Genomic DNA, 1,106,985 nt, shown 5'->3' with positions numbered 1-1,106,985 from the left:
ATATAAATTGTCATCTTTTTTTTTTCTTCCTTTGGCATGACAAGTGAATATCTGTATGGATATGACATCTTTACAGAGATCTTAAGTAATCTGTTGGAGGGTTTTCTTTTCTCTTTTTTATTTTTGTATCAGAGATGAAGTGAATTAAAGTGAGAAACCCCCAGAGGTTAGTTACATAATTCTGAGGATTCATATACACGCACATACTACACTTCATAAGTTCTGCTATAAATACAGTGCAAAGTTAATTCTAAAGTATGTAATGTTTCAGTGATTTATATTTTACTAATATGTATAAATTTAAGGCAATGCACATTAAAATGGGATGCCTCCTTGGTGAAGACTTGAGAGAAATAAAATAGCAGTAATGGTTCCTTGTCCTTTTTTCTTATTTAAAGATTAAATAGGAACTATATTGCTCTTTTGGAAGCCTCTCTACATCTTTCCCAGTGGCACAAGAGGTCAGTACAATCACCAGGACCCTGACATCCTTTCCTCTATAATGAAAAATCCTTAATAGTATGTACACTTAATAAAATCTAATTGCATAATTCAAATGTAATTTCAGTTATGGCACTTGTCAGTGTGTCAAACACATCTTTCATAATATATGCTTCGGTGACATAAGCCCCCTTCAACTCTATTCAGCTTCCTCATGAATAAGAGTATACACTTTTAAATATTCAGTAATTGTAGGTTCTTGTCTAAATCCAGCCAAATTTGGCATACTGTCAATAAAGTGAAAGGTCATTTCTCAGTTGCTGCTTCTCTGAAGGTGACATTTCTTTGGTCGAGCTTTCTGACACTGTGTAATTCCTTCTTCTGTTTATTTTACCACTCTGGTACCTCATTAGCCATTGCAGAAATGGGATTTCTTTGATTGTGGTTTGCACAGAGGACAGAACATATCGATATGCACTTAAAGAGTGTTAAAATGCAGACTATGTAAAAGCCAGTGTTTAGGGACAACCTGTAAATGTAACTTAATGAACCAACAGACCATAGCAGCTTCAAAGCACTGAAAATATAAGAACAGAATCAATACTGTGACACAGGATTGTTAGTAGGTTACTTTCACTCTTCTGCAAGGAACACAGTTGATTTCATTACTCCTAAACTCTCCTTACTAGAGAGATACCAAATCTCACCTCAACCATACCTAAGCCAGCCATTTCTGCACTCCCTTGACAACCTCTTCTAGTTCTACAGAAACAAAGTGGGGCCAGAGTCAAACTGTACCTGCCAGCTCTGGTGAAAACTGCCTCAGTCTCCTGTGGATTCAGAAGGAAAACCAAGTAATTAGATTTTGCTGGCTAGGGACAACTTTGGGGTACCAGCCCAAAAACCCCATGGCATGAGTTGTTCTCCTCCTGCCCCCCAAGCTGAACTCCTGGTGTCCTCCTTCACCAACCTGAGCTGAAAGACAGAAGGAGACTGACTGCCAACACGAAGTCCTCACCCCAACATCTAACCTTCCACCTGGTTTTCTCTGGCATAACCCTCAGATGGAGCTAGCCTTAACATACCAGCTACATTTCACCTAAATCTACAGTTTAGACTGGATTTGTCCTGTTGTTTTTCACTGGTAAGACTGACCCCTCTTTTACTCATAACATCCCTTTTTAGTTATTTTTAAAATTATTATGCCTCCCTTCAGCTTTGTTTTTTCTAGCCGGACCATGCCAAAATTTCTTAGCCTGTCTTCATAGGCCTCATTTTTCAACTTTTTGGTATTTTTGTTGCTGTCAACTGAACTCCTTCCAACATACTGAGGTAATTTTCAAACCTGGTGCCCACAACTGAACTAAACCTTGCAAATGAGGCTTGCACAGCACTGTCAAATAGAATAATTACCTTGCTTGTCTCTGCATATAATTCATTATCAAAACTTGTACGATACTAGGCTTTTAATGATAGTGTCTTGTTTTCAATTCATGGTTAGACTGTGTCATGTGTGCAGCATAAAAGACCTATAGTTTGCCTTTGCTTAAGTAGAATTTTAAAAGCTGAAGAGGTAGTGGTAATACTTCCCTGTGAAAAGTAATGAATCTCAAGATGTTGGAAATGTGGGCCAGGATTAGATGTCACCATCTCCTTCAGCAAAGTCAAGAAAAGAAGCCGGTCAAGGAATACATAGTTAAGGCAGTAAGTAAAAGCCAGGCCAAAGCTGTGAAGCTGGAGATGCCTAAACCCCGTGGAGGAGAGGAGCAAGCAAGCCTGCAGCGAGCCCTGCCAGGACAGAACCACAGCTGCGGTGGCAGACAGCAGGAGCTGCAGCCACGAGCTTGGCACTCAGAGGTGGTCTGAAAGGCCCTGAGGTTGCAGGGGATAATTGAGAGGATCCCTGTATAAGCAGACAGGAAGTGAGTTAATTCATAAGTCGGGGTCCTCAGTTCCAACCCAGCCTAATGGATCCTAGCATCTGTTGGATGCTAGGAGAACTGGGTGCAATGGCCCAATGGCCATCTCATAGCCTCCAGCAGGAAAAGGCATAGTTTTTACACTGGGGGTGTCTACTTATAAAAAATACTCTTTTTTGGATTTAGCATAAACTTGCATTTAATTTTATCCTACATTTTTTGTCTCAATTTCTTTCCCAGACATGCCAAACAGTAACAAAACAATTAAATCTTTAGCTCTTTCCCTCAATTTTTTTCTTCTCTTTCTACTCTCATCTGTTGCCCCCCGATAAGCCTCCCACATGTCTAACACTTCATCTCTACATTAATTTCACCTCCTAACAGTGTACAATGTCACATATAGAGTCTTCAGCGAAAAACACTGAAAAGGGAAGGAAAGCACAGTGGATGGAGCAGAAGAAAAATCACTATAATTTCCTGTAAACTTTCTGTAAAATTAAAACTTTCTTTTATATTTCAAAATTGGACAGGAGGGATAACGCAAGAAAAAACTTATACTTTCTTTTACTTACACTTGTTTTTATTCAGAAAAGCAGCCTTTTCATACCTCTCCAGTAGGGGAAAAGGCTAAAGAAACAAAACACAGAGCAGTGAGTTTAAAAAAAAGCTCTCATGCTTTCATCAGAGAGAAACTCAAAACACAAATTTTAAAACTAGAAACTAATAACCTGTTACTTTTTCAACTTTCAAGTCATATTAAAAAAAAAATTAAAAGTTTTCCTCATGCACACCTTTTCCCTTCCAAAAAGAGCAAGGCAAAAAAAAAAAAACCCTCAAACAAAAACCAGACAAGAGGTCTGTTTAATTTGCAGCCAGCAAATTTAAAAAAAAAAAAAAGGTTACAAAATTTCTGGACTTCTTAAGAGAGATTCATTTAGACTTTCTGGGAGGGATGGAAATAAAAAATGTAAAAACCCCATTTTGGTGGTAAAAGAGAACAACCACCTGTAGTCTTTTGTTATTTCACAGAACAGCTTCTAGTGAAATGGAACCACTGAAGAATGACTGGAGATTTGTCTTATACCGGTCCGACTCCTACATTGCAGGTCAAAACTGAAGACTACTGTGTATCATTGCCTTTAAAAGCAAAATGGGGCCTATAAAAATACATTGTAATTAGCAGGCTCAGCTCTACCTAACTTGACTTCCATGACACGTCCATCATTGCAGACACCAGTGGAAAGCTCAAATGAGGCATGCCACCTTAGAGACTCTCCTATTGCTTTTTGTGGTTTGTAATAAGTAAAGGTTAATTGTTATCCTTTGTATTTCCCACGAGAGACCAAAGAACTGTAGAGAAGTTCAGGTGTCTGTAAACACAGAAGTGTGTGGAAACCTGTGGCAAAGGTGGTTATTTTGCTAGCCTTACCCTTTGTGTCCTGTAGTTCTCAGCACTGTCCTTCAGACAACATTCCCTGAAGTATTCATAAAATTATTTCACAGGATGACGGAGTGTCACAAAGGCTAATTGACTTGTGCTGCTGCAATGATCCATGGCTGTATACATACAGACAGCATTGTTTCCAGCCAAATGTATACACGCATCTCCACGTGGAAACTGGGACATGAATTCATAACATTTAGCTCCCAAAATTCAGGTCTTTATCCAGAGAGTTAAAAGAGCAGCTGTACTCACATAAAAATACTGCTATTCATAAGTATATTTACTCCGTTGAGGTAAAGAGTAGCAGTGCATTTTGACTTTGGCCAAAGTGACAAATCTCCCAGGGAAATCTACGTCTGGAAAAATGCCACAGTTCCTTTACAGTTTTTTGGGTATCTGTGTCTGGCTACTACTGAATAGGAGATACCGGAGTCAGACTGAACTGTCTCAGTATTTTTGTCTCTGTGCCTCAGTTGCTGGCCTTCTCCTTGTAGACCCTACTCTTCCTCCCGCACCCTCATGTTTGAAATACATGAAATACAGTTTACAAGTATATTAAAAATGTTTCAATTTAAGTATGAGTCGCACTACTCCCAAGTACCGTTACTGACATTTAGTTAATAAAGAGAACATGTTCATAATTGTTGTAATATATCAGGCCCAAGTAACAATTCGTTTCTAAGCTTTCTATCTAGTCTAATACTCTGGTTTAAGGAGATCCTTTAGGATTTAAATATGTATTGAGAAGGATTTTCAATGCTTATACATTTATAATTATATAATTAAGGATTTGGAGGATGCATTTGCAAAAACTTTCTGAAGGATTATATTAACATACTCTCCGTTGAGGCAGGATAGCCTCACCAGCCACATCACCTGAATAAGAAAACACCTGTAGTTACAGAAGCAATGCGGTACCTGAGGTAACTTTTTCAGAAACCAGGATAGCTATTTCTACAGGGCAACAATTATGTAAGAAGTGTTTCAAGTGTCCTTTAAAGAACTATTCAAAGCATTTACTCTGGTTTTAGCACACCTATTCTATGGTTTTGGGGAAAACAGGATTACCATAAAACCACCTTACAGGACTAAATGGTTGATGTCCAAGGATCCAGATCTCCATCTCAGGAGCAAACAAGAAGCATCCTGCTTATACATTCACTCATTTCAACTCATTTTCACCTCTGTGAACAGCCCAAGACCCACACTTGAAAACAGGATGCCCCCATCTGTTTACATGGAGGCACAGAGATGCCTGCTTTTAGTGACCTGAATGACACCTGCTGTGGTGACATGACACAAGGTAAAAGAAAATCCTACAGCCAGTGCAAGACAGGTGGTGTCATTTCTTTCATGCTTTCCTCAATATGATAGTTAGGAACTTAGTGGGAAAGAAAAGGATTTAATGTGACTTTCTGATGTGGAATACTGCACAGCCAAACCTGAACACAGGTTATGACAATGTAACATGATATAGAGATGTCAGAAATGAAACATGAATCCACATCTTACTAACACTGCTGATATAGCTACAGTTGTGCAAGACTAGTGCTGAACAAAAGAAAGACAGAAGAAAATGACAAAGGTAAAAATCAGCATAAATACAGACCCATCCCAAATAATCAAATCCTTTCAATATAAAAAATGGATTGTATACTGATTTTTATATTTTGCAAACACAGAACAATTACAGCACTTTAAAAGCACTCAAGGAGATGAGTCAGATTCTTTCAGTGTTGTTATTCCTATTTTTAATAAAAATGCCAGTGTGAAGTGCACATATCTTAGTTTTGCTTTCTCATAAGTGCAGAATAACAATCATGAAATTAAACTGCGCTTACTAGCTTTTATTGTCTTTCATTTCTAAGTAACCCAAAGCATTTTATACATCAGAAGGGTCAGTAAGATCAGGAACTCGGCAACTGTCAGCATGAAGCTGCGTGAAGTGACACTAAGCTGCTCAGGACAGGAAGCACAAACGCCATAGCCAACTGATACTGAAATTTATGAAGATAGAATTTAATTACCTAAAAAAGGCTTGAGAAGGGTAAGACTGTTACTTTTACAAAGAACCTTATCTGCTCAAAATAACACCTGTAACAGCACAACCCACTTGACAGCTAAGACTGCCATATATTTGTTAACTCCTTTTATCTCCTGTTGCACATGTATATGTTGTGATGATTTACCAGTCAAATACAACCCTTTTCCAGCTTAATGAAATCCAGATTGGCCACAGCACCATGATGGTCCCAGCGCATAAAATATAACTTTGGTTCTTTTTTTCCTTCAAATAAAGAACAAAAGGCTCTACTTGTACCTAACAACAATTACTGTATCCAGTACTGGATCAATTATTTTACTGAGATATTTTCTGAATGCAATGCCTATGCCCATTGTGTAGTGGTTTTGGTTCTTGACTGTCTGTTGTTCACAAGTAATGGTACTAATGCATTGTATAGCTCTTCTATAGGCACTGGGAAGCATAGCTAAATGCCAGCACAAAGGATGTGACAAACAAAGTTGGAAACATGGAGAAGAAATTGCAAAAAGAAGGAAAAAAAAATCAATTTTAATAATAGCTTGACAATTACAATTAAATAATCTAAAGCTCAAGCTGAGCATTTTTGTTACACACCACATGAATGATGTTTGTACTTTGGAACTTTTAAAATATTTAAGCAGAGAAGAAATGAAATGAACTGCAACCAGTTAAGGTCATCCATTTAGGACAAAATTGATAAAATATTAAAATGAAAGAAATAAATTTTCAAACAGAGATACTAAGGCTTCATAGAGATGTATTATTCAAAGCAGAGGAACATGTGTGACCTCTAGGCTATTACATAATGGAGAAAGGATATGACAGTTCAAATGAGCAGGAACTACAGGCAGCAGAGACAGAGAGGGAAGATGGATTAACCATTCTGTAAGCCAGTGCTTTGCTTGCAGGGTACTGAGACTGGACACCCATATTAAAGCATTACATTCTCAGAGCCAGCTCTTGGACCCCACTATTATATTGGGCTTAAAAAACTTTTGAAAGATCACGGATTTTAACTATAGATTGATTTTGTGTCTAGCTGAGTTCATTCATTCTCAGAGGCTGGCATTTAAATCAGGTGGTCCTGAGCTGCTGAGTTTCAGTGTCTCAGCTTCTTCTGAATTGTGACTGTCCTTACACATCTGTTGTAGAATGCCCTGCAGCCAGGACGGCATGGGCTGGCCAAGGTATAGTGTATCACACTTCTCTCTTTCTGTGGTCAGCTCTGCTGGCTGACAGCCAACCTTTTCCTCATTCATCTCCACTCTATCATGGCTTGAAGACGCCCAGTTTACGCTTTGGACATCTTCAAGGAAAGTAGTCTTACACTGTAGCAATAAAATCTCCTTTTTTTAATTTAAGGCCAGAGCCAGCATTTATTATACAGGGTTTATTATAAAATGGGGTTTTGCAAGGATCTCAACTCTCTTGTACCTGAGGTACCTGGGATAAATCTCCCCTAAATGAAGAAGTAGCTGCCTGAAACAAGAAGTTATTTTTAAATCCCAGCAAAACCGGCGTAAGAATAGAGACTTTGCTCCTTTGCAAAGTTCATTTCCACCTAGCAGAGGGCCCATGCCTCCAAGCTTAGTGTTCTGATGCAATTCTGTTGCTCTCCTGTTGGCAAAAGGTATTCAATATTCATACAGCCAGCAAGGTTGTGCCTAACAAGATTTTGAACTGCACATCAGAGGCCAGGCATCAAAAAGTTAGGTAACACAATGCCAAAGCTTTTTCTTGGACATAGGTTAGCCTCCCTAGAGAATATACAAAAGCATCTAAAATATCAGGAAAACAAGGGTCACTGACAGTCATTTGTGATCTTAAGTCCTCTAAATGTTTTTGATCATCATCCCATTTTTACTCAGTTGCAATTACTCCATGTGAAAAATAAATCTTTGTATTTGCAGAGCAAGCATTTATTTCTAACTCTCAAAGCTCCTTCTAAAACTAAGTATAAACATCATTAGCTTGATTTTATAGCTGTCCTAAGTGGAGAGTTAGGGATGGTTTACAAATGAGGTACTATCAAGGATGTAGGCGTAACCTATGATACTAGTTTTCTGTTCCTGGCACTGCAGCAGGCTTCTCTAGTGACCCTTGGCAAGATGTTCAGTTACCTCACTGGAAAACAAGGACAATGGAATGGGTCTGACCTTTTGGAAACACTTTGAACACAGTCCTCGTAAGGCTTATGGAAGATGGAACATTTCAGTGGAAGAACCGAAACCTGAGGCCTGGGGTTGTCCTCTGGAACATTTTGGAAGAGAATGGCCATCAATTATATACTAGAGGTCTCTTTCAATTTTCAAAGGTATTTTTAAAACAGTTTGGGTTTGTTTTTTCAAAAAAGGGATCAGGAGAGCTCAAAACCTCAATAACAAACCCCACCTTTTTTCACTGGTTTTGCATAAATGAAGAGACATCTACTTATAACCACAGTTTCTTAAAAAATTGCTACCCTTGCCCTTTATGAATGTCTTACATTTCAATCTGTAGCAGTATAATTTTCAGAAATACAAAGAAATAGGATGTGCTTAGGAAAAAAAGTAAACCATCAATCTTCAGGCCTTTAATCTGACAAAGTATTCGCTCAAATAATGCAAAAGTTTCAGATCACATTTTAGTTGTCAATATATTTTACCCCAGGAGCTGAAAACATGATCACATTCCTTTTCCTTATAATTGTCAAAAGGGATCATAGAATAGGAAGAACATAACAGAACCGTTCTGTGTATCAAACTAAAAAGACTGAATTTCTAGTGTGATTGATTAAGATGCTGTGGCTACATTTCTAAAAATGTTTTTTCCTTTAAGTCAAAGTGACTTTTGTGTTGACATAAGTAGGACTGGCCATATTGATCATTTCAAAGGTCCATGCCACCAGGTACCTTTCCTCTAGCCGAAGCCAATAGCAAATGCCTAAGGAAGTGAGTAAGAAAGGGCAAACATACAGCGGCACATCCTCAGTATAGTCCTATAGTTTCTAGTGATCTATGATTCAGGGTTTTTTGTTTGGGGTTGGTTTTGTTTTTTTTTTTTTTAAGTAGTTACTATCTGTGTATTTGAAAGTCCCTGACAAGTTTTCCTCTCATTAAGTTGTCTGATCAAATTTTTTATATATATATGTATATAAAAGTGAGATTCACAAAATCCTGTAGCAATGAGTACACAGTTTTAACTACAGGTTATGTGAAAAAAGCCCAACTCACATCATCTTTCTAGATTTCAGCTAAACAACATGTGCTGGTATTCCTGTTCCTGCTCCAGCAGAAAAGAAAAACTCCATTGATATTGACATATGGGAGACTGGTCTCAGAACTACCTAGAATAAAGACAATAAATACATTTTAATTGAAGCCAATCTATCTTCCTCAAATATCTAGTAAAAGGGATTTATACAGCAAGACTGAAGTAGTAGTGAGCTACCCTTTTCAAATAATGGAGGAAAAAACCTAGAATCAGATAACTTGAAAAACTCACACTAACTTTATTGAAATTTTGCAGAAACAATCTGCTATGCCGTCAATGCAGACAGAGAAATTTTGTAGTCAACATAATTTTTAAAACTGAGATAAGTCTGTGTTGGGGGAGGGGATAATACAGCTTTCTATTAATGGAAAGCAGTCCGGCTGCAGCTTGAACTGTGGTGTCTTCCTTCCTCATAATAATGGCATTAATTACTTCATAGGTCAAATTATGTTTCTGTTTGAAAGAGTTTGGCCATCTACGTGAATCAGGGCATGCATATTTAGATCTACTGTATCCTCTAGCATGGGCTTTTATTCTTGTTTGATGCATGCGGGCTACTAATTTAGTTTTTCATTGAAGATGGCTCGCTCTCTTTCTTTCCTGCACAATGGCAGTCTGGTTCCAAAATATATAGAACAAGCACACATTAATTGAATCTGAGGGCAAGTATACTTCCTCCTTCGACCATATGGACAGGATTTTTCTTTAAAATAAAAAGGCCAAAAAGTGACTGGAACGATGCCCAAAGGGGAAAATAAAGACAGACATTTAAAGGTGAGCTCACTAGATTTATAATAGTAGGGGACACTATCATCCTTTCCAGCCAGCTACCCAGTTAGCAGTAATGCTTATATCACAAGAAAGGTCCAGGAGATTCTTCTTTAGAAAATAATGGATACAGCTATTAATATACTGGGGAAGCTGCAGCAATCCACTTCAGATATTGATAAATTACATTGTTCAGATATGAGATTACATAATCCAGGCAGACAATCAGAAAAGCATTTTTTGTGTATCGGGGTTATTTAGAAGAGCTGCTCGGAAAAGTTTTAAGGAATTGGAATGCTTCTGTCCAAAAAGAATAGCCAAGAGCTTTGAGCAAAAATACTGCTAATCACTTAAGCATATGAAGAACCTGGATGAGATAGTAGCTCAGGGCTCTCAGAGAAGGTGCTTCTGCTTCTATTAACCTGATCCCACTGTTTGTGGGAATAGCTTGTGAAATGATCAGAGAGATAAAGAAAACATCAACATATTGTAACGCATAGCAGGGCTTGTTCAATTGACGAAAGCCCTTGCACAGTAGGCATTAGTATCACCTCTGAGAGGGCCAGTAGTGACCCAGGAGCCTACCCGCTAAAAATTATACCAAGATGTGGTGGGCTGACCCTGGCTGGACACCAGGAGCCCACCAAAGCTGCTCTATCACTCCCCTCCTTGGCTGGACGTGGGAGTGAAAATATAATGAAAACCTCATGGGTCAAGATAAGGACAGGGAGAGATCACTCACCAATTACCTTCATGGGGAAAACAGACTCAACATTGGGGAAAAATTAATTTAATTACCAATTGAATCAGAGTAGGGTAATAAGAAATAACCCCAAATCTTAAAAAGCCTCTCCCCCCTGCCCCTCCCTTCTTCCTGGGCTTAACTTTACTCCTGATTTTCTCTACATCTTCTCCCCCAAGCAGCACAGGGGACGGGGAATGGGGGTTGTGGTCAGTTCATCACACATTGTCTCCACCGCTCCTTCTTCCTCAGGGGGTGGACTCCTCACACTCTTCCCCTGCTCCAGCATGGGGTCCCTCCCACGGGAGACAGTCCTCCACCAACTTCTCCAACGGGAGTGCTTCCCACGGGCTGCAGTTCTTTGCCAACTGTTCCAGTGTGGGTCTCTCCCATGGGGTGCAGACCTTCAGGAACAGACTGCTCCAGTGTGGGTCCCCCATGGGGTCACAAGTCCTGCCAGCAAACCTGCTCCGGCATGGGCTCCTATCTCCATGGGGCCCAGAAGTCTCACCAGGTGCCTGCTCCAGCATGGGCTTCCCATGGGGCCACAGCCTCCTTTGGGTGCATCCACTTGCTCCAGCATGGGGTCCTCCACGGGCTGCAGGTGGATATCTGCTCCACCATCATCCTCCATGGGCTGCAGGGGGACAGCCTGCCTCACCATGGTCTTCACCACAGGCTGCAGGGGAATCTCTGCTCTGGTGCCTAGGAGCACCTCTTCCCCCTCCTTCTTCACTGACCTTGGTGTCTGCAGACTTGTTCCTCTCACATCTTCTCACTCCTCTCTCCAGCTGCAGTTGCCGAGGTTTTTTTTCCCCCCTTCTTAACTCTGTTATCCCAGAGGTGCTACCACCGTCGCTGATGAGCTCGGCCTTGGCCAGTGGTGCGTCCATCTAGGGGCCGATGGGTATTAGCCCTATCAGCCATGGGGGAAGCTTCTAGCAGCTTCTCATAGAAGCCACCCCGTAGCCCCCTCGCTGCCAAAACCTTGCCATGCAAAACCAACACACAAGACAAGCAGTCTTGGTCTCAGAATTTTTTAGAGGATTAGCTTACTCGCATGTGCAAACAGAAGTAGGAATTTTGTTGCCCAAAACTCAAAATAAGCAGCACAATGGGGAACAGGAAATAAGCCTGAAAATCCCAAGATTGCTAACCCTAAACATGTTAAAAATGCATTGAGCTTGTCTTAAGAATTACTGTACTTCAGAGCCCGTGATATTTCAGTTGTCTGACTTGTCTGCTGGTGTTGAGATAAATGGATTCAATGTTTTTACATTTTTCTCAGTCACAAAGGTTAGACATTTGTTTGTTTGTATAATGATAGCAAATATCTTCCTATTACCACAGCTATGGGAGCTGAGAGTTGTAGAAGCCCTTAAAAATCATGACCTTGTGATAAGGTTGGGAGTGTTGCCATGAGTGAACTCCAAAGACATTTCTGAGCCCTGTACAAGCTTCCTCTCTTCTTCCAATTTCTGACTGAGCATATAGTACAAGAATTCCCACTGAAGCCAACAGAAGTTAAAAACCATTTTACTTGAGGCCCTCAGTGCTTTGTAGGATCAGAGCATAAGCAAGACTTACAAATTAATACAGAGTGATTTCTTTTTTTAACTGTATCTTTTTAACTGCATAGCAATCTTTAATATCACCTTTTAAAAAAAGTCTGACTTTAAGAGGATAAGCATAATACAGCAAGTTTGAAAAATTCCCTGACTCCCTGGCATCACAGATTCAAGTCTGGGGGTCACTGAACCCTTCACCTTTCTCAGATAGATAAGATGACTACTGCAATATTTAATACAAGATAAGCCACACAAGCATTTGACTGGATTTGACCTCTCAGACAGCTTACAAACCCAAGAGCTTGTGTAACCTGGCCCTCTGCAAAGAAATGGATATTTCTGCATTCTCCTGTAACTCCAAGAAGTGGGGACTTTGGAAACATCAAATATCATAAAACATGCTAAAGTTGTTAGCCAGCAATATTACTGAAGAAATTTCTTCAGCTGTATCCTCTAGTATCAATGGTGGTCACCAAAGCTTCCCTCACCCAGGTACGACCACCAGGCTGAGCTCTAGGTGTCCATACATGTACAAAGCTCCATTCCAGAACTAGCTGCAAATCAGAAGTAAATGGTAGGTACAGAAGAACACCAAACAGCTCTACTAAGTCAGACCAAGGGCCACCTCACCCAGTTCCCTATCCCCGGCAGTGGCCAAAGGTAGATGCCTAGAAAGCAGACTAATAACAAAGCTAACTAGACCTTGCTACGGCGTGCATACTGCCAGAGACTGCTCTGGCCTCTGACAATTTATTATTCAGCCTCTCTGTGAGCCAAGGGTGGTTTCTGCCTGTTAACAGCCACGTACTCTCTCCTCTGAGCTTTCATCGCCCACCACATCCATGCCAAGCAGCACCACAAAACTTGCCTAACAGCTGGTGTTTATACCCTTGACTGTCACTGCTGGTTCTTGGGTATCTTCTCTGGCAGAGGGAGGCACCAAATGGCTCTCGGGGTGCTGGCACGCTGCTGACTGAGATGGCGACCGTAGTGACGCAGCAACCCCTGTGCTGGCGACAGGAGCCCCCCGCATGCCCCTTCACCCAGCAATTCGGAACCGGCCCCAACCGGTCAGACAGGGGAAAATACTGCCTCAGCCGCCAGGGCTGCTGCAGGGCGGGCATCCCTCCCAGCAGCCAATCAGAGTGGCTGTGCTGGAGACGGGGGCCAATCCCAGTGCAGGAGGCAGCTGCCGCAGCCAATGGGAAGTGGCGGGGACCACAGGGGCTGCACCTGGGCAAGGAGGTTGGCAGGATGGCTGCCCCACATCGGCAGTTGGGTGCCTGCGGGCAGCCAAGGTGAGAGTCGGCAGCCAGGAAGCTAGCATAAGCCTCGGGTGGGGAGGAAAACCAGCACGCCACGAGCAGCTAGTGTTGGCAGGCGCCAGGCTGGCTGCCCGCGGTGGCAGATGCTTAATCTACCTGCTGTATTGGGAAATCACAAAGTGTACACCTGTGAGGTACTGGGGTAAGGGTAACAAGGACCATAGTGTGGTATCAAGCTTGCGTTCAGGAATTATTTTGCATTCCCCACTTGCATTACATCAGCTTCACCTGTGACACTTCCTTTTCTAACAATCCCCCATGTGTAATTTGCTGCCTTTTTTTTTTTCATTTGCTGCTCAGCATTGAGCTGATATTTTCATTAACAATACACTATAACCCTAAGATCCTGCTCCTGAGTGACAACTGGCTGCTCAGAAACAATTATTTTGTATGGGAATTCTACATGGGTTCTTTGTTGTCGCAGGTACATCACTCCATTTGTGTGTAACTTGGTGTGGCAAACACCCTTCCTGTTTGGTCAGATAGATATACAAACATAAAGTTATTTTCTTCTTTAGGAAATACAACCAGAGAGGAAATCCAGATAGCCAAGAGCATCCATCTCGCATGATATTGCTGTCCAAGCATTGCACTGATGGTATTTTGAGTATAGGCAAGCTCTGATCCACCAGACAAGTAGGGCAGGAGAAGACAGAAAGCTGCAGGTGGGCAGCGAGGACAGCCACAGGCCTGGCCATGCAACACTGACTCTCTTGTTCTCCCTTAATTGGTTTGCCAGGAGCCCTTAGATTTTCATACAGCTTCTGTGCAAGTGTTTCTATTCACACAAAGTACATACAGTTTCAGAGTACGTTAACCCTATCTTCCCATGTGACAAGGCTTCTCATAGTGGCTACTGTCACAGAAGAAAGCAATCAATGCCTGAGGAGACATACTTAGAGCTTGCCAGCCAGCTTAGCTCAGGCTATGGTACTTCTGATGTACCAGCAGATGCTGTCGTTCATACTACTGTGTCATCCAAATCTGCTCTGAAAAAAGTTATCTGTTGATAAGGACACAAATGGCTCGTCTACAGTTGAGGCTCTGGTAGTGCTAAACGTAGACTGGTAATAGTGGAAAATTACCAAGTGCAGACAATCTAAGACAGCCACAGAAATAATCCACCAGATTTCAATAAACTTATGCAAAGCATTCCTATTTCAGAAGCAGTAATTCCTTATGAAAGTATTTCCATTTCTTCTTTTGTACTTCAGTGTGCACTTCAAATGCCTCTGAAAGTCCAGGACAAAGATTCTTGGCTTAATCCAAATGTCCTCTAAATAGCACTGTAATTTTGAAATTGCCTGTAAATTGTCAGAAACTTGGGGATTTTTTTTTTCTCACCTTCTGTTGTGGCATCAACAGAAATTATAGATGACAAAAATTCAAACTGCATAGTTGGAACTAACACTCTCATCCTAACTGAGTTTTAAACAACAAAGATATGTCTTTTTTAGCATGATTTATAAAAGCTTCTGGAGAAGCCAGGACCACTTTAAACCACTTTGAGTAAGAGGAGAAAAAAAAAATCACTACTAAAAAAAATTAGGAAAAAGTACTGGATGTAAATTAATGAAGAATTTTTATATTAACACTATACTCATTTGATAAAAAGAAAATTAGAAAATATTTCATTTCCTCTATTATTGCATTTGTCTATACAAATAAATTAATTCCTGTTCCAATTTGGTCCTAACACAGACAGCACTGTTTGTACTTGCAAGTAGCAGGAAAATATATGTAACTGTTTGTGACTGAGGCTATCTAATCAAGGACATATTTTTGGTACTGAAAACAAGTACAGCAATAGAGTTTTATCTAGCCCATGTTTTTTTTTAAGAATGGAAACTATGGTACACTATAGATCACATCTGGTTATGATGAACTAGAATAAACTTCTATTTGGGTGTTTTTACTAAATGATTGTCAATGTAAGCTATTTTTCCTGGTTCTGACTACAGTTGCATGAACTCTTCCATGTATTATTAAAAATTGATTCAAACTTTTTTGTCCAAACCACACTATACAATTCAACATTTAAAAGATCTGGAATCAAACTAATTTATTGCTTTTGTTGTATTAAACTTGATGCTAACCAGCACAGTCCCAAATCTGAAAACACTTGACTTAAACCATGCAAATAGTTACAATTACTTCACTAGGTCTACTGACATACTTAAACACATGTGGTTTCAGGTTCTTGACCCTGGCAAGTCTTCACCAGCTCTTTGCCTATGCATCCTGCAGGTATATGCTGGCTGCAAAACGCTCCTGCAGAGTAAGAGATGAAATCCACAGGCTGGACAACTGCTTTCAAGATGGATAAATATAATCAACTTGCCAGAGGTACTTCCTTTATGTCAGATTGTTGCACACAAAAAAGGCTTGACAACCTGTGCCTTCAAAAACAACAATTCAAGGTGACTAAGATCAGTTTCCTCAATCTGACGTAATCAGGTATTGGGTATTATTTTCATGACAGAGGCAACGAGTTGACCTAGATTCAGATGCAAAGGTTATTTATGTGTAAATGTTACATATATTACTAAAGTTACAGGAAGGTTTTAAAATTAAAATTAATATTGCATAGTAATGGTTCCAAATATGAGTGTAATGAACAATAAGTTGCCCATAAGATCTGCTGACCCTGATGGCAGTGACAGTAAACTGCTGCTGCTATAGTTCAGGCTGACAAAGGGACAAATATGATGTAGCTAGCAGCAAGTCACCTGCTCTCTTCTTGTTACCTATAAGCCAGCACTAACTGGGTATTACTGCTGAATACATAAATGCTGTGCTTTTTATATTAATACATACATGAACATATATATTTCACGTATATAAAACACACACATACTTACATGAAACAAAATGTTCTAGATGAGGATTCCTTGGCCTCTAGAATTTGCAGACCTCTCATTGTCTTCCAAAATGCACAGCTCTGAGTTCATTGCTTTCACTAATTTTACCCAAGCAGAGCTTTTCTTCCAATTTTTGCTTAGGCAATTTTTTGAGCTGAGCTTCTAGGTAAGCTTTGTTCCAGCCATGGATAAACCAGTTGCAGTCTAATGTCATACCTTCCCATGAGCTGCTACTGTATGGATTACTCACTGCATTGATCTTGGTGGATGAAGTCCAGTACAATGACTGAGTTCCTGTGATGGCAGAAGACAAGGCAAGAGTTAATTTCTATTGCACTCCTCACTGGAGAGTGATGAACTGATGTTTGAGCTGATGGTGGGACATACTCCAGCTCTTCTCCTGTAAACATGTTTCAAAGGACAAGAGAGAATGTTTCCAACTTGTTGTTGTCATGGGCTTCTTACACCAAGGTTTAATTTTGCAATCTTTCATATTAAATCAGTGACTGACATACTACACTTCTTATAGTGTAATGTTGGGACTTTACATTCTGTGGTGTGCTATATTATCTTAAACTTTTTTCCCTTTTGAGCAAGCTGGTTATGGCAATGTTAACAAGGTGATAACACCACAGAGCTGTGCCTCCTTTGCTTCTGAGGAAGTTAGTGATCATTTTATTTTACAGTGGCTAATAGTAGCTAAATATTTCAATATAGAAATGCTACATTTTAATGTAGACATTAAATAGACATGTTCTCTGTCCTAAGGTCATAAAACAGAGAAGGGAAAGATAACTATGAAGGAGATTTCAGAAGTTCAGAGTGACATTTACGTGAACAGCTTTTGTGAACGTTGAATATTTTTGTACCTTTGCAACTTGCTCCTTTCATAAAATAATTGTGATTTTTTTCCTAGGTATTCAGAAATCTTAATAATCATGTAAATTAATTTTATTTGGGGTTTGCTTATTGAAAATTAACATATTTAGTCTCGATACATTCAATAATATGTTCTGGGGAGGAAAATTAAGGAGGCAAGGGAAACGTATGTGCAAATAGGGTCAAGCAGCATACAAGTGGACTTGGCAGTGCCAGGTTAACAGTTGGACTTGATGATCTTAAAGGTCTTTTCCAACCTATACAATTCTATGATTCTACGATTCTAAACTTCTCTTGGACAGCAGCATTCTAGTAGAACCAGCTCAAGTAGTCAGTAGCACAGGAGAGACAACCTGATGTAACTTTGCCCATGTTTTCATTCTCAATAAGCAGGGTTCAAATATAATGGAAATCAGTGAACAGAAGCTTCAAAATATTTACACGTATCCAGACAGAGCAAAAAAGTTCATATCCATAATTAATGGTAATTTTTTTTATTTTAAAAAAAAAAAAAAAAGCAAAAGCTGAAGCAGATTCTCTAGGCCAAGCTGAATTTAAGCCAGGGCTGACTACAGCGGCATTTGATAGTTGAGTCCAAAATTTGGCTCAACTTTAGTTAAAGCATAATCTGACAGATAGCCTCTTTTTATTACAACTCTCTGCTGAATCATTTACTTTGGGGAAGAAGCATGATTCTGGCATCGTATCTAAAATTATGAAAATTATGAGATCATTCTTATAATGTAAAAGGGTAATATCAGGCTCATTTATTAATCTGCACAGTTTGCCCAGGATATTTTTTGTCCAGCATACATACATGTTACAATGCTTGACATCCTGTAAGACTTATAGTAATATAGTAGTCTTATAGTTGCCTTCTCAAAAACCCTTGCAGGGTGTGTAACCTTGTTAACTTTCCTTTTTTCCCCCATTTTACAGATGGCAAAACTGAGAAGGGTTATGCCATTGACAAGGTTGTAAAGTGTTCAAACTTGTCAATGGCATAAATGGGTGGTTCCCAAATTGTGATGCACTTACAAGTAGTTGTATATAAACTACTTCTGGGTGGTATATGATGTAAAGTTGCCACTGCCAATGAATGGACACTAAGACAGTGGTTTCCAAAGTGGGGTGTGCATAAGACAACTCACTGGGATGCAGGAAGAAATAATATTTTTTTTGTGCCACTAATAAATAATTTTAATCTGGCATTCCTGAATCCTGGTCATACAGCCCTGCTGGCATTGCACTCTAAAGTATTGTATAGATGGAGATGAAAGAGAAGGCGGTTATATGTAATTCTGCTTAGCAAGAGAGTAATTTTATGGTGAATACACAGATAACTGTGCAAATCAAGTATTGCTATGGGGCAAGATCAAAACTTCTTGGATCACAGTAAAGGGTATAGTTAGCAAAACATAAATTTAGCTGTCAGCTATGTACTTTTTCTAGTGTTACACAACATATTCATAAAAAGCAGAACACTTGACACTGCTATTGTAAAATAACCAAATACACAGCCCACAAGTTTTGACAAACAATTGCATTCTGTCATCCTAAAAGTGGATGCCATCTCATTCCTTAGCCCATGAGGACATGTTCCTGTTCACTCAGGAACACAGTATTGCTGCTAACAAGAGGTACTTTGTGGTACGAGACAACAATCCTTTTCTGTCATGGATTTCTTTTATTATTGACAGCTATGTTTGGGTGGCATTGATCAGCACTAATTTCTCACTGACCACAGTGCCATGGCTTTAACAGGAGGTGTGCTTATATTTGATGCCTGTCACACCGTCCCTCAAGCAGTTCAAAGGCACATTCTTTTCTTGGATCTGAATGATTAAGAAGGGCACCTGAAACATAGCTATTGCTGCCACTGCACTCTAAAAGTGTTGCAATGTAGTTCAACACTTTTATGTGCCAGAAACAATTCTATCACTATAAAAAAAAGGTAGGCACATTTTTTCAAACATTTAAAATCAATCATCGGCTACCAGGAATAGATCATGTCTGAAAAGCTATTGCTTATCCTCCTCAGTCTCAGTAGTAACTCCACTGTAGGCCTGTCTGTAACTGGCTTAAGTGAATGGGAGGGTTAGAATGAGGAAGCTTAGAGCATCAGCATATTTTTCTTGCTGTGGACCTTCACCAATCAAAACTTCTTTCAAGATCTCTCTGCTGGCTTTTCAGCTCCACATGGAGCTATTGCAGCCCTTCCCAAATGAAATTTTGCATTGTACCAGATGCAAAAAAGATGACTGATGCGTCCAGAACATCTTTAATTGAATAATCACACATGGTTATCATTGAAATCACATTAGCTCTAGAGGAACGTGCAAATATAAAACCAGGGCAACGTTTTAGTACTGACACACTACTACTCCACTTTCGTTAGTATGATCTATAGGACATTGACTGATGGGTCTGCACTGGACTGTTCTCTAGTTGCTGGCACACTTGTGCTATGGCTGCTGCTGTAATTTCAGTCTATACACAAGGGAGGGACTCATGATTTCAGAGGGTGCAGAGGGGCTCATTCATTAGCCTAGCCTCATAAAAGCTTACTCTACTGCAAACATGTAACTGGCTACACCTATTTTAATGTAATTAAAAGACTGCATAAATCAATGTCACAATAAGCGTCCCACTTTAGATACCCACTAATGACCTTAGCTCTTAGGAGAGGGCTTTTCTTTCCTTAGCATTAGGTCACATCTGGTTGGCCTTCCAGTACAGCAGAGGCAGCAGCAGCCACTAGCCTGGACAGCCCAGTGGCTACAAGGGCTCTCTGGCATCACCGAGTTTGGAGCTTTGGCTGCTGCTCAACAGACTTGCTTGTCTCCATGCTCCTGGCAGAGGTGGCAATGCTGATATACCTGCATCTCTCTGCTGTCCTGCCTCAAAGATCACTGCTGTTGTTAGCATAGCAAAGAGGCCCTGTCGCTGTCTCCAAGCACTTTACAATGATAATGTATTTTTCTTAGGGTAAGTCCCATTATGCCCTTTTTATGAAAGGAGAAGCTGAGTCACAAAATGTTTAGATGGCTATCCAAGATTACAAAGAAGCATCAAAGTGATAATTCTTATGTAACTCTTGGGGAAAGCAGCATATTTCACTGAATCATGCTGCCTCCCAACCATAAATAATGATACTTGCATTCAGCACTTTCAGCTATTCTGTCCCTGACTGATGGTTAATGGAATCAACTGCTTTTATCCTCCAAAACCTGAAGAAAAATAGGGTGTATTTCAAGCTTATTTTACGAGTGAGCCCATTGTGGAACAGATAACAAGGTGGTGGTTCCCAGGAAACTTTTCACTATAAGCTTAAACAGGTAATTTTCTGGAGACACATGTGTAATATTTAAAAATAGAAACTCCAAAGGAGCACAGACTGGCACATGCAGAAAAGGACTAGGTCAAACTCATATATCCCCGTTCACAACCAGCAGCCCTCCCAAAAGAGCCTTTGGGCTTGCCCATTAGGTAGGGCAAGGTTGCTGAGGCTTTTGAAGGTAGTCTGTCACACAGAGACAGGTGGAGCCCAAAGCACAGTGCACTCAGTATCTAGGTTCCTCCATTACCTCTTCACCAACAGCACCCCATTCTGCAGTTCACAGAGGTGACAAAGGGGAAGGGCACAAAGCCTACTGTACACCTCCGTAAGGTTTATGTTTATTTGAACATGGTTTCTATTATTGTTTTATAGTCTGGTGCATGTCAACAGGAGATAAAGAGGAAAGATGGCTGAGGAATTAAATTATCTATAGTGCTGAGCAAGCCTATTTTGGTCCACTGTGGTTTAAATTTGCCACCTGACATGATAAGGTAGAAAAGGTTATGTTACTCTTCAGCTCAGAATGCACCTGTCTGGGAAGCCCTAACATCCCTCATTAAAAGGGATAGTGCATGACCTAGCATCGAGGTTAATACTAATATGTTCCTCTGGAGCCATGACTGTGGTCCCTCATTACCATTATCCTCTGAATGTTGTTCTAAACATTGGCACCCTAATTGATAAACAGACTCAGCCAGTTTCAGACCTCAGAGATGGGCGGCTAGAATTTGAGATAGCTATCCTTTGAAACAGGCAAGGAGAACAATTTTTTTTTTTTTTTTTTTTTTGCATTAGGTGACTGCAGAACTTTAATCAATCTTCATGTGATGCCAATAGTTCACAGATAGAGCTACACTGCTTGAAGGAAATAGGTTATCTTTTCCCACTGTGAGCTGCTATTTCTGAGGAGCATTTGATGCGAGTCTGAAGTAACCGTGCAATCTGAATTTGAAAGGGCCATTAACCAGGAAAAATTAACAAAATACATAGAAATGACTGAGCTCGGATGGCCAGTTTTCCAGCTATGACCTTTAATTCTCCGTAAAGAGAAGGTGCTTTAAAAAGTCAAACATTCTCACCAATCTGGTTATTTAAACAGAATGGTGAATGATGCCGCATGTGTGGAAGGAATCCAAAAGCAGTTTGGGTGGAAGAAAAAAATTGCAGTTATAACTCAGCCATATTTAAAGAAGAAAAATTACTATTTAAGCACATGGTATATTATTTCATGAACCTTATACTGTGAGACTAGTGTAAATATGTACTTCCAAACATACATATAAATAAAAATAAACTGTGAATGAAATCTATTTTTCTCCAAAAAACCTATAAGAATACTCAACATGTACATACCTATATTTAGGGAGAGAGTGAAAGCATGAAAGCAAGGTCTTAAACAACTTGTAAGCCATATTGTGTTACTTATACGAGACTCAAACATCAAAAATTCAACTCAAACACAGGCTTTATTTCATAAAGGTGCATAGAGTCTAAACATGTTCATTTGTTTCCAACTGCCTGAAGTAGGTACATGCGTCCTCACGGACAGTTTTCAATACAATACGTTTGCCTGAATCATGGCCAGAGCCAACAGATGAGTTGAACTTCCTGGACCATGAACCAGTACTTAACGTTCATAGGCAAATAAAATTCACCCCTACAGGAAGTGTTCTTCCCCTATGCTATCTAAATGTTATTAAACACACAGAGATTTGTTATCCATCTGAGGGTACAATCCTCATTCTCTGAAAGGCAACATGTATCAGCTGAATATGAGAAGAACATAACTGCCTCCTGAGTTTTCTAAAAAAGATGCTAAAGACAACAAAGCAAGTTACTAATCTGGTATAGGTTTAAACCCAAGGGGTTTTAAAGCAGGAATTTATGAGTCCCTGGTCCAATATGCATTTATTTAAAAATTGTATTATCATAGCACCTAATGATCCAAGTCACAGGCCATCGCTCTCTTTTGCACTCAGCACCGTATAAGCACACACAGAAGCAAAGCGTGTTCCCCAGATAGTTTACAATTCAGTTATAAACAAAGATACAATAGAGGGATACAGCATGGAAGGCACGAACAAACAATGAGATCGGTTGATGTAATGCAGTAGATTGAAAAATGTTGCTGTGATGTGGTCCTTCTTCCACATTTCTACCTTCCTAGAGTCGTTAAAAATAGCTAAAATCCCTTAATTTCTTCCCTAATAGTACTTTCCCAGGTGACCATATGCCACAGGGATGCTACATGATCACAAATGGGAAAAATACCAAAGAGCGTAAGGGGAATGAGTCATGAAGCAGTGAGACATGTTCTAAAAATATTTACAAATCCTTAGTTAGGAAAAAAAAAAAAAAAGGAGCTGTTTCAAATGACACTTCTTGGGCAACAAGATTCTTTGTGCGGACAAACAGCACATGTGACTTAACAAATGGCGAGCTTTTCATGTGAGGCCAGTTTTCAGAGTGCTCAAGAATGTCTCTCTCCTGAATTTCTTCCTCAATTTTTGCTTAAACTATCCTGAATCTTACATATGGAAAAAGAACAAGCTTAATCGGGGCACCTGTAAGCCTTTCATCAATTCAATTATCCGTTTAAGAACTCGCTCATTGAACTTAGTCATAAAATGTTCAAGTTGCAGTGCTGTTCCTGTCTATCAGCTTGCGTCCCTGAATTCTTTGTATCCTTAGGGATGTTTTATCTTTTGAGAAATGCGACGGTCTGCCTTTTGAGACTGACCTCAGCAAAGCTCCATAACTAATATATTGACAGATATTAAGGTAGCATGGAAAGTGAAGCAGTTCACAACTTGTGTCTGTCAAGCCGCTTTCGTCTCCAGACACAGGATCTTTTAAAACTACTACACGACCTTTCAAATCATTAACTTACATTAATGGCATCTGATTTTTTTTTTTTCTTTCCCAGGGATCTACAGATCTACAGCAGTATCACATCACATCAAAAAAGTATTTTTACTTTTTGGAAAATATAATTAGAATATTATCATATCTCCAAGCATACACAAGGCTTATCTTTGGAATGTTCCTTTGCTGTCAGAAGAACAGGCTCAAAATGGGGAGAAGAATTTACTGATACTGCCAGTATCTCTGACATTTTCTACTGAAATGTGAGTTGATTATTTCTATATGTAAACTTGAATTTGCAGTTTCTCTTTGCTCCATTTTGAAGAGGGATGGAGACAGCTGTTTCAAAGTAACTTAAAACCAATCATATCACCTCCAGAACATACTCGTTTATAAAAATTAAATTCAAAACAATACAGGACTAGCTGTGGAATATTACAAGCATCTTCTTGAGGTCAACCATCATTTCTGATTTTGCAGGACACACAGATATGCAGCTGTATTGACATCAACGCTTCCTTTTGGGAATAACATTATACAGATTTGCCAACACTGATTTCCTCCTTGTTTTGCCTTACCTGAATATTACTGTTTCAGTGCCCTGGCACCCCAGCTAGGAGAACATGATGGTTCAGATCCTGCTGAAAAGCATTTTCTTTTAAAATTAAGATTTCTGCAAAGATAATAGAAAACAACAGAATTACTTCATATATTGTTTTCTTCATCCCTTAGTACATTCCTTCAAGATCAAAGTGCCAAAATACCAAAAGACGTGATATTCAAAGTTGGTTTTCTTGAATTTTAATTTAGAGAACGTGAATCTCTTGAGGATATATACACACATCACATATATATATATATATATATGTCCACATACTTTAATTTCTTGTCTTTAACCAAAGTCACCAGCCTAATGCTAACACAAGATAGTTATTGGACCTTGAGATTTCTTGCCATTTAATGGCCTTTTCATCTTATGCTCTTGTATACAAGGTTTAAGAATGGTGCAGCTTCTGAATTACATGATAAAATCTTTCAGTCAGGAGCTGGAAGCACATTTAAGAAGGGACTTAAGAAATGCACATTTTAAATCAGCCTTTAAGATCACTGGCAAATATTTCCTAGACAAAGTAGTAAATTAATTGGTCTAATGTAGAATGAAAGACCTAGGTTTTGGTACTGGGGGTTGCTGTCCTTTCTCTCAGGGAAATAATCATGTGTCCAGCTAATGGTAGACTATATTGCTGTCAATATCACTTTCAAGTTATTAAGTCCAATCAATGCTAGATAAAAGGAAAAAAGGTGGTCAACAGGCAATCTAGCTTTCAGTTTAACACTCCCTTGAGGATTTTCATTATCCTTTCCTTTTCTGTTCTCAAGGTTAGCTCTAGCTAGACTATTTCTAGCTTCGACTTCCTGGAGATAATGCACATCCACAATAGCCTTGCTCCTCCAACGTCAGTGTGCCCTTCCACCTGAGTAAGCAGAGTCCCGTCTTTTTTCTATTATTTGTGACCTTTTCCTGGGTTAAAAGGTCACTCCTGAAGCAGACAGGTTTCACTTCTTATGGTGATTGCAGTGCAAAAACCAGGCTTCTACCTTGTTAGAAGTGACATCACTGTACATTAAAGACATCATATCTCCTTTCATATTAAAATGCCTGTCAGTTCTGCTGCTCACAGGCTGTAAATCTGCCACAGTATCCTGTGCTTGGGATCTTTCATTATGAAAATATGGAAGATAAGCATTCTGCTTTACTGTCAAAAAGCAAAAGTAACCTGGTAGTAATGAGGTTGCTTTAAAAATAAATACACAATTTCTTAAACATGGATTACTCAATGTGGGACAATTTTTGAAAGCAAGCCTTTTTATTTCAATTCCTGAAAAAATTCAAGCTTAAAAACTAGTATGAGTAAAGCATGAATATACAGTCCTGTAGAATTTATTAATGCATAGATTTTGCACTTGCTCATGCAGTAAATCATTAGATTTTCCCTTTGACTTTGGCCCTCCAGCCTTGAGAGAAGTGACATACCAGAATTTAACCTGTTTTTCATCTTTATATCATACAGATACAAAAAGACTTGTATGTTCTGCAAGGAAGTGACAACATTCAGCTGTTACGCATATGACTTTATAAAATATAGACAGTAGAAAGATACCTCCTGAACAGCAAAGAAAAATAGAAATAATTATTGATCATTTTCTCTCATGCCATCATTAGGATATTAATAATACCTTGCTATTACATAAAGCTTTTTATCCATTGATCTGAAAGCACTTTAGATACATCATTCTTCTTGTTTTACAGAAGGGAAACTGAGACACACAGAGGCGAGATGACCTGTTTTAACATTTGAGAGCAGCTCAGCAACAGAAGTGAGAACAGGTCTTACATTTCTAGACTAGACTGTCTGATACTCGACTGACTTATTTCAAAGTGGAAAATTGCATCATTTGCTGGTGTACCCCTGAATTGTTCACATAGTATGTGATTATTCATTTATTATTCATTTTTCATTAATGGGCTAAAATTATCACAGCTATTTCTTTATTATAAAAATAATCTCCTTATCCATTTTGTGTGAAAATACTAATCCACTGCTATTCCCCATTTCCATTAGAATTCCCTCCAATTGAGGAAACTTCAGCATGTGAGCATAGCATGTGTATTTTCAAATTGCATCTTCCAAATGACATACTCCATTGTTGATACTCCGAGGAGCTGAAATGACTGGCTCAAGAGTTATTTATGGATGATGAAGCCTTTCACCTCCAAGGCATTGATTTTTAATGTCTGAACCCTACATCCAGAGACAGAAATATATATTTAGGCTGTGCTCTGTGCATTATGTGAAATCAATTGGTAGTGTCAGTTCCAAGTAGACAAGTGCCCAGGTGAAAACCATGGAGAGAAAAAAAATCACAAAACAACACAAAACCACAAACAAGGAAAAAATCCCACCAAAATTATTTGGATGATGAAGGTGAACACATAGGAAAAATGTAGTAGCTGAGGAAATGACATGGTTTGGATATGGTCTGATGAGGCGAGACCAGAGGATTCTACATATGTCATGCAGGAAACCAGAGCATGTGTCACTCAGTGGAGCTGGAAGTGAAATGAAACAAGAAACAAAAAAAAAAAAGTGATGCGTGGCACTAACAGCTTGCTTCTGCACCTTCCAGTTTCTCCTGAATGCAGAGGGGATTTTCTTCCTCCTCTTTGTAGGATGAAGTCCTCTGTTTATGTAGAGCAGAGCAGAGTGAAGTAATGAGAGCTGTAGTTCTTTAATGACCCAAGTCATAAGGATTTATAACCCATTTTACAGCAATGTTGCCAACACCTTCCTAGCCACAAAAGTCTGCAAGGACTACTGATCAGGTTTTTGTATCATCTCTCTCCTCCTCAGAAGAGCCTTTTGAGCCTTTTCAGTTTCACAGTCACAAGTCTTGTCTATGCTGAGTGCTTTCTTAGCATTCCCCATTGTTTTCAACATCCATGCGAGTCCACTGGCAGTAGCAAGGGTGCAATTTTTAATAACAGGTGGTCTGGATTGCTACAGGCACTTTACACTACTGCCCTCTAAATTTTCTGGGTAGGATTAGGTGAGTGAGAAAACATGGGTGTTGTTTTTGCCCTAAAGCTCCTACAATTCCTAGGACTAGTGGAGCTGCACCGATAGTAGAGATGGCGGTTTTGCCTGAAAGCCGAAAAATGGACCACGGAACAGTGAGTCAGTTGCCCTGCATCATTCCCCTCTCCTAGAAGAAAATATTCATACCTGTTATCACAGATCTGGAAGAGTTGGTACATAACCTTCAATATTGTTTTATATGATTTTTCCAGTAATATTTTTTTTCTTGTAAAAGCAGTCAAGACCAAAGTATATAGGCATATTTTCTTGCATGTGTGAACACCAGGGAATCAGATCTGAACATCGTGTTTGAGGTTATACTACCTTTGAAACTGCAGGCCCTGGTGACTGGGTCACAGGCAGTCACACCATATTGACAGACCTGTATTTATAGATAGCATCCTTATTTTCACCAGTGTATCCATTGAAATTATCATAAAGTTAAAAAGACAAGAGCTGCATAATGTACTCAGTTAAAAATTAACTTTTGATTTAATATGAAACTTTATGCTTTTGTTTTATGCCTAGCAAAACTATCTTGCATATATACAGTTTCTAGTCCTACCTTTTGATTTTACCTATTTTTGTTGTTACATTACAAAATAGTCACATTCCACTTTGTTCCCTTAACATCAGAAATAATGATTTTGTAGTCAATGGCCAACAACTGGGGCCATTGGAAAATACCAGCTCACAAATGCTCTAGGAGTGACCTAACATTGACATTAAATCACATTTTATTTCTAAAGAAATTGTGATCTCCAGCTAGTAAAGGCACAGAAACAGAGTTATTATACCACAGTCTCCATTATTTGAAATACTTAATTGTCTAACTTCTTAGATTAACCATAGATTAAATATTTATGTTTAAAATTACTGAAACTGGTAATATTTGAGATTTTTCCACATATATCTTCCCTATTTTCCCCTCAACTTCAAAAATAATTTATACTAATAAAAATAGCTTCTTCCATCTAATCAAATTTCTGTTAATTGCATGTGGGAACCGACTCACTGAGGATGTGATTCACCCAGGCTCACCCTGGAAGCCTCTGGCAGAGGCATATGAGAACCCAGGTATTCTAATTACAACAAACACCATAATTTTTTCCTGTTTCCAGCATCCTCACAATAGTAACGTGTATCGGCAGAGTAAACACTGACTTGGTAACCTCCACGTGTGCCTTCCAGTCTGGCTAATATCCAGGAAGGTGCTCCTCACATAGACAAACTGAATCCTCTTTGCATAATTATTTTCCCTCTAACATTTGATTATTATTTCTTTATCTGCATTTCAGTAACGTCTAAGGAGGTTCTGCATATTGTTCAAATATACAATAGCAACAAAACCAAAGGTTCAGAAAGTCCAGCGCTTGAAACCTCGATCTCTTTTTTTTCATGTCTTCATTTTCCAGTATTTTTTCTTGGTATGTGTCAGCAAATGCTTTGAATTTCACAGAGTTATCTACACTTCTTTTTTATATAATGTTGTGGTCTGTGTCAATAAAACTCAATTTGCTACTATTACTTAAACTGTGCTAGCTGCTCCATACAATGAAGCAGCACTGCTGGGTTCAGGCTTATGTCTTACAATTTCTGGAAGACTGAAATGTGTGGATGGAAAAAACCCACTCTATTTTTGGCTTGATCCCTAATCCGCTGCTTGCTGAAATCCAGGGAAAGGCTCTTGGCCTCTTTCTGAGGAAAGGCAAACACAGATTTTCCCCATATATGAAATACCTGTGGAGGGTCAGATAAATGGATAAATTGGGTTGAGAGGCCGGAAGAAGTCCAGTCAGTTCCCCAAAACAGACTTAATCATCCTGTGAGTCAGGTTATACTTATTCCCTAGATCATCAGCTTAAATGGAAAGGGTCAGAGAGGGAAAGAAAGGTGGTTGAACACTTTTTAATCTTCCTTCTTCACTGAATTTCAGAACACAGTATGGATTGTTTTTACCACACTACAAATTAGAGCTGCCTCATGTTTACTTTGTATCCCCAGGTCTGCGTCAGAAGCATTTCTGGGGAGCGAGGAACTAACCTTGCAGATGCTTCACACCAGCAGGTCAATTTAAAGTAACTGCTTCAGCCCATGTCTTGCTTAAACTTGACACCAGAGTTTTCAACCTGAAGTACTGAATTAGCATCATCGAACTGGCTATGGAAAAGTTTACATTGAAATGTCATCTGGAATTGATATTCCACACTGGAAAAAATAAAGAACGTGTGTTTCTTTGATGTAAATATTTTAGAAAGTCTAAATACAAAAGGCTGTGTCCAATTCCATTGTATTTTGGATAGAATCTAGCTAAGTGTTGCAAAAAAGATTCAAGTGGAGCTTCCAGCCTTTACTTAATAGAAAGCACAATTTTCACATAATCTGTCAAACTATATTTTAACTGGACAGAAAGTAGGAGAAACAAACATCTGTCAAAAAGTCATCATGTTGCTTAATCCATATAGGAGGACATGAACATCCCAAGGTGGTGAGCGCAATGTAAGAACTTGAAGACGACAGAATTTCGTTAGGCTCTTCTACCTAAAATCCATAGCACAAACCCAATAATTTTTGATTAAGGTCCACTTTAAAATGCATTAACTTCTTAATTGAGGACATGGCTGGGAATCAGCATTTCTGATGATCTTAACATAGCATGGGAAATAATGTTGGATAACTAAGCCTTCATTTAAAGGGAAAAAAAAATCTTTGATCTTTTACTGTATAGGCACAGATAAACTATCATTCAAATACTGAAAGCCTTGAACTCTGCCATCCAAATGCATGCAAAGGGGAATGTCAAACCTCTTAAGGCTCATGAAAAAGCTTGTCTCTGGGGGAAGCTGAGGAGACCGCTCCCAGGAACTCGGAGGGAGTTAAGTGAACTCTGAAAGCTTCTGGGGATCTTCCCTTTTCTACAGACCTGAAAGTTCAGGAGACAGAAAGCCTTGGGCTGAGTTCTCACATTATTCTCCCCAGCTCCTTGAAGACCTGCTGACAGCTCCCTGTTTACCAGGAAGTTTGCTGACGAGGTAAAGGAGGGAGGTCCTAATACTTCCTTTCTGTTGCTTCTTCTTGCACCCTTCAATTCCTTAATGTCCTCCTGTTCCTCACCCTCAGGGCATCAGAAGATGACTTCTAAGAAGCACAAATCATAGCAAAAGAACACAGCTCCAGAAGGAAAATGAAAGGGACAGAGAGCACAGAGGTTATGCCAACTTCAGAGAGTCGCAAAGTCAGCTTCAGCAGTCCTGTGCCAAAGTGCAAATCTGGCACCGATCTATTCTCTGCACACAGCACAGCCTCTGACAAAGCAAAGCGAGACACAGAGCCCTCAGCAAATCATACCCATTAGCTTGCTATCAGGCAACAGCCTGGGGGTCCACAGCAGTGAGGGGGAAGCTAATCCCCACTCTTCTGACACAGGAGTTGTGTCAGGACTGAGAAGCAGACAAACCACTCCGGTTGCAAAAGCTTTTTTTTCTTTTCATGAGTTTCTCCCTTAGGAATCCTGTGGACAGCTGTGGAGAAAGCATGTATGGTGCTTTCTTGATCCAAAGTGGATGGAAAGGATCTGCAGCCTAAGAATCTTATCCTGAATCTGCTGGAGGAGTTTTGGATCAGGCCAGTGATATATTTTTGATACCAGTTCATCGAGATGGATTTGTTTTGAGCTTTCAAGTGTATTTTCAATAATTCATAGAGGCATCCTTAGTACAGAGAAGTAATTAGCAAAACTTCGGTGGGAGCAGAATCTCACCTTCCACCTCTAAACTCCAGAAATGTAATACCGTGTTTACTTTAGGGCCGTCAGGAAGCCCTGCAATAACAGTGCTAATCTTGAACTGCAGAGCTTCTCCACCTCTACACTATTTCATGGAGGCTGACATCTCCTTCTGCTCCCACACTCTCAGAGGGTCTGAACAAGAAAAGTTTCCCTGGATTTGGAACTCGTTCTTGGCCTCTTATTTTATTGCGTAATTTTCAATTTTTTTTTTCTTTTTTTTTTTTCTTTCTAATCTAAGAAGGCACCAAAGTTGATTGTTAAAATCATGGGGTATGCTGTGATCATGGCCAGAATGGGTTTGTCCTCTCTGACACAATTTTCAAGTGAGGACTGTTTAATACCTCTGGTTGTAGGCAGGGATTATGTAGGCTGAATTCAAAAACTGCCGCAGACATTCTTTTGTCATCTGGATTGTTGTTCTTCTGCATTTAACTTACATAAATGGCATGCACTTCACAAGAAATAGAAAAATTGGACACTCCTTTTAACACATTCTGTGTTATATAGCCACCTCACTCTATGGAAATACTTTTATTTCAAGTAGCTGGGAGAGAAAAACCTTCCTAACTTTGAAGTGTTTTTTATTGCATTAAAGAGAAAGAGAGACTGTCAAATCCCATTTCATTTTTAAAGTTAACTGTAAAGTTTTAATTAGGTCCTCTGAACAAGGATTCTGTGATGCTTTATGTTTAAGAGTTAGCAATAGTACAGGATCCACCTACTTCAGTCATTAAGTTCAGTTGACAAAAGCCAACACAACTCTTTTCTTTGTAACTTTGTAACCATTTATGTTTGAGGTGAAGATGTTAATATGGAAATTTTGTGAGCTGGGAAGACTGCGAACTCTATCATTGTAATTTATGACCTTTCATCTAAGGCCAAATGTAAAGGCAATTGCAATTGTTCTATATCTCAAGGCCAGCACATAGCAGATGTATGAAATTTGGAATGTTAGACATAAACTTTTATTACCAAATTATAAATAATTTCTACCACTTAACAATGTTCACCTTTCAAGTTCATCTTGATTAAAACACAAGGGCAGCATCTCCCTGATTTCCATGAGTTATACAGCTGAAAAAGCTCTCTCATAGTACACTATGAAAGGATAAAGCAATGCAGTATTTAAAAGAATCTTCTGATAGGAAGGTATGTGATGTTTTAGATCAAAATCCTTTTTCATCTAGATGATAAACAAACAAAAGAGAATCATTAGCCAATTGCATCTTAATTTTATTTTCACTCTTGAAGCTTTGAAATCTTTAAGGAGTCCATTGAATGTGAATTACTTAAATCCTTTGAAGACCACCTTCCTGAGGTCATTGGGGTTTTGTCACTCAGGAAAAAACACGTTCTTTGGGTTGCCTAATAACAGATGTGATGACATAATCTTCCTGAATGTACAAGATGGGAATTGTCTTCCCAGGTGCAAATCACGCTACACCAAAGTGCTCAGCAACATACGCCTTCCTGCATGAAGGTTCATTTACCACTAGGAACAGCACGTGAGACTGCTCCGAGACCTATGGCAAACCATGGAAAATTACCTAGGGTTTGGGTTCATGACTTGGTCTCAAGCCATGAAAGAAGGGAGCTAAGGATACAAACCTTGACAATCTCAATGCCTGTGATTCAAAGTAGATGTGTTTGTGAGGTTAATAGGGTACGAAGCAGGAAAGTAGAAGGATTTTGTTAACTGACACCAAACCACCCAAGTGTCCGCACACATAGAAATTGTAACTAAATATATGCCTAAGCTAGCTAGAGAGCAGCCTATTGAGCAGAAGGCAGAATAACTCAGCAGGTTCTGATGGCTAGCAAGAAAAAGAAATACAAGTGATAAAGACAAACTCATAAGAAATAAACCAAAGAGGAAGTCTCCCAAACCGTAAAATGGTCCTAGTTGGATTTGCAAAATTGTCATGAAAATTTACCAGCCCAAGCATGAAAACAAAAAAATCTATTTGCCCAGTCTTTATCATGGAGATCGGTAACAATGAAAACCAGAGTACTGCCTTATCAAAATATTACACAGTGAAGCCAGGCAGCCAAATAAAACTTTGCAAGCCTGCTCCCCAGAGTAACTATTTTACTTTCCTTTTCTGCTTCAAGTACTAGATATAATCAAGCACAGTTGGATGTTCCTGATTAACATGACGGTTGCCTGGAAACATGGGCACAACTTTCCTGGCTGTGCCTGTGCTTGAACTTTGGGACAGTCAGGTGAACTTGGTCGGGTTTGCAGACCTCGCCTCTTAAAATCTTTTAGCCTAAGCTTTGGGGAAAAAAAAAAATGTTACTAGATAAGTGTTCAAAAAAGAAGATAAACAACTCCGGAAGGAAGAGAGAATACAAATTTGTGTTCTGAAAAGCCATAGTACATTTTCTTTGTATCACGAGAATTAAGAGTTTTACCAAAATACTAAATCAATAATAGAAGAATAAAAAAAAATCCAGTCCAGAAGCTTTCACAGCTGATTAACTGCTGTCACGGTACTAAATCCCTTTAAAAAAAGAAGAAAAAAAAAAGGTATTTTCCAGACATTATAGCTGGGGGATAGCTGGGGGGAAAGGGAAAAGATGGGTGAGAAGATGGGGAGAAGTAGAAGACAAAAGTTCAGCTTCTTCTTGTGCCATGTTCTTTCCAGGTGACATTTGAAAAAAATCTTTTAGCTTCTACATTCACTAATTTATCTGTAAAACGAACTGGGGAGCACTTTCCTATCTAGCTCTGGTATGGACATCTACGCTGCCAGCTGCGAGGCGCTCACTTATGTCTCCAGTAAGGCCCATGTAAGACAAGATCATTGCGGAATTAATAGGAATGCGTTACACTAGAATATAATTATATGCTGGATCGTATAAATTTTCCGTAAGAAATTGATGCGACATTATTTTCAGTGTAAGTGTAAGCAAGCCATAAAAAGATGCATCTCCGTGAAGAAATCGGGGTTTAGCTAATGCAGAGCCCGCGGGTCCCAGGGGTGACCCCTCGCAGCACAGCCTGATGGCTTTTGGGGAGTTCGATGAGAAATCAATAGCGCTTTTAGGCTCCCGGCCTTTCGCAGACCGAGCGCCCCGCGCCAGCGAGCGAGGATGGAGGAAACAGCCCAAAATCACGGACTCGGGTGGGAAACACCGCCCAGGAGCTGCGGGACCGCGACTCGCCGCCGGCGGGCACCTGGCTACGGAGACCCGCACAGCCCAGGCTGAGGGCGGGCACCTGCCCGCCCACAGGCCCGGCCCCGCCCCGTGCGTTCTCGCGCCCGGCGCGGTTTGTCCCTGCCGCCGCGCCGTAGCGGGGCGGTGGTGATTGGGCGCGAGCGCAGCGGGCGGCCAGCGCCGGGAAGGGGCGCAGGAAGCGGCGGCGGGTGAGTGAGGGGCGGGCCCGGGTCGCGGCCCCTGATGGGGCCCCCAGCGGCGCCGGGCCCGCCGCCCCCGGGCCGCGGGGAGGGCACCGGGGGCAGGGAAGGAGGGGCTGGCCGGTTACGTGAGCGGGGGGGGGGGGGTGGGTGTCCTGTGTGGTATGTGCACTCCCCCGCCGCGTGCGGCAGGCGCGGAGGTGGCCGTTACTGGCGTCTGTTGCAGCCGTTGCTTTTGCTTTTTTCTGTTTTTTAGGCAAGCGGCAGTAAAGCTTCACATTATATCTGGGGTTTCTGTCAGGGACGTTTGTCAAAACACGTTTCGCGCCGTTTCGCTTGGTTTTGAGCACACAGCTTGGGCAGCGGCACGTAAAACCCGACCGTGTTTGCCTTCGGGAGGGCGGGGGAGCCGCCCGAGGCGGGCAGGGGGGTGGTGGGGTAGAACCTGCCGTTCAAAACGCGCTTGTTTTCCACGAAAGCTAAAGCTATGAAGTGCTATACTACCGAGCGTTACGGTGCCAGCGTCGCAGATGACATTGTGTGTTGATAGGAAACCCAGTGACGGTCCTTGCACAGCTGGAATAGCTTATTGCAGTTTGCCACAGAAAGCAAGCAAAAAAAGTTGACACTATACTGGGTGTACCATTGACTTAAAATCCAGAACAGCTGTTACCTGGACAAAGTGACATAAAGGCAGAAGTTAAGCAACAGTAACTGAGGGAGATCTCATACCAAACTGGGTGTGTGCCGCACCATGAATTTTTAAATCACAGCATCTTTTCAGGTCTCCGTACAACTTAATCACTAGCCTTAAATCTAAATTTAGTCTAAGTTAAGTGATGCATTTGAAAGCATCCTTTGAAATTTATTCTTTGCTCATATTTGTGAGCTGAGATCCAAAATCCTTGTCCTGCTGTTCTAGCACAGACTTCTGTGTACAGAGGATGTACTGGCTTCTCCCGCAACCCCCTAAAGATATGAACCACTTACTATGACCTAGCTCTCTAATTTTAGTAAAACCGTTTTAGCAAATGGTGTTACAGAGAAGATGAGGCCTTTGGCTCTGTTGGAAGTTTACAAGATGCACAGCATGACAAACAAGGATTGTTATTAATAATTTTCAGAAGTTTAAAAATGCCAGAGGGAAAGTTTAATGCTTTGGCTCTGGGAGCTCTGTCTCACCACCTCCGCCCTTAAGGTTTTGCTTTTATCTCTTTTGATATTTTCTCCTACTGAAAGTATTAAGCATCAGGGGACTGCCTGTCTCTACAGACTGTTTAAAGAACATATGTGAGCGTGTTGCTTATCCAAATGTTTTACTTCTCTTCCAAGCTTACCAGAGAAGATCAAGATGAGTCTGCGGAAGCAAACCCCTAGTGACTTTCTAAAACAAATCATCGGAAGGCCAGTTGTCGTAAAATTAAATTCTGGAGTTGATTATCGAGGTAAGTTCTCCATCTGTCTCTCACACAGAGTAAAGTCATTGTTTGGGGAGACTGGAACAGATGCATTGCTTTTGAAAAGCAAAACAGTGTGATCCAGAATCTTGGAATATGGGAATATAGATCTCAGAATGGTGACATTAAAAATAGAAAATCAGCTCTGGAGAAACTGATGAAAAGGAGGTTAACGGTGGATTTAGAGATAAAATTACTCATCTAAATCATTAGTGTCCTTAGTTACAGATGGTTAGACTGGAATCTCAGGATGATTCTGAGTTTCTAAACTGGTATTTGTAAAGATTAGCTGGAATTCCAATTCCTGAAGTGGCCAGACAGTCCCCTTTTCAGTGCTTGGATGGCAACCCTTGTTGGAACTACCCTTTTCTTCACATTCCTGTTCTCCAAATCCTAGTATACGCCTTGGTCCAGAAAAGCTTCAAACAGTAAACTATGCCATCAGTCATAAGCCTACTCTTACATGAGGAATGAAAGAGTTATTTTCATTCTTGAGTAAACAAGTGCCTAGACACATGTTAGATCAAGACTCAGAGATACAGGAGAAAGCTTAGTGTTACTTTTGCTGCTATATGCCCAGTTCATTTTAACACAGTCCAGCAGTTTTATTCCAGAACTCTTCAGCCTATCTGTGTACCTTCTTGCACTGTGGGATTACAGGGGTTTTTAAACCAGTAAATTAAACTTATCTGTTCAGTGAAATGTCCTGGTCCTACTCCCATTAGGATAAGACTATAGGCCTGCCCAGTTTTTTAAGCAGTATCCAAACTTCATTAAAACTGTCATGTATCTCCTATTGTGCACAACTTAGACATTTTATTCTGAAATGATTTAAACATTATGGTGCTGCTACAGATAGGTTTAATTCAATTAGCTCAGCTTGGCACTTGAGAGGAGACTTGTTTGTGCTGTGACAAGGAATCTTTGTATTATGACAGTTTGAAATTGGTATTGTTCACTGAGAGCAAGCAGTGCCTTTTTATCCCTTCCTGTTCCTCTTTAGTGTCTCTCAGCTGAGAAAATTTGTAATCTGTCTTTTTTTTTTTTTTTTTTTTGAGAACCACATCAAGCACTTCAGGTGGTGTTGGTGGCTTAAAAACTTCACTTCAGAGGTCTTTGGCCTCTGGTAAATTCTTTCTTACAGGACAATGTAGCAACAGTTCATTAAAGTCAATTAAAGCAAGTCATCATTTACCTAAAAGGTACACACAAGCCAGGGCCAAACCAGCTTTGGTTTTTGGATGCACTTTCTATTTTCTTTGAGAACACTGGTACGTTCTGCTTGGTAAGATCCAATTGTAACTGCTACAGATAAATTACTCAACTTTCCCCTCAAAGCTGGTTTAACATGCCTACAATCAGACCTACCAGTTCCTTTGAAAACCCTTGGTTTTTACTGAATTTTTTTCCCCTTCCTTCCTTATTTCCCTCTGCTCTCCTTCCTTCCTACTCAATGTGATCCTGCGGTTAAAAACTTGTATACTATTCTCATTTGAAAAATAGGCACTCAGTTTGTTTTCTGCAGAAATTTGACCAACATTTGTAAAAGCTAAACATTAAAAGAGACAGTATCTCAGGCTTTTGTTGCAGATTTGTCTAGATTCTTCCTCTAGGCTGTGTTGCTAATTTTACGTCTGTACCTCCATCCTCTGAGCCACAATACGCACAAACGTGGCCTAATACAAGTGTTGATGTGTAACCATAAAATCTCTTGATTCGCTGCCAAGTGCTGCACATGTCTAAGGGAAGAAGCCCTGAGAAGGTAATGAGTGATAAATTAATATGTATGATTTCTATGTGTAGAGATGGATATGTACATTAAAACATCTCTACATATAGATAAACCAGATAAAATACTAGCCAGGATGGACAGTAACGATATTTAATGCCATTAGTAGCCTGAGAGTAAACATAAAGAGGAAGAGAATGAAACAACCATGAATGCACTCTAGGAACAAGAGTTTGAAAATACTGCGTTTATGGCCTACTGAGTGGTACCTTAAGAAAACCCACACAGTCCAATTTTAATTTTGGACAAACTTTTTTTGTTTTCTACTGTTAGGTGGAACACTTGGGATTACTGGAGTGAAAGAGAGTTCTGGCTTTTGTTTGGTTTGGGGTTTTTGGTGCATTTAGTAACACTTTGTGAGCAGTCAGTTTTTTCTATTTGTGTAGAAACAGAGGAAAGAAAAACATTAAGGAAAATAATAATCCTCAAACCAAGGAGAACTTGAATTCCTAATTATTTAATGGAAGATGTTACAGTAACACCTCTGAAAAATGAGAACATGTCCTAGAGGAGGATTCTCAGAATGGAGTTTTCTCCCCCTCCCCGAGTACAGCCAATACACTGTATTTTGAGTTTTAATGCCAGATAAATAATTAGATGTTTTTTAAACAGAAGAAAAAATTATTTTAGTAGTATTGTCTGTGTGTGCAAGGATAAAGTCAGGAAAACACACATGCAAGATGGAGATAATTAATACAGCTTTTTACAAGTTGTTTTGTACGCACAATTAATAAATCAGATTGCATTATCTGAGCAATTCTTTACATCTGTTAATCCCTGCATTCAGTTCCTTACATGAATAATCTGTCTGTTGGTCAGGCAAGTTAAATTTGTAGACAGCCATGGTTCTGATCGTAAGGGTGGGTGTAGATGCCAAAGATTTTTTTGAATGAAAAGTGCCATCGTGTTGCCAGCACATCAGAGGTACTGTCTGAACAAGGTACAGCCTTCAACAGGGGCTATGAGAAATGAGAACATAAGTACTTGTCTAAAATCAGTGCTACTCAAATACGTATTTTCCTGATCAAAATAACATCTAATATTACAAATGGCAGAGATTTTTTTCTTGAGTTGCATTAAACAGCATAATTTTGTTTTTACAGGAAGATTTCAGTGTTGTTTGAAAACTCTTTACCTGTTGAAAATTAGGTAGAATTTTGTATACATCAAAACAGAGACTTGCAGTCAATGTTCTTCTAGATCTGTTAGCATGAAGATAAATATGAAAAAGTGTGTATGGTGCCATGTATTAAAAAGGTTGTTTTTCAGCTATATTCTTCAAGAGTTTGCATGAAAACTCAATTTACATAGCCTTGTCCTTAAGTTATCCAGTTACACTTAATGTCACAGGTTATTTTCAGGTGTGTGGCTTAAAACACAAGTGAGAAGGGACAACTTAAACTTTCAAAGTGGAAATTGTCAATGTTTTGAAAGTCACACCTTAATGACTTCTTTTTTCCCCCCTCCCCCACTCTTACATCAACTGATAAAGTTGCTACTAGAGTGCCTGGAGTTCCTCGCTCCCAGCTTAATTCTTTGGTGAATACTCTGATCTACTGACTCATCTGGCCAAGCTTGGGCTTTTAGGGTTTTTTTTATGAAGATACAGTTTTTTCAGTATCACTCAAACACAATGCATTTTTGTTTATTTTAAAATAAGTTTAAGCTGATTCACTTTTAAGCTGTCATTGCCTTCAGGGGTCCTGGCTTGCCTGGATGGGTATATGAATATAGCTCTGGAACAGACTGAAGAATATGTAAATGGACAACTAAAGAACAAGTACGGGGATGCATTTATCCGAGGAAATAACGGTAACGACTCCTCCTTATGTTATTGCTCAGCAGAAGATTGTGGTTTGATATTTACTTATGAATTTGAGGAGTGGCTGAGGTGTAAGCAAGCTGCCTGCAAGAATATTACTTTTAGGCTTTCTTGGAAACCTTAACATATTTACTTTTTACAGTTTCACTTTTCAGTGTCTCTGCTTTTCTGCATTCCTGTGGCCCTTTTTGCCTCTGATCTTGAAGTTCATTTAGAGAAGCATGCTCTTTTCTAGCCTGCCTTAGAGCTTATTTCCTGTCATTTGACAGGTTTACTCTTTTGCACTTACTGCCCACTTAGATGGCCTCTGCTCTATAGAAATTTCTGTGTTTTGCTAGGCAAACTAGTGCATAAATTTGTGATACAGTACAGATACTGATGACACTAATATTTTCTTGTGATGCGATTGTCTAGACGTGAATGAATACTGGAGGTTCATTAGTACTGGAGGCTATTTTCATCTTCATGAGTAAAGATTTCACCACCAGTCAAGAAAGTCACTTGTACTTTACTATTGAGCCTTTGAATATCCCAGTGCAGCAGGTGGATTTTAGTGCACTTCAAGGACAGTCCCAGGCTCCTGAAATGACTCTGTGGTTATCAGGCCATAATAACAGGACATGCCAGGGAGAAGAATATCTAAAAAACAGAAAAAGTTCACAAGTCAGATGTGAAGAGACTTGTAGAGAAGGTAAATGAAGCAGAGTTTGACCAAGTTACTTGAAGAAAATCGAGGACAGGAAGGAGGGAGTGAACAAAAAGAAACAAGAACTGAATCCCATGTTGCAAAAAAAGTCAAAGAGAATGTGGCACCAGTGTGAGAGTGTGTTTTGGGCAGAGAAATAATCCTTGAATAAGGCCAAATGCTTTTTGCAATGAATTTGGATTATTATGCTAACGAGTACAGTGACATCGCAGCTGGAGAATCAGTTGTGGAAATAAGAATCTATTATAAAAGTTAAAACAAATGAGTGAGAGGCAGGAGGCTGAAGAACAGGCTGAGCAGAGAACTTAAGACATCCTAGGTTTAGGAGCATGATGCAGTTTATTGTGCCTGGATCCATTCTGGGGATATCACTAGCGAAGCAGGTGGAAGATACCTGCTGCTTCATAGGTAATGGTTAGCTTTGCCTTAAGTGCTTGCTATTTCCATCATTTGTTGAAGGATTGTAGCACTGGAGCCTGACACCTGTAATTCTGCTGCTTGGAAACTCTCTCATGCTCCCCTCTAATGCTGCAGGGTAGCTGGCTTTATCCTCCCTCTGTTCAGCTTGCATCTGCTGGAACATAGCTTGGCTATGAATATAATAAATACTGAACCAAAGTAATACATAATGTGTAAATTTGATAGCTTTCTCAAAACCTGGACTTAAGTTTCCTGACTTTGTTCATGCTGAATGGGATTCATTACACTGTTGTTTTACAAGCCATGGAAATAAGATGTTTTAAATCAACAGGCTTCTGCACATTGTTTACCAGGGCCCTCTTATGTGTGCCGCTTTCTCCTTTTCACAGTATTGTACATAAGCACACAGAAGAGGAGGATGTGAAGATGCCAGAAGGAGGCTGTTTTGTACTTGTGAACCTCTTCAAGTGATGAGCCCTATTTGATTTGTAGTTAAAAATCCACAGGAGAAATGCACAAGTGTTTAAATTTATTTTTTTAATAAATGTAAACCAGTGTAAACTTCCTGAATGGTTTTGTTTCAAAGCATTGCTTTGTTCCACTGTACAGAAAAAAAAATAAAAAAGAGAAGCATGTAATAGTGCTGCAAGACTAATTCAAAGCAACAGGTCATTTAATTATGCTAACAGTTGTAGAAATACTGATGGAAGGTAAGTAGGCATGGAGTAATTGCAAATCACAGCCTTGTATTGATGGCAAAACAATTGTTTAACTGATGTTGGGAAGGAAAATGCTAATGTTTTGGTGACAGTGACCTGTCCCTTTTGGAAAACACGGGGTCAGCTTTAAATGCCAATCTAATAAGAGTCCTCAGGTAAAAAGTTCAGCTGTCCAAAAAATCTTGAATTGTGGATTGAATCAAGGGATGTAACAGTGACACTTCAACAATTAGGGGTGGGGAAAGAATTGAATCGAATGGAAGAAAAGCCCTAAGGGTGAACAGAAAGCTCTGTGCCAGCTGAGGAAATCAGTCACAGGTGAAAAGCTCTCAGCTGGTATGCCAACACAGCTGGTATGCCAACACAGCTGGTATGCCAACACAGCTGGTATGCCAACACAGCTGGTATGCCAACACAGCTGGTATGCCAACACAGCTGGTAGCTGCTTCACCTCCTGCCTCTGTACATCCCACCCTACCTCAGCCTGCCATTACCTTTTTTCTCTACCAAACACAGTGGACTTCTTCAATAAAAAGCTATTTTAACTAATATCTAAAGCTACTCTTGGAAACAGACTAAGAATATAAACGGTCTCATAAACATGCCATATGTATCCTCTTCAGACAGTTCACTCTGTCCCATCTGCTTCCCTCCACCCTAGCACCATCTATATGTTCTCTTTCTTTCTGTGCTAGCCAGAAATGAGAACACACATATTAAACTTGTAGTATGGGGTATGCATTAGGGAGGGGGAACCTCTGTGCAGGCAACAGAGTCAGAACTTGTTTGTATTTTACAACAATGCTCCCAGATAATCAAAGCCCAGCGAGTAAATCCAGCTCAGTTTTACATGGGTACTTCCGCTAGTTTATAAGATATCTTTTCTCCTTTTACATGCAGTCAACCAAGAAAAAAACAAAACAATGTTCAGATATGTTTTAATGTGAGTGTTACTGCACTTAACAGCCAGATACTCAGAGTGTTTTCTTGTTCCTGGGGACAAAGTTAGAGGTTAGGGTAATGTGCCTCATGGTGAGGTTATTTAGCCAATTTTGTAAAATTAGTCTTCTGAAGTCCTGCTTTATTCTTTGGGCAATTTATAGTGCTTTCAGGAGGAAAAATGCTTCTAGTTGTGGACAGATGAACAAAAGACAATTGTGTGAATGTAACATTGGCCCATTCTTTCCAAGTACCAGTAGCTCTAACGCAAGCAGGGAATAGTAGCATTTCAGTTATCCAAGGGAGAGAATGTGGGTTGCAAATTTTATTTTATTTTTTTTTAGATCAAGGAATAATTCTAAGTTATTTTGCAATCAGTAGTTAACCTTTCCACATTAAACACTTCAGAAGCCGCTACAGAACACAGAGATGCTACTTTATAATATGCTTCAATAATTTATCATTTTTTGACAAGGGTTGAAAAGGGTCCAGGATGTAAGTACAAATCACCAACTTGCTCCTCTGTTAAGTGACTTCTTTTAAAAAAAGAAGATGTACCTCCAAGTGGAGCATGCAGTTTCTCATTTCTTTTGTCATCTATATGCAGCTGGCAGGTTACTGTGTGCTTTCATTCCCGGAGACTGTCTGGGCTTTGTGTTTTTATTTTAATATGGGGTTAGGTTCCTCCCCCGCCCTTCCTTCTCCACTTCCTCCCCTCCTCCACCTATAGCAACACGTTTTGCACAGACTTTGATTTACTCTCAAGAGTTTGCATTGCTAACTTTTTAACTGCAGTTCTGTTTCTACAAGTCTAGTTATAGAACATTTTTCAGTTATGACCTACTTTACAATGTCTAATCTCATACTAAACTGTAAACTTAGAAAGTACTATGTAGTTTACATGCTGAAGGGTTTTTTTAATGTATTCTAGATCATTAAGTCACTTTATTATGTGAGGTAGATAGGAAAATTTGCATTAAAGATGAGCTGTTATAATTCATACTCAAATTTCAAAAGTAGCTAAAAAAATTAAACATTTAATTCCCACAACCACTAACCTTTATATACATTTTACAAGATATTTTTCCCCCCTTAATTCAGTTTTCAGTCCCTATGTTTTAATCAAGTGAACATTTAAGCTTGACTTCAGTTAGTCCAATATTTGGATGTAGTCTGTTTTGAGTTGGATAAAACATTCATCTTGGATTTATTTTACTTGTAGTTTTTGTTTTGACTTACTATATTCTGTAGAACAACATACCAGTTGCAAGTAAACCAGACACTGGCCAGTTTTCAGAAAAGCACGTGGGACACTATCCAAAGTTTAAGTTTTAAGGTGAGGCATTCTGTTATATGTGTATGTAAACATCAAAGTAGAATGGGGCATTTCACAAACTCTTGTGCTTAAAAATGACTCAACCTAATTCATAAGATCTTTATCCCATCAGGAAATACAAATACACTTTTACAAACTCAATATATCTTCACACACAAGAGACTATAGTAGATACTAATGCTCCTGTCCTTCATGTTACCTCATTTACCATATCCTAATGCTCTCACCCCAGTACCTGTGTATAAAACAGTTTTACTCATGGATCAAGCTCATCTAGGTCAGAACTGACAATGAAACATTCTTTGAGCAACTTACAAAGTGCTCACCCATCACTAATCTTAGGAGAATGCACCCAAAATTAAGTAATCCAAAACTAACAAGCAAAAATTAATTGAGTTTCAAAGACAAAAGCTGCATTCACATATATAGTTAGTACTTTTATGCAATGAGATCACTTCAGAAAACCAAGGCCCTTTAACCACCATCCCATCCCCTTCCATACATTCAGTTCACAGACAGACCCCATGAAGAGCAAAGAGCGGCAACTCCAGATTTGCTGCATCCCCACATCCAGCATAAGCTTCTTGCATTTGGAAAACAAACAAACAAAGCCACATCTCCTTAAACAAAAGCCTGGCTGGGAGCAGCAGCACAGCATATCCTGTGGACACTAGAGAAAGCAAGTCTGGAGGAAGGAGGTAAGTACTCACTGCGTGATGCAGCAAGCAGAAGCCAGGGTACAACTAAAGCCTGCAGTGCCCTGGAGTGGCCCTATATAAAGGGAGCAGAGCATGCTAGGAAAGTCTGGCTTTAAAGGTATATATACACTGATGACCACTCGGTTTTACAGTTTGTTGCCACCTGGTTCCTGTTCAAAGGGAATCTAACGCAAGCCACTCTGAACGTTATTTATTTGAGTTCTTTCCATCTTTTTCATGATGTTACAATGACAAAACAGGTACCCAGAGCCCTTCAGGGTACGACTTGCCCATTAAGTCCGAAGGCTCTTACCCAGCTCCGAAAACCAGCTGTGCCCCACACACGCAGCTGCAGGTTTCAGCTGTGTTGTTCATGGTAGTCAAGAAGGCATGAAAGTGTTTGCAAAGTGATGGCCTTTGAATGTTTGACTGATGGTACCAAAGCAATGCCTGATCTTTAATGTGCCAACCCATGCCTGTGGCTGGCTCCAGCCCCGTGTCGGTTTTGAAAGCAAACAGGCTGCGGAGCCAGCAGTTTCAAAGTCTCGGGTTCCTGTGCCAAACTGTTCTCCAAGGTTGAGAAATCAGACGGGAGGGGGCTTTTCCTGAGCTACTGTACTCATCCTGACGTGTAGGAGTCAGGGATCCACACAGCAGCTTCAGGCTGGGCTGGGCTGCATGCCTGACATGGCTTTTAGGTCTCCCTTGGGCTGCACGGCCCCCTTGGCCACAGGACACCTCCACCAGCTCATCGTATCGGCGGAGCTCGTGGGCAGCTCCCACTCAGTCCTGTGATTGCACCACCTGCCTGGCCTTGCCTTTATCTAACAGAGCAGCAACAAGTTCTTGTGAGAGCATCCTTTAGAAAGAGGGTTGTTTTCCTGTAAGGAAATTATAAAATAGCTCGTAATGAAAAGGCAGAGCTGCTCTCCACAGATGGGGTTGCACCTGCTCTGTACAGCACACCGTGGGAAAATCCACCTGGGCTCCAGCTGATGCTATGTGAATGTGGGGTGCCCAGCATCTGGAGGGGTGCACAGTTTACTTGCTGTCTATTCCTTGTCTTACTCTGTCTTATTAAAGCAGTCATTAACCTACTTGTTGCTGGGCCTTTCTTATTGAGATCCAGACAGAGCCCTGCACCATCTCTCTCTCTCCCCCCTTAACCCTCCCATCTAGTGCAGAACAGCTGCCAGGTTGCAGTAGTTACCAAATAAAATAAAGGGTTGTTTTGGGGTTTTTTTAGGCTGAATTTGCAAGGGAAGGAGGCTCACGCTATATGTTGCATGCAAGCGTACATGTCAGTTCATTCCCAGCAGTAACATCTGAATCTGCTGTCACACTTCACTAAGTGTGATAGAGGAATAGCAAGAATAGTCACCTGGATAGAAATGGAAGGACCTGCCAGTACTTCTACAAACCTTCTGCCTAAGTAGACATCAGAGAAACATCCTCTTTTCCCTGGTTTCCCCAAACACAGAGCCACAGACATGCACAAGTCAACCCTGAGATGCCAGTTTGTAGGCATTGTTCTCCATTCTCTCCCTGGGACTACCACGGATTTTTACCGCTCTCCTACTGTGGGTTTTTAAGTGCTTTTCTTGCAGTTGGCCACTGCTCTTTGTTTTAAAGATGACCTGAAATATTCTTAAATAAGATGGTGCTGCCAGCTTTATTGGTTTAATGATCAGTTCCTTGTGATCTGGATTCAGCTGTTGCCATCTACAAACTCTCTACTTGATCAACCTGCCCGCTATGCTCCAGCCCCTCTCACACACACACACTTTGTTCACAGGACTCAGGTGGCCACTAACTGGCCAGGAGGGACTTCTAACTCATTATAACCCTGATTATCTTGCAGTAGCAAAGCATTTCTCAACCTGTCCATGAAGCAACCAGCTTGCTTTTGCATGTCAGCTCTGGGTTGCTTACATCCATGCCTGTGTTACATACTGATCTCCACTGGACCTGCTGTCCCTGTTGTGCCCCGATGATGTGGCGATGTAGACGCAATCTGCAAGAAGGAGAAGGTTTCTGGGATGTTACTGGGTTTATAATCTCTGTGCACTATGTTCATGAAATTTCAAGTGATAAGGTTTATCATCTATGTTAATTATCAAGCTATTACAGAGCATGCACGGTTTTCCCTAGTGCTATTTTAAAATCCCAACTGTGGTGGGTTTTTTTTTTTCTTCTAGAAAACCACTACACAAATGCTGCTGAGAAAACAATAGGCAGGGTGTAAGTCGTCTTATGTCCCCTTCTCCTTGCCAGCTTCCTACTAACAAAGAAATTTATGACAGGAAAAAGGCAAACCTGTCTAGTGACGTGGTCTTCTTGTGTCTGTCTGGGCCCCATCAGAGTGATATGCAGAGCCTGGCTGAGCTCAAGTGACTCCAGCAGGTCAAAGCTCTGGCCAGAGAAGGCTGAGGCAATGCTGTCCTGGTGGGTGATGCAACCAGAGGCTATGGAGAGGGCTGTATTTCTTATTGGACACATCTGCCTGTCGCTTGGCATTCGAACAAGGCTGCTGGTAGGTGCTTGTGTCACAGGAATGACCGTGACAGGGTTTTTCCATCTCTAAGGAGGAGATGGTTGTTGACACTTGGTTTGAGTGTGGCTTTGAAGCCACTGAGTTCCTCTGCTTGAGAGCAGGCAGCGGGGACGAACTCTGCGTAAGGCTGTACTTCAGATCAGCCCAGCAATTAACGCTGCGCCCAGGCAGTACCGTGCAGCTCTGCTGGCTGCTGGTGCTGAACCTGTGCACAGCACCCCCGGCAGCACATCCTGCCCTGCCCAGAGACTGCCGCTGGCTTCGGGACCGAGCGGAGCAGGTTCAGCGTGGCAGTACATCCTGTGCTCTTACAGATGGGTTGGGTCTGGGTCTCATTCGTTTGAAGCCCTTCTCCCCATAGCTTTGCACAGAGCTCCAGGGAGCACCTGACAATGCTGCTGCAGGGTCTGCACTCTCCCCCTGCTGCTTTTCCCCCTTTTTCAGGTGGAAGCTAGTGGAGAAATGGTCCTCACCGGAGCTGGTACAAGGAAAACGTGCCCAATGCGCAGCAGCAGCTGAAGAAGACCATGCAATGCTGTAACACCATGCCATGATGCAAAGACTCACACTTACCTGGAATACTGTTTTCAGACCTGGCCACTGTGTCAGGACGGCGGCGACACATTTGGTGTTTCCCCCGCAGATTGTCAGAGCTCTGGAGCTGCTGCTTAATTACGCTGGAATTGTAAGCAAGGGATAGTTTAGCTTACGAATAAGTTAGTAAGGAAAAGCCCTAAGAGACCAGTTGGTTTTGGGAAAGGATTACCATTAGTATAGCATAAAGGTACTCTCTTTTGTATCTAAAGTACGGGCAATCACAACCTGGAATTGAAGCAATAACGCAAGCTCTTCCTCCCTCCCCCCCTGAATTGCTCTCTACTTCCACTGACAAAAGGAAAGAAAACTATAAGACTTCCATTATATCCTGAAATTCAGTGAAAATAAGGCCTCTTTCAGATGCAGAGGAGAGCAGCCTGCTGAGAGCCCGGTACCCCCAGTTCCCATACTCTCAAATGGGTTAAGCAATGAGAGCTGGGCTGTCAGCAGCAGCACCTCAGCGCCAGCCCAGCATCGTTTCACCCACGGTGCCCACTCTGGACAGGCTCCCACACTGGTCAGACCCCAAGCCAGATGAAAGAGGCACCGCTGGAGCTGCAGAGAGAAAACATGGTGGTGTCACCTACGTGTTAGTCATGGGACGGGACAGAGCTTTGTGGTGCCCCGCAAGGAGAGCGGCCTAAGCACCAGCGTGAACTCATTCAGCCGTCAGACACATTTACCCGAGGAGGAGGAGGACTAAAGGGCACCACGCGCTCTTTTGCCCCTCTGTCTTTACTAGCTTTCCTGCACCACAGGGCCAGCCCCCCTCCCGGTGGCCCTGGGACATCTGACACTGCCTCTTAAGGGTCTGCTGGCTGAAGAAAAGCCGGCCAGCTGATGGGGTAGTTACTCTGTTCCTCTAGCCCTACTCGGGGCCACAAGTTGCCAGCAGTGTGTTCAGCATCTCCTGATGGCGGCTTTAATGATGATGAGAAATTGGACCCTAATTTCCATCCATTGCAAGTGAGGAGCCGCTGGCAGGGAGCGGGGTGAGCCTGGTGACAGTGGCCAGGGCTGGCCAAGAGTCCTCATCACCAGAGCAGTCTGCAGCAACAAGGCGGATCTGAGGAGGAGCTGGGAAGCCCAGGACAGGATCAGCTCCGTGGCCAGGCACCGGCACAGCTGCAGCGTAGCTCAGGCAAGGAGCAAGGGTGACAGCCTGGGCTTAAACGCAGCTCGTGTGCTGGGGGACAGTCACACGTATCAGATGTTTAGTCCCCTCTGGCAGCTCTGGTGGGTTTGTGGGGTGTTGATGGCTCCTCCTGGCAGGGCTGGCATGGGACGCACCTTCCCGACCTTTCTAGCAAAATTGTGCTTTTACTGCCATGTAAGCATGAGAGACGGGGCACTCTGCTCAGGGGTCACGGGCTAGTGGGAGCTGACGTGGCTTTGCTTTGCGAAGCCTCTGCATGGGAGGGGGGGATATGGGGAGGGGAATGGGGCAAGCAAGACTGCCAATCCTCCTGTACCTCTGCAAAGGAGTCCCAGGGTGTGCCACACAAACCCCCGGCTTGCTGCGCCCCCCTCCCCCTCCCCGCTAGTTGCTTTGTTTTCATTGCAGAAGCTTGGAAATTTAAAAAAAAAAAAAAAAAAAGAGGGTGGGATGTGAAGAGGAAAACTAATATGATTAAGGCAGGATTTGGGCACTGGCAGAGAGCTGCCGTAGGTGGTGGGTATTAGCAGTAACAGCTGCCGCGCTTCCCATTAGAGGAGAAAGGGAAGAAGGTCCCTGAAAGGATGGGTCTCTGGCAGGCCGGGAGGGCAGCGGCGGCAGCGAGCCCGGCAGCGTACGTGTCCTGAGGTAAGCGACGGCGTCACCGCCAGCCCCAGCCTGGGCAGCCCTGGGGAGCACGTCCCCGCTCCCCGTGCCGGGGCGGTGAGGGGCACAGGCGAGTGGCCGGGGGAGGGATGGGAAACGGCAGCGCAGCCTGGGAAAGTCCCAAGGAGAAGAGCTGCTGCTCAGGGGCACTTTCATGAGCTTCTGCGAGAAATCATATCCAGCAAGGGAGGTTTAGGTGTACCTAGAGCGGAGGCTGACTCCACGAGGAGGAGGAGGAGGCGGCATCCCACCGCTGGTTCTGCAGGGGCTGGGATATTTGGCAAAGGCTCCTGTGACTCCCACAAGCATCTTCTGGCACATAACATGGTTAGAGTGGCATGATGCTCAGCTGTGGAAGGTTGAACCGCGTCCGTCTGCTCCCTGCTTCAGGCTGGGCATGAATTATTTCGTGTGCAGTGGTGGTTTGTTCGAGTCAGCTGGCAGGTTTCAGAAGGGCTAGAGCGGAGGTGTAAGCTAGAGCTCCTCAGCCTCTGGTTTCCTCTGGTTTATTTACATCTACTTGTTGACTAAGCGTAATGAAATCGAAGTCAGGAAAAGCTGCATGTTGAAAAGATGATGTTAGAAAGAGCTACATGAAAAGCAGGACTACCTGCTTTATGATATTCATTACCCCTCAGAACAAATACTGCGCACCCATCCTTCAGCTTCACTTTCGAAAGCGCATTCTGAAAAATCAGAATAACAAAATACTCCAGCTAATCTGGAAATGTGTTTTGCCCCAGCCACCAAAGCTGAGAGGTACTAAAGACATGACATACTGAATATTAAAATTCTACTGTGTTGAGGAAAGTACTTGTTTGGATTAAAAATTGGAGAATAAGGAGAAATCTTGGCATTAGCTGAAATGGCTGCACGTTTATCTCAAGCTTCCAATGCTGACTCCAAAGCCAGCATCGCTGCCGTCTCGTTAGCAACAGCAAGCCCTGTCTGAGAAGGACAAGCTGAAATGCTGCTGGGTGGCCAGGGACGGGTCTGGTGGTTGCAAGCAGCCCAGCACCTCCGAGCTGCGACGCGTGGGCTGTTAAAAGGTGCCTGGTGCTTCTGCAGGCCAGAGCGAGGGGCAGCCACGTGCTGTCCCCGCGGGGACACAGCTCCGAACCGGCGGGCAGGGAGGGGATCCGTGCTGGGCACCAGCCCCGCGAGGGACGGGGCCTGCAGCAGCTCTGCAGGTCCAAGGGTAGATGTTTCCCCCATTGATCAGGTCATACATTTGGGCTGGGAATGTTGGAGGGTGCTGAGCGCGGTCGTACAGAGCCTTCTCCTCCTCCTCCTAAATGCCATGAGATTTTTTACAGCAAATCTTCCCCGACCACTCCCTCCATGGGCGACTTCGCAAGAAATGCATCCTCTTGCAGGGCCTCTCCCCTCCCAGCCTCAGCAATTTCCTTCAAAATGTGAAATGCTGTGGATTACCAAAGTGGCTCCATGTGCCACAGAGATCATTTATTCTTCTGCGTTTAAAGGCTGTGGGGAGGGCGGCTCTGGGGCTCAGCTAATTCAAAGGCGCCAGACGGGCTCACAGGCTGCTGCAGCCGCGGCTTTGAAGTGAACCTGCCCGTTGGTTTCCACCATAGGATGGAGGACGGCAGGAGAGCCCCCATCGCCATCGTTGGCTGGACGTGTATGACTCTGTGCTTGGTCTCCTACGCGGCTGCCTTCTCGCACGGCGCGAGCCTTTCTGCCTGCACCGACATGATGCCCAGGCACCTGAGAGCGCAGCTGCACAGCCCCAGCAACAACTACGTTACTCTCCACACCAACATGTCCTTCTACTTCCCAGGCGACAAGGTTCCAGGTAAGGAACGCCTTCTCATTCCTGCATCTGAAAAATACATGGTAACTAATCTCGAGTGATGGCATTAATTTCTGTGAGGGCTGGGAAGAGGGAAAAATGCTTCGAGTGAGCTACGCCACCTCTCTCGTCATGAGGAAAAGAATGTATTTCCAGAGGGATCCTGTTTGCAGCACTTGGTGTAAGGTTTCTCAGGTGATGGCTGACTCCAAGTTTTCACCATGTTGCAGACCAACCGTTCACCAGAGGCAGCCGGTAGGTTTGGATGCTTTGGGTGGGATTCATTTATCTCAACTGTGTCTCAACCATACCGGACCTCATCACACGCAACGGCACAAGAGGCAGCTCCAGAGGGTAAAGTCTCCTTCCCTGCTCCTCCGTGCTGCACGAAGGGGTCGGGGTGACTCGCCTGACTCTTAGGTACGGTTGGGCAGCATGCCCTGTCCCCAGCATCGCCGCTCCTGAGGCAGATGCAGACAGAGCTGAGAGGCACTGCTCCCCAGCCTGGCTGCTTGCCTGCTCATCCCCATGCTAAATAAAACCCCTCCGAGGGCAGGACACAAGCTTTTGCGTAGATAAAGAGTGGTACCCAAACCTCCTTCCTTAAAAATGGCTGTATGCTGCCTAGTGCAATGTGGGCAGCAACTTATAATCAAGGGAGGGAGGAGAAGACTCAGCCATATTTTGTGTGCAATTACATACCACAAAGTTAAAGGTAAAGCCCAGCCTCCTGTATCCAACATCTCCAAGACAGACTGTGAGGACAAAGACAGTGAGATGTTTTCCTTGTTGTCGCACAGGGTTTCCTTTTGGTTTCGGTGCTACCACTGGAAACTCCATTGCAAACGATTCACCCCATAAGTATGAGACAAATCCCTTCGTGTCCTGTGTTTTGTCTTGCAGTGACAGTGAGGAGCACCCGGGATTTTATGGGATTTTTGCTTCAAGCTCGCAAAGTGTCAAACGACGAAATCGCTGGCACTTTTGTCTTCATCCCTCCTGGTTCCAAGCTGCTGACTTGTTTTGAAGATGGTGACACCGTCACCCACTCAGACAAATCACTGAAGAGAAATCTGTCCTTCGTATGGAAAGCACCAGACCAACCCATTGGAGACATCAAGTTTTTGTAAGAACATGCTGGTTCCTAACCAGAATTTGTGTCTTCTCAGTTAAAGGCTTGGCTTTATTTTTCCATCGTACTTGTCCAGCACAGTGGTTTATGTATCTTGAACCCCAAATAGCTAAATACTTATCAAATGCTGCAACGGTATCCCAGCTGGTACATAAATCACTGTTTATATCTGCTCGTAGTGCTGCTTTTTATTCACATGGTCACTATTTTCTCAGAATAAATATACTGGCAGATGACAGCCTAAGCACTTAGGAAATAGAAATATTAAGGCGGAGAGAGAGAGAGAGAGAGAGAGAGAGAGAACTGTGATCGTGTTGCCTTTCTAAATAACACAGCCCATAGGACTTCCCTGTCTACAGGATAATCTTGTTTATCACTTCTTTAAAAAGAAATAATTAAAAATGAGTGGTTTTAAAAGAAGTTAAATGTAAACAGAATTATTCACAGTAGGAAGAGAGAGTGAGCACTGGGTCAAACCTTGACATCTCTGTTTTGCACTGAAGTCCCAAACTGTCCAAGTATTTTGGTTCTGATTTAGAATGAAATTAAACATCTAACTGTCTGCCTTAGAGGAAGCACAGCAACTTTTCATTTTGGAAGAGATTAAGTTGTTATGTGTTGACTTTACAAAACCACTTAGAAGCTGCTTGGCCAGATCCTTGGCTGCTCCCCAAAACATAAGCATCCTGGTGAGTGCCATGGCTTGTGCATCTCATCGTGATTCAACACAAATTCATTGAAACAGAAATATTCCTGCCTGGCATTTCCAGTTTTTGCCCGTTGCTTCAGATTGGGAAATACTATTAGAAACACAAGCAAACCGAAGAAACCCAACCCAAACCCAACAACACCTACTCCTTGCCACCCCCTCTCATGCTTCCTTCACCCTCTGCCTTTTGACCCTCCAAGGGGATTTCTGATAGCCTCTCCCTTTTCTCCCGATCACAGCATCTGGAAAAACTCCTCGTTAGGCTTCAAAATGCCTCGTAAGAATCATCCGGCACAGGAAAACCTGGGTCGGTTTCCCCTTAGCTAATTCTCAGAAGCAGCTGAGCAATCTGAGCTGAAACTCTCCCAAAATCTCCAGCTGAAATAAGGCTCTCAGGGTGAACAGTTAAAGGTTGGCCAATGCAGTTTTGGCACCTGACAAAAAGCAAAGGGTTAGGCGGGCTCAAATGTCAGAGGGCTGAGAAGAGAGACGGTTCCCCAACCCCCCCCCCCCAATCTGCTGTTTGTACAAGTTACATTGACTTGTTTTAATTAGTAAATACCACTGTTGTTTCCCTGCCTACGGAAGATTATAAGCAGAGCTAGTCCAAGTTTTCCAAATGTACTTCTATCAACACAGTGAATATAATAGCTTTTTTTTTTTTTTAATTTAAGTTCCCACACATTTTTTTGGCTGGTCTTAATTATGAGTGGTGATTCTTCACCCCGTATCTTTCTTATGGGACTTGGTATCTTTTATTTGCAATATAAAACATGTGACAGGCTAATCCTTTAAAATACTTCTGCATCACTTCTGTCTTCAGACTAAAGCAGTCCTTGTGATCAGCTAAACAGTCAGATGTTTTATTAATGCTATAAAGCCAGTAAATTCTTGCCTAATTATGTTTTAACAGCATCTCCGTAGTCCAGTCATACTTTGTTTACTGGGCAAAGATCGAATCTGCTATCGTGGCTCAGCGAGGACAAAACAAAACGCTTTCTGGAAGCAGCAAGAAGCCCGACCCCGTAACCCCCGTGCCCTCGCAGGGACCAGCTGACCCACACCCCACAGGTACGGGAAGAAAAGGTACCGGTTTCCGACCGACCGCTTCCCCCAGAGTAGTTTTACACCTTATTCCGGGCAAGCGTTGAACACAAGGGACCCAAACAAGCTGGAGGGACCCCTTTAACTCCTGTGGCCATTGGGGAGGTCAGCGATGGCCGTGGTGAACTCTCTGAAGTGCGGGTACGGGTCAGCATTCGAGGTGATGGAGCCCGCTCCAAGGAGGGTACCAGAAAGATAAACAGGGTTGCCAGATCTTAGGATTTCAATGCAGACCCTAAAATACAACATACTTTACCTAAAATCTCAGCTCCCAAAGGCAAGCAAGTGCAATCAGCAAAGCTGTCTGAATGAAAGAATACATTTGTCTCTAAACATCACTATTGCCCTTCAGGTGTGTATTTAGTTGTATTTATGCAGTCTTTGGTCAGTCAAATGCTCCAGGAATTTACTTATACCCAAATCAGATGTGTTTCTCAGCATTTTTGCCATGGCATCAAGACTGACTTTTAATTATTTTACTTGACCATAATTTAGGCAGTGGGCTTTGCTGCTTTACTTTCCATTTGGGTTCCCACTTAAAATTAATTGACGTGAAAATTAAAAAAAAGTCACTGTTTCAATCCTTCCTGGCAAATGTTGGAACCGAGTGGGATTTGAAATAAACAAACCGAAGACAACAGACTTCTGCTCCTCTCTCCCTGCTTCTTGTTTTGTCTCTGTGCTGGACAAGGTCCCACCTCTCCCATGGCTGCCACCGGCTCCCCCCCACGCACCCCCGTGCCGCCTGCCAGCCCCACCGGCATCGTGGCAACGTCGGCACCGCAGCCAGGTTTCGGTGTCGGGTCTGACGCCCGTCCCGTTGCTGAGCCGAAGCAGCCGTCCCGACCTTCGCAGGCTGTGTCCGGCGGGAGCGGCGGGTCCAGCGGCTGGGGGCTGGAGTCGTCCCTCCCCACCCGAGACCCCGGCATGGCCGATGCCTTGCGAGGTTTCCTCTCCCAGGACAACACCTCCAGCTACAGCACCTCCGACGGGTAAACTAGGTGGTGGGAAGAGCTATTTCTCCAGCCCTTCTGGGGAAGGAAAATAGTATTAGTTTCCCTGCAGATGAGTGAGGGTCCGTGTAGGAAGGTGTCTGGGGCTGGGGGGGAGGCGAAAGGATGTTTGCTTGCCGAAACGTTGAGAAATAATCTTTTGGAGATTGCACGTGACAGACGGCAACTGGGGGAAAACTTAAAAACCCGACGTAGCGCTGCTCAGCCCAGCAGAGGACCAGCCAGGTGGCTGAAAAACGTGATTAAAAACTATTGACTGCTACAATATTTTTCTAAAAGTGCATGCAAATATTAAATGAAACGGTAAACTCAGCAGACCTGTTTCTGCATCTGCAGGGAAAAGGAAGAAAGAATTCAAAGCAATTATGAAATTTGGGGTTGCGGATGCCTGCTCGGGAGCCTTAGAGGGTTTGGGCCACATGAGCTTTCATGCAACATTTCATACTGTGGGTGAAAACGATGGGGATAGGAATAAACGATCAGGCGTTATTAAAAATACAGCCCCGTACTGTCTGTGTTGACCGCGTGTGTCCCGAGGCTGCTCCGGGGAGCGGCACGCTCCTCCGGTGGTGCAGAGCCCAGGGCTTCCCAGCAACAGGTCTCACTTCCTAACCTGCCTCTCCTCTGTCCGTGTCGCAGAGCAGGAAGCGTTGCCAGCGCCGCCGCCCCACGCCTGTGCGTGATGTGTAAAGGTGACAGGCAGGTAAGAGCGGGGACGGGGAGGATGACTTCTCCAAAGACAAAAGGTCTAAGAGAAGATGAGGATAAAACCCACTCTACTGCAGCACAGCACCAAGCAAGTGGGACTAAAACTACATTGAGGCTGTTAAGAGTTTTAATTTTTCTACTTTAACTGGGAATTGTTTTTTATATCTCTTTTTCGCTTACCTTTTGAGCCCACTGCCTGCGTTTCTGAGTGCTGCTGTGAAAACAATCTAAAATAACTTTTCCATACGTAGACACGACTACAGGCTGCTGGATGTTACCGGGCTGGAAACGTGTGGTTTATTCCCGCGGAAGGCTGAGGTGTTCCTTTCCAGAGGTGCTGGATAGGTACCACCCATGACATTCGCCAGAGGTCAAAGACTTCACCTTTCCTGGGGACGGCCAAGGAAGCCGTGTGCTCTCTGAGGGCAGGGTCAGCCCGGGAGGATGGATGGACCAGAAGGGCAGAGGTGGTGGTGGTGGTGGGGTTAGCCACAGGCGTGGGGTGCGCTCACCGGAGCCAGCGGGAAGAGCGGGAGCTGGCAGACGGGACGAGCAGGTGGGAGCGGGGTGCAGAGTTAGCAGGAGAAGTCCAATACTCAGGGGATGGAGAGAAGAAAAATACAAGGAAAATATAGAAATAGATCTGGGTTGCAAGATACCACAGGAGGAGGAGAAAATAAAAGAAAAACAGAAGATAAAAGAGGAAGGGGCTGTACAGCAGAGAATGAGGCAGAAATATTTAGGAAGGAGTGGAGGACAGAGAACAAGGAAAGGAGAGGCACATAACATGAGCATCTGGCGTAGCCATGGAGAGAAGTGGAGAAATGATGGAAGGTGGTAACCAAAGGAAAGTAAGAGTTATTGTGCAAGGTAAGACCAGAAGAGCATAGCGAAATAAAAATATTGAGAAATTAGGAAAGAAAGGAGAAAAGAAGTACAAAAAGAAAGGAGAAACAAGGTGAGGTAGGGCGAGGACTTGCGAGGCAATTCCATTTTTTTATCCCAAAGTCCCAAATCCTGCAGTATACCCCTACAGCACGGCGTTTGCATTTTGAGGGCAAGCGATCCGTACACATGCCATCCTCATTTTGCCAGCCTGCTACTTTACAGTTTGGCCACTGAAAGTCTTTTATTTACTACTGGATTTTACTAGCACCTTCAGAAACCGTCTCTTCCACAAAGGCTGCTCTGACCCTCTCCTACTTTGCTTCACAGCTTGCCAGGGCTCCTACCTCAGCTTTGTGCTCCTGTCACAGTGTCTTCCCAGCAAGCTTTAGAAATCGCTAACGATGGGAGAGGGTGAGAGTTTCTCTGGTGTAATTAATGGATGTGTGAAAAAGCCTGCTGGGCTGGACAGGCTGGAGAGGTGCCAGCTACAGAGGGCCAGATCCAAATCTCACTGGAGCCAAAGAAAAAACTCCAGTACATTTTACAGGTTTTGGATGGGGGCTCAGGTGCACAGTGGGAATGGCAAAATTCACTGGGGGACCTCCTAAATTCTATGATTGTTTCACAGTTATAGTCTTGGATGATATCTGCAGCAAAGCCTGGGCCGCAGAACTGGCATGGAGTGGCCGTCATCTTGTGACGGATACAATAAGGTGTGCGGCACCGGGCAGAGCCCCTGGGAACAGGAGCACACGAGAACAGTCATTCCCACTAAAGTGAGTGGTTAAGCAACGCTGCGAGGCAGCAGGTTTCACACCGGCTGCGTAGACGGAGAAAGCACGACGGGCTTTGGGGAGAGTTCACAGGTTGTACGTGACTGCCCCAAAACCGCTGATGTCAGAGGGCACCCCAAGTCTCCTGGGTGCCTCCATTGTACGGTTCGACCCACAGCCTCAGAAGGGCCTTACTGAATCCCAGGGGGCCTGGTGTGACCCTAAACACGGAGTTTGGCTGGGAAGATCACGCCTGTCCTTTCAGCATGACCCTGGCATTGCTCCAGGTGGGAATTGTTTATTAAGGGATTTTTTTTTTGGTGATAACGATGCCTGTAAAAAATAGCAGCAGCACCACCACCACCACCACAATGGGAGCTGCAGACCTTCACTTAGGCAAAGCAGTGACCTTCCTCTCTGGCTGTGCCCTGCACCTCTGCCCCTCCAACCTGCTCTGCCCCTGGGACAAACTCCCCGTGCCTCGTCCCTCCGATGACAATTCCGATATGGATGGAGGGGGGTTGAATCTGCCTCATTTTCTAAAAGCTACTGAGTAACGGGGGGGTGGAGCAGAGTTATTCCAAGGCCAGGGCAACACCTGGGTGTCAGACATGCAGAGATGAAGTGTACCATGACTTAGGCAGTGAGAACCTGATCAGCCCCCTTCTCTTCCCTCACCGCACATCTCATCATGGTTTTGCTTTCAAAGGCCAGTACCAGGAGCGGGGCCATCCTGAAAGCCTCCCCACATGTGACAGCGTCTCCTTCTGCCCCGCACGTACACACTCACCTGGGTGATGCCGCTGTGACAACAGCCTGGTTTGGCGATGCCGACTCCGCCGGCAACCTGTCATCGGCTTCAAGGCAAATGGCAGAAAGAAAGCCGGCACCGCAGCCAGAGGAGGCAGGCACCAGGGACGAGGAAGAGGAGGAGGCGGTGGCGGGTGGGAATACCCTGCCATGGGTGACCAGACCAGCTCCCGAATCCGCTGTTCCCGGAAAGGGGGAAGACCCAGGCAGAGGGACCCGACTCCTTGCAGCCCAACTCGGCATCCTCCTGGTCTGCACCGCCGCCCTGGGCCTGGCGCTGGCGGCTGCCGTGCGCTGTGTCTGCGCCCAGCACTGCCACAAGCGGACGGAGGTCTCCTTCAGCGAGCCGGACCCCGACGTCATCGCCGTCAGAGAAAACGGGGAGGTGATGCACTTCCGAAAGATCCGGGAGAACAGCTTCGTGTTGGTACAAGCCGAGTACAACTGGGTCAGCCCCTCAAGCGGCGGTAAGAAGACGATCGCCTGAACATCTGCAATGCCGAAAGCAGCGCTACGGTGGCCGGTGTAGGTGAAAATAACCCGGACCGGACAGGGCAGCTTATAGTAAGCGGTGGTATAGTTCCTCTACGTGCTGCCATATAGGTAAACAAACTCGAAGCAGCCAGTTCAGACAGAGGTGTTAGTGGAAAGTATGTAAGCTACAGCTGCTAAGAAAATAGAAGCTGATAGATTGTTCAGTGTGTTATACTTACCGCAATTAATATTGTATATCTGCTCATTAGCTGTCACTGCGGCCGTGACATATACTTCCTCTGTTGCCTTAAGGGTGTAGCTGAAAATAGAAATTCTTTCTCCGCACTGTAGTATTGTCTCCTGTTTAATCTCAGCAAAAGTTTCTAGTGTTGTATTTCTTTCTAGGAACTAGAAACCCCTGGTATAAACCCAACCATTCTCATTTAGGAGCTTACAGGTTTGATTCTGTGCACTTGGTATCTCTCGGGTGACAAAATACTTGCCGGTAGATTTTAAGTTTCAATTTGGAAATAAAAAGCAATAAGTCATTAGTGGAGAACATTGATTCAAAGAACGCTGAATTGATCACACAGGGTGGTGAACACCAGCTTTTGGGGGAGAAACATGCCTCCTCATCAGGTGCAAATGGAAGAAAACCTTTCCTGTCCATTTGCACCTGATGAGGAAGCTTGTTGAAGCCTGACAGCCAGCATTTACTTAGTCTTTTACTTCGAGTCAGCTCAGTAACACCCCGTGCAGAAACATGCACTGAGAAGTACCCTTCCCAGGTCACTTTGGAGATCCCCAGCAAAGGCTGTGCGGAAAGTTAACAGCATCCTTGAGTTTGTGCAAACTTCTCTCCGACTGTGTGGTTTTCTGCAGGAGGCCACTAAAACAGCCCTTGGAAAACATCAAGATCCTTGACACCTTCTAAGAAGGAGAGGTGATGACAGCAAGGGTAAAGGTTTATTTTACTGCAGCTTTGAAAGAGCCAGAAATAGTTCTGATAACGGTCCTCTTGAGCTGTACATTTTGGAGCCTTTCAGAGAGCAGGAATCGCCCCTTCTGGTGTCCTTTTCTAGGCTGGAGGGGCTCCGATGGTCCCCAAGCTGTGTAATGGGGACAGACTTGCATTTTGGTGCTGCACCTTGCTTCGCAGCCCGCAGCAATCCCCCGAGCTAAGCAGATGATGGTGGGACCCTGGTGGCTCACACATCCTTCCTGGTGACAACTTCCCGCTCTGTCAGCAGGGCCCTGTGGCCATCTCCAACTAGCTGGCCATCTTCGTGCTTGATAGTCAAAGCTCTGCTCTCACGTCCTCCCTTACCATTGGCTTCAGAGGAGACAGGTGGGACACAGATGAGTTCTCCTGTGCAAACCCCTACGGCGTGATGAACACAGTGCATCTTCTGCTAACAGTGTCTTCTATTAGCGTTCAGAAAGAGCTGGTTGCTGACCACACTACTGATTAGTGACGTGATGCTCTGTGCTACACACGTGGCTAAATTTCTGTCGAATTAGCTTCCAGGCCTAGCAGGCCTTGGGCAAAATAAATGAGTAAGAAAAGAAGCGTACTCACAAATGCAGCTTGCAGAGATGAGCTTGGTGGTCTCAACCATTGCACTTTGAAGAGAAGAGCGGCTGCACCATGGCCCTTCCACTGCAGAGTAACCAAGGGTAGTGCCGTAATCGAAAAGACATTGGTGTTAGGACTCAAAAGGATGCTAGGTGAATGGGTTTATGTTCAGTAAGTCGAGCTTAAGCACTACCTACTAGGAAGTCTACAGGTTTTTAAGCACAAGTCTAGACGCTTACAATGGCATTTCTCTCGTGTGTCATGTGCCTTAGAAAGAAATCATGTTTCTGTAACCCAGCGTAGCTGAACTGGGTAGCGACTAAAGCAGACTGCATTCAAGTCATTGTTAATGCAGCCAAAAAAATCCTAATTAACTGAGAAAATAGGTCAACAAACTCTTAAATATTTAAAGAACTATCACATATTATTTGAAAAAGTTTCTTATGATGGCATAGCTGTTTATGAATAAATTACAAATACCTATGGCCTCTTCCACTATCTCTCTAGGTTTAATGTTACCAGACTGCTATAGCTATAAAACCGTAACCTTCCTCTCCCCAGCTCTTTCCCCACGACCCAGCACCGCTTCTTGCCAGGCTGACCAGAGCGAGCGAAGGCCTCATGGACATCTTTGATTAGGATAGCAACACCACTCTGCCTTCTGCCAAACTCTGCCTTCTGTTAAATTTATGCAGCTCCAGTATTAGTAGTAGTAAAACCAGTAACGGTGAGCTCTGAGGGACACAGCTCCCTTGAATTAGTAATGAGTTTTGCTACTTTGCGGAGTTGGCCGAGATCTAAAGTGCTTGTGGGTTTTTTTTTTCTTGACTTCTGAATGATGTTTCGTTTATTGTAGTTGCCATGACAAGAGGGATGGAGGCTTTATCTCTTCTTAAGGCTGTTAAAAACATAAAACATGAGCACTGATTAATTTCTTAAAAGGCAAACCATTCAAACAACCCCATTCTTAAGTGACTCGCCTATGGAAAGTCATCTGTACTCACGTAAGGACCGGATTTAGGGAAAAAAAATGACCAAATTAAGAAAGACAAAAACTACTCCAATATTTACTGGAGGGACAAGTGAAAGGCTTGCCTTGTTTCCCTCTCCAGATGCATTGGTCACGGTCATTCTGCTTGAACCGGGGGATCTCTGTTCCTCCAGGGCAGGTCAGCCTGCAGTCTGTGGCTCACGTTACGCTGTCAGCCCTCAGCAAAGCGACAGGGCTTTGGGTCAGAATTACCGACCAAAGGTGTGGAAAGCAGCTCACGTTCAGCTCTAACGCACACCCGTCCTGAGTCTGTCTCCCCACCAGCCAAACAAGCATCAAACACAGTTTTGGCAGTGAAAACTCCCATGGCTTAAATCTTCTGATGCCATTATGATCCATCCCATCTCGTGTCACTGTGATTCCTGCTTTCCCTCCGCTTCATAAAAATATAAACCACTGATCCTAAACCATCAGTCCCGCACGTTGAGCGTATAACACCATCACTGATTCTTACCGCTTTTCCATGGTATCTGAAAACAGTTTGGGTTTGCCCATTATCAAGCCCTTCCATAAATCTGTTCCACCTCTGCTTTGGAGAAGACGTTGTCTCATGCAATGCTGCACCTGCTCTACTAAAGATGCCCGCCTCAGCTGCAGTTAGCAGAGGATGGCAGCCCTCCAATGCATCAGTGACACTAAATGTAATGTGGGGAGGCTTCATTAAGCAACACAATTTGCCCAAAGCTTGGTTAAGTCATCACGGGTGTTTCCTGCATTGGCTGAATTCTCACTAGGTAGCAAAAAAGCCAAACATGAACTGATTTGGTCAGCTCCAAAATGGGTGACAAGACTCACAAAAGGCGACACTATGATGGTCAGCGGGGATGTGCAAAGCTCAGGCTCTCAGCAGAGGCAGCGCTCTCCCCAGAGCGGTGCAGGATGAGGCCCCAGGCATAATGGAGATCTGCCCGGGTGGCATGGCCAGCCCTTTTGGCGCAGTTTCTGCAACTACTTAAGACCACACAAACCATGGGAGGCAAAGCAGCAAGGCCAGGAACCCGGAGAGTAAAACATTCTGCACATCCCCCAGCAAACTGAGCCTGGGGAGACGATGCCTGGGCTGCCTGGCTGAGTGGTCAGGATTCATCATCTCCCTCAGCCCTGATGGTTTGCCCCGGCTTCAGCCAGCTCCTTGGCGGAGCTGCAGATGCACGTGCTATTTATTCACTTAAATAACAATGAGAAATGCCTGTAAAAAGATGAGGAGATGCTCTAACAATTCCTGCAACATTCAGCTGCAAAAAGACAGCTGCTTACCAGCAAAAACCAACCACAAAGCAGCGACCTGACCTGCCCGGCTGGTGAACAGCAGAACAGCCCCTCGCTCCTCCTGGCAAGCCGGAAGCCCCTGCCGTGGTCTCAAGGCTCGGTCTGAAAGTCATCGCGTCTGGGCAGCCCCGCAGGGCTCCCATCCTTTCCTTCCCCTCCCCTCTCTCCTGCCAGCTCCTCCACGGCACCACAGCACCTGTGAGAGGGCCGAGAAGGACCTGGGGAGACACGGCCGTCCTTGGGCCACGAGCTGCTCGGGGAACCTCTCCCGGCTCCCTCCTGCCACCAAATCGTTTCCCCTTCGCAGGTCTCGTTGCAGCAGCCCTCTTCCCTCGTTAGCGCGTTTGTGACTCTCTCAATAAAGCATTTTGTTATATGATGTATGAAGGATCGTGTCTCGAACCACATTTTACTGTATATTTAAGCGCATGTTTTGCTGATTTACTGCTGTTCTAGAGAACGTCTCCCTTCCCAAGCCGGGCAGGCCCATAAAGGATATATCAGCTCTGACTAATGATTATTAGTACATCCCAAGGTTATGTACCACAATCAAATAACGTGTAGGAGGGAAGAGAGACTCCGGCTTACTCGGCTGAGGACAAAGATCACACGTAGTCTCTTTGAATCTTCAGATTGCAATATCCATTACAGATTGCCACCTTCTAATGTCAAAGTATAATTTGTTGTTGAGAAAATGTGTCGCTATTTCAAAGGTGAGTCAAAGATCAGCCTCGCTGTATATCAGCGCGTGTTGATGCACATTAGGAAGCGATGGCCAGGTACCAAGGACATTAGGCTGTCGGTACAGACGGAAAGGCAGAAGACGCGACTTGCTGATCTTTATTATGCAAACGCACGGCCCAAAGTGGAAAAAAAATACTTAACCCAGCCAAGTGAAAGCGTCACCCGTAATTCCCAGCGCCTAATGTAGCACAAACACCACGTGTCAGACGAGTTAACCGCGACCTCCCACTCCGGCAGCAGCCGGCGCAGGCAGACCGACCCCCGGGGCTGCGGGGAGCCGGGCGGGGCTGGGGACACGGCTCACCCACGGGAACCGTCCCGCGGGGACAGCGCAGCCTGCGCCCGTCACCCGCCGCACCGGGCGGGCAGAACCTCCCGCGTAACTCCCTCCCGTGGGCCGACCCAGCCGGAAGGCAAGCGGCCATCGCCGTCTCGCAGGCGTTCCGTGTTTAATTCTAACCAAGAGACGAAAACCCACGCGGACAGGCGCCCCCCCCCCCCCCCCCCCGCCGCCAGCCGGCCCGCCCGGCCCCGCGCCGCCGCCAGGGGGCAGCCTTGCCCCGGCGATGGCGGCCGCGCCCGGCCCCGCAGCCCGGCGCTCTCCCCCGGGACGGGCCCGTGTCGGGGCGGGCGGCGCTGCACCGGGGCGCCGCCATCTTCTCGGGGGAAGAAGCAGGAAGGGGGCACGAACCCGCCCGGGGCCGAGCGGGGCAGGTGGAAGCGGCTCCCGCCGGGCACGGCCCCGCGGCGTGGCTCGGTGCGGCGAGGGCCGGCGCGGAACCCCCGGCGAGTGGCTGGGAGAAGCGGGGAGGTGGCTTACCCGCTCCGCGGTGGGGTTGGGCTGCGGCCTCCCGGTTAAAGCAAAGGGTGCAGGCACAACAAAACGCGTGGAAGGAGCACGTTAATAAATTCCTAGAAGCTATGAATCCACGCTCGCCAGCTCTCCGCCAGTTCCTGAATTGCAAACGACAACAAAAAAATAAGGCCCGAGGCAACCATCAGCCCCAGTTTTCCACTTCAAGCCAAAGTACTGATTCGACCTTTAAAGGACAGTATCAAGGCCAGGTTGGATGGGGCTTTGGGCAGCCTGGTCTAGTGGAGGGTGTCCCTGCCCATGGCAGGGGGCTTGGAACTAGATGGGCTTTAAGGTCCCTTCCAACCCAGACCATTCTGTGATTCTCTGGTTTTTAAGCAATAATACGCAGACAGATAACTAGCACGCGTGGTGATCTGCGTGACTTATTTGGCAAAGCCTCTTAGTTCTTTCTAGAGCAAATTAATAATAATTCTCATCTGTTAGTGGGAATTTAATGCAGACTAAAAAGTCACTGAGAGGTTTCTTCAGATGGAAGCCCCTTCAAAACAGAACGAAAAAAGATGAATTTGAGAAAAAAGCTTAATAAAGTCTTCTTTAAACGAAAACCACTCAAGGCTTGACTGTTAATCAAAAGAACATTACTTACCTTACTCAGCATCATTGAAACCTTAATCTGGCAGCAAGTTTTAAAAAGGAACCCTTTTCTCTTTCTTTACAGTCATAATTTATAACAGCTGAATTATTGGCTATAAATACTCTTTTCCTTCTGCTAATGTATTGGGCTTCTGGGATTGTTCAGAGCAAACATTTTGTTGCTGAGACAATAAACTCCTAAACTGGGGCTTCTGAAAAAAAAATTGAAGCACATTCCAAGCAGCAGCTATTCAAAGAATCCCACCATGCCATCTTAACAGACTAAATTTTGGTTTATTTTCACTACTATTGAAAAATATTGAAATTCCTCACTAAATTTATTTCAACAGAGAAAGCTGCAGCCTGCAATACGCTGGAATGTATTTATGTAAATACCAAAGCTAAAAATTCAACTGGGATGAATTAGCAGAGAGAGTTTGCTGTTGAAAGCAAAGAGCTAGACAAGCAAAATACATTCTTAAATATATATATAAAATATTTAATTATGGAAGATAATGGTTTAATAGACATGTTATACAAGGAGAGCAGTTTTTCTACATGTAATATACACCTTACTTTAAAAAAAAAACAAACTACCTAAAAATCTTCCAAAAAACTGGTACCAGCCAGATTAGTTTTCTTGTTCTTTAAACAATGTCCCGATAGATATTTTAAATGAGATTATTTGGGAACATTGATATGTGATAGTATAGCTATATACAGCTCTTTATGCCCTTTACAATCAGAGAGGTTACACATTAGTGTTACGCATCACAAATACGTGTTACCTGATCAGAAGCATGATACAAATCAGGCTCCAGACTGCAGTGCTTTTATTCTGTTCCCCTGACTCACATAAAATCTCACGTATCACAGCTCAGCTATGTTTTTTACATTCGGGGGGGGGGGCAGAAAGAGGGGAGTTTGTGAGCACAGGGTGGCAAACCCCCCTGTTCCCACGCTGCTGCTCACGCGGCCATGGGATTTGGCTCCGGCTTGGGGGGAGATCTGTGCGTGATGCTCGCAGACAGCCGAGCTGAAAAGATACAGGCTTCCCACATTAACACTCCGTGAGCTGCATCAAATAGAGTTATCATATTAGCTGGCTGAAATTGTGTCATACTCTTATTTTTAGTACGCTATTATGCCTCTGGGATATATTTTATTTATCAGGGAATTGGACCTAAACAGGTGGTGCAGTGGTTTTCTAAAGGGGGCTTTAGGCAACTCGCTGAGAGGTACCTGAAAGACTGCATGGATGTTCTGGGGAAGGGGCAGAGTGAATACGGGAGCCAAATACCGTGCATGCATCTTTTTTAGTCCTGAGCCACTGTTTGGAAATTACAGTTAATTTTTCAGACAAACAGTGATCTAAAATATTTCACTGAAAAAAATTTTTTTGGTCATTTTTATAAAGAAAAATATTGAAGTTCTGAAATTTCTCTAATTTAAAGCAACGTTATGAAATGGAACAAGTGAGAATTTGCTGAAGAACTTGGCAAAACCTACCACGCAGTAACACGGGATCACCCAAAGGACCAACAGGGACCATAATGGATACAGCGGTGAGCTGCAAGCCCGCGTGCACGCGGGTGTTTCCATCCAGGGGAGCTGTGAGTCCTAATGAAGAACACGAGAACCATGACTTGCATGGGTAAAGGTCTTCAGTGTCAGCACAAAAAGCTGACTTCTGCTTCCCCAAGCAGCATCTTGGAAAGCTGCCCTGGTTTCTCAGTCACGGCTATCCCGTCATGCTGCTGTGGGATGGGATCTCTAAGAAGAGAACGGTGTCTTAGAGATACTCTCCAAGCAGATGAGAGCATCATCTTGGTGATGGCACTAACAGGTTCAGTTAGGGACAGCTAACTGGGAGAAATTTTTAAAAAAAAAAAAAAAGAGAAAAAAAGGGGTGGGGGTTTTAGGTTGAAGATATTTTATTATTTATTTCATCGAACACTATCGACAAGAAGAGGCAAAACTACATGGGGAAGTCACCAGGAAGTAAGATGGAATTTTGTAACATCTTGGCTATGGGCTGTGCAGCAGACAAAGGATGCTGACGGGGAAGGACTGCAGTCACAATGCTAAGAAACGAAGGGAGCACAGAATTGCAAAAGCTTTTGTCAATAGAATTTCATTCCCAATTATTGTCACGGGACTCTCAAATTTTATTTCCTGCAATTCTTCTGGCAAAAGGCCAGTACTCGCATGACCTCCATAATTTTTTTAATCCTATCAATGAAATTGTCTTTCCTTTGAGGCAGCCCGTTTTCTTCCCTTTTAAGAGAGCTGATTTCCCTTAGAATTTGGAACTGTTTCATAAGAAAACTGACCATAAATAGTAAGTTTTCTCTTACAGAGATGAACTAACATCAGCATGCTAACATCTGCAAAGCCTTTGCTTTTGTTACAATTATACTAGGTGGAGCCCACCCACAGAGGACGCTATCCGGAGAGGCTTTTTTCCTTCTTCTTAACCGCGTGAAAAATGGTTGTGCCAGGAGGCAACTTTGAGCACAGGTAAAGAGCAGAGAATACACACCAGTGCGGGATCCGTAGGAGATGCACGGCCTCTTCCGTGTGCTGCAGCCGTTGGGCATCGGCTGTCTCTCTGAGCAGGGACCACAATCAATTTCTAATCTCCTGCCTGCTTCTGGTCTGGGCTAGCAACACAAGGTCAGAGTTGATTTGAACCTTCCGGATAGTCTTAAGAATTAACAGGTTATGTTCTTACTTAACAAATCCAGGTGTTGGGATCTACTCAGCGGGGCTGTTTTCTGCATAACAGTGCCAAAGGCCTTTGATCTCCCTGCCCTCCCTGCCCAAAACTGCAGTCAGCAGAGCCCGATTCCACAGCAGCTATTGCTCATTTTCTTGTCACTCTATAGGTCACCGGCTGGCAGAAATCTCTGCAGAAATGCATCTAAAAATATTTTGAAAACTTGGCCTCTGCTGATGAGAAAATTAAGTGGTGACTCATGCTCCCATCAGCTCCAGACTTGATTACTGCAATTTGATGGACTGAGAAGCTGATATTCCACCAAGACTGCAATTTGCTTGGGGGAGCAGCCGAGAGTTCTCACTGGCACCAATTGCTTCCAACGCCTCTCTCTTGTCCTTTTAATCACTAACAAATTTAATTTCATTTCTCACTGAAGATCTCCCTCTCCACCTTTCTGGCAAGAGAACAATTTGGAGACTGCTTTCATGACCTCTGCTACAGCTTTAGATGCCAGCGTGCAGCAGACCAGCCTGTAGCACTGCCTCGCACCTGCGTTTCCCGACGTTGCTTTCTCTAGTCCTGCACATCTGAAGCCACTGGACAGTCCTTGGCCATGGTACTCCAGAAGATGACTTACCATCCTGCAGGGTGTTCTCTGTTGTATGAGAATTTTACAGGAACCGTATGCATAAACTTCAAGGAATTTGATTCAAAATGCTTCCTCGAAGAAGTCACGGGCTAATGATCACAAGTGATAACGCAGTTTAAGCAAGAAAATGGCAAAGGGCAGACAAGCTTCCTCTCCTGACATTGTTCCGAGAGGACGCCGTAGTTTTGATCTGGAGATCGGGGCTACCCGTGGAAATACATACAAAAGAGATTGGGTTTGCTAGGTGCTGGAAAGGGCAAGCCATCAAATCTGAAGTAAAATACTCTTCATTTACTCATGTCATGTGCTACATTATCACCGAGCTTTGTTAGAACAATAGCAGGGCTTTTCGAACAGCTTCCCTAGGGAGACTGCTCTGCAGCTTAACAGCCCTTTCACTGGAGATGTGCAAGTGTAACCAAGGGCAGAATTTAGTCTCTTGTCTATTTAACGTGTTTGCGAGGGACTCTGTGTGTTTCTGGCACTTTATAATAATAGTAATATAAATGCATTTGGATTATAACAAAATGGAGAAACTATGATTTAGTCCTTTACTGTGTTGTAATTCCCAAATGCATCAACATCTATTTAAGTGCAAAATAGTCTACAGTTTACAAATACAATGCTGCAATCGTCTGCTGTAAAGGTTCTGTATGAGATTATGATTCAATACAAAACACAATTCAGTGTCTGAAATTTCATTTTTAATGTCAGAATAACATCAAAAAAGTAGCTCTTTCTCCATATGCAGTCTTGCAAAAAAATGTATACCAGGGACTTGGTCCTTTCTAGTGATTTCTACATATATAACTGCTCATCTCTTATGCACGTATGCACTTGCACATAAATAAATGTGCTTGCAGACAGACAATATTTCATCTTGCCTTCTAACCTCCCTCCTGCTGTCAAGATATTTCCACAGAAAACTGTACACAAATAAGACTAACAGCTCCTCTTTCCCCGTCTGCCAGAATAACGTAGGGGACTACCGCTGTAAAACCAAGCTGCTGGATTACTCTCCTTTTGCTCTGTGAACATGCAGCTGCTGAGATCGCCTTTTCTGTCACACAACCTATTCGCACTAACGGAAGGATCTATCAGAAAAAACACAACCCCAATTTTGAGTTTAACCACATAAAAAATTATTTATCTTGGACCTATTACTGGGGTCATCAGAAGTTTCTTGACTTAGTGCACAAAAAGGGGAATAAAACATTTGAGTAGCTCAACACAAAGTGCTAGGATTCCCTGTGACCTCTGAAGTGCTCTTTTATTGTTTGGGTGGTTTTCCCCTCTGCTGTCATTAGATGGGATTATAGATATGCAGAAGATAAGAAGTGTTGATGATCAAGAAAATGTTTTAACATGGGCAAAGTTCTCATTTGCCATCAATTTTGCCTGATTATGTTCAATACCAGGTATCTCTCAGTTAAATTTAAAGCCAAGGAGTTGATAAGATTCAGAACTGTTCTAACCCTCTACTGAAAAACTTGCAGAGTTCAATGAATTAATTTTCAGTTGATAATTTGCAGTTTTCTGAGGACTTTCTTTCCCCAAGTTTAGTTCAGAAAGTATTTCTGTACAGTTCACAGATTTTTTTTTTTTTTTAAAGAACAAGCAAACAGTTTAAAAGCTTACCCACAAAAGAACAACACAGGTAAGTAAGGCGAAAATTTGACCTAGAGGATAAGTAATTTTATCTTGTTTTCCTGTGAACAAAATTAAATTCAAAACCATTCTGTTTATTAAAGACACATAGGCATAATAACAAGTAATAAAACAAACATCTTAACAGTCTTTAAACATAACAGAATTGATATGCATAATTAAGTTTCATTAAGTACGGATTTAAAATATGTATTTCAGTTTTGTTTTATATTCCCTTTAGACCAACGCCTCCAATAATCGTAACACAATATTTAGGCTGCCCCAAGCAATCCACAAGGACTTCGTAAAGGCTCTAACAAAGCTCTGTCTTAAACCAGTTTGAAATATTCTTAAATGTAGAAAAAATTAACAAAGAAAAAAGGAGGTGTTCAGTAGAATCTAAGCAAGTTGTTGGATGTACTGAAAGTTGGAGATTCAGTACGTAGAGGTAGCTCAGTAAGGGTACTTGCAGTGTTCTGACTGTTCAGCACTGACACAACCACAGAAGTCACTGTATGCTTGAACTCTTCCTATATATTTTTAAAAAAGCAAGCACTCTTTCTGGTTGCTTTGCCATTCAAAACCAACAGAAAGAGTCATCGATTTCAGTGGGATTGGGATGAAGTCCCTGTATACCCCGGAAGTTCAGGTTTGTGGAAACAGAAGAAAAAGAAACTGTCTGGTGTCTGGACCGTGTGCTGCAAGCAGCGTTTTTAAGCCCAAAGGAATTTTTTCCCACCTGGAGCCAGTTACCAGTTAGCATGCTTAAGGAAGGGGAACCTTGGATTTGGCCCAAGACCACACATGCTGTTCTCTCCAATTACCTCACAGGTTGGCTTGGTGGTGGATCTCACTATGCTATCTAGGGATGCGCTGATCAAAACTGTGAGCTCGCTGCCCGCTGCATCACTGACTAGTGAGAGCATGGCCCTGGGGGACATGGGCGGCGGACAGTGTCCCTCAGCCCTCCCGCCAGCTCAGCGTGCAGAGCTCGATCCCCCGCCAGGGAGTGAAAGAATTCAGCATGTTGCCACCTCACGTACCTTTGTTACATGGTCATTTTACTGGCGATGACAAATCTGAACGAGGTGACGCTGTCAGCTCCCAGTAGTTTCTCATACCGATGGCAACAGAGCAGTCTTGCACTGACTGACCATCAGGTAAAGCACCGATGATTGCTACCAGATTACTTTCCTGTTGTTCACAGGAATGACGGACTAGGAATAACAGACTAGGTAAACCAAACACTTTTTTTTTTCTTCACTAAGGCAAAAGGATATGAATTTCACACGCTTATTGTCATACAAAAGATCTTTAGCTTGCGTAAATGGCTATAGACTTATTGGAGCTACGATAATTTACATCTGCTACAGGTCTGCTCCTAGGTGTTTGCACTCGGTTGCACCATTAACCGCAATGTTAACCACGACACACGTGAAACTTCTGCATTTGTATCGATCCCAGTTTGACCTATTTCTTTCATTCCTTTTCATGTTTTAATGCACAATTGCCAGCACTGTTTTTGCAGATGAGTACACCTCAGAATCTGGACTAGAGTACACTTCCGAAATCTTAATCTCCCGGACTAGATGCAGTGCTGGCTATATGTTTAAATATATGCCTGTGTTCCTTTCTCTTCAACACTCCTCTTAGAAATAGTATTTTGTATTCTTCTTTTATATGAGTTTATTAAAAAGAGTAACATTGTATTTTTAAAAAAGTTGTGGCTGATTGTCAAATTAGCTAAGATAGCGTTTCTGTTACTGTAAGGATCCTTTTAATTGGCAAAAAAAAAAAAATTGTCAACTTTCTCACAAGCTATTATTCATTACCAATGCAGCAATATAGAAAACATAGCTTGGCTTACTACAATAAAGGCTCTGTTTCAATGTTAGCATCCTAAATTCTGTCACTGCAGATCTCCGTGCATTGCACCGGGGGAAGGAAAAGAAAAAAGAAGGGAAAAAAGTGTTCTTTAGGGGTAAATTATAAAAGATCTCCTAGCTGCAAACACAAATACTTCACTCATAACCCAAGCACCAGACCATTTCTTTGAAGAAGCTTATGAGGCATTTAAGATATACAATGGCACAATATCATACAATGGAACTGAAAGAATTTTCTTGAGAAACCATTAACTTTGAAGGAATGTCTAGACAACTGTGTCAACAAATGCAAATAATTCATGCTTCTCAGCTTCTATCCAATGGATGGCCCCATGCTGAGTATACACAAACTCAGAAGAAAAAGGCATGTCACAGTCATATGACTAGGGAGTGTAACAGAGTCACACAGAAATTCAAGTCAATCTTGGAGAAAGAAAAAAAAAAAAAACCAAACCCAAACCTTCAGAAAGCTCTTCCCCAGGGTAAGCCAGCAGTGGGATACGCTTCTGGTCATTCTGACTCGTTTAAAAGAGAGACTTACAGCTGCTGCACCCTGGCCGCAAAGCAGGGGCAATGGAAGAAACAGCTGTTAGTCATGACCATTCTCTTGGTTAGAAAAATAAAAACTAAAGGACTCCCAAAATACTGTACAACCTCTTGTAGTAACCAACAAAGTAGCTTCTGGAAACAATGCTTTTGCCAAAAATGCATCTGTAAGGCACTTAACAGGTATCTTTTTAATATATATATATAAAAAAATAAAATATGCACTGAAGCAACATTCACAAATACCCAGTTGTCTCAATTGTCTGTGTGTACAGTATAGTACATATATACATTCACTGTGACACAGGCCATCTCCATAATTATACCTTCACAGGTGCTTTGGGCTGCCTGGTTAACTTCAGCGCCTGTGGACAGTAAACAAAACAGTCACTTTTTTATGTTCTTAAAAGACAACCAACAGCACAAGACAAGATTTTGATTTATAAGGGGCAACAAAACGCTGCGTGTACTTCTGGGAGGCTGAGCGAGGAGTCAGCATGCAGCTGCCAGGCCACTCTGGGGTTTGTGACGATGTTTTTATCTCCGATACCCCATCACAACCTCCTCATACACAGATAGCCCTAACAGAGGAACCACGAGGAATACAGCGACAGTGCCGGTGAAGGAAGCGAAGGTGGGTCTCAGATGTCTTTTAGAAAGCAACTGCTTGGACCCACTCAAATCACTTGTGGCACAGACACGAAAGCTTCTGACCCACTTAGGGAAAGACTGCACAGAAAATTTCTGCCAACACCTTTGTGTTTTCCCTGGCCTCCTTCCATATGGCTCGAAGCCTGCTCAGAGTATAGGCGCTGCTGCAGTGGTGGATGTCACGCACCTGCAATGTTTACACCTTCCTTTCTGAGAAAAAGGTAAGAATAAACCAAAGTCCAGCAGCCCAGAGGTGATTTTATGCCAGGGGACACCCGACATCTTTGTAGCTCTAGTCTGCTGAGGAGGAGAGAAGCCACGTGCCTTTATCTGATGGCAGAGTCCAGCTCTGTGTTCTCCGCGGGGCTGGCCAACTACGGTAGCTGAACTGTGTATTCAGTGTGTGACAGAAGTTCAACTCCAATGCTAGGTGATCACGCCCTCAGTTTGGCAGAAAGCAGCCTCTCTAACTTAGGAGGCAAACGCAACACGGTTAAAAGGTGTTTGGTGTGAGCTGCTCCTGCGTATATACCCATGCGGTCACTGCGGATGCCTGTTGCCAGTGTGCTCTGCAACAGAAAAGCTCAGTGCTTTCCGGTGCGGCACAAATCGACCTGAGCAAGAGGGAAATGTGTGAAATTTGCAAATTCCTGAAATCTAGAACCTCTGTTTTCCTTAGCCTTTTGGGGGAAGTGCCCTGACAGACTGGCATTTGCCTGCCGAGTGAGAGACTTTGCGTTTCCGGAGGATTAGCTAAACAAGCAATTTTCAGTCTGAGAGATGTCTGATGGGTCTTCTTATTGTAGATATTAACCTTTAATATTGTACATTTAAAGCTTGTAAGCGCTGCTTGAAAAATGTTCCAGCACAAATGTAAACCCTTAAAAAAAAATCCAAACCTTTAAAAATAAATAGGCTATATTCCCCTCAGAAACACCAGCTTTCAGAAACACCAGCATTTAACTATTGTTAAATCTAGCCGTTTGAGATTAGTCTTTTGGATATTATTCAGCAAGAGACTTTGGGGAGAGACATCATTCCACATTTTGTTTGGGGAAACAATTTTTTAACTTTGTAGTTTGGCAGATTCTGTTGCCATATTTACAAACTCGAAATACCTTAGTGTAGATGAACCTCTAAATATTTAAATTCAATTTCATACAACTAGATCACATGTACTATCATAATTAAGTAAGAATGTCACTGCAGTTGAGTACTGTGACTGGATAACCGTCTCCCCCTGCAAGAGAGATGCCAAAATGAAGCCAAGGTGTTTATAGAAAATAAACATCAAGGGTGATGATGACATGTTTATTTTCAAAGCGGGAGACCATTATTCAGTCACAACATTCACTTCTATTATACTTATTGCAACTGTTCCAGACCCAACCTCATTGATTTCTTTCAAAGAGTAATTAAAATAACATTTGTGAATAATACAGAAGACCAACTGAAGAAACTGCTGCAAGAGAACAATCCCCCAAAGTGGTTCTACGGGAGCATTACAGCCTGATTAGCACAGGAGGTTTATTTGATGCTTAATGAATAAGAAACTAGTGCTGGTGAACTGTAAACCTTTCCAGCACTGGTTGACTTTTCTGGTGCCCTGTTTAAAGGCTGCGTTAACTTGCAGCAACTGACAGCAGCCCCCAAAGGCCATCACCACCCCGGAGGATCAGGGAGGTCTGGATGAGCTCCAGCCCCACTCCTGGTCTTGGCAGCGGAGCGCAGTTAGATGCTGAAGAGAAGCCAGCATTGCAGGGATCGTTCTGTCACCGGTAGTGTCAACTTTAGGCTATCTTTCCGCAGGAATAGCATGGTATTTTCTTTACGCAACCTGTAATGTCTCCTGATAATTTCTGATTAAAAAAATATCATGACGTTCACACTGATGGAGAAATGACATATGATTCTCAGATTTCCATTTTCAGATACTAAGATAAGTACATCTTAACAAGGTCTGATTTCTGGACTCAGTTCCGGAAAACTGAGAGTTTTCCTGCTTTTTACAATTCAGGTAACCGAAAGTGGAGCCACATAAAAATCACTGATTTGGGGAATTTTAGCATTCAAGTTAGCAAGGTGACTTCAGTGGAGTGAAGCTAGTAAAATGGCAGCCTGAGGGGTTTTGCTGAAAACTGGAAACATGAAAGTTATTTAAAAAAAAAATATTAAATTTCTCCACTGACAAGTGGAGAATGCAGGGTACTGGTGGCACTGGGCTTCCCACAGTAGGTCTCTGCTTTTACCTGAAGTGGCTGTCAAAGACTGCTTCAGTTGCCACGGCTTCTTGATCCTTATTATCTCAGAACATTAAAGACAGCATTACAATCAGTTGCATGGACTAGCTTTCTGGTTACTACTGTTCTGAGAACCTGACTAAAACCATTGCAGTTATTTCATGTGGATCACAGAATGGCTGTCAGATGTCAATAGCTTCCATTTGTACTGAAATAAGCGTGATTTGAATCAGTGATGTTGATGCAAAAACCTCTAGGTTATAATCCTACAAGCTATCCCACAGCATAATTTTGGTATGAAATATGATGCACTGGACTCCTGTAGACTTCTTGCTGTTGTAAAGGGTGACCCAAGCAGGGAAAAAAAAAATTAAAAAGTTTTCATCCTGCTTCAATTCAATTCAGGAAGTACCCTCATATTACCTGATTTCCGCAGCTCCCATGCTAACGGGAAGATCTTTGTCACTTCTCCATAAGGGAGATCCAAAGCTGTGATTATTAGCTAAAGATGGAGCCGTTCTTATTAGGCATAATTTGAATTCAGAATTGGAATTTACGGTAGAGTTCTAACTTCAAGATTTGAACCTTTTCAGAGCCAAGTTCAGCATTTTTAATTTGATACTACTGTGACTATCACTGTCATAAAGAAAGTAAAGAAACAGAAAAACCTCCCACCACGGGATCTCCAAGAAGGAACTGAGGAGTTTAAAACATGTGTATAGGGACTTTTTTTCCTCGTAGCACACTTTCCATTATAAATCAAAACCAGCAATTCTTACCTTTTGCCTAGAAACCATCCAAGATTTTATTGTTGGTACCAACAGACTGCCAAGAAGAATCTGAGCAGGATGATAGATGAGTAAGGGGACGGAAATTAAGGACAGGTGCTCATAACCCGCAAATACTATCTTCAGCATTGGAATCCCTGCAAGCAGAAAAACAGGAGACACACTCTCACCTCAGACTTTGAGCTCCACATAAAAGCAAAACATTTTATGTTGCATTGACATTTCACCAAAAAAAAGCCCAAAAGAAACAAAATGAAGACTCAGAAGTTTTGTATAAAAAAAAACCAAACAACCACCTACTCAAACAAACTAGCAAGAACATGAACAAAAAAAAAAAAAAAAAGCAGCACAGCAGAGAAAGTTCTGTGGCAGAAAGGAAGGAGCAGGGGAATGCCATAAAAGATCTTTTCTAATTACGTCAATAGCTGTCAAACTCCTGCTGCAGACTTGGTATAAAAGCCGTTCTGCGATAGCATGACTGTTCGGCTGCTGAGCATAGTTCTGTACTGCTTATTTACTCCTTCCTCTCGCTGCGCTCTGTTTCGTGCTTTCATGATTGTCCTCCACGCAACCTGCCCGACTCCTGCTTGTAACCTCTCCTCAGCCCGTTCACCACTGGAGGAGGGTTGCGTTTCCCTGGCATGCTCCCTGCCGGGTGGTGCGTACCCAACCGACAGCCTTCCCTGCTTTGACTGATTCACACAGCCAAGGTATAGAGTCAAGTATTCTGCAGGGGAGTGCTCACCTGTTAGAGAACAAAACTCTCTGCTCTACCTGTATTTTTCAGAAGAGATACAACATAAGAGAGGAAAGGTTTAGTGAACCGAGTGAGCAACATGAAGTGGCCATGCCTATGAAGAGTTAGGGAGCAGCTGGGGTACAGAAGTTGCTAGATGCTGGAAGGAGTGAGTGTTAAGAGCTAGAGAGGGGGCTTTTTTCCCCAAGAGCTTGAATTTGCACTCAGCAGTGCTAATTCTATTAGACATCTCCACATATCATCTTCCCACTTGATGATGTGATATGTAAAATTCAATGTGATTTAGTTTTGCAGTAATGAAACCGACTGTTTACTTTGAACATGTTATTGTTCAAAATTATCTGTTTAAATCTCAGAACTTTGCTACCACGCTCCACAAAGCATAGGTGCGGGCAAAACTTGCAACCATCTCTGTCTTGCTTGACCAGACGTTTGCATAGTCGCCGACAAGAGCAGCTGCGATTCCTCAGGAGCCCCCTGAGAACGTACCTTATTTTCTCCCTCACCTTAAATGTCATTCTAGGAATTTTCCACCAGCGTCAACCTTGCAGCGAAGCAGACTATGCACACTTTTCACAGAGCTCATCTGTGCGTCTCCTTTCTTAGCAATGACCAAAAGCCTCGCTTTGTGCCACATGCCCTCTATTCCCCCATTAGCAGATGTTTCAGATCAGCCGAAGCTGCCACATTTACATAAACTTTTGTCTATGTCTTGGATAAATTCCTGTTCTCAACGCCCTTTCAGGTTTCCCTTAATAAAATTGCCTCCTCCTTGTGTGAGAAAACAGCTTATTTGCTGAATAGTTACTGCTCCACCAGTGCCCCACTATTGCTGACATGCGTCCAGGCTTGCTGAAATCTTCATGATATTTCCACAGCACCATTTCTTGTAATCATTTATGATTAGCTTCATCGCATTACACCACTAACAATCTCCTCCCCATGCTAGTAGCCTTTACTTGTGTGGATATTTCCAGGGAAAGATTAAATCAAATAAATACAGGCTTGTGTGCTTAATTTCAATATTATAATTACCTTCAAAACAACATCATGGACCTATCACACAATAGGTCTGCTTATTATTAACACTAATTTCTGTAGCTTGGGAATAGATAGTATTTGGACAGAAATTAAATGGGCATTTGCATTATATTAAGGAATGTAATTTACTTCAAAAGCCCATCATACTGGTTTTGTAAACAGATAAAGGTTTTATTGCCTGTTTCCAAGTCTCAACTTGACCCTTGTGGGTCCTCTTCTGTTCTCTACCTATAGAAATATAAAACTAGAGTCCCAAGCTATGAACATTTATGTTTGTAAGACAGTACCTGGTGTTTTGGTAGTACAATTTCATCCATAGATCCAAAAACACTTTAGTAAGCTGAACAGGACTCCTACAGAGAATCAGAGAACACTAAAACGACTAGCCTAAGATCACACAGAAAACTAACGGCAGAGACGTGAACAGAATGGATCCAAAGCGACTGAGACATGCTTTAAATTAATGCATATTTTCTGAACTGAAAGAAAAAAAAAAAAGAGAGAAATTCCAGCCTAAAAGGTAAATTCTCTAGAGGAAAGCTATTTCAGTAAACTAGGAAAAGAAAATTAAAGTTGTCAAATATAAATACAAAATACTATAATTAGTGTGACAATATAATTAGATCACTGGGTGGAAAGAGGTTCTTAATTCACAGCTTGTTTAAATACGTGTCACAACAATAGGTTCCTGGAAGCCACTAATGTGCAATTAAAGTTCCTGTTATTTACCAGGAAAAACTAACCGGTGAAAAGAAGAAATAATAATAATTTTCTTGCAGGTAGGCATTTGTTTAGTGGAAAGAAATAGCCCTGTTGCCTTTTTACGCACTTTCTGATTTTTATAATTCCAACTTTGCCAGTATGCCACACTCTCAGAAAATATTTCATGACAAAGATCCACAGACTACAGTCAGAAATGCTTGTGTCAATAATATTACCACAAAGCTAAACAAAACAGCATGGGTTTTATTGATTTTTAAAAATGTTGTCTAAAGTCTTTCACAGCAATACATAGTAACTGCAAGCATCTGTATAACTCCTAATGTTTTCCAAATACATAAAACTCATGCAAATTCCTTATTAGGAAAAAACATATTTTAATAGTTACTGTTCCCTCTCTTAAAAGAAACACATAACTGTATTTTTTTTTTAAAATATATATGTAGAACACTTGAAAAAAACCCAAACAAAATGAAAACCAAAACCCAGGCAAAGGAGGAAAAGTGACATTACAATGCCTGGAAGTGATGCTATAATGCCTGAACTGATACTGTATGCTGTATCTTAGCCCGTAATGCATTTTCAAGACGAGATTATGAACTAGCACTAAGAGAAGCTGTAACAGAAACACTGACTGAAACAGTAGTGACATGAACAGGTGCTGCTATAACAAAACTAATAAAGTGAGTGAGAGGAGTTTAAATCTTTCAGATAGATAGCAAGGAATGAAGGTGTTAAGCAAAATGGATATGGTTATCTTTATTTTGGGCTGTCCACTCCTCTTTTCCTCATCTTTTATAGCATATTGCTTCCAGTGCTAATGGAATACGATAGCTACGCTAAGATAAATAAAATTTTGCACAGCATCAAATCACATATATTAAGCCCCAGACCACTACTTTAGGCTTAAGTTCCTTCAAAGTACACAGCAGCTCTGCCCCCCCCCCCCCCCCCCCCCCCCCAATATTATTAGGGTGTTTATTTGCCATCTGGAGTGTTAAGGCTGCATTCACATGTAGAAAGAATAATGCCTGTAAGGATTTTTTGTTTTGTTTTCACAGAGCCATTAATCATGCTTATCTGCATTTCAGGGCGATTGGCCCGATCTCTATGGGTCTTCATCCTGATTGACACTGGAGGAGGAACGCTGGCGTTACCAGTTTATATACAATCTTTTCCTTAAGTTTTCAGACTGCTGTCATGGTCTGAAGGCTCATGCCGCTAACACCCATTCATGTCCAGCAGCTTGGTTCAACTCCTCTGCCAAAGACGCTCGCTCACTATGCATCACGAGAACAGAATGACAAAGCGCTCCTCTGTGGTTTGGTGCCAACTTGGGCAGCTCTGCTCAAAGTATGGGTGTAACAAGCTGTTGAATTGCCAAAACCTTTTAAACAGCCTCATTGCACGAATGTGTGTCCAACTCCTGGATCAGAGCTGACCAAACACTCTGACAGGCGCAAGTCAGGGTTGCATCCCATCCTCCTCCCAAGAAAGAGGAAATGTGGTACCCAGCTAGGTGGAAAAACAGCACCTCACCTGACCAGGACTACAGAGAGCTGTAGCAGAAGAGAGGAAGCACTGAGATCATCCCACAGATATCTCTTACAAATAAAATCATTGGTATTCCCAGCTTTTTACCCTGAATTTCCCTCTTCTTTGTTTGGCTATGTTTCTTCTACCAGTGCTCCCTCATGTTCCCATCTTCCTCCTTGCTCTTTGGCTCCAGTATTCAGAGGCTCTTTTTTTGTATTTTCTTCCTTCCTCCTTTTTCCTCCTCTTCTCCACTCCCATGCTTCTAGTCTGCTTGGTTTTGCTTCCCAGGACCTTTGATTCTGCTCACTTTGCAGCGCTGTGAATTTTGGGGACTTCCACTAAAATCACTGAGCTCCACCAAGCGCAGCGGGCACTAAAATCACCGTCCCACTGCAGCTGAGAGATGCGAGTTAGGCTGCGATACAGAGTACATTTCATTTTTCTCTCTGTTTGCGTCCTCACTCAGCCCATTTCACGTAAGAACTTTGCAAACCTGAGGAAGAGCTAGGAAGAGAAAAGCTGTTCATTCCGTGACCTTCAACAACGGCAAGAAGAGCAAGAGGACTGCTCTTACAGTCTGGCACAGAAGAGCCCCGTTTGCTCTCCATTGATCCGGGGTATTCCAGTTTGGCTCCAAGGCGGTGGTTTATCGGCCCTGGTCAAAGGCCACCATTTCTCTAGCAGCCTGCGTAACTGAAAGCTATTTATCCTTCCTCCGGCTTTGCACCCAGTATAACCTCCCACATCCTCCCCTTGCCCCTTTGCTACTTTCACATTTCGTAATCACCTTCTTAAAAGGCCCATGAAAATATTATGCTGCGCTTCACTACATTTAGTTAACTGTAAAATAATAATAATAAAAAATCCTACAAGATTTGAAGGTATTTTTAAGAGAATTTAAATATAGGACTCTTTTCATCTAGCTATCACTGGAGTAATATAAATGAAGCAAATTAATTTTAATGCTCCAAGGTACTGATTCTGTGTCACTGTCACTGACAGGATCCAACTAGACTTTATGAGATGGCATTTGACTTTATGGAAGTGAGCACTATGCACGCATTTACAATTTTACAGGGACTTTAAGCTGTCATGCTGAAAAATGTTTATAAAACATTAATCAAAAAATGCCTCTTTAATACAATGCATTGTCTGAAAGATGTTAGAAGGCACATATTGTAAATGGATTCTTTTTCTGACTAAAGTAATTTCTACCAAAAGCCTTTCCCCACTGCTATACGAGTACACAGTGTGGAGAGATAAAGAGCACTTTCTCAGCACATTACTACCTGATCCAAACACTTGGGAAATCACTAATGTACAGCATGCCATATTTCCATGTCACACATGACACATTTGTCTAAAATTACCCAACAGAGTTTGACATTGCAGCATATTCCATAGCAGAGCTTTCAACTGACATCTGCCAAGTAAGAACTTCAAGTAGGAGCTTTCTTCTTCTAACAAGCAAGTAAGAGTTTTCTTTTATCCTATACCCATGATGGAAGTGATAAAACAATAAGTACTGGAAATCTGGGGTTTTTTTTCTATTTTAATATGTTTATTTTATGCTCACTGAATGTATAAGCTCCCCTCAAAGCACTGTTTCATCATTTGCTGTTTTCTATCACATTGCAATGGGTTCAGAGAACTTAACAGAACATTTTTATTACCACCGAAACGTAGGCCATTATCTCTCACACCCAAAGCAGAGTTATTGCTAGATGCTCTACTTACATACTTTACTGTAAGGGTTTTTCCCTTTTGATATCTTCATAACAAACAATTTATCCTAAAACTTTATTGCTTACATTACTGAAATACGTTCCAAATCACAAAACACTGCAGCATTTTTTCTTAGGAAAAGAGGTTTGGTGCAAAAGAAGGAGGTCATGACTAGGGCTATGGAACCACCAGGCATTCAGGAATCAGAACAACCCTCACAAAGAGGCAGTGGAAATACGCTGAAGAAAAATCTTAGCCTCTGGATTGTCAGTTCTCCCTTCTACTCATCTATACATTGCAGAACTCTCAATTGCCATAATCTTCAAGTGCAATATACAAAATGAATGTAGTGTATGACAGTAGCTGCTCTGACACTCTCCATGCTACTCTCTTTCTGAAGAATCCTCTCAGGAGTTGATGTGAAAGGAACATTAGTAGGCCAAATAGTTATTTCTTTTTTTCAACTGAGAAAAGGCCTGTAAAGAGGGGCACATATTGCATTAAACACCTCCTAAGTTGCCAGAGCAGAGGGTTCCTGAGCTTATCCCTGTGACAGACAGTGCCAAACAAGCACCTGAAATTTTACCGCCAAGATTCAGAATAGCATTGCATGTGGCCCAGTGACTGCGTGGTGGGGAAGGGTGGTGAGATCTGGGCAAAATCCAGTTTAAAGGATTAGAAAAAGGTTGTTCATGCAGTAGCTACCAGAATGGCAAGATGCTGCTAAATCAAGATCCTGTTTGAAAACTTAACTGTTTCTCTGTTTCTTCCGAGGCAAATCACATTGCTATGGTTAGTTTTGAGGAGACAGAAGTTTACATACTATGGCTATCCTCAGTGAAGGCTAGCCAGGGATATTTCTTGCCCTTGTTCAGACTCTGTTATGACATACTGAGATCATGACAGGAGAAGATGCATTTGACAAATTAACTGGTTAAGGATTCTTTTTCTTATATCCATGCCCTCTCCAGAACACGCACTGAACTCTAGTTAAATGCTCTTCCCTCAGGACCAGTTTCTTTCACATATGGGAATAGCTGAATGGTATCTGACAACCCATAACAATACAAATATTCACTTGCTACTGAGTATTCCCATTTCAGCTGAAGAAAGCACTTCCCAATGTAATATGAATTCAGATTACACTGGAGGGAGAAGAGATTACCTGAAGCTGAGCCTAAAAGAGGCAGCCAAGCTCTTCCCCAGGTGAAAAATTCCTCAGAGGAAAATTTGGTAGTCCTTTCCCAGCCCCACTCCAGCTGTAACTCTGAGATTTCTTTTGCTCTTAGCCCTAAGCAAGAGATCCCAGACCCTACAGTCATTTTGTACTCTGCAAAGGAATCAAGGCTGAGAGAAGTAATAGACAACCTTTGCTACTCTCTTGTCCAGAAGGAAGTAAGTGTTGAGCTAAGATTCCATCCACAGTGACCGGACAATGGTTTACAATGGTTTGTGGCACTTTTGGTTCAATCACACCTTGGTGACAAAGCCTAGCGTTACCATGGAAATCGGACTTCTGGCAGTAGGTATAAGGAGACCATCCATCAGCACAACTACAACTGCCTCCAGGTGGTATGACGCTCTGTCTCTGACGGGGAAGGATCTGCAATGTTTGTAGCAGTTGAGACTACATTCCCCTTGCCTTTTTGCCCAAGTACATGCTGTATGAAGACTCGTGCTTAAAGTATTTTCAGGGAAAAAAAAGACAATTTTTTTTCAGCATGCTTTCATATTTCAAGTCAGTGATACGTGTAATGGAAAGCAAAAAACCCAGGCTCACAAAGCTGTAAAAACAAATATCTGAGGGGGAGGTTTTACAAGGGACTGGTGAGATGTTAAGGAAGTCAGGAAGAGCTGCAGGGGAAAACTGCATCCTAGATCAGTCTGGAGGTCTGCATGGACCCTAATCCTCAAAATCATTTTCACCTTCATCCCTCTCCTTGGGAAGAAGCAATGATTTACCAGAATATTCAACATTATGTTAAATGACTTACCTTTTTGGGAGGACTAGAATTATTGGGAAGGCTCTGTACTGCATCGGAGCCGATGTGGTCGCATATTGGCCATACAGTTATGCTAGGATGCTAGAATTTCACTCAGACCCACAGTACGTTGTAAGAGACTGGACTGGTCTAAGTATTTAAGTAAAGAAGGAGAAGGAGGAAGAGAAATGAATGTGAAATAAGATATTTCTTTTGCCATAACTCTAACAAGAATAAAAAAAAAGAAAAACCTAATATTCTTTGAATGCTTTTACTAATTCCTGTTCTTCAGGTAACTGGCTCACTATGCTTATAACAGAAATCAGCAATTTGAGTGCAATGTAAGCACAGTTACTAGGAAACAGCACATCTCGATATTATCAAAGTTTTAAGTAAATAAAAATGTAAAAGCTGGGAGGAAGAGAAACAAAGTACAGTTTGTCTGTTTCTGGGTTTTCAAGGGGTGCATTCAGATTGGAAGTGATGTTTAATGAACACAGGCAATCTTACCAGCTGCTAACAATGAAACATTTAACACCAACAACTGAAGACTAGTGCCTTAGACTCCAAAACACCTCCACCTGTCTGACAATATAGTAGTAGTAATTAGTTAACAGGGAATTCAAGAATGACTTGAACTACCCTAAGTTCTATTTTAAATGTGACTTATCCTGAATTTGGCACCACAATGTGGGCACAGCAACGCCGTAAGCTGATCCTCACACTTCAGTGCTTTTTTTGTTGCTTGGATATCAGTTCACTCTTCATACCCATAACATACTCAAGGCACAGGGTAAATTCTTCCTTCTAATTCACTAGCAATATCTAAGCTATGAAGTTTAAACAAACAGAATTTAAACACTTCCTTCCCTTCTCTATAATTCTTGTAGCCAACACTTTTTGAAGGTTCAATAGGTTAGACCTACTATCGAAAGGAATTCTGGACAAAGAGATTGACAAATATCGTAAAAAAATGAAGCTATTTGATTAATTTGATTATTTCCTTGAATGTTACTGCCCTTTCCACACATAGCTGAGGCTGATTTCTTAGCATTAAAGTTTTGATTATGTGGATTTTATTTACACATATTATTAAAAAAGCCATTATAAACATGTTTTGTAGTTGTTCTTATTATATTTGTAAACACAAGCAGGAAAGGTTTATGCTCCAAACTGTTTCATACTATCATTTAATTACATTTTTTAAAGCTTTTCTTCTCCTGAAACCTTGATGCAAAGGAAAACATGATACACAAAATTCCTTATAAATGGTAAAACAAGAAAACACTTCTCTTCAAAAATACTTGTTAGGATTACTAGCATAATTTTTCCTTTAATTATTTCTTAATCTGATTTCTGTGGCCAAGAAAAGAAGATATGAGGCCAGAAAAGCTTTAATGCTCCAGTCATTTGGGAAGGCATTTTGAGAAAACAGCTCACTACCTAGAAGTACTGAGGGATACTATTTCCTATTCTAAAACTCTATGGACTAGGGTTACGTGCTTGCAGTGGTCACAGCAGCTTTTAGAGGAGAATCCCTCTTCCAGATACCCAAGACTATCCTCTAATAGGAGACTTCTGAATTTTGCCGCTGCTGCTGTTGATTTTTCACATCTTTGCACCCACTGTTTTAGAAGTGTCTGGAGTCAGCAGCTCAGACTGGCTGCCAGAAGGTGCACTGAGAGCAGCAAATGTAGATGCGACTCTCTCAGGGAGACTCAACATCATCTTCAATACTCACCAGCTTTAGTATGGGTGACACTTGTAGCCTCTGCCAGCTTCAGGTAAAAAAAAAAAAAAAAAAAAAAATCTTGAGTCATGTCCAAACGTGGATCTTCCCAAGGGTAACCTGTCAGCTGTCTGCTGAATATAATGTAGTTTCTTAAAGTAAATAAATTAACTTTAACTGGTTTTTTTTGGGGGGAGGGCTCTTGTGTCATTATCATTTTACAGATGGATATGTGTGTTTACTTTTTTTATTATTATAAAGAGGTATGAGCTTGCTGTCATTAAAAACCTGCAATCTGGTTTTTAGTGTCTGATCCAATTACATGTACAGCTGGGAAGACACACAATCAAAAAAATAATTGGAGAGGTGCAACTCTGAAATGACAATTGTTATTCATCGATCTCTTTCTGCAAGTCGAGATTGAGAGATGTAAACTTCAAGTGAATGAGATCTCCTGGGTGAGATTCTTCAGTTCAAACACAGTAAACAACTGTTGTCCTCTGATGCACATTTTAGTACTGCTGGAGGCAAACTTTCTAAATATTAATAAAAAACCTACTACTGGCGGAGTATACAGATGAAAAGGAAGCCCTGGGAGCTGGTACAGAATTTCTTGCCACATTCTAAGTCTAATCAAAGAAACATACGTTTCAGGTCAGAAAGGAAAGGAGATTCCCTAATTTACTCTAGTATTTCCCCTTCTGGAATCACAGAGAGGTCAAAATTGAGTAAACTGCAATAGATTACAGATGCTATATTGTGAATCTTGTGATTAAAAAAACCAAAGCAGAATGAGGTACTTTGTGTCCAAAAGCCACTATAACTCACTGGACTATGCCATTTCCTACTTTCAGACTGGCCTGCCAGCACATTTCCTTCCCGAAAGCATAGCCCCTAGGGATACTCTGGTCTGAAGGAGGCAAACAGGGGGTGCTTGCCCAGCCACATATATGAGTAGCAAGGGAAAATAAAAGAGATGCTCTGGCACAGACTATCCCAGCGACCACAGCCTACTCAAAACTGTCAGTTTGACTTTGTGAAGATAGCCCCTTCAAGTAAGCAGTGGCATTAGTATTATGGAAATGCTTACACATGCAAAATGGCATCTCACCTCGGGTGGATTTGTCTGTGCAAGCAGGAAACATTCATGCTATGCCCAATTACAGAAGTCTTCAGTCTATATTTGGTTTTGCTAATATTCTGATATGGCAGCTGTACTGGAAATAGCAGCATATCCCAGGCATTCTTTGGGGTCTACTGAAAAAGAAGAAATGCCAATTACATGGTAATAACCTGACTGATAATATTGTTTGATAAGAACCAAACGTTGGTTCTAGAAGACTGCCGAGCTAGGAAGGGTGATCCACCTGCCCTCAACCTGGGCTACAAAAAAAGATGCTAACTCAACAGAAGTGCAGTAGATCCACGTGCTTCTGCTCTCCCCACTATCATCTCATCTAACACAAATCCCTTGGTTCTTACTTTCTAGACAAAAAGAAGGGGAATCACAGAGCAGAGGAAATAGCCCAGCCAATCACTTGCTGCTCCTTCCAAGCAAAATGTTGGGTGAAGACTGTAGAGAGGAGAAAAAACTTTTCATTTTGGCCCAAAGAATCACAGTATCAAAACTCACAAAAGGTTCTAGCAGCCACTAAGCCCCCTGGGATCTCAGAAGCCGGAATGGAAGAGAGTTTCTAACTCTCTGGCAGTAGCAAGGGGTAGATACTGGCCCAGACAGGGCCTCCACAAGACACTCAGTCTTTCAAGCATATTCCTCCCATCAGCTTCCCTTTTGCCCCAAGGGTCAGCACCCACCAGTTCCAGGCAGTGGAGTAATCAGATCATTTTCACCTACATTGCTCTATCAGACACTTGGAGAAGAAATGAGACTGAAAGTCTGTAACAGGTAAGAAAATATGCAAATTCAAGCATTAATAACACCAACAAGTATGACATGATGCCAGCAATAATGTCTCCCATTCAACACTCATAGGAAAATTTTGAAAGTCAAAGTGACAGTATCAGAAGTCTTCTCGATTATTTTCTAGATCTGATATAGAAGTCAGAGGGATTATTCACACATTTATAGCTAGTCACAATTAGTACCCTGATGAATAATTGCTTTAGAGGACAATTCTCTGCCAGGAGCAGAGAAAAACTGCCACATTTCAAAAATACCACAGAGCACAGCCTGAGTACTCACTTAGGGCAACGCACCCGACTACCATCTTACTTTTAATTACAGAATTGTTAAGAGATGCCTCCTTTTTAAAAATCAAAATGATCTACCTTTTATATTAACACAAGTTAGAACATTTTTGGCATTTTTCTATCTAAAGGAGAAAGGTGATTATCACCACACAATAGGAAGAGTCCGCACTTGATTAGTACAGCATTTCACAGAGTTTGGGTATAGGAAAAAAAACAGATGAAGCAAAACCCCAGCTAATATTAAACAGCAGTTGTTTAGGCCGTGCAAATATATTATTTATCTCTGAAAAATCTTGTAAGGAGATATCTGTAGAAAACATGAGCAAACTAAAGATAGCTGCAAGCAGTTTGGAGTTCTATGCAAGCACGATGGACTCTGTCACGTTGTGCAGCTGGGGAACTTGGGGGAAGGCAGAGGCTGATTAATCCATAGCCTAGGTGATCCGCTCACGGACAATTGAGTTGTCTGTGAATCCACTTGTGCATTACAGCAGGCTTTCAAAAATTGTTCAGGTACGGACTATCGGTTCCGTACTCATGCAGTAAGAAGCTGAGTATTTAAAAAATAAATTTGAATGAAATTAAAACAATACAAAAGAAAGTTAGCGCTTTGGCTTCTATTTGCAAAATGAACTCTGTTCTTTCCCAAAAGTATTTTGTAGCCTAGAAACTTTGATTGCATTACTTTAACAATTCCATGGTGAAAGAACTGCTACACTGATAAATCCAAATGAGGAAAAATGCACTCTGCATCACAAACAATACTGTGATTTTATTACAAGGTGGGGTTATTTTTGTGGTTTTGGTTTGTTCTTTTTACCAGTCTGCTGTTCGTCATACCTGCAGTACTAACATTTGCACTTGTGGTAGCCAAAATAGGTAGCAATACTGTATTTTTTGCTGATAAAATAATTTTACATAGCAAATACAAAAAATTAAAGCGAAAATATTTTTTGTCAATCCTGCATTTTACTTTTGGAGTTGTAACTTCTAGTTAGCAATTCACTCTCCAAAAAATAAAATAATGTTCTGTACTTGGCTGCAACTTTTGTGTAAGTGCAAGCAACAACTGCAGTATTTTTTTAGATGAGCCACACTGATAGCTTTGCACTTCCTTGAGGCCTCTTCTCTTCTCACTGAATGAACTCCAGGGAATGGCATCATGTCGGGCTTTCCAGATGGATTATGTGAAGCCATAGCTCAATGTCATTTTCAATAGCAAGGCTCATAATTAAAGGTCAAATAGTCACTTCATCTGCAATCAATCAATAGAAGAAGTACTAATACTAAGTACTAATCAATCAATGGCAAATGCACTAATAAAAGCCATGCATCAAATGTCCGCATATGTGTGCGCTCACATGTACTGTGCATATATGTGAGTAGGGAGAAGGAGAGAAAGAGAACAAAGTGCGGGTGAATATGCCAGAGGGCATTGCGAATACTATATTTACCTTCGCACTTGTAAGTTTATATCCATTTTCACTCATTAAGTGAAATACAAATAAACATTAGTTTTTCTGCATGTGTGATGTACCATATTCAAAAAAATGTCAAAGCACCCACCTCTACGCAGAAATATCGGCCTATGTTCCTAACTAAGAAACACAAAGGCACCTACCCTGTGTAATTTGTCCTTACACAAACATGCCCTGCACTCTGATCTTTGAGACAAAAAGTGTGTCAACTGTTCTGTCTACAAAATAAAACCCAGCATATGGGAACAGCACTCATCTCCGTGCAAAGCAAGCACTTATTCATGGATTCAACAGTGGAAGTGGCAGTTGGCCTCATGAGCATGCACTGCATGGGAATTAGTTGGTTTCATAATATCGTGTGGGAGAAAGTGACTTATAAAAGTCTTCTCATGCCTCTCCTATTACCACTTCTAAAGCTTTAAAGCTGTCAGCTCTTCTCCCACTTTAGTCGGTGCCATCGGAAGCTCCCCGAGGAATGGGCCAGACGTACCTATTTGGAGTTTCACCTGCCAAGCTGAGAGAAATCAGTTTCAAAGTGAAAGAACAAGTGTTGGGGGGTCATTTAAACACTACCACTGGAATCTTGAAGACAAACAAAGCAGAGCTCCACAATGGATGTGAAACCAGACCCTGAGCTCTGTTTGTGCTTTCAGGCATTGTAGTGACAGAGGGAGAGGGGGAAAACTCTCTCTGCTACAAGAGACAGAAGGTTTCTCATTGCGTGGTTTATAGTAAACACCTCTGGACAAGGAGAAATGTGACACCAGCAATAGAGTAAGGGCCAAAACACCTACATCTGTTCTTGTTTCTGCTAAGATCAAGGTGGACAAGACTATGCTGTGGATAGAGTTAACTGTCATTCAGAAATGGCTGATCCTTAAAAACAAACTACATTTATTCTGCTTCCACCTTCAGTGAAGGAATAAATGCTAGCCGCTCTGGTTAACACTCCTGTTTACATCATCAGCTCAGGGGCAAGCGTCATCACACTACAGCTTCCTAAACCCCGATCCTCCCTATTTATATAGAACTGTGTGTTTATGCAGCTCTGTCTTCTCTGGACCCGGTACTAATGCTGGACAGAGTAAAATACCAGTGGTCTCAAAACCAGCCAGCTTGAAGCTGATACACAGCAGGCAAGTCTATATAGTGCCCACGCTGTGTAGGGGTGCGCACAAGAGTGGCAGGGCCCTCGGGCTTACCAAAAATGGGCTCCCAAGGACCGCTAAAAAGAACGTTTCTCCATCAGGGAAACGTCCCTCAATTCAGGACATGCTGCTGCTGGCCCCACGCAAGACAAGCCTCAGAGCCTCAAAGAAACCTTGACAAAGCTGAGCCCCAGAGACAGAATACAGCAAGGGAAGCACAGGTCCCAACCACCCAGCGATCTCAAGGCAGGCGCTGAGCAGTAAGGAAAGGTAGTGCAATGGTGTGAAGCCTAACAACAAATTACACCTTGTGACTAGCCTCCTAGGAGGCAAACTTGCTTTCCATGAGACACCAGCTCTTCAAGGATGAAGGCAAAGCAGTCAAACAGAAGCTGACAAACAGAACAGTCTGTAGCTGAGAAACAGTCCCACAATAGTGCGTTCCACCATCTACCTGTTTCATTTCAACCGCCACGCTTATCCATGAGACATCTGTATTAGCAGAGTGAAAGTATGTATGGCTGGGGAGAAGCTGTAGGAGTCCTTGAAGTCAAGGTGGCCAAAGTGATTTTGTTGGTGTGCTTGGGCAAACAAAGCTGCAAAATACAAAGCCTGACCCATCAGGCTGTGCTAGTGATAGCAGTAACCTGGAATTGAGAAAACATGAGCTAAAATGTCAAGCAAGCTAAGAACCTCAAACTAGGTAAAAGAGAAAAAATAAAGTAAAATAAAAAAGGAGAGTGTACTAGGAGAAGAAAAGTGAACGATTCGGCTGTGTGCACAGGGTGCGGGTCAAGACAGGCTGCATTAAGGATGCTTGGTAGCGTGAGTAAAAGAAATGAAGACTCCTCATTTTTTTCTGGGAGATGGCAAGCCCCTCTAGGACTTAAATTAAGAAAAAACAACTTTGTGCTTATTTTCTTAGTCTCATGGCAAGCTGCAGAAGTATTCAACAGAGTGCATATAAAACTGTTTTCACTTGGGAGGGGAGACTCACACGTTCATGCTGTTAAATACAACCGGCTTCTCTTCTATAGATTCACAGTTGTGTCCTGAGTTTATACACACCTCCAAATAGCAAGTACAGTAGTGTGTTACGACTTATATGTGGGGTTGCTTTCTGTAAATACAAGTGTAACTGTCCTCCTGAATACAAGCTCATTTATTAGTTGAAGCTTCAGTTTCATAGAACGTTTGGCTGAAAAAGACCTAATGTCATTTAATCTATGTTGTGCTCCAAGGCAGGATCAATTCTAGCTGTCTAATTCCTGTCTGAGGCTTGTCTACAACGATAGGAGATTCAAGACATCAACCGGCAACATATTCCAAAGCTAAACTGTTTTACATTAGACAGGTTTCCCTGATTGTTAGCTTAAATCATCATCACTGTAACAAAGTCCTTCCTTCCCTTTTCAAAGTTCACTGTGAAAGAGTTACTTTTTTTTTTTCCTTCTTTACATCAACCTTTTATGCATTTGAAGATCACTACTGTATTTCAGCTGTCTTCTCTCAACAATCCCAATTGTTTCGACCTTCCTCCGGGGTCACGTTTTTGAGATCTATGATCATTCATGGCACTCTCCTCTGATCTCTTTCCTGTTGGTCCACATAATTTTTTTGAATTGTGGAGCCCCAAACATCATGCAAGTGTCAAAAGCCATAACGCTCTCAAGCCATACAACTTTTGCTACTTCTCTGCAACCCACAGGACCTTGTGTGAAAGGAAATTAGGTTAATTTGGTATGATATGCATTTGACAAATCTACGGGGCTGTTACTCATTTCCTTGTTTCTTCCTACACTGTTAAAATAATTTATTTAATTATTTGTTTCAGTAGTTTTCTACAAAATGAAGTTAAACTCACTGATCTATAATTCCTCGTCCCCTCCTCGTTTCCATTGTGAAAAAGAGGCATTATGTTTGCCTTTTTCTTGTCTTCCAGGAACTCCTTCACTTCCCACAGACCTTCAAGGGCACTTGCTAACAGTTGTGCAGCACAGGCCTGGCTGAAGCAAAGAACCCTGAGATGAGTTTCGCTATATCAAACTGACTTGGAAAACATCTCACCTAAGTCCCGACTTGTTCCTCCCCTGTTTCAGGCTGAGTTCTTACCTTTGTTATTGACACCAGCTGTGTTTCTCTTTGACAGATACGGTCTTGAAAAGGCATATATTCAGTCACATATGCTTTATCAAACACGTTTTCATATTTTGATAAAACAGTAAGAAAATATTCAAGTACTAGTCGTTTCACTGACTGAACATAATGGATGAAGCAGTACCAAGAGGCTGTAAGCATAACTGATTTAGCAGTATTTTGTGAATTTCCATCAGAACATCTTATTATCACTAAGGGGTCATAAGTGACAAATATCTCGATAATGTTTTGATAAATTAATTTTAATAAATAAACCTCTCCAAAATATCTGAAGACCTAAAAGAAACACATGCATTTTGCTCATGTTAAGCAAAAGACAGTATTGTCTATTTGTGATTTCTGAACACACTACATGCTTTGATTTTCACTTGTACATCCCAGCTTTTAGGTGTAAGATTTTACTGTGAAACTGGGCGGATATACCTTACAATGTTTGTAGTAACAAACCTGAAATTTTATCAATATTGGATTAGGCAACAGAACTGAATAAGAACAGAAAGAAAAATCCAGCTTTCCATAAATAAGGTGGTCTTACTGTATAACCACTAAAATCTCAGCTGAGAAGACTATGTTGTCTGTCTCGTAATAAGCATTTATTTTATCTGTGCAAGAATATTATCCTACTATTAGTATCATACTGGTAGCACTACTTGTCACGCTAAAACCAAAATCATTTAAGCAGAAAAGCCAGCAACCGACAACATTTTTTTTTTTCAACACAGCAAGGTATGAATGTTACTGTTTTGCTCAAAAGCTTATCTCTTGACTTACCCAGGGTGAGGGATTTGTGTGTGGAACAGAAAATGATAGCCACTGTGTCTGCTGGTGTGAAACCAGAGTTATTCCTAGAAAAGAAAGAGTTTTAATAACCTCTGATAGCAAAAACCTTCTTAAAACATCATCGATCAAATATATTACTTTGAGGATCCATATGCACATTCACATCACTTTGATCAGGTCTAGTGACAGAAATAATTCTACCTACAAATGAACAGTAGTGTTTGATTTTATTTTTTTTTTTTATTAAAGCAGAATTTGTGGCAAACTCTCTGGTGAATACCCTCTAGTGAAGGAGAGGAGTTCTGAAGACATGATATGTAGGACACAACTTTATTCCAAGCCAAGCTTATTTTTGCAAACATGCTATATCACAGCAGTGGCCCGCTTGCCTCTGTAAAAAAAGAGAATGACCTACGATATCTTTTCCTAGTATGTAATGTTAACAAAATGCTCAATTTAGATAGTATATTGAGTCTATGCTATGAGCACTGCTTAGAATATGAAGCTATCTTCCACTTCAGAGAAAAACTGCATCTAAGGGTTTACACACTGGGAGTAAGGAAGGGTGGAAAAGTGTCATACAGAGAGGGGTGTATGACTGGCCAATGGATCATCCTTTGGTCCAAATTAGAAATAATTTTATGAGATTCTAAATATTTACCATACTGTCTGAGTTGGTTACTACTTACAGCATTTTAGATTTTACTGTTGGGACATATCTTACCCCCTGGTTAGATCTAGCAGATCAAAAGTTATTTAAAAAATTGCCTTCTAAGGTCAGGGTATGATCCTGTCACAGAGAAATTTTCTAGTGGCAGTAAAAAAGCATAAGTAGCTCTAAGACATTGCACCCTTCTTCGTGATTCTCCCTTATGGATATTGTATAATATATATAAAGCGTATGCCTGGAGTCTGCTGTCTTGTGGCACTTTCCACTCAGCAGAGTGCTGCTAAGAAAAATACTCCAGTAAGCCTAAGCGAGAGGACAATGGTGGATACTCTGACCAGCTCAAGTGATGCACTAAGCCGTTGGCTAACACCATTCTCACGGTACTATTTTTTGAGAAGTTAATGGACAACTGTTCTTCCTGGTGGATATTTAAAAAGAAAAAAAAAAAGCTCTACCAAACATTAGTTCAGGACAACTGTCTTTTAAGAATCACCATATAAACGTAACACATTTGACATATACAGAAAAGAGTGAATTGCCAGCCTGGCAAATGTATCTTGAGATGTAAAAAGTCAAACTGAGTTCTCTCTCTCATATGTCATCAGCATGTCTGCAGGGCAAATTATACCTTCAGTGACATCTGTGCAAATCCATTTTTTTCAGTGGATGAGGTATAGCAGTGATTGATTGAGATTTAACAACTCTGTAATTAACACACAAGAAAGGACAGAATTCAGGTCCTGCTCTCTTAGCCTATGAAACTCTAACAGAGAAAATGCAGTAAGGACAATATGAAATACCAAAATGAGGTCACCCCTATTCAGAAACCTGCCCTTACACATTCGCATAAACTGTATCATCCAAACCAAAGATATCACACAAAACAAATATTCAAAGGTTCTGACTCAGCATATTCAATTACCTTGTAGAGAAGAGGAAAGTCAAAAACATGAAGCTCATCTGAACAGAAAAAACTGAAAGAGAAACAAGTTAAAATTAGACTTAGAAGACAGAAGTAAAGATCACTTAAATCTCTGCAATTGCTGCGTACATGCGTTTTGCCCCCATACAACAGGTCAGAAGCTAGGTTGGACCAAGGCTATCTAGAGAAATCCAATGACAGACAACCTTTAAAGACAATCATGTCTGGAAGAACAATACGTATCATTATATCCAAGAAAGCTAGAACTAATATTGTGGCTACACGAGTTCCTCCTGAGGTAACTCTTCTGAATCAAGTATTACTTGACACGATGAATGGCAGGGAAGTTCACTACTGAGCATCTCTTTGCACTAGGTTTGCATATTGGGTTGACAACATAAAATCTCTCAGACACGCTCTGATTGCCAAGTATTTAAATTTAGCCCCTTTCTATTTAAGAGGAGAAAGTACAGTGTGTAAGCACGATTACAATAAATATTCTCAGACACTGGGTATTACTCTCCCTATGAATGATCACTATTAAGAGAAGATCATCATAGATGTTTTAATTCCCTCTGAGACAAAGGCTAATTCCTGAACTGGGCAGTGCACATCAGACAAAGCAGATTTCGTTCAAGCTGTCAGCTTTGTCAGCGCAGACGGTTTTTGAGCATCCCGAGGGGAGCTCTCCCCTCTGCCAGCTCTCCTGACACCCGCAGAGGTTGTGGGATGCGCAGAGCCCACCCTTGGTCTGCGGAGACGTGGGGAGAAGCAGGCGGCTTCCCTGCTGTGCCGTGAGTAGCTGCTGGGACTGCAGAGACCGAGCGTCGTGCTGGAGCACAGGAACTCCCCACAGAGCTGGAGGAAAAACCCTGCGACCTGCACAGACCTCTTCTGGGTGCTTGTGGGTTACGGGGGAAGGGCTTTTGCTTGCAGCAGAATCTGGGATGGGTCCTCTCCCTTTTCCTTGCAAAACTTGTGAATGCAGTAAGGCTAATGTGTCGCATAGGGTAGTGTGAGCCAAGACAATACATTTGATTTTGACCCCAGTTTACAACTGGGAAACGTGGCAGGGATATTAGCTATTACCAGTGACATTTTCCATTCTCTAACATACATTTCCTAGGATGTATAAATGTCACCACAGCATGCATTTAATTCTTTCTTCATGAACTAAGGAAGCAATCCATTGTTCCTGAATTACAATTTTTCTGCAACTAACTACGTTAATTTAATATGCACAGAAAAAAATATAATCCCTTAATAAAAATAATTCTGTAAAGCAATAAGTATGTGCTGCTACCAATTATCCCTTGTGCGTATTTTGCTGTGGCTAGAATATTAACATAAAAATTACATAAAAACATTAATCAGCAGAATAATAAATACAGTTTCATCTCAAACTCCTCGTGGTAATTTTGCATTCTGGTATAACATAACACACACATCCAGCCAACACATCCAATGGTGGTACAGAAACTTTTTCTAGAATACAATGTGCATATCCATCTCCACAACTTCCTCATTTTTTGGTTTTATAAATATTTTAGAAAAAAACAAATGCCTAATATGTTCCAAGCAGATTCAATGCTTATGTTAATATTCTTACTAAGAAACTCCAGTTGTGCACACTGGCAATGAAAATGTATATATAATGATTTTCAGAGTATTGCACTGCAAGTGGTATATATAATTACACATGGCACAGATGCAGAGTTGTCTTGCAGAGAAATAAAAGAAGGGACAAGAAAGGCAAATGGAAGCAACCACTCTACACCAACTGTGAAAGGAAGAATATGCCTTTTTAAGTAGAAAAAACCCAGCTTTTTTTTTTCCAAAGTATCAGTCAGCACGATAACATAAAATTACTTCGTTCTGAGTTTCTCTCCATGTTAAGTCAGAGTTGAAAATTTCCATCTCTCTCTCTTTTGCTGACAACTTCGCACTGATTTAAGTGCACCTGGGATGCGGTCCCTCTCAGGTGCCCATGCAAACAAGTATCTCCTCCACTGGAAAAAGAAAAGCTCCTTTGCATGGCTCCTTTCTTTGCTTTCAGAATAAAGTATTTATACAGTACCGTTTATAATTCCATGTAGTATTTTACACATGTATAGTGTTTCATGATCTAAAAAACTGCCACAATTAGGATAGAATAAGAACTGACCCACAAAGTGCAGGGGCAAATTTCCAACTGATTTTAGTGGAGGTTGGATTTATAGAAGATACATTATATTTATTCGATAGAAACACGTGCAAATACACACACTTCAAGGTAGGTGATGCATTGATTTCTTGAAATCTAACAGTTTTAGAGTGTATGAGACGAGATTTATACTGTAGCATACTGTAGTTACCTCTCCCCCAAGCAAATTTTAAACTCCTGTCTCTGGACAGTCTGAAGCAAGGCGAGAATTCCCTTCTGGGAGAGGAGACAGTGCCCCTATACCACTGCCTTTCCCCGGGAGGGGGTGATCTGCAAGTGTATTTTTAACTGATGGGAAGGATACCAGCAGTCTATTTTCATGTGTATGTTATTTAAGGCTGAATGACTAGAGTGCTTCTAAAACAAACTCTGCAAAAAATGTGTTGATCCACAGAAATATATCAATACATTCAAATTCCCAACTAGTTTCTAGGTGTATAATAAGGTAAGGAAGAACTATATAAAATTATAACAGTGCTTTTGAGTAACAGCTCAAACCCAAATCTTTCCTTTCCGTTTGTAATGCAACATCTGTGCATTTATGGTTGTTTAACAACAAAGAAGCCAAAACAGAATGGTCGTAAACACTTGGAAAGTAATACCGTACCCCTTTAGACAAGGAGGACCACTGAGCGATCTCAGGCACGCCTAAATAGCAGGGTTCATCCCTCTCTAAATGCTTACTCAATCCCCTAAAAGCATCCAGCCCCCAAGAAGGCTGGTAAGCTGGTTTACCAGACGCATTAAAAGCACAAGCTCTAGCCCCATGCCAGTATCCCCGTAGCCCCGCTCTTTCCAGTACATACAGCTCATTACACACCTGAAACAGAGATAAAAGAGATGCTTTAAGGCTGAACTTACTTATGAACACTATTATAATCAAGCTAAATTTATCAAGGTCAATATTTGGATTGGCAAAAGTATCACAGAACGTTGTGTAGATGATCATCAGGAGCACACAGCTGCTGATAGCACCAAATGGAGGCTTCTTCCTTTCAAGCCAGTCCTTGATGTATCTTCGGACAATCTGAAACACAGAAACCAACAGGTTGCCTCTTTTCAAAGATGCAGGGAGCCAACTTGGGCATCACAAAGTGAATCTGACAGCGGAAAGACACAAAGAGAAGAGAGTAATTTGGATGACGGCCACAGTGGATTTCAAAGCTTCCCTGCCACACAACTCTTCTTCTGGGGAATTTAACATTTGTAGTGCAACTTCCACTGGGCGTCCATAATGAGAGTATATTTTCAAGTACATTCAAATCCATCCTTAATCATGCCAAATGTTCTTTGCTAGCTGTCACTGAGACATGCCCATTAAGCCTCCCCAAAGTTTATCTCCTCTGCTGATACTAATGGATGTATGTAATTATCACAGTCCCCTTTGCATCAACAGACAATTCCAAGTGCAACTTTGGGAATCTTAAAAATCTGACATCTTCAGGAATTTCATGACGGTAGATAATCGAAAGTGATCCATGGAACATTTAAATATTTAAATAGCTAGCGATGCACCAGAAGTTTTTAATTAAATTATAACTCAAGCTTGAAAAGCAAAAGTGCATGTGTTGTGGGAGTTTAAATAATTCAAACTCTGAATATCTAGAGTTTTTGTAAATCCAAAGACAAATGCCATTTGCACGCTTTTAGAATACCAGAATTAACACATGAAAACAAGGAAACCTACTGTACTTAGTGGAACTTTTGCACTTTCAGGAAACAGAATCTGAAGTTGTTTTTCAAGAATATTTTAGAAACAACTATAAATTTTAAAGTAACTTCAACTTTCAAATTATGACAAATACTACAGGACTAAGCCTCAGCAGATACAATGCATCTATTTCAGCCCTGCCTGGGGAGTCGCTTTTAGTTTTTCTCTTTACTTTATATGGTTTGAAAGAACTTTTTAAAGCTTTTATCATACAGCTGTGACTTGTGTTAATTTTTCAGCAATTACATTATCTTGCCTAATTTCTCCCGAGACCTCCCAATGTTCTCTGTTACCATGCTCTTTCAGAAATCATAGCATGAGATCCTGGAACATTTCTACCAGAGGGCTCTGAAGGTGTCTCGTTACCTTCCCGTAGCGGTACCATTAATAAACATCACCGCTATCGGTTTAATAATACAGAACATTTTAGAGGTATTCAAGATTAACACCAAAGCATCATCACCAATGCTTCCATAGGACCTTTTCACACGCTAACTGCCAAAGCTGCGGGATTGACCTCACAGCTGTCAGTTCTCCTCAGTGCCTTCTCCCAGCTTGTTTGCAAGTCTCTCAGTAGGGAAGTCCTGGAAGCAGCTATCCCAGTCACCACAGCAAACAGACTTCATCGACCACGTGGCGGGGCACATACTAAAAATTTGGCACGTGGGGTTCACGCAAAGCTAAGCAGGCTGAAGACCAGTACTTACCTCCCAGCACTTCTAAGCTTCCCGCTGATGGAAAAATAACAGATTTACAGGAAAGCACGCAAGGGAATGCTCAACACCCCGGTGAAAACACTCAACTTTAAATTTTCACACTTGCCAGATGTTAAAGAGAGAACACAACTCGGAATATATGGCCAAACTTCTGAAAGAGCATTCAATGGAGCTCCTTCAGCCACCTCCTTATAAGCCGCCGGGTAGGAATAAGACACTGCAGTGATGGGAGAGAGGCAAGAAAGCTGAATGAAGACATCAAATGAAAAGATCAGATTAGTTTAATCTGAGCAGATTTGGGACTCTAACTATCAGAAGCAAAAAGCAAAGTTTTTCACTTCTAAAGTGAGTGTTTTCTAAGGAAGTTTAAAAAAGAAGATCCCATTATCCCCTAAATTGAGGTCACATTGGGGAAAAAGAAAAGCTACTTAAGACAACCTATTATTTATGGTCCTTCCAGAAGATTTATACTGAAAGTAACGAGATGTTGAAAAGGAAGCGTGATGGTTAATTATGCCACAGTACAACTTATACTGGAGGTATTTATTATGAAAACTATAATTATGTGTTTGTACAAGGTATAATTATAACATACATGACAATAATAATTTTATACACATATTTATCATGGACGGACATAGAGAAAAAAACATTTTAAAAATAAAACTGCAAGCAGTATTTCCTCAAAATCTTCAATCGTCTGATATCTTCTTTAAATATCTACCTTTATCTAGTCTGGAATTATTGTGAATCAACAACCATAAATACCAGTATGGCTTCTTACTGCACATTGTATTTATAAAAAAACCTGACATAGTTGGACCCTGAAGAACTAAATTGTGGCTTCAGGAAATCATCTAATCAACCCAGTGTCATGCTAAATGTATACTGTAAAAACACAGACAAAATACATCCTCTCTAACACAGAATCCCATACATTTTCATCTTCTCACAAGGTTCAAGAAGATTTTTATTTCAGAGGTCGATTCAGCCTATGATCATCGATTCAAGGTAATCTAAATTCTTGTACAACTTAAGAGGGAGAAATAGAACCCTACAGGTATCTGTAAAAACTCAACCAGATTTTTCACAGGGAAGCTCATGTCAGCTGATTCATTTTGACTGAAAAACAATCCATTTGTTACTTATTCATGCCCTGCAGAGTTGTGTCAGGACAAGGATGCTTTGAAAGCCTTTTAATTCTTAACTGAATTCTACAACTTTGCGGGGTTAACACAGGACTTCAAAAAAATTGTGAAGATTTGTAGTGAAATAATGATAAACCCCACAAATACAATAAAGACAACATGTAATAAAGTACAGAGCCAGCCTGCGAGCCTTGTTGTTCCGTGGTGCCAGCACTCTCTCTGACAGGAAGTCTAGTAGGCTGAAAAGCCATGAGCGACGCAGATTGAAATGATTACATAAAGAATCTTTTAGGTAATTCGGAGCCTGGACAGAGATATTAAGCTTCATTTGTCTGCACACACAGCAAAAGCTAACACAATCATTTCTGCATGTTATGCCTGTACGAAGGGCGCCAGACTCAGGCACCACACCGGTGTGCCACCTGAAACAATGAAGTCCAGTATTTTGAAGTACATACCAGTACAAGAGGGGACAAGAGAGGAACAAGCACCGGAGAAACAAGCAGTTGAGAAAAATGTCTGAATACAGGATACTCCTGTGAAAAGATGAACTTACAGCCTGGCGTAGAAATACGAATGACTGACATCCAAAATAGATGCATCAGAATGGCGCACTGATAGAAAAGAGCAAAAAGGAGAGTACTCTTCAGATGCAATAATTTCACAGTTCCTAGTGTAAGGGAATTCCTCACATTAAAAAAATGCAGTTAAAAACAACATCTGGTGGGGGCAGGGAAAGGGAGGCAGAGATGTTGGTAGAATAGTCATTATGTGAAACATAAAACCATTTAAAAATGTACTTTACAGGGAGAAATGCTGCAGAATGCTACCCATGTAGCAGAGAACACACGCAAAAAAATTTTAAGGTACAAATCTCTTGCAACCCACATCCCTGCTGAGACTCCTACAGAATTACTTCTGCGAGGAGGGGGTTGGGGCCTCTGGTCCTATGATAGCGATCACATTAAGCACAATGAACAGCAAAGATTTTTGTGCAAATTTAAATGCCAGCCTCAAAGAGCAGGGAATTCCTGATGGCTGACCTGGAGGCTGCACATGAAAGAACGGTGCATGGTGAATCCTCTCCTCAAGCTGTGGTTTAGTGGAGAGAAGAGAGGAAGAGAAGCAAAACTTTGTAGTAGGTGATATTTAATAAATAACTTGCATGATGAAAGATGCTGATAAACTCACTGAAAAGTTAGACAATAAAAGAAGATAAACATGTCCATCAGGCAACTACCTCCTGGTGACTACGTCCTGGCAATCTCCAAAGGTTTTTGTAAAGACATCAGCTCAAATTTGCTTCAAAACACAGTTCCAGGCTCAAACTTTCCTCTTGTCCAGGATTTAATTTTTAACAATAAAGGAATATAATTACACATGAATTAACAGTGTCCCCATTTCAATTCAGTTCTTCTACCAGAACGGTTACATCCAGAGTATTTTTCCTCCAGGCTGCTCCGTATCCTGCCATAACCCCCTTGTCTCAACACCAGCCTCCCTAAGCAAATGGGCTAACTGCTCATGTGCTTAATTCACTTAACATCCCCCGTACAAAGGAACACAATCTGCTGTTCCAGGAAAGCAGGTAAATAACGCTCATCTGTTATCATATGTGAAAATAGCAGAAGATATATTATAGAAAGACAATTCACTTATCTAATGGTACCTTCATAAGAGTCACGCTGCATACCCAGAGAAATTTGTCAGTAAAATACAGCTAGACTGTTTCCACCTGCCTGCTCAAGTGCTGGACGTACAAGATAAAAAATGCAATAAACAACGTAATTCATTAATGTTCATTATTAATTGAACTAAATAGGGCAAGGAGCCTTTCCTGCCCCTCCCCCAATGAACATGGAATGGAATAATTTCTGACATTTGTAATACAGCACATCTTTTAAAAATTATCTAGGTCTTCAACATTTTTTTTTAAACCCATGAAGTGAAAAAACCAGGGGAAATGGTTCTGACATCACTTCTTCTGTTGCCATTAAACACCCAAGAGTATCTCTTGGTATTTACATCATTATGCACAGTAGATTTTTCCTGATTCTATCAGCTCTTTGGAACTGATTTAATTTTTAACAGAACATACAATGTTTTTACTGCACTTCTGCTCCTTTTACTATGTATTGGTGTGTACTTCTAAATACCTGGACAAAACACCTGGGGCTTTACCATTTCAACAAAGAAACACAAGTCACTTTTTCCTTGGGTTGAAACACACAAGAAAACAAGCTGAAACTATGCTGGCTTATCACTAAATGCAGCAGTTCTCTTATTTACTTTGTCTTTTAAGGTAAGATTCCTAACCAATATTATTACTACTTACAGCAACAGACCTGCAAGGAACTCTGCAATGCAAATTTTTCACTTGAACAGCTTTGAGTCACGCTAGATATTTGCAACAGATCAATATTCTCAATATCTCTTCTTATATAGTGATGGCAAACCAAGAAAGAAGACTGCACGGAATATCGGGAGCTACTTCAGTGAAGCTTGGAAGACATGAAAGGGGGAAAAACTGGAAAAAAGTGAACTAAGATGACAGTGACTGTGAAAACCAGTAGAAAGAATCAGATACTGGAATGGAAGGGAGATTATGCGGGTTGTAGCAACAACGTAAAACAGAACATTGTTCACAGATTTCTATAGCTTAGCCACCCTCCATATATCCAAGGTCTACATCGCAGTTCAAATGCACAGACCCTTTTCCAAAGCAGAACTCATCTCACTTCAGCCAGATCCTGTCCTGAAAATTTTATAGGGACCGTACGGTGTGAAGGCACGTATTCTCACCTATTCCTGTATACTGCTATAAAGTCCCAAGCTTTGTACTGGTTCACCCACCTTTGCATACCTTCTAGGACATCAACAAATGTCAAATCTATCCTTATTTTACAGAGTGTGCTACCTAATATTTCTTTTCTGAAGATGGGACGGGAAAAAAAACTAACCCCGAATCATTTTTGCAATCTGGGAAAAAGAAAATTTTTTTACAAGCATCCTGTTTTCTTTCCTCAGCTTACCAAACTCTCCTACAAGCTCTTACTCCATTATGTCAGTCAGTTTACTCCCAAGAGACAGCTCATGACACATACATACCTTCAAAACCCCACACAAGGCCATTTTGAAAATTAACTGTCATATTTTGGGGTAATTTACAACTGTTGCTTTAAAACATTGCAAACAGGTGCAACATGGCAAAAATGTAAAGGGAGCCTGTAGCAGCGGTACATGTTTTCTTCACATTTTCTTCATATTTTGTATTTCTATGGAGACTGGGTTCTGTTCCCTCTTGAAGTCAAGCGTCAGAAGGGAGCGAACTGTGGTCTGAAGGCTGTTTATCTGCCATCGCAGTTTTCTGTGACAAGCTTCCAGAAGCGCTCATCTCCCAGGGTACCACTCCTCCTCTCTGCAGCTCCCCTGCGGACTCCGAAGAGAAAGTAGGACTACTTCCATGCGGATTTAAGTTACAAGAATGAAAGGATTTGACACTCTTCCCTTTTTATAACAGTTTCTTTAACTATTGTATCCTCCCCCCCCAAACAAACAAACATTAGGCTCAGGTGAATAGTACCTCCTATTCCCTGGCAACTGCCACCTACCTTTCCCTTTCAATTTCTTTTTCTTTAAAAATGAATACATTGCTAAGCTTTTTAGTTTCAATTTCACTGACAACTTGTATTGCAACGTAGCATCCTTTTAGAGTTGTGTTTATAAGCACACCTCCCAAATGCTGAAAGGGTTCCTCTAGAACATTTTGGGCACCGATGCAGAAGGCACTTAAAATCCTTTACTTGTAGGACATGTAGATTTTTTTGTGTGACTAGATTCAGTGAGGATTTCTGTACAACTGGCTTCATTTTATAGATTTGGGAAGAAGAACTACTTAGAATCATAACATTAATTTTAGCTTTAGTTAAGGTCTGTTTAATGTGAAGTGCCCACTTTATGCTGGCAGACAAATTACCAATGGGGCAACTAGAGAATGCATGAATGATAATGTACAGACAAGCTTTTTATTATTTATTCATAGAAAACAGTGGGTTTTGGTGTGCTGCTTTGAAAAATGTTCAAACTAGTAGAATATAATGAAAGCACAGTGAAAATTCTATTTCATTAACATTTAATCATAAATCGCTCTTTAATATAAAACATAAAATAAAAGTCTGTCATAAGCACTTAGGTGTAGAGAATGGAGAAAGTCTACAAAAAGGGGAAAGGAAATATTGCAGTGGTTTTCACTGTTCCTATTATCTGTCACTTCAGAAGAAAAACATAAGCAAAGAAACAACAATCTTCAGCCTAATCTCAGAACTGGTCATGAAGGAACTGCTTAGACATTTCTTGAAACCTTACATTTTGCTGGCTAAAAGTATGATCAACATCTGTAGACAAGGAAACAATTATTTTAGCAAAATCACAACAGCTCAGGAGGAACAATCTTCATCAGAACTCTGCTGCCCAGGAAAAAAAATAATAAAAATCAGAACTTCAAGCTGCCAAAGCAAATTCAAAAATCTTTTCCATGAAATATCTATTACCATGTTTATCGTATAACAAGTATTCTCAAATTCCCCTTAGAGGTATGTAAGAGTGGTGCACAAATAACAAGATCTTACACGCTACAGATCTTCAAGGCTTATAGAACATTAGATCTTTATAAAATACTATAGATTATATCTCTTTTCAAGACCTCTTGACAGAGAGGTCTTATTCGTTACTCTATAAATACAAATGCAATATTACACTACCAATACTGATTTGAGTAACATCACACTGTCAATCAGCAAAACACATCTGTAGACACAGAGAACACAGGCCACAACGTTTTTTTAGGTTTAGACAACCTGCACATCTCTGACAAAGAACAGAGCAATTCCCCTTGTTGAAGAGCATCTATCAGTAACTGCTATCTGTAAGACTCAGTGCCTTTCTCATAACGTAGTATCGTCGTCCTCCTTTAACAGTTCTTTACCTAAACAAATGGCAGCCACCACCTGAGCAGAGCCTGTACCTGCAGCCCCTCACACATTTCATTGTCAGAGGCTAGAAAAGCATGTTTGACTCCTATCAATGACAGTCTTGCCACACTGAAAAATTGCTCAAGAAACAGCAGAAAATAAGCATCAATTACACTATTGTGACTTCTATCTCCCAGCCATTATTAAAAATTCTGACAAGTCAGCCAAGCAACCAAAACTCTTGATACATTTTGCCATAAAGCAAACAAAAAAACCCAAACAAAACAAATCTAAAGCACCTTCTCATCTGCTTTGCTTATATCCCAGGGGCTGCTCAAACAGCCAGCTCTGCAGCCTGCTCAGGAAATGAGCGTTTAGGCAACACAGGTTTTCCCAGAGGTGAGATTTTTTTTAAAGGAAAATAAAGCCCTTGGAGAATGCTTCCTTTAAGCAGCCTTCTCTGTTTCGCACTGATGTGGATTGAGTGTAAAGCCTCTGTTGATCACAGCTGAGTTAGGAAGGCTGAAGAGAAGCAATCCTCCAAGCAGGCAGGTTCCAAGCTCGGGCTTTTTTCCCCCTAGTCAAGCTCGTTGCGACCAGGTAACCTTACCAGGCATTCTTCCACCGACTTTTCTGCTGAACAGTATGACTGCCCATGGTAAGGAATTGACATTGTGGGCATGAAATGGTAACTTAGAAGTAATCACTGAAACCATCACTCATGAATTGTGGGCCATTATCTCTTAATGCATCTGGAATCCCAGAGTGAGATACTTGTGATTCACAAAGTAATATTACATTGCTGCGTCACATGTTGTGCAACAGTTCGGTAATGAATGAGTAGTAGTCTACCAACTAAATGCAAAACTTCCCATTTAGTAGGGAGCAGATCCATGCCACCTCTGGATGAAGAGCAAGGAGACCTATATCACTGTATATCTCAGTGTCGTTCTTTTCTTGCTTGTTGTTTTTCCCTGATTAATGCACGTTATTTCTGGATATCCACCTTCAAAAATGGCTTCTGTTCCTATCTGGGCAGGTTGGTTTCCTCTGTACGGTTCTACCTAATCAAGACAATCAACATAAACTACCCTTGGCATTTTTGATCTGTACCTATCCTTAGCATTTCCTCACTTCCATATCCTCTGAACAGATATAATCAAGTACGGTAACTTTAGAAACAAAGTCTTTATGCTTAGAGGAACGTGAGCTATTTCTGTTGATCATTCATTTCCAGAAACTGCTTCAAATACTTTTAAAGGAGAATCATCCTATTTCTTGTTGAATGTATTTATAAAACCCAAACTCTTACATAAATTTGTGATCGAGTTACACAAGCTTTAAGATCCTCTTTTTTTCTTTCAGTCTTTATCAGAACTCCAAAATCACATCTGTTCTCAGTTAAGCCTCATCACAATTCTGATTCTGAACCATTCAGAGCACTTATTTCATACGTTTATTGCTTAATTCATGTTACTTAGCCTTACTGTTTGGTGCAGCCAAAACCCTCCCCAACTTCTCCAACTAGCTCACGTAGCAATTTCTTGTAACATCTTTCCAAAGTAACACGTCATTATACATATAAAGTCCTTAAAGTCCTCTTGAAATTTTGCAATCACTTTGTCTAGCAATCTACCATCATCTTCAGACTTACTATATTGCAGTACAGATTGCTGATACTCCATCACTATAGGTTACTTTATTGCTGGATCTGCTGCCATGCTATTTGTTTGCTAGAAACTTCCAACTAAGACTTCTAACTAATAGCTTCCAGGTTTTGGACCTTTCAGGACTAGAGGATTCAAATACTTTTGCTTGTCCACTTTTGGTGGAGATTTAATTTAATGTTGACAAGATAAGAACGTGATACACAGGTAGGTTCATCAGCAACCCTGTGTGGTCCTAATTAATAAGGAAGTTCTTAGGCATTTATCTCAAAGCATGCGAGCAATTCAACAGCCTTCAGGGACACAGAGGTTACGTACGTTTTCCACATGATATGGTTACATCCAGGTTACGCAGGTACCGATGCTGGTAGCTACTCTCATGCTTATCATGCTCATCATCTTATTAGACTTTAATGGGGTTTTTTTACATTATAAGAAACAGACTTCACTAGGTTAACTTTGGTAAGTTACAGTACATGCCAATTTTGAAATGCGCAACTATAGTTTGATACTAGACTGATTGACTGTTCTACATAGCACAGGCAATGACCAATAGTCTTAACCTTGTCCAGGGTGCTCCTTTACAGACTCCACTTCCATTTGCCTACATTTTAACTACTTTTCCATTTCAAAGTCTGCTTTAGGCTGACAAAACAGAAAGTTCCAGCTGAACACAGTTAAACTGGATGCTAGAATCAGCAACAGTACCCCTTGGGAATGAACTGCAAATCCCACTGATATTCCCTTCGTACATTGTGAATGCCTTAGAACAACAAATACTTACAAGCACGTAAGAATTGGGCTTTGAGTGTTTTGGTGTCCACGAATAGTGGACACTTCTGACAGCGTTTGGTCTTAATATTGCAATTTCCCACCATGACATGGGAGGAAAAAAAAAATTAATATTTGTGAAAAACCAGATACTACAGAGACAAGTGTCACAGAAAATCTTATACTGCAATTAGTATCTTTACATTCAGTGAAAGATTTCAACCATATGCCATAAAAAAATAAGGCCTTGTGTTTCGATATGAACAATGAGTATAAAATGAAGTATTGAACAGCTGCTCAGTCCATGAAAATCCTCCACGCAGTGTAAGAAGATAGAGGAGTCGTGCAGAAAGAATAGTTTGCAACTGTGCAATTAAAACCTTTATTGTAAGGCATATGCAAAATGGCTTAAGCAACCTTAAGTTTATTATTTCTTAACTTCTGACTGCTTAGCCCTTATATGTATTTTAACATAGAGAATTTTTTATTCTTGTAATTAGTAGTAGATACTACACAGGGAGAACTTCCTTCATCATCCAGGCAAAGGGCATGTGACAAAAGGACTATATAGTATTCTCAAAGCTCATTTGTATGGGACTGGAATTTCTCACAGTCAGGGCTGCCATTTTTCCCACTTTATGTTCACAAACTCCCTTCTCGATATGCAGTAGCGTATGTTTGTGGTAGTGAGGGACAGATGCTCAATCTCAACAAAGATCAATGTGGCTCCAGGGAGCAGTGTAGCATCTTTTCTCTGATATTAAACTTCACTATCCTGAGGCTGTTCCTATGTGGCTGCTTACCAGGTTGCCAGTCTGTCTTTAAGATAGCGCTCTTTATCTTATTTTTTTAAATAAGAATGTATATTTAAAAGACATACCTGTCCAATAATAAGGGGGACTACAACAGTCATAAACAGTTGCGAGAATATAGATGTAAAAGGCACAGAGGAGGATGATCCAAGCTACAAAAAAAAATATATCATTAATATTGTACTTTTTCTTAGCATCTGCAAATTTCACACATAGATATGACGCATTAACATACATTTTTTTTATGCATAAAAGCTTAGAAGTATGTGCACACATGCTTAATTGTTAAGTCACAATAAAGCATTTGGTATTCCACAATAACAAAACTAAACCAATCTCTGGTTGCTTATTTTATAACCTAAGGTGATAGTTCCATCAATATTCATTTAACTGAAACTCTGCTACACATAAATGCAAAGTAAATCATACAAACATTTGTAGGATGATAGTCTAAAAAGACAGGGAGTGAATCTTCTTAACTAAGCAGTTATCTCAACTAACCTTACCATTTATATAAATATCAAGCAACAAAAAATAGTGTAGTTATTTGAATAAAATAATAACAATATTAATAACAACAACAATGTGGAGACATTCACATGCTTTGTTTCAATGACATTAAAAAAAGAGATCTATATGTAACTATTCTTTCATTAAGATGTCTAACTACACAGTGACAGGCTTAGCCTTCGTGCAGGTGATCACTTAATTACAACTATAAATGCTAAAAGTTTTGGGTTTTAAAGATGCAGGTAGAAAAGGTGAACCAAAACATAGTCAGTGGGATTTCTGCAACCTACTTCAGAATGCTTCGGAAAAAATTAACTATTTTTTACGATCCAATTGGACTTGTTTTGTGCTAGGTCATTGAAAAGTTTCATTTAACGTAATTTAACATATCTTTAACAGCAACAGAATATGCATTAAGAAATATAGAGTAAGAAGGCTGAAATAGCATTGTCAGAGCTTCCACAGACAACAGTTTGCTTCATGATGAGTGTAAATGAGGATTTCACAGATCCACATTTTATATTTTGCACTTCACTTTAAAGATCCTCAAAAGGATGACAGAATTCAGAATCTTTTCCACTCCATCTAAACGATGCTGATTTCCTAAAACACTCACATACGTCATTCTCATAAATTACGCTCAGACTGCATTATACTTTTGACACTTATCTTCCTTTCAAAGCTACCTGCAGGCATGATAGACAAGGTGATCGTACAATCTAATCACTTCCTATAACTCTGCCTAGAAAAAAAATCAACATATGGCCATAAAAGTGGGTTTGGCATAAAATCAGATTCTTCAGAAATTCAAAGAGCAGAAAAATCAGAAGTTTCACATACTGAAATATTTTACTCAGGAATGTACAACTGCAACCTTTACCTACAGAAAATAATCTGATGAGAAAACACCAATTATACCACTTTTGCAGTGATTTATGTGTAAACGTCATTTGCAGATGCACTGCTTGGGAAAGGGTGTACACACTGGCGGGGTCGTCCATATGCAAGCTGAGCTTTCGGCGCACGCAGATGGCATCCGAACTGGGAAACAGCATGAAATGGAGTGAACTTCTGACGCTAGGAAATCATGGGACTTTGAGCGTTGCTTGGCCAGCTTAGGCTTTAAGAGAGTGGGACCCAACCAAATCTACTCTGTTTTTAAACATACTCCACCACTCGCTCTCATGTGTCCCTTTCTGAATACACTCTAGGTAGAGCGCGTTGGGCAGAACGTATGGGATATGGCTGTCTCCTACGAGTTACCTTAACTGGCAACATCAGCTAAGACTCATTTGGCCATTTAATAAATTACAGTATCTCATCACCACCACCTCCAATTTTAACAATGTGGGCACAGAAGACGGTAGGAGGGGACCTGAAGATGATGTCATCACTGAGACTTTTGGTCTGCAAGTAGGATGCAAAGTGACAGCACTGAGATTAAGGAGCCTAAATTTCCCACGGAGGCAAGAGGGAGAAGTAAGGGCTTGCAGGGGAAGATTCAGATCACCCACATAAGTACCTGAAATCAGGCAGTGCTGCTACTCCGTTCCCAAGGGACACAGGGCTCTCTGGATGATTCCTTGCACAAAGTGGAGCAGAAAACTCCATCATACCACTCATGATCTCCTTGTTGTTTTAATTCTTGTAAGGAGCTTCTGAAATTTTAAAAGGTTCATAGGTTTTCAAACTGTATTTGAACTTATTTTTTGCTACGTGCCGAGGAGCTAAAAGCATTACTTACTGTGTATTCAAGGAAGCTTTTTCAAGTGAAAGTGAAGATTTTTAAACTTTAAAATCTGCTTGGGTCACAAAGGAGTGAATCTAACCAAGCAGTCTGCATGCCAGGACCCTCTGCCTAGCTTCACAAAACTATGACACTTTGGCAGTGGCTCTTGTGCCTTTTATATAAACATTGGTTGGACTTCTCTCACTACTTTAAAGTTTCATGCTCAGTGGATGCATAATCAGTTTCTAAGTCAGGAATGAAAAACTGTTCAACAATGTACCACACTGCTGAAAAAGGCAGCCATTCAAACAGCAATAATCTTGCCAGCTTTTTTAAGTATTACTTCAAGCTGTTGTGGATTCTTAAGCACTTGTTATATATAAGGATATGGTTTGGTTTCGGTGTGAGGTTTGGGGTTTGGTTTGTTTTGGGTTTTTTACATAATTAGAAACTGAATTACAGGTACTGTGCTGGAATGCTATATCAATTTACCTAGGAAAAGTAAAATTATTTTATTCAAAGAAATAATCTTCTATATCAAGGTATGGTTCTTCACCTTGTCACCTTCACCCTGCCCATTCAGGCTCATCTCACTGTCATCTGGACCACCAAAAGGCAGATATTTCAGGTACCTACATCACCCTGACTACATTTTAAACAAAACAGAAATCCACATATCACTCCGAAATGTCAAAATGAATAAATAAATGATTCATTAGCCCTCCTTTTGCCCAGAGGAAGTGAGTTCTTCAACTACGTCTGGTTTGTAGGGGAAAAAAAAATTATTCTTGTAGAAAAAGTCAAATTTTTCTGCTTCTACTATGACTCCTCTCCTGCATGATCCTATGACAACACTATTGTTGATCCTGTTTCAGTTGTATAGTTGAGAATTATATTCTTCTGTCAGTCCCCAGCATCTTCATTACTTTCTACAGAATAGTGTGGAGCTTTTTCCCTTGGGTCCTTAAGAGGTCCTAACACTCTGCTATACCACATCTGGGCACAGAGGTTTGGAGCAGTGGGACTCCCCTGTCCCACCTATGGTGCCGACAGTACTTCTTCAAACAGACTTCTGAACTTTGTTTCCCTTCTGTATATTATGACAATAACTTCAGTGGACTGGTTTTTAATCAGAATCCATCTGTTAGGCAACATCTATAAACTCTTGTACTATCTCAAACTTAAATCTATTCCCAGAGAAAGACACAGAAGATAAAGGCTGAAGAAAAGAGAAGGCAGGAACTTCTCAATCACACAGAATAAAAAGACTTTTTAACCCAGACTGGGCATACAGTGGCTAACCATGAGGAATCACAAATGCTACAGGACCCACAGATAACGGCTGCATAATTTGACCAGGACTGCCTCAACATCTGTAGTATGCAAACTCATCAGGCTCACAGACGTAAGTGTCCCATGGACTCTCAGACATTGCCTGTGTTCCAGATTTCCTTTGAACTTGGATATGTTTGTCACATGCATTTTGAGAAAGAGAAGTGAGAACTGACGAACAGAGGAAACAAAACGCTTATATATTATGTTAATCAAACCTTCCTACACATTTACAAATGCAAATATTCTGTCTGAATGAATAAATATTATTTTTCTCAGGTTTTAGTTGGATCAAGCTAAGTTCTGTGCTCTATTTGCTGTCAGGAAACAATTTTTTAAAAGAAACCAAAACCCCTAGATGATCTGCATTGCACCAAAATTAGCATTATGCTAAAATATCTGATTATATTTGGCTGCCCTCCTTGTTATAATAATCTCCATACCTAAAAATGAACCTTTCTTCACAGGCAAACAAACACAAGTAGTACCGTAAGAACTGCTGTAAAACTATCATAGAATCAAACCGCTGATTTATAGCTGTACAAAATAACCTGATTGGAATCTCTTATGGAAGATAAACCACACCATTTAGTGACCAAGCTATCACAAATTTTCATGCCACCATATTGTGTATGCTTATTTTAGATCATTTTTTAAACATTAGTTTGATATTGTAAAGTGATTGTTACATGCTATTCTGGATAGCAGCATTTCAGTTAAAGGTTTATTAATAAGCCTGCTTGAATAGACTCACTATTCATAAAAAGAAAATTCTGGCTTAGGGAAAGGCACTGTTCACTTAAATAACCTGAGTGATTTCAGAAGGACCACTCAGATGAGCAGGAACTGCACCTTCTGCAAGTGTTTGCTGGATATGGCTCTAATGAAAGAGAACTCCAGGCAAAACTTTCCAAACAATTCTGCCACCATGCAGTACTTCAAGCCTGACCTGCAGCATTCTTGCTAATTTAGTCCTAGACCTTTCTTCTCAAGAGACTGCCTGTTTTAAAAAAACTCCTAACAAATTATTTAGTGGGTTTCTTTATGAGTTTGTGGTAGAAACATTATCCTTAATTGATAGGCTATATTTAACTGGTTGTGGTAAAAGCAAAAAACAACCAAAAGAAACCTTCCTTGCATAAAACCAAGACAATTCCACTACCCAGCCTAGACTGCACCCATGAGCCAGATACTCCATTCTTATCTTTCTGGCCGATCAGGCAGGTATCACTGCGGGTGTTCCCACATCTACAACTGCCACTGACTCAGAAGAAACACACCTCCTACCAGTCACACCGAATTACAATCCAGTGCTACGCATGCTGCACATAGAGTCCACTTTGGAGGCAGTTGTCCTTTGGGGCCTTACTCTTCCAGTGTTCTCTGGCAATTAATGTGTTTCCTCAGGTTGTGTCTTTGTGCTCTTCATACACCATCAGGCAGCTTCAGCCTCATCATTTGTTGAGCGCAGCCAAGGAAGTGAGGCAGGGGTGAAAACAGGGCAGAACTGAGGGGGTGGGTGACTGGCTGCTCTCTCATGTGAGTTGTCCAATTTAAGCTTTTCTTTTCCACCTTCAGGTCAGGCTACTCTGACACCCATCTGTTTAAATTTTGTGTTCAATGCTGTTATCGTCACTGCTTCTGGTTACTCTCATCCAGCGCAGATTCAGCTGCCTTAGAGGCTGGTCTGGACCACCCCACGTGCTAATCCCTTCATGTCCTGTTGTGGATGACAGTCCCATTACAGAAAGGACATTGAAGGTGATGCACTTTTGGAAAAGATGTGGATGGGCTCCAGTTCAGTAATGAAGGACAATGAACAAGAGTTACCAGTGGAACTAAGCCCTCCCTTGCTTTGGGCTCTTTCCAGAATGCTTATCCTGACCCAGTCATTGCGATATGCTATGTTGCAGTAGAAAAGCACGCACGTGGCCCTCAGTAACCCAGGTACTTGGCAAATGGAAATGCTTTGCAGTGGATACACTGCAATGGGCAGGAACTGTAACGATGCTGAGGCTCTGGGAAGTAGGAAGCATCCAGGTACTCCATGCTGATGGGCACCACAGCGCAAGGCTCTAGATTTCAGGTAGGAGGTCTTTCAAGATGAAACAGTCATCGCTACATAACATTTCACAGCAGTCTAAACAGAGCTGGCAGGTCACTGGGATGTTCTTCCTACTCCACTGCTTTAAAGGCATTCACACGCATTCTCTGTAAGGCGGAGAAGCTGTGTAAAAGAAGCCAGCTCCCAGCACTTGACCAAGAGTCATCGGTACTGAAATTGTCCACCTCTAATGGGTGCTAACAGCAGGAGAGGTGTATCGCTGAGAACAGAGCTTCTATAGAATGTATTTAAATTTTAAAATAAAGCTTTTAATTCTGTCTATAAAAAACTGCAAGTTGTCTCTTGCTTCAGAGAAAGGGGCTAAGGGAATGACAGAGATCTCGTTGAATAGCTTGGCAGTCATGTATTTTAGCAATTAGATCTTTCATTGTTATTCTTAAAAATTAAAGGCAGACATAAGCCTCTAGTTCTGCTAAAGAAAAGAGATGCCCTGGTCTTATGGTATATTTTGCAAATTCTTGCATATTCTTTATGCCTCTGTGGCCATGGGAATTGGTTTGGCACAAACATAAAAAACCCTAGCTGTCTACATATACCCTCCAGTTTTGTTTCCAAAGAAAAAAAAAATTTAAAAAAAAAAAATCAACGTTTCATAATCAGAAGTGTGGAAAAAGAAAAGCTGACAATCTGTCAACTTTAATTTTTTTTCTTTTTTCCCCTGGTTGAGGCAGGAGGAGACTGTATATTTTGGGGTTCCCTTGTTAAAGGGATCACAGATGCCTAATCCTATTCTGGGTTCCCCTATGACGCATTAAATACCAAGCCAATCCAAGCATACCTGTCAATTTTAAAGCCTTTTATAGAGGTGTAAAAAAAAAAAAAAAACCCAAACAAAAACCAACAACTGCACAAACCATAGGTATTCTTAATCTGAAATATACCAGAGCTACTCTTCCACTTTGACATGGTACAGTGATCTTGAGGGCTAATGTATAGGAATGAGATCAAGTGTACAACCCAAAGGCACCTAAATGGAAGTTAGATGATTAATACCCTTGGAGAGCTGAGATTTAAGGACTAGTATCCAAAAATTCTGCTGCAAACAAGGAGGTGACTAACTAGAAAGAAAAAGATTAGTAAATACAGGATAATTAAGAACAATGAATATTATGTATCCATGAAAAGGACATCTGTGATGTACCAGAAGAAATAAATCAATCAAGGTTGGGGATAGTTGTGACATTGCACAAGGCCTTGTGAAGAACACTGTGCAACTGTGCACGATTCTTATTACCTGGGCTGAAGAAGGTATCAAAACTGGAACAGGTGCACAAAACACCTCAGAATAAGGGATTTACTTTTTTTATATTTATGTTTTAAAGATTAGAAATGAACGGCTTGTTTAGCCTAGCTGACTGAAGACTGGGAAAGAGGATAGGATTGTACGCTATGTCTGAGCCAGGGTGAGAAATTTCAGAGAAGTGCTGTTCAGGTGTGTGATAACATTGGCAACAAAGACAAATAAGTACAACATTCATTGTTGTCACAAATACTTACTGGAAATTAGGTTTCTGCTCATCAGAGACACAAGTTGCTAGTATTATAAGGGTGGAGGGAAAGCAAAACCCCTTACTTTTAAGTTGGATCACATTCAGTTTTGAGGTGAATTGCACAGCACAGAAAAGAGACAGACTGAGTGAGTTGGGATGGGATCCTCCTGGTATCCTGGTTCTACGAACCTATTAAGATGCATGGTTAGCTTCTGCTATGTAGAAGCAGGATGTGTACTTAAAAGGCTCCCTAGCATTGTATAGATGAAAATTTCAAGAGCAAAACCAAGTAGAAAAGAAAGTCCTCCAAGAAATATTAAATATTTTACAGTCTTCTACCTAGACAAATTTACAATATTTTGTATGTGTGTCGGGAAGAGGGAGGGTCCCTGTTATTTTCTGACTATTATTTGTATCCAATTTATATAACAAAGCTATAAAAGGTGAATTTGAAAAAAGGAATGAGATGATCAAGCGAATATTTCACGGCAGTCATTAAAAAGTTCTGACTAATTGTAAAGGGTTTGGATCAGATCGGAGAATTTTGTCTTCCCAATGATTAAAGAGATATAGTGGGGTAAATAACCAGGTAGAAATAATGATGCACTTTAAATCTTCTGCATGAATGAGTTGATCTGTTAACAGCTAAGGCACTATGCTGCTTCCCCTCCCTCCTTCCCCCCCACCCCCATCAGCCTTTTGTCACATACTAGTGAAATCCATTAGCCACAACTTCCTTATCAACTTCCAAGGCTTTCCAGCTACTAAAATATTTGCATATTTAACGACTCATTTGACTGGTATCAACTCTCATTTACCAAGTGCTTGAGAGAAAAAACAAGGCATAGCGTGTAGAAATCATGTTTAAAAAAAGTAATGACAGCACTCCTTTTAATAAAGTTTTATCTGAAATACACGGGATTGGAGAAGACTTGGCAAAAATTTGAGAAGTATCAACAACTTTTAAAACAATATTTTAATTTCAGGATTGTGAATATAGAGGAAAGCTTTTGACTTCACTATTTCAATATTTCAATAGTTTAATTCACATCCTTATTCACCAGTCATTTTATTCCCGTTTTCTCTGTGATACTTGCACAGAATTTCCTTCACTTGTCAACTGGATTCTTTCAGCAGTGCTACTTTCTAGTACTTATGGCATCACCACTACAACGCCACTGTAAAAATACCTACTATAAAATGCAGAAATTTGAGAGGGTATCGGAAAAGAAAACATCACTGAATAAATCAAGAAAAGGAACAAGCTGATAAAGCCTTGGGAAGATTTCATTTTGACACAAATGTCATGGTAATCTTCTTTGGTAAAACAGCAAACATGGGAGCAATGCGTGACAGTTACATGGAGGTTTTTGCCAAGTGTATTTTTAAAAATACACATGAATTTTGCATTGGCTCTTTAACATTCCAAGTTAACTGGTTTGCAGGCATGCTTCTGAAGAATGTGAAGTACATAAAAATGTAAAATACTTACTTATTGCTAACATTTTCTTTGATGGCTTCAATAAAAATACATAGATTTGCACACCTTGACTTTTGTTACTTTGATAGCTAACCGGCTGTGCTTCCAACAACCAAAGAGGCCACATCTGTCAGGCATTAAGACTCAACAGTAAGGGTAAGACCAAGAAGGTGGCAGAGCTCGGATACTGTGCCATAAGAACTGCAGCATCACATTTGGCTCCAACAGGTGTGCGGATGACTGATGACTTGTATTTTCATTCCAAATACAATCAACTGAATCATAAGCTTGTGTGGCTTGGTAAAACTACCAGTCAACATGCTCAGCCAACTCTAAGGACAGAGAGGGCGACTCTACCCCAACGCGGCTGGAAAGGAACAGAGCTACATTCACACAAGAAAGTCACTGCGTCATTCTCTTACACGGTGGTACAATATCTACGCTCGCTCTGCTTCCAGGGCAAATCCAAGAGACATGCCATTGCTGAGGCTGTATTGCTCCATCCTGTACAATACAAAGGCATATGAAATCCCCTCAGTGAAAACAAACCTGCATTCATACATATTCCTGTTTTTCATGACTAAAGTTACAATCTAAGGACACAGAAGTGAGATGATATGGCTACAACTGTTGCAGAGTGCAGTGCTCCTGAATTCTGTATTTCAAATGAGACATCATAAAAAGGTGCTGACATCTCGAGGTTATTAAAGAGATCACAGCGCTATTCTCTTCACAGTGTGATGACACCTTTAGTTTAACTGTCTTTTAGTAATGTAAACGTGCCCAAATGCAGCATACTTAAGAATTCAAATTACAAACTGTTACTCTAAATCACAAAGTGTTATTATAATTACTAAAGGAAATTACTAAACTGAACACAGAGAACAAGTCATATGATAAGGTGGACAGTGACTAGCTTCCTCAGGCATTACTTAACCTACTCATAGTCATTAGTTATTGATAGCAATATAGTTCTTTCCAAAAGCTAAATTTAGTCTACACTTCAATTTCTAGTTGGTGGGGCTCTTTTCCCCAAATGCCTTTAAAAAAATAAAACTTATTTCTCTGCTTTAAAAAAATTTCATGATTAATCAATCTGTTACCTTTGGCTTCAGCTAAGTATATGACCTGACAAGAGGAGAGCGTCCTTCTCTGACTGCTTTGGTACACAACCTCCTAAACATCATTAATTAAATACTGCAGAACATTGCAAAGAAATGTAAAGGGCATAACCTCGTGTTAACTTGAAACTGATATATCTTACAGGACTTTTGCTTCAACGTTCCCGTTCACCACATATATGAACTCTAATCAGTTATACATAGTTTATGGGACATTGCCCATTTATAACATCTTTGCTGGGAATATAACATATTAATTGTTAATAATAAAGGTTAACGTGATGATAATGATACTGCAGATTAATGCATCTGGAAGCCAGATTCAATAGCTTCTTATTAGGTAAAATGTTAATCAGAGGCATCCATGGTGAAGGTGGCTATTCTTTAAAGTCTAGCTAGGCATCCTCACAAGGATACAGTCTGGTAATTACATGTACAGTATTTAAGGTTTCATTAAAACGAATGAACAAGAGAGAATGAACAACGTTTCATTAAAACGAATGAACGAGAACCTCTTAGAACACTTTTTTTTTTTGAATGAGCTTTATACCAAAAGTTTCATAGTAGAAATACACTTTTCAGAAATGTAACTGACAATCTTATGTTCAACACCATTCATTTAAGATGATAAATTATTTGCATTAAATGCATTATTTATTATGAGCTTCAACATGCCTTTATCAATGTTGTTTAGACAATTTATATTTACATTACTGGGCAATTATGTACAGAAAAGACAGTTCAGAACATTATATTCTCAGGTGCACATAGGGCAAAATTTAAACCATAACCACTACCGCAGGTTAAGCTGTATAACAAAAACAAGCTAATGGACAACAGCGTATTTTATTTCTGGCAGCACTAAGAGTATTTTATGTACTGTATACAGGGAGACTAACAAATAGGATCACTAATATAATATAGCATTCAGACTACCGTAGTATGACTCTGTGGAAGAGTTAATGCTTGTGAGTACCAAATTCAGAAGTTAAAATTCACTGAAGGCATTGACATCAAAGGTCCCTGAATGGTATTCAGAAGCTCTAGCTCAGCTACTGTTGAGGTAAATAAGAGTTTTATCTTGAAACTTGTAAATTCCACCCTTTATTAACTAAGCACTAAGGCTAAGTTGTATGACTAAACTAATGAATGGTCCAGAAAAGATAACCAGGAAATTACTAGTCAGTGTTTCTCACTCCACAGTAACTACACAGCACCACATGAAATGATGAAGCAGCAGGTTGTAAACGAGCAATCAGAAGTGTGTGAACTGTGTGCTTGAATCCACTATATGTTAAGCAGGCCAGAAGCATCAAAGAAACACAAAGGAAAATTAGAGAGGTTCACGAGAAAAAAAAGGTTGCGGCAGTCCAAACCACAGACTGCCAGGGTACAGGAACAGTGCATGCTTAGTTTTCTGTCCTAAATACCTGCCAGTGGATAAACTGAACCTCGTCTTAGCAAGATGTGCTGCTGGGCTGACCAGAATGGCTGCTCTTCATGTGTCAAATGAACAGCAAAGATCTCAAGGAGTTTTAAGTATTTATATACCCCAAGAGAAGTCCTCAAGTTTTGGGCTTTGTGACAAAAAAAATGCAGCTTTTTAATCTCCCCCCATCCCCAGACTAGTTTGTTTACCATTCTGATGAAAAAGTAATTCATGTGTGACTTGGAGATGTTCTTCCTGAGGAAAGTACATATTACAAACTGCACAACAATTAATGTGTATTTTACACACTTCTCATACAAGTGTCTCCAGGGCTGGTAGGAAGAACAGAGGCCTTCCTGTTGTTGCACACAAAGTTTTACCACCTCTTTTGAGAGGTAGTGAAAACTGCAATTAATGGGACAGAATATCTTGTTATCTGTCCATAAAGTCACCAAAGGAAAGATCTTTATCTTGTCTGAAAAGGTATGCAGATCATTCCTTATATGTCAATTTCTACAGAAAATAGCCCTTTTGGCTATGTAGAGCACCAAAACTCAGCAAGGTATAGCAGGGGGAAAGTTGCCAGTGAGCAAAAGTAAGAAGAAGTAAAGTTTCAGTCACTTAGAAACAAAGGCACAGGTCTCGGGACAAATGCCCATGGAAGAAACATGTTCCATAAAGGTGGGAAGACGACAGGAAAACAGTGAGGCAGACCATCTGGAATCAATGTATTCAGTGTAAGAATAACAAAACACCTATTTTTCTTAGAACAGTTATCTTTTTCAACCTACAGTAAGTCTATGGTCCCAAGTATAGCAAGAAAGCTTTGCTGGCGTGTACCGATATATACGATATGGTCAAAACAGCTCTTGTGTAAAGACAGCTACATCAGATGAATTACAATTTGTTATAGTAAAATGAAAATCTTCCCACACAGCTTTACTGAAGCAGTAGTTGATAATGTTACAGCCACTCACAGCAGTATTTATCCCAGTTTAGTATACACTGCTACATTTGTATACAGTACATATGCTGCTTAAGCATCCCTACCATAAACAGCATGCCACTTACAAATTGTTTCAGACTTCACACTTACTCCTCTTTCCAGGGTGCTGGCTTACATACATGCAATTAGTAAGGTAAACATAAAAAGCACTGTATACCTCTCTTGAAATCCTTGAAGTGCTTCAGCCTGCTGCCCTGTTCTTCACAAAGCCACAGTCCTTAGTAACTTGCAACACACCATACCATTTGTGCCAGCAAACCCTCAAGCACCAAGAATTCCTAACTGACAAGGGACTTACTAAAGCACCACTACCCATCTGTTAAAGCCTCTTCGTTGTACACTAATATCCATACCTTTATAAAACATGAAGATAAAACTTGGTCTGCTGCCTTTTCTTCTACCATGAACTGTAAGGAACCAAGGCCCCAACTGTAGACTAACGATTGAAAAAGAAATCTTGAACTAACAGCAATGAAGCAGCATCACATTTAGCGATACACAGGGGCTCCAGTAATTTGTCTTGCTGCTGTTGCTGCTATCTCACTAACCTCTACCACAAAAATACCCATGGGCTGAGCTGCCCAAGAGCGAGGCTTTGTTTATCTGAGCAGTGCTTTCCCAACTGGCCTGTCATCCATTTTGGATCAGTAGGATCTTGTCCAGCTCCTGCACATGAAAGCTCTCCAAGAGACCTGCTAACTGAGTGATCAACTTACTTTGCAAGTGTTTGTATTTTACCCAGCCTCACTAATAGCATATGGTTTTATAATTCTGCAAGAAGAATGGGGTTCAGTCCTCTTAGAATGAAACGCACCTAGTGTTTGCATTCATTGCGACACACTTTGATGGCCTTTCTGGGAGGCAGCTTGTTTCAGATACTGACCAGAAAAAGTCTTCCTCATTATTTAAGTGTTGTTAAATCACCCACATTTATATCTTAAATATACTGTATAACAGGTATAAGATTACCCAGTAAAAAGATCGTCAGATCAAGATACTTACAAAAAGCAGAAGCAGAAGCGGAGTTATAACAATGCCCTGGAAGAAACAAACAAACAAACAAACAAGTCTGTTAGGGAAGTGGAATAGTCTTTACTTCCTTGGAAATACACAAACATCATTCAACATCACAGAAATTAAGTAACGAGAAGTTCAACTTTGCTCTTCACTGCGTACATTCTTTAACATCTGTATTCCGATCATTTTATGAACTATAGTATCTTTTCTTTTACCTCTAGTTTTCCCCATATTACACCTAAGCCCCTCTATTCTAAAAAATCTGACATACAGAAATATAGATCATTTATTTTAAAAAAAACATATTAAAGCTCTCTCCTCACTGTGCTGCATCTTAACTTCACTAAGCTGCTCCTCGTTAGGGGGTGACTTGTGATCAAGTCCCGTGCTACCCAGTCCCAGGTCCTCTTCTGAGCAAAAGCCGCATCAACCGTGATGAATTAGGTGTCGTGACTGTGTAATGTAAACTGATATTCCCCAAGGAAAGGAGCTGAGATCTCAAAACTCATTTCACTTGATTAGACTTTGCGTCTCACTGGTAGAAGGCAAGTCTTTCATCTAATTTAATCACACAGGACCACCTCAGCTTTCCATGTCCCCCAGGCAGACGCAAGCAAAAAGATTTGTTGTCTTCGCTGACAAGGAACAGGTTTAAAGCTGATGATTGGACAAAATAGAGGATTTTAAGTTTCATGAGAGCAAATCTTAAAATGAGTTGTTCGGGTTGGGAGTTAACATGACATGCATCAGTTTCATAGCTGCAAATAGCAATTCCCCATCATCCTTCCATCTGACTTCAATATTTTATTATTGCTCAATAAAATTATTCTATCATTTAATGCATGCTAATTCACAAAGCTTGCTCAGAACTCCTCTAAGCCATGACTATTCTTCATCCAGATATGTCTCAAAAATAACTAGTCTTTCAGCTATTCCCAAACTTTATTGTTTAAAGGATAAAAGTCCAAAACTTGCTTACATCCATCTAAACTGAGGCTTATTTTCTGTTTGTTTTTAGCTCCAAGTGAAAAACCATCAAACAAAAAAAGCAGTTGTCCCCTGCTTTTCATTTAAAGCTTGAGTAACAGAGCTTTACTTCAATCTTTTCAAAGCTAATATAAAGAAAAAATCTTATATGACTAGGTTTGTAGTGGCTTTCTAGGTCCACAAAAAAATCACAGATCCAGACAGCCCATTAGGCACAGAGAGTTCCTATTGTGCTTTTAAAACAAAATGCAACAAGTAAATGCCACAAATGATAGCAGACAAGTAGGATCGAGGGGGCAACAGTTAAGCTATGCAACTTGAAGGCTCTGCAGAATTTAAAAACATACTTTGAAATAAATAATACATGCCATATCTGACTGCCCCACAGCCTAGCTATCCATAATCCTTTATCTTTTTGCAAACGTCACAGCTGAGATAGATCACAAAAGACTAGAAAGAGAAGCAGTAGAAGCAATAAGAATTGCTTCAGGGAGTCAATCACTGTTTACCAAAATGCAGATAACAGTTATGAAGAAATATAGGTGTTCAAGTATACCAGCTGTAGAGGAAGGAACAAAAGCTGAGGAAAGGAGAAGGCACTTAGAGCTGAACTGACACTTGCATACAGTAGCACCTACGATGCTTAGAACAGAGAACTGACAGGAAGATCTGTATGATGTAGATGTAACACAGGCACTTCATCAGAACGGCCAAACTCCAGCTTTTATGAGCTACTACTTAGAATATATGAGCCAGACTTTCCCCTTCTTCCCCTTTCCCCATTGACAACTACACCGCACAGTTCAAGTATTACCACGTGCCTGAGTATTCCCCAAGCATCCCGTAATTTTGGGATGGCAGAACACCACTGCAGCAGGGTTCCACCTTCAGACCTTCGCATGAGCGAAGAGGAGCATGGATGGAGTGGGAGGTGGTACGCCAAAAGCATCCTGTACTCCAAATGAGCATTGAGTGCAGGGAGAAGAGAGCACCCTGCCAGCTGGTGAGTACAGCCAGCTCTCCTCTAAATCTGAAGGAACTCATTGATTCAGCACCATTAGTCATTTCTTATGCGCTTCATGCCTCAATACATTTCATAGCACTTTTAGACTTTACCAAAAAATGCAAAGGTAAAACCAAAAAAACCCCCAACAAAACAACCTTCCCCTTTATGTTGTTGATAAAGATGGTGTCCTTCCTCTTTAGGAGGGGACCTGTGACTTAGCATATATTTGCTTTAGAAGCTTGGTGATATTAACAAAATGGGCAACAGCCACTGCTAATTCAAAGCATGTGTCACAAAAGGAAATGTTACCTCTGTGACAGTAATGCTTCTTCCTAATTCTGTAAGCAGAGAGGAAGAGAATTCTACTATACATCCTAAATAGATTCCTGACTGAGCTTGTTGAAAATCTAGCATTCAAAAGGTCAATTCTAGCAATTTTTTTTACAAAATTTTGCTATTAAACCCAGTGATCTTAATAAGCAGAAGCAAGTTTCCTGTTGCCTCACCACAGAAAGGATTTACAAGGTTGATTTTTCCCATTTGCAACACATACACAATTCCCTGGGAAGCTAAACAATTACCTGACAGAAGAGACAAGTTCATATTAAAAAAATAGATGCTGTTGCTGAATCAGAGTAATTTGATGTTCATGTTTTATTTTGATAAGGAGCGCCGGTTTGAAAAACCACAGGGATTACTTTAAAACCAAAGGGGTATTTTTCAGTCAGTCGTGCTGTGGTGACTGTGATGGTTCACGGGTGCAAGCAAGGCAACATTTGTTAGGGGAGGGGACCTCTGTTACCAGACCAACTGGTGGAGTTGGTAAACAACAAACTTTGGGCACATAAGGCCCATTTATACGTTACCTGAATACACTGACATGCTTTTATGTGCAAAAGCCCTTCTCTTCAGGTTTCTGTTCCAGATTTGAAGGGCTTACACAACTACAGTGTATCTGTCTAACAAAAGGTGTTGCCTTTCCCTGCACATGCTGCCCTGCTTCAACACATTACCTCTTCATTAGAAACATGCTCCTCAATACGCTCATAAGCATTACGTCACGCATCTCAATTCATACCCACTACATAGTATATAGAGCACATTGAGTCTAAAGCCTACTGATAGGAAAAACAAACGACAATTTAGGTTGTGAAGGTAAACCCAAAATCTGATTCACTCAGAATAAAGCAAAGGTGGAAGAAAACAGTTACTCCACACGGTCCAGCTCACACGCTAGCAAGGGCTTCACAAAGATGAGCGTATTCTGACGCTGGCAGTGTGGCTGCTTTCCAAGGCTACGACAGGCTGAAAAGCACAAAGGAAGCTGAAAATTAAAATAAAGGCTATCGCTTCTAAGTCCATTGGACACTAACACCATCAGAGAGGAAAAAGTAACTAAATTTGACTACGCTTTTCCCTGCCTTGCTTTCCAGGCAAGTGCTGTCAAATACATAGTGTATGGAGATAAACAGATTGTAGATTAGCACTTCCAGCAGAAGCTGAGCATCTGCCCTTGAGAATGCAAGGTCATTACACAGTTTTAGCATCTTCAAAGTTCGGGTGGAGTGTTAAGCTTTCCGACTGCTGCCCACAATGGAGTCAAAGTTGTAAAGTGACTGCCGTTTGCTATCAGCAGAAAAACTTTCAAGAAATCCATTTACACCTCTGATGTGAAAGACTGAATAAATTTCAATGATTTTAGTGGAAAGGGAATAAAAAAAAATCTCAGCCTGACCTGAGACACTGATATAACATAGGAGCCTGAATAGTCAGATACCTGTAAACACATTTCTTTTTACAGTAAAGATCATGAAACATGTCTTAATCAAGAGAGTTTAAATAGAGGTTTGTGTGTGTGAGCATGTGCGTAAACATACACTTTAACAGCAAGGATGTACTTGGAAATCCATTTAATTGTTTATCTGGTATAGATAAAGATGTTAAGAGGTTTTCTATAGGTTTCATCCAGTACAGCATTGCTGTAGAATAGATATTAAAAGTTTATTCTCCAAAAGAATATGTAGAATCAATACATGTAATTGGCTGCCAAATTGGATAGCAAAAGGAAGTAACATAATGGATTTGAAACTATGATGGCAAATCATTAAGAAAGAAATTATGCAAATAGTAAGAGGAAGGTGGGCACAGATCCAGAGGGACACATGGTAGAAGACGAGTAAGGATTATTGTAATGAGGCATGAAATACATGTGAACTTTCCTTCGTTTCCTTTACCCACAAATTTCCCATCCAATTTTTCTTCATTCTTACAGGTCATCAGTATGACACGCATGTGGCAATTACTAGTGAAAAAAACCTTAACGGAAGTCATGTCTGATTTATCTTAAGAAGTAGGGCTAGAAAGAAAAGGTTTTTGTAATCAAGATTCTGAACAAATGTGTATTTTCTGAAATCAATTATCTATTTGTGCTTAAAGCTACAGATGTTCTTGAAAGCTTCATCAGAGCAGGACACAGAAGGTACAAAAGTGTAAGCAGCATTATGTTATAAACTGAATAAAGATTAGTAAAAAGTTAACTGGGCAGCATTTCCATTCCTACTGATAGGGTAAGGTGTGAGGAAAAATGGCTATGAACTTTGGATAATTTCATCACAAGACAAGCATGAATGAGAACTGAAACTCAATCTTCATCTGTGTACAGCAGTATCTCTCACATGCTTTTATTTCAAGAGTCACTGACACTTTTTGGAAAAGAAAGAGCAACCAAAAAAACCCCAGCCTGCCCCCTCCTCCCCCCCACAAAAAAACCCAAAAACCAAAACCCAAACTTTGCAGTTTTTCTGATTACAACAGGAGAGAGAGACTTTACCTTGAAACGTTTATTATTTCTATTTCTTCTTAGGTCTTTTGTTTCCCTGCTTTTGTGTTTGGAAGTGTGTTTTTAATTTTTTTTTCTTTTTTTTGACAAATTTGCAGACAACTTCATAATGCTTTACATTTCAAAAAGAGAACCCTGCCTCTAGAAAAGTACTTCTAGGTCTGAATTAGGTACCAAAGTTCTGACAGAATACAGATAAACAGATGTTCTCAAAAAATCTGGTACCATCACAAAGAAAAAAAAGCGGGCTCTCCTAAAGGTCAAAAAGCTCAGTGTTTTCAAGAATATGATCGAGATTGTAAAGACCATGACAGCACTCAAAGTCAACTCTCAGTCTATTCAAATGAAGGAGTACAAGACTTCCCCCTACCCTTACCCTTCAACTGGTCACAGCTCCGCAATTCCACATCGCGACACGGCACCAGCGTAAAATGTTGGTTATTAGCTGCGATACCACATTTTGTATCCTCTTGAATAAACAGATTTAAAGTATAGTCCCACACTGAACTGCTTTGCAGTAATCTTAATTTTAGATATCCTATAAGGAATGACTCCTAATGCTGAAACAGGACTTTCACATTTTGGCTGGATAACCAAAATCCTCAGAAATGAGTTGCCTTCTCCCACCTGTCTCCACTTTGGAACTATGCAGAACCTCTTGACAGACACCACAGAACTAGATAAAAACCCCTACGCTAAATATACTTACTTGGTTCCAAACCAGAAGAGCAAAAACCACTGAAAGTCAGGCTGGGACTAGGCAAGTTCTTGTGAAACTGTCACTATGTGCTGAATAAAGAGCGGTCGTAACAGAAAAGGGTCTGATAACAGGGTTGCAGAGGCAACTATGGATTCTGCGTATCTCAGTTTTCGAGTACTAAACCATTTTAACATGATGATTTCAACTCTGTAACTCAAAATATTTGGAAATCTTCAGTGCATTAATATTTGGATCAAGTGGCTGCAGGAGCCTATTTGAGACAACTTTTTCCTGAGTTCTTTAAACAGTTTTTAATATTTGCACAAGCAGGGCTATACAAACTATGCTGTTCATTTGTTCCTACTTAAAAATTACACTGGAGATGAAAAATTTTTGTTGAATGAGATATTAAACTAGATTTCCACAACAAAACATACATTCCCTCCCTTCAAACTTCATGTCCCTGTAAATGACAAATATTTGGTTTTATCTCTTGCAATCTCAGAGATTAAGTTAATCTTAACTGCACTTTCTGGTGTGCTTCTAATCTCAGTCATTGCCCCATGATGCAACCTCAACATCCCTGTGTTGTTCCCCATGGACATCACAGAAGCCCCTGATTCCAAATAATCACTTGGCTTTTGTTTTCCAATTTAATTAGTTTCAAAATCATTTCACATGTAAAACACAGGCCTTTAAAAGTCTCCTACCATACATCCCTTTTCTGTCAGCTACTCCAATGACATTGCTGGTTCTGAGAAGGCTCATACAACTGTAGGACTTCAAAATAAAATATACGATTTAGCTCTTTATTGTCCTGTTTTATATCAAATGACTGATCTGAACGCTGGGAAGAACAAAGGCTTATGAATTGATGCTTTTTAGGATGTTAAATATACCCATCCTCCCCATAATAAATAATAGAAAAATCTGGAAAGATATTGAAAAGAGCATGAAGTTAAATTCACACATTTTTGTTAAATTCATAAACAGTGTACAATACCAAGGCAACAAACTACAATGCAAAATTGAAAATACAATTCTACATAACCCTAATTCAACTATAATTATAAATAAGTACCACAACAATAGCTGCAACTTATCCAATTAGGCCAATATTGGATTTTAATAACAAAACTGTATAATCAGAAGCACTATGTCAGAGGGGACAAAATAAACCAGATTGCATATCAACTATGAGATTATGCATAGTACTTCATGAATTGTTCCAGACATTGTACCACCTTTGTTCTGTTGTATCAACCTAGTGGCCTTACTGTGGGAAGAGAAATTAAAAAAAAACCACCCCCACCCACCCCCACCCACCCCCACCATAATATTAAAAAGCATACTAGCACCAGATAATAGTAGAAATCAAAAGCATTTCCACTATTTATTAACAATTACTAATTGCAGATGTTCTCCTCACACACAGTTAATGTAAGTATGAAATCAAAAGCAATGCAAGCAGCCAAAATTCGGTTCTTCCAACACAACCAGACTTAGAAACTAAGAAATAAAGTGATCTGGACTACTGCCAGTAACACCATTACACTTGTCACAGATTGAGTGTAAAGAATAAAACCAAAAGAAGAAAGCATATTTTTTTCAGTAAGGTTGAGGGGTGAGGTTCCAGTATTGGATTAAGAGTTAAACCAAGAGTATGAAAAGAGTATTTCAGAAAGGTAAAACTCTGTATAAGGCTAGTTTGCCTGGCTTCCCAGCAGGGGGCATCTTCGACGCATTAGAAAATTTCTTCTTACACAGCAACAGAATAGTTCAGAACACAGTAGTAAGGACCCTGAAGTTTTAAAGCAACTATAAAAACTTCTCGGGGCTTTGCAGGTGATACTGGAATAAGTATCTGGAATGATGCACATAATACAACAAAAGTCTGAATCAGAGCTGGAAATAAGTGCTTCCATCAAATGCCCTGAAACCTCATAGCTTACATTATCAATATTTTAAGAATAACTAAATGAAATCCAGTTAGATGGGAGCTGTCTGGTAGAGTGTGGAATAGCTCCTGTGATAGGGGTGTGGGTGCTGCTGGGGAAACTGCTTCTGGCCGTACTTCCCAAACGCTACAACCTCCTGCGACTGCAGCAGCTCCACAGCGCTCTGCATGACCAAAGGAGATTTTGTGGGCCTTTGCTCACGTATCTGGAACAGGAAGAAGCCGTATTCCCCACACAAACTTGCAACACCTTCCTGCAACTTTTTGTTGTCTCTCTCTTGTGCAACACATTCAAGTCAGCTGTCTTGTTAACATCTTCAGTGCGCTCAACGATACTACCGAGCCTGTAGCTCCGCTGTTTCCCATTTCCTCTTCAGCTGCTTTTGCTGACCATCATTCCCGGCCTCAAGACTTTTTTTCCTCTCTTTTACCTCCCACCTCAATGAGAATCTTTTAAAACTTCCTCATATGCACAATACTTCTCCTAATTCCAGCTCGTTAAACCACTGTCTGTTCCTATTCAAATCTATTTCTCACGTGGTGTCAGCAGAGAACAAGATCGCTATAATTCTGTATGTCAGCACAGGAACTGAATTTATACACTGCCATTAGGTGGGCCTTCCCTAGAGGAGGCATAAAAGGGAGAAAGGAACTTCTCAATCATCCACATCCAGGCATTTTTCAGAGTGATCCCCTCGTCTGCAAAAAATCACTGTGACGCAATCCTGTAATTTCTACAATGCAGACAGGTTCCCACACGGGATAGCATGGCCTCAGTGGGACTAAGGAGGAAAGATGCACAGCTTGTAGAATTAGGGTGCCTGTAGGTATGAGCATGGTCCTTTCTCGATAAAGAGCTTAATGTATAATAAGAATATTATAAACGTACAGTTACATGCTTTGGGGTATATGTTAAGTGCGGTGTTAAAGATGCACCACAATTTCTCCTTTGTTTTGTATGTAGAAAACAGAAATGCAATAACATATACACTTTAGAAGAAAAGTTATTTTTCCACCTGATTTTAAATCTGTTTTCTTGCAAAAGAAAGTTACAAAGGATCTAAATTTCTCCTGTATTTGGATCTATGTTGAATAACCAGCAAATCCTAATTCTAATTACTAAGACAACATTACTAGCAGAACGCGCCAGCCTCAGCACCTCTGCCATCACAAAGCCATCTGGCAGTAAGAAAGGATGGCACACTAGATGGTGCTGTGGGACCTTCCAGGGAAAAGAACCTCCTTCCAAAACAGAAGTTGTTGTACTCTTAAATTAGCCATGTAGTTGATTCCGTATTTTGAAAGTCATTAAAGAGTACCGAATCACAACAAGAGAAACCAGAACCTCAGAAATGTAAGGGTTACACTAAGCAGACCTTCTGCTTTGACTGGTGCTGCTTTTTGGAATAGCTAAGCGTCCCTTTTCCACTAGAATGGCTTCCCACCTCTCCTTCCCAAAACAAGAAAAAGCAGGTTTTATGGTCTACACCAGTCTTACCTTAAAGGGTTCTACATATAAAACAGAACTGAAACAGTGATGTCCAAAGTCAGAGATCAGAGAGGGCAAGGTCCCTACAAGCCTTTTCTGTCCCTCCTTGTGAGCTGGACCTAATCACCCTCTAGCACTCAGTATTTTATTCCATCAAATGTTTTAAAAAAATATTTTAACACAATAAGCTTTGAATTAACTAAACTGTGGATTAACTTTTCCTGCCATGATAATCAGTTGCGTGAAAGAAAACAGAAGTGGAAGGGGAAAATTACAGAAACTTGAGAGAAAAGCTATGAAAAATACTACAGAAATGAGCAGCTATAAGCAATATCAAAATTGATTCTACTAATTTCTTTCTATAGCTTTCCTTGTAACTGAAAACTATTGAAGTAGAACAGTTTCTGTATAAACACACCATCAATATATGAACCAAAGAACATTTCATGTTGTTAACATAAACACTATGTTTTAAACAAACTCCTACCTCCCCCATTTTCTTTCAAGCCAAAAACCTCAAACAGTGCAAGTATAAAACACCACGCAACCTCTCTTTGACATGTGGAAGAAAATAAAAACTTTACATAATGGGCAGGAGTATTGTGCCAATAAAAACCTATAAGGATTAATTACAAATCAGTAGTACAAAAACACTCTCTCAGCATTGCAAAGGTCTCTGGGTGACCTACTATTCAGAAATACCATTTGAAACTTAACACTGAAGTGCTGGCATAATTCTCACGCTCACCCAAACCGTGGGTTTGGTTTGTGGTATCCATGAAATGAGACACCATTCCCCTTAAAAAAATCATCAAACCAACAGAGTGGATTGTCTGTAATTATTGTTATAGACAAATTAGACAGCTTACATTGGTTTTGTCAGGAAAATGCCTCATCAGCCAAGGTGCTAACTACACTCTGTAAGGTGAGAAATGCCCTTCAAATCCCGTGGGGTAAGTGATGCTCAGGATGCTTCAGGATCATTTCCAAGCCTGCTGGAAAGTTAAGCTATTAATCATTAGTTTGTGAGCTCGCTCATGGACTAAACAAAAAAAGAATCTAAGTGTCCTGAATTGTTTTACTAAAATGTATCATAATCTGTTTGCACTATTATTCCCAGATGTGATTTCCTCTCAGAATTGAGTATTTCAAAGGCCAAGCGCAACCAAAATGCACACGCACCTGCGTGTGTGCGCACGCGTATACACAAACCCCCCAAAACCCAGCCCCCAATATGGTAATCTATATTGCTTGTGTTCTGCGCTGCCTGCCTGGCCCCAAGTCATCAATAATGAATAGAAATGTACAGCTACAGCAGTAGCCTGTGTCATGGGCTTGTCAGGGATTTTTGAAAAGGAACAAAAACACAGGTTTGCCATTTGATTGTGTCTTCTTATGCAAGCACAGGACAGACAAAACAAAGGGGTATTTTAAGAGGGGTAATATGATTAACCCTTTTCGTACTAATTGACAGTTTCTTCCACCACACAGAATGGAAAATTATTTGCTTGTAATGCAACCAGTATTCTCCTAGGCCTGGGAATTCAACAATAATGTTGATTCTCAGCACAGGGAGGGGAGGTTGTTTCTATTTTAGGATAATGAATACATACTCAAGAGGAGTCAAATACCATGGTTTAAATAGAGGGAGGAAAAAAAAGGGGTTGTTTTCCTAGGAACCCAGCAAGTTCAGTCTCAAATAAAAATGTTCTTGAAGAAACTTAACGCATGTAGATACATATACGCATAGTCAACGAAAGCAACGGCATTATTAAAAAATATGCAGATCCCAATAAATGAGTTAGACAATGTTTAAAAAAAGAGGTGGTTCTTGCCTCTATTATTTCTTTTCAGTGTTCCCAAATACATTTCTACAGACATTAGGACTGTAGTCTTACAGGAGTGATTATCTCACATTTTACAAACAGAACACACCAGCTGGTATACTACCAATCCACCCCCTGGGGAGGGTGGGTGGCAGACTACAAAATGTCTACAGGACACACACAAACTAAACTGATTGAAAATCCAGTTGTAAACCCAAATCTTTCTTGCTTTCTACATCTGCATAAATTCCAGAATAAGCCCTGAATTAATAAAATTAATTAATAAAAATATTAACTTCCGTAGTAGATGAGTAAATATTCGCCACTTTGGAAGATGTAACTGAACGTGCAGCCTTGTCTTCAAAAAGCCTGGAACTAGATAATTTGTATAAGATATGAAACTATATAAGCATGTACTTTCAACTGGGCATCAAAAGCAAGATATCTCAATTCAAATTATGTTGCCAGGCCATCTTTTCTAGAGGCCAGTAGCAAATAAAAGCATATGGTTTAAACACAACTGAGGAAAATCTTCACAAAGCAGCAATCAATAATACGATTTAAACAGCCTACTCTGTGTTCTGACCTAATGTTATCTTGTGATAACTGTTTTTAATGGTTAGAATGGGGTATTATAGTATTCAGCTGAACTGAACTGTGCATAAATCGCTGAACATTCATGGGTTGAATATGTTATTAATGGCTGTGAAGAAGGAAAAAGGACCATAAACCACCTTTCTGTGGCAGATAATAAAATAACTGCCGCAAAAATTACCAGTATACACTATAGCACGCTAAGATTAAAAAAACCCAAACCACAGAAATGGGATTCTGCTTAACTTAACTGATGAAATCAAGATCATTTACTTACAAAAGAAACTTTATTCTGTTTAGAGTTACTGAATTATTTTATAGCAGAAAAGTTGTTTCTCAATTCTAACTCCAAATATATTTCAGCATGACTAGACTAATTATTATTAATTTCACCAATTCTATACAATCAGTAAAAACTGCTTCTTTTCTCCTACTGACATGTTTTTGTGGTTTTACAAGTACTCAGACACCCCTTTTCTAGCCTACTGTCCAAACATGGGGTTGAGAGCATGAAACTTGTGCATTGTTTTGGATATCCCCGCAGATTAGACAATCTGCTTAATACACATTTCAATGTGCTCAATATGCACATCTGCAACAAAAAAATGCAGAGTTTGTTCGTATGTAGTAGAATGGGCCCAAATCCCTGTTCAATACCATGTGAGTCTCGGAATATCTTGTAATTTATTTATTTATTTTTTTAACCATCTGCTTCAAAGATGTTCATTTTTTATATGTTATTCACTAGATACAGATGCAGTTCTCACATTCAAGACAAAAGAATGGCGCATTTGTTCAGTTGCACTCTATCGCTCAAGTCACAGATGACCTACTGGGCCAAGGTATCGCTTACAGCAGCCTGTCCCTCAGCACAGCATCCTAAATCGCTCATTCCACCTGCTGAAGTATCTGACAACCTCTTTGAAGCATGCAGGAAACTGGTTGAATCTACAGTGCTGTCACATCAAAAGAGCTCTGTCTACACTGATTTTGAGCTGGCAGGTCCAAGGAAAATTCATCTCCCTGAAACTCACCTCCACAAGTCCATACTGCCTGGCTCACATCTACCATCTGCCCTTGCAAAGAGACAGGAGTGCCACCTAGGAGAGTTCTCAGGTTGCCCACATCACCCGAGCACAGTGACAGGCAGGGCACTGCTGTGAGGATGAGCACAGCAACAAGCACTGAAGCCCAAGTCCACTGAAGTGGGCTTTTTGTAGAGTGTCCTCTGACAGAGATGGCACGTCACGGTTTACCTGGGAACGGTAACGTCAGGGTAACATCAGCACACTCTCAGTGTGCCAAAGCAGGCAAGTTGTAGAAAGGTAAAAACCCAGGCAGAGGCGGCTTAAAGAACTGTTAAAAAAATAATAAATAAATAAATAAATGGGAAAAAAAGTGGGGAGCAAACAAAACTTGGCTTTGTACTTCCATTTCCTGTACAGGTTATGCTGCTCAAACTTGCCGTCAGAAGGAGCCTGCTTTTCCCGTCTGATACGAATACTGGTTTTGCATTTAAATCATCTGCCCTGAAATGTGAATCTTTGATTCAGTAACATAACAGAATATTTCCAGAGGGGGAAAATTGTTTCTGAAAACAAAACAGTCCTAGCCTAGCAGAGACTGCCTAGGCACGGAAGGGAGCTGGCAAGCTGGAACCAAATGAAAATAACATATTTCCCTCACAGCCCCCACAAGAAAGGCTTTTTTTGAGCTCCCAAGAGCTCAAATGGCAAGACAGTATTAACTTGGAAGGTGTTTCCTACTTTACAGGAGGTAAAACAAGGGAAGATGTTATCCAAGATTTCTGCCTTCCTCTTTTCAGGGCAAGAGTCTTCGGTCTACTCTGTCCTCAGGGAGTACCTATCCCAGGGTACCTCCTTTCTGACTCCAACTCCTCCTCAGGCTTTGCCCCAGCTCTTCCCAAAGAACCACTGCAAGGCTGGAAGTTCACAGTATGGGATTAGACCTGTGTACTTAGATTTGTGTACTTAAATTTCCAAAGGGCCCAGTCCTCTGTATCCAGAATGATTCTCATTCTACAAGTAGAATACATCCCTTTCAGAAGTGAAATCCCTTGTAATTACTCAGTTAAATGACATGCCACACACATTCACAGAACCTCATTAAGTTGAAGGTACAAAACATATCCCTGAGGCCCTTAATTTTTACTGAGGAGTTCTAGGATTTTCTAACCAACAAGAGACTTGCTAGTGTCTATTTTGTGTGCCTAATGCTTTTCATAAACTGTTTCACCTGACGGGTGGCAGACAGAAGTTCTCCACAGAAGTTGTAGAATAAGTAAATCACCTGCTATCTCTACCTTGAACATGGGAATTGTGGAGAGAGCAGCAAAATTTAACCCATCCTAAGATTCACAACTGACATGATTTTCAAAGCAGTTCTCAGATGCACTGTTTTCTTCATTGATCTAACAGAAATCAAGATATCCAGCCTAATAATTTGCGTTACACATCATTGCAATCTACCAGCTGTAACCATTTTAAAAACTATTGTTATCATTACTGTTATTAAAAGGCGACAACGCCACCATCCTTCTTATTTCTGGATCAGACACAAAGGACATCAGCCTTGCTCATACACAGCGCAGAAACAACCATCCTGTAGGCTACAAGTAACAATAACTTGGGATGGTCATTGCCAATATTGGTGCTGTAAATGAGCTGCAAGCTATCTAAAGACTTTAAAAGATTTTTTTAAACTACTCTGTTTAGCTGAGAAGGTACATGAACTAAAGAGTTCCAGGACCAGTTTGCCAGATGTCTACTACAGTTTTACACACACACACAAAAAAAAAATATATAAAACTGCTGGGTTATTTTTGATATATCTTATGTAAGAGGTTTTTTAAATGTAAATATATTTAAATTAGCATTTCTGGTTTGCCTACCATCAAAAGCCTCTAACATCACAAATCATGACATCGAGGTGGCCTAGCAACCTAGACAGACAGACACAGGAAGTTCAGTCAGTCAGTAATAAAAAGCTTTGGCTGTCTGGCTTCAGGGAGAAGAAAATTGCTTGGATGATCACTTCAGTACTCTACTAGGTGATGCACTATTTTATTCTTTCTGATAGCTGCAGTTTAAAAGAACTCAAAACAGGAAAATGTACATGTAAAGGCTGAGCAAAGATGTGGACTGAAGCTTTATTTTGTTTGGTTTCAGATTCACACTTTTGATAGAGCCTAGGGAGCCACAGAGAGAAGAAAGGAAACTGTCCCCGAGCGCCTGACAGTGTTAAAAGTGAAAACAGCTGCTTAAGTTGCAGGTTACCTGTAGAGTGGGTCTAGGAGCAGGGGGCTCTGCTGCGGACGACGGCGACAGCCTTTGCAACGTTACCAGGTGTCACTGCAGCGTACTTGCCAGCAAACAAAACAAAATTTATCAAGTCACGGCCACAATTAAATTTCTTATCATGGATTCACCACAATACAAGAAAATGAACTGTCATTCTACGCGCCCGCGACTTTGTGGTAAATTTACATTGCTGCTCGTTATGGACCCAAGGCTGAAGGTGCTGAGTATTTACAGCTGCTCCCAGAAAAAAGAAGGCATTCTGCACCTTGTAGAGAGGTTGGTTTTAAAAAAAAGAGGTGGTGTCAGAGCTGAAGATTGTTTCTCCATCCTTCTTCACTCTATATCTAGGCAGTTACAGTGCTAAGCTCTCTGCTATTGAGACACTTTAAATTCTTCTGTCAACATGACCAGATTTTCTCTTCCTCAGTCTTCTCGAGCCTCTTTCCTTTTTCTTCCTCTTTTTTCTTTCTTTTTTTCCCCTCCTCAAAATCTTTTCCAAAGAGATTAAAAGTATAATCCTCCAAAGAGCTGACTTCCAAGTGTACCTAACATTTAAGCCTATACGCAGCAGGACACTAAGGCTTTGCAATTTTTTGTCATAGATATCATAGAATCATACGTTTCTTGAAGAACTCTTACTTAATGACGAGACCAAGAAACACCTTCTAACTTCATTACTAATATCAACATTGAAAAAACTCCAAACATTAGCTTGTCTTCAGTCCCTCACAACTACTGACTACTCGCTCAGACCCTGAGCTTCAATGATAATTGGCAAATAAATCTGATTTGGTCATTTACCCAGCAAGCACGGAGCATGAAGATGAACATTTCCAGATGTGACAAGTAATTGCTGTATTAAATACCATACATGTACATTTCTCAGAAGTTGATGGCCCATCCATAGAATACTTATTACTAGCAGCAATAACCATTCTGGATAAGTGACTATTCTCTTCCAAGGGTAATAGCATCTGCTTACATAAAGGGATATTTTTGGCACATTCTCAAGGTCTTCTTTCTTCTGCCCTGCTGTCAGAACTCTAATCAGGTATGCAAGGCACCTCCAGCACTCCTGCATACTCCAGGTAATTAGCCTTTCCACTAATCAGAGAACATCTCATTGCTGCAAACATACAGTACCCTGCTTGTTCCTTAACCCTCAGGTTTCCTTTGCTCATTTCTTAAAGAATTGACTGAACATCGGTTACCTTGAACTACTCTTTCAATGCACACCATTTAGAGATTTCCAAATAAAATCATTTCTGAGCGTTTTGCTGGGAGCTGAATTTAAAGACATGAATTATCGATGTTTCAGCTAAAATGTATCCCTGATCTTTCCCTTTTCTTCTAATAGTTAAGAAAATAAAAGCTCACAATGTGTTTCCTTGTGACCATCTTCACGTGCCTCTCTGCTTGAAAAATTGATCACCTTAGATAGAAACTAATTTATGCCTGTGATTCATTAAGACAAGAAACTTGCGTTTAAAGGGAAAAAGGCTGCAGTAAGTGTCTATGCTCTGACAAATGGCAAAAATTACAGCTGATTTAACAAATGAGTGCTCAATCAATGATGCACTGAGGCACATGACAAAGGGAAGTCAAAATCTATTACATTCAAGAACCTCCTTTAAATTCCACTTCAGTGCACTGACCCTGTTGCTCAATGCTAAAGACTTTACAAGGTTTTCAGAAACATTTAGAAGAGCTTTTGTTTTGGCATTCACTCAGCTGCACCTCACAATTAACACTGCCAGACTCCTTTCTAATCAATTATTCATTAAGATTACTAGCATATCTTTTGAGCGCCTTAACTTCACATCAGAAGTGTGCGAGGGATGACACATGCATGTGTACTTTACAGAATAAAAGGCAGACTCTAAGCAGGTTTTAACGTTAAATGAGAACAAGGCTAAAAGAAGCGAAATCAACACTTTTAGTCAAAGTTGAGCTTCAGGCGAGCTGCAGGCAGTGCACAGCATGAGAGAATTTGGCTCCAGAAAGTGCCCATGTGTTGACAGCTGAATAAGAGTTTGAAGGCTTAATGGTAAGAAATGTTCCATCAATGATAACGTTACACACTACTTACTCAGTTAACTACTCATCTTCTGCAGCCCTGACAGCTAATGATGCAAACCCCATTCGACAGAAGTTTTATCATTCGCTATACAAGCATGTTTATTGCGGTTACCATGGCTAATATTTTTTCCATTAAAAAAAAAAAAGAGGGAAATAATTTTCAGGAAATAACTATGAAACATCACTGTGCTGAGAAATTAAGAATGCAGAAAAATCTGAAAAGCTGATCAAGCTATAGAAAAAAGTTAATTTAAGCCTATTTCTACAAATCTAATAATATATGTGCAAGATAAATTATCAATTTATATTATGGTAGAACCTATTCTATTAAACACAGTGTCTTGGCAGGGAAGGATATTTGCCCCCTTAATATTAAGGCATATAACTTAAACATATAGGTTGGGAGGGCTTTGTATTTAAACTCCATCAGAAATTGGGCACTGAAGACAGATGGTGTAAATGCTTCTCCCCACAGTCTACAGAAGACCTCCAATTATGAAGTTTTCAGTCCTAGTTTGTATCCAGCTGTTTTACCTGGGTGAGAACAAACAGCCAACGAGAACACTCGGCAAGATGAGCCTAGCTAGTGGAACACAGTCAGGGCATGCGGAAGCACCAATTCTGCAAGACCTAGGTACAGAGTTGGCTGGGAGGTTTTGTGTTCAGCTGCATCCCGGGTAGCATTATGCAATGTGTGCATGCACGGATCTTCAGACAAACACGGTCTAATTGCCTAGCATTTGTGTATTTTCTAAACATCACAGCATAAGCAAAGTCTAAAGAAAAAAAATAAAAGAAGAGAAAGAATAAAATTACCAGACAATCAAAGGGTAGAGCCATAACTGTTCAAGTGCCTACAGTGCTACCAGAGTAGAACTGAGTTTCCTGAATCTGAAGTTGTATTTGATAAAATCTGATAATCTCTCTAAATGTGAGCAAGTCTGTAGCTGCCAAATAACATGTCAGTAAAATGACAGAGGTGCCTAATATTGCTCTATTCTGCATGCCCACAGCTGCTGCCATCTTGACTGAGAAAAGCACCTCTGTGTTTACTTTCTATACATAGCGATAAGCACTTGTCTCATCAGGTCACTTACCACAGAACAGATACTGTGTTCTGGTACCTGTTTCTACATTACAGAACCAGTTTTAAAAAAAAAAAAAAAAAAAAAAAAGATCAGCAGTTGGAAGCAAGAGTCAGGGAACGCCTTTGAACACCTGCCACAGATCCAAGCACTTCAAAATTAAGCGAAATGATACTCATCATGACACACCTCACTCCATAGATTATCAAGGATCAAGTGGCTTAGATGCGTAACTCCCACCGACTGGATTTTTTGAAGTTACTTAGTTCACTAAGGACAGAGGTGCCCAGAAGCATTCAAAAAATACAAAAGAGAATAAGGGGCTTGGGAGTGAAACTCCCACTGAAATAAAATTAGGTACTTTTCAAAGTTTTACCTACCGTGACTGTGCAGAGCCTACAGAAAGCTACTCATTGAATACTTAAAATGACAGCTGTATTCCTGAACTAATATTCGTTATTTCACATGCAGTAAGTATCAGTGTATCAAGACGTATGCTTGAAGTCTCAACAGCAAAAGAACTTACTGTTATCAGACCAGCATTACTACTGTCCCCAAGCCAACAAAAAAGACATTTAAATTGTACTTGGAAGAAACAACCCTTTACAGAATTATTTAACTTTTCAGTTCATTTTGAATGTATTTCAGAAACAGAGGTAAACAATTAAAAGACAAATCCAGCCTTGGAATTACTCTTCAGGGCTCTCACTGAAGTCAGTAGGCACCATTCATATATAGCTATGGGCAAACGAATGAAAATATATGTTTCCCTGTTGTGATGTTCCAGCTTTACACCACTGTAAATACAGTGATTCCAATGCATTTAGAATTGGATTAAATTTGAATCCTGGAGTGCTGAAGTTAGCCCTGTCACCAGCTGCACCAGTCTACCAAAAGTTATGGATTCACCGGGGTTCCCGTTATCGGGACCGTACACAACAGCAGTTTTCAAGATGTCTCTTCTTTCTGTTAAACTTCCAGTGATTTCATAGGATTTGGCTACTCAGAAATAATTGTTTAAGCAGAAATAAAATATTACAATATCTCCCAGTAAATAGATTGGTATTCCTAAGGAAGTACAGTCTAAAACCTGAGAGGATTTCCTTTACTATCCTGATTTGTTCAAAGCATTCAGAGGTAGCGCTTAACACCACTACACTTGCACAAGTTACCTCTGCTTTTTAAAGAGAAAATAATAATATAGATTTATATGTAAATTCCATGTTCCTTCATGAATTTTCACAGCAATGCATGACAGACTGTACAGTATTATGATTGAATATATAATGTCTTAGAGAAAAAGAAAAAACAAAGAGAACAAGACAGAAAAAAATCCTCATTATTAATAGCCTGTTTAGCATCAGAGGCCTGAACACAAACTACAGCTCTGCAATGTAAAGCAACCAACCGACAGCCCTTTTGGACTGTTGTGTGTCATTTATTTCTGTAATACAGAGGTCTCTTTCAATGATGAGTTTTACAAATGTTCATTGTCGAGCTCACCATCATCTGTAAAACAGATCAAATGATACCACTAAACACCCCCCCACTCTGTTTATAACTGTGTATGTAACCCTGTCCTCAGGGTGTATATGAACAATGTTTAAAAGAAAGCAATATGCACAGCTGATCAGACCAGCAGCTGATCAGTATTTAATCATCAAATCCAATAAGGAAACAAATGAGGCAGAGCACAGAGGTGGAAAACAAAGGTAGATGGAAAATGTTCAACGAGCCACCAATTTATGGAAGATAAAAACACTCTTGGAAACAATTTACAAAACAATTTTCTTTTTACACATTTAATAAACATTCTGTCAGAGTAAACAAAATCTCAGAAGCTGGAAGTTTAAAAAAATCAATTAAAATGAAGTCACAGGGAATGGTGGGGAATTGTTCCTGGCAGTTATTTGATATAGTATGGTTAATATTTCTAGTCAGGCAAATTAACAGTTTTGCTGCTGTAGACTTGCACTCGCACAATGCATAACCTCTGAGGGTTTGTTCTAAAAGTTACAGAAATATATGCATAAATATTTTTATATACCTACATTTTAGATGTACAGTAACAGTCATTTACTCTACAAACTTTTATACGGAGGAATTCTACGCTGCTGAAACCAGCGAAAAAGAATGCCTGCATCTAAAAAAAGTAACAAAAATACACAATTCATTCTGTGGAGTCCCATTTCATTTGTTATCAATACTTTGAAAGCTCTCAGATAAAACCTGATTCTCTAGCCACCTGTATCAACAGATAAGCTTTTCTTCAATACTATTCTACTGTATAATTTGTATTGTGCCACACTCGTATTGACTGAAGAAAATTCAAGCAAGGCAGTGTCACTTTCTGTTTCTACAGAGAAACCACTGAGCTGAACAGCAAGGCATGTAAGGTCACATCAGGATTCAGCTTGCTCTGTTGCTACTTCAAAATTATACAGCACTAAGGAAGAAAACAATGGTAGGCTTTGCAGACACAGTATAAATACCAGTAACTTTTTCTTTTCATTACCCTATTAATGTATCTTGGATAATAACAACATAAATGAAGGTTTTTACTTTCCATACCCTTTCATGTGTTAAGTCATTCAAATTTGCAAGCAGAAGCTGTATTTTCTTTGTATGCTTCAATTCAAACCTTCCTTTCTCTTCTCTGCTGTCAAGTGTGGCCACAAAATAAAGTTCATTTAGTTTACCAGCTTATCTCAACATCCTGCTTAGGAGAAGCTGCTGTTCCTCAGCTCGTGCAGCTCATGTTTGCATTAGAGATTAACCCACCTGGACTTCAGGTGCAGGAAGGAAGACAGAAAGCAGCTTATCTTTATCACAGTGCGCTTTGCAAACACGTTCCATTTCACACGGATGGTAAAAGTATGGATAGGCAAACTGATACAACCTTGCCTTGTTCAGAGGAACGAAAAGGCAAAGAAATGCAAGTGTTTCACATGCAGAGTTCACTTTCATTTATGTTTGACCTGTACAAGCCGAACAACTTACTCTGGGCTGTCATGGGCCCCGCGTATTTCCACCAGAAAGTGGAATACAGAGTACCTCTAGCCTATACGTTCAGACACCCGAGGGTGTCACCAAGAAGTGGGAGTTTTAGTCCTGCCCAGTCTTCAGAAAATAAGACTGCTCCCGTGCTGAACCTCAAGCCCTTGAAGCCACAGCTCTGCAGCGATGCTTGGGCATCCCTTCATCCCAGTTCTTAACCTGACTGCATACATGCTAGTTACCTACTACTACTGGATCAAAACGTTGTGCTAATATCATACTACGGAGTTTGCCCATATTTCCTGAGCCTGGCACTGCTTATCAGCGAGTCTCTGACCTTAACCTGCAAATGTCGCAGAATTACATACAAGTACTCAGAGCCAACCAACACCAGCAAACAACTGAAAAGCTTCCTTCCTCAGTAGTACTGTGTCATACGTTTGCTTATGCACGTTCAGGCTTTCAAGCTCTAACGTAATGTTATGAATATTGAGCTGACAATGGAACGATACAAGGGAAATATATCGATAAAAACAGTCGTATTTGAACTACAGAATGTGCAGACTAAAGAAATTTTGTGTTGGTATGAGGTATTTCATATAAGTCATCCTCTTTTTCCCCTCTACAGATCACACAAGGTATTTATGTGAGTCCTCTTAGCGCACACATGCTCAAAATAGCAAGCATACACCAAAAGGATCAGCAATGATTTTTAATAAGCACTGCACTTAATTATTTCTTATGTTTGTAGTGACTGCTAGATTAAAAAAACAAACGAACAAACAACTACTATCTCAGCTTGCTTGTAGTGCCCTGGGAAGACTAAATGAACATGAAACCAAAAGGCATCTCCCATCCCAACAACAGTAAGAACAACGTCAGAAGTAATGTGATTAAAAGAGGATCCATCTATTGAAATAAAACCATCTCCGAACTAGTTAACTTGGATTTAAAAGACCAAAATAATTTAGTCGAGAACAATGCATGCTTGGTAACCTTTCATACCATGTTAACAGGTGGAAGTGTATTTTTCTTTGATATTTGTTGTGAAGTGAGATTCAAAGAGCCTGTTTAGTTATTCTTTGTTACATTTGTATTCCCCTCTTCTATCAATAGCTACATTAAAAACCAAAAGAAATCCCCCACATATTTTTAACCTTATGACATAAACCTGTCAAACAGTACACACAGGCATTTCTGTAAACACACTCAGGCATCTTGTGACTTTTTTTTTTTTGAAGGTATAATTGAAAGTACACACTTTTGACTACTGAAAGATACTGTTTTGCATAGAATTTTTGTTCGCAGAATCAAGATATACAGCTAAAATTATCAGAAGGGATATATTCAAAGCAACAAAGGGAAAAAGCAGAGGAAGGACAGGTTACATATATAAGCCTTTGCCCAAACGGTTCCAGCCTGTTCCTCATCCCAAAAGCAAAACTTTGGACCTGTGTCCTGAAGAGAATGATCTCCTCAGTGAATGACAGTTCTAACCAAGCAGCAAACAAATGCAAGTTCTTCTGATGCTCATCTCAAACCAGGTATTAAAGCTGTGCCTTATTACTGCAGGTAGTACTTTCTATTTTTGAAGACTTGCATTCAAAGAGCTACCTGTTTTCCATTTGGTATATAAGCAAATGAGATACCAATGCCCTACTATTTCAATAAAATACCCAAAGTAGTAGCACAGTCAACATATGGAGAAGTGGCAGAACCTTCTGGTTAAACCTAATAGGACACCACTCATCCCAGACATTTCTTTCCTTAAAACCATTTATCTTATATTTCTTATGCACGTATGTGGGTTGAAGAGAAAATAGACCAAGTTCACAGAAGATAAACCTGTGGAGATTTATTATATACGCAGAACTTATAACTAGCTCAGGAAATGCAGAGCTGGAGAGTGTGAGAACTTTAGGGTAAAGTGTCATATATGAATTCCCTGACCTTTAAATAGAGGTGTTCCTTAAATATCTGCTCTTGACCACTGATAGAGAAAGAATATTCGGTCAGTTCCAGTATGGCAGATTTTATGTTTGCTGCAATACAGTCTCAGCCACCCATGTATAAACTTATTTTCATCAAAAGAATACATTCATTGTTTCCATCCAGACTCATAATACAACTGAGCAGCCACAGAATCACTCTGTTGTTTTATTACCTACACAGTAGGAGAATTTTAGAAATTAAGATGACAGATTAATTACACTGTACAATTTAATTAAGTCTTTGAAGAATAATGGATCCTACAGAAAGCTCTCTAATAATCTGCAGACACAGCTATAAAAGAACAGTGAGTTCAAAAAATAGACTAAAAGGCCAAAGTGGCACAAAAACTCCCTTTCCACTGAAGTTATCTTCTGAGTAACTCAGGCGCAGAATCTAGAAATAAATACCTCCACAGCACAAGCCTCGGTGAACATATCCACAGCCACAACCTCCAAGACCGCTCGGTCAGTCTGAATATTATTTGAGATATGTCATCTCTGTTAGCAATTAGATGCTTTCTGCTGAACCACTGCCTCGGCGCAGTGCATCAGCTCCTTACGCAGACAGCTAAGACACCATAACGGACACTGCTCTGAGTGAACATTTCCAGGCTACAGAGAAAACAAAGCCTACCCATTCACTGTTTTCTAATGAATCAAGATGTACCGCTGGTGGCTGAGGGATGTAAAATGTCCAACAGCTAGGAGAATAGCCCCAAGCTCTTGCCAAATTATGCACTTCAGTATTACAGATCTGCTAGCAAAACGTATCAGATTTTCCTCCAACATGATATTTATTCTTTTGGACAAAGAGGACAGATAAAAATAAATTGTAGAACAAAATCTGATACCCAATGGAATAATAAGGTGTTCAATGGGGAAAGGTTTTCAGGAACAGCAAAATACCACAAAATCTCAAATGACCAGGACACACGTCAGTAAATGCAAATGCATTCACTGACACAAAAAAGTGCAAAAAACTTAGAAAAATAACATTCATTAATATAAACACAAAATTTTGTTCTATTGCTGAATCTGCCTGAAAAGTTAACTATCCAGTTAATGGGTATATACAAGGCAAACCCCACGAACTGCCATAATCTTCAAAAATGGCACTGTGAATCATGACAAAAAAGTGCATTACTTCGTTGAAACTGTATGACCATCCATGGTCAATAAGATACAGAGAACACAGCCATCCGTATATTTTATTTGTTTATCCCCATTTGGGGGCATGTTCAGTCTCAAAATTAAGGACTGTAAAAACTTGTTAAAAAAACCCCCAAAACACCAAACACAAACCCAAACGACAATCAATCCTGGTACATGAATTACAGCATCAATTAGTTCTGCTTTAGTGCATCTGGATTAGGGGAAATTCTGTAGATGGATGTATGTGCGTTTGTCTTACTGACATCGGCGCAGTCCCATCCGAAAACAGGATTTCGTTTATGATATACTTGCAATCATTTGAAGGGAAAACCTGTGAAGAGTTCTCTAGTAGCCATCTGTCCTTCTTATGCCAATACAGTGTAGACAATTATAGCAGTATTCCTTTCAACCTCTTGAACAAAGTACATTAAAAAGGTTTGATCAAATCCTCTTTATGCAATATATGTCACATTCAGTGAATACAAATTGATGACCTTGCCCTTTGCCCTGGCAAACTCTCTTTGTCTTTACGAAATGGCATATTTGAACACAGTATTTCCTTAAATGTTGCCTTGATTGCATATGGATAGAACACAGGCAGCTAAATGTTAATTAAAGGAACAAATGAGGTTTCTTAAATGCTCTTCTTGTACACAATTTTAACTCACTCTCTCTCGCACCTCAAATGTTATCTATATAATGAAATGCCAGAAAGGAGTATTATTCAAATAGGTTAAAAAGAAACAGCACAACCTCAAATTATTAAATGGTACAGTGAAAACATAAATCCTCTGTTTTGTACCAAAGCACCACCAGATTGTCTTTAAAGGGAATACAATAAACTCTTGAAAAAAAAAAAACCTCAAGCACAAATCATGTTTAATAACTTACACAGCTATAGACAATTCATTAGGCTGCTGTGACTGAAACAGACTAAAAGCACCTCTCCTTTTTGTTCAGTTTAGTATGCAAATGGTTGTCAAACAGCCAGAGTAGCTGGTTTCACTGATTTTTCTACACTGGCAGTTAATCAGTCTCCTATTTCATCTGTATGCAACCTTCATACACACATACAGGAGAAACAAAAGCATGAAAAGAAAGATATAAGTGCTTACCTACAAATTAACAGGGGACTCTCAGCATTAGAAGAGAGTTATTTGCATTATTTGTTTTACAGTAGCTCTAAATGGTTAGACAACCCAATGGGCAGCGAACTGCATGTACTTCTCAGGCAGTCTCTTCCTTCGAAAGTCTATAACCTGGCTCATGAGACATACATTAAAAAAAAATCCCAGAGGACAGAAGAGAAAGCCGAGAGAGGAGTTTGTCTGGTTTGGTTGCCTTTTTTTTTTTTTTTTAAACTGGATTTTTAACAGAGATATCTAAAGAGTCACAGAAGTTAACAGTAATAGCATGAAGTGAACAAGTGCACCTATCTGTTCACGTGCTCCAGAACAGCACGGATTCAGCAGATATTTACATAGTGACTTCAAGTACAAGGTATTGAGATCTAGCACAAGATAAGACTTTGCAAAGTGCAGCCCCAGCGCATTCAAAGCATTTAACATAAAATGGCTGGCAAAGACGATGGATTAAAAGGAAGTGTTAAATACGTGTTATTTTTGTGCTGACTGCCATTGCTTGAGCACTAGGAAGGTAATAGCTGGCATTTGATAAGGGGCTGGTTACTAGAAGGAGAAACAAAGAACACTCGTGTCACATGCACATCACGGTTCGGATTAACAACGAATCATACAGAAAAGACTGTTTGGGGGATAAGATGACCTATCCATAAACAAATAGGACCTGAAGATTCCCCCACTTTGTTTCATCAAGCAGCAGATAAGATAGGTAAGAGTCCCCTCCGGAGCAGCGTAGCCCACACTCCACTGATACTCACAAAGGGCACTTCTCTGATTTCTTGCACAAAAAGTAGAAGAGTTCAGGCTCCACCTGATTTGAGTACTCTAGCAGTCTTTTTCTGGACCCTTTCCTGTAATATTCATGCCCTTCAGAAGCATTACCAAGTCTTAACTTTATTATCAAAGTGTGCAACATCTCACAGATATTCAAAGACACAACTGGAAAATGTTAAACAACTAAAAAAAAAGACAGTGTTGACCACATATTAACAGTGATACTTATATTTATATCCCCATTTGATTCTGTTTTGTATCTCGACTCTTAAATTTAGGATTTGAAAAGTAAGTGATTTCATGCAACCTTATCTTAAAAATACTTGCAGATGTTCCATTCAAGAAAAAGGGGTTTGAAAGCAGTAACATTTCTCCAGCTGGAAAGACATTCATCCTAGTTACAGAAAGAAAGAATATTGTGTACATGATTTGTCATATGGTCCAGGGAGGGAATTCAGTAGAGCCGTGAGAAGGACATTATCAGAAAGACTGTATAAGAGTGATTGACCTTATAGCATTCCACTTTTCTAACCACACTCAGATGTCAAGACTGGAATGAAATAACATAGCATCACAGAATCATTTAGGCTGGAAAAGACTTTTAAGATTGAGTCCAACCATTAACCTAACGCTGCCAAGTCCACCACTAAACCATGTCCCAAAGTGCCACATCTATGTCTCTCTTAAATATCTCCAGGGATTGTGACTCAATCTGTTGATAACCCTTCCAGTGAAGAAATTTTTCCTAATGTCCAATCCAAACCTCCCCTGGCACAACTCGAGGCTGTTTCCTCTCATCCTATAACTTGTTACGTGGGAGACCAACAGCCACCTCACGACAACTTCCTTTCAGGTAGTTGTAGAGAGCGATAAGGTCAATATAAGGTTGATAAGAGAGCGACATGAAGCATGCTTGGTTGTTTTTTTCCTGGCTATAGCTTGGAGCACTTCAATACTTGACAAGATAAACTTCAAAATACACTTTAATAAATAAATAAATAAATCCACCGAAAAAGCAACTTCTCCGTCTAACCCTTCTGTTTTGTAGCAAAACGTTAATTAAAGAAACCTTGTACTTTGGCACCAGAACAGCCTTTTCCATTGATTTTTATCAGGGCAGAATTCTACCTTTTAAGTTTACATGAGGCACAGCTTCGCTTCAGTCTCCTCTAGCAAAGCTGACTAATAAATTGTTATCCTTAACCTTCTCTCCTTTGGCCACAGTTAACCATCTCCTCCTCTTCAAGCGTACATGAGACCATTTCTAAGATGGATCACAGACATAACAAATAAACCCCAGGTTTTTGGTTTTAAACTCAGCTCTTTTTACTCTACTGGTCTAAAACATGGCCCAAGAAACCAATGTGTTGGCATCTTTTTTTGCTGCATATTAGGAGTGGAAAGCAGGTTTGTCACCACTTAAACTGGCTTTGTCACCAGAGAACTCAGTGAGGAATTGCACCTCAGATTAAAAAAGAATTTTTTTTAAAAATCCCATTTTTCTGGATCACACTTTCTTTTTGAAAGTGCTGTAAAGAAAAAAAAAAAGGGTTGGGAAAAAAACCCTGAACTTGACAGTCGCTGGACAAGAACATTTGTCATTCTGAGCACCCTGCCTCAATCTACCAAAAGAACCCTCAAAACCAGGGTGACTTGAAGTGAACCAGTAAACACATTTAGGAAAAGTTATCCCTAATTTGAAACATGCAGTATAATCCCACATGATTGCAGCATCTGAAGGAAATTGCTTGCTTCATCAAAGCAGCAGAGCAAGCAAAGCAAGAAGTTTAGTGGTCTTCAATGTTGCCAGGCACCAGCAAGGAACTGTGAACAGCTAGGATGTCACCACTGAAACACATAAAATGGCCTAATGCCCATTCTGAGCCACTTTGGAAATAATTTTCCTGCTCCCATTTTTTTTTTTTTTCCAAACAAGATTAGCTCCCAATTCATAACATTTCTTTTAAAAGGTCAAGTTCATTTTTTGAAATATTCCTTTTTTTTTTTTTTTTCACTTTTGTAGTTCCATTCACCTAAACAACCTACTGAAATCAATATATTTCTAATGATCCCAAATTCATGGCAAAGTGACTTTGGTTTCACTTATGACAGAAACTTTATGAAAACATCCCACAAAATACCCCTCTCCCAGCTATTTCATCATTGTACAAAATAAAATTTGCCCCACTCAAGTCTCCCGCAGGACCCCATAGACAGGTCTTACTGTGTCAGGTACCATAAAAACCAACAGTCTCTGACCTAACAGCCCATAGTTACAATGACAAGCTTGAGCAAAGGATATAACCTCAAACTTGCTCACCAACTTGCTTCCTGAAAAGGCTACCGTATCTTTGTTAGACACAACTTTTAATCACTCCACAGTTACAGTGAAAGGATTGACAGCTCCCTAGAGAAGACAGGAGACATCCAAGATGTCGTTTCTAGCAGGTAAGTTTACTAACTCCACTTGTGGCTTATTTAGAAGTGTTTTTTCTCTGGTCACATACTAGAAAATTCCTGAATGCTTTTCACACCCAGTTTTACCCTTTCAGACACATTTTAAGTCCTCCTTAAGAGGAAATACTTCTATTAACCAAGAAAAAAAAAATCAAGTGTATGAGCTTAAAAAATAAATTTTCTTCCAAATATTATGTTGTCATAGACAGTGCTTACACAGAGCCAAGGCCTTTTCTGCCTCTCACCCCACCCCACCAGCGAGTAGGCTGGGAGTGCACAAGGGGCTGGGAGGGGACACAGCCAGGACAGCTGACCCCAACTGACCAAAGGGAAATTTCATACCATATGATGTCATGCTCAGCACATAAGCTGGGGGAAGAAGGAGGAAGAGGGAGGACATTCGGAGTGATGGCGTTTGTCTTCCCAAATAACTGTTACACATGATGGAGCCCTGCTTTCCTGGGGATGGCTGAACCCCTGCCTGCCCATGGGAAGTGGTGAATGAATTCCTTGTCTTGCTTTGCTTGCATGCGTGGCTTTTGCTTTACCTATTAAACTGTCTTTATCTCAACCCATGAGTTTTCTTACTTTTACTCTTCTGATTCTCTCCCCTATCCTGCTGGGGTGAGGAGTGAGCAAGTGGCTGCGTGGTGCTCAGCTGCCAGCTGGGACAAAACCACAACACTTGCGAATATGGAATTAATTTTCTGAAGTCCACGATTCCTTGCTTTTCTGACAAGTGGTTCGTGCTAAGGGTAATTAGAAAATTAAAACCTCGACCCATCACTAGATAAAGGGAGGGGGGGTGTGAGACAGATCAAAAATAATCAGCAAAGAGAACAGGTTGGCTAAGCCTGGGCTAAAATCTTTGTAAGGGTGTTTTCTCAGGCTGCATTTCCACTTCTGAAATCAGAGGCTAAGCCTGCTTGCAGAGATACAAGTCTATTGAAAAACTCAGCAGCCCAGATCTGCTCCTTTTCAAGAGCAAGATGCTGATAATCCTGTTGTGTGAGGTTCTTGCAATTTTGAGTTTTACTGGGAAACAGAAACTGGGAGCTGTCACTTTTCACAGACTTAAGACTTCATCTTAAGATGCTGGGTTTTCCAGCACTTGACCTTGTGCGTGCCACTCACATTCTTCTTTAGCAACTGTGTTGCATATTGTTAATTCTGGACTAAGATCCTGGTTCCATGGCCTGGGGGCCAAGTTTCCTCTACTCGAGGAAGAGATCAAGCATAACCTGATGTGTAAACTGAGAGGTCCTCTGCTAGGAAGCAAAACTAATCCTAGTCTATGCCCAGGGGTACGTAAACCTGTGGGATTCAGAGATTGGATCCAATCACGGCAGGCTGGTGTCTACCTGTGATGCTTTCAACCCAGACCTGTTCCATTTTAGTCATAGGCACAGGTCAAGCAGGCTATACAGCAAAACACATTGTGCGTTGTGTGCCAGTCACACAAGTATTTATGAACAAATGCCAGAACACGGGGAAATAGCATTCTTGCTTTCTATTACTGGTCCTAGGAGACAATTGTTGGTTTACGTTTAACCAGACTGTATCGGCTGTTATCTGTGCACTTTTGGTTGTCCGAGTAGGTACAAAGGTATAAACTCAAATAACAGACATCAGACTCTGCAATGCTTCAGTCATAAAGCATCTGCATACACTCAATACTTTGAGAAGGCAATGACACATTGTGCTAACAGAGTGACAAATTAAGCCTCTAATTTCACAAACTCATTCTGAAAACTGTGCCACACAGATGAGTTGGCTCCTTCTACTAGAGACTTGAACTGACTTCATGAAAGCCCTTTACCACATTAGCAGAACTAGCAAACAAATGTGAAGTACACACAAATATTATTAGTAAAACACTGAGATCACACCTAAGGTCTCAGGGTTTGCAGACCACAGAAATAGACTACTGTACAGACAATCTTTCTCATGGTCTGATTAGCTAAGTGTTGTCATCACCTATAAATGACTTCCAGAAGCTGCCATTCTCTTTTCCATTCAACCTTTTACTTCTGTTCCCACATCCCGGAATACCACCTTTTCATTTAAGACAGCTGTATGATAAACCAGACTACTGCCATGGTCAGGATTTAAAACACAACAAAGCACAAGAAAGCCACAACAAACATAGAAAGGGTTATTCTAATACTCAGACCAGGTCTGTCTTCCAGCCCAGTTGCGCTGCTAGTTGTGTTAGGACAATGGAAGACACGGCAGGCTGCAGGGGATATGTGGGAATGAACAGCCATAAGTACTGCTAAGAACAGGCAATTCTTGGTTCTCTTCTTTTGCTTCCCTGGAATTACAAAGTGGCCTCACTTCCCATATCAATACAAGATTGTCAGCAGCAGGAACCAAAGCAAAGAAAGATAGCACTAACCACACCCCCCACACACACACCCCACCCCACCCCCCCACCCCCCCGTAAAAGAAAGTGGAAAGGGGAAAGAAAAAATAAAATAAATCTTTTAACTGTCTCTTCCTCACAAGTGTTAAACTGATCTTTCAATTATTGATAGCTCACTTTCTCAAGTGCCCGCTAAACTGGAAGCTGCCCAAATCTGTATTTATATTTAAAGACAACAGTCAATGAGAAGTACACTCACAGCCTTACTAAAAAAAAAAAAAAAAAAAAAAAGTGGGCAAACCCTATGTAAAGCAACTTTGCAATCTGGGACTGTGAGTGGACTCGCTGTTTGCCACTATAATTAATCTAATTGAAAACTGGAACAAAGATTAAACCTACTCCTATTTAAAATTGACAGCTTCATATTAAAATGTCATTTATACCAGTACATTAAGAGAAAAACGAAGCTTTTGTAAATGTTTTTGCTTAACATGGCAGTGACATATTCAGCGTGAAGTTGAGTTTTATCTTGTTATATAAAACAAATGCAACTTGTATAACATCACTCCAAATACTAAATTGCTATGAAAAAGAGCATGAGAATGTGCAGATTTGAATTCGGAAATAAAAAACAGTGAAAAATCATATCTCCTGAAGTTAAATTAACTGAACAATAATTCTCTGTGGCTACATTTTAGCAGCTTCACCAGTCTGCCTATCAGTTGTGAAGGCTGGGGGGAAGAAGGAGAGATATTGCATAAAGGGAAAATAAAAGTCTTCTCTTGTAAAAGTCAATACATCATCTCAAGCTAGGAAAAAAAACCAACAGTCCCTAAACATCCGTAACTACAATCAGTAATTGTCATTAAGAGCTCTCATTATATAGAGTAAGTGTAATTAGAGCATCTTGCCCGCACAGGGTGCAGCACAGAGAATGCTAGAAGGATTCATAAATTAGTGCCAAATCAGTCTCATTCCCTTCTACCACACAATCTGCTGTAAAAGAGAAAAATTGTATTTACACACATTAAGGCAAAGCCCACTGGCCTCTACAAAATTAGCCTAAACATGAAATGCAGTTATTTGAGGGACTCCCTATTTTATTATGTGTCTTAGGAATAAAGGGATAAAGTTTGCCATCAATAACGCTGAACATATCTGCTGAACCCCGCAGATTCCAGGGCATTAATAATTTAAGCTCTTATGGGAATTTTGTCATGGTGGAGATAGGACTTGTCTGCAAACGGAGCTCAGGGGATGTTCAATATGATCTATTCTAGTATACACACACAATTGCTACATTTATCACGATGCAGAGGAAAAGAATGGTTCTTTCTTAAGGACTTCAGGAATGTTTCTTCTGTAATTTACACAATAAAACCTCTGAGTATTTCTAATAAAAAACCCCAGGTTCTAAAAAGATGCTGTCATCTGAATTATACTGAAAAGGTGTCTTTTCTCCCCATCTCTATTACTCATGCATGTACAGTGGTGTTCAACACATTATAAAATGGGATGGGTAGTCAGCAATCCAGCTCCTGATAGCAGTCTATGCAAGATGCTACTGTAAGATACACCACGAGATTACGACCTAAGCAGATAAAGCTGTGTGCTTGACTCAGATATTTATACTTTTAAGTGCCAATCTAATAGCTCTGTAGGTAAAACAGTCAGTTATGTGCACAACTACTAGATCTCAGTACAAAAGTCCCCTTTCGCACATGCCAATGGTAAGCGCAGAAAGAACACACACATCCTTTTGAGCTGCTTGTGGTTATTTGTGTAATATAGCCTAAATTCAGGCATCTGTGCAATACCTAATCTCAGGTAACTCTAAGTATGGATACATTTACACTGTAACAAGTGTATTTGTGTTCTAATTTAGCCAAACAATTTTTTACACTTTTGTTCTAGAATGGAAGTAAGCTTAAATGGAGTTCAAAACAATTAGACAGGAAAACCTTCCTTTCATAGCCAAGCCCTAATTCTTAGAATATAGTTTTAAGAAAAAACTTCAAAATCAGTGCTGTCTGCATGCTTTTAATACATCCACATTGCACCTTCACTGTGCCAGGCATGCACAACTCAATGTGCACCACAGTCCCCAAGTGGCAGAAGGACCGATGCCCCATTACAAAGCTCAGGCACTAGAGAACCTAACGCAGTACTTGTAAATCCAGGAAAGTACCTCAAAATGTTTCTTTAATTTGCTAAATCTCCAATGAAATAATATTTCAGTCAATGGATTTAGAGGTGATCGGAAAGAAAATCATAACAGTACAAGGCATGCCTCAGCATCTTAGTCTGTTGATTATCCTTTCGCCATGATTTAAGATATTCCCTGAAAAAACTGGAGGCCAGCGTCCAAAGGCTGTACAAGATTACTGCCTGATTAGCCATGAAAACTGAACTCCCTATGAGTTCAGTTCAAGAACTTTATCATATAATGTCATAAAACAATTATTTTTCTATTGGGATATTTGTAACAGAATCAGTCTGGAAAATCTAATTCAAAAGTTTATCACTACAGCAGCTTCTACTTGATGTTAACACCCTGAAGAGCTATGTTCCCATCTCAGCTTAAACACATTATGTTAGTGTCGGCTCTCAAACGAATACTCCCGTATTTCTGACGACAAGAAGAAACTACAGGAGAGAGAACAACAGATAGGAAGAGGATGCGTGGCAATCACGCAAAAGGAATGTGCAAGACAGTTGTGATGTGTGCGCCCTTCTCCTGAAACAGGAGCTCCCAGGCAGGGGCTGCCTCAAGGCAACCAGTTCAGCCTGACCCAGAACTTGCTGTTCTTCCTCCTGCACGGAAGCCAGCACAATCCAAGCACTCCCCAGAGATATGCCCACCCTCTCTAGCTTATGCTTCTCCGATATATCACCTTAATTTAGACCTCCCACTCTCCAGGGCTCTCCTGTCCCAAAACTCTTCTCTGTCACAAACCTCTTTTTAATCTGCTCGGACATGTCAGTGCTCGGCTGAACTCTGATGACTGCCGGATCTCCCTCTTGCTAGTTCTCCAAAGAGGAGAACTTTTTACTCTGAAAGGGCTTTAAGAAATCCATGCGCCAAGTATATAGCCAAAAATTTATCTGGACAGCCTAAAGACAGTGACTACGACTGCAGCAAAACATACACCTAAAAGTCTTGATCTATATCATGCTAATCTAGGGTGCCTGCACAGCTTTATGAAACAGATTGGTCAGATCATAGTGGTTTCTTCTATCAGTGATGGCCTTTTCTGCCCCTAAAAGAAAGCACAATAATTATCTGTAAGGGGCCATAGAAGGTTTATAATAGCTTTTAAAATAATTCCAGCATCAAATAAAACAAATTATACCTCCTCCCATATATTACAGATGATATAATTTTCTGTATATTATTTGATAACACTGGATCAAGATGTTCTCAATACAAGTTCAGCTGCCACTGGACTGTGCTACTGTCTGAATTAGCATAACAATTTTAATCCCAAGAGTTAAAAGAAATCAGATTGAAAAATAAATAAAAGGAGCCAGCATAATGCTTTGCAAGCATTTATGGTGCAATAATTATGCCACAGCTTGATGTAGTAGGACTCTGATAATATATTTTTCCAAATGTCTTTGGAGTGACGTATCCCATTTTGACAGACCTTTATGAATGAGGGGAGGATCAGGCCCCCACTAACTCTACTTCAGGGTAAGCAAACTGAGATAGTAACGGTGAAATTCTATTTTAGTTCTCTGACTTGAATACATATACACATTGATCGCATTTTGGAACTGGAAGAGAAAACAGCTATGACCCAAGGCAGACAGGCCAGCTTAGCTGGGAAGCCCACACTGTAATTAGGAGGGGACACACAAAAAAAGGAGCAGCAAAACCATACTTGTACTTTTATTAACAGAGTGACTAAACTAAGCAATAAGGCAGTACTCTATAAAATACTAGACTTCATCTACATTTTATTATTTTGCAGGCTGTGTTACAGTGATGCTCTTAGCTTGTCTTTTAACTACCTACTAAAAAATATGGAAAGCAATAGTAATAAATACATTTTACACATGAATTCATGTAATACTACACAGTCTAGAAAATGAACTCTCTGTACTCTTTTGGTCTGCTTTAATTTGCCTGCAAAATAAGAATGATGGATAGAAACTGTTTCTCAAAGTCAGTGACCAGAAAAATCTTACCAAACTGCTATACGCCAGTTAAGGCTAGAGTAAAATCTGCATTGCTATTTTGCTAACTACTTCATTACTGTGCATTACCTGTATTATGAATGCACCAAGTAGCCTTTCTGAGGACTTTACAAGACTTCATATATGATTTTGCACCCACTGTAGAGAAATCACTTCTGTAGCACAGAGAAAGATACAATGACTGTCACTGAAGGAACAAAACTGTGTGTCTTTAAGCACCAGTCATCAGAAATGAGAGAAATAGAGCTAATGGGTAGAAGTGCACGGAAAACAGTGAAACACCTGGGATTTATTTGTTGTTCTTATGGAAAAAAAAATAAAGTAGATACATGCAAAACACAACCATTTATAGCCTTTTCAAATTTGAAATTGCTGGTTTGCCAGCTGCATGCTATCTCCCAGGAAGCACCGGACAAACACTTGAGTATTTGTTCCACTCATGACAACCAAGCTTTCTCAACCATGTACAGGATATTTACAGACTATGGACTAGCTCCTCCAGTCAGAGCAGACCTGCTGCCAATGCAAATACCACACCCTGTGAGCCGATGCACAGGGCAATATTGTCTATTTTTTTAAAAAGCAGTTCGTTCATGACAACATACTCTTAGAACTAGCAGATTCAGGGACTACTTGCTAAGAAAAAATCCTGCAAAAACTCTCCTCTCCTTGCAGTCATTCTAGGTGATGGAGGACAGCACCATGCCCATTTATTGTCTCCCCCGCTAGCCAGATGTTAGGCTACTGCAGGGATCCTACCACCCTGTACTCACAACAGTCCAGAGCGTGAAGAATATTGACTGTCCCTCGTGCTGAGCAGGGGCCTCAGTACCGCTCCTCACTTTCTTTAAGAGATTCTATCACCCAATCCACTTCCAATTCCAATTTATCCAAGAATTAGACCTCCTACAGATTGATTGCTAGCTCCAGGCACCTGATAAGTCATGACAAAATTAAATTCACAGGCTAGTACAGTTTATTAGCAGGTTACTGAGTTGCTGGAAGAAAAGAAAACACCCTCACTCCTCTCCCAATGCCCTCCTCCTACCAAAGCCTTAACAAGCTTCACACCACCCACACAAGTAAGGCACCTGTATATCACGAAGCATAATGTGCACACAAAGGCTATGAAGTCCAGAGAAGAATGACCTGTAAATTAACACCTTATACCACTGACAGGAGTGTGCTGAAGGATCAACCACAGATTTCCCAGTGTCTGTGGATTTGTACAGTAACACTACTAACATTCAGTCTCCTTCGTTTATAGAAATTGTGTTTACCCACAATTGTGTGTTTGCACTGCATGCTCCTGTAAAACACCTAACTGGCAAACAAACTTACACTATGGATATAGATATATCCATTAGCTACTCTCTATCCACAGCAAAACTTACACAATGAAGCAAATTCTGTTAGCTGCTCCATGTACCATTAAAAAGATTACGGGGAGGGGAATAAATCACATCATCAATGCAAAAGGACCTTCTCCCTAACTGCTGCACTATCTCACACAATAAAATTAATAATTTAACTATCTGAAACTTCACATGTGCAGGGCACTGAAATAGACCAGTGGCATTTTCACTTCAAATTTATATAGTCTTTAGTCAGTATACTTAATCTGCATTTCTAACACCTGCTTCAGTCAGCTGTGAAGTGCAATGTTATCTATAAAATTTTCTTTCATCTTTGTACTGTCCATCTAACAAAAAGTTATACGATGGTGGATAATTATTTGACTTTAAAAAGGATATGAAACTTTTCACATGTTTTTTGATCATTTCTTGAAAGACATGCTCATATATTTGACATTCCATTTTATTAAAAGGTTTGAGTTCTTTAAAAACCCTGGCTTTCACATTATTCATGTTATCTAATCCTATGTAATATATTTCTCCTTCAAATACTTACCATTCACTTTCCATACAGTAGTAAAAATGCGGGAAAGAAACTAGACCACAATTAAGCAATAAGGCACGACAAGGTGTGCGTTTTCAGGCCATTAGTACATGCTTCAAATGCACCAAGCAGCAGCAGCTGGAATGACTTTTCCACTTGGGTGGGCATGAACGCTAGCATCTGTATCATACAAAGGGATATATATGTACAAAGCAATATAGAACAAGCATGCAGAGGGAGTGCACTGAATGCAGCTTTCATCCAGTAGGTTTATGTCAGGCAAAAAAGCTGTTCCCAGTCATGCACGGTCTCAGTCAAGTTCAACACTAGGAGAATAAAGGTATCCAATGAAAGTGTCCAATGTTGAGCTTTCAAGACATTGGTTGAAACCCAGGAGATAATATGAAGCATGGTTTATAAATGTAGAAACAACATTCCATCTTCATATACTAACATACAAAATTTTCTCTTTGACATGGGGTGGTCACCACCCCATGATACAAGTAAAAATTTTTATTTGGATGTAAAAAATAGCAAATTTTTAAATGCTTCACCATGTCAGAGCTCACATACAGTCTTTTCAGGGTGTGACCCCACTTTGTACAACATACTGAGTTTTTCATAAAGTCAGATGATCATCTAGTCTGACCATCCACCAACTAACAGGGAAAGGACATCACGTAAGCCCTTACACTCGAAGTGACCAAGAAGGCACCTTCAGAAAAAATATTTAAGAAAAAGAATTTTGTGATACAATCTTTTTTAGAAAGTAGAAGCAAAAAATGAATAATTTACTTATTATTGGAATGAAGGAGAAGGAAAGAAGATGCTGGGAGGTGATTTTGCTCATGTGTCATGCCAGAAAGGTGATAAACTGATATGAGCAAACCTGAGTCTCAAGGCAGGTGAAGGAATTACCTCCAAGATGGTTTACATTTTGTTAGGGTGATTTTTTGGTTGTTTGTCTGTTTGTTTTTACATAAAGTCAAAACGAAAATGCTATTCCACTGACAGAACAGTGTTAAAAGAAGCCAAATAATGATAGATCATTAATTAAAATATTTCTCCCCCTCCTTCACAATAACCGTTATTTCCAAATATGTGCCATTAAGGATGAAAGCTGTAGATTGTTTTCATACTTTGAAAGTAGCTAAGGAAAAATAATAATGAAGGGAGCCTCTCATCAACAACACATGTACAGACATAAAAAAAAAAAAAAAAAACCAACCATGACCTACTGCTGTATCATACTGAAGGGTCATGCTGGTTTCCCAAAATTACCTTTTAAAAAAGGCCAACAATAAATATAAGCAAACACAAATTTCCAAAGGAAGTTCCAGTTTTATGATAACCATGCTTTCCTTGCTAGTTGAGTTAAAGACTGCGAAAGCTTTTGACCTAACCTCTGGCACTTCCATTAAGACAGTATTTGTCACCCTGACAGCAAGGGGAATGGTTTCCAGCCACTCAGCTTATAGTAATAATGATGCCCCTCTTGTTTTTACCCCAAGGGACTGAGGACTGCCGATTCACGGACTGCTGAGTTTTGAACAGGCACTGCTAGGTCAGATAGAGAAGAACCACAGAAAAAAATCCATCCAAATTCAGGCAGAGCTTTAACCTGTTTTGGGCCAAAAATCAAGAAGCTTAATAAATTAATGTCTTTGGCATATTTTTTCTCCCCTGAAGGGTCAACTTAAGGTAAAAGAAGGTTTGCATAGAGTGATACAGCACTGGTATTGCTGTTTGTAAGGGGATGTGACGAAACACGCATACTGCTTTCTAGAATTCAACTCTTGCTAGCTGCTGAATCCCACATATGGGGGACACAGGAGGACGAAGAGCCCCATGCTCCATTATGGATTACTGCATCCATGTAGGTGACTCCTTAGCATACCAGATTGTATTTTATAACAAACACAGACGCCAGGTCAAACAACTCCTCCTCACAGCAGCACTAGTTCAAAGTGCTAACAAAGCAGAAGACAAGGGTTTAAATACCCCTGTTCCAAATGAAGGGGTGATTTCTCTCCACTCCTCCTCACCCCAACACACACTTTTCTCATGCAGGTGACACAAAGCTGCAGTACAGAAGAAAGATCATTGCTCCATTTCAATCAGAAGCTAAAACTTTGGGGAAGAACATTAACAGTAGATTCTAAAGATATTCTCATTTCCTTTTGATTTTTTTTTTCTTAAAGGGAGGCAGAAAATTATACATTTTATGCATTTCCAAATCTTTCTGCCCTTAAATCAGGCCAAATGACTACATGTTTGTGTACAACCATAGCCCTAGAGGAATGCAGTTTTGCTTCTTCCAGTATTAAAAGATACTATAGAGAGGGCAAAATAACAACCAAATTGTCTTTCATACTGCCTCCCTTCTCAATTTCTCTTTCATGCCTATCTAACATAAAGAACCAATAAATTCAAACATTTGGTTCCCACAGACACAACTAATTATTTGCAAGAATTTTACATCTTTTGTTTTACAAATAAATTGTTCAAAGTTTTGTAGTGTAAGTTTTCACATGTTTAGACAAAGCATGCAAACATTTCTCCAAGTATTTGTCAGAAACAAATAGAGCAGCTTTTCAATACAACAATCTCTTAAAACCAATCTCAAATAAGTAATATGACATCATCCCATGATACAAACTTCAGTGACTTAACTAGAAGTCAGACATCTTGATCCTACTTTCTAACAGAACTAGTGATATTTCTTCCTGTTAATTTTACTTTCTTTGTACTGGAGTAAAAAAGACAAGAAACATCACAAACTAGTTCAGGACCTTTTCAATATTATGATCTGCACCCAAGTTCCATCCTAGTGCAAATGTTTTTTTTCAAGTCCTGACCATTAAAAAAAAAAGTAAGCAGAACTAGAAAAATTAGCTCAAAACAAGTATACTCTTTTGACAAAAAAATGCTGTATTTTCACAGTAAAGAGGGCAATGGGGAATTTTACAAATTATGACAAAAGTAATCTTAGACAAGCCAATTTTATGCTAAAACTGTGTATCAGCACAGATGTGATTTACATACTAATCCAACAAATTGCTTGATTATATATTATAACACATACATTTCCTCCTCTAGATGTGCTCCAAATTATAGTTACCAAACATACATTCTCCTGACTCTGTTATTCGTTAGCATTCATTTAAAATGGAGTCAAGCTTTTCTAAATTTCCAGTATTCAATTTCCATTAATAAGAGAGGTGACTGTACCATAGTCAGTCTGAGGGCACTTTCACTTCCAGTTTCCCCGCACTATGTGATCAGAAGAAATATGCCAGATCATAAAATTTAAGGTACTTTGAATGCCCAGTTTTAGCTCCTGAAACTTCACTCCCTTCTACTTTGCAATTCATAAGTGATGATTGGACTGGAAAAATAAAGCTGCTTGAACTCTCACTCTATCTTTCCGACTTGCAACAAACACCCTGAATTCTGCCTCTGAACTTTCTCCAGCAACTTCCACTTTTGCTGCTTGTTTTACTAACTCAAGAAATGCTACTGCACATACATCCTCAGCTATTTCTTTCCCTGAGAGCTTGTTAATCCATAAAAACAGTAACGATGAGAGATGGGGCAATTCACTGAACCGTCTCAAAAGCAGTTCACCACGCCAAGAAAGGGCACTAGATGGGGTTGCTGACCAAAAAAGTAGGTGCAAGAAAAAAAATCCTACCTACCATTAGCTGTTATATGAGGAAGTGGAAAAAGCAGAATACCCAAATATATTTTTTAAAAGATAGTAGTTAATTATTTTTGGGCCGCAAAGAAAATACAGAGATACACATTTAATGGTCTACTTATCATTACCTTCACATAAACTTTTTTTGGAAAAAAGGGCTGCTTGAGTCCCATAAGACCAAGAGAGATGAATTGAACGCTCAGTAGCAAAAGCTAACGGGAAAACTAAGAAAGCAGTGAGACCAGCTACAACCCACATAGTTTATAAGCATTTGACAGTCAGTTATAGTTAGATAGTTCCATTTTTTGTTATTATGTAGATTTCAATGCATTTTCCTCTTAGCTGTTGGAAGAAAAATAAAATACAGGGACTAATCATTGGCCTTCCAGAGGATACTCTTTTCTGAGAAGTTAATAGCACATTTTCTTTCCTCTTGGTTACTGTTACCTATCCTCCTTCTCACTAACGTTTCAAAGATAACCAACAGCGGGGTTGTTATTTGTTAACTGGTTCTCAGATAGTCTGCGCTGGCTGGCCATGTAAATCCCTATTGACTTCAGTGGTCTCTTCAAATTGGCTGTCATCAGACAGACCATACGTCATCTAAGTGTTATAATACTTAGATTTCCAGAGAGACTGATTTGGGGAGAGGGAGAGAGAGAGAATACCGGGATGGGTGCAGATGCCTAGCCATCCCTCATAACAATCCTCTGTATCAAGAGCTCTTTTCTTAAGCCCACACTAACAGGTGTCTGTCACAGTGAGCTTTGTTACTTCTCCTTGCTTGTGCCAAAATAGTACAAGCTAACTCAAACTTAAGTATTAAATCGAGTGTGCTACACACTGGAAAAGCAAATACGCAATAAGAGTGGAGGCCTACACATTTTAAAATGTTACTTGGCAGATCTGGAAACAGCTGATGATGCCCAAACTTACACTGAGATTTCAGATCAAGCTAGCAGAAATCAAAATGAGGATGTTAAATAACAATGAGAGAACTGAGTACCAGCCACAAAATAAGAGAAAGTTACAGTAAGGCAACATAAGTGGCTCCCAAGATTATTTAAATTCCACGCAAACCAAACTCTTCCTGCCAGATACGTAATATCTGGTCCAAACACTCGCTGCTGCCGAGATCTGCCATTCCCTTCCACTCATGCAAAAACCCATCCTTCAAGGCTGAGGTGGCTTCCCAAGTGGCTGATTAACAAGGAGAACTTGCTCAGGACTTTGAGAACTACCTGAATCAAATTCGCAGCACAGAGAGGCAGCAGCACCACTGTACTGCTCCACAGAGGAAGAGACGACCATGTCCAAGAGTGCGGTGGCACACCATAAAGCAGCTCCACTCTGAAATTAAACAAGACTGAATCTAGAATTCAGCACCTGTTGTGAACAGACTTCCTGGCAAGATTTTCTTGTCAACAGCTAGCACACAGCTAGTAAAAATTGGAATCCCAGATGACTGTTCTGCCCCTTTTCATATTGCAAAGACACAATTAAGAGAGGAAAAAAAAGAGGTATACAAACATTTGCCTGATTTTAGAAAAATATTTACAATGTTTGTGCTAGAAATAATTAAGCCAGATAAGGATATTTATCCTAGAAATAACTAAGATAAAAAAGTGATAATAAAAAAACCCAACGTAAACCGAAACCATTCAACATCCATTAAGGTAAAAATAAAGTAAATAAATTCAGCCAATCGGTTATTTCCATACGAGTGGATTTCTTTAAATAGTAATGAAATCATTGCTAAAAAATCCATTGTTATTAAAATAAAAAAGTTGGCTCAGCCTACCAAAATTAGATTTGTAAGTTGCTGGTCATTCCCATAATTAAATCTGTGTCACAAATTTGCAAGAAAAATGGACACTATGACTAATGCATTTACTTGCTGCACTAGTGCTGTCAGGCTGTGTAAATCATTATGCCTGCTAAAGCAGAGTAGATAAGAATTCCATACATTTTCATTAACCAGCTAGGCTTTGTATATATGCGAGAAGCTAACTTTCACATTTCCCACTAGCTTTAGCTTTCATTTGGAAGGCAATGTAAATAAAACACTAGCCTTGATCTGATTAGCCAAGTGGCTGCTCCAAAAATTATTTGGGTTTTTGAACAATATGAACCAGCTCTATCCCCTTAAAAAGATGGTCAGATGAAACAACAAAACCAGACATACTTAATTTGGGCAAAGGAGATTAATGAAATGATGGGCACCTGGAATAGGTTCCTTCCTTCAGAGTGGCTTATGTAGCCTGGACACAAGCCTTATTTCATCCCATAGGTTTCACTAGAGGAAGCGAAGCTAATACCAGACAGCACCATGAGAAGTCTCAACCAACACTTTCATTTTTGGCTGCTCTTTGCTCTGTTTTTTCAGGAGCACAAGGGTCACCAGAGCAAAGTCCTCTGAATCCTCTCTTTTCCTCTTGATTTCCTGTCACCACAGACCTTTAGATTTCAGTTACAGTTCTTTGTTTAAGGTGAAGCTGATGGCTGTTCCTTTCATACTTACTGTTCATAACCCCAAGGCACCAAGGAATCGGACAACATTCACTCACATCACAAGCTGGATACTCTCATGCGTTTCCAAGCCCACTGTCTCAAGTGGAAAGGAGATTAACGAGAGACAGAAAGAGATTAGACAAGGCTGTTTCTAGTCTAGCAGTGCAGAGCATTCTGTGAGGACATGCTCTGCTAGACTTCAGGCCCTCTCCTTCTCCCACGCACGTGGCATTACATTATCACTGCAAATTGAGTTTAGCTCTTAACCAAGCATGTGTCTCCACTTCAGTGCAAGAACAGCTTCAATGACAGGCTATGTCTCCGCGAACTTAAAGCCAAGGAACTGAGCAACCCAGGCAAACACCACGCAACAATCATCAGCACAGCACGTTTTGTAGTATCCTGCCCACTGCCCTGCGCTTTGGACGTTAACAAGCACTATTTTTCTGTTGCAGTGCAACTTTTAGAAGTGGAATAGAAATGCTCAGGAAGCATGGTGATGTGTACAACATTAAGAATCTCAGTAGACCTACACTTAACATCCCAGACAATTTTTTTAGCCTTTAGGTGCAGACGTATCCCCTCTCCTACAAGTGGAAGCAGCTACCTCAGTGCTTCCTATCTCAGCAGATCTTGGCATGCATTTGCATGCTTTACAGTAGCAACCTTGCTGATAACCAACTACCCAGCATTAGTAAAATGCTATCAGATTTTATTAAAACCCCATTAAAAGGAAAAACTGAAATCACTTATGTTCCACAATTATTGTAAACCAAACTGTTTAAACGAGGGGAGGAGATAATGATATTAACTACCTAACTCAAAGCAATCCTCTGTGGTATGATTCTAAATATTCTCTTGGCTGAAATTTATGTAAATTGAATTCATCTATCGTTAGTTATACTAATCTAGCTACATAAAACACACTTTTCTGTAACAATTAGTTCTTTAAAACACTGTGTTTTAATTAGACCTGGGACATTATTAAACTAAGTGTAAATATGTACAATATCATTCCATGCATTGTTTTGCCTGCATATTTAGAGGAATATAGGCTTTGGTGGCATTTAAAAGGAATTACTTTGCAGTTGGTTGGCAGTTTTCATAAATCTCTCTTACCAGTGAAAACACCTCCAAATGCTTAATCTAAGCATATTTCTGCTCATCAAGACATATTTGGCATTTCTATATTTTGTGTATCACAACGTGTTCCTTTTCATCTGAATAAGCTCATCTCAGTCTCATTCTAACATTATGCTGAGCCTTTTCCTGCAGACATTTTTTCCACAGTTTAATTTAACTTCTCAATTTCCTAGTCTTAAAAAAAAGAGAGGAAAAAAAAAAAAAGAGTTAAAAGCATTGCACATCTTTCAGCCCTTTTAAATCAGCTTGCTTCACACTATCATACACAGACACTGGCCCACAGGGCATAGTCTGAGAAAAGACAACATACTGTCCTCCTGGCTTTGTCAGGGCTACACGCAAGTGCAGCAACCCGCCCGTGTGCTACACATTGTAAGACAAGGAACATAAGAAAAATTGCAGCCTTGCCAATGGTCAGATCCTTCCAAATTATCTGCAGGACACGTATATGGTTATGGTCACAAAGGTATGTAACTACATCTAAGCCTATCCACAGACAGCACATCATCAGACACATAAGAAAAATGCAAATGTGATTTAGATTCATCATGAATTAAAGATATAGGAAATAGGATCTCCACCTATAGCCAAGCCTGTAAGTTAGCCACCCATATAAACTGACGGATTTCCAAAAACACAGCCAGGGCCCTCCATTATCCTCTCAAACAGGCCAATTATTTTCGTATTTATAGAACAGTTTTGACTTCAAACAAGTGTGTGTGTGTGTGTGCGCACATATATACATATATATGTAAAATGTTTCACCAGTTGTTCACAGAAAATTTACAAAGTAAATGACCACATGCTACTGATATTCAGGAGCTACTCAAAGGCTATGTAGACCTCCACGCCTGTGAAACTGGTAAACTACTCTGGCTATTTATTACAGTCCCTGGCTTTCTATCACCTCTTTGCATTTTCAGTCCTCTGTTTGATACTATCAACTATGTAACTGGGAAAGTTTGTAAGAACAAAGCTTTCAGTAGACATATTTGTGATTTATTTTCTGTCACACATACATAGTCCCTACATAATCGTGATTTCAAACTAGGATACAACAATTAGTGTCTAAGTGTTTGTACATATTTGTGACTTAATAGTGGACACTTTCTTTATACTTTTATTTTAAAAAAAATCAGTAATTAGAAAAAAAAATCAGCTGGTATTGTTGTTTGATTCTAGTTGATCTTTAGTATTTTTGAAAAGTCTTTCCTGGGAATTTTTTTTAACAAAAATGTTTACTGCAATGCTGCTCCAAGATTTCGTAAAAATATGAAGCAAATAAAAAGTGAAATGAGGTAATTATATGCAAATGGCACTTTCCGATGATCAGTTCGTGGAACTAAGATCAAAACCAAAATCAGGAATATTGTATGAACACACAAACTAGCTCAGCTTCTTTAACTGAGGTTTCTTCAAAGAGCTACAATCAGGTTCTAGAAATTAAAATATGTTTATGTTGCTTTACTGGGAGCTGGCATGGCAGTCAGATGCTCTGGGGCCTAAATTCTTATTTGAAGTCAAAAGACATTCTCCTAATGACAGCTGAACTGAGGCCTTTTGGGTATTCAAGGAAACCTCCTGAACCTCCTGAAAGCTAGGGACAGCAGGGAAACTGGAGCTCGTGCCAAGCAACAAGAGAAAATGCCACGCGCATACAAGACTTAAAAGTTGCTCTAACACTGGAATTCCAGTTTGGGGCAAAAAGTACCTTCTTCCCATTGGAGTGGAACATGATAGGTGACAAAAAGGAACAAGTATTTAGGAACTGTTATTTTAAAAACCTGAATAGTCATCTATACCCACAAAAACTTACAGCCACCCTCCTAACTTTAACCTGGTCCCTCATAAAAGCAGTAGCACAATGTATAGCTTCAAAATGCCATGCAATTTTCTCTCCTGGCAGTACAGCTTTACATACTTAAACTCCCAAACTGCAGCTTTTCATAAAACAAATTATGCATAAAAGTGAGTTATTTTGTACTTGCAGTTTTGATTTTAATTTCCTAATTTGAATTCTTTTGTCATTCATTCATTTTATACGTCATCATCCTCTTTATGGGGACACAAGATTGGCATCTCAAACGCAGACTTCTAAACATGCACAAATTTTAGTAAAGAAGAACAAATCCAATTATTAGCTGCCTAAATAAATAAAACAGTTACAGTAGCTTGCCTACATACAAAGTAATTTGTATTTAATATTAATTTATGTCTCTCTAAACAGCGTATCAAGAAATCTATTCTTCCTTTCTTCATAAACGTATTTATTTAGTGTTCTTTACAGTGTCCTTTCTGACTCTTTGTAGACCACCAGGCCCCCAAATACTGTTTTAGCTTTTTACAGAAATGGTTATATTTCCAGCTGGATTGATTGCTTTCCCATATCTAGCTATTTTAGTGTGTTCCTCGGAGACATTGAGTGGCTTCAGTGACAGTGAAATATGCTAAACAAATGACATGTCACTGAGTAAATTAGCATCTACTCTCTGATCAGCTGGGTCATGTTTTCTTTTCAAAATCCATGGCCTCTTGATAGGAAATAATGAGTATTTGATGGGCCTTATTAGAAAAATCAATATATTGATGCCCACATCTGAAACATCTGCATAATAATAGATTCTGTTAACCCATTAAGGAGAAAATTAAGATGTGTTTACACATTATTAATTTACCATGAGCAGAGACAATTTATTCACTACTTTTCTCAAGAGTTTAGCAAAAGGAAAAGAAATTGTAATATCTGTATTTAATGGCATGGTTATACAAATTGAAAGATGATTCAGATTTTTGCCAGCTAAATGGTACAATTCCACCAACACTAATGTGAAAAATACAAACACACCAATAGTACTGTTAAAAATAAGACTATTAAAGCACTTGCTATAAATACTGCATTACTTACCAAAAAACTTCCAAAAGCAGAATTAAATATAGCAGCTGCCTGAAGAGAGAAAAAGATAAATATCACCAATGGTAAAATAGCTATATAGTACAAGAACAAAATGTTATTCCCCCGCCCAGCAAGCTATTAGATTCTCCAAATACACACATACACAGAGACCATTAGGCAGTTAGCCACTGCTTAAAAAATTGCCAGTGGCCTCTAACTTATGAAGACTGATAGGTTCTAGTTTATGCATTCATAAATAATGTGCTGAAACGGACAAAAGCAGGAGGAGAAGAAAATCCTTGCCGGTAGACTTAGGAATATCCACAAGAACCAGGAATATAACACAGAAGCTTGGTCTTGCTGCTTTTGCTCTAATTTGCCAGAAACATTTTTATACATTGACCTATTAATTAAAATAAATATAATTTGATTTAACTAAAGCATTGCATTTTCATATAACAATTTTTAATGGAATACTAATCAGGCAAGCAAAGTAATTTAATCGTTCATCATAATAAAGTATTGACAAATTCAGATATTTCTGTAGTTTGACCAACAAATTTAAAAGAGGAAGAACAAAAAAACCAACCAAAAAACCCCACAACACCCCCACACTTCTGAGGCCAAAATGTCTAATCATTACTTTTTACTCCGTAGTCTTTTAAAATAAGAAAATAAACGATTTTGATAATGACTTTAGAAGTGTGTGCGCTTACCTAAATATCCAGGCAATATAAAGTAGCAGTATTATTTCTTAACATTAACTCATTAAATTCCAGGAAGTTAAAACTTGAGTCTTGAATAGCTTTCCCCAATTACCAAGAAAGAACAGAAACTCTTGTATGGCAGCCAGGCTGATGATGAAAAGCCACACAGCAAAGGTAAGAGGAAAAGGAGAAGGGAAATCTACCATTTACACGAAGATTTACAGAAGACTCAAATTAATCACCCTGGACACTTCCAGCCACAGATTAATAACAAGTGGATGCTAGCGAGTTTAGCAAGTTTGAATAAAGTCCAAAATCAGAGTAGGAGCTGTAGCTGAACCTGCCTTCTGCTCCATAAGAGGATGCAATGAAAATGAATGGGTAATGAGATCCTTGGCTCTAGAGAGCTTAGCTTTCTTATTCAAGTTCATAATTAATTCAAAGCTTTGATAATTTCATTAGATTCCTCCTCTGCTGGCCCTATCAATAAAAGATGGCACTGGACCACAGCTCCTCAGCGGCCCAAATACAAAAACAAATGCAGAGTGGGAAACCTTTGCTGACTTGCTTACTAACAGGGACAATGGCATATGGCACTCCATGTTGCGGAGGGAGCATCTGAATAGATACAGCTAAATAAAACATTATAGTTGACAGTTGTAAACTACAGTAACATATTTTAACACCTCTTCCTCATCAGCATTCCTTTTTTGAACACAAAAAAAAAGAGGCACAAGTCCAAGCAGCTCCTCTTGCCAGAGATCACAGCTGAAAGCAAGAGTATTACTTAAAACAATTCTTCAACAAGTGTGAATTAAATCAGGATTTTCTACTTGTATTTGAAGCTGTGTGGCTGATACTTTCATGTGGCAAGAGACACATGCATTACAGCCATGCACAAAAAATTACTACAAGGGATCAGTTTCAATACAAGAGATGTCCTTGCAGGTATCTTTTGTTAATATATCCCTCTTAAGGTTCCTGTTATCATTATATTAAAAAAAAAACATTAGGTTTATCAAGTCTCTTGATAAGGTATTTGTTGGACATGTGCCATTCTTTTACACAGACTGATTGTATTTGACCACTTCAATCTGATAAAGATGCAGAAAGGTCCCTTTTATTACATCCTGCCTCTGAACCCATGAAGGAGGATCTAGACTTACATTTTTAAGCACACTTAAAGATCTCTTCCTTGCAAAACAGTCTTTGCTATATAAAAGAGTGTTAAGATCTGAAAGACAGAAGCATCTGGGTTCCACTTCTGCACCAGAAGGCTGGGAGGAAACTTAATGGTCCCCTCCTCCCCATACAGATTTTGTGTGCAGAGTGACAGCTACACTTGCTACGCTTCTGTCTGCTACAAAGAACTGTATCACTCACCCTCTTCGGGAAAGCTGGTGAAGTCCACATAAAATGGATAGAGACCATAAAAAGTAGCCCTTCCCTCCCTCGCATACTAAACTTACCTCCTTGTCTCAAAAGGAACTGGTCCTACCAGAAGTTGGGTTCAGGTCAGGCTCTGCTTACAATGCAGGTGAGCCTGCCAGACCACATCTAGTGACGCAAGAGAAATAACTGCAGTGCTAGACAGCCCTCAACCGTTTTCCTGGTCATTTCAACAATGCACAAAGAACAAAGCAGTAGCTGGCAAGAACCGATACACTTAGAAGGACACTGTGCATCTAGTTTTAGCCACATCAGTGGCTACCAATCCTGATTTGAGGATCATCTAGAGACATGACTTTTTTTTTTTTTTTTACTTTTTTTTTTTAGGGTGGGTTTTGGTTTTTGGTTTGGTTTTTTTTAGTTTTTTACTTAAAATATGCTGCAATTCCACTTCCAGGAGAAATTCTGTACCTGGAAAGGTGGTAAAGGAAATACTAGATGGTTCTGGGGACATATATTTTGGTCATCAACAAACTTCATCCTTCCTGATCCACCAGGAAGATTTCTGGGGTTTTTTAATGTTCTCAAGCATATAATAGGTACTAAGACAACAATCTTAGACAAATTTTACAGTTCAGGTATTCAGCCAGTCACGTGAAAAAGTCGCAACTCATGACTGGTCCAGGGGTACACCAGTTTGCAATTTTTAATTCCCTTTCTCCAAAGTGTCAGAAATCATCCATGGCAGATGATTCAACGCTCATCACAAGCAAAAGAAGAAAAAAAATAAATCAAAAAAGACCACAAATTAAGCTATAATCATTCAGATGATTTGCGTCAGTGAGGGAGGACTTACACATGTTGATTACTCTATCTGCAGTTTTCTTTGCAAACAATTCTCCTGCAAAATAAACTTACAAGTAAATTTTTCTCATACCCACAAACCTGGGGCTTATATTTGTGATTCTGGTTCAGCTTAAACAAACTGGTAGTAAACGGATTCAACTGCTCCAATTTGTAATTAAACGTACCTAGTAGCATGACCCTGTAGAATTTAAACAGTTTGTGCTTCCAACTCCCTTCTATCAAGAGGGATAATATTGCCTACATACCTCACAGGGCATTGTCAAAATTAATTCATTGCTTAAAAAGCACTCTGAGATCCTTAGAGGGATGATAGAAATAAACATTAGTGCTGACACATGATACAGCTAGGCTCTTCATTTTCTATTTGAAACATTTATTAGTCACTATTATTCTATAACTTTTTTCAGTGTTTGCTCCTTTTGTGCTTCAACAGATACCAGACTATCTGCAGTCAGCTTAAATGAAACAATAAAACATGAAAACATTTAGATGTCCTTATAATACTCCAAGTTCAGATTTGCATGTGTTTGCAAACCGTTCATTGCACTAACCATTTATATGAGGGGAGAGTTCTCTATAAAATCAATGGTAAGATCTTTTCAAAAGGTAAATGCATAGCCATGTATTGAAAAGCAAGGTTAGACCACATTCAAAGGAGCAGTTGTAAGAACCAGACCAATTATTCAAGTTTACGTCAACTCAGAGACAACAAAGACTGAAAGTCACTGCCAGTACTCATAACATGGCTAGTACATAAGAGCACGTATGTTTATACTTGAGTTTAAAATAGTACACACTAGCTCCACTAAACAACAAATTTACTCAATATTAAGCAGGTACAAGTTCAGTCAACTCAGTATGGCACTGGGTTTGAAGGAAATCTCTCACTGGTCTGCACTTCCAGGGAGGATCAGCTGGCCTGGAGCACTTTCAAGTGAGAAGTACCCATCCCACCTCCGAAGGAAACCTATCTGGCAGTACTTGGCAGAAACCTTCCTCTTCCCATACCTGAGCCTAGTGCAAAGCATCATCCTTTCATCTCCAACCTTATCCTCAAATATACGTACAGAAAACACTGCTAAGATTTCTGATGATGACAGCAACAATATCCAAGACAGAAGACAGTCCTCATAGCAACAAAGGCTAGTAAAAGACAGAAGAAAAAGAGGCTGCGCACTTCCCCATGAGTGGGTGCCCAAATGCAGCAGCAAGTACACGCAGCATTCAAGTGCACATGACTGGGCAGCAAATCAAACAAGTATGCTAAGGTTTCGATAGCATTAAATACAGAATACATTCTGAACTCATTTCCTTTTCCTTTTTGTATCAAAGTAAACTATCTTGGAATTTATTAGACTAGATATCTTTTGAGATTAATGTAGCAGGACTACATTAAAAGAGAAAGGAAAAGACACACTGGCAACATTTGGAACACCTGGGTCAAAAAAACATTTTATCATTATTGGCAGGATTTGAATGAAATTGTTATGCACAACTCAACTGGCACTACAATTCCCTTTACTGCTGAGTCACAGGGAAACAGTGCCTTATAGCACTTTTTATATGCAGACCATATAAAAAAGTAAGAGGCTTTTCACCAATATGTGTATTTTTTTTAACACTAAAACATTTGATCCTTGAGCATCATTTGGCAGCCTTTAGGGAGGTCACCTTCCTAACTGTACATAACCCTACGCTTACACAGGACCTGCATCCCCCAGGCACCCCACAGCTGAGAGAGCACATGCTATGCACACTAGGACACGTCTGGCCCCAGGTCGTCCCCACTCTGTGGAAAGGACGTTCCAGGGCCAAGGTGGCAGATACAGAGTAATGAAACTAAATGGCCTCAAAATGTCTTGGAAGGAAGCAGCCTGGGCATCATACAAAGCTGCTCTGTGTACGCCCACAATTATCTGTGGTTAAAACCTTATTTTCAGACATGCACTAGTGGGATATACAGCTCAAGTACGAGGCATAAGACTAAATATCCTATTCAACATACATGGCACAATGAAGAAGAGAAAAAAAACCCAGAAGAGCAGAAAAGTTCTGGAGAAAGATAAGGACTCTAGCAGTACTACTGCAGGATTATGCAGTAGAGGACAGAGAACACAATGTGGTAGTATAACATTTCACAGTGTCCATGTTATTAATGTAAAATTTAATAGATCAATGTCTCCTATTTGACAGGGAGAAGAAAAAAAAAAAGGGGGGGGGGGGGGAGACTGAAGTGATGGAAATGATTTGACCAAAGAGGACAGAAAAGGAAATTTTATCTACCCAAAGAGATCAGTGTAGCTCGAGAAGGTGGAGGAAGAAGCCAGGACGTCAGAAGTAGCTTGAATAAGTCAGCAGAGTCCCTTTAAACAACTCCTTCAATCTCCTATTTAAAAATAAAATCTCATGTGAGTGTTACTGCAGCTCATGTCTTAACTGCTGTTTCCATTAATAAGATGTTACAGCTCTGTAGAAAGCTATTTGCCACAGCACTGTTACTGCAAACAGAATATAAATATACCTAATAAGGTTTAATCTGTGTTGCTGTTCATAACTATTCATCTGAGTTCAGACAGGAAAAATATATATATATATTCAAGTTCCTGGTTTTGAGCACTAAATTGAATCAGGTGTCCTCTTCTCTTAAGAAAATTAAGTTGCTTTTGTGCAAGAGTGTTTTAATGAGAACAGAGCCTGCCGACATTGATAAATGGGAATGACACCAGAGAGAGCATGTAAGCAGGACAATATGTGCATGTTACAGTCTTACAGGCTATTTTTCACTGACTATCCTGAATGACTTCGCTGTTTCTTAAGGGGCCTATTAATCTCAAATTTAGTTATTACACAACGTTTATTTGAACATATATTCTGTGGATGATGACAGTTAATAAAGGAAATCTTTTACAAGCTGTATTTTTACATATTGTTCCAACTGCAGCTCCCAGTCATTCTACTGTATTGATGGAATAACCTAGTTATGATGCAGCTTTAAAAAAGGCACATATATTCAGATTCTTTTCTAAGCATATGGGGACTCTTAAATAACTGTTAAAATGCATATAAAAATCCTGCTACAACATGGCAAAAATAAAAGAGGTAGTGTTAACTGCTCAACAAAACCTCTGGCTCCATAGTTGCCCCCTCAAAGGCAAAGTACATGCCTTTTTAACACTCCAGCATCATCTCTGAGAAACAAATAAGGCCTACATTTGACCCTTGGAGATGAATTCAATATGGAGTGTATATACAACAGAAGTTGTAGTATGCATCTTACACATGAGTTTGGCCCCAAGTGTTATATATGTGATAGGGCACCTCAACAGTGGTATTGCATCAAAAAAAAAAAAAATCCATAAAAACAAAACACAAAACTACCCAAAAACAGACGCTGCTAAATTTTTAGTCCAAAGAAATCTTATGAAAATGTGAACTGAAAAGTCACTTAAAAAATACTGAATTACGCTAATTTTTAGTGGAGTGGAACTGTACACATAACCTTATCCTCTTAAAAAAACAAAACCAAACCTAAACCCACCAAAAACCCTCTAAACCCACCAACCAAGGAAACCCCAGAACACCAGCAGAAAAATCCACCAATATATGGAGGGGATTATGTTTTTATCCACTGCTGTGTTCCCTGTGGCCCAACACAATTCATTGATTGCAAAAAAGATATCACCTGATCTCCAGCCTGCCTCTCTGTGCTGACAATATGAAAACATTTCTTTACTTCAACAATGTTCAGTAACCATCAGTTTTATGAAAATGATGCTGAAAAGGAATGAGAAAATGAAAACAGAATAACCAATACGCTGTTTGTTCACATCTCAGCAGGGGAATATCATTCAGAGAATGATGTCCTCTAAAACACCTCGTTGAGCCCTGGATCCGAAGCTGCCCACACTACGGAGTTGTTCCGAGCTGGGTGAGGTTGCCATCACCTGAGTACAAGTTTGTGCTGCTTCAGCCAGGCTCAGCGTTCTGCCACAAGCAGAGCACAGAAACAAGCTGGGGACTCTACTGGCAGAGAGTTATTGCCTCCTACCTCCTACTAGCCAAGTTCTTTCTGTTGAAAATCAGTCTTTCGCTCCCCCATTTTTGTAGTTCCTCACAACCATCACCGCCTGTTGATAATTATATTTACAAATACAAAACCATCCATCAAAAGGATGTCAAAAGGCAGGCTTTTTAGACACACTTATTTAGTGTATTTGGTGCTTTCCATTGAAGGATTTCTCTGTTTCACCAATACTGTTTCAGCAATACTGAGACCGAGAAAGAAAACTATCCTGCTTGCTTTCCTTTCATCAGAAATGGTAATTTCTCTCTACTGTGAGCAACTGGCATGACTCAAGGGAGTTCTGGAAGGGCAGCCATGGTATTACTCCTTCAGAGGCAGTAGGAGATGAAGACTGAAAACCAGGAGAGTATATACATTAAAGGTTTTTTCCAGAGAGTAACACCAGAACGTAAACATTTGTTAACAGCTCAAATGGCAAACATTAAGCATTCAGATCTCAGGAACGTTTGTGTGTCAGCCTGCAAATTTCCACTGATACTAATATATACATTAGTAAAAGGAAATCCATGTTGAGCAAAGGTTGGAAAGCAACACTGTCCTGTATGGCTGGATCATTTCAGATTACTCATATAAATGAGCAGAATGAAAACAAAAGTTTTCACCGTCAGTATCAGAAAGGTCACATGAAGGAAGCCAGGAGGGAAGAACCTCTGTCATCAGTTGGAATGTCCACCTCCACATTGAAAGAACCAAGACTTGGGTATAGGAGAGATAAGATGCTTCATGAGACATAGCGCACAGTGCCTGACTAGCCCAGGCTACCAGCTGTACAATGCTGAGTCACTTTGTCCATGGTTTCTTTGCTTTATCCTAAATGCCATGGATCCTCCCATACCAGATACTTATGTGGCTGCGTAGCATACAAAACTGGTGCGACACTCACTAGGCTTACCATGGAAAAAGACCTATTTAGGCTGTATCCAGAAACACAAATGTAGGCAACACACACCTTTTGCAACATCACATCTATCCCTTCAGGATGCCAAGGTAAAGAAAGATTTCCTCCTAACAACTATGGTCCTTCAACAATGAGAAGAGCTGTCACCAGAGACAGCCACCAATACTCTCACCTCGTCCTTGTGTGAGACAGTCCTTGACCAGCCATACCCCCAGCCCAGTGGTACCCTGAAGCTGCAGCTTAACCTTCCTGTCCTCCCCTCAGCTGCAGTACAAAACACAAAATTGCACTCATAAGACACAGTGCCTTCCAATGTTGGTTCCTACGTCACGTGCCCCAGTGGAGCGGTAACCTGAACATCTACAGTGGACTTTTGAATACTAATGAATGAACAGAGGCAGTTTCTCTTTCTCCCTCCTCTACTTAAAAATCGTAAATGCAAATATTAAGATTACTACCCAGTGCCAGTGTAAGCATTCAAACAAGCAGTAATTTAAAGCTGACAGACTCATAACAACACGCTTTTTCATACTGAGGACATATGTGCATAAGTACCCACAAACTCCATGCTCTAGCATCTGACCTGCTCCTCCACGAACTTCATGCAGCTCTGCCATGCCAGAAATCTACTAACACTTTGGTATGAAAACTACCCACAAACCTTACGTACATCATGTATTTGTTAGTGACTCAATGCTTATTACCTTAGCAGTGAAGACACTAGCTCTCGCACCAGAACAAATAGACTGCTGAACAATGATTTAATAAAGGAGGCTCAGCTGAACAGCGGTATACAAGTAACTCTGCCAACTTGATCTTCTCTTATGGTCAAACATTTCATAACTGTAAGTGACTTTCTCTCAAAAAAAAAAAAATTACTGTAGAAGGTATCCTCAAAAGGATACAGAGCAATAACAACCTCCCAAACATACTTTTATTTAAGTTCACATTTTCTGAGATCTTAAGCTGTGATAAAAACACTTAAAGGTCTTGTCCCCTGATTCTCCTGGAGACACATCATCCATAACATGATTAGAGGTCTAGTTAAACAATGCATCCCACAACTCCAAAGAGTATTACTTCCCTGCTGAAGTGAAATGAAAGCACAAGGCCACTTTTTAAAAGGTGCCCTTTGCATTAACTGTAAGGCTGTGCCTGCACCAGGATTTTTCTATAAATATCCCACTGTCATATTGCTTTCTGGGCAGTTAGCAGCAGAACCAGACATTCTAACTGCTATGCCATCCAAACCAGCTCCGAACGGCATTGTTATTAAAGTCCCTGTCACTACTACCACTGGGAACAGCTTCACTATTAGGAGTGCGATGCCAGGAGATGGGAAATAAAACACTAGCATGAGGAAGGCCACAGCATGGAGAGCCTGGCTGAAATACCAGCTTTGCAAAATAAAAAGTGGCCCACTGCATGGCCCCATGAACCCCGATCTCTGGAGCTCATGTTAGAATCTCAAAGAAGGACAGTTACTTTTTTTTTTTTTTAAACCCAGTCCAAAGGTTAGTCTTTACTGTAAGCCAGTATTTTATGGTACTGGAAATTCCCTTTTTATGAGCCCAGCCAAAGCTCTGCACACTGCAATATTGTGGCAGAGACAAAAAGAGAAGGGAAAGAAAAGAAGTATACTGTAAGGAAGAGACCGGCACTATTGCCACTGCCTGAAGGTAAAAAAGGAACAATCTTGACGCATGCAACTGCATTCTTTTAAATGCTGCTCAGATACTGCTGTCATGTAAATTAACAATTCATATAACTATAAGTTACACATTCACACAGTGAAAAAGTACCTAAATGTGTGTCCCCAAAATTCGCCAAAGAAGTTCGGCAGAGGATCAGCAACAACTGAAGCTCCAAGCTTTTTTTCTCTGAAAACAAATTAACTACAACATTGGTATTTACCACCACCCTTCCTCTGAAGCATGCCCAAAACATCTTTAAATTCTAATCATTTAGTTGCCTCCATTTTCCAAGAGGACTGCTATACCCTCTAATCCAAAGGGGATGGGGTAGGTGGGCTAGTCTTCATTAAAATGCAAGGATTAATACTCAAATGCCAATCAAGTCTAGGTCAGGGACTTGATCTCACAACTACTTGGCCAGCAGTAGGAGTACACCACAACTACAAAAATGCTGAAACTGTTCTTTGGAATTTTCATTCATATATATAACACAGGTATATAACATATACACATAAACATATATAAAATACATAGTGACTCAACTAAATTAACAATATTTTTATTAATTCCTTGAAGTAATTTACTTTATTCTCTCATGGGATGGAATACTATATAACCACTACTTCTCTGAAAAGGTGGAGAGAAAACATTAAATCTATGAGTTTCATGTACAGAATTCCACTCATGCTCTGTGGAGAGCAGAAGCTCACCAAGAGCTGTGCTGGGCACGAGCCTAAGAAACGCACAAGCTTGTTTTACTGCAAAAGGTCACAGACTTGCCGTCTGCGTTGAACATGCCTCTTTGTGGCACCATTCACTGAGCTTCTACAGTTTCCATTTACATCCAGAGTTGACTGAAAACTGGAATAACCAGCATAAGGGAAATTCCAGTATTTAAACATTTGCTTTAAGCCCAGGTTCCCTCCCTCAAGAATCATCACTTTTCATACAATGATTGGAATTTTCTTTTTTAACCATGCCATTTTGATATTTTGCTGCTTCCAGCTGAATTGCTCTAGTGCCTAGTGGAAGATGGCCTCTGTCTTTGTCTCTGCACAAAGCTTTTCAGCTGGTCCACAATGCAGCACTGTTATTAAATTCTTATGGTGCACTGAGAAAGTACAGCCAGGGAGATCAGTTTATCAAGAGAAATGAAAGCACAGAGCACCTAAGTTACACTGAAAAATGTGAACAATGTCAAACTGATTTGTTTGCAAAACTGAGTCAGGTTAACCTGACCTGAAACAAAATATTTACATACAGATTTTCCTGAAAGAAAGTGGAAACATTTCTACAAAGTCTAAATTGCACACACAGGGGAAGAAAAAAAAAGTTCCCAACTCAATATGGTTTGTAGCCCAACTTCTGTATTTCTAAAGCAGTTATTAAAGAACTAGATGCATATACAATATGAAAGAAAAATAAAAATGCAATTATTGGAAAAAAGTTCTTCAACTGGAAAACACTCCTTTTATAACATGTGTCTATTTTCCAGCATTTTGCTGTTAGGACTGTCTTCTCACCTTACTGATAAACTGTAGAGACACAGCCAACGCATTCTGATTTGCCCACAAAGAACTCCAAGGAGAACTTGATAAAGAAATCAGTAATTTTGTGTTAAGTACAAAGGCTCCAAGAGAACACAGATACTGCTACTACCTATTCCGTGATAGTTATTCATCACGGGCACCCAATGAGGCAAGGGGCGTGGAAGCAAAATTGTACTCCGTCATACCATTTAAGCCCAGAACATTCTATATCTACACAGTTAGACCAAAGTACGTTTACAGAAGAAATCTAGATCCAGAATTCTTCTCCACTTTGAAGTACTTCAGTAACATAAGATGCCCTATGATACCTAAGTGGACAAGACTGCATAAGTACATTCACAACTGCCAGGTCAAAAGTGGAAGAGCTGCCAACTTTCCTGCACAGCAGGAGGTCCTGATGCCACGACAGATACACATTCTTAATAGCAATGCAGAGTAGCAATACACATGAACACAAAACTAAGGAACAGAATTGGGATACACAAACAAACGTGAAGAGTAGAAAAAGTCACCTTATGCACTAGAAGCAATCAGAAATCTCATCTTATGCAAACACCAAGTACCAGCTAAACATACAAGAAAAGTATCTCACTTAAACAACTTTATATCTGACACACTAGCTGCATTTCATAAAAACAGCTCTCATTTTTTAAAATTTAATTTAGGTTAACAGCTATTTCTTTGAGTAGTTTGTGATCAGCACTTTGAGGGTACGACAGACAGATAAGGATGTTAGAAATCACATCTGGCTGGTATTTCGAGTCACGTTTTGCCACTGATAGAAGCTTGATAAAATGTAGAGAAACGTTCTGTACACCAGGCCATATCATCATCATAGGGAAAAAAAATAAAATAAAAATCTGTTTATGGAACAGATTTTCATTTCTCACATACATTCATTCTAAAACTGAGTCAATGTTTAGTCAATTCTACTGCAGAAAATACCTCAGAAAAATATCACAACATAGTCACCATCTCGTCGAATCAAAGTTCAATTTGCTCTAACACCATAACAAATATATTTCTGTAATCTGTAGCTGTCTCCTACTCTTGTGGAAGTATCAACAAAATTCAGAGTGATATACTTACCTATGATATATAAAAGAATCATATCACCGCTATAAGCTGTAGTGTAGCAATATAGTGGCAGAGCATGAAACAGTAATCAAAGTCCTGAAAAATACACCATTGTCAGCATTGTACACTGATACCCAGTGTATTATAGCACCTTGGTTTAAAATAAATCAACCTAAGTGCCTGCTTTGGTAAGCACTTCGAATTCACTGTACATCAGCATGGGGGGGGGTAATGCACAAAGAAACAAATCAGGAAACGGGACTTGTAAATAACAATTCAATTAGCAGATTTATATTACTCGCTTCCTAATAAACTTTCTATCCGCACCTACGCGCAAACCCTCCCACAGCCTTCCCCCTTTCATTTACATATCTGTGCGAGCCTGCTCTTTTTTCTTGCGAGCCCCTTTGCCCTTTCAATCATCAAGTATATTACTCCACTGTCAGAGCAAAGCAGTTCCTAACAACAGGGAGCCCAGCTGGGATAGGAAGAGGGCAGCAGGCTCAGGCATTAACATAATAATCCAGCCGCGCTGCCCCAGGCCCCGGGGGCAGGCAGCATATGAGGTAGGCCTCCTGCGCCGCCCCGGTGGAAGCCGCCGGATCACCTGCCCATCAACCTGTGGCACAAGCCCGGGTGCCCAATTACCTTCCCCACAAAACACGCGCAGCACAACCATTTTTCCACGTCTGCTTAACGTACCTGCTCCTTATTTTCGATTTGAAAGTACCTTGCTGCGTCGTTTCCAGCGGACTCGCTCCTCGCCTTTTACCTTCGCAAAGTCTAGGGTTTTTAGCAGGACCTGCTGCTGCTGCTGCCAGCAGGAACCAGACCTTGAAACAAAATCTCAAATACAAAGCACTGCTCTCCAGACGCACCTTTCAGCCCTACCTATCCTCTGGATTTTTCCCTGAAAGAAAGAGCAGGGAAATACAAAAAGGCAGACATATGCCTTTGTTATTTCCGTGCCGTGCCATCCAAGGAAACCGATTCGGGGTTGGCTTGTTTATTATTCTGGGGTTTGCAACGCTGGAGGATTTTCGGCCACAAAGCTATTTTACAATCTTTGGTACAAGGCCTGCCACCATGCAAGATATGGTTACTGATTAAGGAATAGAGCCCGTGAGGTTTCAACTGTACAAACACGCATACAGGAAATTTCCAAGAATCACCATATAATGCTGATTTCAGATGCAAGACCCATGAAAGCATCCAATTTAAAGAAAGCTTTTAATTGTACTACCCTTTCCCAACTAACATTTCTTAATATCTAACAAATATTCCCGCATTTCAAATGCTTTGGGTAGCAGACTACAACTCAGAATACTAATTTGCATGTCCCCTCTATTGAGCCCTTTAAATAAAGGAAACGTTTACATTTATTATGCCATGTATTTCAGCACAGTTCCCTTACAAACTCTTTTATCTACAGTACATATACTGCTTGTACAGAGTACAAGCTCAGGTACTTAACAAGAAAGAAGAAAAATAAACACATGTGCCTGTAAAAGATACTATTTTCTTCATGTTATACAAGACAATCTCAAAGACTACTAGGAAAAAAAGCCTTTGGTTCTAATATAACTTTTAATTTCATTAGAAAAATCCTTATTCTCTAATTCCCCTTAACAACGGAAGGCACAACAGGAATGTAATACAGTCTTATTAAAATCATGTTTTGCAGACTGTGCGAAGCCAGATATACTTGATCACTCATGAAGCAAAATTTCCTTAGCCTCATTAATTTTCATTTATCTAGCCATCTCAAAGAAGGAAATATTCAGAAACAATTTCTTATTTTATTTTAAATGCTTGGTTGTCATATTATCAGTACAAAGAAGCGTGATGCATAGTAATCTATGTCACAATAGTCTGTCAGAGAAAGACCATGTAAAAATAATGCTAGCTGTATCATTTAAATATTTTAGAAAGCAACCATTACAGAAGTTCTACCTATTACTATTCCTTGACTCCATAATGGTAACAAAAACTATACATTATGAAAATTATGACACACTGAAAAAAAATTTGCTAACAAGCAATTAATTTTCACAACATAGACATGCTCTTCTGCCACCACAGTCATGATAACTTGTTAGCAGCATGCCCCTCCGAACTGGGAAGGGGGGCACAGTTAAAAATAGCCCTTCACGTTGTATTTATTCTAGGTCACAAGGGCCACCGATAAAATATTAGGATAATCTAGGTGTTTCCAAAATATTTTAATACAATCAAGAGTCTTCTTACACAGCCACAAGCTTATATATATACTATGACTTGATTTAGACTTTAGGACCTGCCATTCAGAGAGGAAAAGGTTTGTCAACTATCTCATGATCCTTCCAACCATCTCCTTTGCCCCACACACACCGATTACCATCACACGGGTGATGTAAAATTGAATAGCACTTGGAACATTAACTACGGCTTTTCTCCTTCACACCTCTAAATACAAATGACTTTGGTTATCCAAAAACCAGGAAAAGCAGCTGACATTTTTAATTACAAAAGATTAGAAGAAAAATGCCTCAAACACTCATAGTTCGAGAGGCTTGTTCTAATTAATTTCCTTCCTTCTCCAAATTATAGGTCAAAAATTCCACAATCTAAAGTAACCAGGCATGATGGAAAACTAGAAATTCAACAGCAAGAATTCTCTATCAAGAATTTGAGTATAATCAAGTCATCAAGTAGGTTTTGCTGCTGGTGACGAATGCTTTGTGCTTAGAGACATGTTGCCAGCGGATGACAACAGAAAGCTGCAATGTTAGTTACAATCATCATTTTTCTTATTAATTCAAATTTGTGAATGGAACATGTGAACAGAAATAAATTTGTGAATGGAAATACAGATTTTTCTATTTATTTCATGGCATGATCTTTAGATCAGATCCATGTCTCAAGTCAACAGGAGAGTTTTTCATTTGATTTTACACAGCCCAAGGTCAGAATGCTGCAATGTCTCAGATAAGTAAAAGGGAAGTTGTGGCTTAAGCTTCTCATGCAGGTTGTGCTTACATTGTGATGGGCTCTTTAAAACAGTGAATGTTCCCGAAATTACTAAATATAAAAGTTGCGGTATGGAGGAAAATATATACACACTGTTTAAAATTTATATATACCAACATCACTACAAACCCTCCCTCCCATATCTCCTTGAAGTAACAAACTAATAGGCCCACGCTGATGATGTATTTTCATTTCCTTCACAATTTGTCCTTCAATTCAACCACAATTTTCTTTTCTTTTGCAAGACTTACTCTTCCTGACTACTTGTACAGCCTTTGCTCTTTGATAGCACAGATCCTATGGTTTTATTCTTAAATACCAGAGAGAAGCACAGACAATTGCTTCCTTCCATACATAGCTGTGCCAGCGGAACAAATACAACCCTATAACCCCTAGATGCCTGTCAGCCCTAACTAGAGAACACCACTCCCACAGATTTTTAGGGGGCAGTCTCTTTAGTTCCTACATTTTTTTCTTTTACAAAAATTATTTCAAATTCATAAAGACTCTCTTGTAATGGAAGTACCTAGAATGAAAAAGTGTTCATTAATATGCAATATAACACCTTAATGTACTCAAATTTATTCAGCTTGTATAAGGTACTTACACCTATTTCTGAATCGCTCTAAAGCCTGTTTACCCTAAGTCCGAATACAGAATTGCTTTATAGGTCCCTAAGACATTTCACAGTACAGAAAAGAAACGTGCTACATGAACAAGAAACTGGGAGACAATCTAATTGCAAAAGATATCAATAATTTCACCAACTCCAAACTCCAATTACTAGTTTAATAGCCACTAGCATCTCTTAACTTCATTCCTCCACATAAAAAGTAGCTGGCATCTGCTGGAAGATGTAGTTCTGCAATGCTTTTCTCTGCACCTGCGCTGCATTTGAATCTCCCACATCACCTCAGATCCAGTCACTTTTTTACTTAAACTGGAGAGGTGGTACTAGTGATCAAAATTTATACATGAGTTTTACCAGCCTGACAACAAAGAGGGAGATGGTAGTGCTTCTACTTCTATGCACTAATCTAGTATTTGCTATGTCACTTCCTCGATTGTCAATGTTAGCCATGGCATGGTTTCCAAGAGCTCTAGGCAGAGAAGAGAAGAGAATGAAGTGGAAGGCAATTCTGTCACAGGTATGTTGTAAATCCAACTAGTAGTGCTCTCCCAAAACCTCAGCTATGGATTCAACACCTTCATGGGAAGCATCTTGCTGTCTGCGTAAGGTAACTCAAAAGAAGGTTATACTGGCCTCTGCAGACACAACTTCATGAACACTGGGATTTTACCTACTCCAGTTCTGACCGTGATCTTCAACAGAGCAGTGCAGACAACCAAAACTGCTGCAACGCCTTCCAAAGAAACAACTGAGAAGGAAAAGTAAGTAAAAACATAACCCACGAGGGTTGTGCAAAACAGAATCCAAATGTTATGAAGAGCTGATTTCTTTATGTTAGGATAGCCGGCCAGAATCTTTTGAGCAGCACGTGGCTCCCAAGCAGTCACAGTGAGGCCCCTGTACCTGGATTATGGCACATGAATGGCAACGAATGATCCAAAATCCAGAGTGCAAACATCCACATGGAAACAGCTATTTCCTGCCTGGAACCACTCCTACAGCTCCCCCTTCCCTTACGTCTCTGAGAACCACAGTACCTGTCTCTATCCTATGAAAATTTTAATGAGGTTCATAATATTAGTAAGATGATTGGATACATCTGCTGACAGCATTAGGGCTTGAAATGTTAAATAACCCTGCATCACCATAAAACTTTACCCTCACATGTCTTTAGATGCTGATTTTTCTTAAACACTGCTTTGGGGGTAGAGCAAGACTGATGAGGTATGCAACTGAACAGGAGTAGGGACAACAGAGCAGCAGCCATGGCCGTGGTGGAAGACGCAGACAGCAGGCATACCTGCATCCAAAATGAAAATGTAAAAACACAATACACTTTCAGGCAGGTCAGCTTTTGGGGTTTCTTGCTTCAATAACATGTTTTGAAGACAGACTGTCAAGACAAACAGATAAATCAATTCAGTCTTTTAAACCACTCCAGGGATCTTTTCCTCACTCACTATTCACTCAAAAATGTCTCTTAGAATTGTTAAACACATGTAACATAGGCAAGAAACTGCAAACACATTCAGCATGACCAGAAACTCACACTCTCCCACTCAAACAAACACATGCCATATTTACCACACACTGATGTTACATCACATTAAAGAAAGTGAAATTGTAGCAGTCGTCATAAACAGGTATATCTGACAACTACAGTTTATAATTCAAAAGTGATGAAAAAAGTTCCAAGTCTTCAATTCTACAATGGCAGACAATGTTATAATTTAGTAAAATAGGCATTCCATTCACAACCTTGATATTTTCATCTGGAGGATTAAAAAAAAAAAGCACAGAAGGCTGCAATCCATTTTTTTCTCTCTCCAGGAGCCACTCATTTTTAAAAGCACTACAAGAATTCAGGGACAGCACTTACAATCTTAGTTTGTTATTTCAGAGTAAATAATACACACAAGTGTTGATCACTAAAAATATTAATTAGCATTTCATTAGAAATATCAATATGGAAAAAAGCAGTGATGTGCAGACATCCTGCCTCTGGGATTAGATTCTAATTCATTTTAGATTAGGAACCAATGAACTCAAACCACTATCCTGACAAGTTAACTATTCTTAGTGACACAGTTCTGGATATGAATAACACCAGTCCTAAGGATGACACAGTAAACAAAAAGAAATCATGCTAACTTCTGACATTTACAAATGACCATGATAAAAAGGATCTGGATGGGTTACATAAATTTGCTACTATGAGAGTATTGCTTTTTTTTTTTTTTTTAAACTAACGTACTTCTGTAACAGTACCAAAAAGAACAAATAGTTATTACAGACAGGATTGCACTGGCGAGAAAATTTAACCAACAAAAGGGTTAATTAGGGATACAAATTTTCTCAGACTGTTAATAATAGGAATGACACATAGTATGTGCCCATAAGTAATTCTCAGGTACCTTTGATCTCCAGCCCCAAGCGATTACTGTTGCCTACCATACCCTGGCCTCTGGGACTCTCTCAGAACCAGACATCTGGCTACTTTGTTGTTTTAGACTAATCTCATCCCAGGGGAGCTCAAGAAATGACACCAGGCAAGGAGGGTCCTGGCAAGGGAAAAAACATTACAGTATCAGCAGATTTTTGAGTGGACTGGAGTATCAAAATTGTCTTCAAATTTCTATAGGGATCCTGTGGCTTCTCTGCTCTCCAGCTCCACTTTCACACAGAACACCAGAACGCACATGATCCTGTTTTAAGGAACCGTTAATCTCTTTGGAGAAGCTAATGAATGATAATCCAGAAAAGAACATTTGACAAAGGCAAACAGAAGTAAAAAACCTGCAAGGAACGGGTGGATTTAATGAAGATTTTATTGAAAGGTCAACACACTGCATGATCAAACAATGTTTATAAAAGCCTACGAAAAATGACTCCAACATCCAAACAGTCTATTTTTGACTAATTCATAGGTTTTAGCTGCCAGCAGTGTTATCCCTGACGTATGATCCTCTGACAGCAGCAATAGATTCAGCCGAGTGCCCAACTGGCTGCTCCGGGCTTAGAGACAGGGCAGTTCACAAGGCGCTCAGCTCACAGGGGTAAGGTGGGCTGCAAACACCGGGGGAGGAAGGTTCAGTTCTAAGGGCAGGCTCTCCTACTGTCAGAGGCTACCTGGGTTTTGCCACAAACTCTGGTCCATCAGGTTCCCACCCTCGCCAAACCATTATAGGTTACATCAGACACGATGCTGGCTGCGAGACAAGAACTGTTGCAGGCAGCCCTGCAGAAGGCCCTTTTCCTACACCGATGCTCCTATGTCCTTCCTACAGCAGTGCTCCTGCGTCCCAGGTGTTCCCAGTGCACACTTACTGCCTGCACTCAGCAAAAGAAAGAACCAGGATGCTTAGACCTGGAAGAAATAAAAATCTCACACGTACCCTTCTGAGGGCAGTAAGCACGCCCATACTATGAATATTACCCCAGCCACGTATTTCCAAGCAGCATCTGTTTTAAAACCCCGGGGGTAGCATGTAACAGCAGCAATAAGGAAGAGATCACTTCTGGGTGGGCGTCCTTTTTGTTTCAAATCAACCACCACACCTTTATTTCCCTTCCACTAGCAACAGCAAGTTAAAAAGAATGGACACTAAATAAATTCAGATTCTAATCCTCTTCTAAGGGAAGGCCTGTATGATTTAACTTTGACTCATTTCAGGATATTTTCAAGGTGTTCACAACAGAGTTTCAGAGAAACCTCTGAATCATCTGCCATATCACACCGGCTCCCAAAGAAAACTAATTCCTGCCAAAACCTTTAAAAAGTGCTACAGACAGAAACAGTATGAAAATCATGTGCTAAACTTTACTAGGGATCATGCTGTTACAGAGCATCCTACTTTCTTTCTCTTCATATTTCTTACATCACAGCTATCCTGCTTTCTTCCAGCCACAACATTCCCCTCTCAGTGGGAGAAATGATACTAAAAAGTTACCTCAACCTACTTTAGCAGTTTCCTATTGCACTCTAACAACTGGATCAAGAAGAAAAGAACCCATGCCTCACTAGCTTTAGTTATATTAACAGTAAAAAAACCTCCTCAACAATTCGGCATACTTCTGAGATATTCAGAAAGATGCTATGCAATTTTTTTCTGAATATGAATCATGCAAATTCTCCTTTGCTTTCTCACCAAGTAGGCATGTTGTTAGAGAGAATGCGGATTAGTCCAAACAATTAAATTTTAAAATACCAGCAGCACTAGGACAACACAAACGGTTTTGTATGCTCTGTGTATACAGTATGTGCTCAACAAATGTTTCTCTTAAAAGGTTTGCTATGATATCAGCCTGTTACAGTTTAATTGATCACTTCTGTGACTGCTGCAGCTTGCAAGTAGCTACGCAGCATTACACAACAGAAACAAGTAAGAAAAAGTCATTAAATATTCCATACCACCAGACTAAAAAAAACTTATATTGTAGTTACTGATACATCATCTACTGCAGAACAATCCAGACTGCAGTGTAATTGTAAGGTAGAACATGTCAAACTAATGTGTTTGAAAAAAATAGCATGTGATTGTATCAGTGGAGATTGCCTTAATACAAATAACACACAAAAAAATGAAGATTCCACATATGAATATGTGGGATCTACTTCACAAAATACACAGGAAATAAACAGTCAATAAAGGAAACAAACCCCACACTAATGCTACATAGAAAAAAACAGGGAATATAGATATAGGTTCCAACAAATACTTCTCACAGCACATTTTTGTAGGGTTGTCTTAAATACTACAGTTACAGCTCAGACATACATATTACAGACTTATTTTCAAAGCCCTAAGCCATCACCAGGACTCCAACAGCAAATAAGCAAATGCTTCAGTACATAATGCTGCTCTGTTTACTCAAAGTATTGATCTATGTTCTATGGGTATCCAAACATTGGTAGCTAATGCTGCCTTGCACTATCTATTACAAAATTACAGCTATTCAGTGATGTTTTTCTAACAGTAAATAAAACTCCCCACAGCCATTCTCCAAAAACTCAACAGCTGGAAGAAGCGAGCACTGTAGCATGACAAGAATGCCAACATATCCATACAAAGGCAAATCAAATATGAAAACAAACTCCAGAGAAAAAAGGTCTTCAAACAAAACCCATGTTAACACTTCTCCTAATTTGGAAGTGGAATGGAGTAGTTCCCATTTATCATTACAGTGGAACAGAGAGAGGAAAACCATTTTGGACATTAGTAACACCACCTTGAACAACATCTGGAACTCCTCCAAGAACCCAGTCAGTCTGTACCAAAAAGAGTTAATGAACAACATTTAAAATGACATATAGTTCAAGCATTGATCTCACTGCAGAACCATTAATCCTGCCCAAGTACTAAATTCCAACTAGGACTCCTGATTTCAACACATATATGAAAGACTGTATCTACAACTATTACGTCATCTTTCTTCTTTCCTAATCTAGGACATTTAACAGTATAGCTCTATAGTTCACTGCTGACTATATGTATAATATGCAGTTTTTTATGATTTAGATATTTTATTTCTGTATGTATGAACAAACCTAGGAGAAAACATCCATAAACTACTTTGATGAAATTCTCTTGGGTTTTGGAGGCTGCCTTTAGCTCCAGTGACGGCTGGAGGAAATAGGCTTCCGAATGCAGTTGGAAGAACTCCACGCTTCCTCCACTGAGCAAAGCTCTGTTTCTTATCTTGTAATTAAACAGCTCATCAGCCAATGAAATGACTTTATACTCCTCTACTATCTGCATAAGGAGATAGTAGAGGGAAAGCTTAGTGATGTTTGCTGGTGAACACACTTTTTAAAGATAAATAAGTACGATTACTCTAATTTCAAGATAATAACGTACACTTAACCCACAAATAAAGCTCCATCTTTAGAAGTATTTACAGCATGAACAATAGTGATACTTGTCTTCACTCTCCTACAGGCACAGTTTCATTTATTTGAAATAAAGACCATATTTTCAAAAAGACAGTAATTAATGTATGAGAATACAGTGGACAAAAATGCAGTATTGTACTTACGTATCTACTTTGCATTTTACATCAACTTCACACTTTTGCACAAGGATATCAGCTAAGACCAATTACTACTTCTGGAATCCACCTACTACAAATCATACAGACCAGTTTTTCATTTGTGACTCTTACCGACACTTACCCAGCCCATTGCTTTGATTTCAACAGAAGAATATGTGATTTACACTAGGATAAAGGAGAAGAATCATGCCCAAGTTTCCAAGTACCCTCACTAACAACACAGGTGTTCTTTTGCTGGTAGCAGCTGGCATGTGCTAATTAGCAGGAAAACCAAATCCAACTATTTCTAGTTTTGTAAAAACATCTAAGAGGAGAGATGGCTCAGAATAAAGTCTCACCATATTACAATATGCTCTAGAGGAGGAAATAACCTGACAAAATGAATTTTTCCATTGCCTTGCATCACACAATTTGGAAGGAACTTGAAACCTGAAAGGCAGGAAATCTCCTTAAAATCTGTTTGTGTGGCAGATCTGCATTAGGTTGCAAAAAAAGTTATTAAAGAGTATGAAAAGACTCTTGCCTCCCACCACTCACAAAACCAAACAAAAAACCACAAGAGCTGATAATAAATCTTGAACATAGTCTGCAGGAAGTGTTGCTAAATGACCCATCTACCTCACAAGATACCGTGAGATAAGTTAGCATAACAAGTGATTCGCCTGAGTAAAATGACTTCTTGAAAGTTAGAAGCGTTAATTGCTACTAAGACCAGCCAGTTGGGAAACAGAAGACTACTGCAGATTTCAGTATGGTTTTGTACTGGTAAGGAAGATGACAAACAACGTGCTGGAACTGGCTGGTGATTTGAAAGAGGAGGGAAATTAAAATTAGTGTGATCACTTAGAGACAGGACAGGATGCTTACACAATGGGCACAGTGACTTATATCATGAAAAGACACCGGAGGAGAGAAGAACTGGAAGGGTGGTAAGTGGAATTATACTGCTGAGACAAAAAGAAAGAAATTGTACACACTCTAAAGATGAAAATGCACATCTGAATCCTGTTCACAACCCAGAAAGAGCTCAGCTGTTAGACTCACAAAGTACCTGGGTTATGAAGTGTCATTACATTCTAGGATTTCATATTTACATAAAACAAAGTAAATCAGAACTAGTGCAGAGGCTACTATTTTGAATTTATATACATCTAAAGAGAAAAAATTATTACTTATAAAACTGAACTAATTTCAATGTAATGCTCTAAATTTAAAGGAAATTGAAAAAGAGAATGCTAAGGAAGCAACTAAATCAAAGAAATCAAGGTAGGTATTTTGTTATTTGCAGAAGATGACTACTCTTGAGTTTTCTCTGCTGGGAGTATCAGGAAGGGTTGAAAAAAAAAAAATGTGGCAACATAGGCATTTGGTACTCAAGAGGTCATGACAGCAGACCCCTTATGAAGCAGAGATGCCTCGGAGTGACTCATTTTCAGAAGGGATTTGAGGACAGCACTTTACAATACCGCGTATTTTTCTGGGTATTCCACACTGACAAATAACATCTATTGTTCTGAGCTTCTCAGATCATAAATTGCAGAGAATCAAGCCATGCAGAAGTCATCGACACGGGTGGTACGAATAGCAAAAACATCCTAGTATCAATAGGTCGTGGACGTTTGTGACTATGCTTAGAAATGGAAATGCCTCACAACTGCACAAAAGAGGTTGCACTGCTGGTTGAAGAGAAAATGTATAAGAGAGGCCATTGACTAAATTATTAAAATATACACCTTAGAGAGCATAACCTATATAGAAAGTCTCACTCAATACAGATATTCTGGACCATTTCAATAATGAAAGTACAGTAAGTATTTTTGACATAACACATACGACATTAACATCACAGAAAAAAAATGTTATAGGATATATTTTCTAAATTGCATGATCACATGCCATTCTAAAATAAAAGCATAAAACACATCCATAGATCAGAACTGAGATTTTATGTCCAACTTTAATGTTGTCATTTCTTGAATTACACGTAACCTATCAGTCCAGCTTATGCTTCCTCTTCTCATAGGACTTTTTATATATTCAATATATGTGACATCTTAAAAGTTTCCCTAAAAATACATTCATTTTGAAACAAAGTACTTTGCTTAAGTAGAATAAAACCTGATAGCCACTCTTAGAGCTGACTTTCTCTAGTTCCAGTTATAAAATCTTCTTACTGTAGAATTAGCTTATATTTTTTACAAAGAAATTAAAACATCACTTGCCAAAAATATATACATACTTGTTATATGAGGTTGTAACTCGGGGATCAAATGCATCTCTTAACAAAAAACTCTTCTCAAAGTGGATGGAAGGATTTAAGAAAAAACACCAAAACCTTAAAATCTACCTAGAAGTGAAATGGCATGAGAACAGGACTAAACAGACTCTTCTGAATAAAATCACAACAGCTGAAACTTCCCTGTAAGTATAATAACCTTCACAACAGTGAAAGCACAAATATGAAGGGATTCATTTTTGCCGATGGTTGTTTAATACTCTACTTTTAAACACAGCACATCACCGGCAAATTTCAACACTTTTACAAGCAAACAGATCGAGCACTGTATACTCTGGGAACAAGTGAGTGCTGTTATTGCCCGGGATATTTGCAAAACCATTCCCAAGATGCAGGCACAGAGTTCAGACTCTCTACCATTGAACAGATTTTTATTGCTCATTGGTACCACTGAAATGCATGCATGCACACATGCAAAGTCTAGCAAAACGTAAAAGTCTGTTGAATAAACAGACAAATGAGCACCCATTTCCACTGAGAGGATAATAACCTGGGTCACTAAAAACCATAGTTCTACTTATGCTTTTCTGTCCTGTTTCCCTTTGATGTTTGTTATTTCTGGTTTACATGAACTACCAACAAATAGGGACAGACACACCATATCGCTGCATGCACGTGTGCTTTAATTCATTAGGGACTGAAGATTATTCAGGTTTAGTAAATTATACTTCTACAAAAGGATTATTGTTATTAGCTAAGGAAGGCATTGCCTGTATGCCATGACAGAAACTGACACAGTTGAAAAGCTAGGAACTTATTCTAAAAGTCTTTACAATATTACAAAAAAAGAGGGGGTTCTCAATCTAAAAAGGTTGAAATAAAGCCACAATAGATAGCAATAATTACAATGATTCTGATCTTCAGCATCCGGATTAGAGGCTGTAAACTCCCCATCGAAAATGTGAAAACCTCGGTGAATGTTTCATGCCCTCATATTATGTCTGAGAAAGAACTTTTCAGACTCCATTATGTCCGCCATGAACTTGATCTTTCACCTCTAGTGAAAATCCTCTTATAACTATAATTCTGAAGTTAATGATGAGAGATTTCATTTGCTTTCCAAGCACAGATAAAACCTTTTTGAAATACACTCTCACTGCCATGACCTTGGTCTATGACTTAAGAGTTCACCACATGTAATAATTTACTTTGCCCCATGGGGCTCATTGAGATTTCCTTTTAAAAGCTTTTGGATATGCAGTTGGAGCTGAAACACTCGCACAGTATGTATCAAAGTATACATCTCCGTATACATTGTGGACATTTTGCAACAATATCAACAAACAAAATTAGATCATTACAAAATATAGCAACAAAAAGGTCTAGCTAAGCAAAGTCATCCACGCACCAGAAATTCAACATCTTGGGAGTCTTGCTGCAATAATCCACAATATCTGCTAGAACACGGAGTTTCAAAATTTCATGGAAGTGGTAATATATGTAAATTGGCAAACTAATTCAGGAAACATACTGTTGCTCTGGACTTACCCGCTCAAACACAATTCTGTTCAAGCACGCTAATATTCTCTTCAGTTTATGTGCCACATAATTACCAGAATTGCTGCATTGGACTATCTAGTCAGTCTATGGCTGCTGACTTCTTTGCTGATAAGCAGTGTACTAGCTTCTTTGCTCATATATTTCTTACTAAACATCCCTTTATTATTAAAAATAAATAGATGAAGTCAGAACTACTGTATCCACCTCAATATAAGGCAAGTTTTTTGCTTCCCTGAATCTTGGGGAAAATTCCTTCAAGAAATATAATTTACCTTAAATTCAAGCACTGGCTTGCAGCCAGCATTAAGTGCCCATCAATGAACGACAACATGCTGCCAAACATGACTGCGGCTCCTACGGGTTCCCCCTTTGGCTCTGCCTCGTGCAGTCTGGGTTCCCCCTTTGGCTCTGCCTCGTGCAGTCTGGGTTCCCCCTTTGGCTCTGCCTCGTGCAGTCTGGCAGAGCAGCCAGGCCGTTGGTGCTAACTCCCCGGGGATGCTGTGGGATGCGTACGAGGGCCCGAGGCAGGGCAGGAGTCGGAGGCAGGCAGCGCGGACCTTGAGGGGTCAGGCTGAGGGTGGCGAGGGGACGCAAAATGCCAGAGAAGCAAACGCTCTGGAAACACGGCTTGTGGTGGTGATATATATGATGAGGTACTGATTAGGTTGACAAAGATTGTATTTAATGGTAAAACTTCTTCTTCCCCATCACACAGATGAATAATCAGGGGCTGTGGGACTTTTGGGGCACTTATAGCAGAGCAAACGCACTAATGCTCCTTTGCCAGTCTGCTGCTCCTCAAAATTTCCTAAACACTACCGTCTTCTCGTGGGGGCTTCCCATGTGAGCACAAGAGTTTAAGCCTCTGCTACAGCTACCCCGAGTGGTGCTGTTTCCCCTCCACCCTTGTGAATTTAGAAGTGGCAGCAGAAGTAGCACATTTCAGACAGAAAAGGCCATATACACAAGGGAACACCTGCAAAAATTCCAGCTGAGCAGAAAAGCACCTGGCTGTAGGGACTGTACATCTGATAAGGGTTCCCAGGAGGCATGTGGCTTTTCTTCAACAAATCCAGAAACAGCTTACCAGCAGCTTGCTGTTTTCAGACTTCATAATAGGGCCAACTATTTCCCAAAACTGGACCCTAAATAATGCTTTGAAATCAGAGAAAATTTGCTGCTCTCCACATTTTTTACCAAATGCTCTAACAGATGAATAAAAAGTCAGTTTAACAGAAAAATACAAATGGGAAACGCTTCTAAAATATGCTATGTTTTCACAACAGTTCTATAAAAACATTTTAAATAAATTTGGGCTCATTTATTTTTATCTAAATAAAGGAATCTAGAAATTTTTCCTGTCTCTTCACACAGATGAGGTTTTCCTCAGAGAATACAAGACACTTTTTCTTAATGTGTTGAATATAATCATTTGACAAACAATTTAGAAGGCAGAAACCTTCACGATGTTCTGTCATAATCGTAATGATGAAAAAAGGATAATAAAATCAATTTAATTTCCATGGAAAATAATGAAATTTAAAGATAATAGTAATCGTAACTGAAAATCCCGCTTCATGTGTTACAGCTATGATTTCCACAAACCAGGACTTAATATTGCACACCCAAAAACAGAGATAAAGAAAGCAAATTCTAGAAATATTGAATTTACAAGCCTGATGGCCTTCTTTCCTATACATTATTATTAGCCACTAAGCATATATATTCATATCAGATAAAAATGTGCTATGATAGAAACAAAAACTTTCCCAAGTAAAATACTCTGAAGCTTTGATTTTAACCCACAAAAGACAAATTTAAGAAATGAGAAACAATATAACAGTATCTCTCTACAAGCCAGTGTAAAGAACTTGCACATTTCAAGAACAGTAATGCTATCCTTGACTAAACCCACTAAAGATATTCCTAAAGGGCATTTTGTCTTCTCAATAAACATGTTTAATTTTGATGTATCTGCAGTAAGCTGCAAACAGTCATATGTAAAAGGTATTTTTCAGATTTCAAAGTGTTAGCAATGCTTTAAACATTATCATTCCAAATGTTCTTTTTAGAAAGAAAGACTGAATTAATTCCACTTTTGACAATCAATACTGTTGCATATTAGTTTTTGCTAGTTTTGCAAATACATGTTTTCACTCCCAGTCACAAGGCTGGGGCCATCAACAGCCATGCTGAATCATTTCCAGTAGCATCCCTTCGTGCAAGAGGGTGCAGGTCCACAGAGACAAGTGAACACATGAACAGACGCCAAAGGAACCATCTTTATTGTTCACGGTAGAAAATAAACCACTTGCAACAAAGCTGAAGAGCTTTTAATCTGCTGTATCAGTGACTTAACACCAGTCCTAACATGTGCAATGACTAAATACTTCACTTACTATTAAAATTAATATTAAATTCGCGTCTACTTTGAAAGGCAACAGGTGAGGGACAGCAGAACCAGAAGCATGTCACTGGATTTCAGTGCCAGCAAGCAACTGCACTGCTCTGCCAAAAGAAAGCCATTAGAAAATGACCCTTACACAGTGAACGCTGGCATCGTGCAGGCATTCAATGGAATTAAGACAGCAGAAAACACTCCACTACAAACAAATCGCTTGTAGCTTTTTGAAGCTGTCATCTTGAGAATAGTATTTCCAGTCTCCACTGCTCTCCAAAAGATAGCCTTGCCTTTCAAAGACTGAGGAAGGGAGAGCAGGTAACACATTTCCCTCACTGCAAAATATCTGCAATCTCTCTTTCAGTCATAAAGATTAAAAACCAGAGAGTACAGAAGCTGAGTTTTAGGGGGCTAGTAGACCTCACTCTCCACAAATATTTTAACAGAAGTATTACCAATTTGTTCGATCAGTTAAAAATGCCTGTTTTGCATAGGCAATGCATTTCATCCAGCACCCCCTGCTAAATAAAGGAAGCTCTCGCACACTATATTTTTACACTGAATTAACCTGCAGACCAAGACAAATACAAAACCACCTTGCTTCAAAAGGCCATTTTTGTCAAGCGTGAGAGCAAGACTCCTTCTGTCCTGGCTTCTTTATGCCACAAACAGCTTTCAGGGTCACTGAATGTCCCATAGCAGACAAAAAACAGGTCTCCCCAGTCAAGGACTGTAGAATAGCAACAGCAAAGCCACTGAAAATCCTCTTTTTTAAAGTCAGATCTAGGTCAGTTGTGCAAACAGTTGTAAAAAACACAAGGCTATGATGATTCCAGGTAGTTTCAAGTCACAGCCCAAGCAGTTTAGCACAATTTAAACAGGGAATTTTATAACTTTCTAGATTATGGCAGAGCTGCTACGAACACCCCAGATTTAGGATGGCTGAACATGCACAGGGCTCCAAGTTCTTTGTCATACATCTAACAGCATATGAAGTTGTGCACTGAAGAGATTTAATGTCTTTTTTGCACCTCCCTAATCTCCTATGCTCCCAGTAGCGTAGGAGAGGGGCTTTTTCCACTGGACACCTTATAAGTCATATGAAAGACCCTAAGTTAGAGGTACTGACAACCAGGGACAAAACTAAATCTTTTATCACAAGTGTAACTCAAGCACTGATACCTTAGGGTAGTAAATCAGCTGCTTTTCAAAGGTGTCAGGAGAATCTGAAACTTCGTACAAACTGAAGTAAGGAGTTTGGGGGTAAAGTGCTCGAATATGAGGATTTCAGAAGTCTCGCTGTTAGCCTGAATTTGCTCCCACTGAATGAAGAGCAGAGGTGAATGCCTTTGAAAATTCCTTCCATTCTGAACAGTTTTAATAGTGGATCTATATTAGAACTACTAGTGATAAATGAAAGGAGAACGGGGGGCAGGGGGGAGGCAGAAAGCAGAAGATTCCACAATCGCTTTGGGTTACAGAAGACTTGAGAAGATGATGAGGAAGTCTAGAGATATCTAATGGAGCTGTGTGACTGGGACACATTATAGTGATGAAATTCATATTGTAAGTAATAATTTGGCCTACTCCTATGCATTGACGGATATAAAATGCACTCACCACTCAGGGAAGGAAAAACCCCTAATTGTCAATAAATAGTTCAATAAAAACCATCTGCTCAAAGCACAGTAATGATAAAAGAAAAGTAAACTCTTAGGATACATAAAAAATTAGACTGTAATACTAGAATAGAGTGGGTGAATTTAACGGCACAACAGCTCCTATGTACATACAAGGCTTATGCTGACACAGTTAATTCTTTATATTTGTACATGTGAAGTACAGACATCTTCCCTAAATTTGTCCTCTGACACCCACACACATTTCCCAGAGACTTCAGTGTAGTATCTAATGGTAGAATTAGTTACATTTTCATTTAGAACTATTTAGTCTGCATCAGCAGACAAAATTTATTACTGAGGAAATAAAAAAAAATTCATTGTAAGTTTTTTCCTTTTACAGTATCAAATTTAAAAACAATAGAATGAAATGACTTACCCGTTCATAAACTTAAAAGTATGAATATTTTAAGTGTAATTTGGAAATCAAATTTTAGACAACACTACTGTAAATTTTGACTTATATTTAGAGAAAAAAGCCTATATTATAGAAGACAAGTAAACAATGTGACACATACAGTTTATTTGAAGATCTTAAACGATTTTGTTTCATAATGCTTATGTGTTACCTTCCAAGGGTAAACACTCTTGGTAGACTGGTGCATCAGCGTATGAATCACAAACCATTAGAGCTTCTACTTCTTTTATTCATTTTATTTTTTTTAAAGGTTAATGTACATGTATACACAGTTCAAGGAACTTCAGATATTTTTAGAGAAATCAATATCTTTCCTGAGACTTTACAGTAGTGTTAGGGTTCACTGTTTTGTTTTGATTTAAAAAAACCCACCACTCATGAACAGAGGAATTTTCCAGTGTTTGTTTCTCATGTACTCACATGCTCTTTATTTTAAAATATCAGTTAAAACTATTGCATACAATTTGTTGGCAAAAATGTTACTACCCTCCCTTGATTCTTTTCCAGAAAGGTTAGCTGTGGACCTTGCAAATATATATTCAGTTTTATCCACTTCAAAAAACAAATCTAAAAATCCATACTAGAACTCTTTCTTTACATCTTATTTCATAAATACCTTTCTAGCTTTCTTCATTACAGTCTATCTTATATTTCAAAATCTTGTCTTGCATATGCCACACCTTGTTTTACAAAAGGCATAGCAGATCCACATGAAAGTTGCAGAAAAATCAAACAGCACCTTGATTAAGAGTTTGTACAAGCTACAGCTTAACTGAACAAAATAAACCTCAATGGTTTTGTTGTGTATGAGATCGCAAAACAGCCAAGCTATTCTTCAATAAAATGAACTGTCTGCCACGATTTATCTGTACAATTCCATCACAGCTCTTGCCTGTTATGTTACACGTTTCAAAAATATGTCATTAAGCTGCCATAAAAGTCATCACAAATTGTTTTTCCTCCCAAACTGATAATAGACTTATAGATCTAATTTTCAATCTCTTTTCTTCATTACTTTGATTCTTAAGGAGAGTATGACATTTGCTGTCTAATACTTTGTAGTAGTATCTGGCACCTCCACAGCATTTCTGTCTGAGGATCTCCAAGCTTTTAATAGGTTTGTCTTTAGAGCACATTGAAAAGCTGACATATTTGTCTCTCACAGAAATGGGTAGTTTAGAAGCAGACTTTGAAAGAAATGGGTTTTATAATTTCATTGAAAAACTACAAGACTTTTTGAAAAAAATGACACAAAAAAGTCTTCTGTGCTGTCGGATGCTATAATATCATTAAAAACCTGACCCTTCACAGCTCAACAAGAGCAAAGAACAAGAGACAGGCCTTCTGGCTTTCATTCCAATTTCTTTTTAACTACATGATCTGTCCTGTTCACAAATCAAGAGACTTTCTAAGTGTTACTGATAACAGAAACAGCTAAGTAATTGAGAAAACATCACCAAATTAAAAATTAGAGAGTTCGATTTCTCATGGTGATCCTTCCTTATTTTTTGATAGTGTACATATGAACATTTTTTTGTTTATATAGGGCTTCATATGCATCAAATTCAATTCTGTGTTTGAAACTGGCTTTGCTAATGAACTAAATGTATTTGCAATAAAAGCTAGGAATGGGCTGTTTCAGAAAGTTGTTTGCAAGGATGATGAAAGTAACATCACATAGGAAGAGAACATAAAAGGAATGATGGAAAAGCAGGGTGAAGAGGGAGAAACAGAGAGAAGAAATAAGAGTCGAAAGACGAGCTGAGAGAACAAACCACACACAATACAGAGATCAGGAAGAGGAGTTGAATAAACCTAAGAATGTGTCAGAGTCAACAGGTGTGAACTTGTAGCCCTACTGGACGAGTTGTATTTCTGCTCATCACATCAAGAACAGCTACTTCCACCAAAACAAAAGATAGAATACCCATAAGTCATCTTCCTCTCTTCCAAAAGACAAGATTTTCAGAGAGCACAGAGAGTTTCCCTCCCCATCGCTTACATCTCTCATTTACCAACACCTCTCTGGAGAGAGCGATACTAGCTCCTAGCTAGTTTGAATTATATAGGCAGATCTTTAGACAGAAATTTTAATCTCCTCCATATCTTCTTCCAACAACTACAGGGAAATATCTTACAATGCCACATATCAGACATTTTCAAAACATGGTACCTTTATCACTACTAGTACACAAGTTATTCTGAAGTGGTATAGAAACACTGTCTTGAACAGCTGAACACCTCTGCTGCTGCCACCGCCATCAACGGCAGTATGTAAGGAAACAAGATTTGAAAAGTCTGTCTTAAATCTTAGGTAACAAGCAGTACTGAGAGTGAACTACTATTATATTCTTTGCAGCTAGAATCTTTTGTTCTTCCACTCTGCTAATGCCAACAGTGGATTTCTCCTCCATTGATTGTGGCAAAAAAAAAATCCAATTCACCTATAAAATTTGCTACTTGTTTTCAGCCTAATTATCTCTTTGCTGTCTTTCCATTTCTTTCTTATAAAGTTACAGAGATCTTTTCCCCCCCCATAAACCCTATGACTTATGAAGAAGGCTCTTTCCAGTTCCCTAAAACAAGCCACCAAACCACTCATGCATCAGAGCTAAGTGAAGATGTTAGTTTTCACCCTCCAATACCAAAAGACTTGGAAGCCTTTTGGCTTTCGAATATAATGCTTCTCCCCACCATAATGGCACAGCAAGCAAAGGTGCTAACCGACTTGATGGTCTTCCCTTATTAATGGAAGGCTACTGCTGACAAAGGGCTTTTGATAAAGATTTATTTCCTCTGGAATGCCCCTAGCATCAAAACCAGCCCCCACCTGCTCATCCACCCGGCATACTGCAAAGTAATACAAATGGCTAACGTGGTAGAGTTCAGAATGCATGCCTAACAGCTGCTAAGACTAGACATTTGAAAGCAGTATAGATCACAGGGTTAGTGATCAAACCATGTATAGGAAGAAGGAAGACTTATTTTTGCTTTGGACAATTTCACATTTGCACTCCTGAGTAACTGTTCAGATGTTGCATTCTTATACACAGATCAAGAGGACTTAAAGCTTAGATACACTTTTTTGATATACCATGTGTTTGAACCATCAGGAAAACAAACACTGGTAGATTGTATAGTTGCTATTAAACACTGACAGTTATATAATAAAGATTTTTAGCTTACCTGGGTTTGTACTTACAACCCCAGAACATTAACTTTTTCAACAATGAACACAGATTAATCAGAATTCTTAGTATCAGCTTTGGTGACCACATCTTCCTTAGCCAACAGAAGCAGAACATTTTTTTGTGTGTCCTCAGGCATGTATCAATTTAAAAACCCAAATCCTTGTAAGATTAACAAAAATGTCTTCCTTTTATCATCTCACAACTAAATTTTCCAATTGATATGCAGCAAAATCCCTCATCCAAGCAGCTTCTAATGATGTAGGCTCTCTTTCTAAGCACTTGACCAAATACTTAATCACCCTGTCCCAGAACAATAAAACATAGCTTTTACATATGGCTTTCCAGCACTGATCTTCAAACACTTCATAAACTTGCCATTACCCACTACTGGTAATCCCAGAGACATGATACCCTACTCTGTTTTACCCAACAAGTTAATGACAGAGCTAAAATAGAATCCAAGTTTCCTCAGCACCAGGTGAGCACTTCTACCGTGCCATAATGCCTGATATTTCTTTGACAATAACCAAGTCCAAAGTGACATTCAACAGTCACTTCTACTTAGATGAAGAAAACCTAAAACCCTCTATACTGTCATAAGACAGTCAACTACCACAGTTCTCATGTGCTGTGTGTCTCAAGAAATCCAAGGAGGTCTTCACAGCACTTATTGAGGGTGTGCCTGTACTCTACAGCAGCAGGACACTTCTCAGACTAATTAGCTCATGTGGAGCTCCCTCACTAGATTGCTTCTCAGCAAGCTCATTTATCTTCATATTACATTATACAGTGTAGATACACCCTCAGACAAATCAATTTCTCTAGGTAAGGGATACACACTTGATGAGACAAAAACAGTTTAAGAGACATTATTATGAACAAATGCTCTCACAGTACAACCACTTCTATTTCCAGTTGACTCCCAGGTTTAAATTCTTCATATATCAAAGGGGATTTAAATTAACATGGGAAAAAAAGCATTGTTCTGCTCATGTCAGAAAAAGAAACATATCAAACAGCTCAGGTGAAATTTGGCAAGGAGAGATGTGAGAGGGTCTTCTCCCCTAGCATGAGATATGTGATTTGCTGTTCTTCAGAAGAAAAATTAACAATAGTCTGAATGACAGAGTAGCATCAAATTCCAAAAATATGTTTGCATTGGAACCTTGCTCAAGTTTGGCAGTAAATTTGCCATATACTTTGTCTACACTGAGCATGTTTAAAAGGGTGTTTCGCTTTTGCGTACCTTTCAAGAGCCTGATTGAGAACTCTCGATCCCCAAGATCAAATTTTTGATTCACACTGTCTCCACTGTCAGCAACTATCTGTAAAAATCACTAACAAGGTATGCATTTTTACATTCCTCCAACACTGGCTTGGTACAGAAGAATTAGAGGTTCAAGCTTACTTTGTCAGTGATTTATACAATTACTTACACAAGCCTCACACGATAGAAAGTTTCCAGTTTTCAGCTGGTATAAAATACACACCCCCACCACCCCAGAAGAATACTACCACAAAAAGGTAAACTCTAATGGTCAGGATACTGAAATACCTTTCTCCCTCCTGCACACAAACACTGTATGATATTGCCCTCAACTAACCAATCACACCTTATTTTTTTCCAGAGGATCTTTTCCTTGTTCTAAGGACAGTGCTAACACTGAATGAGCACTCATTCAATACGTCACCCTCACTGTTCACTATGTGGCATCTTTGTATATTTTACAGCACCTATATCTAGAATAATAACTAGAAAACTTATCATTTATCTGTATATATTCTCTATTATGTACCTGAATTATTTCCTTATACTAATTACTCCACAGCACCTCCACCAGACAATTTTATGATTCTTGTTTTCAGGTAGCAAACTGGGAGACAGTGATGTGCATCAGGATTGCCCGTAATTAGAGATGCTTGACTTGAGATGCTTTGGGTCTCTCTTCAGAGGATAGAGCAATTAAACAGCACTTTGTCAGTACAAAGTACAACTTCAATCTATTTCAGTGCTATCATGTGTTTTCAAAGCTGGCATTAATCAGTCCCAAGAGTCTGAACTCGGAAAATGAGAAGTACACAACTAATGGCCATATTTAAAAAACGTGGTTGAAATGACTCACCCAACCTCATGCAGGAGCTCTACGACTGAATTAAGATTTGGCTCTAACTCTTCAGAACAGCACTCCAGCAGCCCCAGCTTTAAAACCAATCTCTCTCAGTGTTATTCTCTCCCTTCCTCACCTACTAGTCCTCATTCACCTTCAGCAGTTAGGAGGAAGCAGATCTAAAGGAAATGACCTCATTAACTAGCACACCTGGATTGATTTCCAGAATGCTGTCTACCTAGCCTTCCTGAAAACAGCAAGTGTTTTGTGGATAGAGTCTGAAATGACATCAGCATTTGCCATTTTGAGGCAAAAAATATAACGTGACCAAACTGAGTTTGCACAAACTTCAATTCTGGCATTTCCTATTGCAATGCATCATTGTCAGAGAATTCCACGTTCCCAGAATTTTCACTTCATGCAGTCGCAAATAACAATATAAGATTTAAATGAATTTTAGTGTCTCCTTCATCACTTGCTATATTTGTAGCTTCAAGCTTGAGGAACTCCTACTATAGGGCCTCAATACTAAACACCATCCAAACAATCACTGCAAGGGCAGTTCTTCACCACAAAGCTAATTGTCTATGAGATAACCAGTACACAGCATATAAACATTATACAGTTAGGAATTACAGCGCAGCAACAAGCAGAAATCTGCTAACACAAATTTCTATCAGAAACTTTTCTATCACCTCAGAAAACTGAGCTTCTTTCAGTTTGAACAATACCAGCAGATAACACTATTCCCCTTGTTCGACACCAACACAATACCCAAGCTTTAATTCTAAAAATTTTTACAAACCACAATAGCATCACATTACAGTCAGTGTTTTGCCGCACGAGCTCATCATAAATAAATATTTATTTGACCTTCTGTTTAAAAAAAGCATTGAAGAACAAAATGAAAACTCACCTCATTTCCACCAACAGCTTTGGTTAAAATCACTGCAGAAGACACAGGAGGTGGCATGCAACCTACCGTCTGCAAGCTGAAAACAACAAAAAGAAATGTTACATTCTTCACATGATGCAAACACTATGCAACCTAAAACCTTAAAATACCAAACAGCTGAGTAGAAACAATCATCTTATTACCTGCGCAACCCAATCCATTTGTGTTACAGCTCTGCACCAGCTGGCAGGATTTCTATGCCATCTCTTACCAACTACCACAGTGAAGAGTCACGTCACCATTTAAAAACCCAAACACTAAACTGCTCTGTGACTTCATTTCCTCATCTGTAGTACTATATCTACCACTCACAAAGATATCTTCCCATCTATCACAAAGATAACTGCATCATCTCTCCTGATGTAGTAAAGTTTGTAGTGTGTTTTGAGATACCTGCAGCTATTTGGGGAAAAAAAAAAAAGAAAATAAGGACATAAACCCTTATTTTCTTGAAAAAGCTGTTCAGTGATAATGTTTACCGTTAAGTAGAAGAGTAAGAAGAATCATGCTCACTATTTCGGGTTCCCACTATACTTTGTCTACCTCCTACTAAACAAAAATAATCACAATTAAGCTTTTCATTTCCTGAACATTAAAAGATCATCAAATGTTTAATTTTTATGCATGTTTTCACTTCTTGGTAAAATCACCTGGCTTCCATTAATCAACACACCAAAAGCTTTCTCCTGCATTTTAGCAGTCTAAAATCAATTATCTGTCATTTTTACCATTGTTTGTGCAGCAAAATCATTGACATATATAGTAAATGCTGTTGCAAAGTAAGAAAAAATGGCAAGCTTTCTTTTGTTCTCAAAGACAGTCCACAAAAAGTGGTTATTACAAAAGTTAGTTGTATCAAATGTGTATTTAGAAACAACAAGAACACACCACAATAGATTACAGTTAAATTTGAGACTAAGTAAAGAAGAAAAACCATGTTGACTTAGAAGGAACAGTGAGGCATTAAAGTAGTCTGTGAAGCCCCCCAAAGCATGGTATCTACATATGTTTTCAAGTATTGGAGTTTGAGACAGTATTCTAGTTCAGATCAATTACTAGCAGTGAACTACTTTGCACTTTTAACTGTGTTAGTCCATCCCCGAGAAACGCAGTGTCAAAAAGCTAAAGTAAACAGAAATATTAAATCCAAACAACAGGGAGCATATTGTAGTGCAACTGATATGCTGCAAATACACAAAAAAGCTTAAATAGAAGAAACAGGTAAATGACAATGATGGTATTCAGTCTGTCAGCTACAGACACTGTGGAAAAGGAAAGAGAAAGCCAATGTAAGCATTATATAAATCCAATCACAAAGTGCCAAGCACCACCTAGGAAGTACATTGTACCTTTAGCTTACAGTGAAGTAAGCTACGGAAGCAGAGAGTTGGCAGCACTTAGGAAAAGCTCATATTGAAAAGAAAAGAAATACAGGAAAAAGAAATAGTGTGTAAAGTTTGGAAATATATATGAAAATAGACAGCAAACAAACACATGGCAATTCTGATGTCCACCCCCTACATTGGTTGTGATACTGTTATCTCTCTTCTATGTGGTCTCTTGGCAGTCAGCTCCTTGAACTTCTCACCTGCACTAATAAGGGGTGGATTAAGTTCAAAGTTATCCAGAAAGGTATGAAATGTGTGCAAGGGCATTCATCTCAGCTGGCAGGGATTTTCCACACTATAAGAGAAAGGTTTAATAACACAATCTCTGTGAACCCTCTCAAATTTAAAATAATACATTTGGAATTTAAAAAAATAAAAATCACTATCAAGCTATGTTTTTAAATATTCTTCATATGAAAACATTAATCTACCAAAAAAAATGGTACACACTAAACAGGAATACTTTTAATCAGATATATTGAAACATGCACTTGTCAACTGTTGTTTTTCCTTGCTTTGTATCAACTACATGTAACACTACCAATATACAAACAAATACCTCTAATGGCCAACATATTACTATAGATAACAACTGAAACATTCCACTGGTTCAGACCATACTATAAGCACTAACATCAAGGGTCCACTTGCTGCAGGGCAATAAATAATACCTGTTCCACTAATACATTACAGACAATTGAATGGTAGGGTCTGAAGTCACATATTTTAGATATGGAACTGCCAAAGCCATGTATTGTACCAGATCATTGCATCTTGTGCCTTACTACCTGTGCTGTAAATGCTATATGCTAAGAGGGGCAGAAGAGGAGAATCTGTGCAAACATTGCTAAGTTGCCTCATGCTCCTTTTCAAAGAGATCCTATCAATGCAAAACCTAGTCAGCTAACAAAAAAATTAACTTAAACATTTGGGATTATGTCAGTTTCTGCTCCACTTTATATATTTCAAAATAGTTGCAGAACAAACCTCCTAATATCATCCCAGACAGAAAGGAAAAACAAACAAACAAACCAACAACGGTAGAAACACAGGTGGAAAGGTGGTACCATCTGAATCTGCCTCCCAAATAACATTTACAGCAAAAGAGACCATTATAGAGGATGAGAGAATCTACCATTCGTTCTGAAGTAAGGCAGGAGACTAACTACGGGCTTGACTGTGGCCTTTAGGCATAGCCTTGTGTAGAGAGTAGTGGACAACTACAGTCCCCAGGGGAGCCACCCTGCCAAAGGGTACTGCATGCCCTTGGAAGCATATGCCTATTTTTCCAGGCCCTTGTGAGGACTATTGACTAGCTCCCACTACGAGCTGTGCTAAACATGTGTGATGAGGAATTAACTTTGCCAAAACCTGTCTTGCTCCCCCATTTTCATCAGGGTACTTCAGTGTTTGTAGGGAATAAAAACTACAGCTGTGGGGCATCAGGATGAACTTCTGGTTACACAGAGTGGCCAAGGCATGGGCAGTTCCTCACATTTGCTCCTCACTCTCCTTTCACATAACTGTATTGGAACATGCAAGTACTTGCTTTAAAATGTGTTGTCCTAGAATTAGGACAGAGCTCGGTATCTTCTGCACCTGCACAGCACTGACGGTACAGTTCCCATCAGGCTTCCTTTGCAGTGGATGCCTTCAGACCCACACAACGGCTGGTGCTCCGAGCATGTCCTGAACAGCAGTATTTATCAAGACAGCACTCTTTCAAAAAAAAAAAAAATCCCTTCATTAAATGAATGAAGTCTGAATACAACAACAGAGTTACTCCACTAAAAGACAAACCACAGCCAAGAATGAAATAGTACTCAAGGAACAAATGCTTGCAAGGTGGCTTGAAACATTTAAGTATACTGGCTCAGTGGTAACATACAGACACACCTTCATGAAACATGAGGCTGGTTTAGGCTCCACATTTAGGCAGATACACATACAGGTGTTTCTTTTTTTTAAAAAAAAAATACATACATACGTAGTTTTACACGCAGTTTTACAGATGTGTATGAATATACATACACATATACTTGTGCATGTAACAGATCATGTCCCTTAAATACTAAGGACCAAAGTGTCATAAAGTCATAGGAAAGAAGGGATGAGAAATGCTGCAAGGAACAAAAACCAGAAACACTTCTTGCACCTTGCACTTCAGAAACTGAGACTCCCACGGAGGGAATTTTGGCTCACTGGAAAATAATGGCTCTGTTCTAGCTAAGGAAAAACTTCACAATGACTTCACTTTAAAGAATAACCTTTACTATGAATAGCCAAATGCAAATAGACATTGTATAGCAACCTTGTTATTTCCTTGATGTACTAATACTATTAAGCAAAACAGTGCTAACTTTTAAATGATGACGTCTCAATTTCACGTTCTCAGTATCATTTGGACCACTTCACGCTTGGTGGAACACGCCTCTTAAAAACAAAATGCTCTTTTAGGTTTAGACCTTGTAAAAACATAAACATGAGCAGCTTTATCATTAAACTTTTAAGACAGGGAACTCTCCCCAAGCCATGTTTCACCAAGCAGTAAGAAACAATGGGGATTCTTTAAGTAGCTTTCTAAAATAATTTATTTTTGCATTCAAACATTCCAGTATAGCTGCATGGTGCTAGGTATTGACCTTTGATTCTGAAAAAAGCTTTTTATTTTTTATTTTTCATAACTTCTATCACTACAGCACCATCAATGCAGCTTTGGAAGCACACATTGGCAGAGTACACCAAAGATTTAAAACACATTTGTTTTCATGATAACTTAGCTTCTACTCATGTCAAAGTTCTCCCTCCACAAAATTTACTCTCTTTCCTCCCAGCCATAATTTAGCTAGGAGCAGATACTGAACCCCAATCTGGACACACACAAGAGATGCTCAATACAGACTGTTTAAAAACAGACTGCAAGACCAGTACATGGCATACACAGTATTTATTCGCTGACTTATGTTTTTCCTTCAGCCTTCCTTTTCTTTCCTCCCCATCCTCCTTGAGACTCAGCACAGTGCTTCAGCTGAGTTTTGTGAGAGAGAACGCTAACCTGTTGCAAGCTCCCTACGTATGAAACTAACTGGCCAGACCTTCTAAAAGTGAGACCAGGTTCCCAAAAGGATAATCTTGTGCATGTGCTGTGTTTTCAACAGCAAAGTGCTGGAGCACAAAAACAACTAGCAAAATCTGTTCACAAGACAAGTCTTAAAACACCCATTGCAGGATAAGCAGCCCTTTAAGAAGACAGCTACAAATATATGTCACTCCATTATGCTTAAACATACCCTTTTAAAAGCCATTCATTTATAGGTGTGATTGATAATAGCTGAAGAAAGAGCCATATTGCTGTTGGGAAGAACACAAGTGTAAAAATCTGGACAAAAAGGTGTAGTTTCACATGCATCAAAGCACTTGTCAGCTCCTGCAAAAGAAAAAGAAGAGAGGAAGTTGCAGTCATAACAGCTGAAGTAAGACCACGTTTGTGCTTTCAAAACTAGCATCATCTTTATAATACAAAGACAGTGCATGTCAAAAAGGCACCTTTAGGGTTCACCTGATCTCCTCTTTAATAATGAAGTATATCCAGACAACATAAAAGCTCTGCCTGCTCCTGGGCATTTTTCCAAAAGAATTGTCCACCACTTCAATAACAGTGTAGCTCTCATAACAGTAGCTTTTCAGCAGGCAGCCTTAGCACTTTGTCACTGCTTCAAAACCTGTGTTAACTATGCTGATGGCCTGTTTACTTTATTGACTACTGATGTAAGAAGAAGGAAAACTTGTAGAGTCCATGTGATTTCAGGTTTCTCTAGTCTAGAGAGCCACAAACTGTGATTCTCATTTATACCGTGAAAAAGGGATGTCTACATTACAAACAGTCATCATTTGTGGTGTTTGTTTTTTTAAGGAAAGACTAGCAAACATAAAAAAGCAAAGTAATCCATAGCAGATTTTGATTACTTATTGTATCAACAGATAGGAAATTCATAGAAAAAAAAAAATAGGCTGATGATGAATAGCAAAGAAAGAATACCAAGACCATAACAAACTAACAACAGCGAAGCCATAAAATTCAGATAAATAAGGTGCAAAACATTGCTGCAGACTGAGAAAGAAAAATTTTAATTTTAAATAGTGTAAGAGCACTCCAGAGAGGTGACCAAGTATCCTTACGTAATAAACTCTTCATTTAGCTCTGTGTCTCTCTGTTTCTGTCTTTTTGGGCACTGCAAAGATCTTCTACACAGTTTTTGAGTACAAGGAAAAAGCAGTGTACATTTCAGCTCATTTCAACTCTCAGACTGAGAAGAAAAATTACTTTACCTCTCTATAAAACTAACGTGCATTCTTTTCAAGTAAACAATGCAACAGGAAAAGAACTGATGGCACTTCTATTCAAAACCTGATTTGCTAGGATTCTCCAGCTGACACTCCAGATATATTTAAAAAAAAAATAAAATAAAAAAGTGTATTTCCATGTACAGTAATGCAGCAGCCAATCTTCAAATGCCACCCTCTCTCAGCTTCAAAACAGGTGAACTTTTACAAAACACAAACAAATACTCTATTTTTGACCATCCAAATGCTCACTGATGTAATTATACATCTGGAAGTACTAGCAATTTAGCACCATGTCCTTGTTACTTTATCTCTTTCAATAAAATTACCTCCCAAATTTGGGTTAGGAAAAAAAAAAACCTTCCACAAAAAAAAAATACATGGACATCTTGATCCAGTTTTACCAAGAAAGTATCATTACATTCAGTGGTTGGTTAACTGAATGAAACAACAGGGTTTTTAAATAAAGGAAGCTCTTAAGCAGGCTAGTATCACTCTGCATGAAAAAATAGGCCTTCTTCACACATAACCTGTCACAGTACCTATGGCATTATGAATAGCTTCACTGTAGTACTATTTCATCTTATCTCAAAAAGAAAGCAAAAATAAAATGCCTACAAGTAGAAACACATCCTGTGCGGGAAGAAAAGATCCCTGGAAGTACCTATATAAAAGTGTACATTTTAAAAGCAAGTAATACAATTGAGAAAAACCAAAGCAAGTGACTTCTTTCAGCAAAGCTGCTAATTCCTCCTTTCCTGCCAAGTCACCTCCAGCCCAGGTTTCCTAGTGGACCTGGAAGCACTCCCAATCTAGGCACCATCACACACACAGTACTGGCCTTTGAATTTAATAATTTTTCCAATTGGAAAATGCCTTAAAAACAGATGATTTGAGGAAAACCGTGCGATACTTTCAAAAGCAAAATCCAAAACAAAAACTTAGGAAAGACTGGTTAGAGCTTCCAGAGAGTAAGGAAGGCGATTACAACACAGCCAACCTAGCCCATGAAGGAATGCTGTATTAGCGGAACAGGTCTTTGCAGACCTAAATTATCAGTCTTTAAAATGGCTCTAGTGATTGCCTTTTAGAATAGTTATTCCTTAGACTGTATCATCATAGAACACCAAGGCAAACGGCCTTCACCCTCTTAAGCAATCTACAAGGGCTTGTTCCAAAGAAGCAGAAGTCTCAGAAAAGTTACTGGAAGCTGCTAGTTACGACTGTGTTTCTGCACACCAGGTAGAACAGGTTACCTTGTCTTTCCCAGTATTTCCGACCCTTCAGAGCTTATCCCAGCCTCTTGCTGGTCAGTGTGGGTCCCTGTTGCCATCCAGCCATGCCTACATGGTCGTAGCCGGACTCCTCTGGGCAAATATGCACACAGAGTGAACAGTGTTTGCAGTGGCTTGCCAAATTCCTCATTGAAATGGACAACTCAAGTATGGGATTTAATTTCTGGGGCCCTACAGGAGGTATTTGCTTTAAAAGAGCAAGCTATCCAGTCACTGAAAACTGAAAGACCATTATATTAAGGTGGAATCAAATGTTCTTGTCATTCCTGGACACAGACTATTTCTACAAATGTAAGAGCATCTCAGTGACTTCTACATTTGAAAATGTAAAAAGGCCATGCACAGACAGGCTCTCCCTGAATGCCGCCAATTATTTTGTAAAATGCCTTCTGAATGCACATGAGCAAATTTTTTTGAGCATGCACTTTCACGGCAGATAAACCCAGAAGTGTAACCTTAAAAGAGCATCAGCTATTTCTAATTTTGTCCGATTTATCTGAAGGCTTCCATTAACACACAATTTTTTATCATTTCATAAAGCACACCAAACACTAGTTTTGATCTAACATATTATCCAAGGTAGAACAGCCAACACACAGGTCAAGAACTAATAAAGAGAAAAGCAGAAATAATTTACTCTGCAATCCAATAAAAACATATATTAACTGACTAATAACAGCACCTTTAGGTTGTGCCTTAAACAATTAAAACATGCCCCAAAGTATTTAATAAAATCATGATGTGGCCTCCTAGCACACTTAAGGGTTGGTTTTGTTTTAAACATACATTTTAGAAAGTACTAGCACAAGGTACAATGAGCGAAATGGTTTTTCTTCCACCACCGTGGCAGAAATTCAGAAAAGGTTTAGCTTCTTGACGGAACATAAAGCTGGATGTATAGCACCAGTCCTAACTGATGCTTCCAAAACAATCTGAGATCAGCTACCTGGACATAAACATCAACTACCTGGACATAAACATCAGCTCCTGTAAAAGATTTATTTACATCAATATATTGCTTTTAGAACCAGATATGAAAAAAAGTTATGCAAGTTCAAAGTAGGACATGACACGTTGCCCAGGAACCTGTCAGTCGTGTCACCTTAACTGGAAAAAGTCAGAAGTACACTAGCATTGAGAATCTAATCAAGACTTTGACAGTGCTGTTGATTTCACTCTCACTCACAGATGCTTTACAAATATAAAGCTTCAAGGATACAAACTAGTGAAAGGGAAAGAAGTTTTACATTTCTTCTCTGCACGCAAAGATTCCTAACCCTGAAAGCAGAAAACTCCACTCCATTAGTACTACTCAGGCTTTGTGTTCCAGGTCCTCCTCTCTGTGGAAGAAAGTGCCTCTTTGCAGCCTACTTCCATTAGGATTAATTACTGTTCCAAGCAAATAGATAACATGGTTCCTCCTGCTTCCCCACAAGACCACAAGGCTCTAAATAGCTGCTACAGAATTGAGTAAAGTTATTCACTTCACTTATACAGAACTAGAGGCCGTAGAGCCAGCACTGCCAGCAGACACAGAAGGAGAGGGCTGCCATCAATTCAAACACCACTTCCGTTTGAAACTTTATCACTATAACCATGATACAGGTAGAGAAGCTTTTTTTTGTTGAATGCACACTGTTCATCCAAATCCCAGTTTGCCCAGATGATAACTGGACAATACCAGGATGATTCTTTCAGGCGTTAGTATCATGCAACATATGAACGACATCACCTGTTAGCACAGCTGACAGTGTAAAAGGAATCAAAAAAACTAGACTAGCAGAGACATGCAGTGTTTCACTTCAACCCTGGCTGCTCCTTCTCTTCTTGGCACGTAGCCATCATTTCCTTTCTCCATGCCTCCTTTACACATCACTAAGAGGTTCCCCTTCATCTCTTCTTACTCCTGGATTGTTCCTCTTTGAAAAATGTGTGACAAAATTTGAAACAAGTCTCAGTGTCTGTGATATGCAGCAGAGCATAGGTGCTTCAGGTCCACCTGTCCACAGCTAAATCCTACAGGAAAAGATTGCCAAGACTTTGTACCTGTATCTAGCCTTGCATCTGCAGAGGAAGCCTTTTGTGTTGATACTAGCTGCTGTACTGTGCCTGCCCAATGTGGTTAACTTACAGCCACCAGATCTTTGCTTGCATCAATCCTGTAGTGACTAGCCTAAACAGTTTTACTCAGAGAACACACCAGCAGGTGAGATGAAGGAGAGAGGCACAGAGAGATCACACCTTCTCTTCGTGTCCTACAGAGGCATGGAAACTCCACACAGCCCCTCTCTGCCTGGTTCCCTGCAAAGTTCTACCCTAGGATTCGCACAGTTTCCTGTCCTGTATCTCAACTGAGCAGTGGGGAAGCCAAGGTGCAGAAGGGGTGACAGAAGGCAGGTGCTAGTGTGCTCCTGGGTCTCACCCTGATTTGCATTTGGGACACATCCAGGGTGTAGATCCAGTCTCAAAACTGTGCTCAGCACTTCCATTTAGGTAAAGCCCTGCAAAGTCAAGCAACCCACCCTCTATGGATGGGTAAAATTTATTCACACACTCCTTCTCAATGTGTTCATTACTTTGTGAAGAATTTTCTGAAATCAAGAAGGGGTTATTCCATAAACGTCGAATATTTATCTTCCCTTGTAAGTCATTCTCCCAGCATCAACAACTACAGCATAGCAATTAAATATTCCAATTACATTCAAACCTGAACAAAAGCAACACAAAACTTTTTAAAGCAAAACAAGTATGAAACAATGAGAAATTACAGTACCTCGGTTTTTAAGGAGAGTCCACTGTTAAAGAATATAGCTGAAACAGCAATGTAAGTTATGGTAATTTCTGGTTTCAAGGGTCCTAAAAAATATAGACACAGAGAACAAAGTGAACTACAGTCAAAGAGGTAATGGCATGCATGTATTACATCAAAGTAAATGAGAATACTTAAAAAAATACCTGGAGAAAAATCTAATCATTAATGTGTCTAATAAAAAGAATGAGGTTTCTATTAAGTTACAGAAAGCATGCTATTCATTTTTAAATAAAAGCAAACCAGTGAGTGGAGAGTGAGGTATGATGTCGTACAAATTCAGTTTCTGTGATTACAGGCCACTGCGAACTAACAGGTAAATTCTGGAAATGTGACTAGGGGGAACTTTTCATAGTTCTGTCATCACAGTATCCCTATAGCGTCAACAAACTCAAACCGTACACTCAAAAATATTAGCTGCTCCCTCCACAGGGCCATGGATGTCATTCACATATCTACCTCTCACTTCTTCCCCTATAACACACACATCTGCCCGGGTGCCTGCACAGAGGAAACCAAATCGTACCTTGAAATTATTTCCTTGGGGCAATACAATTCTGCATTATTCCCCCACAACAGGGCTGTGGCAAAATGGTTCTTTCCAGCCCTACAGTAACACATTTCAGACACACTGCTGCAGTGAGATCAGCAAGGGCAGATGCCTGCACCCCCAAGGGATCCACTATATTAAAGGCTTACACTTGAATATATTTATATATTTTTTTTCAAGGGGATTAAAATAAAATACTTTTTACACTCCTATAAAAATGACAAATTCTCTTAATACACTTTGCCTTCAGAGGCCACCAAGCACAAAACGTATATACTCATTTTTTCACAAGCATTCAACCTGTTATTATATTAGAAAGAAAATATTAGCAGTCTACTTAGGACCAAAGTAATATCCTAACTCTGCAAGTGAAAGTAAGTTGTCTTGAGCAAAACCGCAGCAGCAAACAAGCAAGCCTTTACTTGACACTCCAGAAGAGAAGATCCTTTCTGCTCTCTCAGATGAATGACACATTGATGGTCACACTGGAGCAAGGTCAATGATCCTTAAATGAGAGGGATTTGATTGTACACTGAGTCTACTCAAATTTGCATCTCAAGTCATTTAAACCCAAACCCTACTCTCAGAGAGGACTCTGTTGATGAAACACTAAAACTGTGTGTGTTAAATACAAAAAATAAACCAAACAACCTACATGAAGTGTTAAGGTAAAAATAAGCCAGGAAATGTAAGAGTTAAAGTTGCAACAAAGCACATGGCTAGTTGCAAAATTGTGGCACGTTAACCCAATAGCCAGGGGGAGATAAAAAAACCAAACAGAAAAATTATATAACTATATATAATTATACAGAAAACTGTATTTTTTTTATATATATATATAATTTTTCTAATCTTTTAGAAGATTAGAGCATATATGTGCATGCACGTACACACTGGGCAGACAGGCAGTGAGTTAGTTGGTCTGGCTAAGAGAGGGGTTCTTCCAGGACTCAGTTTTTCTATTTTAGGGTTTTTTCACTGGGCTACCTGAACTCCTTTACACAGGAGAAACCTATCACTGGAGCAACCACATATTTATGGAGCACAGGGAACTCTGATCAGAACAGATCCCCTTCATCTCTTGTGCAAAAGACTGGTCAGGAAAGCTCTTTTCACAAAGGAACTAAGTAGGCTCATTCATCAAATAGGAAAACACACGAAAAGGGCTTGGCTTATGCCCTGAAGGTGGCAACAGCACAAATCTTTGTTATTTGTGGCACAACTTTCCACTGGTATGGAGGATGCTGGATCATCTATATCATTAAGCAACGTCCTGCAAATTACAGTGCATGGTTTTGTCAGCTGGAAGATGACAAACCAAGGTTTTTTCTTATGCTGATATTTCCCACCTCCCACCTCTTTTTTTTTTTCTGGTTTTAAAATAAGCACTGAGATTGCATAGCTTCAGAAGAGGGATACCACTTTGGGGAACATGCGCTCACAAGTTTCAATCGATTCTTACAAGACTTTTCAAGCAAGTTGTCCCAGGAACAATACCGTGTCAACACTTGACATCTCTCTGCAGTAGGATAATTAAATGAAGTGCTCCATCATAGTGCTTCCATGAAGGAAGTAAGCTGAGGAAAAATTATCTCCTACTCTAGTTAAAAGGATCTCCCACATTGCTGCTAACAATTAGCATAACAATCAAACCAGAAAGTGACAAACCACCTGATACTATCAATTTAAAGTTGTCTTTAAGGTCTGCTGAAGACACAGCATGGATCCTGCAAGAAGCTCTGTGTGGGTCCTATTCACCTATGCAAAACAGCACACAGATGTTAGAAGGGATCCTTGCACAGCAGGAATTTGCCTACCCTGAACTCCATGAAGTACCGGAGCCTTAGTTGCCACAGCAAGTGTTCAGAACCATATTTTTTTAAATCACTTTCTTTTTTCACAGAACCTAAGTGGGAGGGAAAGGTTGGCTCCTCAGTGAGAAGCTGTCTATCCTCAAACTTCAGCTCTGTTAAGAAACAAACAAACAAACAAATCTATGGGTATAAAAGCACAGCTAGATTCTTCCTCCTCCCCCATGACACAGAATGGCTAAAGGAATTCTGTTCAAGCGTTCTACACCCCTTTTCTTAAATCTTCAGAGATCAATTAGGAAAAAAATATAGGAAATTTAACTTGTTCTTGAAAATTGTGAACATCTGGAACTAAAGGTACAATGGAAACTAACCAGAAGATGCTGACAGCATTTATGTTTAAAGATACACCATTTATTTTAAAACAACACTAGGTATTTCATCAGCTCTTGTTACAAGAAATACTCAAGACCTTACTGCTTAGAAAAAGACAGATCTTTCTTCTGATTTGTTTACTGTGAGCATTTGATCTTGCACTGGAATCATTTTCACTGTTTTCCTTTATCTTTCATGAGAAGGTAAAAGGGGATAAAAGCCCCCTATCTTTAAAATAGAAGTGTGTTATTATAAAGTAAAGAATCATCTGGCTGAAATACAGCACCTGAGATTTTAACACAACGTACATTAAGCTACACGTCTCGAGAAGTTCACAGATGGCACATTCATACACTGAACTGCAGTGACTTTATGCCCATCTTAGAGTTCTTGAAGTTATTACTTAGTTTAATAGGAGTGCATTCAAAGTAAGTTGCTATGCAGTTTTCATTATTACTAATCCCAAAAGAGCAGGACATTATTCAAGCAACTGGTACAGTGCCTAGCAAAGGTACACACAGGAATACACCTTGAAACATTTCTTGGGTGCCTGAGAGTGACAGATTAACCAGCAGAGAAGGCGAGCTGCTGGAGGGGCAGGGACCACTGGAGGGCCCGGCGGATTCGGCTGTGCCCTGCACCCCGCAGCTTGCCCTCCTGCACCCCCGGGCAACTCGAGTTTCAAACTTCCTGAGCGGATGCCCCCATGGCCGAGGGACACCTGAGCAAGTCTCAGCGTCCCCGGCAGCAAAGCGACCGGCACCCTCCGCCCGGGGACCCGCAGAAAGGCCCGCAGACTCTCCTCCGCCTCCGCACCCCAGCAGCGAGGCTGCCCGCTCCCCACCCTGTCGCCGGCACCGGGGCCCACCCCGGGCAGCGCCAGGCCCGGCCCGTACGACCGAAACGCGGTGGGTGACGGGCGGGGGGGGGGCAGCGCCGGCCGCCGGGAGTTGGCAAAGTACCGCCGGGCCCCGCTGAGGGCGCCCGGGCTGTCAGGCGGCTGCCCCGGGGATCCCCGCCAGCGCTCCCCGCACGGTCCCGCACCGCCTGCCGAGCTGCCGGGACAAACCGGCCCCGGTGGGGCAGCGACCGGACTCACCCCCTTTGACGCCGACGGCGGGCTCTAGCCGCGCCACCGCGATGACCAGCACGATCCCGAGGATGAACCACTCCTTCCGCAGGCGCTCCAGCAGCCCCATGGCGCGGCCCGCCGCTCCCCGCCGCCCGGCACGGCACAGCACGGCGCAGCGCCGGGGCGGGGTGCAGCCCCACCGCCCGCCGGCAGGACCAGCCGGATCCGCTGACAGGAAAAGTCTCACCCACCGCCGCCATCACTACCACGCACCTCCTAATAGGCACGCAGTCCCCGCGCCGGCGACCGACCGCAGCACCAACACGCACATACATCCCCCCCGTCGGCTTCGGCCACCCCCGCCCCACGCTGCATTCCCCCCGCCGAGGCGGGGGCACCGGCGGGCACCGCGGGTCGCGGCGGCGCGGGGTGGGGAGACGGGACGGCAACGCCGCCGTCGTTGCTGTCTTTGCTGCCGTCGCCGCGCGGCCTGGGGAGCGCGGCCCCCAGAGCCGGCCCGGCTGGGCAGCGTGGCCCCAGCGGGCGCGGGGCTCAGCGGGCGCGGTGGGGGAGCGGGCGGCGGGGTCGTGCGCGCTGTTTTGGTACATTACAACGTCTGCGTGACGCCTGGCGTTTGACGCGCAGGAGGGCGGGCGCGAGCTGGCGGTTGCGGCCGTTGGGCGCGCGCAGCGGGCCAGCCGGGCTGTAGGGGGGCGGGAAACGGGGGGGGGGGGGCGGGGGTGTCGCTCCCCGGTGTGCGGGCACACCCCCCCCCCCGCCGCAGGCCGGCCGCTTCCACCCCGCGTCAGCCGGGAACCGCCGCCGGGGAAGGGGGCCGAGGCGGGATCTTTCCGTGGCGGCGGTTCGCTGTGAGGGCGGGCAGGAGGCTGCTGGCAGTGAAAATCCTGACAGTTAAAATCCTGCAACCTGTATTGCGTGAGCGAGGAGCTCCGGACAGACGGTGCGTGTCGTGTCACACACGTATCGCCTCTGTACACGCGCGCGCGCCGTGGTGGCGGATGACGGGTCGTTCATCGTCGCCTCGGAGTTCACCCCCGTGTCGCTTCGTTGCCCGAGGAAGGCGCCTGCCTGTCCGGTCTGAGCCGACCCAAAGGCATCCATCTGCCCTGCCCGCAGGAAAGGAAACCCCTATCGCGACGTGCCGACATCATCTCCCGTGGCGTGTCCCGTGCCGCTGTGCGCCTGCTGAGCGAGCCGGCTTCCAAAGTGGAGACGATTCCCTGTGCGGAGGTCGGTGGGTTTATTTCAGTGTTAAATACATTGCCATTAAAACAGAGTATCGTAAAAAAACCCAAAAACCCCACTCATTCTGATGCTCGACCTGCGCTTTCCATTTCCTGTTCCCCTCTTGTCTCCGCTTCCCCGATGGATTCATTAGCCCAGCCTCTGCCCGGCCACGACCCCCTCGCTCTAAATCACATTAACAAGGAAACGATAAGGTATAAAACGCTCTATCGTCACAGCTGCTCACACCGGTATTGCCACGGCTGCCTCGTTCTGGCAGGTTTCAAACACACGGCGGTTCTGCTGTGTGATTTCTAAATATTTAGGTAAGTCTATGCTTAGCAGTCTCTGTGGATATATTCAGGCTTCGAAGAATAGCCCTGCCGTACGCTTTCTGCTCTCTGCTCCCAAGTAAATAAATGTTTATAGCTCAAAGCTCAGCTGCAATCTCAGCTACTTCAGGAGGTGTGTATTGCTGTATGTCCTGTGAGGTTCACTTGTGTAAACATGTATACATCATAGCTGAATTTTTTGAATGTGGAGGGAATGTGCCTTCTCCTATCCACAAGGGGATCCAAAATGTGCAGTTTAAAATGATTATACATTTCACTGCTTTGTTAAAGGTTGCTGGAGTACACGTTGGTCCTCACTCTCTTCTCAGATACGAGCACCAGTTTGCAAAACCTCACTGCATTTGCCTGTGCAACTGCTACAGGTTGACTGTTTGGGGAAAAAATAAATGCATAACAGGTGTTCTAGAGCAAGCTGTGATTATAACAAGCATAGGATTTGATTACTTGGAGGATTTGATTACTGCACAGGAAGGATAAGATGAATCAGCTAAAGGTGTAAAGTTAATGTTTATCATATAAATTATATTAAATCTTTGTGTGGACACTCATTCACAGGTGAGGTGACATGATTTTTATCTGCACCATTCATAGATCAGAGTGCTTAGATCTTTTCCTGTGCGGCTCTGAAAGCACCCTGGCAAGAGCATAGGCCCTCTGATGTGAGCACAGCAGGAGACCAGGCAGATGTCCAGTGTTTCCCAGGTCGTTTTGCTGTGAATGCATACACAGCCCTGGAGGTCCTTAACAGGAGTTTTTGCACCCTCTGCCCAGCAGTTTTGACCCAGCTGCTTCTTTCCACAGATGCAGAGGCCTAACTCTGCACCCGCAGGGCTAGGTGGCACAAGCAGCTTCAGCACAATTCAGGAAAGCATGGTTACCAAGGAAAAACAAAATAAAAAATAGTCTATTGAGGCTGAAAGTTAAGCACTCGGAAGTTAGGAGCAGCCGAATTTCATAGTGAATGAATTTGCTGCAACGTCAATTGCTGCAGAAGTTGTAGAGGATGCAAAGAAGGAATGGGTATGGAGGATGCTCGGTTTGGTGATAAAATTCAGTCCTGCAGTAAAGACAACAGTCTCTTCCTGCTTTTACATCACAGTTTTTACATTTTACTAATCCTGTCCCTCACTCTTTGCAGGTGGATACTAATTATTAATTTCTAATATTGTCCACTGCCCAAGTTAATTCTGGGTTCATTTTGCCAGCAAGTTTCAGATGTTTGCTCGCAGCAGATCTTGGCAAAAGTTAGAAACCTCAGGTTCAGTCCTAGGCTCTGGAAGATTCTTCTCATTTTCCCCTCCAAAGGGTCACTCCTTGTGCGCTGTCCCAAGCCTGTCTCTCCCTCACCAGAGAAGGATGAACTATTTCACTGTGTATTAGATTTAGAACAGTTAAGAAATATTAAAAAAAAAAACCCAGTGGTTTGCCAGTGGTCATCAGATATCACAGAAAAAAGTTTAACTTTTGTCTATACTTACTAAAGAAAAAGATAAGCTTTAATAAGGCTCTGTTACTTTGAGTGGATGCTTTGCCTGGAAATTTATTTCCAAGAGATCTGAAGTTTGTAATAAACGTCTTTTGCCAACTGAGTTACAAAATACATGGATTCATGTCGCTCCCCTGTAATCTTTAGGATTGTATGCAGATATTCTGAACTGTGTATTGAAAAACATGTACAAAGGTATTTTAGCTGGTATTGTTTAAAAGCTGTTCATCGATTATCATGATGAGCATATAGGTCTCTCATATGAAATAGTTCCTGCTTTTAAATAAGAGAGCACTCTGTAAGCCCTGCTCTGCCCCACCAGTACAGAACAGGAAGGAAGAAAACACTGCAAGGGTATAATTGGCAGGACTCTCACACGTCCTAAGTGTTTGCAAGACAGCATCACTGTTGCTGTAAGGCGATTTGTCATCCGTATTGAGGCATTTCATCAGTATTAGAGAGAGACAATTCAGTGTCTGTCATCCAAAACTATATCCTGCAACATTTCATATTCCTCATCAGGATCCCATACAGATAATATACATATCCTAACTAACCACTGGGACTTGACGGTCTGGCACGTGTGCATGTGTGTTCTCCATTACATCGTACAAAACCATTTTGGGATATATTTAGCTGTGGCTTAGACACAGTACAGGAACAAGAATTTATCTTCTCTCTGATTTCACATGACCAAATTTTCATATTTGTTCAACTGCAAACATACCTCGGGGCTTCCAGATGCTTTCCTGCCTCTAAAGGCCCTCATGCTTCCTTCTGCATAATACAAAAGCTTCATGACATGCGTAGCTACATGACATCAAATCTTTGTTGCTCACAGGTAATCTGTTGAAATCAGCAGGACTGTTTATGTGAGCAGCGACTGGTTTTCATGTCTGCAAAGATGCAGAAGTGGACTGAATGTTTCTGGGCTTCACATTATGAACAATCAGTCTTACATGGTATATAACTGATGCCGAGATGTTGGCTCCTCTTTGTGCCATATAGAGCCTGTTTCTTTTTTGTACCCAGCCTCCTATCTGTACAACGTACCATGCAGCCTAATAACTACACAGTTAAGTTATTTTAGGCAATGTGCCGGGATTTTTAAGTTCCATAGTAGCAGATGTCATCTGATTATGCATTTAGACAGGAGAGATTTCAATATAAAGGAGAGGGGATCATGAGATAAAGGGGGCTTAAATGAGAGGAAAAGATAGTATTAAATAATTTAACTTGAAAAGAACAAAGATATTCAGAATGAACAAGATAAAGAGAGGTGTTAATTATAAATAGGGAAGTTGAGGAGAAAAAGTGGAAATATATGGGAGACAGTTTACAACACATTTATATTTCTCACAAGCACTTAGTGGCATGATCTCAGATTTTCTCAGCTGCTTGAAGAGATGCTATACTGATCCCATTAGCTGGTTTTCCTTATGGAAATGGAATTCACAACTCTTATTCTGCCCTGGCCTAGCTGCTTATACTGTTTCAGGCATCTGCAAGGGATCTTTTGGTTGTTGCTACTGCATATTATTAAATACACTCACAGGCTGCAGGACTTACTACCATTAGCGTAATGCAGTAGTAGGAATTATGTACAAGTTCAATTTAGAACAGCGCTTAATGGCACTTAAACACATATATAGGTATGCTTTTCTAAATAGAATCTATAAGATGATAAAAGGTATTGTGGATCTTTTGTTTTATTTCTATAATGGCATGAATTCTTTTTTCCCCAGATACTTTAAATGCATAACGCTTTTTTTTTAACTTGTAATAAAGGGTCCTTTCATAAATTTAGTATCCAGCAAATAAGCATTTTTTTCTTTTAATCAAGAGCCTAGTGTGACATTTTCATGCACTAATCTCAGACATTAGGAAGAAAATTTAAAAGGCAACAAATGAGGCTTTGCTGATCCCTTTCCTAGAACCTGCTTGTTCATAGAAAGAAACAGAATCGGGCTTAGTGCTGTTCCACACATGATATTCTCTTGCCTTCTCCTCCTAGACCTCCAAAAAAGCATATAGATTGGAGAAATTTTCATGTTTTGCACTTTTTCCAGTAGACAGCAAGGCTATAATGCATTCAGAAGTTTGGATTTAAAAAAAAAAAAAGTAATTGGCATAATAAAGCTGTGCTTGTGTGTTGGGTTTGTGTGGCAAGGTTTTGGTAGCGGGGGGGCTACAGGGGTGGCTTCTGTGAGAAGCTGCTAGAAGCTTCCTCCACATCCAATAGAGCCAATGCCAGCCGGGGTCAACCCACCACAGCTTGAAACAAATTATGGGCTTCTTTAACTGCAATTTAAAAACATAAGAAAAAATATATTTTTTTAAAACCATGAAAAGCTGTACATATTTAAACCTGAAAAATGAAAGCAAGAACATGAAATAGCTTCTCTGGCTGATTTTACAGTGAACAACAATTAGATTTAACCTGTTAAATAAGACACTTCAGAGATACCATGGTGATACTTTTACATGTTTTTCTCCTTACACTTTCAAAAATAACCTTCTAATATTACAGTAACCATACCAAAACACCTAAAATATGAGCAGTTTGGGTATAAAACCCTCTTCTGTATTTTTATAGGGCAGAAGCAGCAGATTTATTGCTGGGTGTGTGTGCACACCCATGTGCAGGTGCAAACATTTTACAACAGTTTCAGAGTAATTAACCACTCGTAATGGGAAGAGCATGCAAATCACAGGAAGCAGAAAGAGGAGAGCAATCATCCCAGCTGTGATACCTGTCCATAAAAGTCAAGTTTGGAAGGAGCGGCCATCAGAGAAATCAGAAATATGTGAGCACATATATGCTTGTTAAAGAGGCAGTTGCTAGAAGAAGAGTTTGTCTTCAGGTTGCTGAAAGCTGGCTTTTAGAAGCGTAAGCTTTATCTTCTAGAAGAAGGAATAGCAGGGCTTGTCCAAGAGGAAGGACAGCCATGCTCCAAACTTTGTATTCACTCAGCTGGATGGGAGGTGGGGCCTGATTCCACTTATGTCTCTCCCTTTTGATATTAACATAACCAAAGAGTTTAAAGGTTCAGCGAAACAGGGCAAATTGACTAGCTTGCCTGAGGGAGAATGCCAGAGAAGTGGTCTTTAGACTTTCTGAGATTTGTCAGTTTGACTTCATCATGCTACGGCACCTTTTGCTTCACACCTCTTGGATCTTTGCACGTCATTGCCATGTCCTGTCTTCACCACAGGCCAGGACCCAGCTCTCTATCAGTCTGGAGAAAAGCCAAGTGTGTTCCCCAGGCAGAGCTATGATGAACTCTGACCATGGCTAGTTTGGTCATTTAGGAGTCTATAGTCTCACAATCAACGTGATGTGCCACAGAAAGATGCGCATGTAGGCGCATCCTTTGTGCTTAGCTTGACACATTGACTTCTGTTGACTATTTTGAACATCGAACCATGTTCATAACTCACAACCTGACCATTCCTCACCTACTTCCACAGTTTCCCTCTGAAGGATGGAAACCAAGCAGCTTGCTATGCATACTAGGGTACAGATGTACAAAGGAAGGTTTTGCTTGCCCTCCCCTTAATAAACCAGGCCTTTCTGAGTGCCAGGAAATAGGGGAGCTTACAGTCATATAGCTTGACAGTGCCATCATTTACCTGCATTGAAGTAAATTCCACATTATTTGCAAATCAAGTTATTTGATCCAGCCTTACCTGGCCTTTTGATTTAAAATGGACTAGGAAGTGGCCCCACAGGAATGTAAGTGCTTCCATGTGCTGCATATGTCAGTTCTGAGAGGAAGGGGCACATTCTCACCCATCCATATGGCTCCAGGCCCCTTTGCAGTGCTGGAATTGAGCTATTCTTCTTTTCTTTTTTTCCTAAATTGTTGTTTATACCAGGGGCAAAATTCAGAGATCAGACTGCAAGGCTTCTTTGCAGCAGGTGTTGTGCAAGCATAAACCCAGGCATGTTTACACTGCAATCAAGTAACAGTAATGCATATACACATAATGGACCTCACTTTAATGTAGCCCTCATTAGTACCCGCTGCCATGATTAATACCATTGGTGCCCCATCCCTGGAAATATTCAAGGTCAGGTTGGATAGGGCTCTGAGCAACCTGATCTAGTTGAAGATGTCCCTGCTCATTGCAGGGGGGTTGGACTAGATGACCTTTAAAGGTCCCTTCCAACCCAAACCATTCTATGATTCAGTACGAATGGGGACCACCAGGCCAAAGCTGTCAGAAGATCCCCACTGGCAGTACTCTGAACTGAGTCAAAACTCCAACACCTCCTCCACCTCCGGCAGACATCCTCACAAGCCCTCTCCTAGAGAGGCATAAGGGCACAGTAACAGATGGGGTCTGATAACGTCTGACGTTGATCAGGTTCACTTCTGCCTCGCCCCTCAAAGGTTCAGAGTCAAGTGGAGAACTTAAATGTGAAAGCAGACACGCACACACACACACACCCCTGCCAAAAAAAAAAAGTGGCGTCAGAAAGGAAGATAAGCTATTGGGAAACGCACTAAATAATGAGGAGAAAAAATATAACCAGAGAGTAAGAGATCCTTTAAAAGCTGTTTAATAACAAATCAGCTATTATTTCTGTCAATACAGAAAAAAATGAGGATGCTGACAACTCTTCATCCCACAATCTGTGGCATTAATAAGTAATGAAGTATTAAAAAAACTGGGACGCTTTGTGCCTATAACAATATCACATGAGGACAAGGGAATAAAGCTGAACTGAAATAAAGGACATGATTGTGTATTGCTGGCAAATAATGACATAAATGAAAAACAAAAACATGGAAACAAATACAGCCCCTCCAACCATCAAATATAAGGAAAACATGACTGCCTCATTTTTTTGGCAGTAATCAAATACAAATCATGAAGTCAGCACTGTCTGATGAAAGTTTTGGATGCAGTCATTATTCCAGAAGCATCCGTCCCAAACTGCTAATTTAAACAAAGAGGGGAGATGGGATGGTAACCGAGGTTAAAGTGAAGCTGAGGTAAGAGTTTTGGGGTACATACCATCCCAAGGTAAACAGCACCAAGAAGGACGTGGCCTGAAGGGAAAGCCTTTTCTATCCAAGCCTACTGTCGTGCCGCTCTCCTTCCGCTGTGAATTTGTTTCCCTTGCTACCACCTCACTAACCAGGAAGCAAGACTTTTGCAGCTCTGGCACATCCAGTGCTCGCACACCCATCACTTGTTTCTTTGGCACAGCCAAGCAGTCTGTAAACCCTCTCACTCCTCCCTCCTCTCATGCTCAGCATCTGCCCTGCACCTTTACCGGGACATTGCTGAAGATCTCTACCCTGGGACACTCTGCCATCTCCTTCCTATTCCCAAGGAAAGGAAGAGTTATTCTTTTGTGAACTTGAAATATTCCTACAACATAATCACCTTTCACAAAGATTTCCAAGCAGTGCTGTCCACTGCCTGCCATCTATCCAGCTTATACCACAGAAGTCGTCTTAGGTCAATTTTGTATTGTTCACGTCCCATGTCTCATCCAATCTCCCCCATTTTGTTCCATGTAAGTAGCTTTAACGCTGGAGCCTTGTGATGTAGGAAACGAGGGAAGGCACTCATCTTTTTTTTAGGTGCAAGTCAGTCAGAAAGCAGAACAGGGAAGCTAGAAACAAGAAGAGCAGAGATGGGGAGGCATCCTCTGGTTATTTTTGTGCAGCAGAACCTAAGGAGGCTGTATTAGGTAGGGCCTTACATTTCCTTTATAGGAAGTGCATCAAGCAGAGTTCTGCCTTGATCCCTTTAGGAAGTGGGAGAGTTACGATGGTGCCTTTTCCCTGAGAGCATTTCTAAGCTTTCCTCATAGGAAGCTTTCCTTGTGGTGCATTCTTAAGTAGATCAAATGTAAAGGAAAATCCCAATTCAGAATTAATTGGCATACATTTTTTCAGGAGCTGGAGGGATTTTGAATTTCTTCCTTCTAGATGAACTTACAACACTCCTGCAACCCCACATTTGAAGTTGTACCTGTCTGTGGAAGCACGCAAGCACAAGGCCTGCAGCAAAATACATCTTTCTGATTTTACCTCTCCACCCTGTTACTCAGATAAGATGCTTTCCAGTGCGGTGTCCAGGGCCCACGTTTACTTCAGCTTGTTCTTGCAGTCTTCGCTTCTTTCGGTGGTGTTCTCGCTGTGGACACAGTAGCACAGAAAGCAAGCCGTGTTTGGAGCATTAACCATTTCCAGCATCCCTGTGCACTGAAGCAGATGCTTTGGTGGAGTAAAAAGTCTCCTTGTTTAAGGGGGTCCAGAACAATACTTCACTTGGCAATGCTTAGTACTTTTAGCTTCAGGATCATCCGCACCGTGTGCTTGCCTTCCATTATTTTATGAAATAAAGCAAAGGTGTTCCTACCATGACCGTCCACTATCCCCTTGAGTCATGCTTCAGCTCCAAAAAAATAGCTTACTTCTAAACGTAGCTGACCAAATGGCACATCCACTGCCTTAGTACCGCCACTCTTTATCCGGATAGGTATTCGCTTTTCATCTCCTGTCCAGCAGCTATCTGCATATATAGCAAGCTTCATCTGAGTCACACAGCAATAATCACTGCTTATATACAAGATCCCTTGTGTACTGTATATTAATGTCTGGCTGGTAATTTAATGGCACCTCTAGGCATAAACAAAAGTTTATTAAAACAGTAAGTAAAATGTTCCCAAAGACTGGCCTGCATTTTTAATTTTCTATTCAGCATTCCAAAATACAGTGCCAGCCTTCTTATGCAAAAAGAAAGCTATCGAGTTAACACCAAGTAACATAATTTTGCACAAGTTAGACATAGCACGGCCTAGAGCAATAGGATGCTTCATTTATATTCACAAACCCCTTCTTTTCCAATTGTATTGGGTTTGCATGGCAAGGTTTTGGTAGTGAGGGGGCTACAGGGGTGACTTCTCTGAGAAGCTGCTAGAAGCTTCCTCCACATCCAATAGAGCCAATGCCAGCCGGCTCCAAGACGGACCCGCCGCTGGCCAAGGCTGAGCCCATCAGCGATGGTGGTAGCGCCTCTGGGGTATGGTATTTAAGAAGGGGGAAAAAAAACCCTGAGCAACTGTAGTCAGAGAGAGGAGTGAGAAGATGTGAGAGAAACAACTCTGCAGACACCAAGTTCAGTGAACAAGAAGGAGGGGGAAGAGGTGCTCCAGGCACCAGAGCAGAGGTTCCCCTGCAGCCTGTGGTGAAGACCATGGTGAGGCAGGCTGACCCCCTGCAGCCCATGGAGGTGGAGCAGATACCCACCTGCAGCCCATGGAGGACCCTACGCCAGAGCAGCTGGAAACACCTGAAGGAGGCTGTGGCCCAGTGGGAAGCCCACGCTGGAGCAGGCTCCTGGCAGGACCTGTGGAGCCGTGGAGAGAGGAGCCCACGCTGGAGCAGGTTTGCTGGCAGGACTTGTGACCCTGAGGGGGACCCACACTGGAGCAGTCTGTTCCTGAAGGTCTGCACCCCATGGGAGAGACCCACACTGGAACAGTTCGTGAAGAACTGCAGCCCATGGGAAGGACTCATGTTGGAGACGTTTGTGGAGGACTGTTTCCTGTGGCAGGGACCCCACGCTGGGGCAGGGGAAGAGTGTGAGGAGTCCTCCCCCTCAGGAAGAAGGAGCGGCAGAGACAATGTGTGAACTGACCACAATCCAATTCCCCGTCCTCCTGTGCCGCTGAGGGGAAGGAGGGAGAGAAAATCAGGAATAAAGTTGAGCCTGGGAAGAAGGGAGGGGTGGGAAGAGGCTTTTTAAGATTTGGGGTTTATTTCTCATTATCCTACTCTGATTTGATTGATAATAAATTAAACCAATTTCCCCAAGTTGAGTCTGTTTTGCCCATGACAATAACTGGGGAGTGATCTCCCTGTCCTTATCTCAACCCACAAGCTTTTTGTTGTATTTTCTTTCCCCTGTCTAGCCAGGGTCAACCCACCACACTGACCATCTTTAACAATGATAGCCAAACAAAAATTTGGATTGATTATCAGAAAATGTATATGACTCCAGGAAGCACCAGTATATTGATTACTAATCAAATTACTTATCAGTTCTTAGACAGGAAACCACATGACAGCTAAACCCTTAAATTCCAGTCAGTAGTTGGCCGTGCTCTCTGCAGTTAAGACAGAGTCATGCTCTGAACGTTAGGCACCTAAAAGTGACACCATTCCTTGCCTGCGCTTATCTCTTCATTTGCATGAGAGAGTTCTACAAATGATTCAGTGCTTTGAAGACCAGCAGGTTTCATTTTCTTTTATCATAAAAGAATTCCTTGACCTCAGTGTTAAAGGCACATAATACAGCTATTACATATATTATTACGCGTTTACAGTGGGCAAGCAGCTGTACACATTTTTTGACAATGTTTAAGCAGAAACAGGGACTGATTTAACATTTCAGGTTAAGTAATGGAGGCATGAAAATTTTCAGGAGAAAATTTGTCCATGGAGGAAATTCACTGTGGAGATGCTGATGAACAAGCGAGAAGCTCTGCTTTTAGCAAGTCTCATTTCAGATCCCAGCCACATTTCCAGACTGCAATGACGTTCCTTCTCTGCTCCTCCACTGTAATTTAGGATACGCTAAGGACCCTGAAGCACTTTCCAGCTCACAGGGCACATCGCCACCTATCTCCACATTGAAACACGAGCCAGTGGTGCTCAACTGGCCACTGCACCTCTTGGTTTCTGCAGAAAGGAAACGGGAGCATTCAAGCTGAAGAGAAGGTAGACATGTGCTCCAACAGGTCCCATCAAAGCAATCAGGGCAGTAGGACTTCGGGAGCCTAGCACAAATACAGATGTTGCCAGCTCTTTGCTCAGAGCCTCAATATTTTTAGAATATTTGCCTACTTGCCATGATCAAGGGACTCAGGCAGCCACAAAGTCTTTTCCAAACAGCACCAGGAAGAGTTAGCAGGGAGAAAGACTACAGGTATCTTGGAAGAAAAGCTCCCAGAATAAATCCTTTAATGCCTGTAGAGAATAAAAACTTGGCTCTTGTAAAAGATAAAAGCATTCATGGCACATCAACTGCTTTTTTTTGTGGCACTCTTCAGTATTATACACATTATTTTTAAAACACATTTTTCTTATATTTAAGAGACAGTCTAATACAAACAAATTTGCCTCTCCCCTGTTAGCCTTAACCTGCAAAAATTGGTGTCTGTCTGTCCTTATAGCAAGATTATTTTAGCTTTAAAAAAACTGACTCTTGTAGTTTTTACTGTCTTGTTTAAGATTAGATATCAAAGCTTTGAGCATTCAGCAGTAAGCACAAGATCCTAAGTCTTACACAAATACCTCAGGGGTTTTTTTGTCTATCAGAAATTGGTGGCGCTGCTCATGTGAGAAAAAGCAAAAGGTAAGGGTCAGACAGTGTGACTGTGGTATACACTTTGTGGTATTTCACATTTCCAATTAAAACATCAGGGCTGAGATGTTGTCTGTCATAAAATGCCACCACAAAATATTCAAGCATAATGGCCTGTATATGCAAACAAGAGCTTGCAGGATCTGGCCCAGAGCTTAAAATTAGAGAAATCAACAGTGCCATTGGACCCTTCAGACCTGATGTGGCAGTAAGTCCCCGAAACCCTCATGGAGGTCAAGGGGTCTTCCACATGGGAGGGGAATTCTTATTCAAACCATTCCCTCAGATGGAACACTCATTATAAGGCTCTCTTTTCTGTTTTTTCTTCTGGACCTGAGGATGACTGTTTAGGACCTTCACCATTAAAGGCAATAGTTCCTTCCCATTTTACTGTTTTAATCTCCACACTTGTGATTTAACAAATTTTTAATATTGCGCTGTTCATGCAAGGTCCACTGTCCATCTCCCCTACGTAACAGCTGTGAAGATACAAGGGCTGAAATTTTAGCCCCAGTTCAAGAGAGCACTTGCACGCATTTAAGGTGCTGCAGCTGGCGAAGAGGCTGATTTACTTGAATGCTCTGCTGAGTTAGAGACCTATGATCTCATATCATATGCAACTTTGAATTGAGTTAATAACAGTTACATGTATGCAGTGACATAAACCACTGGCTTTTTCATTCCAGGAATAGAAAAGAATAAGAAAGATGTTGGTCAGAGTCTGGAAGCTTTGCATATTCATACTTCTCATAGTTGTTAAGTGTTTGAAAATTCAGGTAATGAGCATACAATACTCTGGCTGCCTTTGTATTGCTTGGGGGTTTGCTATTCTAGTAATAACTCTACAGAAACCTTTCTACCAAGTCAAGATTTTTGCCCTCAGATTGAATTAGCACTTGTACATTGAAGTTTTCAACATCACCCATAAGATTTTTTGACTTGTCAAAAGAATCTGCGTGGTCTCTAACCATGAATAAAAATGATTTCAGATATCATCTTTATTTCAAGTTTTATTTCCTGGGATTAATTTAATTGATTGTGCTGGTGGCTTGTTAAACAGCTGCTGAAATAAACAGACCATTTGTCTTTCTATGTAAACATATGGGTACCTGGTTTAATTATAGTTCATACCAATGCTGAGAAAAAAACCCAGAAAACAAAAAATACCTTCTGTTTTCCAAACTGACACCAGAGACCTGAAATTGTAAGAACTCTCTCACAGCAACAAAACTTGGTTCATTTTCCTCTTGCTGATTTTAATGTCTTTTATCATGTAGACAAAAAAAAATAAAGTTTAATAGATTATAACTTTTTATATAACTTTTTTTTTGCATATATTCCCGTGCTTATACAAGACATCCATGGTTTTCTCCTTGCCTGATATAACTAGGAGTAGCCCATAAATCTTTACTTCAATGTAATTCTCATTTTATGCTTAGCAGACCTAACCCTGATTTGTGTCTATTATTACAATCACATTAAATCTGGTTTATGGCTGTGTAACAGATGAGGGTCTAAACCAAAAACTGTAGATAAAATACAGTGGAATACACACCCCTTTGGCTTTAACACACATTTTTACTTCCCCCAGACAGCTCTAGTAAAGAAAATAGCATTGCCAACAGGAAAGAAATGGAATAAATAATTCCAAATAATTCTTCTTAAACTCTTTTGTAATAATTACTTAGTTCCTTTAAGATGTTTAAGACATCTTGATTTTCTTAGCTATTCTCATTATACAATCAAAAAATCATGTGCTTACACGAAGATAAAATAAGCAGAAGCAAATGGAGCCTCTAGTACTGGAGTGGAAGTGGGCAAAAATCACTTCTGTAACAAGATTCTGGAAACTTGTAAGTACATACAGGATCAGTTATTAATAGCTTTTTTATGCCTAGAAAAGCACCATTCTTAGCAGTGTGCATGTGCAATACAAATGAAATACTAATAAGCAGCACACAGTTGCGTCCAAACCGAAGTAAAGGTGCACAGATAAGATTTGTTCCATTACATAGAGCCTCAGCTTCTCCCTTGCTGCAATCCTACTCCAACCAGACCACTTCACCAGTCTCCTATGCCAAGCTTTCAATGAAACGAAGCACACGTATGCACGACGGGACAAGGAGGGGAGCGAAGCTGAGCCAGCTGCCATGAAACGCCCAACAAGAGTGGGGGAGAGCAAGTGACAAAGTCAATACTTTATCACTGGCTCCAGTTTTGAGGCTGTCAGAAGACCTTGGAAAGAGAAGAACAACATCCATGTAACAGGGATATGTGAGGTGTGAAGAGCCTTTGGGAGCCAGACCAGAAGAAAAGCAATCATTGTCCCCACACCACCAAACAGACAGGTATTTCAGAGCCAGGAAACCAGAGTCCAGAGTCATCTGCCTGCAGCCACTGCTGCTTAGGTGATGTTGTTTACTGGTGGGAAAGGAGCAGGTCTCCAGCAATGCAACTTAGCCTTGCAATTGCTCTCAAAGGGAGAAAAATAGGAGGGGGAAGAGAGAGGAAAAAAAAAATAGTATGAGTCTTACAATTTTATTACACAGGAAATGTCTGGTCACCAACAACCATCCTGAGCTTAAATTCAATAAATATTCACTTTGTCCTACAGTATCCTGGTCCATCATCACTTTTTAAAACAAAGCCATGACTTAGAAGCTGCACATACACATATCTACCCAGACACATGCAGACAGCCAAACTTTAGCCCAGCGTCCTCACTGAGTTCAAGCTCTGCTCCTTGGGAGAGCTGCAGAGGAAATTTGGATAGCCACACAGGTAATCTCTCTGCTGTTCTCAGTCACATACTAGATTTAGAAAGCAACTCAAAGGTTTAGTTTTAAGTGCTACACGGATGAATATCCTACTTCAAGTAGATAGAATCTGGCATTAGTAAACTTATCCCTAAACTGCTAAAAAATTCAGAAAGACAACAAAATTCAGGAGAGGTGCCATTCAGAGGAACCTTGACAGGCTTGAGAGGTGGGCCTGTACAAACCTCATGAAGTTCAACAAGGCCAAGTGCAAGGTCCTGCACATGGATCAGGGTAATCCCAAGCACAAATGCAGGCTGGGTGGAGAATGGATTGCAAGCAGCCCTGAGGTAAAGGACTTGGGGGTGCTGGTGGACAAGAAGCTCAACGTGAGCCAGCAATGTCTGCTTGCAGCCCAGAAAGCCAACCATATCCTGGGCTGCATCAAAAGAAGCATGACCAGCAGGTCAAGGGAGGTGATTCACCCCATCTGCTCCATTCTCATGCAACCCCACCTGGAGTACTACATCCAGCTCTGGGGTCCCCAGTACAAGACATGGGCCTGTTGGAGTGAGCCCAGATGAGGGCCACAAAGAATATCAGAGGGCTGGAGCACCTCTCCTATGAGGACAGCCTGAGAGAGTTGGAATTGTTCAGCCTGGAGAAGAGAAGGCTCTGGGGACACCTTATAGCAGCCTTCCAGTACCTAAAGGGGGCCTACAAGCAAGATGGAGAGGGACTGTTTACAAGGACATGTAGTGACAGGACAAGGGGTAATAGCTTTAAACTGAAACAAGGTAGATTTAGATTAGATATTAGGAAGAAATTCTTTACTGTGAAGGTGGTGAGGCACTGGAACAGGTTGCCCAGGGAGGTTGTGGAGGCCCCATCCCTGGAAGTGTTTAAGACCAGGTTGGATGGGGCTTTGGGCAACGTGGTCTACTGGAGGGTGTCCCTGCCCATGGCGGGGGGTGTGTGTGTGCGCGCGCGTGCACATGTGCAACTAGATGGTCTTTAAGGTCCCTTCCAACCCAAACCATTCTGTGATTCTGTGTCATTAGCACTGGCTGATGAAAGTAGCTATGCATTTAATGACAAGAAGTAAACCATTCCCCTTTTCTCAGATCAGTATATAATTTGGGGGCTGTCTATCTTGGGATAACCTAATTTTACCCTTAACAGAGGAACATAAAAATTCTAATCAGTTTTTAAATCTCAGGAGTCCAAAGAGAATTTGCATTTCTGCATAAAGAAGGACTCGGTACAGAAGAATAAAATGGGAACGATTTGGATTAGATGAACTCAGGTAGGATGCTGCTGTGGTCAGTTCTTCAACAGGATTTAGCATGGTTGGCAAGACCTACCATTTTTCAACCCCTCTCTGGAAGGGTGCCAGCTGTAATTATACATTATAATGAGCAAGAATCTTGAATTCACAGTAGAGCAGTGAATTTGTTTCTCCTCACCTTCAGTAATGTATTTCTGCCCTCTTTCTTCATCTTTCCTGTGTTGTTTTGTAGTTTATGTCAAACAAGTCCCATTCTTCTCATTACAGACAAAAATCTCTGCTCGTTGAAGTGCTGAGAGAGCTAATTCTTGTTGTTCTCACTTGTTACAGAAAACCTCCTGACAAAGGAACCATTTGGCTTAAAATATTGTAAACAACCTCTCCTCCTTTACCCACCACAGCTTGCTTTTAAGAAGTCTGTTTTCATAAACAGTACATCTTGTCTGTTCAAAACAGCGTAACTAGGAGTTGCCATATCAAATACATTTCTTGAAGATGACAATAAAGAAATATCTTGACAGACTAATGATGACCTCCCACAAGCCAAGCACTTAAAAGGCTCACTTTCCTGCTTAGCAGATTAAAAAGTAATAGCTGAGTGGCACAATTTCCACTCACTTGTCAAGTGGAATACCTGCCCTATGGGCTACTGTGAAAATAATTAAAAAAAAAAAATCAGGCACATCATAGAGATGGCTACCCAATAAGTCGGTCTAACTCTGTGGGACATGAAATAGCCAGGGTAGCATCAGCTTCCAGTGGACACCAGAAGAGACTGAAGGTAGACAATAAAATATGGACCTGCTTTTTCCATTGCTTACCTTGCCTATGGATTTCTATATCGTTTCTTCCAGTTTCAAACCAGGGTGGGAAGAACCAGCTTTGTTAAGGAGGAGGGACTGCCTTTGCATCTATCTGGGTGTTTTGTCTATTGCCTAAGCATTAGTCTCTTGCACACAGCTTCTCGTTTAAGTAGCAAAGGCAAGTTTAGAGACAGAAATGTAACAAAGAGTAGTCCACTCTTAGCAAGAGTGGAAGTGACAATTTAAATAGCAAGAAAGGCTAACTTGGACAGCGCTTTGCAGAGGAGTAACACCTGGACCGGTGCAGAATTGCAGCTAGGACTTTGCCACTAAGTTCACTGGGTTTGTGACAAGCTGTCCATGAGTCCTGCAAAGTTGTTTGGATTGACAAACACTGGTCTGCTTGCACCGGTGCCTCTGGCAGGAAGGAGCAGCCATACACTGACTGCACGGACGGAGTCACGGGCAGCACTCACAGGCACCCATCAGGTCCAGTTTTGCCTTGTGGTATTTCTTTAGACGCTCACTTGCTGCTGAGCCAAGCCCCGGAGGATTAGGGGTGATGCTATCTCCTTCCACGTATCAGCTGTAACTTCTCATTTCACTGTGTATTATATTCTGTAGATATCCCATTGCATTTCACATCACATAACATGCAAACAGAGAACACCATTCTTTAATAATGCAGCATATTCCTTTAAAATTATTTGACAAGCACAGTGAACAAATACAACTTAATGCTAGCTAAGTACTAGCCTCTTAAAATACAAATGCACACAAGCAAGAAAGCTATTAAAAATAATAACTGTAATCATTATTTAAACATGTCTATGTAATTCCTAACGTAAGTAGAAGGGGTGGAAAATGCCTCGTGCCCACAACTTCAGAATTCACTGGCCTGTGGTCTTGCACTAAGGTTACTATTGCTCAGCCCAGACATTCAAACTGGAGGCAAAATGAAGTTCACCCTTTGATTTATTCTTCCAGACTTCAAAGCTGGGCAGAAAGCCTTGGTAGGAAAATGTGAAGAGTGAAATCTTGATTCTATTCATGTTAACAGAGAAAGCGCTCAGGAAGTCCTGACCTCACTGAAGTCCCATTAGCATTTCTGAAAGTAGCAGAGATCGATGCATTTCTGCTAAAATAATCTCTGCATCTGAGTGCGTGGGTTTCTCATAGGGGTCCCACACCCACCAGCTGATGCTGGGTTGTGTTGAGGCCAAAACGAATTCTTAGTTGGACAAGACTCATGCTGATGCCCACTGAGCTCCTCCTCCAGGTGGGAAGAGCAAAGCCATCTACAACAGGTGGAGTTGAGGCTTTTCCCCAGAGATCAGTATCAGTGCTGGCAAAAAATGGGTGAGCAGAAGTCTTGCCCTAAAAAGCAAACATTTTTACCACATAACCAGGGGGGAAAAAAACCCCAAACAACCAAACACAAACCACCAGAACGATGCTAAACCAGACCATGATTAAAACAGAGTTGTGCTTGGTATCTAGGACACTTGTGATGCCATTAGTTTCCAGATACATATATTCTGGTAGGGGGATTTGTGCTTGTTGTTTATCAGTAAGAATAAAATTTTTGCAACTTTTGAGATACATGGGTATGTCCTAGAAGTTTAGGGTTTGGGTTCCACCCCCTCCCCCCACTGGAATGTTTTGAGAAGTTCCCACCTTTGTTTTCTATTTTACCTGCTGTCTGTCCCCTCCACCTTCTGAAGTTACGTAGGCTACTATTTATTCATCACTATGCTTTATTACGATGCAGTTCAGGTTTTCACCTGTGTTGTATGTTTTGCAACCATGAAATATGGATCTAAGATTCAAAAGACACAAGAGTGTAAAGAACCTCTCAGACACTTCCTGCTTTCTGAAGAAACCGCAGCAGATACAAGAGCAGTTCAGCAGTGCAGAGCTGTTACCTGTGACCTAAAATAGCTTCTAACATACCAAATTATTTCAGATTTCAACATTGTTATGCTGGAATAAATATAGAGCTCTTTCTACATTTTCATCATGTTCTGATAAAATCCCAGGTCTGACAGTGTATCTTGACGAAAGAGTCCACATGAAATATGGTGCTAATTATTTATACACCTCTTCAAAGGCTCAGTGCTTCTACTTGTACTTCTCACTACTCTTACCTACCCAGGCCCTAAAGCTGTTTTTCAATCACTGAACTGAAACCCCTTAGAGTAACAAGTTTATAATAGAGGTTCATAAACCTGGCAGTGATTAACAGCACGGGTTAATCAAATGAGTGTAGAACAGGCTTTTCCCCCCTTTTCTTTAAAGGAAACTGGCCCCAAGTGTTTTTCCCTTATTGCTACATGGAAATAAATTTGCAATTAACTTTTACTTATTGGTGTCGTAGCAGCCTCTGAAGACCCCAGCCAGAAGCAAGCACCGTTGTGCTTTTCAGCACGTAAACGCATGCCAGAAGACAGCAGCCACTCCGAAGAGCCGACAACCCCGCACTGTCCTGTGGCCGAGCCCCAGCGATGCCCAGGGGCCAGGCGTGGGCAGACCCCGGCTCTGCCTGAAAAAGAGCAGGCAGCCTCACGCTCATGTGTCATCCCACTTACTAAACAAGCTGCTTGATGATTTAAGAATAATTAAGAGAAATTATCCTTGACTGACACCAGTTGGCCAGCTTCTTATGAAGATAAAAAGGATCAAGTCCACCTACTGCCAAACCTACTATGCTTAATTTACTCAAAGACCAACAGGACATAAGTCTCCAGCATACTCTACATAGGGGATTAGTATCTGATTTTAGCTGTTTGCAATCAAACTCTCACTGAACGTGAATGAATGACAGCAAAGGTGGGTCTGCGGCAGTTACCAGTCTGGATGACAGCTGGGCCAACACAGTCTGGCCTTCCCAAAACCCGGAGCCAGCAAGAAGCTTCAACCAGAAAACAGCTTTCAGTGGCTGCTTTCTAAACTCCAACCACATTGTCAGTCAGTAGCCACAACATTTTTTTGTTTAGAGTTTTCTGGAGCATTATCTTGCAATAAATGGAATTAAAATCTTGATTTAATTCAATTCTGATGGGGAGATAAAGGAAATTCCTGGACTGAGTTAGCCAAGTGCAGGGATGAAAAATAACTATTGAGCAAGTACTGAAACATATGGTATTTGCTTCACCTCATCAAGGCAGTGTTTTGTTTTCTTGTGTTAATTGCTTCTGGAATTACAAACCCAAACCACCCACGGTCACTGGGGCTAACAGACTGAGCCCAAACACAACACCTTCTCTTGGGACTCGCTGGGAGTTATGAAAACCCATGCTTGCTCAGAACTTCCTCTGTTATCAGCCGAGTTTATGATAATAAACCCGTCACATTAACCCAGAGTAAACTCATCCTCCTGCGTGACAGCTCGCCTTCCTCGCGGCACACACCCCTCACCCCCTGCCCATATCCATGGCCCGGCGGGGACCTCTTTTTCTCTCCAGTCCTCATACCTGCGCTCAGCCCTTGAGCATCCAAGTGCCACTACAGGGGGTATGTTAAGCAATGCAAGTGATGACTACTATGGGGTTACTGTGCTTCCTTCCTCTCATCCCAACCACTCAGTGTGTATTTTTTTCCTCCTGCCTAGATTTTCATGTTTCTAGAATGCTCTGCTATTTTCTTTCATTTTGGCAGTGGGTATGAGATGCTTCAGCTAAACACACACACAGGTGTCTTTGTATCAGCAAGTCAGGTAAGTGTTTGGGACCCGAGGTAAAAGGTAATATAAAAGTAAACATCAGTCCCTGGTTCATGGGTGCATTTGTTCCACACCTTGGACCAGTCCTGAAAGAAGATTTTCCTTTTGCAGAGGCAAGTATTAATGAAAAACAGATAAAAACCACCCAAACCCTACAACACTAACTTCCACCGTACCAGAGAAGCAAGAGTCTTCGTTCTGAAGATGTAGTGGTCTACTTTTTCCTCCCTAGCACCAAGTCCTTGCTCTCCTCTAATGCTTTTCCTCCAAAAGTTGACCTAACTAAATAACAAAAGTTATCCTGAGAAGGTGTGTGCTTCCTGCTCGCATCCTGCACTACCATCACCTGTGATCCCACCACCCTCCACCTGCTTTAAAATGCTGATCCCACTCTTCTCTTCATGACAGATTGTAACAGTTAGGGACAGATAAAAAAAGGTTATTTGCACACAGTAGACTTCAACCAAATTCTGAACAGCACAATTTTAGCAATCTGAAGTAGACATAGACAAATCAGACCAAAGTAGCTTTTGTTTCAGCTAATCACAGAATTCATACTAGCATGTGTTTTGGAAACATGGTAGAAATTACATGAGCAGATAAAGACTAAATTTCTCATTTTTGTCCTTTCCAAAACTGTAGGGGTGTTTTACCCAAAAAGTGATGTCCCCCCTTCCTTGCTTCTACTTAGAGGACCTGTCGAACTGGGTTAACAAGGAAACTTGTGGCTTTTATACCAGAAGAGTTTGCAAGAACACCACAAAACCTAAAAGAATTTCTTTGTTGACTTATAGTTGGGTGTTGTGCTTTTTGTTTGGTTGTTTTGTTTTTTTAAACTACTGGAAGCAGTTCAAGAACTCATGTTATATCCCTGAACTGAACAATTGCTATAACCCAAAATCGTAATATTCTGATGTGTGCCAGCATAGTACTTAAGGTCCAGTTAGATAAGGTACATTAGCTAACAAACCAGGGAAGTGCAAATATATGTAGGATTTTCTACTTGTATAATATAAAGAGGGATGATGATCTCAAAAGGTAACTGTGTGTATACACTAAGCAAGTATTTTTTTTATAGTTTCTGGTTTGTCAGTTATTTCTTAAAAACAAAACAAACCACCAAAACAAGATTGCAAACTCCACTTAGTATTACTAAAATTGAAAAACCGCCAATACAGCTAAGTGTCTCCTCTGGATTCAGATGAAATTCTCATTCGATGGCTGGTCTTTGACTTGGCAGGAGCTTTGCCATAATGAAGAACACACCAACCCAGCTCTCGTTTGTCATTTCCATGGCTTTTGCTTTGCAGATGCTTGTAGCACCTTAAGTGCACAAAGGCCCTGAGTAAGGGGAAAACCAGTCACTGTTCATACAGATACAGAGATCCATTTTCCACCACTTCACGTGTAACAGCTTGATTTGTGCTAAAAAAGTTATCATGATTACAATGAAATAAACAGACATGCCAATACCACACGGAATCCAACAGCGAATGCAGCCTGTCTTAAAACCAGCTCTAACATTGGACTGCCTCTTTAAAATAGTCTTGCTGAACAGCAGTGCAGGAGGCAGCATACCTCAGCTCTCAGAAGAAAGCTACCCAGCTATTCCCAGGTCTGGTTTAATTTTGTAAAACCATTGAAATGTTTGGAGCATTCACACATGTATTAATTCAGCAAAGATGCTTCCAATTCACTTGGTTATATCTGATTTAAAGTGGAATAAATAAAAGCAAAGTCTAGCCATGTACTTCTGCTGAATGAGTGTTTCTTCCTTCCCTCTTTGTCCAACTTGACTGTTCTTACACACATAGTGGTCTTGATAAGGTCAGAGTTGACGCAGCAGCTCCTACTGTTGCCTGATGCACCGTCACCACCTCTCACACCACTGTAACGCACATGTGAAATCATTGTCAAAGTGTTACCACAAAAGATATTGTGTAGGTACGGGAGTAAGTCTGCTATCCCCTTGAAGATCATCCATTTTTATTATGCCACATTATAAATTACATTTTTCATCATGTATCTTAGGTATAGAAAATAAGTGCACTAACTCTCTAAAAATAATATCCCTCACTAAAACCCTCTATGGAAGATACCAGTCCAGAGCACGCATTTACAGTTATATCATAAATCTTTGGTAAAAATAGGATTTATAAAGACAATGCTGACACAGCTTATCTACAAGATTGTGAAAGCGACAGCTGTGTGTAGAACACTCACCCCTGCTAAAACATGACTATATGAATATTGAACATCAAACTCTACGCAAGCCTTCCGATTTTTGCAGCAGGCCCCAAAATAGCCGGATTACAAACCAGCCCTGCCTCCTGCCCTTCCCCAGCCAGGGTGCACCCAGCCCACAGAGCACAGGCTCCCACCCACAGCTGGAGCTCAAATTTGAATCAAATAAACCAAAACTTTCCTCATCACCTTCTTCCCCTCACTTGCTTGCAAGAAGATACTCGTTCTACACACCTGTTTTGTCTGAGTTGGCTTTCCCTACCTTTTAATACCTAAAGCAGCTGGGCCTTGCTAATTGATGAACTTAAGTTGCCTTGGCCTCCAAGCACATAACCCTTACATGTCAGGTTCCTGAGCTTTTCTAGTCTTTTGGTTCATTTTTAAGTATTCTGAGCAATTGATGAGCACAGATTGAACCATCTTCTTTCTCAGTTGATGTATCTCCTGCCCTTGCAGAATTTATTATTTTTGTAAAATGAAGTAACATGCCTACTATAGCCACAATATAGCATGCTGCAACATACTATGGCATGCCGTGAGGTGTCATACTGGGGACATGGAAGGACATCAGGTGTAATAGAGAGACAAAGTAAGATTTAAACTCTATTTCATTCCAAGACATACCTCTTGCACGCTCCTGGCAGCAGGTGGGTCACAGCACTGCACTGGGAATCTCGAGGAGGGTTTGCTTTTGGCTCCGGTCGAGAGGAGAGAGGAATTTTCCTTATTCCCAGGAACCAGGCAGCAGGGCCCGGCCGGGCAGACGCCTGCCCCGGGGCACCCCCGGCCCTGCCCCGGCTGTCGGGAAGCGCCTCCCGGGCTCATCCCTCCCGGAGCAAAACTGCGGCGGCTCCCCAGGCCGGACCCCGGTTTTACCCACGGAAACACGGACGATCTCCGGCTGCGGCAGCCCCCACCGCCCTACAGCATCACCCGGGGCCGCCGCGCTCCGGAGCCGGCGGGGGAAGGAGGAAGGATGAGGGGGCGGGAGGGAGCATCCTGGCCCTCAGCCCATCTCCCCGGCCTCCGGAAAAAAAACAACAGGGGCGCAGCCACAACGTGCTCTTAATTTCCTCTCGTGTCCCCCCTAGGGTGCCCCGGCTGTATTCATACGGATGGGGCGGCAGTAATTCAGCCACTCGCGGGGCCCCCCCAGCCGCTGCTGCCCCTCCAGTCACCAGCACGGACGGACCACGGACAGGACGCTCCCGAGTGCATCCCTCGGGATTAAAAGCCATTCCACAGCTGTCAGCACTGAAAGCAGACAGGCTTTAATGCTTGTAAAAGCTTTGTCAGATCCAACCCCCTCATTCAAAAATATCCACGAGCATTATTAAAAACTATATCAAACAAAAAAAATCCCCCAACAAATAAACCCAAAACAACAACCAAAAAAACTCCAACACCCCCCTGCCATTTTGGCCTAGTTTGGGCTAGAGCGTCTGACCCCAGCAGGAACATTTTCAGAGGCAGGCACGTATGCTGAGAGCCCAGGTCACTGGGAAAGACAGGGGTGCCTGGACCTGTTCGAAAGTGTTGCCTCCATCTCACCAGTGTGCAGCAACAAATTAACTTAGTCCAAGGAAACATGCTGGCCTAAATGCGGAAAACAAAATGCATTTTACTCAAATAAGTTCACTATGTCAACAGGCAACATAACTGTTAAGGGATTAACAAGTAAAAATATGATTCGATGCTGTATTTACTATATATACATAGCAACAGACACATATGCAGCTTGATGATGATATTTGAAAGTTTTAAAATTGCAGCCTCTTTGGGTTGTCCCAGGTCTCCCCCACGAAAACAAACAGCAAAGCAGTTAAGCACAGGTTTAGTTCATCCCAATTCAGTAAAGTATTTAAAGCAGGATGTGTGAATGAGAGTTCTCCTGAGTAAATGCCTCTACAGGGGGTTGTGTTACAGGCTGTAGACTGAGTTGTCTGCATTTTAAATTCTGTATAGGGTTGGCCAACTATGTCAGTCAATTAGTAATCCCCTGCAAATTTTTTTTCTGGGTATCATTTCTTTCTGTGTTTTTTCTTTATCTTCATAGTCCCATTTTCTGATCTGTCCTCTTTTCTGTGTGTATATTTGCAGTTCTTAACACAGAGTCATTTCATCAGGTTTGATGTTACTGGCAAAACTCGCATTGATCGACTTGATTGCCTTTGGTAAGAGATTTCACTGGAATTCGATTGCTGTCTCAGGACTGCGAGAGATACGTGATAACATAGTCCTAACAGGCTGTTTCCAATAGGAAATGTTGATATGAGCTGCAGAGGCATTTCACAATTTGATTTCATTATATTAACAATCTTCAGAACATACAATATTTCATTTATAAAAAGGGATAGAAGAGCACAGGCAGATATCTGCCCATGATCTGTGTGTGAAGGGAAGGCTTTGATGTATGCCCAGAGGTTGTAGGAAAGGTAGAATGTGTTTCCACTGATTTTTAACAAAAAAAAAAAAGAAAAAAAAAAGAAAAAAAGAAAAGAAAAAAAAGAAGGGGAAAAAAAAAGTTGAGAATGTGTGATTAGCTTTGAGTAAAACGTAGACAAGTGTCTATGTCCACATGTAAGGTGGACCTGCCTCCAAACATTGCTCTTATGCACAGATATATATTTTGAGAATTAAAGCCTATTTTTCAAGGAGGCTGAACCTGTAGACTATGCCTGAGCTCAGCATGCCTGGTCCTCCAGGGAGGGATGCTTCAGCATATATCTAGTGTTTCTAGCAGATGCTGGTCCTAGTGGGCCTTCCTCACAAGCCAGGGTCGAGTTGTGTCATGCTCTGAGTGTGGGGATATTGAATGAAAGGGAGAAAGCAGTGTAAATCACAAACATTTTCCACTACTCATTCACAAAGCAGGATGAGTCCACGCAAGACCTCACCAAAACCATGGAAAGCACAAAACATGCCACAGCACACACCAAAGCCACAGGACTCTGTCTACCTAAATAAGTATTTTAGCACACTATTTAATGGCTCAAGGTACAAACGCCAATCCACAGACACAACTGTTAAACCATTTTTAAAATTGCATCTATCCATTGGTGACAGCCTTCTCAGAAACACAAGGTTTTCACCATCTTTTTCAATGCTTATTGAAAAGCATAGAGCATATACCTGCCATAGCTTTTCCTTCCTGGCTAAAAAGGGAAGGCTGCTCTGTGGTACCTGGTGAATCCTGGGGATGTATAAAGAGATCAGCCAACACCTCACATGGTGGAAGGGGGAGAAAAGGAACTCAGATTTACCTTGAAAACACCACTGAGGAAGATGGAGGACACTGAAAATTTGCAAGGGCTAACAGCTCTGAGTTGAGAACATGCCCATGTTGATGGCCAAATAGAAAATCCAAATATTTTCTCTGAGTTAGAGCAAGTCCCAAAAGATAACTGACATCCAAGCACCGTCTTTTGTCGCATCGACTGCTTGACACCAGCCTCCGGGCACCAGGCTTGGCTGTGCCGCAGCGATGCGCTGAACACGCGCATTCTCGTTGCTCCATTTCAATGGCATACGGAGGTAGAGAGGAATTTCGTGCTTCATTAGTGGATGTGTTTGGAATATGATTTGTGATAATACATCTATAACAAGGGAAATTAATGAAAATAATTAATGAAGGGTAATCTAAGATACCAGGGTTTTGTCTAAATCAGCAAGAATAGAGTCCCAAGGACATCCACAGTGTGATTTATAGGATTATTTTTTTTAATGATCCATGAGATCTTAATGTTTTCAGTGCAAGGAGCGGTTGGGGAAGCAGTTAGGAGGGGATCCCCCCACCTGTGAGGGGGGGTAGGTTCCTGTGAGAGTGAAATCTGAATTTCTTATCTGCTTTGTATTGTCCGATATTTCTTTTCCTTTAGAAGCCACTTTATGTCTGTGAATTTCCCTCTTTACAATTTCATCTTTATGTATAAGGAAAAGCAATGAACTTTGCATCATCTACAGCTGCTTTGATTTTACACAGTGTTGGGACAGCAGGTGTGGCTCAAAAAAACCCCAAAACCCAACCCCAAACGAACAGAAACACAGGCAAAATCACAGGCTTGCTGGATGTTCAAGACCCTTGAGCTATAAAGCATACTTGAATGAAAATGGATGCATTAAAAATAACTTTTGTAAGGAACCATGGCAAGCCAAGCAGATGATGTATGGTGCTGATATCAGCTGTTGTTAAATAGCACGGCACAGCATGGGACAGGAGAGTCACCATTGCCGCTGGTGTTAACCAAGGCTATGGATGGAAAAGGCCTTTCCCGAGGCTGGCAGAGCTTTGTGAGAGCCCAAGGAGGTGTGAGAGCATCCTTGGTCTCCCCCACCAGACTGGGCACACCTCGAACAGCAACTCCAGCAAGAAGGAGGGGTTGAAATCAGTGGCAGATGCCTGCCAAAAAGCTCTGTACAAAGGCAGGACCTGCCCTCCACCTCCAGACAGCTTTCACCCTTCCTCCTGGAAAACTACTTTTGGGATGGTGCCCTGGGTACCGTGGGGAACAAGACACACATGAGCAGAGAGGCAGCATAAGCCGGACGGCTGCTGCTCAGCAGTCTGCTCACATCTTTCTCCCACAAAGAATATTCAGCTTTCTTTGTCTAAAATGTTGAGTGGTTATGAATAGTAAGGATAGACTATCTGTAATTATTTTTAAATTATTAATGGTTTTGTTAGATCCCTTCACTTTTACATTAGGTTTCTGTTAATGTAAGTTAAATCAAAATGTACTTCAGTTTCCAGGCAGCTCCCAAATGTATTTTTCATTCTTTCATAACATTACTTCAACTTCTCGATGAGGTGTCTATGATAAAGTTTGCTCCTGAGCCGGCAGACTCCCAGTCCTAATGAATTCAGCGAAAGGCTCGCCGAGCAGGCTCTCATCAGCCAGGCTAGATGGCAAATGAGGAGGCCATCGCTGCGTTGCCAGTTAATATACTACCCCCAGCTAGCAGGTGTCATACCCTATTCATAAGAAGGACTGCGGAGGCCACGGGGGTATCATCAAAGACAAGGGGAGAGTTTATCAGAATAACCGAGTTACTTTATTGGCACTTCCCATTACGCTTAGGAGACTCGGGTTGTTACGCCAGACACTCCTGAGCAGAAAATATCTGCCGAGCGCGTCGCTCGGGGCTCAGACCTCGCAGGCGGGGAGGAGAGGGTACCGCACGCCGCCCTGCCCGCATCCCTGCCCCGGGAGATGCTCTCAGCCGGGGGGAGGGCTCAGCGCCGGGCGGCCCTGAGGCAGAAACGCGATATTCTCTGAAGACACCCCCCACCTCTCCTCCTCTCGTCCCTCGGCCGGGCGGGGCTCGGGGGTGCGGGGGGGCCGGGGACACACACCGGCCGCCTCTCGCCCGCCCGTCGCCCCGCGCCTGCCGAGGGGAGCGGCGTTGGGGAGAGGAGCGTGCGGAGCTAAACGCGTGCGTTCAACACAAACGCCACGAAAAATGCCTGGATAAATTATGCAGAGGGATTTCTGGATTTCTTTCAAGTAATTAAGTTTCGATTTCTTGCATTTATTTTAGTGCCAGGAAGCACGAGGCGCCACGGACGGCAAAAGTCTTCATTGATCGTTCCGGGCTTTAAGTTTGACTTCGTGACTTGACTTGGCTTGCGGCGGCAGCGCGGCCCCGACGAGGCCGAGAGGCCGGCGGGGCCGTCCCGTCTCGGGAGGCGGCGGAGGGCAGCGCGAAGGGTGCACCCCCACGGTGCCTGCCCAACACCACTCACGGGCCCCGAAATCAGATTTGGAGGGGGAGAGGGGAGCAGCAACCGGTGCAGGCATCGATGCCGGGGTAGGGGGGAACGAGGGTGCTGGGGGGTTGCGGAGGCACCGCTGGGGGTGCGGGACTGCCCCGACGGGGTGTCCCGGCCCGGCGGCTGCCGTGGCTTCGCAGCTTGCAGCTGTCCGCACCCGCGGTGCCCCCGCGGCGGCGGGGCCAGGTCGCGCCCCACCGCCGGAGCCCCGGGGGAGCAGCCCAGAGGCGGCGGGGGGCCGGGGGCGGTATGAGGCACCGGGGCCGCCCCTCCGGCAGAGCCGGGGCCGGCGCTGCCCTGCGCTCAAAACAAAGGTAGAGTTTGCTCAAAGTGTAGCCCGCATCTTAATGGATTAAAAATTCATAGGGCGCATTAGGTTCGGTAAAATATGAATGCGCGGCTTTAAATTTTAATCGTAAATCAGAACATGGATACATGAGAGGCGACAGTGATTTCTCCCCAGATGTCTGCGTGGGTCAGGGTGTGGGCGTGGGTAAGGGGCGGGCGGGGGGGGGAGCTCTTTTATTTAGGCGGCCCACTGGTGCGCAGAGCCGGCTGCAGGGCCCGGGGCCCCGGAGGGCCGAGGAGCTGCCGGGGGCGGCGAGGGCTCCGTGCCTGCTGCGCTCCCCGCGGCGTCCCTCACGACACGGGGCGGGGGGGCAGCTGGGCATCGCGGCGTCTCTCTCTCTCAAAAAAACCCCCGCCCCCAAAACACCTCCCCCCCCAAAAAAAAGAAAAACACCAAAAAAGGGGGGAAAGGGAAATGCAGCGTTTGCTGGGCGGCGGTGCCGCGGGCAGGGCGCTGCCGGCAGCGGGGTACAGCGGCAGCGCGGCGGAGCCGGGGCCGGCGGCGAGTCCTGCAGCGCGGAGAGCCACCGGCAGGCGCGGCCTCTGCGGGGACCCCCGGGGTCAGCCCCCGGGCCCGGCACCGAGGAAAGTTTGCCCAGCTATTCCGCCGCGCTGCTCCGCACCCCGCTGCACCCCCGTGGCGGCCGTTCGGAGCGGCGATAAGCGCTCAGCGTTTTGGAGATCGGTTGTCAGTTGCTATTAAAATCAAGATTAATTCATATTAACGATATGCATTCTCAATTCTCCCGTGTGACAGCATACATTAAAACAACTATTGCGAGTAATTAAACTCAATGCGGGAGGGGTTAAATGTATAGCGTGGAGAGGTTTCTCTCCTCGCCCTTCTCTCCGCCAAAGTTCAGCCGGAGAGCCGGGCGGGCAAAGCCCTTTCCGCGGCTCCGCGCACCTGGCAGGCTGGCTGCTCTCGGACTTCCCAGCGCCAACGAGGCATTTTCTTTTTCTTTTTTTCCTTTTTATTCCTTTTTTTTTTTTTCCCCGAAAGTGGGAGATTTTCCTCCTCGGCTGTTTCACCCGCACACCTCCTGGCACGCCCGTGCTGAAGCGCGAAGGGTGGCGGCCGCTGCTGGGGAGGCGAAGGCGGGAGCGCAGGAGCGGCCAGGCGCTGCAGGGACTCCGGCGGAGGGAGGCGGAGGGACAGCTGCCTCCCTGCCAGCCGCTGCCCGCCACGGGCGTGCCGCGCCTCGCGTGGGCTCTGCCCGGGATTTACTACAAACGCGCAAAAATATTATTGATGGCTTTTTCTTGGGCGTTGGAGATGCTCGATGCTTTAGACTAATTAGACAAGCCAAAAGCCTTTTGAAGATTAAGCAAATTGGACAACCCGTGTTAATTAGAACATAATTTAAAGTTTGAAATTATATCACTCATGAAGTAGCCTAATTAGTATGACGATATGTTAATAGCCTACTGAGACACGAAGCGCGGAGGTTTGGCATGAACTCCTTAAAGGCTTGCAAGAAAATCCTCTTTCCTATGTTGTCATTAATAAAAGATTTCTATAGACTTCAGCCTTTCAACGGTGACATACAATTTATAGTACACACAATGCATTAGCCCATAGTGCTGCTCAATTTTTTTACTATTATGAAAACTAATAAATTCGTCAAGCTGAATTAAGCATACAAATCAGATGAGGCATAACAGATTACATATTGAAGCGCTGTGTCTCCCGAGCCTAAATGAAATTTCAATCTAATAATTCCTTCCTGGCCCGGCCATAATTTGTTTAGAGATGTTGTTCTACTTCTTTCCAAGCGCTATTCGCACCATAATTAAATGATACTCAAGCTTTTAACTTTGATTTATTTCACTTCTCCGAGCTGGCGACAGTGAGAGCTGATACAATGTAATTTTTTTTTATTTCCCTTAAAATTACCAAGTCTGCTGTTTAGGTGAGAAATTAAACACCTAAGCACTTATTTTAACCTTCCTGCTGCAAAGTGAAATTCATGGAAATAAACCCGGCCACCTTCAGTAAACCGACTTTCCCCGATTTCTTTTCACTCTCTTTTTTTTCTTTTCTTCTTGTTCGAAGAGAGAGGCAGGGGGGAAGTTGGCGGGACAGCGGTGCGCTTTTGCAGGAGGATCTGTCCGGCTCCCCGCGATGAGGGATGCCGGGGAGGCGGGGGGGGGGGACGACACAGACCCCGGCCGCCGCTCCCTGCATTTCCCTCCGCGACCCCCACGCAGCGCCTGGCGGCCAGCGCCCCCCGCCGCCCCCGCCGCCACGCCGGAGCGGCGAGCAGTGCCAGGGCAGCGCCCGGGACACTTTGGCTGCGGGCTCCTTGTGAGCCCGGACGGGACTTTTCTCTTCTTTCCTTTTTTTTTTTTTTTTTTTTTTTTTTAACTGGAAGGTGGATTTGGGGCGGCGAGGGGGTCGCTTCTCCCACCCTCCCCCCCCCTTTTTTTTTTTCGATTTTGGCTTTTCCCCTCCCCTTTCCGGGAGGTGGCGGGGCGCGGCGGTGAGTGTGGGACCACGCGTGGGCGTGGGCGTGGGCGCGGGGGCGGCGGGGGGCGGGCAGGGAGCGTCGGAGGAGGGGGCCAGGGCCGAGGAGGCAGGCGCGGAGGGCCCTTCCCGAGGAGTTGGGCTGTAGTGACAGGCGAGAGGGGAGGGGAGGGAGGGGAGAGAGTAAAACCCACCGGCGCGGCGGCGGGGAGGGCACTTCGCGAGAGGCGAGGGCAGGCGCCGGAGCGGAGGCGGCGGCGGACGGCGGCGAGCGCCCGGGCGGAGGGCGGGCGGGCGGGAGGCAGCCCGCGCATTCCCCGCGCATCCGCGGCTCGCCGGAGCCGCCTCTCCCGGCCGCGTCCTCCCCGGCGGGGCTCGGGCAGCCGGCTGGGGGGCGAGTGGGATTTTTTTTTCTTTTTTTTTTTCTTTTTTTTTTTTCGGGAGGTGGGGGCGCGGGGGGGGGGCCGGGGCTCCTGTGGCTTTTCCGGGGGGTCCGGGCCCACGGCCCCGCGCCCCTGCCCTCCTCCGGCAGCCGCCTGCCTGCGGGCCGGGCCGCGTCGGCGGCGAGAACCATGATGATGTCCCTGAGCAGCAAGCAGCCCTTCGGCCTCCCCCACGGCGGCGGCGGCGGCGGCGGCCTCCACGAAACCAAGTACTCGGCCCTGCACACCGCCTCGCCCTGCCCCTCCGCCGGCGCCGCCGCCCCCGCCACCAGCTCCCCCAGCACCACCGGCACCGGCGGCTCCGCCGGACGCGGCTCCGGCTCCGGCCCCGGCTCCGGCTCTGGCCCCGGCAGCGGCGGCTCCGGCTCCGGCTCGGGCTCCGGTCCCGGCGGCGGCGGCGGCGCGGAGGCGATGCGGCGGGCCTGCCTGCCCGCCCCTCCGGTAGGTGCCCGCCGCCCGCCGCCCCGCTTTAAGGGGAGCCCCTCGGCGGCCCCCCGGATCCGCCTGATGATTTTTTCATGGCCGCGCAGCAAATCACCCGGCGCCGCCGGGCGCTCGCCCAACTTATGCATGCGGCGGCTCTTGCCGCCCGTATTAATTTTTATGACCTGGGATGCTGCGTGCGGCTGGTGCGTGTGTCCGTCCGTCCGTCCGTCCGCCGCTGGCTGCCTCTGTGCGAGCGGCTGCGCGCCGCGCCCGCTCCCTCGCCCCGCTCGCTCCCTCTTCTCCTCTCCCCCCAGCCCCCCCCCCCCAAACCCCCCCTTCTCCAGGATTTCTCTTTTAACATGCTGGGAAGGTTTTAGTGGCACGGCGGAGTGCGCGGGGAGGCGAATTCCCTGCTGAGCGTTATGTGTGCCTTCTATTTGCAATTGCAGAGCAATATATTCGGCGGTCTGGACGAGAGCCTGCTGGCCCGCGCCGAAGCCCTGGCAGCGGTGGACATCGTCTCCCCGAGCAAGAGCCACCACCATCACCCGCCGCACCACAGCCCCTTCAAGCCGGACGCCACCTACCACACCATGAACACCATCCCCTGCACCTCGGCCGCCTCCTCCTCCTCGGTGCCCATCTCCCACCCGTCCGCCCTGTCGGGCACCCACCACCACCATCACCACCACCACCACCATCACCACCAGCCCCACCAGGCGCTGGAGGGGGAACTTTTGGAGCACCTGACGCCGGGGCTGGCGCTGGGAGCCATGGCGGCCCCCGACGGCGCCGTGGTCTCCACGCCGGGCCACGCTCCGCACATGGCCGGCATGAACCCCATGCACCCGGCGGCGCTGGGCATGGCCCACGCCCACGGGCTGCCGGCCCACATGGGCTGCATGAGCGACGTGGACGCCGACCCCCGCGACTTGGAGGCCTTCGCCGAGCGCTTCAAGCAGCGCCGCATCAAGCTGGGGGTGACCCAGGCCGACGTGGGCTCGGCGCTGGCCAACCTGAAGATCCCGGGGGTGGGTTCCCTCAGCCAGAGCACCATCTGCCGCTTCGAGTCGCTCACCCTCTCCCACAACAACATGATCGCCCTCAAGCCCATCCTGCAGGCCTGGCTGGAGGAGGCCGAGAAGTCCCACCGCGAGAAGCTGGCCAAACCCGAGCTCTTCAGCGGCGCGGAGAAGAAGCGCAAGCGGACCTCCATCGCCGCCCCCGAGAAGCGCTCGCTGGAGGCCTACTTCGCCCTCCAGCCCCGGCCCTCCTCCGAGAAGATCGCCGCCATCGCCGAGAAGCTGGACCTCAAGAAGAACGTGGTCCGCGTCTGGTTCTGCAACCAGCGCCAGAAGCAGAAGCGCATGAAGTACTCGGCCGGCATCTGAGCCGGCAGCGGAGGAGAATCAACAGATCGTCATCATAAAATAATAAAAGAAAATTAAAATGAAACAAACAGCAACAAAAAAAAAAAAAAGGAAAGGAGGAAAAAACACCCCACCCCACCGCCCCCAGCCCACCCCACCGCCCGCCCTGCGCCCAACTTTCGGGGGCAAGTTCCCCGCGGAGCCGCCGCCCGGACCCGCCCCGGCAAGTACCGCTGGTTTTTATTCTTAACAGACCTCGCCTGGGTGCAAGCGCGAAAGGTGCCCTTCGCAGCCGTGTGTCCGCAATGCCACGGTTTTCTCGGGACCCAAACTTGAATCTAGAGTTGAGGCTTGCGCCGCGAGAGACGTCTCAAAAGTATTTTGATTTAAATAATAATAATAATAATAATGATAAAAACAGATGGCAGGTTTTTCTGCATTTACACTGCGTATTATAAATATATAAATATATATATTTTTACTGTGGTTATTATCCTTTTCCTTCTCTGAAGTTATAACGCTTAGGGAAAGAGCTGATCCTGCTGTGTTCACTGGTCTTCAAAAGCTATTATTAGATTACTGCCAAACAACCCCTTGTAAATTATTAATTTATCTCTCTAGCAACTTCATTTTGTGCTCATTCTAATTAATTACACCTCTTTAATCTAAGTCTTGATAAAAGTAAAAAAAAATGGATAGTGAGAATCAAATATTTTGTGTTGGTAGGGTTTATGAACGTGAGCTTTTCTCTTCTTCTTCTGAACGTCCTTTTTGGCCATTTGTAAATTGTCACCTGAACCTAAGGTATTTCTCTGACGAGTATTCTTATTCGTACGGCGTCGGCACCCTATAGTAGATGTCCTACATTATTTGTGTAGCCTGATTCACTGTCCGAGGTATTTGTTTACCGCGTTACATATTTAATGGGGATTCCCATATTGTCCCCACCACACGCTGCTCCCGAAGCGAGAAAGGACGCGGCCGCGTAGGTGACAGCGTGTGTGGGGGGGTTGTCGCTTCGGGTTTCTTGCCAGCACAATATCCGTCTTTCTCGATTTCAAAGCTATATCGCGACGGTGTTCAGACCGGCTCGGTTATTTATCTATCTATCCGATTGCTTATTTATTTATTTATTTGGTCGGTCGGTTATTTATTACCTTTAATTGCAATACTTTTCCACGGAGGAAAGTCCCTTTTGGAGGTCTGTTTGTAGAAAAGCCAAATTTAAATTTGTGGGAAAGGGAGCGAGCGAGCGAGGCTGCACTGCTTGTAAATTCACAAATGGTTTGGTACATTTCTTTTGGAACAACAACAATAAAACGAGGGTACTCGGTTGGGTACCTGTATGTATTGTAAATATTTCATTGGCGTTGACGCACATATAGATATATTCTTACAGATTCCGCTGTATCGCTGTTCTATCCGAGACTGTTTGAAGTCTTAAGTTCTGTACATGACCCGATTTCGTTGTTTTGGGTTTGGTTTGGTTTTGTTTGGTTGGTTTTGGTTTTTTGTTTGTGGGTTTGTTTTTTTTTTTTCTAATAGGCGGTTTATTTATTCTAGTAATGTACTAAGTTATTTTTAAATGTTGTTAAATCGTCTTTCATTAAAAAAAAGAAAAAAGGATTTTAACGTTTTATTGGCAAAGCGCGTTTGCTGCTTCTTGTTTCCCACCGCCCAGCCTCTGCCCGAGCTCAACGCCGCCTCCGGGTCGCGGGATGCGCTCAAACCCCGCGGCGAGACGGGGGCTTTGCACCCCCCTGCCTGCCCGCACCAGCGCGGTGCTGCCCGGGGTGCGGCGGCGCCTCCGAGCCGGGGGGAGGGGGGGGTGTCCCCGGCTGCGGCCCCCCGCGGCCGGGGGGCGGGAGCGGCCCGGGGGGTGCTGGCGCTGCCGGTGGCAGCACCACGGACAGCTCCGCTCCGCGCCCCGCCCGCCGAGCGGCTGTCGCGTGTGACCGGCTGTGACCGTGCGGGGGTGTGGGGGTGACCGTGCGGGGGTATGGGGGTGTCCCCGCCACCCGAGCCGCTCGGCGTCCCGGTGCGGGAGAGTCAAAGGTGCCACACACGCACAAAAAAAAAGAGAAAAAAAAATAAGGAAGGAAAAAGTAATTTCCCCGCGTGGCGCTCACAAAAGCCGGGGAAACCCGACGGCGGCGGGCGGGGAGGGGGGAGAGGAGATCATACACGAACCGCTATTAAATATTCATATTTCCGCCCAGCCACCAGCTCCAGCTGCATCTTCAAAGCCGCCCGGGCACTCCGAGGGTGTCGGCCTGCTGGCACGGCCGGGGTGGCGGCTCCGCGGGCGCGGAGGCAGCGCCTCGTCTTCCCCGACCCGGCCAGCACAGGCGCCCCCCCTCCCCGGCCCTCCCCGGCCCCCGGCACGGCCAACGCTTGCCGCTGTCGTTACCGTCATTGCTACCGCAACGGTACTGTACAACCCCGCGGGCGCGCAGCGCGGCTTCTCTTCTCCTTCAGCCGCTGCCGGGGCTGCCGGCGCACGGCGGCTTTTTGGGAAGGGGTGGCGCTGTCCTCGCGCGGAGCCCGCGCACCCCTCCGCGCCCCGCCGACCCGGCAACCGCCAGGGCTGCGCCCCCCGCCGAGACTGCCCCCCGCGGGGAAATGCCTCCATGGCCCCCCCCCCCCCCCCGCGCCGCGGGCTGGGCTGCCGCGCAACCTCCGCGGGCGCGGGGGTCGTTTTAAGAGGGGAGGGGGGTGGGCAGAAAGAGGGCGGAAAGCGGCGGGTCCGCGGGCCGGGGCGAGCCAGGCTGCCGGGGGTAGGGGTCGGTCGGACCCCTAAAAGCAGCAGAGAGCCCCCCAAAACCGTCAGTAGGTGCAGGCAGCAGGCGGCAAACAGCCCCTGAACTGCCGCTTCGCCCTCTTAAATGAGCCATTCACTTAAAGGCTATTACGGGCGAATTAATAAATTACACAGCGAATTATTAAATCCAGATAATTACAAGGAATAAGTAAGTAATCATTAGTTATCTCAGCTAATTACTGTGGGTCAGAGCGAGCGAGAATGTGAAATCCTCCTCGGGAATTGAAATTAACTTTGCACAGTGAGTCTCTCTGCTTGACATCCCCAGTCTGTAGGCACATGGCAGCTCCCCTGTGAGCTCGGCTTTCTATTTAACTTGGAGAGAATGGAAATAAAATTAAGTGGAGATGTGATAATAGGAAGCTGCTTAGAAAGCAAACGCGGCGGGTTTTATTTTTTACCTTTTACTGCCTGGAGATAGACTGCTGTCTAGTTTCCCAAATTAAAAACCTGGGGCAATTAGTCGACTTCTCCCAGTACCTGCCTGTCCCACACACGCAGATTATTAACAAACGAAAAGGAACGAAAGAGCCGGGGGGAGGAGGGGGCAGAGGCGCCTGGGCTCCGAGAGAGCCGGGGCGGGCAGCCGGGCAGCCCCTCTGCTGCCGCTTGGCACCGCCGCCCGGGCCGGGGAGGTCTGAGGCACCGGCGCGCTTTGTTTTGGGAGACAATAAGCTGCCGAGCCCTAATGAGGGTCCCTGTCTCTTCCGTTGATCTTTCGCTAGAGCTCTCCAAGAGCTAATGTCGTTCCCCCCACCCCCCCATCTATAACATCACTTCCCGGCTTTCCTTCACGTGCATCTTTTGTAAACAGGAGATCTATAGGTGGAGACGCTCACGCTGCCCTCGCCGGACTTTGCCCGCATTAGAACAACAACAACAACAACAACTGCTGTGCGTGCACGGCGAGGAAAAAAATCCAGGCTTCTTTGCCTTTATCAATTGCAATTAGGTGGACAGTCTTCCCCCTCTTCCCTTGCTTCAGTCTGGGATGATAATTAAAATTTAATGAAGCCTGGGAGTAGCAGAGCTCTGTCTGGGGACTGTGGAATAGAATATTTTAACTGTACATTTACACCAAGTGTCTGGCTTCAAAGACGTGACTGCTTTTAATCTCGAATTAGAAAACCACAGACCTGAAATTAAATATTAGCCACCCTCGGCTCCCCTTCCTTCCCGCCACACTGTCACGCCTGTGTTTTCCTGCCTTACCCCACGACACGCACACACCCACGTCTCGGGTCTCCAATTACACTCGCGTTAATAATAGATGGCTTTGAGAGGGTGCGGATTTTTTTCTTTCCTTTTTTTTTTTTTAAAATAGGGTTAATGCAATATTAATTGCTCGTAGCTGCTATAAGAATGCGCCGCGTTTTTCCAGGAACAAATCGATGGACCGGGGCAGCGAGCGCGGAGCAGGAGGCGCAGCCCCGGGGCCGCCCGGGTGAGTACGGCCGCCGCCCGGGCCCTCTGACCCCGCGCAACTCCCGCGCCTCGTCCCGCCCCGGCGGGCGGCAGCGCGCCCCGGCCCGCGGGTCGCTGCACGGGGAGGCGCGGGGAAGGATGGCGGGGTCCCCATTTTTTTTTTTTTCCAAAATCCCCTCTCGGGGGGGTGTCTGCTGGTCGGGGGGGGGGGGTGGAGGGGAAGCCTGGCCCCCCGGCCGGCGGGTCCCCCCGCCTTAACGCGGTGGTGCCAGACCCCAGCAGCCACCCTGCTCCCAGGGCAGCCCCGTTGGTTTGTGGTCCCGGCGCGGTAACCGGGGGTGCGGTGAGGACGGTGGGACAACGCTCCCCTCCCACTTTTATTGTTATTTTGGCAGGTGAGACCTCCCGGAGGAGGGAGCCCGGACCCCGGCGGCGCAGGGGGGGAACCTGCCCTGCGGCTCGGCGCGCTCCGCAAAGGTAAATGCTTTTTTTTTGGGAGGGAGGAGGACGCCCCGCAAGAAGCAAGGGCGGGGAGGAAAGGAAAAATAATCCCAACCTACCAGCCAAAAATTGCCCAAGAAAACACCGCGGGTTCCTACAGACAGCCGGGACCCCCTTCCCGCGGCAGGGGCGTTGCTGACCTGCTCACACGGCTCCTCCGTGCCAGAGGCATCCCGGAGGCCGGGCAGGGCCGGGGGCTGCCGCCGACTTCGGGCAGGACCGGCCTGCGGGCGGGCAAGAGCCGCTGTGCTTGGGGGGGGGGGGGGGGGGGAGAGGAGGTGTTACCCCTTCCCCGTTCCGGGGCCGGGCCCCCAGCTGGCACTTGTTGCCAAAAAAATTAAAAGCAAGAAAAAAAAATCAACCCAAAATCCTACCCCAAAACTCAAGGCAATCCCCAAACCAAAACAACGGGGGCGAAAAAAAAAAAAGGCGCTTTCAGGAGCGCCAGGCGGCAGCTGGGACAGCCCCGGGAGCGGGGGGGTGTGCAGGAGCCGGCTTCGCAGCTGGGCCCCCGCCTCGGCCCTGCCCCAGCCCTCCGCAGCCGCAGAGACCGCGGGGAGCAGCGCTGCCCGGCCGGGGCGGGCTGGGCCGGCCCCAAGCCCCGCGGGCGTTTGGCACCGTCCTCCCCGGCGGGCACAGCCGCCCCCTCCCCTCCGCAACCAGCTCCGGAGTGGGACGAGCCTTCGGCCTCCTCCCCCTCCTCCCGCCCCCCCCAGCAAACCCGCTTGGCCGCCGGGCGCCCGTGGGGCGGTGGGGCCGGAGCCGCTGTCCGCCCCTGTGCGCGGTGCGGAGGGGGGGGCGGGGGCAGGGGCAGGCGGGGCGCCCCGCGGTGTTTCCGCGGCGGGCGGGGCCGGGGACTGCGCGCCCCGTCCGGCTGCGGCACCGCTCAGCAGCGCGGCAGGGCTCGCCTCGCCTCGCCTCCCCGTTTATACAGAACAGGATCATTTACATAAAGTCCTTAAGGCAAATAACTGTTGGGGCTCTAATTTATATCTGATCGAAAATTAGCCGTCATTATGCGCTCCATTAGCAGCGTCTTTAATGTGCTTCTAAGCACCATTTGTCAAGCGGCTTGTTAATATCCTTCAAGTCTTTAAAGTTGAGAGCTCATTAAAGAGTGCGCTCTGTTATTGATGTAATTTAGATGAGTTTGGAAGAGCAAGTGCGCCGCGGACAACCTGGAGGAGCGGGGAGAGGCTGGGGCTCCCCCCGGGGCTGGGGGAGCGGCACCCTGGCGCGACGGCCCCTCACCGTGGCGCCGGGCCCTGGCCGGGGGCGGCCCGGGGTTCGCCTCCGTGCTTGGGCTGGGGCGCGGGGCATCCGCCGACAGCGGAGAGGGGTTGGGGGGGGGGAACTTCTTTCGGCTGAGGCGGAGTACAGCCGCTTAATGATGTGCAGACACGATTCCGCTTGTCTCTCCCCCACTCCATCGGAAGAGCATAAAGGCCAATAAATTACCTCCGCTGCTTATCTGAAAATCCATCTATTCTGTCGGTTTTTTTTTTTTTTTTCCCTCCGCCGGTGCAGATCGCGTTGGTGCAACACGATGAAGCCGCCCCATGAGGGCGGGCTGACGGAGAGCTCCCCGCCGGCCCCCCCGGGGACTTCCCTCGGCCCACCGGCAGGTCCCGGCCGCCTCCGGAGACCTGCTCCGCCCCTCCCCGCCCGAAATCCTGCTGGAAACCAGGCGGTGAGGGGCAAGGCCCGGCTGAGCTGTGTGTGTCCGGCCCCCCCTCCCCCGGGCGGTGCGGAGCGGAGCGGAGCGCGGCGGGGGTTTGCGGGGAGGGTCCTCCTCTGCGCCGCCGTCCCCGGGCTTCCCCCGGGCGAAAGCAATAAAGCGGGTAATTAGACTGCTAAAGACGGATGTAAATAACGGGGAGGAGGCGGCGGTGACATCCGGGCGGCGGGGCCGGTGCCCCCCGGGGAATGGACACGGAGCTCCGCAGCGCCCGCCCCAAGGCCCTGGGGAGGGGCGCCCGCTGCCCCGGCGGCGTTCGGGCTGCGGAGGTGGTGGTGGGGGTGTGTGTGTGCCGGCAATTCCCGCCTGCGAGAGGGGGCTCTCACCACGCATCGGAAAGGCCCCTTTGCCCCCGGAGCCCCCCCCCGCCCCGAGCGTTACGGGTCAGGGGCCAGGGCAGAGGACGTTGCGGCCGGGGGGTGCAGGTATCAGCAGCCTTTCAAACCCCGCTGCAGCCCGGCAAACCCCCGGCACAAACGTCCGCGCTGGGGCTCGAACCGGCTTTCCGCACAGGCTGTATCAAAGGGGTATTTACCTCAGTGCACGGTCCCAGGGACACACTGACACCCGTGGGAACGTTTCTCTCTTCTCCATCCAGGAGTGCCATGCGTCAGCAGCCACACGGCTGCATCCATCCCTCCCCACCTCCCGGGCAGCGAGCCCGGGGGGAGCCCCCATCTGTGCGGGGTGGGGTGCATACAGCCCTGCCTCCCACACAAGAGAGGGCTGCTCCTGAAGAGCTGGACACATCTTCTGCAGATCGCAGTGTCATCACCAGCAACGTGAGGCCCCTCCTAGGGCCACCACGACTATACTGGTCCCAGATGCTCTCTGGGTAGAGGAAAAGAAAAATACCTTCAGGATGATAAGCGAAAGCATCACCCCAGGTAGGCAAATATGAGACACAAAGAGCCACCAGAAGGCCCAAGGTTGATGTGCTGAATCATACTTGGAGATGTGCTTATAGTTATTGCCACCAGGAACATGCAGGAGATGGAGCGCAGCACCACGTTGCCGTGTACATGGCTGGCATGCGTTCTCCTTGTCCGTTTGCATGTGGCATTCGGGGATCGAGTCCTCTCAGGGTGCATGTGGGCACATGTGTGTGGTCTGCTGGATTTGAGAAGGGCTCATTGCATGGTGGAAACCCTTTCTTACTCATATGTTCACTGGAAACCCTCATAGCTTTTCTATTGCCTGTGGCACCACGTTATTTTGGAGGGAAAGCTACGGAAGTAGGTAGAATAAACTTACCATTGAGAACATACTTTTTTGGGGGGCATTTTACAGGGAGATAATTTTGTCTTTATTTAAAAAAGCCATTAAAAACATCGTGTCAAACATAGCAGGGCAAGTCAGCACATGCCAGATGGGGAGGGAAAGCCATGGAAAAGTCTTGTGTTACGATGATGACATTTTATGGCAGCAACGATTACAGCTTTTAAGCAAGTGAAAAGCAGTTCAGTTTCTTGCCTTATTTTGGGGGCAGAAATTATTTTGTGGGCACATCTGGGGATGTGCAGCAGTGAATGAGCTGTGTACAGGTCCCATTCCCACCCCGGCAGTGGCTGTGACTCTTGGGGGGGGGCTTCTGGCAGTGACACGCATGGTGGCACCCTCTGGGCGGCAACATGAATCCCTGTGGGCCAAAGAAGAATGTGATGAGGAGGGCTTGTGCAAACCTCAGCATTATAAAAGCCTCCATCCCACAGGTGCACACAAACACACACACACCCCCCAGATGCTATGCAAAAAAGAAAAAAGCAAGAAATGTCACCTTTTGAAATTGTTTTTGCATCCTGAGTTGTGAAATTTCTTTCCTGATTGCTCTTCATTTTAGAAATACAGATTCTTTAAGAATACATTCTTAAAATGCATTATCTTTAAAAATGACTGTGAATGGACACGCCTAGTTCCTTGATACATAACTCAAATTTCTCTCACACTTACGTACGTTGTGTGAAGATGCCCACAAACCTTTCCTGCTGGTCCTTCCTCACAGAGAAGGGGCGTTGTTGTGGTGGAAGCCCACCTAGGAACCCCTTGCTAATTGCTGCCGCTCACCCGTGAGGGCTGGGGTGGCTGCCTGCTCCCCATTATCCTCCCACCTGGTTGCAATTCAAACCACTCTTTGTTTCAGCTTCCATCGATAGGCTGACACAAAGTGGATGTCAGCAGCGGGCTGGGGGATGGACGACATGTGTGGTCCCTGCACCTCTGCCCAGGTTAATCCCTTGTCTGCTCAGGACGGCTGGGGAAACACTCACCTCCCAGGCTAGGGAGGTCACATTCGGAGAGGGGTGACGGCCAGTGCACCCCAGGCTGTGTGATTCCTGCTGGCCCTGCTGAGGACACTATTGAAACGCAGTGCTGGTGCTTGTGTCAACACCTGCGCTACGAGAAGAGTGTCACCATCCTCCCAGTATAGCCGAGGGGACGGGATCCCGGGAGGCCACCTAGCGCAGACGCCTTGGAGCCCTGGCTAGCGTTGCAGGTCAGCACCTCCTGGCTGTGCCTACACCAGGAAATGAAGCAGGACGGGGGCACCGGCCTGGCCACAGACGGCTCTGCCTCTGCCGTGCTGGCCAGAGCTGATAAACGCCCTCCCAAGCAATGCTTGACCATGGCCTGGGGACACTGTCTGCTCCAAACAGGCAGTTCGGTTGTGCCCGCACAGTTCTGGGGAGCGAGGAGAAGAGCGGAGGGGAATTAGCAGTCATGCAGTGCTGCTTGGCCCCAGGGCTGGAGAACGGTTCCCAGCTGGTTCCGCAGGCTGATAGGGATGCAGCCGCCAGAGACTACCCACCACTTACCTAAAGCTTTTTCTCTTCCATAAAGCCTCTTCCCTGCTGGGGAGGTCGGGCTGTGTTTGGCTTGGATATGAAAACCGGCGCCTCTCCCCTCAACCTGCTGAGCCGCATGTCCCCCTGAATTAGCCAGCATTACTCTTAACTCATTGAATTGTCTGGATTCGAGCCAGCCAGCCGATGGGCTTTTGCCCAGACGCAGGTTTGCGAGTCAATGGCACCAGGACCCGGTGAGGTCCAGACATCGCCAAGGATCTTATTGCTCGTCCTTTGGACCAGCCCAGAGCAGCCCTGTGTGCCCGGCGGCCCCTGCGAGCGTGCCGATGAGCGGGGCAGGCGCGGGCTGGAGCCAAGCAGCCACTCTCCTGGGCAACCCATGGGGATGGTGTACGAGGCGGCCCTGGGAAGATGGGGAGAGGGTTGTACTTTTTTTAGACAGCTGTTAAAATGTTTTCATTTAATCAGCCACGGTATGTACGCCTCAGTTAAACAGCTGGCATCCGAGCTGATACACAAGGATGTGTAATTTTGATTCCTACCTTTCTGTTTCAAAGCTGTCTCGTTTTGAGTACTTTGATCCAAAGACTAAACTTATTGTGGCATATTTATGTATATGACATTTTCATTCGCTCCTTTATTTATTTATTTTTGCAAAACATCACTTACAAGGTTTCTCGAGCCAAGGCGGCGGTGCTCCGTGAAGGAAAACACACGGCCCAAACTCCAACGCTTGTGTGCTGCAATAGTCCTGTTTTATACACATCACAGGCTTGAATTGCAAAAGCAGTGGCAATGCGTGGAAGAGAGCACGCAGAGAAGGGAAAACCGTGCCGGGGGCGAGTGACAATGTACTTAACACTGCGTCCCAATGGACTGGCTGATTTTTTTTTTTTAAGGATTTATTTTTCTGGAGTTTTACAATTCTTTCTGGGTCTTTATGGCAATTCAGTGCTTTTGCCCCTCTCTGAGTGCCTCATGGTATTTAGCATACTGATCCCCCCAACATCCCGAGGAGGCAGGGACATGCTGCTACCCCACCTTACAGCAGAGGAAAACAGAGAAGTTTGGGATGGATGAGGAACTGTAAAGAAGTCTCCCAAGTCCTAGGAGAGTGCTCAGGCCAGGGGACCAAGCCTGCTCCATCTGACAGCCCCTCCATAAAGCTGAGCCAGTAACGTCCTTGAATATCTTACTCCCGGGACACCGGGAGTATGACATGCCCAACGAAACACCCATTCACCTCGAACTGCGGCAAGAAGTGGTTTATTTCCCCCGCAGCAGCACAGCAGTCGGTTCTAAAGCTCGGCCTCAGGGGCACTGCAGCAGGGAGGCAGAGTGGCAGTGGAATGGCGAAAGCCGACTTCCTTTGGATTCGGGTCTTTTGGTTGGGTTCTCTGGTGTCAAATAAGGCCCAAACCCCGCCTGATGCTTTTCCTGAGGATGGAGCATTAATAAAACCTCTTGCCTGGGGCAGGCTTTCTTGTACATGTGTGATTTTCTGCCTTTTCCCTTGTGTGGGACACACATGGGGTCTGTCCCCTCTGTCAGCTGCTTCGCTGCACATCTGTGGGGATATATTCACAGTTAAGCCCTTTCCCTATCCGTTCCATTGGTTTGAAGTGGGCTTAAACCAGTTTTAAAACCAGTTTGAGGCTGGGGGAGGCACAGAGAGAGGTACAAACAGAGGGCCCCCAGGCTCTCCTGAGGAAGCCAGGCTCCCATCTGTGACTGAGCCACCCGAAGAGGAGATGCTGCTGGGGGGAATATTTCAGCACCTCCTTCACCCTTTCCTGCCCCCCAGCCGGCTTCTGTTGCGACGGTCCTCACCCTCCGAGCGCAGCAGCAGCCCGAATGCAGCTCTGCTGCCTCAAGTCGGCTTTAACTAAGTGGGTCCTCCTGCGCACGGACGTGCGCAAACACAAGCAGCCCCGTCATCCACATGGAAACGCACGCTTCATTTCTGCAGCAACATTTTAGACATCCTCACCGATAGTTTTAGAAGGTCTTGGACTTCACGTTAGCTGAGGTCCGACTGATGTTAAGATTTAACTGAGAAAACTCAAAAGGTTAAATTGAAAAAAAAGTTACTGCTTAAAAAGCAGAGGCATTGCCAGGGGTATCCAGTTTTCATCTTCAGAAAAGACTCTGATTCGTACACCTCCAAACCCTGAATCCCCGGGAAGGAAGTGCTGACACCAACCCTCCCTTCAGCCCTCCAGATCCCTTCTTCCCTCCTTTGCCCTAACAAATACACCTCTGGGCTTTGGTGAGCGAGTTTTCTTGCCCAGAGGAAATCGGCAGCTGACCTGGCTGCCTGTGCCAGGCTGCTCCGTTAGGTTTTGTGCCAGATCTCACCCAGTGAGGTCTCAACCGGGTGTGTGTTTTAGGCACGACAATCTTTAAACTGTCCTCGGTTGACTAAAGGAAAAACAGAAGCTGTTTACCACGTAATAGTACCCTGCACATCTGCAGGAAGAAACCCACCTGCAATTACAAGAGAAAGGACCAATACAACAATTAAAGTTAATTTTCAGTCAAGGCTTTCTAGCAAGAAGATGCTGCTCCACCTTTCCTCTCATTTTAGAATTAGAAGCATTTTCTTGATCCAGGAAAGCGCTGTGCTCAGATTAAGGCCAAATACGATAGACCAACATTTCAGAACATGTGTAATTCTGTATTTTGAGGTATCTGTAGGCACTTTTGGCTGGCATTTCATCACACCTCAATCTTCCTTCCACTGAGGCAGAATCACTCTCATATGCTGTAGAACAACGTTGCTGCCTTACACTCTAGGCAGTAAGCCGTAACTAAAATGCGCGCATGCAGCCCAATCTTTTTTGTGCCAAATACCGCCGCACCGCCAGCCGTATAACAGTGTCACATGCATTAGTCATCGTATTGCCTCGCTGACACTCCCAGGTTAGAAGTACTCTGCTTTGCTGAAGCTGAAAATACTCCTGGAGTACAAAACTGCCGGAAGAATATCAGCTGCAATTACAAATCTACACTAAATACACAGCATTGTGGCCTTTTCGATACTACATTTCTGTGGCAAGTTTTTCCATTGTGGATCGTTCAGTCATGTTGGGACAATTTGTTAAATAATGTAGAGGCGCTTCATCATGGAACAATATTGGAGGTGATTTACAGTTCTGTCTCTTAGCAGCACACCTGTAAATTGCTATAAATAATACTAACCCCTATTAAGGAGACATCAGGGTGCTTCCAGGCTGAGAGAATTAACGGGGAGGCAGTTGTGGATGATGCTGGGTAAAAGCACTACTGGTTTACAACTGATGGGGTTGCTCCGATATACAGAGCCCCACACAGCCAGGTGAAGGTCTGAGTTTCTGAAGGGCAGAGTTCGGAAGCATGTAGCAGCAGGCTGGTGTACAGAGATCAGTGATATTCTAGGCTTAAGTACCTTCATTTTTCTTGAGGGCATAACATAACTTTTACAAATCTGCTGTTTGTGGCAAAGTTTAATTAGAAATAGCTCATCATCTTTACTTCTCATTTGTATCAAGTCTTCATTCGGCAGGCATACAAGGTTAACAATGAAGGAAGGCTACGAAGCAAAGTAGACAGACCAAAATCCCAGGCAATAGTAATACAGAGCAAATCCTGCTATCTCAAAGGTTGCTGACACCTGCAAACTGGGGAAAACACTTGTGAAGTCAAGAATAAACACAGAAATCCAGAACTTATCCACTTTTCACATGCACCAAGCCAATGAGCTTGCTCACTTTTCAGCAATACAGAACAGTTTCATTTTTCCTAGCAACGTAAACAACCGCACGATCATTTTGGAGAGGTGACTTACCTTTGGTTAGCAAGCGGTTTCAGACAATCAGAGAAAAGAGGTGGTGGTTCTTTGTAAATAAGAAACTGCACACGCCAACTTTTTGGCAGGTGATGTGAGGGGCGGGTGAACGAGCTTTGCAGAACCCAATGTTAATCAGAATTGTGAATTCAGAGGGGAGACTTTGAATGAAGGGGAAGAAGGAAACAAATGAGTACAAGGAAAAGCAGGGAAGAAAGTGTAAATGGGAAAGGAATACAGCAGGCTCAAAATCTCAGTTTTACTGTAATTTGTATTTGGGTCTTGATCCAAAGCCCTTCTGCTGGGGAGTGAGAGTCTGACTTATTTCTGGTGTGAATATCCACCTATCTGATCAACAGATTATTTTTTTTTAATGCTGCATGTGGAAAAGGGTGAGAAAAGAGGATCAAGCTCCTAACCAAGGAACCAGTCATGGCAAAACAGACAAAATCACAGAAAGTACTTTCCCCCCAAAGGGGTGATCATTATGCAGGGATGCAAAAGAACAGCTAAATATGGCAGGAACACTTCAAACTATGAAACTTTTTCATTTAATAGCACCATTATGAACACTTGTGTTTCAAAGGTGTTGAAGATTATTTACAGGTAGAAGTTCAAAAGACCCGAGTACAACCACCAGGAAGCAAAGGTGTGAAGACACATAATTCAGGGCTACCACATGCAGATATTTACTTCAGCTTGCAATATCTGGGGAGGCTTTGAAGCCTTTGCTTCAGAAGTCAAGAGATGACCTGAGAATTGCAGCTTCCATTATAGGAAACCTGTTGCAGGAAAGCGCTTTAGCGTACACCCTGAACAAACTTCAAAGGCTCAGAAACCAGAGGAAAAAGTAAAAGGACTTCAGTCTGTCTTCGTTGAACACAGCTCTCAGGAGGACTTCTGGATGTATACGATGATTTGAGACAATGCATATGATGACCGTATTTAAAGCAGGCTATGTACATGTGCCGGTCTCACAGAACGAGAGGAAACCTAAACTATTACATGAAACGTTTTGTCCATTCATACGCCTCTGCGGAGCTACTGTAGCATTACAAAAGGCAGAGGAAAGCTTTGCTGTGTTGTGGAGGATGAATTCATGCAGCAGAGCTCCTCTCCTCTGCGGGGGTGTAGCTGATACTCACCAGATGCGGCCACCTCCAGGCAGCTGCGTGCTGGGCCAAATGCTCTGAACGATGCCTGGGATTCGGCTGAACCGAACTGGCTCTGGTTTAGAGGTGCGAAAGCCTCTGTCTGGCTCGCTTAGTCGATACCATGACAGGCTCACCATGTGCAGCCCGGGAGTCTGGCCTTGGTTTCACATGCTTTTTCAGCTGATGAAGACCACTATATATTTCCAGCATCTTTTTCCTTTGAAAAAATAGTTAACTCCACTCTCACTCACAGTCCCAAAGATATTTCACTCATGTCTGATATTAAGAAACGTACAACAGGGACTGCAGAGATGAATCACGCCGTCTGATGGTGAGATTAAACCCAGCAGCTTTCAAGGGAAAGCGCATTGTCTCACTGATGGAAATACCACAGCTCCCTACAGTGGGATGTGGGATCTGGCAGGAACAGAGGGGGTGACTAAGCCAAGCCTATTTTTTGCAAATATATTAGTTTAGGTTTTTTATTCTTTTACTTCACTCACCTTCACAGCCTGTTTCTTCATTTAGTTTGCATAAACTACCAAGTTTTTGGCACAGATGGCGTCAGAAAGTAATTTTCTAGCCAGGTTCCACTATCCTGCGATTTTCTAATCAGGAAGAAGGAGGAAAAAAAAAACCCCCTAGAACAAGACTTATACAAGTGACCCCAACCAGCAACACTGACTGAACAGCGCCTGCTCCGAGGCGGTTTGGCGTGTGTAAATGCGCACAGCTTGTGCCAGTCCCTGACTACTGTGCCAAGCCTGGTACGCGCAAGTTATTTCAAAAAAGGTTCCTAGTCCTGACATCTTACAGTCTAACTGGCTCCTGCTGCACTTAAAATATTCACACTGAACCTTGACATCTTTCTTGCCCCTGCCAGAGTCACCTTTGTTGGCCCGCAAGTTTGTGTTTCAGGAGATTGAGCTGGCTTGGTCCAGGCTGGTTTCACACAAGGGTTATCAACTCCTGCTAGCGAGAACTTCCCCTACAGGCACATCAGTAAGACTTGTTTGTGGTGTTCCTCCTTAGTTATGCAGAATAAGCAGGGCCAACACAGATTGTATGGCTTTCGTAGAGCCCCAAGCTCCGGCAGCATGGTAGGTACACAGCCACTTAGCTGACCTACAGCCATCATTTAAAAAAAACCCAAACGTTTTCCACATAAGGGAGCTGCCGACTGCCCTTAGAGCCTCCGTTCAACCAGCCCAGCAGCAGCTACATTTTACAAACCTGCATGGGTGTCCACTCACCGCTGGCTCTGTGCGCATGATCTATTCTGCTGTTGCTGGCAAGGCCAGATGCACCCCTCCCTGCCCCCCCACGTGCACAGGGTATGCTAGTGCTGGATGTCAGCGTGACAGGAAGAATTCAAAGTGCCGTAAATCCTCACCCCTTTCTGCTTAACTGTCCCCATCTCAAGCAGTTGTTTAGCCATTTCTGCCAAATGCACTGCAAAATGTGAATGCGTCAGTGATACTGCTCTCCCAGAACAGAGGTTTGTAGAGGTGAAGTAAAAGCAAAGGCTCCAATTCATCAAAATATTCTAATATCACAGAGCTCCTCTAAGAGTATCAGAGCTCAGCAGACGTGAAAGCTCATTGCAATTCAGAATGTAAAAGTTAAAGGGGCTGCTGTGAGAGAGTGGAGCCTGGAGACAGAAGCCAGGTAATCCTGAACTTCCCTTATCATAAATAAATTTTGTTTTAATATGCACTGTGAGCCTGGCATGAGCGTGGTCTGCCCAGAAAGTGGACAGCAACGCCAGGGAAACTGATTTCTTGGTACTTACGTGGAAAGGGAGAGTGTCTAATTTTCTCAGCCCACCGATGCTGAGGAGCCGGGAGGCAGACAGCTCTTATGAAAGAAAACAGGAGAAAATAACAGTGACCACCATGCTTCAGGGAGGGCTCTCTGAAGACGCTTTTAGAGGCACTGCTGTGGTTAAGTCCGGATTTAAGCCACTTCAATTACGAATGGTGAACTTGTGGCCAGATGGGGCAATGTTTTCTGAAGTAGTCCAGGAAGACCAGGGAGCAATGTTGCCAGGGATAGAATAGCTCAGTGTAGGAGGCAGCAACCTTTCAAAGGTGATGTACCTCTGTATATGGCTATGTAGTGCCCACATCGGGGGCTAAACGAGCCAGTTACGAAAGCTGCCGTTGAAGGAAGCTGCCTCCCAGATACAAGGCTTACCTCTTATCATTCTGGCTGGACTGTATCTCAGTCCTAGCTGGGTTTCGAGCTGAGTGGGAGCCAGGAGCTGTTGCCGCCCCCAGACACTCCTAGTATGTTCAAGCTCCCAGCGCCTGGGTCTTCTGTGTGCTACCAAAAATGTGCTGTCCACCGGTTTTCTACCTGTATTGCCAGTGGCCAAGCTGCAGAACTGAGCTGGAGAATGGGTAGCTGCTGGAACAACTTGAGACTTCTCCCTCTCCCTGTGATCCTACAAAGAGCTGAGGAATTCTTCTGGGGCTGCACACCCTCAGCTCCCAGAGGCTTCGGGCAGGGCCATCGCCAGCACTTCAGATCTGGCCCAGGTTAGCTATGCCTGAAAGCTGCTCTTGTTGTCTTTCGTGTGATAACGCAACAAATTTCAATTAAAGGCACACTCACACTTTTTTCTCTTTTTCCTCCTCTGCTAAATGGGCTTGAGAGCCCACTTGACCAACAGCCATTCTGGACTTTTATTCTGTAGTTTTAAAATCTAAACATTAAATGTTTGGAAAGAGAAGTTTATCTCCTAAGGTTAAACTCCTGGCAATGCACTTTAGCATCATAGCTGCTGGACTCCTTCATGCTCAGCATCACTCTTCTGTGATATGCCTGTGTCAAAAGAAGACTCACACATGTTTATTTGTCTTCAAAGAGAGCATACACATTCTATCTACGTGTAAGCAGAAGTGTAGCCAATATAGAGATACTATGAAGTTATGCTGTCAAACAAGACACAGTTTTGGAAAAAAAAAAAAATTTGTCCTCATTCTCTTCTTTGTAGGAGCTGTCTTCAGGAATACCTTACTGAATCTCAGGACAAAGTCCCTGATGTACACCACTTCTGAAGGCTGATGAGTCCTCACCTCATGTGTAATGGCTGAATCTCACGTAACTACTTAAGACTTTAACCTATTCCTTGCATTTTTACATGTATATTATTGTTTCTTCCAGTTACGTTCTACTTCTTCCTAGCAGGAAAGTGTGGCTTTAGTAATACCTATCATCAATCTTGTTTATTCCATCTATTTCTAGGTAATTATATATAGTGTATTTCTTAGTCTATATTTGGATGGCCTATTTAGAGATGAATGGATTCCTTCCAGAATGGCAATGACCTTTCTGTGACTCAAACATTAATTTTCTAAATGGCTTCACAGGTGAAATACCTTATATATCATCATAATTAACAAGATATACCCTATTAATGGTCCGAAAACATGCTTTTCATAATTATAAACAGAATCCTTTCTGAGGTACAACCTTCCCCTCTGCTATGAATTGTTAGTCAATACCATCTGATACCTACTAAACCCCTATTCAAAAAGCGGTCTTAATTGCTAGTTTCACATACCTTAGGCACCCACAAGACGTAGATTTTAGAGACATCAGTATTACACTTCAGAACTATTCAGAGATTCATCTGCTATAATATGTGTCTTTCTTTTGAAACAGACAACTGGTATTATAGGCTAAATTGATTTATCTGCTTTCCTAACTTCATTAAAGTCAACTATGCCTATAATTTCTCAGGGCACAGAAAAACTTGCAACTGCAATTCCTACTCTCTTATGAGTCCTCCTTTCTGATTGCAAGGGTCAGGGGATTAGAGGCTTTCTGGAAAAACTTGGAGGAAGGATTGCAACGATAATGAACCAGGCAGAGCGGAGAATAATTCTGTTCCGTATGAGGAGCTCCTTAAAGAAATTAGAGCATCTCATGTAAAGAGACAAAGGACAAAAGTTCCATTACACTAATTTGAGCTCTGATCTCAGCAGATCTCACTATTTCTGGCAAAAGATGACTGAAGAACAGTGATGTTGGAAGAAGCATTGGTATTTCAGTAACTGGTGATTTTTCTTCCAAGGAAACACTGAGTGGATACTGCAGCCAAGTACCAGTGAGCACTGTGCTTTCAGCGGGATCAGGCGAGGCGTTGCACTGAGACCTGCCCATGACCTGTGGAGCTCTGACCGCTTCTAACCGCTGAGAGGTTTATTCCAGGATCCTGTCCAAAGTATAACGTATGGAACAACATTCTGCCTAACCTCCTTGCCCCATTAATTTGAAGGGGAAAGCAGAGCCTTCGTTTTCCCACTGAAAATGTCTACAAAGGAGCAGAACAACGCCTGCATTCTGCCAGACAGACAGTTACTCGTCAGACAAATCGTTACTGGGATGGGAAGCAGGTACATTTAGCTCAATGAACATAATTTTCTCCTGAAGCTTCCTGACTCTGAAGAACACAACTTGCATTTACATTATTACAGGATGATAAAAGTCCTCTTATTTTTATTAAAAGCTTTATGACTAAAAAGTATCGTTAAAAATATGGGAGACCTAATGCTCTAGAGGATTAATTTGTGATCATTTTTTCACAAGCATACAACAGTTATCACTTAGTAATGTGTGCAGATTAGCAAAAAAATAGTGATGATCGTGGATGCTATTTATATAACCGTGTAATAACTTTTGGGACACCTGCGCAGAATGCTCAGTTACTGCAGAAATGTACGTGAGGTTCAAAACCCTTAAGAATTTAGAAACTTGCCCTTGAAAAACTGGTAATTGTCTTTTCTAGAATGTCTGCTTGGTTTATGTTATTTTATATATTTTGTTTTACTATGAAGAATAAATTCAAATATGCCATTTAGTTTGACAATATTCTGATAAAAGAAATTCCAAATATCTAAAAATAGCAACCTCTTACAAGCAGTCCTGCTATACTTATTGAGATTAGAAGAGTTTGCAGATTAATGTGATTTTCAGATATTATTTGCCAAATTGTGCTGTTTTATAATGTTTTTAGTATTTCATATCAATAGCATTAAAATATTAGGGGTAAAGTGGATACTTTTATTATTTATATTTAATTCACGGTCCTGTTTCTCTTCCTGGTTTTCACGAAATGTTTACCTCTTCTTAACACTCAGGAAAGAGATTGTTATGCTTATGTGTGTGCATAATTGTACGTAGGAACATTCCTATACAACTTTTCAGCCTTGTAAAAACATTCTAAATGAACATTGTTGTAATAAGCTTGGTGTTCAGACAATAAAGACCTCTAAGTAAAAAAATAAAATTGTTGAGGTATTTGTATTTACATTGCATGTACACAGCATCTTGATGAAAAATGGTCTAATAAGAACTAGTTAATGATATGTTTTTACCATACCTTCACAGGGAGAAATCCTATTGTCGCGTGTCAACCAGTTACTCAAATTGCAATCCTGAAGAAAACCAGCAAATTGAGTTATGACTATGGCAAAAGCTATTGCTTGCTCAAAGACTGTCATAAAAACTGATTACAGGTCTAATGGACCTCGCTTCCAACTCTGAATCCGGAAACCTCTGTTTAGAGAAAGGAACGGTTGACTATTGGGGTTCACAAAGCTTGGTTTCTGTAGTTTGAAAGAACAGGTTTTCTAACACATGAAATTATGAAAGCTTGCATCAATTTTCCTAAATAAAATTCAAAGGTTCCAAAACCTGCTTTTATGTATATTCTGCAAAGTGATAACCGCCATCTCCTGTCCTCTGCCTCTTCTTTGGACCAACAGTGATGGTAGCTGGAAAATGCCCTCTGAGGACTGTGAAGACCACAGGAGTCAGACTGCTGTGGGTCATGTGGGGAAGAATCATGTGGGGTCACTATCAAGAATTTCATCAGCTCAAAATGGGACACAATTCTCCACACACACTCCAAAATCAGTGCTTCAGGTTATTTATCAAAAAGAATCTAGGCAGAATTTTAGTTCACCTGATTCTGTGAATGGACACAGGCTTTGCTAAAAGGGGAATTTCGGGTTCAATTTTGAAAATGTGACATACAGGTATTCAACCAGATGCACTTTCATTATTAAATATAGTTGTTTCAGCTGTGCCTATAGATTGATGTTGCACTTGAGACAGTCAATAGCATTTCAAATGCTTTGATTGTACAGGCTTTCAACAGTTTCACGAGTGTGTTCAACCAGATTTTAAACAAACTTAGTTGTGTTTTGGGTCCAACCTGCGTTATTAGATCAAAATCGCACCATAGCATGCCACCCAGGCCGGATCTATTCTATTCAAGTTACAGTTGAACCACAACTGTTAAGCACAAATGCTAAAATCACCAATAGCCCAATGAATAAGGCATCAAGCTTGCAGTGTATTTTTTCTGAAAGGAACAATAATCTGGGATTTAAGGAAAACTCGCCAGACACATTTAGAACCTGATCTTACAAGATATTGAGCATCTTGGATTCCCATTCAGTAGGCATAAAGGATGTTTAATATCTTAACAGGAGGATCTTGACATTTTGGAATGGGCACAAAGTGCAAACTTTATATCTTTTTCCTTTGTATTTATTTCAATGACACCAGCTGTTTTTGATAAAAGCATGTAATACATACTGAAGCCACACTTCAGTCACAAAAGAACTTAGAAGTCTCAGGTATTTAACCTGCATCATTGTGGTCACATTTAAATGACAAAATTCCAACTGAAATTCCTACTTTGTTGCATGACTCTTCAAGGATCTTCCTGTACTCATTATACATCTATCAGCTTCTCTGTAAGCAAGCAGGCATTCTCTATAATGAAAAAAACAGCAAATAAAAAAAATAGTAAGTGTTGTAAGTTTATATATATGCTTTGATATCGACATGTTTTATATTTGGGTTCAGCATCTGGTTAATAGACTTGTTTCTGTCTCAAAGGCTTATTTCTGTAAATTAAAAGCATTTACATGATCAAAGGCAATTAAATTCTAAAACTGGGAAAACAAGTAAAAAATCTGAAGGCAGTATGAATTTGTTCATTTATTAGCAGGAAAAATATTGCTATTCAGACAAAGTAAAACAGAGATGATGTACAATTGCCTGTCAAAATCAGGTTAAATTTTGATACCAATGACATTTTGCAAAAATCAGCATATTAGTGTAAAGACTATGGATTAAGATCATATACTGTACCAGGAAGGGTCTAGAACTGGTGGTGTTGGAAGAGGCTCACAGGGGCTTGAAGCACTTGTTTCTGTATCAAGTTCTGTTATTTTAAAAAAAAAAAAAAAAGGTATTAGTGCTTTAGACTTAGAACATTCTTAATAGTACAAAAAAAGCCTAGAAGGTTTATTTGAAAAACACATAATACAGCAAAAAGTCACGAGAGAAGGAAATCTAAGAAAACACAGAGGTGAGCCACATAAGATATAATCCTAGAAATACAGAACTGACAGGGATTTCTGTTCTTATTTCTCACGCTCCTGTGCAGCAGTTCTCAAACAGGCCGGTTTTGCGTGGTAGGTCCAGGGGGGGCCAGCTAGGGAGCCAACAAAGAAGATGCATTTGGAAGAAGATGATGGCAAAGACAGCACTGAAAGATGGCAGGCAGTAAGAAGACTATCCAGGGCAAGAAGTGAGCAGTGCAGAAAGCAAGAGCAGGGGGAGGAGTTTGGATGAGTAAGGCTGCCACCTCTCAGCGGGGTCCTCCTAATGGGAGGTGATCAAAAGAGCAGGTGGTTGGGAGGCAATGGCTTCACTCAGCAGCTTTTGGCCGCCACGTGCTTCCTTTGCTCCCGTGATCTGTGATGCTCAGCCTTGTTCCTTCCTGGCTCCATTTCCACACTTTCTGCTCTGTTCCCAGTGACTCTCCGGCAACATACTTCCCTCTGCCTAGTTACAACCACGCCATCCCCAGGGGATTGTCTCCTATTTTGGGAACTACTGATCTGGTTCACCTCCTCAAATGAAGAAAGTGCACATATATCTAGTCCGCGCCTGACATCTATTTGTCAAATCTATTCTCAAAGGTTTCTGATGAAGGCCGTTTCACAACATCCCTAATCTCTCTGTTCCAGTGCTTCACAATCTTATAGCTCAGTTTCTTCCCTAATACTTAAAATAAATATTTATTGCAAATTAAGCTGATTTTTTTCTTGTTTTAGCTTTGGTAGACATGAAGAGCAAAGGAACACCGTCATCGTTTATAATAACTCCTTAAGCTTGAGCAGTTATTTTCCTTCCTCTAATCTTCTCTTTTTGAGGCTAAGCAAATGCAGTCTCTTCAATATTTGAAAGGAGCTCATGTTTTCTGACCTCTGTATAATCCTTGCCTGCATCCTCCTCAAATTGTTACTACCTCTTTGCACTGTGATGCCTAAAATTGGACTCTCTCTTTCAGTCACAGCAGTACCAATGATGCTTATATGACATCCTAATCTAATTCATGTCCAAAATAAATACATTAATCCAATTCTGGTGGAGATGAAAAATAATGTTCAAAGCAGTGTCTCTGCTGGTGCAATGTTTGGAACAGATGCAAACTACTGGACCACTCAAGTCTCAATAAAATTTCTTTTGTCATATCATAGGCTGTTATTAAATATAATTGCTAACTAGAACTTCATCCATAGTTGTTGCAAGTCAGAATAGGATAAGTAAATCTATGAAGAATATCTGAGAATTAGTGTAAGTTATCATATGAAGTCTCATTTTGTACGAGGGCAACATGTACATTAGTGGTTTAGTCTGTATTTCACAATGTAATTATTCCAGGTAACGTTTTCTGAAGCAAGGCCTAAAGTACACCAACGAAAATTCCTTTACTAGCAGACCATGCCTAAACAACAACAAAAAAAATCTAATACAAGCTAACTGATTACAAGGGGCTCTGCTCATGGCTGCACAGTCTATAACTTATAGACTCAGTTTGGCTTGGGAACTCTGTGAAGCAGCTGAGAGCCTCATGCGATTCAGAAGCGCTAGCAAGGGGGCTGAACCACGTTCCCCACCCCAGCTTCACACCAGTGTAGCATTATTGCTCTTTCCAGTGGAAGCTCGTTGTTGAAAAAGTGGTGCAAGACAGGTGGGTGACTCAAACCCAAAATGCGACTAGGTATGTATAGCAACATATGTATTCGCAAGTAAATACACATAAAAGTGTGTCTCTGACAGCAGTGTATCTTACATACACTAACACATGCAAAAACGGCAGGGATGTGTACATGACAGATGGGGAATTATAGCATAAATTGCTTTTCTCATGCACCTTTTGGCCTTTTGCCTTCACACTTGGACACCAAGCTATTATTGTCTGATTAACAGTTCTACCCTCCCAGCAAATATGAAGCATATCAAGGATAACTGATGGAATACTGAGCCATAAATGTTTTCCTGGCATTTGTTTGGCTTGTGCTATTTGGGAACAATAAAAGCATCTCATATTCATAATGATAATACATATATACCGCCACAGATCACACCATCAAGCATTCTCCTTCTATCTTATTGTGTTGCGCAAAATGCAGAGATAAACATTAATATGTATTAATAGCATGTAAATATAATTAATCATAATAGGATGTTCCTGACATATTATCACTGCTGTTGATAAAATATAATTAAAATTGTCTAGTCAAATTTTCAGTGCAGCTAGAATTGGCATCTCTGTTCTTGCTGTTTACGTGTGTCTATCTAAAGATCATTACACTTCTGAAAATGTCATTATTTCATTATGTTCCTGGAAGAAAGCTAAGCAGAGCTGCTAGTCCTTTTTTGTATGAAAAGTCATACGAAAGAATGAAAGCCACACCTACAAAGACTGAAGCTAAAATGATCACTAACTCTAGCGAGGACAGGAATTTTAGGCACCATTTTCTCAAAAGATTATAATGAAAATGAAGCAGGCAACACCCGTGTTCCTGAGCTTGCATGCCCATGCGATGGGAAAGCATTCAAATCCAAGTTCTGCATTGTTCAGAGACTGTTGGACTTTATTGAACAAGAACTCCACTGAGAAGCTCCATGAACTGATGAAGAGTCGTAAGAGGACTATTGTTTTGGGGAGCTGAAACTGCTTTGAAAAAAAAAGAAAGGCAAGATTTTGAGGAGAGGACAAAAGTAAGAATGAAAGTAGCACGCCGGTGACCCAGAAACCATTTTTCACTGTCTCTTCCAATAGAAGGATGAGGTAGGATATACTGAAAGTAGCAGGTGGCGGGCTTGGAGACAAAGAAAGGGTTTCTTTGTGCATTGCCAACACATCTTTGGAACTCCCTGCTGCAGGATGCTGAAGATGCACTAATTTCCTGTGGACTCAAGAAATGGCATGGCAAACAAATAGGAGAAAAGTCCGTACCCTCTCCTAGTCTTCCATTATGGCTAGCTTCCCTAAGTGGCATAAAGTCCTATAACACAACACCTCAAACAAAAGACAGCAACAGTCCCGCTCTGTTTTCACATGTATTTAGGTACACATATGCAAAGACCATATTTGCAACTGCTGTTAATGTGAGTGAACTCTTACTATACTGTACAAAAGTAGTAATGTAAGGCAATGCAGTGTTTTTTATTACATCTATTTCCCTTTAATACAAGTAATTCCATGTATTCAGACTCACTATTAGCCAATATGGCATTTTTGTCACAAAATGGACAGAGAAAGCCAGACTCTCTCACCATATTCTTTACACCCTCACCATGATTTGGCAGGGTATGCTAGGTTATCACGTTGGAATAATGCAGACGATGAGATATAACCCATAATTGTAATTTAAAAATTACTTGCAATTTTAAAGGTCATGCAGCTGTTTTCAGTTATATAATCTGTAGAATGATGTAATGGAGTAGGAATAAAGGTACAGCAGCAAATAATATGACTGCCAAAAACATGCACATCCCACACTTGTAGAAGATCTTCCTACTTTTCTGTCTTGATAAACGAAAATTGATGCAGTGCTTTTTTAAAAGTAGATTGGGCCTACACGTTTAGCCATGTATCCTGACTAGCTTCACTTGGAATGGAGGCAGTTGTACTTGGAGGTTTTATGAATATAAAGATTAATGAATTTGTACAATTTGGGCATGCAAAGCATTTTTATCAGGCATATTCCATTTAGAATAAGCAGTAAACCATATATAAGGGTTGTGTCAAAGTTTACTGAATAGGGCCCTTGGTAGCTAATGTAACATTTCTCCAACAAATCAAAGGTATTGTTCTATGCTCACATGAATATACAGTAGCCATTACCTTAAATTTAAAACTCACTGTGAGCAGCAAACACACTGTGGGGATATGAAGGCCATATTGTATCAGTGGAGTCTGCAGAGATTTTCTTCATATGGCTTTGCCTGGTTGAAATATATGTTGCAGTTGAAAGCTAAAGGGATTACTTTTGAATAGTCATCACAAAGGTTGATTATATTCGTATATCATTTAGCTGGACCCTGCAGGCTATTATTCCATTAGCTGTGCTGGCCCTGCACTGTCAAAAAGTTGATCATATAATGTAAAAAGGTTACATGCTCTGTTAAGGTATGTGAAGTAACTCGAAACAGTAATCTTTTAAGAGCACTACAGTTTTGTACTTGAAGGTAGATTGCATTTAAAATAAATACCCGCAAAATGGAATAAATGCAATAAACCTACCTCTGTTTCCTATTTTTCCTACTTTGAATAGGCCGTATATAATTTGAGTAAGTTAATTGTACCAGGTAAGATGTTGGCTATAGAGTATTTTTTCAACCTCAAATGCAAAGAACTGTACCTCAAAATAGCTGTGTCTTTACACAAAACACTTACTGAAATTATGTTTCTGATAAAAAAGATTTGCTGATTATGTTTCCCTTGCACATACAAACACACACACATTTTCTTTCAGTGCTTAATAAAATGGATCTTCAGACGGTTCCATTATGTGGATGCCTTAATATTATTTTATGCTAAAACATGGACAGCGCATTAGATTGAAAGCATCTTACTGTTCCACGAGGCAGAGTAATCATGGACTATCCCTAGATAGCAAATGCTCCCATTGGGGAAACAATACCAACAACACAGGCTAATGAATCACAGTAGTTATTAATCATGGGCATTTGTAAGAGCCACATATAATAGAGATGAACTCTCAAGATTAGAAAGGTTAGAAGGTGGGACTGAGAAAAGGACGGGAGATCATCCAATTGCATTTTAGAATGAGTTTATGGACGAGGATTTGCTTCAACACAATTGTGCCCGTGCTTGCTTCAGTCTTTCTAAGCAGGCAGAAAAAGAGAAACAATTTAGTCAGCTCGGTTCACTTAGCTTTCAGATCCTTGCAGGACAATTTGGCAAAAATAAATAAATAAATGCACACGTACAAGACCCTTAGGGCTTATGGCCTAGTTAGAAATGAGACAGTGCTTCTTTGATTAGACAAAGTTGTTTAATTTAGATTGTAAAAGCGAAAGTTGGTTCTCTTTCAGTATACCGTATATATTATTCAGGGCAATGAATGAGTCTTTATGAGTACAAATGGGAGCCTTTAATGAACTACAGCAAGCATTTGAGCAGGTAGGTTTCTCTGAATAAAGGCTTCACAGATGGGTAAGTTTATGAATGAGAAGCAGAATTTATTTTATATGCTTTTAAAGAGCCTACTCAGACTATGGCATTAAAAGGAAAGTGCAAGTTTTTTCTGGTTTGGATGAGAAAACCTACTACGAATATGAATTTTTCCCTGCCTAATAACTTCCATTGTTTACTTATTCGTATTCAACAGTCCTCAGACAAGTTAATCTTCCTCTCCCACATAGTCTGGGCGTGTGCCAGACACTTGTACAACAATGGAAATCTCTCTTGATCTGTTCATTGTGAAAATTATACACTAGTCTGTGATGATATAGTATAGCAGCATCTTTTGCACAAACCATTTGTTGAGCATCAACTTTAGATAACAGCTCTATCAGGTCGGACTGTTGACTGGCGGTAGAAAAAAGGGATTTTCTCAAGGCCGAAATATGACATCGTGCCTTGTGTGTATCTGGAAGTTAGAGATACATCACAAAAATTCTACACAAGTTTTGGTGACACAGAAAAATCAGCTTTGAAAAACAGTCATCAAGAAGATCACTTCAAACATGAAGAAACCTAAGCAAAATAGCAGCCAGCTTTTAGTTTATAGTTTTACCTTTAATGTCAACAAATTTTACATGAAATCCAAACTATTAAAGTTTCAATACATCATCTCATCCCTGGCTCTACTCCAAGCCGGGGTAGGGAGAAATTAAGGAAACAACGTTCCTGATTCAGTCTCTTGAAACTTTGTCAGTCCAAGGCAAAGTTTTCCAGCAGCACAAAGCAGGCTGACCATCTGCCCAGCTGGTTAATCGAGGTTTCCACAGTGCAAAGGAGAATTCCCAGATGGCCCAGAGAAAGGTTTCATTTCTTTCACCCCCCACCCAGATGCAGAATAAAGATCACAACTGGAACCTACTTGCTCTCTCCTAAAGACAGGACAAGCCCTGGGGAAACTTGCCGAGAAAGCAAAGTTCTGAGCAAAGTGGGGCTGCCCGCTCTCGTGGTAGAAGCCACACTCACCTTTAGCTACCCTGTGGAGTTGATGAGGAGAACATACAAGCAGCAGAAAAACACTTCCACTACCTCTATCCCTGCTGAGAGTCATGAGCCATCACTAAAGATTGAGCCCAAAAGCTACTTAGAAAGCCTTCTGAAAGGAAATCTTTATCTTGCTCACAGAAGTGGTATTTTATAGTCCTGGAGAACTTTCCACGCCATTTTTAAAGACATTCCTATAAGCTTTTACAAAAATGTGTATATCTTAATGATATATGCACAGAAGTCCTTACACACATCTTTACAGTTATGAACGAAATCTAATCTCATTGCAAAGGGCAAAGAAGCAGTAAGTGGACTGATGTTTCAGATAACGTAACGATCATAACAGAAGCAGCATATCTGTTCCCAATTTGTGTGCAGAATTATCATTGCTACATTCATTTTAAAGCAAAGCACGGTATATCAGTTGCTCAGTAAATAATTAAAATACAGTAAATGTGAAAACACAGATTTCAGACACAAGGGTGATTCTAAGACCAATTCATGCCCAAGCCGTACAGTGAAAAATTCTTGCTGTCTTCCCCCAAATCACTACAGTCCTTGTCCTGTAAACCTTTAAAATGTTCTGCTTGAGAACCTGCTTTATGCACTTATTATGCAACCTTCTTGCATGACTACACATAAAACCTCATACCTTATCCTTTACTCATATAGACATACTGCATTCAGTCTGTTAAGTACTTGTTATAAAGGCACAATTAAAACCTGCAAGGCAGGATAGTAAGCCAGTTCATAACTGCATTTTGTAAACACCATCTACCCACTGAGCAAAATATGTCACTGAACAGAGGAGCTCTGTATTTAAATCACTGGTAGCGTGTGATATTCTGAATGTGCAGCTTGATGTGTCTTCAAAGGATCTGGCTGTCAGAGAGTGCTTAGCACCCCTTCCTCTGAAATTCTGGTCCCTCAAAGGTGTCCCAAAAGGAGGGAAAGCTGGAAAGCTCAGATTACTTAAACACCTCCTCTTGCTTAATTATATGCCATTAGCATACTGAGGTTCAAATATAGTATCAGAGTGCTCTGACTAGAAGTATCTCTGATTTTAGTTCTTTTTGCTTTTATCTCTGTATTTTGACATGAGTGCTCTATGTGATTTTGTTGAGAGTTTCTCATTCTGCAGACCTCATTCTTCATGTTCTGGTTTGGCTCTGCTGTTTTCTGGCCTCTAAAGGCTTACCTACTCTTCTATAACTATATGTAAGAGTACTTCTTCATGGTTGAGACTTCTCTATTTCAGCATCTCCAGTGACTACTCTGCCTGGTGGCTCACAAACTGTTTATCATCTGAGGCCTCTATAATGCAGATTTTTTGCCTGGGAAACTGTCTTCCAAGAGCTTAGCCAAAGGTATCTTCCGGGTACAGAAACCGAAGCCAGTGAAGCAGAGAAAATCCAGCAATGCATCTGCTACAAAAAAAAGGATGCCAGGGAGATTTTTTTTCTCCTTATCTGACTTTAGCTTTACGTCTTCTAATGCATCTTAGGCATGAGTGCATCCTCTCTGCCTAAGGAGATGTAGGGGAAGTATCTGGAAGATTATGTTCTTTAAAAAGAAGATACAGAATCCTTTGCGGAACTATCAGTTTTTGTGACTGAGGTTTTCTGGGGAGAATATCATTCTCTATAGCAGCTAAAGACCTCCTCTAAGACTGATGCAAAGTGCTCCTACTTCTCTTTAAAAAAAAAACCCAAACAAAACCACAAGAAAACAAACAACCAAACAACAACAAAACAAACCAAAAAACAGCTGCTGGAAATTAAGGTCCTAGTTTACGCAGGGTCCTTGCATTCACATGTGGTGACATGGATATAATGTTATGTGAGATACCTCTCCCAGAGACACTTTGGAGAAGCTTCTTTGTCTCGGCTTTCCTTGCTGATTTTCCCAACAGAGTGAGATCAGACCTACTTGTCTTCACCAGGCATTGGGGACAATACTTTTGTTGGTCAGAGCAACATGGAGTGTCGGGTTTCTCCCTCTTACTTTTTGGATTTATGGCCACGTTCTTCCAGACAACATGGGACAACTTGAAAGGCCACTACTTGTCTTTTCCATCTTTGCAGATAAGTAGAGAAATCCAGCTTTCAGGCCAGTCATTCGCTTCTTTTGATGAGAAATAGATTCACATGAAAAAAAGATTACACTGAAAAATGGAAATGGATTTTCTGTTTTATTAGCAGTCAGCATAAGACTTGTGAGCTACTTGAGAAAGTTATAGAACTACAGAGACTTTTATGAACATACCAGTAGAAGCTAGAATTTAAAAATAAATGCTCTGGCTAGTCTGGGCCCAATCCTCAAGTGATGCAACCAATGCAGCTTCACTGACGTTAGCATGGTTATGTCAGCTTTGCCAAATTACTTGAAAATGGGTCTTTTTAGAAAATGCCTGACTTCAGTAATTTTAAATTCACTTTGAATTATGCCCTACCAATCACGTTGTTTTGCTCTAGGAACAGCAGAGCTTAGAAACATCCATCAGGCAAACAAATGTCTTCATAAAATAAAAGATGTCGCTCTGCCACTCCACTCCCCGACTGCAGTGACAAGGCTGAGATGAGAACCACCACCCGATACTCTCAGCGTGGCAGAGACTTAGTGAGGCTGAAGGGAGGCACGGACTTCTAGGCCTGAGGGAAGGAGAGCAGCAACAGGTGACGATTCTTTTGGACCTTCCCCCCAACCATGATGCAAGGGGAGAAAAGGAAACAGGGTTATTTCTGTGCTGCTGCTATAGGTTAGACTGTTAAGGGAAGGTTTGATTCTCAGTTCTGTCCCTCACAAAGGCATCAGTGGAAGTGGAGGCAGACACCATTTCAGTTACAGCTGCTGCCAGTTTGAAATGCCTCCTAAAACGTGGTAAATCATGTAAATCATGTGAAGTCACCAGCTGAGAAATAAGGAAAGAATTTTTCCCTAAGGGCACAAGTCTGAGAGGGATTCTGGCAGATTTTTCTTTTTTTTTTTAAACTGTTCTCACAATCCAAGAAATCTGTTTTGAAATTAACATAGCTTTGAAAATTTCTCCAAATTCACAAAGCAAATGTAGACTTTAAGATGATTTCAGCTATCTGAATCTACGACAGACCTGGGGACCCCTTGACTGTGCCACCATCCCCTTCATGGGAGGAAGTGAGAGTCTCTTTGGAAGCTGGATAAATTCCAAGCATTAGGTAGAAGACTCTGGGTAACAGTAGTTTGGTAATTTAACACCAGACTGTACTCATCTGTGTGTTTGGTGCTTTGACAGGAAAGCAGGTCTTCCCGATAAAAACAATAAATGCTCAGCTTTCCCCTTAAAATCCATGCCGGAATCTGTATGTGCTGATCAAATCATGTTCCAACCTTATCACAAAACTCACAAGGTATAATAGACAAAATTTCTTGCTATAAATAAGAATAAGGGACCCACACTGGAAGGTTTAAGAGTCTTCAAGCGAAGCCTTGTTCCAGCAGAAGGCATATTTCACAGGCACAAATCTTGAAGCTTGCCCTTCTTCCCATAGCAGAGCCCTAGTTTGATGCTGGTGTGCAAAATCATTTACTAGGCATAAAACTAGAGACTGTACTTTGGCTTCTTCTGGGTTCTGTTTAGATTGTAGCTATGATATTAAGAACCATCTAAGAAGAATATTTGTAATGCGAAAGAATAAAAACGCCAACCTTTCGCAGAGGCTTTAGTTGAGCGGAGCATTGATTTGTGTTGAACTCGACAGCCTGTGCTAGAGCAGCGCCAGCCAGGCCAGTGCACTCACTAACACGAACGACTGTATCCTTCACACGCATCTTCAGCGATCACGTAAACCCAGCGTGCACAGAGGGAGCACGGTGGGTCACATGCAAGCCTGTCACGCAGATGGCAGTGGGCTAACAGTCTTGGAAAGGTTTCCTTGCCTGACTGCAAATCTCTCTGGTGAACTGCTTGCTGTAGCTCTATTTAATTCTTAATCTTTGCTTCTCTGTTTAATTCCTAGCTGCTTTAGAGACCTGTTGTAACACAGCAGTTAAAAAAAATATTCACATGTACTGTGGAGCCTCCCCGAAGACCACTAACTTGACACGTAGGCCATGACAGCTGGGTTTGGACTACTAAGAAATCTAATCCAGGGTTTCCATCATCTCAGTTGTTGCCTTTCTTTCATTACAGTTTGACTCAGCCCCTAATGGATTCAGCTTTATAAAATCAGAAAAAGAGGAAAAGAAAGCAATTTATTCATGTTTCACTAGAGCTCACAGAAGACATGAAATTTCTCTAAAAATGCAAATTATTTTGTGCCACACAAGTGAGACTGGGCAGCTAAAGCTCTTAGAGTAAGGCTCTTTCCCAAGGCTAATGTTTTTATACCCAGTGATTGAATAAATCGATCCTTTTATTATCACATCTCTTTTACTCTCCTTTTTCTTCAGAAGAATGTAACCAAAGGTACCGAAGCACCCTTTTTGACTCTAAGAAAATTGATTATGCGTGTTAATTTTGTTTTTAATCCCAGACATATCAAAATAAACACCATAGACATGTGTAGCAGAAATCAATATCTCTTAAGCATCAAGCTGGTAAAAACAAGGATTTAGTAAGAATCCAAGATGTAAAAGACTAATGTACAAACTAAGCCCTTATTTATGTAATGTGCCTTTATACAAGCTCAATATAAACCTGAAAGAAACTATTTCAGAAGAGCAGAAATGGTTTACTTGCACTGCATCAAAAATGACCCCATAAGACCTCCTTTGCTGTGATAGCCCAGATATTTAATGTGAACATATGTTTTTAAAGGATTTCTTGTCTTATGTCCAGTCATTCTTGTTAATTCATGGGACAGCATAGTGCAGATGTGCTCTTTTTTATGTTACATAAAGCAAAAATTACATTTAACAAGTGTGAGGTTGGTCATAAAAAATAAATAAAAATAGACTCTTAAAAGCTGGGAAATCACAAAGTGAAGCTATCAGTCATTCTTATTGAGAAGGGTGAGGACAATGTGAAATAAAACTTGCACATCTATGAAGAGACATTCCTAAAATGCCAGCACTTGCCTGTTATTTCACATTCTCTATAGGTTGCTTTCATTGGCCCAATATTTCTTCCTTTAGGGTAAGCGGCAATGCACAATTTCACTAGATGCCCTTTCTGTCACTGACTTCAATTTTAATAGCAATTAAACTAAGTATTTTGAACCTATCTGCAAGTTTGTGTACTTGGAAGAGTAAAAAACAAAGTCAGTGTTAGTTTTTCTGTGTTCCACTTCTGGGTAAGAACTTTAACTACGTATTTGTTTTAACAGTAGTATTCTTCATTAATGTAATTGTTTAATATGCAAATAAAATAACTTTCACAGTGGTTAGTTTTCTAATACTAATCCAAATCTAAGTACCAGTTTGTGCACCTTATTGATATGTACACTAATCATACTATTATTATTGGCATTTAATTCTGTATGTTTTTACTCCTTCCTGAGTGTAGATGAGATAAACAATATCTCTTAGAAAATGGAATATTCTCTTCTATTTTTTACTGACACTAAAGATCTTCATCCTGCATACATAATTCATAGCCAAGTACTAGTCTCCCCAAAATCTCTTCTTAAGTTGCCATAAGATGGCATACTCAAAGACTTACTACAAGGAATTTCTAATTAGAAGCTACCCTTAGAGATTTGGTACAGTATAAATTCAAGAGAAGACATGGAACCAAAATGACTTGTGAGGCAGTGAGGTCAGATTTCCTTTTATCAACACATAGAGGACAGACAGAAAAAAGTTGTTCCTTTGGATCACTTCTGACCGTTTGACACTACCAAAAATCGCTGCCTCACCTCAACAAGATGGATGGAGTCCACAATAAGTCAACAGTGAGACTTTAACACAGTTTGAATCTTCCCCAAAAGCAGGCACTTCTGGACTAACACAATCCCAGCACCAGCCCTCTTATTTGGAAAGTTCCACGAGGATTAAGTCTAAGTTTAGTTCTTTCTAACACCTGGGTACAGCCGTGAAGGGGAAAGATCACATTAGACAATACCAAATGCCAGCAACATGTGAGCTGCACAGACCAAGAGACTTTGTTTTGAGGCACAACTGAATGTCTCATTTTACTGTGTCACTTATGTTCTTGATAATGTAACCTGATTCAGACCAGAAAGACTGCATCCATGGAGGCACATCTGCACATTAGCTAAATCACTTCTGATTTTTGGTCAGTCTTTCTTACTATTCATTATTCTAGATATTTAAGTGAAATTCAGAAAGAGGAATCATTCTGTGGTCTTCTAGGACATTGTTAGTACAGAAATCACTAAGTAAATTCACCTATATTAATAGGCTTCTCAGATACACATCTTTTTGATTTACATTCACATTATTGTTTGTAGTGGCAAAAAAGCTTCCCAATTAATAATTATATGAAAAGGCAAGTTTTGTATGAAATTGGTTTTCCTATTTTATAGGAAAAACAAGTCACAGAGAGCAATATTTACCACTCAGCTCCCTGGGAGTTTTTAAGTAATGCTGTAACAAACCAGAGTATTTTATTATAACTTATTCTGAAGTTTAATTACACACACAAACACAAAGAATTTACAAATAAATGAAGACTACAGCTACTGGCATTTAAAAAGTAGTTTTAGTAGAGAAGCTTGAATTATGAAATGTGAGAGATTTATTTTGAAGAGTTTTAAATCTGTTTAGGGACAACTAAATTTAGTAAGACAATATTAATTATTTTGTATATAATGTGTTTGCTAAGAAAAAAATCTATTCACTAAAAGCAAGAGTAAACAAACAACTTAGTGTGAGCTACATCACTGCCAAATTAGTGGTTCAGGTCTGGACTGAATCCTCACTTTGTAAAACTTTACAAGTCTCTTCATTAAGCACGGAGGGAGATTGGTACTAAATGGTTGTAATTTTAATAATCTAAACTGAATTCTTCCGTTCATGGCAACCAAAACTCAGTGATTCTAATGAAACATTTCTTTTGTACAGCTAGATGTTTTCTGTAATGTGTTAGGTCAAGGTTTTTACCTCACACTCAAGTCACTAAGGGAATTCAAAATCTTAAAACTATATTTGTATTCCATCTCTCCTCAACTACACTAAGATTATGGTTGAACCTCACTTCTGAAGATGTTATAGAAAAAGAATGGAGAGAAATGAAACTCACGCTAACTAGGTCCTCAACAGTCTTAAAACAGACCATAAAGAACTATCTTGAATGTAAGGGAGCTATGAAGGGAATCATAAGCTACTCTCCCAAAACTGAATCACTGAATCAGGCATCAAGGAGTGCCTGAGAATCTTGATTTTTCAGTTTTTCAGTTTATAAGCTTGAATCAATACCTCTGAATTTTTAGGATCATAGTCCAACTGTAGCATTCACATAATATAATCTTGCTCATAGAAGTGTTAAGTCCTACCTTAACAGAAGCCCCTAATGCTCTATTTTTCTTCAAAACTTCACTACTTTTAGTTCCTGACCTAAACTTACCAATGGCCCAGTTCATAAAAATAAAAAGTCTGTTCTTGTGGCAACATTATCCTTTAATTTAAAAGGTCTTCTAACTTGGTGTTTATTCATCTGTGTGTCTGTATGCACTCTGGTAACTACAGTGGGATTTGGAACATGCACTAAGTATTTCATTGTATGCACAGCTTACACCACCAAGCTAAAAAGGATATCTGTCTGGATTTTTTTTTTTTTTTTTAAATATTGCATTATGATGCTACTTAACTAAATTGAAAGCAAAGAGGCCTTACATCTGCAGACAAGGCCTTAATATAAAAAGGTTATATAGTATCAATCTAAGCTTACATTTTTACCTACATACTTTTATGCATTGTTCTTTTAAATGTAGACTTTGACTACGTAAAGAAAGTAAATAGAAAAGCCAGCAAGCTTAGGACACTGCAAAGTGAAAGATTAAAAGTTAAGCTGTTGAAAAAAGGACATGAATTTTTCATCATTTTTCGTTCTTTGAATTTTTTCAAACATTTAAACGAATCATGACATATTAATTCAAGCATACATCATACACTTGTGAGAAAATGTAATTTGGCAAAAATGTATTATCACCTTTAAAGATAACTTTGAAAAGCTTACAAAACATACCACAAAGCACACACTACATCTTCTGAAATTTTCAAGTTAGTAAGCCTAGAACCTTTCAGGACTTCTTTACAAACAGATCAGCCAAAATATAAGAAAAAAAAAAGACGACGACAAAAAAGGACGACAGTAAACGATCACAAATTGAATTTTTCATGTCTTTCAAACTCCTGCCCCTCCTTTTTGGGTGACTAGGCAAAACTCTTAGAAGATACAAATCTTTCCTTCTTTGAGTGCTGACGCTTTCTATTGTTTCACTATATTTATGCATTCCAAATTCTTCTTCTCTCTCCCTTTCTCTCCAGTACCCAAAGACTTCTAGGGCAGATTCCCTCCATTTGTTTCCCCAAAGAGGTTCACATTTTTCCTCCACTGACTGATCAATAACTAATACAGGGGTATTTGCCTAAGTTGGCAGACAACTTAAAGCAATGTCCCTTGAGGAGTGAGCTGCTTATTCCACTCCCAATTTGATTAGGATGTTATCTCTAAATTCAAATAATGACACTTTGCTATCAAGCCAAACTTTATCTCTGATTATTTAACCAGTGCGGTGAGAAAAGAACTAGGAGTGAAGACTGAATTCCCTGTGAGGAAAGAAATGCAGGGAAAAGATGGAAGAAAACTCTGAAGACAGCAAAAATGTGAAAAGAAGGGTGAAGAAGGAAAGAGTGGAAATGGTCATGAACAATACGGCAATTTTTTTCATATGACTAATGAATAAGACAATACAGTGAAGAAACAGTAAGTCGCTAAAAGTTTAGTTACCACAAAAGGTTGTATTCTACCACTGATTACCGTGGAAGCTTCCCCTGAAATTTTCAATGCACAAGAAGGAAGGTACAGATGTCTCTAACATATAGCTCTTAATTAAAAGCAGAATCAGGGCCTCTGTAGTTTGACGTGCCTGTCAGAAATTCCCTTGGATAGCGCAGGAGAACGTAGCTGTTTTGCAATCACTCTGTATTCTGCTCATTTGCCACTGACACAGAAACCTGCTCACTCTTACAACCCAAGAACATCAACCTGACACCCTCACTGCACCTACAAATAGCTGATGACTACCCATTTTTAGACTCAACTCTAATGTTAACTTTCATGATGCCAAGATATCGGAGACAATTTTTTAAAATAGAAAAGCTGAAAGATTTCAGGGTATACGCATAAAAATACAGCTTAGTCCTTTGCTTTTTTTTATGAGGACTGCACAAAGATAACAGAGTGCAGGTTTCAAGTACCACATCTCCACAGATTGCATTGTTTTCCTATTTCTATTTGTGACCTTACAATAAAATAGTGGGAAAAAGCATAATTGCATGCTGCTTTTAAATTTTTTTTCCAGAACCCCCCTCCCCCATTTAAAAGAGAACTCAAGGAATAAAAGACAACAGCAGAAAGGTGAAATGTATTCTTGAGATGGTGGTCATAAAGGAAGACCTCTAGTAGAGATCTACATCAGCATCTTTATTTTCTAGGTAAGAGTGAGAGGAACACTCCCAAATTGAAACACCAATCGGAGGAGGATTAGAAGAAACTGAGAAACGCGACAGGCAAGAAAGCAATATTTGCTCAAGAGGTTTCAAGGACAGGTACATAGGTATTGCTTAAATCAGCCTCAATACCAGAATAATATGAAGTACTAAACAAGACATTAATTAAAAACAGGAATGTTCCGTGGGAGGAAACAGCAGTAAAAATCCGACTTCCATACTAGGCAAATTAGCTACAACTCTAATAAAGGATGTAATGATAGATAAGTGAATTAAAATGTTATCACAAGGAGAAGAAATCAAGATGGCTTTTGTACAGGTCTCATGAGATTATTGGTCTTTTGAGGAATGCATGAGGATCTGGATGAATATTACCTGGTTGATTAGATTCCCAGAATACTTCAGATATCTTCTCTGGATTAATAACTAGTTAAAGGTAGGAAGTAAAGGTAAGAATAGATGGATTGATTTTCACTATGAAGACAGATCAGTAGTGAATTTAACAGGGATCTAAGGCACAATTTGTACAGTTAAACATTTAAAAAAAAAAAAGAGCACAAAATGTTAGTGAACAGCAAAGTGACAGAAGCTACTGCTGATACAAAATTACACAGAGTAATCAAAATCAAAACTTTAAAGAACTTCAAAAAGATTTTGTGACTGGGCAATAAAGCATCAGATAAAATTCAGAGTTGATAAATGCAAATTAATGCACATGTGGAAAACAGTCTTTTATGCCGGGGAGATTGCAAGCTTCAGTTTGATAGAAAGATGACTGATGGTGGGATATAAAGAGATGTATGTATTTTCATGAGTGCCATAAAGAAAAGGAGTGAGAAATGATAACTCACTATATTTCTCATGGAGCAGAAGTTGAGGGGCAACATTTTTTGCTGAAATTGCAAAACAACAGGCTAAGGACAGATTCAAGGAAGCTATTCTTTAGCTGTGAAATTCAGTGAGGTGTCCTGGCTGCCAAAGTTATGCAACAGTTAGAAATACACTGGACAAGTTCATGGACAAGTACAGTAAAGCCTATTAAATATAGTGGGACCTACATTCAACAACTTCTTCAGAAAATCCCTAACTTGCAGGCTGCTGAAGATGTGGAGAGAATACCAGACAGAAGTATTGATTCCAAATTTCCTATTCTTATATTTTTTCCTAATCTGTTAGCCACTGCTAGAGAGATACCTGACTAGACTGACCTTTGATCTGGCTTACTACAGTCATTTTTCAGTATATTATGTTACTATTAGAAAAGCATGATCTCTAATAATGGAGATTAGAGAAGGGTTAACATAACCTGTGTAGGAACTCTTCCAGTTGTTCCCTGTATGAAATCAGACTTAACTTACCTCTGCTAAACACTATCCCAGGGTTTTCATCACTCTCTAAACTTCATATTTTTGGCCACTAAAAGTCATTCGATTAAACTTGACATTTTCTGAGCATTAACACCTATTTGGCTTCCATTCAAAAGCTACTAACAAATGATGGTTTGTGAGCACCAATCTTCCCAATATATGGAATCACTATTTTTACTTGCAAAAATAACACTAATTCTACCTGTCGTGCTGACATAAAGGCATTCAGACTGGTTTTCTACAGTTTTTATCAACAACAGAGCGTAACAGCGTTGTCATAGAAAGACTGGACATTAAACTATTATCTTAACCCTGTACCTGACAGCTAGATCCCTTGTTCTATATACTGAAATTGGGAGCGCACTACTATTTACTAAAAATCTCAACTCAAGCACTGATATTTAAAAACAGAAGCACCATTTCCTAGAGCAAGTGGAGTTCACAGGCTAGTCTTCAGCTTGCAGATCATCTGCAGCAGCCCTGTGGGAGGATAGTTTTTATAAATAAAATATTTGTGAACAGCGGTAGTCACAGCATTATTACTAAGTCCAAAAAAAGATATCAAAGGGCACTGTTGCATGTGTTGAGCAACAAGTCTGCATTTTTTTTTTCCCCTGAACAGCTGTATACTTCTATATGATGCCCAGAAAAAAAGAATTTTTAAAGTAGTTTAAAATACAATGCAGGACACATTTTTTTAAAAACTAGTGATACTACTTTTCTGTATATATATGGAATTAATTTTACCTACGGAATTAGTTATAGTTGTTACCATTTTTACATATTTTGCATTTGACTGACATATGTCCTGAAATCATTGCTTATGCCCTAACTCTTTTTTCAGTGGAAGAGTGAAAGGCTGCCCTGCAAAGGCTGAGAAAACCTTTTAAAAATGAAGAAAAATTGCACTTGAATTTGGCGAACTCCTGTGTGGTCCAGGCCTACACACACCCCCCAACCCACCCACCCACCCAAAGCAATTGTGGCAGGACCATGGAGACTGGCGGTGGGTAAAGAAGTCCATAGGAAAATGAATTAAGTTCTAGTCTGTATCATCTTTTAACAGAGTCTCTATCAACAGCTGGAAAGTTGACCACGTGCACCGATCTTCATGCTTTCGATTATTGTATATCTATTGTCCTCTTCTGTGAGGGACTTTGATCCACTGAGGAAGCATTGGTCTATGAGGCCATGGGAAATAGTCCACAGAAGAGTGTTTTTAATTGAAATGCTGTTGTGAAGACTGCACAGTAGTTTGCAACATGTCTTGAGGCTTGAGAACGCTACACTGTTCAAACAACTCAGGAACCACTTTGGTTCCTCGTTTATGTGGGATAAGCCCGATTCCTAAGTGTTTATTGTAGAAGTGGGGAGGACTTAGGTAGGTCGAGGCTTCATGCTTTCTCTGTTAAGCAAAACAATAAGGACTTCAGGATTTGGGTTATAATATGGCAATGAAAACCCCTTCTTCCTATGCTATTCTTTTCAGTATTGAACAGACTGCATTTATAGAAACATGTATTTGAATGGAAATGCTAAATAATTTGTGGATAATATGTTTATAATACATTTATCATTTACATTGAAAAAAAAAGTGATAGACTAGAAACCTGCATAAACGTAGGAAAACAAGTTCATCAAAATACATCACCCAGCATGAAGGAAATGCCAGACACAGAGGCAGCAATACAATGCGATATGCAATCTCAGTTCTTTGTAAACAGACCATTATACCGAGTTGATTAACGTGAAAAGCATGGATGATCCAGGAGCACTCATTGGGATTAAATATTACTACAAGACCTGCACATCATTCAGTAATACTTGGCAGGATTTTCAATCCTTTAAAGTACTGTCACTGCCTCACAGTCCAGACCTTCAGAGATGCTATCACTGGGACAAACACACATATCTGTATTGATCTTGCTGTTTCCTCCCACAAAATGTCATTAGCTTCAATCAAAGACTGTAAAATATAGCTGAGCCTTGATTTTCCATGACCACCAAGCATAAGTCTTATGGGTGGCAGCAATTTATGACAAAATTTTATGGCAGTCTCTGGGATTTTTAGGGTAATCACCATGCAAATAGAAATTATTGCAAGACAATAGATTTGCATGCAGATATGGGTCAGCTTTTTCAAAGAACCTCGGATCTCTTGAAGTTATTGGTAGCAGTATTTAAAAAAAATTCTAATTTTCTTCTGCTGTGCTAATGTAAGAGTGTTCAATTTGGTTCTTAACAGTTATTGTCCACAACTGAGCACAACAGCATTGGTCTTAGAAGATTGGACATTAATCTCTTAATATGATGTAATTTTTATTTAATTTATTTACAGGAAGGATCTACCACAAGCTCACGAAAAAGAATCACCACCTGTTTTTGTGATTAATGTATATGCTGACAAGGCTATCCTTTTGGCTTCACTGATGCACTTTTTATAAAACATAGTCACTGCTACGTCCATCCTCTAGTACTCACAATATCTTCAGAACAAAGACCCATTCAAGCAAGCTTCCAGTGAAGATTTTGTTTCCTGCCTATATTTCAGTGTTGAAATAGGAACTATGCAGAACATTCCTGGATTATATTATCTGAGCTGAGGGTCAAAGCTGCTTTGTATTCCTTTGGGTAGGACGTGGGAGTTGGAGAAGACTTTAGCTGAGCATCATCCCTAAACAGTTTTGGGTTGGGTTTCCCCTCCTCTGCCCTTTTTAAAAAAAAAAAAAAACCAAACCACCAACCCAGACTTGTGCCTGTTGTTCCCCTTTCACTTACTCTGTCTTTGGTGTAGTATAGTATACATAATTTAAATAACCAGGGAATCTCTCTGGGCTCAAAAACCACCTGCTGGCTTATATTAGCTAATTAATGGTGATTTATCCAAGTTACTAATTTGAGTGGAGCTGATTGCCTTTAGGAATTTTGAGAACGTTGTAAGAATTTTGATTATTATTATGCTTATTTGATGGGCAGTCTACTTAAAATACTGAAAAAAAAAATAAAATTGCCTGCCAGCTGATTTTTAACAGTGCCAAATAAATGACTTGGTGTTGTTTTCTACTAGAGATCATGTATTCAGGTAGTTTGTTTACTCTGCTGCTCAATTTCATCTTTGTCTGGCTCCCTATCATTTTCTCTTTTATATTAGGGTTTATTTGCCTAGCTTTGAAACAATGACTGCATGAAAAATAGTACTGATCTTGAACCTGCAGAGCTTAATCATTTTCACAAAAACTAATATAGCAGATTCATTTCAGCCAAACTTCTCTGTCATGCTGACCTGATTCCCAGGGCCTGAAAGTGTGAATTTAATGGTGGTACAATGTCTGAGGTAAGAATATAATAGAAACCTCTCAGCAGTATATCTATTGGATCAGTGTAATTTCTTTTTTCTCTACTGGTCTCAATGTCTCTTAAGGCAATCTAGTCTGCAGACAGCAAAGGAAGCTAGCCTTCTCTTTTACTGTGATCCCAGTGCTACTTATACTAAACAAAGAATCAACTCCCTAGATAAGGTATACAGTGGACATCTGTTAAGCACATAATCCTAGTGGAAAATTTAGTCTATTAACAAAATCATTCTTTTGCTGTGAATTTAAGAGGATGCTACTACGAGGTCCATCCTGAAGACCAGAAAATAAAGTTATTACAATTTGGCTTTATTATTATTGCTTTTTAACTTTGGGGGTGAGGAAGTTTTTCTCATAATTATTTTCAGGTACTAAAAATGAGAATTACATACTACGTTCTCTAGAAAGTAACAAGACCCTAGTGGTAGACACGTTGGCTGCCAGTACACATTTGTAGATGAAAATTTAACAGAGCTAAAATAATTCACCAAACTGAAGCAATTGTTTCCAATGTAACTCAATCATGAGAAATTCTACTACTTTGCGCTCTTGCTGCATCTACTATCATGCAAATACTCATGTTGTGCAAATTCCTTCTACAGAAACTTGTATGATAAAGGAAACTTAGGACATGACCCAGCATAAGCGTGCTCTCACAGATCCTTCTTTATATAAAGCTTTCTGACAAAGCCTTGTCTACTGCTGATGAGATGGGAGAAATTGTAGAGAAGTTTCCTCAAAGTCTCAGCTAATTTTATATGAGAAAGTATAGAAAAGCTATACTTTGTAGCAAGTTTCTTTAAAACCAGAGTACTACAGATATGGCATTTAATGTCATATCTTTGACTGATATCCAAGAAGCGCAAGATAATAAAAAGTGGTCCTGGAATAATAATTTTGACCAGAATCAACTGTACCCGAATCACTCTGAACACACACTTTTCTGATATACTCTCCCAGAACCTCCAAAAATACACAGATTTCATTCTCTCCCTAGGCTTCTTATAAATAAAGTGTATATTTCCATTGGGAGTTATGGGTAATCAACATCTCAAACTGCTTTAAATATTTAGGTATGGCTTTCACTATCTAATTATAAATAGCCAATATTAAAGAGATCTGACCTTACATTTCAGTAAGCTCTTTTCTTGAATAATGAAGGATTAAGAGAAGAATTAACTAATCACTGTGCTCTTCTGTGATTATTTAAGAAACAAGAAAAAAACATACCAGAGAGGAAAAGTGAGTTTTCAACATTTATAAAGCAAATTGGTGGCAAAGAGGGAAATAAATTGCTGTCTCATACTGCACAGCCCTCGGTGCCTTATTCTCTCCAGATATTACTCTCTATGTGCTTTTCTGATAGTCTGAGTCCTTCCTGTCACATCAAATGTTGCTTAGGATGAAAATCAGACTCCATCATTTTTGTCCAAGTTAGGCTGCTCCTTCTTTTAGACTTTTCCTCTCTGAATAGTGTTCAATGAAATAAACCAGAGAAATTCAGTTCATTCATTAAAAATTATCTCACTGTTAAGTAAAAAGGGAGACAAGGGACAGAGGTATTACAGTTCACTTCTGCAGTTGAACTGTTTCAGCTACAGCACAGTAAAAGCTAGAGAACTTTTGTTGTCTTCTGCAGCAAAATAACTAACACTACTGTTAGGTTTTTTTACTACAAAAAACACACCTTTTTTGGCAGAGAAGACAAAGCCAACTCTCCCTCCAGTTTCTCTACAATCTTTGATCTCTAAATTCCCCTTTCTCCTTCCCCTTGATGTTCTGGTCTCTCTGATCTCCGTTCATCACTACCATATATGTCCGTATAATCTTCCACTCGTAATAACTTCAGGACAACCAGAACCTCAGCCTTCATTTCTGGCTGACATGCATTTCTTTGGAAATAAAGAGCTAGGTGATCTTGTGGTCTCATTTTAGATCAGTTCATCAATGACGCGCTGCAGGACTTTTTGATTACGTCTGCCCAAATTCAATAAGCAGGTCAGTGAATCATGCTTATGAACACCAGATTTACAAGAATTTATAATAATGAATAATATGTAAGAGAAAATACAAGGGACTCTTTGTCACATCATGTCGTATTTAAAGTATTGTCTGATTTAGCTCACTCGCTGGTCATGAACATGTGAGTTTTGCTTAATAAGTTGATAACATAATGCTCAGTTTTCATTTTTGAGTAATTTTTTGATGTGTTTACTTACTATGTGTCCAATAAAAAAGCCTGACCTTTCAGTCGCTAATTGATGAAGAGCATAAGTAGCTAAACTTGAAAAAACATGAGATAGATGAAGTGTTTGCCGTCACCAAATACTAAAGCAAGAAATGAAAGTACAAGCTATATACAAAGCCTCAAAACCTGCTGCTCTCCACATTCTGAAAAGCAGTTTATTGCAATATATATGGCATTGTGATATCTAGAAAATGCAAACTTATTGATAATCCCTATTATTTTTATCCTCCTCTCAATTCCTCCTCCCAAAAATGAATATGCTGACTAATCAAATTAAATATTATTTAGCTGAAGAGCTGCGGTTGAATGAAATGAAATGATCTTCGTATCTCTATCTCCTTCACAACTGGTAAAAACAAAAAGGAGCTCAAATTCAAATCTCTGAGCAAGGGATGAGCCAAACTGCCCATCTGTAGAATGTATTTTATTTAGGCTGTATTCACATTTAAAACATCTAGGACTGTTTGGTATTTTGAACACACTATACTCTTCAGAAATTAACTATGCAGCTTTGGACTTACTAATCATAATTTTTCAAGAGACTTTATTGTGAAGAAATACCCTTTAACTCATAGGTACTGTCTTGTGCAATGTACTTATGAAAAACAGCACATCCCTGTTGCCCAGAGGGCTGACAGCTTCCTCCAAAGCGGCACTGCTGCTCTAAGCTAACCTCCAGGGGCTACTCCAGACTGATGCAGCCTTCATCCCCTCCCACAGAGCCGGAACGTATCATGCTTACGACAGTCTCAACCTCAGCTAGCCTGAGAAACGCTATTCCTAAGGTGCCTACTGAACTTCACTTCTGGTAGAGAGGCAGTTTGGTGGAGCAGAGAAGAAAAAAAAAATCACCTATCATTTTCAAAAACTTTCAAAAAATTTATGAAAGAATAAGTGCATGGATTCAGTGCAGCTGAGGGCTTTTTTCCTCCTTCTCAGACACAGGTAACATTTGTTTCCATTATATCACTCATAGGTGACTTTTTATCTCACATGATGAAAATATAACAAAGAAATAAAACTGCCAAACTCTGAGCCTTATGACTGAGACAGGGAATGCTTGCAGACAGCACTGAAGTACAAAAAAGCACTGAACAAATTCAGTTCAAAAAGACTGATCATATCCTGAGGTACAGCTAGGGCTTTGTTGTTGTTGTCTGTTAAAAGTGGCATAAAATCTTTAGAGATTTTTTTCTCCAAAGATGATATTTCTCTAGTTTACTAGATACACTGTTTTACTTTGCATGAACACCCTCTTTGACATTAAGTTCAGCCTTCGGGCTAGCATCACTTATCTCTGTTTCCAAAAATCCTCATATTTGATTGTCACATTTATTAAGTCAGACTCTGAAACAACTTCCATAATTCTATAGCCCTTTTCTCTTTCTCTTCTTCCTCCAAAATGTAAGCAATCAAATAGTTTAAAAGCTTGTAGGAAACTGGTGAAATTATAGGTATAGTTTAATCATAAAGTATTGTACTCAATTCATTTTTCAAATAGTTCTCTGAATTTCAAATCTACAAATATTTGTGATTTCTAAAGGCCAAAAGACATGGACAAATGCTCAAATATTAAATATTTTACAACATACACCACCCCGCCCTGACTTTTTATTTGCTTAGTTTGCTTTCAAAAGCCTTGATTTCTTGGGTTATAGATCCCTTAATATTGAGTAGAGGGAGAAAACACTACAGACCCAATAGAATTTCTGTTAAATTCATCTTACTTATTGGTTATTACCTATGCCTCAAGTTGAAAACCATGTTATATTAACATGGAAACAATTTTAAATTGAAAAATAAATTTTAATGAAAATCATACTATATCAGAAGACTTGGCAGCAAGAGATACAATCTTGTGAGTGCATGTAAAATGTTCAACGAGAAAATATATCTCTTGGTTGGTATCAGCCAGTGGAAAGGAGCATTTCAGTCACAGCATGTGGTCATCGTCAAATCCTAATTACCAGAGGTTTTAGGACTCAAAAATGCATATACCAGAACATTTTACCTCCAAGTAGCTTTAAAACAGTAATTATACAGCGCATTATTTGGAAAACATATCAAGGCAAGATTGACTTGCCCTTGGAGAAGCAGAGAAATTTCATACAATGAAGTAAGAACAAGAAAGTAGGAAATCACCTCCACCCCAAATTCTTACTTGCAAGCTACTCTTGATCCTAACACTACTACTTGTAAGCTGCTCTCAATGCCTTTTAAACAAGATCTGCGTGCCACTGTCCAGGATTATTTGCACCGGAGCCCCTCCCTGACATATGTCCCAGCTATACAGGGATGCCATATTCAGCTTTTCAGAAATAACTCCTACAAAAGGGTTAGTATTCCCCACAATACTAGGGTTGAGCACAAAAGTGTCTTAGAAAGCATTCAGTAATTGCACCTCTCTCATATGGTGGAATTTTTTCAGCATTTACAGAAGAAACCATGTTCACCAACATATGGACACATACATGGAAGTATCTGTAGCTCCCATTGTGTTTACGATCAAATCATTCATGTGAAAAACCCCTAAGGAATACACTGAATCGCTGCTAGACATTCTAGCCTCCCACCCTTTCTAGCCAAAGCTGCCAACGTAAGCTCTTATGTTCTATACAGAAACGATGTCGAAGGCACTGCATGCTGCCACTCCCTTAAGACAGGATTGTCATTTTTTGGGCATGCAGCCCAGGGAATAGCAAAAGGGGAGGTTGTGAATTTAGAACACGTATGTTCTCTTCACTTGAATATTTGCATTTGAAAATGTCTGTACCTGAGGATAAAAACCATACAAAACCAGCAAAAAACTTGTACTGTGTAGTCAGCACATTCATGAAAGTGCCATTAATAGTAACTTCATATGAGGTCATGTACATGCCTTAAGCCCCAAGAGACGACGCTCTGGAAGGAAACGCTGAGACAAAAGCTGAAAGATAGCATTTACCACTTGTAGTCCTGGCAGCCTAGGAAGAGATGAAATGATCCTGGGCTGGAAAGTGGACAAGGGAGGGACATATATAAAAATCACCCTCATCATAATGGCAACTCATAAACCATTGAAACATGTGGCTGCAATGGACATCGCACAGTTCATTTTCATACACATCTCAACTCTGTTATTGTGTCTTCCCTGGGTCTCTTCGGTAGACACAGAAGCACAAAATCTACCATTAAATTAAACTTTTCTTTTGGTCATGGTTTTTAGCTCCTTTTCAAACTTTCTGAACTTTCTCCAGCTTGTCTGCATACTTCATAAAGCACGATATCCAGAACTGCATGATACTAATGTGAGACCTTATCAGGTGTTGAGTAGAGCAGGATTACTTCAGGAGTCATCATTTTTAATACCCTAGTAAGATGTTTGCAGTTTTTACAACAACTTAACACTGTTGATTCAGGTTCACCTTGTGATTTTCTGCAAGTCTAGATTTTTTTTTCCTCTCTACAGATCTGGTACTTGCTCCCTTTTTGCAACTATGCACTTGATTATTCTTGATTATATATACTCACACATACATGCACACTAATGCCGAGAACATTACAAAATGTGTGTTTCTCAATATGTCAGGATCCTTTTGAATTGCAATGCCATGAACCAGAATGCTTATGTTCCTTCCCTAGTTTGCGTTATCTGCAAATGTGATAAGCATACTCTCTATTCCAGTCTCCAGATAAGGAATGAAAATACAAGATAGTAGAGACTCGGATCCCTGTAGAAGCCCATGCTAAACAGCATTCCATTTCTAACAACAGCCACTGATAGCTTTTAACAGTCAGGTTTTTTTATAATGATTATTTACCCCCTTGACAGTAGGTTCATGTAGTCCATGCTTCCTTACTTGCTTATATGTGTTGCGTGTAATACTACGTCAAAGCTTCAGACGGACTATATCATATATATTCTCCTTATTTTAACTTCTTTACCTGGAAGTCCTGTTGCCCTGTTAATTATTTTGGCTTGACGCAATTTGTTTTGGCAAATCCATTTTGGCTGTCACACATTTCCTTGTTTTCTCCCAGGTATCTATCAAGTATCTGATTGTATGTTCTGGTATTTTTCCAAGACAGCATCCTAAGTTGTTCTGTCTGAAATTCCTTGGTGGCTCCTCCTCTTTCCCTTTCTAAAAACAGGCATCAGGTTTGTCTTTTTCCACTACTCTGCAACCTGACTTGACCTCCATGAGTTTTCAAAAATGGCTAATGACCTCAAGACTGTTCCAACCAGTTTTTTAAGTGTTGTAGGATGAAGTTTCTGAGGCCCATCTACTTTGGAGATCTAACTCCTCTAAGTACTCTCTAGCCTACTTTCTCCTGTTCTAGCCTTGGATCTTGCTTTTTTGTGGCAGATATAAACTCTGTTTGCCACATGATCCCAGCTGACCTTTTCAGTGAAGATTAAAGCAAAAAAAGCATTAAAGCACATTGGCCTCCCCTAGGTCATCTATTAAGAGTTTCTCCCCTCCGTTGTATAGCAGGCTAATACTCTCCTCTGGCTAATAACATACTAATAGTTTATTATCCTTGATGTCCCTTCCTAACTGTATCTCTACCACAGTTACTTTTATACTTTATCAGAACATGAATCTTTTCTCCTCTGCTACATGTTCTACTTTCTCCATCACACTTCATTCTGTGCGATTAAAAAAAATCAAACACGGGTATATTGGTACATAAAAGGAGATGTTCTTTTTGTCTGCACCAACATATGCACTTCTGCCTGAAAAATGTCATGGTGTTATGAATTTTTCAGTATTAGCAGGAATAGAGGTGCTATATAAATAATGCTTTAACCATTTATTGATTGGTGCTTTAACAACATCTGACTCTGCTAAAATCACAACTAGATGACTGGAAACTCATTGTTTTATTTAAACTTGATGTTGCACCACTGCCTATATCGGAGACTTGAGTTCAGGGATAAAAATTGGTGCTGACAAACAAATTTGCTGGAAAGAAAGTCATATAAAAATTAAACATATCTCAGCACTGGACTTTTGGCATGTTTCTCAGTACAGCTATCGAGAGGTGGGTATAACAGAAACAGCTCCCCCAGTGCCTGGCAACAGTGAGGTCACCATCTGGGTTCTGTGGTCTCAGAAAGTGCAAGGAGAAGGGGAGGGAAAACTCAGGAAGGGGGGTGAGAGGGAAATGTTATGAAGGGAGATGACTGCCATGGCAAGTGAGAATAAGAGAGGGAGAGAGGACAAATATTTTGCTACCTTCGGGGCCTGAAAAAGCTCCTGGTATCTCTGTCCTTCAAATGTGAAATTTATCACTTAAATCCTAGAAATTATTTTTTCTTCTCCAAAATATGTCTGAAAGAAAACAATAAGAGGAATAAAGCAAACATAAAAGCTTAGCCTTTTAAAGCTTGTTTAAATCTTTCAGTTGAACTATTTCCAAAATAAGGGTCCACTCCTGACCCTTACTGCAGTGAAAGTATTCATGAGAGCAGGGATTACTCACATGAGTAAGAATCACAAATGTATTTCCTAATACACTTATGCCAGAAAAAATTGGATCCATTTTTCTGCATGTTTCATGGATGCAATATGAAACAATGAAGAAAGGGCTTCAAAAGTGATCTTATTTCTGTTTGTCTCAAGTTGGAAAGAAAACAAATTAATAATTTGCAAACCAACAAGAATTCAACCTTGAAATGCCTCTGGTCATCAATTGTTGCAAGAAAGGAAAAACAAAATGCAAAAGAAAACTGAGGATTACGTTTTAAAATCAAGAAAAGAACAGTTTCTATACAGGAGAAATGTTTGCTTTATACTCTGCACAGATGCTGTACAAGCAAAATTCTCAGTATATTAATATAAACTGTCTGAAAAAATTCGACCCGATTTCATAAGACCAGCAAAAACAAAACAAAGGGAAGCATGACGTTTATGGGCTTTTTCCTCTAGCACAACCATGCAAGCTGAGCTGTGAAACTGTGATGGAAATATTAGAGCTGTTGTGCCTGAAAAAACGCAGTGATCATTTCATTCTTCCTGTCTTTTAATGCTCCAGGGTTTTGGAGACGAATAGGAGCAATAAGTTCACTTTGCAGAATTAATGCTGTAATTCTTTATCATAAGAGCGGAGCATTACCTCAATCTGATTTTTCTACAAAATGGTTCAAAGTCTATTTTTAATGATGGCCCTAATTTGTTAACACCTTTTAAATTATTAATCCCCTTTATATTCAAGTAGTTATTGCATGTCATAACAATGTATCTATGCAGGGAAATTTAATAGTATTTTCTGCATGTCAAGAAAAGGCTTGTTCTGCAAAATGCTATTAAAACTGATAATGAGCTAAATATTTGCCATAGCAAACACTGAAATTACTATATCAATCAACTTTGGGTTCTCTTATTCAATAAACAAAATTTAACCTATTAACTTTGCCTAATTTTAGGCAGGAAAATGCTTGTTTTCAGGCATATCTTGCCCTTGACTTCATATCTTTATCATCTGATAACTACATTTTCCTGGCCAATTAAGCCATTGTTTTGAATCAGATGTAGTAATACAAGCCTTTTATTCTGTCTTGAATGCAACTATACTACTAGATCCCGAATGCGATTTTTACTGAGCAAATTTAGAGTACATTTTAAAGCACACATATATCACAGGAAAATGATAAGCTATGTTCCTGAAGACTCCTTTCACATTACAGAAAAAAAAAGGATTTATAAGGAAGTCAAAGGGTAAAAGAAAACCTTATATTGCAAATCTCTTAGCTCTTCAGATTTCAGTATCTCCACAGATTTGTCTATGTGGCAGGATGTTTGTGTTAATATTTTAAGAAAATAACTCCAAAAATATAAAAACTGCATGCAAGCATCACCACTGACAGGCACACGAAGGAAAGCATCCTCTTTCATGAGCATCTAAAGCATAAATCTGAATGCTGATTGAATACCTAACATCCAATTCAGTGAAAAAAGAGGCAGGTTCCAGCTCTGAAGAGTACACATAAGCTGAAATGGTTTATTGCATAAGATGAGAGCCTTGCCTCAACAGTGTCTGCTGGTGTCTGATGTTGCTGCTCATGCAGAAGTGGCTATATTCACCCGCTCGCTTGCTTTTGTCACAGCAAATTGTTGTGTGATCAAGAGGGATCAAAGCGCACCCTCTAGAGGCTAAATGCAACTCCTGGCACGATTAAAAGTCCCCCACTCACCTCGGCCCCCTACCCCAAGGTTGTATTTGGCCCTCGATCGCTTCTTGCAAACAAAACGACCATAGACGGTCATGAGAGGGGTATTAAAAATACCGATTTTGCACTGGTGTCTTGATCTAAAATGCTAGAAAGGAGTCTTCTTTTGCAAGTGCATCCTCCATAGCATTGCTGTCCAGGATAGAGTGGGTGCACAAAATGAACAATAAGATTTTCTTACCGCTGCCTGCAGTAAAGGTCTTGCTCATGCTGGACTCCATCATGGACCTCATAAGAACTTCAAAGAAAAACGTATCCTATACTTGTACATTGTAGGGGAAGCAAGGTGGAGTCAAAAGGCATGCTCTCCCAGTTTCGAGGAAAAGAGGTATATTTACTAATTCAATAACCTGCGGTTCTTACTCAAAGACAATTTCTTAATATAAAATATTTCCAATGAAATGATGCAGAGCCACTCCTGAGTGGAAATCAACTGTGCTGTGTCATTTAGGTAAGACAAGGCTACTTGTAAAGGCTCACACTTGTGGACCTTGTTCCTCAGCTTACAATGAACTTATTTCTTCTTTTCTCATATTCCAGATCCTGCTATACCTCATTGCTGCTAAATAAAGTGAATACCAATTTCATTTAATTAGGGGCAAGAACAGTATTAAGCTATTTTTTCTATATAAATTACATGAAGAGTTGACCTAAAAGCACCAAAATTCCTCTCAGAACAATACTGTCAAGTGTTAAATCTCTTATACCTTGCTCTCCAAGACAGTATTCTGTTCATTAAGAAACAATTTTCTGTGAAAGATCTTATTTTTCATAATGATTAATAAAAATGGTGATTTTTGAAAGGATACCATGGATTGGTCATAAATACATTTAATGTCTTAAACTGTTTCATAGTTTTCTCTGGTTATCAAGATAGACCATATTTTCAGGTACAAGTTTGCAATCATTCATACATATAAAACTGCACTTATGTAATCAAGGCTGAGTTTATATCAGGAATTTGTGTGTAAAACCAGTTAAATGATAACATTTATGCCCCCAGTGAGCATAATAAAGCCAGGCAATTCTGAATTACCTTAAGGTTAAATTTAAAAGAATCTCAAATTTCCAGAAAGATTGCTGTTGAAGGTTCAGAAACATTTTCAGTTTCCTTGCAGTGACATGGAACGCATAAAAAAAGAAATAACATTAGTGGCTGCAATTTCAGTTAAAACTGATTTTAAACCCCACACTTTGTAGTTTCAAGTATTTCTGCTTACAATACCACTAATATGACAGGAAAATGAGGAAGAAAGAGTGACCCTGCAACAGGGGAGTGTTGCTTACTTCTATCTCATACTGTGCCAATACAGAGAAGTAGACCATGGGAGGTATACCATGCAGAGACATGCACCATCAGCCAGCTAAACCCAACTCTTCAAGGCAGCTATTGAGACTGAGCCACTGTGGCTTAATCTGAGATTGTTCTAAGGACCAATTTTTTAGGTGATCATAGTTGCTAATAATTATTTTCTCATCTTATTTTTAGTATATAAAAAGTTGGCTAAAACCTCAAACTAGAGAAATAAAATTGTGTATAGCAAAGCAAACATGAAAGAACCTCATGAATCTCAGGTAGGTATGAAAAATGGAAGGTTACCACATAGGCAATTGCCAAATATATATATATATATACACACATATATATGAAATCAGCCAATGGAGACAACTTTGAAATAAAGAAAAAACTATGAAAAGTTAGAATTAATCCAAAAACTGAACTGAATTTATTGGGGTGGGAGAATCAATAATCCATTTTTTAATGAAAATTGTAATTTAAAATATTAAATAAAAAAGAAAGTTTCAGCTAACTCTTGCAGCAACCGAACACATATCAACTGCTAACACCTCAGAATCACAATTAAAACAACACTGATGGAGGGAAACTTTTTTCATCTGTTTCTAGGAAGCTGTAGAGCACAATCCTTCAGTCTTCTAAGTAATGATTACTTCAGAAGCTCTTAAGCCCTTGTTTTATCCATGGAGACTGAGATTCTCAGGCACATAGGAAACCTCAGTCTACTCTAAATAAAATGCAACAGCCTCCTTAATATCTAGACCGCAAAGTTCTGTGTACACAGAAATTACAAGGTCAGGAAAAGAAATGTTTTCCCCTTAACTAAATGTGACTGTTTATGTTGGACATTAGCAGGTCCCATGCATGCATCCATAGAGACAAACACTTGAAAATGTTTACAGCTAGAGAGACAATGAAGACTCAATGATTATGAGAACTTGAACACAAAGCTCAAGTTTATGGAAATCAATAATGGACATCATCTTTCATTTTAAGTCTGACAGTAGACAACATTCATAGACAATTTTCTACTTTCTTTCCATTAGGAACACTCCTCTCTTAAACACCCCCAAACACAGTGGCATCTCACAATATAAAACCCAAAACAACATGTGTCTCTGCAGTGCTTGTTGGACACGTAAATAGAGGAAAGAAATATCCTCCTTCTCCAGAGAGGCTCCATCTGTCAATCTGGAGCATTCACAGCAGAGTGAGATGACTGCAATGGGTAGAAGAAAAATCACACATGCCTCTGTTTCATATGGAGTGAAAGAATGTATGGAAGACCAACTAACTCCCTGGCCATAACTGCTTCCACAGGATACTCTTTCTGTTCAGCTATGATGAAGCCATTTTCCTGAAGCAGTGTATCCTTGAGCAGAACGCTTGCTGGATGCAATTTGAATGGGTTTTATTGATCATTTGATTTATTTGAAGACTGATGATTTTTGTACTCTCTTCCTTTAGTTATAACTTCTGCAGAAGACAAATATAGCCTCAGACTCTTTTTCATGAATGAGTCCTATGCCAACAATAGCCTTGCCAGCTTCTAACTTAGGTAGAAGCTTCTCTGTAGGAAGCTCTTACTAACGGAGGCAGCTATGGTTAAATCTTAGGATAGAAAGAGGAGTAACATTTAGAAAAGAATTTGACTTGCGAACCTGGAGCTAGGGAACTATCACAGATAAGACTATTCGAAGGGGCTCCAAGATCAGGAAAAAATGCCTTAAGTTGCCATGGGAGGAGAAAAAAAATGATGAAAATGGAATAAAAACATTTGATAAGGGCTCAAAAGATGAGCCATTTGGCTTGTAAATATTTTTATTTCTCTTTACAAAAGGCTGGCAAAACAGGACTCAGTACAGCTTTATGAGAATCAAGAGTTGTGAAGGCACACAGCAGTACTGTAATTTTATTTGAGGATATGGATTCAATTACTGAGCGCTGAACCTGGAGAAAAATCAGAGTCTGTTTTTTGAAGTATCAAAACATACAGTCTAGAATGGATAAAGAGACTGTTCAGATCTCACATCTAGGTTTCTAGAAGAAACATCCTCAATCATAAATAAGGATCTAAAGCATTTTATGAGTTCTGTTGCATCTCTAGTAAGACTTGAAGCACGAGTGGATTAACTCAATAAGATGAATTCAGAAATCTAGCTGCTTTCCTGCTTTAGAAACTTATGTAAGAAGAGTAGTCCTGAATTATGTAAGAGACTTTGAATAACAAAGCTTCCCAGCACTTAGAGACACCCTTTAAGAATAAGCAGCAACCCTTCCCTCTGCATTGGTCCATTTCTTGCTGGTGAAGCCCTTGTTCTTCCTGTGCTTTTGGAGTGGGTACCAATCTACTGTGCTCAGCTGAGTGCTATGGACTAGTCCTACTGGATGATATAACTGGAAAATAAATATTAAGGAAACCAGATCCTTGCATGTTCTTTCTACCTCCTTCCATCAGTCATGCTCATAAGAAGGAACGACATTCCATCATATCTAATTAATACTTAGACCAAGTAATCTTTATAACCATCCTTTTCAGAAATCACAAAATTTTCTTCTAAACCCCAGCATGTGTCAGATAATGCCTTTCTCCAAGGTTACTGCAAAGATGGAAGGAATGATTTGACATTCTCATTGGATAGAACAGATACAGAGTTTGAACTACAGACAACTTTAGACATAAAGGAAAAACTTTCTAGTATTTTCCTTTTCCTGCATCATTTTACCCATTAGAACAGATTGTTCATGGATGCTGTGGAAAGTCCATTGCCAGGTATATTTTAAGAACAGGCAAGACAAACTTCCCTTAGAAATTACATAAAAACAGTTGCTCCTACACTGGAGCTGGGTAAGATGACTTCTTAAAGTCCCTTCCATTACTATTTTTCTATGATCCTATGTTTATTGTCCTGGCTCATTAAATTTCACAGTTCTGGAAAAGACTAGAGACGATGCTGCCAAGGTGATTTGGGTATCTTCAAATTAACCCCACAGGCTTTGGCACTGAGAAAGAGAAGGACTGCCAACTGCTCTTCACGTTTTCCCTAGCCTGCCTCTGATCCTTCTAACTGGCATCTAGTCAAAGTAAGACTGAACTTGTACACCTCTGTGTTTAAAGGAATCAAAGTCCCATAGTTTACAGAAACAAATGTTAAAATCAGATTATTTTAAAAAGCAGATTGTACCTATGTGGAAGCTTTGATTGTCCTATCCAGGTATCTCTAAGTAAATAAAACCTCTGTCCCACCACCTTATCATATTCAACTCCTATGTCCTGGGTACTTGCATCTTCACAAGTGGTGAAGATTCCAGCTCTCTCCATCAGAAGACAATTCATTCCTCTTTACAGACTGTACTGAGGACAAATCTTTTTCTAAGATTGTCAGTAACATGTATCAAAAGCAACCCAGGGAGCATACACAAAGAGTGTGGCTGAAAGGTGCTTTACAATATTGGGAAACAAAAGAATAAAGTGAAAATTAATGATAATTATACTAATAAGCTTAAAATAGTATACAACTGGAAAGAGGCAACAAAGTAACAGTTGCACTGTAAGGAATCTAAGTTCCTGAATTGATACTCAATTCATTTTGGAATTGAAAGGGATGGAGAGATGTCATGTGTTGCATTGGAACCTTCCAGCTCTTCCAAAAAGACTTACACTGATGTCTTCTTCAGTCTAACCAAGAAGGGAGAGTAACAGTGTCCTACTGTTTTGATTCTGTGGTGACAAAACTAGCATAAAGAAGGAATTATACTGCAGTCTGCACAGTAGTACTTTATGCTGCAGATTGTGCATAGTATTACCAACTCCAGATGGCTCAGGGAACAAGGGATTTAATTTGAAAAAAAAAAAATGTTGCAAGAATCTAAATGTAGAACTTAAATATAAGATCCTAATGGTCGAAATGTAAGATGCTGGATCTGCTGCACAACATACTATTGTGGACCAAACTGTACATTTTAAGGTAACCCCTAAAAATCATAGTAGGACTTAAAATGAAATAAAAAAATAGCCTGAGTATATGTAGCCTACAAAACTAAAAAAAAAAAAAAACCCAAACCAAAACAAAAGAAAGCAAGCAGCTATAAATGCTTTTAAAAGCTTAGGGCTACCTCAAAACCTTCCAGAAAACAGGGAAGTCTTTGAGATGTATTGACACAGAGATGTATTGTTGCATGTCCATAATGATGTGCATACATACATATTCTGTAGGTTTAACCGAGGATAAGAGTTCAAAATGCCCTGGAAAAACTAAACATCTGGGTGCAAAACCTCTAGATCTCTTACTCAGATGGGAAAAAATACTCTGAAATAAACACTTATTCTTTCACTCAAAGGTTAAAATGGATTCATTGCTGACTTCGTCCATTTGCCAATTGTTGACAGCTGTCAATATAGGCATTTGATTTCTTTATCCAAGCATCACAAACACTACATTAGTATCTTCAGAGAAAGATCTTGACTGTGAGCTGCAGTTTCACTGCCCCAACTCAATTACTGCATTCTTGAACTGCAATGTATTCATTTGTGGGCAGTGGGGCAGCCAGTGGGAGGGTATTGATTGGAGTATAATGTCATGTGTAGCAGCGAGAGTAAGATGAAAAGTGTTTTCTGCTTAATGGGTTGGTATTAAGTAGGTGGGAATGGCTTCTAATTAGCCAACAATTGCTGTGTTTCTCAGTTTCCCTCCTCTCCCTCCTCCTGTCGGTCACCAGCTGCCAATCTCTCTCTCCTTTTCCCTTTTTGTGTGGAGTTCATTGCTCACTGCAGTGAAAGCCTTTGTTTAAAAAAAGAGGGCTCCCAGGGTCTCATCTGCCAGGGTACAGCTTGCTGCCTGCGATGAGTAGCAACTGTCAGTTTATTTTATCTCAACCTTTTCATCATTCTGCTGAAACTGGTCGAGTGAAACCACCTGAGAGACCTGAGGATTCAGTACCTACAAGTCATTAGCCAGGACTGCTCAGTCTCTCCCCACACAGCAAGTCAACTGAGCACTGCTTAAAATATAGTCCGCTTTAACCCCGTATTTTCCTATGGACGTATTAGAACTCTTTCTGCATCTTCTGGATTTTAGTTTCATGATCACTCCTTAAGCATACTACAGCTGTGAACAGTAATATACCTCCCAGTGCTTCTCAACACAAATGATCACGCAACGCTCTTTAGAAATATAAAATATAATATATTAAATTTTTTTATTAGAATACCTTTGATCAGAACCTCCCCCTTACCTAGGTTATGTTCCCCAGCATGAGCATCATACCTAGGAGTTCCCCCAATTATTTGAACCTCTGCTTACATAGAAGTATTTGATAATGCATCTCAGATCAAAGGGATAAATTCTGCTCATAGTTACACTTGTCAACCCCCCCTCAAATCAACAAGATTTTATGGGCATAGCAAAAAGCAGTATTTGGTCCCCAGTTTTTAGGATATTTGAAACATTTTCCTCTCTTTGCCATACAGTTTCTCTCTCTATGTATGTGTACTCCACATGCACATTGTCCTCCAAACAGCTAACATAATTGCAGTACAATCATTAAAGACTTATCCAAGTATGTGAGAGAAAGAAATATTTTATTTTGAACTAAAACCAAATTAGATTTATCTAAATCAAATTTCAAAGTCATTAGCCTGAAAAATCTTTTTCTGGTAATCACAGCTAACTTGTTGCAGCCATTACTAACAGTTTTAATCCTGCAGCTGAAGTATTGCTTTCCCCTATATAAGCAGTGAGTCATTTCAAGATATATCAAAGATGACGAGAAACCCAGTTATCCTCTAGTATATCAGTTGATTTCCTAATGCTTAAAATCATCGGTGTTTTATCTTAATTCTCTCCTTACTGCAGCATAAGTGTGCATACTTGTATGAATATCAACAAAATAAAATATAATTTGCTTTGATATTATTGTCAAAACTGAGCTAAAGGTACCAGTGAGGGTAAGCTCACTCTTGGAGAATTACACATCTCAAGATGCTGCTCAGCAGATTGAAAAGTTCTGGGAGTCAATGGACTGGACTCCATAGCACCCTGAAGTGACATCTTCCACCAGGAGAACAAAAATATAAGGTAAACAGAGAGAGGGCTGCAAGTGCTGCATCCAAGATAATAAGCCAATGGATAGCCCAGAACTACCAACACCATCCTTCTCCCCTCCTGGTTCTACCAACTATAACATCCTGATTTTCCTTGACACCAGCTACTGGGACATGATCTGGAGTTCCTACTCCTCAAATTCCTTGGGTGCACAACATGAGCTCAGCAAGACTACTATATGGCATATTCATCCTCCATTTTTTAGGTTCAGTTTTATATCAGCAACAAGTTGAATGCACAGTACTATCACTTAGATGCCCAGTTGAGATGTGTAGACACAATCAGCTCAATGTCTATATTCACGTGATCCGTAAATACCAGACAGTATGAAATACATCTTCACAAAAAAGACACGTTTTGAGTATGGGCTTTCACAGACATTATCATTAGCATATGAATAAGCATAAAGTTTAGATATGAGAGGTGCTGGGCACTTGCAGTTCCCATTTCAAAAACTGCTGCAGAAGACCAATACCCCACAGGAGCTACACTGTGTTTGACTAACATCTGTAGGAGTTACATTGCAAAAATTAAAAAATATGTCAGAATTTTTAGGAAAAGGAATTGTATTAAAACACTGTAGCAACCATGGAAAAAATATGAAAAAATCCCTTTGATTCAGAACAATTTAAAATTGGCCTCCCTGATCAATTACTCTATCTGATATTTATTAATGTCAGTATTGTAGGATAGTAGCTACATGTTCAAAATGATGTAGTTATATGACACACTATGGAAAGTACTGTAAAATTACTTGGCTCTGTGGCAAAACTTGCATGAACCCTTAAATGGGAATATTCTGTATTACAGATAATATTGAATGCTTAACTGAGTGAGTAGAAACGAGTGGATGAGCCTGGGGGCATGGTCATCTACTTAAGCATGCATTTGGATCTTCAAGCTAATTAATCACCTAGTTGTATACTTAAACTTAGTCAATCCATTCACACAGGTGATTAAGATCTCTTTAAAGTCTGTTTTGATACTTCATAATTTTCTGTTAACCAACTGACCAAGATACTCAATATGAAGTGTGATTCTTGCCAGTGTATTCTCTGATCACAATGTAATAAAAACACAGCATGAAGAACATTACCAAAATGGTAAGTATGAAAAAACTGAAACACCACTCTTAAAAAAACCCTATTGATTCTACTACAGGCACAAAAGATATACCTAATAAGGTATAGATTAGATGCTAGCTACTAGGTATAGAGGTAACTGACTTACAGTCCTTAAACATTGACTGGAAGCATACATAAAATTGAGGTTTGGAATGAAGGTGTGGGGCCAAAAAAGGAGAGAGAATAATTTGCAATATAAAAGTGAAGAACAGGAGAGAAAACAAAAGAGAAGTAGGGCACAGAACAGACAGGGAAGGAGAAGAAACAAAAAGAATATAACTGTTTCAGAAGCCATTAAAAAAAAATAATCACAAAATATTCTTGATGATTACAGAAGAGAGTAAAAAGAGAAAGGTGGCTTTTTGGGCAAAAGAAATAAATTTCATAAATACATTAATTGTGGAAGTATGACACTTCACTTTTTGAAATACATTGGCTCATTTTCAATGTAAATCATTTAAATCTTGACTATCCTCAGAATCTTAATAAAAACAGCAATTTGTTACTTAAACATAAAAGGAACATAAAAGGATATGTCTAGGCAGGGGAAGCCATCTCAGAAAAAACCCTAAAAGATGCAGAAAAGAAAGCTGGCTTGGGAGACCAAGGAGAAGGAAGGTGTTTGATACACTGACTGTGACTCCTGAGATGACCTAAGGGTTCTGTTACAGAAAATATGCACTGAATACAGTTTCTTTGTCTTGGCTTTGATTTTCTGTGTCCAAAGATTGTTGGGGAGTTTTTGGTAAGGAAGGGTTTGCAGCACAGAACTGTTTTCATGTTGGCCTGAGGTCAATCTCTCTCAGTTGGCATGTTTGCAGGCAGCACCAATAAAAGGTTCTTTATGAAGTCTAAATGACAACCACCTTCTCAATATTAAACAAAAACATAAAAGTCTGCTCTTTGGTTCGTTCTGAGGATCAATTTTCCCTTTTGAGAACAAGAGCATAAAACCACCAGAGACATCTCTGCTCGTGTATGCAGCAAAGGGGCCTATGATGGGCACATGTGGAGAAGCCCTAGGGCCACTTCAAAGTGTGCCAACTGGTTATTCCTCCTTTGGCCCTGCAACCATCAGGGGACTGCCAGAGCACAGCAGCTGCCAGCTGTTCTGCTTTACGACTCTTCTCTTTGTTAATGCATTTCTTATGCTCTGGACTGCAGGCAAACCTAAAACTTCTAGGTGCCTCCAAACCAAGGAATTCTCCAGAAGTGATCCAATGTGGTTGGGCAAGAGCTTCAATTTCTCTTGCACCATTCAAGTGTCCTACAGAATCAGAGCAGGACTGAGCTTCTGCCCTGAGAATTTTCACTTTTTAAACCAATACGGAACTCCGCTTTTGGTAAAAGTACTGACAGTGCAGTGCACAAAGCTACACTAGTTCAGTGCATAAAGCTACACTAAAGGGTCTGACAACATACTGTAGTTTGAACACCACTTCCCACATTCTTTTTCCACAAGAAAGAACAATTCACCTTATTTAGAAAATTTTCTGCTGATCTAGAAAGCTTGTCTGAGAAAACACAGCTGGATGTCAACAATGTTTAGTACAGGATGTGTCTAAAGCAAATGCATGGCGAGATTTAGACGTTTCCATAGAAAGTATCAGATGGAAGAAAAATCTAGATGAGATCCAAATTCTCCTCTGGTTAAGATGGTTTTATGTAATTGTAGATGACAAGAACACTCACAATCACATTAGGCAGGATGATAGTGAACTTTTTAAAGTTATAACACTACTTAGATATACAAGAACTGCCAACTCTTGGCAAAGACTATGAAGAAACTTCTCCTAACACATTATTCCATGGTTAAACATTAAAATATTCTGCAAACCCTCCCCTCAAATCTGGTACTGCCAATCCACAAACTTGGCCTAGATCTGATCTTGTCTAGCAATTCCCAATTATTTAAGGCAGTATTTAAAAAGAAATCACAGGAAAAAAACCTGGGTAGTGGCTTTCTACAAAGCATAAGAACACTTGAATATCAGCACTCCCTTGTCATGTTTTTTCAGACAAACTTCAGCCATCAACAGAAAACAGAACAAGCTACTGCACTCATGGCAAAACTGACATAGATGTTTAAATGGTGTTCTCAGACTCTTCTCTGAGAATCCGGTGCATCCGGCCACTGATCACAATGTGCCAAAAAACTTCCCTGTCATCCTCAGTTCTTCTCTTAACACTCGATTCTTTCTGTAGTCCAAGTAATAATCACTCTCACTTTCTAAAAATATCTGAGTATATCACTAAGTAGACTTAATCAAATACTTAAAAAACAAACCCCAATTAATAAGATATATGAACCACATAGGCTGATTTTCTGAAACATACCTCTTCCATGTCATCAACATCTATACGTAAGCATGCTGTTTCTCAACATTTACTTAAGGTATTTTGCATTAATATCAAAGGTACAGCAGTACAAAAAATGACTGAGACTTTTTAAAATTAAAAGTGAGATAAGCTAAAATTCAGCAACTGATGAGCGCTAGGTGATGCGAATAAGAAGAGGCAGTACAAGTTTAGGAAATTTTATGGAAAATGAGGACAGAACCACCTCTAAACTTTTTTTTTTTTTTGCTAATCATTTTCCTAAATATATATATTTTGGCATTTCTAACCACAGTATTTTTCCAGGAGTGAGTAAATTATTCTTTTTGATAAATCCCACAAAAATCTGCAGAAGCCATCCTGTGAATTTCAGTAGGGGACACTGAAGCATTTGAGCTACTTTTGAAACATGCTTATTAAGAAGTGAGCCTTTGTGCCTCTGGCACAGGGACAGCCTTGGAGTCTGTACTTGGTCAGATACTTCCTTTCTATAACTTAAGATCATAGCTCTTATTTAACAGCATGAACAAGTGTATAATTTCCTTATTTTGTATTCAGTTGTATTTTCTGAGAAAACACCAAAATCTGTCTCTCAAATACTTTCTATTTCTCATTATTTTTGGTCATATTAACAATATATTCTGAAAAAATTAAATAAACACTCGGTTTGTATAACTCGCTATTGACATAAATCATAAACATACAGAGCTTGAAGCAGAGTCCATTGTGGACCCTATCTACAGGCTCTTGCTCAGTGAACAGACTCCTGAGAGGGAGAAGGGGCCCAGAAGGTCGCAGGGAGGAACGGGCATGCTCTCCGCTGCCCAAAACGAGGGTCTGAATCATTCCCATCTTCTTTATAGCAGTGATTGGGAAGAAAATCAGTTTGGCCTGTTCAAATTCAGTCTAGCTGCTTTGTCACTGACAGCATTTACATTTAATTATCTTTACTCAACAAGTTAGTTACAAAACCCACTAATAGACTATCAAGAAGAAAATGATAACAGAAAATAGTAAGACTGCAGGCTAATCTCAGTCACCATACAAGCCTATATATTTGCCTTCTGTACATGCAAACTGCAGAATAGAACCTATTATTTAATAAATGAGCCAAACAATATAACAGACATCCAAGCAGTGGCTTTGAGGGAGCACATGCACGTACACAACTGCAGTAGTCCCACATCAGTATCATGATATGCCAAAAATCTATGACAGAGCTTTAGATATGAAATACGCAGTTAGAGGAACCTGCTACACAAGCCTCTACCTTTCCGCTGACGTCATACAAGAACTATTTTAAAGATGTACATCTGTGTAAGGTACAAAGACTTGCTATTTTTGTAGTTTTGATCAGTGCACCATATCTTTTCTTTCTCTTAAATGTTCTCAGATCAAAAAATCTGCTACCACTGATGAACGCTTACTGGGCAAATACAAAGTATAATTTATAATGCATGTTCCTGATGAAGACTGGTTTTGATTTGCTAAAGTCAAGTCAAGTATTTTGGGTACAGTACCATGGCATAACAGTTTTATTAGTATGCATTTGAGGTAACATAATTTATTAATGGAGGAAAGACAAGATTTGTAATGTTAGAAGTTCTCCTGGAGTTAGTGTACTTCAGAAAGAAGAGACAGTAAAAAAAGCAGTTTATCACATTATGAAGCAGACTGTTCTACTGTTGGACACTATTACTAAAATGGCCCATAAATTATATGGCTGTGGTAGTTACAGTACAGAAATGTTAACATAATTTGCTTAGTGTAATCTTTGATCTCATATCTCAGTTCTGGCTTTACCATTCTTTAGGGATAATCCTTTTATCAATGAATGAGAGTCACACACAAGCTCAATCTAAAATGCACCTGGTAAGATCTCTATTCTTCAACACTAACAATTTTGTGCTAGCCACATCTTTTACAGGAAAATGACTACAATGCATCTTAAAGAGCTCTTAAAAACGTGAATTGGTAGGTTGACAATTTAACTTTATACACAACAAAAAGGACACACTCACATTATGGAATGTACCATTTCATACATTTATGAGAGTGAGCTGGAGAAAGAATATTGAGGGACTACATATTTAGGACTAAGAACAAAAGCTCATTGGATTGTACTTTCCAAGCTATTGTTTTAGCTGGTGCATCCATTTTAAATCACACTGAAGGATGCTCAGGTGTGGAATGCTAGAAATAGCCCTGATCATGCTGAAATTGATGGTACAAGATAATTCCATTGATCTTCACAAAAGACTTTGCAATTGATGATATGGGTAAGACAATAATTTATGCTGCATTTGTAACTATTATTAAAAAAACCAAAACCAACAAACCGACAAAACAAACACAGAAAACCCACAGTAAAATGTGTCAATTTTGCAAAGTTCTCCAAAGCCAAGAAATGTAAATCTAAATTGTGGTCAAAACCACATAACATTTCTCGAGAAAACAATGGAAGGCTTTTTAGTATGAGGAAACCAATACATTTTAAGTCTACTATTTAAGCGTTTAGATGATTTCAAGCATCCAAGGTCTCTTGCTGAGGCACAGCATTGCCAGATGCAATGACCTGGACTGGGAGTTGCCAGACTCACAGAAAACACAATTTCTGGTCAGCATTTCATGTAATCAATATCCAAAACCTGATCCAAAATTTTCCTGCCTTCAGCACCTTTGATTATTCTTCTCCCTTCCAGAACGTGGTAAGTCAGGAGATTATTTATTGAAAGACCTGAGAAATATTTTCTCATCAGACAATGTTAGTCAAGCTGTGGGTTCCTTTTTAGGCTATAACACGGAGTCACAAGCCTTTTAGCCTACTGATACTGCCGATAATTATTTTTTCATACGTTTGACTAAACATCAAAAGATCAATAAAACCATATTTGTTCTTGCAGTGGCATCTCATGTTGGCATAAATAACTCTCTTGTAAGTGAAGTCAGGTGAGTGAGCCAAATGCAGCAGATAGAAACACATTCTCCTTTGCATTTATAAACACTGTTTTCTGACAATCCCATCCCTTTTGTCCATGACAACTTTGGTCAAAACATCCATTTTATTAATAAATGTTGAGGTAAATTGAGTAATTAATGGTTCTTCCTGCCTGGTTATTGAAATGATTGATTTAGAAAATAAGCTTTGGTTGAAAGACATAAGCATATGGCAGAACTTGAATTTAAATGTCATTTTTGCTCCACTAGCCTAAGTATTTCTTTTGCCTAAGAATACAGAAACTACTCTTTTTTTTTTTCTTCACAGAAAAATTATTCAGTCAGAACAGTTAGAAATAAAAACTGATTACTTTCCTTCTTCCTTTCATTAAATTCCCCTGCGAATTAAGAACTACCATTGTATCTTGTCTTTAGCTGCTTTATCCTCAAAAAAGCTGAGAAAAAGCTAGTAGATTATCGATGTTGAACTGTTTGAAAGAGCTAGAAATACTATTCTATTATCACAGCAGGAATTTCCAAAGTGATGAGTTCATCATAGGATGCACAGACATTCTGCTGGAAAGTAGGATAAAGGCTGTACCTGAAACTCAATGCCGGTGAATCCTAATACTGAATTGGTGCCAGGTCATGTTTTGCCAGACAAAGATATTAAAAATGTAATGCCAGTATTAACAGGAGATTTGGCACACAAAACATGAAGAATGTCACAGATTGTGCTGACAGTGTGACACTATGTTTTCCTGGATGTAATCTGGGTATCATGAGAGTAAGCTTGGAGCACTAATGAGAAGAATGATATTGAACTGGAAGAGCTACTAAATATGCAGTAGCCACAGGGTTCCTGGAGTTAACTAGAGCTAAAATGAAAACTACAATTCCGAAAGTAACAGAGGGTAAACTAGGCAGAAATACTGAAGGAAGAGAATCTCAGCAGGCAAAACTTGTTTCTGGTACCACGCTTGCCAGGACATAAAGGGCTTTTCGAATCATACTCTTTTTATCCCTGAAGTCCTGTTAGAGGAGCACGAAGCTCGAGTTAAATGGGCACATATCATTTCAGGATATAAATGAGTTTCACAACTGGCTGGAGAAAACAATGTATAAAAGTTGAACAGAAAACCTCTTCAGGTGCAAGAAGTAAAATACACGTTGAAGATACAAAGATCATCCTATCTCTTTGGGGACCCTGTTTTTAATGTTGCCATTGTTGATTTTTGTTGGCTTCATATTTACATCAGCTATAGCTAATGATCGTCAAATGAAATGCATATAAAATTGCTTGACATTGGATTCTTCTTTGACTATCTCTCTTAGAATTCTTGGCATCTGCACTATAGGTCTAGAAACTTACTATCCCTTGCAGGAGACATGCACCCAATTAACTCTGCCAGCCAACAAAATCTGTGAATGTGCTGGATATTCACTATATTCACTTATTGAGGCAAAAATCATAAATATATATAGTCATTGAAAACCAAACGCATTATCATTGAGAAAGAACTGCCCTGTTACCATCAGTGGAAGTCTAAACAGAGTGTTAATGAATTATCTCTTCAGCATGCCAATGAATGTCCTCGTTCCACAATTCTCAGTTGCTTCCAGTGTTGCCTCTGGTATCCTGACTCCTGTTAAACCACTAACATCTTCAATTACAGGCTATTAACCACTTATTTTATATATAATATTCACAATTGAAGTTATACTTAATTGTTCAAATTCTATGAAAGGAAAAGATACACAAGAAAACAGCAGACAAACAGTTCTTTGTCTTTGAGAGGATGATAACAGAGGGAATTTGGACACAGTAATTCTGAAGGTCCATATTATGACTTTGCCCCAGCTGTCATTTATTTCCACTGTACTCCAGATTCACACTCTCCACAGGAATGCAGAGAGGAAAGTTTTAAGGTGGAGTAAACTTATCCCTCTTCCTTCCCCAGTACAATCCTGTGTAATACTATCAATACTTGGAGATAATGCATAATTCAGTTTGTCTTGCATTAACATATAGTACAGGGGAAAAAAAAGTAAAGAAAATGTAACCCATGAAGAAAGAGGTCTACTCCACACAAAGTCCTCCTCTATTCTCTAAGGCAAGGAAACACAGTGAAGAAATAAGAGTTGTTCCCCCCCCCTCCCCCTGCCATGTCAAGTATAAGGATGCCAAAAATAAACCAGCATGTTCTTCTGAATTCAGAACTATGTCCACTATGTCAAGCAGAAATTACTCCTTACTTTTAGTAACATGGAACTTATTTTTGGATGCACTTAAAAAACTAACTGCAAATTAAGATTATAATTTTTTTTCTTTAAAGATTAAAATAACGATATTTGACTAAACCAATACATCACTGTTTGCCCGTAACTGTGATGTTTTGGAAAATAGCACTGAAAAAAGTAAGTTACCATGCATAGCAACTACTACTATCTGTTTCACCCTGCCATATTGTATTTAAACCTATTTAATTCAGCCTTTAAAACAAGCACACAAAGGAGTAAATCTAACCTCCATTCAGTACAAGGAATAAACCCAGGAAATAATTTAATAAAACTCTACAAGCAAAACGACTTAACTGTTGAGGACAATACAGCACTAATGTGTTTCATAACCAATGTCTTACCGACTGTAAGAGGGTCAGTGCACATGTCACTTCTATTCTCCTTCCATGCCAGCAGGTACTTGAGGCTGATGGGATCTTCTGCTTCTATATGGCTGTTAAATGCCACCATCAGTTTATGAGCCTTTGCAATGCCACAATAAGTCTTTGTTTCATCCACTAAGGCCAAATTATTTAAAGTTTTTGCTGCCTCAGAAGCCTGACTGAAATATTTAAAAGCTTCATTGTAGTTCCCCTAGTAAAGAAGAGAACAAAAGAAAATAATTGTAAAACCTACTTGTAGTCACCTGTATTTTATCTTGACATTAGAGCCTGCTCCTCTGGCACTTCACAGATCTTGCAGCTGAGAGGCCAGCCCACAGAATGATTCATGGCATGGTATTAAGCAAATCACTCTCCCTTGCTGTTTCCTAACCTCTAAAATCCAGATAACACTTCTCATACCCTTCTCAGGAACTGCATTGTTTTTTGGTTGTCTGTGTAGGATTTTGAACATACGAATCTCAGTATATCAATGCTAAGTATTAATACTGATTCCAGACAGGCCATTTAGAAATTATCACTATTGTTTCATTATGTTTAACATCTCTGTAGGAGGAAAGGTCCTAATTTACTATTGTAATACTAAATTTTGGAAAAGAAATCTTAAAAATGGAAAAAAGAGGATTATGAAATGATGGACCTAAAGTATAGAAAAGAAGACATATTAAAACCTACAGATTTATGGGGGAAGAAGGGGTATATCAAAAAGCAGTGATATTCATAATCACAAAGAGAAACAGTAGGAGAAATATAAGGCAGCTATTACTAAATAGAAAACCCAAATAATTTATCTCTTCATCCTGCAGGATACAGAAATCCAACATTCACGAATCCAATAAAAAGGAGTACAAACAACAGCAGATAATACGTTAAAAGGAAATAAGAAAAGTATAATAAGAATTAATTTTTAATGTGAGATATAGAAAGAAAACTCCTCAACTTCTTGACCAAAGAGGAATAAAGAGAAAACTAGGGAAAATCACAATAGGCTGAAGGATACTGCTGAAAAGCTAAAATATTTCTTGGTATATTTCTTCATCTTCTGTATATTTATTTGCCATGAAGCTACTTCGAGTTACTATAAGAGATGGAGCCAAAAGAAGATTTGCAGGAGCAAGCTTCTAATTTAAAAAGTAGCATACTACCAGAGCTAAACAGACCATAAATAAAAGATTTGAAAGAATCTAAAGACAAAGAGATTTAATTGCTAGGAAATAAATTACATCTCTGATTAAAACTAGGCGGTATAATCCAGGCTTCAAAGGTAGTACATTTTGTGTTGGTATGTGGCAGCTTGCAATACCTTCGTTCTCTAGTACCAGTACTGTCTAATGTTTAATTATTATAGAAAAAGAGTCAGATGATAATTTTGCCAAGATTGTCAAAAAAAGGTAAAAAAGGAAGGGTTTTGGGTTTTCTTTGGCCAGGCTCTGAGGAATTTCAAAGGTACCTAATAATACCAGCTGAGTGGTTATGTGATAGCAAATGAAATTAATTCATTAGAAAATGAGAGGTAATTCATACTGCCTGAACTATTTATAACTTCTAGTGGTTTATAATTAACTCAGGCTCAGGAAGGTGGCCTTCAAATAACATAGGCAGCTCTGTAGTGGCTTCTCCTAAATGCAAAACAGCTCTAATATCTAGTAAGTTCAAACAAAATATTAAAATGCTTCAGTAATGCAGTGGAGAAAGCTAGAGTAGATACACTCTACATAAATAAAGTATATTAATAAAACTGGACAAAGTAAAGATATGCCAAACAGCAAATATAAACCAGGAATAGACTGAAAATTGCTACCAACTACAATAGAAAAATAGGGATGAATTGACTATAACTGAAGAGCAAGAAATTTAAAAATAATTACAGATAGCTCTCTCCTCTTAATGGATTGTTGATGGTAACAACTTTGATCACAAGCCTACTAAGAAGAAAGTTGGACATCCTTGTGAAAAAAAAAAATCAACAAACTAGACAAGACAAAAAAAGGTCTTCCTGGGAGCAAGTCGTAATGGAACTGTTCATCCTTTACCTTCCTCTGAAGGAATTCTGGCTATTGTCAGAGCTAGACAAACTTCTTGTGGCAGTTTCTGTATGTCTATCATTAACTGTAGCCTGCCTGTTCCCTGGAAGATGCCTTCCAGTTCTCCCATTGGTGTGGAATTCTGCTGCCCTGATGGCACAAACTTCCGACTGACAACAATTTCAGAGTTGTCTTATCCTTTCACTCTCAGCTTGAATTAACAAGATTGAAATTCCCTTCTGCATAGAGACCAGGAGGACAGACTCCAACTGATAGCTGTTGCTCTTGATACCACTTTTTGGGATCAAAATTTGCATGACTGCTAAAATGTGCCTGTAATTAAAAAAGGAGAAAAGAGTAATAGAAATTCAAGTACTCTTTAGAATTTTTTTAATACAGCAGGAGAGCAGAATTAGGCCTATGGGGACACAGCAATGAATAAAGAATGATAAGCAGTAGGATAATAGCTAATAAGCAGAAACATCTACCTGCCATACTCATGAGAACTATAATAGGTTAAGTGATGTGATTAGTGAGAGGAATGCAGCAAATCAGACTAAGAGACTTGAGAAAAATGAAATGAGAAATGAGAGAGTGTGTTATGCTAACTCCATCAGAGTTTGCATATTAAGTAAGCAAACTGGGAGAAATTAGAGCTCATACTTGTACATAACACAAACCCAGGTGTTTCAGGAAACATATGGGTAAAACAATCATGACTAGAAAGCAGAAACTGAGTACAGCTTTAATGAAAGACAGTGATGGTGATGGAATAGTGAGATGACAGAACTGTAAAGCTACAGCAACAGTGTGGACAGAGCAAAGTGTATTTGGTCAAAGTCACTTTGCGAAGAACAGTAAAAGTTATATACCTGGTTTCCTAAAGGTCCTCAAGGATAGATCTGGATATAAATAGAAATATCTCTAATTCTATGAGGAGGACAGTACTACTGCAAATTGTATCACCAGGGGAAGTACAGAGTTGAATAAAAATACCCTAATAATGCCTTAACTTAGAGAACACCAGCGATGACAGCTGACACCAAGCAGGCAGTGATCCGAGAAAGGAAATGTTAATTTAGACTCAGTTTTGGTAAACATTGCTGACCTTGCAGAAAAAATGTATAGAAAATAGGGAATTGTAATACTTAAAGAGATTTTTTTTGTATATTTAAATTACATATTTTATGTAAGTTAATGAGATTAAGTTACTACATTTTTTCCCTTCTACACCACTACCCCAGTTCAATGCAGCAAATTCCGGACTGAGAAAGAGAATTTAGAGAATAACCAAAAAGAGTTTAATTCTTAAAATATCACTTCTCATAGAATTATTAGCAATGGTGGCAGAGACAGTGAAATAGAAAAGTAGTTAAATGGAATTTAGTTAATTATTTCTCAAATTTGGAGTAGAATAATTAAGCACAGTATCACACCACCCTACTTTCTTCTAAGTTTCAGATCCATTTTAAAATTACTTCAACAAATTCTTAGAGACTTTAAAACTTAGATTTCAATGGGAAATTCCGCATTTACGCTAAGAACATATGTAAATAGAAGGGTCTCAGGCTAATTTAGAGATTAGAGAGTAAGAAATTTTTCTACTGCTTTTGAAACAAAAACTGGCCACCAACTATGGTAGTGGGAGTACTCTGTAAGAGGAATCCAGAAAAAAAAGGCATTTGGGGGTAGTGTAAGTGAAAAGGGGCAAGTAGCCTGTTCAATACATTACACATAGAAAAGAAATTCTGACAAAAAATCCCCAACCAAACAACAGGCAACAGAAGCTAGAAAGGGTGATTTAGAAAGGGTATTTCTATTTCTTTTGTTCATAGTGAAAGTGTTTCCTAATTTCCACATTGTCCAGTCTGCAGAACAAATTCTTTTTATTACTTACTGTATCTAAATAATTTCATGTAGTATTTCAGCCCTAAAATAGGCGTTAAAGGGCTCAACATGAATCTTTCACTTCTGCGATAATGTATTTAACCTTTCTGATTTCAAAAACCAAGTGCTGCATCTCTAGATGTGCTAAGGGACAGAGTAAGCATGGAAATCACAGCCCAGACTGGCAGCCAACAGAACTGCTGCCTTTGCAGAGTTCACACCAGAGGAGCAATTCAGAAACTGGCACATTGGTCAGAAAGAAGCACCTCAAAAGACCTTAGAAACTATGATCAAGGAAGCTTCTTAGTTACCTCTAGCTTAATATTGTCCAACGCAGCCTATCTATTGATTTAAACAGGCCGAACCAAAGCCATCAGGCTGGATGGAAGCATACAGAAGACAAAGCCCTTCCACTACCAACACAGACCTTTGCCAAACTATATGCTGCCAGCACTCATTTCATAAATTTGGTTGAGAGAGTGTAGGGAAGAAATCAAGCTAAGATTAAAAAATACTTATTAGCATGCAATATAGTATACATTAATTTTTTTTTTTTTAAAAGCACGAATTTCAATGTATAGTACAATAAAATTTCATTTGTATTAACTGATAACTCTTTATGGGCATATGTGGCCCCAGCGGCAATTGGGATGCAGATTTTTCACAACACTGAAAGATGTCATGATCTGAATTTGGAGCTTTTATTCACTCATTCTAGAAGAAAACATTATATGTTAAATATGGTGTGAAATTTTCACCTTTCCCAAAAACTTAAGGCATATTTTATTTAGTAACACAGTATCTTCTCCTTTGATAAGTCTTGTAAGATACAACACCTTGATCAAATTCTTCTGGGTCATCTCATATGCAAAACCAGATTTTTACCATGAATTAAACCCAATTGTTCAACATCATTACTACAAGCAGTACTTACCCTTTCATTGTAAATATTCCCAAGTAACACACATGCATCCACCAGGCTTTGGCTTAGGTGAGCGTTCTCAGCAGTCTTCATAAACTCTCCCAAGTACTTAATAGTTTCAGCCGCTTTTCCCTGACTGAAGCAAAGAACAGGGACAAAAATGAAATATTCATTCAGGTGGCAGCTCCAAATGCTGAAGATCTATCCCCCTGTTCTGAACTAACTTTACTTTGTCATGACTCATCTGTGACTGGACTTTATTTCCAGTTGGTTGTCTAGGCAGTACCTATGCCGAGACCAATGAGACTAGTCCATACAGAACCTCTGAGGGCAGAACTGGACCCTTTGAATGAAATAGACCAAAATTTTTCTTCAGAATATTGTGCCATATTTTAAGGCCAAGAATGAAAATGCAGGTGATGATTTTACAGGGGTTTTGGAGTTTCCATTATTTTAATATTTTTTCTGCTGAGCAGCTGACAACATTTTCGATACAGCTGGACCTCACATCCTGACAAAATAGGGGAAGGAGGTAAGAAGGCTAGCTTTTCAGTAAGACTTTTTGTGCTGCCATCATTCAGAGCTGCCATTTCTTGCTCTAGAACGCTGGTGGTACAGCGGCAGCTCCATAATGGCACAGTCTCCTAGTTCTGGGGGTGACAGCCTTTCCCTGAGTGCAATGCTGTACTTCGGCTGGGTGAATCAAAGGTTGCTGGAGTCACACAGGCAAACCTATAAACTGTGGATTGCAGGTGTCACCCCCAAATCCCAATGAGATCAGAGCAACCTGAGGTCACAGCTGAATCTAAGTTGAAAATTGGCTAATGTACTTTGACAATAACATTTGCAGATTTCCTTTTTTTAATAAAGCTGGTCATATTAACAATATAAGATCTCTGCAGTATCATTACAATATATAAGACAGACATCTGGGTTTGCTTGTGAGTAAGGCACTGTGCTCTTTTTCCCTTTAAGGCTGAAGCGTTACTGCGGCTGACCTCAATATTAGCCGTGAACTTGAGTCACTAATGTAGGAGCGTAGCATGCTAAATGTCAAGCCACCAAGCAAGACGGAAAATCCAGTCTTAATTAAGAAACTCAGAGAAATAGAGGTTCCTGTAAGTGATAAAAAATTGTGATTTATTTTCTCACCATTTTAAAACACCTTCAAGTTATATTCCTGCAGCAAATGACTGACTGGGCTTTATTTACATTACTGTTTTTATAATAAACTATATTAGGAATATGTGCTTTCAAAATCTCGCAGAAGTCTGAAATTCCCTGTCTTATGATATCAGAGTAATTATAACATGGTAGTGCCTGCCACATGGAACAGGAAACACAGCCAAGCACAGCTGCAAATTTACAATATTGCAGTGATTATCTGTATGTGACTGCTACAAAAAGATGCTAAAACATTGCAAACTAATATGCTTGAAATGTTCAACTATGTGCTACCTTAGTTGCCAATAAGCAGTTGGATTTACGAAAGTTTCCTAATTTAAGTATTTTAATATTATGAGAATATTAAATATACTGTATGTAAACATTTGCCAAATGTCAAAAGGCTTCTAAATTTTAGAATTAGAAACATATTTTTTAAACCTATTTTTTTCCCAAGAAGAGAAAATCAGATGTTTCCCCACAGAAATACAGCATATGATTTATATAAGTTAAAGGACAAGGTTAAAGTGTTAGACAAATATTAATTCCAGTTTTTCTAGTTTTCTATATGCAGTGCACAGGTGCAACTTGAAGAGCATATTATATGGTATAATCATTAAATCCATTCAACCAGACCTTTGAGAGTTAAAAACATATATTCTGAGGAAAAGGACTCCTCGGTCCAAGGAATGAGAATGAAACAGTGCAGAATATTTGTGTATCAAGGTGATTCCAGTTTCCAATTGGGAAAACAGGACTGTTAACACCCACATCCCCTGACAACTGTCCAATTATGTATATCACACTTGGCCTACTGTTTGCAGTAGAAGTAATCAATAAAGGATGTGGTTGAGTGAACATAGATTTTGGTTGAACCAATGCATGAAAACTTAATCATTTACTCAGAGTGGAGAAATCAAATAGAGCAGAGATGAAACAGCCACTAAGGGGTTTGTTGATTGTGCCACCAAGTTTGTGGGCTAGGGGCTGAAAGTAATAAAGCAAATGGAATCAGTGACAGGAGAAAATGTAAAAAGGTTTTCTTAATTTCATGAATTAATAGAAATGTTTTGATGTATTTTTGGCCATTTTTTATATTTCACATAAAAACCTATGCTCCACGTATAGAAAATATGAAAATTGCTAGGGCATATAACCTCTTTCAAGCAAACAGAAATCAATTTGATACATATCAGAAAGATATTTCTCACCGTTAGAACTTCACTTATGCCAACTAGCAATTGGTTGGTACAGTTTAACAATTTTTCAAAGGAAGTACTTTTAAAAGCACTACAGCTTGGGATATTTAAAGTATGCTAGAAGGATTACTGAAACACTTTATCCTGCACAAGACCTGATAACATGATAAACAGGCCTTTCCTACTCAGAGGGCTAATATTTTATAGTTCCTTCAAAAATCTACATGTTATTTTATACATCCATATACTTTCTATCTCCTTAGACATCACCTTCCTAAATGCATAAAATGTAATTTCCTAAAGATATAGTCATTCATGATCCCACAGAACAGTTATGATGACTTCAGCAGAAGAGATTACATATCTACAGCAACTCATTTTCCGGTTTCATGCTAAAATGCCCTATGAGATTTTTACCCCTATTAGACTTTTATGAAAATATGCACCTTTTATAGGATTGCTCATGTGATTGAATTGGATGTATAAATCATGTGTCCACAAGAAGTCATTACCATGGTGGACACTGGCAGAATAAGTCAAGAACATGATGCTATTATGTCAGATTTTTTCCCTGGAAAATGACATGCCTAAATGCACATGATAGATAATTTCAGTTTCCCATGGTCTGTGGAAACATCTGCAGCAAAGATTTCACAAAAATTTCCAAAGCCGTAGACAAGTTCTGAGTGATTCGGGAGGGCTCAGCTACTTTCTCCAACCTGTCACAAGGTAATCAGTGCAAATTCTCACAGACTTTATGGTTATAATGCATTATTTTAGGGAAGCAGTCATCTTTTCTTTGTAAAGACATTATCCATCAAATTTAAAATGATTTGCACAAGTCTAGCCTAGATCAGGTAAAAATACAAGTAAAGAAAAAGTGATCAAGCTGAGTATGGAGATTCTGTCATCAACAGTAATTACTTACGCATTTATCCAATATTTTCTGAACAGGCTTGCCAGAAATTTGCTTGTTTGCTATATATCAGACAAATACATATCCAAAAGTTTGGTGTGAGAGTAAAAAGAAAGTTACAATGTTTTTTTTTTTTTAATGTCTCTCTTTACATTGGCTTTTCAAATAATTTTTCTATGCCCTTTCCTCCTCCAAGGAAGAACCAGCAGACCTGGACCAGCATGATTTTGTTCACAAAAAATTCTGTTACTGAATTTTGAAAAGTGGGATTGCATGAAATATCCATCATACTGGGTTACAAACAGTGTTCTATTAGAGAGCATTGCATGGCAAAAGGGAATTTATCTAGGACGGCTTAAGACAAAGATAACAGAATCACAGTATAGTTAAGGTTGGAAGGGATCTCTGGAAATAATCTCCATCTTCGTTGCTCAGAACAACTAGAGGAGGTCTGTGTCCAGTGGAGTTTTGAGTGACTTTGAAGGATGGAGACTCCACAACTTGCATTCACCCTCACAGTAATTTTTTTCTTCTTGTGTTTAAATGGAATCCATGTATTGCAGTTTGTGCCCATTGCCTCATGCCTACTGTCACTGAACACTGCTGAGAGGAGTCTGCTTCCCGCTTCTTCACTGCTGCCTAAGAAGTACTGATACGATCCCCCGCCAAGCCTTCTCTTCTGTGGTCCGAACAGTCCCAGCACCCTCAGCCTCTCCTCCTAGGACAGATGCTCCCAGTCCATTTGTCATCTTTGCAGCCCTTCGCTGGACTCACTCCACTATGTCCATCAGTCTCTCGTACTGGGGAGCCCAGAATAGGACACCGCACCCCTGGGGTGACCTCACCAGTGCTCAGTTAGAGGCAAAGGATCACCTCCCTCGACCTGCTCGCAATGCTCTGCCTAATGCAGCCCAGGATCCCGTTGGTCGCCTTTGCCATGAGTGCGCATTGCCGTTGCACGGGCAGCTTCTTGTCCAACAGGAAACGCAGCAGGTCCTTCTCTGCCAAGCTCCTTTCCCTGCAGTCGGCCCACAGCCTGGGCTGGTGCCTGGCATTATCTGTCCCCAGGCGCAGGACTTTGCATTGCCCTTTCCTGAGCTGCGTGGGACTGCCATCGGCCCATTTCTGCAGCCTGCCAAGGTCCCTCTGCATAGCAGCACGACCACCTACCTGGTGGATCAACCAGTCCTCCCCAATTTTGTGTTGCCTGCAAACATGCTGAGGGTACGCTTGCTCACGCCATCCAGGTGATTAATGAAGATATTGATCAGTATTGGTGCCAGTATTGATCCCTGAGTACGCTACTAGTGACTGGCCTCCCACTGCACTTCACGCTGCTGCTTACAACCTTTTCAGGCCAGCAGCTCAGCTAGTTTTCAGTCTGCCTCACAGTCTATTTATCTAAGCCATGCTTTATCAGTTGGTGTATGAAGATGTTATGGGAGACGGTGTCAGAAGCCTTGCTAAAATTGAGAGAAGCAACATCCACTGCTTTCCCTTGATCCATCAACCCAGTCATCTTATCGTAGAAGGCTATCAGGTTGGTGAAGCATGATTTCCCTGTCATAAATGAAATCATCCTCTTGTGCTTAACATGTTTGGACATTGCTTCTGGGATTATTCACTCCATCACCTTCTCGGGGACTGAGGTGAGGCTGACCAACCTGAAGTTTCTTGGATCCTCTCTCTTGAAGACAGAAGTGCTGTCTGCAACTTTCCAGTCCTCAGGAAGCTCCCCCGGTTGCCACAATCTTTCAAAGATAATTAAAAGCAGTCTCGCTTTGGCCAGCTCCCTCAACACCCATTTCAAATGTTGCTTATATTATATTGTCATGTCAGAGATACTTTACAGTCTACTCAGCTATTTTTGCTGCTTGTGATATAGTAAAAGTAATCATGGAATTTATCCATTTCTACTTAAAACAATGAATAAAATGGTTTTATGGAATGGTGACTCCCCATCTGTGAGACCTCCTTACAAAATTGCTCTGTGAAGACAATGGATGAAAACTTCCCAAGTCTCTGTGACCCTCAGTCATAGAGTTCAAGTGTTCAAGAAGATGTAAGGCCCACATACACAGATTTATACGTTTTACCTGAGACTTTTTTAAGGTTTGGACCATAAATCCAGAACTGTGATTCAATTTTTGGTCAACTGAAAGTCAGAATTCAGTTCTGATTGGACTCTAGTTGGTGTTACTGAAACTTGGTGGGATGAATGCCATGACTGAAGTGCGGCTATTGATGGCTACAAGCTGTTCATAACGGACAGGTGAGGAAGAAGGGGTGGAGGGGTTTCCCTCTACATCAAGAAATGGGTAGAATCTGAAGACCTGTCTCTGAAGAATAGCCATAAGCAGGTTGAAAGCTTATGGGTAAGAGTTAGAGACCAAGGCAGCAAAGGAAACCTTGTGGTTGGTGTCTACTACAGGCTGCCTGATCAAGGGGAGCCTAGGGACAAAGCCTTCTTACTCCAGATACAGGAGGCATCACGCTCGCAGGCTCTCATCCTGCCGAGGGACTTCAACCACCTCGACGTCTGCTGGAAAAGTAGCACGGTGAGCTGTAGGCAATCCAGGAGACTCCTGGAATGCATTGAGGATAACTTCTTAAGCCAGGTAATAGACAGCTCTACCAGAGGGAATGTGATACTGGGCATGATGGTCACCAATGCAAATGAGCTAATTGGTGATGTCAAGACTGGAGGCAGCCTGGGCTGCAGTGATCATGCACTGGTTCACAGTCCTGAGGGATATGGGACAGGCAAAGAGTAAAGTCAGGACCCTGAATTTTAGGAAAGCAAAATTCCAGGTCTTCAAGGAGTTAGTGAACAGGACCCCCTGGGAAAGTGCCCTCAGGGACAAGGGAGCAGAACAGAGCTGGCAGATCTTTAAGGATGCTTTCCATAGAGCACAACAGCTCTTGATCCCCATTTATAAGAAATCAGGAAAGGAAAACCAGCATGGATGAGTGGAGACCTGCTGGTCAAACTAAAGGGCAAGAAGGAAATGCACAGGCAGTGGAAGCAGGGACAAGTGTCCTGGGAATAGGGATGCTGCCTGGTTGTTTAGGGATGGGGTCAGGAAGGCCAAGGCACAGCTGGAGATGAACTTGGCAAGGGATGCAAAGAATATAAAGAAGGGCTTCTACAGGTATGTCAGCCAGAAAAGGAAGGCCAAAGAAAGCGTACTCCCCCACACCCCGATGAACAAGACTGGCAAACTAGTAACAATGGACAAGGAGAAGACTGAGTTACTCAACAACTTTTTTGCCTCAGTCTTCACTGGCAACCCTTCTTCCCACACCTCTTGAGTGGATGGACTGCAAGATTGGGACTGAGAAAACAAAGTCCCTCCCACTGTAAGTAAAGATCAGGTTCATCACCACCTGAGTAACCTGAACATACATAAGTCTATGGGTCCTGACGAGGTGCATCCCAGAGTTCTGAGGGAATTCACTGGTGTAGTTGCCAAGCCACTCTCCATGATATTTGAAAAGTCATGGCAGTCAGGTGAAGTGCCTGGTGTCTGGAAAAGGGAAATATTTCACCCATTTTTAAAAGGGTAGAAAGGAGGACCCTGGGAATTACTGACCTGTCAGCCTCACCGCTGTGCCTGGGAAGATCATGGAACAGATCCTCCTAGAAGCTATGCTAAGGCACATGGAGGACAGGGAGGTGATTCAAGACAGCCAGCATGGCTTCACCAAGGGCAAGTCCTGCCTGGCTAACCTAGTGGCCTTCTGTGATGGAGTGACTACATCAGTGGACAAGGGAAGAGCTATGGATGTCATCTATCTGGACTTCTGTAAGGCCTTTGACACAGTCCTGAACAACATCCTTCTCTCTAAATTGCAGAGAGATGGATTTGATGGATGGACTGTTCGGTGGATGAGGAATTGGTTGGATGGTTGCATCCAGGGTGTAGTGGTCAACAGCTCAACGTCCAGACGGAGATCAGTGACAAGTAGTGTCCTTCAGGGGTCCATATTGGGACCAGTAATGTTTGCATCTTCATCAATGGCGTAGACAGTGGGACTGAGTGTACCCTCAGCAAATTTGCAGACAACACCAAGCTGAGTAGTGTGGTTGACATGCCTGAGGGACTGGATGCTATCCAGAGGGACCTGGACAAGCTTGAGAAGTGAGCCCATGTGAACCTCATGAGGGGGCTTATAAGAAAGATGGGGACAAACTTTTCAGCAGGGTCTGTTGTGATAGGACAAGGGGTAATGGTTTTAAACTAAAAGAGTGTAGATTTAGACTAGATATAAGGAAGAAATTTTTTATAATGAGGGTGATGAAACACTGGAACAGGTTGCCCAGAGAGGTGGTAGATGCCTCATCCCTGGAAACATTCAAGGTCAAGTTCGATGGGGCTCTAAGCAACCTGATCTAGTTGAAGATGTCCCTGCTCATTGCAGAAGGGGTTCAACTAGATGACCTTTAAAGGTCCCTTCCAACCCAAACTATTCAATGCCCAGACTTTTCTACATAAAAGTTTCTCAAATGGCTGAAAGGTGCTGAGAATCGCGATGATATTTTACAGGGCTGAGCAGTTTATGCCTATTACATACCTAGAGCTCTTCAAAGCAGGCACATATGGAAGGTGTTTAATTTGAGGCATAATTGAGATGGGTTTTATAAAAAAATACCACAGCAGCCATTTTCCTAAGGAAGGGTTTTTGGTTGTGTCTTTACCTGTGCAATAGATTAGCAGTTAAATCCATGATCCTAGGCATGAGAGTGAGTTCCTCCTTCACTTGAATCAATCAGAATGTTCCCCTCCTAGAAGAAAGTCTTAAATACTAAACTGGGGAGTCTTAATGCTCTTAGCTTCCTCTCTAATTTCTCCTTACCTACTGTTTTTCCTCTTTTTCAAATTGTAACAGCTGGAAAGCAGCGAGACTGTCCATTCCCAGAAAGCTAGAGAATGATCCCAGAAGTTGTGGAGTACAGATGTGTTGCAGAAAAAAAAATAACTAGCCACTCCTTCTTTAGCTCTGCTTTTAAGAAAATAATTTGCACTGGCATGGTCTTTCAGATGAAGCGTTTAGAAACCTGACTTCAGAAGGAACTCCAAATCTGTAACTTCTGAGCAAATAAATGTATGTGTTCTCATTCCAGAATGCCTAAATCACAGATAGAGAAAATTAATATACATGGTTTTCTAGGAATGTCTTCTTGGCTATCTTAGGCCACCCTCTATCCAGATTGCTGCTTTTTGTGAATACAAGGAACTCACGAATGCTACTGAGAGCTCAGACACCTTTGCACTCATTGTAAAGTCACTCATTGTAACAGATGGTGTCCAAGCAACTAAATCTTTCTCAGGCTTAAGACAGTTTTGAAAATGAGGCCTGGCACAGCCATGTTCGGTGGCTTTTTAAACATCTTATCCCATGTGCTTATTTATGATGCTCAGAATATGAATAACCATGAATTACATATCAGAGAGCTGAAGAGAACTGCGATTGTGGCTGGTACCTACATGGTCTGAAAGGCCAAGAGGCAAGGCATCTAAACCTAACAGGAGAATTTGCTCTGCACACTGAAATACACCTGGTGACAAGTCCTCCTCCATAAACAATTTGCCAACCTCTATCATGCATCATATGCACTGAAATCCCCAAACACAGGATGAATCAAGGATAAGCTGCAACCTTCACTTTAATCTTTTTTCCTACTTCATATGATAATTGCATTAGACTATGTCAAAATTATTTGTGTAAAAAGTTGAAGTAGTTTCAAACTAATTCACCTGGAAGAAGATTTTAATGCCAGATGCTGAAACGAAAACATTGAAGACAAGCATCTTATCTGCAGCAAATTTATATTTAGTTACACATGCACAAACCAGAAATGCCTCCACAGAAGAAGTGAGTGCAATAAATGGAAACTTACAGTTCAGAAAAGATTACACTGAGACACCTACTGAAGCTTACTACATACTTCAAGGTTTTCTGTCTTTTTTAACTTAGAAAATATGCCTGGATTTCCATTTGCCAGTAAGGTCACTCCCAAACTTGTGGAAAAAAATAATAATTCAAAAAGCCCCAAATATGTGGGAAGAAAGGGACATATTATAGTTTTCAGGTAAAGAAAAGCTTGGATCATACACTTTAAAAAATGTGTACCAGTTCAAAATAACTTTCGATGAAAGGGTCACTTACTGCAAGAAGGGCACTGCTTAAAATTTAAGCAGTCAGTAATGGGAAGCGACAGACCTCTAACAATTTAAGTCTTTCACAGTTGAATAAATCTGCACTGACAGCCAGACAAGGATGTGCTAACCTACCTTACCAGGATCTTGGTTATAGCTGCATATGCTCTGCCTAGGCCAGCAGAATCACAAAGTGCTGTGAAGATTTTTACAGAGGTATTCAAAATCTGTGAAACAGGAAAATAAACCCCAATAAATACAATACTAAGAATTTCCACCTTTTTTTTTTTTTCATTCTCTGTGTCCATGCAAAACACAAAATTAAAGTTTTCCTACCTGTACATTTCTTCTTTAATTAGCTGTAACAGGACTAGGTTTTTGATCATTACTTATAGTTGTTTGAAATTGCTCAATAATTACAAATTACAAAGATACAACCTGCATTTAAATCCCAGTATTTTGGCACTTTGCAAAACCCAAAGAGATATTACCTGATTCGCAATACAAATTTCCTTATCGATAATTTAAAGGATTTTAAGAGGCTCTGCTGTTATGAATTTCTGTTAATCAATACCTTAAGACGGTATCCTTTGCATTCATAGCATTTTAGAACGATATGTTGATATACAACTTAATATTATTTTTCTTTCTTTAAACTGCCACTATGACAACTTTTCCTAGTACAATTCAGATGGTCAAAAAGTGAATAAATTATAGGTTATATATTTAAGCTATGTTGGCTTAAAATACGGTAGATAATTTTATTATTTTTATGACTTATTATTTACGCACACAAGCAATTTGTTAACATTCATTTGGAATGTACTCTATTATCATGATCCCTCCCATAACTGAAGGCTTACAGCTGCTGCATAAAAACATATGATCTTAATTTAATTTATCACTGACATCACCTGTATTGCATAATTTCTCTTTTAATCCATTTTTATTCCAATGGTGATGACAGGAGAGTGCATATAAAATTAAATCCTATTCTTTCCTCCCTCCTCTTTGTTGCTTGACCCAACCTATTACACACATGAGAAAACAGGAAATCTCCAAAGACTATCTATGGAAATCCTTTTTGCACATTTCTAAGAAAGGAGTAGTGAATGTCATTTACCAGCTCTGAAGGAGGATGGGAGATGCCCAGAGACGTATGACAGTATGCTGCATGCCCCAAGATGCTTGTTTATACTGAGGTAGAAGATAGGGCATTTTCTATTAAGACTGCATCTCCTGTCATTGGCAAAGTGCATGGTTCAAAAGAAAACAACTTGTGTGTGCTAATGCTGTGGATGTCGCCATTTCTGTCACTGTTTCCACTACTCAGATTTTCTAGTTTTTGAAGGAGTTTTACTACATGCAGGAGCATTCCTGGACAAAGCTCTTATTTTTTTTAGTTATATAAGCTCTGTGTGCACAAAAAGCAGCATTTATTAATGTGCACTGCACTATTTATTGTCCCTCAAGTACTTCCTTAACAGTTATGTTCTCGTGTACATCAGCGTTGCATCCTATAGTTGAAGGTCATTGTCAATTGAGTTATCAATGCATAAGATACGACAAAAAGAGAGTGCAGGCACCTCAGTTAGGAACTTGTCACATCGGTTCAGAACTCGCCCTAAACTGAACGCATACTCAATGTCGTCAAGGCCTGCAGCACGTCCTTCTAATAATCCAGGCTGGTAACAGAAACACACCAAGGGTGCAAGAAACAGTTCTTGGTTTTATATTTAACTCAGAGGACCTACATTTGTTGTAATAATCCTGCTCATAGCAGAAAACCTGCCATAAGAGTGTCAGAAGGTTTCCAAAATTTTATATACTGGACTGAAAATCACTCCTACTTTAAACTGGCCTCTGCAATATTAAACTAGGACACCGGGCCTCTTGTGGTTACTATCCCGCACAGAAAGGTTACTTAGGCACCTAAGACTTAGGCTGCTGTACTTTTTTTCCATCAAAGATATCACAAAACCTAAAAAGTACAGATAAAACTAAGAAAAAAACATAACCCAGAGTAGCTAAAGTAAAAAGTTGGTTCACTGCATCTCTGCAAGAGCTGCTAGAAAGAAGTAAGTAAATAAATAAAGCCACGCATTCATATTAATGAAAAGTCTCATTTTGGTCCCAGGTTACTACTACTCCACGCAAATCAGATCTTTCATTATAAATAATGATGACATAATGATAACTAAATCATCTATGTGAAAGAGAAGAAATCTTGATTTCAGCTAACTCTTCCAGCTTCAGATACTATGTAGGGACACAGAAAGGGATGCATTCTTGATGGAAAGGAGCTGTGTATGCTAAAATTGTCCAGTATGCATTTATGTGGGGGAATTGAAGAGGGGCCTCCTCACCTATGGCACATGCCTTACCTTCAACATTCAGGATCAAGAAAGAAGAGGAGGTAGGGCAGGGTAAAATGCTGGATTAACATGTAAGCATTAGAGGATTTCACCCAAAGTCTCTTGCAATTACAGCACACTTTTCATTTTCATTTAAAATGAAAAAATTATAAAGCTTGCATGCTGGCAAATCAAGCAGAATTGACACAGTGATGTCTGCCAGAATCTATAAGCAGCCTGGAAAAAACAAATGGACATGAAAACTTTCCTGCTTATTCTCATGGGATAGGAACAACCAGTCCATCTAACTGGGTTCCTATGAATACCACATAAGAGAAGACAGGTATGTGGCAAGAAAGTATTGGGTGTGCATGGCTGGGCCAGTCATCTATTAGCTGACAAGTGGATAAATATTGGGAACACATATCATTTGGATCTAATGGAATTTATAGGCTCCCATGAAAGTTCTTCTACCTTTAGACAGATTTTTGGAAAAAATTGTTTTAGACAATAGAATGAGTCTTCTTATTAAGGTGACACGCTTCTGCTTCAGTATTCTATGGTAAACATTGTGCATTAAAATGTCATCTTGGTAATTTTCTTCACGTTAAGGGAAAGTAAATAAAAATATATAACATTGCATAAAGAGATATTGAATAGGACTACATACGAATTTTTTTTTTTTTAAATTTGCTACGTACAAAGAGTTCTGAGGAAGGAAGCTCTTGCAATAGATTTATCCTGATCATGCTAGGCTCCATTATGAAATTTCCATACTGTTTCAAAGAGAGTTCGATACTCCTAGCAACTAGTAGAAAAAGATCATTGTATAGGCAGTTGAACAGATTAGAATAAGGCACACAAGTTCTTTCTACCTCTAAGAAGAGAATATAAGGTAAGTTTAACACAATAAAAATTATAAAATCTGTACTGATTCTGGTCACGAATTAGTTTTTGTCTCTATGTGACCAAGCACACTGACTGTCTCAAAATTCCTACTTCTGTGAGTCCACAGTGGAAATACTGGTTAAAAAAACAAATAAAATGAAAATCAAAGTCTAATACAGAAATGTACAGTAGGTTTCAATCACTTGTTCTCATTCATGCAGGATGTGGTAAGGTGGCAGGGTGAAGACTTCAGCTTTGTCTACCGTATCACAGACAACTATCCCACATGCCATCCACTATCATTTTAGTGTATGCAGAAAATAATAAAAAAAGAAAGAGATTTTATGGCTCCAAAATAGAAATTTAAAAAATCAGGAAGCATTGTACAATTTCCCTCGTTTTCTTGCTTAGCACTAAAAGCTGGATGCAGGTGTACCTAGAAGGAGGATAGCTGCTGTGGGAGCATCTATTTATAAAACCAACTCTCTTCCTGGGTCTTTGTAAGTTGATTGTGGCTCCAGTTAGTTACAGTATAAAAATGAAGTAACAAGCTCTGCTTAAGTTCTCAAACTAGAGCCTATTTTTGGTATAGATCTTGCACTAATTCTCTAGTTAGTGGTGAATTTCACGTTTATCTCCTTTGACAAGAAAAATATTAGATCTCAGGCCCAGATCTGCTTCTCAGTTATCTCAGCATTATGCCAGGGTGACCCTCCTGGGGTTATTCCAGTAATATAAAACAGATACTCCAGCTCCTCCTCCAAGACTCAACATCCCCAAAATTCCACCCTTTATTTTTTATTGTTGTCACACCTGTACTTCTTTTATACACACATAAAAACATGTACACACCTCAGACAAAAGGATGTAGGCTGTGATAAACATTGATACATCTGGGGATAATGGACAAAAGAGTAAAAATCGAAGGTATGAATATGTTGAATTAAGAATGTCTATCCAACTCAACATAAGATTAATGCTACTACCAGTATTTCATTATTTTGGTAAAATACATTACTCTGACAAAAACATGATGGGATAATATTGATTTATAATACTATAACTTTTAAAAACACAAAAACATAGTTCTGCTCTCAGCTTTGCACTCGATATTGTTGTCAAACTTTATTGGAAAGGCATTTATTTTGATTTCTGAAAATCTAGCTGTCTTTAGTCATTTCACAGCTGGTGAGCAGTAAAGATGCTTCTGCCTCATTTACAGATCTTGAACATGAATCAGACAATCAACTGGAACATTAGTCAAAGAGATCGCTAGCTAATGATTTCTGACAGGCGCTGCAGTAACAGGCGAAGGCCCAGCCTGGCTAGCAGCATCTGACAATATTTTTCTGGAGCCAACAATAGGTGTTGGTGGACAGACAATGCAATCGAGTGAGACTACTGGCCTCATACCACTTAGTACCTCTTAAATACTTTCAGAGAAAAACACATATCTCTGACAATCACTAAATAATCGCTTCCATACAGTCCAGTGAAAATAAAAGACAATAGAACTGTATGCATAGGCACTTTGCAGTTCAGTGAACTCTCTCCCATAACTCCCCAAGAAATACATATTCAAAATTACCTAAAAAGTGCAGTCTTTATTACCATAATTTGAGTGGTTACATGCCTGTGGCCATCCTGAGTAAGGTCAAAGAAGAGTTTCACAATACAAATCCAGATGTATTCTTATTTTGGCCAAAACAAATTGTGAGACATTGGACAGCAACAAAAAAATTTGTATTGTTCATGTAATATATTGATTACAATGAGCAGAGCTCATTGATCCCAGGAAAATAATACACCAACATCAACTGAATGGCAGGCCCCACCTTGTTAAATGCTAAATGTGTTCAGGCATAGTGAGCATCCAGGGCAGAAGCAGTACAGCATTCTGTCTGCATGCTCACAATTAAGGGATGCTGAAATTGGGTGCCATGCTGAGGAAAGAGGGAGTAGTCCCTGATTTGCCAGAACTGTTAGCTCTCCCTCTTTTCCCACAACTGAAATTCACCAACCCAAATTCTGTAAATGTAAATGCTAACTCCTTGCCCTTGGCCACATCCAATTACACTGGACAGTGCTGTTTTGATAAACAGGAAAAAAATTAAACCAGAAATGTACAAACTTTGTCACTGTTCCTACGGTGACAGAAATAATTTCTCTGGAATTGGCCAATCTGGTCTGTTCCAGAACTGCTATTCCAGGGACTTTAACGTGGGTATTTGGATAATGCATAGCATAAGTGTGCATCTTGGAGGAAGGGAATCGGGGACAGGCGGATGGGGAGGGATGTAGAAGAATTCACCCAGAAGTCTGGCCAAGTCAAATATCAAAGTGGAGCACCCCTGTTCAAAACCTTCCACAGGCTCTTGCTAGGACATGGCTATCACTAAGGCGTTGCTTGGTTGACACTCTCCCTGAGGAGTAACTGCTCCATCCAGTCCACACTCTTCCCTCCCCTGTTATACTTGGCTATCAAGTGCAACGTTTACCTTGATGCTCTATAAACTTGCATGGCAATACGTGCTTCAGGTTACTTGAGTCTGCATGTGTTTGAAGGATTAGAGAAGGGAAGACAAACATTTCACTCATTCCTTAACAGACTATCAAGATGAGACCTAGGGTTCTTTGCCTGTATCAAGTCTTACTTGCATGCTTTGCATAATATTCAGAGTATGTACATTTTGCTTTGATTCTGAACAGATGATATGTAAATACAAGTAACTAATTGAAAAAGTTCCTTTCCCCAGAGCCATTTCAAACTTCTGTTGGCTTCCACAAGGTCAGGAGTTCACCCTGTATGCTTCATTTTGCTGCACAGGAAACTTAAAAGAGATAAAATGCACAGATGATTGAATAAAAGTTTTTTGTTCCCATCCTTCTTTTTTCTTCTGTATTAGCTTTTGTATTACTCTCCTTAATTCTGGCCTTCTGTGACACTAACAATTATATTAATTCTGATTCCCTACACCTACAACTTTGTAGGAATGCAGTCATCATTTTATTTACTATTCTTCATAAAGGGTTTTATAAAAATAAATACAATTTTTTAAAAAAATCAGTCAGGTCCTTCAGAGCAGAAACCTATGCAAATGTCAAAACAAGGTATTTTAGTTTGTTATTATTGTACAATTTGAAATCTTTACTGCAAGAGACGTTGCTCTAGTAAAGGTTGTTGCAATCTATATTTAGTACGAGAACGTAATGTTTTCCAAACCAGCCATTGTTGAAATATTTCTTCAAAATAAAGCATGGCTTAACAGTCTGGAGTGAAGAAGCTTCATCTGTTACCCTTTAACAGCAATATAAGAGGAAAAAACAGTCTATGTATCCTTTCCATCCTGACAGATGTGACAATAGCTGGAAACACTGTGCCTGCCAAGAGCTTTTATCAAGTATGTTATAACAACTAGTAATAAGTGTAAATAATAAATGGCTACGATCTTATGGGAAACGGTGGCAATACTAAACAATTTTTGGTGCTTGCTGATGGGAGTCTGCTAGTCTTGGAATTCCCTGGCTTCCCAGTAGAGTTTTGGCCTGACAATAAACAACAGTTTAATACTTTATCTAATCCCAGCCAGGAGGTAAGTTCAACAGCAAGCTTTTGCAGATGTTCACATCCAATAATCTATCCATAATTGATGAAACAGGGAGGTCAGATGTAATGGTTGCTACTATTCCAGCAACAAATAAATGGTTATTGACAAAACAAGGCAGTGTGGCGCTGAGTGCTGAGCAGTGACAAGCACGAAACAGTGCTGAGACAGAAGTAGTGATGTGAATACAGCCCTTCATCTTGAGAATTCCTCAATGTGATGTGTGGCACAAGGGCCACTCTGACACATAAGCAGATGGAGGTGACTTGCAAAGGAAAAATGAGATTTCACAAGTACATAAAAGACAAAAGCGAAGGCGGAGAAAAAACAAGGAGAAAGGGGTGGACAAGACTGGAAATTTGGGTAAGTGCAATAACGTGAATTGTTCAGAAATGTTTTTTATTATAGCAGGACTGTGATCCAGATGTCTGGACTGCTTTTATCAAACTGTTGTGTCTACATGAATGTACCTGGCTGTCAGATTGCTGCAGCCTCCTAAGGCATTAATATCATACTACATGGATGTGCATGCTTAAATGCCCATTACTTCTTAGACAAAGCACCTGTAAATATTCTGCTTCATGCTTATTAGTATCTCTAGTCCATCCATGAACAGGTATTTTTAATTACACAAAGTTTCCCTAGCTAAAAGCAAGCAAATAAACCCTTAAATTTGCATAACATGATGGAAAAAAACTGCAGAGAGAATTTTTTTGTACACCTTCCTAGTTTAAGTCAGTTAAACCCCATTATTTTTCTGCATACCTACATGGAAGTTAAGGAAAAGTTCTCATTCAGCTGAAAACCTCATATTTTTTAAGTTTTAACCCATGTAAGAAATGTAGTAGAAGGATTAATAGACTGTTTTTATTGACTGAATAAAACTTGAGTCATTTACATGTAAATAGACACTTGAAATCTTTTGCATCCATTTCAGCTAAAAGATAGTATTTTTACAGTGTTTACTGTGTAATATTCTAATATGAAAAACAGCAGAATGAAATGGTGGCCATTATTGCTATATGTAGTCATAAAAAGATTTCAGACAGAAATATTTTAAATATTAATATTACTAAAATCACTTAAAACACCAAGGAATGTTAAATCGATTTATTTAGAAGTACAATTTATTTCACACTTTGCTACCAATTCTTTTGATCAGCTCTGAAATAATACATAAGCTGAAAGCAAAACAGCAAAACAAATTGCTTCTAGCAATGAAGCAGTAAGCTCTAGGTTTTACAGTGGCATGCTTCAGTGTTTTAACTTCTCAGGTTATTTGTCTATCAAAGGATAAATTTTAAATTCCTTAAGATCTGATGCCTGAATTAAAACCTCCTGTTCTCCAATCTAGCCATCGATGGTTCTGACCAAGCAAAGTTGTTAAGCATTTGCTTACACCTGAATACATGAGTTGTCCCCTTGAAGTCAATGGGAATAACTGAATTGAAATTTAAACATGTATTTAATAAGTAAATTGCTGTAGCTTGAACTATACCAATTTGAGAAAACAATCTAATTTTAAAAGCCTTACTTTATAGAAATTTTTTTAAAGCCTGTTCATTTGAACTAAACTATACAAAGGAAAACAAAACCTCCCAGATTATGAATACATTTGCATTTAAGTACTGAAATTCCTCAGTTTGTACAGTGTGGATACAAATTTCTCAAAACACATAAAAAGTCTGACTTCCATAAGGATATTATCTAACAGAAGTAGAAAATTTCTTACACAGTTTTTCAGCCATTTGCTACAGCCCCGAATATAATATGTGCAGTTTCACTAATGGACATACTATTGACAGTTCTTAAGATCTCTCATGCTATTGTTTCTCAGATAATATAAGCTACGAACTAAGACATGCTGTAACTATCTCTTTCCCTCAATTATATACAGCATTTAGGTTCCAAGGTTTAGCACACCTAAGCTAGAAATCCAATACTGTCTGAAGTCCATAAAATAAATAACCTCTATAACATACAGCTGTACTGCTTTGTCTTTTTTGTTCCTAGCCTGTGGGAATGAAGTGAGTGGAAACTTGTATATCAGCAGTTATTTAAAAAAAGAAAAGTATATTTTATTAGCTATCTAAAAAAAAAAAGTTTCAATACATTAAGTAGAAAATGTCTGCATAAATCACATCTTTTAACTGACAGAAGACAGTTATTAGAGTTTTAGAAACCTCAGTCAGGACAAGTGCACTAATTCTAAGCTTATACCCATAAAACAGACACTGTGTAGCTGTGGTCACAATCTGGCTCCTACCTTGGAAGAGCCATCTCCACTGGCCATACCTAGCAGAGAATACACAGAGAATAGCAGAGATGGTTCCATCCCATCTGCTGTATCAAAAAGGTAGGACCAGAGTGAAGGCTCCATGACTGCCAACTGCACTGCTTTTCACACCTTGGTGAAAAATAGATGCAAAGATATTTTTATTCCCTTGCAGAGTGGTTTAAGGAGGTTTTTATGGCCTTGTCCTCATTGTTTCAACATATTAGAGCTAAGCAAAACCCCCACTAAGGGACAATTTGCTTCTTTGGAGTTCAAACATGACAGCTAGCAACAATTTCATGGAAATAATTCAGAGTCATCCAAAGAACTCTCTTGATCTTAGGATATCTATTGTTATTATTAATGCAGAAGCGTGTAAATATTCTTAGTAATATTGCACTGCAGTCCCCTCCAGTTCTTTTGCAAACTCATACAGAGTGTATGTGTGCAAGTGCATATGCGTATAAGGTAATAATAAAACTTGTCATTTTGTAATAGGTATCCTGAGTCAAAATCTACAAAAAAAAAAAGTTTCAAGTTTGGGAAACCACATTTGATATGTTAAATTCAGGATGTTTAATTTATGTATTTTAAATAAGGCTACATAAACCATATAAATACATACAAACCCAGCAACTTTCATGCTGTTTGGGAATTAAAAACAAACATGCAAACAAAACAATGTCCTTTATGCATAGCCCCCAAAACTGTGGTTTTAAACTTTTTGTCACCAACTTGTATTCAGATTCCTGAGAACACCAGTGGTCAGATAGCATTAAAATTCTGAAAAGATGCTATAGATTTATCTAATGGAACATGCAGTCAAATCTGCAGCTCACTGCAGTTGTCTTGCTCTTTTTGGATGGATTAAATTTAGAATTGTAATGGATGAGAGTCCACCCATTTATGGTGTTTTAGTAGCCAGTCTTATGGAATGTGAGACTCCTGAAGAGCAAGGTTGATATCAACAAGTTACTAGTGCATTTATTGTCATTGTTGCTATAAGAAAACATGGAAATCTGATAATCTGATTTGCTTGTCATCAAGTAATAGATTTTTTACTTATTTACTATTTTTTTTTCTCATGCTCTATAATTTTTGTATAACTTGACTACTGCAGTAGTCTGCAGCAGCTCTACATTTAAGAGTGTTTTCTTACAAACGGTATTCTTGTGGTACGTTTATCTTGACAAAAATCCAGTTTACTGAGGGGAGTTATTCTGATGCCATTTACCAAGCAAAACACAATTTGAACCACAGACTCAAAAGGAAAATGATACCATGTTCCAAGGCAATTGTAGTTGACACCATATCACCAAGGTGCAAATCTGTGTGTTATACAGAAAAGTACTGAAGGAAAATAGTGTCACTACATTTCAGGGCTACTCAGAACATTGTCCTCCTTTTTTTTTTTTTCCCCAGGTTTTCAAGAAACTGGCTAAGATAGGAAAATGATTATCTAAATTAAACCAACAGAAGAAATTCTCCCTTCACTAAGAATTGTTAACTTTCATATCTAAATAAAAAGTTAGATCTTTCTTTCACTTTAAGAGAGTGCTAAATTAACAAAAAAAAAAAAATTAATTGAATGACCAGACATTCACCTCTTTCCTGAAGTTTCAGGCCTTCTTTAAGATTCTCAACACAAATAATTTCTAGTTCCCTAATTCCATCAGTATTTGAGTCAGTGTATTTTGTCAGGGCAAAGTTCTCTACCAGTACTAATTGTTCTCACATAATTCCGTTTGTACTATCTTCACCAATGCCTAGCAGCAGTGGGACCTTTCAGAAACATGAAATTTAATCAGTTTCAGAATTGGCTTACTAATTCTAGACCTTCAAGAAGAAAACCTTTCTGTGTACATAATCCATTGTCACTGTCAAATCAATCAGAAGTGCCTACCTTCAAAGATGACTCAGAGTTTTGTCTGGTTTTTTTATTCCTCAGATATGAAAAATACGAAATTTCTATATGAGTACAGTTTTAAGAACAATTTAAAAATCGCTTCAATAACAGTGAAGCCTCTAGGAATGATGAGACCTTTTCTTAATCTGGATGCTAAAAATGTTTTTTTTTTAAGTACGTGATGCCATTTGCCAAGCTGAAAATGTTACCCTTCATTACTAATGGCTAAACATCACTTATATATGAATAAAGGACAACCTGGCTGACTTAAAAGAAGTTTGAAATAATTTCCATTGAATAGTATCTTTTGATGTGTTTTGTGAATCTCCATTTAAGTGTTCCTTTTTGTAGTAACAATAATGAAAGCTTAAACCTAACTCAGTGGTTGACAGGAAAGAGTCTTGAAGCTCAGCCTTGTAGCAAAGCACTAGAATAGTAAGCAAATCTCAAAAGAATGATTCTCTTTCTTCTCAACTACTTTTCACAATGTTTGGGAGAAGAGAGGATAACATTCAGTCTACCTTTTGGAGTTCTTTTACTTGCTAAGATCCCTCTTGATTCACCAAGTTCATACATACATATGGGTGTAATCTATCTAATCAGATATAATAGATAGAATTACATAAAATATACTGTGCATACGAACTTCAGAATATCTGCATCCCAGATACATTTACTTATATTCTCTCTAGCTGCATGAGTTGAGACAAAATTTTCATTTTTGTCACACAGACTTTTTCAGAAATTAATTTTATGGTCATAAATCACCTCTGATTACTTTAATAGGGTCATTTTGAATGTGAAGATGTCTTTGTAAGTTCATAAATTTTTTTGATAATTTTATGCCTGTGGCTTGTATATCGTAATTCTGACAATTCATGCACATAGCATTATGTCATAAATTACCACATTTATTTTGGCATGAGTCTCAGTACTCATGAACACTGCCTCTATTATTTAAATATGTAACATAACTGAAACACAGGATTCGATATCCAAAATAAAGGAACACTTAGAAAAAAACCTAATGCTCTGACAAGGGATGAGGACTGGAATTTTCCTGATGATTTGGCATGCAACTCTAATTGAAAGAGGAAAAAACCCTTGATGCCCAAATCTTTGAAGCATTCTTGAAAGCCCAGTTTAAAAAAAAGAAAAAAAATCCCACCTCAAGCATTAGATTACAATACCTTATGCAAGATTTCTAATGACATAAAAGTGTTTCACTTAATACTTTGCTTGTTATACGAGTCTGAAGAAAAACAAGTAAACAGTAACTTTTACTTTGAAATTATCCTAGATGGAAATCTCTCCCTGACAAAATCTATAATGTTTAAGACAAAATCTACAGAATGTGAACTATTAATATTTTGTGTCATATTTTGTGGAAAAGTCATTAGACTTGATTATAAACCAGATAATATGAAAAATATTATGAACATATGACACTGCTATTGAACATAATTAGTTCTCAGGCTTTAAACTTGCACACACTTATGTTTCTACATCTGAGCAGGTCCACTGAAATCAATCATATATATCGAATAAAATTAAATCAATTTATACAGATTATACACCAAATCAAATTATGTTAGATTATACACTAAGTGCTTAGCAAATAAAAAACCTTCTCCAACAAAACTAGCCCATTTGATACAAAGTGACTGCATATTTTTGATATAATAGGCTGCAGCTTAATCATTCCAACCTTTAATTACTGCATCAGATAATGAATATTTTGAACATATGCTTCTCTGCTCTGCTAGAAGACATGACTGAAAGAGAAACAAGTTTATATGCATGCTACTGTGTGTGCATGTTGGGGGAGGGAGTAGCACGCTGAACAGCAAAAGGAACCAAGTGGCAACAATTGGAGGAAATGGTATCTGTAACAGCTGCTCCTTTCAGATTCCCCTAGAAGGAGACTGCCTGAGGTGGACCACAGCACAAAAGGATAAAGAAGATGAAAACTGATGCAAAGCAGGAAAATAACTGCTGAGACCCCTGAGTCTACACCCGAATAGTCCCAAGCTGTGTGGCAAGACCTCTTTAGCATGCTACAGAAGCTGGTGATGAACTACATATTACCATGAGGCAAACTGGCTCCTAGCAGTATTGTCTGCATGTTATGTGTAATGATAACCAGTGGTCCTCTGGGAACAGGATGCAATGATTTCATCTCCGTAAGCATCTGAGCTCCCCTTGGATACAGAGACCATTAAACTGAGAACAGAAGGGTAAATTTTAGGCAATGATTTCTAATTGGAGAGTGAAGACAACTTGTGCTCAACAGTACTGTCAACCACTGCTATTTTACTGCCGTCTATATTGATCACTGTTAAGGACAAAAGGAACTAAAATTTTACCCCTTTTCCTTAGTCCCAGAACACACACTGTATTTTCTGAATGAAAGTACTTCATAGGTTTCTTCTGTAGTATTATTGGAAATGCCATTATAATAGGAAATGGCACTATATTATAATATTATATTGTTTACCCTGAAAAGTATTGGTATTTTCATTACTGTTAAAATAACATTTTATACTCTTAACATAATGTATCATTTATGTTTTGTACTACAGAGACTTTCTTTCCCTTTTAACAAAAATGCATATTGCTCTCCTTACCTGCCGGGTGTTTTTGTAAGAATAAAAACTATAGGCACAACCTATTATGCATATATTTTAAATTAATATTTAAATTAATACATTACAAAATTCAAGGTTTCAGAATCTTCCTTAAAAAAAATAACAATTCTGCACATGACAAGAATAAATGGAGCTTCCAGATGATTGTTGTAACTTTTTGGCAGTAGGCATGGGGGAGCAATGAAGGGAAAGGAGCAGCTATAAAATGTAAGCAAAGTAGATCCTGAGGAAACAGTGCCAGGACATTGAATATTTTTGACTCTTTCAAGGGTAGTTTGGTCCTTTGTATATCATGGAGACTGTTCAGTCTTGTTCATTAATTAATTTCTACTGCGATGGAGAGATCAAATATGCATGCAGCCTTCTTTATTTAGCACATTTATTTATCTTGCTGCTCTTCATCATTCACACAGCTTATTGTGACTCTCAGAAACTTAACAGAAAAGTTGATCAGGTAAGAATGCTGGCATACTTGTCAGTCAAAAAACAATGCAGGTAAACTTCAGTACAAAAAATTCTAGTCTAATCTGTCATACTGTATTCTTGGAAGAGATCACATTTCTTCTTCTCATTGCTGTTGTAACTATTAGATATAATTTTATAAAATTATATGTAGCTTTCTAACTTGAAATATTTTCACATTCAGCTACAGACTTTGACTGCAACTGATGTGATAACAAGCTCTCAGTTTCCAGCATTCAGTTGATAGGCCTATCAGCATTGAAGAATTTTCTATAAAGATGGTCAATAACTTTTGGAAAAATCGTATCACAAATCATTAAAAGCATGTAAGAGGATATTTCAAGAGAGAAATCTAGAACCCCTCCTACACTGCAGAAGCCACGCAAGCAATATTGAAACCCATGCTGAATTTACTCTGTGACTTCTATTGGTCTATTTCTGAAAAACAAAAAAACAAACCCCACAAACAACCCACCACAGCAAATAACCACAAAGAACGACCTCTGTAAAATGTGTTCATTAATAAAATACTGAGTCACTCTGCAGTGACAGAAAGGAACAGGTGGAAATAGAAATATTAATTATTCAGCTTATTAATTGCAATAATCATGGACAAAATATTCAAATAAATTATTTTTCCACACAACAATTTTAAAAGGATCATGGAGGACTGTGTCTTCTCTGATGACTAGCATAGACAAATTAAATTGATGCTTATCTTTCCTCTCACTGTTTTATATATGTATGAATACAGGAAAAGGAAAGCTAGTCACATATAACCTGAATTGTCAATTTATATTAATTCTACGGATCCAAGCATGGAAACTTGGACTCTATCAGTTCTGGAATTTATTGGAACCATAATTGCTTAAGCCACATGTATCCCTGTCTTTAGAACTAGACACAGTTATAAAAGGTCCATGAGCCAAGTCTCTCCATGTCTTTTCCACCCTCCAAAATGCATAACAAGATGCCAAGGAGGCAGAGAAAGGCATTGGGAAAGCTAAAGCAACTTTAAAATAAACTTACTGATAACGCTGTCTGTTGTTCTCCAGCAAAATGATATGCTAAACTTAAGCAATATGCAGCTTTTCCTTCCATCTTCATATCACCTCCTAAAGAAAGGATTAAAGTTACAGTTACCAGCATAATCTGAACAAAATTACATTAGTACAGACAGTTCTTGCACATTCTTAAATAACATACAGATGTTTAAGTACTGTATTGTTTTTCCTTCTCCTTACCCTTGCCATTTACAAAAATAAATAGTGGTAATTAAAAATAGAGGCTATGGGTTTAAACAAAATTCAACAAGAAAGTTCAAAAAAGTCAGAGAAAATATCTTCCAGTAAGTAATGCAGCACAATCAATTTAACATGCTGTAATGTTCTCTGTCATTAATTGTTTAATAATACTCACAGTGTCTTTACATTAGAAAATCATAGTAGCCTCTCTATGTATATTCATATATAAAAGTAGCTACAAATATGTCATACATCCCAATATATAAACACAAAATATGTTGACCCATATACTTCGCTAACTTGAATCTTAGTGAAACACCAAGAGTAGGTCAGGTTTGTATTTCTCATTCTCAAGGCTATTTTGCAAGCTACTGTAGGATAGAATAGCTAAAAAAGGGGATAACTTACAATTGCAAGCAGTAGTCATAGAAAATTCTGCACAGGCAGTTGCTAACTGAGGTGCATCACACTTTTCCATGCCAGGTTTTATTTCACTAATACTGATCTAACAAACACTGCTTGCTGGTCTTTTTCTATTGCTCCTTCAATAGAAAATCGTCCATTCAATACTGAAGTTTATGTAAATTAATTATATAAATGCTTACTATATTGAAAAATTTCCCTGCAGAACATGAGTATCCATAAAAAAATTGTAGATGAAATTATATTAAAAATGGCCAAAAAATCAGTCTTTCAATTGCTCAATATCCATCTGCTCAAACACAATAAAGAGTGGAAAATCAACCTGAAGCATAACTGCATATCAAGATAGCTTATAAAATGCATAAATAAATATAGTTGCAATAAAAGGGATATTATCTACTTCCAATTGTCAGGCTAATAAATTCTTTATGTAAAACACACAGAAGCCTACATCTAGTTCTGGAATGCTCTGAATGTTATAATTGCTGAGGCCATAACAATGCTCTATCTATAGCATTTAATATGTTACATAAAATTATGAAAAGCCTGTAACTCAAAAACCTGCTGGTCTTTTCCAATATTCAATACCCCTTAAAAGGCTTGATGAGGCAAAAGGATACAGAAATAGCGTTTCACAGAGAAATAACAAGTGCAAAGTTGCTAGGGATATAAAAAACTTTGTTCCTCACTTAAGAACAGCCTGAGAGTCTGATGTGAGTCATATCTAATCCTAATTCATCAAATACATAAACACAGATGATGGTCCAGAAGGACAGAATGGATATTATAGATGGCAGCCAGAGCCAGTGTCGATTTAACTGTTTAATTGTTGAATATGGGCTTCATAGATAGAGGCTATCCAGATGGTTCTGAAATGGAAACTGGACAACTTGACTCAAAGGAACTTCTAAAGCTTAAATTCAAAGAGAACAATGGCAAATATATGGTGATAATTACTACATGCGTCAGGAAGCTATGGAAAGTGATTTGAAGGGCACTGGAACATCTGCCCGGTCAAAATAAGGTTTAGAAAGGCATCAGATCCATTTTTTCAATCTCTTAATTCCAAGAAATTTTCACTAGCAATACGGAGAAGTGGATGAGAAACTTCATCAGCAGTCCTTCTAGTTACTACAGGAAATATTAGTAGCAGCAGTTATACTGTAGCTGTGACTTAAACATGTGTTATAGACAACAGCTGCAGAAAAAGCTAAAAGCTTGTATCTGATCCACAGATGCAGCTGGAAAAGATGGAGAAGTTTTTGGGTAAATGTGTCTGTCTTCAGCTGATTAATTTTATTGGCATTCTCAGTATTTGGGTACATACTCCCGAGAGAAAAGATCTAAACAGGCAACTCACACAACAGATCTACAAATGTAAATTGCAGATAAAACCAAAATAGGTTATTTAGTAGTTTAATTAAAAGAAAAAATTAGCCCACTACAATCATATACCCTCACAAATGAAACATTTGGAATGGAAAGAATTGAATGCTTGCCCCCAAAGTCCTGTTTGGTTAAAAGCATTTAAATTTCAAATGGTGTTTTAAAATACTATTCTTCATAAGATAAGGCAAGATGAGAAATTTTGGTCCTTTAGAATTAATATAATCAAATACAATATAATAAACCCCCTGAAATAGAAATAATTTGCTAGCACTTTTTAAAATAATAAACGGCAAAGTTCACATGGGCTTAGATGCCTGAAAGCTTGTTCATTTTTTCCAAGATACTTGTTTTTAGGAACTTGCCTTGGCTTCACTAAATACATTTTATACTTTTCTACAGATTGCTATGTTATACTACCTACCTGTATAGTCACATATTTATTTGTGGCAAAACGTATTTTAAAATTTGAAAAATATTTTCACTTTTTTTTTTTTTTTTGCCATTTTTGATAGCTTAATTCTGTCTATCCCAACTACTGCTCAAAGAGTGGCTAACAGATTAATGTTGGACATACATTTTTAAATTAAACCCCCTAATGTATCTGGTGATAAATATTAAATATATATTAGTTGTATGTGCAATTCATATGCAGAATACACCCCTTAAGGAATACCATGAAAGGCTCTTGAATTGCTGTGTATGGAAAAAGATTATTATTTGAGACCTTCTATCCTACTTCTGAGAAGCACTCCAATAAAGGAAAAGTAAGTCTGCAGAAGTGGACATTTAACAGCATCTTTTAAGAAACAACCATTATTAAGATTTCTGAAAAATCTGGAAAATTATGTGTATTTTCATAAAGTCAACTTGTAAGATTTGCCTTCTCTTTTCTGTTCCCTCTCACATGTAAGAAATGCTCCAGAGCATGGTATTTCTAGCTGATCAACATCTCACGTTATATATAACATTCAAATGCATATAACATTCATGGACATTCTAATTTCCCCCAATTTTAAACCTATCCACAGATGGACAAAGTTTCATACAGCTATTGTATAGAACAAGGCAGCAATCAGGAGTAGTCAGCATGGATTTATGACAGGGAAATCATGCTTCACCAACCTGATAGCCTTCTACGATAAGATGACTGGGTTGATGGATCAAGGGAAAGCAGTGGATGTTGCTTCTCTCAATTTTAGCAAGGCTTCTGACACCGTCTCCCATAACATCTTCATACACCAACTGATAAAGCATGGCTTAGATAAATAGACTGTGAGGCAGACTGAAAACTAGCTGAGCTGCTGGCCTGAAAAGGTTGTAAGCAGCAGCGTGAAGTGCAGTGGGAGGCCAGTCACTAGTAGCGTACTCAGGGATCAATACTGGCACCAATACTGATCAATATCTTCATTAATCACCTGGATGGCGTGAGCAAGCGTACCCTCAGCATGTTTGCAGGCAACACAAAATTGGGAAGGACTGGTTGATCCACCAGGTAGGTGGTCGTGCTGCTATGCAGAGGGACCTTGGCAGGCTGCAGAAATGGGCCGATGGCAGTCCCACGCAGCTCAGGAAAGGGCAATGCAAAGTCCTGCGCCTGGGGACAGATAATGCCAGGCACCAGCCCAGGCTGTGGGCCGACTGCAGGGAAAGGAGCTTGGCAGAGAAGGACCTGCTGCGTTTCCTGTTGGACAAGAAGCTGCCCGTGCAACGGCAATGCGCACTCATGGCAAAGGCGACCAACGGGATCCTGGGCTGCATTAGGCAGAGCATTGCGAGCAGGTCGAGGGAGGTGATCCTTTGCCTCTAACTGAGCACTGGTGAGGTCACCCCAGGGGTGCGGTGTCCTATTCTGGGCTCCCCAGTACGAGAGACTGATGGACATAGTGGAGTGAGTCCAGCGAAGGGCTGCAAAGATGACAAATGGACTGGGAGCATCTGTCCTAGGAGGAGAGGCTGAGGGTGCTGGGACTGTTCGGACCACAGAAGAGAAGGCTCAGGGGGGGATTTCATCACTGTGTAAAAATTTATGATGGGAGTGTGTAAAGAAGGAGCCAGACTCTTCTCAGTGGTGCTCAGTGACAGGACAAGAGGCAATGGCACAAATTGAAACTCCATCTGAACTCAGCAAAATACTTCTTTATTGTGAGGGTGTTTGAACAGTGGAAAATGTTTTCCAGAATGGTTATGAAATCTCCACCTGTGGACATACTAAAAAACTTGACTGGATGTAGTCCTGGACAGTATGTTCTAGCTGATCACGATAATCTCTGGAGGTTTGTCTACCTACCTCAGCTATTCTGCGATTCTGTCATTTTTTACTTTAGGTTTTGAAATATTTACATGTATTAATCCTAGAATACCAGGTTGGAAGTGACCTCAAGGATCATCTGGTCCAACCTTTCTTTGCAAAAGCTCCATCTAGACAAGATGTTAAGATATACAGAAGAAATCTTCTTTGCTTATGATAGAAAACTGGTTTTTGCAAGTACTAAATAACTATGTAGAGTGAAAAGGTAGTGATCCAGCAGATAACATCACTCAAATTGCCAAATCAACACTGACTAGCCAATCAAAATTAGTGAGCTGAGCTCCCATCAGTGACCTCACTTTTTGCTTATGGGTTCACTGTTTTATACTATTATTCCCACAAGGCTGTTTTTTTTTCGGAGATAAAGCTTTCAGGAATCTAAAAGATTCTTTGTTGTCAGCAAGAAGGCATTTCTGCTTTAGCGAGATCTGGAAGTGTATTGATAGCATTTGTCTTTGAATTTCATAGGAAATAATCACCCAGTCAAACACTTGACAATTTCTACTTTACTCTTGGGAAAATCATGGCATGCACATCAAATAAAGGAATGTGAAAGTGTTATTTTTCCACCTACCTTCTTTTGCCATTTTTAAAGCTTTTATTAGTGTTTTGATGGCCTGTTGGTGTTCTTTATTTTCTAGCATTTTGTCTGCTAGTAATGTATAAATTCTCCAGAGATGCTCACACGCCAGTGAATTGTAAGTATGGCCTGTCTCATCCTTCCAAGTCGAACCCTCCGTTAGCTGATAAAATGCTTCATAATGCTCAGCAGCTTTCATTACATGACCTGAAAAATGTCATTCGTAATTACAATCAGTGTAATCAACAAAATTATAAAAAGTTATTAGTCTATAATAATTTTCTCATTAGGAAGTAAGTTGCAGCCAATCACTTCACAGATTTTTCAAGAATCTTCAATTTATAACTTACAGATCACTGGAAAATACTGCCAAATCTCACAGTTACCAGTAATGCTGTAATTTAAACCTATCACATTTCCTTTGTAGATTCACAAGGTGGGGGGTGTGTGATCCCAAGGACGCAGAGTCAGAATTTTCTAGAAATTATGTCTATAATAGATTCATGAATACAGCCTTTGTGGATCTCCTATTTCAAAATCACATCTATATGTAAAGAATCACAATTCAAACTGTTCAAGTTTCTTTTTCCATAATGAAAGCCTGTGCTGAAAGATTTGAAATGTGGACAATAGAGGTAAAAAATACTGTGGGGGAAAAAAAAAAAAAATCTTTATTCAAATAAATTAATTGAAAAAAACCCTAATTATTATGCAAAGTTATTTATTCAACAGTTATTATTAGGCCAGTTCTGATGAGTTTATGTAGTAAATTAACTGGAAAAGCATTAACTACTAATAGATTAATTATTGAGCCTGAAGTAATATACTTTAAGGTCTTCAAATGTAAGTTCCTCAAACATCTTTAAGGCAAAGGAAAGTTTGAAGGTAAAGTTCAGTTCTTTTTAACATGTGAGTAGTTCCTCCCTCCCCTCTACCTTCAAGTAGATTTACCTCTGTATGCATGCAATCTAGGAGATTTCCATGCTTTCTGGACAATGGAAATTCAAAGGCCCTTATAAGAATAGAAAGGTTTTTCCTTATACATAATGGGTACAGAAAAACTGCAGGGAAGCAGGTAAGATGAGACCATTCAGATATCAAAAAAAAAAAAAGGAAAAAAGGGGCATTCTGGTCACAGTACCTTGTTTTACAAAGATTGTTCTATAGCAGGGAGAAGCGTGAATGTGACCCTTTGTAAGTTTGCGTGTGCTTGTGATGGAGGAATCTTGTCCCATAGATCATCAATATATCAATTGTTATTTTTATTATGACCTGAAACAAGCCATAAACTAAATTTGTTTAGATGTGTTGGCAGTTTACACCTCTTCTGAAACATGATTTATAAGGAATGATTACTCTTTTGTGGACTGTTTTTACAGTGTTGCATTCAAATTATAAAAAGAACAAGGAAAGAGAAAAGTTGTTTCCCAATTGTAAGAAAGGGAGAGAAGCTTGGAGAAAGAACTTCTTTAAGCATTCCAAGAGAAAATGAAGCTAGTTCCCCAGGCCTCCAACCAACCTAGAGGCAGCAGCAGAACTATGACAGATTCCTCTTATTAACTGAATTTGTCTTTTGCATATGTTAACCTTTTATAACCATGCTTTCAACTTTGCAATACAAAACATAACTCTTTATTAGAATTAAATTTATTTTCATAGTAAGCTCCTCTGATGATTAAAAATTAGTTCAACTAAAATTGACAAGCACAAGAAACTTCTCTTTCAAAGCAGCAACTAAAATGTGTTTCACAGACAAATAATTTTAAGGTTCTACAACCTTAAAAAAAGTCATGTAAGACTCCCAGAGGACACAACAAAAAGTGCTGAAGAGAGAAGTGTCAAGTGAAAGGGGAGACAGCAACCTTTATTCAGTTCCACTCCAACATCGGAGAGATGGCCCAAAATGTTGGAAAAAATCTTATTGCCAGAGTAGCTATCAGATCCTGTAAACAGGCAAGAAAAGATCTATACATTCTTTCCAAAATATCACATACTTGACACCAGACTGAACAGAAATGCAAAGTGAAACTATCATGACCAGTACAAGATGTTTAAGGATTCACTGACAGTCCATGTAACAGGAAATAGACACGTAGACCAGCTAAACCCAGATGAAAACTTTTGTCCGTTCTAAAGAGGCTTCTCCAAATTGAATTTGGGGTTTTGCTTATCCAGTCTAGCTAACTTCTTAGGGCAAGTCCAACTCAGAAGTCAACAGAATTCCAGTTATCCAAGTTGCTAACTGCAGATTTCAGATATTAATTGAAGAAACTAGTTTTGGCTTTGTGACAAGCGATGGAAAGTTAAGGTGAAATTTAATTTCAATAGCTAGATCTAGGATTTTATCCACTTGGATACTCATAGGCACATACAGATTCCTCCTTGGAATTCTCCCCAAAGTTTATTAATCAACTTATTGTCCTTTAGAAAGGATATTGCAATACATTTAAGTGATCTAGTTTCACTACATGTGTAATGGATTCTTTAGAAAAATAGAGTTTGATTGATGTGTAACTCAAAAACTTCTACTAAGAATGGGAAGCAGTAAACAAATGAATGGTATCACCAGGAGATGTAATCTGAAGCTCAATACAGCACCTGAGTTTCTCCTAAGACTCTGTAACATAATTTTTTAACAGGACACATCATTTCAGTAAACAGTATGTGCAACCTTCAGAACTATTGTTTAAATTGTTAGAACTATCAGGTATGGTAATTCTTACCCATGCTTCTTCACTTGCAGTATCCCCTTGAGAAAGTTTCTGTCAGACTAGAAATTGAACTCATATATTCCATGTACCCCATAGTTCTTAAGAGTTGACCTAACCATAAGAGCTGTGACCTGACATCCTTTTCGCCAGATCTCAGTGAAACCTCTTTAGAAACAATCCATCTATATCAAGCTTCAAAATACAAAAGCAATGTAATCTTTTTGGTAGTAGTCAAATGGAAATAAATTACATTTGGCTTCACTGAACTACTGAGAAAGATTATGAAGTAAGAAGTAATAGAGTCTGCTCACAGAAATATCAAAAAGAAGATGCCAAACAAAATAATAAAACACCTGATAGCTTCCTAAATGAGAGCGAGATGGAATTCCTGACCTGAAGGCCCTTACATGGCTGGGAATCTTTCAAGTAATACCAGCTATTTGGAGACCTCTCAAATTAATGGAAGGTAAAACACTTTAGACTTTGGAATTCATTCCTCCATCAAAATAATCTGAAATCGCTTGTTCTCATTGGCAAATGACATATCATGCTATTTCTTTAATCCATAATGTTTGTGTGAACCTGAAATGTTGTGGAAAAATGTTTTCAGGGGAGTGGCAGGTTTATTTGCCATCATGAGTCAGTTCACTTGGAATTGATATGGCCAGTGCATTCCAATCTTTAAACATTGAACTACTGCAACTGTTAGGTGCAGACACAGGTAGATGCTGCCTGAAAATCTTGAAAAAACATTAAAATAAAGTAATAAGCCAATTGCAGAATATTTCTGAGAGTAAGAATATTTTTAGCTCACCTGAGCACTGACAAGGCAGAGTTATAAATGACTTATTATCAACTGAAAGAAAAGAAAAAAAAAGGCAAAATGAGAGGAAAAAAATGAGTAGGAAAATCACTTGGACTAGTTTGTATAAATTTATCTTTTATATCTCTAGGAATTCAAAGAGAAAATCCAGAAGGTGTTTCTAGGAAATCTATATTTGAAAAATCTATTTGCAAAATGTTACACAAAGCAGTATATCTTTTTAATTGTCAACATAAACAGCAATTGCGTATTTCTTTTCCCTCTGCCATGCAGAAATTAGCTCAGTGTATACTAAATGGAGTTTGAGAATCTCTGATCTCTCTTCCCTGTTTATAAAAGGAATCAAAACCCAGAAATGTAACTCTCACAACATAAATACTACCACTACTAAAGTGTCATAGTTTAATGTAGCTCAGGGCATGACAAAAGAAACCCTAACAGCAATAGTTTGATCTTAATATGGTAGGTAAACATTGCCACAATATAATTTTGGGAGTAAAGAGTCAGTTTTAAACAATTATATAAGACATTACTCTCCCACTAACAATATCAAATTTTAGAAATTACTCTTATTTTCATAGCAACTACATACGTATGCACAAAGATTGGTGCTACAGTTTTCACTGAGTTGCTTAGAAGTCAAAAAAATAAATCTATTCATTCAAGCACAAGAACTCAATGTAATTTTGTAAATACTGAAGAGAAACGTTTTTACATTATCTAAAACTTCCTTTATAATTCCCCTTCCTACAACCCACTCCAGAAGTATACAGTTGTTATATCAAAATAGATATCAAACCAAAAGGGGTATATATGGAGACTACTATTTTGCCTTTTTTTTTTTTAAGTAGAAAGATTGACTAGATATTAACACAAATGGGTTTAAATGTGAAGCTGCCATAAAAGCAGGCACATAAATGTAATTCTCCCAGCCGCTATTTTGATGCACATTTTTGATTCCATGAATATTTTATGAAATGGCCCAAACTAAAGCCATATAACATTCCTGCATTACTGATGCTTGCGCCCGTAAGCTACAAACATTAGAGGCATGATTGAGTGCATTAAAATGAACTCATTCAGCAGTGCATTGATTACTTGAAGGAGGGGAAAAAAAAAAAAAAAAAAAGATGTTACTCCCACTTAAGAAAACAGCACACAAATCTGAAGTTTTCAATACTGAAATTAAAGATAGCAAAATTTGAATAATGTGGTATTTAATAAAGACAGTGCAAAAGTATCTAGAATTCTCTATATACAGTCCTGACATTAATTAGGTGAGATGTTAATTAGGTCCAGAGATTGCTTCCAGTAGTGTAGACGTAATTTAAAATGTCACAATCTGCAAAATGCGGTGACTGACCTGTTCTAGCTCCATGCCTCAGCAATACTGAGAGGACCTAACGATTTCCTTTTCTATCAGCTCGTACATTTACCAATGAAAATAATGCCACAAAAACAATTGCACAAAGAAGTGACAGGTCTGTTAGGTACATTTCTTCAGCAGCACTAGTATAAGCAGAAAGCACATTTAATTCTAAATTGTAAACAGTTGTTGAGGATTTTAGAAAAATATTCCACTTTAGCTTAAAACAACAACCTAAAGGAACAATAAAGCTTTATGTATATTATAGTATATTTTAATCTAGAACTAGGACATCTTTTGTAATCATTTATTTCACTGTACAACATGGACATAAAATCTGCTTGAAGCAACAGTTAATGGTCGCAAAAAAAGGAAAAGAATATTACTATTTTAAAAGATATAAGTTTACATGTCAGTTTAACTGCTTGAACTACATGTATTATTTTTAGTTTCCTATGTTCAATTACAATAATTATGGTACCGCTATTCATGATGACATAGTTAAGAATCTGTTACAGTTTCTAACGTGAGCCACTGTCTACAGAGGTTGTTATAAGTCTCTAACAGAGATGCGTTGGGAGGTGCGACAAAAAGCTTGCAAGAATCACAAAACAACGCTCTCATTCAGTAAAGAAAACCCCAATCATCAGACAACAATCAAGGTGAGCATTTTTAAGATAAAGGATAAAAAATTATTTTCATTTACTATACAGGAGCCAATAACATTTTTCAGAAAGATTCCACAGGGAGTTTTAGCAAAATGGCATAGACAGTTCATAAGAATATTGTAATGAACATGCTGGCTCATCATGGGGTATTCTGACAATTTCCCCAATTTGACAATACATCAGTAGATCTCTCCCTAGAGTCTAAGCTGCTCAAGGTCAACTGAAAGCATGCCCAAGAAGTAGAAGGCTTAAGGACATAAAGGAGAAGGAAGGAGATAAAAGGAAAGTTGAGCATCGCACAACCTGAGATTCAGTATTGGTGGACTGAGACTGCAGTGCAAAAAGATGGTATTTTATGCTCCCTTGTCTGGGTCAAGAACTGCTAGTGCTAGTTGATCCTCAGTATTGCAGTTTAGAGCATGATCTATTATTTCTGCTGACATTAGTTAAGCAAGTATCTCTTGTCCGAAAAGAAAAATGTAACTATAGGAGTCCAGTGAGCATTAGATCACATACAGTCTTGTCCTCTGAGGACCTAAATTACTTGCCTTAAAGCTCAAATACTCAAAATATACCTATACAAGCCTGGAGGGCAGAGCATATTGCAGCATCCAGAGTAGGACTGTTCACAGTATGTTATACTGCATATCAACACATTATGATATAAAAATTCTCCAAAAAGACGTTGCTTAAAGGGTTCTTTAAGAGACACCTCACAAGCTAGGCATAATACTAGTTTCTCTGCTTGCTTGCCTGTCTGCTCTCTAATCCCTTCCCCTGCTGCTGCCAACACTACTGAACTGCAAGCAAGGAAGGCTTTCCCACAGGCAGCTGAAATGACAGCTGCTTTGGGGATAGTTTACTGTGGACCAGCCAGAGAAAAAAACCCTGTAATTAACTGAAGAACACATTACTAGAAGAGGAACTGCTGTGAAAAATCTTCTTGTTCTTACAAGAACGTACAAAGAGTAGAGGAGGAACAGGTACTGTTGTACGGGGAGACTGGAACAAACATCCTCCTTTTGCCTTTCTTCCGGCTACTGCATCAGCCGCTGTACCCTCAAAATTCTGGGTTAACTCCAGGCCTTCTTAAGTTGCTCCTGAATCTACATAAAATCTCTCAGATTTTCTCTAAGAGACATCCAGCTACTCTCTAGACTGATTGCAACTACTCAGAGTAACTCTACAAAGAAAATCTGGTGTCAGTTATATGATTTACCCCAAAACTATATGCACACAAATCTCACATATACTTTACAGAGTGGTATGAAATATAACATATGGACATACATGAAAGACAACAATAAACCAAAGGGTGAGTCATACTAAGTGTAACCCTTAACACCGAAAGTTAGAAACATACCTGTAACTACTGTCTTGCTATCTGAACCCAGATTTTTCCCTTTGCTTTAGGCTCAACTGTTGAAAAAATGTTCATATTTCAGGCATCATCACATAAGTTTAGGTGTGAGGTAGAAGCTAGAATCTGTGAAGGCTTTGCAAGACTAATTGCACAGACTAGTTGAGCAGTGTTTTGCCCACATGCAAACTAGAATAAAAAAATGTACTCTTCCAAGATCAATGTCCAACTTCAGGAAAAAACCTGACAACTGAACAGGTCCCATATGAAAATTCCACTAAATTGTCTGTCCTGTTTTCATATTCAAATGGACCAACACAGAAAATTTTGATTTACAATTAAAATTTCTTTACCTTTTTAGGTTAATATATTTTATGAAAGCAACATTTCTCAGATGCCTTCTTCTGTTTTGTTTGATTATATATAAACATTTTTTGATATAGGGCAATTTTAATCTAGAGGATAACACTGCAAACAATGTTGAACACCAGCTGAATGACAACATGCCCACTTTAAAGAGAATGGAATACTTGTTTCACAATAACATTCAAACCTCCTCCTTTCATGTTTGTAAAGCATCAAAGTGCTTTCTATATGCAAAGGCTACCTAAGATGCAAAACGTATTGAGGAAGCTCACAATGTAAGGCTCCAGGCTCTGAATAAGAGCAAGCCCACACTCAGTGGGATGCTCACACTTCAGGTCTCTCAAATATTTCAGTGTTTATAGGCAGATATCCAAAGGCAGAGAGGGGAGGGAGCTGAAAATGCAGTGATGAATAGTGAAGAATGGCATGCACTTTGCAGTTCTGTTTTTCAGGACTTGAGAGGGTTTTTTAGCTCAATAGAACCAAATGAAAACAAGTTCTATTCCTATTTAATCTCAACAACTAATATGATCATTATCTTTTAAATACAGAAAGTGACACTGGGGCAGATTAGTTTCACTAAATTACTTTTTTTTTTGCTAACTCATGTCAAATGCTTGCCTCAGTTTAAATAATGTTTTTGTAGTGATTACATTTTAGTCAGATTCTACCCCACTCCCCTTTACTTTTCACAGCTTCCAGTAATAAATTTAGTATCAGCTGCAACGCTCCAGCACTGGAACTGTTCTGTTGTGCAAATAAACTACTTCAGAAGAATGCTTTGAGTAGCAGGTTGGACTAATGACCTGCTGAGGTCCCTTCCAACTTGAATTATCCTATGATCCTCTGAAGAGTAAGATATATTTTTATTAATAGCTTCATAATGTTTGTTTTACCTATGACTTCTACAGATTATTGATAACAGCTGAGGACATGCAACCCCACAAGCTCTCAGTTCCACTGAGAAGGCACCACTGGAAACAGTACCTCCTTTATCAATTACTAAAAAAGGAAACACTGCCTCCAGGAAAGTTTATGATGACAACTGCCGGTTCAGCTGCAATAGTCCAAGACCTTGCAGAGCTTTGAAGCAAAAAAATCTGTTAGCGAGCGGGCAGCTTTGAATGAAGCTTCATCTCAGTACTACTCATTAAGCAGTAAATAATTAAAATACCCTGGAAAAGACAGGTAAAATACAAGCAGCAATGTCAGTAATAGACATGAAAGAGAAGAGAGGGAAAAAGAATTTAAAAAAGCAAAGAAATAATTCATTTGAAGTTTTAATAAAGTTTCATTTGCAGTCTTGTTTAAAGATATATCAGACTTTAGGGATGTAACCTAATTACATTTTCATTCTAAGTTCTATTCAAAGACCTTGGACTTTGAATCTTTAACACAGATCAAACATAGTGTAATTTACTCATGGCTATCAATACTTTAAAAAGATCTCTTCATTAAATGTCATAGTCTTATGAACATGCACATAAAGCAAACAGAGCATTTGATACCAAAAACATTAAGAAAGAATATGATTCTTACAGAAGTATGTATATAAACATTCCACTTGAGTGCTACATATTACATTCAAGTGTACATTAAACGTTTTTTCTAAAATATTTCTGATACAATATCTTTCACAGTTCAACGTAAATAACAGTGATACTTTTTCAGTAATTTTGTGATGTATTTGAAAGTGAACTTTACAATCACCAAATACCTAAGAACAGAAACCAATTTAAGATTTTTTTTTTTTGCATATGTCAAATTTAAGGAAAACGCAAATTGCAAAGTTTAGAATTAGCACTATTGCACTACTGTGAATATTTTGAAGAGCTTCTCATTACTAAGTAAGTATAAAGACCTATCCCCAGGTGTTATATCAGAACTGAAAGATTCTCCATTTGAAGCATTAGGCTAGGAAAGTGGCAGTGACAGTGAAAGGATTAAAAGAGGCTTTTGGCAAACCTGCTTACTTTTTCCTAAAGAATATTATTACTTCCCTGTGCTTAATACTAAACCTTGATTTAAATTAACTGAAGGAAAAGCATGAAGAAAGTTTTTCATTTTCACAGTATTTATTTTCAGAAGTGAAAATAAGTACCCTACAGAATTCTCCCCGAGTTCCCTTATTCAAAATGTTTTCATTGCCTACCAAAAGCACTGAAAAAAATAATAATTATATTAAGAATATTTTTTATGAACTCACGAGGCTCTTTTTGCTTTCATGATGCATGTTCAGAAGCTTCTTTCAGACTTTCTTAAAAGTATACTAATTTGAACTGATAACATCAATGCAATACAGTACCTGCTAATTCAATACCAGTAACAACCCTGTAAAAATAAGATATTGTTTATTGGGGAACTACATTCTGCACTTGCGTAAAGATGAGCTCAATTATTTAATAAACCTTTTAAATCTGTCCTTCCCAAGAATCTATCTGGATTTATGGCTGCTTCTGTCTGCTACTGACTGACAGAGAAAAGCACTGTATCTGAAGACTTTATCTCCTAGCAATTTGCTGCTTAAACTTTTAAAATTATGCTCTACAATTAAGTTTTTCCCAGCTAACTTACACATTCAATTCTTAAGCAATCAGAAAGAAACCCAGTATAACTGCTTTGTGAAATAGTGTAAGCACAGAATAACAAAGAAGAGTTTGTTTCAGTTGATACAATACAAATCAATAACTGGAAGTGTTTTAAATGGTCAAACTGGATGTGCAGAATTCCATATCCCATTAAGGAAAGGCTTCTTTCTGTCTCTGAAGTTCCCTGATGTGGAGATTCTTTTTAAGTATATGTCTCTACATAAACTTAAAAGACAAAATTTAACAATAGGTATATGTAGCCAAAGATACAGGATTTGGAAACAGAGTAAGTTTTTGGGTCTGAATTATTCCTACACTCTCTTTTGTGAAAAAGTTGTTTGGAATAAATAATCACAACTAGGAATAAATCTTAAAAGTTGGCAATCTAGGATATGCACCCTGGGGTCAAAGGGAATATCATGATAAATCAATATTTGGTTACTACTGGATATAGTCCATTGTATAAAGCAAAATTAAAAGAATCAAATGAAACATGCTATGTGTTCTCCCCAAACAATAAACAGTACAAGAAAACATTTTTAGGTTAGTCTCCGAAGGAAACAAGTCTATGTGATCATCCTGTCCTCCAACTAGGTTTGGAGCGAGCTTCAACCAAATTTGGCAAGAAGCGGTAAGAAGTCCGTAAGACAGTAAGTTCCCACCACTTTTTAGAGACTTAGTAGCTTGAGGATAGACGTTGATCCAAATTCAGAAGAGACAGAAAGACAGGCAGAATGCTGTGTGTATTCTAGAGGGCAGCACACTGCTTGGCCAGCCAGCAACTAAGCACTGGCCAGTTCACATATAGCTTTCAATTTATGACGGGACACACTAAACCTTACCAGGTACAAGTGTTATAGAAGCATACAGGAAATGGTATTGTATAAACACAGAACAAAATGGTGATTCTTGACTCAAACGATATATAATCTCTAAATCTCTAGAACTGCGACTCTCCTTTATGTCACTGCCATATTTTGATTAGCACTCAGGCTTCCTATAAAAAAAATAGATAGGTATTTATATCTTGAAATTTCTTTTTTCTTTTTGGTCTACACTATGAAAAATTCCATTATAAAAATAGTGACAAAGGAAATTATGAGGCTAATGTATTATCAAAAAATCACAAACTTATCTGGGTATCATTTTAAACCAAAAAAAGTTGCTTACAAAAAGGATCTCTAACACAGACACAAGGAGAGATGAAAGCAGAAAGTCCTTTGGTAGCTATTAGCTTGCAATTTGAATTGGTTTTGTTCCTGAAGAGAGACATTAAATCCATTTCAGGTTGTTTTCTTCCAGTGTCAGACCTGCGCTTGTGAATGTAACAATATGGACACCTTTAGATATTGGCTATACACCTTATGGTGGAAACACAACATTAAATAGGCAGGTCAGATTGTTACTGATAACAGTATTGAGACATTTGAACTGTTCTGCACTCCCCAAGTAGTAAGGAAGAAATTTAGTGCTCTTCACAAATGTCTCACCGGTTTATTTACTAGCTATTTCTAATTTTGCAATCAGATTGTAAAGCAGCACTTGTCATTTCTACATTATACAGCACTATGGGGATTTGCTATTTAAGTGGGCTTGGCAGACTTGCAACACAGACAACAATATAAAGTTCTATTCATATAGAAGGTGCATGTGGGCCATCCATCCCACAGTTGAATTTTCTAGCATCTTCTAGCAAAAGATACTACATGTTTATGTAATTAAAACAAAGTTGCAAAATGCACACACACACAAAAGCATATTTCATAAGCAATTTTAACTTTTGCCTTTTAAGCCTTTTTAGTACTTCATTTTGCAATATTAACATTCTCTTTTTTTTTTTTTAATCTGAATATAAATGATTTCTGCCTGAAGGCAAACCAATTGGGGAAATTCTGCTTAAACGTGCATATTTCCTCTGCATAGATAGTCATGAATGTATGCTGAATCTCTCTCAATAATTTATACATTACAGTTTTTAATTGAAAAACACTTGCCATAATTCAAAATACAAAATCAACAATTTCTTAGCAATGGATTAAACAGGACCTGCTAAGAACAAGAAAATAATGAGTTTAGACTTTTTATGTTCCAAACCAAAAAGATTTTATGAACTGTATTTAAGTTGTTGTTTACCAAATATATCTAGTAATTAATACTTAAGCTTCAGAAGCTTGAATCAAATGCCCATTAAACTCAATAGGAATCTTTCTACCCACTTCTATAATGCCGTGATTAAAAACTTTAATTTCAACAATATGGGAAAATGATAGGTATAATCCTACTCCTCAGTCTTAATCCAGATTGTCAAAGTCTGTAAGAAGCCCGTGGGTTTTTTTCCCCCCCACAACAAATTAATTAAATTTATTTACAAGTCTGTCCTGGTTTCAACTGGCATAGAATTAATTATCCTTCTAGTAGCTGGTATAATGCTGTGTTTAGGATGAGAATGATGTTGATAACATACTGATGTGTTTAGTTGTTGCCAAGCACTCAAGGATTTTTCAGCTTCTCATACTGACCTGTCAACGAGAAGGCGAGGGAACACCCCAAAAGCTGGGAGGGGACACAGCCAGGACAGCTGACCCAAACTGACCAAAGGGATGTTCCATACCATATGACATCATGCTCTGTATATAACTGGGGAGATGGCCGGGAAGCGTGGCAGCTCAGGAACCAACTAAGCATTGGCTCTGGGTGGTGAGAAATTATGCTGTGCATCATTTGTTTTGTATATTTTTATAATTATTATTCTCTTCCTTTTCTGTCCTATTAAACTATCTTTATCTCAACCCACAAGTTTTACCTTTTTCTTTTCAATTCTTTCCTCTATCCCACTGAGGGGGAGGGGAGCGAGCGAACGGCTGCGTGGTGGTTTTAGCTGCCTACTCGGTTAAACCACAACAGAGTCCTCTGTGTTCAGCAGGCCTTTCAACCTATAGACCAAAGTCTATATCAAATTCTAACATATGAAATAGAGTGTATTTTATCCATGATTACAGATAGAACAGTTATACCTTTCTCATAAATTAGGTCCAATTTATTAATACTCTTGGGGTGGGCGCAGAGGGATCAGAAGTGATCAACTCTGGCGTAACATTGCTCTGACTGAAAAGAAACAGGAGTTTAACGTTGCTTATAATCAAGGCAGAACTGGATTAAGACTGAACACTCCATTAATTTGCAGAATATGGCAGATTTTTTGAAGTGTCTAAGCTTATTTTAGAAAGGACTAAGGAGAGACCCTGATCAGGAATTCTTTAAGGCTTGCAATGTAAAAACCAGACAGAGGCAGACAACATTTGGTTTATGGATTAGCTATATGTTATAGGAATCAGCACTCAGATATCTAACGTGGCTATTTGCTTTGCATTCTGTCCCTTTCTCTTACTAGTTCTGCCTGCCTTTGGTCTTTCTGGTCTGTAAGCATTTCAGAAAAAGTATTACCTCCACTTTTGTTGATCCTTATGTGCTAGCAGAATATAAATCTGATGACTAATTCAAAAGTCACCACTGCATTGAGATTAATGGCATAATTTTCACACATCTCACAGCTCCCATACCAAGGGATATGCAGTTTCTGGCATGGCACTGATTCACATTTGGAATTTGCTGTGAAAGTTTTATTCATTGGACTCTACTGTGATACTTACATGCTTTTTCAAAACTAATTTTTTAAATTTATCCAGAAACGTTTCCAAGCACTGCAAACAAGAGATATGGAAAGGTGCGTCTATCCTAGTAAAGTCTTATCCTTCCAAACAGTGTGGCTGCTTGCAAGCTGCCTGTTTGGAAAAGTCCCTGCAACACTCTGAATTACCAAACCATTCCCATGAATAACTGCAGGGCAGGAAAGTCCACATTAGCACAAGCTAAAAGCATGTGCAGGACTATTGACACCATTTTAGTACTAGCCTATGCTCCAATGCTCATAGACATCCCCGTGCACTGCTTAATTTACTCATGCATGAAAGCAACCATGGCCTGTGAACATCTACCTTTGCTGCTAATGCCCGAAAGGTAAGTGTTGAGATCCCTGCATCATTCAAGGGTGGGAGGATAGATATTTATAAGATTGTAGTGATGATGTTTTTGTTGCTTCCTCCACAGTTCTCAATGTCACTCCTGTTCCACTTCCCACACACAGTGTACCACTAACTTATCTTTTTGTAAAAGGGTGTGCCTTAAGGAAAGAACAGTCATGCATCTGTATTAGAAAAACATTATCTGATAAGTTAATTAGTCATCTTAAAGCTTTTCTCTCAAATGCCGAGTTGCTTGACATTAAGATTGAAATGTGGCTATCTGAAGTACTGGCGATATTTAAATTTGTGTGCACATTTGTATGTCTGTATATAGATGCGTACATACACATATTTATACAGACACTCGTATTACTTGTGATGTTCTAAAGGCAGGCATCAAGGCCAAGTACACTTTCAGATATCTGTTTTTACTATGCCTTTGAATAATATAGAAATATATCTAATTTTGTTATAACTTATTTGAAGCAAATAATAGTTCCTACACGTCCAAATTCCTTGTTTCCCCTGGACTGTTTTTGCTACTGATGTAAGTTACCTGAAACTTTGGGATACATATATGTAAGATCTACATCATTTCATGTATGATATATGTTGACCATTTAATACAAAACAGAAAGCACTCAAATATCGTAATGATGAGTGCTAGCAGTGTAAGAACCTATACAAACCAGGCCTAGCCATTATATTTATCAATACACTCAGACTGTGTTTCTTCTGCAAGATACAACAGTATAAACCTGAAGTTTGCAATTAACTTTAGCTGAATTTACACTAATATAATAGAACTGTCACCAACTATGATAATCATCTTATTCTCTGATATGCAGAAAAATGCACACATTTATTATGACTGATATTATTCCTATGCTTTGAATGTGTTTTTAGAAGTAAAAATATTTTTAAAAGTTAATTTCTCTAAACTGAGATTCTGTCACAAAGCCTGTGCTTACTTGGATGACAAGTAATGCTGGATTTAATGTGAGAAAGAAAAATTAAAGTACGACATTGCTTTTTCAGTGTGTATAAAGTGAGATCAGCATGTTTAATAGCTAGACAAGAAAATGACTGGTAACCAAACTAATAGAACAATTTATTACCAGCCTCCTGAGGAAAGATGAACTATGGGTTGAGTACAGTTAATTGAACAGGATCATAACCTGAACGCTCCTACAATAATCAATGAGTAGCACATCATTTGGGTAACTTGTAAACAGAGACCTTATTTTACAAACAGTTTTTTTTAAAGAAGAGGTTAAAGTCTGCAAAGAACTGGAACTTAAATCATGTTTGCTGCTCCAAGCAGAATGTTCCTTTTGTGTCTATAGCAGGCTACTCTATTATTATTGTTTTCTTTCCCTTATGCACTGACAGACACTAATTGCCTGCATCCAAATATCATGACTGAAGTCTACACTGCCAACACCTCAAATATTTAGCTTGGAAGATTAATGAACATCAGATTATATCCAGCCTTTAGGACAGAGACCAGGCTGAAAGTCAAAGAACTTTAAATTTGATTACACAAAAATACCCGAGAAATTTATTGATTTGCTTCCAAGGCAAACAACAATCTTTACAAGTACATGTTTAACTTTACACTCCCAAGCAATCAGTCCTAAGCATATATAGACAGCTTCCATGCACGAGTAAGAAAAAAAAATACACTACTGGGTGGGAGAACTGAAAAGAACTGGTACAAGATATGTACGTGTAAAAGGATGCATGCAGGAATGTCTGTAACGCTAACTTCTCATTCTTGTAAATTCTCTGATCTTTCTGGCTACACTATTAATCAATGCAGTTAATACAGATATGATGATTTAAATCAGATAAAAGTATCATGTAAATGTTAGGCATCATTCACATACCTAAACACATCCCTGTACTTATATGGGTACACACATACATATTCCTGTACGTGTATATTAATGCACACATACGTGTCTATACATGGGTATCTATTCCTGTGTATATGTATACACCCCCATAGGAAGTGCGCATCTGACTCAGTTCACAAACAAGTTAATTACAGTATTATAAATAACTGAACAAAAAGACCATTTAATTTACAAGCTGTATCTATCTGTTCTAATATCAAAATTAGCATGTTTAGAATTTTATGTATAACACCATTAATACTCATGCAATTTTATACAATCCCAACTCAACATCTGCTCTTAACACTTTTTCTACAATCTGAACTTGTGATTTAATTTTTCACCCTCTGAAAATAAAAAGTGCATGGAATACATCTGCTGTCTTTTTCTCAGTGGTCCCTCAAAGCAAATCCTACGCTTACTGTCACAGCTTCTTCAGTTTTTCACCTCTCTCTATGGAAAAAAAATATTTGCAAAAGACAGACTCCACAGATTTTGTGGAGCTTTACTCTGGGCAGTGAAAAATGCACCTTGCTTTATCTTTCCTTACCAATGTTAATAAGAAGCCTCTCTTCTGGAAGTTTCTAATATTTTACAGCAGGAAAATGAAATTTCCCTTCCTCTGAGCATCTCAAAATGTGTTTCATAACTTTATTCATGTGCTTTCTTAATGGACTTAAAGATATTTAAGTATTTAACAACTTTTGCTTAACACACGATGAAAGCAGGAAACAATTTTTTTAGGCTGTGGTTCAATAATAATAGTGAGTCACACAGTATGAACCTTTGAAGCTACAGATAGGGATGTTTGCTTTTACCTTCTTATTTTATTTTTTAGTAAGTGAAGGACCAAGTGAAAAGGTTGCAAAAACCTCAGCAGCTGCAATCATTTTATTTTACTGAGTATCAGACAGATTACCTAATTAGGCATTTTTCACTCAAAATGGAAATGACTTGGTTGTGACCGGCTGGGCTTTAAGCAACTGCTGTCTTATCTACTGGGAAACTGGATTTAGCTTAATTTCAATTCCTAGAACATTACTGGAATAAATAGTCAAACAGATTATTCCCAAGCATTTAGAGAAAACATGAAAATATTATAGCCAACACATCAAGAGTGAATGTCATCAAGCCAAACTTCTGTTTAAGTTAGTAAATTCTTTCTCACTGTCATAACTTTCTTGTAAGGCATTAGGAAAGCATAGCTCACCTGCAACTATCATTAGGTGAGTGCAAATGGTGAGGAAATCCTATATATACATTGGTTATCAGCAGTTCACTGTCAGTATGGAAAAAGGTACTCAGTAAGGTTCCACAAAGTGCCTGTCCTAAGTCCAGTTTACTACCTAGTATTTTCATTAGGGATCTGAACTACAGGATAGAAAAAAAGCTTTTTAAATGTTCAAATGATACCAGACTAGGAAGAAGAGAAAGCACGTTGAAGGACAATTTCAGAATTCAAAACAATCTTGACAATTTCTAGAAACTGCCTACAAAACACAGGATGATCCTCAGTGAACGCACTGCATTTAGGCAGAACTAACTGGTGATCCCAGAATGGGGAACAGAATATCTAGTTAACAGTTCTTCAGAAAAGAATTTAGAGATTACTGAAGATCATGAACCAAATACAAGTACGCAATTTATGCTGAAACATAGATGTCATACTTGAAAACACAAATCAAAATACACTTTGTAAGAAAAGTAATCCTTCCATTTTATTGATCATTGGCATGAGCTCAAATTTTAAGACTGAATCCAACTCTGGGTGTTGCAAGCAAGAAGGATATGGCAACAGTTCAGAGGAAAACAGTGTGAATGACCAGAAAATATGAGGAAATATTGAAAAAGGTGTGATGTTTCAGCTTTAAGAGAACACGGAGAAAAAACAGCACAATAACCTTTCAATTAAAAAAAAAAGCTGCAGGTTTTATGTTTTATGTTCAGGTTTTTGCTGGGAAATTAGGCCATCTTTCAAAACACACCCATTCTGTCAGACATTTACTGGAATTACAGTAGTTTCACAAAATATTTCAATTTCTGTGAATCTTCTTTTTTTTCTGAGAAAAGCCATTCTATTTGAGAAACCAGCCACAAGCTGAGCTCAAAGTTGGAATGGTTTCAACCCACAAAGTCAAACTTAAAACTAAAAACCTAGTAACTATACAAATCACATATATTTGAAGCAATGGTTAGGCATCAAGTATACTTAGGAATTAGAACTGGAAGACAGGTTTTATTCAGTTACTTAAGGCTCACTCATTGCTTGTCTTCCCACAACATGGAAGGATATTATACAAACATAGGAAAACACCTTTTTTATATCCAGACTGCTACACACATAAAACCCCCTCTGCTATGAAAGGTAATGTATGTTTTTAAATATAGAAACAAGGTTCATCTTGACATAAGAAAGTAATATTTTTTACAGTGAGCACAATCATGCACTGGAACAGCCTCCCTAGGGATGTGGTAGAGTCCCCATCACTGGAGGTTTTCAAGATGCGATTGGACAGGGCGTTAAAACAATCTCTTCTAGGCTCCCTTTCCCATGAAGGGTTGGGGCAGATGATCTTTCAGCCCTTCCAACCTGGGCTGTTCTATGATTCTAGTTATTTCTATTAATATCTTTCCTAATTTCAGAGACTCCCAGTTTGAGGATACAGGTACAGGAATGGAGAAATGGAACTTGTGACAAGGTATAAATCTGAAGCAAACACCAACGTGGCAATCATGTACAAACAAACAAGGTGTCATTTTTCAATCAAAAGAACCAGAAGGTAGTTTTCAAAAAGAACACAAAAACATAGGCTGTTTTATCCAAGTGTAAATTTGAGGCAGGATTAAACTGAATTACATGTTCATACCTCTTTTAAATCAATCCAGTTCATGTAGCTACAGATGCCATCCTACTCAGACACCTGTGGCCTGAGGCAGCATTACCAGTCTCTTGTCAAAAACAAGCAAAAGGAAGTAAGGTCAAACCCAAAGAACCTTTGCGCTAAACAAATGCTTCCTTTAAACTTGTGTTTTGTCTTTCATCTGACTGAATACTTTCAATTGTAAATGGAGTGTCAGAGGAAACACATCTGTGAGTAATTATAGACGTTGTCTTCCTATTCACTGCTCCAAAAATTAAAATTGCAACTGTTTTAACATTTCTTTTAAATTATGGTTGCAAATCAACTTTACTTTGAAATATTGTGCCCTGTGATGAAACACAAATTGCCAGATATGACTGTCTCAATGCTGATACAATGTAGCTCTATGATCTCAGTGACTTACCTTGTTCCTCATTGACGAGGCCCATATTTGCATATGCTTGTGCCTCTCTTTTCCCACCATCAATTTTTATTAATTGAGCAGTGCTAAAGGATTGCTCATAGAAGTAATTACTTAACCATTTGTCCTCAGGATCATTGAAACAGTAGGCCAAGTTAAGCTGGTTATCGTACACCTCCTCATAGTGCCCTTTAAAAACAAAAATTAAAATCAAAATGTTAGATTATCATCAGCTTTCAGAACTCTTACATATTACAGAAATAACATAATGAAAACAAAGAGCTATTTATATTTCCACCACTCAAATACCACCAAGCTCTCCTACACCTCCACTCAAAGAAATATGATAAGGGGAAAATAACCTTACAAGTTAGGCAGAATTGAAAACTTATTTTAGCAAAACCACAATACATTGCTCTCGCTTCTGTATACAGAAAACAAAAATGTTCAAGAAAACATGCAAAACCTGGATAAGACATTGGCTAGTCAAAAGAGAGAAGCTAGAACGAGCAGCAAAAAGCACACAGTCACTGCGGGAGAAGTGTTCATCTGAGCCCCTGACACCTGCAAGGGCACTGAGAGCTTTCAAAGCAGGCCTAAGGTAGCAACTGTGATCATGAAGATAAAGAACCAAACAGAACACTCTGCAAACACAATCCATTAATGCATACCATTTTCAATGTTCAAAGTAAGACTAACAAAGAAAGGCTTTGAGTTTTCATGTATATTCCCATTTTTAGTACCTTATCACTCTTAGAAATTAAGGACAAATTGAAATTTTACATCTTGCCCTGAAAAAAACAGTTCAAAGTACTGCTCTCAGAACAAATGTGGAAAGCAGGGGAGACTCGAAGTCACAGACCTCCTTTACGATCTGAAGAAGGAAACCACATTTAGTTCCCACTCTTTATCATCTCAGACAGCTAAATGAACACACAGTATCCTAAAATTTATAAAAACACTGCAAGTCCCAAATTTAAGTGGCATTACAAAATTATCAACAAATATATTATTCCCAATTTAAAATTAAAGAATGAGAGCTTCTACAGAATTAGAATTATTTCTCTCTGAAAAGCACCTTTTTAAAAAAATCCACAAAAAAATCCTCTTTGGATTATTCTCAAACTATATTAATTTGGAATAGAGATCTAAAACTTACCTGACAACTCTTATCATACTGCCTCTCCCTAAAGGGGATTTTAAATATATATTCCCTACAGGATGGTAAAGAATCTATGAGATGAAGTACAGCATGAAAATATGTGTTTCACAGCGAAATTTATCATTGGCTAAACTAAATTAATTTTCTTTCCAAACCTCTGCTCATGCCAGATGTGAATGGGAATAACTAGCTAAAATTCCATTGCAGTTTTGGTTGGCTACTTACTGTGTGTGCACCTGCTAAATGAATGTAAGCCAAACAGCTAGTTCTTAAAAGAATTTCTGTGTAGTTGGGTAAAGGAGGAGTTAAGAACCCCAAGTCTTGCAGCAGGTAAGAGATTGTTTGGTTAAATTAGGTGTGTGAACAGAACTGCTTTGCAGTACTTTTTACTCAAAAGTAAAAGGCAGAGGTTCCCATGACAATTGCAAGTACATAGACAACCACATGAACAGAGATACACAAAACCTGATTATAACCACTAACATAAAGATAACAATACACAGTGTGTATATATATATTCCAGCTAAGTGAAAATAAACTTAGAAGATACATAGGAATGGTTACAATAACACAGGAGAAAGATAATTGGATTGTCATTGGGGTAGAACATTAGGTACAGATTTGTTGCCTTTGAAATCTTTGCTACAAAGTATCAAGGCACTAACGCTACATAAAATTACGCAAATAACTTCAGGTAGTGCCCTACAAGTCTCAAGAGATGGAACTGACCTGAGGCGGACTATTGCTACTGCCACAGCTTTGATTGAATGAACTTTAATGTGACCCTCTGATGACTATCCTGCTGGTGAATAACAATGAGAAGTGCACAAAGACAACCATTTCTCTGTAATTGTCCCGGACAGCGGCTGACCAGATACGCTGGTCATAAAATAAACCCCAAAAGATAGATTTTTAAAAGCCGTATTGTCTCCTGGATTCAAAGTCTGATTTACAAATCAAGAAATTCATTGAGATTATTCTGACAGTGGTAAAGCTAGCATGTCAGACTTGGTAAAAGTGAACTTTAACCTCCCCAGGAGAAGAAAAATATTAGAATAGATAATTACTCTCTTATATAAAATCTCCCACAGGTTCCATACAATAGATAATAGAATACACATAGACAAGTCATCTTCATGTATCTATTGATACAAAAAAAATATCTGCACCATTTATCAGCAAGGGAATGCTGCCACTGGAATGTGATACCGAATGAACAGACAGAAAAGTTTGAATCACACAAGCAATTGTAAAACACTTCCTGCAAGACAAATTTATGTTTTTAAATAAGAAACAATTAAGAAAGCACACCAATAAAGGTTCAAAGGCTGATCACATTAATCTTTCAAAAATTACATTAATTTCATGAAACATTGGAAGCTAAATTCAGGTCTTCCAGAACATTTAAGTCCCAGCATTGTGAGAACACTGTAAAGATGAGCATCCACCCAAGATGGCAGCTACACAGAACAAACAGAACTTGATGGAGCAGACGGTGAGGCCTGATAGTTAGCGGTTTTGGACTTAACTGAAGATCTGAAGCAGGGCTAAGAACACATCTTATGGGCAATTATCCAACACAATGTTTTTTTTCAATGCCAAATTACCAAGTTGAAGGCAGTAATATTTCACAAAAATTAAGCAGAAAACAAATTAAAAGTCATGCTATGTTGCAGTATTTGTTTTGTAATATTTTTATGTTTTTGTCATAGAATATAAATTACAGAAAATGGACTACTTTCATTTTGTTTGATCTGAACTTTTCAAAATATTTTATTTTCATTGTCCTTTGCAATGGAAAACAACTATGAAATTGGGTGTCTATGCACAAAAGGAAAGTATCCCCATCAAACTTTGCTGAGTTCTTTTTGTTAAACAGAGATTTAAAAAAAAATATAAAATATCCCTTTAACTTGAGCTTCAACATTAAACCCCATATATTAAACGCATCTCTTCAGGTACACCTCAACTGTCATGTAGGATCTCCCCTTGTTATGCTCAAACCATAGTCCTCAATCGGCCCACCAAACAATATCTCTGTTTATTCCTGGGCTCTTCTCAAGAACTGTTCCCTTGGCAAGCAAAGGTGTGCATGGAACAGAGGATCATTCAAATCCATGGTTTGCATGTTGGTAGTTGTCTAGCTGAACATAGCAAAGTGCAATGCACAGGGATAGTGAGGTGGAGTTTGAGTATGACAATCCCAACAGAACTAAGATGAGGGAAAAGAAATGTACAGAAGATCTGCAAGCCATACTAGTGTGATTTACATAGAACTGCTGCCACATCTGTATGATCTCCTCGTGACAGGATGTAGTAGAAGAAAGGCAAAGTAGTACAGAAATGGTCTTTAGAGAACAGATGAAAATATCATGAAGAGATCCTGGCTTGTATTTTCCTTGAAGAAGAAAAGAAAGAGGCTGCTGTTCTTGTTAATGGAAAATAGGACTTGTACTTATTTAAAACCCACAGGTATCGGGAAGAAATTTTTCAACATCTATTTATGGCTCAATATTTTCCCCTCAAAAAAACACCAGTCAGTTATTTGTTCCTGCCAGAGGACTTGCAGTTCAGTTAGTTGTTTTTAGTGAGTATGACTTAATTATAACCAACCATTCTCTTTTGAAGACATATAAAGGAGCGGCCTAAGATCAATTAAGTCACTAGGAGTCATTTTTGATGTCAGAGTGAGACACTTAATACTGAAAATTTCATTTTTCTTTTGCCAGAGAGATCAATACCAGTGACTTAGTAGCAAGACAGCTGATGCTGTGAAGAATTCGCACACAGGAAGATCCAGGATGGAGGCTGTTGGGCCAAAAAGAAGCATGAGTACTAATAGATTATGGTGCTGCAATCAGTTTATTTCCACCTGGATCCGTACATGACAAAGAATCAGTCCCATTTGCTTGCTCAGGACAATCACGTCTCTACTCCTACAGGTAGAGGACCACCTAATTATTCCTTTTTCCACAAAGTTTATCCATAAGCTAAACTCACACACAAATGAAGAAAGGTTGCAGTGGGGTTAGCATGCTGACACTATCAAGTCTCAGGCACGGCCTCTGTTTCCTAGATATGAGGCAGGGTGTACACAGAGCACACCCCTCCCAACACTGCTGGGTACATAGGGGGAATACATTCAATAAAAGTACAATCTATACAAATCATAGAATGGTTTGGGTTGAAAGGGACCTTAAAGATCATCTAGCTCCAACCCCCCTGCTGTGGGCAGGGACACCCTCCACTAGACCACGTTGCCCAAAGCCTCATCCAACCTGGTCTTGAACACTTCCAGGGATGGGGCCTCCACAATGTCTCTGGGCAACCTGTTCCAGTACCTCACCACCCTCACAGTAAAGAATTTCTTTCTAACATCTAATCTAAATCGACCCTCCTTCAGCAAAGATGCTAAGGAAACACTCAGGATATAATTTTGCCAAGTAAGGATAAAGCTATCTAGTGATACTGATATAAGGCAATTAACTGGTAATCTGGGACACTAAAGGGGGGCTCCAAGCCATTGCTATGAGAACACACTACTAAAGTTTTCTAAGAAATGCTGCTTCTGTTGAAGTCAATGGTAGTTCTATAATTGGCTATATTTTGAGAAGGCTTGGCTTCTTTCCTGGGCAGAATCACTTCACTTTTTGTAAGATAATTACAAAAATAAACTCCTCCATTGGTCTCCAGCAACTGCTGAGTTTTTTTCCTGTGATACAATATTAAGTAGAGAAGGACAAACCTGCTTAGAAAATAAAACAGTGTTCCTTTCCCTATCCCCCCAAAACCTAACAAACCTATGCCTCGTCCAAGCAAATATTAAAAAAGGTTTTGGTACATTTATCCTTTTTCTTTTTTAATGCATAATCTCTTTCCATTTTTTATCCAAAATAGCATGGGTAATATGGTTATTGCAATGTTTCTAGCCCAGCCTAAGGCATAAGAGCGAAATTTTACAGAAAACCTTTCCACTGTAAAATGCTAAACTCTGTTTTCAACCTTAAGTACCTCAGACAAAGAAAGATTTTCCAGTGCAAACACATAAAATACTCATGCTTTCTTCATATGCTTTATGAAAAGTCATCTTTTACAACAACAAGTGATAACTCATTCTGTCAAAAGTTTTCTCTACACTGAAGTGAGGGAAAAAAAAAAACAAGTTAGCACTTTCTTCTAATTCCATGTGTCTGATATTCTCTACAACAAGGGTCAGGGCCTGTAGCACATGCACAGATTCAGCATACCACAAAGGTTGCGTGGGGTCAGGAACTGGGAGCAGGTGGAATCTGAGAAAGGCAACAGCTTCCAGGTCTTAACTCCTACTACTCTCCACCAGCTGCTCCAATGATCAACTAATCAGCAGTGTCTTGCCCCTTGGAACGCATGTTCATAGCTCAATATATGTTCTGTGCATTGGCTCAATGAACACAGTGATCTGCTGCTACAGAGCTGACTGCTCAATACGTGTTGCAGCTGCTGAACTGTGGCTTTTTCCCTGGGTTTGCTCCCTTGCTCTGGCAAAGTAGAGCCAATGGCTGAGACATCTCTTCCTTTAATTGTTCTTGAGCTGTAACTTGCCTTGCATTCCCTTCAATCGTACAATCCAAGTAAACCAGCTCAATCTAGCAAGCACTGATCATACCAACTCTTCAAGGTCTCTGCTAGTCCTAGGTAAGGATTCAGTTAGGGTTCAAGCATACATTTAATATGTAATTCAGGTATAATCCGAAGAGCAACACTTTCCAAGCCCTTCTGAAATAATACTGGGACAGGTGACCTCTAATTTGACAAAAAACAAATTTGACACACTATCACTGAGAGGATGGCCTCAGTCTAAAACACGATTGATGCTTTACGGTATAATCCTCATACTATCAATCATTCTTCTGGTAAAAAGTAGCTCCGCAATACTTTGACAAGATGATTCAAAGAAGTGGTTTAGCCTAATGAGTGTACAGACCCAACAAGCAAATTAGCAATGCATTTTAAAACAATAAGACAGACTGTAGCAGCAAAGTAGTGATTTAAAGAATCTGTTACATTCGCATGGTAAAATCTGTGCAAATACCAGCTTAAAGTTTTAATTTCACTTTTAAATATTTTTATCAGAGGAACAGCAACATTATCATTACAATGAACCGTTCTCCCAGGCACACATTACACTGGGTCCTGTTCAAAAATTCCACAGTATAAGTAAAAGACTTCTTAGCTGGATTTCTTTTGTTCCTACTTCTTCGCCATGAACCATCAAAAAGCATAGAGTTATAGAGTCAAATTTTGTCTGGGTTTTAGTTGGACAAAAAGAATTCTATTTAGTTGGCACACCTCTGCAGGGTACAGTCATCATTTGTTCACAGGGTGTCAGCAGCCAAAGGATATTTAGTTAGCAACCCTCAACATCAGACAAGAATGGACTGCAGCTTCAAACTCTCCCTCCTGCTCACTGGCAGACCAGTACTGAGTAGGGGCTGGGGAGCTATGGCTCTTCAGAGGAATAGCAACAACAACCTGCCAGCGCTGTGTTATACATACCTTTCAAGGACAATTAGATCTTTAAGTAAAATTACTCTGAGCAGTACCATCAGGCAGGCAAGCAGGCAATCTGACAGGCCATTCCACAGCCTCAAAATACCACTTTCTTTTTGAAAAAAACCCCACCAACAAACCAACCCAATGTTTTCATACACATGGCAAGAAATAACTGTATACATCAAATGCTGAGCTATATAGATACATTACTTTAAATATGTATAGTTGTAGGGTTTTTTTACAGAAGAATGCAGGATAAACAGCTAAACTATCTCCTTTTTAAACTACTGAGACCAGAACTAGTGAAAAGAGAAGTTAGCCCATGATAATAGAGGAAGATCAAGGAATAAGTAGAAACAATTCAGTTTTGAAGTCAGAAACATTGACAATATTTACATCAAAAAAGACCAAATAGGAATGCAATCAAGTATTGCCAATATTTCTGCCAGTGTTTTTGGGATAATGCTGTACCTAGGGCAAAATAACTCTGTCAGCTATTTTTCTGAGAAGCTCCAAGGATTATTTTTAAATACTTGGGAGGTATTCAGATAAAACAACAATGAGATTAAATTGGACAGGAAAAAAATACTTTCTTTGCACACAGTATAATATTGGTAACAGCCAACTAAAAAAAAAAAGACTCCTGTATGATTTGAAGTTCAATCAAAACATTCTACTAAAAATGGAAACAGAGAACATTCACTGGTGTACATCAAGGTAAACGGTCTGTACAACATAACGCTGGTAAACAAAATGTCACTATTTTCAAACCCAGCAGTAAAAAATAAAAGAAAAATTTTCTTTGATATCAGCCTCCACATTCTTACGGACAGCACTGATTCTGTTCAAGCAAACAATTTATGTCCAGCATTATAGTGTCCTATAACTACAAACTATCAAAAAAATCAAAATATTAACATATTCCATCAATAAATACAGAAAGCGAACGAATACCTAACTTTCTCTGTGCACCATGGTAACAGCCATAAAACTCTAAAGTTAAGAGCAACAGTTCTAAGTTACAGTCACAATTAAGGCAGCAACACTGTGATACAAAAATATCAGGTGAAAAAATTTAAATAACAAATAAGAAAATTATTTGCTGACATAGTAAGTGAAGTTTTGTTTACCACTTCAGGTTCAAAAAAAAAAAATCCCTTCATAAAGTTTAAATTCATCAAAAAACTTAAAAGTAATGAAGATTTTAATTTTTTTTTTCATAATTTATACCTGCTATTTCTTCTTCAACACAACTGTTAGCTCAGGACAGCATACCTGAGACAGATAAACTTTCAGCTAGCTTGATATTAGTGATACTATAAAACTCTTCACAGTTTGCAGCCCTAAATACTACAATGAGCCTTTTAAGCTTGAACTGTGGCAGCTGAAGAGCAAATACAGATCAGCTGCTGTTGTGACTGCTGCATCATGGTAAGTTCCAGCTGGGGTGAACTGCTGAACACTTCTTAAATGGTGTCAACTAGAGTTGTCAGGAGATCATAAGCTAGAGCCCCAAGCAATTTGATTAGAATCAGAGAGTAACTGGATTAGCGAACTACTGAATTAGTATTTGATGAGCTGTATAATTCATATGTTATCTTCTAGCTACTACTAGCTCTAACACCTGCAACATGAATTAGCATCCACCCCTTTGTGTGCCAGGTGACTCAAGCCTCACTTAATACAAACAAGAGATTTGTGCAAAGGTTTGCCTTGAAACTGGTGAAAAAATCAAAACTAAGTATACCTTGATCTGGCAATTCAGTAAAGATGCTTGCCAACTCTATTGGCACCTTCTCATTATTTTATCTTCTTTTGTTTTAACCAACTTTAACAGGCAAGGTTGGGAGATACTCTCTCCTAGAGGCAAGATACAATCAGTCAGACAATTGGGGGTATCTTGTCTCTGCGAGAGGTGAAAGACTCACAGAGCCCAGCACACAGTGAATGCTGGGTTCAGTGAGAGAAAGGGCCCTGATTTTCATAGCAGCAGAAACTGCACAGTCAGCAGCACCTTGACTCTCTAGGAGCGTGTTTGCTAAGTCTGTTGTCAAATATCAGTTGTAACACTGAAAAATATGCACTGGAGGAAGGCAAAATGCTCTCCTCAAGCAGCTGCAGGAAGGTGGCCCATCAAGGTAAGCTGTATCTACTACTTTTTGAACATCAAAGTGTTGGCAGTACGCTTGTCAGGGCAGTCTGAGTGCAAAACTTCTCTCTTGTACTCCTGCAAGCTACCGGGGTGCGTACTCAGGTTTTAGTCATACTCCAGACAAGTCTGAAGCTTCCTTCCAGTCATGGGCTGGCTAGACTTCCTGCCTAGAATTGCAGTGAATCACATAAAGAAACACCACTTTTGGCTTTCATGGTAAACAAAGTAAACATTTTAAATTAACATTTTTTTAAGTGCTGAAAGGGTTTTTTTTGCTGTTCCTTTTTTTAACGAAGTTGTCTGTTTCTAAATTTCAGTCAAAAAGCTTAGGTTCCAAACTCACAAGCTTTATTGTAGATTTTCATATTTGTAATGATCAAAATGCAACTTCAAACAAGCCAACTATAGTGAAATCAGCTCAGCCATGAAACAGGATTGCAGTTAGAGTTTTATTTGCCTCCATCCCTACAATTATTCCAAAGGAGAAAGACAGAGTAAGTTATGTTACTATTTATAGTAAAAGGAAATGATAAATTTGAGTGCTTAGTAAATAGTAGGCAATAGAGAAAATACAGTAATTTGGAGTTATGTCTTCACTAATATCTAGTAATTCACAGGTGGCATGTTACATCTGTGTGCTGTATTTTATTTGACATGTTCACAATCCTTTTTAAGTCAGTCACAAATCCAAACACAGTTAGCAGACAGCGTATTTAATAAAATCAGATTTATAAAACTATTACTGTGTGAAACAGCATTTCACCTATTAAATTTTTCTAATACAAAACCAGCTACTCAAATCAATAGAGAAAGAAAAACAATAAATAATGAAACTATGAGAAAATAATTGAGATGTTATAAAAGCTATAAATACATCAAACATTTGACGATATATCATAATGCACTCTACTTCCCCCCCCCTTTTTTTTCTCTTTCACAAAACCTCTCCCGATATCTGCAGTTCCTAATCATTTATTCTATAAATACAGCTTAGTTGACTAAGGCTGAAATGCGCTAAGATGCAGTAACGTTTCAAATTCATACATGAAACAATTTGGAAGCTTCCCCCAGGCATTCGCGGCTGCGGATCCCGCTGCTCTGCTACCCACAATCCCCCCATTTACCTGCTCGCTGGGCTGCTTCAGCCCTGGTCAGGAAGTGGTAAAGCTGATCCAGCTTATCAGGCTGCTCCTCCAGGGACTTCTGCTGCCATATGGCTGACCCAGGCCCTGCAGCCTCCCTCAAGGCATTCCACTTCTGTATCAGAGCGAAGAGCTCGGAGAAGGACTCGTGATAACCCTGTCGCAGCATGTCTATGCAGATGTTCTTCTTGTACGAATTCCTGTTACTGGGAATAAGAAAGATAGATTTTAAGCCTTTAAACCTCTATTCTGTTCTCCACCTTACCAAATAAGTACAGATAACTAAAACAGCTTTCAAGAAGAGGCCTCTGCAGTTCAGCAGCCGGGAAGGGGTATTTTTTCCCCTGCTCAAAAAGCGTTCTGCTAAAATACGATTATGAATGTCATACCCTAGGGAAGTAAATATTGCAATAATGAATAAATACCAAGATATATATTGAAAACATGTTAAAAATATACTGGTATTCTTTAGCTGGTATTGGTAAGAAAGGCTGACTGACAGATAAAAAACCCCTACGTTTACATTAGTTCATGAAAATACAATGAACTCTTAGTTTGCTTTAAAATAGTGCACAGGGAAAAATGAGGCACATTTCACGTGTCAAAACAATGTATATGTTAAATAGTTTTGCTGTAGGATATAATGGCTTGGTTTAAAACGCCGAACAAATGCTATGCCAGAGACGTAATTATTAGATATTATTTTGCTTCTGTTTAGCATATAACTTCAGCTGGGACTGGTTTACTGATGCAAAAGTTTGATAATTTCTCTCTAATTTAAAATTAAATGATGCAATGATAAATTTATATCAAAGTTATCTCATTCATAAACTCCAATAAGATACACATAACAAAAAGTTGTGTAGTCAAATATTCTCAAGAGGTACTATATCTTTTGAGGTATTATTTATGGAAATAAGCAAAATATTTCTTTTTTGTGGCATGAAACAATCATTGTGTCCTCTCCTGGAGAAAACTATGAGTCCAATGGGACTGCCTGCAACACTAAAGTACAGATGTAGAGGTTTGCAGGTGCAGGTATCTAGTGTGGGAAAACAAACCTTTCTCCCAGTAAAATGGCAAGGACCCAGATGTGTTAATTTTATTTTGTATATTCCATTAAGTTTCCAAACTGTTTTCAAGACTGTCTTTTTACATTAAAATCCATTTAACTTCAAATTCTCAGCAGCTTTAAAATAAATATGGAATTCTGAAAAATGAGACTTATGGTATATGTAATAAATTCAGATGACCTCATGCTAAACAATAGCCTAATGAGACTAATACTTCTAGCCTAAAAAGAGGTACTGCAGTTCTTTAACAACACTAATAAGATGGAAGCAATGTAAAAAACTTCTTAGCTAGATGTCAATGAAATAAAGAGTAATGTGAGATGTAAGAAGTGAACAATCTGCATTATTTCATATTTAATATGATTAAAATAAAATCTATTAATTACTACATAGGTGCACATTAATCCTTCATATGTATTTTTACATTTCAGTTGCAGAACTGAACACAAAGTATTACAAAATCCTGATATGATTTAGACTAGACAGTACTGAATTTATTGTTAATATATGAATAGGTGGTTTTTGAGATGGAAAAGCACACATTGTTCACACAAACAATGGAAAATAAAAGACTATACCAGAAAACATTTGCAATGTTTGTCTGAGAAAAGTAGATGAGAAATGTCTTTAAACATTTAAATTTTAATTTGCCAAAATAAGCTATATTTGTCATAGATCAGATGCACAGTATAGAACTTAAAAATACTGTAAAGATATTATGTTTATACAGCACAATATATTCTCTATTCTGTATATGGAACGCTTTCTTTTTTCTCTTTTAAAATTCTGTCTAACTAAAAAAAAATTGGAGAATATAGGTAAAAAATTTCTATCAACTTCCAAAGGCCTAGGACTGAATCCTACAGTAATATAACTCAGAGCAGTGGAATAACAATCTGTCTAGAAAACACACATACATGCATATTTATTTATATAATGTCATCTATGTATGTGTGTATGTGTGCATGCATTAGATCAGGAGGTGTATTGGAAGTAAACAAGAAAGTACTGCTAAAAGATCTTAACAGTGACTAAACAAAACGTCATTCAGTTAATTTTTAACACTCACTGCATAGTCGCCGAGCACAGTACCAATATTTGTATAAATAGAAAAACTGTGTCCATGTAACATGTTATTTCCTGTAGACTAATGTATTTACTTGAAGTCAAAGCACATTTTCTCCACAAGACAGCATTATTAGCAAACCAATACAGGAAAACAAAACATACAGTAAAATAGGTGAGTTTTAAAAATTATTGTCAATATTCTTTTAATAAATCCCATCCTAATTAATAACAAAACTGAAATAATGCAGAAATAATCATATGGTACAGAGCACATTTTTTCTTGGGCAAAGATAACTGATCTTAACTCAGAAGCAATGAAGCTATCTACTGTATAACCATTCAAATTTTAGAGGCATAAAGATAAAAGCTCTCAGTTATACTTAAAACCAGAAAATACACAAAATGCAAAATAATACTACTATTGTTTCCTTAGGTTTCTGCAATATATAGGGGACTGATCACACACAAACATTAAAATAAAGATAGAAATAAATGATATTATGGGGATGAATGGTATTCGTGATACCTAAGAGAGCTTGACTCTGCAATGAATTGTCAAATTGCTTCAGTTTATCAGAGTGGTTCCAGATGAAAATGCCAGTGCCCTTTTTTCCAACAAACCACTAGTGCTTTTAAACAGAGTAGTAGTGTAGGTGACAGAAGTAAACTTTTCATGAGATCTTGAGATAAACTATAAATCCTCAAAAACCTTTTCATACTGCTTTTTATGATGTCATACAGCATGTAAAATGAGAGGTTAAACAGAAAATCTCGTGTTTTACATAACCAAAGATTACTTTATTTCTAATACCAAAACCTGATACCTAATTAAATGTACATGATTTATTTTATAAAATCCAACTGTTAACAGTATGCTTCTACTACATTAATAAGCTAGTTTACACTAAACCTTTTGAACCTTACTACCTAAAAAATTACAATATATTATTAAACAAGTAAGTTTGTTTTTCTGCATCGCGTCCACACCTATTTTAGGTTTCCTTTGAACAATTATGTTGCTTCAAGAAGCAAAATGAAAAAAGACTGGCCTTTCATTCACTTGAAGTGGAGACGTTCAAGAGGTTTAATGGTCTCTGGGGGCATCTACTGGAAATCTGGAAAACTGCAGGCAGGACATGTTAATCACGGAGCTGTCAGTGCAACAAGGCACGGCTGCAGAACAAAGAAAGGCACGGACACGGGTGAAATGCAGGGCGAGCATCACTGCCAGCACCCTGCAGGAGAAGAGCGGGGCCGCGCTTCTGCGCTGCCACGGACTCCGGCTTCTCTTACTGCAAAAGCACAGTTCCCAAAACACGCAAACACTGCCTGCAAGCAATTAAACCACTCGAATTACAATCAGCAGACAGCTTTGTAACGTTAGCTGCGTTTAATTTTAAAATTGAGCCCTGATATGGCTATAAGCCTAAAGTCCTCTTTCCCCTTTGAATAAGCACATGTGCATGCTAGGAGAAAAAGATTTGCAATGTTGTTTTTTTAAAAAAACAAATTATTTTTTAACAAAATCCAGAGTATATCTGTATTTATGGTTAAAACAAAGAGACCAATTAATCTGGTTTTAATTTAAAGCAGATTTGTTTGGGGGGGAGGTGTTTTGTTTTTGTTTCTGTTTTTTTTTCTTTTAAATCCATGAAATTCAACAGATGAAAGCCATAATACTTAACACAAACATAAGATGATGCTGAGAATCCACTGTTCCTCTGACTGTACACTCATCTCTCTCATTACTGAAACCCTGTTGATGTTGCTAGATGTTTGTTTACACAGGCTGGGTGAAACACTGAAGTGAGGTCCACTTGGACCTATTTGGTTCTCCTGTGTTTGTCCTACATCAGCAGTGACTGTGATGCAGTATTTCATATATGAGGTGCTGAAAAATTCTGTGCGCTTCTGTGTGTGTGTGTTGAGGAGGTGGGGGGGGTGATGTGTGTCAGAAGAATTTTCAGCACCAGATAAATAACCTCTAAAAGTTAAAGTTGCCATTTTAGTGGTACCATGTTATAGATGATGATTTCATGTAGTATATAATATCACATGGGTGGAAGCAGCTATTTATTGAATGTAGATCTGTGAGTTTTAAAAGGCACCACTATTGTTAACACTGTGCTTTAAGTGTACCTGGATATTGCTACAGGCATTTTACTTGTCTTAAACTATGCAGCTACTTAATGGATTTATTTTATTATTATCATTGCTATTCTAAAATGATCTAGAGTCATGCTGAGGAATCACAGAAACCTGAATCTAATCTGCCTTTAACAGTGCAAAAATCATAAATACTAATCTTCAGTGAGGTTAATGAAATTACACTGGTGTTGCAATCTCAAGGACCTTCCTATGTTATGGTAGTGTACTTTTACAAGACTCTTAAGCAATGCAGGGAGATCAGGACAGTACCATTCTACGTTCCCTTTAACTTAAAATCCTGCACAACAAAGCTATTTGCATTCTACTCTTGACATTGAAAGAGAGAAAAAAAATAAAAAAATTAAGAGGCCAAGAGGCAGGTACTGGTGTTAGAAATAATCAAAATAGTTAGTATAGCATAACAGAATTATATATCATGAGCTTAATTCTCCATGCCTCCTCTCTGGTATGGTCAATTACAGACATGCAAAAGTCTACTATTTTCAGCTTTTTTTTAATATATCAGGGTTCGTATCTTTAGATTCTCTAGGATTTAATTAGTACTATAGGTTAATGCCAGCTGCTGATTACAAGTGTACTGTAGCAATCCCATTTTGTAAAACACAAAATGGAATGGATTAAATGATAGTGTATAAAATATTAAAGTGTACTTCCAGTGTAAAATAATTACTCTACCAATTATTATAATGTTTAAAAACTGTATTCAAATAGGTGTCATCCACTTGGGATTTCTTTCTGCAGTTGGCAAGTCAATGACTGATACAAATGCCTTAGATAAGGATCGAAAAAATAATCAAGATATTTTTTCTTAAATTTATTTAAACAAATACATTTTATTTTTCCTCCTACATTTCCAGTCTATAAATCTATAAGCAAATTAAAATTACATCAAGTATGTGAACACTTTGTCACTTTGTGTTTAACCTGTATGCAAACAAACACAGCATAAAAAAGAATACAGCAGAATTTCCTCACTAAAATTTGAAAAATATATGCATTAACTAAAACCAAATATACTATACAAAACACTAAAAGGCCAAGCATGCTGTAAGAGTTTATGACTTCAGGCTGCTCTGCCTAAGAATCAAAAGAGGAATTATTATTTAGTTATAGCTGGACAGCCAAAAAACATGACAGTTTTGCAACACCGTTAGTGACTCACATCTAAAATATAGTTAACACTTCTGCAGGGCATTGTTGAAGACAAAAAGCACTTATGCAAACACTTGGTAAATATGGAAGCTGAAGATTTGACTGTCGCATTCAGCGATACCTCGATCAAGGTTAGAGTGGTACAAAACCATGTACTCACACTGTTGAAATCTACATTGTCATGTGTCTGGGCTGCAATCCATAGCAGTTAGGTACATCGCTAACTTGAAAATACATCTGAGTCGTCTGAGTATCTGAGTTCAGAGTGAAAATTTATATACATAAGTACTTTGGTGAGTCAAGCCCTCAGTTGGTCAAGGTACTCAGCACAGTTTCACCACATACTGCTACTGATACAAAGCTATTTAACTGAATCAGGGCACAGCCCTCTTTAATCCTAGCTTAAAGACTGTCCATTTAAATACTTTTCTTTTAATGAAATATTTACTGGATGGTAATATGTTAAATTGTAGACTATGGTAATATCATTAAAGAAAGATATGAAAGTACAGTAAATGCCATTAAGTAGTAATAGACGGTTAGCTTACAAATCAGAATTTTTGATTACTAAGGCTGAGAATTAAATTATATTGGGGTGGGATGCATGTTTTTAATTCCAAATTATAAAGCTGAAATAGCTAATGTCCTAATACAAAAAGCATAAAATCCACCAAACCTCCAAATGTTATAAAAAGAATTCCCTACTCTAAATAGTAAATAAAAAATATTGCATGACAATTTGTACATACCATGAGAGGGAAGAACATCTACTTGAAAATTACTTTTGTAACAATTCAGATTTTTTTAAAAAAGGTCTATGGATCTATGTATTCAGAACTATTAATAGAAAGATGAAAATAAAGTGTATCAGAAAAATAAGTATATAGGCACTTTATACCACATATATAGGTACAATAACCTTCAGCATAAGTAACACAGTATTTTTCATCTACTGCCTCACAGTCTCTGACTGTTGTCAAACCACACTTTAACCTAAATCATGCAATCAAAGGTGGATCCATAACCTGTCAGTAGGATCTCGCAAAGAACACATATATTGAACTCGCTTCCTTTTGTTCAAAGCTACACTGCCACTTTAATACTACAGAAAATGAAAAATTAATCAATTATAAACATCAAAGGATGACACAGAAAAAGTATTTTAAAATGAATGTAAGTACTGTAATAATTAAGAATCCTCATTAACCCAGAAAATGGAAATATAAATTTAGCAATGAACTTTTGGAACATTCTGTCCCTAAACATAAATGCAAGGAAAGCACCAAAAATAAAGACAAAAGTGCTATGCTTATAAAAATGTTCTTCATACAAGAGCACACACACCTGTGATTATTTCAAGCATAATCAGAAAAAAACATTATCTTCATTAATCTTTCTGCTTTTCTTTCTAAATTAATTATGCTCATTAACAAAAATTCCAACCATATTTTATGGACTATTATTTATCAAAATGAAGTATTTCTCAACTTTCCTCTTTTATTTCAGAGCTGACCTAATGGACTTAGAGCTAGAAACATCTCAGTTTGGAACTCTTTCCATTTGACTTGCATGATATCAGAGAAGTCATTAAATTTCTCTGCAGGTTTCTTGCACAGTGTGCAAAATTATCTTTAGAAAAAGATAATCATAATTATTTACTTTTGGTATCTTCTCAAGCTCATGCCCTGAATGGTCATAAAACCCTATATGAGGCTATGCTTTTATTATACTATTGCTATGAACAATTCCCACAGTATTTTTCCTTTTGTTTATGATATATCATTCAAGTCCCCACCAGAACTCACTCAGTAGTCTAAGGCCAAATAGACCACACAGAGATTAAATGGAAAAGAAAAGAGAGGATTTTACACAATTCAGAAGGATTCACTGGGAGAATTATTAGGAAGTCATGATTGTACCAAGGCAAATGAGACTGTCTTTAATTCAGACTCTTTCTGTATGTTAGAGATGCTTCACCTTTACAGAGTGTTTTAAAAATAGAAGTCAGTTGTGTATTGCTTGTACATTATCTTCAGTACTAAATATTGTTGAACTATTGAGAAATAAAATCACTGGAAAACTGTAAGACCAAACTTAGCAAAAACAACAAGTTGCACAAAAAAAGAAAAACTTCAGCTCACTGTGTTCTTCTTTATTAAAGTGTGTCATGTATTTTATCTTTGCAAGAGTTTGATGAGTTTTTGCAAGTAAAATTCTGTTTCCTCTATACTTGCTAATAGTCATGAGAATCTGTAGTTTGCACCTTCCCATTAAAAATGTATTGTATTTTTTGAAATTATTCACCCCGCCTTTTATCCAGATCATGTCTTTGAAAGGAGGAAGTAGATAATAAATGGAATAATTCATGATTTCCCATTAAATATGAAACTTTCTTTTGCAGAGTTTAGAAAATGAAGTTCTACATAATGTACAGAAGTTGATTAGAACTTTTTTTAACCTTTTCAAGAAAAACCTTTCACATTACACAAATGCACAGAGAAGTTTCTTTAGGAAAGGCAAACCATTCACTTCCCACACTGTTCTGTTCTTTAGATCACTGCCTAATTACACTAAATAATTTGTTTATCAGGCCCAAAATTCACAGAGATCATTCATTTGACCAAAAGGAATGTGTGCATCTAAGTACTAAAATCTCTATTTGAAAGTTGTTTAATAAACATTGAATCCTGGTCATGGCAAGCAAGATTGTTAGGAATTATTCAGACAGAAAAAAATACATATTTAAATAATATTGTGAAAGAAATTTAAAATTTATCATCTAGCTCAATAAGTAACTTGTGCTGTCTCCCTTTCCACAAGCATCATATCAGCAGGGAGTTTGGGATAGAGTGCCTTAATTTAAAATTTCTTTTACTATGAAAGGATACGTTTTTTTGGTTCTGATTTACCCTTTTCCATAGTTTTTAGTATTTAAAAGTGAAGAAATATTCTTATAAAATGTAAATGGGTTGGCACAACATTCCACCAGTTCTCAACCAGAGTAATGTGAACAGAGGGTCATAAGGTGCTCACAGGTCATATTCAAAGACTGACATCAGCAAGAACTGCAAAATCTTGCTAGGACTTGAATATGAAAGGGAAATAAGAGTTTACTACTTTCTTCTTTTTCAGCTATGTCCTTCTTTAGCTGCCTCAAGCTCTTCTCTCTCCCTCTTTCTTTGTAGTGTTATACACAGAAGAAATGGAAGCAGCTCAAATCAGTGTATCACTAGAACCAAGTACTGTGCAGTCAAGGACTGAAATACAAGAGAAAAGCAGAATCTGCACCTACACATTATCTGTGTCTGAAATTGCTTTTTGCAAACTTTCTAGTCACAGCAGTTGCCCCTTCTCCTTCCTTGCCTTAACCCCATACCAACAAGAGATTTTTCCTAACCCTTATTCTTGGCACTGCCCCTCCATTGTCCCTTAAGAGCTTCACTCCATAACACAGAAATGGTCAAATCCACCTTGCAATACAGAATTCCCAAGTCTAAATTGTGCATGTTCAAATTGGGAAGCCCCAGTAAAGATTTCAGGTTGTGGAAAAGAAAACATGGCAATATGATAAGCTGTCAATGAAGACAAGGTCCTAATCTATTTGTTGAGTAAAAGATTTCATAGGTCATCTATGAAGTCACCTTACTAATCTATTTGGTAGAGATGACAGCTACTAAAAGGTCTGGATTAATCAAAACCCCAGTCAGCTTTATGAATTCAGCTTCCTTAAAGAACTGGTCCATCAATGCAAAAGACTAAAATAAGGACAAATAGAAAAACAAATAAATCTAAAACTGAGTACCAAAACTCTCATGATGTAAATAACTTATAAACAGAGGACAAGATCAGAAGCAGCCCAGTCTAATAGTAGGGCTTCCTAGTCCATCATGGCTATGATGAAAACAAAGACTAAAACACCCTTAAAGCTAGGCCTTCTCCTCTCCGTCATCCCACAAATCCTCTTCTCCCTCAGTGGGCTCTACAGATCATCCTGGGCTCTAATCAGGTGAGGAAGTTTTTTCCTCTTCAGTCTTGGAGGACAGATGGGGTTGAATATTCAGAAACCAACTGGTAGAAGAATTAAGGATGTAGGAAAGAAATCTTTTATTTCCACAAACTTATCTTGAGCACTAACATTTAATCTCTCATTAATTTTCTGACATCTTTTTTTCTTAACTCTACCTAGCTGATATTGACACTGAAAACTGCAGAAACTTATGTGTGTGGGTAGTTAATAATTTGTGTCTTTTAATTCTCTCACTGAAGAATGGAAAAATAATCTTCTATCAGATGGCACCAACAGAAGACTTAAAATGGATGCCAGGTCACTTTTATTCTGGACTTGCCAACTTCTTGTAGAGATGCTGCCTCAGGAAATAGTGATTGCAACTCTCCAAGACTTCTACCTGATCCTTTTTACAGCTTTCAAATTTCAATAGTTATCCAGCATGAGATTCAGCTGTAAATGTACATGTCTACATCTGAGCTGGTCACCCTAAACTCTCTATGTGAGCAATGTAGAGAAATAGGTACTCCAAAAATATAATTCAGCTTATTCTAAAGCATTGTCTAAATCCTAAAGGATGGGGCTCAACTAATCAAATTACTTAATTACTTCCATTGAATATATGGGGTGATAAACCTAGTCCTCTGGATCAGAATTAAACTTAGGTGAGAACCCCTTTGCAGAGAAGGACAAAGGTTTATGGAAGCTGCTATATTCACCAGTCATCACTCTGTTGTGGTTTAATCCCAGCTGGTAACACCACTATGCAGCTGCTCACTCATTCCCCTCCCCTCAAGGGGATTGCAAGGAGAATGGGAAAAAAACAACTTTATCTTGAGATAAAGACAATTTAATAGGATAACAAAGGAAGATGATGATGATGATAATAATAATAACAATAACAACAGCCACCACCACAACAATACAAGTGATGCACGAATGCAATTGCTTACTGCATGCAAAAGGAAAATAAAACAACCCGATGCCCAGTCTGTTTCTGAGCAGTGAATCTCCCTCCTGGTTTGCTTCCCCAGTTACATACGGAGCACGACGTTCTATGGCAGGGAATATCCCTTTGGCCAGTCTGGGTCAGCTGTCCTGGCTGTGCTCTCCCAGCTTCTTGGGCACCTGGCAGGGCGTGGGAAGCTGAAAAGTCCTTGACTTAGTGTGGACACCACAGCTACCTACCAACAACTAAAAACATCAGTGTGTTATCAACGTTAGTCTCATCCTAAACCCAAAACACAGCCCTATACTGGCTACTAGAAAGAAAAATTAACTCTATCTCAGCTGAAACCAGGACACACTCCTAGAGCAAAAATATTATATTCCAGTTTTCAGTATGCAATTTGCAAATTAGTTTAATGATTGATCTTCCCAGTATTAGCTGAGATGGCTGGCAATCACTCTGGGGGTCACAGCACACCTGAGAATGGAAAGCCTTTGTCTTTTTGAGTTCCAGATAATCTTGAAGTGGACCAGCCTTCTGGTGAATCCTAAGCAGAACAACCCACTATATCTCAAAAACATCTGATCCAATGCATTTAAGATAATCTTGTCTCCTGCCTGAAAAAGTCATATCAGAGCATGTCTTTACTGACACAAATTTATCAAGGCAAACTCTCCATAACACACTGATCCACCATGCACAAGACAGAAAACACAAATACAAATTTTCTACATATCTAGGTCAGCCTGTTCCATCTCTGTATAATAATTTAGATGTCATCTGACTACCAATGAGTCTTCAGTGAGGACACCAGAATTCCACCATCCAACTCACAGAAATACATCTAGTAAAATTGCTAATGTAATATTTTTTGTTACTACTAAACAAAGCTGTTCCTCTCATCAAAAAGATTTCAAAGTCTCTCTTTCTAGTCTTTACTCTTTTTTTGATGATATGGTTGTCTTTGGACAATTTGTATGAAGAGGAGAGAACTGTTACTTGATCTCTCTGGCCGTGACAAAAAGATCAGGAAACAGGAATGACAATACCAAATTCTGGTCCATTCTAGGCTCCAATCCCATTTGAAGATTCAACCCTAGAATCAATCTCTTGATGGAAAATGCCTTCCTTCACAGTTCATCATGAACTTTTTGACTCTTAGATTAGTCCTAAGGACAATTTTTAATTTTTACTAGAACCCGATTTTGAGCCATTAATAATTTGGTGAGTCAAGACCAAGAACAGAGAGTATCAGGGAGAGCACACTGAAGGCCAGTGGAGTCACCCAACCTCCTCATAAGCTTACAAAAGTTTAATTCTGTGGCAAGAAAGCAGTCACATTCTGCACTAATGGGAACCTTTACTGTTTTTCCATTTCCAGCTTCTTACACCACATTTGCTTCCTATTTCAAGTTAAAGTCTTAGAGAAGGAAACAAAACAAAATCAATGAAAAAAACCAAAGCAATATCCTGTTTTAATATAATTAAAGTACTATCTTTCTTAAGCATTGCTTTTTCTTCTTCAATCCTATCACCCTGGGACAAAAAAATTATTACAAAGGAAAAAATCTCCACATTTTTCCACAGAAAAATGAGATTATAACACAGGCACACTTAAAGAAATTCTTCTTATTTGCTGAAGTTTGGAACAGAGTACAATAATGTATAATAGAAGGATAACTGCCACCTTTTTCTCCTTTAACCATGAAGAAACTAGCTTATCTTAATTTTAAAGAATATTGTGCAGGATACAGTTTTAGGGAACAGCTTTAAAGAATGTTACTTCTTTCCATAAATGCGATACTACCTGCACATTCCTTTATTATATCAAATAAATTTGTTATTTGCCTAACATGCACCAAAAAAAAAAAGGGTGTTTAATATTAAGCAGGAGTGTGGATACAAGAGTTTATCTTGACAAAATAATGGCTGACATTAAATTAACCTCCATATAAAACAGAAGTACAGGTATTTAGGTGGCAAAAGAAATATATCCTGTCCTTTTATAAAGAAGGGCAATAATCTACTTTTGGAATGGAAACTATATTTAAAAAAGTACACAGCATATTATAAGACATTTCTCGCACTTTTTAAATAAAAAACATCTGTTGTCTGCTGAGACACACAAAGCATAACATTGATTTCAGTAAGACCATTTACAGATATGGCATTGCCTTACTGTATAAATTGCTTTAAAATTACAGTTGATGCATTTAGTTTTTTATAACTAGATTAGCCAAATATTAATATTACTGTGTAGCTGCCAGTTTGTTACCATTTGTTTGCTCTCAAATGACTGTATCAGGTTTATGGAACAGTATTAGTAAATTACATACTACAGAAATTCTGTAACTGCTGAGATATTATAAAAAATATAAAATTCTGAGATAATTATATACACAGAACATTAACATAATATTTTAAAAGTGGTACTTAAAATCTCCATAGAAATACACCAGAATACATATGATATTTTGGTTTAATCTTCTAAGACACTTTGATAACTGTCAAAAACCAGCATATCACAAAACACTAAAGAAAGAGCCCACTTTGTGTACATATTGCAGAACAGATGACAAAATTCTCACTTCGTTGTGGATTTCCTTGCTGGTCTCCTTTTTCACAACCTCCAGACTCAGGGTTTGGATATAAAAAGAAAAATCATACAGGAGGCTTTTTGGGTTGGGTTTTTTTTGTTTTGTTTGTTTGTGTGTGGGTTTTTTTAATAGCAGTAAAAGCCTGACCTGATCAAATCAGAGCTGTAAAATGCACTTTGAAGCCCCACGGCTTTCCTAAAATAGCAGTGACTTTGTGTGTAATCACAGAGAGAAGACCTGTCCCTAGCATGGTGTGTGTGCCGTGGAAATCCACTGGGGCTCAAGACTGAAACAGCTCCCTGGGAAGACAAGTCAGTCGGCCACAATTATTGTAGCACGACTACAGCAGCACTGCATAGCTGGTACGGAACTAGGGTGACAATAAGCGAATGTACTTATTTCTGTGCTTGCTCCCTGAGGTCTGGTACTTCTTCCCCCTTCACAGAGCAACTATGCTACCCTTAACTCAGGGGACAGGACCTCTGTCAACACAGCATTTGCTTGGGAAGGATCTGTTCCTTATGTTGGTCCAGCTCATGCAGAATGTGACTGAGTCACAGACCAATCTTAGTTTCCTTCTCTTTAAGCAGGGAATATTTAAACTAGCTATGACACCTAGCACGATTAGTCCAACAGCATGATCAAAGGTAACTGTCCCACATAAACCAGGTGTACTTACAGAGCAGTAACATGGCACTTCCCACTGCCTCACCTAACTCACTTTCCTGTCACTGTCAGGCTGCTCTCTCCCACAGATAACTCTGATAACAGTCTCTCCAACAGAAACAAAGGAACAAATTGAACTTTGCAAACCCTAGGATGACATACTGAGAAGGTCCTCCCCGATCCCGTCTTTGAACTAATCTTTAGTCCATCCTCTTTGAGCCTAGTCTTAATTCAAATAAAAGAAGTGGGGCATGAGTTTGCTTTAAACAGATTGCTCTCCTAGATCATCAGGCCAGATACATCACAACCTTTGTACCGACAGTCAGAACACTGTATCATGTTACCATTGTAAAAATAAAGGTTAATCAGACATGTATTGCAGGAAAGGAAAGTGTGTCTGCTGGCTCAGTATTATATGGTATGGTTTTAGGACACTACTAAAGTTATTACCCCTCAACTCAAATTTGGTAATTTTCTAGATTTTCATTTGAAAATTTTTAGGGAAGGTTTGCAGGTATATTCTTAAGCTAGGAGGGAGAAAAGAAGCAAGAAACTAGCTGGTCGAATTCCTGTCTGACTGATAGAATGTTTTTATGCTACAAGGGTGATCTTGCAATATTCATTGTTAAGGTGCCCAGAGCCCTTGTATATGCAGCTTTTTATTATTTAAATATTGAAATAAATAAATCATCTCACTTAACCAACCAGCAGTTCAGATTTGTTAGAATTCTTTCATTGATTTTGATGGTGCTGAACCCCAGATCTGTTAAAAGACTCCAGAAGAATAAGTCAGTCGAAGTCTCTTGTAACTTCTAAATGTAAATACCTCAGCAGTAAGAAATCAAAAGCTATCTAGATTTCTTTCATTTATTGGGTTTTTTAATAACTAATGGTGTATTAAATGCTTCACCGCAGAAGTCAGCACTTGGGCTTGGCTAAATAATAATTTAAAATTACAAGAACATGTATGTCGGTATACTAAGCTTCCACCCCCGAGGAGATACTTCATAGAGGAAAAAAAAAACCACAAAAAACAAACAAAAAAGCAGTACAATTTCAAATATAATTACTGACACAATCTTAACGATAATGTTACAAATGTGATCTAATACTTTGGTAAATATACAAATTAGTAAAACCAAGGAGTTAAATGCTTTGATATATTTAAGATCAGGAGAGATGAACCATCATTATTTAATATCAACTTCAATTTTTAAATGCCAAGTTCCACTAAAAAGGGTAGGGCCTAGGGAACTTGAAATTTAAATGATTATGATGACTAGAAACAAAGGAAACAATAAACTTATGGATGTTAAAATGCCTCAAAAAAGCAAACTTACGCAGCAGCTTCTTGTTTTGACAACCCTTTGATATTCTTCACCAAATAATCATCTATGCCGTATTTGTCTTTGATCAAATGAATCCTAAATTTAAATGAAAAAAATTAAAAGAAACACTGTGAGGTGCTAACATAGACTTCTGCAGCATGTATAATATATTAGCATTGCCAAGTAGAGCTAAATACTGAAATATTGACAAAGGAATGTATCAGACATTCTATAAACACATACAAATATCTTTTTAATTTTTTGGTCTGCAGCTATTTCAAATCTTCATTTCTGAAAGGAAACAGGGTTAGTATTAGCTTTCAAGGATCTGGTTATCTGATATTTCTGTCTAAACTAGAAGAAATTGTGTATTAGCTAAATCAATAATAATTGATTAAGCTATCCATATTTAAACTGTTTTCTAAACCAGAACCGTTACATTTTTGCATTATCAGTATGGACCAGAGCAGTTGTATTTAACTTCTTCAAAATTAAAAAAAAAAGAAAATAAACAACAAAAAAATCCCAAACCCAACTCAAAATGTTTTCCTTCGTGCAATGCAGACTTTTAAGACTGCTCTCAGCTTTCCACAGTTTGAGCACCATACCGCAAAAGGTGGTCCACCTAGTGGGTAATCCAAAGGGCATTCATATAAATAGCAATATTCCTAAAAATTTCAGGATGCATGGATTTAATTTTAAAATTTGAACTGTACATCATTTCACCTTTCACTTGAGCCATCATCTCTTTGCCTTGATTTTTAAAGGATAATATGCTCTTACTGACCATAAAGTGTATTTAAATAGATTCTGATATCCCGACAATAGAGGATATTATCTTTATAAAAGTAATATGAATTTATTTTTATTCTTCTTTAACAGAGCATAAAGATTGTCTGGTTAATCACTCAGAGATAAAAGAAATTCAACATTAGCATTCCACATGAATCTATTACTTTCCTTTTTCTCTGTCTGTATTACACTGCTGTCTTTCATTACAGGGATGAGAGTAAATTCTTTTCATAATGTTAGCTAATATAAGCGTCATGCTTCTTATTGCTCTGAGAATACCAAAGACACTTCATGAAGTTCATTTAAATGAAAACAAAATAGCTAAGCAACGTAGAGATATTTTGACATGTCTGTATTTAAAACAATGTAATAGTGAAAACTTCCAGCACAAATAGGGCATTTAAATTTGTTCCAGAATTTACTACTACTGAGCTGCACCAACAGAGGCTTATGCTTTCAGCTGCACGTAACAGAATCCATATGAGTTGCTGCTGACCATGAAAAATGTACACACTGTGGATATTGCCATAAAAAATCAGTTATAATCAATACCAAAATTTAATCAATATCAAAATTTTCACACCAAAATAGTCACAATTCAGAAAGTTACATAATGTCATTAGGATAATGAAGATAAGGTAATTATTGTATATTTTAAACTGATGTAAAATATATTTCAAGGTACAATAGGTTTATATGAAGTAATAGAAAATTTTAAAAATAGTGTCTGGGTAATTAAATATGAAGTATTCAGTAGACAACACAAAAAAACCCCTGGCTGACCTTTGTACTTTAAGACTGCAAAAATGAGCTTTCAAGACATCAGTAGCACATAGAGAACACACCAGCTATGGTGGGCAGGGGGGTGGAATCCAAACCCCCAAACTGAAAGAGTCAACTGCAACAAGCAAATTCATAAGCATCACTATCAGCTTGCTGGAATTTAATCTACACTGCAGTTAAAAAAATCATCTGAAACCAGAACAAAATAAAGCCTGATGCCTTCTCACTATCTTCTCAAAGGTATTTTAATAAAAAAACTATCAGAGGAAAAAAAACCCAGAATCACATACAATTTAAAATGCCACCTGCCTTATAGTCAAGGTATAAATTTCTGAGTTCTCATAGGTAACAATGTCTGACAAAGACAACAGCCAAGGGGGAAAAAAACAAAAGCAACAGGTTGTAAAGCAATTACTGTTTATGTATGTTCTGCAGTACCCTGTATTGGACTGATGCAACTACACACATGGTCATCCATCATAAAGAATTTAAGTTACTAAAAACAATAAATACTTATTCTGGTTGTTTTATGAATGATGCCAATGTAGCAATAACATAGAAAAGATGTGCAGATGATACACAGGAAAAAATTCATTAGAAAATTCCATCACCTCAAATAATCATTATTTAAAATGGCTTGTTATATGCAATGAGAATTAAAAAAAAAATAATTAATGTGAAGAACTGAGACCGTTAACTTAGAACAGACGTTGTTTCTTAATAGAGAAATGAGGTGAGAACGGCAGTGGCTAAAAGGCATTGTTTCTTTTCTTCCAGAAGTTGTCACTTGCTTTTTCCAAACTGTTTTAGCATTATTTCTCCAGTGTTTCCATGATGACTCACTATATTTCATAAATAGTTTATTAAAAAGTCTACTTCACCTGTAAATTGCCTCCTATTTAATTTTAAATCACTCACTCATTAAAAACAAATATATTTTAATCCAACGGACGCCTATCCCAGAGTTAACATTTTACACCATGCATTCCTGTAACTATTTCTGTTACCAATCTACACAGAAAAACAATAGCTACTGATTTTTTTTCTAGAAATAAACTTCATGATAAATACATCTGGCTTTTTAATAAAGAACAGAATAAAGTCGCATAAAGGACCAAACCGATTCTCACATAACTTTCTATCCCCACTGCCTATTCCATTAACTCAGGTTCAAGTTTTCTCAAAATTTCCTATCAAAGAAAATGGCAGAGCTTGCCTTGTTCTAATCACAAAGCATGGTCTAGACCATTACAGAATTGCATAATTATTTTCTGCAAATAGACACGACTTCTATAGGACTGCTGCAGAATGATCTTCTTGAACATAAAACTTCCCAAATAAAGGGAAGAAGCAAGACTGCTACCTCTGGGATGAGTTATCCAGCAACATAGTTACTGGAAAAAGTGATGGCTGCAGAACATGGCTCCAGCCATAAAAGATTAAAAAAAAAAAAAAAATTGTAAGACATCACTGCATGTCCTTATTCTATCAATGTGTGAGAGAACACCTATCAGTATGAGCCCCTCAGAAAGACCAGGCCCAAGGGTACCATGTTTCTAGATCCTTACTGCTTTTAGACATGGACAATGCAGCTGCTGAAATCGGAGCTTTCAGCCAAAGGGCTAAGGAGAATGCTAGGATTTGGGGGAGGGGGGAAGAAAAAAAGAGGAGGAAGAAGAAAATAACCACAATTCTGAAATGGAGGCAATTCCAGGAAAAAGAGCATAGTGGGGCAGAGTAGTAACTGAGAGACCAGTACTCACTGAGGGAGACACAAATGTACGTATACAAGTAACTAAGAGGAGAAATGAGTGCAACGGTATGGAAAGCCATGTAGGCATGTGCAAGAAGAAGATGGCTTGAAAGTATTATGTCACTGTTGTTAACCTTCTCAGTTATTAAGTACAGGATAAGGCTTTTCAAGCCAGTTTTATTCATTAGATTTCGAGAGACATGAAACTGTTTTGTGCCCACATGAAAAAAAAATTTTGTTTTTCATCCAAATAAGTACATTTTCAATGACCTACATTTGTATCAATGCAAGACAACATCTGCTAATTGGAAAGAACTTCCTATGGCTCTTGAAAGGGTTTTGAAACATTCATACAAAATATCTACCTTAAACAGAACACATTTCCTATTTCCTTTTTTTCCCCTTTTAATTGTGAAATTTTCCTAAGAGAGAATTTCCTTGACTCTGATGTTTGCAGTTTTAAATATTGCAAAAAAGCAAACATAATTGTCACCTCTGCATAACTATGCTATGTATAGCTGACTGAAGCTATTCACAGTAGAAGTGGTACTCTGAAAGAAAAGAGGTACATACCTGGCAAAGTCTAACGAGGGGCAAACAGTCTGCTCTATGAACCTGGGATGCTCCAGTGGACTTTGTAGGATCGCTTGAGGCAGCACATTCATTTTAGCTAAAACGAACAAACAAAACCAGCTTTACTTGAAACAATGTCTTCACAGTGATGCAGTTTCTTATCCTTGTGCTGCTTCCCAGTCAACTCTCTTTTTTATTTCCAGTGCATTATGTGTAAATCTGGACTCCAGTTCCACACAGATCTTTTCAGGCCTCAGCATTACTTCAGTAGGACGCAGTGCATAGGAATGGTCATGATCTTACTTTCAATGGTTTTCTCTCTTTCATTTGAGTGCTTTTGATTTGCACAGGGACAACTGATTCAGGAACCTTACTTGCATGTGATTCCCTGTGCTTCCGTAAGCTATCTAGCTCTGAGTATTAATAATATTTTAAGTTAATACATAAGGTGGAGAAATGATCGAACATGCAGTGTGCAATGCAACAACAGGCACAGTATTAACGTTCGAAATAATACATAATCATAATAGTAACAATCCTTTGAATAAAAAATGTAAGTAATGCTATACTTACAACACAGGGTTTTACTTAAAAGCTGAAAGCCCCACAGTTATGTAGAATCGTCTAGCTCATAATTTTGAAGTACATAAATGCTAATAGGACTTTTTTGTCATATAGAGCTACTGTGTTTTTTCCCCAAGTATTCAGCCTACACTTCCTACCATTAAAGTTTCAGCTGCCAGTTCCTTCATTTTGCATGTCTGTGATCTGAGGACGTTAGCAGCAGGAGCACCCTTACTTTTAAATTTGGTTTAATGTAGGTATTGCATGCCCTGCTGGTAGGCCTCAAGGCACAAACCTTTAATAGGGATGGGAAAACAGAATATAATGGGGGAGGGGAGGAGAATTTAGCTATTTGCTACATTCAGTGAAAGGAAATTTATTTTTTAGGAAATAAATGTTAGATATGAATCAACTTGATACTGAATGATCAGCATCAGACTAACAGATATTTTATATATTAGCCTTTCTGAGATCAAAAGCCATTTAATCGATGCAATGCTTTGCTACAGTTATAGTGAAGTAATTTTTAAAATTGTGTTACTTAGAATGGAATAACAAAGGCAACTACAGCTTGAAAAGATGACAAGATACGCTATTTCCCCTAAGTCATTCTTTTAGGCCTTAGTACTAATGATAACATTTGTTACAGAAAGAAAAAAAAATATTTATAAATAAACCAATTTACAATTGGAGGCAGCAACATTTTGCACAAGTGTGTCATGGAAAAAAAATCAATAGAATAAAAACATATAGGTAATTCATCACTATAAAAGATTATGCTTCTTACAGAAAATGACAAGTTTGTATTCAGAAGCAATATAGAAAGGAAAATCTCTTTTTAGGAAGATGCTATTCAGTGAGAAATAGTAACTAAACTTTGGAACAATATTGAAGCCCTGAGAAGATGTAAAGCTTTCTACAAGCCTCTTAGTTTTGAAGCATTAGGTGAGAAAAAGCAAACAGACTGTGTTTTAATGGCAGCTGTTGAATTTGGCAAGGCAGGAGAGCCAACCATCTGCAGACACGGGGCAGAAAAGGCAGGGGTAAGCAGCTGAAAGGAGGCTCTGAAAGCCCGGGTATAGCCACAGCAACCATGAAAAGCTATCGATGGGCAAGTGTACTTTGCGGCGTGCCTCAGGTCTCAGGCTCCAGGCTGCACCCACATGGGACCTGGCTGGAGCATACAATAGCTCCTCGATGGCCTGCACGCACCAGGTTCCCACCCCACAGAAATCAAGTATGTGATAAGGTCTCACACTAACATGAGGCACATATGCAGATGTTTTTCTGCATCTATTACTGCCTCACAAGGATTAAAACTATTGCCCTGACTCCTACTTCAAGCTCAAAGCTTGGTAATGAAAAAAAAAAAGAGCTTCATAATAATGTCAATTTAATTTTCATCTTAGAAGTGGGAGGATGCTTTCACCATGAAATGGATGGTGCTTTTCCCTGATTTCCAAGGTAACTGTAATATTTACAGGTAAATTAGAACCACAGATACACATGACAGAAGGTATCAGCAACAACACATCTTCTGAAACATGTGCTATAACATTCACATAAATTTCTTTGCTGATCATTTAAAGACTGCTAACCCCTTTACATCTTACTTCTTTATTATAAGGCCCAAACCACATCTCATTTACCTAATCAAACACCCACAGAATTCAGCAAAAGACAGGGCAGTGCAGTTTGTTTCTACAGAAGTGCTACATTTAATCACATAATCAAGGAAATCTCCCCACGTACTGGAATTGCTCCAACGTGCACTGAAGCTAAAAGTAAAATGCCAACTGTAGCAGCCTTTCCTGGCATGTTTTAGGAAACCTGCTCACCATCACCTAGCTCTTCCTACGTGTTTTCTGAGGCATGCATAAACCTAACTGCAGGCTGAGGATTTCAAAGGAAGGGAAGCAGCCTAGAAGTAGGCATGGCTGAGGATTTCCCAGGAAGGGAAGCAGCATAATAAATGTAATTTGTTCCAAGTGACCTGGAAGAGGTCACTGCCCCAGCCAGCCCTTCATTTTGACCCATATTCTGAACCTCCACCGGCCTTGTGGCGGTCCAGCCCCGGCTGTGGGAAGACAGCCGCCCTTTGCTGCTTCCTGGCCTTCACCGACCACCAGCCAGGTACACTTTTTTTTTCCTCTTCACCTGTGAACCACCTCGAAACTCCACATACCCTCAACCCTTGGCTCTGGTGCTGCCTCAGCCTCTCAAAAATTACGTATATATAAAAAAATATTAGCTGAACTTTCCAGGGGAACGGACCTCTACTCATGGCGCGGCTGCAGGACGAGGTCTCCAGCGGCGTGCCTACCGCGCCCGGCGCTTAACGACTCCTTCCCCCCACGCCGCCGCCGTCGCCTGAGGGGAGACGGGGGGGTGCGCCCCGCGCAGGGCGGGGAGCAGAACGGGGCCGCCAACGGTCGCGGCGTTCGCCGCCTGGTTCCCTGCGCCGGCTCGGCCCCGATGCCGCCGCCTGCAGCCGGGCCGCTCCGCGGGACGCCCGCGGCCTCGCCATGGCGACGGGGGGCGGGCGGCGCTGAGGGCCGGCCTCCCGCCCCGCCGCCTTCTCCGAACCCGGCGTCGTCGGGCCCCACTGCCCCCCTGAGGGCGCCCCGGGGTGAGTCACTCTGAAGCGGCCGGTCGCCGAGTCGTGAGGAAAAAGCCCAGCAGTTCCCTTCTGGCAGAGGCCTGCAGGCCGGGTGAGCCGCAAAGTCCCATTTAGACCATGAAAAATGTGGAAGCTGTGAGAAACGAGCACAGCTCGAAGCGTGCAGCATGAATGGGTCCTCCAGCTAACGGAGAGTTTGTGTGCTTTCCAAATCAGCTTATCTCAAATGGGAGCCTCTCACAAAGCTAAGTAAGTTTCTGAAGTTGGCAAGCAAAGAATCAGTGACAATATCATATCGATACTTAAAGGAAGGTTTGTGGGCAGTCTCTTAGATTACAGATGAACACTTGCAGTGAGCAGGCTTTTTTCTTTCAGTACCTCTGATCTCCAACATCCTTCAGGACTTTGAGCAGTGGAAAAGAACAAGTAGAAAAGACTAGACTTAGTCTCTAAGTAAGTGCCATAGCATGAAGGTTTTTAGTTTGTGGAAAATTTTGTCACTTCTGTTGATGAGAGTCTGCTGCTTAATTTACTGTAAGGAAAGAACTGTTCTAAGGGACTGATCGGCTAGGAAGTCTGGGAACTTACAAGAAATAGAAATAGTGAGAAGGAACCAACAAGCTTTTGGTAAGTGCAAATTAAAATTATAAGAGAAACCATAATTGGGATGCTAAAGAATACAAAGAGCAGAGATTTTTCAGTACCCTCTTTTTTTACTTTTGGAAAGTTAACACCAGAGGAAGAGGTCATTTTTTAGCACAGATTTGACCTAATTTTTATTGCTAAAACTGGTTGGAAAACTGGGATGACAAAATCAATTGTTATAATCTATTTTGGAAGGATCAAGTGGACAGAAAGCACTTCAAAAACGGCATTACCTGTTTCTGACTTGATGGCAATCGGAAGCAAATGATCTTGAATGTTTATGGGTCAGTGTTCTAACGGATAAGTCAGAAGTTGACAGGCTACTTAGCTGATATCAAATCACACTAGAAAACAGCAAGACCTATGCCTTACCCACCTACAACTTATAGGGAAAACACTGCTGTACTGCAGTGAATTTCAATCTGAGTGACATATGCTGGAGGTCTCATGCTGCCAGTGTTAAAATGTACTTGGAATTTCAAAATATTTTAAATGTCAATTTCCTAACTCAAAAAGTGTTGCATCCAACACAGGGGAATTCTGTATTAGACCTCATCTTGTCAGATGAAAAGGAATTGATCACAGAACTAAAAATTAGCCATAGCTTAGGTATAACTGATAATGATTTGATCACATTTGTTATGTGCAAACAGAATTTAGTCCAAACCAATAATATATATACTTAATGCTTTGAAAGCATTTTATAAAGGTGAATACTATTATAAGGTAAACCTGTTGGGAGAAAGAATTTAATCTGAATTGGGAGAATGATAATAGGAAACCATTTAAGGATGTTAGCTCAGATACCCACAAAGCCATAATCTCACAACTAAGGAATACATTTGCTGAAAAGCCAGGGTGGTTTACAAGGAAAACAGCTATGAAACAGAAGGAAGAATGTGATATCATACATGTACACTGGAAGCTAGGAATTGTAGAAAAGTACTGTGGGAAGTAAAAGGTTATAAGGGAAATATACATATGGTCAACAGAGTTAAAATGAGGAAAATGAAAGGTTTTTTTCAAGTATAGAATATGGAAAATTATCTGAATAGTGAGAAGACCCTATTAAGAGACAAAGACCTGTTAACTTGTCCATTGCAGAAAAAAACCAAAATTGAAGTGTTCGCACTCCTCCACTCTAGAAGAGGCGAAAGAAAGAGAGACTTGGTGAAAACTAAAGTGATCATGGAGAAAAATATGAAAAAAAAAAAAAAAGAGGAGAAAAAGTTAAAGTGTCAAAAATACAGAACCAGGGAACTGGAGGGCAACTGACCATGCCACTAGGCAGCAAAAGATGTAAAAAGTACAGAAAAAGTACGAAAGCTAATGCTGGCTGCTGTGGGCTGCAGGTGTGGAGATATGAGAGGCTGATGGAACGGAAATAATCTCTGAAGTTGCCAGGATTTCTTTAGCCAAACTTCCTCCTCCACCAGGCCCAGGGCCAGAGTCAAAAGGAGGTGAAAGAAGATTCTGTAAGTCTTTTGAGACTTTGGATGGCATACTGAACTAGGTACAAAGCTAGGTACAAGCTTTGTGTGATTTGGCACAAACTTTAACCAAAAGTTGACTGTAGCACTACTGTTGTTTTTCATACCAAGTGAAATACACAAAAACTAAGAAACCCAGAGCATTTCTGGAGACAGATCCTGTACAGTTTTGCAGTCAATACTTCTAACCTCAACTTTCCAGGTTTTGTGTGAACTTTCTTTAAAGCCAAATAACAGGAAACCTGTCATGTCTCAAAATGGATTATCTTTCCGTAAAATGATTAATTTTTCCTATGCATCTTTTCCTTATACATGTGACAGATAAACAGCATTTCTACCTTTCTGATGTTCCTATGTTAGTGAAATATGTAACTTGGTGTTCAAAGTAGTTATTATAGACCAAGTACCACCAGAAATGGTTTTCTCTTACATACACATGAGAGACTTCCCCAGGTACATTATAATGTTTTTCTTTCACAGCAGACTCTTTGAAACCATATTTAGGTACCTTACTCGTAATCATTCTGTACATCATACCCCTTTGGTTTCTTTAGAGATGAGCATGAGGATTTTGTGGACCAATCTGCTAGTATGGAGCCCAGTTCTGCCATGTTGCTTTGTTGGTAGGTACTGGTGATGCTGCAAAACTTGCTGGTCAGGTACCAGCATGAAGCTAGCACTTGAAGAAGCAAGCAGGGTAAATAAAACCCCCCTCACATGCAGAGGTCCTGGTACAGGTAGTAATTAGCCAAGGAAGGCTGTGCCAGGCAAGACCTGGTGCTGCTCTTTTTGACAGCAATAAAGTACTACTAAATATAAAAGTTACTTTTCATACAAGAGCCATCTCTTTTAATTTCAGAGGCATTTGGAATACACAACTAAATTGGAGGAGTTGCCTCTGATTTTTTTCTTTATGGCAAATACGTATTTAGATCTGCATAAGTAGTATCATACTCACTAAAGATTTCCCCTGTTTTTCTAATGCAGCACTTGCATCCTGTTTAACCAACCTCAGCAATGTCTCTGCATCATGTATCTCCTCTTTTAGCTTTCTATTTGAGTGATGAGATGGAGACAGCAGCACTGATGAAGATCAAACAAATTTACAGTGTAAAAACTACTATAAGGATCTCTAGTCTTGCTATTCATTATATACATATTATGCATTGATATTCTAGATCATTGTCAAGCTCCATTGCTGGCATAATAGGCTCAGCAAAGACCCAAATATTTGACAGAGAACTCAGGTCTCCAAAATCTTTACTTCACAGTTCTTGTCACGTTTCATCTTGCTGTAGCTTGCAGCTGGTATTTAGATGGAAGTGTTCCACAGCAGCATTAGAGCAAAAGGATTAGACACCATAAGCTTTTGTTTTATCAGGATTTCCATTTCTCTTTGCTTATGTCACTTCAAACACTGTAATGGGAAACTAAGCAAAATAGGATGGTGTTAACACTATAACGTGCTGGTGAGCATTTATTTATATAAGTTGTTCCATTCACTTCAAATGGAACCACTCATATGACTAAAAACTTGCTAACATAAATAGCAACCCTTCCCAGTTTAGCTCTAAACAAATAGGTGTAAGGGCTGACATAGTTTAAAGGAAGATGAATATAATTATGGTTTACTATAAAAAAGCGATGGGTATTTCAATAACAATCTAGTCTGAGTGTTTAAGAAAGTATGGAATGTGCCTTGGTCGAAATAGGTACTAGAGAAGAAGATAGGCAACAAAAAATGAGAAAAGATATTTCCTTTTTAATTTATTTTTTACAGAAGAAGCATTTTCTCAGCCATTGAAATAAGAGCTACAATGGGCAAAAATTTCTTGTCTTCAGGCCTTATTGTTCTGCATGCTTAGAAATTTGAGTTTTGTGTTGTTAAAAAGAGGGTAGAAACTTTCATTTGTAGTTCTGGAAGGTCCAGAGATACTGCACTTCAATTTTATGGCTATTACAAATGATAACTGGATTCATGGTAACCTAACATGTCTCAGAAGTGTCTTTAACCTGACACACGTGTATAAGATAAACAAAGGTGGCATTGTACAAAGGTTATATTAGCATTTGCCCGTGCTCACCTAATAAACTTATTCATGAATGATGGAGTTGCAGGTAATACTGCTTTCCAAAACTCATGCTGTTAAGTCTTTTATATCAGGTCATTGTAGGCCCTATATTCTACATGCATAACAGAGAAAACTGCCCCAGCTTGCACTTTATATGTTTACTCCCGCTCCCTTTCCCACCCCCTCTCTTTACAATAAACTGAAATTTATCCCATTAATATCTCCTCCTGGTTCTGTTCAGGTGTTAGTACTCATAGATTTATAGGTATGCATCAGATAGACTTTCACCTACTGAAACATTTGTAACATTATCAACTTATTTGTTTTGCCTTCTTTTGAAAGCTGTCTAGAAAGATTTATATAAAAAGTTAATCAAACTACATCACTGACTTGGCTCATCAGTACAACTTTTTCATCACCATAACAATATCTGTGTGACATCTAGCTTATCATCATGAATTATGGGGGAAAGGATAAACAACCCATTAAGAAATTAAAGGCCCACAAAGGTGCAGTTTGATAAAGGATAAAAACATCCCACGGGGTACGTATAATAAGATCTCTCTCCCCTGAAGAGTGATTGTTATCTTTCTTTCATGAACGTCAAAGACCTGGAGCTTCTCAGCGCCTCAGGCAAGTGAGTTTGAAGGTCTCCTTCATGATTGAATGAAAAATAGTAATCAGAATTAGGTTAAGACTGTTTATCCTATAGAGCATTTTTAAAAAAAATGTTTTATGGGTAGAACTGATAATAGTAACTGATAGAAACAGCCACTGTAATCACATTTAAAAAACTTTACTGTGTTTTGTGTATTCAGTGTGTCATTGTCTGTTTATTCTGGTATATGTTGGGACAAGCTTTGTTTCATGGAGAACTGAGCTAAATAGCTCTAATACATGAATTTATATAGTCTTAATTCTGTAATAAATGGAAGCCTGTGTAAAAGAACAGTGACTTACAGATAAAGATCTCTTTACAACCCCAAGAGAAATAAGTCATTCTTAACTAAGTTTTAATTTCCTGAGACAAAGTATACAGCCAGTATCCTTACTGTACTGTAATTAATTATGCCTTTCTTTATACTAATAGAAGACAGTAGTATTTACAGTCTTTCAGATTCCTCTGAGTGAATTTCATGATTCTTGTGGCTGAAGAAGAATCTAACTAAATCAAAGGAGGTGCAATCAAAATGAATGATTTAAATGATGCAACAGAATTGTCCTGTACAGTTCTCTTCCCTGTGTGACAGATTATGCTTAAATTGGTGAAAAAATCATCTGAGATAATCAGAAAGACTGCCACCAAAAGGTGCTCATATTAAGTTGCACTGAAGGATAACTTTTTTCCCCAGTAAGTTGAACCTCTAAAGTTTTGCACTTGGACCCTGAAGATTGTTTATTCTTCATTGCTATTAAATTCTTCTTCCATTATTGTTTTCTAGTTCTGGTCACACTCGTTGATTGACTCTCATCCTAAACACTGATATGGACATTAACTACATATCATTTACACATAACATTTCATGATGGAACCTAGCCCTGAGACCTTTATGCACTATTGCGGTGTAAATGATAAATAACGATATGTTCGCTAGTTAGAACAGATGTCTTTTGAGGTCAGGAGATCTGAAATTCTCTTTCTAGCTGACTTCTGGAATACCGTCAGTGGCAGCCAGCATTGCCTTTGCCCTGTTCTCTGTTGGCCTGTGGTTTATATAATGTATTCAGGCAGGAGAGTACCCAGCAGAGGCTCACCTACATTTTAAATGCTTCCCTATCGAGGTTTATAACTTAAAGTTGCAGGAGTGAAAAAGGCATGGAAAGGCCACTGTCTAGGAAAATCATGTGTTGTTGTTACATGGTCCTAAGACAACATTTAGCGTATCGTGCCAGAGATAGTTCAAATCCTTTGGGTTCAGTAGGTCTGGCGATTAATGGATGTTTTTGCTCCACTGTGTAAACTGTTTTGTATCTATAAGGCTAAGAAGTGTTGCTCTTTTTAGGTACAGTAGATGTTTAAGGTGAACTTTGGAATCTTTGGGGATGAAAAGGACTTTGTAGGCATACACTGCCACATTAAGTACTTCTAGGTACTTACCTCCAAACTGAACCTGAAATTATGCATTGTGATCAAAACATTGTATTATATTAATGTAATTTTGTCTTAGTGTCCTTACCTAATTATTTTGTGGAAGTTTCTGATACATTAGATTGTTGTTATCAACCAGCTGCAAAAGTGATACTGAAATTCTAATGGAGGCCATTTTAACATTCCCTATCAGTGACATGAATATAGGCTTCATTTATTAATTGTAGCTGATTAGCCACAAGGCAAACATTTAATTAAACCTTGAGAGACAATAACATTGCACATAAATTATCCATTTAAGAGCACATAGGTCTTTATATTTCATTAAAAATTGTTTAACCAATAACCACACATCTTAAGCTCAATCTGTATTTGCACAGATTTGAAGTCAGAAAATCCCCTAGTGCATTGCTGTTTTTTCCAGACATTTATTTCTTGATGCATTTTGATTTGTATTTACTTACCACTTGTTCATGCTGCTTTCCCGATTAGTGAGACTGCCACTCAAATCATGGATTAACAATTGATTAAAAAAGTCCTACCAAATTATTTACTTTTAAAATTATTTCAAAATAGTCTAAAAGGTGCTCATAGGATTCAGAAAAGCAAAAATCAAAACAAATACAGAGTTATATTGCTATATGTTGAAGGCTTCTGCTTTGAATTATTTTTGTCCCTATGCAGCTATTTTCTGTTCTTGTAGTACTGAGATTATTTTTTTTTCCTATAAGAATATATGCTTATTGTTTTATATGTTTTTCTGAACACTGGCATTATATTAAATGCATATTTGAGCATGAAATTCAGATACAAGCAGCAAGATGACTGCTTAACAAAATACTATATGAGTCTTAATACTCATTTTCCCCTAAAAGCCCCCATACCTTCCATGAACTGGAACAGATCATTATCTGCTCTGTGAAGTAACGTTAAGAAGTGGGAATACCCTTAAAACTTATGGTCAGCCATAAGCTTTGTGGGCAGGCCATTTCAGTGTATGTTTTCTACTCACTACATTTTTCTGAACAATGTAGACTGAGGCAAAGACATCTGTTAAGTAGGTAAGGGAAAAAAAATTACCTGATAAAAAGAAAGATGGTTTTGATAATGTAGTGCACTGATTCTTATTTCATATGATTTTAAGACTTACAGCCCAACATCAAAGTTATAAGAATTTGATACTAAATTCTAATTCACTATCCTGTGATACTGTATAAGTAGCATAGGGAAGCGTGATGTGAGGTATACTTGATTTTCCTTCGGTGTATTTATATTTATGTAAAAATATTACACAAGTATCAAACACATTTATGTGTATTGCACATTGCAAATATTTTCGAAAATAAGTCAAAGGAGATTCATATAAATGTCAATGCCAGGGCCTATGCCTGCCGCCTTCTTTACCTGGCTTTTGTCTGTATAGGCAATACTCTTAGAGCAGGAATCTTGCCTCTCTATTTTCAAAGGGTCTTATTTTTAGGAGTACTGAGAAAACAGCTTCTACTTGATTGTGAGATGAAAGCACTTCTGAAAGTCAGTCTTGTGGGGTACTACCAAAGCTTTGCAAATTATTATTACTACTACTAAGACATTAAAACCAGACAAGCTACTCTTTCTTGTAATAGAGATTTTTTTAAAGAAATTGCCAAGCTTAAGACATGAATTCCACCAAGGGAACCAGTATGACTAAACGTTGTAGGTCAGATGGGCCCTCTAATATCCCAAGCTAGCTTCTTTCCATTCAGATTTAGGGATAGGCTCTGTGACTTCTTTCCTAACTGTTTTTCCCCCCTTTTCCTGTTTTATTTTCGATTTGGAAAGCAGAGGAAAACCAGCTAGAAATCAATTATCAAATAAAAACAAGCAGACAAAAAAACCCCAACCCAACAACAACAAAAAAACCCCACAACCAAAACCCAAAAGCTGAAATACAGTAGATTTGCACAACTGTCTGTGAAGTTAAATGTAGGTTACTCTGTTCATGTACAAAGATATTTAGATGGCAAATGGAAACTAGCTGCTGTGAAGCACATCACATTCATATATAATTGAAGCACCCAGGAGTAAAATACTGAGGCACAATAGGTGACAACTGATAAAAAACAAGAGAAGAAGTATAAAACAGGATACAAAACTCTGGGGAGTACAGAGAATATCTAACACAGGCTGAAGAACCTACAATAACTGTATCTAAATTACCAGATAATACAAAAATAATAACTGAACTGATGAAGCCAGAGAATTCAGTGAAGTACTGCTGAGGTGCAGAGCTTCTGTTGTAATGATACATTACTGGAATCAGTAACATTTGTCTCATTTTCTACACTACCATGCAAAAAGAAAGATGATTTTTAACTTGTTGGGAAAAGAGGGAAGCAGGAGCTCCCCAGCATAAGCCACTGTCCCTGTGTCCCTGGAAGAACAGCTTCAATCATTCTTTATAGATCTCCCTCAAAATAAAGTGTTTGGGGATGAAGGTGACATTTATGGTCCCTTAATCTGCAGGGATGTCTTAGTAGAACTCAAGGTAATACTGGTCCAGTTTAGCCTTACCCTTTTTCTGCTTGCTTATCTAGTCAAACTAACATCTTTTGGAGAGTGAAATTGAAGACAGCAGCTGGCAATGACAGTTTAGGACCATAAATCCTGAAGTGGTAATAGCTGAACTTGGATCTATGTGCAGTTGCAACGGGCTTTGACGTAAATGTTTTTGTCTTGTGGTGGCCACATGGCCAAAACTGTTAAGTCACATTCTTTTCTAAATGTGAAAGAGAAGTTTCTGTCAGACAGTTTCTTCTGAATTAGGCTTTGGGAGAGCACACTTTATTCAAAATGGATGTTTGTGGCATTGATTCTTCTGTGGACAAACTTCATGCTATTGTAACTGTAGTACACACATATGTAGCATTTTTACACCACAGTTTCCTGAGATGCAGAGAATTCAGGCATATTGTCTACCTCGCTTTATCCTGACCATCATTTTTCCACAAATATACAGGCTTTCTGAATTTTAGAGATCTCAACCCCAGAAAGAAGAGAAGATGATGCTAACAGCTCCTTTTCTTGGGACTTGACTGTGAATTCAAAATCTTTATAACAATTTATTACATTTATGTCATAATAATATCAGCCTTTAGCTTTGTCTTAAGTGTTGCCAGATATATGTTCTTACAGGGTGATTAATGATAATTTGTTTGAACAATGTTATTTAAACAGTTTCAGCTAAGTACATAGTATCTCTGTCTTGAAACAAGCTGAACTGAAATTGTAGTTTAGTAACATGGCTCAGCTGGGAGATGGATTATGGCAGTATTGAAGATAATAATTTGAGTTTACTGCAAGAAAGATTAAAAGCTAACATCCATAACGAAGTTCAATGCTATCTCCTGCTGGACAATACACTGCAATGTCAGCACCCAGCTGCCTTTGATTTTGGTTTTGTTGAGAGCAATTTCTGGTCTCCAGAACCCAGTATAGAGGATTCAGCCCGGATGTGCCTGAGCCTCTGCTCATTGAAGGTCAGTAGTAATGTCTCAATGCTGGGGACAGAATGGAACGAGCTGGCTCGAGCTGCTCAGTCTGATGGGGGAAAGGGTTCAGATGCATATTTGGAACTGGGAGCAGCATGACTGCATTGCTAAACCAGAGCTAACCAAAGGGGAGCAGAAGAATGGTAGAATTGGCTTGGGATGGTGGTGGTGGGTAACAACTTTGGAAATCAACAGAATTCCTCCTATCTGCTTTGCAGAACCAGCCTTTTCCGCCATAACACCTTAAAAAGATCAGGGTTAAAAATCTTGCATAATGTAGGTTTATAATCACCTACATTGTTATTTTATAAGCACCTGATTTTGTAATTTTAACAGCCGCTTTCTTGTCTACCCTGTAAACTTTGCATCTGAACTCTCACTGAGGCCTCATAGTGAATCCTTACCCTGAGCAGAGTTTAGGCACTGCTTTCCAGTCTCTGTATACAGTCTTAGCATGCAGTTGCCCTGTCTTGCACGCTACTCTGAGAGCTGGGTCCCTGCTATCCAACCAGGGAGGACTTATTACAAAGACAAGTTCCCCAAGAGCCTTCAGGAATTTAGTATTTCTTTTCCCAGTTGTGAATTAATTGGCATAGGTTCTTAAAGTACCATAGCAATGTGACGACTGAAGTGTGTGAAATACAGGCATTGCCGAGATCCTACACTTGATTGTTTTTCATTTTAACAGTATACAGAGCTGGACAAAAATGTGTGACACACAGTTAGTTATCTGGCTTGTTTTCAAGCAGATGTTTCTAAAGAGCTAGTGATTCTTCTTCCTTGTACCTACTGTTTTCCTTCAAGTACTGGTGTTTCTTTCTCTCATTTACAGCTAATTCTTGATTCTTCCTTGAACTCAAAGCAAAATGGGCCTTCTTCCTATAAGAGCAGTCCTTTGTTTTCACCATCTTTATCTTAGTAAATTTTTCTCAGTATGTTTAAATCATCTCTTGAAGAGGGACAAAATTCTGTGTCCATACAGATAAGGAGTAGGCAAGCAGGACTGCAGGGAGATGCAGAAACACTGGAAACTTAGTACACAGCCAGGCATGCCCAGAAAAGCAGATTGTACTGCTTATGGCACAGTCATATCCATGTGCAAGTTAAATAAGAGTTATGTATTTTGTTCTTCCCAGGAAAGATGTAATGAAGGTCCCTTCATCTCAGATAACTTATTTATGTACATGAAAACACATCAAGACACCACTTACAGTGTCTTTGCCACAGGTAGTGGCAAAGGTAGGATATCAACAAAAAATTGTGGGTGGCTTATAAAAGAAAATGAACCAAAATTCATTAAATAATGAAATAAAATTAAAATCATACATATGTTCTTATATAGCCACTGATTGTGTAATGGAACAATTTCAATTTAAACTTTTTAAGTCTTTGCAGAGTATCTGCTTCATTTATAAGTGAAGAAGCTCTAATCAAACTTGCCATTCAGTCTTAAAAGATTCCATTCAGTTACATAGTTTCTTATCCAAAAATCTTGTATTTATTTTAAAAGGTGGAATAATCGCTCATTATTGTAAAGCCAGTAAGTGGCAGGTTAGAAAAGCAGTGAACTAAGTCTTTAGAAAAATTCACTTTCTGTTTGTATTTTTGATGCTGCCAGCTGTATTTTCTCTAATTGATAATAATGCATGGTAGAATAAATAGAAATGTTATATTTTTGTATGTTTACATAGTTGAAGCAGAGGATAAATATAGCTGATAACTGTACGGATGATTTGAAAGTTAAATTGAGTAACTATTGTTAATTTTTCTGTGCATTAAAACAGTTTGGGGAATGCAAATTATATTTATCTACAGAAATCAAGCATTTCTCCTCCTTTCTTAAAATATTACTACAGGATTTCTGTAGCAATGATTTGAGACACTATAAGTAACAATAGCAATACTGCAGTTTGCAGTAATTACTGTAGAATACTGTATTTTATAAAGGTGACACTTGACATCATATCTCACCCAGTAAAACTCAGTCTTTCATGTTCTAAAATTAATGTGCTAAAAAGTGAACATGTAAATATTCAAGTGCACAGTTACAATTATGCAGATAGGGAAACAAGTGTGAAAACCTAGACTTTCATATCTATGTTTATAATGTATAATCTGCATGCAGTTGCAATTCAGCATGATGTTATTATAAAAGGATGAGAAACGCTCTTTTTTTTCTGGACACGTGTCTTAGTAATAAGGCAGAGAGTGGTAGCTAAGACTGAGAAATAGAAATGTATACAGGTAAGAGTATATAGATCTAAACTGTTATATACAAAACATCGAGTATTACAGAGCGGTTTTATTCTTTGATAGACATCTGAGTTACAATCTGTAATTAGTAATCATCAATCAAATTACTTTTGCTTGGATCACAAACACACTAGCATGCACAGCTTCCTATGCTTCCCCTGTTATTTTTATTTGCGATTACAACCGTTATTGCACTATTAGTTATGTTGTGAGTGGCCAAGTTACTTCATATGGGGATACATTTTTCAAATGCCATTCTGGGAACAAAATACTGATCCCACTGCATGTTTTTCCTCCCAAGATTTGCTGGTGTTTGTTCAAATCCAAAATGAGAAATACATATTCTGGCTGAGAGTTGGACTTGGTCATAATCTTTACAGAAGATAAAGCACTTGACTGCTTTAATGTTTCTTGATTGTTGTATCTGATTGTTTACATCTTCAGAGTAAATCAGGTAGTAAAAACTGCCGTTGGGATTCACTTTTGAGTGCACGTGACATGATTAAAGTTATCATACCATCATAGTTAAGGTTATGGACTGTAAGTTAGTCTAAAATAGTGTCCTAGATGTCTGTCTATCTAAGAGCTTTGTATGCTGATGAGAGAATTCTTGAATACACATTGTTTGCTCTTCCATACAATTTTTTGTACTTTAAATCATTCTGCATCGTTCCTGCACATTTATCTGTGGTGTTTTAATCCTTATTTTCTTTTCAAGCATTAGCATCATAAGCAAAATTAAGAGCCGATGTCAGGTGTCAGTTTGCATATCCTTTTTTGATTCCAGTCTTGTGCTCTGATTCAGACATTCCCACTGCTTATTCCAGTTACATCTTTTGAACTTCCTGTTGCCATATAGATAATTGGGTATCTCGCACAGTCTTTTTCTATACAGAGTAAACGTGCCACCTTTGGGTTATAAGTACAATCTACGGTCAGTTCTTATGCAGTATTTATGCATGTCTTTCCAGAAAGATTATTTTGATGCTAATTTAGGCCACTGAAGAGCAGTGAGCCATCACTAGTAAATTAAAACATGTAGACAAATCAGATCTGTTATTTCATATTTTTCAAAATGATGACAACTAACAACTAAATGATGTGTGACTAACACATCTATCTCCCCCCTTCCCCCTCACACCAAGCCCTTCTCAAATCCTGTCAGTGACATAGAAGTTTGCAATTTTTATGGTTTCATTTCTGTGAACTTTCCCAGGGTTCTACTATTTATGAAGTGGCAGCTACTTCTGGAAAGTAGGGGTTGATGTAATATGTAAGAGTAAGAGAAAAGATCTTGAGACACAACTTTTTCCACTTTGTTTGCCAAAAATTTGCAGACACAGCTGGTAGAAAATCTGAAACATTATTGATTAAATATATTATTTGGCAAAGACCATTGTGTATAATATTTCAAAATTGCTCCAGAATTATAGAGCAAAATATAATTTCTAATCGTCCCAGTGGAATAATCAGAAATTGTACATTATACTATTACTGCAGCACTAGTAAAAGGAAGCAAACTGTGGCCATGTAATAGAATTTTAAAGATCTAGGTTTGTTTGTTTTCTAAGGACATCATTGATATAACAATGCAAATAACTCCAGTAATGTGGCCATGCAAACCTCTCAATTTGTTTTACTTTTTTTATAGTTATGTATTATTCATGTTGCATTAGTATATGCACTGTTTATTTCCCTAATTGTAACAAGCACTTAATTAATTACACTATAACCTCTTGAATCTATAAGCCAACTGTTGCGTCTTTAGTTAATATTTTAAAGTCTCATCTTTTCCCATTTTTCCTTGTGCCTTTGATGTTTTGTTTCTTACCCTTCTTGTTTGGGTTCTCTGTGGAATAGTCTCAGAATAATCCTGCAGTTCTCTTTTATGACTGAAACTTTGCATTTTAACAGTTGTCTGGAGATAGTTTCTTCCTTGTGAAATATCAGTTTTAATAACAAGAAAAGAAAAATGCCATAAATCTGCACTAACCACATAAAGCTGAAGTCTCTGAGAGACTGATTAACATTGAGACTCTACACAGGTTTTTCAATAATTAGAGGACGTGCTTGCATGGAGCCATGACTGCTCTGGCCTTGATGCCATTTCCCAGGGCAGATAGCAATTATTACAGCCCACAGTAAATTTCCTACATTCTCTGCCTCCAGCCACTGAAGATCTTTTTGGAGTAAAGGTCTCTTAATTTTCTACACTCTTGTCATCAGCTTGGATTAGCAACATGTTCTACTTGTTTGCTTCAGTTGGTTTAGAAACAATTGACAGCTGCTTTTCTGCTGTAGTACTTTCTTTGCACCTGAGGTTGATGAGATTATGATCATAGCTTTGATTACATTAACATAGTAGATAACAGTCTTGGCACTTTCAGCAGGGCAACTAGAACCAAACTGTTTCCACTATCTTTGAGCTCAAGTGAGTAGCCCCACTCAGCACTCTCAAGCTTTGTGGTGTAGATTATATTTATTTATTGTTCTCAGATTTTTATCACCTCCATGGTTCACAAATGAATTATTCATTGAGGTAGAGCGCTCTTTCTTCTGAGATACAGTGTCTTTGCCTTGTATATACATTCTGTGGTTATTTTGACTGGAATGTTATTGTATTACAACACCATGAACTCACCTAATGACTCGCCTAATTTAACATTGAAACATAAAATATATACTCATGGATAGTAAATGTTAAGTGGTTAAATTTAAAGTGGTTATACTGCTCTTTAATTATACAGGTGAGATCCTGCTAGAGTTATTAGTAGGGAGAAAGTGTCCTGATTGCTTTTTGTAACACAATGTTGGACTAGGCTGTGTAAGGTATGGAAACCATTGCTACATCCTGCAGAGCTCAGATCTGACCAGAACGGGCAGATTCAGATAGTACGTACACCTTTATGGGTAGGCAGTTTCACCCCTCATCAACTGGCATACTTAATAATTTGCCTCTACATCTGTCATGCTAAGCCTCTCCACAGTGTTACAATTAAATATAGTAAAGGAACTTTCTAAACAAGAAGGGACTTCAAACACAAGATCCACTGTAACTTGCACTTCTAGTGGAAATTTGTCTATGTTCATCAATGTTTTTAGCTGACCTGAAACTTGTGAGGTAGAACAAAAGATGTAGAAAGTGAGAGTCCTTAGCATCTCCTACGTTTTTTTCATTCCCAGCTGAGTCACAGCATGTAAACATACGTAAACAGCTATGTAAAACAGAGCTCTAGCTCTCCCTGAGCATACTGGTGCAACTGCAGAACTAGAGCCCTGGCTCCTGGCTGCTTTATGCCTGTTAGACTTTAGCAAACATTAAGATGTGTTATGTGTGGATGCAAGGAGCATTAGGGTTCTTATTGCTACTTGGATATCGTATCAACAGGTATGTGTAGGTTTGCCCTAAACAACTAACAGTTGCCGCAGATACCTAGCTGGGTGGCTCAGTGCAAGCTGGCTGTAATCCAGAGAGGCAGTTAGAAGAACTGAACAATGAAGAATAATCTCCAGAAAGAAGAAAGAAATATAACTTTATGGATTAGCAAACTGATTAGAAATCCTTTGGAAAAAGAAGTATGTGGGAACTGAGAATAACTTTTCAGAAAAAGATAAAGATTGAAATAAAGATTGACATTGAGATTGGTAGAGGAGGAGAGGAAGAATAAACTGCTAACATGAAACAGCTAATTCAAAGAAATACAACTGGTTAGTGAAGAAAGATCAGGGAGTGTGGAGGAGGATGAAAGATTTAAAGATAGTAGTTAGAATGTGAAGAAAAAAAGGCATAACTAATGTTAATGGAAGAAAGTAAATTATTAAAAACCTGTTGAATAAACTTCTGGAGAGAAAATAGAGGAAAACCACTGTCAGGCTAGGTATTGGCTGAGAAAAAAAAGAGTGAAAATGCAGGTAAATACAACTAGATATCCAGTGGACTGATATCAATGTTGCCAAGTACAGTGCCTGGCAGTTTTGAAGAAAAGGTGAGATGTCCAGGGCAGATTTAACATATAAACAGACTTTTCCTTCTCAGCTAGTTTCAGTAGGATAGGTTTGAGTTACAAGGTGGGAATATCTTGATGGAGTACTTTTTTATTGCTGTATTCCACATGTTAACAAGATCTTCAATCAGGTATCATTTAAACAGAGCAACAATTTTATCTGGCATTTCTCTTAAGGGAGGGCAACATGAAGTGTCATTTTAGTATATCATCTCTGCTGCAAAAAACATTAATAGTGGTGGCTTTGATTTATATATTTGGGTACGAGGGAGATTGTGCTGTGTTAGAAGCAGCTGCTGATGTTTATGCTTCATCCTTTTCTAAATAAAAATGGAGGAAGGAAGCAGACTGAAATGAAGAGTGCTCTTCCTAGGCCACTTCAGAAAGAAGAGAACCTAACACTGTTGCATCCAACAGAGATGAGAAGAGATATCCAGTACTAGGTAAAGAGAAGGCCACAAAGCAGTGTTGCTTGGAGCTGACCTTTTCTATACAGCATTGCAAGAGCTGAGATAAAGGAGTGACTGATGCTGGAAGAAGAAATTCCATCTGAGAAGGAAATTCCAGCAGAGCAGGTAGACTTAAAGGAGAAGAGAGGATTTCTCTTTATGAGTCCCCACGTAAGATTTTGGTGTGACAAATATTTTTATAAAAATCTTCATACCACTGTATGTTTCTAATAGGTTATTTGTGCTAGAATATGATCAGTTATGGCTGGTAGAGGAATTAAACAGAAAATTTAAAATTATGACATTCATAAAGAACATTCCAGGAAACACTCAAACCTAGTAGCCAGATTTGTAGCTGAAAAGCCCAGTTTTTCAAGCCTGTTTTGCCAGGGATAAAGATAAGTCAAAGCAAGCCCTACAAATCTTATGCCTTAGCATGGTATTAGCTGCCAGAGCATCGGAGGCAATCTGACAAGCTAGCAAATGCAGAGGTAGCCTGTTTTTTCCTGCCAGAGATGGGATTAGCTGAGCTGAAGGTGACTTAGAAAAGCGCAAATAATGTGATACTGCTAAATCCCTTTTAGTCCAAGATCTCAGATGAGATTCCGGTCAGATCCCTGTTCCAAGTGGAAGGGACCTGCGCTCCTGCACCACATGCCCTGGACTTCATGTCTCCAAAGTTGACACTAAAAGGTGTCATTCCCATGTACTGCAACTTCTTTCTCCAGGCTTTAAATATTTACGTAACAAAAATTCTGCAAATTGAACCCACTCAGGAGTTTAACGTGATCTTGCAAAACATTCTCCACATTTAGTCCCTAAATATGTTATTTTGTATTCTGTACTTTTTAGATTTCATGCCATTGAAATCAGTCCAGCCTTCAGAGTGATTTTCTTTTCTAGATATTTGGATCCTTCTCTGTGTTTAAAACTTCATCTCAGTTTTGACTCGTTTATTCCTAATTGCCAAGACCATTTTTGAGTGTATTACATGTGATTTATCCCCTCACCACTACTTTACCAATACTATATATAGCCTCTTTTTAGCTTGGCTAGTTCTCCTTCAACATAGCATGTCACCATCTCTCCTCTTCAGTGAATTCCCTACATAGTTTCTTGCATAAATTCCACTGTAAAAAGTTACTCCCATGTAGCACTGTATTAAGCTCCGTTCTAAAGTGCAGATAGGAAATCTTTTGCATTTCGTTTGTCCAGAAGGAACATCGATTATCTTAGCAAAGACTAATATTAGGTATTAATCTGACATTCATTTCTGTAATTACAGGCAGTATGCTTCATAGCTTTCTGTGTATATATTCCAAATTCCATTGGTTCATACTCTTTAAATTAAAAATATGTTTTAAAATAGCAAATAATAATGTTTAGAAACGTGGGGCTAGAGTCTCAGCCAGCATAAAACATTTCTCTGTTAGCTATGCCATTTTTTTGCCAGCTGAGAACACGGCCTGTGACCTCCTTTCACTTATTTTATCATGTGATGGAAATAGAAACAAATGAAATTAATAAGATTTTCAGTTTTAGTCTCTAAATAAATAAAGTCAGGAAAACAGATGTTTCAGAGTTTATGCCTGTTAAAGAATATTTTTAGGAAATACAATATTTTTACTTTCAAAATGGTTCATGGTGCATTGCTTTTTAGTTTTTTTGTAGTTATTTGGATCACAATTAATAATACAGTTCCTAAATAAGAGGTGTTCTAAATGGATTAGCATATATAAATATATATGTGGTTTTATATGCACATAGTAAGTCTAGCAGCTCATCACTGTACTGTGTTCCAGATTTTAACAGAATTTTAAAAGGGAATAAACATTTTTATTTAGGGAGCAACAAATAGTGAATTAAGAAAAATAGCTTAGTATTCAACCATAGAACTATATCTGGTTTTGAAAGAAGGTAAGAGGTTTCATATAACTGTTTCAGAGCTTAAACAAGGAGTAAGTGGAAGCGTGAGAAGGAAACATCCAAAAGGGAAAAATTGTGTCATAATTCTGCACTGAGATGTCATATGCATTTTTATAGGTCAGAGACATGCTATCACAAACAGATGACATCTGTTTCTGCCTGATTTGGCAGGTGTTATCTTATGCTCTTATGAGGATAAATGATATTACATAAACAGTGCAGAAAATGTTTTAGTAAAAAATTATGATACTGCAAATGTGGTATTTTGGAATAAAAATAATTATTAACAAAGTATTTGAACATACAGCTCCTGCTTTTATTTCAGGATACTGGGTGGGATCCGCAGTGGCAAAGACAGTACACATATTAAATACAATTAGGAAGAAAGAAGTTTTAAGACTAGAATACTGAGTAAGAGCCTCATGAAAGAGTAGTTCCTCAATTTTATGTGGTCAGATCAAGGGCTGTGCTGGCCTTCCACAACCAAAGTACGTTTCCAAGGATCCTGGGGAAAGGATCCTGTGGACTCCTGCCTCGCAGAGCTCGTGCTGCACCCTTCTTTGTGGGCTATTGTTTCCAGTGCTAGCTGGGGTTAGCTAACCAGGGATGCTGGCACATGATAATGAAGTTATGTCTTGATTTTACTAGGTAGACAGCTGATATGAAGTTAGGATGTTATGGGATCCCAGGAAGTTTATTTTTTTTAAGGCAAAACAGGTAATGATAGGGTTTGATGTTAAAATTGGTGAAACAGACTATCTAAGTAGACTCGTTCAGAAATATGGGCAGGAAAGAAAACAATACACCGGGGTAAAGCAGCACTCAAGACAGGTTGATCAGAGAGAGCAGAAAGATATAGTTAGAACTGAAGACTGAATAAATTCTCAAGCTGTTCAGTATTATTCTGGAAAAGTATGGCTGTCTGTGACAAGAGTGTTCTGAAGACTTAACAGAAGAAGGGGTGATCAAGGTCACATTTGAGACAATAGAAAAACATTACATTGAAAGTAGTTGACTTTTGTCAACAGGAGAAGCAGGTAAAAACCCAAAATGGGGAGGGGGGGAATATATCACAGAAACAGGCTAGTTATATTTTTCAAATTTGAGTTAAATTTTGAAGTTACCCCAAAATATACACAGAGAATTTAAAAATTATAAATAAAACTTAATGGAAAAGTATGTTAAATTTCTTCTGCACTGACATGCACTCTCGAAAATTTAACATCTAAAAGTATATTTTCTATAGATGTTTTCTTTATAACTTCCATAGTGTGTTTCCTCAGTTTACCAGCTAAAATAAGTTTTTGATCTTTTCAACATAGTAGATCCTGTCTAACGGATGCAAAGCTACATTCTTTTGGTTTCAGAAATCATTTTCAACAATGGAAAACAAAAATTGGACCCAAGAATGCCTTTTTTTTTTTTTTTTTTTTTCCTTTCAGTGATGCTGCCAAAAGCACAAAGAATGCAGTCAGTCTCTTGAAAGCAAAGTAACTCTCAGGGCACTGCTAGTCAACACGCTTCATACGGTTCTCTTCTGTAGCACTGGCTGCCCATTATTGGCATTGCTGCCATTGCTCTGGAGCAGAGGAACTGCTGGGGGTGTGCATCACACACACTTGCACCTTTGCTAACTCCATATAAGTAACATGCAGTGTCTTCTGCTTTACTTGTGTTTTTATGAGCAAAGTTACCCTCACAATTACAACCAGCACTTCTGTTGCTCTTCTCAGTAGAGATCACTCTTTATGTCAGACTCGCATAGTCTTTGTAGAACATAGACTTTTTAAGTACTTTTCTGAGCTGTCTAAAAAGGTCTGGGCATGTTGCTCATGATTTGGTGCATGAGGGGTTTTCATTTGTAGTAATACCAATTTGTATGTTTTGAAAAAGTATTTCATTTTATAAATACCTGTAAGTAATTTCCAGCATTCTTTCAGCATGTTGACAAAATAACAAATTAAGAAGAAACAAGCTAAAATTTAATACAACTTCTGAAATGCTCTCTCTGAAGTCCTTAATGTTAGGCTAGAATTAAAATACTCATGGGATGGTGAAGAGCAACGGGACGTAAAGAAATGGGTTGAAAACATGGGAAGTGATTTACATTACATTTCTTAATAATGTTCTGTCAATAGCTGCTGTGCAATTACTTTCTTTCTAGTTTCCAGATTATAAGGACTCTTACCTCTAACTGGCCATCTGGGTCACACATCTTTTTGTTCCCTGAGTCGATGAGCATGATCTCTTGAACCAGCTATCTTTGATTCCGCTCTAAGCCTAAATTATATTATTTTTAAGATAGTTAAGAGAATGTTTCTTCTTGCCCTAGACCCTTTTTTGATTTTGGTATCAGGAACATTCTGAACCTTCCTTGTTAAAATAATAGCTGAAGAAAAATCCCTTTAACAGATTACAGTAATTTGTCTTGCTAAAGAAAATTGCACAGAGTCTCTGTAATGTGTCATACTGTGCTTTAGTTTCTGGACCAGTACATTTATGAAACTGCACAGTTTTATATTCCTAAGAGCAGGATGGACTGGACAGACATACTGATCATTTATCATTTTTCAGGAGACCAGCACTGTGTATATAGTCCTCCTGTTTTCTGTGACATTCCCCCTGCAAGTCCATCCATGGATCTCTGCATAATCATCTAGACAATTGAGGGTGGGGAACATTTTCTTACACAAACTAGAAAGAGTTGACTGAAAGAAGAATAGCTGGAGGCCTGTATAATCATTACTAGTATGAAGAAAGTGGTCAAGGAATGATTCCTCATTGTCTCTTTCAGAATAAAAATTTGGCAAAGAATTTCTAGCAAACATTAGATGTACTCTAACCTGCTAAAAAGATTAAGAAATCACCCTCATCATTTAAAAAAAAATCTCATAAATTTGGGGATATTTTTTAATGTTCCTTTTTGGCCTTACTGCTGTTCCCATACAGAAGTTTATTTTGAAAGGATCCATAAAGATGACCCCTGACAGATTCCATTGTACTCATCACTGTCTGTTCCATAGCACAGTCTCACCTTAATTTCTTTTTCTTTTTTTCCACATGATTTGAGTGATAAGAAAGTGTGCATAAAATGTGCATAAAAGTGATAAAGTGTGCATAAAATCAGTACCCCATCTTTCTTAAGGGAATCATATATACATAAATATTGTGTGAAATATTTCTCTGCTATTTCTGGAGCACCCCAACTTTATATGAGCTTAATTGCATTATTTTATTTTTTGCATTCTGTTTTGTTATTTAGTAAGCTCCTAGTTGGCATGAGAAATAATGAGAAGGCTTTCAGAATGCACATTAATGCAGGAGTTTTTTTCTCTGGCTGACATTTCCTATAGACCTACTGTACAAGTGTCATCTGGTAAAATAATATTTGTCACAAATGTATTAGCATGAGGAGTAAAGTAGAAAAAGATTTTAAACAAAACCAAGTTGTTGTGTGTTTCTCTCTCTTTTTTTTTAATAGAAGAGCTATATTTCTCATGCCATTGCTAATATTGCAGAAATCATGGTAGAGATCACTTCATTACTGACCGCTTGGGCAGTATGTGGCCAAAGGTTTGACAGAACAGTCAGTGCAAAGGGTCACATAATACTATGCAATTCTGTTTGAGCCTGGAGATTTGAAAGGAAGATCAGCCATGAAATAGGAGGTCTTTTCCCATGCTCCATCATCTCACTGAGATTTAAATAAAACATTGGGAAATGAAACAAGTTGAGAGTTCTTTGGAGAATGTAAGGAACAAACCCAGTAAGCAAAGAATCACTGCATTGGCACCAGCAGGACACTTGTTTGCCAGTCTTCCTGAGCAAACAACTTCCTGCAAAACAACCGGTAGGGAAGACAGTCATCCTTACGGCAAAATACTCTTAAGAAGTAACTTTAAAATGTTTATTTTCGTACCTGGCAGTTTGTATGTCTCTGTAAATTGCCACAATGCTGTTAAGCACAAAATCCACCAGCTACAATCTCTTCAAATCCCCACCTCAGTCATCAGCTGTTGCTCTGTCATCACTGGAAGAAAATTGTTTAGAAATCAAGTTGCTATTGCCAGTCCTGCTCTTTCCTCAGAGGCTATCAGAGGTAGGAACTTTCTCTTGCTTTTAGTCCACTTTCTTCTCCTTCCGCTGCTCAGCTTTTGATCCAAGAAGTCCCTCAGCTCAAAGGAACTAGCCTGCAGTTTGACGTTTTGAAACCTTGCCTGGCCTCAGACAAGCAGGTGTAACAGCTCAGCCCCTTGTAGGGGTTAGAGATGAAGCAATGTCCAGCAGAGTCCAGATTTCCTCCAATCCCCTTCTATCCCAACAGAGCGCTTAACCTATACAGTCACCTGAATGACGAGGCCCTTTATGTTTAGCACCTTCTCTGGATAGTTTAATATGAAGCAATTCCATTAAAGTTTCATACTCTTGTTTCATTAATTTTTTGAAGGAAGAATGTATTATTAAATGTTCAGTCCCTTCTCTCTTATCAGTTCAATTAAGGTACAGGAGGTACATCCACCACAAAGACGTCCTCCAGCAAAACTGGAATTAACATCTGGTATTTTGAGGATTAAGAAGGTTGGGAAAAATCACAAAAACCAAAAGGTTTTCAAGGTGCTCAGATATAACACACAAAGGGGAAAAAAAGTGCAGTTGCTTGTCTCTTATTAAAGAAAAATGTTTCAGCTTGCTGTAATTGTAAATGTGACATAAAATCCCCTCTTTAAAATACATATCTTTCTTGATTAGAGCCTTTCCTGAGAGTATTGAGCCTTTGCTTCCCATGAAAACCTTTGTCTCTGCTCTCAAAGCATAAGCCCTTCTCTGGACTTCTTGCTAGTTTTCTTTGTCCCCTTCACATTTCCACCTAACTATATTAAAATTCCAGTGTCGCTACCTACCTGTTCCATTTCAGTCATTTTTAATGCTGCTTATTACTGCTGTTTATTTACTCAAGACATCCTATGACTGACTGAACTGCATGAACAGTGTGTTTCCAACAAACACCATGTCTATTTATTTCTAAATGTTTGTGTGTGATATAGTTCATTCTGCTCACCATAATTCAGTTGACTTTATACTTAGATGATAGAGTTAGAATGAACAGCCCACCTCAGCACGAGAATGCAGTTCTAAAACATTGATAGTCTGTAAAATAATAGTTTACTGCATATGGTAGTTACAGTAGATCCAAAATTGCCGGGAATAGGATTCTCCCTATGGTGGGTGGTAGAGAGACTTGAACTGGGACCTGACAGCAGAAAGTACTCCGGTAGCACTTTGATAAAAGCAAGGTTCATGAAAATGCCACTTTCACTAAGTCTTACTGCATGTAATGCAGCTGGGTAGTGGTACCAACTGCTCAAGTGTTTCACGCAGGCTGTGCACGAACAGAATAATTCTGTCCCAAAACCCCCTCGCATCAGTCTCCTCCACAAAAGTAACTTCACTCGGGATTGTGCCATCTACAACCTTTCACCAAAGCTATAAAAGATAGGGCAGATTGTCAGAGTTCCCCACAACTGATTCCTTCCATTCATGCCGGGTCTCCAGAAACCTCAAATTCTCTCCAGTCGCCCCCGCTTCCCTACACATTATGCGTGGTTCTGTTCTCTATCATTCCTTCATCCTATATAGCGCAAGCAAAAATGTAGAGTATTTTGTTTTGGATTTTTTTAATGTGCTGTGCCTAATGAGAGCCTATATTCCTGTGTGTATGTTACAGAGTGTTCTGTGTAATGCCAATCATTCCTTTGACTTTATTGCCATACTCAGGAAAAGTTTCTGATTAATGAGTCTTTTTACCCATGCGAGCTAAAAACGAAGAGATACCATTTAAACCCAGTGAGTTGTGGAGGCAGGCAGAGGAATCAGCATAGTGGTGTTTATGTGTTTGGCTGACTTACAGCTTGCTACACAACTGAAATAGTGAAGGAATATTCTTGTTTTACCTTTTAATAGAGCACTGTGCTGTACAATGTTTTCATCTACCGAAAATGTTTTTTATAGTATGGATAAAGCATGTATATTTAAAAAAACCCCCACTTGCGTAAGCCTGTACATCAATGACATAGTTGGAAGCACTTTATGAAACAATGTATTAACTCAGTAAAATACAAATGAAAACTGTATATTAATTGTTTTATATGCCCTCCTGTACTCATGTTTTATTAACTTTTTAATATTACCATGTATCACGTTAGTATGTGATACTCTTCCAAAGAAGGTACTATTTTTACTTGGTTTATGAAAATAAATGAGCATTTCAGATTAGCATTTTGATTTTGCATGAAAGCACTGTTGTGGTTTAACCCAGCAGGCAGCTAAAACAACCACACAGCCATTTGCCCATCACCCCCCCTCAGTGGGATGGAGGGGAGAATTGAAAGGAAAAAGATAAAACTCGTGGGTTGAGATAAAGACAGTTTAATAGGACAGAAAAGGAAGAAGAAGATGATGATGATGAGAAAAGAATATACAAAATGAGTGATGCACAGCACAATTTCTCACCACCCAAAGCTGATACTCAGCTAGTTCCTGAGCCATCCCACCTCCTGGCCAACCCTCCAGTTATATAGTGAGCATGATGTCATATAGTATGGAATAGCCCTGTGGCCACTTTGGGTCAGCTGTCCTGGCTGGCCCCCTCCCAGTATTCCCTGATTGTTTCAAGGGCATTGTATCATACCATAAACCTGAAGACTCCTTCATCTTTCTTCAGATAAAGTTGCTAATTATTTTTAATTTTACATGGTATTTAAAGACTTTAAAATTTATTATTACTATCAGTACCAAATCCTAACATCATTCAGAGTAATAAGACACTCAATAACTTTTTTTTTAAATTTTTCTGTTACAAAGTACAGTGATGACATACTCCACCACTGCTTCATTCCCTTCCCTGACTAGAATTTTATCGGAGTACAAATGTTACGAAGCTCAATGAAAATACAGTTTAATGCAGCCAGTTAAATTGCCTGAGAGGAAACAGTGAGTACAGCTTTCTTAAAGCCTTTCCCCTCAGGCCATTAACTAAGAAACTGGTCACTAACTGCTGGTAACAAACCATTTTGGAGGGATTATTGCTATTACCAGTATTCAGTGGTTTATGGCTACATTTTGTTAAAGACATTAGGAACTGTAACATGGATGGGCCCACAGTATTGGAAAAATAATTCTTTTCCCTTGTGATTAACAACAGTTTTTCTTCCAGTCTAGATGTCTCAAAGAGTGGGTTCATTATTTGTCATATCTCTCAATGCTGTAAAAAAGGCTTTTTATTATGGCCAGGATTCAAATGAAAAGAGTGAAACTATAATACTGACTTCTGGGAAAGTATAACTCACGTAGAAACCACCACACATAGACTAGATTTCAACTATTTCAGAATTTTAGCTGCCACTGAGAACTGGTTGACAGAACAATATACAGGAGCTTTCCCTTCCTGTGATCAGCTGTTTCTTGGTGAAGGCATCAGCACTGCTGCAGAAATAAACAAGGTTATATATTCATTTTACATAACCATGTAGTGTAAGAAAGGGGGTTTGATCAGTATGTTTCTAGCACTTTACAGTTAGTTCTATTTCCTAATTATTACAATTTACATAATCTATACTATTAGCAAAGATGGGTCAGCATTAGTTGTAATGGAAAGTGCAGAATTGTAGGAAATTCAGCGCTTAATTAGGAAAAGTTCCATACAGCTCCAAAAATATTTCTTTTATTCTTTTTTTAAGGAACTCCATCTAAAAAGATATTTTGACAGCTTAGTTGTATAAATGATATTGTTGAGTTAGAATACAGATTACAAACACATTATTTGCATGAGAAATGTGTTTTTCACTCTATTCTATCCCCCTCCATCTTTTAATTTTTTTAAAAAAACATAGATCAGAACATATCATTAGCTATGCTTCTTAGTGAACCTGACTTTTCTCGAGAAATTTACATCTTTCTCTCATTTTCTGTTAAGGTTTCTTACCCTGTTTTCTCACCTAAAGAATTATAATGAGGTAGAGTGAATGAGATCTATGGGGAAAGCAGTGGACCTAGAGACTAAAGGTAAAAGGATGATTGATGGTATGAAATTACCATAAAAGTACAATCAGGATCAGATTTTAAAATGAATTTTTAAGCAGCCTAAGAGATACTCTTTGATTTGTAGTCTGGTGGAATGGATAATGTCTCATTCAGTGGATAAAGTTTCTCACTGTGTGACTTGAGCTTTTTCTGATCTTTCTGACTGGGAGTAAAATGGAACCAAAGCATAAAGTGGTTTTTAATGCTGAAAATATCAAACATAATATTCTTAATGTCAAAACCTAGGCGTAGCAGGTGAGAAAAGAAAAATAAATATAAGAAAATTGTAATGTTGGTGTTATTGTATTAGATAAAGACACTATCTTAAGCACCCTCTTGATCTATAAAAATATTTTAAACATAAGTAAGGAAAGGGTCAGATCTTTATGTTGATATGAAAAAAAATGAATCTTTAAACAGTTCAAGATTTAAGTATTTGTGAATTTGTTAAAAAAATCAGTAAAGCCTACCAAAATATTCAAAGACAAGACAAATACTATAATTTATGTCTGTTAGAGCGACGCATGAGGCAAGTTTTGTGATCTCTATATAACTAATAACAATTTACAGTGCATTCAGTGGGTCAATTAAAACAGAGCTTAGTGGGTATTTAAGAGTATAAACTATTCTGTGAAATTATTCCTATATAATTGCATCAAATATTAACATAAAATTAGGAAAGTTTTAAGTTGAAATTTATTTAGTACATTCACATGAAGCAACTAATTGGCTCTGTAGGATTGATGTTAGAAATGATTATGTTGTTGACAGGCTTTTTCTTTTAACAAAATTCTTGCAACTGTGAATTCTTGTCTTTTCTCCCCCCCACTCTCTAGTTTTATTTATTTAATTTAGAGGATTTAAATACAATTATAACATTTTAAAGTAAGACTTCTTTTTTTGTAAGCTAATTCACTCTTCTTTCATGTGAAAGGAAATTTATGATTAATTTCCTTTCTACTATATAAGTAATAAAGAAGGAAGTGTATACCATTTATGGTATAACGTCAAAGGATTTCTTTTATTATATGGATCCTTATTATATGGCTGAATATTGTGATATTAAAATTACAGACAATATTTTAAAATAGTTTAGCATTATAAAAAAATCCTAAGATATCCAACAGTTGCTTCTTATGACAGTTTTCATTTTTTTCCCTCCTCCTGACAGTTCCCATAATGACTTTAATCATATAGTCTGGAATGGAGCAGGTTACTGAACAGCAACAAACTCACTGGTCAATGTCGGTGTCACTTTTCTGGGAGCAGGACTTTTTGAGCATCAAGGAACTAATTTTAACAGCCTGCTGGAAAAGTGTTAAGTGCATTAACTCCCTGTCAATCACATTTTTAGCATGCTGGCCAAATAATTATTATTTGGCTCGAGACATTCTATTGAAACTTATTTGTATGGTATTCTTATCTGTGTACCTTATGTGACTAATGATGATTGTTTATGGAGAGGTGCCTGTCCAATTATTTTTGAAGGAACACAAGAATGCAGAATGACTGGAAGCATCAGGTTTTTGCCAAAGAATGCCTCAGGTAAGAGGAGAATGGCTAGAGGCTATAAGGAATCACAAGAGACAAGTCAGAGTCGTAAATTGGGAAACTGACATATCTCATCTAATATACTTGCTAACTAGGCCTTTAAAAACCTTGACATTTAACTAAGTTTGTGGAAAAGTTATAGATTTTGTCCTTTTCTATTGGCTATAACTCATTAATATGATGAACTGAGGTGTTTATAATCATCACCAGCATTAGCAGACTAGCATATGGGATCATTTAGAGATCCAGTTAAGCACCTAAGTATTGCTCAGTTGTTTATGTAGGTTGTGCCTTTTTCAAAGTCAAGTCAGTCAAAAATGATATTGCAAGTTATTTACCCTTTTGGTACTTCAGTGTGTGAAATGGGATGAAAGAATGCTGGTATTCAGCTGAGGCATTTAAATAATACTTTGGAAGTCCTGGCCTGCTTAGAACAGACTGCAATCTTTACTGTAAAACGGAAATTTCTGATGGTTTCAAGAAAAAAATGGTAGTATAAAAACAAACTTTGCAGTGAATGCTGCCTATTAAATCAATTTAAATACATTTGGGACTTAACTTTTTTTGTGTATGAAAATAAACTTTATCTTTACCCATTAACATTTCAAGGATAAGACATAGTGGGTAATTAAATACATACCCTGCCCTGATTCTGGTCCTGTGTATACAGATTTTTATATGGGTGAAAAAAATCTAATTTCTGTGTAAAAAATAAACCAACAAAAAATCAAGACATTAAATTCTATGAAATGAACAACAAAAGGAACTCATTGCAGTATGAAAAGTGGAGATGATCACAAAAAAAAGCAGGAGGAGGCACTATAGCACAATAGCTAGAAAACAGTATGGTTTAATTTCTGAATAGCTTTTCTGTCTGAAGAATTGATTTAAAACAATATACTTTGCAAGCAAGCATTTTTATGTTTAGAAATTGCTATAATCATTCCAAAAAGCAGGGAAAATATGAAGGGAGCTAGTCAAGGGGGGCAGGGGGAAGCTATTAGGGATTGTTTTCCCATGGCAGGAAACTGAAATTCAGTAGGAAATGGCATTTTGACAAGCACTTTGTATTTCCAACCAAAATGGAATCTTGCTCATTTAGTGTAACTGGAAAACAGTTAATTGAGGCAAACACCCACCTTAATCTTACACATGAGAAACTGTATTGACTTTTATAGGACTCTTCCAGCACTAAGAATTCGTTACTTTTACCTAATGCACTTTGGAACATGAATAAATTATACTGTAACATATTACAGTAAGAGAGAAAATGACTACTACTGTTCAGGTTCTGTGACGTTTTCCATGCTACCCCCATTTTCAGCAGCGCATAACTTCCTGAAAACTTCTGGCTGCTGGGTGAAATTTTCATAGTTTAGGGCTCTATTGGATGAGAATTATTTTTTGAAAATTTGGAGGACTCATTTCATTATTTCTGGATGCGCGTCAATAAAAACATATAGCCCATCAGGCAAACATTCCTGTTTCATCTGCACTATCCTGTTGTCCAAATGGAGAGTGAAAAAGGGATCATTTTATGTGAATTTGTGGACTGCAAATCAATAATTGCATCTCTGCATTTGAGTAGCCTGGTTACTTTTGAAAATAATGAAAATCTTGGAGGAATTTCCATTTTTGTCTGGTGTGCTGCTGAATTCCCTAAGCTTACTGTCCTCAGCACATTTTTCATGTGATAATCACACAAGCTTGTTAAATATAAGTGTTCTTTAACAGGTCACTTATGATCAGCAATTACTTGGCAGTATTTTGACTGGTGTGAGGTTGATGAAGACTACATGTTGGGTTATACTCAAGTAAGACTTCAGATGTAGTGAAATGAAATTGCAAAGTTGCAGTGGGTGTAGGCTCCTTAAAGTGCTGCATTTCATCATGAATCTAATCTTTCAGAGGAACATGTTCAGACAGCATGTTAATTTTCTTCCAATTACACTAGAAGGCATTATCCAGTTAGTTAAAGAAATAAGTGTAAGCAACTTTGAAAAGATATTTATGCTTGCAAAAAATGAAATCTGACTGTTCCAACTGTTTGTCCCACTCTTTTCAGCTGAGGAATTCAGTTCCACAGGTGTTCTGGTAGGAACTTTCACAGCTGTAGCAGACTCCTAAATATTAGTATTTACACCAGAAACTTGGCTACAAATTATTCCCAGCCAGTGAAGAAACAGTAAGCATATGATCTCACTCAATGTCCACAGAAAAATAGTAAAACATTTTAACAAACTGACAAGAATGATTGTAAAAGTTATTTGCTATATAAGTGCTTTAGGTAAGAAAGTAAATAATTCCTATCTCAAGGGGCTGCAAATTAGGCAAGCAGTCAAGGCAAAAGACAGGCAAAACACGCATGAATGTATATATGTTTGAGTGTGCTACTCTTGCCTCTAAAGTTCCCTTACCTTTTTTGTGAAAAGAACACAAGAGGTGTGCGAAGACAACTGTGAAACCTTCAGGCAATATATTCCCCAATCTACAGATACTGTGTTTAAAGATCAAGAATTTTACTGTGACGAGCAATGTACAGCAGTAAATACACAACATATAGGCCTCTCATTTCTGCTCTGCTAGTCTCTGTCACTGAATACTCTGAAAAGACCTTGGCAGATCTTACAACTTGTTCCCACTTTCTTCTGTCAGAGAATATTTTTCCTGTTACTAGTAACTCAACTAATAGCTCAACATGAGGAACTCTCAGTTCTTTTCCATATAATTCCTCCATCTTCTCCTAGGTCATGTGGGCTGCAGAAGACAGGAAATGACAAAATATCCCAGACATACTTTGCTGTGCTGGTTCTGTCATTATAATAACGTATAATCATTGTTCATAGACCTCCCCTAATTCTTGATTAGATCTTCTCCAGACATTCTCATTCACTAGCCTGAAATTAATCTTTTTATTCTATTTTGGTGTCATTCAGTTGGTGTTTTATTTATCCTTCCTAGTAAGTTTTTTTTAGTGTCACTTCCATATAAATCAGCAGGCATTATAAGGGGTCGTTAGCATTGTCTTTTGGTAGATGTTCAAAATCAAAATTCTCTCTGAAAACAAAAGGTCTAAGCATTATCACTCTGCCTGCCATGATCTTCTCTTTCTCATCAGTAAAATAACTTTCTTTGCCAGTAGAGATATGACTATCATAACTGGCCCTTCCCAGAGAACCTTTAGGTCACGTAGATACCACTAATATTCTTGGAGGGTGTCTAACAGATAACCTATGGCAAATTAGACTGTGATGGGCTGCTGCTTCTTGTTCTTCTAGCTTTCTGCTCTTGGTTTAATGCTTCAGCAAATGTGTAGCAGAATGGAACATTTTTGGTGGGCATCAGTTCACAGTTCAACATCTTAGCATAAACATTTTCACATCATTCTTCTAAGATAATATGCCAGTCTGGGAAACTAGGCAGCTGAGAAACAGTCACGGAATCTGATCTGCTGCCCCAGCAAGGCACGCAACTGAACAGAGGGATGAAACGCTGCAAATGGCACCAGAGCTTGTAGGACAAATGACATACGCTTGGGTTTTCTTAGTTCCAAGTGCAGCGAGGCTGCTTTATCCTACAAACTTAATGACACTAATGTGATATTCACCTCTGGAGATGGGGTCATTTAAATAAAAAGTCTAAAGGTGTGTAAGGGAAATATTGACTGCAATCACTAGAAATAAACCCTTCTAAAGAGACAGCCTGGAAGGGAGGATATCTTCCCTCCAGGATGAAAAAAAGGATGAGGAAGAGTTGCTTTCTTTCCTCCTTACCAGAGTTAAGCATCTTAATAGATGACCCTTAATTGATAAATTTGGACAAGAGATTGGGAAAATTGTTTCTTTTAAAACTCTGAATGTAATCTCCCTTTCTGCATTTACAAAGCAAATGTATAAACAGAAAAGAGGAAAAACAATATTCCAGTTCCTGACAATTCTTTGCATTTAGATTAATTCTGTAAAATACATCTCCATAAATGAGAATGGTTTGTTACATCTTTCCTTGGGAAGTCATGTGAACCACGCTATACCAAGTTTTTATGCTGGGTCTAAACTTGCAGTTAATCTTCTCTGTAATGCTGTAGACTGAAACCTCAGTCCCCAACTTGACAAAAATTCTATCTCCAGCCCCAAGCTTCATTACTTAAATAATATATCTTGTTTCAGTATTATTTTATAGCTCTTATATCCTGCTTTCTATTGATTAATTGATAGGAATAAGTGAGTAGAAGTTAATTATTTGGACTAATAGTGGCAGTAAATTAAAAAAGAGATATGAAATGTTTCTGTTTCATTATGAGGTACTGTCTGTAATTGTGAAGGTCATCAAAGTTAGCAAAGAAAGTTAATACAAGATGCATACAGTATATTAGCTAGATTTGTAAGAGCACTTTCTGGAAAGGTACTTCCAGTAGAAAGTATTGTTAATAAAAGAGCAGCTCAGTACATTCAAACCCTACGAGTGTCTAAGTGCTCTAAATGCATTGGGCTTCCCATGTTTTTTTCAGATTGGCTGCTCTTGTTCAGCATGCAGGCTGAGCGCTGCGCGTGTAACAGCTGCTGACTTTAGCGAGGCCTTTAATCCCACGCATGAGTATATCTCTTTCTGCTTTACAGTTCCAAAATTTATTTAATCAGATCCGAGATGTGCGTCACTGGACGTGAATGGAATCATTACAGAGAAGGGACTAGGGAAGTACAGGGAACATTTGTATTTTTAGCAAAACAACACTTGTGGATACACTTTATAACTAGTACTTACACTTACATTTTCTTGTCTTACTGGGGTGTATGAGAAAAGAACGACAGAGTGTAACGTGTTCTGTATAAGTCTTCCTCAATGCTGTCATTATGAATCTTTAAGAGCGAGGAATGGAGAATCAGCAGCCCTGTGTGGCGTTGTGACTGCCTCTCCAGCCTCCATGCACAGGTAGAGCTGTGGGTTGATGTTGTGGCATGGGAGAATGGAGAGACAGTGCTGGAAGCTGGATTAAGCTCTATGCCTCCCATCCCCTTTCCCAACAAATTCCTTTCAGTATTTTGCCTGTGTTGAACATAATTGTTTATAAATAACACACAAGCATCTTTGCAGTATCCAAGACAAGAAATATCCAACTCCCCTTATTCTGTTCCGGTGAGTTCTTGATCTCAGTGCATTCTTGGTGTAAATGCAAGTAATCTGTCTGGTTTACAGGAGGGTACATCATCTGATTTTATTGGTGAAAACAGTTTTAATATCCTTCCTTTCTGAAAATAACTCTGAAACTCTGACAAATCCATTAGATGCAAGTCCATTTTACTGAACTGATATTCTTCCAACAGCCTATGTTCTCCCTCCTTTTGTTCACTTATTGCTAACAAAGCAGCCCCAAGAGTCACTTTAGCTGTGTCCCAAATTATCTTTAGTTGCATCAACAGTATTGTTTAGATCAGAGTAATACTTAATTACTTGTGCAATTTTATTTTTATCAACACTTAAGTGATTCTTTAAAAGGCAGCTGTTGTATCTTCAAACCTTTCCATCAGTGTTTCTGTCTGCAGTTTTTGAGATACAATTGCTGATACTCAGTATAACTGGCTGTAGGAGGTAGCACTTTTTTTTCACTATTAAGAGCAAATAATTTCTCAGGCAAGAATTGCAAGGAGCGCACACCACCTTTTTCGCCTAGCAGGGGTTGCTTGCAGCAGTATCAGGGAAAGGGTACCAATTACTATCTTTGAAATTGCTTACCCCTTGCAGGTTTAATTGCAACAATCTTCCGGTAATTGAAACCTCCTTTCATAGTTATGTCGTCATTTAACCCCAGATGGCAACTAAGCACCATGCAGCCACTCACTCGCTCACTCTCCCCCAGCAGGATGGGGGAGAGAATCAGAAGAGTAAAAGTAAGAAAACTTGTGGATTCAGATAAAGGCAGTTTAATAGGTAAAGTAAAAGCCAAGCACGCAAGCAAAGCAAGACAAGGAATTCATTCACCGCTTCCCATGGGCAGGCAGGTGTTCAACCATCCCCAGGAAAGCAGGGCTCCGTTACACATAACAGTTAACTTGGGAAGACAAACACCATCACTCCAAATGTCCTTCCCCTTCCTTTTTCTTCCCCCAGCTTTATATGCTGAGCATGGTGTGGAATATCCCTTTGGTCAGTTGGGGTCAGCTGTCCCGGCTGTGTCCCCTCCCAACTCCTTGTGCACCCTCAGCCCAGTCCCTGGTGGGGTGGTGTGAGAACCAGAAAGGGCCTTGGCTCTGTGTAAGGCCTGCTCAGCAGTAATGAAAACACCTCTGTATTATCAACACTGTTTTCACCACAAATCCAAAACAGAGCCTCATACTAGCTGCTGTGAAGAAAATTAAGGCTACCCCAGCCTAAACCAGCACAAGCTAACCTAATCTGAATTCAGATAGGTTAGCATAAACTGCTCAGGTCAATGTGTAGTTGATATTAAAAAGCACAGATTAATTTTAGGAAAGCAGCTGGCCTCAGTTTTTCTTTAAACTATTATATTTACCATTCACTCTTTAATAACTATTGGTTTCATTAGTGTTATTTGCAGCTTAGAATCTCCTCTGCTCTCCAGTTTACATTTTTCTAAAATTTTCTCAAAAAGACAAAAAACTCCCAAACATTCCCACCTCCATACTGTCAAGAAACTATCTGTTGCCCATTTTCTAGGATGATCAACAGTAGCAAAGAAGGGAGATGGTTTTTAAAGCACATGGTTTTAACCTGTGAGTATCAGGCTTATCAGTAAATTTTCACCAACATCTGTCTGTCATGATATGCAATGTTATCCCCATTTATCAATGGAGAACTGAAGTAGAAGAAAACAATTTATTCCATCTCATACTGAAGGCTTATGCTAGAACTAGGACAGAGCCTGAATTCCCTGAGCTTGGTAGAAGGCTTTAAGACCATGTCACACATAATTGCTAACTGAAAAGTTATAAATTGGGCAATTGAATTAACAATGCCTCCATCATTATATGAGGAGGAAAAGAACAAATTGTCTTACTTTTACATAATACTTCTTGTTTTACATGTCTTTAAAAGTCTCTCTTAAATTGCGTATGTTTTGGGGTGTCTGATTGTATTGGAGTTGATTTTTGGGGGGACAGGCAATTTCCGGAATACTTATGGACAAGGGAAGAGTGATTTTCATCTCAACAACTTTAAGAGTGGCAGGTGACAGTGGGTGTCTGTTTTACATGGCCTGTTTGCAACTATCACTGAGGGTTCGTAGATCTGTTGGAAGGATGGAGCTGGAGAAGTAGTGTTTGATTGCTGCAAAGGAATTTGTGTTGGATTATTTGTGTGTAAAAAGAGGCTTCTCTTGTCTAGTGCTGCTAGTACCCTTCATTGGATTCTAGAGATTGCAACTAATTAAAATAAGAAATGGGTAGTCATTTTTCAAAACAAATGGTAAGTCTATAAATAAAACATAACCTGACTGAAAAGTCATTATTTTAGGGAATTACTGTGTTGCCATATTCATTACAGCATATGATAATATCTACATGTTTGTAAATTTATCTTATTGGCATGGTTGTCCTCCCAGGCAAATTATAAGACTTTGTAAGTACTATGTTTTTGTTCTAAGTCTTCAAATTATAATCCAGGTTTGAAGATTGACCATTAAACTGCTGATGCATGGTCTATGGTAGATATAAACAAACTTACTGGAAAATGAACACCAGTTTATTTGTTAAAGGTATCAGGCAGATTAATGGGGTATCACTATTATCTTAGTGGAGGGCAGAACATTTAAGTCAACATTTTGTCAAGACTTTTGGGCTGAATTCTCTTGTGTCACTATTGACATGTAGCTGAGCACTGTAACACACCTATGATGAGAACCAACCTATCATCTTTTGGTCGTCTAGATTTTATGCAGTGTAATTTTTGTATCATACAAGATGTTCCGATTGTTAGACAGGGTCGCTTGGAGTAGACCTTTTGTCTGGTTCTTAGAAAGGTACAAACAGCTCTCACCGAAAGCATTTTTACTGGGCTTAGCTCTTCTGTGTTTTTCTGACTGTTCTTATTGTGAGGCCTGTTTTTGAGGGTAGTTGAGAAAAACCACTGACAACAGCAGATTCTTTCATCATGTTGGTCTTTCTGTCCTCTGACAAGGTTGACAGTCAGCAACTGAATATGCAGTGGCTCTAAATCTTGTGAAATGATTAGCCAAAGGCTATCATAATTCATACGCTCCTAAAGATTGAGAAGTGGTCTACCTGGCTGGGGTGCCTTTCTTTAGCATGCAATGTACAATTGGAAAGGAAGAGGCTAAGTAACTTGTAAAAGCCATGTTTAATACTATACAGCTTTAGTACTTTAACCGTTTGCTTTTTCTATCTGACTTATGAGGTATTTAAAAGATTTTACCGCTGTTCATAGCCACAAGACTAAGCACACTGAAAATTTCTGTGCAGAAACAACACTTAATACTTTAGTGTTACACAGCACCGGAGTCAAATTAACACTTCCGGCTTCTGCATCCAAAAGCCATAATACCAAACAAGTGTAGAATTAGACTTTTCAGAGCGTATTTGTCTCCCTTGCGCTAGAGTAAAGCAAGCACTTCCATCAATTATTGTGTGAGCATTCTCCTGTGTTTTCTTCATACACGTGGGGTAATTTTGAGAAAGCAAGGGAAGGCAACTGGAACTTCACCTGAGCTCATCTGCAGCCATGCTGCTGAATAGTTATGTTAACAATTGATGTGTTCACTGAAATTCTGGCAAACATCTTTCTGATGGCTATTTGGAGTGAGAAGGGCCTCTCCTCCTCCCCGCCCCCCCAATGAAATGTATGCTAGAAACTTGTGTTTCTGTTTAAGAAACTGAGTGAAACTTTTTAGGGAAAACACACAAAATGGACATATATTATATGATTTTGCCTAGGCTGTTTGCCACCCTCACATCAATTTTCATCTGATGAATCCTTGGGGAAAGCAAAAGAGATACAACCCCAGCACAGCGAGAGCTCTGATAGTCCTGTGGTGATTCAGCCCACTGCCCCATGAGGCTGTTGTGACCTGAGATCAGAAGTGTCATTTAAAATCATCAGGCACAGGCATGTGAGTGTCACTAGGCCAGATCCATTTCAGGAATCATTTTACCGCAGTCAGTGAACAGACAAGGATAGTGAATGTTGATAATTAATTGTAGTTTACACTTCAATGCAATTAACACTTTTTCATGTGAATGAGTGAAATTTTTAATGTGAAGAGGTTACTGTGTAATCCCATTTTTATTTCATACTTATTGCCATATGCTGTATATTTTGTTCTTTTAAATAGTGTTAATATTCTCTTTGACTGCATTATATACAATAGCGCATCTCCCTTTTGATTTATAAAATATGCTTATGAGACTAAAAGCATGTATGGTATTAAAATACATTAGACTAATAGAGCCACTGTCAATTAAAAGACTCCTCCAAAAATGCAGTTTATGGGCTCAACAAAGTCTCTTCAAAAAGATCAGCCCTGAAGCTTCTGGGGGAACAATCTGGGGCTTTTTTAGTCAGCAGGGAGCTGAACTCTGAGCTCTCACTGCTCAGCACAATTCATAGCTGCCTAAATAGCTTTATAATTCAGGAATTTCATCTCATCTGAAGCGTCAAAGTAGAATACAAATAGAGAAGTGACCTTTAATCAGTACCTCAAACCATAAAACTCATGTATTTGGAAACAATCTGGCAGCAACTGCAAGCTTCTCTGTGAGCAATCCCACCACAGCAAGCAAGCAAGCACATCCTGTACTACATGAAGAGACATCAGATTTTGCTTGGCTTGAATGCATTACAGGGTGGAGATGAACCTCTGAAAGGAAAATCTGTGCTTTTCTTTGCTAAATAAATGTATGTAGAAAACACTCTTGGCTCCTGATATTATTATTTGTCCATCAAAAATAGCCAAAATCCTAGTTTGCACACATTTCCAGCAAAAATATGTCTTTTCCATCAAGTGTGTTTTTACCAGAAGCCATTTCCTCATAATAAAAAGCAAAAACTCTAGCAACCATTAGAGTGCTTGTTGTTTCTCTAAAACGCACTTAGCAGCAATAGCTTCGACATGGGTTTTGTTGATTTTCATTTAAATAAAAGATTTATATTTTTTAAATAAAATTTTTGATGAAGAAAGCAAATTCTTTTAATGAAAAGATTGAACTAATTCAACTAATGCAACACAAACTACTTCAACATTATAATAATAAGAGAAGAATTTCTATTCATTTTTCAGACACAGTTCTCAGAAACCAGATATACACAAAATAATCCTTTGTAGCTGCTGCTTAAAGATACCCCTGGCTCCAAAAAATCTCTGTATACTGGACCAAAGCATGCATGCAGTATCTGGTAACTTTATTATACTTAAAAAGAAAGAAAACTACAGAAGGATGTGCAGTGTAGTATAACTAAGAGAAAAGAGATTTTTAGATTTTTCCACATTTTCTCTGTGAGGTGGTGTTCATCCTAATTTAATTTTGTGACTCTGATTTTCCAGTAAACATTCAGTCCTGCTGTAACAGATGATATGGAATTGCGTTGGCAGAAGAAGCTTCAGCTTTCATTTTTACATTCTGCTGTTGGTCATTTCAGGCAGCATTCAAGGAATGTGCATATTAAAAGAAAAGGCACTTCAAGCACATAGCTGCTCTTGCTTCTCGCTACTGTATGAGGAGGGCCTTCATTTACATCAGTAGAATATAGAACTAGTTTCAGAAGAGTAAGATGAGGCCCAGGAGGCCTGAGACCTGGCAGGCTCACAGCCACATCTAGTTATTCATCAATGCCAACGGGTTCTGTATGCACGGAGAGGCTCAGAGAGGACACGCTTCCACTGTATAGACCTGGGTAAAAGACAGCTAAAGTGCCAGTCAAGGGTACAATAAATAAAAAGAACTCATCTGTAATACACATCTCCATTTGGACATTTCTACTACTACTTTCATCAAGCATCTTCTGAGTAGTGGATACCTTTGTTTAAAGAAAGGATGCCTGTACGCTGTAAGAGCAACCACTGATTTAGATAAACAAATCCTGGCTACTGGCTGTAAGTATTGGAAATGCTTGCTGAAGAAAAGTGCTGTCCACAAGATCCAGAGTCACAAAACTGTACTCAAGAAAGGTTACACAGCCTGAGCACAGGATAATGTCAGCATTCAGGTGAATTAGAAGGTAGGATCTTTGCCCAAGAGAAAATTCTGGCATTTCTGAATTTTTGTCTTGAACCAGAACAAGGTGGCAGCATTGCTAAATTTGCTAGCAAATTCCCCCAAACCTCAGGGAGAAAAGATTTTGAACAATTCAGCATAATATAACAATACAGAAGCAATCTATAAAAATAAAATATGATCATGCAAATAATAAACGTCAACTTTTTTTAAAAGTATCAGCAGTTTGAAGGTAATTACTGGAACTGTGAATATACTGACATCCAGAAGGGCTGTGCAAGGTAGTTCTGAAAGGAGAGAGATATCTGAGTAACACTCAAAATAAAGCCTTATTGCCTACAGCTGTTCTCCTTCCGATGCAAGTAGTAACAAAGTAGAACTCATCTTTTCCTTATGACATTTCTTTTATCATCAATTAAATGGAGGAAACTCCAAAATTTCTCAATGGAGTTTCTTCTGTCCAAACAAACACAATCCTCATAAAAATCAATATTAAAAAGTGAGGGGCCAATAATGAAAGATCCCTACAAAAGACCTGGATGCCCAGTTCCACTTTTCATTGCACGGTAAACTGCCGCTAGAGTTTCTCAGGAGGAATCACCAATATAGCCCAAGAGACCAAATGACATCTTTGTCACCGGCTATTTATCTCTATCGCACTTATGTCAGAAAACTTTTTACTAAAAGCATAACAAATGATTCTTGAATTTGTAATATCTAATTCATGTGATATAACTAACTACTCAGTGATATATTAATGTCAGTCTCAGTTAAACCAGTCTAATTTTGTTTCAGTTCCTACCAGAAAGGAATGTCACCCTTACAAACTGTATTCATTTTGAATGCATTAAGTATAATGCACTACAATGTTACCTTCCAAAACCAATTTACAATGGGTTTGGTATATATATGTGTTAGTATGTTAACCTGTACCAGCTCTTTAGCCAGTGAGGAATTAAACCACTAAGATTAATAAAAGCAGATTTTAAAAGTTTTTCTCTTCAGCTATATCAGTGTCAGGGCAGAGGATGAAGCTGTGAACCTTCTTTTAAGTGGGGGCAGTTGCTAATACAATGCAGTAGAGAATGCTGTATGAGAAAGAAAGGAGAGGAAAAATGGTCAAAGCAAATTTCATTGAAGAAGAATAAGCAAGAAAAGGCCTGAAATGGCTGTATTCTTTCTGTCCCTTTTATGTCATTCCGGTTCATACGTGTTTACAGAGTTGTGTCATAACATGAATAAAGTACACATACTTGGAAGAGTAAAGTTACTTTCTGAGGGAAGGGAGAGGGAAATGTATCCTGTGTGGGGGGTACAGGGGAAATGTGTGTAGGCAAGGAATGAGGAACACCTGCGGAGAAGAAAGTGGGAGCTGTGAAGAAGAACTCAAAGACTTAAAAAGAGACTGTAAGACATGTAGCATGAAAGAGGGGAAAAAGAAATCTTAGGGGGACAGGACAGGCCAAAGACTGAGAATGAAGGACGTGGTTTAGAAGGAGAAATGAAGCACAGCCAAAGGCTATTTTGGTCATATGAAAAAGAGAATGAAAATAGGTGGCAAATAGAATGAATGAAATTTATAAAAATATTAACATTCAAAGGATTCCATGGTAGTTTTTTCATCAAGATTCTCGTACAGAGTATGGCTGTGACTGCAAGCGTAAACTACAGGCTAGCTGCAGGATGCCCTGTTGCGTGTAATCATCCCACCACACAGAGGCTCTCGTAAGCAGCCTTTGCGTGTTCTGGTTTAGAATTACAAAGAAAAAAAAAAAAGAATTTCCCAGTCTTGAGGTTGCTAAACTGCAGATGTAAATGAAGCAAAAGGTTATCTCTTTTATGAGATTTAGAAGCTGCAGGCCAATTTCTAGAAGATTTTGGATTTGCTCTGGCTTGCAGACAGATGGAAAGTATTAAACAGCAGCATTAATTTTGAAAATAGGACTTAGATGTTTTTAAGCTTTTAAGAGAATCGAAATAATAATCCTGAGGTATATGATTTTTTTTTTTTTAATGTCTTGGGCAGATATTACTTCTGAGCCTTATTTAATATTTCAAATACATGCATGACATTTCAGAACTGACCATTTAGCTGAAAGATCAAGTTAAATACACATATCCGAGACAGTGTGGCATAGTGACTGGTTTAGGACTGGGTAGGCCAAGGATTAATTAAGTGCTGTCAAGATTTTCTGGAGAATACAAAGAAAATTTCAGCTCTTCTTTAACTTTAAAGTCATCTCCATCCCTTCCACAAAACAAGCGAGATTTGCCAAGTAATTGTGTTACAGTTTTCTAGGGCTCATGGCGATTGCTGATACAAAGTAAGCTCACTATAGCTTGTAGGATAAAAGAAACTGGCCACCTCTGAAAAAGGTCGGTCCCTCTTTCACTATGCGAAAGGAGCTAAATTGGTTGCAGGTAGAACACTGAGGTATGAAAATCAAGTTTTAGAATCTTTGCCTTCACATGAATATGCCTGAAAGCAACACCCAAACTCTTGTCATGGTAATTTCAGGAATGATGATATCACTTCATAAATGCTTCTGCATTCTGCAGCCTTAGTTTCCCTGCAGTTACTGTCTTTACTGTCTTATGAAACAGTATCCGAGGCTTTTTTGCACAACTCATTTGCATGGTTGCTGGTCCAACGTGTTACCGGTTACATGTGTACATTTCCTCAGTCTCTTATTTCGTGAATGATTACTTGCTGAACAGGGCTTCAGAAGCTGTTGATCACAGCATGCAAATGTTTACGATCGGCAAAGGCATACAAATAGAAAGAATTGCCACAATTTACGAAGTGAAATTTAAGTGACTTCTAGAATTAGATCAAGCACGTTTTCCTCTTTGAACATGATGCAGCGATAAGCATCTCCCCTGTCCCACCAACTGCAGAGAAGCTAATTTTGTTTTCCATTTCGTATTCGATTTCAGGGAGCATATAGTGACTAAATGTCTTTCAAAGTGTGTGCTACATGTTTATCTCGTGAAGGTTTACAATGAGTAAGAGTCAAGCAGCTATGTGGCTGCTCCAGCAGAAGCGTCAGGATAAGCAAAGGGAACCTTCACTGTCCCCCAAGCAAACTTACATTTTCACAGACGTGTCCCCTCAGACCACAGGTTTGCCACTAAACTTTGCACACCAGTCTTGGATGTTTCCATTCCAAGTTCACATTCGTGCAGCAGAATTATTTAGACAAGCTCCAATTTCCCCAATTTGGAATGGGAGGGAAAAGTGCATGGTGCTGCCAGGCAGAAAATTAATCTTCGTTTTGGTGGAGGTTTCAGGCTTTTTAGAGAGCCTGTGGTTGTGGCTGTCACTCTCTGCCACACTCAGAGGCTTTTTTTATTGTCCCTGTCAGTTAGCAGCCCAAGGTTACTGCCAGCTCTCTGTCAGTGCTTTGATTTTTGTCAGCTATGGCCAGGTCCTTTTAGTTATCTGCTATCTTTTCAGCTTTGTTCAGCCTGAGCTCTACTTGTCTACTAATTAGCTCTTTGGAGATTTCCCTTTTAAAACTCACTATCACAGAGGACAGGAACCGTTCAAAAGTTTTGTGCTTCATAGAAATTCCATATTCATCCACATCCCGTACAGCCATCTTTTTAAAATTAAAAGTGGCAGGTCAGGCCAATTTAAGGTATATAAGCAGCACAGCCTGTAAAAAGATACCTTTAGGTTCTTGATCAGGTATGTAGATGAATGACAGAAAAAGAAAAAAGGTTTCCACTGAAAGGACCAAGGTGTACAAATAAAAAAGGAACTATCATTCTGTGTAACATATGCTCATTTTCTTTATCTTCTGGTGTGCAAATATTGTGCTAGCTGAATATAAAAGTAGCGCAACTTTAGGGTACAAAAAAAACCCACACTGTAACAACATCAAGAGTGGTCTTACATCAAGGAGGGCCCTGAGGATGTCTTTGTTGTCAACTTCAGAAGAAAAGAGAGGAACAGAAGAGGAAACTGGCAGAAGAAATAGATGCCAAAGAGAACTCAAAGGATTAGGTCCGGGTGAGGTGATCGGTATTCGAAAACAGTCTGCCTTCTGGCTCTGATCTAAGGGAATAGGCTGGCAGCAAAGCCAGAGGGCATAACAGCACAAACACACCTTCAGCACACTGCTGGAGGCTTGCCTCAGTGCCTTAAAAACTGTGGTAGCAATTAGAAATAAAGGTATATAGGAGCAATAGGCAAAAGTGCTCTATTTATGAATAAAAGTCCTCTTTTTACATAATACTCCATCTACTTGTATCTTTTTTTCCATCTTTTTTGCCGCTTAGTACGTTTTTTTCTTGTGGTATCTCATCGATGCTGTAAGTTGCGCCTACATTGCACTTACATAGTGTTAATGCCTGGAAGATGAAAGTAAAAACCTTTGAATATATTAATGCTATAACACAGATGTCTTACTTTTTATACTCTTTTTTTAGAAATATGGTGTGGTTAATAATGATGCAGATTGTGCTGGATGGATGAGCAGATGAAACAGGGGAATACAGATTAAATAAAAATTTCTTCAAAGCTTACGTTTGCTTCATAATTTAACTTCTGTACTTGTCATGATGGTAGTAGCTAGGTGCAACCATGCATAATCACATTGTTCTAAAATATCATGGTGAAACAGAACAAACCTAATCTAAACAGCACTGCCACACTTGTTCAGATAACTGGAAAAAAAAGTAATTAGGAAATGTCAGCTCAGCTCCATGGTTGATGGTAATTAGAAATCTATAGTTACAATAAAAAGTACACAAACAGTTTTACAGCTGAGAACCAAACATTTCTTACTTAAGGCAAGGCTGCAAAGAGACCTGGAATAATCTGTCCAGACCTCCTTTTTTGACACAACATCTCATGCAATTTGTGTCTGGTTTCTCATTGTTCTGCTCTCATTTCTCTGATGCATTGGACATGGGAAAGAAATACAGATTTGGCAGCTTTTGCTTTGCTAATGGGAAAGCTCCCTTCTCGGGTTGCTGCTAACCTGGGTGACGTTTGGTTACTGCCTTCTCAGAGCACTCGAGCTTCCATCTGAGAGCTGTTCTCGTTCTTCAGAGTTCAGGTTTTCAATGACTCAGGTATTACAAGGAGTTATTGGTGTAGAGGATCTTATTCTTTGAACTTGCCATGTACGTGGGGTCCTTTGCTCCTGATGTCTGGCCAGACTGACAGAATGACAAACATTTAGTCGTTTCTTGTTGTTTACATCTTTGGATGTTTTCAGCCGCTCTTAAAACTGCCTCATAACTAGTCTGGTCGATAGATTTGGAGGCTTTACACATTTTTTCTATGTCTTGCAGGTTGAAAATTTCAGACATAATCTATTACAACATTATAATTCTGCTGTTCTCAAGGTTGGATATATACCATCATCTTTTCCTTGTTGGATTAATCTAAATCAGGGCATATTAGTGGCATAAAAATAACACACATATTTTAGCTGCATGCACTGAAAGCATTTTGAAGCCACTCCTACTGGTTTTAAGAAGAGTTCTGGCTAGTCATGCTCATTTTCAAATTGATTCTTAATCTTCAAATTGCAAAACTGAACTGGCCAAATTTTGCATTTGAAAAGCCTCTTTCATAATTTGCATTCCATTGCAGGTTTGCTATGAAAGCTACCTGGTGTCCTTTTTGGAGAAGCAACGACCCAGACACTTTCTCTCATTGGCATCGCATTACTTGTTTGTCCCTGCTCTCTGAGCATGCTAGCATTTGTACATTAAACAGCTGGTCACTTGCTCCTAGAGCTACATATTGGATACACCAAGTTGAGGCAGTTACAGCTGCATTGCATCTTTGCTTAACTGACACCTTAAACGCTTGGAAGCAGTTTAGTTCAGAAAACTTACAGATATTAACAGTGTCTTAGTCTCTCCTACCTCACTAGGAAGATGACATACTTCAGGTGCAGGCAGCTGTCACATTGCTTTAGCCTTTCCAGGTTCAAGGTCGTAACCAGTGACATCCGTGTAACACTGTTGGCACTCATTTCTTCTCTTGTTTTCCCCTTATTTTAGTTATGCTTCCCTAGCTTGCTCTTAGAAGCAAAAGGATGTTGCAGATGTGATCTACCCTGAGTTTCTGCTAACTTCAAATTACTATACCTGAGCATGCTGATCACCCGGATATTTATCTCAAGGAGTTCTCTTCGCACATTTGGCTGGTAGCATTAATATTCTTTCACAGCAAATTTAATCCATATTGTCTCAGCCATCCATTTCTACTCTGTAGAGTGGAGATTAGGGTAAGTAATTGCTTGTTTAATACAAAATTGCCTGGTTGCGAGACAGTCTGTGCTTTTGCCAGCCAACTCAGATATTCTTTCCTCAATTGCAGGCATCTGTTATTGAGCGCATCTCAGTATCATCCTGTATAAATGAATTGCTTTACGCAAATGTATTTTGTCAGTTTTTTCACCAGCTGTCATGCTGCTTACCCAACTCAAGGACCGTGTCTCTTCACTGAGTTTTTCCACTTGCTTATACAGAAAGCATTTAATGCATCAGTTGAATCATTTTATCTAGTTCTAGTACTACATGTCTGACAGACATTACAGTTCTTGAAGTACCTCTCAGTAATCTTTTAATAGCTTTGTTCCAAAATGCATATTTTGCTTTGACTGATTTTATTTCTTCTTCTGTGTTTATTTTATGGATTGTTTGTCCTATCAGAATAACTGAGGCAACACATACCCTGCAGTTGAGCAATGATTCAGCTGGTATAAGGATTCATACAATATTATGATTACTGGTGCATTTGCAGCATGCTTGGGAATTTTCTGAGAAATGCCTCATTGGGTGGGCACTGGTGAACTGGCTGTACTGGACAGTAACAGAAAGAAGAAGGGCCTCAAGAGAAATAGTCACTAGAAGCACGTCTGCCACCATCAAACCAATCAGTTCATGCTGAAAACTGCTCCTAGGAAGGGAGAATGCCAACAGTAGGGGAAGTTCTAGAGAGAACCTTATATCCCTGGCCTTAATCATTTAAAGAGGTACCTGCTTTCCTCCAAAAAATAAGTGTCTCTTACTACTATCTTGAGACTGTCTAAAGATCAAACTAGTAAAAGCAAGAATACAATGGAAATTTAATTGACTGCAACTGGTGTCAGAAATTAGGTTTAACTAGTGGACAAAACAATGCTGGATGCACTATGCTGCTCCTTTCCCATACCCATCCTACCCTCCCTGAGCAGGGATGTATTTCTGCAGACAGAACAGCAGCTCCTGAGGATACACCGTGAGCTGTGGCGATAGGAGGAACTACAGGCCTGTATCTCCCAGCGAAGGTTCGTCAATTCTGTGAGTTAGCAGAATCACACCTTTTGTTGAAATAAAATGCTTCTAACACCTTGGCCATAAAGAAAAATTCCAGAATACGATCTAAGTTAAATAAAATCACTGATACCCGATTTTGCAGAGTTAATTGTGTTAATATTTGTACGTGAGAACTGGTTTATTAATCTCATTAGTGTTTTAAATGGCAAGCAAACCCCATCTGAGCAGGAAGAGAACAGAACTAGCCCTCAAGATGAGAGGAGACCCAAACTACTATTCCTGTTACTCCTAAAGAACAAGGCCACTCTGTGTGGGGAGAGGAAATGTCCGGTCATTGCTCCAAAAGCTCACCTTCACGCTGAGTGTGTGTGTACTGAGGGCCGCAGGGTCAGGGCAGGGAAGAGAGCCCCATCGCAGAGCTGGTACCCTGTCACAAGGCAGGTACGGCTCCATCCTGCCTTACGCCATCCTTGTTACTGTGAAGGCAATGGCACCAGAGCCAGGTACCAACCCAACAGAGTTATCCAGCAGAAGGGCAGGTGGACGCTGTGCCAAGGAGATGATGCTTCTGTTGCAATCACTTACTTGAGTGAAATGGCAATATTTTTTTTTATGGGCGTGAAACCCATATTTGAAAACAAAGGTTAATTTAAAATACAAAAACCCCACATCCCTATTCACATGTTTCTTTTCCTCTGCAGGCAAACATCTATTTTGCTGCAAGAAGACAGTAAGAAAAATGGCAAAGCTCCCATAGGCAAAACTTCATGTTGTTGTTCTACCTGCCATATTTGAAGTGCAATACGGGCCATTTACTGGAGACGGGAATAGCTCTCTAGGGGAAGGACAAGCAGACAGGATCATCTTAACACTAAACTTGCTTTCTTCCCAAGAATTTAATTAAAGAGAACAGACAGTATTTAGGGCTTTAAGAAATACTGAAATCCCTAAAATCCATTTTTGAGGGATGTAACTGTTAATATCCTTACTTTACAGAGAGGCAAAACCAAGGCAGAAATTTTGACTAAACATTTGTTAGTGGTCTTCATTTTAGGTCCCTTGCATTTTGTATATCCAGGTCTGTATTTCCTCCTGTTGTCCTCCTCCTGCTCCTCCTTGTTCATCTAAAAGATGCTGGGCTCCCACAGCTACAGTTAAGAAGAGTTGTGTCCATGCTCAGCATCACAGAAAATTAAACTCAAATGATTTCAGGTAAAAGCCCAAGCATTAAAAGTTTCAGTGCAAGAAATTGGACTCTCAGCATCTTACCCAGGTCTTTGAGTTTTGATTTCCTCTAGCTCAGCACTCCTGCACCAGAAATTCACAGTGCTGCCACCATGTATCTATGTGAGTGCAAAAAATCTTTTATAGAAAAGGCCAAAGGGCAAACAGCTGCTGCATAAATACTTTCCAAGTCAGTCTCTGAAGGGATGAACGGTATGGGGATATCTACAGTCTTTCAAATAGACAAGAGCCTATTCGCTCATTCTCTGAGCTTATCAGGCATGGATCACTCCACACTGAACTCCTGCAGCCATGGCTAGTGCTTTGATGAACCCAGGGGCCACGGGCCCTGCAGTCAGGATCAGCATCCTATTGCAAAGACTTCATAGACCTATCCTAAACAGCAGCTGTGGCATTGCTCTCTTAGAAATAAAGAAATATAACATTACAGAAGTCTCATCTTCCTCCTCTTATGGCTTGGTTTTGCACATTTTTGCTCTATACCAAATAATTTTTATGTCCTTTTTTTCCTCTCTAAAAATAAATATTTTATTCTTTCAAAGCATAAAGCTGCTCTGCAAGGTGAAGAGTGCTGTGGACAGAAGGGGTAGCAGGAGTTTAGGAAGCTTGGGAGTTTTCCATGTCACCATTATTTTCCTGGCTGTGAGTGCAGCAAAATAATTAGGGTCCTTGTAATTAGTAAAATAGGAAATCTGTGTAACTTCTGACTCTCTGTATGCAATGATACGTTAAAAATGGTGATTCACTTGGTTTGTACTGCTAAGATGAAGAGAAATGCTTTACTTTTTTTGAGCAGTTAAAAGAAGTCCCTCAGTAAATACAATATAGCTACTTGAATGGTTTTTTTATTTCTGAAGTCATCCAAACCTCACTCACATGGCATTACATAGCAGGTAACATTTTCATGATGTTGGCTTTGCTGATTCGGTAAATAAGGAAGGGAGTGTCTCTGTATTTTTGAAATAGCAGCGAGAATTAAAAAACAGTGGCCTTCAGCAGCCCCCGTGTCAGACTAAATGACTAAGCTGAGGTCCCCACATTTGTTTCCTTCTAGACCTGCTTTAAAAGTCATTTGTGCTGTAATGTTTCCAGAAAGCCCCAAAGACAGCTGTGAGGTTAGTGGAGACTTGCGGTTACATTTGGCAGTTGTCTACATATGCACATGGGTGGTCCGCAGATCTTGTTGTCCCAATCTTGCCACCTTGGTCTTTTCTCCTTTCTTGCTTCACAGATCCCAGTAAAATTGGGCAGAAGCCCAACTCTTCCATCAGGGCCCAGTGCTTTCATAAGGACTTCACTTGAGCAGAGAAGTCCACCTCTGTCAAAGTGTAAGATACAACATAAACCCCCTGAATGCTGTTGCTCTCTCTCTTTCACTTCAGCAATGCAGAAACCATTACACTAAATGCAATTATTTGTAATGAAACTCCTGTGCCTGTGGTATTTGCAACGGAACCGAGATTAGAACTTTTCATTCCAGTTGTAGTTTTCTCTTTTAAATCTTTTAGCAATTCTTGTGTGCTATAAAAGATCTGACAGATCCCTAATAAATACTACCCTATTTTATAACAACTGAACTATAGTTTAACTTTTGTCCTGTCAGGAAAAAAATCCTGGTGATATCTGGCAAAGTCAGGGAGGATAATATAGATAGCTATAGATGGTTATATAGAAGGGTTTGAGTTCCAGAGGAAATGAGAAGAGGAAAGCAAGCAAACAGGAGATAATTCCATGCTAAATGCAAATAATTAATGGAAGTTGCTAGGAGGGAAAAGAAAGGAGAAAGTGAACAAGTGAAACATCCATCTGATTTAATTTAGGCATATTATACCTGTGTAATACTATTGTTCTAAAAAGGGAATGAGCTTGTTCTCAGCCCTGTGGGACTGACACGTTTGCCTGTCAGCTTGCTGCAGGTGAGCAGAAGGGCTGCGGCCGGTCAGGGCTGTTGGACGTGTGAGACGGCATTCCACCACCAACCTCTGCCTGTGCAGTGTGAAGAAACACCCCGAGCCTGACACGTACCACTTGGGTGACGTTTTACACCCTGACACACAGGCGGGCACAAAAAACATTTACACCATTCTGAAAGTCATAGTTATTCCAGGAACAACAAACTAAGTAATTGTCAGTGGTGTTCTATGCGGCAGTAGGCAGCAGAAAGTAATATGTTCTTTCAACATTTCTAGGAAAAATGTGGCAAGGCCTCATGGCACAGAGCACAGTGAAGTGTTACAACAGCCTGCAGATCAGAACAGAGTAGGAAGGGATCTCCAAAACGCAGGACTGAAATGTATTGCTTCACAACCAGAGGTATCATTTGAGATGAGCAAAATAAACCACCCATCACTAGAGTCAGCTCTCTGCAATCTCCCATTTGATAGACAATCAATCGGCTACCTTCTGGCAATCACCGAATACTGTAAAGCCAGTAAGACTTGGAGCCACCACAATTGTTACATAGCCGGGCATTCTCTTCAGCTCAAATGCAGAAATCAACCTGACACAACAACTTGTTGCTATTAGAAATATATTGACTATGGGCCATCTCTAGAACAGAGTGACAGCAAGGCCTGTTTGGTTCCTGGGCAGGTGGGGCTTCCACACATTTTCCCTCTTGCCTCACCTCTGAGCTGATTGCATTACAGCCTTCTGCCAGCACAGGTGTGTCAGGGAGCAGTGTGCTGAGGTGCAAGCTTTGACTAAAGCAGGTGATGCTTTGGCAGCAGAAGTCATTTGTGTACCCACAATCTATTCTAACAAAAATTTGCTTTTATGAGTCAGGAATAGTGTTAAAAAAAAGGGGTCAGTTTGGGTTGGGGTTTGTTTGGTTTTCGGATTTTTTTGGTTGTTTTCTACAAATGGCATCCTTACGTGGAATACTTTCAATATAGGCTTGGATTTTTCCTAGCATAGCAGCAGCCTGGAAGGGAGTATGATGAGGAAGCAGCTCCTTTTTCTCATGTGCATTCTTTCTGTTCAAAGCACCTCTTGTACTATTCAGAACTGCCTTGAAGGGGGCAATTCCCACTGTCCAAACCTAATCACCAAGTTGAGGTGCTTTCAGCCTGGGGAGTGGGCAAGCACCCGAGTTAGGCACCTCTCTGATGAATGGACCATTTTACCTGTAGTCATGTAAAGTACTTCTGTATTTCATAATCTGTGTCACCCAGCTGGTGTCACATGCTAGTGAGCATTATATACGCATTAGTGTGTCCTTGGAGAAGAGGAGGAACTCATCTATCTACATTGACAAACACTAGATACCACAGTCCAACATCATGTGGTGGTTCCCTTTCCAAATTCCAGAACACACACACACACATTTTCAGGATCACATGATTTATTCGCAGCTTCACAAATGACTGCAGTTTTTTAAATAGCACTAGAAATACTCCATTTCCTACCGTGTTTGTGATTTAACCTGCCCATCTTCTGCTTCTAGACCAACAGATAAATGGGGTGTGATACAGTCAGCCTAATGGTAATTCAGAATTAAACACTGTCCCTCCTATGGCTCTATCAGAGAATTTTTACATGCATTTCATAAGAGGCAGAGGACATACCTTTTCTGGCAATAAGAAAAGCATGCAGGGATTTACATGTATGGGTACAGCAGATAAAAGAACGCCTTCAGGAGTAGGAAAGTGGGGCATAATCAAACTATGCATAGTTTTATCAGTGTGCAAGGAACATACAAATTAATAATCAACATGACATTTGATTGTTCTAGTACCAATTCTCAGTAGTTCCTTAATCATCACCTTACTCAGGAAGAAAAGGATTTTTGAAAGAGAAAAGAGTCAAATTGTTTTTCAAATTAGAAAAAAAAAGAGAACCCAAACACTTGCAAATTAATCTAGAAAACGGATCACCTTACATTGATTCCTTCTGCATGTCCTTCTGGTGGCACACGTGTATCTTCCTGGGCATAACAGCAACATGCTCAAGAAGGTAGAGGAGCTCTCATCACTCAAATTCATAGAATACAGAGATCTTCCATATTCAGTTCTGGTGGATTACAACTTTAAAAGCATTTTTGTCTCCCAAACAATGTAGTGGAGTATGAGAAGGGTGAAAAGTATAATTAATACCAAGTAGGATTTGTAAAAACGCAACTTCCCTGTGTCAGAGAAGCAATGTGTTTCTACCTGGTCCCTTTTGGGCTAAGCTGTTTGATCAGCTTCCCTCAGTCTCTGTGGATGTCCTTATACTAGTCTAATTGAAGGACCCCTGTTCTCTTTTTATTTTTGCTCTATGAAAAATGCATTGGAGATGTCTTATAATGAACTTTGATATGGTGAAATGATAATAATGTCCTAATTATATATAAAAATGTAATTACACTTGCTACTATTATAGAAAAACTCCCTTTATAATGAAGTGTTATGTTAGAAAAAAAGATTTCATTATAGGCGGATTCCTTTACTTGTTAATTTGGCCTGTGATTCATCGCTTTAATATTAAAAAAAAATTCTCTCTAAGTTACTTTTGATGTTTCTCATTTATGGTTCATTTCCCTGCTCTGGCACCTTAAGATGCCAAAAATTACAAACTTATTTAAGATATACTTAAAAATGCACTAGTTCTTTAAAAGGAAGATGGGAAAAAAAGGAGTAAGAGTCCTTTTTCTGCTAAAATTTTTTATAATGAAACATGGAACCAGGCTAAATACCATGGCTGTGTTCTCATTGACCAATTGCCTTTGCTGTTAAAACTTTTTTACTCAATATGTTATTAAAGAAAGGTAGTATCAAATACCTAAAATTGCTAATGAAAGGAAGAATAGTATTAAAAATAGACCATTTAGAAAGAACAGTTCAATGAAAGAAGCATCCAGTCACTTCTGAAAGTTGCAATAAAGTGACAGTCCTGAGCAAAATCTGAGGAAAAAAAAGAAAAAAGAGAAAAGAGAAGGAGAGAGAATGAACATAATGTGATCTGAGGTCTAATATATCAGAACTGATATGAGTTCAAGATAAGAATATTTTCCCTCTTTTACCACAAAAAAAGTACTTCAGGTATTTTTATGAGCCAACAAGTTTTCCTCTGCATTATAAGGTAATTTGCAACTGATACTCTGTTTAAAAGCCAGATGGGGCAGGTAATGGTAAGGCAGTGGTATGCTAATAATTGAAAAAGATAACAGTAATTTTCTGGAACGGGAAATAGCATTTCCCAACCCAAAACATAACATGGTTATGAGGCAATAGAATGTCTAACTAACTGCACTAAACTACATAGTCACTGTAAAGAGACATCTCCTAAGGTTTTTTTACTACATAGTCACTGTAAAGAGACATCTCCTAAGGTTTTTTTAAACTGAAAAAAAAAGGATTTTTAATAAAGCATACATCCCAGCTTATATCATCTTTCCAAGTACAGACCTTCAGTTTCCTTTTGCATGGTCTCTTCACCTGTCCATTCACTGTTTCCTCCTCTTTGTTATACTCAAGGTTGCCTCACTAAAAGAGGATCTTCCCCACTAGCCAGCGGCTCTCAGCGCTCCAGCCCTTGCTGGAGTGGGTAATGGATCCACCTTGTTACAGTGCATTATAGAAGTAGACAAAGTGCGAGGAAGAGGGCCGTGCAGCTGAAAGCTTCTCTCTACTGGAGACCTAATGGAAGATACTGCTTTTTCCTACAAGCCTTACCTCATTTCTGTCTTTAGACCATCACAACTGTAATGCCACCGATGACAGAATTTATTTATCTATGGATAAATGTAATGTATTCTGTACAATGCTTACACTGCATCATGCTCTCCACATCTCCCTTTGACAGATACTTGTGTGGAAATAGCTTTCTGCTCTCTTTATTGTCCACATCCATATATGCCTGCTAGCCTGCGTATAAAGATAGAAAGACTCTGAAGGTCCATCTCTTTGTGGGTTCAGTAGTGTCTTGCATGTTTTCCTCATTTCACACTCTTGCAAAGCTCCACAAGGCAAGACCCTCAATCCTGTGAAGGTTCTCACAGAGAGTATCTAGGTAGCAAGAGTTTTGTTTGGTCCACATAACTTTCCTTGCTTCATTTTTCTTATTTGAATAGAGAGAGATCCAGGAGCACTTACTTTTTAACAAATATGGAAAAAAAAAAAAGTTAATTTGAACATAACTATTCTAACTTCATGAGATCACATCTGTCCATCTACATGGTTTTATCTGCATTGGTCTGGAATTCTGGATGTTATTTTTCTGGCCCACGATGTAGATAGTGTCTATTAAAGTCATACGCAATTGCTCATATCTTGTGGTGACAGAATTGGGTCTGACCTTTTATTCTTATTCTCTGTATAGCCTAGATCTGGCTAGTCCAAATAATTGGAACAAAATTTCAGTACTTGCCTCTCTAATATTAAGAAAGCAAAAAACTCAAAAAACACCAATCAAAAAACCCACCGAACAAAACCAAGATGGGGTGGGGAGGGAACAGATCACAAGTTTGGAGTACTCACCAAGCTAAAATCCAGGCATTATACTTTAGAAGTTGTTTAGCTGTTTCACCGTGCCAAATTTGAGGAGCTCGTACCAAACAAAAAGGACACTGGGAAAGGCTTCAATAAAAAGACATTCTTGCCTTAAGTGAAGTTAGTGTGGAACAGGCATTTGTTAAAACAATGTTCCTGGGGATAGTGACACTGCTATCTCACATTCCGAAGGATGCTGTTATTTATTTCCTGGTTAGAAAATTGACATTTTAAAAATTATTCTCCCATGCAAACTAAAATATTATATACAAAAAGAAAAGCATTCTGATAGATACTAAGCATGAGCGGTTGGTGTAGGTTCAGGTGTATGATATTGCACTTTTGTCTATAAGGTATAATAAGTCCTGATCATGACACAAGAATATTTAGCTCATCTAGATCATCCTTTCAAAACATTCTCCTAATGAGTTCTTAGAGCAGCCCCATGTAACACACTTAGTGATTCATTCCATGAAAATAACTTAAATGAGGCCCTACACCTAGAAGTCTGAGTGAGGAAAGGACATGCCCAAGGCCACAGTCAGCTGTAGGACTAGGAGATGGGCAACATCAGCAGGGAAGACTGTTCTTCCACTGGCCTGATAGAACAGCTGGTTCTTTTTCCAGCTAAAAAACCCAAACCTATTAGTCAACCTACTTGCAAAATCACCACAAGTGCTTGCATGTCTAATGGCCTAAGTTTTGTGGATATTTTTGGTTTTGCATTTGGAGAGTCTCGATACACAGTTAAAGAAAAATGAGATCAGCTTCAGCTTGAGAAGTGGTACTGAATATATGTATTCCTAACCTATTGCATTCTGTAGCACTATTCTCTCTTCAGAGGGGAAAAAAATTAAATCAGCGGGGATGTGAGGAAGGGCAGAATAGAGACTTTTAAAATGGAACGACAGACGTAATCTGCAATAGAGCAGGAAGTGTCGCTGGAGGACATGCAATCTCATGCACTACTACAATGCAGAATTCCCCCCAATTCTCTTCTCCTTTGTCAAAGCAGCACTTGCATGAGTAACTGCAGATGAAGCAAAATTGGTTTTATAGAGGAAAACTAGTTACAATTTTAATCACAGAAAAAGTCTGAATTAATAAAAAGGCATACTTTATTCTGCTCCCTTTCAGCACCGCGAAGAGTGTGTTGGGATTCCTCTGATGTTTTGATGGAGATTTTTGGAGTGTTATTTCTGATCATATTAAAGTTATTGGAAAACGAGGGCCTTATTTTCTGCTTGGTTAAAAGCACAGCAAGACATTTTAAGAAATGCCTATTTCAGCCTTAATTATGTCTCTGCTACTCTTGGCTATGCAATATCTGATTCCAAACAACTATCTAGTGGTGCAGGGAGTCCTCTCTGCCAGCTGTGCTTACTCCCAGACCCTTGCAGCATCTTCTTCAACATACTTCCCTGGTAGCTGCACTGATGGGGCCCTGGCAGGTCTACTAGGCCAATGGCTACAGAGTTCAATGGGCATTTAAAACTAATTTACTGACAGTACTTCTGGCATTCAGAGATGCTAATGTTGACGTACAAGGCAAGTATTTCTTCTGTTAGCAAAGCCTCACATAGCTGAGCAATCACAGTGATTTTTGACAGAAAGCACACCTTTGAAGGCTTTAAGATCCTTGCAGCCTTTAAAAATTTCATTCTAAGCTAGCCAGTTGCAAGATATTTCAAAAGCTTAAGCTTCTCATGATCAAAGGCACTCTTGAATAACACCATTATGTTCTCCTCCTTAAATCCTGTCTACTTGGCAGTGTTGGTGAGGAATTCGGCAATTTATTGCTTCTACTAGTGAAGCATATTGAAACATGCAAACTGCATGCATATAACTCCTCAACAGTGTCACATATTCTGTTGACAGCTCAGGATCTGACAACACATAGCAATATTTTGAGAAAACCAGATTGCTGTTTATTCCACCATTTAATTTAGAAAGCAGAAAAGTGATCAATATTTAGTAATACCATTGTAGGCAAGACAAACGTGTAGTCGCCACTTTGTAGTCACATACTTTGAAAGTAACATCTATTTGAAAATAAAATTGGGGACCAAATTTTCAGTCTCTGACTTAAAAATTTATTACCTTGTTTTGCTTGCTGTCTTGTCTGCAAAGGCAGGGTGTATTTAGACAGCTATTTTCAGAAGCCAGGTGGTTCACCTTATCCTCTCGTTAGTGTACACAAACACAAGTTTTACATTACAGAAACCAGATGCCCCTTCACGTTGCTTACATACTCAGTTTTGCCAATAACGAACGATGTTAGTGATGAGTTTGTGGTAGACCATGCAGCTCCTTGCCTATGTTTTATCCATCTTGCATTTATTAGCATTTTATTTTTATATAGTAAAAACATTCAGTGAGACAACTCAACTGTACAACTTACGCCAATATATGGTCTCAGCAAGGCTGGTCCAAGGCTGTGATCACCAGATGATTCTAGTTTAGGGGGTCTCCTTTGGGGGAACTTCTCTGTCACTATCAGAACATCTCAGACAGACAATCTTTGTCTCAGTCTCCCACACTTCCATTTGTTATAAACTATTTTAGCTCTCTTTTTGTATAACACAGCTGAATGTGACTAAGTGTGCAATTTGTCCACAGAACCTACATGATTATTCATCCTTGCCATTAAGACAAACACAATTTCTCTTCTTGCCAGGAAGGGAGAAAGATGGTGGGACAAAATATAGGTATATTGCAGCCTAACTGCTGGGCTATAATTCTTGTCTGTTGGCTCAAGTTTGAGGAACAGCAAGAACAGGAAGGCAAGAGCTGATCCCAGCAAGAAAATGAACTGCTGGTGAAGCTACTAACTAGGCTCAGCTCGCTTTCTTATACAGGTCTGTGACCTACTGCTACCTATTTATATTCTGTTGTAGTCTAAGCCCTGATCTGGGCTTTTAATTCCTTGGTTTCCTCAAATATAAAATAAATAAAGAAAAAATATAAGCACTTGTTGCCACCTCCAAAAGATTTGAATCAGACCCCCTATTCTGCACGCAAAATGAACAGGCAAACAAGCACATAAGCATAAGCATTATCATCTGCCAGTATCTACAAGTTTTACAGCTACCTACGTAACACAAATCTACATCTGGTTCTGCTTTTACATGTATCTGTTCATTAGAAGTTTTGACATTTTTCATCCTTATCTTATCTGAAGTCATACTGGGGAACGTGCACCATTTTTGGAAGTACCAGCAATCTCCACTAGCAAAATGGAGAAAGAAACATCTAGGACACTGTGGCAGGCCAATGCTCTGGCATTTCAAGTTTATCCCAGAACTAATTTGTATGAAAGTGCACTATGAGATGAAAGTGTGTTAAGGCAGTTTGGAAAGGACAACTTCAGATGACATAAGTGTCCTCGTTCAGCCACAAAGGCCCACTCTTCATGTACTGAGACAGGCTGATTCTTACACTTCTACAGGTACAATTGTGTTCATACTCAAACTCCTCACTATGCGCAAAGCCACTCACTAGAGGGAAGGACTGCATAATCAAGGATCATCTACCTCTGCTTTTCCTCACCAAACAACATTAAGGACTAGCCCAAACCTCTTGTAGTCAACAAATTAAAAGCTATGAGGAAATGTTAATGAACTATCTTCTAGCAAGCAGGATAAGGAGATTTTTAAGCTGCAAAAGAAATTATATTCTCTAGCAATAATGTCTGACCAGACAACCAATCTATCATAAATCAGGATTTTGTCTGAGCAAAAAAAATATTTCAATAAAAGCTCATATTGCTTCTACCTTGCATGCAAAGAACATCAGTTCTGTGTAGTGGAAGCAACTGTATTTTGGGAGAAGCAGAAAGGGTAATATTTGCCTCAGTGTTGCAATGACAGCTGCATATATGTAAGGACAATAGAGCTGTACTGCTAACACTGTTGCCCTGACTCAGGGAGGGATGCTGAGCAAGTCAGGGAAACAATACAGGCCAACCAGTGCTGTAACCGTGAAAGAGCTGGGGGTGAGGATTTGCCAGCAGTAACTGGATCAGTGGTGCTGAAGACACCTATCGACTCAGCATCTCAAAAGAGCTTTGCCACAATCTCTAGCTGTTTTAGCAAATTTACTTTTGCAGAGTAGACTTCTCTCATCTCCCTATATCATTTATGATGCACGGATATTATCACAGTTTTTTCTGCAATAGCTGCAGCGGAGAAGCGGAGAAGAGAATCTAAAAGAACGATACAAATGATGTGAACAAACTACTACAGCCACAATATAAAATAGCGTCCTAGGCAAAGGTAAATGCGTTAAAGACACGGTTAGTTTTACTTGTAATAAACCCCACGTATTCCCATCCTACAAAGAAATTAAAAGATATTTTCTATCCTGCTGACCTTCTCAAGAAAAAACAAACAATACCCGGGAAAAGACTGGAGTTTGCAGTTTTAAATTCCTGGGGTTTCTTTACAGAGTGATTTTATGCATATCAGTTCCAGCTGGTCCAGTAAGACCAGCCACCACTGATTACAGAAGTATAGATTACCAAGATGTTCTAACAACACAAATGACAGAAAAAAGTATAAAGTTTGTGGAAGTGTGGGGGCAACTTCAGTTAGCTCAGTAAGGGACCCAGGTCATTTTCTAAGTCCTGACGCATCCGAGCACTATTAATGCATACAAATGACCAAAAACTTGACAGGCTGTAAGCAGAAGCTCAAAAGTTCAGCTGAGAAAGTCACACACACTCGCTGCTCTTTTAAATAAAGCTTTGTGCTCAGTGCTGGAAAGTCACAAGACACTTTCATTCACTGTGGCATGGAGGAAGAACTCTCTTCATAGCAACACTGATGAATTTGCCATTATTTTAAGTATAGATAATCACTTGTTTTATGAACAGTCTATTAAATTCCATTTGGAATTATTAAGACTGTTCACAGAGTGAAGCCTGGTCAGCTTGATTAAGCGCAGCAAAATGCCCTGTGAAGTTTGCAAAGAAGTCCGGTAGCCGAGTGATAACTTGACTTTGTCAGCTGGGAAAATCATGCAAACAAGAAACATCTCGTAATAGAATATTACTTGATCATTCCAAAATAAATGAAAAAATATATATTTGGGGAAGAAAAACATCTTAAAAAATTGGGACTGAAAGAGAAGGTTCTGTTAAGGTTGCGTCTTGAAAGAGAAGCAACAGCAACAATCACTAGGATATATCCTACGAATACAGGAGCTCCTGCATTTCATCGTAAAGCTGCAGTGTTCAAGCAGGGCAAACTGCTGTTGTTGATAGCAGACCAGGAAGCCAACAAAGTCTGAGTAGAAGCTCTGCTAACTGTTGAAGGGTTATTCGTTGTGAATGGGTTATTCAATTTCAATTATTTCAATTGAAGAGTATTCATTTGCAAATGCTGATTTAACATCCATGAAGAAGGTACAAATTGTGGAAGGTCCCAAACACATACTCATCACAAAAGCAAGATCCTTTTTAGAAAGTATTAATTGAGAATTCCAGTTGCAAGTAACCTCTTGTAGATTTTCATAGCGTTCTTCTTCTTGTTGCAAATAAAACTATCAATACACCAGTAATAAACTGGAATGTAAATTATTTTTAGTAATAGAAATATCACAGGAGACGGGCATTCTGCTCCAGGAACCATACACACTGCAGACTGAGTTACTACTCAGCAATGTGTAACAAACAGCAATATTTAGCTAAAGCACTGATCCTGCTATTTTTAAAATTCTCTTGATTTTGTGTACTGCCGCCAACTTATTCAGAATTACAGCAGCTTGAGTCCCAGTCTTTGGGGAATATCTGCAAGACATTTCAGTGTCTGATTCTTCAAGTAGCTCATTAGGGTGATGAAAAGCCACATGATGAAGGGGCAGTGCCATGCTTGAAGAGCTAGGGGTTCCTGTTGTCTTGAATTATTAACAAGTCAATATTTAGTGGACTGTTCCTGCCTGCCTGCCTACAGCAGGTGGTACCCCACTGCCTTTCACTTGGAAAGCATCTGCTTGCTCTGAGCCTCCCCAGAGCTTGCTACAGTCATTTGTTCGATTTAAGACAGACACTGTCATTATTCCGTGCAGCACTTCACAGAAATATTTCCTGCTAAATGCTTGAACCATCTGAGCAGCACTAGGCAGGCTGGAGGCTTCATTAATAATGCATCCCTGCTTATCAATAGATTTAGACAACTGGTATTTAGAAGCTTCTTCAGAAGGAGTGGGGTTTTTTCACACCAGTTAGCTTCATTCTGTCAGTTCCTTGATGTAGACATTACATCCAACTGAGTTCTGAAAGACAGAGGTGCTAAAATTGTATTTGAGCTGCTCCCTTGCTTTGGAGCACCATTTGACTGATGTAACTCTTAAGATCAACCCCCTCTGTTGCGTTATTCTTTGCCGGTTTGGGGAGGAGGGCTGGAGGCATTACATTAAAACAGAAATTTGCCTTTATCTTACTTAAAATATGTGGAAGCATTGGCTTTGCATTCTCAACAAGTTCAACTTCCACTAAAACTCTGGCCTCAGCTCACAAATGAGGGAAGAAGATTCAGTATTAGTTACCTTGTGATTTGCAGAGGAGGGGCAACTACTTTCAGCAAAGCATTCACGATGCCAAAAACAGAGTGAAAAATATCAAACTGCTGCCTGGATCAAACAGCAGTATGGACAAAGTAGCTATTGCCCAATTTCGGGGAAAGGGAAAACAAAGATATAATTCCATTTGGGGGAGAAAAAAAAAAAAAAGAAGAAAGAATGTACCCTTGAATAGCTGTGTCATGATTATAGGGAAGATATGCTCAGATCTATTTCAGTTCTGCTGGTAAGTCTTCCTTTGGATCAGGTTTCCACTCCATCACCCCTTGGTGAATCCCACAGCCTTCAGCGGATTTCTGCAGTGCAGCTTTCTTGTTTGCTGGGCTGGTTCTATTTGATATCCACAAAACTTTTTTTTTATTTTTTTGGGGTGGTATGGCGTGCATGTGTGTTTGGGGTTTTTGTTTGGTTTTTACGAAGCACTCAAGCAAAGGGTTAGAAAATCTTAATATGTACAGATCTTACCTGCACTGTCATCTTTATTAAAAGTTTACAGAAAACTCTTTCAGCCCTTTTGCCTCCATGTCTGCATGAGGAGAAGCTGTTTGCTACAGTTTTTGCCTATTCATCTCTAGAGATACTTATGCCTAGCTGACGTGAACAATCCACTCAGCAACTACATATGTTTTGGTAGACCTGGAATCCTTCAGTGGTCTCATACCCCCTTTGTCTCTAGCTTGCACAAGGAAGCCAGTCTACACAGTTTTCTTTCTTTCATTTGCTATTTGCTTGACATAAAGAATCAAGGACTTACAATCGGAAATTTTCTAAGGTTTTTTTTTTTTCTCCCTTCAACTACAGGAATGACTTGAGAGAGACTTTAGCAGAAAATATGGAAATATTAATGTACAATAGCAATGGACAAAGTTTGCTGCCAGGCTAATTGCAGATTGCTTTTACTATAGATGGTTTCAATATTGCTAGCTGCTAATGAAATAATTACATATCACTTTTTTTTTTTTTCCCTGGGCCAGTAAGATTCACTGTGCATGCACAGATTAATCACACATGCACATTAGATTTAATACCTCTGGGACCTATCAGAGATATTGTGTACATCAAGCAAAACTCCATGTGAGCAGCTATCCAATCTGCTGTCCAAGCATAGTTCATTTAAATGCCCTGGTTCCTGGCAAGTTAAGGGCCCAGGCTTGTACCCATCGATTTGAGAAATATTGAACCAGCACCAGAAGAACTGGATGCTGTTTGTACACTGGACTTTATGAATAAACAAACACTTATTAAAACATTGACACTGGCACATGTCTGGGGGCTGCTGTACACAGTCTCAGCATTTGCTGAAGTTCATGGGGAGCTAAAGTTTGTCCAAAAAGGGCAGAATTTGGCTGTAATGAAGAGGATGACATTCACACTGTAAACAAGGGAAGCTGAGCTGTAGCTGCAGCTGCTGCTGTGATTACAACAGAAGTGCCCCTTTCAAATATCTGTCAAGAACTGAACGTGAAACCCAATTCTGTGATGCTCTAAGGACAGAATTCTGATACAGGGAATAAAGCCGCAGTTAAAAAAAAAAATAAATTTGTTCTAATAGTTTTATGCAAATGTATGAGAAATGAAATTATTTCAATCACAACTCTTCTAGCTCCTTTTAATTACACAATGGATGAAGCCTTTCGTAAGGACACTTATTTATTACAGGGGATTGAACATCCATGCTGAAAGGATCTCTTTGGAAGGAGTTTGCATCCTATCCCTGTCCAGAGCAACTAGGTCACACATGATTTCTCCAAAGATGTAAGAGCATATTTCAGAAGGACGACTTCTGGATCAAAAGGCAGCTCAATCTCTTTGCCTCTTAATTCCTCAGCCTTGCTAAGAGGTGCCAGCGGTAACTAATTTGCAGCTCTGTCCACCAGTAACTATGCTGTTGTCAAAAACTTAAGAACGATTATTTAAGCAGATGTACTGTAAGGTACAGGGAGTCAATGTATTAATTATGTTCTTTTTATTATTATTTTGAAGGAATAAATTCCCTTATTGCCATCATTATATCCCTCTAACAGGGAAAAATTCACTTGTTGTGTAGAAAGTAAGCACAAGATCTTCTGCCCTACCTATATAGCATCTTGATACATATCTTCACATCCTCAGTGAAAAGAGAAAATGCAGCAGACAATAGGCATGGGCAAAAACAATGAGGGAGCAAAGCAGCAAAAAATTGTGCATGGGCCTCTGTTTCTACAGATTCAGTGCCTCTAAATGGTCAGGAAGAGCAGCAGTTCTTGCTGAAGCTGAAGCAGTAGCCACCTAGGAATAGGAGCACTGAGCTTCATACTTTGGCTTGGAGATGGAGAACACCTAAGTCAGGCTGTTCTTCTTCAGGACAGTACAATTCCTCTGTCCCACCATGGAAGAGTATTCACCCTCAGGCTAGTCTGATTTTTCGACTGCCATAAAATCAGAATAAAAATTCTAATTTTTTTACAGACTTATTTTCTTGCTTTCAACACAACTAAAAAAAGAGAAACCAATAAAATAAAACTGGTTTAATAATTTTTAAAGAGATTTTAAATTATACTCACTTTATCAAGGCTGATGAAAATGACAGTAGTGTCAGAGGGTAACAGGTTGCTAATAAATACAATAGTTTAGGAAAGTGCTATTCTTGTCATGGAAAAATATATTCTGAGAAAAATAATACCACTGTAATTCATTTTTGAAAGCTACAGAGACTTCTTGGATGAGGAATGCAGTTATTAAAGGCAAAAGTACACAATATGTTGTAATGAAATGGTTGTGCTACACACTTCATTAAACGTTTTGTGAGCCACCTGGGAAATTCCAGCTCTCCCCCCTCAGAAGGAACTGTTTTATGTGGTTGGATCACTAGAGGGAGCACATAGAGCAAGCCTGAAAAAAACCCATGCTACCTTGGTGTCTCCAGCCTGCAAGCAAAGCTGAACATGAGGAAAGATTAACCGAGGGGCTGCCATAATTTGTATTTATTCTTCCAGTGCAAGAATTATGGTTACAGGATTCATTGAGAAAGACCTGAACACTTCCAGCTATCAAAAAGAAGTTGATGCAGCAATGCTGAAGTTCGTTCTGAGCGACAGAGTTGGGAAAAAGCTGTCAGACTCTGCATTGCACGTGTCCACTGGAAGAAAACATACTTGTCATATGAGATGCTGAAAAGCTTAAAAATTCAGAGAGCACAGTAGGGAGTCTTCCCAAAGGATTCAAAGAACTGATATGTTTTGAATGTGTTGACTGTTTGATTTACAATATTTAAAGGTAGAAAATAAAGGGGAAAAAAACCCAGTCAAATTTTATATGAATCTCAGAGGAACGGGAGGAAGAGCTGAACTGCGGATGTACTGGAATATCTATGATATTTGCATGATCATTTCAAAAGCTCATCATTTGCGTTAAAAAAAAAAGAAAAAAGAAACTAAGAAAAACAAACCCCTAACTCTGTACTTTAACATTATGAGCAGTATTGCTGAAATAATACTGTTTACAAAGCACGTTTTATAGTTTTATTTCACTTTAATCCACTATTCCTTTTAGACGAGCAACAAAAGCTACGTTACAGACAAAAGAACCAGCGCAGAAGAAACTGCGCTTATATCACAGAAGCCAGTGAGCTGCCGAAGTGCTGTGTCTTCCTTGAAAGAATTTACAATCACGCTGTAAATTTGAGGTATACACCCAGCAGAATGTACAAAGCAAACATGAAGATATTTTTGTACAATGCTATAGAAATAATATGTAATATAAATAGTGGAAGCTTCTCTTTTTGCTCATTGTTTATCAAAGCCTGCAGCCTATTAACTTTACTGTTTTCCCTCAACTAGAATTTACAAAATCCTCATTTGAATATTATAGCATAAAATAAAGATTGAAATGTTAAATGACTACTTTCTTTGGCAAAGTTTTTATTGACATCTTAGCGTAATTGCAATAACATTATCTTTGCCCACATCCAGAGACTCACACTCAGAAGGCCCCTGGGGATACGAATACCACCCCGTGCCCCAAGGGTACCATTTGGCACCCCCAGGCTTCACTTAAACAATTTTACATTGAGTCCAGTGAAACTCTGAGTAAAGCCTGACTTTAGTTTGAGTGACTCTCGCTCCCCAGTCCTTGGTGGAAGGAACGGTACTGTTGCACGCCGATGCGGTGCACTGAGCGGTATGTGTGCACGTAAACCAGAGTATTTCAGTCTTAAACTTCTCTCCTTGAAACAGCAATTAGGAATTTTAGCAGTGAAATGCTGTTAAAGGTCAACAACCAAGTCTACCCATCAGCCTCCTTACTGCATAGCCTCACAAAGATGCTTGTCTACGAACAAGCAAGTGTAGGGGCAGACACGCGCTTCCACACGCAGCAACCTCATCTCAGTGTGGAACTCTTGCTGGGTGGTCCTGCAGGATTTTGTGGCAGGAGAGAAACCCAAGTCCTAAACTGTCAGTAACCTGCTGATCCCAGTAGCATTCATTTCTAGGACATTCATGACTTTTGATGTTCCATGCATAATTTTCTTGCTTTAGGCACAATGTTAATCTCAGCCTGTGAATGGTTTCTTTGCTTGCATACTGTGATTATTTCACTGGCAGAGAGCTCATCGGTTGAGCCATACCTGTTTGGGTAAGAGACTATAACGCAAGGCTAATCCTATCCTAACAGTATTTTTTCTGGTATATACATACATAATAAAACTCTGTCTCTCTCCATATGTGCAGATATATATGATACACTAAAATAAGTCTGAAGTATACAAAGATTGCCAAGTCAATCACTCACAAACTGACAAAAATACTTAAAAAACAAAGAAAACACTGGTCTTAAGGTTATTTGTACAGCCTTCAGTTTCTCCATGAAACGCCAATATAGTATAATCTTAAACATTATTATTGCTTGTCTTTTTTTCCTCCCTACAAAATCACAGCCTCACACTCTACAAACATTTACATATTAAATACTGTTCAGTGAACGCATCATTCCAAACCTTGTTCTCACACACTCCACATTCCTGCACTGACAATAAAACGATTGATTTCTGTGTCACCAGTTTCATCGTGCTTTATGGCAAGCACGCATGTATTTTCACATACACGGCCTCCACCAGGAGAAAAATTACTCTTCCCATTTTATAGATGGAGAACTAAAAGCCAGAGAGATTAAAGTCAGAAAGTGACCGCTAATTTTCTTAACGACACTGAGATTAAAATGAATTCTACAGAAGTAAACTCATCTTCATTGACTCTGAGACCATTTACTTTTCTTTTTTGTCCTGTAACTTCCCCCTGAATTTATTACATGCCTTCCAAACAGGACAGTAAAAGAGGCAGGAGTCCTACAGACATGACTCTCCTCTCGTCTCGCCTTTTTTCTGAGACATTTTTCCTCTCTGCCATGGCACTAAAGTGTAATGCCACATACAAGTTCCATTTAGCCCAGCTCTCTGGATGGCAAGCCAGAGGGCTTGTGTTAAACTTTGTTTATTGATGTTCTACTAGCAAACAAAACAAGCCCCCTGAAGAGGTTCTTACAAAACATACTACAACGCAGATTTTGGCAGAGGGAGAAAGCACGATGAAGTAGCGGGACTGCAACTCCTCTTTCAGCACTTCTCAGTAACAACTAACATGCTCTCAGGTGTATGAGGTGGGTTTTCCTGATCAGTTGTTTAAAGCCATCACACATGCCTCTACTTAGTGTGTGCATGCTCCTTGGAAAAGACATAGGAGGAGAATTTTTCCTCCTTGTTCAATTTTTGTTTGCAAAGCTGAAGAGCTCTGCAGGGAACTGAAATGAATAGTAAAGTCTGGTTTAACACAGCTTTTGGCCATTCTTGCTTCAGTTCTGTATCTTTTAACCTCCAGGGCATAATTCTTCCTCCTAATCAATCCCCTTTTGCATTCCTTATGGATTCTCTTCTTACTTTTAACACACAGTTTAAGATGAATATCATTCCGGGGAGATCTATACTCCTTCCTACTAGTATCATCTTGCTTGCTGCTAAAACTTTTTTGATTCAAAGTTATTATATGCCTCCTCCATGTTCAAATATGTAAGCTTCCCAGTGCTCACTAAATATCCTCAGTTTTTCAGTTTGCCTTTCTGAGGTCTCAGAAGTACAGATTTATCTTTTACTTTTCTCAAAAAGAGAATTGGATAAAATTGAATCTGCTCTAAGTTTAGGTTTTATGTCCAGCCCCTCTAGATCTTGCTGTTCAGTGAAACTAAGCATAACACATCATTGTTTGTTGCTAATTCACTGACTGGTAAAAAAAAAAAAAAAAATCTACCTTCATTCACTTCCAAGAATATATGGGACCTGCCTTCATTGGAAAATAAGTTTAGGAAAAGTTACAGTATTAAAATATCCAGTTTTTCTATGGACACTTCTTTGTGTCTTAGTCTTAGATTGGAGAGGTACAAAAGAGAGCAGCAAGGGCCCAGGGCGAATCTCTTATTCTTCTCAGTCTGTTCACAAGTTTTAAGTGCCCTGACAGCAATTAAATGCAGTTAATATAAATATACTGCCTAGTGGCACAATACATTAAGAAGGTAAAATCTCAGCCAATCTCCTTGTTCCCACATCTATCCCTAACGTTCTGCTCTTCCCAGGAGAGAGACACTTCCCAGGAGTATCTTTTAATAGGATTAGAAAAATAATATGAATTAATTTCATGCTTAAAGAGTTGAGGATTAAATCCAAATGTAAAAGGAAATAAATGTTACTTCAAACCAAGGAGCAGTAACACACCTTTGTTTTTTTTAAACATTAATAAACCATCAAGATCCTACAACACAAATCCTCTTGCCATATGAAGTCCACATTTTGAACAGCTCAGATAAGAAGAGGTCTGCAGTTTCATGGAACCTTAAAGCTCTCTGTGGTATTTCCATCATCATTGCTCTTGTCCTAAAAAGCATTTGCCTTGACATCCCTTACTGCTGGTGCCACCACACACTCACAGGCAATAGGGCACAGTCTGGGCCTTCTTATGCTGAGATGTGAAAAATCAATTGAATCCCCAGCAGATGGAATCACTGGTGCAGAAAGTGACTAAACACTAACAGTTATTTTGTGATACCAAAGTCTTGAAAGAGGATACTGCAAAGACATACACTACAAGGAAAAAAAAAGGGGGGGGTGTGATTTAATTTACAATAACTCTCTGCATGATATTGTTATTTTGGGGCTCTGTCCTTCTACAGAGATGCTACTATTCACTGGCAAATTAAGAATTTTCTCTCCAAATATTTTCTATTCACCGATAACACACAGATATATAATAGGTATGATACACACTGATATATGACATTATTGCATCGTGATAATGAAACATACAGAGTATTTCTATTCCCTTACCATTATGCCTTAAAAATAGACAAGACTGATGGCAAAGTCTTTACAGAATGTGACAGGAAACATGATTTTTATTTCTATTTCAAAGTTGTGTGATTCTATGTTCTAAATGCTTATTTTACTAAAGAATGTCTAATTATTACATCCTATGCAAAATATCTATAATAAACAATTTAGTCCTGGGTATGAATAAATCCAGCCTGACTCCTCTTTCTTCCCATTTTTTCTTCCTTTTTTTTTTTTATTTCTGTCATTCTCTATATTTTCTGCTGATTTTATCAGCATCTTCTCACCTCTCTCTCCAATTCTTTGTTTCTCTCTCTCACTTCACATATTGCTTTATATAACTGTGCTAACATCCAGCTGAGCTGCAGGGAGGATTTTTTTTTAAGTGCACTCTCCGTTTGTGTCAGTCCTATTATAACATACTCAGGATGATATATTACACTTGAAAGCTTCTAGTATAAATATAAAGAAGTCATGTTATCTATTCCCAAAAGAATGTTAATCATAACACTTTAATCATAATGATAATCATACACTTATTTGGAAAAAAAATTGTATGGTTTAACATAGGAATAGATGTCAGAAGATACATGTTCTTGTCTTGGCTTTTCCACAGTCTTGTGGTCGCAAGGAAGCTATCCGATTTCTTTTTCTAGTTTAGTTTATCTGTCAAAATACATGAATAATACTGGCCTATTTGATTGGGTGATGCTTGATTCCGCTAATGTTTATAAAGGCTTTGAAAACATCAACTACGCCAGGCTAAAAAGGTGCAAAGTATTATTAGCTGTCAATTATGTTTTATAGAAAACGCCGTGGCTGAACATTCATCAAACTAGTAAATTGGTAGAAAGAAGAAAAATAGAGAAAAGAGAAGAAAGAGGGAGAAGAGCGAAGACTGGTTTGAAACAGAATATATTGGAGCCTGAGCGTGATCCGAGGCAACAAACTTTCGCGTGAAATCTTCATAATCTGCACAGCTGCTCCTCACCTGAAGTGTGAAACTGCAGCGTACGCACACAGACTAGTCAAAATGAAACGCCCCAGTTGTAATTTCTCCAGCTTTTTGTACAAACTCTGTGCTGTAACTATACTGATGCTAATGGTATGAGGTCAATTAACTTTGATCTATAATGACAAGAGCACTAGCTCCCTAATTTAGTGGAAAAAATAAACTTTCGGCAACCTTGAACACTCCCTATGCACCACGATGTGTGCTTCCTATCAGACTTATAATTGAGCACACTCTAGCGGTCTCTAGCATGCTGAGACGTCTGTGCACACAGAAGTACAAACAGAACAAATGGGTTTGTACGTTTAACTGTGCAATATGACACAATGGTTCAGCTGTGGCCAACTCACTCGTGGTCTTCCAGCGGTTTGAGAACCTCTGGCCTGAAGACTGATGATGTTCAATATCTGCAATTTCTGCTTTCTGTAGCTTGTTTCTCAATGAGGTTATATAGTACTTTATAAACTTGCTAGCGCAATTTATGGAAAAAAATGCACGTCACTACATTAACCAGTTTGAGATCATAATTTATCTCTAATAGCCTTTCTTTGACAACAAGAAAACAAAAGAAAATTAAAGCTGATAGGGCTGTTCTAGTAATGTCAAAAGTTGGCATTCTTTATCAGTCTTTAACTTAAAAGCAGTCCTTGTCAGAATAATGATAAAGGCATCATAGAAATTTTGCTTTTCATCTGTCTGACATATAAATCAATGATCCAAAAAACAAATCATCATATGTTGGTTTTTTTAAGGTGAATATAAAACCAGCCAGCTTGTCTACATTTTATATTCGTCTTTGACAGAGTCAGTTACACCATTTCTCTGCGCACTCACTCACGGCTGAAACTGCTCCCTCCTCCCAGCTATAACACTGACCCCGTTTAGAGAGCACATCACAGATAGATGCACTGAAATCAGTAGCCTTTTCCAGGGTGTGAGCTGACATAATGGGTGGCTTTGCTTTCTCTTGGGAGCAAGCACTCTCTTTATCACTAGGACAAATGACCTGTAGGAGAGGTATCCGAGGCTAGACACTCTATTTCCTTATAAATGCCAGATCAGATCATAACACATTACTGTGACTCACTGTGTTAATGACCAAGCACTTCGATTTGCAGTGAAAGCACGAAGACTGAAGTCAAGCTCTGTCTATTTTGGAGTATGCTTTCTATGCAGGCACACCACTTTGAAAACTTCACTTTCCCTTTCAGTACACAGCTTTGAAATTCATCGTTACAAACAGACCAAACCACTTACATTATCAATAAGCGAGGCTTACCTTGCAGAAATCATGATTTGTTCGAAACAGTGTGATGTGTTTTTCACATCAGGGAAGGGTGGTTTTCAGCTCTCAAGAGGGCTTCTCTAGGATTCTTCACTTTGGATTTTTTTTTTTTTTTTTTTTTTTTGAGTGCAGCTCCTTGTTCCTCAGAGTAGGCAAACGCCAGCAACTATATATCCTTTCTCAGGATTACAGGGCTCCTCCTCATGCCTCTATAATCCTGACAGTGGCACAGGATTACTGAGCCTAAAAAAATAAAAAATAAAACCAATTCTTTTTCAGGCTTGAATGAATCAGAAAAAGAGAAATAGAACTATTCTGTATTTTGGAGGAAGAAAAAAAAAAAACAGTCCCTACAATTAAAAGAACAATTAAAGGTAAATTAATAAAGAAAAGTCGAGAAGGAAAATAAAGATTAGGTGATAGAATATGGGACAGAAAGAAAAGATGGAATCAAAAGCAAAGGATCAGAAACAAGAAAAAGAGGAGATGAGTTTAGTAATAAAAAGGAAATACTAGAAATAAAAATATTTACTTTCCCTTTAATGCATCTGTTAATCTTAACAGAAGTCTGAGGGAAAAAAGGAAAATATTAAATATCCACCGTGAACAGAAAAACTTCCCATTGAAAAAAACAGAAGAAATGGAGGAGGGAAGGAAAAATATAAAGGTGTAACATAAGGACATAGGCCTCCGCATTGGTCACCAGTTCAACCGCCCTGTAACCCCAGCCAGCCATATTACGGAAGCCTCGATCAGAATTGCCCACCAGATATTCAGTTCATGTCAGGCCATGAAACAACCGAGCATTGAAGTAAACAAAACACTTAGTGCACCAAAATAACGTGTCAGAGGCAGAATATGGTATCTTAGGTCCCCACAAAAGAGATATTTCAGGTTAAAATGCTCAGAAAATGTACCCCATACTCTACAGGAAAGATAGGAAAATGTTTATTACAGCTAGCTGTTCTGACACCCTGACTTTCCACACAAAGCCAACAAGATACACAAAAGTGGAGGATAACAGAGACTTCAAGCTCCTTTGATAAGAGAACTTTTACAATGCATCATTCTTCTCAATGAAGATATTCACAAGTTTATATGTATTCCTCAATGTAGTGTTCAAATGCATCTTTAGATGTAGGAAAATACTCAAATGTCTTGCCAAATTAGGAGCATAAGCATAGCAATGTTAGTTTCTGTTCACATCAGATGGACTATATTTACTTCCAAGTCTGACAAATCTCTGAGAAAAGGTCTTGATTCTTTGAACTCTCACTCATAGACTGTTCTCAGAAACTCTCACTAACTGAACTATTCTAAAAAAAACCCCAAAAACCAACCAAACAAAAAAACCAATAACCCAAAAATCAATAAAACCCCAACAGTATTCGAACTGAAGTACCTATTGCAACAAAGAGCTGCTAGGGCAATGGACCATGCAAATTATCCATCTCCTCCCTCTGCCAAGAATATTAGTCTCCTGCTTACTATGCTTTTTTCTGTGTTTGTTCTCTAAACTAACTGAAATCACGTCTTTATCTTCTACTACTTGGAAGTCCTTCCTATTGTTTCCATCTTCAGGCAACTTCTTAGTGGAGCCCTTACTTCTTTTCTATGAAAGTAGCATAAATTATAGTGGATGGAGAAACAGAACAGGTTTGGTAAAGCTGGTTATTGTCAGTACGTTTTAGCTGGCTAAGTCTTAGATTTCCCAGCACAGAAATTAGGAATCACAATGAAACTTTTCCAGACATTACTTTTTTAAACAGCAACTTAAACAAAATCACTTATTTTGTTTTAAAAGTTGATGACGTTTTCTCCATATACGTTGCATTCTGTTAAAGGTAAAGCAAGACCAAGTTCTAAAAAGAAATTTTTATCTGATGTAAGCAGTTTTTTTTAAAGTCTCACAAAAGCATTTCAAAATTATATACACCCCTACCAGATAACAAATTATCAAAGCCTTGTGGTTTAGTCTTGTTTTTGTTGTGAAGACAATAAAAAGTTGTGCTTGCTCTCTTTTCTTCCTGTTGCCTTCATACAAGCACATTGAAATTCCTTTTAATCACATTTATACAGAATTAAAGGATGTCTTCCATTTTTAGAAAGTTGGATTACCCTTTCTATGAAGCTATTGATAAACCACAGTCACAGGAAGGTTTGGAGACAGCAAACGAGAGGGGGAATCAAAGTTAAGTGAATTTAATGTAAAAATAGAAAATACTTCAAATTATTATTTCAGCTTTACCATTTATGTTTACTTGCAAATGAATGTTCCTTTCTTTCCTCACTATGTTCTTGTTGTTTAAAAGGGTACCTATATCAGAAATCAGTTTTTATCTCTCGGAGAAAGATGGTAGCATTTATATGTCTGTATGTCTATGTCAGAAGAGTTAGAAGTATGAGTTATATATATAGATGTACTCAGACAGGTATTTTTTATATATATAAATATAGGTATGTATATATATATGGGCTTCTTGGGCTCACAAACAAAACTTGGGGCTAGGCAAAAATGTTTCCCTTGTCTACACAACACCAAGCACGTGTCTGGTTTTGAGTAACACAATTACTCTTCCCTAGAGTCAGCAGGAAATAGATTCAGTAAGAACATCTGAAGAGTACAGAACATAGATCAGTCCTTGTTAAGTTTATATTTGATATGAGTGTCATGTTAGAGAAAATGCACGAGCATAAACTCTCCAGACAGTAGATTGCCATTATTAGCTTTTTCCGAAGCAAGTCTGTGACACCTTTTTTCAGGCATGCTGATGAATCAGAAGTACCTTCAAACACACTAAAGAGTGAGACCCAGAAGCAGGCAGGTCAGAGGAAAAGACAGATCTATAGGTTGGATCCTTCATCCCTAAGAAAAAAAAAAAACCACAACACCAAACCACCACCCTATATTTACTCTTAACCTTGGTAAAGTAGCAGGTTTTGTTCGTTTTTGCAGGGCTTTATTTCATTCTAAATTGCTGCCTCTATTGTGCTTTCTTTGATACCTCTGTATAAAGGCTATTATAATTTACCATCTTATAGTGATATGTTACATTTGATTGAGCATAACTTCTGTCATTTCTATTGGTAATCATATTGTGCAAGAATTTTAGCTTAAACTGTTTATTACTTTTTTTTTTTTTAAAGAAAAGGTTAATGCAAGTGCTTTATTTGGACTTCAGAAACATTAATGTTGATAGCATTTACCAGAAATATAAAAATTAGCTAAATAACAAAATACAGTAGTTAAAGCAGGATTTTTTTCCAAGCCAAAAATTATTTGCTAAGCTTGTTATATAGATATTTTAAACATCTGTGTTAATCTTGCCAGCCTTTTTTAAAAAAAGCCTTGACTTTGTGAAAGGGATATTTATGCAGGGTAGCTGTGATAAATAAGTAAGTGCTGGAATTTCTAATCCTATGGAAGATTTGCTGATGCAAACTGAGTACAAATAGATTTCAATTGCATTTTGTTCTCCTAGTTCTGTATACATTTGATAGCGTGCAAAACTTCATACTAACGATTTGCACATGTAAGGCTGCATATACATACATACATAGCCCAGAGTGAATCATGTCAGAAAATGAGACTTTCAGAGTTTCCTTTTCAGTAGTAACACAGAGTGCCCTGCATCACGTAGGCTGGAGACCCATTACACTCAGCTGTATCTAAAAAGAGACAGTTTCTCAACTAACGAAACCATATATCTTTTGTTCACTCTACAATATGATATAAAGGTGATCCTTTGAATTAAACATACATAAAGCAGCAGTGATAGTGGCTAAGCCGAGTTAGGCTAAGTATCCACATGAACCTATGGAAATGCATGTTTCATAGCTGTGGACAAAGATAATGGCATGCAAGGAACTGCTGTTCCAGAAAATGATGTAGCCTTTCATCCTTAATAACCAAATAAAAAATGGGAAGTCAGTACTTGGGAGCTACTCTAGCAAGCAGATCTCCAGGAAACAAGGTTCCCCACAGACTCTTCCTTGATCTTAAAGCTTAACGTGAAACATTTATATGCACGTAGCACCTGGCCAGAAGACGTGGGAAGGCACTTTTATCACACTGGCTGTATTTCTTTCTTAAATAATAGATTTCCTCCTTTTTTTCCCTCTCCTGGAAACAGAATACATGCTCAATAATGTTTCTGTATTTTTTTTTGTGCCTTTTTTTTTTTTAACCAGTTTAAAAACAACCAGACAATCTTGAAAACCTCAGCATCACACAATCTTGAAAACCATTAACACCCCTCAAACTGCCTGGTGCTGAATTGCATCCCAGTTTTTGAAAGCAAAAATACATAGTCAAAATAAGTTAAGCATTATTTGAATGAAGACGTATTTAAAAAAAAAAAAAGCGTTAAGGTTAATCGAATGCTAATCTGCCACTCACATTTCTTTGACATCCAGGCACGTGGATAAGTGATGCACAGACTGACTAGGTCCAACTGAAACTACACAACAAATCAGTTGAATTATGTACAATATTTTCCCAAAGGCATTCCACAGGAGTGCAGAACAACAGTATGTGGAACTTAAATTGTTGCTCCAAACTATTGCCAGCTTCACAACGGTTGACTCACTCGTGTTGTAAGCAGGAGTTAATGCATCAAATATATCTGTAAATTTGTACATACTGCAGTTATATCTTTGTATTCTTCAAATTATTCTTGTTTTTATCTACATCCTTAACATAGCATGCAATCAGTTTTATATGCAAACCTCCATGATAACAACATAAAGCAACCTCTATGTACATGCTTCCAAATAGCTTAGTGCAATGCTTATTCACCTTTGTATGAAAAATGAAAGGGCATTTACGCATAGATTTTAATTTTTTTCAAGATTAATATTTTCTTTACAAATAATAAATCCCAAAATATGTTATCCATTAAGACTAGCACCTGTTGAGTGCACGGGCTGAGAAAACAAAGCCATTTTTGTTTGTGCAAAACAACTCTTCACATCTTTCCCAAAGAAAAAGCTTTCATTTTGCTTCCGATTTGCAAATAAGTCCTGCATTTCAGCTGAGAGCAATCCAGGGGAAAAAAACCTATCCAAACCAGATTACTTAAAACTGCAAATCGAGGTATTTGTTCATTTGAGTTCCTGACTGCAGCTCCATTGCTACTGTGACACAAAGAGATTTTTATGTGGTTTAAATGTGAGAGAACATACATTTTAATAGAAACTGTGAAAGAAGTTTTTATCCCGGTTACTTCTATGGTCTGGGACATGCAGTGTTGGAGAACAAATTTTAACCTTAAACCACCTCTTGCTAACTGCATCTCAACTTTTGTCCCTTTTTCAGGATTCCAAGAGACTTGAGAAATATACGTTAAAAAGATCCCAAGTACACACGAGGAAAAACAGCTGTAGACACTGCATAGAACTCAGGCAGTAACAAATGCAATTAGGTCCAGACAAAGCAAATGAGGAAATATTGGAAAATTTCACTGTCATTTTCACTTCTCACTACATCAGAAACCTTTGCTGTGAAGCACGAATTAGACTTGCTTCACATAAGATTAGGATTTGAAATGGGAAACAAGCAGCAGCTCTCTTCCTCTGCAACAGGAACAAAACGTGAAATACCTAAAAACATTGGGGTTAGTACAGCTATAACAACAGCACTCATATCTCTACTCGATTTTTCTAGATTCGCACCTGTGTAGAAGAATAACAAATATCCCTCTTTTCTGCCTTCCCTTGTATAAGGGTATATTGTTTCCAGTTAACATTTTGGAACCCAAGGCATGGGAAATTCTCTGCACAAGCCAGTGGGAAATCAGCACTCCCCTCTGTGCTCTCTCTGATGCTTTCAAAGTCTTTAAGAGTGCTCGCCGATTTCTCTCCGCTGCTCAGGAAAGAAACTTCAGAAAAATCAGCAAAAGTGACACCACTAGTTTTCAGTCAGACAGTTCTGAATTTGGGCAGGTTAAGCTACCCGTATGAGGTTCGCGATAGTGAGCAAGCCATTGCCACTGTAGGTACTGAGGTACTTGGTCATCCCTGTGAAATGCTGCTGTGTTCCCTACGCTGGTATGTGGAGAAACAGATGCTTTGGAATGAGATTCGAAAAAGGCCCAGCATAACAAGCAGGAAACCCTCTGTATTTTGTGGCAAATAAAGGGAAGTGAGCATGGCCCCAACCCAGAGAGCTATAGCTTAGCTACTAGAGCGTTCTTCTGGGATGCAGGTCCAAACCCATTTAGTCAGACCAAACCCCAGCTTTCCTGGGCAAATATCGCAACCACTGAGCAGCTGAACAGAAAACAGTGTTTGCTTCCCCCTCTCCTATATTTTGCAGAGCCTAGTCTAAGAACAACAACAGAAGGCAGAGCACGGGAGCTGGGACAGGCAGAGAAACCCTGACTTTATGAATAGCGAGAATCTTTAGAGATGATCTTTCCTGTACTGTCTCATTTGAGGCAGTTCAGATCATAGTCCAGCACAGAGCTTTAGATGTCTAGGGACTTCTAATGTAAATGAATGTAGGCACACAGAAACTGGGCAAGTCCAGTGTCCAGCTGAATAGGGACTTGCAAAGATTAAAAATTTGGACAGGCAGTCCAAAGGGCAGGCACCTAGGTGAACCCCAAGTCCCTGATGTGAATTTACACTTAAACCATCACTGTTAGAGGGAACTTACCTGGCTTGCTAAATGCACTTATGAATCCATCTTATTTACAGTGAAAAGAGTTGCTTAGCATGAGGTTATTTCCTGCCCTCATTAAGCACGTAGAGAAGGAATTGCAAAGTCCTGCTCCAACACTTTTACAGTCAGTCCAAAGGCTGGGTCTTGGTACATCTTTTTTAGGTGGAGATAACAAAGATTGCTTCATAGCAGTATTACTATCTCAAAAGGAACTAAAGAGGAGCTGGTGATGGTATGCAGCCTCTGTACTGATCAGTCTGTTAACTACTAGAGACTGCAAAAGGAAAAAAAAAAAAAGAAAAAGGAAAAAGGAAAAGGAAAAAAAGCAGGCTTGTGGCCAAACCATTTCTTTGGTGTTCAATCTAGTTCTTGATACTAACTCAACTTTCTCTGTGACCCTGGGCAAGTTGCTTATCAGTTTCTCAGTTATCCAGCTATAAAGTGCGAATTCAGAGTACCTCCATGTTTCCTCACCATCTGCCAGGTCTATTTTCATTGTAAACATTGGGCAGCAAATGTCTTCTATTATTCATAGACTAAGGCCAGACGGGACTAGAACACCTTCTCATCTGACCTCCTGCATACCAGAGGCTATTATGTGTATATACAATACACAGTGGAGACCTGATCACAAATGGGGTCTCCAGGTGCTCTTTCGAAAGAAGAGAAATAATAATATTAACTCAAACACAGCCATCACCTTCCTCTATGCATCTAAAGCACTGAGCCTATTTAGAATTTTGAAGTAATTTTTGTTATTTTTATAAAGCTGGCAAACTTCCATGTGTTTCTTCCTTATTTTGAAAGTTGTTTAAGAAGATATTTTCAAATGGAAGTTACTGAAAGAGTTCATAAACATTAGGATAATTCAAAGACAAAATACTTGAACACCGCAGCTCCTGAACTGATAATGGTGTGTGCTAATGCACTTAACACTAGTGAAATTGTTTCTGAAGTAAACATGATACAGGTTTAAGAGAAAGCAAATTCTGGAAATCGGTTAGACTGTCTGGGCATGATGCATAAAACCATAGAAATCAGACCTCCATAGATTAACTTACCCCACTCATCAATGTCTAAACAGTATAAGGCTTTTCCAAGTAAAATACTCATATTTTCGTTGTTCATATAAGTTGACAAACAGTGAGTAACTCAAGTTTAACTGAATCACAAGCCTTAACTTTCATGCATTTTCAGGTAATGTCCTCAGTGGCATTATTTGCTTTCTGTAGGTTTATAATTATTTAAATGGTATTCAACTCTATTTAGGAGAGGATCAAATAAAATTCAGCTTAATGTGAATTAACTTTACTCCTCATTTCTGCTGGTATGAAAAAGAAAGCTGTGCAACTACTCAAAGTAGCAGTAGAATTTTCATATCTTACATCTTGGTGGACTGGAAGAAAATAGTGCAAAAGAAAATACTGCGGCAAGAAATATGACAGAAGGCATCACATACATACTATAGCATCACCTGTTTATTCAGTTTCTAATTGTATTACACACTGCCATCATGTCAGCTCTCAGAAAAACACTATCATATTGACAAAGGCAGTAATTCATATTATTTCTCATCTAAGTGTGCGTGCATGTGTGTTTTTCCTCAGGCTTTCCAATCCTTGTTTAAGGAACTATGATCATCTCAGTGTCAAAATTCAATTTATCAGACCCAATATATATTAAGAGAGTGAAATATAAGGGCTCGCAGCATGTAAGAGTTCAAACAAGATGATTTGATCATCCCCTCCGGACTTAAACCCTGTGATTCTGTCACACCTAGCACTGAAGTGAATGAGCTGGAAGATATGCTGTCCGCTTTCTGTCTCCTTATAATACAGCCAAGCCGATTTAACTATAAAATTTGAGACAGAATGTAAGACAGTCCTCGAATGCGCTCCCTTCTCATTCAACAGCTACATACGTATCTTCTCTGAGAACTTCTTTCAGGAACGAGTACACTGAAGAAAGGAGGTAAAGTTCATCAGATCTGAAGATAAAACCTACCTAACTTAAACACAGGCAGAACAATAACTCGGCTTGTGGGGAGGTTACGTTCAGGTAAATACCCTATGGTCAAGGGCTCCAAGACTTCGAATGGACCCTGTTATGCAGGATGGGATTAGGGAAACTGGTACTGGAAGAGGAGGAAATGAAAACTGAGAGCAGAGGAGCAGCGCAGTACTACCCGGGTAAGAACGTGACATCAGGAGTAATCAGGAGTAAAGAGGAAACTTGTAGGTTTTGAAGCGATATCATCTCATCTAATCTAACCCTGGAGAGTACTGCACTCAGAAGACAGCAAACCAGGGAGAACTGAACCAAGAGCGAGCCAGGAAATTGGATAGAGTACTGAGGTTGCTACGAACAATAAAGAGAAATGAGATGAAAAACCTCAAGGAAGAAGAATATTTATGGGGACAATATACAGTGGCAGTGAGAAGGATGAGATGGAAAACAGAAGTAGGGATATAAGGAGTAGTCAGACAAGGACAGAAATCTTCAGTCTTTGAGCAGCCAGTCAATCAGCCAAGACTTCCTTCCCAGGGACTTGGATGGTATGGGAAAATTTCTTGACTCCCAGCAAGAGGTTAGGGAACCCACAGGATGCACACCCTTTCTTCCTTTCTACTGACAGCGTAAAAGATAACCCTCTGCTACTGCTGTCAGTGACACAGCTCAAGTAGCAGATGGTTGTCAGATGTATCCAAAGATTGCCATCTTGCTGATGACCCATGTGGGTGTTGTTATGATTCCACAAAATCTAGTTTGGTGTTTTCAGTTTGCTTTTCTAAAAACCTAGGGAATTACACAAAATACTAAAAAGAATATTATGCTTGCGAGTAAAGAAGTTCATAAGATAAGCAGTATCACAATTACAAATGCCTGTTCTTTCTTAATGTGCTCTCTCCTGCGCATACTCCTGGTGATGTGCATTGCTCTACAGTGATCATAGCTGCACAGCCAAGACTGCTATTATCCTTATAATTTTGTCTCGTTTCTTTTTCTGGTGCTTTTATTGTTTGTTTTTTAAATAATGCAGAAGATGGGTGGCAAATTAAGGAGATCACTGTAGGGAGGAAAAAAAAAGTATATTCTTAGGGTCAAGACAGTTGAATGCTGCCTGAAGAATGAGATCCTTGTCTGCCTCTGTACGTAACACAAGACAGGACTCCGAACGGAAACCTTAACTAACACGATAATCACTAATTCTCTCACTTCTTACATGTCTCATGCGAAATATCAGGCCAAGTTTGCTGAGTACTCACAGTTTCAACCAAATTTTAATATAATTGTTTTCTGAATACCTAACATGGTATAAAAATGCAGTCTCTTCTGAAAAGCATTTTCAAGGTATCTCACTGTGACGACCAACATTAGTAGCAATTTGGCAATTTTCAACTTCATCTCACAACACTGTCCAGGTTGCTCAGTAACACTGCTTGATTTTATATGGATATTGCAAAGTATTACAGAACTGCCCACAAAGAAATTACTAAGTCAGTCATCATCACAGAATACAAATATTGTATCTCATCTTTTTCAATGAAGATAAAGCATTGAATGCTGATGAAGTAAGACCATCCCAGCTGAAGATGAAAGAACATGCTGGCATAGCAAAAATAAGCAGCGTGTGTTTGTATACATAAACACTGTATTTCTACTTCTGTAGAAAGGAAAAGACACAGGATGCACAGGCAATGTTAAATTTAACACGTGTGCTTGATTTTGCAGCCTTGCAATCTTTTAATGCAATACAGTATAGATAAACTCATCCATGTAATTTTCAAGAATTTATAGGGAAGAGATAAAGCCTCCAAAAATTGAATCAAAGCATAACCCATTTAGTACCAGTTTGGGAACAGTAACCTGACATGTTACTTTAGAGCCAGTGGCCTGACCAAGTTCTGTCAAAGATTGGGGCTGGACTAACAAGAAATGCAAGATTAACTTAATTAAGCAATACCGATTACTTTTCTAGCATTGAAAGCATCATACTTAATTCCACTAAGAACAGAATCAAGCGGGATTATTATTTCCATTCATGGTGTTCAGGCACAGTGAATTCAGTGGAGGACATGGATTTTAGAGGCTGTATCCACAGGCAGGAGCACTCCTTCCAAACCATTATGGTTCCAGATAAAACCAACTGCAAAAGCAGTTCTGGGAAACCATCCACTTGATGATACTCTGCAAGTGTGCAAGGGTATTTTGGCCAGTCGCACCAGTAGCCTGCGTGCGACCTTAGCTCCTCGGGTGTGCTCTGAAATACCTCGTTCCCCACAAATTCAGTATGTGATGTTACGTGCGTTGTAATCAAGTGGCTTCTTGTTTGCCTCCAGGAGGATGCGGGTTACCCAGGCCTGGGCGCTCGGAGCATCTTTGTGTCCAGGCTGCTGTCGCCTGCACAACCTTCTCGGCGGAGGTGACAAAGAGCAACGGTGACATCTAGTGGGGACGGAAGTGCGGTCACACGCCGGGAGGAAAACGCAATCGCTGCTTACGGCACTCATCCCTGCCGCGGGAATGCAGGAAAACACCCGTTCCCTAGAGAAAGCTCCCTTATTATAGAGTTTTCCATAATTGCTCTGAGGATCCCGTTGAAAGGTGTTTTAGATAAATGAGTGGTCCCATGTACTTCAGGGGAGATGGGGACAGATGCAGAGACATTAGAGATCAAAGCATCCTCTGTTTTGGCCATAGATGCCAATTTAAGATGACAAACTCTAACAAGTCTCCAGTCAGCATACTTTTTTTTCCCCCTTTCCCCAGATCAGAAAAAATAAGGGAAATCCTCGACACCACAACTACTCCTGTGTCAGATTAAAAATACATAATTATTTTTTAAAAAACCTCTACCCAACCAACCAAAAAAAAAAAACCCCAAGAACTACTTACTGAAGAGGCTATGAGGTATTTTCTTGACACATTGGCAAGATATAATTTTCCCCCTTCCTCCCTTAGAAAGGTGAATCATTTTTGCTGTTTCTGGAAAGCTTCCTCCAGCCTAATACTGACACTTGCTGGGGAAACAGGCCATGGAAATACCAAGGCCAAATGGTTAAAACTTGGCACGTAGTAATCAGTTGAAACCAGAGCCTTAACAAGTAGGAGTGCTGAGCAAACACACAGGCATGGTGCTGCCACTTTGTGCTCTAGCCCTCCAAACTTACACAGGCTACGCGATGAGATCAAATTAAATATGGTCTGTTTTGCAGCCAGATGTTTTATTACACCCATACAAGTCAACCTAAAATTTATAAAAAGAAATGATGTTTCACTAAAATGTAGTCCTACTTGAACTATCCTTGAAAAAAAAAAAAAAAGGAAATAGCATGTACATGCCAAAAGCCTTTTTACAGACACCCATCTGGCTTGTTCTCTCCTATAAGATGGCAAGGAGGGAGAAGGAAGAGTTTCAGAGAACTGTGTATAACGTACTTGGAAAAAAAAAAATCCATTGCAAAACATATTGCAAGGCCTATCCACAATTAACTCAGTTTGGTCAGGCTTAGCACCTACATCACAGCAAGTAGTACCGTTTTCTGACTACACAACTCTTAAAAGCAGCACACACATTCTTAATACACTGCCAAAAACTCTTGCACTCAAGGAGACCCAGACAAAATATTTTAAAATATTTGCTGAGTCCCTCAGACTGAAAAGATTCTTACTCAACTCGCAGGTTTCTTATATGAGAGGACAGGAAGGCTTCTTATACACACCACAGAGCTCTGCATATGTGGGGACAGAAGCTGTGAAAAGAACACAGCAACATGGAAACCAGAAATAACCATAATATCGAAACCTTTCCTTTTCCTCCTAAAAACTAATAATAACACTAAAACACATGCTGGGTAGCAGCAGTTTGTCCACGTGCCAGATGAAAACCAATAAAATAAAACTAAGAAAAATTTCAAAAATGTCCAAAGAGTTATACAAGCCAAGCCCTTTGAGAGAAAAAACAGCCCTCTGAATAACCGAACACTGCGTCCTGGCATTAGTTTTTAGACTGCAGTAATCTTGAATGTCTACTTACCCTTCTGAGGTCCATGCAAAACTCTATTTATAATTGTGGGATACCAGTGCTAGTGCATCATGACACATGGCCTCTGTTACTGGAAATGATCCGGGCTGATTTACTAGCAACAGAATGAGTAGCTGACATATCCTATGAGAACAAGAAGTACAATTCTTAGAGAGGAAGTAGTAAAAAGCAAAGAGAAGCCTTGAGATGCATTCAAAAGTACTCAAAAGAAAACAAAAACACAAGGAGGAGTCTCCCTTTTGAATGCAATTGCCCTCATTTACAGATAAGTAACAGAGTAAATAGCAAGCCAAAGATTAAGTATCTATCAATTCTGTTATGTCAGCTCTTGGATGTTTTAATCAAGATAACAAGGGTGTACTTTTTCAAAGGTAAAAAGCATCCGTAACCACAAAAATAAAAGCCAAGAGAACCAGACCTGGAATGCACTTAAAAATGCATTGGTTGCAAGACTGTCCATCGCCACACAGCAACTCCACAAAACTACTACAATGAAACTCCTAAAACTGATTTTACTGGAAGTTTGAGAGTTTTCCTTCCCTGCAACTTGTCAGAAGGATATCTTCACAGAACCAGAAAAAAAAAGTCCTACTGAGATATCGGCTGACATATTTTTGCATCTTCCACAACTTTCTCTTTTCCATTCCCTTGAGTGCTGTATCAGTCAACACTTCACAACGTCCACATTCCCTTATCAACAATCAGACACTAGTGTTCATGGCATCCCCTTGCCAATGGATAGGCAAGTTTGACACATGCCTTATTTATTTTGGAGATTTGATAAACTGTGATTCTTGGCTCTTGGTATTTCTAAGTTTGGGAACAGCTTTGTTTATCACCAGCTCTGAATTAAGGCTATAAAACTTCTATGAAAATGTGTAGACGGTCCTGTAGAGGAGAGCTGTGAAAACTTGCAAATGAAATGTTTAAGGACAATGTCTGTTTAATAATAAAAGCAATTAAGCTAGCATGCTAAGGAGTAAACCATACCAGTACTGATATGACTGGAGTGTTTGCCATGCTTTATGATAACAGGAGTCTATTAATATGCTTTGGTGTACAGATCAGACACTCTGTGCTAAGCACAGGTGACAGAGTAGGAATATAAATTAATTACTTTCAAGGTGCTTTTCCTAGAGTTTAAGTGAGTCAAGGTAAATCCACAGCGTTCCCACAGTTGCAAATGCTTCTGAGTATTCAAGTGTCACCCAGTGAGAAAGCTATTTTGCACCGTTCATGTCAGCAGGAAACTCTTACTAGGGTGTCCAGAGAACATCCCCACGTCACAGCGACTACATGGACAAAGGAGGGTATTCCTTCACATATGGCATTCCTTCCTGACTCATCTCAGTATGGTTCATCTGTACCATTTGGAGCTGTGTATCCAGAGGAAGCTGTCATTTCAGATAGCAGCAATGAGTGAACTGCTTTTGCAGAGGTCAGTGTTTCACGATAAAAGAGGCTGTTGCTTGGACAGAGCAGAGTATCACTATAAATATCAGCTTTTTACAGTTATTTCTCCTCTTGGTAGTGGTTGATATCTGGAGTGCCACATTAAAGAACAAATGTGGTAACTACACCCTATATTGTAAAATCAATAAGTTAACAAGTCTCCTTGGGTCTTTTAGTCTCATACAAAGTCTGTATTTCCCTCTCTACAGTAGAAGATATTTAACCAGGCAGTTCATATTGCAGGAGTCAACAATAGTCTGGAAAGTGCTTTGCATCAGTTTGAAGATGACACGTTCATCAAAGAGCAATTTCTCTAAGGAAAACTAAAAGAACTTTTGGTTAAGTCAACGTAGGCAGCCCTAAAGACAGTACTGATGTTTCTTGCAACCAAGATATTTTGGTTATACAGCACCGTCCCATAGGAGATTCAGGATTTTTCAGACTAAGAAGGAAAATTTACAGTTTAAGTAGATCATTAAACAATACATTTTATCATTGGGGATTAGTTGCATCTTCTACTTCGCCACAGTTATTTGATGGTTGTTTGGGCTCTGCTATCTTCTTGCACTGTTGTACAAGCTCTCAAATTTGTGTCAATAACAAACCTCTTGTTAGCAATGTTTCCTTCCCCCAGATGAATTTGATACCCATTATTTTGGAACAGAGGCTGCACCTCTGTTTCCATTATGGGTTTTGATCAGATATGGATTTCGGCTAGAAGGTGCAATTGCAATAGATGCATGTCCACATTGCCAGTTCACTCAGAAAACATTTAGCTCATTACTGCATTAATTCTGCCTGTGCCTTCCAAGAACTCTTAGTAAGAAAGTAGTTTCAAACAGGTATGGCAAGACTAACGTCAAGAAAAGTTTTAGAAAGACAGCTCTTTCAGGACATAGTGGTAGGATTTGGAATAACTGATGCTATCCTGGAGGATCAGTACTCTACAGCTGCCTAAAAGTCAGAGGCTGGTGGACTTTAGGCCTGGAGGGAAGGTACGCCAGAAGCTAGAGATGATACTGGGGATTACTCCTTCTCTCCCCCAAGCCAGCATGCCGGAGTCTTTGCACTCCTGAGGATGGGTATACTCACATATCTCTATACATCTTCCTTGATAATTAAGTTGTGGCCTATCTTTTCACCTATGCTTTCTGGTGTTAACAGTAGTTCACAGATGGCTCTCCAGGTATCAGAGGCAGCATTTCCCTGTCAATGAGGCATTATTTATTTATTTTTAAAGACTGATGTGATGAATCTTTACAGTCCAATTTTGGGCCAGGTACTGCTTTCTAAGCACGTTCTTCCCCTGTGGAGAAGACAGTAATTTGCAGGCCACTTACCAGATAGTTACTGAACATTAAAGCATTACCTCAGGACAGCCCTGCCTCGTACCACATGCTGCTTCCACATGCAGAGCCCAGTACAGGGAGGCAGTTTTTCCATTTGCATATTAAACACTTGCATAATCTACACAGACACCACAGGCCAGACAGAATCACTTTATCCAGCTCTGCACCCAGCTCACAGATTGAACTACTCAGCTCTAGCAGATTCCCTGACTCCCAACAGCTGCCACCCCCCAGCACATTTGCTGGGAGCAGAAAATCCTTTCTGAAGGCCCTCATCTTTGTTGGCTCTAAGACTCTGTAAAACTCATGACAACCCAACAGCACTCTGCAGCTGCTGTAACTTTAGCCAAATATATTTTTGGCACTTCACAGGGTGCCTCTTGAGGAACTCAAACCAATTGTCCTCTGAGCTGCTAAAAAACCTAAAACCTCCACCTACAGACCCTTCCCTCTGCCCTGTGTGTACTGCCAACTATAATGAGAACTGTTTCATCTCTTTTTTCACACAAGTATGTTACTAACGTCTTCCTGGTTCTATGATGCTTAAGTTACTCTGCCATCACTTATTTGATGATTTACCACCTTCACACCATTCATGGAAGATTCAAGGGAATCCAGAAACACCTGAAACTTATTAAAAGAAAGGTATAGCATATGATGTTGAACTACATATAGGGACGTTACAACACTCGTTGTCCTAGAAGGCTACACATTTTGTACTTTCCTATATCGACACTGCTGTGGAGGCTGAAAATTCCCAGTTTCAGTACATGACTACAACATAGGGCCCTTTGTGGGATACCCCCAAGGTGCTCTCTGTTCAAGTCACATTCCTTACCCACGCCTCTTACTCCCAGTCCAACCCATGCTAGAGCAGGGCCTGAGAAAGCAACCTTAAAGGGGATTATTCTGAATGTTCTCATAGAACTTCATCTGTCCAGGTAAAGAACTTTTAACACCACCTTGATTTTCTTTCATCTGGTTTAATGAGATTCAGCTTCCTGGGAATTTTTAATTTATTTTTTTTTAAATTTCTTATTGCCCACAGGTTAACAATCATTACGAAATACACAAATTTTAAATAACACTATTACTGTTAACAGATATGATGCTTTCTATTGATCCAGAAACAAACCAGATAATCGTCAGTGTCAACAGAATTTCTGAGTGGGTCACAGCAGTGTATTTTTCTCCAAACTGACCCAGAGAACACACTAAACCTCTGTCCTCAACAGTTTTAAACTGTCCTCTGGCATTAGTTTGGATTTCTCTCAATGTTGTTCTTTTTTTAACTCAGAACAACTTTTTCCAGTCATCCAGAGGAATCTCCAGTAAAAACAGACAAGTCATGAGTTGATGTTCTTGATATTTTTGAGGTTAAACAAGCATTTTTATTTTTATTTAGAGTAAATCCACATCGTTCCTAAAGATTGCAGTGGAGACTTCTGATTGAACTGAAACTTTGTCTCACATGCTTTATGAGGCTGTATATACATCTCAGTAACGAGGAAAAGGAGGGCATAAGACTTATTTTTCTTTAAATTACAGAAATAGTTTCATTTTAGCCAGCTATGTTTTCCTTTGCAGTTAATAATACTCCTTCTACATCACAGTTTGTCCTAGGATTTACACCCTCACATAAAAAGATCCCACACTTTCACAGATACATGTAAGCGTGCAAGTTTTAAAACATATACATGGGAACGGACACAGTGCCAGTGAAGACGGACATTACCGAGAAAGGGCTCGCGTACGAAGAGGCAATGGTCAACAATGGCTTAATGGATGAACCCATGGTCCATGGAATTAAATTCACAGCAAGAATTCCTTCTCCAGTTGGACTGACTCACTATTGAAGCAAGACAGGTTTAATGTTGTCTACTGCAAGAATTAATTTTTTACTTGACAGTTTCTTCTAGCATTCTGTTATGGGAACAGTTACCATCTTCCACCTGCCCAATCAGTTAGGACCCCAGATAATATACTTTCAAAAATAATTTTACCTAAACATGGAAAGACTTGAATTGGGCTGTTGTTTTTGACTTCTGGCGGTCTAAGATCAGTTCCAAATACCTAAGAAGTCTGCAACAAGAATTCCTGGAAATGAAAGCATTCATTTCCCCCAATGAGCACAAGAATCTGGAGGAGAATGAAAAGGTAGTCTAATTAAAAATATCACTTCTTTCACTAATCTTCTCACACTTAGGAGCAACTTCTGAGCAGCTGCAACGATTTACCATTTACTAAAAAATAAATGCCTTTTTGAAGGCCAATTTTTTTTTTTTTAAACTGATGCTTAATCCCTTTCCGATAAATTCTCAGAGAGCATGAATCAATATAGCTCCATGGAAGTCGAGTGTGTTGCACAGATTTACTATATTCAAGGATTTTTTTTCCCCCTAGCATCAAGCTGCTTGCCAGTCATATTGTCAATGAACACACTGGATTTTGCAGTGTGGAACACCCAAAGATACATTTGGTGCTTTGTTTTAATAATAATGTTGTTATATGTGGCAATAGAGTGTTTCCACACAGGTCAGTGATCAAAGACTTACTTAATAATCCCATTTCATCCATACTACCAAGGTGAGCATAATGAAGGAGAATAAAGTAATTTGTTTAACCTAATAAAAGGGAACCTAGATGACAGAACGTATTTTCTAGTGAGTTACAGGAACAGAGAAGAACAACATGTGTTAAAGGAATATGGTAGTACAAGAACAGATAGACACAAGTTATCAAAAAAAAAAAGATGCAAAGTTGGAAATTGAAAAAAAGTTTCTAATAATGAAAGCAGTGATGAACTGAAGCAAAAATCCCTAACCACTTTAAGGGAAAAAACCTGGCAGGGGGGGATAATGGAAAATAAAGTGACCATATCAGATGAAGAATACGTGCAAGTGAGGAAAGGCTAAGACAATTTTCTGTGGATATTTTTCAATTCTCTGAAAGGAGCATGAAGACAGGACAAAACAGACAAGATCAAGTGATGATTCAAGGATTGGTGTTAAAAGGTAAGCTTGGGGATATTCCACAACTGGAAGTAATTTACAAAAAGGAGCAACTGTCTTTGAAGGATAGCCTCTGACTGGATCCCTTAAAAAAACAACCAAACCACCTTGTTGGATGGAATCCAGTAAAAGCAGTGGAAAAAAAAAATAATTAACAGGAGAAACAAATTACATAAATGTAAGAACCTTTGATGGCCTAGTCCTGTTCCACACAAAAATAAGAGCCAGTGTGACCACTTACCTCCTCTTTTTAAAGCTATGAGAATCCTTCAAGTTACACTGGCGTTTTCTCCCTGAGCCATTTACTGTTCATAGAAATCCTTCTTGAAGTTTGGCTTCCAGGGCGTAACACAGTGTTCTAACAGTGGCTGAACTAGTAACAAACACAGTAATGTTTATCACTTTATTCTTACAAGAATTTCTACTGCTTATTATACACGTTTGTTCTGAGTTCTTGTGGAGCTTAAGCAAAGCATGGGGTTTATGATGCATGAAGTTACTGCTTCTGAGAAGACATCTCGTAAACTCTAAGCTCAGCCAAGAGTCTTAGCTCCTAAATGTCTGACTTGTTGTACAAAATATCTTTTGGTTTCTTGGACCAATGGTCTAAGATTGGGTAGCCCCACTCATTTCCTGATCCATTTCCACCTGTTTCCTTACTTATAAACTCCTATTCTTTTACTTGAAAGTAAGAGCAGTTTCTGAAAAATTATCTTTCTCTATAAAGAAGATACAGAGTTGTATTTAAAAAAGTTATTAACTTTTAAATTATTTTTTCTTACTAAGAATAAACTTAAGGGTTTGGGGTTTTTTTTTGGGGGGGGGGGGGGTGGTGGTGGTGTGGTGTGGTGGTGGGGTTTGTTTGTTTTTACAGTATCCAGACCATGAATCATTCTACTGACTTCAGCTGGACTAGCCACAAGGTTGGAATTATACATGTCCCTCAGCATCTTGCAAGACCAATAAAAGAAGGTTTACTATCTTGAAGAATTTAAGACTCTGTTTTAAAAGTTCATACGAAGTCAACTGAAGGTAGCCATTTTAACTACAGCATGCTTGCATGCACGTCTTTACCTGCTAATGGATTTTTGCCAAAAATTTCAGGGCCTAGCATTAGTTTGCATGTTTTGAGTACCTTTTACTACATAGAGAAAACATGCTCAGACTAAATTTCATGTTATACAGTTTACTTATTTTCTAAAAGAAGTAACTGTAATTGCTGAAGTCTTACAAGATTTTGTGTATAATTCAATTCTATTTAACTGAAATTGGTTATATAAAGCTCATTTTTGCTCTCTTAGCCCTCTTCGGGGTCAACTGGCATCTAATCCTAGGGTTAGGACCTGGAATTGATTCCCTGGCATACCTGGCTGCCAGCTAGCTGGCATACCTAAACTGTTTAGATGGCAGGTGTCTTCTTAGATTGCTCTATTCTCTTACCGAAAGTACTTTTTGATCCATTTCTTGCATTTACTTGTTTGGAAGAAGGCCATCATCCTTTCTAAAGAACCAAAGATGGAAATTAAGAGGAGATTGGAAAACTCTGGCAACTGCTGAAAATACTGCCTCGAAAAATCTCTGAATATTGAGTGTTGGCTCTAGCAAGGACAAGATAACAATTTTCAACAACAGACAAGCTGCTACAATGCAGAAAAAGATTAATTTGTTCACTGTGCCCATGGCAGATAGAAAAGAAATGGTGGACTTATACGGGCATACAAAAAAACCCCATCTCCTTTTTAATGGCATGATTAGTGAAGCTCTGGAACAGATTACCAAAAAAGTTGTAGACTTTCTGACATCAGAAGTCTTCTAGAACAGATGTGTTGTCAGGAATGATGCAGGTAAGCACAGCCTTCCTTGACTTGGCTCTCATGAGGTCTACTTCTAGTGTATTTTTCAGTAAATTTTCCTTTTTTTTTTTTTTTGCGCTATATCTTTAGGTGAATGAAGAGTCTTAAGAAAATAAAATTGCCTGCCTGACCAAACAGAGAGTGAGGTTTGTATGAATATTCATATAACTTGCAATTCAACAAGCTTTCGCAATTTATGCGTGTTCCTATTGTTATACACATTCTTGCATGAGACTGATGACTAAGGAAGAATTGATTTAGGCGTGTTTCCTACAAAGGAAATATTTCATAATTTGTTTTATGGGAAAAGCAGCCAAGTCCTAAAACTTTAACATAAAATTCCAATAAATGATGCAGAGTCTTTTATTTCTTGCAGTTTCTGCCTCCACATTGGGAAAGGAAGTGAAGGCTGTAGCAAGTAAAGGAAGTTATAACTTTTTCTTCATTCCTCCTACACAAGCATTAAAAAGAAGGGGTGTGTGGGAGGAACATAAACATCTTAACCCATTTACATTCCCTTTGCTCCATTTTCTCCATCCAAAAAATCAGAGTTCAAATGAAACATGAGAAGTTTCAGCCCAAAAGCAGAAAATCTCAAAGTGTCAGAGGTTGTTATGGGAATGAGGACAGAGTGAGTTTAAAAGACCTTCCAGAGTGCATCAGTTACATTAACATCCACAAATTGATTACCTTATCTGCCCTGAACTTTAACTATGTACATATGTTGAATCAAAATCAGTGATCAAAACTTACTGATACATCTTTGTAAATTGTGTCTTCTGAGCACATGTATCAGTAGTTATAATCCATACCACTTCAGACAGAAAAGGTTGCACATACTAAATTTCAGTTTTGCCACTATTTATGTGTGAAGTTGAGACACTCCAATATTTGTTTACAGACAAAATATTTTACCTAACTGCAAACACTATGTAAAAGTGACTAATCCAGCACATCTTCGACAACACATTTAATCTATGACCAGTTTTTACACACTTACTATTTTCCTATAGTAAGGTGTCAGAATTATTCCCTGCAATCACAACAGATACAGAGCTTATACAGGAAAACAAACTTGGACTGCAGTCCATGGAAAAGTTAAATTCTAGCAAAGAACTTTGGTGTTGACATGACCACCATAATAACTTACTATAAAAATAATGTACTTGGTCAAGTTCATGTTTAGCTCTTCACTATGAAACTGAAGACTACATTATAGAATCATAGAATGGTTTGGGTTGGAAGGGACCTCAAAGATCGTCTAGTTCCAACCCCCCTGCTGCAGGCAGGGACACCCTCCACTAGACCACGTTGCCCAAAGCCTCATCCAACCTGGTCTTAAACACTACCAGGGAGGGGGCATCCACAACCTCTCTGGGCAACCTGTTCCAGTGCCTCACCACTCTAACAGTAAAGAATTTCTTTCCAACATCTAATCTAAATCGACCCTCCTTCAGCTTGAACCCATTACCCCTTGTCCTGTCACTACACTCCCTGATAAACAGTCCCTCACCAGCCTTCCTGTAGGCCCCTTCAGGTACTGGAAAGCCGCAATTAGATCTCCCCGGAGCCGCCTTTTCTCCAGGCTGAACAATCCCAACTCTCTCAGCCTGTCCTCATAGGAGAGGTGCTCCAGCCCTCTGATCAGCTTCGTGGCCCTCCTCTGGACTTGCTCCAACAGCTCCATGTCTCTCCTGTACTGGGGCCCCCAGAGCTGGACACAGTACTCCAGGTGGGGTCTCACAAGAGCAGAGTAGAGGGTCAGGATCACCTCCCTCGACCTGCTGGTCACACCTCTTTTGATGCAGCCCAGGACACGGTTGGCTTTCTGGGCTGCAAGCGCACACTGCGGGCTCATGTTGAGCTTCTCATCAATCAATACCCCCAAGTCCTTCTCCTCAGGGCTGCTTTCAATCCATTCCTCACCCAGCCTATAGTCGTGCTTGGGACTGCGCCGACCCACGTGCAGGACCTTGCACTTGGCCTTGTTGACCTTCATGCGGTTCACACGGGCCCACCTCTCCAGCCTATCAAGGTCCCTCTGGATGGCATCCCTTCCCTCCAGCGTGTCGACCACACCACACAGCTTGGTGTCGTCGGCAAACTTGCTGAGGGTGCACTCGATCCCACTGTCCATGTCGCCGACAAAGATGTTGAACAGCGCCGGTCCCAGTACCGACCCCTGAGGAACACCACTCGTCACTGTTCTCCACTTCGACATCGAGCCATCGACCACAACTCTTTGAGTGCGACCATCCAGCCAATTCCTTATCCACCCAGTGGTCCATCCATCAAATCCATGTCTCTCCAATTTAGAGACAAGGATGTCATGCGGGACAGTGTCAAATGCCTTGCACAAGTCCAGGTAGATGACATCAGTTGCCCTTCCCTTATCCACCAACACTGTAACCCCATCATAGAAGGCCACCAAGTTTGTCAGGCATGATTTGCCCCTAGTGAAGCCGTGTTGGCTGTCACCAGTCACCTCTTTATTTTCCGTGTGCCTGAGCATAGTCTCCAGGAGGGTCTGCTCCATAATCTTGCCAGGCACAGAGGTGAGACTGACCAGCCTGTAGTTCCCTGGGTCTTCCTTTTTACCCTTCTTAAAAATGGGGGTTATGTTCCCCCTCTTCCAGTTGGAGGGAACTTATACTTAGTGTACAGTGTAAATCAACTATTCAGTTGAGTTATTTTTTTTAAATGTCAAAATAAATTATATTGTCCTTTTTGCATTAATTTTTCCAGGTTCTTTCTAAAATAAAATGTTCATTTTGGACTACGACAGCTAAAATAGAAATCTGTGACACAAGGTTAGCTTTCTAGCCTGTGGGCAAAATATAAAATTGTTGTTAAATTGGAGTGGATGAGAAAATGGATGGTGAAACTAATCTGTAAAACTTTTGCTAATAACAAACATTTGTCCCATGACATGGATTCTAAGTAACAGCACATGACAAGGTATGCGTTACAGTAGCAGGATTCAGGAGCATTTTGCTGAGTGAGTCTGAAGATCAAATATTTCTGGTGCCAAGATACGTAGATGTTACACCATCAAATGCCTCACTTTGTTATATACATTATCAGCACGCATTCCATGTGATGAATAAAACTCATAGTTTTGTAAGCTTCTTAATGTTCATTTAATTGATCTTTTCTATGTTCGCTCAAGTGTAACTGACTAAGCATATCCATTAATATTTATGCTATTTGCCTCAAACATACTGGCTGTTTGAACTTAAACTGGTCAAATTATTTTTGTAAGTGCATGGCAATATAACAAAATACCTTACACTAGTGCTGCAGGAACAAATCTGACAATTTTACCCCCAGCTACAATAAATCTGTTGAGAAATCTAAGCTTACAATAAAATTGAAGAGAAGTCAGCACAGTAATCAAAATATTTAAGTAGTCACTTCCATTTCCAAGCAGAATACTCTCATCTCTTCTCTCCTTGTTCATTGTTATTTGCCCCAGTGTTACGACTTTGTATTCCTTGTGCACAATATAAAGGAATGGGTCCATAGCGTTCTAGCTTCAAAAAAGATTGGGTTGAACATAAGCCATCTCAAATATTATTCTGAAATGTGAACTAAACGTGAACTTTTTAAAGTTCAAAAAGTTAACAAATCCCCACACTTCTTGATTTTAACATGACACAAAGTCCTCCTTCTGTGGAAAAGGTAGTGTATTTCTAATTAAAGAGAGATTGTCAGAGATTTCCAGAACACAAATGATCAATCCATTTATAAAATTACCATATCGAAAATAAAGCCAGGACAGGGATGCTACTAAATGTGGGCTATAATCCAAGGCTAGATATTTAAGTATGTTGGACTAATTTCAGTTTTCATTAAAAAGTAAGGAGCTGGCAACTCCTGTTCTTGTAAGGAGTCAATGTTCTTCTGCAGTAGGAAAAATAGCAGCCATTACAAGCTTGCACTTATTTATTCTACTGCATACCTGAGTCTGAGGTGTCACTACAGCTTGTGAAACTTGTTGACCATCCGTTTCTTGGTATCTAGAAGTATACTATGTAAATCCATTGCACAAGTGTCAAAACACTCATCCAACGATCAGATATTGAATAGTCTTCATTACCCCTGGTTATTCTCAAGCACTAAATATTGCATTTATAAAGTAAAAAAGAGTTCTCACATCTGCTAAAATACAAGTACCATTACAGCATTGATGGTCTGAAGACATCACAGCAACTGGAAGAATAGTATCATCGCATTAGGGAAACAATACGCAAAGCTTTGGGCACTGAAGCCTTTTGCCTAATAACTTCCCCCCTCCCAAGTTATATTGACTGTTGTAATTAAAGATATTATTTGTGCACAAAAGCCTTGAATCAGCTTGTCCAGAAATTACGTTAGGAAACTCCGGTGCTGACCATGACTTATCCACTCAGACAGGATAATGGCTCTGTTGGTGGACAGGGGGACCAAACCCACCAAAACCCCCACACACAAACACCCCAAAACACACACACAAAAGTTAGAAGACCACAAATTGCATTCTCCACTGTTCTCCACATTGAATTCATCAGTAGTCCCAGATCACTGGGCCATTTTTCAAAATGAAATATTTCTCCTTGAGCCATGACATCTTGTCCTGGTTCTGGCTAGGATAGAGTTAATTTTCACAAGGAGCCAGGACAGGTGACCCAAGCTGGCCAGGGGGCTATTCCACACCATGTGACATCATGCTCGCCATAAAAGGGGTCTAGTCGTGGCTCCGGGACGGGCTGAGCATCCGGTCTGGTCAGTCAGATTGGTAAATTGCTTTCTGTTATCACCCGTTATGAGTATCTGTTATCAGTACTGTTGTTGATTGTTTCCCTCTCCCTTGCCATCCCAGTAACCTGTCCTCATCCCAACCCTCGAGGCTTTGCCGTTGTTTGCCCATTCTCCTCCCCATCCCGCCGGGGGAGGGGTGAGCAAGTGGCATTGTGCTCAGCTGCTGGCTGGGGCTGAACCACGTCACATCTTCTAGGCTCTTAAGTAGGAACTTGTGTTCTATGGTGTTGGAAACAGAAATCTTGTTTAGGAAGAAGCTTTTGCTTCAATTTTTTTCATGATGATTTACGTAGCTGAGTTTTAAGGAGTATTACTGTGCAGTTAGCAAATTCATAATTTTGCTTTTTTTTTTCCAGCACACAGTTTCAACAGTAATAGCAGACATCATATTCCACCGACCACTACCATAGAAGTATCTGAAGTCAATGTATTTATGATTACTGTTCATCTTTGTCTGATATGTGGCAGGCAGCTCACATAGAACATTTAAGAGCATCATGACCAAAAGCTGTTTCTTGAGCTGTTTACTCAACATGGTTGAAAAGTTTTCTTCAGCTTTGGCTGAATGTGATTTCAGTCTTGAGTCAGAAACACTGTGATCTTTGGGGGCTTACAAAACATGAGCAGTCTTACAAAATCTAGGCAAATTGCCAAAGGCTATTAAAAAAAAAAAAACCAAACACACAAACCAACAAAAAACCAAACAAACAACAAAACACAAAAAACTTTGTTGAACTGTGGTGGAAGGTTAAACAATTCACAGAGTTTTGATTCTCCCTACCCCCCGTTTGCCTTGTACTTAATGTCTCCTCATCAAGAAATAAAGTAACTTTATAATGGGATGGAACCATTTCAGCTATTATACAGCAATGATGGTATTGCTGGAAATCTGAAATGAATGTTAACTTCAATCCTTCTCAGCTTAAAAAAAATAAGTACATTTAACATACTGAAAAGTCTTTACATCACATGGTATCAATTTGCTTCTGGCTTAGTTAAAAATAAAAAATCCAAATCCAGCTTTATGCCCTCTGAGAATTTGAGTGCAGGATGTGAACTACTCATGCAAGGGGCAAGACTCGCAAATTTGACTTGAGTGAAAGAACATCTTGGTTTTTTAGAAACACTAATGCACAGATCATACAGTACAAGCATGTTTCCACACATGCAGTTTAATTTATGCATGCTTTGTGGCAGAAAAGGCCCATCACTTAAGAACTGACAGAAAGAAAAAAATGCAACCTGTTGAAAATTAATGTTTAAAAGCCCTGGGCCATATTGTGCCATTGATTTTTAAGATTAAAAAATGATGTCTCCTTTCTAAAGTGCTCTGAATGATATACTGCTTCAGAGAGCCCTCTAATTGGACATAGGGATTTTACGTCTTATTGTGAGCTACAGAAATTTTATAAATCAACCCTTAAGTGAGCAGATACATTAGAAAAGACAGACTAATACATAAGAAAATTTTTTTTTGTCATTTTGACAAGTGCTATTTTATTCCTAATTGTACTTCAAAAGCACTCCAGTGTGTTTGGGGGTGTGGGGGGAAGACGATCTTGATGAGAGGCCTTTTGCTGGGTGCCTCTGCTAAGTAGCCTTTGTCTATATTTAAAATGTAGAATTCCTGAATTAGAGAGGTCCCTTTATAGACTATAAAGTTCAGCTAGTAAATTGCTAGATAGATTTGGGCTGAAATTTTCAATATACAAATTATATCCTCATTAGTAAAAAAAAAAAATATACCTATTCTTGCTTAGAAATCATAGAATGGTTTGGGTTGAAAGGGACCTTAAAGACCATCTAGTTCCAACCCCCCTGCCATGGGCAGGGACACCCTCCACTAGACCACATTGCCCAAAGCCCCATCCAACCTGGTCTTAAACACTTCCAGGGACGGGGCCTCCACAACCTCTCTGGGCAACCTGTTCCAGTGCCTCACCACCCTCATAGTAAAGAATTTCTTCCCTATTTCTAACCTAAATCTACCCTCCTTCTGTTCGAAGCCATTACCCCTTGTCCTGCCACTACATGTCCTTGTAAACAGTCCCTCTCCATCTTGCCTGTAGGCCCCTTTAGGTACTGGAAGGCGGCTACAAGGTCTCCCCAGAGCCTTCTCTTCTCCAGGCTGAACAACCCCAACTCTCTCAGCCTGGCTTCACAGGAGAGGTGCTCCAGCCCTCTTATCTCCATGGCCTTCCTCTGGACTTGCTCCAACGAGTATGTATACATAGAAAGAGAATCCAACACGTCTCCCTTTAAAGCAAAGGAGAACCCAAAAGGTAAGGTCAGTAACACACTTACCATTTTAAATGCCGTCTTCACACTTAAAAGGGGTCACTCCCGTTTGCTCTTTCAGGCCTAATTATAGCCTGTAGCAGAGCTGTAAACAGTTGCATCAGTGGGCATTCACTTTTCTGTTTTTAATATAAGAATAAATAGCAGCAGTAACATGATGACGGTTGCAACCGTCATCATTTCCAGTGTAAACCAAGATGGGAATGTACCCTCCTAACTTCTGCTGCTAGAAAAACACTGTCTAAAATGGAGGCCTGTATTCTTGCCAGGATTTCAGTGGAACAGCAGTGGGTGGGTGCTCACATGAACAGGCCACTGGCAATTTTTGGGGAATGCCTGTGAAGGCAATCACCCAGCTGCAGAGAGCGTGCAGCTCTACGTGGCCTTAACCGACATCCCCAAATCTCCGCCAGCCGTGCTTTGCATGCTAGTGGTGCTCTCTTCCTCAGTCTTACGACTTTTCACTTTTCCTAATAGCAATGCACAACAAAATGTAATGCATGCTTCTTTTCTGGGCTCAGAGCCCAGCCACTACTTTAATATTTTTACCTTTCTGAGCAACCCCTCTAAGGCTCCATATGGTATATTTTCCAAGTTGTTGCCAAATTTCAAGCCACATTGCTAAAAATTCCTCCAGAAGTGTTTTTATTTTTTTTTCATTTCTTTATTTCATTCTTCAATAGCATCTTTCTATAAACATTCAGTGAGTGAGCGCATGCTTTGGCATTTGTGCTCAAAAGGAGCATTTTCATTTATGTCAGCAGGAGGTTATAGGACTGCACATGGAATGTTTACTGTGAACTATTAACTCCAAGTGGTGGACGTTAGAGGCAAACACATTAGTACTAAGTTATTTAGAGGTCCAACTGGCTCTGGCTTTGGTGGAGCTATGTGACATTCCCCTTCTACAGTACTATTTCTAACACCACATTTCTTTCCATCCATTCACATTTTACCCCAGTTTGCAATGTTTCTGGAAGTGCTCGTCTTTCATTGACTACGTATAGTATAGTGGAAAAACTGTTCTGCATTCCAGTTTCAACACTAGTCTTCAATACAAAGGCATAGATCAGTACCACATCCTCATGTGTAGCCTCTATGGAACTGATTATTCAAGCATGTGTCACAAAAGGCTTATGTCGCTCTCAGGCTATACTTACTGCAATACTTTGACTATTAACTAAAAAGATATTTCAGTGTAGTTTGCTTGCTTAATATTACAGCGTACTTCAGTTATATTTGTTAAAGTCATCACTTATTTATACTGTAATCCTGGCTTTCCTACTTATTGCATAATTTGGTCACATTTTGTTATCTTGCTCCTGATGCAGCATCCCATATGATTGCATATGCATATTGCCAGGAATAATACTGATAAACAATTTACAGCTCAGACTCTGAAAACAATGATTGGAAAAAAAAATCTATTGTTTATATCAACAGAAAGCCTTACAGTAGTTATATAAAATGAAATACAATATGTATAATAAAAATTGTGCGCTGTTCCCTCACTCAATCCCTAATGTCATTTATATAGATAGGTACATTTCACTTGAAGAAAACAATAGGGCTGCTTTCAACTGTACAGAGGAAAAAAATCCCTGATTTTCTCAGTGTCTTGAGACTCACTTCTTCAGAGAAAATGCTTATAATTGTGGCATTTCAAAAATTAAAGCTATTGATGAAGAGAATCAGAGCACACAAGCACACAGAGCAATTACATTAAAATACTGTCATTTAACAGTATATTGGAGAGGTGGGAAAAGGGAATAAGCCATTTGTTTGAGAGGCTCAGCTATCATATAACCTGTCTCAAAGTGGCTTGAGGTTCTCTGACTCAAATACAAAAAGCTGAGAATGTATGTTAATGAAAAGCACTTAAATCACTTGACAGTTATTAGACATGAAAATCTAACTGCATTATAGCCAGTTAACACCATTGGGTAAGCTAATAAATTCATAACATACACCAGCAATTTACCAGAATAGTTTGCACTGTATACTTAGGACCAAACCCAACTTTTTTTTTACTCTGGACATCCCCACTGGGGTGGCAACCATTGCCCAGGCATAAACAGGGAGAACATAGGTTATTTTCACTAAGAATTTGTCAGGAGCAGACAAATTCTGTTCTGAGCTACATATGTATGATCCCAGTGATAACCAACAAAAAAATTTTAGTGTATGCAGCAGACAACTTACATGCGGTGGATAAAGTCTTTTTAAGTATCGTTACTAACAAGGATCATGGTTACAATAGAGCAAATTAGGCAAGTGCTGGACATCAAACTCCAGTCCCCTGCACAAGATTGTTCTGCACTGACGAGGCACTGTCCTCTTTGACCTGAGAGCTCCTAGGATGCCATGCAAGTACTTTGCGTAAGTGTCCAGCAGCAGTCAGATTCTCTCGCCAGACCTCTCCAGATGCAGAGATCAGGTAGAATGGCACTTAAATCCCCAAAGGGCCTGTACTACTCATTGTGTACAGAACACATCTAAAATATACATTAACCTCATGAAGGGCCAGATCATTGCATAAAGAACAGATGAGCAGTGAGAAAATCTTCCCCCAAAAGTTGGCGACGCAAAGCCAGTGTTGCCCTTAGTCCAAGTGGGTTCCAACCCATCTTCTAAAAACTGCATGTGAAGACGAGTCACAGAGTATAGGAGACATGTGGGGCACCTATAGTCTTGTGCTTTTGCTGGTGTATATGTCAGGCAGGCATCACAGTGTCTGTAATGGTGGCCTTAATCTGATGAGCAAGGAGAATCCTCCGTTCTATTCTCTCTGGCTGTCCTAAATTCAGTCCAGTTTGTACCTGATCTTGCCTCCCATCACATCTACTATCAAAAGTTCTTATTTACTTTGACAAGTGTTCTCAAGACTGTTCTTGAGAAGAAACCTAACCAGAGAAATGAGTAAAAGTAGTAAGATATCACCTTTTTTTTTTTTTTTTTTTTTTAAGAGGACAAGACTAAACTTGCTTTTGCCACACAGTTAAGGATGCATTTCATGTGGGCTGTCCAGTCATGCTTAATCTATTAGGCCATCTACCTTAATCAGAAAGCCCAAAGGGAAAGACCACTACATTAAATATATAAACGTTCTACTCCTGCAATTTTCAGATTGCTGTTTCTGCCATAGTACTATTCTAATTTCAAGATAATGGCAAAAAGAAAGGCAGCATAAAATCAAGTCTTCCTAGATAGAGAGGACCAACTACCATACTTGTAGAGAGACGTTTATCTTAACACTTGCAAAAGGAATAAGTGATACACATCAACTGTTCAAATAAAGCAAAAAATCCCAAGCAAACCTATTCTATATTACAATTTGCAGTATATCCTGCAGGACACAATGCATAACATATGCCCATCTCAGCACTTGGATAACACAGTTCATATATCTTGGTCTCACTGAAGAGGAAGTGTTGGAGACTAGGCTTTATTTCTCTTTTCAGCTTGCTTTTCATTTTTGGCACTCCATTTTAGGGATATAGATATGGAATATTTTTCCTTTGTTCAATATCATCAGTGGATATATTAAAAGGAAAAAAAAAAAAAAAGAGGATTGTGCTGGTACCTTGTTTAAACAGAACAAAGCCTGAATTTAAAAGAATAAATAGCCTTTGAAAGTAGCATTTCTATATGGTTAGCATAACTACAAGAGGAAAAGATCTGTTAACTCCAGCAAGAAGCAAAGGACACACACACACAAACACCTCCAACTGCCAAGAGATCATTTTTCCTTCATCTTGCTGTGTAGGTATTCATGATGCCTTTATATTTTTCTCTTTAACAAGAGGAGCAAGAATTGATTATGACCCTATTGGCCTGGTTTTGTTATTAGCGAAACATTTTTTAAAAGCCAGTTTGGCTTATCCTGGGTGAATATCCATTCCTATGGGCAGTCTAGACCAAGACAACACAAGGTAAATATCATTTAAGACCCAGGTGGCAAGCTGTGCTGTGACACGTGGCAGAGGCTTATCACCAGCGTTCACAAAATTCTACATTTGCCCAAGAAGCGTGCTCGTGTCTTCTTTCATGGCACTTTTACAGGAGCCAATGCTGCAAAGTGGCTTATGTTTTCTTTCAACCCCCATCTCATAGCTTTCATTAGGGATGCAATTAAGTGGAACCATTAACTGGTGAGGGAGGAGCTGCGGTGTTTCAGCCTTACACAGTAAGATGCTGTATATCACAGTATTTTTCTTATTCTGACATTATTCTCTATTCTGACATGCATATTTGTCTTGGACATCTGCTAGTTCTCATTCCTTCCTAATCCTAAGGGCGGGGACATACTTCCATGTGTCTAATACACACTGTCTCTAGGCCTTATCACAATATAAACAACCAATGAGTGCTGCAAACACTGCTGAAAGCAAGACGTGTTCATAACTCATAGCTCTCTGAGTGTTAATGTATCGCTTCCATCTAATTGGGCCTCTGACAATACTTTTAACAAAGAAAAGGAAACAAGCCTTTAGAGTGTGGTGACCTAGTTGGTATTTTAAACCTCTGTGTATTACTTTTGAGGTAAATAACCTATTGTCCTTTTACTAGAAATGCTAATATTTTCTTCAGAGATATCATTAATGCTGCTGACCCATTCATTATTTGAAAGACAACTGTAACTTTGCTAAACAATCAGGTGTTTTTCTGAGAGTGGTTCCTCCTACACTACTACACGAATGTAGCCATTTAAAGATGGCTATTAGAAGCCTCTAAGTTCAAAATGTGTGCTAAAAATATCCCACTAAAACCTGCAATTTGGGGAGTCCAAGTTCTACTTTTGGTTTTCCAAGTTATCTGTGGTACAGTTACATGTCTAAGTGGCCATTAGTAACCTGTTAACCTATTTGTATATTAGATATGTATGTAAATTCAGGATAATATTACCTACACACAGTTGTGTGAACTCAGACTTTCAGAACTCTGTCCTTTAACCTGCCTTATAGTAGCAAGTAGAGTGATAAAATGGTATCAGTGCATTTGTGCAGTAGAGCATTACTAATAATTCTCTTTGGTAACCTTATGAGTTAAGGCCACAATCTTACTAGAAATTCTGCCTGGGAAAACTGCAGTTCCACGATAACAGTTTTTGCCACCATTGACATTTTCTTCTCTCAGAGCTGAGTGAATCCCCATTAGCATTAAGACTTTAAAAACTGGTTTCCTTTCAAGCAGGGGGCTGTAAACTTTGCGGGGAAATCAGTCTTCCATAGTTGGCAGTCAAAATGAGTTGAGAGCCAGTGAAAACAAATATTTCAAGATAATACTTCAGCTGTTTAATGTCCTTAAAATACAAGGAGTAATAACCACACTCCTCCTCATATTTTGTCCCTTACATGAAGGGGTGCTCTGCTGATCCCCCCTTAGGGACAGCAGTGCTTAAATCTGAGTCACCAACAGACATGCCCATTTTGGTTCTTGTTTAGAAGATTTTTTAATATTGTAAATATAAGGCAAATACGGGAATCAAGTTTTAGGCAAGTTTCAGATCTACTCACACTGTTTACTAGCTCTGTTTTGTGCTATGTATAGCCTATTAATCAGGGCAAATGCAAAGGGAAGCCTAGGCACGTAACTTCAGGAATTTATCTTCTAAGCATTGAACCAAAACCGACGGCTGTCATTTTCTTGATGTCAAAGAGCCTCACAGAAGTCTATTGCTAGCATAGGGCAAAGAGTACACCAAGTTTTTTCCAGGTATTGGCACATTGATGGTATGGCAAAAAGAACCCTCTTGTTCCCCAGCCACGTGATTTTGTACAGCAACCACCACCACGAGCTGCTTTCTCAGGCCCAGAGACAGGGGGGAAAAAACCAAAACCCAACCACCCTCACCCTGCAATACATCTGTGCCACTTTGGTTGACATCAGACAACATCGCACACCTACAAATCAGTCTGTCAGATTAGAAGCTGCCTCCTTAACCTTGTACACATGGTTCCCATTTAGAACAGCTACACTGGCCTTAGAGCATTAAGCGATGAGGAAAAAGCTTATGTTCAGAGTCAAATCCACAGTCCCCACACTGACCGTGTAACAACTTACTTATCTTTCAAATTTGAGCTGTTTTCCCTCTTCGTGCCAAAAGAGAACAGACTAGTTTTCAGGGTGATGAAAACAACTTTAAAATTAATCAGTCATGCACAGGACACCTAGGATTTAATTGCATGGTTTTCTTTAGACACGCTTCTCCCTCTCCTCAGTGTTATTCGCACAGCTTAGATAAAGAAGCAGACTTGTATTTCTCTTCCTGATATACAACAGTTAAACTGGGACATCCAAACATGGATTTATAACTTCTAGACTACAAACTCTGTATAGTTACAGGGCATGAAGACAAACCCTTCTGGGAGTGGCGGTGGGACTCATTTGACAGTAAGGACTGCTCTATTTGTAATGAAACAGAGCACAATCAGCATTTTTCTTGATATGACATGTTAATTCCTCTTGGTCTTTCACTGAACATCAGCAAGAGCCTGGCTCTGCCTTCTCTACAACTTCCCATTAGGTAGTTGAAGACAGCAGTAAGACCCTCCTTTGGCCCTACCTTCTAGAACATGTAAAAGCGTTCTGAAAGTATAAAGAAAAAACCTAAACGTGTTCCAAAATAGAAACATCAATACAAACCTGACAGAACTAACTTAACTTGCTTTTCTCCAGTTAATGAAAAAAGATGGCAATTTTGACTGGATATCATCTAACTAATAACAGCATGTGCTGTAGTATATGAGAACCAGTAGGATGTTATGCAGTGCAGTGGATTTGTTGACAGAGATAGATCGCATCAATTTGATGGAGTGACTGCACTGAAGAATTTGGTTTCTTGCATTCTCTTAGTATAATCTGAGTGTCACATTCCTTACCTTGATAGAGCTTTGATGTTCACATCTAGCCAGGTCAGATAAAAGATGATGCTACTTTATCTCTGAGAAAGAAAAAATTAAAAAAACCCCATCACATTCTACTTTAAAGCCTTCTTCAATGGGCAGGATTTAAAAATGGTTCCTTTAGCTCTCATAAGTATTATGCTAATGGCAAAAGAATGTTACTGAGTTACACGTACTCATAAATAAGAGACAGCAGCTGGAACGTGGTTTACTAGAGACACAAACCAACAAGAATACTTAAAGTCCAGTGCCTAACTTTAAGCAAGGGAGTGTCCTTGTGAAGCAAAAAGATTTAGCTTACATGTTTGAGTTAATGAAACATTTGAAGTATTTACCTAAGACTTCAGGATTTGCATTCTCTTGTCTTCTAAGTTCAAAGCAAGCTTCAGTGAATTCACAGCAATGGTTTTGTTTGGTTCTTGGGGTTGGGGTTTTTTTTGGTTGGGGGAGGGGGGGTTTGCTTGTTTGTTTTTTAAGAGAGAGATTCTTCCATGGAAAGCTTTCTTTGTCAGCATAAAGTGGATAAATGTAAGATAGCCCTTTCTGTGCTGGGATGGTGTCCTGGTTTTAGCTGAGAGGGTTGATTTTCTTCATAGTAGCTAGTGTGAGGATATGTTTTGGATTTGTGCTGGAGACAGTGTTGATAATATAGAGATGTTTTTGTTCTATGGACTTATTGTTGAGCAGTGTTTACACAGGGCCAAGGCCTTTTCTGCTTCTTGCACTGCCCTGCCAGCGGGATGGCTGGGAGTGCACAAGAAGTTGGGAGGAGACAGACAGGACAGGTGACCCAAACTGACCAAAGGGATATTCCATACCATATGACGTCATGCTCAGTTTATAAGGAGCTTGGGGGGAAGAGAAGGGGGGGGCGGCGGCGTTCGGAGTGATGGCGTTTGTCTTCCCAAGTAACCGTTACGCGTGACAGGGCCCTGCTTCCCTGGAGATGGCTGAACACCTGCCTGCCCATGGGGAGTGGTGAATGAATTCCTTGCTTTGCTTGTGTGCGCGGCTTTTGCTTTACCTATTAAACTGTCTTTATCTCAACCCACGAGTTTTCTCACTTTAACTTTTCCAATTCTCTCCCCCATCCCGATGGGGGGGGGAGCGAGTGAGCGGCTGCGTGGTGCTTAGCTGCCGGCTGGGGTAAAACCACGACAGATGGGGAGTGCTGGAAATGTACTGCATCACACCTGAACTCACATTAACATTGGTAAATGTGCACAGAGAATAAACCTTTGGGGAGATGGTGAGCATGTATACAGCAAGCAGACACTGGATCTGTGCCACCTCATACAAGCATAGCTTAAAAAAAAGCTAGGACTCAAACTAAAAGCAAAGAATTTAGGATTATGAGTTGAGTATGCCTTTACTGAGTCACAGTGGAAAGAGCTGTGGAATCCTGGTTTCACTGGGACGTTCATCACACGATGTGAGCAGTACGAGGGACATACAGGAAACATCCTCTAACATTAGCAGAGATATTCCTTCCGAGAATTTTGATACCTTTTCCAGAAAAATATTTCCTGTTTTCAGAGTTACAAAATCCACTCGATCTTCAGTATTTAAGATCATCATCCAAAAAAAAGCACTACATCTTTCTAAGCAAGGTAGAAGAGAGCACAGCAATCTTGATTTGCATCTACTCATAGCCTTTTTGAAACAGAAATACTGGAAGCATACTGAGGATCAAGCTTTCCTGACTGGAAGCAGCAATGAAATACGTCCTTCAGAAGTCATGAAGTTATTTCTCATCTTTGAGCACTTCATACAGATCTATACACTGGAAATCTCCACAGCTAAGAGAAAACTCCATTTTCAATTAAATTTGATATTTTAAACTAATATTAGGAATGCCAAAAAAATCAGAAAACTGGTGCCAAAGTCAACAACATAGAGAATTTTTCCCTAAAACTGTAAAGGTTATTATGAGGTTTCTACCATGAACAAGATCATTGTATCTGAACAGCTCTCCTGCTATAGCCATTTTCAGACCTTTAAGATTTTGTGCTTTCAGAGCAGATTATCTTTTCTTCATTGCTTTCACCTCTGGAGATGTTTACAAGATGTAACAGGGCTGTTCATAGCAGGGTGTACTCCATTCTTACCACAAGAGAAGAACCCACAAACCTTCACATAAATATTGATCTTGATGATGCAATTCTGTCAAAATTCTCTGATTTTGTACCAGCTCTCTAGACCAAGTTCCACCTGTCCATTCATACTGCTTCTGAGTATTCTTTGACCATCTCATTCCTTACCTTTAAGTCACATTTTTCTTGCAGAGTCATAGCTGAGACCCAAGAGTCTGATCTCCAGTGAACTACTGCTTTCAAGCAATGACTTGTGCAAGTTGTTGCAGACAGTGTGTATAACATCCTCTTCTAGCTGAACTAAAGATCATCTGTCACCAAATTTGACCAGCAAAGACTCAAACTGACAGTTGGAAGGTCCAAGATTCAGGCTTTGCTCTTATTCCCTATGGAAGGGTACTATAGCCGTTAATTAGCAAGACTTTTTCTAGGTTTTATGATATTGGAATTCAAAATTTCTGACTGAAAAGATCACCTGTAATTCATGACATTAAAATACACATGATTCCCCAGGGGTGAGGAACCCACAACATTTATTTTGTAATATCTGCATTCAGGTTGCATGCTGATATTTCAAAACCCAAAATCCATAGAAACATGCAGAGAAAAAACCATCTATATGCTTTATTGCATCCCCCTCACCTCCAGTGCTATTGGTAATTTACTCACACACACTATTTTGCTTCCTCTTCCAGCTAAAACAATTCTTACTCCAACTTTACCTCACTTGAATTCAAGTATAAACTCTTAACAGGTATCTCAAATTTTCCTGTATGAATGGACACATTCAAACAGTCTTTTCACTTGGAAAGTTGTTGTTTGTAAATAGTGCTCAGATTACCCACTGAAGTATTACACTAGAGCATAATTTTGGCCTTTCAGTATCAACTGGGGAACATGTGTGGGTGCTTTCTTGTTAGCTTGCTATTTGGAGTATTTTCAGTATTGAAACATACATAACAAAATTGTACCATTTACTGTACAGTGAGTTATTCTCCAAGACCGCCAGAACGGAAGTGCTGACACATAGCTCAGTCCCTGCCCCTGGTCCCCTCCTAAAAGAAAGCCTTAATGAAAATACAGAAACCAAAGAGGGTTAGGTTTGTTTGTTGTTTGGGGTTTTTGTTTGGGTTGGTTTGTTGTTGTGGGTTTTTTTAAACAACCACCTCAAACATGAGTTAAACAATACGATGCCAATTATGGACTAGTGGAGTGTGAACATCCAGAAAGCTTTTAAAAAACATCCTTACAGGATTTTACTCCCCCAAAATGTTACATACTTTGCCAGGTATCTATTGACTTACTGTAATAGGCAAACACGCAGCTCAAAAAAAAATGAGCAGTTGATAGGCTCTAGAGAAACACTGTTGACTTCTCCTGAGCAGATGTAGAGCAAAAGTAGAGAAGTGGAACACAGGTAAATGACGAGTATCCCACCTCACACATTTGTGAATCAATCTCATACAGGGCAGTGGGGGGAAAAAAACCAAAACTAAATACAAAACCCAACCGCCACACACAAAAACCCCACAGAAGATGTAATCCAACCTTTTCTAATCTATCCTCAAGCTAATGCTGAATGAATACCAGAGTATGCCCGAGGGAATTGACAGAGAATCCTCACAGAATTTTGTGGACACTTGTACTCAATTTATAGTTTTGCCTATTTAAAGTATACTGCATGAAAACACTTAGTTTGGCATGATTAGTTCCATTAATCAGGAAAGTCTGAACATGCAGATTTAGCTGCTAGCAAACAAAATTTGTTCAAGTCATGGAAGAATACCATAGTGCTGTATTAAAAAGTTACCAGTGTGTTACTTCCGAAGTTCACAACCACATTTCAGAAGAAAAATCTTGTGTATTTCATTCCTACTCCCATCTCTGGAAACCTAGTATTTTGCAGACAGACATGAGCTTGATACAAGTTCATGTAATCTCATCCTGCCCCTAGGACCTGTTTGTTAGAGGTCAGTACCAAACTAACCTTATCCACATAATTTTTGGTTAGCTCAGAGTACACACAGAGCTTCTTCCTCGGCACCAGTAAGCAGTCCTGTGACCTCCTACCTTGATACTTCAGTACTTTAAGAGTTCAAGTTCAGTAGAAGTCTATTTAAGGAATAGCAACTGGAACTCATGTTCTTATGTAATCTTGATCAAAAATAGAATGATCACATTCAGTCTGGACCTGTGCAGGTATAGAAAGTTGGGAGTGTCCAAGAAAAATAATTCTAAGCAGGCTGCAAGGCAAAATATGTTTCAAGTGCTGCATTTCAGCTATGTATTCATAAAGATGGCTCAGAGCCTTGTGGTTTCGGAGCCCCTGTAGAAACATCTACCACACTTCATTTTCAGAGTCTACTATAGCTTGAGAAATGGAAAGAAGAAAAAAATCCATCTTTTTTGTAATTAGGAAGAATCAATGGGCTGCTTCACAAGACAGAAACAAACTGAAGCAGGACAAAAAGTCTGTTGGCTTCTTGAGATCACATAGTGAGTCTTAGGGACACTAAACAGCAAATGTCATCTTTTTAGTCGAGTAAGCTATGCAAAGTGCTTGCTTCCTACTTAGGGAGAGTGCCTTCCTTTCCTTCACCCTGCAGACAGAGAGCATCAGGGCTTTATGATCAATAGGCAGCTTGCAATGCAGGATGTATTCCCACCCATTCACATGGCTGATACTTGTCCATTTGCTGGGCTGATAGTGGTCTAAATTTATGAAGCTCATTTTTTTCACAACACAGTTGGTTAGCAATAAAATGCACTAAGTAAACAAGACATCACAGCTGATACTCAGATAAGTCTGCAGCTGTGGGCCTGGAGAATTGTGTAAGTTTCAATCCTTCACAGATTTTTAGCTTTTTTCTCTCTAAAGGGCAGTCCCTTTATACATGGATTTGATTATATTTCAAAGGGTTTATAATCATTAAAATAGCCAGTGCACAGGAGCAGAGATGAAAATTCCTTCTCACCCTTTTAATTATGATTACTGGTTTAAGTAACACATCCAACTTTTAAAGGCAGACTCACATTGCATTTCAAAATACATAATCTAGTCTCATCGATTTTTCACCCTGAAGGTTAATTTCATGCAATCATTTTCTGAGGTCTGCTGCAGTGATAAATTGCTACCAAAAGCAAGCTCTTGAGCCATCCTCACTATGTAACACTTCTGTAGTCAATACTGCCACTAGCTTTCATCTACACTAGAGAGGAAAGAAACTGTGTTCCTGCTCATCTGATGTCTCAAATGCCTCATATTTTCTCTCTTACCTTCAGGGCTCTCTCAAAGATCATCTTTACAATGCTTGCACAGCAAGGATTGACTAACCTATTTGAAGAGGTTTCTGTAAGATGGGAAACCTGCATTTCTACTACTTGCTCTGTAGTTCTTCCTTCTCTATCCCTACATAGACACATACATAGTGCATAGAGCCTCCAGGCTGGGTAACAGATGGGGTAGGTAGAGTTCAGCTTATATTTTTACCTGTCTAGTACAGATGCATGTGTGAGCTCTGGTACAGGTAAGTTCCTGTTTCTCTCCATTACCTAGAACTCAGTTAATTTCATTTTTACAGAAAGAGCATTTTTCAATCAGCTTGCATCTGCTTAACACGTGGCTATACAAACATCTATTGTTGGTACGACGCCAGGGACAGCCTGGGGGCAGGAAGGATACCTGGGAACCAGATGGGGCCAAGTACTTTTGAAGCCACTCTTGCTTCTAAAGAAACACATTTGAGTTGAGTTTCATGAGACATTCTCTGGCCAGCAACATTAGCAGAAGAGGCTTTTGCTCTGTCAATCCCACTTTCTCCTAGCTGTCTTGTGAAACCACCAGCCACCATTGCTCAGCTATTTGGCTGGCCATTTTATAAGGCAGTTTGGAGAGCTGACCTGGCTTGATAACACTATACAGCATTTGCCCCTTCCCACTCCCCCATAAATCTTACTTTAAAATGAGTTCTGCTCCTTGACCTGGTTCACAGCATAGGCACACTGGCAGAACTGACAGGATTACAAAAAGACAGGAAAAACAATCGCCAGTCATCACCTTTCAGTATTTCTATTAAGGAAATCAGTCTGACAATAGACTTTCCCTCTCAATTTCATTGCTTTCATTTCAGAACAGCATATCCAAAACCTTGTCTTTTTCCTCAATTACTTGGTCCTGCCACATAGTTTAAAAAAAAAAAAAAGTTATTCCCTCTGTCTACAAGTCTTTCCTCACTCAGGAAAGGGGGGACGCGACAACAACAAACAAAAAAACCCGAATAAACCCCTCAAAAGCACCCCACTCAAACCTGAACTCTAGAAGTTTAAATTTCAGTGAAATGTAGTCCCTGAATGTTCGTTAGAAATTGTTCCAGAGGAAGACACTTTACCAGTCACCAGAGGCTGACTAAAAAGTGTGTGAGTTACCCCTCCCCCTCCATCCATCCTTTTTTTCTAGCCTCTCCTGGTTATACACATGCATTTTTATCAGGTACCCATGGATATTGCTAATTATATGTAGTGGTTTGGCTGCATGCCAGAACATTTGAGTACAGTCAAATATGCTATGGATGGGATGAGCATATCTTGAGATATCTGCAGTGTAAGAAGTTCACACCCAAGCCGGTCACTTTGATTCTTTTTGGAATCAACAGAAGGAACAGGCACTGCTAACACGCAGTCCGACTCATCTCAAAGTAGATATCCAGCCCATCCTAATAAGCTTAGCTTGTTCACAGAGCTGATGCTTATAGAACTTGCCCACCCAGAGGACTTCAGGGGCTGGGGCATAGGTGGACAATAACAGGAAGCTAGGCTTTTATTCTTCGTATTCAGAGTAAGAGGGGCAAAGACTGACTTGATGTGACAGAACTTGATAATAATATTTGTTCAAGTCCTCCAAGTACCCAAATATTCATCTGCCTGTCTCACTCCACTCACTAGTCTATCTCCTTTCTGATTTCTTCCTAAGCCACTTTGCTCCCTCACAGCAACCCATTTTTCCTCCAGTCTCAAAGCTAGGCACCTAGCTTTGAAGCGGTATCGATGGCTTTCCAAGAGCACACAGTGTTCCACAATCTTACTGCCTCAGCAAGAACTTCTTGAGATTCATTAAATACTAAACATACATTTAGGCTCCTCTTTTTTTTCCAAAAAATAACAGACTTTTTGCAACTTAGTTTCAACTTCGGCTGTTCTAGCCCTGGCAAGAGAAGCTAAGGACACCATATTGCATTGGGAGACTCAGAAACAATATTATATTCCCTCTCTGGCAATGCTGTTCACATTGCCATACAATAGAAGGATAATCAAAGAATAAGACTTCCATTGCCCTGGTGTTCCCTCCCTTTCCCCACTCTCTGCCCCCTTCTGATCTTTTCCTGTATGAGGGTGGCTTGTCAACAGCCTGGTTGCCAGAACCATCGATCCTGCCCCAGGATGTTTAGTCCGTTTCCCCATTTATCAGATTTCTTTTTTAGCTATTTCCTCTCCTGTACACCCATAACAACCCAGATTTTTGCCTTTGGCCTTACACTGCATTTTTTTTTTCCCTTCTCTGGCTATGTTTCCTTTTTTCCATTTCAAGCCAGAGGGCAAATGAGCAGTGACCTCTGTAGCTGGCACCAGCTCCTGTGGCTAGAGAGGAGCCAGCCCCGCACGAGAGGCAGCCAAGTCCCTTTCCCAAGAGAGGATGTTCACCTCCTCACTCCTCCTCTGCTGAGAAGCTGAACAGAGTCAAGTCAAATTTAAATATTGATTAATCCTCTGTTTTTCTCATTTCTTCTATGTGAATCTATGGCCTCCTTCTGTGAAGCACGGATTATCTCAGGAGAATGAGGTGGCTATAATAGAGAGGGTTTTTTCCACATTTTTATTCCTAAAGTACAAGCTACACCTAGAACAAATCCATTAAAATTTCAGTTTATCAGATTAAAAAAAAAAATTAAAAACTTATTAAAGTGTCTGGGTTCCAGCAAAGATGTATCAATGGTACCACAATAACACAGCTAGTCAATTAATTTCTTGCAAATAGTATTTTCGGTGAGATGTGTTGCTTTTAGTGAACAAGTGTTCAAACATGCATTTCTCTGTTTTTTGGCTATTTTTTTGCTATTTATGAACCCAGGAAAAGCAGGAAACACACTAAAAATATATATATCTTATGGGATAATTATTCCTTGTCATTAAAGATTAAAATTGAAGGTCAGGTCTTACTTGCATAGGTTTTGTTTAAACCTATTTGTTGAAACCACTGTCACAAGCATGCACTTACTCCACTGCTCTACAAAACTATGTACTACTGCCCTACACCAAGTTACACAGCACACTATGTAAGTGGCATTTGCAATTGAACCACTCAGGCTGTTTACTCGCCCTTGCAGGGCCTCAGTACCTGCCCCAGGCAACAATGCCCGATGCCTTTTACACTGTCTGCGGCTTTAGAAAATGCCAATTCAGCACTGAATGAATGGAAGTGAAGATGTAAAACTGCTTGTGTGTCCAAGACTCCTAATACTAAAAAAAAAAAAAAAAAAAAAAAAAAAAGAGTCATATATGAATATATTAGTTACACTTTTGGTTTGGCATTCAGTCTGTATCACCCACAGGGCGCTGATTCTGTTATGATATTAATTGCCTTCAAACCCCTTTTAGATTTAAATAGGAAATGGAGACAATTATCATCTTTCAAGGCTTCTGGCTCTCCCCAGGTTTGTTGTTGTTTTTAACATGCAGCAGGACCTTCTGTTTCAAGGTTAATTTTGGCTTCACCAAGTGAAAACAGGTCACAGTGACATGCAGTGCTAGAACTGTCCAGCTTCACACAAACTAATTCTATAAATTGTCTGCATCATTCTAGCCCTGTTTTGCTTCTTTCCCTGCAGAGTGTCATAATATAACTGATTAGCACACGATAAATTCAGCAGCTATCAGGTCAAACATTTGCAAGGATTTTGCATGGCAGATGCTTTCTCAAAATTGATTTTAGTTGATAAACACAGGAATGCCAGTTCAATCCCTGTGAAAGAGTGACGAACGGCACGTCTGAAGTGCCCGATGCTGGCCTCCTGTCACAGGAATGCCACGCTCCCCTTAGCTAGCACTGCGATAAGCCCAACTATGTTTAGTAGCTTTCACCAGCAAGCTGTATATCAGAACAGCCAAAGCTGCTGTTTGACACATTGGGTGTCCTGTCAACACAAAAATGCTTTAACCTTGCCCATACTGTTAACGTTAGAGCCACGCATAAATCTAGGTAATCTCAGGAAAACAGTGAGGTGGGAGGGAGGTTAAAAATTATTGGGAATTAAATAATGAATTGGTTTGAGGGAACTGAGACACATAGATTTTGCTGTAGTACTTTGGTAATGAGAAATTGAGTTCATGCTTTTACTGATGTTGCTATAAAGTCCTGTGGGACTTACGGCTTCCAAGTTGTGGGAAACAAACTTTATCAGAAGAACCCTGGAAACTAAACTTAAAAGACAAAACAAGACAGAGACGCTCATTTTCTCTACAGAAAAGCTGTCCTAGAAAAGTAAATTCTGTGCTAATAGTCACAGAAATACAAAGTGGTTTGAAACAAAAGCACTTTAAGGTATCCAGTGAAAAACATTTTCTTTAAAGCTGGAGGCATTGACACAAAAACATAACTGGGATATGAACTGAAAGTCCAGGGCAATTTGCACGCAGAAATGTTCATATCTCTAGATTTGTCAGCTGATGACATCTTGTTACCAAGGTCAATACCTTGAATGAAAAAAAAATATGTATCAACAACAGGAACTAAGATACAAGTTAAAAAATAGCTGCGGTTCGTTCTTCTGTTACTTAGAAGCAAGAGCTACCCAAAAATTTCAACTCTTATTTGGTCAGTCAGTTCTATTTGATTTAAAAGTTTTCAAAAAAGTTAATAAATGTAAATAAAATTCTACTTTTGATGACCTAGATTAATTTTCAGAGTGCCTTGTTTTGATATTCATAGAGCTTAGATTTTTTCATTTTGAAATAAAAGCTATTTCATATTTATTAAAATAAAATTTTTTTTTGTAAAAATTGAAAGTATGAAGTGACCTGAAACCTTTTTCCTCCAGATTCTGTTTCCAAAACTTTGGAGACCTTTGCCTCTGTCACAATTCAGGATTTAACATAACAACACATACAGTAGATTAAAAAAAAAGAATTCTGAAAAACTATGTTTGCAATAAATAGCTTCTAAACAATGTTAAATAAAAGAGAAGTCAAAGAACTTGAGGATTTCTCCTAAGAGCGATAATCAACAAGCAACAATAAGCAAAGGGACAATAAAAACCTAGTTGGCCAATATGACCATTCTTTCCATGGTTAAAAACAGAAGACTGTGCCAGATTATGCTGATTGCCACTGATATCTGAATTAAAAAATTTAATATTAAAAGCAAAATCCAGAATAAATTAAACAGTGGAATCTAATGCTGCTCAGTGAATCGCGACTGGTAGAAAAGATGCAGATGTAGGATTAAGATAGCCTCAGATACTCTCCATCCTCCATTAACTTTAAGGAGAAAGACACATACAAAGCTAGCAGAAAGGCTCACATCCAGGTGCCGACCAGAGATGTGGTAGACAATTCATAAGTATTGTGGGGGAAACATAACCCTCCCTCCACTGAAATACAATTCCTAAGGAGCAATCAAAGTATAAGAGACAGACATCAAAGTGCTGGAGAAGAAAAAAAACAAACCTGAACTCAGGCTGAAAATGCAACTGTATATGGGGTTACACACTATAGTCAAGTAACAAGAATCATTATGCTGAAGTTTAATGCCAAGAGGAAAAAAAAAAAAAAAAGAAAGAAAAAGCCTATGTCTAGGAATCAACCACTGACCTGGAAGACAGTACTTTGATGATGATAATGCTGTTACACTTTCATGCAGCATTAAACACATAATTCATGAAACTCAGGTGAGTTTCAGGTTAGAATAATGCAGAGACAAGAGCAAAGCCCACTTACAGTAATAGGCACATTGCAGACGCAATGCAAGTAGGTCTGTCCCAAGTATTTCTTCAGCAAGAGGAGGAAAAGGTCACCAATAAAAGCAATTGTAAAATTTTACGATAGCAAAGTTAAACTACCCAAATCAGCAACCACAGGATTTTGCCCAAGAAGACAGCAGAGCTATGTCAGGTCAAAATCCAATGTCCCAGCATCACATGCTCGCCAATATGGCCAAGGGTACCTGAGACACAACAACCAGTTGTAGTTGAAGGGTGTGGGACTAAGCAGGAGAGGTATAGAATTAAAATAAACAGCATATCTAACAGATGAAAGAGCAAAGATCTTTTCACTGCAAACCATAGGATGTTTATCTCCTTATTATAGAGGACTAATCACATTTTGAGGAACTTGCTCTTACCGCAGTGACTAGAATGAACAGAGCAATGAAGCAGACTTGGTTTTGCACACTACTGTTTCAGAAAGCTGACTTTGGCTTCTGCTCAGCGGCCCAGGTATGGGAATTCAAGCATATCACATTTTACTATATCACAAGTCAAGAAAGCTGCAAGGATGTGTGGCAGCTACTGCTAAATCTACAGTTTGCACAGGGAGAGCTTTGCATCTTGGAACAGTAACGCTGTAGCTCCAGCATTACCGGAACTCACAGCAGAGAAAGGGATATCCTAGAAAGCCAAAGCCTACGGCAGTCATCAAGCAAAGGACCTCTTCACTACTACTCAAGTAAAATTATATGCTGGAGAACAGTCCATGTGACATAGCAATTTACTGCTTTACCATTCACTTCACATGACTGTTCTGTAACATTTGTAGGGATCCAGTAAGGTACAATTATCTTTTTGAGATGTAATCCACATATATTCAAGCTTATCTGTGGCTTTTAAAGCTCGCTTGCAGGGAGGAGAGGCAGTAGGGAGCTGCACCACTGCAAACACAGAATTGCCATAAGCCTTCTCCAAGATGTAGCTGCTTGCAGGCAGGGGGGGAAGGTTTGGATTGTGCTCCTATGGAGCTACAAGGAGGACGCTTCTGGAGCAAAGCCTCCAGCAGTGGTAGAAACTATCTGAATAGAGGCACATTTGAAACACCCTGGGTTTATAAAGTCCGTTTCTTACCAACTTTAATGCTATTTGACAAGTTCCCCACAGCTCCATCAGTGTGTTCACCTCCACAACTATTTCTGCAAAAGTTTTAAAATAAATTCATAGCTCTGCATTCAGACCCCTTGGAATTTGCTAAGAGTGCTTTAGCAAAGAAACCAACAATGTTGCTGCATGAAAATTAAATTTTTAAAAAAGGGGTAAGAAGCTTTGCAGAGCTGAGTGTTGATCTGTTTCTTCTTTGACTGCATTTTTTTTTTTTTTATTTTTGCCACTAAACCTGGAGAGGATCAGAACTCAGCCATTTGACTTCTGAACAGTCTACTTTAAGATTATCATCATTCCCTTCTCAATTTTGGTGCAGATGATAAACATCTCTCAAATCAGCACCAGATACTTCTCTTAAATCAGAAATAAATTAAATTATCCCAAGTATGCTTTTCCCTGAAAACAATGAATTTACAATTTACTTTGTTTCTTTTTTCTTTCCTCTTATGGTTAATCTTTTTCTTTCATGCTCCCAAGCCAACAGGCTGAGTTTTCCCCATGGACTATTGATGGTATTAAAGTGGGCTGTTCAGCAGCTGTGCCCTACTGCCTGCCCTATCGATTGTTTTCTCACATGGCACTTAATAGGTTTATTGATATTTTGGATTCATTTTGTCCTGATTTTTGTCAATCTTCACATTTTCACAGTCAGGTTCCATTTTGCTTGAGGAATGTATGCAATTAGTCCAGCTCTTAAAAGCCAAGTTCTTTTACTAACAATTTAGCCAGTGACTTTATCTACCCAGCTTCTTTTCCTTTTCTAGTGTTTCCTTGGGTGTTTTTTTTGCTTTGGTTCATCTATTAAGGTAAGCGTATTATCTGACAATTTCTGAATGCAAGCAGCTTGGTAGCAAGCTATCTCCAAACTAGTTTTCGGGTTTTTTTGTGGATCTCAGTCTACCATTCTTGTTTGACAATGTTTTAAAACTATTTATATATATTTTTTTAGACATTTTAACATCCATGAATTTTGAAATCCTTTTCTGGTGTTAACTGACATAGTATTAATGTTGTTACAAAGTAATGGTGCTTTACTTCAGCCAAAGATTACTTTCTTTGCCTTTAAGAAGAAAGGCTAGCAAATAAATGTATTCAAGTCTGAACTGTTACCCATTTAAAAGTCTTACTGAAGAGCAGAAAGCAGATCCAATGAAAATATTTGTCCCTAAGATTTCAGGGACTATCGAAATTGTGCAGCTTCTGGAACCTCATCAAAAGACAAAGTACTGAATGGGTTTACTGATCACTGACAGATATTATGTCATAAGATGTTTCCAGGTTCCTCATATGTTGATTATTTCCATTGATTTTGGATAATTTTAAAATATTATATGCTTATTTTCACTATTCACATGGTGTTCTATCTGGCTTGATTTGAAAGAATTAAGATACTGTTTATCTTAAAGTTTGTTTTCTCAATATAAGAGTCAACCTCATTTATAAGCCTTATTTTCAGTTACTTTGAATGGAAATTTTACCTCTGACTTGGTCAGATTTTCACCCTAGTATCTGCAACATTTCAGGGTCTGAGGAAGAACCAAGAATTTTTTATGTATGAAAAATAATCTTGAGGAAACTAAAGGCTTTATAATTTGCACCATAGAGTCATTAAACATTTTAAAAAGCCCTACATTTGAGCAAGCTGATAAATTAGGGAAAGCATCAGCCTTTAGACTAGTACACAGAGGTTTTCACTTGAAGAGATTTAGAACTGCCTATGTGCTCATTCGCTCAGTTGGAATTAATGCTGGGGTGCCTCTTATACTAGAGTAGGCCACAACAAACAAGTCGGAGGTTTAGCAATGTCAATATCTTTACAAGTCTTACAGCTTTTACAAATATGACTTCATTTCAGATAAGTGTTTCTGTACATAATGATATTATTTTCACTATCATCCTCCATGTTTCTTAGTCAAGTTTTCATCTGCTTTTAAAGTAAACAAATTCTTCAGCATAGGCACTGCTCAACATCTGGCATAATGAAACTCTAATTGTAAGCGAGGCCTCTGGGCTCTCCTGTGAAACAAATTAAAATATATTTGAGAAGGTAACATTTCCTCAGGTGTTCCTCAAACAGCAGAGGACAGCAATACAATTCCTTTAAAGCAAGATACATGTTTCTGGAAAATAGGTCCATCTATAAGTTACATTTATACATTGGGTTGCTTTGATTTTTAGCTGAGTTGGAACCAAGACTGTGTCTGCCTTTTGTTTACACAGCGGGATTAGAACAGGAGGATAAATGAGGGGTTCTTGGCTGGCTGAGGATTATAGAAATAACAGAAAGACCTCATAAAAACAGATAGCATCCTGCTTCATATTTGCAGCTCCAAAAAGCTAAAGTTTGGCACGCACGCACTGTGGTTAAAGCTTCCTTATTTGGGAAGAAAAGAGCAGTAATACTAAAAAGGTTGAGAGAGAAGCAGCATTCTCTGAAAAGACTTAAATTCAGATAAGCTAAAGTAGGTATATATTAACTGGGCAAGCATCAAACTGATGGTTTGATAACCACTACCTCCAACAGAAGAGTTTGAACTCTGAAATGTGTTTCCAGTCAATTTTTATTAGACAGCAATATTTAATATCTGAACACAGATTCTTCAAGCGTCCTTCCCCTTTGAGGCCTGGAGTGCTGTGGCTGCACACAAGCAGGGAATTAAGAGAGCCTCCTGTCCCCTTTGCTCAGCAGCGTCTCGCTTGCAAGCCAGGAAGGAGGCAGTGCCAGCTGCCGGTCAATAAGCAGCTGCATTTTCCAGGAAAGCTCTACACTCTAAAACCACACCAAATTGGCAAACGATAAGGGTCAACTTTACAATCTGTGTCACACTGGAAAACTACCTGCCATTTAATTAAATAAGGGCCTCAGAGAAATCATAGGCTTGAAAAGGGCCTCTAAAAAGCCACCTAGACTGTTTCTTTGCCATGTGGTTATACCTATGTCATTCCTGATCAACAGTTGCTTAATCTGTTCTTAAAGGCCTGCCATGGCAGTCTGCAGGGCTGTCTACACCAGCAATTCACCATCCCGTTAGGTTTCCCAAAGTCTAATCCAAGTCGTCTTTGCCGCACTTTCAGCCCATAGGGCTTATTGTCCTCCTACCCTATGCAAACGTGGGAAAAGTCACCCTCTGTCATTGTAGTAACCTTTTAATAGACAACAACTACATCGGTGCTCCCAGTATTCTCTAGACTAAGCAGTTTCAACTCCTTTGAACTTTTTTGTAGCTCATGGTTTCTAGACTTGTGATCATTTTTGTTGACTTTGTCTGGACCCCCTCCAATGAGCCCACTTCTACTTGAGGTGCAAAACCCCAAACCTGACACACTACTCTAGTCGTTACCATACTTGGCAGAACAGGGATACCTCTCCTGTCTTGCATGGTCTACTCTTCCTGTTATGGTCCAGCATGAAAAGTCCCTTTTTACAACAGCAGCAACAAAAATAGTATTAATACAAACTAGTCCTTTTCAGACAAAAGGAGCAGCATATGAACTCAGACACAGACATTTGTATTCAAACTCATAGGTGCTACATTCTCGTATTGCCAGGAGGCATCTGTAGTAAAAATACTTCATATTCATTTTTCCAAAGCAAGTCTTCCCAGCAGTCAAGCCACATCTATGGGCCAGCTTCAAGGATCCCACCCTGGGATCTGATCCAATCTATTCTAGTAGAAACTCAAATGCTGTAAAAACTACATAGCATTACAATGAAGACAAGGCTTCCTTGCATGTGGGAGCCAATATTTTCAGGCACAATTCGTCTTTTGCATGATTATATACTTATGAATATAGATCTTTCGTTGGTCAAATCAACTTTCTACATTTGAGATCTCTAATTGAGTTCCAGGTGGATTTTGTACAATTCTCAGCAGATGATTAAAAAAACCCAAACCAAGTACATCTTTTCTGGTAAGATCATCTTAGACATTAAAACCTAAATTCAAATGGAAATTGAAGCTAAAGATATTCCTGAAGATCTTCCCCACTGCAAATATTTCTGTAGCTGTCATGGGAGTCTTGGAATTTAGGAAGCTTGGAAAAAAGATAGCGTATCATATTTCAACTATATTCTGTTGGGTTGAAGAGGATCTACAGGGATGCCAACACCTTGCAGATCTCAGATATGTTGCAAAATACTGTGTCTTCACAATATAACCCTTGGCTTCTTATCTCCACATTTGCTAGCTGCAGCTCTTGTTTGGTGCCTTCAGGAGATACAGGGAGGTTGAAAAGGATCAGCAAAGCTCTGGAAAATCTCTGAAGCTGGGAGACTGGGTAAGGCAGACAGAGTTCTTGCAGCAGTTTGGTTATGCGAGTTTGGCTGTTGGGACCAGCTTATACACAGACAAATCACAAACAGGAGTGACTTAAGGCCTGACTACTTTTATATATTCACACAGCATTCAAGAAAAGCTAGATCTTAAAGACTGATTCTTATTTATTTTTCCTCCCTAGAGCAAAACATCTCCTGAAAAGATGAACAGGACATGGAGTGTCCCTTTGGGAGTCCACGGTCCTTTTGGTAAAGCTGGACATACTGAAGTAGCTGGTAGAGAGAAGAACCAGTTATATCTGTCCCTAAATTCCAGTTAACTCAACCTGTGGTTTTAGTTCAGAAAAAAAAAAAACCCAAAACACCCCTCTAAGTGTTACTGTAGAAAACCGCAGCAACAAAAAGGAAATTTGGAACAGATTTTCTAAAGTGTTTCTAACGCATCTAACCTTTTCTCCCATAAAAACAGTAAGCATATTTCTTACACACAGAGAAACAAGCATATGCATACAAATGTTTATATGTAACTTGAAGGAAAAAAGAAATATATAGTTCCCTAATTGTTTTGAAAAGCCACAAATGATCCTAAATATCTTTATAAACAGATCTGACTGAATGCCTTGATAAGGTCAAAGTTCAGTTGTGTACTCTTGAGCTATTTACTGTGTCATAAAACTTGAGATCAAAAAGTATTTAGAATGATAAAAGCAGAAGATTAGGAAGAACAGTATGGATTACAGCTCATGATAAAGGATATAGTAATGCATCAAATGGAAAAGTCCAGCATTTATTTATTTCTAAAGAGCCTGGAAGCAATTATTAAAGCTGAAGAGTTGTGGTTTTAACGAACATGAAAAATTATTACATGTCAAAAAGATCCAAATCCACGATTTAAGAATATTAATTTAACCAGTCATTTGATTAGAACTGCTCTAAGCAAAAGCCTAAGTAGAAAATATTGAGAAAAGCAAATGTGGAATCTGTAAATTAAAAAAAAAAAAAAAAAGAAATAAAGGAGTTGCACTCTGAAACATGCCTTACTAATAAACAAAACAGTAGAGGTCTGGAGAAGCTCCCAGCAGCGAGTTACATCATTTACTGCAATGTTTGACTAAATTTCAAATGGACTTTGAGTGCAGAATGTTCTTTGTATAACACTAGCAAGCCAATGGTGGGCTCCAAATAAAAGGAAAGGATTCATCATTTACCATCCCTTCTGCAGCTTTCTTTTCATTACAACAAAAGGCTGTTTCAATTAGAGCTGTGCAGATTCTCTGTGCTGAGTTTGGTTCAAAGTGTTTTTATGCAATGCCAGCATCTCCAGGGATTAGCTTCCCTGCAGGCCAAAGCTCTCCCAGTGCTGGAACTGTGATTTGTTTGGGTCAAGCTGTGCTTGCCATCTCTCCCCTCAGAGAGTACTAGTTCTCAATGAAGAGCCTGATCTGACCTCTTTCCAGCAAGTCAAACTCTGCAGCCTACCTCCCTTCAGAGCACATCTTGAGGCTATTGCAGTACACCAGAAACATACCCCCTGGGCAGCTCTTTTCACCCCGCTCCTGATGGGGCCCTGCAGCTCCACTACACGTGTGTGGTTCAGTGGTTAACCGCTCCCTTCTGTCTTCCACCTTCTCCATTTTCCAGCCACATTAACACAAGAGATCCAAATGCAACTGTCATCCTTTGGGTGCTTCTTAATAGAAAAGTTAAAGGGATCCTAACAGGTTCTCTTATATAGACAGACAAATTGACCGAAATATATCCAGCCTGTTTAGAAAAGCACATATAATACACCAAAGCTTTCTATACCTAATGATACCTCCTACAGCACAGACGAACCAGCTGACTCAGGCATGAAATGGATTGGAAGGGGCATGCAGACTGGAACTGAATATGTAGAGATTTGAAGCCTTACCACTGCACATTGTTAGTGGTCATCTTCATGCTTGGGATTAATTCAATATACTTGCCTCAGCCTAGAAGCCAAGCCATGACATCAATAATATATTGCATTTCCTAACAGCTAGAAAGTGTAAAATACTTTCAAATTGATTTAATGTCCGAGTCTCATTTGCAATTAAGTACAGTATTCTGTAGCTGACAGGCAAAAATTAAATAGGATCCAACCTAGATGTCAAATGCCTGTAAATGGCTAAGTACTCAGAGAGCCATAAAGGTAGTAATTCTGCCCATTGCTATTAAAATACAATAAACATAGCTGAAGGAAATGCACAAGCCAGTAAGCTTTATCAGGGAGCTCACAACTATTAAGTAGGCACTAACAATTCCTGTTCAATACTGTGAATAACACAGGCATCTCTAGAAAATATTTTCAAAAACCAAAGTACTGTGCCATAAGTATGTTGGTCTGTAAATATAACAGTATAAAGTACTATGACATGCCCTATTAGATTATGTCAGGCTTTGACAACTGAATCCAATAGGCTGCAAGAGCTAACATTGTTTGTATTCTTGTATATAATATCTTTTCCACCAAAACCAAACCTCCATTTTCCATTGTTAGTAAGTTAAAGTATTTAGCAAACTTTATGCCCAGCACCAAAGCTCAAACCAATGCATTCAAAGGTACATTCTGTTGTATAAGACCACTGAGACTATTGTCTTTTTTGACTTATTTTGGGATCTCATAGCAAGCCCTATATTTAGGCTAAATCTTTCAGTCTTAAGAGCTTCCTCTGACCTTTGCCTGAGAAGGTCCAATGTTATTTTCGTTAAGCATTTGAAATTGTTTGCAAAGAATGAGCAGAAGGCACCATTTTTGGAGATGAGTGATGTGCCTAAAACAACGATCGCCCCTGCCACGTGCATTTCTCAGAAAGATGCTGGTAACATCTCAAAAGAAAAAGATGGCCCTAACTATGGAAGGAGCCGGACTCACATCATGGCTCAGGCAGCTGCAGCATGCCAAGGAAAATTTTTTTTCTCTTCTAAAATACCTAGCAGCTCAAAGACAACTTCTAAAAATAATTTTCAGTTGCTACAAGGTTAAGCCAAAAGCTGGGCAATAGTAGATCTACAATTAAAATATTTGTATAAGGACATATAGGTATGATACTATCCTATTTGGGGACTAGACACAAATTTTCTCTGCAAGACATTTGCCTCGTAAGGAGAGTAGGATTGATCATAAAGTGGCAAACTGAGATAGCAAGGGCTGTTCTGAATCTGGAATTTCTGAACTTTGGAGGGCTGAGATTGCAAACCAGGGAGTATTTCTTCAAAAAATCCCACATTGCTTCTAATATATGTCTATAACATCATTTTAGTACATCAGTGCTATTCCATTAGTGCAAATTTCAGTGCTAAGGAAGGCATGACTATTTAATATACACTGTAGATAACCAAAAGACCTAGCTTGATATTTATATGACCCTGTGACTGTGCTCATGCAGCATTATCCTGTTTAGATGTTATTTTCCCCCAAACATGGCCCTTAATACTTAAAGCAAGAAATGGCGATGCCCACAGATTGGCAGCATGGGGCATCTTTGCTAACAGTGTTTGCAAAATTGCTTGTGAAGGACATGGGAAATAGCAACGAATAAGATTTCCACAGTTCTTTTGTAAGTTGTCTTCAGATACGGAGATACGCTAGTTTATCCTTCTTGCTTGTTTAGCTTTGGTTGTAGCACTCAGGTTGGAAACCATGGCACTCATTCTGCACGTATCAGCTGGAAGCGGGCTATAGCGCAGACCAAAGGGGAAACTGTCATGAAACTCTTGGAGAGTTCCTTAAACTTTCCTGTTTGCTTCAGTACTTTATTCCACCCAGAACTAGGAGGTTAGAAACAACAGGGGATGATTGCAGAGCACGCACACATACAGAAGAAACGCATTATTGTTAAAAAAAAAGAAGTTGTTAGAATGAGGAGCAGTGTGTTTGCAAACTCCAAGATACAGGTACTTTAAGACGTACACTGAAAGACAACACACAGAAAGCTATTCCCATTCCAGCAAAGTGCTACAGACAGACTATTAAAAAGATATACTGAACCTTAAAGAAAAGCAGTGATTAAAGCATCAGGGAAATTATTTATGCCAGAGTTTTGCAATGGAAAACTATTCTGAACAAAGAGAGCGCTAAACCAAAAGAATAATGAAGAGTTTAAGAATGGCACTTGCATTTGCTTAATCTTGATTCTTCTCAATTGTATTCAGAATTGAGAGGGAATCACAATTCAAACTCCCCCATACCATAGACAACTGAAAATATCCCATTCCTCCATCTCTGGAAAATGGCCAAGTCTTTCCCTTTAAAGGAGGGAACAGACAGTCTTTCTTACACCAAGTCCTAATTGAAAGAACATGGCATGACCTGAAGCAAAATGTTAATTAAAACCATTCTGCATTTCGTTTCCAAGCAAAATCTTTTTGTCTGACTTTTATAGATTAATTTGACACACTCCCTTCCCTTGCCTGGAAAGTTCTGGGGTTTTTTGTTTATACTGTACAAAGCATGAAATTATTGTCCTTAATGCTTTGTTCTTTCTAATTGCATGAAATTTAGCAACATTTTGAAACATATTTGTAAGATGATGAAGGCCAGAGTTGACATATGAAAAACATATGAGTATGTCCATTTGCATGCACAAAACCCATACCCAGTGTACGTGAAAACCAGCACTGCAGTGGCTAGTTGATATTTTGTCCTCAATGCACCTGTATGATCAATCAATACAACACACCTGCATGCTTCTGATGGACGATCAGACACAGAAGCACTACTTGTATAAACCCCTGCATCCACCCAACAAAAACACGTTCCTCTGCTTGCAACACACAAGAAAGTTAGCTTTGTTTTACAAGGCCTATAAGAAAACTCACTCTAAATTTAGTGTTCTAATATTATTCCCTTTCTCTCATAGATGATATATCCTCTTTTCTCTCCTTTTCAGTTGACAATTGGGAGTCTGAAAGAACGTCATACACAAGAAGCAACACCACTAAAAATGAGATCCATTCGAATCCTGTATTCCTCTAACCTCTCAGGTTCAAGCAGAAGACTACCACTGTTCAGAACATAAAACATTATCCCTTTACTTTCTGCCATCCCTGTGCCTAATTTCAAGGGCACTTTTAAACAAGTCAGCAGTAAAATCATCCACAATGCATAAATCACAAAGAGATAGATATTTTTTTTTTTTTTTTTCCTGGAGTGCAACAGAATAGTAAGACTCAAACAGACCTTTTTATACTCAGTAAAACTTATATGCTTTTCCTTTTAATACATTACCCACCTAAAAAAGCAGAGGCTGAAAAGACCAAACAATTCAGGAATTAACCCCAAATTTCCAGGAATATAACAAAAACACAACAATAACAAAACTGAAAATATTTGAGGAAGAAAAAATATACTTTTGCACAATGTTATTAGATTTACTAGTTTATCAAAGATATTTCTAAAAAAAACCCCTACATACCATGAAGAAAAAACAGATGACTGAAGAAAAAGCATACACCCTGCTACTTCTATCCCTCCAGGAGGAGGAGGAGGAGAAGAAGAAGAAAAGTGCTTCTGCCATGATGCATCCTGAGCCCAGGTGGCAGCAATCACCTCCCAGAGAGTGCCTTCAGCTGGGGCAGGGGGAATGTAGTAGCTTAAGAAAGAATTTGGTTGCAAATAAAATGTCTGTCTTTCTGTGGAGCTGAAAAGTGGGCTGTAGGAAGATCAAGGAATTGTCATCTACAAAAACCCTTGCTTGGAGAGTTTAGCTAATGGATTATCTTTAAAGTACTTTTATGTGTTTAAATAGCTTTTAAATAAATGATAGCTGGAAAGCACTTATTGTGCTTATACTGCTTGGTTGGAAATTGCACTAGTTTGAATAAAAATTACAAGAATGGTTACCTCTGAGGAATTAATTTCTCAGGCTTAATCTAAATTAGCTAAAGTGGAGAAAGTAACTAAACTACTTCTGAACCTCACACCATTCAGTGTGAATTCTGGTTTATTTGTCATTTACAGCCATGACATAACAAAAAGAATCCAGAGTAAAACATTTTCTCGGGCTATCTTCTGTTTTAAATTTTGGCTCAGAAAAATGAATGTAAGTTTAATTGAACATGTCCCTTATAATTTCTCCCTTTGTAACAATTCCAAAATCAATCATAAAAATTCCAAATGAAATATCATTCTAAAGTGCAGATATGTAATCAAATAGTTGAGATGTAAGTTAAGACTGGAAACAATTTTAATTTTACAAATTACACAAGGGAATTAATAATTAAGAGACATGGAAATTTGTAATTTATTTTTTCCCTCTTCAGACTGAATAATTCCTAAGACCTAAATAGAATTTCTTACCATATTTACTTTCAGGGATTCCTTTCTTAAGTCTTCTACATATATTTTAATTAAGAGTTCCTATTAGTCTGGTTAAATTATGCTTTATCCTTGGGCAAAATTTCTGGTGGCCTAGTTTGTGGAGGTAACTAGTATACAGAACACCTGTTGTAATCATGAGAGAACAGTTTCACCAGAACCTCTGATAAGTCTAATTGATTTTTGGCCAGAGCGATGGTAACACTTTTCATGTCAGTGATTTTACTCAGGGTGACCAACAATACTCAGATTCTCTGCTCAGGACACCTTCTTGTCCTTGTTTTACATCCTTGAAAGCAAAAGCTTTATTGATGGTTAGCAATCTGCTTGTGACTGAACTTCATCTGTATTTTGCTGAGTTAACTATTCCAACTTCTTCCCTTCACATCATTCACAATATGTAGCACCAGGTCAATTCTTTGCCTGCCTGCCTTTTTCTTTACGAGCTGGAGAGACAATCTTCTATTGTTGTCCTGCATTCAATCTTTTTCTCCCTCATTCCACAACTCCAAGAAGTGAAACATACTGAGAAAGTGTAACGATAAAAATTATTTAAAAGCGATATACTATTACAAAAAATATGGAGTAAATACCAATTATTTCCTAAACTATGAACATTCCCATCTAACATCAAATTATCACAGTCTTTTGACAAAACAATGCTGCAAATCGCTGCCATTTTCCATAATTTATTTGCAACTACTAATTTCTAAACAACACAGATTTTCTGTTCTGAGCCTGTGAAATGACTGAAAAACCACTTTAACTTTCAGAAAGAAAACTCACCTTATAGAATTCACAAGTTAATACATCTTTTGGGGGCATAAATTGAGAAAACATGACACAGGGCAATTTATATACTATATGGAAGGTTGTCTAGTGGAATGAACAAGTAATCCAACCAGTTACACTCAGCAAATGTAAGTGTGCAACAAAGAGATCCCAGACTGTACAGGAAGGTAACCTAAGAGTCAGCAAACAGCTCCCTGGATGACCTTTAAATCTCTGTTAAATATGTCAGCTGAGCTCTGTCTGCAACTCAGGAAACCTTAAAACAGTGGTCTTACCTCCTTCTTAAAGTCCCTGAACCTTAACACTGCAAGATAAAAAGGATCCTGGGCTCCAATACTGTGCGAGATAAAAAGGATCCTGGGCTCCAAAAAATGCCATCTGTGACATCTTAGAATATATGAATGGCCATACTATTTCAGATTGAGTGCACCTCAGCCAGTACATTCTCTCAGACTCCAAGCGGAAGCAGGTTAGGGCATTTTCTGAGCTTCTTGTGGTTTGCCTTCTCAGTTACCCCAATAGGTATCTCTTCCAAGTACCTGTTCAGTCTTCTTTAAAATCTGTGTTGTGGAAGTAAAAGATACACATCTTTTGACAAGGAGTCCCACAGGTCTACTAGCTGCTTGTTTTATCTAGTCAATCATTAGTATAAAGTACAGCAATCTCTTTAATGTAGGGCTCACTACAGTACCTTGTCTGTAGGGCTGAAAAGCAAACAGACTGACAAGAGTTTCTTTACCTTCACCTTACATACATCAATGACTTAAAAATCTGTTCCTTCTTTCATGCTCTAATTGTCCCCCTCAAGTTGTGCTCTTCCATCCATTTTCTCTGTTGTCACACCATATTTTCAAACTCAACAAAACATTAATCCAGCCCATCCTCTTCACTCCTGTCACAAAGTCACTTAAAAATTCACTCTGGTCTTTAATATTTGAGGTTGCTTTTTTTCTTTCTCTTTCTTCTTTCCTCCAAATCCCACATTTGGACCATTTCCAAATCCTGATGTTTTTCCCTCCAAAAAGCTCCAGACATCTACCCTGTATCACTGTAAGTAAAACTTGGTATCCAAAGTGCCATGATTATCCAGCTTCACTGATACAAATTCCTCTCGTCTGGCTTTCTTAACATCAGTGCTGCTTGGTCCAGTACAAATAAAATAAAGCCACAAAGATGCTAGGAAGGGAGAACAGATAAACCACAGGAGCCACAGGTAGATGTGGAGGTCAAACATAAGGAAAACTCCTGTTCAGCTCAAACACACTAGGCACTAGCGTATGGCCAGCACAGATGGAGCCTTCAGGGACTGATGCTGCCAAACTTCCATAGAGACTGTACGATTTTCAGAGGCTTGTGATATAGCCACATTTAAGCACATTCCTGACCTCAGGCTCTCCACCTTCTCAAAAAAGATGGTTATAAGATATTTTATTTTTTAAAACCATTGGTTAAACAATGTGTTTTGCCTTAAATTTGTTCTTTGACTACTGAAACTTTCCCAAAAAAATCAGCCTAAGGCTCATGCCAGCCAGGTCCAATTTTTTCAAGTTATACGCTACCATAAAAAAGGTCTCATAAAGGAATGCGTTAGGTAACTTTAATGACAGCCATCTCTGCCAGCTTCACCTTTAACAACTTTTAACAATAACAAGAATCTTATCTTTTGTTTTCTCAGCAAAGGACCACCTTGGTTTGTGTTGTGTGACATTGTACAAATGGTTCATACAGGCACCAGGCACTTCCAGATTAACTGCAAGCCAGGGTTTCAATGCAAATCTTTTCTGATCTCCTATTGCTAAACAGTTTCTGAATTACAATAAAATCAGCACTTCTGTTGTAAGAGCATTTTTAACTGATCCTCCAAGGGCCTCAGTTATCAAGGGCCCTTGGAATCATTGAATTGTTTGGGTTGGAAGGAAACTTTAAAGGTCATCTAGTTCCAACCCCCCCTGCAATGCGCAGGGACATCTTCAATTAGGTCAGGTTGCTCAGAGCCTCGTCCAACCTGACCTTGAATATTTCCAGAGATGGGGCATCTACAATCTCTCTGAACAACCTGTTCCAGTGTTTCACCGCCCTCATTGTAAAAAATTTCTTCCTTATATCTAGTCTAAATCTGCCCTCTTTTCATTTAAAACCATTAGCCCTTGTCCCATCACAACAGGCCTTGCTAAAAAGTTTGTTCCTCTCTTTCTTATAAGCCCCCTTTAAGTACTGGAAGGCTGCAATAAGATCTCCCCGGAGCCTTCTCTTCTCCAGGCTGAAAAATCACAACTCTCTCAGCCTCTCCTCGTAGGAGAGGTGCTCCAGCCCTCTGATCATTTCTGTGGCCTTCCTCTGGACCCACTCCAACAGGTCCATGTCTTTCCTGTGCTGAGGACCCCAGAGCTGGATGCAGTACTCCAGGTGGGGTCTCACCAGAGTGGAGTAAAAGGGGAGAATCCCCTCCCTCAACCTGCTGGTCACCCTGTTTTTGATGCAGCCCAGGATGCGATTGGCTTTCTGGGCTGCGAGCACACATTGCCAGCTCATGTCCAGCTTTACATCCACCAGTACCCCCAAGTCCTCCTTCTATCCCTTCATCCCCCATCCTGTGTTGATACTGGGGGTGCAGGACCTTGCACTTGGCCTTGTTGAACCTCATGAGGTTCACATGGGCCCACTTCTTGAGTTTGTCCAGGTCCTTTGGATGGCATCCTGTCCCTCTGGCATGTCAACCACACTACTCAGCTTGGTATTGTCTGCAGACTTGCTGAGGGTGCACTCAATCCTACTGTCTACACCATTGATGAAGATATTAAACAGTACTGGTCCCAGTATGGACCCCTGAATTTCACCAATCGCCATCTGGACACTGAGATATTGACCACTACTCTCTGGATGCAACCATCCAACCAATTCCTCATCCACCGAACAGTCCACCCATCAATCCTTAGAATAGTATAGTACAGTAGTATATTTCCCTCAATTTCCATAAGGAATCATGAACTCAAGAAATTTTTAACATTAAGATAAGTATTTAAGGTACTTTGTTTATTTTTTTCCCTCCCTTTGCAACAGATTCAAGGGGTGTGAAGCATTTCTCTTGGACACTGAGTATAATTATAACTAATCATTTCCTTGGAGCAAAATTCATTGACTTCTCTTCATTTTAAGGTAGTTGGCTGACACAATTCAAATTTAATTACTCTTTCTGCATGATAAACTCCAGTCCTGTGAGCAAATATGTCTCATTTTCAAGTTTGGCTAGACAGCAGCAGTGTAATAAAGACCTTTACACCCCTGGTGCAGACTGTAGCTTTTGAAATCTTTCCTAGATGACAAACAGCCTCCCCTACCATAGAACTTTCTCATAACATCCTTATTAAATAAATACCTAATCCCTAAAACGTGTAAACTAATAAACTGGCTGCCAATTATGTTGACTTCTGTTGGAATTGCTTGACATGCAACCACAGCAGGTAAATGACAACGTTGATAGTGACTTTCAAATTAAGGTTTACTAGGCAAGGATGGGAATCGTCACAGTCATTCTAAATACATTCTAGTTTTTTTACTGCTGAGTGAAAATTTCCAGTCTCTGAATGGTTGTAGTAGTCTAATTTGTATAATCACTGGATACAACTATCCAGACAGCAAATTCTGACAGGGTTGCTTGTGCTGTAGAAATTCACACCTTGGTTTACTGTCCATTATTTCCCTGCCCAGATTCAAACTAATGCAGCAGTATTAGAGTAGAACAGGATTCTTCTTGTAATTTTTACTTCTCAATAGCATCTCCAAATGGGAATTTCTATACTCTAAATCATCTTTGGATAACCCTTAGCAACTGAGCAAAATGTAGAGCTTTGCAGGATCTGATGTGGCATGGGTCACTTTCAGGACACCTCAAAAATACTCAGACTGTCTTCCAGAAGAAGGAGGCCAAGCAAAGACAAGGGGCATCTGTAGTCAGCCACATTTTCAAGCTGTTAGGAGGCAATTAAAATATTCTGATCGTAGGCTACCGAAGCACAAGCACTAACAGTTGCAACTCCCTTAGGAAAATACGTCAGAGGCAGAAGATTTCTCAGACAGGAGGCCAAGAGCAGCATTTGACAGATATGCTCAGTCTGCAAGAGTCAGATGAAGGGAAGTATAAGAAAGTTTATGCCCTCTAAAACTGGAAACTTAGGCACGCTTTTCCTTCCAAGAGTTTTAACCCATGAACCCCAGTAGCTGTTCACCTCTTTCTTGCTCCAGCTGAGATAGGTATCAGGCAGGCATCAGGCACGTGCCAACTGCAGTTTCTTTCAATGAGGGCTACAAGTGATCAGCACATCTCTATTAATATAGATTTTTGAGTTAAAACCCCAAGGCAAAGAAACAAGTGGTGGTAACATAAAAAATAAGCAGACAATTTTAATGACAAATACATTACCCATCCAATACATCGAAAAGAATAAAATTGGCAAAATATTTCAAATAAAACTAGCACTGTAAAATGAAGTAAACACTGCATTTTAACTTCACTGCTCAGGAAGGGATCAGTTTTGAGCTGGACCTATTTTATGCATCCCATTTATTTCTTAAGCAAGTGAATTTTGCATCCACTTTTTCTAGCAAATTCTAAGCAGTAGTGCAATAGGGTTGGATAAAGGACCAATCTTGTTCAAGGTCTGTTGCACCAGTGAAGGGTGTGGCTGTTAGCACCGGTTAGTTCAGCTTTCACGTACCATGAACCCTTTAACAGAATTATAGTTAATGTAAAAGCACTGCGATCCTTACTGGGATGCTACCAAAGAAGTATTAGACTCAAGGGGTGAAGTTGTTACAATGTGCTTACAAGGACAGATAGTCCATTGATATTTAATTATAATCACGGCTGGCTGGCTGTGAGAATATAAACCAAATCCTAAACCATCGCAAAACTGCTGGCTGACAGCATTCAGGGTTCTTGTTTTGTTGGGGTTTTTTTAACTAACCTGAACAACATGCCAGAGAATTCTCCAGTTACCTACTTAAACAGGCAACATTCAGAAGTTGTACAACACCACACAGAGAATTCATCTTCATTGCTTATTTAAACCAGGAACTCAGAAGAAACTGCACATTGCTTTTAATCAGTCAAGATACAGCTCTGAGAGAGCACTATGGAAATAGAAAAAGGCAAAATAGAGTGTATTTGCATATATCACATGAAATTAGGCTGTGTTGCAGCATGTAGTGTACGCATCATACGCATCGAATGTCAGCTGAGTTACATTTTTCTCAAGGTGACATTGGTGCTTGTCTTGCCAAATTTGATACAACTGACAAGTGTTTTCATGTGAGGGGGATCTATCCCTCCCATCACCTTGTCAAGCTGAGTGAAGGGAAACTCCAGCATATTCCTTCCTCAAGTGATGAGGTGGTTTCAGAGTCATTAAAAGTCACAAAGTTACACTGCAGCAATGTGCCATGCATACGAGATGAACTCAAGGCTGTCTTCCTGGGTCTGGTAGAGGCTCCGGCTCCCAGTCCTCGCAGCTCCCATGCAGACCCAGCTGCGGAACCTGGGTAAACTTTGGAATTGCTTTTGGTTTTTTTTTGATGTACCTCTCAAATTTTCTTGAAAACCGTAAATATTACTTTGGCCAGTCTCACTGCTGCTTGCTTTCTCGTTAGACAAGTATCTAACAGCTCTTTTTTACCCAGAGTATTTCCAAACTTAAGAGGGTGATCAATGCTATCCTGGTGTCAGCTTTCCCTGCAGCTGTCTCCATAATGACATTGTCTTTCCTAGCAATAGTGGTAAACAAATGAAAAAGAAAAATATGCTTCTTATACAACACCTTATCTATCTTAGATTTTAATTTTTCGCAGCAGAAGACTGACATGGATCATGGGCATGTTTACGGAGTGCCATAGAAGATATGAAAACAAAATTATTGTAAAACATTTTTATGAAAAAAAAAAATAAAAATCCAAAATACAATCCATTTTAAAAGAGCTCTGGAGAGGTGCTATTACTGGTCTTTGCTTCAGTTATATAATCTTACCGGGCTGAAACTTTTGGCTTGAAGCTAAGCTCCTTAGTGTTATTATGTGATGATGGTAAATATGATTGAGAATTCCAGCTAGATAGCATCATGCCGTGTTCTGTGCCCACTGAGGTGTTCCTTAATTGGATTACACGGTAAAGCACAGATTCTGAATGAATGGAGCAAATTTATTTCCTTTTAAATAGCTATTTGATTAACAACTTTGCTTGTTTTTAGGTTTAAGGCAGCATAAGTCTACACAATAATAGTAATATTAAATAAGGTACCCTTAGCAAGACATTAAAGCCAAGCAAAGTGTCAAACCATGGACTCAAGGGGGATTACAAATACTATAATGTCTCCATTCTACATGGAAAAGAGTAAAATTAATATTACCATATTTCATGTTATTTTTATTATTAAGCATCTAAAAGCAGCTAAGGTTCAGATTTTTTAGTGAAAGTGGATTTATAAAATGTTTATACATCCATACAGTGGTGGATGACAGAAACTTTTACTGATAGACTATCCTGATTCCAGAGTTTTCATCTGTTGGCTCTATCTTGTAAAAACAGTCATTTTAAAAAGTATGTTTTTTTAAGAAAAATAGAAAAACCACACAAAATATCTTAGTGCTCCTAAACTATTTGAGCGATAAAACCTAAGGACACATAAGCAACGTAAATTCTACCTATAATGAAATATAAGACACTTTTTTTTTTTAAAGTATGTACTTGGGCTCTTTTCTGATTTTTGTAGTCTTAGAAACATTTCCCTCTGCTGATACTGGTAAGATTCACACTACCAAGAAAAACAACAGGACTATACTCAGAAGCAGAGATTCTAATTAAATTTCATTTTACCACATAGACAAAACAATGAAAGTGCAAAAAAGGTTAATTACTCCATATAGTTATCTAATTTCTTTCAAATGAAGATATTTTTGTACATATACACTCTGGAAAATAATCTCAATAAACTTCTAAAATGGATTAGTAAAATCACATTAATCTGCCCTGCACATACGTCTTTATCCTAATTAATTATGGAACTTAATTTTGATAAACTGAATAAAGTTATTTTATTTCTGAATAAGAATATGTACACTGTACTTGAATGTCACCAAGTTAATCCCCTTTATCACATCTTGTTCTCTCGAATTCTCACATTTAAGATATTTGGGTTTTTTTTAAAAAATTATAAAATGAAGCATGTGATTTTTAAAATAAACTGACCTTTGAATAACACATTTTTAATTAACATACCCTAAGTTAAAGCACACAATTTAACAACATTGAATTCAAGTCTTGATAAATCTCTACTTGAATTCATCTGTATACCTCAGATGGTCTTAATTAATATGCTATTTGTTGATGTGTAAGATGTTAAATTATTCTGTTAACCAGAAAAAAAAAGGCATTCTATTGTGCATTTGCAAATGTCAACTTTTAAAATAATGAGCCCACATTTCTGAATTTCAGCTTGTTTTTCACTCCAGTTTGAGAATGATGAAACAATCCTACTTCAAGATTTATAACAACAGCTGTGTGAGTTACGAAAGCACAGAAGTGTCATTTGGAGTACATGAAGACTATAACTGCCTCACTCTAACTTCAAAACAGCTGAGCATAATTTGCTTAAATTTTTCTGAAGACTGGACATAGTAGCTGAGACCAGGCATAGAAAGTGTCAGGCAAAAATCTATGTCAGAAACATCTGAGCAGATATATCACTCAGAATGAGTAAGTTAGAAAGACTTCAATGTTCATGACAAACTGATAATGCAGCTGCATTTTAATGGAAATTTCAAAGGTAAAAATCACATAATATTATACAGAAATATGATTTGCTACACCATGACTCCACCATCTGGAAGGAGTCATGTTACACCAACTTCTCCCATTTCTTTTCTTTTTTTCATCAGAGCAATATCAAATCATTTTTACATCATTCTTACATCAAGACAAACAAAAAAAGGATTTATTGTTCTCCCATTTGGCAATGTTTGGGGTAATTTAATGTGCTTCATGAGACTGCATATTCATGAAGACTCACAACCTTCAGCATTTGTACCCCATCCTAGAAATACCTTCTGATTTATTCCACTGAACGCCGTTGTCCCTGCACTGAATTCTACTTTCTCCTATGTCAAGGTGCACATCATACTGTAAGAGGAAGGTTATTTGAAATCAATAATGGATCAACTTCTAGTCAATATCTAAAAGCATAAAACAAAGAAAGAACCACTATGGTCAAAGAACAATGTGAGCGGGTGGTAGAAAAGCAGCCAGTTTAGTTCTGGGGTCTGGACCAGCAGGTAGGATGCAAATAAGAGAAGGGAATAAAAGGTGCAGAGTGTCCATGTTCATGGCTAATGTGAAAGGAAACAGGCCAAAAAAGAAACTAAGATAAAACCCCATCATCCCTTACGGTAGCAGGGAAAATTCCACTTTCTATTATCCAATCAATACTGGGAATCAACACAAAATACCGCTATGAATATACAGATCAGCTCTAGCTTATGCATTTTTTCCAGCTTTGTTAATGTTAATGAAGTAAACATGGGAATTAGAGATAGATGTTGTTGTTTTATTAAGCATTTTGGTTTTAAAATACTTTCATACTAGAGAATAGCAAATGTCATACAGTAATTGATTCAGCAAATGTAGCTTTTTATCCTGTGAGTAGCATAAACCATTATTGATTTTCTTAATTCTATAACAATTACTTTCACAATGATGTCTACCAACACTTGATTTATAATTTATCAACAACTAAATAAGAGGCTTCAAATTTGTGCTACATTGGTTAGATTGGATGCAAACCACATGGTAGTGTTATGATTTACTTTTAAGTGACTAACTCTTACAGTCAGGTTTTTCATAGAAATACTAGTTACTGATGAATTCCAAATTAATTTTCCACAATAATTCACTGAACTTACAGTTTATTTGTCCCATGAATGTTCCTGCCAGTAAATGTCTAGACAATTTCAGAAAAGCAAAAGAAGAGAGAGTGGAGACACAGCTAACCACCATTTTGTTCTTTATTTCTTCTTATTATTATTTTTGCCTGTAATCAGAGCTGCCAACCCTCATGTTTTCATCAAGATTTATAAAATTCCTCCCACAAACACCATAGCTCTTGAAATCAAATGCATACCCAGGAACATCCTCTTTCATTTAAAATGAAAGTCCTCTTCAGCAAACTGAAGTTCAAAACCAGAAGACAAACAAAAATAAAAGACATCTTATCTTTAAACCCCTTACGAAGTTAAGCCAAACTGAAGATTTTTATGAGGAGGGCAAAAGGTGTTACTCTTCTGCAAGATCATGGTTGTCGCAGCTGTGATTGGGATAGCCATACGTTAATACGCAGGAATTAAGGATGCAAGCACAGCTTAAAACCAGCTGCAGCTGCAGCAGAAGCAGGAATCAATTAAAACTCTACATATGATTTATATTAACCTGACACACTAAACACTGTTGAATTGCAAAAGTCATGGGTAGTAAACGGGAAAACCACAAGATAATGAAAAATAAGGGAATAAGATGTACAAAACGAACAAACTGCATGGATTTATGAGAACAAGGAGACCATTTTCTAAAAGTTAGATGTGCAAGTTAAAGCAGATTACCGTCATCCTCAGCAATTGGCACTTAAATAGAAAAAATTTCCAGGTCTTCTGTATCTTGGCCATAAGGAAGACACTCTTTACCTAAGAAATAATTAATTCAATATAAGAAACAGAAATGTGTTTGTCCTCTGTATAAGCTATGCCTGCTTTTGTTTGTAGCTATTTCCTGAACAATGTCTTCCTTGTTCCATTTTCTGGGTTCTGAAATGAAGTCCATATTTGTGTCTGACTCATCCCAGTTCCCCTTTTATTTAAGAGTATGAACCAACAGCAGTATCAGAGTTTGATGTGCTATTTGGATTGGGTTCCTATCTTAGACTGCAAACTCAGAATCATCGATATCGTGTAAAGACCTTGCACAACATTTGCTCCTTCTTTTGGAGTTAAGATACTTCTGCTCTTGCCAAGTAAAACTCCAGATTGCAATATGCCTGATCTCCTATGAGTCCACATCAGTGTGCTAGCTTGTAGGACATAGATGAACATTACCTATTGACATGTACAAATTTAGAGACCTTCATAGTATGAAAATTCTTTCTGCACACTTTGTCTCAGATTCCAGCTCTCAGTTAGAAAGGTGCAGCTTGTCTCATGTGTTTTAAATTCTTCAGTGGGGTGAAGTTACCGTTCCAACCTGAAGCAGCCCCTGTAATTTTCAGTTCAGCTTCAGCCCACAGGGAGAGGACTATCCTAGGATGAAGTATTCCTAAGTTATATGAATCTAATAGCTAAGAAAAATAGGGTTATGGTGTTCTCTTTGCATTGCATACAAGTACTACACATGTAACCAAATTTAAATTTCTCAAAGGCCCCTCAAAGTAGCAAAGATATTAATCTAATCTATGTGGGGATGCTCCTTACTTTTTTCACAAATAAATTATGTTAGCCAAGTGTTTTTAACAGACACCAAAAGATTAAAAGACTAGGACAATAATTCTAGGATAGAAAAACATACCGTGACTTCAGCTTTGAGAAAGTATTAACCTCCGCCAACTGAACTTTTTGCCTCTCAAAAACAAGAAGAACATCACATCATGTATTTAAGTAAGACAAGTTTAAGAAATAAAAAAAGAGAGAAACACTTAAGATCGTTATCTGAGTCTTATGTGAAGTTCAAAAATACTATCTGATCAATGGTTTTCAAAATAAGATCAAGACTAGGGTTTGATACAAATTAACCTACCACTTGCTAAGCTAAATAAAAAGCTAAGTACTTAAACAAACACTGCAGGAAGAACAGAACTGCCTTGCACATGATGTTATGCCATTGTACTGTTGCACAAAATAGTCTGATGTAATAGTACAAAGTCTCTAAACAACGAGGAATAGCCTGAATGTAAGTAGCCATATAACTCCTCTCAAACTAATAGACTAATTCAAGACTTGTCTCGCAGAACTGTGTTTTTCTTTCTTAATTTCAGATTCTGATTATTCAGAAACACATGGGCTTATATCAGAGCATGTACTGGCCTGAGTTACATTCCCAGCTGTGTCTGCTGGAGATCTACCAAGTTAGTGTCCCCATGTAGCCACTTTTTTTTCTTCTTATCTTATTCTATGCTTCTTATCTTTTTCTACCTTACTCATTTAAACTGTGAGCTCTTCTTTGCAATGACTCCCACTCCTCCAATGGGTTTACAGAGCAGCAGCACAACAGGGTCTGAACTTAATTTGAGTATCCTATAATAGCATACTAAACACGTTTTAAAAGCACTTCAAACAATGCATGTTAGAAAAAATCCAAAAGGCAGAAAAGATACAGATGAATATTTATGATAAATACAGAGAACTCCTTAGGAGACCTGGTGAAACACTGTGCTTGTTCATTTCAAAGGGCCCAGAGCAAGCTGATTTGATTCACGATTTCAAATTGTTCAGCACTCGCAGTGGTACTGCTTTGTCTAATAATTCCAAAAGCTGCTTATTAGTCCAGCTTTGTACTGAAATGTCAGAGCTCTTCTGGTAGAAGTATGTGCATGAGCACAGAAGAAAAACACTGAACCATTTTAGGAAGTTGGATGACGATTACTGCTGTATAGAAAGCCTTCTAAAAACAAAACAAAAAAGAAAGCTTAAATTTTAGCCACAACAAGGAGATCACAGCAGATTTGTAAACAATACTTCAAAACATGATGACAATTTGTTTCATTTTTTAGACATTTCAGGGACTATAAAAATGCATATCCGATATTTTGCTGCTGTGACCTTCTCAGCCATCTATCAACACACTGATCTCTTCAATGTGCCATTTTCTGTCTTTATGAGATCAGTTATAATTTCAAACTTTCAGCCAAGGGTGAAACTCCTCATGGCTCCATTTTTTCCATGGACATAAATAACATCAAATCATATCATAAGAAAAGTTATTACAAGTGTATGTTACTCAACAAATGTTAACGCAACTATATTAGGTACTGGACTACACGGCAGTATTTGGTGACACTGTTTATAGGTGGCGTTTAACAGCGGAAACAAGTGAGATGTGATTTTTGTTTGTTTGTTTGTTTGTGAAATGGAAAAGGTATAAATTGATTAAATCTGTGGTGAAAAAGTGAGACATGAGACAAACTTACAAAAAGCCTGAAATACCTTTAAAACAACTTTTTAACCTCTAAGTAAATCTTTAACCACAATAACTATTTTATTTTCCATTTTTAGGGATTATTGAAAACGAGCTTTACAAGAAATCCTAAATTAAGTGAAAAGTAAAATTACCACTGGGCTGGTGTCTTCTGCAGTATCACCAATAAGAACACGCAACAAGAACTTGTTCATTTTTATTACACTGTGGATTTTTCACCAGAGATTTGTAAAGTCACTGTTTTTCTCTTCTATGGCTCTGCTATGACCCCAAAAAAGTTTAAAGCAAGATTCAGACATCATAGATAAAATCTCTGGTTGTCTTTAAATTGCAATTTCAAAAATTAACTCAGCCCACATTCTTAGAAGAATTAATGGAAAGTACCAAATATCTTTAAAGATCTGGCCTTTATTTTCTTCAGAATCCGTCTCATTGAAAGTCTTAAGTACTTCTGATATTTTTCCCAGAAAAAATTCAGTATGCTTCGCTGAGATGCTCAGTGACACACTAGTAAAGAAATAATAGATTTTTTAAGGATTATAGCTAAACTTTGGTCTTCAAAACAGTTCTGTCTATTAGCAGTCTTTTTATATTCATTTTAGCTAAACCTACCATCATCAGTTAGTAGTTAAAACAGAATTAGCAAAGACAGTGATGAATGCATACAGGTATGAAGACGTAACTTGGAAGAAGTTTATATTTATTAGCAATCAGTAGTAAAACCTGACAGAATAAAGTCTTTCCTCATTCTTTCTCTTGGCAAATCCTCATCTGCAAAATGCCACAATATTTACGATACAACTTTTTTACCCTAACCTTCTTTTTGACAAAGATATTTTGAACTAGAATATGGACTTTGGCAAACTATGACCACATACTCAAATTTTTTTAATATACAGAGTGATACCAAACCTCACTTAATTTGCATAATTCTAAACCTTTTTTTTTCCCAAATTCTTTATTTCAGAGGAGGAGCTAATAGGAAAAAAAAAAACCAGCTAGATACAAGAGTATGAGAAATAGGAGCAAAATTTGCTTTTTTCAACAGTATATTAATCATTTCAAAGGAGTAATAAAGAGTTTGAAAAGAGCATGAAAGTGACCTTCTGACATGATAGAAAGGTAGCCAGGTTCTGGGAGAAGGGCCCCACTACTGCTGCTCTGTGTAGCAAGGCAGTGCTTTTTCCTTTCTCATCACAGCTCTCCAATCACAAACCTCCTTAGGCCTGCAGCAAAATGCTTCTTGGAGCTTGTTTCTCACTGAATTGGATACAAGTGTTTTCATAAGCTAAATTTGCTTTGTTCTCTGTGCAGTTCTAAAGTTGCTGGTCCTGCTGCCAATAAAACAAAATATAACGAAAGCTCTCTAGAGACTTTAGAGAGCTGTAGGCTCCAGAGAGAAAGAAGGAAGCACTGTTGCTGTTTTACAGAAAGAAAACAGTGGTATGGAGAATGAAGTGACTTCTCAAAAAGCACTTAGCTAGTGGTAAAACTAGAAATACAATGAAGTAAATACCCATGCAGAACAAATGTAGAAAAAAAAAAAAAGAGTAAAATAGAGCAAGGATAATCTCTCCCCCCCTCACCCTCCTTTATAAAATAACAGCCACTTCTAAAATCTTTAAATGCTATAGGGGTGTTTGGGGAAATCTGAAGCATAAATTCAATCCCTTCAGTCATTTCAGTAACTCATCACTCTTATCATAGCTCTGCCAGTTCAGCCTGCTCCTAACCTACTGCATTCCTACCATGATGTTGAATTGGCCATTGTAGTAGTCTAAACAAAACATTCTTCCAGTCACCTTCCTTGGCTTATGGCCCCATCATTTATTACACTATAGCAAGCAGCGTTAGCAAGGTAAACAGCTCAACTTAATTCTGTCTTGTTTAAATTGGCCCTTGAAATGGGCAACACTTAAAAATTCAGCACTTAGTACTTCATGAAGTATTTTATTCTATGGTTTGACCCTTATCTCTACAAACTTCTTGATTTATACAGAGCTGCAAACTTATCAGAGAGAAGATGTTTTCTAAGGGCTAACATAGTATTCTCACAGAAAGACAACAGTAAGTTCGGATGACATATCAACATCTAGTAGGCTTGGCATGCCAGACTGACTACTTGAATGGGCAAAATTACCTGTCAACTGGCTCCCAAAGGGCCACCCCAAGAAACGATGGCTCAGCCATTCAAAACATGGTATTCCCAGTTCCCAGGCATTTTCTCGCATATGTGCTGGAAGGGTCACATGTTTAGAATCAACAGCTGAATTTTTAGTACAATGAAGACTCATCTGTTTGCAAGCTGGGAGCGAGGAAATACATTTTGTCTTCTCCATGCCCAAAGGGGTTAGATGGTTTGCCACAGCAAAGACTTGTCTAGCCTGGAGTTGTCTGTGCCAAGAAGGAAATTCAGCAAACAAGGGGAAATGTCGAGGTAGAAGAGTGGGAGGACTGGTTTGTGAATGTCCATGTCTCACAGGGCTTGTGGTTCCACTTGGCTGACTTCAGCTCTCGGGAGAAGAGGGGTTGCGGGTATTGGCGGTGAAGGCTGGATTCCAGGAGGAGGACTACAATTTACCTCCCAACTAGACTGGATGGTAGCCAACACAGTGCTGCATCAGACTCTTTCATGTTGAGGAGACTATGGGAGAATAATCCTGAATTTTCTTGTTTTTAAACTTGAACTGCAGCCACAAAGATTTTTTGTCTTTCATTTCACATTGTTTCCCAGAGTCAATACATAATCATGGAATAACATAGGTTGGAATAGAACTCTAGATGTTAACTGGTAAAACCCACATGAAGTCCCATGTGAAGTTCTTGCAAGATAAATCCTTCTCCAGTTTGCTCCTTCCTTTGACAGTCCCTTTGCAGCCCCAGTCCAACTGCAGCTCTAGGCTGTGTCTCTCTACCATCCCCAACCCTAGGCAATGACTGTGTCATATACGAAGCCCCATAGCCCTCCCCCACATGAAGAATTTCTGAAGGGAGAAGTCTACTTGCCAGCTGCCAATTTCTTTAGCAGCACCTTTACATCCCCAGTTCACCTACAGCTCTACACTTGGTCTCTCGCCCAACCCCAGCCCTGGGCCCATGTGCTGAGCATTAGCCCAAGTTCCACAACCTAGTCCTGCATGAAGTTGTCAAGGGACAACCTTTATGGCAGTCTCCCCCTTCCTTTGGCAGCCCATTTACAGCCTCAGTCTACCTGCAGCCCTAAGCTTTGTCTCCCCTCAGTTTACCACCCTAATCCTAGGCATTAGCATGGACTAAAGCTTAGGTCAAGCTAGTCCCACCTGACGAAGTCCTCAGCAGACAATGTTTTTGGCATCCCCACTCCAAATGAGGCCATAAGCTTAATCTCTTTGCCATCCCCAGTGCTAAGCACAATTTTTAACCTTAGGTCAAGGTATGGGTTGAGCCTTAGCCCAAGGTCCCCATCCCTGCCACACATGATGAATTTCTGCAGGGAGAAGTCTTTCTGCAGCCTGTCTTTTCCTTTGTCAGCTTTATCGCAGTCCCACTCCAACTGGAATGCTAGAGTTTGTTTCACTTCCATCCCTAATCCTAACCCTAGTCTTTAGCAACAGCTTAGTTTTACCCCAACATGCTCCAGCCTAGTCCCACATGAAGAAGTTTTCAGGAGATGACTCTCTGGCAGCATCACCGTTCCCTTAGTAGTCCTTTACTACTTGAAGCAGGACCATATATAGACTCTTCATATTTACTTCAGCCCCTGTTTGAAATGAACTTGATGTGATATTTTAACAAAGTGTAACCAATCCTATATTGCCACTTGTAATATATGAGGATATTAATCCCACATTTTCTTACTTGATTTTCAAAGTTCCAGGGAGGTTACTATGCTATTAAATACCAGCTTTTGCTTAAATAGTATCTACACAGTCTAGGAGAACGTTGTTAGTCGTTACCTTTTCAATAAACGGTGCTTTTGTCAGAGCTAACGTTTTTTCCTGAATAAGGACCTCAAAATATTCAAAGCTACTAGGTTATATTTTTTTCACCCATTCTTATTCTTTCTAACTTTTGGCAGAAATGGATCCCAAGACAATAATGTGATGATAATCATAACAACAATTAGTCAAAGCTTTTACTCTTTAAATAGTTGTGAAATATAATAGATGCTCTTTTGGTATAAAATCAGCTCAGTTTAAGTGAAGCTAATGAAGTTATAAACATATGCCAGCTGAGGAACTGACATATTCTTAAAATGTTATGCAACATTTCATAAACTGTAGGTAATAATCTGTTACAAAAGCACTTTGAGATTCATTTATCAGGGAGTTGCAGAGCTGGTTTGCATCTATGGATGAAAGAGGTTATACAGTAGGGTGATTAAATTTCTTTCTGTATTTTGACTCAGTTTTGTGAAACAATACCGTTTTTTACAGTTTAAACTAATCACTCTATACCAAAGTCTATGTTTGATAGTAATCAGCCTAGACTGTCAAATCTAGTTTAATTTCCAAGAAGGCTGGGATGCCCAGAATCACTGTTGGCCAGGTGCCATCTGAATTCTTAGGATGCAATTCCACAATTTCATTCCAGGCTCCCAGCTCTCAATATTCCCTGACCCCCAGCCACAGGTTCCCCACTGCCACCCATGCATTAGCATTGACATTCAGCCAATGGTAGGGAGAACTGATTCAGATTGACTAGTGAGGAAGATCTCGTTCATACTGGTGAAGAATTGTGCGAAGAAAAGAAAATTTAAAATATTCAATGGTCTGAAGAGCACTGCATATTTTAAAGGAAAACTTGTCAGGTGTTTTTTCATTTAACAAGAATAAAGTATTTTCCCCTTCAAAATGAAAACAGTCTCTGAAAACATCCAAGCCCATTCTAGTGGAAATGAAAAAGTAAAATAAATCAAACAAAATTGCCTCAAGTAGTTATTCAACATGTAAAATTTTAGCCCAAAGAATTTGCAAATTCAGCAAATTTATAAACAATTTGAAACAGTTTAACAAGAAATGTCAGGCAACCTGGAAAATCAGCAGTACAGGCATGTCCTGGTTTCAGCAGGGATAAAGTTAATTTTCTTCCTAGCACCTGGCATAGTGCTGTGGTTTGGATTTAGGATGAGAATGATGTTGATAGCACACTGATGTTTTTAGTTGTTGCCAAGCACTCAAGGACTTGTCAGCTTCTCATACTGACCTGCCAACGAGAAGGCGAGGGGTGCCTGAGAAGCTGGGAGGGGACACAGCCAGGGCAGCTGACCCAAACTGGCCAAAGGGTATTCCATACCATATGACATCATGCTCAGTATACAACTGGGGGTTGGCTGGGAGGTGGTGTGGCTCAAGAACTAGCTGAGCATTGGCTTTGGGTGGTGACAAATTGTGCTATGCATCACTTGTTTTGTATAATATTATTATTATTCTCTTCCTCTTATTTCCTATTAAACTATCTTTGTCTCAACCCATGAGTTTTACTTTTTTTTCATTTTCGATTCTCTCTCCCATCCCACCAGGAGGGGGAATGGTGAGCAAACGGCTGTGTGGTTGTTTTAGCTGCTGGCCGGGTTAAACCACGACAGGGCAGTAGTAGTACCAGCACTGTTGTTCAGGCTTTCATTTTCACACTGAACATGAATGTAATTTGTGAGAACCATCATTTGAATTTCTTAATTTTGTATATGGACCCTATTACAACCACATCTGAACTGAATTATTTTTATCTTCTTTACAGTTATGCAAAGATAACAATCTCAAACCCATTTCACTGCTACCAATACTTTGTAAAATCACAAATTAAAGGGAAGAGGCATCATTATCTCACCTAGTGAAAAAAGTTTCTTAGTGGAAATTGTTTTGACCTTTCTCCAGTATACTGCAGTATGTCATGTTTCTATTCAGTAATGTTGAGATCAGGACAATAAGCCATCTGCAAGGAAGAGAGTAAAGATTACTGTAGGCTGAAGGAATTTAAAAAGCCACACATTCCGTTCTTCCAAATTTCTCTGAAAGTTTCCTTGACAGGTGTCAAAGACACCTGTGTGCACTGTAACAGGCATACTTCCACTTAGTTCAGTGGCCTCATGATTCAGAAAGTTAATCTTAATAGGTTGAAGGCAGACTTTGTGGACAGTTGAGAGATCACGTTCGAGTAGGTGCCTGAACTGCACACAGCCCCTGTGAACCTGCGGGCTGTGCAGCCAGGACTGTGCCACACCGCCTGACCTCACATCCTTCCCCGGAGCAGGTTACAGCACCAGTCCTCAACCAGCTCTGCAGCTGGTGATCCATGGTGCACCTTCTCTCCAAGCATGCTGGCATGTGCCTGGTACAGTCAGGCCTGATATTTTGTGTCCAGCACATGGGCTCCCATGGAAGAAAAATGTATAACCTCATGACAGAAATGGGGAATTTATTTATTTTTGTTGCCAGTAATGTGGGGAAGCCATAATCCAGACAGTCCTACTCTTTCCTGCATTTAAAATTGTTTCTCTTTTTTTTTTCCTCCTTCAAAGTTCATGTTTTCTCTAAAAGGTTGGTCTCATAGTGCTCTGTTTCTTATGTAGTTTCAGGACCACAGGTTGCATTTTTGACACTCGAGGTGTCTGGAGTGAGCAGAAAGAACCTTATTCCAATAATAAAAAGAGAGTTATACAGAAGGAGCAGAATCATCAAGCCCTGTCTTCATCTCATGTCTTTAAAAGACAGATGGTTTTGGTCTTGAATACCACTGGGACCAGACCACTGAATGCCTTGAGAAGGGAGGCTGACACTTTGAACTTTGGTCCCCAAGACCATATGTGAAGCCAGAGCAGAGAACAAAGAAGAGGTACATGCACCTATGCAGTGTCAGTAACCTGTGCTGATAGGCTACAGGACACTGTATTACTCAGATTATTTAGTCATATTAAGGATGCCATACCCAGACACATCTTGTTTTATATTCTGCTTAAATAGCAATGAATGCACATAAAGTTGATTTTAGGCCAAGACTAGCTACAGTAGGGTGCAATGCTCTCAGCAGCTAGAGGGATTAGAAACTGTTAGTCATGGATACCACTCTGTGAGAGTTCAAACCGAGGTCTTAGTCTGAATCTACTACATTCCATATAAACCAGCTACCAGAGAAAGACAATGCTAAGCGAGAGAGACATGGAGAGAAACTTTAGTCCAGAAAGAAGGCAGTGATGGATTTGGGAGTGGAAGCAAGCTCTCCTCACTCCCACCTTTAAGCCTTATTCACTGGACCACCCTGGTTGTGAACACAGCTGCTGTCAAAGTATTTAGGACATAAACAGCACTTAGGGGACAACGTCATGCCATGGAGTATGATATGTCTAACCTCTTCATAACAATAGTAGCCACTCTGCAAATGCAGCCCAGTAGCTTTTTTGCTAGGGACATGGAAAATTTGTGGAGGCAAAAGGCAATTAATTAACAGAGATTAACACATAATCTGTTTGCTTTTTCCAGTAATTTGACAAATATATCTAATGCTTTCCAAATAGAAAAACACCTCTACTCAGCAGCTGAAGGAGTCTAGGTCTTTTTTTTTTTTTGAGGTCTAACTTTGTCAGCATTTTTTGTAAACAGGTTTACAGTCTTTGGATAAAACAAAACAAAACAAAAAACAAAACAAAACTTTGTTAATGCTAAGTATTTTGTTTAATTTTGCATTTCTTCATTGTATCTTTTTCAGCAAGTGTTAGGTCACAGGTGATAGGCAGTGGTAGAATTAGGTAGATGCCTTGCACGTTTACATGGACAACATATTGTAGGCTTTTATTCATCAAAAATGTTGCTTAAACCTTAAAAATGGATACAATTACTAACCTGTATATTTTAAATCATATTACTTCAAAATTACCAAATAGCAAACAAATTCTCTTTATCATTATCACAGAAGAGTTGATAAATCTCATGTGTAAATAAATAAAATCTGTATAAAAAAATATTTAATTGGACTTGTTTTTAGGATGTCTAAACCGAAAACTCACAATGTACAAATAATGCAGGTAATTCAAATCTAAATGTAACCCTACATAGAAACTGTATAAATAGCTGTTCCTCTCTACTCTTCAACAGAAAAAATGAAGCTCTTGAATCTAAATATCCTGTCTTTCAGTATATTCCAGTCTAAATATTGTTTTAGATCTCATAGTTTGAGCATTTATAACACGTAACAAAGTCAAAGCACTTGAGTACATCATAGCTTTCCAGATTTTGCATGGAAAGGAAACAGCTGCTCCTTGAGGAATTCTGCTACTTCCCAGAAAAGAAAAAAAAATCTGTAAATAAAATTGCTTTCAGTAAAATTCAAACATTGGACAATCATCACCACTTCTATTGCTTGAATGAAGGTATATGACTGCTCCACGGCAATAAGACCATTTCAGAAAAGTAGCTGATATTAGGGGATCGGAAGATGATTGTATTAATTTTTACATAAATACATTATTATATGTTACAACGTATTAATTCATAATTTAATTGACAATTTTTTTTTTAAAAAAGTCTCTAATAGTGTTCTAGAAGTGCCAGATCTATTTGATACAGCAGACCCCAAGCAAGTCAGCCAACATAACTACCTGAAACCCCTCTGAATGTAGCACTTCCCGATACCAGAGGCTGTCAGGCAGCAGGGCTGGCTGGGCAGAAGGCTGCATTCACCCAGCTCTCTCGCTTCCAGGACCTACACTAGGCATCTCCACTAGGTACTGGTTGTCTCTATGTCCATCGTGAAACTTTTGTGTACTGACTCTCTCAAAGCTCTTTTGTCATGTTTGATATTGACACAAGCTTATGTCTACACCATCTCTATAACCGAATTTCCATTTATATAGTTTATATTCATTAACAAATTTATTTTACATGCTGTCTAGATATTTTTAACATCTAAAAATTTATCCCTCCTGAAGTGCTTCTGGTATTTTCAACCTGGTTTGATTTTTGACACGTGCAATTTCTATTTAGTCCCCTTTTAATAATCTCTTAAAAGTACACTGCAGGAATGGTGTGCCATCCCATCAACATATTGTACAGCAGAGTGCCCTGTATAGAAGAAACAGACAGTAAGGAAACATTTAATTATCACAGGTATGTGTAGGACCAAGGATCCTACACACTAGATATTCTTCATTCCAAGCAGTCATATTGGGAAAGAAAATAGTCACAAAACCAGAACTACATAGGAGCAATGTGCCAGATGATATAACTATACACTGGAAGGCAAAACCCAGTATTGTTAAAGGATATTGCTGAAAGCATCAGACAAGAATGTCATCAGTACAGACAGAGAAAGAACTCTTATCCCTGCTGAAGAATACTGCATACTGTAGCTTTCTGCCTTGACCTGTGGTGACAGCATACACCAAACTGTATCTTTTTAGAGATAATATATTTTCTCATGAGTGTGAAGTGATTTAGGAGCCTAAGTCCCCACTGGAAGTCCCAATCACCTTAACAGTTCACAGATTCAATTAAACAGGGAAAAAAAAGATAAGAATGTCAATAATGCCTTGGCTCTCCAGTCATTTAAGGCTCCTGCATTTAGCAAATGTTCTTCATTTCTTATTGGTCAAGAGCAGCAGTATAGTGAAAAATGGAAAAAGTATTTTAAAACTCAAGACTTATATGATGGACCACATAGCTCAAGGATGTCAAACTAAATAGTGAATGTAGGAAGTAAAACTAAGAACAGGCTATTCATGTATGATCCATATGCTGAAATCTAGTCTCAAATATTTGTCCTGAACTATTGAATTATGAACACATTTGAAAAATGAATGATTCACTTCAAGACAGTTTCCACCTAGAAAAACACAGCTAAATGCAAGAAAATGTTTACTGCAATTAACATGACTAATTCTAGTAAAGAGTAATGTCTGCTGCTGCTCTGTCTTGCATAGGTCAGAATTTGCTGGAAAAACTTTACATTTCACTCAGAGCCTTTAATTTCTACAGTGAATTATATTTTATACTGTGTTTCTCTCTTCCAGTCAAAACTGGTCTGCTCATCACCGAAACCTCCCAATGTGCATCAAATTCACAGTTACTACACACGGGTTTTCATATTGCTGAGTTCAAAAACTCATCCAGCTCTCAATCGTGCCACTTATGATTTTTAGCAATATTTTGCTAATTACTTTTAGGCTAATTAATGCTGTGTATTGGCCTCTCTCTGTGTGCCCTGGAGCCATTTGTTATGCTATTTTAGTACAGAGAGTGTTTTGCTACTCATTCGGTTCCCTACCTGGCACCATGACGGATGCTGGGAAAAAGGCTCAAGCCCCTGGTGCTTCCCTGCAGGGTCTGAATCCCTACTGCAAACTTTAGGCTGCAGCCCAGTTTGAATTTAGAAAAACATGCTGAATCATTGGCAGGTTTGGTGCAGCTTGTTTCTGTCACACAGTAAGGGACTGTTTTTGTTGAATCTTGAAAGAAAAACTTTCCTGTTCCCAGTGGCTTGCTACAGGATACTTAGCACCCATGTCATGACACTCATTTCTCAACACTTTAAAACTGTAAATTATACCTGAAAATACAGAATATAATTAAAGTGAATATTGTAGAGTCTCTTGCTGCTGCTAGTCACTGTTTCTGGCAATTGTCATCATTTGTGACATAAGAAACAGCATGGGAGCCCAATGTCAGAGGTTGCATATCAGCTTCCATCCTGTCAGAAGAAATTTAATATTTAAAGATGCAGTCAGAATACTGATCCTGGAATAACACCAGTGCAATGCAATGAAGAATCAGGCCCTTAATATTTAATCTACCATTCAACATTTAAATAAAGTCTCTTCTCACAGGATCAGAACAGATAGTCTCTAGCTCTGGCATCTTATATAGTTAGAATTTCGGATGTCACTCAGTTATCCCTTTTTTGTTTTTTGCTAATCTGAGTATCAGACTCAGCAGACATCAGTAATCGCCTCAAACTAGGTTCCTGGGCTAGACACCAGAGATGACAGAACAGGCAATGCAATCCTCCTGCCACTCTCAGAAATGCAGGGGGACAGCTGTCCAGCATAGTGTGCCCCACTCACCAGGATGGTCTTGGCTAAGGAAGGAAACAAAACCGGCAGGAGACAGGCAACAGTTAACGGATACGCCAGGAGTCACTCACGGGCTGCCCGTATGAGACCCTGTGGGTCAGCCTGTCACTGACAGTTCTGTCTTTCCCCTCAAGTGTTACACTCAGTTCTGCGCACACTCACTTATACTGCTCCTCCACACATCGATTGTATTTAAAAAGGCCTTTTATTTTGAAATGCAGGATGACTCCCGGTGTACACTGGTGTCAAGAAGGATCATGCAAATCCACCGACACAACCTCAGGTTCTAGGCATAGATTTCCATTGAACAGTTCCAGGAGCAAACAAACAGAGACTGTACATGCTCCCTGTCTCTTCTCTTGTCATAACTTTCTAAGCATCATGGAGGAGCTATCTCATTAAGTATGGCCTCACCTCTGGAGCACATTCCTTTCATCAGTCCACAAGAGCTTGGGTTTGGCAGCCAACAGAGCAAATGTCTCTCCTCTGCTTTCACTGTAGTCTAATATTTTGTGTGCTGTTTGTTGCTATGTATCTGGGCACAGCAATGCAACCCTCCTTCCCACTCACTGGTAATAGCTTCTGTAACTCCCAGTCTCCACACATTTAACCTTAGTCATTAGAGACAAAACCAAGACTCTAGAAAAGTAAATACACTTAATGTTCATTACTGCATATCTCCTCTGAATTTCAGCAAACTTTATTCTGTAATGTGAGAAACATACAGCAAAACCCACAACTTCAAATTGCAATCTACATACATAAGAAATGATGACATACCACAGCATTAAGTTCTGCAGAGCCTGTTACAGGTTTAAATAGTACACATCAATAGATGTGAGTCTCAGTGCCAGTGGATGGTTAAGACTTGTTTAAATCCAACATACAGCATTAATTTTACTGGAATCCAGTGATGATAATGTGACTCCGTGTTACCTTCCATAATTTTAAAAATAAAATAAAATCTTATGGGATTAGGAATATGGAGATGGTAAATGGCCAAATTAACTTTTAAAGCATGGTTACCTCTGACATTCAGGGATACATCTTTAAAAACTATTTTCCATCCTACAATCCGAGGCTAGCAGAGTAATGGCAAGCATGCTGTGCTTCCTTGCACGGCACCACAGCTACAAATTGAAGCACTAAAATAGTGACCCACGACCAGCCTTAAGCCTGTGGAAAGTGGCATGGTCTAAACAGAGAGGAGAAAAAGAAAATACACTGCACACTGAAGAAGAGATGGCTCTATGAATGGATATGTACAAATTGATGGGTGATTAAGATTTGGACTTGATGATAGGAAGTTTAAGTTTCATGTATAGGAGTCTCTCCTATAGCGGAAATAAGATAGTGAAGAGAATACTAGTGACCATTTCACATGGACTTAAAGGGTAAGAAATATCTTGTAAGAAGGAAAAGAAGATGAATTATGTTATAAAAGCAGAGGAAGAAGAGAGAGCAGATGATACGCAGGAAAAGGCAGAAGGCTATGCAGATCACTCTGAGCTTGAGGTTTTGCCCAGAAGCACAAATGAATAGTTCACAAACTGAAGATGTTCCACAAGCATGGGAAAGAAAAAAAAATCTGCTTAGCAATCTTCTGTAGGCAAGACCATTACTGTAACAGTGAGGTGACTGTCTTATTAAGGCTGTTATTAATGCTTTTCTGTATGTGAAATCAACTATTTCTGAATTTTCTCTGGATAAACATTTAGAATCATAGAAATTGTCTTTCATTGGAGACCCTCACCTTTCGCAAGACTTGCTGCATCATTCCTGTATGCATTTCTAGCTTGATTTGGAACAACTGCAGATTTGAAGCCTCATTTCTTACACTAGGGAGTTTCCTGCTCAGCCCATAGTTTGTAATACTAATGGGATTTTTCTTCCCCTAATTACATTGCCTAAAGTTTTCTTTTCCTTTAGGTCATATATTTATCATTTTCTGTTCAAAATGAATTATAATTCATCACAGCTACTGACATTTTTGTTCAGCAGTTGGCTTGGGCTTTTTTTTTTTTCTTTCTGTTGAACAAGTTGCAGGAACAGTTGTCTTTGAATCATATTTATTAAAATTGTATAATGGAAGTAATTTGCATTCCTGTTATGTCTACCATTGGCCTGATCCAGCAATGGACCCTCTAGGAACTGGTGAATTCTTTAAACTCTCCCTGAGGTAATGTGGATTCACAGAGACCCTGTGCCTCACACAAAAGAAGTCAAGGATCTGGCAAAACCAATAATTTTCTCTCAACCTAAAAGCCATAAGAAAACATAGTTCTATAACCTGCTTAATTCATTCAAACTAGTGCAAAGGGGAGTGCTGTAGGCTGTCATTCATAATTTGGTTTCTTTTCCAGAATATGCAAAAACGTCAACCAAACAGAAGTAGATGTGCCATAGAGATGCTGACAGTATTTACTGTTTATCACGGTATAGGTTAACAGAGCTAAAATGTCTAACAATAAAAAATCTCCAGTGCCACATTTCCAGCACAATAATCCAAGTAGATTGCTTAGACCTAATCAGGATAGCCTCCAAACATTGCAAATGGAGGACAAGGTTCAGAATATACTTGCAGTCAGTTTAGGACTATGTACTAAGACATAATATACCTTCACTGCTGCCTTACCAGCTATACAGGCAGATTTCTTGCAGTACCTGAAGCACAGTGCTGGCCCGAAGCACTTGCTCTCCTCACAACTCTATTAAGTTTAGAGGAGAGTGCTAGTTGAAGTTTAAATACTTGGATCAAATGTTTACTCTAATTGAATTTTAAATTGCCAGAATAGGCGTGCTAAGATGGCTGAGAGTTTTCAGAAGTGCTGTACCTTCCATCTGAGCAGTTCTGGCAGAGGCACTCTGCATAAGCCCATGTGAGAAGAGAATCTGGCCAGCAGAGTCTCACCTTGAAGAGCTGGGGGTCAGCAGCACCATGTACAAAATGCACGCTACTGGTGTCCCATTCCTGCCCAATAGTCCCTGAGTGCAGTCTCAGTGCCTGCAACATCAGCAAATACGATTTGTGTCTCAGAAGAGAGCCATTTGCTAAACTTCTACTTCCTCCTTCTTTCCCGTTTATATGATCCACTTATTTCTTTTCATAAATCCATGATTTTTCCCTCTGATCTTCAAATGCTGTGCATTCAAATGTGTTCCAGCCATCTACTGGTTATTCTGGACAATAAGGAAAAAAATGAACAAAAGCTTAATAACTAGAATCTATTGACCTGGCCAAGGTGCAAGAAAATTGAAGACCTAGAAAACAGACAATACAATCAAGTGTTCTGTCCTTTGAAACCTTAAAATGGAATTTTGTCATCCATAGCATAAAACCAGAAAGGTCACATTTTCCATAAAGATATTTTTGTAAAGGACAATTTAATTAGCTCTCTTTGAATCTTCTTTCAATGATCTGCCTCTGGAATTACAAGTTTAAAGTGAACTCTGCTTAATAAAACTGGAAAACCAAAAGGTTTAAGAGATATGTATACGAACCAATTTTTCATTTCTTAATGTCCTTTCTCAAGACATATTTATTCTGAGCAAGCTGTTACAGGGGTAAAACTTTCCTACAATTATTTATTGGACTATCACTTGGGTTTCAGAGGAAAGGTAATATGGCAGCATTTATGGTAGCAAGAGCTAAAGTATTGAAACTGTAGTAGAAAAAGGTTAAAATTTGTACAGTAGGAAAACTTTCTTATGAATAAACAATAAAAATCTCTGAGTGAGATCAAATAGCATTATCGAAGGAAATACCAGATCTGTTACCAATAAAGTACAGTGTATTGAAAATGCACAGCTGTTGATGGAGATTCATAGTATGTTGAAAGTTAATGATTGAAAGTGGAATAATTTATAAAGGAATAATTAATATTAATTGGCAATTAACTGAAGTATGTAAAGAATTATAAATATATGATAAATTAAATCAAGTGATTACATAATTAATAGATAATAAATTAAATAATTATAAATTAATCAATTCATTAATAAGTGGTTTAAAACAACAAGGACCTAAGTAATGAAATTCAGTAAGTTTTGACTTTAACAAGCATTAAAAACCGCATTTGACGTTCATTCCCATTTCTTTAGAGATACAGTGAAATTCCAGGTGCAACTACTGGATTAAACTTCTTTATGTTAGGAGCGGCCTCTAAAGCAAGTTGCAGTGTTGTCTTAAGATTAATTTTGTGGACAGACACACATCAGTATGACTTTTTGTGGTTTACAGTAAGCCAACAGTACCAAAGTTATCCAGATTAATGCACGGATCTATCAGCTATTTGTCCAAGCCCTTTCGTGACATCTAAACCAGTTTAACAACCTGGATTTTTAAAGAGGAAATGAGAGTGTTGTTGCAACAGAGAAAGGATAATCTATTAGCATCTTGGTTCAATTTCTGCCTCAAATTTGACATTTAATTGCCTGCTAGTTCCAAAGGGAAAACTTAATTCTAAAGACTAATGTGCATTACATCATTCATATTTACACATGTGCTTATTCTTAGAATACTCATTCAAGATGAGTTATTTATTTCTTCCTTCTGTTCTTCAGGGACATGCATTCCCCAAGAAATACTGAATTTACCTATTGATGGAAAACTGGCAGAAGCCTCTTATGTTGCTGCTATGAATGTCCTTTTATCCCCAGACTGAAGACAAGAAGGGAGGCAAGTTGCATCACACTTGCCTCAAAGTGAGCAAGAACAGGGCAGAAAGTTTGACAAGCTACCTCAGTTTAGCAGCTCTGCAACAACTACCTGTGTATGTGCTTTCCTTGTTCCAAATCTAAGGTGATTTGAGGTTGCTTTCCTGGAACTGAATAACTATCTTATTACTATTTTAAATAATCTTTCATCTTGCACACTAATGCTTCTGCTCCTCTCAAAAAAGGATAAAATGTCATTAAAATAAGTCATCTGCTGTTGTTATAATACAGTGCATACAAGGAACTGTTTTGATTTATTTCAGTAAGGTGGCTGGGGACACAACTCTTTAGCAATTATCAAAAACAAAACAGAAAATGTTTGTGTTATTTAAAGAGCAAAATGTTGAAGTACCAGTCTCAAATAAAATGAATATGTCACAAGCTTCCATGCTATCATTTGTCTGGTTGGTGTTTTAAAATACACACTTTAAGTTCAGAGAGTCATGAAGAACTAAAGGATATACTGCATTGCATCAGAGTAAAAGGACTTAAGAAAAAAACCAAAACCCCACAAACCATTCCTGCACTCTAAACCCCTGATCTAATACAACGCAGCATTGTCTTAGATACAGAATCCTCTTGGTTTGACGTGAATACCATACATGCACATTCATATTAATAAATCGATAAGGTCCTTCAGAAGTAAAAGTTACTTGCTATGTCGTGCAGTTGGTTTTATCCTCTATTGCTGCTACAGTATTGAATTACTTCACTAAAAACAAATCAGCAAGTTTTAGTACTGAAGAGATCACTGGACAAATGAATGGTCTCCAATAAGCAGCTTTTGCTAACAAAACAAAGGAAAAAAACCCACAAAATATATATCCTGGAAAACAACCAGAAATATAACGGAGTGTTTGGTGAAAACAATTTTCCATAAATAATTATTTTTTACTTGCTAAAATCATAATTCTACATTTTCATTCAAAAAACCCCATAAGGTAGAGCTTTGATTTTTGGAAAACAATTGTGCAAGGCATTTGACACTGTCCCGCACGACATCCTTGTCTCTAAATTGGAGAGACATGGATTCAATGGATGGACCACTCAGTGCATAAGGAATTGGCTGGATGGTCGCACTCAAAGAGTTGTGGTCAATGGCTCAATGTCCAAGTGGAGAACGGTGACGAGTGGTGTTCCTCAGGGGTCGGTACTGGGACCAGCACTGTTCAACATCTTTGTCGGCGACATGGACAGTGGGATCAAGTGCACCCTCAGCAAGTTTACCGATGACACCAAGCTGTGTGGTGTGGTCGACACGCTGGAGGGCAGGGATGCCATCCAGAGGGACCTTGATAGGCTGGAGAGGTGGGCCCGTGTGAACCGCATGAAGGTCAACAAGGCCAAGTGCAAGGTCCTGCACGTGGGTCGGCGTAGTCCCAAGCACGACTATAGGCTGGGTGAGGAATGGATTGAAAGCAGCCCCGAGGAGAAGGACTTGGGGGTATTGGTTGATGAGAAGCTCAACATGAGCCCGCAGTGTGCGCTTGCAGCCCAGAAAGCCAACCGTGTCCTGGGCTGCATCAAAAGAGGTGTGACCAGCAGGTCGAGGGAGGTGATCCTGACCCTCTACTTCACTCTAGTGAGACCCCACCTGGAGTACTGTGTCCAGCTCTGGGGGCCCCAGTACAGGAGAGACATGGAGCTGTTGGAGCAAGTCCAGAGGAGGGCCACGAAGCTGATCGGAGGGCTGGAGCACCTCTCCTATGAGGACAGGCTGAGAGAGCTGGGATCGTTCAGCCTGGAGAAAAGGCGGCTCCGAGGAGATCTAATTGCAGCTTTCCAGTACCTGAAGGGGACCTACAGGAAAGCTGGTGAGGGACTGTTTATCAGGGAGTGTAGTGACAGGACAAGGGGTAATGGGTTCAAGCTGAAGGAGGGTCGATTTAGATTAGATCTTAGAAAGAAATTCTTTACTGTTAGAGTGGTGAGGTAGTGGAACAGGTTGCCCAAAGACGTTGTGGATGCCCCCTCCCTGGAAGTGTTTAAGACCAGGTTGGATGAGGCTTTGGGCAACGTGGTCTAGTGGAGGGTGTCCCTGCCCACAGCAGGGGGGTTGGAACTAGATGGTCTTTGAGGTCCCTTCCAACCCAAACCATTCTATGATTCTATGATTCATTAAAAAAGAGCTGTTTAAGTCTGCTGTTCACCATTACTCAATTGCAAAAAATAGTCACAGCCTGCTTAATTCACAGGATATTGGCTAATCATGAATATCTCCACATTCTTTTTGCAGCTAATCACAAGACGTCAATATGATGTTTAAATCAAGGCAGCAAATAAGTCCAGTCAACTAGCCAAGAGGAAAGTTATTTTAAAATATTTGGTGATCTGAAGAACAAGCTTCATGTTTTTATAATTTTTTAGATGTTTGAGGCAATTTGTTCTCCTCAAAGTTACCAGAAAAATATTTTCATGCTGATGGCCAAAATTACTAAGTATTTTATAATGAACATACAGAAGACAGAGGGATCTAACAGAGGTTGCAGAGGTGACCCTAATTCTAGTATTTCATAATTTGAGTGGTTTGAAAGCAAAGAATTTATAATTTGTTCTTTACTGTAATGTTTGTATGTGTGTATAAAGTTGCTAATGCTTCCTACATCATCAAAAGCTAGTTTCTCCTTAGTAATGATGCCAATATAGTCTAAGCTTGCAAACACAGCAAATAAACTCTGAAGGCAGTGAAGACAGATTTCCTACTACAGATCACAAGAGTCCCAAAGTATTTCAAAAAGCTAAAGTAAACAAATGGGCACAATGAAAAAATAGATTAACTCTAACCACTTATTTCCAGACCTTAGCTTAATAAGTACCTTTGATGATGCATACAGAAAGGAGCATTGTCATACTATCATATGCAACAGAACAAAAAACAGTATTCAAGACAGTCTATATGTATTTCCTGCCTTGTAGTAATTTGTGGTTTTTACACTGCAAAGTACAGAATTCCATTTATCAGTACAAGGAAAAATATTCTCACGTACTACAACATTTAATCAAAATATCTTTTTCTTCCCCTTCTCTCCCCCCCATTTCCATCTAACCATCTCACTCCACATAGCAATTGAATTCAAATTGTCTACAGAAGAAAGTAATCTGATTCCATAGTAAATTATGGCACTCATTCCATTGTTTTCTGTCTGGACTATATTAGGGAGTGCATGTTATTAGTGCTCACAAAAGCCCTCTGTTATTCCTCCTTGAACTCCTGTTCTCCTACACTGTATCTGTGATTGTACTACTTTGTCCTCCTCCAGGGTAAATGATACTATGATAAAACCAATCTCATCATCTTTCTCTGATGAAGAAAAATCATGACATAGATCATGCATGGATGAGAAACTCCCTCAGTGGGCTGACCTGCCTCCATCTGCTTGAAATTAGAGAGCAGTCTATGTCATATCCTGTGCGTTCAAAATGATCCCACTTCCACCTCAGTGTCTGAGATGTCAAAGTGAGTAGTCCGAATATTTGGCCTTCAGTTACCTTCACAGACATTTCCCCCATTTGAGAGACAGGATACATGCACACAAATATGCACGCACACACACACGCAAGCACAAGAACGAGTGCTTATGCACACACACCTAGTATGGTTGTGGAACAGCACAGCCCTAAACACTATCCTGTATTTCCAGTCAATAGCTACTCCCAGGATTTATTTTAAAAAGGTTGCCATACAGAAGTCCTATCAAAATGTATTTTACCACTGAATGGAGGTAGGGATTTCCAGTGAGTCCAGAAGACAGGAGAACTCTATCACATACAGGTGAAACTGCTCAACACAGAGAACTAGTATGTACAGGCTGATTGCTAAATATTGTCCTATAAATACTACTTTCTAAACAAAAACTCATACAGTTTCAAACCATGCCACTGTAGACAAAAGTCATATTGTCTTTAAAAAAAGCTTGTAAGTAGTCTTTTTTCATGACACTTTTTTTTCACAGCAGTTTGTGAAAATTAAATATGAGTGATTCAAGCCCTAACACTTACAGGCACCAATGGCTTAATTATTTAACAGTTCCTGGACTGCTGATATTTCCAGCCTGTGGACTTAGTTACAAGCTCAGACCTAGGGAATTGTGTTACTGAAAACAGATTATTAAATAATGAAATACAGGCTTTGAAAAGCCTCTGAGATGTTTACCTTTAGGAATAAGACCAGCATTAAGAGATTTCTAATAAAATATTGAATGAATTAAGGGACTTCCTTTTTCTGTATGCAGAGGTTACATTTAAATCCCCTCACTGCATAGCAGCCTTAGGCAACACAACCTGACTTGACATTCTGTTGCCTTGAAAAGGATGAAGAAGTCAGGTTTTTCTACATGAAAGGCAGGCAGGACTCTTCCTTCTACTCTTTACTTGTTCTCTAGGCTCCCTAGTTGAGTAGGGCTGTAGTGATTGAACTAAAAACCCTAGAAAGACTTTGCCTGAATTTCATTGGATTGCAAGTGTATGTGTGTTTATTTTCTGGCATTGAAGCTATAGCAAAGCTAACTTTTGTTTGCGAAGCTCATAACTGAAGCAGCCTTAAGCCATGTCAAGCCACACAAGTCTTTGTAAAAGCAAGAGGTCCTGGCCATCAGTGAGCACAAAAAGAGACTAAAGGCCTGCAGGGTCATTTGCTAAGTCAGACAACATTGGTGAAAGTCAAGAAAAACAGGTTGCTACCCGAAATCTAAAAGCTCTCTGAGAACAAACACAAAAACACCACAGGAATTTTGCAAATATGTTCCTATAATTTTCTCCCAAACATTAATCTTCAAAAATCTTTTCAATGGTAAGAAACACTACAACCTAGGATTTGTAAAATTTTGCTGAGACCTGACTCTGTGATCCATTTCGCAGCACTGCAAAGGTCACTGATTCCTTCATCATAACCACATAAAATATCAGTTGTAGGTATACATCTTTTAGCATCTTATCTTCAACTAACCATCCAGTTCTCTCCCTGAACCACTCTCTTGTCAAATAACTGGCAGCCAGCTCCTGTCACTGCACCTTTTCCTGACACACAAAGAAAGTATTTGGCTGGTACAGCTGTGTGATAAGGCATAAAAGGGTGCAAGTACACTCCCAGGTGCAGGCTGTCAAACACCAACTCTGCTTTCCCCGCCTCCCCCCAAACTCCCAGAGTGAGCTAAGTTTGGCTGAGAAGCCGGGTAACTGCCTCAGTGATAATGACTGACAGCAATAGGTGACACCGCTGGAATCTTCGTGTTACTGACAGAAAATAGGACTTTGTCTCCTGATAACGCCAACTATTGTGGTATTTGCAAAAAACAGTAAGTGCAAAAGGATTTAGGTATCTGCTGAAAGGGATGGGGCTTTTCCTCCTCTCCACAAGTTTCCTGCTTGAACGAATTTGATCTCGCTGGGAAGGGGTGCGAAGGTGTCTGTGACCTCTCTAGGAGGACTTCACTGTGGAGGTTATGTGAAGCATCACTGGGACACAGAGACCCACTCCTTTTCATCTTCTCCTATACCATCGGCTCCTGCATCTCAGCACAGGTTCATTCCGCACTTGCTTGGCATCTGCTTACCTCAGACAAAATATTCTGGCATTTTACTGGGCAAAAGGTGAAGAGCTAATGTTTGAGTCTGAAGGAAGGAGGAGTACAACCTTTCTCCTGCCTATTCCTTGCTCAGGCTGGTGCGGAAAGGCCTGTCCTGCTTCCAGGAGAGGATAAGAGAGACAGAGAAGCAGGAAACAGGAGAATGAAACCGGCCACCCCAGGGTATGTCATTTAGACTCTGCCCAGTCTTGTAATTCGTGCTAAAAGAAGTAACATAAAAATACAATCATGAACATTCTGGTGCAGAAATATTCCCAAGTTCTTTGTGCTATTTTTTGTTTGCCATCTTGGTTTTAAGCTGGTATTTAGAGAGCCAACAAAGTGTTTATTGATCCCCAAAACTCACCAATTTTAGCAGAATAATTATTTCCTGAAAACTCTTCGTGGAGTCTATAAATTGTACACAATAATTTACCTTTCTCTTAAGTCATCTCACAGAGAGCAGAAAGCATAGTAAAGGCATGTCTGTCCATCAAATAAAAAAAATGGATTCAAAAGGCTGGTTAACATAATTGCATCGACAGTCTCATGTCAGCTGGCTTGCAAATAAATAAACTCCATGCTCTCAAGCCTGACAGTAACATACTACTCAAATGAAGGAAAAAGAGGAAGAGGGAGAGGTAATATTCGCTCTCACCAAAAATTAAATACTTACAAACTTCCTCAAAACAGAGTATAAAGGACTCAAATCTAGAATGAAGTGGCTTAAATTCATCCCCAAAAGGGATTAACTCTACCAATTTTAGTCAGACCTAGTAGCTCATCCCATCAAGATGTCAAAAAATAGTGTACTAGTTGAGAACAGCAAAGTTAAAAAAACCTAAGTCATTACTGAATACCACTCAATTATATTGTGAAAATATATTTTCCCAGAATTCTTTTATAGATTATTTTCAATATTGCAGTTGCAATAGTTGCAAACTATTTTTCCAAAAATAAAATTACACAATATAGTTCTACCACCTTTCTACTCTGTGTGTAATTGCACTTAACTCCAAGCATTGGTTGAATTCTTATTTAAAAAAAAAAAAAAAACCACAAACAAAAAACCCAACCCAAACAAAAAAACCCCACAAGCTATCACCTTCTGTTCCATGAGGCTGAAATGGCTGATTTACAGACAAAAGAAAGAAGAAAACACTCTCAGACCGATGTATTACAGAGCATAAGCTAGAATAGCCAACCCAAAAGATAAGAAAAAAAAAAAAATCTTTGAATTCTGCTGGAGAAAGAATTCGCCTAAATCTTTAGCCTTTGGTTTCACCAGACACCATACGTGAGAGCCTTAAAAAACACAAAAACCATAAGAAACACCCTACTGGGGTTCATCTAGCCAAGTATTCTGTCTCCTCTTCAAGAGCCGGCAGTGTGCCCTTATGGCCAAGAAGGCCAATGGTATCCTGGGGTGCACTGAGAAGAGCGTGACCAGCAGGTTGAGTGAGGTTCTCCTCCCCCTCTACTCTGCCCTAGTGAGGCCTCATCTGGAGTGCTGCGTCCAGTTCTGGGCTCCCCAGTTCAAGAAAGACAGGGAACTACTGAAGAGACTCCAGTGGAGGGCTATGAGGATGATTAGGGGACTGGAGCATCTCTCGTACGAAGAAAGGCTGAGGGCGCTGGGTCTGTTTAGCCTGGAGAAGAGAAGACTGAGAGGGGATCTCATCAATGCTTACAAAGATCTAAAGGGTGGGTGTCAAGAGGACAGGACCAGACTCTCTTCAGTGGTGCCCCGCAACAGGACAAGGGCCCATGGGCACAAACGGGAACACAGGAAGTTCCATCTGAACATGAGGAAAAGCTTCTTTACTGTGAGGGTGACAGAGCACTGGGACAGGCTGCCCAGAGAGGTTGTGGAGTCTCCTTCTCTGGAGATATTCAAAACCCAGCTGGACTTGATCCTCTGCAACTTGCTCTAGGTGATCCTGCTTTAGCAGGGGGGTTGGACTAGGTGATTTCCAGAGGTTCCTTCCAAACCCTACCATTCTGTGATTCTGTGAGCTGTACTGGGGTTGTTACAGAATACTCCTGACCAATCTCTTCAGTACCTATTTATGGACCTCCAATCCATGGTTTCTTCTAATTTCTTGATCTGTTCGCATTGCCTTTTTCCACCATCTCCTGTGGTAGCACATACTAGAAGTTAACTATGTAGTGTGCAAAGTGATGAAACTAGTAAAGGATTGATTTAAAGCCAAAGAAATTATGTAGCCCCTAGTTCTATTAATACAGCGTTTGGTGAATAATGGATTGCATTTGATCTATCATCTTCTTCATAGCTTTATAAAAATCAATTTCATCTGTCAGCCTTCTCCTCCCCATACTTGAGAATCCCAGACATTTCAGTCTCTCCTTGTTATGCTGCAGCCCCATCCTCATAACTATTTCAGTTTCTTGTCTTTGTACCTCCTTTAACTCCAATCTGTTCTTTTAGAGATGGGGAGACAATTACCACATACAGTATTTAAGATGTGGGCAAAGCCAAATTTTTATATAGCAGCAAAGCAGTGTCCTCTGTCTTTTTTTTTTTTTTTTGGTACTATTCCTGATGATGCCCAAACATTTTTTTTTATTTTGAGGCGCTGCGTTATAACCATATAACTCACATCTTGTCTTTTATTTCCTAGATATTTTAATTGCATTAGCAAAGACCCTATTATACCGCAAAGCTGTTTGTTGTAATTCAAGGGCGTAGACAAGCGTGACCCATGCAGTTTTGATTTAAGGTCTGATGCAGAAGTTTCCATAGTAAGGATCCAGGCACAGGATTTTGACCTGGCCCAACTCTCCTGCACAGACAGAAATGTAAGACTTTTGAATCAGTTCTGGCACGGACCATGAAGAGCTTAAATACGGCTTAAAACAGTTTTACACACTAAATCAGGGGTTACTACCTCTCTCCTTTGTGATGACTCCATCTGTCAGACAGATTCAAAGAATGTGGGCTACAGGCTGCAACTCCTCTTGTTCCTACTGAGGCCAAACTGAATTTGACACTGACTGAATAGCAACTCAAAATGGCTTCCCCAGAAGAAAGCATTATTTGTTCTTTCCTTAAGAGGTCTGTAGCACATAGAGAAAAAGCAAGAGCTCCATGCATATGTTTTCCCCTTAACTATACCTCAACCTTGCCTAGCATGGAGTAGGTAATTCCCTTTATTTTAGCTAATCCTCATCTGCGAGGAGGGATTGTGTCAAAAGGCCTGGATTCTTCACTATGATTAAAAGACAGATAAGTAGGAAAAGCTCAAGGGAATCACTGCGTAAGAGGATACCTCTGTCTCATACTAACACAAAGGAAAGGCAAAAAAAACAGTAAGAAAAAAAAAAAAAGAGAGAGAATCAGACCCATCAGGGTCTAGATATACATCCAACAAAACTTTGAAATCCAAGACTTGTCAGACTAGTCAACTTTCATTTTTATTGACATCTTGGTCACATCTTTTTCTAAATCCCTAATCTTCTTTTGTTTTCCCTGTAAGAAGTCATTCCCAATACTTGTTCCTGTACGGTTGCTACTCCCATGACATACTCCCTGTCAGAGTTTGTCTCTGTACTCGTCACCTCAGCTGGGATGTAGATTGTTTGGCACGGAATGTGTGACTTACACAAGGGTCATTAATTCTTGATACATCTGCAAAGCTCTTGATCTTAGTCTTAGTCTTTTAAGCAAACTTTAAAAAAAGGAAAGGGAAAGGCAGGTTGCAACACTAATTTATCTTTTTGTCTGCCAGCAACAAAGGAACCAATTGGCAAAACTCTGTCCCACCTCTGCATGCCTGTGCAAGTGAGGGAGAGAGTAGTTCTATTTCCAAGGTCTACAAAAGTTGCCATTATTATGGCTGGACAGTGTCAAGGCTGTTCAGGGTCCAGTGCAATTTCTAATTCAACAGTTTACAAAAAAAGACTTGGTCCTTTCTTAATCTTAGACATCACTAAGACACCTACATACTATTTCCATTACTATTTCTCTGGAAAAGCAGTGATATGTCATGGATATCTCTTTCGGATAATTTGTGCAATTACTTTTTTACAGATACATTTTTTGCTGCACTGTAAGGAAATAAGCCAGTGTCCAAAGAGTAGATTGACATAGCTTGATTTCCCTTGCAGCTTATACAGACAGTCCTTAAAGTAAAGATTTTGCTGAAGCTCTGTTTAAATCAAACTAAAATGCAACTGTTAACCCTTCATAGCTGTAAATGCAGGTTAAAAAAAGAGTCTTCTCATCGGCCAAATCCAATATAACTGTAATTGTTCATGTTTTCTGAGGAACTACTCCAATATCTTCTAAAAGCTCACAGAAAACATCAAGTATAAACATGCAGCGCTTACTGTCACCAGAGCAGCATACTTCCATCTAACACAGATAGATGCAGAACATAATGTGCCACCAAAGAGCAATTAAAAAATTACTTTCACTTTCCCAGTACATCAGATCACCAATGATGGGGAAAATACATGCTGCATTTATCTGAGAAACCCACACAGTCGAAGCATAACAGAAACCTTACCAAACAGATATACAGAAAAGGCTCAGAATCTTTCCATTCATATGCTGCACCTGGGGAAAAAAAAAAAAAGCTTTGATTTAGAAAATACATGTTTTTCTGAAGCCCTAGTTTGTTGTTAATTTTATTTTTTTTAATTATAAGGCCATTACAATTGCTCACACACAACTTTTTTTCTTGGTCAGTTTTTTTCACGTAAAGGCATGATTTCTTTCTTTTCCTTTGTATGTAATTATGATGTCATAAATACCAGTATGCCTTCTTGAATTAATTTAAAATGCAAGAGGCACTGTTCCGTACTTCACAGCATTTATCTCCAAGAACTGCATAAGCAGGAAGTGACCTGCAAGTAAAATAAACAGATGGCTTTATTTTTATTTTCTTTAATAATCTGGGCAGACAGTGTTCATATGTCAGAATCACAGTTATGCACAATGAACCTTTGAACAACGGTCCAGTGCATCCAGATATGTCTGATAGTTGGGCCAAGACATTTGAGTGCTCTTCAATATTTATTTCAGGCTATGATTGACTGGTTGATGGAGATTTTTGTCAAATATTTTCAAAGCTGAGTATTAATATGGATTAAATTGTCTAGTGCAAACAGATGGTAACAGGAGAGATGAGAAAAACAGCTCTTTTGATTTGCAGAGGAGACTCTTTCCTATTCTAAGGACAGTGGAGTGTGGCTCCATCTAGATTTCTAAGAAGCACTGAGCTCCAAGGAGCTTGGAAACATGTTATTTAATGTATGTGGCTTAAATACTCACCCTTTGCAGAATCACAGAATGGTTGAGGTTTGAAGGGACCTCTGAAGGTTATCTGCTCCAACCCCCCTACTCAAGGAAGGCCATCTAGAGCCAGCTGCCCAGTACCATGTCCAGATGGCTTCTAAGTACCTCCAAGGTGGAGGACTCCACAGCCTTGCCGGGCAATAAGTACCAGCGGTCAGTTGCCGTCACAGTAAAAAAGTGCTTTCTGTGGCACAGCATCTCCTATGTTTCAGTTTGTGCCCACTGCCTCTTGTCCTAGCACTTGGCACCACTGAAAAGACCCTGGGTCCATCTTCTTTGCACCCTCCTTTCAGTTATTTATATACATTGATAAGATTCCTCCCTGTACCTTCTCTTCTGAGCTGAACACTCCCAGCCCTCTCAGCCTTTCCTCATATGACAGTCCCTCAATCATCTTTGTGGCCCTTTGCTGGACTCTTCCCAGTAGTTCCATCTCTCTCTTGTACTAGAAAACTGCACACAGAACTCCAGGTGTGGCCTCACAGTGCCAAGTAAAGGGGAAGCATCACCACACTCATCCTAATGTAGCCCACCAAATAAATACACAATACACACCAAATATATCATTCTGAAGAAATATAGGACACAACTTTCACATCAAAATTAGCAATGTTTTGTTCTTTGTAATAAAAGCCTGAGCTTCAATTTTGCTGACAACCTAAGTAGCCTACATTTGATTACAGCTGATGCCAGATGCAGAGCCAGTGTGACAGTGGTAATGGACAGGTGGAGACCGAGAACAATCCACACAGTCTACTCAGGGACCAAGCAGTTACACAAATGGATGGGACACTTCTACTGCAACACCAGGGAGGAATTGTCCCCTCCAGCATCCCCAAAGAGAAAAAAGATGGTAGCACAGTGGGAAAGACTGAGAGTATGTAGGAAGTTAATACTCTGTATTCCCTGAAGTAGGGTAGCTTTGGGCAGCTTTCTACTATGCAGAGAAATAAAGTTCTTTCCTGCTTAAGGTGAAATTTCCCCCTAAGCAACCCAGGGGCTGATATAGCACTGCAGTGGCCTGAATCCAGACTATAAATAATTTGCCTTAGTCTATACCTTAAAACTTCATTAACTATGACCTTTCAAAATAAATTAAGCTTGACTTACCTTGAAACATCTACTTTCTGTTGTCCTAATCATTTTCATAACATTATCACCTTAAAAAACATGAAAAGATATCATGTTATTTAGAAAGCAGATATGAAACAATTTAAAAGATACAAATGTTTTAAATACATGAGATATTTTTCTCCCTTACACTGTCCTTACTTTCAAATATTACAGGGCTTTTATTTTGTTCATTTTCTAGTAATCTTCTTTGGAAGTAGTAAATAAAAACTGTAGGTTGCTTAGTAGACATCTCTTCCATAAATAAACCTTGCTTCCTGCTATTTCGTGTGTTTGATTAGCTAGAAATAATTGCTCTCAGACTTTCATGGTCCATTATGGCTCTCTGCTCCCAAGACCTCCCCTTGGCCTGACTTACAAAGGGCAAGAAATTGGCTTGTACACTTGCTGCCATGTGGCTGGTGAAATCCATAGGGAAATCATGTAGTGGTGAAGAGCACATTAATCAAAGATAATAGCAAAATACAACTGTCCCTTATTACAAGGACAACTGAACAATTCACCCCGGTTTTCAAGCAGACTAGGTTCTCTAGCTTTTATCAGAGACAATAAACAGACTTCATTATAAATATAAATGCAAAGGGCCAGGTTCCACAACGCAAGTTTAAATCAGGAGAGATTGTGTTCAAGTCAATGCAGCCAAGCTGGTATATTGGCATGAAAATTAACTAGCAAATAACCTGTAGGCAATGAATAAGAATTTTGACAACATAGCCACATTTTGTTCTCTAGAAACTGGCCTGATTTTTCAAGTAATGCAAGCAGGATTTGCTACGAGATACACACATATTGTCAAATTACAATCACAGGTTTTGGAACTGTTCTAGAAATGTATCTGTACACAATTCTATAGAAAGAGCTTTACATGAACACGTCTCATCTTTCAACCCTCTTTTCCATTTCCTGCAAGCATAATGAAGTCTTCATTTGCCTAGCCTTAGAGACTTCAGTTAATATCACAGCTGAAACTTTTAAAAGCTACAATGAAATTTCCACAATGGATTTGAGATGAAATTACAACACTGATTTTAGTCTATCAGCTAGTCCCATGGACTTTTTTCAGTTTCCATTTGATACAAGCGTCCTGGTCTCGGAGGGGATCACTTCTGTTGTTCCAGTTAAACTATTTAGCATTGAACAAAGTCCAAGCAATGCAAAATACCACAGGAACATTAATTACCAGAGAATAAAACTTCAAATGATTACACGAACTCAGTGAAGTACTCCTACAAGTGAATAAACCTTTGCAACTTCTGTTTGAGGTGGCCAGCTGCCCCTGATCTTTTTTAACCTCTGCTGAATTTGAGTCTTAGACAGAGAGAAGATGGGAGAGGGAGAAGGGGAAAGTTGTTTGTTTGCTATACCCATGCTATCAAAAATTATACAATCTGTACTCTGGTCTTTTGGGTTTTTTTCCTTCATAGAAGAAAAACATTCATCTGGGAAGACAGTTCCCATAGAAATCAAGCCATGTTCACCTGACCATGCATCCCTGAATATTCTGTCAGGAGGGATGGCAGTGTGGGATCAGCTAGAAGCTGTCACAGAAGTTCACCAAACCAGATCAGCTCTGCCTCTTTTAGCTACCTTTCTTCAGCAGATCCTTCCCCTTTTGGGGGTCCCATGACATAAGGGATACACAAAACTTCATTCGTGTAATGTCCTCAGCCTAGATCACTAGCAGTCTTTAGCTACCTTGCTCTGTTGTTTCTCTGGCTGACAACATGGGCCTTTAATTAGGACAAAGACAGATTTACATGATAGTAAATTGACAGAGGGCACAATCACAGCACTTCATATACTAGTAGAAGTATTCAAAATGCTTCTTGACAACTAGAAAAAAACCAAAAAGAGAATAAACCCTACTTTTTTTCTAACCATTTAACATCACTGATGATTTTTCTTACTACATACAGGTTTTAAATGCAACTACATTTGCAGTTTGTTACTGTGTATTAGTAATATTATAAACCTGTATGAACTTATTCCCAGACTGATGGATTTTAGTCCTATAATCCTGCCAAGAAAAACATTTCACATCCACTGCAGTAAACAAGAGCTCTGCAAATGTAGAAGGAAGTCATTTACCAGATGTTACTATTTGTCTTACGAGTCTGTCTTTGACTTTTGCTTATTTTCTCTTGACCTTGTAGGCTTCTCCCATACACACTTGGCACAGAATAACAAATGCAAAACCTTTGAAAGCCAGTTGCTATCCAGCTAAAGAGTTCTTTGAGACTTAATACGTATACCTTTTTTGGTGTGTCAAAAGAACTTCTCATATCATTTGACCACCACAAAAGGATCACTATATCATGTTCCTAACTTTTCTGAAACTACAGCATACACCTTCACACTTAACTGTGGCTTTTGCAAGGTTCTTAAAGGTACTGAAGAAATAAACCAAATAAAATCCCAGCTAAGAAATGCAATTAAATTACCTCATTCAAAATCACAGAAAAGGAAGATTAGATGATCTGTGTTTAGTTATGAAAATATATACTTGCTATTATTAACAAAAGAGTCTTGAACAACAATATCAATAATTCAACAACTGAAATGAATGTAGGTATTTCCATTTCATAGATTTCCTTTCCCTCCTAAATAAACAGGAGACTGCTGGTGGTCATAAAGCCACACAGCATTTGAAATGCATGTGGTCACTTACTGATGCATTCGTTCACATACGTACAAGCATTCAGCACAAGTTCCTGCTGCATCAGCTAAACCTGAGGGTTGTGTGTGTATCACTATTGCTAGATGTGTTTCAATAAAGTAAGCAGCTTCCTCTCACTCATCACAGATGGAACTAGCATGTACTGCCACTGAAGCTATAGAGCTTCCAGAGCCACTGAGAAATTGTCAGAAAATTAAAAACTAGCATCCAGAGTAATAGTCTGAAAGCAGCTGTCATAAATAGAGGAAGAAAATACAGAACAAGCAAGTAGTGAAAAGCACTTTCTTCTACACCATGATTTCAGATTTGCCTGGGCTCTGCATTCACCAGGTGCATTTTAGCAGCTCCAGAAGAACATGGGGGACATGCTGCATTTTAAGCTGTCTGTGCAGACGATGGGATTTAGCCATGCACTTTTAGCACTTTTTCTTCTGTTATTGCACCACTTACTTTTCTCCCAAATGCCTACTAAAAATGTTTAATAGCATGGGAAAAGAGAGCTGAAACAGAAAGCAGGAAACATCTGGAGCCCCAGCTCTCTACATGCAACAGTATTAATAGGACATTTCTCTCCATGATTGCTGTGAACAATGGGCAACTGGTCCAGAGTTGTGCTTGCAAGATGGATGGGAGGAAATCTTACACCAGATTTCTTCTTGCTAGTTGACAGTAAAGGAATGGCCCTCAGGAGAAGCTTTGCCATGTTCAAATTGAGCTGAGGCATAGTCCCAGCCCTTTGGTTCTGGCCAATCCTAGCAAAAAGGTAGGACTGAAGAGAAATCAAAAAACTGAGACTGAGACCGAAATCAGCCCAGGCAACAAACAGGACGCAGCTGTACTAAAGGAATAGCCTAATTCAGCAAAAATGCTCTGACTAGGACTGTAACCATGGGGCCAGTCACTGAACAAAGCAGCAGAGACTGACATTCAAATGTATTGCGTCCTAGAAGAGGAGACCACCACCAGAAGCAAAAACATCCTGGTTGGGACAAATACAGTGACTCAGCTGGGGCTGTGAATCATACCAGGGGAAGTTCAAGTTTGTAGGTATTTGAGGCTGTGTTTGATTCCTAGTAGAGAATCCAGAATGCTCCTTCAATCTGGCTGAGGTTTTGTTTCTGCTCAGTTGTGTACATTTTTACCTCAATGCAGCATGTATGACTGTGACAACTACTTCTCAAAAGTTATGGAAAAGATCCAAGGCATTCGAACCTAGAATGGCCTGGCATAAAGAATTAAATGTTGCATTCCCTAGGAAGATTTTGGAAAGGAGATTAATATTACTAATTCAGGTAAGATGAAGAATGGAGATGTGGCCATAGTTAAGGCAAATAATTTAGCTTTGATTCAACTGAATACATGAATCAACTTTAAGTCCTTGGATTTGAGCTTGTATTTCACTGAAGCTCTTGCACCACAGTTAGTTCACTCCAGAAATATTCTGTTAGGGCAAACAAATATTTTGAAATATTGCAACATTTTAATCATGTCGGTCCTGCTCAATCTCCCTGACAACCTGAATAGTCATTTTATCTTAAATACAAATACTTAAAAAACTGGAAGGGAAGAATTTAAAATATATCACAGAACCAAATAACAGCTAGAGTTTGTATTTAAAGTATCTTTGAAACAAATGCACTCTTTTCCTTAATTATTATTAACTTTACTTAGGTTACACCTGTTTTCATATAAATATATTGCTAATCAAAGAAAAATAACCAGAAAACCACATGGAAGTGACAAAGATAATTGCAGTTACTTGAGATATGGCTAACAAAAATCAGCACCCATTTTACACATCCACACATGCACGTATATACTTTTGTTCCCCTTTAGATCTTTAAAATTCTGACTTCTGTGATGTGTATCTTATTTAGAAACAAGTAATAAATGTACATTTTGCAAGAGTGTAGTGTTTCTCTGACTTACTTACAACTCTAATAAAGGCGGGGGGGGGGGGAGAAGGAAAAAACCCAAACAATTAATAGTTGTCATATGACTCCCAGAAACTACAAACAAACAAAAGCAAAACAAACTCACTGATAAAACAAAAGTGAAGTGAGAATTTGTTGTGGTTTTTTTTTTTTTTTCCCCTGCAGTATCCTGGGAACAGCTTTTAGAAATATGCATATGAGTAACTTGAGTGTCACATGGACAGAAACGTTACCAAAATAATGCTTGGTTACTTTTCCTGTTGAACTGTTTCTTTGTGCTTGCACAGTATCTGTACAACAAGCTTGCAAATAATAACCTGCCTATTGGGGGAAAAAGTGGCAAGAGACAGTTATGTCAGAAATACAGGAAAGTCACGTGTAGAGTAAGTGACAAATAAAGGTTTTAATTCGCATCTTGGAAAATCAATTTAGAAAACTCAATGTTCAAGAACTATTTTATACAAAGTCTTAAGTTGGTTTAGAAATATTTTGATGGACATAGATTCAGAAAAAAGCACAGCTGGGGAGGGAAGAAAAAGGCATTTAAAAGCAAGACTTCTGGAAGGGAGAATATATTTTGGGGTAAGGTTTTGCTCCCTCTGTTCTCTTTCTAAAGCCATCAGAAACACAAAGCCTACTTTTCCGCTCACAGCTTTCTAAAGAGTAGATGAGTTAAGCATCAAGTTAAAAGAGAAATGAACATTAAACATATGTAAAAATCAAAAGGGGCATATGATAGTAAAAATAAAAGGCCCTTTTACTTTAGTTTCACATCAGCTATTACTTGTCAATACATTGGTTTCAACTGTAAGTTCTTCAAGAAGAATATTGTCTCAGTATTTCAGTCATGTATAACCAATAATGATAAAAGCAATAGTAACAACCTGTTAAAATACAATATCAGGAATACCTAATTGGCATTATATGACAGCCGTAGTTATCAGTACCCCCTTTTCACTAAGCTTTTGTAAATGTTTGGTATGTGCAGAAATAATCTGTGATGGATAAATCCTGAAAATGTAGTTGCTTAACTTATTCTGAGTTTGGATGCTTATCGGAACATTTTCACACTATTTGAAGGGGAAACCCCAGCTGTCTTCGTATGAGGCAGTTAAAATATACATGACAACTACACTTGTATAATACGCTCTTGTATTGATTCACTAGTTGGAGTAACTGCCACTATCCTTTCTGCATTGCATTTTCCTTATAACATATTTGAGCTCCAAACTTTGCAACAACTGAGCTTTACTTAATCAAGGTTGTCCTATCTCACCATTAGTCTGGTTAATAGTTTTACAGACCTTGTTCTATTCTTCCTCCCATTGAAAAGCTCCATAACTGCAATAGAAGATTAAGTTCTTCTTGTATAATATTTTTGCATAGATTTTGTTTTAAAAAAGCAAGCAAACAAAAATACCCCAGTGGCTTGTAATCAAAACCAAATGAATTTTCACAGCAGATAAAGAACAAATAAACATCAGAAACACAAAGTGTGAAGTCTTCGTTTTTTCTGCCTTACAAGTAGCCCCATGTTTTTCTCTGTCAAGTTCACTGCTGCTTTTGTGGAGCGTAGTTCAGGGAATTTCGGTCATATAGTGGCAAGTATCACAAACCGCACATTGAGTTGTGCCAAAAGACAGGAAGGAGGAGAGGAAGACAGGGAGATAGAAGTCTGCTTATTAAAAAAAAAATATATAGGAAGGGAAAACTTTGCTTTGAAACAGTCATGGAAAAACACTGAGATCCTCAGCAGTTCAGTTAACTCATTTGCTTTAAAGGCAGCAATATTTTTTTAGAAGAGAGTATAAGAAACAACAGAAAACTAAGAATGATGCTGTGGCCTGGGATAAGTTGTAGCACATGGAGCAAATGTTCTGCAGACCACTCTGAAACAGACATTTTCTGAAGGTGAATATGGGAGATTGTTTCTTAATGTTCCAGCTTATTTTCCACTTCTTTGTTCTGACAAAATCTTGGGCAAAAAGCATGGTTATGATCTTCAAAAGTGGTTAGGAAGACAGCTGTAGTGTCATGTGCCTTTTTTTTGCAATAATGTGTGAACAGGAAATGCTCCTGCTCGAACTCCAAGTCCTATTGGAGTTTTTATCATTCTTTTATCTACAAAGTCTTTGCTATTGAGAGCTGCCTAATAATCAGAGTGAATCAGAGCCTGAACACAGATCCAAGACAGTGGAATAATTATAATATGTATTTGGAGAGAGTGCAGCTTCAGGCCCTTGAGGAGTAACAAAGCAAGCTCAGCTTGGTGTGAATGTAGCTGTTTTTATTTTGAAAACATAAAACCAATATGGTACACATTTAGATGACTCAAAATGACTAGAGGTTGCTGTCAAAATAGAATTATAAACAGAAATCCTAACTGAACAGATGCATTTCCAGGGAATCGACTAGGCTATACACAATCATGCAGCTAGTGTGCAGTCCTGTTCTTTCACCAGATTTAGAACTGACCTAGAACAGAGCCCCCCAGCCTCCACAGAAGTTTTGCATAAACTAGTGTGCAGGAAGAAACAGCACGTGCGCTCGCGTAAGGAAGTGGTCACAACTTGCCTATGTACCCATCTTTTCCATGTTCTGCAGCGTACCCAAAATTATAAAGCCATTGCTTGATGCTATACTATTAATCTATCAATGCTTTTGCTGATCAGGGATACATAAAATGATTATTTAGTTTGCTGATTATAGGAAGAGTGGAGGATTAGTAAAGAGGACAGTTTGCTGATTTGGATTTTTCAGGACTGCTCAGTAATTTGGGCATCTGCAAGCAGCATGTGGCTTTTTTGAAATCATATGTTAAGAAAAAAATAAGCATAATTATACAAAAGAAAATGTTGCCTTGGAAAACCATGACAATGGACAGGACTAGAAAGTTTAGAGAATAATTAGCTAGCCATGAACAGCCTGGTGTACTGGTGAGATCAAAAAGGACAAATGCAATCAATGGATACCTATGCAAGGGCATCTAGACCATCACCAATAGGAAAAGATTATACCCCATTGTTTGGCAAAGGTATCATGCTAACAGAATACCACATCCAGATCTGATGCCCAGACTCTAAGAAGGGTCCCAATAACATGAAGATAGTTTTGAAAAGGGGACTAGGAGTAACTGATGATCAGAACAACTATGGCAATAATGTTAAATCCTAGGAGTGCAACATGTCTAGCCTAACCAAAACCAGCAAAAGGGGCAATTTAGTCCATCCTGTGAGTACTGGCCAGGAAACAGAAATATGATAGAAAGTATTTCAACCTCAAAGTTATAAGGAGATATTATGAATAGGACTTGAAACTGACAATTTCAAGTCAGAAATAAAGCATGTTTTGGTTGGTTCGTTGTTTCTTAAACACATGGGATAGGCTCCTGTTGGAATAACTTTTTTTTTTTTTAAAATCAACCATAGATGGTTTTGTAAAAGGCATGCTGTATTTCAACATGGAATTAGTTTCTGTTAACCTGAAGCACTCAGGGATGTGAAAAGTACCAGAACACAAACAAACTCCTTATAAACACAGGACAGAAGAAGAGCCTTAATCTCCTGGATACTGGGGAAATTTTCCCTTCTGAAAAATGATCGCTATCTTTTAGCCTGTGCCCAGGCCGCAGTATTGGCAACTGGACTCCACTTCTGCATCAGACAAGGAAAACAGTAAACAGAAAATCTCCTCCCTTTCCCCATTGGTTTCAGAAGTACATCAATGAATATTTTCACAAGGTATTGCTATGTGAACCATAATGTAGTTGCAATGGCTAGCATTTGACTGTGCTTAAGTGAAATCTGAAAAAATGTTTTAAAGGATGCATCTGAAAATTCTCAGAGCAGGTCTGACTGTGCCCTTCCACATAGCCCGGCAGATATAAAACTGACTGTATGGTACTGCTGTGCTGATGTTAAATTGCCAAGAGTGGTTCTTGCCAAAAATTTCCCCGTATTTCAAAATTTAGGGGAATTTAAAGGACAGGATTAGATTTAGATCCAGACGACAGTGCAAACTGAGTCAGGAACAACGCGGAACCAAAAAAGCTGACTGGTACTTGGAGAACTGTGTTACAGCACAGTTTGTTCCACTCTGCAAGGCATCTCTGGCCAACACAAAATGCTTCTGCCATCTCTTACTCTTTTCCTCTGTACTTACATAAGTCCAAAGATAAAGCGGCTATTGTTTTAAAATAAATTATTTCAGTGGGAAGTTTCAAAGTTTTATGTCCATAAATTCATTCTTTATGTAGTTTAAGAGAGGTAGGTATTCAAACTGAATGATGACATCACATAAATACAAGTACACTAATGCTCAAGTCAAGATTTTTATCTACCTTGCCTTGCATTGTACTGTAAGAGAAAGTGCATTCTGGAGTTGGGGCAGTGGGGAGAATCTTGTATCAAAACATGCTTGTAAATCAGAGGAACAGATGGCTTTACTATTTAAAAAGCAATCAAAGATTAAACAAGTGATAATAGTCTGCTAATCACAACAGTTTTGTATTTGCTGCAGTGCCACTTTAGAAAATTATATTCTCCAGACTTTACAAACATGCACAGTAAAGGATAACAGGACTGATCTTAACTGTTCTTTTGCAGTTATAAAACCAAGTTTAATTAAATGAAGGTTAAGGAAAGGGTTGAAAGAAAAACTGAGGAAAGAAACAACATGGGCAGAAAGAGAACCTAGGAGAATGGCTGGCAGTAGGTGGCACAGTCTAAGCAGCTGCTGTTGTGAAGGCCAGCCAAGAAGGGAGCTGGAGTTTGGCCAGAGCAACACACCGCCAGGACGTCAAGGAATGGGGACTCTGAAGTGGCAGACCTGAAGCTAAAGTCAAATGAGCTTGCTGAAAGTTGCATGGAGGACTGCCTCTGTATGAGCAAAGGCTTTTCAGTCTTCTGGAAGCAATGAAACGTTTTGATCTTTGAGATCAAATCAGACCACATTACTGAAGGGTCACTGAAGCAACTCATTAAAGCCATTGGCTGTACTTTTGTTGAGCAACAATTAAAGCTCATGTTTTGCAAGCTGGTGCTGACCATTTAAAAGGAAAAAGTGACAAAGTAGTCTTTAGAAATATGGACGATATCGTTTATAATTTTTGAAATCCTACTGTCTTATAGAAAGATCATTTTGTTTAGCTGGCTAATTTTCAGTACAGACTTCCGGGATTTCTCTGGATTTCTGACAACTATATTTTCTCACAAAACATTCTTCCCCTTTTTCTTTTCCAAGAAACTTTAATTACAATAATGGTGTGGAAAAATAATAGTTGGACATCATTTGTCTTAGAGATGTGTAAGGTAATGAAGAACTATGAAGTCTCCACCTGCAGGACTATTTGCAGCAGATGTTCTCTTACCCTAAATTTAAAATTAAATATTTTGATGGCTTGCAAATCAATACAGCACGTAATAGTTAAAAAGTTGGTTTTCACACTGGGCTCTTGGCCAACCCTTAGGAAAGCGGTCATGGGTTCCCACTAAAGCACAGAGCATCTCCTGAGATTAGAGGTCTATCCATCATGAGCTCATATGAATTTTATGTTCTAGTTCTCAGAAAAGCATTTTGCTTTCATTGCTTATTGTCTACCCATTTACTACATCAGAACAAAATCTCATTGATTTTTTTGCTAATACTTACAATCTTGGATTTAAAAGAAACATTGGGTTTCAACTAAAATTTGTATTTAAGTTACTTTCTGAAGTAGAGGAAGACAGAAAGAGAAAGACGACAGAACAAAGAACTAAAGAAAAGTATCATGCACTGATGTTCTTGCAGTAAATAAAAGCCACCACTTGCTTAACAACTGTAGTGAAGTTGTTGACTTGGAAAAGTAGATGCTAATGTTATCTGCCCTTTTCTTTCTTCTAAAATGGATTCTAAATGATTGACTGTAATTACATGAGACTGATCAGATTTGCTTTGAATCATCTGCTTTGTTTCCAATGAAACACAAATTCATTTGAGCTACCTAGTATTGCTTCCTGAAAGTGGCTCTGTTCTGTAAGTCAGTGAGGAAAATGTTCCTTAAGTGATAATTGTTTCCTGGAATGTTTGAGCTGATAAACAAGTTTAATGTATTTGAACCAATTTCCTATGCTAAAGGATGTATTAGTCTCCAGAAAAAAAAAGTTTTCTGATAAGGCTTCCACTAGCCATAGTAAAAGAAACAATATTTTTGTTATAATTTGAAAATAATAAAAAGGCGTACAAGAATAACTTTCAGTATCACACGAATACCCTGTACAATTTTTGGCCAGACTTTTCACCTCTCCAGTCTTGTCTGTTCTTGCATAAAATTATATTACTGTCCTTATCATTAGCTGTCAAAGTATTCATATGACCTGTCTTACTAGACTACCTGCAGATTAGACAAATACCAATTATCCTGTAAAAAGAAAAATATTTCTACTTTCATTGACCAGATGAGGTAAAAAATGGTTAAAGGACAGATTCAAAGAGAAGATGCAGTATCCGAAGGGCAGTTTAAGCAGAATTTAGACAGGTAAATTGAGGTCAATCTACAGAAAGCTTTGTCACAAGAGATTAAGCATTGGTAAGCACCTATGTTTTCCTAGTAATCTTACTTAGGTACATATCCAGAGGCACCAATATCTTGAACATCTTCCATGCTTGAGTAAAATTTGCATTCTCTACCCCATCTCAGAAACCATAGTCTAGCAGATGTGTTCAGTGTTGAGCAGTCAACAATAAAGAGAAGAGTAGCCTGGGTACACTTGCATAAAAACTATACTCCTGAATGATGATTACAAGTAGACATCAGCAACTAAAAAAAAAAAAAAAAAAAAGAGTTTAGTACTGTGAAAGTTCCCTTATCTTTGAACCAAAAAGAAAAAGGAAACTTGTACAGTAAGGCTAGACTGTTTATTTCAACCTTTGTGAGCTCTATCATCATCCGGCTTAAACTAGCATGAATCAAGAGTAAAACTTATAATAATGGACACATACAAGTGTAAAAGTGACATAAAAATGTAAGAACTATAGCAATAATGTTGAATCAAACAAGGATCCAAACTGAAAACTGATCTTTTGAATCACTGTTCTCTGAATATCATCTATTACACCTGAATGCAATCAGGAAAGTGGAGGTAAATCAGAACCAAATTCTGGGCTGTATGCAGACAAATTAGAAAATAATTAGGCCATAAAAGTGTATTTGCTTTGTCAACAAACTCTGGAATAGCAGTCATTAAACATTCAGTATTTACCCCAAATTACCAGATAATACAGTGATACACTACTCAGAATGCAGGAGTGTCATACTGCAGCTATAATTAATGTTTAAAAAAAAAAAATCAGATATTGTTTGTAAATCACTAATGAATGTGGACTTGACAGTGCTAGGTTAGTGGTTAGACTTGATGATCTTAGAGATCTTCTCCAACCAAAACAATTCTATGATAATGATAATCTCTGAAGGAAATTTCTCTCCTCCAAGAATAGGTAGAGAATTAGCAGGAAGGGATTTGTGTGATACACTTCTAGGCACTTGGTCACATATCCATAACAGGGCTGAAGCATGTTCTGGGTTTACATGATAAGAAACAACTCCTCTTCTAGCACGTGCCGCACTTCATTTGCTAAATATAGAGTAGGACAAAAGAACAGTTCAAAGAGAAAAGATAAGAGGGTAAAACTGTAACTGCTCTCTCTCTCAAGATGCATGTTGATGTATGTATTTTCCATATCTAACTGGGCACAATTCCTTCCATCTGCCTTAAGAAAATAACTACAGTTGCAAATTATTTGTGTTTACTTTCTTCCTCATGCTTTCCTCCATCCATCTGTTTCTGATATTTACTGAACCCTTCTCCAAGACTGCTCCTATTTCTTCCTCTACTACAAAAGAAGTAAATTTCAGCTTGCTGCTGAGGCAGAGAGGGGAAAGAGGCCAGTGAGTGAAGATGGTATAAGGAAAATCTCACGTTGCAAGGCTTTCTGTTCATGAAAAAGCCATGGATAGGAAAGAATACAGGAGCTGTGATTATTTCTTCTAAGAGAGGCTATCTGTACAGCCATAACCCATACATTCAACCTTTATGTCAGCAGCAATGCCAAGGGCAAGAGGTAGATATTAGTTTTTCAGCCTGAAAATGTTGCTCCCTTACACATAAGGATCGTTTGCTAGATTGTTTGCTATTCCCTATAAACTGCTGCCTTCAGTAGCCAGTTACTATGTCTATTCTTTGGGACAGTCTATGACTTCCTTTCTTCTATTCTCTATCAAGGTTTCAATTGTTAAACTACCCTAACAGCATTTGCAGTGATGACAAACTGCTTTTAAGCCCTCTGATCTTATTGACACCCTTATTCATAGACAGCCAGCATAGAGGGAAATCTGTTTAGCAGCTCTCTACCACATATCACTACTCTAAGACATCAGCAAGACCTGTGGATACTCACAGGAGGTGCCGGTGAAGTGAACCTGCTCCTCAGTTCTTCAGTTCTTGTGGATCACAGTTCACAACCAGGCAGAACTTCTAATTCTTGTACCTTACATATATCTCTTTTCTAACTACCCATAAATCAAGCTTCTCCTTTCAGGTCACACCTGAAAGTCTTAGCCAAAAGCTTTCTCGGCTGACCCTTCCTGGCATCAGCCATTGACTTGGTCTGCCACCCATTTTCAAAATCCAAATACTTCCCTACTCCTTCCAGCCCATGCACCAAAAACCCCAGCCAAGTTCCCCAAGCAGTCTGGAGAACCTCCTAGAACTAGTCAAAAAATAGTCAGAAACTATATAGTTCCTTCAAGTGCACTTCTTGACTAGCAGCCCCATCCAGACACAGATGCATCAAAGACCTCTCCAAAGATGGGTCTTCATACAAAAGGGCTAGATTCCATATTTAGCCACCCTTTCTCTTACTTCTTACATGAAATGTAGTATCCTCCCCCCATGTGATCAAGAAGTCACATGAAAAACCTGTTTACAACCACTCACATACTTTGTACACCATTATCCACAAACAGCCTGCATACCACACTTTACAATCTACTTATGCCATGCTCTTTCCCTCCGCAAGCCATGGCTGTATGACCCTGTCATGACCTAGAACTAAAAAAAGTCCCACCCAGCCTACACAGACACCAGGGAGATTGCACTGTTAAGAAAAAAGAAGATTGAAACAATCTCCAATCATTTTTTGGCAAACACCAACCCTTAATCCCTGATTTTCAGCTAGACTTTAGATTCTCATCCAGGTTTGACAAAAACAGAAGAGTGGCAGGAAGTCAAGGGTGTATGAATGCTTCCTAGTACAACAGGGCTTCCTGGGAGCTGCTAAGCTGTATTTAAGCGTTAGCAACAGCTCCTCTGACTATTTCTTGCTTTTAGAATTAGGGGGTTTTAAGTATTAGACCTAGGGTTAAGGCTAGTATGGACTGCAAGGATTGATTACATTACGGCAGAAGAAGGAATGGGGTAGTAGCAGTTGTTGATTGCATGCCTGAAATATAGGGCTGCACACTAATTTAGGCCTAGACTAAGTATTGATGTCAAATCATTAGGGAATGGGTTGTAAAAATCAAAAAGATCTGCCAGAGTAGGTGTAGTCAGCACCTCCACAGGTTTCACAGCCATTTCCCTGCTATTTCCCCACAAAGGGCTGGAAGGAGCCCCATTTTACAATTAAGGTTGTGTTAAATTGTCAAGGACCTAATCTCTGGTATTGGAATCAATCCCAGGAGACAGCACCTCGTCTCCCATCCTGGCAGATCCACATTTCTGAATAGCCAGGCAGGTCCTGCCTCTGCCAAGCTACATCCAATTTCAGAAGTCAGCATACATTATCAACCACTAGGTATCTGAACACAAACTTGAAAGACAATTCTTATCTTACCCCTAACCCTGGCTTCATGACTCTTGCTGTCTCTAAAACTAAACTTTGCAAGATCAAGACCCCGGTATACTAGCTGTTCTACAGAGCAAGAAAAGCTGCTGCAGACCTGAAAGGCTAGCAGAAAGTGCATACCAAAAATGCCAGAGGGTACATCATAATTCTTCTATGCTTTTATTCCTGACACCTACAAAGAAGTCCACAAAAATGTTTTTGTCATAAGTTAAGTCAAAAAGCGATGTCAAGGGAAGAATAATAATCTAAAGGAATGGTCACAAACAAGAAGCTATGAAAACAAAGAATGTTTTCACCTTTGTAGCTAGAGCTGATAGAAGGATAAGATCAAACTCATTCAAACAATCACATGATATCACTACCCTAAAGCTTAGATCCAGAGATCCAGTATGCCAGGAAAAGAAAAAAAAAAACCCTAGGTATGCTTGCTTGCAGTATATGTAATCATGCAGCATGAATAATCAGATTATAAAAAGAAGTGCTCTGCTATTAGGAGCTGTTCTTTTAGCTCATGTTTGTTCTGAGATTTCCCAGCTGTGGGTGCAAAGTATTCTTGCAATTTAACAAATGAAGTCAGAGCAAAATTTATCCTGATAACACTGGGCACCTGTCACCATTTCTTAAAATGATATAATTTCATGAACATTTCAGGGTTAAGAATTTTCTCTTTTGAGTTTTTGAAAGTTATCCTACAAATATTGCATGAAAGCAAAACATACTTATTTGCTGCTTTGCCTAATCAGGGTTTCCAGCAAACTATTAAAAATCAGGTATTCTTATTACTTTGTTTACCTGGAATTGGTTCTTTGAACTTTTTAGCTTCTCAGGTTATGTCTGGCAGTCAGAGTGTCTCATGCCAGAAGCAGACCTATAATTAGCCTCGTGCCCTGAAAATCTTCAATTTGAGAACACAGTCCTTAGATAATTCAGTTTATAAACAAATTGGGAAGTAAGAAACTAGGATTTTAGAAGTTTCTATCTACACTTACAATTCTGCTCAACACACAAAATTAAATCTCATAATACCCAAAAGAAAGTTGTAAAAAACAAATCTAAGCAAAAGTTTTGAAAGTAGCTACTGATTTTAGACTCAGTGGAAACCATATTTATCTGATTTTTCAGATGAGATACACATGTTCTGCAGCAGAAGCCCTTTCAGTGAGGCACAAAACATCTTCAGGATTCATTCCTCAGGAAATAACATTTGTATTTAAGAATGCTTACTAATGTCTTCTCCTTAGTCATAATCAAGTTGCAATAAAAACTATTCCTGCAATGGTGTTAATTTGTAGACACTGCTTTCTTGTTGTAATTTGATTTTATGTTATCTAGATGTAAGAATATTCATGAAGTTGAGATCATAATAAATAACATGAAATGTTATTTACAAGATGCCGAGGGGGGGGATTCCTTCACACAAATGTATGACTATCAGAAACCCCTGCTTAAAATTCTCGTATGAGTGTTAACCTGAATTATCTCTGCAGATTCATTTCTGAAACTTAGTATCTAAAAAAAATGAAATAAATCTCATTAGTATTTACTCATATAAAAACAGGCTTGGTGAAAACATTCCAGCTAGTTAGGCAGCCAAAATTTCATTGCAGTGAGAAGGGATGATCACACACACATTCAAGGACAAATCTCATGAAACTCATGTTTGACAGGAAATTGTACAGGAAGTTAATTTAGAGAGAGATCAAAATGAGGGTGGTATGTTCCCAGGACCCAGGGCAAGTCAGAAATCTTGCAGCTGAATTTTGTACATATGGTAATTTGATCAGAGTGGATATAGCAGAGAAGGGAAAGAAATAGCTGATTGAAAATGTAGAAAAAAAGAAGAATCAGCATGGGAACAAGAATTCAGTATCTCACTAAATAAGCCAGATCACAAAGCCCTCAAATCAAAACAAAAGTTACTTTATTGTGGTAGAGTCAGAAATACATGCATCAGACACTGGTCACTTAAACACATGCACAGCAACTTCAAATCCTACACTTTTTATTTATCTTCTAGACAGTGTATGAAATGCACCCCTGCCCTAACACCGCAAACTAAGAAATGGAGCATGAGAGAAAAACCCAGGGAGAAACCAGCAGATTTGACGGTAACTATGCACTTTGAAGCTTACTTCATTTTTATGTGTCCAGCATCAGATTATAAAATTATTTTAAAATGCTTGTATGTTTAATATGTGTATTAGTCACATTCCCTGTTTCTCTTTCCTACGTCTTCTGTATTTCCAGAGCATTGATAGAGAGGAATTTTAAAAGTCTGTAGGAAATGTATGTGGGCTGCAGCCTGCAGATCCCACAACCACTGTACATATCCTTTCAGCCAGCCATCTGGTGATTTGTGGTAGCATGAACTTTGATCATAAGTCGAAACAGTTTAATAACATGAAGTACAGCAGTGTCCAAGTAATCCAAGTAAGAGCAGAGAGCAAAGCAGTAATTTGAGCTATTACACTGACTTTCTCTGGGAAAATTCACAACTTAGAATGTCCTTCCTGATGACTAAAAGAATAAAATTGGGTATTTAATTTTCTGGTTTATATCAAACCCCACATCATCTTATTTTTGAGCTTTTAACCAACTGAAAGTTATCGTGGCTAAATCATAATCTGTTTGAATGACTTTTCCTTTATTGTTCATAGACACAGGCAACTCAGCTAATACCAGTACGTGAACTGGAAGTAATTTGAACTTGCACTCGTTTGTTCTTTCAAGAGGCACAAAAATCCAACATTGCATCTATGTTTCTGTATACTTGTATTAAAAAGAGACATGTCTTTGGCTTCTGGGTTTCTCCCCAAAGAAACCCAACAGGAAAGAGGAGGAGCGATGAATGGGAAAACACAAGAAAAGTTAGATGTTTCCCACACAGCTATAGGATTTCCCTGGGGCTTTGCACAACCTAGGCCAAATTCTGCGCTCAGTTACATTTGTAATACATGACTGATTTCTGGAGATTTGTGGATGCAGGGGAGCAGAAATTTGGCACCCTGTTTATCATAGGAAAAATAAGAGAAAAGTAATTCTAAAAAACAACTTAAAAGCCATATTCTTCTAAAGTAAAAGAACCACAAGTGGCAATGTACAAAGAATGAACTATAGCTTATGTAATTCTTCAAAGACATTTTTAGAACTTTCTGACAGAAAACCATGAGGAATCTATAAAAAATCCAAACCCAATCTATTGGAATCTAAATTCAAAGCAAAGCAAGTAAAAAATCTGAAGGACAAAACAGAAGCAGACAGTACAGCTTAAAAAAAATCCATGAGGTCATGGATCTAAAATGAATAAAATAAAAGTCCAGTGTGCACTTCTAGGCTCACACACAGAGCGTGAAACTCTACCCAGCACTGACCACACAAGACAGTCCCATCATGAAGGCTGAAGGGTTTCACAGATTTCAGCAGGATGTACAAGTGAGGAGATTCAGGTAACAAGGCAAAAGTGTGAGAAGAGGCAGCTGAAGTCCCTTTCTTCCACTCTGCTGGATGATTCCCCCATTTCTGCACTCCTGTGAATTATGTGATACTTCTTATTCTTGATGGGACTGTATTGTGGTCAGACACTTCATCCACTTTGTCCTACATTTTCTAATGTTATTGAAGTGATTTGGCTGAAAACATGAGAAAGTCAGTTCTGTGCATGTTTTGTGTTTCATTTTCTTGGGCTTCTGCTGTACGTGAAATAAGAAGAAATAAACTCCTTCAGTTTGCCTGATCTAAAAATGAACAACCACACTTCTCCACACTGGAAGCAGCAGCACAGTTCTCCCAGGACCTGTTGGCATTACAAAATGAACTGTAGATGACTATTCATTAAAGTGCTCCTTAACTTAGAATCTTTGGAAAGGTTTAAATGGTCTGCACACACACGGAACAGCTTTTTGGAAATCAGAGAAGGCTGAAGAAAGGGAGGAAAGAAGTGTCTAAGATGGGGGATTTCAGTGTATTTAAGGGGCATCTGCATTTGCTTTGTTCTCCGTTTCATTCTGGGGCCTTATTTCCCAGTCATTAATACTAATACAGGTTCATAATCACCTTCAGTGATTATCACGTTCAGTCTTAATTGAGCTGAATTTAGTAACAGGCGTGGACCAGAAGCTAAACTAGACAAGAGTCTACATAGTGCTTATGACAGGGGCATGAGATATACCAAACGTGTTCCACTCCCCCTCCCCAGTCTTTCTGAGATAATCCATCAGGCTTCTCGTGCCTTATGGCTCCCATACCACTACTTTGATGCAACAAAGCAAAAGCACAAATCCAACAAACCAAAAGCAGTCCTCCCACTTTGGTTACAGCTTCTCTTCCTTCCCCAATATGGGAAATTTGGAGGTTTCTCCTACTGATAGCCTGCACATGCTGTTTTGCTGCCATAAGACTACCCATGTACCATGTGAGGAAGCAATCTGACAACAGGCCATAGCAGCAAGCACCACTCTTACGAGTTTATAAACTGAAAGCAGCGTACTTCAAAGCCCATATCCTGGATCACTGCCATGGTTCAGTTTCACACACACTAAGATTATGCACTGGGTTTTTGACCAAGAAACCACAGTACAGCCCTCATCCTACCCTTTTATTGGAAACTCCCAAATGTGTCTACAGAGACTGAGACCTGCTTTCTTTTTCAGTGTCTTTGGTTATAAAGAATCAATAGAAAAAGTCCTCTTCCCAGCCCAGAACATCACTAATCTTTACTGGTTTTCCCCTGAGGCATCAAAAGTACCCTCTTTCTCAAGTGTAGTCAGAACCTTGATATTTGTCTTTATATGTTCAAATATATTTGTGGATAATGAAGGGAGAACATGGGTTCTCTTCTTCCCTGTGCTTTTCTCCGTGTCCTGTACCACGTACACACAAGGGCAGGAACACACTAGTCAAATGACTCCCATGACCTGTATGTTTACAAACCAGCCAAATAAATTTTCTACAAGAGGAGCAATTGCAGTGTGACTCACTGATGGCTAATCACAGCACACTATTGCAACAATAACTACTTCGTCAGCATCTCCGAAGGAAAATTGACCCTTCTAGTACCTGGCTGCCTGTGTAACCACACACACTTATCACCCTGCCCACAAGGTACCTCTTTCAAAATGGCATTGCACTTGGAATACAATCACATCCTACATTCTTGTAATAAGCAACAGCAGGCACAATATCCCTGCTTGCTTTTTCATCCAGAGTTGATAATAACTTAACGGTGTTCTTATTTCAAGGAGGGTTTGAACCCAACTCTTAAGAGAACATTGTGGGTACTGTAACACAGTATGAGAACTAATGACAGTTAGGAAATGCTGCTGAAAAATTGTTATTTAATTTGCACTAGTGTTAATTCTCTTTGTTAAATTCACAAGCAGTTGCATGGAAGAGGAAAATGCATCTGAAACTAGTTATTTAGTAAGAAAAGAAGCAATGTCTTTTCACTCTAATGACTTGTTTACAATATAAAGAGCTTCCTGAACTGCAAAAATTGGGTCTGATTCTGGACACAGCTCTCCTTGACAACATCAGGAATAAATCAGCTAAGTCTGATGATTCACTGGTTCTTGGAAGCCTTTGCCAGGTATCCATCTGAAAAGATGACAGAATTGCATTCTTAGAAATATCCCAGTAGGTATGAAGATGTTTGTCCTGGCAAAGTAATAATAAAAATAAAAAAGGAATAATGTTTGGAAACTGGCAGTGATCATTCCAGTAAAATGCAGTTAATTTTTTCTTTATCACAATTACAGCTGTCTTAAACATCTCTTTGAAACTCTTGTTTTAAGACCAACATATACCTGCAAGGAACCAATTACTCATTCACCCTGTCCTACTTTTCCCCAAAAGAGAAATCAGTTACTGTTTCTAAATGGATACTCTATATGAAGGTTTTTTTAAAGAATGAGGAAGAGGGGAGAAAAAAAGATATAGAACTGGAGAAGCAGAACTTCAGTTAATGATGTAGGATTTTTTTTTGTTTATAGATTCAGACATTTCTCAATAATTTCTTTATATTGTTGCCTCACAGTAGACTTTATATAACGTCAGTGCAAAATTACTGTAATACAAGAGGCTAAACCTCATCTGAACATTGGGAAACATAATTCATGTTTCTTCATCAAAAGTGCAGCGCTAAAGTTACCATGAGTAACAGGAAGTTTAAAACGGCTTTGACTGGGCATTTAAATAAGCTTTTAACCACCAGGATGAGCTGAGACTAGTAGTTAACAAGAATCTGGCACTGCTCTTATGAGTTGATAATACAGTGAACACTTTCTGAACTGAAAGCAGTTATCATGAATAATATTGTCCTTCATCCAGATGGCATAAATATAGAAGCTGAAAAAGTGGCAACTTAGCTGATATCAGTGTAGTAAGGGAAAATTCTTCTGTGTTCAAAAGTTATGCTTGAGCTAGACCTGGTCAGAAAATTTTGATAAAATTTTTATTCACTGGAAAAATACCAATTACAAAACCTCAAATATTTCAGAGAAGTGTGCTGATTTCAGGAAGAACTCATTTTTACAAGAACATTTTTTAAAGTTGCTTCAGCCTCTGCAGAACAATTAATTTTCTAGTGTGAAGTTTTATAAGAGTTATTCCTCTTTTCTTTAATTTCCCTAGTGTTCTCCAGCTCTATCCTTCACAATACAAATGTTCCTTAGTATCTAACTGCTTTAAAAGCAAACACAAATGACCTTGTCTTTACTCACGTTTCAACAACATCTCTATATCCCTTCTCCATTCATCACTAGTCTTACTGTCTAAAACTGCTCTTTTGAGCTGTCATTCTTCAATATGTCCCATACCTTGCTCCTGCCTCTGGATCACCATTGAATCTGCAGTCATTAAAACCCCTAGTGACTCTTGGTGCAAATCTCAGAAAATCTTAGAACCAGTACTGTCCTTATTCTTCACCAACAATTAGATCCTCCACTTTTTATGACACTGCTACCTGTGACCTATGCCATACCGATTATCCCTTGTTCATTATCCAAATGTCAGCTTCCACTTCTGATCAGCCATGGATATCTTCTGATATCCCTTACATATACAAAAAAAATTACCACTAGGCTTTTTGTTATGCTGCCCTTCACACTTGGGTAGAACTCCCCATAAACAGCCACAGTCATCTCAAACATCTCCAAGGCTCTCTTTTGCTATGCTGCCATAAAATTTTTAGTGCTGTTAACTGTTAAGCTTTCATGCCCTCCTACCACCGAGTATCATGATAACCAATACTGTTTTATTGTTCTTTTAGGTTCCCTATCTCTTATTACCTACTTTGCCTCTTCTGTGTACTGACATTACAGACTTTAAATTAGCTTTCCACTCTTTGTAATTTGTGTACTGCACAGCACAAGCTGACACTAGTTTCTCACTACGGTTCATAGAAATACAGTACTGCACAATAAGACCAATTAAAAAAAAAAAAGGAGCTGCAGCAGGGAAACATTAAGTTCAGTTTTCAAAAAGACAAGCAGGTGAGGTACCTATATCCTGTTGGAATTCAGACACCTATGTGCTTCCACAGAGGTCATTAGGAACCCATTGTCATCTAGACCCATGTCTAGAGAATATTCTGCAAAAAAAAGTTTCTCAAGATATGGCTTCTGAAGGATGCCACAAAAGATCAGTTGCATAGTTTTGACTCATGGGGACATTGAGACAGCAGAAAATAATTTCATAAACATGAAAATTTGTACAAGCTCTCCTTGAGCATGAAAGCCAAAAAGCATACATTACACACATTTCAAAATAATATATTGTTCTCTCTGAACCTTCCCCTTTAAGGAATATGCAAAAGATGAAGTGAAAGAAACATGAGAAAAAAGAATGTGAGACAGAAAGATCGTGAGAGAGGTTACTCTCATAACACTTTTGATCTGGCTGACACAGAGAGGTAATAAAAATTCGTAATAAGCCTGTTCTTGCTCAATTTCCAGGACAAAAACGTCTGGATATCTATCCAAAGCTGACTCAGCCTTGATATCTTTTGATCCCAAGTGCCCTATTTCTTTGAAACCAAAGGTATTGCGAAGTATTCACAGAATTCACACATTTCCCAATGGGTTTTGGTGTAGCCCGAGTGGAATGGGATGAAAAACAAAAGCTAGAACAATCCTGGATACAAAACACCAAAAAACCCCACCCAACCCACTACAGGAAGAGTTAAAACCTTTCCATTCTTAATAAACACACAGTCTATTTATATAGCTCTTCACGCATGCTGTACACAGTGTTTGCCTTGCAGTCTCAGTATTAGACCCGTCAGATAATGTTATCGATACACATAGGCAGTTTTAAAAAGTGGGATTTTTGCTATACAAATGAAAGTGAGGAATGAGATATATCTCAAACCAAGAAAAGCCAGAAATCAAAGTCAACATTGCCCGGAGAAGCAAATTTAAGAGGTGGGAATTTCAGAAGTGCACACATGGGGTGTGTGTAACACACCTCAACTGACTAATAATAATTTACACATGCTAAGCCTCTTTTGATTTTGTAATAAAATCAAGAAGATAAATATATGTTCCATAAATACAACCATATATGTGTTTACGATGTAGAGGACATGGAACTAAATGTCTTAACATCACATGATGTATGCAACTGTATTGCTGTAATACCTATGAGCTTTTATTATGGAAAAAGCCCCATTCTACTACCTGCTGTACTAATACAGAATAAAAGAAATTAACTAAAGAAAACATTACTTTAGTAGAACTATTGTAGAAACCCTGTAGTATTTTAAGTTAGTAAATCAAATGTACTCACAGTTCTTGATTTCATGCTATTGGTCAGTATAGTCAAATTTTGCTCTGACCCTTAAGGCAGTGAGCTGAAGTTTTCATAGTTATTTTTCCTCATGTTATGTTCTCCAAGCCAGTCTGAGAATCATGGTAGTATGGCCTAAGCTTTAGAGCTGCTGAGCACGGATAATTTTCACCTCCAAAGTAATTCTGAAGTTCATCCCTTCTGATATTAGGTATCTTGATTAAATGACCCAATGTTAACTTTCAAGTTCAATTTTAATTGACCATCTCTGGAATTTTGGCCTAATTAATTTCAGCTTCAATTAAAATTTATTTGATATCACTGTAAATCCAGAAATAGTGCTACTTCATGCAATCTGCACCAATGAGATTGCAACCAGAATCTAACCTATGGATTGCATTTAGAGATGTACTGTTTCATTTCAAATATTACTTCAGTTTCCACGCTTTAGCCATAAAGACACACACCACTAAGTATTATTTACACATTTGTATTTGCTGTGTCTCATACAGCTATGAGCTTTCCTAACATTGGATTTATTCTATAAGGAAACTGAGAAAGCAATGAATCGTAGCAACATTTCCACATAGCATTTAAGTCACCTTATAAACACAATGGAAGGCCAAAGACTACTGAAGGTTGAAAATGGTACAGCATCATCCAAAGTTTATGTTGGTGACTAGATTCAGAAGGATTTGCATTAGGCTGTTTGTCTAGCTTCCAACTAACTCTTTTGTGAAGCATTTGTTAACAGTGCTGTGAAGGCAAAGGGATGTCCTGGAACTGGTATGTTTCCATGGAACAGCCGACTGCAGGCTGATTCCTGCAGTGACAGGATCTAAGTTATTGCCTTTGTTTAAACTTGAGCTCGGGGCATCTTATAGAAGCTATTACTGATGCCAGTAGAGAGATGGAACTAATTATTAAATAAGTGTTTCCAGCTGTTTTTTCCAGTTCTTTCAGCTTGTGTTCAAGAGTTGAATACTTCAAGTATTTTTTTTTTTTTTTTTAGATCCAGTAAATTAAAATGTAGTAAATAAAGAGAAGGAGATATTGTTAATATTCCCAACAGTGGTTATGTGGCTTTTTCATAGACACAGGTTCAAAATACAAAGGTTTCAAACAGCAGCTTATTATTATGAAGTTCCAAGCACTATTTGCAACAAAGATAGTTTGAAATATATATAAATTGTCAGGAAATACACCTGATAGACAACCTATGACTGTCTGAACATGGTCCTGAGCAACCAGCTCCAGGTGGCCCTGCTTGAACAGAGGGTTGGATCAGATGACCTCCAGAGTTGCCTTCCAATCTCAACCATTCTGTGATTCTGTAATTCTGTGAATCTATGTGTACAGAAGTGAATATATGAGTATCTGTTTTGCTTGGGAATTTAACATCTTGAAGAAGTCTCTCTTTGAGGGTCCAAATATTAAAGACATAAAAGGACTTCTCAATAAATGAAGAACATTAACAGGCACAATGAAAATCATACATTATTAAAATACTGCATGAGGAGTTGCAAAGTGAAAATTACAGGTTATGTATAGAGAGATGCAAATTATTGCTAATAAAACCTTTAATGCATACATACCAAAGTTTTTTTCTCAACAAAAGTGATGACAAAAAGAGAGTACTGTCAATTGGATCAGTTATTTCCAATTTCTCTATATTCAGACTTCTCTCTAAAATTCTCTCAGGCTCTGATTGGGGTGGAGTCCTACCATGGTACTGTCATGGTTTTACCCCAGCTGCAACCTATACAAAAAATATTTTCATAAGCTAAGACCTTGCAAACATACATCTATGCATATAATTTTATTTATAGCTGTATATGCCTAATTTCAGCTACACAATCTCAAGGACTTTAAAGGTCAGCTCCCCAACCGTAGCAAGACTAAGGCACTTTTAAAACTGACAATACTTGTAAGTAGGTAACATCATGCATGTATCATTTTTCATCCTTATTCCCCACTCCTTGAAGGCTCCAAATCTTTTGGAGCTAGGATCAGGACTTCTTAGAAGTTACTAGACACACCTAGCAAAATGCTTTTTCACACCAAGTGGGACACTGAACAAATAAATTCTTATACAAAGTAGGAACATGCTAATAAAGATGGGTGAAGGCAGAAAGGAGGGTATTCAAATGGTCACATTTAGGTGCCTACGTTAGGAGGATGATTTGCCTTTACAGGAGATGAAAAGAGATTTCTCTCCCCAGTGACTAGAAAAGATTGTAGACAGGTGACCTTTCTAGCTTAGGTGGAATGAATACTGACACCTCTATTTGTTCATTGCTTATATTTAAATGTTGTGAAAACACTTTCCCTGATCACACAAATCAGGACATTAGCTATGCCACCATAGAGATCATCTCAGAAGGAGAACAGGTAGCCTTTAAATACAGAGACAAACAAGATTTAAATGTAAAATGGATAGCAAGAACATGCATTCTGAAATAGAACATAGAGGATTTCCACCAGTGCTTTGTGCAATGGCATTAGAACTTCTCTGTATCCTTGGGATACACTCCTGTCTGCTGCTGCATCTTAACACTACGTTTTCTGCACTGATCTTTAAAAGTCCGTTCCAACCCAAAGTATTCTATAAGTCTATGATTTGTTCAAAATTCATGGTTTGTAGTCAAATGTTGACAAAATACTGTTAGATTTTTTTTTTCCTCTCTCTCATTTCTGGGTGTCCTGCTTTACAAGAGAAACTCCTGTCCAGAGTTCATTACTCATAGTCAGGAAAGACTCAGTCAGGCAGAAACAGGTAGAGAAGAATGATAGGTTCCCATTTAACTTACTGTAAAAGAGACATATAAGGCAACCTAGTTTGCTAGGCAGGCAAAATAAAGTCTGCAAGAGAAATTATTTCTCTCTTTCTAAACAACACTGAGGAAGAAAAGTGACCTAGGTTAAATAAAATGTCAGCATAAAAGAAATTGTCTTCAATGAAACCCTAGATAAATTTAGGCCAAAAAATTGAAGATTATCTTTTGGAACACCCTTTAATTAGGAACTAGGAGGGGCAAGAAACCTAACTAGTTTCAAGGAGGACTACTGATAAATTCTTGTAATGCCCTAACTGATATGGTTGTCTGTGACAGCAAAGCCTGATCCCAGTTGTCTGGAGATTCTGGATCCTAAATTTCCAATTGTTTTTTCTGACTGCTCTTCTAAGAAGAAGTAATGGCTTCAGTAAAAGCCATTTTAATGAGAATAACTATAACCTCACATTAAAAAGAATAATAAATTCATGAAAAAATTTATAAGCAGAAATCAAATCAATTTCTGCCTACAACCTGGACTAGGGAAATCGAAGCTAATGCCCAAGTAATCCCTTACAAGCTATTATATTATTCATTCAAGAAGCACAGGACAAATATTTATGTTTTTAATTCTCTTTTGGCAATAAAAATATAAGCAGCAAACCATTGTTTTAAGCAAAAGAAAACCTAAAGGACAGGAAGGGGAAAAGATGTGTTCAGCTGCACACATCCAAGATGCAGCAGCATTTCTACAGAGGAAAGCATGATTAGTGAGTTTTACCTGGAGACTCAGGCACCTGCTAAGAAAATGAAAAGTTGTGGAAATTCAATAACACAAATTACACATGCTAGATAAAGTGGAGAACTACTAGAACCTATTAATTTATAGGTAGAAGAAGGTCTACACTTTGGATTCATGAGTGTTCTCCTCAAGAAAATACATTTTTAAAGTATTACTGTCAATAAAACAACTCCATATAAATTAAGCCAGTTTCACTGACACTCAGCATTGGCTCGTGTCTGAGACTTGGTAAGTCACATTTCTGTATGTTCAAGAAGCTTCTTTAGACAAAGCCAAATCTGGTAGTGCCAAAGTGCTGTGGGAAAGACTGACTGAATAGCACTTCCAAAGACAGAACATAGAAGTGCCAGAAGGTTTTCAAGAAACCTTGGCCTCCTGAGGCTTCCAGACCAGTTTTGTTCATCTCAGAAGTAGGCAGACATTTTGGAGAAGCATCAAACCTCCACTCATTACCCATGACATGCCATGTAACAATTAATGTAAAATCTCAGCACGCAATCATTTTGTGTTCTTTATAGACATAATTTTCCCTTTGATCACCTTTATAATTTCAAAGCAGAGACGTATTAAGAAGTTTTTCAACCAACATTGGTTCTGGTAAAGATTTCATTTTTACTATTTTCTGTGTAGATTTTCAGTGAGATCATCTTATGTTTAGTTTCAAGTCTAAAACTTAAATAAAAATAAAGATCAGTCTAAAATGGCTCCCCATGTTTTCCGACTACAAATGCTACATTTCAACTTGATGCATTCAGTACATTTCAGTGTTGACATACTCAAAACATGCGCAGCTGCCATTGCAAACTCAACCGTTTTTGTAATAAAGGGACCAAAACAGAATCTTCCCTCTGCTATCCCTGTGAAAATCTGCAGTAGGTCTATTAACGTCAATGTTGACAGAATTTTGAACATATCTGCAAAATCAGACAATCAATTTAACTGAAATCAATGGAGTTCACCAGGGTAAAAAAGGTGTGTCCTGGTATGAATGTGATCTGCAAGGCAGGGTTTTGTGACCTGAGGTCATCACTGCCAATTTTTCTTACAAGTCAAACAGTACCATCTTACCTCTGCATCTAGAGCAATGCCACTACACTCTGGACTAACCTAAGATAAGAATCTAGACCACTGAAAACTTTCTAATCACGGGTTCAAAACTGACTTTACTTGTTTTTATGGTATATAAGAAAATTCCTTTTTTTAATCCAGCTAGGGAAACTGTGCGCACATGGAGTATGTGCAGTGATATGACTAAAACAGCAAAGTAATATTTCAAAACACTGTAGAAAAAGCAATCCTTTTCTCAGATGCAATAGTATCGGCCATCAGGACATGGAGCAAGTAGTTTGGGTTGGTCTCATCAATATCAACAATAATAAAGGAAATATTTGCCCAAAATATACAGTGCATTTATTTTTTTCAATATGTTGCACATAACATACTTTCCCAAACCAAATGCAATAAAATTCAGAAGTGGGATAAAAACAGCCTACAGGTCAAACTCAACTCTAAGCATACCGAGCAGAACAGTTCATTATGTTCTGTACAAAGTGGAGGTTTTGCTGACAGCACATATAGTAACATTATTGACAATGGGCAAAGACGTAAATAACATTAGGTATATTCCACTCTTCCCAGAAGAAAAGCTTTGCTATCCATGAGCTATGGACCTGCTTTATTCAGGTTTTGTGTGATAGCTTCCCCACCATGTTGCATCTAACCGTTTATTTATGTGAAGCAATTCTAATACAGCTCATTCGAAGTTCCACAATAGCAGCATGAGCCAATGTATAAGCAAATCAGGTGGGTATGGGAATATATATCACTGTTTATGGGGTTTCTCATGTCCCTTTGCTTTAATTTTTTGCATTTCCAAGCCTAACGTCACAATCCGGAACCGATCCATTCACCTTACACTAACTCATTGCTGCAAAGGCAGGTGCTACCTGGATCACTTCAAATTAGTTTGAAGATCACCAGTTGTATACTTACCACAGTTTAGGCAAACTCTGAACTAACGACCAAAATCAAAGTTTCTGCTATAGCCTGAAATAATTCTAACCAGAATCAGCTATTCAGAAAAATTAAAGCAGCAAGATTCAGGTATAGTCTGTGCACTCTGATTGCAGATAGGAGGCACGTAACAGCTGCCACCTCATTAAGACTTTTATTTGAGGTGTAATGGGAGTGTGAAAGAGTAAGAAGCAGCAAGAGAGGCAGACACATGGTTCAGTTCCCTACTATAGGTTAGCCAGAAAGGCCATAGGATATCACAGGATTTGAGGAAGAAGTGGAGCAACAAAAGAATTATGACATAAAATTCTGGACAACAGTTTCTTTCTAAGGCTACTTCTGAGATGCTGGGTTTACATGCTACTTTTAACAAAGGTCTGAACATAATCTATCAACAACAATTCTAAAAGATGTGATGCTACTCACATGCAAGCACTCCAACAAGTTTATTCCATTCTCCTGTCATCCCTCCATACACATTCAGCTACCTTTGCATATTGGTTTCTAAGGCAGAGACTGGCTGATGTTAGTGAAAGAAAATTAATTTCTAACTCCTACCAGCAATGGCAGAACTAGCATCCAAAACAGCACTACCTAAGGCAGAATAGCTTTAGAACTGCCGTAAGTTTGGGGGTTATATCTATAGGCCAAATTTAATCATTCCATGGTCGCATTTCTGGCTCTGAGAAGTGTTAGTACTGATAAAGCAACACATAATTTTTGCTTTATTGCATTAGGCAATTTGTTTCTTATAGGTTGTGTGCTGTGCTAGTTATCTTTCTGTGAGAGACAAAAACAAAAGTATAACGTTTACATGAGACAAGCTGCTAATGTAAGGGCACATATATAAACCAGAAGTACTTTAGTGGAGCACTTTGAACTTATATTGTATGATGGCACAGCAATTTGCCTAGCGACATAGTAGGCTATGGAGAATTTCAGACTACTTAGTTTGTTACAGCCCAGTACCGATACACATCTATATTGGTAGACACTGAAAGATTCTGTCTTCATGTTGAGAAAAAAAGTGAAATCATCAACCAGAAAAAGGTCAATTGCCTCCTATGATGTACACATGTCTCTCTCAACTCACCTTTTGGAGTGTTTTACTACATACTGTAAAATATACATTTGCAATTTAACTACATCATCTGCTTCCTTACTATAAACAAAGCAAAGGAAAACATGCATTGGCTGTGAGCCTGGCATTTTCTGCTGAAGAAGCATACCTTGTACAATAACCCAGGTACAGGGGTAAAAAAATGTGTTCACCTCCACAGGGATTATATATTTCCCAGGCCATATAACCACTCTAATATAAACTTGTTCTGTAGACTGCAAGCTATCATTTATTATCACTAGTTTACTTACTCTAGTCATACTTATTTCTGGACTATATTATTGGATACACCTTACAGTATGTCTCTCCGTTGAAAGGAATTTGGACTGGATTTATAATAAAGAACATATTATCCTTCTTGTAGTTCTGGAAATAGAAATATTTTTTTCTTGGCAAGATATATCCTGTGTTTTTCACCCTCTTTCTGGGGGTCTCTATAATCTTTTGTCTTAATATCTGTATTCCATCCAGTATTTTACCCTGTGCACTTTCAAAAGTGCTACATTTTACTTCCATGGTAAGAAAAAAAAAGTATCTTGTTTGTAATCTTGACATGCCTGGATAACCCTACATCTGTGCAAGACAAGCTACCAGTCCTGTACCCACAGTATATTCTATGTCAGACACAGGAAAGGGAAAGAGGTTTAGAACTGAGTAATCTAAAACACACTAAAAGCTCCATGGAAATTGCTGAGATTTTACGTCCTACTGACAGCAGGTCTTTAAAGCCATTGCTTTGATGGCTGTGACTTCACTAAGCATCCCGTCCAACATGGAGCTCATTATGTCTGTAGAGTTAGTGTCAATCCCCATGAATCTTGAACACTGTGGGTAATTACCATGAGAAAGCAAGCACAGATATTTCCTTGATTGAAAATGAATTTGTAACAAATAAATGGAGGAAACTAATCAGCATTGGAAAAACACAAAGAAATACTCTTCAAATACCCCGTCCCTATTCTGCAATAAGGTTGTAATCAGCAGTGGGAAACCCTAATGCCTCTCATGTGATGCCAGTGAAATAGCCACTGTGACTCTGTAGAAATCGTGACTGTTGGACTTGCTGTTTTTCTGTTGATGCAGCCAATGTTCTTAATTCTTCACAGGAAAAAGCCTCCTATATATAGTCTTTACTGTACAGTCACAGGAGCGTGAACCCTAATGTGGCCTTCTGACTTTCAGTGTGAAAGTTCTGAAACTTCATATTGGCTCTCAGGCCTCTGTGACTAGGTAGAGAAGCTGAAGAGAATAATCTGTTCTTTAATGAGTTCAAGCAGGATGCCAGTTGGAATTTATTTTAAAGTTTAAAACAGGATAATGATGTAAAATGGCAGTCTGACTTCCTCCACAAAAAGATTGGTCTCTAAAACACAATTTAGAATAGTGTATGTTTTAAGTTACTTGGGGTGAAATTCTAGCTTCACTGAGAGACAAAAAGAATTTTCCAAGTGACTTCAAAGTGGTCAGGATTTCATTCCTTATATGCTTCAGATATTTTATTCAGAGGAGGAATAAGCTGTTGAAGTTTAAAAAAATTATGTTTCATTTAGTTAATTTTCAGATGCACCAAGATGCTGGAAGTATACCAATTCTTAAGTTGTAAATGGGGAAGAAAACCTTTGAAAAGTCACTTTAAAGAGAATAAGCAGACTTTTTATTAAAGGGTCTTATTTGGCAACAACAAATTGTAGCATGCCTTCCCATTCCTCATTCTCTTCTTATAACTATTATTTATTGCCATTACTGGGATGTGTTCTATAATTGGATTCTGGCACAGACCGGTGGAAAGAGGAAAATCTTTCCAGTCTGATTCAAAATAGGTTTTACTTTGTAAACTACACATGCAAAGAGTGAAAAATTATCTCTTTGCTCCCCAGTAGTTATTCAAATCATTTAGACATTTTAGTCTAGGCAGATTTTAAACCTGCAATTTCTGAAGTTGTTTTTATAAATTATCTGTGCAATTTGGCATTGGGATAATTTTTTTCCTATTTGTTGGATAGTTTTCTACTAATGGATTTTGGCTGAGCAAATAGTATGTTCCTTTCAAGAAATACACTTTGAACAAAACTTGCCTCTCAGAGAGTCACATACTCTGCAGTCAGAAATAAAATAAAATAAAAGTACTTTACAGTCAGACTTAATAGCTGAAAGTCAGGCATGTTGGTTAGGCATAAATCAGTAATTCTACTTCAGTGTCTATTCAGAAAATATATTGAAGCAATTAAGAAAAACTAAGGAAAGCATAAAAAATAATAGTATAATAACAAATAGAAAACCCAAGAAAATAAAAAAAATAGCAGAAGGAAAAGCTAAACCTCCTCCCTCTGTTTAGAAGGTGGCCTTCCACAGCTGAAGGACTTTTTCAATCAATTGATTCAATGTAAGAGAGCAAGCTGAGAACTGCCAGCACATTCACATACACTTCAGCAGAGTACAAACTGCTCAGACTTCAGGATAATTAGAATAATACTTAAACAGGGGAATAAGAAAGAAAAATATAAGGAAAAGTCAAACTGTGCAAAACAGAATGCTGGAAACATTTAACTAAAACATCAGCTTGTTTCAATTTTTTTTCCTTTCTATAAAGCTTAAGCTACAGCAACTGACAGCACACACTAGTTAATAGTATCAGCTACTTAATAAATCAGAAGTACTCTGTAGCTTTGACATAAAAACAACTGAAAACTTTTCTGAGCTTTATAACACTCTTAGAGTCATAGCCACCAACTGATGTCTATTTTGAAAGAATTCATATTTTTGAGAACTACTTTACCTGTTTATCACTGCCAACTTTCTCTACAAAACAGCCCTGCCCAAGGATCCCTTTACGTGTTTCAGACCAACTCAGCTGCCCTAGTTCAATGCATAAGTGCACGTGGGATTATTATGAGGTGGACTAGGTATGAGGTGAATTAGAAATAGATAAAATATTTTTCCCCCCTAACAGAGCTTTAGAGGAGGGATATGTACACAGTGGATGTGTAGCACCATCTTAAATCTGGGCAACTAAATTCAGAAGATGCCTGTTTGTGGCCTACTTTGAACTAGGAAAGAAGAGCTATTTTACTTCAAAGCAGTCAGAGGGCAGATGCTGTACACCAGTTCCTCCTACTGAAAACCCAAAAGAATACCACAAACTTACGGAAATGTTCCAGTTTCTGTGCAAAGATATTTTTTCTACTGCCAGCCATTTTGAGTCGTATTTTAAAAGTTTAGTACCAGCTTGTTTTTATTAAGTGGTTGAAAACATTTGACTCAACCATTTTAAAAACAAAAACCCTAAAATCTTTTCTTTCTTTAAAAAAGCACTGCCACTGAGAATTTAATACACATCTACAGTGATGTAACAAACAAAGAGTGTATTTTAAAAAAATATTGATACTTTTAATTCCTCTGGATGTTTGTGAGTACACAGAGGAGAGAAATAGATATCAGATATATCTGAAAATGTAAATGTTTAAGACACTTCAGTCTTTTAAATGCTTTCCAGGATAAACACATCCCATGAGTATTTCTCTGAGTATGATTTATCATGTATGCATAAATAAAGAAAATGGCAAAGGACCCACAACCCTTCAGATAAATGCATGCATATCATGATGTGTTGTCTTCCAAACAGAACAGTGGCTTTCATTAGAATCTCAGTCCATTATTCAAAGTTAATCTTAAGAATTTAGTTTTCTGAAACTCTACCAGGAACAACAAAGCTTAAAACTTTAGCAACAAGTATAGTGTTCTAGAAATAGGTGACCTAAACAAAATAGTGTAAATAAGTCACAAGGACTGTCTGTAATGAATACAGTAACATAGCATTCTTTTCAGAAGTGCATGACCTCTAAGAAGCATAGACTTAATCAGAGCAAAAAATAATACACTACAATGGTACCTTTTGCAGCAATACCTCAGCAAACAGGGCAAAGCGATACATACCTAAGTACAAATCTTAAAATACAGTGTCTAACCTGTATAATACTGTAGGTCATGATAGGGCATGTAACCAAGTGAAGTAAGGAAAACATTCTAAACATAAACATGCACGAGCAAATTAGAGAATAAGAAAGCACAAAAGAGAGTTGCTTTCTTTGAAGGTCCTTCCTAAGATGGTGATTGACTGATGAGGTGACTTGTTTAGCAAGCCAAATGGTGTTACCCTCAGCTAGGGTAAATATTAGGACAGGATAATGCTCTATGTCACTCCCTCTATTTACCTGTGTTTACAACTGTTCCAAGCCTGCTTTCCATAAAGGAGTGTTGTGATTTCTATAAGAAACTTAAGTCCCCCACTAGGCCTATGGGTTTTCACATAAATGGTTTGTCGGTGGTGAGAGATCGAAAATCGCTGTGCTCTACCAAAAGAAATTAAAAAAAAAAATTAGTTAATATCATGTCATATATAAAGTCCTAAGTGAAAAGGAGAGTGTCTCTGAAAGTATTATTCATCCACCTTCCAAGGACTTGAGATGCTCAGTCAAGTATAGTGTTAGTTGACAGAACCACCAGATGACAATGGAGGGCAAGGCGTACTATAACAGAACAAACTTATACAAGGAAATAGCCTGAATCTGAGTCTCATCATTTTTTGATATAAGTTGCCAAACATATCTGTTCAAACTAGCATTTCTTAATATACCAAGTCATACCAGCCCTCCAGGGCAGAAGGAATTAAACTATCAGTTCCTATTCACCACTAAAAAAACCCTTAAACTTTATTTCATGTTGAGACACCTCATTAGGGGTGGGTACTTAAATCTACAGACAGTATTATAATAAGTAATGATTAATTAAAATTTTTAAAAAAGACAACAATTGAGAATTTGAACCCATTAGAAAACTGCAGAGACTAGGCATGTGACTATCTGGAGGCAACAATTATTGTTACTATCTCTAGAGAGTGCTTGGCCCAGACATGTCTATTAATACCAGACTTATTAGGTCTTGACAGCTTATAGGACATCTGTTTGTTTCATTTCCCTTTAGTCTCGCCAAATGCTAGCAGCGAAAATCATACAGACTTTTTTCCTACTTCTGCATAACTTGAAAGTCTTTTTTGCATATATGCATTTTGACAATAAACAAGATCTTCTAGTGTTCTGTATCTGATATATATGTACAGGCATGTGTATTCAAAGAACTGCAAAGGTGGGTAAATTTCTTTAATCTGAGGACATTTATCTAGGAATAAAGGTGCAGTTAGTGAAGCTAACGAACATTTCTCAGAGGTAGGACAGTTTTAATAGATTTGGTTTTTAACTTGAACTAAAAAACGTTGCAGAGACTAAAATATGTCAGCAGAGGTTTTTCACAAGCAACTCCCTCAAGTATTTCAGTACATTGCAAAATTCCAAGAAAGCATTACAAAATTTCAGAAAATAATATTGAGGCTTTTGGTATAACTTTACCCATTTTTCCACCTTTTAACACAAATTGAAGAGGCAAAGTCAGCATACAGATCCTGACCCAAATGAAGTTCAGCCTAACGTATAAAGTACAGGTTTAAACTAAGCTGGGAGCATTTTTATTTTCCATTTTGTGTTTTGCTAGACTGATACAATATTCTAAATCTAAATCTGAAAGGCATTTCTTTCCCATATAGTTCACAATTCTTGTGAAACTTCTATTGTCCTTGGCTATTATTTCAAAAGTAATAGTATAGGTGAGATTAAATGGCACGAACTGAAAAAAAAAAAAAATAGGAGATAACTACTTGTATATTATAAATCAATCACAGGCAGTTGCTGATGCTTTGATCCACATATTTTGCTATGAGTATACACCAGACAGCTAAACTATTTCATTTACAAGAATCCAGCTTTGCCTACTTGTTTGATCTTCATAGGGCTGTATAAATAATTTGTATAAATTTTAAAATAACTTTATCTTTGATTATAAGCTTCATGTGAACAATATAATTTCATACATACATATTATTTGCAATTATTAAAAAAAAATTAGCTTCACTCAAGCTTTGAGTAAGGCCCATTCACAGAGTCAATACATAGGGGTTTTATTTCAGTTTAAAGCTTGTTTGGATGCAGATTTCTTTAAATATTTTCACTCCCAGGAACCTCATTTCCAGTGAGAATGTTTCAGATTACAGATTATTTCAGAATTAAAATTTGATTTTCAATTATTTTTCAACACTTATCGAAAATTTATTTATCTAGATTATTATAACCACTAGTGAATTCATAATCATTAAAAAGTCAGGAAGTACTAAAAAAAATTCTGAAAATTAATCAAAATTCTTAATAAGCAGAAATAGCTATCGCATAAAATTGCAGCAACCAGTTTCAGGTATATTTTGAGATACATATACATGATGGCATGGTTCCCTACAAAGTAAATTAATATGAGTTGGAAAGAATTACATCATTTATGATCACTCCCTGACATTACAAATAAATGTATTTTCATTTCCATCAAGAGATTTACAGTCACTTATGCCAGCTGAGAATCTGATCCAACAGTGTTGTAAGACTCCCACAACATATCTTTGGTTTCAGAAGGTCTGAAGTAAGTAACATTTGATCACAATATTGATATGTATGTTTTCAGCATCTGTTTCACAACAATATGCATGTTTTTAGTATATTCATAATACACTATTCTAAATAACTACAGAGCTTTCATCATGCAGAAGAGAACATTACATTCCCACCATCTTAAATCTGACCTAGTTACAATTTAGCATTATACCATTTACTTGTGGGTTAGAAAATAGGAGGTTTATATCCCTAAGGAACTGGAAAGTGTTTTTCCAGATGTTCGAAAGTACAATGCAATTTATAATCTCACTAGTTCAAAGAGTACATAAACTTATATTTGCATGCATTTATTGGTTTTATTTTTTAACCTTCTTCCTGAATAGTTAAATTAAATCAATAAAAAGTTGCTGAAAGTTTGTGACTAGAATAAGCAGTAGTTAAAAATTTAAAAACTGAGCTATACTGTTTTTGTTACCTAAAATATGATTTTATTTAATAACTAACAATAGTTTGATTTTGGCTATATTCATAAGAATTATCACAGAAAGCTAACATCATTATTTACCCCACTGTGCCCAGGAATTGCTTACGTCTCACATTTTATTTTTTTTATCTACACAAACAGAATAGTCTTGTGTTACAGCTTGATACAAAGGCCTTGTAGGACTTTCTTCTGTATGTTATTTATGTTCTTATTACACTGGATTTTGACATGACAAAAATCCAGTATTATAAAATGAAAGTCCTTATAAATGTAGTGGCATATCAGACAGAAAAAGGAGAAGGGAAAATCCTCTCTTCTTCATTTTCATTTCACATTCTGAAAAATCTGAAAGTAGTAACTGTGACAATAGTAAAAATAAAATGTAATAATACACATATAATATTAATATGCCTGTATATTTTAACAGCATTATTAATTTATCTTTCCATAATTTCCCTTTATTTGAGAGGACATAGGTTAATTCACAGTGGCTTGCCACACAGAAATCAGCTCAGGTTTGAGTTATTTTATAAGGCAAAGTAAGATTGCTATCACCAGAGAAAGAGATATTTCTGTCCAAAGATAGCAGAACTGAGTTGGGTCTTTTGTCTAGGATACTTGGACTAAGACACATAAAATCACTCCCTGTTTTCTCTCCAGCATGCCCTGCCTCTGTCAGGGAGCAGCAGGGGCTGGCTGTTCCCTCAGAGCTGGGGAGCCAGCAGCCAAGGGGGATACCATAAGCAGCAAGGCAGCGGCCTTGCCAGCCAAAGGACTGATGTTCTCCTGGTTTGCTTGTCTGTCTGTCCTCACCACACCAAATGCCAGCACTGTGACTGGGATTAACCCTAAACTAGCAAAATTTATCCGTTTACTGTTTAGTGAAGAAATGGGCACACTACCAACTGTGTGAGAAACTACAGTAGATCATCAATAGTGGGTAGGACAAGGATCAGCAGAAGGAAGATGGCTGATGAACACTGCTGTCAGCGTTTGATGCCTACCAGGCATGTGTGGAAGGTATGAGTACTTCTCATTAGAAAGAATACAGCAAAAGAGATAAGGCGCTCTCTGAACAAGCTGGGATGGAAGAGGAATGAAAGGAGCCAAGGTTAGTAGGCTCCCAACCCTCTGAATCCTCAAGACAAGTTCAGATTTCTTGACAATTCTGAAACTTAGTATCACTGAATTGTTATCAACACAGCCAAGTACCAGTAAAAGCACTTCTTCCACATAGCGTCTAACTTCAAGAGACACAGAACAATTCCCAATGATAAAATGGGCACCGTGGCACTTTCATTGTACGAGAGATTTTTGTGAGATTGGATTCTGTTGAATCAATCTATGGTATTTTTATGGAAAACACACAAACTATAATTCTGAATTATGTCTCTGATCAAACCGCAGGATTTCAAAATAGGTCCTTAACATGAATATGTTATTATTCATTGTGGATCTGTATATGATTCTTAAGAAGTTCCTGGATTATGGTAGTTTTGTATTGGTCATGTGAAAATGCTGGACTTGGTCTAATAAAAAAGTTTAGTATGACATTTTCCTACATTTTTTTCATGAGATTACTGATGTTTCTTTACTGAATGAAGTAAAAGAAAACCCACAAAACATATTCTTAGGTACCAACTGCAAGGAACTAACCTGAGGCAGTAAGGACTTTCATTTGTCTCTTGATGTAATAACATTCATCCTTGGTTTTTCTCATTTATGTAAAAGAGGGTGAAAGTCATTGCAGTGGAAGTCTATGTCACAACAAGGTAATAAAGGTAACTTGCTTAATAAAAACTATTGCTCTCTCCTTTAATCAGTTACAAGTATCACAATTTAGGTGCTCATGTGTCTCATACAAAGGCTGTGACAACACATGATAGCATGTCATACCAATCCTATACCCATGAATCCAATCATATCTTAATCTAGCCCCTCTAAACATGGGATAGAGTCAGCTGTACTGCTAAAACAAACAAACAAACAGGATACTCCACATGCATGAACATAAAAATAGCATGGTCATTCTTGGACGGTTGGAAGAGTTTTATCACCAAAATCTAAAGAGCTGTCTGCTCCTTCTTTCTCAAGTATTACAAACCTAGATTTTTCTATTTACAGTGTCTTAATGCTATCATAGCTACCTAAGTGAGTGCTTTGACTTCCAATAAATAATGGTTTTATAGATAGCAGAAAGGAATGGTGCAACCTTTTCCAGGAACCTTGATCATTTGAAAAATCTTTATCCTAACATTGAGTTGCGGAGCATTCCTTACATCTATAAAAACATGCAGAAGTTTGTAGATCTATCACTTAATGGTAAGTCTGTAAATAGGCCTACAGGTATCACTTACTGGAAGATATGTGGAACAGTATATGCTAATCATTAGACATTGAATAATATAAGAATGGGCGTTTACTGTATCAAAGTAAATGTACAAGCAGCTTATTTCAATTTAACTTTAGTTAGGCTAACAAAAAATTAGATAACTTGGAAACATTAGAAATAAGTAAGATGAGTCAGGGTTTTCCATGAAAAAGAGCTTCACTGCAGAGTAGCCAATAGAAATAATTTTAAAATTATTTAGATTAAGATAAAATGGCATTCTAATATCTCACTATCTTATCTAGATAATTTTATTAGTGCTTAAGATAATAAAAGAAGCATCTGGCAGCAGAAAAGAATTCCTCTGTCATAGAATGTGAGTTCTGCACAGGCTCCCATCTGAAAATGCAGATTGAAACTCAGTTTTGTGAACTAAGGTAAGTGATGAAAGATTTTTTTTTAATCTAATATATCTACTTCCTCTTAGTGTTCTTTAAATCAAATTTTAATTTGTCTTTATATCTGTTCTTCTTTCTTCCATTTTTTTCTTTAGTATGCATAATTTCACTCATTGCACGATTATGTAACAGGCATCTTCTGTGACATATCTCTATTTCATTGTTCTTTATGTATACATTTTTCACTGTATATTTAGGGGTTTATGTAAAAATCTTTTTATCTACTACCATTAAAGACTGGTCTTTTTGGAGCAGGTTCCTTGAACTCCCTTAGGTCACAGCTAGTTTCAGGGTTGCCTGAGACAATGGCAATGAAGAATGAGAACAGCTGAAGATCCCTAAATACTCTCTAAAGTGAAACACTGCTGTCTTGGCCTCAGAAGAGAAGAAGAAAAAAAAATTCTTCATAGAGCTAACGTGTAAAAAATACACTTTTTGCTAAGTATTTCAATAAACGGCACGCATTATTCTTTTGGAAAATATCCAACTTGCCACAGAATATTAATTTACAAGTACTCTTTCTAGTGTAGTTCATGCTTAATTCAATACCACATCATTTTCCAATAGAAACAGTATAACGCAAAGTATTTTGAACGCTGTAATTCTAAAGCTCAAGTCAAAATGCTCTTGACATAATGGAACTTTCATCTGAATCACAGAATCCCAGAATTGCAGAGCCACTGAGATTGGAAGGGACCTTTGGAAATCATCTAGTCCACCCCCCTTCTCAGAGCAGGGTCACCTAGAGCAGGTTGCTCAAGACTGCGTCCAGTTGGGTTTCTAATATCTCCAAGGATGGAGACTCTCCAACCTCTCCGGGCAACCTGTTCCACTGTTTGATCATCCTTATAGTGAATATGTTTTTTCATATCTTTAAATTGAATTTTTTGTATTTCAGTTTATGCCCATTGCCTCCTGTTCTGTCACTGACCACCACTGAGAAGACTTTGGTTCTGTCTTTACGGCCTTCCACCAGGTATTTATACACATTGCAAAGTTCCTGCCTGTGCCTTCTCTTCTTCAGGCTGAACAGTCCCAGGTCTCTCAGCCTTTCCTTATATGACAGACGGTCCAGTCCCTTAATCATCTTTCTAGTCCCTTGCTTGACTCGCTCTAGTAGGTCCATGCCTGTCTTGACACAGTGCTCCAGATGTGTCTCATCAGTGCTGAGTAGCGGTGTAGGTTCACCTCCCTTGACCTGCTGGCAATACTCTGCTTAATGCAGCTGCAGATCCCATTGGCCTCCTTTGCTGTGAAGGCACATTGCTGGCTCATGGGCAACTTGTTGTACACCAGGAAACCCAGGTCCTTCTCTGCCAACTCCTTTCCATGAGCAGCCTTTTCATGAGTACCCTCGCAATGACATAGGACAACTCCCTCAGCACTCATGGGTGCATTCCCATAAGGTTCTATGGAACAAGAGCTTGAAAATCAGGGTTTCCATCTATGGAAAAGGAGACCAACAACATTATCTCTCCCAGTAAATCTCTCCTGAAATGTTCTTAGTCTATTGCATTTAACACAGTAGAAGAATGCTCCCCAGAAGAAGCTAAAATGCTCAGTAATTGAAGGGAATTAACAATACATGTTACTACTTCTCCAATCTGCATGCTAAACATCCAGTAACCTCACTTCTTACTAAAACTGTTCTATCATGATCCTGCAAAATTTATACACACCCAGTCCACAGTTCCTGACTAATATTCCCATTTGGGGTGCAATAACTCCTGCAATTGTTCTTATATTAATTGTTTGGCACCATGGTCTATTTTATCCTTTAAACTTTAATCTTTTTTCACTTTTGAGTCCATCACAGTGTCAGGTTTCAACTTCCTATAGTCCAAGGGCAGGAATATTTCAGTGGGTCTAATACAAATACTGTTCCAGTTATTAGAATAAACTATATAAAAGTATTCTCCCTATAATTCTCTTTGAATTATAAATTCATGTTGTAAACTGCCAAAATTCTAGCAACATGAAGGAAACAAGAGAGACAGAGAAGGGGGAAAAGAGAGATGGAGAGAGGAGAGAAGAAGGAGGGAGGGAGCAGCAAGATACTCTGGCCAAAAAGGTACTTTATTTGTGCTAAGCACATAAAGAGAGTTGCACATATGCCATTACTGGACATACAATTTAAATAAAGCAGCTACTGGGAAACAGAAATGTTATGTAATAGAAGCAAACAGTTCAACGATCACTGGAAATAATAGGCCCTGAGTTTCAATGAATTTACATTTTCTGGTAGGTACTCTTTTTAACTGAATTATTCTAAAGCCACTGCATCAGTGCATCTCTTGTCAAAGAACAGAAAACCTACACAAGATAGAAATATTGTCTAGGGACTGGATTGTTCTTCTTCTTCTTTTTTTTTTTTTTTCAGTGAGGTGAAACTTCTGACTGAACTAGGGTTAGTAAACGTTGAGAAACCTGCCGCCCAAATATCTTCAAACTAGCATGTTTCTATGAAAAGATTTGGATTTGCTGAGTTCCTTTTTATTTCAAAACCACAAAGCAACATTATTCACTAGATCTACATATTGAATTCAAAGTGAAACAGTTATCCAGCATTTTAACCAAACTATCCAGGGTCATTTTTCCAAATTATCCAAGTGTCTCCTAACATAACATTTTTTATTGTTTCTTGAAGGAACAAAAATTATATCAGAAATCAAGTGAAAGAAAGCAAAATAATTGGACATTTACATACTTTGCCATGAGTAACTCTTCTGATTTTCTGAAAATGCTACAGATTATAAACACATCAACTGACTGCCTATGAAAATGCCAATTATAGGCAATATCTGGTATTGATTATGGTGTTTTGAATCTCAGGAATGCAATTTAGGACTCCATGAGCTGATGAACATATGTTCCTATTTCAAACCAAATCTGAGGAGATAAGTGGCTTAACAGGTAGTACATTCGCTAAACACTTATTTCAATCAAATAAAATTAACTCCTCCAAACATAACCAAAGATCCTCTTTTACTGCCTCTGAAGTAGTTGTATAAAAGGCACTGGAGCTTTACTTTCATTTGGCTAGTAACCCTTGCAATGAAGTATTCCTTTCTAATACCTGAAAGCTTCAGGAAAATTAATAGGTTTGCATAATGTTGAGAGTCTTCTTGAAGCATGACTCCAGCTGCAAAACCTAGTTATCCTTAAAACTGCAGAATAATGGGTTATTTTGTAACGAGACTAATATGTTACCCTTACTCTAAATCTTTGAAGTTGTGAAAGACAAGCTAAGTAGTTTGTTGAAGACACAAAACAGAAGAGGTCAGAGGAAACACTTTCACTGCGCTCAATCTGGAAGAGAGAATGCTCAGTCAAGAACTCTTCCATAAAAGAAAGCATGCGTAGGATAGCAGTCCTGCAATGATAGTGAACGTGTCTCTAATAGCTGAAAATATCTTGGTGTAAAGAACTGTATTTTATCACTTTCCTTAGTAGCTGAGGTCAACTGCATTTGCAACTGCAGTTTTTGGATAATTCATATATAACAACTTTCTTTTCCATGTTACTTTCCTAATCACAGTAAAAAAACCAAAAAAACTAGCAGGAGCAATTAAATAAAATTTTGGAATTTAACTCAGTTTAAGACAAGAATTCAACTCAGTTTTAGACACCTAAAAGATTAAAGACAGAACAAAGGTCCAATTAATAAATAAGCAACAATAATAACTAAGAACACAGAACTGAGCAATTCAGTAATTTCTAATAATTAATACTACTTATGTGGGTTGGCAATAACAGAAGCGTTCACAATGGTAATAAAGAACTCTCTTTTCTTCACATTATTTCAAATAGGTCTTTAATAGCATTAGTAAATTTGGTTATTTCATGTAATAGTAAATATAGTTTTGCATGGCAGTATCTGAATATATGATATAAACCTTCCAAATTAATGGAATTAGGAATTGGAATGACAAATGTGTGTTTGAATGAGATCAGAAATATAAATATTTTTTTTTAACAACTCTAGTCATAAAGGTCAAATGGTCCTAGGAATGAATAGGGTGTTAAGAGCATTTAGAGAACATATGAGAGATTTACAAATTGCATTCAATAAAGCACTGCATAAAGTACACCCTAGCTCTTCAATAGTTTTTCCAACAAGTTATCATACAGATGATTCTTGACAAAGCAAATCATTAATACTACACATCTATGACCAAACTGTAAAGAATTTAAAATAACTTTTACTAATATATGGACAATTTAGTGGCTTATCAGCATTTATTCAGCTTCAGAGCAACTTGAGATTTTGAATTAAACTTTTCTACCCGATTTGCAAACAGCCGGCCTGTTGTGATTCTCAGCCTGAACACTTATGTTACTTCAAAGATCTGGTGTTTTGACATATCATTTAACTGAGATGACTTTCTAGATGAAATAAAGTATTGCTATTCCAGTTGATCCAGATGCTGTTTTTTCCTGTTCAAGATTTATCAGATGATATAAAATAATGTCCACAAGAAACATTCTTTTAACTATGGAAAACTCATGAAGTTCAAAACAATTTCTTATACGATTTAGTCCCAGATATTTTAATTCCGCAGGCCACTAGCATCACATATTCTATTGTTCTTTTCAGTCTGTTTTTATTCTTTTAGGACCACCTATTTTTATATCACATTTAGGAAGACTGCTTTATTGTATTCCAAAGAAGCCCACATATGTTTAGAAAATAATTTCTGTGGTACGGCCAGATGGAAACTTGCCATGAAATGAGGATCCTGAAATGATTCAATGAGGGACTCAAAATTTCTTGAACTTGCTAGCACGAAGGGATTTTGAAACTGTTTCCACTAGAAGACTGCTCCCTCTGATACACTGGTATTTTTTCATCATGAGAAAATATTATTAGCTATGAGAGAACTTCCCACTTTTTCTGCGCAAGTTTTTTTGTACCACTATCTTGACAGAAGAACAGTATTAGGAAACATACGAATGCCAGAAAATGCTACACTTTTATTACCTTTGTAAATACATTTTGGTCTTGAAAACTAAGAGGTATTAGCAAGGTGTGTCCTGGATGGACCACAGAAATTTTCACCCAGGAACAGTCACTGTTTACAGATCCAGCATTTTTGAAACTCTTACACATTGAGTTTTACCGATTGTCTTGGAAACATACTATAATCCTGGCCAAACCCGGGGCAAATGCAAAGCAAAAGCTGTATATTTTGTCATGAGAGTTTTTTCCTGCTCTGCTGATGGCTCCTATGTCGTCTGGTTCGATCAGACACACAACCTTTCCGAGATCCCTATGTGCCATTAGCAGGCAGCTACAGCAGTGGATTCCCAAGGCTGTTGCTCAGACGAGTCCAGCAAAGTAGTCCAGCTCAATTTCAGCGAGGAAACAGTTAAAGAGCTCAGTGTTCCCCTGTGCCCGGGAGGCAGCCTTTGTGTTTAACATTGGCAGGGGCTCAGTTTGGGCTGGAGGTTTGTTTTAATTGGGGGAGGGGGCAGAAAAGAGGGGACGCTCTGACTTCTTCAGTCTGTCTCTTTCTTTTACTGATTCAGCGGAGGTGGAGATTTTCAATCCCACCCAGTCAGACGCAGGCAGGAGGATCTGGTAAGACTATCCCAGGAAAAGCCACTCGGAGGAAATTCTCAGCAGCAGCGGCAGCAGCCACAGCGTGAGCCCGGCGGAGGACGCCCGCCGGGGGTGAGTGCGCGGTCTGTGCTGGCGGAGCCGGGCAGGAGCCACTGCCCGTTCCCGGGGAGAGCCCGGCCCGGAGCCGCGGGACACTTTCAGCGCTTCTCGATAACGCTCAAGATAACGATTAAGTGACGATGGTGCACCTCTGCGTGCGTGTGTGTGCGTGTAAGTGTGAGAGTGTGACAGAGAGGGAGAGAGAGAACAAGAGACAGGCACAAGGCAGCACGGGATAACTATTATTAAATAAAGTTTAACAATATATAGACCTTGTCAGATGCTCTATACAGGCTGCAGGGGAGCCTATATTGATTTGCCAAGTCCGTGTCGGAATTGATCTTTCGATAGTATTACAAGCAGAGAATGTTTTCTTTTGTGTTAGGGGAAGAAATGTAAGGCAGTTATCCCAGCAGCAAAGAGCGCTCGCTGTCTGTGCTGGGCTGGGCTGGGAGACAACCGAGAGAAATGCGTCTTGTCGGCAGTATTTTCTTTCAGCGCTTTCGTGCCCTGGTTAGGTTTATTTGCTCCCGTTTACTTCTCAGCTGCCTTTTGGGCAGATTAATCACTGCAAACGTTTTAGTTCGTCTTCAATACTTCGAACAATTTTATTTCCAGTAGTATGGTCTCTTCTTGTGAATCTCGGCATGGGAATTTTTCTGGCTTGATAGCCCAGGCAAGTTAGGAGTTTTGTTCTCCGCATCTGCGGCTACTCCTGCAGTGCTGTAGGAGCACAGGCACAGCACATGCATGTGGCCTCCAGATTAACACAACAACCTCACACAACCCAGGTATTCAGATTACATGTGAAGGAAAATACGAGATTACATTACTATAAGAAGTTATTACGGATGCTAGTATGTTACTTATATGAGGCAGTTTGCATGTTATATTCTGTAACAATATAAATACTTTGAAAATATGCACAGAGGAATGAAGGACTGTCAGGAATCCATAAGCAAACATCCTTAGAAATTATTATATTAAAATTTTTCTAGTTTCGCTTCTTATGAAAAGTTGCTTCCGGGAGAGGGAAGAGGTGGTAATTAGCATTTCTGTTCCTAGCTTTGCATGCTGGTTGCATGACTGCCATGCTACCACCATGTTCATATGATATACATCTCAAATTTTCACAAGAAAAAGTCATTAAATAAGGAGGGTACTAATATAACTATTAAAGCAGAGGGCTGTGGGTTTTGTTCATAGATGTATCACATTTACTTGGGCAAGTATGAACTTGGGAAAGTCATTGAAATCATTAGTGATTCAATTTTTCCATTTGTAAATTGGGGAACCATAGTCATAGTAAATAATAAAAGTATTAATACTTGCCTGAAAAGAGGTACAGTCAAATATGTCTGTTGTTTCTGATATGATTTAGAAACCTAAAGCAAAAGCACTTACATCATGCAAACTATTGCTAACTGCCCTGAGATACCATCTTATCTGGAATTTAATAAAGAAGGATTTACTGTTTAGTATATTATACTTTAAAATCGAGTGCATAGGAACTCACAGTTGGTCAGATCCTCATCTCAGATACACCAATACAAAACACTGTAACCGTGGATCCCTGGTCTGTGAGGGATGGCACTCTACGTGCCAGACAGGAATACTCAGGTTAACGTCGCATTTGGTGCTGTATATATAGGTACACACACACTTCTACAGACCACACACAACAGTAGAGGGTAATAGTAGTAAATATTTATACTGTGGCTGCTCCAGGAGTCCTACCAGTAAATCGTCTCCCACATTCTTTCTCTGTAAATTTCTTGCTATAAACTCTGACTTAATAGCCCCATAGGGAAGGAAATTAGGATTCATTTCTTTAAAAGGATCCTCCCAAATCATGAGTCCCTAGAAATCAGAAAGTTATAAATACTTGACTTTCTACTCTTCTTTTGGCAACACTGCAGCACTTTGTCTTGTTTTGCAGATACGAGCCATGTAAAAAAATCTTTATCCTAAATTATACTGAGGCTTCAAGGAAACGGGCTCGAGAGTGGCCTCCTTGGTTTCACTGGAGGTGTAGTATCTATACTTCCTGTGGCAGGGAGCCAGCTCTGGTGGTTACACATAGGCAGTCGTACTTACTAGGACAGCATGCTATGATGCTTCCTTTCCTATCTGGAAATGTCATGAGTACTTGTTTAGAATACTAAACCAAGTATTTTTTATCTTTAAAAAGAGCTTAAATTTTTATAATTAACTATGCCGTGGCTAAGTACTGAACACAATTTGCAATGACATTAGGAACCAAAGACTTATCTTTATTACAATAAATTGACACGTAAAGTTTGACGGGCTTTTCCAGGTTGGAGGTCTACCTTGAGACTATAAAAGTCTTCCTCCTAATATTTAGGGACTTTGGATCTGGTCCAAAACTTGATTTGAAATACATGTATTTTCAGTCTTCATTTGAAATCTAGGTAATTATAAAATCAGAGAAAAATAATATAAAGCCTCATTGCAATATATCAAAAATACTCAGAAAATTAACAAATTTAGTATACCTTTAATTATTAATGCAGTGCTGTTCTAAAAAATACTAACTTTTAATTTTAGCTAAAATATAATTCAGCAGTCTCCAAGACCTCCCTTTGCTGGTACACTTTTCTTGCCAGACTGTATTTTAAAATAGAACTTCACCCACTGTATTTTTTCCATTCGTACACAAATTCTGTCTCAAACTAAAAGGGGTTTAGGTTTTTCTGCAGGATCTTATTGTATAAGCTATGAATTACTTATGGAATTTTTTGTGTTTGCATTTTGTCAGACAGTTAATGTGGGTAATCTAGATTTCAGAGGAGCACAGTGATTATAAACAGGTGTTTATACATCCGCGTTGTAGAAACTGTACATTCAAATACCCTTCCTAAGTGAGACAGAAGGTGCGTTAGTCCTCCTGTTGTATTGATTCTGTGTTTCTTTCTTCTTTTTTTTGTTTTTGCTTATTGTTTCTCTCTGCAGGTGAAGAAGTGAGAAGTATCTCACTGAAATACTGAAAAAACCCTCTCACCGAATTTGCTCTTTTGGGACTTCAGGATGGAAGCCTTGTGTTTAAGAGTTTCCTTGCTGCTGTTGGTTCCAGGATTTGTCCTCAGTGACAGCTCTGACACATATGCTGCCAATCGGAGTGACTTGGGAAACTACCTTTCCACTTTCTCAGGGATCGAATCCAGCACACTCCTCACCACCAGACAGCCCCTGGTGTCCAACCAAACTGTCAAATGCTCCCAGCAGACTAAGATTGCTGAAACTTTTAAATACATTAACACGGTGGTATCTTGTGCTATTTTCATCGTTGGAATGGTTGGGAATGCAACTCTGCTGAGGATCATTTACCAGAACAAGTGTATGAGGAATGGCCCGAATGCACTGATAGCCAGTCTGGCACTAGGAGACCTTATCTATATTGTCATTGATATTCCTATCATTGTGTACAAGGTAGGATGCAACAACAATACATTCTAATTGCAGTTTCCTTACAAGTACACTGTCTGTTCTCTATGGTTACTTCTTTGTCTAAGTAGTGATCTTTTGTCAGTGAATAGTCCACTTAAGAAAAAATACAGCTCCTTTTCGTTCTGCAACAAAAACCTTGCTCTCAGGTCTCACCTCCATAAAGAAAAAGTGTGTCTCCTTTTAAAGATGATGTAGCTCTTAGTTTTTAACCAAAGGGTGGCCTTGGGCATTTCACAGGAACTTTTCATTTATTATAGCTACTGTAGCTAGCAAAAGAATTTATGAGGGAAGACTTTTTATAAACTGTTCTCCTCCTTGATGGACATACAGCATTGGACTAGTTGCTATTTTTGGAATATCCTATCCTTACTTTATGTTTTTACAGAAAATACTCTCTGTGATCTGCAGGCTTCATGTTACGATTTTGCGGAGAGGTTATGTCAGTTAAGCTAAGCGTTAAGGTTTTAATTTAATATTCATTAATAGCAGATTCTCAAAATTATTCCAGAGTCAGTAAAATCAATTATGTCACGGAACATTTTTGAAATACTAAATTTCATCTGGATTTGTCAAAGTATAAAAGGGATCCTTACCAATTCTTTAATCTAGTATAAAGTTATTCTGTCCCAGTTTTTTATTTTCCATTTTAATTAAACAAAGCCACAAAGCAGTGCTTTTTCTGATGCAATATATGTTTACTAACGTAACTTGCATGATTTCAGGACAGTGCTGAATGAACTGAATACTTTTTTATATATCTCTCTGATAATAACTTATCTTAGAAAATTGTGAGAGTTTTGTAAGCTTCTCTTTGTATCTTTGTGGATTGCATACAGGTGCATAGCTGATAGAATATTATAATTTTTCCTTCTTTTCCCAGTAAAAACTTAAGGTGTTTCTGTTAGTAAATAAAACCCTAAGCAATTTAATGAAAAAACCCCACCTCAACATTCCTCACAATTTTGACCCTTAAAGGTTCTAGAGACTTAACTTTTATTTACATGTATTTTAAACAAAACATTTTAATGCTTAACTTTATAATAACTAGTGTCCTGTAGTTTCAAATTGGATTTTAAAATTAGAGAAACAGTGAATTGAAAAGACATATTTTGTATCTATATAACTATTGACATCATAACTATTGACCTGCATTATAATGCATGTATTGATAGGACAAGATCATAAAACTTTGAATTCATTACTGGATTAAAAATATCTATATGTGCATACATTACATTTGTACAGAGGCATATTATCTACGGTAAAATGCAGTACCTGGTTCTGATCTTCCAGTAATATAAATTACAGATAAGTCTTTTACCTGGTTTTAATATAAAATGGATTTGAAACTAGGATAAAGACTTAATAATAATGCACATGATTTAATGGAAATTCTAGTTTCCACTTTTCAATATTCAGCCTGGAAAATTAAATAATCCATCTGTTGATAAGAGATAGCAGATATCTGTAGAGTATTTTGGATTAACAAGTTGACGAGAAAGATCAGCCTCTACCTGATTTGAGATGTGCCTGTATTCCCTAGCTGTGTGGATGCCTAATGGGACATGAGATTGGGGTTCTGCATCTTTTCATTATTCTTTGTGAACTGGACTTGTAGCCTGGACTGCATCTCCCATGATGCATTACAGTTTCCTCCCTGGTAAATTATCCCAATGTCTTTATGGATAAATGCTAAGGCAGTGTTCTTACTTCTTGTGGTATTTCTGATAAGAAATTTTAAGAAAAAATGGCAAGTGTTTTTTTCAGAGATGAGTTTAGGAAAGAACAAGTATTTTTATTAAACATTTTCTTCTAACTTTTCAAGATCTCTGTTACTTCTTCACAAAGAGGAATGGAAATTTGGAATTAATTTTGCCTTTCAGAATTGCCTTTTGATGGTCTCCTGAAAATTTTTTAGAAGTTTAGAGTAACACACAATATCTTTTACATTCCTTTTATTACTTTGCAATACATTTTTTCTATTAATTTTTTGACACTTCTTTGGCATTCTACAGGTTCACTGGCCTTGCTATATCTTACGTGATGAACTGAACTGTGGTTCTGAATACCTCTGTAAAAATGAAATCACCTTAGCCTATATGAAAATTTATTTCTGTACCACAGAGAAGTATTTGATAAATAAAGGCTGTGAATGAAACTGCAGCCCCTTGACATCAATGTATGTCAATTCCCACATGTAAGAAGGCAGAATTAAAATTGCATTTACAAGCATAATTCTACCTTTTAGTAGTTTTTTGAATGCTTGAACCTCCAAAATAAATTATTTTAAAATTACCATATAAGCTTAGCTGCATGTATTCTGATACAGGGAAGCATTTACAGCATTTATAAGGGAGCTCTAGTACTTCTGATAAGAGATTCTATTATTATTTATAGTACATTTTTCATATAAACCATTCAGTAATATGTCTGCTTACATTAGGAGTTGATTTTAAAGTTTGTTAAATGGCATTCCTGTTTGTATCACTAGGGATCCTAAAATCTGTGGCACCATTTAGCTCTTCTTGTTGAGTGATGTATTAAGGGTGGTCACTGGAAATATCAGAATTTGAAAGCGGAAGTGATGGGGTTTTAAGGAAAAAAATTAAAGTGGTTTTATTTTTGTGTTAAAGTTTAAAATTTAAAATATTTTATATGCTTAGTTTTGAACTTTATTTTGAAGATTCTTTTCTCTTCAGAGTCAGCCTCATGTTGAACCGTATATTAGTATCCTATATAAAAAACTGGTGTAAAACACTTAATACCTTATAGATCAGATCTTCATTTCTAGGAGGACAAAACAGCTCTGAAATCAGAATTAGAGTAAACAAACATTCATCTGCATATTAAAATAACCAATTGTACAGTATTAAGATGGCCACATTATATAGAACAAAATGTGTAATACTGTGTAATTATAATGTAATATTGGAAATTGATATAATCACTTTCCTGAAATATAAGGTAGCCTTAACTATTTTGAAACTACTTTCAAAAGAGGAGGTAATGTTACTGATATTTAAAACCGTTTTACAAATCCTTGGAAAGAAACAGTTATAATATTATAGTAATTGAAAATGTAAGGTCCCAGGAGAATTGAGTCCATCATTCTGTTATGCATTTACACAATTAACAAAGATGTGATGCTGGGGGAAAAAAAAGAAATTATGTAATTTATGTCAGCTAAAGATATGGTCACAGGTGTTTGACATTTTAATCCTTTTTTCACGGTACTGTAGGTTCAAAAATTCCCCCTTACTTCCTCCAGTTACTGTAATTATATAGTGGATTCCCCTTAGCAATTTGTTAAATCAATTGAGATGTGAGTAATATTCACTAGTCTCCTTTGAAGATATTCTGGATGTATTAAAGCGCCATCACTCTTAATTACCGCTAGTAAATCCACTTATAGTATCAAATCAATATTAAAAACTGTAACAGATTGAGTTTTACAGGAAGGGCACCAGTTATAAATCCAGCTTTAACAGACCAAACTAAGACAATTTCATCTTCAATCACATGTTTATAGCTCCTGGACCCAAATAGCTTTCTCTTTACCCAAAACATACCCATCTCAGACATTCAAAATGTGAAAGATTGAAGCCTCCAAATCAGTAAAAATTACTTCCTTGCAGTGAAAAGAAGATTATGAAATATAACTTTTATGTTTTATGCTGCTGTAGAGGTAGCGTTAAGGCCCTGAAAAAGAGACAGGTTTCATGCCTCCTTTTCTAGTATCAGGTAGCGTACACATAGCTGAAAGCTGCTGCATCACCTGCATTACCCATCACTGCCATGTGTATTTGGTGCAAACAAGCTACGTTTGGACGGAATGCACGAAAACTTCTTCAGAGGAGTGCTTTCCATAAAGAAATTAGACAGTTTTCTAAGGCTATACATAGGCAGCAGCAGAATATCCATAACACCACTATTGCCTTGGCTACGCTAAAGCTCTGAAAAGCCCCTATGGTGGCTGCTGCTATCACTAGCTCAAGTTTAGCAGAGCTACAGCAAGAACAGATCCTCTCCACAGAAAAAGCTGTCCATAGTTCTTTCGTGAGCTCATGGAACTAGAAACACTCTAGGCCAAGGCTCTCACCTTTGGAATGGCAAAATTCAGTTTTAACTATGTTATTGGGAAGTCCTGAGCTGTCTCTGCTTCCATTTTTATGCAATTTAGAGAAAAATGCTTAAATGAGTTCCATTTATTGAAAAGTGACCTACACAGGATTGACATAAATTATATTGTCTTACATCTTATTAAGCTTACCTTCTTAACCATTTGTTTCTAAAGAAGTAGACGAGGCAAATTAGCCAGCTTTTAACCTGTTTCTTTAGATGTAAATAACAAACAGTTTCTTCATTATTTTACTGGTACAAAGTGAAAGACATCTACCCAGAAAACAAGCAAGAGTGTCCATTGCTCAAACAGCTCAAGATGATGACGCTTTCTTTAATAAATTAAGATTTTTGTTAGTAAATTGGTATTCATGCTTACCTTAGTTGCAACAGCATCTAAATCTGAGTAGTCCACCCAGAATGTTACAAGTCTAAATATAAAAGGTAGCTGGCAGGTAGCAAACATCTTCAGCCATTTTGTCTTCAGTAAAGGAAGACTTAGCTGAGGCATTTCTAGTCATGGATGGTTTTCAACATCAGAGCAAATGCATAAGTATTTAGACCAATTCCTTTCTTAATCAGAAATTATTTGGTATATCTGATTACCTTTACTGACAGAATTAATATTATACTTAAGCAGGGATGATTGTTAAACACATTGGGACTGATCCTGTATCCTAACAGAGCAAGTGACATCCATAGTATTTATAGTTTTGTGTGAAAGTAGTATAAGGCCAAGCCCACAAAGTGTACTTAGAAAAGAAACCTCCCTTTAAAAGTAAAAATTGTCATATGTGCAACGTGTATTTCTCAGTGAAGTACCAACACCAGTAGGGAATTCTGAGGCCACCAGCTTAACAACTGCATTCTGGCTTTCACTGAATTCTTATCAGTGATTCGAAGAAGCAATGCATTGGTAGCCCAGGGTGATGCAGAAATCCATATAACTTGCTCAGAATATGACCTATTATTTGGCTGTATGTCTCCATGTAGTGATCATACATAAAAGAAATCTAGAGGTAGCACAGGAATTGATTGCTGAGTCCTGAAGGCAGGAAACATGGAACAGGGAAAGGAAGTCCATCAGGAATCTGTTCTCTCCATTTACAGACTACAGCTTCCTAGCAGAAAGTGTTTAATGTGCATACCAAGGAAGAGTTTTTATATTCTAGGTCTTAGTTCAAGATCCACTCTGCCTTTAACTAATGGCTGTACTATGGGGAGGTGGGAGATATGTTCCCTTCAATGCACAGGCAGCTCCTCCTTCATCTTCAATTTCACATCTCACACCTGCCGTGCTGTTCTGTGGATTTGTAATACTGTACATTACCTAGAGGCTCTAGGTTTACCAGAATATGTTAGTATGTTCACTCTGTTTTTCAATCAGCTGAACTCTACAGACAACAAGGAATTTTTTTGATTATGTATATCCAGGGTTTACCAGTTCTGCAGGAATTTCTTAGCAATCTTGTCACTCTCTTTAGCATCACACAAAAAACAACACAGCTGGAAGAATAACAAAAGCAATATTTTGCCCAGGGATTGAAAAAATGCTTTTCAACAAATCACCATGCACATAAGCACACCTTGCAACTCATTTCCCTGAAGAAGAGCAGCACAGCTTGAGAAACAGTCTACCTAAAAGGATGGGAAGTTAGCCAACACCACGGAACAGCAAAAAAGAAACTAATCCTACTTTGTAAACAGCAAAAACACCACAGGGGATATGTCTAGAGTTCTTAGGAATGCTTTACCGCTAAGTAGATTTTTGTAATAAACATCAACATTTTAACAAGAATGTAAAACTTAGGATTTATTTTTTTACCAGTTAGTTGAGACAGAATGTTCTGCTTCAAAAACAGGGCATTTGCTTTCTTACCTTTCAGGATCTCTTAAAGTATAATCTATTTTCTCTTGTGTAAAAACTATACCTTCCCTTCTATAGCTGTCTAAGCATGAGAAAAAGACTGTAGTCATTCATGAAATGGCATGAGACACTCTGCTACCTCCAACCTTTACTCAGCTGGGCAAAGATGAGTAAAATAGCAGAAAAAGCTGTGGTAGGGCAAATCAGTGGAAAAAATGTCTTTGATGGTTCTCATGCATCCCCACATAACCTTTCTTCCTTCCAGAAAAAAACACAATCAATCTTTTATCCACCCAAAGTGGAAAAAAGACAGTTCTTGGTTGTAGCAAAATTAGGAATGTATTTCCTGCAAAGAACAGTTGCAGTGATGCAGTGTGCCTTCTCTACCATAGCAGTATCATTAATCTGAGTATAAAGAAAAAAACAAGTGATACCACAGTTAGCAGAAGCCTGAACTATCATGTCACCATGATATACCAATATTGGTCTTCTGCCCTGCATTATAAAGGTTAGCCTTGTTCTTTGTTTTCCTCTGCTTTTCCTCTACTCACTGTCCTTCCCAAAGTTGAGATTTTCACTCCAGCGGTGGGAAGGGAAGGAATACCTAGAGACAGGCTGTGTTCTCTCTCCTTATCCTTACAGCCCTCCCTCTCTTCAGCAAAGTAGTAGAGCACAGCTGAGTTACATATGTGGGATGAGCAACAGTCTGTGGGTCCCAAGCAAGAAATGGGTGAGGACTGTCCGGCAATTCAATTCTTTCTTGGATATATGGGTTGCAGGAAGAAGAGAAAGGCTTGAGAACATACAGTGAATTCTTGTCCTATGAAGTTTCATTGGGACAGAAAGGTCCCGGTTGAGTCACGGAATCAAAATACCACAATCAAATACCACAAGCAGGGGACTCGGTCCACCCTTCTTCCTAACTAACCAGTCTTACAAATCAGGGACTGGAGGAACACTTCAGCCACAATCATCATCTTTTGTCACTTAATGCAGTCAGCCTAGTGGTATAGACCTTGGACACTTCTGTGTTCAGTCAGATTTCACCTGGATTCCTGCCAAAACACCATATTTGGCCCATGCCTTAAAGTAATAAGGGCATACATAATTGTAGAACACAATTGAAGGCAGAGCTTTACCAAGACAGCTCCATGTCTCCTAGAGGAAACTAGCCTTAAAAAACCCAAAAAGCACCAAAGAAAAACAAAAAAACAAACCAAACCAAACACCAGATGTTCTGATCTGACAAAACCAGAGGAACTTCTCTTGTCTTTCATTCTGGGCTATGTTGCAAGGAAAGGAAATCACCCCAGAATATACTAGGTTTGCAACTCCTACTCCACAGTTAGGAGATGTTGGTCACTTATACAACTAGACATTATCTATACAAACAGAAATGTGCTGGTTTGGTCCCTGTCTCCATTACTGCACAAGTGTAACAGAAGTCATGGAATAAAGAAGGTATTTCTATTTGTCCTGCTGAAGACAGAGCAGAAACTCTTGATTGCCAGGGTTGTGCCACAGTTGTTCCATCAATATGATTGAGCACTTAAATGCCATGAAACTCCAGAGAGTATCCTGCATGGGGGCAGCATGAGGGAGAAGCAGTATCTGTATGAAACACAGTTCAGTTTCCAGGAAACAGATCTTGTGTGTCAGCACAACAATGGTCCCAAGTGGATATAGGAAGAGGAAGGCTCTAGAGCACTAGGATGAGATCAGAGCAGGAAAGGGCAGGTATGAAACCTTTGCTTTCATCCTCAATGCCATGTGGCAGAGAGAGAGGACCAACTAACATGTAGTCGTTGAACCGAAGCAGCTTTTATAGAGCAGCTCAGAGCCAGCTGATATCCAGCACCTAACCCAGTCCATCTATTTTGGGCTGAGCTCCAGGGTCATCATCTGCCTGTAAACACACAGTATCAGCCTAGTATTAGATAAACACTGTGGATGCACATGAGCATGTACTGGGGAATACTCATGTGGTTGGATTATAAAATTCTCTCCTTTAGACTATATATAAATTGCTTGGGATGCACAGTGGGAGTTTATCTGTGTTTTGTACATCAGCTAGCATACTAATGGGGGTTAGAAAATAGTAACAGCAGTAGAATCAAATCAACTGAGTGACATTTAAAAATCATTGCAAAGGAATGTTCTCAGCACTGCTGTCTTGTTTGTTACAAGCTGCAGCGTCAGGGCAGAGAGGCCATATAAAGCAGCAAAGAAGGGGGATGCTCAAGGAAGCTGCGGCTGTCTGGTCACTTTGCTGAGGTTTTTAAGACTGACAGTAGAACCTTAAAATCTTGGTTTCTGATTTCAGTGTAAAAATATGCTGTTGACTACACTCTTTTCTCGCTCAGGAATTGCACCACAGTTGATCTGTATGAAATATTCCTCTAAGTTTCAAACTGCGCAAGGGGAAAAGTACATTCCCTTTGCTGCATGTCTTATTTTGAAACCTCAGAGATTTTGTGAGTGGGTTTGCAAAAGCACAATCTATTTGACTAACTCATGAAGAACTGAGTTACAAGTTGGGATAGTCAGGCAGATTCCTCCTATCCTTGTACCTTGAGAGAAAATGTAATCTGCTAAAATTTTATACTCATTTTGTTTGTATATTAAAACATGCAGAAGCACTGGAAGAACAGAGCCAGTAGTCCCAGTTCTTATATTGTACCTAAGTAATTCAGGACTAATTCAATTAAATTCCTGGGCCCATTTTTTATACAAAATAAACATCTTATTTCCCTCTGAAGTTTCTGTACCCAACCAGGGCAGAACAGAGGGAAATAGACTTGTTTTGATGTAAAATTAGTAAAACCAAAGACAGGATAAGATTTGCCAACTAAAAATATCTACAGAAGAAAAAACTGGCACCTGATCCAAGGGGAAGTAATGAATGCATAGCTAATGCAGAATGATAATGGAGTATACCCACGGAAGTGGTTGCAAAGTTAATCTTAAAAATCAAATAACTTAATTCTGATCCCAGTGATTTTGATTAAAATCAACTTGAAAAGAATGTCTAATGATTTGGTACTGATGTTACTTGAATTAGTGGAAAAGTGTAAGAAACAAAAGGAATAAAATACTTTTAATCTTAAAAAAAGAGAGCTTCCTGGGGTGTGGGGAAGATGTGTAGATGCTGGAACCATGATAAAGCTTCCCTGTGAGAAGTCATGAGTTAGTGAACCTTTTTCAAGTACAACACTTTTCTTTTTGAAGCTAATATTTGCCTTGTAGTAACAGAGTTTCACAGTCACTACAAAGTGCTTGTTCATTTCCATTGCTGGGTATACGCTACAGCCACAGTCAGTGAGCATAAATGAATAGGCGACTATCTTTCAGTTGCCTTTTAAAGTGTGATCTATAATGATAAATCAGTTTTGGGGCTTTGGTTGGCACAGGGGATTGACGAAAGTCTACTAGGGCCTCTTTTCTCTGGCAGTACCATTTATAATTTAGCGTTCACCCAGTGGTGCCTGGAAACTATTCTGATTTTACCCAAAACCAGAAAAGAGTCTGGAGCTGAAATTCCATGTGACTACAACTGGTTGGAGAATTGCCATCAATTCAGATCACCCTTCTTTTTCCAACATTTTTTCTGCAGCCCCAACATAAACTAAAGCCCCATGCAAGAGTTCTAGGCAAAAGGCAAAAATATGCCCTGCAAACATTTGCTATAATATTCCAAATATATCTAGAAAATAATTCTGCTGGAGCTTTCACTGTATTTCATTCAGTCTATAAATACAGATAAAATCAGAGGAACTAATCAACAGCTTGCAGGCATAATCTCATTACCTTTGTTACTGAAGGTACTGACAACAGTTAAATCACCCATCCTAGTGATCCATTCCCTAGCCTTCTGGCACAAGGGGAACTTGCTTTCATCAAATATGATTGTCCTAAACTGGAATATCATTGCAAAGCTGCTTGCACTTTCTCTGCTGTGGTCTTGATGGTAAATAAGACAGTCCTCCTTGAAGAAGGCAAGAGTTCTCAATATCTGAGAAAACACACAGCAACATATAGGAACAGAACAAGAGCAAATGGAACCACATTTATGTGATAAACCTGGAACAGGTTGCCCAGAGAGGTTGTGGAGGCCCCATCCCTGGAAGTGTTTAAGACCAGGTTGGATGAGGCTTTGGGCAATGTGGTCTAGTGGAGGGTGTCCCTGCCCACAGCAGGGGGGTTGGAACTAGATGATTTTTGAGGTCCCTTCCAACCCAAACCATTCTATGATTCTATGATTCAGCTGGAAAAAAAAAAATCCAGTAAAAAATATAATGCCTAACAGATAACACCTTTCCTATTTAAGAAGCAGTCATACACATTAATTTTGCTTCATAGTATTAACACCTAGTTGGCTGAAAGCTATGAATTGTTAAAATCTGTCTTGAAATACAAGTAATCAAATGACAATATGAATACAGTCCTAGAGAGACACAGACAGCATGTAGTACATAGCTGCTTCCAGCATTTTTGAGGTATTATTTGGGGGAAAAAAAGCACAAGTAATTTAGCATTGGGGTGAATGGCTATAAAAAAGAGAGGATGTGAAAAAGCCATATCATTGAAACAGACAACTAATTTTTGCATGCAGAATGCAATGGCTTCAGTCCCTGCACATTTGTGCAGATGAAAGTATAGTTCCTTGTTCTCTCTTTTCCATTTTGCGCTCTTGCCCATGGGCAGCTAAACTGTGGCACATCACATATTTATTGGAAATGCTTGTTGTACCACCAGTTTCTCTCATGCACTTGAAAATGAAACTGTTGTGAAGTCTAAATCTATTTTATTTCTATGAAACAGTCCCAGGTCTGGATCTGACTACCTTCAAAAATTCAGCAAAATTAGGTTTTAGAAACTTTCAAAAGCTTGGGTTTGGCTTATAATTGTTACTCCATCACTTGCTGTCTTCCTCTGAAGCAAATACAAACATCTTCGAATTTAGATGGTACCATCAAAATATTCTGTCTTCTAGCCTTTGTTCGGTAAGGCTTAATATAAACCCAGTTGCTGCACAGTACTAATAATTATTTCATTATCCAGTAAGACAATTATTATTACTGCCTTTAAAAATGTGCCTCCTCTTTATATAGGGGATACAACATCTATTAGGATGTTGACAAAGTTACATATTTGGCTCAAGCACTTGATATTTTCCTTTCAAATCTAATGCTTCCTATTACACAACCATTTTAACAGAAGTTGATAAGAACATAAGAACTGCTGGGCTGTAGCACACAAAGAACTCACCTTACCTCTTATTCAGTATCCTGCCCCCGACAAAGGCTCAGTAGCAGAGACTTAGGGAAGAAGATTAAAAAAACAGTAGTGCAAGAGTGACTCTTCCCCTTCTGGTGAGAAGGTTTAGGGACTTTGTTTTTCAAAAGAACTATTCATGGTGACTGTAAGATCCCTTTCTTGAGTGGAATCAGCTAAGTTAGAGCTCAGTACTTTGTATAGACTTAATAATTTTTCACTTATTACGTATACTTACATTGAATGTAATCTGTCATTTTACTGCCAGGCCCTCAGGAAAGGGAGACCTGTGATTCTGCAGTCAGTCACAGGTTTGACTATCCATCCTGAATAATTTTGTATCCTATATTTTTATGTATACTTGTTCAAAGCTTTAACAGTTACAGCTATAAAGATTACTGTTTACATGCTAATTATTTGCAACTATTTACATGAATCAATGTATTCATATTTGTTATGTAAATGTCTCCTTGGAAATACTGATCTAATACTGATACCCCACCTACTCATTCACATCTTTCCAAATGGATGCTTTTCGCTTGCCTTGTAGCACAGCCCACATGTATGTATGATGGTAGTCCTTTACAATGTAATATGGAACAAATTATACATGTACAATATTTTCTCCACACACTTACGGATCTGGCAGTGAAAACTGTCATGTTACATAGTGGTACATTTACAATGACAAGAATCTACGTGCGTGCAGCATGAGAATTTGGCTCTGAGTTATTTCATTATGAACTGTGAGTTATGCTTTGACTGCTTGGTTCTGGGACATGGTAATTGCAACCATTTATAACAGGATTGAGTTAGAGTTTCATTATTCAGTACTGGTGGCTGAAGCACAATAATAAAAAAATCTTTTAACAAGGCAAGTTACTATTACAACGGTACAAGGTCAATGCCTAAGTTTAAACTTTCACCCTCTGTGCTTCTATAGTAGCAGTTACTTCCCAGATTCACTCAGTACTAAGGATAAGCCTGAGGTATGGAGAATTCAAGGTTACAATGGCTATGTCTAAGACAAGAAATAATTACAATTGTTACATACTGGCTAAGTTCCTGTTTAAATATTCTGATTATTTTATATCTTCTCTTTAGCTCCTTGCTCAGAAGTGGCCTTTTGGAGATTCTGAATTTGGACAGTTTCTTTGCAAATTCCTTCCCTTTATACAGAAGGCATCGGTGGGAATCACAGTCCTTAATCTCTGTGCCCTTAGTGTGGACAGGTACAGTATGTTTTACTCTTTTGACAGACACTGTTCTTGCCCTTGCAGTTTTCCTAAAACTGGGAGCACTCAGTATGGTCTTCTTAGCAGGCAGTTACATATACAGTATAGATGTAACTTACATTCTGTTTTTTGATATCCTGGCTATAACGAAGCACCACATCTGTGCCTCAGAGTATAATATGAAGCCATTGGACTAATTAACTTTACAGTTTTTTAAAGGTATTTAAAAGCTCTAGTAAAGCATTGTTTCAGTTGCCTTTGCCAGACAAAAATTTATTGGGATTTGACTCAATATTCAGCCCTCTTTCTTTCATATGACCTCATGTTTGTTTTGTATTTGAACAGGATCATAATCTTTAGTCTTAAAAATACTTTTTTTTCAACTCACTGCCTATGGATCATAATTACAGTGTTTATTTTGATAACTTTTATAACTAAGTGAGTTTTATTGAAAAACATGTTGGATACTTGCTTTGATAGTTTGATGTTGATAGTTTGAAAATTTTGCCTCTGATAAAAGTGCTCAGGAAGATACATAAACTTTTTGATAGAACAACAGCTAAGATGCTTTTGAACATTATTCTTTTATGCTTTTTTTCTTCATACATATAAGGCAATAGCAGATGAAGACTTTACTTCTGTAAAAGCTATTTTTGTCAGTCTTAAATTTACTTGATCATGTTCTAGTCCAAAATATCAGTAATTCTGATACAGAATTATTGATAAATAAAATATATTCTGTGTTAGTAGAGTGATGCAAAGGTAAGATAAACTTTAAAATTAATCTTGGTTTGGTTTTACATTAAAAGTTGATGTACAAGGTTTGCAGCAGATGAGTAACTTAGTAGTATCCGTACCTGAAATACAGTCCCTTATTGCATTAGTAACTCATTAGCTGAAGCTAGAAATAAAAAAAACATAACACAGGCAAGTGTTCCATTTTTTAGTCTGAGAACTATAAAAAGAATTCTATTTCTCACACAATATCTGCCCAGCATAAAATACAATCCCATGGACTGCTCTAAGGAATAAATCATAGATCAAGCACATATGAAACAGAGTTTGTTAAATAAGTTCTGATCAATGCAATTTCACTAGATTTAGTCCTACTGTTAGATACATTTTCATAAACTGGAAGTAACTCAGCTGAAGTTACCTGTTTATATATGCATATATATATTTTTACAAGCACTGATTTTCTAATCCTCACAACTAAATAATGTTTCCATTTGAGTATAAAGTCTTGTATGGGATCAGACTCAGACTATTAATTTCCTCCCTCAGTTTACATGCTTTGCCAAGGACATATTCTTTACCATCTGGTGCTACTGTAGTAAATGGTTGCAGAGAATGTGTGTTAGAAGACAGGATGAGAGTTGCGGTTGTTCAGCCTGGAGAAGGGAAGGCTCTGGGGAGACCTTATAGCAGCCTTCCAGTACCTAAAGGGGCCTACAAGAAAGCTGGAGAGGGACTGTTTACAAGGGCAAGTAGTGATGGGACAAGGGATAATGGCTTTAAACTAAAAGAGGGAAGATTTAGATTAGATACAAGGAATAAAATCTTTACTGTGAGGGTGGTGAGGGACTGGAACAGGTTGCCCAGAGAAGTTGTGGATGCCCCCTCCCTGGAAGCGTTCAAAGCCAGGTTGGATGGGGCTTTGGGCAATGTCGTCTAGTGGAGGGTGTCCCTGCCCATGGCAGGGGGGTTGGAACTAGATGATCTTTGAGGTCCCTTCCAACCCAAACCCTTCTGTAATTCTATGATTGTATGATGTATACAGCCAGATTCTGGTATTGGCTAACATGAAGTGAATCTAGGTTAAATTACCATGAAATCAGGCTCTGAGAGCACCTTCAACAAGTTAGGTTGGGCACTGAGAGTGGTATACTCACATTAATACAAAATTCCACATCACCTAATGTTTGATTTTCAGTATGGAAAATGAGTAAATATGGAATTGTGTGCTGTCGCAGCTGGACTGTTTCTGGTCTACAGGGAAGGTTGGTTTTTTTTTCTTTAAAAAGCTGTGAAAACTATCTCATTTGTAGTTATTTTGGGTGTATATATATGGAATTGCATTTTACCAGATAGATAGAAAAAGAGAAATTCAAATGGTATAATGAATTCAGAGCTCCATAGCTTTGATAATTGTTGATTCTCTGACCCTCTTGCAGACTACAGTCTTAATTTAGAACAAGATTATTTTTTCCTACAAGGACTGCTCTATGTGCTAACTACATCCTATTGTGAAACTCTATTCATTACTACTGCCCCTCACACAAAGTGACTTGCACTGACAGTGTATTAAGGTTTAACTGTGCATGCCCAAGAGGAACAATGTCCACTCATATGTGGAGAGGGTTTTAAGAGACTGACAGAAAACACCAAACCAGCCCTTCACCCCAGAAGAAGCTCACTTTTGTTTCAGATGCCTCTCAGGCATTTTTAAACTCTAGGTCAAGATGGTGAGGACAGTCTGATTCTTTTTCTAAACAGTGCCTGACTGTGACTAAGAGGAAGGATATTTACCTTCCTGAGCTTTTATTCTTGATTATGTCTTGGGCATAATGATTTTGATGAAGAAATGGTTTTTTAGAAGAAAAATGAAGATATGGATCTCATTTAATACGTATACACCCTCTTCTTGCTTTCTCTGCATACCACATTGCATAGAACAGTAATCTCAGGGTAGGTACTTCCATCTGGCCCAACTTCCAGTAAGTATATTAGATAAGTCAAGATTTTACCACTAAAACAAAGCTCTAAGAGCTTTATTGTATTAAGAGCTTTGCAATCGACACACTGCTGGCTATCTTTAAAATGAAGAACAACTATGATCTCTCACAATGAAGAGGAATAGATCAGTATCAGCAACAACAGTGTCATTTAGGAACTATTCTGACACTAATTTTGACAGTGACTGCTTCTTATGTCCTTGATCAAGTCTGTTATCTTTTCTGTATTGCTTTTCCCTCTTATGAAGGGCTGATGATACTTGCAGAACAGAAATACATTATACTAGTGGGCTATTTGACCAACTGATTTTCTAATGCAGTCAAAAGGAATAGGGAAACAAAAGCATCTGCTCTGTAAGACAGCAGACATGAGGGACTGATAGTCCACAGACAAGCTATAGCCCATGATTTAATTTTCATATACTCCTTGATTTCATTTGATAAGGCCCACAATACATTTTCTTTTTAAATTCTGATTAGATACCACTATGGTAAAATTCATCCAAACTGTTCCAAAAACTAATCTGTGCCGCAGCAAGAACCACGACCATGCTGCATCAGTGAGACCAATACTGAAAGGCTAAATAGAGTTCTGAAATTATTCTTTACCAAAGAATGATGACATCATGGAGAGGGAGTAGAAAAGCACCAGAAATTATTCAGTGGCCTTGTAGATCTCAATTTGTTGCTTATCAAAAATTATATTTAAGAAGCCACTTAAATATAATATCCAAGTACTGAAATACAGATGATGTATCAGATATACATGGGGTCTTTAGCTTAGTAAAGAAAGATTTGATACGAATCTATAGAACAAGATTTCAGCCAGACAAATTCCAAATGAAAATAAGGCACAAATTTTTAACAATGAGGGTGATTACAAGAAGAAACCACCAGGGAAAGGCGAAGGTGTCCTGCTCTTAATGTTCTCAGATCAAGACAGGATGTCCTTCTGAAAGAAATGCTTTACCAAGTTATAACTAGATAGGAGCGGAAAATATTTAAGTATATGTATCTATACATCATGATGTAACGATCCCTTGTCCTTAAATACTGTGTATCTCTAAATATAAGTAGCAGGAGGGACTGCAGAGCCCATGAAAAGCAAGTTGGAATAAATAGCTAAGAATGGGAGAAGAGGGAAGAGAAGAAAACAGACGAGAGAGAGCAACTGAAGGGCACAATGTACAAAAGTCAACAGCACATGCATGAGCTGCAGAAAATGAAAAGAGGAGAGAGAACAGGAACCACAACATTAAACAGAGAAAAGGAAATGACCTTGAAAAGAAATTAATATTTTAGAGAAGGTTGGAGACAAAAGGGAAACAAACAGAAAAAAGAAAAGTAAGACAAATACACACACACAGATTTTAGATTGGAGAATTAAATGTAATGCATGATGTATGCATTTTATGTCAGTTCCCTGGCAGACACCCTATATTTTCTAAATATGAGGGAAATAAACCCTGCAGTATTTTCCCACTCCTAATTATGGGAGGTTTGTGGCTACACAAAGATCCTATATATTACATAACTCACAGAACACCCACTTGAAAAATTATACTACCACTCTTTTTAAAATCACTCTTACAGCAGTGACTAAAGAGACCAAGTAATCGTAGGTTAATATGCATTCAGTAAATTCTGATCTAATTACTGAGCTTCTTATGCTTTAGCTGAAACCATTCATAAAATTCTTCAGCCAATAATTCCTTATCTGATAGTTATTTGAATTGTGAACTGAAAAAAAAAATTGCTAATAAAATACATCCAGGACCTTAAAATACATCCAGGATCCTTACTGCTGTGCATACTGATCTTCTCATGTGTAAAGCAGATGTAACTCAAGCAGAACAGGTACAGAAAGGAAAGAAAGGAAAGAACTGGATTCACAGTTTACAATCCATCTGTTGTCACCTACAAAGTTACACAGGTGGCACAACACAAACTTTACACTTCTTACTTGAAAAATATCTACAGTCTACAGGCTCTCGTTTGGTAAGAACATAATTCAGTCAAGGGTGAGATAGTATCAGGTACCTTGTGAAGCTGATGGGACCGATTGTAAAATTGCCAGTCAGTAGAAAGTAAACTTCGAATTGATTGTTAAATTTCCAAAGTTCACAAATAAATATTTGAGTATTTGTGTGAGAAGTTATGTTTCTATGAATATACCATTTAGTCATTAAAGTCAAAATTTTGTACTTGGTAAAATGAAATATAAGAGGATCACAAATTATTGAAAATTAAATTTTAATTTTAATATGAATAAATATGTGTGAGAAGATATTATGCTGAATTTTACTTTCTCAATTATCTCAGTATAGTTTATTTGTTTTGATGTTCTCAGAATTCCAATCTCATAGACCTCCTCCCCATGAGTGAACCACTCCTTCCCTCTTTTCTGATACTCTTTGAAGATAAGGATGCCTTTAGAAGATGTTTTTATTTTTAATCTGCCAGTCCAAAATGTAGTTTGCTTTAGTATGTTCAAAATCTTTATATATACATTTCTGTTAAAATGATGTACTGAGAACCTGTCTGTAGTACACTTGTGACTAAGCTGTGTATGATATTGCTATAGATATCAAAGCAAAAGTTTCCACACAAGGCTCTGACACCTTCCAGTGATGCTCTGTAATAATACTTTCTGAAGTTTTTGTGAGGGGCTTACGGCCTGATCGTGCATTCATGCATCCTCCTTCCTCTTAACATCGAGGCTACGGGGGATTTAATTCACAAGTCTTCCATCCTGTTAATAAGCACATTTCCAGAAAAAAGGGGGTATGATACAGGAAATCAGAAGAAATTTTGTGTGTGTGAATCCCAAATTAGTGTCTTGGTTAGAGGAGGGGTGAGGATGCCTTTTGATAACTCTAAATTTTACTGACCTCTGTAGCCTAGGTCCTATATCCCTTAACTAATGTTTTTTCCCATCGGAAGCTCTTCATTCCTTCCATCTCAGAAATTCAAAATCCAATACTTCCCCATACACTCAAAACATCCTAACTCAGAGTTCTCAACTACTCTTTTCCTTAAACCCTTGTTATCCCTGAGCCTTTAAGCCCATGCCAAAATTCTGTATTCCTTCCAATCACCTCTCTACCATCCCACCCTAATCCTTCCACAACTTAATCCTCCAACCTAAAGCTTTCTGATCTAAATTGCCCTGTACTTTCCTTCCCTTGCCAAAGCTCACCCATCCCTGCAACTCAGAGCCTACATACTTACAAACTGTATCCTCCTGGTCTGTTGAGGGCATCTCCTTTCCCCATACCTTTCACTTTTCTTGTGTCTGCTGTTATGCCCTTTTGTATTCCAGTTAGCTGCTATCATCAACTAAAATCACTGCCTCATTTGCTTTCCTCTGAAAAACTTAACCTTGGCTCGTGCCTTGGAAAGGTGTTAAGAATAGAGGTGGCAGCTGCACATATCCAAATATATCTGCCAGGACTCAAGGGGGCAGAAAATGAGGCTATGTCCGAGCAGGAAAAGAATACTTGCCATAGTCAGGACAGTAAAGTGACACAGCTCCTTACAATTTATAATCTGCTTCAGTGACTTCTTATTCTGACATTTTTTAAAGCAGATGAACAACCTTTCTTGACTTTTTTCCTCCTCAATTAAAGAAGAACAATTTCATCAGTGGATGCCATGATATATCCAAGTAGCACTGTAATTCCAAATAAGAAGTTGCTATTATTTTGGGGAAGTAAAACAAGCAGTTCAGAAATTGTTACATCACCAATGACAGCAAGCTTTCCAGCATGCATTTCAGATTATTACGAGATCAAAAATAATATTTGTTCTTTCCATAATTTTTATATAGCACTGTCTTTGCTAAATTTTTGGAAATGCTAACTAACTTGTTTAGTGCAGTTAAGTCTGCCACTGAAAATTTTATTTATGGACTGGTTTGTACTCTATATTGTATGCCTATCAGTCTTCTCCAAATAATTTTTGAACCTCTTGACCAGAGCTAACAGAGAGGTTGAGGTCTCAAAACTAATAAATTTCTACTAGTTCCTTGAAAACTGGCAGACAAGTAGAGGAGAAAGATCTTCTCAGTTCCTCGACTAGGGGAAAGGCTGCAGCCTGGTAACAAGAATCCTCCGGCATTGGAGGGACAGAGAAGGTAAAGAGAGGAAGAGGAAAAGGGAGAAATCCATGGGCTGTATTTGAAACTTCTTTAAGAGTTCTCACCTTTTACCAAGGTTACAGTTATGAGATGCATGGACATAGGAAAGCAGGTTTCAATAATTCCACTTTTTACAGAGAAACTTGCTATCTAAGGGATAAAGTAGTGGGAACATATGTTGGTTTTGGCATGTACAGACCTCTTAGCCATGCACTTCAGTTTCTCATTAGAAAGGTGATGCAGAGGCTGAGATAGCTGTCCTAACTAGCACTCAGTTGTAGTCTAAGGCAAATACAGAATATGCTGCATAAAACCAGTATTTTTAACATCAAATAGTGTAAATAGAACAAATACATTTTCATTTAATGAAGAGTATTTTCACATTATTTCATTGCATGGAAGCTGACAACTTCAGACAACACTGCTGTTACAGCTGAGGTAGCTGAAGGAGATAGCTGGTTTATATCTATTAGAATGGCTTCTGTGTCTGGAAGCTTTTTTTCTTCTGTTATGTCAGTTGATCTAGTGAAAGGTATAGTCTGTCCTCACAAACCTTGCCGGCTTTAATTAGAAGACATTAGCGTAGTCCACATAGCAGAATTCCACACACACCCTTGCAGCTAGCTCTCTGCTATCCCCCTCTTGATGTGCCCCTGGAATGGGCAGAAAAAACAAGCAATACAAGTCTAAGATGTTAGCTTTAGGATTTTATCTGATATATAAAATTGAACCAAGATCTTTGAATTTAAGGAAGAAACTGAACGTTGGAAAATAATGCCTCTCTTTTTCAGGTATAGAGCAGTTGCATCCTGGAGCCGTGTTCAGGGAATTGGAATCCCTATGATCACTGCTATTGAAATTTTCTCCATTTGGCTTCTGTCCTTCATACTGGCTATTCCAGAAGCAATTGGTTTTGCTGTGGTACCTTTCAGATACAAGGATGAAGGTTATGTCACCTGCATGCTCAATGCTACAAATAGTTTTATGTTGGTAAGTAACATCTTTTCTTCTCTTTTTGGAATCCACAATATATAGGTTAGACAGTTAAGATACTGGATTATAATATGCTTTATTCACCCATTAAAGTGCAAAATGTATTCTAATGTACAGTGGTGTAAAGAAGATCCTTCATTTACAGTGAACTGTCTCTACTTTCAGCCAGAGATACTAAATGGGACTTTACAACAATTTCATTTCTTCACTACTGAGGATTCTTAACACAGAAATTTCCAATTTAGGCCTGCTTAAAGTACAAGCAAGAGATGTATCAGGGTATCCAGAGCCTTGGAAAGTATTGTGTTTTTCGATATAACACCTTGCAGCTTGTAACTGTCAAAACCCATGTTTTACCATGATTAGTCATCATTTTGCAAGCAGTAGCCAGCTCTTTTGGCAGATAAAGAAATGGGTGGGGCCATGCTCTAACATAGCTTTTCCTATTCTATATGCACTTACAACATCAAACAGAGAATAATCCCTTCATTTACAAGAAATCATGACTACAAATCTGACAGACCCCCATCTCCAACCTAGGCATCTTGGGCACTGTTAGCTGTCATCTAGATACAGCAGCTCGAGAAAGAGAAGTGCCTGAGACACACTAGGCTTCTTTGGCACATTTCATAGCCCTCATCCTCAGTGTTGCTGCAGCTTAACAGTTGCCAAAACCCACATTAGCTTGTTCAAAGCAAGTCAGGTGAGTAGTCACTACAGAACTAATAGATCTTTACTGCACAGGGGGACAGTGATCTTCCACCTGGCCTTACACTGAGAACATGTGAAAATGGTATCTTAATTTTTTCTTTGTGAACCCAAAGAAGGACCAGCCACCATTCACCATGTAATAAAAACAGAGTAATATTCTATTTTGTCTCAGAGAAGGCAGATACTGCAAGGTCTTAAGTCTTGAGGGAAACTCCATATTTTTTTCTGGACTAGAATTTTTCGTGCTAGACTGCATATTTTTCTTTTTTTAAATATCTGGCACTTCTTCTTTTATTGGATCAGAACATGGCTGGGGCTATAATTGGGAAGGATAGGGCAAAATGGAGCTAGGAAATTTAGGAAATAAAAAGTGTGGATGATTAGTGCTTTTCAGAGGAATATCCCCAACTTTGGTAGGGTTACACGGACTGCAGGGATGGCAGAAAGAGCAAGACACAATTGCAAGAGAAGACAAAGGAATTCCCTAATAGAAATAATTAATGCAGGTGAAGACAGAGTAGAATTGTGCAGAATTTACTATATATTTGTTTCTAAACTCTACAGACTATATGACTGTAGATACTGTAGTTATAAGAATATGATTTATGAAATGCACACCAGCAAATTTCCCTTCTGTAATGGCTATTTTTCTCCACAAATGTGCCTGGACAATCTTTACTTCCTCTCTCCCTAAGAAAAATAATAGTTATCTCTTCCCTCTTCTCAAAAACACTACAGTTCAGGTCTTCCATAGGCATCCTAACTTTAATGATTGTTATTCTGTTCTTAATGTGGTAAGTAGGATAGCTTGGTTTGTTTTATTTGCAGGACTCAGTATCTTTTACTTGCTCAGCATAATTCAAAAGCTCCAAATCTCCCCATGCCAGTTTGATTTTCAAGGAAACAAACCAGCATTTACGTCCAAGCTGAGAGTAAATGTTGGATGTGTCAGTCATAATGGAGAGTGTTGTGTTTCAATGCGTTGCAAGCAAGTACAAACATGAGATTAAAATGGGAATACCATTTTAACCTTAACTCTGGTATTTACTACCACAAACACCACAATAAACAATTACGAAACTTTGGGAAGGATTTATGATTAGCTTTTGTTTTTAACAGGAGCTTTATTCATGTTTAAAGCCATCCTTGAAAGACTTAAAAGATTCATGCTAGACCATGATTCCCAAGAGGCTGAGTGCACTAGGAAACTTGTTTAAAATGCACATTTCCTGTAGAAAACCAGTTCCATGTGGGCTTTAAAGACAAACAAAAGAATGTCTACTTCTCTTACATCAACCCAATTTTGTGCTTTGATGCAAGCTTTGTGAAACTTGGATTCCACAATTAATCATTTACAGACGTTTTTGTGTAGGTTTTATAACTTCACAAAGCCAGGTCCTCGTACAGAACTGACGCGTAGGTCAGGGTTGTGACACAGAACTCTATGTGTGTGTTTTCTTAACTGACAGGCAATGCTCATGAAAGCTGGTAGACTGATATGACAGAAAGTTTTCCTTGTAAACATAGCATGGATTCACACAGTACATGTTTTGGTGTGCTGCCCAACCAATATGATTCTAGTCTGACTTGGAGGAGTTTGCCACGGAAAAGATAATTGTCTCCATGTATTTGTAATCCTTCTCTCTGCAGCAGGAGTGGTAATTAGATTTCCCCTCAGTACAAACTCTTCAAGTATGAGGCATATTGTTTTGTGCTGGCAGCAGCTCTGTTCCCAGTGGGGGAACTTCTGCCCCCAAGGAGAGTGCAACTATGCAGCAGACCATAGCCCCTCCTCACACAGGGATGAGGCTAATGAGGAGGAGGAAACAGGCTAATCAACACAATTCAAAATGTCCTGTGAGGTGGGGCCGTGGCCTAGATACCAGCAGCATACGCTAAATTAGCAAGCTCTGTAAGCAGCTAACTGTGTTGGGATAGAGGGAGAAAAATCAAACCCATTTCTTTTTTCTTAATAGATCAACTTTCTAGTGTAACTAAAGCAGATTTAAATACGAACATTATTAAATACTAGTCTATTAATTGCATCCATTTTTTTCATCTTTCAAAGTTTAGTACCATTCAGTTTTAAATGTAAACAAGTTGTCAAAAGTCTGACTTTTTCAAATAGGATTCATATAATCCTCAGTTATTAGCATTTTGACATTTGGTGTGGGAACTGTGATGTTACAAGAGCACATCCGCTAGGAATAAACAAGGGGAAAGATTATGAGAAAGAAGGTTCCCTTTTACAGACATCCATCTCAGTGACTAATAACATAGAGACAGGAAGCAGAGACAGGAAGTATTTAAAATGTCATATTTCAGTGCACACTTTTAGCTGAGCATAGAAGTTTAAAACCAAGACACAATATTTTCTCAAGTCTGAAAATAATCATCTACAGAAAAGAGTAATTTTAAATGTTTTGTCAAATGTAGTATTTCCCATAATACACAAATGTATTAACTTAAACCACAGCTTAAATCACAGCTAACACTTAAAATTACACAGCGAATTACTGCTACTCTATCAAGCCCTTCAACATCCTGTCACAAAAGGCAAATGGTATGACTGGTAGGCAAAGGGTTAAAAGTAACTGTACCACTAGAAGCCATCCATCCAAAGCTTTGCATATATCAGACAAACACTTATGAAGTGGCTCCTATCTGCCCAGTACATAAGCAAACCAACCACCAATCTTTTCACTGATAACATAAGGTGATAAAACTTACAAGACATTTTGAATTTTCCTTTTTTGGAATCAGGACAGAAGCTGTAGATGTAAATGGCATTTCCTGAGACAGGCTTTTAGTGAGATTTGTTATCTCAAACTGACACTGTCTACATTTTGGCATATCTTTTTCATGAAACTGGATTCTAGTTTTTGTGAATGACTGTAAATGTGCAGAAAACACAACCAAAGAAAATGAATTCCAACCCAAGACATTGCAACAAAGGTACAGGCAGGCTACCCATAAGGTAAAATAAATGTTTACACTGCCACAATTCCCATTTTGATATTGGTTCAAAACAGATCAACATTAAGAGAGTTTACAAAATTTGTGTTGTTTACCAATAGACAGATACCAGTGTACCAACTGTCACGCTTTGCAAGACCTTTTTGTGTGGTACTTTCCATCGAATCATAAGAAAATATTTTCTCTTTACCTTATCTACAGTTTTACAAAGATGCAAAGGATTGGTGGCTGTTTGGTTTCTATTTCTGCATGCCATTGGCATGTACTGCCATCTTTTATACGCTAATGACTTGCGAAATGTTAAACAGAAGAAACAGCAACTTGAGAATCGCTCTCAGTGAACACCTTAAGCAGGTAAATATTAGGAACACCAATGTTTGAAAATACTGTTCTTCTCTCTTTGGGTTAGCTTAGAAATGTTTCAAAGTGTACTTGAATACAGTAAATTAAAGAAATAGAAAGTGAGGATGTAGGTTATTTATGATGTTAAGGTATTCATTTAAACCTGGAACACAAGACTAAATCATAGTCTAAAGAGGTATTGAAGACAGCATGCTCAGGAAACTAGCCAGTTTCTTTCTTTTCTTAAGTACATATGACAGTTGTACTCTTCTGCTCTTTAACCTCAAATCACTACTGGCTTAATGCTTTGAAATTTAACTACAAAGATTTGCCAAAAAAATGTTTCTTTTTATTCATAAAGATATGACTCCATAGGTCCTCCCTACTTTTGGCACACTTTGATATGCAACTTTAGTTTCATATAAAAAGCAATTGTAGAATAACCTGGTTTAGCATAGAGTGGATTTTTTTTCTGGGTTATTGCACTGCTGCAGTACCACTACTGTAGCTGCTTTGAAAAGAGCAACAGGATAATAGTACAAACAAATGATCATAAAGTCACTCACAGAACCATCAGATCTCACTTTGCTGTTTTTGCAGCACTGTCTGATGTTTAATTCCTAACTGAAATTTTAAAAACAATCCTTAGCTTTTCCCCTGTGTTAAAGTCAGCCCCTCAAATTCCACTCTTTCTTTCAAATTCCACATTCACAGATGTGACTCCCTAAAGCAGTCCCCTCTGCATCAGAGTGAGAACCTCTTGGAGAGGTTCCTCCTCTGCTAGTTCATTCCAGATCAGGGCAGAGGGGAAAATCCTCCCCTTGTGCAGATCCTTCACTGTTTCCCCTCAGCAGGCCCCAGGGCCTGCAACACAGCCTGTCCTAGGGCCACACACAAGCTACTCCACCCATTAGAACTAGAATGGTATGTACAGGGCAGGGGAATCCACCCTCCAGCTTTCCCATCTTGATGTGCAGTGCCCAGCAAGCTACTCACACTGGTTGCTGGGGGATGACTTCATGCCACAATTTACAAATGCTTGTCTTCTTAACTATCACCTTTTGCCCTTCTTTCTTCCTTCCTTGCCTACGGCCTTGTCCACATTAATGACTAGAAACAATCCTTTTCGTATTCTGATAAAAACTGCTATTATAAGAAACGATAATATCCATATTCAAAGCCTAACAAGACTTACTGTAATCACACATTTCACTTTAAGTTTTTTTAATGACAGAGCCTTGCAATACATATTATTGCTACATTACAGTGGCAGTTTCAGAAGTGGTATTCTTACCCTTTGTATGCTGCTTTTCCTCAAATGCATGCCTACCAAACATCACTGGTATGCATTGTCAAAAATCCACTAAAACATCTGTAAATCTCTAGAGCCATACAAAATATCCATTACATTGAAATTATTTCCTGATGGAGTATTATGAGATTAAGCTGTAATATAGACATTTCTAAAATTTTGTTTGTAGAGGAACTATTTACTTAAGAACATCAAGATCACATAGCAAGGATCACATTGCAAAATTAATATACTGTGCAGTGTCCCTTTATGTAACGTGATGCATACTAAATATAAAACAATACATCAGAGAGAATTTTACATTCTGACTGGGTGTGTGGTTGAATGGAACTTTTATTGCCAATTAATTTAGGCGCCTTGGGATTGCCCCACATTAAGGATTAGGTACAAGTGGTTTATGAAGCAGGTGTGATCCCAGTTTCCCTCATACATGAAAAAGTTTTCTTGAAGATTATGCATGTTTCTGAAGAAAGAGGTTTATCTGAGGGATTGCCAGAAACCTAATCCAGTGTAGAGGAATAAGAAGGGCTGGGAAAGTAATCAGCTTCAGGAAAGCCCAGGAGTGGATTTTCCTTGGCTAACATCTACAATGTCCTGGCAATGACCTGTGTGCTCCAGCTGCTCCAGTCTCAGTGATGAGCAGGTTCTGTTGAGGATAGCCAGAATCAAGAACATGACAAGCCCCATAAAAAACAGTTCAGGAACATCAGGTAGTCTGGAAGCTGCACTTTGGGAATCCTTGCATGCTTTCTCTAGATTACTTACTTTGCTGCCAACATCACCACACTACAATCATCTACCAATATGAATTAGGCACTCAGTCATAGTTATCTTTACTTCTTTTTCTAGCGTCGAGAAGTTGCAAAGACAGTTTTCTGTTTAGTAGTGATTTTTGCTCTTTGCTGGTTCCCTCTCCATTTGAGCCGAATTTTGAAGAAAATGGTATATAATGAAAGAGACCCCGGCAGATGTGAACTGCTCAGGTACTTCATTTTCTATGTTAATCAGTTGTTTACAGTGAAAAAATATAATGCCGCAGACTTGGAGTTTATGTGAGAAATGTCATTTTGCATGCAACTGTGGTCTTCAGAGAGCAAACATTTTATTTTATGACTTTTCAGCTGCATCTATTTTCAGAGGTTTCAGTTTTAATGGGGTAGCATGATTTCAATAAATGTTGTCTGTCACCATTGCAATCACTTTCCTCTGCCTTTTGTGAACTTCTGTGAGACAGGTTATTATCGACCTGGCATGGTACAAGATTAGATTGAGGGAGTTAGGTAAGAGAGAATTAGTTCCTGTGACAGAAGAGATTGTAACCAAAAAAAGCACAGATGCTTCTACAGTCTATGAACAGTTTAAATGTTTTGCTTTCTCTTTTGTTGTCTAGTTTCTTGCTGCCGTTGGATTATATCAGCATCAACTTGGCAACCATGAACTCTTGTATAAACCCAATAGCTCTCTATTTTGTAAGCAAGAAGTTTAAAAACTGTTTCCAGGTAAGATCTCCTTGATAAGATTTTATGTCCAGTTAATGAACTGTATTAAACCACTTAGTTATTATCTATTTTTAGCAGTTGGGAGAAGAGGCATGCAAAGGAATGAAAGATTATAAATTGTCTAGTTTATCAGCTAGCAGCTCACATAGCACACATACCAAATAGAAAGTGGAACTATCTACTTCATCTGAAATGCTAAATGAGTAAATAAGTTTGACATAGTCCTCATATGGAAACATGTAAACTGAGAGAGACAGGCTCTTGTAAGTCCTGTTTACCTGCATGTGACGTGTACATGAAATACAATTTGGTTGATAACATATTTTTCACTCCAGATGAAGACAAAGAACAGATACATAGGACACAAAGCTGCCTGCAGTTAAACAATCCCATTAATGACTAAAATTTTCAGGCTTGAATACCAAAGCAGGCACCTGAGTTGACTTCAGCAATTAAATACGCATTATGGCTTTTACCTGCATTTTTCCAGTTCCTACACATGAAAACATATTTGAAGGCTAAAATAATTTCCTTGTGACACTGTGCCTCTGCAAGTCCCTGTTCATCTAATAAAAGCAATAAAGAAAGAAAATGAGAGCATACAGTGGTAAATAAAGTAATGAAATGGAAAAAGAAGACTGAAATAGTTTTATCTGCAAAGAAAAACAAAAGACGACAGGACTGCATCACTAAACTTTAAGTCTGTCAATAGACAACTCAAGCTACTGAAAAAATGCAATAAATTATTAGAATAGGGAAGACCTGTTTGTCTGAAGCCTGCTCAGACTTAGAAACTATTTTAAGGGAGTATTTTCACATGCTAAATAAGAAGTCAGCTTTGCTTTTTACAGTCCCCTACTTCATTTGGGAACTGTGGAGAGGATAATATGCCTGAATTTGTCCTCAGGTGAAAGGGAGAAGTAACAGTGGGTACTACCAGGCTGCTTCTCATATCACTAGTTCATTCTTCCCATTTGTCCTTCCAAATAAAATTACCATACAACAACTCTAATTAAAGAATTTTCAGGTATTATTTAATCTTTCTCAGCTTCTCATTATAGCTTACCCTTTCCCTTATAGTATCAACGTCATTAATTCGGGCATATATATTCCATTTTGTATTTAAGTTTCTCACCCTACCTCTGTTGCTATTTTACATACCCACCCACAGAAAGATAGATAGTACACGTATCTTATGTCTGGCTTTACCTCTCTGCAACACTCCCTTCCCATTGAGTTCGCAGAAGTCATGGATCTACTGCTGTTACTACCATTGCTCCTCTGAGGCCTTAACTCTTTCCCCTAAATACAGGTTCCATCTACATAGAATTAGGCACTAGTTTTTGTGGAGGCAGGGAGGATAGCTGAAGAATCCTTTCTGCTCCTTTCAGAAGAGACAACTGAACATCCCAGGCTGTGAAGAACCTGGGAGTATGATCCTAAATGACTTTCTGTTCTTGACTGTGAAAAACTAAACACCTCAATATATTCACTGTCCCTTTTCCTAAACAATTTTGTCATCTTCTGTGAAAGATGTGAGAAGAGACCTAAGCCACAGGCTGAGGAATTTTCTTCTTTTCTCTTACATGCTAAGCAGCACACTGATCCCTAACTTTGAAGTGCAGTTATAAAGAGGGGAAAAACCCAACCCAGCTCTTACAATATGTATTGAGTTCTGTCAGTTCTGTCTATTTACCTTAGTCAAACACATTTCCCTTTTGATACTGTCAAAGTTTTTCTTAAATAAGAGGCATGGGCTGGGCCTAATTTGCTGCATTTGTGATGTTTAATCACAAGAACTGTTTGCATCCTAGGATAAAAAATTTGCCTGAGTGCAGCTATCACTCCCATCAGCTAGAGTTGTCTGTGAATTTCTGAATTAAAAATGTGGCTGGCAATCTGCATAGAGCTGATAAATTTGTGTTAACCTTTTTTTTTCTTTTTCTTTTTTTTTCTTCCAGTCATGTCTTTGCTGTTGCTGCTCCCAATCTAAGAGTCTAGTGACTTCAGTGCCCATGAATGGAACAAGCATTCAGTGGAAAAATCAAGAACTGAATAATCACAATACAGATCGAAGCAGCCATAAAGACAGCATAAACTGAAAATTAAGGACTCTGATACCACTTCAGAATCAAACAGGAAAAAAAAAAGTCACAACAAAGCTATATCAACAGGAAGCCCAGTGACTGTTCCATAATCAATTCAGACATGTGCACCCTTGTACCTAATTCTAGAGGTGACTGAGTAGATTGACTGACTATAACTGTGATGTTCTGTGAACTGAGATCCACTGGATGGTAATTCTGTCTCTGAAAAGGATATTGATGTCATTAGGACACCAAAAACCTGACTTGAACTACACAAGTGGTTTGCTTTTCTGAACCAAGCAGGAACTGTCCAGTGCCTGTGACTGGTACAATACAATCTTTTTACCTGATTGTCACCTAGAATTAATCACTCCGGAATTTTTCAGAAGATATCAAAATGGAATCTGTCTGTGACTATATTTTCTCTTTGCCCATTTGTCTTTTAACTTTTATTTGTGTGGTGGATATATTCCAATATGTTTTGCATGTTGTTGTTGTTTTTCAGGTTTATGTTGGGAAATGTTTTGGTCCACACCAGTATTTTATTTACTTATGTTACAATGGGTCAGGACATTAGCTGGGCAGTTTGTATTTGTAGCACTTCAGTACTCAAAAATAGGAAGAGACCATTTAAAGTAGCATCAACATTTGGCACTTAAGCACAGATTAATACCAAAAAAAGAGGTATTAATAATACAGTACTATACTGTGTTATTTATTCTAATGCTCTGTACAAAATAAACATAATAAACATAATCTGTATCAGCAAAAAGAATGAAAGATGCCCCCAGAGGGGCACCTTACAATGTGTTCTTAATTAACCTGCCATGTTAATTCTTAAACTATATGAACCTCTTAATCTCTTTAGACTACAGCTGTGTTAAATCTACATCAAAATGAGGGTCAGTGGAACACAGTAAAACATTATTAAAGCTGTCCAAAGAGTTCTGAGAATATGGTTGTTTATTATTATAGCAACTATGCATAACACTACTTACACATTGTGAACATGATGTTATAGTCATAGCGAATGCAGACCTGTGGAAGTCCGTAACAGTTGGATGTGCACAAGGATATTTTGTGCCTTATGCTTACCGAGTTCTTTGCCTTACTCTCACAATGTTCAAGGATTTTAATGGGGTTTGATAGTTTATTAGAATTGTTAACCATACAAATGCTATGAATAATATACAGAAAATATTGCTTGCATACATGTAAACTGGTGATTTACTTATTATTTCCATCCATTACGGTTAAATGGCAAGAGATTCCTTGTTTGGCTATAGAAATTTTTAATAGGTAGCCTTCCATTAAATAGTGGAATTAAATAGTATGGTGTCATATATAATATGCCTCATGCTGAAATCTGCTAGGAAGTTTATAGCATCTGTTGTGCCAGGCTCAGAAGCAGTAATTAAAATTCCACAATTTTTTAAACATCTGTTACATTTCAAGTGAAAGATATAATCCTGCATATTTTTATTTACGAGGTCAAAATGCTAGTGCCTACAGTGACTTCCACTGCACAGTTTCCCAAATGTTTACATTCACACAAATCTTCTAAAGTGTATTAAAAAAAAGTTCTTTAAATTAGTTTATGTATTTTTGTGTGCTTTTGTCTCTGTGACTTATATGCATGTATAAATACATACAAATTTATGTTCATATGCTATAAACCTAAATACAGTCTTCTGACAGTGCTCTGTAGTAGTGCCTAAGAGCATGGTATTGAATGAGACTTGGCTGAATTTTATTTAAAACATTTCATCCTCAAACTGTATCAAAAATCATAGTAAATAAGTAACAATGCTTTCCTTTGAGAAGGTTGAATTACTGAGTCTCTTTACATCCTGCCACTTTCACTGCTCCTTTGACAGAATGTACTGAGCAGATGATAAAGGTAAACAGAAAACAGATATGAAGAATGGATTTAAGTTGTAAATTGCTTCTTTATTTCAAGGCAGGAAAAAGCTTTGTGTGCATTCCTCTCTTCTATTATTTATCTGATGGTTAGATGAACCAAAAAATTCATACTATACCAGCAAATCAATAATCGGATTGTTCAGATACAATCTTTTCTACCTGTCTAGGTAAAACAGTGAGCAGTAGAGACAATCCAGGACAGAAACTTTAGGACTCAACTTCTACAAAAAAAAGCATCTACCTGTAAAAGTATCAGACCCTGAAACAGACCATTTTTAGGCTTTACCAGCACTGACACCAACCACAAGTCATGAAAAGTTAACAGTTTTCCTTCCAGCATTAACACCTCAAACATCTATTGCTTTCAAAACAATAGTTGGCTCTATTGTGTGGCAAAGATATATGCACGTGCACGCACAAGAGATACCTTAATTTAGTTCAGCCTAGATGGAAAAATAATCTTTCTATTCCCCAAAGAGCTGACTGACCATAGTGGCAGCATTATAAAATACAAAACTTTTTAATTAAAAAAAAAAAAAAGGTAAAGTATCTAACAGATGTGAGAGGTGTATTTTAGAATGCTTTAGAATGATTTTTGGAAGCTTACTTAGGGATCAAAGCATGCAAAAACTAATTGGTGATGCTCATTCTATCTCCTCCAGCCAGTTGAAGGATAGACAGAGCCTAAATAACAGTGACAAGTGAGGTCTCCAGAGGTCTCAGACTTTTTTGCCATGCATGCTCTTTTTTATTTTCACTGGCGGCTGCTGCTCCCACTCACAAACCAGTCATAAGGACAAAGGGTGTTACGATGTGGCAATTATGGTTGTGGTGGTGGTGGTGGAACTGTTTCTGTAAAACCTACTAAGATACTTTTAAAATTATCTCCTATTCTTCCCACTGATAATGGTAAATATTCCTCCTAGTATTGTATCTACCCTCAATTCTGAAAAAGCTACCTTTCCAAAGCAACCAACAAAAGTCTTCCACAATTCTGAAATTCAACCATAGCTAATTTTAACCTTTCCTTTTCCTGCAAAGTTCTGCAAAAAGGTGCTTTGGCATTTCTATTTATGTATCAAAACCAGTGCACGTTTAGTTGGGATTTTCCTCTGCTGTTGCACAGAAGCTGCTTTCTCTTTTATATCAGAACAACTTTCCACAACAAGTATCCTTCCATCCTCTTATTTTATAGATGGTTTTATGTCTGCTGTTTGCATTCCTCTTAGCTGAACCAAGCCTAGCTTTTCTCTGCAGCTGGCAGTATCTCTATTCCACAAGTTCCAGATTAATTTCTTACACTTTTTGTAACATCTGTTCATCATAATCAAAATCCATTTAACTGTCACAATCATAATTTTTGTGGACTTCACAATTCCCAACTCTTTTCAGTCCAGTCAGTGTAAAATTTCATTGACTGTTTCCTCTTACACTCTTACATAGTCTCACATCTCAACTTCAAACACTTTGCAGAGTTTTGTTTAATTTTAGAATCCAGTTATTCTCCTTGTTTTCAATATGCCTTCCCCCCCCTCCAACTACCACAATAAACATTTCCTTTTCGGTGTATTTTATACTTATTTGCTTCAAAGATAGAGCATACATAGGTTTCCACTTACGTTTATGTTTGTTTATTTACATATTAAACTCTGGGCTTCGGACCTGACCTAGCCAGTTGTTGTGCTTTGCAGAAAAGTGCATATGTAGTAGTTCATCATAAATCTCACCTGATAGAACTGTCAGCTTGGTTCAGTGAAGGATGCTTATGCAACCCTCATGTCTGAATATGTTTATTTTTGCTTTTAATACAGTCAGTTTCAGGTGTTTACCTATCTGTCCCTCCATCTTTCAAAAACAACTATGAACCCCCTACCCAATTTCAATAAATTTTGCAGGACAGAGTTATCAATGTTATGAAGTTACAGAGAATTTCACAAAACCTGCAGGATGGGTAGAAGAACAAGATCCTACACATGCTCTACACAGAAAATTGCTGAAATGGACTTTATATGTATTCAACAAATTCAGATAATAGAGAGATGTTATGAACATTATACATGCAGAAAAAGCTTTGATCAGAGCTTGCAACTTGCAAGACATCTGCGAATCAAACCACAACACACAAATTCTTGGAAACTAGTATTTGTTAAGTTCCATTGCTTGTGAAATTATTTGCTTTTTTTCCTGTTTCTCTCTCATCATTTACATATTTACCACAATCTTGTTACTAGATAATTTGATTCTGTGAAGCCTTATGGGTTTCAGTTTGTGAGAAGACATAGTACAAATTCAAATTCTGCTGCATTTGTATGAACAGATTTCTGCTCAAATGTCCCTGAGGCAAAGCATGCATTTCCATTAGAAGAAACACACTCAGACTGCATGCTAACATTGCCTTGCAAAATGTTTTCCAGACAATCAGTTGTGCAAAGCTTAGCTCAGCAAAGTATTCCTAATTTATACTCCTCACCCTTTCAAAGACTAAATAAAGGCAATTATCTCTAAAATCAGAGTAAGAGAAGACACATAAAAAGTTTACAGAACAGAAACAATTCCCAAGTTGCACAGGAAAAAAAAATCACCCTCAACCAAAACCAGGCCTGTTTAAAATGTGGCTCTAAAAGAAACACAGCTTATCATTAGTCCAAGTGTGGGAAAGCAAGATAAGAACTAAATAAAACAATTTACTAGGTCATCTCCAGTTTTTCTAAAGGAAGATGAAATTAATTGACCTCTAGTATCTCATCTAGAATCAGCTTCTTCCCCGTACAGATACCACTGCTTCTGAAATGAACTGTTGCTTGAGTCACAGTTTTGCAGTCTCATTAGTTACAGTAGCTTATTATTACAATAAAGCTCAACATAATAAGTGTTACAACTGATAAGAAAAAAGAATTTATTCTATTCTTCAGCAGCAATCAGAGTAACTGAGTACCTGCAAACTGCTCTGAAATCAAAGATTTGGAAATACTTGGTGCATCTCAGAATAAGGCCTTCACTTCAATCTCATGCTGTCGTAGTCCTGGGGAGTAAAAAGACTGAGTCTACAAGTTACTGAATCAAGCATCCAAAATGACTAATGAGAAGCATTTCTAGGCCATCCAAGAGAACATGGATTCTGCTATATATTTTAAACATAGGGGAAGATTAGAAATCCATCATTACTAGCTACCTCTGTGCCAACCTGTAGCCACACTTCATATTTATTGAAATCCCTGTGTCTAAAGTTTTTGTGTCTTTTCCCCTCCAAAATTGTTGTACAGTGGCCTCCTTGGTATTGCCTCTGAATAAAGTATACATGTGGATTAGCGTTCTTTCAAATATCTACACAGTATTAATAAAGCATCCATCTCCAGATAAATGGTATATTCCAATACAGAAACACAATTAAACCACACTACCAGAAAGGTCACAAATTTTTAGGGTCAAGTTTTAAACAGAAAATTAACGTAATACTCTTGGGACAAAGAAGTTCACAAATGAACTGCAACAACGCCAATGCCAAGGACTTCTCCAAAATAAAGGAATAAAATGTTGAATTTTTTCCTTTTTATGATCATTTGTATATATGAGAATTTGCTTGCACAGAACTTTAACCAGTGGTTGTTCTTCCATATAAAGTGCATTTCATAGAATCATAGAATACCAAGTTGGAAGGGAACTCAAGGATCATCTGGTCCAACCTTTCTTGCCAAAAGCTCCATCTAAACAAAAGCACTTAGACAAGATGGCCCAGCACCCTGTCTAGCTGAATCTTAAAAGTGTCCAATGTTGGGGAATCCACCACTTCCCTTGGGAGATTATTCCAATGGCTGATTGTTCTCACTGTGAAAAATTTTCCTCTTGTGTCCAACTGGAATCTTCCTAGCAGTAACTAGCACCCATTAGCCCTTGTCTTTTCCATGTGACTCCTTGTAAAAAGGGAGTCTCCATCTTCTTCGTAGCCACCATTTAAGTACTGGAACACAGTGCTGAGGTCTGCCCTAAGCCTTCTTTTCTCAAGGCTGAATAAACCCAGTTCTCTCAGCCTTTCCTCATAGGCAGGCTTCCCAATCCTTTGATCATCATCTTGGCCCTTCTCTGGACCCTCTCCAGCCTGTCCACATCTTTTTTGTATAGCGGGGACTAAAACTGAACACAGTATTCCAGGTGTGGCCTGATGAGCACTGAGTGGTATAATGACTTCTTTATCTCTGCTGGTGATGCCCTAGTTGATGCAACCCAGCATCCTGTTGGTGTTCTTTGCTGCTGCACTACACTGTTCACTCATACTGAGTTTGTTGTCCAGCAGGTCCCTTTCCACAGAGCTGCTCTCTAGCCAGGTGGATCCCAGCCTGTACTGTACTCCTGGGTTGTTTTCCCAGGTGCAAGACCTTACACTTGTCCTTGTTGAACTTCGTAAGGGTCTTGTTAGCCCACTCTTCCAGCCTATCCAGGTCTTCCTTCAGGGTGGCTCTCCTTTTGAAGTGTCTTCTTCCCCACTCAGTTTGGTATCATCCCCAAACTTCATCAGGGTGCACTTGATCCAATCATCCAGATCACTTATGAAGATATTAAACAGCGTTGGGCCCAATATCAATCCCTTGGGGACCCCACTTGTGACAGGTTGCCAGTTTGAAAACAAGTTATTTACCACCACCCTCTGGGTGCAACCTTTCAGCCAGTTCCCCAGCCACCACATAGACCACTTATCTAGACCATAACGCATCAGTTTCTCTAGGAGGAGGCTGTGGGGAACTGTATCAAAAGCCTTGGAGAAACCCAGGTAGACAATGTCCACTGCTCGCCCCACATGAACTGAGCAGGTTACTTTGTCATAGAAGGCAATCAGGTTTGTCAAGCATGATTTGCCCTTGGCGCTTCATTTGACTTGTGATAGCTCCCAGGAGGATTTGTTCCATAACTTTCCCAGGGACTGAAGTAAGACAGATGGGCCTCTAATTTCCTGGATCCTCCTTTAAGCTCTTCTTGTAGATAGGGGTGACATTAACCTTCTTCCAGTCCTCTGAGATGTCCCCCAATCTCCATGACTTCTCAAAGATATGGAGACCAGCCTCACAACGACATCTGCCAGCTCTCTTACCACCCTCAGATGGATATTATCAGGGCTCATCAATTTGTAAGGGTCAAGCTCCTGTAATAGTTCACGGGTCTGTGTTTGCATCGACCTGGATTTTTGTTCCCAAGGCCTGGGGCCCAACAGGGCTGGTAAAGACAGAGGTGAAGAAAGTGTTGAGAACCTCTGCCTTATCAGCACTCTTGGTGACTAATTCACCTCTCCTGTTTAACAGTGCACCAATATTACCCTTCTGCTTCTGCTTCTTGTTTACATACATGAAGAACCCTTTCTTGTGGTTTTTGACATCTCTGGCCAATTTCAATTCAAGCTGAACTTTTGCTTTTCTAACTGCATCTCTGTGTGCCCTGGCAATGCCCATATAGTTCTCAGTGGGTATTTGTCTGCTTTTACATCTCTGGTACACTTCTCTTTTGGTTTTGAGCAGATTTAGAAGCTTGCAGTTAAGCCAAGGGGTTCTCTTGCTCCATCTACTTCCCTTACCATTAAAGGGGAGGAACTGTTTTTGTGCTTCCAGGAGAGTGTTCCTGAAAAACTCCCAGCAGTCCCTAGCTCCTTTATCGTCCATGGAAACTTCCCACAGAATCCCTCCCAACTAAGCTCCGAGTGAGTTGAAGTTTGCTCTTCTAAAATCTAAAACCTTTGTCTTCGTACTAACCTTCAGCATGCTCAGCAGGATCCCAAACTCCACAATACTGTGCTCACTGCAGCCAAGGCTATCACTAACCAAGATATTACAAAGCAGGTTTTCTTGGTTTGTGATTTGCAAGCCCAGCAGTGCTTCATTCCTGATTGGCACATCCAACGTTTGTATGAGGAAGCAGTCCTCTACGCATTCCAGCAACTTGATGGATGATGTGATAAAAGAACCCCAAAATTGATCTTCTCTTCTATTTACTTAAAAAGTGTGAGTCATTTAGAGAGAAAGCAGAAAAAAAGCACTGTGTAATTTAACTATGAGCACTTCCATACCACATATGACTGTACACTATGATAAGCAAAGATGTGAATAGTCCATTGGGCAATCAAATACTAAAATGTTTTAACATGAAAGTGCTCATGGAGAAATAGACAAGAATGAATACATTCATAACAATCAAAGTTTGTTTCAATATTCTAGAAAAGAGACTGGCACAGTAGTAAATTTGAAAATTGGGTAAATTCACTTGATACAAGAATTTGGCCTGAACACCCAAATGTGTTTAAGCTTATGTTTGAAATTCCACTGGGATAAAGGCATGAGGTTAAGCTACAAACAAAATTATTGGCTACAACTTCAGTATAAAAAAGGAGCTAAAGAAAGAAATTAACTTATAAGATTTCCAAATTTTTCAAACTAAAAGTGGTCTTACATATGAACTGTATCCCAGTTCTGTGTTTTATAACTAATTTATGTTTCCAATTATGGACTTTTATACATTTTATCAATTTTGTTTTATTTTATTTTTTATAATCTGCTTGGAAAGTATGAAAGTGGCATCAAGACTTAGCCAGTCTAGCTTTACTTACCTGAGAATATAATTTGCTCACACAAGAATTGAATGCATCTACACTGATTGAAATAATAAGAAAATAAAAATGTTTTATTCACCAGCTGAAAGTATTGCCTCAATCAAAGTTAAAACCAGCCATTAAGGTAATTTCAAGTTTCAAGTAGTAACTTGGGATAAAATGCTGAACTTACTGAAATAAATGACTGCTGTGGTTTAACCCGGCAAGCAGCTAAAACAACCACACAGCCATTCGCTCACTCCCCACCCCAGCGGGATGAGGGAGAGAACTGAAAAAAAGTAAAACTCACGGGTTGAGATAATAACAGTTTAATAGGACAGAAAAGGAAGAGAATAATAATAACAATAATAATGACAAAGAATACACAAAATAATGCATGGCACAATTGCTCACCACCTGCTGACCAATGCCCAGCTAGTTCCCGCGCTGTGGTGCTCCCCAGCCAACTCCCCCAGTTATATACTGAATATGACGTCATAAGGTATGGAACATCTCTTTGAACAGTTTGGTCAGCTGTCCTGGCTGTGCCCCCTCCCAGCTTCTTGGGCACCTCCTGTGGAAGGCTCATGCCTCCTCCCTGGCAGAGCCTGGGAAGCTGAAAAGTCCTTGACTTAATTGTAAACACTGCTTAGCAACAACTAAAACATCAGTGTGTTATCAACATTATTGTCATCCTAAATCCAAAACACAGCACTATGCCAGATACCAGGAAGAAAATTAACTCTATCCCAGCCAAAACCAGGACAATGATAAAGTTGCCACTGACTTCAGTAGGACTGGAATTTCAGTCAGAATGTATGATGGAGCCCCGTCAGCACAGTAACTACTGCAGTGTGACTAAGCCCATTACAGCTAAGCAGGACAGAAAAAGTAAATGATTTTGTGGGGTTTGCATGAATAATTGTGAAAATACCATCTCATATGATCAGGTGGGAAAAGAAGCTTTGGCACACTTTTACTCCCATAGAATCAGCTTAATAAAAGAAGTCAGAGGTAACAGGGTTCTCCTCTCACACCACTCCACCAACAGAGACAGGTGGCCAGAATAGGAGAACAGGAAGATTGTCTGCTTGCAGGAAACAATCCTCACTATGGAATACTGATATTCTGAAAATCCAGAGTATTGTCCTGATCCTGTCCCCAAGATCTAACTCTTATATATACAAGTTATCACACAGATATCAATAGAATGATCTATGTCCATGCACTTATTGCATGTGTCCACTGTTCAGGCAGATACTGGAAATGTACAGTTGGCTGGAATATCCCAGTATTACGTATCCCTGAAATGCCTACTACAATTATGCAGATCAGTTTTACTGAAACAATTCTGGTCTATACTGAAATCAATGTGGACATAATATAGTGTGAGCACATATCTCTCAGAATTATAGCAACCCTATGTCAGAGGAATCACAGGATCAATATTTATTACTGCAGGGGATGTAGTATACTGTATTCCTGAAGAAGTTGATATATACAAGAGAAAAGTATCTCTGTGGGGGTTTACCCTGCTGAGTCAAACTGAAAACCCTTACAATTCTCCTGATATACAGACCTCTGGGATCTGCCTCCTTTCAGAAAATTTCATCTTCTGTACCTGATTACCTATTTAGGTATTCTAAGGATGTATTTTCTAGGCTTTGGGAAAACACAGTTTGCACCAACTAAACACTGCATGAGAACTGTCATGTACAGTCATTCCCACTTTGCAGTTTTTGCCACGAGTATGTGATTTCATAAACGTCGTTCTGTATGCAAATAAAATAATCAAGTAAAATAATATGGAAAATGTATTACATGAAAAAGAATTAGATGTCACAAGTAAAGGAGCTCTCTATAACTAAGCCAACCTGACATACTTCTTATCAAGCCTCACTTGGTAATAGTAGATTACTTTTTAGTTAATCTGCTAGTAAATTTCAACAATCCTTCCCTTGAATTTAAAATAAGAATATCACGCAATGCTTAATTTATTGGATAATTGGTTTACTTTTTTCCTATTGAGTCTCAATACTGAATACAGATAATTAATTTAATATACCGTTTATGTCTCAGTTCAAGTAAGATTACTTCACCACTACTTTGTAACACAAATTGTCATGGTATGCCTAGAACTGGTTAACAGGTCCAGACGTGTTAGCAACAATTTGTTACAGTGGGTGCCAGGATGGAAATGGAAAGGATTGACCAACCCAAATAAACAAACAATGCAATTCAAGAACAATTTTGAGCTCACCAGGGAGCTAAAAATCTCTTCCAAATGCTGCTTCAACTACGTGTTGCATAAATACTCTAATAATTTTTTCCAAAACTACGCTCTGCAAGCCCATGGCAACATAGGCTGCATAACAATTTTATGAAACATTAAAAATGAAACCATAGCAGACACCTAGGCAATGGTGTAAGGACAGTATAAGCATACTGTAACACTTCACTGGTAGACTGTCCAAGCCTACCAAATTGAGGTGAAAATCAGTACATTTGGGGTAAATAATGGATATTTCACCATGAATTTATCATCTTTTTGACCCATGTCATCCTTTGGTATTCATAGCATCTTGAGGCAATGAATCCAGTGATTTAACTTACATTGTGTGAGGCTATGCTATGAAGTTGCCATTTGATAATTTCCTTCAATATTCTCTAGTTCTTGTATTATGAGACAGTAAACAATTGCTTTTTGTTTACCTTGCTACTCATGAGTTTATAGACTCAGATGTCTTTTCCAGGCTGACTAGTCTGTTTACTCATATGTCGTATGAAAGTTGTTCTCTACCATTGATCATCTTTTGCCCTTTTCTATATTTTCCTGAGTTCTACCATGCTATTTTCAAGATGGAAGAGAGGAGAGACCAACGTGACCTAGATGCAGCTGCGTAATCATGATCTATTTTGTTCTTTATCCCTCTGTAATAATTCCTAACACTGTATTTGTACCATCAAAACTTAGTTGATTTAAGTGTTTGAAGATGGATCTTGTAAAAAGACTTCTGGAAATCCAAATAGGTTAAATAAACGTGACAATCCTTATGAACATCTTCAATGACACTCTCAGAGAACATAGTTTTGTGAGCTAGAAGTTCCCTTTACAAAAGTCATGTTGATTCTTCTAAAACTATGTTTAGCAATGCAGCCATTAATTCCATTCTTTGTTATAGGTTCCACTGGTTTCCTGAATACCGACTTTAGCTTACTGATCTGTAGTTTCATGCAGAAATCTCTCTCTCTCTCTCTCTCTCCCTCTGAGCATATGTTTTGCTATGCATTGTTTCACCTACAGCTAAAAGCTCATTTGAGTTTCTTCAGAATATTTAGGTAAATACCATTTTGACCCATGATTTGTTACTGTTTTGTTGATTTGACCTATAAGCTCTTCTTGGTTTAAATCAGATCTTTAGAACAACTATCAAGATAGTTTTGTTATCGGAAGCTACTTATGCTCCAATACAGGGAGTGTGGATGCAATCGATTTAGCTAATCTGCTATGACTTTATCTCCTCTAACCTTCCTTTTATACCTTTGACATCTATCAGTCTTTGCTCTCTGTCTGGTCTTGATGTATTTGAAAAAGTATTTATTATTCTTGATCAGGTTGTTCCTCAATTATTTTTTTTTTATAGCAGTATCTTACCCATGTCCTGTGAAGTGCCACAATCAAGTTCAGACTTATCCTCTTGTGGGCTCCCTGATTTCTGTTCCAGAGCAGCCGTGTACAATACCATAGGAAGTTTGAGCATTGTGTCCCAGCATTACATTTACACACTCTACCTCGTGTAATTGAAGTGCTCCATTATTAGTTTCGGTACCCTCACAACATTCCCAGCTCCCACAATATATTAGTCATTGTGGCCATACTGTTCAGCCAGTAAGAAAATTACCTTTTTACTAGCATTATGCTATTTATGCACTATTTGTACATTAAATTTGCAGGTTTATTACAGAGGGACTGTGACTTAGTTAATACAGGTTATCTTTGATTTCACATATGACATCAATTCTCCCTTGACATAATCCATTATATTTTTCTTACATAGGCATCCCACTGTTTCCATTAATTATCTTCCTTCCACCAAATTCTTAATACATCTGTTATGGTGATATCATTGCAAAAACCCAGGTATTCCAGTTCCCCAATCTCACTGTCTTCTAGCATTCCTGGATAAACAGTATATGTTTGGTTTGATTTCCTGCTTTTCCATGCTTTGGTACTCTGTTTAGATTACTTGTGTTAAATTTGTGCGCTGCCTATCTAATGATATTATTTTATAGTAGCTATCACCTAAAGACATACATAACTCCTTTTTTTAAAACTGTTGGTATTAGACATTGTGGTATTTTTAGTCAGTGTTCTTAATGAGAAGTCTATGAAAGTTCGTTATTAAGATGGAACTTCACATCACAGCATGTACACTAACGAACTTTAGGGGAAATTGCTAAGGAGGAGAAAATAAAGAGTAATATCGGCATGGTTGTCTCTTTCAATGCCAGTGCATTTCTGCAGCTAATTCTACTGGAAATACTTCTGGGTCATCATATTTAATCATGAAATATATAGGCTAGCTTTCCTTCCACATCAAGGCTCCTTCCACCATAATAGTGTTGCCCTTGCATAGTTTTCTACTGCGGCCAGCCAAGGCCACGTGTAGAAGGAAATTACAAAACTATTCAAATTCTGCCTGCAATCTCCAAATGGAGAGGCACATCTCTTAAATCAGCTCAGAAATTGTTAACAGTGTCATAGATGGGGCTGTTCTTCCTGGTTGTTATTTATGTTGTTCACTACATTACAGAATCACAGGCTCACAGAATGATTGAGGTTGAGAAGGACCTCTGGAGGTCATCTTGTCCAACCCCACTGGTCAAGCAGAGCTACCTAAAGCCAGTTTCCCAGGACCATGTCCAGTTAGGTCTTGAATATCTTCAGTGATGGAGACTCCACAACCTCTCTGGACAATCTGTTGCAATACTGTCACTCTCACACTAAAAAAAATATTTCCTTAGGTTCAGGGGTTTTCTTATTTTTCCTTATGTGTAGGTGTGGCACTTAGGGACATGGTTTAGTGGTGGACTTGGCAGTGTTAGGCTTATGGTTGGACTCAATGATCTTAAAGGTCTTTTCCAACCTAAATGATACCATGATTCTATGATTCTTATGTTCACTTTTTATAAGACTTAGTTTTTCATTGCTTGAAATTTGCATACTAATTGTTTGGGCCAAAATTTTTCATGCTGGTCATCCTCCTTATGCCAAAGTTGTGTTTTCTTACCAAAAAATATCAACAAATCACTCATTCCCTTCCAAAAACAAGTCTACAAGGCCTATCAGGTTTTCACCTGAAACGTTCTTGCTCAGATACTTAGAAGTGGGTACTTAAAAGTAGCATCATGTCTCTGGGATGCAACTTTCATTGCCTTGTGAAACTCCAAAGCAGGTCAAAGTACAATTACCTTGAAAATCATCAATATAAGTCAGTAGTAATGTCTTTGGTTTAAGGGACCTGAATCCCCAAGACCCCTTTTCCACTGAATCTCTACAGATTTCTTTTTTAATTTTTCTTTAAAAATCAAACTTTGCAGCTTTAATTTTTCACTGTTTATTCTTGGGATTTTTTTTTACTGTCACTCCTTTTTAAATTGCTGTGTTTGGAGTTTTCAATCACAGATGACACTCACAGTAATAGGCATCTCACAGTTTGTTTTTTTATGTTTTCTATGGACAGTTATGTTTGGGAGAATTTGTTCACAGCCAGAAAGGCTAAAATCTGTCTACTTTGTATTTTGGTAAGTGAACAACTGCATTATTCAAAAAAGTAGCGTCAATGGTCCAGTCCTATTTGTCATGCCATCCTGTTTCAAGTGTATTACTTGAACATATATGTACAGTGTATGCACTTGAACATATATGTACAGTGTTCACAACTGCCTCTATATGCTCCACAATTGCACATGGATTCACATAAACTGTACTTATTTGGGACTTTGCATCTTTCTCCCAAATAACAAAGATATTTCTCCTTGCTTAATTCAATTTATGAAGTGTACTTAGATGTGTTAAGGGTGTCTGTTTTCTGAATACTGGAAAACCATAAAAGCATACATTTTTTAAGCTGATTTTTATATTTTTTCATTAACCATATCTGTAACTATAGCTGAATAATTTTTCCTTTAAGCTTTCCAAAAGGAATCAGCTTGGGGATGACAAAGCATGGAAAGTTTTGACTACAAAATGTATGATTGCACAATCATAGAAGCAAATAAAAATAGGGTTTTGCAAAGAAGTAAGCCATTTTGAAGATAATTATGTACTCTCTACTCTAGTAAAACTCACATGAAATGGACTTAGCTGCTGTTTTACATGCTAAACTGGATTCTTGGAAGTTGGTGGAAGCTTTGCCTGAGTAAGTAGGGTAAGGATCAGATACTTAAGAGGTGAGTAGATTTCTTCTTTCAGATATTATCTGAGTGTCTCCCAGAATTGAATTAACCATTTGACTCAAAATTCTCTTTGGAATTATGTGAAAGCAACTCCCAGCCAAATCCATGGGAGTGCTCATATGCACCTGGGAGTGCTGGCTCAGAGAATAGGACCAAGTCTGTTGTGATTATGATCCCCTGATGTGTAAATGCTCTGTGTTTACTGATATATAAACAGTCTACAAATTAACTGAAACAATCAAGTTCAGTATTCCTGCACCACAACTGGAGTGTCAGCTGTAGCACACTGACTAGGAGTCTGAGATGACTAATGTGAACCTTTTTGCTGTTGTTCTCTCTTTGCCACCTCCTATGGACTTCCTTCAAAATACATCAGAAGAATTTTCCTGCTACTTTAGCTTTGAACTACTTCAGGCACACAGAGAACAAACAATATTCCTACCTAGAACACGAAATGGGCTTATGCCAACCTCCAAGTAGCACAGGCGTTAGAGGCAAGTGTAGGAGAAAAAAACCAATTACATAGAAAAGCTCCATTTGCAATGGCAGCTGATATTCTTGTTTCTAATGGAAGTTAGAGAACGCTAAAGTTTGACAAGGTCTAGCAGTAGATAACGGTCCAAAGAAATGCTACAGACATGTTTGGATTCACTTCCTCTAGCCATGGTAACTAAAAGCTGAATTTGGCCCATGACTCCTCCAGTGGGTTTCCTCTTCTGGGCAATCTGTGTCTAAATACTTGGTAGTTACAAAATATTTTGATGTGGTTGTACGCAAATGTAAGTATGGTTTAATGTCTGGCAAAATCAAAGTATACTTGCATTAGAGTAAGTACATCTAATTTATAAAACAATATTAGGACTCATATTGCTGGTAAAAGAAAACAATTTCTTAAACAGAGAAAAGCAAAGTGCTAAACCAGTATAAGACAACTGAATTTCTTGTATTTGTAAGAAAATCAAGGAAAAATATTGCTGGGTTCATTCAGAGGCTAGTTTCTATATTGTAGGTATTGTGGAATCCTGTACTGAAACCTCTCTTTGGGAATTGTACTACTCTTCTGTCCAGCACTCAAAGTTTATTAAAGTTTTGTGGGAAAAAAGCTGTTTGGCAGCATCCCAGTCCATAAGGGTCTGAGAAGGATGTGCCAGAAAGACTCGGGAGGCCAAAAAAGCCACTTTAAAATATGGAAAAGATTTTTTTTTTTTCCAGAGGCCTAGTTCAGGGGGTTTCAGTCTGTTTCATGGATTTTTCTAAGCTGCAGCACAAAAGCAAGCAATTTGTTACAGGCGCCCAAAAAGCCTCTAATATTATTATGTTTAAACAACAGTGCTGCTTTAGAAGGAAAGGTTTTGGTTTTATGTTTTTTCATGGTTATTGAAAAATGCTTTTTTTTCTGCTAATAGCTATCTATTTGTAGATATGTAGAAATTTATTTAGTGTGAAGATTATCTTCCAGTCACATTACTGTTTACATATTGGCAGGGATCAAAGTCTATTTTCATCTTCACAACTCTTCATGTTTCTTTATACCAACATTCCTCAAAAAGTGAAAACTTTGTCTTTATGATTTTGTTCCATGATGACTGCCTAGTCATATGCACAAGCTGTTACAAATATTTTAGCTAAACATATCCATGCAAGGATAAAAGCAAAATCATGCATGTATTCTAGAAAGAAAAGCCTATTTCCTTTTCTTTTTCTCCTTTTTAGCAGTCTTTTCAGCCACTTAACAGACCACATCTCAGAGCATTTGAATTTAAATCACTATAAAATTCCTTTGAATTCATTTGTTTTAAAGTATTGAGACAGGTACTGACTTGGCAGAAATAGCAGCTTTGACAAATCACAGCAGAAATGCATGAGTTTTAGCTATAACAGGTACAAGAAACTTCTCAAAAAATTTCTTCTTCCATTAATACTTGGAGCCCAATTCTGATTTCATTAACATCATCAGGATTTTTCCCTTTGACTTCTGAAGAAAAAGATCAGGCTCAGACTATGTTTCTTATCTGATCATTTTAAGAACTGACCACAAGCATGGAGAGAAAGAAAGCAACAGAGAAGGAGAGAGAGGTTCTGTTTGTTCTGTCATATATGACTGATCCCTACTGCTGAACCTAGGACAGATCTAGAAAAAGACAAAGCACTGCACTCCTAAGTATCACACCATCTGATTTTCATCTTCCTGGCCTGCATAACTGATTCCAGAGTTTAGAGCCTCTACACAGTGCACGAAGGAAAGTTTTTGCATTTGGTACACCCACAAAAGTCATCATGTTGTATAGGGAGCAGACTAACATAAGCAGGCACTCACTGAGGAGCATTCTATCCTAGGTTCTAGTCTCAACTCCTACAACTATTTTTGCACTTATTCAGGACTGAATATTTCTCTATTTTCTGTAAAATTTGGCAACAGTTCCTCTTTCTCACCAATGTGCCATAACTGCAAGACTTAAATGCTGATGGTGAATAGTGAATGTCTTCTTTGGAAAGTGAAATTGAAGATAGCAGAATCCTTCCTACATTCTAAACAGTTTGCTGGCTGCTGACTAAAGCAAGGTCCAAAGGAGGGGTTGAGTCCTTTCAGACAGACAAGGGAATTGAACCTGGATCTCATCCACATTTCTGTCTGTTCTAAGCACTGAGCTACAAGCTGAAGGGAAACAGATTTTTCCACTGTGGGGCCAGCTGTTGCTGCAGGGTCCTGGCCTGCTATGCATTTTTGGAGCCTACCTACTGGATTGCATTCTCCAGGGAGACATGCAGAGGAATGCTTTATGTCTGGACACCTACTGGGCCTTAGCCTGAGTTAATAACTAGGCTGCCCAGTCCTATTACGGCTTAAGTACCTTTCAGAGCACAAATGAGCACTGCTGGAGTACTTTATGCACCTCATAATAAAAAATGCCTGAGCTTCCAATCAAACTTAGGTACCTCCAGGGTTACATAGCAGATGTGTAAACATTTTTAGGACCGCAATTTTGACCCAGGACATCTAAATTCCATTATGACTTGAGCATCAGGTGTTTATGTCCTTTTCTGGGCCTCATCCCAGATTAGAATCAACTGCTCAGAAATAATCATAATATCTGCATAATGCTGATTTTCAGAATGATTTATAAATATTAAGTAATTAATCTTCATATTGCCCCTGGACAAATATTTCCATTTTACATATATAAAAAATTGTGATAAATTGCCATAGGCTACAACTGAGTCAGTATCAGAATTAGAATGGAGGAATTCCTGATTGTCAGACTAGAACTCAGTTCATGCCTCTCAGAAGAAAGAAAAGAGAGAAAATCTTACTCTTCAGAAACAAGAGTTGTTATGCTGACATGTTTTAATTGGCCAAGGACGACTTCTTTTAAAGTGGTTTATGTTGTAGTTTGGTTTTTTTTTTTCAAAGAATACACAAAACTTTGTAGCACTACCTTTCAAATCTGCTAGTCTATTAGCAACACTGGTAGGTAAATAACTTATTTTGAGTAAACCTCAGTTTTTGAGTAGTGTTAGAAGGAATGATTGGAAATACTATATGTAACATTATGCAAGCTTGATGCATCAGTTAAACAATCACTCAAATTAGAGAAAAGGCTTATTAGATCACTTAATCACTACCAGTAACAGCATTGTCTATACTACATAAACATTGAAGTATTTTAGGAATCTTTAACATTTTATACTCCTGCTATGCTTTTAAGATGGAAAATCCAGAAGAAAAAAAAATAAAAATCAAAAACCCCAAAGTAGGATGCTTTCTCCCTTCCTTGTTGAAGGAATTCTGTAATTCTAGATGTGTGCAAGAATTGTTGCTGGCTTGAAAGGATTGCCAGCTACCAACCCCTTCACATTGTATTCTTGGCTTGAACAGTTAAAACAGATCCTTCTGTAAGTTCTCTTGCATGGCTTATCAATCACTTTCTACGTACACAACTTAAAGAGTATGTTAGCCACTATAAAGTTGCAAGTGCTGGAAAATCCTAATGTATGAAACAATTTCTAGGCTAAAGTGTCAAAACTGACAAAACATGTCAATATTACTGAAATGACAAATTGCAAACTTTAATAACCATGCTTCAAATGTTTCCATCGTAACAATTTTCAGAACTCAACATCTTGATAAACGTACTGTTTTACTACCAGTAATTCAGTATACCAGCTTAAATCCACAAATCTTAGTTGAGCACTGTTCGATATATGTTTACATTTGCAACAAGCAACAGAAGACCAAAAGCACAAGTATCTTGTTATAGAATACATTTAATTTTTTTTGGACAAAGATGTTGCATGTATTGCACATATGATATGCACATGAGGTCTTACCACAGAAACCACCCCTTGCAACAGTAGGCATAATTTCCAGCGATAAAAGTTCTAATGTTAGATATTCAATAAATTGAATGTGGTCATGGCTGTGACTCCTTTAGTAAACTCTCACTTCAAGTATGCCTGCTAAGGATATTTGCATGATCGGAAAATTTTCCTATCATTGAAATACCCCATTCTTTTCCTTACAAAAACCTGTATTTTGTACTTCTTTTCTGAAATCTCCAAATGATAATACTAGGGCTTTATGTTTTCATCACACATCAGAATTTTTAAATTTGTCTCTTAAATACCAGGGTTTCAATTTTAGGCAGACAGCACATCCTAGTGGTTACTCAAACTTTTCTATGGTATTTCATTTACACAATACTTCAGTCATAGTTGCATAAATACTCTTCAGGTATCCTTCAGTGCATGCACTTTTCTTCTTTCCCTTTATGGTACAACTAAGAATGAAGTTGGGATTTTGGAAGTGTGAAATAATAAAACTGACATAATTCAGGAACATGGAAGATTTAAAAACTGGTTCGATACATCTATTAAGCAAAACCATCCTACTGAATATGTATCATTTTAGCAATTTTTAGGCAGAACATACAATGAACAGTAGTGCAGTTTGTCCTTTTGTTTTCATTTTCCAATATGAAAAAACAACATCTTTGGTTTTACTTCAGTTTCACCTGGGCAGCTTTACCTGGGAAATATGAGTAAAGGGCTATACACATTACTAAGTACTTAGCTAGTCAATAAAACTATACATTTAGTCATCAAAAATGCATCTATAACAGCATTTTAATGTGTTTTTTTGCCAGTCAAGTATGCAGCACAATCAGATAGCTGTCTATTGAACCAGGCAGCAATCAAGAGAAAATGGAAATAAAATGCTGCTTTAACAGGCCCATTTAGAGATTTCTAAATGACTTCTTATGTGGAAGGCTATGAAATATGGGATGCATATGCAGAAAATCTTGAAGATATTTTTCCCCAGGTAAGTTCACAATTTTGCATAGCTGCAAAAACTTTCAGCATATTTCTCACTCTCTGATATTATCTTATTTATAACGTATATCTTCCCAGTATGAAGTATCAGGTAATGTGTGTCTCTTAAAGGAACAGACCTGTAAATGGAGTACTGTATCCCTGACAGGCTGTATAGGCTGAACTGCTGGCTGAAAGGGCTGGAAGGAATGTCCGTGAGGAGCAATTAAGGACTTTGGGCTTGTGTAGTTTGGAGAAAAGGAGGCTGAGGGGCAACCTCATTGCTCTCTACAACTTCCTGAGGAAAGGAAGCGGAGAGGGAGGTGCTGAGCTCTTCTCCCTGATATCCATTGATAGGACATGTGGGAATGGTTCAAAGCTGCACCAGGGGAGGTTTAGACTGGACACTAGGAAACATTTCTTTACCGAGAGGGTGATCAAACACTGGTACAGGCTTCCTAGAGAGGTGGTCGATGCCCCAAGCCCGTCAATGTTTAAAAGGCATTTGGACAATGCCCTGAAGAACATGCTTTAACTTTTGGTCAACCCTGAAGTGGTCAGGCAGTTGGACTAGATGACTGTTGTAGGTCCCTTCCAACTGAAATTTTCTTTTTTCCTTTTTCTTGTCTTCTCTTTTCCCTTTCCTTTCCCTTTCCTCTTTTCTTCCATTTGCCTGCTGAACACCTGCTTCTTGCTGTGCCAGTATTAATCAGAAGGAAGCACACTTTTGCAGCAGCTGATACCGTGAAGGAGGGAAGGTAGTGATCATAGAGTTGACCCTTCTGTGTTGTTCTTCCCTCATATTTTGGTTCACATATTTCTTTCCCCTTCTTGAATAATTTTCAGTTATTCTAGAGTAATTTTATTGCCTGACATATTTTTGGTATTTTGTTCATGGTTAAAATGTTTAAAATCATATTATATGGGAGAAACACATTTTCTGCTACTAATATATGGGTTTTCCAAAGGCTCAAAAATCAGAACTCAGTTAAAAGGATGCCCAGTTTTTAATTTAGCTTCATAGTCTTCTGCTGCCTGACTCATGTTCAATATGTTACTGGCAATGCTAATGTCTCAGTTTGTCTGAGATGAAAACTTGCCCAGAAATAGCCTCTGTGCCCCACCTACAGGTGACCCCGTCCTTCCCTATAATGCTGAGGAACATATGCAGGTCCCACATATTCTCTTCTAAGAAGGGGAGTGAAAGAAGAGAGAGGTTCCAGCAGTTGAAGCTCTAACAATCCCAGATGGGTATCTCTACTGTGTTTTAAAGCTGTAGCTGCAAGGTTAGAGATGACGGAACATTTCTTTGATCACAGTTCACAAACATTTTCTGGATGAGCATTGACAGTGGCTGTAACAGCAGGTACAACCTAAGCAACAGTACTGCCTGCTTCTTTACCAGGCCAGATCACTTCCTGGAATAACTCACATAACAGAGTTTGGGAATCCTTGTTGTAAACAAAGCCTCAACAAAGGGAGTAACAAAGGGAGTTCTCAATAAAAATCTGCTAACTTCTCAATAGAAAGGCACATAACAGGTAAAGGAGAAAAAATTATTTGCAGGTAATGTTATTTACTATAAATTAATGTATTTTTATGCTTAATGAAAAAAAAAAAGTTGTGGTTGGAAGGGACCTCTGGTCATGGTCCACATTACAGTTTTCTTTGGTCAGAGGTGATGGGCTATAGGAGTGATTTGTTTATATGATCTTTGTCAGAGTTGAAAAATTTTGTCATAGAGAAGGTGTTGAGCAGCATCTTTTCCACCATATTATGCCACCATATTATTCTGGCATATATTTATTCCTATGACTGCCATAATAGGGATGGTTGAGGTTGGAGGGGACCTATGGAGGTCATCCTGTCCAATCCCCCTGCTCAAGCAGGGCTACCTAGAGCTGGTTGCCTGGGACAATGTCCAGTTAGGTCTTGAGTATCTCCGAGGATGGTGACTCCACAATCTCCCTAAGCAACGTGTTCCAGTGCTCAGTCACTCTCACATTAAGTAACTGCTTCCTTAATAAATCATACCAAATAATCCTCTTTGTTACAGAAAACATCCCTAAAATCTGTGAATTTTAATTTGTCCATCTGGAGCATGGACTTTTAGCGAAGAGGCTCAGTTAAAACTGAATCTAAATGTTGTTTGGCCTTTACTGCAAGTCGTATCTGATGAAATTTTGGAAAGGTTTTTGTATTACAGAATCCTACAGGGAGAGCCTTCCTTTCAGAACCAAGTGGCAAGACGACTTCATAATAATCTTGTTGAATTTCCAAACAGTTGGCATGCATTCTTTTCATTCTTTCACAGGAATGATAGCTGTGCCTTTTTGAGGAGTTGTGTACGAGGGTTATTTACACTTGATTATTTCATGTTCACTACTTCCTTTTACACAGCACCTACTGTTACATTGCTTAATATATTTTGAGGCATCATACATAAAATAAATGAATAAAACTCTGTCAGTGCTTTGCCAAGCAAAGACAGATGTCCATTGACTTTATTCACTGCAACAGGAGCTCATGTTTTAAAATGCCAAACATCCTAGGGATAGTATGTAGCTAACAAGTCCCCAGCTAGCTAGCAAGCAAAAATCTGAGTAACCATGAAAACAAAGAAGCCACTTCCTAAGTTACCACCCAAACTGCTGGTTACAGATGCTTCTGGATCTGAACAACAGCCATTCCCTTCAATGATCATCCACAAAAGAAACAGGGAAATAATCAGAATGTGATGGCAACATTTCCATAACAAAGATCAATTTCTTAGAACTGATGACAGCCCTGTGACAGAAAATTGATGATGGAAAGGAAAAAAGAAATTAAATCGAGTTTTTAACATTCGTTAAGTTTTAATAAAATGAAATAAAAATGCACTAGAAAGGTTGCTGGTGTGAGTAAGCACCAGAGTGGAGTGTGAACTAATCAGCTGTATACTACTGGAGGCACACCTCAAAGAGCTGACAGTAATACCACCATAACATGAGCGGGGAAATCTATGATTTTCACTGTATGACAAGTTCAGTTTAATCCTTACTGTCCACTCCACAGTGAAATTCTAATCAGGCAAGATGGACAGCCCAGTTATCACTAAGGGTCTGCACTTTCATAATACAAAGTGAGAAGGAAAAATGAGAAAACCTATGAAACGAATGGCATATAAATAAAAATATAATTCATGAATAATATATGCCACATAGTTTTCCAACCGCAATTATAAAATAGTCTATTTTCTTTGCCATTTTAATTTAGTAAATTATTTATAGGGTTCCATATACTAAGGAATAATCCCAGTTTATTATGTTTTGACATAACTCTCTTTTAAATAAATTTGAAATTCATGAGAGCAGAATGTACATAATGATTGACATCAACAATAATTCACATCAGTCTTTCCAGTAGTGGAGAATGATGCTAGTACAGTTGTTATCTCCAAGTTCCAGGGAGTAGCTTTGTTACTCTTTAATATTAGAAGCCTTAATAGTTAGTGAAGATGAACTCTGTCGGTTTGGTTTTTAGCAATATTTCACATGTAGCCTCTTGCTGAAAACAAGGAAGTTTCTGTGTGTTCTGGAGATAGAATTAGTCCCACACAGTGGTGCTAGTTCACTGACAACCCATACAACACTTGGGAAAGTGATCCCTTTTCTTATGTGTCAATTACAACTTTTTCACTGCACAATACTTTGAAGCATGAACATGAATCTGCATGTGAGGATGAGATTTCATATAGTTGTTTTCTGTGTTACAGAAACACAACTAAGGAACAAGAATATTTATAACTATCAGCTCACAAGAATGCTACATTTTGAGGGCCATATTGTATTAACTCATATTCATTTCTGTTATAAAATCATTTTGGTCTATGAAGTTATTTTAGACGAAGAATTGGTTCTTGACAATGGAAACTTGGTGCAACAAAGACAGAACTCGTAAAAGACAAGAGTAGTGAAAAAGGGCATTTCCTAACAAAAGACTAGAACCTCACATATCAGAACGGTTCCTCTTCTGATCGAAACCCTGAATTGTTTCTGGGACATGAAGTGGAAGATTTACAATAAGAACCTTCAATGGTGGAGATCACCGAAACAAATCTATTTCAATGCTTAAGTATACACAATTCCTCTTGCCGCAGCTTCAGCACACTTGTGCTATCTACATCAAAAATAACAGAATATAATTCTTATCTTTGTGGCAAATATTTACACATTTATCATGTTTCCTTTAAGTCTTCTCTAAATACAATTATTTTAGTCTTTCCTGAAAGTGTCTGCACTTTTAACTTTAGGTCATGCTGGTTGCTTCTCAGCAGACACATCTTTCCTTTTTTTTTTCATATCATGCATAGTTAAGCCCTTACCAATGCTAAGTAGAACAGAATGATTGTTTCACCTCTTCTATGAAAGATATTTTTATTTACATATTCTAATATGGTGCTGGCATTTTCCAAAGTTGTTTGCTCACGTATTTTGACTTGAATTGGTGAAAAACTTGCTTTCCCTCTAGACTGTTCAAATACCCTAAAGCCTCGGATTTATGGTAAAAAAAGCAATCTACTTTTGATTTGTTTTGTAGAAAAATTTTCTGAAAGTATTCAAAACAAATTACTTGCAGAAATGCAAATAAATTTAACCTTTAACCTTTTTTTCAGGATTTATATTTACTTACATATGGCTTTACGTAATAACTGCCACTGGAGAAGGGTATCCAATTTAATAACCTTAGCACCTTTCTTGCATAGACTAGTGTATCAATCCCCTAGAGCATTACAGGAAATCAAAGACAGCAGGACTGAAAAGATTTATTAGGTTTTCTAGTCCAACGTTATTCAAATGAAATATTAATTAAAACCGATCTACAGTGACTGGCCAGTGAGTATGCTTGTGATAAGCAGTATGAGTAAAGTGAAGTTCCTTTTCTTCAGGAGGGTAGAGATAAGCATTAGTTTGGCTTTTTCCCCTTTACCAGCCTTCACAAAACTTAAACAAACATATTTTGGAGTTTGGGACTGTGACCCTTGATTCGGATTGGCTGAAACTGGCCAAAAACTTCAAGGTGACTAGAGGGGAAGATCAGGCCAGTAACCATATGACACAACTGGCAAAGATGCCTACTTTGGAACCTGAGGCAAGCACACAAAACACCAGTAGACAGAAAAAGACTGGATAAGCTCTAAACAATGATTATCCAGTAAGTGCTGAAGAAACCCTGAGTGCTACAAATGATGCAAGAACTTGTATCAAAAACATCACTAAGAACCCAGATCTCAACTTCATATTCTTAGGGAAATAAAAAAAAAAAACCAAACCCCAAACAAACCCCCCCCAAACTCCCCCAAAAACCAAAGCAGTGCTTGGACTTCAATGAACCAAAGTACAGGGGGAATTAGAAAAAAATCCTGAACTTAAAAAAAATACTGTTTATTCATTAATGATGAAAAACATTTTCTGTCATTTTGGACCTATTAATTACAGATAAGTTGCCATTGTATGTATTTGTAATACTCATGAATTTGTGTTGTCTGCTTTTCTGGAGAAGTTGGAAACATTTGGGTTTGTGTCTGTCATATGTTTGAGAAAAGTATTTATATTTACATAGTTCTTTTTGTGACTGAGCTTGTCAGATTCTAATTGACCTACTTCTTGTACCACCTTGCCAAGAATGGGTCACGTACAAAGAACAAAGGTGACAGAATAGGCACCTTAACACTGATTTGGTAATACGATACAGAAATGTAGTATTTCAGCTCAAAACAGTATAGGAAGAACTGTTTTTAGTGCCAGTATCAGTGAACAAGATTCTGTTCACAAGTCTGCCACAACCTCGAGCAAATCACTTACCTCTACTGAATTTTCATTTTATCTGTAACACAGGGATGACCTTTCAGTTCCCTTAAAATGCTTCTTATCCTTAAACTTTAAAACTGAATTTACAGTTAATTCGCTCACTGATAGTAAATGGTAGAAATGGCAACTGGGGTATTGGACTTTTTACTTAAGGTGAACAGGGCTGCTGCTGACTAATTCAGACCACTCTTCTAAGCTCTAGATAATGGTGGGAAAGGGAAGTATGAGACTAAATGTAATAGATGATATCCAGGTGGAAAAGAAAGGACCTCATAACTTGCCCTCACTTCTACAGGAGCCTACCAGCTACTGAGGATATCAGTAACACCTTCTATTTCTTTGCCTCCTAAGACATTGGATGGAAAAGGAAAATTTAACAGCCCATTACCACAACCTCTATTTTTGGCTAAGCCAGCATAGTTCATCGTGTTGGCTTGTGGACTGAGTTCATTGATGTTTCCCTGGAGGAGACAGGAAAGAGTTGCTTTGGCAGTTCATAGTAGCCAAAGAACTGAACACTTCCTTCCAGCATGAGCTGCTGCCTCATCCACACACACAGCCCTGTGAACTACTAGATGCCCCATCAATGCAGCATGTGAAGGGCAAGAGAGATCTCACAGGCAGGATTCTCGCCTCACACTGCTGATTATGTCAACTCTGGGATAAGCAGTCCGACAAGTTTTAGGGATTTGCAATTTACCGAGTAGGAAATTTCTTTTCACTGTGCATACATACAATGAAAATATGCATTCAGTCATTTCTACAATACAGAGACAGCAACTATTAAAAAAAACCCCACCACGTAGCTTCATTCTTTGAATAAAGGCCTGAACCACTGGTAAATTAATAGTGGAAAGCCTAGGCAAATAATTGCAATGCAGAGAAAAAAAAAAGGGGGGGGGGGAGTCAGGAATTTAGCTAGAGAGAGAAAAAAGAGCGAGACCCCAGTCACTGTTCCTTAGTACCTCTTACGCCACATGGTTCCTTCCAGTGTACACTTCTCAGTCATGCCTCAAACTAAAATCTGCATTTGCCTCCTTCCAAGAATTTACAGCTGCAGCTCCTTGGATACTTGGCAGAGTATCACCAATGGTCCTAATTTAGTTCAGCACCTGAGGCCCTGTGTTTTGTCAGTGACTACTGTAGAGTTAACTGGTATTTTAACAAGGCACTTAAATAAGCGTCCAACAAATACTTGAAATTTAATACATATTTTGCATTATTCATATGTTCACTGGAGTCTTCATGGCACAACCTGTCATCCATTCTGGGAATTGTTAGGTACCTCTCTACACCAGGTTGCTCACTCTGCCTCTGTCCAGCTGTGAAGTTATAGTAGTTGTCTCTGTTAACTTCAATTCCTGCAATTTCTGCCCGTCCACACGCTTCCTAACATAAATCTCATTTGCTACGGCTCCCCTTAGCGTCCGCAGGCCTGGCGTGACCCAGTGTTCCCACGCTTCTCTGCTGTGACCGCATCCAGTCCCCGCATAAGCGGCAAGCACGCCACGGTACCTCAGAAAAGGCCACCTGCTTCCTCCCCGCATGGCTCGTTACTGAATTACTTTTACCGGGAAGGAGGAAGGGGAGATGTGAGGGGGACTCTCCCTCCGCCATCAGCTCGGGAAGAACAACCGAGCCGAAGCACACCGACCACGCGACTAACGGCCGGGCACGCGCCGAGCCGTTACCACAGCCGAAATAGCGGCGCGCGCGCACTGCGCGAGCCCGAGCCCACCTGTCGTCCCGCCCCGCGGCAGCTGTCAACCCCGCCCTCCGTGCGGGAGAGGCCATTGCCGGGTGGGGGGGGGGGGCGCTAGGCAGGCGGAAGAGACCACCCTTCCGGGGAGGGCGCGGCCACGCCGTTACCGGCCATTGTCACAAGCGCTCGCCGCGCAATAGGCAGGGTGAGAAGCGGGGCAGCCGCAATAGGCAGGGCGAGAGGCCAATCGGCGCGGCCGCTGAGGTTGGGGCGGGGGCAGCCGGAAGCGTTGCCAGGCGGAAGTAAGCGGGGGCGTGTGCGCGGGGCGGTGCCGCGCCGAGCCGGGCCGGGCCGGGCCAGCGCCGGGCGCCCTGCGACGGGTAGGGGCGGGCCGGGACCAGCCGGGCTGAGGAGGGCGGTGAAGCGCGGAGCCGAGCGAGCCGGCGGGGTGTGCGGGCGGCCCCGCCGGTGATGCGCTCCCCGCGGGAGCTGCCGGGCCCGGCGCCGGTGTGAGGAGCGTCGGCGCCGGTGTGGCCGGCGGGACGGCGTCGCTGCGGCCATGCCGTGCACCTGCGGGAACTGGCGGCGATGGATCCGGCCGCTGGTGGTGCTGCTGTACATCGTGGGGCTGCTGGTGGTGGTGCCGCTCTGCGTCTGGGAGCTGCAGAAGCTGGAGGTGAGGGCCGGGGCGCGGCGGGGAGCCCCGCGGCCGGGCCTGAGGGGGCTGTCAGCCTCTACCCCATCCGCGCGGCGCTGCCGGGCGGCTTCGCGCCTCTGAGATAGTTGGCAGCGCCCTTCAGCCCCGGGTGCAGACCCGAGGAGGAAGAGAGACGCCGGAGAAGTTCGGCGGTACCGCTGCGTGACTCGCTGGGGCCGTTAAAGCACGAACGAAGCGAGATGGAGCAGGAGAGGGTTTCCTTCTCCTTCCGGTTCGGTGACGGTTGGTATGTGAAGCGTCGGTACGGTGCTGGAGGAGCTGGGTCGGTCTCTGCAGGAGCACGGCTGGAGCTCTGCCCTGCCCGGCACTGGACAGGTTTTGACACGGAGTAGCAATACCGGCGCGGTTGTGCGTAACCCGCCGTTTCAGGTAATTCTGTCTGGTCACGGAGAACCGGGAGAGAGAGGCTTCTCTTTCATGCTGGTGGTACCGTGGTATATCAGTGACACGTGCATTATGCACACGTGCGGCAGCATTACTTTTTCTAACAAAAAGTAAAATTTTAACCTTAAAATACGTATTTTAGGCTTGTTCCACTGGAGGTAAGCTTTTTCATGGTATAATTTTAAGCATGTAATGACAGTAAAATCTGTCTAGAGTGTATTTTAAACTTCCTATTTTGAAACCTTGTTCTGATGCCTTTGTATGTTCAGCATAATGGATATCTATATCAAAGTGGTATCTGAAACTTCAAAATCATTAAATCCGATACTGGTAGAGAAACTACTCAGCAGTGATCTTTGAACTGGAAAGCAACAGAAGGCGTCGTCTGTTGATGTACAGTAGGAGGTCAGAGAGCAAATTTTCAACAACAAAAAAAAACTTTGAGAAGAGTCTACTATGTTTCTCAGTTATTGGTACTTAGGATTATTAATATAGTTATTTTTCAGAGAGCTTTGGTTTAAAATTGTAGCCCTGGGTTTTAGCAGACATTATATATTTTTATATATACATGCATATCTATTTCAGATTGTTAAACTAATTGAAATTGATTACTAGTTGGAACTTGATTTTAAAGCTAAAAATATTTTAAATCCACAAGCTTTCAGAAACTTTATAATGAAGCACTGAACTGAGACAGATTTCAGACCTAAACCAAGGAAATCTGCTGTGGCTTTCAGTAAATGAAATAGTGAACATTACTATGTTTTTGTAGAACATTTTGTGTTTATTGGTGATGTTTTTGTTTGGTTCTGCAAGATTTCTCATCTTTTGAGTTTTTAAGTTTTACTCTATGCCACATTGAGATAGCAAGGGAGACTTTGGGATTTTGTGTATTTGAAAAGGAGAGTTAGAAAAACTAAACTTAATATTGGGATACGTACTTAATGTCCGTCATAAAACTTTGTTCACAGAAAAAAAAATTAATTATTTTTCTTGCTATACTAATAAAACTTTAAAGTATTAATACTGAAACTTGATCTTGCATTCTTCTTTTTCTTTGCAAGGTTGGAATTCATACCAAGGCATGGTTTATCGCTGGGATATTCCTACTAATGACTATACCAATATCTCTCTGGGGAATACTACAACACTTAGTCCATTATACTCAACCTGAATTACAGAAACCAATAATAAGGTAACATTTCATGTTTTACCTGTGCTACAAATGTTGAATTTAATTCAGACTAAAGATACTTGTAGTAATATTAAACATTCTTTTGTTATTGTAACAGGATTCTATGGATGGTGCCGATTTACAGTTTAGACAGTGTAAGTGTTCTCTTACTGTTAACAGCTCGATAAAATTCTGTTTGCTGTGGGAGTGAGGGAAATCAGTGTCACAGTGAGCAGAAACAATGCTGCATGGAGAGTCGTGGTCCTAGAAATTTCTGGGCATTCCTATTTGCGGAATACATCAGAAGCGTAGTTCTAGTGATATTAGATTCTTCTTGTGGAGCTTGTGGGATTGCTTTTGCTAACCCTTCTTGACCCTGTCCTTGATTATCCTTTATGACAGAAGAGCCTGCTTTTGGTCCTTCCATCTTCAGTAAGAGCTGAATTGGAAACCAGACTGATCCAAGAACAGTCTCAAATTTCAGTGCCTTACCTTTCTTTCCCGAGTGAGACTTAGTGCTAAAATTCTTTCCCAAGTTATGCTTGGTGCTAAAATTCTTCTTTTTTGCTTCAGGGGGCAAAGGGTAAGATCCCACAAAAAATCCACTTCTGAATACTTTTATGTGATAGATTCTATTGGCTAGACCAGATATGGTTCATGTAAATATGTCACCTGTGGAAATTATTTCAGCCAGAGCTAAGCAACATACTAAATCTGTGGACTGTACAGGATGTGTGTTTACATGTTGTCATTGCCTCTTGGCACTGCAAATACTTCTGTTTCCCCCATAAAAGACAGCTTTCCAGGAACTTTTCCTTTGGTTTTTCTCTGGAGCATTTATGAAGTGTCACTCTTATGTATGTTCTCCTTTTTTTTTTTTTAAGATTGGGATTTAGAATATCTGAGATTGAAGGAGAGTGGGGAAGAAAACAGAAGGAGAGTAGGGAAGAAAACAACATTATCTGTTTCCTGTGGGGAATATCAAACTACCTCAGGTTGATATTTCAATTTCAAGTACAGAGTTTTCCTTTCAAAGAAAATTACCTGCTAATTAAATGAGCTCTAGCCAGGCATTCAGGGACATTTCTGATGTGTCAAAATCTTTCCCTGGACTCTTGGATCCTATGGCCTTTGCTGCATATATGATATCCTCCTAGAGTGTTTAATCTGAGCTGAACATCAAGTTCTCTCCTCAGATTCAAATACTGTATTCTCAGCTTACTAGATGCAGTATTACATCTTCCACAAAGGTGTTGCAGCATCTGTCATGTCTAGTATTTCTTAACTGTGATGAGGACATGAAGGATCTTTCTGTAGTTCTAATAAGAAGGTCAGAGAAGGTGCAACATTCACTATACTACAAACTAGGGAAGCAAAGTAAACTCCAAAGACCTGCCTTTATTTAACTCCCCCCAAACAAACAAACAAAACCCCCCAGTAGGACAGGTTGCACCGAACAGTGCAATAGCATTGTGATACTCAAAAATTGAAAGCTTTGGCAGCTGATTGATAATCACAGTTTTGAAAAAAAAAAAATTTTAAAAAATCACTTTTCTGGCTGAAATTCTGGTTTAGAGGGATGATTGCCACTTTAAGGCTAATCTGCTGCTTTTTTCTATATTTTGCAAACATGCCAGAACAAACATTTACATATTAGATACCAAAAGAAATCAACTTCATACTGATGGACTGAAAACTTCATTCTCAAACCCATATTGACAATGAATACATGAATTTCAGGAAGCAGTTCTATCTTGTCTTCTCCTAACAGGAGTAGGCTATGTGTAGGGAACCATCTCCTTAGTTACTTTTAAATGAAAGACTGAATCGTGTGGTCAGAGACACAGAGCATCTCTTGCACAGTGCTTTAAGCATGCTTCCATTTGAAGTGGCAGAGATGCAATCTGAAGTTCTACTTGTAATTTTACAGAATGTTATTTTCTAGCTGTAGCAGCACACTCTTATCAGCCAAATGCTTCAAGCCCTGTTTAATTAGTGCCTGCTGTCTAACGAAGTATTGCTTGCTGAACTAGCCAGCCACTGTTGTCATTGGGATCACTTTTGTCTTTCTTGCATGTAACCTTTTGTGTACCTCTCTCCTTACAGTGGATAGCTTTGAAATACCCCAACATTGCAATATATGTGGATACATGTCGAGAATGCTATGAAGCTTATGTCATCTATAATTTTATGGTTTTTCTTTCAAATTATCTAACCAACCGGTATCCAAACCTCGTATTAATAATAGAAGCGAAAGATCAGCAGAGACATCTGCCGCCTCTGTGTTGTTGTCCGTCGTGGGCTATGGGAGAGTGAGTATATGATGACATCTTAAAATTTTAAGCTGTGCAATCAGATGCAAACATTTTGGTTTCATATTTAGTAGTATAGCTGTTGTTGCTTGGCAGAGTTAGTTTATGGTTTGCACGTTTTGTTTATCAACTATGAACCCCTACTGAAAGCAGCTATGAACTGTAAAACATCCTATAAGTCACGCTTAGTTACTAATATGCATTGACTCAGGTGGTGTGGAAAGAAACTTCCTTATATTGGAAAAAGGTCTTCTTGAATTTGCTTCCTTTGCTATCATATGGTATTTGCCAGAAACCTTATGCAGAATCGCTGGTGGGCTAGATAGCCTATTCCTTTTGCTTCCACAGGTGAAAGACAAAAGGCCATATGCCCTTGAACCGTTTGTTTCTGCATGCTCTAATCTGATAAGTATCTCTCTCAAGAGATTTTGATAAAGCTGTTTAAAATGTTAAAGACACTCTTTGAATGTAAGTCATTCTTAAACATCTTCAAACATGGTGAAAATTGCGTTCTCTTTGTTTAGCCCAGCCAGAAGCTTTCCATGGCTAAAAGAAGTGAATCACTGAGTATTTCCTGTTATGTATCTATAAAAGTCTAGGTCTTTTGTGTATTGCCTATATACACACTGTATACTGTAGCATCTGAAGTCCTGGAAGCAGAAGTTGAAATTGCCATGAAATAAAAATTTAGTTTAGTGAAACTGCTGAGAACAGGAAACTTCCATAAGTGAATTGTTTTCAAATTCTCGTACGATGAATTTTGTGTTTCTCTTGCAGAGTTTTATTATTTAGATGTAAACTGGGTGTTTTGCAGTACACTGTTGTCAGACCGTTTACTACCATTATTGCTTTGTAAGTATGCTCATAAATAGTTAATATTGATTTTCAGGATGTAATTTAGAGTTAATCTGGAAGGAATTTTCATGCCCTTTGTATTGAATCAAGGCAGTTTGGAAGCATACTTGTCATGTTACATGCTAAATGGGTCCTGGCACTTTGAATCAACCTATGATTTCTTTATGACTTCTCTATAGCAAATAACTATTTGCAGAATTGAAATAATAAATACTTAATGCCTGCTGCTGAAAGCAGTGGGAGAGAACGTGAAGTACTGTTTATGTGGGAAAGACATTTTTATGATCTCTCAATTTTTAGAGTCTTTTTTTCCTCCTTCTCCCTTTTCTCATTGGCTTCAACAATAGGGTACTTTTAAAGTCAGGTTTCATGTCACTTTTTAAATTTTATTAAACTTTCAAGCCTGACTGCCTTCATACATATCATATAACGTGTTGTAAAGGAATAGCAGGCAGTTACGCGTGTTGATGGTGAAAGCGTAATTTCATGAACTTTGTATTGATGGTCATTACTGTTAATTCTGTGGGACTATGGAAGAAGTTGCTACTCACAAAGAATATCCATATAAATGTTTATATTAGCTATATGTGTTCTAGCAGTTAAAAGCAAAACAGCTGAAAAGATGTTTAATTGTTGAATGAATTCAACAATGGGATATGTTAACCCTGCATTCAAATGCTATTTCTTCTATGGAAAATATAATATGAACTTCCTATGCCATATGCTGCTGGAAACTGATTCCAGTGCCCATATTTATTTACCAAAAGAGATTTGGGATTCTAACAGTTGATCAATGTAATGAAGATTTAGCACTTCGAGAAAGCGATTATTTACTACATAGTGATTAATTATAAAAATTATTTCAGAATTTGTGAGCTAGTGGGAGTGTATGATGAAGGAAACTTCAGCTTCAACAATGCTTGGACTTACTTGGTTATACTTAACAACATGTCACAGCTAGTGAGTATTTTTTTGCTTTTTTAAGTCATCGTATTAGTATTATGTGAATCTTTTTATGTGAACTGTTGGCAGTAATTGTGTTAATGTCTAGTAATTCTTATGGGTAAAATATTTCCCCACTGTAAGTCAAAGTTGTTATCTGTTAAATACTATATACGCAAAATACCAGGAAAACAGACAATCTAAAACTTTTATGGAACTTTGTAGCAAAAATAATAAAGTAATACAGTGTCCCACCTCTCTACCCCAAACTATTTGATGGGTGGTGTGGCCTGGGCATGTTAGAGCTGCAGACTTGCCCCTCTGCAAAAGAGATGACTTCACTCACCCCTGTAGCTTCCTCCCAGCACATGTACAAACAGTCGGCAGTGGCTGTTAAAAACACTGTGTTACAAACCTGGTGTGGTAACAACATTGACAAGAAAAAATGGAAACAGTGCATGTGATGCTGAGATTCTGGCCTAACACCTTGTCTTGTTGGTTCAGCTGCCAGATGATGTCAGGGTAAGGGTAAGATGTCAGCCCCTAGACTTGAAGACTTCATTCTGGAGGTCAGGGATTGCATTTAGTGGCAGCTGGGAATGCAGAGGAATCATTTCCTGCTTCACCCAGGGCACGTTGCACATGAACTACTGCAAGAAGAGTGAGCAGCAGCTCTGGCTCCTTGCTGCTCAGCCTTCCAGCCTCCAAGCTTCTTCTCTTGGCACCAGCAGCAGGAATCAGAACAGCATGACATTCCAGCCAAAAAGGGTGTCCTCCTCCTACTGCCATCATCAGGTTTGATGGGTGACTGTTATGGAAGGACCTGTAACTGCTTTCCACTGTGACAACGGTCCCAGCAGCAGCACATACTTCTGTGTGTCCTGGTTGCTTAAAGAAACTTAGTAGTAAGAGGCTAGGAAAATGTGTGTGAGAAGGGGAGATGGGTTCCTTAGGTTTGGCTATACGTTAGTTTGGTTGCTTGCAGTTGCCAGTAATAAGAAACTTGTTCAGATTTGCAGTGAAGATTGCATTCATTGCCTCATCTCTCCTGAAGAGGCAACGTTTCAGGCGCTCTTAGCAGAAGCCTGAAAGAACGTGTGCTTTTTATGCCATTTTCCCTTGGAGATGTGCTTGGCATTGAAAAGATTTTATGGGACCTTCCTACGGTTTGCTTTAATGTATAGATAGATGACCTCATTCTCTGTCTGTCAATACCATGCATTTCAGAAATACAATTTCAAGGGTGGGGGGGAAATCTGCTTTAAAACAGTAAGGCAAAGATTCCCTAAATCCAGAAACTCTTTTCTAAAATAGGTAGCTCTTTAGCTTTGTATCATGCTGTGCTATATTTTTTAACTGAAGAGATGCTGTATAACAACTCCCTCACAAAATAAACAAAGATTTGAAAGCTTTTCTTCATTTTCTTTTCCTTGTTAGTTTGCTATGTATTGTCTGGTGCTGTTTTATAAAGTACTACGTGAAGAACTGAACCCTATCCAACCTGTTGGCAAGTTCCTTTGTGTGAAGATGGTTGTGTTTGTTTCTTTCTGGTAAGTGAATTATTTACTTACTGCTTATTGCTGTCAGGGTGGATCATAAAAGAGCTAAAAAGGCTGGATTTGTTACTGAGGTTAGAGGCCTCAAAAAAAACTACCATTAATCTTAGTGAAGTGCTGTGAGGGGAAAAGGGCACTGCAATGTGAACAGCGTTATTTTTTAGATCTGCTATTTTGTGAGGTGATTCTCAAGAACATAATTTATTTTAGAATCTTCGCTTGCAGTTATTTCAAAACAAGATTTTTTTTCACTTTTTAAAATAAAAAAAATACTTTTTCAAAATAGTTACTGTATGTTAACTACAAATTACTATTTAAGCATTGTTTGCAGTTAGTTGCTAATGAGTGAGTGCATTTGACTATCTGAACGTTACTCTGTGGGCTGCAGTAATACCCTGAAAGAGAAGCAAGTTGTTCTAATAACTAACTGGAACAACAAACCCTTCTTTAGTTGTGTTCTCTGTTGGTCTTTAGGACCATGGATGAATGACATCTCTTTTTAAGTCTGTTTTCCTCCTCTTAAAATCTAAATATATGAACAGAAGTTTTTTGTAAGTACACATATGAACAGGCCTTATTTATCAGATTTGCTTGCATGGTTTTTGGCACTACTGTTAAAATAATCATCATCATCATAATCTTTATAGGCAAGCTGTGCTTATTGCATTGTTGGTGAAAGTTGGTGTTATTTCTGAGAAACACACCTGGGAATGGCAAAGTGTGGAAGCTGTGGCTACAGGCCTACAGGTAGGAGCAGACAGTTACTTCTTAGGAGGAATGGCTATATGTAAAATGACATAGCTGATCTCAAGCAAATATTGTCATACTTTAATTAACATAGGCTACGCTAGTGCTGAATTTATTATAAATTGGGCAAAGTTTCAGCCAGTCACCTCAAGTGAGTTTTATGCTCAACACTTCTCTACCCATGTGTTGGGCAGAAGGAATGTGGCCCAGTTAAATACTTTGTTGGGTATCCTTGCATTTCTTCTTGCAAGAATTCATTGTAGAGCTGCTGCTTGTGAAATATCTGCTTCCAGCAAGCCAGTCCATCGGGCAAGGACCAATTCCAGTATGTATGTAGTACACGTGGCACTCTGAAGCCTGCCAGGAATATCCTTCCTCTGGTGGAGGAGTAGCTGATGCCAGTATCCCAAGGCAATTGTAGTCTTTCAGTTCGAGAAGAAACCCAGGAACTATTTTTCTCCAGTTACAAATGCTTAAGTCAATCTCTCTCTCATTGCAGGATTTTATAATTTGTGTTGAGATGTTCCTGGCTGCTATTGCGCATCACTACAGTTTTTCCTATAAACCTTATGTTCAAGAAGCTGAAGAAGGGTCATGCTTTGACTCTTTTCTTGCCATGTGGGATATTTCTGATATAAGGGCAGATATATCAGAACAGGTTCGAAATGTCGGTAAGTGACAGATTTGTATGATCTGTTAACAGCATGCGTGTTTCCAGCTTAATTTTACACTATTATCCATCCCTATAGTACCTTGAGAACATTCCATACCAAATTAGTGGCAGTTGCATCCCTAGGGGATTTCATGGTTTATCTGGCACTTTGCTCTTTCCAGTACTCTTGACTAATATAGTCTAGTTTTTAATTTCTCTTTTAAATAGATGCATCTCAGGGTAAGATTCAGGTGTGTTCGGTAGAAAAGAGGGATGTTTTGGTTTGCTTTCTATGGAAAAGAAAAAATTATTAAAGCTAGCAATGCCCACGTAAAACTTAGAAAACAAAGACTCATCTTCTAATTCAATATGCCTGTTTCAGAGTTTATATGTTCAAAGACCTTGGTATAATGCTGGAAGTATTAAAAAGTATTTTCATTTGGTGTAATTCTAGGAAGGACGGTTTTGGGCCAGCCAAGGAAAATGTTTTTTGCTGAGGATCATGAACAAAACGAGCATACAAGTTTACTGTCTTCATCTACTCAAGACCCAATTTCTGATGCTGCTTCAATGCCATCTTCACCCATGGGTCATTATCAGGGGTTTGGACATACTGTGACACCTCTCACGACACCGACAACAGCCCCTGCAGTTGACGGTATTTATAACACTTCTGCTACTCGAGATGCTGAGGAATCACCTGAACTAGAGCACAATTTATCAGAGAAAGCTTTGGATAAAAGTTAGACTCACCTTTTCTTTGAATGCATCGAGGAGTCTGTTATATACTTGCCACACATGTTCTGTTAACATCTACTATTAGTGATGAAAGTTGGAAAGCTTGGAAAAGCTACTACGCAGACAGGAAGAGGATATGCTGTAACTGACATCTGAATCCTGAATCTATAATGGCTGTGAGTATGAGTACCCCAGTAATATAAAAGACGCACATTGTAAAAGTTTCTGCATAAATTTAAGAATCAACTCAAACTGCTAAACACTTATACATCATGTCAAAGTTACACTGACTTTTATTAATACAAAAGAAACATTTGGAAAAAATACTCTGCTCTTGTAAAGATGAAGTGGAAGTACTACTAGCAATGGGAAAACTTAATTTCAAGAATGTAATTTAAGGACGGCAGCTGCAAAAAGTGTTTGTGTTGGCTTTGGTTGTCGTCTTAACGATGGTAACTTCCACACCCCAATGCTGAATGGAGTGTGGACAAAACAGTAACTTCTGTACAGATGCCATCTTCTTCCTTCTCCTGCATAGCTAAATAAAACCCCTTCATGAAGATAATTATTACAGAGTGTCAGTAAAGAATCTATACAAAGAAAGCATTCCCTACAGGCCTCGCTATAAATTCCATGCCCAGAACATACGGTTGGCATATCTGTTGTCCTTGTAGCTCATAATTTGTAGGTCTTTTACATTCAGAAGAGACAGCCAGGATGATAGGTTTTGGATTAATACCTTATACTTGACTACTTTTTCCCTATCCTTTTAAAATAAGAATAATGATTACTACCTTAAAATACATAGAGGTGGGGAATAAAGGATGTCAAAAAGGAAGCAGAAAACAAAACTGATTTCTTTATTTTGGGCTGCAATAAATTCTTTAACACTTTTTTTTAAGCTGTTAAAGCAAGGTATCTTGATAATGTGTCTGTAGTAATTTGTATTCATAAATTTGTGTGTGTGTGTGATTATTGTATTATGCTTCTAGTGTAGCCTGGATTCAAATGTAATAGTTGATTATTTTTTTTCCGCCCCTACCACTCCAAAAAGGATCTTTGCTAAGGTAAAACTAGCAGCTAGTCTAACACCAGAGTTACTAGCATTAGATTTCAGACCAAGAAGTACACTTGTATCAAAATGTTATTTTGCAAAACCTGACAAAATCAGAGGGGTATTGTTTTTATCCCGTTACCAGATTTTTTACTACTATTGCATGTTTGCAATTTGACAAAAAACAAGAGCACTGACCTTTTAAGTGACATCTGAAGTTTCTTTTTCAGCATTGTTAGCATTTACAGGATAAATGTTTAACTTCTGGCTGTCACAGTAAATGAATCTTAAGTGCTTTTTTTTTTTTTTTTGCAGTACTAGTGTGATGTAAATATTGCGCCTTACTCACTAGGCTGCAGATTTTATAGCTGACAATTTGCTGTATCTGAAGTTAGTGGGAAAGTGCAAATCATAATTTTCAATTTGCCAACTCATTGCCTTTGTTGTAAATAAGCGATTAAAGATTTTATTTAAACTGTTCACCTTCTTTCAATTTGATTTACTGCTACAGTAATTTGAGTGTGAATGACACATGAATACAACTGTCCCCTTCATGGAGCAGGGCCATCTGCAGTGTAACTAGTACAAGAGTTTGTGCTTTCAGTATTTTAAGGCTTGTACTGAAAAGAGAATTCTTGTGGGAACTTATGAAGAATCAGACTCTATTTATTTATGCTTGATTCCAGGTATCTCTTTATCCATGTAATAGCTGTGTTCTACAAGGAAACAACTTGTAAAAGCTCACAATACCTGGGGACTTTAGTGCCCACTGTAGCCACTATTAGGAATAATCTGATTTCCTGCATGTGTACAGGTAAAAACGGGCATTAGTAGAAATAATACCTGAAGGATGAGAGCTGCTGGAAGCTGAGTAGCTACTGTGCTCTAGCTTTTCAAAAACCTCACACTGAAGAGTTTTAGGGTTTTTTATTACTTGAAGCTATGTCTGTTTGGTGTAAAACTTAGGTGAGGTACGAGAGGAGACTTCGATAGGGAAACAGTTAAGTCTCTTGGTTGCTTCTTTCACAGCATTTCTGGAAAGCTAAGTTGTTTTATTATTACTTAATTATTTCATTCCATTTGCACAGTATTCCTGCATTTTTTTTTTGCTGGGAGAAAAGTTATTTTTTCATTGCAGTAGCTTACAGGATCATACCTTTCCATTAAAGATTGCTACTGAATTTCTGAAATAGAAACCTTTTGATGACACCTACCCTGTCTTTTGAAAACTACTACAACGGTGTTCTACAGCATGACCTAACAAGTTTATATATATAAAGTTCATTTACAGATAGTCCTTCATCTTTGTATTAACCATATCTGTTCCACTTTTTTTATGCCTAATTTTCTCCCAGCTTTTAATCAGAAGTCTTAAAGACTGCTCTTGCCTTAACACACTGCTTGAAAACTCATAATGGTCATTTTCAGCCCTTTACTTAGTCTCATTGAGTAAGGGTACAGTATGTCCTTAATTTTTCTTTAACTTATTTTGCTATCTTACTAATTGCTAAAAAAGTTTTATAAATATACCTAACCACTATTATTTGATGGTTTTGCTCTTATCAGAGATCATCTACCCTGAGAAGCCACTTCTCTGTAACACTGCACTTTGAAAATATCCTGCATCTACTAGGTTTAGTTGTATCAGACAGTAACCTAGATTTTATGGATCATAGTTTTGTTTTGTGATTTCTTTGGGGTTTTTTGGTTTTTTAAGAAAAGCTGTTTTCTATGCTGTATGAAAAGCCTCTGTTCTACTCTGATTTACTTACATTTTGTTATACATTGTACCCCTTAGATAACTGGATATTGTCCTTTATCTTCAGAAAACTTAAAGTGACTTAGTCATTACCTCTGTTTTGGAAAAAAAAAAAAATCAAAGCCCTTTCCTCCACCCTTTTAGAAGGAGCTTTATTACAGCAAACTATCAAGTGCAGGTTCAGCTGCAGACTGGGACAGCCACAGCTCCAGCAGTCCCTGAAGTTAAACTGAGAGCACCTCTCTGAAACATTTGGTCTAATGAAGAGTACACATAGGTCTTGCATGAAAAATTGATCGTGGATGGTTCTTTCTACAAGCTCTTGTTAAGGAAAGATCACAGAAATGCCTCTTCTACGCTGAAGAGACAGCACTGACAGTATAAAGAAACTCAGCTACAGAAGTATCTTGCTAACAACCTTCCTCATATCATAGAATCGTTTGGGTTGGAAGGGACCTCAAAGACCATCTAGTTTCAACCCCCCTGCCATGGGCAGGGACACCCGCCACTAGACCAGGTAGACCAAAGCCCCATCCAACCTGGTCTTAAACACTTCCAGGGAGGGGGCATCCACAACCTCTCTGGGCAACCTGTTCCACTACCTCACCACTCTAACAGTAAAGAATTTCTTTCCAACATCTAATCTAAATCGACCCTCCTTCAGCTTGAACCCATTACCCCTTGTCCTGTCACTACACTCCCTCATAAACAGTCCCTCACCATCTTTCCTGTAGGCCCCTTCAGGTACTGGAAAGCCGCAATTAGATCTCCCCCGAGCCGCCTTTTCTCCAGGCTGAACAACCTCAACTCTCTCAGCCTGTCCTCATAGGAGAGGTGCTCCAGCCCTCTGATCAGCTTCGTGGCCCTCCTCTGGACTTGCTCCAACAGCTCCATGTCTCTCCTGTACTGGGGCCCCCAGAGCTGGACGCAGTATTCCAGGTGGGGTCTCACAAGAGCAGAGTAGAGGGGCAGGATTGCAGGCACACACACATCTCAAAATCTCTAACTCAATGCTGAGTTAGAAGCTTTTGTTAAATTTATATGCCAATGGAAAACTTAATAGAAGGAACATCTCAGTACACTTGAGTTAGTTGCCAAAGCATCCCGAGAAGTGGACCTGCAGTCTGAGAAACAAGGATCCTATCTTGAACAGCCACAGCTGTTTATTTCTGGTACCGGCACATGGATGCTTCTTATGTTACTACAGGTGATATGGGAGCAAGAGAAGTCTGTCCTGTTGCTGTAGTTGCTGCAGTAGCTAGCAGTCAGGTTTTTGCTGCAGTGAAGACAATACCTTCCCTAACTGTTTGGTGAGACACCCTTACAGCACAAGTTTTAGTCTGAGTGGAACATATATATCTACCACTAAAGCAACAAAATAGCCTTTTTTATCAGTAGATAAAATTTAGACTTTAATATAAATTAACATCAGTGATGTTATGAACAGTCAACTTATGCATAGGTAATTAACCACAAATCAGTTTACATGTGACATTCTTCACCATTTAACTGTAATGCTAATACTGCTTTTATGGTGCTGAACATTGAGCACAAGTTCATCTCCAACCTGAACTTGGATGGGCTCATCGAGAACAACTGCAGCTTGTTTCCAGTGCGAGGACTCATCAGATGTATTCAAACTATGATCTTCATCTAGATGTATGTGATACCAGAAGGGAATTGCAGTGACTTGCCCAGACTTACAAATTTGTACCTAAAAAATATTTTAAATATTAGTCAGTTACACCCTTTTCAAAGTAGTAAGAAAAAGCAGTTCAAATCATTTCAATCCATTTCAGAGATACCTGCAGACAAGTAAATTCTGCATTGAAAATTTCAGCCAAAGTGAGCAATTAATGAGGAGCTCTGTAGAACAGGAGTTAAGGACACTTCTAACAATGTATATACAACTCACCTTCACTTCTCTGCTGGAGGTGTTCAACAGAGGGCTCATGAGATCTAGCCTTAAAAGCTCTGCTGGCTTGCTCAAGGGTACACATGGTAACATAGAGAGATCCAAATACACACGAACAGGTACCTAAGGGTATATACCATAACTTCAGGCATCAATAGCCATTCAACAGTGAAAAGTTAAGAGACTTAATCATAATGCAAAAGTTTCTAGGAATTACTGTAATGCCTGTAAGAGACAGCCAAAATGCGAAACAGACCCTTCTAATCCCTTTTGAAATGTGACTGTTGGAATACAAGGTGATAAAGGAGACTGTAACAGCACAGTCACTCTTCTGTACAGTAACAGTGCATCTTTCTTTCTTGAACAAAACTTCTCCCACACCAGTTCCAAAAAAATGTTACCCATTTTAGTTTATCTCAAGGTGCCTGTCTGGTCACATAAACATCTCTTGATAACTTCAACAATATGAAAAAGTTTCAGCTCTTCAGTTTTCTTGCAGCTTACACCAAAACTAAACAGCTAGACAGCTGCAGGGTTTGGAACTGTGCCTGGAAGACACCCACCGACTTCGTACCTTGAACTGGTTGATAAAAGGGGCTATATTAAACCCAAGAGTTGGTTCTGTTCCTTGAACAGCGCTCTCCAGTAACAGAGACTCTGATTCTACAAGCATCCCATATACCAACACATACTGTGGGAAAATCTTCCCTCCGCTGTGAAGTAAACATCTGTAAAATGAGAAAGATTTAATCTCTAAAGCAGATCATTCAACGGTAATGAAAGAACTTTAACTACATTTGAGAAACACACACTAGTTCTTCCTCTGAAGTGCTCATAAGCATTTGAGTTTGATCCCATTTGACCAGGCAGGTGTGTTGTACAAAAAAGGAAAACTTGTCACATAATATTAAAACTATAGAACTAAGTAATCTTTTCTCAGTGTCAGTATTGGAAATGGTGATATTTCAAGATGAAGTTAGTGGGATTTATTTGTAGCACTGGCATCTAATACTGAAGGACTAGAAGAAATGCTTAATAGAAGCAGAAGTCAGGAAGCACATACTGTTGGGGAGCACAGGTTAAGGATGCAGCGTACCCATAGGGAAATGAAACCTGGTGGGAGCTTAAGTCAGCCTTCTTTAAGTTTTTAACTAAAGTTGACAGCAATACAGGAGAGACTGTTCTTTCCTGAAAAAACACCTAAGCCTTGCTTGGTCTCTTGCTACAGAATATCATGCTGCTGAGAGCGGCAACACAATGGAAGCTTTCATTCAGCAAAATATCAAACACCTCCAATTTAATACAGATTGGTTTAGCTTTCCTTTTCCTACAGCAGGCCTCTTTCCACAGGAACTGGGTAGCCAAGTACTGTGCTATTGGATGTATTTTCATGACAACAGATTTGGGTCTGCATATGATGAAAGTCAGAGTAATTTCCTATTTGTTCTTACAGAAAAAAAAAAAATCTTTCAAGTCATCCAAAGATTTATTCAAAGCTTAGAAAAGGTAATGAATCATCTGGAATATTCTGCCATCACTAAGCACGAATATGAACACAGAAGATTCCCTAGCACCATAATAGGGTGTCAACCCATTTCACATTTACTTTTTTTGCTACCCATTTCCATTATTTTATTTCTCTGGCTCTACATCCCTTCCCACCACTCCCTGTCATAGGTAACAGCTAGCTTTGTTGCTGCCTCCCTGGCTGTTGTAATGCCATGTGCTCATCTTTTAGCAGTACCAGTTTGTTCCAACAACAGTTTGACATGTACATGAATCTGGTCTTTTTTCACCTTGCACTAACAGCTACCTCACTAAGATGCTGGCTACCCTGGGAACTTCTGACAGACCAAACAATAAGATCTTCCATTCATATTCTTGCATACAAAATATAAAGAAGTCTATGAAAGTGAAGTCTTGATGCTTTTTAAAAAAAAAAAAATACATGTATACAATGGTCACACCAGAAAGACTTTGAGAGGTTCAATCTGTTCAGCAAACAAGCTTTTCCTGCTCTACAGAATCAACATGACAGTAATTTTGCAGTTAAAAGAAACATTCTGAAAAGTTTTCAGATAATTACAGATTCCTGGGAATACTTTTGTCCATTTATACTGTACCTAGATATTGCAGCCTTTTCCATCACCTCCTGCTGTATTAAACCTGATGTCTCTATGACGTCCAAGATAATAATACTCCACAATTTGTCTGATTTGGGTCTCTGTAGGACCACACTTTCATCTTCTAAGTGGCTGAGCCAAAACTCTAATGTTTCCTTAGGGAAATGGTTAGCTTCTGAAATTACATTAAGTGCTGCCTGATGCTGTTCTTTCTCAACAGAACTGTAGGCTCTAACTGGTCCAAGTTTGCCAGCTATAATTGGCAGGATGGAGAAGCCTTCAGATACATCTAAAATGTACAAAGGATCAGGAGCCGCATCTAGAGAGCTCTTGTTTTGACTCTCTTGGAGGTTCATCCCACTGCCATGTCCATCAACATCCATGGACTGCAAGTCCTTACTCGGATTTAATGACAACAGAACTTTGCCCATAGCAGCTTTAAAGCATTCGTGGTACGGTACGTTGTTCAGCAGGGCTATTTCTGTGGATTCCAAAACACATACTTGACTGTTGCCATCCTGTTTGCTAGTCGTCTGAAGACCAGCCAGAGCATTACACAGTTCAGCCTCATTGCCCAAACTCAATGTGTCATCTCTGTCGTCCATCCCACACTCTGAAGTCAGAGAAGAAATCTTCTGGATCTTCAAGTAGCAGTCTTGGCAGCAAACTTCCATCATCACAGTATCTCCAGTCTTCACAGAATAATCTTGGTAAAACAGCACAAAAAGGTCATGTCAATTACTTTACGGCAAACATCACTGGAGCAGCCATACAGTGCTTAAAAAAAAAAATTAGCATTATCTCATTTCTTCATTAGTTGTTACTAGTGTGTATGAAAGATTTGTTCTCATCTGTAGCCCACAGGCTGAAATCTGCGATTGTGCATTAACATTTGCCATAAACTGTCCCATACTAGGCAAAATCCATTTATTCTCAAAATAAGCCTTTCTACAATAAATAGATACTACTTTAAGTGTTCTGTCAACAGCAGAACAAAACCACACTGATAAAGAAGTTGCTTTTGCTTTACAATGCTAAACATTAAATATTTACACTTTAATGCCTCCTGTAGACAAAAGGTAAATTTGTAGTTACATGGAAAACAACAGCTACAGTTTAGAAAGGGTAATTTATTCAAAATAGATTTTACTGGAATATTTATGGCGTACAGCTCAAGATGGTATTTGGATACCCTCTGTATCTGTTCCAAGAAGGTAAATCCACTGATACAGACTAGAATTTCAAAACAAAAGTACTATAGTTTGACAAACATTTCTTTCAATGGCAACATAGGCTAAGAGTCTCCTCCCTACCCTACACTTCCAGTTGAACCAGTCTACAGCGCAGCTGCCCCTAGTGTCTATCGATACTAAATTTGGAGGAGCTGTAGACTCCCTCGAAGGTAGAGAGATTTGGATAGACTTGAGAACTGGGCAATTACAAACCATAGACATTTAACAAGAGCAAGTGCTGGATTCTCCACCTGGAACAGGGTAATCCTGGTTACACGTACAATTTGGGGGACGAGAGGCTGGAGAGCAGCCCCATGGAAAGACAGCTGGAGGTTTGGGGGGATAGCAAATTGAATACGAGCCAACAGCATGCCCTGACAGCAACAAGGGCCAACCATGTCCCAGGGTGCATCAAGCACAGCATCGCTAGCCAGTTGAGGGAGGTGATCGTCCCACTCTACACTGCACTGGTGCATGTCTACTCGAGTGCTGTGTGCAGTTTTAGGTGCCTCAGTAGGAGGACATAAAACTATTAGAGCATGTCCAGAGGAGGGCGACCAAGATGGTAAAAGGCAGCAAGGGCAGGACTTATGAGGAACAGCTGAGGTCACTTGCTTTGTTCAGCTTAGAAAAGAAACAGCAGAAGGGTGACCTCATTGCAGTCTACAGCTTCTTCAAGGGGAGGGCAGGGGAGGGGGAAGCACTGATCTCCTGTCTGGTGACCAGCAACAGGACATGAAGAAATGGAATGAAGTTGCATCAGGGGAAGTTCAGAATGGACATGAGGAGAAGGTTCTTCCCCAAGAGGGTGGTGGGTCACTGGAATAGGCTCCCCAGGGAAGCGGTCACAGCATCAAGCTTGTCAGAGTTCAGGAGCATCTGGACAATGTTAAGTCATATAGTTTAGTTTTAGGTAGTCCTGTGAGGAGCAGGGAGTTGGACTCAATGATCCTTATGGGTCCCTTCCAACTCAAAATATTATTCGATTCTATGAAACAGGAAATGGAAAACGGGTGAGTGGAGAGTAGAGGCTGCTTGAAGTGACACACTGTGTATGGGGAAAACAGTATTCAAGTTGAGTCTAAAATGGAGGTGAAGGGCAGGCAGAAAAGTTCAGTTGTGTTTTTGTGGCAGTAGCAGCTAGCAATTCCTACCTCATTTCCTCCACCTCCCTTTTCACAAGTCACATCTCGACTGAGTAGAGGCAGTCAGTAGTCCCACTTTCTGGAGTTGCTCCACAATACATTTAATTCAGTATAGCAAAAAACCCCCACAACGTAATGAAAAGCTTTCTCCCAGATCTTAAGTAGGTCTCTTATCTGCTTCATAGCAGAGTCCCATGAACAAGACCTGATGCAGGGACTGTGCACTACAGTCCAGAAACATGAACAGGAACCACCTCACAGCTACTTGCTGTTGAACTTCTCCTAAACCTATTTGCTGCCACTTCCTAGTCTCTGAGACAACCTAACTAGCTCAAACCCAAAACAAAACCAAGTTAATGTACCGCAACAAGAAAATCCACAGGACGTACCAAGGAGGCCCTGCACAGGATAGACTGCCTGTTCCCAGCAAGTTTCCTCACTGGGAGCCGTAGATAGAGTGTGCTCATCATCAAGCTGCAGGACAAACCACACCACAATAGCATCTAGTACTCCTCCTTCAGTGACTGGCAGGCTGAGCTTCCAGGGCTTTCTAGCTGCAAGACTCTTCAGCTCCTGACAAAATGGAAAGAGAGAAAAAGTGTGAGGGAGTTTCTTCCATAAAAGATGTTTTTTAGTACACTCACCAAGTCACTTAAATTTCTTCACCAATCCATGCGGGCACCCAGCAGAAACCTGAAGTTAACAAGCTGCTACAATACCAATTATCATTAGTACTCACCAGCACAGGATCTGTCTTCCCACATGCAAATGCAGTTACGCACACAACCAACCTGCGCCCATCAGCCATTAAAGCAAACACACCTACATCTAAGAACATACATATTTTAAAACCCTGAAAACTGCAAGAAAGGCTTTAGACTGGCAAGGCTTGCCTTATGAGAAGTAATAAAACCAGAGCCAGTCTTTTGGGCTGGATTCAAGCCAACGCTTACACACATGCTTCACTTAAAACCAGTTCTAGAAATACTCTATGTAAGCGCTGAATTCGCTTGAACAGAGGTTCAGCAAAATCATTACAGAAACAATGTCAAACAGCTTTGAGGATATTTTCTCTGCTACCTGGGCTACAGGCTTTGTGTAAAAGCTCAGGCATGTACAATTTCACTACTGGGAAGAACTCACATCTCCCCTAAAGGGATCAGGTTATAAATTGGAATTAGGTCTTTTTCCATGTACAATTTATCTTCCTCAGTAATTACCTTCTGCTACCAACATTCACAAACAGAAAAAGCCCAGCTCTAACATAGATAGTTCTGGTGTAAACCAATTAACAGAACGTCAATCACAAGGGACCAAAGATTCTCTTAGTCACAACCCTTCTACTTAGTAACAGCCTCGCCTAAATGTTTATCAGCTCCCTGATAGTGTCAACATTTGGCCTAAGTTTCAATCTTAAAATACACAGGGCAAAAGAGTTATACTCTAAAAGCATGAGTTGCTCTCACATGCTGTGTTTTTTATTTTTCTCCTCTTTATTCCCAGTCTGTTGTTCTCCAAGAATTGGTCTACCTCTCTTCTTGCAATTGAGAGACAGCTGAACAATGCACCTGTCAGAATTACTGAATGCTAATAAAGTTCATAATGAGATCTTGCTGCTCTTCAAAAAAGAGTGTTTTGCTGCTAGTCATTTTTTCCATACACTGTCAACTGGAGAAAAGAAAAAGAGTAGTAAGTTGAAGCTTTGCTGGCACTTGAAGCAAGACAGTAAGAGCACAAACATGCATGTTTCTCAGTTTCTGGGAAGTTACAGCTGTTCAGAAGTGTATTTGATATTAAAAATACTTTTCATTATTCCTCAAAAGCAGCAGGCCCAAAGTTCTCCTCCAGTAGTTCTAGTAATTGTAATGTTACATCCCTATCTTGTGGCCCACAACACTTAAAACCCACTTGAAGGCAGTTATTTCAGCTTTCTCCGCTCTCTACCATGCTGCTTGTCCCATATTTATGCCTCAACATTTGTCCACTGCATAAACCTTTTTCTATTATTTATGACACAGATTTGAACAGCTCTAGCACATCAGGATGGCAGTTTATCAACTAGTGTAGTTAAAAAGACAGCAAAGAAAATAAAGCAACAATTCAGGAATAGCAGTAAAAACCAAAATGATGCCACACAGACCCTCTGAATGACAGAAAGATAACTTGCTTTAAAAAAAAGTAAAGGGGACTACAAATAGAAGGAAAAACTACAGAAAGAACGCAATTATCAAGTTCCCCTATGTCTTGATCCAGAATTTCCACACAGTAACTTCTCACGAAAATTAGAAAGAGCCAGTAACTGTAATTGTTGGCAAGAGCTCAGTTCCTTTAGGGCCTGAAAGTGAGACTGAGTTTTAATTACTGGCTGCCGAGGTAAACACTCACTTCCACTCCCAGTGGCACTGATCTGCTGCCAGCAAACATGCACACGGGTAGTACCTGGCTAGGTACAAGTGTCTGCAGCCTGTAATTAGAGCCACATCTCCTTCCCCTGCCTGGGAGGAATCGAGCTGCTGCTGCTCCTATTAGCAGGAATAAAGTAATCAGTGTAACTCGGCTGCTTTTTTTTTTTCCTCTTAAATTTTGATTTATTATCGTCATTTCTCTGATTTGTACTGACATCTTTGAAGCCTCCTACAACTCAGTTTGAGAAACACTGTTGAACTGTATTTTGAGTCTTTTTCTTAGTTCTGTCAATTTAGGCCTGGATAGTACACGCAGAATAAATGCAACATCCCTCTCATTCTTTGAAATACAAGTTTAGAAAATGGGGTTTTGAAATTACCTTGCTAGTGCTAAATGATTTCATATCTGAATTTCAATCTTTAGTAGGTAATTTCACTACTGTCTGTAAGTATAGAGGGATTTTTTAATTCCAATAGGAGCACAGATAATTTTTCTATTTTTTAGCTGCACTGATTGAACATCCAGATATAGCCATGACAAAAACACAAAAAACCAACAAAAAAAAACCCAGGTTGAAAGTAACCTACCAGTGCTTGGAACTGCCGTATTTGCCCAGTGACAAAAGTAACAGCAAACAGTAACCAATGATTCTAAATAAATTAATTGCATTTCTTCCCTTTACTTATATCTTACCATTTCATGACAGGAACACTCCATTAGCCTAACTGAAACTTCAAAGGAGGAGTTGTGAAATACAGTTTAAAGAGTAACATTGTTCTTTACTCTTTAAAATTATGTTTACTTGTCTGCCAGCAGGCAGATGCTTAAGAGTAGGCATCTCAGGTGAGATTAATAGTTTCTTGTTGATGCTGGAAGCAGAAGCAACATTAGGTCACAGAGAGATCACTCCCAGTAGTATACTGAAGAGCCATGTCTTATTTAATTTTTATCTCAGGACATCAGACAAACCAACTAGGAAAAGCTAGTGATTCAGAAACACTGCAATTCGTGGCCAAGCAGTAGCCAAGAATAATTTCATTTATACAACGGAATCTCTTTTAAGCTCTGACTCAATGCTAACTCCTCACCACAGGTCAATGAGCAAGAAACACACCAGAGATCAGATGTGTTGTCTTTTTAGCAGGCTCAGCTGCAAGTGGCTGAGGTCCTTGCCTTACAGTTCAGCTCTATTTAGTATATGCATACAAACGAATTTTGTGCAAAATGCACAAAGTAATGCTACCATATTTTGGAATGCCATATTACAGAAATACCAAAAGATACAAAAGGAGCTGAAAGATGGAATCAAACTGGTTGAATAGAGTAAGATAATTTCTTCATCTCCCCTCTCTTTTACACTTAAACATTTTTATGCCAGATGTTAAACACATGCTTTCTCTTTTGTCCTCAAGATTTTCTTCAAGACTCTAACTTTAGAGGAATAAACCAAGTCAGCTCCACAACTGCATACATCTTTTAAGATGAGCCTATTGCATTCTTCCTCCCCCTCCCTGCACTGAGTCTGGCAGTAGTTTGATCCTATGGTGAGTCAGTTTAGTTCCCTAAACTGTGTCAAACAAAGACCTCCATCTTCAAAAACTCATAGACTGTCATCTGATGAATCGCATCACCACACCACCAGACAAGTATCAAAACCAGCAGAGGATTTCAGTGTAGCCCTGCCAACTTTGCATTTGTGAACTGTTCTGAAATTAATCCTGGAAAGCAAGTAAGATATGGTGCTCTCATTATTCATAGACTACTTTTAAAGGACTAAAAAAACCCCAAAAATCCAAACCCACAAACAACTTACCTGCAGATTGTTGAAATCTACTGTCATTACTTGACAGGGTTCTGTCAGAGGTATGTAACCTCCAGGAATACGACTGAGCTTCTCGGTGGTGTAAGGTTCGACAGTTTCCTCTGATCCAGCAGAAGCATATGTTGGACTAAAGAACTGCACTGAATTTGACAAGTGCACACCAGCAACTTCTTGTGTTCCCACTCTGGGAGTAAAGGAAAAAAGGGAAGAAATGAAACTTCAAATAATTTGACAAAAAAAGCCCAAAGGAAATTCTTCTTAGTCTGGCTATGTATTTTTAAATGCATACAGTGTAAGAATAGGAAAAAACCCCAACAACCAAACCACAATTCTGCGGCGTTTTTGTTATGTACAGAGCAGCTCTAAAGCACAGAAAATGCCTATCGCTTTCAAGAATCAGAACTGAATGCTGACACTAGAAACTGAGAAAAAGCCCAATATGTCCTTTGTCAAAAGCCACGGGCTTTTGCCCCCTTAAATGCAACTCCTTGAGTCTTGACAGAGAACTAAAAAAAATATACCCTGTGATAATAAGAACAAATAAAGTTTTTCTGCTGCTGCTGCATAGACAGAGAATGAAGGTGTTTCTTTCAGGTGAACAAAACAGTCAGAACAAAGACAGATATGCAATAGGAAAATGCATTTTTGGAGTCTCTTTGACATAAAACTTTCATTTTGCAGTACCTTTATATATTTATCAAGCACAATCGATGCAGAATAAGGTGGTTTTCATAGTTACATAGCTGCAAAGAAAGTCTCAGTGTTGATTTCTTGGTGGAAAAGGCTTTGACAACTCAGAATACATGTATCCTCTCTTGTAAGACAAAAGATCAATTAGGTTTCTAAAAACGACCTTATACAAAAAGCTTCAAAAAAGAAATAATGCTATAACTGCTTTAAAACAGTTACTAAGATACACTGTCCATCTCTTAGGTTTGAGGACTTAAGACATATTCTCATTTTCAACTTACAAGTCAGGAAGTTAAGTGAGACAAGCCTTGCACAAGCTACACTTTGTTCTGAAAAAGTACGTTTGTCTGACAGATTTAGTGCTTCCTGTTTAAGTGACAGCTATCAAGTAAATCTACATTCTTACAGTGAGATCTAGCACTCAGAAGTTCAAATGACAACTAGTTAAATTTCTATTTCTAGAAATAATTCTAAATCACTTTCTCAGCAGCCTCCGCTCGCTGCAAAAGATATCCCTACAACTAAGTATGACTAGATAAGCTGTCTGATAATATTCTCATCAGATATGGTCATCTCCTTGATCTAGAGAAGCTCCCAAGCACAGAATTGAATAAGTTGCCTTTTATTGTAACTTGGATTCTTAGGCAAATATATTTTGACCGTTATGTATAGCTAAAATACAAAAACTAAATTGACTCCATCTTTGGAGCAGATTCCCTAACAATAAAAGTGTATGTGACAGATAGAAAACACAAAGTAGTAAGTATTTCACAATAAATACTAAAAATACAGCAACATTATCAACAATTACAATCTTCTCACTTGCTCAGTGATGTAACTTAGATATTTTAACAACAAGGATGAGAATGTATTTTCCTTCATTTGAAGCTGAATCCATGCATTATTTTAAAAGAAATATTACAACTAAAACAGGACAGCTGCTGTATGAGGCCTGTATTGTGGAAGAGGTCAATAGACTATTATCATGAACCCTTTTGGCTTCAATACCTAAGCACGGAAGTAGAGCCACTTTATTGCCTCTCATTCTCAGGCCCAGTTGACTAAAAATTAAACGTTATAAACCCCATAAAGCTGTAATTCTTACAGTGACTCAAATTAGTAAATTAACACATATTCTGGCATATTTTATTCAAAATTACAAAATGTAGACAAACTAATGGAGTAAACCTACATTCTCCTAGCATACTGTTTTACTGCTACGTATGACTCTTTAAAGATATCTAGTTCAAACTTCTAAAACATTAGGTAGTATTCTCTGGCATCTTAAAAGTTTTGTGGAAGTCTGAATTTATCCTTAGTAAAAATCTAGTCTTATCACAAATTTGTCAATTCATTTCTTCTTCTGCAAATAAACATATTTCATATGGATGTGAAACAACCGCTTCAGAGACAGACAGATGTCTTCAGGAGAAAATGAAAGCCAGCCATAAAAAAAAATTACTCATCACCACAGTGGAATTAAGCCCTATAGTCATTCTAGGGAACACAAGCAACGGGTACAAGCAGCACCAGATATAGTAAAGAAACAGTACAAGCATAAGCCATCAAGTAATAAAGCCACAATGAGGGGTAAACCAGCACAAAACTTTTTATCAAGTTGGCTTAAGAATTACAAGAAAACTGGTGTGATTTATCTAGAATTTCACTATATCCTAGGGAAAAAAACCAAACCCTAAAAACATGCAGCGTAACTTAAAATTACTAAAACAAAGGGACAGAATACAAAGCAGAAGGTCAGATGACACACAGATAGATGACTCTGACAGACAGGATTACCAAGACTTTGGGTGAAAGGGGATTCCCTCCCTCAGCAAGATAATCAGTGTTTGATGATAGATTAAACACACTCTTAAGTGTACTTCAGAAGAAAAAGCCTTGGGAATTCATAGATTTCTGGGCTCTACACCTACTTATAACCACTCAAAATAAAAATTAAATCATGAGAAAAAGCTCAAAGAAAAGCTGTATTAACTGTACAAGACAGAAACTATGCTACATGATATAACAAGCATGAAAAAAGAGATACTTTCCCACTGCTATTTCATTTAGCATCCTGCTCAGAAAAAAACATCCAAAACTCAAAAGTTTTGCTGTAGATCATGAAAACACTTCACAAAATGTGGAGACATGCACATCGGAATAATTCAAAGAGATCTAGATAGTTTAAATCTGAGAATAGGCAAGTGGTTTACATAAAACTTAATAGCACTTGTTGAAATAGACTTAAGACAGGTATTCTTACTAGAACAAAAACGGATCTCAAACTATAAAGGCAGGAAATTTAAAAGTGACATTTCTCTTCTTCCTACAGCATATAATTAAACTTGTGGCAACCATTTAAGTCCTGCTAGATATCTGACCTTAAGCTATATTATTAGAATGGATTGTTAATGTACTATAACTTTGGATCATTGAATTAAGTTTTATCCTGTTTAAATTTTGTAAGGAATAGTCAATACCATGTTTCAAGGCAAAAACCTATATTCTAATTGATGCATAATTAACTTCTCCTAAAAGAAAGTTGTTCTATGACTGTCTACTATGGAAACTTGTGTCTCTTTCTGGCCATTATCCAGGTCTAGTGCATCAGGAAAAAAAAAAAAAAAATCACTGATACAGCCTGGCTGTTTTTCATCCAATACACTGAAGCTCCTGTAAAAGTTAGTGTTTAATCTGCAACAAGATTAATCCTAAACAAAATACATTAAGTCCAAATCCAAACCTCTCAGACAGAGACTGTCTCCATACAGTGATACTGCTCTAGAAGATGAAAATAAAAATGAGTTATGAAACCAACTGATACACAGTCAGAACTGGTCTCAGCAAAGAAACCCTACTGTATGCTAGTTTGGCATTAGGCAATGCAAATATTCAGAAAAATAATGCTAGGTGGGGTTATTAACACTTATGCTTTACAAAATCTTGTCCTCATCTTCTGAAAGGGTTAGATCCAGCAGCAAGGTATAGAGAACATTATAAAGAAGGTAAAATGAGGATAAATGCCAAGTGTTAATCCAAGAATCTCCAACACAGAAACTGAGAAGTACTTTTACTATTAAGGAACTGAATTTCTTTAATATCTGTTAAAGGCATGTATTTCAGCATAACTGAAAATCAAGATGATGAAGTGATCCAGAAATTTTTAACCACAAAGGGGGACAAGGGAAAAGAACCTGGAAAAGGTGTGGAAAGGGTGAGAGTAGAAATCTGTTTAGTGAAGCTCATAATCAGCCATTCAAAAAATAAAGGGAACAGTAAATGAAAAATCCTCAATAAAACCCACCGGTCTCTCTTTCCAAATAACAAATACGGGTTCAAACTGTGCTAGAGTTTAAACATACCTGTGATGTCTACGTATCTCTTTGCATTCCACTGCCATCCCAAATACTGTAGCACTTGCAGGAATAACTCTGCCATAGTCTCCAGTACTAACATCTTGATTTTTAGGCTGTGAAAACATGAATAACAACATACAATGAAACAGCGACCTATTTCTACCACTGCTGCAAAGCCTAGGTTACAGATGAATGAACCATTCAAGATTACAGTCAAAACATCAGTAAGTTCTTAGGAACCTGTAAAGTTTCTGGTCTTCGTTATTCCCGTTGACCATTAAAGGAGTTTCTTAAATACTGTGTTTCAATATATCCATGCATCAGCTTTACTTTTTAGTCTACTCCTCCCTCTGTGTAATTCTGAAAGTGTTTTTTAATTTGTATTCTGTTAGAATATATTGAAACATTTGAGGACCTTTCTTTTATGCATCATTCCTATACTTAACACTAGAGGTCATCAGTTTCAGTTCAATACCATATAAAAATCTTTCAGCCAGATAAGTTTTTAAAGTTAGTTGGAATCAAGGCAACATCAAAATAAAAGCCCTTATATTTCCTAAAGTCTAACAGAGGTTAATCCATATAAGACTCCTTGTCATATTACTTTGCTCAGTGTATGTTAGCTAAAATGCAAAATACATAAAGTAAAACCCAAGAGACCCTGTGGAATTGTTCAGTCTTCAAAAAAAGTTCAAAGTTCGCAAAAATAAATTATGAGCATAAGCACATAGCACATTTACCATATTATAACTGACTGTTCTCTAGTGTTATGATGAGAAATAATTCTACCATAATTCAGCATTTTCTGCTTAGACTGACATGACTTTCTGCTACTAGTTGGTATCTCAAAATGACCAAGTTGCAATCAAACTTGCAGGAAAATAGCACCTTTAAAACACACACAAATCCATTTGGTGTTACTTACAAAGAGGGGGGGGAAAAAAGAAAGAAAAAAAAGGAATGAACAGTGATCAGCAGTGAACCATCTCTGTATGCTGGAAGGTTACATCAGGGAGACACGCACTGCAAGTATCTGCCTACTCAGAACATGAGCTCAGAGAAGTACAACGTGTGCAGCTGCCTCATTGCCTTTCACCAAAATCAAATTCATAAACCAAACTCAATCACTCATTTCTGAAATATGAATAGGTATGAAATATTCACAAGACAACTGTTCTTCATTCATGTATGTGTGCGAATGCACGCAAGTGTGCACACACACATATATGGACAAATATATATCAAATCAGGAATCCCATTTATACATACGTACCCACATAACCTACCCTCGGTTGTAAAAGCAGGTGTTCCCAAGCATGTATCAAGCTCTCCACAATACCTTCTCCAAATAAACCAGCATCAACTGTTTCTGTGACAACCAAGGAAACTCTAGATAAGAAAAAGGACATGATGAAATATAATGTATAGCACGTGTTCCTGTTAATCATTCTTTTAAAGAAAAAAAACACCACACCAAGGTGAGCTCAGAGCAAAACTTTAACCAGTGTTCTGAAGTTTCAGTAGATAGGCAATTTAATTTTTCCAACAAATGACATGTTTTGAATTGTTGTTAGAACTAATTCAAGATGCACATACAAGAGAATAAATATTGAGCAAGAGTTTACCATAAGGCTTCTTGTTCAGTGTTTATAAATAAATCATGTGGGAAGAATCTAGCCAAAACAGGAAGATGTTTCAGCCTGGGCACACAGCCAACAATACTGAGGAATATGTATTTTGTCTGAATCTTGTGCAAGAGCATCCATGCATATATGTTAAAAAGCAATAATAAACTATAATCAAAGCATAGTAAAATTACTATGCAGACTAACGGACCCTAAAATCCTAAATCCTTTCGATTTAAAAAAAAAAAAAAAAAAAAGCCAAAACATATGGCATGATAAGACATTTCCAGAACAGTAACAATTTATTCCTGACAGGTGACATCCAGTGACTCATCATATACACTAAGAAGATACATATGATCAGTTACTGTAGCTCAGCTAACACAATTAGACAAGGCTTGACTGGCATCCTAAACCACGGGAGCTTCATCATTTGAGATTATGAGCCTGTGCCATCACCAGACACTTTATTAAATGTTAGTAATTCAAAGTAAAATGGATTATTTCCTTCACACATTTAATCTGCATCCCTAGTAGCTGTGAGCTGAAGTGATAAACCAGTCCTTTGCATATACCAAAACAAACAAAAATCCCCTCAGATTTCTACCTGCTAAAAATTTACAGATCCTCCAGAAGAACCCTTGCTGAATGGAATAGTGAGCAAGGAGGAGCTCACAGGGCAGCATAAAAAGCCTAGATCACATATATTGAAAGCTGTCATACTGATCACGTTCTAACAATTCCAAGCTGCTGATTTGTCACAGTAGCTCTTACTATGCTTCAGAAGACAATACTCAATATCAGAAAAAATAAGCTACTTAATTTTCCAAAGCACAGGGATCTCTGCTATACAGACAAGTGGGCAGATGTGCATATACAAACAAAAAGCTCAATACAAACACAAAAAACCTATTCTCACACAACAAACTGCACCCTTCCACTGAATTTTACTTCAATATCCAAAGCCACACCGAAAGCCCTACGGATCCCTACCACGGCAGGGTGCTGACATTCACAGCAAGAGTCAGCCCAGCCACCACCAGCACTCCAGATGTGAACAACCAGGAACCCATGCACATCACATGGCACCTTCTCGACTCCAAACACAGCAGCACTCTCCTTAGGGGACAGAGGGGAGGAGAGGGGCTGTTTCCCCTCGCTCCCTGACCAGAAGAGGCAGACATTCTGCAATTTCTAATGTCTCTGACAAGCACAGAAGTTGACATGGAGTTGCAGGGGTGTAGTACGTCCCAGAAACGGTCTTCCTTTGCAGGCCCTATTACATAGCTCCATCCTATCCATATGCTGCAGAAGCCATCCACAAGTTGTTAAGCAAAGTGTGTTAAAATTACTTTTATGATGCAGTAATCCAATTTCTCTTTTCCTATTGCTGCAAGAGATGCATATGCCCCAAACTCCTACTATTGAAGAAGTAAACTCCTTAATTTATGACATTGTTGATCTACCATAGAAATTAGTATGATTTCAAAAACATGTTATCATTTCTGCACTGCTCTGTAAAAACATAAAACATACAGAGAATCTTCTCACATTATGATTAATATCATAGGCAACCTTACTTCCTGTTTCGGTCACGGAGTATTTTCTATTTTCTTGAAGTTAAGAGCAAGTTTAAAATAGTATCACAACAGAGAACAATAACGTACCTTTCAGGTATGTGCTTTGGAATTTCTATATCAAGTGACTTCAAATGCAGAAGTTTGATCTCCTTTTCCATGTTATTTGCTGCCACCACATCACAGGCAAGTTCATACATGGTTTTGGATAATTCACAGGCATAGACAAAAGATGCTCCTGCCTTTTTTGCAAACATGCTGAAAAACAAGAATCAGGGCTTTTTCCCTTCAGTTTAAATCATTTTAGGTAAAGCATGACCAGATATTGAGTTTTCTTAAGTTCTATTTCTGCACCTGCTTCATATTTCTGAGAAAAAAGTTCAAGTCTAAAAATCATAATTAAGTGAACTAATATCTCTTGTGTGAACACTGATAGCATGCAAATTGATATCCTCTTGATATGCTATCACCCAAAATATATATACACACACACAGACAGGTAGCATAAGGAAACTCCCCAGCTATGCTAAATCCACTCTTTATGTTATAGTATTTTCGTTAAGTAACTTTCTACACAAAAAGCATCTGCATCAAATAAAAAAAAAAAGGGTTCCAAAAATACTAAGACACTAATCTCCAGACTCAGGGACTCCTGAAAGCTTTGTTTCCTTTAAGTTTCGCCTCAATAAAAGCATGAAAAATTATTTTTTTCACTAGCAACCAAATTTTGTTAGACAAATACATTTCTATTAAGTTTATGTTAAATATGCATTTATGACACACCTCAAGATTCCGGTGCCTGTTCCAATATCGAGGACAGATTTACACCCTGAGCAGACAGCATTCTCAATTGCTTTTAGGTAAGTAAGATTCCTCTTGGCATCATTGAGCATGATGAAGTGCCAGCGTTCCACAAGCCAGTTTGCAACACGGTAAAAATTCTCCTTTGCATCAGCAAAGTCTGGGTTAAGCTTCACTGCTTTATGGAAATATCCAGCTGCTTCATCTCGAAAGCCCATTCTAATAGCAAAAACAACAAATAAATAGAAAGCGTGCATTCAGCTACCAAGTATGTGTAAATATCTGTAATTTGTAAGGAGGTCTTGTATCAGTTAAAAGACAATGGAAATATTTTGCAGTAGTTAGATTATCTTTAGAAACATTGCTATTACCTTATGAAAAAGAATGATTTGCAGCTTTATATCAAATCATTTTACAATGCAAATGCAGTCAAAAAATACCATTGTGTGTACGTGTCTTCACCTACTACTACAACCTTTGACAAACTAGAACAGGTTTTACAAGAACCTGCTGCAGCAATATGACAGCAGCAACTCTGCAATCCAGTCTCACAGATTTTAAGGTCAAGAGAATGCTACAAACCCCAACACCATTCTGGAACATACTGTAAACCAACCAAGTTTTGAGTTGCCAGGGCTTGCATTAAGCGGCAATTTTGGAACTAAACTGTGAACTGGGAGGAGTGGCTGACAGACCAGAAGGCTGCGCTGCCATTTAGCAAGACCTGGACAGGCTGGAGAGTTGGGTGGAGAAGAACCTAATGAAGTTCAACAAAGGTAAGTGTAGGGTCCTGCACCTGGGGAGGAATAACTCCATGCACCACTACAGGTTAGGGGTTGTCCTGCTGGGAAGCAGCTCTGCAGAGAAGGACCTGGGAGTCCTGGTGGACAAGAAGTTATCCATGAGCCAGCAATGTGCCTTTGTGGCCAAGAAGGCCAATGGTATCCTGGGGTGCATAAGGAAGAATGTGGCCAGCAGGTCGAGGGAAGTTCTACTCCCCCTCTACTCTGCCCTGGTGAGGCCTCATCTGGAGTGCTGTGTCCAATTCTGGGCTCCCCAGTTCAAGAAAGACAGGGAACTACTGAAAAGACTCCAGTGGGGGGCTATGAGGATGATTAGGGGACTGGAGCATCTCCTGTATGAGGAAAGGCTGAGGGCGCTGGGTCTGTTTAGCCTGGAGAAGAGAAGACCGAGAGAGGATCTCATCAATGCTTACAAAGATCTAAAGGGTGGGTGTCAAGAGGATGGGGCCAGACTCTTTTCAGTGGTGCCCCGCAACAGGACAAAGGGCATCAGGCACAAACTGGAGCACAGGAAGTTCTATCTGAACATGAGGAAAAGCTTCTTTACTGTGAGGGTGACAGAGCACTGGGACAGGCTGCCCAGAGAGGTTGTGGAGTCTCCTTCTCTGGAGATATTCAAAACCCAGCTGGACTTGATCCTCTGCAACTTGCTCTAGGTGATCCTGCTTTAGCAGGGGGGTTGGACTAGGTGATTTCCAGAGGTTCCTTCCATACCCTACTGTTCTGTGGTTCTGTAACTTGAAGAAAGTTTTTATGATACCTATAGCATATTCTCAAATCAGACAGCACTGAAAAAAACCCCAAATCTATGAGATGCAAGAAGCATGTACATTTTAATAGAGTGCTGGGACAGTTGTTCCTTAAAACAAACAAATAATCACAAAGAGCAAGCCTAACCAAAACTATCTGGGTCCAGGACTTATCATTTCAATCTTAAAATTCCCGTCTCAGAAGACCTTAGAACCCTGAGCAACAGCAAAGGACCACGTTTTGCACTGTCTGGGGAAAGTAGAAGAATGCTTTACACTAATAAAAATCTAAGTTCAAATTACTTAAGAACAGCCCTACACAGTACAGTATACACAACCAGCTTCTTCAATTCAAAGTTCTGTTACATGTGACCTCAAGAAGGACCAGAATTAAAAGACAGTATTCAAAGGCAGTAGTTTTCAGGGATCTAATAGGAAAGAAAGGAAGACCTTGAAAAACTGGAGGTTAACCACAACTTTAGTTAACACAACAACTACTTTTTCTTTAGTAATTCCTGAATAAAGTGTTTGAAAGTTTTTTAAGGCAGTGCTTTTACTTTAAGTTTTTACTTTAGTAAAAGTGCTTTTACGGTTTTTTTTTTTAAACTTTTGCTGTCACTATCAATTTCCTTTAGCATTGGCTACTCTGTTTTAAGCTGACAAACAGATCTGAAGTTCAACAGTATGCACTATACAGCATTAAGCATGTGCTTGCATTTACTTCTTTTAAGCACATTTTATGTGCTCTGCTGAATTGGGTATTGTTTATTAACATACGATACTAAATGTGAAGATTACGAAAACTGAATATACATTACTACAAACCTGAAAAGATGTTCTCCCATACTATTACATATCACTTCATCATTCGGATACAGTTCAAGTGCTTGCTCATAACAGTTAAACAGATCTTGAATCCTTGCCAGAGAATCTAGCTCTTCTGCCCATTTAAAGAGAGTAAACTGAAATGTTTCCTAGAAAATAAAATATACCACTGAGTTGCTGGCAGTTACCAGAAGTAGGGAACTGAGCCCTGAAAACATCTAGAGGTATTCTAACATGCACCTGAACACCCTTCTTCCCTTAAGCAGCAGCAGCATGCAATTGTTTGCTATCATCCCAAGTTAGTTTGCTCACTTGAGGAAGCAGAAATAAACTCTCAGATACCCATGCAGAGTACCATCACCCAGCAGCATATACTAATAGCCTGCGTGTATATTAATGCATGCAATAAACAAGCCAATACTAACAAGGCTCTATTTTTATTGAACTTATTTGACACACACAGACTATAAGAACAGTGTATCAATTCCCTTTCCATAGGCATACACAGCTTATTAAACAAGTTACTGGCTGTCTCCATTATTACTGTTTTCTGATTTTATTTTGAAGACTGAATGGGAAAATCAGTTACATACAACAAATCACAAGCACAAAACATGTCACAAAGCCTCAAGAGGAATACAGTAAATAAAATTGTTTCAAGTAATTCAGAGAATACTTACTTTGACGCTAGTTTTTAACTCAGGAGCTAGATTTAGTACCAGGAGATAGTGGGCATATGCAGTTCCAAAATCCTGGTCCCCCAGGCAATGCTGAGCACTTTGCAAAGACCTGGAAACCAACTCCCGCCTGCCGGCTTCCCGACCACCTCTATGGTTACAATGAAGTTTAGCACTGGAGTTGGGCATTCTGAAGGACATAAATGCTTGCCCTTCCTAAAAAAAAAAAAAAATAAATAAAATAAAAATAAAATTGTGTATACTGAAGGCCAAAAGGGTTGCACACAAAGCTGACAGATCAAACATCTAAATTTTCACTGACATTAGTAAAGACATCCTTCCTCCTCCCAAATCCTAAGCATTCAAAACCATGCTAATCTTTATGCCATTGATAATTCCATTAACGTTAACATGAGCATTCACCATTCAAAAGTCACACACACATCATGTTTATTTTAGACCAGGTCCCGGAAACAAGTTACTCTTCTTTACTTTCAAAAATTAATTTTTGTAATCCATATTTTAGCATGCCTCTGACCAGTTTTGCACACTGGAAGTTCACACACTTAGAAGTTTTGTAATCAACCACAAAATCTGCAGGTTAAAACTTTTCCACTTCAACAATATCTTTATAAAGCAAAGACTCACAGAAAAAGAGTGAATGAGCTCAAATAGTTTGTTTTACATAAGGCAATGTGACTATTTTTCCCCTTAAGAAAACGTTAAAGAATTATCAGAACCAACGTGCACGTTTTTATAACTGCCTTTATCACTTTTAACTTTTCATGCTTACCTACATAAGAGAGCCTAATACCGCCTTCAGGATCTTCGGATGTATCCTAAAGCTGAAGAAAGTGAACGTTACATGGAGAGGGACTGCAAGAAACACAGCACTATCAGAGCTAGATTGGATTTTTTTTTTTTTTCCTTAAAAAGACACCAAACAAACAACGGCCACGTCCCAAGCGAACACCAGTAATTTACCCAGAGGCATACAAAACCAAGGAGGCCGTGCAAACTCGCCTGCCGTGCGGATTCAGGGGCCCGGGGGCAGAGAGGACGAGAGGGCCGGCTCCCACCGGCGAGGAGCGCGGCGCCGCCAGGAAGCCTTACAGGCCGCTCTACCTCCAGACACTGCCCTGCTGGCAGGGCGAGCTCCCCAGCGCAGGGAAAGCAGGAGGGGAGGGTGGGGTGCAGGGCGTCCCCCGCGGCCAGGCCAGGCGCTCCCGATGCCATCACCTGCTCGGCACGGAACGGAGCTCCCAGAAAGCCTACGAGCACACTGCCAGCCGCCGCCATCTTAGTGTCGGGCAGAAGTCATCACGCATGCGCAGAGCACCAGGCGCGGAGCCAGGCGTGAGCGAGCCGCCGCGGACGCCTTCACGCGCTGTCGGCGGACGGCGCCTGAGGGGATAGGCGGCCTACCGGCAGGCATGAAACTCTCTGCCCCTGTTGAGGAATCGTTCCCTCAATCTGCTCCCGGCAGGTCCAGGCCCCGCTCACCCCCGACCCAAGGGCGGGAGGTGCGCGTCTCTTTAACGGACACATTCAAGGACCGCAAGGCCCAACGCGAGGTTGCGCACAGCAAGATTGAAAAATCATTTTGGAATTGGTGACCAAAGATTCCCCCCTACCCAAGCTTTTTTTCTACAAATTTTAAGGTGTGAACATTCACTGATTTTATCTTTTATTTGCTTAAAGGAACAGCTGAGATTTATGTGTTTAAGAAGCAAGAAAAAAATAGAATCCCAGAAGCTCGTATTATAGAAAAGCTAATTCTTTGAAAGGTGTCGAGGAGGCACTATGCGACTAAAAGAAAATTCCTAACTTTATTGGTAAGTAAAAGGTTTGAGAAAAGTACAGACTGTAAACAAATTATTTTCTTAATGCTAGTTTAGCTTGTGTTGTGGTTTAACCCAGCAGGCAGCTAGAACAACCACACAGCGGTTTGCTCACTTCCCCCCTCGCAGTGGGAGAGGGGAGAGAATCAAAAAGAAAAAGGTAAAACTTGTGGGTTGAGGTAAAGACAGTTTATTAAAACAGAAGAGAATAATACTAATAATAATGATAAAAAACAAGTGATGCACAGCACAATTTCTCACCACTCGGAGCTGATGCTCTGCTAGTTCCTGAGCCATATTGCCAACCCCCAGTTATATACAGAACGTGATGTCATATGATACGGAATATCCTTCTGGCCAGTTTGGGTCAGCTGTCCTGGCTGTGTCCCCACCCAGCTTTTGGGGCACCCCTCGCCTTCTGATTGGCAGGTCAGTATGAGAAGCTGAAAAGTCCTTGACTGCTTGGCAACAACTAAAACATCAATGTGTTATCAACATCATTCTCATCCTAAATCCAAACCACAGCACTATGCCAGGTGCTAGGAAGAAACTGAACTCTACCCCAGCTGAAACCAGGACACTTGTTATTCCTCAGGTGAAACGTGGTGAATTGACTAGAACCTGTCTTACCATTTCTTCATATCCTATACACACGTGGAATATTTTCATTGTCCATGTTCTTTCTCCATCCACATCCAATCTTTTAAAGCTGGTAATTTGGCTCATATGAATGCAGTACTAGGAGTGACCCACAGCAATGCTAAATCCAGTCCCTTGCTGTTCAGACCTGCTCTACGGATAAGAACTATCACCTTAAATGTTTACCAGATGTAGTGTAAGAACTGCATGCTGTGCAGTCACTGCCTATGACTGCCCTGCAGTTATGGTGTTCCTAAAACTTAATTCCACTCTTGGTAAGTCCTGAGAACAACAGTTGAGGACTGTCATTCACACCACCTAGTTTTAAGTCATAAACAAGTCCTAGTTGTGCCTTTGACTAACAACTTTGCAGCAACGGAGATTGAAAGGAGCAAAATTCAGAGCTTTGCTCCACATCTCCAGTCCCTTATCTCACTCCCTCCCATGCCTACGACACCACTTACCTTCTTTCTCTGTGGAGCGTGGCAGGCTGCCTGCTCTGGGGAACAACCACGTGCAGGGCACTGGAGTGCCGATCTTTTCTAAGAAAGGCAGAGTTCATTTGGTCTTGTCCTACTTCTGGGACAAGAACAGGCCATGGCATTGTTTACTATTTATGAAATGTTTGAAAACTGTTCATCTTTACTTTCCTTTTCTAAAGCATGAATGCAGCTCTTCCAGGCTTTTACAGCTGTAGCTATTGTATATGCCTTAACTTTTGAGAAAGAAATGAGTACCACTTAAAAATATCAGGCCAACATTTTGAACAAGATGAAAATAGCATAGATGGAGGGGAAACATGAGCCTAAAGGAAACACAGTGGCAGTTATACTAATCCACAGCAATCTTAATTACTACTCTAGAATATTATAAGAGGGGGGAAGCCTACAAACATTTTGAGAGAAGTGACCCAAAGGAAAAAAACAGGCGACCTGAATGACACTAGAATCAACTTCTGATAGAGGAAAGACATGCTAGAAAAACATAAAAGAACTGGTAAAGCACTTGGGCTGGATGAAGTCCATGAGGATGTGCTCAGAAAGTATCAACTATTTTATATGTGAACTGAGCTCTGAAGGAAGATGTAGTATCTTATTAAATCAACTGGCATCAACAAGCACCCAAGCCTTCCTTCAGTTTTGAAATAAAAGCTTTAAATTAGTTACAGATGGAATAAGTTTCTCTGAATTTAGCTTAATTATGCTTTCCAGCTAGAGGGTGATAGTATGGGGAAAAAGAAAATAGTAGCACCTGTGGGATATGCAGGGAGAGAGAGAGAGAAAAAAAGTACAGGCAATTATCACCTGTGGACAGTGAGGTGTAAGAGGAGCTGGCCTCTACCAAATAGTGTAATGAGCCAGTATCTCTCTAGCTCTGTGAGTCTCCAAACTTGTTCAGCTGTATTTTTTTTTAGAGCAAATGCCAGATAGATAGCATAAATGCTTTATAGAGCCTGTTTTTAAGCATAAATTAAGTAGTCCTGTGTGCTAATTTGACCAATTTGTGGGAGATTACTAAAAAGCGTCAGTGTAAAATCCTTGCAATTTGCAAGAGTCAGTTCAGTTCAAAGGCTGGGGAGGATATGTGTTAATCTCAACTTTTTAATAGAGCACTTCAGAAAAAAAAGTGGCCACAGAATATAATGTTTGCAACACTGAAAAAGCATACAGCTGCATACTAAAATAATTTGTTGTGTAAAGCTTGTGCTGTAAAGGAGTGCCAGAAAGGAATGCCCATCTTATCAGATACAGACATAATTGCCATATCATCATCAAATTGGTTCAAAGTAGAATAAATAATGTTGGTCTGCATCACGGGTGGTCAGAGATTAGTCTGTTTCTATTTGCACTCTTGATGGATGAGAGGAGAAGGAGCCTAGTGGTACCTTACATATGCATAAGGCCGCTGACATCTTGCAAGACAACAGTGATAACACACTCACGAGCAAGATGAGAGTTAGAAGGAAACTCTATAAACCCATGACAGGAGTTTTCTCCTAATGGAGGTAAAAGTGCTTAGACAAGAGAAGAAACTACAATACCTTGGAAGGATGCTGTTGCTCATGATGTTTTCAAAAACTCACCACAGCTACATGTTGCAAATGGTGGGAGCTGATATCAATATTCTGTAATAAAATGTTGATAAAACTGAAAGTTAAATTCACTAATTTCTAACCTATCTCTCCATAACATACAGTCTGGAGACACAATCAGCCACAGATCAGAACACTGTCATGAAAATCAGGATATTGAAGTGATTTGACAAGAACATAAGGAAGGTAAGAACAAAACATATGCTATGCTGGTGTATGCCTATTATATAAAATGACTTCCTTATGTAAATACAAGTCAACTCCCTTTATTCTGGGAAAAACATCTTAGGTGTATGTATGTATTTCTGTTGGACTACCACTGCTTTTGGCTGCAAGTGGAATGGAATACATTTTTCCTTCACATGCCTGAGGTAGGTGGACCAATTTCCCCTAATGGTCCTGTCAGGGTAGGACAAATCTAAATTTTAGACTTCGTGGGTTTTTGCCAGCTAAAAAACTCAGGGCTAAACAGTCATTTTTTTCCCCTTCTTTTTCAAAAATTTGAATGCAAGCAATTCCACAGAATGCATGCAACTCAATTACTTTACAACACTTCAGTGGAATTATGATAGGGAAATTACAGTAACTATAAACAAGCATGAACAATATTATTCTAGTTTTAATCCTGAAGACAGCTACAGGACAAAGTAAACAAACTATTTGTGGAAGGCATACTTACTGGTGAAATACTGTTCCAGTAATCTAAACAAAGATAAGGATTGTTTGTTATTTATTTAGGGTGGAGTTTTTAAATTCTTTTTAAATGGAGTTTTGAGTAGCATAGTAACTTCTCAGTTAAATAATATGAGAAAATAAATATCCCAGCAGATCACGTGATCTAGCAGGTGGCACACTTGGCTGAAAGGCTGAATGTCCACGGTCTGCTCTCAATATCACCTCCTGGCCTGCTGCAATTTCAGACAAACCATCTGCACTTTTAAGTAGCAGCTGATTTGGAGGGGCCACTCTTGTACTTGAGACTACTTTCAGGAACTATGATTACTCATGAGCCTCCATGTGGGGAGCTCTCCCCACTCCTTTCTTTAAATGGTTGTGTTTTCTTTTTTTCCTCATCTACATGAACAATGAGGACATTATCTTCGCCTTTGATTATGAAATTCTGTGCTTACTCACTTGAGCTCAGTGACTGCTGTCAGGTGGGTAACACCCACCCTAGTCTGGTTTCTGAAGCAGACTCTCAAGTGGATAGTTATTAAAAAAACTAAATGTTTGCAAAATTTAATCCTGATACACTGATTCTACAAACAGGAGTAATTTTAAATGAGATTCCTGAAGTGCCCACCTATTTCCATATATGACTTTGGCAGGTCAGTGCCTAGGGTGATACAGAGGAAGGTTTATAGTAACACTGCCAGCTGTCTTCATCTCAGTCATTTCTAGAAGTCTTAGGTGCTACTTTTTAAAAGAAAGATAAAAGTAGCTTTTTTTTTTAGTGCAAGTATTCAAAATGTAAGTTATATCCAAAAAAGGCAGCTCTATTTCTGTGACCAATGCAGAGTAGGCTTAACTGTGGGCCCAAGAATAATACATTTAAATTAATACCAAAGCTCATTGCTTGAAAAGGAGCAGGAACTAGCACTAGATTTTCAAAAATACAGAAAATGAAAAAGATTGAGGACATCTAGACATATATTCATGACTAAAATATATACCACCAATTATCTAAAAATCACTACGAATTACACTGCCGTTAAAACCATGAAATTATAGCTAAATTATAAGCCTTTTCTGTTTTCTTCATGAGTTTCCTAACGTTCTTAACCAAAACAACAGAGCTTCAGCATTGAGCGATCTTCTCAAGGTCTTGCTCTTGCTGCACTACTTGTTCATGAGAACTGTTTGTATTAGTTTATTACATGAAGACATAAAGGTGAGACTCTATCTACTTAGTATTTCACAGCCAGACACACGGGGCGGGACAGGGCCAGGTGAGCAACGCCAGCCTCCTCTGCCGGCAGACTACCACCGCAAAGCACACACGGACACCACGACTGATTTTGGATCAAGCAGCCCGCGTGCTGCTCTGTGCTACCTTCCACTGAGGGCCCGCTCTGCCCCTTCCAAAAGCCCACGGACGTTTCCGCGAGGTGAATCACCCACCCGCGGCAGCTCAAACCTGGTCGCCTCCCCACCCTGCCAAATGGGGACAGGCAACCTGCGGCTTGCTGCGACAAGCCGTTGCATTTGCGGTGCGGGCTCTCCCGCCTAGCCGTGGCATCGCGCCTGCACCCGCCCAGGCCCTACCACGACAAGAGGGATTTCGCCTGGGGGACCCGGCGGCTGGTAGGGAAGTACCTGCCCGCGCCCCCCGCACGGGGACGCCCGTAACAGGCGACCGGGCGGCTCTCCCCGGGACTGCAAGCACAGGCGCGCTCCTGACGCCGAGCATTGCGTAACCACAGGCGCGGGGCGGAAAGGAAGGGGGGGCGGGAGGCAGGCCCCGGCGCGGCAGGCCGCCCCGCTCGACAGGGCGTGGCTCGGCGGCGGGGCTGCCGGGAGCTGGGCGCCCCCTTGCCGCACCGCCCCTCGCAGCGGGCAGGGCGGCTCCGCTCGCGTCGCCTTGCCCGTGCCCAGCCCTGCGCGGGGGGGAGTTGCTCTTGCAGCTCTTTGTGCCCGCGGCTCCCGCCTTACCGCTGCGGGGACCCTGGCCGCGGGGACGCCCGCTGCGCCTCGAGTGTCGAAGAGGTTGCTGCTGGTGTGGCGTAGCCGTGAGAAGTTCGCGGGGAGGCGAGCCCCTACGCAGCGGCAGCCATGGGGCTGCAGCCCCTGGAGTTCAGCGACTGCTACCTGGACAGCCCCTGGTTCAGGGAGCGGGTGAGAGCCCACGAGGCCGAGCTGGAGAAGACGAATAAGTTTATCAAGGAGTTGCTCAAGGATGGGAAAAACTTGATCGCCGCGACCAAAAGTGAGTGGAGGGGTGCGGGGGGAGACGCCGGCTCGCTGCGGGGGCGGCTCCCGGCGGCTCGGGGCCCGGCGCTTGCAGCCGCTCGCCCGGCGTAGAGAGAGGTTTCGCCTTTGAGCTGACGGCACTTGCTTTTGTTGCCGTGTTTTGCACTTGACTTTCTCCAGCCTCTCCCTTCGGTCCCCCACCAGCCGCTTTGGGGACGTAGGTCCTTTCCAGCCCTTCGCCGTGGAGAGGGGATAAGGGATAGCGGCGGTAGCGCCGGGTAACTCCGCTTGTAATGCCGGTTGCATCTGCCCGGTGTCTTGGCCGGGCCTGGCTTATGTGTTTGGCGGTGCCGAGCCCGAAGCGAGCTACGATGTTAATCCGCTGCGAGGACTTGGTTTGAAGTTTTACCAGTGCGTTGCAAGCTGAGCGTCTGTGAATTGCGTATCTCAACATAACGATGTACGTGTATATGCGTTTGTAGTCTGTGCAGAGGATGCTGAAAATACCCCTTTGTCAAAATTTCAAGCATGTTCAGGAGTTATGAGACGTATAGTTCTGCAGTGACAGTACTAGTTATCAGTTGTATGTCTTTGGCCTCCTCAAATGTGATGGTGTTTTTCAATTTTGCATTTTACTCGTTGAATACTTATATATATATAAATATATATATATATGGTTAGCTATGCAGTGATTTATGTGGGAATCGTTATTTTCCCGTGAATGTTAATGTATGTTCTTAATGTATTGTAGTAATATTTTTTCCATTTAACTTAAGGTACGATAGTGTAATCCCCTAAATATCTAGTAGGATGATTGACTATACCAATTATTCAAATAAAACACTAATGCAGCATTCTGGCACTGTGTTCTTAAAAGTGTACTGTATCTTTGGTATCATGAAAAACTTCTGAAGGCAGGGAATCAGGCTTACAAGATACTTCCCTTAAAGTAAACAGAGGAGTTTGGCCAATGGTTTGAGCAGTGTAGCTGCCTGAATATGGTGAGGGTTTTAAAAACTGAGATAACTCATTTTGTGCAAAGGAAGAAACATTCTTTCCTGTTTTTGTCTCTATTTGATGTCCCTGGGTAAAAAAAAAGGTAGAAAATGCTGAATGAGATTTCACTTCTTTGTAACTCTTATTCTTTGGCCAGTTAATATTCAGTTATTGCAAATCATGTTCTTTGAGGATTATTTGAAAACTTGTGACTGGAAGTGTCAGTATAAATCATCTTAACTTGGAGTGCAAAGTAAAAAAAGTATCCCTAAACTTGGATAAGAATGGTAGAGGGAAATCATTCCACTTCACTTCTGTTCCTCAAGCATCCAGACAGTATTTTGGCAACTGCCTCAAACCCTTAGCTTCTCATGTAGGGTTACATATACATAACTTAATTTGAAAGTGTGGAGCTGATGGTGGTGAAGAAAGCCCTAGCTTGTATGAGCCTTGTATCCACAGCAGAATCTTGTGCTGATAACTTTGGCTTGGTGTGCAGTGCTCGGCGCGCTTAGCTGTGTGTGGTGGGAGCCAAGGGAGTCAGCGTGCCAAGCAGAGCCACCTGGCCTGAGAGTAGTGCTTGATGAAATACTTGGGGCTAGCCCATGAGAAATATTTAGAGAAGCTATCTGAGATCCTGCCCGGTGTTCAGGTCTTAAGCAATTCCTTCCTTTCTGAGATGACAACCAGAAATTTTCTTCTTGAGTTTAGGTGCTGTACATCTAACAAACATCTGTTCTTCAGCATACTTGTTTGAGAAGTGGAAACAGAAGTTAGATCCTTCCTTACACATTTCAGGTTTCTGCAGTTGTCTCTCCCCTTTAGAGTGCCCTGCATGACAGGTTTGAAGCTGAGTTGTCTTCCTCTGCCGCTGGTGAAGCAGTGCCACTGTTCAACAGACATTAAATGACAAATTGAACCAGAGAAAACACAAGGAAGAGTTAAAACCCATTAAAACCTCAGTGGTTACGATATTGGTCCTCCTTGTGTTTTCACAAGAAAACATAGTCATCTAAATTTTTTGAGGAACCTGATTCATTTGGTGTCAGGACACCAAATGGGATTAGTATTTCTTCCAAAAACCAAGCTTGAGAAGTGGTCTAGAAACAGAGCTAGCTCTTCATCTCTGTCAAAACTGCATTTTTTGCACAAAGACAGGCTTGTTGCAGTCTAGAGAACGTGATAATAAAGCAGGGCATTTCAACAGCTTAGATGACTACCTCTTAGACAACAGTTGATTATAATTTTTGGAAAATTTTTTTAGTCTTTTGAACAAAAAAGTCATCTTAATAATGGTTAAAGTATTTCTAGAACCAGGTAAATTATGAAATTTACATCTGTTTTAGTTGATATGTGAGCATAATAAGCTTTTCTGAATGGGCTATAAAATATAAAATGTAGTAGGTGCACTATTGTTCTTCAATTGTGGGAAATGAAGTGACTGCAATAGAGTCTGCGTGCTTTTCCCTCCCTTAGCGCTTTCCTTATTTCACTTGTAAAGCAGCAGCTTACAAGAAATGTTTTGAGGATTCTTTAGGTGTGAATAACTGATGTGACTGAATAGATCCCACTTCCTGCTTGACGGACAGCCTTGTAAATGACTTTGCTGCTGCTTGTGCTGGGTTACATCTTGAGAAGTGGCAAGCAGATACTGCTGCCACTCCCTCTAATCACAGGAGCCATCAGTGTCTTGCAGGACAAACCAGTAACATGATGTGGATCCTCTCTTTGGCGCCTTTTCATTTGTCTCAGTTGTATGGGAGTGTGTTTTCCACCTAAAACTCAGAAGAATTGATTTTTGTTAGTACAGAACTATACTGCTCAAAAAAAAAATTCTTTTGCGTTCTTAAATTACTGAATTTCCAGTATGAAGCATACTTCAAGTGTATCTTTACACTTCTAAGTCTCAGTTGTTTCAAGAATCTGACTGAAAGCTGTCTTGTTTCCTGTGTAATGGTTTGAATCACTGAATTATCTAGTTCAAGCTAAATACTGGAAGAATGAATAAAAATAGGTGGCTCTTTCTTTACTTATGATGGTTAAATATGTTTAAAAGGAGTACAGAAAGACAATTTTTTTCCACTGTTAGTGATCAGTAAATACAAGCGGTATACACATACACCTTTTGAAAGAGAAATGCGATATTTCTCAGGGGATTCCAGTTCAGTTAAACAAGTGAGGATCAAAAATAGTTTATAAATAACTTCTGGATGCAGTTGTTCTTCTCTTGAGAGAAACTGAATTTAAAGTGCCTGATCGGAGAATCCTTATTCTGAAACATGAAAGGAACTTGGGAGGTTTAGCTCTGAGCTCTTGAAATCTCTGAGATGGAAATTGTTGGAAGCTAAAGAACACACTGGATAAATACTACGTATTTGGTTCCAAATTCCTCTCTCTATGTTGGTCCAACTCTTGGTCTCTTGACATGAGTATGAGATTTGTTTGGGGTTTCTGAAGATTTTTTTTTTGGAGGCGAGACTTTTCCATAAACATACAGCAGGAGCTGCCACTTTTTATGAGAGCTCGGGGTGCAGTAGGAAGAGTCAGCGTGAGTGTAGGTTTTGGCCCTGGGCATCTCATGGGGGAAGGTTGCAAAGGACACTTTTGAGTGCGGGCTCACAGTTATTCCACGTGCCTGAAAGCAGAGCCTCCCCATTCTGGGATTTAGGCTCAGACCAGAGCAGAATTTGGAGTTAACTGCGGTGACTTTGTAACAGGCAGATGAAGACAGAGAATGGAGAAGCCAGGAAAACATAAAAATTGAGTTCCCTAAGAGGCTTTCAAGGGGTGGTCTGTATGCAGTGCCCATCTAAGGGAAGCCTGGACAAAGTTTGATAGGGAAGGGTGCCCCACATGGGCCTCCTAGCTAAAATGCATCATGAAGCCTTTCATGAAGTCAGGATCATCTACTGTCAAGTGAGCACCACAGTATTCAAATACTCTTATCACTTGTGCTAGAATGCAGAGCAGCCACCTTCCTCCACTTGCACTCTGAGAAACTTGCTACCCTGTGGCCCCATTGCGCATTTTTCACTGGGGTAGACCCGTCCCTTGTTACGTTGCTGTCTCTGTTTTGGCTATGAGCAAGGTAATTCCTCCTGTACCCGGAGGTTTTGGGTTGTGAGCCCCATTCAGTGAGGTCTTGGCCATTGTATTGGGTACAGCAGAGGAGGAAACCAGACACCTTTGGTACCCAGTGCTGGTCTCTGCAGGCAGCTTAGTGTGCTTGGGCTTCTGGTGACTATTTTTTATTGCATTTTTGTTTTATGTTTTTTACAGAAGAGTTATTCCTTGCACTCTACCAGACAGAATACAAAACAAGAACCAAATTGCTTTTATCTGTAGAATTTGCTGGAATATAGAGAGTTACTGAGAATTGTTACTGAAGAATGCTGGTTTACTCCAGGGAGTATTTCTGCATTCATGAGAAAAAAAATACTGAATTCTCTTTGCTTTCCTCTGAGGTGTTATTAGTCACTGGTCATTTACAAGTTTACCATCAAGAAGTTAAACAGACTGGAAATTTTGTTGGCAATGGGAATAAAGCCATTCCCAGTCCCATCTCTGACCTGCTAGAATAGGCTGTCTTTCTTTTTAACAAAGTCGACTGAAGAACCTAATCCAAACCCCAGACCCAATCTGATATCTGAGTTGGCCAAACTTGTATTCTTTTTCTTGGCCAGTTCTCTTAGTGTGTGGTGATGGTTGACCTCTCAGATACTGACCTAAGTAGGCTTTTGGTCTGACCCGGTATGGTTATTATTATGTAGCTGTAAAGGCTATTGTAATCCACATAATAACACAGCATAAAAGCCACTGTGATCACTTCAGCCACAGGGCTTTTTTTTTTCTTAAGCACTAATTGTCCATTTCTTAAAGCTTTCCTTAGTATAATCTGCACTTATGAAACCACTTAGCTGAACGTATAAAGTGTGCCAGCTCTTGAAGTCTTAGGAGTTTTCTGACACTCCAGTACACGTCAAAGTAGTAAGGTAAAACAGTTAATATACGACTCATTAATAACTTCTAGAAAAGAAATGGACATTCACTAAAGATTTAGAAAGAACCCACAGACTGAGTAAAAGCTAATGTTGTTCTTAGTTAATAAGGGGCCTGGGGGGGAGAGCAGGGAATACTGAGAGAGGGCCTCGGTTGAACTCGTGTGCAAAGTTTCCTAAATCAGCAGTGATTAGTCAGGACTTTGATTAATTGACCTTGAATTCGGTGAGAGCTGTGAATTAATAAATCTTCACTTTTAGCATTTTAGAAAGCCGTTTTAGTTTTCAATTAGTACCTCAAAAATGGGCTTTATTTCTGTTATAAACTATGCTTTGGGTGTGATAACAGTAAGCAAATAAATGCTCTAAGTGAACACTCTGAGATTTAAATTTGAAATATACTCTGCTAGGCCACAGATAAAAATTACTGCTAGGGCAGCACTAGATCCAGTATCACAAAGGTGACTGAGCAGTATGTACCTTTTCAAAAACCCTTTCTATTGGAATTCAGCTCAGTAATGGAAACATTAGAAAACTAAGGCAAACAGGTACTTTGGGGCCCATCTGATACAGCTTTCCCTTAAGAAAGAACTGCTTATAATAACAGAATGTTGCTTTTCCCTTCAAGATAATTGCCGCAGCTAGGGCCTAATTAAGACAGTACCTTTTTTTTTTTCCTGCTTGTAGATAAAGTTGCTTCTATACAAGGATCAGGGAAGTGCTTTCTTTTAAGAAAATACTCTGCAGAACATTGCGTTTAGCTCCACCCGAAGTAAAGCATTCATTACTGTGTCAGTAGCTATAAAAAGTGTCAAGCTCATTTTGTGGAGGATGCCAGTTTGTCATCTTGAATCATGTCTTTTCAGCTTGGATTACTAACTAGCTCCATTACCTTCTTTGTCCTGTAGATGTTCCACTGCTCAGTTTTTTTCTGTATTAAAAGTAGAGCATTGTGCTAGTGTACTAGAAGATGTGAGTTTGGAAAATATGAATTTTAATGAATTTACTTGTGATAAGAGATGTGACAGGCTGATATTTTTCTTTTTTAATGACAAGCCTTTTAGAAATGTAATATCGAATTTTATGGAATCCAAATCCATCTTAAGGAGTTGGAAAAAAGGATGGATTTGCCCTAGTCTGTAAAGTGCAAACACCTGCTTGCAATTAAACAAAGAAAAATAGACCCACTGCTAAGGCTGCAGGTGTATGCTGTTCCTAAAATTACCCTATGCTTGCCAGTTCTGTGTTGCAAAAATGTTGCAAATTTTAACAAGCAGCGCTTATGACACCATACCAGTTTTCAAGTCAGTCTAAAATCAACTTCACAGTCTTTAGTGAGGCAGAACTTCTCTTTCTGATTGGTACAGATTTTTTTATGAGGGAAGGGAGGGGAGACAACCTGCTCTGGAGTGCTATGTTGTTTTTTCCCTGATGTACAGCAAGGGGAGTAGCATACAGGCCAGATGCTCTGCCCTCACTTTGGACAGGGAGCACTTGGAAACATGTTTTGGAATGGCGCAGAAGAGCTGCATCCCAGTACTTCTCTCCTCCTCCCTGGCTGTTTTTTAACATTACATACTTAAGGTATATAATTTACATTGACTTTAGTGCTTTTGTTTTACAATACCAACTTCAGTCAGTATTGCAGCACTTAGCATGTTAACTTAAAAAACCAGAGGCTTGGCTGTTTGAGGGAGATAGTTCACAGCGTGTGAATCTTGGCAATATGCTTAATGTTTGGATAGAGGGTGGGTTGTGGCTTTTTGAGATAATTTTTATGACTTGCTTATGTTTGATGGGGTTTCCTTTTGAGTCTAATGCCACTTTTCTGAGTTTCCAGACCAGATTTGTTGTTGTTCTTGAGATATTATGACATGCTCAATGTTTTGATCATCTTTTAAAACCCTTCATGTTTTTGAGATGGCAAAATAAGACACTTTAGCAGTTGAATGCTTTCCTAGAATATCCTAGAATATCTAGTGAGTGTAAAATACATGATCAGATGAGCCTGGGCACATATTGGCAGAATAGTTTAAAAAAACTACTGTTCAGGGAATTTAACATCTCTCTCTGCTGGTGGTTGCTGCCACTCACTGTACTTGTCAGTTTTAATCAGCACCCAAAATCTGTCTTGTTGCTAAGTCAAACTCATTTTCTTTGCCAAGTTTAAAGTAAGCCGTTGCATTTTGCAATGAGTGAGGTAGGCACATGTGCTCCATCCCAGCAGCTTCTGTGGAGGTTGTGCCCTCTGGGTGTAACTTTGATAGAAGAGAGGGCAGCTACAGTGGCTGCCAGTTAAAATGCCCAGTGTTGTACATCTGTGATAAATGTATGTCCGCTAGCCAGAGTGTATGTTTAGGTATCTCACTGGGAAAGAAGATACAGGATAGGGAAGTCTGTGGCTGGCTTTATGCTATCCTCAAATTCTTTTTCTAAACAGACATTTTTGGCAATTTTCATGAGACCACCTCAATGTCATGTTGTCATTTTTCCATACCTACTTGCACCTGTGGACAGAGCTTCTTGCAGCCACCCTGCTCTTTGTGAATGCCTTTTAATTCTTCTGCTCTGTTTTTGTTTCCTCCCCTTGTTCTTTTTCCTCCTATGTGTTTGCTTATCTTTCAGGATAAAAATAGTGAGAAAACATCCAGGCCCTCAGAAGCAATGTGGCCATCACAGGCCAAGGCCAAATCAGAAGTTCCTGTAAATTATTCATGCCGAGGTTGTCCTCTGTGGGAAAGGAGCAATGGGAGGGAAAAATAATGTACAGAGATGGAAAATCACAGTGTTATTAAACAGATTGTGGTTTTACTACTGCCCACACCTTTGAATAAATGTCCTGTTGTTGCCTCTTTAGTTGAGAGGACTGCACAGGTGGAGGTTATTGGCTCATTAGGTAGGTCAGAGAGAAGGCTTTGCCTCTTAATAGGTCTGGTTGTTAGAGGTTCCTTTAGTTCCCTCTGGCTTTTGTATATACACCTGGCTGGTTGGCACTGCGTGTCCTTGAAGAGAGGAAACAAAAAAAAAAAGCAAGCTTTGTTTAATTTGGCAAGGAAAATTCAGTATCCAGGATGAAATTGAGCAGGAGTGTGTGTCAGACCTGGGTCCTGGGGGATGTTCTACCATGTGTGGTGTCCATGAATAGGTTCTCAGCCACCTTGTTGCTGGTGAGTGTTTTTTAGCTTTGAAATTTGTCCATTTCCTCCATTAGGCTGATGCACGCGGTCTTAGAAGTGACGGATGAATTCATGGGGAAGAGTCTGAAGCTTGTGTTGTGCTTGCAGCATTTCAGTCTTAAGAAAAAGTAGACTGTAATGTATCAAATCTCAAAAGTTAGGCTTTCTTCCTAAGCAGAGGGCGAGCACCTTATTTTTGATCATTTGTCATAATCTGTGATTTTGTCAGTCATTAGAAGGAGTTGTATGCTTTGAAAAATATTATTAATTATTTGAATGTAGGTATGGTGGAACAAAAAATGATATTTGATAAGGAAACTTATAGCAGTTTTAAATGAAAATATGATTGCTTAGAAAATGTTTCTTTAAAGAAAAATCCCACCATCTTGTAGACAGGTGGAGGGAGCATGCTGCCAGGTCACTGAGGACTTGAGAAAAGCTTTTAGAAATACCATTTTGGCAGAGGGTCAGTGTTAGAAATCCATCATGGGGCTGAGTTTGTAGCTTATGTGGATTAGCAGACTGTGAATGTTGCATAGTTTCAGCCTTTGAAACACATCAGTGCGCTGAGAACAAAACAGTATAATTTATATTGTCAATACTTTTTTCCAGTTAAAATACCAGGTTGTATGCTCTCTCTGCCGAAAAGGCCTGGTCCAGTTGACAAGCTCAGTTACAAGCCAAATGACTTTGTTTCTCCAGAGCTTTTGTCTGTTCAACTCTTCAGCCTCCAAGCTTTTCTGGAACAAAGCTGACTTTCTTCCAGTCTGCTCTTAAACACTCTTGCTCTGTGGTAATATTACTGTACTTTATTGTGCCTCACTTTCCTTTATGCTTTCAGTCATCTCACTACACACAGTTTTAAATTTCTGTTGTGCCTGTTGCCTAGCTGTTCCCCTGTTCCAGAAGATTCAGCACCTTTGCTAAAAGAAATAAAACTGCTTGGATGTATTGCATCCTTTGTAGTTTCTTTTACTTCTAGAAGTAAAAGAATCTAATGCTAAAAAGAATCTGAAAACACTCCAATGTGTGGAGTGGCCAAAAAAAATTATTTTTTTTTTTTTTTTTTTTTTTTACAAAACACATCTGTGTCTACCAACACCTTTACTGCTCTTCCTGTGGGGTTCTGTCGAGTTGCACCTGAGGGGGAAAGCTGCCCTCCTTGAGGGGCAGGGAGCTACCTAGTCAAGCATTAAAATTTATTGTTGGCACTTGTTTCTCTCCTCTTGCTGCAGTCTTTTGCTATGTTTTATGGAGGAATGGGGCTAAGCCTCAAACATTCAACTCAAGTTTTTATGTAGTTAATATAATGAACTATGGAAATGTCTGTGTTACGCCCTTGAATGTCATGTGTAGGAACTTGGTCCTCTGTTCAGATGAACTTTGCTGAGGGTCTAGAGCAAAATCAAAGGAGATTTGAACCTAGATAAGCAGGATATAGTGGTTTAAGAAGAGCTGAAATGTGTTCTCTGTCTTGGAAATATCCATCTGTTGCAAAGCCCGAGCACCTGAGGACTGGTGGCTGTTATCTCTAGGCAGTGCTCAAGTAGTGTAACCTGCTCTGAGGGAGCTGATGACTGGAAATGTCCTCCTGCAGGGTTGAGATCTAATGACCAGCAGCTTAGAAGACCCATGAGAAGGGTTGTGTCTATATCTGGTCTAGTAACCATGATGATTGGCCTAGCAAAAAATGAGTTTTACTGTGTATATTTAAGAAGTAGAATTCCTTCAAGCTACTGTCTTAGATGCAAATATTATTTTGAAAATGTAGCTTTGAGACTCAAATGATTCCTTGTGTTCACTTATCTGGAAATTTTATTTCCCTTCCCACCTCTGTTGACCACTTCATGTGTCTGTAATTGGAATGTGTCTTAGGTATGAATTCTTTTTTTTTTTAGGTACAAAAATACCTCATATTTTGGTGCAACAAGATTTGTATTGTATATAGGGCTTTTTTTTTTTTTTTAATTGCTGCTATAGGTTGCTGTCAGTCCTGAGGATCTTTCTCTAGTGAACATGGTTCATGTCTGCAAGGTTAGTGAAATTAGAGGGGTGAAATTTTCATCTTTTAGAGAACTAGATTTTTATCTGGAGGCAAGCATAATAAGTTTACACTTCCCCTTCACGTTTTGCCTGTATAGATCACTACTTACTCCTCTTGTAACCGATCTGAGTCTTTCATAATATAACATGAAAAAAAAAACATGTTAGAGCTTTGTGATAGAGCTTTTAATTTGCACACTTCTGTCCAGACAGTAAGCGGCAAACAAGTGAATTAAATTAATGGAATGATGACGTCTTCATCCCTTCATCCCAAGCTTCTTCCCTTAAAGCAAAAAACATTTTGTCTTTTCATATACATGGATAAGTGACTTTGGGAGCAGCTTTGGGCAAGCCCTTCATCTTTTTATCTCTTTCTTTCTGTTACTATTTAAGCTATTGTCTCAAACTTGGGGACATTTATCTATAAAGCATTTCACAAATGTTGAAACATAGAGAAGTGTTGTGTATCAGTCACTTCTGCATTATATGAGACTGCACCCACTGCTCTTTCTCTGTAGTCGTTATTTGAATTGAGCAGTAGTTATAAACTTTTTCTTTATCCTGTTCAATAAATTAGCTTAATATAGAATCTGATAGGAGAATGTGCCCTGTTCTCCTACAGTCATGTTTTAGACATCTCAGTATGGAGGGCATGGCATTATGAACTCAGAAAGCAGCTGTTCTGCCCTTGCCACGCAGATTATTCAAGTGGAAATTTAAGTCAGTGATTTGGCTTTTCTAAAGTTTATAGCATATCATCATTCACATTTTTATAAGAAGTATCCATATGTGAAGAAAAACTTAAATATGCCAACCTTGTTATAATTCTGTGTGGACATACTGAAATCCTTCAGATTTGTAGTTATTGCAAAGCTTGCTTCATTGAGAAGTTTTTTTCCTCATTGTACCTTTTGTTTGTAGTGCTTTAAGCATTTACAAGGAAGATGACCTTCTTAAAAATTAGTTTGGCATTATTGCTATTGATGCATTTTAAAATGAGGAATTAAGATGGCAGTCAGGAACAGTAGTAGTCTTGTTTTGGATGGAGCAAGCAACTGGGCCACATTAGCAATGAATCTAATAGCTTGTCCCTTCCCCAGCTTCTCTGTGGTACAGAGGAAAAATTCTCTGAATGGAACTTGACAGTCTTTGTAAGCAACATGTGACAGAAACAAACAAGCAAAGCCCCTCCTGAAACAAAAATCTCTGATGCCCCCAAAGCATCAAACAAACCCCAAACAATTCTATAAACATTTGTTTCAATTTCAATCCTTTTATAAATAAAGCTTTCTGTATATGCTTTCTGTTCTTGTTGTAATAGCTATGATTTGCTTGTGTTTAGGATCTTGAAGTCTTGTGAGCAGACAAAAGGGATCATATGCTTTTGATGTCTCAGATTTGAAAGTAAATCATTGTGAAGAGAATTTGTGTCTTTAAGCGTAAAGAGGGTTTTGAGCAAGGATGCCGTTCATCATGGAAATTTTTTTCTGGAGGCCCTCTCCTTCAGTTTCTCATTTAAATATGGAAAATTCCTATATTTTAATAGTGGCCAAGAGCTGATCTCGCATTTCACAAGGACATTATTGAATGGCCTTATTGGAACATTGCTTCCTGGGCACTATTATTAGTGTAGTAGCTGAGAGAGATATGAGCAGCTGCTGAGTTTTGTTCTGAGTGGATGGATGGGTTGGGGTGGCATTCCCAGAGTGACAAGCAGAGGCGCTGAGGGATGCCAGGAAGGAATTTTGCTTGGAAAATAGTTGACATTAGCTCAGTGGTTTGTGCTTCTGTCTCTTCTCTCTCCATTGCCTTTCTGAGAGGTCTTAGTAGCATGACTTTTTAGATGATTCTTGTCATGGCCTGCCAGAGATTGCTTGCTGCCTCCCTCACCTCATTTCATGTCTTTAGCTGCCTGTTCTGGTGGAAATCTATAGAGCAAACTTATGTGAATGTTCTAGTTCGAATATTAAGGGAGAGCAGGAAAGATCCAATAACATGGGGTTTAGCACGTGCTAGCATGGAGACATGCTCAGGGCTCCTAAGAGAGTTTGGGATAGAGCTACTTGGACAGTACACAGGTTGAATCAAGTCCTCTCTGAAGCATGTACCTCTAATCTCTTGGTAGGCTTTGGAAGAGGTGTGGTTTAGACTTCTAAAATAATTTTTCCTTTGCTTCCATGCATCTGCCATTGCTCTTTCCTACTCAGTAGTAATTTATTGAGTAGGAGTAATTTACTTAAAGAGCAAGAACAGAATGATTGCTGTCTGGTGATGGCATTGTCACAGGCCACTGATGTTACAGAGGAGGGGGTTCTCTGCTGGCACGTTAATGACAAAACCAATAGGAAGGCTTTTTTCCTTCTTTACCCAGAGTAAACTGCCATCTCTCCTAGTTGCATCCCTCCCTTACAAAACCTCCAGTGTTGCCAGTGTCACTTGAATTTTTACTCATAGGAGATCAATGAGGCGGGGAAAACAGGGCTTTTGTAGCCCTAAAAAAAAGGTAGCATATGGAATACATTGATGTCAGTAATTAGTAACATTACAGAAAGACAGTGTGTCAGTTCTCTTCCTAGGAGGGGTACAGTGGGGTTTCTTTGCCTGTTTTTTGAATTTACTTGCTTATTTGCAGTTACTTTGCTTCCAGAGAGGGAGTCGTTATAATGCTCTCTAGCACACTTTTCTTCAGCCTTTTCAGTTGAAGGATTTTCTAATCTTTTCCAGGAAAAAAAATCCATACTATTTTGTACAACTTTGTAATATTACTGTGATAGTTTTCATTTATTGAGTGTTCTTGAGTGAATTTGCGTATTTATTTTCCTTTTCCCCTATGTTTTTTGTTTGCTTAAACCTGTTGAGTTTGGTTTCTGGCCGTCACTTCACAAATTGTCTTTTGATGCTTTATGGACTATTGCTCCTTTCTGGATCAAAGCCCACAGGAGCATTTTAGTGATATGTGTAGTATAGGGAGCTGAGAATTCCTCAGTGTCAGTAAACAGTTTAATTAGGTTTTGTTTGTTCAGTTAGGATGATGTTTGTCCATGAGGTGGTTTAATGTTTTTTGGAATGTTTTAGATTCCAGTGAGATACAATAATAACTATGTAAGTGGGCAATGAATGTGGTGGGGAGAATTGAGAGTTGTTGCTTTTATATATGCACCCTCTGTTGTGTCTAAGTAAAATGAAGTGTGTCTATCTGGCAATGACTAATCCTTCTGCATACTGTTAGTGATATGAAATAATTAAAGAATTTCCCTTCTATGTGAATTCCTGATTTACCCTATAATCATGCAGTGAACAGCTCAATGTGGTGGGGATTCTTGATAGCGAGAGGTTCCTTATTTACAGTTGTCACTAGAAGAACCTAGTAGAAGGAGGTATGTGTGGGAAACATCATTAGGAAAATTAAAGGTGAGTTCACTTCTAATCAGCCCAGTCGCAACCCATTTTAAATTCTTAGTAATGGTTTCCAGTGTTCTATTTGTAGCATTGTTTTTTCTGTCATGTAAAGTATGTACAATTTAAAATGCATAAATATAAGATTAGTCTTTAAAATAAACAGACCTCTTAACCTACATAGCACTTAAAAAAAATTTCCAAAGTACGTAAAACATTTTAGATGCTAGCCTTTCAACATCCTGTGAAGTAAGTTGGGCTGCTAGTTCTGTTTACAGATGGGTGAAGTGAGAGACCAAGTGATTAGATAAGCTTGCACGTCAAGTCTTTATTGGAGATGGAGTTAGTAATTAGGAGGCCCTGACATTTAACCTTATTACCTGTGCATTAGAATATTCTGTTTTGTAAGACAGCTTGCAGATGTTGGGATTGTATTGTGAATTGTGTGACAGTCTCAGACTACCCATTCAATCATTCAGTTCCCTAGGCAGTGATCAGAACTGTTTTGGTGTAGGTGCTTGCAGATTTGAAGATGTGTTGGATTTTAAATGCTTGGTTTCAGCATGCAGTCCTGTTAAATGTTCCAGCAAGATGGTGACTGTTTGATTCTTTGTACTTTCTGGAATGTGAAGGATCTGGGACTGTGCTTACCTTGGTGCCCTGTTAGAATTGGGAACATGTGGGCTTCTGCTGGCTGGAAATATACCCCAAATCTAGCAGTCAAATCCAGAACTAAATCTAGTCAGGTAATAATCTACAGACGCTGTACTCATTGTAGTACAGTGGCTTTGACTTCTCCAAACCTCGCCTTGTGCCTAGCAGTCCTTCCTGGCCGAAGGTGCAGGTGGCTGTCCCACCCTGTGCACGTGCAACTCTGCTGCTGGTGGTGGCCCCCTGACTTATTCCTACCTCCCTGCTCCTACTGGCTTCAGTCTGCTTCAGGTGCAGGCATAGCCAGCTGCACCCTTCCAAGCTCACTGCCAGTTTTGGCTCACTTTTCTCCTTTGCCTATCTCAGTGACCCTACCAACTTAGTCTCTGTTCTAATAGTTGGTTGCTACTGAGACCAGTCCTAAATTTAGCCCTAAATTGTTCCTTGCAGACCCATCCTTAGTCCTAATTTGGTGACTGCAGCCTTTAGCAGATACAAGCCAAGAAAGGAAGTTTTCCCTGCCGATGCTAACATTTCTCATAATTTGGCAAACCCTCGCTGAGCCCAGCAATGAGTATTCCTTCTGGCTGCTACCCAGGCCTAAAAGTAATTGACTGAATTTTTGGATCCTTCTCTTTCTGTGTCTTGACAGTGGTAACTAATAACAAATAAAAATTATCTCAAAACCCTGCAAGTGAATCTTAACTCGAGTCCTACCCTAACACAAAACAGGTGGCTCCCGCTGAACCGAAATCTAAATCTTACTTGCTTAGTTCCAGTGTTTTACAATGATTAATTATGGACAAATGTCTTAAATTTGAGTAGCGTGAATCTTTGGAAACCAGGAGTGAAGATTATAAATTGTATGTAAAGCCAGTGTGGTTTTTGTTTACGCCAGTGGGAAAGATGATAAACTGAGAATCAGAAGCGAGTTGGGATTTTCATGGGCAACAGTCAGTAAGCCAGCTTAATTGTAAGTTGCCAATAGTCACAAAGTTTTCAATTTTTCAGGTAATTTGGTATTAGTAACATCACTTGCCTTATAAAGCACTTTCTTAATGTCTGTTACTAATAAGGAAAAGAGAATGGTTGTGCTCTGAATTGACCTCAGACCAAGAATGCAAGAGGACTGTTTATGCAGAGATTCCCATGTGCAGATGCCTGCTTTGGGATTTGGTCTCTGAATTGAGACAGATAGCTGGGGAAGGTTTCCCCCCCCGGCCTTGCTAACCTTATATAAGAAAGAAAACATCTGAGTGCTTTTCCTTTCCTTTTGTATCCATGTAGCCAATTGTATGTGAATGATTTGTCTCATCTGTCTTGATTGCACTTGGTTTAAAGTTTTAAATTCAGAAGGAGTAGATAATAATTTTATGTATCTTTTACTGAGAGAAATTAATTTATGTGGGGAAAGCTGTTTGGTTACCAATTGTAATTATGAAATCACCATCTATTTTTGGCCCCCAGTTCTATATAATCTATGCAACTGTGAACATTGTTCAAAACTTACCTTACTACTTTTGTCCAAAGCTCCTGGGCTGGTCTTTGGTATGTTTTACCCTGTTTTGGCATAGGTTACTGTGATGTAGAAATAGGAGGGATCAGCTTGTGATACTCAGGTTTGGTTTTAATTTGCTTCTATTATTGCTAACTCTATATGCTAAATAAATATGAGATCAAATCACTTGTTTTTTGAAAGAGTGGGCTATGCTGGGGAAAAGCCATAATGTTGTGCTGTGGGGTTTGGCCACAGGAAGAGAGAGGCCTTCACAAAGAAGGGACTCTGACCACCTTCTTCCTACTTTTCTTTACAGGTTTCTTTCCCTTCAAACTTCTGTCTCTTTTTGACATCTTAGTGCATCTCTTATTTGTCTTGCATCACCCCAGAGTTACACAGTAGTTTTGTGAGCATTCTTGTGGTCAGTAACATGTATTAGTACAAATTGCACTTCCAGCTTTAGATGTGCGTCTAAAGAAGTAAAGATGAAGAAAGCAACAAATATTTGAGATATATCAAGGGCCTATGTTTACCTAGATGCATGTTTGTATTCTGAGCCTTGCACATGCTTGGTGCAGAACTGTGATGGTAGAAGGTAGAAAAACCCTGCTGGAGCTTCCAGAGGAAAAGCTAATGATGCTTTGCAGCACTGTGCCTGGGACTATATGTAATCTCTCGCTGTCAATGCAAACTCCCAAGTCCCTGGTTGATACAACTTCTGTAAGGGTCAGACCCTGTCTGTGGGAGACTTCGTCCTGCACTGAAGATTTCTGTGCAAGGTGGCAGGCACTGGAGCTCCCTCCTCCTTGACCTTTTTTCCATCCCCACCCTCCTCTTGGCTTTTGAGACTTCTGTCTGTGATTTAGTGTCATAGTATCTTGGGTGTGATGGTAGTTTGTATGCTTAAATGGCTCTCATGCCATATACATTTGAATTTTACTGTTACCATGCCATTGGTATGTCACGTATCGTTAGCACAAACTGGTTTGCTATTAGACCCCGGATGTAGGGGTGTCCCACACAACCTTTACGTGACTAATGATTGCAGAGCTGTGCTTCCCAGCGTCTGCTCTCGTGCGTTCTTGCAGAGCGTTTGTTTTCCCTGCCTGTTCTGCCTCTTCTCCTGAAAAATGTAGCTTTCATTTCTATTTAAACATTTATTTGTATAACCTCTCCTTTCACTGAAGCAAAGGAGTTGAAGTATAAATTATAGCAGAACTTTTATTGTAAGGTCTCTGGGGAAAGTGGATATTTTGTTTTCCCGTCGTGCATGTATGAGGCTGCAGCATGTATGTATCCACTATACTAGACTCTTGCTTAATCAGATGTGCCAGTATGCTTCCCCTTGAATAATTTTCCTCGTACTCTTTAAGTTAGACACTTATGCTTGAAACATTATGTGAACATTTAAATCACTTTGAATGGGTATTTTTTTGCCTGAAAACTGTGGTAATGTGAGGAGCATGACTGATGTTCATACTGTGATCCTATGAGCTCCTGCTGGTATTTGTGTATGTGCTTATGTGTTGTATCCTGATAGCTGTATACCCCTCATCCATGGCAGGAAACAAAGAGAAGAAAAATTTACTAACCAGAAAAACTTGTAATTCAGTCCATATACCTTCTTTGATATGCTGTCCTTTCCTAGACAGGGTTATTATTTGAATTGCAGGATTTAAAGTTGAGGGCCTGAAGCACTCATTGTCAAACTAACAGAGAGGCCTTCACAATTGGTTCGATTAAAAGCGGTATCATTTCTGTAGCGGTCATGTAAACATGACGGGCAGCATTTATTATGCATCATGGGTCACTGAACTCCTGACTCTTAGAGGCTTGCTAGCCAGTCATTATTTATGTAGAGTAATTTATGGAGAAATACTGTCAGCAAAACTACAAGCTTTAACTGAGCTGGGTGAGATTTGTTATACACCGTGGCCTCCACTAGGGCTTTGGCAAGTGCACCTTTTTGAAATAATGTGAAAGACCTTGTCAAGCTGTCTGTGGTAATGAGGTCTGACATAGCTAATACCTGAAATACAGGCAGGACAGTCATGTGGCAAAATCATGGCTTGTCAGCATTGAACGTGTTTGTATTGAGTTGCCTCTGTTGTTTTTGGGAAGGGAGCATTGCATAAAGAACATGTAGAAAAGTTTTGTTGATACTTTGTTCTGTGCTGAAATAAAAGATTATAGTTTTTCTATGACAAATGGTTGTTTATATATTTAATTAGAGTACAAGAGTGTTCCTTCTTTGATAAGAAGAGATTGGTGATGTGCAGACATTGTCAAATACTGTGAACAGATTGATTTTGAGTATCTGATAGTCACAGGAAGTGCCTATGTTGTCAGTCCTCCCTAGTGCTGAGGGAATTCAGGCACAGCGATGTTTTACCTTTTATCTTTTTTTATTTACTATTGACCTCCAGTGTTCCTCTCTTTTTTTAATGGATTATAATGTTGGATTAAGTAACACTGTCATGCATTATATTAGGTGCTGCTGTTGCAATTTAGAAAAAGAACGCAACTAAAGCCTAAGTGTGCGGAAATGTCCCTGTGCTTGACAGCTGAAGCTGCGGATAACAAGACCAACATCATTTAACTGTCCCATTAGATAAAAGAATTCTCTAGTAACTTGAGATTTCTACTGGCATTGTTTCTGCAGAAAAAATCTACAATGTGCAAATGCTGACTTTTAAGAAAAAGCACAAAGAATTGTTTTCTGTTCCCTTATTGCCTTTCTGTGTTCTGTATGTCAAAATTTTCTCATTTACAGTAAGAAATGAAAATATATTTAGCTTGCTAGTAAATGAAAGAGAGCTGCTTTAAAGCAGTTCAGATGGAAATTATTCATCCTGTAAGCAAATTCGTGAGACACACACGCTGGAAAGATAAGTACATGATGCAATCTGGAGTAAAGAGTCTTTTCTCCTTTCCTTTAAAAAAGCTTTGCATGGGTGTGTTTCATTGTTTTCTAACTTCAAGTCTTTCTTAATTTTAAGTTCCCGCTATCAGAGAAAAAGTCTTTGTGCATTACTGTGGCAAAAAGGCTAAATGGATATAGTCAGAAGCAGTTGTGGTTGCTTTCAATCGAGTGTGCCCATTTGCTCAATTGTCTTCGTGATTTTTTTCCTTCACTTTTCAATTTGTTTGGCAGTGGCTTCTTTTCTTTTCTAGTTCAAAAAGAGGTTTACAATTCAAGGAAAGAAGGGATTGGAACAATCTTTGGCATTTTTCTGAATTACGCATTCCTGCAGGTAGCAAGAGTCACACAAGTTGAGCAAAACAATTTTCCCTATTAATGTTTTGCTTGGAGCCATGGAATGGATTATGAAAGCCCTGCAGTTGAATGGAACTTCAAATATAGAAAACACAAATAAGAAAAAATGTGGTGAGCTTGTGACTTGCATTCTATGTAGTTTCTTCTTTCCTTTGGCATTTCCAGTTTTCTCAAACTCTTTCAAGCCTTGGACACAAAGAGAATTTGAATGTCTGTGACTGAAAGCTCTTTGAAAGCACAAAGAATGCCAAAGAAAAGCTAGGTTTGCAGCTGTCTCAAGCAGTTTCCAGCTGACAACCTGGCTCTCTCTCACCCTGTTCTGTATTACACATATCTGGCTGCTAGATTGCTTCGGTGCAGTGCCGTGCTATGAGCAGCCAGAGGTTCCTTTGGTCCAGCTGGTAGGAGGTTTGTCAAGCTTCACTGAAGAAGTGTTAATTCTAGTTTATTGAGTCATCAACCATGTTGCTGTTTCAAATAAATAGAAGATAAATTGGAACAAATGTTTGCATCTTACGCCATTTGGTTTGTTTGGCTGTATTGCAGCATATGATTTAAGTTGGATGATAGGAATTGATACTGTGGTGGTGTTTTGTCGTGTGTCGTGTCGTGTGTCCCGTGTCGTGTGTCCGTGTGTCGTCCCCCCCCCCCCCCGCCCCGTGTATTGCTAGCTCTTTTTTTTTATTTTGTTGTTTTTTTGTTTCCTTCTGTTTTCTGTGATGTTTGACCTTTTTTCTTTTTTTTTTCTTACCATGTATAAATCAAATTTCTCAGGGAAAGGGAGTTTCTTACTAGAATGTAAATACTAGATACAGAAATGAAGAAAAGATCCATGAGAGAATTAGTGCTATAAAAATGTTAGAATATTATTTATACTAGCATCAACATTTTTTCCCTGAAGATGGCTGGATATCCTGGAAAGTGCTGTAAGGTCATCTGGTTTTGCCAGATCATATCTAGCTAATCTGTGCGCTATGAAGAAGGTGAGCAGAATGGATAGGGAAGCACGTTGCCTGATGTCTAGTGAAATTTCCCTCACCTCAATTAGTTGAATCATATAAGTACTGCAGAAGAAGATACCAACATGTGTAGAAATTCCATATATAGTTTAACTGTCAAAGAAGGTATAGTGAACCAGTGACACAGCATGATATGTATGTGACAACAACTTCTTTCTCTAATTAAAAACTAATACTTAGAAAATGCTGGAGGAACTTCAGGTGCAGCTGTAAGCAAATTAAACTGTTTCCAGCTTTCATGGGTCCTAAGTTACTAAAATAAGCCTCTTAATTGCTAAGTCTTTAAAGTTTTTAATAAATATTGATTTACTAATCTCACATTTGCACAATGTGAATATGACTTGATGGGCATGCCTTCATAGGATGATGAAGAATTTGGCAGCTGGAGGATTAAACATCTGTTTAGTTGCTTGTGATCTAGGTCAGATAGGAATCTGGTGATCTGGATAATAAACCCCAAAACTGTTGGCAGTTACCACACAGTAGACCTTCACTGTAAATTACACCTTAGTGCGTTTGTCTACCATTATGTAGAAGTGAATGTTGACTTGCAGCATCATCCATTTTTGTTTGGTTGTAGTATTAAAAAGAACTTTTAAACAAAATTATGGAAAAATGTTATTGTGAAATACAGCCAGGAAATGAAACATAATTATTTGTGAAGGCACTTGCCTTATGTCCTGGTTTTTGAGTGGGATAGAGTTAATTTTCATGAGAAGCTGGGAGGGGACACAGCCAAGACAGCTGACCCAAACTAGCTAAAGGGGTATTCCATACCATATGATGTCATTCTCAGTATGTGAGGGGGAAGGGGGGGAACCTGGCCAGAGAGGAGGGGCTGCTGCTGAGGGACAGGCTGGGCATCAGGCTCTGGGGGTGAGCAAATTGCATTGTGTATCACCTGCCTTGTATATTCTAAGTACTGTGTTGTTATTTTCCTTTTCCTTTGCTGTCCTAGTAAACTGTCCTTATCCCACCCCACAAGTTTTACCTTTGTCTTCTGATTCTCCTCCCCATCCCACCAGGGGCGTGGGTAAAGAGTGACCGAGCAGCTGCTTGGTTCTTGGCTGCTGGCTGGGGCTAAACCATGACACCTTAATATGAGGTTGTTATAAGTTTGGTCTGTTTGACATTTGAAACGAATGAAGAGTAGTAAAGAGGAAACTAGGTTTTTTATATGTAATTGAAGCTATTGCTATTTTAACCTTGCTATATTGGGGAATTGGACTAGATGATCTCCAGAGGTCCTTTCCAACCCCTACCATTCTGTGATTGAGTCATCAAGGTTAAGATTTATAGTGGTTATCTACTTCTTATAATGGAAGATCTTATTTAATACTTTTTATAGTTCTGCCTGGTTGCATTGGGATTATGCCAGTGCCTGTACACTGATTTGCCTGAAAAGATTGATCCCTCAATCCTGAAAGTGCTGGGTTTTATAATATAGATGTATTTTTCAAAAGTTTTAGTTGTGTTTTTATGTATCTTTTTTCTGAAGAATAACTAATGCTCTGCTTAACATATAAACACCATAAGTTCTACCCCCTGTTTTAAAAACCAGGTATTTAAGATTCACAGGTATACTCTAGTGAAATAGCTGTACACTGTTTCATTACCAGTGTACCCGTAGCAGAAGTGGTGAGAGTGCAACTTAGTAAACTGAATAGCTGAGTATGTTAGTAATAGATTTTAGCCTGCTGATACACTAGAGGCTGAGGTACTTTCCTGTGTAATAGCTGGAGCACAGTGTGAGTCAGTGACTTTGTCAAAGTCTATACATGGGCTGGAACATAAAGCAAAGTCTCTTGAGCCCTGTTCTTCTGCTTTGTGCATGAAGCCAGCTTTCCTAATTCAATATATTTATTTCTACTTTTAAACACAATTTATGCCAAGGTACTTGAGCACTGCTAGACATGCATTGCTTTTTTTTTTTTTTTTTTTTTTTAATTTTCTCAGGGCATTTCTCTAGCTTAAAATCATTGCTCTCTGCTCCTTCAAAATTACTGCCTAACCACAGCTGTTTTGAGCTTGGGATACTCAAACCATAACATGCATATGGAAGCTAGGCAGGTAGTTTGCAGCTAGGAGTATACTGGGAGAGCTTGCCTTGTGCAGGGTGCAGATACCTTTTTGATTTGGGAGGAAGGTATGGCCCAGTGCTGTAGCAGGGCTATAGCCAGCCAAAGGACTCTCAGTCATGTGGCGCGCACACAGGACACTGATGTGCGCGGCATTTGCCAGCTGCTGAACTGCTATAAACGATGTCATGAGAGTTGTCCTTTGAGTATATCTTGCTGTGGGTTCATCACTTTAAACAACAGCAGGTTAAACTTGCTTCACGTTTGAATCCAGTTTTCCTTGCAATACTGCCGCATCAGTTTGCTCTTGTGGCTTTTAAAATAATGCGCGCAGTGGGTCGCTTCCTCCACATGCGCCGTGTGCTCTTGGTGGTCCTTTTCCCATAGGTGCAGGATTTGCACGAGCCCAGGGATGACTGTTTGCATCTTCATCCCATGTTTAGTTGCAGAGTTACATTTGCATGTGGAGGAAGTAGCAGAAACAAAGGTAGTGATGTACATTGATCAGGGATTTCAGGTATGTCTGTTGAATGCGCTATTTTGCTTAAACTAACAACTCACTGTTTGTAATACACGCTCTTTCTTGGAAAATAAATCCTGTTGGTGTTATGTGTATGTGGTTTATGTCACAAGAGTGTCTCATTTCTGTTGATGTTAAAAAAAAAAAAAGAAAAATGTATTCTTTTGGTTTTTTAAACCTATTTGCACATATCATCTCCTAACATTACTAGCAGGGTTGGGACTAATGGATACAAAGACTTTGAGATGCCTTATGAAATATTAGTTTGGGCCACTAACCAAGTAACAGCTTTTCTGCCTGTATTTTTGGCCTTTGAGGAGTGAATTCTGTGTTTCAAACTGCTTTTTTCTTTTCTTTTCTTTCACAAATTGCCCTATCGTGTTTTACCTGATCTACTTTTGGAAATACTTGGTGAACCTGGGCAAAGAGGTTTTCTTTCTGTGTATAGGCCTTTCCCCAGCTCGAATACTAGCAGTCACATGTGCAGGCGTTATCATCCTGGTTTGAACTTTGTTCTGGCTTTTGAATGTGTTAAGTGCTCCAGGATCAACAAGACAGCAGTTAATGAAAGTACAGGTCATCAGTGTTTAGTTTTGAAATGGAAACTGGCTGTGCAAGGGGAGATGTATTTCATGTTACTTCATAATGTGGGAGCTGGCTGGACTTTTGTGTGTTGCTTGCCTGCTTTCACCTGAATGAGTTGGTGGAGGAAGGGTGGGAGCTACGTGGTCTTTCATATTTTGTGGTGCAAGTGTAGTTCAAGATGCTGTTCAGTGCGTGTCTGAAATCCTTATGCAAGTAATTCTCATGTTTGGATCATGGTTAGGTGGTGTCTTCCAGTGTCATGAAAATAAAATTAAAAAAAGAAAGTTTCAATTCTTTAACCTGCAAGCACTTTGTTGGGTGGTGTGCTTATGACTGAAATATAATGCTGTGGTAGTAACATAAAGCGTAACTCATCCTGATAGTCTAGGGTGCATAATGAAGCAAAGAGATTACTGAATTGGAAAAAGTGAGGTTACTAAGTGTTCTCTGATAATCTCATTGCAGTCTTTTGAACTATGCATTGATTATTTCAATTTGGGTCAGAAAGGTCTGCTTTAAGCATGTTTATAGAATGAATAGATTACATTGTGTATCCAGCAATAAATTTTCATATATAATTAAAACTAGCCATCTGTGTATTGAGTCTGGCAGATACTTTCCAAATTTGGGCCTGTGTCCTGCCTTCATTTTTCTTTATTCTTCCCTATTCCCCTTGTATTAATTTTGAAATTTCTTCAGGTAGTCAAAACAGACAGGACTATTTTTCCATTCAGTGAAAGGCTCTGGTCCTTCCTCTACCTTTGTTGATAACTAAAAAATGCTTGTAGACATGTAAGCTAGAAGATTCAAACAAAATATCTATGTTTTAGCTATGCGTCTTACTAATTATTTCTGATATAGATGTTTTATTATTGACCAGCAAAGGTCCTCAGTACCTGTTCTCCAGCAGTCACAGGTATTTTCTCATCTTGTTCTCAGTCAACGCAAATAAGAACAAAGGTAAATAGGAGTCAGCAAGTCTGTGTAGAACTGGGGTTGTTGCATTTCTTTTAGTTGGACAATCCTGCTCTTGAAATAGCGTTGTAAAACACCTTTGTCGTAAGATGAAATGAAGTGGTCTGTGCATACTATTTTTTTTCCCCATGGAGTTTGTACCATATGGAACTACTCAAATGCATACCTCCCCCCCCCCCCTTCCCCCCCCATTTGTTTTGGCTGGTGTCAACCCTCAAAACCTTGTCTTTTGGATAGAAAGGCAGGGGATGTTACAATTTTATGCAGTCGCCATGAAACACATCTAACAGGTTTTGCAGGTTACTAGAGGTCCAGTGGACTGCAGTTGGAGAATCCCAAGCATAGGGTAGGCATACAGCTCCAAAGCTTTATCAACCGGGTGAAAACTGACCGAAAGCACCAATTCAAAAGTAAAGCAGCCTTAGTTGCTGAAGCTCATCATCATTAAAGGCTTAATGTTGTTTGTTACGTAGCTTCTGACTGATCCTGCCTGAGATTTTCGTGCCACCATGGCCTTCATCTGTGCAGGACAGTGAGAAACAATACTGCCACGCTATTGTAATTTTTTAAAAATGCAGGTAACCCTAAATCATTGTGGTACTAATAAGAGTAAGTACAAACTTACTGTGGCTATATTAGTGGCCTGGCCTGTGCTGCTGAGCCCCACTGAAGCTGAGCTGCTTCATCTGCCTCTTGTCTCCCTTCTCAGAGTCTGGAAGGTGCTACTTGTGTGACTGCTTTCCTGTCCAGCTATGAGAGGTTCTCTTTTACTTACCTGCAAACTTTCCCCAGCAGAGTATCTGAAAAAAGCAGAGGTGTCGTACATAGACAATCTGTGAAGCAGGCAAGGTGCTGTGGTCTGTAACTTTTGATGCTATTTCGTACTGGACATACTCAGAACAGCAATGGAATGGGTAGGAACAGCCTTGACCTTGAAGGAGTGCTTTTCATTGAGTTGTGTTTGTAGATTGCGTATGTATATTGCATCTTGTTCTTCTAAGTCATGGAAAAGGGCCAGTTTAAATGGGCAGAGTAGAAGACGGTAGTCTGAGTTTGACTACTGAATGTAGAGCCTAGTGCTGCTTAAGAATCCAATTTATTTTGGAATATCACGGCTGATGTGTTAAAATGGGGGTTCTTTTCCCTAGCTCGAGTAATAATTTTAGTGTAAAAGCTGGACATGAGAAGAAGCATTAGTAAATGAAGGAAGAAATGTGTTAAGGAACTTTTATTGTAGGAATTATTTTTTGGTGCTAACTAGCACTAGCAAATGAGATTAACAAGGAATTTTAAAGCAAATGTGTTAGTTGGCCATGGAATGTGTCACGTATGTTGCAGCTTTCTACAATGTTCATAAAGAGCTTTTGTTTGTGAGGAGCAGAAAAAAACCAGGAAGCTATGAACTGCTACCTTGTCTTCAATTTTATTTCTTCAGGGGAGCTAAGCATGCTTGACTTTTGAATGCATCTCTCGTTCATTCATCCTGACATAAAAATGTTGCATTAGATGATGTGACCTAGTAGGATAGTTGCTAGTACCAGTGCAGTGCATTAGGTTGTTCACTGTGGTTCTGAGGACCAGCTGTGGACCACAGCTGCCTTTGTGATCTGCCAGCAGTTCACGGACCCCAATTTGTTAGAAACTTTATGATTTACATTAGGACTAGGTCGGGAGCTCCTGTTTCCTACAGAAATCAACAGATGTCTTTTTCCATTGGCAAATGCATTCACTGAACACTTTAGAGTTTCTGGTATTTTGTTGCCTTATTTCCATATGTGGTACATTGAATGAGGCTAGCTCCTTTGTTGTCAGACTTTTTATTGATTTTTATGGGTTTTTTAGTGGACATTCTATTGATGGCATAGTCCCACACCTACAAAGCAGCAGTGCAGCACAAGTGAGATACAAAACTGGGATTCCTGACTTCTTTCTTTTGGGCTGTATTGCCTTTTGTGGCAAAAAACTCTTGTGAATAACTGAAAATGAGGTTTGAGCAAATGAAAGTATACTTGATTTGTTTTGTGATAGACTCTTCTCTTTCATCAGAAAACTACTGCCAGCTTTTCAAAAGTTTGCTGTGGGATACCTGCTTCACAATATTCTAACTGGTTTTTAAATGCATGCATGTTGAATAGCTCTCGAGCATGCTGTTGTTGCAGGACTGGACTTGACATGGTGGAGCATCCGTGTTACTGCTCTGTAACAACAATGTGTAGTTGTTGTTCCAAGTGCTTGGAAGTTTTCTCATAAAGGTGGTGCTCCAGACACACAAAGTAAACTGTTGCCAAAGCCAAAAAACGTTCTTCGCAGATTATTCCAGTTAGCTGTCTGAAACTGCGTGTGAGAAATACCAGCAGAATTTCAGGACCAGGCTTTGTCAGTTGAAGAGCGGAGTCTGCTGTGAGTTGTGGCTAGATCAAGGATACTGCATTCATTCATGGTGGAAAGAACAGACTTTTCAAGTCTGTGCTAATAGATGGTTATCTTTCATTAAGGACACCAGCTGTGAAATGTTTGCAGAGTCTCCTGGTGGATTTTTCTTTCTCTTTTTTTTGTTTTGTTTCATTTTGGTTTTGTTTTTTAACGTGGAAAGCATAGCAGGATGTCCAACCAGAATAACTGTCTATGTAGCTCTACATACAACACGTGCCTCTCATGTGCATGTATTTAAAACAAAGGTGTTCAGATTACAGTGACACTTGGAAAGGCAGGGCGGGATTAAATCCTTAGTTTGTATTCTGTGTCCCAGAAGGCCACCTTGATAGCTATTGTCTGCTGAGCAAGATTGGGCATGGTTGTGGTGAGACAGGAGACCAAAACCCGAGGGAACATTTTTATGCATGCTGTTACGATTGCTGTTTCTCTAGCTACAGAACTTGTTCAAGTAGTTGTAATGCTTTCTTTTGAGTTTTATCTTTCTGAGGGAGGAGAGGAAGAGAGTATCACTGTTTCGGTTCTGTAGGACAAGAAATGTGTTTTCCATCAGAAAAGTAACTTTTGATATTGCATCTTTTCTAATACTATGTTAGGTGCTTAAAAAGGGGGGGAAATATTGATTTGTAGCTAAAACCCGTACTGTCCTGTGACTTGACTTACCTGCGTAATCACTGCGCTGGCAGGCAGTCTGTCTTTCGCTCTCTTGCTTTCAGCTTATGGCTTTGAATATATGGAAAGTCTGTGCCTCTCTCATGTTAGCCTGAGTTGTAGGTTTTCTTTTTCCCTTGAGTGTGGGAAGGAACAGGCTACTGAAGGAGCCAAATTGAAAGGTCTAATTTAGGGAAATATGTATCTTACATTGTCCAATAACTCTGCCACTCCCATATCTGTTGAGATGTAGGGTTAATTTTAGGGTGTTCTTCACTGGTCAGATGATTCTTATCTCAGTTAATTTGTGTGTTTTGGTAGGGAACTTTAAGTATTTGTTAAAGGTTTTTGGTTTTGCAGCTGGAATCAATGTAATATGAAACTTATGAGAAATCAAGGGGTGTTAGGTTGTGTTAGGAGAGACAGAGGTTTTTTCACTTAAAAAGTCAAAGAGAAGAGAGAGAACTAAAAAACCAAAACCAAAAAACCAAACCACCACCACCCCCATCACCAGGTTCAGGTTCTTTTTAATTTTTATATGTAACTCTGTAGCAACATTAACCAGTCTTCCTATGTACCTCTACATGCTTTCAGGAATATATATCTTGCTCTGCCTTTGTGATCATTCTTGTCACTTGTGCTAATTAGAAAGCTTTAAAAAAGGAGAAAGGGGTTTCTTCTACCATCCAGGCTAATTCCTGGTTTATTTTAAATTATGTTTTACCATCTAATTTTTTTCTCCTTTAAAGAAAACACTAAAAATAAAGAAATAAAATCAATCTCCCTAAAAAAAGAGAGGCACGCAATAACTAGAGTGTCCCAGCATGGGTGTTAGGATTCAAGTCCCTGAAGTTTTTCTTAAATGTGGCTTTGCTAGGTTAGGTTTTCTGCTGTGCCTGTCTTTTGCACAGAGATCCCCATGATCCTACTGCTGTTATACCAGGGTTTCTGGATTGTAGGTTCCTGGTATGTGGTCAGTTTACCCCACTAATCCTTTTTCCTCTAGACACTTGAGAATCTGTGACTTAAAGTGACTTTGCTTTCAAAAACAAAGTGTTTATTTTATAAAGGCCTGTGATATACTGAAAAAAGTTAAAAAAACCCCAAACTAAAACAACTTCAGTGCATGTTTTTCCTTAACAGCCTATGATTATTGTATTTGCAGAGATCAGTAGTTTCCATGTAACAGTCTTGTCACCTACATTTCCGTTGCAAAAGACACAGGCTGGTCACTTGAGACTGAAAGTCTGTTGATTTGCCTGGAACCAGAGACTGGAAAGTATTTAAGCACCATCTCTTTAGTGGGATCCACAGAAAACTAATTGTTTAATTCTGGTTATTATTTTAAAGACAGTTTACAAAAGACCCCCTTTCACTGAAATCTCACAAATTGCTTTCTTGTTGATTTTGTACTCTAAATGCATAAACCGAGGTGAACCACGTGGCGGTTGGGTAAGTTGAATGATTATTTTAACTGGTAATGTTCTCTGTGGTGGGTTGTTTTTTTTTTGGTGGGTTTTTTTGGTAATGTTTGGAGAGGACAGAACAAACAGAGGACAACTACTTAGCTTTCCCTATCAGCCTGGCAAAACATAGACCTAGTCAGGCAATTACACCCCACAGTTGTCATATTTCACATTTGTTGCCTTTTTTCAATTTTTTTGTTTGTTTGGTGTCAGGGATTGTTAGTTAATTACTTTCTTCCATCATCCTGATTGTTTTCTGCTTGCTTCCAAGCTCAATATGTGAATAAATAATCTGATTTAAAAGGCATGCACATTTAAAGTTTTGTGAGCAGCCAGGACAGTTTGTACCAGTGAGTGTTAAAGCTTGAACTATTAAGTCAGTACAGCTGGAGTGCAGAACGATAGACGTGCAGTGTTTATCCTACAATCTCAAGTTGAATAATTGACATATGCTGCTGATGAATATTCAGCGCTCAGCCGGCAGTCAGACAGACCACCCTTTTATCCCCGATGCTGTCTGAGCCCAGTTGAATAATAGATTTTGTGAATTTTCCTAAGATGGCAGAGAGAAGGAATTATAAGTTCTCCTGGCTTTCATCCCCAAACCTCAGAAAGCACTGCTGTGGTATAATGCTGCAAAGTATTTTATTGTTTCCTTGATAACAAAGTAAATGCTGTATTTGAAGTACTAAAGCATGTACTGCCAGCTGTATGGCATAGAATAGTAATGATCTCTTCATATGTAATTTCAGCATGACATTTGAATTTTAGGCTATAAATTCTTCATCGTGGTAGGGCCTGGCAGTAGCTGCTTGTAGAGCCCCTTTAGACAAAGTGCTTCAGACTGGCTTAGCAATGGTGCAGTTATACTCCCTTCAATAAATGGCAGCAGCTGTTTTCCTGCTGCTCGTTATTGGCCCAGCAGCTGTGGCATCAGTTCGGTCACTGCTCTGAGCAGCACAGGAACTGGGTATTTGGGTGGGTGACATGCTGTGGTGGTTCTCTCCCTATGCAGTTTTAAAAAAGCTATTACAGCACAACTTATGTGTGGTAAGGTCTGGTGGAAGGGCAGTGAGTGCCCTTTTCCTTCAGCGGGGCGTGAGATGCTGGGCTACCAAGTGGTTTTTTCTCAGAGCCTGCCTCCCTGGCAAGCCCTGGCTACCTGGTAAATGGGCTTGCTCTGCACTGCTGAGGTTGTGATGTTAGAAAATGTTGATGACTAGTCTCCTGCTTGTTTTCAGCTCTGATTTTGGGTTTAAGAGTTTTTTCACAGTTGTCAAACCTGAGGTTGTCTTCTGGCTATTGAGAATAACCCTTAAGTGTCTTGTGGTTTTGATTTGCTAACTAGCATTTCTCCAGGCAGAGTTGTTGGTAGTGCTCTTGCATGATCCTATTGCAAGATAACTATCATAGAAGGTGTGGCATACCCTCTTTTTTTCTTTTAAGCTGATTTTAAGTGATTTGGTTTTTTTCTCCATAGAACAATTCTGTGTATGTAGGTGTACATGGTGTGTGTAACTCCCTGTGTTGTACAGATACAGTATGTTCACTGGTGAAAGCTGAAGCATTCCCTTCAGCTTGTTGCATAATTTATCATCCCTTATTTGTATTGTAGTAATCTCAGCCAACATCCTTGAAATCTAGGGTTCTTCTGTGAGTATTGTACATAAAGCAGTGTGCCCAGGTGGCCAAAAAGGCCAGCAGCATCCTGGCTTGTATGAGAAATAGTGTGACCAGCAGGACTAGGGAAGTGATCGTCCCCCTGTACTCAGCACTGGTGAGGCCACCCCTCGAGTACTGTGTTCAGTTTTGGGCCCCTCACTATAAGACAGACGTTGAGGTGCTGGAGCATGTCCGAAGAAAGGCAGCGAAGCTGATGAAGGGTCTAGAGCACAAGTCTTAATGAGGAGCGGCTGAGGGAACTGGGGTTGTTTGGCCTGGAGAAAAGGAGGCCAAGGGCAGACCTTCTTGCTCTCTACAACTGCCTGAAAGAAGGTTGTAGTGAGTTGGCTGTTAGTCTCTTCTGCCAAGTAACAAATGACAGGACAAGAGGAAATGGCCTCAAGTTGTGCCAGGGGAGGTTTAGATTGGATATTAGGAAAAATTTCTTCATAAGAAGGGTTGTCAAGCACTGGAACAGGCTGCCCAGGTTGAGTCACCATCCCTAGAGGTATTTAAAAGACATGTAGATATGGCACTTAGGGACATGGCTTAGTGGTGGAGTTGGCAGTGTTAGGTTTATAGTTGGACTCGATGATCTTAACGGTCTTTTCCAACCTAAATGATTCTGTGATTCTATACCACAAATTGTCACTGTCCAAACAGCTCCTCATTTGAGCTGTTAGGCTGGTAGAATGGATTTTTCTCATTTTGTCTTGTTTTAGAGGAGGGAACCCATGCTTAGATTTTTAATTTGACAACATTTGTGGTCATGGGTCAGCCTTAGCCTTCTGCTCCCCTTTTGTCCACTTCTTACTCACTCTGACACGTACAGTTAGTTAAACCTCTAAATATGTCTGGGCTAGCAAGGCAGTGTTGTGGATCCTTTGGCTGATGATAAGCAGGGACAGTACTTGAATAGAAAAGGTTGTTGTTGGGTCCAGGGAAGAGAGGCAAAGCAAAAACCAATACTTCCTATTTTGTAAACAATTTCTCCCAAGCTTAGTAATAACTCAACCCCAGAAATCGTAATAGAAACTTCACAAATCCAAACATTTCATAAAACTCTTTGGAAATACTGGCTCACTTTTTTCCTCAGCTTCCATCAGTGAAACTCAAACACTACTGAACCAAGTACTGAACTTCTGTACTCCTACTCTATTATATAAAGTCTTCCTCCTATCATCAAAGTGGTGAGAATAGTCACTTCCAGTGCAGGAAATACTGTAGTTTCTAAGGGAGGTTGTGAATACTTTCGCGGTATTGCTTGATTTACGCAAGAAACTGCATTATGTTCTCTCTTGTGAGAACATGTTCTGTCAGAAATGCAGAGTGCATAGTAATGCAGCTGAAACAGTTAAGTTATGGAAAAATCAAAAAAGTCTTATATAGGCTAGTACTTTCACTCAGAAACTACACACATGCTCATTTAGAAGCAAAACTAGCTTGACTTTTCTCTAAACATGAGATAGTAAATTTAAGCTAATTCTTGTGTCAAAGCATAAAGACTGTAAGTAATCTAAAAAAGAGTCTTACTGTGTTATATACTGTAAGTCTTCCTTTTGTTTGAAAACAATGAAATATGAAAGTTGCATTAGAAGACTAAACAAGTGGCTTTGTTTCCTGCTTCTAAGTTATGTTGGTATAGCTGTGTAGCATTGCAAGACGTTTCTTTCATGCCTTGTGCTCCTTATGAGGATATGGTGGTTGCTCTTGACTATCATAAATTACTTTTGCTCAATTATTTTGTTTTTTGATCATTTAGTGACCTTTGATTTGGGAATCAGTTGCCACTGATGGCCAGACTGGAAACTCATGTCAGAGAAATGTACTGAAATCCCAGAGCAGTGAGGCTTTTGCATGCTTGTGTGCTAGAAACTTTAAGGTCAAAGGTTTTTTCCTAATCAGAGTTAGTAAGTTTGACTGTGTCTCTCTCTTACGTACACAGTAATATCCTGTAATTAGTTCATTGGCCTTTTGTAAAATTTCTAATCTGAAACTGTGAGAAGGATTACGGGATTTCTTTGCACATAGAATTCAAATATTGCACAACTCTCCAGACCAGAGATGGGTGAAGTTTCTCTTTTGTCATATACTATACTACATAGTTGAATATTTAAATAAGTATTTCCTGGCAAGGTTATTGATGGCAGGAACAATACTTTATTCTTCTGCCCAGGCAAAGAAATTGCAACAATCAGAGAAGCTAGCAGGTGAAATGATGCTGGAGGATCAGGGCTTCCTCTAGTAACAACTTTAAAAAAGCAACAGTGAGAACAGTGAAAGGGGAGTGGGAGGCTCATTTTCTTTCAAGTTTCATGTATTTCAGTGCTTTCTGCTGTTTTTATTTATTTAAAGGAATCCTGTATTCAATATTACGGATGTTGACATATGTGGTGTATGTATACAGTTTTGGTCAGACCTAATTAGAAGCTTCAGTTTTAGTATGATTTAGCCAGATACAGCTCATGTGAGAGCTATCAGAAGAATTTCCTTTTGACACGCAACTGTCATGTTCCTTTACACTTAAAATCCCCATTTGACAGTTTTGGAAAAGCGTATAGTAAAACCTTTTTTTAATTTGGGCATCTAGTTTAGCTACCCACTGCTATGCTGTCCGGTGTTTTTTCTGGAAACTATATATGATATAAGTACAGCCTGTCCTCTGCACCACAGTTGCTGTCAGCTGTTTTTCTGTCAAAACTTGGATTCATTTCACTTCTGTGTCTAGCTACAGCAAAGTTATTCTTGAACTCTTCCATCTTCGGGGGCCTACTGTGGTCATCGCATCCTTCTTGATGCTGAAGATTGACCCTGGCTTGCCTACGGTGGACAAAGAAGTCTATACCTCAATAAAGGAGTTTAATGCAAATCTTGCCAGAATTCCTACTCTCTGCATTTTGAACTTGGATTTTAAGGTTTTTTGGTGTAGAAATGCACTAAATTGTCAAATATTTTCCAAAATGCACTCATACCTTTTAATAAATAAGTAAATATATGGTCCGAAGGTTCGGCATTTGGCCATTAGTTCTTGAATTATAGATCTCAGCTGCTTATTTGTCCAATTCCTCATTGTGTTTTCCTCCATCCTCTCCTGCTTGAATCCTCTTGCACTTGGGAAAATAAAACTGTACTATTTAAGGTCTTTCTCAGCCTACTGGAAGAATTTTGCTTAATTTTCATGACTCGGGAGCAGAGGAACTGATGAAAATGTAACTTTATTTTATGAACCTTTTATGGTCTTGCTGATGACAAAGTATTTGGTAGCCATTTCATATAATACTCTAATTATATGTGTGCAGGTGTGCTGAGTGTATGTTTAGATGTGCTTTGTTGTGGAGAAATCACAATATCTTACAATTTTGATTTCCTTGTTGGTTTTTTGTCTACATATGCAAAAATTCAGACAGATAGTAATTCTATACAGTGACAATGTTTTGAGATATCTGCCATTTTGAAGAAAGGAAACATTGTGAATGATGGTTGTTTTTTTTTTCCCCCCAAAGTTTTCATGTTTAATGTTGACATTTCTGCAGACTTGATATACAACTTCATAAAATATTTCAAACTGCCAGTTGATCAGCATGTGCGTTTAGAGATGATAAAAATACTTGCTCTAGTCATTCATTAGGGAGGGGTTACCAGCTCTCCTTGTGTTTTGGCTGCCCAGTTCCCATTGCTTGCTGTGGAGGAAAAGAAAGATCCTGCTGAAACTCTTTGTTGGATGTGAACTCTCTGAGATGATGTTTGTGCTCAAGGGCAGCAGATGCGGCATGTGAAAAACCTGCTGGCTGGCATGTTTGCTGTGACCTTCCCATCCCAGGCTGAGCAGCGCTCCCCCTCCAACTTTCTCAACCACATCAAGTTTCACTGACATGTGTGCTTTCTAAGATGATAGACTTCAAATAATGAAGTCGGTCCTCTTTCTTGGAAGGGGGAAATCTCTGTGCCCTGGTCAGCTCCTCCTCCTGCGTTGATGTAACAACTTTACCTGACTGCCAGGAGTGAATTTTGATGACTGAAGAAATTAGGTAGATATGTCCTGTTAGTCACTTGGATTTTGAAAAGTAAAGTGCTCTTAAGTCAGAAAGTATTTCATGTAAGATGATCTGTGAGGGGTTAATGCTTCATTGTCCGTAATCAGAGTACAGATTTGATTATGTGGGGTTGCCTCCCAGCCACGACGCTCTTATAAGTTGGAGAATATAATGGCAAAATTGAGCTTCAACCCAACAGTGAATTGGTCTTGTCTTTTGCAATGAAAGTAATATTTCAACACAATATATTCTGTTTTATGTAAACATTATAGTTATTGTGTGGGAAGTAAGTATGGGAAAGAAAGCAATACTCCAGAATTTAAACATTCAGAATGCTGATGTTGGATAAGTGTCTGTACAATAAACACATTTTTTCCTGTAAGTACTTTATTTCTTTTACAGAGTTTCCCAGTTGAGGAGAATGTTTTTAGTTATCTAGCACAATTTTTCATCCTTAAGCAGTATGGTCTTCTGATTTCTTGCTACTGAATACCCTTGCTTGTTTGCAAATTGTCCTTGAGACATCAGTAACTTCATTTAGGATATAAATGATTTGTGAAACAGGAGCACAGTCATCCTACAGAATGAGTAAAGAAACCATGAATAAATTCAAATCTGTGGTGTTTGACAAAAATTAGAATTGAGGAATACAACATCTGAAATTTCTGTTCCATCTAGTGATCAGAGTTGTCTTATGAAAGACTTAAGTCAGTTTTAAATTTCTGCTAGAAAATTCACTACTAGAAGTGTAATGTCACCTTCTGAATTCATACATCTTTACATTAATAATAGTAAAATCCTTATCTCTGAAAAGGAATGTTTTCATCTCACAATTTTAATTCAGTCACTTTTGGAAGAAAGTCCCTGGTTCTGTGCTACTTATAGAGCTGAATGTATTGTAGAAAATTATACCAGTGAAAGCTTGACGGTACTATTTTGGTATTGTGTATTCAAGCTGTTGCTTCTGGATTGCTGTAGAGTTTTCTTCTGGGAACAGATTATATAGGTAATGTTGGTGTCCATCTTGCTACCATTTGGTGCAATATGATATAGGGAAACCTTTGCAGCAAATCCTGAACTGCTAGTTTTCATCTTTGGGAACTGTGTGAATTTGGTGGAATGTTCTCAGAGTTTTCTGCATTCCAAATTTGTCTTTCTCAGTGTGTTGGGTTTGCGTGGCAAGGTTTTGGTAGCGGGGGGGGCTACAGGGGTGGCTTCTGTGAGAAGCTGCTAGAAGCTCCCCCTGTGTCTGATACAGCCAATGCCAGCCGGCTCTAAGATGGGCCCGCCGCTGGCCAAGGACAAGCCAATCAGCGCCTCTGTGATAACATATTTAAGAAGAAAAACATTTAGAGAGAGAGCTTTTGCAGCCGGAGAGAGGAGTGAGAAGATGTAAGAAACTCTGCAGACACCAAGGTCAGTGCAGATGGAGGGGGAGGAGGAGCTCCAGGCGCCGGAGCAGAGATCCCCCTGCAACCCATGGTGAAGGCCATGGTGAAGCAGGCTGTCCCCCTGCAGCCCATGGAGGAAGGATGAGGGGGTGTAGAGATTCCACCTGCAGCCCATGGAGGACCCCATGCCGGAGCAGGTGGAAGCACCTGAGGGAGGCTGTGGCCCGTGGGAAGCCCACGTTGGAGCAAGTTCCTGGCTGGACCGGTGGACCCGTGAAGAGGGGAGCCCACACTGGAGCAGGTTTGCTGTCAGGACTTGTGACCTTGTGGGGGATCCCACGCTGGAGCAGTTTGCTCCTGAAGGTCTGCACCCCGTGAGAGGGACTCCATGCTGGAGCAGGGGAACGATGAGAGGAGTCCTCCCCCTGAGGATGAAGAAGCGGCAGAAACAACGTGAGATGAACTGACCGTAACCCTCATTCCCCGTCCCCCTGTGCCACTGAGGGGGGGGAAGGTTGAAGCCGGGAGTGAAGTTGAGCCCGGGAAGATGGGAGGGGTGGGGGGAGGTGTTTTAAGATTTGATTTTATTTTCTCATTCCTCTACTCTGTTTTGCCTAGTAATAAATTAGATGAATTCCCTCTCTAAGTTCGGTCTGTTTTGCTCGTGATGATAATTAGTGGGTGATCTCTCCCTGTCCTTATCTCGACCTACAAGCGCTTCGTTATGCCTTTTCTCCCCTGTTTGGTGAATGAGGGGAGTGAGAGAGTGGCTCTGGTGGGCACCTCGCCTCCAGCCAGGGTCAACCCACCACACTCAGTTTTTGGTTTCTAATTTACTACTTTTTTTTGGTCGTCTTTGTTGTCAGAGACATGGAGGTTGTAAGGATTAGGAAAATGGTTATGATTCCTTTGAAGGCAAATTATCCTTGTGGTACTCCACAGTAACACTGCCTGACCCTTCAGCAGAGTCTTTAGGATACAGGTCTTACGTCAGGGTGGTTGCAGGAATGTTTCTCCACAGTGAATTTATTGGCAGGGTTGTAGCTTATCTTTTTCTTTCCTGAATTGTAATTTATGCTGTGTTCCTGAAGAGCGGAACTGAAAAATTTAGTCACTATCTGAGGTGGCAGAGGGATGCACTCTTTTTTTGTAAGAGCTGTAGGAGATGCTCTAGGAGAGCCTTAATCTCCACTGAGATACTCAGTGTGCTGTTTTGCCTAACGCCTGTCATGCAAAGAGGAAAATTCCCTTGGCAGGGTGCAGTAGGGCTGGCTTGCTGATTTCAAAGATCCAGCTAAAGAGGCAAATAACCAGAGCCCCAGAAGGTGTGGTACAGCCGAGAGACAATATCAGCGTGATTTGGCAGTTTGCCTGTAACCCCATAAGATGCTACTTTGTGATATTTCATATATGGTAATTAACCTGTTCATTAGTTGTTTCTTGATGTGGGGGAATGTGGAGTTTGTACCCTTGTACTTGCAAGGGTAGAAGGAGGAGAAATGAGTTAAGTCTGTTTTCACTGGTAAAAGTTGGACAGCTAGAGAAGGTAGATATGATGTGTGTTTTATGTTATTATGCTGCATGTTTTCTATAGGAGAAAACAGTGTTTGGAGGTTATGGCATCTAAAACATTTTGCATAACTATGAAAATAAGAGTTGACTGCTAAAATCTGAAAGCTTTCTTAACTTGCCTGTTTTGATCCATGTGGAGAATAGTGGCACTTAGACTATAGGATTATGCATTTGAAAGAAGGAAAATAATAAAATATGATAGAATTAACCTATAGAATAGAAATCTTGCAAAAATTGAGTGGTTCTAACTCTTAAGAAGTGAGGAGAAGGTTGGTGTATCTCTGCTATGTCATTTACATGTGGCTTGTTCAGGCTAAATAGCCTGTTTTTACTTGTCACATAATTATGCCACAATTATTGACCCCAGCATGTGCAAAAACTGGTAATAGGGAATGTCAAACACTGTGGAAGAAACATTTAAGACCAGTCAGTTCCTAACAGAGGCACTGTTCCGAAGAATGATATTAATTTCTGCAGTATTCAATTTTCTGTCTTTTTCTTAGATTGGACAATCAAACCATGCTTTTCTTTTTTGCCTTCTAGGTGTTAGCTTCCTGTTGTCATTAGTTGAGAGATTCATGACAAAATTTGTACTTTCAATGTAACAGAAGAATGACATCGATTCCTATCTGTGAAGAGTTAAAAAGAAAAATTCCAGTAGAGATTAAGATTCCTGAAACTGTTATTAATTAATTGTATTTACATAGAAATGACCTTAGGGTTGTTTGTTTTTCATTTTATTCTTGTAATTTCCTTTTTTCTGTTTGCTGAAATGCAAAGCTGCTTTTTTTTTTTAATTGGTAACAAACCCCCTTCCATGTTGAAATTTGAAAGACTTTTCCTTGCTCCTGCTGTTTGCTAGCTCTTCCTCTTTTTCATTGTATTTTGAAAATTTAAACTCATTTACGTGTGCATGTGAACTTGATCTTGAGTAACTTCACTCTGACACCAAATTTCTGAGGGTTTTTCGTAAATAATAAAACACATCATAACTTTGGTGCAATTGGTGTAGATTTGTCCCAGACATGAGCACGTGAATGTAGAGGATGTGAACTGCTGAGCAGTTGGGAGCCGGGGCTGGAAAGGTGCCTTTAGGCAAGCAGGAGTGGAACGCTGTGTCGCGAGTTGAATTAAACTGAAACGGTGAGAGGTTGCGGTTTTTCTTATTTGTATTGAAGGTGCGGGATGGTCCAAATATGCTTACACTGTATTACGCTGGGGGGGGGAAGTTGAGCTACTTGACAAGTTAGTAATGAGTTGATTTTTAATCCTTATACCTGAATTTGCTAAGCTTTCCAAAACTCGTGGGCTGCTGTGGGTAACGTGACATTGTCAAAACTGGACTCCAGAAATCTTTTGGTCTTTGAACTTGATTTCTGTTCTGGTTTTGGAGGGGAATGAATAACTTTGTATTTTAGTTTTATTGTTATTTTCTTCTGTTTTAATGATTTTTTTCAATATAGTTATCAAGTAAAAATAAGTAGTAAAAAGTTTATCTGGTTTTAGGGAGTTGGAACATGTTACTGCTCTTAAGAGTCTGCCACATGGCTTGCATCTGCTAAGTTGATAAGTAAATCCTGTTTATCCACCTTCCTAAGGTAATAACTAAATCCTGTTCATGTTCTCAGTGTCATGGATTATATTAGATTCATTGTTTACCTTGCTAAAGGGGACACAGGAGAGAAACGTGGGGTTGCTTTTGTAAGTGTTGAGATAGCACGTTTTACTCAAAACATCATACAAGTCCATATTGCAGCTCTTGGACAAACTATTTTAAATATTCTTGTTTCTCTGAAGCTACTTTGTTAGTTCTTGCAAGTGAGACTGATGCCTGGGAAGAAGAAGGGAGAGGCTGACTCTCACTCAGCTTGTCCTTGCCTGTTTCACAACGGTGTGTAGCTTGCCTGATCTTGGCCTACTGTGAGGAAAATAGCTCAAGAAGTCTAATATTAATTCTTAATGTAGTAACGTAGCTCAAAGACAAGCTTGTTAGTTAAATCTAAGCATTTGTTAACCTTTTAGCTTTTTGAGAAGAATGTTGTTGAACAAGACCAAAGCAATTTTAACCCCTGTTAAATAAAGCCTCTAGAAATATGTCATTCCTGGAGCATGTCTGTTAGGGTCAATGAGATTTGTAGTAGGAGATAAGGAATGGCGATGTAATTTCAGCTCTTCTTAGAGAATCATCATGATACAGTAAAAGTGAAACGATGTAGAAATCTGTATTTTGCTGTACAAAAATATTAACACTAATACAAAGGGCTGTTGGAAGCAGATAATTCACCTGCCATGCAAAAGAGATCTAGGGTAGCATTAGGAGGCAATATTGTCTTGCTTCATGCAAGAGTTTTAGTTTAGGTGGCTAACACTGAAGTTAGTACTGATCTTAAGGTAAAGTGAGGAATTGGAGTCTGGCGCTGTAAGCGAGGGCTGGCCACTGCCTAGCAACTAATGGTGTCGTGTTGGCTTGGCTCAGCCCAGATAAGGAATAAAAATATTTTCCTCCAAATCCAAATGGAAAAATATAGAGGCGTTTGTGCAGGGCACTGGCAGCGTGTTTGGCGCAGGATGAGCTGGCTGGAGCGCTTGTTACTGAAGTGTTTCAGAGCAGTGGGGGAGCTGGTGGCTGCTCCCATTTCTTCTGGTGTGTTTTTAAGTAGCTACATTCAAACATGAAAAAAATACACTGTAGTGATATGAACACTAACAAAGAGAGAAAATTAAAAGCCCTGCTCTCCTTATGTCCCTCCCTTCTCTTTTTGGAAATGTGTCTTTTGGTTAAAACATTTAGCAGATGCTTGGTTTCTTTTCCTATTTTAAGAAAATGTGTCTTTGAAATGATTGTGCCTTATGGGTTTGCCAGGATTACATTTTATTCAGGAAAGAGTGTTAGTGTTTGGTTGATATTTAAACACTCTGATCTTGAATGCCCTGTTCCTCCCTTTAAATGATAGCGGCAGCTTTCAACAAGCAACAACCCTATTACTGCTTCCTGTATCTTTCTATTTGGTGTTACTGTGTAGAATGTGGAGATTAAAGGGAATAAAATAATTACTTTCTGGCCTCGTAAATTCTGTGTTTTTTCAGTAGGCTACAGCATTATTCAGATAATCAGTGTAACTGGCCGTGCTGTTTGATACATACTATACCCGTGTACTGACTTATTCTAATGTATGTAGCTGGAATCTGTATATATTTATGGTCTGTTATATAGCACATACTGGTCTTGCAAGCTCTAACGCTGATGTGGAACAATATTGGGATGTAACTGTCAGTGCCAGCCAAATAATTTTGCTGTAGTAAAGGTCTTCTGACACAGGATGGAAGACAGCCAAGTTACATTTATGAAACATCTAACTTAAGCAGCAATGCTCAGCATTTAAATTGTAACACAATAGTAAGAGAGTATAGTACTTCTGATGATATCAGCATCTAGTTTATTTTTATAAAGTTTTATAAACGCTTGTAATTATGTGGACATCTGTGTATGTACTGTAGGATACGTGGAATTTATCAGGGTAAAGGCTGGAGCAGTTTCATGCTGTTTACCCCACAGTGGAAGGTTTGACTGCAGATGGTTTCAGGTGCCTCTGTGGTTTGTCAAATAGCAAGAAATCCCACACAGGGCTATGCTATCTTTTTGAGCCTAGCCATCATCCTTGTTATTTTTCATGTGCTGCAGCAGAACAAGTTCACTATTCTTGCTCTGACCTTTTGAGAAAGTTTTCTTCCATCTCTGCTTGATACTCAGGTTTGTTTCTTTTAGTTTAGCAAGAGGCAGACCAGAGGCTCTTCCCTTCCTGTGAATAGCTGGGCAAGCAGTGGTTCTGCCTGGTAAGGTGCTGGTTTTATGTTAGACCAGGGCTATTGTGGCGTAGGGAATGAAAACAGAATGTGACCTTAAATGTAAATTTAGCCAAAATAAGACAAGACTGATGGATGATATATAAACATTGGTGGATGAATCTTGTAGTTAGCATCTGCTGACTAAGCAGGATTAAAAATCTCTTTATTTTGGCAACAGGTAGGACTCTGAGCATTGCAGCAGTCTGTTGAACCAAATGACTGGAGTGTTCTTCCAGTTGGGAGGTTTATTTCTTCCCAGTTATATCTTGCACCATGTGATTGGTTTTTATTTTGCTCCAGTGACTCCTCACCTTTGAAAGTGTCAAGTTCTTAAAATCTGTCAGAAAGTCTCTTCCTATTTCATTGTCTTTTCTTCTAGTTGTTAGTTCAATAGCCAGGTATCTGTGGCTTCTCTTGGCCCATCAGTTCATTCTTCTGTGTCCCAAACCTCCAACCTCCCCCCACCCTTTGCTTTCCAAAATTTTCTGGAACAGTTCTTAAACATTTCAGAGATGATTTGTGGAAAGACATTGCAAAAATTTAATGTGTCTTCGTGGCTTCAGTACAGGAACTCTGCAAATCTAACTTTGGTATATTTAAAAGGTTACTGTTTCCAACCACCTACTCAGCCCTTCCGTCAGTAATTTCTAATCCCTTAGCAGATTCAGTAGAGAGAAATGCATGGATGTGGCTTTCTGATGCTGTGAGAAGCTTAGTGTTTTGATTCAGCCCCTTCTCAACTTGACCAAAGATGTTGGACTTTGCACTGAAAGAGTTGGGGTGTGGGCGCAGGTTCTGTCTGCTGTCACCGTCACCAAAGAGGTGGCTTTTGGTGGAGAGGTGGGATATGCAGCCATGCAGGAGGTGGTTTCATACTTCTCTAGAAAGGGTCATCAAAGCACATAGCACACTTGGGTATTTTAGTACTCTTTCAGTCTGTCAAGGGGAAAGGGGAGTGATGCGTGCATGCGGTGCTGCATGCCTTCTCTTAATGTGTACCCTGCTCAACATTATTTGAATACTTCACCTCCACAAATGAGGGAAAATGTAATAAACAATTCCTTCCTCTAGCATGGGCTAGCTCTCATATGACAGGGCTTTGGTAGGGGATTATCAGATTCAAGAAAATTAAATAAGTTTGGGAGAATGTGTGTTGTTGGACCCATTTTCCCATAAATAAACTCTTTTCAGCCTTGTGTTGTGACCTTGCTCAAAAATAAGCATAACATTAGATGTTTAAGAAACTTGTTATTTTTCATTTTTAAGCCTTTCACAGCCAGAGGAAGTTTTCTTTCGCTGTCTGCTTTATGAACAGCCTTTTATCCCACAAGATATTTGAGTTAAAATACTCATGTTTCCTTTCGCGTGGGACTTATGTTGCATCTTCCTTCAACCTTCTTACCCTCTTCCTTCAACCCTGTGCAGCATCCTGCTGCTTCATGTGTTGAAGGGTGGACGTACAGGCTTTAGAAGTAGTTGCAAAAGGGAGTTGAGTACCTGGCAGCATAGCATGACAGGAAACGGTGCTGTTACACAATAGGTGAGGAAAGGACTAATGAGAAATGGATGAAGAGAAAGGTATGTGGAATGGCAAGGAACAGAAAGTGGGTTTTTTCCATTTTAGGTTGTGTCTTACTGCTTGTAGAGTATTCGTGACTTAGCCTTTTAAGTGGTTGAACTGAACTTTCAGTGCAGCATTGTACGTCAAACTTGTACTTGACTATGACACGTGATAAAACATATGATGTGTTGGATGCAGGACCTATCATAAAGTTGTTTAACCCCCCCCCCCCCCCCCCCCCCCAAACCAAAACCTAACAAAAAACCAAACCAAGAACAACAAAAAAAGCCCAAGTTTGTAGTCTTTTAGCTTCAGTTAATATTAAAGAACAAAATGCTTAGCTGGTCCATTAAAAGAGTTGTTCTTAGCCCTTCAGAACTGCATGTGATAAGAAAAAGATTATAGATTAACTAAATATTTCAAATTGTCCTTAAACTTGGCTGACAACAAAAATGTGAGTAGAACCTTTACTACTGGGTAGGAGTGTACCAGGACATGCATCCTTTTTTTCCATTGAGCAATTCTATCCTTCCAGAACATGTGACGTTCCCAACCTGCACATGTCAGCACAACAGAAAAGTGTGTGTACACTGCTTATTTACAACTTTATAAATCTTAATAAGTGTTTATAATTATGATATTGTGACTGAATATAGAGTCTGATTGCTTCCTGAGGGATGTAAGAGTGCAGCACTGCGACCCCAAATTGTCAACAACTAATAGGTAAAAATTGGGTTGAAGAAAATGTTTTGGGAATATTACAAAACAGTTATTATAAAAAATTAATTTTAATGCTGTGCATTTAACTTTTAGCGTAGTTTAACTCCATGGAATTTCTTGTTCCAGTGCAACAATTCTTTTAAATTTGGTTTATGTTTAAGTATTTCACTAGCGGAGCTATCTATGTAAAATATATGGAAAACCCTAAGATGTATATTTGTGTTGACAAATATACTAGGTAATATAGGTTAGCAGAGCAAGACAACTGGCACAACTTACTCTGAGTGTTGTGCCTTAAACTTGTGTAGTTACAGATCTGTTTGTATGGCCTGTGCCCTAAATTGTGTAGTGAAGCATAGAGTAGGTCTAATGCTGTACACATGATCACACTTGCCTTCTACTATATAGCCTTGTGTAAAGAAATCGGTGTGACAAATTCCCAGATGAGATCAGAAGAGGGTTAGACGATATTGATGTCTTGTAATGTCCTTAGGCAGACCTGTGCTAAGAGTTTCTTGTATAAATTGATTATTCTAGGGGTAGGAGGATCTTCCAGCCTTCTTCAAATGATTCCTTAACCTTCAGTCTATGCTTTTTTTCTTTGCAGACCTTTCAGCAGCCCAGAAAAAATTTGCCCATTCTCTGAGAGACTTTAAATTTGAATTCATTGGTGATGCAGAGACAGATGATGAAAGATGCATAGGTAGGTAAGAAGTGACTGTAAGTGGCTCTATTTTGCCGTGCCGTTCTGCAACATAATTAAACTTTTTTTTCTGGTTTTGTATTACAGATGCATCACTTCATGAGTTTTCAAACTTCTTAAAAAACCTGGAAGAACAAAGAGAAATTTTGGTGAGTTGCAATAAAAATTTTAAAAAGCTGTACATGTAGCAAAGAGTAAGATGAAAGTCAGTTAAAGTTGCTTACTGCTTTGTTAACCACCAAGATGTTGATATCAGTAACTTAATAGTGAAAGCTCTTGATGTGCAGCCTCTGATCCTGACGTCTAGAGTTATAGACAGCAGCTAGTTCTCATTAAAGAAGCTGGTATGGTAAGGACAGATAACTATGACTTGATTTGAAATGGTAGTGCCCTGATAAATTATGGCTGGGGCGAATGGGAAGACCATCATAGGGTTGTTTACCATTTACAGTAAAAAGCAAGATGAAAGACTTAATACTGCAGCAGGGCAGCCAAGGTTGGGAAGTTGGCCAAATTTGGATCCAGGATCTCTGTGGCTCCAGCTTCAATGCTTTTGGGATGCAATCTGTTGGCTGGATGCAGTAGCAGACTTAAAAACCTTTTCTTTGTAGGCGAGCTTTCTGGTGGAGGGTTGTATCTGCAAACATTTAGTTGCTCTGTTGTTGTAGAAGGGAGAGTTCTTCATTCACATACCTGTGATTGCTTAGGGTTTTAGTGTAGTACAGGTCAGGTTGGCCATGCATAGGCTGTGGGCTGAGAGCTCTGCTGCTACACCTTGCTATCTTGATTTCCTAAGTCATCCAGAAGATACAGGGTTTCTTTCTGGATGGTGCCATGGTTCTCCTCTGCAGTTGCATGCCCAGCTTTTGTTTCAGAGGGGGGATTCATAGAGCAGATGATGAGTACTCAGTTTTCTTCTGAGTGTGGTCAGACCCTGCATCTAGGAAATGCTCATAGATCTGCCTAGATAGCAATTATGTTCCTCAGTATTTGCCATGTGATTATAACTTTATTGTCCTGGAAGTCAGTCACCACTTGGCATCAGTAAGAGGAAACTGAGACTAATCTGTGTTATGTGCTCCTCGCTGCCAGAAGCTGTGCCTGCAGTGTAGGAGTATGTAGATAAGTGAGAAAAGAACTTGTAAACTTTTTTTTTAACATTTCTCTCTCTGGCAGTCCTGAGCCCAATAATAGTCATGGTTCCTTCAGTGTGCTGTGTTATGCCTTGGTATGTCATTCTGATCTGCAACCACATCTGGGTCAGAATTAGAGTCTATGTGGTTCCTTGCACATTCCTGAAGAATACTGTCTTTGCAGAGTAGAGACAATTTTTCAGTATCTTGAGTTATTTTGCCAAGTTGTAGGGATTTGCTCAAGTACGTTTGAATGCTGCTTTTGTTTTTCATAATTCTGAAGTATAGTCTTTACTCTGCTTTTTCCTGCCATACATAGTTGTATTTTATTTTAATGAAGTTGCATACATCTAAGTAGTGACAGTCTTTGCGAAGTTCTTCAATGAAAAGTACTTTATAGCCTGTCATGTTATTTTCCATACTATTTTTATATCAGGTTTTTGAGAGATTTCAGCTTCAGGACTTCAGAGTTACATGGCATGTTTTGGTGATTGTATCAATAGATCTTCATCAGTGATAGATTACCAACACAGCAGATTGTGCAGAATCCAGTGCTGTCTGTCTATATAGTAAAATACTGCTGTTTTTCAGCCCAAATGTCACCAAACAGTATTACTTATTTTTTTGGTGTGATGCCTAAGTTTACACGGAAGGCATTATAACATCAAAAGCTAATTAATGTCAATTTCTTGATAAGAAAAGATTGAAATGCAGTATTTGTTAGAACAGTGATAGTTTGATAAAAAATTAGGGAGTACAAAATACTGTGGGGCAAATATTTGATTCCAAATAGAATGTATTCTCTGAGTTACCAGATGCTTGGCCTTTTCATTGCATCTGTATTCTAGCAAATGCTATGTATTATTTCTAGAGTGAGTAAATGTAACAGTGGCCGTAAGTCTGTGAGAAAATGATTCTGTGGTGACTGGTAAAGATAATTTTCAGCAGCTGCTGCTCTGACTTTTTTTTTTCCTTTTAACTTCTCGATGGATATTTTAACAGTGGCATGAGCTCTAGTGATACTCCCATGGAGAATATTAGGGCATGTTGCACTCACAGATGTTTGGAACCAGGTCAGGGATCCAAAGACTTTCCATTAAGATGCAAAGTACAGCAGGATTTTTTTAAAAAGCAGTCATCTTTCTTAAGAATGCTCTTTATTGAACATTTTTTCCCCTATTTTGAAGATGACCAGAAGGTTTCTAACTGCTCACTTCAGTTTCAGTGTGGAATTGCAGACAAATTTCAGTCACATAAAGTAAAATTACAGAAATCAATGAATAGTTATAGAACTAAGGGCATTTCAGATATTGCTGTGCATTTTAATTTTTAGATATTTGAGAAGAGGATTATTTTTTTCACAATCATATTGTAAATGAAACAAATTTGCGCTTAAAATACATTCTAAACTGAAATTAGAAACTCATTGCCTACACTTCTCATGGTTTTCTGGAAGTATTTTTTGTGGTGAATCCAGAGTCCATAAAACTTTCTATTAGTGTTTACCATAAATTTACTTGTTTGGTTGTCATTTGTCTGGTGAATATTTATTTGGTGGATATTTAATAATTTCATTCAGATGCTGGAATTTTACACTTCATGGTTTTACCAGTTCTCCCATCTCCTTCAAAGGCTGCTGAAATTCTGTCCCAACTGTCAAAGGATTTAGTGGCTTGTGAAAAGGGAAGTCAGCATTAGTCCAAACATTTCACTGAAATTATTATGGAGTGGCCAATACAAAATAAATAATGTTTTTCTATAGCACCATTGCTTGATGACATTCCCCAGGGCAGGTAAGAAACAGGCCACTTTGTCCCTGAGAATATTCTGGAAATTATTTTTAGGTATTAAGGATGAATGGAGTCGTAAGACTTAACATTCTGCTCCTTTGACATTACAAAAGTGTCGTGGGAGTGCAGGGATAAAAGGGAACTTCACAAGGCTAGTAGGAAAAGGTTGGGGACGAACAAGCACCAACATGGTGATGCTGAGGTGTTCTGTCCCACTACCCCTTGCCAGGGAGAGCACCAAACCTCTCTCCCAGCTCCAGCTCTCCTGACAGCAGAGGCGGGTTTGATTCTTGTGATGGGCTCAGAACAACAGGCTTCGCTGGCTGCCCTTATTTAAGGTGTGGTGATGAGCAGCGCAGGGCTACCTGGTGTAGGTACTGATTGCCGGTGGTTGTTATCCCTTTCTGCGGTCACCTTCCTTTTTACCACCTTCATTTCTCCCTTCCTCCATCCCAGTCTTCTCCCAAATGATCAGCCTGCCTCTAATTAGTTTTCCCTGTTGATTCTACTCTTGCTAAATCGTAACCAACTTTGACAGCACTTGTACTGTTCCCTCAGTAATCTCAGCAGTACTTGGCACTACTGGTGCAGTCACCCTGATGTGCTGGCTGTGCACGCTTCCCCTCCCTGGAATTCCTCTGTCCTGCCCTTCAGCTGCTTTTAGAGTTCACCTGTTTCTCACATAACTCTCCCTTAACCACGATGGGTGTCCAGTCAGCCCTCACGGCACTGACTGTAACTTTTGACAGCATCTCTCACGGTTACAGCCTGTGTCCGGCAATCTCTCAGGTCCTGTCTAGTAGTGTCTCATGTCCTATCCAGCTAGCTTACTCCCATGCCAGGACTGAGTGAGTTGGCCACACTTGCCTGCAGCCCTGCCAGAGATGTGAGTTGCAGCAGGGTCATTTAATACCTAGATGATCCCTGATGAGTGCTGGTGTAACCTATTCTTTAAAAAAGTTCCAGGGAATTACTCTAGTTTTACTCCAATGTTTATTCTTCTCCCTCACCCACCCGTCACTTGATATCCATCCTAAGTATCCTTTACTGCAAATTAAGCTGGGAACTTTTTAGGAACTTTTCTACAGTTGTCATGGAGTAAAACTGATTACTTTTCCTTCATAGTAGTATTTTCACTGTTACCCTTTCAATGTGGTGTTTTTACATATGTATTTTTTCTTATTCAATTTAATTACACTGAGTTTAGACCATCTCTCTGGTGTCAAAGTTATTTTTTAATCTTGCTGTTTGAAAGCACTGGCATTTTCTATTGGGTTTATGTCACTCCATACCTGTATTAGTCTGGTGGAATTCTTGATAGGTCACTCCATAAATTGCTACTGAGAATTGGGTAATGCAGGAAACTTGGTCGTACTTTCCTATATGATGCTTGAAATGTCCTCTTAGTAGAACAAGTATTTTTCAGGGTAGTTTTGCAACCAGGATGTTTTCTCATTCTTCATGTGGGTTATTTGTTAAAACCAGCTCGCCACCTTTGCTTTTGAGAATGTCATGTGGGTCAGCATTGAAGACTTCATTGAGGAGATCAACTACTGTGCTAATCTCAAAAAGAAAACTAGATGTTGTTCTTAACAAATTCAAAGTAGCTTTTAACCTTATATAGTATGTTCCAGGACTTTTGAGTTTGAGTTGCTACATCTGGTCTGTAACTTTCGCAGTTCCTCCTTTCTCCTCCTCTTCTCACTTTTAAGTTGCTGCTGTGTTTGCTTTTCTGCCATGCTCTGGGACCTTGCTGCCTCTCCCTTTAGTTTGCTCAGTTCCTCAACTACTCTAAAGCAAAGCCCTGTCTGACTTGAAGGCAATTAATTCTTCAGTTGCATAATGTAAGAATACATCTAATTGTTCTTAAGAAATCCCTACTCTCCTTAACATCCATTTTTTCCCCCCTACTTTGTTAGATGGCTTGCTATAATTAGCTGAGATTTTTTCCTTTATGAAGATTATTAAAATCTGCTGTTGTCTTACAGTCAATTGTTCATTTGTTTTAACTCCCCAGCTAAATAATGACTTTATAGCTTCCTTTCTCTCTGTTTTCTGAAATACATATTAAGAACCCCTTTCCTTTAGGGGTTTCTTTGCTCCTTGCCAAATAAAACATGTTTTTGCCTTAGCCTTTCTAACTTTGACCCTAAGTACTTGTGTATTTCCTTTTTACTTCATCACATTTCTCTTTGTGTAGGATTTCTGATACAATTATATTCACCTTAGGATGTTTCCTGTCCTTTCCGCAAGGCAATATAAACTCACTGTTTCACTTTGATACAGTCTCTTCTATTTCCTGCTACAGTTTTGGCACACTTCTATTCCCTTGGATATCTTCGGAGGAAAAAATGCTACATAGTTATTTTTTTAATTCCCCCCCTTCTTGCCCCCCTTTTTTTTCTTTTTTCAAAAAAGAAAAGCTGCTGTTCTCATGCCACAGGTATCTTTGCAGTCCTGGCCTCTCAAAAAATCCTTTTGCATTTGTTGCCAGTTTTACCAGATTGTCAGAATCAAATTCAAAATAGCATCTCTCCCAATGCATTTTTCTGAAAGCAGAATTATTCCCAGCATATATCAAGAACATGAGAAACTGTTTATGGATTTTTAAAGGAGCATCTCTGCGAAGTCGCGATTTTATTCTTTCCTCTCCTTCTTCCTCTTTAAAAAAAAAAAAGAGAAAAAAAGAGGTGAGGTGGTTTCCTAGTTGTGGTTTCCTAAGTTGAAAAAAGTTGTTAAGGTTTAAAGGCATACACTCATAAGGTTAAAAGTAGAATTTAAATAATCTGTGCAAATATGTACTTATACTTACCTCTTATCATGAAGCACTGAAGTGCATGAGTATTTATTTCACAGGTTAAGTGCTCACTTAACACAGTGTTAATGAATAGCTTACTATTACCTTTTGTTCAGTGACTCTGCATTTAGTTTACACTGTTGCTACTCTACTGGAAGATGGTGGTATTAATTTTTCTGAGCTTTCTTTGGTTCTCTGCACATGGGCGTTTAAGGGTTCCTAAATCTTAATCTATCTTCACAGTAATCTGAAGAAATCTGTGTGAAGGAACAATCTGTTTACTCGCTGATTTAGGGTTAAAAAAAATCCAATAGGTTTTGGGTGTAAGATGTGTTCAGGATCTGTTCAATAAGAGGTCATGGTATTATGTAGTACTCTGTATGTTCAGATCCTGCTAAGTCCACTGACAGCGCAGACTGCTAAATATATCAACCAAGACAGTGGAAAAGACATAATGGGTGACTGCTTCTGAAAAATTAGGCTGCCAACAGCATATTGAACATCTCAGATGCAGAGATAGAGGCACAGTTAAAGCAGAATTTTTCAGGAACAGCATTTGACTATCTTAATCACAGGACCGAGATCTTTTTTTTCCTTTCTGCAAATTGTCCAATTTAATAAAACATTTTCCAATTTTAGAAGCAAGCAGAACAATTACTGTTGTATCTTGTTGTGCAGACTTCACTTTTCTGTGTGGCATGAGGCCAGATGGCAATTATATAATTATCAGAATATGGAACACGAATACAGAATTAAGACTACTTCAGGCACATGTCTTATGTTTTGCTGATTCCTGAGATTGAATGTTTGATTTATATATTTATTTATTTTTGAATGTTAGATACAGTCTGCTGAAATTGTTTTGTGAGTTACATACGAACTTGTGCACTAATCTGTAAAATAAAGATGACTGTCTATACATTAGGAAAAAAAGTACAAAGCCAGTTCTGGGTGCATTCCTCCCATCTCTGAGTGAACATGGCTGAAAAGTTCTGTTACCATGAGCTTCCTCTTCCAGATAATTTTGTGGTCTTACATGCATCAACATAACTTGCTAGAGAATTTTCATTCTGTTATTTCATTAATGGGAAATGTTTGGAATTTGCATTGTAAAACTGTCACCAGTTTGGATTTTGCTGGTGGTTAATAACACCACTGTTTCTTGTGGAGGACAGCGCTGACAATAATTGAGCAGTTCATTCTTGACTGAACACTGAAGCCATTGTTCGCTGTTGAATTCCTTGCCTTTCAGTGACATCTTTTTGCTCAGTGATGAGCTTTACCATGAACAAAGAAAATGGGCATTATAGCATTTCCTTTCCTGAGCAGCCTTTTCACTTTGTCAAGATCTTTATATGACTGCTGATTTCAAAGTGTGGACTGGAAGCGATTCTCTGTTTGTGCGAGACCAATATTCTGGTGTGTCACACTGCTCAGCTCCTGCATAGTGGGTTTGCTAAGGGAAGGTCTGTCTTTAGAGGAGTTGCTCACAGCGTTCCCCCACTTCAGATGGGGAAAAGCTGATTTGTTGCTGTTTGTGAAACTCTGTCTCTATTTTTTTTCTTGTTTGTTATGTTTATGACTTTGTATTATTTTCCTCTTTATAGTACAAGGAATGTATTTCATAAGAATGAACTTATTCAAAAGCCGGGACTACTATGTAGCTTTTAGTAAGTAATCTTTACTAAAAACTACTGCCTTAATTTTTAATTATCTTTTTTTTTTTAAAAATGAAAGAATTTGTTTGTATTGTCTGCTTGTGATACCAATTAATTTTTGAGGCCAGCAGTTTCATGGCAAGTGAATCAATGCAAACAGTCTTTCAGAGCAGAGCACAGCATAGCAAGTAGGTTATAGGAGGCATTTTTAGCTGTCTGTCATTTAGATCCTTCATAAATTTCCACTGAACAGGAAATAACCTTTGACAAGAAGGAGGGGACTCGGGAGTCCTGCTAGTATGTTCTCTGTAAGCCAAGGCTGCTGCTTTTGAAAGAGCTAGAAGATGCAAAGCAGAGGAGTCTGCCTGCATCGCAGCTTGTGGGACAGTGGAGCAATGTCTAGGAAATTCTCCCCAGAACAATCTGAGAAAGTTGTCATTGTCTTACCAAACCCCAGTGGTAGTTTTCTGGAACACCTAAGAGGAAGGTAATTTGTTTTGTTACAGGTGCCTCCTGGCATCTCAGAAATGTACAAAATGGATTGTATTCAAGACATATATCTGTCTGCCTGACTCTTTTGTTACCAGATGGCTTCCTCCACAGCAAATGAACCCAGAGGAACATATGTCACTTCTTTTTAATAGCTTCTGCACACATGCAAAGACACACAGGTATTAATGTGCTGTGAGACTCCCTTAAAAATCCTTCAGTCTATAGATTCTAGTCCTTCTAAAACTCAAACTGAAACACCCATGTTTGTAGTCTTAACGTGTGGCTGAGGGTCTTTCATTATTTAAGGTTGTAAAGCTACAGGGAAAGCTCTAGAGCAGTGAGAAAATCCAGACACTTTTACAAGAAGAAAACCTGTATTTGAAAACAAACGAGTTCTGGGTGTGGATTGGCCTGACTGCAATCATCAGTGCTCCAGGTAAATACAAAACCAGTGTTGAGAAGTGGTTAGCGAGATACACCACTCTATCTGCAGGCCATACTGGTAGGAGAGTTGGCTGTGCAACTAACTGGGAGCACATTCGTGTAAGTGTCAGAGCAAATCATGTTCTCATGGGAAAAGATAGAATAGAGATTAAGGCTTCACAAGTAACACCTGATGTCCTCAGTAGTGGAATTGTATCTGCAAAGTTACATCGTACGGGGTTTCAGGCATAGATCTTAATGTTTTGAGAAATTTCAGTAACAAATCACTATGCAAAGCAGGAAAGCTTTTTGGAGGAAAACCCAGTTTTTATATATTTCCCTCCCTCAGCATTGGAGGTATTGGAATCAGCTTTTTTATTAGGCTGAACGTTGCAATTTCTTAGGAAAAACACAGAAGAGCTATATCCTCTGTAAGCAGAAGTGCAGCTGTAGGTAGTAAATTTCTTTATTAGAAAGTAAATGTCTTTATTTAGTAGCACTGTTAACTACTTTGTTATTGAATCACTGCTAGGTATGTCTTCCTTTCCGTGTTCTCTGTTACACTCAGTAGGGCAAAACTTCCTCCCCAGATCTAGTTTCATTGACACTTGCTCAGTTTCATGAGCTCTGCCCTGACTGCATGGTGGCCTCCCTCTTTGCTTTGAAGGCAGAAACAATCCTGCCCCTGTCTACAAATAAATCTTTCCAGTCGGTGCACTGGGAAACTTAAAACCCTCTTTTCTGTTTGGCATCTAATCTGCATTCCAGTTTCTGGGATGAGAACTGGGAACTCGGCACTCCTGTGTCGCTGTGCAGTCTGCAGCAAGGTGTATGTTTATAGCTTCTTTCTTTCTTAGTAAACCTGTCTTGTATGGGAGAATGCTTAGATTCAGAATGGAACAGAGCCAGTGTACATATTCACCTCACCACCAGAGTTGTTGATGTGCAATGTGTAACTTCCAGTTCATCCAGTAAAGTCTGAGATCTGTGGACATTTTTAGGATGAAAGCTGGGAGGCTACTGCTGCATTTGTCTAATAAGCACAATAAATTTTGATGAACTGAGGTTGGTCTAGCCTTTTTAGCCACAGGGGCTGGACCGAGCTTCTGGGACAGCTCTTGTGGGTTGATACTCCTTTACAGCCCATGCAAGCAGCCTTCCTCCTGTGCAAGACAAGACTGGTTGGGCCCACAAAGAGGAGCAGGAACTTGGAGAGGTGGCTCCTGCCTACTGCAAGGGGGTGAGAAAGTGTGAGGAGCATTGAATGCTGGTGGATGGTGCTGTCTGCATGTTACAGTGCATAGGAGGAGGTAATAAACACCTGTACTGCCACCTTCTGTAAGAGGGGACAGGCTAAATGGAGTCATCTTGTGGACTGGCACTGACTGGTAAGTTACCTTTTGGATCTTGTTGACTGATGAAGTAGCAAACAGCTGTAAATGCTCTGTGCCTTTGTGAGCTGCTGTAGGAAATATTGGTTTGGGCCTCTTAATCTACAACCTGTTACTTATTTCTTTTGAGAAATACGGAGCTGGAAAAGTCAGGATTATCACCATTCCGTACAACTTCTCTGCCTGAGCAGGTGGAGTTCCGTAAAGTCATCTGAAATTAGGAGGTATACACAAAGCTGAAAGCCTGCTTTAAAATGTTGTTGGAAATGTTGGATACGGTGATCTTCTGAGGTGATGATGGCAATAATGATTTTTATTGCTGCTGTTGCCAGATTTATGTTCAAGTCAATTCTTTGACCTTTGTATAGGTGCAGCAAATAGAACAGGAATAGTGTGAGCAGTTTCAGATTGTCTGCTCAAGGCGCATGTGCACATTGGGTTAAACATTTCTTAAAACATTCCTGAGACTTTGACATTTGTAAAGCTGGTTAAGTTACTGTTAGCTGAGATATGACCTCTTTATATTGATTCACTTATGACTTATACTTACAATAGTTTGCCTGCCAGATTTTAAAATTGAGTATATATTCCTTTCAGGTAGCTTTGGATAGACCAGAGATAGAAAGAAAAGAAAGGCATTTTTTTTGTGCCCTTGAAATAGTACCTTCCTGTCATCATAATCTGCCAGGATTTGAGAAGCAGAGGGATGAAAATTAAGATTCAAGACAGAAGTTGAAAGAGAAAGGAATGTGTAATTTCATATTAATAAATATTTAACTTAAATCCCTAATATAATTTTTCTTGGAAATTTTACATTTTAACATGGTCCTAGTTGTTAAGGAAGGTGCAAGTGGTAATGACAAATATATTCAAGCAATCCTTAGCTTATTTCCTTATACTGAGAGAATTTTACTTTTTTTGTCTACTGATCTGTTATCCATGGTTAAAAAAGAAAAAGTGTTGTTTGAGTTCCCAAGTTACAAATAAACTAAGTTAACAATGAATAGCAGTGTAAATAATGGTTTTGTTCTATAAATAAGTATACATGCAGTGACAAGCACTAGATTCTAAATACTGGAAAACAGTGTGAATGTCTCCCTACTTAATCTAGTATTGTGCATATTTTAATTATGAACTTTGGGTTCATTTCTGCAGATCAGAACAACAGCTCTGTAATTCACTGTTAAGTTTACCATTCATGTCTTCATTGACAGTTTGTGTTTATACACATATAAACTCACATACGTGCTCATTTCGCTGAGGAGGAAATACTCCTCTTATGTATTTATATATGGACCTGGTATGAAGCTCCATGAGAATGACCAAAGATCTATAAAATTCCACTTCGCCAAGAAATACTCAAGAGCCCCGTTGTTTAACCTGGACACAGAAAGCAAAGAGGATGACAAATCATAAATACCTTTATGGCAGGCAAAATTCTGCTGGAGAGGCATCTGTTAACAAAAGTTCAAGTTGTGCAAAATGAGATACGTCCTGTTTTGGAAGGGGGGAGGCTTCTTTTTCTTTTAATGAAAGAGTTACTGGCACATCATACCCTGGCAGCTGTTGGCAGTTGTTGAGGGAGCATCCCATTTTGATTTAAAGATTATTTTATGCTTCAAACAAATTCCTGTAGTGGTTCCCATGGTTAATGCTGCACAGTAGTGTAGCAAACCAAGTGATTTGCAGCCAGCCCTGCTGGTTTATAAACCACAGCCTTTTTTGCATGTGATGCGTTGGATTTTTTTTGAGGGGGCCTGCCAAAATTTGAAAAATCTGAGTATCTTAAAAACTGCCTTGGAGACTCCTGGTAACTACTTGAGTAGTTAGGATATATGCGCACAGGCTGCCAGGTAGGCTAAATCCTTCCTAGAACCACAGTTCAGCTCTTGTTTGGGGCATTTGACTGTCCTGGCTCTCTTTCTGTGGGAGCAGAGGCAGCTCAGGGAACAAATGGTTGTCCAGCTGCCAAGATCATTCCCAAAGCCTTGGGATGAGCTCTTTGGGAAATCTCTGTGCTGGGCTGGAGACGTGGCAGGAGTTGCTCTGTTGTCCTTCCCCCACCATTCAGCTCGATGCAAGGGTCTCCTGAGTCATGATTGCTGGTGCTGCTGTACACTTTTGAAAGACAAAATTGTCAGGTTGCCTTTTCCTTTTCCTCCCACCAAGGGTGCACCAAAGGGTGCTTTAAGTGTTTTTGACAAAATCAGGAAATGGATGCAGAAGGAAAAAGTTTGGGCCACAGGAACAAGTGCTCTGAAGTTAGGAGGTATGTGTTACATGGATGACTGTGCAACACGCAGTTTGGCCCAGACTTGCCAGATATTTGGATTTCCAGTTAGCTACAGAGGTTAGCACGCTGCCGTGGTTGTTTAAAAATCTGAGTTGCTGTGGTTACAGTGAATTGGCAGGATGACTCCTGCAGTAATCCCTGCATGGCTCCGGGGGCGGGTGGGAGCAGACAGGGCTGTTCAGATTTGTGTTGTGCCAAATCTCTAATACATCCCTCTTGTGTTTTATGATAGGAGCTTTTCAGAAGTGTTCCAGAAGGCTGGTTTAAGCCTGCAATGTTTTATCTGAAACTTTTCACATTTGAAGGGGGAGGGGGAAGAGAGAGAAAAGCCTTCTGTTGTACCTAAGGTGGGCTTCCAGGGAGCTGTCTGGCCTCCTGGCAGCTCAGCCCCATGGCTGTGCTAAGCAGAGTCCTGGGCATGATTTACTCTGTGGGTCTGCCTTAGGACTGAGACCAAAATGATCCCATCTGCTCTTCCACACCTCCAATGCTCTTGCCATCTTTTCTGTGCTGCTGTGGCATTCAAGAAGTTCCAAACTTTGCTGAAATTTCAAACATTTTTAAAATTTTAAGTCTTGTTTGCACCAAACCCAACCCTACTCCATCTCCAGTGAAATTTCATGTGAACTAGAAACTATTTGCTGGCCAGATGTAATAAACTACAATTTTCTGTCTTATAGCATATTGTGGCATATTGTGTCTTTTTTTTCTTCCTCTTTAGTATGGCTATGAGGCCATTTATCATAAGTGCACTGATAGATGCTCACCCAGTCAACTAAACCTCTTGTTTCTTGACTTTACACCTTTTGATTTTATAACTTAGGTTTACTTATGGTTTTCTCAATGTACTTAAATGTAAATATTTGGAAATATATCGATGCTTAATGGCTTTAACTGTGTGTTAAAAGATTATTATTTGCTACCGAGTGGTCTATTCTGTAGTTGTTTGTAGTGTTTCTTGTTGCAGAAATTTTTGTGTCCCCACATGAAAATTGTTTTTCCCGTGTCTCATTCTGGTGTTCAGTCATTGAGACCGTCAACCTGATCTGCAAGACTGGCACAAGTAAAACAGTTGCAGTTTGGCTGCAGCCTGTACATTTCTGAAATTTCTGCATTTGTTTTAGGTTTCATTTTCCTCACAGTGGATTGAAATAGAGAATAGAAATTATGAAAGCTTGAAGGAACTCAGAGATGTGATTTTTTTTTGTGTGTGTGTGTTAGGTCTTAAGAGTCCTAACTTGCATGTTTCTCCTTTATTTTCCTCCAGAGCTTGCTTGCTTTTTTTCTTTTTATTGCTGATGCTAAAGTGACTTGTTAGTCCAGCTACAGGAGCCTAACCCATGCTTTTTTTTCTTTTTTAGGCACTCAGTGTTACTGAAACTCTGATCAAACCTTTGGAAAGATTCAGGAAAGAGCAGCTAGGAGCTGTAAAGGTTTGTCCCTCATTGCCTTTATGATAAGTTTGTTTAATTTCTCTACTTCGATTGCATTACAGTAATAACATGTATTTGGCAGAGAGATACTATTTATATTTCATGTATTCACACTTTTTTTTCTACTTTGAGAACTTGCTTCAGAAACAAATGGAAAGTATGTTTCAAGAAGAGAAGAATGTGTCCTTTCCCTTCCTTCTCTCCTCCCCCTTCCTTATCTCTTGTGTCTGGAATAAGAGCAATCCTGCCAGCAGCCTGTCCCACTTCTAATGGGTAACCCTGTTCTGCTTTGTATTTGCTTGCAGTTGCGCAATCAAAGGCTGGAAAACATTAACTACCCAAAGGAGCTTGCTCATCCATATGCTTTTAACTGTATTTTTGCAACCTGCAAAGTGAATATTGCCTTTATTTATTTTTTGTTTTGAATAAATAACTCATTGCCTGTAAGTGGAAATAATAGGGATGGAGAGGCTAAAGACAATATCTCATTCCAAATTGGGCTGGGTTTTTTTTTTTTTTTTTTTGCTAAAAGTGTTCAGTAATTTTTTTTAAGATTGTCACTGTTGTGTAAATTTAAAAAAAAAAAGCATAGTAAACTTCATGTATTAAATACAGACTAGCTTTGCATAAAAGTAACAAGGACAAGTTTGACCTCTCTCTACCTGTCTACCTTCCTTCTTCCAGTGAGAAATTTAAATGCTTATTCAAAAAAAAAAAAGGAAAGAAAAGAAAAAAACCCAGCTATTTAACAGATTTTTCTGTTGCAAAACTCAATTCATACATTTTTAAACTACCACTCTGCAGATGTTTTATTTTATAATTTCATGACTTCATCAACTGTGATATTTAATAGCTAAGATAATGTTTCAATTATGAGAGTGCTATACATTTTGACTTTACCGGGAATGATTAAGATGTTCAGAATATGATTTCAGTGTCCATGAATGGAAAATGCTCTGTTGATCATAAATCATTACAGTTTAATAGCACAATGAGCTTTGTGTAATTTTATGGGCTTCTGAGAAGTATATCAGACATCTCAACCAACATACAATAAAAACCTGGCCTGTAATATAGAGAGTCTTCCAAGGAAAAAGAGAATTCGTTCTAAATGTAACCTATTGTCATGAAAGCAGCTGTAATGAATGGATTATTTCAGTGGTATTTTTGGTGTTAAAGAACGTTGCTTTTTTGGGGGGGTGAGAACTCCTAATGCTTTAAATTGTCTCATGATCTTCACTCATTTCCTAGTCAGAATTCTATCCCTGATGTTTCTAACATGACAAGTTACATTCACATAGTCTACATCTTGCGTTTCGTTTGAACAGGTGTTTCTCCCCTTGTGTCCCTGCATACTGTTTCTGTGAAGCTGAAGTTCTTATTTGTGATTTAGCCTTTTTTTTTTTGACAGAATTCTCAGTGACCTTAAATAGAGCAGTCTTGCATAATTGTGTAACATTTAAATAAAAATCCTCTAAAAATATATACTCTGAATATTCTTAACTGAATATTTATTCAATATAATCAAAGTACTGGAAATATAATACTGCTTTAGCTCTGAAAACCAAGTTATGGCATCTAGTAGTGAAAAATCTGGAACATTGTGTAGTATTTGCTTTAGGAAAAAATTACACTCTACCATTACAAAATAAAAGTTGAATCTGCTGCCTCCGATTTTCCTGTATCTTTCATCCCCTGTTGATGAAACGGTCTGAGTTAGACTTAAGAAGAAAAAGAAAAAAGTATAGCACTGTAGTGCTGGAAGCAGAGACTCATACTGAACTACCCCTTAGTAAAAGGTGTTGCTGCTCTAATGTCAAACTATATGTGTAAAGTTTCTGGCTTTGCATATTTAGAAGTCAAGAGCACTCTTCTTTTCTGGCAGCACTTAAATGTTGACCAGATCAATGGAAATTTTGGTAATATAAACATAAACACTTTCTTCCTAATTTCTCATATGCTAATATGTTCTCTCTAATCACACTAATACTATATGCATATCTTAATGTTTCTCAGTTGATAAGGAATATTGTGAATGCTTTTTTTAAAGGAAACACTTAGACTCATAATAGAGAAAAACCTAGCTTTTTTGGTAAAAGCCCTTGCTGACAAACAATCCTAAACAGCTTAAATCCCCTCTTTAATAAAATGCTATCTTCAGAATCCAATTGTTCAGAGAACAAAATCATGTATCACTTATATTCTACATAGTATTATTAAAAAAGAAAGGTTAAGAGAGAAAAACAAAGAGCAAGTATGTCTGTAGAGTCAAACCAGTATGTTGGGTAAAATACATTTAAATGAAATTCCAAATTGATGGATGATGGAAAAATATTTTAACTGAACTGGTATCTTTCTGACGAGTAAATCTGTTAGTTCTTGAATATGTAATTTAATACTTCATTTTACTTATTTTAGATTATTTTCAACTGCAATTAGTTATGCTAAAAATAGCTTCAAAACTGGTTCATTGATTTCATCAATACTGATTTCTGTCTTAACACACAGAGTTAAGAAATTAGAACTGAGGAAGTGAAAGGGTGGTTTTACAATGCCTTCTGCTAAATTAGATCCAAGAACTCAGATTTCCTAGAAACCATTTAACAGCTGTCCCTCTTCGAATACATTGCTTTTGATGCTCAGAGAAATGGATTTGCTCATGCAAATGATATTCATAGGTGCCTGTGAGAGTTTCTCTTTTGGTAGCATGATTTTATCTTTTGTGGAGATTTTTCTTTATTTTAAAAGGTAGGTGTGTGTGGGTTTTTGTGTGGTTTGTTTTTTGTGGTTTTTTTTTTTTTTTTTTACGGGGTCAATGACAGTCTGGTGGAAGCAGGAATTCAGCACAGAGGTTTTTGTGTGGCTGTAAAATAAAGAAATCCTATGGAATACGGAGCTGTGTTTGCTTTGGATTTTGAACTGTGGAACTGTTGGAACTTTTCCTCGGTTGGTTATAGAAAGTTCTTTTTTTCAAGGAAACTGTTATTTCCCTTGAATTCCTCTATTATAAACCAAGGTCATGTGGATGATCCCTGAAAATAATGAAAAATGCAATAAATCATGAAGAGGTGGGTTTTTTCCTTGCTTTTTTAACTTAGATGATGTAAGCATTCATGTGACAAGCTTTACCATAATGATGCAATGGGATTTCATTTCAAGTTAGCCTTTAAATTAATTTTAAAAATTAGTTGGAAACATACTTTTCCTTAGTTATTGGAGTTATGATAGTTTGTTTCTCTTTGTTTCTGATTAAGAAGGAGGCTTTTCTTACATTTTTATATATAAATGAATGTTACTATGTTTCTGTGTCTAGGAGGAAAAGAAGAAGTTTGATAAAGAGACAGAGAGGAACTACAGTTTGTTAGAAAAGCATTTGAATTTATCAGCTAAGAAGAAAGAGCTACAATTACAAGAGGTATTGTTGCCTTTTTTTTATGCAAGCTAAAGGCTTTTGAATAGGTAAATATATTTTATGCAAATACAAAACCAGCATGCATAGTGATAAAAGAAAAATTTCTATCAACTGTAAATGTTGGTGAGAAAATTGGTATTTGCTGAACTCAGTGGTGAACCCCTGTTGTTTTCTGAATTGAGGGCTTAACTTGGTGTGTTTGTGAAGCAGTGAACATCATGTTAATTTTTTTTATATAATTAAGGGAATAAGAAGGTGCAAATATATTGTGAAAAAATCTGCATTTCTTATGAGGTTTTGCCGTATGTGTAACTTTCATTGCATTGTATGTATTGACTGTGTCCTGTGTTAATGCTTAATGTAACATACAGCAAGGCTTCCTGAAGGAAGTGGGTCTGTGCCTTTTTTTTTCCTTTCTCTTGTTTTGAAGATCTGTTTTTTTCAAGTAATGCTACAAAAAAGTTTGTTGACAATTTCTAACTTAAAACCAGATCTGTTTTGCCTGGCATTCCTTCTGTCCCTGTGGGTTTATTATCATCATCCTTGTTTGTCATAGCTTTTATTTTTGGAGCAATGATAAATAGTATGTGAGAGCAGAGAAATCTTCTAGACATTTGCTGTAGGCATAAAGTTAGTGGATTTTTTTTTCCCCCCAGAAAAATGTAATTATGTCAGAATTATTAACGCTTAGTCTATTAAGACCTTGTATCATTAAACACTTAATGTTTTCCTCAGAGATAGCTCTTCTCCCTGTCTTCTACCCCACCTCAAATAATCTATGCCACTTGTTGTAAAAAACTGTTAATGTAACTGACAAGTTAGCTAGAAACTTAGGAACTCTAATTGTTCTCAAGTTTCACTAGGATGTTACTTCTCCATACTGTATCTGCAACATATGACCTCATATGCATAAACAAGTGTCTTTTGGGGAGTTGAATTGCCGTGGTGATGATAATAGGCATTGCTCATGTGTCAGGACCTCCTGTACTTGTATCAAATTGATCAGCTGCCAAAGAACTTGATGCAGAAAAAATGAAAAAGTATTAATTATGATTTCTTACTTGATAATATAAAGAACTGTATTTCAAAGTCTGAAATGAGACCTAACCTCAATGGAAAAATAGAAAATGCCTGCATCAAATATAGTCTGAAGTTTTAAATCATGTGTGAAGGCTAGAATGAACAAATGAATTTGATTTCAATGTCCTTCAAAGTTTCAGGAACAAAAATTCTGAAACTCTTCAGTCCGACTTTTTCATTTGCTCATTTTTCCATTATTCATTTATTCATATATAAGCAGTTAAAAAAAAAAAAGGACTCGCAGCATGTTGTCAGAGTGCTAAATAGAAAAACTTCCTTGCCCAACCTTAGAAAATAGGTGAATATAATTGCATGGGAGCTTACTAATTTAGTATTATACATGGCTAGTTATGTTGGTTTCTGACTAGAGTAAATAAAGGATGCAGGTATAAATTTGACAAAAATTTTATTAAAAACATGCCATGTTGTGTATCTTGCATTAACATAGCCTTTGACTCTCTTAGTGGAGGGATAGTCCTGAAATTTCACTGAGGCACGGTGTGTGTCTTATTTCTGTATTTCTTTGGCAGTACACAAACTACAATGCAACAGGGAGCGAACTTGCTGGGTGCCTGGGGAGGCTCATGCCTCAGAAAACCGAGGAGAGATGTGATAATTTATTTACAGGGGAATTGAGAGGAATTAATAAAATGGCTGGTTTGGGTACTGTGTTCTTGTGGGAGACAACCAAAAAACAAAGAGCAGCGATAGAAACAGGCTTACATGGAGCTTTGGTGTATATAGGGCAGTCTTACTATCAATTAGCCAGATGTCCTAGATGACCCACCTCATAGTCTTTTTCTACGGCTACCCTTCAGTACATGTATATATCATTAGAAGCTTTGCTGACAACTCACTTCCTATGTTGCATGGTTTATAGGATGCATCAAAATGCCTTTTTGAAACACATTTTCTTACTGATGTGCATATCAGTGCTTTATTTTCTTAACGGCACTTGTTGTTATGCCCCTAACTGCTGACAGATTTCTAGCACCGAGGAGCAAAGCAAAGCATGTCTTAAGCCAAAACTGTCTTAAAGCTAATTTGATTTATCCTCTTAAAGCGTAGCAGTCACTGTTCTGCCTGTAGGATATAGTCTCAGTATTTAAGAGCGTATGATAGTGTCTGATCCTTTCACCTAACCCTTTCTCTGTTCCCTTTTATAATTTAGTGTAGAAGTGTTTGGTATTATCACATGGGCAAAGACTAAGTGTTAATGATTTAGACTATGCCTTTGTAGCCTTTCTTTACTGTATTTTAATAAAGGTTTCTGTTACCCAGTTCTTGAAGTTTTATAGTTTAATGAGGGCACACCTTAAATAGTAACTTAATGAAATAATACATATATGATAGAAAGTTAAAGACTTAGGTACAGATGAATGGCAGCTGACATATAACTGTTCACCATCAATATGGTGTTGGCATTTCAGCAAAGCTGAGCTAAAAATCAGCTGCAGCTAATAAGGCTGAATTTTTAAATATTTGATGCTCTGTGGAAACTTGTGAAGTATCTTACCAATAAGTGAACTTTTTAAAATTTGTTTTCTTGACAGAGTGAGCACAGTTGTGGGATAGGTACAATAGCATTCTGGCTATTTGCAGCAATTATTCAGGTTACAGAGTAAAGCTTCCAGTACCAGCAGTGGAGTTTTCAACAGTAACATTTTCTTCCTTAGTTTGACTCGTAGAGATGATTTCCCCCTTTTCTAATGGGAGACGCTGCTAGCCCCCTCTCTCTGTTTGGGCAGGCACCTTTTTGATGCTATTAAAGCACTGCACGAGTACCTGCTTTGATGTATTTGGCTTGGCTCGGATTCCATAGAAAAGAAGCTTGAAGAGGTGTTACTGGAATGTTTCTAAAAATGTAGCCTCATGATTCAAAACAACATATGTTATAGAATCATAGAATGGTTTGGGTTGGAAGGGACCTCAAAGATCATCTAGCTCCAACCCCCCTGCTGTGGGCAGGGACACCCTCCACTAGACCACGTTGCCCAAAGCCTCATCCAACCTGGTCTTAAACACTTCCAGGGATGGGGCCTCCACAACCTCTCTGGGCAACCTGTTCCAGTGCCTCACCACTCTAACAGTAAAGAATTTCTTTCTAATTTGTCTAGTAAAAGGGAATTGCTGCTGCCATTTAAAAGTAAATGAATGAGCTGTGTTGTAAAGGAACAAATCCTAGTCTGGAGAAAATTATCTTATCGCTTGCCACTTGTATGCTATACATGTGTCATTTTGAAGCTGCCTGCAAAATGTCTTTGAAACTTCATTAGCTGTATTCTGTGTGCAGGCAGATAACCAAGTGGAGCAGAATAGAAAACACTTCTATGAGCTGTCCCTCGAGTATGTATGCAAGTTGCAAGAGATACAGGAGCGGAAGAAGTTTGAGTGTGTGGAACCTGTAAGTACCAGTGAATTCAGCTACATGGTCATTCATAAGGGATGGAGGAGGAGTGCAACTGGACAAAAGCCAAGGAGTTCTGTTTTCTGGGAAACTCGTGCAATTGTGTGACTTAACAGAATTTAAAGCACTCTTGTTGCATCTGTGCAAATTCCTAGTACAGATACACTCAACCAGGCATCCTAAAGCTTACCTCAATCATTACAGTTGATTTGGGTTCATTGATGTTGATTTTCAGAAAATGTGTGAAACCTTGTGCTGTAGCGCAAGTGTAAGTGTAACTTATGGTGTAAGTTAGAATGGAGGATTCAGGAAGGTGATGTTGGGGTCCAACTTACTGCATTTGTGCTTTTTAACCACTGAAATATTATTCCTGACTAATGTAAGGAATTTCATTTTAAATATGAAGATTGCACTTAGAGGCCTGTTAGTGAAGAAGTGCAGATATAAATTAATTAAGAGGGTGCTACAGGCTAAAAAGCTGATTATCAGGTAGTCTGATATGTTTGATTTCAATTGCAATTGAATCTGTGCAGAAATCAAGGGGTTCTACTAAATTTCAGTGTAAATTGTACATCTACTGTGACCAGACTTACTTAAATCTCTGAGAAGAGCTTATTCTAAGATTTTCTGAAATGTACATTAGCTTTGTAATATAAACACAACTTTATGAAGCAACAAGAGAACAGTAAGTGTAATAGTGATATAAAGGGAGGATGGATTGTACAAATGACTTCCATTCACTCACACTCTGAAGTCTGTGGTTTTAGGCCAAGGCTGTCCTTTTATTTGGTTACAATTATTTTAATGTGATAATGGAAGAAAAAGTCCCCAAGTGACCCTAATCAAAGTAGTTGGTCATTATGCAATTAATGAAAGCTGTATATTTTAATATAGCTTATTCCTGTATGAAAAAATTGCTAAAATCCTTAAATGGGAATAAATTGCTTTAAATATATTGGCATTTTTCAAGGAATGGGAAAATGATGTGAAAAATGGTTGTATGGGTTTTTTTTGTTGTTGATGTGTTGGTGGGTTTTGTTTGGTTTTATTTATTTTTTAATTTTCTAGTTTTTAATATTTTTTTAAAATCCTAAATAGTTTTGGATTCAGTTATTGTGTTTCAAACCATGTGAAGTTTCCTCAAAACCAGACTAGAGTAATGAATCTTCAAATTACAGTTTTGAAACAGGTTACTTTCTCTTTTCTGAAAGCTCCCTGTGGATGGGATTGAACTTTATGTTGCTCAATTGGTATTTGAAGTTTACACTAGGGTTGTAAACTGAAATTACTTAGTACCAAATTCTTATCTCCTTTCCCCTTCATAATACTTTAAATTTATGGGGGTTTTTTTGCATTTTTGAAAATGATTTATTCGCATATGACTTCTGACTTGATTAAATATGTTCTTCGGTTTGTTTTCTTTAATGAAGAAAGTTGTTCTTTCCTGTGTCAATCACTTCTTTCCAACAACCCGAACCACACAGGAGAGGTAGGCAGTACTGCACCTCACCCTGTTTCCAATACAGTGTAACTTGTTCATTTTTTTAAATTGAAACACTGAAGTCAGAAACTGCCATGTGGATCATTTGCTGGTTCTGACAGGGGGTCAGATCTCCAGACAAAAAGCAGTGATGGATAAAGTTACTGGAGGGAAAGCTTCCTTCTTCGAACAAACCAGTTGATTGCTATGAAAGGCATCTCAGCGTGGTCATTAGCAGGGAGGGGAATGACCAGGGAAATGGTGACTAAAAGACAGAATGATCTTGTTACTTCCTTGTGCACAAATATTTCCTCCAGACATCTTTGATATCAGAGCAGCTATAGGAAAACACCACATCAGAAAGTTTGGGAGATAGGCAGTATACATTGCCTATGGTCAAGTTTAAAGTAGAGATCAGTTGTGAAATTCCAGGGACAGAATTGCCCAAAATTGTCTATATACATAGCCAATCATTCAAATCTAAATAGTTATTTATAATTTGGAGGCATTAGTGGAAATTTGTTTAGAAATAATCATTTTTGTCATCTCTCATCTTTCTGAAAAAGGCTATGTGTAGCAATCATATTCTGGTAAATGGAGTTTTTCATTCTAACAAGTCTTGTTTGTATTCCAGGTGCTATCATTTTTTCAGGGTTTGTTCACTTTCTATCATCAGGGGTATGAACTTGCTAAAGACTTCAATCATTACAAAATGGCCCTGCAGATAAACATACAAAATGTAAGTAGAGATTGATATCTACACCTTTTCTAATTTTTTGAGTAAAGTCACACACTGAAGTTCCTGTAGATACAGTGTCTGTATTGCCAATACTTTCCTCGGTGTTGGTGCATTGCCTGTGAACTTTGGGGAGATAGCGCCATCTCCTGGCTAACCAACCACATCACTGAACAAATCATTGTTAACTCCGGTGAGTTCTTCGTCATTTCTAATACTCTACAAAACAAACACTAAGTAAAGGACCCCCACTCATTTTTCTAGGTTTTTTTTTTTTTTATAGAGACAACACAAGGATTATCACTAAAAGAGTTTAAAACCGATTGAAGTCTGTTAAAATGCATACAACACTGGAGAATTCAGGGGACGGATAATGACATGCCAAGGTTCTCAGTGTTTTACATGTGTTTGGAATCGAGTATATGGTGGTCATGTCCGAGGGTCATTGCTTGATAGGGCCATATTATCCATAACTAAGAAAAGGAAAGAAAAGCAGCTGAGCTTAGCTGCAGCTTTTTTTTGTTTTTTTAAACTCTGCCAGCAATGGGATTTGGAGTTACTGTTTGTCTTGAAGCAGCCCTTTCAGGCAAGAACTTCCCTGTTAATCTGAGGTGCAGAATTGTATGAGGGAACTGGCTGTTAGCACCCATGGCATATTTGACAAAATGATGTGTTCTTTCAAGGACAGGCTAACCGGGGCCCACCACTAGTTAGTGTACCCTCACGCCACATTGCCTAGTGTGGTCTGCTCAGGACTGGGAGAGCAAGAAGCAAGGTGACAGGCTGGAGCAATGGGACTGATGGAGTCACTAGTCAGATGGTCTGTTTGCTTCCTTGAGATTTGTTGAAGAATAAAACTTGCTCCAAGGAACTTGGATGTGCCAGAGGCCTCTTGGTACAGAATAAACCATGTACCTGACTGCAGGCAAGCAATTCATGATGGTGTGTCTGTTTTGTTGACCTCTAAGGGCACCTGGAATTAAGACACAGAAGCTACTTCTTGGAGGTTGTGGTCTATTTTTAGAAATGGCTTAACTAGCAGGGAGGCAGGAAGGCGGAAGAGAGGATTACAGTTGTTGTAACACATAGTGACATGATTCATGTGTCATGATACCATTCCTTTAATTTTCTTTGCATATGTTTAAGTTTCATGTTTCCTCTTGAGCTGTTGTTTGGTTTGGGTAGGGAAACTGAGTAGTGGTAACTTCATAAGCAGACTTTCATGGCAGAATTCAGTGCTTTTGGAGGAAATTTCAGCACAGACTTACTTCTGTGTGCTTAGCTTAAGAGTGAGGAGCAGCACGGAGCTGCAGTGGATAGAAGGGAGCTGATGCAAAATGAGCAAGAAATGAAAAATGAGAGGGAAGCTGTGATACAGTTTTGAAGAGCTGGATTTCAGATTACAGATGGAAAAGAGCCCGTGAAGTGATATGAAGAAGTGATGACCAATAAGAAAGCAACCTAATCTCAACACCTGCATTTGCAATTGACTGAATGGTATTATAGTGTGCCCCAGGAAACCCAAAAGAGATTGAGCATTACAGCTCAAGTTTTATGAATAGATAGAATGACCTGAATTTCAAAAAGCTGTGGAGAGAAAGGAGGCAAGGCTTAACAACTATCTGAGGTAAGCAGAGAATAGAAGGAAGCATCTGAAAAGACCATGAGAGGACATGACACGTTCTCCACTCTGTTGAAGATGAACAAAACATCCCAAACAAAGAATGCACTACGGCTTGGCTGTGGTACAGCTGAGCTGCTGGCAGAACACTAGATGGACATGTTAGAAATTGAAGGGTAGAAGATTCAGTACAGAGCGCCTAGCTAGATATGGAGAGTGGTTTGAGAGTTGCCAGTATAGCTGTAGTAATTGCCGTCCTTGACAATTGCCCTGTTGTCTTGATTTTGAGAATTAGGTTATGGATTTTGTCTCCACACCCTGTCCCAGACCCTGCCTTCCCCTCACTCCCCTGCCAAAATGAAAGAAAGGAAGGAGGGAAAAAAAAAAGAGGCAACCACAGCTTTGTAGCCCAAGCTCCAGTAAGCTGATTCTTCCAACAGTCTTTTTCTCTTGTAAGTCCTGTGTGTCCCAGCTAGATTCTCTTGCACTCCTACTTTTCTCTTGTCATCTCCGTTCTGTACCCAACCCCTTACAAGGATCCTTGCAGCCTTGACCACGCTTTCCTGCCCTGCAAGCAAACTTGGCCTTCCCTGGGAGGAGGAGGCATAGCCATGCTGGTGCAGCGGCTGTGGTCAACCCCTGGTTAAGCTCAACTTTTGTCACAGCTCAAAGGGAGACAGAAATTTTCTTGAGGTTTCTGGAGGCTACTACCCCCAGGGTGCATTTCACACACTCGGATTTGTGATCACTGCAGAGCTAAGACAAAGATTGTGGCAGGATCATTTAAAACATTTAACCTCGGAGCAATCAGTGCTCAGACAGGAAAATTTAGGTATGAACAGTGTGTCACTATCAATTTTTTTTGCCTTTATCCTGAGTACAGAGTATATTTTTTAATGTAGCTCTTCTAGGAAATTATGAAAAGGAGCTTAGAAAATTGTTTGGAGTCTTGGAAATGAGTTCATGCAGAGAGTCTAACTCCAAAATTTGCAACAGATGTGACCTGACATTGAGATGATAGATATGGGGAAGGTTCAGAGCAGTTATTTTGCCTGGTGGTAAGGCGGCAGTTGTTCTTAGTCATCACCTAGAGAATATTTTCAGCTTTCCTCTATAAAACATACGGGTATAGGTGGCTGCTCTGACCAGCTTGCTTGTGCCCATGAATAAACTCCTTCCAAGCATAAATCTGGAATTTGCATGTACAGATGGCCAGTCAGGAGCACAGTGTTAACTGTCTATGTACAAGAATGGATACTTGTTTATATTAAAAATACATTTGTTAGTGTATGCAACTGTATGCTTGTCCGTGGGGGGGGGGGGGAATAGGTGAGGCAGCACTTTCAGAAGCTCATCCATTTTCAGAAAAATAGAAGTGCTCTCAAAAAGCAACAAGACGCATAAGCATGCATCTGGAAGTATTGCTTTCCTCAAAACACATGTACCAACTGGGGAAAACGCCAGCTTGGAATTTAAATGTTTGTTGTCAGTTTGTGCAATTTGTGCAAGTGGGTACATGGAGAAAACTAGGTATTACCATGATTGTTGGTGACCTTCCTGTCACTTTTTTCTCAATAACCACAGAAAATCCTGTCCTTCCTGACAGCTAGTAAGAATCTAGTGAATTAAGCCAACATCTCTAGTAATATTTTTCTAAGGAAACTTAAATTATTTTAGATTTGAATATTCTGCACTCAGTATTTCACTTCTTTCTGAACAGATCAGTGCATTATTTTAGAAACCTGCTCTGGCAATCTTTGTATGCTTTTCACTGTTAAAACAGCTAGTGTCTAAACCACGCTTTAATTTTGAAGAGTATCAGAAAACTTGAAGAGTAAACGTATATGGAAGTTGTGCACAGACCATCCTAAAATGGCCTGAATCATCCTCTCATTTTATAATTATTGTAACTCCTATCTGCCAGGAAGATTAAGTCTTTCTTCCACTCTGTCTGCTAATGGGTTTTTGCTGTCTTGTTTTAGACACGAAATCGTTTTGAAGGAACAAGGTCAGAGGTAGAGGAGCTCATGAACAAGATCAGAAAAAATCCTCAGGAACATAAAAGAGCAAATCACTTCACGATGGAAGGCTATCTCTATGTACAGGAAAAAAGTAAGGTGTATTTTTGTATTCTATAGTGCCCATATTGTGCATACAGACAAGTCTTATTTGTACAGGTAACATGAAGATGCAAAGAATTTACAGTTTATTAAACAGAGTAATCTGAGTAAATGTTCAAAGTCTCTAATGGCAGTGTTAACGTGGCTCATAAAAAGAGCATGGTGCTGAAAGTGTGACAGTTCTTAGCAAAGGTGACTGAATTTGAGGAATTTTTATTTGACCAACGGGTGTATTTCATGTTATTTTTAATCCCTTACTAATGACCTTCCCTAGAACTGTCAAACACTTGCTCTGAATATTGAGCTAGTTTAGCATGATGAAATTGTCATTTCCTTGGTTCAGTGCTGTGCTTTCATTACCTAATTGTGATCATAGGGTCAAATAAAGCAGGCTGTATGCTAGGTAGCTAGTGTTGAAAATCTTGCTGTGAAGGTGCATGTCACACAAATCGTATCCTATCAATACCTTGAACAATTATAAATCTTTCTCACTCTATTAAAGAAGCTTAATAAGATGCAGAGCTCTTACCACTCAAGGAATGACCACAAAGTAATTTATTTTTTTAATAAACATTTTGCATAAATGATATTTTATAAGATAATGTCCTTAGAGAAAGTTTGTTTGCTTATTCTGATGAGAGATTTTACTTTTATGATATTTAATTGATGACTGTTTAAGTGAAGACTTCTGTAAAATGTTTCACAAATTGAAGACCCTGCAACACTCTTGATGGAAATATTGGTATTACAGTGTTCAGAAGTAAGTTTTAAGAGAACTACCAATAAAAAATAAGAAAAATTGTTATTTTGTGAGATCAGTTCACTGGTCTTGGTTATGATGAGCTTTAGAATCAGCTGAAAGGATTCAGAAGAGGTGGGTATGCCTGAAGCTGAGTTGGGGAGCAGCAGGGCAGCGAGACCTTCCATGTTAGGAGCAGTAAAATCCTCTGTCAGCTTGAGCCACTTGTGAAGGGCTTCCCTGATACTCTGGGGCAGGGTATCAGGGAAGGATTCCTTTGCAGACCTTTTTTTTTTAAAAAAAAGAAAAATGTAAATTAATAGAAGTGAGGAGATTACAGAGGGTCAGAATCCAAGTTTTAACAGTTAATGTTATGGTTCAAATCTCAAGAATACTGTCTGCAGTAGGCTAGGCTTTTAAATAAGTGTATTCTATGTAGTTAGGAGTAAGTTTTGATGTCAGGAAATGTGATCAGACCTTAGTCAGTAGACAACGTAGAGCTTGCAACACAGGTGTGTTACTCTGCGGTTCCTTAGCTTCAGGTTACCAAGTGTAAAACTAGGCTTCCATGTTCTGCCTAAATAGAGTTTCCAGGGGATATTTATTTTACAGGGAAAAATTTTGTTTGTCATAGTGAGACAAACATACGTTAATAATTCTTTCCTTTTGTCATTAAGCATAAATCTGAAATACTACATACATAAGTTTTTAGAATAGTAAGCACTGGTTAACTTTTGTATTACTTTCTATAATGTTCTTAATTCATACCTTTGTTTTACATACTGCATTATTAGGAATTAAGTAGGACTCCTAAGTATCATTTTGGAAAGCAGGAGAAGAAAACACCCAAACTGGAAAAAGTGCATACTATTTAATGCTTCCGTTTTATGTAGGGCCTGCTCCCTTTGGTTCCAGTTGGGTGAAGCACTATTGCACGTATAGGAAAGAGACAAAGAAGTTCACCATGATCCCATTTGAACATAGATCAGGAGGGAAAGTCGTAAGTATGTTTTTATATTCTACTCTGATACTTGCCCTGTATCGAGATCAGAGGATGTGTCAGATAAGATGTGTCAAGTAGTTTCACTCTATACCTCCTTTCTTTCTTCATGTAACTCAGTCTGCCATTTAAGGACATTAACCTAAAGTAATGGATTAATAGATGAGAATTCTGCAGACTTTTCAATTGCTTCCTTTTAGAAGACCAGAGAACATGGTACAGATAACATGCAGTATTTCACCATTTAGAATTTGGTTTATCCATGGGGTGTTTAAATTGTTAAAGTATAAATCAGGAAAATGTAATAGACTTAGAAATTTCTTTCTTACATGCTCCAGTCAGATTTTTCTTTCAGAGATGTAAGTACTCGAAGAGGGACTAGAAAAGAGGATTTTAATAGGAATGTAATTTGTACTGACAACTGAATGTAATTTCAGATATCTTTGATAGCATCTGAAATATTCAAGACCCAAGACTGTTGATCTTTAAATGGCTTTAATTTCTATTGAAATAGTTGGGATTTGAGGGCACTCAGCACCTTCAGAGATGACTTATTAAATGAATGCATTAATATGGATGAAATGCATTTTGTTGCAAGGAAAAAGGATATCTGAAGCTGGAAAATAATGCTTGAGTCTATATTCCTGTAAATGCAGCACCCTGCCCAATCTTCAAATTTGGTTAGAAAATCACGTTCTTGGAATTTTATCAGGGTATTATATCCTATTACTTTGAGCAGAGGGGAGATAGCTTTCATCATTTTGAGGGCTGTGTATATTTACAAATATATTGAATTTGGAAGAACCTTTCAAAAGATCTGGAAGACCTGCCATACTGACAATTAGTGGCATTTGGCTTCCTTAATCATTTCAGTACTTCTATGAATTTTTTATCCTGATTTACTCTAATTGTAATAAGCCATTTTAGTTAATATAGTATGTGTGTAAGCATTCGGCATTCTAAAACACTTATGAAGCCATTTTTGCTGTATTAAAAGATCTCCTGTTTCGAAACCCACAATGCAATTACTCCTTCAGTGACAACCTCCTGTGTCTGGAGATGTTGATTAAGACAAGAAATAATTAAAATGTACAGTTAATCTTGAGTAAATCCAGTAGAACTCATGCAGCATTCACAGATGAATTTATTTGATTTCTGAATGCTTAAGGGTAAAATACGATCCTAATGTTGGTTGGCCTTGAAGAAAGGGCTTGTTCTGTACAACAAATTACAGATAGTAAAGAACACTTACTTTGTTCTAGTTACTGCAGCAATAAATAGCCTTTACTATGGAAATTGCTGTGTCTGACATTAAATGCGAGAAGTCTCTTACACTCATTGTGGGTTTATATTGTAACATGCAAAATCTTGATAGCAAAATATTTTTGTTAGTTTAAATTACTGTGGTACTGTGTTGTGCTGTAAAGTACCAGCTAAAATGGACTCAGTATTTTTGCATTTGTCCCGTAAACGACCATGGAATTTGTGTTACTGTGCAGAGCCCTGAATGGCAACCGCGAGTGAATACTTTTGCAAGTGTCAGTTTTCAGTATAGCTTTTGCTGTTATTTCAATGTAAATTTACCTTACTTGGTTTGTCTGGCTGGCTTACTGAAGCTTTCAGTTACTGGATCAAGCATATAAAAACTTTCTTCTCACAGGGTGATGAGGAACTCTTTGTCCTTACGTATTGTACCAAAAGAAATATAGATACTACAGACAGGCGATTCTGTTTTGACTTAGAAACTTCAGACAGGTAAGCTCGTGAAACACACCAGAAAAGACTCTTTATATGTAATAGTTAGTAATATTACTTTAATATTACTGTTGAGTTTTCTTCTTATTTTTTCAATGCTCGTTCAGACTGCCAGTGGGAAATAGTCACTGGGGGAGTAGGCAAGCACTGCCATGGCTCACTGGATTTTCTGTTATGTGTAGCAGAAGCAGTGAGGATCTAAACTGAAATGTAGACATTGTCTGAGCTCATGTATAAGAGAAGCATAGAAAAAGTTAGAGCAACTATTATGAATTGTTGTTATCATAGAGAAGAAACACGGCTTAAATTGAAGTACATGTAGCTATAGTGAAAGACTACGATCACAGTAATAATTCATACAGAAAGCAGGCTTGTATACAATAAGGTCATGACTAAAATGGCACGTTGCTGAGGGTTTATGCTGGATTCTCAGGTTGAAAATAAGATCATTGGGATTTTGAGGCTTTTTGTGGCTTGTGAAATCATCCAGTGCATCTTCAATATTGTTGCCACTGCCTTTTTGAAACACCGCCGTTTTGTCACTTCATTTCAAAAGAGAAGAATTGCTTATTTATTTCGCTAAAAGGATCTTAAAATATGATAAATATTGCTTTTTGTCAGCATTGTAGTCTTCATTTATGAAGGTGAGAGAATCCAACTTAATGGGATACTGGAAATAAACATGGCTGTGGTACTGCCACGTTGTTTTGGTGCAGATGGTATCTGTGCAGAACAGGGCCATTAAGTGCTAGATATAAATTAGTGGACTGTTGCTGAGTTTTTGCATCCACCCCTTCTGCACTGTTTTTAACCAATACATTTGCTTTTTACTTATACCAAATAATTACATTCTAACTTATCATGTAGCAGGTCTTCAAGTTTTATAGGTTTTGGGGTTTTTTTCCCCATCAGATTCATAGTGCCCATCACTTTAAATGCAGTGTGGCCAATGCTGCCAGGCCCCTCTGTCCTGTGATCACTAGTGGTCTCTAAATATGTTTGTGGTAAGGAACATACACACGTGCACAGTCTTAGGTCAGAGGCGATGCCTAGCTTGTGTGGCCAGTCCGACTGGCCTCCGTAAGGCATGTCTGTTCCTCTAACAAGCAATGGGTAAAGGAATTCAAAACTACCACTGCATCTGAAAACTTCCAGCTCACATGGCAGGTGGCAAGATACTCATTTACAGCTTAGGTGGCATTTGTCACAAGTCTACAGCATGGTTTGAACTTGCATCTTTGATTTGAGGGGGATGTGGCTTAACTCTTCTAACACTGTGTCCCAACAGTAGGAGAGGGAGTAGAGATTTAAGGTCTTGACATCAGCTCCTCTTGGGTCAATGTATTGTTCAGTATGAATAACAGATTTCAAACCAGTCTGATAAAGTAGCTAAAAAAGTTCCATGAGAAATGTCAGTCTACCCCCCTCTGTGTGTCATCTCTGCTCAACAGGGTATCTGGAGTTAAACAGAGATGGATGGAGAACAGTGTTTCCTTGATCCCACAAAACAATTTTTCATTCTCTTTTCTGGGAAAAATCTAATCTATCTTTCTATCCAGATATAATAGACACAACTGGTCCACTGTGACCTTGATATCAGACATTTTTCTTTTAATAATATATGTGTGTAGTACTGAGATGTTCCCATGGAGATTAGTTCTGTGCTGCAGGCCATTAGCTTGTTTCCTTGGTATCAGTTCAGGGCATACTTATCCCTCGGCTTGTCCAAGTATAAATATAACATACAGATTGACAGCTGGCCATGGGGTTTTCTTTGTTTCTGTGCTGTGGAAGGAGGCAAGATTGTAAAATTTTAGGAAGGATTTTTCAGTAGCAAATGTTCAGCCTTGTGTGCGACTTAAGCATAGTTTGGAGCAAGCTGAATATTTATGGATTATTCTTTTAAAAAGAAGGCCGAGATGATTCTTTTTTCTTTAAATTCTGATACTTACGAGTATAAGCTCTGAGGGTGCTAGGATCCTGGCTACATCTCTGGAAAGTGATGGTTTTTTTCTGTTTCTAGTGTTCCATCATGTTTAGTTGGAGGTGACCAGTGGTGAATGTAGAGAAATTTAAATCTTAAAGAGATAGCAGAGGTCTTTTGGGGTAGGGAAAAGACTTTCTATTGATAAAGAGCATTATCCTTCTGAAATACTACTTAGGTTTTAATTTTACCAATACAGGACAAGGAGGAAGGAAGGCTTTGTCTCTTTTCACTTTAATTTGAAGACAAGTAAATAATATTTCATACAGCAAATAGTGAGTTTGACGTGTTGCCTCTAGGTGATACTCTTTGATACCTTGATAGCTATAATTTTAGTGAAGGAAAGTTTGCCCTGCATAAAAGTAACTCGTGGTTTTAGTTTTAACTAGTAAAATAAAGTAGACAAGAAAAAAACAAATCAGCATGTGGGTTTTTTTTAATTAATTTAGTTAATTACTTCGGGTATTTTTTTTTTCTAGCGAGTGATTAAGTTTTCATGTTTCTGATGGCTGCAGCTCTGCACTACTAGCAGACCAGTTTGCATTGAAAAAAGTTGGTATGGCTTGAGAAGCTACTTTGCTTACTGTTTCTACTAATACGAATATTAGCTTATTATAGTCATAAAGGCAAGGTTTCCCTCACCAGCTCTAAGAGCTCAATGTCTGTCACTGCGAATAGATTCCATTTTTATGGCTAATAGTTTCCTTGCTTTAACTATTCAAAAGAGAGTGACTTGCTGCCGTTTTCCAAAGTTATAGTTGGGTCTGTTGAATTTATATGGGATTGCTACAGGGTGTGTGCATGCCTCGTCCTCACATGTTGTCTGAAAAAGAGATTTTGAGCAGAAGGTATTTATACATGTAGAGTTTTACGCTGCAATTAAATTGTGTGGTGTCATAAAATTCATGGCAAGGTGAAAACAAACTAGGAATGTCTCTAGGTGTAAAAATGTGAACGTGGTGTGTAGACTGTTACAGTTTTAAGTAAAAGTGGGATTTGTGCTGGTTTTCTTTGTGCTGTTGTTTTTAGGTAACTTTTTCCCCTACAGCTATTTTGCTACTTTAAGATATGTTTAATACAAAAGAGAGAGAGAGAATATTATGAATTAATTCTCTATTTCTATCCATCTCTATATAATGAGATTTACAAAGTTGCCGAAAGTATTGGCAGGCTGAATATAATGATTTTTTTCTTTAATTGACAGAAAAATAATTACCCAAATAACCTCTTCTGCTTTTAAGTCTCTTTGCTTGTACATGATGAATGACACAATTATTCTTTATAGTTTCCTATTATATAAACACAAAAGTAGATTTATATTAAACTCTGTTCACGAATCTCTATGTCCCACTGTGGTCCATCTTTGCTTTTAGGAAACTTAAAATAGTGGAGTGTTGTAATGAGATACTGCATTAAGACTTGATTATTTTTTATAAGATATTTATTGGAAAACTATAATCATTGTTGCTGATCTTAAGCTGAAGACTATGCATTGAATAATTTGACAAAAGCCGTTTTTTATGTAATAGCACAACGCAAGAGTAAGTTTATTTAGAGTTCACAAAACTCAGCAACTCCCAGCAAGTGTTGGAATCGGCAAGCTACCAAAAATGAACTATTTCAAATAAATAGTATGCAGATTACATTCATTTCCCTCTTTCCTCCCTATGCTCCTTATTTCCTACTGTGCATATCATTTCTATACCTTTTATTTTAAAGATGAGCAGTGTAGAGTATTTAAGACAAAAGAACAACCCTGACTTTTAGGACAATGGGCTTTTGCTTGTAGTTAGAAGTAGAATTTGACAAGGCAGTGTTCAGTTGCTGGTGAATGCAATTACTCTGTGTGGTTGGTATTTCTGCAGGCCTGGAGTTCCTGTGACCATGCAGGCATTTTCTGAGGAGGACAGGAAGCTGTGGATGGAAGCCTTGGATGGAAAAGAAGCTGTAAGTGACTTTTTTTTTTTAAATGTTAATTTATAGTGTAATGGAGAAATACTCTCACCCTTGCTTTCTGATCCAATTTATACGTTAATAAACTGGGATTGTGTAGTTTGCAAAACGATAGATTCAGTGAAGAAAGAATAAAAATGAAATAAAACTCAGGAGAGATGAGTTAACTTGGTACAGCTCAGCGCAGATAACTGTTAATGTTGATATGAGGTATTTTTCATTGTAATGACAGCATCAAGTTTTATAAATGTTTTTTCATCACAATGATGATGTTGGTATTCTAGAAAACGTCTTCTAGTATAAGCACGTCCACTTTAGCCTTATGCTGACACGCTGCATTCCAGTGGCAAGACTTGCATGACTTAGTTATATGGCATTATTATTATTTTAAACTAGATCAAAAAAAATCCCTGTCAATGGGAACAAGGTTGTACTTGAATTTGCTTAATTTCTGGTTCACATCAGGAATTGAGTCTGAACTGCAGAATTGAAACACACTGCAAGTTATTCTTACAATTGTAAAAATTGTATTGGTCTTATGGGCCAAAAGTAAAGGGGTTTTCCAGTCAATGACACAATCATGTGTCTGTCTGGCTACTGGGGATTTTAGCAGTAGGTTTTATTGACATCATTGTAAAAATCTTGTTTCATCTGCAGAGGTGTTTATTACCATCACATAGTAATAGACTCCCCAGTGAGCTTAGAACTTCTGGGAATACTGAGCTGGGACATGATTCCCAGGTTTCATCAAAGCAGTTCACAGTGATTTGAGTGAACTTGAACTGTGGGAAATTAACCTACAGAGAAATGTAGGAACGTGGAGTACATAAATCACAGTTAATTTCAGTGGCTATAACTAACATTGTTCTGCTCCCCAAGGAACTGTATTTGTTGAGAATTTTTAAAAAATGTCAGTCCTTAAAAAGTGCAATTATATGCTTTCTGAGTGGGCACGGAGCTCTGGTCCTACTGTTAGAGCAGTTGTAGTTAGAGGTGATATGTTCTAGCTGTAAACAGCTGTATTTGTGCCTACTGAGCATTAAGATTGGGGTTGTCTTGTTTCTGATTTAAAAAAATTCTTTAAAATAATTTATGTCTTTTTACTCTTTTTGCATTAGCTGTTCATCAGTTTGAATAGAGCAAATGCAAAACAAGAGGGAAGTAAGTATTTGAATTACTATTAAAGCTGATTTTTGTTAACGTTTTACAATTGAGAAAGACAAAGGTGTATGTATATTTTGTTTTTAATCTCGAGTTCTGAATATACTTTTGTGGATTTTGTAATTAATGGGTTTTAACAGTAACATATTTTAGTACATATGTAAGACTCTAGGACTGGACATAAGCTAAAGAAACAGTCTGGTTTTGGCCAATTTACTTCATGTTTCAAATTGACTAAAAAAAAGGGTTAATTGTATGTAAATGCATCACAATTTCTTAATCCAGATTGTGTGTACACATCTTTTAGTATGCATAAGTGTGGTTTTAAAAGCAATTACAGCTGAACATAAAGGTCAGGAAAAAACCTGAATGCATGTGTTTAAAATGTAAACCATAATATGGAAGTAGAAGAGATGGCTTTCTTTAAATGACGTTAGCTTTCTTCTGTTAGCAAAGTATATGAGTGAAAACAGTTATCCTTCTTGCATTATCAGGCAATTTATGCTTGCTTTTTTTTTTCTTAAATTGTTGGTTAAAGATGGAACTTGGTGGTATTAATAGAAGTTTTTCTACAGATTTTTATTTTCGTGGTACAAGACCAGGTCCCCAGGAGCAAGAAGGCCAGATGTTTGGGGGAAGGGCAATTTTGCAATATAAGCTTTTAAATGAAGTTTTGATGTGAAGAAAAAGAATAAGATAGGAACAACAAAGGAATGCTGGATCTCAGCTGTTGTCCTGTTAACGCATCTGCTTTTATGTAGTCAGATCATTAACTGCTGTGAAATGATATATGTGTCCTGCATCTTTAATGTGGGAATTTCTTTGGCTTAGGGTAGGACTCAGTAAAAGCCCTGCTGTTGATGATTATGTTTTTTCATCATAAGTACTTCCTTGTCCCATTTGGTTAACTCTCTTAGATGTTGTCAGTGTTGCAGTAAGTATTGTTAAGCTCCATTTTGCATCTGCCAACATACGTACCTACTCAGAGATCCCATTCTTCAAAGACTACTTCTGTGAACAGATTCAGTGAAGCCACTACCACTAGAATGAGCCTTTACTTGGGCTAGATAGGGTTGTGAAGAAGAAAAGGGGAATTTCTCTAGAAAAATTTTACAGTGAAAGACATAATTATAATGGTGCTTTAAAACTTTTCAAACTTTTTTTTTCCTTGTAGGTGCACAATTGGATAAGATAGGGTTCACCGTCATCAAAAAGTGCATTAGTGCTGTTGAAACACGAGGTAATGATCAACCCAACCTGTTTGTAAAGGGAATGGAGCTGCTGGTCTGCTCTTTGAAGAAGGCCTGTGTGATCTAGTCTCCTGTAGATCTCTGGGAAAGACTTAACCTGGTAGATATAGCACTGATGACACTGACCAGGGCAGGAGCTTCCTACTGTCCAGTCCCAGGCTTTTATGTATGGCTTTCCCTCAAGAAATGTGTTTTCAAGAAGTGCTCAGAAGGGGGCACCTCTCTTGATGAAGGAAGCCAATGTTTGTGTGCAACAGCTGAGAAAAAACTCTGTCTTGTAGGCAATTCCTGTACCTTTACTTTGCTGTTGGAACAGACTAATTAATTTTAGTATTCCATTTGTGGACTTTGAATGGAGGTTTTGTGTTTAGTCACTTAAGACAACAGGAGCTGAGCAGGCAAGTGAATAACAAAAAGTATTGAAGTACTGCTGGTGGAGTTAGTCTCGCACCAGAGGTAAGGATGCTGTCAAGCTTACTGTTGACCTGGTGATGTGTGCTTGCAGCCCAGAAAGCCAACCATATCCTGGGCTGCATCAAAAGAAGTGTGACCAGCAGGTTGAGGGAGGGGATTCTTCCCCTCTGCTCTGCTCTCGTGAGATCCCACCTGGAGTACTGCATCCAGCTCTGGGGTCTCCAGTAGAAGAAAGACAATGAACCTTTGGAGTGAGTCCAGAGGAGAGCCACGAGGAGGATCAGAGGGCTGGAGCACCTCTCCTGTGAAGCCAGGCTGTGACAGAGTTGGGATTGCTCAGCCTGGAGAAGAGAAGACTCTGAGGAGACCTTCTAGCAGCCTTCCAGTACGGGAAGGAATCTACAGGAAAGCTGGAGTGGGACTGTTTACAAGGGCATGCAGCGACAGGACAAGGGGTAATGGCTGTAAACTTAAAAGGGTAGATTTAGATTAGATCTAAGGAAGAAATTGTTTACTGTGAGGGTGGCAAGGCACTGGAACAGGTTGCCCAGGGAGGTTGTGGATGCCCCATCCCTGGAAGTGTTCAGGACCAGGTTGGATGGGGCTTTGGGCAACGTGGTCTAGTGGAGGGTGTCCCTGCCCACAGCAGGGGGGTTGGAGCTAGATGATCTTTAAGGTCCCTTCCAACCCAAACCATTTGATGATTCTAAGTACTCATTGTTGTACCTCCAAAATTGGAGACAGAAGAGAAAGGTGAGTATGCAGACAGTATTCAAGAGGTAGTTGGGATTGTGATTATGGAGAGGCTCTGTGTCACAGACCCTGTGTAACTTGGGTACTGGATAGTATCAGCTTTTGATATTGCTAACATATGAGGAGACAACAGTCCTTGTATGGACATACTGAAATGTGAGGTGACCCAGCTGCTTTGAAGCTCGCTGCATTGTATATGGTATTGTGTGGGGAACTTGGTTGTGTTTTTTAAAAAAGAGGCGAAGAGATGAAAATATGTAATTGATTACGGTGTGTTTCTTAGTTTGTTAAAAGAGAAGTTGAAATTTTTCTGTGTGATTGTCCCGGTTTAGGCTAGGATAGAGTTAATTTTCGCAAGGAACCAGGACGGGTTTCCCAGTGTTTTGTTTTTCTCCTAAATTGTTGACTTTCCTTCCTGTTCTAAGGGGGATACTTATCATAGAATTGTAGAATAGTTTGGGTTGGAAGGCATCTCAAAGATCATCTAATTCCAACTCCCCTGCCATGGGCAGGGACACCCTCCACTAGATCAGGGTGCCCAATGATTTTTCAGGAATTGTATCTTTTTCTTTACCATTGCACAGGGCAGAATATTTATATCTTTCTTTGCATCACAGTCCAGCCTAAATAAGATAGCTGAACAGAAGAATGGGTTGGTCACACTTCCTGTCAGTGCAGGGTCTTAGTTAAAAGCAGTGTCTTCCGTGTATGCACTTACTATACAATATTATTAGTAAGACTGAGCAGCCTTTCTGATACTGAGAATTTAGCATTTTAAACAAGAAGTAGCTGAAATCCTTTTTCTCTTGGACTCTTTTGTATCAGTTCTGTCTGATACATTAAGGACGTTATTCCAGATTAGACAATATTCTGTCTGGTGTTACTTTTGTTCATTCTGTTCTTTTGAATATTTTTTATAATAAGGTTTACCTGTCTCATCACTTGAAAATTTCAGTTATGGGCATTTACAATGTGAATATTTTAGCTGGGAAATACTGCAGATAATGCTGACACCCTACAGATAAATTGCCTTCACTGCAAAACCCTGCTTTATTATAGACTGGATCTTCTCTTTGCACTGGATGAGGCAGATTTTATGAAAAGGGTAGTGTGTGATCATGTAATGAAAGACTGGTCTATAGCACAGAGATGGTTACCTTACAATACCTTATGAATCATGCTTACTGTAAGCAGTGTGGAGTACACTATATTTTGGTTTATTATCTATAGGTGTGTTCACATAGTTTTCTTCAAGTAGTCTTTTTTTTTTTCTTTCCCTTTCTTTGATACTCTGCAAGAAAAGTGAATCAAGAACATAACTGTGGAAAAAAATGTGAACACTTTCTTCATGAAGTGGCCATTTGGAAGAATGGGTTAGATACGGGGTTTCTTCTCATGCCTGTGGGGTAGGTAGGTTAAACTAAGCAGTGGTTCAAGTGCACTCCATCCTTTATGTCTTGATTTAGGGGCATGTAAGAAGGTGCAAAATATGTGTAACCCCACCTACTATTGTTGTTCAAGACAGATGATAAGTCTGCGTGGGTTAGAAGCATGTGTGCCTCCAGTGGGATCTGCCCTGAAGCATACTTGGCAGAGAATTAAAGTTACCAAAGTTAGCTGCAGTATTTCCTCTCCTTGGAGACCTTGCAGCTTCACTGTCACTTGTGCACAGCCTTTGTAAGACCTGCAGTCAGTAGAGTGCTTTGTGGTAATTACTACCAATGCAAATGACTTTTATCTATTAATTTTGTTTTGGGGAGTACTAAAGGAAGAAAATAAATGAGTATTCAATAAATATTTCTTTTCCCAGGGTTTCAAGAATGGGTTTAGGTGAGGTACTGTCTTCCAGGAACTCAGCAATCCACCTAGCTGTTTCAATGAACTTGATTCATCCATTGCATTTCAAGCAGTTGTTAATGATTTTCTGCTTACCAATTGTGAACTTAACATCAACTGCATTAAAAAAAACCAAAGCCTAACAAGCCTGACTTCATCCATGAAACTAACTGAAGTATTCCTAAGGGATAAGTTTGTTTTCTGCAGAACCTGCAGGACCTTCTGCTGATGTCTGCTGAGCTAAACCGAGGACCAAGAGAACATTCAGTTGTTTGCCTCAGAAGAGTTTGGCCAAGTAGTTGTATGATGAAGAAAACCCATCTTTCAGGCTGCAGATTTTATACCTATACTTGTTCTTAAAACAATTTTTACTTGATTATTTTACTTTAATGATAACACATCAAAGGCAAGTTATGTTCAGCAGAAGAAAACAGGACAGATGCCTCTTCAGAGACTGTGCTTGTGTGCCATGTTTTAATCTCTTTTAATCATAATGGGTGTGAGGTTGGCGTGGGTGGAAAGAGAGGACAGTCTAGTGTGGGTGGAAACTGAGAATAGTCTTGTCATGTCATAGCAGAAAAAGTCTGGTATTCACAGAGAGAGGAGCATAACAGAGATATTGAACATAAACTTGTCAATGGCTGGATAATTTTTTCTCTGTTATGTTCCCTTTTATAAAGCCAAGAAGGAAATTATTTGCTCTGAATGAATAGAAGAATCAAAGGCAGTGTCTTGGTTAAAATACATGTAAGCTTCTGATTCAGCATTGCCTCATAAGACATTGGCTGTGCTTTACCTGGTAGGAGAGGCTGAGACATAAAGATATGCAGCCTGTCTCTCACATACTGAGCACGATGCTGGTTGGATGTGCGCTGGTGTTTTGTCTCTGAGAGAACATTTTGGGATTACGTTTGGAGTACTTTATTTATAATTCTGTACTGAGGCTAATACAACGGGGTAGAAGTTTATAGAAACATCAAAGAGCTGTTTGCTGTGGTAGTAAAGACTCTGTGCATGTTTTGTGTGCAAGTAGTTGGTTGTACCTTCTGCGAGGCTGTTGTAGGTGTTTGCCAGAGCAGTGTTTGTCTTGATTTTAGAACTACCGGAGTTGCTAATCTGAGCTGTAGAGAGAGATGGCAGCATTGAGCTGTCTGTCCAGTCTGTCTGCTCATGAGAGAAAGATGGTGAGGAGGAAGTAGAATACCTTTTCACGTAACAAAATAAATCTGGCATTACCTTGAATTTAAAGCGTCACTTGTGTGACTGTGAACTATGGAGTTTGATATAGAGAGTTGTATTTGCAGCTATATTACTAGTCTGTGTCAGCCACATGTATAATGCCAGCCGCAAAGTAAACTTACCTACATACCTTGCTTACAATAGTATAAATGACAGTTTTACTTATAATACCTTATTTTTCTAAGCATGTTTCACAAATTGTGTACTTGTGCCAAATTCCTGTATCAGACAGCCAAGCATCATGAGATAATGTAGATATAAAGGAAATGATGCTGCGGGGCTTTACTGCTCAAAGTTGCCAATAGTGACTGGTTGAGCCGGCAGACACAGCGTCTGAACCCTTCAATGTTTTAGTCAGTGGTAAGCTATTCCTTGCAATGAGTCATCTTGTCAATTGTGTTCTGTAAATGCCAAGCATTATCAGTCTTGGATGTGCTGAAGATCTGAAATGTGCAGATTAAATCAGAAATAGTACTATTTCAAACCAGGCTTGTATGTTTTAAATAAAGCATAATTTAAAAGTATGTTTAAAGGTATCATTTTAAACTATGTAGAAATATTAATTCCTCTCTGCACTTTTTGATGTCTGCTAGCAATTAACTGTGCTTTTTTCAGGTTGATGAATTTGAAACTGATCAATTATCTGATAATTGCTATCACAGACTCATGATTATTGCTTGTGGATTGTCTTAGTTTCAATACTGCCATAATTTCAGAGACTTTTGCATATTGTGTCTATTTTAATATTGAGCAGCAGTTTCTGTGGTTTGACCTTAATTATTTTTAAGCCTGTAAATGTATGTTTGGGGTCAGCGCAGTTTGGTTCCCCCTAGTTTTAATGTCAGAAGCACAGGAAGTCATGAAACAACTTCCGAGATAAGCAAAAGCTGAACTGTATTTGACTGTGACAGTATTTCTTCAGCTTTTTAGCTCCTTACATACAATACAGAAGGCTTGTTCTGTGGTACTAAAAGTAGTGGAGGACATTGTATACAAAGTGTGATGTGTTTTGACAAAGCCTTAAAAAGCTTGATGTTACTTTTGAACCAGAATCTTTTTGGATACCTCTGAGAAATTTGAAGTAAAAAATAATTGCTGCTCTCAGGACAGATTCCTAGTGTATCATTGTTTGGAGTGAATCAAGGACTGTGGTTGGTTTTCTTGGCATTGACAGACCTTAAGTGGTATATAGCGTGCTGTCACACTGTTGTTCTGGGGATTATTGGAAAACTTGGTTGGGTTGATAACTTCATATTTTGAGAAGAATAGCATTGTGGCCACACAACTGTTTTTTGTGGTTCTTTCTTTTGCACAAAACTAAACTGTGAGCATACTCTAGAGTTGAGGTTTTTGATGACCACAGATGAAATAATGGAGATCTGGCTTATTCTGTTAATTTGAGCCAGCTCTGAACATGCCATCTAGCTTAAGACTCAGCATGATTAGACTGATGCCTGCATTCTGGGAAAAGGGCAGTTTTGCTCAGGTGGAGCAACCGAGAGAAGTAACAGCTACTGCCATAGCCCGTCAGCTTCCCGCCAGGACAGAGGATTGAGCGGTGCTAACAGGGAGGAGTTCAGCAGGCTCTCAAAGATCTGGGATGGCTGAGGAGGCTGCAGACTGTGTGAGGAAGAGGAGGGGATGAGAGAAGAAGGCGAAGATGTGGCAAGGCTAGGCAGGAGGAGGAGGAGGAGGTAGAAAACGTGAAGTTCCCTCCACCTTATTGAGAATTATTGCAGTGTGTTATGGTTGTGTCTGACAGTAATTCATTAAAAGGCTAATGATTTTTACATACTTCATCTAATATTTATTTGGGAAGAAACTTTTTCTCATATGACTGGTTTTAATTTCCCTTCTCTGGGTTGGAACGGTTTGGTATTGAAACTGGGAATTCTCTGTAAGTCTTCCTTTTGTTGAAAGATATTTTGAATAAGAATACCACATAATCTGTTATTTGAAAATATTTCCTTGGAGTAGAAACACAGGTATTTTGTGGCATTTCTACTCTTCCAGGCCAATGTGAATACAGAGGTAGAGTATGGTGGTGTTTGTAGATGGCCTCTCAAACATCTGTGTCAGCTTCAGAACTGTAATATCTTACCTCCTCCTATATGGACTCTGAAATAATGCAGCAAAGACATACCTTATTTTACCCTTTTCCTTCCCTGCCCCTTCTATCCCTTCCTTTTTCCTTCAATTTACAGTCATAGTTTTACTTCCCTGGGGATAAAACTGGATGTGGTGAAGGAAGGCAAAAGCAGGGGAAGAAGAGGGGTAGAGAAGTGAATATGTGTGAGAGGGTGGAAGGGCACAGAGGAATGACAGGAAAGTGGTCCAGTGTCCACATGAAATGAGAGTAGGGGAGTGAAAATATTATGCTGGTTATGGCTGCTCTGCTCATCGCAAGCAAAACCAGAAGGACCGATTTCAGTAAGCTGCGGTGGTGCCTCTGGATATAACCACTATGTGGACCACAGTGGGTTGGAATGAGGCCTCGTATCTTAAATGAAAAGCATTTACAAACTTGAAAAAGCATTGGTTTTGAGGATGGGGAATAGGCTCAAGTTTTTCTTTATTTTATCCAAACTCTTTTATCAGCCACATATTTGGAAAAAACCAAAATTATGTTTATTAGAGAAATCTTAATTTAGCCTTTGTTGGTTCAGTTCTTGCATTATTAGAATGTGGATGTATCCAAAATGTCATTTAAAAAATCTGAAAACAGCCAGTGATTTTTTTCAAGCAAAGGTTTGTTGCTGTTTGCTTCTACTCCCAGTTACTGAAGTGGAATTAAGGTACATGAAACCTTTATCAAAACATAACATGAACTTATCTTAAAAACACAGAACAACAAAAGGATTCTTGCAATACTTTATTTATAACGTTGTTCTCACGTCTTGTGTTAATACTATGTAATCTGTCTGTCTTTGAGGAGAATTTGTTGCCTGGGGAAAAGGTTTAATGCTAAATTTGACTGTGGTTGATCTTCTGCCTTTTTTTCTTCTTTTACATAACAGGTATAAATGACCAAGGATTGTACAGAGTTGTGGGGGTGAGTTCAAAGGTCCAGAGACTTCTGAGTTTGTTGATGGGTATGCCTCTATTTTACAATAATTTTTTCAATATTTTATTTCATGTTGTTTTACTGTCAATATTTAGTTTTAAAAGTATCTGCCTGTAGTTGGTCTTTATATGCGCCAGATCTAGTGTGCTTTAATCCATGCAAATAATCCTCATGTCATTGTAAATTCCATTCCCCTGGTTTAGCAAGACCAAGATTAGTTAGTGGGAATAAACTGAGAGAACTGCTATGGGACATGAAGGAGTAAATCATGGGCTTTCTGCAAGGTTAATGTAAGTGGGATTAAAGCAGCCTAAATTGAAGGGTCTGATCAGAAAATACAAAATACCATGTTCAAGAAAGTTTGAAGCTTATTGCTTCATTGTTTGAAGTTTCCACCTTTCTTCTCTGTTGTCTTAAGATGTCCAGGTGTACACGCCAATGCCTGTCTTTAGTTAATCACTGTGCAAAATAAGACATTTAGTTTAAGCCTACTGGCAAAGAGCTCTTTGGTTTAAGAGGAGGAATATGATATATGTATTAATAATAACTATGTGCCAAGGTGGGAGACAGATGGAGAAAGGATTTGTTTTTATAAACTTAGTAGTATAGCTCTTATATGTGGGTAACATCTTAGACTCTCTTATACCTAGCTAGCCATGTGTAGCTTTTAAGATTTTTTGATTCATAAAATTATTCCAGAAACTTTTTTCCCCCCTTTTCTTTCTAGAAGTTTTGATGCGTCTTTAATCCCAGTGACTGTAGTTCTCTTGCCACTCTGCTGTCCCTAGGGAAGAAAAAGGAAAAAAAAAAAGTATTGGCACCTGGATGAAATCCCTCATCTGCCTGATCTCTCTCACCAAAGTAGTAGCCATGACTGCAAGATGTGCCGTGTTTCCCAATTTCTTGTCCTGAGCACTGACAGTACATGCAGTCAGACAAGACCACTGGGATTAGTTCATTTTTATAGAGCTTCCAAACCTGTCACTTGACAGCAAAGGTCTGATTCTCAGGGATTCATTGGTATGCAAAGAAGCTTGTTTGCAGTTTGCACCAGGCTCTTCTCCAGAACCATGCATGCTCCATCTGTGCTGATAACACAGTGTTCTTTGGCACTGCAAACTGGAGGAAGCCAGAAAGTGAATTCATTTCATTACCCCAGACATTATGTGAATGACAAAGCGCTTTTATATTATATGCTGCTGTCAGTTCAGTGCCACCTGTAAGACTTTTTCTTTTCCTTCCTCTATTTTTTCAAACAGGCTGTCTCTTCAGAAATGATAAGACATCAGGCTTGAGGACCTGCATGTCATATCAATCTGTCATAATGACCTTGCTAAATATTAATTTATGATATCTTACTTTAATCAGTATTAACAGCACCCTGAAGTTCTCCATTAGTGCACATAAACCTGCCTGTATCTTTAAAGTATTGTAGCAAAGGACTCTGTTTGGGAATACAAACTGGGATTAATAAAAATGACTGATCTATAACAGATTCTCATGGTTGTTTATCTGTTGGAGTTAGCCTCAGTAAACAATAACCACCTTTAGCCATTGACCATAGGAAGAATGATGTGTTATCACTCAGAGAGTCTTGATTAAATGCATTTGATATCCTAAGATGTTTTTCAGGTTTGTACTTACTGGCTTAGCCTGGGCGTGCAGATCTGGCAGGCAAATTTTCCTCTTTGCCATTAGTGGTATCCAAATTAAATAGACTCAGGTTGCCAGTGGTTCAGTAGCAGCTGGAAGAGTTTACTGGGGATTCCGGCATCTGCTTTTAGTTATTTTTTAAAATTAGAAACATTTTTTGTCATTCCCAAGATTCATATATTTATTTGAAGTAGGAAGAATACAGTGGTATGAAGACAAGGCAAAATACTGAACAGAAAAAAGTTAGGGTGCAAGCAGGTGCTCTTTTTCTGATGATTTGTTGAAAGTGATCCTATCTGTGTTCTTTATCTGTCTGTCCTCAGAGAAGAGTAAAGAGGGTTTCTTTTTGATATACAGTGGTACAGAGAATTTAAAATGAATGATTAATCTTTAATCCTTTGTTTCTGGGTATACTTTTAGATACCCTTTTATATGAAAAATTTTTTTTTCAGAATCATAAACTCGTATTAACTTTCTGTATTTTAAAATGTTTGATAAGATTTCAAAGTATTTTAAGCTACTTATCATTGACCATGAAGTTCACAGTCTGAAAGGCCCAAACTGCAAAGTAAGTCTTCCGAATGGTAACAAGGGACATAATAGCATGTAGTTTTGTCTCTGTTTCAGAGTATTTTCTAGAAAATTCGGGAAAGTACATTGAGAGTCAAGACAGTATAAGACCAATATATGCTTTTCTAATACTATGAATGCACAGATTTTCATCTTTAATGTAAAAATCTAGTGAAACTAAGTCTTCTGTAAAATGAGGCTCAGCAATTAAATATACAATTCTACTTTAAAAAGGTTAATTTTGCCATTAACTTTAGTCCTTGAAGTTACTTGTAACTAGCATGGTGCTATGGTGATCTGTTTTGCAGCAATAATCTTGTCTAAATTTGTGAGGCATTTGGTAAGGAAAACACTCATTGCATTTCAAGTGAAAATGTTAAATTAATCTGAGATATCATTGTAAACAGGGATACAGAGGTAGGACTTCCAATGTTACAGGAATCTTATAAGCAATTCAGAATGCTTTGTCAGGAGGCTCAGTTCCTGAAATGCATCAGGGACCGATTCCTGTTTCATCTGTGATCTGTGTTATAGATCTGATGTGGCTCATTTCATCCAAGCTGCCTACGTAGATTTCATACAAGCTACTACATAGGGTAGCGTTCATACAGGCACCCTTGCTCATGGTGAAGTGACCGCTAAGGACTTGGAGTTTCTACTCATGAGTTCAGTTTTGATTTCTGATACTGCCTGGCATGAAAAATGCCAGCCATTACATGTTGTAGAAGAAAACTTTCAGGTACCTCTGCCTTTTCAAAACCAGCAGCTTTCAAAACAATTACACTGAATTCCTTATTTTATATACAGTAAATGTCAGTATGCATACACTCCTACAGTGGACTTATTGCATATGAAAGCAGAGAGAGTCTCCTCTTAACCTAGTTTAGTGAGCTGGACTGTTTTTATAAACTCTAGCTCCCTTATTGTCAGAAAGATTTGCATAAAATTTAGAGCTGATCTGTCAAAAGCTGTTCCATAAATGTGCACAGTTATTTTTGTATGCATAAAATTGCCACTCAGTGCATGGTGGCTGCTATGTGAACAAGTGGCATGAAAACTAGCAGAGTCACTTTTGAAATCCTGGTTGAAGTTCCAGTTCATATAACTGCCTGGAATGTTTGAAGTAGAGGGAAAAATGGAGTGGGAGCAGTCAAATACATGGGGTGATGGGGCACAGAGCTATGTAGGGCAACTGTCAAACCAAAAGTGGGAAAAAATGTTAAGTCTGATGGCTTCTACAGTCAAACTAGGGATTGTTTGGGGTCAGATTTTGTTTTGTTGTTTGGTTTTTTTCCCCCCAAGAGATAATGAAATATTTCAGCAATACCTTCTATTTTTTATTTTAAGAGGTTTGCTTTGGAATTCAGATGCTTGTTATTTTCCTCCCCAAATTCATCAACAAATGTCACATTACTGAGTGCATCCTTTGACTGTAAAGGAGGTTGATGATTATGAAGCAGTTATGTAAAAACTGGATATTACATAGTGGTTTAGTAACAAAATCCCCATAGATTACACTTGTTTCTGATGTGATGGCAGTTGTTATTTAATTAATTCAGTAGAAAGGTTTTCTTCACAAGAAAAGAGAATTTGAACGCAGAAACGGCTAGCGTGCTAAAAAGAGGAAAAAGAAACTTTTTCCTAAGGCAATCTTGAGTATTTTGGGTGGTGGTTGGCTAGTAACAATTTGGTAGAAAATGTTATCTGACTTGTATTTTAAAATGAGATTTAAATAATTGATATAATGAGGGAGAATATTCAGTTACAGAAATAATTGCTTGGCACAGCCTTTAGAACAGAATTATTTAGCCCCAGTAAAAGGACTGCACCTTTAATCAGGGATCCTAATTTGATTTTTTAAATGTGTCTGTCGTTTGTCTGACAAGCAAAGTAACAAATGAATTTTGAATTGTATGAACTGGTCAACACGTAATCTGTCAGCTACTGCAGTAGTTTACTGTAGTGACTGACAGAAACATGTAGCAGTAACAATAACAGACGCTCAAGCCCTTGAAGTTACCAAATACATTGAGCTCATTTGGCCATATACACATGATCTTCTTGTGTCAGCTAGCCTTCGCTTCCTGTTTTGAGGCCAAAACGGGTTTTTTGATTGCAAAACACTCCAGTGTGCTGTGTTGTTTTCTACGTTCCATCAAAAAGTCCTTCACCTGATGGGTCATTCAGACATAAAACTGTTCAATTTGACCTGTCTTGTTATATGACTCTACCAGCTAACCTGGTAAAAGATGGGAGTTCTGTGAACCTGACAAATGGTCAAGCAAGCAAGTGTTTTTTCCCTTTGGCTAAAACTGATCAAGTAAAGGAAATATTCAGGCCACCTTGTAGAGGAAACTTACTGATACAGAAGAGTCCTTTTTCTGCTTTTGAAGTACCTCTTAAAGGTTTTCACACAGTAAGGAAGGTCATACCGCACCTTGGCTGTTTTCATCAGCAATCCAACTGTTTACAAGCAAAACTATGGGAAGAATTTGAAAAGGTGTACTTGCATTTTAAATAATGAGAAAAAAAGAGGAAAAGATAGGTGATGCTTAGCGGGTCTTTTTTCTAAACTGTTTTTTTGTGCATCTTTTTTGTTCGTGTACATCTTTCTGATTAATTAAAGGTGTGAAAATATCAATTGCTAAAGAGATCTTTTTACCTGAAAATGATTTTTAATCCTTCATTAAAGAAAAATTAGTAGTAAATACTTTTTAAAACAAAATATGGAAATAGAATTTATAAAGAGGTTTGGATGTTTTCTTCTTAGAAGTAATATGTCCTCCTTACTATTAGTACTACATTCATGTGAGCAAATACATAATGATCAAATTCAATGTGTTGCTCTTCATGTAGGGCACACTGATTTAGAATTCCCTTTTTTCATGTCCCTCTTTTCTTTCTGTTTATTTTCTAGATGCAAAAACCTGCAATGAAGTTGACCTGGAAAACTCTGTAGATTGGGAAGTGAAGACAATTACTAGTGCTATGAAGCAATATCTACGGTAAGCTTGTGTCTCATTTATGTATGTATTTATTTGACTATGAATTCTGTATTCTAATTCTCCTATGCAGTGTGTTAAGCTACTTTCTTTTCCTATATTTTGGAACAGAGGTTCATTTTGTGCAAGTACCATGTTTGTTGTTTGTTTTGCAGGAAGCAAAATAATTTAGCAACACTAATACTAGTTCACATGAGACAAGCCCCAAAACATTTTTGTGTTAGATATTTAAGCATTTCACTGATGGTTCGGAAACCTGAATTGTTAGTGAACTTGCTGGGAGTTCTTACTGAAAGTCGGCTAGGATTGTTAAAAGAGTATTTTGCCTTTTGGTGTTTTAATGTGGTAGAATGGACAGGACAAAGGTTATGAAATTTTTAATTTTTTCCTCTTTTCCTTCTGACCATTGCTCTGATGTTCTAGGTGCAATAGTAATAATATTTTGAGTGTTAAAAATAAGAATTTTAGATGTGTTCTCTGTTCAAATGGCTTGGCCAATTCCTCAACAAGATTTACTAAATTGCCTAAGAACATAGAACTTTTGTGTGTATCTTATAGTGTAACACAAACACAGTATTTTTAATCTGCTGTTTTTATTAAATAAAGTATTACTGCAACCGCTATCAGAGAACGCTGAAGAACTGTTATCAAGACAAGTCTCTCTTATGGAGTGTAGGAAAGAAGAATAAAATAAAAAGTAGGAAAGAAAAAAAAGTGCACATGATGAAGTATTTCCCACCTATGGTATTTCCGAACTAAGTGTTCACCCAAATATTTCATAATCATCAGTAAAATCAACTTAATAAATGAAGGTTTTAACTCTGATTTCCATTGTTCAGTACATTTTTCATTGATGACTAAGATTTTCAATTTCAGTTTTTCCATTTGAAATGCTTTAGAGTTTTGATTTGTGGATGGCTACTGTTCAGCAGACTTAACTGTTTTAGGACCTTTATTTCTTTCCAGTAAGGCACTGACTTGTGATTCTTTGTATTTTAAAAACTCTAATGAATTGATTGCTTAGTATATATGTACAGTCTTCATCTGAGAAACTGTCTGGGTGTTGTAATTTGGAAAGGTGCCTTATGATAGACTGGAGGCATCACTTCAGCTCGTGCAAGATGAAGGAATGAATTTAGTCTTATTTTCCTGATAATACTAAGTTTTCCATTCGTGTTGGAAATCATGGAATTCAAGGACCATGGTAACAACGGTTGCCTCCAGTGTGAGGATTATACTACTGAACGTTAAAAAGATTTTCTGCTTAGTGTAAATACAGATAGAAAAGAATATAGCTAAATTTATTATGTCATCCTTATTTTACAGAAGCCTTCCAGAGCCACTGATGACATACGAGTTGCATGGAGAATTCATCGTTCCTGCCAGTAAATATTGCACTATAGTTCAAATAGAAATCTTTTCTTATAGTACTGTTGTGGTCTTAGGAGCATGCTGCAAATGCATTTTCAGAAAAAATCTTCAACCCAGTAAAAATATAGGAATAACAAATAATAAACGTTTTAAAAATACATAGTTTTTAACCAGTGTTCAGTTCTAGTATGTGTCACATATGATGTATCTAATGACAGACAAGCTTGTGATGGACAGCATAGCGCAATTTTTACTTCTATGGAAAAACTTTTGGATAGACATTGTAAACATTCATTCTTATTTTCTTAATTATATAACGATAAACATCTACTTAGATTGTTGTTTATATTTTCTCTTCCATTTATAAAGAGCATGAAGCTTAGTAAAAGAAAATACACTCATTCGGGCTCATTTGAATCCTTACAGCACAGCTGCCTGACCCTTGTTTTCAGTGCCTTGTTAGCTCTGTATCCAGGCTGGTTTGAACGTTCCTCATATATTAGTAGAAAAAAGGAAAGAGCAGGCCAGATTACACTATGGCAGTTCAAATACGGACTTGGAGAAGACACAACAGCGTTTGTGCTTCAGCTCTATGGTATCTAACGCACATGGAATTTTTTTGGAAGAGGATGGAGGGAAACTGTGTAAGAAAATTTTTGGCAAAGTATCAAACAGATATTTAGCTGATTTTTCTTTCCAGCCTGTAGCACTTCTGGCAAACTGTGGAACACAAAATTAAAATAAACTTTGGGACAATTGCTTTATCTTCTTCGGATTGCTGTAATGACTTTCCAGGACTGTAGAATGTGTTCACTTGTGGTCCTTAATTCAAAATGAGAATTAGCCCATGAAATTCTATTGCCAAAGCACATCTGAGAGGCCAAGTGCTTAAACAAAATTCAACATACTTACCTAGATGGTGAATCCATCCATTTGTATTGGAAAGTGTTAAAATAATTTCTTGACCTATGAAGTTTTGCCAGCAGTTTCTCGCTTTATTTTCCTTTCTCTATTTTATAGTCTCTTTCAGTGAAGGAATTCAGTTGAAGTTATGTATTTTAAATAGTAAACAGTTTTGTAGAGGGGCTGGTTCTGTGTGGTGGGGAGGGAAATTTAATCAACATTGCAGATCTGAGTTACGGTATACTTAAAAATAGGTAGTAAGTGTTGTTTCCTATGTTGTCTATAAAAAGCCATCAAGACTGGGAATAGTAAGGAATATCCTTTTCTCTGAAACTATTGTGGGGGGAAGCCAAAATTAAAAGGTTATCCTTTCAATTTTCTTTTCTTTATACATATCAGTGTAGATTGAAACTATCTAAGCCTTGATTGTATCTTGTGATTAAGTTGCTTAGCCATTCTTTAATTAGTTTGTGATTTCACATATATGTGAAATAGTCTTGCTTTAAAGAAGGCTTATGTTTTTCTGTCTATCTGAATTTTGATTAGCTGACTAGAAGCTAAATGTTTTGCATTTTGGTAGCCTTTTTTCCTTGCAATCTGTGCAGGGGTGTTCCCTGCAAAAGAATAAGACACTACATTTGCCCCCAAATCTGTAGCAATATGCAAAGAAAAAAAATATCTGTAGCAGTATGCACTGAGGAAATATGGTGGTATTTTATATGAAATACACTTAACAATCAAAGCTGCCTTAGAGTAAAATGGAGCCTGATGAGTGGTCCTGGTGTCAAAACTTCTTGCATTCAGAGTAGGTTCTAAATTTTTTTCTTTATGTATCTTGTACTAAGTATTATTCTATACAAGAGAAATACTTCCACTCCTCTCATTGTAACCACTACTGAGCTGTAATTTTGTGATTTAATACAACTTTCAGAAATGGAAAGAGGGATTATTTTCATCTTTTACACATTCTTGTTTTCATCTGTGTACTAGTGAAACCCTTAGGGGCCAAAATTATTCAATTCAATATGCAACACACAAAAATAAAAAGCCCCTTGCTTATTTTTACTTTATTTCTGTACTGTACTACAGAGGGATGCCGTTGTTATTCAGGGCCCTTTATCGTAATAATCTCACTTAGTAGGTTTTTTGCATAATTATTCTTCTGAGTCTTCAGAGGTCATTAGATTTTCTGTTTCTGAGCATATGAATCTTCTGCATGCCTTGTCTGATGCAGTTTCCAGTGCAAGGTAGCCTAAATGCAGTATCATTAGCTGCATAGCATCAACAAAACTGAATTGTAATGATGAGAAAAACCAGGTAATGAAGCTAAAATGTAAAGTAGCACAGTTCCACTCTGTGGCACCCAGTAACATCGCTCCTCACCTCGCAGTATATTCGTAAGCAGATGAGTCCAATGCGGCAAAACAATAACTACATCTGTCGGTTTTTAAAAATAGATGAACAAAGGCATCCTTTTGCAGGTGGATTGAAAGATGAGTTCACAAAATAAGCAAATAAGTGGATAATTCTAGAACAAGATTACTTGTGAAAACAAAGCACATATGTTCAATATTGCTATGTTTGGAGATACATAAGTGGTGAAGCAAAGTATGCGCAGTATGTTTCTGTGCAAGGGTGGGAGAAGCTTTGTGTTTCTGTGGATTATATTTCAGTTTTATTTTTTGAGATGGTTATTTATTTCTTTGTCCCATAGAAAGTGGGAGTCCTGAATCTCGAGTTAATGCTGTTCACTTCTTGGTCCATAAACTCCCAGAAAAGAACAAAGAGATGCTGGAAATTTTGGTGAAACATTTAGCGAAGTAAGTGTTATGACCCGCTTTCCTACCTTCTCAGAACTCTTGTCCTTACCTTCGTTTAACTACAAAGGGCCTTAGTTAAGTGTGGCTGGAGCTCAAGCCCATCTTGATGCTGTCATGCACAATACAAAGAACCAAACGTGCAAAAGCAGACAAGACGTTTGACTCATGCTGTGTATGTTTTGGCGGGAAAGGCAGAAATCTAATCCATTAATGAAGCCATATAAGTATTTACTTTAGCAGTCCTGCCAGCAGTTGAGGGTTTGATTGAAGTGAGAAAGGGAACATTATACTTTCTTTTCGCAAATTCTGGCAAAGTGAATAGTGGAGAACTGTTAGCAAATTTAAGTTGGTTTCACACTTGCCCTGGTCCAAGGCTAAGTGCATTTTATACGTTTAAGTTCAGTAAGAGACTGCTTTTGTTTTTAAATTGCCAGTGGAAGAATGGTTTTTCTGTTTTCCAGAATTCAGTAAGACTTTATTTGAAGAAACTTTGCACAAAACAAACTTCTAAAACATAGATTAAGGAAATGTAATGTTTTCATTTGTAGACTGCAGCTTCCAACAGTAATGGAAATTTTTCATAACCTATTTCCTGTTTTTTCCTTCAATTCTTTTCAAAAAGTGTTTCAAAGCATGCCAAGAGGAATCTAATGACTGTGGCAAATCTAGGGGTAGTATTTGGACCAACCTTAATGAGGCCACAGGAAGAAACTGTAGCAGCCATCATGGACCTGAAGTTTCAGAATATCGTTGTCGAAATCCTGATAGAAAATCATGAGAAGGTAAGCTTTGATACATCTCCGCGTTTCTGAGCATTGTCTAAAACAGTCTGCTAGGCTTAATGGATAGTGTGGAGTTAAGTATGATGTTACAAATAGCTTAATTCTAAAGAATATCCTTTATACACTGTACGCTTTTTGGCTGTTTTTACTTGATAAGTATTTCTGTTCATAGGTAGACTGACATTTCAGAATGCATATTTCCTGGTAATAACAGTGCTTTTGTGTGTGTATAGTACACAAATAGATTTTCATTATATTTGCATATGTTTTTTCCTGAGCAAATGTGATAGAAGACTGGAAAAGAGAAAGCCCGGGCTCAGTTTTTAGCTCTTTCATTAAGTACTTTGACTAGGGACTAAATTAATTGTTCCATGTCTTCATTTTTTTTCTGAGTTCACAGAGTAAAAAGAAGACTTTACTATACTCTGAATTTTATGGGTAAAATGCATTATGACAGTGCTAGGTATTAGCATTTCCTTTGTTTTCAGCTGAATGTGTTTTATTTTAAGCCTTTACATTTGAGGTAATAGTGAAAATAGAAGTTGCTTCTCCTGTGACAGCTGCCAGTTACTAATGTGCCTTACATGTACGAGGTACTGTCCAGAATATCACCGCGTGTAATCTGGGATCTTAAAAAAAAAAGAGAAGAAAAGTCCTTTACCGGTGTCTTTGGGTACTCTGTTGGGAGACCCTTGTATCTAAGCTAACCTCAGGAACTGGATGTTTGAGGTACTTTGCTTGTACTGGGAGGATGGGCAGCATCTCCCGTATTGTCGAGAAAAGTGCTTTGGAAAAATTCTAGGATGTGCTTTTTCCTCTCTTCTTCCTTAAACACTATGAGCATTGAAATAGTTATTTCTTTTAAAGGTTAACAGTGTTGAAATTGGCTATCTAAGTCAAGTCTTATCTGCTCTAAATAATATCTGTCTCAAGTTTTTCTGACAATATAATTACACTGCCTCCCTGAATGATACAGGCTGGGCATAGCTTCTGTTGGCATAGCTGTATCCACATGGTGGGTTTTGTTGGCTTAGTTGACTTAGGGTGTGATGCTGCCCTCACATACACATTGAGTAGATAAGATATTGTTCTGTTGGAAAAATACTGTGCTGCAGATGTGGCTCAGGTTCTAAGCGATAAATATCCCAAGTGTTGTAAGCCATGCTATCCATTTTGGACCTTACAAATGAAGGTAAACCTTGCAGTAAGCTCATGATTTTGAAGCTATTCCAGTGAGCACACAAATTTAAGAAAATGGAGAGTAAGTGAGCAGAGCCAGGGAGTTTTAATAACATATGGAGGTTGAGGTTGAGTTATGTTTATTCAAATTACTAGATCACCACAGATTAGCACCATCTTATTCTTATGCCAACTCAGTCATGTGTCTTTATAAACTGGACATCAATTTCATGTTTGAAACATTAGTTGTAGTGGCCTTTCTTGCTCGTCTGAAAATGTAGAGAAGCCGGGAATGGAAAGTAGTTCAAAATGATAACTGCATCGTTTTCCATAATTCCTTGTTTTTATGCCGCCTTTAGAACTAGAAGGCTATAATTTTTTTTAAGGAATTTCTGTCATTTCTAACAGTGAACTTGCCATCAGTGGTCTGCCTGTAGCAACCTCTCCCACACTAGAGCTGTTTCCAAGATGGAAGGAAGCCCCAAGGGTGACCTCTGTGTATTTATAGCAAAGGCAATGGAGAAGAGAATGGAAAAGTGTGTCAAGGCACTACAAAAAAATTGTAGTCAAATTGAGTATGTTGCTTTTACAAGTGAGCCTTTTAGGGCAGACCAAGGACCTACTTTTAATCACAAGCAGGTTTATTGTCAGTCCAATGTTCATTTTTATATTGTTGTTTTGAATTTCTATGCATTTCAGACTTTCTTAAGAGTCTTGCATTAAGTATCTTTATTTATAGCCCTGGTGAAGTCCTAGGAAAAGTCACCAGCTGTGGGTTAAAATACTTTCAAATACTTCGTTCAGCCCTTACTCTGCCTCTGCTAATTTTTGGCAGCTTCTGCTAATAGAAGTGAAATTTGGAATTGTAGAAGAGTGATGGAGTCAATATAGAGGTACACTGACACAAACAAATTTGAAGCAACAGTTCATACTTCATGCATATGTAATTTATGGCTCTGGCAAACTGCAGAAAGACATTTCTTTTCCCCTGTAGCAAATGAAATGACTAACGAACTTCCAAACTGTAGAAGCAATAGGCATCAACATTTCTGGTTTGAATACAGTAGCTTGGTAGGCAAAATGGTAAAAAATTGTTATGACTCCTCAAATATTTTGAGATTCAGTCAACGTTCATTGTGTCTTGTGTGGATAGCTTTATTGAAGGAGATCCACAATTCATTTTTAGGAGGAGACATAATTAATTAGGTTACTGGCTTTGAAATCCTGGTGCAGTCATTACACTATCATCACTCTGCTGAGTCCTAATTAGAGAATTTCTATGCAATTTATGTGTGGAAACCTGGAAATGAGGACTTGCCCTGAGATAAGAATACCACGCTTAGTGCATAAGCTGGGTTTTTTTGTTTGGTTTTTTTAAAGCTGTTGATATGTACATTTATTTTCTGCTAGCTAGAAACCAGTCAGTACCACTTTCACCTTGTTTACAGACTGCATACATACTTCAAACCATGGCTGTGAACCAATTATAGTAGGTTGAGGAGGGGATGTTTTGCAAAATCAGACCAATGCTGACACTTCAATGCTGGAACTAGACTGTGCAGCCTGATGTGTCACTTAATCATCGTGCAATTCTAATACCAGTTACGACTAGAAGGGGGATAGAAGAACATGAGGTAAATAATTGTTTAGCTGTTGTTCTTGTCAGTTACGGATAAGTCTCCTCTAGGCAGAGTATTTCTCAGTCTCCAGTCAGAACATGAGCTGTAGAAGCAGATCTCTACTTAGAAAGAAAAAGGAAAAACTAGACCCCAGCTGAGAACAATATTTTATCCAGGACCTTCAGAACCACCTGCTGTGGAAGGGAGGCCAGTCCAGAGGAAAATGAGACCTGTGAATTGTCTTGCTTGCTTTTGTTGTGTGGCGGCAGGGGAAGGCCAGCCAGATGTGCTGGGCAAAATTAGGAGCATGTTCAGGTTTGATATTAAATGACCTCTCTATAGTTTTGCCTGGAATTGCTATGTTTTGTGCTGACTGGGCTGTGTGCACCAGCACTCTTGTTTCTCTTTGCAGATCTTTAAGGTCGGTGTCATTTCATGCTTGGCTATCTTGTCCCCTTCTCCTTTTCCGTATCTGTCTGATCTCCCTTGATTTCCATGTCCCATATCCTTCCCTTCACTGAAAAAATACCAAGAAATTCACTTTTGTGTCTCGTCGTTGTGTTCATATTGCTTTGAAGCTATACCTTTCTTGGTGTTCCTTTTCTGGAGGTAACAAACTCAGAGGCTGACGGCAGTTGTGCTTGTACAATGCCTGGAAAAATCTTTGCTTGACCTTTAGGCAGTCTTCTGATGAAAATTGGTAGTCAACCGGGACCCCAAAAAAACATTTTCATTTCTCCTCCTCCCCTAAATGAGTTTCAAGGGTATAAATTAATTTTTCTTCTCAAGGGTTTCACAGACTGGAAATCTTGGACATCTCAGCTCTTCTGGTCTTTCTAACTTGTGGTGAGGGAGAAGGACAGTCCATTCCATGGCAGTATGAAGAGCACGCATGTGTACATCTTGCTGTTTGTTATAATGTTTTGGCATCTCATTGGAATGAATATCACTATTCAAAAGGCTTATTTATTTGCCATTTAGAGATGCCTCAGTGGTAATGTAAGCCATTTTGGTTTCTCAATTCGTTATTTTAAGAGGGGGGAAAAAAAAAATCCTGGATAAAAAAAGAAGTCTAAGAAATGAAAGAAGATGAGGGAGGAGGTTGGGATAAAAATCTCAGTGGGACTGGAATATTTAAACCAGCATATGGGGGAGGAGAGAATAGTGAGTACAAATAGCAAGATAGCAAAAACAGAAAGAAGATGAAAATTACAGTGAAAGAAAATTAGAAGTGAAAAAGAGAGGAGCTAGACAGAAGTCCCTTATGGAGACTGGGAAGCAAGAGTCTGCTGAAATGGAATAGGCATGGTAAAAGATACCTTTTTCTAGAATTCAGACAACCTATGGGCAAAATTATCTCAAAGATGTTCATTCTGAAAAACTCAGTTTCTAGATATAAGGTAAATAATGTTTTCACTTGTTTTCTGTATTTATCTTTTTATAAAGGGCAAAGATTTTACATATTTTAGGCAAAAACATGTCTTTTAGCTTTGTTCAAAACAATTTTAGGGAGAAATCTTTTTTTAATGAAATATAAAAGCTTTAATTTTTCTTACTTTAGGCACTTTTATATAAATTTTTTTTTAAACTAAAGGGAAGAGAAGAATTTAATACTACTGAGCTCTTAAGCCAACATCAACTTCATGTAGTAATCCTTGGAAAATATTTAGTCTTAAAACATATTACAGTGCATAATACATATGATATTTGTCAGACAGAAGAAATGGAAGCAAGTGAAGTCAGTTGTTCGTTTGAGAGTACGAAGTGGCACAGTCACGTGTGGTGTGTCTCCACTTAGCAATCACTGCATGTTTAAAGTGGTTCTATTGCAGGTAAATGCTTTAGGGTACAGTAGCACTGCCATCATCTAAGACTATTTTTTGACAACACAGCAGATCTTTTGAAGTGCTGGTAAGGGGACGTATGAGAAACACTAAATAGGGCTTGTTTCAGCTTCTGTGTTGCTTTGCCTTTGGCTGCAACAGAGGACCAAGAAGCAATGCATTGTAATTGTGGTGGTTTGCTGTGGTGTATCAATTTGAAACCTCCCCAAGCTGAATATTTCTCAAGTCAACAAGCGTTTGACTTGAAGGGGGAAAAAAATTACATTAAGGCATCTCCATTAGGGCAGAGTTTGTGAAGAAACACATGAACTTCAGTTCAGGAAGGTATTCAGCCTGTGCTTAACTTTAAGCACGTAACTAATCAGAAGTGTCATTGAAACTATTCCTGTACTTAATTCAAATTACATGCCTTAATGATTGGCTGAGTCTAAAGCGGAGAGGGCAGCAGCCACAACAAAGAAATTCATCATGGTTTCTGGTGGAAGTCACAGCAGCTCTTTCGTTCTGCTATAGTGTGTGCAAACTTTTTAAACCCTTTCTCTGCTCTGTGGATAGCATTCCATGTGCGACATGCACACATGGTGTAGTAAATTGACTGCAAATTTTTTTTTGTTTGTTTAAAAGACTACAGTTTTCTGAATCTTAATGTAGTTTACGCATAATAAGAAGACTGTATATCAAATCACCACTCACGTTTGTGACTGCAGTTGATGACATTAAAAGGAACTGAGTCTGGATCAATACCTGGATTGGTATGCTGTTAGACTGCTCCAAAAGAAACAAAACATGTACTGTGAGTAACCATATTAGACTAAAAAAGAAAATCAAAACAAAAGTCATGTTCTCAGGGATAGAAGCAGTCTGCTAAGATGCTGCACTACAAGTACATGGCACGTACAAATAATATGGACACAGACTTCTGCCTTCTTGATTTGCCTATGTTATTTCCAGTTAACTTTAGGAAATTTCCCTCAACTTTGTATGAAATTTCCAAGTGATACAGATATCATCTTCTCTGCCTGCAGGCCATGTTCCTAAGTAAGTAAACAGAAATGATGATACGGGAGTGGAATTCAGTTGACTAATATTTGCTTCAGTCTTGATGGTCAGGGTGCTGTGCTTGCATGTGTGGAGGAGGAGGCAAGGGAGAAGTCCTTATGGAGAATGCTAAAATGGATGTTCTTAAATAAAATTTTGTTAGTCAAAGAAAATATTCTGTGAGATGCTGCAGGGGGCATGAAGAGGGGAAAAGTTGTTGCACTCCTGAAGAGTTTAAAAAGTAAATTCTTACGCAGCAGCTGTGTGACATAAGATTTATACTTTATTGCAGCTTTCAATGGTAAATGAAGTATTGAATTTACAAACTTTTTTTTCCTTTATATTGGCTAAACTGACCTGAATGCCGACTTGTCTGATCATTGCTAATGGATAATAGTGCAGTATGTGCTTGCGTTTTCACACGTACTCTTCAGAATTCTAGTAAGCTTTTGCCTTACCTGGAGAGGTTAGTGTATTTCAAACTATTTAACGGATTATTGAATAAACAAGATGTGGCAGTCAGCCGATAACACTTCATTTCCAATATTTTTGCGTGCGTGCCATTTACACTGATGAAGCATCAGTACTTCATTGCACAGGGTGCTGGATATACAAATGAAAAATATGTTCTTTACCTCCAAAGACGGTACAGTCATAACGTGAGATAAAGTATTTTAAGAAAAACAAAGAGCAGAAAATATGGTACAAAGCAATGATGGTATAAATACTTGTAATGTCAGCAGGGAAATCTGTGGAGAACATCATACTGGTGAAGCTGTGTGGTTGGCTACAGTTGGAACAGTGTCATTTGCAAAGATCTTGACGTTTCATTCTGATGCTTTGTACAATGACAATGTGGTAGGGGTCAAATGTAGGTTTTTATTCTCAGTTTATAATTATTTATATTTCTGTTCATAAATTCTGTAGAAAACTAGGTGTGACCTGTATTTGTGTGTGTGAATGTTTATATATGTATATTTATTACAAATGAAGGGGAGATCATGTTTACCTGTGGTGTGTTTGGCCATGGTTGTTGCTGGCTTCTGACTTAGGAACCTAAGTGCCACCTTTTATCTTCTCAGGACTTCTCACACTCTTTGCAAGAGAAAATACATGCAAACATTCTCCTTCTGCATTATTTTCCATTTAGTAACTAGGAATATGCTATGTTTCAGAAAGCTGGGTAATTAGCTTATATAATCTTTTTATTTGAAGGCTTTTAGTGTTTTTGTTAATTTCCTGTAACTAAACAAGATACACAAAGCTATTATGTGTAGCTGTAATAGGGAAAGACAACCTTTTTGAAGTACTCTCCTTGGTGTGAGTTACAGTAGGTGAGCATAGATGAGAAGGTGAATCTGCTGTTTCTGCTGGTGCAGTGGATGAATGTGTAGGTATTTCAAGCCCGGTGTGTGGTTAACTCTCTCATTTCCTTCAATGAATAAAATGCATTGGTTGATAGCAGTGAATGGGCTGCTATCGGGAGTGTTCTTCTCATGAATTGTTAAAAGGTGGAGTGAGATGTGATATGGTGGAAGCTGCAGTCTTTGTATCAGGAGTGCTACTTTTAGAAAGGCTGAGTCAACAAATTCATAATTCGCAAGTGATCAAAGGACACACGTTTTTAACCTTGGTATGTTTTTTTTTTTCTTGGTTTCACAGCTGTCTTCCAGAGTGTAATGTCATGTTTTACAGGCTATGTTTAGTTTCTTTGTTAAAGCTCAAATGTGAACTACATGGTTCAAAGTAGCAGGCGAAATGAGTGGCTATTAGGGTCTACAGATACATCAGGTTTGCCTGAAAATTCCGTCGGTTCTTTTGTCACTCTCGTAGTTTGCGGTTTGTCCACAGCTCTAGTTCCTTTTATATTAAGAGGGGCAGGTAGCAGATATTCCAATTTTAGTATGAGGTTGAGATTTATAGTGTCCACAAATCCCTAAAAGCACTGTTTCATTTGGTTATTGGTAGTCAGGCAGCTAGGCAGATGGTCTCGACAAACGATATCTTTGCAATGAAGAAAAGGCTGTCTTGGATGGATTTATTTATTTATTTATTTGTAGAGCATTGTGGTTTGGCTCACAGCCAAGGATATTTCCTGTTTCTAGTTTTGACTTCTACCCGGTTACTTTTCAGGCTGCATCCTCTGTTGCACTGTAACTAGAGTGAGCCAGGCAACATCAAGAGAATTACCTATGCTTTCTGGTTGGGGGCCCTCTAGAGGTTTAGCTTCAGGTGTCTTTCAACTCTTAATCTGATTCTGCCCCCCCCCCCCCCCCCCCCCCCCGAATATAACGATTGTGAATATTGTATAAAGATATTTTGTGGTTTGTAGTGGAATTCAAGCCTCAAAATCCAAAGCCTCAGAAAAATTTGCATACTGTGCAATCTCACAGAAGCCAGCGCACAGCCAATCATATTTTACAGTGTGTAGATGCTGAAGTGCAAAAGTCAGGATAACTACATCAAGGCAGGCACACTTGGAGTGGACACGATGGTAACCTTGGGGAGGTAAGTTACTTAAGCATTCTAATGAAGTTGTTGATAATTTTAATTAAAGATTTTGTAAACTTTTAAAAAAATATTTAATACGATTTTTAGAAATAATCAACTTTATCACATTTTGTACACTGAACACAGATTCTATTTAGATGTCAAGAATTTCTAGGGCATTTATTTTATATTTATTGAATCATGTGTTTGAGAACCAGAAGAAGAAATGGATCATGTTGACTAAAACCAGAAATGAAACAGGTTGATCTAACATTCTCTATAGTAAAGTAAAATGCAAAAATTAAGAAACTACAGTAACAAAGGATCATTTTAAAAGATTTCAGTACACTAGAAATTATATAGGATTGTTAGAATTGGTGCAGAAATCAGTTTTGAAATAAAACTTTTGTCCCAGCTCTCCAGAAGTTGATCCATTGTAATTTCTATTATGATTAAACTTTTAATAGCTCCAACTAGCTTCTGCAATCCCTTCAATTAGGAAAAAAATAATAATCTAGAACTGTTCATCTTATTGAATGTGTTTTTTAATGTTAAAAAATGGATTACAATTAGTGGCTAGTGGTTACAGTTAATGGCTGAGCTACTTCAATGTATTTTAAAATGCTTATTTTCACCTTCCACTTCCTGGAATGCTTATGTCTACAGTAAAATTATAACCTGACATAAAAGACATTGTTGCTTTATGTTTGCAGAAAATGGCAAAAAGAATGGCACAACCGCTGTATTCATTGTCATAAGAGGAAAAAGCTTAGAAAGTCTCTTGGGGTAAGTGCACTCTGTGAACCACTAAGACAGTTGGCCTTTTTTTTTTTTTAGCGTTTTTGTCTCTAATATAAACATATGTGTTTTGGTTTTGTACAGGTTGCTGGATCTAACCTGAATTTGGTTTGCATTACGTTGACAAGAAGCTAAGTGAAGAAAAGACCATAGCGATGATAAGTTTCTCTTGCACTAATACCCGCTAATTTATAAAATATTCTTTGATCAGCTTATACAGCTGATTGTCATGGAAATGCAAGGAGTACAATAGCCATGAAATGTATAAGGGTAGAGCAGTATTATGTGGCCTAGGTGGATGGTGTTTTATATTGTTCAATAAACATTAGTTGAGGTGTCTGTGTGTGTTTCTTTCATTTACCAGCTGCAAATCAAGTATGTATTGAAGGGAAATTACAGAAATAAAAACTTCTACTGATGTTGTTCTTGTCTTGAGAAATACTGTCCTCTAAAAAATATCATTGTAGTAGTGGAGGCTATACCACTAGCCAAATTTCAAAGAATTCGGAATGACCTTGCAGGTTCTAGCCCCCTTTGCATTAGATGGTGACTTCTGGTACTCTGATTCTTGTTCATGTACTCAAAGGAAATAGATGTGTGTTCTGTGTGGTAGGTGTTATGAGAGTGAATGGGGGTTTTGTCTTGCAACAAAATTGTGGGACAGCTTTAAGCTGTTAATGATTTTTATAAGTTTATCCTCATCAGCTCTATTACTAAGCCTCCAGTTTTTTCTCCCCTCTTTTTCATCCCACTCTGTCCTTGCTGTTTGCCTCCTACTGATTTTTAGAGGAAATTTTAATTACCCCAGTGATACAAAGCAGACAGAGATGACCTGATGTCTGGGTCTTCTCCTAAAGTGATTCCTGGCAAACATACTGAAATTCATTAATTAGTTCTGCTTGAGACCAGAAAGAACAGATCAGTATTTTCTTGTAGCAGCAGAATCTAATCTACATTTCCATGTACAGCTATACATCTAGTGATAAGCTCGTGAAATAGGCCAAGTTATATCCTCCCAGCCATGGGTTTTTTTGAATTTCTAAAATCGTCTCTAGTAAGAGCTCAGGATCTAGAGTCCAACACTGTTGTTGCAGATTAAGGGGAATCTGGCAAAATTCCTTGGTCTGCTGCCATGTGGATCTGCTGGTAGAATGTGGTATGATAATAATTTGAGTTTGGCTCATTACTCTCAAGAAATGCTTCCATAGTCTTTGTGGGACACAGATTTAGGAATTGGAATGGTTGTATGTAGGGATGGTGTTGGGCTCCCTGCTCTAGACGGAGCTGTTATTAGCGGTGTATATCCAAGAGGGTTTGTGGTTTGTTTAGCCCTGTAAAGTATCCATTTTGTACTGTTGCATAGAGAGAAATAGGTCAAACGTACCAGTGTTTTAAATAGCTCGACAAGACTCTCCTCTTTTTTGTTGTAACTTTTACACTGCAGGCTTGAAGACTGATCACAACTTTAAGTGCACCTTTAAATTCTGCTTGCATGTAAGATCAGACCTAAACAACCATTTAAAATACTGGACTAACTGGGGCATGACTGACTGAGTGTCAGATTTGTTGCTTGATAAAGTTTTGAGTGCTACATCTGTTAGTCCCCTATCTAAATTGTTTCACTTAGCGTCTGAGTTTGTCCCCAAGCAGGTCAATAGCAGGATGCCAGTGCTTTAGAGAACTAAATTGCAGAGAATTGATATTCTATATATCTAATGCAGTTAGGCCACAGTGTCAGAGACTGTGTAACACCGGATGTGACTGTGAAGTCCTTAACCTTTGAGGTTGGTTTAGTACATTTTTATTGCTTCTTGATTCTTGAACGAGGTAATTCAATGAGCAGACTTCATTCTTGTCTTTGTACAGGCATTAGTCTAAGCAGTGGTAACTTCTGCAATCCAGATGAGTGATGGTAGTGGATCTGACTTTTACTTGATGGGAGGCTTTTTTTGGAGTAACAAAGAAATCTTTTATAAAATAGCATGTTCCAATCCTGTTCTCCCATGGAAGGGTTTCCATCTGATTGGATACGTGTGGTTGCCTCGCCATGCATCGAATAGCAACAGCTTGCAATGGAAGAAGATATTCTGAAACTCAGTCAGGTGTGGTCCTGTGCTGCTGTGCAAGTCGGAACACAAGAATGCGAGTACCATTTCAGGTGCTCACATAGTGTGTGTATGACTTTGAATCTGCCTTCTGTCCATATGTAGTGGGCTTCTGACAATATGTCACTCGCAGCAGACATCTCTTATTAGTTGTGAAACATTTATACTTCAATGGCATTTAAATAACAAGGCTAGAAGAAAATTTGAATAAAACCAAACCCAAAACCCTTTTCTCCCCGCAACGGAAATAAAGCAAGCCTCTATCCCCTCCCCCCTCAGGCAGATGTTACAATGCTTCTTTCAGTGCAGCAGACAGCCATTAAGGCATGATGAAAAGTACTTGTCTATTTAAGTGAAAATAAAGCAAGAAAGAGAAGCTGAATGTTGTATGTGCACTTCTTAGGGCAGAGGTTGACCTTCTGCTTGCTTTTTAGATGCTCACCTTTGCTAAACTGTGGTATGAGCTGTAGCTTTGGCCTGCAATAGCGAGAGATTTCTGCTGCTGAAAAAGGAGATCTAGTTATGGATAGGCTGTACTGAATTTTATTTTCCCACTTAAAAAACAAAAAGAAAGTACCGAAGTAGGGATGAACACAAATAAGAGTTGCTTGAAAGAGCAGAAATGACCCCAAATACACTTTTTTGTGCAACACATGACAGCAGGGTGTTTCCTGTTTCTTTTATATAAAAAAACCCTCTAGTGATCTTTCTAGTGGTGGTTGTGTGTGTTTGTGTGTGTGTTGGGGTTTGTTTGGTTTTGTGTGTCTCAGAATCCTGCAGGGCAACTTGTGATACTTGGTGATTTCATTGCTGAGTATGACAATTAGTCTCAATTTTGCCCTGCAGATAGTCAAGAGATTGCATTCTCTAGTTCCTATCTAAATACTTCTTTCAGGATTCCCTTTCTTCTCTGAGGAGACAGGTATTGAATGTGAGCACAAGGAAAAAGGTGCTACAGCTTGTAACATTGCATCAGGGAAATGCAGGAGTGTTTTGTGCACAGAAGGGGACTTGGACTGCCAGCCATCAGCCCAGCGCTGTCACTGGGTAGCACTGGGTTGCGCTGAGCAGCACTGTTGTGAAACATTGGTGCACAGCTTTGCGGCTAAAAAAATTAAAAAGTAGAGGTGATATGCGTATCCTGACAGTGAAAAAGAAGAATCAGTACCCCTAATGTTTTTTTTATTAGGGGAGAGAGAACTATTCTGGGGAACTCATGACTCACCCGTATCACTATGAAGTTAGCTAGTATGTGCTGGACTGCTACTGTTTCAAGTGTGACCGCTGCTTTCTTCTTGTTTCTCCTGTTTATCATATAGGGGGTTTTCCCCCATAAAACAGAACAAACTACCAACCTTTTTTTCTCACATCACATCACATAGCTACTTGCAATTAGAAATCTGCTTGGATTCATACCTGTCTCCAATTCATTATCCTGTTGCCTGTCTGGCACTGAGTATCATTGAAAAAGGATCACCTTAATGGTTTTCTTGCTTGTGTTTTGCTTTTGTGACTCTGTTTCTCATGCTAGTAGTTTTAGAAGAGTGTATTGAAATATTTGTGAGAGGCGAGGAAAAAACACTTGAGAATTTTACTGCAACCTGTGCAAGTCACCTGAATGCGTACAAGAAAGCTCATCTCTTACGAAGTACTCCTGGGGAATGCTTGTTCTTCTCACCATCATTAATTTCAGTGGAGATGCATGGATAAGGCTGTACAAATAAACACAGCTGTGGAATGTGACATAGTAAACAACATGCTGAAACCTCTTGGCAGAGACTTATCTACCAGAGTGCCCAAATGCAACACTTAGTCCATGGAAAAGATGGCATTTAAAGTTTTGGTACTTTTGAATTTTTCAGAAGCAAATATTTATCCCTAAAACTGCTCAATCTAGCCTTGTATTTACACATAAGGGGGCAGTGTGGTACTGTTAGCCAAGTGCCATGTAGGTGCACATTAGATTTCATTATTATATATTGCATCATGTTTTAAGAAATGGCTTTAGCACTCTGAGCACAATTAGAGCTTTGTCATGGTCTGAGAGTGCTGCTGTGTCTGTGCAGGGGAGAACCAGGTTGGACTGTTGCCTTTTTTCTTTATAAATATTTTGTTTTTAGGGAGTTCCTTGCACTATTTTGGCACTTACTCGTAATCCCTTGTTCGTAGGCATGTGAAGGATTGGGAGCCACTTTTCTTAACACTGGTATGGGAAGTTCAAATGACGTCATTTTACCTCCCCCACAGCAACATTCAGTTACTGGGAAGGAAGGTGATCTTTCCACTGGAGCGTTCCTCTGCACACCATATATAGACTTCCTACTGCTGCCCAGTTTTGGCAATGTGATTGTTCTTTCAGTTTTCATGGAAAATGGTATTTCTGATTATTTTGTACTAGCACAGTCTTCTACCTACCGGTGCAAGAGTGATGATTAGGTGGCTATAAGCCACTGTATACATGGGTTCTTGGGCCATCTTATTCCTACAGGTGTTAATATTCAGGGTTAACAGGCCAGCATATGATGGCACATAGAGTTTCTTTTAACATGATGTCTTGAGTGCCTTACCACAGGATGCTTATGGCATTTTTCTCACCTGGCTTTTAGCTTCATGCTGCACCTGATGTATGCTGTAATATCCAAAGATGTGTTATCTATGGCATCTCTTTATAGCTTCTGCATGAATTTCTACATCATATAAAGCTTCTCCTTCAAAGATTCAGTACGAGGTTCCTCTTTATAATACTTTCTATACAGATATGTGGCAATGTAAAGTTGCAGAGTTAAAGAACACCATATACTGTTTCATTATATCTTGTTATATTACTGTGTTTTGTTGCTGTAAGGTGCTGTACGGACAGGAGGCTTTTCTTGTACAGCTGCTGTTTGTGTTTATCTGCTGGTTTGTCTATGATGAAATACATACTGAGCTAATTTGTTCATGTGAATCTGCTATGATCGCTTGTAAAAGGCTGCTGTTAAATTGTATATCAGCATACTGATAATTTTCTAGAAGTAATTGAGCATCATTAGACTGTACCCTGTATGTGACAGTTAAAGTAGAAATGCTATCAGGTTGAGCAAATCTGCATTGCTGGTTAATCCAGAGAGAAATGACATAGTATTTTGTATGGAGTGGTGATATGCTAATGGTCATGACTCAAAAGATAAAATACTGACAAATGCAATCCTTCTTATATGCGTCTTTGTGAATATCATCTTTTCACATAAATGTGACTCAATATGCGATAGTTAACTGAAAAAATCTCACATGGTATGTTACTATGGTATCTCTCACTAAAAACTGCTCCCTTCAAAACTTTCCCCTTGCTGTCTTCAAGAGTATGTTTGTTTGTTTTATTGAAATGGCTGATGTTATATGATATCACAAGTTTTGAAAATTAAAATGGGTATTCAGCCAAAATTACAGGTCCTAGCTAAGGCTATAAAGTTTTTTGGTTACTGGTTCATAAAGTTGTTACCCCCTTTTTTCCCCTTCCCCTCCATCATAGCTGGCAAGTGTGGCTGCAAATATTTTGTCTTTGGATTAACTGATTTGTAGCTTGGTTAATGTGTAGACAGTGCTCTTGCTTATTTTCATATTATATTTTATTTATTTATTTATTTTAAAAGCACTCATTAAAGACCCACAGCATATTCCCAAACTTGAAGGAATGGATTTTTGGCTCCTGCCTGCTTTGAATGGAATCCAAAACAAATGTTGTTTGATAATGGTTTACAGTTGCATTACACAGGTTGCTCTTCGTGATAAATAATTAACACCCTTTGTGTTCTTGATTGCAGATTTTCAAAACCCTGCCTGATGCCACGTTCCCTGAGCCGATCTCTATGTCCGTATCTCCTCCAAATGCCCCACCAAGGCAATCAAGAAGACAAGGACAACGTATTAAGAGGCCTCTGGCTGTGTACAATCTCTGTCTTGAGCTGGATGATGGTAAGATGTTAGTAATAATTTCGGTCTTTGCAGCAGATGGGCTGTGTATCCTATCTTCAGTAGGTGTTTTCATTTCATGGTTCGTTTGTATACGTGTTTGCATGCAGATGCATGCTTGTTTAATTGCTTTGGAACATGTAAAGAAGCAAGGAGAGTACGGAGAAAGGAGAGCATAGAGACTACTGTCCTGTGACATAAGTTTCAAAGTAGGACAAACTGTCTTAAATATGCTTTTCCCCTCTAAAAAAGCAGCAGCTCCTTTTTCTTGGGGGAAATCTCTTTCACCTCTACTGAAGATTACACAGCCATAAGATAAATGGAGAGAACTAAAATTAAAGCAAATCTTTTATGAGAAGAGCTAATGCACTCTACAGCTAAATTCATCTGGATTAAAGGCTCAGGTCACCACTGCACTAGAGAATACTACTACTTCACTTGCATCTATAATACCTTGATGTAACTAGCAGTAAATACTTCTAAACTTGCTTACTATTGAGGAGGAAAAACAAATAATTTAAAATCCTACTTTTGCATGGAGTCTGCAGTAGCAACATACAGTGAGAGAACGGGTGTATAACATTTTATATATTCTGACTGTTGGCCAGAAACATAATCATTTTCCTGAAATTTCATTGCTTGGGGGTACGTACAGTACTGAGAAGACAAGTCAAGGCTCATTTTGTGTTACAGATTTTCTCCACTCTATTCCCTTTCTCCCTCCTAATGTTGTTAGTCAATTGTCTTTTCACATGAAGAATCATGGGATCGGGGCACAAAGTCCAGTTATCAACAACTGAAAATAAACAGGGAGATTTTGAACTCATGCAGTAATAGATTCACTGATGAGCTGTCATTAAATCAGTGGTCAACAGTGGTTGATTACTTAAGGAAAGAGCACAAATACCTATAACAGCTGTTAAGTGCAGGTTTTAGAAATAAACTCAGGACTGTTTATTGTCTCAAAGCCAGTTTTATGAAGGGTCTGCAAGAAATTCAGCATGCCTGTCATCAGGTTTAATTCACCAGAGATACATGTAATCTCTGTGCCTTTCTTTTCTTGCATCAAATATAAAACTAAATGCCTTGACTAGAAAGTATTTAAGGTGCATCTGCTTAAAAAACTTAAGCGGTGTTAATTCGAATAAGATGCTACCAAAAGCTAAGAAAGCTCTTCAGCTATATCTGCTATAATAAATTTATCCTGGTTTGAAAAACAAAACCAAATTGAAGCCACTCACAGAGTTGTTTACATTTAATTTTGAATGCGAATCCCAGCAGGTCGCAAGTACCACCACCACTTCTCCAACTGCATGCTGCAAGGTGTTTGCTGAGGACCTGGCTTTGACCCTAACATAGTAGACAGAAAGTATGTGATGGATTATTTTTATTGTAAGATCCAAAAAAACAGCGTTACTGTTGAAAACTGTTACAAACACTCAATTTCTCCTAATTACAGTCCATATTTTTGTCTGATTCTGGCATCTCAACAAAGAGAAGAACTGGGATTGTTAAAGGCTGTAATTGTTATATATCATACAGAAATTTGGTACTTGTCTGGGAGTTCTAGTGTGGTGAATTGCAGAATAATCTAATATGTAATTATGCATGGTAGAACTATGATGAAGACTGAATTGCTGCAAGTGAAGTCACAGTTCGAGGATGGATGGCACTAAGTTTCAGTGGGATCTGAAAATAGTATTTCCCCTTGTAACTTCTAAAAAAAAATCTTCTGTAGCGTCTCCAGATGCTACTGTAGGTAGCAGTATTCTCAATCTGTTGTTGCTAGAAACTGGCTGTTGGTAGGTCCTGACTACGTGCTAATGCTTAAATAAATTTGTGTTTAGCCAGATAGTTGTGTCAGTAAGGTAGTCAGTAGTTGATAGAATGGTTGTTTGGCACATGGGCAGTAGTATACATAGCAGTAGAGTAGCTTGAGCCCAACTGCGTCATTGCATTATCTGAGGAACTACTCCAATGGATACAAGGTGCATAAATCAGCCAGGTTGATTAATTATCTAGTCACTGCGTAGAGCTTAGTGCCTCCAAATACGCACCGTGGCCTACAGTTACTTTGTTTTTTGGAGACGGGGGCGGGGGGGAATGAATAAAAGTGAGCCTGGGCTTTGTTCCATATTTACCTAGTTTCTTGGCTAACAAATGCATGTTTTATAACTGCTCTTTGGAAGATTTTATCCTGTGTGTGTTTTTAACAGGAAATTAAACATTAAACCCCTTCCCTCCCCCCTCTTTATTCACAATGGCATGAGTTAAGCACCAGGCATAAGCCAATGTTTTGTGTTTCCTGGATATGGCAAAATTATCATAATCTTGTTTTAAACCAAGTAGCTGATACATATTTATATGTAAATATATTTGTAGACAAATATATCTCTAAAGTTATTGTAATTAAATATAAATATTTTCTATGCCTTGAAACTAGAAGTATGTTGGAGAGAAAGTCTCTCTGTGCTGGAAAACTTCTTGAGTGTGTTTCTTTTAGGATTGTTATGCAAACCAGGAAATTGTTAGAAAAGCGGAAACAAGTCTTTAACTATCAGCTGCTCCAGGGAGTTAACAGGCTTCAGAATCTATTGCTTGAATTGGAAAGGCAGGGTTTGGGCCAGCTTTTCTTTTTAAAAGCACGTTTGTAGTCAGGAAGCTTCTTGACTGCACACAAAATGTATGCAGCAACCACCCAGAAAGGGCTGTAAGTGACATAAATATTGATAGATATAATAGCTGAAGAACACACACTATGTTTGATAAAACTTTTTATTTTTCCTTCTAGTAATTAGCTGTTCTGAGTTCTGATAGCGCATAGATTTTCCTTGGACATGGCAATTAGATGATTAAACCTATTTGCAAAGAATTCAAGTATTATATTTACTACTGTAAGGATCTTCGTTTCCTAAAAGACAACCTTAAGTCACAGATGATACTGGTTTTCTTTCAACTTCTTTCCTCTGTGGTAAGCCAGTTACTAAATTTTCACTCTGAAGTTTTTCGACATCTTGGTGTCTCAAGTAGAACTAGACTTAATGAGGAACTCTGAGCTACTTTCATACGTGGCCTAAACCCGAAGTTCTTGTTTCAGCAAAATGCAGATTTGTCTGAGATTTACATTAGGATCATTTCCAGACTTTTCTTGCCTTCTGAAAGGAAGACATGGGATTTGGTTTTGGGTTTTTTCTTTTTCTGGAAGTAGCTTTTTTCTTTTTTTTTTTTTTTTCCCCCTTCTACTATCTGAATGAATTTTAGAGTGAATTAAGTAGCAATGTAGAAACTCCTGTGGTTTACAATCTCAGCTATGTACAAACAACTTTGCATTCTCTGTCTCTCTGCAGAGAAGAAAGACTGTTAGATAGAACAAGTTGTTGTTTATCCTTTCTTCTAAAAATGTCATTGAGTCTTTATTTTCCATTTGGACAGTCAGTATATATCAGAAGAGAGCTCTGTTTATATTTCTTCTAGAGGGCAATGCAGAGTCACAGTTTTGTTCCCAATTTTATTTTAATTTTTATATACTTTTGTCATCTTGTAGCAAAATAAACAGTTTGTTTTGTTTAATATTTTTCTTTGCCAGAGACTTAGATTATTAAACTATTTTGCAAGGCTACTAGAGCAACATGGCAAGAAAAGTCCAGTGTAAGGTAGGCAGTGTAATGCAGTCCATCCAAGATGGAACAGAGAGTCAGCATGAGTTGCATAAATCACACCTGGAGTCAAGAAATGGGTCTTGTGTGGCAGTTTATCCAACTACAGAACAACTTAGAACAACTTGTTTTCTAAACAATCAAAACATAATATTAAGCCACAGCACTTGCTGATGCCTTATTCTATTTGAATACGCTCTAGGTGTCAAAATTTCTCATTGGCACGTTCATGGACGTAGCACACTATTATCATATGGGGGGCTTCTTTGTTTTGTTTTTTAAGGTGTTCATCTCCTGTCCCCCCACTCTGGAAGTCAGGAGGCATATGGAGTGTTTGTGATAGCTTTCTGCTGCTGGCGTAAACTAAATATTATATTTATAGTGCTTTAGGAATATGTAGAATTCCAATAGAAATTAGAACTGTTATTTAACCATTTAAAACTTTGTGCTATCTTGTATTATCCTCTGAAGTATTTAGGAAAACCAAAGTATGAATGGTATGTTAGTGTTGAATAGGAGTAGCCCTTTTTGATTTTTGTGTGGAATTGGAGCGAGACGCTGTCTTGAATTGGGTGGTAAATACATACAGTTAATACAAATTAATTTGTATGAACTACTGTGTCATTCAATTAGATTACTTCTTCAAAGTAAAATGTGATACATGTAATGGTTACATAGCATCCATGCAATATTTCCTCTTCATCCTCCCCCCATCCCTTCCTGCCCCAAACAAATAAGTAAAAAACCATAAACTTAGTTTTGAATTACTGAACATAAAACCTGGATGTTAGAGGAAGCCTTGGATTTATAATAAGGAGACTGGTCTTCAGGGCTAGAACAGCCCAGAGCTGCAAGGTTGCAGGTGTGAAACCTGGCCTTGAACCCTTTCTATTTCTGAATCTGCTGCTTGGAAGTGTTTCTGTAACCTGGCACATAGTAGGGGAAATGGAAAGAAAAGCAGCTACATAGGCATATTAAAAAGCCATAAGGGCTTGCAACACTTGCTTACAAAGCTATTGTTAACAGCTGAGCAGAACACACAGTTATGCTGTTACAAAATAGGCACACCAATATTAGTTGCAAGGGGAAGATCAGGATGATTGCTGTTTGCCATGTAGAATTTAAGATAGTTTGTATTTCATCTTGCTGCAAGAATAGTTCCTGCAATTCTACGCGATCTGTAACAGCTTTTTCCACCTGATGACTCTGACTAGAATGAGTGCGGTACAAAGTAAAAGTCTTTTTGAGCTACTGCCAGTAAAGGTGAAGCTTTTTCTTGGGTAATAGTGAGTACGTGTAGGGTCTGAGTTTCCTATCAGATAACCAACTTCTGCTCTGAAAGCTTTGGGTCCATAGAAGGTACTTATTTTCTTGGAGGTGTGGAATAATTGTGGTCCACGCTTTGTGTACACAATATATATTGTATGGCCATTGTTACACCTGGGAGTAATTTACTTTCTACAGCCTACTTGCTGCACAGTTATCTGAAATCAAATTTAACTGTCTTAATGTAGTAAACATCTCCTAACTTTTACTTCTTTTTAAATTATGTGTGTCAAATCTTCATGCTTGGTGTAAGAATTGCTTTAGTATCATCACCAGTGCTTGTCTGCTTTCAGTATATGAAATCTAGAGGCTGTTGTTCAAAATAAGCACATCCACATGTGCACACACACACGCACACAACACGAGTCAGAGGTATAGGGACATGAATAGACTTAAAACTAAAATCTGAATTTAAAGGAGGAATGAGGAGTCCAGGAGAAAGGGTCAGTCTTTCCTTGAGGCCAGGCATTATTAAAAATCTCTGATCTCCTGTAATAATCCATCATCTCTTTAATTCTCTACCTTCCGCACGCAGACGTGCGAGGTCACATAATACTGTAGGAAGGCCAATTTGGCATGCTAAAAGCCATTAATCCCAGGCATTGGAAGTCACTGACGTATCTTTGCTACATGCCAGCTCTGCCCTGGCCAGCCTCTGTTAGTTTGAAAGTAAATGCTGTCACGCAGTACGCAAGGGTATAAGTAGAACGAAGACTTGAAGCTGTTCAGCTCTTCAGTCCTATGGATGAGAGTGTGCATGTCACTGAATAAGGCAGTTCCTCACATGGGGTGCTCTTGCTTCCCTTCACTGGGGACAAGGATAGGAGAGAAGATCTTGGTAGGGGGAGGTGGTGAACTTTCTGAAAGGCTGATACGTGAGTTAGAAAGTATGATTCCTCTTCCTGTTTTGCTCCCACTCTGTCAATGTTTTTCATTTGGTCAGAAAAAAAGTATTCTTGGTTCTTCCATTAGCTTCTGGAAGTCTTTCTCCTATTTGTTCTTCTTTTTCCCTTTTATTTTCTGTTTTCTTCTCTTGAAAGTTGCACTTAGTGCAAGGTGAATTACATTACAGTCATTTATTTCCTTCCCAGCTATACTTGCAACTTGCTGAACCAACAGGGAGATTGAAGGAGTACTTAGGGGATATTACGGAGAAGTAATAGTGGTGGGACTAGCTTGGCCAGGATTGCAGTCTAATCTAAGACTACTTGACTCTGGGGCCAAGTGGATTAGCTTCAGAGACCATGTTAGTGGGAATCTGCAAGTCAGAAGATGCACGTTGCCTGGCAAGTTTCGTTATCCCACTGAGCAAGTGGGTTTCTGTTGTTCTGTAACTGGTGCAAATTCACTGATGATGGCTGCATGCGTTTCTGTCTCCCTGGCCATTAATGCTGCTTGGTGCTGCGTGTGCTGCACAGACTCCTTGAACGATTTCCACAGCCTTCCTTCCACAGTGTAGCTGAGTCCAACCCTAAGCCCTTGCCAGATGTGTAAAATAAAATTAAAAAATAATAAAAAATGTGCTTGCAGACACCTAATCCTGGAGTGTCAGAGGCATGGATAGTGGTAGAAGAATTTCAGGCACGGAAGAAAATGTTGACCTAACTACAGCAAAATGTCTTCCTAATTGCTGCTTTTTAAATCATCAGCTGTGAGATTAGGAGGTTCCTCAACAAATGTGTCACCTGGATGTTCAGTTAAAACAGCTGATAAAACTTTCTTAAGGGCTACTTAGCTTGTTTTCAGTCGTTTTTTTAATAAGTCATAGGCATCCCGCTTCACAATCCCTCTGTCGAAGTCACTATTATGGCAAAAGGAGAGAGGTGAACAAAATGAGGAAGGAGGCACAGCCAAGCATCAGCAGCATACTGAAAATGTTTCAGAGTGGCTTTCTTGTGAGAGACCCATCACATATACAATGTGAGACCAGTTACTCTTTGTCATTATCCAAGTACCGCCACGGGTTGTGGAATTATTGGTAAGAAACGTCTCCTTTTAATAAGACATGGGAAGTAACTGCAAGTGAAGTAAGCTAAATAGCAAGAGAAGAGGAGATAACAGCATGATATTATCTCTGTTTGACAGCTCAGGAAAAGAGTTTTTGAACACCTTACCTTTTGGGGGTGGAAAGACCCTTACAGAGATATTTTCCAGCTGATCAGTGGCTGAATTGCTGACAGAAAAGGAAACATGGGAGAATATTTTCATGGACTTTGGAGTTTTTGATGCCATTTAAGAAGTGCTGCTGCATTAGGGAACTTTTAGCCCTGATTATAGCATTGTACCCCTTTTTGATCTGCTTTGGTTTTTCACAGTTCTCATTCTTGTTGATCAGACTAGAGCTGTTCTGTTGATAGGTTTCTGTACAGGTCTGGACTGTAGGTAAATGTTGCCTGGACTTATGGAAACCCAGAACACTAAGCGCTACCAAAAAAACTGTGGAAGCTGTGGGACAATCCATTTATCTTACTATTCGTCAGAGTTTTCAGGAAGTAGCTTCAGTTCATCACTGCATTTTTTCAGCCATGAAATTAATGTGTGGCATCTGGCCAGCCTGGTAAGGTTGTGTGGTTTCCTGCCAACCAAGCTCTGGTGAAAAATGAGTAATCTTTGAGTTTAGATAATGCTCTTGTTATCATAGTATACACAAATCAAAAAAGGAACCCCTCTGCATGCTCGTATCTGATTTCTGTTGTGGTTCAAAATTTAATTATGTGATATAAATTAACACCACAACTTTGATTCTATGAGTCTGTCTTGAACTGTTTTTCCACAGCTTGAGAATTAAATTGGAATTGAATCTATTTTAGTTTTAGCTTGGTCAGTGAAAGGCTTACCTACAAATCTATGTGTCTTTGGGACTTTATTGACATAAAGAAGTAATCCAAGCAATATTTCTCATGAATTTTGAGAGAGGACCTGCAGTGAGGGAGATATTTATTGAAATAATTTCTTGCTATTACAGGTTAAGTGTATGTCTAGAAAGATGCTTGTTTAAAATTGAACTTTGCATTTTAGAAACAAACAAAAAAGTATCAAAAAGGAGGAGAGCAGGGGAATAGTCCCAAACCCCCTCTTGTCCCTGAGTAACTTGTGGATGAGCACATTTCCTTTTCCTAGCCCCAAGTCAGACACCCACTTTTCTGGCTAAAATTCTTGAGTTGCATCAGTCAGTCTTGAGGCAAATTCTGTCTAGTGCAGCAGCTTCCTCCTTTTTCTGACATACCTGAATCATTATGGAGCTGGGAAAAACAATCTACAGGAAAGCTACTTTGTGCCTATGATACACATGCTTGTACATGCATGTATTTGAGAAATATATTAAAGTTGGTCTTTATGTAGGAAAAAGCTGTAGTCAGCTCTAATAGTTGTGTAAATTATTTTGTCTGAGAGAAAAAAAAAAAAGCTGGCCTAGAGATCTAATACTTACTGCTTTTGTATTTTGAAAGATAGCATGAAACTGATGGATATGTGGGCTGTCTGCTGTCCATTTGAGAGCTCCGTGAGAGCTCTATTGGTTTTAGGGTTTATGAGTTTATGATGTCTAAATTTATGTAAAAACTAACTGCATACTAAGGCAGTACTGCAGTGTAGAGGATTTGCTACACAGTGAGGATAATGGATACTTTTTGATAATGAAATGCGGTACAATAAAGCTATTTTGCTGAGTGTTTACAGGAATCTGACCTCCAAAGTACCCGTTATTTGGGAACAGTGAAATAACTCTCTTGTTTAGTTTTAGCATTCTCTATGGTTATTTTTAACCAAATAATAGATCATTATTAGCTTGCTTTTATGTGATTTCGCCTTAGTTTTACATCTTTGTTGGTGGCATGGAAAGTGGGATTGAATGCACCCTCAGCAAATTTACTGATGACACCAAGCTGTGTGGTGCAGTCGACACACTGGAGGGAAGGGATGCCATCCAGAAGGACCTTGACAGGCTTGAGAGGTGGGCCCATGAGAACCGCATGAAGTTCAACAAGGCCAAGTGCAAGGTCCTGCACATGGGTCGGTGCAATCCTGAGCACAAATACAGGGTAGGTGGAGAATGGATTGAGAGCAGCCCTGAGGAGAAGGACTTGGGAGTGTTGGTTGATGAAAAGCTCAACATGAGCCTGCAGTGTGCGCTGGCAGCCCAGAAAGCCAACCGTGTCTTGGATTGCATCAAGAGAAGTGTGACCAGGAGGTCAAGGGAGGTGATTCTGCCCCTCTATTCCACTCTGGTGAGACCCCACCTGGAGTACTGCATCCAGCTCTGGGGTCCCCAACATAAGAAGGACACAGAGCTGTTGTGGCGAGTCCAGAGGAGAGCCACAAAGCTGATCGGAGGGCTGGAGCACCTCTCCTGTGAAGCCAGGCTGAGTGAGTTGGGATTGTTCAGCCTGGAGAAGAGAAGGCTCTGTGGAGACCTTATAGCAGCCTTCCAGTACCTAAAGGGGACCTACAAGAAAGCTGTTTACAAGGGATAGGACAAGGGGTAATGGCTTCAGACAGAAGGAGGGTAGATTTAGGTTAGATATAAGGAAGAAATTCTTTACCGTGAGGGTGGTGAGGCACTGGAACAGGTTGCCTAGAGAGGTTGTGGATGCCCCCTCCCTGGAAGTGTTTAAGACCAGGTTGGATGAGGCTTTGGGCAACGTGGTCTAGGGGAGGGTGTCCCTGCCCATGGCAAGGGGTTGGAACTTAGATGATCTTTTAAGGTCCCTTCCAACGCAAACCATTCTATGATTCTATAGTTTGGAAACTTCTGTGTTTAATTTTTAGCACAATTTCTGTAGTCTGGAGGTGAGTAATAAACAATTCTGTTGACCAGTTTCAGTGGTGTGATAAGCAAAAGTACACAGTTTCTTAATTTACTCAGAAACAGATAACTTCATTAATTCAGAAAATTTTAAAAATTTGAAGTAGTAGAAGAATGTCTGAGTTCACCTGGTGCTTGGCATGATTACTGCAGGATGATTTGTACTGTAAATAGTGAACAAAGGATGCAGCCCTGCATCTGGAAAAGGCCGTTCTTGACTCCAGAGTCATCTGATCACTCTGACTATCACATAAAGCTTTCTTCACCAGAACTACTACTAGCTTTCCAGGAATGGCTGAATCCTTTCCGGAGTGATTGGTACTTCATATCATGGGTTCACTTCAAGTTTTATTAACTGTGTGAGACATCTTATCTTCAGTTATGTTTTTCATGCCTGTTTTCTGTAAATGCCATGATGCATAAAATGTCAGACTGGAAGGTGGTAATAGGGATTTTGCAGCATCTTTAATTTACTCTCCTCAGTAATTCTCCCCATCACCCCTTGCCTACAACTAGACCTGTGTGACTGTGTCAAAGTGGAACAAGACATGTCTTTTATCCTCTTACTTTGCCATGATATGTGTATCCAATGAGCACTTAAAACATAGGCAACAGTTCTGCCTATTCTGTGTATATCAATATAAACGGTTATATATTCCTTGTTTACTCCAGAGACATTCACTTTCATAAACTGTTTTCATCCTCCGGCTACCCTTAAAATATAGAAGTTGGTTGTAATGTTGTTAAAGATTAGTCTTTCTTTTAATGGTAAAGTATGTAATTCATTAGTTTACTTGAACGGAAGTTGAAAGAAAAGTCTGTCATTCAAGCAAGTAACTGATAGAGTTAGTTCTCTGTTTTTTGTAGGTTTTATTACAAATGTTTTTTCTTATTTAGAATTCTTGGAGTAAACTAAGTATCTGATTATTAACACTGCCGAAGTATTTAATTTTTTTTTCAACTTTGGATGCCAACAAATAATATTCTTAGACTAGTCAGATGGAAAAAGGAGGAAAAAAAGGCAACTGGGAGGCATGTCATGCCCAATTAGGTAAAAGCTGAGTTCACATTTCTGGTATGGAGGGTCTGAGAGCCTTTACTATCTGAGGCTCATCCAGACAAAAGGGAAAAGGAATTGACAGTTACATATTTGCTAGAGAGAAGCTAGTTGAGTCTTAGTCTATATAGGTACTTTCTTACCTTGTGGGGATTTTTCATTATGAGAGAGAGTGACACGAGGCAGGGAGTGGGGAAGGATATTTGGGTTGGAAACCAAATGGTAAGTAGTACAAGTTAGACACAACCAGTAAATGGCTAGGATCAACCTAAGGTATCTTATTTTCTAGTTAGGGCTGATCTGAACTCTGACAGCCATAAAAGCAAAGCGCGGGTATCTGTTGCAGAGGCGCAGTGAAAGCTCTAAGGCATGGATGGGTGTTGTGATTAGAACAGTGAAACGAGCATAATTCAGATGACAGTTTAAAAGGATCTGAGTAAAAAAAATTAAATAGTATGCAAAAGGTGGTGAGAATGTGAAACGAGTTTTAACTGTGTTGAGAGTAAAATTGGATTTTACACCTATTTGCGTAGGATGAGGAGGTGAATTGTAGAAGCAGCTTGGTGGCAACTCTAGAAAGATGGCCAAGCTGAAGGCCAAAGGCACTCAGAGGCTTCCCACAAATATAAAGAAGAAAAGGTAAAGAGTTGATGGCTGGAGTGTCAACAAAAATTTATGAGATGTCATATAGACTTATTGCTTTTATACTGAGAACCCTCTTGTCCTTTGTATGTTCTGGCACTCTTTGGCACCCAAAGATAAGAGTGTAATGGGAGAGAAAAGGGAGGAGGATTAACATTTTTAGGGAGAGAAAATGAAGGCACCAGGAACACCAAACAGTATGCTCAAAGAACGATATAAATGAGCTTTTAAAGAAATCACATCTTTCCTATTTTATAGTGTAAGAGCTCATTAGAATTCAAGTGGTAGAAAAGAATAATAGGAAGTTTCTGGAGCTCCTCTTCGAAAGGACCTGTCAGTCCAATGTGGCAATCAGCCTTTTCATAGAAGTAGGAAACCTGACAGTGCTGCTCACTGGAGAACAATGTTGGAGGTAAAGAGGAGTGAGAGGAGAGAAACAGTAAAAATATTAGACTATCAACATTAGGGAGCCCCTGAATTCTGAGGTAAAATGAAAACCATAAAGCTGATTCAATTCCAGCAATGTCCTTAACACACTCTTTAACAGACAAACCATGTGAAAACTTTAAAGGCTTTTTAATCTCCAGAAGCTTAGGATCTTTACTGGCTCCACAAAATAAAATACAGGAAAAGGGTAGGGGGGAAAAAGAGGAAATAGCTAGCAGTCAATATATGTTACAAGTTTTGAAGAATTGTTAAAAAGAACTTAGCTATGAAAGTCGATGTAGGATTTATAATCAGCAGGAGCAAGCAGAAATCTTCACAGGTAGACTTGTTGCAAGGTGAATATTTTGAATAACGTGAAGCCATCTAGCTTGTCCTAAAAAAAGTTCTCTGGTCATGGTGTTGTATGGATTGGCAATGTTAATTTTTAAAATGTCTTGTAGCATGCTGAAGAAGGTTGAAGAAACTGGAGGAATGCTACTGTAGTAGCAGTATTTAGAAAGGTTAATACAAATCCTTGATATATTTACTGGGACAAAGTTAGGAGGCATTGCAAATAATGACAATGGCAGTTACGTAGGAATTGTGGTCATGTGCTAAGCTGCACCTATTCAAACAAAATAAGCTTGGTTTTACTGAGAAATAAACTTACAGATTTTAGAGGAAAAACGTAGCCCGTAGCTACAGAAAGGAGGACTATATTCTTAAAAGCAGTGAATCAGCTAAGTTTGTTAGTCACAATGGGCAATCAGCTCATCATAAACTATTAATTTAAAGCTGTGGCAAAAAAGTGCTGGCCTTGGATGTAGAAACGGGGGATGGATGAGTAGGAGTAAGTGGTGGAATTAATGCTCAGTGTGGCACTTGTGGGACCACAACAAAAAGTCATGAATTCAGATCTGATGTATGCTCTTCAGAAGGAGCTCTGGGAAATTGTAACAGGTGCCTGATTCCAAAACTGCAAAATCCCTTACAGTAAGAGATTTAGCATTAAACTTATAAAGGAGATTGTTTAAATACCTTCACACAGCACAAAAAAGAGATATGAGAGATAATATAATTATTAGCAATGTTTATTACATGGGTCATGCCTGAAAATAAATCCTAACAAAGTGAAGGTATGTGCATTAATCAGTGAGTATGTTAATTAGCAGCCAATTGATTCTCCGTTACCTTTATCATGTGCTGATGTCTTCCGACAAAGACTCATTGGAAGATACAGTTTAGCCCAACATGAGATGGGCATTAATCAAAAACAGGTTATTAAGCTTGAGAGAGAGATAACTAGATACAGTTCTATGGCCTCTGCCTTGTAGAAGAGTTACTATGATTTCTGAAGTTAGCAGAACTTTTTGTCACCGACATACAGGGTGAAATCTTTGTACTGTTGAAATTAGAGTAGTGACGCTGTATTTCAAAGACTTAGGTTTTGAGCATATATTGGTTTTAATCATGAAAATGTGCTAGATGATCATTAGTCATCTGTTTTTGCAGTTACACAGAATTGCCTTTTCCTGAATAAAGGTATTGTTTTACTTTACAAAAACAGATAATTGAAAACATCAGAAATGTAAAGTATCTTTGAACGTGTTTTTAGAGTGTGTTCACTTAATCCCGTAGAATTTAGCAGGCATTTTCCTGTTTAAATAACCTGATCTTATTTTTGAGAGTGCAACACAGTATTGACCATGAGAAAACACTGGCTCAGGAAGGAAGAAGTAAAATTTGAGGAAAGATTTTACACACAGTTTCATTTATGATAATGTCAAATGCTATTGCCTGTATGCTGCAGTCCCCAATGTAGATTCTGCTGTGCATGACTGCAGTGTTTAGTATTTTTTTACTTTTTCTATGTGCTCTGAGAAACAATTCAACAGAAAAACCTCTGCTTTCTGTAGGGAGGTGCGGTGAGTTGGTCATATTCCTAATATTAAAGAACAGATTAATATTCCTTTCTACTGCTGTTTTAGTAATGTTAAGTGAATGGTTGAGGTAAACATGTCCTTCAATATGGTCTATGTAGTTTGATAATCTCAGTTGCATTAATACTACTACTTTGAAAAGAAATTGTGTTGAATTATAAGGACTTAAGTCTATTTAGCTTTAAGGAATTCCATTTATTTATATAGTAAAATTGCAGTATTGCTTTCTAGTCTCTCAGATGTGTGACACGTACTTTGGCAAATGAGATGTAATTAATTAGTTTTCACCTGACACTCCTACGGCTCTCATGTCATAACATGTAAACACGAGCGGCAGCGTCGCGGCCTGGGCGCAGTGGGGAGGTGCGAGGTGAGCAGCATTGGGCTGGAGTGCGAGTCACTCACTTCCGCAGGTTAGCAGTCTCCTCCTCAGAGCTTATCATACTTTGTTACTATGGCCAGATTTAGATCCTTAAATTAGCAGCTGCTTTAGGGAGAAATTTCCAGATGATCACTTTTATCATTTCAGTGGTTTTAGTTGTATGTCATTTTACTCTCTAGGGAAGTTGTTCTCTGAGAGTTGCTGGGAGGGGGTGAGGACGAGATGGCTGGGGAAGCTTTGTTAGCTTTCTGCTTTTGAAGCAGAATGAATTCAACTGGTTGAGGCAGTAATGAAGTTGTGAGAAGGATTCTATCCAGTGAAGGTGGCTTTTCACTGTACATGTTTCATTGTTGTTGCATTTTTAATTAATTAAGAAAAAATAATAAGTGAAAGAAATAATTTTAACAATACTGCTTAGCTTGAAGGAGTAGAATTAAGCTCAGTTGTTTGCTGTGCAGATGCTAATTCATTTAGAATTAGAAAGTAATATTTTATAGGGCTTCATCTTGTATAGTACTGTATGTAGGAGATACAGCTTGTCAAGTATCATAGTATTGTGATGCCGTGTTAAGACTTGGTTGTTCATTTTTCCCCTGAAAGAACAGAACTCTCTTACCAAGACTGTGGGGTCAGCAGTATCTAATCCACTCTAAAGGGACTTTCTGGTGATGTTATTTAGCAGGGCTGTGGGCCATGTTCACGAGTGCTAGTGGGAGTAGGATGGACAGAGGAGGCAAGGATGCAGGGAGTCTTGTAGAGGGTGGTGGGAAACGACTCTTACTACTGTTAAATACTAGTATTCTGAAAACAGCCACGGGCCCCATTTGAGACTGCAGGTTTAGCTGTGCTGGACACTTTAATGTTTGCAATCCTCATTTCATATACCTCCTTTAGAATTTATAAAATGTACAGCTGATATTTAAATAAAAATTTAAAAAGGAAAAGCTATGTGGCTGAAGGTTAGCTTTTCAGTGAAGAACGTGCTGTTTGGCTAGATGTGTCAGCATGGTTTGCAGTGAGTGCTGTGACACATTGGTAACTTTTTCTTACTGTCCATGGGGTAGGAATGGTGTTCCTTTAATGTTTTCTTCAGCAATCATATCTGAATGTGTTGCCTCCTGAGTCATATTCTATGAAAACAAATAGTAGACCAGAATACAAAGAGTTCTCTTGAAAGTAACACTGTTAAGAAGGAGTAATAAAAGTAACATCCTTGGGCATTGCATGTTTGTTAGAGATCATCTACTTATTCTGACCTTTCTAAATGTCATTGTTTCATGTGTGATAGGATTGTGCTTATGGTACTTGAGAGCAATCGTTTCCTCAAATGTGTATTAAATTATTTTTAGAGACTGTGTTTTTAGGGAGATGTGCAAATGTGTATGGCCTAAACTATTTTGTTATCTGAAGTGATGCATTTGTCTAAAAATAGCCCCCCCCCCCCCCAATCTAGCATTTCATCCACATAAAACACATGTTGAAAAGGGGACCAGGAATATGTTGTGTTGTGAAGACAGCCTGGTGATAATAATGGCAGAAATTGTGCAGTGATATCTTTTGGGGAAATGCTGGGGGATTGCTTGTCCTCCAAAATGTCCTGTGAGATGGGACAGTAAGGTTTCTTCTCGTATATATTTCAGGACATTGTTACCAAAGCAGCTTCTTTGGCTGAGGAGAAAATTCTTTTAGTATCCTTCTGACTTGTGCTCTCTTTTCTAGCTGACAGTCACAGCTCTCCCAGAGAAGACACCCCACCTGGGAGCATGGATTCTCTTTCTTCCCAGTCTCCGACACCTGCCTTCTCTAGTAGCCCCCCCGGGCTCCTGGATGGAAATCACCTTATTATGGACAGCAGAGATCTTGCAGGCTGGACAACAAATCTGTAAGTAACCTGAATATTAAGTAATGATTTTTCCACTAGTATGATTGTGCACGTGAAACGCATTTCCCTTTTCAGCTTGGTGGTGAGTGATTTTTAGAAATTACATATAGTTGTGTTTCTTCTGCTACAAAAAGGTATGTGTTTATATATTGTGGTGGAGCTTAGAGGCTACTTGAATGTTTGTAGGAAAGAAATGTTCTAGGTTTCTGAAGGAAAAAGTGCATTTTACTGTAACCTGTTATAAAATTTTAAATGTTTTTTTATTTAGGCAATGAATATGTAAGTTAATCTCTGTACGATGTATTACCCTAGTTTTATTTCAAGACAGTGTTAAGCTACACTTAGATGCAGGGCTAAGATTTAGGGCCAAATTTTGGATTTGGATAAATACACTGTAATGAGTGTGTGCTTAGATGCTGTTGTCTAAGAACATTATCGTTGTTGATCTGTCCTTAACAAATTAAATGCCTGTTTTCCAATGAAAGTGCAGTCTGTCACTTCCAGTAGATTCTGTAGATGTTCAGTTTTTGAGCATGACTTCAGTTTAGCGAAAAATTGACATTACAATGTTAGTTCTATCTCTGTAATACATATTGAGGTTTGATACAAAGAAGCTGAACTTAACTTGTTTTTTAAATCAGAAGTTGAACTTGAATTGAATTCTCTGGTTTGCTATTCATATAAACTTTAACATATCAAGACAAAGTTTTCCAGCCTTCAGTGCCAAGAAGATGGAAGGAGCAGGTCTGGAGAAAAGATTTGTTACAAATATTTTCCATAATGGCATTCTGAGTAGCCCGTTCTGTTTATGAAGCGTGTAAAATATATGTGTAGGTGTATGTAGCACATGAGAATATATAGATGGCTGTATGATGGGATTATATTTCTATATGCACACACAAATAATTAACTGCTGATTAGAGTACTTATTAGCTAGAACAATATTTCACACATCTATTGAAAGAATTCTGGTTTTATAGGTATTTTACACAAATGTCTTTTCTTCAGTAGAGGACTGAAGTTACTTTTTCCTTATCCTCTTGTACTGTCCTCTAGTAGTGGGTAGGTTTAACAATAAGTTGTATTTGACGAAGAGAGGTACATGTGCGGAAAACATGCTGTAGATGGTATAAAACTGGAATGTTTATGAAAGCAAGCATAGCTAATTAAGGAACATGGGGTTAGCAGAACATTGATAACGTCACTTCAGAGAATAAAAGAAGGAAGTGTTGGTTTTATCCAGAGGGTTTAGGAACTTCAGGTGTTAGAAGGAACATTACATTTTTTTGTCTCTGTTAATTTTCATCTATAATTGTACTGCTGTTTTGGAAACTTTGATGGCTTGAGGTTTTGTGTTCAGTTGGAAACAGTACTTAAAGAGTTTTGTTTGGCAGGAAAAAAAAAGTGCATGGTATGTGCATCTAGATTATTTGTCAAAAGCAGTTTCTTTCTTCCACTCACCTGTCTGTGAAGTTTGCTTAAGAGCTACCTCTGTAACAAGCCTGGACGGTGACAGAGAGTAGTCTGTGAATGGTACATTCTTTCTTTCCTCTACTTTCCCACCCCAAATTGGCTTCTCTTCCCCTTCTAGTTCTGATGACTCAGAGGGCCTTGCCTTAACAAAAAAACCCCAACAAAACAAACCCAAAACACCCCAAACCCAAACCAACAAAACAACCCAAACATCACCACTGCATTAATGGCAGAGGTGGATGTCAGCAATGGAGAATGCACTCGGTGAACTTCAGCAGCCATTGTGCATCATGGGGTCCTGTGGGCAGGGAAAGGCAGCGGTTGACTTGCTGTTGTGTACCTGTGGTAGCTGTCACAGCTCCAGGAAATGTACCATTGGTTGTTGAGCTTTGCTTTGGTTGTAGATTATTCTAACAAATTGGACCATCCCAGAATTAGGTGGAGAACAATCCTTTGTGTTTGTGACCAGCAGGTCGAGGGAGGTGATTCTGCCCCTCTACTCCACTCTAGTGAGACCCCACCTGGAGTACTGCCTCCAGCTCTGGGGGCCCCAGTACAGGAGAGACATGGAGCTGTTGGAGCAAGTCCAGAGGAGGGCCACGAAGCTGATCAGAGGGCTGGAGCACCTCTCCTATGAGGACAGGCTGAGAGAGTTGGGATTGTTCAGCCTGGAGAAAAGAAGGCTCCAGGGAGATCTAATTGCGGCTTACCAGTACCTGAAGGGGCCTACAGGAAAGCTGGTGAGGGACTGTTTATCAGGGAGTGTAGTGACAGGACAAGGGGTAATGGGTTCAAGCTGAAGGAGGGTCGATTTAGATTAGATGTTGGAAAGAAATTCTTTACTGTTAGAGTGGTGAGGTACTGGAACAGCTTGCCCAAAGAGGTTGTGGAGGCCCCCTCCCTGGAAGTGTTTAAGACCAGGTTGGATGAGGCTTTGGGCAACGTGGTCTAGGGGAGGGTGTCCCTGCCCACGGCAGGGGGGTTGGAACTAGATGGTCTTTGAGGTCCCTTCCAACCCAAACCATTCTATGATTTCAAAATATTTTGAATTTTGTGCGAAATTGGAACAAAACCAATTTAAAGTCTCAGTATCCTCTCTAAAATGGTATTGCAGGTCTTCACTGAGCTACAGTAAATACTATACTGGGTCTAGGGGAGATAGAAGTACAAGAGGATCCGGTTTCTCAAGTTTCTGCTGATGTTTATAACACATGGGTGTTACTTGTAAGAGATCGATTACTATGGAGTTATGTGGTCAACAAGGTGATGGTGACTTCTTTGAGGTAGAAGAGTTGCTTGCATTGTTTCCCAGGGGAGGGATGTTGCATTGTGGGTCAAGAGATGTCAGATAACCCAAGGCTGGTTTGTATCAGTAGTTTGCTTTAAGCAAGAACATGTGATGGATAGCAAGAATACTTTATGTGGTGTTTGTTTTCAAGAAAGGAAAAGCTTGTTTTTTCCTGAGCGATAACGGTTGTTACCATGATGTTTCCTGGCAGAGGTTTTTTGTGATCCATGCTCTTTCCTTGTCCCACCTTTAAAAACAAAAGGAGCTACGGGTTCCAGCATGGTGAGAGGAGCACCAAATGAAGGCAAATACACCCTCCCCTCCTGGCTGGCACTAGAGGGGACTGCATGGCCAGAGTGGTGAAAGAAGCTGAGAGAGCAAGGGCTATACCACCAATCTGAAATGTCTCACAAAGCCCTGACTGCTCAATTGTCGTGTCAGTATTTAAAGATGTACTATGCATACGGTGCAACTGGAAGGTGATGTTTCACATATGTGCCATTTTGAAGCCCTGCTAAGCTGTTGGTTTTCATGTCTATAAGCGTGTGTCTGCCTGATGCTAGATTTTCTTTGAAAGCTCTGTGTGGATCAGACATATGCCCTGTGTTGTCATGTACTGCTGTAGGGGTGAGTAGAGAGTTGGGTGATGGTTGGCTCCTACTGCCGCGGTCGCAGTGGGAGACCCAAGTTTGCTGTTCTAAGATTATATTGCACCTTAAACTTTTTTTCAACCTTTTTCCCGAAGATATTTTTAACTTCACACTTCGAACTAGAGCCAAATACTAAAAATAAATACTTTTTTTTTTTATATACACTCTATGGTAGAACATACAGAGCTTTTTTCCCCCCGTCAGTCACAAAGTTTAAGAGTAGCTTATGCAGACACAGGATTCAAACTCCAAATAGCCCAGGATGGGCAAATTACCTTTTCTACTTGACGGAGCACCGTGTCATACACATGTATTGTTTGAAAATCCCTTTTATCCAAGGATGCTTAGCACAAGGTAATCTCAGACATAAACTGATAATTAGGATAGTGAGCTGGATAGAATATTTCTCCCTTGTAGTGCTCTCCACTGGTATGGGCGTTTCTTTTTCCTTTAAGGCAGAGCAACAATGGCAATCTCAGCTTAATGTTATCCGAAGCATTTGCATTCTTTCTTTTTTGTCTCTGCTTTAACTGTCCATACACACTTGCCCTCAAGCTACAGAAATAACATTGTATAGCCATCTATCTTCCTCAGGTTCCACTGGAACCACTGTCAAAGTCTACTTTGCTCTGACATAGCTCCAGGTGGTTACTGTTTCTGTCAGGAGAGCATGTTTCAGACTGTTTTGGGACTAATGTCAGTATAATTTCACCAGCAGTATATGCTCAAGATGATCGCCATTTCCCTCAATGCCACAGTTGCTTCTGGGGGAAAAAAAAAAAGAGTTTCCATTTTAGATGCACCCAGTTCCTTGCACGTCCCTTCTAATTCAGATTGCTATCATAGCTGGTGTTCTGAAGGTAAGCAGTGTCTTCTAGATGAAATGTGGCTATCCATACAGGCATTCTTTAGCAGCTTTCTTTGATTCGTATCTTCTGATATTTGAGACACTGGAAAACAGGCAATATTCCCTATTTGATGAATTTGCCAATATAAAAGTTTGTAAAGTTGAATGTACAAATACAGTGATATTTGCCATGTCGTGCCTTGGTTTTAACAAGTAGGTCATGTATTGTAACATTTTATTCCCTCTGTACAGAATAGATACATTTTGTGAGTTGCCCATAATATTATTCTGACCTATATTTAAAGAAAAAACCCCAACTCTAACCAAGCAAACTCCCAACCATCTTCCAATCCTCTTTCTCACTTCCCCAGTTAGTGCATGTGGATCTGGTTTGTGGGGTGGTGGTATTTGTTTCTAATTTTTTTTTTTTGTGAAGACTGTGAACCAGATTAATTAGTTCCCTTTATCCAGCTCATAGTTGAGCCACGCAGGGAGTTATGCCAATGTTTCTCTGAAATACCTTCTAGCGTCACATCGTGGCATAGAAGAGTCCACACGGAATATTAGTGTGAGGCACGTAATGTAGTGAAATTCATCCTCTGGCTTAATTTCTCTGTTCTACGCAGCTTCTGGTTTTCCTGTTGCATTTGTGCAAAAAGGAAATAAATCTGCCGCGTCTTTTTTGCAAGAGGCTTGATAGCTCTTTGCTGGAGGATGCGACCCTGACATTACTTGCTGCCTTCCTGATTGGCACTGAAAAATAGACACCTTAATCACTTAGATTTTTTTTATTTCTATGGTGTATTCCTATGAATTCAAAATATGTAGTTTCCAAAGAGGAGTTCAGAATTTCAGGTACTAAGAAGCTGACTGGCTTTTCTAAGCTAGTCCCCAACCTGTTTTGATAATAGTGATGGTCTTGGTTTTGGAGATACGTATTAGAAGAGGTTACGGATAGCTCTTGAAGTGCAATTGACTTGTGGAACAATAGTCAATCTTCCCTTTTACATGCAGTTGAAAGCCAGTGATACATGGTTTGACTTTCATCCTATTATGTTGTGGCTTTACACATGCAACCAATATATAGATACAGTGATAGCTAATCTAGGTATATACATCTGTGTATAATAAATATATCTAAACAAGTAAAGGTACAGTCTAAGTTAGAGTCTGTAAAAGACAACAATTCTTTTCATTAATGTCCTCATGTAGTGAAGCAAAAGATACAATATCACACATGAAGTGAGGTAATTCAATTAAAAAAAGGCAAGGGGAACTTTTTGTGGCTGTTGTGGTTTGATTATAGAATTTACTATTTGGCTTTGGTTACCTATATCAAACTGTTTTCAGTCTTCAGCCTCTTTTATATTGTTCAGGTGCTATTGACATACTTTTTTTTCCCCCAATTCTGTTTTATTATGCATTAGAAATTATTACTTTTGAGCATTTATAACTATATGCCAAAAAAGGCAATTATGGTAGCTGATGTCTCTTCTTTGAGAAGTAGGAGCACACTGTATATTAAACTATAGGACTTTGTATTTGAATCCATCTGAAGTTCCAGGTCCTGCACCAGATTTTCTTCAGAAAAAACATTACCTATTCTGGTTTGGCTTTATGGTCTGTGCATACTCAAGTTCCCAATGCACCTTGATTCTCTGAATCTGTGTAAGGCTTGGGCAATGCCCTACTTCCATCTCCTCCTTCAAATTTCTGCACCTCCTATGTCTCTTCTGACCGAGGTGTTACCTTTTTATGTCTAGGTTAGCTACTGGACTCCCATGTCTGGTCTTGTATGTGTCTGCGTGCTCGTGTTACCATTGTTTTGTTTGAGGTGCTGCTTTGATGAGAGGTCCTTCCCGGCAGCTGTAGAGCCTATTTCCTCTAATCCTAGCAGAAGGGGTCATAAGGCAGTTACTTTCTGTTATCTTAGAGGGAAAAGAGATCGTGCCTAATACTGGTCTTGAGAATATTGAATTGCCTTAATTCACAAACTCAGGCTACCTGCAAGAGTTCCAGAATTTCAGAGTAAGGACTAGTTTCACTCATCTAGACCTTCAGTAATTCAGGATGCCGGTGTTTATCCAGCTCTTCACTGACTTCCCAGTGGGCCAGAACCATTTATTGACATGAGGTCTGTCTTATTCAGCCTTTCCCAGAGTGTTGGCTATAACGGCAGCTCACCTCCGATGGATTAGTGTAGGTTTCCCTTATCGCAATGACTGCTTCGTTGAAAGGTGGATTACAAGTCATGTCCTAAAACACTGTGGACTGCCTTTTATCTGTTTTCACTCGACCTTGGAATGAACCAAAAAAGCTGAACGCTTGGTATTCTCTGGACTCGGTATGTGTTGTAATTAATCTTTCTGAGGATCTTTTTTCTGATAAGGAAAGATTTGTTACTGTAACCAACCCATTGTTGTCATGTGATGTATTTGTGCTTACAGTACAATGCCCTATGCCAGGGTTTACCTACAGAGCTTATGGACCTACCCCTCACAGGGCTGGGTTTTCAGAATTGGGTCAGCCTCTTCCTTTTTGGTTGGAAGACCCCTACATTATCTGCATGATCTCTTCTTCATTCAAATCATGAAAACTAATGTCTTGTTCCTCAACTGGAGAGTTCATTTTCGGGATCTGAGACTGCAGGATCTCTGGGTTTCCTAGGGAGCTGGAACATGGTGACTTCTGATGGTTGCTCTGGGTGGAGTCATGATGCAGGATGTGGGGTAGCCTTCCTCAAGATGATGATACTGTCTGAGTATCTCTTTACCTTGCCTCCTCCTCTTTCCCTCTCTATGCCTTTGGGATTTTGCAACTGGAGGGAATGGAAAGCATCCTGTCCCTCAAACTGAGTGTGTGTATGAGTGGGGGTGCATGGCTTGTTAAAGCAGTTACCTTTCAGGGCTCAGAATAGTGAGATTCATAGTTTTCAAACTGAATCCCGCCTTGGATGCTGCTGTAGGAGCATGTAAGATACAGTCCTGACAGTCCAAACACTGAAGATACTCAAAAGCCAGAGGAGAAAAAAAAGCACCAATGTAAATGGCTTTTCAGGAATATGCAAGGGTCCAGCGACAAAGGAAATAACCCAATCTTTCTTTCATTTCTTTTGCAGTTGTTCTTTATTGATTCTTCTGACACTAAAATATTCTGTTACCCATCTCAATGGTGTATACGTGCTACACTATGGGCATCGTTTTTGGGTTTTTAATATCCACAGAGGCTTTCAAAATGGTTATGAGAGCCATGCTGTGCAGCATCCTGAGTGCTTTCAGGGTCTTTGTGACTAGGCTGGGAAGAAGCTACTCGTTCTTCATGAAATGTCAGGCTGTTCAAATTCCCAGTGAGCAAACTGACGTTAAAAGAGCTATCAGATGGCAAGGGAGGGCAGAAATAGTGGTGTTCTGCACATAACAGAAGCCTTGGAGGTAGTTATTAATTTTGTTTGACTGCTGAATGAATTCCCATCAGCCTTGTTATAACTACATCAGTAGACTGCATCTATAGTATCCTTGAAATTGGAATAGTTTCTTTGTGTACTTTCTGGCAGTGGTGTGAATTTGCAATTTTACATAAATGATGAGTGACTTCAGTTCAATGTCCTGAAAACTTTTTGTAATATCTAATGTCACCATCTTATTAAAAGAAGATGCTTTAACAGCCACAGAAGGCACAGGCCAGGTATACAGCAGTGCTCTTCAGCCATTGTGCTTATTTTGCAGTTTGTTTTTTGTTTCAGCTGCCACCTCTTCAGTGACTCAGCAATTTGAGAGTGGGTTTAGCAGAACAGGCACTTCCTTTTGTACCCTTTTGTTATGCAAGCAGAGCAATAGCCCTCATTTTGCAGCTCCTTTGAAAGAGGCATAATATAACTTAGTCATGTGGTTCATACAAAATAGACTTCGCCATCTCCTTGTCTCCCAGTGGGCCAGGCAGCTGGGCTCGACAGCAGCACTGCTGTGTGAGCGCAGGGTGTGTGGTATGTGTGCTCAGAGCAGGGAGAGATGGATGCAACCACTGTGAAGCGCTAAAGTTTCTTTTTTTTTCTTCTCCTTCTCCTCCTTTTCTCTTCTTTGCATGATTCCAAGGAACACAGCCCCCTCATTTTTTTCTGAAAGGAACAGCAGTATGCTAGAAGCTTATAGATGTACATACGTCATTTTTGCTTTGTCTGAATTATCATTTAAAAATGCCTTAACTTAGGACAGCTGCTGTAGACGTTAGCTTCAGATTTACCAGACTGGCGTGAAAGATCATTTCACTAATGTGTTAGCTGCTTCACTGAGACTTCACAATCCAAGTTTAACAAAACCTTTATTTCAGTGCAGGCTGATAGGCTCTGTATAAATGAGGGGTCAAGAATGTTGTGTGCATGTTACATACTTTAAATTTTGGGGGTGGAGTTTCTTTTTCAGAGGGAACAATGATGAGCAAATTCTGTTCTTCTGTTTTGTCTCCAGCTTTGCTGCAACTGTGACAATTCCTAGAATTTTGTCCATGTATTTTTCTCACTCCTCAGCCTCACCAAGGCACAGGGGTTTTAGCATGCAGGAAGATCATTGTCTGGTGGTGGAGAGTATTGGATTGCATATAGAATCAGAAATAGCTGACACCTTTTCATATACTGTGTCGTCTTATAATGAAACCTTTTAAGAACACTTTCATTGAGTTTGTCAGCCAGACGCTGTGATACGACAGCTATGGGGCTGCCAAGCTCCTCTATGAAAACCCCTTTTTTTTTCTCAAGAGTTGCAGTGTAGATTCTTTTCACAGAGTCTCTTCCTTGCTCTCAAGATAAGAGGCTGCTCTTTAGCTGTGTTACCTTAGGAACCAGCCAGATAAACATCCAATAAAATGTTGTTTTCAAGAGTTTGTTTCTGAATATCAGTACAAAAATCTCTAGCTTATTTTCAGTAAGGCCATTTCCCCCTTCTCCCAACATTGACTATGCCAGACAATGGCATTTTTTCTCAGAGAGAGATGGTTATGTCAGGCTTTTTTTTCTTCTTTTTTCCGCCCTCATCACAGGAAATGCATTGCCTTCATTTTAGCCCTTAGGAGAAAGGATTTCTTTAACATACCTTCTTGAAGTTGAGATGCTATATGATAAGATATGCAATACTAATATATCATCATCTTGATAAACAAGGCATGCTAAGCTTTATAGCAAGGTAACTTTGCTATCAAAAGAATCTTCACAAGGAAAAAAAAATAAAAAATCCAGCAGTTTGCTGCTTACACTCCACAACATTGGAACTGATTTTTCCTATTGAGTAAAACCTTCTGTTTTAATAATAAAATTAAGTGGTTCCTGAGATAAAAAACCAAACCCTGAAATTCTAGAACTTACTTAACATTTAAAGGTATTAATATGTTTTTTCTTCTTCTTCTTAACATGGTGAAACTATTGCAATTGAAAAACGTTTTTATGTTGGGTTGTGTTTTCCCTCCCTGCTGGATCCTAGAGCATGATCTCTTGCTCGGTAACCAGGAGCTGGAAATGAGAGGCAAATTCAGGAGCTGTGCTGCTGAGTTTTCGCTACAGCTGAAATGTATTAAGGGTATTCATCATAAAATGGGGGAGGGAACAGCCCAGTGCTCCACGTACCTGTGCTTCTGGAGCATTTTTCCACTAGAACTGTTGGACTGGCTCAGAATTTGTAGAAAACCTGCCAGGTTTTACATGCTTTTATGTAATGCTGCCTGGTAAAGGACAGTGTAATCTTACTAGTTGATAGATTACCCTTCTTGTTGAGTCTCTGTAACTTGAGAAATAAACATGCCATGACATGGATCTGAACATTTTACTTCATCTTCTGTTCCTTTATTTGCACACCTTTCCTCTTTCTTTCTTTTTCTTTCCTCTCCCAGTCTCAGCAAGAAAACATTTGGTATTTATTCCAAGTATTCTTCTGAATGACCGCTGCTTTCCTGGGTCAGAGGGTATCTTTTGTGTCTTCTCTGTTCTGAGTATTGTTTTGAAATCATTAATCCTGTGCTTACACGCAGGTGGTGTGTGTTGTTCTAGAGCTGATCAATTAAGTTGCATAGATTAAATGATGCATGTTTCAATGAAATATTTAATAAATGGAAGATTTTATTATTCAGTTGTTGAAAACCAAACAACACACATCTGAGGTATGCACTAGAGAAGACCACTTGGTAGAATATTCTTGAATCATGATTAGTTTGCATTAGAGACATTTTAATACTCTTCCGGCAAAATACTTGGAATATTATTTTTCTATTTTCTGTAGTTTTACAGGTTTCAGAAATGAGCCTGATACCAGTCTTAATGTTGGAATTTATTTGAATTGAATAAATAAGAGCACAAGGAAAATAGTTTTTCTTTAAATATCAGGATTGTTTTAACTATAATAGTTTAGTCTATGCAAATAGGATACTTTTTTAACTTACTTTTGTCCTAGGTTCACCTTCTGGGTTACTGAGTTAAAATTAATTCTGCACGTACATGTTATGTGCAGAATAAGGGAGTAATAATCTGCTTTCTAGCAAACTTTATAAACTTTACAGTACCATTGAGAATTTTTTTTATCCTCAGTATTTAGAGCAAATAATACAAATGGTGGTGTTCAGTTTTTGTTTTTCTTCTCTGAATGAAGTTACATTTAGCTGAAAGTTTTTGTTTTACCTGAGGAAAATTTTTCAATGGTTAGATAAAGATGGGAGGAAGAGGACAAGTTCAAGTAAAAGTAAACCCTAAAATTAAGTAGGTGCTGGTCTTCAAATATATGTAATTATTGGAAGATGTAAATAATTGTGTAGTGGTGTAGCAGACTAGATGTCCTCTTCCCAAAGTTAATCATGAAATATGTTTCTAGTCAGCACACTCCAGCTTTTCATTCAGTTTACTACGTATGATTCCTTCCTTTATTTGGTAAATCTGATAGTTTTAAAAGCAGAGCATGTTTTGATAAACCCTTCTGGTTTTGATTCCAGCACATTTAAGTTTCATTTTTATTAGTGGAATTAACTTTAGAATGCTGTTTTCATACACTGTGAATTCCAGTTTTCATCCAAATGCTGCCTGACACAGATCCAAAGGAAAAAAGTATTGTCTTGTTAAATAAGGAATGTGCCATTCACCATTTTATAATGTACTAAATTTAAAAATTAATAATCAAAATAAGTGTCTGCTTAACTATGTAATTGCTAGAATGACTGTGAGATATATTGGCTAGGAAAATCAGTTTGTAAAAGTTGAATTTGGTTGTAAACCATGTTATGCAAACCTACAATAGCGATCCCTTCTTCTAGAAATTAAATATCCCAGTGCACAAGAAGATTAAAATCAGCTATATAAATTAGATTTCCTGCTTTCTTTTATTCGTTTACAATTATAACAGGGGTGATTGTTGATCCCTTTTTTTCTTTTGGTCAATCCACCTTGATTAAGTGTGAATTTACACCCCCACAAAAACCTTCTTGACTGGATTCCTAGATTTTGGTGGTACTTTGCAGATTTATGCTAAGAGGTTAATCTTGGAATAAGGTGAACTGATAAATGCTGTATTGTGAAGTCTGTACTTCTGAGTGATGATTCCTGTGTGAAAGCTGTGTGTGAATGATTTTAATTCTGTTTCTCCTTAGAAACTACTTGTTCCAAAGATATGCTGACATTATATGTTTAGACTGTTTGTTGTTTTGTCCGCGCAGTGAAACAGTCTTCCAGTGCTGGAATGCTTTAGTTCTTTAAGGTGTAAAAGTAGGAACATCCTTTATGTTGGGGAGGACTATGTGTGTTTTTCAATGACTAATAAAAGTTTTAACTTTGGCTGCTATTTCTTCTCCTCTTGTGGCAACTATGTGTTCAGCCATTAATTTAATACATATTTGAACAGTGTGTTCGTGAGGGCAGCCACTGAGGCAGTATCTACGCAGTTATGCGAATGAGATCTCAATCCAGAGCCAGCATCGTGATCCCAGTGTTGTAATAGCTGCAGCCTCTTTTGAAATCTTCCCAGTCGTACATGCACTGAGAAGATTTTTAAATAGATTCATCAAAACTTGTAAAGGCAAAGTGGCAGCTCAAATAATAGCCTGCTATATGCAGTTTCATTGTATCTGTCCTTATTAGATAAGGAAAGTGGAATTTTGTCTTTTTATTGGTTGTGTCATACATCTCAGGTAATTCATCTTAGCTTAGGGCATGTAGGAGAAATACTTTAAAGGAGGAAATGCAGAATCATATGATGGCCATGTCTGCAAAATCAGCTTGATATTATTATTGGTTTTGAATTTGAGGATCTCACTATTTATCTAATTATAAAGATTCAAACATTTTGGTATGAAAAGAAATTTTATTCACCTTGTTAATTCTGCCTTGAATATATTTCCTCTTAGTCCTGGTCAAAGCCGCACATCGATGGTCTCATGGATGAATACGCCGTCTGCTAACCCGACTGCCACAAGTACTGCACCATCCACTTACTTCTTCCCTAATCCTGCCCCTGGGAGTGACAGAGCAGTGGAAAGGTATGATGTACTCTTCAACTTTTGCTGGTTATTTATTTGCCTCCTTTTTTCTGTATCTTTTTAAAAACAGTTAATTCATGTCTTCTGCAGTATGCAAATGATTATTTTGAATCAAGAAATGCAGCCTTAGTGATTTTGACAGAATAAAATAACTGTCTACTCTGTCTTATTCTTCCTTTGAAGGCCTTTGTAGAAGGCACCCAGATTGAGCCAGTGGCTTGTTGGTTAATGCAAGCAGACTTTGATTCCGGTGGTCAATTCATAGTGTGTCTCTACTTCAGTGATTCTCTTACAGTGTCTTTTAAAATACAGATTCTCTTTTCTCTAGCCACCCATGTCAAACTTAAGTTTCTCAACCTAGTCATCTTGCTTCTAAAAGACTTTCCCATGTCTTTACCTGTCTCTGTGGTTTCATTGTTTTTTTTCACTCTTTGGCCTTCTTTCCTTCCATCCTGTTTCTGCTTCCTTCCATGTTGTTGTCCATCTTTTGAAGTATTTTCACTTTTTCTTTTGAAGATCTTCACCATACTAGCTTTTTCCTTCAAGTTGTATAATATTTACTTTTCTAATTGAAGTTGGGTATATTCATAAATTCTTGCCAACACTTGGTAACAAAATTCCATTTCTCATTACTGGTTGCGTTTTGCACCAGAACTGCATTGACTGCAAGCTCCTTGGGGCAGGGAGAATCCTTCCCAATGTTTTATGTGTAGTTGTTGTTGCCTGGGCTCAACAAAAGATGATTTAATGGTGTGGGTGCTGTGTCTAAACAAAGCATCATTGGGCAGTGGCAAACTGTCAGTTGGTGCAGGCATGATTAAATAAGATGTGCCAAAAATACTTATGTATTCCAAGATGTCTGCTTATGGTACTTGGAGAAATGAGTACTTTGGACAAATTCGTACTGATGGCTTATTACTGAGCATCCCGAGAACACCTCTAAAAGACTACGTGAAATTTTAGAAATCTTACTGCATTTAGGACAAAACAGCATCTTCAGTAGTCTTGTAATATTGTACTGTAAACAAATATAAAAAGGAATTCTGTACTGTGATATCGAAAAGCTGAACTGCAAGATTCATGAAGAAATGTTACAGAAGATATAATGATGATTAGTCTATAAATTAAGTATACTATGCTTTGCTGATTAGCACTTGGCAAAATTTTAACTGTAGTTGAAAGTTGAGTTTAACTATCATAAAATAAGTGTACATAAAGTTGGGAGTAGGATATTCAGAAATGTCAACAGTAAGCTGTGAAACTTCAGCTTTGGCATTTGTGTGTATGAATTATAAACCTGTAATGATGCATGTGAGATTGTGTTCAAAGTTTTAGTCATCTCCAAATTAGAATGGAGAGAGAATGGTTGAGAGAGTGTCTTCCAATAGTTAAAAATGACTGTAATTCATAATTTCATTTTTCAGTGTGGCCCACCGAAAAGCAAGAGCGGTTTATCCATGCGAAGCAGAACATAGCTCTGAATTATCATTTCAGATAGGAGCAATTTTTGAAGATGGTAAGTACTGCTTGAGTAAATATAAAGCAATGAAAAACAAATTGACAAAACTGCTAAAATGGCTTTGGCTAAAAATACAAGCCTAACTGCTATTCTGCCAACGTTGCTGATGGCACACTGTTGGTGACATAGAAGATTTCTGGTACGTAGAAGCTATTTAGCGTATACTTAGCACTGTGAGGCAATGCCTTTGATTTCTGATGAGTAGACACTTTCAGTTGGTCTAATTTTTCAGCAGCATTTAAATGTGTTGTAGTACCAAAATGGGTTATTCAGCAATAGGTGAATAGGCCTTTTTTAAAAATGTGAACTATTGTTGTAAAATAATATATGGGCTTTCATTTAAAGAAAAAAAAAATCTGGTTAAGGATTTTTGAGCAAACAGGGCTCCAGGTAAATCAGCAATCACTGGAGAGAAAAGGGAGCAGTTACTTTTTGGATCAAGGTGTGCCTTAGTGTGTGTATGTACTTGTAGAAAAAGGAATATTCACTGAGGTGCAGAATGGAGGCCTGTGTTTAAAGGTTTCTATGGATCCAAATACAGTATTACATATCGACATCTAGAAGGTAATTCCTGTGCTCAAGACTGTGTTGCTCCTCAGTGAACTTCCATGGCTCTACTCTTCAGCAACTGCACAGGGACTTCAAACTGATAGCAATGGTTTTAGTTTTTAAACCTTATGCCAATGACTACTGTGATACAAACTCTGAAGCTGCAGAAGACGACATTAGAGTGTAGTTTCTTCCTATTGCAAGGGAATTCCTATTATAAGAAAGAGATGGTATGGAATGGCTCAACAGGGCCTGGACAATTCAGGAATTCTTGTTACTTGAATGCAATTTAATAATAATTCTAAGCAGAAATTAATTCATAGCAGCAGCATGGTAAGACTGTTGTTCGTTACAAGACCGTGATAAAAAATTAAATTCATACTATAACCCAGAAAGTTTGGCCAAATTTCATCCGTGTGTTATGCAGAACGGGGGATTCAAAGAGATCTGAGAATTACATCCCTAAGAACATTGTAAGTACTGAGACCAGTTTTTCAGTCTTTCAGTCTGTCTAGAGGCAGGGGCTAGTAAGAGGCATACTGGCCTCTAAAGGATTTGGAAATTCTGCAGTGATGCCTGTTTTCTTCTCATCCATTGTCAGCTTTTAGCTTGCTTACCAGGTCAGAAATCTGATATGAGCTTTCCAGAGGGAAAACGGTATTTAATTCTGCATGACCAAATACACTTAGGGGATGTACTGCCCAGCCATTCAAACACCACATGTGAGAATCTTTGGTTGGATGTCCAATAAAGGAGGAATATTCCAAATTCCCAGTTTACATCCAGCAGGAAAAAGAAAAGTACACAGTCTAAAACAGCTGGAAAACATCAACCTGCAGGCACTAAAAAGTTAACTAAATATGTTTTATATTTCCCAAAATGCACCCTGTTAACTCTGTTAGCACTGGATCAAAAGTGTGTGTGGGAAAGTTTTTCTCATAAATGAAAATCTTTTCATCCTGTCCTCCCCAGCCCTGGTAGAACTTCCTAATTTGTTTAACGAGCCGAAACAAATGGGAAGTTCAGCAGAATATTTTTTTTTTTTTTGTGGTGATACTTATTTTAGAGCAGACAGAGAATAGAACATTCCTGCCCTCTGCCTCCTCCCAAGCCAGTAAATAGTAAGCCTGGTCCAGACTTAGTTCTGCTTTTTTTTGCAGCATCAGGTGGTCTGGGGTCCCCACTAGGTTCTTCCCTACTAGCACCCACTTTACAAAATTGTACTTGATGTTTCCTATTAAAGCTGCCTTGCAGGCAAATCACATCTGAATCAAGTTAGGTGGGAAACCTTTTAAAGATGAATTAGCTAAATGATTGCTCTTTTTAAAATCTCTAACACCAGTTATTTTAATTTAAGTTTTTTAAAACATGACTGATAGGGATCTTCAGCAGAAATAAAACTGTGTGCAGGAAAAAAATCTAGTGCATGGAGGAAAAGATGTGATGCACAGGGGAGAGGCATTTCTAACGCAGAACAGCAAGGGTTGCACTTCTGTTGTATTGGCATGGAATAAGAAAGTCTTTCAAGAAGCAGTTGCCTCTGCGTTGCACATTTGTGTGACAGCTACGTTAAGATTTTTTTCTTGTGCAAAGAGATCTCTAGAAGTTAACGACAAAGCTACCATGGTTTTGGTGCCTTACAGCCTCATTTGAGTTTTTCAACTAGAGTTGGATTGTCCAAGAGCACGTATGGAATTCGACTCTTTGGCAGCTGTGGAGAAATGTTTCAACTGTAAGAGACTTTTTCCATGTCATCATAAAAATAAGGTTGGAAGCTTGGGAAAAGGTTACGTGTATTGCATTTTGAAAACCTAATTGCAGATTTCCAATGTGAAAGATACATTTCCTTAAATTACATTTGTTTTGATTTATTCCACTCTATCCTGGCTATTTTATAAGCGTTGTCCTTGTCCTGCAGGGCTTTCAGCCGAAGGTAGGCTCTGGATTGGCAGAAAAGGGAGGAGAGCATGCAAGTAATAAGGCAGTAACTGGACGTATGTAGTAACTTAATGGTCATTCCATAATGGTTCCCAATAGGTTATGTCATGGATGACTCTGTCAGTATAGAAAGGTATCCTCATTAAAAGTGCAGCCCAGTCTCCATATTTGAAACCTCTGAAATGCCTTCCCATAGGCCTTTTCTTTTTGTGCTAGGCACCCTTGTGTCTATGCTGGGATCAGATTCCAGTGAATCAATTCAGGTTCTTTAGTTACTCAATTTAAATTCCCATATGCCCTAATAAAGTCCCCAAATGAAGAATTAAAGTAATAATACATCAATTCTGCAGCTCCACCAATAACCTTAACTATCAAAGTGACAATGCATCAATCAAGTTGACATACAGCTAGTATCAACCATTAAAGTAACTGTTAAATTAATGTCTACTAAAAAGTGCTGCTTCCATTAGTGAAGGTTTTATCCATCTCTCTCCACCCTGCCTCACTTCTCTAATCCTGTCTCTTTCACCTCTCACTATTTGTTGAGTTTTTTCCTTTCTCTTCACTCTCTTTTCTGCTTTGTTTCCTTCTGTTTTTCATTTCCCTTTCCTGTTCTTCTTCTGTTTTGTCTCTCATTGTCCATAGATGTTGATTGCAGCAGTTCTATCTTAACCTGTTGTTATCCTGGATTAATCTTTCTGGCTGCTGTAGCCTGAGACAGGATAATGGCATTTAGTGCAGTACAGGCTTGCACCTGTCATAGCTGCTAAATGTAATATTGGTGCAAGAAGGTAAGAGTTTAACCTTTACTCCCGTCTCCATTTCCTGTTTCTAAATGGGGGAAAAAATATCTGTTTGTGTCTCAGGCTGACAAGGTTAGATTTACTAATATTTTAAATTAAGCTTTGCATCACCTGATAGGAATCTGTATAGAGTCTGAACATTTGCATATTCAGGTGTTTTCAGTATTGCATGTATGTTGTGCTGAATCCCACAGTCTTTCCATTAAAGTGTCATAGAATATAAATGCTAAGGTGCCATCTGGTAAGTTAAAAAGAAAAGGCAAAATTTTCTATTTAATTGAATTGTGTAAGAAAATGAATAATGTAATCTGAACAATAGCCACTGGATTTTTTTAAAAAAATATTCGATTCAATTTACCTTAGGATGTGCCAATATTTTCATTTCCCAGTTGTTACAGGCTATAATATTGACAGCACATAACAATATAATTCAAGTGGTTAGAGGCAAAGCTTGAAGAGTTTGCAGCTGGATAAGGGCACATATGGGAAGAAGCAGAGTATGATCTGAGATTGTGAGACACATATGCTGGCTGTATGTTGTTGTTGTTGTTGTTGTTGTTGAAGCAGATATTCCCAATAATCATGGAAAGAATAATCAGACTGCCTGGCATTGAAACCTTGCCAGCCTTGAAGCCAAGTGTTATTAAATTTCTGGTTCTTGAAAGAGACTGCTTAGAAGTCAGTAAATGGGAATTTCACTAGGGAGGAGTGTTTTAGATAGGGTAAATGGTGTTTACACAACAAAATTCCTTGGCAGTATTGGTAGCAGGAAGGCTTCCTGAAAACTTGTCGAGATAGCTCTCATCAAAGCTTTTTACAATTTTTAAATTCAGGTTTTAGAGGAGAGAAAATATGGGGAAAACTGTGAAAGTGTTTTGTTATAGTAATTTTCTTCAGGAAAGGTGTGGCACCGATTGTCCCTACCAAGCATAGCAGAACACAAAAGCCATGTTCACGCCGCCGTTGTCATCCCTCTCTCTCTTTCCTAGTGTAAAAAAGTGCCAGCTTTAGTTAATGTCCCTGGTTTTCACTCCAAGGTGCTCTCTTTCCTCTTATTCATGCTATGGCTTCTGGACTGTCTTTCTTTATGATACTGACAAATGAAGAGAAGTAGTGTTCCCAAAATACTGTATTGCACTGTATGTGCCAATAAATCTTTTGTTGAGGTAAAAATGAGGATAAAGCTAATTCTTCAGGCACCTTTCATCTGTGGATTTCAGAGCACTTGGAAACATTCATGTGCATTAATTATCTCCATTTTACACCTGGAGAAACTGAGTGTACAGGCTGCGGACAGATGTTCCCCTTTTCAGATATTTCCATGCCATTTGGAGGTAGTTACCTCAAGCTGGTGCTGCAAGTTACCATCACTTCACTAATAAAAAGTACCAGATGAGCACTACCAAATTCCTACTGGCTTTGCTAGAAGTTTTAAAAAGTCACTGAAGGTAGTTTGACCTTAACGAGTCTGACTTTGCTCCTGCCAACAGTGTTGTGGAGGCAGTGGTCTCCGGAACGGAAATGTTAACATGGAAGATGTTAAATGATGGGTTTTACCTTGTAGCTGGTGCGTGTGTGGGACTGTCAGATGTTCAGCCATCAGGTGCGATGGGAATCAACTCAGGAGAAAGATCTCAAGTCTCAATGTCTACACACAGGTCACCAACTTATAGCCCAGGGAACTTGGCAGCAACAGAGCTGACAAACCACTTGCCTCTCTTTTAGAGTGAGCCAAATTATTCTTTGGGCACTCTCTCTATTCATTGTATTGACTAGGTCTCAACCAGCTCTAATAGCAGCTTAGATGCTTCTATATAGGGAACTCTCAGTCTGCAAGCTCAATTCCACCTTTGCTAATTTGTCATGGTGTATCAGTGTGTTTGCTTTTGTTCGCAAGCCTGAGCCCTTATAGGCAGACTGTTTTATTTGTGGTCGCACAGTATAATCTTTAGCAGAGTCAGGAAGCAGACCTCTTGACTCTTAGTCCTGTGTCCTCTGCACAGGATAATTCTGCTTCTCACAACATACTTAAGGGAAACAGCAAGTTTTTAAATCTGAAATTCCATGCTAACCCTAAGCATGCTAAACGTTTGTGTATCTCTGCAGTCTACTTTAGCCATAGAGATTGCTTTAAAAGCCCACAGGGATTTCTAAACACAGAGAGCATGCAAGCACATTTTGTTGCTTTAATTTAATTTCTTGGCGAAAAATTAGCTGTTGTGATTGAGTTCTGTGGAAGTGTATTCTGGTGCTGTACTGGTTTTAGCAGTGAGATTTCTGTTGCCCACCAAATGCAGTCTTCATTTATGTAGCTTGTTGGGGTCATTACTTTGGTAAAGTAATCCATCAGAAAGGGAGGCCCTCTTGTGCCAGGCACCATGCATGTTAGATAGCCTTCCCCATTTCGGTTTCCTCCCGAAACAGCTCGTTTCCACAAAAGCGTGGAAATCAGTGTGAATCTGTGTCTGATTCAGTCCTGCTAAAGTTAGTGGCACGTAGGCAATGAACTAATACCACTGTGGAAACGTTTCATTCGTAGTTGAGCCCTGTGAAACTTTTGAGCTGCCAAAGCAGAACAAGGTCTGCTTATAGTGTTGGGTCTCTGGGAAGAGCTGCTTGCAAATTCTGCGTATTTGCAGTTGGATAGTCATAACATTGGCAATATTGAAGCTATTTCCTATGGAGAATACGGAAAAGAAGAAGTGCTGCAAATGCTCAGTTGACCTTAACTGTGTTTCTTGATTAGATGAAATCAGAAAACCTTTTACTTAGAGATCTCATTGCGAGTTGAAAGTCTGTTGATTTTGTCCATTTGAGTTGGGGTGATTGTTCCATAGTGCTTGCCATCATACTGATGGTCAGATACCCTCCTTCTCGATGCTTTGCCCCCACTAGAGTGAGAGTACTGAAGTGGCTGTGCAGCAGGTATTGAGGAAGCTGCCATCCCACTCTGGGCTATCAACTTCACTGCTATTTCCACTGTCTTAAGAGCTGATGGCTTTTGGTGATGGTTCTTTGATTGGCTTTGTTGCGCAGTCTTGCTATACACTTGTTAAACCTTGCTGAAAATATTTCATTTTTAGTTCTCTGCTCTGTATCTCTTACACTACAAGTATTTTCCCCTCCTGTCCCTAGCCAACATAAGACTTAGTCCTATGGGATGCTTGGTCCAATAATGAGTTGTAGTTTTAAGGCCAAATGTGTGATTTCTGCAGCAAGGTATTTTTAAATGAGGCAGGCCTGAGCAAGTGCTAAGAACTGTAATCGTTGACGGAGAAGAAATGACAGAAAGGGGACACTATGGAACATCTTCTCTTGAGTAGGATATTTTTTCAGAAATAGCCGTGTCCTGGGTTTAAGAAGGGCTGTGCATGATAGCAAAATGTCTTTTGTGCGGTGAGGTGTTTTTTATTTTAAATGAATGCTGTTCTACACTAAACTTTGGAAATGGATTAGCAAAGAAAACAGGATCATTAGCGCTTAAAGCAGCTTTACGTTTGGACAGCTTCCCCATTAATATCATTTGCCTACCGAAGAAGTCAGTGATGTATGTGAGTATCTTAACCCTTCGAGTGTAAGGTGATTTGAATGGGAGCGGAAGTCTTAACTAATGTGACAGTCGTCACAACTGCTGAATATTAAGAGTTATTTCTTTAAAAAAAGACTGATCTCTAGAAATGGTGATTTTATGTGTAATCTGAGTGCTAATTCTTTCTTCAGTCTTCATAGAGTCTACAAGAAACTTCTGCTAACAAATAATGAGGCCCTGAGCTGTGTAATGTACATGTACAATATTTAATTTCCTAAGCACAGAGCTCAGTTGTGCTATCCACGTCTAGTCTTCTGGGGTGAAAATGGTATTTGTCACTCAAGTACAATTGTTCGGCTGTTGTGCGTTATCTCTGAGTGTGCTGCAGTGTGCAGAGTTCAGTATTATGTTACCAAACTTGTTTAGAAAAGATTTCTTTTGAAATTTGCTGTTGTGTTGAGCCAAGTGATTGAGCATTGTTTTGAGCGTTTCCTCCCCAGGGTAAATTTTTGGTTAATTTAAATTTCAGTGCAATCCCCTCAGATGAGGGCTGCCCTCATTTTGAACAGACCTTTGATATCTCATGCTCACATGCCAGTAGTATCTGTCCTCTCTCTAATGTAAATTGAGGTTGAGCTCCACAGGACAAGTAGAAATTTCCTACTTCCAGGTTTTCTAGTTGTTTTTCTTCCTAATCTGTCATTTTTTGGAGTTTGTTTTGTGTAATACAGATGTGCTCCATAGGCATGGGAGACTTCAGAGACAGGTTTGGCTGCCCGCTCGAGCTGCTGGCGTATTTGCTGGAAAGGGTAGAATTGCAGCCAGCTGCTGCGGTGGAGCTTTTGGAGGGAGGTTTGTGGTGGTGTCAGTGATGCAGTTTCAAATGCATCTGTACTCTGTAATTGTGGAATAAAAATGACAAAGGGAGAGGAGGGCCTGCTAATTACTAATAGTAATGTAAGTTACTGTGTGCGCAGAGATCCTACAAGGTAATTTTCTATGTATTTTTTTCCTTTGGAATCTTTCTGTCAAGCATATTCATTATAAATATAGGCCCAGACTTCTGATCTGAATCTAAACTATCAGTATCATTTGAAAGCAGTTTTGTTTTCTGGATTCCTTGGAGGTATTGCTGTTTAAACTGTGGTTTCTTAGCCCAGCCTCTAGCTTCACTGTCTGACAATGACAGGACACAAGGAAAAAACTAGGGGAAAGTATGTTTAAGTACTCAAATTTAGAGCCTTACAATGCTTTTGAAAGTGAGACTTAACATGTTGCTCTATCTTAACTGTTATTTCCTGGATTTGTGGAAGGCTACAAATATCACATTCCCCAATGTGTTAATGTGTTTTAAATAAAGCACTGACATGGCTGGCAGCATGTTTCAGCATTTGTCTGATCTCTTCCCTAAATAATGTCTGTCTCAGAAGCACTGTGAGGATAAATTAACATGGTAGAGAATATCGTAGGTTGTTAAGTGTGGGATTTTTACAGTTACATAGGTAAGTATTTACCTGTCTCATATTCTTGTAAGAAATTTGATAGGGGAATTTGAGGACTTTTCAGTCTGTTTTCCAGTCTGCTTCTTTTTAGTCAAAATAGATATAGGAAGCCAGATTTCATTAATTCTGTTGCTCACAGAGTAACTTGTGGGGCATTTAGAGTCTGAGCTAAATTTTTCTTACTTTAGATTCATGGATACTCTTGCATAAACTTTGGGGTCAGCAGTGGGTAAGCACTTAGGATGGCAATAAGAAACAAGGCGTATCGTTCAAGCCTTTCCTTCGTGTTTTGTGAATAACACGATGTATTTGAATTTCAGAGAGAGGATTTAACCTGAAGAATGATTCAGAGGCCATTGGTCTCTTCCAATAGCAGCTCTGCTCTGTGAAGAGATGATGCTCGGAGTGAGATCTGGCTCATTTCTATTTCCCCTGTAATCCTTTGCACGCTTACTTTTCATGCAGAGTACGGTCCTCTGCCATTTTTTGGGGGCTCTGAGCTTCCAGATTCGTCACCTCTGTTCAAGACAGGTTTTTGGTCTTGCTTTGCCCCCAGCTACTGAAATGGTTTCCCACTGTTTGATATGAATTCTAACTTCTCCCCAAAGGCATCTAGATTTTCTGTTTTATAAACTCATCCCAAGTTCCATTAACTGTTTCCTTAATGAAGTAGTCTGCGCCTAAAAGCTATTTCACCATGTATACTTTGCAGAAGATAGTTCAAGCACCTTTATGCACGTATTTCAGTTAATCATCCTCTTCATCTTTCCTAACCAGGTTCTTAAACAGGTCGTTGCAGAAGACTGGATGTTTTTATGGATGCTTTACCTGGTGTTACGGAGCTAAAGCTAAAAGTACTAATTCAAGCATAAAAAGATGCAGTAATTTTTTTCCTTTTCTTTTGCAGTGCAATTTTCCAGAGAACCAGGATGGCTAGAAGGCACGCTAAATGGCAAGAGAGGACTTATTCCACAAAATTATGTTCAGTTTTTATAGCTTTGTGTATTGAACGCCAAGAAGGTGTACATGGTATCCATGGATTTTTGTTATAGTCACTTCTGTCTACTTTTGTGACTGCTTTTAATCAACGAAGAGCCTCACTATGGGTTGAAGATCCTAATCTGTATTAAAGACATTATGTGTTGCCAAATATGAATTACAAAAAAAAGATTCTTTAAGGGTTGGAATGGGTGGGGGGGACAAGAAAGGGGGATGGAGGGATAGGTTAATTTTTTAATGGGGTGCTTTTTTCAGATGTAAAGAGCAATAGTGGTATGGTTTTTTGCAAGATAACTAGCATTTTAAGGCAAATATTTGGTTGATCTGTGACTCAGCTATCAGTTAAAGATGATTTTTATAAACTTAGTGTCCTGGAGATTATGCATCGATAACCAGCATTTTTAATAGAATATGATTTGGGTTTGGAAAATACTGTTGGATTAAAAAAGCTATCATGCTGATAATTAAATTATATTTCAAAGTGGAATAGACCGTACGGAACAGACACCAGTAAGTAAAATAATAGGTATCAAGACATGACATTTTTCAAATGTCTTCAAAGAACACATTCGTTTATGTTGTGTGTGTGATTTCAGTTATTTTATAAAGATAAGACACATGAAATTTTATTACAGGTTCCTATATGCCACGGTTCCTTTGCTACTCAAAATACCACTGTAAATGAAATAAAATGTTGTTTGCTATTTGACCTAAGTCATTCCTATGTTGGAGAATATATTGCTCTGGTTCTGTAAGTTATGATGTGAAATAATTATTGGCAGCTGTATGCAGTCAGCCTCAAGCAGGCTCCAAAATGGATGGGGAACTTTCCTCTCTTAAAATACACAACTCTGCAAGCTCAAGCCAAAAGGAAAAGACAATCTCTGGCTATGATCCTTGTGCATCTTGGAGGCATCTTGCATTTTATCTGTTGTCTGTCTCTCTAGTTCCTCTTTGAGCTTCCCTTTGTTCCTCCCCTGTAATTGTCAGTTGTAAGGTCTTAATGATACTTCATAGTATCAGAATCCTCAAGTAGCTGCTTCATAATTTGTAGAATTATTTGAGTAGTAAGAGAGTTATCTGTGGTCATAGAAACAGCTTCCAGAATCTTTTGGTGTATAAATCTGTGCCTTGTGATTAAAAAAAAAAGTTACGTGCAGTTTATCATTAATCTTTTTTCCTCTCCCTCAAGTCAGATCCTCTGGGAGGCAGTGGAGAGGATGGAGGAAAATGTGACAGGGTGACATGCTAATACAGGCTCACCTATTTGTTACTTTGAACTCCGTGGATTTTGAGTCATTTACTGCAGATACACTTTGCTTGCAAGTTTTTCTAACTAATGTGATTAGTAAACCAGTTAATGGTTAATGCTGCCTGAAGTATGGGATGGCTTTTCTTCCCCCCTTAATATTTAACTCTATACCATTATTTTGTTCCTTTGCCCAGACTGTGTAGACCATTGGAGTACGCAGGAATCATTTCCAGAAGGAGCAATGGTGGGCCAAGTCAGTACAGCTCTCCAGCACTAAACCTCGTAGCTCACAGGAGTTTCATTTGGTGTATTCTCGTGGTATTTGAGCGGTGACTCTCTGCCATACAGCTTTTAGGCAATTCTTGTCTTGGCATAGTGGCTGAGTGACCCAAACACTGAAGGTGACTTTTGGATTTCTGTGACGGAGATCAAGTTCTTTAATCTGCTCCTTGACTCAGTATTAAGGAAGTAGTTGCACGACTGCATACAGCAAGAGATTGCGGATTTCCTTACTCAGATTTGTTGACATGGCAAAGCACTGTTCTGGCTGGGTATCGCATCACCCACAGCTCTGTGAACTCATTTGTGGCCTTAGGAGTCATTCTGGAGACAGCATGGCGTTTGTGTGGCTGGACTCAGTTTTCATAGCTACCAGTTGGTAGAAAATGTTGAAGGAAGAGGGAGAATGTAAATCTTTGGTATTAGCCTAGTAGGTGTGGCAGCCAGGTATGCTGGCATGTCAGATAGCGAAGCTGTGATAACTTGAAGCTTACAAGCTTTGTAAGTCGCTTCCATTTGTTGTTTTAAATGTGCAGTTCATGTTTGATCTTGTTCTGGCTGCTGTCTTCCAAAATTCTCTATGTGTTTCTCAGTTCTAACTCTGTGGTGGGTTTTTTTGTTTCGTGATTTTGGTTTTTTTTTTTGTTGTTGTTGTTTTTTCTTTTAACTGAGGTGGTTTAAAAAGGCAGATATATTGAGAAGGAATGAAAGACTTAGTGTCTCTTCCATCCAGTCCTGTGACCCTGTTTGCCTTTGGGTGAGATGTTTTGAGACTCCTGTTACTTCTGGAGCCACGCAGAACCCAAACAAGATGAAAACTTTTCTACTGAGAAACGATACACTGAGCAGAGGTAATACTAATCTAAACTTTCTCACATCCTAGACATTGTCTAAAGGCAGTGATGTGAGCTGAGCCAGATCAGATCCGGCTTTCAGGCTAACCACACTGCCTCTTAGGAATGTAGTTGTGGTAACTGCTGCCCACCATACAGGTTTCCACATCAGCCTGGTGATACTAACGCCGAGTACAGACTTGCACAGCCAAGTAGCCATGGCACATCTCGTTCTCCATCCTCACTGCTGAACAGTGCTGTAAACAATGCCCTCGTACGGACTTTGGAAGTAGAGATTAAAGGATGCTAAAAATTAAAAATCACAAAAGAAAGTCGGCCCCCTTTTCTGTGGTTTGGTAGATTTGCGCAGGGTGATGCACTGTTAACTTGAGGGGGGAAGGAGGACAGGGAATCAGTTGTGGAGAAAGTTGGTCACAGGGCTGTTCTCTTGTGGCCTGGCAGCAGGAGTGGTTGTTCTCCATGGGCCTGGCTGGGCTCTGTCCTCTCCAGGGGAACTGCTCTTGTGTCACAGCTGTGGGCGACAGATTCAGCTCAGTCCTCAGGTTGGGTTCCCCCTCCCTTCCCACGCACTGGTTACTGTGCACAGGGGCACCTACTTGTCAGTTTTTAAAAGCTGAGACTCCTGGTAGTGAATTCATGACATGGGCTGAAAAATCAGAGAGGGTGAATTAGGGAAAAAACCCATTTTGTGTGTGTTATGCAAAATGGCATTTGCCTGGCCATTGCTGTGGGGCCAGAGATTGAATCCCCTAGCCTGGGGATTAAGGTCAAATGTGTGTTTGCTGAATAATTAATGGAAAAGCTGAGGCTCTGACTAGCTGGGATCAGTAGGAATTTACAGTCTGTGTTAGTCACTGGACAGTGCGCAGTTCTGCGCCTTGACTGGGCAGCATTTTCACTCTGCTGGGTGAAAAACCCCAGGGTTTTTCAGGCTGCTGAATGTTGTTAATCATTGTCCTAGCTGATCTTCATGGCAGGTTTCCTTCTGATGCCCAGTCTTGCATCAGGAGTGAAAGAAAAATTTCATTGGCTAACTTATCTGCCCTGTGATGAAAAGAAGTGTTCCTGCTGCATTGCTTACAGCTTTTGCTAGCTCAGGCTCTGTAATTGTATCATGGAAAAGAGACTGGCAGAAACTTGCCTTTCTCCATGCTCTGTTCCGCGTTTTCTCTCTCTTAACCCATTTCACAGTTCTTACCTGGTTTGCAATTTAAAGAGGAAAGTCCATCCGTTGCTGACAGAGGGCTTATGCAGGCTGTAAATGCACCAGTGCTAAACGCAGGCTAACTGGAAGTCTTCACTGGAGCGTCACCTTTTAAGCTGAATGTGCCTTGGACATAGTTTTCTACAGCAGAGTTCAACAGTGTGACCTCATCTGTGCTTGCAGTAACCACAGGTAAGCAGCAAATAAACTTCACCCTACCAACATCTACAAGTAAAGCGTTCTTTTTTTAAAAACCTTATGGCATGTTTTACCTAGTGAAGTCTTTGAAATGAAAGGGCATTTTATCACTCCTTTCTATCTTAGTAATATTGTACTCCTCAAACTCCCAGTCTCTGTAGATACCTGAAAGAAAGCAGCGTCCCAGCTTGAGGTCAGATTACAAGTTTTGTTGTGTTTTTAAGTAGTGATAGCATTTTCTTATTTCTAGAACAGCATATGACAGATACATCTGCTTGTAAACATATGGGAAATTTTTCTTAACACTGCTGATTCTCTACTATTCTTTCCTTCTGACAATTCAGCAAACAGAAGGCAGGTGCGAGGATTTTTGGCAATAAAAAGTTTGTGTAACTTGTTATTAAAGAAACAAAATGCAATTAAATGGTGGTGCCACACCATGGACCTAGCTTTGTGCAGAATGGTGAGTTTTTGAGATAGACAGTGCACAGAACAAACCAGGATAGCAAGAGTTGTGTTTCCCCTTCTAACTATCTTACTATAATCATAATTGGACAAGACCTGACGCTGAGAAGGCAGTTTGATTTAGTCACTGGGGAGACCTTGTGTATATAAAATAGTGAATCCGTGTTTCCATGAGAGAAATTCTGACCTCGGTCAATGGGTACAGCAGCTCTGGGTTAACTGAAACTGGAAGCCAGACTTGTCTGGCTGTTGAAGGTTGCTGAGTTTGTTTCTTGGTGTGGGACGTAGCTTGTGCCTCTAACAGTGTCAGCACGTCATCTGCCAAGCAGAGTTATCCAGGTTAGGTGAACCAAATTCCTCTTGGCTTGGGATTCCTCATTCTACAGAATGAGTAGCTGCTCTCTGGCTGAAGCTGCTCTATGTGCTGCGTCACCCAAATTAATAGAGGTTGGTAAAACCAAATCTCTAGATGTATGAAGACAGATGTTCTTTCACAGTGTTAGTTACTTTATGTTGTTTAATATTGTTTCTAGATGCACGGAAGCTTGTCTCTAAGGATATCGCTGCCCCAGCACCTATCTGAGATTAAAATGCAAGAAATACTTGCAATCAAACCAGTTTAATTCATGTATATTTGTACAATTTGTATTAAAAAAAGAAAAAAAGAAAAATAGGTACTTTCAGACATTAACATAAAGACCAAACAATATTTTCTATTTATTTAAAAAGCTTTAAACATACAGAAGCAAACCCCTAATTATAAATGCATCATTATGCATAGATTTTACTGTTTACACCATACTGCTGGCTGCTTTTATTTTTCATCCAGGAATCTATTTAAACTCCAAGAATTCTTAAACATTCCTCTGAGCTTCCTGGCCTCAGAACTGCTGTCTATCTTATCAAGTCATTGACCTCCAGCTGAAAACATTGCTCTAAAAAAAGAAAAAGTCAAATCTTTAATAAACAATTAAAAGTGCATTAACTGTAGAATTGTTTAATTTCATAAATGTTTAAACAAGTCAGTGAAAAACACCACCCTGTGAATTAGCTTTTTGCATTATTGATTGTAAAGTATCTTTTTAATAAGATTTTGATATTGCAAACTTTAGTCTTTTCTATTTTATTTTGTGCAACTGCTCAGTTGCATGATGTGTAGTATTCCTGAAATACCCACTGCAGTACATGAACACTATTTTACATTTTTAACTGTGTATACAATGCTCTTGCTGTATATCCCCGATCCTTCTTAGAACAAAATAATTTAGCTCAATGAACAAAAGCCCACTTCTAAAAGGTGTTGTAGTTTGTCTTGTATTTTGCAGGAGACAAATGCCTATTTCATTCTAAACAAATTCAAAAGAACGTAACTGCCCAGTAGCTAAAAACTAGGGTTGTTTGGTTGGTTGTTTTTTTTTTTTTGCTGTACACAGGTTTAGATTAAAAAAGTGATGGCTATTCTGCTTAAGTGTCCTTGATAAGAGAATACTGCCTCTTACAACATCTATATCCAATTGTATCTATTACTTCAATGATCTCTAGCAAAAAATAATAATCAATGAATGGTTTCATAAACAACAGGTGATTAAAGTAAAGGATTTATTATAATCTGCTTACAGTTGTTTGCAAAGACAGACATACGTTTTTGCATAAAGATATAAATTGCTTTTTAAAACTAATTTAGTGTGTTTAATTATATGAAGTTTCTGTGAATTATGAATTGTACCAAACCAAGATTAAAAGTAATAAGGTACAAAAATAGGAGCAAACAGACAACAATTTGGACTGGGACAGGCATTTAACAGTGAAGTGTAGAATATGGCTTTGCTATTTTAATCAAGCAAAGTTACTCTGAGACAGAAAAGGAGGCAGTAACTTTGTTAATATAAAAAGCTGCTGCAGACTGTATTCACCCAGAACCTGGCTTTGAAATTTTCTATTTTAGGCTTTAAAAAAAAATGTAAATGAAAAGATGGATGTATGACTGTGTCTTTACTGTAAACAACCAGTCTGCATGCTGTGTGTCTCACATTGGAAGTTTGGCTTTCATATTGCTGTGCAGGTCAGTATTTAGAGATCTGCCTATGAATTAGACTTCCAAAATGCAAATAATATATGTATGTATATATTTATATATAAAAAACCTCTCTGAATACAGTCTTTACAGATTACCCATTGCATAAGGCAGGTGTCATTTAAAAAGACAAGTAGCACTGACTGTCTTCAGTGCACCAAAGCGCACCTCAAAATTTGGACTCAGAAAGGGTGTAGAATTCTTAATTCAACCACCATTTAAAAGAAATGCTACATTCTGACCGGCCCAAGGGACAAACTCTAGAGCTCAAAAATACCAGTGGCACCCAGAGAGAACACTATAGATCAGGACTCTGAAAAACTATTCTATTTAAACATGAGCGTATGGTAGCAACAGTTGAGCCTCAGAAAAGTTCACCTGTCCTCTATTCTACTCCAAAATTTTGTATTTGCTTATAAATTGTGAAATAGTGAAAATCACCTCAAAAAGTTTTTCTTTGCAATCTTATTCTAGAGAAAACATTTTTGAGACAAAATCAGACCAACTGAGTTGAACTTGTAGTGCGAACATTTGTCTTCTCAGATGTATTCTGATTATTACAAAAATGCTTACAAAATTACATGCGGTTTGAGTTTATCACTAAAAATTCTACTCAGCTAATCTGCCCTATCAGTACCTCACCATCCCTCTCACCAGTACGAGTCTGTTCGATGTACCTACTGTAATGATCTGCATGTTCCCTTCATCATAATCAGAAATCGCTCTCCCTCAGCTGAAATAATAATCTGACCTTTTACGATGTTTTATGTATCCAGTATTCAAAGGAAGAACAAACAATCTGGGAAAACCTTAATAAAAAAAGAAAAATCATTCAACATCTTATGCACCCCTGTTCCCCTGAGAGAGGAAGGGAATAGAGGGCAAGAACTCACTCTATCATTAAGCTGGCATAAGCTTTGGAGAGACTGTAATTTGTCTTGTTAAATGAAACCTTCGTAAAGTGGCAAACACAACATAGTGTAGTTTCCTACAGAAATATGAAGCAGGGTTTCCAAGATGTGCTCAAGTCACGTACGCTTGCAAGCGAGACAAAAGGGAGAAAAATATAGAGGAAAAATAGAAAGGCTTAAATACAACTGAAAAGGTTAAGTGTGGTTATTTACAACAGATACTGTAGGATGGTAAATTAGATATGATGCTAAAAAAGGCACAGCTTTCCCTTTCTTAAATACACTGTAAACGGTTCATTATGCATGCAGAACATTTCACTTTACAAAAAAATTACCTTGTTTGTTTAGACAAAGATAGTACTTAAATAGTCTCCAGCAAAATAGAGTTCTTTCAAAAATACTTTCCCATTCATCCTATTAACCATTAAAGATTTTTTTTTTTGTCTCATTTACAAAAGTTCCTTACACCTTATTTCAGGTCCTTCACAATTTATACATACAGCAATGTACAGTACAGCAAAAGACTGCAAAAAATTATTTGTAAAGCCAGCACAATAGATACTATAAATTGATACCAGGGCATTTGTTTTCACATCTTATCCTTTTTAATTAAATAGTAAATGGACACTTAACACAGTGTATATCATCTATGATGGGATAACATGGGATAACAAATGCCACAGGTGGGGATAACAGAGTATTCCACACCAAATGTTCTGTTATTACTTTACATATTAGGGTTTGTGTGTGTGTGTGTGTGTGTGTGTATATATATGTGTGTATATATATATAGGTTTTGTTTGTTTTTTTTTTTACAAGAAAAGAATATTAATGCCCCATATTGACTTTACGTTTTATGTGCAAACCAAGGGTAAGCTTTAAAAAGTTTTCATTACTTCTTGAACCCTTTCAAAACAAGCAAACAATACCAGAAACTACATGGCATATTTAAAACTCCATCTTTTAAAATATCAAAATCAAAGAGTTATTGACTAGATATGGCTTTTCATCCAGAGGAACAGGAACATTTTCTAAGTGTTTTAGGGTTATGGGGTAATTTCCAAACATCTAGGTCTTGCCAAATCCAAGTCAAGTGCTTTCCATTCCCCAAACCCTTCATGTGATTTTAGACTATTCAGAGACTGCTGAACAAGTGTAAATAGCATGTTTAAAATATGGTTTCTTGGGTCCTTCATGGGTGTGGAATAACACAGGGAAACTTAAGGCAAAGTTCTTCCATTTAAGACATTTTCTATCACTTCCTGTGAAAGTACAGGGGCTTGGCATTCCCAGATTCCACCTTTGGTAGCTGGTCACTGATGATTTCCACCAGCATGGCTGGAAACTCTACTTTCAGTGCCTGAGACTCTCGGAAGGTGTAGAAACAGAATTCCAATAAGTCACTAACAAGCTGAAATACAGAAAGAAACACTTTTTAGGAAAAACAGAGAATTTCACGTGCAAACAACAGCTTATTGATAATGGATTACTACCAAGAAATGTCATCTTACTCTGACTTGGCAGTCTATTTGCAGGGGTTAAAAAGCAACAAAAGAACGTGAATCCCAACGTGCTACTTAACTGGTTAAAAATCAGCTAACTAGAAAAAAAACCAAGATACCACAGATTCGATTTTTTTTCAGTGTAACCACACTTCTCATTTCACTAACAAACAGGCAACTGGCGACCATGAAAACCATAGGTACTCTGTGTCTGTGAAAATACAGCCTTCTGCCCAGAGGGAAAAGATCAGGCATAAACTGCTGTATCTCTAAATTTCAGCTGGATACACGTTCATTAAATCGGATTATTTGGTTAACTTCAGCGCATTCTCCAGAGGCCGCAACCTACAACTGCCAGAGCAGCTGATGTTTTTAGCTCAACACGAATGCTCTGTCACACTGTCGCGTTTCAGGTTTTATAGCATCACGGTCCACATGAAATTGTTCATCTGGCAAAGTGTTTCTATTTATATATAAATGCAGATTTCTTAATTTTTTTTTTTTTTAACACCGCCACCCTGACAGGAATGCAAACTGAAGGACTAAGTGGCACACAGGTACCACCAGCTTTTTGCTGCGTGGGAAAAAATTCCATGCGTCTTCAAAGCACTAATAAATTTAGTCTGACTTCTACCTTGTCTCAAGTTGTGGTGTTCTCATTTGTCAGTTACAGAGTTTCATTTTGGTCTACAAGTTACGGGAAACTTAATCACGCTACAAGAATGAACATTAATTTTGGCTTTTGAGTGCTTTAATTTGTTTTGTCTCTTGTTTTGTGCTATTTTCTCCACACAAAATTGCAAACTGCAGCTTATCTTTGCTATAAAACAAAGAGAGAACTGTGAAGATGAGAAGACCTCTTCCAGCATCACTGCCCGGGTAATTGCTTCTATTTTAATGATTAAAAACACGACAAAGCAATCTCATAGCTTAACCTATGTGCGCTTATTTGTGATCTTTGATACTAAGGGCATATTCTTTCAAAACTAGATTTTTTTTTTTGGTTGCTGTGATCTAAATAAATCTCCTAAAGCCTTACATGTTGGACCCCTTGTGATCTTTCCTTTAAGACAAACACAAGTCTTCTGAGGCACCCGTGAATGAAGCGTGTCAGGTTTCAGTTACTGCATTATTTTCCACTGCAGTTCACCAAATTCCTGCGTTCCTGCAACTGAAGAAAAACTACAGCCTCTGCTGTTTAAAAATTCAAAAATTAGGCACAGCTTCATCTTGGTGCCTTATGTCCTTGCAAAGGACTGACTTAAACCCTTTTTGCTTGTTTAGTTTACCAAATACAAGTTTGTTGTTACAGTTCTTTAGAGTTGCACTCTGCAGTAAAGCCCCTGTTGAAGAGTGAATAAAAGTACACTTCTGCAAGGTGGAAAAGGAAATTAAAAAAAAGAATACAGGCGCCAACAGACTAGCATACTGTAACACTGTACCTTATTACTTATTTTCAGGACTTTCACAGCTGTTCTTGCAAACATGTAAGCAATTTATGAACAACACAGAGAAGTGCTGAGATCACTCGAACACATGACTTTCTGCTGTTGAGCACTACATGAGCCTGTCTGCTGTTGCTTAGTTCATTTCTGATGATCTGGCATGTCATGAGGCAATGCTAATTAATTAAACAGATGCATACTAAATAAGTAGCATAGATATAATTTGGTTTTCAAGGGAAAAATGCTGACATTCAAAGGTTTACTTTACCCATTAGGAGGAGGTTGTTTCTGCATATACTGTGTGCCAAAAATATTCCAAACATAACCCAAACAAAGCGAAGGAAACTGTCTCTTGGTATAATCACCACTACCCTCCTGCCTTCCTGTGTCATCAAATACCAGCAACACAATTGTGATGATGACTTGATGAACGTACGGCTTTTCTTAAACTTGAACACAAGTAGTTTCGTATCACTGGGGTGGGGGGGGGGGGTGGGGTCATCTCTGTCACCCTGCCACCCATGCTGGTGGCTCACCTCCTGAGCAATTCAAGCTAATTCCTGCCTCAGCACACTTGTGCGAAGTCTCTGAATGCAGCACATTGGTGTCACAGAAAAGCCTATGTGGAAACTTAATTCTGCCTGCTCAGCCAGCTTTCAGTAGCATCATGTACACATGTATGGCTGGTGAGTATGTGGCCAAAAGGGGAAATGAAAAATAACATCCGTGAAGACAGCATACACTGTACAATAAATGAGCTAGCAGTCCAGCGGGGGAAGACCAGGATGTGAACATAGAGCCTACCATAACATAGCATGTTATGAATTTCACCACAGAGGAGAAAGGTTAAGTTTACACAGCAATTTCAAAGAAAATACCTAGAACCCCTTATCATGTAATACTTGCGTTTGGAACTTTAATAGATTATATACCTAGTTAGTCTGCTAAAACTTTTGTTCCTATCAAAGTTATCAACTTTAACATAGTTGACACCAATCAACCACTTTAAGAAAATGGGAGTATTAAGAAGCACGCTGCATGTGTCACAAAGAACACAGGACTACGGTCAGGATCTGTTTAACTGCAACTTTAAAAGCTGCGTGGCTTTGGGGGCCAGGGAGGTATTTCTAGCACTAATTTAAAAATGGCATGCATGTGGGGGACTCGAAGGCCAACTCAGCGGTACTAAAATATAAATGATGTGATAAGGTCACCTAGAGAAGGCTGCAAGATGGAGAACTAAGCCACAAAGCATATTCTTTTCTGCAGTTCTCATACATTTTCAGAGGTACCATTTCCCCCCAGCAGCCTTGGCATGAAGCTGCACTGAAGGGATGAAAAATTCAGGTTCCACAGGCAATGTTAATTTTGAAATTTGCATACCTGCCTCTGCATCCTAAGCAGCATTCATCTGATATGAATTTGATTTATAACAGGTAAATAATTTAGCTAGTCTTCTGCTTTAAAAGACAAGTTCCCTCTTCAGTGAGGAAATGAAAAAGTTTGCTTTCTTCTGTAACACACAAGCTCTGTCACTGCAGTGACAGTGACTGATACACCAAAGGTTACAAGCGGTCTCTAAATTAGTGAGGTAACACAATCTATCCAGCACCTCTAAATTTGGCTTACGCATTTTCTAGATCAAATATGCTTCTGATTGTTCTTCAAAGCCTTGTAAAACCCCTGTGCTTGAAGAATTCCTGACTACATTCTACCTGATCGCTTTTACCCTCTACTGCTGGTAGTTCATATTGGAAATGCTGACACCTCCTCCAGTACAGCAGCATGAAAGGCAACTCTAATTAAGCAGTGTGAATGAAAGCACCACTGTTTTCACAAGCAATGTAACAGTGACTAGAAACGTGTTTACTTTTACAATCTCCAATTATTTCAGCCACCGCAGCACTTTCTGAAGAGTTACAGCTTAGCGGACAGTGCAGTTAAGGCCACAACTAAAATAATTCCATTTCCTCAGGATGCAACCAGGACATCGTTCTTTCCACTTTAGCAGGGAGTTGTTCAACTCTCTTTGGAGCTGACGCTAAAACACGGCTCGGTACCTTTGTCTGCATCGCAAGCCTCCCTCTGCACGCTGGGGAATCGGGCTGCAGCCAGGGCTGGGAGCTCCCAGCAGGCAGTGCCGGGCTTGGCCCGGCCGGGTCCTGGGTATCTCCCAGGATGGAGACGGCAGCCTCCAAATAAATTAATATGAACTGGGTTGCGGGGATGGAGACACACAGGTCAGAAATACCACATCTGTGTCACCCAGACTGCTGTAAGACATGACAGCTCTTCTGCCAGAAAGTGGATCAGCTGTTAGCTATAACCCTTCACCACTTCAGTCATTAATTATGAAGCTTTCTCTCATCACTATCCTACAGAGAGTGTGCTGTGTTTAAGTATTTTCAAGGCTACAGCAGTCTTAGTAATTCTGAGATTTTTACTTAATCAATCTTTGCATTTGTATGCTGTATTAAGCACCTCTGAGAAATAGGAGTATTAATCAAACATCGTTTTCTGTTATTAGGGTGGGGTTTCCATAAAATGGACTTTTTCACCCATACTGTTCTTCATAATTAAAAAAAATGAATCATTTAATGAAGTCCCTGAAGTTAATACAGTCACAGTGACCTTCGAGCACTTGCAGAATTTTTACAGCAAAAAGAATTTATTTTAGTTTGGCAATTTCACCATGCCCTGTTATTTCCAGAAACGGTAAGAACAGTCTGATTTGCAAGGGTGCAGATTTCTGTGCTCTGGTAGTTTTCTGACTTCAAAATCTCTCACAACCTCTGAGTGCAGTGTGAAAGCCCACAGTCACTTCTCTACCTGGAGCATCTTTGCAATTAAGCCTACTGATACAGCAATTAAGACAGCAGTAGGGTAACAACACAATGCTGAGTAATTTCTTCCCATTATTAGCTACAGCTACTAGTGTCAAAAACCTCGGTGCTCTCATGTAAAAATGACATTCCAAAAATTTTCTCTGTCCCTTTCAGGAATGGGTCTCTGCCCATTTCCTACAGAGCATGGCGCAGGTGTGTGTTGGGAGGAGACAACCTTGCAGCTCTATACGATGCAACTGCGCAGCCTTGGTGACTACCTGCACCCTGAAAGGACAAGCTGCTGCCCATCAGCTGAGCAGCAGTGTCTTTGCCTCTTGTTTTGGTGCTGCACTGGCTAATTCCTACCTGCTTGTGAAATCTTCAACTCTAACCCAAAGAGTAAAACCTCCCACAAACATGGGGAAAACGAGGTAAGACCAAGGGATGAAGCCTCTGATTACACCTATGCAGTGTATTTACCTCGCGCTAGCAAGGAGTAAAAGGTGGATAAAATGGATACGGATTAGGCACCAACAGTATCTGACCAGAGCAAATGTGGAACTGCCTGGACAGGTGCATGTATCTGATTTAGGAACTGCGCTCATTTCTTTGGGTTTTCTTCATAAACATGCACACTAAAACCACAGCACTTGACACCTGGACATGACATGGAGGAACCTGAGTTGAACTCATTTTGTATGCTTGGAGGATGCACGCAAACCCACAGTATCACACACCAATGAAGCATCCTCAGCCTCTGGCCAGCGTAAATTTTGAGCCAAGTCTCCCTTGCTCTTCTGTCGGCAGTAGTGGGGGGTTCTGCCCTCCTCCAACAAACACCTATTAACGTGACGGAGAAGAGATCCAACCATCACAAACTGAGCAAGACGACCCTCAGAGTAGCCCCTGTCTACATTAGAGAGCTGGGAATCAGTTTCTCACATGACAGATACATATTAGCTGCTGCAACACACACCCATGCACGCTCTTACATCACTGCTGCTTTTGCAGGGGCCGCACGGGGAGTAGGGACTGGATCTAGCCTCTGAGTAAACAGAGAAAATGCCTACTCTGAGAATTCAGGCAGTGGGACTAAAGCAAGGCTCTGAATAGCTCATCAGCTGTGGGACACAACTTTGGCAGATCAGTAGCAGGACTAAGTGCACCCAAAGGTGCTGGCAACAGCTGAGGGGCTCATCTGTGGCTTCGTGTTTGTGGGATTAAGCACCTGCAGAGGCACATTTGCATCCACCGCAGCGTGCCTTGCAAACTTGCCCCTCGAGGATCCATGCCCTTCTTCCCACTGTCAGCTTCTTCAGCGAGCATAATCCTGGCGCTCTCAGCCTATGGAAAGATCCACCTCAGCTATAAAGTATTCCCTTCAGAAACCATAAAAAATTAATTATTCAGCAGCATGAGCCTTAAAGAATTTATTTTTGTTTGGCAGAAAATATCAACAAGCAAATGACAGTGCTCTGCCTTGCCAAGACAAGGGGAAGGTTCACATTAGGGTTTAATGTCATGGCATCGAAACAAAAGCCCTCTTAACTCAAAGTCTGTTTAGTATCAGCCAGATTGAAACCAAATTCAGCTTTTGTTCTGCAAACCGCCTAACCATACACTACGCTCTCTATATGAAATGAGGCTTGCCATGCAAGATACAACCCTTCCTGCCAAAGCCAACAGGAGATGTTGAAGAGGATCCAAATGAAGTTTTTGATACCATGTGTAGTACATCTGTTTCTAATGTTCCTGCATGCCGTTTGTCTGATCACATAACGCAGTTCACCTACATCCAAGTGCTGCGTACGCATCTCTCCCTGAAATGCCCATGGCCATTCATGGGCACAAGACCAAAACCTTTATGTCCTGGGTAGAGAGGTCGGCTGTCCTTGCTATGCTATGGTTCTCAACACAAAACGCTGCTTCGTGAAATGATGCATGCAGGTCAGCCCCAGCAGTAGAAATACAATCCCTACAAGAAGGAAATACCTTGATTACGTCGCTGCCCTCAACGCTCCCAGAAGGTACCCACGCTGGGGTCCATCCACCCAAGCAAGGCTGAGCCACAGCACAATAGCAAGTAAACGACAACAACCTACTCGTCCTTGTCGTCTCGTGCCGAGGGAGAGGAAGGGCGCGCTGTGTGGCCAGACTAATGCTGCCAGCAGTGCCTGCTGTATCAGCAGCCACTGCTTCCACACAGCATCATGCAAATAAAGAGCGTTTTGGTGCACGGCAGCAGTGACGCAAGCGGCACGGCAGGCTGCAGGCACGCTCCTAAGGGCAAGTGCAGGTGTGCGCACGCACGTGCACGGAACTGTGTTTATCTTGTCTGCTCCGGATGGGTTTTGATCTCTTATTTTTCAGTTGTGTTTTTGGTGCTTTAAGGCTTTACAGATCATTAAATAAAGTTGCTGATTTTTTCAAATACTTAAATGCCTACCTGGCCTTCTTGAAAATTTCTCTTTTCCTCACCTCGGCACTTTTCTACCTGCACATATGTTCACTGTGTGGATGAACGATTTAGTATACTGAGCAATGTAAAACCATCTTGTTGGGTGTTTTCTTCCTTCCTCATATTATATAAGCCAAGCAGACTGTAATTTGATATTCCCATGCGCATTATTTCACATAGTCCTCAGAAAGACTACTTAAAAATGAGGTCGATGAAAGCAAGTGTGAAGGTGCAAAGGAGCACTATTTTTTTTATTTGTTTATGGATACACTCAGGTAAAGCGAACTCCACGAATGACAAGATGCTGCTTTGCTCTGATGGAAAAGCTGGAGGCAGCAGGAGGGCTGAATAAGCATGAATTCTGCACCAGTCCCTTCAGGCTTGTGCTGCAAGTGCCAACACCATGGCTATAGCAGCAGGTAAACGTGGGGCCTCAGCTCCAGTTAGACCGCTCAGCACCAAATATATTCTGATCCTCTAAAATGTTAATGGAGTATGTTAAAAATACATAGGTGAGAGCTGAAAAAGTGTTCCTCCTATACTAAAGGAATCTAGCAGAAAATTTGCATTTACATGGATAGAACGGAGAAATTCTGCACTAACACAGGCAGTGGGGGGAGAAGACTAATTCTCACGTCTTATTAATATTATCACCACTCTAAATTTATTCTGACGGATTTCAAAAACCAAAAAGAAAAAATCAGTTTTAAAGAGAAAAAAAATAAACGAGTGCCTTTGTCGAACAAGTCTCCAGTATCGTCTCTGAAAGGAAGCACTGTTGTGCAGACAACCAGCCTTTAACTGAGAATGCTGACAATGGGACTTTCTTTAAAAAGTCCTTTGTAAGAAAGTGCTCTATTAAAACAAAAGTATTGTAAAAATAGCTTAATTAAAAATTAAATAAAATGCTAGAGCAGCCTGCTTCCTCTGGTTAGTTCAGCTCCCAATGGTTAATGCTGTGTTTTGGAAAATGTCTGTAGGACACGGTAGCATTCTCAATAAGCGCGAGTCTGTCATCCAGTCACCTTAACCACACAAACACATCCATTTAAATAACAAATCGTAGACACTGCCTATTCTGAAGAGGATTAGGAAACTCCATAAACGCAGGGGTTTGTTATGCTGCCCTGAGGTTCAGATGTGAATATCTTGCAAATGATTTTATCACCCATCCCCTTTCTTTCCACTAAAACACTACAACTTCCTTTGCTGGCACGGAGCAAGTGAAACCCGATCTCTGAAGAATAAGCTATTACTGCAGTACTAATAATACTCTCCCTGCCTCCCACTAAGATTTGCAATGTTTTAATGAACAACAGAACAGTATTTGAAAAATAATTCCATATGTACATTCTGTAAACAGACCTCAGGCTCTTATACAGATTTGACCTCAAGTGCACTGTACTGTACCGTCTCTACAAAATGAAATTTAAGTTGAGTACAAAGAAGTACATTTATATGCAGGCTCTGAAAGCAAGTGCTGTAGGTTCTTCACGCTGCAAAGTTACTTCCCTGCCCACCCAGGATGGAGTAGGACAGTTTTCTCCTTTGCTGCAGTTTACCGGTTTTTATCGGCGCGTGCTGCTGGGCTTCAGCCTCTGCTCATGGGACCCCTCTCTTGTACCCAAACACGACTAAAGGTCGCTCTCACTGGCCCCATGAGCCTCCCAGCACTTGCTGCACCGCGGCACAGCTTCAGAGAGGGCAAAGGGATGGTGCCCAGGGCACTCTTGGGGGCGCTGGGGAAAACCCCTCAACTTGAGGACACCGCTACAGCTGGGTCACTGGCTTCCTCTGCAGGGACTCCAGGCGCCGTTACAGAGAGCATGGAGATACAATCCCACTGCTGCTCTAAGCATCCGGAGAGGTAAGTCTCTGCACTTACTGTTTTACTGGCTAGAACTGGGTTCTCCCAACTCAACAGCTCAATGTTATGGACACCCCTTCTGAAATCGCAAGCTGGTCCCGTGCACTAGGCACCTGCCACAACCCTTCAGAGTCACTCTGGGCTGAGGTACCAACAGCCTGGGTGTTGTGGGACTAAATTTTTAGTTTCCCATGTCATTCATCACATCTCACACCTGACACATGTAAAACAAACACCTCGCACTGGAATGAGACAGGGTGATAGAAGTAACCTAACAATACAGCGAATCTTATACTTGAAAAGCTCAAATAAAGCTTCAAATACCTGAGATGGCTCTAAGGTCTTAATACATCTTTTAATGTCATCATTATTAGAGTCCCAGCTGTAAAAGATCACCAAATTAATTCAACATTTATTAGCACATCAGGCACATTAGATGTGTGACACGCTAATCCAGCACCTTTCATTGAGAAGCGGCTCAGGGGATGCTCTGCGTGGCGCACTCGCGCTGTGTCTAACTTAGGGTCACAGCTGACACCGCCTCTGCTGAAGAGCCTCTGACCCCACTAATGGCTCTGCTGACCTTAAGTGAATCATTGGAGGAACACACTACCATTTAACACAGGAGAAGGCAGCAGGACCCAGCCCTTAATGACTTCTATTTTCTTATTTTACTTGGCACTTGTCCTTAAATTCATCTGCTAACAACTTCTCTCAGATGTTCCTTTAAAAAAGAATTTAATTTTTTTTCTCCTTGTTAGTTAGCACAATTAAAGACTAATGGTTTACCTTAATGGAGAGATTTTTGCTTAACTTGTCTGCACTCCCTGAGGAGTTATACTTACATCATGCATGGAGTCAAGAAGTTTAGTCAGTTGGTAGAATCTCTGCCAGCTTTGCCCAGAGTTACTTGGACATTTAGTTACCATCTTCTTTAGTTCTTTAATGTAATTTGCCCTCATTTCTTCAAATGCAGCTTGGCTTTTGAGACCATCCTTGGGAACTGTCATTGAAAAGACAGTCTTATATTAATATTAACCGTATTGCTTATTCTTTTGATGTGCATACTTAAAACGTTACACTATCTAATGGATGAAAGAATTAAACTTTTAAGCAAAGTCCATAATTTTAAAGACATTGGTAAAGAATCAACAACATCATACAGATTTTCAAGTGATTCGAGCATCCTCTCCAGATCTGCGATTGCAGAAGCTGTGACAGAAGACAAGATAACATCTCAGAAGTACAACACATGCTATCCTCATGCTGAAACTGTTTTTAATACAACCCAACCACAAAAAACAAAACAAAAAAAGGCAGATGGATCAAGGATATTTTTTTAGAAGGTGAAGACGTGATTTATCATTCTTGAACGATTCCCCACACTCGGCAGAGGAGGGGAAGGTACAGAATTACAGCTGTTACGTGCAGAAATGCTAGAACAAGTGACACGTTTTTATGCCATCAAGTAACATCTAAAATTTCTTTGAATGTTAGTAAGCATCTACGTAACACCTAAAACAAAGAGAGCCATTATTCTGCATGAAACAGAAGACTGTTTTGCAAACAGGCATCCCGACCCAGTGTTTGACCATGAGGTACAGTTGCAAGCATTTCTAGTGTCCTACCAAAGTTCCCATTGGCCAGAGAGATCATTTCACAAATGGGCTAAATGTAGAGATTTTTGATACTTTTTACTGTGACTGCTTTCTGCAAGGCTAATTACGAAAGCAAATACACTGTTTCTTTACAGACTGCAAATACCCTTGCACTCCAGCAGGTTCTGCCCCAAACAAGAACAGCTTATAGGATCAGATCTCTAGGAAAACCCCAAAGAGGTTATTAACAACATTACACAAAATGTTCTGATGTTTTAATACCTGGGCTGGTTGAATACCACTTAACCATCAAATATTTTTCCGCTCTACATCTCTTAATGCTAGTCCACAGAAGGAAAATAAAATACTACACTGTACAGGAGTTAAAGTTTATTTTCTAAGCAAGCCAGAAAGCTGTGTCAGAGTAAGCTAAATAGGAAGTTATTTTTATTAAAAGAGGAAAGAAAAAAAAAAAAAGGTGATTTTCCAATTTAGCTTACCCTGACTTAATATTTTGAGAGATATTGTCTCGTTCATCCGTTCCCTTCTCTTTGAAATCCTGTGAACTGTCTTGTATCCCACTGCAATCACATCGTAAGCACATAACGATCGCCTAAATGGCTCCAGAGTAGAAGCTTTAAGAAAAAGCACCAGTATCTTCTATTGCCAGTATCTACCAGAGCAATTTAGTAATGGAAATCAAGGAGGAGCTCTACCACCACATGAGCAGCAAGGACTTGTGACCATCAAGTGCTGAAGGGGGCACAAGGAGGAATCTTTAGGAAAAAAGCCTAGGAGGTCACGCACCAACCTGCCTACCACACATTAAATATTATATATTATATAAATATAATATTTAATTTTTAAATTCTAGATACCAAATCTCTCAGTCAGTCAGTTGACAGAAGAAACTGGGACACACAAATTTTCAGTTCAAGCTGAATGAATATAGAGGTACCAATCAAGACGAGTAAAGCCAGCAGGGCATACTGTGGCCCTTACACAAAATGCACGGGCTTTACAGTTCCTTTAATATTTACAGGCTTGTATTCCTACATGCTGCTTAAAGACTGTTAGAGCCACTCTTTGTCTACTACTATGTATTTTACTGTTCTGTCTGAAAATTATTAAACCATCACCCCAGCCAGATTATTAAGAAAGAAAGACCACAAATAAAGAGAACTCAAGCAAAACATGAAATTCTGGAGGTTTGCCCAGTGTTTCTGATTTTACTTATTAAATGCAGCAATGCTTTTGGCAAGCTCCCAAAATCCGTGGCCTGTGGAAAGCAAGAAAACAATTGAGTTGTAATATGTGGTTTCTTCCACATGTAAATGGAGTGAAACTTCCTTGATGTGGTCATCATGAAAGTTTCAGAATAACTTGTACTCTGCTCATCACACGATTCAATAAAAAAATTTTAAACGAAAACAAACCTGGTGTTTTCTGTCATAAGGTTGTATCAAGGTGCAAGCATTCAAAACTAGGTTTGCTGCCCTCACATGACACTTTTTGAGTTTTATCAGTGTCTTGGTTTCACTCTCCTCTCTCTCTCTAACATAAATATCCTGATTGTCCCAAAACAAACTAATTTTAGTAGGTTTTCTAGTGACTGTGGTGTGCGTTTCAAAGAGACCCAGCTAGCTGACGTTAAGTGGCCAGGCTGATGTCACCTAACAGATTCTCACAATAACTCAAGTTATTTGTTAACACTCTCAAGAGGGTAGAATAATAAATACCTAGCTTAAAGACGTTTTGCTATGTTTTTAGAATGCCTTTAGGCTCTTTTTCTAAAGATTCTCCCCCTTTAGGGCCGATCAAAAAGTAGCAGAGCCAGACCTCCAATCCAGACACACTCTCAAGAACTTTTTGGGAGCTAGACACCCCTGAGTACATCCACGTTAAGCACTGCTAGGTGCTTCTTGGAAAGACCGTAAGTAACAACCTTCAAAAAAGCCCATTTACCCCCCCCACAAGAGCTACCCTGGAGCACATCAGATCCCCACAGTCCCAGTTTCACCAGCATACCATCTGCTTGAACCCTCGGTGGAGCGGGACCTGAGGGTCAGACCCCGTGGGCTGGGACACCAAGTGCTCCCCAACCACCCCTCCCCGTCCCGGGAGGGAGAGAGGGAGACAGCCGAGCGCAAAAAACTCACAGCCCCAGAAGGTTTCTGTTAGCAGAGCTAAATCCCCTCCAGCCAGGACAGGAACTGCAGCTTCACGTCCTCCTTCAAAAGCAAGGACTTTAACCACAGAGCTACAGACTGTGTGGGACGGGTGAAGTCTGGACGAAAGACACCGCAGACAGGGAGAAAGCGCCCATCCCACCACCTCACCTGGAGGGACTGCCACTCGACCCTGCTGGATGCTGCAAACCCCTTTGTAGGCACCTAACTCTGCCTGCAGCCAACGTGCCCACGCCAGGCTGGGGGCTTGGGAGGCTCCCGGGTGTCTGAATCTGCCGCTGCCTCAGCCCGCTCGGGCATCCTTCAGTGGTTCGGCGCTGCACAACTAACGCCTGTCGCTTGCCTTTTGCTTCTCCTCTCAGCTTGCTGGGGCAGAAGACGGGGTGATGGGAGAAGACAGCAAGATCTCAATGGGCACACTGGGCTCAGCTCACCACTGAATGGGGAGACGCTCTGTGTGGCAGGAGCATGGGCGGCCCCCAGCCCCGGCAGCCTTGGGTGCGCGTCCTGCTGCTGACAGCTTGCAAGTGAAAGCCAGAATAAGCGCAGCGGCCCCTTTGATCTCCCGCTCCTCCTCTCCCTGTGCAATGCCCCCATATCCAGTCTCCTTCTGCCAGGGGAATTCTTGCCCAGTGAGTTCACTGAAGTGGCGTCATGACCACCCACTAATTGAGCTGATGTGTCATCTCATTGTGATGTCACTGAGTGGCTCCCACAAAAAGAGCATGATTATACAGAAGAAAGCTTGTTTACAGGTAATTGGCTTTTTCATAAAGACTGATGGAAAAGTAACGCACAAACTGCCCATGTATTTATACAATTGTACTGGGACAGGAGTTTTTCAATATTTTCAGTAAGATAAGATCGAAGAGATCTGCTAATTACTACACAGTGCTGTAACAAACACCAAGATGTAATTTTGTATCTTAAGAAAACTCAAAGCACGACACTTGAGAGAAAAATAAAGCGTGCACTGTCATTTATTAAACTTTCAGAGCCCTGTAGAAGGGCTTACCATTCTCGATTCACTTGGCATTGGAAAATTACCCATTTTGTAGTACTGGCAATGTACATCTTTTGATCTTGAAGGTGACATTAAGTCACCCAAATCGGTGGCTTTGAGCGTTGGGTGGGGATTTCTCCCTAATCCCCACAGCTGTTGCACTTTCTTGGCATGCCTGGCCGACTCAAGTGGTTCCTGTACAGAGCGGGGGGCCAAAGTCCCTTGCCCAGCCACTCCTGTCCTTCCAATGTACACGACACATTCAAACTGCGAAGACACTTCCCATGCTAATGCAGAGTGAGATCTGCAGATAAACCCTAAGACATAAAACCAGGCTTATTCCTGCAGCCCTGCTGGAAACACTTTGGCTCTTTTGTCACACTAGTTCAAATCACTGCACTTCTGTGAACTGGAATATTTTCAAGTATTCCCACGTAACCATGAATCTAACTTACCTGTGCTTAACAGCAGCAAAACTTTCATTATAGTGTACTCCTCAAAGCTAAGCTGCAAGCGAACAAACTGCAGACTGATCTGGTGCATCCCCTGGCACAGTTCAAACATAGCAGACTGGCGCATCCGTTCCCTGCAAAGAGAAACAAAATCCAAAGGATAAATACAAGAGGGTGCAACGTGCACAGGGCAGCCCACGCGTGAAGAAAGTGAGGCGCCATCTGAAAACCAAGCACTGATTGCAGAGGTCAGTAAGACACACCGCAGTTGCAAAGCTGAGGTTAGGTAAGGGAGCTGGGGACTATGGAGACAAACTTGAGCCCTGCCAGCCCCGGAGGGCTGCCTGGTCCCTGTGTTCCTGGGCTGGCAGAAAAACCCACTGCCTGTGAGCTTTGGTGGACCCGGGCATCGCCTTGCTCAACTCCTACACCATCCGCAACTGATGGCTGAGTTCGCTTTGCTACCTGGCAGACCATAGGCAGCATTAACATCCACCCCCCTAAAAGGAACAGAAACAAATGTGATTTGAGTTTTACACACTGATGATGATAATGAACTGGCAAAAATGTTTTAAAACGTCTCTGAAGTGTCAGCATTTGTACAGTTCTGCCCTGCTGATGGGAATGAGCCTGCTGAAGGGGTCAGAACTGGTGCAACAGGGGAACCTACACCCACTGCATGCACGTTTTAAACAATACATCCCCCATCAGCTGACGTACAGGTGGAAAAGGGTTTCAGAAGTGTCTGGTGCAGAGATGAGCAGGGGGAAAGGATGGCCAAGGAGGACTGACAGCCTGCATCACGCAGGGCGGTCAGCCCTGGCCCCAGCCCAGCAGCCTCCAAGGCTGCCTGCAGCCACAGGCAACAGGAAAGCCCATGGCAAAGAGCTCCGCTGCCCACCGTGCACGGTCAGGTTCACAAGCCAGCAGCGCACTGGGATCAGGGATGTCCACCGTGCCAGCAGACATCTTGACTCTTCTCATCCTGAATAACACAGTCCCGTAAAAATACGGCTGGCAGGTCTGGGAAATGGGGCAGTGCTTTAACAAAAATAAAATAAAATGCATGACTTTGTTTTACTGCCTTTATGTCTACTGAGGAGTCTGAAGTTAAATGATTGGGATGACCATTGCCTCAGCCAGCAGCACTTATGCATCCTTCCCAGGTAACCTCCATTTCAAAATATCTGATTACTCCTGAAAACGCAACAGGTCTAGCTCCAAGGACGAAAGCGCAGGAACAACAAGGAGAAATGATTTCCCACTGAAGTCACAGAAGTTCTTGTTAATACATTACGCTGGACCTCCTACGGGTAATTCTTAGTCAAATTGTTGCAACGGTCTCTTATTCAAACACTGAAATATTCAAAAATTCTGTAAGTTTTTTCCCAAAATAATAATCTAAGATAGTCTGGAATAAAGGAGTATATAAGATGATGATTTCGTTCATTAATACATATTTTGCCTGTTAAATCATAAAATAATGATACATGACTGATATCCACTTTACTCTTCTTTTTCTTTACATATACTTTGATACATTTAGCTTCAGACCCTATCTCTCTTCTCTGAGGCAATCCCATGCCAACCTACCTGCACAAGTTTCAGGCAGAATTAGTCAGGATTTTGCTATACTTGTAAAGCCGCTATCCCAAACCACAACAGCTACAAGAAAGAGTCACTGAAAATCGCCTGTCTCATTTTGAAACTATGATATATATGCAGGTATTTAGACAAAGTGCTGTAATCGTTCAGTGACCACTATTTTTTTTTTTTAATTGCTCAACAACAATTGTCTATATTTCTTCAAACATTTTTTCACATAATTGGGGAATTGGATGAAGTTCAGCTAATTATTTTAACCAAGCAACTGTCTTTTCAAATATACAAATTGGCTGGTGAAAGAGAAGAATCATACTGTGTGCAAACAACGACTGACGTAATCTTCCTGGTGTTTTATTTCACTACTGCCAGAGCAGATTTTATTTTCCTCCTTAATACTAATAAAGTGGACTCCCTATTGTTATATGGGCTCTGCACTTTTCCCCCGCTCCACCCTCTTCTTGAGACTAAGAACATCCAGCTTCTTTTTATTTTTTTTAAATAGTAGTAGTAACGCCATGTTTGTTTATTTTTATTATGCATCACGGACTGCAGGGAAGAAAACAAACAGAAGAAAATAGTCTTTGAACGTTTTGGACGGTGACTGAAATACCACTTGACCCTCTGTTTGAGAAGAGCAGCCTCCGGCGCTGGATGCACACAGGCACAGGCATATGAGCTGCAGAGACGCCGCTTGCGCACTCAATGCCAGTCGTGTGCTATAATGCACACAGAGTGACCCTGAGTAACTGGCATTGGGTGAAATGGAAAAGGATTTGCAGAATTAAAAGATGTCAGATGCACATAAACGGGCATTTCTGAAGCTGCTGTGCCTCGGGTCCTGCTCCAGCCTGAGGCTGGTGGCCACCGTCCAAGGCTTGTGGCCAGCCCAACACAGAAGCACCAGGATCCCTCATGGTGTTTGGACATGCCCTTAGCATGGATGACCGAGTGTGCCAGGGATGGGGGCTCCTTCACATTTGGCCACTGCATGACTCAGCCCACCCCCCTTCGGGGACATCACCCTAAACCAGCCGAGGTCCTCCTGCCCAACAGGTTGTTATTGCCCAGAGACCAAATGGCTGCTGCACCTCTGAGCTGACCTGGAGACAGCAGGGGAAAAAGACCCTGAAAGACTGCAGAAAGTGATCTCCCTCCTGCTGCTCCTGCTCCCCTCCCTCTTCCCAAAATTACCAAAGCCAGGTCTAGGACACAGATAACGGTGGCTACTAACTGACCTCTCCCAGGAGGCTCAGAAGGATATGTACTGAAGTTGAAAGGCAAATGATTAATAAGGGACATTTGTGTTTTAAAAAAAATACATTTTAAGGTCTGTCTTAGACTGCTAAAGACTAGCAGGATTCAAAAGAACAAGAACAGGCTATTACATCCACTATTACTTTTGCAGGACACCAAAGTTAGTTTCTCCAGCCCCAGAACATAAAGCAGCTGCCACCCCCCCGCCTGTGTTTGACCTCCACAGACACCAGAAGCGCCAGAACTTTCATCACATACCACAAGCCACACAGCAAATAAAAAGAAACATCTTGGGGTTTTGTCTCCGGTTTCTCATGCTTTCACTAACAGCGTGGCAAAACACTCTCTGTGACAGCTAACCTAAAAGTATCCTGACTCAAAACCTTTTTTTTTTTTTTTTTTTTTTACATTGCATTGCACTTTTTGTGACATTTTACTTTTTCTCTCATGTTTTTCTTGTTTTGCTTTTATATCATTGCCTAAATAGAAAAATTTTGTAAATGTCAGGGGTGTTTTGGTTGGGTTTTTTACGTGTGTCTGTCTCATAAATATTTAAATATTTAGTCTTTTATCTACTTACAAATATTGATCTTTAGTTTACCCTCAAGGAAAACCTGATGGCATTGTTTGTAGTGAGATAAAATTATGCACAGAACTAGTTACTAAGTAGTTTATTTAATGTACAGCAAAACTGTAATTTCAAACCAGTTTTCCTCCAGAAAAATCAATTCATTTGATTTATTACTTATTTACAAATTATTACTAACTACAAATTATGTTAATTCATGACTGTTTAATGTAAGATAAGCATTTTGTGGGAGTTTACAGTATTCGACTTTGCATTTGATTTTTAACCCACACAGTATAAAATAAGAGGGTACAGAACTTTCAGAAAATTCAGATGCTGACATCGCAGATATCCCAATACCAGGAGAATAACAACAAAATAAAGCAATAGAAAAGGCTCATATATTAAAAGAGATGGGGCACACAGAAATTAGAGCACATCAACATTACATGAACAAAGTTATTTCTTCCTTACCAAATGCCTCATCTAAGAATATATACCATCAAGTCATCACAAATGCCGTTACCACCATGGGGAAAAATTAAAACAAACTTCTATGTTGCCTTCCCTTCCACTTTATTTTTTTTTTTTTAAGGGAAAAACACCAAAAACCAACCACCCAAAACCAGTTCTACCTCTGACACAGCATATAAACTCCTCAACGTGGAAAACGGAGTATGTGAAGATCCGGAATATAAGGGCATGTATTTGTATGGGGACATGTAAGAATGTAAGTATGTTTAAGTAATAAAAGGCGTGGAGCCAAAGCTCTGAATCTGCCATGTAGATAAGCATTCAAAAGTGGTGTCATTAGCTCAGTTTAGCTTAATCCTCCTTCCTAACAACACGCTTTAAACTTTACACCTTAAGTTAAATCCATCTTAAGTTTCCCGAGTGTCTCCTTACAGGCTTAATTTAATGCCCAGCTCACATTCTGCCTGACCTTTCCCGCAGCCACGGCACTGCGGGCAGGCAGAGCGGCCACAACCAGCCCGCTCCCCCCAGCTACTGCTCTGCCCAACTTCTACCTGCTCCTGCAGAGCCCCTTTGGCCACGGGTACCTTGGGTTAACTGGTCACCGAGTTGCTCACCACGTCCCCACTGGAACTGAACTGCGGCTGCTTTTCCCTCCTTTCCCCCAGGAGGAAGACGAGGTGGGCACCTCCGCTGGCAAAGCCTTCCAAGGCACCTCAACTGCCTGGGTGGGAAAGAGCAGTTTTGTTCCTCTGCTGGGTTTCTCTCAATGAACCGCAGCAAGCACGTTCCTAGTTGAGAGACTCCCTGGTATTTTCCCTGAGTTCGTCTTCTCTTTCTCCCCACTTGATCTGGGATCTCCCCCAAACCCCATGCGATCCCTATGTCCTCTCCTCTCTCATCTCTGCCACCGTTATTCCCAAGTTGACTCCAGATCTCCTATCTTCCTTCCACGGGCAGGCTGCATGGAGACCAGCTCTGTGGTACGAGCCCAACACCTCAGCCTGTTTCACCCTCAACATCTACCCGTGGAGAGCCAAATACGCGGATGAGAAAGTGGCAAACCAATGCAGCTCCTCCTGTTCCCCCGCTCCATGGAAGCGGCCATCCTTTTACCCAGGGGCAAGTGACGAGGCAAATGGCTTGAGCACCCCACCAAAATGGGAGCGATGCCCCGAATCAACAAGGGATGAGCCACCCAACTACAACAGAGATGTAGGATTTGAGCAGTCCCACTGGGGAAGGAGGGATGGTTTAAGGAAAAATGTTTAAGACAAGGTATCCTAAATACCAAACCAGTCCTGTATCTCATTAATACCCTTATGTGACCTCCACAGAAACCAAACAGCCACATCAAAAATTGTGAAACTAGAGGCATGCTGTACAGAAAGAACTTGTTATGAATAAGTAACTTATAATTTATGAAGTCATCATAAAGTCTAGTATCATAAATCTCCTTGTTGAGGATGGAAACTGCAACTCAACTGACCGTAACCGAAGAGGAACCCACGCATCAAGGAATGTTCACTCACAGGTGAAACTCATCCCCAAACCAAACCTGATACCATGCTTTATTTACTTTCTCATGGATACTATTCAAAGCCACAGCGCAAGGCATCTTCCTAAATTAGGCACGGAAGCGAGGAAAGGGAAAGATGTGGTGGGTGTTTTGAAGTTTCGTCAGTACTCAAGTGGCTTGCTCATAATCACAAGAAAAACTCGGCAAAGGCATCCCCTTTCACAGCACCTCAGAGGAACAAACATGCAGCTGATGTAGTCCCTTGGCCTCTGCAGCTCAGAAAAGACTTAGGAAAAACCAAAAGTCTGATGTCAAAGATATTCTTTGTGTTTCCAGATTTTACTTTTTTTTTTTCTCCTATAAAAGCTTTCCAATTCTATAATCAAGAACCTTGCCTTTGCTAGACTAAAACCTGTATCCATCTGAAGCCTGTCTATCATTTAAAACAATTTCAGTGAAATTCAGAAAGCGGATTACACTGTAACAAAACCAAAACAAATAAACAAACAAACACAACCCAACAGGAAAACCTGTCAAAGGCCTGAAGGTCAAAACCAGTTTGGAAACCTCAGAAAGCAAGGTATGCTTTCCACCATGCCAGAAGGGGTCAGTTTGAACTTGGCAGACAGAGGAGTGAAACATCACCAGACACCTTTAGGGCAAGGCAGGCAAGCTGTGGATAAAGGGGAAAAAAGACAGGGACATGGGATCAGAGCCCCTTGTTCAGCTGCTCAAACCATCTAATCAGAAAAGCCCTTGGCCTGAATTATCTTACCTGCCTGAGGAGGGGTTCACTTGTCTGGAAAAAGTTTTGAGGTTCTTGGCGAAAGGAAAAAATAAACATATTATTGTAACAACAATTGACTCTTTGTTGAGGGAGTATTCTACTTCAACAGCTCCATCATGAAGGACGGCGGCAACAGAACACCACTACCTAGCAGAAAACTGAACCTAGTCTTCTGTGCAAAGGGGCAATCACTGCACTGCTTTGTGTGCGGCAGCATTGGGAAACACTGCACATCATTCTGCTCAATGGACTGTACCCAGACACCTGTTTCCCATCTTGAAGTCATTATAAACACAACCAAAGTCAGCAGTACTGGAGCAGCATCATTAAGTTATTGCACTGATCAAAACCCAAGCCAAAATACATGCGGAATTCAGGCAAAATTCAATCATGACTTTTCATTCAGCGCTTATTTTTTATTCAGCACTTTCTAATCTCTGCTCACTCTGCAAGCCACAGCAGAAAGAGACAAAAACATACTCCCTCCAACACACTGCCTTCAACTCTTAAAGCTTTAGAGCCATCTCCTTCCAGGAAGGAAAAAAATACCTGTTACCTTGTATCAATGGCAAATGCAGGCACTCAGCCCTGTTGAAATTAATGGCAATTTTGTCATCAGTTTCTACTGGAGAGAAATTTGGGTCACGCTCATTTTTCCTTTAACTTGTCAGTAAGCCAGTAGAAATAAATACCCCATCTTCAGCACCACCAGTGACCTCCTCCTCCAACTGATAAGGCAGCAGATGCTCTCCCTAAGCAGTAAGGGATAGAGAATTCAACTAGTACCCGGCAGTTGGTTACCTTGCAGGTGGATAAACATAGGCTGGGGATTCAGTGGTTCATCCAGGAAAGTGTTAGCCTATAGGCAGCATAAACGTGACAGCCTCAAACGACCACCCTGCTGCCTACACAAGCGATGGTGGATCACTGCCGGGTTACAACATCACAGCCCCTGCCTACTGTGCTGCTGAAACACACTGTCCTCATACCAGGCCCATGGGAAAAAAAACAAATCAGACCAAACCCAAAGTGCCATGGCCTCAGCCCCCAGTGACAGCCTGGGTTTTCAGCATACTCCTGCATTCCCAGGCTGTTTTGGCTGATACTGCTGAACTGCCTGATGCAGCTACTGCCCATGTACACACTCCTTCATACAGAGGCAGGCAGGTGCCAGCAGTCATGTGTTAAAGCTAAGCCACAAAACCTGCTGCCAAATGTCACCTCGGCTCCTCCTGCTGCCCCCAAATCCCCCTGTCCTACCTGACTTCTGCCACTACTGACAGTCAGCATTTCTTCTCTCGACCTAGAAGGTGGGGAGAAAAAAAAAACCCCTGTGCTCTATTAATCTGACACAGCAGCAAGGCCCTGGCGCTACCTTCTACTTTGATCATTAGGAGGTTTTACGGCGAGATCCTCCTGCAGCAGCTAGAAATTGGCTTGAGGGTCCTGGAGGTGCCTCCTGCTGCTGTGTTCCTGTAGGAATCTGACATGCAACAGGAGAAAGCTGTTCCCTGCAAGGAAGCACAGTATGCAAAAAAAAGAGATTTCCTGCTCTAGAAGTTGCTGAAAGAGAAGTACTTCAGTAATGATCTCCCCCCAACAACCCTGCCACAAGAATTTGTAAACCCACCCTTACCAAAGAAAAACTTTCAACCCCACAAGACTCTCTCTAGGCGACTGGGATGCTGTGAACTGAGGGGTGCGTAGTTGGGAGCACTGGCACTACAGCAACGACCTTGGGCAGAAGCAGCTGCCGAAACCATGCCAAAACAGGGATTAGAGTGAGGACCACCAATGCCAAACACTGATAATCAGACAACGAAGGTCATTTTGCATTAAAACAGATCTACAGGCATGGCTGGTGTTTTGTGGGCTTTAGCCACCCAGGCATACAAACTTGGCAATTTTTACACTGTACTTAGAGGAGTCAATTCTGAAAATTAGTTTTCTCCCAAGAAAAAGTCCTCCTTGTGATCCTAGAGAATACAATCCCAGGGGACTGATACTAGGAAATTTAGGGCTGCTGTAAAGTTTCAGCTAAGTGTCCTCCTGTTATATGCCTATCAACAAAGGAACTGGCAGCAGCTTGTGGATAATGATTGCCAAAGGAGAGTTTCAGCTCCCAATCAGTAACAAAGAACTTGTGCTAAAATCCAACTTAATAATCACCCAGTTATGTAACCCTAAAATCCCGATCACATCAATAGCAAAAACCCCCAAGTATCTGCTGGAATGAACAGTTAATTATGCAGTTAGCAAAATGCTGATACCAAATACTCTCCTTTGGTTTGCATTTGCATTCCAAAAGAGACAAATCACGGTTTAAATGAGAAAATACATAATTACGCCTTTACCAAAATGCTTTTTCAATACCACATTCAATAATAAGTGATGATAACGTACACATGACAATAAATACTCTTTTAAAGTTCATCAGAGAAAGGTATCGCCAGTCGGAAAAGGTGCCCATTAGGTATCGTTTTATACATCCATTATGCCAGGGCTCATTGTCACTTGCAGTGGTTCATCAGCAAAATTACTGCTATATTCCACATGCAGCAGCATTTCTCCTCTTGTGCCAACAGTATCTCAGAAATCTGACTTTGCTCATGCTATCATGCAAAGCCCGGCATTTTCTGGAAGTCAACCAAAGCTTGCCTTCCTCTCAGAGTTTAGAGAAACTACTTCCTAATTTTTCTTTTAATCTGGAAGATTAATATTTAACTTTGTAGGGGAAGTGGTGAAAGGAAGCACTATGCATGTGAAAGGCATTTGGAGATGCCACTGAAGAGCTCACTGATGTGCATAAAGATTAAAGCAGCACCATGTTCAGACAGACACTTGAAAGGAGTAAATCCCTTCTCTATCCTAGCCCTTCCTGTCAAGGACCTCAAGAGAAGTGAAAAGACACCTTCCCAAAAGGCTGGTGGATGTCCCAAAGTCATGCTGAGACAACTGAAAGAGCATAAGTATGCCAAGTTAAATGTAAAATCATTGGGCAAGTCTTCATGCTAAAGTCATAAAAACTAACAGTCAAACCCTTTCAAACACATCACAAGCTGGAAACCTGCTAGAACATCCACTGGGCCAACAGATGATCAAGACGAAAAAGAAGTGTTTGAGAAAGATGAGGCCATAGCAGAAAAGTTAAATAAAATCTTTGCATCAGTGATGTCCATAATGGAGTCCAGGAAGGCTCCACACCCGAGGCTCCCTTTTCAGGAAGCGAGTGTGAGAACTAGTTTCAGATTGAAGTGTGAGTAGAGGAAGGTCTAGAAAGGGGGAAAAAAAAAAAAAAAGAGTAAAATGAATAGTAATAAATCATGAAGACCAGATGGCATCCGTCCATGAGCTGTAAAGTAACTTAAATACGGAATTGCTGAACTACTAAGTATGCCGTGCAGCCTATTGCTTAAATTGCCCTTATAAAAGGCGTGGAAGGTGACAAACATGACTGATTTCTTAAAATGGGTCTGGGAGTGGGGAGGGAGCGCTCAAGAGACCAGAGGCTAGTAAGTCTTGTTTCTATATCTAGCAAAATGACTGAAAGAGGAGCATTAATAGATAAATAAATATGCTATAAGGAAGAAAGTCAGTGCCGCTTTTGCAAAGAAGTCGTGTCTCATGAATCATGTAGCACAAGGATGTTCTGGTCGATACAGGCAACGTCTTTACAACTGAAATGCTTTGCACATGCCAGGTCTAGCTGCATCCCACAGCCATATGGGGTGAGACCTAAGCAAACACCAACCCTCTTCTCCTCCTCTCCTCTGCCCTGGTTTCCACACACAGGAAACTGGGGCATGCAGCTTGGGCACGGGCTGCAATACCGTCTGTCGGTGTGCCAGCATGGGTAATTACTGGTCTAGGACCTCCTGCACACTGCGCTTTGCATCAGGAGGTATGCGGGGATGCAATCACGGCAAACTTGGGTTTTAAAGCTATTAAAAAGATCTCCTGAAAGCTCTTAAAGAGAGCTTAGGGATAAGGAGGAGGGCTCTTCATGGATTATTAGCAGCTTAAAAATAGGAGACTAAGGGTAATAATAAATGGACATCTCTCACAAGTAATGGAGATTACCAGGGAAGTCCGACAGAGCTCTTCACTGGGGCCCAGGCTGAAAACTGTGCTCATACATCATTTGAAAAAAAAATATAAATCAGACCTATGGAAGTGACAGAGCTTGCTGATGACTCCAGACGATGAAATGAAGAGCTGCCTGTGAAAAACTGCTGAAAAATCTTGCTAAACTGTGTGGCTGGCTGACAAAACGGAAGGTGAAAATCACTAATTGCAAGGCAATGCAGACAGTATAATCATCTTCCACCATACATGCAAAATGACTGGCTCTAAATTAACAAACATCACACAATAAAGAGACCTAAGTGTAACTTGGAACAGGTTTTGGGGACTTCTGTCTTTTGAAAATGTTTGCTCAGTGCTTACTAACGGTCAAAAAAAGCCAAGGGTGAGAGAAGAGCCGAGAGCAAGACAGAAATTGTAATTTTGCTCCTGCATAAATGCACCGCGCTCTGAACACAGCATGTCAGTCTGGTCTCCTCCCAAAATTAATACAATGGGCTAGCAGAAGCACTGAGAGAGTAGATGAGGATGGTCAGGGGTAGCAAACAACTGATATACAAGGGCAGATTAAATTGACTAGCTGATTCTTCAGCTGTTAGAAGAAACAATGGGACTTGATGGATATCTAGAAGTGATAAATGGAATACACAGGATGAAAAGGAATATATCCACTATTACTACAAACACAAGAATGAAGCGGCACTCCATTATATTATCAGCTACCTGCTTGAGAAACATCTCCGACAAACAAATACACATAATTAAATTGCAGAAGCGACTGCCACTGAACATTTTAGATGTCAAGATTATAAACGCATTCAAAAGGGTATTAGGCAAATTCACAGAAGACAGACACAGAAGGGTTATTAATGCTATCTCCTGTTAGAAAGTACCTAAATCACTGACTGCTGGAATGGGCAAATGAAGAAGTATCATTTTACCCTTGTCCTGATCTTACGCCTTCTTTGCAGCTGGCCAGTTTAAAGGATGAGAAACTGCTAGATAGACCTTTCTTCTGACAGTTCTCACATTCTTACAGATCTTAAAACTACTTTATCTCCTGTTTTCCTTTAGTTTCATAGTTTTAACTGAAACACCCTAACACACTTTAGGAAGTGTTTAGAGATAAAGGCATTAAAGGGCAAAGCCTTTAGAAATTTATGCAAAGTTGAATCTATTGCTTTGCCTGACCACTGACATGTTTACAAAGAAAAAGCAAAATAAGACTTGGAAAATCTAGCTGAAGCATATTACATCTATTATGTACAGGCATGACAGTAGTTCTTCAAAATTTCCTTCTGTGTCTGTGCTACTTTGGGGGGGATATGTAACAAAATCTTTTCATATACTTCTCCAGATGCACATTACGAAAAAGTAAATAATACTATACCATGTATATAAAAAAATGTACTGATAAAGATCTCCACTTCTCACTGCACTGACAGTTTAGATTGTGTGAATGCAGTACTTCTCTTCAAAATAATATAAGCAAGCAAAAATCACGCAGGGAGGAATATCAAGGAGTGCTTGCTGACCTTTTAATAAGATCAGCGATCACACAATTTATTAGCAAAGAATGAACATTGACAACTCTTATCAACAATCATACGGCAATACTAATTAAAAATGAGGGATTTGGAGACTGTCAGATTAAAGAGATTACAAAAAAATACCTAAATTTAGACACTACAGGATTAACAGATTGCAAAAGAAACCAAAAGGGTTAAGAGCCATCATCCTGCAAAATGTACACGGGGAAAAAGTAATCTTTTAAAGAATATCTTTTAAAGTTACTTATTGGCTTTACCACCACTCTCAGAGTAATTACCCCCCACCCCAAGGTATATAAGGTTAAAAAAAAAAAAAATCTGCTGTTCTTAAATATTCAGCTTATTTTATTACGTGTATCTTCCCACTGTTACTATAGAAATCAGAATACCAGAAAGACTGAAAGGGCAGAGAGCGGCAGCTGCATCCCTGCACTGCCTTACGCAACACCAAACCCTAATGGTCCCAGCTTCCACAAGTAAATTACGAGAGGATATTAGGAACATAATGAAAAGACAATGAACATGCTATTTACTAATAAAATACACATAATTAATAAATGCAGATTTTAAATAAAATCCTAGTTATTCAGTCAAGCTACATCTTAATTCTCAATTTAATGACTCCTCAATGTTACAAAATCCTCTGCCCATTCACATCCCATGACAACGTTAGCACAGAAACTTCACAGAAATCCCCATGTACTGAAGCTGTTTTTCCACCTCTACCTCATTTGCCCTACATCAACTTTCTGATTTGAAAAAAGTATTCTCTATTTTTCCTCTATAGCTAACATCAACCTCTATCTGCTTTTAAATTTTAAAACTTCACACTTGGGGCAATTACCAAAAGCATAGCATGAAAGATCCTTGCGACACTACATTTTTATTTTACTAAAAGTTAAATCTTGCACTTTAAAGGAAGGTTTTATATTAATTTGTAGCACCTTTTGTTAGTTTGTTAAACTACATTGCATACGTAGTATTATTGGGTTATTTAAAAATATCTGGAGTAGATGATTGAATTTTATAATGAAAATGCCACCCATACTCCACTACAAACTAGTAAAGTGGCCAGTAGCATCACAATTGTCTGAAATGGCGATAATGAAAGGATAGCCACTTAGTTCAAAATCCATAGCCTGAAGCTTTGCCTTATCAGTCAAAAGCACCAATACGTTAATTGGTATATTCTGCTCTTAATATTTTGTACATAATATTCAATAAACTGCAGTGTACTGAAATCTTTTTCTGTAAGGATTGAGCTGCATATGATGCAATACAATAATTTCAGGGATGGAAAAAAAGACATCGCTGATCCAGTGAAAACTGGCCCCAGTTTTTAGATTCAGTTTTTCAAGTTCACTTTAGTAATTCTGGGTACCTCGTGCAATGCCTAGTGCTGTTTTTATCACGCAAACCCTCAAGTCCTTGACTAGTGTAAAAATCTCTGTAAAAATCCAATGACAGTTAGAAGAAAGTACAATGGCCAGGAAATTCAGAACCTGCACACTTATGCACCTACGATTTATTCTTTATGCTGCAGATGACAAACCAAGAAAAATCAAAGCAGCAAGACAACACATAGCACATTAGTAATTCGGTACATTTGCAAAATACCGTTGAAATATTGATGCTGTACTTTAATGTACTAAAAATGTCTCAACACAGTGTCTTAGCATTACTGAACTCTTTCAGTATCCCAACATTGCTATTTTACAGCTAGATAAGGCTGGAATGATAAGTAAGATAATGTGGGTAAATTTCCTAAAAATAGCAAATGATTTTGGAGTTTGAGTCTCTTCTTCAAAAGTCCCCAAGACTTTAGAAGTCTACAAAGAGAACACATAAAACCTAAAATCAAAAGAAAAAATGAGACCTGGGCGGGGGGGGGGGAAACTCCAGCATCGGGCTGGCCCTCTGGTTTCTTTACACCAACAGAAACCACCGTGTGCCAAAGAGGACACACAGCTTGATTTATAATATTCATCAGCAATGCCGCCAGCTGGAGTTTTGCCCTATGGAGATGTGCAAAGCCATCCCCTTTCCTTAGGATAAGTAGGGCAGCCTACCAGAAGGGATGCAGTTTCCGGCCTCCAGCTGGGAGGGGGTATGTGCTGGGACCACAAGCCCTGGCCCTGAAGGTAGCCCATGTCCCACCGCTCCCGCCAGTTTCCCACGTCGGGGCAGCGAGGATCCTCGCCATGCCATGTCTTGGCTCCTGCTGGGTTTCTGTCGGCATTGCTGCTCTCGTAAATACTTTTTATCCCTTCCTGAGCCTCTGAAAGGTTGCCAGCCGATGCCCTGACTTTATGGGTAGAAGCAGATACCTGGGAAGTTGCCACCACTAGCCAGCAGGACAGCAACTGCCCGAGCCTGTCACAGAAACGTGGGCAAGAAGGAGCATCTCTTGCTTTCCTCTGGGGCTTAGGCATCTGACTTCTGCACTGCAAACACATGAACTCCTACTATTGAAAGACTTGGATCATCAGATTTCTTCTAGGACCTAAACTGTCTGGCCATGTCTTTTCAAAAATGTTGGGGACTTTTCCTTCAAAAGGACACAGCCAGAGAAAGAGCCATTTTAGCTATTAGTTCAATGATTAATTCATCCAGTAAGGGAGAGGCCAAGGGAATTTGAAACTAACTTCCCGACCTTTCCAGGACCACATCTTAAAAATCGTATTTTAGGCTGTTGCCTGTAGCAAACAGTTAATTTTGCATAGCTTTAGACAGAATCCCTGAAAATAAGCTAGCGCTAAAAAACATTGTATTTTGCTATGTCCCTTGCTTTGTTCTTGCTCCCATTCCAAGCAGCTCCACTCAGTTTCCTGCTTTCAATTGTGTATAAATTTACCAATTTAATGCTCTGGACTTAAATTGTCTATGCATATGCCTGCCTCAGGTTGAATTAGATGAGAAAATTTCAGCTAAAGTCTTTGGTTAAGTCTTAAGAGAAATTTCTCCCTCCCTCGAGTTAAACAACAGCCATTTTTTTCTGTAGGATTTCTGTTACTTTGCATTAGGAACTTGAAACGTCTCAGAGATTAGGTCTTGAATCAGGGATAGTTTTTTGCCATGTCTTAAGAAAATCTTCCTCATTAATATCTCTCTGTTCTCCCAAATCCCTAGATCCATTCAAGGTAAGGCTTCTTTGCTGGCAACAAATGAAGTAAAAACCCAACAGTCTCTCACTACGTAATCCTGTATCATCCCTGCAACTCATCCAACCTGATCAATATAAAAAGGAAAGATATTATGGGATAACATATCTTAAAGGTTTGGTTATGGATACAGACTTTAAAGCACGTACCCAAAGGGCTCAAACTACGATTTCACAGACCACCTTCATTTTGGAATTTCGCAGCTTCTCAGATTTGAGCTTGCAGCCATAACAACATTATTGCAACATCTTTTGAGTGTTGTTACATACGCAACAGTCATCCTTTAAGAGTGTTTAACTGCAATAGGAATTATGTGGGGTCAGTGTCACATATATATGACCGTCTTTTAAAGATTTACTGTGGATTAAAACTAAAGCTACATATATATATAATATTAGTTTTGATTACAACTACTATGCTACAAAAAAAAAAAAAAGGATTAAAACCCCCCCACGTACTGTAACTTACACACATACCCTCCACTGGTGTATTTTATGCCTCTTTTCAGGCTGTTTTTAGGCATTTCTGTAACAGGCTGAGTGGCCATTTTCTTATCCCTCATCTTCGCGTTTACTAAAGCCCAATTAAAGCAATGCAATATACACATGATCCATAAAGACAAACAGTACACTTAATTAGATATGTAACATGACTAAATAAAAGCGGACGAACGTTTCCAGCCTTCCAGAAGCCTAACAGAAAATCAAACCATGTATTAGTAGGGAGGCATTTTGCACTGTATTTATACAATCAAAGGTACATTTAACAGCTATTAACAACAGACATCCTCATTTGTTATTCGTCTTGTTTACAGGCCTTCAGAATAAGAAAGAAAACAAGATCATAGATCATGGCCCTCCAGAAACATTACGACTTCCTTTTATTCACAGTAGTTAAGAGTAAACGGAAAATTCATTTAATGTAAAACAAAGCAACATTAATTCTGCTAATGCCAACCTCTACTTTCACTGGTTTTTAACCGTTCATTGAAGAAAATGCTGAACCCTCTGGGGTGCCGAGTGCATGGCACTGGCCAGGGACCTTCCTAATTACTTCTTGCATAGAGACGGGAAATGACCTCTCCAAACACAATATGAAGAAATACCAAGAAAATCTTGGCCAGGTGATAACAGGAACATAACTCTCTCAATCCAGAAGAAGGAAAAGTCATTTTAAAGGCTCTCTCTTCCATTCCGTATCAACTAATACACGTCCTAAAATGCCAAGGACAGTAAAACACTCGAAAAGTTGCACCAAGTGAACTATAGGGAGGTTTGATAAACCTCATGGCACAGAAATGAAAGCCCATGTTTGTAACTACACACCACATTTCCAAGTTCATGGTACTCAAAAGGTAAGACCAGCCTTCAGCAATTCCAAAGCTTCAAAACAGTGTATTTTCACAAAGAGGAATATTATGTTTTGTGCTTATCTGAATGCTTTCTACACTGAACTGTACTGGCTGACTTGCACAATTCCAGTAATTCACATCTGATCTTATGTCAAAATTGGGAAAAGCATTGCATCTCTTGAACTTGGAATCACAAACTAATTTAGCTTGGGAGGAACCTCTAGAGGTCTCAAGTCCAACCCCCTGCTCACAGCAGGGTTAATGACGAAGTTGGAGCAGGCTGCTTGGGGCTTTGCCCAGTCAAGGTTTGGACATCCTCAAAGACAGAGACTCCAGGGTCTTTCTGGGCACCTGCTCTGCTATTTCACTGTCTCATTATGAAATTTCTCCTCCTGTTGCCCAGGAGGCAGTTTGTTGTCCTAGATTTGTGATCGCAGCCTCTCATCTTTCCACTGGGCGCCTCCATGAAGGGTCTGACTCCATTTTTTCTACAGCAACTCATGAGGAAGCTGAGGGCTGCAATTAAATCCCCACTGCAGCTAGCACATGGCTGCAGGAGCCCAGCTTCCTTGCTGTCTCAGCCAGCCCGTGAACACTTCGGCCAACTTTTGCGAGGCTCTCTGCAGTTTCCAAACAACTTTCCTGTGCTGGGGAGCCCAAAACTCAGACTCCAAATGCAGTCTCACAACTACCACCTTGAGTGGCAACGTGAGAAACTTGAACAAATGTCTCCCATGATTCCCATCAAGTATGAAATATGAGCAAAGTGAGAAAAACCCTCTCATTCCAGAGATGTGTCCATTACCGTTCTGGAGTAAAACCTAACTCCTCCCCTTTTACCCCAAGGAAATTTCTTGCTCTGATTAGCTACTTCAAAAGTCCCTGTCCCACATCTCACAGTTTAACACAGCTCCTGGTAATTTATTTTTCTTCTCTTTAGAAAGATATATCTTCTGCTACCTTTGGTAGCTATGCAATGAGTACACTGTTAAACATGCAGGAGACCAGACCACTATCTTACATACATAGCTGTTTTTATTTTGCACTCCATGACATTACACTCCTTTTCCCAACTGGATCCCAACCTCAACCTCAGTATAATTCTGCAGGCACCCATCTTCAAGGCTTGCAGCACAAAATTCGCAATTAATCTCAACTTCTGGAAGCTACTTCCAGCTACGGTACAAGAAAGCTAGCAATGCACATACACTTTTATTTGCAAGCAGGATTGATTTTGCTGTCCAATAAATTTTGACCCCCCAACTGACTTTCTTCAGATAAGGCAAAGCTGCTCCTGTGTTTGAACTTTTAGTCTATATTTCCCCAGGAGAACTAAACTCTTTAAAGTTCACATTTTCACTTAGCTTTACATACAGATACTTTTTCCGTGGCGATTCTCTAATGTGCAAGTCACGGTGGAGGCGCTTTCAACAAGGAAAATGGCTGACACCACATTTTCAACCACATGCAGTGCAACACCAGTTCCTCCTCTTTAAAAAAAAGAACGATCCTCCTTTGATATTGCTCACTGCTTTGGGACCAATCTCATATGCATTAATTAGTCAGGAATTCCTAAATCAAAGAAAGACTATTAAGATGGACAGCGACAAAGCATCTTCTCCAAGAAAAACATTTCAGAATGCTTCAGTAGATTGAGCAGCAAGTTATTTTTTGTTCACTCTTTTCCTGGGTGGGTTTTTTGTTTGGGTTTTTTTTGTTTTTTTTTCTTCTTTGAGAGTACCCATATCCTATTGATTATGTCTCATTTATACCTCTAGGAAAAAAACCCCAAACTTTCTGGGATAAACATATGACATGACCCCAGTTAGACTGCCTGTGTATTTGCTTAAATTTTGACTTTACTGTCTTGGAATAAACACTCAGCAAATGGAACAGAAATTAAATTATACTCATCAAAAGCAAAGCACTAAAACACAAAACATGAAGGAACACACATACTCAGAAGGAATGGTTCCTTGGTTGATCCTTCTTTTTGTTTGAATGCATCATAAGAGAAGTTATGTTTCGTTACTGAAAAAACATTTTGGCTTCTTTCATGGTTGCAAAGAAGGGTAATTAAGACTGTCAAGAAAACACATTGAACAGCTGTATATTGTTAACAAAAGCACCATTATATGACTGCTCTGAAAAAAACTGGCAATTTAAACATTCGCATTTCCTAGAAGTTAGATATTTTTCCAAGCTTGAGTAGATACCAAAAAATATTTTTTTCTATAAACAATCACATTTCAAGCCAGCAGGATGGTCCTAGTTTGAGAACACATCCACATACATAAGGAGATGTGGATGGCAGTATCAAAGCTTCGCCAATTGAAAACTGAGTCATTGAAAAAAAATAAAATTAAGCTACTTTTTAAGTTGGAATTAGCTGAAATTTTCTTAGACTGCAGGTATGCAGGTAAGCAAATAAAGACAGAGTAATCCTTCCAGCCTGCACTGAAAAGGACCATTAAGGAATACTTACTCATCGAAGATCAGGTCTGGAGCAAAATAGAGGAACTGGCTGTTTGTATGTTTGTATGATCTCCAACTCAAGGCAAATGATGACAGACACATCCATGAATACTGAATTAAAGTAATTTGGTCCTCAAGAGGCAAGTTTCTAAATCCTAGAGATCAAACCAGAAAATACCCATGAACTACATTGCGCTCTACAAGGGTTGGCCAAACCAGCACTGAATACATCACTCATTATTTTTCTAGTATTAACAAACAAGAGCAACACTCCCACAAAGAGTAGTTCTGAAAAAACAAAACTGTAATTTTTCATTCCAGTGACAAAACATGTTTTCTTCTTAAGAGGCTATTATTCAAAATGAAGGCTTTTAAATATCGATCACAGACATATGAAACAAACATTACATAAATCAAAAAACAATAATCTTTTCTCAGATGTTCATCTCACACCCCCCGTGAGGGTTTTCAACACAGCCCACAGATTAAAGATGCAATTTGTCAAGCAAATAGTTCATTAAGCTAAAAGAAAACAGTGAAAAGAAATTTCACCAAATGCCTCGTGGTCCTACCTGGAAGTATCTTTGCCCACTTCACCACCTGAATCATCTGTTTGCCAGCCAGGCGGTTTAAGGTGGAAAGCAGGTACTCTGCTGTGTCTGGCTTCGAACTGTCGTATCCTGCGTACACAATCTCTGGTTCAATGCTTTCAAGGATCTTAACAGGAGAGGGAGTAAGTGCTGGTGAGATAGTGGACATGTGGGGGACAAGTGCTGTGTTTACGGAAGGCTCAGTCACGGGTGCGATGTACGTCGTCCCTTCCTCAGGGCTCTGGGGCGGTGGCTGCTGCCGCTGCTGTGGCTGCTCCTCGTGCATCCCTTTCAATTTCCCCAACTTTTTGGACTTCCGGGCTGTGAAGATGAGCAGCATGAGAACCAAGTCAGTACAGAAAGCCAGCATAACCCTGGCTTTATAGAACATGGAAGCAGAAGTATCATCTCAAAATTCTCAAGGGAGACAGGTGCAGGACCTTAAGAAATACCTTGCTGCCTGCAGCATCATTACACTGGAAAAAGGACCGAAAGACAGATATTAAGCTCATTTCCATTGCTTTACTTGATGTTTTTATAAGTGACAAAATGTCCAGCATCTGTCTCCATAAAGACATGCGTAAAACATCTCAGTTACTGTGGTCGGTGCCAATTAAACACTTCAGAACTTCATTTGTTTTGTAGCTTAAATGAATCACTTATCACCTACAAGTCTCCAATTCATGTTCTCCATTGCATTTGGTCATCAAAAAAACCCTCCCTGGCTACGCCCAAAATTAGCAGACCCAGAACCCTCCTAAGCTTTTGAGTCCTAGTGTCCACCCTGGCCACACCTCAACTTGAAATGCAGTCAATCTATTTTGAACAGTCTAAGCTAGTCAAATCCCTCTGCTTTTGCTGCTTTGCTAGTTCCCCAAGAGCTTCGTCCCCTTCTCTCTTGAGTAGTTCTGAAATAATGCTAAAAATATTTATCCAGTTAAAGAAAAAACACTGAGCCTCATGTAACACCTCTCCCTCTAGCAACATTTTTCTAATGATTTGCCTTCTCCCCCTTTTTTTTTTTTGCCTTTTCTGTTTTTCTTTAATGCTACCCTCCCTACTTTTCTTTACTAAATATTATCAGAAGACAGCAATGCTAGCGTGCTTCCACTCTTTGCAGAGATGCCTGCCATTCTCTGTGAATTCCCTTCCCAACTTTGCCATGCAAAGCACAGATATGTAAGCAGGCAGAAAGCCCTGCTCCTGCCGCAGGAAAATGATCTTGTAGTGTGAGGAAAGAACAGGAAACAAAAAGCAAGACAATTAAGTTAAAAAAAACCCGCACACAAAAGCAACCCAAAAGCCCTTTACCCCTCTTTGCACGATAGGAAAATGTAACTAACATAATCTTTAAAATCAATAATTAATGAACTAAATTTAAATATCCACAGCTCTTTCAGAGTAACTTCTCTCAAAGATAGTCTTTCTTATCTATCTGTACATGGCTAAAACCCTTGTCTGGACTTTTATCTTCCTGTCTCTTGATTATTGCAACATCCCTTTTACTGGCATCAGTAAATACAAGTCTATCTCACTCCTACTTAGAGTATTACTGCAAACACCCTTCTTAGTCCATGCCCTATCCCAAGTCTATCTCTTCGAGTTTTTTTCCCCGTCATCAATTCCCCTCCTTATCTTTCTTTAAATATAGCAGCTTTTCTGCAGTTTCAGGATCCTTTCTGGCCAACCTCCATCTCACCCCTCCTCTCTTCTCCACTATCAAAACGTTCACTTCCACTCCAGCTCAGCACGCCATGCCACTGCCTCCTGGGAAGTTTTCAAAGCTTGCTCTATGTGCTTCTTCCCACTTCTCTTATTACAGTGCAGAAAACTCCCCACAAAGATGCACAGAACTACCTCATTACTCTTCTACAAACTCCTTCAACCCCATGTGTTAAGAAAACCCTCCTCAACAGCAGAGCTGCTGTTGCCCTCCAACCATTGCCGGCGACAGCAGCCATTAGTGTTTTACTGTTTCCTTGAAATTGGGGCTGCCTGCCCAGAGCCAGTGGCTGCGACTGAGCTCATAGCGCCTGCGAGGCAGGATACAGACGCACGCTCAAGCGCAACAATAGCCTGTTGTTTTCAACACTTCCTTGCTGGGACAGTACCTTGAACTCTGAGGAGCTGGCTCATCCCACGATCCAAAAGAAAAGCTTATTTGTTAGGGTAAACATGGGACATTGCTATGGAAAACAGCAAAACTACCACTCACACACACAATCTTGAAGGTGCCCAGTCAAACATCCACTCCCTCACTGTCTTCGAAACCTGAATACAATTCATTACTACTGCAGCACATACTACACTGAGCAGTAAGTGCAAAATCTGAACATCAGTTTGGTGTCATTTCCATCACACAATGAAAGAAGGATCTTTTCCTGGCTGGATTTCAGCATCAATGTTGCTCAGGAGATCTAATGAGAACTTCAGAGATCTTTGGGTAACTTTCATCAGTTCTCATTCAGAGAGCTGGACACCGTTTCATTAATTCACCTAGAACACGTTGTCTGCTTTCAACAATTTCTTAATTTCTCTATGCCTCCAAACATCCAGACCAAGTGTGGCGGGTGGAATTTTTTAATAAAAGGATTAGATATGCAAATAAAAATGTGCCAGTCCTAATAAAATTTAAAGTGCTGTCACTGTTCAACTGTCCCTATATACTTAATAAAAACTTCCTAATTACCTGAAGCATTAGCAGAGATAACATAGGGAAACAGGGGAATCGCTGTCATTTGAGGTTATAAGGAAGAGGCGAGAGAAGTATCTGTCAGAAGAGGTTTCACTGCAGCTGATTCTGTCTCAAGAGACAGGACAGACGAGATGACCCTTATAAAAGTCCCTTCCAATCCTGTTTCTTACTTTTCTATTAAAAAACTCTTAAAAAAGCTCATTCAAACAATGAAGCACAACTGAAGGGTTTTTCATCCTCCAGTGCATCAAGTTGCATCAAGTTACATGGATGCTGACATCCATTCTTCAAGATGCAATTTCCGTTCCTAGTACCCAAAAAGCCATTTTACAAAGCAGCAGCTGATCAGACATTTTGTTAAACAAGCTTTTTCCTCACTCTGCAAAATAAAATGGAGGGAGTTAGAGGCAAAGCAGACCACTCTGATAAATTTAATTCTGCAAAGTAAGTGAAAATGCTGTTGTTCCCCATTTGGTGCAGTTGCACCTATATGACGACATCCTGGTGAAATCACTGTGAGCATTAAATATAGTTTGCATTTATCTCAGAAAGGCAAAGCTGAACTTACACATTTTTCAACAAAACAAGTCCCAAAAGCAAAGCAAGGATGGCCAAGTTCGGCAGAATACCTGATGATGAGTTAACAGAGCTATTGGCCACTGAAAAAAGAGTTTAAAAATAAACCTAAAGGAGTGGATAGAGATTAGTGTTTGCTGTTATTATTCATTAAGTTTTATCAGGCACTATTTTTCTTCTGTTATCAAAACAGGACTAAAAATAAAGGACTTTACATATTTTTCATGTTTGCAGAGGCAAAAAAATGCATTCTCACCATAACTACACCAGAATGACAAATGTATTGGTTTACCAACTCCATCAAGTATCTAGCAATGCAGATAATTGATTACATATTTATTAAGACAGTTTTGTATCTTCTACTCTCTAAGTGTTTTTCATTAGAAGAAAAAAGAAATAGCATTCTTCCATGTATAATACTGGCATAAAAATGTGTTTTAGTTTCATTTTCTTCCATTATAATGCCTTTAAAATGAAGCTGAGAAAAACATTACTGCTTGACAGTCATGTTTACAGTGAAGAAAACTGTATTTTTCATTTGGCTTCATGCCAGTGCTGTAGCTCAACTGGTTTGGTAACTCCCACAGAAACCAACAACTAAAGATTAAATACAAACTCTGAGCAGCACATACTCCGAGCCGGTCTTTTGAAGCTGTTTTTCACATTTGCTCTCTAACTGCAATATCAACTATAAAAGCGACAAAGCCACCTCTGAATTGGTGGGTAAAAGCCAGGCTCATCAGGACTGCCACGTGGAAACATTCAACAAGTCACAGGCTCTCCACGCAGACCAGGGGATGAGGCATGCGTGGGGCTCTTCATGTGGCAAAGCTCAAGTCTGAAGCCCGTTTGGGGTTAGGACAAGACTTTCATCCAAATGGCTGCACAGCCAGTGACTGCATATTATCTCTACTTGTAGGACTTCTTGCCCCTCCTGTTCAGCGTTATTTCAGCCACGATATCATATTATAATCCTTGTATTTTTAAACCATCTGAGAGAGAGTAACAGTTGAAGAAAAACAAACAATAGTGAAAGACATATTGCAGATATACCTGAGATTAATACCTCAAATATCTTGACATGACTTCTGTTGAATAAGTATTTTAGAAGGTCTTGTACGTTGCAATAAAAATAATGAAAAATAAGGTGAAGCATCTGAAAAGTCACATAAAGCTGGACTTTAAAAAGGCATGTCCAACAGACCTCCTCTGTAGCTCTAACAATAACTTACAGTGTAACAGAGGAATAAATAAGCTACAAGTCTGACCACAAATAGCAGTCCCTGTTCCTCTGGAAGCAACAGGCAAAGTTTTACCTGGATTTAATACCAGCAGGCCTGTGTCCATGATGTTCAAATAAAAGCCTGCAAATTCTTCAAAACCACACGTGCTTGGAAGACCTCAATGAGATCAGGCTGCGAACGCCAGCTTGCTGATCTGTCACCCCCAGTCCCACCTGCCTAGAAAGGGACGATGGTACTGCTGCAGAGGCACTGAGGAAGGCTGAGATGCCGGATTAAAACCCCTTTAACACAGTCTTGAGCACTGTTAAGACTGAAAGTCAAATTAGTATCTTTCTCCCCTTACTACAGCCTCAGCCTTATGGTCTAGCAAAAAGATGGGACTTAATCGTTTGAAAATAGCTATTCACAGGAGACTGGGGTGAATTCAGATTTAGACAACTGGTTCCTTAGTATTGACCCTTCATCTGTAAGACTCCTGTCACAAAGACGAAACAGGGAGGCCAGCTATTTCAGGATTGGGAGTTTTCGTGCCATCTGTAAAACACTGAATAGGCTTCTGGTCACCTGCAACAGTGAATGCTACTGTCAGTCAAATAACAGGACATTAACTGGATGTGACCCTATTGTAAATTGTCTTCTGACTAGACATTAATATGAATATCCGCCACAAATCCATGGCATTCCTGATTTTCAAAGGTTAAGTTTGAGGTTTTAGGGTAGTTACAAGACAGGTAAGCTACCATACACTCTTTTTAAAAATACCATAGTAAACTTAGACATGGTATACAAGTTGGGTCTAGAGGGAGCTAATCTATACTCCCTTTGTCCCTAGGGAATATACACAAGTTATGGACTCCACAGAGCCACATGTCTGATAACTGTTTTTCATAGACTCAATAATTTTCATTAGCATTATTGTTAAAAAATGGGATCCAGAAATGCCAAAGAATAAAATGCTGTCAATAGTAGATAAAAGAACCCATAAATATTATGATTTAACTCAGCAGTTTTATAACAGAGTAATATCTTGTTTGCAGAATTGAATCAGTGTTCAAATTTAGTAAATGAACAATCTAAAATGCTCTGCAAATTCATGCTGGCATCCAGTGCTCTAAAGCAAAATCTGAAGTTTAGAAAATTATCCATAGTTCTACATGGAGTGAATTACAAGAGTTGCAATGATAATCCCCTGGAATCAGATTATTTTTTTTAAAAGATGATATTCAGTGCTTGCCTTGGTGCCTATCAAAACCCAATTATTTTTTGCATAGCTAAAGACATTGTATAGATGACTAAGAGCTTTATTTGTTACACATGTAAAGCTCTGCCAGAGCTAGGACCAAACTGATCTTGACCCAACAGATCTTTATTCTATCCATGTTGCAGAACATATTTGAATCAGTGATATCAAAATCACATTGTAAGAACATACACTACCTTTACTGTAAAGCAGAAAACATCAGCGGAAGGAAAGGGGAAACCAAAACGGACACAGAACAGAACACAGAAAGCGATGGACGTTGAACAGAGGTAAACAAGAAGAGGAGAAAACAGCAATTTGAGTAAATGCATGTAAAAGACAAAGGGAAAAAAATCACGATATGCACTTCAAACAAGGTATAATTGGGGATTATTTCAACTAGGTACAGCGCTACCAGTGATCTAGGCAGTCTGAGGGTAGACAATATGCTGCAAAACAAACATATTCTGACCACATTGAACTGTGCCGCCTCTGTCTGCCATGCCAGTGTACACCTGCATTTCAAATACTCAAGCTCCTCCATCCAGGTCCCGACCTCACTGCTTGAGCTCTGCACCTGAGCTACCACCACCATCTCCTTCCCAACCTCAACAGCTGTCAGCTTTCTCCATTTCAACCTATGCCAAATGCTTCTGGGCTTTCCCGCACACCCCTCCACTGCCACCCGCCTCTGCTCTCCAAAAGCAGCCCCCGGCACCTTCCTGCACCAGAGTCACCAAAGGACCAAGCTGCCCATTCTCCCCTTGAGGCAGCCCTAACAGCCTTTGGGTAGACTCTCCTCTGAGCCCTCACCAAGCATACACACTTTGTCGCTTGCTTCCACCTTTGTATAGATAAATGCTCCATAAAAATGCCACTTTTTCCTCCTCTGAATCTTTTCATCATGTTTGCCTGGTGCCTTTGCCTCACTTACTTCAGTGAGCTGACATCTGTTCTCATTAGCTATTTTACTGCTACCACAAATAGTGATTCCCTTCCCCCAAATCTGTTGTATCTTGACATATATGAAAATTTTGAGCTATCTTAGTACAGACATTTTTTCACATAAGTGTCTAGCACAACGGGTATGAGATTTTGCTGAGAAATTTCTAGATAATAATACAGTCATTTTATATATATATATACACACACACGCACACGCAAATGCATGGAATAAAGTGAAAAGCAGTAACGCAAACAAGATCTTACAGTGTCGTCCCATTCGCTCTACAAAGCACATTCAGGCGTGCACCCTTTACTCTTCTGGAAACAAGGGAACAACCAAGACAGGACCCTAAAGCTTCCATTAACCAACTACCCACTTTGGGAAGCAAACCACTGCTTTTCAGGTAGAGCTGCGGTAGATGAAGAACCTCTAAACGTGACCCCATGCGTTGTCCCACGTGTAAGAGGGCCAGGGAGACACACGGACAAGCAGGTAAGTCACTGGTTTGACTGGACAGACCAAGGAGAGGAAGCAAATGAAAAGCAATTACTGAAGCAGGGGACCAGTAGTACAGGGACTTAAAAGGAGAGTACGAGATCACTTTATCATGTAAGACACACTACCAAAAGGACTTTGCTCTTGTGGCCATTCAAGGGGGATTTCTGCAGTGGCATTTGGGATGTGCTGAAGGGACCAAGTAGTCTAAATATACAAAGAAAGGAAGACTGCAGCTGGTGAGGAAGAAAGTAAAGGTCTTGCCTTCACATAGCAAAATAAATTTAAAAATCTGATTCCGACAGCTGTGACCCAGAGGAGATAGAAAGTGATAGAAAATGGTATCACTTGCCGTGAGCCTGAGGAATCAGTATAGTTTAATTAACAAAGCAATAAAAATTTCCTAATTTTTTATCCTCCACCAGCAGAAGCAAGCTTTTATCGGAGAATAAGCGCAAAGCCAACAATTGAATTCAGTAAAATAAAGTGGTAGGCATAACTGAAATAATGACATTGTTTGGCATTGCCAACGTCATTCACAACTGCTTACTAATTAATAAGTAACACTTTAATTTGACAGGATTGGACAGCTTAAGGACAAGGAATAAACGTGCATGAAGTCTGTTCTATGTATGTCACATTTTATTTGCCTTTGGTCAGTCCCTGCAATGATCCAGGCACATCCATACATGTAATTCTTGTTCTTGGTTCACATTCATTATACCAAAAAGGGAGGTATAGCACAGATGAAAGAAATGCACATTTTAATCTACATAATTGTATGCTATTTTCCTTGCGTTCATTTAAAAATATTTTGGCTCTTTATTCTAGATGGATTTAAACTACTGATAAAACTGACTGTAACTAGGTAAATATTTCCTGCTTATTACTTTGCTTACTTACACGACAACTTCAGAAGTGTTTGCATTTTGTTTTGCTTGAAACAGGCTCTAATATACAATGTAGCGCAATGCTGCTCCAGTACAGCATTGTAAAGCACAGAAACAATATATGTGAAACAGTTGATCCTCTTGCTTTCAGCAGGATCAACTATACTTTGCTCAACCCAGTATGTTATTAATCTCCAATAAAGGGAATTCTGCAATATCCCCCACCTTCCTCCAACATCTAACCATTCACTTTTCCCCCAATATCTTCTATATCACATCATTTTTTCTGCAGTAAAGTTGATTTCTCTTCATCATTCCCCCACTGGCCATAAAGAACAACTTACTATTCCTGTCCCCTCTTTTACACCATTTTTTGTATTGAAAGACTGGCATCATGGCTGCCTTAATATGTTTCTCTCTTCTACACCAAAATAAATGGAGTTTCTTCAGCTCTTCCTTACAGATTTATAGTTTTTTTCTAAGCTTCTTATTATCCTTGTTCTTCCCTGGGCGGTCTCTAGTCTGTATATACCTTCCTTCAGGCACATGATATGAAATTTCAGGAAGGAAGATTCAGTTTAGATGTTAAGGAAAGCTTTATAAATGTAAAGGTCTATGAAAAACTGGAATAGGTTATCAAGGGACACAGCAGAGACTTCCACGCTGGAGATCTTCAAGAAGAGATGAGAGACGACTACATGAGGAAGGACACAGGTGCCACTAATCCTACCAACTGGCACAGGAACAGAACACAGGTGACAATTTCGTAAGGTTGCCCCATCCCCACCACCCTGACCAGCAGTGCTGAAAACCAGACGCAATCATCAGGCACACACTTGCCAGCTCTGACAAGAACACAATAACGTCTCAGTATCAAACGAGACTTCCCTATTTTTACAGCAATTTTACATCTCTGACTCTAAATTTAACATACAATCATCACGCAACCATGCTTCTTCATTGCAGTCTCTGAACAGCTCCTCGCAGGTATTTCATTCTTGTATACCTCATCTTGCACTTCTCAACATAAGCCTCTGCACTTTACTGAAAATGCCATCATGTTGGTTTCAGACACTAGAACTAAAGATATTTTTGAATTCTGATTCTGGCCACAGAGGACAATTTCCAAATCTGTACATGTAGGTATTTATTCTCTACTTTGTTATGCAAGTAATTAGTAAAATTGTAGACCCAGAACTGACCCTCAATAGGACCCTACTTCAGATGCCCTTCCAGTGTGACAGCAAACCACTCACAGCTACTTTTGGAGAATGCTATTTCAAGTAATTATGCACCCACTTAATGAGAAATCTTACCATATTTTAATGAGAATTCTGCATTTGCTTCTGATTATACTTATGGCTAGAGATATCAAGCAGTGAAATACAAACACCTACAGGGAGGTGGCACCTCATGACAGCACTTGCACACATCTCATGGAACAGACACGGTTCCTCTGCAGCGCACTGGCTTTTGCATGCAGGATTCAGGACTGTGCATCCATAGCCATGGAGATCTGCTCGCCGGGATAGCCTTTGTAGCACAGATAAAAGAAGCATCCTTGCAAAGATGGCATGGAAGCCATCACAGTTGCCTCAGAAAAACTAAGGTGAAAGCCCAGATCAAACCTTGCATATTTTGAGGTCTGACTCAATGATGAAGCTCAGGTTACCTACTTGTCTGATGAGACAGTGATGCCCACAGCAATCACGAAAGGAAGGCACTGGGGAGGGTGTGGGTAAGAGACAGAGGGAATTAATCCCTGTTTTAGCCATGCCGAGCTTCAGGCTACGCATTTGTGAAGAGATGGAGGACAAAAGTGACAAAAGAAAGCTGAGTTCCAAAGTGCATTTTACAGGAATATTTAGGTTGTCAGGGAAAATGTCTAACACATTTGCTTGTTTCTCAGCAATCCTCAAAGTGATAATTAATTGAAAAATAACAGTTTCATAGGGGTACTCCTCCCCGTGTGGGAACAACTTTTACCAAATGCCAATTAGTGGTTTCCTGTTAAAATCAAATCAAGCTGGTTTTGATAAAGCTTTTTAATGAGAAATGGCTAAAGTATGAAAATTCCCCCCCCCCATATATTTCATATAAAATCCCTAACTGACATAATACAGTCTCACAGATAACATTTTTGGTATATAAAACTCCCTCTTGTGCTTCTTCATTAATTTCAAAAGAAATGTATTTACTAAATATTTAAATCATCCAATAAACAAAGCCTTAAAAAAAGCTTACAAAAGAAAATTATAATGTTGATGAAAGCTAATCTTAATCAGTCCTTTTCAGATGCTCCCAAAACTCATATTTTACTGATTATTTATTCATTCTTCAAATGTACGGCAAATTCAATGATTTTTTGAGCTAAGCGTTGTCTACTAAATGCATCAGTAGTTTTCACTATTCATCAAATAGATTTAAAGACTAGCAGTAAAACACCAGCAATGAACGCAAAGAGTAAGTCACGAACAATTACAGTATTTGTCACCTAAAACTCTAAGACACCTGGAGCAATGAAACATCAGCAGCTTGAACTGCTAGTATTGGTAATAATTTGGTTAAAAACAAAGTTAGGGCAACTTTGGAGAACAGATTTTTAAATCTTCCACTATATCAGACTGAATGCTCTTGGCTATGATCACTGGTTTCTTCCTTGTGCCAACCAACAACCTTCCTCCCAAGACACCCATTCCCATCCAACCTTCTGCAGGCATTCCTCGTCCAACTCTTCTCTCTTGCTTGTATTTGGGTTGATACCCAATGCTGAGACTGTTCCATGATTTATGCACCCTTCATCCCAATTATAACACTAAGCCATCTCAATTGCCCCTGATACGGTCCTGTAGACATTTACTGCATGTGAAATTTCCTCTCTGTATTTACACTGGAGACACAGGTACTCAACAAGCTTTTCAGAGTTTTTCAAAAGCGTCAATAAGCAAACTCCACCACAGCACCTCTCATCCATGCTACAGAGTATGCCATGCTTTAATTGCTTCATTTTTGTTCCTGCACTACTATTAGAACTCAGCTTGGTAAGTGCTGCACTTCCCTCTGCCGTCTTTCTGGTTACGTCATATTTTTCCCAAGTAACAAAAATTTTGAGATACTTTGTCTCCTCACCTGTAAGATTTCCACATCTCCAGTTTTTATCAACTTAGATTTCTCTCCAATGACCTTATTTATAATACATTCAATGCTGCTAGTCTGTCCCTCATCTTCTAGAAATCATCTACCCTGCTTCCCAGAACAGCAACGCTATCTGTGAAATACAAGCTGGCTGTTTATCTTCTGCAGTCGTCTCGGCCATATTTTTCATCATCCAGTTCACCATTAGTCATTTAAAAAAAAAATTAAAAAAAATATAACTATGTTAATCTCCTGCTTTAATAAATCATCCTGAACATTAGTGAGACACCCTGTATGTGATATTAACCACTTTTCCAGGGAAAATGTAGTTCTGCAGTATTACCCATACTTATGACCTGCATCATGAAAGGAAGTATCTCTCTGCGACTGACAGCATGGCACATTTCTAAATTCTTCTGCTCTTCTCTACTCCCTACTGACAAACCCCCCTACTCTCCATTCAGGGTGGACTGGTCTTGTGAGCTCAGGTTCTACAGTCTTCCTCCCCTTGCACTTTCTGCAGGGATATTATGCAGCAAAGATGATTTCCACTGCAAAAACGTTACAGCATTGGGGGAAATGGGAAAACTGATGGCAGAAAACCACAAAAGCACACAAATCACCAATTTGCAGGAAGATGTGTGGTACCGGGTGGCTCAGGAATGCTCCAACCAGTGCCTTCACCTTGCCTCCTTCTTTGTTAAACACCACCTTCTTGCCTGTTGTGTATTTCTAAGGCTTATATGGGCTCAACATTTCCTTCATAACCTGCTGTGGATTGTTCTTTCTACTAACTTTGAACTCCAAAGTCTGCTTTTTGAGCCAGGTATCCTTGCCACTGCTGACACTTATTTTAGCAAAACACGGGTACTAAAAATGGAAAGGCATGCACTTGGGATTTGGTGAGGAAAAAAGCAGGAAACAAGATTCGGAACAAAATGCAACTTACTAAGGTAATTCTGAAGCAAAGTACATATGACAGGACAAGGGGAAAGAACAACAGATTCACGTGCTAAGGCACAATCTGTGATTGAATAAATTTTCCTTGTAACAGTACTGGAGTAAACCACAGCTCTAGAGTCAATTTAAAACCTGTGAAGTGCCAAAGTAGCAGACAATCAAAAAAGCAACACAATGTCAGAAGAAAGAGCACATGACTTGCATAGCCTTAGCATCATTGCTTCTTCTAAACAAACTGTCAACACAGAGGACAGAGACACAGAATAGCTCATTCAATGAAGATCAGTGATGTCAAAGTCTAAAAAGTCTTTTTGTACATGGAAATAACATTTTCACTTTGTTTTTTTTTTATTTGCATGCCAATTATCTAGCTTAACTCCAGTTACCTAATACTAATCATAGTCTGGAAGAGACCTAGGACAGTCGCACGATCCATCCTCTTGCTCAGACCAGACTCAACTGTACCCTCATCACTTCTGACAAATGTCTCATCTGATCTTTAAGACACCCAATGACAGACTCCACCTCTTCTCCAGACCAGCTATTTGAGTGCTTCCCCGGCCTTACAGTAACAGATACTTTTCCATTTCTTCACTTGCATCTTCCTTGCTGCTCATTACTTCTTGTCCTGCTTTTGACAGACATGGAAAGCTGATCATCTCCTTTTTCTCTTTACCAACACTTGTTGCTAAAGCAACGCTTGTTGCCACTCTCTTCAACTTTCCCTCCAGCCTTTTTTTGGACTAAACAATACCAAGTAATTCAATCAGTCCCCACCAGTCAAGCTTGAGAGACTGCTGATCATTCTCATTGCTCTACTCAAGGGTCTTCCAAATCGGTCCACAGCACATTTGCAGGCAGCTAACAAGGGTTTTAACAAAAAACACTATTCAGCATAGCGAGCCCATCATACTTTGGTCATGGTTGTGTCAGCCGTGGCAAGTTAAATCTTCACACCATCTTTCGGGTGGAAAATCTCCAAAGCAATGGCTCGGCGGAAGCCAAAAGGGCAAGTTCTTCCTGCTCCTACAGCTTCTCGCGCTGATGGGGAAGTAATGGAAATGCACCACCACAGACCACAGAGGGAGGTGTCAAAAGGGCTCTGGCGATAACCAGCAGCTCTGGAAAGAGGAACTGGAGACACAGGCATGCTTTCATAGCAAGGACTACACTTTCACAGTGGGGAAGGAAGAGTGAAAAGGATACAGAAGGAAGCACGATAATTTGGTGATTCAGGAAAAAAACAAAACATCACCAAGAGCTGCGTGTAACAACTTTCGGAAACACTGAAGCACTCTGGTCTGCTCCAGCACAATGAGACAAAGCAATGAACAGAGGTGTAACGGGCTTGTTTGCTTGCTTTTATGCATCTGTATGAGCAACAAAGATAAACAGCAATTCATTTCAGGATTGTCAGGAAAATAGGTTGTTAAATTTAAATGCCCTACAAGACAGAGAAGTGGTGTACCAGGGCACAGGGGAAAAAGAGGGGGTTAGCCTTGGTCCTGGGGAGTCAAGAGGCCACAAACACCATCTACCCTGGGAGCATCCTGGAGGTGAAAGCTGGAGCCCTGACAACAGGCAGAAAAGCTTAAAAGCTTATGGGTGCTGCACAGGGGATCCAGGCAAGCCAGCCAGCGAATGCCTGGCAGAAGGCATCCAAGCACGAGCCACTGCTGTGCTTCAGTCATATCGCCTAACAGCAGCACAAGGGTGGGAGATTTTTTTTGCGCCTCTTCTGGGAGGACCTAAACATTCCTCTCAGTCAGCTGTGATCGCCCTCCTCCATTTCGTGTTTTGAATCGAAGCAAGACGCCACGTATAGAATACGAATCGCTCGGGAAAGAGCAACCTCTGAGCCTGCACAGCGAGCGCTGCATACTGCTGAAATCAGACAAAACCGCACGGTGCCGCCACGTGACACAGGGCAGGCTGGCACACCCACTCCCAGCAGGAGCCCAGAAAAGGTGCAGCTCCTTTGCGAGGCTGGCAACCGAGGGCGTTATGCCACGAGTGGTACGATTAAGTGTCCAGCAGATAAAACAGGGAAGTCTGGAGTTCAGCAGACTCGTGCCAAAAGCCTGAAAGACTGTTCCTGGAGGAAAGACAAACACTGGTGGTGGCGGCTGGGTGCTTGTCAGAGTCAGAGCTGAAACCAGCAAAAAACAAAGGAGGACTGAGAACGTGAACCCGATAAGGACTTTGATCAGGGATTGCTGGACGCGAGCTGTGTGCTTTCAGACTACTGCACTGCGTCTTCCTGAGCTGCCTTCACATATGAAATAAAATAATCATCAAAATGCAAAGTACAAGGACACACTTTCAATAGCATTTTTTAATCGATGCCTGAGAGATTACTCTGACATTACCAGCCCTCTTCAGAATTCTGCATTTTTAATCATCCTTCCCAAATAGTTTCTTAATAGTTGTGGCAAATGACTGTTCTGATAGTTATCTACAATACTCTTCAGGATGGTTCAAATTGAAAAATTAAGGAGTCACATCAAGAGGAGGGCAAGATCTTGTAACATGAAGGAAGACAGACACAAAAGTAGGAAAAGTTCACTGCTGAACAAATTGGTTCCTACAAGATGCGAAACAGCAGGACTGACTTTGGTTGTTTTTTTTTTTTTTTTAAATACATATTCACAAGGTGTGGGGTAGTGGTGCAGCAACAGCAGCACCTTAAGAACAACTGACCCTTACTCAGGCAGAAGGATGTCCTCTTCTGAAGGGTCACTAGCACGGACTCCATGCAGCAACACGAATTTCCCCGTGGATCCCTCTTATGAGTACACCCACGAGACAATTTGGGAAACCTAACAAAATCACAGCACAAGGTAGCATGGTTGCAGGCTACAACTTAAAGTTAGTTTACTCCCTTGGGCTCAATACACTGTACATGCAAATAAAAATTGGAAAATCAGTGCTTCACTTCTCTGCTAAGAGAAAGCACCGATTTTAACATAATCTTACAACTTGAGGAATTTCTAACACAAATGTTTTCTGAAATTGTCACACCTAGAATAATACGAATGTTTTTGAAACAATACTAATGATAACCTAGACATTGGTAGGTACCACAACAAAGCTGTCCAGCTAAAATGCAAGAAAAATTGATAAGATGAGGTTTTGCTTCACAAAACCCACAAATAACTTTAATATACTGCTGTATATTGGTAAAAATCTCTTGGAGGAACTGACACAAACCCAGCTGAATGTTCAAATTAAAAAAAAAATTGACTAGATTCCCTTAGAAGAAAATGCTACATAATAAACGCAAATAAAAATGCAGTTAAAGTTAATGGGCATTTCAAAATACTTTGCAGTTAAATTTTAAATGAAAAATAAAAGTTAACCGTACATGTACCCAAAATCGCTTTACTGTCTTACACACAGGGTTTTTTCCTTTCAAATTTATGAAACCTTGGTTAGTAGAAAGTTGATAGAAATTTTTAAAGAAAACCAAGAGGATACATTAAGTTTTTCTTAGTTTTCAGTTTTCTAATATTCATGGGGTTTTTCTCTTCCTTTTCTCCCTGATGCTTTTTCTCAAAAAGATAGGAACAATGATAATATAAACCACATAAGCTGCAGTAACTGAAAATAACACCACAGTTTTAAATCCCTACTAGTATGAGTTATTAAACAGAAAATGGAAAGCTGGGCAAAAAGGTGAAGTACTGTATCTTATTACTGATTCTCTCATTTAATCTATTTTTCAGATTATTGAAATATTTTAATGTATAAAAAATAAGGATATCTGCAAGTGAAGACTACAAATCACACAACAGCATCTTGTGCATGAAGTGTCTTACACATGTAAATGTATGCAAACCCAAGACTCAAATTTCACAGGCAGTCTCTGCAGACAGAGCAATGAACTATGTAATTTGCAAGGTGAAATCTATTTCGTTTCCCTTCGATATCCAAAGGGTGCTTCAGCAAGCTACTTCTCACTGTTGTGGGAGACCTGCACTGGTAAGTTTCAGCAGTGTTTTATATGGGAGCCGAGGCAGTAAGGATTGCACTCCTCTCAATGCTTTTTTGTCCCCTAAGCGTGTATGGCACATCCCATGGCAGAAGAAGGATCTTCTCTGATCACGCAGCAGAGGGAGGGATGCCTGGTTACCAGATCACATCAGAGGGATGAGGACTAACTTGCCAACCAAAGGGGGGTGGGTGGGGGTCTCCTCAAGTCACACCATGTAAAACATTCCCCTTCTCCAGGCTTCAGCGCAGAGCACAGCGCGCAGCAGAGCGAAGCCAGGAGGCTCTGTGCCACCCTGGTTGCAATGCAGTGTCCCAGCAATGGCTGTGAGCCACCAGCCTTGCTAGATGCAGCTGGTGGTGGCATCAGAAACCATGCTGAGCACCAGTGTGGGACTGGGGGTCTCACTGCAGCCCCCCCTTGATGCTGCCGTGGGGCCACACACCACTAAGGAACAGCAGCATGAGGTGGGAGTCAAATGAAAATGTCTCGTGTGGAAGTGAGAGACTCGACAAATCTGATCACAGCGTATGCTGGAAGAAACTTCACAATTCATGAAGTCATTCTGGTCCATAATTAACTGAAAATTAATTACAGAATCTTGAAAAGAGCATAAACCAAAAATGGGCCAGCATACCTTCATAGTGCAGTTGCTCACTCTGAATCTCTTCCAATAATTAAGTCTAGCATATGGCACTGGAGTTAAAAAAAAAAACCAACAAAACAACAAACAAACTATGACTCCCAAAAAAGTTTTGGAGTCCTACTTGCCGAAGGGATACGTCTGCCTGCACTGCACACACACGCTTTCTAGAAATGAGGAGGATGAATTAACGTGCTATTTGGCAACTTCAGCTTTGCAGAAATTACAGGTTGCAGATGCTTGTTATAAAATCAAAACAAAAATTGAGAAAAGAACATAATTAGGTAAATTATTTGCTGACTTGATGAATAATTTTCTAAAGATTATTAGATGGTACAACAGCTTAGAAAAAGCTCCACTTTTTCAACAAAGAAAAGGAGGAGGTGAACAATAAAACTGCCAAATTAATTTGGTTGAGCATTCATGAAAAGGTGTATTTTGTATCACTGAATTACATGTATTTTTTTTAAAAGGTGCTTAAAGCATGGCATGCTGCCACACATCAAAATATTATTTTTTTAGAAAAAACATGTTAGCATGCTGGGAAGTAGAAGATATGCCATCAAAACAAACCTGTAACACTTTGACATGGTAAACAAAAGAAAGAACATTTTAAAAATATCGAGAAAGACTATAACCAAAAGGAAAAAAAAAAAACCCAAAGAAAAAAGGTCAGTAGATTAATAGGAGATTGTGCAAAAATGTACTGCAGGAAACATGGAAACTCTCTTTCTGATTTCCAGTTTTCCACTATAGAGATTAATATCTTCAGTAACAGTATGAAGACAATCACAAATTTTCAAATTACAAAATTTGCTTTATAACCCCCCTATTGCAGTAACCGGGAGGAGCTAGGTGGCAGCCTGGGGTCTTTCAGTCCCACCTGCAGACAGGGAGAGATGCAAAGGAGTCAAGTTCTTTTCCAGCCCACGGGAGACAGGACCTCGTTCCCTAAGGCAACAGTTCTTCTAGATCAACTGGAGGTTTGGGTTCGTGTTTTTTGGTTGTTGTGCTTTTTTTTTTTAAATGAGGGGATAAAACATTATAATTGCATATAAGTGGAAAAGAAATGTCCATGGCTTCAGCAACTTGCACACATTTCAGCCCTGAGCTATGCTTGTGACCCTTTTGCATATCATCTTGCTCGATTTCTCACGAACCAAACGCAGAGGCATCTCTGACACAGTTTGCTTTTCGTGTTTACCTTTGCTTCCATTCGGCGGGTGAGAGCTTAAATTAGATCCTCTGCACAAAGAGCACAGCACCGTGCAGTGTGATTCAGCTATAGGGAGTACTATGCTGCAAACAGGACTTAAACTAAATTGTATTTATAAATTCATCTTCCTCCAGCTCCTTACTGATCACACTGCCTAACAAAATACTTGCACATTTTGCCTGTAAGTCCAAATTAGAAACAGGTGAAAGCCCATTTTTGTTGGATCAATGTATATTCTTAGCAAAACTAGGCTGATCACATGAAACGCTAAGCTATGATGTATCTTCTTAATAATACGAACGTACTCAGTCTGTTCAAGCTGATTATGAAAAAATGTTATTTAATACCAAACCTTGGAAATTTATATGAAGAGAAAATTACTGTTTTCAAATATGCAGTTGTATCTCTTCTTGCCATTTCCACCTCCTTTTTCGCGATTATCTCCACCATATCAGAAACCTCCTGCAACAGCACACAAGTTCCCAAAATAAAATCTGAGATGCTCTGTTGATCCTCCGTAGATGCCCAATGCAAAGCTCACCACCGGGGAAGAAGGATGGCCTAAGCAGCAAATGGCCTTAAACTACCAACACTTCCTGCCAGACCTGGGCTGGCTCAAAGGCTGAAAGGTTCGTTAGCATAATTTGGCAGCCCTTGGGGCCATCTGAACAGTAACACTGTTTTGGGGCTGCAGGCACTTTAACTCTCTCTGGCAGTCCTCCCCCCTCTGCCTCCAACCTGGTCTTTCTCTCCTGGACCACGCAGAAGACACCGTACTGCATTGACATCCAGAGCCGGTCCACCACTAACTCGTTCACAGCAGTGATGGAAGGACCTTTTAATGCCATTTCAGCTTCTTTATGTAGCATAAAGGGATCAAATCAGGAATAAGAATTTCACCTTTGTTGCTCTACGTGAAGAAAATCACCAAAACAGCTAAACCGCAAAGCTCAACCACATGCCAGCTGTACACTGCAGAGGCAGACTCAGCCTTCTAGGTCATTAAATGCAGATCATTAATTACATTAATTTCCAGCAGACTACCCAGCTCCAACACAAGGGAAGATTTTTCAATGCATTCCTCATTTACAGCATTCCAGCCAATATTAAAAAAAAAAGCAAGCCCCTCAAGCAAAGTTTACCACCCCCGTGGTTTTTTTGGGGGGTTTTTTTGATTTTTTTGTTTCTTATTTTTTGCAGATGACACTATGAACACGTGCTTTGAAATACACAAGGAAATCGCAGTGATGAACTCATGACATTGCAGACAGTGTCACATGTTGCTGTTTCAAAACGTTATCAAGTCGGATGGCAGCCCTGTATTTTGCTAGCATGCTAAGCACACACGTCTGTCCAGGAGGGCAGGCTTGCAGGAGCTCTGCTGGCGCTGCGCAGGGCATGGCAAGGGAGCATGCCTTGCACCAGCTGCTGGAGGGCTGCAGCAAAATTTCCAGCACTCCAGGGAGCTGGGCTTCCTGCTCCACACACATTTTCAGCACCCTTTTTTTTTTCTTCCAGAAAGAGAAGCTACTATCATGGAACCCCCATTGCATCAAACAAAGGTGCCGATCTGCTTCGCCTGCTAGGTTCAATAGTGCAGATAGAAATCAAGGTAAAGCCGTCAGCCTCCAGTATCCCACAATTCGGTTGCCTTTTGCTTTGGGAAGCAGAAATGAGGGGCCCAGGTGGAAACACAGCATCTCAAAATTGGGAAAGGAGATGAAAGAGATCTGAACAGGGATACTGTCCCCCCAAAAGTAAGGAGCGGCTTGCTTGAGTATTTCTGCCAGGAGACAAGATGGAAAAAGAAGTCTGGGAGGTAGAAAAAGGCATCAGGCAGGAACAAGGATTTTGCATATAACCTATGAAAGACAAGCAGCTAAATCTGTCTGTAGAACTAAACTAAGCTACTAGGAGAACAGGTCCAGGAGGATAAAAAAGCAAATTGTGAGATAGGAAATGATTTGGAGGAATTAATGTGACTGTGTTATAATCTTCTAGAACAGTAAAAACACTCTAAGGGAAGGGTCACTCTGTGCATCAGGGAAAGGACCTGCAGCAGTATCCAAACCTGATTCACAGACAACATAACAAACATGAGAGTGGTGGCAAAAAGTGATTTGTAATATAATTTGCTCAGGTGATAACTTGAAACAAGACACCCACTGAAGCACAGCCAGAATTGTGTAGACATTGCAATTGAAGAATTAAAACAATGGAAAAAACTACTATAGGTTTTGCTATCATACTGTTTTCAAAAGACTTTATTAAGATAAGGTTTTGTCTTTTTGTTGTTGGTATATGAACAATGGAAGAACATCATGAAAATTACTGCATATCCAAACAGTCACAGAAATGAATCAATATAAATGTTGAATGAGCAACAAAAAAAATGGAGAGGTTTCACTATGTGTGAATTTGCTTTCATGATGGTGTAAAATGTTTTGTGGTATTCGAGAGAATGCTCATCACAAAAAAAAAAAAAAAAAAAAAAAAAAAAAGGCACGCAATACTTGAAAGCTTAACACTTTTAGCTATATGTGATTCCACTAAAATTACTGTCATCATAAAACACCCACTTTTCTTTTTTCTGAGCCATAAAATACATATCTCCAAAACCTGATTTAGAATGACAATAGAGTTTATTAGCTATTAAGCACTTCTTCAGGATAATTCCACCTTAAACTTTTGAGATTATGCAGCTGCCAGAACTATAAAAAGGCTGCACATTTCCAATGTTTTTGCCTAATCAAATTAAGAGACCAAACTATTAATATTCTGCTTACCTCCTAAATTCATTCCAGCTTGGAGACATTTCTGTAATCGACAGGCTGGGCAGTTCTTCCTCCGAATCTTATCAATTATGCAGTCATTCCTTCCCGCACACAGGTAATTGTGCTGTCCTGAATGAATCAAAACCAAAACGCATTATTAGAGGATGTATTTACATAATTCAAATTTGTTCTTCTCTGTTGTTTTACAGTCATTTTGAGCTTCGTATTAATGCAGACATTCCCAATCCCATTCTTTAGCCTTCCCAATAATCTTGGTGACTTGTCATGGGCCTTACGATGAGCATTCTCTTCTGTTTAATTTGGGAAAGAGTTTTGGTGTGTCACTCACAAGGGAGATCTCATTACTTTTTTCTAAGGACTGGATTTTTTCTTTTTGCAAAAAAGAAATGATCAGTTTGAGCTTTTTCAAATCTTCTTACACATGCTATATCACAGAGTAGCCTGACAACTCTTAGCTTTGGTACAAAACCAGGGGTCATTCTCACACTAAAGAAGTTCACAATCTAAAGCAGAAATGCAAATTAGAGGTTAACTTTCCCAATATACTCCACTCCCTTCAACCAGTTCACCAAGTGCTTGATTTCTGATTTAATCAGTTACCCTCTACACAGCAGAAGGTGTCTGAAGGGTTTACGAAAACAGGCTGAAATCAGAAGCGTATTATTTCAGTTCTGTAAAGCCCCACAGAAGCAGTCCTGAGGAGACAGCAGGTATTTAACACACAACATTTAGCAGAAGGGAAATACATGGCAACCAGGGAAACAGGCTGGCATTTAACAACTCAGAGACTCAAAAGGCGTTTTGCTTTGTGGGAGGAACATAGGTAGAGCAAACGGATGCAGTGTATCAGATGAGGGCACTACCATGTGCACTTTTCAAAGTAAGGTGCTTGAATTTGATGTGGAAGAATAAAGGAAGCCATGAGGGTTTGGTTGGTGCAGCGTGGCAGGAGAACCTTATTTTAGCTGCCTTGATCCAGAGGTGGCACACGGGGATCTGGGGCAGCCAGAACAAACGGTCTGCAGCAGATGCGACAAAAAGCAATGCAGAGGGTTACCACAGGAAGGATGAAAGGAGAGGACACAGCATACAGACTGTAAGGCAAGCTGCAGGATTTGCCAGCGTGCAAAGTTCAAGAAAACAGTCCTGTGTAAAATACAACAGCATGTGGCAGGCTTACATAGCAGGCTCTGTTAAGAGCTACAGAGTCTCAGGGACAGGCATTTTAAACATAAGGCAAGAAACTCATTACTCTGTAAACTAAACACAAGTTTGTAACAAAGGTGTCTGAATTGCAAGGTAGAGGGGAAAAAAAAATTCAGATTGCAAATGCAGTAACACCAACCAGCAACTAAGCAGAGAGATACTCCTAAGCAGGTCACGAACGAAACAGGCGAGATGTGCAGAAACCGAAAAGTTGTTCAAATAACGTTAAAGCTAACGCCAATGACAGAAGTGAGCACCAGCCATGGGTGGGGAGGAGGGAGCCTGGGCAGGGCTCAGAAGCAGAGCTGCACTGAAACAAGCAGGAGGCCGACGCGTGCAGGGAGCGGGAGAAAAGATGCAGGCCTGATAAGGGGACAGAGCTGCTGCAGGACAAGAGGTACAAAATACGTTTGCCAAGACATTTTCCGCAATACACTCACGCGTCCTCAGGGAAATACGAAAAGAATATTCATGGGACATAAGAGGCCTGGCTTCTGTTTTGGGCTCTTTCAGGAATTTGCCTTAAAACTTCAGATAAGTCATTTTCTATCTCTGCATCTGACTTCCCTTCACCCTTACCCAATGTTATCTATTTAGACAGTGAACTGAACTTTAGGTTGTTTCTTGCAGCGCTTTGCTGAGCATCTCACACAAAGAGAACTGATCTTATTTGAGCGAGCGAAGTGTTACTGTAGCATCACAAAGGTATCATCATTAGATAATGCTTTAGGTGTTTAAACAACAAGCAGATGGGCAAATAAGGGTTTTTATTAAGGGACCTTACCTAGCACTGTGACACAGATGAAAAAAAAAAAACCTTAGGCAAAATAATTAATGAATATGAGCTCATGAAGTTACGTCAGGGATAAAATCAAGTTGTACAATATGGTAAGGGCACCAGTATCTATCAGCTAGTGTTTAAGTAGGCCTGCTAAACAATAAAAAGATAAAATTCTCAGCTAATCACAAAATGAAAACCTCCTTATCGCACACTGTTTATTTTATGATGTGATCTATACAAAAACCAGATACACAAGAGAAAAGTCAACTTAATTCCTATTTACATTTTTGCTCTGTACTGACTTGTGCACATCTCCTAAAGAAATATCAAGCAGACAGCATGAAAGTAAAATTAAAGTAGAAAACAAAAGTATTTAAAATAATTATATACAGTATAAAGATGGTTTATATGCCCTTACAAATACTGATATAATATCTTTTTGTGGGGATAGGGGAAAACTGGTTATTTTCTCCTAGGAACGCAAGTACGATTGCTCAGTGCTCGTACAATGTCCTTTGTACATCACAGACTACTGCAATACCATTTTTAGGCTTCCACAGGCGGGTGCAGGCTATTAATATGACAAGACAGCTCTAAAGCTGCAAAATGAACCCCGTTGGAGAATTACCCTGAAGGCAGTTTGCTCTACGAAATTGTACACCTGTTAAGTCAACATTTTTCACTACTGCTTTCAGAAGCTAATGGGTTTAATAAAAAGAGGTTAACATTTATGTACTCCAGGATAATTACCTGGGTCACATTCTTAAATATTGTGGAAATGTTTATTTGATTCAATCACTGTCACACTGTGACTTCATAAGAAATATTCCCACAATAGCAGAATACTTCCATAAGTCACCTTTCAAATGGTTTAGGTAGCCTGCAATTATTACTCTGTGGCCTATCTACTCTAGACCAAATAATTTCATAAAACATAACTTAGTAACAGGTTCATCAATTTTTGAATCATGTATCTCTGAATACTAACATACAGTACAAAATTTGTAAGCAGGTTTTCTAGTAAGGAAGGCTAATGTCTTTCTTCCAAAAAAGCAAATGTCTTATTGTCAATTTTTTTTAATTTCTAAAAAAAAATGTGAAGAACCAGAGTCATCTTAAAGCTTACATTAACAGAAATAACTTGAAATCACTTAAAAAATAGAATGGAGCATCATTCAGTCAAACCCTCTGTACAGTACAGCTATGAAATAATAATGAACAGTTTTTCAGTTAAAAAGTTTCTCATCCGTGATGAAAAATATGGCTTCAGCTTTCCATGCAAATAGGATATTTTACAGAATTAGTTTTATTCGAACCATAAGTTAATAAAGCAAAGACACTCATAATTAAGCAGTATCTTCCAGTTGTGTAGCATGAGCCTCACTCACACCCCTCAACTTCAGCATAAAAACAAAAACCTACACATCTGAAATCGATGCAGCTCTCTCAAGACCTCCAGAGCTCTTCAGGATCTCAACAAGATGATGGAGACTGTCCTGTAAAGAGGCTGATGTTTCTGTGGTGCTAGATCTCCTGCTCTTTCAAAACATGTATCGATGTACTTGTGTAGTTTGTGTTTAGCTTAATCCAGTTGTTCTTTTTATCCAGTTTAATCACCCACAAGTGGGCTGGAAAGTGACAGAGTATATATCGAATTCTCATCTCCCATGTGCTAATGCATTAAGATGAAAGCAATTTTTACATATGCCCCATTAAGTGCACTTATACAAGCTGATTCCTGTTTCATCTAAAATACAGAATTACAAAAGATGCCAGGAAAATTTCCTGTTCAAAATAAATAATTAATAGGTACTACACTGTTACACACTAAGAAGAAATAGAGATCTGCCCTATTCACAGTAGAGCTGGAGGAATATTTGAGTTTGTACTTTCCAGGTTATTGTGTCACTACATACCACAGAATGACATATCCAAATGTACGCACAAAAATATCTTAATGTTTCCAACTCTCTCACCTGCAAAGACTCTTCAATTCCCTGCTTTCATAGGATTACAAAAGAAAACAAATAGGAAGTATTCATGAAATTCACTCTTCCCTCTTATCACATCTTCTTGAACAAGCAAAATGTAACACTAAAGAAGAGGAGTGGAAAAAAAGCTTTTCTTATTTGGCCTATGAATTACTGCCAAAATGAGGCTGGAGCAGTAACCTGCAGCAGTTGTGCCTTTCCCTATTTTAAAACCCCAGCACAATGATTGAGCCGCTAGTCACAAAAACTGACTTGCTAAGAGGAGCTCCTGTACCTGTGCAGAGCACTGCTGCACTCTTCAAGGGGCTGCAATACTTCAACACATGTGAGGCTGCACTAGGAATGGGGTATAGATATTTCTTGTCAGTAATATTTCTGCTACTGTCTAAAGCAAAATTAGAAAATTACAGAAATTTCTGAAATTACAGAAATTTCTTCCTCCTAAAAATTATTTTTTCCCCATTTTTTTGAAGTTTAAGTCAGGAACTGCAAATCATTAATGAGCCTTCTACATTTCTGCTCTCTTGTTGAAATAACATCTGCTATAATCAAATGTTAAATTTTGTAAGGAAAAAGAAAAAGCACAGTGCTGGAAGTGGATCCAAAGGCTGTTTAATTCAAGCCCACTCACGGAAGCATGATAAGACTAGCTTAGCAGTTCAGGCAGGTGGTTGGTTTTTTTTTTGGCTTTCTCTAAATTTGTCTTAAAACCTTCTGAGGAAAGGTGTTCTGCAACTTCCCTACAAGCCACATGATTAGGGTAGTGATCAGCTAGCCTTTAAGTTGTATGTTTTTCCCTTTGCATTTAACCCAAGTGGGAATATTTTGCAACTGAAAGAGACATTAGCACTCCTCCTAAGACATACAGAGTAATAGATCACCACCTTCTTACAACAATCTCAAGCCTATTAAAAGATTTATGTCCCCCACCTCTTTGCTAGACTAAACAAATTCAGTTCTCTCAATCTTTCCTCATAGGGCATGTTTCCTAAATCTGTCGTCATTCCTCTTATTCTCCTCCAGCTTCTTTCATAAAACCGGGTGCATTTTTCTCGCTGAGTTTCACCATCACTAAGCCCAATAAAATGGTTATTTCCTGCATCTTGCACGCAACAGCCCTGCTAATGCAATCCTGGACCAGATCTGGCTTTTGGCAATGGCATTAGGTTGTTGACTCATGCTCTCTTGTGTGCCACTAACACCCAGCTCCTCTCCTGCGGCACCGCTGCCTTCCATGCTTTCTTCCCACTTTTACCTGGGAAGCCAACTCTCTCTTTAGTTCTGCTAGAGCTATACACCCACTGCAACATCCCCTGGGAAAGGCAAGGGAAAAGTCCAGAAGTTACTCCGGGTATGACGTCTGAAACCAGAGCATGTCCCAAGACAAAGATGTGATTGAGGAAGCCTTGCAAAAGGACGGGAAAGTGAGAAAACAGGAGTGGCAGCTAAGGACCAAATAAAGCAGAAAATGCTTGAAAAAACCTCAACTTTTAAAATAGCATCTCACTGAAGCACATCAAAACGCACGTAAAAGTCACAAACTTTCCTTCTTCCTCCACAACGAGAATTAATACTTTGACTAAAAAAATTGCAGGCAAAGTTGTCTTCTCCCTGCAGGCCAGAACGGCCAAGCCTTCTTCCATGGGTCGAGGAGAGAGGACCTGGAAGCCATCTCCAGCTCTGCCTTGCAGATCTGCACAAGGGAGCTGGGACCCCTTTTGCAGCTTCTGGGCTTAGATTTCACCGTATTTCCCAAGTGGGAACATTATCTCCACGATAATGATAAGTGTAAAAGCGTTATGGCTTGGAGTACCAATCAGCATCTGCTTGAGCAGGCGTCTGTAGGTGTTAAACACTATTACCTGGGCATCCTTAGTGCAAGGAAGTCCTCTGAAGATCCTCCTGTTGCTCCTATCAGTATTTACCAGCATAACCACCCATTTTACTGAAGTTAGTCCTGACAGCACTAGTGAATGAGGGGAAGAAGAAAATCTGGGCTGAATGGCTGTAATTCTACACTAAGTTTCCCTCAATTCCATAAATGTTATTTACTGCTCAACTCTGTCCCTTGCCTTTACCAATCAGCCCATCAGATTGCACAAGCCCAGCCCCTGCAGCCTCTCGGACCTGGGCTACAGACCTTCCCTGCTGACGGAAAGACAAAGAAAACATGCTGCAGAAATCATTAGGATTTTCTGAGGGAGGCCTCTCACCTCAAGAATATCTGGTCAGCAAATAGAACTTAACACCACGTTTTTCTGGTTTCTGGTATAGCCCTAATGAAGGGCTTTGCCTCCTACAGCAAGAAATCACATAATCTGCACATCCTAACCTCTCATTTGTGCTCGCTGAGCTACGTGATGTGTTCTGTTCATCCAGCTCCAAAACCTTCACAGATTTTGGGAAACGGATGTTATCTCTGTAATCCATATAAGCTCTTTTAATTAATAAAAATAGACTATTTCTACCTTTTAATGGCCAATATATAAATAAAATTACTGCTAAGACTTGCCACAATGATTTTCCACATACAGAAAAGGATTTTCTGTTTCACAGGAGTTGTATCACACTATCAAGAAACAAATTGCATGTACCTGAGGTTTTTATTTCACCATCTGCAGTAGGTAGGTACTCTGAAATAAATCAGCACAATAAGTATGATGATGAATCTTTTTCCAAATTTCAGTTTTCACAGAGCCTCTATTTCTTGCAATAAAAAAAGGAAAATGCCCGCTATTTTGTGGAAATCAGAACTGCATTTTCATTTAAAAGGTCCATTTGTTACACAGTTGAGGGCTTTTTTTTTTTTTTTTTTGCAGTTGACAACTGCCCAGCAACAGCAGCCTATGTTTGCAGTCACTATTTTAGGCTACATCACATGTCAATTACATAACCTTGTTTTACTGCTCTTGAACTGGTTCTAACAACCTGGGAAACAGATTAGGGCAGTCCCTCCCAGCCAGCCATCCGCATGCAACGGCAGGACCTGTCCCCCCGCTGCAGCTCCAAAGGCTGCAGCCACAGCCAAGTCCCTCTCTCCATAACTAGTTACTTATTGCTAGACCCACCTGAGACATTTGATAATTAACTTCCTCAGTTCTGTTTAAACCAGTCTAGTCTGACCACGGTAAACTAATAAACTCGATTGCTCGCTCTGAGATATACATGTAATGCAGAATAAACTTATAAATGCCACAGACAAGGTACAGAACTTAAATACGAATATCGCCCCTTTGTTTTATATAGCGAATGCTTGGGGTTTGTATTTCAGATATTGAATCTCAGGGTTTCCCAAAATTCAGTCTGACTTCAGGGTCTATCTCCCTTATTAACCCACTGCTTTACCCACCTGACCTTATCATTCCCAGACAATATGCTTTTCGGCTGCAGACAAAGGCTGTATCTGCCAATCGCTCAAGACGACACTATTGATCTATTATTAACATTACTACAGAGCGTGCTTATGGCATAGGTATAGTCTAAATCCTTCTCTGAAGCAAGAAATTAGAGCTTTCCCTCCTTTATGATAAATTAGAGACTTAACTAAAATTTGTTTTGATTTTGGCAAAATATTCACCACATCTGGGATATTTCCTGCTTGCTTCTCATTCTCAATTACCTTCTGCTAATTCTAGATTACAAGACATCTTTCACTTTCTTTACCCTTTCATATTACTGGATTAATTTATCTACCATTTTTATGATTTTTTTTTTAAGTCTCCTTACTTTCTACTCCCCCCCTCCTTCTTTCCTTCAGTAAAATTTATTTTCTAACCTTCTCCTTTACCTACTTTCATCTTCAGTCTTTTACCCCTCTCCTGTTCCACAACTCTTTCTTCAGTCTTCTCATTTATCTTCCAAGTGTATTATTTCCTCTATTCAGCCAGTGACCAGTGATTTCATAGGGCACATTTACACTGCAGTATGGCTACAGCTCACTTCATATACCCAAGCAAAGTATATTAAAACTACCTGAGATATGGATAAAAACATAGTCTCAACAGCATCATTTTCTCCAGGGTCTACAAAACCCAGCGAGGGCTCTTTTTAAAAGTACAGGTGCATGACTTGGCGCTCAAATAGTGAGGATAGTCTACGAATTTCTGCAACACAGTATTTTTCTAAAATTTCTATGTGCTTTAAACCTTGTGTTTAACTGCTATTTAGTTATAACATGTTATAATTAAACAGTGTTGACAAAAACATTCTCAAATCCAGCGTGTTGGCCTGTGACCACCCGATCTTCTTCCTCTGTCTAATCTGAAATACACTACCGATTCTTACTTGGTATCCCAGAGAAAGCGCTGCACATTGTCCTTAGGTGGTGTATACGTCATGAACAATGACTTAATGCTCTGCGCAACAACTACTGTGCTTGTTTCCTCCAGAAAGCCAAAGTCTGAAAGCACAGATGACCTACCAGTGCTTCCTCCAGTGCTGACTACAGATAAAAAGCCAATTCCCCTTTTTTCTGGAAGTGGAGCAGGGAGGGCTGTATCCCCTGATGCTTTATATATGTGAAAGTTTTCAAATTGTCATACTGTTATGCACCCCGTATGCACATCTAAGAGCACAGACTCCCATGCTCTGCCAATTTCGACACGGAGACTGTCTCCTGCTCCTTCACCTTCCCAGGAAACTTGATTTCACACTGGGCTGAGACCAGGTTAACAAAAAGAATTGGTATGGTCTGGTGATCCTGGCAAAGGAGACGAGAAGTTATAAAAATGGTTCTCACTCACTATTTTAAGCAGAGTGAAAGGGCACTGATGAGAGGGATGAAGGAGAGAGAGGAAATTTGGCAAGGGAGCATGGGTTGTAGCCCAAGAGAGGCTACTATTTTCTGCAGGAGAAACCATCCAGCAGGGATGAAACCTGTTAACAACAGTGAGACAAGTGAGCAAAAAAATATACATATTTCATATTTGAGGTACACGTGCGCATTTTCTTCTGCCATACATAAAACATGCTGCAGAATTTTGAAAGCCTCTCCAAGCCTGTGCCTGGTGCTCCAGCCGTCCCGTTATCCAGAGGGACTGAGCCACCAACACAAGATATGCCCCAAACTGGTACTGAAACCACCCCCAGGGCTCCCCACCATCACCTCCACAAAAGAGGCAGAGTTCGCACCAACCAGCCACATCAGTAGTTGGTCATGGAGGACAGCTGGGGCCTCCTGAAATCCAGAGGAGCTACAAAAGCTTTCGGTTCAGCTTCTTGGAAGTCTAAATGTGGCCAAAAGACTGACTATGCGGTAATTCCCTTTTCATGTGGTCAAGGAAATGCTGAATGATACTAGATAGCACAGAAAAGGAACAGGAAAAGTAACTGATCTTTGCAAAGCACTTCTGATTCAGTGAAATCACACAGTGCTGGAAATCTGTTTAGGAGGAAAACCAAGGAAAAATATCTACAAACACCAAAATAATCCTGTTATCGAGCTAAATAATTTTGTTTCTGTTTTGAAATCAGTTTTCAGTTCAATTGCTTTTGATTTTAGATTATAATGGATACAGTAATACAAAGAGTGAGAATTAGAGCCTTAGAGGATGTTGTTTTGACAAAATCACACATCTCTTTCACAGCAAGTTTCCAAATTTTCAATTTGGTTTAAATTTTAACTGAAGACTAATTCTGAAGTCTCTAGATGCTGTTATCTGCAGAGTAGTACATATGATAGATTTATAAGAGATCATGTTGCATGCATGATGCCTACTTCTGCTTTCCCATGCTAAAAATCTGATAAGGCATTCTTGACATACTACAAATTTCAGTGCACTTTAGTGGAAAATTTCAATGTACAAGAAATGGTCTAGAAGGACTGGAAAGACTTTTTAAATAACCATCACGCAAAAATCTTAAACTGCAACTGAAATGCCCTTTCATTCTTGCTGATAGAAGTGGTCAACTGCTCTGCTAACATGTACCTACGTGATGTAGTATTCTGCTCTACAATTAGCTCACTGTTACAACTGGATTTCAGGACGTATGCAGTGTAAAATAAGATTTGCGTGAAATACCAAGTTCATTTAAGGGAATGGTTGAGAGGTGTGTGCGTAGGGGGGTATTCTGGAATATGGAGCACTAATTGGTAATGTAAGGATTTCTACCTGACTGTATGGCTCCCTAAGCCATGCTCCTTCAGTGAATACTGTACTGAAAATACCTTCATAAAAATATTCTTATTTGTAAGCATTTATGAGGCTGAAGCCTGTTACACTCTATTCACTATTTCAAACTGCTTAGTCCGCCCCACTATCCTACTGATACATTCAGGTATGTATCAAACTGTAGTAATCATATAGAACAGGCAAACTAAGACAAAACTTCTGTTCTCACAGGACAGGCAGAAAAGTCAAGGTGTACAGCATTAATTCTGTGTTTTGCAACTCCATTTTATAATTTGCAATTCTGGGCCGACTCCTTCAATTAGATGCATGCTATTTATATAAGACATTACTAGAAAAAAAGGCAGTTTGTTTCACAAAGTAAAACTTTTCCCAACTCTTGATCTCAGTGAAAATGTTCTGTTAACTTTTTTTTAAAAAGTAGCTACCCTTTGGTTTTTGCAAACATTTTGAAGTTCAAGTCTGCTATGTTCTTGCATTTAGCATGCTCAGCAGATCATAAATTTTATTCTGTGTGAATGACACATTATCTTCAAAGCATATTTTTCTCTTGCATTTTTCATGTACAGTTTACTACAGCTCAGACTGGAAATATGCTAAATTCATAATAATGAATATTATTATGAATAATAGCGACAATTTAAAATATTGCCAGCACATACATTGACAAATCTCTTCCTCTGGAACCCTGGTCAGTAATAATTTTCTTTTAAAGGCTGCAAGTGATACTGTCACAACAGAGCCTTTTAGCAAAATCTCTTGAGATCCCAAACACAGAAATGTTGACCAAAGTAATATTAGATGGTCACCAAAGTGAACTTAAAAGTTTTCTGCATTTGTTTGCTGGCTTTTTAAAAAGGAGTCTGGTTTACTCTTTGAAATATGTACACGTCTGCCTATTTATTTTCTTCATTTTTCCCTCCATTTTTTTTTTTAATCAGGAACCTCAGCTTTCTGTTATTCCAAGTAAATCTAAAGAAACAGTCAGAAGAAAGAGCATGAGGGGATAGCAGAAGATTTGACGATTACAATGAAATTTCACAGTATGTTTAGTGTTAAAATACTGCAACAACCTAAACCAAAAAATGTAAATTCAGTAGCAGAAATGGTATTACACCCATTACACCAAACACCCCTCTGAAGCAGGTACAGAATTCCAGGCTGCAGATTCAGGGTCCCAGCCCTGAATCCAGGTCAGGCTTGCCAAGTACCTCTCTCCACAGTCTGTCTTCACAAACCCCTGAAGGGAACAAGACAACCCTCCTGCACCCCCAAAACCAGCTACTTCACCCTTTGCTTACTCATCTGACCTCAAAAGGCTGAGCAAAGTATCACATGGCAGCAAAGCCACTGATGAATCGAAACTTCGTCTCATTATCCCAAATTTTATTGGAGATCATCTCGCAAGCGGCACCCCCCGTGCCCCCTTCAGCCAGGCGTGCTGGATCCGACACACCAGGATGACCTCAAAGTGAGAGCCGTCATGCTGGGTGCTGGACCCACGCCCTCATTACCACACCTTTTCACTAGGAATTGCAATTTGTTTTGCCACGGAAAGAAACCAAGCGGTGATCTCTCACACTGGACTCACCCTAGGTCTTGAACAACTAAAGCCATGGATGACTCTATCTGCGTTTGGCATTTTCAGCACACATAAAATTACCACTTGAAGTTAAAAAAAAAAAAGAAGTCATCTTTTAAAGCATACCAAATTTTTCAGATACATAATTCATATGGCAGACTGAGATCTTGAAGGGACCAGGTCTTCCCTTCATTATAAAGGAATGGATATTTAGGTCAAAATATGTCAAATTTCAACCCAAATGATGGTGGCCACTGAAAACAAAACTGAAAAAAGAGACATTGGATAACAGGAAAAAAGTCATCTCAGGGCGTAAATACAACATCACCAAGGCATAAATCGAATTATTCCATTCTACTTTCAAAGATCATTCTGCTTAATTGACATAATTGCTGTTTCAAAATTTGTTTTGCTCAGTGAAAACGAAAGACCACTTATTATATAACTTATATCCAGAATTCACCTCTGTATTAGGGTAGCTGCTCCTTAATGGTATGTATCCTCACCTCTTGCATTCAACATATTTATGAAAAACAAAATAAAAACCTCCTCAGTCTATTCCCATTTAACTTCACAAGGGGCATGTTTGAACATAGATTTTTTTTTTTTTTACAGTTCTAATTAAATTTTCATAATTCAAATTCTGGTAGTACTAAGCAGACTGAATTAATTTTAGTTTCGTGCAAGTAGCTATTTAATACAAACTCACGTGAATTGAAATGTCATTGCTTACAAGAAGCGCATGAACAGCATGAAAAATCCTTTGGGTTAACCTTCATAAAATACAGCAATTTAAAGTGACAGAAGTTAGCCATTACCAAAGCCCAATCTCTCAGCAACAGCTATCAGACCTAAAGCTTGCAAGAGAGGTCAGTGAAGGAAATGGATGATTGAGGGTGGTGGTCATTTAGTGTAAAGCCATCATATGAGCTTAACCTCAGTTTCATGTGGCTGACAATGTATTTTTGTATTCCGTAAATGGTGAGTTTTACTACTGGCATCAAAAGCAATTGTTTTATTTTCAAAAAATGATAATGACTAAAGGCAAAATTCCACTTGTCTGAAACATGGTTTGTAAGTAAAAGTGATAAAATTTGAATTCAGAAAAATGGAAATTTTAAAAAGGTCACTAACATCAAAAACCTGATCTGCCTTCTACTTATGCCAGATTTCAGTGTGATGTAGTGCACCCCAATTTATAGTTATTAGAGGATAATCCAGTTCCATGCTTTTCCTAGTACATCCCAAATTTCCTAGCTCTGTTTTGCCATCTTCAGAAGTAACTTTGAAACTGCCAGGCACCAGCATTAAAAGCCTCCCTGAAGAGGTACACTCGTGTCTGAAAACACACAAAGAAAACATCAAAATGAAAATTAAAAGCAGATGCACTTTACGTACTAAAAGGTTTTTCCACTTTGATAAGTGGATTATAATGAAGTGTGGCACCGTGTTTCATACAATTTATTAATCCAGTCCCACTTATTTACACTCTGAAGCAGCATAATGATTTCAAAGTTGGAGCACAGCCAAAACTCACATGCAGAAATAATTAAGAAGTTATGTGGAAAGATAGGTCATTGTTGGGTTTTGGGGGTTTTCCAAACAGACAGACTGACTTACAGTTAACCGAAAGACCAAAGTTAAAGTAGCTGTAACACAAGACGAAGTGCGGAAGTGAACTAATTTTTGCAAGGGAGAAAATGCTACGAGAAGATAACTGGAGCCTGATTTGCCCTGCCATTACAGCCCCTCTAAGCCTGGAGAAGCTGGTACAGAAGACTTCTCTACACTAGTGCTGCTGCAAATGGGGAATCTTGTTTTTTCCAGACGGCACCTGTGCCCTAGTCTTCAGTTCAGCCATCAGCTATGTAACTTGGCAAAAAAATGGTCAGAGAATAAAACTCAAAATACTGTAGAAGCACAAAAGGCATGAGTTTCAGGAGGACAAAAAAAAAAAAAAGCAGAGTGTGTAGGTCATGGTGAGGAGAGCATATGACCAGATGAAACCTCTGCAAAGCTTCTCCAGCCTCTGAACGAGGCACACCATTGTCCCCATGGGCTTTCTTGGACTGCACACTTTCTCCTGCAGTAGTGTTTTTGGCAAGGCAAAGCTGAAACTATCCAAAGAGTATGAAGCCATTTATACCTATACAAAATAAGCAAAAGAATGTGCAGGATACGAATGGCAGTGCTTTACCTGTATTTTACTAAAGTTTAGATGTCTACACCAAGTAAAAGGGGAAATCAGGCCGTAAGTGTAAAAAAATCCACTATTTCTTTGCAGAAAAAAAGTAGTGCTAGTTGCTCCTGGGCACAGCGTACTCCTCCTGCCTCTAGGAGCATCCTTACCCCTTGTATTTCCAAGGTAATGGTCCCTGAAGATGTTGAGCCACCCAGCAGATTGGGAATACTTTAAAGGATGAAGTACACAGATATGGAAATACTGTTGGAGACGCATTCATGCAGGAAATGTATTTTATTCATTCACTGATACACAATGCCCAGTTCATTTCAACCACTACACTTCTCATCCCACTAACCTCTCCTCTCCTTCTATTCCACACTTTAAAAATCTGTTTATACAGTAAGCAAGAAATTTAGAATCCAGTTTATTGTTATTATTTGGCAAGATTTACTTGATGAGAAGACCCTATATCAATTCTTCCATTAAGAATTTCTACAGCCAATTCCTACTGAGGATAAGCCACTGCCAAATGCAGATAGTTTATCACACTGGGAAGATCCACATCCTGTGGAGTATCAGAGGGACTACTGCTTATTTTGATCTTTTCATTGAATGCAGGAAGAAAAGAGGAGGAGTTGTCAGCATAAGTGTGGACAGAAAAATAATACAAAAGGGTGTGGAGAAATTAGAAGGAAAGACAGGAAACAAGCAGTAAAATCGCAGTTGGAAAAATGCTACTACATGTACCAAAGGAGTAATCCAAAATAAAGAGTTAACAACAAAGCAAAATTTGGAAAGCATCAACATCGAAAGACACCCAGGAATAAGAGGGTAATCTGGATGTAAGCAGCAATGCGGCAGAGGAGAACTAAGCGCCAATAACACCTCTGGCTCTTTCTGTAGGAGCATTACACAGCGGAGCAGGTTGGCATGGCAGTGCTCTCTTTATGCATTTCTTTTGCAGCCACACCTGGAATATTGTATGCAGTTCAGGCACTTCATTACTGGAAGATATAAACAAACTGGAGGAAGTCCAGAGAAGTGGAACGGAAATGATTAGAAGCCGGAGGGAGTGATTTACCAAGAAAATTTAAAGTAGCCCTTTAACCGCCTGTAACTTCTCTGATAATTAGAGACGGGAAATTATAACAGCCTAGTTCAAGTCTCCAGTCACGTGCCTTAAGCCCTTTCGCCTTGGGCGCTAAACATGTAACTAGTTTTAAGAATAAAGAGTACACAAAGATTTTGACCCGATGAAGAGAAAGAGATTAAGAAAGAAAAAAAAATAAAATAGGCTACATACCAGTGAAATCCTCCCAGGAATGAATTACGACTGAGCTACCATAAAATACAGAGATTGTATTGCTTGAAATTTCATATTTTATTGCTGATAATGGAAAGAGTTATTCACACCTAAAGTTTATTTTCCATGAGACAACAGGACTATTCAAAATAAACAGCATTATCCATGTAAGCAAGTCTTTGCAATCTTTGCCACAAACACACAGCACCAAAGTTAGCCTGCCCAGGTAAAGGGACCTTACTAAGCAAACACTTTTACCCCCTGTGCAAAGCAGGTGGAACAGTTCTGAAAAATGACAAATTATATCCCAGCAAGAAAGTAACTGGATTCTTCTAGCATCTCATGTACCACATTGCTGGGAAGTGATTTTCAAGAAAACAGCATTTTATATAACTGTTGAGCTGTCAGCAGGGCTCTACCAAAAGACACCTTAAAAGTCATGTAGATGCTGCCAGAGTCTGATCCAGGGAACGGGTGATTACCATTCATACAGGTTTTGCATGCAATCTGAAAAAAACCCCAACAACAAAACAACCCAACAAAGCCTTGCTGCAGGCAGCCTGCAAACAAGCCTGCTGGGATGCAGCTTGCTATATAATCCCCAAACAACATTCCAGGCCAATAGCCGTGTCTGGGCATGTAGAATTCCCAAGCCCCTCTAACGATAGGCAAGGCCTCCCAGAAATGTCATCTTAAAGGTAACCATGTGCCCTCACGCCAACCCCCTTCACCTAGCTTGTGCTTAAAATCATTTCTTGATGCTCCAAATAAGCAAAGTTCACAGTTCCACTCCAGAGAAATACCCTGGACAAATTTTTAGCTCATAAATGGGAAAAAAACCCAAAAACCAAAGCCTACAGGAGGGGGAGATCTAGAACAAGACAGAAGCCTGCAGTGTTTACTGGAAAGTCAGCATTTATTACTAAAATTGTGCTGGATATACATATCTGAATAGCACACTAGCCTAGACTTTCATTTATGCAAGTAATGCAAGCTTTACATGACAATTTCTGCAATATTTTTATAATTAAACATTTACCTGCAACCTACCTTTAGATTTATAAGAATGAGATAAGAACTGGCACAAAGTCAACAGGTCTCAGCTTCAGTGCATCTGTGACTTGATTTTATATTACAATTTTTTTATGGACTTTCTGCAGTACAATTTTAAAGGTTTGGCAGAAGGTAAACTGACTGCATGGTTGATCATTGCTTTCACTACTTACAAGGTGGTATCTGTAAGCTTGAAAGTCCTACTCCAGGGGCTTTTTTTCCCATTTCTTTGTATAGTATATGTCTGTGGTGGTTTAGCCCCAGCTAGTAACTAAGCACCATGCGGCTGCTCACTCTCCCCTCTCCTCCCCTGTGGGATGGAGAGGAGAATCAGAAGAAAAAGGTAAATTTCACAGGTTGGGATAAGCACAGTATACTAGCACAGCAAAGGAAGAGGAAAATAACAACAGTACTTATAACAGAATATACAAAGCAAGTGATACACGATGTAATTTGCTCACCACCCAGAACCCAATGCCCAGCATGTCCCTGAGCAGTGACTCCTCCTTCCCTGGCCAGCCCCCGCTATATATTGAGCATGACATCATATGGTATTGCATATCCCTTTGGCTAGTTTGGGTCAGCTATCCTGACTGTGTCACCTCCCAGCTTCTTTTGAAAGTTAAATCTCAGCCAAAATTCAGGACATGATCCACTCCTTATTCTATACCATCTATGTCATGCCCAGATCCTACAACTTCCAATTAATCACCATCACTTCTTCCTGTCTTGGGAGATATATATATACGTACTCACACACAGAGATATAATTTCCTTAGCCTATGGGCCATCCCTCTCAAATGTCTGTTGAGTTCATTTAGTCCGTGACTGTGGTCCATCTGTCATAACAGTCACAGAATCATAGAATGGTTTGGGTTGGAAAGGACCTCAAAGATCATCTAGTTCCAACCCCCCTGCTGTGGGCAGGGACACCCTCCACTAGACCACGTTGCCCAAAGCCTCATCCAACCTGGCCTTGAACACTTCCAGGGAGGGGGCATCCACAACCTCTCTGGGCAACCTGTTCCAGTACCTCACCACTCTAACAGTAAAGAATTTCTTTCTAACATCTAATCTAAATCGACCCGCCTTCAGCTTGAACCCATTACCCCTTGTCCTGTCACTACACTCCCTGATAAACAGTCCCTCACCAGCCTTCCTGTAGGCCCCTTCAGGTACTGGAAAGCCGCAATTAGATCTCCCCAGAGCCTTCTCTTCTCCAGGCTGAACAATCTCAACTCTCTCAGCCTGTCCTCATAGGAGAGGTTTTCCAACCCAGTCTTCCAGGGCAGGTGGTGTTGGATTGTTGCATGCTACATCTGGAGCTCGCAGCTGGTGCATCTGACACAGCCCATGCCCATGGTCTGCACATTGAAAAATGTTGATTTCAAGGAAGGCGCTGGGCACTGGTTGCTGAAGTCAGTTCTAGTTCAATCATCATGGCGCTTTGCTTCGTTTCATCAAAGTTCATCCTTCGTTAATTTGGGTGATTCTTACTGTAATACCACTGATACAGCATATTGCAATTGAAGTAGCGATGACATATAATAGCAGGGTTATTTAGCAATTAACATCATACAATTTAATTTATTGGCTATTCTCACCCAAAATCAAATCCACTTGAGGTACACATCGGACTTCCCCATCCTGCTGCATTATCCACAAAGCGCACCCAGGTCCTTGAGCAAAAGCAACCCCATGGATGGGTTTGCCTTTGCCTGAAGCAGGGATAACCCAGACTGTCTTTCCTGACAAATTCTTCACGTGCACTACAGGGACTTTATTCCCTTCTACAGTATGTGGAAGTTTTGATTGGGCAGGGCCAGCTCGATTGGTAGACCCCCTGGTGTTAACTAACCAGGTGGCCTTTGCTAAACATATATCCCAATGTTTGAGGGTCCCACCACCCATTGCTCTCAGCGTGATATGTAGCAGTCCATTGTATCATTTGATTTTCCCGGAGGCTTGTGCATGACAGGGTATGTGATACACCCACTCAATGCCATGCTCTTATAGACACCTGGGCCAAAGGCTGTTTTGGAAATGAGTCCCATTGTTCGATTCAATCCTTTCTGGGGTGCCATGATGCCATAGGACTTGCTTTTCAAGGCCCAGGACACTGTTCTGGGCAGTGACACAGATACGTTTCCAGCCATCCGGTGGTTGCTGCCACCACTGTAACTACACAGCGCTTGCCTTGGGGGGTTTGTAGGAGTGTGATGTAATCAATTTGCCAGGCCTCCACATATTTATATTTCAGCCATCATCCTCCATACCAGAGAAGCTTTAAACGCTTGGCTTGCTTTACTGTAGCACGTTTCACATTCACGGATAACCCGTGCGATAGTGTCCCCGGTCAAGTCCACCCCTTGATCGCAAGGCCATCTATACATTGCATCTCTTCCTTGATGGCCTGAGCTATAAATAACTCACCCTTATGTTGTATCCTGGTTTTGGCTGGGATACAGTTAATTTTTCTTTCTAGTAGCTGGTATAGTGCTGGGGTTTGGATTTAGTATGAGAATAACATTGATAACACACTGATGTTTTTAGTTGTTGCTGGGTAGTTGTACTGTCCACACTAAGTCAAGGCCTTCTCAGCTTCTCACACCCTGCCAGGTGCACAGGAAGCTGGGAGAGCACAGCCAAGGTGAGGGAGGAAGAGAAACTTTCTTTGTATTGCTGGAGTCAGCCAGCCACTTCATCCACTGTTGGTGACTCTTTGCCTTTCCAGTCCATTACTGCCAATGAGTTGGCATACGACGATGGTGTGCTCCATACAAACTTCCACCGCATGGCTTAGGTACACTGGACTTCATCGGGGTCTGTGGGTAACTGCGCATTATCTGGGTCATAATAAACCATCTCCTGCACAGCTAATTCCCTCAGGTACTGGATACTTCTCTCCATGATTGTCTGCTTGCCTGGACGACATACAACATCTTTACTGAAGGGATACCGTTCCCTCAAGCCTGACAGAAGTCACCTCCAGAGACTGAGGGCTTGTGTCTTTTTCCCAATCACCTTGTCAATGCCCCCTTCTCTGGACAGGGATCCCAGCTGCTTGGCCTCCCTACCCTATAATTCCAGGCTACTGGCCCCATTATCCCAGCATCAGAGCAGCCAGGTAACGATGTGCTCGCCCGGACAGCAGCTGAAATCTTTCTGCATATCTTGCAGCTCACTCGGGGACAGGGATTGGGTGATTTCCTCTGGTTCTGCTTCTTCCTCCTGTTCTCCTGATGGTCCTGGTTCATCATCATCCCTTACTAAGCAAACTGATTTTTTTGTGTATGTTGTCGTCTTCTGTATGGGGGCAACTGATACCAGCATGGGTTGTTTTTTTGGTTCAGCTGCAGTGCCTGTCACTGGGGTTTGAGTAGCCACAGCGCATGTCGGCCTGTTTTCCCCCTCTTTAGCCCGAGGGTGCTGCCTAAGATTGAGCAGTGGTTGGTAGGTACTGGCCAGGGCCCAGCACAGGGAGGTAAATTGTGCCTCTGGAATAGCCACAGCATTTTCCTTTCAAATATTCTATCACTTCAGAGTCCTGTAGCTGTTCTGAAGTTCTAAAACACTGGGTGTGAGAAGTTCTGTAGATACCTGACCATATTCTCCCACATCCATGCCACCAATGACCATCCAGCCTCAGGGCAGATCTCTGGGTGGTATTCTTAAAACAATTTTTTTTGTAACCCTGAACAAGACCCAAAACACATTCAGGAGACACAGCAATAACAGCATGCTGGCTTGAACATCCCAAGGGTATTCAAAATTCTCAATAGCTGCTGTAACCAGCCTGAAGAAAAAAGGGGAGGTGAAAGAGTGGAAGAAAGTATCTGCCCCGTCTTCCCCATAGTTTGGGTGCGATTATTAATAAATTCCAAGAGATGTTATCTGAGGTACAGGCATGACAGCAATGATACATACAAATACCAGCTTAACGTCATGACCAGTAATGTTATCATATCATAAGTCGGTATTACACAGTACAACAAAATGAGAAAATTCTATATACTGAGTATGACATCATATGGTATGGAATACTCCTCTGGCTAGTTTGGATCAGCTGTCCTGGCTGTGTCTCCTCCCAGCTTCTTGTGAAAATTAACTCTATCCCAGCTCAAAATCAGGACAATGTCAAAATGAATCTGCAAATTGGATGAAATCTGTCAAAAATCAGATTATCATCAGTGGATCTTGTAGGACTACATATAGTTAAAGGTTACCTGACACTTCTCATTTTAAGACCTCATTTTCTATTGCTTATAACTTCACCACACATTAGCAGCTAGGGCTGAAATTTTCCATGCTGGATGTCTGCCTCAGGCTGAATTTTATTTTGCGAGTGTAAGAATGTATCAGCTAGAAGTACTAAGCTTAGTGCAAAGTAAGTTTGTGAATAAGGGTAGGGAGAAACATGTTGGTTTTCCCCCGTGTTACATTTTTCGCAGACATATTTGAGAAGCTCAAGAGCCTTCACACTTTGAGACAGACCCTTTGAAGCATCACTGCTCTGATACCACAGATGTGCCTTTTGCCATCTCATACATTATCACTTAAAATTATAACGGATCACAGTATAAAACACTGAAAAGTTGCAGTTTGTACGTGATATGATTTGCAAAGGTTTTGGTGGAGGTTGGCTGCCAACCTCCAAAATTTCCTTCTGCAAAGAGCTTGGACCAGGGCAGAAGGTCTGAGCTGAGCTTGTACTCCAGCCATCTCCTCCACATGCCAGGCAATGCTTTGGCACAGGGACTCCATGCAGAAAATCCCCATCGTGCTCTCAGGACGTGGCAAGGGAAGAGCTCAGAGGGAAGAGGAACAAGGCACAGGTTGCGAGAGCAAAGGGAACCACCAAAGGCTTAATGAGGAGGGAGGACAGGAGTTTCAGGAGGTAGTAGACTTGGAAGGAGAAAGGCTCCCAAAAAAAGCAGTGGAGGAAGGAAGGAAATGTAGGCAGTGGGATAGTGGAGAAGCTGAGGAAGAGGGGAAACAGTCAGGAGAGTCTGATTGTGTGGAAGCTGATGACTGAAGGAGAAAAAAAAAGATCCAGAGGTGAGTGCTGGCCAGAAGCAGAAGGGGCAGGGGATGCAGATGGGTGGTAACTGGATAAACAGAGCAGCTGAGAAGAAAATTATTTGGGGCAGAAAGTCAAGATATTACCTCTCTACACCATTAGGGCTGAATGCAGGAAACCTAAGACTCAATTCCCCTGGAAGATGGCACAACCATTTCTACTTTACAGATTAGAAACTGAAGGCAAAAGAGAGTAAGGCCAAAAATATTAAAAGCATCTACTGATGCACTGAGCCTGACCTATCACTCCCACATCCTGATTTTTTTTAGTGTTTAGGATTTTTGAGAGAGATTAATTTCCAAGGAGGTTGACAACCCCCTGCTTGGGGTACCGGTGTCCATGCAAGGCAGTGGCTGCCAGTAAGGCAGCGGGAGCCAGGTGCCGGTGGTCCCAGCTCTGCTGCCTGCAACTCCAGCTCTGCCCACAAGCTTTCATGGCCCCTGAGACCTCATTTGCCAAGCCTATCTTGGTGAATGAGCCCGAAACAGGCCTGGTGCCACCTCTGCTGCTCTCTGTAGGCATGGGGAAAATGGCTGGTGGCAGCCACAGAAACTTGTGGACGCAAGAAAGACGCCAAGAAACACTGTTTGGCCCCCAGTTTACTCGTACCAGACAGCTACACAGCCTGACAGTGGTCCATCAGGTGCTGCTGTAGCAGACGAGTGCTGTGCAAGGGATGGATGTCCCACACGCATCCCATTTCACCTCTCCCCCTTTGGCCCGCATGTTCCCAAGAAGAGCAGCACAGAAGGCATTACAGCAGCTCCACAGCACTTGATACGCTGTGCTGATACAGGAGACTGCAAAATCTCTCTCATAACCTGGAGTTCAGCTTCAGGAATTCAAATAAATATTTACCTTAGAAAATGATGACAACATTGGCTTTTAATTTATGTTCTCTGCTTTTCTAAAACTTTGTAGGAAGAGGAAATGGAGCTTTAAGGTCCTAACCATTGAGCCGAGCAGCTCAGGAGCAGGCTCTACGCTCCCACAGACCCTCTGTGCAGCCCAGCCTCCCTGCGCAGCTCTGCCTGGGGGGCAGAGGCAAGCACACCCTATAGCTGACGGGAGGCAGGCGAATGCTGGCTGTGCCCCGCTCAGTGCACACTGACAGCCCGGCTGTTCAGGTAGGGGGGTAACTTCTGCCCACCTCAGCACGGGTGCCCACTGGCCAGCGAGGCCAACCACCACAGTGGCTAGCATAATGTCCCATGTACAAACCAAAAACTGTGATAAAACTACAAACTTGGGGAAGAAAAATTTGAAAGTATCCTTCAACATGAATTTGTGAACCAGTACCATCAAAACCTGCAAGTAAGGTGAACTATGACAGTTTCTGTATCTGCACACAGAAATTAAACTACAAAACTTTGGAAGGGACATGGATTACTAAACTAGCATAAAAATGTTTGGGCTGGGGAGCTCTAGTGCTACATCCACACATTACATTATGGCTGTAACTACACACTCCTAAAACAGACTTTGCTAAATCGAACAATGTTTTCCTGCACATACGACTGCATCAACTTTAATTAGGTAACTAGCTCAGTGGTTTTGATTACTTCGATTGGGTAAACACATGACATGGATTGATCTATAATTAAGATGAACTTTAAAGATAAATGTTCATGTTTAAGTGGTGGAGCGGACACATTTGAAGCTGCTCGAAGATGAAGGAGTAAAAGTACAAGTCAGAAGAGATCCTCTCTTTGCTCAGTCAGTGATTGCTGACCTCTGTTTTTCATTATTAGTAGGAAGTGGTCAGTTAACCCTCATCATTAAGCAATAAAGCGTGACAGAGAGTGCTGATTAATGCGCTGCTCACAAATACGGTCAGGCACGAGGAGAAACCCACAGCGGGCTTCTGGCAGTTTTAAATGGCCATTAGTTATAGTTGTGCAAAATGAAATTAACCCAGCTAATCAAGCACTGAGAAGCCACGGTTCTGCTGAGGGTCAAGGGTTCCCAGGAAACAAAAGGTACAGTATGCTTACATATGGCGGGGGGAGAGGAGAGAGAATAAAAAAGAAAAAACCTGACAAGTTAATTAATGAAAATGAGTACATATGATAAATTTGACCAAACTGTGAATAAACATACTACCTGCACTGCACATATTAACTGAGAAAAAGCCCACATCTCAAAGAAAGGGAAGCAACACATTGACTTCAGCTATCACCAGGTTCATGAGCAGTCTACTAACATGCACTACAGAACAGCTGTTGCACTGCTGCAGATGAGCCTGTTCAGACCCAGTCCCCCAAATCCTTTTTGACTGCCCTCCTCTGGAGACAGGTTTGCTATTTTACCCCTTCACAGACTCAGCCACATGGCCCCCACGTCCCTCAGGCTGAATTTTGGCAGGGCCTGGATTATCACATGTATTCTTTATGTTCTCAGATGGGTTTGCTGTTTGTAAACCCTTCTCCTATCACAGACCCAGAGAGCTGAGGAAGCATACAGAGCAAATGGTAAAAGCACAGGAGAAATACACAAGCTAAACACGGACGCAAGCACATGCCAGCTCATTCTGTGACAGAGACAGGATGGGCCTGAGTCCCAGGAGTTTTTTCTGAACAAGTATCCTTCTCTCACTTTAAATTTAATCTTCCTCTATTAGCCCTGGCAAGTCCCACTTTAACACGTTACCTCCATATCTGGAACGGGAGAAATGTTTTTACTGTGGCCTGCTCCTGTCAGAGGCCCCCCGCTCCCCTCTCCTTCTGAACCTTTCTTTCTGATTTCAACTGAAATCCTAATTCATCCCACATGTAGATGTAAATAGTTTAATTCAAAGGATTTCCCTCACTTCTCCATTTGACAATCTTCATTTTAAGTGAAGCCTCCAAGAAATTCACATGCATACTGATTTTGGATTATGGATTGCATAAATTCACATAATGCACATGCATATGGATTTTGGATTACACCCACCTGCATTATATGGCAATACTTTAGATCTGTCTGCCTGATGAATCTAAGTGGGCACCTTTGCTTGTAGAAGTACACAGCATTTCCCACTTTTTTTTCTTGGTGGCTTATTGTTCTTGCACTGTGAACTTATTACTGAAGGCTTCAAGGACAGAAAGAATGGTGATAGTAACAAGGACTTTCTCCCATTCTTAGTGGAATAGTAATAGAAAATATAGTAAGCATGAAAATGGCAATAGGAAGGGCCGAAATGAAAGTCAAAAAGATGATACTGCTCTTCAGTTCTCTATTTCTGGAACATTTTTTAACTCTGTGGAAAAAGGGATGCTCAAATAAGCAAATTTACTTCAAATGCTGTTCAAAAAACCTCTGCTGTTCAACCCTGTTCTGTCTTACAGAACTTGTTGAGTATGTACTAATATATATGTTTTGCTTGTGCTTTTATGTCCTTCACTTTTTCGTATGCTTTCCACGAATGATCTTTTATTATTAAACAGTCAGTGAAAGATCTCATCCTTGTCATATTTCCTCTTCCTACTTTTACATGAATAATTAACACAGAATAATTGGTAGGTATTCTTTCATAACTTCTTCCGTGGAAGTGGATTCCTTCATAACAGTGAAACAAGAAAAGATGCAGCTCAGTGTGACTACTGTATCCAAGTGCTTGCATTATTTTCCAACACCCTAATTTCTTTTATAAAGCTGTTTGCAATGCTGCTGTATTAAAATACACACATATCTACTGTACTTGACAGACTGCCTGCTGCCCTACATTCGGCACAGACTACCTACATAATGACACTGCAGAAGTATGAGAATATGAAATACCACTTGTAGTTCCCAGGGCTCTATAAAATACTTGAATATCTAGAACTCAGTGTGCACCTTGCATATGAAGTCATTAACAACTGCCCTCCCCCCAAACTAATGAATATACAACCTAATAGTTTAATTCATGAACATGGTGCTGTCACTGTAGGAATACTGTCTTCCTGTTATTACTAAAAAGACTGCAAGTAAAAGACATTTTTAAATAGGTTAGTGTCTTTTCATTCCCCTTTTTAGAATTTATGAATAGTTTAGTATGCCAGTGCACACAACCTAAGAAGTACTTATTATTATTTTTTCCCAATAGTCCATCATTATCATTCTGTTGTATCAGAGAAAATTAGCACCTATCACTTACATTATTTCAAGCAGTATTGTTAAGAGTGGAATTTGCATGCATGATATGGTGTATAGGCTAACACAAGTCCATTTGCTAAGTCCACGTGGTAAAATGGATGAATAAATAATTGAATGCTTAGCTCCAAATATATAATTATTCTTAGAAAAAAAATTAAAGCACAAGCCTGTGAAAATACATATAATAATACCCATCTACAGCTAAATACCCTTGACAAAAAAATGCTCTTTCAGAAATGGAATAATATAGTTAGATTTCTAAAATGTTTATAGAAAACTTGCATAAATGCCCAAGTTTTGAAAGTACAGGACTATTGCGCTTTTTCCCCACAGGCATTAGCTTTAAATTAAAAACACTGTCCCAGCCTCATGAAGAAAAGGCTTAGCAGAGCACTTGTGCAGAGCATGCAAAAGATTTGTAAACCTTCCAACTGCAGTTTAAATTGTTCCTGTTAGAAAAAGTTACAGCTCAGTTTTTCTGATCTATTCCCACACACAGCATCATACAGTCTCTCCCTAAGAAAGTAACATTACCTTTTTTAATATCATCCATCACCCTGCTCTGTAATAAGCACGCTGCTCTGACGTTGCAAGAACTGTTTGCCATATGTCTACTTCCAATACACCAGTCTCGGTAGTTATTTGTTACATGTAAAGAAATGAGGGAGTGGGCTTTGCAACACTAAGTACAAAACATCAAGTCCAGTCCTCTTCTGTATTAGAGTGCAACATAAACCAATTTCCAGATGAAGTAAAATAAATAGGCAGGTACAAATGAGAAAACTATGCTCTAGTTCTTATGTTTGGTAGTAGCCCGAACAAAAGCAAGTATGTCATGAACAGGAAATGAGTGGAGAAAATGCCACTATATTCTGGATACGGTTTTCAGCAAGAATCAAGAAGAATTAAAGGCAAATGAGACAAGATGTAGAATTCTGATACTACTGCGTTAATGCTGATAGTAATGACACCTTTTCTGGAAAGGGTGTGAAACATTAAATTACAAGAATTCAAAATATTCTGTTTATCAGAATGGTCAGTAACACACAAACTACAATGCCATTTGTTGCATCTTGCAAGAACAGTACCAAAAGTTTCAAAGAAACCCAATTTTCTTCTAAACCAATGTTATATTGCTTTTCTTTTTTACAGACATCACATTGTGTTTTAAAATAAGGCATCTGTCTTTCTATTGCAGAGGCTATTTCCATTTTGGTATTTTTCTCACCCTGTGACTTGAAAGTCAGCCTACGTTCTAAATCTCTGGAATAAATTTCTAAAATATAACCTTTCCACATTTATTTTCTGAGGCATTTATTTAGTCCTTTTGAATTTCCTCAGATATTCTTTTCCAGGCAAGAGTCATTGAGTAGTTTCAATAAACATAAAAACCTACTGCCAAAACCAGTAATTCCATTACAGCTTTTTGCTCTCATTACTGGTCATCTGGTGTACCAGTAGAAGAAAAGCTGTAGATGGACCTTTTTAAAAATTATTATTTATTAAATCAGAAAAGAATGATCTGTTAGGAAGCATGGGAGTCAGTCTTGAGAGGCAGAATATCATTCAGACTTGACAGAGCTTTTAAGTCTGTCTCATTTGCAGCCACATATTAACTAGCAGTGTGAGCCAGTGGGAGATCTTTGTTAGGTCCAGGCAGAAGCCTGAGCCCCTCTAGCAGTTAACCAGGCTCTGAGAGGGTAACTCTTGGCTGGTTTTCTCCTGCACTCACTTCCTTTGGTCAGAGCTATTTTCAACTAGTAGATTGCAAAGCCTGTCAATGTAAAGCACAGCAATTTGATAGAGCAAAAAAAAAAAAAAAAAAAGGTCAGGGACATTTTCTACATGAGAATCAACTAAATCCAAAGCATACCCTTTTGCTTTAAAAAGCAACAGTGGAGGGAAAGTCTGGAGTAGGGAAGACTTACCCGGTGGGAGGAGGAGGACCAGCCTAGGAAGCATATAACAAATGGGACATCATGGGCTGCACCCACAAGCGCTGAGAGAGCTGACTCATGCCACTGACAGACCACCCCTGATTATCTTTGAAAGGTCATGGCAATTGAGCGAGGCTTGCAAGGACTAGAAGGATGCAGTCACTGTAGGAATAACGTCACTTCTGTCTTCAAGAAGAGCAAGAATACTTTTTTATAATTTTTTTTCTACAATGAGGATGGTCAAACAGGTTGCTCCAAGGTGCTGTGGAGTCTCTGCCAGCCATGTATCCCTCTGAGATACTCAAACCCCACCTGGATACAATGCTGAGCAACCTGCTCTGAGCAGGAGGGTTGAACTAGATAATCTTCAGAGGTCTCTTCCAACCTCAGCAATTCTGTGATTATATGATAATGCTCCCTCATCTGGACAAAGTTAATCCACACAAAACAGTGTTCTTTTCATAAACCTACGCATATTAGCACAGCCTTTGATAGTTCTAAAGGCACAAAGTGATTAAGGCATATCTTCCATATCAAAGAAACTCAGATGAAGTTTTGCAAAAGGAAGCTTGAAACAAAACAACAGAAAGAAAAGTATAGCTTCTAAAAAGAAAAATTATACTGCAAAACATCTGCAGCACATTCAGAAAAGATGGTAAATTAACCACATCGTAATAATGTGTTTTGGTAACCTGTGCAGAAAACTTACACAGTGTAAAGGTTCAAACTGAAATATTACACATGTTGGGATGTACTCTGTGAACAAAGGTAAGGAAGGATGAATTTGAGGGACCATAACATAAGCTCCCTCTAATGCAAGTACCAGAGAAGCTGGATTACAGTCTTCCCAAATTCACTTCAGTCAAGTGGTTTAGGCACAGCTCCCAAGACTTTGGGGCACCTTGTCGCTATTTAGCTGCAAGTAGCTTTCCTAGGAAGCACCACCATCATCAATGTTTCCTGCACATGACCACCACCGAGGAACCTTGCTCCGGTTGCTGTCACTGAGCAGGTAAGAAGTCTGAGACTTCCCAACCCCTCAAAACCTGAATTCCTAACCTCACAACAGATAGTAGTCTTCAACTACATTATGTCTTTCTTCTACACCCTTGATCTGCCTTGCCAGACCTCTAGCTTATTCTGGGGACAATGCGAATGGTGATTTAGGTTGAAACAGGACCACAAAGTCAAAAGGACTCTTGTCCTTGGAGTCCACATTTGTATGCTACTGAAAAAGTACATAAAGGATGATAGAGATTTAAAGAAGAAAGAGAGAGAGAGGGAGGGAGGAGAGGGAAAGTCAATGCCTGAGGCAGCTGAATAGTGCCCTGGAGAATTGGACTGCAACTCCTTTGCCATGGACTTACTTTATAACAATAAACAAGAAAAATCACTAATTATCCTCCTCATTTCCTGAATATCCCACTCGAAATCCAGAGTCTGATTTGCAGTGGTCTAAGCAATCACAGCTTCAAGTAAAATCAATGGTAATTCCACTTTGGACATGTTAAGTGCTATAAAATGCCAAGTACTTCTGCCCCTCTGAGGTGCTAAGTATCATAAATCATGAACCCCAAATCAGTGGGTATGTGTGAGCTTAATCTGCGTCTTAACTCCTCGACTGTAAAACAGAGGTAATAACCACTCATCTTATCTTGCATTGCAAGGATAAATTAAACAATGTTTGTGAAGCACTTGGATATTATAGTGATGAGCACCAGAGAAAAGCCCTATAAGAAATAAGTAATTATGTCTTCTGAGCAAGGGATGAATAGCAATCAGCAGTGAAGGCACAGGACCATACATTTAGCAATGAGAAAAATACAAGAAATTGAATAGCTGCTCATTAATTGAACGTTATCCAATCTGTTCAATGAACAAGGCAGAGGTCTAATGGAAAAAGTTGTATGTGATTGTGTAATTAAGGCTGAATTAGCAATCATTACATGTGGCACAGATAAGCAAAGACGACGGAGGCCACTAGCATTCATTATTTTCATATTAAGTTGTGATTTTGCAAAGTTCATTATTTTTCTCCCCAATATATTTTTTAAAATAGCAAACTGAAAAAATCCAACAAAACAAGCAGCTTGAAAGCCCTGAAACCCATCACTGCACCTAATATAAGAACCCACACAGAGGAGCAGAAAGAGGTGGGGGAGGATGCAACAACATCAGGCAGCCCAGCCACTCCAAACCCTGAAACGGGAAAAGAAAAGGTCTGCCACACTGCCCGTGAACAGGAGGAGGACATCAGCAAGTTTTACAGAATCACAGAGCTGTAGGGGTTGGAAGGGACCTCTGGAGATCATCTAGTCCAACACCTCTGCTGGAGCAGGATCACCTAGAGCAGGTTGCACAGGATTGCATTCAGGCAGGTTTTGAATATCTCCAGAGAAGGAGACTCCACAACCTCTCTGGGCAGCCTGTCCCAGTGCTCAGTCACCCTCAGAGTAAATAAGCAGGAGTCCCAAGCACATACTCTCATCTGCTGCATGCAGAGCCTGAACACAGACTTTAGGCTTCAGCTGCACCTGTATCACACAACTGCAGGTGACACACAGTACAGAGAAAGCTCACTCCAACAGCCGCCCAAGCCGCTGCATCAGCTCTGCAGCACGTAGGGAGCTCCCTGTTAGTGCCAGCAGCTCCTGGCAGACCTTCACCTGACACCTGAGGACACTGAACAGAACCCTGCTTGTTTCTGCTCACTCTTAGTGTGGACAAGGTGCATACAAAAGCCCCACATAATCATCATCACTCTTGAAATAGGTGGGAATGGACTGACTGACCCACATTCCCTTTCTTAGGGTCCGGATTTGGCAACTCAGCCATGAGAGATGGCACCAAACAATTTCATAGGTTAAAACTAGGTAACAATGCTGTCTTAGCGAATTTTCTCTCCTTAAACAATAAAGAGTTCTGGTCCTCAAAGCTGACCACAGGCCATTATTGTTTCTAAAAAACCTGATAAAACTGCCTCAGTCTAAGCCTAGACTTGAAACCTAACAGTGACACTCCCAACCTTCAACAACCTAGAACTGTGCTACAAAAAAAAAAAAAAAAAAGGCTGAAATCCTGGCTTCTTTTAAGGCAATGGGAGATTTGCCATTACCTTTTCCCACTCTATTTATATCCAAGATACTAGCAGATGCCTTGTTCCCTCTCTGTCTATAACAGACAGATCTGTACATACATTTTATCTCTTTTTTTTTTTGTCTGGAGACTGTTTTCCCACCCTCTTATTTAAAATGGGATTAGGAGGTACAAAAAGATGTTTTATTTCTAGCTTTATGTATCTATATATTTATTTTGAGGTTTTAACTCTTTAGAATTTCTTTCAGCCACAACACTACAAAATTCCTTATCTTTAACACTGTTTGGCTGAAGGCACCTTGCAGGATTATCCGCTTTTGGCTCTTGACTACCTAACCTGAGACTGGAGGAGCCTTTTCAGGCTCTAAAAATTTTCTGACCTTGAGGGTTGTAGAAAAGAAGTGCTATTTGCTACTAAAAGTGAAAATTATAACATTGCTTCGATAGGCTGCCAACGCAGGTAGATAACAGCATGTTATAAAGCAGTATCTCTTAAGAAGCAGTACCATAGCTGTAAGGAGTTAAAGCATCTGACTAAGGATGTTTTATGATATTTGATATGCTTTCTGCTGTTTGATATAGAAGATCTTATACATATACTTATGTCCAATTGCAAACTGCAATTTGAATGTTCATTCATGCTTTATTCATTTTCCGCTGTATTGTACCAGGCATTACAAAACACCTCAGCAGCACTGTGTCCAGGCAGCCAGATCAATTATACTTCAATGGCAGAGGATTTCTCAGTAGCCAGGCTCTCATTTGAGTGGGGTACCAGCAAACATAACCAAGCATGAGGTCACCTGATGGGGTCTGGGGGTATCTGCAGAGGTTTAGCTAGATAGGATGGAGTTATTTCAAAAGGACTTCACTCTCCTGAGCTTTTTTCTGAATTCAAAGTGAGACAAGTCATCGCAGGAGACAGACATTCATCTGCTAGTACAAATACAAAGCGATTCTGCCTTACATTAAGATCTGAGCACTTTGCACCAATTATTTTTTAAAACTGGCATCCTCTATCCCTGTGAAGATGGACATCCACTATCATTACAAGTGGATCCTAAAAATCTATTAGTTGGTTCACCCTCTCTTTTAGTACTCCTACTTCCTTCCCTTTTGGAGTCAGATTAACCCTCCAGCCATACCAGGACACAATATTAATCAAAAGAGACCTCCGTGGCTTATCCTTTACTATCACAGATAACCAAATCACATTATACATCAGTTACTTCTCTTACACTCCATTTCAAAGTAGGTATTTAAATCCTCCTGACTTTCAGGAAAGTGCCCCTAAAAGTCCCTCTTTTTGGCTGTTTGCAGCCTTCTCAAAATATCAAACTAACGTAATTTTTACCCATTTGCTTTTATTTCAGTACAGTTCTTAGTTCAAAATAAATTCTCCTCCCTCTCAGTTGTCTATTCCTCAACTGTGAAATATTTATAGACAGTAATCATGTCCCAACTCAGACTCTTTTTGGGTAAGCTAAAAAAAGCTAAAAGCATTTAGTCACCTGACATAAGATAAATATTTATTCCCCAGATCATTTCAGAAGCTCTCCTAATGTTTTTACTTGACTCTGTTTCAAACTGTCTTTAACATGCTGGTGACCAGAAGTATACACAATACTCCATATAAGCATTTCCCAGCATCATCTGCACCACAATGGTATGAATACTTCCCTGTTTGCTTGAAATACTTGGTGCATCTGAATATATGGATTTTGTATCCATTACACAAGTGGCTCAGCCATCTTCAAACTATTACCTAAAAGATGAATTTCCCAGGAAGCACCCTGTCTACCTTCTCTATGCATCGTATGAAAAAAGTACATTCCTTTTTAAAGAAAAGGAAGTTGAAGTATTCAAGAAAACATTAAAACTAATGACTGATATTTGAAATTCAGTTAGCCAAAATATTTGTGGCTACCTTAAATCAGCATGCATTCACAGGGTCACCCCACCTCTATGAAGACTGATCTACCAGAATGTTACCCTCTGATATGTTAAAAAAGAAAACAACTAAAAAAAAAATAAAATTACTGCAACTCAGTTCCCTGTCACATCATAAGAATGCCAAAATTTCCCCTCTCTTATAAGGACGTAGAAGGTAAGCACGTGAAAGCCTGTGTGATGCTTGAATTTGTGTTGATGGAACGTCATTGCCTAAGATAAACCAACCTTACCACTGCACGTACGTTCTGTTTACTGCACGTTGTGCTTGTACAGGCTGGCTATCACCGACTGAATATATTATTTTATAGATGAAGCAGTCTAGAAATTAGTATTCACAAAACAAAAAAAAAACCAAACAAAAGAGTGCAGAAGAATAGTTTCACGCAGACCTCCTAGCATCATGTGAGCGTTTTTCAAGGCTAGAGAGCAGCCCGATTCTAAATTCTCACCCTTGTACTTGTCTCTCCCTCTCTACAGCAACACTCACACAGTAAATAGCATTTACAATCAAAAAAATTGTGAATGTTGGAGAGGCTTGAGGGAGGGAAGAAATTATTAATGCTTTTGAAAAAGAATGAATGCAGATTTTTAGCTTCCTTGATATAAACTTGTTTTACAAATCATTTTCCCAGCCATTAACCAACTCGTGGTTCTTTGTGGCACTGCAGCTGCTAAACTCACCCATTCTTCACTTGTTTTACAACCAAGAATCTGTATTACTTAGATGGTTCCCAAACCTACCCCCTTTTTTCTGAAATGCTCCCACAATATGCTTGCTGTATTAGCGTTGCACTCCACATTTAACGTGCATCCAGCATTTATTCTTGAGTCTCAGCTGGAGTTTCTCATACAGGCCACATATTCCAAGAACCACAAGGAAAGCTTTTCCTCCCATTCCACGTCTCCCCAGCTTTAAAATATTCAATTGTAATACATGCTCCATCCTTTATTAACCTTTCCTTTTTTTGAGTCACACTTCTTACTGCTTGGGTCTTCCCCCCCCCCCCGCCTTTTTGGGGTCCCAGCGCAAACCTTTCTAGCTCCTTCCTCCTACTAGCCTCATGAACTCTGAGCTCCTAGTAACTAAAGCCAACCAGGAGCAGAATGAAGACTTCACTGAGCAATACTGCCTGCCAGAGCAAAACCCAGGAAGTCCTTTTTATATCTATGAAAGCATGGAAGCCTTGTGGCAGCTTCAAACCTACAATGACTTAATTATTTAAATCGTATTTTACACCTATTAACCATAGCATATCAAGTAAGAGTAGCAGCTGCTACATGAATTTGACCAGCTCACTTGCCCTCAGCAGATCACCCATCTGCTTGCTCTTCACCTAATATTTCTGTTTGATAGCTTGTAAAACAGATTCTTGCAACAGGTCAGGAACAGAGTCAACTTCAAATTCCACATACAAATTTCTATGAAAACATATGGACATCTATACTGAGTGATGTCGAATTTAGAGAGGCCACTGACCTTATGAAAGTGGATAAAAGGAAAATTGCAGCCTGTGATGGAAAAACACTGACTCCATTACAGTGAATGAACAGAAGGGTGGAGAGTGAAGAACTGTATGTATAATTAATTCTAGTAATACAGACCTACAAAATTCGTGGGTGCACACACAGCAAAATGGTGTGGAATATGCCTTTCTATATAACGCATCAATTTCAACTTCTACAGCATAAAAATAGTGCTTCTTTAAATGATCAATAAGCTAAACTTTCCTGTTCACCAGTACTATTTTATAAAAATTTAAATTATGCTAATATAGCAAATTATTCAAGAGCTATGTATTCCAGCATTTAAATTCTCATACCTTGATATTTTTTCCACCTCAAATGAAAACATTTAGGAGGCACACACAGAGGCTTCAGTTTCTCTTTATTTTCTACTAGGGGGTGTAGAGTCTTGCAAAGTTCTTTCATTTACAGTGCATGGGAAAACCATAGGAAGATTACCTGTTTCTGAAAAAACAGGTTATGCATAACATATCACTTTCCCTCTTGTGTGGCCTTCGGGAAGCAGAGACTAGAGTACTTCCAAAAAAAAAAAGTATCCCTGGGATATTCTGCCTGGTCCATTGCTAAACAGTAGCACAGTGCCTGTGCTTGCCAAAGAACTGAATTTATCTACTACTGAATTTTCAGGCTGGCAATAGCTTGCAATCCTTCACACGAAGGTGAGTCTGTTGAATGCTGTTGGATCCCTTTGGTTATGGCAAAAAGACTGGCCTCGGTGCCTGGCAAGGCAGACTTGGAGTTGCCCCCGGTGACTGGAGGGTTGGACCCTCGATCTTGCAGCCCAGGTTGTTTTGCTTCTGTCTTTTCAGAGCAGCCTGGCACAACGGGAGATGAAGAATGGCACTTCTTTTTGGTAACCCTATCTTTGAGGCAACCTTGGCTCCCATAGCTGTGCCGAATCCCTGAAGATTGCTACAAAAGAAATTTCATCCCTTCCACTACTGAAGCGAAGTCTTAGATAACCTGCTGTTCAAACACACGGCGGAGGTAGGATTTCTTTGTTACTAGGCTGCTCACTGAGGTGCACAGCACATTTACCATATCCAGGAGGCCATTTAAATAAGACAACATCAGATTAGACTTTGAAAAATTTCCTGCGGCCAAATTTCCCCCTCCTTTAAAATAGGCAAATAGCAAATGTTCAGGTGAAAAAGAAATGCAACCCCAGAAACTTAGGTTGCAGTGACTGTGTTTCTACTTCACAGGTGAAGAAAGATCTATGTTTCTGACCTAAAATAGGAGAACTAGCTTTAAGGTGAACCTCCTGAAACAGAAATCAACAGCAAAATCTGAAATTTATGGAACATGACATCTTTGTATTTAAAAAAAAGGACAAGCTTCCTTATAACTAATACGATATAATTTTAATTCTTCCATTTTAAGTAGCCAAAAATCTCCCAGCAAATATGCAAAATAACTGGAAGATGGCCATTTTTGCACTAGTTTATAACACTATTTGGAGATGAAAAAAATGCCTTCTTTTTTTCTTACCTTCAAGCCAAAGGAAGAATGAAAGATTAACTTTAGCAACTTAAAAAGCGATATAAATTTTGATTTAGGACAGATTACCTCATACTTGTCTGGAACTTGAACAAATGAAGACTAAAAATGCAAAACATACGCAAGAACAGCTGTGATTTTTGACTTCAAGCCTGTTAATCTCCTTAGGAAAAGCTGGTTCAGTGGAAAAAGAGAAGACAAGACTGGCCAGGTGCTTTAGGTTCCCTCACAGTATAGCATATTTTCAGCATATGACTCTATTAAACTTTAATTTATGATCATTAAATAACTTTATGATTGGCCATATCTGCAATTCAGAAAAATCATACAATATAGTTATCCTAGGTAAAAGTGTATATAAATACAAGTAGCTTCACTTTTGCAGTTATGCCATGTATCGACAATGTTATGGTTAAAGGATTTTAGTGTTTGTAAGGTAGATCAAATCTGTATTAATGACACAATCTCATTTCTTCATACCAGATTCCTGTTCATCAAGTCAGTCAGCAAAAAGTTCATGCTCACTCGATACCAAAATTTTGCACTTCAATAATTTACATCCCTGTAATTAATTCCATTTGAAATTACTTTTGAAATTTCACCAATAAACCCATTTTAATACTTTTTTGGTCTACAGCTCTCCTTCTCATAAATTCATTAGACATTTCCTGCAAGTCCCCAAAATAAGATTCACTGAGAATATAATTACCAGATTTATAATTGGAAATACAAGCTTTAATCTCTTTGTTGTTTTTAAATTTCAATGCAGTTCTTTTCTGTTATAATCCCTCTGTTTTATAATATTTCAGAGGAGCGCAAAGGAATTGGCACTCAAAAGCTGTTCAAGGCAGGCTGACATGAGCCATTCTAGCTGAGACCCAAAGACCTGGTTGGTGTGCAGCAGTCCCTCTCTCCAAATCCCCCTTCTTTCTGCTCCCATACTTTTTTGACACAATTTGTCTCCCCTCTTCATAGAATGCTACGGGTTGGAAGGGACCTTTAAAGGTCATCTAGTCCAACCCTGCTACAATGAGCAGGGACAACTAGAGCACTTGTCCTTCCACCTGAACACCAGCTGCTCTCTCCCATGATTTCCATCCCATCATATCTTTTGAAGGACTATCAGTATGTAACTTTTTAAATTAAACTAAATAAAACTTTCATTTAATCAGTAGAAACTAACGACCAAAAGCCTCTTCCCCTTCAAGAAGGGTTGCTCTGTTCAAAGAGGGCACAAAATGAAACACAGGAAAGTCCATGTGAACATCAGGAAGTACTTTTTTTTTTTTAAACAGTGATGACCAATCACTGTAATCATTGCCCAGGGAGGTTGTGGAGTCTCCATCCTTTGAGATATTCAAAAGCCATCTCGACATGGTCCTGGGCAACCGGCTCTAAGTGGCCCTGCTTGAGCAGAGGCAGTTGGACCAGATGCCCTCCAGAAGTTCCTTCCAACCTCAGCTGTTCTGTGGTTCTGTGAAAGTGGTACCAGCTGTAGCTACCATATTTAGTAACAATTCGAAGAGGTGGCCATTTTTGAGATAACATAATTTCTTGTGCTGCTTCCTACTGAAGAATGTTTAACGAATCAAGTAAGAAACAAGTGTGTGTGTGCACGCATATAAAGTGTGTAAAATATAACTGGAAAAATATTCATCCATTTTTGAAACATCTATACACATGATTTCAGGGAACTGGTGAATGGAACTTGAGGAATCTCTTCTTTTACTACAATCTTTTAGAGAGGAAACAATTCATTTTTACTCAAATAAATTAGCCACTGTATTTATAAATTCCCCAGAAAGTTGTTTCTATATTCACAGAGGGAGTTTTACTGTCGTCTTTGTAATAAAGACAAGAATGCAAGCACTTAAGAACACAGCTTTAGCTCAGAGCTCAGACAGGTATGTCCAGGATCTACATTTAAGGTAGTTCTTCCCTTTATTTTTTATTTATACCATGCACTGAACTACCATAGTTTTAAAAAAATCCTCATGAACATGTGATACAGAATAATTACTACAAATACTTTATTTAAAATAGGAAACCTCAGGACAAGGTGTTTCATTGGTCACATACCTGATTGAAAAAATTGATGACAACTCTACCAAAAAAAAAAAGTTAGTTGTTACAAAATGACCTATACACATTTTTATTCACATTAATCATTTCAGGATGTTTGGAGCCAAAATGTATATTATGTTTTTGCTATGTCCTTTTGTGGCTAATACTCTACAATGCATATACATACATACATACATGCATATATAAATAGTAAAGTACAAGCCAGATTTTTAGTGTTTGCATAACAACAATGCTACTGGCAGCATCAAGAGCTTGGCCTCACGTGCATACCAAGCAGAAGTCTAGACTGTTCACATACCACTGGTAGGAACATGTATGTTAATATAATAATTCTAAAATAAATTATTTTAAGCTAATTTAAAACTCCTATCTTCAATTTTTAGGGATGACAGGATTGTTTTGTCTTTCATTTTTTGATTTTTTTTTTTTGCTTAACTCGAACTTTCAGTAATTACTGATAACTTTTAACTACATTTAAAAAATGTATTTCTATGCCTGATTACAGAGTAATTCTTTTCTAATAATTTTGGCTTCTGAGGCTTGGAAATGTAGTCTTGTTACTTTAACTCCTAAACAGAATCCTTCGTAATTTTTCGTAAATTCTTGTAAAGTTGGATAGGTATATCCATCAAACTATATTAGAAAGGACACCAAAAGAGAGGGGTATGGTAGATACAGATACACAGAACCTTGAAATTACTGTGGTTCAAGACTGGGAAGGAAGCTTTCCTGGAAGGCAGGAAAGGAGAAAGGAAGGTAACAAGTGCTGTCACTTCACACAGTATGTGCTGGTGTATGCCGAACCTCACTATCACCACCATAACAAAAAAATATCCTCATGATTCAGAGGCCAGCTTAGATATGGATGTCTGACGACCCATCCATGATGTGGCATGGAAGCACATGGAGGAAATCACTCAGTGAAAATAAGTAAGGTTTTCAAGTTCAGGTGCTACATTAAGCAAACTCAAGGAAGAAGTTAAGGAATGAAGGCATCAAGGTCAGCGATTGCACAGCAGTAAGAGAAAATGCTTTGAGAAGGGGGAAACCTTTTCCGTGTCCTTCTAACTTTGGGAAGTTCATTACAATTAGATTGACGCTTTTCATGATAGATAAATAGATTGATAGAGAGATATTACATGAGGTCTTGACTTCAATGACGCACAAGCCCTCCAGGTCTATTTAACAGAGCACTAAATCCTTACTGCCATCAGCAGTAGATTTAATGATCACAGAAGTAGTTAATCACACCACACATTGCCTCACTTTTCTCAGTGCACAAGCTGGTCACCATATTAAGAGCCTATTTTCTTCCTTCTAGGTTTTTCTTCATGAAAATAAATCCATAAGTAGGTACTGCCTGCTTATCAGTGGTTGTAATAACACCTACTCATCAGCAAAGACTTCAAAAAAACCTATACTGTATTTACATCCTTTGCATGTCACGAACTGTTCTTCTTTATCAGGTATTAAAAACTTAATTTTTATCACCTGAAGTTGCTTACAAAGTCTGTAAAGGTCAAACATTCTCTTTTACTCTAACAACCCAAGCCATGGAGAGGCAACACCTACCAGAGGTCCCATAGCACTCTAAGTGATCCTAACTTCTTTCTATTGAGATGTTTGGGAAAGACGAGCTATACAATAATTAAAATAGGGAGAACCTCCTATGATTATAAAATTATCAAAATATAGTCCTCATGAAAATCATAGTCCTTAATGAAGAAAATCTCTAAGAATAGCACGATGATCAATTCCTGCTTCCTAACCCATCTACCACAGCACTGTAAAGCCACTTCTCTCTTGCTGAAAGATGAAGCAGATGCACTACCGAGTTGAAAGCCCAGGAGATACCCACAGGGAGATAACTGACCCGAGTGAATTGTACTGTCATGTAAGGCTGTCTCACGATGAGACAAGTGTATTCATCCTCCAGTACAGGAAAATCAGGGGTATGTTTACATCAATTGTATCTATGTCCATTAAAGATTACAAAAGTCCACTTGGTGGGGTGGAGAAGAAGCCTGATTCAGCAGTGGCATGAAGTAAAACAATGCATCCCTTAGAAGGTGTACGTTGCAAAACACCCTGGCATAGTCTACATAAACTATACCACACATAATTGGAGTTCATTCAACTTTTTTTTTTCCAGATTAACAACAGAATTTTATCAAAAGTGGAAAATACAGAGGAAAACCTATATGTGCGTGTGTGTGTATATACTTCTATTAAAAAACCAAACATGTATGTATTTTGTCTTTTTTGTTGATATTTTTTGGTTTGTGTTTTCTTACCTTCTACTGCTCTCTTGAAGAAAACTTTACAGCTGCCACATGTAACTACCCCATAATGACATCCAGATGCCTCATCTCCACACACCAAACACACTTTGGAAGGTCTTGAAGATCCAGTTGATACACTTCTCAATGAAGAGCTGGAGCAAAAAAACAAACAACAAATCAAACAAAACAGCTATGAATATTTCAAATCACATTGGCCATAATGCAAAGTTCAATTAAGAATTTATACAGGTATATTGCTCAAGGCACCTAACAATTAGGAAACCACAACTCTCTCTGGCAGTGCCTGGTTGAATATGTGAATTGCTTTAATTAGTAAGTGCAATATTTTTATTGTCTATTTTAAAATACCCATAATATATCAATGTTAATGGGATAAGTTACCACAAGGACAGTGGCATTTATTGGTAGCAGATAATTACAACTGAGAATAAACAACAAACAAACCACTCTGGCAGCAATCTGATAGCTGTAAACTTTCCTTCTGTTTGTTTCAAGCCTTTACAACTAAGGAATACCTGCAACAAAACCACTAAGACCAGTTCATGAAGTAGCACGGCAAAGTGGTATGCGCTCTCCTGTCTGCATTCCTGCTTACCTCTACAGTGGTCCTTCAGCTTGTATCTAATGTTTCTGTAATTTAACACCTTACTTCCAAAGCAGCTTTGAAGCCTTTTTACATTCTGCAAATGCAGAAGACCCTTCCATATGACTGTAGTTGCCAGAAAAGCAGCACCGGAGGTTCAGAAAGCATTCCGAAGTTTTACAGACTGATGCATCTTGCAAACCCAGCTTCAACCATCTACCACCTTCTTAAAAGACAAAGCGTTTCTGTTGTTGGGTTTTTGTAAACCATGACACTCAGAGGGTATCTTTAGGAAGTATTTTCCACTGGCAACTCTAAGACAGTGCTCTTCAAAAACAAGTCACATTTCATGATGCAGTGAGTCTCCTTCCTCCCTCCCTCCCTCAGGAACCGGAAATGCCACCCTAATGTAATCAGCACGCTCGGAGAAACGTGCCAGATACTGAAGGAGATGAAAGCTTTAGATCCCTCCCACACCTCTGGATGGCTGGGGAAAGCCTGTCCTTCCACACAGCCTCTCTTCTCCAGGTAAACATGACCTCTTGCATTTCTTCACACGTTCTGAATGCTGCCAAACAACTACAAAAACAACCCTAAAAGACTTTACACCAGTGGTGAAATAACCTGATAGTTCAAATTACAAGTCACAGGCTATTTGTTGGTCAGTCATTGGGAAACGAAGTTCACAGGTAGTCTGAACTCAAGATAACAAGCATGCTTAAGAAATTTCAAGTATGCATCCTTTGCCTTTTTCCAATTCTCTGTCTTCGTTTAAAGAAGTATACAGAGGCCAAGTGATTTATCCAGGGGCACAGCACGAATGTCACTCCAGATCAAGGACCACAACTCTCCTGGCCTGCAGCTTTACTGTAACATCAAATCTAAACGTCTTTTAAAATGACAGCATTCAGATGCTAATCAAAGTGTTCCAAATAGTATTCCTGCTCTTGTCTGCTCACTAGTCGGTTAGATTTACTAGTTTTAGTCCTCGTGCTATTTATACTTTCATTACATAACATCACACTACTTGATAATTGCTAGGTGATGGCATTAGCTCATCTGTTAGAGAGACAAAGGAAAGCCTCACCGAATCTACGTTAAAATAAGTTCTGTGTGCTCAAGTCACAGTCATACCCATGCACGCTGCATTAATCTAGCCCTAAGGAAAGGTACCTTCTTCAGGATTTCCACGACTGTGCTGGTATTCAACTCTGCATTTGGATTTGTTTAGGCAATGAACAGGACTTTCTCCCTCCAGCATATTTCATACTCAATAAAAAACATTAAGCCTCTCATTAAACAAAATTCTTCAAAAGGTATCTGCTTTCTAGAGAAAATGTCAATAACCTGGAAAACTAACTCCTTGAATTTTCTTTTTTCTTTTTCATTGCAAACAGTGGTATTTTGTCTGAGAAGGGAAACATTTCAATTCTGACATACCACCAAAATGTCTTGGGGCATTTGTAATTTTGATGCTGCATGTTCCTATTTCTTCACAAGACTAGCAAACATTTTCCTAGTCTTTCTACTCTGAAAAAGGTCATTGTATTTTTTTTTTAAATATCTAGAGAAGGTAATTCTGTTAGAGGAGCTCTTCCTGTGGTGAAATGGAGGTTTCCAGGGTATCACAGCAGTTTGCATGGGGTTTTTTATTAATATATATATACACACACTTTATATATATATACATACTTTGTATATATATTACTTTTAGTTGAAAATAAATCATCATGCAGGATTTGCAGAAGGTGGGAGAGCCTTTTTTAGATACAAGCTACTCTATGTAATTTCATTTTCACAGAATTATTTGTTAAAAAAGCCAGTAAAGACACATTGAGACACCAGTTGATCCATGACTATTATTAAATGCCTACCTAAGACATAATCTATAGTATATTTTATACAGTGTTTCTCTAAATGAAAGGCTTGAATATAGCTGAAAGGTGAAGGTACAACTTGAATACAAAGCATGTATTCAACTACTCAGCCACAACATCACAGGTAGAAACATTCTGGAATAAAATTCAGTTAACTCCCATGCATCCTTTTAATCAGTTTAAAAGTGGAAATAGGTTAAAACATAAATGAGGTATTTTCATTCTTAATAGGAATATCCAACACGGAGCAATTCTCAAACACTCTGTTGCAAAGAAACACTGATATTAGTTGTCGGTACTTAAATTTCCTCCAACTTGTGCCAGCTTTAGCTATGATTGTCTTCTAATGAACAATATTTGACTTGTTTTTAAAATCTCATGTTCTCTTTCACCCATGCTACACCAAAGTATTTGCCGATTTAAAATGCTGTTACATTACCTCATACAAAAAGTAAAGTGTTGTACATACCTGCAAATAATAAAAGGTTGAGTCCAAAAAATATGCTCAAGTCTTATCGCTAAACCTCAGATTAAGTCATTCTCTCCATGGAAGCTTTTCTTTCTCAACAAGGCACACACAGACAGTTACACCTTTTCCTCCTGAATCTCTCTCTTGTTCAAGCTGTCATTCCTTTCTTAGAAACTTGACCATGCTGAACAAGATCTTCATCAAGATCTGACTGGGGAGCAAACTACCTCTCTGCCTTCATTTCAAGGCCAGATATCCAGTGTTTATGATGCAGAAACACACTTTATTTATTAATCACTTTTATGAAACCAATTATTTAATTAATTATAGCTCTATATCCTGTAATATGTACAGGGAGAAATACACCATTAAAAAACCCCAACACTTTGAAAGTGCTTTTTATGCATGCTCCAAGTTAAATATTTCCCTTTTCATTAATTTTCCACAGAAACATCCCACAAGTTTCTATCAAGGAATCCTAATGCAAACTGGTGTGCAGGAAAAGTTACAGGCAGGTAACACTTAATAGGTAAAAACTAAGTATTAACTTCAGTTGATTGTAACAGGTAAATACATTAATTTAATTGTAGTAGTTTGTTTTTGAAGCCCAGTTGTTTGGGGTTTTTTTGCTCCAGATGAGAAGTTTAGTTACAATAATCCAGGTTTAGGTAATACATCACACTCTCTTTTGAAAAGTACAAGAGTTGGTCCAAATAAAAATGGGTACCATAAAAAGAGATCAGGAACTTAACAATTGTCTCCCTGGATAGCAATTAGCCTACTGCCAAATACCTATTTGAACGACACGCTAAATCTGACGACTTCTATGGGCCACAGCAGGATTGAGTCTTAAACTTAGACCAAGTAAAACCACCGTGTTTGCACATTTGCTCAAATCCAAATTGGAGCCTAACAACTATTGCTATGATATTTAACAGGTTTCGTTTTGGGTTTTTTGAAAACTTTCACACAATGGACTATCATTGACCCCGAAAATTTCTTGTGGGCAGCAACCTACTCTCAATATAAACTTCTAACTGAAAACACAAGAAATATGAAATACTGCAACAGAACTGGCTACTTACCACTGCTTTCAGAAGCCAGTAGTTTCCACAGGTTGATTAGGTGTTATTACTTTCACACCTCATTATTATTTCAATACAAAGAAAAAAAAAAAAAAGAAGCAAACACATGCCCACCATACACACACTCTGCAGGCTTCAAATACAGGAGATCTAACAGAGCATACATATTTTATCACAATGCTTTTACAGCCAAGGGCAGCATGGAACAGTTTAACAATGCTAAATGTGTCTTCTAAATGATTTGTAAAATGGTTGCTTAGATGGCTCCACTAACATTTGTCACGTTGTAGGGTATGTGATTAGGAATAAGTCTGATTTATTACCCTCAACAGTGCAAATGCTGGCAGTTAAAGGCTGACCTTGACTAGCCATTCCCATCAAGCTCATTTGTGTCTCTGCAAGTTGGCTTGACTAATAGTTATATGGAGAATTAATTAGAAATAACAGATTTTGTAAAGAAGAGTCAATAAACCCACAGATAATCCAGCATTTTAAAAGCTGATTATACAGGTTATTATGCTTTTCAAACCAGATGTCATATAGGAGCACAGTTTAAACAAACGATGCCTCTATGATGATAAAATGAAGCACTCCAAAGAAGCATAAGCCACAATATGAATCCCAAACTCATTTGTTGCAAGTACTTTTATTATTATGAGATTTAGATGAGTCCTTTTTAATTCCACATCATTGACTTTTTCATACAGAAATTTTCTGGTAGTTAAACAAACAGAAGGAACCTGGGTACACCTCAATAAAGTTATGCAAAAAAAGGTAAAAAGAAGTTGAGATCAACATAACATTTTCACCTTTGAGAGGAAGAATAATCAGAAGATTCAAAATGCAGAGACTGCCAGCATCTTCATTCTACCCTCTTATCTCATTCTTAAGGGGTGTAACCTCCAGCAAGAGCCGTCATCTACTGGAGACCGCCACATGACAATCTGTGCACACAGATGCTGAAACTAACCTTCCTGTGGCCCAAAACAAGAACTGTGTATTTCAGTGGTATTTCACAATCATGACATGAACAGTCTGGCTGAGCATGGAGACCCGAGCTTGGCCCACCTTTCACAACCAAGGAAGCTCAGATGGTGAGGAGGCAGCCAAAAGTTGATCAAGAGCTGCCCAAGAGCCCCCAGCACCGCCAAGCTGGTTGTGCCGCTGCAGCAGCACACCCACACACTTGGTCCTCACCAACTTCAACGCAGCAGGCCAGCCGATGCCGTCCAAGGGAGACAAACTCCCACGCTGAATGACAATACAACTCCTCACAACCTGGCACTAAAATGAAGAGACTGATTGACAAGTTTATGCTACCCTGGAAATATAGTCTTTTCCCCTTCAAATAGTCCCCTGAATTCCTCCTGGTTTCCACAGCTAATCTTACATCCCTGAGTGCTTCCTTTGACTGGTCACTTCTCTAATACCTCTCCTAGTATCTTCCTTTATTTAACTCATCATTCACTCAGTCATCACAGTAGATGGCATAACTATCTCCTCCTTCACACTACCTCCATTATTGTTGTGCATGTTCACACAGAAGCAGCTATTTCACTGCCTGAGATAACTCTAACTAGTTATTTAGAAAATGTTATACTGGTCAAAAAGTTGTCCAATAGATTATGTGACCACTACACAATGATCTTGGTCACGATCTCTATTAGTGGTATGTATCACCTCCCAGATTTTGCTCCATGCTGCTAGTTTTAATTGTCAATACTAAGGTTTGATCAGTATCAGTTTCACCTTGTGTAGCCCAAATTTTTTAAAAAGTTTCACTGCAGGAAGGCACCCAGGCTCTCTCCTATAACTACATGCACAAAGCAGATTAGCAGACTGGAAAATGGTATTTCTTAAATGTCAGACTATATAAACCAATCTTCTTGTCAGCAGACCAGGAAAGCATAGAGAAGTGAAAAGGTGCAGAGATGAAACGATCAGATTTTCAGAGGAGAAGGCATCACATGGGACCTCATGAATGCTGAGCTAAGGAAGGACCACCAAAACCAAGCCAGCCGTGAGCCTCAGCAGCAACACGCAGCCGGAGCAACATTTACCCTCTGACATTTAGCAGAGGTGCACACAAATTGCTAAATAACCTAGCTGCAAATTCTGCTGGCTGAGTTTCTCGGGGCATTATCCTTTACGTTTATGTTTCCTTGGATAAAACAACAGGACTCATATGGCCACTACCAACCCTTATACCTGCAGCCTTAAAAAATAGGTTAAGTTGATTTGGTTTGGTTTTTTAAGGCTAAACTTAAAAAGCCAAACAAACTTTAAGACTCAGAAATCTTGAACAAGGTCTAAATATTTTAAGAAAGCTAACTGTGTACTTTAGTGCATATTATGGATGATAGACACCAAGCAAAACATCTGAAGCAGTGCACACTTAGTCTGACATCTGGAGTATTGTATCAGTCTGTAAGTAACATAAGTGGTTAGGGAAAGAATTAATTTTTTTCTTCAATGTCTTCTCGCTACTAGAATAACAAAGATAACAAAAACATCCATTGAAAACACATTTTCAATGTGAAATATTCAGGAAATTCAATTAAGGAAGAAAAATGACATAGAAAATAGTATCTTCTTCTGCTATCAATCAATTATTTTTTAAACATCCCAAACTTCAGGTTCCAGCAGCTCTTACTTGGATTACTATTTATTCACTTCTGTTTGTTTTGTTTTAGCAAATGATGATGAACTCATGAAATCCACTATTACTCCCTGTAACTTAAAAAAAATGGACCAGTATCTTACCAAAATAAACTTATTTTGCCACCTATAACTTTGAAGGTATATCTTTAAGAAATTAAAAAAAAAAGCACACACCAAAAAAACCCCAGAAAATCCAGCAGCTGTGATACAACATTTAATTTAGTGGTTAATCTCAATTATTTTTTTTTTTAAGCACAGAAGTATTTATTCCAAGACAGAAAACTTTCAATTGTTTGAACTGCAGACACTACAACCCTAATACAAATATATAGATTACAAAATTAATCCAGTATTTATATTTTTTTTTCTCTTAAGAAATGCTTAGTATGATAAAATATGTAGGAATCAGAGGGGAAAGCACATTTTAGTTAAGAGAAAGCAAACTGAGAAATCAGATGGTTTCTTTCCTCAGCAGCTCCAGCTTACACATTAAGTTACTTTATTTAGCAATGCCTAAGGATCATATATCACACTTTCATACCTGGATCTTAATTATGGTAACAAGCAAAATCTGACATGCACTGATAACAGCAAAGGTTCCACCCTTTCTCCCAAGCCCCCCCCAATTCTAAACCAATTCACTCAGGATTTTTAAAAAAGCATTTAAATTGCAATGTTTATTCTGCAAATAGAAGCCGATGTGTTCTCCTGTGCTGTAGTCACCAGTGAACAGGTTCTTGTATTTAGTTTAACCTTAAGGCATATGTTGATTTTACAAAATGAAGCAAGTGTACTGAGCTCCTTCAATTTCCATTTACCTTAGTGGATGCTGACAAGATGCAGCATTTTCCTCAAACCAGCTGTAAGCCTTGACTTTTCCTTGACCTCTACTGAAATCTTTTGGTAGCAACTATAGTTGCCTATCCAAATTTTACCTCAAAATAATCTGTTGACTACAGAAAAATATAAACTTAAGTGTAAACAAATGTGTTCTGGTGGACTGAAACTGAGGAGCACTTATCTCCTAGGGAAATAAATCTACTTTTTACCTACCGATTTAGTGACTGGAGAAGTATAACATCCTCCTAATATTCTTCTGCAATGCACTTTGCTCCTCTAACTACTGTCACAATGTACCAAGATCCAACTGCCCCAGGGAAATAAAATCTACTTGTTCTGCATTTTTTTTATGACATCAATGTATTTATCTATTGAAATGGAACAGTTAACCTAGACAGGGAGTTTCCTATCAGGAGAAAACCTCTGGCTTTGGAAGCCAGAGAACAACAGTAAGCCTTGCAGCATATTTGCTCTAACTTTTCATATTTGGTCCACTTATAGAACTACTGCAGTTTAAATGCATGCAATGTTGGTATTTGTGCTGCTGATTTTAAATTGCTGTGTATTGCATAGCAAGATAAGGCAGGAACAGTTTCTCTGGAAAACGATCTAGTTAATTATTGAAGTTGGGGGGGGGGACAGGATGCAGGGAGTTCATTTAACTCTTTTCCTGCACCTGCTCACCTGCCATAACTAAAAGGAAAGAGACTCAGCTTTGAAAATTCCATTTTTCATAGCACCATCTCATCTTCTGCCTCTGAAAAATATTTAAACTAGTTGTGCATCCTGATCACTCTCATACGACAGCACAGTAGTGTTTAGCCAGTGAGGCTCTGCTGCCTTCTCAGTCAGCAACATTTTAAAACTGCATAAAATGCAGTGATTCAAGTGAGATTCACCTGCTGATGGGGGCACCAGTGGGAAATCATTACCATGAGGAATTGCAGGCAAGACAAGACTGCATGACTATTTTGCTCTGCTATTGAGGACTTCTAAGACAAATTGAACAAGCATGGAAGAAAGAAAAATATACATAGAAGTCAAATGCAGGGAGATGCTACCAGTAATGAGAACATCTCTTTAAAAAGCCTCCTCTTTTCAAATAAAGCTAACTACTTTTTTCAAGTTCTTCCCTTAGTCTAAACAAGCAGCTCCTAAAAATACCTGCTTTTGCTTGCAAGCTTTATTTTATGGCATCCTTATTATAGCGACGTGAAATAACACCGATGACCAGAGTACTGACCATTTTTAAACTTAAGAAGTGTCATTCTGTTGCAGAGACAAAAATCTACCTGGTACGTCTGGCAAGGGCTTGGCCCCATAAGTCCTAAAAGAATACCTATATCAAAAATATTAGTTTATAACAGAAGCAGCTTGGTCCAGTCGTACATACTTGCCTGTTACAAACTCTTTGCTTTATCTTCTCAGTGCACGATATGCTTACAGAGGATGCCACCACACCATTAATGCCCTAACCACACAATATAAAAAGTTTATAAGAGCTCTGTAATCAAATAAAAAAAATTAAAATATTTCATAATAGCAAAAAGTAAACTGAACTGCCATCCCCAGTCTACTGGGGATTAAAATACCACAATAGAAAAACCTCCAGAGCAACCATGAAACCATAGGGAAAAAATGCACCACAGCACAAAAAAGGTTACCATGGGAACAAAGGCTATTTTCCAACTTGTCAAATAAAAGCCCCAGTATGGCAGACCCTTACTCATAAGAGCAATCCCACAGGCTTTGAAAGGCAACATGTATAATTATTGCTTGAGCCGAAAGAATCTGAAGGGGAGAAAGAGGGGGGGTTTGCCTCTTCAACTCCCTGGATGTGCCCCCCACATCCAGCAAGGCAAAATCAGTATGGATGTTGAAAGCATATTAGCATTACGGTACCAGTGTATGCTATATTATAATTCCACATAGGAACAGAAAATAGAAGTAGGAAAGTCTGCACACTAATCAAAACTTCAGAAACAAGAAAATGAAAGGCAACAGACAGCTCACAATATTATTGAGTATGAGTTACCAACGCAGAACTCAGTAATAAGACTCAAGCCCATAAGCATATCAGAGAAATTCCTGACATGAACAAACTTAAATATCTTGCAACATGCAGCAAGTTCTGCGTGCATTTGTAAAGGGAAGGTTGGAAAAAGAAATAATCCGCCGAAGATGATCGTACTAATCAGAAGGTCCTTAGTAAGTTTAGGCACAGTGCTTTATGTTTTACTGGAAGTTTCCAGTTTGGCACTTGTTTCAGATGATACAGTAAAAGCCGAACTCCAACTTTACCACCACCTCCAATTAACAGATATTTTAAAAGGCAAATAGTCACATTATTTTGAAATATCTTCTGTGACTTCTAAAAACACTATTTCAAATAATGAAGGCTTCATTTTAACTACATTTTTCCATTTTAAGAAATTCAAGCTGTTCATGATGTTTTAATACATACAATTATTACTTGATAAAAGAAGTAAGACAACTCTTGCAGCTCTAGGTTGGGGAACTACACAGATGTTGGGGTAGTTTGTAAATTTGTCTTTTCCACCTTCCTGGTCCCAGGGTCCCAATAAAACATCTTCCTAAAACTAGAAGGTGGAAAAACCAAGGCGATTTCCACCTCCATCACTATTCACCTCTCATTGTCTTCACAGGCTTTTGCTATCTTCTGACAGCACAATAAAAAAAGACAGTTCTGATGTCTGAGTGTCATGGTTTAACCCCAGACAGTAAATAAGCACCACACAGCCACATCCCCCAAGGGGATGGAGAGGAGAATGGAAAACAATACAAAACCAAAACAACCCTTGTGGTTTGAGATAAAGACAAGTGGATAGGATAACAAAGGAAGAGAATACAAATAATCATGGCAATAACAGTAATAATAATTTATAAAAAAGTGATGCACAAATGCAATTGCTTACCACGCGTGGAAGGGAAAAATATCCCCGATGCCCAGTCTGTTTCTGAGCAGTGATCCCGCCTCCCAGCTCGCCTCCCCAGTTACGTACTGAGCACAACATGATATGGTGGGGAATATCCCTTCGGCCAGTCTGGGTCAGCTGTCCTGGCTGTGCTCTCCCAGATTCTTGTGCACCTGGCAGGGTGTGAGAAGCTGAGAAGTCCTTAACTTAGTGTAAACACTACAACTACCTAGCAACAACTAAAAACATCAGTGTGTTACCAACATTATTCTATTCTCATCCTAAATCCAAACCCCAGCACTATACCAGCTACAAGAAAATAAACTCTATCCCAGTCGAAACTAGGACACTGAGGAACACGCAACGGTTATGGTGAGCAGAATACACCCGCACTGAGTACACAATACAGGGCAAATGGATGCGGGATTCACACCTGTCAGCTTCTGGGAAAAGGAGAAAAAGCAAAGGAGGAAAAACAGGATAGGAACAGGTATTCAGGCAGACCTTCATGTGGCCTATTTCTATGAGCTGTGAAGCTGGCCCTTGTGCAACAACCCCTCATTTTTCTGACTGTGGCTTCTTTGCTTGGCCAATTACAACTCCAGTGGCCTTTGCCTGAGCTTGTCTGCAAACACCATCTAGCCTAGGACTCTCTTCCCCATCTCTCTGACTCTCAGCATGCTTACCAACAGTTTGCAATTGGATTTCCTCCAAAACCATAGAAAGTTCTCTAGCCATCATGATGTATCTAACATAAAGGTGCCACCCTAAGGCTGGGGATGAAGAGTGGCTATTGGAAAACAGCCAGGAAGTTTTGGGCTTTGGAAATGCAAAACAAAACCTAAACTCATCGCTTCCCACATGTCCCACCTCTGCCACACAAAGTGACAATTTGCAGAGATCCTTACTTTTATATTTACACCAAGGTAAACTACAGTCACTCCTGTTGGTGGTGGTATCATTGATGACCAGATTTATTTGTACGCTTCAAGTCCCTCTGTTTTCCTTTGCCTGTAGTTTATGTGGAGGGTCAGGCAGTATGGGCCAGAAAGAGATACATTAATGAATATTCAACAGCTCTATTTCTCATCCTACTGTTGTGGAAGGAATGCAGATACTCTTTCCATCCTTCTTCCTAACTTAGAAAGCCAGGTACGTTGAACAACAAAGCCAAGGGCAGGGAGTGGAAAGATAGAGTATCTTTGCAGACTCTTCCTCTCCATTTCCTCTCTTGCAAAAGAGCTTGTTTTGAGATGGACACATAGGAAAAGGTGTTTTGAACCAATCATCACCAGTTAGAAAGACATTGCATACTTGCATCCGCAAGAGCAATGAGGAAGACAGTGTTGCTACAGCACCTGATCTCATACTCCAGCACATACATAACCTGCAGGTGTGCAGGTGCACCAACTGCATTCATGCTGTACAACCTTAGAGTGATTTACAATTTTTAATTTTACATATCCCTTGGATTATGATAGAATTATACCTATTTTAGACACTGAGAGATCATGACAGTGGAACAATTTAGGTCATAAACCAAAACAGCATCAGATCCAAAACACAGTTGTTCAGAGCTCACCACAAAAGTGAAGATTTTCAAGCAGAAGTACTATTGAACCTTGGAAGATATGAATTTTAGAAACTAGATGCACAGTTAATATTCAAGAATCCTTTTTAGAATCAAAAATAATTACATAATAGGAAATCTCTGCTCCCATTAACTAAATAAAAATTCTATCAATAGCCTGTAGAAGTATAAGGTAAAATCAATTGCATGTGTATTTTTAAAATATTCCAAACCTCAAGTCCTTTCGACTCCCCTTTCCCTATTTTCATAGCAAGTGTAACCACTGACAGGTAATACAGTTCTACTATATTAAATAACTATAGATTTTAACTTTTAAATCAATTAAAATACCCCTCCATTATATATCAGAGTGACAAGTAATAGCCTGCTGAGTGCCATGGAAAATTTTGGTCAAATAGCAGATGAGGGCTGCAATCACTGACTGATACCTAGAGCAAAGGCTTTTGGTAATTCTCCCACAAGCAATCACAATTGCTGACAAAGTTCAAATTTGTCTTGACAGGATTGTCAAGGCAAACTAGAAATGTTCACAATTGCAAGTCAAAGAATTCATTTTTATTCAGCTGAAATTCACTCTACTGCTCACATACTAATGATACACAGTACTGTACCTACCACTCACTCTAGCTGAATACCTGAAACCCATATAGCAAAGACTAAAAGAAAATGGGAGTATTAAGCAAAACACAGACCAAGGAAGTTATGTTCTGCAACTAACACAGCTCCAGTTCCTCTCCTAAATCCTCTGCTGCATACTGTCAAAACTCTCTTGCAATATATAGCAGGCCTTGACTTTGGAAGGCAGCTTGCATTTAACTTCAGTGCAAATAAGAGCTGGTACAATAATTAAAAATACCACCATCCCTCCCATTTCAGGAAAAGGATGTTTAACTGTTTATGCACAGAAGCACCTTACTGTAGAGGCAAGCTGACAGCTGAGTGTGCATAATTATGTGCTTATGCATAAATTTACACAATTTACATAGTAATCAAGGTGTATAACAGAGTGAGCAAACATTATTACTTGCTAAGCCATCACCCCCCAGATCTCATTTATGCAGCCCGTCTGTGGCACAGACTTTCAATTTTCTATAGCAAGGACCATGATATTTACATTCATTGTTAAGCCACAGTATCACTCACTGACACAACAGGTCCCACACAGAGTGCAATTAAAACCAAACAGGAAGAACCTGACGACACACGTTCTTTGCTTCATTAAGCAATTTCTGCCTATTCTAAAACAATCTGCTTCCCCCCCCACCCCGTAGCAGCCAAAATTATTTCTGCTATAAACAGGTGTGCAATATGCAGAATAAGCACTTGGGGAAGAAAGACAATGACTGAACAAAGAGCAAGTCTTGAGGACCCAGGGTTTTGAACACTGCAGCAAATCACAGTCTAACTTTATTACATGGCTGGAGGATCCACGACATCCCTGCCATCCCCACTCGCACCCCTTCAGGCTTCAGACCACTTCACTCCATGCAGCTGCTGGCGCAGGAGCCCACCGCAGTCACGAAGTGTTAACGGACCTACAACTTCTTACTTCCGTATCTGCTTTCCATATTCCCAATTAACATACACAAAACAAAGCAAGCGCTGAGCTCTGAAATATATGAAAATGGTTTTACTATTTTTTTAAAAATTATTAAGTTGTTATTCAGGAGCATGAATAATGAAACTTTGTTTCCTACAGCTTCTTCCTTCCTACTTACAACATTTAGCAGGAGAAAAATGCAAACTATCACCTTTCCTCTACTGGGGGCACTAATTGGGTGCCTCTCTTCCATCCAGTCACTTATTTTAATCGAACTGGTAAGAGATAACAGCTAAAATTGAAAGAGGTAATAGCTACCCACTGTCAAATTTAGTTGAAGTTGGCTGACATTCAAAAGTTATTATGCAGGAACGCATAGACAGCTCAGTTACATAAAACTTAATTTCCTTAGGCTCTGACTAGGGTTCTGCTGGACTTGCTACTGTAACCAATAGCTTCACAGGAAAAAGTGCACAAAAAAATCTATGACCACTTTAAAGCTTTGGACCCTCACATATACTCACATTTTAAAAGTGTCATCAGCTTAATTAAAGCACACAACCCCCTGTCGTGGTTTCACCCCAGCTGGCAACTGAGCACCATGCAGTCACTTGCTTACTCCTCCCCTCGCCAAGGGGATGGGGAGAAGAAGGGGGGGGAGAACCAACTCGTGGGTTGAGAGAAACACAACTGAACAGGACAACAAAGGAAGAGAATAATAACAACAACAACAACAAAGTGATGCACAAATACAATTTACAACTGTTCACCACCTGCAGAAAAAACACCCCGATGCCCAGTCTGTTTCTGAGCAGCGATTCCACCTCCAGGCTCACTTCCTCAGTTACATATGGAGCACGACGTTCTATGGCAGGGAATATCCCTTTGGCCAGTCTGGGTCAGCTGTCCTGGCTGTGCTCTCCCAGCTTCTTGTGCACCTGGCAGGGTGTGAGAAGCTGAAAAGTCCTTGACTTAGTGTGGACACTACAACTGCCTAGCAACAACTGAAAACATCAGTTTGTTACCAACATTATTCTATTCTCATCCTAAATCCAAACCACAGCACTATACCAGCTACTAGAAAGAAAATAAACTCCATCCCAGCCGAAACCAGGACACCTCCCCAGAAGAGCCTGCCCTCCATCCCACCAAGCATATTCAAACGCACCCTGTGAGTGGACCCAAACCCTTCTGACCCTCCTTCTCATTCCTCCACGTTGCCACCTCTTGCTTTGATGGTCCACAGCCTCCATCACCCGCCTTGCTGGCACGGCAGCACCCAGGGAGCGAGGGGCTGGGAGAGCAGCCTGCCAACGCTGAGGGGAGCCTGCTGCTGCCGGCACAGCATCACCGCCTTCTCCACCATACCCTCCTGGTCTCTTCAGGGCAAGTTGTGGGGAGTCCCACTTTGTGACAGGAGTGAATATTTGATTTAGTTCATTCAAAACTAATATACCATCAGTGAAACCAGCAATTATGAATCTTGTTAACAATGCTTGCCCAAGCTCATCTGAATTAAGTTCACGGGTAGCTGTGCTGCTGTACTGCAGCCCACTACTCCTCTCTTCGCCCCCACCGTGAACACTGACCACAGAAACCCTGCTCCTCAGCTCAAAGCGAGTAGAAAACTTAGGCCCAAATGGATCAGGTACTGCTTTGTTTCATACTTTCTTTGTAATTCAAAATAACTGAAGCAAAGTATCCTCTTCCCCTAAAAACAGCATGCACAAGACAGTGCGTCTGTCATGTTGCACATTAGATGTGCTGCTAACCACTCTATCTACACATACCTGAAGGTCTTCTGCATGATTCTGGAAAGAAGAGTTTCCATTACGATGATGAATTAAATGCTACTAGTCTATGTAGGAAGAGTTTACTTTTTCTGACTTAGCTGGCAAGAAGTTAACCCCATTTTTGCAGCACATTAACAGCTACAGATACTAATCTGATTCCTGTACTTTTATTTTGCTTGTTTTCCCCAAGTAATGCATTCTAGTTTTGTATATACCTATAGAAGTCTAGTTACTGAATCTGCAAAAGCTTGCCTACAGTGGATAGTGTTGTCATCTTTTGGGTGGTTTTGGACTCTAAACATGGACCTTCCTTGAACATGTCCTTGCAATATTTTCTGGAGCTGCCTCAGAGCCATTCTGATTTTAATGAGTCCATAGAAAGCAGCTTCAGGCAGCACATCGCCTATCCTTCTCTTTGAAAGTCTACATCTGTGCTCCTGTATCTACAAAAACAGTGCTTCTATCCTGAGTCTTTGAAAACACTTGTAAGAACTTGACACCTAAAACCTTTTCCAGGCCTTTTACACCAGCAAGGACTCAAAGACTATCCAAGAGGAACTGGTTAATGCTTGGAAGAAATAAGGCTGTTATCCAAATTTCACAGTCATACAGAGGAATGTTAATAAAAGTAAATGCATACCAAGCACTTGTTTGAAGTTCAGCGCTTCTTTCATTCCAGAAACACTGCTTTAATCTCGCAAATGCTGCTCTGCCTTTTGTTACCCTCTTTCATGACTCTGTTGTCAAGCGCAGCACTCGGACAACTTGCTGCAGAAGTAGCAGAAATTGCCTACAAATGTCAAGCCTGCACTGCTAATGTGCACGTTTTCTAGCAGAGAGGACCTCAGTTTTCCTCGTGAAAGTGCTCGGGCCAAGCTGTTTGGCAGAATCATCTGGAGAGTCAGTCCCTCCTGGCTCCCAAGCATTTGGGAACCAACTGCAGTCACTGGCAGAGAGCAGGCTGCAGGTTATCAGCCACATGACCTTGGATTTGATGAAGGAAGAAAAAAAAAAAAAATCACTGAAAGTTGAAAATTCCCCCAATCCTGTGACATGGTACACAGTTTCCCCTACCACAGCTTCCAAACGTATCAGGAAGCAGCTCTGCTTACAAGATACTAAGGCAGATCAGGGTGGGGATGAAGCCTTGCTTTGTGCCCTTCTGACAGAAAATCTGTCATGCTCTGCCTTGATTGAAAACACTTGCCAGAATCACCAATTCAAGCGCTTGCCCACACAGCTGAGTTTTCTGAAGCCTGAAGAAACCCTTGAGATTAATGGTATTACAGGCTTTGGTTTACTTGACAAAGACAATATACAGGCCTTTATTCTCAGCTTTTCTGAGATTTCCTTGGCTACAAAATTGCATTAAGTGTTCCTCAACGAAACAAAACCTCTAGGTCTGCTGACCATTATTCCAGCAAAGGTAGAAGTTTCTTTTTCCTGCAAGAAGTGAATGATTACATCAGTTTGCAAAGCATGAGCTCTATTATTTTTGTAGAGGTGAATCTCTGCATCCTTGAACTTCTGAGGAATCATGATGTTGTCCTTGATGCCTGTAAACAGCTGTGCCTTTGTCAGGCCAGGTGGTGCCCTCTGACCGACTACTCCAGCAGAAGTACCACAAGTGCCGGCTGCCCTTCTCTGTAGTATTTACAGGACAGATACAAGAGTTTGTACTATTTTGCTGCCAGCTGCTCTTGGGTGGGTAGGCTGGAGAACTTTTAATGCTTCGTCAGAGATGCCAGATGGACATTTTAATAAACTAGCGAAGTGTTCATGCCACTGATTTTGGATTTCCTTGTAGCTGGCTCTCAGTGTTTGACCATCTTGACTATGGACCAATGCAACACCACTGAATCTACAGCTACAGACTAGTTTTAGGCACCCATAGAAGCTCACGTAAGTTCTCATGCCTTTTCCGTCATTGTAGTTACAGTTTAAACCAATGGCAACCCCCCAGGTTTTTGCAGGAACCACACACGCAGCCACAACAAATTCTTGGTGGCCACGGTCAAAGCATAGCTGATAAGCTTTTAGCAGACAGGCACAATGCAGGCTCCTAGGGGCTGTCTGTGGTCACTGTGACAGTCCCAGCTGGCAGCAGAAGGTATAGCAAATAAATAAAAATACAGGAAAAGAAGAGAATAAAGAGGGCTTTCATCAATACTGGAGATACCAGTTAGAGCCCCCCCCCAAATAAATAATGCAATTGGCTGTGGTTCTTAAGGCATTTACTAGCTATCTCAAAGTCACTATGGTTGCATGAAAAGAAAAAAACCAAAACCAACACACAACCATGATATGAAGGGAGCCTACGAAGTCTATGAATGAATATTGATAAATTGCTGATCGTGATGTGCCATAATTATTCTTAGAGCATGAGGTCACAATCCTAAATTATGAAACTGCTGAAATAATATTTTTAAAGTTTCATCTTTCCCTTATGCATAAAAATCTCTGCTAAGCCTGCAAAATCTTGACCTCAAATTTAAGGACATTATGCTACTTTAATAAATTATATAGAAGGCTTGACTTGTGATCAAGAAAATATTAAGACTTGGGTTATTATATTTTATATTATTTCTCCAGGTTTAATGAGTAAAGAACTTTCATTAAAAATACAGTAATTCAATTCACTGACATATTATTAACAAAACATGATATACATATTTAAATTCCAATGCTGTGAAAGAGATGACAAGGATAAACTATAAACTGAGCAGCTGAAATACAGACGATGTAAAAGAAACACACAATCTTTTACATAAAGCAAGGTCTTCAACATTTTAACTTAGTCCAAATTTATTTTAATGAGTATCATGTCCTAAAAAAAATTTACAGAAAAAAAAAATCTGGATTGCTTTGGATACTGTTGTCTTGAGTAAATACACTTCAGCTTTATAATTAATTAGAATTAGATGGGTAAGTTTGTTGGTGACTCCCATTCCTCTTAAAAATTTGACATACTGTTGCTGTTCCTGATAAGCTGCAGTGTGGCTGTTCACATGATTGAGAAGTTATCCACCAAGGCTGTTACTCAAGTGCACAACTATGGCTATCGCTCCAATTAACTATTTATTAGCTGTTCCACTGCTCTAGAAAAAGTGCACTGCTATCAGAAAATAACTGCTCATTAGAAACCAGCCTGTTAAGGTATTTTTAAATATAACGATGCAATTTCAGTAGACATATGCACATTATTTTTTAAGGAGAAAAGGAACAGAAGCATTTTACTCTGGAGCCGAGTGGTTTAAAATTTTAATGAAGAAAGGATTTAAGATTGTATTATAGGAAACTATGTCTCATTGACAGAAACGTAGTTAAGATAGTCCTGCACATCATCTTCATCTATTTCTGTGACCTTCCACCCTAGGCAGGCATATACTTCCACTCTCCCTCCGCACAGAACCAGGGTGGGTGCCGCCTGAAGATGGGCAGGGACTGGGTGCTGCTTCCAGGTGGCTCCTATTATAAGGAGAATCTCTGCCACAGCTTCCCTTTACATCCAAAATGCTACTGGGAATGACTCTGCACTCCAAATCTGAAATTCCGGGGGTGGTGGCAAACCTATCCTGGCCTAACTTTATCAACCATTGAGTTTCTATACTTAAGGGTGCTCTGGTCATTACTGGTAGTACAGAAAGACTACATACATCACTTTTGTATTACTGTCCTCAAGTGTTTCAAGAAATTCACATATGTAGAACAATCACTACTACTTGAAGCTGTGCCCTTCATTCCCAGTTTTCTGCAATTAACATATTAAAATGACCCAAGAAGCCTTCTCATCTGATGCTCTACAAGACAGAGATATTTTGGACAAATTGCAAAAATACTTCAGAACTAAATTATCAGATTGATGAGTGACACTAAAGCACTACCTGTCAAATTGTTACTGAACTTCACCTTCTAAATTACTGTCTACCCAGTTGTTTCAAATGCACGTAGTTATGTGAGTCCAAATGAGCTTGTTGCTTGAAATACTACTGCATCCCACACATTTGTTCCTGGAAGATAACACGATAGAGCCCATCTGAAATACCGTCTGGCACGTTTACCTGTCTTAAGCCTTCACTTTATTTTGCAGCATCCTCCCCTGCTGCGAGTTCACGAGAACAACATTTTCACGCAACAAAGCATGCTATTAATCATAATCTACATGAGGACATATTACCTGAAAATGTAATAAATGCGAAACCTTGTTATAAATTGCTAATACTCCGACATTAATTTATTGCTCACACTTGATCTTAACATCTACCCACCCACATGCCCAGATCTCAGGATGACTCTAGTGCTCCAACTCTTCACTAGGTTACTTCTGTATATTAAAGTTGTTAGTCCAACAACCTTTCTTCCTCTGTCTCCCACCCATCTTCTCTATGTCCTCATAAACAATGCCACCTAAAAATAAAATGACATGCAAGAATAATAAAGGGCAATATTGAGACTTAGCCCAGCCACAGAGTCAAAGCATGGCATTTTCAGCTGCTGTACACTGCTAACTCCAATCCTGTTAGGGCCAATGCGATACACTTCGAAACAGTCTCAGATTAGATACAGAAATGCAATTCTGAGCTACTCCAGAGTTTTGTTATAGTTCCGCCTGTAGAGGAGAGCTAATAGAGTAGGGGACAACTGATGTGCATAAAGAAGAATAATCCTCCTCCACCACCCACCACAAACCTCCTGAATTCACTACAAGGAGTGTATATAAAATAGAGAATAGGTCATACAGGTACCCACTAAAAGAAAAATCACTCTCTCCTGGTTTTCCTAGTAAGACAAAATTAGTATTGAGATGTGTGATCAACTCCTTAATGTACTGCTGTATAATTTATTTATATAGTTATTCCCTCCCTGTATTTTCCAATAACCTTCTAGCTTTTTGCCTTTCAGCTGAAGGCAATCTCTTCACATTTTATGCATCATGGAGCCAAAATGAGTATCAATGTTTAACAATGATTCCCTGAAATCTCTTGGGAGAAGGGAGGGAAAAAGACAGTGAAGAAAAGAATTAAGAGATATATTTACTCCTATCTCTTGTCGTTTCCCCCCCCTTCCCTCCATGTTACTGTAAAGAAGAAAGTCTAATTTAGTGGTCTGAATGATATACTGGAAGCTCTACATACTTCCAAGGCTACTTCTAAAGAAAGTCTTATGCATATACAAGTCTATTGATGGAAATGTACCATATGCTTATAATAATTTTTCCTTTATACAATGCATACTTCATGAAATTTGTATGGTCTTCATTTTTTCCTTTTTTTCCCCCTCCTTAACAGTGAGATTCACAGATCTGAAAGGATGTTAAATACTAAATCTGTAGAAGTTCATGACAGACTATGGCAAAACTCCCATTCAGTTTGGATTAAATATATTTGGTGAAATTCCAAACAAACCCGTCAATACGTGCACAATTGCGACTGCTGGTTCCCCAGGAGAGAGAGATATCACTTGTTTGCTCTATGAAGACCTTTGTGTCTAAGTCGACAGGATGCTATCTTGATACACAGAATATTTCTGCAAGTGCTAGAAGTTGAATGTGTGTGCTCAACTGAGAAAGAGAATGAACGTCCCATGCAAAAGTTACAGGCACTAACTGTAGTGCTGTACAACTTCCGCTTTAAATTTATGTATGAATTAAAACATGTTAGAAAGACATTCTCTTCACTGGATGTTTACTCCTTTTATAGCTAATTTTCAAATTATTTGAGGAGAGTTCACAGATTGTGACCATATCTTCGCTCTCTTTCCATCTCCCTATTACAGCTAGGGATGAATACACAAAATCTTTTACACCCTTTCCCTCCCCAGTCTGTGGTCAATATTTGTTAATTACTTTATACTGAACTATCCCTTCTGCAGTGTTATACCATAAATCAAGTGTTAAACTTCAGTATGTTAAGGAGACTAGAAGAGTTACATATACTTTTCACTTCTAAGCTTTCACTTCAAGAGTTTTTCCCTTGTGACTGCCTTTGTTTGTATTCCCTTCCTTATTTCCTCAAGCTTTTCTCTTAAGATTCAGACGTTTTTGTCCACTCTTCTGCATGCTAAACACATCTTTGCGTAGGATTTAAAGGGCCTGGATGTCAGGTATGTAAACTATTTTTCCTTTAAGAGCAGAATTGGCACATTACGCTATTTCAAAGATTTTGAGGCAGAAACTTGCCTTTGAGTTTTACTCTATCACCAATATCATCTTGATAATGTTGGCTATGGTGAAATAAGAAATGTTGTATTCATTTGCTAATTTTATTTTTTTTTTTTTGCTTAAGTGTGTCATCATGAAGTTTGAATATACTGCACTATATGTTCATATACTTTTCTATACGATTCTCCAGGTTTCTTCTAGATTTCTTCATCAAAATGCAAAACTTGGAGCTAGTTTTTCCTCTTCCCATCTCGGTCAGAAATTGTATATGCTATGCCTGCACTAAAGTAAAAATGCTGTCTTTGGCATTTGTGGTTATCTGCTGAAGCTTACTTCTGTGAATAACCCGAAGCATTTTATCCTAGACCTTTATTCAAACTAAAGTGACTGTGTCATCATCCATAATTCAGAAGCAGCACCTGTTGGGTTTGTATTAACAACTTGATACTTAAGGAAAGAAAACTCTTTGGAGCTGGAAAAAATATCCTGTCCTAGCAAATCCCACACTCACTAAACTGAGACTGGTTTCAGTGAATTATGCCAATATTTTTACTGTAAAAAAAAATTTAAAAAAAGGATAACAAATAGGACAATCTCCAGGCAAGATGTTCAGAAGTTATAAGAAATCAAATATTAAAAGATATGCTTAGAAAAGAAGAATCCATCTTCCAAGGCAGGTGATAGCTACCAGATAACCTGAGAGTGAGGTGCTCCCACCTCACCAGATATGAAATAAGTAATTAAAAAAAAAAAAAAAGAAAAAAAATCAACATTTAAATACACAGGAAAGGGTCCCATGCTGGCCATTTCAAGGAAGACAGCATAACAAGAAAAATCAACAAGAGAGAATGCTGCAGAGATTTCCTGTTCAGGAAGAGATACCGCAGTGTCAGTCATCAACTCTCGGGATTGACCCAAACAAAAGAAAAAAAATTAATTCTGAAAACATACACTTATTCCTTCATCACTTACTATTCTGTCTCCACATTTCTTTTATAAAACAAATATCACATTCAATGAGAAATACAGCCCAGATGCTGTAGAAAGTCATCTCATTCACCACCCCCTACTGACATGTTCCTGGAGAGACAGAAGGCAAGACCAGAAAGCCAAATAAACTGTAGGTCAGGGAACAGTTTTCCCTTGTGAAGCACTAGTGAATTCTGAGGGAACGATAGTCCTCTGTGCCAAATGGACATGATTTCTGCTATTGGCCCTTTGGGATGGGATGAGCCATTGGTTTAGTTCAGAATAGAAACAGAATCCCAAGTCATCCATTCTACAACCACATTAGAAATTTTCTGCAAGGATTCTTATTTCTATTCAGCAGCTAAAGAAGTTGACAGATAGGTGTCGAGCTCTTTTTATTAACATCTCCAGGGACATTTCCATTTCTGAATTACAGTGATATGAATTTGCCCTACCTCTACTTAGGGCACTCACTGGTTTTATGAGCCTCAGAATTAAAAAATTATTGATTATAACCAAATTGAATATTCAATTTAAACACTGAAGATTTTACTTTTAGAAGAATCAGTTTCATTGACTTCAGCAAGCTGTGAGCACTTATTTAAGTCTGTCTCATAGCCTTAGTAAGATCCAAGTCTCACTGAGATCCATGATAAAATTTCTACCTATTTAACATGGGCAGAAATTCACTTCATGATTGACATGGTATGCCAGACCAGCTAGTGAGCTGCATTATAAAGAAGTCCTTCCCTTAAACCAATCCACAGAAAGTTTTAGCCAGAGCAAGAACCTGAGCAACGTTCAAACAAGCAGCCAGGAGGCACACATACTCCTGACAGAAATTTAATCCTCACAGAAGAGCACTTTTTTGCAATTAAGGAGAGACCAGTAAAATTAAACTTAATACATTTAAGTACTAGTGAACTACACATATATTTTTCCCAAAACCTTCAAGACCAAGGGAGTAGAAGAAAAAATTAGCTGGGTTTTTTTAAATGAAATTTCAGTTATATTCCCTCTTATTGCAATCTTTTCTGTTTTAGACTGGAAAATGTAAAAAAAACCCTCACACCAAAATCCCTGAAACCCAAAATTGCTGCAGGATACAGATTTCTTTAAAACACACAATTCAGTGTAACTCAAAGCTAGGGAATAGTTAAGCAGTGAAGATAATTTACAGTATGCAGAGAGGAACTGTAATAACTGTACATCTGGGCAGTGGGCTGAAGTGGCAGAGAATAAATAAAGGCCAGGGGATGTTTTATTCCATCTCTTCCCCACTCAAGGACATGGCAGCTTGCTTTAGAGGACAGCAGCAAGGCAAGCATTTGCAGCGTGACAAAGCTTGCACGTGAACTGCATCTAAGTCTTTTTAAAATGGTATTATGTATACGTATGTATGTATATACACACATATATAGATTCATCACCAAATAAATTGTCTGCACAGTTTATTCCTCCATCAAAGGCACAGGCTGTCGCTTCTGGGAGCCAGAAGCTAAATGCCGTAAGGGCACAGGCTCCAATCACAACTCACCAAGACAGAGGAGCTGCACGGGGACCCTGCTGCACCCGAATTGTGTAATGCTGGTACCTAACTCCCCATAAGGTTATCGCATTACAGAGTTACCCTCACTGAATCGGCAATCCCTGCAGTCACCCCTATGCAGTTGCCTGCCCTCCTGTGGAAAGCATATGATACACTAGGGTCAGTTCAAAGAGTTTGAAAGAGAGAAAACCCCACACAAATCCTCATGAAAACTAACATGTGGTACACGTGCAGGATGACGACGAGTTCTACAGCTACAACTGCAAAATACCATAAAACATTAAGGACAATATATTAATTACTCCTGCAAGCTGTTCTGCATTTTTTTTTTTTAATTTTGTGGCAAAGTTAAGTAACACCAGTGGAACAACAGCTACAACTAAAACTGCCCAACATTTCTCTTTCTATCAGCAAGTGGAGAGAACGGGGGTTTTGTTTATTTGTTTAAAACTAAACATTAACATTTTCCAGCATAGGTGTGTTTCAGGCTGAAAGAATTTGTGTTTCAGGAAAAATGATATAGCTGTTTCGGGGAGGGGAATCAAAGTGAGGGCAAAACACTGTTTTGACAGTTTTCAAATTTCCCACAATTGACCCTTTGAAAACCAGTATTTCCATGGCTTGGTGTACAGACTTTGAATTTATCTTGGAGTCAGAGGTGGTCCTTTTTCCAGTCTGGGGAAAATCCACTCAAACCCACCCCCTAAAATCAGTGTTTGCACATACCCGATATTGGTCACAGTATTTAGCAGCAGTATTCCCTCCGCATTTTATCTACACTGAGCAAGCTGCAGATGAGGGCTGAACAAAGTTCATTCTTTTCTCCCTTCCTCCCTCTGTACAGATGCTCATTCTTGCTGTCGTGAACTGCTGCACCTGAGCCGAGATGACAGACACTTCACCTCACCTCACTGCAGCAAACGCACGGCTGCTACCAAGGCTGGAAAGGAAGGGAAGGTCCCAACCTGAACACAAAGGGACCAGGACAGGCAACGGTATTTACTCGAGGCTGCTGAGATGCAAAGAGTGGATGTAAATGCAGTATTACAAGGAGAAGGGCAAAGTGAGAATGTACCAGCTGAGACAGAAGACAGCAGCAAAAGAAAGGAGGGGACAGGTTATTGGGCAGGGTGGAAGAAAGCTCTACAGCAATGTAGGTGGAGATACGGGGTTAATTAGACCAAAGCCTGGGATTAGACAGAGGTGAAGACTCCAAGACATCACCAACATCTCCCTGCGCCTTACTACTTATGGCCTCTTTCTATAGAGTCTGTTAGCAAAAGCAGCAAGGTCCATTTTTAAGATTCGGTGAGCCACATGGATGCCAACACTGTTCCATGAAATAGAATTTATTTCCATCAACTTTCTTAAGAGGTCCCAAAAGTACTTGTGACTGTATGCAACCTTATTTACTACAACTTTGCTTTGTGCACTGGATGAATGAACCATTATCTGGACAGCAAATTTGGAGGAGTAAATTCAAGTATATTCTATAATCAAAAAATTTATCATTAGGAAGGAGACTACGCCTCAGGAACCTGAACAAGGCTGTAAAGTTTTGACAGAAAAAAAGACCAATCTGAGTTAAAGTAGTACAACATCACCACAAAGAATTGAATTTATTGTAACTTTTCCACATGCTATATAATACTTTTCATAGAAACACATGTTTTTGCCAAAGATTTCTTTTACTTTTATCTTTGAACTGTGGAAGACTCCAGAAAGTTAAGCTAGCCAGTAGCCCACATTTAAGGTAGTTTGCAAACTGCACACCAAGTTCATTAATACTGACAATTTAATGAACGTAGTCTTTGAACAGCCACATTGATTAAAATTTTCTGCAATTAAACTCTATTTACATACTTTGAAAATGCTTACAGAAAACAGTATTTACACCTTTCCATATTGTACTTGTAAATACACAGAACCCAGAAGAATTTATGGCTTGCTTACAGCACCCCAAATTGTTTGAATTACTTTGGACCGCATTTTCTCCAGCTCTTACATGCATGTAAAAGGAGAGGCAAGAAGAGAGCAGGCCAGAACAAACACACCATCTACCACGAAGGCAGCGCCGGGAAGGGGAATCGCACAGCTCCTGAACATCAGAGGGCACGAACAGTTCCCGCTGCACAGCCACATGACCCACGTCAGATGGTAGCGATTATGAGGTCCTCACTTCATTTCCACAGATGTGGCAACGCTCGCGAGTAAGAAACGAAGGGGGAGGGTGATTGGAGTTAGAGGAGAAAGACCGCTGCCTCCTTCCAAAGAAAATTGAGCTCACTCATTTCCCCTCTCCTCTTGAAAGTTTGAAAAGGCTGCCTTGTCCTTACAAGGCACGATCTGTTAAATCCATCAATAAAGATCTCGGAAAAAAGATTCAAACCTGTTAATGCTCAGATTTATATGTAGAATTTTAAATATCTTTTAAACATTTAGTAATATGAGACTCTCCATAGGACTTCTGTGCCTGTACTTTAAGTATTATGAAATATAAAATTAAGTTCACAATCTAGCATTTTTGTCATGGGAATGGTTCTCAAGTTCCTAGGCTTAGCAGATGGTCGATAACAGATTTCACTATTTCCTGTTTTTCCCCCATTTTCTTGGATTTCAGCAACAGAATAGATCTTTTCCTGAGCAATCTGTTCAGTTTGATTGCGTGTCTTTTCTGAATTATATCCAGTACTTATTTTTCTTTTGTAGTTTCCCCACACACACACATCCCCATGTCCCTTCTCTGAACACTGAAAGTTTTCTTTGGTTTGTAGTTGCTGGACAAGAATAAAAACAAATCTCAGATGAAGCAGACAGAATGCATGTTAACTTCTATGCTGCTTTACTCAAGTTGTTTTTATTATGCAAATTATTCCCAACAGGTCACACACACACTCTTCCTAACCTGTAATTTTGTTTTTGTAGAATCATAATTCACTTCTCTCCATCTCAGCTCCACCACATTTCCCAACTTTCAGGATTCCTCTGCTATTACTCCTATTTATACATGCATTACAGATAAGTGCCCTGTTCCTATGTAACCAATTTAAAAATTCTCTAATTTGAAACAAATCTTCCTACTGCCTTGAAACTACCTCCGCCCACAGAGAGGGGACTGAGATGCTTTCCCTGTCTTTCAAGATGCTCCCTCAATGTCAAGGTACGTCTCCACTCCAAGGTTCGCTTTGATGAAGCTGCTGTTTCCCACTATGCAATCTAGACATGATGGAGAGGAACGCGTTCAGCAGATTTATAAAAAGTTTGAATTGCTCTTGAGAACAGAGTCATATGCTGGCCTCCCTGCTGCCATAAAGGGAAATGCTTACAGCAAAGCAACAAGAGAGGAAAATCCCAGGTTTGCTAGCTCTTTAAGCCAATGCAATAAATCAAGAGTTACGTAACTGCTTTTTTCCCCTCCTAAAAATACATTCTTAGCCTGAAATATAATTATTAAGACTGAAAAATTAAAATAATGTTTCCATGGTTTTTACTAGCTCTTAGGCTGGAACATGGAGGCCTTCGCAAGAAAGCTGCTCTCGGGAAGCAGGCAGGTAACACAGGCAGCAGCGTGCCACCAGGACGGAGGAAGATGCACAGTACCGAGAGCTGACAACCATCCAAACCAGTTCCTTGGCCTTTATCTGAAATGCTGTGAGAACAGAAGTGAAATTACTGTTCACCTATGGTGTTGAGGACCTGCTTCCCTCACCGTGATGGTACAGAGAGCATGAGTAAGGTCTGCTTGATGACCACTGGGTTTCAAAGGAGCCGATCCACTCAGGACCACACGCTCACCCTGGTTGAGGTCAGGATCCCCTGGGGCTCCCTGGGGTGCAGGCTCCCTAATGTGGGTGCTGCACACATGGCAGACGTGCCCTCCTAGCCCTGCACACCTCGCACCACCCTGCGGGGGCTTGTGGGTCTCCACAGACACGTGCAAATGGCACACAAGGTGATCTCCAGCAACTCCCGCTTGCCGAGCACAGATGGAGGCACCCGAAGAGCAAAGACTATTTCTGGCTGGCCGGTTTGGGCTGCTGTTGCCTGTCCCAGCTGAGATGGGCCATGGCCCTCTACTGCCAACCACGGGAATGGATGCAACTGCTAAGGAGAACCAGTGGCAACCCTCGCTGCTGGCACTGAGGGGCTTTGTGCCCTATTACCGGCAAGGACAAACTTCAGCAGTGCAGCACTAGACCTCCTTCATCGAGGGAACATCAGAAACCTTGAGGGTCTGCTTCTTGGATCAGAGGAGCTGTAATCTTTTTATAACTAGTTAAATGATGTCATATGCTCATTAGCTTTCCAGACTCTATTTGGAAGGCAATTTTTTTTTTATTCTCTTGTTCTCTTTTTTTTCCTTGACTGCTTAGTTTTTATTCAGCACGAGTGCTCTGCTCTGAAAATACTGCCAAAGGTTTTCCACATTCTCTGCACAGCCCTCTAACTGCATTGCAGAAAAATAAGACTCATATATACACATTCAACCTTGCTCCTCAAATGTCTTTAAAAGTTTCCTCTTTATAATTCAAGTTCCTACTGGAAAAAAATAAGTTGATAATCTACCCAGAAATACAATTCTGCATGTTCCTGCACTGAGCCAAAACCACAGAATTTACTGCCACAGAAAACACAGAAGTAAAATGAATGAAAAGAATCTATCATTTTTTTTTCTCCAATCTCTGCTGGGTCATTGCAGTAATCCAGGAAAAGAAATCTTCTGAAATCAAAACTGAAGCACTAGATTTGGCTACACTGTTTCAGTGCATAAGAAGTGCCTACTCACACACAGCCTTTGTAAAATTAAAAGCAATTTTGAAATGATACAGAAATTACCTTGTTCAGTCTGGAATTAAAAATATTAATCTTAGGTAGGATGTTAGGAAAAAAATAATAGAATTTCAGAATAGGTTAGTGATTGTTCTATTTTAATTCATTTGAGAGGGCTGGCTGTAGGGTTGTCCAGTATGACTGACTAAACTGTCTCATTACATGGTTTGCAAGTTACATTAAAACAAATTAGAACACAAACACATCCTACATTTTTTGACCATAACTGAATTGTTCAAACTGGGCTATAGTAGCTTTTTTCTGAGGCATTTTCTTAATAAGTTAAACAGATATTTCTCTCGCTGAATTGTAATGAATGACAAGTCTGAATTTCACCTTTTCCCTATTAGGACCAGAATGAAAGAAACCAGCAGACAGGTTATCTTTCTGTTACAGCAATGAAGTTATTCCATGCTCAGGAGAACTAGTTATGAAACTGAATGAGGCTCCATGGTTTGCACAGTCCTACACCTTATGAGGTAATCCCTTTCATATATTCACAAGCCCTCTTTTAAAAATAATCAAATACTTGATCTTATTACTCCCATTCAAAGAGCTGTTTCTGAACGCTGCCCCTCCGATAACGAGAGGAAGCCTTTCAACCTCCAGGTTAAATTCACACAACCCAAGCTATATGCACTCATCCTTGTCCCAGTATTATTCTTCACCTTAAAAAAAACAAAACAACGAACCCCAAAACATTTTAGAACAGTTCTTACTCCCTCTAAAAGCCTCACTTAAAACCAAAACAACCCCCCCACACACATAACCATACACTCTCTCAGCCTTCCTTTCCCTCAGATGGATATTACCTGCTTTACTACTCTCAAGTCATAAGAGGGCTGCTCTTCTCCTGAGCTTGCAAGTAGGATGGGCTCTCTGGAGAGCTGAGCACTGTTATTAAACATCGTACAACCCCCACCACATAGGATCATCTTATTTATTTTCACAGTGTTACTTCTATGTGGTCTAATGGTGTCCCAAGTCTGTCTGTCTTCACATTTTCATAAAAATAGTACTGCTCTACTAAAATGTGCTCCCTTAGCACAATGCCGAGGATTATCATCACCCCACAAAAGGATCAGATTCATGTATAGGCACTGAATACCTAATTATAGAAGTGGGACAAGGCTCAAACGTAGGAAATACACGTTCATGCATTTAGTTGCTCTCGACTTTTAGTTGTTGCCATGAGCTTGGGCAGAAGAAAGTGACAAAAGACAAAGAGCAGTTCTTATCTACTAATAAGCATTCGCTGGCACAACCGATTTGTGTCTCCCCATGAGAGAGTCTCAATCCAACGCATCCTTTTTTTTTATTATTTGTCTCTAGTTTAAAGTCATATAATTTCAGTTTGCAACTCTACCAAAGGCTCCACTAAAATTTAATCTTAGTCTGGTATGATTACTTTTAGCAAACATTTTATTTGAATTACTTTGCATCTACCTACTTTTCTGATAAGTGTTATTCTTGTGCTTTGCACACTACGGATCTCAGGTTTGTAGGCTTGCAGTTATGTGGGTCAATGTATTCTGTTTCTCAAAGTTTAATATTTCATGGTAAAGGTCTCCCATATTTGCTAATGAAATAAGCCTCTAGAGGAATCTGAAACCTCTGCCTCCAATCCACGGATGAATCAAAAAAGGAGTGGGTTCACTGGTTTTGGTACAACACAAAGGTGTCTGCCAGAAAATATCCCTAAAACTTTGTCAGGACATAAATGGAAGAGTAGTCCTAGGAACTACCAGAACTATACTTTATTATTTCTTTAAAGATAAATTTCATCCCCTGGAACTTTTGCTTCCAGAAATTCAGTAACAAAGACCTTCTCTGGAGGTTACTTAAATGCATACACATGCAACTGTTTCACTTGCAACTGCTACTGACCTGAGCGAGAAACACAACATTTTATTAATTCTATTCCCTAGTGAAGGAAGATGTGTGAATCACACAGGCATTACTTTCCCAGTTAGACATACTTTTTTTCCTCTGTCTCCCCCCCAGTAGATGCAAATATATAATATACCAGGGTCTGAAATCAGAATGAAAAACCATTGCAGGAAACAAGTTTTCAGACAGTGAATTCTGAACAGATGGTTTTCTAGTTCATACAAATAGCTGTGCTCATATGTCTTTTAAGAGATCTGCAGCAATATACGTTATGCTCAGGAAAAGATGCAGTAAAAGATTCTACCACTTGACGAATTAAATTAACTCATGCCTGAGATTTGTTTACAAGCACTCTTAAACACTATTAACAATTGAAGTGTAGCAATGGAAGTACAGGAGGTACAATAAAAAAATGGTCATTTTGCCATTCATATAGTTTCCCGTGCAGGACGGAAACCTGATCAGTGAAAACACCTTTTTGTTTCAAACGAAAGTATTCTCACTTCCTCTTTGGCACAGGATTTTCTTCTTCATATGATAAAGTGTTTATGTTGAAAATATACTTGAAATTAGAAAAAACATTGCAAGAGTTAGACAGGACTATAACATCTGACTAGGAAGATACTGTTGAAGCACTAATACGCTGCAAAACTTCCCCCAATGTCATTAATTTTCTCTGTAAAAACCAAGAAAACTCATAGATTCAGTGTGTATAAAAAAGCTGCATTACCTCACTCAGAAACAATGAAAGCAAGAACAAATTTGGGAGAAAGCAGCTTTCTCAGGATAGTAAACTTGGTGAACTTCAGCCTTGGATTTTCATAATTTGTTGCAAGGCCAGACACCAGCCAGCTCTGGCTGTGCAACACGCAGTCCAAACAGCACAGGATACAGAATACTCGATCTTTATGGCTGGTTTTAAGTAAGTGACATTAAAATCAAGTTCCTTCATAAGAAAGGGAAAGGACAACAGCTCATGGTAAAATTCAAGGCAAACAAAACCCCCGAATGGCAGACACTGATTTTTATATATATACATACATACATATATATATATATATATCTTCTGTGCCTTGAAAGCATTGGGGTTTTTATTAGTCAGACAAGCAGGAAAATGTTATGTATGCCCCACTTTCTACAAACCAGTAGCTACTTTTTGAACTATTCAAAGCAAATATTTATGTTTCCTTGGGAAAGTTTCTGCAATATTCAGGAGAGAAAAAAGCAGCAAATCAAAACTGAATTCATGAATACAAAACATTTCCTGAAGAGGCGTGTTCCCCCTCCCCCCAACTATTTTTTTTTTTTTTTTTTACAACCAGATTTGTAATGGGGCCATTTGGCATTTTTTAGTATGAAATATTATAATCAGCTCCTTCTCTCTGTCGTACACCACTGTCACCCTGATGTATTTTTCTCACAGAACCATCACTTTTGGGACTACTCTATCATAAGAGCCACCACATTACATTTGACAATCTGTACTAGATAAAATGGAGGGCATCCAAACAGGGACAAGGTCATTTAGACTCCTGAATCTTTACAGAACGCATATAAATTGTGCGTTAAGTATAAAAAAATGTACTGAAAAATCAAGATTGCATGAAAAGTGCTTTAAGTTGGTATGATTTGGGATAAAATTAGCAAGAATAGTATCTCTGCCAAGTGCTATAAAAATGATGATGCAATAATTTTACCCTTTCAAGTTAGCACATGTATGGAAGTGATTAAAATGTTTCCTTTTTAAAATTAAAGAGAAAACTGCAACGGAGGATATTAAATAACTTCTTGAAAGTTAGGCATGGAAAGGAGCAGTACAAGTACAACCCCACTCATATTTCACAGACTAATGGAAGGAGTAAGGTCTGTTGTTTTTTCCTGATTGAAATCCATAGTCAACTGTTATACACCGAAATGAGTAAGGCATGCATTTCCTGGTTGCATCTCCAATATCACTAAATTCTCTAGCTGAGGAGTAAGTTGACTACCCAGGACACTATCCTGAAGTTAACTGCTATAGTACAACAAATTGCTGTTGTGACACACAAAGCAATGCTGCCAAAAATATTAACATTCTCCCCCACACCTTCCCCAATTGCTTATACACCAATGCCAGGAGTTTAGCTAAAAGGGAAAACTAAATGAAAATTCTTGCTTTAGAAAAGAAGTTTTGATACAAACAGCACTACTAGAAAAGGGTGAGATAATTCACATCCTCTAAATATTAAAGCTACGGGTTCTGCCCTTCCTAAACAGGTTACAAGACACATACGACATTTTACATGAAACCTCATTTTCTGCTTTATGTATGTGGATGACTCAGTTGCTTGCTTGATCTTGCACTTGGCTAGATCTGCAGGCTAATGCTGCAGCACAGGGGGCACAGAGGAGTCTGACATCCATTTTCTAAGACAACTTGATCACATCGACTAAGCAGCTATCAAATAAATGAAAAGAATTATGCTATAGAAACAGAAGTCTTCAGATTTGAAGATATCTGCTCTAGACCTCCCGCAGCCTGCAACAAGTCGTTTGACTTTCTAAATGCACGGGTTGCTTTCCAATGCAAAAACTAAACAACAGAGCTACCATGCTAATAACCAGCAATCGTCTACAGAGACTCACCACCACCATCTGGTCTCACACGCACAAGACAACACTCAGCTAAACTGCCATCTTTGTTGCTGCCTGCCTAAAATAAAATACTGAGGGGACAGTTACCAGGTTTTACAGGTGCCAGTAAGCCCACTGGTAATTACTTTCTCCTAGCACTCAAATTTCTGCAGCTATCCATGCCCAGACAACACCAATCTCCTCAGCCCTCTCCATCATCCAAATCCAACTGGGAATCCCAAACGCTTAATGCAGGGTCATGTCCAACCTAGTAAGTCTCTTCGGAATTGGCAAGACTCGCTCCAGCAAGCATAGTGTCTGTATTGCCAATGGTCAAGCCATGAGAGATGGGGAACCAGCTCCAAATTAGCCAGACAGGGACTCCAATCCACTGCTCTACTTCGCAAAATAACACCCCAGACTCTGGGTAGAAGCCCATCCTAATTTGGTAACAAATGAGAGGCTGCACCAAAAAATAAAGGATACTGAGTGACAAACGACAGGACAAAAAAGGTATAGGAATTCATTAGGAAAAATAAAGACATTGGCCAATTTTCCTCAAATGACATGGTTTATGAACAAAACTGACAACATGAATAGAAAGCTCAGGGAAACCCAAAAAGAACAGACCCATTGCTAGGTAACTTTGTTAATGATTACCCACAGAAGACAGATGTGTGGAACAGAAAGCAGCAGATTACTTAGATGCAGAATGAGAGGCTTGCCTCACGGGAGGGCGATTAATAATTTCCAGCCCATTCGTTGTTTAAGCATCCTCCTAATTTAAGTCTATTAGGGATATGCATATTTAGAGTAGCAAGCCTGAGCAGGCTGTAAAAAGCCTGTATTCAGGAGTTCGACTAAGAGATCTGTCCCAAAGAATATAGTTTTTAAAGAAGTTTTGGGAAAAGCCAATAAAAAGAAAGAAATCCAATGCAAAGCTTTCAGGCTGTTGGAAGATAAGCCTTAAAACACTCGCAGACAATCCATTACTGATGTAGGCCGAGTTTAACTGGCAAAGGTCATGCATATATATGGATTCAAGATTTCTGCAAAATACATTCTCTTATTCTTCAAGATATTTTAACTTAGATTATCAGTGTACAAACTGGAGAACGTACACATTAGAAAACAGACTAATAATAGGCTGCACAAGCAGCTGCAGGTGAGGGAGCATCACTGCATGCCACCGCATCTGGCTCTGCAGGACTCAGGCCTGGCACCGCACTTACTCTCCAATCACTAATATTTTTCTGGATATTTAATTAGCAATGAATTTGAAGACTGGCAGAGGACACGGCAGTAATATGGCACTGCTCTGGACTGGTAAAGCTCATTCAACAAAGTTTTTAAATTCTGCCTTTTGAAATCCATCTAGGAAGGGGTGCTGCCCATGGACAACCTCCCTCTCACCCTCCTTTTTGCTGCTGTCTTTTTTTTAGGGTGGCTAAAGTGGGCCAGAGCAACCCAACAGGAGCTCCCCATGAACTGCTGGGGTATACCAGACCATGGTAATCTTCAGATGAATTTGTTTGGAGTACTCAATTATGAAACGAGTGAAAGCAAACTAATATGCAATACACAATACAAATGTCCACAAGCAAATACATCAGTGGGAGAGGTGCAGAGAAGAATGATTTGAGGACTAAAGATAACAGAAAATTTAAAAATAGGTCATGTCACTTTTCTTAAGAGAGACTGTGCATACTAAAAGGACTTTTAAAGAGCTTTTAAACAAGCATCTGTGACTGAATCACGAGAAAAACTTTTAACAGGCAGGGTAATAAACCACAGAAACAAGCACGGAAGGGAAGCTGTAGATCCTCCATTTTTTATTATACTCTAAAGATGACGTACGGTCTCATTTGGAGGATACATCAGCTAAAGAAGTTTTGCTTTTGTTAAGCACGCAGAGTTCAGTGCTGCACAGCAGCGGGGTCAGCGGGCTGAAATTCAGCTGCCAGGATGGGAACACCAACCGTTGGGCTCCCAAACACCTTCTGATGGCAGCTCAGGCTTTGAGCTCGCCATCTTCCTGCAGAAGGCTGACTTCTCCTGGGCTCATAGCCTTGTTTAAATGTTAGAATACCATCTCAGTTATTTCACCTTAATCTGCTAACAAGACAGAGGCAACAGCTTTTTCTGGCGCTTAAGCTGTATGCACTGACCAATTTTCTTTTATTATAAAAAAAGAGACTCCTAATATATTATTTGCTTCATTTCTGTCCACAAGATGAATACAGCCAAATGAATGCTATTTCCACAGTCCTCATGCCTGAAGAAAGCATATTACAGGACCATATTTAATGCTAATTTAATATTCATAAAACTGATCCTATGTACAGAACATATTTAGGCAGAGAAAAAATTTTTTGTTCAACTTCCATTATTACTTAGCTTTTCAAAGACAGCATTAAGAAATTTTCTAGAAATGAGCTTATTTCACAGCGCTAAAAAGAAACAGAAGTGTATACCAAACCCCTGAGTACAGTAGAATCCCCATTATTGGCAGTGCTGTGGTGAATCCTCCATCGAAAACAACATAGTTTTATATCACGAGCAGCAGAAATGGTTCTCATAATAGTGTCCATTTAAATGAATGATTATTTTTCTATCCGGCTAAGTAGGAAATTATGCCTCACTATCTCAAGTATAATTTGCAATACAAAGGTCCTATAAAAGCATGGTTAGATTCCTCAACTAAGGCCTCCTTTTTGGACTTGCAAACAACTTAGTAAAGTCTCACCATGTGTCCCCTCTCCAATATCTTAAATATGATCTATACTAAATATCTATATGTAAATATTTAAAAATTTACACTGTACTATCTCCTCCTAATTTTCTCCTGGTTCCCCAAGATGTCGCAATGATGTTTCAGAGGAGTAAGGCACTGTCACATAGAGGAAGTTATTGCAGTGCAAAATGCTTCATGTACATGCTACAGCTATTGATGTTGAACAACCGACATTTCGTACAGCCTTACTCAAAGCAATCATCAGCTTGCAGTCACATCTATCACACCCATATGCAGATCCTCAGTTTGTAAACATCTTTTCAGTAAAATGGGATCAATATAGAAATATTAACCCAATAATGACAGATTTCCAAGTAAGAGTCCATAAGCTTTTCACAAAAGCCGATATCCCACCAACAACCTTTTCCTCCCTAGCCTGCCAGCAGCTCCTGCAAGCTACAGCAGGTTAAAGTCCTCCACCGCATGGCTGACATCAGTTGGTGTTAGAGCATCAACAAGTAAAACTCACAGTATTTGCTGCTGTAGAAGGAATATTTAACTGCTAATCTTTAATTTAACACTTCCTCAAAATAAAGCACATCTATATGCATTAAATAAGTACATATGCATCAACTGTAGTACAGTCTCAAAAGTCTCAGTTAGGAAAAAAAAAACCACCTTGAATCCAACAACTTGGCTTCCTGTGAGCACCACTCACCAGTAGATTTTAAAAAAAAAAATTAACCCCAGAAACATCTTTTATTCTTGCAGGCCAATGCCACTCTAGGACAAATGAAACACTATTTTTCACTTCAAGAAGCCTGCTAATCTGGTCCCAGATATCTGCTCAAATGCATCTACATTGAAGTCAGAGTTGCACAGTGGGTCTCGGTCAGCATAATTTGAAGACCAGAGGGCTGCCGAGACAAGGACAAGGCTCATCTAAAGAATTTGTATTCCTGGTGAAGATGCACCAACTGCAGGAAGGAAACTTGACTTTCTGACCTCAGAATCAGATTGCAGCAAGATAAAACATCCAACTAGCTGAAGCAAGAAGTCAAACAACAGAAACAACTAACATCATGTTGGGCTTATGGACATTTTTAAAGCAGATTTGTGTTCAGTTTTCACAGTATTTACATGTATTTATAAAGTAAGAGTGAGTCTAAAAAAACCAGCCTGTAGCATTAAGTATTAAAGGCAGCCTAGAACCTAACAGCAAAGCACTTTGAGCACACAGAGTGCTATATACAGCTTGAGCTTGCTTCGCCTCCTTCACCAGGAGCATAACCACCACAGACTCCTTAACACCAAAATCTTCCACTTCCCATCAGTTTTGCAAAACCTCAATTCCACACAGCAAAGATGGAAATCTGAGAAGTGTTTTGTGAAATTAAGAATGAAGAGCCACTCGTGGCCCGCCTGCCTCCTGCAATGTGCTCCTTCCACTTGGCAGAGGAAAGCATGTCCCAGCCCCGCGGCTCTGCCACCGGGGCAGGTGGCCAACACCATCGAAAAGCACCTTGCCGTGGCATCACGGGCTGAGCGCAGAAACAGCCTCACCTTCAGCTCTTTGTGGTGCAGGAAAGAACAGCCCCGTGAATTTAAAATGAAAAAGCTCTGGTTTGAAAGAGCAAGAATCCCTATTCTTCGCATTAAATTACATCTTTCCTCAAAAATCTGCAAGTTGCATCCCCATTGAGCTCCGAGTCACGATGCTGACAGGTCACCTTAGGTGATGACAGCAACAGAAAAAAATAAGTCTGAATGTGTGCTTTTTCTTTTTCTATTTAAAAAAATATACATAAGCATTTGCATGATAGCTTTAGTTTGGAGAATTTATTTGAAGATGGTGTTCCATACAGTAAGCATTCCAGTATTCAGCTTTTTATTTATTTTTTAAAAAATAAAGAAAAATGACAGATTGCATCTTTTCATTTGCTTTTCTTCAGCCGTTAAATTTGGGAATGAAGAGAAATATAGGTCACTTCCATGTACTTCAATGGCTTAAGGAGAACTTACTATACAAAAAACCACAATGATGAGAAAGAATCTCTCAAAACCCGCAAAAGCATTTAAGGAGACGAATCATTAAATGAGAGATCATTATTATTTTGGAATATATTGTAAATAACTTAGTCTAATCCTCCCGTTGTGACCTAGACAAAAATTCCTACTGCCTCAATGTAAACTGTTCCCTACTGCACAACATGAGCAGCCTTGAACATTTACTGTGGACATTCACTTACATGTTTATGAGAAATACGATTGACAGGTATTTTGCCTATTGACTGACATCAGTCAGTCTCAACACAGAAAAACAAAGAGGTGAGCAATGGTCACATAAGATGCATTCCCACAGAAGCCCTGGGAAGTTGAGAAGGCACAGGATAGCAGCAATGCTTTCTTCTGAGCTATAAAAATCTTTCAGCAGCACAATTTTAAGTGTCGCTGTGCCAGCAAATACGTTCAGAGATGCATGTTTAGCAAACCCAGGCATATCCCAAGACACTGAATCCCTGAAATTGCAGGGGTAATAGCTGCCCTCTACGTATTTTCTGTACACACTCAGGCTTGGAGCTATGTAACCACCGTGCCAATACCAGTCAGTTACAGGAAACACGTCCACATTATCAACAAATGTTAACTAATATATTCTCTACCACTTCAATATACTCAAAGATTAGAATAAACCGAAGTTGCAACAGACATTTGGAAATGTCTTACAGCACCATTCTCTTAGCTTTCCTCAGTGCTCCAACCCTGTCCCCCAAATACCTGGTCCTTGAAAAGCCAGTGGTAAAGCACCAACTACTGTCTTTTAAGCCAAGCAGGTATTTTATATGTGAAAATCTGTTTCAGATTTCAAAAGGGAAACCTTGCAAATAACGGATGAAGCAGCAGGACACTGCACAAATGTGCAGTTTTTTGCTTTGTGGCATCCTCTTAGGTTCCTGTCGCAGTTTTAGTGGCAGAATTGCAGCACCTTGCGAGGGTTTGTCAAAATCTGGACCATGGTCTCACTCTGCTAAGAGCGGTATCCAACACATACATGAAAAACATTTCTATACCTCTGTGGAATTACTCCTCCACTAGGTAAACCTCATGAAAAATAAAATTAGTCAATGCATTTTTGGCCTGTTTCCAAAGTTTTGCTTTGCTTGCGGTATAAAACTTTTAACGCATTGAGTACTATATGGATTGTTTTAAGTGTCTCTTTCCACACACAAATAAACAATAATTTCTGTTAAAATATTTTCCATTAATTTACTACTCATTATAAATAAAGAAAACTACCTGCAAACTCATGAAAAAGACAAAAACCACCAGAAATACTTTTTTCAATGGAAAATGCATCCAGATAAAGCTTGTAGAAAAAAGCAAGATGAAAACAACCAAAAGTCCTTCCTCATCAGGAGATCAAGTCAGCTCCCATCATCCTGGGTCTGAATCCCTGTCTCTCCTTCAGCATTGTCTCCTTGCTCTCAACCTAAAGGCCTAACTCTTACCAAGGGAAAGGGCACAGGGAAAGCTGCTGGCAAGTCCTTCTATCCTGTAAAGGATGGCAGAACTGGAAAGGCTAGGATGAACGGCTATAGATTGCTTAGGAGATGATGCACAGAAAAGCAGCAGGTGGTATGGCCCCTTTATAGGATTCATTGCTTAGCTCAATCTAAGCAATCCAGACAAACATTAGCTGTATTGATAAAGGTCACAAACACCCTCTACCCCCATCCTTCCCAAAATACACAGTAACAGTCCAGTATGACCGTCTCTTTCAGATCCAAGTTATTGTATGTTACAGGGAAAAGGCCAAGCCGCTGCTTTAACTTTTTATACAGTAATTTGTTAATTGGAATTTAAGTGCTATGAGCTATAGCACTACTTAACATCCCTATATATTTGGACATCCATTTTCTAACTCAATAAATATAATGCTCAATATGCAGAAAGTTTATTGCAGGCCCCACCCTCATTAGGATACCAATTCTCACAGTATGATAATTACTGGTCAGGTATGAGCAAGCAAAATCAAGTCCAATCCTGTAATCCATACACAGTGCTTTACCAGATGCAGTTCTGTAAAATTCAGAACAGTTATGAGAAAACTACTGAAGAAATAATTAGAGATGCAAATGGTAACTTGGAACTTTTAAGAGTGCTGTACGTTGCATTGCAAAATTAGCAATAAAAAACTTTAAGCGTAGCAGAAAAAGCAGCTCCCAACTACACTCCTCACCCTGGTATGTATGTGAAAAAGTGGAAGCCAACGGAAAGTTTTATTAATTAGAAGTGTTAAATGATAAGAAAGGCAAAGTACAAATCATCATTACCATGAATAAAACAGAAAGGCTCGTTTAACTTTACTGGAACAATCGAAAATAGATACCAATAGCCATATTAAAATTGTGAAACTGCTGCTAATAGTGTGTGTGTGGGGGGAACCAAAAAGCAGAGATCTACAGCATATATTTCTATTCTGCATCTGAAGAGTTAGACAATGTTAGACAACAGCTATTAACATTTAACCCTTTGAGATCACTAGGTCCAAATAACTTGTATCCAAAAATACCCAAGAGATTTATCTGAGTTTTTAGCATTCCTCTTCAGAAAGTCCTAGAGCACCAGGGAAGTTCCAAAAGCCTGGAAGAAAACTGGGGTTGCTGCAATACTTAACATGAGTAATTGGGGAGATTAACTTTATGATAGCTTGTCATCTGGATACTGATCCCATCCAAAATAATGAGAAGTTTGATTTAGGATTTTTATTAATACTTTAATTAATAAGCATCAAGTAATTAAAGCAATTAATATCAAACAAGTGCATGGAAAGTAAGTCCTGTCAAACTCATTATTTTTTTTGACAGAACTTTTTTTACTTGTTTTTAGCTGCAAAGCCGAGCATTGATGAGATACGCTACTTCTGCACGGATCTTGACTCAGTTCCACGCAACATCTTGATTAAGAAACTAGGAAGGTGAAAAAAAAAAAAAAAAACAAACCATTAGCAGACACTAAAGCAGACTGGGAGGCAGACTGAGAGGTGATGGGCAAGCCTGAAAATGCAGCTGTAATAGAGACTGGCTCCGAGGTGGTCTGCTTCACCAGGGTCCCTACAGAGCTGGTTATTGACACCACAGGAGGGAGACTCACAGAGCTCCAACTCTCTGACTCAGACCAGAGCAGCTTCACCAGCCTCTAAGCACCCATGTGAGAAGCAAAAATTTGATTACAGAAATGTCATCTTTTACAAGCACAGTAAGAATCCAGTGTCTGAAGAGGGGTGGGGAGAGGGGGAATCAAAGTAAAATGAAAGCACGTTTTGCTTTCCTTTAACAAGCTTAGAAAAAGTTGCTTCTCATGCACTGGCATAGATCGTAACCCACTGGAGCATGGCTTTTCAGCAGCTTTCTCTTTGTGTTTGTGGGTTTTCTGTATATATCCCTAGTATTTTGAGGCACTGTGCAGTAGCTAAGCATTTGTCCAGAAAACTCAATTTACAAGAAAAGCTGAAAATAAAACAAAAGATGGGAACAATTCCCTTTTGCTTCTGCAACCACATGTAATTGCCATTCTCATTTTCACAATAGACTCTAAACATACCTCAAAAGAAAATATTGACTGAATTAAATACTAAATACCAAATCAACTCATCAGAATAAAAAAAAACCAAAACCAGCAGCTTCCACCTTTGTGCGTCGTCTTGCACAGTTTCCACATTTACTTAACTGAGAAGCTCAGTAACTTTCCTGAAAGATACAGGTTGCTTACAGTTTAGTGCTTGATACAGTGACAGACATCATCTGTAAGTCTTGCTTTTGCAATGATTTGCAAGACCTCCCTCCCTTCCCTACTTCATTTGAAGGACAGACAATTTCTTCGCTTAGCTGTAAGCCTCTCCTGCTCTCCTCCTCAATTAAAAAAAAACACCCAAACATAACAGCTGGGAAAAGAGGGTTTGGAGACTAAACAAAGTCCGAAATGGACCTCTGGATTCCAACTAACTTGTGATTTTCAAGTGGCAAAATGGTGACTTTTAAGCAAGAAGATTAAACACTCAAAACTAAAACTGATAGGGGAGAAGCCAAGAGAAACTGAAAAACCAAACAGTCAGAAATAAGGCAGAAATTGCACTGCAAAATTCAAAAGAAGCTTAAGGGATCTGTATACCAAATTACTGCACGGGGGTTAAAACAAAGTAAATGAGACCCTCTGCAACTGCTTGAATATTCTGATTTTCCAACTCAATGCTTATTACCTGGTGAATAAGTATACGTCTTTCTCTGGCATTTTTTGAGTTCCAGAAGTGTGACTAAATACCAACATAAATAGTAACAAATTATACATTGTCAGAGTCTCTAAGCAGTATAATAGAACCCCTGCTAAAATGCAATCTCCTCAGACTTTTATTTTATTCTGCTTCCTCATTACACATATTTTTGAAGTTAAAGATCTCTGGAAATAACAGAATTGTTCTTAATACATATAAAACATGCATTCTAGGTAAACCAGTAACAGTTAAAGCAATACTGTTTATAAAATTTTTCCAACAATAAAAGATATCTTGGAAAAGCAGTTCCAAGTACTCTTAAGTCATCTTGAAAATTACTGCCACAGGTAAAAGGTATCAGCTTAAATTATTTTTTTCCTACACAGTGAACAGTATACAGTGAAGCGTACTCAACCTTTTCACAGTTTTATTTCAAGGTGGAAGTGAAACTAAATTAGAATGCCAAAAATAATTACAATTTCATAAACTTTCACCAAACACACAGGTGCTATAGAAACCTACTGACATTACTATTTCAACAAAACACTTTTCTGAATATACTTTGAGTATAACTACGACACTAAGGAAGTATGTGGGAAATTTCACATACCAGACAAGAAGAAGGGATTTTGGATCTACTCTGATTTCAAACTATATCAAATATCTATCAAATAACAAATTACCAAACTCCTACAGACCTTATATAAAAAACCCACAAAACAAACAACACACACCCCCCCTTTCTATTTCTCAAAGTCAAAGCAACCAGAGAGAAAGAGTTCTGCAGTCAGCTGCTGGATGCCTATAATCTTGACCAAAATCATTAGTTGAAAAAAGTTCAAGTAATGTTTAGGCATAGGTTTCAACAAAAGAAAAAGTCCACTTTATCGCAGTTCTAGAAAGGGGAAAAAAATGATGGGATACTGTTGAACACAATTAACAAAAAGATGCCATTCTACTTGCAAAGTTAAATGCATAGCAACAGTGGATGGATCTACAAGGACATCTATGCAAGAGTATTTCACAAAAACAGTATGAAAACAGAATGGGTAAGAAAAAATTCTTTAAATATGCAATTCTAGCTACTCTACACATAGAAGCCCTGTTAGAAACTCTATCAGTTTAAAAACAAATTTAGAATTCAAGCACGACCCAAATTCACTGTATTCAGACCTTATGACGTCCTCTGTCAACATCCTTTAGCCAGAGGTTGGCTGCAAACTAGCCCCTACAAATTAGGTCATAGCCTGAAGGAAACACTCTGCTACCAACATATTATTTTACTAACACAAAATGAACAGATGTCTTATTTAGACTGAGAAGGGAGACAAGGAAACACAATTAAATTCAAGAAATTGCAGCAACAGAATCCCTCCTTCTGAATAGGTAACAGCTTCTAACATGGAATACCCCTTAAAAAAACCCAAAAAATACCAACAAGCCAATCGTGACCAGAGCCAGGTGTCTCCACGTCCCCTCTTTTATCACCATAATCCTGCTGGTCACGTTGCCATATGGCATTTCTTTACTTGGTCCCTTGTGATGAGCTGTTTCTATAATGTAGATGAAGACAGTGTAAACACAATAAAAACATCAATGCTTTAAAAAGTATTTTTCATGATATTTGTACTGCCTATACCATGCGTTGCCACACAACTTCCCAGATTCACTTGCATTGGGGATCAGGTTAGGAAAGTCACAGCCCTGATAGAAGTAAGTCTGGCCAGGGATGTCAAGGACAAGAAAAGCTTCTATAGGTATGTTAGTGAGAAAAGGAGGACAAGGGAAAACGTGGGTCCCCTCTGGAATGAAACGGGTGACCTGGTTACCCAGGATATGGAGAAGGCTGAGGTACTCAATGACTTCTTTGCCTCAGTCTTGACCGACAAGTGCTTGAGCCACACTGCCCAGGTCACAGAAGGCAAAGGCAGGGACTGGGAGAATGCAGAACCGCCCACCGTAGGAGAAGATCAGGTTCGAGAATATCTAAGGAACCTGAAGATGCACAAGTCCATGGGACCTGATGAGATGCATCCACAGGTCTTGAGGCAACTGGCGGATGAAGTGGCCAGGCTGCTCTCCATCATATTTGAGAAGTCCTGGCAATCCAGCGAAGTTCCCACTGACTGGAAAAGGGGAAACATAACCCCCGCTTTTAAAAAGGGAAAAAAGGAAGACCCAGGGAACTACAGGCTGGTCAGTCTCACCTCTGTGCCTGGCAAGATCATGGAGCAGACCCTCCTGGAGACTATGCTCAGGCACATGGAAAATAAGGAGGTGACTGGTAACAGCCAACACGGCTTCACTAAGGGCAAATCGTGCCTGACAAACTTGGTGGCCTTCTATGATGGGGTTACAGCACTGGTGGACAAGGGAAGAGCAACTGACATCATCTACCTGGACTTGTGCAAAGCATCTGACACTGTCCCACATGACATCCTTGTCTCTAAATTGGAGAGACATGGATTCAATGGATGGACCACTCGGTGCATAAGGAATTGGCTGGATGGTCGCACTCAAAGAGTTGTGGTCAATGGCTCAATGTCCAAGTGGAGAATGGTGATGAGTGGCGTCCCTCAAGGGTTAGTACTGGGACCAGCACTGTTCAACATCTTTGTCAGCGACATGGACAGTGGGATCAAGTGCACCCTCAGCAAGTTTGTCAACAACACCAAGCTGTGTGGTGTGGTCGACACGCTGGAGGGAAGGGATGCCATCCAGAGGGACCTTGACAGGCTGGAGAGGTGGGCCCGTGCAAACTGCATAAAGTTCAACAAGGCCAAGTGCAAGGTCCTGCACATGGGTTGGGGCAATCCCAAGCACAACTATAGGCTGGGTGAGGAATGGATTGAAAGCAGCCCCGAGGAGAAGGACTTGGGGGTATTGTTTGATGAGAAGCTCAACATGAGCCAGCAGTGTGCGCTTGCAGCCCAGAAAGCCAACCGTGTCCTGGGCTGCACCAAAAGAGGCGTGACCAGCAGGTCGAGGGAAGTGATCCTGCCTCTCTACTCCACTCTTGTGAGACCCCACCTGGAGTACTGCGTCCAGCTCTGGGGGCCCCAGTACAGGAGAGACATGGAGCTGTTGGAGAGAGTCCAGAGGAGGGCCACGAAGCTGATCAGAGGGATGGAGCACCTCTCCTATGAGGACAGGCTGAGAGAGCTGGGATTGTTCAGCCTGGAGAAAAGAAGGCTCCGGGCAGATCTAATTGCGGCTTTCCAGTACCTGAAGGGGCCTACAGGAAAGATGGTGAGGGACTGTTTATCCGGGAGTGTAGTGACAGGACAAGGGGTAATGGGTTCAAGCTGAAGGAGGGTCGATTTAGATTAGGTGTTAGAAAGAAATTCTTTACTGTTAAGAGTGGTGAGGCACTGGAACAGGTTGCCCAGACAGGTTGTGGAGGCCCCCTCCCTGGAAGTGTTCAAGGCCAGGTTGGATGGGGCTTTGGGCAACGTGGTCTAGTGGAGTGTGTCCCTGCTTGTAGCAGGGGGGTTGAAACTAGATGATCTTTGAGGTCCCTTCCAACCCAAACCATTCTACGATTAGTTCCCAAATGAGTGTCATTAAAAAACGGAAGTGCTGGGTTTTGACCTTTTTTCCCCTTGCCTCACATTTTCCCTAGGCAATTATTTTTGAAGGAGAGTAAGTGAAGAAATTAATGGTGATCTGATAAAGACCACTTCTTACTACCTTTTAAAGGACCTCACAATGTCCACTCTTCCGTGGGCTGCCGGGCCTTTTAAGATCCCTGTGCCTTCCATTAATTTGCAAAGTGAAACTGCCAAATGGACTGGGATATGCAAAGGCAAGACCTCAGAAACAGAATCAAACTAATTTAAATATGTAACAAGAACACGGGCATCAATAACAAAGAGAATAAATAAAGGAGTAACAAGTCCACAGAGTAAAAATTCTCTGAAGATGCAAAAATTAGTAGTGATTAATTCATGAATGACAGATTTGAGATAAGCTGTAAACATTTGTTTGTAAAGATGACCTTTTCTTCCCCTTTTTGAGATTAATAAGGCACTCAACTCTCAGACAAAAAAAAAAGCCAACACAACAAACCAACCAACCTCTACCCAACAAAAACCAAACCAAACCCCAACCAAGTTGCCTCTTCAGGAGCACAAACCTTCCAGGTTTTCCTTCGGTACAAGGAAGGAAAAAGCAAGTTCACAGCCACCCCTCTTAACCTTTTGCTGATCGTGCTCACCCCTACAGAGGGCAAACCCTTGTGAAAGAGCATTGCCCCAACTACTCGGGCACACCCAAGTGTGCAGAGGAATGGAGGGAGGGATGCTTGCCAGGACTCCTTCCCAGCTGAGAGGCTGCAGAGTGCATTCACCATTTCAGTGGCAAGTTGTCAGACCAAGTGGTAGCCACATGGATACTGAGTATTTTTATTTATCCTATTTTTATTTATTATTATTGTTACACTTCAAGAAGCTCGCTTAGATTACTTATGAAGTTAGTCATGTTCATTAAAGAGGTAACAAATACTGATTTGAATACAAACTGCTTTTAGCATGGTATCATTATAGTATTTCTAATAAACCCATCTATTCCTCTAACAAATCCTATTTTATAGCTTTCTATCCAACCAAAGCAAGCTGATATAAAATACTAATGCTTTCAGAGATGTCACAACAAAACAACTTTCAACAGAGAAAGAAATGCAATTACATAATATTTTCTTTTATTTTTAATCCTCCTCTTTATTTTGGCTTTGATGAAGACTGCTGATGGCCTGTCAAGTTAAAAAAATAATTTAGTGCTGAATTTTCAACTAAAAGTTTCAATTTATGGGATTTTACCTCCCTCGGTGATACCAAACAAATGCAGAATTTCTCCAACTCCAGCTAGCATTGGGTGTTGACCCTTACCAGCACTTGACTGCCCTTCCAGCTGCAGGGCAGAGCTGAGCGTGCCTCCTACAGTGAGGAAGCCATGCTCAGGCTCATCATCCTCAGTGACGTCCCTCCTACACCGCCCAAAAGCATAATGCAATGCCTGGCTCTCAACCCAAGCACTATACAAAATATCCCTATGCAACATGTTTCTACATCCCTGTATGCACAATAACGCATTTTTATTACACAATTGTGGTAATATACCTTCGTCCCTTGTGCCAGATTTCCTACCTATAGTGCCATTGAAGTCCCCCCTAAGGATGGTAGAGAGACTCAGACAAAGACTTTGCATGTTACTCAAGCTTTCTTTCACATAACTTTTTTTGAAATTAATTATTGGGAACAGAATTAACTACCCTCAGTAGAAAGACAGGGTCTTTCAGCCACCCCATGCCAAGGGGATTGCTGTGCAGGGAAGCTGGAGAAGGAAGAAAAAGGGGCACCGCTTGCCTAAGACCTCTGCAAAAGTTTCCCTCTGGGCAGCAAAACACTGAGGCAGCACAGGGCGGCTACTCAGGGGACCCTGAGAGCACTCAGCTACAGGACAGATCTGGCAGGGCAGTCGAGAGACATAGAAAATGTTGGGTTCAGCATCTCCAAACTGAGGCGTACCTGCATGGCTTTGCATGAGGACAGCCACCACTGGTATCAGCTGACCCTCGCCCCCCCAGCCCCCCACACTTGAACCAGGTCCAGCAGCAGCCCTGGATCCCCCCACAGCCCCACACCAGCCCTGCTGAAAAAACAACCACCACAAAGCCCTCAGGCCCTGTCTTTGGCACTGTAACATCCACTTAAAGCAATGATCAAAATCCATATTATATATATAAAAAAGCACCTTAGTATTGAAATAAAGTTTAACTTACTTTCACTGTAGCTGCTTTTCCCACCATTTTTGAAGTTGTGTTTAAAATACCATGTATAAACCAGAAAGCAACCCAGAAGCTCCAAATTAGACATCCTGAACTGTTCAGAGATATTTCTTCACACACAAACATGAAAGGCTCCTCTATTTTCCAAAAGAAAATCATAAAGGAGGCTTTTAATCCAGAAACACACACAAGAAAGCTGGCCTCATCCCAGACAGTTTCGCAGCATGAAGCAGGCCATCTCCTGCTCTCCCACTCCTCCAACAGACAAAGACCCCATCCATGGAAACGCAGCAGCTCAACATCACAAGTGAGCACTTTGATGTCCGAGTGCCATTTCCAGTGGTCCAGAACCAGACGCAGTAATCAAATCTGGTTTAGCCAAAATTTCCACTTTGTTTGCAGTGTTACAGACTTTTCTGCTAGAAATAATTTTGGTGGGACGGAGGCAGTGCCATCCCTGCAGGGGGGAAGCCACTCAATGCGGCACTCAATTTGGGCCAAGTTTTCAAAGGCTTACAGGTGTCTACAGATGCAGAGCCTGTAATTTTAACATACCACCACCTCTGCTGAAAGTTGGGAAAGACCAAAAAAACCCAATAAAATACTGTGTGATAACAAGTTACTATGAATCAACCGACGGACATGGTAATTGCACATGCACGCTCTTTAACTCAAGTGACCCTGCTTTTGCCCAGGGCTAATAATGCACATACAATTACCATAAATACCTGATGAACTGTAGCTTGTTTGTGCATCTGAAACAGTGGGTGTTTCTGGAAATCCTATCATATGCAGAATTACACACTTGGGTACGTTAATTACTTTTTCAACCCTGTCTAGCAAAGCCTGCTTGTTCCCCCACCACCACCACTCTTGGGCAGCGGTGATAAGTTTCTGCAACCTACATTATTTCCACGTGCTCCATCACTCAGAGAAAAGCCCAAAACCACTACCAAGGAGTCACAGTAGACATGGCTCGCTCTCACCCCGCTGCACAAGCCAAGTGGCCCAAAACTGCACTCACCCCACAGAAGCTGCCCGAACAAGGGACATACTTCTGGAAACAGAGGCTGAAGCAATAAGATACTACAAGTTATATATGCCAATAGTCCCCAAAGTATTCCTGTGCATTTACACATGATTTTTCCACTACCAATTCTAAAAATACTGCAACAAGAGAAAGAAAAAAACCACAAACCACTTTTGCTGTTTTAAGAGCTGACCTCCAGCCAGGAGGACAGGACTAAACACTCACCCAGACACAAGGCACGTCATGTGCAATAACAGCAGCTCTAGCCAACTTGCCTTTAGAAGTATCTGCAGTGATTTTAAACTCCGAATAGGTGTCACGCAAACTTAAGCCCATTATAATAAACTGTGTCAAGAGGCAAATGTTACTTCACGATTCCAGCTTAAGACTGTCTACGGCAAGACTCGGCAGTAACCGCGCCGGCACGTCCGCCTTCGCAAGATGGACTTGCAGAGAGCACTTTGATGGGCTGACTCACCCGCTCTGCTGTCTGTTATGAGCCAGCCACAATTTATTGGATGGATCACAAGTTGTAGGGAAACAAACAGATCATGAATTTACACTCATGAGAAATAGCACCATTCTTCAGACAACAACAAAGGACATTAACTTCCCAACGCTGAGGTCTTTTACACTAGCAGTAGAGCAAGTTTACTGGCATTTCATACACGTGAAACCATTAACACGTAATTTTCCAAACTGTGAGTATTATGAAGTGCAGTGATGAGCCAAAAAGTTGCAGATGCCAACGGTTTGTTCATTTTTGGCTTAGGAAGGACTTTTCAGATCCTTTGCAAAAGAATGTAAATCACATTTACAAACTTAAAGTCATGAGTAGTCTCATATGTCAAGCGACAGCAATTTACAGACACTTACATATTCTCACTTTTCAAAGTATGTCATCAGGTGCCTCAGCACTGAGTTAGAAATACAAAGAGACCAGATAGCATCCCAAAGAACTTATTTCTATTTCCTTCCATTTTAAGTGCTGGACATGCAGAGTAGACATTCTCATTCATCTCCACTTTAGCAGCTTTTTCTGGGTTTTTAATCTCCCTTCTTTCAACATGTTAGGGTACAGAAAAATAATTAACAGATTTAAGTTACAGCTGCCTCAGTGACAGAAGTAGTAATACTGTAGAAGAGATATTAAACAGAGATGATACAAGCAGACTGAGCAATGGGAGCAATGTATTGAGACACATTTCCATATGGTTTTTGATTCACATCACCTTTGCATAAGAATGTGTGCAAAGAGCACACGAATCAAAAAGCACAAGATGCAATGTAACAGCATCTCCAAACCAACAACACTGGAAGAAGCGATGCTTCCTGAAAGAAGGAAAGAGAAGCAAGGATGTTTTGTAAACCAGCGACACAATAGTGGCTTCAGTAGGAGCTATGACTTGAAAGATAATTTGCAGTCACTAGAGGTATTGCCCTGAGGCTGCCTGCACTCCCCAGGCAGCTCGGTTTGCAGCAACCTACTCTAAATGAAACCGGGCCCAGACTCTCCCTGCTTTAGCACCAGAGCCCTGCAGTACATTCAGCCATGGCACAGGCTCTTACCAGCAAGGCACATGCAATAATCAAGCTGAACGCTCACCATGAGTAGACAAAGTAGCCTAAGTGAAGAAATTCAGAAAGAAAGAGTGAGGCGGAGGTGATGAGTAGAGATCACTATTTTGGCACCAATGGGTGTATTTAATCAAAATGCAAAAGGACTATCATTACAGGTGTGGGGAAGGAGGGCAACAGCTTGTTAGTGGCCGCACAGGTGCAAAGGAGTGAAAAGAAAATGGAGGTAGAACCACAGAGATAAGCAAGGAGAGTGGTAGCATCTACACAAGGAGTGGCAGATGTTTATCCTGGTTTTAAAGGAGTGCCAGACCAACACTTGCAGCACTTCTATCCAGTGAAGGGAGAGCTAGAACAACCCTGCAAGGTTACCAGCAGGGGTGAGGATGCAGCAGCCAGGGCTGGCAGCCAGGACACGTACCCCAACATCCTGGAGCACTTGTGTCCTAGGTGCCAGCCTGATACTCCCACGTCCCTGCGTATTCATGACTTCTGTTATCCACAGCAGCTAAACTGAGCTAGCACAGGGATGCACCCACATGGTATAAACCATGCCACCCTTTTAATGCTTAAAAATATACCTTAAGGCAGCAGAAATAAAACAAGAGATCAGACAGCAATAACAGCACATTAGCTAGCAAAGACTGTATGTAACCTGGTATTAACCAAGCCACTCACAGAAAAAGAGGCAACAAAACAGCAACTGGGCGCAGGGCTGCCCAACACTGCAGCAGCACAGCAGCAGGCGAGGGTACGCTGCTGCTGGGAAGTCACATGGAGAACTGACCACACTGAGCTGCAGATACCCAGGGGTTGGGGGAAAGAGCATTTTCATAGACATCCAGTAGAGACTCCAGCAAAGTAATTTAAAAAAAAAAAAAAAAAAAAAAAAAAGAGAGAGAGACCAAAAAACAACCCAGTTCTCCCATAAGGTCAGTTACAATGACCTTCCCCTTAGTCCTCTCACAGGACACGGCCCCTCACCCGATTCCCTCCATTTTGACTCTCTGCCCTCAGGCAGCTGGGAGGTGAAGTAGCAGTGGGATTAAAACACAACAGGATAAATAACAAGGTAAAAAATAATAACCTCTCTCATCAAAGACAAGATGTAAGTCCCATAGTTGTGCTGGTTATTTAATCAGAGTCCAAAAAATCTGAAGTGATTTGGGAAAGTTTTAGACAGATGAAAGTGTCTTTGTCACACAAAGAGCAGGCACAGTGCAAATAATCGAGCGTGCTTATCTCTTATCAGTTTAAGTTCTCAGCAGGTTAACGGAAAACCTCTACACCAAAAATACAAGTTAAAAATTCTGTCAGTGGAAAGGCTGGTACAGAATAATCAAGTTTTTTGTCAGGCTACTAGAATACACCAACTTTTCAAGTATTATTTGTAACACAGTAGAGCCTGAGGCCCCCACTGAACCCAGTACTATATTATGTCACATTCAATTTTGTTTTTCTATGTGGGAGCTTACAAAAAAAAAAAAAAATCCCACATATTCTCTATCTTAAGCTTGCAACCAAAATACAACGTTCACATAAGAGAGAGTAGAGAATTACAACGCAGCTCAGCACGGCAAGACCAAAAGCAATCCTCATACCACAATCCAGTGCTGCAGTCCCAGGTGTAATTTCTTATCATCTTTTGTTTAGCTTCCTGGCAGCATTCGCCAAGTTGATCAATATATCAATACACTCTTTTTTAATTCCTCAGAAAACCTGGCAATATAGCACTGAAGTTTCATCCTGATCCTGCCCACATGGGATCTGCTGCCTTACAGGGAGGGGAACCATGGCGGCAGCCCAGCCGCCTCAGGGAGGGCATCGCTCCCAGGCCGTTCCCCCAGCTCCGGAGCTGCTCCCCCCACACAGAGATATGGCACTACAATTAACAAACATCCCACCATCTGATGAAAACCCCCACCATCCTCCAGACTTTCTGCATTACTCACCAGACTGAGGGGAGAGGTGGTGGGAACAGACCATCAGAGGCTGGAAGCTCACAGGTAGCACACACTGACCACCTACACAAGATGCAAGCATGTCCGCAGCCTCAGTTCAAAGAAAAGCGGTAATTCCCAAGCCCCCCACATCTAGGGCAGTGGTTTTAGCAGGCAGTTGCCTGAATGAGGCTAGCCCCACATCATGATGCATTCTCCGCTTCATCAAACGAGCACTCTACAGACACCTGCCAGAGCCCAGAGAGACCCACTACACTGCCAAAACCCACTTCCAAATCTCCCCACCGAGAGCAGATTACTAACCTGACTTCCACAGCTCAGGAACACCACCAGCAACCGCTCCTGCTCCCGATCCCACAGCCTATGTGGGGAGGAAGCTGCAGGAGACCTCCCTTCCTCCTCAAGGGCAGTCTGCATCCCACAGCTGCCATAACTGATCTCACTCACCCCCTTGCAACCTCCTGCCTCCCGACTGGAGCGGCTCACCCCGCAGAGCCGAGCACCCCTCGGGAGGGCACCTGGCTGCCTCCCAAAGCAGCCGTGCAGCTGCAGAGAGCAAGCAGAGAAATGTAAGACACCTGTGAATTTGGTTGGGGGGGGGGAAGTGATTTGAAGGAGAATGCAGGCTATAATTACAAAATATTAGAGACGAGTGATTTCACTACTCACACAATTATCTGTGTGGAAGAAAAAGTCAGTAACCTGATAAGATCCTAAACTAAGTTTAAATTCAATTATAAGTACTTTTTTTACCACTTGAAAATTAGACTGATACGTTTTTCAACCAGCAGTAATGTGCTATTTCAACGCTATTTTTTTCCCTCCAGCCAATAAATACAAGACAATGATTGTCCAAGATTTGAAATGCAATTTATCTTAATAAACCCATGTAGGGATTTAAAACACATTCACATCACAGAATCTAAATGACAGTTTTTTAAAATGAAATAATGGACTTCGAGGTAACACATTTAAGTTAGCAGGTAGGTTGAAAACACATTAGTGAATATGACGATCTAAAAACACACCTACCAACCAAAAACAATGTCTTAAGTTTTATCTTTAAAAAAAGCTTGAAAATTAATTTTTGAATTTTCCCAAATTACTCTAAATTTAAAACTAAATAAAGAGAGATGGATTTATTTACTTAATTCATTAGCAAACTGCTCCATCTATATTGCCACTCATGGTTTTGTCATCTCCTGCTTCCATTCATACTATTTATTTCTATTAACTTTGTCCCTCAGTCCCTGTAACCTAAAAGCTTAAGGACTAAGGTTGTGTCCTTCCAGACTAAAACAATATAACGCCATAATTATGTCACTGTGACACAGTTAATATCTGAATTCTATTTATGTTTAGCATCTTGTGTTTTTCAAAACCTCTTCTTGGCCCCCCTCCACCCTGCCTCTCCAGCCTTGTGTCCATCAGCCCACTGCTGCCCACTCAGGCATTCCTCCCCGTCCCTCCCTCCTGAGCACGCAGCTGGGGTTGCCCTGCAGTGCATGCTGCCTCATCCATCTGGAATTCCCTTTCTCCAGTCCGATTCCTTTTCTCAGTTCTCACCTGTATGCGTGTATATACGCGCCAGTTACCACTAAATCCCACCGACCTCTTCTGTCTCTGTGATGGTGGGTTTTTATCCTACCCTCACCAAAATCCTCACAGGCAACAAAAATACACGGGCCTTTTCCATTTTTTGCATTTCATTTCTATTTTCTTTTATTCCATGCATAATGTATTTCACTCCTTTTTTGCCTGCAAGGTAACCGTCGCACATCTCTTTGTAGCTTTAAAGTTACATTCTACCTATGTCCGCATTTTGCCAGTATACATAAACGTGTGCCTACATCTTTCAAGGGTGTGTACTACACCAAATAGAGTAATTTCAACCACATTCCCTTAATACTGAGTCATACACCGACACTGTAACATACTACCAAGACAGGACAGTACTATCTTTAATAATGCCACTGTATTGCTCCTGTCTCCCCTCTTATTCTTTTGCAGTTGAGCTGAAATCAGGAACGTACTGAATGTTGCCAAGTTTCTCCTTGCTACTTAAACAGCTCTCTGCTTTTACAGAAAATACAAAGAAATCACCTTCACACCTTTTTTCTCCCAAACAGAATGACTTTCTCTAAAGTACCAAGATGCCATGCTGAGCAGAAAGGGCCAGTTAGACACGAAGCCGAACAAAGAAAAGCTCGTAGTCAGTCCCAGTGGCACAGATGATGATTTTTGAACCAGGGCAGAAAGGAACAGGTATTTTTTGTTAAACCTTTCTTCTTTATGCTAAACTTGCTTAGAATGTAATGTTTACAACCTTTTCCAGAATGCTTGTGCTAAGAGGTGAACTTCCCTGGCAACCTTTGTACTTACTATGAATTCTTTTTACATACAGCTTGTTGGACAGCACAACAAAAGAAGGAACAACTCTGGAAAACTTTGCATTTTAGCTGTTTTGCCTTCTGTTTCATAAAACCAAGTCTGATGCACGTTAAGCATCCACTCTCTAATACTGGTAGAATATAGCTGGATTTGGTATTTACCTTTCAAAATCAAGAAGCTTTTCATCAGCATATACTTAATTGGTACTTTAGAGTATAAAATTAAAAAATTTCGCACTTATTTCTTCTATTCAGACATACCTCCTAAATCTCGGGCACACAAAGATGGCTATGTGCTTTTTTGGTCACTTTCCTCTTTTTATTCTAGGTGACTCATGTAGCTGTGAGCTTAATTGGCATCACTTAGTCTGGGAAATTTCATGCTGCTGAATGTGAATGTGTTACTACTGTATCTGACTGAGATCTAAATAAATTCCACATTTGGCCCAATGAAGTAAGACATGCAAGATCTCAACCTGTTCTTCGAGAGTAAGAAAAACAGCATTCTAGATTTTAGTAAAGTAAAAACAGATTCCCTTCCCTGTGACCCCTTGCTGTATCTCAAATAATACTGACACAACAGTAATTTTTGCCTAATTAGCTACCAGATAACTAAAGCCTGCTTCTCCATGGAATATTCTATTCATTAACAAGATGTATAAGAGAAACAGAACTACATGGCATGCCAATATTAAAGTAGGAAAGCATGGCTGTGAATTCAAATCAGCAATATGTCGTTACACTTTTTTCATTAGCATTTTCCATCAGGGCAGCATTTGCCTTTGGCAGGAACTCACAATGTAAAGAAAACAAAAGAAAAACATTCGTTAATGGCCTTCCTCAAATGAAAACATTGCTACAGGGATATATGGAAAGCGTCTTCATGATTTCACAGACAACGTTCTTCCAAATATGTGCTCTTACGATCTGGGACATGATCCTGGGAATTCGTTGAGCACTTCTTCATGTCCTATGTACTGCTTTGTTCATACTGAAGTTACGGCAAGAAGACGGATTCAGATCCTTCAAAAGCCATTCGATACAATTTGGGGCAAATATACAAAACCATCAGCTTGCAAGACACATCGAGACTAGAAGGGTGGGACATTCAGGTACTGATGGCACAATTCACAGGCCAGCATTTCCTCAGCTGGAGGACTGTAAACTTGACAAAGCACAGAAAAAAAACAACCAGCATCCATCTCTAAGGTGTAATCATTATATTTTAATCAAACCGGTAACATTAACCTTTCAAGCATTGCATATAATTTTCATTACTGCATTATTATCAATGGCAAGGAAGCCACAAAACTATAGAATGAGTATCATGAATTTGAAACACTAAGTAACTGCACTGTTCATTAAGACCCAAAAAGTGTGCTTTAAATACAAACATACTGTTTCCAGCATCGGATACATCTTAATACTAAACCCACAGATGTTTCAGCCATCTAGAATTTCCTTAACTTTGTATTTGTTCCTTTTATTACAAGAAATAACACTTACACACAGAATTTATGAAAGTTCCCCAAGAGTTCAAGCCAATCTCCACTTGTATTCACGATTTTTAACCTGTAACATGTAAGCAAATTAGAACCCGCCTAGGAATAACCTGATCTACATAATTTGCATGGGCACTCTCTTTTGCCAGTGGAAAATTATACAAAAGACCTTGATCACTCTCATTTGCATTCAAGTAATTGGCCAAGTTTTGAAAACATGCTTATATATATATATATTTAAAGTTCTTGAATATACACAGAGTTTGTTGCAGGAAGAACATAAACTGTAACGGGCAAGAGGAAAAACATACGACCTAACACCTTGCAAAACAGTTTACATGGCTTGAATTCCTCTATTGCATAATAGCTAAACGAGTTAGCAGGAATGTTATTTTTCATTACGCTGTACTACTTAATGCGCTCTTTCTCCCTCTCTTAGCCACACATTCAGAATTACATCGAACATGGTGCCTCCGGGAGTGACTGACCGCTCCAGTGCCCAGGAAGGATGACATGAACACAAGTCACGCCGCCTCAACTCCAGCCCTCCCTGCAACTTTGAGCGCATCACTTCTCCCTTCCCTCTGCCTCATTTTCTCCAAGGACAGCACTCCTTCATAATACATTGTAAAATATTCTCTATCCTGATGGTAATTATTGTATTCCTAGACCGATTAAGTCATCATTACTTTTATTAAGTTACTTCCTTTTCAGATGCATTCAAGCAGACTGGAGGTATCCACTTTGGTTTTGTGTACGTGTACCTGCAGTCTCTAACAGGAGTTCACAGATCTAGTGAGGTTGTATGGGTGCATGTAAGGACAAAACTGGTTCAAAATGTTTAAACTCGCTACTATTAGCTATTATTAGAATTTGCATTTACTTTTCTCCAGTATGGAGTTTAAACTGGGCTGCAAGGTTGTGGAAGCATGATTAGTCTACTAAGCTAGCCAGTCCTCCTTAAATCATTTATTCACTACCCCTGATGTTAGCAATTCTTTACGTGTACTTGATCTCCAACAATTAGATGAGAAATGTTAGATTAGGGACACTACTAAGGAAAAGCCATTAACAGGCCTTTGTTTTAAGACAGAGAAGGTAAAAGCATTCCTTGATGCAATAAAAAGTGAGTATTTACATACTGTGCCCTAATTAAGATTTTTTTTTCTGTAATTCTACTGGCTGTCCTGGAAGAGCCATAAACATTTAGTAAAATAATCTCAATTTATACTGCTTTGCTCTATGCCTTCAAGTACCGTACATGGCTGTACTCCAGATCAAGTAGTTGTCCTCAAATGCCTTCCAACGAGCCCTGCCAGATTCTGTGGTTCAGAAGTAATTTAAAGGCAGAAAACTGTAGCAAATGAGACCTAATGGAAAACAGAGAATGCTTTAGTTCATCCTGTTTGCAGAAGAGAAATGGAAAACCACAAAGAAAGAAAAGAAAAAGAAAAGGAAGTGCCAATATGTTGTATTTCTCTCTGCAGATGAACCTAACGATTCACCAACATTATGACATAGCATGTGCAAGTGCCTTTTAACGATTTCAGAAATTTATGATAAAAAAATTGAAATAGAAAAATACTGTCCTTGTAGACCCATAACTTTGTTTTAAACAGCTTTTTCCCACTTTTCTTTTTTCCCTTCCTTAACTCTGGCGTGTTATTCTTCACTTTCAATCACCTGCGCTGAATAAACTAATTCCTCCTGCTTAGAGCAGAGACCATCAACCACTGGCTGTTAAACGCAGCCAACTGCTCATAACCCCAGCAGATGGTTCTCTTCTGCTGGCCAACAGAAACTTTATGGTCCTTTTCCTAATTTCTCTCAAGAGATACAGAAATTCTTTATTTAGAAAGCAATCACTCCTGCAATATAGTGTCTCCCCTATGCAGTCTATTTTCAGTTAGCCACTCTTCTCCCCGCCCCCCCCCCCCATCAAAGTACACTGAAAGCATCTAATAGAAATAGATTGACAGCAGACCTGATCTAAAGCCATCAGATGGCACAAGAAGTCCTTCCATCTGTATATTTATCATGGGCTTTTCTGCTTAAACCTAATTAACACCATGGCCAAACCATGCTGCATATTCCTACGCTGTCTGGTACTCATGGCAGTGATGGGGTGCTCTGAAGGACATCAGCTTTCAGAGGAACCTTCGGGGCGAGGTGCATGAATCCCATGGAAATTAACATCACTTTTTCTGACCGCAGAAGGTCTTAAAAGAGGACCCTTAAAATATGTCAAAAAAAATTATGAAAACAAGAAAAAAAAAATTAAGAAACCCAAAAGTGGTTCAGAAAGCTACAGATTTAATTATTCATGACCACCGAACTACTTGATTTTCCTTGGATTCTTGAAGGTTTTTCCTACATCCTTGTACAGCAGCACACAAAACAAGAAATTCTTGTGGTAAGGGGGTCTCTCCTCACAACTCTTGGCCCAAAAGAAGGTGGGCTAAGTTCATTTTAAGTCCATACTAAGCAAAACGCTATTCCCAGTCCTGGCCTGTTCTGAGGACTGGAAATCAAGATTGCTGTGGTGAGGGACTATCCTACAACAGCATCCAGAGAGCTTCCCTCAGCTGTAACGGAGCTCTGCTGCATGCATAGCTGTGCTTCATCCCGTGTCCTCCCACCCCAGGACGGACAGGGACTTGGTTCTATTTTTCCCTTGAAACCTTCAATTACAACCATTAAGAACTCAAACTGATTATTTTTTTCACAGAATGCTTAAACACATTTTTCTCAACTTTCCCAAAATAATTCCTTTCTTGGGATGAATGCAAGCATAACAGTTTTCAAACTGAAAAGAATTCATCTGGCAAAGTACAGAGAAAAACAGTTACGTGGCTATTAAAAATACAGTTGAACTACAGCATATGCTACAAACACAAAGGCATACACATACATTTTAGTAACAACTTAGAAACAAATTTTAATGTAGCCGAGCTATTTCTGCTTGCCAAATGAAAGTTTCGTAGGATACTTTTTTATGTCTTCTTATGACACAGTTTTTGCAGACAGCTGTGAATTACAGCTTAGTCAAAGTTCCAGTGTAATGCACCAAATTTGGGAGAATGTACTGTTTTTAATAGAAAAGTTTTACATATTGCAATTTAAATTATAGATGTAAACTCTTCAAAACAGTAACTTTCTGCTCAAATAAAACAGGTGCACCAAAGTAAAATGTTTCCAGTTATTTATTTCGCTGTTGAATTTTTGGTAGTTTATTAAACCTTCTGTAAGCTTTAAGGCAACCAAGTATCTGTTACATTATTTGGATCTGCTCAACCATGGGAAAAGTACACAATCTCTCTGAAGAGATTGATCCAATGCTTACAGAATAATTTCCTACAGTACCACAAAGATGTTGGACCTTGGGGCTAATGATTTAAAAGATACCAGTAGGCAAAACCAAGTAGGATGATTAACTACAGCTAAAAATTCTAGGACACAAACTAATTTTCAAAGTTGGTACTGGCTATTTCAGTAATTCTCAATACTGAGTTCAGAGTGGGATTTAATTACACTGCTCCTTCACATACACAAAGAGTTCTGTCCAGAAGCAAGGTATGTCCTACTTTCAAGATGCTCAATCTTCAAGAAGGTAACTACCACAGCTATACAGTCGGTTAGCACAGATCTAAGAGAAGTCAAGAGGTTAAAAAAAAAAAAAAAAAAAAGTATTTTTAAGTAAGCAAGGAAAGAAAAATTCAGATTACCGAGCTCCTTCTCAACCTTATTGTGGGCCCATTCCTCAGATCATCTGGGGGCAAGGCAGAAAAGGCCAGGCTCCCTGTGTTTCTCTAGAAATTGGGGCTCTTCTGTCCCAGCTTCTGGCTGAAAGACTCTTTAAGAGTATGGGAAGCAAAAACATTTGCACAACAGTCAATTATTCAGTAGCCTGAAACACAAGGGTGTGTGGAAGGAGGAAGGATCTATAGCTTTATTGGGTTGAAAAGGAAGGTGTGAGAGCAGTAAGTTACCGAGATGTTCAACAGTGTGGAAAAGGAGAAAAAACTAGAATACCTAAGAACACATCTCTAACTTCCCTAGGAATCACACCATCATGTATTTCCAAAAGTAAGTGCCAAAGAAGCATTTTATTTAACTATGATTCTTTTCTGTATTACCATACAAAGCAATTCGTACTTCTAAATGATGTGACAGAGATCATAATTTAACAACAGAAGACCACAGGAAATACAGTGTAGACAGCAAACACAATTAATCTGTAGATATTCTCACCAAGACCAAACTCCACTGTTAAGACATTTTATTTCTGTATTCCAATGTGATGGAAACAGCCCTCTCACAATGCCACAATGAAGACTTCTGAGAAAAGGCTGGTGCGCTCATCCTTATATAAAAATACACACAAACACAATCATTGCTCTATTAAAAAATAATAAAATAAAATAAAATACACCACACCAGTCCTGCTGCAAAAAACCACATTTCTTGGCTGCATAGCTCTTGTTAGAATATATCTGTCAAAGGGAGGAGTCAGCTGAAATCAGAAGGCTGAGCTTTTATCACAGTGCAAGTCTTCAGTGTTTTAATCTTGCCATGGTCATTTTCTCTCTAAAGAGCTTATTTTCTAAGTATGTATCAATTGCTAGACTTTCAGTAATAGGAAAAAAAAAAGGGGCAGAAACACCGCTGTCACTGTTAGAACTGTTTATGAAACCCATCTAGGTTTTGGATCACTTGCTGTTGTGTTACAGGTAATTATTTCTGGCCAGCCGCAGCTTTATTGGCAGGGAGAGTGACGGGGGGTGGGGGGTGCAGGTCCCCTTGCCTTAGCGCTGCCTGATGCGGCGCCTCCCCAGACACACAGCTGGTGGCAGCTGCGCAGCCCCCTCCCGGGGTCCCCCCTCCCGGGGTCCCCTCACCCTGGCCAGCAATACAAACAAATCTCGAGGTCTTAAGGATTTTGGTAAATGTAACCTTTTGAAAGAGATATAGCCTGTTCTATATAAAGCATAAGCAGCATAAATGAGCGTTTTCTCCACTAGCTGGATACTTTTGCTTTATTTAAAAACATTGGTAAGGTAGGTCTTTGAGACAGTCAAAAGTGGTGGAGAAAGACAGGAAACTATTTGGTCTCAGTGGAAAGAACACTTTTGACAGCTTTTACAATTAATTTTATTCAGTTAAGCACTTTTTTAATGCACTGCAAATGTTGTGAACTGAATGCCATATCTGCAAACAATAGTGTGGAAATTCTGCATTCTACCCAGTGTGTGTGATTTTCAGTACTGTGTGATTTCTAGAGACGCGAAGATTGCATACACTTGTCGTTAAAACACACACGTCCTCCTGAAATGTTTACAAAGTTAATCACTTTAAGCCTAACTTACTTGGTCAGGTAACACTGCTAACAAGAAGCATCGCGACGACATATAAACAACCTCTATTAAGTGTGACAGTAGAGATATATTTGCATGCTACAAATACACACAGACAACAGTCACCTTATTTATCAGCTAGCATGAACACAAAAATACCAACCCCCAAAAAACAACAAAAAAGGCTGCTTCTTTATACTGTGGCTCATCAAACAAGAAAAAAATAGAGCAAGTATTGTTTCTGTGTAGTGAGATCTTGCACACTGCCACCATGTGTAGGGAATTCCATTAGAACAGTTCACCACAAGCTCCCTGATACACCAGGAAAACTGTATCAGCAGCGAAGACACAGCCTTTATAGATGTCGATAGCAAATTTATGCAGCTGGTTGAAACGGAGGAAGGTCGTGATCAGCTAATTCATTTATAATGTACTCTTCCTTGCTCTTTGCAAATATGATTATCATTTAATAAATGCAGAAGGTCTAGCTAAACAACATGGTGATCTTTATCTGGAATATTATCTCAGTAATAATAATAATTAGCACTAATATAATCTTCTCACATTTAATACTATTTTACTTTTATTAATATCTTAACTGCACAATTCCCTACATTCTAAAATGTATTTATCAAATTCATTTACACAAATGTAAATAATATTTGTCTCAAGGGCTCCTAATGTAGGAAGTCTTCCAATCACTCAGTACAGATGTTAACAATAAAATTTGAATGGATTAGCACATCGGTACAAAACTCTACAAGGCTTTTCGCAAACACTGTTTCGACTTTTATTTTCGTTGTGTGATTGATAAAACATTGCTATCTGTACAGCATATCTCCTTTGAAATCCAACAACAACAAGTTTTTTTAAGCTACTTTTGAAGTTCACTGAGATTAATAATATTAGAAGTTAACACCACATGTTTATTTATATTTCTATGCTGCCAGGGAAGTGCATTTAAATATTGCCTCAGAAAAAGTTTACAATATGCAGTGTCTACTGCAAACCAAATTCATTTGGAGAACATTGATGTGGCAGACTTGAAACCACAAAAATACATTCATTATTACTCATCAGTGCTGTTTTCCTAACTCTTTATATAAACAAACAGGTAGAAGTCTTCAGAAAAGCTGTAACAAACTGGCATTTATCTTTTTCTGTAGCAGGAATATTTATTGATTCTAAGATGTTACCATAGGCTAACGTTTCTAATAAGAACAGGGATGAACTCTGGCATTCTGTGAAGCACAATCTTTAAATTAAGGTCCTAATCCTATAGGCCATTTCAGGCAGGCAAAAATCACGCAACTGCACTGAGACCCATTAATTTAATTAGAACTTTTCATACGCTTAAAGTTATAAATGTGTTTAATTACATGCTGAATTAAGCCCAGACTGGGGTAAACTATGTCTCAAATTCAATAGCAACTGGTGCTTTCCCTACTAAATTCATGTTGATATTAAAACATCCATTTCATATGGGGAGAGATTAATCTAGCCCATCAAGGCCAAATAGTTTGGGAGGTACAAAGACTGATGCTGATCCTTATGGAAAATGATGTATGTAACAAATATTCATTAGAAAGTTCAATGTGCTTCTATGGGACCTCTAGGGCTGGATTTTAAAGGTTTTTTTCAATACCTCAAAATCCATATATAGGGAATAAAAAAGTCTAAGTGGGTCAGATGCCTAACCTCTAACGAGCCCATCTACTCTGCTTATATACTTAAAAAAAATTGACCCTGAAACTGTTGTCATCTGCAGGTGTCTGGCTACCTTGAAAATCTAGATTCTACAAATCACCCTTGGATACAATGGCGATGAAGACTGTTGCTGAATCAAGACAAAGGTGAAGACATTCATCTGCTTGAGGTGGGCAAATACAGAACAACATAATCCTAAAAGTGTTGACCAAACTGGGATAGCATTAAGTTCTTCCTTTTTTTATTAATTCTGATAGAGACTTATGAAAAGAATAATTTGTTTAATCACGTTAATAGAAATCACATTAGCACAAGCCCATGAAAATTTATTTCCTAACCGATACTTAAAAAGTTTCTAAATTGATACTTTCTAATGCCTGGTACAGAAGAGGGGACTGTCCTACCCGAGATGAACTCAGCAGACAGACCCAGTCGAATAAATCTGTGAACACAACTAATCCTCCCTGAACATTGGGTTCCTGCTGCATCTTGGGCTCTTGGCACAGGAACGCGGTGGGACAAAAAGACCCCTCTCATTTGTAGGTAGGGCACCTCTGGGTTTGGTTTGTAGAATTAGGAATGGAGTAGCAACTAATTCCTTCTTCCTGGTGCTGAGGAGCTGCGACCAATATATACTACAGGATAATTTAAGTCCTTGCTTTTGTACAGCTCTCTGTATTCTATTATGTATGTATTATCTTTGCTGGCCCCAGAAAAAGCCAGGGAAGAATGCTGACTCTCACGTGAGTCAGATCACAACATCTTTGGGAGCTCCTCCTCTGGTACAGCACCTTCCCGATGGCTGCTGCCAGACCCAGACTCCAGCCCTTCGTTTCAAAGTTGGGGGACTCCTACTCAATGCAGCTGCTTAGGCATTAAATGCAGGAAAACTCCTCCTCTTGGTGGCTTACCATTTTGTGTTCCCTACGGCTGCTACGCTAGAGACGCAGGATGTAATGGATTGCAATGTCCAGAAATGAAATCCAAAGCAATAAAGAAAAAAAATATGCTTGTTATATAGTATTAGTCTCAGGTCTTGAAGAGTACTGCTCTGAACACACATATTCCGGTAGTTGTAATTATTCTACTTTTTTGTCTAAATAGAAAAGAACTAATCTGAAAGCTCAACAACTTGACCTACTGTAACAAGTACTCCTTCTCGTTATTAGTCATCTAATATATTACTTTGTAATTCAGAATTAAGATATTTCAAACGATCTTTCATAGAATTACTTTATTAATCAATCATTTGTTCTCCCTTCAGCACTGAAAATAAATTTAGGAATGTGATTTACATATTCAAAACCAGCTCTTTATCCCTGAGGCCTATGCTTTACAGACAGACTTACCAGAAATTTTTTTTGTGCATTCTCCCATATCTGCTATTAAAGGCAGTTGTATTATGTTCTGCCACTAAACCACAAATGCAATTATGAGGTGGAATTTCTTGGCCCAGTTTCAACATTTAAACACATAGTTAACAATGCCTAAGGAAATGCAGCTAACCCCCACCTATCCCCCCCAAGCCTACAAAAACAAACAAACTTTACTAGCGGTTCTACATCGTATCCCATGGGATTAGACAGAGGAAACAGCGTGAAAAATGAAAATACTCCAGGAGTATTTAAATTACATTTTAAAAAGCAAATTAGAAACATTAGCCAGAAAAACAGCAGTATCTGTATGCCTAACGCACATATGGGGACCAAATGACATGAAAATGTTACGCTGGTTGGTATTTTATCTCCGCGATTTTCTTTGCGAGTGAAGTATTTAATACAGCCACAAACCAAAACGTGCTTTCTATTGCTGAGTAAGTTTTAAGAGCAGATTCTAAGAAGCTAGTCCTTTCAAAAACGTGTGCCTAATTCAAAAGATTAAAAGATGAGTAACTAACAAGCTAACATATGGGTTCTTCGTATTTTGATGACTGACCTCCAGTTTTTCCCTCCGAAGAGTTTAAATATGACTTAACAGCTGGGACTCAGACTTCGGCCAAAGACCGCTATTATTTTGCCAGCAAGTTTTCATGTGGAAGTATACTGAACTTTTATGGCTTTCATCACAGCTAGTAAGAGCGAACATGATTTAGAAGAGACAAGACTCAACTACACAGCAAAACCTGAACTACAAATAAACCGATGTACCCTGAAATAACTCATACATAACCCGAGAATGGTGGTTAGTCCTTTGTTTTTCAAAATATTTATTTCCATTTTAGCTTTTGCCATGAAAAATGAATCAGTCTCCAAGTATATCCTAAGCTCCCACTGCTATGTGAAGAAAAAAAAAAGTTAGATTCTGTTAAAAAGCTCTTACTGAAGTGATAAGGAGCAAAGCGTATTTTTATTCAGCTGAAGTTCAAGATTGGCTTCAGTTATTTTTTTCTCCTATCAAAGGGTATCTGAGATTGTATTATATAAAGAGCGCTATGAACTAACATTTTATCTATTAACCATTATGTGATGTTCCTTTTCTTGGTAAAAATTTTAAAAGTTCTTACATTCGCTGTTAGGCATTTTTATTTTAATTGAAAATACTGAATTAGCAACTAAAGTACAATGACTCAGATAATATATCTTCATCTTTTTTTTTTGGTAAAAGGGTGATGGCTGGCAACTGGAGAATGCAAATATTTTCTTAATTTACCCAGAATAGCAGTATTTCCTACCATTTTGACTGTGCACTCTATTTACGCATTTGTATTTTATACTTTTAAATATATAATATTCAGTGGGATAAAGAATGGATATTACAAATTACACAAATGCATTTCATTATTAAGATCAACATTTTGGTAAATACTATGGACTTTTTCTTTCAAAACTCATTTGATCTTCCACTGAAATCAAAATAGTGCAAATACAGCTTTGAAAGTTTTAAGCTATCTTTTACATACACAGTAGTACCACAGCATATATTCCTCTCTTTACCTGACGAACACAGACTGTTTATTCATTACTCTTAAATGCATTACTGTCTTATATAATTTGAAAAGTACTTTTTAATGTTTTATTGCAGAAATTATCAAAAATTACTATAAAATATGTATAAATATGTAAGGATACGCATAATATAAAAAAAACCCCAACAAAGTGCCACCTAGAGCACTCAAAATATTTTTTGTTATTATTTCAAGGCAAAATTCAGCTCCTAACTGGTCCTTGTAAATGAAATGAAAAATGGATGTGTGAGAATAATAAGCTAATTAATAAAATCAAAGCCCTGAAGGTCAGCAACAAAACTTCCATTTGTGGAGAATATCACTAGTGGAAGCAACATTTTCCCCACTGAGATTTACATCTGAATAAAGTATAGCAAACCTAACAATAAGACTTCCAATGAACTTTCAAAGTTCAACACATCTTTCACTGACCTATAGGAGAGTAAATTCCAGGAGCAAATAGAAATCCTTGGAAAATAAGTAAGATAGAAAAATTTATTTTAAAAAGCCCCAAACTCTTAATTATGTAAAGTAAGGCAGAGTTAAGCTTGATTTCTACTGGTTATTACCTGGTTCAGATTTATTTTAGCACTTTAGTGCTCCTTCTCTGCATTGGCAAGTCTTTCTCAACTGGGTATGTACTGTGACTGTGACTTACAAACTAATATAGGCAGAATATTTGGATAATTGAATGGAAAATGACCTTTATATATATTTGGAAAAATCATTTTTCCCCATAAAATCATGAAAATTATTTTACTTATATGTAGAGTACATTAATATGGAGCAGACAGGGAATTGTGGAAAAACTTCCTTTTTTCTCCCCAAAGAAAAGCCCTCCTCTCACAAGCTCTCCCCAATTATATGACTCTCTGCTGACAACACAAACCTCCTTCACACAGGCAGGTTATCTTTCTCCTCTAGCCAGAACCATAAAACATAAGACTGGGTGGGACCTTCCAGGTAATCAAGCTCAGCTCTCTCCTACTAGAGGTAATTCCATCCTGTCATCCCTTTTACAAAAACTGATGAAACTCCATCTTTGAAATTATAAAGCTTTCTGCCCCTCTGCCTATCAAAGGGCTACATTAAAACCTCATCAGTTACAAGCCAACGGGCAAATTTTTGCACTTTAATTACGCAGTAATCATTCCCACCCCCGGCATCAAGGTCTAGGAAGCTTTCTGAGAAACCTCAGTTCTCCATCTAACAGCTGAATAATTTGCCTTATGGCAGGTTTCTTTGTCCAAAGGACCGACTATATTACCTGAGACTAGCCTTCTCTTACTGTTTCATTTTCATAAAATTATAAATAACTACAGAAACTTAGATAGAAACCTGGGTATTGAGGTTGTTTGCTATGATAAATAGCACGGGCAGCATAAGGAGAGCATTGCTCTACACTTGCATTTCTTGATTAAGTGAAAGTATGTCTAGGTGGTGGGTGACCACAAAGGGTAGGCTAAATTCATCTGCAAATTCAGCTCAAACATAAATAGTGTACGTCTAAGAAGCAAAAAAGGAGCAATCAGCTATATCCAAAAAGATCAGCACCAGGTTTCCAATGAAGCAGTGAAGCAGTATTGACGATGTAGCCCCTGAAATGGATCTTCAACTGCCCAACTCCCAAAAATCTTCCTATTCTCTGTAGCCCAACTCTTCTAACAACACTCATCCAAAATGCCAACCTTAAACCATGTCATGCCCTCCATAGCTAGTTCTAAAAGCTTCATAGACTGCCACTGCACTTATCACTTGATAACAGCAAGGCTATTTGCAGACTTCTTTAATGTGTTTTCGCTGTTCATTTTTAGAAAGAGCAGCGAAATTGCAGAAGTCCAGCCACGTTACAAGTGTCACACAGCCAGGTTAGTAAAGCACACTGCAAACAAAGCAACCTGTAACACACAATTAGCAGAGACATTGCTCCTGAAAATTACTATTTCTGAACTAATATAAGTGGAAAAATTATTTGGAAGTTAACATCTCTCTTTATATTGGCATCTTTCTGAAGTTTGTATTTTATTAGTGTTTAAAGTTTCCAAGTGCCATATGCTACTGAGAATATTTAATGGTGATAAAGAGCCACTCTATTGCTCTTATGAACCTCTGTACAGAGAAAGACTGCACAGCCAGAAAGTGGCTTGCAATCAAATCTTTCCATCAGTAGCCAGAAAGCAGTGAAAGACGAACTTTACAAAGTGTATATGTTAGCACATCTGAATCTACTTCACATCTTGAGTGAAGGAGCTTTGTGTGGAAACAAATTTGGCACTTAGTTTTCAAGGAGCAACAGCAGAATTCAAGACTCAGTTCATTAGTACATGACAGGGATGCAAAAATGAAGCTCTGCTGGTTGTAGATACAAAACAGAGCGAGATGCCAACCTGACAGTCGCACTATCAAAGCTCTAACAAGAAAAAACAACAGTATGAGAACAGCATCCTACACAGACTAGGCTGTGACTGAGCAAACCTCTCCGGAGGTAGGATGCCAAACCCCACTGCTGAAAAGATGACAGTACTTCAGAATTAAAAAAGAAGGGAAGGGATTTGCTTTCTTCTTCGTTATCTGTACACTGAAAACAGAAACAAAGGTACCTGCAAATTACCCTCTGGCAGTACCTCTCTGCTTCTATGGATTACAGATAAAGACTACAGCAGCCGCATTGCTAACTTAGATGCCTCAGTTTAGTCCCAAAATCCACACGTGGGATGAATGCAGAGCTTTAATATACCTACCAAAAACATCTATATGTTATATGCAGAGTTAAATTCAGTCAACTCTGGAAAAATAAACAAGAACAAAAAAACCCCCACAAGTACCTGAAAACTCTGGGTTTATAAACATTCATTCCACAAATCTGTGCGCTGTGGCTCACACCCAAAGAGAAACATCACTGTTTCTCAACAATGATGAAAAGCCGTGTGACACGAGATCCTCTTTTACTAAAATATTACTTTCATGAAACATGCCATACAACAGTTTTAGTGCACTGAGAGGCTCTGCATAATCAAATGTAAACTCTGCTCATAAACAAACTTCTTTTTTTCATCTAACGCTATGCCTGATCTTCATTGCTTGAAAATTCTCTGAAGTTATGAAGTGAACAAGGGAGTTATCAGTACAATGACAAATAGAGAATTCATTCATCTTAAAAAGGTACAAGCAAATTCTCTCAAATAATAGAAAGTCCCATTTGATTCATTATTAAATTCACCCCATGTTTGATATGAAAAATTTTGAAGTACCAAGAAATATTCCAGCTAAGTGAGTATTCGTGTATGAGCAGTGATTAGCTGAAAATTTTAGACAGGCTGGTGGGCTGAAAGATGAGATCATCAACTCGAGTCCTTCAGCTCATTACCTTAGCCACTATCCAAACCATTAAATCACAACTGGAAATATACACCATTCGTATTATAAAGGAGTTACACTTGAGATTACTTGAAAATGACAGAAGACAGAAAAAGAATGGTTCTACGGACCATTTACTCAATGCAGAGTTATGAATATGGGACAACTTAAAAAAAAGAATAATCCCATAGTGATTCAAATATCGCAGCCACTGTAGAACCACATACAATATTAACAATATATCAAGACAGACATGGGCAAAGGTAGCATGGAGTTGGTCAGAAGCATTCAAAGCCCAGGACTCCTGCGCGCTTTGGCTTCATTTAATGTCAGATTTTTTTCCTGAGCAACACTGACTTCTGCTAGCATGATAGCCAACACCAACCAGATTACGCCAAGGACCTTACAGACGCAGTCTCATTTTGCTTTCCTAATGAAATGTTCAAGTAATTAACCATCAACATTGATACAGTGCAGAAATTACAAATACCTATTAACTAAACAAAAATTAAAATGTTCAATTAGTCTCTGAGACTTCAAATAGCTGTGCAGATCTGCAATCATCTCCTGAAGGACCAGCACTTCTCTTGTCAAGGCTGTTGAGTACATTCATGCCCGTTGCACAAACACCCTCCTTGCAAGTATCCCCAGGAGCCCCGGTCTTTGACCTGTAACAACTGAAATTGTTGCCTCTTGTGTCCAGTCCTGACAAATTATAGAGGTTTCGCTGAAGTTAACTCTAGTTCTTGCGTAGTCCCTGAACTTCGAGATATCAGCCTTGAAGCCAGTCTTCAACTGATCCTCTGCCACACTCTTCAGCCCTAGGTTTGTCACAAATCTCCCCACTTTCAGGTTCTTGTGCCGTCACCTGCGTTAGTGGAAAGTAATACAACTCAAATTTCCATCATGCCGATTCCCAACAAGCTTTGTCTACCTGAGCTAACTGAGAAAAACAAAAACGTGCTTCAAAGCCATTTATTTTCCCTCCCTTTCTGTTCATGCCCATTGCTTTAACATACAGGGCACGTTAAAGGGTTTCATACCCTGCTTTCCTGCAATGCATGGTCTCTAACTTACTAGCGTAGTTTGAAATGACCTTGTGCATAACGTGGCAACTCATTTTACCTTGTCCTCTTGATAAACAAAGCTCTACACAGGTGTCTCTAGGGTCACCTGCTGTCTCCCTACAGATGGCTTCAGCCTCTTTAGGACATGCCCACACCCTTGTCTGCCAGGGGGTGCACAGCATCCCCCCTTTCTCCAACTTCTAGGTCTCCTCCTTGGAGAGTCATTCATGATCCAAACACTTTATTTTCCTCTTCACTCTCCATTGCTTACAAGGAGGTCTCTTACCAAGAATTTCAGCCAAGTTACTAATATTAAGGGAAATAAAATATTTTAACCTTGGGATAGGACTCAGAAAGTCTGCATGAATTTTCGAGCTCTGTAAGCTTCGTACACAAAATAGAGCAAATCACTTAAATTTCTTGCACCTGAATGCTTTACCTAAAAATTGATTTTACGCACACACACTTCCCAGGAACAACGTTAGGATAAAAATCATCGCGTTTTGCCGGTTGCTCAGCTATTAATGTAGGTCACAAAGTACGTAAATAAGAATTGATTATGAAAAGCAGGAACTGAAAACAGTCCATATGTAGCTAATATTACTACCGAAACCTAAACTTCTGCATTTCCTGCCATTGTGACTTTAATTATGAAATCCTAATGTTGCACTAAGATAACTGCCATGTTTAGTTTCCTAGCTGTCTTTAAAGGAAATATTAAAGAGAATTAAAAACAAAACAAAACAAAAAAAACCAAAAAAACCTCCACACCAAAAACCCAACCAAATACAACTACCCCTCAAAAAAACACTCAAAACAAACAACAGTGAACAACAAAAAAAGCCCGCACAACTCGGAAGTTTTTCAAGTTCCTCCAACTCATCAGTGCATTCTTCAAGGAGGTTCATTCGCAGACTCCACTTTGAGCTCTGCTCTGGTCCCTTCTTGCTGCCTGGGCTTAAAGGGAACAGAAAGCTGATGGACTGTCCTAAAGGGGCAAAGTCTATCCATTCTGTCTCTGGACAATCTAATCTACTTCTGTCTGAAAAGAAACCCTGGCATGGATCTGCCTATGAATTTGTACAGAGCAGAAAAGGCTGAAGCAGAAACAGAACTAAACCAAACCAAAAAACCCCAAACAAGAAAAAAAAAACCCTAAAGGATTTTTTTGCTTCTGTGCTCACTATAGAAGAGGTTAGGTAGATGATCCCCTGACTGGAAACTTTTTTTTTTTGTGGGTTGAGAATCAGTGTGAAATGTAAGCATCAGTGATAAACGTCAGAGGAGAAATATGGCCAAAACTAATGGTAACAGATCACAAGCGTAAGATGGTGTTCCCTCAACTTCTGCAGGAGCTCACGTACACATAGCTGAGCTATTACTGCTCATGTTAATCGTATTTAAACCCATCTCCACACCAGAAAAATGTGAGATAGCAAACACAGTGCCAGCCTCCTAATAGGGCTCTCAGGGGAATCCAGAAAACTACAAAACAATTAATTTGACGTACACATTGAGCAAATCGATAGGTATTGTTACAAAGAAAAGAAGTCTTTGAACACAAAGCTAGATATAGAATGCTGGGGAAGAGTCAACGCAGCATTTGCACAATTGCCACATAAATCTATTAGCATTGCTAGAGAATCAATGTATGTGAGGGCAAACACGATCAGATCAATCAACAACTTTGATCTCCAAACAAATAAATAACTTGTTAAAAGATGGGAAATAAAAGATGGTATTAAACATTTAGTATCTCTATGAAAATAAGTCAGTATCAGCATTCCACAGGAGTTTTGTGGGACATAGCTGAATAAATGGGTTGGAAAAGGGGGAAGAACGGTGTGCAGAAAGAGCACCCTACTGCTACTAAGCCTCTCATAGCCGTGCAAACGAAGGCTGACTGAGAAAACTGCTGAAGATCTCACATAGCAAAGGACTAGATAGTAAAATGGAAGACAAAACTCAGTGTTGACAGGTATAAAGAATTATAGGGAGCGGTGGTGAGGAAAACAACCCCAACCGTATGTATACAATGCGGGTTCTGGGTGAGCTGTCACCACTACAGAGAAAGATCCTGTGCTCATTAGGGGCATATTTAAGAAAATGCCGATACAGTTTCAGCAGCAATCAAAAAAATCAAATACTGTTAAAAATTATCAGGAATGTAGACCACCACAGAAGACACCATTAAGCCAGCATTTAAATGACAGACACTGCACACTGACTATGTTATCTAGTTTGCATGCAGTCCTCCAGTCTCAAGAAACAGACATAACAGAACTAGGAAAGGCAGAGAGAAGAACAAGGATGATCAAAGGTATGAAATGGGTTCTGTTCGAGGAACTAAATAGACATGGATTTTCCAGCCTGGAAGACAAACGATCAAGGTGGTATCAAAGAGATCTGTGATAAATGGAGCAGCATAAAGGCAGTGGATAAGGAATCATTTGTCTCTTACAAGATAAGAACAAAGGAGCATCAAATGAAATTATCAGGTAGCAAATTCAAAACAAACAAAAGAAGGTACTTTTTAACACATACATTGTTCTACTGTAGAACTCACTGCACAGGATATTGTGGATGATAAAAATGCACGTGGTTTTAAAAACAATCGGACAAACTAATGGAAGAAAAATCTATCAAGGGCTATTAAACCCAAGATACCATCTCTGTATCAGGAAGTTTGTGAGATGCAGATTGCTGAAAGCTGGGAAAATATACTGGGAAAGCACTACTACGTGCTTGCCTTTTCCCGTCTTCCCTAGGCATCTGCTATCAGTCACTGGCCGAGACAGGACAGGCTATGACAACAGTCAGTACCACGACTCCACAGCAGTCGACCTAGAGGGCAAAACACACAATGTCGAGGACCCAGTGTCCACATTGCGTCTGGATGGTTTCACTTTCAGCTTGAGCCAGCCCGGCCCCGCTGACTGAATGGGTATTACCAAGCTGAAAATATCGTTTGGTTTAGCACTGCTAAACCCGTCTGCACGCTCTGAGCCCGTTCAGCAACGTGTGCACGTCTGCAGGAAGTGGGGACAATGAGCGGACTTGCTTCAGAAGCGCACTCCTGACACACACCAAAACGTTCACGCAGATACACCTGTGCCTAATGAAACAAATGCTTGCCCTGAGACTTTGCCCGCTCTCCTGCATCAGTGACCCTCCTGAATCCAGCAGATCCCCTCCAGAACATGCCATGTCCCGAACAGTGACATGGGTCTTGCTACAGGATCAGTCCTGAAGCATCTTCCCAGTTGCATCCCACTCTGCTTAATGCTCTCTAGGTACAACTACAGAATTAGGCCTGTAAGCATAAAGCTATAGACATGAGGACATTTTTAAAGCAGTTTTTAAACTTTAATTTAATCTTTAATGCAGCAAACAGATAATTTTCACCTCACAAATATGCATATGTGCTGATCTGTAATGACTAACATGCTGATACCAGATTTTAACCATCTATACACTAAAAACTGGTACCTTTCTTATAATGACAAATTTATAATTCTATTCGTATTTTGAAAATTATTATTCATATATTTTTAATATATTTGAAAATATTATTCATACAATAAATGTAGACATCCATGCCTCCTTCCGAGAAGACAACCAGTATATAATTCCAAGTGATGGATGTTGAAGAAGGTTATAGACTTGCAAAATATATTTTTATATTAGAAACTTTATTGAAATTTTCTAATCACAACAGCTTGACTCTTACAAAGTAGTTAAATATAGCATTACATTGCATTTTTCTTCATGGCAAACATTATTTTAATGCTATTATATTGCCTTTAATATGAAGGCACCTTTTAAGTAAAATGGCAAGCTGATTTTGCAGTTTACAGCCAGACCTGGTATTTATCCAAAACGTATTCTCCTAGAAAGAAGAATACATTTTGAAAACAAAAAACCCTCAAATTGCATCTGATCCTGACTTCTATTACTTAATTTTGCATTTGTCTAATAATGCATTATGGAAAACCTCAACTGAGTATTAAATGGAACTTCTTCACATGTATAAAAAGTCTTTTGCTTTACCTTGAATTCCTGATTCTACCAATTTAATCTTCTGTATAAGTCTCTTGCAAAGCAGACTACTACTTCCTTAAACAAAAGGTTATGTGTTCATTTTTGAAGAACACTGATACTTTTGACCTTGATAGAGAATATACAATTATGAGAAAAGTCACTGAAGAAACTTCCAACAGATGAATGTGACAGAGCTAAACCTTTGCCTTATCTGCAACCTAATTATAAAAAAAAAAAAGGTTCCCACCCCAAAAAGCCTTGTGCAAGGTACTTGCCACAAAGTATTATAAAGTTCTGCATAAAGGGGCCCAAGGGCATTCGAAATTATTCCAAAAACCTCTATTTTCTTCTGCAGAAGTTACTAACAATACAGGACCAGAATCTTCTCTTCAGAAAGCCAAATAAAAACTGTTAAGGTGTTTTAAAGATCTGTAAGTACGTATCAGTCTTGTTTCATTTACACTGGATCTGGGAAAGCGAGAGAGAGAAATACAATTTTTTTTTTCTTATCTTGGTCTGTCTGGTATAGACTAAAATAAAATCAATTGCCCTGTGGAAAAGCCTTGTAAAGAAAACTCATAAATCCTATTTATTTATCTATTTTTTCATCATGCTAGAGCAACACAAGATAGGTTATTTGTCACAGTGCCAGATGGTAAAAGAACTGTAACAATCACTGTTCTTCAACCCTAGGGACCATATTCGTTGTACTAAAGATGAAACAATACCTAGCGATTCATGAAATTATTTGACCCTTTGATTATCATAATTAAACAACATTAAATTCCATCAACGATCATCCATGGGCAAAAGTTACATGCTTATTCTTCCTAAGCAATGTACAGGGAGAACAAGAACTTCAGGGTAACATCCCCCAAAATTATCATGGTAAGTGGAAAGCCTTTTACATTTACTAGCAGAAAAAAATGCTGTGAAAGGGTCTCAAATCCTTCCCGTATCTGGCAATGAAAGTTTATCTTAGCAGTACACTTAGGGTCCACATTTTATCCAATAGCTAATGCATGTCAAGTCTATGAAGGTCTTTGGAATAGGAGCTGGAAAACGTGAGTCGCCTTCGTCATCATGTCGCCAAAGCAAGTCTCGGTCTCTGCCTGAGATAAATGAAGATTTATGGGGTTAAAAGGAATTATTTTTAGTAAGTTGGAGTGAGCATGCAGTTGCTCTGGGATTAGCTCTAGTCCCCAGATGCTCATCTGTGAAAAAAAGTTTGAATACCCTAAAGCAAAGGCAGTAACTGGACCTCAGAGCCCAAACACTGGGCAGCAGGTCTTACTGCAGTGCATCCATCTAACAGAGACATTGATATTCCTTCTTCTGATGAAGGAATTTCCAAAGAAACTAGAAGGCTCTCCTGACATTTGTGTGGAATCCAATCCCCTGGGCATGACAACTGAGCAATTCCCAGAAAAAAGACTCTGCAGTCATAGAGGAAACAGGGATTTACACACCAAAAGACCCAGACCAAGTCATTTCTAGTCATTGCATCATCTGGCATTTGTCGGAGGCTACCCTGCTGGTTTAGATCTCATTTTTGTACTTGCGCAGTCAAATCCTACCTACAGCCTACCCAAAAATCCTATTTTGTTCACTTTTTTTTCCAAGCTAGGCTCTTCAATCTTTTCTAATGACATTTCAGCAGAGCTCCATTTAGGATCTGAAAGATGGTAGAACATTTTCTGTTCCTCATTACGAGCACGCCCCATCTGAAGGCGGCTCACATACAACAGATACACGTGCTCAAGCAGCATCACTGCCCCAGACGAGATATTTTTGCAGATATTTAAACAAGGCCACACCTGTAATAAAGATAGTAATTAACTAACATTCCTGTCACCAAGGTGTCGCAAAAGGAACTTCACATCAAAGAAAAGAGCCTTTAAGTTATTGAAAGATTTCAGGGTGTTGTAATGAGACGCTGCTTGTTCATGTAGGGAAAGAACTTGTCAACTGGCTTGCACTGTAGGCAAACATCAAACTTTGATAGATTTCTTTTGTCTATGTATCTGGCAGCATTATTATTTTTTTAAAATAGATTTTGTGGTTGTCCTCCAAAAGTTGAAATGTTACTTTGCACTAAGTATGCCAAAACATCTTTTATGAACATTATTACCACGAATATAAAATTTCTATTTCTGTGTAAAAGTTTCTTAGAAAAGATTTCACCACCATATGATATAAGGAAACTCAACTAATTGTACTTTTCAGTTTCCCATTGCCAGATAGGATGTTATTCAAGACTGGCATAATGATTCAAATACCATGAGTAGGTCCAGCCACCCAGAATTAAGAAGATGGCACCATGGGTAGAGAAAACAGTTTCCCCCAAGATGGCTCTAACACTTCAAGACAAATTTGCTCAAACCAAAACAAATTCTTCACAGCCACAAAAGGATTTGCTGAGCCACCGGGTCACAGGAGGCTAATGGCACTGCAACACACCTACTAAATCTTCTCTCACAAGCTTAATGCAATAAAGAAAATCCCTTTGTGGCTGATACCGCCGTGGGTGCCGCGGTGGAGAGGAGGCGGCCAGGGAGGCGAGGGAGGTCCTGGGGCCACGAGCGTCACTCTGCTTGCAGCCCCCGGCTCTGGAAAGGGAGTAAGGAGCTGGCCAGGACTGTGCTTGGTCTAAGCCCCGTTCGAGAGGAGAAAATCAGACATGACCTGGCAAAGGAAGGGAAACAGGGAATGCAGTGAGTGGTATGTGGCCTCGCTAGGGGGATAAAACAGAGAGCAGCTTATGCTGTGACCTGCTGAGAGAGACGATCAGTGGGACATTCCTCCTCGGGTTTAAGGAGCTGGGGAACAAAAGTGGAAGGCCTACTGGTGAGGACAAACATGAACTTACTGAAGGGGAAGACAGGCTTTTTCCTCCTCCACCAATGTATTTTCTTAGTTTTACTTGGAAAAATCAGAAATGACCCTTGTTAGGATGAGAGAAAGAGCGAGATGCAAGCAGCTTATTTTTGTCCAGGAGGGGCAGACATTTAAATTACCAGTCTTGATACCGATTTTGGATACCAGCCACGGCTGGGGATTTTACCTGTAATTCGCACTGACATTAATTCACAGACTGGCTCCCTGACCAGAAAAGGTCTTGCTCTGGCCTGACCCATAACAAGGAACCTGGGGTGGAAGGTTCATCTGACTCATGATAATTGCCTTATGGGTATATCAGATAAAAGACGGTTTCTGAGGTATCAGGTCTACATACAGACACAGGATCTGCAATCTCCTGGCACACGCTACAGCAGCCAAGGAAAATTGCTACTGTAAGAACTGAGGATGTCAGTAGGAAGAAAGTGATAAAACCATTTTCTGTTTCTTCCAAATATATAGCTGAAGGAGCACAAAAACCTAGCTTTTGAGATCCACCAAACTACCTGAACATGGCAAGAGTCATTCTGAAATGCAACTGCAATACACTGTTCTTGTTAAATAAAGTCACTCTAATATTTATATCAAGCACTTATTCCTGCATTTTAAAAATATATACTGAAAGCTGCTAGCTATTCAAGATAATCTGCTCACAGTATCAAAGTAGAAACACGTATTAGCAGACTCCTCTCAAGCCACACGACCACATTATACTCAAACTCTGTGCAGATATTTCTTTATTTTCCCCTAATGTGGGTGATAAAATAGGGACAAAACTAATGTCACTTACACTTAACAAACAACCACATTTATGAAAAATAAAGACCATAAACCACCAGTGAAAACAGACTTGTTACCTACTTATTTCTCCCGTTAATGCCGGGGATCCTTGAAGGATGAAATTGAGATTTCCCTGTGGCGTGCTACACTGAAAAAGCAGCAAAACCGAAACTGTATTCAAGATAATTATGCATCTTATCCAAAACCCTTAAAATGGTAGCAGGTTTGTGATAGTTCTACCTGTCATTTTGCAAAAAATCTTCCCTACATATCTTGAATGAGCTCGAGATACAGTTTCAAGACAAAAGAGAAGGGAGAATGAGAGGAAGAGTTCTGACGGCTGTCATTGAGACTGGGGATATTTTCTGATCCATGCTTTTGCAGGAGAGTTGGGGTTTCTTTAATTATTGCTTAGAAAAATTACTCTCAATTCTTTGGATAATCTCTCAAATTGAATCGTCTTGAAATAGTTTATTTACTCATTAATTTTTGTTCCAAGTCACCTACACAAATGTCGACAAAAATGTGCCTACTCCTTTTATATCTGAAAATAATTTACTTCAGTAATACAGACTCGTCCAGCAGAGTCTGAAAAAAAAATTTCTTTCTAACTAAAGGAAGGAAGGAACCAAAGGAAGGAAACTTGTAAACTACTAAATTTCCTGCATAAATATTTCTTGTGTCCCTTGCTTGGGCACTGCAGATTGAAAACTAAGCCTCAGACATTCTCTGCTTCTGGGAGAGCATAATCCCAACTTCCGAGTTAATGCAGTTTTTCCATCATTCTTTAACATGAATCATTAATGTGAATACTTATGTTGAACCCATTAAGTTCTACTGCATTGTCCCACCAACAGTCAGGACTTTAACTATACCATACTGCTGTCTGGTAAGGGAACAGGATTATCTCCATTTTACAGATGAAGAACTCAGAACCACCATCCCCTCAAAAAAAAAAAAAAACCCAAAAAATGAAAAACAACAACTGATGACTTGACCGAGTTATTTCAAGAAATCTGGCAGATCAAGTCCAGATTTCTTCAGTCACAGTCCACTGCTTTAAAAAGAAAAATATTCCTTATCATTTCCAGAAACCTTAACTGCCAATTAGCTAAGAAGTATAAAAGAAATGAAACATGAATCCATGTTTTCTTTCAACAATGCCTTTAATCGAGCTGTACATACATGACCTATATAGTAGGTTAATCAAGTCAGCAACAGATAAGCATTTAGCAATATCAATGTATAACATGTTTTAAGACAGACAGACCTCTGAATGAACCACAATGCGCTTTGGGATATAAAACAATCTGTTGTGGGCTAATTTTTCATATTAAGTCTGTATTTAACAGCAAAGGTAATTTTTAAATTTAATTTGACCTCCTGTATCATTCATATAGAAATGTATTTCTCTCCATATAAATCATTAAAATGCTGGGGATAATTTTGGCGATAATTTAGCAATACAATCATCAGAAAAGCAGTAACGTCAATTCCCTTTCTAGCATGAAAGCAAAGTAGCTCGCAAGGCATGCCTTGGATTTGAGAAGCAGCAGAAGGAACTCCACACCCCTCTACCACTTTTATATATAACAGCAAAACAAAAAACTCAGCAGCTATTTCAGGAAGCTTAGTTGTACAAATAAGAAAATACTTACAAGCAGAGGCTGGGGGTACACTTTACAAAAAAGTCTTTTCTAGAGACAGAGTACTCATTATTAACACAAGTTTGGAAGAAAATCGGGAGGAAGTACATCTAAGGATCAAATCAGAAGCAGCCTTGCAGATTATTTTAAACTATGCATGATGGATGCATTCTGCTCTGTCCTCATTTCAAACTCTGCACAGACTTTTCCCTGCGATAATCTATTCCAGATGAAGCAACTGATATTTCCAGTTTCAACCAAAAAGAAATGGAAAAAAGGGGGAAAAAAACAAACAAACAAACTGATAAGTCTTTGCTATTCAATGATTAATCAGTATGAAACCTTCACTCAACATTTAACTTTCTCTTATTTACTGAGCTCTTTAATACAGAAGGGAAAGTAAATAGAAGGAAGAACGGCAATTCTTGATTTCTTGCCAGTTTACAGTATTAAAAAAAGAATCTGCGCCACGGGTTGGCAGCCAGCCACACTTACAGTAAGCTATCTACTGTTTCACCCTGCAGGAAGGACAAAGGATTCAGTGTGGGGCTGCCGGGTTCCTCTCTGTCAAATGTACCCTTCAAAACAGATCCCAGGAATATTAAAAACTGCATGCAATTAAGAGCGTGTTTTTCGTGATCTTTCCTTCTTTTGGTGGATGTTTTTAAAAACCCTGGAGTACCGTCGTAAAGAAAGCAAAAGGAAATGGAAGCGTTAAAGAGTCACAGCACTGATATTTTAACTTATTAAATCAAGTTACTCCAGCAGAAATATAAGGTGCTGGATTAAGTAGTTTGGTTCATATTTCTATTTCCCCATGACACGAGCACACCTACTCTACTGCTTCATGACCTCTAGCTCTGTAGAGACACCAGCACCCACTTCTACAGGAGGGCTTCAACAGGACTGTGCCACAGGCAACCCCATCTTCTGAGGGTTTCTTCCTGAGGCTTCCTAGTCTACATAGGTAGCTGTTTGCCAGCAACGAGGAAATCTGAAATTAGTACTGACTTCTGAGGATAAATTTCTCAGTGCACTGCTCTATTCCGCTATTCCACATGCATTATGCAAATTTCCCACATCTTGGTCGCTCAAAACCATCTGACCCAGTGTTAGGAGGCAGGAAGGAAGAAGGAGCAGAAAGATGGGAGGAATTAAGGGCCAGGGAGAAAAGAAAAGAGGAGGTAAAAAGCAGCAAAAAGAGGGAATTAGAATAGGCTAGAGTTAATAGAAAGAGCCAAAAGGAAGTGAACGAAAGCATGACTGAAGAGGAAACTAGTCGTTAAAGGACAAAGAAAGTAGCTATGCTGCATTATGAGAGAGAACCATGTGTAAATACAGAGAATATGGATAAGAGTTAAGGATCAATGATTATAAATAAGTACAGCCTGAGTGCTCCTTCCACTATTAAAACAAAAATAAAAGGAACAATGATCCAACCTAGGTGAAGTGAACATCCATGTGATGTGCCTTTGTTTTATTATGCAGCCTTGAAACTTACTGTGAATTTCTGACTATTTCACTCCTACCCTGCCCATTTTATGTCTGGAGACATTCTAAATATCCCCAGAAGCTTCAGGACATTAAAAAAAAAAAAATCCTACTTTCAGAAAAGGGTTATTTTCTTTTATCCAAACTGCAGCATCTTTATCTGATTCTTTGACTTCCACGCCCAATTTCCAAAAAATTAAATGTTTTTTTTTTTAACTCTGCATTTAATAGTATTCAATCTTTACACTTTGATATCTTGCCGTCTCTCTAGTCTAAAAATGAATTTTCAACTTACATAAAAGAGAACGGAGAAGTTCCTAGCTTTCCAGCAAACAGACAGCTTTGCTTCCAGTCCTGGAAGGGCTGGAAACACTGATTTTCAAGTTCTTGACAGTCTTCCCCCCCTCATACCCGCCCCCCCACACACTAAGGAAGTAAAATTGCCCAGAGTAACTACTGCAAGTCAGCAGCAGCCTTATTTAAATGACCTTTGCTGCTTTCTAAACGTCTCATGTTAGATCCCAATTTTGAAGGATACCAGTAAAGGATTTAAAGATACAAAAATGACCGTTTGACTTGCATCTAGCTTTATCAAGTATATGATTACAGGATAAGTACACCTTCTTTTCACACCAAAAATTTAAGACACTAACAGTAAAACTGCTTTGACACAGAGCAGAAATTCTGCATATCATGTGGCCAGTTCCCTCCCAGACCACACGAGTGGACAACAAAAATACAGAAATACTCCAAAACAAACAATTCCTAACACAGATAAAGAAGTCTGAGCACCACTTTCCCCCCAAAGAGGATTTCTGAACAGATGACCGAACCTATTTGCTCCCCGGAGGCCTGGCTGCTACGCACCCTCCCGGGACAGGCGCGGATCAGGGCAGGATCCAACGGCACCTTTCCCATTCCCGGGGCAGGTGGGAGGCTCACCTGGCAGGGACCCACCGGCACGGGGAGCAGCGCTGCCAACGGCTGCGGCACGGGGCCATGCGTTACCGTACACGGGCTGATCGTTTCGTTTCTGCCCCTAACCTGCAGGTCACCCCCGGGTGGTTTTAGGAAAACCACTTCTCCACGTCTCCATTTCTGCATTCACAGAACTGGGCAGATTTCCTTTCGTTCAAGAACTCCCATGGACTTCTCAAGCAGACTGTATAGGGATTAGGCATTACTATTTTGTTTCCAGGGCTGGTATTGCTTTCACAGACACAGTATCTACTACACGTACATTATAACTGCTGCAGCTACTCAGTAGCAAGGGAACAGGCAAGCACCACACACAGTGTCAAGCAACGTGCAAATTTGGTTAGCAGGAAAACAAAATTAAACCACCTTCTACAGGAGCAAAAATACTTGTACCAAATTCGGGGAAACAAGTTTTGCTGGAAGTAGCATGTAAAGACAGTATTTTGGGCCTGTTTTTCAGAAGTTCCATAGTGGTTGTGAAGCACAACTTCCACAGAAGGTCAGTTTTTACCCTTCTAATCTTCATCTATGCCATAACCTACAGCACAAGATTTGATGTGTTTACACACTCATTTTATCTTTGAACGAGTTTAGGAAAGTTGCCAGCATTAAAGGATGATTTATTCTCCCAAATTAAGTTATTGACATCAAAACAGTAACTTTCTGTATACAAAATTTTAGTTTAAAGGTAGTAATTGGCAATAAAAGCATTTTCACTAAAACTGCTCGATGCTTTCCTAATGTCCCACACAAATATTTTAACTTCAGGTACAAAATGCACCAAGTTCTGGTGAGTCTCATAACAACACACTTGGTAAAAACAACCCCAAAATTTAAAAAATATGTTTTCAATATATGCATGAAAAACATTCACCAGTTTTTAAGTTTCATGGAATTGTCCTTGTATTTTATTTTTAAATGAGATAACGGAGAGTAGGAGAGAAAGAGAAATCAAGAAAAAAAATTATACCTTCAAGATTAACACTTCCTACTTTAAAAAATATTCTACACATACAGAAAAGCTTTGATTAAAAGTTTTGATTATTCCTTAAAAAACCCCCACAAACTTACTTACATAAAGCTGAGAATTTGCAAGTACTAGCTCCAATTCTGCAAAACGCCCAAACTCCCACTGACTTCAAGGAATGCAGACTTATAGTCACTATTTGCAAAAATATATTAACTTCAGTATTGGAAATATTTATTCTCCCTAATCTGATTCCCCTCCCTAACAATTATAAAGCAATTACATGAGATAAGAACACATTTCTAGGCACCATTTTAACATATTTTGATAACCGCATCCAATTACAAATTTCCCTCACTGCTTAAATCAAAAATAAAATAAAGCTTGTAATGACTTTTTTTTTTTAATTATTCTGACACAGTGCTCAAGTGTCTCCTACAAGGAAGAAAGGAATTCACTGGAGCTCTGATCCAAAACGTATTAGAAGTTAACTTCAGCGTGCCTCCCATCAGGCTGCCAGAGAACCGATCTGGGTAACTTCAAGAAAGGAACTGTACATTAATCCATGGAAATGCACGAAATCAAGGATTTTTTTACTCTTACTGGTCTTTTCAAGGTTTAAGATTCTTTATAATGCCATCAGCTATAACACCACATTCTTGTTTATACAAACAAATGACCTACAGAATACATTTAATCTTGCCAGCGTGCAATTTTCATTATCCAGCCACCAGGTTAAGTACCTCTCTTTCGCCTGAGCCTTTTGTCAATTAAAGTGAAATATTATTTTAAAGTACAAAACACCAGAATGTTTTTGTTCTGTCAAATTTCAAATGCTCGGTGTCCCCTATGAAAGCAGGCTTTTATTTCTTAAAAACTTTCCACCTATACTGTATCTGAAACATGAAATATTTTATTTGTACTCATTTGTGTTTGCAAAACCACAGAAAAAATAAAGTTGCTCCAATCTGGTAATATTTGTTTGCAGAATTCCGTAAAGGTAGAAATGCTAGAGTTAATTTTAAAAGATAGGAGCTGGTAAAACTTAAATAATGATGCATCTTGCACATTATTGTATTATACAATTATATTATTATGCAATTATATGCATTTTGCTATTATAGTCATCGTATTATTCTATATACACCATTACAAAACAATAATAGTCTTTAAAAACATTGAAGCTTCTAATTACACTACTAATTATTTCAGTTCATTAGATAATTTATGAAATGCCATTGATTTCACCCTAGGCAATGAATTGCTATAAGCAAAAACGTCCACATTCTTAGTTAAATATACTCATTAGGGTCTCTACCTAATTGGTTCTATCATGTGCATGACTATGTTGCACAGAACCTGCAGCAACTACTCTGAAGTACATAAAAACTCATTTAAAATTCAATGTCATCAATATTTGAATGCAATAGCTGATTAATACCTGACTGACCTATCTTTTTGCCATTAAAACCATAAATTAAATTGTCTGTCCCTTCACAAGTGAAAGGTGAAACTCCCGTAGTAATTAAAGGCTGGATGATCACGCCGCTGTCAGCAAGCAATGCATACAGAGGCAGGCAGCTGCAAGAACCTCTGGATTTGCTGCAGACCAGCACCCTACTCAGTTCCCAGGCACCCTAGCCCGCTGCAGCCCCTCCTCTCTAGTAAAGATGGCTCAATGAGCAAGCTTTACGCAATGCTTTTCTGCCCTCACCTGAAGTTCACTCCCTGCCAGCATCCATATGCAGAACTAGAAAACAGAAAGAAAAAAAAAAAAAAAAAAGGAAAGCAGCTGTGGAAGCACCAACTTCCAGCAAGATTTCCACAGCTTGGAGAGGAAGGGTGCCAAGCACACAGGCCAGACACTCAGCTCTACTGCTGGGGGGGTGTGTGGAATCGTAGAAAAATGTTTGCAGCCACTTATTAACACTAACCCTTGCTTCTCCTTTCTGTCCCATCAAAATTTTCAGAGAAGCATCCCCCTAGGCCTGACAGGGCTCCCCGCAGCTGCACAGCTCACACGGGCTCCCCTGGGCCAGCAGCCATATGTTGCATTTCTCTGGAAAGGCCTCTAAGAAAATACTGACCCGAGCCGTATTCCTCACTGATTGTCTCTGGAACAGAAAGCAAAACATGTTATAAATGCATTCCTGACCGAGTAGTGCGGACACTCATCCTAAGGAGGGGTGAGACACTCTGACAGCTGCTGCCTGTCACTGACACCGAAACACCCAAGCGGCCAGGCAGAAGGCTCAGCAGTGCCCAGCAGGGGACACGGGCAAGAGACAACGTGGTGGCATGGGGGGACATCTCCTCCAGGATGCCAACCGGGGCAGGCACTGCAAACCCAGTGAGCACCATTTCCAATCAGCATGCCAACCAAGGTGGGGAGCAACAGCAGCTTTTGCTCTGTCCTTCGCTGGCACGCGGCTTCCCCAGCCAAGCGCTGGCTGGCTCCTCCTGGGATACGCAGGCGATCTCCTAACGAACAACAGGGGTAACAGCAAACACGCCAAGAGCATTCCTCCTCCATGCACCTCCGCTTCTCCTGCCCTCACACCAGCAGGGACATGCGAGGTCCCAGTGGCCGAGCACTGCCCAACAAAGGAGGTCAGCCGAGGTAGGGATGAACCTAACTGATTAAAAAATAAGTTATCCAGTATCACAGGGCTGTCTCAAGCACCCCTGCTGCCAAGAGAGATGTATTTCATCTTGGCCTTAAGCCAGCCTTAAGACATCCCGTTTCAGTTCCTGATACTTCAGGCATTTGCTCTCCCTACACCCACTTTACAGATATAAACACAGGCAGGAAAAAAACCACTCTCATCTTGTGCAAACACCCAAGGCTCAAAATAAGGGGAATGCAAGAAATTACTTCAGCTGGGAACTGAGGACGTTGTGAAAAACTTTGCCGCATGGGCTACTCCAATGCTGAAGGAATTCAAGCACATACGCTATGAACTCCAAAGAGGCAGCAGTTCCCTCCCTTGTCATGCAGCATTTTGTCTGTGATTTATTAGAAGAAAGAGCTATTGCATTACATAAATGGGGAACAAATACATGTAATTGTAGCTATTGAAAAAAACCCAAATGCTACAGTACATTATATATATACACACAGAGACACGAGATAGGTATGTATAGATATGCATGTATGTAAGTAAACACTAGGGTAGTTTATTTCACTTTATAAGCACAAATAATAAACTCTTTGCAAAAACTGGTAAAAGGGGATCTTGGTTACATCCTCTAACACATTTCTAGTCTCTTGTTAGACTGCAGCTACAAATTAAGTTGATCCATCATTAAAAAAACAAGGAGGACAGGGACGCACCAAGGTCACAAGATAAATACAAGGGGTAACTCTTCTACAATGCCACAGGCAGAGAAAACTGTATTTAGTAAACTAGATACTGTTTAACAGGCCCAGTAAATACACAATTGGCAAATTTCTTCCCTTTATATGAATAACATAATGCAAATTAATTGTAGCGTGCTAAATCACAGTTCTGATTTAGCAATGCTCTTTGCAGTGTTTGAGAAATAAATGCAAAAAGAGTAGGGAACGTCAATGGGATAACTGAACAATTTCACAAGTAAAGGGGGTATTTTACATGTCAGTGGGACACTTTTACAACTGCTATTTTCTGAAGGTGTCTTAGATCTCATGTGTCATTTATGGTATTTTGGGTTTGATTTTTTAAAGTGCTTTTTAGTTTCACCTCTGAATAAATTCAGCAACAACATGGAATTTCATTACTATGAAGTGTGCTTCAATTTAAGCAACAAATAGAGGCATCTAAATTCTCTACCACATAAGAAACTGTAACAAATCATTGTCTCTATGCTTCTGGATTTTCGCAGTAGTTATTTCCTGCAAGTAATAAAATAAAATATCTGCCAGTGTTTTTGAATTCCCTGTTCTAGTACAAGTTGATTAACAGTGCTTCCTCTTAAGGAGTTAATACTATTTTTAATCCAATGATAGCTTTGATAATAATTATCATTACTTCTAATCTACTGTTTTGCAGGGTGTATAACATGGTTAGATGATGCATAATTTTGCTTATGCTCTGAGACTGCACTCCTGATAGCTCCTTTGGTTCATCGCTATTATGCATGCTGCACCATGCAGTACCTTTCCTAGTTGACTTGAGAAAGTATGTTTCTGGAATATGTTATTCAAATACTTGATTAATTTGGGTTCAAAATCACAAGTTTCTTTAAAGTCAGCATTTGACTTCTTTTGAGGTGAATGTCCCAAAAAGAACATTTTCTGATGGACTCAGACATCCTTGTTTGAATTTAACAATACACATCACATTTAGATCATGAATGCAAAGCTGCTGAAGACACAACAACAAAACCCTTGGACAGTATGCACTGTGGTTTAACCCAACCAGCAGCTAAAGCAACCACACAGCCGCTCACTCACCACCACCACTGCCCCACAGTGGGATGGGGGAGAGACTCAGAAAGAAGGGGAAAAAAAAAAAAAAAAAGGCACTAAAACTCCTGGGTTGAGATAAAGACAGTTTAATAAGGCAGAAAAGGAAAGTAATAATAGTAATAGAATATACAAAATAAGTGATGCACAGCACAATTGCTCACCACCTGAAACCAATGCTCAGCTAGTTCTCAAGCCAAACTGTGTCCTGGCCAACCCCCCAGTTATATACGGAGCATGACATCATATGGTATGGAACACCCCTTTGGCCGGTTTGGGTCAGCTGTCCTGGCTGTGTCTCCTCCCAGCTTCTGGGGTGCCCCCCGCCTTCTCATTGGCAGGGCAGTGTGAGAAGCTGAAAAGTCCTTGACTGCTTGGCAACAACTAAAAACATCAGTTTGTTATCAACATTATTCTCATCCTAAATCCAAAGAACAGCACTATGCCAGCTGCCAGGAAGAAAATTAACTCTACCTCAGCTGAAACCAGGACAGAAGGAGCTTGTTACTTCCCAGTTCTTACTCTTGTCCTCTGCTGTAGCCACTTTCTAAACCAAAAATGCATGAGGGGAGATGGATGGTCTACTAAACTCCCCGCAGCCCCAAGCCAAAGCCAGCTATTAACGCTATTTCATCACCTCTTTGTATCTCTGCTTTTTCACCAATTCTGTGGTGCTAAAAATGGTCCAGCAGGACCAGCCAGTACACTCCAACACAACCCTTTGGGTTGGTTTCCTCTCCAACCAGCCTAGAGGGAGAGGATCTGGACTCCAGAGGCAGCTCCCTCACCCAGCTTGTCCCACCTCCAGTCCCTGGGGAGATGGGACACCTTCAAAGGACCACAGAGACGGTATGGCCTCCACTATACACAATGTATTTCCATCACTAAACTGCCTTCCTTTCTCAACACATACAAGATATTGATATTGTTCCAAGTGTTAATCCCTCCTTTGCCAAAGAGCTCTGTAATTAACCGGGCTCATTTTGATCAGCACTACCTCCTCTTTTAATGCTGTCAGTAACTTTGATGATCCTATGGATTCTAGTCTTCCTTCTGATCATAAAGAAATTATATAAATATCTATTTAACCTTTCTGAGATACATGTAAATGGGAAATCATTCAAAATAAGCTGAAAGTAACCGAACAACACAACTTACATGTTCAAATCAACTTACTTCGCTGCTGTATGCCTCTGAGTACTGGAAAACACTCCACCTTCATTTCATGCACTTCATATCCTCTACATCCACCAACACATCCTTCACTCTGAGGATATGAAGAAAAGGGCAGAAGTGGGAGTTGCTACTTCAAACCTCAGGTGAACGAAGAAGTCCCCCACTGCTGGGGAAATCACTGGCCAGCGTGCGAGCTTCACTTCTCTGTGTTCCTGGCGCTCAAGGCAAGTTATACGTATCTGTGCATGTCACAGCTATACCGACGACTGCCCCAGGTCACCCCAGAGACCACCACACCATCACAGCTCTGTCACTCCTTTAGCCACCTCAGATGCTTTAGTTAGCTCCTTATCTTTGGAATAATAATGCTAAAACATATTTGATGGTTACCATCAAAAGGCTTTGTTTTCACTTACATTAATTGGAATATTCTCCTGAATTAGTATTTGGGGAAAAACATTCCAACCTTACTGATCTGGGAACAGGGAGCTCCCCACAGAGTGCGGGGCTTACTCATGAGCATGAGTGACAGATCTGATTCTGGTATCTCTTCGCAAGAAGACAGAAAATGACACGCTGGATTTTCAATCATAAAAGAGTAGAGGAAAAATATTTTTATGTGAAAATTATTGGCTTTGCAGATTAGCAAAGGACAAATGTATATCATTCACAGCAATGGCTTTTTTTTTTTTTTATATCTACAGGACGCAGCTGATTTAAAAACCCCAAATCATTTCCACAAAACAGCTATTCATGCAGCTCAATAAGGGGGCACACCAGAAAAACCAGGCACTAGGATGAGCTGGGCCATTCCCTTATGCTCCCTGCCCGACAGCAGCCCAAACCCTAACGCAGGCTCAGGAGAAGGCCCACCAAGACTGACCACCTCAAAACACAGCGGTGCGTTTTCTGCAGGAAACCCCAGCACATGATGCCTGAGGTTGGAATAACGTGGGGATGCAACTGCAAGACACTCAGCTTCCACCTGAGCTCCCCCCATTTCGGGTGGAGAGGAAAGCCAAGCCAGCTGTACCACCCTCCTCCCCTGGAGCCGCCGGCACAGGGAGGGCACTGGGACGGGGCTGAGGGAGAGCGGGCCTCGCTTCTGCCATTTGCCCCTCTCTGCCCCGGCGGCTCAGGCCCTGCCCCGCCGCTCCGACCATTGCCTCCCAGGCCTGCAGTACTCCAGTTCCCTTGCCGCGGTACTGGCTGCCGGCGCTGGTCACCCTTATCTATCCATCCATCAAAGTACGTGCTCTGCCGGCGGCCCTTCCTCCCCTCCTTCCACCCCTTCCTTAGGAACAGGCAGGACAGACCAGAGCGTCGTGTCGGCAGGACGCTGGCAGGCGGGCGAGCTGAAGCTCTCTGCCCCAACCCCGTGCACAGGTAGGCTTTTCTCTTTAGACCAGAAGCAACAGCAAGGTAAATTTTACCCTCAGAATGACTTAGAGACTTCCTGTGAGTGACTGCCCATAGCACAGATGAACACAAGACAATAGCTGTGTTCATCTTCCATCAGCGACCATGCGAGCAATAAACGTTTCTATCAACAAACATTTGAGCAAACAACCGATTCGGTTTGCTCCAAGCATCTTAGGCTAGAAAAATAATAATGGCAAGTAAATTTAAAGAAAAAAGATTATACGCTGGCTTGCTCCTCCCAGCCGCCATTTGTCTCTGAGCAGGCATCTCTACTCTCTGACAAGAAGTTGAATACTAAAACATTTACTTCTAGAGAATTCAAAGTAAGATTTGTAAACATAAATCCTGACAGCATTTGGTGTTTACCCAATACATATTTTTAGTGCCTACCTATGCAAACACTAAAATAGTAAAAACAGAGTTACAGTATAAAACTAGCAAAATTTAGTAACACTTAATTCCTTGCATACAGGCCCCAGAGCCTCAGATGCCACAGAGGTTCGCTTCAGCACAGGGAAAACCTGTAGGCTCCTATGTAGATGCTTTCATGAACCGAGCAAAGGAGAGAAGTTCCTATTTGTTCTTGGTATATACAAACATTATTGGGAGCCAAAAAATCATGCTGAGACTTCACAGTGATACTTTTTTTTTTACAATTCAAAACCTGTCACAAAAACCTCACAGCAGAAACTGCTGACGTTTGCTGCTATACTACCTACAACCACTGTCCTGCAGGATTACAGTAGAATTGCTCTTTTAAGATATGATCCGAAAAAAATCACTAAATATGGAGAACAAATTCCTAAGAAAACAAACCCTTACCACATCAGCATTCTATAATATTAGGAAACTATTTGCATCATGCGGCTTGTGCTAAAATACTTAATGATCTCATCCTTACCATAACAAATTATCTGCCAGAAAAAGACCTTGAAGGTCAACACTGGCAACAATTAAAAAGTAATGAAAAACATTCATCCCTTAGGCAGGGTTACAATTTCTAAGTTTGAAGCAATGTACTGTATATTTTATTAGCTATCACTTGTTCAATTATTCATTGGAGCTCCTCTTATGCTCCATAGAGCAACCTCACATTGCTAAGATTTCCATTTGAATGCTATTACCAATTCAAGGACAAATCTCGTTTAAACTTTAGCTTTTGTTTTTATTTTCCCAAACACAAATTATGTTCACAAACTAATGGGTCTGTCATACTTGCTATTTTTAATTCTGTTCACGCTAGCTTCAACCTGGGACCCTACACACCATCTCTCCAGCGACGGTATTCTGAGTGTCCGCATTCATCTGCTCCAGTATTTCTACAAAACCACACAAGTTTTCAACCAACTGCATCCCTTCCTTGGCCAGCCGGAGTAATTTTTATTCCTGTCTCATTTGCAGTAGCAGCTCACTCAAGCACAGTATTTTCTTAAAGAAACTCACTGAGTTCAAACAAGGCGATAGCACCGTGAAATAACTTCTATGCTTTAATTGCCATTTAATTACACTTCCCGAATTTCCTAGCAAGTAAATAAAATCTTTCTCAAGGTTTACTGGAGAAATAAGGAGCTGTAAGAAAAGGGCAGGCTTAGATTGGTGTTATCTGCAGTTCTTAATTTATCCTTCAGTGTGGTCATACACATTTATGCCCTGCTGGGGATTCACAACAAACACAAGGGAAATTAGCTAGAATAGTTTTTTGAGGTAAGAGAGGAAACGCCTGTTTACTATTCTGTGGTCAACAACTTGAGATAGGTTCCACATTTAAAATTTCATTTGTCGAAATATTTGTGTGTCTTGTACTGAAATGGTGAAAGAGGAAAGAAAGGGAATAAAATAGAACAGAACAACAGATCTGAAATGGTTATATATGTGCTTTATATAAAATCATTTTGGTAGAATAAAAAATGGGAAATGTCATGAAAATTGATGTTAAACATTTTTTTGCTCTTCTCCTCCTTCTTGCAGAAATACATCCATTTCCTGAACTTTACTTACAAATGAAAACATGTCATCTATGATGCCAAGGCTTACAAAAATTGAAAAAGGTCTTCCTTTAGGGGGGAGAAAGAGCAGTAAGACAATAAAGAAAAGGCTATGAACTAAAAATCCGTATTAATTCTAAGGTATTTTGAATTTCATGACATATATGGTAACCTGAAGAAAAATCAAAATGAGCATGTATTTCCACATAATGAATAGTCAAACTCTATCTAATGCTCTCAGAAAGTATTGATTTGGTTTAATTAAACTCAGCAGCTTCTAAAAGAAAAAGACAACACTGCTCTCTAATGCTCCTTGGTAAGAGTGAAAATATACTTTAAGCAGCAAAAAGAATTGAAATTTATCGTGCAAGAGAAACCTTCTACCACTCAGGCGTGGCTTGGTGACACTGCCAGTATCACCAGGAAAATGAATTGTTTACATAATGGGGCAAATTATTTACAAGCAGTACTACATTAGTTTTACATAAATAAAGGTGGCAGCAAAACCAGCCTTAACCCATTCTAAATTAAAACAAATTCCCAAGATCAGATAAATTTTGATTTTATGATATCACAAAATTTGTTTTAAGGTGGCAAACAGAAGTTGTATAGTAGCTGCCTTAAAACTTCATTTGCCAAGCTCAGGAAAGTGAAGTGGCAGAAAGGGGGTGCGCTGCCCAGGAGCTCTTGTGCAGAATGGGGCACAGAGGGGCTGCACCCCCATCCCACCCCTACCAGGAAGACAGATAGGAGTAGCTTTTAAATATACAGACACACCTCAGGGTAGAATCTCTCTGTAAATAATCACATTTTTATATCCAAAATTTCCTGTTGACTACAAAGACAGAGAAACTTCAGACCTAAGACTAATGGGAGACTTCTGTGCAAGCATTTTGCTTTATTGGTGAAGAACGCACTCCTGCAGCATGCTTCAGACCCAGCACACGTGAAAATTACTGATAGCTAGATCATGCCAAAACTACTTCATTGCTTCTCACCCTCCTTTCTGAAGGGTGACAGTAGATAGGACACCTTGAAGATGCAGCAAATGACCAGAGGAGACTGTACAGATGGATCAGCATGCTCTGTCCTTGCTGCTGCTAAGGCGAGGAAGGGCACGTATGCTTGCTTTTGCTGCAGAGAAAGTCTTCTAAAGCCTTCCTGATGAGACCAGAAAATCTGGACAGACCTGTTCCTTGTTGGTCTAATTAAAAGGCCATCAGGACGTTGATCCAGTAGTAAAACCTGAAGGAACATATGTGGGAACACACACAGTCTTAACTGAAGATGATGATAAAGGGACACCATTCACAAAGGTCGTATTTGACCAAGATGCCCCTTATATTGCTCCTTCATGTGGTGGAGGATATGGGCTCCTCCTGAGGGCAACTCTCAGCCACCAGCAAACGGGGAAAGGGAGAAAGAGTGAAATCCATAGACAGAGACAGGAACAAAATTTAAATTTCTGGGATACAGATCACAGAATAAATACGGACTCCATTTCGGCACCCTTTATCCTGAGTTACTTGCAGTCATTTGCAACCTCCTATATCTGGTTTGCCCACTTCAGTCAAAACATGCTCGAGTCCATCATCAAAAAGAAACATGGGGCTTTTGCCCAGATGCTAACAACATCTTGCATGCCAAAACTGTGTCCCACCTCCCAGACATGCTCTTTGTCTCCAAAACTTCTGCCTCCCCTGGAAGGGAGCACGGAGAACACCTCCAGCCATTCTAGAAGTTTCTAACTGGCTCTGAAGGATGGAGCGGACCTCTTCTCACACGTTTCCAGAAGTCAGTAGTGCCCAATGACAAAATCTGCTCTGCTAACCCAAGCCCCTCAGCAGGGCTCATGTCCTTGTGGATGCCGAGGATGAGGAGGGCAGGTTGCCACTCCTGCACAAATACCTTCAGCACATCACTGGGAATGCCCGGCATGAACTTTCTAATGAGGAAAAACAATTTACTTCTAGATTTTCCTGCAATGGTGTTAAGCAGTAGCCAGATGAAAATGGAGAAGGCAAACTGCCATCCATTACAATACGTCTTTAAGACATCTGCCTACTTTCTCCAAATGGACCCATTTGACTTCTTTCTTTGAAGTAAACCTTAATCCTTTCTACCAATAGACAGTCTATACACCATCTCTTAGCTGTCCTTCTGCAATTCATTTTGTCCAAACCACGTGTAAGCGGTACATTAGCTCTATGGGATACGTGCTAAGGATGCTACCCCACGCTCCTGGATAAACCATCACCAGACAAGCAACACAAACTTCCTTTTTTAACCCAATCTGCCAAACTTTTCTAACGTGTCTGTGTGAGCCATTTAGTACTCTAAGCTTGGTCATCAAAACCAGGAAAATACTTACCAACCCAGGTACCCAGGAACACTGATGTCAAGAAGGCTACTAACAGTAAACATATTTCTGTGGTTAAACACTTACAACCAATACACTTTTATTTTCTTGTCAGGCTTAGCTGCTGAAGACTTAGATACATGAGACCAGTTCCTTCAATATTTGCACCCCAGGCGACAGGATTTTGTGAGAAACAGACATGTTCTCTGTGTCTGTACATTAATTAAATTAGACTGTTTTAAATGAATAAACTCTGAAAAATGACTGACAAGATATGTAAAATATGTCCATCTTAAAACTGCTTTAAAACTTACCATGAGGATTTCACAAAACTGTGTAAATACAGACAAAATTCGCTGTTCCCTGCATAAGCCAGTAGTAAGAGTTTTTCATAATATGACTTTCACGAATGAAGCGAGGAGTTGATTTTATCTGGTACACCACAGTAATTTGCTGTGTAGCTTCATGAAACTGCTACAAATAGCATTACAGCCAAAACCCAATTGTTCCTGAAATGCATTCAGTAAAATGGAAAATACAGAGAAATAAAATACAGTAATTGTCTCTCAACCCACATTATATATTGTGTTTCTAAATTATATAGTATTATATTGTCTAGTTTTTAATATAGTTTCCTATTGAGGAATTGATAACACAGGAGACATTCTTTGACCTTTTCCCTCTGAATATCTAAATAACATACCACACAGGTTTATAAACGAAATAACTCTCTAGCCTTTTATTAGATCCCAAGGGATAAAATCTGTTTTAAAAAACCACCACATGTAGCAACACATGAAAGAGCTAATGCAAAGCACTTTCCTTGCCATGCTCTTTCTCACCTGCATTACAATTTTCTCCTATACAGCTACAACTGTAGTTTATTAGTTTACACGTACCTGAAAGACAAAAATTGGACTTCTAACACCTGAAAATCTGCACTGAACACCTTAATACAATAACTGACAATACAAACCATGATCCTGCACACCCACCAATTCGTACTTAATGGATTCAACACTCAGCACTGTTGCCTCTTGAAAGGCTTGACCCAAGCAATGGACAAAATAACTTATCAAGCTTTTCTATTCCCCAGATATTGCAGAAAGTATTTCATGGACTTGTTCCAAATTTAGCAGGATGTTAAAAACCACACAGCCACCAGATAAGTAATTTGTGGGGCAGCTAAATCAAAAAGCTAGGCAGATCCTTTAAAAGAGGCCTTTCGGGGATTTTGATTTGATAATGTTTGTATCTCTACAATTAATCACAAAATAATGAAGGATTCAAGCCATCGCAGTCAGGGATTGGGAGTGTGAAAAGATGCATGCTGTGCATGACGAGAATCAAAGTGCCAGAACAACTCGGGGAAAAAAGCATAATATAAAACAGTTGATGTAAGTTAGAAACGTTGGAAACTTTCAACCTGCAGCGGCTTAAGCAAAGCCTTTGTATACGGCCAGTCCCACTGATTTTAATGGGGCCACTAGTGCAAATAAAAAGCTCCGTGGAGGAGCCTCGCTGCCAGACCACGCATCAAGCAATGTGTCAGGAGAAGTCATCAGGACTCTAACTGATGTCAGATCAAATCCTCCATCTAAAGACACAATTTCGTCTGCTTCTACAACTTGGAGCAGATGCTATTTCAGAAAATGGGGATTACGAACCATCATTAAACCCAGAGCCGATTTTAGATTTTTTGGGGGGTTGGGGTTTGGTTTTGGGGTTTTTTTGGGTACGTGACATTGTACATCTTAAATGTACTGCTCTGGAAAAAAGTAAAACATCTGCTGCATCAGACTTATTTACAAGCATCACTTTAGAACTCTATTCTGATCTCATTCAAGATCAGTTTATCACACTGGTTTGCATAATCTAAATTAACAAGTGGCACAATTAATAGTTAACATGAATTTTGAGCTGCTTCCTGAAACAAGACCAGTATTTCAGTAAAGTTTCCAAATACATGACAGAAAATTATCTGAAAAAGAAATAAAATATTAATAAGTTGTTTATCTTCTGTTTCCAACTTCTCAGTTTTTGACAAATAGAATTGTAAGCTGAAATATTCCTGGAGCCTTTCCAACACAAATAGCTGATACTAGTAGGTTTTTTCAAACTTAGTGCATTATTCCAAGTTAAATCTACCTTGGCCATACAAAGGTTGATTTTCCCCTCCTCCCTCCACCGATGAGCTGTTCCTCAGCATTTCTTCCAGGCACTACACACAGTCACAATGAATTAGAGTTTTAATTCCCACAGCCATCCTCTGGTGAAATGCCGAGTGAAATACTAGCCCTATGGAAAGTGAGTGGGAACGGTTATCGATTTTCACGGGGGCAGACTTTAACCCCCTGACAGATTCTCCTCCTTGTTAATTCAAACGGTAACAAGCTGGGTTTTTTTAAGGAGCTGTTTTCCCACATCTTAACAAAATAAAATAGTAGTTCTTTACCATTTTACCCCATTTTCTTTAAGAACTATCAATAACAAAGTATTTATTAACATAATTTCCTCAAAACCAAAATGCATTCCTTTTGCTGAGCGTCTGAAGAAAATTTTACCTACGATTGGCCATTTAAAATCACTCAAGAATGTCTAAAATGGTTCTACTGTTATTAATATTTAAATAATCAAAAAAGTTTAATAAGACAGCCAAGGAAATCAGTTAGTGCAAGATTTTATTCCAACTAATACAGAGAAACTGAAGCATCTACTGATGCAGTAGAGTTAAAAATGCCTTATGATTTTAATGGCTTATTACAAACACAACGATGAACAAAAGTTATTAAATTTATCAAAGAAAAAAAAGGCCAAAAAACCCCAAAACAACATTAAACATTAGTGTTACCTTTTTACCTAATGTTTATGGAAATCTAGATGCAGCAAATAAGCATCTTACTGGTACATGACACCAATGTACATCAAAAGGCAGCATGCACCTCTGACAAGCACTGACACTGCTCTATCCCTTCTCCTCCTGCCATAAACATTCAGTATAACCACTTTTCCCAATACCTGAAAAATGATGAACAAAAAATTCAGTTGCCAGCAAAGCCTGAGCAGCAAAACAGTTGTCATGAACACTTTTATTTTCAACGTGAGCACAGATTTTTCTGGGATTAGTTCAGTGCTGAAAAAGCTCATTTACTGCTCAGATAATTTCATCTCCTATGAACTCCGACATGTTAATAAATGCTCATCTGAGTAGTCTGGTTCAGCTTACCTGCATAAAGTTATTCATTTGACCAAAGGTACTTTTTTCATTTACAGTATAAAGGATCATCCTTCTGTATCTATGGGGGGGGTGGGGAGGGAGTTTTGCTGAAAGGATATCTTTTACTGTAACTATAAGAACCTTCTAAAAATACTATTATTTTTAAACTTACTAGCTATTACTTACTCTAGCTGCACATTGTGTTTAAATCTCAACTCAGAATATTTTTCAAGTATATAATTTGTATTTCCTAGAAAGCATCTGAACTGTTTGCAACGCTCTTCATGATTCCCTTTAATGTCTATTTCTGGCATCATAATACACTTCAACTAGTTTGCACATTAAATTATCAGCATTACTTTTAAAACTCGCAGCTTACACGGTAACTTAATTTTATTAGCTAAAAATTCAGCTTTTGTTTTCATTTCTCCATTTTCCTTTATGTAATGCATATAACCCAGAGAGAGGGCAGGCTGTCCACGGCACGAAATAAAGATAATATGCCGCTTCCTTCTATTTCCATACTCGTTCTTGATATCAGGCTTTAGTCCTGGCTTTTGAACTATGAACCCTGCAGGTGCTGCGTGTGGACCTACCTCCTGTGCCCGGTTAACTTGGAAGCTCGTACTAGGCTACAGAGAGTCGCTCTGCAGAATATCCAGCACTGACACAGGCTGCAGAAAAATAAACTGAAGCCCAAATACAGGATCTTCCAATTTCTTGATTTCACTGGTGTCAGTTGGTAGACTTTCAATAGGCCTCCTATCATACTTCTTTTTTTTTTTTCCCTTCCCCTCCTCATTCTGGGAGCACAGCCAATCCCCAGCACAGCAGCTGACTTTCCCCAGAACTAACTAGAAATATTCTGATAGACTCTATTTATAGACTCAAAAACTTAGGACTGGAAGCAGCCAACCAAATTTTTCCATTCCTTGCTCCCCTCTGCTATCTATCTATCTGTCCTGGGCTAACCTAAATTCCAGCCTTCTGTGTTTCTCCAGGGGGAACAATCCTACCCAGAATAGGTATACCATAGGCACACACACCTCTTACACATCCAAAGCACCTGTGGAGACCCTTGCATGCAATTTACTGAACAGGCTAAAAGAACATGAATTCTGTACTTTTATCTTGCTGTAGAAAGTATTCACGCTGATCTTCTCTCCTGTCACTACAAACCAAAGTTGAAGAAAAATCAAGATTTCTGTAAGAGATTCTACCACCTGTATCTCAGACCTCTGCTAACTCAAGAGACCAGTCTGGACATGCACATCATTTCTTTGTTTACCTTGACGAAACCAACAATAAATAAGAACTTTTCGTAGCAGGCTTTAACAGTGGAAGATACCTACTGCATTTTTGTTGTATTTTTTATATATGCAGATATATATATATATAGCTAATACTTGCAGAAGTCAAGTAAGGTTAGTCCCCATTAGTTTAGGCACAGTACAAATAGACAGCAAAAGAAAATTGGTGTCCCAAAGTAAGAAGAATATTTCAGCTGACTTGTCCTTGGACATATGACTCTCTAAAATTATTTATTTACAATACTATCAGATTCTGTTGAGCATTTTATACTGCAGATAATGTATCAAAAGTATAAATTCTGAAATAGAAAAAGTAGTGTGCTCTGGAAGCAATACCTGGCAAATCTGATTTTTACTTAACCTTACAAATGTTGCTAGGAAACCCTACTCAATATTTACTTCAAGCCTTTAAAGAAACAGACTAATTCATACTAAGCTACTGGTGGGAGCATTGAGGACTTGGCGGAAAAGCCCCAAACTAAATTAACTCTTGATATCTCACTTTCCTAATCCACAGACCTGACGTAATACAGAAATATAATTAAGAGTTGGATATGTAGTTACCTTACCTTTGTGGGACCTGTAACAGCACGGGTATTTTGGACATTGCAGGCAGCGCAGACAAAGTAACAGAGACGAACAAAAATTTCTGCTTTTTTGCTTGGTTTTGTGTATATTTTTTTTTTTTTTAAAAGCCACAACATTAATGCAAGGTCTTCTACTAATGGCAGATTATTTTCATGTTTCTGTCCTGTGAACAGTGGATAAGTTAACAAATTCCGTCATCAACTCTCATGCCTAGTACAGAGGTACACCATACCATAATCTGCCCATGCGAAACATCAGACAAAGGCTAGATTGTACCAAAAACAGTAAATGGAAACAGTTGTGTATTTACTGCTGTCTTTCACACTGATTCCATGAAATGTATCTATAAAAAGATATTTCTTGTAAACCTAACTTATGAGATGTTGAATATTCTCAATTTTTAGTCATGTCAGACAAAACCACAAGTTTTCCTAGGATCTGGTGCACTATATTAAACTTAAATCCTCTTGTGCCAATACCTGCTATTTTCCTTGTTCCTATAATCCTTCTCTTCTTTTTCATTAAATTACATTTCTTATTCCTCCACATTCCTTATCTCAAGCTCATTCCTATTTGGTCCTGAATATTTTTTCTGCGCAGCATGAAAATTGCATTCATTTCTGTTGACTTACTGATTTAAGTCATGCCAACATCAATATCACCTCTGAGTTTGGGGTACGCTGCATGATGGAAAAAAGCCAATATATATCCCAATCAGCAGTAACTCTTCCTATGAAGTCAGACCCAGGGTGAGCTTGAAGCCTCAGGTACCCTGAGTGGAATCTGGAAAGAACTATAAACGTCCACGCTGCCGGCACTGGTGTAGGGAAGTCCCCAGGAACACGCCTTGAAGCACGCCGGCTTTGAGCATGAGCTTGGCAGATGGAGGACCCGGCTTCTGTGCCACACCGGAGTCAACTTCATGGACCTTGCTATAACCTTAGTAAGACTTTCTTTTAGTAAGCACACTATCAGGTGCTTGTGCTGAAGCAAGCAGAACCTGAAGCATCTCGAGATCATGGAAAGGGCTAATACAAGTGGAAGGACATGGAACGATGGTGGAGGATACGGAGTATCTTGTTCACCACAGTATGAAAATAAGAAAAACATGAAGCTCCTCTTAAAAACTTAGTGAATGAGCTCAAAACTCATCTGGATCCTGGTATTACAGTGCTGATTCGTTAGAAATTAAGACAGGTTTAAAACTCTTGTTTTCCTGTAACTATCTTATAAATAGACTTAATGGCTGTAAGTCATTTAGAAGCCACTAATACATCACCTATTCAACTCAGTTAGCCTCAGATTAAAATTAATTTATCAGGCATCCACAATATATAATTAGCTGCAAATCAATAGGTTTACTTTACAAAAATTTATTGATCCACAAAGTAAGTTTTTTCCTGAAATGACAATTCTGAGTTGTTAAATTAGTTTGCCTAAGTTACAGCTGCTTGTAAATACTTAACGCGGCTGCCTATAATCAAAACAATTCTGTTTTCCTTTACAGATTAGTATTATAATAAATATGAGAATATCTGCAAACCATATCTAGATCTTTCATGTAGTTGAAAAGAAGTGAAATTCATTAATGAAAAATCAGGATATAGCCTATTTGTCACTTGAATTTCACTTCCTACTTCAAGGATTTAATTCAGTAGTTTTTAAGATTTCTAGCGTGCTGTGAAGGAAGAGTAAGTAGGTACTCTGCTCATTCTAGACACAACTTATGAACAAACACATCTGCTGAAAACAGTGCCTCCAATTTTTCTGTGGAATAATTTTCTCTGCCTGTAACCCTGAATCTTCTTTCAATTACAAACGATTGAGTTAAGAGGTGAAAACGCAATTAGCACACAGGCAGTATCTACACTACAGGCAGCGTGGCGCAATAGGAGGAGGTCCACAGAGAGGAGCAGTCGGTCCTGAGGAGCCCCTATGTGCTTTATAGGCATCCCAAGGGTTATGCTTCAGGCCAGCTCCACGGCTCCCACGGACAGAAGCCGTTAGGGGCTGGAGCGCCCTAGGTGGTTCCTGAAGTACTTTTTTTTATTCACTGCTGGCTGAAAGCATTTGGTTTTTTCAGTCCTCAGCTGCCCCGTGATGTGAACCGCAGCACAGAAGATGGGGGTAACCGGAAGATTCACTTTGAAAGCACATTTCTGATCCAAATAAAAATGCTAACACACACTTAGGAAGTTTGTTAGTAGCCGTCTGCACACAGTTAACTCTTGTTTATGTCAGGAAAGAAATGCAGGACCATTTGCAGACTCACAATGGCTGCAGTTTTGGTCCCAGAAAAAAAAAGTAAATCAGCAACTCTTTTCACTTGTACTTCTATATAAATTAGCTCCTGTGATTTTTTTTCCCTTTTTAAAATAACATGTCCATCCAAAACAATCATCCTCTTTGCTTCTTCCACCAAATGGGTTTAATATGAAATGAGTAACAGCCCTATATCTCATTATCTGCATGTGCAGTTTGAAGTTGTCATTACTGCATATTTAATCAGTCAAAATTTTCAATGCCTAATCTCCTTTTTACTGTCAAATCTTCAAAAACATAAATTCCAAGCAGTCTCAAGAATCAGAAAGGTTAGTTGGGAAACAAGCGCAAATCAAGTGCATTGTTTCATTGCAACATTATCTTATGTCATTAGTTGGCAGCAGCCATAAAGCTCTGGACTACTTCCAATATTTACTTCCATACACTGAGTAGAAGCTGACACGTCTAACCCCCCCCCCCCCTTTGTTCATCTTCCAGCTAGTTTACACGGATTCAGACTAAAACAAGGATTTAAAAATCCTAATCAAATCAATTGGAATTATTCTGTTTTGCCACCATGTATCTGAAGGAAGAGTACGGTAAGGCCGTCCAGGGTTTATAGAGCTAATCCTGCAGCAATGTGGTTTGACTTGACGCATTTTACAGCGGGGCGGTCTGCAACGAAGGTTCAGTGCAGAATTTTGACAAGCCAGTCACGTTCAGTAACTTTTTCTAATCCTTAAGGAATGTTTATTGGCCAGTATTTGTTTTTAATTATTAACTGAAGAAAGCCTTGCTGCTCAAAAACAAAGAAACAAACAAATTTAAAGTGAAAACAACAAAACCAAAACATGGTGCGCCCTAAACCCAAGTGAACAGGCTACCAGCTGGGGGGCAATCCCCAAGAAATGAGGGAAGAGGACCTCCACCGCAGCATCCCACCAGGGCATCCTGTCCTCTCCTTGCCAGGCTTGGCATGCCCTGCCACACACAGCTTCAAAGGGCAGGTTTACCGCCCACACGTACGGACACGCACGTAACCAAGGACCGTGCCCAACTCTGGGACAAGATCTCATGCCAGTTATGGAAAGCGACACCAGCAACAGTCCAGAAGTGTGCATCCCTTGACCGATGGGCCAGAACTGATGACGTGTGTTTATTTTCTACTAAATAATAATAAAAAAAAAAAGAACGGACCTTGATCCTTAGACATGGCAGGCAAACATAATATTATATTGTCTTCAAATGAGACTCTTCAATTTTTCTGGAAAGTTTTCACGTACCCTAGGATCAACACCTGTGCAAGGTTTTTGTTGTTTTCTTTTTAATTTAACCAAATGAGTTTGGAAGTTAACAAAGTTAGATCTAGCAAAGTATATCTGAAGCTACTATTAGAGGAAGAGCTCCCTAACTGCTCTAACATACTGCACTCTCTAGCACAAATTTAATTTAGTTTAAAATAATGAAGCTGACAGCTCAGATAGTCTGCCTGGAAACAGTGCAAATTTACCACCCACCTTCATTTGCAAGGTCCCTGTTACTCCAGTCATCAAAAACGCTAAAGTGCATGACAGGTTTCTAGAGACAAGCCTCAGCAATGCTAAAAGTGAGATCTCCGACCTTTTGGAGCAGCTCATATTTGAACTCAAGTCTCCTGAGGGAAAATAAAGGTTGCCGTCTTGATAGCCCGACCTTAACGTGTGCTTCCAGAAGAAATCCCTTTCCTTCTCCTAGTCTGAGGGCAGTGACATGAAACCTGACTAGGAGACCAGGTCCCACCTCCAGCCTTGCTTCAGTCAGACAAGAAGCCATGTTTGAATAGGGAATATGGTGAACGACCTACAAAAGAGCCCCCTCCCTGCTCTCTTACCTGCAGCAGTACTAACGAAGAGCTAAAGATACAAACATGATTGATTTTTCAAGGTGAGACACTGCCAGAGTAAACCGGGACTCGCCGGTTGTGAAACCAGGTTTCCAAAGGGCTCGGAGAGCACAGGTCTCGGTAAGGACATGCCGGGTGACGCATTCACACGGGTACACGGCCGCGGCCACTTTGCGCAAGCTGGCGGGGATGCATGGGTGCAGGCAGCTGCCTGCCATGGCAGGGCAACGCGTCTCCGACAGCGCAGGCACGTCAGCCCGTTCTCGTACCAGCGAAACTCAGCGGCTGCCCCCTTTTCCTATATGGCCTCAATCTGCCATCCAGAAGCAAGGCACAACTTAAAAATTAATTAGGCAGATCACTGCTTTGCCTAGAGAGCTGCTCCAATTTCCTTGGGGGATTCCCAAGCCAGTCTCCCCGTTTCCGTGCACCCTCCATCCTAACCCTTCGAGGCAGGTACAGAAGAAGAGCTGGCGAACAAAAGAAATTAAGTACTGCAGCGATGGGTTTTGCAAGACTGTGCTATCATATTAGCACAACATGGTATTCAGAAAACCACTGCCAAAAATGCTAGCAAGACCCTATAGTTCGGCAGCTGAGACAGACAAAATCCCAGTCAGGACAAACGTAGCTACTTACTTCCCAATTCCGACCTGTGATTAAAAACTCTCAGACCACTGATAGATTACACTGCCCAAAATAAACCTCTAAAATACATGTTTATTTTGTAGACTTAAGACTGAATATGAACCTGAAATGGTCATACACACACACATAATTGGGAATAAGATATTCTCCCAAATCCAAAAGAATCAGAAAACATTATTAAAGATGGCAGATTTTTTTAATCTCTTTTTCAGAAACCTAATTGCTAGGTAATTGGTTTACAAAACAACTACTTTTGGGATAGCACCTCTCAAAAGCAGACAAGGAAAGAAAAGCAAAATAGAAGAGTCATGTGTCCAGTCCGAATTTTAGCCTGAAAGCCCAAAATGTTACTTCACCTCCAGGTGCAAGTAGAAAGCACTGTTTAGAAGAGAGAATGGAAATGAGTGAAGTGATATAAAAATTGTCAGAAACATTCAGCAATTAGTCTGAAATTTGCTTTTTAACCTCAGGGCTGTAACTCTTTGATCTATTATTAATTATCACTAACCACAATCAGCATCATACCCATGCATCTTAGGAGAGCATACAAATTCCTATAAGCCATTTTATATATTATCCACAAATACCGGATTCTGTTTCCGCTCAGCTGTTCCAACCAAAGTTTACTTTTTTCTTTTTAAAGAAATACCTTAATATGTATTAACCCTAAGTTACTCCACCTCCAAATATGAACTTTAAGCTATCAATTTTTTCATGAAGCAAATACGCAGCTTACAGATTTACAGAAATTTAATTTAGCAACCAGCTAACAACACATTCTAATGTAACTGCAGGAGCTTAATTCACAGTTTAAGACAAAGAACTAAAATTCAACTTCAAGTTATTCTCTTACGACCTACCAACAATCTGGGAACTTCTGCTAGAACACAGTTCAGTAAAGAAACACTGTCTTGCAAAATACTTGTTCACGTACTGAACAGATACAACCAATGTAACTGATCCTTTTAAGAATCCAGACTCATCAACAGCATGGGTTTAGTTTTCTGGGTTGGTTTTGGTTTTGTTTTTTTTTCTTTTTCTGTTCGGTTCTGGGGGGGGGTTCTGGGGGATCGGGGAGGAGAGGTGAGGTGGTGGTTTGGGTTTTTTGGTTTTAAATCCTTCCGCGTTGATTTCAGTAAAGCAGAGAAAGACGACCCAGATCACATCCTTTCAGAAAAACATGAGTGTTACGGTCTGGTAAACCATATTAATAAACCTCAGTTGAAAAAAAAACAACAAAAAACCAACCCCCCAAAAAAACCCAAAACCAAAACAAGGTGAAAGCCTCCCATTTAAAGAGACAGTTTATTTGAAAACTTTGTCCTGAAAGTAAATCACCTCCCAAGGTTTTGTAAAACTCCGGGGTTCCTGAAGAGAAGGATGTGCGTTACTAAGGATGCGCACACGCGCCCTGCTCCGAGCGCGAGCAGGGTGTACCTCCTCCCGAGCACGTGCACAGCCCGGCACGGAGCCAAGAGCCGCTGCCGCTGCTCTTGCGAGCAGTGGTACCGGAGCAGGCTAGGTTGGGAACTGCTGGCAGGGGTAAACAGGGCCATCCTGACCTACGATCCCTGCCCCAGTAGCGTAAATCAAAAAAATATGCCTTCCTCCAAGGTCAGCCTGCCTCCTCCGGCAGCAAAACCAAGGTGGCGCCAGCAGGAGAGGGCTTTCGTGAGGACCCAGCAGACGGTGACCTTCCACTGCAGTTTGCGCTAGTAGGGCAGCGAGTGGTCAAATCATGCCATGCTCTATTCAGGGTGCATTCAAACGTGCCCGATAATGCTGCAAGGAGTTGGACAATTGCAAACAATGGAAATACTCCTCATTTTTTCTCCACAGATCTCTCTCACTCAGAGGAGACTGCAGCTGAAGTAATTCATATGCTGAGCAACGAGCACTGTGTAGCAACCAGCTGCATGTGAAAACTGATAAAAGTACTAAACTTAGACATATTTAATACCTGGTTTTCACACACTCTTTTTAGTTTCCTTGTCGGGTCATTTTTATCACTCTTGTACAGCCATATCGTAAGACACATTTGCCAGAGAACAAGGTATGGTACTACATTCATCCTAAACTGTGGTATTTTCTGACCTCTGAGAGCTGAAATCTGAAATCACGGTACTCTGCAGTTCTCCAAGAAGTTTTGGTTGAAATCAGTCCACTATTAATCCCAGCTCCTACAACTCTGTTCAAAAACGCAACACATACAGTTAAACCCCAGAAACTGCCTTTTAAAAACACACCCTGAAAATACAAATGCCGAGATGATGGCTCGACAACACATTACTTTTAAGCGGAAACGTGCACTTAGGATATTTCATAGGCTCCTTTCCATCCCTTCGGTTTGTTCTCGTGCCCATGTCACACCACGCCACTCACCAAGTTGCGCTGACCTGTTGGTTTTTAGAGCTTCAGAGTGAACTGGATCAGGAACCCAACCTGGCTCTCACATGCAACGCGCCCAAACAAAGGGCAAAACCAGAGTCAGACCAGACAAGGCACGGTCCAATCATGTATTTTGCCACCGCAAACAATAAACGGTTCAGCTACAGAAGACACCCAACAGCAACCGCTGCTCAAGCCTGCGTTCAGCAAAGCTCCAATACATATCCAGAAATCTGACTCAGCTGGGCAGAGCGCTTCAGCAGGTTTAAGTTCCATTAATGCTAACAGTTGGTTGAGTAAGGACAGATTATTGAATCACAACAATTTACTCCCTCTGCAGACAATACGAGTACTGCATGAGTATCGATACCGCTGCAGCAATCCCTATGCATGCTGTCCTGGCTTTGGCTGGGATAAGAGTTAATTTTCATCCTAGCAGATAGCATAGTGCTATTTTTTGGACTTAGGATGACAATAATGTTGATAACTCACTAATATTTTAGTTGCCAACGAGAAGGCAGGGGGTGCCTCAGAAGCTGGGAGGGGACACGGCCAGGACAGCTGACCCAAACTGGGCAAAGGGCTATTCCCTACCATATGATGTCATGCTCAGAATATAACTGGGGGGGCTGCCTGGGAGGCAAGGCGGCTCAGGAACTAGCTGAGCATCAGCTCTGGGTGGTGAGAAATTGTGCTGTGCATCACTTGTTTTGTATATTCTTTTATCATTATGATTATTGGTTTTGTTGCCGCTTTGTTATTATCTTCCTTTTCCGTCCTATTAAACTGTCTTTATCTCAACCCACGAGTTTTACCTTTTTCTCTTCGATCCTCTGCCCCATCCCACTGTGGCAGGGGAGGGAGCGAACGAGCGTGTGGTTTTTTTAGCTGCCTGCCGGGTTAAACCACAACACATGCTTACCTGCATAATTGCAATGCATATCCCATATAATAGGATGGGAACATTTTTATACAGTGCGTATTTCCGACATCAGTGCCTTGCAGTCCTCATTAAAATGGACTGATCCATACTGTTGGCATACGGATAATCAAAATTACTTCTGCTTGCTAAAATCTGTGCACGAAGGTGATCCCACCTTCCTCCTTTTCAGAAAACTGTTAAAAGAAGGTATCATAGCGAGATTCTCTATCACCAAAAGTGATATAAAAGCTAGGAAACAATTAACTATTATCAGAATAAACTATGGCAAACTGAGTTCCAACAGCCAAGTATTGCAAAGTTCAGCAGTATCAATTGGCAATAGAAATGTTTTAGTAATACACAATGTTACTTATCCCCATGCACAGAGAAACAAACAACCCCTGGATATTGGCATACAGATTTGGAACAGAGCTCTTATTTCCCCAGATTTGGAATATCCACCCATTTATGGAGCACAGTTTTCCAGCAATGTGGACTTCTCCCTTGCCACAGCACAGGAGTCAATTGACGTGTATAATTTTAAGGGAAAATAAGGCATTAGCAGTCACATTTTCAAAAAATAACTTTTTACAGATTTTGAACTCCTCAATAAAAAGAGCAAAATAAAAAAGGAGCACCCCCAACAAAATAACAACAAAGCAAGCTGTAGAAAGTACGAGGCTGTTAAATGCATGTTGGTACGCTAAGGAGAACCTTTAGACATGTCCTGGCCTGACATATTAATACAGACTCCTAACTTCTTTAAGGAGAAATAAAGACATACATATGTAGAAGTCCCTGTCGTATCAAGATTATACCCAGAACTGTTAAAAATTACACAAAATGATACAAGAACCTACAAAAACCAAGAATAACTTTTCAAATTGGAAAAAAATTACAATGTACAGATTTAAGGCTACAGTCTACTATATGAGAGAATCATGGGTGAAAAAAGTTTGCACAGTACATTGGTGGGAATCTAAAGGGGATACCAGTCCTGCCAAGCATGGAGAATATTTTAACAGCTTGGTCTTTTTCCCATAAAGTCCGTCAGCAAACAAACAGAGGTCAAGGCCATTCATAAATTCTAAAAATAATATTTACCAGACCTTTATCTCTCTGGCAGGTATAATTCTGATAAGTGACTATTCTAGATAATATTTAACATAAAAGTTTATTTACAAAAATACTTGCAATAGGCTGAAATCAGATTTTAACCAGAATCACGCATTCAAGTCAGTGAAGGTTACATGTAAATGAAGTTAATGTTGTTGGGTTGTTCTTTGGTTTTGGGTTGGGTTTTTTGGGGGGGCTGCTACAAGTAGAGTCTACGAAAAAAAATGCTGATCCATGTGAATGGTTCAGGAACAGTTAGGTATAAGAAATCCCTAAAATATTGTCAATGTTTGATCAAAGATTTGACCATAAACCCTAAGAAGTCAATGACAGACCTTCAACTCCTTTTAACAGACATAAATTAGACTCTAAAATATCATGAAACACTGGTTTGAAGAGAAATCTCCTTGTCTGAATGACAATTGAAACATATTTATTGATAAACGTATGCAATTTATATTAAAATAGTACACTTTTTGAATAATAATGCACTGAACTTTGTGAATTCATCCCAGACTGGATTACACCAGTGGAACTACCAGGCAGAAACTTCAGGAGTATCAGCCCTTTGTTTCCACCACAACTGATGAGAAAAGTGAGTATGTATGTGTACATACATGAGTTAATATGGAAATTAGAGGGAAAAGGCACATTTGCAGAAGAAGCTTTAGGTAAGAGCTAACGCAGCAGAAAGGTCATCCTCCTCAATTTTTACTGTTGTTTCAAGCAACCATGACATTTCCCTAGGCCATTTGGAAAATTGCATAATTGGCATGGTCATGAGGCTTAGGCTGGTACTCTGATTCAGATGAGCGACCACCTTAAAGTGAAAACCCATCTGGATTCTTAGTGTAGGTTTTCATCAATGACATCACACAATCATACATACCTTCTTTTTCAAGCCCACTTTGCTATTATTTAGTTTAGAAACCATTATTTCTTAGAAATGTCAGTCACAGAGTGGGATCTATACACACAGACAGACAGGTATGATTCACCCTCTATTAAAAATTAAACATGTAAAAATCTTTCAAAGACAAAGACATGTTCTGCATGTGTATTAGCAGAAGAAAAACATTTAAAAGGGAATAATGGAACTTGGTTTTGCTTAAGAGGCTTTCACTCCCCAAACACCACAAGCTGCAATGTTGTAAGGAAAGTTACCACCAGCTAACTTAAAAAGAACCACAACTGTGGATGTCTAAGAAAAGTAACTGAAGGAGAAAAAGATAAATGTTCTAGTTGACGGTGGGTACCTGGCACAGTCAATAAGGTAGCAAAGTATTTTAAATGCCTAAACTGTGTTTATTAGACACTATCATTCCTGGTCACCCACTCCTTTTCCTTGTGTAACCTGCAAGTCAGAGATAGTCCAAAAAGGGTATGATATTGAGGTTCAGAAAATAACACTGCCAGAACAAGATATATTCAATTCTGATCACCTATTGGCTTTAGAGAACCACGTAGCCTATTTTTTCTTTTCACCTTAGTCTTCGCTTATGGCAAATTATATTGCAGGATCAGTATGCCTGAAAAAGGATGAAGACTCAGAATACCAGAAACTTTATATCATAGACTTTGAAGGGTTAATCACATGCTGTAGAAGTTTGCAAAACGTGTGATGCCTGATATGGTTGACACGTCAGGAACAAAAAAAAAAAAAAAAAAAAAAGGACGTCACAAGAATCTGGTATGGATGCAGAGTCCAGAGGTGTGATGCTGCTGTTCTGATGACATGAAGAAAGAGACTTTGCAAACCCCTTACCAGGCTGACATGCGACAGCGGAAGCACACCTTGGGATGTTGGGTCTGACATGGTTTTAAACTACGCGTGTTTTATTACAACACTTTGGAGCACGAACAAACTTGCAAGTAATTTCCTCTGTCTTAGCTGGAATGCGGCACAGAAACGAAGAGAAAGGTAAAGATCAATTCAAGGCTCATCAGCAAGAGTGAGCTTTTACATGTGTGACATCTTATGTTGAGTCTTTATGACTTGTTTCATCAGCAGACAAATATCTGAGCAGGCACCTACGCATTCAAATCTGTACTGCTAAAATGACCCCTACATGAATTTACCTTGAAAACTGTAAGTGCTTTGCGCAGGTCCCCAGCTGCACCTGTTAGCATAAAGCCAAGGCCGAGCAGATTAAGAGCGACATTTAGTTAAATAATGGGGCAGAGTTAAGAGATCTGAAATGATGACAAGTCCTAATCTGAACTACAGATCAGGTTGCCTGAAGTGTCACAACCCTGCAGATCTCCATCACCAGAAGAGAACTGCACACATGTGGTAATAGCTGAGTGCTAAAAATCTCGGGATTTCAATCCTGCCAGGTAGCAGCTACGCTCACCTGCGTATCTTACTGAGATACCAGCTTAGAGAACAAAGACAGAAAAGTGTATCAAGCCTGTCCAATCATCAAGCCTGATGATACAGATTATCCATTTAGTCTAGAAGTAAAAAGATGAGAAGACCTACCACAGACTAACGTCAGATCAGAAGACTCCTTCAAAAGCCTTATGAGAGTCTGTCATTCAAAACACAACTACTGATGACAACCATGTTCCTACCAGCATCTCCCTGTTTATTGTGCCTGTCCCTGCAACGGATGACAACCTTGACTCAGCACAAGCAGCACTTACTCACGCAAGAGCTCTCGTGGCTGGTAGGAGCTACTTGCCCAAGTAATAGTGCTCAACCACAAAGTCAGTAAAATATTGGGTCTTTATTTTCAGGCATCCCATCAGTCTTCTGGTGAGCCTTTCTCACTACATAAATAATGCAATTTATAAAAATTTCATCAGGTAAAATAACTAGAAAACAGTAACTTCATCTTCCTTGATCCAAGAAAGCACATTTAAGCCAAGCCTGGATGACAACAAATATCCAGCAAACATGTAAAGTTCAGCACGAAGGTGGGATACAGCCATTACAAGTTGAGAAAGAAATATTAAAAAGTGCACTCTTTAGATACCATATTTGAAATGGCCAAAGAAAAAGTGAAGTATGGCTTGCAAAATGATGAGATTGTAGAGGTATCGGACAGATCTGAAAATAAAATATTTAAAGTCTTTTTTTTTTCTCCTGGGTAGGTAGGCTGTTTTCCCTCCTCAAAAGCACCATTATTTTAGGTATTATGCTTTTCACTGCAACACTATTTTTTCAGAAATATTTAGCATCGTACAAATATAGAAAACGCTACGCATCCTCTTCACCCCACTCCAAGAATAAGATAGACGCTTCATTCACTGAGGGCAGTTGCATATCTCATGGTGGAAAAAAAAAAGGCTTGAAAAAGGTAAATGCAAATTATTTTACCGGCGATTTCGCTGAGCTTTAACACAAACCTTTGGTGAGCCTGTCTGACACACAAAGAGGCTATGTAACTATTCTAACTCCGTCATGCTGTCAGATGCGCTTAATGACTTGTAATATTGATTATGAAACTAGATAGTTTATGAACGTAAGCGTCCTTTATGAAATACATGAACACCTGTTTGCTGAAGAAGTACATGCTTCCACAAATCAGCCAAGAAACAGAAATTCAAATGACACTTGCATATTTCTCTTCCACCAAAAGTGAGGGGATCAGTTTATCCATTTATCCCTTTCAAATGCGTCAAGTTTTAACAGCCCTCCTCCTTCTGGAGGCATTTTTCTATATATACAAACCAAATGTTCCTACAGTTAAAATACAGAAATAATATGTTGCCACAGGCTTGTAAGGTTTAGTTTTTAAACTTAACCAGTTAAAGTCCAGTGCAAACTTATAACCATGCATCTTTAGAAAAATGGATTCCCAACACTACCGTTTTCTTATCCTCATCTCAACATTTCATCTGAGGTACAACACATTTAAGCACCAGCTAAGAAAGAATAACCATTATAGGACACACGAGAACAATTTTACTAAGCTCTCATTATGGGAAAAACAACATTTATAGTAGTAAGAGCTCATAAACATACTAAAGCTACACTTTCAAATCTAATAACAATAGAATATAATATGTTCTTTTTAAATATTAAAGCCAGCACTTTGTTTTTATTAAAGGCAAAGTAAAATACAGCGAGAAACCAGCAAATCTAATAATAAAAATTGAAACGCAAACAAAGAATTACGCATCAGCTTGAGAAATACCGCCCCGGTCCCCATTTTAATTCACGCCTCGTTTAATGAACGGGAAGAAGGAAAAAAAAAAAAAGGGGAGGGAAGGGGGTAGGCGGGGGGGGGGAAGTAATTTGCCTGCTCACCTGGACACGTTTTCTGGAATGTACTCTAGAACTGGATACCCATCACTTCTTCTGGATGCCAACTCCGAATGCGACTTCCAGGTCTCCACTAGCGTGCTGACGGGAGGGAACGAGCTCAAGTGCTGAAATGCCTGCTCTCGAGCAACCGGCCGCGACAAAGATATCGTGCCTTGGGCACCGATCCTGTAGTGAAACGACTGTCCACCTGAATTTACACCCACTATGGCAGAGGATGGTATACTGTTTTCTTGGTAATAGCTGCCATCGTCAGGCTCCTGCTTAATTCCCACAGGTAGGCCTGGATTTGGAAAACCGCTACCTTCACAACTTCCATCAAACGAAGAAACAGGTGGTCCTAAGATCCCAGAAAGAGAGTAATAGTCTTTGTCATCCATAAAAGAAAAATACGAGCCATCTGTAAATGGGAAAGGATTTACTGTTTGATTCCCTTTAAAAGAGGCACCAGAACAAGGATGCTTGGCCGACTCTTGCTTCACTGGTACTGAAAAGGGGGAATCGGAATTTATTTTGCTGCTGTCGCCAATGCACGCGCTGCCGAATGAACCGTCTGGCTCGGGTTTTATGAACTGAACGAGGTTCATCTGACTGCTGTTGGAGATGGCGTTCTCCATTTCCTCCATCTTAGGAAACGTGAGTTCTTGAGCACCCTTGTCTTTTGTTTCTGGACTGGGAACGGTATCTTGGCTTCTGCTAGGTCCCGCCGACGTGCCGGAAGCCAGGAATCCTAGGGAGTTGTTTACAGGGCTACAGATGGATCCCACAGTGCTAACCGCTGGACTAGAACGAGTGGACCTATTATTGGCATTGGAAGGGCTGGCAATGGAGCTCCTCGAGTTCAGGTTGGCGGGACTGGACACAGAAGATCGCATAGTGATATTATTGGGACTCGAGACGGGAGATTTCACGCTGCAATGACTGGGAGGACTAGAAATCGGTGATTTCATGCTACTTATAGGGCTAGAAAGCGGAGACCCGACGTTGCTAACGTGCGCGGGACTGTGCAACATAGACCCTCGGTTTTCAACATTCGGCGAGCGCGACAAAGGGGTTCCCTGGCCGATGGGGCTGTGCACGGCAAAGTTCCCAAAGTTAGCAGTAGTTGAGGACACAGAGTTAACTCCAGCAGGACTACACACCGAGGAAACCATGTTCTGAGGGCTGCACCCCGAAGGGCTTTTTTCTTGACACATGATCGGGCTTTTGACGATAGCGTGCATGGCACCACCGTTCACAGCGCTCCCGGAGTCCGACATCAAAGACCTCAAGGGCCTGCTGGCGCTGTGGAGGGGAGAAGAGCAATGGCCGTTCTCCTTGTAGAGCTTCACCAGCTGCTCCACGTTCTGGTAGATCTTTCCTGGGCTCCCCTGGTTCTGCTGATCGTAGGGGTAATCGGCGTCTCGGATCGAATCCATATATAAACCCATGGATTCGGCCACCGTGGCTGACAGCTCCTTTGACTCTGTTTCGGTTTTGATGTCAGAGGGCAGAAGACCAGGCTGACTGCTGTCTTGCTGCAGGCAGGAGAGTAGCTCAGGTTTTTCTTTGCTGTTTCCTTGAGCGCTGCTGTTGGCAAAAGCGCTGGCAGCACAGCTTACGTTTACAATCTCCATATAGTTACTGTCATCAGTCTGCTCTCCAGCACCTATAGAAGAATACTCCACAGACTGAGAAACTTGACCCCACCGTCTCTCCATATCTAAGCCTTCTGGGTAGCTGTGGTATCCTTTTGTCTCCATAACTAGCAAAGACATATACAAAAAAGTAAAATTAATAAATGACAGGACAGTGTGACTTCCTAAGGAAATTTCCTAATTTCCTAAGGAAACAAGGCGTATCCGCTCACTCTGTCTATCCTCCTCTCTATCAGCCTGCCAGTCCCGTTTCCCTGCCCCATCCATCACCTCTCAACCATTTGTCCAATTTCAATCAAACCGAGGGAAAAGGTCTCACGGATATGACAGCCCTATGGGTTCTGAGAGAAAACCAGTCAGCAATTAGAGAAGACCTAAATTATCGTTCCCTGCCCCAAAAGGAATGGCTCGGAAACGTCAGCACAACAACTGCCCACCCTCACTGGCCGCAGCCCCGTGGCTGGTGAGCAAAAAAAGGGAAGAGGTCAGCAAGGACGGAGGGGAACCAGAGAGGTCCTGAAAGGAGGACATGGTGGTGGTAGGCAGGACATAAACCCCGTGCAAACTGCTCAGCACAGCTCTGCTCCTCCAAGGACCTTCCACTGCCATGCCACAGGGACAGCAAAGCGAGGGAGGCTGGTGTGCTAAGAGGGTTTCCCTTCACCATCCAGCATAACGCAGGATGCTTCAGAAGGAAGCAGCGGTTCTGCGGGGCCAGGCGCTGACTTGCCGCTTCACAGCTATACAAACTGCTTGTACAGCCACTGGAAGAGGCACGAACGATGGGCTGAGAGGGGGGGAAAGTAATGAAAAAGTTGAATGGGAAACGTTTCTGCCCCAGAGGAAGGGGATCAGATTAGGTGGGGATGCGTGGCTATTAAATGGATCCGGAATTCTGCAAACCTCCACGGTAGCCAGCAAGAGGAATAAATATATATATATATATAAAAGTAAGCCTTGTTCTAAAATAGACCCTGAAAAAACCTTCCCATCCCACATGCCACTCTCTCAAGGCAGGGAGCAAAACGCATGACCTAGCCTCCATTATTCTGAAAATCACGTATAAGTAACAACAATTTTATTTTTTTTAAAGGAATTGGCTCACAGTATCATTAGAACTGTAGAAACTCAAGTGCCAACAGTTACAATATCAATATTATGCAATTTTTTGTCCTTTCAGCATGTATTCATTTTCCAATATTTAATTTAGTGTTTAATCCCTTTACTTAACACTACTTAAAAACACTATTTTAAGCAAAATTATAAAAACAAACAAAAAAAGCCCTTAAAATGAATGACTCAAATACTTCTTTGCCCTTACTTAGAACTATGGCCCTATGCCTACATTCCCCTCAAGCCCAAATTTTATTAGAACATCATCATGTGTATCAAATCACATTCCTATAGTCTAAAATTTTCAGCCAGAAGTGCCTACTTTCATATAAAGTCACTCCCAGATAATCACCTACCCCTGATTCAAGTGCTGAGCAAGCCTAATTCCCAGAGAAATCAATTGCAGCTGTGAGTGACCAGCATTTCTGAAAACCAGGAAACTTAGTTAAGGCTTAAAATTAGGATGTAAGTGAATTTTAACCCTCAGAACCCCCAGCAGAACCACTGCCTGAGTACCAGGAAATCTCAGTTATAGGCCTAACATTACAGTGGTGCTCAAGCTTTGTAGTGATCTCTCCCACAGCAGTAAATTTCAAACTTCATACATAATCAATAGGCAAGCATACTTCAAAACTTCAGCAAATAAAAACCTGGGTCATACAAAGGAAAAAAAAAAAAAAAATGCCCTGGTCCTGCACTTGCAGAGAGAGAGGCACTGTCTGGTAAATATATCCAAGAGGATCAAGAAACAGCAGAGAGATTATTTGTGGCCTGATACAAGTTCAGTTTAAAATGACAGATATAAATTAGTAAGAATGCAGCAGCAAAGAGATTTTTTGGGAGCGCTGGTTTCTGTCACCTCTGAGTGCCTCGGTGGATACTAGAACCAAATAATCATCTCATGGGTTGCTGACGGTGTAAGGGTTTGGTTTTGTTCTTCTAAGCAGAACTTATTACAGCTCGACTAGCATGTTTATCCACAGTACCCACACTTTACCTACTGCACAGACATGCCTTTTCACTAACTTTCACTAACTGAATTCGACTGTGAGCTAAAACATCCACGGACCACAACAGAAGCCGAGTCACGTTACATATCGGAACCGAGAGCATCTATATCTGATATTTTGCAGAAGGAAGCTTATATTATGAGCACAGCAGTTCCTCCAGACCCGCCCCCCCCCCCCAAGTACTCGGATGCTGCGAGTTATGTATTCCACTCCCAAACATATCAACAAACACAGCCCTCTGCGGTACGAGTCTCCGATCAATCAGGCATGAAACCAGTTTCGCAGCAACAGTCAAATAAAAAATCAAATGGTACCTGGTATCCCTGCAACCAAAAGGTCACCTAGATACGGGGAAAATCTGAAGTAAATCCAGTTTCATAAAAACTAAACCGATGGCTCAAGCGACCACCCGCTCTTATTTCTCGGTGTTTGTAAACAAAATTTTCTTTAAGTTTCACCGCCTGCGGGCCGCTTCGCTGACATAAAACTGCCCAGGGGACCAGAGTTTCATCGGCAGAGACGGGCTGGGGGGGTTTCCCCCTTTCTTCCCCGGGGCAGCGGAGCATGGATGGCAGCACGGGCAGGTCGGCTGCCGGCGCCTCCCCCCGCACCGCTGACCCCGGCACCCCCGCGGCGGGGGGTGGTCCCTCTGTCCATCGCGCGCACACACACACGCACACGCGTGTTAACGACCATGCAGGCAGCGCGCACGCTTATTTCTCTATCTGCCCTACTCTACGGGGAGCATCACCGCGACTCCCGGGTAGAAGGCACTGCTTTGCACCCCTAACCGCCCCCACGCCGGTCCGCTTTCCCGCAGGTACAACCCGGATTGTCACGCGTGGGGGAACCCAGCAGAGCCCGGGAAGGAGATCGCTCCCTCCCTCCCTCTCTCGCAGGCGCCCGCCGGGGCTCGGCCGGGGGGAGCGGGGGAGAGGGATCCCGAGAGCCCAAACCCGCTTTCGGCCGAGCCCGCCTCGCCTGCTCCCTCCCGCCGCCCGGTCCCCCAAGCGATGCAGAAAAGCGCTTTTTTTCCGCGCAAACGCCGCTCCCCACCCCCCACGGCGCAGAGCGTCTGGGTTATCTCCGTGACACACACCACCCCCCCCGAGCCCCGAAGTGCCCCCTCCCCCGCCCCGCCACACCCCGCCAGTCCCACCTCCCGGTGCGGGCCGGGGAGCGGAGCGGCGCCCCCCGCCCCTCACGTCGGCCCCGGCCCCGCGGTAACTGTTGCGGCGGGGCGCGTCTCCGAGCCCCCGCCGGCGCGGAGGGCGGCGCGGAGCGGCGGCGCGGAGCGGCGGGGCGGGCGGCGCTCACCCCCCTCCCCCGCCTGCCCGCCCGCCCGAGGCGCGCTGCGCCGCGCCGCCCGGTGACACGGAGCGGCACCCGGGAGGGGACGGGAAAAGGTGCCAAGTCCTTTAAAAACATGTCACATGCCCAGATAAAGTTCAAGTTTACGTCCCGCCCGCCGCCCGCCCTCATTGGCGGACGGGACGCGGAGCGCCGCGCGGCTGGCGCCAGGCCGCCGCCCCATTGGCTGGGGCGCGCCGTCAGTCACCCGCCGGGCGACATGACTGATACAAAGTTGCTGCGACACAGGCTGGAAAACGCATCTCCTTAAAGCCGCAGGGGCCGCCGCGGCCGCGCAGCCCCCGGGCGCCAGCCCCGCCAGGAAACTGGGGGGCCCCCACCTGCCGTCCCCCCTCAACCCCCCCCCCCGAGGCGCCCCCGGGGCAGGGTCGCGGGGCATCAGGCCGGGGCCCCCCGCGGGCAGGTGAGGTGCGCGGGGCGCGGCCGCCCCCGCCCGGTGCCCGCGCCGTGCCGTGCCGGCGGCAGGGCCGGGCATCGCCTCTCCGCCGGCCCGGGATTTCCGCCTTGCAGCGGTGCGTGAATATGCACGGTACCGATGCAGCGGTGATTTAACCGAAAAATTTAAAAAAAAAAAAAGAGAAAAAAATGAAAGAGCAGAGCGGCGGAGCACGGGAGGGTTCAAGGACTCGTCCTCCGCTCTCCGGCGGGCTGGCTCCGCTCCGCGGCAGCCGCGCATCCCGCCGGGCTCCCCCGCCCGCTGCCTCCCCCCACCCACGGCCAGCGACAGGGGCCGTCGGGACGGCCCCCGGCTCCGGGGCACTGCGGCCCCCCCCCCCCCGCCGGTGTCACCTCCAGTGCCCGCGTCCCGGCTGCAGGAATACCCTTTTCACAGGGAAGCAAAAAAAAAAAAAAAAAAAAAAAAAAAAAAAAAAAAGAAACGCCGAGCAAACTTTCAGGCGATGCGCTCCGAACTCGCTCCGTCAATAACACCCCCAGCCCCCGGCGAGCGGCCGGCAGCCGCTGGCGCACGCTCCCACACGGCCCCGGCCCCCGCCGAGCTCCGGCCCCGACCCGACCCCCAGATGCGCTCCGCGGCCCCGCGGGGTGACAGAGGTGCCCCCGGGAGCGGGGCGGGGGGCTGAGCCCGCCGGGCAGCGGCAGCGCCGTGCATCGCGCTGGGGCACCGCGCACCTTCGCCCGAAATCGCCCCCTGCGCGCACGCACGCACACGAACGCGCAGATCCGCGTATGCTCCGGGGAGCGGGGTTTGTATTCAGTAGTCACAGGGAAAGCGCAAACATCCCCAGGATTTTGGGTGTCACGTGCCCCTCTCATTTTCATATTCTGCCAAATATCGACCCGCACTCGCGGGCCCGGCGGGCACGGGCCGAGGCGGCGGCGGCTCCCACCGCCGGCGGCGCGACCCGCGGAGCTGCCGCCGCCGCGCTTCCCCGCGGCGCTGGCGCGGGCGCTGCCGAGCAATGGACGTGTCCTTCCCGCGAAGTTTTCACTGATGGGGACGGGACTGGCCGTGACCTGGATACGCCGGCTGGTGTGGCGGACACCCGCCCGGCCCCCGCCGCCCGCTGCCCCCCGCGCCGCTCCGCGCCCCGCGCAAGTGTCCGCGCTGCACTCACCTCCCCTACGACATGGTGGCACGGCGGGAGGAGGCACGGCCCCCGGCTACTGCCAGCAAACCATCCGAGAGCCCGCACCGTCACCAAAAAAAAAAAAAAAAAAAAAGTACGCGGAGGAAACGCCGGGAGCGGGGCCGGGCAGCGGGAAGGGCGCTGCTGGCGGGGTCGGCGGGAGGGGGCTGCGGCGGCGGCAGGCGGCGGCGGCGGGGTGCCCGCGGCTCGGCGCGGCGCAGCTGGGCGGACAGCTCCCACCATGGACGCCTAGGTGGGTGGGTGTTCCCGCGGGTCACACCCTCGCCCGCCGGCGGAGAGGAGCGGGGGGTGGATCCAGCACCGGCGGAGGGGGGGGGGGTGTAAGCGGGGGAATTTGAGGGGGGGAAAGAGGGGGCGGGGGGGGGAGGGAGAGAGACACCCTCCAAAAAAAAAACCCCAAGCCCGAAAAAAAAAACTTATGTCATTCCAGGTAAAACTCCCATCTGCGCCACCAAGGAAGAGGAGGGAGAGGAGGGAGGAGAGTGGCGAGGGTGTAAACTTTTTCCTCCCCCCCGCCCCCCCCGGTGCCGCCCGGCCCCTCGCAGCGCCCGGCGGCCGCACCGCCCCCGCCGCCCCCTTCCGCGCCGCCCGCCCCGGCGGCACCCGGCGGCGCGGCGCCGCGGGGTTTCTCACGCACGGAGCCCGCCGCCGCCGCGGTTCCTGGTTCGCGGAGCCGCCGGAGGAAGGGAAGGAGGGCGGGCGGCAGGGAGGCAGGGCGGGCGGCGGGGGAGGAGTGTCTCCCCGCGCCCTTCCCCAGGCGGAGCGTCTCTCCCGGCCCTGGCGGCGGCGGCGGCGGAGCCCCCCCCCCCCCGCCGCCTCCGACCGCCCCGCTCGGCCCCCGGGCGGGCTGCGGGGAGCGGGGCTCCCCTGGACGGGATTTCGGGAGGAGGCTGCGCCTTCCCGCTGGGCCTGCGCCTTCCTTCGCCCCCTCCCGCTGCTGCCAGATGGGGGGAGCCGGGCCCCTCTCTGTGTCCCCCCCTCCGGCGTGCCCTCCCGTCCCGGTGTAACGCCGGGGAGGGGGCGCGTCCCCGCGACACTCGTGCGGCTGCGGTGGAGCAAACCCATCCTGATTTAAGACATTAAAAAAAAAAATCGGTGCTAACATCGATGCTGCTTTTAAATTAATAGTTCACTTGTGGCTAAGATCTTTTAAAACTGATTATTTTTAAGTTCAGGGTATTAAGTGTCTCTTCATTTAAACGTATTAAGGAAAATATTAGGCATTGGAAGGAGGAAAAAGTTGGCCCTATGTTAATACCCTCAATGAAGTCTTTAAACATGTTAAAGGGCTGCTCACAGGGAATTTGACCTGTGCAGAAGCCTCTGTAGGATCGGGGCCTTAGAAAAGGCGAATAGTTTATCAGCTGTTGTTTGCATCCATCAAAGTTTGTGGGTAACTTGATAAATGTTAAACAGGGAAGCATAAAGTGCTGGTAAAGCCAGACTTGGAGATAACGGCACATTCAATAGCTTAATTTCACAATTAGTTTGCTATATTATTGGAAGCAAATCATATTTCACTGTGCCTACACTAGTGCTCTATTTTTAGCCATAATGTAGCTAAAAAGGAGGAACCTACTGAGATGTATTATAACATCGAATGCGAACAATTCTCTTCTCTCTCTTTTTACTCATTTCTTGTCATACATCTGGTTTGGAATACAGCTAATTTATTAATCAAGCAGAGCTACCTCGGGTGGGTTGGAGGCTGCAATTCCAAGGCAGAGGAAAGTTGCATGCAACTCTGCAAGTAACCCGGCAAATCACAGTCATGCAAAAAGCACCCAAGCACGTTGGCTGGTCTGTTGGTTACTGCCGTACCAAGCACAACTATTTTGGGTTAATTTATAGTAATGGTGTATTTGGCTGATTAGTTGCACTTCTTTTGTCTTACTCTTCCTGCTATTCTTGGGGTTTTTTTGCAGGGCAAAGGCGTAAATGAAGAAGGCATCTGAAATGCCTGGAGGTAGCCTCAGTCTTAGTGCTGCATCATCTTTTTTCTTTTTAAAACAAACAAACAAACAAAAACCAAAAAGGAGAGAGAAAATAAAATCGAGGGAATATATCTGTCTTCTGTCTTAATACCAAATGTTTGATATTCCCCCCCCCCCATTGTGTTACATACAGAGATGGCTGCTGGAAGAATAAAGCACCTTTCCCAGTACAGGCAAGATGCTCAGAGATTTTCCATGAATTTAGTAGAAACCTCATTTGTTTTCTGCTTGTGGTTCACAGGAGCACTTAGCTTTTTAGTGGTTGACACTATATCTATATTTAGCAGCATTTTAACAGCTGTCACTAACAACTAAGATCTCGTCTTGAACGGGGAAGGGAGATTATCTGTTTTATTTAAAAAATCAAACTACATAATTGTCAGATTATAAAACGCAATTTGGATCTTTATCTGTGAAGAGAAAAGGCTATCTTTTCTCATTATGCCAATTCCACGAAAAAGAAAAAGGACCTATAGTAGGCTTGATAAAATAACGAATAGGCTTTGCAAGGTTTGGAAATAAGGCTATTCAAAGGCATACAAATATATATATATAGCACATTTCAAAATCCATTAAAAGTGGTCCTGGTACTGTCTTCTGCAGCTGTGTCGTGATGGGGGAAACCGCAAAGAGTCAAGTCGTAGTTTTCCAAGTAGGTCAAGAGGAGCAGCGCGGACACCTCCGATGAGCAATTCTCTTCCCTCGCGTTAGATTTTAGAAGAGGTTAACTCATGTCAGACACATGACACTGAAAGCAGCAGACAGACAAGTGTAAGCCACTCTGTAGCAGATGTCATCTCTGTTCCTAAAGATAGTGGTAAATTTGCTATGGATAATGCATTACAAAACAAGATAACACTGAAACTCGGCAAGTGTCAAATTTTACCTCCTCCCATGCTCAGTAAAGCGAGGGAATTGGTATTAGGGGCTGCAGGAGCAGCGATGTAGTGTAAAAGCAGCCTACTGTACTGTCTTACTTAGAGGTCATGTGCCCTATTTTGAGAACTGAACCAAAGCGGATGAAGTTTTGAGTCGGTTCCAACTAAGGCAGCTGGGCATTTCCCACTTCTCTCCAGCTCCAGCCCGGGAAAGCAGGCAATCACATGGTCACATATATTATTCGTTTACCTGATATTATTCACTGTAGATTTAATTTTTATGCCGTTTGGCTCATGTGCTTGTGATTACTCGAGATTTATAGCTGATCGGGAGGAGTTGCATTTCGGGAAGACACTGGAAAAACATTGGGGATGACAGATGAGAGTTTACTTTCCCTGTCCAACAGGTGCGAGTCTTCCGAGAGAGGAGTCCACAGTCTTCTCCGGCTTAATTGTGTTAAAGCTGATTTCCTGAGCCATGCTGAAAGTCTTTAGAATTCTTTACAAGCCCTGGGAAAATGTAAGTAAGCATGTTTTCAATATGGTATGCTTATGTTCTCCAATATATCAATATTTTATCTCTTCAATCTGATTTTGAACAATTTTTTTTTCTAATTATAGATGAATCTTTTAGCTGGGCAACAGAACATGTTCCATTTTAACCTGGATTCTTTCTTTTCTGTCTTTTCTTTTCTTCTTTTTTTTAATGCTCCTTAATGGCCCACGTTATAACTGTGGTCGAACCACATCTAAGTATAGTACAATTGCATTTTCCACTGCATATTGGCGTTAGCAACCATTTGCTTGTGTAAAGGGCCAAGACATGCATTTGAAAACACAGATTTCCAATATGTTTAAAATCACAGTTTTTGTTGATGATTAGCACTGATAGTTCCATCCATTTCAAAATGAAAACGTCTCACAAAGAATTACTTCTTGTTGTGTAACAGGTTTCGTCGGCAATGGTGGGGCAAAAGAAGCACAAGACATAACACATAGGCAGTACTTTGTATTTTTTGTAGCTTTAATATTGCCGCATCTGTTTACATTGTTTATAGTCAACTTCTGTTTACTACTTGTACTGTTATTTGTAAGAAAATATAATTTGTAGAAAATGGAATATTAAAAAAATTGTGATCACCACAGACTGCAAACTTAATTCAAAATTAATGAATTTCAAACAATAAAAGGTAGTGGCAGCTAATTGTATCTTAATATTTATCTACTACCTACTGGCATTTTTACAGTATCAAATGGTAACTCACACCTTAATCTGATTAAAATTTTGTAGTAACCATAATAGTACCGCACCTATGCCAAAAATCCAGACATAGTGTTTAACAGCAGTAAAAATAAGAGAGCAAAGAACACCCTCCAGCACTTAATAAACATATCAAATGCAAATTGGAGGAAATTATTTAATCACTCTATAGGCTAGTTAATTTTGATGATTATTCACCGTTCTAGTAGCAATACTTAGCATGGAACAAGTTAGTATCAAAATTTGTCATGACACCAAGGTCATAAGTAGAATTTGAAACTTGCTGTATAGAGGAAATTACCTTCCTGATTGAATGAAGGTGCAGCTTTAAAGCTCCTACAGCAAAAGGAAAATTCTTATGTAATTTTCCAGATTCTTCTATAATCCTGAAATTACCTGCTCTCAGATATTATGCAATGAGAGGTGGTTTGATATTAACCTGCATGATCACATTCATTTGAGACTTGAAAGACCTTTGTTTTCTAAATTTTTAAAAATCTTTATTTCCTGGAAAAGAGAGATTTTGGATGGGCTCTCCCCAAAGCATACAGTGAAGAAGAGACTGAAGAGAGCGATGCTATGAAGCTGAGTTAAGAGGCTGCTCAAGAAAAGTGTTAATTTAACATGTGCCAAGACAGAAAAGGAAAAAAAAAATCTATTGATTTCATGGAAGTTGCACTGCTTTCCCAAATATTCATATATTAAATACTTGCTTCCTATGTAGGCTATGGTCCAGCTCAAGAACCTCATTCAATGTGCCCCTGGGCCCAAGCTGGAAAGTTGACCTTGCACGACATGGAGAGTTGGTCCTTGTCAGATCCATGTTGATTTGCATAGATTTGGTTAAGAAAGGAATATACTTGCCACCTGGAACCATAAGTCAGTATTCTGAGAAAGTGTCCTGGCTTTGAAGATGAAGGTCACACTGGAATTTGTCTGGCCTAGACTAAATATCTGGTAACCAAAGGTCATGTGTTCCAAAATTTTCCCACTGCGCTCGCCAATACTTGGCCCACAAGCCAGGAGTGACAGAAATTTTGACACGTTGGATGGGTTTGTCCCTAATGGCCCCAAAGACATGCAAATAAACAGAGTGATTCACAGGTGAGAGTAGATAACCTCGCCAACCCAATCACCTGGCTATGGTTTATTCTCTTCTGGCATGAGCGTGAAGTGACAGTCGCTCAGCTTGGTTTCCAAAAATGATGCTGTTAGTGTATCAGTGCTTGTACAATCCTGGTGCCTGCAGCATCCAAGTACCACGCAGACATATTTCTTCTGAGCTGTGGAAAGAAGAGAAGCATTATCACCGTTTTATAGACAGGGAGCGGAGGAACAAAGAGATTGCAGGATTTATCTCAGGTCCCCTTAGGAAGCTATGACAAAGCTCGGTACTTCCCAAGTCCCAGCTCGCTGCCTTTCATCACAGGACCAGATTTCCTTTTCAGCCGTTGTCTTCCCAAGATTGCGGCGTGAGCATGACTGACGTATAGTTAAAACACATTTGGTTGTTGTCTGGGGAAGGAAAACGCGCCGTGGTCTGTTTGAATGTATTCATTATCGAAGTGAATTTAGAAAACCCATATTGTTGGGGCTTTTTACCGTATGGATTAGCAGCAGCCACTAAAGATTGACGTTACCTTGCCTGCTCGAGCCTGGTCAGAAGAGTCGCATTCCATGAATGTGCAAGAATTTCTGGCATGAATTCTTGTACATGCACATTTACATTTTGGCTTCTGTGCATGCTGTTCATGTGCTCACCACTTTGAACTCTGCTTCTCATGAGTAATTCCGACAACAAAATTCATTCCTTCATATATATATATATGGAAAGCAAACACAAAAGAGGTAGGAACATGGCCAAATGAAAGTAATTTCAGATGTTTTTTCTTTATTTATTTATTTTGCATTCCATTCTCTGGCTCTGGCTAGACAGTCACAGAGTAGAAATTATATACCCCTCTCAAGATTTCTAAAGGAAGATCAGCTAGGACTCAAAGGAAATCTTGTTTGTTTAAGAGTCAAAGTTGATTCAGGGCGGGAATGATAAAGGGTTTAGCAAACAAGAGTTCCTCCCAAAGTGGTTCAGTTATGTCCCCTACGCATGACTTAAAATTGAAAAAACGAGCCTATTGGAAATCTTTTGTGTTCAACAGCTGCACAGAAGACGTGATTACTTCTAAATGTAAGAAGAGGTACCCATCTTTTTAATCTGGTTCCTTTGGTTCTGTTCTAGGGAAAAGACACCTGTCACCAAGATGCTAGTCCTGCAGATGAACTTCATTTTTTGAGTCCTGAGCATTACTCTTTTCTGTAAGAGGAATGCATAAGAGTAGTGGAAGGAATCACAGGATTGTTTAAGGAAATAGAGATGCTGAGCTGGATTTGCAGTATTTATACTACTTCTATATAATTGTAACAATAGCGATTGTAACATAATTTACACTGTCAGGAGAGAAAGAACTAGAGCTTCTTCTACTGGGAATCATAAACAAATGAATAAACAAACTAGGGAGTACACTCCGTGTGTGCATTTTTATTTCGGAGCTTATACTGAAGGGTGTCTGGTTCTAAGCAGTTGCTTCCTTGTAAAGCCGTTGTGGAGAGCAAATGAGTCCCAGGGACTGTCGCTCCTTGTTGATCGTCAGTGGGTGTAGATGCAGTAGATGTAAAGGTCTATGACTCACTGAGCTTTCTCAGGTGAAACCAGAAGAGAGTAGATAATTGCACCATTATAAAAAGAATTATCACAGATTGATTACAGAAAAAAAAAAAATCTTCTAGTGGTGCCGTGACTCTTGGGAACTAAAATAGGGGATGGGATCAAAAGTGAGGAGTTTATGTCAAGGAATGGCAAAGTGTCCCCTTTAACTGATCCTTTTTAATCAAACGTGCCAAAAAGATGATTTCTAGGACTGAAGGTATAATAGGTCAAAACAGCCTAAGGTACTTCCCCATGCCAGTTCTGATTAAAATAAAAAAAGACTAATCAAAGAGACAAAATGACACAGGCACGAAATTTCCGAATCCAGAGATTACTGGAATACTTCATAAAAGAGATGATGCAACCTTCTGCCTTATGTACGAAAAAGATACTGAGTTCAATATTGCCCCATCTAGTTTGATAATCTGTAAATTGAAGAGGGAGAGGGAGGGATTGCGGATAATCCAGATTGATATGAGAACTACAAACACTCAGGGTGATATGAAGAAGGCATTTCCTTTTGATGACAATGAAGAACAATTTGGTGTCACATAAGCCAGAAAACACCTATATATAATGCGGAAGGTATTTGAGCAATTAAGAACAAAAAGCAAATGTGGTATAAATTAATGGGTATCTATGACCTTTATAGAGTACATGAAACTTGGCAGGATGGTTTTCATACCAGTAATGACATTATAAGATGACCACAATTTAGGCTGCAAAGGCAAAATGAAGAAGACAATGAATGTGGCCATGGAGGAGAGTGGTATCTCCTCATTAATGGTGGTGCAGCGCAGAGGGAGAGTCATCCATCCATCCATGCATCCATCCCAGCCATTTCGAAGACTTGAAGCACACCAACAAAAGCCTGTTGTCTTCTCTTTCCGTTTGGGTCCTTGTGGAGGTTTTAGTAGTGATATCTACTAAGGTGGGTAGCAATACTTAGGGAGGTACCACAAGTCTTTGGGA

General features: G+C 39.6%; 10 protein-coding genes and 2 long non-coding RNA genes across 38 annotated transcripts; 8 read left to right on the top strand and 4 right to left on the bottom strand.

Annotated features, from left to right (window-relative positions):
* The first annotated feature begins 34,134 nt into the window (after positions 1–34,134).
* Positions 34,135–41,086, top strand: LSM6 (LSM6 homolog, U6 small nuclear RNA and mRNA degradation associated). Of its 2 annotated transcripts, none has more exons than XM_054825621.1 (4): positions 34,135–34,244; positions 35,568–35,680; positions 39,180–39,293; positions 40,819–41,085. In XM_054825621.1, exons 2-4 carry the CDS (start codon positions 35,587–35,589, stop codon positions 40,851–40,853), a joined length of 243 nt encoding a protein of 80 aa, XP_054681596.1. In that variant the 5' UTR covers positions 34,135–34,244; positions 35,568–35,586; the 3' UTR covers positions 40,854–41,085. The 2 variants fall into 2 exon arrangements, with proteins under 2 accessions (XP_054681596.1, XP_054681597.1); XM_054825622.1 differs by lacking the exon at positions 34,135–34,244 and adding an exon at positions 34,767–34,975 and having other exon boundaries at positions 40,819–41,086.
* A 9,498-nt stretch (positions 41,087–50,584) lies between these two features.
* Positions 50,585–58,531, top strand: REELD1 (reeler domain containing 1). The gene is made up of 6 exons (XM_054825298.1): positions 50,585–50,910; positions 51,811–52,033; positions 53,662–53,834; positions 54,544–54,844; positions 55,505–55,568; positions 57,944–58,531. The coding sequence occupies exons 1-6, from the start codon at positions 50,691–50,693 to the stop codon at positions 58,529–58,531; spliced, it is 1,569 nt and encodes a 522-aa protein (XP_054681273.1). The 5' UTR covers positions 50,585–50,690.
* Positions 58,532–68,677: 10,146 nt separating this feature from the next.
* On the bottom strand, positions 68,678–219,350 carry SLC10A7 (solute carrier family 10 member 7). 6 transcript variants are annotated; one of them, XM_054825109.1, is made up of 12 exons: positions 219,113–219,338; positions 215,242–215,324; positions 210,120–210,256; positions 205,403–205,478; positions 168,949–168,987; positions 121,816–121,851; positions 108,660–108,743; positions 97,658–97,823; positions 94,594–94,645; positions 92,993–93,066; positions 75,729–75,874; positions 68,678–72,423 (listed from the first exon to the last, which is right to left on the bottom strand). In XM_054825109.1, the coding sequence occupies exons 1-12, from the start codon at positions 219,210–219,212 to the stop codon at positions 72,379–72,381; spliced, it is 1,038 nt and encodes a 345-aa protein (XP_054681084.1). In that variant the 5' UTR covers positions 219,213–219,338; the 3' UTR covers positions 68,678–72,378. The 6 variants fall into 6 exon arrangements, 2 of the variants coding, with proteins under 2 accessions (XP_054681084.1, XP_054681085.1); XR_008577064.1 differs by lacking the exon at positions 68,678–72,423 and adding an exon at positions 91,929–92,070 and having other exon boundaries at positions 75,782–75,874; positions 219,113–219,342; XR_008577065.1 differs by lacking the exon at positions 68,678–72,423 and adding an exon at positions 94,300–94,374 and having other exon boundaries at positions 75,813–75,874; positions 219,113–219,343.
* Positions 219,351–251,249: 31,899 nt separating this feature from the next.
* Positions 251,250–253,219, top strand: POU4F2 (POU class 4 homeobox 2). Its single transcript, XM_054824674.1, has 2 exons — positions 251,250–251,843; positions 252,278–253,219. The coding sequence occupies exons 1-2, from the start codon at positions 251,532–251,534 to the stop codon at positions 253,217–253,219; spliced, it is 1,254 nt and encodes a 417-aa protein (XP_054680649.1). The 5' UTR covers positions 251,250–251,531.
* Positions 253,220–273,944: 20,725 nt separating this feature from the next.
* Positions 273,945–622,909, bottom strand: TTC29 (tetratricopeptide repeat domain 29). 3 transcript variants are annotated; one of them, XM_054824216.1, is made up of 14 exons: positions 622,261–622,909; positions 575,320–575,369; positions 573,419–573,468; positions 403,653–403,749; positions 399,764–399,847; positions 384,726–384,949; positions 374,759–374,944; positions 355,666–355,878; positions 350,757–350,842; positions 335,725–335,816; positions 326,162–326,285; positions 321,278–321,509; positions 274,641–274,713; positions 273,945–274,259 (listed from the first exon to the last, which is right to left on the bottom strand). In XM_054824216.1, coding segments are annotated over exons 4-14 (1,407 nt in total). In that variant the 5' UTR covers positions 403,745–403,749; positions 573,419–573,468; positions 575,320–575,369; positions 622,261–622,909; the 3' UTR covers positions 273,945–274,258. The 3 variants fall into 3 exon arrangements, with proteins under 3 accessions (XP_054680191.1, XP_054680192.1, XP_054680190.1); XM_054824217.1 differs by lacking the exons at positions 573,419–573,468; positions 575,320–575,369; positions 622,261–622,909 and adding an exon at positions 477,325–477,419; XM_054824215.1 differs by lacking the exons at positions 573,419–573,468; positions 575,320–575,369; positions 622,261–622,909 and adding an exon at positions 406,491–406,671.
* EDNRA (endothelin receptor type A) lies at positions 620,438–655,318 on the top strand. 3 transcript variants are annotated; one of them, XM_054824220.1, is made up of 8 exons: positions 620,440–620,915; positions 623,718–624,194; positions 636,577–636,704; positions 644,372–644,570; positions 648,462–648,614; positions 650,764–650,897; positions 651,305–651,413; positions 653,375–655,318. In XM_054824220.1, the coding sequence occupies exons 2-8, from the start codon at positions 623,793–623,795 to the stop codon at positions 653,513–653,515; spliced, it is 1,266 nt and encodes a 421-aa protein (XP_054680195.1). In that variant the 5' UTR covers positions 620,440–620,915; positions 623,718–623,792; the 3' UTR covers positions 653,516–655,318. The 3 variants fall into 3 exon arrangements, with proteins under 3 accessions (XP_054680196.1, XP_054680195.1, XP_054680194.1); XM_054824219.1 differs by having other exon boundaries at positions 620,444–620,756; XM_054824221.1 differs by lacking the exon at positions 648,462–648,614 and having other exon boundaries at positions 620,438–620,756.
* A 12,996-nt stretch (positions 655,319–668,314) lies between these two features.
* On the top strand, positions 668,315–694,140 carry TMEM184C (transmembrane protein 184C). 3 transcript variants are annotated; one of them, XM_054824715.1, is made up of 11 exons: positions 668,315–668,444; positions 683,478–683,608; positions 683,706–683,742; positions 685,694–685,899; positions 686,677–686,751; positions 687,621–687,714; positions 688,327–688,491; positions 689,134–689,246; positions 689,900–689,999; positions 690,499–690,670; positions 691,106–694,140. In XM_054824715.1, the coding sequence occupies exons 2-11, from the start codon at positions 683,526–683,528 to the stop codon at positions 691,396–691,398; spliced, it is 1,338 nt and encodes a 445-aa protein (XP_054680690.1). In that variant the 5' UTR covers positions 668,315–668,444; positions 683,478–683,525; the 3' UTR covers positions 691,399–694,140. The 3 variants fall into 3 exon arrangements, with proteins under 3 accessions (XP_054680690.1, XP_054680688.1, XP_054680689.1); XM_054824713.1 differs by lacking the exon at positions 668,315–668,444 and adding an exon at positions 681,614–681,987 and having other exon boundaries at positions 691,106–694,139; XM_054824714.1 differs by lacking the exons at positions 668,315–668,444; positions 688,327–688,491 and adding an exon at positions 681,615–681,987 and having other exon boundaries at positions 691,106–694,138.
* A 1,446-nt stretch (positions 694,141–695,586) lies between these two features.
* PRMT9 (protein arginine methyltransferase 9) lies at positions 695,587–723,003 on the bottom strand. Of its 8 annotated transcripts, none has more exons than XM_054824708.1 (15): positions 722,837–723,003; positions 720,470–720,553; positions 716,742–716,793; positions 715,952–716,164; positions 715,272–715,420; positions 712,877–713,113; positions 712,184–712,351; positions 710,178–710,280; positions 708,898–709,004; positions 704,837–705,029; positions 701,007–701,190; positions 698,241–698,946; positions 696,692–696,845; positions 696,118–696,240; positions 695,587–695,916 (listed from the first exon to the last, which is right to left on the bottom strand). In XM_054824708.1, exons 4-15 carry the CDS (start codon positions 716,147–716,149, stop codon positions 695,701–695,703), a joined length of 2,538 nt encoding a protein of 845 aa, XP_054680683.1. In that variant the 5' UTR covers positions 716,150–716,164; positions 716,742–716,793; positions 720,470–720,553; positions 722,837–723,003; the 3' UTR covers positions 695,587–695,700. The 8 variants fall into 8 exon arrangements, with proteins under 8 accessions (XP_054680683.1, XP_054680677.1, XP_054680680.1 ...); XM_054824702.1 differs by having other exon boundaries at positions 700,980–701,190; positions 722,837–722,948; XM_054824705.1 differs by lacking the exon at positions 722,837–723,003 and having other exon boundaries at positions 700,980–701,190; positions 720,512–720,553.
* Positions 717,427–722,812, top strand: LOC129206072 (uncharacterized). Its single transcript, XR_008576968.1, has 4 exons — positions 717,427–717,560; positions 717,650–717,783; positions 720,625–720,706; positions 722,432–722,812. It is a non-coding gene; the product is annotated as an uncharacterized LOC129206072 (long non-coding RNA).
* A 37-nt stretch (positions 723,004–723,040) lies between the features above and the next one.
* Positions 723,041–876,645, top strand: ARHGAP10 (Rho GTPase activating protein 10). Of its 3 annotated transcripts, none has more exons than XM_054824710.1 (23): positions 723,041–723,446; positions 767,586–767,681; positions 767,769–767,830; positions 781,020–781,091; positions 784,405–784,506; positions 787,877–787,987; positions 790,105–790,209; positions 793,810–793,939; positions 795,580–795,686; positions 797,347–797,441; positions 801,291–801,372; positions 802,497–802,539; positions 803,714–803,779; positions 811,049–811,123; positions 816,236–816,323; positions 817,647–817,705; positions 820,309–820,414; positions 821,037–821,196; positions 836,073–836,223; positions 852,173–852,335; positions 864,961–865,092; positions 866,517–866,608; positions 875,840–876,645. In XM_054824710.1, the coding sequence occupies exons 1-23, from the start codon at positions 723,293–723,295 to the stop codon at positions 875,926–875,928; spliced, it is 2,340 nt and encodes a 779-aa protein (XP_054680685.1). In that variant the 5' UTR covers positions 723,041–723,292; the 3' UTR covers positions 875,929–876,645. The 3 variants fall into 3 exon arrangements, with proteins under 3 accessions (XP_054680685.1, XP_054680686.1, XP_054680687.1); XM_054824711.1 differs by having other exon boundaries at positions 723,051–723,446; positions 790,147–790,209; XM_054824712.1 differs by lacking the exon at positions 803,714–803,779 and having other exon boundaries at positions 723,052–723,446.
* A 471-nt stretch (positions 876,646–877,116) lies between these two features.
* NR3C2 (nuclear receptor subfamily 3 group C member 2) lies at positions 877,117–1,099,833 on the bottom strand. 6 transcript variants are annotated; one of them, XM_054824700.1, is made up of 9 exons: positions 1,099,814–1,099,833; positions 1,092,421–1,094,179; positions 978,568–978,707; positions 938,742–938,858; positions 917,907–918,245; positions 917,345–917,489; positions 898,511–898,641; positions 894,111–894,268; positions 877,117–884,579 (listed from the first exon to the last, which is right to left on the bottom strand). In XM_054824700.1, the coding sequence occupies exons 2-9, from the start codon at positions 1,094,175–1,094,177 to the stop codon at positions 884,424–884,426; spliced, it is 2,943 nt and encodes a 980-aa protein (XP_054680675.1). In that variant the 5' UTR covers positions 1,094,178–1,094,179; positions 1,099,814–1,099,833; the 3' UTR covers positions 877,117–884,423. The 6 variants fall into 6 exon arrangements, with proteins under 6 accessions (XP_054680675.1, XP_054680671.1, XP_054680672.1 ...); XM_054824696.1 differs by lacking the exon at positions 1,099,814–1,099,833 and adding an exon at positions 1,099,144–1,099,407; XM_054824697.1 differs by lacking the exon at positions 1,099,814–1,099,833 and adding an exon at positions 1,097,355–1,097,482.
* Positions 1,099,834–1,102,235: 2,402 nt separating this feature from the next.
* Positions 1,102,236–1,105,819, top strand: LOC129206071 (uncharacterized). The gene is made up of 3 exons (XR_008576967.1): positions 1,102,236–1,102,276; positions 1,102,456–1,102,568; positions 1,105,546–1,105,819. It is a non-coding gene; the product is annotated as an uncharacterized LOC129206071 (long non-coding RNA).
* The last annotated feature ends 1,166 nt before the right edge of the window (positions 1,105,820–1,106,985 follow it).

The sequence above is a fragment of the Grus americana genome, chromosome 4, assembly GCF_028858705.1.
Source record: "Grus americana isolate bGruAme1 chromosome 4, bGruAme1.mat, whole genome shotgun sequence".
In the NCBI taxonomy this organism is placed as follows: Eukaryota; Metazoa; Chordata; class Aves; order Gruiformes; family Gruidae; genus Grus; species Grus americana.
The sequence above is the reverse complement of the archived record's forward strand: the minus strand, read 5'-3'. Positions and strand labels throughout refer to the sequence as shown.

What these genes read in the sequence shown, in the direction of transcription:
- LSM6 (XM_054825622.1), top strand. Translation starts at nt 35,587, where the DNA reads ATGAGTCTGCGGAAGCAAACCCCTAGTGACTTTCTAAAACAAATCATC. An exon ending in TTCTGGAGTTGATTATCGAG is followed by an intron (nt 35,681 to 39,179) that starts GTAAGTTCTCCA and finishes CATTGCCTTCAG; the next exon opens with GGGTCCTGGCTTGCCTGGAT. An exon ending in ATTTATCCGAGGAAATAACG is followed by an intron (nt 39,294 to 40,818) that starts GTAACGACTCCT and finishes TCCTTTTCACAG; the next exon opens with TATTGTACATAAGCACACAG.
- REELD1 (XM_054825298.1), top strand. Translation starts at nt 50,691, where the DNA reads ATGGAGGACGGCAGGAGAGCCCCCATCGCCATCGTTGGCTGGACGTGT. An exon ending in CACAGGTACGGGAAGAAAAG is followed by an intron (nt 53,835 to 54,543) that starts GTACCGGTTTCC and finishes GTGCTGGACAAG; the next exon opens with GTCCCACCTCTCCCATGGCT. An exon ending in AGCTACAGCACCTCCGACGG is followed by an intron (nt 54,845 to 55,504) that starts GTAAACTAGGTG and finishes TCCGTGTCGCAG; the next exon opens with AGCAGGAAGCGTTGCCAGCG.
- SLC10A7 (XM_054825109.1), bottom strand. Translation starts at nt 219,212, where the DNA reads ATGGGGCTGCTGGAGCGCCTGCGGAAGGAGTGGTTCATCCTCGGGATC. An exon ending in AAGCTGTTGGTGGAAATGAG is followed by an intron (nt 168,988 to 205,402) that starts GTGAGTTTTCAT and finishes TTCTCTCTTCAG; the next exon opens with GCAGCTGCTATATTTAATTC. An exon ending in TCCCCCTTATTATTGGACAG is followed by an intron (nt 97,824 to 108,659) that starts GTATGTCTTTTA and finishes TCTGTGTTTCAG; the next exon opens with ATTGTCCGAAGATACATCAA.
- POU4F2 (XM_054824674.1), top strand. Translation starts at nt 251,532, where the DNA reads ATGATGATGTCCCTGAGCAGCAAGCAGCCCTTCGGCCTCCCCCACGGC. An exon ending in CCTGCCTGCCCGCCCCTCCG is followed by an intron (nt 251,844 to 252,277) that starts GTAGGTGCCCGC and finishes TTGCAATTGCAG; the next exon opens with AGCAATATATTCGGCGGTCT.
- TTC29 (XM_054824215.1), bottom strand. An exon ending in CCTCGTCAATGAGGAACAAG is followed by an intron (nt 355,879 to 374,758) that starts GTAAGTCACTGA and finishes GACATTTTTCAG; the next exon opens with GTCATGTAATGAAAGCTGCT. An exon ending in TTTAAAAATGGCAAAAGAAG is followed by an intron (nt 350,843 to 355,665) that starts GTAGGTGGAAAA and finishes TCCTTTCTTTAG; the next exon opens with GAGGTGATATGAAGATGGAA.
- EDNRA (XM_054824220.1), top strand. Translation starts at nt 623,793, where the DNA reads ATGGAAGCCTTGTGTTTAAGAGTTTCCTTGCTGCTGTTGGTTCCAGGA. An exon ending in TGTGCCCTTAGTGTGGACAG is followed by an intron (nt 636,705 to 644,371) that starts GTACAGTATGTT and finishes TCTCTTTTTCAG; the next exon opens with GTATAGAGCAGTTGCATCCT. An exon ending in AGTTTAAAAACTGTTTCCAG is followed by an intron (nt 651,414 to 653,374) that starts GTAAGATCTCCT and finishes TTTTTCTTCCAG; the next exon opens with TCATGTCTTTGCTGTTGCTG.
- TMEM184C (XM_054824713.1), top strand. Translation starts at nt 681,871, where the DNA reads ATGCCGTGCACCTGCGGGAACTGGCGGCGATGGATCCGGCCGCTGGTG. An exon ending in TTAACAACATGTCACAGCTA is followed by an intron (nt 687,715 to 688,326) that starts GTGAGTATTTTT and finishes TGCTTCACCCAG; the next exon opens with GGCACGTTGCACATGAACTA. An exon ending in GTTGTGTTTGTTTCTTTCTG is followed by an intron (nt 689,247 to 689,899) that starts GTAAGTGAATTA and finishes TAATCTTTATAG; the next exon opens with GCAAGCTGTGCTTATTGCAT.
- PRMT9 (XM_054824702.1), bottom strand. Translation starts at nt 716,149, where the DNA reads ATGTCCTTCAGAATGCCCAACTCCAGTGCTAAACTTCATTGTAACCAT. An exon ending in TAGATTTCAACAATCTGCAG is followed by an intron (nt 701,191 to 704,836) that starts GTAAGTTGTTTG and finishes CCATTTTGTCAG; the next exon opens with GAGCTGAAGAGTCTTGCAGC. An exon ending in CTGTGGATTTTCTTGTTGCG is followed by an intron (nt 698,947 to 700,979) that starts GTACATTAACTT and finishes TGTTTTACCAAG; the next exon opens with ATTATTCTGTGAAGACTGGA.
- ARHGAP10 (XM_054824710.1), top strand. Translation starts at nt 723,293, where the DNA reads ATGGGGCTGCAGCCCCTGGAGTTCAGCGACTGCTACCTGGACAGCCCC. An exon ending in GCTATGAAGCAATATCTACG is followed by an intron (nt 816,324 to 817,646) that starts GTAAGCTTGTGT and finishes CTTATTTTACAG; the next exon opens with AAGCCTTCCAGAGCCACTGA. An exon ending in GCAGGCTGGACAACAAATCT is followed by an intron (nt 852,336 to 864,960) that starts GTAAGTAACCTG and finishes ATTTCCTCTTAG; the next exon opens with TCCTGGTCAAAGCCGCACAT.
- NR3C2 (XM_054824695.1), bottom strand. Translation starts at nt 1,094,192, where the DNA reads ATGTCTTTGCTAGTTATGGAGACAAAAGGATACCACAGCTACCCAGAA. An exon ending in CTTCAAGAGAGCAGTAGAAG is followed by an intron (nt 938,859 to 978,567) that starts GTAAGAAAACAC and finishes TGATTCATTCAG; the next exon opens with GACAGCACAATTACCTGTGT. An exon ending in CCAGACCTGATCTTCGATGA is followed by an intron (nt 898,642 to 917,344) that starts GTAAGTATTCCT and finishes TTCTCTTTGCAG; the next exon opens with GGAACGGATGCGCCAGTCTG.